The 1,153,433-nt window shown below is 39.1% G+C and overlaps 5 protein-coding genes, 1 long non-coding RNA gene, 1 other non-coding gene and 6 pseudogenes across 18 annotated transcripts; 7 read left to right on the top strand and 6 right to left on the bottom strand.

The window, feature by feature from the left end:
* Window positions 1-101,099: 101,099 nt before the first annotated feature.
* Window positions 101,100-112,261, bottom strand: LOC131494567 (2-iminobutanoate/2-iminopropanoate deaminase-like; annotated as a pseudogene).
* A 15,789-nt stretch (window positions 112,262-128,050) lies between these two features.
* Window positions 128,051-191,178, bottom strand: UBE2V2 (ubiquitin conjugating enzyme E2 V2). Of its 2 annotated transcripts, none has more exons than XM_058698630.1 (4): window positions 162,142-162,184; window positions 154,126-154,274; window positions 149,448-149,573; window positions 128,051-132,822 (listed from the first exon to the last, which is right to left on the bottom strand). In XM_058698630.1, exons 1-4 carry the CDS (start codon window positions 162,167-162,169, stop codon window positions 132,676-132,678), a joined length of 450 nt encoding a protein of 149 aa, XP_058554613.1. In that variant the 5' UTR covers window positions 162,170-162,184; the 3' UTR covers window positions 128,051-132,675. The 2 variants fall into 2 exon arrangements, 1 of the variants encoding a protein (XP_058554613.1); XR_009253325.1 differs by lacking the exons at window positions 128,051-132,822; window positions 162,142-162,184 and adding exons at window positions 153,672-153,799; window positions 191,068-191,178 and having other exon boundaries at window positions 149,468-149,573.
* A 37,380-nt stretch (window positions 191,179-228,558) lies between these two features.
* MCM4 (minichromosome maintenance complex component 4) lies at window positions 228,559-246,127 on the bottom strand. 3 transcript variants are annotated; one of them, XM_058698864.1, is made up of 17 exons: window positions 246,103-246,127; window positions 245,258-245,341; window positions 244,705-244,869; window positions 244,211-244,374; window positions 244,015-244,116; window positions 243,726-243,821; window positions 243,554-243,649; window positions 242,431-242,569; window positions 239,960-240,180; window positions 237,982-238,102; window positions 235,487-235,746; window positions 234,678-235,043; window positions 234,101-234,228; window positions 232,671-232,878; window positions 231,422-231,650; window positions 230,787-230,920; window positions 228,559-229,238 (listed from the first exon to the last, which is right to left on the bottom strand). In XM_058698864.1, exons 2-17 carry the CDS (start codon window positions 245,325-245,327, stop codon window positions 229,146-229,148), a joined length of 2,592 nt encoding a protein of 863 aa, XP_058554847.1. In that variant the 5' UTR covers window positions 245,328-245,341; window positions 246,103-246,127; the 3' UTR covers window positions 228,559-229,145. The 3 variants fall into 3 exon arrangements, with proteins under 3 accessions (XP_058554847.1, XP_058554848.1, XP_058554849.1); XM_058698865.1 differs by lacking the exon at window positions 246,103-246,127 and adding an exon at window positions 245,504-245,569; XM_058698866.1 differs by lacking the exon at window positions 246,103-246,127 and adding an exon at window positions 245,474-245,544.
* A 132-nt stretch (window positions 246,128-246,259) lies between these two features.
* Window positions 246,260-465,692, top strand: PRKDC (protein kinase, DNA-activated, catalytic subunit). Of its 2 annotated transcripts, XM_058698565.1 has the most exons (86): window positions 246,260-246,439; window positions 247,896-247,972; window positions 248,065-248,157; window positions 250,281-250,355; window positions 251,327-251,435; window positions 251,995-252,107; window positions 252,197-252,296; window positions 258,508-258,563; window positions 258,644-258,674; window positions 259,172-259,329; window positions 263,886-264,032; window positions 265,828-265,992; window positions 266,437-266,605; window positions 273,297-273,346; window positions 273,987-274,112; window positions 275,647-275,799; window positions 277,529-277,644; window positions 278,218-278,377; window positions 279,351-279,437; window positions 279,889-280,008; window positions 280,445-280,604; window positions 294,078-294,181; window positions 296,736-296,826; window positions 297,874-298,037; window positions 298,746-298,898; window positions 303,870-303,977; window positions 306,508-306,734; window positions 314,923-315,017; window positions 316,720-316,819; window positions 317,927-318,060; window positions 321,790-322,044; window positions 326,000-326,223; window positions 326,937-327,148; window positions 327,573-327,705; window positions 328,143-328,298; window positions 329,143-329,346; window positions 336,815-337,000; window positions 337,376-337,474; window positions 338,553-338,720; window positions 341,802-341,929; window positions 347,685-347,892; window positions 350,661-350,839; window positions 352,460-352,628; window positions 352,877-352,942; window positions 354,274-354,346; window positions 355,441-355,589; window positions 358,311-358,448; window positions 358,881-359,000; window positions 371,368-371,511; window positions 373,027-373,178; window positions 373,742-373,873; window positions 375,318-375,429; window positions 378,096-378,220; window positions 378,305-378,454; window positions 379,891-380,064; window positions 380,733-380,831; window positions 381,843-382,050; window positions 384,047-384,236; window positions 385,841-386,053; window positions 391,158-391,270; window positions 393,481-393,612; window positions 396,527-396,706; window positions 401,296-401,501; window positions 403,636-403,774; window positions 404,648-404,836; window positions 405,537-405,761; window positions 406,992-407,100; window positions 408,292-408,403; window positions 423,663-423,852; window positions 428,940-429,114; window positions 430,514-430,704; window positions 431,488-431,668; window positions 432,469-432,629; window positions 439,861-440,072; window positions 443,838-443,925; window positions 444,030-444,173; window positions 448,719-448,923; window positions 449,333-449,400; window positions 455,428-455,648; window positions 455,954-456,046; window positions 459,355-459,444; window positions 459,655-459,726; window positions 459,802-460,003; window positions 460,856-461,044; window positions 461,606-461,745; window positions 463,645-465,692. In XM_058698565.1, exons 1-86 carry the CDS (start codon window positions 246,286-246,288, stop codon window positions 463,847-463,849), a joined length of 12,393 nt encoding a protein of 4,130 aa, XP_058554548.1. In that variant the 5' UTR covers window positions 246,260-246,285; the 3' UTR covers window positions 463,850-465,692. The 2 variants fall into 2 exon arrangements, with proteins under 2 accessions (XP_058554548.1, XP_058554549.1); XM_058698566.1 differs by lacking the exons at window positions 246,260-246,439; window positions 247,896-247,972; window positions 251,995-252,107 and having other exon boundaries at window positions 248,116-248,157.
* Window positions 435,144-436,482, bottom strand: LOC131495033 (alcohol dehydrogenase class-3-like; annotated as a pseudogene).
* A 56,195-nt stretch (window positions 465,693-521,887) lies between the features above and the next one.
* On the top strand, window positions 521,888-522,977 carry CEBPD (CCAAT enhancer binding protein delta). The gene has a single exon (XM_058698535.1). It carries the CDS (start codon window positions 522,019-522,021, stop codon window positions 522,838-522,840), a length of 822 nt encoding a protein of 273 aa, XP_058554518.1. The 5' UTR covers window positions 521,888-522,018; the 3' UTR covers window positions 522,841-522,977.
* A 1,068-nt stretch (window positions 522,978-524,045) lies between these two features.
* Window positions 524,046-1,028,732, bottom strand: SPIDR (scaffold protein involved in DNA repair). Of its 6 annotated transcripts, none has more exons than XM_058698529.1 (22): window positions 1,028,590-1,028,732; window positions 993,208-993,363; window positions 992,413-992,479; window positions 988,108-988,293; window positions 980,727-980,890; window positions 847,900-848,144; window positions 831,465-831,565; window positions 791,652-791,865; window positions 789,673-789,736; window positions 788,646-788,764; window positions 663,820-664,015; window positions 662,134-662,381; window positions 592,207-592,347; window positions 557,641-557,728; window positions 556,098-556,241; window positions 555,948-556,007; window positions 547,961-548,147; window positions 547,104-547,256; window positions 531,428-531,521; window positions 530,249-530,363; window positions 529,905-529,958; window positions 524,046-524,715 (listed from the first exon to the last, which is right to left on the bottom strand). In XM_058698529.1, exons 1-22 carry the CDS (start codon window positions 1,028,620-1,028,622, stop codon window positions 524,551-524,553), a joined length of 2,994 nt encoding a protein of 997 aa, XP_058554512.1. In that variant the 5' UTR covers window positions 1,028,623-1,028,732; the 3' UTR covers window positions 524,046-524,550. The 6 variants fall into 6 exon arrangements, with proteins under 6 accessions (XP_058554512.1, XP_058554513.1, XP_058554514.1 ...); XM_058698530.1 differs by lacking the exon at window positions 1,028,590-1,028,732 and adding an exon at window positions 1,000,154-1,000,355; XM_058698531.1 differs by lacking the exons at window positions 788,646-788,764; window positions 789,673-789,736.
* LOC131495213 (U6 spliceosomal RNA) lies at window positions 604,722-604,825 on the bottom strand. Its single transcript, XR_009253839.1, has one exon. It is a non-coding gene; the product is annotated as a U6 spliceosomal RNA (small nuclear RNA).
* On the top strand, window positions 830,179-887,521 carry LOC131494292 (uncharacterized). 3 transcript variants are annotated; one of them, XR_009253294.1, is made up of 4 exons: window positions 830,179-830,765; window positions 867,312-867,464; window positions 876,528-876,611; window positions 886,745-887,521. It is a non-coding gene; the product is annotated as an uncharacterized LOC131494292 (long non-coding RNA). The 3 variants fall into 3 exon arrangements; XR_009253295.1 differs by having other exon boundaries at window positions 867,304-867,464; XR_009253296.1 differs by lacking the exon at window positions 886,745-887,521 and adding an exon at window positions 883,640-883,774.
* LOC131495032 (E3 ubiquitin ligase RNF121-like) lies at window positions 940,981-941,766 on the top strand (annotated as a pseudogene).
* Window positions 942,350-943,204, top strand: LOC131495031 (small ribosomal subunit protein uS5-like; annotated as a pseudogene).
* Window positions 1,003,418-1,006,770, top strand: LOC131494843 (heterogeneous nuclear ribonucleoprotein A1-like; annotated as a pseudogene).
* Window positions 1,016,338-1,017,431, top strand: LOC131494291 (deoxycytidine kinase-like; annotated as a pseudogene).
* Window positions 1,028,733-1,153,433: the final 124,701 nt, after the last annotated feature.

Here is a 1,153,433-nt window from a genome sequence, read left to right as displayed (position 1 = left end):
AGGGTATCAGAATGGATAAAAAAGACAAGACTCATCTATTTGCTGTCTACAAGACACTCATTTTAGACCTGAGGACATCTTCAGATTGAAAGTGAGGGTATGGGGAACTATTTATCATGCTACTGGAAGTCAAAAGAAAGGTGGAGTGGCCAAACTTCTATCAGACAAACTAGACTTTAAATTAAAAGCTGTAACAAGAGATGAAGAAGGGCATTATATAATAATTACAGGGTCTATCCAACAGGAAGAGCTAAAAATTATAAATGTCTATGTGCTGAATACAGGAGCCCCCAAATATATAAAACAATTAATCACAAACATAAGCAACCTTATTGATAAGAATGTGGTAATTGCAGGGGACTTTAATACTCCACTTACAACAATGGATAGATCATCTAGACAAACGGTCAATAAAGAAACAAGGGCCCTGAATGATACATTGGATCAGATGGACTTGACAGATATATTTAAAATTCTGCATCCCAAAGCAATAGAATATACTTTCTTTTCTAGTGCACATGGAACATTCTCCAATCACATATTGGGTCACAAAACATCCCTTCATAAGTATAAAAGAATTGAGATAATACCATGCATACTTTCAGACCACAATGCTATGAAGCTTGAAATCAACCACAGGAAGAAAGTTTGGAAAACCTCCAAAAGCATGGAGGTTAAAGAACACCCTACTAAAGAATGAATGCATCAACCAGGCAATTAGAGTAGAAATTTAAAAATACATGGAAACAAATGAAAATGAAAATGAAAATGAAAATACAACAATCCAAATGCTTTGGGATGCAGCGAAGGCAGTCCTGAGAGGAAACTACATTGCAATCCAGGACTATCTCAAGAAACAAGAAAAATACAAATACAAAATCTAACAGCACACCTAAAGGAAATAGAAGCAGAACAGCAAAGACACCCCAAACCCAGCAGAAGAAGAGAAATAATAAAGATCAGAGCAGAAATAAACAATTATAGAATCTAAAAAACTGTAGAGCAGATCAATGAAACCAAGAGTTGGTTTTTTGAAAAAATAGACAAAATTGATAAACCTCTAGCCAGGCTTCTCAAAAAGAAAAGGGAGATGACCCAAATAGATAAAATCATGAATGAAAATGGAATTATTACAACCAATCCCTCAGAGATACAAGCAATTATCAGGGAATACTATGAAAAATTATATGCCAACAAACTGGACAACCTGGAAGAAATGGACAAATTCCTAAGCACCCACACACTTCCAAAAATCAAACAGGAAGAAATAGAAAAATTGAATAGACCCATAACCAGCGAAGAAATTGAATCAGTTATCAAAAATCTTCCAACAAATCAGTCCAGGACCAGATGGCTTCCCAGGGGGATTCTACCAGACATTTAAAGCAGAGATAATACCTATCCTTTTCAAGATATTCCAAAAAATAGAAAGGGAAGGAATACTTCCAGACTCATTCTATGAAGCCAGAATTACTTTGATTCCTAAACCAGACAGAGACCCAGTAAAAAAAGAGAACTACAGGCCAATATCCCTGATGAATATGGATGCAAAACTTCTCAACAAGATACTAGCAAATCGAATTCAACAGCATATAAAAATAATTATTCACCATGATCAAGTGGGATTCATTTTTGGGCTGCAGGGCTGGTTCAACATTTGCAAATCAATCAATGTGATACATCACATTAATAAAAGAAAAGATAAGAACCATATGATCCTGTCAATCAATGCAGAAAAAGCATTTGACAAAATTCAGCATCCTTTCTTAATAAAAACCCTCAAGAAAGTCGGGATAGAAGGAACATACTTAAACATCATAAAAGCCATTTATGAAAAGCCCACAGCTAGTATCATCCTCAATGGAGAAAAACTGAGAGTTTTCCCCCTGAGATCAGGAACACGACAGGGATGTCCACTCTCACCGTTGTTGCTTAACATAGTGTTGGAAGTGCTAGCATCAGCAATCGGGCATCAAAAGGAAATCAAAGGCATCAAAATTGGCAAAGATGAAGTCAAGCTTTCACTTTTGGCAGATGACAGGATATTACACATGGAAAATCCAATAGACTCCACCAAAAGTCTGCTAGAACTGACACATGAATTCAGCAAAGTTGCAGGATACAAAATCAATGTACAGAAATCAGTTGCATTCTTATACACTAATAATGAAGCAACAGAAAGACAAATAAAGAAACTGATCCCACTCACAATTGCATTGTACCAAGAAGCATAAAATACCTAGGAATAAACCTAACCAAAGATGTAAAAGATCTGTATGCTGAAAACTATAGAAAGCTTATGAAGGAAATTGAAGAAGATACAAAGAAATGGAAAAGCATTCCATGCTCATGGATTGGAAGAATAAATATAGTTAAAATGTCAATACTACCCAAAGCTATCTACACATTCAATGCATTCCAATCAAAATTGCACCAGCATTCTTCTCAAAGCTAGAACAAGCAATCCTAAAATTTGTATGGAACCACAAAAGACCCCGAATAGCCAAAGTAAATTTGAAGAAGAAGACCAAAGCAGGAGGTATCACAATCCCAGACTTTAGCCTCTATTACAAAGCTGTCATCATCAAGACAGCATGGTATTGGCACAAAAACAGACACAGACACCAATGGAATAGAATAGAAACCCCAGAACTAGACCCACAAACGTATGGCCAACTAATCTTTGACAAAGCAGGAAAGAACATCCAATGGAAAAAAGACAGTCTCTTTAACAAATGGTGCTGGGAGAACTGGACAGCAACATGCAGAAGGATGAAACTAGACCACTTTCTTACACCATTCACAAAAATAAACTCAAAATGGATAAAGGACCTGAATGTGAGACAGGAAACCATCAAAACCCTAGAAGAGAAAGCAGGAAAAAACCTCCCTGACCTCAGCCGCAACAATGTCTTACTTGACACATCCCCAAAGGCAAGGGAATTAAAAGCAGAAACGAACTATTGGGACCTCATGAAAATAAAAAGCTTCTGCACAGCAAAGGAAACAATCAACAAAACTAAAAGGCAACCGATGGAATGGGAAAAGATATTTGCAAATGACATATCAAAGGGCTAGTATCCAAAATCTGTAAAGAATTCATCAAACTCCACACCCAAAAAACAAATAATCCAGTGAAGAAATGGGCAGAAAACATGAATAGACACTTCTCTAAAGAAGACATCCGGATGGCCAACAGGCACATGAAAAGAGGCTCAACGTCGCTCCTCATCAGGGAAATACAAATCAAAACCACACTCAGATACCACCTCACGCCAGTCAGAGTGGCTAAAATGAACAAATCAGGAGACTCTAGATGTTGGCGAGGATGTGGAGAAACGGGAACCCTCTTGCACTGTTGGTGGGAATGCAAACTGGTACAGCCACTCTGGAAAACAGTGTGGAGGTGCCTCAAAAAATTAAAAATAGATCTATCCTATGAGCCAGCAATAGCACTGCTAGGAATTTACCTAAGGGATACAGGAGTCCTGATGCATAGGGGCACTTGTACCCCAATGTTTAGAGCAGCACTTTCAACCATAGCCAAATTATGGAAACAGCCTAAATGTCCATCAAGTGATGAATGGATAAAGAAATTGTGGTTTATATACACAATGGAATACTACATGGCAATGAGAAAGAATGAAATCGGGCCTTTCGTAGCAACGAGGATGGAACTGGAGAGTGTTATGCTAAGTGAAATAAGTCATACAGAGAAAGACAGATACCATATGTTTTCACTCTTATGTGGATCCTGAGAAACTTAACAGAAGTCCATGGGGGAAGGGAAGGTAAAAAAAAGAGAGAGGGAGGGAGCCAAACCATAAGAGACTCTTAAAAACTGAGAACAAACTGAGGGTTGATGGGGGTTGGGAGGAAGGGGAGGGTGGGTGATGGGTATTGAGGAGGGCACCTGTTGGGATGAGCACTGGGTGTTGTATGGAAACCAATTTGACAATAAATTTCATATTTAAAAAATAAATTAAATAAATAAATAAATAAAACTCCTAAAAGAAAACATAGTGGGTAAGCTCCATGACATCAGTATTGGTAATGATTTATTGGATTTGACACCAAAAACAAAGGCAACAAAAGCAAAAATAAATGAGTAGGACTACATCAAAGTAAAAAGCATCCACATAAAAAAAAGTTTTAAATAAAAATAATAAAAAGCATCTGCATAGCAAAAGAAATCATCAACAAAATAGAAAGACAACACATGGAGTAGTAACACAAAGTATGTGCAAACCACATATTTTATAAGGACTAATACTCAAAATATATAAGGAATGCGTACCACTCAATAGCAAAAAACAACCTGATTACAAATGCACAAAGGCCTTGAATAGACATTTTTCCAAAGAAGACATACAAATGGCCAACAGGCATATGAAAAAGTGCTCAAACATCACCAATAATCAGGGAAATGCAAATGAAAATAAAAATGAGACACCACCTGTTAGAATGTCTATTATCAAAAAGATTCAAAATAACAAATGCAAATGTGGATATAAAGAAAAGGGAATCTGTACATTGTTAATGAAAATGTAAATTTGTACAGTCACTATGGAAAACAGTGTGGATTTTCCTCAAGAAATTAAACATAGAATTACCATATGATTCAGCTGTACTACTTCTAGGTATATATCCAAAGGAAATGAAACCATCATATTGTTCCAATGTTCACTGCAACATTATTCACAATACCCAAGGTATGGAAACACCCTAAATGTCCATCAGTGGATGAAGGAATAAAGAAAACGTGGTATGTATGTGTATATATACATACATTATTTACATATAAAATTTATTTATGAGAAATAAATCCTGAACAACAAGGAGGGCATTATAGTAAGTGATATATGCCAGACAGAGAAAGACAAATACAAAATACAGCATGGCACAACTTACATGTGGAAGCTAAAAATTGATGATAATAATAATAATAACTAATATTTTTTTGAAAAGTTAAATTCATAGAAACAGAGTAGATTAGTGATTGCCAGGGAAGGAGGAAAGGATAGGTTGGCAAAAGGTACAAACTCTCAGTAATATGATAAGGTTCTGAAGATCTAATGTATAACATGACTAGGGTGGGTAATACTGTATTGTGTAACTGAAATTTGCTAAGAAATTAGAACTTACATGTTCTCACACAAGAAAATTAAATATGTGAATATTTAAGGTGACAGATGTGTTAACTTGATGGAGGGGAATCCTTTCACAAAGTATATGTATATATATCATCATGTTGTACACTTTAAATACCTTACAGTTTGTCAATTATACCTCAATAAAGATGAGGGAGGAAAAAAGAATGTCAGGTAAAGGAGTTTGGATATTTTGTTTTTAGGTACAGGAAGGCATGGAACCATTTTCAGCAACATGGAAACCCAAGACAGATAAAAGGAGACAGGAAAGTAAGTCAGAATAATTTTAGTAAAAAAATTTTGGTAACCGAAGGATTTTAATTCACTCTGTGCAAAGACTCCCTCCTTATTCAAGCTTTAGTCAGATTCCTCTGGGCTCATTTCTCAATGAGGCCTCAACTTTTTCCTGCTGAGCACATTATTAGGAAAGAATCCAGCTAAGCCAGTTTATTAAGAAACTACACACACCCTTGACACCTGATCACATTTTCCTACCTTTAGCAAGGATACAACTTAGCAAGAATCTATCTAATCTTGATATCTAATCAAGTTCCTCTTAGTAATTTTCCATCCACTGACCCCCTCACTCTGCTTCCTGGCTATAATTCTCCCAGCTGTCTTTGCTCTGTTTAGAGTTGAATTCAGTCTCTCTCCCACATTGCAGTAGTTTTAAATAAAACTACTTCTTTTAAAATGGTAAGTCTTCCTTACCATTTTAACAAGTGTCAAAATATTTTTTTCTTTTACAGTGTAAACCACTCATTACAACTCCAGTAACCCTAATTACCATGTTTGCTTCATGTGAGAAACCAGTTTGTTCAATATTTCTAGAAAATCCTTGATTATGTAAATCAACCATGTTTGACAACATATAAAAAGTGATTTGAGAGATTCAGGGGGAGAAAATTAATCTTACCAACTTTCTTCTTTCCAGTAATGTTATTTACCTGTTTTAGGACATTGGAAGGTACCCAGCCAGTCCCTGAAAATTAATGAGATATTACATCATTCATTTTTTACATTGCTGTCATAAGTAAAATTAGTTTCACTATCATAACTATTATTTAAACTGCAATTAAAAGAACTTTGGAGCTCATGCATATAAATTCAATCTTGAATTATAAATACTTGAAATGACAAAACACCCAGTTAGATTTATGACCACTCTGTCTAAAAATATTTTCTATTCAACAAATTCATGTATCTGAAAAACATTAAGTGTTATCATATGTTTTAAGCAATAAAGAAGATGGGGGGGGGGGAGAAATGCTTGTTTTCATAGGTTCAACATGATAGACTGATACATAATAGAGAAAAACAGAGATAAATATCAGATAATGGTAAATACTGTGTGAAGCATCAAAGTCAGGTGTTGAGATAGCAAGTGGATACATGGTCAGGGAAGCCTCTCCATCTAGGTTGCATTCAAGCTGCCCTGTGAGTCACAAGGAGTTTTCCAGGTGAGGATGAAGGGAGACAACTATTCTCAGTGGAAAGAAAAACTAGCACAAAGCCTCCAGAACTGGAACCAGCCTGACAAGTTCAGGGACAGGAAAGTAATAATAGTAAAAAATAAGATCAAACAAGTAGACAATCATCGACCACAAAGAGCTTATCATTCACAAATCCTGACCATGATGGAAAACCAAAAAAGAGTTTCACACCCTGGAGTGACATGACCTGATCTCCATCTAAGGTCTCTCCAGGTTCTGTGTGAAAACTGGATGAAGGTAGAGCAAAAGGGAAGCTGGAAGACAAGCTGAGACGTGAAAGAATAAAAGTGGGCTGGCCTGTGTGATTGTCCACAGACAAAAGTGGACAGATCAAAGATATATTTTGAAGGAAAGGTCAGCAAGCTTTACCATTGGTTTTGGTGATGGGGAGGGGTAAGGAAAGGGATATAAAATAAAGATATGTTTGGATGAATGGTGGTACCATTTATTGATATGAGTGATACTAGAATACACCCAGGTGTGGGTGCACAAATCAAGAGTTCTGTTTTAGCCAAGCTGAATTTGAGATGGTTACTGGACCTGCAATAAGAAAGGTGAGTAAGGAGGTTGGCCTATGTATGGAGCTTTGAAGAGATCAGGGCTGAAGGCAGAAGGTTGGACAGTTAACATTAGTGATGCTGATGATTACTTGGTATCTTTCCTCTGAAGAGTTCACAGCCCCTCTATCTGCTATTCATTTTCACCTTCAAATATCTCTGAGAAGTAGGTAATCCTCACCCCTCAATTTAATGATTCAATGAGTAATTTCTGGTCCTGATTTGGCCACTCTTCCTCTTTGAAGTATCTCCTATCTTAAGGGACATTCTAAACATTTCAAGAAAAACTTTTGAGTAAAATTATTTGTTAGTTACTTGTTGATTCTCTTTTCTAAATTTTTTTAAAGATTCATTTTTTTCTAATAAGTGTGCATAGTCAGAATGCCATCCCATGCTTTCGATAGATTTGAAAAATAAACCTGTACAAAAGGAATTCAAGAGCTTTATGAGAACAGATCCTAGTGGCATGGTAAAATGCAGCTAGAGAACACTCACTAAGACTCACAGTCTTAGAGAAGAGTTGTTTCACCTAAAGCATGAACTATTTTATAAGTGCTCATACTTCTAAATGGATGTCCTACACTAGCTCCCTTCATCACCCACCACTCTGATTTTTTCAGGAACGATTTGTCACACCAAGACTTGAGAGGCCTGCAAAGTCCAGGACATGAAAGACTGGCCGTGCTGTCATGTACAAAAGACAAAAGACCATAAAATACACACCTCCATGTAAAAATAGTGAAAATGCATCACAACATGGGCTTAAACATGGGCCTCACTAGAGTGAGGCAGTGGGTCTCAGGGCCCACTCTGGGTACAATCCTTGCAGTCACTAATGCTCACAAGCCACACCCATTCTCAAAAAGAGAGCAGCAGACCTGTGACTTCTTTATTTTATGAAGAGTATTCAAAAAGTTAGGCCTCTGCATATAACTTCCTAGCACCTTCAGGGATTCGTGGGAGAGTTGGCCAGTTAACAGGCATTCATTTAAAAGGCATAGTCTCGGGGCGCCTGGGTGGCTCAGTGGGTGGAGCGACCGACTTCGTCTCAGGTCATGATCTCCCGCTCTGTGAGTTTGAGCCCCGCGTGGGGCTCTGTGCTGACAGCTCAGAGCCTGGATCCCGTTTCAGATTCTGTGTCTCCCCCTCTCATGCCCCTCCCCCACTCATGCTCTGTCTCAGAAATAAAAACATAAAAAATTTAAAAAATAAATAAAATAAAATAAAAGGCACAGTCTCTTCTGAAATGTAACACAAGAAAAATAATTTTTTAATCCACTTTAGATCCATATTGCCTATTGTAGCCAACAGACATATATTAATTAAAATGGTATTGAGTGTAATGTGAGTCCAATTTTTCTCCAACACAAGCTTCACAAGACATTCAAACAAGTAAGAGTCTGCTCTTCCACCAGCAAGGTAATTAACGAATTTCATCAACAATAAAAAAAAATGTTTTTTAAACAAGAACTTCATCATTATTGCATGGCCTTTTTGTAGGGCTACCTCTAAAGCTGAAAAACAAACACACGCTTACACACATGCCCATAGAACGATCCCTCTGTACACTCTAGCCAAAATTCTTGGCCCCCTAAAAGAGCTTTATGTGGTATGTAATCAGAAATATCCAGGAGACTTTTTAAGACCTTTGACAAGGCTAATAAGGATTGGGAACAAAACAAGACTGCTGGCACCATCTCCCAGTTCTTAAGTAAATGCGTCCCATTTATTTCAAAAAAGGCTTTGAAAGACTTATTTCTGCAACGCGCAAAGTAGCTTCTAAGCAGCAGACAGGCTGCCAAGGTGTAGATGTGTTCAAGTACACTTTACCCTCATTAAAAGCACTCCCTAGCAACTGAAGACTTTAACTGACTTCACATGGGAGGTGGATGTTTATAGTGGGGTGAAGTAGAGTTTGGAACCACATGGTACCACAGCACCCAGCACTATAGTCCACTGTGTGTTGACAGCCATCTCAGGCAAGACAGTAACTGAAAAAGCAACACTGAGCTGCTCCACGAACCCACCATTAAATCAAGAATAGCTCATACCTTGGGAAAGAGTTGAGCTACACTTTACCACAGGAACAGATATGAAGCTTTGTGGTTTAAGAGGAAATGGAGGGGGAGATGGAGGGCACAGTGATGCATAGCCAGGAGGTGGATGAGTGGTCCTGGTGTTTTCTGGACCAAGAAGTGATGCTGGGACTCCAAAAGGTAGAAAAAGGAATAATCCCCCGGGACATCCCTCCTTGAGTTGCAGTTGAAAGGATGTCACCATATCTTAGACCTGAACAGACCTAGTCATGAGAGACTGAGACTGGAAATATATTTTCAAGTCATACATGACAGGAGACATCCAGTAAAGCACTTTTAGTTGTAAGCAAAACCATCATTCTTCCAAGCCAGCAATTCCAAGCCAATCAATCTTCGCATCTGATTCGTAAATCCACTTGAGTTTCAGTTAAAAGAACGCTCCCTCAGGGCACCTGGGTGGCTCAGTAGGTTAAGCATCCAACTTCAGCTCAGGTTATGATCTCATGGTTCCTGGGTTAAAGCCCTGCATTGGGCTCTGTGCTGATTACTCAAAACCTGGAACCTGCTTCAGATTTTGTGTCTCCCTCTCTCTCTGCTCCTCCCCTGCTCACACTCTGTCTCTCTCTCTCTCTCTCTCTCTCTTTCAAAAATCAATAAATATTAAATATATATTATATATATAATTACACATATATTTATATTTCTATATAAAAGAATGCTCAGAAATTAACTACATGCTTACCTTACTTTTTTTCCCTTTGCAAACAACTCAACTATGTAACTTTTTGGTTATTTTTAAGAGTAAATATATCATTCATTCCTGCATTATTAACCTAATCTTCTGTCTTGTTTAGAAGAATACTGCTATGCAGTCTGAGGCATTTTTCTCCCAGAAAGACAAGGAAAAGAATGAGAGTAAAATAACTGAAATCACACATTTCCTGTTCCTATTCAAAATATGTGGGTAGTTCATTTGAACTGATAAATTTATGAAAATCTGCTCATATCAAAAAAAATGGACTGTAAATTTAATTCTAGACCCTAACCCCTTTCTACAAATAAGTAGTAGATTATATTACTTCAGCCTATAATCAGTCTGATATCCACAAGTTGTCCTGCTTCCCTCTCCATAGATCCTGCCCATCTTTCTTATGCCACCAGAGCACTGGCATGACCAATTTCTAACCCCAGACCTGTTGGCAGAAAAAACATGACAGTGATCATGAGCAAGGAAAGAAAACCTATAAGAGCAAGGTCCAAGTTTCTGGGGGGTAGAATCCAATAATGGCAAGACCTCCTGCTTAAGTGAGCTGCTCTTGAGGTATGTTTCACTTAACACACCCAATGTCCAAAAAACATGGCACACAGCTTTAAAAACTTAACAATAACATAAAACTCTGCATGTTTTGTGAGGAGTAGAAAGAGAAACTTGGAGACAGTGAGACCAACAATAAGATGTTTATAGAAATCTAGGTACAAGCTGATGATGTCCTGGACTACAGAGATGCAAAGAGCTAGAAGACGAAAGGGAAGTTGACATTTACTTAAAAGACTGATGTATCTATAGGAAGATGAAAGACTGAAATGAATAAGGCAATTTCCAGGTTTTCACCAGAGATTCCTGGGTAATCAACAGTATCATTGACAAAAATAGGGAAACAGGAAAGAGAGATTTTATGTGGTGTGTATAGTATAGCAGAACATGCACAGGACAAGGGGCTTAAAAATCCCCATCTTAGCTTAGTGGCCATTATTTCACTGTATAGCTTGGGGCAAGTCAATTAATTAAACTGGATTTCATTGCTCTCGCTTGTGAAAGACGTAGTTCAGACTAAATGATATTCAAAGATGAAGCTCATGTGCCACCATTCCACTGTTCTATATCTTTAGAGGACATTGCTAATCAATCCTAGTTTCCACTATGCCTGGACATGGCCTTAGAATTTTTCTCAACTAGCATTACATGGGGCCAAGACCAATCTACTGAAGTGTCCATAAAAGATGAAATCTATGTTCCATAATGGATCACTAAGTTCCTTCCTTTTTATTTTGGAAAAAACAAATGTTTAACTATGTAGCTTTGAAATTTATTGGTAAGTGGAAATTCTTGTTCAGAAAAACAGAAACCTAACAATAAAAATAGGCTTGCATTTCTGGTTTCATGAGTTAGCTAGGAACACTGAGAAAACTCCCTGTCCACAACTGGCTCACAGAGACAAATATGACACACTCTTTGAGAGTTTTTGGCCTCACAACAGGTAGGAGAGGTCCCCAGGGACAACCCCAAACAAAAAAGCAACCAATGAGAAAAAGGCCAGATCTTGTTGTGGGGGGGAGCAGAGAGGATAGGATTAGAGAGAGCAAGAGTAAAGGATTTGGTAGTTGAGCAATGTCAAGGCAAGAATACCAGGGACCATTAGGAGTGCCACAGAAACTAAGAGGTGGCAATAAATTGTCCAAACTAAGCAGTGTGGACCAACAGAAGGGACAGGCTTTCTGAGTTCTGCGTCACATTGCCAAATGGTTACAGGAATTGACCAATAGGACAGCCATTGAGAGGGAAGCTGAGTTTGAGATACCCACACTAAGACAAAACCTTCAGGAAGGGCTGAGTAAACTTTGAGTGGAGGTGCCTTCACTCTATTGATAAAAGTAGAAAGCTTCTATTTACCCTCTTTAGAACACTTCCCCAGTTTGGAACTGCATGTGTCTCATAGACTCAATTCAAGCATGGCCTCACAAAGATTACCACACACACCAGAAGTTTAACCACCCGGTGAGAGATACAGCATATTAAAGGAACTTATATGAATGTTCAAATGAATAAAAGGATGAAATTACAAAGATGAGTATACAAAAAAATATTAATAACAAAAATATAATTTTAACACATTAACTTCAGGAATAAAATGTATAATGGTTGGATTGAAATCTCAAATGTTTGCATTAAACATTAGAGAAATTAGACACAGTTGAAAAACAGTTACTGAACTGAAAGATATTCAAATAATTTAGAATGTATACAGAAAGAGACAAGGAGATGAAAAGCATGAAATAGAGTTGAAGAAATATGGAAGGTGTAATGAGAGGATATCCACCTAAATGGAGTCCCAGAAAGAGATTTTGATGGAATGTTAAAGAGGCAAAAGGTAAAGAGAGAATAGCTGCAAATTTTCCAGAAATTATGTCAATCATGAATCTGTAGACCCAGGAACCACTATATATCTTAAGAAATATTAATAAAAAGAGATCATACATAGTCAAACTAGAGAACACCAAATCAAAGAGAACACCAAAGAGAACATAATGAATGTATAGAGAGGGAATATATCACTTAAAAGGAATAGCTAAATAAAGGCAGACTTTTCAACAATAATGGAGACCAGATAAGTGGAATGATAACTATAAAGTGTTAGGATGAAGAATTAGTCAACCCAGAATTAAATACATCGAAAAAAAAAAAAAGGGAAAAACATAATGAAGCGAAAATGAACCCAAAGGAATTAAAAGAAAGGATGGGGGGGGGGGGGTGCGCCTGGGTGGCTTAGTCGGTTGGGCCTCGACTTCGGCTCAGGTCATGATCTCGCAGTCCGTGGGTTTGAGCCCTGCATCAGGCTCTGTGCTGACGGCTCGGAGTCCGGAGCCTGCTTCGGGTCTGTGTCTCCCTCTCTCTCTCTGCTCCTCTCCTGTCTCTCTCTGTCTCAAAAATAAACATTTAAAAAAAAAAAAAAGAAAGGATCAGAAAGCAACAAAATAGAAACAAAGTTACAATGGATAATATCAACAAATCTACAAGACAGTTCTTTTTAAAAAAAAATCTATGTAGTACAAAAATCCTTGACTTTAAGAAAAAAGAGAAAGGCACAAATATGCAATATTACAAATGCACACAAATTGCATATAGTTTGAGCAAAGCTTTAAAGGGTAATAAAGATAATTCTATCAACAGCTTTATGGAATGAAAGTGTAGATAAGGGGCGCCTGGGTGGCTCAGTCGGTTGGGCGTCTGACTTCGGCTCAGGTCATGATCTCGCAGTCCATGAGTTCGAGCCCCGCGTCAGGCTTTGTGCTGACAGCTCAGAGCCTGGAGCCTGTTTAGGATTCTGTGTCTCCCTCTCTCTCTGACCTTCCCCCATTCATGCTCTGTCCCTCTCTGTCTCAAAAATGAATAAACGTTAAAAAAGAAAAAAGAAAAAAAAAGAAAGTGTAGATAAAATGGACAAATGTGTGGAAAAATATAAGCAGCTATGGCAGTTTTAAAACATGTCCACAAGTCCTTTAAACCTCTTCCCATTCGGAGTTAAGGATCATAACCCCTCCCCCTGAATCTCAGCTGATTTTAATGATGTATGTAATTATATAATTCATGAGAATTGATATTGTGCAACTTCCAAAGCTATGTCATAAAAGATAGCGAAGCTTTCATTTTTGTTCACTGGGACCCTTGTTTCTGGAGCCCTGAGTTACCTTTTAAAACGTCTGCCCACCCTGTGGTCAGTACACCATATGGAAGTCCAGGCTGGAAATCTCAGCTGACAGCCAGCATCAATCACCAGATAAGTGAGTAACGATACCTCTAGATGACTTCAGTCTCTGGCCATGAGTCTGAATCTGCCCAGATACAGCCCCATACATCAGGAAACAGAGATGAGCCATTCTCACTGTGACTTGCCAGAAGTCTAATCTGCCAGAATCAATAAATTTGATTAAAATGACTATTGTTAAAAGGGAGAGGGGGCACCTGGGTGGCTCAGTCGGTTAAGAAACCAACTTGATATCAGCTCTGGTCTTGATCTCATGGTTCATGAGTTCAAGTCCCACACTAGGAGTGCAGAGCTGGTTGGGATTCTCTCTCTCTCCAACTCTCTCTCTTCCCCTCCCCAATTTGTGCTCTCTCTCTCTCTCTCTCAAAATAAATAAATAAACTTTTTAAAAAAATGACTATTGTCATTTTGCGGGGGGTAATTTGTTAGGCAGGAACTAGAACAGATACTAAAACTTACTTGAGAAGAAATAATAATTCTGAATAGTCATAACTATCAATGAAATTCAGAGATTGTACTTTTGGTGTTGAATCTGAAAGATCATTGCCAAACACAAGGTCACCTAAATTTTCTCCTATGCTTTCTACTATAAGTTTTAGGTTTTGTATCTTAGATTGAAGACTATGATTATTTTTAGTTAATTTTTATGAAAGGTATAAGCTATGTAGAGGTGTAAGGTGAATGGTAAAAGGTGCCTAGATTAATTTTATTGCATACTGATGTACAGTTATTCCAGCACCACTTGTCAAAAAGACTATCCTTTCTCCAACGAATTGCCTTTGTTCCTTTGTCAAAGATCAGTTCATTAAATTTGTGTGAGTCTACTATGGGGCTTTCTATCCTATTCCATTTATCTATTTACTTATTCTTTTGCCATACCACACAGATTTGATTTCTGTATCTTTATATTACATCCCGACATTGTGAAGTGTCAGTCCTCCAGTTCTGTTCTTTTTCTTCAATATTTTCAATCTTTTCCTTTTTTTCAGTATTGTATTGACTATTCTAGATCTTTTACCCTTCCCTACAGACTCGAAAGAGTTTCTCAATATGCACAAAATAACTTTTTGAGATTTTATTTAGGATTGTGTTGAATCTACAGATCAGTTGAGAAGAACTCGCATCCTGACAATAATGTCTCCCTGTCCATGAACATGCAATATTTCTCTGTTTATTTGGATCTTTTATTTCTTTCATCAAAGTTTTATAGTTTCCCTCACATAGACTTTGTACATATTTTGTTAGATTTACTTTTTTTCTTGGTACTAATGTAAATCAAATTGCATTTTCAATTTCAAATTTTAATTATTCACTGCTGGCGAATTTTCCTGTAGAAAAGCAATTGACTTTTTTTTTTTAATATTTTTTCTTGTAACCTTACTTCCAGGAATTCTTTGGTCAACTAATAAGTGTAATCACTTATTAATTCCAGGAATTCTTTGGTCAATTCTTTGGAATTTTCTACAAAGATAATCACGTTACCTGAAAGCAAAGACAATTTATTTCTTCTTTTTCAATCCATATTCCTTTTATTTCCTTTTCTTCTCTCATTGCATTATCTAGGACTTCTAATACTGTGTGAATAGGAATGTGCCAAAATACACCTTTGCCTTGCTCCGATCTTAGAAGGAAAGCTTCTAGTTTCCCACCTTTAAGCAAGATGTTACCTGAAGGATTTTTATAGGTTGGTTTTTTTTTTTATCAAGTTGAGGAAGTTCATCTCTATTCATAGTTTCATCATGAATGGGTATTGGATTTTGTCAAATGCTTTCTCTACATCTATGAATACAATAATATGATTTTTCTTCTTTAGTCTATTGAAGTTATGGATTGCATCAGTTGATTTTTTTAATGTTGAACCATCTTTGCATACCTGGAATAAATCCCATGTGGTCATGCTGTATAATTCTTTTTAATACATTACTTGTTTCACAGACTCTTAACTAAGCCATTGGGTGGGGAGTGGGTTAAATGGGAAATGAGGATTAAGGAGTGCACTTGTGATGAACACCAGGTGTTGTATGAAGTGTTGAATCATTGTATTGTACACCTAAAACTAATATTACACTGTATGTTAAACTAACTGGAATTTAAATAAAAACTTTTTAAAAAATACATTATTTGTTTCAATTTGCCAATATTTTGTTGAGAAATGTTGTATCTATGTTCATGAGAGATATTGGTCTGTAGTTTTTCTTTCTTGTAATATCTTCATCTGGTTTTAATTGGGGTAATTTTGGCCTAACAGAATGAGTTAGGAAGTATTCCCTCTGTTTCTGTTTTCTGGAAGACAGTGCAGATAATTTATCTAATTTCTTTCTTACATGTTCGGTAGAAATCACTAGTGAAACCATGTAGGCCTACTGCTTTCTATATAGATGATTATGGTAAGTGTTCCTTGTGAACTTGGAAAGAATGTGTATCCTGCTGTCAGGTGAAGTATACTCTAAATGCCAAACAGATTCAGTTGATTGATAGTTCAGTTCAGTTTAATTATGCACTTACTGGTTTTCTGCCTGTGGATCTGTCCATTTTTCAGAGAGAAAGTTTGCATTTTCATCAATTTCTGCCTCATTTATTTTGATGTGTTGTTGTTAAATGCATATATACATTAGGGATTATTGTGAATTTTTGGAGGGTTGAACCTTTTATCATTATGTAGTGCCCTCTTTACCGTTATTTTTCCTTGCTCTGAAAACTGCTTTCTCTGAAATTAATATAATGCCGCAGCTTTCTTTTGATTAGTATTAGTATGTCTTTCTTCATCCTTTTACTTTTTATCTACTAGTGTCATTATATTCAAAGAGGGCTTCTTGTAGACGACACATACTTGGGTCTTAGTTTTATCCACTCTGATGGTTTTTATTTTTTAATTGGTGTATTTAGACCATTCGCATTTAAAATGATTATTGATATATTTGGTTTAACAGCTACCATATTTTACTATTTTCTACTTGTCCTTGTTGGATCTTTGCCTTTCACTCAATTTTCTGCCTCTCAAGTTTTAATTCAGTATTTTATATGATTCTATCTTCTCTACGCTCTTAGTATATCAAGTACACTTTTTTAAAAATTAGCATTGGTGCACCTGGGTGGTTCAGTCAACTGAGCATCCAGATTTGGCTCAGGTCATGATCTCACAGTTTCTGGGTTTAAGCCTTGCATTGATTGGGCTTGCTGCTGTAAGCCCACAGTCTGCTTCTGATCCTCTATCCTCCCCTCCCTACCCTCCCCGCTCTGGCGCTTTCTCTCAAAAATAAATATATTTTTTAAAAAATAGCGGTTGCTTAGAATTTACAATAGACATTTACAATTAAACTAGGTTCACTATCAAATAACACTACAACACTTCATGGGTTAATTCAGGTACCTTATAACAAGTATTCCAATTCCTCCCTCCAATTACATATTACATTGCTGTCACTCATTTCACTTACTCATAATATATAATCACCCAATACATTCTTACTATTATTTTATACAAACTGTTATCTATTAAGTCAACTAAGAATAAGGTAAATAAAAGACTTATTTACTTTCACTTATTCCTTATCTAATACTTCCACTCAAAGTTTGGTTGGAACTGTGTGACCAGTTCTGGTCAAACTACTGGGACTAGAAGTGACATGTGTCAACTCCAAGCCAAGGCAGTGAAGACCCAGCATGCTTCTTTCACCTCTCTTTTCCCCAACCATGGCAACCTTTCAGGCCACCAGAGCCAGATGGAAGAATGTTGCCTGACCTGTATCAGGCTCATTTGAACAAATGAGGAAAGAATAAAGACTAGAATACCCCTATGGTATTGGATTGGAGTTAGAAGTATCAAAATAAGTGTGTATTTTTAATATATAAAAATAGAGGAAATATTAATATATGTATGCATAAGTATATATTTATAGCTCTGTTATTGAGAAGGCTTAGAAAAATAACACCTTAGTAGCAATGAGCACATCTAGCACCCATATCTTGGTTTCTAAATACTTTCTCCAATAAAGAAATCAGATAAAACTGGTCAATTCTAGGGCTGGGACAGGAAAAATAAAAGATGAGCGAGTCTCTGCCATCTTATGATGAGAGCAAGTAAAGATGTGCAAAAACAAAGATATGATGAATAAGAAAAGAACAAGAATGAAGAATGAACAGGGGAAAAAAGAAAGTCAGAGAGTCACAGGAGTTGGGTGCCTGGATGACTCATTCATTAAGCATCTGACTTAGCTCAGGTCATGATCTCACAGTTCATGAGTTTGAGTCCCACAACAGGTGAGCACTAGCCACTCTTTGGGTGAGCTCAAGCCCTGCTTGACGTGAGCCCCGCTTCTCTCTCTCTCTCTCTCTCTCTCTCTCTCTCTCCCTCCTCCCACCTCTCTCTGTCCCTCATGGAATTCTTTCTCTCTCTCTCTCTCTTTCTCTGTCTCTGCCCCTCACTCACTTGCACCTTGTTTCTCAAAGAAACAACAAAAACAAAAACAAAAAAGAAACAAACAAACAAAAAAACACCTCACAGGAGTCAACCTGAAAGGGATCCCAAAGACAAAAGTCAACTTGAACAACAAAGTAAACAATACTATTGGATTATAATCCAAAGAATTAAATAAGTATCCATAAGTTAACACATATATAAACAAATAACTAAATAAACAAATAGAGGGAAAGGGAAAACTCTTCTTTACAAAAATAACTTCAGTGAATGAACACAGAAGTGAAAAAAATAAAAGATCACGGGAACATCACAATAATGATTACACAGGCAAGATACACCTATGAATGCTAAATTTATAAGAAATGGATATTTGTATACTCTCTAACTATTTATACCAAAATATTTGTAGTTAAAAGTGGGATATAGTAACTGTACAATGGAGATTTCCAGTAGATACTTCTTTAGCATTATCATTAGTACAAATCAACATCATGTTCCCCAATATGATGCACTGGAAAGGTCGCATCACCTCTGTTGTAGGCTTTTCAATAATGCATAACTTTAAACTATTCCAAAAAAAAACCAAGATTTAGAAATATTCCTCAAAATAACTAACCAGGCTTCCTCAAGATCATGAAAACCAAGGAAAGACTAAGAAACTATGATAGAAAGGAAGAAAAAAGTGAGACGTGAAGGTTAATACAATGTGGGATTTTGGACTGAATTCTGAGGAAGAAAAGGTCATCAGTAGAAAAATTTGTGAAGTCAAATATGTAAGGCATATGAGAGGGACATTGGCTCAGGTCATGATCTCATGGTTCGTGAGTTTGAACCCCACATCTGGCTCTCTGCTCTCAGCACAGAGCATGCTTCAGATTCTCTCTCTCTCTCTCTCTCTCTCTCTCAAAAATAAATAAACCAAGAAAATTTTAAGACATATGAGAGGTTTGTGGAGGGCATATGAGACTTTTTTATTCTTTTTCTCAACTCTTATGCAAATCTAAAACTATCTCAAATTTCTTTAGAGTACAAGAATGAGGAAGCATTTTACTGATAAGTAACCATTTCTAAAATATATTCTTTTTTCTCTCTCCATATATACAGATATATTTTTATTTCATTTTTTATTTTATTTCTTTATTTTTTAATATGAACTTTATTGTCAAATTGGTTTCCATACAACACCCAGTGCTCATCCCAACAGGTGCCCTCCTCAATGTTCATCACCCACTCTCCCCTCCCTCCTACCCCCCATCAACCCTCAGTTTATTCTCAGTTTCTCTCACTCCCTAACTTTTTTTTCCTTCCCCTCCCCCATGGTCTTCTGTTAAGTTTCTCAGGATACACATAAGAGTGAAAACAGATGATATCTGTCTTTCTCTGTATGACTTATTTCACTTAGCATAACACTCTCCAGTTCCATCCACATTGCTACAAAAGGCCCGATTTCATTCTTTCTCATTGCCATGTAGTATTCCATTATGTATATAAACCACAATTTCTTTATCCATTCATCACTTGATGGACATTTAGGCTGTTTCCATAATTTGGCTATGGTTGAAAGTGCTGCTATAAACGTTGGGGTACAAGTGCCCCTATGCATCAGCACTCTTGTATCCCTTGGGTAAATTCCTAGCAGTGCTATTGCTGGGTTATAGGGTAGTTCTATTTTTAATTTTTTGAGGCACCTCCACACTGTTTTCCAGAGTGGCTGCACCAGTTTGCATTCCCACCAACAGTGCAAGAGGGTTCCCGTTTCTCCACATCTTCTCCAGCATCTACAGTATCCTGATTTGTTCATTTTAGCCACTCTGACCAGCATGAGGTGGTATCTCAGTGTGGTTTTGATTTGTATTTCCCTGATGAGGAGTAACGTTGAGCATCTTTCCTGATTAATATGGTGCAAAAATTCTCAATAAGATACTAGCAAATCGAATTCAACAGCATATAAAAAGAATTATTCACCATGATCAAGTGGGATTCATTCCTTGACTGCAGGGCTGGTTCAACATTCACAAATCAATGTGATACATCACATTAATAAAAGAAAAGAAAAGAATCATGATCCTATCAATTGATGCAGAAAAAGCATTTGACAAAATTCAGCATTCTTTCTTAATAAAAACCCTCGAGAAAGTAGGGATAGAAGGAACATACTTAAACATCATAAAAGTCATTTATGAAAACCCACAGCTAATATCATCCTCAATGAGGAAAAACTGAGAGCTTTCCGCCTAAGATCAGGAACATGACAGGGATGTCCACTCTCACTGCTGTTGTTTAACATAGTGTTGGAAGTGCTAGAATCAGCAATCAGACAACAAAAGGAAATCAAAGGCATCAAAATTGGCAAAGATGAAGTCAAGCTTTCACTTTTGGCAGATGACAGGATATTATACATGGAAAACCCGATAGACTCCACCAAAAGTCTGCTAGAACTGACACATGAATTCAGCAAAGTCACAGATTACAAAATTAATGTACAGAAATCAGTTGCATTCTTATACACTAATAATGAAGCAACAGAATGACAAATAAAGAAACTGATCCCGTTCACAATTGCACCAAGAAGCATAAAATACCTAGGAATAAACCTAACCAAAGATGTAAAAGATCTGTATGCTGAAAACTATAGAAAGCTTATGAAGGAAATTGAAGAAGATACAAAGAAATGGAAAAGCATTCCGTGCTCATGGATTGGAAGAATAAATATAGTTAAAATGTCAATACTACCCAAAGCTATCTACACATCCAATGCAATCCCAATCAAAATTGCACCAGCATTCTTCCTGAAACTAGAACAAGCAATCCTAAAATTCATATGGAACCACAAAAGGCCCTGAATAGCCAAAGTAATTTTGAAGAAGAAGACCAAAGCAGGAGGCATCACAATCCCAGACTTTAGCCTCTATTACAAAGCTGTCATCATCAAGACAGCATGGTATTGGCACAAAAACAGACACAGACACCAATGGAATAGAATAGAGACTCCAGAATTGGACCCACAAACGTATGGCCAACTAATCTTTGACAAAGCAGGAAAGAACATCCAATGGAAAAAAGTCTCTTTAACAAATGGTGCTGGGAGAACTGGACAGCAACATGAAGAAGGATGAAACTAGACCACTTTCTTACACCATTCACAAAAATAAACTCAAAATGGATAAAGGACCTGAATGTGAGACAGGAAATCATCAAAACCCCAGAGGAGAAAGCAGGAAAAGACCTCTCTGACCTCAGCCGCAACAATGTCTTTCTTGACACATCTCTGCCTTGACACATAAAGGCAAGGGAATTAAAAGCAAAAATGAACTACTGGGACCTCATGAAAATAAAAAGCTTCTGCACAGCAAAGGAAACAATCAACAAAACTAAAAGGCAACCGACGGAATGGGAAAAGATATTTGCAAACGACATATCAGACAAAGGGCTAGTATCCAAAATCTCACCAAACTCACCAAACTCACCAAACTCACCAAACTCCACACCTGAAAAACAAATAATCCAGTGAAGAAATGGGCAGAAAACACGAATAGACACTTCTCTAAAGAAGACATTCAGATGGCCAACAGGCACATCAAAAATATATTCTTAAGTGACAGGAGAAAGATGCAGAAGAGTATATAAAATATGCTACCATGTAAAAATAAAGTGGTAGGTGTTGGAATTATTTATACATACGTGCATGTAAATGCATAAAATACTTCTAGAAAGTTATACAAGAAACAGACCACATGTAGGAAGGGAAACTAGGTGTTTGATAGAGACAGAAAGGCGTATTTTCAGTCTATGCCTTTTGTAACTTCTACATCCTGGACTATGTTCTAAAAAAAGTAAAATTTGAATTTTAAAAATAAACAAAACTTAAATGATGGCAGGGTAAAAATGAATCACTATTCCCATCTTAGCTCAAATAGATTTCATAGCAGAACTCAGACTTTTTTATGGGAACTTAATTGTCTTACTGATGAATGGAGGTTACTCAGGTAGAATTAGGATATGAAATTCTCTTTTCTTCAACAGATACAAATATCTTCCCATGATTTTAATATAATGACATTTCTCTAATAGTTTTACTATTAGATAGTTAATCCATGATGAATTCAGGAGAGAAAGAAAATAAGTCTAATGCAGCATTGCACATTCTGCTAGCTTCTTCCAGAGTCCCAGGTATATATTTTTCAGTGATTCTCTAAGTTGGGGGGGGGGGGGAATCTCCTAATCTTGGACTACAACTCTTTTCTGCTTTATCTCCCTAGATAGGAGTCCTCAATGCATCTTTTTATTGGATGAGTTTCTCCAGAACCTAATAATGTCTGTTTTTCTAATCACCCCAATCAAATAAAAAAAGTGTTCATTTAATTCTGAAACTTCTTAAAAATAAATATTTTCTTTCTTTCTACCAAAACATCATAAACACATATGGCATCTAGCATCTTGAAAAAAGAAAAATACTTAAGTTTTTAGAAACACATTTTTTACCCTTTGTAGTTCTAGTCTTAATTACAGATCACATTGAGAGCCTGAACAATAGCTCCCAAAGATGTCCACATGCTATGTTATGTGGCAATGGGGAATTGAGGTAACAGATGGAATTAAGGTTGCTGGTCAGCTGACTGTAAAGTAGGGAGATTATCCTGGATTATCTGAGTGGTCCCAACACAATCACAAAGGTCTTTGAATATGAAAGATGGAAGCAAGAGTGCCAATGCAAGAGCGAGGCAGCATGAGGAAGACTTGTCCTGCCACCGGCTTAGAAGATAGAGGACGAGGTCCATGAGCCAAGGAGTACAGGCAGCCTTTCAGGGCTGGAGAAGACAAGGCTCTTCAGAAAGGAGTACAATGCTGCTGACACTTTGTTTTTAGCCTAGTAAGACCATCATTAGACTTCTGACATATGGAAATGCAACATAAATTTGTGTTGTTTTAGACCACTAAGTTTGTGACAATTTGTCACAGCAGCAACAGGAAACTTATATACCATGGTAATTAAATCTATAAGGTGAAACTTATTTTCAGAAATAGTAAAAAATAATATTTTTTCAAATTTTCTCTTGGTTTTCCAAATCATTAATGAAACCACTTTCGGTGATATGAATGTAAGAATATAGTTGTTGGGTTTTTTTTCTTTATTTCCCCATACCCTTCTCCTAGCCCTCTCCTGCTTTAGTTTCCATGCTATTGTGAGTTGTAATTTAAGGTTAAGTTGAAAGACCACAAAATGGAAAGCTGTTATAAGCGGTTCTCTCAAATTTCCTGGACCTTGGGAAGCAGAACCATGTGACCGCTTTTTTGGTTTGACCTAGTTAATTCTCTATTCATTGGTAGCCTCTGAATTCTATATTGTGAACATACAATGTAATAACCACTTTCTTTTTTTTTTAATTGTTAATAGATTTTGGATCAAAGCAAAACACAAATTCTTATGCATTAAAATTTCTCTAAATGAAAAAAATTTTTCAAGCCCATTTTTTAAAAAATGATTTTCTTGGGGCGCCTGGGTGGCGCAGTCGGTTAGGCGACCGACTTCAGCCAGGTCACGATCTCGCGGTCCGTGAGTTCGAGCCCCGCGTCAGGCTCTAGGCTGATGGCTCGGAGCCTGGAGCCTGTTTCCGATTCTGTGTCTCCCTCTCTCTGCCGCTCCCCCGTTCATGCTCTGTCTCTCTCTGTCCCAAAAATAAAAAATAAAAAACGTTGAAAAAAAAAAAAAAATTAAAAAATGATTTTCTTTATCCTGCGCTTTGCAGTGAGACCTTTGAGGTTTTTATATTGTCTTTGTTTTTTAGTTTTGGTTAGGCTAAGAACTCAACCTTAAGCAAGTCAAATGTAATAAAATAAGTCAAGGCTAAAAAAAAAAGCTCATTAGACACATGTCACCAAAACAACTAGCAAATATATAAAATGTTTTTGTCTCCATTTTTTTTTCTTCCCAGAATTAATTGTGCATTTAGCTAAAGTCTTCTAATCCTGGTTATGTCCTTGAAAAATGTGCATATACTTCTCAAGTCTCAAATGTCAGAGCAAAAATCCAAACTATCATCTCTGGTTCAAGCCTTTACTTAAAACAAAAATATAGTCTTGGGCATAAAAAATAAAAATTAACTTGCTCATCCAGCCAAAAAAAAAAAATGTCAAGGCCTTCCTGAAAAAAAACATAATCATTTTTCCATGACCAAGAAAAAAAACAATGGATACATTGTCATTTCACACACTGCAGGGTTCGACCAGTGTGTGGGATGTGTCACCTTGGTTGGCACAGCATTGTCACTGGGGAAGGTCAGTCTGAGAGGAGACTACAGGGGAATGGTCCTACAGGAGCAAGTTCTATGACTGGGCAGGAACAACCCACTGCTGTAGCCCTGGCTCCCTTAGGGTTGGTGCACAGGTGAATGGGAGCACTTACTGGGGGAGGAGCAAGTGATCAGCAGGCCTGAGCAAGTGAAAGCAGGCAGGGAGGGCAGGAGACAGCCCAGGGGATGGAAAAGCAGGGTGGACATGGTTGAGGAACAAGGAGTGTTTGAAACATCCGGACAAATCCTCAAGTCTAAAACACTTGGCAGGAACAATGATGTTAGAATTTAAAGGTGTTCAATTTGAAGCCCAGAAAAGAATTGGAACAGAAATGTTCGATCGGCATTTGTGAATGAAGACAAGAGGTTCCAACTCTATGTGATATCAATATGGAAATCTTGTAAGCGAGAATTAAAGCCATAGTAAGACAATCCTTCAGAGAAGGAACATGGGGTAGGCAGGAGGAGACAAAGCTCCCTGGCTAGCAATGCAAACCAACCCTACAATAAAGCAGTAAGAGGAGTGAAAGCAGGAAGAAGTCCAGAGAGGGAAAAGCAAGATGCAGGCCAAGGGAGGGGCACATTTCTGAGAGAACAGCACATTTTTCTGTAGTGTTCTCAGGGACTTGTCTTGGTTTTCAGGCTTTGGAGGGTCCTAACCAGAAGTTGAAACCTAATTACATTCCCTCCCTTGAGGTTTCTGAGACAACACAAGTTTTGCATTTGCAAAATAAGACCGCAGATGTCGTAAAACATGAATGGTAAGGTGGAAATGGCCCCCACCTCACCTTTTATCCAAATCTGTCTTCTTCAGATGAATTTTTTGCTTTCATATGTGAGATCCTAACAGATTCACAGCCTCATCAAAGATGTCCTTGAACATACACAATAAGTTTTCAAGAATTTTAAGAGAAAGATGTAAGTATGCCTGTGAAAGATCTAGAATATGATGAGATTTACTACAATTTATGACAAAAAGTGTTGGAGAACATTATGCATATATACTTTTTTGCACACAGATGTACATGTGCTGAATAGAGATTATTCAAGGAGACAAAGTTTTGGGATGTGATCCAAGAGTACCACAATGTTTTTCAAAATGGCTTCTCCCACACTGCTTCAAAAGTTATTCTTCTATTGTGTATTTGTTTATAACATTGAACTATAGTTATTTTCTTTCTTATTGACTATTTTTCTATCCCAGACTTCACTATATCACAACACTTTTGTTTCATGCATTTGAGTTCAACTTCATTACATGACAAATATTTACACATTTCTTAACAACCTCAGTAAACGTGACTCATTAAAGGAACAAGGCAACAATTCAAATATTACATTACACACACACACACACCACATCTCTGTTGACTTTGAAAACTAGCTTCAATTCCTCACCTATAATACAGATCTCAAGTAATCTTAGTGGACCCTGCCAGCATGAAATCCTTCTCTTCAGACATTTTTTACCCTTATTTTCAAAAGTGGAAAAAGAAAACAAGGAAGGAAAGCCAGAGTTTTGTAAGTAATAAATGTACAGCAAGGCTAATCTATACAATTGAAATATGAAGGAAATCCTCTTGACAGACACCCTCTTAGAACACCAAGGTTGGAAAGCTCTAAAACCAAGAACACAAATAACAAGAGACAATGCTTCCTGCCAGGCAGATTGTTCTGATCTCTGTCTCTAATCCCTTTGCTAGAAGATCTGGACAATCTGGCACCACATTGCGAGCTCAAGCTTTGGGTAAGGCACACCTGGAGGTATGGCTTCATCAACCATTGACTGTGCAACTTGGTTTGGCCACACCACGGCTGTCTATGTGCATGTAAGGCAGTTAACACACTGAGCATTGTCAGTGCTTAAAGAAGGTTAGCCAGCCATAGCAACACAGTAGTGATAGCCCCCCAAAGCATTCTGCTCTGCATGTGAGGAAGAGGTAGATGTCCTTCAGTAACTGCCTCTGCCCTTCCTCCAAGTTTCTGCCACTCTAGGGAGCCCAACTTCAGCAGCATCAAGGACCACAAGCGTTCATACCCCTAGAACTGTGGGCCAGGTACACATACTGAGTCCTCAGCTATCAAGCCACATGGGCAGAGCCCTCCGTAGTCACACGAGCCCCAGGAGAACAGTGAACTTGGGTCCTGGTCTTGCCCTCCCATACTGCTCAGCCCTTGCATTTCCTGCAGGACACGCGAGTACTCTGACACTCTCAGTGAGCACTGCTGGGTTTCCGAGGTCCCTTGTCACAGCAGGAAGTGACCACAAATATCCTCATAGCTCTGCAGAGTCCCGGCTCTTCTGCATTTGATGAGAACCTCTCAGCTACTTCTCCTTCTGGTGTCTCTGAGGACATGCCACATGCTTGGCACCAAAACCCTAGTGCTAGATTTAAGAAAAGATGAAGCATCCCTGCAAGGCAGCTCTCAGGATACTGACTCACTCTCACAGATCCAGATTCCAAACAAGATGAATGTGGCAAGTGCTACAGCTAAACCAGGGGTATTGAAAAAGAGATCTTTTAAGTCATGGAAGAAGCCAGCAGTCACATTAAAACTCAAAAGAATGACATTCCTTGCCATCTGTATGTGACGGCTTCAAGAAATAAACATACTAGCCTGACCTAAAGGATATAAAATATAACAAAAATAAAAATAGCAAATACTTTATAATTGCATATAATTATATGTGCTGGATGTTATCCTGAGAGACTTACACACATTTTATTTCACACAGTGACATTATGAGGCAGGTATTATTATTACTTTTACAGTTGAGGAAGCCAAGGCTAAGAGAATGGGGTAACTTGCCCAAGATCATACAGCAGGAAGCCACACAGAGTTAAAGCTCAGATCCAGGAGTAGGGAATAGCTGAGCCCATGGCTTTACTCTGCCAGAATGTAGGATGATGGCCTCTTCCCTGGAATTTCCACGTAGGTGAATAAGACTAAACACTTTACTAATGAAAAATTACGCCAAGAAGCACGAGGAAGGAAAGATATCGAGGCTGTCTGCTCAAACCCACCCCTGATTCTCATAGCCCATTCATGAATGCAGACTCATCCACCACCCAACTCAACCCAAATATGGCTATTTACTCTTTGGTGCTGACCACAGTTGTGCACTGGAGATTTCCTGGTACAGATTGAAAGAAATGCCGCCCCAGAACAAGAAGGGAGAGGAGCCTGTCCCTGTGATCTGCCTGAGCATCAGAGGGCCAAGTTCTGAGTCCCAGAAGCAAAATGCAGCCTTGAGGGCAATAAAAGCCTATGCTGGATGGAACCAGGGAGATGTGGCCCATGACCTAATGTGATGTGAATGTGAAATTAGAGCAGGGCACTCTGACCCACAGCGCAAAGGTCAATGTCAGTTTTCACTCAGCTGTACAAAGCTAAGTTTTGCATTTCTTAAAAGTACATACTTAGTTTGCTAATGCTTTAGTCCACCGGTATCAAATCCAAATACATTCAAAACATGATAAAACTTGTGAAGCTATCTTTTCACGTAGACAGCGAGAAGCAGCGAGCGAGCCTGAGCTTTGCTGTCGGTCAGGTCTGCTTTGAGTCCCAGGGCTGCTGCCCACCCATCCTGTGACGCTCAGGGTACTTGCCTCGCCCAGCCTGCCAGTCCCCCCTGTTCCAACAAGAAAATGGACAACACCTGCCAGTGAAAGCGAGACTGAAGGAGATGATACAGATGGGTGTGTCTAGCCCACAGTGCTCGGGACATATGTGCTCCTTTGCTTCTGCTCACCCAACCTGAAATTGGACAGACCGTGCATCTGGCTCAAGTCCACTCACCTAACATCAACATAAAAGCAGCCTGCCTGCGTGGAACCCTGAGACTGCTCTAACCTGGGGCCGCTGAATCCTGCCCCTCCATACTCACATATGGCAAGTTCTTGTGGCTCCACGTGCTTGACTAAACCTACCTCAGTCTATAACTACCTCCTCCGTTATAATTTAAGAAACTGGTATTTAATAAGCACCAACACTAGCCAAACTGTTATTAAGACTGAATCACTAGAAACCTTTGTTTTCCACAATTTGGAGTTTGGATGGGAATAGTCAAGCATAAAGATACTCAGTATACAAGGCTTTAGCCCAGAGGGATTTTTTTTTTTCCTCTGAAAATTGAGGGCAAACTATTTGGCTGTTTTAAAAGCTAAAAATAAATACAGCTTACTGGTTCCAAACACTGTTTGTGGTAGTACAACTCCAAGACCATTTCAGTTTGGGAACAAGTTACATTTGGCAAGCAATTAGGCCACAAAAGGCTCCAATTGCTTTTTCAATTTTAAATAACAAAATAAAAAACAGACAAAGTATTTTGATTAATAAATTAACAGCTGTACAGTAAATTCTCATGCGTTTTCATAAGGAAATTAGTAACCTGGATGGAGCCTAAAGAGGTGATCTTTTCAGCTACAGAAAATCACCCAACCAACCACAGTGTTTTACCAAACATTTCAGAAATCGACATGTGGCATTTACTCAAATGAGTGTTCAAGTCAGAAGAAAATTTAGGTTGAGATCTGACACAGGGCTGTCTATTCAGTGCTAAACAAAATGAATTGAACAAATGGTTTCTGTCTGCTAGAAGCTTACCAATGAAGAAGAGAGAGATTTAGAACATGGATTAACAAATATAAATTAAATAGGCAACGTAAGCGTGTTTTGATAATGCGCCATCTAAGCTAGTATATAACCTTGGCTTAACCTTGAAATCACAGAACCAGCCTTCACTGGCCTCCATTGTCCCAAGTGCACTAAACAACCCAGTGGGCTGGCAGCTCCCACCACCGCTCCACTCTCCCCTCCTTCCCTCCCTCCACAGAACACAGAGCCACCAGGGCGGTGACTCCTCACTATAGCCGCCCTCTCCCCCTTCAGACCTGGCCTCAGGTCCCCAGGAGCACCTCAGCAGCATTGCACAGCCTAGGCCTAGCGCAAGGCCCACCACCAGGTGCACCGCGTGCTCCCCGCCATCACCTGACCAGCCTTGAATGTTCTGCACTCCCTCGTGCCCCTCACATGCCACAGCTGTCTGGTCACCCGCCCCACCCCCAGGGGGCCAGCTCCCACACCAGGGGCAGAGAGGGTGCCGCTTGGAGCAGCCTTCCTGATTCCCCCAGAGACCTGGCATTTTCCTGGCCACCTGGTTCTTGTAAGGCACCTGACACTCTACTGTAGTTAGCGATAGAACAAAGTTTGCCACAGCCTTGTGCTACAGGTGGCAGAGGCTTGGGGCTCCATGGAAACTCTTCTAGTCATGAATCCAGGTGCCTAGTGCTCAGCATCAATGCTCAGTAAACTTGTAAGATCGTTTCTGCCAGTAACACCCTCCACACGTAGATACTCATATATGCACACACGCACCATTCATGCACACTCGCATATGTACATACATAATACATACACCCTCAAAAAACTCACCTTGCCTCCTCCCTTATTCCAAGTAACCCAACACACTTCTGCACTAAATTCCCAAACAGCCTTCAAAGTCCTTGAGGGCTGGGTCTATGCCCATCACTCCTCAGCTGCTGCTACATGCTGGTTATTCATTGCACAACTCATTGAAGTTGCTTCCTAGTTTTGAGGAGGAAACAACCACAAAATGAGCAGCATCTTTTTAGTGATATCTCAGTAAAAGTGAAGAATCAAAGTCAATTTGTCTCACTGATGAAGAAATAAATGCATCAGGGCTTTCAGAAACCACTCACATTCTTTCACAGATACATTTCCTGACACATTCTTTGAAAATAAGTAACACAAAAGAAAACTTATAATGTAAATTGGTGTTGGGGCGCCTGGGTGGCTCAGTTGGTTAAGCGTCCGACTTCGGTTCAGGTCATGATCTCACGGTTCATGGGTTCGTGCCCCATGTCGGGCTCTGTGCTGAAAGCTCGGAGCCTGGAGCCTGGAGCCTGCTTCGGATCCAGTGGTTCCCTCTCTCTCTGCCCCTCCCTGGCTCGCACTCTGTCTCTCTCTCTCAAAAATGAATAAACATAAAGAAATCTATAATGTAAATTTGTATATGATTTTGCCAAATTGGCTGTTTGGGGTATGATATTGCCAAAGACTATTCAGATGACTTTTATAGCTTATATGCAGTTTATAAAACACTTCATCTCATTTGACCTTCACAACAGTTCTGTACTCTACATAGAATAATTATTATAATTTCCATTTTTCAGATTCATAAGCAGAAGCTCAGAGTGGAGTTGAGGTAGGAATCGAGCCATAGCCAACTTAGATCAAGGCTATTTCCTGTATATATCCATAAATCTTTCCTTTTGTACCTTAAAACAAAAATGTAATTCATGTGAACGTTGCCGTTAAAAAAAAAAAAATCCAAAATAATTCCAGAAGTTGACATCCATATTTATCCACTTCATGGTAAAAATAAATTTCTCCCATTTCCAAAAGTGATTCTTTGAATGAGAATCTACATAATTAATTAAGTTAATAATCTTATTCATTAAACTAAGCAAAATCTTGCTATTAAAAACTGTCAGGATGAGTAAAGACAAGTTAACTGATCCATTTACCATAAATACTTTGACTACATACTCATTTTCCATCAGCTACTCAAAATCACTTTTAAAACTTGGCAGGGATTGGGGACGAGACACCGTAGGATTGCTTTATGGAAATAAATTCTGGCTATGGTTATGTTATGGACTGCATGTTTGTGTCTCCCAAAATTCGTATGTTGAAATCCAAGTTCATAATTCAATATTAGGAGGTGGGGACTTTGGGAGGTAATTAGGTCATGAGGTTGGACACTTCATGAATGGGATTATTGCCCTTACAGGAAAAGACACAAGATGATATCTCATCGTGGTTTTGATTTGCATTTCCCTAATGATTCGTGGTGAGAATGTGAACTGGTATGGTCACTATGGAAAACAGTATGGAAGTTCCTCAAAAAATTAAAAATAGAAATACCAGGGGCGCCGGGGGGGCTCAGTCGGTTAAGCGCCCGGCTTCGGCTCAGGTCACGATCTCGCGGTTCATGGGTTCGAGCCCCACATCCGGCTCTGTGCTGACAGCTCAGAGCCTGGAGCCTGCTTCAGAGTCTGTGTCTCCCCGTCTCTCCCCCACACCCCTGCTTGTGCTCTGTTTCTATCTCTCAAGAATAAATAAACTTAAAAAACATTTTTTAAATAAAATTTTAAAAATGAAAATCGATCTACCATATGATCCGATAAGTCCACTACTTGTACTTACCGAAGGAAAACAAAAACACTAATTCAAAAAGATACATGCATCCCCGTGTTTATTGCAGCCTTATGTACCTAGCCAACATATGGAGACAACCTAAGTGTCCGTTAATAAATGAATGGTTAAAGAAGATATGACACACACACACACACACACACACACACACACACACACACAATGTAATATTACCCAGCCATAAAAAAGGATGAGATCATGCCATTTGTGACAACATGGATAGACCTTGAGGGTATTATGCTAAATGAAATAAATCAGTCAGAGAAGTGGAATGAATAAGCCATGGGGATTAAAGGTACACCATAAGGAATATAATCAGTGGTATTGTAATACCACTCACCCTCTGGTGACAGAGGGTAGCTGCATGTGTAAACCTACAAAACATATAGACATATTGAATCACTATGCTGAACACCTGAAACTAACGTAACATTGTGTCAACTATACTCAAATTTAAAAATCTTTTTATAAAGAGACACAAGAGAGTCCACTTCCTCTGTACCCCCCCCATCTCTTCCTTCCTCCCTCTCTCCCTACGCCCCTCTGCTCTCTGCCATGTGAGGACGCAGCACGAAGGTGGCCATCCGCAAACCAGAAAGAGGGCTCTCATGGGAACCCTACAGTGTTGGCACCTTCTTGATCTGGGACTTCCCAGCCTCCAGATCTGTGAGAAATACATTTCTGTTGTTAAGCCACCAGTCTACAATATTCTAATAGCCTGAAGGAAGACAGGCTATGTCACCCCTGGATATCCCTGGATTAATTTCACACACACACACACACACACACACCTGCTCCTACGATTCCGATCCTTCCACCAGCTTTTCTGTAAAGCTAGATGTGTTGTTGGTGAGCTTCTGTAAAGCTAGAAAGGTTCCTCATGCCCCAGAGCTATTTAGCAGGCCCAGACTTCCCTGACAAAGACAAGGAAAGAAAAGCGGTGAGCCCAGCCCCACAGATCTTATGTGCAGGTCCTTCACTCAACAAGCATCAACAAGCATCTCCCAGAGGGAGACGTCAAAATGCTTCAAGGGGTGGAGAAGCAGCAGAGACTGGAAGATGAGAGCCAGACAATAGGGGACCATCCCAGAGATCCCTTTGCAGAGGGAGCTCCAGGAGCAATCAGCTAGCTGCTAGTTGAGGCCAGAGCCTCAAACAATTGTTCTAACTTAAATAAACTCCAATGAGGCATTTAATGAGTGAGTTTGGACCAGCATAGAATGCCAGGAACAGGACCCCTCCCCAAAGCTTGGCCAGCATCTAAGACAAAAGACCTATTAGGCCAGCTGCTTCTACTATGTGAGGTGGACAGAGCAGAGAGAAGAGTGGGAAGGACAACCTAAGGCAAAGAGACAGGCAGACACCCCAGTGGTTGGCCACAAAAAGAAAAAAGCGTTTTACCAACCTGTTCACATTCATAAGTGTTTCCAAATGGAAGGTGCTATGAAATGCCAAGACAAACATTTTGAATTCTTTCTGAACCTATCAAACAATATAGGAAACGTCTCTGCAGTTTATAAGCCAGGGACCAAACTTTTAACTGTGTTTTTATGTTATCATATCCAAGACATTTTTTTCTTCTTAAAAATTAATATTTCCTTAAGCAATGTAGCTTTTTACTTTGGATGGGTGGAAATTGAAACCTGTCTCCCATGTGAAAGCAAATATATCGTGACATCTAGGGGAACCGGGGGCTTACTGCAGCCCCAGCTTGGGCATTTCTCCGATGCTTTCTCATTTCCTTTTTTGAATTTTGTTTTCAGTCTCAGCTGCTCAGGGCTAATTTGCTTTGCCCTAGAGATGGTACTTGGAAACTCTGGCATCTTTGGAATGAATGCAATAAACAGTATGTACAACTTTTCTGTGCAGGAGTATGTTGTCCCCTACTGCCATTTTGCAGACCCTTCCTTCATTCCTTTTTTGAATAGCAACCATGTAAGAACCCAAGAGTGGAAGACCTATGCCCCCTAGGAGCCGGGATAATGACGAAGGTAAAATGCACTAGATAATGATGAAGGTAAAATGCGTTAGATTAAAGAGAACTGAAGCAGCCCTGTGTTTGACGCGATGGGTAAGAAAGGACAGAAATACACATCAACTAGAATACAGAGACAAGAGCATTCAAAATGAAAAAAGAAACCCTAAACGTATAGGCTAAGAGCCTTCACATATAAAGCCTCACGTAAATTGATCAGAAAAGCCCTTGGGAACTCAATTTTTTTTTAAGTGGGCAAAGGACAGCAGCAGACAATTCACGAAAGGTCAAACACAAATAATTAATAATGCTTAGGAAATGTTCAACGTCCCTAATTAATGAGGAAAGTATATTTGACAGATCAAACTTGCAAAAAGTATTATGAGCCCCAGACCCAATGCTAATGCTGTCCAAGGAGCAAGAAACGAAAGCGAACACGATTCACTAAGAGGTTGCCAGGGGGAGGGGGCATGAGGACAAACTTCAGAGAAAGCAACCGGCCCAGATGGACCTTTAAAACATTTACAGCCCTTGCCGTAGGAATTCCACTTCCAGGAATCCAATCTAAAGAACTAATCTAAATTGTAGAAGAGATTATTGGATTTTTTTAATTTAATAAACACATATAGTTCTCATTATGTGTCAGGCTCTAAAATATTAACCCATCACATTCATTTCACCATTGGAACATAACTATTATTACCCCCATTTCCAGGGGGGGGGGTTGTTTGTTTGCTTTTTAAATTTTTTTAATGTGTATTTATTCTTGGGGGGGGGGGGGAGGGGCAGAGAGACAGAGAGACACAGAATCTGAAGGAGACTCCAGGCTCTGAGCTGTCAGCACAGAGCCCAACACAGGGCTTAAACTCATGAACCGTGAGATCATGACCTGAGCCAAAGTCAGATGCTCAACCGACTGAGCCACTGAGCTGCCCCTACCCCCATTTTGTAAATGAGGAATCTCAGGCACAAGGGAGTTAGTTAATTTGCCCAAGGACCTATAGACGAGAACAAGATGTGAACCCAGGCCCCCTGGGTCTAGAGTATGTTCTCCTAGGAACTAAGCCTCTCGCCATCTGTGCTCTGTCCTAGTGCAATTATAATAGTGAAGAATCCAAGAGAACTGAACCATTGGAAACTGGTAACATAAGTACAGAATCTTCACAGACTATTAATGCATTGTTAAAATAATTGTCCACATACACTTTTAAGACCCTGAGAGATTTTCAATAAGATTAGTAAAAATGTAAGGTACAAAAGCCATTTGTAAATATCATCTTCATTTTGTTACATGCATCCAGAAAAGAGAACCAAAGATAGGATGCCAACAAAGAAACTTTTTGAGGTGATGGATATGTTCATTACCTTAATTGTGGTCAAGCTCTTACGGTGGATGCATATGTCCAAACTCATCAAATTGTATACATTAAATATGTGCAGGGTTTTTGTCTATCAATTATACCTCAATAAAGCTGTTTTTTTTTTTTTTAAAGAAACTATGTGGAGATGTCCATCCTGGCTGTTTTGTGGGAATGGGATAATGGGTTTATTTCCTGCAACTTTTTCCTTTTCTGTTTTTCCTTTCACTGTGTATTTTTTGTTTTTGAAATCAGAAATAAATGACCTCTTGCTGTGTGCGCAGGTGGGATATATAACTGTGGAACAGGCATGTTCCTTGACCCACTGGGGCCATTTCTACATTCAGGGAGGTTGTTTTAACTGGATTACCATATATTTCTCCACACGTGTTTTAACAGTTATCTTCACCAAAGGGCTGCTCTTGCAGCCCTCCTGAGGAACCCATGATCCTGCCTGCTGGGGCAAGGGAAAGCCAGGGCCATGGCGATGAGAATGTATGCACACCCACCTTCGCCCCCATACACACACATGTGCGGGCGTGAACAGTGGCGCCGACCGAGACGCAAGCACGGAGTGACTGCAATCTCCTGGTGCCCTTGGAAAACTGGGTCAGCCTGGCTCACTGGCTACTTGTCTGGGACCATGGAGCTCCCAGTCCTGTCCCTGGAGGCCTGCAGCCCATTCACCCCATTCAGTTGGTCCCGGGCCGTGCCCTACCCCCATTCCCACACAGCCTCCATGTGCCCCTGGGCTGCTTCCCTGAAGCCAGCGTCGCACCCCTGGATGTCCGTCCAGGAGCAACAGACAAGTTGCCTGGGTCTCCAGGCTGGCTTGCTCAGCTCTTCTCCCTGCATCCTCAGGAACCTCAAGGCCAGGATATGCCTCCCCAACCTCCTTGCCCGACATTTCCTTCAGAAAGACCCTTGTAGTGCATATATTGATCTGCTCTCAGTGACCTCTTAAACTTTATGCACTCTTTTTCACTCTTCTTTTCTTTTTGTTTCTCTGACTGGAAAATGTCCTGTGGTCTTGTTTCCAGTTTGCTGATCCTTTCTTCTGCTTGATCTAGTCTATTACTGAACGCTTCTAGTGAATTATTCAGTTCAGTTATGTGTTCTTCCAGTCCAAGATTTCTATTCAGTACATTTTTTATATTTCTTTGTTGAAATCCTCATTTCGTTCACATAGTGTTCTCCTGCCCTCATTATCTTTATGGTGGCTATTTAGAATAATTTGCCAGAAAAATTATACATCTCCATTTCATTAGGGTCCGTTTCTAAAGATTTATTTTGTTCCTTTGTCTGGGACACATTTCTGTGTCTCTTCATTTTCCTTGACCCTTTTTACTGGTATCTGCACATTAGAAAAAACAGCTACTTCTCCTGATCTTCCCAGCAACCCCCTATACAGGGGAATTGGAGAGGGGCTTTGGCAACTGTTTTTGTGCTAGTTCAGACTGCTGTCTTTGTTCTCGTGGGTCCTGGGCATCTAGAGCATGCCTGCCGATCAGCACTCCAAGATGGGTAAGACAGAAACCAGTCCCTCAGGCATCCCTGGAAAAGTTGGAACACTGAATGTGTCATCCAACTCTTTGCCCCTGAAGGAAGAAGCAGAACTGAAGAGTTCCTTCCTATCCATGGCTCTGTGACAGGGGTAGGGAGTATGGCAAGAGGATGTCTCAAATATTCTTACCAGCTTTGATTTCATACTTGCCCAGAGTGCACAAGCTATTCAACTAGTTTCTGGATTTGTCACAGAAGTAATTTCTCCATGGACTGTTGTTGAACTAGTGAGTTGAGGGGTGAGGCGGGGAAGGGCCCAGGGATCCTTATTTCACCATCTTGATGACATCAGCCCTTTTTTAGATAATTCCAACATCTTTATCATCTTGGTTTTGCCATATATTGATTGTCTTTTTTCATCCAATTTGAGATCACGCCCCTGATAAATGATTTTTTAATTGAACACCAGGCCACTTTTATATCAGTAGTAGTAGTTAGAACTACTGAAGTTCTATTTTAGCTGGTGTCTCTGACACCAATCCGGCAAAGGAAAGTAGAGATGGTACTGTGTCATTACTAGAAGATAGAGTTAGAAGTCCAGGTCCCAGGGCACCTGGGCGGCTCAGTCGGTTAGTCATTGACTTCGGCTGAGGTTATGATCTCATGGTTTGTGCATTCAAGGCCCACGATGGGCTCTGTGCTGAGCTCAGAGCCTGGAGCCTGCTTCGGATTCTGTGTCTCCCTCTCTCTCTTTCTTCCCCTCCCCCACTCACACTCTGTCTCTGTCTCTCAAAAATAACAAACATTAAAAAATTTTAATAAAAAATGTTTTAAAAGGAAGTCCAGGGTCCCCACTTGGTCACCATTGACACCCACGGTGAGGAGGGGTGGTTCCCTATTACTGCTGGGTGGAGGCTCCAGATCACCAACTCCACTTACATTACTGGAGAGTGGCCTCATTATCAGTGGGCGATGGGTAAAGTCCCGACTCTTTACTAGGGCTCCTTTGACAATGCCGGTCAGGAAGAAGAAGGGACACTAGTTACCGCCAAGCAGAGGTGGAACTCAGTTTCTCCACCTGGCCTCCACTGACAGTGCAGGGCTAGAAGAGCTCCCTAACAGCCGGAGTGATAGGATGTCTCACCAGAGTTCATGAAGGTGGATGTCTTGGCTCCCCACTCAGCCTCTTCTGGCATGGGTGTGCATGGAGCCACAATTTTTTCTGTCCTGTTTGGCCATAGTAGAGTGAATGTTTCCTAAGAGTGATTTTGTCTTGCTAAGGTCCCCCTTTGGCTAGAGATGGTAGGGTTTCATTGGGGCTTTTAGTTTGTCTCCACCCATTGCTATTTCCAGGTTGCTGTCCTCTTCAACTCCAAGTCTGGGACAAGGGCGGCAGAAAGAAAATCCAAGGAACTCACTATCATGCTGTTCCTTGGCTTTTGAGGCCTCTATCCAGGCAGTCTTCGCTCTACCTTTCAGAGTCTTCTTATGTTTGTTTTACATATAATACTCAAGACTTTTAGTTGCAGCTAGCAGCAAGAATAGGAGAAAGTACATCTTCTCCATTTCTCTGGAAGCAGAAATTCCTGGGAGGCTTTTCAAAACTAATCATGGGCACTCGCTGGGATGAGCACTGGATGTATGTAAGCAAGGAATCAGGAGAATCTACCCCCAAAACCAAGAGCACACTGTACACACTGTATGTGAGCCAATTTGACAATAAATTATGTTAAAAATAATAATAATAATGGGAATCTACTCCTGAAACCAAGAGCACATGTGTACACTTTATGTTGGCTACCTTGACAATAAATTACATTTAAATAAATAAATAAACAACAGCAAAAAAAAGAAAAAATACCTATGCCCAAACCCCTCTCTGAAGACTGATTTAATTAGTCTGGAATGGTGCCTGCACATTAAGAACTTTAAAAGCCTTCCAGATAACTCCAATGTGCACCGGCAGCCAAGACTCACCATAGATGGATGGCTTCACCTCTCACAATTGTCATCTACAGGCCAGTGTTTAACTCCCAAGTTAAACCTCTTACCCACGCTTTTCCTCTGAGCTATATACCTATACGTCCAGCTGCCTACTTGACAAGTCTTCCCTGAGAAATTTAGAATACCAGACAGTTGAGGCTCGAAGGTACCTCAGAACTCAATACACTAAAGAACAAAATAACTATCTGCACCCCCAACCCCAAAACATCCACTCCTCCACCAGCCTTCCTCCCCACCTCAGACAGCGCTGTCCATCTAGTTATGCCTTTTCCTTATGGCGCAATAAGAGAACCTCTAATCAGATCCATCAGGCCCCTATTCAGTGATGTACCAAGCAACGCTGGAGTGTGGTGCAAAAGGAAAAATGTGTGTTTCAATATATATGATTTTTGTATTTTTTCACGGTTAACTTTATCCCAGAACATTAAAGTAGTGAAAAAATATTGAAAACTTAAAAGGCAAGTTATTAAGGGATGCGTGAGTGGCTCTGTCAGTTAAGCATCCAACTCTTGACCTTGGTTCAGGTCATGATCTCATGGTTCATGAGAGCAAGTCCCACATCGGGCTCTGTGCTGACAGTGTGGAGCCTTCTTGGGATTCTCTCTCTCCCCCACCCCCTCTCTGCCCCTCCCCCACTCGTGCACACGTGTGCTCTCTCTCTCTCAAAATAAATAAACTTTAAAAAATAAAATTTAAAAAGGCCGGTTATTAAAACTCATAACAGTATTTTAAGTTCAATTTTTTTTATTTATACCACAACAGAATTGAATATAGTTTTACTTTCCTAACTTTAATGAAAGCTAACCCATCATCATTCATCATCAGGGAAATACAAATCAAAACTGCAATGAGGTATCACCTCACACGTGTCAGAATGGCTAAAATCAACAACACAAGAAACAACAAGTGTTGGTGGGGATGAGGGGAAAAAGGAACCCTTATGCACTGTTGGTAGGAATGCAAACTGGTGCAGTCACTGTGGAAAACAGTACGGATATTCCGCAAAAAATTAAAAATAGAACTACCCTATGATCCAGTAATCACACTACTAGTATTTACCCAAAAAGTACAAAAGCACTAATTCAAAAGGACACATGCACCCCAATGTCTATAGCAGCATTATTTACAATAGCCCAACTCTGGAAGCAACTCAAGTGTCTATTGATAGATGAATGGATATAAAGAAGTGGTATATATATATATATATATATATATATATAATGGAATATATATATATACATATAATGGAATATATATATATAATGGAATATAATGGTATATATATAATATATATATATATAATGGAATATTATTCAGCCATAAAAAGAATGAAATCTTGCCATTTGCAGCAACATGGACAGAGCTAGAGAGTATAATGCTAAGTGAAATAAGTCAGTCAGAGAAAGGCAAATACCATATGATCTCACTTGTATGTGGAATTTAAGAAACAAAACCAACAAGCAAAGGGAAAAGAAAGAGAGAGATACAAGCCAAGAAACAGACTCTCAACTGTAGAGAACAATATGATGGTTGCCAGAGGGGAAGGGGGTGGGGGTATGCATTAAATAGGTGATGGGAATTAAGGAGTATACTTCTCATAGTTTTAAAAAATTGAATTAAAAATTTTTTTAAAATAAAGTTAACTTGCCAATAATGGTTCCAAAATCTACTTCTACTTTAATGTTCTAGATGAAACTATTTAAAATACATACAAACATGTACATAAGGGTACACATCTTTCTCTTTGCCATAGGCTCCAATATGGCAGCTTAGCATGGCACTGTGAGATCCTGTCTTTATTTAGACTTTTCATAGTTTGTTCATCCAGGAATTCTTGTTGCATCAATATTGATTTTATTAAATATTGCATTATTGATATTGATTACTTACTTTGATACCCTTTTAATTTTGTGTCGAAGCAAGTGCCTCACTCACTTCCCCATGATGCCAGCCCTGACCAGTTCACTAGCTTCCCATGATTCTTAGAGGGCAAAATTTCTAACAGGCATATAAGGATCCATGGGCCTGGTCCCCTGTCTGCCCTTCCACCCACATCCCAGGTGCCACTGCCCTTGTCCTCTCTCCTCCTGTCACACTGGCCTGCACTGGGCTCCCTCCCATCCACAGCCTCTGCACACATTCTTCTCTTGCCCCAGGAGGCTCTCTCTCCCTGCAACACCTCCTCCTCGCTCTTCCATACACATTGATTTCCTTTGTTGAACATTACTATAGAACAGTTTTCTTCATAGTTATCTAAGTTTTTTATTGTACATTTACTTTGTTTGATTATTTATTAACGCCTAGAGAGCCCACTAGGCTGTAAGTGTCATACCAGCAGAATATGCCTGCATCACTGACTGTAGCATTCCCAGTGCCAAGTACAGGGCCTGACACAGGGTAGATATTCCATTACTACTCATTGAATGAATGAATGAATGAATGGGTTAACATGAACAGCCGGGCTCCAGCACGTGAGGTAAATCAGGCTTACAGTTTGTCCCAAGGTGCACTCCACTCAGCACTAGTTTAGCAGGATAACACAAATGTAAAGTGAAATAGAGTCCTATGGACAAATAACTCAGAGAAATCCCAGGTTTAGTGAAATTCTGCCTGACTTTCAACCTAGGGTATCCTAATATGCATTGATAGAATTTCCAAACAGAATCTTCCAGCTCTATTTCCCAAATATTTGGCCATACCAATTTTTCATGGAATAACTCACAGCACTAGTTTCACAACTGAATCTTTCAGGAACAGACAAATTGATGACGGGGCTCAAACTCCTCATCAATCAAGGGAAGGGGAAGGAAGTTTCTGTCAAATATACTATTCGTTCTTTATAGTAATATTTTTCAGAAGCATAACATCACTTTTTAATTGTGCTATAGTATGACATGAGTGTAGATTTATAAAATTTTGTGGCTGTATTATTACACCTCAAAATTATTGAGGTGTAACCGACAAACAGAATTGTATATATTTAAGGTGTTCGTGTGGTGACTTGATATACATCTGTATTGTGAAATGATTACCATAGTCAAGCTAATGAACACATCTGACACCTCACAATTATCTTTTTTGTGTGTAGTGAGAACACTTAAGATCAACTCTTAGCAAATTTCAAGGATACAACAGTATTATTCAGTATAGTCACCATGCTGTACATTAGATTCTCAAAACTTATTTATCTTATAACTGAAAGTTGGCACAAATTTCTCTCATCTCCCAGCCCTGGAAACCAGCATTCTACTCTCTGCTTGTATGAGCTAGAACTTATTCTACATATAAGTGAAATTAAATAGTATTTGTCTTTCTGTGTCTGGCCTATATCATAGGGGAAAATAAATATCCATGTCAAATGAAAAAGAATGAAAAAAATAACTCAAAATGGGTTAAAGACTTAAATATAAGACCTGATACGATAAAACTCTTAGAAGAAAACATAGGTAAAAATCTTGACACTGGTTTTGATAATGATTTTTTTGGATATCACACCAAAGCACAACAACAAAAGCAAAAATAAACAAGTTGGGACTACATCAAACTAAAAAGTTTTGAAGGAAATCTACAAAATGAAAAGACAACCTACAGAATGGTAGAAAATATTAGCAAACCAAATTTCTGATAACGACTTAATACCCCAAATGAGTTTTATTCATACAACTCAACTGCCAAAAAAATAAATACATAAAAGTTTAAATAACCTAATTTTAAAATGGGCAAAGGTCTGAACAGACATTTTTCCAAAGAAGACATACTGATAGCCAATATGTACATGAAAAGGTGCTCAGCATCATTAATCATCAGGGAAATGGCTATCATCAAAAAGACAAGATATAAGTAGTAGCAAAGATGTGGGAAGAAAGACTCCGTTGGGCCCTGTTGGTGGAAGTGCACGCTGGTGCAGCCACTATGGGAAACAATAAGAAGGTTTCTCAAAAAATCAAAAATAAAACTATGATCCAACCATCACACTTCTGGGCATCTGTATCTCAAAGAGACATCTGCACACCCCTGTTCACTGCAGCATTATTCATAATAGCCAAGATATGAAGACAGCCTAAGTGTCCAGTAACGTGTGAACAACTGATTACGTTTTACTCTCTGGTCACTTCCAAGTGACTGAAGGAAATTTCGTCCTCACCTGGAGTACGCAGGGCAATCTTTTCTCAGGACATGGAAACTTGGGACTCCTTACCCTTCTGAAATTCAGAAAAGAAAAGAAAGGAACTCCAAGCTTGGACCTTCAGTAGATGGCATGTTGATTACCGAGAACCAAGCTAGCTCCCCGTAGGTTCCGTGGGCTTACTCTCCAGTTCCTCTGCTGTCTGTTCAGTCAGCAAACACACCCATTGCAGTGCTTTCCCCCCACCCTCAGCACCAATGTCTCTGGGATCCTGGCTTGGGCTTCACACCCTATACATTGTGTCTGGAGAATTCCAGCCCATGATCCCAACTGCCAACTACATTGCAGCTGGCCCCCAAATCTAAACCATTTCAATTCAAAATCCACATGTCCACAAACAAAATATAAATGCCTCATCCTTTCTTCCCCAAACCTGTTTACTTCAAGCCAGTTTACATAATCTGCAGCACCCAGCAAAAGATGAAAGTGTAGAGGGAAGTGCCATTAAAGGAAAGAAAATACACAGTTGTTTTCTTTTCTCCAGTTTCTCTCTCAACTTGTCGTGGTGTTCATTATTTCCTATGTAAAGTTGTTCTGGGTTAACAAAAATCACAATTTTTAATTATTAGAATGAATTTTACCCATCATCTTTATGTTATGGAATGCCAGTTTTAAATGCAAATACAGGAGCATTTAACTCGTGTGGAATCACAGAAAATACACAATTTTCATTGTGTAACTTGTACATACACATTTTATTCTTGCCAAAACTGTGGCAACACTACACAAAACAAACTGAACTGTTTTCAATTGTGCTCCTTGATATGTGCATATTCTATCAACCCTCTGCCTTCTGTTTAGCCATGAGTAAGGAAGGGCTTTCCCTTTCCTTTGATGTCCTCATTTTCAGCAAATACAGGAAAGAGCACAGCAAGGGTAGGATAGAGTTTCTTGGTCATTTGTGTTTCCTGGCATGTCATTGCCTTCTTCCTGCATTGTCAGCAAGTTCTGATTTGATCGGCAAGTATGGCTTCTGGGGCCATTGGCCATAGACATAATGTGCTTATCATGTCCTCACATTAGGTGGGCCCACTGAGATTCTGTACTCATGGGGCATCTCAAACACTGTATGCCAATGGGGCAGCAAGGAACAACCCGAGACTCCTTTGCTCACAAGCACACGCCATCATCCCATCGATGGAAAGTTATGAATTTCAGGACAGTGGTAGCTTGGAGCCTGAGCTCCTTCTGAAAGACGGGCCATGTAGCTACCCTGACTTCTATGTTTCGGTGAGGGGCAGCACCGACCCCAGGAGCCACCAACCTGAGGGTCACCTGACCCCTCCTCTGTCTGACTTCTCACCACACAGGAACCCAAGCAAAGCTTGCCAGAAGTGACGCCTCTCTTCTTCCCTCCTTTATTGCCTCTAGTTTTTTGGAGGCCCTATGACTTTCAGGGCCTCAAGTTCCACTCCTGCTGTCTGCCCAGCCAGCGATCTTCCTAAAATGGAAATTGTTGTCACAAACACATACACACCCATGGAAATCCACCGTCTCCTCTAGGGTTCAATCCATATTCCTCAGCACACTTCACTCCCTCCTGGTCTCTAGCCCTTCCTGGCACATCCTTTGGTCTTTCCCCTCTGCCTCCTCCTCCCTCCCTCTCCTCTGCCCAGAGTCACCCCCTGGCCCCTACCCCTTCTTTACCTGCCTAACTTTTCCCCAGCCTTCCAGGCTCAGTGCAGGGCTCATGGCTCCTCACCTTGACCAAATGGCCCTCCTCTGTGCTAACATCAATCACAGCATTCACTAAGCTGTATATCAATGATCTACTTCCTGGTCTGCCTTCCCCAGGAAGCAACGAACAACCTGGGGACAAGGATGGTGATTTTTCAGGCTTGGTTCCCAGCACCAAGCTTGCACAGAGCAAGGCTCATAAATGGTTTCACAGGGACAGTGGCCAGATGAGGCGGGAGCCCAGGCAGGCGGGAAGGGCCCTCCCTCTGCCTCCAGCCTAGAGAAAGCTCACCCGTGAAGTCTTTCCTTTTCACATTAAAATTATTTTGGTGTCAAAAGACAATCATGAAACACTTTTAATCAAAACATTTCATTTCACTTTTTCGTGAGGACTTACCTAACAGACTTAGACTGAAGAGCAGTGAAATGGGGAAAAAGTACCCCTCTGAAGGGCAGGAGAAATGGGTCTGTTCTTGAGTTCTGCCATTAAATGCTGAGTGTCGTTGGGCAAACCACCTCACTGATTTGGGTGTCGGTGCATTTGTGTTTCCAACAGAAGGACGGCATCAGCTGGTGGTAGTGATGCTTGTGCTCACTATGGCCACCTGTCACATCTTAGGCTTTGTTCAACACCCGACCTCTGACCCACACACAACCCCGTTTTTCAAACAACTGAAGCGAGACCTGGAGGCTACGCATTCGTGCCATGTGGTGCTGGTAAAGCCCGTGGTGCCCCGCCTCAGGCCTCCTCTCCGAACATCAACAAAGTTCCACTTCAGAATTGCTGCTTTACCCATCTCCTCCCTCAAAGCCCCCCACGGCCCCCCACGTCAGTCCGATTCAGTTACTTCTGCCCTTCCTCTCTGCAACTCTGTCAGAAAGGGCCTTGCAGCTCTGAAATTCTACGGCTCTTATACAAGCCCTGAATCGTTCTGATTCTGCCCTTTGCCCCCCTTCCCCTTCTGCCTCGAACCCCGGGATGCAGAGACCCGGCGGTATGGGATGGTAATCCCCATTTTTCTGGAAACCGCACACCTCAGAGACAGTCTGAGCCAAGCGTGCGTCCCAGTTTTCTCAGGTGCCAGCCAGCCAAGAGCAACGGCCAGGCCTGGGAAAGAGAATGCAGCCTCGCGGCGAACTCTCAAGTCTGGGATTAAAGCCACCGTGCTGAGGAAGACAGGAGGCTTTCAGGTGGGCAAGGACAAGTGTTCGGACAAGCCTCTCCAGCCCTTGAAGACCGTGGTTTTGTTCTCACGCTGACCTCCGCGCAAGGAAGCAGAAGCCGCAGCCAGGGAAGCGTAGCGTCTTGGCAGGCCCCACCGCTGGTTTCTCAGAATTGCCGTGTCTTCTTCCAAACGAACCTCAGGAGAACCACAATTTTAAAACTTACTTCATCCGGGAGAGTCAGAATTATTTTGGCAGTTCTCTGGAAGGGGAAAAAAAGACAACTAATCCCTTCCCTACTCCCTCCCCATGACAAAAAGAAAAGTTACAACATAAGGCATATTGGAGCCAGTTACAGAAATACATTTGAAGATCTGCAGTGTTGCACAATGTGCAAATTTGGAGAAGTAATTTTGAGGCTAAGTAAATGTCTGGAGATTTTATTTAAAATGTCCCTTTGTCTTTGCCCAGCCAAACTGGCACCTCGGGATCACAGAGGAGGCCTTTGTTTCCTCCATGGCATCAGGACGCTCTGGGTGCAAAGAGCAACCGCCAGGGAATCTGAGACGAGCAGAGAGGCTATTCCTATTTTAGGGGGCTGAGGATGCCCCTCTGCTCTCTGTGGGGTGACAGGGGCATGAGGCAGGCTGCCCCAACCAATAAGGTTGCCTTATTTAAGTATATACGTGCACGTGATTAATATACAAGTTACTTCCTTGACAAGTCTCTCCATAGTTTATCCAAAGCAAAACCTCAAGCTTGCATGATATTATCATACATTTGCATCTCTAATACCATGTCATTTCTTATTACTACACATTAAGCAAGGCATATCAAAACTTGAAATATCCCAAGGAGGTCAATTAAAGTGTCAGGAGGGACTTTCATATGCGAATAATTTGGGAAAATGATGACAGAGCACAATTAAAGTTTGTAATATCACAAAGGGTAATAGGAGCCAAATGCGAACATGTTCACCAAGTTCCAGAATGCCCAGGCTGAGACACACACTGTGCACACCAAGGGGGTCATTTAACATAAGTAAAAGGAGTGGATAGCAAACACAGGACACACGGAGTTCCAAGCCCTCGGGCCGTGTTCAGACTGCTGGTCCTGCCAGTCCTCCCATTCATCTGTCCCTCCTTCTGTTGAGTCAGCGAATACTTATGGAGGGAGCACAGTCCCTCCCCTCAGGGAGTCAGGATCTCAGGAGAAACAGGGCTCCAGTCAGTTGTACACACACTTTGGGGCACCTAGTGACTTCCAGGAGCTGTACCAGGGAATGCCCACAGAAGAGGTGCTGTGACAGAGGTTAGCGCTGGGACGATGAAAACACATAGAAACAGTCAACAGAACCAGACAAGGTGCACTGGGAGGGTCCAGAAGGGCTTCTGGGGGGAGGCCCTGTCTGAGTGGAATTTCCAAGGATGATTAAAAAACAGTCCAGTGAGGGGAAAAGGAGGTGGAAACTTCAGTGGATGGAGCACTTCTGCCGACTGCTGGCCCACCACTAGACCCAGAGACGACCACTCGGACCTCTCAGCTACTTCCAGCAGCAACCCCTGGGTACTGACTTTTCTCCCATCTTCCAAGACCCGCTGGGCCTTTGCCTCCAGCTTCTTCCCCAGTTGCACAAGGCACTCCTTACAATGAATCTTTTATTCCACATCATACTTAGTGAGGTTGCTTCTTTGATCAAGCTCTGACTGATAGCAATTGTATATACTCTCTCACCTCCCACTTCCTACCCAACGCACCCCAGTAAGAATTTTGTCTCCATATCTGCCTGGAAAAGCTTTTGAAGGTCACCTGCAGCCTCAAATTCCCAACCCTGTGGCCTATTGTTTGTTTGCATAGAACTTGCTGTCCCAGTAGCATCGGAAACCACCGATGACTGCCCCCCTTTGTGAAAGGTGGTTTTTCTCTCTTTCTCTCCTGGCTTCTTCCCTCGTATATGATTTTCGGTCCCATCTCCCTCTTCCTAACCTCTAATTTTTTGAGTGCCCTAGGACTTAGATACTGGTTCTGATCCTTTCCCTGTATAAATGTCATGGCTTCCAGGGCCAGCCAACATCTCCCATCCCCATCCTTCACCTGATCTCCTACTAATATCTAGGGCTCTCTTCACATCCAGTGTGATGTCTAATAGGGATTAAACCAACGAGCTAAAACCGAAACTAGACCTCTGCTCCCCAAAACGCATGGCTCTGCAGGTCCTCCATATCTCAGTGAACACCATCACCCAGTTGCTCAGGCCACAACTCTGGGAGTTTTTCTTGGTTCTTCCTTTTCCCCACCTCACTATTCCTACATCAGCAAGTCCTGTATACTCCACCCAAAAAGTATCTTAGGTAGAACTCCTCCTCACATCTATTGCATCATCCTCTTAACACCTAACCTAAGAGGTCATCAAGGCCAGTCTCACCTCTATCTATCTTTCGTCTGTTCAAAACTACAAATGCTTGCATTGCAGTCACTAAAAATGTTTACATGCCCATGCAAGCCACACCTTGTCCACCACTCATTTCCTACCGTAAGCATGGGTTGCCAACAGAACGTTTAGCCCACACAAGTACTGGTTGGTGCCAATTCCCTTCCCGCCAGCTCAGGAAGGAGCACACAACCTGGTACAGTGCCTTAGTCTGTTGAGGCTGCTATAACAAAATACCGCAGACTAGGTGCCTTATAAGCATCAGAAATTTATTTCTCACAGTTCTGGAGGCTGGAAGTCCAAGATCTAGATGCCTTTTCCCAGGTCACAGATTTCTTGTTGTATGCTCACATGGTACACGGAGTGAGGGAATTCTCTGGGGTCTTCCATAGGGGCACTAATCACATTCATGAAGGCTTCACCCTCATGACCTAATCACCTGTCAAAGGCCCCGCCTTCTAAAACCATCACCTTGGACATTAGCATTTCAATATACACATGTGCTGAAATACAAACACATTAAGACCAAGACATACAGCAAATGAGATTTGTGAGAAAGTCTGCTGGGGCTTTGAGGAATGTTTTCCTCAGGAGAGGTGTCCCAAGAAGATAAGTCCTCTCTTTTACTCTGCATATTGTCATGCCTGGATTTGACTCAGGGTTCCTGGGACACTCATCTTGCTTCTTGTCATGGAATGAAGCAATCACCAAGGACAGAAGCAAATTGCAGAAAGATGGAAAGGTTCTGGATCCTTGTTGATGTTGTTGAGTCTCAGTCACATGGTTTCAGAGCCCCCCTATTTCTAGATTTCCTAAAATAGTAAATCATAAATTTCCTTATGGTTTAAGTCCATCTGAGTTGGAGTTTCTTTTACAAGCACTTAAGGGCAACATGAAGTTACCCCTTCCTTCATCACACTCAGAACCACTGGCCTTCTTTCCATCTCTAGAACATAGCAAACTTATTCCCACCACTGGACTTCTGTGCTGCTTGTTTCTGCTTGGAGTGCTCTGTCCCAGAATATTCACTACACTAGTCTTAGCTCAAGTACCACCTAGTCAATGGGACCTCCCTGACCCCCTTGTTGAAGTAGCACCCTCCTTCTTACCCCAGACTTTTTCTGTTTTATTTCCCTCTTTTCTTTCTCCATGGCATTTCCCATTAAATTATATTATATATTTGTCTACATGTTAATTTTCTGCTCCTCTGCCAGAATGTAAGCTCCATGAGGATAGGAATATGGACTCGTGCATTAGACAGCATGCATATTAGAGCCTGGTGTCATAATTATTCAATAAATATCTTTGGAATGAATAAAATGTGGCATCAGAACATGGCAGATTAAAGAACCACATGTAGGGGTGCCTGGGTGGCGCAGTCGGTTAAGCGTCCGACTTCAGCCAGGTCACGATCTCGCGGTCTGTGAGTTCGAGTCCCGCGTCAGGCTCTGGGCTGATGGCTCGGAGCCTGGAGCCTGTTTCCGATTCTGTGTCTCCCTCTCTCTCTGCCCCTCCCCCGTTCATGCTCTGTCTCTCTCTGTCCCAAAAATAAATAAAAAATGTTGAAAAAAAAAAATTAAAAAAAAAAAAAAAAAAAGAACCACATGTATTGCTGTGTGCAATGGTGACGGGGTAACAAGGGTATAACAGAGAGAACAGGATGGAATTAATGATAAATGCTAGGTGGTTAAGAGACTTGTGTTTTATCTTAAAAGTAATGAAAAGCTACTTATTTTAATAAGAAGCATAATACACCACCATATAATGTATTCAAGAGAAACAAGACTGGAGGCAGAGAGATTGTGTAGAAAACTATTTCACCAGCCAAGCCCAAGAAATGTGGCCCAAATCAAGGCAGTGACTTTTCAATTAGACAACACAGAATAGACTGGGTTCATAAGACATTAGTAACAAAGAATTTTCAGGGCTTCATCTCCCACTGGGTGTGAAATACAAATTGAGGACAACTCCCTGTTTTCTGAATGGATAGAGGATGTTGCCAATCATGAAGACAGGGAGGACTGATCCGCATTTGGGGAAGAGGAGTCTGATTCTGAACATGCTGAATTTTAGATACTTATGACACCATATGATGATGGCCAGTTACAGCTGGAGGTATTAGTTTGGAGCTCTTTAAAAGCACAGTTTAGGCTGGAGGGCATATAGATTGGATTCAAACCACAAGAGTGGACGGGGTCATGCAAGAAGACTGAACATGGAAAGCAGGAAAAGAAGTCTGAAGACAAAGCCTAAAGAAAACTAACATCTGAGGGACAGGGAGAGCAACAGCAAAGAGACAAAGGTAGCAGAGATGTAGTTTCATGGAAGTTTAGAGAATGTTTCAAAAAGGAGAGAATGGCAGACAATGATACTGCTTTAGAGTCAAGTGACATGAGAACTAACAAGTGCCCGTTTGATTTGGTAGCCAAGCTGTCGGTGATCTTAGCAAAACAGTTTCAGGAGATGGTGAGAGCAAAACTCAGATTGCAGGGGTTTGAGGAGATGTGGACGTAGAGACAGCCCCCTTTCCGAAATTCAATACGAATCAGCATTCTTAACCCCAGTCCTTACATCTTTGAGGCCCGCTTCCCACCAATTGTATGGGGAATATGTTTGCTCAGAAATCATCACATTAAGAAGCCATCAAAAAGACAATTTAATATTACCACATCTGAGCAATCATTTTCACTATATAGATGTCAGTGGGATCAGTTCCTTTTGAGAGGGCATAACTTCTTTAAAGTTATCACAAAATAAACACGCAAACAACGGAAAGATGTACGCAGTATAATGTGTAAGTGCCCCTTTGCTTCAGTCCCAAATCCCAGATCCCTCTGCTTTCCCTACGGGTGACTGCTTTGCACTTTGCCACAGTGTCCTTCCAGAACTTTTCCTATACGTTTACATATGTTTCATTAAGCAAATAGTTATTTAGTGCCTCCTATCTGCCGGATCCTTTCTGTTTACAGAGTTTTTGGTACTGTCTCACTGAATATATATTAGAGAATTTTCTACATCTGTATCTATATACCTAACTTATGTCTTGCAATGCAGGGTGTATTTAATGTTTATTTATCTTGTGTCCATACACAAGTATTTATGTAAGCTGTATTCCAAAATTCGAATTGGTGGGTCAAAATGTGCATTTTCAATTTTTCTACATCTTGCCAGCTTTTGAGAGCTATTTCAAAAACACCATCAAAATGGCTCCAATAATATGCACCACAGGATATAAATGCATGTTTCCCTGTGTCCCCACCAACCTCAGATATGATCTCTGTCTTCTTAACTGTTGCCAATCTAACCAGTGAAATATGGCATCTTGCTGATGTTTTCGTTTATGTTCTCCTCATTATTAGGGATGTTGAGTATCTTTTTAGTACTTATGGATCATTGTTGTTGCTGTTTTTCTGTGACCTTTGCCCCTACTTCTGTTATTTGCCTTTTTCTTATTGATTTGTGTGAACACTTTACTTATTATGACTATAACTGTTATTATGTTCTAGGTGCAGCAAATATTTTCTTCTGATCTTTGGCTTGCATTTTAACCTTGTTTATGGTGTCTTTAACTAATCAGAAGTGGTTTGAGTTTCTTCTTTTGTTTTTGTTTTTGTCGGTCAAATCTGTCAGTCACTTCTTTGATGGTGTTCAGAAGTTGTGTCTTGCTTAGTAAACTTTTCACGATCCCCAGGTTATGACAAGATCCCTTGTAGGTTTTCTTTTAGCACCTTTTAAAGTTTTAGGGTTTCCATTTTAGAAATGTATTTTACCTAGAATTTACTTTTGTGTTTGGTGAAAGGCAGGACTCTAATCTTTTCCCCATCGGATAGGCAATTGTCCCAAGGCCTTTATCGGATGGTCTATCTTACCTGTATTACTCATTGCATACCCTCCTCCCCTATCCCATATATTCCCAGGAACCGATTTCCCTATGTCCAATTACAGGTGCATAGCCACACCATTTTGAAAAAAAATTTGGTAAATACAAACTTTTTCAAGATACAAATACATCTAAGTCTTCCTAGAAATTCACCAACGGTTTCCAGTCTCTATCAACTTCCATGAAGTCTCAAACCTCCTTCTCCTCCACTAGAAAAGCCCAGCCGGGGGAAGATGGGTTAATTGCCACATTAACCAGACCTGGCTGCCTTAGAAGCTGCTGCCTTCCACAGTGGAGGGGCTCAGGGACCTCTGGCATGGTGACAGCCCCAAGGAAAGGCCCCGTGAAAGTACCACATCCCCACCAATTCTTCTCTGAAGCAGCTTCTCTGTAAAGTCCTTTTGTTCTTTCACTGATGTTTGCAAGTTATTGGGGCTTAATGTAAGAAGAAGAGTGTTTCAAGACAAAAAGCCTTTCTTCTCAATAATAGTCAAGAGAGTTGGGAGAGATTAGCCAAATCATAGTATTCTAGAGGTGACATGGCTTTCATCATTATTTCAAAAGTAAAGAAAATGTTTTATTACCGTGAACTGATTTGGGTAGATCAAACCAAAGTGCTGTGGTTCATTTCTGTTTTGTAATTGTCCTTAATGCATGACTGCCACCTGGCCAAGTTTCCTTCTCACAGGAACAGATCAAATGTTCGTTCACTGAGTATGCAAATAACTTTGTTTCAAATCTCATTGATATAGTTGATATGGATATACTTCTGTTTATTTTTATTGTAAATTTTTTAATTCCTCAAAGCCATGATCCATGCTATCTAAGATCTCCTCGTATGTATGAGCAGTTTTTTAGTTATACCATCTTTAGGAGACCTGCCATCAACCAGATAACACACAAGAATTCGAATAAGTGATTCAAAAGGAGCAGTTGCATTTCAGACCTTGGAGATAGCACAAATTGCCAAAGTAGGCCACATGCATAAACGGTTTAAATTTCTATTAAGCCAAATGGTTACAAACGTTAAGTTCCAGATTCTAACCTACCAACCCACCATGTGTAGAATACACACTTCTGGATGATTTTTCTAGTATCAATGGTGATCCCTTTATCTCTGTTGCGGTTGAAATAAGGAGTTAGGCTCTTCCCATGTGGAGCAGAGTTTGTCTCTATGCCAAGGTGGCTTGTGCATCTTTTCGTTAACACAGGAACTTTCTCTAACCAGCTGAATAAAGTAGCTCAGAGTTCAGTTGACATCAGAGCCCAGGGGGAGACGAGTCCCTGTTCAACTCAAAGATTTGGGATAAGCTACAATCTCTAAGAATATGATTCACTCAATTCTACTTTTTAACAAAAGTAGGGTGCGATAGACTGTAGTGACATATATGTGTCCTTAAGAATATTTTTTCAAGATCCTCTTTCTAGGCCAGTTGTTTTCAAAATTCACAGCACAAGGCCTCACTGGGGTAGCTTGTGAAAATGCCAATCCAGACTTGTCCCAGGTCTGCTAACTCATGAGCTCAGAGCAGGCTGCAGAGTCTAGGCCAGAACCCTGAAGTCAGTGATCTGTGGGCTGGGCTCAGACACAGATTAGTGCCGTTGTGTGAGGTGAAAAGTACAAGTCCTGAGAGAAAGACAGACTGGACAAAGGGTGACAGCACAGCATTGCTGCCACACAATGTGGCACACCAGCACATCTCCAAGCCGGAGTCTAAGAGCCACGAGCAGTACAAGTACCTTCCAGGAACATGTTCCATGGTAGAGATTCCATAGTCCAAAAGGACAGCAGCTGTCATTTCCTTCAGGCTGTTTTGAGCCAAAAGGATAGCCTCCAACTTCCTGCATCTGCCCTAAATTTGTTTGTGTAGATTTCCTAGTCACCAGGCCAGTTTACTGTACAGGATGAGGTGACGAACTTTCTCTAGGCAGTGACAGCAAGAGCTCATCAAATCTCCCTTATGCTTCAAGTCTCTGACTTCTGCCACCAGCCAAAGCAAGCTCTCTGCTTTTAAAGTCTACTGCAAGTACACTGGACCCACCCAGACAATCCAGTTAATCTCCTTAAGCTCAACTGTGCCATTTAACATAAGACAATCAAGGGAGTGGTATCTCATCACATTCACAAGTTCTGGGGAGCAGTCTAGGACAGCTTGTGGGGGGGGGGTGGCACTTCAGAAATTCTGCCTACCACAGCTATAAACACTGCTTGCTTGCTGGTATTCTAGGTGGCCTCGTTGTGTATCATTAAGTTCCCAAATTGGTAGTTTCCTTTCCTGAGAATTTGGGATAATGACCATTTTTCAGGACTCAGTACACCATGAGAATGATTATAAATTCAGGCCAAACATTTGTTTGCAAATATTTCACTGCTGTAGCAAATATCATCAGCAGGTATAATATACTGTGCGTCCATAATACACAAAGACAATGCTATTGATCCCCCTGCCCTTCCCAATGAAAGGAGCTATGTTCTGAATGTCCTTCCTAGGAGGACATTTGCTCTTTCTCACTTACTTCCTCCACCCTGCAACAATGCCCATTATAGCAGTCAAGGTTTGGGGATTACTAAGAAGAGCTTAAAGGGAAATGATAAGACTTGAGCAGACACTTAACCTCAGAAGGCCATTACCTCTGGGTCTGAAGGGCAAGAGGAAGGAGTGGTTAACAGATCACTGAGTTCTTAGGTAGAGGAACACAGACATCTCCAACCTACAGCCTAGAAAGGAAGAAACCAGGGGGTAAATACTCTGAGCTTTCTCTCCTCCCCTCTCCAATATCCTACTGGTGCCTCTGTCAGTTGAACCCAACCAGAGCCAGAATAAAAGGAAGCCTAGAGGATACAGTCAACAGAGATCAGCTTCCCAGAGTACAGAGCATGGTGACAAAGTTGGAAATATGGTGCCTTTGATACCAAGGAAGAAGGATGTATTATTAGTCATAACAAACTAAGTTTTGCTACAGCAACAAATGACCACAAATCCCCATGTCTTTCAATAATGGTCACATGTTCATCCAGGACCAGCTGCTACTCTGCTCCGTGTCATCTTCCCTCCAGAACTGAGGCCAATAGAACCATCTGATGTGTGTCCAATCTTGTAGAAAGAATAAAGGAAGTAATCTAGTGCCAGCGGCAGAAGAATCTGTCTAGAAATGGCACAAATTAACTCTCTACATTTCAATGGCTAAAGCACACCCAATGGCCAGTCTTGGCTTATTAAATATGTGGTGATGTAAAATTACCCACTGTGAAAGGCATCATAAGGAGGGAAACTGGACTATCTAACAGACAGGAATACAATGTGACATAAAAGGGATCAGTGGATATGGATAAGCAAACAGCAGTCTACCATCGTCTACCTTTGGCTATCCAGTATCCACACCTACCCTACAGTTCCAATACAGAGACTACCTCAGCCTTTCCCCATAGGAGATCAACCCTGAGGACTCACCCTATTACTTCATCCAGCTTGAAGTCTAGGACCTCTGGGTGACATCCTCATCATCATGTCTGGATGTGACTTCTCAAGACCCCATGAGCTATGAATGTATGACCTAAAAAACTATATTCCCCATTAACACATCTAATGGGCATAACTATAATAAAAGCTCACTCCCATTGGGAAAGGAGGAAAATAGGAATTGCACAGCAACCGACAGCCATGAATCTCTAGCAATTATCAAACCCTATTAGGCAAAATGTTTTATATATGTGTGCATTTTTCTAAGGAAGCAATGATAACTGATAAAAATCTCAAAAAAAATTCTGTATTTGAAAAAAGTTAGGAACCACTGAAATAAAAAGGAAATTATATTATTGAGAATTAAAACTTTTCTGCTGTAGTAGAATTATCTTAGAACAAAAGCACAGTTAGAACTCATTTATAGATTATAGAAGTTGAATGTCAAAAGGAGATAACCCCTAACTTCTCTGAAGGTGGAAACCATTCTACACTCAGTAGGGAAGAGTTTTCATGCAGGAGTAACTCCTTAATTTCTCAACACTTGGATTATTTTGCATGTATAATTTTATGTTTTTGTAAGTGGTTCAGGAGTATAGGTAGATTTTCTCTCAGGAGTTGGACATTTGAAGTGAAGTGGGATAGATAAGCAGAACATAATCACTTCATCTCAACTTAGATTTATCACAGTTAACCTGTAGAGCAAAGTGCTCCCAATCAATTACTTCCAATAAGAAAGTAATTATTTCACAGAACCAAAAAATAATTCATTATGATAAATTCATTTTCATAAGGTTCCTGAAACCAGCTCTCATCTTACATGAATCTCAGTGGATGCTGATGTCAGAGAATACTTATCAAGTAAGTTTCTGTTGGAACTCTTTTCACTTTATCTTTTTCCCTTGGATTCCTTCTTCCAGTGGAATTGGCAAGGAAAACTGACAGGATCTTCTATTTTTCTCAAAGAGTAAGTCCCCAGATTCTGTAAAAAAAAAAAAAAAAAAAAAAAAAAAAAAAAAAAAAAAAAAAGACAAAGATGCCATTAGGGAAAGTGGCAGGAAGAGCTGTCACTGAAAAACTACAGTGAGAATTATAGAGAGATCTTCTAAATCCCCACCTAAAATAAACTATATTTTGGTTTCTGGAAAAATTGTGACAAAACTATCTTTTAAAGACACCAATAATTATATGTGACTGAATTCTAAACTCTGGAGCAGAGATGAAAAATAAAATACATATGCCACCAATACAATGACTACCAATCAGGTACACTTAAAATCATTGGATATCTCTTCCCAAGAAAATTCAAAACTTTGTTATTTTCTTTTAAAAATAGTAGTAATAATAATGATAATGATGATGATAAAAAAAATCCCAGAGGTTCAAAGTTCTATTTTACCAAAATACAGTGGGCCACTTTATGGAATTATAATGAAAAGTTCTTCTGGTAAAAATGTCAATCAACATATTTACACAAGTTGGACATACGGAGTCTGCAGGTGAGATGATGAAATGACAATTATCATACACCAGAAAATTCATAGCAGAAACAAGAAAAAAGTGAGTTACTTGGCTGGTTGGTTGCTTGGTTTCTTCCTATAAGCAAGGTCTTAAGCAAAGATGAAGCCTCCATATTAGAAACTACTTGCCTTGGAGAAATCTTGTAAATGTTATAAAAATTAATAAGTAAATCTTCAAATTTCTATAGCCACTTTAGAATCCAAGGAAGATGCCCTATCTATTTAATTCTATGATAGATTTCAACCGAAAAATCAACAGTGTTATTTTTCTTACTTCACTAAAAAATAAAAATAATTCTGAGCAAAATATTCAGGTCTTTATTCTCAGAATAATAGCCACATGAGCAAATATTTAGTGATTTTCTGAGGTAATTCAGGTATGGCCATAGTGGTTACAACATACATGACCACCTTTATAAAAGAAGTATATAATATAACATAATATATAATTAATATAATATATTATATTAATATATTATTATTATGAATTTTTTTTGAGATTTTTATCAGTTATCATTGCTTCCTTAGAAAAATGCACACATATATTAATTATATAATATTTATATATTAATTAAATATATAATATAATATATATTATATTAATATAATATAATATAATATATTAATATAATATAACAGATAATATAAACATCTGGCATCTAAGCTAAGTGTCCATTTGTCTCTGAGCACAAGTTAAAATGATATAAACATTTGCAATTTTGATTTTTTATGGGATTTGTATAGTGAAATCTTAGAAATTCTTACCATCAAAATTGATTCAACAGAAAATTAAAACCTGATAGTCCTGTTAGCATTAAATAAATTGAAATGGTAGTTTACAATCTTCTTGTAATAAAAACACCAGACCTACAAGATTTTACCAGCAAGCTCTAGCACATATTGAAGGAATAAATAATTCAAATGTTACACAAACTATTTTAGATAAAAGATGCTATTGGTTTATAACTATTACATAGGGTTGATATATTATTAGAAAGTCAGTTGATGTAATTTGCCACATTGACCAATAAAAACAAATAACATATGGTCATCTGCATAAATGTAGCGAAAATTTTTTATGAAACTATATCCATTCGTGGTTTTAAAACAAAATAAAAATTTTGACATGCTGGAAACTTCCTTAATCCAAAAAACAGTCTCTTCAAAAAATGTATAGCATATAAGATATTTAATTGATGCTTAATTGAAAATCAGAAATAAGATCCACCTAATTTCTGCCATACTATACTAGAGCTCTTAGAAACTACAGCAAAGCTAGAAAAAGAAAAAGGTAAAAGAAGTAGAAAAGATCAAACAATTATTTTCTACATGTTCAAATGAAACTGTATACATAAAAAAAATCTACAAATAAATAAACATAATTAATGGTAGAAATCAGTAAGACTTTTGGGTACAAATTCAATTTTTAAAAAATCTATTCTGAAGACTTTCTCTTTCAGAAAGATAGAGTAGACATACTTATTCCTCTCATTAGTGCAGCTAAAAATCCTGTATGTTATATATAAATCAAGCAAAATAAGACTCTGCAAAGTGTAAAGACCAATGCAAACCAAGTAAGAAAGCCTGGATCCAATAAACAATGTGATACTGAGCTCCTTGGGTTTTCTTTTTGCCTCATATATCACAGACTGGATATATGCTGGAGAAGCTAGCAACCTGGAAATGCCAATGGGCACAGACACACAAAGAGCACCAAGAAAATCCTGCTGTCTATAGTCAAAGAACCAGGAATGAGGCAGCCTAACAAGACAAAAACTTTTAGATTATAACCACTCCATTCAAGCCCCCATCTCTACCTCTGGCAGCAAAGGCTGAGGCTGAACCCTCACTATAGCAGTGATGAGGCATCCCAACCCCTTTGATGGGGTGCAGTCAGAGAGACCAAGAGGGGGTGAAAAACAAATGAAAACATAGTAAGTCTCAGCAAATAAGGAGAAGATATAAAGAAGAACCAAATGGAGATTTTCGAGCTAGCAATTACAATAAACAAAATTTTTAAACCCAATGAATGTGCACCAATTACTGGTGAGAATGTAGAGCGACAGGAACTATCAGTCACTGCTGGAGGGAATGCAAATTTTGGAAGAAATTTGGGCAACTTCTTATAAAGCTAGACATAGTCTTACCATATAAATCAACATGACCCTTCTAGGGGTTTATCCAGTAGATTTTAAAACATGTCCATATAAAATCCTTCATGTAAATATTTCTAGCACAATTTATTCACAAAACTGTGGAAGCAACCAAGATGTCCTCCAATAGGTAAATGAAAAACAAACTGAGATACACTCATACAATAAAATACTATTATCTTCTATAAAAAGGAATGAATTATAAAGCCATGCAAAGATATGAATGAATCTTAAATGCATATTGCCACATGAAAAAAAAAAAACCCAGTCTAAAAAGACCACATGCTTTATGACTCCACTTATATAATATTCTGGAAAAGACAAAACTATACAGATGTTATAGACATTACCATTGCCCAGGATTCAGGGGGATGGGAACTGGATAAGTGAAGTGTAGGTGATTTTTCGAGGCAATGAAACTATTCTGTATGATACTGTAGTATTTAATCCATACAACTTCACAACACAAAGAATAAATCTTAATGTATATAAATTTCTAAAAAATCATTTAGCATATTGAGAGGAATCTCAAGATGGAAAGCAAACTATGACAAAAGAATTCAACTGTATTATCAATATATGAAATAACCTTAGTGAGTAGGGGTAGGAGTGGGTAAAATGATGACCTAGCTTATTTTTGCAGATCAGCACAGTCTGTAAAGCTAAAAATAAAAGGAACTGAACATAAGCACCACACTCTAGTTGATAAAGTTGTTTCCCATTAGGGATATGGATTACAAATTTTGAAGTCACAATAAATGTATACAATAATTGAACAATTATGTAAGTCTATGGCATATGAAGAGAGGTGGGTTTTGCATCACTGACTTAGGAGATTACAGAGAAGTAATGGGAAGAGACTAGAATAGTCATGTGGTAATGGATTAGAATTTGAGGCATCAGTATGAACCCATCTTAGTTTAATATAGGCACATATGATTATATGGAGAAAAGATGATAGATTTGCATATATACACAGGTTAATATACACACTTGTATTTCCTTGCTCTGTCAGTTTAGAGGGACAGAAGCAATAAATCCCTAGTAGCATCAAGCATAGCTAGCACTCAGATATGCCTAATACCCTTCTCTGATGAAAGAAATCAGGACTCCACAGTAACATGGCTGGTTCTAGGACTGAGATAGGATATATACAGGATAAGCCAAAATCATGTAGTGCCAGAAAGTAAAGAAGTGCTAAATAATAAGAATAATAATATACACACACTGATGGGGGTTTGTCAAAGGGACATGGAACCACTTGAAAGGACTCCCAATGGCCAAAGCTGGAACAATTTGAGCAACAAAATAGGTAACATAGTATTGGATTAGAATACAATGTACAAAATAAACCTTAATGATACATACTAATATAGGTAAATGAATAGATTATTGCTAGATAGATTGATGACAGATAATAAAAGAGAGAAGAAAGAAAGAAAGAAAGAAAGAAAGAAAGAAAGAAAGAAAGAAAGGAGGGAGGGAGAGAGGGAGGGAGGGAGGGAGGGAGGGAGGGAGGGAGGGACAACTCTTGTGGAGAAGCATTTCTGATGATTTATGTAAACACTCTGTGTTCAAGGGGATATACCATAACTCCCATCTTCTCACTTCCTTAAGAACTGGCTGCACATAGTAACTTTATTCCAAAGGGTACAGGATGAACTAGAGGGGACAGAGGAACTTTACAGTAGAGATAGGTGACAAACACCACCTCAGCCAGGTAATCAAGACTAACATCAGCACTCACGTTGATAGCGTATTGATAGTATGTACTTTAATAAGATGCGATGGAAATGGCATTTTACGTCTGTGATCTTCCTCCCCAAAACTTGCAATCCCAGTCTACTCATAAGAAAAACACCAGACAAGTCTCAACTAAGGAACAATATACAAAACATCTGACAAGTACTCCTCAAAACTGTCAAGGTCATCAAAAATGAGGGAAGTCCAAGAAAATGTCACAAAGGAGCTTGAGGAGACATGGTGACTAAAGATAGTGTGGTATCATGGAATGGGGTTCAGGAACATAAAACGAACATTTAGGTTAAAACTAAGAAAGTATATAAAGTATGGACTTCAGTTAGTGTATCAATATTGGCTCATTCATGGCAACAAACAGACCATATTGATGTAAAATATTAATACTAGGGATACATGGGAACCTTCTACACTATCGTCATGACTTTTCTTAAGTCTAGATATATTCTAAAATAGTCTATTTAAAAAGTAAGTTTAGATATTTTGAGAAGGGGCCAAGATGGAGGAGAAGCATGGATGTTCTCTGCTTCTCTCATCCCTGAAATGCAGCTAGGTCATCATCAAAACATTTCACACACCTAGAAAATTGATCTGAGGATTAACACAACAATATACATAACTTGAGCCACAGAACTCGTCAGGTACACAGCACGGAGAGGTGAACTGGGGAAGAGAGAAGCCATGGAGGGTAAAGAGTGGTATTTGCAGAGAAAGGACAGAGAAAGAGGGGAGAGTACAGGAAAAGCACTTCCCATGCAGGTAGCTGGAAAGAAAAAGGGTGGAGGCACATACAATCGCCTGAACAAGAAAGGGAAAAGGAGAAAGGAGAGGGTTGCAATATCATTAGGACTCTATAAATAGGGCAGAGAAGCATTGGAAATTCCACAGCCCAATACCTGGAGGAACTCTGGTGGAAAGGGTGAATACCTAGGAGCTGGAAGTGAGGCCTGAGGGGTCTGTGGGCCACATGGCAAGAAGCGGTTCCCTTGCTACCCTGTTAGGAGGGCATTTGGTAGAGGTTGCATAGCCTCCCCACAGCCAAAGATCCCAGCAGACCCGGGAAAACACAATTGCTGGTACTGGAACAAAACACCAGGGTGCAGTGAAACCTGATGCAGGTTGTGTTGTGATTTACCATAATCCCTGAAATGTTACCGCTATCAGATCACACGAACTTATTCTGGGGCAAGCCGGCATCCAGTCACAACTTCTGAGCCTCTACAGCAGCATGATTGCAGGAATGTTCCCAGGGGCAAGCTGGCATCTGGCCATTACTCAGCAAGATGCTTCCCCAGAGGGTCAGAGTGGGTCCAAGCCACAGAGCCCTCAGAAGTGAGGGGTTTGGAAACAGCCCCATCTGAAATAAAATTCAGGAGGGAAGTGCCACCTAGCACTTTATATACTGACACTTCCCATGTCAGCTTAGACACGGACAATGTAGATGCAGGGAATGGAAGGAAGCTGGAGACAAAGGAGGGGTGCTTGATTGCTGGTGGGGTAGAGCACAGAGTTCTGATGCCAGAGACTGGGAAACTGGGTGATGCCATTTTTACCACTCTCACACATGCATGCACACACGCACACGTGCACCACACTGATCCACTCCACTAAGCTGAGCAGCGCCACCTAGTGGAGAACAGAGCCACTACACCAAGCCCTGTCCAACCACACCAACCAAGGCCCAGAGGACTACAAGTCTCTCCACCTGCTTAGTGTATGGACTATAAAGTGTTTCATAGTTTGACTTCTAGGGGAAACTGGATGTGATTTCATTCGGATTTCATTCTGCTTATTGGTCCATCTATTCAGGGTTTGTTTTTTGTGTGTTTTCTATTTTTAAATTTTATTTTCTTATTCTTGTATACAGGAAGAGAAAAAATTATGTTTATTTTCCATTTTTACAGAAAATTTTCTCTAATCTTTTTTCTATATTTTTTTGGAAATTTATATTTTTCAATCTATTTTACCTTCTCCAATTCATTTTATTCTACTTTATTGTATACATTTGCTTAATTTAAAAATGTCTTCTTACTTTTTTCTTTTTTTCTTTTCTTTCCCTTTTTTCTCTATTCAATCAAGTTTCTTTCAACAACCAGATCAAAACATACTATGATCTAGCTTCCTTTATTTGATTTTGTTGTATTGTTTTTTAATCTTTTTACTTTTCATTTTCTATTTTATTAATTCTGTTTCTTCCTCCAAAATGACAAAACAAAGGAATTCACCCCAAAAGAAATAACAGGAAGAAATGACAGTCAGGGACTTAAGATGCCTGAGCTAGAATTTAGAATCATGATAATAAGAATACTAGCTGTGTTTGAAAAAAGCATAGAATCCCTTTCTTCAGAAATAAAATAAGTAAAATATAGTCAGGACACAATTAAAAATGCTATAACTGAGATGTAATCTAAAATCAAAGCCACAGCAGCAAGAATGGATGAAACAGAACAGCAAATCAGCAAAGTTATAGAGAATAATGAAGCAGAAAAAAAGAGGGAAACTAAGCCAAAAGATCACAATATAAGAATTAGAGAACTCAGTGACTCACTAAAAAGGGATCATAGGAGTCCCAGGAGATGGAGAGAGAAAAGGTGTAGAAGGTTATGTGAGCACATCATAGCAGAAACCTTTCCTAATCTGGAGAAGGACATAGACATCAAAATTCAAGAAGCACATAGAACTACCATTAGATTCAACAAAAACTGGCTATCTACAAGACATATAATAGTCAAATTCACAAAATACACACATGGAAAGAATTATGAAAGCAGAAAGGGTTGGGGGGGGGGGAAGTCCTTAACCTATAAGGGAAGACAGATCAGGTTTGCAGCAGACCTATCCACAGACACTTGGCAGGCCAGAAAGGAGTGGCAGGATATATTCAATGTGCTGAATCAGAAAAATATGCAGCCAAGAATTTTTTATCCAGCAAAGCTATCATTCAAAATAGAAGGAGAAAAAGTTTCCCAAACAAAAACTAAGAGTTCATGACCACTAAACCAGCCCTGCAAGAAATTCTAAGGGGGACTCTCTGAGAGGATAAAAGACAAAAGAAAACAAAAAAGACTGAAAACAACATAGAAAGGACCAGAGAAAATCACCAGAAACTCCAACTCTACAAGCACACAATGGCAATAAATTCATATCTTTCAGTACTCACTCTAAATGTCAATGGACTAAACACTCCAATCAAAAGACACAGGGTAACAGAATAGATAAGAAAACAAGATCCATCTATATGCTGCTTAAAAAAGACCCATTTTAGACATGAAGACACCTTCAGATTGAAAGTAAGGGGAGTGAGAACTATCTAACTATCTATCATGCTAATGGTCACCAAGACTAAGCTGGAGTAGCCATATTTATATCAGACAATCTAGATTTTAAAATAAAGACTGTAACAAGAGATGAAGAAGAACATTATATCATAATTATGGGGTTTATCCACAAAGATCTAACAATTGTAAACATTTATGCCCCCAACATGGAACCCCCAAATATATAAGTCAATTAATAATAATAGAATGAAACTGATTGATAATAATACCATAAAAGTAGGGGACTTCAACACCCCATTTACAACAATGGACAGATCATCTATACAGAAAATCAACAAGGATATAAGGATACAATGGCTTTGAATAACACACTGGACTTGATGGACTTAACAGATATATTCAGAACATTTCATCCTAAAGCAGCAGAATACACATTCTTCTTGAGTGCACATGAAACATTCTCCAGAATAGATCACATACAAGTACAAAATGATTGAGATCATACCATGCATATTTTCAGACCACAACGCTGTGAACCTTGAAATCACATGAAAAAATTTGGACAATGAATACTTGGAGATTAGATTTTTCCCTTTCAGTACTCTAAAAATATCATGCCACTCCCTCCTGGCCTGCAAGTTTCTGCTGAAAAATCTGCTGATAGTCTTAGGGGGTTTCCCCTTGTATGTAACTGTTTTCTTCTCTCTTGCTGCTTAAAACTTTTTTTCTTTATTGCTACTTTTTGCCACTTTAATAACTATATATCTTGGTGTGTACCTTCTTGGGTTGAATTTTTAGGGGGATCTCTGTGCTTTCTGGACCTGGATTTTTCTTTTCTTCACCAGATTAGGGAAGTTTTCAGCTATTATTTTCTTAAAATAAATTTTCTTCCCCCTTTTCTCTTTCTTCTCCTTCTGGGATCTTTATAATGTAAATGTTATTACGATGGAGTCACTGAGTTCCCTAAAAGTATTCTCACTTAGCATAATTTTCTTTTCATTCCTTTGCTCAGCCTTGTTACTTTCCATTACTCTGTCTTCTGGGTTGTTAATTCATTTCTCTGCTTCATCTAGCCTGCTATTTATTCCATGAAATGTATTTTTAATTTTATTTATTGTGTTCTTGATATCTTATTGTTTTTTTTTGTATGTCTTTGTTAAGTGTCTAAGTGATGTCCTCCACTCTTTTCTGAAATTCAGTGAGTATCTTTATGATCATTACTTTAAATTCTCTATCAGGCATATAACTTATGTCTGTTTTGCTTAGGTCTCTTGATGTGATTTGGTCCTGTTCTTTCATTTGGGAGATATTTCTCTGTATCCTCATTTTGCCTCACTTTCTGTGTCTGTTTCTTTATGTTAGGAAAGTCAGCTACTTCTCTTGCTCTTACTGATAATACCTTTATGAAGATGTCCTGTAGTGCCTTGAAGTGCAGTGTTCCCTGTTCCCCAAGGCCTGGCGCTTCATGAACTATCTCCTATGCTTGTTATGTGTGCTGTCCTCTTGAGCTTGGCCTCTTTTTCCTTCAGTCCAGTTGTCTGCAGGGTCTCTCTCTGCCTGTCATGAGCAGTGTTTGGTCCCCAGCAGGGTAGAGGCATGTTTTAACAGGGTGTGGAGTGATTTGTTTGAAAAATAACATCTTCCTCTGCTTCCACCAGAACTGAGATCCAGCAAAATGTGTCAGGAGATACAGTGCTGGCAAGGTATACACTGGTCTTCTGTGGTAGGGAGTCTGTAGTATTGGGACTAAGGTGAGCATGACTGGGAAGAACCACTCTGCCAAAGTACAATAGGGGGCAGGGCTTGGTGTAAGCAAGTTAAGTAAGAAGAGTCAGCACTGGACTGTTTCCCACAGGTGGCCATATTTTATGCTAGTGGACCAGGAGGGGAAGTGATACCTACCAACATCTTTGTTCCTGGAGGGATCTTCCTGCAACCACTGTCTCTCCAGTCCATGCTCCATGATGAGCACACTGTCTCTTGTCTGCCCCTGGCATTTTTCAAACTGCTGGTTCTACAGTGTATCTGCATCAGCTATTTATTATTCTATCTCTTTAAAGACAGGGACTTCACTTCCGAATGCCGTCAAGGCTTTCCCAAAGCTAAGCCTGCTGGTTTTTAAAATTCTCACTGGTCTAAGAACTCATGAAATTTGGCCCCTCTCACTTTCAAAGGCAAATGTTATGGGGATGCATCCTCCCGATTTGTAGGCTCCCTGCTGTGAAAATCTGTTTTTCACCCTTCTCTGCACCACCAGCTCCCTCCCCACCATGGATAGCCGCCATCCATTTCACTCCAAGACTGTATCTTCATCCCTCCTACCTTCTGGGGTGTGGAGTTTGTTCTGCCAGTCTTTGGATCTTTTTCTGAGTTATTTACATTAATGTGAGTGTTATCTTTTTTATCTCTAGGACAAGGCAAGCTAGGGCTCTCCTACTCCACCATCTTCCCAGCCAAACTAAAATGAGAATTTCAGGGGCTCCTGGGTGGCTCGGTCAGTTAAGTGTCTGACTTCGGCTCAGGTCATGATCTCACAGTTCATGGGTTCAAGCCCCCCCCCATCGGGCTCTGTGCTGACAGCTCAGAGCCTGGAGCCTGCTTCAGATTCTGTCTCCATCTCTCTCTGCCCTTCCTGCACTCACTCTCTGTCTCTCTCTCTCTCTCAAAAATAAATAAACATTTAAAAATAATAATAAAATGAGAATTTCAACAAACAGAAATCCTAGAGTTGAAGAATTACACTGAATGTACAAAAAAATTCAATAGAGAGTTTCAGCAGCAGAAGAAAGAATTGGTGGGCTCAAAGACAGGACATTTGAAATTATCCAGCCAAAAGAGGAAAAAGAATGAAGAAAACAAGCATGAATTATTAAAGAACATTGAGAAGCAATTTACAAATTATTGGAGTTTCAGAAGAAGACGGGGAGATAGGGGCAGACAGCTTACTTAAAGAATTAATGGCTGGGAACTTCCCAATCATAGGAAAGATTTAGACATCCAAGTATATGAAGCTCATATGTCACCAAAAATTTCAATCCAAAAAGATCTTCTCCAAGATACATTACAATAAAACTGTACAAAATCAAAGACAAAGTGGGAATTTTAAAAGCAGCAAAAGAAGAGTGCCTGGGTGGCTCAGTCAATTAAGTGTCTGACTCGATTTTGGCTCAGGTCATGATCCCAGGGTGGTGGGATTGAGCCCCACACGCAGTTTGGAGCCTGCTTAAGATTCTGTCTCTCCCTCTGCCCCTCCGCATCCCCTGTCATGCATGCTTGCTCTCTCTCTCTCTCTCTCTAAAAATAAATGTAAATAATAAAAGCAGCAAGAGAAAAAAAAATTTCATATACAAGGGAACCCCATAAGGCTATCAATAGATTTCTCAGCTGAAGTCCTTGCATGTCAGGAGATAGTGAGATGATGAGATATAGTCAAAGTGCTGGGGGGGAAAAAACTACCACCCAAATATACTTTATCAGGCAAAGGTGTACTTCAAAAATGAAGGAAAGATAAACACTTTCCCAGAAAATCAAAAGCTGTAGGAGTTTATCACCACTAGACCTGCCTTGCAAGCAATGCTAAATAGAGTTGTTCAAGTTGAAACAAAAGTAGGCTAACAACATAAAAACATATCAAAGTATAAAACTCACTGTGAAGGTAAGAATATGGTCAAATTCAGAATACTATAAAATTCCACTGCTGGTATATAAATCACTTTTAACTATGATATAAAAGTTAAAAGACAGGGGCGCCTGGGTGGCTCAGCCGGTTAAGCGGCCGACTTCGGCTCAGGTCATGATCTCGCGGTCTGTGAGTTCAAGCCCCGCGTAGGGCTCTGTGCTGACGGTCAGAGCCTGGAGCCTGTTTCAGATTCTGTGTCTCCCTCTCTCTGACCCTCCCCCGTTCATGCTCTGTCTCTCTCTGTCTCACAAATAAATAAACGTTAAAAAAAAAAATTTTAAGTTAAAAGACAAAAGTATTAAAAATAATACAAAAAAGACAAAAGTATTAAAAATAGTTAAAAGTTATTAAAATAGTTATTATATGTATCTATTAATACATAATAGACAAAAGTATTAAAAATAGTTACAATAATGTGTTCATGGATATTCCATATACAAAAGATGTAAATTGTGACACCAATAACATATAATGTGAGCATAGAGAAGTTGAAGTATAGTTTTTGTATGTGGTCGAAGTTAAGTTATTATGAATTTAAAATAGACTATTATATTTACAATATGTTTTATGTAAACTTCATGATAACAAGTAGAAAAACTGGTAGATACAAAAAAATTAAAATAATCAAAGCATACTATTTAAAAAAATATCAAATCACAAAATGGCAGGGAGAAAAGAAATACCAAAAAATCATACAACAATTAACAAAATAGCAATAGTAAATCCTTACCTACCAATAATTACCTTAAATATGAATGGATTAAGTTCTCCAAAACCAAAGACTGGCTGAATGGATTTAAAAAAAAAAAAAGAGCCAACTATATGTTGCCCAGAAGAGAATCACTTTAACTGTAAGGGCACACACAATCTAAAAAGGAATGGATGCAAAAAGATGATCCATGTGAATGTTAACCAAAAGAGAGCAGGTGTCTATACTTATACCAGACAAAAGAGACTTGAGGTCAAAGAATGCCAAGAGACAAGGCCACTATATAAATGATAAAGGGGTCAATTCATCAAGAGAATATAAGAGTTGTAAATATATATGCAACCAACATTACAGGCATCTAAATAAGTAAATATTAACAAAACTGAATAGAGAAATAGCAATTCAATACCCCATTTTCAACAATGGATAGATTATCCTGACAGAAAGTCAGTAATGTAACAGTGGACTTGAACAACACTGTAGACCAAATAGACCTAACAGGTATATACGGATCATTCCATCCAACATTAACAGAGCACATATTCTTTTCAGTTGCACTTGGAACATTTTGCAGGATAGGTATGTTAGGCCACAAAATAAGTCTTAAACTTAAAAAGACTAAAAACATATCAAGTATATTTCCTAAATACAATGGCATAAAATGATATCAATAAAAAGAGGGAAACTGGAAAATTCATAAACATGTGGACATTAAACAACACAGTTCTGAACAATCAATGAGTCAAAGAAGAAATCAAAAGTGAAATCAAACATATCTTAAGACAAATGAAGATGGAAATACAATATACCAAAACTTATGGGAGGCAGTTAAAGCACTTCAAAGAGGGAAGCTTATAGACATAAATATAACAAATTAAGAAAATTAAGGAGCACCTGGGGGGCTCAGTCAGTTAAGCATCTGACTTCGGTTCAGGTCACGATCTCCCGAGTTTGTGAGTTCGAGCCCTGCATCAGGCTCTGTGCTGACAGCTCGGAGCCTCAAACCTGCTTCAGATTCTGTGTCTCCCTCTCTCTTTGCCCCTACCCCACTCACAGTCTGTCTCTCTCAAAAATAAATAAACATTAAAAAAAATATTAAAAAAAAGAAAATTAAGAAAAAAGAAAGATGAAACAACCTGATTTTACACTTCAAGGAACTAGAAGAAGAATAAACTAAGCTGAACGAAACAACAAAGTAAACAGGATACAAAATTAACATGCAAAAATCAGCTGCATTTCTGTACACTAATAGTGAACTATCTGAAAAAGACATAAGGAAAACAATTCTATTTATAATAACATCAAAAGAAATAAAATACTCAGAAATAAATGTAGCCAAAGAGGTGAAAGATCTATATGCTGAAAATTATAAGACATTGATGAAAGAAGTTGAAGAAGCCACAAATAGATAGATATCCCATGTTCATGGGTCAGAAGTGTCAATATTGTTTTAATCTCCATATTGCCCAAAGCAATCTACAGATTCCATGCAATCTCTATCAAAATTTCTGAAATAAGGGGTGCTTGGGTGGCTGTCAATTGAGTATCTGACTTTGGCTTAGGTCATGATCTCACAATTTGTGAGATTCAAAATATATAAGGAACTCATATACAACTAGCAGAATAACAATAGCAGAAAAACTAATAATCCAGTTAAAAAGGCACAAAGGATTTGAATAGAAATTTTTCCAAAGAAGACATAGAAATGGCCAACAAGTTCATGCAATGTGCTCAATATCACTCATCATCAGGAAAATACAAATCAAAACCACAATGAGTTATCATCTCACACTGTTAGAATGGCCAATACCAAAAAGACAAAAGATAACAAGTGTTGGAGAAGAGGTGGAAAAAAGGAAACACTCGTGCACTGTTGGTGGGAATGTAAATTCATAAGTCATTATGGAAAAGCCCTAAGTGTCAATCAACAGATGACAGATAAAGGAAATGTGATATATACAAATGTTCATATATATATCATCCTTTATCCATTATACACACACAGACACACACACAGACACACACATGCACGCACGCACACACATACACAGCATATTGTTCAGTCATAAAATAGAAGGAAATCCTGCTATTTGCAATAACATGGATGCACTCTGAGGGCATTAGGGGAAATAAATAAGTCAAATAGAGAAAGTTACATATTGTATGATCTCACTTATATGTGAGGTCTAAAATAGCCAAATTCATAGAAACAGAGAGCAGATTGGTGGATTCCAGGGGTTGAGGTGTGGGTAAAATGAGGAGATGTTTGTCAAAGGTTACAAATTTCCAGTTACAAGATGAACAAGTCCTGGGGAATCTAATGTAGAGTATGGTGACCATAGTTAACAATATCATAATGTATGCTTGAAAGTTGCTAAGAGAGAAGATGTTCAATGTTAAATGTTTGCCCCACAACAACAATGAAATGGTAATTATGTGAGGTGGTGGGGGGTGTTAACCTTATTACACTTCATTTCACAACATATATGTGTTTCGAATCCTCACATTGCACACCTTAAACAATGTTATATTCCATTATATTTCCATAAAGCTCAATAAAAATAATATCAACAGTAAAAAGTCAAACAATTCAATTAGAAAATGGGCAAAAGATATAAAGAGACATTTCATCATAAGGATATTTCACCAGTAAGGACATATGGGTGGCAAATAAGCACATGAAATATTTTCCACATCACTAGCCATTAGAGAAATGAAAAATGGTAAAGCCGCCCTGGTGAATAGTTGGCATTCATTAAACAATGAAAGATACTCTTGCCATACTACTCAGCAATTGTGCACTTGGGCATTTATCCCAGAGAAATGAAAACTTGTATCGGTTGTTCATAACAACCTTACTTGTAATAGCCAATAGCTGTAAACAACCAAATGTCCTGCAATAGGTAAAGGTTTAAACAAACGTGGTACTTTTGTATCCTGGAACACTACTCAGCAATAAAAAGAATGAACTATTGATACATGTCAAAACTTGGATGAATATTAGGGTCATTATTCTAAGTGAAAAGATCTCGTATCAAAAAATTGCATGCTGTATGGTTCCTGTATATAAAGTCCTTGCAATGACAGAAGTATAGAAATGGGGAGCAGATCAGTGGCCAAGAATGAGTACTGATGGGGTTGGAGGAGGCTGGTGGAGAGCCATTAAGAGGTAGCACCAGGGAGAGCTTCTTGGGATGGAATAGCTCTGTATCTTGTTTGCAGTGTAGTTTATCCAAATCAACCCCTGTGATAAAATAACAGAATTATACACACATATTGTACCAGTGTCAATTTCCTAGTTTTGATAGCGTGTTCTATTTACCTAAGATGTACGATATGGAACCTGTCTGTACTATCTTCATAACTTCCGCGGATCTGTAACTGTTTCAAAATAAAGTTTTTTAAAAATCAATTGCATTTTTATTTACCTGCATCAAATTGTTTGAAAATGTGTTCTTTAAAAGAAACACAGAAAAAAATATTTTTAAAAAATCCTGGCATTAAATCTGACAAAAGATAAACAAGATTCTTATGAGAAAAAATATAAAATTTCATTATAAGACTTTTAAAAGAATATAAGTAAATGGAGAAATAGGCCACCATTTTGTGAATTAAAAAAATGGATGTAACAAAGATATTAGTTCCCCCTTCACGGATCTATAGATTCAACACAATTTCATTTGCATCCCAAGACGTTCTTTTTTCTTAAAACTGGAGAAGCTGACTATAAATTTTATATGAAAAGCAAAAGACAAAGAACAGCCAAGATACTTCTAAGGTAGCAGCAATTGACTCATGGGTACCAAGAATTATTGTAACACTACAGCAATTAGAACAAGGTATTGCTGTAAAGATAAACAAATTGATTATTAGAACAGAATAGAGGCGGGGCGCCTGGGTGGCTCAGTCGGTTAAACATCCGACTTCGGCTCAGGTCATGATCTCACGGTTTGTGAGTTCAAGCCCCACGTTGAGATCTGTGTTGGCAGCTCAGAGGCTAGCCTGGAGCCTGCTTGGGATTCTGTCTCCCTCTCTCTCTGCCCCTCCCCTACTTGTACTCTGTCTCTCTAAGATGAATAAATGTTAGAAGAAAAAAAAAGAACAGAATAGAGGCTAGACCTGGACCAGCACATGAACAGAAACTTTCTGGCATTGCAGACAAATGGAAGAAGATGGGTTATTCAATGAATGATGCTGGGACATTGATTATGAAAACAGAAAAAAAATGAAACTGGACCTTTAGCACACATATTACACAATAATCAATCCTAGAGTATCAAAGACAAACAAGAAATAAAAAAACTATAAAATTTTAGAAAACAAAATCTGAGCGTGTCGAGCCAGTAAAGGATTTCTTAAAACACAAAAGGATAAAGGAAAATATGGATTTTTGACTAAATTTTAGAAATTTATTACTCTGTTCTATACAAAAACCTTATAAAGGGAATGGAAAACAAAGCAAATCTCTGGGAGACAATATCTGTTCGACTTGTGAATGACAATGGAATAATGCCTGGAACGTATGTATAAAGAACTGTATAAGTAAGTAAGAGACAAACAATTCCGACATGAAAATGGACAAAAAGCTTGAACAATGCTCCACACAGAAAAATACAATATAGCTCATAAACATAATAAAACATACTCAACCTCATTAGCAACCCCAATGAGAAACCATTTCATACTTACTAGATCAGCGAAGATTATCAAGTATGATATTAACTCTTGGGAAGGATGTAAAACATCTGTGTAGTTGTGTGTTCCTTGGTGGAGTGTTAATTGCCACAACCAATTTGGAAACCCACTTAGCAGAATCTAGAAAGTGTGAAGAATGCATATACTCCATGACTCCACAGCTCAGCTCCTAGGTAAATAAGCACCTTGAAGAGCTGTTGCATTTGTGCACAAGGAGATATAAGAGAATGCTTACAGTAGGTTTTTTTGTAATAGCAGAAAACTAGATACGAATCACATGTCCATCGACAGAAAATGGTATATTCCTTCAACTGACATGTATATGGCAGTGAAAATCAATGATTTACAATTAAACAAAACAATATGGATAAACTTAGGGGCACACAAAAATCAATAAAAATGGAAAATCACAGAAGAACATATAAAGCAGGATTTCATTTATTTCAAGTTTGTAAATAAGAAAAAAAAAATACTGCTTAGGACAACCAACATGTGGTAAAACTATAACGAGTACCAACGGGGGATAAACACAAATTTTAAATATTAGCACTTGGAAGGGACAGAAGAGGAGATGACTCAGGAGGGGACACGGATATCAAAGGTGGTCCAAGTTTGCTCAGTTGTGTATAATTACACATGTTTTCAAGATTACAAAAATAAAGAAAAGAGAAACTGAAAGCCTCTAGGAAGGCTCCTTAGAGTTGACGAAGGGAGAAGGAAGCAGAGAGCTTGCACCATGTGCCACAACTGACACCATCTACTCAGGTAGCTTCTGTTTTCCCCAGTGAGCCACCCTATTACCTCAACTTGGAAAGAGCTGGATTAAGGAGCATGGCTTTCCATCACGAGGAGAGGCGCTGGGAAGGAGTGGTGGGAGGAGAGGAGAATGAGCCTCACCTTTGTCTGCAGCCGCAGGACTTCCTCACTTTCCCCTGGTGTGTGCTGCTTAGAAGACCGGGCCCGGGACCAGAGCACATCTGTCTGCTAGACATCTACTTCCTACTCGAGTCTGCATTACGGGGAGGGGGAAAAAGGGAGGGGAGGGAGGCTGTCCTGAATTCAAGCTCCAGCTCCCAACCTCTTCAACCCCATGCCTCTCTCCTTCTCCTTTCACATTGTTCTCTCTTTCGTGCTATATCCTGATGCAAAAACTGACCCCCCTGTATTCACCATTCCACTGTAATTCCTTTTCATGTGGTCCAGGTGAAAATGTTCAGGAACGTGAGTAAGGAGGGAGAAGGGCACGGTATAGGGACGAGTCTGGAACGACAAGGTTCGGTGGCAGTGAAGAGACTCTGAAATTAGTTTACGGCCACCAACTACACCTTGGGCCCAGGCGATGTGTCTCTGGGTTCCTCCCAGTATCTCGTCTTCAAATGTTCGCAATGAACGCTTCGTCTTGGGTATCCTGTCCATCACCCCTCCCACACTAAGATCATTAGGAGCTAAGGTCAGTTAGAATCACTTGTGTCTTTGGGTCCTAAACTCCTCTCACTTATTATTGTCCCTGGTGCCAGGAATCTCTAGCAGGAAAATTCCTCTCCCATCTTAGGGGATCCCAGCTGAAGAGGCAGGCCTCTCCAGACCTCTCTTTATCTCTTCTGTGTAGGCACAAGAATGACGTGTCTTCTCAGGCAACACTTCCTGGCCGAATGAAGGGAAACTGTCCATTTGCCCTCTGACCTTTGGGAAAGTAACTGCTGGGCTCCTTTCTTGTCTGATGGAAAATTACAGAATTACAGCATAGCACTTTTAACAGACAGACTGTAAAATACTCTTTATGTCTTGTTCAAATCTTCAAAGCTCTCCAGTTGAAGCTCTGGGCTTGATAAAGTCCAGCTAACTCTGCCAATGAGTGCTCTGTGCCTTTGGGGCCTGGGGAACATTCTGCTGATGTGCAAATCTGAGCTAGAATTTCAAGGAAGGACAGTTCTTAGGAGGACAGCATTCAGCTCCAGATGCCCACACGGTCTTTCTCTCTTTTATCCTGCCTCTCCCTTAAGAGGAAAAAAAAGGGGGGTGGGGGTGGGACACAGTAAATCCAGTTTACATGAGCGCATCCAAGAGGTTTAGTGTTTTTCTAAGAAAAATTTTCCATAAATATGTAAAAAGAGAGTTTGTAACAATCACTTCTATTCTCCCCAAGTGGCTTCAAAGTTGACCAAATAGGAAACCAAGGAAGCTGCTGAATCCTTGAAATTCAGTGTCCAAATATTCACCAAATGTGTTGAGGCACTTTTTTTCCCCATTATTTTAGAAGACCAGTGAAGTCAAGCAATCAGAAGAAAGCAGGACAGAGGTGTGAAAAGCCAGAATGGAATTGTGTTCTGTGTGTATTTATAACACTCTGGTCAGAGCAGGGCCAACCAACTATACTCCAATGACACCCTTGTGATAAAATGGCCCCAAATGAGATTAGGAATGTATGGCACTTGGGGAAAATATATGAATAACTGTGTCACTTCTACAAGACAGCAAATTTTGTCAACCTCAAATAAAAAAGAACCCTTTCAGGAAGGAGCTATAAAGTAAGGAAGCTGAAGCAGATGTGGATAAAAGGGCAAGAAAAAAGTATGCACCGACTAAGTGATTAAAAGCTTATACCACACCGTGGAGTTTAATTCCACGGGTAACCCAATGGGCACAATTCACTATCCCCTTATTTAAGGAACTTATGTTAAAATTACAATTCTGATATCCAAAAGAATTGAAAACAGGCGCTCAGAGAAATATTTGTACACACACGCTCAGAGCAGCATTAATTGCAATAACCAAAAGGGGGAAGCAAGCCAAATAAATGTTCGTCGGCAGACAAATGGATAGCAAAATGTGGTTTATCCACACAGTGGAATATTGCTTGGCCATAAAAAGGAATGAGGCACTGATACATATTATACCATGGATGAACCCCGAAAACATTATGCTAAGTGAAACATCAGACACCAAAGGCCTCATATTGCATGATTCCATCTCTATAAAATATCCAGAATAGGTAAATTCATTGAGGCAGAAAGTAGACTGGTGGTTGCCAGGGGCAGGAGAAAAAGGAGAATACAGAGTGACCGCTGGTGGCTGCAGAGTTTTCTTTCGGGGTGATAGACAGGTGATACACGTATTTTAGGACTAGATAGAGGTGCCCAGCAGAATGTGCTAAATGCCACTGAATCGTACACTTTGGAATGGCTAAGTTTATGTTATATAATTTCACCTCCATTGTAAAAAAGTGTTTCTAACTGCATTTTGATGGAGTGTCGGAAATTGTCTAGCAATTTTTTTTTTTAGCCATAGAATCTTTTCTTCAAATGAAACATACTGGCATGCTAAAGTGTAAAGAGACAAACATGGAACTTCTCGGGCTGCAACAGAGGTAGGTGAGGCTCTGGGCCCTCAACGCCCACCTCTGTGCCCCAGCAGCCCTGAAAGGGAAGCCAATGAATCCTTAAGGGTCCGAGGAGGACATGAAGCCCATGTTCTTATTTTACACATAAAAACTCTGAGGCCGAAAGGAGGTGTCAATCGCCAAGAAACTTGTGCATTTTTGATTGATTGAAGACAAAGATTGAAGACAGATTCATTATTTTTTCCATGTGAAAAGAATAAAAGCTAAGTGCTAAGGAAATAGTGTGGATACCATGCAGACGCATGAGGAGAAAAGGGGGAGGGAGGGCCGCGGACCCAAGAGACCAAGTCACCTGGGCCAGCAGAGCCGTGCGGGCACTCTGGGAGAAATGCCAACACCCAAAATCCTCAACACAAATTACTATTATGTCTGTGTACGATAAAGAGCTTGACCAGGTGGAGATTAAATTAACACAAGATGGAGCTGAAAAGGCATTTGCAGGAGACAGTGGGAAACAGTCAAGTTCATGATATGGTAATGAAAGGCTTTAGCCTATCTGAGCTTCAGATAAGACATAAACGTATTGCCAAGAAAAAAATGTGTCAATAATTACATCGATAATGTATTTAAATTATGTATTTATTATTATATAATATATAAGATTATATGATGACATAATAATATAAGTAAGTTCTTTCTCATTTATACCTATGTTAATATCTTAGAACATTCTCACCTCTAATTCTCTCCCTTCATAGCTCATCACACGGAAAAGTCCAGCCCCCTCCTCTCCCAGTTCATAGGAAAGAACCACAGAGTGGTGAACATCCTCCCAGCATCCTCCCACTCTCAGCCCTGGAGCCGCAGGGGCTGGCACCCTGAGCCAGGACGGGCGGGCGCCGCCACCCTCTGGGGCGACTTCTGGTTGGGCATTGGGCGCAGCGAGGATGGCATCTGTCCTGTCCCGGGGGTAGCCTCTCCTTCAGCGGCTTCTCCAGCAGCCCGCCTCCCCGACCTTACCTGGCTCAAAGCCCCGCAAGGTGCAGAACCGCGTGCTCTTGACCCCCGTGTCAGATGCTACGGAGACTGACTGCAGGGACAGGAGGAGCGGCAGTTTCTGCTGTTTCCTGTAACAGTTAAGGGGGCAAAAAGGAAACGTTCCCGACTGCCACCCTGTTGAAGCTACTGGACGGTGCAAGTAAAGGTTCTGGACGTATCAGAAACGTTTCCTCTTTTTCGCGTTTTGTGCCTCTTTCAAACGTGAAGAAGTGAGAAACCAGGTGAAGAATGTTAAGAACAGAAGTGAGCCTTACGGCCCACCGGAAGTGAGAGCTGTCATCGGGCAGTTGTGAGGAAGGTGGGGACACACGGAGCCACCCTCTGCCTCTCTCCCAGTGGATGTTGCCTCTCACCCCAGGACACCATGAGGAAAGGAGGGTGTGAACTGGACCTAAACCGTGCAAGAAGGCAAAATACAAGTACGTACAGAACAGGCTGAAGTCTGCGGTGGTCCCTTGTGTCATGAGCTGCCCCCTCCCCCCCTTGCCCATGTTGATTTAGACCCCTGACATCAGCAGGCCTGTGCAGGAGGCAGTCGGTCGCCAGCCCAGGTCTTTGCACGTCTGAGTCTCCCGCGTTGATTACGAGCTGTTCCCAAACCAAGAAAATAAGACTCTTCACTTATCGGAAGCATACAACTTCCCAGATCTTGCCTATTTTTCTTGAAGACTGTCTTCAGAAATACATTCATATGATCCCTCTGTACTTTATCCATGTTTATACTTACAGAAACAGCGTCTTGCCAGAGATTTCAAGTGGGTTTAGAGAGGAAAAGTCCATACTACATCGGTATAGGCAGGCATACGTAAATTTAACTGCAGATTCTTTTTCTGAGAAGGCAGGAAGAGCCACGCCACCAGCTCTATCTAGATACATCTGTGGCCACATGGGATGGGCATCTTTTCTCAGAGAAGAGGTTCCTTCATTCTTTTACAAGGGTGGGTACTGCCCTCTGCTGATTACTCAAAAATGGGGGAGAAAGATACTTGTTTTTGTGAGAGCAAGAGTCTCTCTCCCTCCCAGGTACCAGGGCCACTGGCCGTGAGTAACACCCCAGCCCTCGGGCCAACATGGCTGTGTAGTGTGAGGGACACCCCAGCTAAAAGCTGCAAGGAACGTGGACGGAGTTTAAACCGAGCAGCTCTTCTTGAGTAAAAACGGTATAATAAACAGTGTAGATTGACTTCTGCAAAAGGAAGACGAAGCAGAGAAAGGGTCCTTGATTTCCTTATAGTCACACCATTTGCTGAAATCTCCTTTAGTAACCACCTGGAAGCAATCTAAAACCAGAATCAAAAGTGACTGAATCTGGATGCTAAAATTAGCCAGTTGCATAAACAAACAAAAAACTCAACCCACCTTTAAATGCCTCGTTCTCTTTCAACCAGCTCCTTAGAACTAACTGCACCCAGGGACAGCGTCAAATCCTCCCAAACATTAGACTCAATAGAGCAAAACTAAAAGAAAACATGTATATTTTTCTTAAGAAACACCACCCACGAGGGGCACCTGGGTGGCTCAGTGGGTTAAGAGCCCAACTTCGGCTCAGGTCATGATCTCTCGGTCCCTGAGTTTGAGCCCCGCATCAGGCTCTGTGCTGACAGCTCAGCGCCTGGATCCTGCTTCGGATTCTGTGTCTCCCTCTCTCTCTGCCCCTCCCCCACTCATGTCCCATCTCTCTGTCTCTCTCTCTCTCTCTGTCAAAAATAAATAAACATAAAAAAAAAAAGAAACACCACCCACGAGCTTTCCATATGCATTTATTTAATGTAAACTCACTAGGTGAATTCACAAAACATGAAAGGCGTGCTGCTCCCTGGAGTCAGATCAGCACTGCAGGGAAGACATCTCTGGTTCCCGGAACAGCTGGATGGTCGAACTCTGAGGATCTCAGGGCAAAAGCTTGTTCATAGTAACTCTACCTGCTGTTGTCTCTGGAGGCATTAAACAATAATTCAAACACTTTGTACTTATACAGTATCTTTCACCTGGGAATGTCAGAACACTTTGCAAACATTAACTTGTTCATCCTCCCTGTGCTGTGTAGTCAGCTGAAGGAGGGCACTCGTCAAACTTGTTTAAAAAGGCAGGTCTGACATCCAGATGGCCAACAGACACATGAAAAGATGTTCAACGTCACTCATCATCAGGGAAATACGAATCAAAACTACAATGAGATATCACCTCACACTGGTCAGAGGGGCCAAAATGAACAAATCAGGAGACTGTAGATGCTGGCGAGGATGTGGAGAAACGGGAACCCTCTTGCACTGTTGGTGGCAATGCAAACTGGTGCAGCTTCTCTGGGAAACAGTGTGGAGCTTCCTCAAAAAATTAAAACTAGATCTACCCTATGACCCAGTAATAGCACTGCTAGGTATTTACCCGAGGGATACAGGAGTGCTGATGCATAGGGGCACTTGTACCCCAATGCTTATAGCAGCACTTTCAACAATAGCCAACTTACAGAAAAAGCCTAAATGTCCATCAACTGAGGAATGGATAAAGAAGATGTGGTCTGTATATACAATGGAATACTACTTGGCAATGAGAAAGAATGAAATCATGTCATTTGCAGCAACATGGATAGAACTGGAGGGTATTATGCTAAGTGAAATAAGTCAGGCAGAGAAAGACGATACCATGTTTTCACTCATATGTGGATCTTGAGAAACGTAACAGAAGACCATGTGGGAGGGGAAGGGGGAAAAAAGTTACAGAGAGGGAGGGAGGCAAACCATAAGAGACTTGTAAGGACTGAGAACAAACTAAGGGTATATGGGGCGTGGGGGAGAGGGGAAAGTGGGTGATGGGCAGGGAGGAGGGCACTTGTTGGGGTGAGCACTGGGTGTTGTATGGAAACCAATTTGACAGTAAATTATATTTAAAAATAAATATCAATTAACTAATTAATTAATTTTAAAAGGCAGGTCTGAGTGTACCTCCTGGAGTCACCAACAAAGCTAAAGTAAATCATCCAAGCAATTCAGCCAAAAGCGCTTCTGGGGCTTTGGGGTTCACTCAGGCATCCAAATAATGGTCTAAAGCTCCCACTCTCCCTGGCCTGGAGATCACGGTTCATAAGTCAGAGAGGCATTGAGAAGGGGCTTCAGCCTTCCACAATCCCATTCCAGCAAAAGTGGCGCTTAAGTCTCACAGTTTAACAACCAAGTCTCCCTGAGCTACCACGGTAGTCAGCAGAAGCCCTCACCCATGCCACCAGTACGCCATGGAGTAATGGGCCCAAGGTGTGGGTTTGCCTGCTGTAGTAAATATTTCAGAGGAATAGTCACTTGAACAAAAAAACAAATACCTCCAGATGTAAGTAAACACCCAAGGCATCTTCCAAAAGCCTCTGGTTGGGATTTGACTTGATCTAGAATGAACCCAGGTCATAAGAACCTGTTTCCTGGGATCTGAAATTTGGGATTTATAGAAGAATCTGAAATCTGGGATTTAGAGAAGATTACTGGTTGTTTCATGGTCTAAATCTAGGCCAGACCATGGGGCGCCTGGGTGGCGCAGTCGGTTAAGCGTCCGACTTCAGCCAGGTCACGATCTCGCGGTCCGTGAGTTCGAGCCCCGCGTCAGGCTCTGGGCTGATGGCTCGGAGCCTGGAGCCTGTTTCCGATTCTGTGTCTCCCTCTCTCTCTGCCCCTCCCCCGTTCATGCTCTGTCTCTCTCTGTCCCAAAAATAAATAAAAACCGTTGAAAAAAAAAAAAAAAAAATCTAGGCCAGACCATTTGGGCTGAAGTGGGATCTCCAGGAGTCTATAAGCACTTACCACAGTGCCTACAGCCTTGGGTTCCAAACCCACAGACCAGAAACTCTCACAGGATACTTAGTGTCTAGAAATGCTTGATCTTTGAGGATTCAATTTTTTAACACCCTACTGTTCAAAAAAAAGCTATCTTTCTTCTAGACTCCTGGGGTTCCTAATGACTTGTCAGTGTGATCATAATGTATTAGTGGATGAAAAATCGGAATATAGAATGCAAGGTCTTAGAAATGAGAACAGAAGGAAGAAATACTTCTGAGAACAAAGACTCTGCTAAGGAGAGGGTAGCAGAGGAAAGGGCAGAAAGCAGAAAGGTCGGGACAGGAACACACATAGATTCATGTGAGGGCAAAAGAGACCGCCTTAAGAAAAACATAAACTCTGTATCCCACATGACATTTCACTAAAAGGGAATCATTAACTTAAAACATTTTATCTGCAATCACAGAACTGTCTTATCGTCGTCTGAAAAATGTGAGTGTTGGGGTGCCTGGGTGGCTCAGTCAGTTGAGCATCTGACATCACCCCAGGTCACGATCTGGAAGTTCGTGAGATCATGAATTCGAGCCCCACATGGGTCCCACTGCTGTTAAAACAGAGCCCACTTCCCAGCCTCTCTCCCCCTCTCTCGGCCCCTTTTCCCTTTCCCTGCCCCCTTCCCCGCTCGTGCTCTCGCTCAAAAATAAACATTTTCTTAAACATGTGAGTGTTGTTTATGGTCCAAAGTGATCAAGTCAAATGCCCCAGAGGTGAATCAACAGGATACAGACTCACGACTCTGTCACTGCTGCCTGCCTGTGGTGTATAAACGGATTTTCATGTTGGAAAGTCGCAATCATTTTCACCTAAGAACTTAACGCTCAGTTTCAGAAGCTTCAAACAGATTAAGGTTAGTTTGGGTTTTTTTTTTTAAATATAATTTAGTGTCCAATTGGCTAACATACAGTGTGTAAAGTGTGCTCTTGGCTTTTGGGGGTAGATTCCCGTGGTTCATCGCTTCGATACAACACCCAGGGCTCACCCCAACAAGTGCCCTCCTCAATGCCCATCACCCATTTGCCCCTCTCCCTCCATCCCCCCATCCACCCTGTTTGTTCTCTGATTCCATTCCAGTTATGTGGAAGCCAGGGGGGACTCCTGGCCAAGGGCACTGGTAGGAAGAAGAGACTCCGAGGGGCTCCTTGCCAAGCTGCCAGGTCCTGAGGAAATGGCCACGTCACAGTCCCGACTCACTGTGCAAATGACTAAGTCACCTTCTCCTCTACACCCAGGTTAGCAGGGTAGCTGTTCTACAGAGAGTCTGCAAGGCCCTACAATTCCTTCCCAGTTGTAAAGTCTCCCACTTCAGTTTGCTGCAAAATGACAGTCTGTATATTCCATTTTCTTTTCTAGTCCAGGGAAGGCAAACCAGCAAACAGAGCTGGACGCGTGTCCCATTCGCCAGGGTTCTATCCTGCCCTGTGGCATCAAAGCAGCAAACTGTGGTGTGGGGGACTCGTTGTCACAGAGGAGAGCTGTGACTTTCCGAAGTCAAACATTTTAAAACACCTCTGGTATAAGACTCTCTCTGCTCTTCTCCTTTCCACACACCAGCACGTTAAGAATGGAGACATCTTAGTAAAAGTCTTGGGGGAAATTTTGATATTTGTAGATAGATACCTTTCAAATGTAAGAGCTTGTCAGATACTGTAAAATATTTCAGAAGAATGTCAAGTGCAACAGAACACAAATACCTCTAATCCAACTCATAAAAGAAGTCCCTGAACACAGAAAGTCCTATGTATTGAATCCTATGAAATCAGCATTATTTTTTAGGGTAATTTCGAAAATAGTAAGTTTATTTGTTAATGTTTATTTATTTTGAAAGAGAGAGAGAGAGAGAGAGCGCGCACATGCAAGCAGGGGAGGGGCAGAGAGAGAGGGAGAGAGAGAATCCCAAGCAGGCTCCAGCACTGTCAGCACAGAGCCCGATGCAGGGCTCGAACCCACGAACCACGAGATCATGACCTGAGCTGAAATCAAGAGTCAGACGTTTCACCAACTGAGCCACCCAGGCGCCCCCAACAACTTTTATCTTTTAATCACACATAAAATACTTTAAATGTATAAGAATATTGTCACTTTTCTAATACAAAAATGCATCTGTGAGTGAATGCAATATCATATAAGACTTGAAAAAATGAGGGGCGCCTGGGTGGCTCAGTTGGTTAAGCGCCCAACTATTGGTTTCGGTTCAGGTCGTGATCTCCCGGTTTGTGCGTGTGAGTCCGGCATCGGGCTCTATGCTGACAGTGCAGAGCCTGCTTGGGATTCTTTCTCCCTCTCTCCCTGCCCCTCCCCTGTTCACACCTCTCTCTCTCTCTCTCTCTCTCTCTCTCTCAAAATAAATAAATAAAAACTTCTAAGAAAAGAAAAAATGATTAAATTTATTGTTCAAAATTATATCTCCTCTCTCTATCAAACATAACTGCAATACAACAGAACTTCATATTAAGGACAAACAGAACTTAATATTCATTAATACCAAATGTAGCTTAATAGAAAAAAATCTCACGTTACTTTGTTATGTAATGAAAGTAACATTTTTCTATTTAGATATTTTTGGCTAAGATATAAAAAATGTTACAGATGCTGTGGAGAATGAGAGTTAGGGAGAATATGGAGAAATGATTTGCATTCTTACCTGATAGAGCCATGAAAAAGCACTTGATTTTAAAATTGAAAAACCAGGGGCGCCTGGGTGGCGCAGTCGGTTAAGCGTCCGACTTCAGCCAGGTCACGATCTCGCGGTCCGTGAGTTCGAGCCCCGCGTCAGGCTCTGGGCTGATGGCTCGGAGCCTGGAGCCTGTTTCCGATTCTGTGTCTCCCTCTCTCTCTGCCCCTCCCCCGTTCATGCTCTGTCTCTCTCTGTCCCAAAAATAAATAAAAAATGTTGACCAAAAAAAAAAAAATTGAAAAACCAAATTTCTCAAGCCATTGGTATTATTAATATTGCCCTATTAAAACCATACCAACATTAATGACAGTAAGTTTTTATTCACTTAACCATTCCACCACCCTAACAAGCCACTTTTATTCTCCACATTCTCCAAAATAGTTCCATGCTAAAAACCCCCACAAGCTGATGACAAGCACATGGGAAAAATGCACTTCCAGATTTGATAAAACTCAGTTTAAAAAATCGTACCCTGAAATATTTACAGTTACAAGAATGAAGAAAGCTATTAATCAGAACAAGGCATGTTCCATTCACGTATGTTGAAACCTGTTCCGGAGACTTGTGTGTTTCCTAACACGCTCAAGGAAAACTGCAGAAATATTCCGGATGTGGGAGACAGGTGCCCTGAAGGCATCTGAAACGGATCCAAATTTTAAAAGATTACTAGTGTCCTCACTGCCCACGGGAGCAGAAAGCAAAATCAATAAAACTGTCCTCTATGATTTCAACACACTCTTCATTCTAGCCTCGGTAAGTGCTCAAAGCAAATGAAACGGTCACCCAAGGATGGGGGGGAAAACTGGAGCGGAGAATTTACTCGACTTAAAACTTACAAGTATAATTCCTGAAATTGATGAGGGTTTCAGAAAACATGGATTTGCTATGTTCATGCTCCTCCTAGTGACTAAACTGGGGGAAATAACAAATGAGGTTTTCCGAGGTCACGCTCATTGAACGTTTAAGTGTCCGCAGAGTGAAGGATGGGACCCCACCGGCCTTCAAATAAATGTGGCAAAGACTCTCCTCTCCTCCACGGAGACCACGCACCACTTCGCATCCCGCCTGTAAATTCTCTGCGTTAAGTGGTACACGCCGTCCTGGCTTGGGCCTTCCGCTTATAAAGACACTTCTGAGCGAGAGTTCATTTGGCAGATGGCATTTCAGGTTTGTGCACATGCTCGACACTGTAAATAACAGCTCCGGCAGCCCTCGGCCCGCTCCCGCCTTCGGCGTCACTTCTCACAGGAGGTCTTAGCTTCCAGGGGCCAGTGCTGTTTCCTTGTCACAGTTAACCTTGTGTCCTGACATTTTGAGGCCACAGATGTCTTGTGACGCCCATGAAGAAGCAAAAAGACAACACGGTATTTATGAATTCTAAAAAAACTACCACCCTGTGTATAAAATATACAGCACCTGGGGGCGCAGGGCTCCACAAAGCGACATCAGCGCATCAGCGATGCACAGGAGGCACGTGCCGCTGGCAGGGCCGTGGGAAAGGTGTCGGTGCGGGTGCCGGAAGCTTAGGCCTCCGCGGGAATTGCTCGGGCAGGGAGCCGCCCTACAGCTCGACGACATTAGCAAGGAAAAGCCAGCTGCTGTTCAAACTAATCTTCAGCCCCAAATCCAGAATGGAATCATTTTTCCACGGTCGAGAGGGAAAGCCACTTGTGAGTTTCCAGAACTGTCTGCGGCCTTCCAGCGTTCTGTTTATAGCACCCTAGAACCCTAATCTTCAAGGAAATGAAATGCTGAACTAGACAGAAAATTACACAGCCCGAGTCCTGCACGATTTGGAATTTAGGAAGAGGCACCCATCCTCACACGTGTGAGCACAAGGTCGACTCCCTGCACGGAGAACCTCAGTCCTCACCCTTCAGCGCTGTCTTTTCTCCACACTGCAGCCAGAGAGATCACATTCAAATTTGATTAAAATATGCACGTCCTCTTCAGCTCAGCACCCTGTCATGGCTGCCCGCGTCACTCACACAAAAAGAACAATGTCCTCCACACATATGCATGAAGATATATGTCCAAATGCATTCTTTGCAGCCTTGTGAGCAATTGTGCACACAAAAAATTGGCTTAAAGGTGAATCAATACCTTGAGGGCTCAAAGCAATTACAATGCAGCCACCTATAGATGGGGTGCGCCTATATGTACTGACAATGGAAAGGTCAATAACACGCTTTATTAGGTTAAAGAAAAAACAGGACAGAAATTACATTTAGAATAAATCCATTTATGTTGTTTTAAAAGCGTATAAACACGTCCCCAAGTCCCTAAGGAGCCCATGTTTGAGTTTTGGTTTTTTAAGTATAGAATGGTGTTTAGAAACCATTTGCTAATATTTAAGAAATGGATTTGTTAAAATGAGTCTGAGGTCTGATTGGGTTAAAATTGAGATTTCAGAACATGATTAAATTACTACCAGTTCTTTCCTTGGAAAAATAGTACTGAAAAAAAAAAAAACCTTTTATTTTTTGAAATCCCTTTAAGCCATAGAATTTAATAGATGTAGCAATCCTTGTTCTGCATTTAATTATCTGTATCCTCCTTACTCCCACATCCAGAATTATTTATTCCACTTGGTGTTTGTCCCTATTTAAAAGAAATAAAACTTCTCAGCAGGCAGCCAAAAAACAAAAGCCTTTGGGGAAGCAATTCAACTCCTTCAGGTCTCATGAGTATTGAAACAACACCCAGGGCCCCACTGGCACCTTGTGAACCAGCTTTATGTCCACTGCTGTCACCAACCTGAGTTGGTCACAAAGAGGCTTCTCTTGGCTATTGGTCTAAATCATGCAGATTCACCTTGATCAGCTTCACGTTGGTTAAACTTCAGGTCACGGGTGATGTGGCATAATGTTGGGATTTGGAAGCAAACTGTCAAGAAAGAATCTTGAGACGTCTTCAGTGCAAAAAGGTGGTTTATTAAAGCACGGGGATAGGACAGAAAGAGCTGCACTGGGATTATGAGGAGTGATTGATTATATGCTTTTAAATTGGGAGGGAGTTAGGGATAACCTAAGTCTCTAAGGAATTTGGAAACAAGGTTTCCAGGACCTTGAGGGGTCATTTACTACTGTCTAGTAAAACCTTAGTCGTGAGACCCTTCAGATGTATACCAGTAGCCCATATGCTTGGATGATGATTGCTAGCTAACATGTACCTTGGTGGGTGGGGGGGAGGGGGGGAGAAGGGGATAGAGATAAAGGAAGTTTCCAAAGGATTTTTATATGTTAAAGAAGACTTATAGGATCCAGGAGGCCAGGCTAATGTCAGGTTAAGGTTGCCTTTTGACCCTAGCAAAGTATTAACGTCAAGGCAGTTGAGTTCCTGGAGGAAGGTCACTCAGCCTGCCTGTCTCAAGTACTTGTCAATGGGCTGTAAGTTGTAAGGAAGTCTATTTTTGTTTTCTACATTTCTTTTGCCTTTGTTCTCCACATCAACGGGCATCCAGGCAGCTGACCTTCCATCATCTGATAGGTCTTCCTAGAACAACAGCTTTAGCATAGCCCTGACTTGTGCCTATATCTTCTTGCTTGTGCTTGCCTTGGTTGTACAATAAATTTGCCAAAAGAATCTGTGACCACAAATGCCCAAGACCTTACAAGGATCAGATTTTCTTTCTTACCTTCAACTCTCTCTCCCCTCACTCAGGACTTACAGTATTGCTTTGTATTTAGTAACCACTTAATAAATATTTGTTGAATAAATAAATGAGACAATGAATGGACACATTTCTATCTTGGCCCTGCAATTCCCACCGCCCCCCCCATTGCCATCCTCATCACCACATGTCCCTCCAAGTTCCCCACCTGCTAATCTTCCTCTCCACACTCAAACTCCGTTCACCTCACATCCTCCAAAAAGTCTTTCAGTAACCTATGTATTATCATTCACCCACCAAAAAATGCATACTTACCGTTATGTGTACAATGTTTAAGGGTAGTGATGTGTAGGCATGTGTGCACTGAATGGCATAAAAACTTATGTTTTCATTGGTCAAATCAATGATCCTCTACCAAATACTTGAGCCTTCAAATAGAAGAATGTGCTAACTCTAGCAAACTACAATGTAAAGCAGTCTACTTTGAAATCAGATGTCATGAAGTGCGAATCGTAACAACAATCTTTGGCACCAGAATTTTTCTTGGAATTCTGTTCTGTTATAAGCCCTTTGGAGACAAAGATGAGAGCTTTAAGCTGGTGTATCATCAGTAGCTCGATCAATCACCAAAGGTGGTTAAGTTTCTTTAACCTTTTTTTTTTTTTTTGGATTCTTGGTTTGGATTTTTGGATTTTTTGGATTCTTGGTTTTGTTTCTGTTTTCCCCTGGGAGAGGGCGGGGAGAGGAGGAAGCTGAGGAGAATATAGGGATAAGTGAGCAGCCTGATAAAGAGCACCCAAGAGACATTTTTAGAAAGAGCACATCTAACATTCAGTTCGTTTGCATTGCTGCACCATAGGTTCTTTTATTAACCCCTTCAAATTTCCTCCCCCTCCAAAAACAAAAACCTACTTGCTTAAGGATGTCTTTGTGTAAGTGACATGTAGAATAAACACTGATCAAGAGAGTTATTAGTGAAGTATCTAGCTCAGTGGTATTTGGAACAGAGACAGCTCTTCTGAAAGCAGGTCCCAGAGCAGAAGTGACCATAAATACATAAGGACCTGGGAATTTTCACAAGTTTGTGTTCCAGGGAGAACATGGGGGAACATAAGTCAATTAGTTATGCATAATTAACTTTTGCTGAACTCATTTAATAGCTCTAATAGTTTTGAGTATCGTGGATTGTTTACTTTTTTTTTTTTTTTTTAGAGAAAGAGAGAGAGAGAGAGAGTGCAAGCAGGGGAGAGGGGTAGAGGGAAGAGAGAGAATCTTAAGCACTTTCCACACTCAGCTCTGAGCTAAAGATTCTTCATCCATATTCATAAGAGATATCACTCTGTAGCTTTCTTTTCTTATGTTTTTGTTTGGTTTTGGTATCAGGGTAATAACGGCTTCATAAAATGAGTGAGAAGTGTTCTCTTTTATTTTTTGGAAGACTTTGTGAAGAACTGGTATGAACCTTTCTGAAATGTTTGGTAGAATTCATTAGTGAAGCCACCTGGGCCTAGGTTTTTCTTTGTAGGAAGTTTTTTGTTTTTGTTTTACTAATTTGATCTCTTTATTTGTTTATGAGCCTATTTAGATATTCCATTTCTTCTTGAGTCAGTTTTGGTAGTTCAAGTCTCTCTAGGAATTTCTCTAGGTTATCTAACATGTTGGCATAGGAGTCAAGTATAATCCCTTATATTTCTCTAAGGTAAGTAATAATGTCCCTGACTTCATTCCTGATTTTATCAATTTGAGTATTCATTCCATTTTTCTTTGTCAGTCTGGTTTTTCAATTTTGTTCATGTGCAGACTTAATTTTATACAGAACACAGGATGTCAGGAGCTCCCAGGTAACATTTGGGTTCTGCTGTGCATGTATAATGGAAGCTCACCCTGAACACCCTGCTTACCCTGAACACTCTCCAGAGCTACACTCTATCCCCCTTCCCCTCAGTGGCATTCAGCAGTAAAACTGACCCTATAGGACTGTTCTGCATAACTTCATTTCTACAAGTTTACATAAACTTGGCAAGTGTTGAAGATAAATAATTGTCATTTGACCCCTTTTAGAAACATTAAAACAGACAGAACAATGAGAGAAGATACATAGTATCATTAGTAAATGTAAGTCAGCAACCCAGATCAGCTTACTTTGAAGTCATTTTCCCTCAGTTAACTAACATTATTTATCCAGTCTGCAAATCAAGTGACCCAAGTATGAAACTTTTAGAACCTGAAACCTGAATGGTCCCATAATTTCTAGTAGGAAGAGAGGGTCATCCACTGAAGGCCTTATGTATCTGCCTCACCACTGTGGCCTCCTGAAGTTGCACCTGTGCGGAGAAGGGGCAGCCCACACTTGCAGGGTGTAATAAACATGTGACAAGAGTTGGACATAAGTCCTACCATCCATGGCAACTCAGACAAGAAGTAAATAATGATGCCAGTGGAGTTGTTTTCACAACTACTGTCCTTAAAATTCACATTCGTGCTCATGCACACGTATACACACTCACACACATATACACATCCCATCGAAACAATCCCAAAATAAAGAGAAAGTGAAAGAAGAGATGTGAGAATTCAAAGTTTAATGTGGAGCTCTAGATGAGGTTAGCCGGAAATGAGGCTCATCCAGTAACACCAGTTTGGTCCAGAAAAGAATGAGGTTCTACTCCAGCCACTCACATCCTCAGATCCCAAAGCTAATCTCATCCATCAACATTGACAACAAGAAAGCAGAAAAGCAGGAAAGCACTATGCACCTACACTTAAGCTAGCCATGATCCTATAATGAAAGAAAGACAGATATAGAAAAGCAATGAACATTCTGTAGGCCAATGGAGGATTGAAAGTTTTTCAATTAATTGTAGTTGAAGAATCTATCAAATTGACTGTCAAATTTAAACAGTAACAAAATAAGCAAGAAACTAAAAGAAAAGAGTAGTTGTAGCTGGATCAGGGAAACACGACCTTGCTAGATGTTACCACCAGGATAGTAGAGAGCTCCCCCTGACCTAGCAGAAATAAATGAGTGGGCAAAGGACAATCAATTGAAAAGATGGGTCTTGACAGAGCCCCATATGCCTGAGTTTCTACAGATTTGTGGAACAATAAGTCAGAGTATTATCAGCTTCACAGGAATACACACCATGTGTGGTGTGGTGTGTGTGTGTGTGTGTGTGTGTGTGTGTGTGTGTGTGTGGTGTGTGGTGGCTCTGATATTAAAAAGGTCAGGACATAGCAAAGAAGGATGAGAATATAAACTGAGGCTATTGTCCTATATTCCACTTTTTCTCATTCTAAATGCTGATGGACACCCACAATAATTACATAATCTAGCAGGAAATACTTACAGAGTTAAAATTATGTCTCCCAGTTATGAGACATACTAACATGACAAAAATTGCCCAGATGCATTTTTCATAGCACGTATATTTTTATAGCACAATTTTCCAATGGCTACCATCTGTAGGATCACTTTTATTGATCTTTTTAATTTTCTTTTTTAAAGCCATTTTTAAAGTTTTTATTTAGTTTGAAAGAGAGAGAAAGAGAGCACAAACTGTGGAGGGGCAGGGAGACAGGGAGAGAGAAAATCTCAAGCGGGTTCTGTGCTGCCAGCACAGAGCCCGACTCAGGGCTTGAACTCATAATCATGACCTAAGCTGAAATAAAGAGTCAGATGCTTCATCTACTACTGACCCACCCAGGCACCCCACTGATCTTTATTAGGAGAGACAAGTAAAATTTACCATGGAAGCCTATAAATGGCTTCTTATTAGAAGAATATTCAACATATTGAAAAAAAATAACAAATGTCTGATTTCAAGAGTCTTAGAACAGTAGTTTTCAAATCAACTGATCCCAATTCCTCACTGCTTCAGGAAAATGAAGCATTCAGAAGGAGTCAGGGAAGGACTCCAAGGGAAGGACTCCTTTCCCCAACTGCAGTGGGATCCAAGCCACGTTTGTCTTGTTTTTACACTGGGTTCCTCAGCTAACAGTATATTCAAAAACCATTGGCTAGATCGTGGTTTATCATTACTCTGAAATAACAAAATAACAAAATGTGTAAGTTGTATTATTTCACTGATGGCTCTCTACATGGTATTTTAGTTCATGTATGGTACCACAAAATCACCAGTAGATCCTTAGTGACTGTGCTCGGTGTTCTCCAACTGTACCTCCAGATTCACCCTCAATGTCTCCATCTTGCTTCCCACCCTGGGAGGCTGAATGCCTGGACCATATGGGCATGGACCGTTTCAGCAAGGGGTATGGCATCATGCGCTTCATCAGCAGCCTCCCCCTAGCCATCCCGTGAGTTCAGCCAGGAGGTAGCCCGGGGTGCTGAAGGTGCCAGGGAGCTGAGGGTGCTGAGTGTGGCCCCACCTTGAGATCTTGGGTCCTGAGAGCAGGGCAGTCCCCTCGAGGCCTCTCTGCCCTCTTCTGGCTGACAGCCATTTCTTCTTGCATGCCCCAGCCCTATCTTCACCTGCCCGGGCTACTGCACCAGTGCTGAGGGTTCCTAGCCTCGGTAATCAGGACCAGCATTCAACTCTCTTTGAACTATCCTCATCCAAGTGTGCCTTGGAATCTGACTGATGCAGCAACTTTGATTATCCGTTTCAAATTTGACAGTCTATCATTTTTGTACACATGTGATCTAACTTAATCCTCCTAAGAACCTATGAGGTTACTCTTGGCTTAAACACACAAGTATTAGCCCAACAGACTCTACAGCATAGGATAGCTGAGCAAGGAGAGGCACAGGTAGCAAACTGAGCAAAGCCAGATCAAAGGCTTAACTCAAGTGTGCCTGCCTAAGCCTCTAGGACCTCAGGCCAACCTGACCCATGGTCAGAAACTTAGAAACAGTATCTGAGACCCTGAATCAACGGTTCCTCTACCTTCCTCAATCTCCATCTTTGCAGTGGAGTCTACACCTGAAGTGTTTGCCATTCTAGAGAATCAAATGGTAGCTTCAGATCAATCGTAGAAGCTTTGAAAAATTTCTTGAATCAGTTTATTTCTGCTCTGTTTTTCTCTCTTAATGATGTTCATATTCCCACAGGAGTTTGTCCCCATTGTTTATGTCCCTTAACATAGCAGTACTTCCAAATTTTTCCTTTTAAGTTAGTTGACATTTCTTCTCCAAATTACATTAAAAATAGGTTCATCTCGTAACATTATTGGTAAGATATCTGCAATCACTCTTCCTCAGTTTGCCCTAACATTTAAGATGCAGCACCAAGAGCTCTGCTGTTTCCAGGGCCTCAGAGACTGGGGGTGCCCAAGCTGGGGGGGGGGTAAGTGAACAATGAGAAAAATCTGTTAACAATTCCTAAACCTGCAACTCCAGGTAAACACTTGCTTTTTTTAATCAGGGATTTTACGTTGACAAATAATAACAGCAAGCAAAAGAAAGAAGTGACTTCTCCCTGTCTGTGTTGGCCCTTAAGTGGAATCACTACAGTATTTTCTTCTTCCACCTAATTTTGCCTTGTGATAAAATCAGGCATACTAAATATCAAAGTTGAAACTGCCTTCTTTTTTAAATAAATGGTATACAAGCATTGTTTCATTCTGATACATAAAAATTAAGCTCCCAGATCTCTTCCCAAGCTCTTGTTAAAGTTTCATGACTGTCCTATGAGATTCCACAGAAGCCTAGGACACTTAGAGGAGGGGATTAAAACAATAATTAGAAGCATATGTGTTTACTTAACCCACCTAATGAGAGACTAAATGTACTTTCTGCCTTACTTTCTGGTTGAGGACAAACTTAAAAACACTAAATATAAGACAAAGACTAATAACAGAAGAACAATATGAACATAAAGAAATCAGAAGAAAAAAATAGTAAAAATTCGAGCAGCTATCAATGAAATTGAAAACAGGAAATTAACAGAAACTATCAATAAAACCCAAAACTGTCTCTTTCAAAAGATCAATAAGATTGATAAGCCACAAGCCAGGCTAACCAAGGGAAGAGAGAGAGAAGACACAAATTACAAGTATCAGAAATTAAGGAAGGGTCATCACTAATGATCCCATGTACATTAAAAGGTTAATACACTAATACTGTAAACAACTCTGTTTGATAACTTAGATGAAATTAACCCAATTCCTTGAAAGACACAACTGATCAAAACTCACACAAGGAGAAATATGTTATCTAATTAGGCCTATATTTATTAAAGAAATTGAATCAATACTTAATGACCTTCCAAAAAACAAAACACTAGATCTACCCAGAGAGTTTTACTGGTAAATTCTATCAGATATTTAAGGGAAAATTATGCCAGTTCTCTATAATCTTTTCAGAAAATGGAAGCAGAGGGAACACTTAACTCGTTCTATAATGGTAAGGCCAACATCACCCTAATACCAACACCAGATAGAGACCTCTTATAAAGAGGGCACCTGAGTGGCACAGTCAGTCAAGTGTATGACTCTTGATTTGGGCTCAGGTCATAATCTCATGGTCATGAGATGGAGCCCTACATCAGGCTCCATGCTGGGCATGGAGCCTGATTAAGATTCTCTCTCCCTTTCCCTCCACCCCTCCCCCCACAAACTCTAAATAAATAAATACATCTTATAAGAAAAGAAAACTACAGACCAATAACTGTCATGAACATAGAAGCAAAAATCTTTAACAAAATATTAGCGAATTTAATCCAACAATTATAAAAGAATTATATACTGCAACCAAGTGGGATTTATCCCAAGTATACAAGGTCAGTTAAACATTCAAAAATCAACTAATATAATCATCATGCAAACAGGCTAATGAAGAAAAGTCACTTAACTATATCAGTAGATGCAGAAAGAGTCATTGAAAAAGTCCAGTGTCCATTTATGATAAAAACTTTCAGCAAGCTAGGAATTACAGGGAACTTTCTCAACCTGATAAAGAGCATTTACAAAAATCCTACAGCTAACATTATACTTAAATGATGAGAAACTAGAGGCTTTCCCTGTAACACCAAGAACAAGGCAAGAATTCTCCTTCTCACCAGGCCTATCCAACATTGTACTGAAAGTCTTAGCTAATGCAATATGACAAGAAAAGGAAGTGAAAGGTATATAGCTTGAGACAGAAGAAATAAAACTGTCTGTTTACCAGTGACATATTTGTCTCTGCAGAAAATACCAAAGAGTTCAGAAGAAAAAATTCCTGGAACTAATAAGCAATTATAGTAAGGTTGCAGGATCCAAGGTTAATATACAAAAGTCACTTGTTTTCCTATGTATCAACAACGAACAAGTGGAATTTAAAACTTAAAACACTATATCATTTACAATCAATGCTCCAAAAATGAAACACTTCTGTATAAATCTAACAAAATATAGGCAAATCTATATAAAGAAACTTATAAAACCCATGTTCATGGGTAGGAAGACTCAAATATTTTCAAAATGTTCAGTTCTTCCCAACTTGATCTATAGATTCAATGCAACCCTAATCAAAACTCCAGCAATATCCAAAGAAGTGACCTTTTTTTAAATATAAATTTTACTTGGTTAGCATATAGTGTAATATGTTTCATAATTAGATTCAGTGATTCATCACTTACATACAATACTTACACAGTGCTTATCACAAGTGTCCTCCTTAGTACCATCACCCATCTAGCCCATCCCCCACCCACCTCCTTCTATCAACTGTTTGTTTTCTATCATTAGAGTCTCTTGTGGTTTGTTTCCCTCTTTTCTTTTTCCCTTTCCCATATGTTCATCTGTTTTGTTTCTTAAATTCCACACAAGAGTGAAATCATATGGTATTTGTCTTTCTCTAATTAATTTCTTTTGCTTAGCATAGTACATTCTAGCTCTATCAATGTCATTGCAAATGGCAAGATTTTATTTTTTTTATGTTTCTTTATTTCTGAGACAGAGAGAGACAGAGCGTGAGCAGGGGAGGGGCTGAGAGAGAGGGAGACACAGAATCTGAAGCAGGCGCCAAACTCTGAACTGTCAGCACAGAGCCCGACGTGGGGCTCAAACTCAAGGACCATGAGATCATGACCTGAACCAAAGTCAGATGCTTAACTGACTGAACCACACAGGTGCCCCAAGATTTCATTCTTTTTGATGGTTGAGTAATATTCCATCATATACATATAAACCACCTCTTCTGTATCCATTCATCAGTTGATGGACACTTGGGCTCTCTCCATAGTTTGGCCATTGTGGATAATTGCTGCTATAAACATTGGGGTGTATTTACCCCTTTGAGTCTACATTTTTGTATCCTTTGGGTAAATACCTAATAGTGCGATTGCTGGATCATATGATAATTCTATTTTTGACCTTTTGAGGAACCTCCATACTGTTCTTGGGTGGCTACACCAGTTTGCATTCTGACCAAGAGCACAAAAGTGTTCCTCTTTCTCCACATCCTCGCCAACACTTGTTGTTTCCTGTGTTTGTTAAATTTAGTCATGCTGACAGGGGTGAGGTGGAATCTCATCACGAATTTTTTCTGTATTTCCCTGATGATGAGTGATGTTGAACATTTTTCATGTGTCTGTTAGCCATCTGGATGTCTCAAAGAAGTGGCTTTTAATCCAGGAAACGTGAATGTTAGATAGGAGGCAGGCAAGAGAGGGAGAGAGAATTTCATTCTCCAAGTAGAGGATGTATGACACCCCTGCAGCAGGAAGAAACATGATATGTTAATAAACTAAAAGAAGAAAGCAAATTGGAAAGTGGCAGAGAGTGAGGCTACAGAAGAAAGTAGGGAGAAATCATGCAGAGCTTTTAGACCAGCTGGGAGTTGGCACTAAAGGAAGTGGGAAAACACTGTAGAGTGCTAAGCATGGATGGGACATCATCAGATTTACATTTTATTACTTCCAAAAGACGTCTAATTTCCCTTATGATATCTTTTTTTGACCCATGGGTTATTTAGAAGTGTAGTATTCAGTTTCAATATATTTTAGGTAATTCCAGATATCCTTGTGTTGACTCCTACTTTAATACAATTGTCATTATAAATCACAGCTTGATAGGATTTGAATCTCAACATCATCCTCAATATAATCCTCAATGTGGAAAAACTGAGAGCCTGGGGGTGCCTGGGTGGCTCAGTCAGTTAAGCCTCCGACTTCCACTCAGGTCATGATCCCATGGCTTGGGAGTTTGATCTCCACGTTGGGCTCTGTGCTGACAGCTCAGAGACAGGAGCCTGCTTCAGATTCTGTCTCCCTCTCTCTCTGCCTCTCCCCTACTCGTGTCCTGTCTCTCTCCTTCAAAAATAAACATTAAATTTTTTTAAATTCTAGTTAATATACAGTGTAATATTGGTTTCAGGAGTAGAATTTAGTGACTCACCACTTACATACAACACTCAGTGCCCATCACAAGTGCCCTCCTTAATGCCCATCACTCATCTAGACCATCCCCTACGCACCTCCTTCCATCAACCCTCAGTTTGTTCTCTATCATTAAGAGTGTCTAATGGTTTGCCTCCCTCTTCTTCTTTCTCTATGTTCAACTGTTTTATTTCTTAAATTCCACATATGAGTGAAATCGTATGGTATTTGTCTTTCTCTGACTTATTTTGCTTAACATAATACACTCTAACTCCATTCACATCACTGCAAATTGCAAGATTTCATTCTTTTTGATGGCTGAGTAGCATTCCATATATATATATATATTCTTTATTCATTCATCAGTTGATGGATATTTAGGCTCTTTCGATAATTTGCATATTGTTGATAATACTGTTATACACATTGAGGTGCATGTGCCCCTTCAAATCAGTATTTTTGTATCTTTGAGTTAAATACCTTGTAGGGCAATTGCTGAGTCATAGTGTAGTTCCATTTTTAACTTTTTGAGGAACCTCCATACTGTTTTCCAGAGTGGCTGGACCAGTTTGCATTCCCACCAACAGTGTAAGAGGGTTCCCCTTTCTCATCCTCACCAACATCTGTTGTTTCCTGTGTTGTTAACCTTAGCCATTCTGACAGGTGTGAAGTGGTATCTCATTGTAGTTTTGATTTGTATTTCCCTGATGATGAGTGATGTTGTGCATAGTTTCACATGTCTGTTGGCCATCTTTATGTCTTCATTGTAAAAATGTCTATTCATGTCTTCTGCCCATTTCTTAACTGGACTGCTTGTTTTTTGAATGTTGAGTTTGATAAGTTCTTTATAGGTTTTGGATACTAACCCTTTATCAGATATGCATTGCCAAATATCTTCTCCCACTCAATAGGTTGCCTTTTAGTTTTATGATTGTTTCCTTCACTACGCAGAAGCTTTTTGTCTTGAGGAAGTCCCAATATTTCATGTTTGCTTGTTTCCCTTGCCTCAGGAGATGTGTCTAGTAAGAAGTTGCTCCAGCTGAAATCAGAAAGGTTTCTATCTGTGTTCTATTATTTTGATGGTGACAGGTCTCATATTTAGGTCCTTCATCCATTTTGAACTTATTTTTGTGTCTAGCATAAGAAAGTGGTCCAGTTTTGTTCTGCAGGTTGTTGTTCAGTTTTCCCAACACCATTTGTTGAAGAGACAGCCTTTTTTCCATTGGATATTCTTTCCTGCTTTGTGGAAGATGAGTCAACCATATAGTTGTGGGTTCATTTCTGGATTTTCTATTCTGTCCATTGATTTCTGTGTCTGTTTTTGTGCCAGTACCATACTACTGTGATGACTACAGCTTTGTAATAAAGTTTGAAATCCAGAATTGTGATGCCTCCAGCATTGCTTTTCTTTTTCAGGATTCCTTTGGCTATTCAGGGTCTTTTGTGGTTCCACAGATATTTTAGGATTATTTGTTCTAGCTCTGTGAAAAATGCTGATGTTATTTTGATAGGGATTGCATTAAATGTGTAGATTGCTTTGGTTAAGTATAGACATTTTAACAATATTTGTTCTTGCAATCCATGAGCATGGGATGCTTTTGCACTTCTTTGTGTCCTCTTCAATTTCTTTCATAAGTGTTCTATAGTTTCTAGAGTACAGATCTTTTACTTCTTTTGTTATCTTTATTCCCACGTATCATTGTTTTCTTGGTGCAATTACAAATGGGATCAATTCCTTGATTTCTTTTTCTACTGCTTTGTTTTTGGTGTATACAAATGCAACAGATTTCTGCATGTTGATTTTATATCCTGTGACTTTGCTGAATTCATGTATTAATTCTAGCAAATTTTTTGGTGGAATTTTTCAGGGTTTCTACATAGAGTATCATGTTGTCTGCAAATAATAAAAGTTTGACTTTTATTGTTGATTTGGATGCCTTTTATTTCTTTTTATTGTCTGATTTCTAAGGTTAGAACTTAAAGTACTATGTTAAATAACAATGGTGAGAGTGGACATCCCTGTCTGGTTTATAATCTTAAAAGCTCTCAGTTTTTCCACATTGAGGATTATATTGAGGATGATGTTGAGCCATACTCTAGCCATACTTTGTTGAGGTTTGTATCAAGAATGGATGCATGATTTGAACCATTTTATTGTTTTGTGACTTAAAATATAGTTTGATAAGTATTCCATGTGAAAACGTATATTCTGTGTTAAGTATTCTATAAATGTCAATTAGGTCAAGTTGTTTGATAGTGTTTGAGACTTCTATGTTCTTATTTTCTGTCTTCTTATCCTATCCAATTGTTGAAATTGCTGACTATATTTGTGATTTGTCTAATTCTCCTTGAAGTTCTATCAGTTTTTCCTTCATTTTTGAAGCTGTATTATTTGGTAAAGAAATGTATAAGATCATTATGTCTCTATGAGAAATTGTTAATTTTATAATTATTAAATGACCTTCTTTATCCTTCATAATATTCTTCCCTGTGAAATCAATTTTGCCTGACAATATAGCTACTCCAGATTTCTTTTCATTAGAGTTTTCATGGTATATTTTTTTCCTTTCTTTTACTTTTAACCTATTTGAGTCTCTTTTTTTAAGTTTATTTATTTATTTTTGAGAGAAAGAGAGAGTGCAAGAGGTCGGGTGGGGGGGGGGGTGGTGGGTACAGAGGGAGAGAGAGAATCCCAAGCAGCCTCCACGCTGTTAGTACAGAGCCCAAAGCAGGGCTCAGTCTCACGATCCTAAAGATCATGACCTGAGCCAAAATAAAGAGCCAGAGGCTTAACCAACCAAGCCACCCAGGTTCCCCAGGTCTTTTTATTAAAATTAGAATTCTTGGGGCACAAGAACTGGTTGGGTGGCTTGGTTGGTTAAACATCCGACTATAGTTCAGGTCATGATCTTGTGGTTCATGAGTTCGACCCCCGCATCGGGCTGTCTGCCGTAAACACAGAGCCCACTTCACATCCTATGTCCCCCTCTCTTTTATTTTTTTTTTATTTTTTTTTATGTTTCTTTTAAGAGAGAGAGAGCACAAGCAGGGAAGGGGCAGAGAGAAAGGAATACACAGAATCCAAAGCAGGCCCCAGGCTCTTAGTTATCAGCACAGAGCCAGACATAGGGCTCAAACTCATGAATGGTGAGATCATGACCTGAGCGAAGTCAGACACTCAACTAACTGAGCCACCCAGGTGCCCCATGTCTCCCTCTCTTTCTGCTCCTCCCCTGCTCGTGTGCTCTCTCTGTCTCTCTCTCAAAAATAAATAAACATGTAAAAATAAAATAAAATTCAAATTCCTGTACACAACATATTTTTGGGTCTAGTTTTTTTAATCCAATCTGATAATCTCTGCCTTTTAATTGAGGTATGTATAGCATTTACATTTAACTGATATGATTTATATAATTAATATCATTGAGTATAAATCTAAGATCTTACTATTTGCTTTCTATTTATCTAATATTTTCTCTTTTCCCCTTCTCCTCTTTCCTGCCATTTTTTGGATTTGGTGATTTTTTTATTATTCCATTTTATACATTTTATTGGCTTATTAGCTGTAACTCTGTCATGTTATTTTAGTAGTTGCATTAAGATACACAGTATACATATTTAACTTATCACAACCTACCTTCAAATGATATCAACATTATAACAGTGTAATACTATTTCTCTCCTCCAAGACTTTGTGCTATTACCATACATTTTACTTCTACATATACTATAAACCCTACAATATATCAATATTGTTATTGATTTATATAGTATATCTTTTTAAGATTTAATTAAGAAAAATTGTGTATTTGTATCTATATATATAATTTTTTAGTGTTCTTCATTCCTTTTACAGATCCATATTTCTTCTGGTATTACTTTTCCTCTGCTTTAAAGATTTCCTTTGATATTTCTTATAGTGCATGTCTTCTGGTGACTAATTCTTTTAAATTCAATATACTTAAAATTGTTCTTATATCACCTTTGTTTTCCAAAGATATTTTCAATGGGCAAAGAATTTTAGGTTTATTTCCCCTTGCCAGTACTTCAAAGCTGTTGCTCCACTGCATTGTAGCTTAGAGTATAACTAAGAGTATAACTAGAGTATAAGAACTGTAAGAAACACACTGTCATCCATATTATTGTTTCTCTGCACATGATGAACCTTTTTTCTGCTGCTCTTAAGGTACCTATGTCACTGGTTTTAAGCAAATGATTAGACTTAATGTAGTTTCTTCATGTTTCTTATGCTTGGAGTTTATTGATATTTTTGAATGTGTGGGTTTATAGTTGTCATCACACCAAATATTGGAAGATATTCAGTCATTATTTCTTCCCACACCCTGGCTCCTCAGAGTCCCCTTCCCCATCCCCCACCCCTCACCCCCACGGTCTTTTCCTCCCTGTGTTTCTTTTTGAACACTTTCTATTGCTAGGTCTCTAAATTCACTTCTCTCTTATTCTGCAATGTAATCTGTTATTAATCCTACTTGATTAGGATTGATTCCTATTTTTTTTTTTTCTGTTTATTTTTGAGAGAGACAAAGAGAATGTGAGCAGGGGAGGGGCAGAGAGAGGACCATACAGAAGATCCAAAGCAGGCTCTGGCTGACAACAGAGAGCCGGATGTGGTGCTTGAACTCACAAACCATGTGATCATGACCTTGGCTTAAGACAGGCACTTAACTGACTGAGCCACCCAGTCACCCCGGATTGATTCCTATTAATTACTAATCCTGTCAATCTTATTTTTCATCTCAGACATTATGGTTTTTATTTCTAAAAGTTCAGTTTGAGTCTTTTATATCTTTCATGTCTCTACTTAACATGTTCAGTCTTTCCTCTAGATTCTTAAAAATACCAAATACAGTTATAATAACTATTTTAATGTTCTTTGCTCATTCTATCATCTATACTATTTCTGGATCAGTTTTAACTGAATGATTGATTGGATTGACTTTTTTCTTTTTTCCTAATTATGGATTCTGTTCTTCTTCTTTGAATGCTGGACAATTTTTGACCAGATGCCAGACAGTGTGATTGTTGAGTGCTAGGCATTTTTGTATTCCTATAAACATTTTGTGCTTTGTTATAAGACAAAGTTTAATTTCTTAGAAACAATTTGATCCCTTTAGGTCTTGCTTGAGTTAGGACCATAACAGCATGTAGGTCTAGGGTTAAGTTAGCCTCATTACTGAGACAAGGCCATTCTGAGTATCTGCTACTTTGTGAAGTGTGAGGTATTCCACTTTGCTTATGAGGCACTGTTACAAGTCCTATGATTGTTCCCTCTAATCCTTTTCAGGTAGTTCTCTTTCCTCAGCCTCAGGTGCTTTTCTCTTACACACAGGCTGATCAGTACTGAGCTAAATACTAAAAGGAGAGGCTCTGTAAATGTAGTCTCTTTCTGTGTGGCTCCCTCTTTCCCAGTACTCTGCCCTGCAAAATATAGCCAACTCGGCTTCCTCAGGTTCCTAGCTCATATCAGGGAGACTGCTGGGCTCTTCCTGGCTTCCCCCAATCCCTGTATCTTAGGAAACTTTCTCCAGGCAATAAACTGGGGTAATCAGAGAGTTTCATTCATTTGTTTCCTGTCTCCATTGGCTGATGTTAAATGCTGCAGGACCATGACTTCATATATTTTGACTGAATTTTCAGTTGTTTCAGGAGGGAGGGTAAATATGGTCTCTGTTTTTCCATCTTTTTATAAACAGAAATTTGTATCTCTACGTTTTAGCTGTACATCATGTTAGATGTCGTATAATTAGGTATTTTGTTTCCACTCTGACAATATTTGTCTTTTATTAAAACATCTTGCCATTTACATTTACCATAATTACTGATATATTTAAGTTCAGATCAACCATCTTAACAAGTTACTATGTTACCTCTTCTATATTCCTTTTCCCTTACTTCTTGCCTTCTTTGGGATTTTTTATTATTCCATTTCTCCCCCATTAGATAAGAAATCATATGCTCTTTTAAGTTTACTTTTTTTAGTTATCTCTACACTCAATGTGGGGTTCAAACCCACAACTCCACGATCAAGTCGCACACTCCTCTGACTGTGCCAGCGAGGTGCCCCCCAAAATTATATGCCTTTTTACCATTCTTTTAATGTTTATGCTCACTTATAGTGTGCATCCTTTTTCATAACAAATGAAAATTTTGAACAAGTATTTCATCATGAACTTTGTCATCTTTTTAAAGCAATTGTCAATACGATTCAGGAGATTCAAGCCACTAAAGAGCAGAAATACAAGTGCACGGGAAATATTTGACAAGAAAAGACGTTTTTCTGTTTTTTAAATAGGCTGGCAGATCTCAGAAAATTAAAAGAAAAAAATCATAAAAGAAAAAGGCAAAATTGGAAGCAACACAAGGATATTGTCAAAAAAACAGTAAGAGACATAGAAGGAAAGAATTAGAAAAGCAGGGAAATGGAAATAGAAATAAAGAATGTTAAGAGGATCAGAGAGAAAGTAACTGCTGTGGAAGGATGGCAAGGGAGGCCCAATTTATGCAAATGAAAACAAAAACAATAGGACAGACTAAATATTTAAAGATATAATTCAAGAAAGTTTTACAGAAATAAAAGATATGAATCTACAGGTTGAAAAGGATCCATCTGTCCCAGGAAAAATTCACACAAAACATTTAACACCAAGGCATATTCCAAAAAATATTTGTACATCCAGATAAAAAGTTTGTCACTTATGGGTACCTGGGTGGCTAAGTTGGTTAAGCATCTAACTTCAGCTCAGGTCATGATCTCATGGTTCGTGAGTTCAAGTCCCACATCGGATGAGCTTGTGCCCCACTTCGGTTGAGCCCCTCTTCTTTCTCTCTCTCAGTCTCTCTCACTCTCTCCTTCTCACTCTCTTTCTCTCTGCCCCTCACTCATTTGTGCCCTCTCTCAAAAAAAAAAAAAATGTCACTTATAAGTGGAGGCATCAGTGGGCAGATTAGGCTGACTCTAAGTTTCTCCACAGCCTGGGTCAATGCTAGAGGACAGTAATGTCTAAATTGGCTCAAAGAAAGAACAACTCAAGAACCTTAAATACAACCAAACTGTCTTTCAAGGAGTAAGGCAAAAGATTGAAAAGCCTCAGCCTCCTACCTCCCATAAGTTTATCTTTAAAAATTACCAAAGGATAAATGTCAGCCAATCAAACATAAGAGCATAAATTATTATACATAAAAAAAAAAAGAGTGGCATGTATAGGACAAAGATTGAAACAATCATGGCAACTGTGATTAAAGAATAATATAAATGTTATAAATAATGGCAATGAAGAAATAATAATAATAAATGGAGAGGGGAAAGGAGAGTACAAGAGGCAGCTGACGACTTTCAGAAGAGACTCACTCTGGGGATTAGCCACAGCTAATGTGAATCACCTTACCTGATATTATGCCCCCTTTCTGAAGGCAGCCCACATGCAATGGCTGGTCAGTGCAGAAATCTAAGTACCTAGTCCCCTTGACTTGATTTGTAACAACTCTGAGGAGCCTCCCCACTCCAGAGCTCCCATGGGATTGGCTGGGGCCTTTGCTGTGACTGCCTCTCAGCTCAATATTGTGGTGCAGTGGCCCTGCCAGGCATGCCATACAACTCAAGAAACTCTATGCTATTGGAGGTATTTGTGGTATTAAAAAAAAAAAGACACCTGTGGTATTTGTGGCAAAACCATACAAGAGATTATACTGCTAAGGTTCTAAAGCAAAGCCTTCCCTTTTATGGCAGACAGTTATGTCTTTTGAAAGACAGCTCTTGGCATACTACTGGCCCTGTCAGAGATGGAGTGTCTGATCATAGCCAATCAGCTGACCAGACAGCCAAAAGTGCCTATGATGAGCTGGCTTTGTCAGACCAACCAAGTCATGAGGCCAAGTGGAGCCATCAGCAATCCACTATAAAAGGAAATGAAACTAAGGGATCAGGCATGAGCAGGACTAGAGAGAATATGTGAACTTCACAAGCGAGTGACCTGAACATCATGTCATCCCCATTGTGGCATCAATGCCTCTTCTTCAGCTCACACCTGTAGCCACATTGGGGCCAAGGGGTATTTGAGACCATCTTACTAAGGAGAAACAAAGCCTCGTTTTCATGTTGATCAGTTTAGTATATCAATACAAAGCCCAGAAGAGACTGCTGCCACATCACAGCCCTATGTGCAGCAGCCCTGAGAGGCAGCAGGGAATGACATCCTTCTCATGGATACAGCCTTGGGCACCACCCCTCACCACCCACTTTGTGAGGAAGGAGGAAGCCTAAAGTCAGAATACACATGGACTCATGGTAGGTGACAAAACCTTCAGCTGGTTGAGGAAGAGCCTGGCAGGAAAACAATTGGGAGGTCAGAGGAAGAGACATGTGGATGCACTTATGGAATGAGTACAAAGTGTGTGAAGATCACTGAATCAGAGGTTGATGCCCACCAGAGAACATCCACCACAACAGAGCAAACACAAAGTAGACAGAATGACTCCACCAGCTGGCATCAGCTAGTCTCTCATTGCCACCTCAGGGCTGGCACAATAGGTACATGAAGAGAATCAGTGGTGGTAAGGAGTGGAGGTCACCAAGACCAGTCTGTCAACTGCTGCTTCTGAGTGAGTGCCCAACCTGCCAGTGACAGCAACCCACACTGAGCCCGATACAACACCATCCCTGAGACAATCAACCAGACACATTAGGGCAAGTTGAGTCTATTGGACCCTCTCCATCCTGGAGAAGGGTGGTTTAACCTTGTCTGTAATAGACGTATTCTGTCGATGGGTTTGCCTTTCCTACCCACAGAGCCTCATGCTCTGTTCCTGGGGTAGCCTGGACCATGACTATCAGCACAAGGATGGAAGGCCCACTCCTCTTGCCCCAAATTAGGACAACTCTGAATGGTCACCCCAGCCCCAGAGCACCCCCTCAAGGAGCAGAAGAGGCCTTTGTTGTAACTGTAGCACAACTCAGGTCATTCCTCTGCCAAGACCACTCTACTCCCACAGGTATTGATTCTAAAAACACTTCTCAATAAACCTAATGCACAAAAGGCTCCATCTCAGAGTGTACATCGTGGGGAACCTGCTTACAGTAGAGGACAAGGCTAGAGACAAAAATACCAGCCTAGGCCAAAGTGTATAAAGGGCCCTCTCCTATATACTATCCATTGCTGATCCAATCTAGGACTAATAGGCACATTCTAACAGGAGGTTCTCAGTGATAAAACTGCTAATTCTGATTTCCAAAAAGGGATCCAGTGTTGATAGCCTTGAAGGTGCACCCAGGGTCTGGGCTTCTGAGTTATGAAATTGGGATTTCAAAAGAGAACAAGCAGAGTATTGTTAAACTGACAAATACACTAAAAATAAAAAGGGTCATGTTTGCAGTCACAGGTACAACAATATAACTTGTGTTAAATAATATCATACGAAAAAATATGCCCTGTGTGAAATTTCTAAACAAACAGAACAGCTTCAACATAATAGCAAATATGAGAATACTGGTCTTCTGATTAAGAAAAATGGATTGTCTAGAGAGAAGCTTAATAAACCAGATTAAAGCTATAATATATCTGCAGTAGTTGTTTGTTGTCTAGCAATGCCTTCAGTGAATCCTGAGAAACTTAAATATTGTTCTATAATAGAAAATTGCCAACTCTGGCCAAAGAGAGATCGAAATTTAGCTCCTACACCCTCTTTTTTCTCCCTTCTCTTTCTGTTTCTTCTCTCAGAGGTATTTTTCCCTGCCACAAAAGCCAGAAATTACCAAAACTAAAAACAAGCCTTGAAGTCATATAAGGCTATTTAAAGCACCTGAAACAAGAGAGTGACTCTAACATGTCTTCCTTGATTTTGAATTTTTACAGATGCCATATGTAAAACTTCATATTAATCTATATCTCTATTCAGCTTACCAAATTGACGTATCCAGCAATTAAATTTACTGTAATTATTATTTTATCACACTTGATTAAATGATTTTTATATATTTAAAAAAACAGCCTGTACATATAAAGACCATGGACAAGTCCATATTGAAACATAACAAAATAATGTGCCAAAAGTGATAAAATAATAACTTGGGGCCCTAGAGAAAATAGTTGTTCAAATTCAATACTAGAAATACTAGAAATTCAATCAGAGAGTAGATAAGAGCCCTAGTGGCATTTAGTTTTCTCAATCAATATCCTAACGGTAAACAACTTTTATTTCCCTCCAGAATTCTTTACATTCTTGTTTGCTCATCAAAAGATCAGTGTCTGTTTATACTGGGTCTTATTTTTAAAACTGCCAGGATCAACTGAGAAAACACCATCTATAGTTTCTTTGGAACATGGGTGCCACATGCATTAGTAGTATTTCAGTAAAAGGAGTAGACAAGGCTCCCTTCTCGATTTCTGAGCATCCCTTTCCCAACACACATAGCCAGACTGGCTCTATCACCACAGATCTTCTGCCTGCAAACTCAGAAGGAGACAGGAAGTGAGTCAAGTAACCTACATTGTTAAGAGCCAGGGAGGAAAAGAAAGAGCTTCAGAAGTATCTAGGTTTCACTTATGTCTTTCCAACATGATATAAAAAGTAAATCCTTCAGAAGAGGCAAAAAGGAAAAACACCTGGATGATCTGAGAACATGCATTTGGCTCCTAATTAGTCTCTTTGCAGGACATTTTGTTTTCTTTTCCACACATTCACTTCACCCAATCCAGATTCCCTTCCCTTGAGTGCTGGATGCAGCACTCAACCCTGTGGGCTGCCCTCATTTCTATTATCGTGTTACATAATGACAGACAATTGCATCAAGACACTCCACACATTTTGACATCTACAAATTGCCTGATACTAAACAACTCTGATCTGCTTTTGCAAAATTTCAGCTTTTATGTAGCTAAGCCAAAAGTAAAACAAATAAACAAATGTCCTATTTCTCTTAGGAAACTGCCTACTAGCAAAACTCTTCTGGTCAAATATACAAATTTTTGCTCCCAGAGGGCCAAGATAACACATGTGCCTATAAATAGCAGAGAAAGCTTTTCTGGAAAGTAATACATGAAAATGGGTTATGTCAAGATCCTTTCTTTCTGAGCCTTGCGTCAGCCCTGATGCATTTCCCCAAATGGCTGTGCTGCTGAGCCTGCTTATTTTCAAGTCAGTCTGGTCATTTTCAGCCATTACTCTTGCCAACAGAACAGAAGAAACAGAGAGGACTTTTGTAAGTAATCTTTTATCCTGAGCACTGCCAAGTCATTCTTTACTCAGGATAATAATGTTTTCTCATAATTGCCCAGCCTGTTACAATAACAGAATATTATAAAACACTACCTTATTCATATTTTATTTAGCTGAAATTTTAGCTTGCCATTTCCCAATTCCAGAATCCAGTTTTAGCAGTAACCTCATCCTCTTCCTTTGCATCCTGCCAACAAAGGCCAGTTCTTACTTGGGCTTCTGACTTGGACCAGTTGGTGACACGAACTTGGGAAGTGGGAAGCAGACCTCTCATCCCTGTTGCCTCAGATTACGCCAACTTGACTGGCTCTCTGCCTAGGAGTCGCCAGGATGGCCAAAATGCAGATATGCTCCACTCTGTGACTCAGAAAATTCACTCCATTCATATAAAAATTAAAATACACAGAAAAAAAGATCACATCTCTATCACTGTTTAATTTACCTGCAAAGTTCCAGCCATACCAGTCTTCAAACTATGTTATGCACATTCAGCAAAAACCCCAAAAGACGCTTTCTTAAAATTACTGCTTTTCATGTTTCTATCTAATAAGCATTTTTTTCTCCAATCTTTTTTAACAATAAAAATAAATTTAAAAATAAATTTAGAGAATTTTTTTTATGTATAGAGAATACCCATATGTTCCCTCTGCCCTGTGGTATACTTTCCCTAATTAGCACCTTGCACTAGTGTGGTACACCTGACGAACCAATATCATTAACTAGAGTCTTTAGTTTACGTTAGGGTTCACTGTGTGTGAACATTCCATGGGTTATGACAAATGCATAACGCATGTATCCAGCATTACTGTAGCGTGCTGCCCTAACAATGTCCTGTGCTTCACCTATTCATCCTTCCCCTACCTCCCCACCACTCCCCAGGCTCCTGGCAACCACTAATCTTTTTACTCTTTGCCTCGTCCAGATATCGTATAGTTGCAATCATACAGTATGTAGTCTTTTCAAACTGACTTCTTTGACTTAACAACACATATTTAAGGTTCCTCCATGTCTTTTTATGGCTTGATAGCTCATTTCTTTTTATTGAGGAATAATGTTCCATTCCTGAGAAGGCATCTATTTCTTCTCCCTCCTCCTCCTTCTTCATCATCATTGCTATATGCCAGGCATTATTCTAAGTGCTTTATACACGTGAATCCTTTCAACAACTTTATAAGATAGGTACTAGAAATATCCCCATTTTACAGATAAAACAGAGGAAATATTTCACAGAGGAAACAGGGCAGATAGCTTAAGTAATTTGCCCGAGGCTACAATAGGATTTAAGTTCAGGTAGTCTGGCTCTAGGGTCCCTGCCCTTAACCACTGTAATATACTGCTTCATGTAAAAGTGTCTACTATATTTTTTTCAGAGATGAATCTTGTTTTATTAATTCACAGAGCTATACTGAATATACAATTATATATAATCGAATTAGGTGTGCTCTTTATTATTTCTCAGGAAGAGTAGCTCCTCTTTCCTACATGTTAAACCCTCTTACTTTTATTTACTTGAGTAACTATGTAATGAGTATCTTCTTACCTACATTCAGCAATATCAATGTGTAAAATTGGTGATAGTAACTAGGTTCATCATCTAATCTTCAATTCACATTCAACTGCCCTATTATATAGTATTTCCATAAAAATTTCAGATATCTTAACCAAAACAATACTTTCCAACATCAATTATAAAAAGTAAATTATTAATTTTACAAGCTTATAAAACTTCCAGACTGACTAACACTGGGCCTACTTATAGTCATGCTGTTGTGAGAAGTCCTTGGAGAGCTACTACATCAATCTCAACACCACCTCCTTTGGGCAACGCAACAACCTGGTAGGCAAACCTAGCAGGAAACCTACTCCTGAAATAATGATATCGAAGTCATTTATCAGCCAGCAAAACAGTTGATTTTTAACTCATTAGTAGAGTTACAGCCTGAAAATTTCAGAATTTCACCCGTGTTTGCAAGAACTTGTTTAGCTTCTTCTACCACCCCTCCTGGAAAGCTCCAATTGAAGGTCCCATGCCTAGCTGTCCTAAATATAAATGGTCCTGTAGACTAAAAGAGCTTCACTGTAGGGACCAATGGCGCTGGGACTTTTGCTGCACTGATCATCCTTCTGATCAACGATGACATGGCTAATACTTTTCTTCTGCGGGCACCTCTGGGAGAAGAATCTGATACACCTCAACCTTCTCACCCTCTTAGCCAGTGGCAGGTATCCTGTGCCTAAGGCATCATTCTCCAATCTAAATATGTACATTTAGGGTACCTGGCTCAGTCTGAAAAGCATGCAACTCTTGATCTTGGAGGCATGACTTTAAGCCCACATTGGGTGTAGAGATTACTTAAATATGGAAATTTATCCTGGGGTTGCAATAACTACTTAGATAATGGAAAATAAGACTAGTCCAGATCATTTACAGCTTAATGTTTAACTTCCATATTATGAAATCAATGTATACTTAATAGGGACCAGAGTAAAAGCAGGGGAAAATTCTGTCCAGGAATGACTACTTCTTCACTCCATCACCCCAGAGAAGTATAAGTTCATTTCTCAGCAACTTGATTTCTCACTGGATTAAGGATCCTGAGGAGTGAGACCTAAGAAAAGAGTTAAGAATTTGTGAGAACTGAGGGAGGGAGTTAAGATGGCAGAGCAGCAGGAGACCCCGAGTCTGTCACATTCCTGAAACACAGCTGAATCAACACCAAACCATTTTGAACACCTAGGAAATTGATCTGAGGATTAACACAACAAACTGCAAAACTTGAGCCACAGAACTTGGCAGGTACATGGTGTGGAGAGGTGAACTGAGGGAGAGAAAAGTTGTGGAGGGTAGGGAACTGTTAGTGCAGAGAGAGAACAGAGAAAGAGGGAGAGTGTGGTGCATCGGGATCATGCAAGAAAAGCACTCCCCCAAAAAGTAGAGAGAGAGAGGAAGAGTGAAAACATTCACAGGGGACTGAACAAGAATTCTGTTCCCCAAAACCATTGGCAGGAAGACAGCTTGGATACAGACAAAGTAGAGGCAGGAGTAGAGGGAGGCCTGAGACAAAGGAGAGGTGCTTGATCACAGGTCAGTGAGAGCGCAAATTTCCTGCTCCCTAGAGCTGGATGAAGCCATTTCCACCTCTCCCGCGCATGTGCACCACACTGATCCACCCCAGTAAGCTAAGCAGCGCCACCTAGTGGAGAATGGAGCCCTTACACCAAGCTCCACCCAACTGCACCCTCCAACCATATCCCCTAAGAAGACGACCAAAGTCACTCCACCTCCTTAGTGTACAGACTATAGAAGGCTTCATAGTTTCAGGTCGAGGGGAAACTGGATGTAACTTCATTCGGGTTTAATTCTGTTTGCTGGTACATTTATTTACTCATTTTCTTTGCTTCTGTTTTTGCTTGTTGTTTTTTTTTTTTTTTCTTTCTTTCTTTCCTTTCTTCCTCATTCTTGGATACAGAAAGAGAAAATTTGTTTTTATTTTTATTTTTTTACTCTATTTTTTAAATTATTCTATTTCATTTTCTTTTATTTATTTTATTATATAAGTTTAAAAAATTTTTAAGTGTTTCCTTATCTTTTTTTTCTTTCTCTCCCCTTTTTCCTCTGTTCTTTCAAGCTTCCTTCAAAAACCAAAGCACATCTAGGATCTACCTTCCTTTATTTGACTTTTTGTTTTGTTTTTAATTTTTAATTTTCATCTTTTACTTTATTAATTTTCTTCTTCCTCCAAAATGATAAAACAAAGGAATTTGTCCCAAAAGAAAGAACAGGAACAAATGACAGCCAAGGGCTTAATCAACACGGATATAAGCAAGCTGTCTGAACTAGAATTTAGAACCACAAAAATAGAAATACTAGCTAGGGTTGAAAACAGCACAGAATTCCTTTCTGTGCAGATAAAAGAAATAAAATCTAGTCAGGACAAAATTAAAAATGCTATAACCAAGATGCAATCACAAATGGATGCCACGACAGCAAGGATGGATGAAGCAGAGCAACAAATCAGCGATATACAAGATAAAATTATGGAGAATAGGGGCGCCTGGGTGGCTCAGTCGGTTGAGCGTCCGACTTCGGCTCAGGTCACGATCTCGCGGTTCGTGAGTTCGAGCCCCGCGTCAGGCTCTGGACTGATGGCTCAGGGCCTGGAGCCTGCTTCCGATTCTGTGTCTCCCTCTCTCTCTGCCCCTCCCCCGTTCATGCTCTGTCTCTCTCTGTCCCAAAAATAAACATTAAAAAAAAAAAAAAAAATTAAAAAAAAAAAAAATTATGGAGAATAATGAAACATAAAAATAAAGAGGTAAACAAAGGCAAAAGATCACAATACAAGACTCAGAAAACTCAGTGACTTATTAAAAAGGAATAACATCCAAATCATAGGAGTCCCAGAAGACGAAGAGAGAGAAAAAGGGGCAGAAGGTTTATGTGAGCAAATTATAGCAGAACACTTTCCTAATCTGGGGAAGGACCCAGACATCAAAATTCAAGAGGCACAGAAGACTCCATTAGATTTAAAAAAAAAACAAAAACAAAAAAACCACCACCATGGCATAGCATAGTCAATTCACAAAATACACAGACAAGGAAAGGTTATGAAAACAGCAAAGGAAAAAAAAGGCCTTAACCTGTAAGGGAAGACAGACCACATTCACAGCAGACCTATTCACAGAAACTTGGCAGGCCAGAAAGGAGTAGCAGGATATATTCAACGTGCTGATTTGGAAAAATATGCATCCAAGAATTCTTTATCCAGCAAGGCTGTCATTCAAAATAGGAGAGATAAAGAGTTTCCCAAACAAAAACTAAAGGAGTTTGTGACCACTAAACCAGCCCTGCAAGAAATTTTGAGTGGAGAAAAGCCAAAAAAAAAAAAAAAAAAAAAGACCAAAAGCAACAAAGACTAGAAAGGACCAGAGAACATCACCAGAAACAATTCAACAGGCAATACAATGGCAATAAATTCATCAATTTCAGTACTCACTCGAAATGTGAATGGACAAAACACTCCAATCAAAAGACACAGGGTACCAGAATGGATAAGAAAACAAGACCCATCTATATGCCATTTGTAAGAGTCTCATTTTGACCTAAAGACACAGACAAATAGAAAGTAAGGGGACAGAAAATCATCTGTCATGCTAACAGTCATCAGAAGAAAGCTGGAGTAGCCACACTTACAAGAGACAAAATAGATTTTAAAATTAAAACTGTGACAAGAAATGAAGAAGGGCATTATATTACAATTAAGGGGTCTATCCACCAAGATCTAACAATTGTAAACCTTTATGCCCCCAACGTGGAACACCCAAATGTATAAGTCAATTAATAACAACAGAAAGAAACTCATTGATATTAATACCATAATAGTGGGGGACTTCAACACCCCACTTACAACAATGGACAGATCATCTAAACAGAAAATCAACAAGGAAACAATGACTTTGAGTGATACACTGGACCAGATGTACTTAGCAGACATATTCAGAACATGTCATCCTAAAGCAGCAGAATACACATTCTTTTCAACCGCACATGGAACATTCTCCAGAACAGATCACATAGTAGGTCACAAATCAGTACTCAACAAGCACAAAAAGATCAAGAGCATACCTTGCATATATTCAGATCACAATGCTATGAAACTTGAAATCAACCACAAGAAAACATTTGGAAAGACCATGAATGCTTGGAGATTAAAGAACATTCTACTAAAGAAAAAATGGGTTAACCAAGAAAGTAAAAAGAAAATTAAAAAGTACACGGAAGCCAATGAAAATGAAAACACAACAGCCCCAAACCTCTGGGATGCAACAAAGGCAGTCATAAGAGGGAAGCATATAGCAATCCAGGCCATCCTAAAGAAGGAAGAAAGGTCCCAGACACACAACCTAACCTTACGCCTAAAAGAAATGGAAAAAGAACAGCAAATAAAACCCAAAACCAGCAGAAGATGGGAAAACAATAAAGATTAGAGCAGAAATCAATGATATTGAAATTAAAAAAAAAAAAAAAAAAAAAAAAACAGGAGTAGACCAAAACAATGAAACCAGGAGCTGGTTCTTTGAAAGAATTAACAAAACAGATAAACCTCTAAACAGACTGATCAAAAAGAAAAAGGAAAGGACCAAATAAATAAAATCATAAATGAAGGAGGAGAGATCACAACCAAAACCCCAGAAACACAAACAATAAGAGAATATTATGAGCAAGTATACAACAAATTGGGCAATCTGGAAGAAATTGACAAATTCCTAGAAACATATAAACTACCAAAACTGAAACAGGAAGAAATAGAAAATTTGAACACCCCTTAACCAGTAAAGTTGAATCAGTAATCAAAAATCTCTCAACAACCAAGAGTCCAGGGCTTTCCAGAGGAATTCTACCCAACATATAAAAAAGAATTAACACCTATTCTTTTCAAACTGTTCCAAAAAAATGAAAATGGAAGGAAAACTTCCAAACTCATTCTACAAGGCATTACCTTGATTCCAAAAACAAACACCCCACTAAAAAGGAGAAGTACAGACCAATTTCCCTGATGAACATGGATGTAAAAATCCTCAACAAGATACTCACCAACCAAATCCAACAATACATTAAAAGAATTATTCACCACAACCAAGTGTGATTTATACCTGGGATGCAGGGCTGGCTCAGTCTCTGCAAATTAATCAATGTGATACATCGTATTAATAAAAGAAAGGGTAAGAACCACATAAACCTCTTAATAAATGTAGACAAAGCATTTGACAAAATACAGCATCTTTTCTTGATAAAAACCCTCAAGAAAGTAGGGATGAAGGATCATACCTCAAGATCTTAGAAGCCATATATGAAAGACCCACCGCTAATGTCATCCTCAATAGGGAAAAACTGAGAGCTTTCCCCATGAGGTCGGAACACAACAAGGATATCCACTTTCACCACTGTTATTCAACATTGTATTGGAAGTCCCAGCCTCAGCAATCAGACAACACAAAAAAATAGAAGGCATCCACATCCACAAGGAGGAAATCAAACTTTCACTCTTCACAGACATGATACTGTATGTGGAGAACCCAAAAGATTCCACCCAAAAACTGCTAGAACTGATCCATGAATTCAGCAGTCATGGGATATAAAATCAATGTACAGAAATTGGTTGCATTTTATACACCAATAATGAAGCAACAGAAAGAGAAATCAAGGAATGGATCCCATTTACAATTGCACCAAAAACCATAAAATACCTAGGAATAAATCTAACCTAAGAGGTAAAAAATCTATACACTGAAAACTATAGAGAGTTTATGAAAGAAATTGAAGAAGACACAAAAAAATGGAAACACACTCCATGCTCCTGGATAGGAAGAAAAAATATTGTTAAAATGGCGAAACTACCCAAAGCAATCTACATATTCAATGCAATCCCTATCAAATAACACCAGCATTCTTCACAGAGCTAGAGCAAACAATCCTAAAACTTGTATGGAATCAGAAAAGACCCCGAATAGCCAAAGCAATCTTGAAAAATAAAACCAACGCTGGAGGCATCACAATTCTAGACTCCAAGCTGTTATTACAAAGCTATAATCATCAAGACAGTATGGTACTGGCATAAAAAACAGACGCTCAGGGGCGCCTGGGTGGCTCAGTTGGTTAAGTGGCCGACTTCGGCTCAGGTCACGATCTCGCGGTCTGTGAGTTCAAGCCCCGCGTCGGGCTCTGTGCTGACAGCTCAGAGCCTGGAGCCTGTTTCAGATTCTGTGTCTCCCTCTCTCTGACCCTCCCCCGTTCATGCTCTGTCTCTCTCTGTCTCAAAAATAAATAAACGTTAAAAAAAAAAAAAAAAAAAAAAAACAGACGCTCAGATCAATGGAACGGAACAGAGAACCTAGAAATACACCCACAAATGTATGGCCAACTAATCTTTGATGAAGCAGGAAAGAATATCCAATGGAATAAAGACAGTCTCTGCAGCACATGGTGCTGGGAAAACGGGACAACCACATGGCGAAGAATTTACTTGGACGATTTTCTTACACCATATACAAAAAAATAAACTCAAAATGGATGAAACACCTAACCGTAAGACAGGAATCCATCCAAATCCCAGAGAAAACAGGCAACAACCTCTTTGAGCCTCAGCCGCAGCAACTTCTTACTTGCCATGTTTCCAGAGGCAAGGGAAACAAGAGCAAAAATGAACTACTGGGACCCCATCAACATAAAAAGGTTCTGCAGAGCAAAGGAAACAATCAGCAAAACTAAAAGGCAACTGATGGAATGGGAGAAAATATTTGCAAACGGCATATCAGATAAAGGGTTGGTATCCAAAATCTATAAAGAATTTATCAAACTCAACACCCAAAAAAACAAATAATCCAGTGAAGAAGTGGCAAAAGACATGAACAGACAATTTCCCAAAGACATCCAATGGCTAACAGACACATGAAAAATACTCAGCATCACTCATCATCAGGGAAATGCAAATCAAAACCACAATGAGATGCCACTTCACACCTGTCAGAATGGCTAAAATTAACTCAGGCAACAATAGATGTTGGTGAGGATGTGGAGAAAGAGGATCTCTTTTGCATTGTTGGTGGGAATGTAAACTGGTGCAACCACTCTGGAAAACAGTATGTAAGTTCCCCCAAAATTAAAAATAGAACTACCCTACAACCCAGCAATTACACTACTACATCTTTATCCAAAGGATACAGGAGTGCTGTTTCAAAGGGGCACATGCACCCCAATTATAGCAGCACTATTGACATTAGCCAAAGTATGGAGAGTCCAAATGTCCATCAACTGATGAATGGATAAAAATGTGATATATATATATATATATATATATATGCACAATGGAATATTACTCACTGATCAAAAAGAATGAAATCTTGCCACTTGCAACAACATGGATGTAACTAGAGTGTATTATCCTAAGCAAAATAGAGAAAGACAAATAATATTAGATGAACATAAGGGAAGGGAAGCAAAAGTAATATAAAACAGAGGGAGGAAAAAACTATAAGAGACTCTTAAATACAGAGAACAAATTGAGGGTAGTTGGCAGGGTGTTGGATCAGGGGAAGGGCCAAATGGGTGAGGGACATTAAGAAAGAAACTTGTTGGAATGAGCCCTGGCTGTGATATGTAAGTGATGAATCACTAAATTCTATTCCTGAAATTATTATTACACAGTATGTTAACTAACTTAAATTTAAAAAGTAAAAATAGTAGAATTTGCAAGAATTGACAGAAACACAATGACGAAATGCAGTCTGGTTCCTCAGACAAATTACTACTAATGAAGAGTTGGCTGATCTCACTGTTTGGGCTCTCTAGAACAATTTGATCTCCACAGTTCGTTTGCTCTACCAAGTACATGGCTGGTTAACACACACTGCTCATTAGAATGATGAGGAACTAAAGGAACAAAATCACAGAGACCAATTCCAGATGATAAAGTAATCCAAGAATACACCCCACTTGGATTAGTTAAGATATAAATACAACTATCACTCTTTTACCCAATACACAATGAATGTTATTTCTAGAAATAACTGATACAAAACCTGACCATGACTATAAACTGTAAACTTCTCATGAGGGAATTTAGATCTGCAAAATAAAATTTTATTAAAAAAAAAGAAAAAAGGATTTAGGAAGTTGGACTTGACAGAAATTATGACTGCAAAAGATAATGATAGAGCAATTAGGCAAGAAAAAGAAAGGGAACATCCAGGTTGGAAAAGAGTATAACTATTTCTATTTGCAGATGGCATGATTTTATGTATAGAAAACCCTAAATAATTTACACCTAAAACCTAATAGAGCTAATAAAGAAGTTCAAAATTGAAGACACAAGATTCTCAACAAAGCGGTTACAAGGAAATATACCTCAACACAATAAAAGTCATATGCGATAAACCCACAGCTAACAAGATATTAAGTGGTGAAAAGCTGAAAGCTTTTCCTCTAAGATCAGGAACAAGACAAAGATGTCCACTCTCACCAGTTTTATCCAACATATTACTGGAAGTCCCAGCCAGAACAATCAGACAACAAAAAGAAATAAAATGTATTCAAATTGGTAAGGAAGAAACAAAACTGTCACTACTTGCAGATGACATGATAGTATGTACAGAAAACTCTAAAAACTCCACCAAAATGCTATTAGAACTAATCAATGACTTAGTAAAGTTGTAGGAAACAAAATTAATATACAGAAATCTGTTGCATTTCTATATACTAATAACAAACTAGCAGCAGCAAGGGAAATTAAGTAACAATCCCATTTACAATTGCATAAAAAAAACCAAAAACTAGGAATTAACTTAGCCAAGGATGTGAAAGACCTGTACACTGAAAACTATAAGACATTCATGAAAGAAACTGAAAACAACATAAATCAATGGAAAGCTATACCATGCTCATGGATTGGAAGAATTATTATTGCTAAGATGTCCATATTGGCCAAAGCAATCTAGAGCTTGAATACGATCCCTATCAAAACACCTAAGGTATTTTTCACAGAATTGGAACAAATAATCCTAAAATTTGTATGGAACCATCTACCCACCCACCCCCACCCCCACCCCCCCACACACACCCCACACAAAACAAAAACCAAAGCAAACTTTAGAAAAAAGAACAAAGCTAGAGGTATCATATCATAGTCCCAAATTTCAAACTATACTACAAAACTATAGTAATCAAATCATTATGGTACTGGCACAGAAACAGATGCAGAGAGCAATGAAACAGAACAGAGGGCCCAGAAATAAACTCATGCTTATGTGGTCAATTAATCTATGACAAAGGAGGCATGAATATACAGTAGGGAAAGGGCAATCTCTTCAATAAATGGTGCTGGGAAAACTGGACAGCTACATGCAAAAGAATGAAACTGAAATGCTCTCTTACACTGTACACAAAAATAAATAAAAAATGGATTAAAGACCCTAAATGTAACACCTGAAATCATAAAACTCCTAAAAGAAAATACAGGCAGTAAACTCTTAGACATTTGTCTTAGCAATATTTTTTGGATCATTTCAGACAAGGGCAACCAAAGAAAAATAAACAATTGGAACTACAAAAAGTTTTCCCAGAGCACAGGAACCCATCATCAAAATGAAAAGGCAACCCATGGAATGAGAGAAAATACTTGCAAATCCCATATCTGGTAAGGGTTAATATCCTAAAAACATAAACTCATATAACTCAACAGAGGGGCAGAGGATCTGAATAGAAATTTTTCCAAAGAAGACATCCAGATGACCAACAGAATGAACATGAAAAGATGTTCAACATTACTGATCATGAGGGAAATGCAAATCAAAACCACAATGAGATACCACCTCCCACCTGTTAAAATGGCTATAATTAAGAAGACAAGAGATAACAAGTGTTGGAAGAATGCGGACAAAAAGGAACCCTCATGCATTGTTGGTGGAAATGCAAACTGTTGCAGCCAGTCTGGAAAACAGAATGGAGGCACCACAAAAAATTAAAAATAGAACTACCATATGATCCAGCAATTCCACTTCTGGGTATGCATCCAAAGGAAACAAAAACAGTAACTCGAAGAGATATATTCACCCCCACGCTCAGCATTATTTATAATAACTAAGACACAGAAAGAACCTAAGTGCTATCAATAAATGAACTGCTAAAGAAAGTGTGGAAAATATATTTACATACAAACATTGGAATATTATTCAGCTATAAAAAAAGGAAATCCTGCCATTTCTAACAAAATGGATGGACCTAAAAGGTATTATGCTAAGTGAAACAAGCCAGAGAAAGATAGATACCCTATGATCTCACTTATATGTGGCATCAAAAAAAACAACAAACTTTATATAGAGAACAGATTGATGGTTTGCAGAAGAAGGGTGAAGATAAAAAGGTACAATCTTCCAGTTACAAAATAAATAAATCCTGGGATGTAATAATCAGTGGTGACTACAGTTAATAACACTGCATTGTATATTTGAATGCTGCTGAAAGAGCACATCTTACAAGTTCTCACCACAAGAAATAAATGTTTTGTAATTATGTGTGGTGACAGATATTAACTAGACTTACTGTGGTGATCATTTCACAATATACACATATATTGAATCATTATGTCGTACACCTGAAATTAATGTTACATGTCAATTATATCTCATTATAAAAAGTTATTCTGTTAGTTTTGATAATACTTTGGCTATGCAGGACCCATGTTATTTTTAAGAAGTATTTAGAGGTAAATGTTAAAATGTCTACATCTTGCTTTAAAATACTTCAATATAAACATAGAGTTTTGAAAAACAGGAAGATCAGTTACAAAATAGTTGTAAAAATGTGAGTTTAATAAATGGTTCAATTTTCAAAAATCACGCTTTAATGTCAAGAATTATGTTTAACTGGACAAAAAGTTGCATGGATGAGAAGCTTTAATCTCAAGAGGCCTCCCTTTCACTGCCCCACTCCCACACACACAAAATGCTAAATAAAAATTTCTCTAAAGTGTCAACTTTAAATGACCCCCTCATATAATTTTAGAGGCACTTTTAGGTTTGTTATACCAATGTTCAGAATCACTAGAGACAGGGATTCGAAGATCTGAAATTGTAACAAACTATTCCAGAATAATCACAACTCAGACAACATGGGATGTTGGTTTTCATACTGTTGTCTTTATTGCATGTGCTTCATTTTCATACCCTCCATGGAAATTATGCCCTTTTACAGTAATAAACATCCTTCATTCTAAGCACATACCTAACAAATAAGGAAGCAAAGATCAATGTTTGGGAGAGAGGAATTAAACTTCAGTTAATGCCTAACAACTAGTCTCATCATATGATTTTATACATTGCTGTGGCTGACAGTGCTGGTCACTGGGAATAATGTAAAGGCTACTAATGAAAAGCAGTAAAGGCTTAGATTCTCGGGGATATAAAATCAACCTCATTAAGACACAAATACATTAGACCTACAGAGTACACATTTGTTCTCTTCAGGAAGCTTACAGCAAAGAAAAAAAATATTACGGACGTATGATCAATACACAAAAATCAGTTGTGGCAATGAATCATCTATGAAATTAAGAGACCAATTCCTGGGGCACCTGGTGGCTCAGTCGGTTGAGCATCCGACTTCCAGTCAGCTCATGAGCTCACGATTCATGGGTTTGAGCCCCACACAGGGCTCTCTGCGGTCAGCCCAAGGCCCACTTCAGATCCTCTGTCTTCCTCTCTGTCTGCCCTTCCCCTGCTCTCTCTCGAAAATAAATAAACAGTAATTTTTTTTTTTAAGAGAGAACAATTCCGTTTACAATAGCCTCAAAAACAGTAACGTACCTAGGTAATAAAGTTAAAGAGAAGTGCAAGACTTGTACACTACAAAGAAAAGAAAAACTATGACACATTGTTGAAAGAAATTAAAGAAGATGAAGATAAATAAAGTCATCCCATGTTCATGGGTTGGAAGATTTAATATTATTAAAATGGGGATACTTCCCAAAGCAATCCACAAATTCCATGCAATCTCTATCACGGTTTCAACTTTCTTTTTGTTCGTCAGAACAAGTTGATGTTAAAAATCATATGGAAATGCAAAGGACCCAGAATAGCCCAATCTAAAAAAACAAGAACATTGGAGGATTCATACTTCTTGATTTCAATATTTACTGCAACGTTACAGCAATCAAGACAGTGAAGTGTTGGCATTAAGGCTAGACTTACAGATCAATGCAATAGAATTGCAAGTCTGCATATATATATATATATATATATATATATATATATATATATATATATATATATAATATACATGACAAATTGATTTTTGACAAGGGTGCCAAGACCAGTCAACAAATGGTGCCAAGATAACTGGATATCACCATGCAAAATAATAAAGTTGGACCCCTTCCTCACACTATATATAAAAATTAATTCAAATGAATCAAAGACCTAAATGTGAAAGCTAAAAGTATAAAATTTGGAGAAGAAAACATAGATGTAAATCTTTGTTAATCAGTCAGGACCAATAGGAGATGACAGATAAACAACCAGATAGACTAACAGACCGATCAATCAATAGAGATAGATAAACAGATGATGTATGGATACATACATACATACATACACACATACATAGACAGACACAGCATAGAGACTGACTTATTTTAAGAAACTTGCTCAACTGACTGTGGGGATCTGGAAAGTCTGAAATGTGTAGGACAGACTGGCAGGCTGGAAATTGAGGCAGGACTTGATGCAGAATTTATTCTCCACCAGGAAACCTCAGGTGTTTCTCTTAAGGCCTTCAACTGATTGGAGGAGCCTACTCGCATTATTGAGAGCAGTCTCCTTTACTTAAAGCCAGCTGATTGTAGACATTGTCTGTATCTGCGTCTACATCTATAAAGTATTTTAACAGGTATCCTAGATTAATGTCTGATTAAATAACTGGTTACTATAGCCTAGCCAAGTTGACAACATAAAACTAGCCATCATAATGACTTTGGACTAAGCAATGATTATTTACATGCACCAAAGTACAAGCAACCAAAGAAAAAAATAGAAAAATTGGACTGCATAAAAATTAAAAACTTTTGTGCATCAAAGAATACCGTCAAGAGAGTAAAAAGACAACACAAAGAATGGGTTGCAAACCAGGTATCTGATAAGGCTCTACTACCCAGAATATATAACATTTCTTACATCTCAACAATAAAACAACAAAGGACACAATTTTAACAAGAGGCAAAGGACCTGAATAGACATTTCTCTAAAGAAAATAAACAAATAGCCAACAATCTTGTAAAAAGAGGCTTAGCATCATTAGTGATTAGTAAAAACCACAATGAAATACCACTTCATACCCATTAGCATTGCTAGAATCAAAAACAGTAAGTGTTGACAAGGACGTGGAGAAATCTGAACCCTCACACTCTGCTGGTAGAGATGTAAAACGACACCACTTCAGAAAACACCCAGGCAGTTCTTCAAATGATTAAACGCGGCTACCATATGACTCAGCAATTCTACTCCTAGGTGTCAACCCAAGAGAAATGAAAACATATGTCCATGCAAAAGCTTATACACAAAAAATTAATTTAAAAACAAAATAAAACAAAATCTTCAATCCAGGCTAGAACACAATTATTTAGAAAGTGAGCTGATAGCAAAGTTCTGGAAGTCACTGTGGGGTTTTTATTTGCCTTTTTTTACTCTTTGTTCAGAGACAATTCAGAAAACTAGTATATTTGGGAACAACAGGTAATTTTCAGTGACTAAAATATTTTCTGACATGAAGGTGACTCATGATATCACTACTCCCCATCTGTGATTCTAGCAAGATACACCTTCAACATAGCTGACTCTTGACAAGTACCTGAGTTCTTCCTTGCCCAGGGAACACATCTAAACGCATTGGTAATCGAATACTAAGAACTAAGAACCATCATTATTACATGAGAAATGATTCTCAAAAGAAATGGTCTCAAAATTAGAGAACAGTCATATTCATCCGTGAGTGTGGACAGGAAGACCACAAATAAAATAACAATACAACCTCAGAAAGAGAAATGTCTGTAGTGCTTGGAATGTTTTAAGAGGCATTCCACCTAACCCCACATTATGTGTTGAAGTTCAGAACTAGAGAGAAAGAAATTAAAATAAAGATCATCCAAGGGGTGTTTGAATGGCTCAGTCAGTTGAGCATCTGACTTCAGCTCAGCTCCTGATCTCAAGGAGGCTCATGAGTTCAAGCCTTGTGTAGGGCTCTGCACTGGATAGCTCAGAGCCTGGAGCCTGCTTCAGATTCTGTCTCCCTCTTTCTCTGCCCCTCCCCAGCTCATGCTCTGTCTCTCTGTCCTTCTCAAAGATAAACATTAAAAAATAATAATAGTAACTTAAAGTTCTTAAACCTACTAGAAAGAAATCTCCTTTGTTTTGCAAAAACAAAAATCTGGGGTGGAATCACCCCTACACCACCCCCAAACACATACAAACACATATGCTTTGACAGTCTGCAGAGCTCAAGTATGGGGCTGGAGAAGAACACCAGAGGAACTAACAGCAGAGGGCCAGAAAAGTAAGCAAGAAGGGAGAATTCAGAAAGAGAATCAGCACACTCTGTAGTGTGCTCCTCTGTAGAGAGCAAGAGAATGAGCTTAAGCACCCAAACATAGTTTACATTTCCTATTCAATAGTGTCTGCTATATGCTAAAGACACTTCCGTTACTTTTCCCCAATATACTGTATATTAGACCCTTTGGTACTGAAAGTTTGGTCCACCAATGAAAGAACATGAGTGGGAGTTAAGAAATACTGAACCTTAGGCCCTATCTCAAAGGTACTGAATTAAACTCTGTATTTTGTTAACAACCCCCCCTCAAAAATGCCATTAAAATCTGAGTTTTGGTCTAACACTACTAAATTAAATCCTTTCCAGACTGCACACTATATGCAAATAAAACTATTATTCTGCGTGCCCCCACAGGACCAGCAAGACTTAACACATTGTAAAGCATTCTATGATACTCAGAGCACACACTGTAAATGACTGAAAAATCAATGAACTTGGCTCTGAAAACATCTCAGAACTTCCCTACTCCAACTTCCTTTTCATGGGTGAGGAAACTACTCCAGAACATGTAGGCTGTCTAAAGGCTATGTTATTTTTAAATGATAATACAACCCTTTAACAATTCACAGGTTGTCAAACACCAGGATGAGCAAACCAGTATTTAGGTATGGTTTCTATTCTCTTTAAAGGATATGCTATCAATGATAATATACATAGGTGTTCAAGAACCTTAGGAGTCCCAAGGATAGGTGCTTTCTATGAACGTCTCCCAAATGACAACACTTCACCACTTCTCTTGGTATTTGCCACTAGACAAGTTGCCTATTTGCCAATCGCTAAGCCCTAGTAGATTGTAACCATAAGACACTGTGTGACACTCACCACTGTATACATGCCGGGTGGACTGTAGGAACCTAATACACTTCTGTTGAATTAATGAATATAACTAACCAAATAAAATCAACTGATCAAAATCAGACAACTGTTACTGGTAAAGCCAGTATTAAAAGCCAGTCTTTTAACACCTAGCAGGGGAATTAGGAGCAAATATTAACCCACATTTTAACTTTGCTTGATAAAAACCAATTGAATAATCATTTACTAAGGTTCTAACCTTTCCAGGATTACATTATATACAACTGCAGAAGGCAAGGTTTAGTAAGAGGAAAGCCCTACTCTTGAGATTTGCTTCAACACACCACATAATGACATTTACTACAAGTAGACTTTTCTGCAGGGCGTAGGTGGAGTCCACAACTCAAGGGACTTCACTGTGATTATATTCACAAGTGAAGATGATTAGTAGAAGAGGTAAATTCGAAATATAGTTTCCTTTTCCTTTAATCCCATTCCTTAGCACATACATAGGTTTTATGGTAGGTTGCATATATGACATTTTCTACTGGAATGCAGTCGAAATAGTGGGGCTTTCAGCCCAAGTTATGCAAGCTTTCTTTTGAGCTACAGGTAAGTTTACCTCTTTCCAATGGATGTCATCATGGAGACCTGTTGCTGGGGCCGAAGCAACTGTGCCCGTCCAGAGGTGGATCCACCAGGCCTACTACACCCAAATGCAGAAGAGGGAAGTGTTAGGGGTGCCAGGCATGCCTGACTCTTGGTTTCAGCTGAGGTTATGATCTAGCAGTTTCATGCGTTCAAGCCCCGAGTCGGTCTCTGCACTGGCAGCATGGAGCCTGCTTGGCATTCTCTCTCTCTCCCTCTCTCTCTGCCCCTTCCCCCACTCGCCCTGTCTCTGTCTCTCTCAAAATAACTAAACTAAAATAAAATTAAAAATAAACTCGTCCAGAATGCACAAGCAGGTTAAGTGAAGTCTACATAACCTCATATAACATCTTGAAAAATCAGCCCACACTCTACATAGTAGAGACTTGATGCAAATGCATATTTTAACATCATTTAAGATTTAATGCTCTTAGATTAATGACATTATTAAATTCTAGCTAGCATTTATTGATCACTCTATATCAGACTGTAATTAAAACATTCATATTATTTCATGAAACCACAACTCTGGGTAAACATGGACTTTACAGAAGAAACTGAAGGCGGTTAAAGAGGCCGACTGGCCCAAAGTCATAGGGCATATGGCAAAATGGTATTTGCCCCAGGACTTGTACTAGCTTCCTCTCTACTGTTCTTTGTTATCAATATTACTATTCTGTTCCCCTTAGAACCTTATTGCTAATGGGCACTTAGGCTCTCTCCATGCAGATGTGATCATTCACTCAAAAACCAACAGTTGACCATAATTTAAATGTATGTATCACCTCAATATTATCATCTGTATCCATGTACTTAGTAAGTAGCATTTCACAAGGACTTAACACAGGGAAGTCTTGAAAGTAACTTCCCTAATGTGTTTGGTAAACAGAACTCAATATTAAGTTTTCATCATATAAAAAGTTACCTCATTTCTGGCAGTCATGATTCCAACAATTTGTAATCCAAATAAATAATTCTAACATTTCTTTGCAGCCCAATTCATTTGTTTTCAAAAGGTGGTATTTTTAATGATCTTAACTATCTCAAATAAGAAAACATCCAATTCTTTATTTTTAGTTTCAAAAAATATACTTTGGAGGTATGTCATTTAAAACTCAAATAATTTAATTATTAGAATAGATTTATAAATAACTTTACACATTTATTATTGTGATGATCATGACCACCATATTTGGATGCTTGGACATCAAGCCTCAGAAGTAAAGCCAAAAACCTCAACACATGAGGACAAAGGAGGACAACAGTGATAGGTTGAGAAAAAGACCTACAAATCAGAGTGGTAAAGAAGTCAGGAGAGGATTCAGGTGAAGGAAACAGGATTACAAACATTAACAGAGGTGATAAACAAAGGGCACGTGGTAGGAAGGAGGCCATAACAAGTGGTTCAAGCTGGTGAAGCAATCTCCCAAGAGTATTCTTCAAATTCATGGTTAGTTTTGACGTCAAAGGAAGAAGATGGAAGGGATCACAACCAAGATGATGGGGAAAACTGAAAGTGCCTAAAGGAGCTGAAAGGAAACACCCAGTCAACAAGACAGAACAAAATTGGTCACAAGAAGAACAAACGTGACCATAGACTGTGAAAAGGAAGATTCCCCAGAGAATGATGGTAGAGTAGTCAAAACAGAAAGGGAGGGGCCTCTTTTAACTGCAGTCTATATTCTAAACCAATAAACACATTCAGCACCCCTTACAACTGAGCTTGGGGATCGCACCATTTAGCCTGAAGACACCTTGATTAAAATGTGTTACCCTAAATTAAAACGTTATCAGTATATCAAGTTATCTATCATCACCGATCATAAATAATTTTCCTTCCTATGCAGGACCACACTGACAGCAAAGTGAATATCACTCTAATACTTCATAATCAAAGGTTTAAGACAACTGTGGGTCTCAAAGTACACTCAGGAGTTTTAGTTCTTTTCAAACTGTCTGGCTAATAGAAAAGAATAGACTTAATACAGAACTGTATTTACATCAAATGAAGGTCAGATCACATAGCAAGGATGTTTCTGTGGCAATCTGGCAAGAGAAAAAAAGGCAAGAAAATTTGAGGTCGAGCAGCACACCACAGTATAGACATGGAAGAAAGAAGAAAACAGAAAAGAAAAAAGGACAGAAAAAGGCAAGAGATAACACCAATATATACATTTCAAGCAGATTAAATAAAACATCCTCAATTCTAAATTATTTTACATTTTAATTACTCTGTAGTTGTATGCAATTTACTTTATAATTTTATAAAGGCCCAAGAGCATATACAACATTTGCATTAGTACAGTTTTATGCATTAAACAATGTTTTAACAAAAATAATTCAAAACAATGCTGAGTCCACAAGTATTATTTTTCTCCTTAAAGAAGTCCATACATTACTAAAGACTAAGAAACCCAGGAAACTAAGTATTTTACTTTTCTTGTGTACTCAATTATTTTCACTTGAGTATTGCAATTATTGAAGAAGTCTATTGCCCACTTTATCTAGATTTTTTAAATTATAGCAATAGAAAGATAATTTATGATAACAGATATAATCTGGACATCTGACAATCATTATTACTTACTTGGCTTGAAAAGGAGTAAAACGATACATTTGTCTTTGTCAGTTATCAACTGTGAAGAAAATCTACTTTCGTTCCTCTATTAAAGTAAAGGCTGCTAAACCACAAAGGCTGCAAAATACCACCCTGTAATAAAGCATTTATAATTACCATACTTGTTGATTGTAACTAATTTTACTACAATATGAGGATATCCTGTTAAAACCTCACTTCACATTACATTGCAAATTTTCCAGATTACCTTGTTATCTAATGTTTTAAAACAAGGCAATTAGTTATATGGCATGAAAAATATACACTCAAGTGTTAATAGTGATTCCTTATAATTTTTGAAAAAAATATTTTTAAAAATTACTCAACTACTGCACTGAACAACTAAAAGCGTTTACTCTCAACTCAATAATTTGCCTCTTTACTGACCACAGGTTTCTCATTACTATTGGGATTCTTAGTGTCGACTGTTAGCCTTCCTTTGGGGGCAGAATATTAACTTCACTTTTGCAGAATTTCTTGGCTGCCAAAACTTCTAGATACACTTACGTAGCTAATTATCGAACAAGGACAAGACAAAGTAATTCACAGAAGTCTACTTTTGGCAGATGGATCGCTGCACAAACCTTACATGGTATTTGGTCAGTTACTCACTTCACAGAAAAATGATTACTGAAATCTAAGTTAAGAAAGTGAGATCCATCTGGCTTTCATCATTGATTTCCTAAATGAACTGGCCAAAAAAACTTGTGGGTTGTTCTTACAGACTACATGTAAAATGAGATGAAACAGACCCTTAGGAATTTTTTTTTTTTTTTTTTTTTTTTTTGGTGAGAATATCCTACTAAGGATGTAAACACCATGGCAACCTCTTCCTATCCAATTATTATTTTTTAATCATGTACTCACCCCAGGAGTTTCCAAAACTCCCTTATTTCACAAAACGATGGTTCTGACGTCACTTTCTGTATCATCAAATACCTTCAAAATTTTCTCTTCAGAAAATGCTCATGGTGTATCTTTTATTTTCAATGCTCCACTATAATTTTAAAATAACATTTTCAGTGTGAACTATGGTAAGATTTCCATCCACTCTTTGTAACTTCTATAAGACATACTATAACTTTAGCATAAAAGATACTTTATTTCCATACATTTCCTGCTTTTTAGTAAACAAGGTACTGGGTGGGAATTAACAGCTAATGCTCTTACCAATTCTGTAATACACTGCATCCATTCCTTTTTATGTTTCTATTTTATATTCAAAATACATATACTGTCCAGAATTGTGAAAATTGGAAACTTTTTGTGAAAATAACCAAAAATCAATCAAGTTGGTACTGGAAAATTATATTGATAGTTATCAGAAAAGTAAAATCAGTGCCTTTCAGATCCTCCCCAGCAATAATATGATACTATGATTCTACACGTCTAAAAAATATACTTCTAAAAAGAAATCAGGGGAAAAATAACCTTAAATACCTCCCAAATCCCATTATTCATGACTTTATCATTAGTACCTATAGTCTTTAAAATGCACGTAAGAACATAGTCATGTGCTCACTAAAAACGTTAACATTGTTCTGACCAAAGTAATTCCATGATGCACCTACCAGAACCACCCAAAGCCATACACACCAAATCTATTAAGGATAATGTGCTAATAGTTTCCATCTGCCTCCTCGAAATTCAATACAATATTAATTTTACATATATTTATCAATAATATTTTTCAGTGGGAAATATTTAAATCAATGAATTGGCATTAAGTTACCAGACTAATTAACCATATGTAGTGAAACTAATATACTCTCCAAGCACTCAAACTGAAGTGATAAATTCTTTTAAAAGGATAATCTGAAATTATAAATTTCTTATGTATTACACCCAGAAGACTCAAATACTACTGACTATCCTTACAAATGTTTGTGTGAAAATTCTGAAAACCCCTAATAAATGCCATTACTTTGAAATATTAGTAAAATGTTACAATCAGCAATTCTGAAAACTAGTAATTAAAACCATTAAAGCATAACACTGACCTAACAGGACAAGAATTTTATTTTTGTAATCTTTATTAATATATGATCATCCCCCTAGGGTCACAACTGCTAGCCTTTTAAACAAGTTTCAAAGGCAATTTTACAGTTCATTTAATACCATACATTCCTACAACCTTAGCCACTTTAGAAAACAAAGGAAAAATTGCTTCAAAAATGCAGCCTTAGAAATGTTACTGTAATTAAGAGCAGCTCTACATTAGCTCCTTCCATAATCAACCAGTGTGTCTTAGATTGCCATGTATATCTTGATTGTGACATGCAAAATGGGTTCTGCTTTGGGAACTGGCTAATTGGCATGCAGATTTCTGCAGAGATCCACAGTCCCAAAGACAAAACAGAGGAAATAAACATTCTAGGGCTGACTCACACAACATATACTTGAGAGAAGAAACCCTTCACAATAGTGGATATGGGAAAAGGGAAAAGGACAAGTGACCAAGTACTCAGACTCTCAGCCCACCACTATATAAATTATTTAACAGCATTCAAATGATTATTAGCCCCCATGTGTGACAAGACACATTCTCAAAGTGGAAAAGGAGTTAAACTGATTCAGACCATTGCCAATGGTCTTGCACATGATGCCACTGTAATTCAAGTTCATCTTCAACCATTTAAAATTTTTAAGAATGTATTCCAAGGTAAGAATTCATTTCAAAGCTACTTTAATAAATTAGACATGCACTAATTTGTGTGTATATATTTTCTATCTGTCATTTGAAAGCATTTTAAACCTCTTTTGATAATGAAAAAGAATAGCCATGTTGAAATTAGTAACTTTAGACAAACTGTCACTGACTTTTATGTATTATTGATCAAGAAAAAGTAGCCCAGATCTTTAACTTTGAATGAACTGATAAAAACATGTCAGGACACCTTTGAGAAATTCGTCCTTGCTACCTGACCACCTTTCTATTTTCTGCAGTGAATTCATAAGAAGGGAGTATTTTTAACAAAGTAGTATACCCAGTGCTTTGAAATGAAAAAGTGACCTAAAGCCTATTTCGGTAAAGGCCGAACACAAATGAACTTTCAGGTCAAAATTAGCGTCTGCCAAAGTGGAGATTAAGTGAAACTGGATACAATTAATCCCAATTAGTAAGTATTAAAAGCACTAGGGGAAGACATGTCACAGAAAACTAAAGAATTAAAAATGGAATGTGTACTTGGATCATCTGTAGTCTATAATTCTATAAGAATTGCTAGAATTCAAACATTTTTAAATAATATTTCTGGTAAACTCAAATTCAAAATATAATTAATACCCAGGATTCCTCCTTCTCCAAAGAAGAAATTAAACTAATTCGGTAATTTGTTCTCTGAGATACTCTGCAAATTCCAATTCACAAGAAGTATACAAAATAGAGTAATAATAAAAGGTGTTTATAGATGAATAGCTACAATAATTCCAATTTTTGCTACCTCAGCAAGGTACTGTACATATACCACATCAATATAATAGAAATGGCACGGTTTCTGAGGACACGTTCCACATTTTATTTACATTTTAAGACTAACTTTAATCTCAAAATCACATATCCATACACCTATTTCCTTTTTTTGTTGATTTCACTTAAATGCATGGTTTGTCAAACAAAGACTGTAAACAAATATTTACCATGTCTGTTACATGTAACACACAGGAACGGCTTTTAACAGATACTCATCGGCCTCCCCCACGACATTTTTTTATCATAAATACAGGTATCAAAACAATCCTGAACATATTTTTGATACTACTAGTAGTCAGCACCCACACCGCTTCAAAAATTAACACAATCTGTGACAAGATTCATTGTACCTGCTACTTTAGACAATTTCAACTTGAAGCTCTTTCGCTAAGCAAGATGGATAAAGCATGCCATTTCTGTTTTTCCTTCTTGAGATTTTTTTACTTTTCAGAAACACACATGCTTCCACAGCATCTGACTCTTCTCTCCATGCTTTCATCTTGTAAACCTGAATTCTATTTTGAGTACTCCAGGTTTATGCTTAAATGACAGTGCCTTAACAAGAGAAAAAAAATGGTGCTGCATTTTTCCTCCTGTAAGCTGAAAACATAATGGTGTACATATATTAAATATATTCTTACAAATGTCCAGGTCATGTTTACCAGCTGGAATTCTTTTACTTAATGTGTGGGTATTTTGCATTGTGATATTTAATCAAGACATTAACATGAGTAGAAGGCTGTTGATTTAAGACAAGTTTGAGATCCACTAAAATTAATTGTTGTATGTTTGTCCTTCTGGTGGCTGTGGAAGCTTCATATTTTCTTTGGACATCATTAGACGTCTTAGCTCTTGAAGTACAACTTTAATGCTATATGAGTTTTGCCATTTTGCTAACACTGGTATGCTCCGTGCATCCACCTGAAATGGGGGGAAAAGAGCAAAATTAACTACAAAATTTAAAGTACTCTGGCACCGACTTACTGTACATACTTCAATAAGAAGTGCTGTTAAAATTCATAGCCTGGCTCTACTTTCACAAAAGAAACACTATGACACTACAAGTTCATAACACAGGAAAAATAATCCTTTTGTAACAGGTATTTCCTAAAAATTTGTCTTTTTTGTGTGTATGCTTTTTTATATCTTACACTAAACATGTAGTGAACTTTGGACAACAGACATAAACAAATGTTACATTAAATAACTACACCGTAAACACAGTTGCCAAATCCTTCTTAATGAGACAACGTCTGAAGGTTCCTCTCCATTTCCAATGCCACTACCCAGAATCTGGGTAATTATCTCCACTGGAATTTAGAAAAGAGCTGTTAAACTGATCTCTGCTTTTGGATTTTTCTTATCAATGTCTTCTCTGTACTATACTAAATTAGCCTTCCACTGTAGAAGCCTGACAGAATGGGGCTGGAGCAACTTCAAAGCCTAATTCCCAGGTAACTGACATCACATGACCTGGCTGGCCATTCCCCGGAAAACCCCACTCACAGGCATGTTTGTTTTTGTTTTTGTCTTTTTTTTTAAGTTTATTTATTTATTTTGAGAGAAACAGAGACAGCATGAGTGGGAGAGGGGCAGAGAGACAGGGGATATGAATCCCAAATGGGCTCCATGCTGTCAGCAGAGAGCCTGACATGGGGCTTGAACTCAGGAGACCATGAGATCACGACCTGAGCCGAAACCAAGAGTCGGATGCTTAACTGACTGAGCCGCCCAGGGGCCCCTCAGGGTTTTTTCTTTATCTGACCTCAAAAGTCACCCACTGAGTACTGCATATTCCTCCTCCCACCCACATCCACACCTACCCCAGGCATTTTTCAAAAATAATCAGTGTCAATTGTTTTGGTTTTTTTTTTGTTTTTTTGTTTTTTTGTTTTTTTTTTTATTTATTTTTGGGACAGAGAGAGACAGAGCATGAACGGGGGAGGGGCAGAGAGAGAGGGAGACACAGAATCGGAAACAGGCTCCAGGCTGCGAGCCATCAGCCCAGAGCCTGACGCGGGGCTCGAACTCACGGACCGCGAGATCGTGACCTGGCTGAAGTCGGACGCTTAACCGACTGCGCCACCCAGGCGCCCCCAGTGTCAATTGTTTTAACATCTCTGCTGCCTGGGGAGACAATAACAGGTCAAACAGGAAGGTGTTCAAAATATTTCAGAGGAATAATTGGGAAATGAGATGTCCACAGGGGCTTTGAAAAGTTCCAACATATGCCTGTGAATCTAGAAGACCACACATGTACAGAATTGTACAAAGGCTCAACAGAAGAATTGATATGCTCTCACCTGTGGCTGACCTTGAGCAACACATAATAAAGATTACAAAGTAGGATTTATCCCAGAACTGTAAGTTGGCTCAGGATTTTAAAAAGCCAGTCAACATAATATACGATATTAACAGAATAGAGAACAAAAATCATAATTATTTCAATAAGCATAAGAAAGCATCTGATAAAAATCCAACAACTTTTCTGATAAAAAACACTCAACAAACCAGGAACAGAAGGGAACTTCCTCAACTTCATAAAGGGCATCTCTAAAAACCTCTAGTTAACATATTTAATCATCACTGCTACTCAACATTGTACTGGAGGTTTCAGCCAGGCAATCAAGCAAGAAAATGAAATGAGACATCAGATTGAAAAGAATGACTAATCTTGTCATGATGACATGATGTCATGTCATACAAGATGATATGATCTTGTATACAGAAAATCCTAAGGTATCCATTAAAGAAACTAGTAGAGCTAATAAACAAATACAGCAAAGCTACAGGATACATGATCAATTTATAAAACCATGTTTGTAGGGGCACCTGGGTGACTCAATCGGTTGAGTGTCCAACTCCTGATTTAGGCTCAGATCATGATCTCAGGGTCAAGGGATCAAGCCCACACCAGCTCCATGCTGAGTCTGGAACCTGCTTGAGATTCTCCCTCAGCCCCTCTCCCCCAGTCTCTCTCTTCTTAAAATAAAAAATAAATCAATTAATTTTAAAAAAACCCATGTATGTATACTTGCAATAAACAATCTGGAAATAAAACTAAGACAACGATGCCATTTATAATTGGGTAAGAATAAAATACATAGGTATAAATTTAACAAAAGAAGCATAAGACTCATATAACGAAAACTATAATTTACTGTTAAAAAAAATCAAAGACCTAAATAAATGGAAAGACATCCCCCATACATGGATCAGAAGACCTAATATTGTTAAGATGACAATACTCTTTAATGTAGTCTACAGATTTAATAAAGGCCCTATCAAAATTTCAACTACATGAGTTTTTTTTGTTTGTTTGTTTTGTGTTTTTGTAGAAATGAACAAGATTATTCTAAAATTCATGTGGAAATGTAAGGAACCCAGAATAGCTAAAACAAAAAAAATAACAAAGTTTTTCCAATGTTAAAACTTACTACCAAGGCAGTTATCAAAAAGGGTGGTGCTTACTTACATAAGGATGAACATCACATCAATGGAATACAATGGAGAGCAGAAAAGTCAAGTAATCTTTTGACAAGAGTGCCAGGAATACATATACAATGGGAAAAGGACAGCCTCCTCAATAAATGGTGTTGGGACAAATAGATATCGACAAGCAAATGAATGAAGTTGAGCCCTTAACTCACATCACACACAAAAATGAACTCATACACATAAATTAAGAGCTAAACCTATTTAAAAAAAAAAAAAAAAAAAAACCTCTTAGAAGAAAACAGGAGTAAATCTTCATTACATTGGATTTGGTAATGGTTTCTTTAATATCTACTGCCATAAACACATTCAACAAAAAGATAAATTGGCTACATCAAAACTTAAAATTCTGAATTGCAAAACATAACCATCAAGGAAGCATAGACAATCCACAGAATGAGAGAAAATACTTACAAATCATATATTTCATAAGGGGCTCTCATTCTGTATATAAAGAACTCATACAACTCAGTAATAAAAGGCCAAATATCTCTCAATTAAAATGTGAACAAAAGCATATTTGTGGCAGACAGCTGTTACAAACTGTGTTCTCCCCAAATTCATACGTTGAAACTCTAAGACCATAGGGATGATATTAGAAGCTGAGATCTTTGGGAAGTAATTAGGTTTAGATGACATCATAAGGGTAGAGCTCCATGATGGGATTAGTGTCCTTTTTAAGAAGAGAAAAACTAGAGCTTGCTCTCTCCTTCAAGAAAGGGACAGTAAGATGTTAGTCATCTACAATTCAGCATGAAGGTCCTCACCTTCATGAACCCAACCTTGCTGACATACTGATCTCAGGTTTCTCGGCCTCCAGAACTGTGAGAAATAAATTTGTTATTGAAACCACCCAGTCTATGGTATTTTTGTTATGTCAACCCAAACTGCCAAAAATCTTCCAATTCCCAATATTCATGTCCTATATAATCCTTTCCTTTGAGTATGGTGGACCAGACTTTATGACTTGTTTCATGAAGAGAATGTTGGGATGTTTATTTCCGATATTAAGTTACAAAAATACAGTGATTTCACCTTGCTCTTTCTTGCTTTCACTCACTTGCTTCACAGACAGAAGTCAGCTGCCATGTTCCAAACTGCTCTGTTCCACCCTGGCAAGGAACTGAGGGTGGTGTCTGGGAAACAGTATGCAAGAAACTGAGGCCCTCAGTACAAAAACCCAAAAAGAAATGAATCCTGCCAACAACCACATAAGTGAGGTTAAACTGGATGCTTCCTTAGTTGATCTTCACATGAGACCATGGCACAGGCTGACATCTTGATTGCAACCCTGGGAGAGTCCCTGAGCCATAGGACACAGCAAAGCTGTACCTACATTCTTAGCCCACAGAAACTATGAGATAATTAATCTTTGTTGTTTTAAACCACTTTAATTAAAAAGGAAAAAAAAAAAAGGCCCTGAATAGACATTTCTCCAAAGAAGATACGCAAATTACCAATAAATATGTGAAAAGATGCTCAACATCATTAGCTTAATCCAGGAATTGCAAATCAAAACCACAATGAAATACCACTCCATGCCCACTTTGGATGGCTATAATCAAAAAGACACAGTAACAGGTGTTGACAAGGATGTGGAAAAGTTGAAACCCACACACACTGTTGGAAAGAATGCAAAATGTTATGTCCATTTTGAAAACCAGTCTGGGAGAAGGGCCAACATGGCGGAACAGGAACAGCATGGAAGGTTTTTTTAAATCTCTCGTCCCTGAAATGCAGGCAGATCAACACTAAACACCTAGAAAACTGATTTGAGGATTAACACAACAATCTGCACAACCTGAACGACAGAACTCGGCAGGAACATGGCACAGAGAGGTGAACTGGGAGAGAGACAAGCCGTGGAGGGCAGAGAGCTGTTTTTGCTTGCAAAGAGAGGAAGGAGACAGGGGAGAGAGTACAGGAAAAGCACTCCTCCCCCAGCAAAGCAGCTGGGGAGAAAAAGGAAGAATGGAAACAGCCACAGGGACTGAACAAAAAAGGAAGAAAGGAGAAAGAAGAGAGTTTAAATTCCATTAAGACACTATAAACAGGGGGGGTGGTGTAGAGTCTGAAATTCCACAGATTGATACCTGGCAGTGCTCTGGTGGGAAAGGCAAATCCCTGGGAACAGAAAGCAAGGTCCTCGGGGTCCTCGGGGTCCTCGGGCCACATGGAGGGAGACATTTCCCCTGCTGGGAGGGCATTTGGTGGAGGCAGTGTGCCCCCCACCTCCAACCCGCCACAGGCAAAGGTCCCAGCAGACCCTGAAGAACAGCCACATTCACTGGTGTTGGAGCGACGATGTTAAGGGTGAAGCCTGGCACCAGATGTGTGTTGTGATTTGCCATAATCCCTGAAACGCTGCTGCTACACAATCATACTACTTCTGGGGTGGACTGGCGCGCCGCCACAGTCTCTGGGCATCGGCAGCAACACAGTCTTGCGAACATTCCTGGGGGCGGGCTGGCACCCAGCCACATCTCCATGAGACCCTCCCCTAGAGAGTCAGAACAGGTAAAAGCTACAGTCTCTCAGAAGTGAAGGGTTGGGAAACACAGACGCACCTGAGATACAACTCAGGAGGAAGGTGCCACCTGGCAGCCTGAAAGCTTTGTCACAGACAGTGTAAAAGCAAAGAGTGGATGGAAGCAAGAAACAAAGGAGGGGTGCTTGATTGCCAGTCGGGGAGACCACAGAGCTCTGATACTAGAGCATGGGTAGCTAGGTGACACCATTTTTGTCCGTCCCATGCAGGCACATACATGCCTATACACGCCACAAAAATCAATGCAGTGAGCTAAGCAGTGCCACCTAGTGGAAAATGGAGCTGTTACACTAAGCCCCACCCAACTGGGACAACCTCGCTCTTGAGGACCACAAGTCCCTCCATCTGCTTGGCTTACACACTATAAAGTGCTTCACAGTTTAACTTTTGGGGAAACTAGATGTAATTTCAATCATATTTGATTCTGTTCACTGGGTCATCATTCAATTTTTTTTTTCCTTTTCTTATTCTTGGGCATAGAGAGAGAAAAAATTTACTTGTATTTTCCATTTTTATTAAAATATTTTTCTTTAATTTCTATCCACTGTATTTTTTACTGTTCTGTAAAATCTTTACAATCTATTTACTTCCATCATTTCATTTTATTCTATTTTATTGTATTCATTTTTTCAAATTTTCAAACGTTTTCCTTTTTTCTTTTCCCTTTTCTTATCTTTCCCTTTTTCCTCTAATCTATCAAATTTCTTTCAACAACCAGAACAAAACACGTCTAGGATCTAGCATCATTTATTTGATTTTTTTGTGTTGTTTTAATTTTTTTTTTTACTTTATTAATTCCTTTTCTTTCTTCAAAAGGACAAAATGAAGGAATTCACCCCAAAAGAAAGAACAGGAAAATGATCGCCAGGGATGTAATCAACACAGATACAAGCAAGACGTCTGACTCAGAATTTAGAATCATGATAATAAGAATACTACCTGGGGTTGAAAACAGATTAGAATCCGTTTCTGTGGAGATAAAAGAAATAAAACCTAGTCAGGATGAAATTAAAATGTTGCAACTGAGCTGCAATCTTGAATGGATACCACGGCAGCAAGGATGGATGAGGCAGAGCAGTGAATAAGCGATAAAGGACAAACTTACAGAGCATAGTGAAGCAGAAAAAAAGAGGGAGACTAAGGCAAAAGAGCATGATATAAGAATTAAGAGAACTCACTCATTACAAAGGACTAACATCAGAATCATAGGGACCCCAGAAGATGAAGACAGAGAGAAAAGGGTAGATGGGTTTTGTAACCAAATCATAGCAGAAAACTTTCCTAACCCAGGGAAAGATACAGACATGAAAATCCAGGAAGCACAGAGAACTCCCATTAGATCCAATAAAAACGGACCATCAACAATCATAGTCAAATTCACAAAATAGGCAAGGAAAAAATCATGAAAACAGCAAGGGAAAAAGAGTTCATAACCTACAAGGCAAGACAGATCAGGCTTGCAGCAGACCTATCCACAGAAACATGGCAGGGCAGAAAGGAGTGACAGGATATATTCAATGTGCTGAATCGGAAAAAAATGCAGCCAAGAATTCTTTATACAGCAAGACTGTCATTCAAAATAGAAGTAGAGATTAAAAGTTTCCCAAACAAAAATTAAAGGAGCTCATGACAACTAAACCAGCCCTGCGAAAATTTTAAGGAGGACTCTCTGAGGGGTGAAAAGATGAAAAAGAGAAAAAGAAAAAGAAAAAAACCCAAAAGACCAAAAGCAACAAAGACTAGAAAGGACCAGAACACACCACCAGAAATTCCAATTCTACAGGCAACATAATGGCAATAAATTCGTATCTTTCAGTACTCACTCTAAACACCAATTGACTAAACACTCCAATCAAAACACATAGGGTAACAGAATGGATAAAAAAATAAGATCCATCTATATGTGGTTTACAAGAGACCCATTTTATTTTATTTTTTTAATTTATTATTTATTATTTATTTATTATTGAGAGAGAGAGAGAGACAAGCGACGCATTTTAGACCTATGACACCTTTAGACTGAAAACAAGGGGATGGAGAAGCATCTATCATGCTAATGGTCGCCAGAAGAAAATCAGAGTCTCTATACTTATTTCAGACAATCTAGATTTTAAAATAAAGACTATAACAAGGGATGAAGAGCATTATATGATAATTAAGGCATCTATCCACCAAGAAGATCTAACAATTATAAACATTTATGCTCCAAACATGGAGGCACTCAAATATATAAATTAATTAGTCACAAACACAAACTCATTGATAATAATACCATAATAGTAGGAGACATCAACACCCCACATACAGCAATGGGCAGATCATCTAAACAGAAAATGAACATTGAAACAATGGCTTTAAATGACACACTGGACCAGATGGACTTAACAGATTTATACAGAACATTTCATCCTAAAGCAGCAGAAAATACATTCTTCTCCATTGCACATGGAACATTCTACAAAATAGATCATACTGGGACATAAATCGGCCTTCAACAATTACAAAAAGATCAAGATCATACTGTGCGTATTTTCAGACCACAACACTATGAAACTTGGTATCAACCACAAAAAAAATTTGGAAAGATAACAAATACTTGAAGACTAAAGACCATCCTACTAAAGAATGAAGTTAACCAAAAAGTTAAAGAGGAAATTAAAAAGCACATGGAAGCCAACGAAAATGATAACAACACAGCCCAAAACCTCTGGGACACAGCAAAGGCGGTCATAAGAGATAAGTATATAGCAATCCAGGCTTTCCTAAAGAAGGAACAAAGGTCTCAGATATACAACCTAACCCTATACCGTAAAGAGCTGGAAAAAGAACAGCAAATAAAACCCAAAACCAGCAGAAGACAGGAAATAATAAAGATTAGAGAAGAAAGCAATGCTATTGACACAAAAAAACAGTATAACAGATCAGTGAAACCAGAAGCTGGTTCTTTGAAAGAATTAACAAAATTGATAAACCCTGGGTGAGTCTGATCAAAAAGAAAAAGGAAAGGACCCAAATAAATAAAAACAAGATTGAAAGAGGAGAGATCACAACGAACATGGCAGAAACATAAACAGTAAGAGATTATGAGCAATTATATGCAAATAAATAGGCAATCAGGAAGAAATAGACAAATTCATAAAAACATATAAACTACCAAAACTAAAACAGGAAGAAATAGAAAATCTGAACAGACCCATAACCAGTAAAGAAATTGAATTAGTAATCAATCTCCCCAAAAAGCAAGATTCAGGGGCGACTGGCTACCAGGGGAATTCTACCAAACATTTAAAGAAGAGTAAACACCTATTCATTTAAAGCTGTTTCAGAAAAAAAAAAAAAAGGAAAACTTCCAAACTCATTCTATGAAGCCAGCAGTACCTTGATTCCAAAACCGAAGACCTCAACAAGATACTAGCCAACGGTATCCACCAATACATTAAAAAAAATTATTCACCTCGACCAAGTGGGATTTATAGCTGGGATTCAGAGCTGGCTCAGTATCTGCAAATCAATCAATGTGATACATCATATTAATAAAAGAAAGGATAAGAACACATAAACCTCTCAATAAACGCAGAGAAAGCATTTAACAAAATACAGCATCCTTTCTTGATAAAAACCCTTAAGGAAGTACGGAGAGAAGGATCATTCCTCGAGATCATAAAAGCCATATATGAAAGACCCAGTGCTAATGTCATCCTCAATGGGGAAAAACTGAGAGCTTTCCCCCTAAGGTCAGGAACAAGACGGGGATGTCCACTCTCACCAATGTTATTCAACATAGTATCCAAAGTCTTAGCCTCAGCAATCAGACAACACAAAGGAATAAAAGACATCCAAATCAGCCAGGAGGAGGTCAAACTTTCACTCTTCACAGATGACATGATACTCTATATGGAAAACCCAAAAGATTCCACCAAAAAACTGCTACAACTGATCCATGAATTCAGCAACATCACAGGATATAAAATCAATGCACAGAAATCGATGGCATTCCTATACATCAAAAATGAAGCAACGGAAAGGGAAATCATGGATTCGATCCCATTTACAATTGCACCAAAACCATAAAATACATAGGAATAAATCTAACCAAAGAGGTGAAAACTCTATACACTGAAAATTATAGAAAGCTTATGAAACAAACTGAAGAAGACACGAAAAAAGGAAAAATATTCCACGCTCCTGGATTGGAAGAACAAATATATGTAAAATGTTAATACTACCCAAAGCAATCTACATATTCAATTCAATCCCTATCAAATAATACCAGCATTCTTCACAGAGCTAGAACAAACAATCCTAAAACTTGTATGGAACCAGAAAAAAAACCCAAATAGCCAAAGCAATCTTGAAAAAGAAAACCGAAGCTGGAGGCATCACAATCCTGGGCTTCACAATGTATTACAAAGCTGTAATCATCAAGACAGTATGGTTCTGGCACAAAAACAGATACTCAGATCAATGGAACATAAGAGAAAACTCAGAAATGGGCCAACAAACGTATGGCCAACTAATCTCTGACAAAGCAGGAACAAATATCCAATGGAATAAAGTCTCTTCAGCAAATGGTGCTTAGCAAACTGGCCAGCAACATGAAGAAAAATGAACCTGGACCACTTTCTTATACCATACACAAAAAGTCAAAATGGATGAAGGACCTAAACATAAGACAGGAAGCCATCAAAATCCTCAAGGAGAAAGCAGGCAAAAACCTCTCTGACCTTGGCCGCAGCAACTTCTTACTCAACATAGTTCCAGAGGCAACACGTCTAAAAGGCATCCAATGGAATGGGAGAAGATATTTGCAAATGACATATCAGATAAAAGGTTAGTATCCAAAATCTGTAAAGAACTTTATCAAACTCAATACCCAGAAAACAACCCAGTGAAGAAATGGGCAAAAGACACGAATAGGCATTCTCCAAAGATATCCAGATGGCCAACCAACACATGAAAAAATGTTCAACATCACTCATCATCAGGGAAATACAAATCAAAACCATAATGAGATATCACCTCACACCAATCAGAATGGCTAACATTAACAACTCAGGCAACAACAGATGCTGGCGAGGATGGAGAAAGAGGATGTCTTTTGCACTGCTGGTAGCAACGCAAACTGGTGCAGCCACTCTGGAAAACAGTATGGAGGTTCTTCCAAAAATTAAAAATAGAACTACCCTGGGGCGCCTGGGTGGCTCGGTCGGTTGAGCGTCCGACTTCGGCTCGGGTCATGATCTCACGGTTCGTGAGTTCGAGCCCCGCGTCAGGCTCTGTGCTGACGGCTTGGAGCCTGGAGCCTGCTTCGGATTCGGTGTCTCCCTATCTCTTCCCCGCGCATGCTCTGTCTCTCAAAAATAAATAAACGTTAAAAAAAAAAATTTAAAAAAAAAAAGAACTACCCTACAACCCAGCAATTGCAGTACTAGTTATTTATCCAAGGGATACAGGTATACTGTTTCGAAGGGGCACATGCACCCAAATGTATACATAGCAGCACTATCAACAATACCCAAAGTATGGAAAGAGCCCAAATGTCCATTAACAGATGAATGGATAAAGAAGATGTGGGGTGTGTGTGGGGGGGGGGGGGTGTACGTGTGTGTGTGTGTGTGTGTGTGTGTATATATGTATGTATGTATGTATGTATATATACACACATACATACAATGGAGTATTATTCAGCAATCAAAAAGAATGAAATCTTGCTATCTGCAACTACATGGATGGAACTAGAGGGTATTATGCTAAGCGCAATTAGTCAGAGAAAGACAAGTATCATATGACTTCACTCATATGAAGAAATTTAAGATAGAAAACAGATGAACATAAGGGAAGGGAAGCAAAAATATAAGAATAGGGAGGGGGATAAAACATAGGAGACTCTTAAATATAGAGAACAAACACAGGGTGGCTGGAGGGGTTGTGGGAAGGGGATGGGCTAAATGCATAAGGGGCATTAAGGAATCTGCTCCTTGAAATCATTGTTGCACTATATGCTAATTTGGATGTAAATTTAAAAATTAATTAATTAACTTTTTAAAAAAGAAAGAAACACAGTCTGGCCATACCTCAAAAAGTTAAACACAGAGCCACCATATGACCCAGCAATTACAATCCTAGGTATACATCCAATAGAAATGAAAGTTTTAACCATACAACCTTGTACACAAATTTTTGCTGCAGCATTATTCATGACAGCCAAAAGTAGAAAAACCCAAATGTCTATCAGGTGATGAATGGATTAACAAAATGTATAGACAGATTTATATAATGGAATTATTATTCAGCAATAAAATGTTATAAAAGTTATAAAAAGTTATAAAGTACTGATACATGCTATAATATGGATGAACCTTGAAAACATGTTAAGTGAAAGAAGCTAGTTGCCAAAAAACACATATTATGATTTCATTTATATGAAAAGTCCAGAATAGGCAAATCTATAAAGACAGGAAGATTAATGGTTGTTTAGGGTATGGGACGGTGGAATAGGAAGTGACAACCAATGGGTAGGGGGTTTCCTTTGAGAGGGACAAAAATATTCTAAAACTCGACTGTGGTAATGGGTCCACAACCCAATGAAAACTAAAACACCACTTAATTATATACACTTTGAATGAACTGTATGGTATGCAAATTATATCACAATAAACTGCTTAAAATAGAAGACAAAAATAATTTTTAAATAATTCTCTTACAAGTAACTGAAGCAATAAGAAGAATGTTATAACATTAAGATGTACTTAAAGGGCTTCCTCTAATGATTTAACTTCAGCAGTAGCAAGCCCCTTAGCCTGTTTTAAATAGACTCCACTAGCAAATAAGAGTTTTCAAGTGGAGAGAATACCAAGCTTTTTCCAAAGCAGAAACAAACACTTCTAGCTGTAAAGTTACATGATAGTTAAATAAGCATAAGCGATTGCAACTCCTGTGAAATACCAACAGGGTACGTACACACACACACACACACACACACACACACACACACAATGGGGAAAAGAAGATGAAGAAGAGAGAGGAGGAAGAAAAGAACATGGGAAAATATCATGTCAGAACAAATCTGCATCTTATCATTCTATAATATACAATAACTTCCAAAACTTGAGACTTCACAGCATAAAGCACTACAATTTGTGCTTTCCTGTGCTAACCACCCGTAAGGAATAATTTTACCTTGTTGTATTACATAAATATAAACCAAAATTACTAAAGCAACACTCAAAATTCATCAGGTACTTAACCTCAAAATGATATAAAATTATTCTGGCACATGACCAATGGTCAGTGTGAGGTTCTGGGCATCTATTTACTAGTTATGAAAGTAGTATTTTAAATTCTTAAATATCCATCAAGAGAAAAACTGATGTCCAGTGTAGTCACCCTATTTCTAACCTTCTATACACAACCTATGCTCTAATAATTAAAATCATTATTTCTTTTTCTTTTCAAATCCCCATCCCAGGTTGGCCATATGAAGCATTGGTGAGAATGTACGATCACAGGATACTGTTACACACAGCTAGCAGGACAGATGCAGATAAAATTCTGTGAAGAGTAGCTGGCAATTTTCAATCAAGTTGAAGGCAAGCCCTACACTTCAGCACACATTCCACTTCTAGGTGGATGTCCTGGAGCAGTGCTATGTTCCATGGAACAGAGTACATTCCATGGAATGACGCCATGCCTTGAGCTAATTTTTTACTGGTCCACCACAAGACAGACATAGAAATGTGTTTCAAGATTTCTATGGTAAGCTGACAGAGAAATTCTTGTTTAAAAAACCTGAGCTTATACAGTAAAACCTTGGCTTTTGAGCCTAAATCGTTCCAGAAACATGCTTGTAATCCAAAGCAATTGTATATCAAAGCAAAGTTCCCATAAGAAATAATGGAAACTCAGATGATTCATTCCACAATCTAAAAATATTCACATAAAAATGATTACACCAATATAATATGAAATAATAAAGAAAATACAAAATATAAATGAAAATAAATTAACCTGCACTTACCTTTGAAAACCTTCATGGCTGATGTGAGGGAGACAAGAGAGGAGGGTTACTGTGTAGGACAACTTTCACTATCACTAACTGATGTTGACTATAGTACAGTATTAATAAACTCTTATCATTTACTGTATTTAATGTAACTGGCAAAAAGGCAGCAGAGGAAAGGGTCTGTATCTGCAGGCAGCCTGACCTAGAATGAAGCAACGCATTCCTAAGCTTACTCTTGTCTGGAAAAGCAAAGGACTGTCCACAGGTGCTAAAGTGACAAAAAGACACTAGTGCCAATTGTGGGCACCTTCCAACATTCTGAAAAATCACTGATTTCTGCCAAACACCGCGGCCTGAGACCAAGCATCTGAGCATGGGAGATGATCACCCACAATCCCGCAGAGAGAGAGAGTGAGAGTGAGTGAGTGAGAGAGAGAGAGAGAGAGAGAGAGAGAAGAGAAAGAGAGAAAAGAACCATGGCTCAGTGGTGATCATATGATGTTCAATGTCACATAATACTCGTATTGCAAGACATCAATCATTTATCAGGTTATGATTTATTAGAAACATTTGTTCGTCTTGCAGAACACTTGCAGAACAAGTTACTCACAATCCAAGGTTTTACTGTATTTTCTTTTTTATTTCATTTTCTTAGTAATTTTTATTGTATTTTACACAAGTACTGATCTACAACATATTGGATACCAACAAACCAACCATTAAACACCCAAGTCTTAAGAAACACTGCCCTAGGGTAGAAGAATACTTATATAAGAATGTCCATCGTAGCAATCTTTTCAGTGAAAACTGAAAATGGCGTAAATGCCCAGCAAGTGAAAAACAGAGTATTAAAAGGAACAATCTAATTTAAATGACTCAACACGGATGAAACTCAAAAATCACTGACGTGATTCCACACAAAAGTAATACAATATAGAGGTATACACACACGTGCATAGTTAAAGCATAACAATCATGCATGGAAATGATAAACATCAAATTCAAGATGAGATTACTTCGGAGGAAAGTAGAAGGGGAAACTGGGGAAAGGTACACAGAGTTAACTACTTATAATGTAGTCTTTCTTCTAAAAAAGGCTATTACAAACAAGACCAAAATGCTAAGATGTGACAAGGGAAAATGGACGATGTTGGTTATATCACTTTTCTAAAATTTGTCTACGTATCAAAAATACTTCTTTTAAAAACACCAAAAATGAAAACAAAGAGAAAAGTAGTAATAAATTTATAGAAACTGCTACAAAGGAAAAGATTATCAGAGTAAAAAAAGGGACAGAATTCAAGAAAAGACTTTTCGAAGAAAGTGACTTTTACACAGAAAAGGGAAGGATCTGTAAGGATTAGCCAGAGTGGGGGAGATGTCCAGACAGGAAGAACAGTGCACTGATCCTGAGGCAAAATGAAAGGCATGCAGGGCAGTGTGGACCCTGTGAGTCCCAATGAACCATGGCAAAAAGCATGCACATTGTGGTTGAAGTTGTTAAAGGATCTTAAAGCACAGAAGTGACATAACACAATTTGTATTTTAGAAAGATCCTTCTGGGATACATGCACCCCAATGTTTATAGCAGCACTATCAACAATACCCAAAGTATGGAAAGAGCCCAAATGTCCCTCGATGGATGAATGGATAAAGAAGATGTGGTCTATATATACAATGGAGTATTACTCAGCAATCAAAAAGAAGGAAATCTTGCCATTTGCAACTATGTGGATGGAACTGGAGGGTATTATGCTAAGTGAAATTAGTCAGAGAAAGACAAAAATCATATGACTTCACTCAGATGAGGACTTTAAGAGACAAAACAGATGAACATAAGGGAAGGGAAACAAAAATAATATAAAAACAGGGAGGGGGACAAAACAGATGAGATTCATAAATATGGAAACAAATTGAGGATTACTGGAGGGGTTGTGGGAGGGGGGATGGGCTAAATGGGTAAGGGGCATTAAGGAATCATTGTTGCACTATATGCTAACTAATTTGGATGTAAATTTTTAAAAATAAAAAAGAAATTTAAAAAAAAGAAATTCCCTAAACAATATCCTTCTGTATGTTCAAAATGTTTTATAATCCTGCTTCTATCACATCTCTTAATATTTACCATAGAAATACTTAAGTATACACACTATAATTTCTAGAATAACCACTGAAAAAACAAAAATAGAATGAAAAATTTTGAGAACCGTTTCAAAAGCAGAAAAGAAACAAAAACCACATGGAAAATGAGAAACCATAAAATAAAATGATTTATTAAACCTAAACATATCAGCATTATATTAAATGTAAAGGGACTAAATAGTCCCAATAAATTACAAAGACTGACAGACTGACAGGAAGGACTCTCAGAACCCAGCTTTTAGGTGGCATGCATCAGGTAGGGAGATTTGTAAGTGACCAGCAGATTCAGAGCTGAGACTTCCAATGACCTGTCCACCTTCTTCCTGTCAGGGTCATGCTTTCTTCTAGCACATCCAGCAGGGAAGGACTTGCTGTTGTGGGGCCTAGCTGTGGGTCTGCATACTAGACTGAGTTGGGGGCTAGAGGGCTAGTTCTGTGTGTCCAGGGTTCAATTTGTTACCAGAGGGAATTACAAATGTGAAACAGATGAAATATGGAATAAATCCTACTGTGATGGAATACTGTGTTGGTATAAACTCATAGTTTTTAATAGATGATAGGTAAGGCAGGTATATAAATAGGTAAATAGGAAGGAAAGAGGGAGGGAGGCTAGGTATACACACATGATACATTGGGTAAAATTTAAAAAAAAAAAGTACATAAAAGAATATTTTTAAGACGTTAATAACTACTAGCGAGGAAAAGGAATACAGGAATAGGATGAGAAGGAGCACACAAGAAGTTAAGGATATTGATAACATTCTATTTCCTAAGATGGATGATGTTCATTTTATTATTATTGTGTTATTACACTTCCTAACATGTATTTTGCATGTGAGTGTACTCTCAACATGGCATATCAATAGTCTAGATTTAGAAGTCTTAACATGAGCCCTAACAACCTAATCATAATGGAAATTCAGCCTTCTAACTTCCAAGTAGAGCATGTCATTTTGGTTTATTTGCTTTAAACACACAACAATGCTCAACCATGACTATTTGTTCTAATACAGACACACTTGTTCCTCAAAGCCTCCCCTTCATGAATATTCATTTTTTTAATCTCACCAAATGTACCTTAACCTTAAAGAAAAATAACAAAGAGAATGTTATCTTTTTACCAAATAAGGATTCAACTTAAATATGACTACTGAAGCAATTAATAAACCCTGAGAGAACTGTTGTCATCACATCTATCTAGGCTGGTACATAAAGGTTTTTTAAGGACAGATTGATTTATAAGAGAAAAACAAGATATATTTCTTTTAGACTTCCAACTAAACAAAGGTCTGTTTTATATTTTAACTTTCTTCTGACTATATATTATTTTATAAAAATAAAATGACTATTTTAACTTACCATTCCACTGGAATTATTAATTCCATTCATATTAATTTTGGTTACAAATCTAACTGATGGAGGAGCTTCTGGGTATTTAGGTCCACATTCTACTTTCAGGCTATATATTCTGTTTTCATAATTTGTCTGGAAGGCAAAAATAATAATATTCAACTGCTAATAAAGAGGAAAAGTACAATATTAATGTATTTGATATTACTTTATGATCAATAATTTATATTTCTGTACATTCACATTTATGTGATAAGCTAACCAGCTATAGATTTCACTTACCCAAACCGATCCACAACTTCCTTTCCCTTAAGTAAGAGCTATTCCCAAGTGGAGGTCAGACCTGGGATATTAAACTACTGTAATTTAAAATGTATGCAACAATCTTGTATATATATTACTAATTATTTCAACACTTTGAAAAGAAACACCTGTATAAAAGTCAACCAAGGTTAACCACACACATCCATTAACACGCTCAGCAGTTTGGATGTGTACAGTAAGGACTAACATCATGGAGATCGCAAGGAAATCATCCAGTCTGTGGTACTCAATCTGGATGAACATTAACCTATCTACAAGACTTACATTAACAAGTAAGAATAATAGGGCCGCCTGGGTGGCTCAGTTGCTTAAGCGTCTAACTCTGGTTTCGGCTCAGGTCATGATCTCACAGTTTGTGGGTCTGAGGCCCACGTCAGGCCCCATGCTGCCAGAGCAGAACCTGCTTGGAATTCTCTCTCTCTCTCCTTCTCTCTCTGCCCCTCCCTGCTCACTCTGTCTCTCTCAAAATAAAAAAAATAAACACTAATAAATAAATAACAAAAATAAGAGTAACAGCCCCCAACAAACTCTATAATGTTAAATATACTCGACGTATATGGGAACAACCAGAACTCTCACACTTTACTGGGAGTAGAGGATGGTATAACCATTTAGGAAACAAACTGGCATTTTCTTATAAAGATAAATAAGTGTGTACCTACCTACCCTATGATGTAACAATTCCATTCCTACACATTTTATCCAAAAAAAATGGAAACAAGCATGTTCACAAAAGACTTTTAAAAGACTGTTCATAGCAGTTTTATTTCAAATAGCCACAAAGTAGATAAAATCCAAATACCATGAACACAGTGATAAATACATTATGGTACAAATCCATACAGTAAAATACTACTCAGTAACATAAATATTAAGAACCATAAATAAAAAGAACCACTACCACTACTGTGTGGAACAACACAACTATATCTCTGAGACATCGTGCTGAGTCGAAATAAGCAGACCAGTAAATACACACACCGCATGATTCCACTTACACGAAATTCTACCACATGCAAAACTGCTCCAGGCTGGGTGGGGGTGAGAAAGGGCACACATGACTGAACTGTTCTATATCTAGACAGAAGCATAGGCAACAAGGTGTATTTGTGGAAACTCGTGATGAGATTTGTGCATTTCATTATATGTAAATTATACCCAACTTTTTAAAATTAAATTTAAAAACTCCAAACCAGCCTTTTAGAGTAAATATCATCTTAACTTTGGACCAAGGTCTAATTTATCACTCCAATTAAAAAAAACAAAAACAAAAAAAAACAGCCACATCTTTCTGTCATCCAATCAATTGCAAAATACAAAAAGGGGGGAAAAAGGAATATTTACAAAATATGTACTATAGTCAAGTACCTTCCTATTGTCTAATTATTAAGTCATTTAATTCTCCAAACTAAATGGGCAAAGCAGATCCATTTACATATAAGGAAAACTTGGAAAAGTTACTAAATCTCTAATGCTAAAAAAGTATTGCTTCAGAAAATTTAAAACACAAACATATATGGAAAAACAAAATTGCTGATTATATAAATCCAAACAAAGTACTAGAATAACATTTAAAAAATCAGGGATGTTAATAATGCATTAAAAAAATTAAAAACCCCTAACCAAGTAACAGTATGGTAAGGCAAAATTTTCCCATTATGCTGGTTAGATGTGGATACCTGAAGCTGGGGACAAACTGCTCTAAATATGGCACCTCCTAAAGAGAAAACAACTAAGGGGAGACAGTAACTCCTGCAGGTTTTATTACAAGGCAACTGAATGAGTGCACAAGTTCTCACCCTCACTGGGTCTCAGTGAAGGAGGAAGTCGGGAGATGGTGACAGAAGGCAGAAAAATCATTGGCTGGCCGGAAAGATGCTGTGCCTTTGTAAGATGCTCCCCTCTTGCCCCTTCCTGGCTTCCAAAGGAAGTAAGAAGAGGCTCCAACACCACTACCCTGAGAAAGGGGAAGGCCCAGGGTGCCTGGGTGGCTCAGTTGGTTAAGTGCCTGACTTCAGCTCAGGTCATGATCTTGAGGTTTGTAAGTCTGAGCCTTGCATGGGGCTCTGTGCTGAGAGCCCAGAGCAGGGAGCGTGCTTCGGATTCTGTGTTTCCCTCTCTCTCTGTACCTCCCCTGCTTAGAGTGTGTGTCTCTCTCTCTCTCTCTCTCTCTCAAAAACAAAGAAAAGTCCAAAAAATTTAAAAAAAAAAAAAAAAAAAAGAAAGAAAAGAAAAGAAAAGAAAGGAAGGAAGGAAGGAAGGAAGGAAGGAAGGAAGGAAGGAAGGAAGAGAGGGAAGGCAGGAGGGAGGGAGGGAGGGGAAGGCCCAATGACCAGCCGTCCAGCATGTCCAGTGGCCCAATGGCAGCATTGTGTCTACACAGCTCTTTTGAGCAAACCAAACCCACCCCCGCAAGCTAGAGCAGGCTTCACTATGCACTGGACACAGCCTGGACACAGAGGGGCTTCCTGCAATTCGGTGACACCAGGAAAGGCAGCTAGTCTGCATGTGAGATCAACTGGGAGCTGCTCTTCCATATTCGGGAACTATGCTCCAGGCCGGTCCACAAAATCAGAGGAACTCACACACAAGCTCTAAAACATTCCTAAAGTTTAAAGTCCATTGGAGGTAGTGGCTGGAGAAAAACTAAATCTAAATAATTTCAAACTTATACTCTAGTATAAATAAATATACTAGGTATCTAGTAAATAAATATACTAAATACAGTAAATATCTAGTATATGTAAATATAAATTTATACTCTAGTATACTCAAGTTCAGACTGTCAAATCTTCAAACTATTCATTAAGAGTGTTGTTCATAAATTAGGGGGCGCCTGGGTGGCTCAGTTGGTTAAGCATCTGACTCTTGGTTTTGTCTCAGGTCATGATCTCACAGTTTCAAGCCCAATGTCGGGCTCCATGCTGGCAGCACAGAGCCTGCTTAGGATTCTCTCTCTCCCTCCTCCCTCACTCCCTCCCCCACTCACACTCTCTGTCTTTCCCAAAGTAAATACATAAAAACTTAATTTAAAAAAAAAAAAGCTCATAAACTAAAGTCCTTTCTTTTTTAACCAAACAGACCATGTTAATAATGTTCACAAGCAGTGAAAATCAAGGTTTTCATTATAAATACCAAGTTACAAAAAAAACACATCAAGAATCTTAACCATCAAGTTACATTTCCTTCCTCAAATATCTTACAGGAAAACCAAAGCAGAAGAAGGAAATAGGAGTTTGTCAGGCTAGTAGTGTGCTCAAATTCTGCAAAGAAATACCAGAAAATATAAAACATATGGTGATTCACTCTCTAAAGTTAACACTGCTGATTATTTGATCCATTTTTCTTTTGTAAAAATCAAGAGGCAATCTAAACTCCACCCAAAAGCAAAACAATTGAAATGCTCTCATCAGGTAGCCAATAGTATATAAAACCAAAGACTAAAAAAGAAAACCTTCAAACTGGTGCTCTTTGCAGAAGTCAAAAACATTATGGAATACATATTTCAAAGACTCACTGCCAGGAGTGCAGTAAATGGGATCTTTGAGTAAGGAATGCAACGTGGAAAAATATCTCCCAGTCTGGAAAAGATTTTGAGTAAAAATAAAACTTCTTAAGCTTGAGAAAGACCTAAATAAAATGAAACACAATGGGTCTGTTGCCAACAATGCTAGAAAATATACAAAAATCATAGACTTTTCTCTGTATTTTATAAATGAAAAAATTGAGGCCTATAGTATATACAAGACAAGTCACATGTCAAGAGGGCAAACAGCAGTGTGCACTCAATACGAACCAATTTAGAAACCCTTGGTTACACCTTGGTTACACACATAGCGAGCGGGTTAGTAACATGTTATGTCAAAATATACTGTTTGCTCTTCCCAAGTAACCCCTCCATTTCCTCACCTTTTCTCCTCTCTATCTGGAATGTTCTCCATCCCCATCACCACCTTCTGAAATCCTACCAGTCAGTCCTTTAAGGCTCATTCCAAAGGCAACTTCCTCCACTGTTCAGCCTTCCTCAATTATTCCAGCTAGAAGAAACATATTCTAAAGTCCCGTAGTGAACTTTCTCTGCCATATTTAGAATCTGTCATTTGTAATTATTTTTTCTTCTCTACTCAACTGCAAACACCTTGACGGCAATGACTGTATCAATATTTTCCCCCCAGTCCTCCACAAAATCAAGCATTATACCCTACACGCAGGAAGCATCTCGATAAATGTATACAAAATGAATTAAAAGGGAGGAATTGTTTCAGTTAAAAGTGATAATTACTTTAATATCAATATTAAATAAAATGCTTACTCTAAAATGACAATAATAGTAATAGAAAAAAATATAATTTATAGCACTGACCCTTGGTGGCCCAATAATCATGCCTGTCCACCTTGTAAGTGTCATATCTTCATCATCTTCAAGGCCCCAGCTAACCGTACCATCGCCTACTCCTTTTTGTCCTTCTTCAAGTTCTTCCAACAAGCGAAAATTACGAGGAACTTTAACTCCTATACAAAAGAATGTAAATGTAAAAAGCCCATAATTACAAGAGTTGCATATATTCAAATTGAGCTTTTTCCAGTTTAAACTTTACAAATTATTTCCCAAAATGTCAAATTCCCTTTAAGCATTCTCCCCCAGAAAACGCTCAATCTAAAACCACCCAAAATGAAAACCCTAAAGAAAACACCGTAACAAATATTAGCTGCAGCATAGAACATGTACATAAATTCCTAACAAATCAATGTTATCCTGGCATAAATCAGTCATAAGGAAATCATTATAAAATGAATATTTTCCATAACTGAGATTTCTGTTCCAAGCCTAGAACACTTCATCAAGTAAACAGGCAGGACCAGAAAGTTCAAATTCATTAACATGTCCTCTCTAATGCTTTTTAAAGAACAGAATTATGTTCCATCTTTAAAAAAGCACTAGAGGGCACAATTTTTTTCAACAATGCTGAAGCAGCCCCATCCATGGCCCCCAGTCAGTCTCCCTTCTTGTCCTCATCCCTAACTAGAGGGTCTTACCTCTCCCCATGTCAGCATGGGGCGTCATCATCCCTTGGGGAGCTCCTTGATTTGAGAATAACTCTCCTTATGGATATAGCAGTTTCCTAGGACCCGCCCTTCACCTCTGGGCCCAACCCAGCAAATTTTGCACGATCCACTAGCCCTTCTCATACCTCCCCCTCTTGAGACTTCATCACCCCTACTTTATTTCTAAAATCTTAACACAGAAGTTTGCCTCTCTGCCCAGAACGTAGCATTTCACAGTTCTCACTCCTTTGTCCTCAACAGACCTGGTCTTTACCACCATTGTGACTTCCAACCCCTGGAATCCAACCATGATTCTTCCAACTGACCACAACCTTTCTTACAATTACTGGTCTCACGTCTCCAAAGAACGGACCTTGTGGTCTTTGTCTTTCATGTTCTCAAAAGCATCTAGATTGAAACATCCCCCAGCCCCACCACACAAGTCTTGAAAAAATTAGGTAAATGCCCTCAGAAGCCTCTCTTTGGCTCTAGAGCTTGTGCACATGTGGCCGTGCACTCTCTCTCTCATGCATGCACACACACGATTATGATTTTTTTTGGGGGGGGGGGGGGATGACATCTCTTCTAAAGTGGCCATCATTTTGTATAACTTCTCTCTTGGTGAAACCAAAACATCTTTCACTTATTAATTGACAGTAACCCTTCTGGACATGTAACGAAAAAGCAATAAAAATACTGTAAATTAAAAGAACACTAGCCATTTTGTGCTTCATGAAAAAATGCTTGAAAATCTTGGGCCACAGTATTACAGAGCTTTTACAAATCACAAAAAAAAACACAAAAATAGCCATTATTACAACTACTATGATTATTAAAACCATTTGTTGAGCATATATTGTGATCTATTTTGAATAAATCATCCCCTTTAATCCTAAAAGCACCCATTTTACAGTTGTGGAAACTGGGCGATGAAGAAATTATGTCACACAGCTGTAAGAGGCAGATCCAGTACTGAAGTCCAGTTTTCTAGACCAAAGTCATTTTTTTTTTTTTGAATTAGAAGGCTTTTATTGAAATGGTTTATATAAATAAAATCTTTGGGCTCTAATTTTAGTTTAAAATATCCCTATTAGAAAGAACTTTAATTTTATTTTATTTTATTTTTTTTTTTTTTTTTTTCAACGTTTTTTATTTATTTTTGGGACAGAGAGAGACAGAGCATGAACGGGGAAGGGGCAGAGAGAGAGGGAGACACACAGAATTGGAAACAGGCTCCAGGCTCCGAGCCATCAGCCCAGAGCCTGACGCGGGGCTCGAACTCACGGACCGCGAGATCGTGACCTGGCTTAAGTCGGACGCTTAACCGACTGCGCCACCCAGGCGCCCCTATTTTTTATTTTTTAATATATGAAATTTACTGTCAAATTGGTTTCCATACAACATCCAGTGCTCATCCCAAAAGGTGCCCTCCTCAATACCCATCACCCACCCTCCCCTCCCTCCCACCCCCCATCAACCCTCAGTTTGTTCTCAGTTTTTAACAGTCTCTTATGCTTTGGCTCTCTCCCACTCTAACCTCTTTGTTGTTTTTTTTTTTCTTCCCCTCCCCCATGGGTTTCTGTTACGTTTCTCAGGATCCACATAAGAGTGAAACCATATGGTATCTGTCTTTCTCTGTATGGCTTATTTCACTTAGCATCACACTCTCCAGTTCCATCCACGTTGCTACAAAAGGCCATATTTCATTTTTTCTCATTGCCACGTAGTATTCCATTGTGTATACAAACCACAATTTCTTTATCCATTCATCAGTTGATGGACATTTAGGCTCTTTCCATAATTTGGCTATTGTTGAGAGTGCTGCTATAAACATTGGGGTACAAGTGCCCCTATGCATCAGTACTCCTGTATCCCTTGGGTAAATTCCTAGCAGTGCTATTGCTGGGTCATAGGGTAGGTCTATTTTTAATTTTCTGAGGAACCTCCACACTGCTTTCCAGGCACATGAAAAGATGCTCAACGTCGCTCCTTATCAGGGAAATACAAATCAAAACCACACTCAGATATCACCTCACGCCAGTCAGAGTGGCCAAAATGAAGAAATCAGGAGACTATAGATGCTGGAGAGGATGTGGAGAAACGGGAACCCTCTTGCACTGTTGGTGGGAATGCAAATTGGTGTAGACCAAAGTCACTTTTACATCAAGTCACACAGCAGTACAAACTACACAAGTGGCATATCCTGTCACAGATCTAGAAATCAGACTGCCCAGGTCCAGATCTGCTAACCACTTAACATGTGACTCCCAGTCCTACTTTCTCACCTGTAAAACTGAGGTAACAATAGTTCCTATCTCACAGAATCACTGTGAAAATTAAACAAGGTAATCCACCTTAAACACAATAAATGTTGACTATGATGACCATTTTAGTGTTTGTATTAGATGGAATTACATAAAACTTCCATTAGCCTCCATCTATGCTATGTGAGAATAAAAGCTCTTTATTCTTTAAAAGAATAATATTCTATATATGAGAATATATTCTATGCATTAGAATATACTTTATGAAATGATATATATACTCTATAAAAGCTCTAAAAACCGTAGGGTGGCCCCTAGAAATTTTACCCTAAGCTGTTAGTTTCTATTCACCTAACATTGGGACAGCTGCTATTTTCCTGTAGCTTATACAGTCATGACCTCCACAATGCATTGCTACTGAATTCCTTTTTAAAATAACCTCAAATCAGCTTGATTATCCTTACCATTTAAAGCCATTCCCCAAGGGGCGCCTGGGTGGCGCAGTCGGTTAAGCGTCCGACTTCAGCCAGGTCACGATCTCGCGGTCCGTGAGTTCGAGCCCCGCGTCAGGCTCTGGGCTGATGGCTCGGAGCCTGGAGCCTGTTTCCAATTCTGTGTCTCCCTCTCTCTCTGCCCCTCCCCCGTTCATGCTCTGTCTCTCTCTGTCCCAAAAATAAATAAAAAATGTTGAAAAAAAAAAAATTTTTAAAGCCATTCCCCAAGAATTATTCTAAAAAAAATTTTTTTTGATGTTTTTATTCATTTTTGACACAGAGAGAAACAGAGCATGAGCAGGGGAGGGGCAGAGAGAGAGGGAGACACAGAATCTGAAGCAGGCTCCAGGCTCCTAGCTGTCAGCACAGAGCCCGACGCAGTGCTTGAACTCAGGAACTGCAAGATCATGACCTGAGCTGAAGTCGGACATTTAACCGAACTGAGCCACCCACACGCCCCTCCCCAAGAATTATTCTAAATTTGCATTGAATTCTGTTGCTGATTTACAAACAATTCAATCAAGTGACCTTTATGAGCATCCAAAACTACAAAGGGAACTAGAAAAATTAAGGTTTCTTCTTATATAAGTGCCGTAAAAGTGATAAAGATAGTTACTACTAAACTTTTCACCATTTCTTTATATTGCATTTTGGGAAAATAATTGTAAGATTAATAGATAATTACTGATAGTACTAACATTTAAAAAATTATAGCAGCTAAGACGATTTTGCTTTTAAAGTATAAGACAAAAAAATACAAGATTAACACTGAGTCATATTTTCAAATTCAGGGTTAGAGTACTCTGGTTTTATTTCACCCAACCGCTAATGTCTGTGAGGAATTAAAAGCCACAAGGCGGGGATGTGACTCCATGAAAATTGAAGTATGTACGTAGACTGCCCTCTGGATCTCTTGCCATATATGAGCGTTTTTCTATAGTTCTACTTGTCTTTTTCCTGTATGTCTGTGTGTGTTTAGTTTAAACTATTTTGTTCTGTTAGTCTTGGATCTTCATTAAAAGAAAAAAAAAAAGTCACCCATAAATCCACCCTTCCTAGCTGAAACTTGTAAAATGATGTTAATTTTTGGTCCAGAAGAATACCAAAGATCATCCAGTCCAAAACCTAATACTTTAGAGGAAATAAAATTATCACCAGTAAAAGTGGAGTGATAATCCTAAAGTCACTTAACTATTAATTGACAAACCAAGTCAAAAACCTCTAGGCTTCTCCACTAATCTAGTTTCTTCTTTAGTACATTTCAATGAACCTATACTCCTGGGAAATAAGACCAAAAATAATGACATTCATAACCAAAACTCTGAATGTAAACAAATGCATTCTAGAAAAATGCTTCCAGTTTTAAATGTGAAAGATATCAAATTGCACATCACTTGCCTTTAATTCCCATGATACCAAAAATAAAGGCATAAAGACTGCCAAATAAAGCCCAAAATGAATCTTGTCATGCAATGTTTATTAAGAAAAAAGATTTCCCAACTTTAACTCATACATTTTGACCTTTTTCAAGTTACAAGGAAAAAAAGGCTAAGAACTTGAATAGTAATAAATCTATCCAACCAGCCATACAAACATGAGAAACAACAGCAAAGCAAATTTACTATCAGTTTGCAATTAATCATCTAAATTAAGTAAGTTCTACCACAAAAAAAAAGACAAGAGGTGGTATCGTTTTAGAGAGGGCAGTATAAATTCCAGTTCTACCTGATGGTGAACATTCTAAGATGTACAAAAGCCCCTAAAATTCAAAAAATAATTATTGTTACCATTTTAGTGTATTTCTCTTCAGATTATTTTCCATACAAAATATATGGCTTCCATGCTTTTTTCCCCAAAATGAGCTCATGCCTCAAAGTTTTGTAACTTCCTTTTCCCCCTATCTACGAACTTATTTCTGTGGCAAACATAATCAGGTGCCATCTTAAAATGCCCCAATGAATAATATTAGTCTTGCTTGGGGGGGCAGGAATAGGAAGACTTGACTAGAGGAATCATCACCTACTCAAAACTTAAAGGAGGGGTGCCTGGGTGGCTCGGTGGGTTGGGCGTCCGACTTCGACTCAGGTCATGATCTCACCGTCCATGGGTTCAAGCCCTACATCGGGCTCTGTGCTGAAAGCTCGGAGCCCGTTGCATGCTTCAGATTCTGTCTCCCTCTCTCTCTGCCCCTCCCCCACTCAAGCTCTGTCTCTGTCTCTCTCAAAAATAAACATTACAAAAAAAATTTTTTTAATTAAAGGAAAATATCTGTAGAAATGGAATAAACGTTTTCTGTTTTATGTGCTTTTCAACCCTCCTCTAGCTGATCCTCACAAACACCCAGGTCCCAGGTTGGCTATGGGTCCCTTCCCCTCACCCCACTACCCAGAGGGTCTACAAGGTTAAGGAAGAGAGTGTATGGGGCGTGTGTGCTACGGGATGTGGCCAAGGCTGCTTACGTGTCCCCTGCAGAGTCCTTGGGCATGGATTTCAACAAACATGAGTGGATACACTGTTAAGATGGAACTCATGAAAAGTCCCACCTTTGATTTTAGTTCTCTGATTCTGCCCCACCCTGGGAGTTCTGAGTTCTCAACACCCAACAAGCTGACTTGATTAAAAATAACATATTTACTGAGCACCTCCCATGAGACAAACATTTGCTAAAAGCTTTACAGGCAGAAGTCCTTCATTAAATCACCTCGTAAGCTGATAGAACATCACCATTTCACTAGATAAGAAAATTAAGGCTTAAATTATTAGGTTGAACCTTATAAAATCAAAGTGCAGTTATTCAGGCATCTTTTTAACCAAAAGAAAGAGAAATCTCATAAAATTCAATCTAATTACATGGCAAGTAAGTCAGGGTTGAAGCTCTTAGCCAGTATTCTCCACTGCCTACTCATGGAACCTACTAGTCCCGAATGGAGCTCCTTTCCCTACCTCCTGCTAATTTGTCCCCAATCCATGCAAATCTAATAGGGATGAGGGACACATCTTGACCAAGTGTGTAAACAACTCTGATCAAATACATACTGTTCTGAACTCCATTAAAAGGACTCTTCCCAGGGGTGCCGGGTATCTCAACCGGGTAAGCATCCGACTCGATTTGGGCTCAGGTATTGATCTCATGGTTTGTGACATTGAGCCCCACTTCCAGTTCTGCGCTGACAGCATGGAGCCTGCCTAGGATTGTCTCCCTCTCTCTCTGCCCCTCCTCCGCTCATGCAGGGCTGGGGCTCCTGCTCGCTCCTTCTCTCTCTCTCTCAAAATAAATACACATTACAGAAAAAAAAAATCTCTCTGTATGTCACATACTAGGCATGCTCAAAGCAAAATACTCCTATCCAGGGTATTTCCCTGGAAATATATATATATTTATATATATATATAAATATAAAGCACTTTATATTTTTCAAATTACTTTCTCATACTGCCACCTATCTGAACATAAAAAAAGTCTTTTTGAGGTACAATGGGCAGCTATACCTACATTTTACAAAGACCAAAAACATAAAGTAACTTATTCAAGACCACTGCAAGCTAGCAGCTTACTCAAAACTAAAATTCAGCTTTCCCAACACAGGTACAAATTGTCACCGTACACTGCATCTCAAAAGCCATAAAACTTTCTTTATTTTTATTCTTTTAAAGTGAGCCCAATGTGGGGCTTGAACTCACGACCCCGAGATCAAGAGTCACATGCTCCACCAACTGAGCCACCAGGCACCCCAGAATCCAGAAAACAAAAAACAAAGCAAGGGGTGCCTGGGTTGAGGGCATCAGTCAGTTGAATGTCTGACTCTTGGTTTTGGCTCGGATCATGATCCCAGGGGGTCGTGGGATCAAGCCCTGCATCCAGCTCAGCACTGAGTGTGGAGATATCCTCTCTCCTTCTTCCCCTCTCCCTACTTGTGCTCTCTCTCCCTTTCTAAAATTAAAAAAAAAAAAAAAAATTAAAGCCCCATGGATTAAAAAAAAATGTAGGGAGATTACAGAATATGTACAACTTAAAATAAAATACATATTTTCCAAACACGACTCGTTGTTGAAATTTGCCATAAGCAAAAATATTGTAAAGGAAGTGTTAAAATTTAAGTCCAAGAAATTTATGGTTTTGCAGTGCTTAAAATCATATATTAATAAAAACATTTATAAAAGCTCTCTGAATAATACTTCACAATTTTCCAGAAATTTAAGAGTCAGATATTTGTTGAGTTTTAACATTATTATCTATCTTAATGGGGCAAAAAATTATGAAAACACCATGTAGAGAAACACACATAAAACAGCAAAGTATCAGGAAACCTATATTCTGTCATCCATTCACTATTGTATTAATTCATGCCTTCACTCAATAATCATCTGACTGCTACCAGATGCAGTTACTATAATAGACGCTTGAAACCAGGAGACTAAAAGCTTCGTTTGCTCTCAAGAAGTTTACGAACTAGGACAGGAAGATGATTAAAGAGACAGCACAATACAATGTGAAAAATCCTCTGGAAGCATCTAGAAAGGACAACTTACCCCAAAAGAAGGGACAAGGAAAGTCTCCTAGAAGAAGAAACTCACCAGATGCACCATAAAGAACAGAAACCATCCAGGCTGAAGAATGGGTGAAAAATATGTAAGACGTCAGTGGAGAAAAATTACAAAATATAAGTAAAGAACATCAAAAACCTGAATAAATAAAGCAATCAGCCTACATGACAAACTTATTGCAAAGGTTAAGTACTCAAATTAATCTAGAGATTCTTTCTATGTAAACTGAAATTCAAATAGCATTGCTCCTGGAACTTGACAAACAGTCCTAATATTCTTCTGGCAAGAGTTTGGAGAAAATTTTTAAAGAAAAAGAAAACAGAAGCAATAATTCCCCTAGATATTAAGATTTTCTCATCAGCCAAAAAAACTAACATAATGTGAAATCAGACTAACAGACTAATGGGGAGGAGCCCCAAAACAGATACATGCACGTATGAACAGGATACATATACTCTGAAAACTACATAAGACTTATGAGAGAAACTGAAGAGGGCACAAAACAGTGGAAAAGCATTCCAGGCTCATGGGCTGAAAAAATGAACACTGTTAAAATGCCTATACTACCCAAAGCAATCTACACATTTAATGCAATCTCTATCAAAATAACACCAGCATTTTTCACAGAACTAGAACGATCCTAAAATTTGTATGAAACCACAAAAGACCCCAAATAGCCAAAGCAATCCTGAAAAAGCAAAACAAAGCTGGAAGCATCACAATTCCAAATTCCAAGCTGTATTACAAAGCTGTAGTCATCAAGATAGTATGGTACTGTCAAAAAAACAGACACATAGATCAATGGAACAGAATAGAAAACCCAGAAATGGACCCACAACTATATGGTCGACTCATCTTTGACAAAGCAGGAAAGGACATCCAATGGAAAAAAGACCATCTCTTCAACAAATGGTGTTGGGAAAACTGTACAGCAACATGCAGAAAAATGAACCTGGACCACTTTCTTACACCATACACAAAAATAAATTCAAAATGGATGAAGGAACTAAACGTGAAACAGGAAACCATCAAAATTCTACAGAAGAACACAGGCGGCAACCTCTTTGACCTCGGTTGCAGCAACTTCTTACTAGAAACATCATCAAAGGCAAGGGAAACAAAAGCAAAACTGAACTATTGGGACTTCAGGATAAAAAGCTTCTGCACAGCAAAGGTAACAATCAACAAAACTAAAAGGCAGCCTATGGAATGGGAGATACTTGCGAATGGCATATCTCATAAAGGGTTAGTATCCAAAATCTATAAAAAAAACTTAGGAAACTCAACACCCAAAAAACCCAGTTAAGAAATGGGCAGAAGAGATGAATAGACATTTTTCCAAAGAAGACAACCAAATGGCTAACAGACACATGAAAACATGCTCAACATCATTCATCATCAGGGAAATATAAATCAATACCAAGATGAGATACCACCCCCTGCCTGTCAGAATGGCTAAAATCAACAACAAAGGAAACAACAGATGTTAGTGAGGATGCGGAGAAAGGGGAACCTTCTTCCACTGTTGGTGGGAATGCAAAGTGGTGCAGCCACTCTGGAAAACAGTATGGATGTTCCTCAAAAAGTCAAAAACAGAACTACCCTACAATCCAGCAATGGCACTACTAGGTATTTACCCAAAAGATACAAAAATACAGATTCAGAGAGGTACTGCACCCCTGTGTTTATAGCAGCACTATTGACAATAGCCAAACTATGGAAAGAGCCCAAAACTCCAACGACTGACGAATGGATAAAGAAAATGTGGTATAAATATATACAAGGGAATATTACTCTGCTATCAAAAAAAGTGAAATCTTGCCACTTGCAATGATGTGGATGGAGCTAGAATGTATCATGCTAAGGGAAATAAGTCAGTCAGAGAAAGGGAAATATATGATTTCACTCATGTGGAATTTAAGAAACAAAACAGATGAACAGAAAGGTTAGAAGGAAAGAGGGGGCAGGAAACAAGGGTGGTGGCGGGGGGTGGGCAGGAAACAAGGCTCTGAGCTGTCAGCAGAGCCCGATGCCCACAGTTTGTTCTCTATCATTAAGAATCTCTTAGTGACTCAGTCAGTTAAGAATCCAACTTTGGCTCAGGTCATAAAAGATTCTTAATGATAGAGAACAAATTGTGGGTGATGGGTGTTAAGGAGGGTACTTGTGATGAGCACGGGGTGTTGTATGTAGTGATGAATCACTGAATTCTATTCCTGAAACCAATATACTGCACTGTATATTAACTAAATAAGAATTTAAATAAAAATTTGAAAAAATAAAAAAACAAAATTATTATTAAACCTGCTAATATCAATAACCAGTTCCTTGAACAAGCAGTAAATGGCCACACACATATTTATGACAATAAATGAATTATACATATCTAGACAAGAAATACAAATGATAAAACAAGCAAAAAAACTAATAAGAAAATTTGTAAAAAAAAAAAAATGCACACTGAAAAATGATGAAATTATACACTCCTCAAAATTTAACTTAAAACATGCTAAACACAATGCTGGTAGAATTATGGGAAATTTTCATTTATACATAATTATACATTCCTGGAAATCAATTCCATATTGCTCAAGAGGTAATCTGACAAAATATAACAAGAATTTTTTATTCACATGTTCTGACTTCAAATTCCACTTTGTGAAATTCACCCTCAAGGAGTGTGGACTGCCTCTAAACAGCTATGAACAATTTTTCTCCCTCCAGGCACAGCCCCCTACCCCATTAAGAGAGAGAGACTATCTCCCATCCCCTTGAATCTGGTATGGCCTTGCCACTTATTTTGACAGAATATGGTAGAAGCGATGCTGGTGCAGTTGTGGGAGGCCTGGTAGCTTCTGTTTAGCTCTCTTGGGAGCCAACCACCAATTACGACACTACTAGGATATGAAGAAGTCAACCAGGCCAGAGAATGGCCATTCCTAATTGAATCAAGGCACCTGGGCAACAGGCCCAGCCCATCATCATGTGAGACCAGCAGAACCACCTCGTCGATGAGAAACCATGAGAAAGAACGAATCACTGTTTGAAGCCACTAAGTTTTGAAGTGATTTGCTGTTTAAGGACAAAGATGAGAAGGGCAGGTGGAAAAGTAGTTTAGAAGTGCAAAAACTCAAATTGGCATACATTCAGGTAACTACATCATATATTTAAAATATTACATAAAATCATTTTCAAATTCATGAATTATATCCCACAGCAAACATCATCTTTAATGGGGAAAAACTGAGAGCTTTCCCCCTGAGGTCAGGAACAAGACAAGGATGCCCACTCTCACCACTGTTATTTAACATAGTACTGGAAGTCCTAACCACAGCATTCAGACAACAAAAAGAAATGAAAGGCAACCAAATTGGAAAGGAAGAAATAAAACTTTCATTATTTGCAGATGACATGATACTCTATAAAGACAACCCGAAAGACTCCACCACAAAACTGCTAGAACCAATACATGAATTTAGTAATGTCACAAGAAACAAAATCAATGTACAGAAATCTGTTGCATTTCTATACACCAATAATGAAGCGGCAGAAACAGAAGTTAAGAAAACAATCCCATTTACAACTACACCAAAAATAATAAGATACCTAAGAATAAACCTAACCACAGAGGTGAAAGACCCGTACCCTGAAAACTATAAAACACTGATGAAAGAAACTGAAGATGGCACAAAGAAACAGAAAGACATCCCATGCTCGTGAATTGGAAGAACACTGTTAAAATGTCCATACTACCCAAAGCAGTGTATGTGCAATCGCTATCAAAATACCAACAGCATTTTTCATGAAATTAGAACAAACAATTCTGAAATGTGTATGGAACCACAAAAGACCCTGAACAGCCAAAGCAATCTTGAAAAAGAGAAACAAAACTGGAGGAATCACAATTTCAGTTTTCAAGTTATATTACAAAACTATAGTAATCAAAAACAGTATGGTACTGGCACAAAAATAGACATAGATTAATCCAACAAAATTAGAAAAACAGAATAAACCCACAACTATATGGTCATTTCATCTTTGACAAAGCAGGAAAGAACATCCAATGAAAAAAAGTCCCTTCCAGAAATGGTGCTGGGAAAACTAGACAGCAACATGCATAAGAAAGAAATTAGACCACTTTCTTACACCATACACAAAAATAATTTCAAAATAGATTCAAGACCTAAATGTGAGACCCGAACCCATAAAAATCCTAAAAGAGAACACAGGTAGTAACTTCTTTGACATCGGCTGTAGCAACTTTTTTCTAGATATGTCTCCTCAGGCAAGGGAAATAAAAGCAAAAACTATTGGGACAACATCAAAATAAAAACCTTCTATGCACAAAGGAAACAATCAACAAAATTAAAGGCAACCTATGGAATGGGAGAAAATATGTGCAAATGGCGTAACCAATGTTAGGACCCAAAATATACAAAATAACTTACAAAACTCAACACCCAAAAAACAAATACAGTAAAACCTTGGAATGCGAGTAACTTGTTCGGCAAAGTGTTTCGCAAGACAAGAAAACATTTCTAATAAATTTTAATTTGATAAATGAGCAATGTCTTGCAATACAAGTAGTACATGACACTGAACGTCACATAATCAATCACAATTGAGCCAATGGTTCTTGAAATTTGCTTTGATATATGAGGACTTTGGATTACAAGCATCTTTCCAGAAGGAATTATGCTTGTAAACCAAGACTTTTCTGTAATCCAATTTAAAAATGGACAGAAGAGGGTGCCTGAATGGCTCAGTCAGTTAAGCTTACGACTCTTGATTCCGGCTCAGATCGTGATCCTGCGGTTGGTGGGACGGAGCCCAAGTCGGGCTCCGCACTGACAGTGCAGAGCCTGCTTGAGATTCTCTCTCTGCCCTTCCCCCACACTCTCTCTCTCAAAATAAATAAACTTAGACAAAAATGGCTAGAAGACATGAAGAGATATTTCTCCAAAGAAAACATACAGATGGGCAACAGATACATGAAAAGCTGCTCAAAAATCACTTACCATCAGGAAAATACAAATCAGAAGTACAATTAGATATCACCTCACACCTGTCAGAATGGCCAAAACTGGCAACAAAAGAAACAGGTGTTGATAAGGATATGGTGAAAAACTCTCTTGCACTGTTGGTGGGAATACAGACTGCTGCAGCCACTCTGGAAAACAGTACAGATGTTCCTCTAAAAGTTAAAAATAGAACTACGCTATGATCAGCAATTGCACTACTGGGTATTTACCCAAAGAATACAAAAACACTAATTCAAAGGGATACACGCACCCCTATGTTTATGGCATCATTATTTACAACAGCTGCGATACGGAAGTAGCCCAAGTATCCATCGATTGATAAATGGATAAAGAAAATGTAAAAGAGAGACAGAGAGAGGTAATGTGATATTATCCAGCCATAAAAAAGAAGTCTTGCCATTTGCAAAAACGTGGAGCCAGAGAGTATTATGCTAAGCAAAACAAGTCAAAGAAAGACAAATAACATATGATTTCACTTATTATGTGGAATTAAGAGGCAAACAAGCAGGGGAGCCTGGGTAGCTCAGTCGGTTAAGCCTCCGGCTTTGGCTCAGGTCATGATCTCCTGGTTCGTGGGTCTGAGCCCCGAGTCGGGCTCTGTGCTGGCAGCTCAGAGTCTAGAGCCTGCTTCAGAGTCTGTGTCTCCTCTCTCTCTCTGCCCCTCCCCCCTTTCTCTCTCTCTCTCTCTCTCTCTCTCTCTCTCTCTCTCTCAAAAATAAATATTTTTTTTAAAAACAAGGAACAAACAAGCAAATGGGAAGTAAAAAGGAGAGAGAAATCAAGAAACAAGAGAATCAAGTTCTCTTAACTATAGAGAACAAACTGATGGTTACCAGATGGGAGGTGGGTGTGGGATGGTGAAAGAAGTGATGGGGATTAAGGAGTGCACTTGTCGTGATGAGCACCAAGTGACATTTGGAATTGTTGAATCACTACATTGTACACCTGAAGCTAATACAACACCGTATGTTTACTAACTGGAATTAAAACAAAAACTTAAAAAAAATAAAGTACATGAATTATATTAACTGTATAAACGAAAAGACAAATCTAGTAACACATACACATTGCTAATATTTAACAGAAACTTTCATATGTTCATCAATATGGACCCAAAGATAGGCTACAACTGGGGCTTTAAATTCACTAGGCCTTTTTACCTTACAATGTTATTAACAGGAGAATACTTTAGAAAAGTAAATGAAATCATCCAGTGTGATCACTTTACTAACCTGTATTTTGTACGAGGTATACTTACTGTCTCTTCCAGGCAACCATCAGTGGAATTCCTAGCTGCGCAGGCCTCACCATTCATTAGCTCTGACCATCCATTCAGTAAAGGAACAAATCTGACTGAATCATTAATCCTTATTCACAGTTCTTCACTCAAGAAAACCCATCCCACAATTATAAATGGGCCTATAAACCCCACTAGCTTTTCAAAACCAACAATTACAACCCACTATAAATACTATCAACAAGAATGATGTCAAAAAGATCAAGAATACAGAATTACTGACATCAAGGCATATAAATTGCATTTAGAACACTTCAGAAGTGAATATTCATCAGACAGTATGAGCTGACACAAATACTGATTTAATATTAGAAATATTTACAGATAAGTCTCAGGAATAATCAAAATATTCTGTTTAGTTTTTGAGAGAGAGAGAGGGAGGGAGAGAAATTATCCCAAGCAGTCTCCACACTGCCAGCACAGAGTCCGAGCAGGGCTAGAACTCACGAACCATGAGATCATGACCTGAGCCGAAATCAAAAGTTAGATGCTTAACCTACTGAGCCACCCAGGCGACCCAAAAATAAGAATATTCTTTTGTTGAAATAAAGACTTATCATGTACAGTAATTTTAACTTTTGTCTCTATTTCAAGAAACTGCAGGAGATTAAAAATGATTTCACTAAAGGAGAGGAACCAAGATGGCGGAGCACCATGGAAGTTTTTTTTGCATCTGGCATCCATGAAATACAGCCAGATAAACATGAAACCATCCTGTATACTTAGAAAACTGATTTCAGGATAAACACAACAATCTGCACAACCTGAACCACAGAACTCAGCAAGTATGCGGTGCAAAAGTGAACTGGGGGAGAGAGAAGCCACGGAGGGCAGGGAGCTGTTTTTGCTTGTGGAGAAAGGACAGAGACAGGCAGAGAGTACGGGAAAAGCACCCCTCCCCCCAAAAGCAGCTGGAGAGAAAGTGGAAAATTGGAAAAACAGCCACAGGGAATGAACTAAAATGGGAGAACAGAGAAAGGAGAGGGTTTAAATTCCACTAAGACTATATAAACAGAGAGACCGCAGAGTCTGAAACTCTGCAGCTCCATACGTGCCAATGCTCTAGTGGGAAGGGGAAATCCCCAGAAGCAAAGTGAGGTCCAAGAGTCTTCGGGCCACACAGGGAGAGGCAGTTCCCCTGCTGGGAAGACATTTGGTAGAGGCTTTACAACCCCTGAACAGGCAAAGGTGCCAGCAGACCCCGGAGAACAACCACATTCGCTGGTGCTGAAACAAGGTCAGTAAGAGTGAAGCCAGGTGCCAGATGTGTGTTGAGATTTGTCACAATCCCTGAAACGCTACCACTACACGATCGCGTGAACATTTCCTGGGGCAGGCAGGCACCCAGCCACAGTCTCTGGGCATCAGCAGCAGCACGGTCCCGAGAACGTTCCTGGGTGTGGCCAGCACCCGGCCATTGCTCAGTGAGACCCTCCCCCAGAAAGTTTGAGCAGGACAAAGCCACAGTCCCTCAGAAGTGAGGGGTCGGGAAACACAGCCTACTCAGACGTAAAATTCAGGAGGGAGGTGCCACCTAGCAACCTGAGAGCTTGGTCACGGACAATTTAAAAGCAGGGAGTAGACAAACGCTGGAAACAAAGGACGCGTGCCTGATTGCTGATCACGGAGAACAGCATTCAGATACTAGAGACTAGGTAGCTGGGTGACGCCATTTTCACCCCTCCCGCGCATGCACAAAAACACCTACAAGCGGCACGATACACCTCAGTAAGCTAAGCAGCGCCATCTAGTGGAGAACAGAGCCGTTTCACTAATCTGTGCCCAACTAGACCAACGTCACTCTTCAGGAACAACAGAAGCCTCTCTGCCTGCTTAGTTTACAGACTATAAATTGCTTCATGGTTTGACTTCTAGGGGAAAATGGTGTAATTTCAATCTTATTTCATTTGTCCATCTATTAAATTTTCTTTTTTTCTCTCTTTTTCATTTCTTCTTTTTCTTAAATATAGAAAGAGACAAAATTTATTTTTATTTTCAATTTTTATTAAAAGTATTTTTTTTCTACTATACCGTTTACTTTTTGGCAATTTTCCCAAATCCTATTTTGCTTCCATCATTTCATTTTATTCTATTTCATTGTATTCATTTTTCAAATTTTCAACGTTTTCCTTTTTTTCCCTTTTTTTCTCTAATCTATCAAGCTCCTTTCAACCACCAGACCAAAACACACCTAGGATCTAGCATAATTACTTGATTTTTGTGTGTATGCATGTTGTTTTTAATTTTTTAATTTTAATATTTTTGTCATTACTTCCTTTTCTTCCTTCAAAATGACAAAATGAAGGAATTCACCCCAAAAGAAAGAGCAGGAAGAAACAACCAGGGACTTAACCAACACAGCTACAAGCAAGATATCTGAACCAGAATTTAGAATCACAATAATAAGAATACTAGGGGGGGTTGAAAATAGATTAGAATCCCTCTCTGCGGAGATAAAAGAAATAAAAGCTAGTCGAGATGAAATAAAAACTGATATAACTTAGCTGCAATCTCAAATGGATGCCACGGCAGCAAGGATGGATGAGGCAGAGCACTGAATCAGCGATATAGAGGACAAACTTGAGAATACTGAAGCAGAAAAAAAAGAGGGAGACTAAGGCAAAAGAGCATAATTTAAGAATTAGAGAAATCAGGGGTGCCAGGGTGGCTCAGTCGGTTGGGTGCCCGACTTTGGCTCAGGTCATGATCTCATGGTTCGTAAGTTTGAGCCCCGTGTCGGGCTCTGTGCTGATGGCTAGGAGCCTGGAGCCTGCTTCGGATTCTGTGTGCTCCTCTCTCTCTGTTCCCCTCCCACTCGCACTCTGTCTCCCTCTCTCTCTCTCTCTCTCTCAAAAATAAAGATTAAAAAAATTTTTTAAAGAAAAAAAGAATTAGAGAAATCAGTGACTCATTAAAAAGGAACATCAGAATCATAGGGGTCCCAGAAGATGAAGAGAGAGAAAAAGGGGTAGAAGGGCTATGTGAGCAAATCATAGCGGAAAACTTTCCTAACCCAGGGAAAGACACAGACATGAAAATCCAGGAAGCACAGAGGACTCCCATTAGATTCAACAAAAACCAACCATCAGCAAGGCACATCACAGTCAAATTCACAAAATACTCAGGTAAGGAAAGAATCATGAAAGCAACAAGGGAAAAACAGTCCTTAACCTACAAGGGAAGACAGATCAGGTTTGCAGCAGATCTATCCAAAGAAAGTTGGCAGGCCAGAAAGGAGTAGCAGGATATATTAAATGTGCTGAATCGGAAAAATATGCAGCCAAGAATTTTTTATCTAGCAAGGCTGTCATTCAAAATAGAAGGAGAAATTAAAAGTCTCCCAGACAAACAAAAGTTAAAGCAATTGGTGACCACTAAACCAGCCCTGCAAGAAATTTTAAAGGAGATTCTCTGAGGGGAGAAAAGATGGGGAAAAAAAGAGAGAGACAGAAAGAGACCAAAAGAAACAAAGACCAGAAAGGAACAGAACACCACCAAAAACTCCAACTCTACAAGAAACATAATGGCAATAAACTCGTATCTTTAGGTACTCACTCTAAATGTCAATGGACAAAATGCTCCAATCAAAACAATGGATAATAACACAATGGATAATAAAATAAGATCCATCTATATGCTGCTTACGAGAGACCCATTTTAGACCAAAAGACACCTTCAGATTGAAAGTAAGGGGATCGAGAACCATCTACCATGCTAATGGTCGACAAAAGAAAGCTAGAGTAGCCGTACTTCTATCACTCTTAAAAATAAAGAGATGAAGAAGGGCATTACATCATAATTAAGAGGTCTATCCACCAAGAAGACCTAACATTTGTAAACATTTATGCTCCAAATGTGAAAGCACACAAATACATAAATCAATTAATCACAAACACAAAGAAACCCATTGGTAATAATACAATAATAGTAGGGGACCTCAATACCCCATTTACAACAATGGACAGATCATCTGAACAGAAAATCAACAAGGAAACAATGGCTTTGAATGACACACGGACCAGATGGACTTAACAGATATATACAGAACATTTCACTTTAAAGCAATGGAATACACATTCTTCTCAAGTGCACATGGAACATTCTCCAGAAAAGATCATATACTGGTACACAAATCAGCCCTCAACAAGTACAAAAGATCAAGATCACACCATGCATATTTTCAGACCACAACACTAAGAAACTCAAAATCAACTACAAGAAAAAATTTGGAATGATAACTAATATTTGGAGACTAAAGACCATCTTACTAAAGAATGATTGGGCTAACCAAGAAGTTAAAGAGGAAATTAAAAAGCACATGAGGGTCGCCTGGGTGGCTCAGTCTGTTGATCTTCTGACTTCAGCTCAGGTCATGATCTCGCAGTCTGTGAGTTCAAGCCCCGTGTCGGGCTCTGTGTTGGGACAGCTCAGGGCGTGGAGCCTGCATCGGATTCTGTGTCTCCCTCTCTGTTTGCCCCTCCCCCACTCATGCTCTGCCTCTGTCAAAAATAAACAAACATTAAAAAAAAAAAAAAAAAAGCACATGGAAGCCAATGAAAATAATAACACCACAGCCCAAAACCTCTGAGACACAGCAAAGGCGGTCATAAGAGATAAGTATATAGCAATCCAGGCCTTCCTAAAGAAGGAACAAAAGTCTCAGATACACAACCTAACCTTACACCTTAAAGAGCTGGAAGAACAGCAAATGAAACCCAAAACCAGAAGACAGGAAATAATAAAGATTAGAGCAGAAAGCAATGCTATTGAAACCAAAAAAACTGTAGAATAGATCAATGAAACCAGAAGCTGGTTCTTTCAAGAATTAACAAAACTGATAAACTCCAAGTGACTCTGATCAAAAAGAAAAAGGAAAGGACCCAAATAAATAAAATCAAGAATGAAAAAGGAGAGATCACAACCAACAGAGCAGAAATAAAATCAGTAAGAGAATACTGTGAGCAACTATACGCCAATAAAATGGGCAGTCTGGAAGATACGGACAAATTCCTAGAAACATATAAACTACCAAAACTACGAAAGAAATAGAAAATTTGAAGAGACCCACAACCAGTAAAAAAATCAAATCAGTAATCAAAAATGACCCAAAAAACAAGAGTCAAAGCCAGATGGTGTTCCAGGTGAATTCTACCAAACATTTAAGGAAGAGTTAACACCTATTCACTTGAAGCTGTTCCAAAAAATAGAAATGGAAAGAAAACTTCCAAATTCTTTCTATGAAGGCAGCATGAGCTTGATTCCAAAACCAGACAAAGACCCCACTAAAAAGGAGAACTACAGAGCAACTTCCCTGATGAACATGGACATAAAAATCCTCAACAAGATATCAGCCAATGGTATCCACCAATACATTAAAAAAAATTATTCACCACAACCAACTGGGATTTATACCTGATATCCAGGGCTGGTTCAATATCCGCAAAACAATCAATGTGATACATCATATCAATAAAAGAAAGGACAAGAACCACAAGATCCTCTCAATAGATGCAGAGAAAGCATTTGACAAAATACAGCATCCTTTCTTGAAAAAAAAAAAAAAAAAAAAACCCTTAAGAAAGTATGGAGAGAAGGATCATACTTCGAGATCATAAAAGCCATACGAAGGACCCAGTGCTAATATCATCCTCAATGGGGAAAAACTGAGAGCTTTCCCCCTAAGGTCAGGAACAAGACGGGGATGTCCACTCTCACCACTGTTATTCAACATAGTATCCAAAGTATTAGCCTCAGCAATCAAACAACACAAAGGAATAAAAGACATCCAAATCAGCCAGGAAGAGGTCAAACTTTCACTCTTCACAGATGACATGATACTCTATATGGAAAACCCAAAAGATTCCACCAAAAAAACTACTAGAACCAATTCATGAATTCAGCAATGTCACAGGATATAAAATCGATGCACAAAAATCGATGGCATTCCTATACATCAAAAATGCAGCAACAGAGGGGCACCTGGGTGGCTCAGTCGGTTAAGCATCCGACTTTGGCTCAGGTCATGATCTCACAGTTTGTGAGTTCAAGCCCTGCATTGGGCTCTGTGCTGACAGCTCAGAGCCTGGAGCCTGCTTTGTGGATTCTGTCTCCTGCTCTCTCTGCCTCTCCCCCGTTCGTACTCTGTCTCTCTCTCAAAAATAAATAAAACATTAAAAAAATTTTTTTAATTTAAAAAAAAAAAAAAGCAACAGAAAGGGAAATCAAGGATTCGATCCCATTTACAATTGTACCAAAACCATAAAATACGTAGGAATAAATCTAACCAAAGAGGTGAAAAATCTATACACTGAAAACTATAGAAAGCTTATGAAAGAAATTGAAGACACAAAAAAAGGAAAAATATTCCATGCTCCTGGATAGGAAGAACAAATATTAAAATGTCAATACTACCCAAAACAATCTACATATTCAATGCAATATCTATCAAAATAACACCAGCATTCTTCACAGAGCTAGAACAAACAATCCTAAAATTTGTATGGAACCAGAAAAGACCCTGAATAGCCAAAGCAATCTTGAAAAAGAAAACCAAAGCAGGAGGCATCAAAATTCTGGACTTCAAGCTGTATTACAAAGCTGTAATTATCAAGACAGTATGGTACTGGCACAAGAACAGATCAATGGAAAAGAATACAGAACCCAGAAATGGACCCACAAATATATGGCCAACTAATCTTTGACAAAGCAGGAAAGAATATCCAGTGGAATAAAGACAGTGTCTTCAGCAAGTGGTGCTGGGAAAACTGGTCAGTGACATGCAGAAAAATGAATCTGGACCACTTTCTTACACCATACACAAAAATAAACTCAAAATGGATGAAAGACCTAAACGTAAGATAAGACAGGAAGCCATCAAAATCCTCGAGGAGAAAGCAGGCAAAAACCTCTCTGACCTTGGCTGCAGCAACTTCTTCCTCAACACATCTCCGGAGGCAAGGGAAACAAAAGTAAAAATGAACTATGAGGACCTCATCAAAATAAAAACTTCTTCTGCACAAAGAAAACAATCAGCAAAACTAAAAGGCAACCAATGGAATAGGAGAAGATATTTGCAAATGACATATTAGATAAAGAGTAACTTTCCAAAATCTATAAAAAACTTATCAAACTCAACACCCAAAAAACAAATAATCCAGTGAAGAAATGGGTGAAAGACGTGAAGAGACACTTCTCCAAAGAAGACATCCAGATGCCAACCGACACATGAAAAAATGCTCCACATCATTCATCATCAGAGAAATACAAATCAAAACCACACTGAGATACCACCTCACACCTGTCAGAATGGCTAACATTAACAAGTCAGGCAACAGATGTTAGCGAGGAGGATGTGGAGAAAGAGGATCTCTTGCACTCCTGGTGGGAAATGCAAACTGGTGCGGCCACTCTGGAAAACAGTACGGAGGTTCCTCAAAAAATTAAAAATAGAACTACCTACCCTACGACACAGCAATTGCATTATTAGGTATTTATCCAAGGGATACAGGTATGCTGTTTCAAAGGAACACACGCATCCCAATGTTTACTGTAGCACTATCAACAATAGCCCACGTATGGAAAGAGCCCAAATTCCCATCAATGGATAAATGGCTAAAGAAGAAGTGGTATATATATACAATGGAGTATTACTCAGCAGTCAAAAAGAATGAAATCTTGCCATTTGCAACTACCTGGACGGAGGGTATTATGCTAAGCGAAATTTGTCAGTCAGAGAAAGACAAATATATGACTTCACTCATATGAGGACTTTAAGATACAAAACAGATGAACATAAGGGAAGGGAAACAAAAATATTATAAAAACAGGGAGGGGGACAAAACATAAGAGACTCTTAAATATGGAGAACAAACAGAGGGTTACTGGAGGGACTGTGGGAAGCGAGATGGGCTAAATGGGTAAGGGGCATTAAGGAATCTACTCGTGAAATCATTGTTGCACTATATGCTAATATGGATATAAATTTAAAAAAATAATAAATTTAATTTTAAAAAATTACTTCACTAGAATATACTTAAGTTTAAATTATTTATAACAATTTCTCAATATTCAATTAAGAAATGAGAACATATTGGGGCACTTCGATGGCTCAGTTGATTCAGTGTCTGACTTCGGCTCAGGTCATGATCTTGCAGTCCATGAGTTCGAGCTCTTGCGTCAGGCTCTATGTTGACAGTTCAGAGACTAGAGCCTGCTTCAGATTCTGTGTCTCCCTCTCTCTCTGCCCCCTCCCCTTCTCATGCTCTGTGTCTCTGTCTCAAAAAGAAAATAAACATTTAAAAAAAACTTTAATAAATAAACATTTAAAAAAATTCCTTTCAGGGCGCCTTGGTGGCTCAGTTGGTAAACATCAGACTTCAGCTCAGGTCATGATCTCACGGTTTGTGAGTTGGAGGCCCGCATCAGCCTGTGTGCTGAGAGCTCAGAGCCTGGATTGAGCTTCAGATTCTGTATCTTCCTCTCTGCTCTTCCCCTGCTCATGTGCTCTTGCTCTCTCTCTCTCTCTCTAATATAAATACACATTTAAAAAAATTTTTTTTAATTCTTTTTTAAAGAAATGAGAACACATGTTAACATATTTGTAGAACCTTGTACTTTAAAATCTGGTATATATTCACCTCACTAAATGTTTTGTAATAGACTTTAAATATTTTCTTTCATCAAATCTAAGATAGCATAAACTATATGATGAACCATTATTAAGAAACTAAAGGTGAGACTGGATGGCTCAGGTGGTTAAATGTGTGACTCTTGATTTCACAATCGTGATTTCACAGTTGTGAGATCAAGCCTCTCTCTGTCAAAACAAATAAATAAAACTTAAGAAAAAAAAAACCTCTCTCCCTTTCCCTCTGCTCCTCTCCCACTTGTACTCACCCTCTCTCTCAAAAAATAAATTTTTCTTAAAAGTTTATTTCTTCACTTCAGAGAAAGGGGGCACGCAAACAGGGAAGGGACAGAGAGAGAGGGAGAGGAAGATTCCCAAGTAGGCTCCATGCTGTCAGCGCAGAGCCCGACAAGGAGTGTGATCTCACAAACCGTGAGATCGTGACCTGAGCCAAACCAAGAGTCTGACGCTTCACACTGACTGAACTACCCAGGTGTCCTGATAAATTTTTCTTTAATTAAAAAATACTACCATTAAACTATATGACATATATTTATTTCGGACACTAAAATGTGTCTTGGAAGTGATGAAACATGGAAATAAAAACATCTGAAAAAATTTCAAATCAAATATTATACATCTGAAGCATCTCTACTATACCTTCGAATACAAAAAACTTCTGGAATACAGACTCTGTCAGTGAAGACAACCATGAAAGCAGATACATTCAAGATTCAAATACAATGCAATAAGTTATTAGAGAAGTCTTTGCTCAGATACACCATAGATAGCTCAGTAAGATAAGTAAACCAAGGGAGAATATATTAGTTACTTAATATTCTCCAGGAAAGCAGCTAACAATGTTTATTCCAGAAGTAGGAAAGGACATTTTCTTTAGAATAAACTAAGAAGTGGAGATCCAACAAGGCAGAGCAGCAGGGGGACCCGAAGCGCCCTCGTCCCTCAAACACAGCAGTGTAGAGGCCTAAGGACTTTGAATTCCAAGAGTCCGGGCTCCAGAGTGACAAAGACGTCTCTGGGGGCCCACGGGGACAGACTGGCAGGCCATACATAGGTAGGCGAGTGCGAACCGCAAGATTAACCAAATCGCACAGGCACAGAGGGGAGGGATCCCCTTCTGCAGAGAGACAAAGGGAAGAGGAACGGAGGCTGGGGAAGCACAGGACTGTATCTGGGGGAGAGAAAAACCACCGACCCGGCGACAAAGACCCAACCCCTGACTGCGGGGCCTCCTCCGGACTGGGGCCGGGCGCCCTGCCCTGTTCGTGCACCTGGGGAGAAGGGGGGCCAGCCCGGGGCTCGGAGGCCCAGCCCGCGGTGGGAGAGAGCGGTCCCCTGCCCTGGAGTGGCGTGGGAAGAAGGGGCTTAGCCGTTCAAAGGCAAGCAGCCCTGCCTGCGACCGCCAACCAGAGGCCATGTATCAGGGCCGCGGGGCAGCACTTGCCAGAAGCCGGGCGCAGGGAGCGGGCTCCTTGAAGACATCAGGGTGTGAATCCCAGCCGAGCACCAGGGAGGCATGGGAGTCGTCCAAGCGGGATAAACCTCCTGGACGGTGCCTGCAGCACTGCGACGATGGCCTGAACAGAGTGGTGTGGGACACCCAGTCCGTGGAGGAGAGACTGAGGACTGGGGCGGGGGGGGGGGGGGGGGGGGGGGGAGTCGCCATTTTTTTCCCCCCATCACCAAGCTGGGGCCTCAGGGAAGGGACAGCGGGACCCGCCACACCAAACCACGCCCCTCCGCGTGTGCTAACTGTGGTTCTCCTGGAGCTATATTGATGCTGATGAACCAGACAGCCCCTCCTCCAAACCAGAACTGCCACCACTTCCAATTGGTGGTGGCAATTAATATTATATATATATTGGACAATTAATATTATATATATATATTAATTGTCCAAATACATATATAACATTAATTGTCCAATATATATATAATGTCCATAATATATATATATATTTCCTTCCTTTTCTCCTTCTTATTTCTTCCCTTCTCTGGTCTGGTTATTCTGGTTGTTGGTTTGTTTGAGCGGACACCTTCAATCTATCGCTTTACGCCTGTTCTACACCTCCTTCTTTATTTCCCCTCTCCCTCCCCCCCTTTCTCTCTCTCCGCATTACACCGTTTAGTTTCTCTGCCTGGTCAATTTTGTTTTCCTTTCTTTTTCCCTGCCCCTGTCACGTCTCTCTTTGTAAGGGATAAGTCCTCTTCTATCAAGAACAGCCTCACCCTGTTGTTCTGCTATCGCTGGTGTTTTGGGTTTTTTTCTGTTTTGTTTGTTTGTTTTCTTTTCCAGGACTACTTCCACGAACAACTCAAAGCACACCTGGTGGAGGGTCCAAACCATCACTACGAGCAGGGAGATAAAGCAGCCAGAGTCAAAACAACAGAGAGCAAGTAACACACTCTAAAAAACAGCTCCTGAAGGGCCAGGCCCTGGACAGTGTTACGACCCCTCTTTAATATAGTAGTGTTTGCAGGAGCAGGACATGTAACAAGCTTTTAAAACACATAAGGGACAGAAAACTAGCCAAAATGACAAAACGGAAGAATTCTCCTCAAAAGAAATTCCAGGAAGAAATGACAGCTAAAGAATTGACCAAAACAGATATAAACAATATAACTGAACAAGAATTTAGAATACTAGTCATAAGATTAATCACTGGGCTTGAAAAAAGCATACAAGACAGCAGAGAATCCACTGCTGCAGAGATCAAGGAACTAAAAAATAGTCATGATGAATTAAAAAATGCTGTAAATGAGGTGCAAAGTGAACTAGAGGCAGTGACAGCAAGGACTGAAAAGGCAGAGGAGAAAATAAGTGATATGGAAGATAAAATTATGGAAAAATATGAAGCTGAGAAAAAGAGATAAAAAACTTCTGGACCACGAAGGGAGAATTAAGAGAACTAAGGGATTCAATGAAACGTAATAATGTCTGTATCATAGGAGTTCCAGAAGACGAGAGAGAAAAAGGGGCAAAAGGTGTACTTAAAGAAATGACAGCTGAGAACTTCCCCAGTCTAGAGAAGGAAACAGACATTGAAATCCAGGAGGCACAGAGAACTCCCTTCAGACATAACAGGAATTGATCTTCTGCATGACACATCACAGTGAAACTGGCAAAACACAAACAGAATTCTGAAAGCAGCTCGGGACAAATGGGCCTTAACCTACAAGGATGACACATAAAGGTAGTAGCAGACCTATCTACTGAAACTTGGCAGGCCAGAAAGGAGTGGCAGGAAATTTTCAATGTACTAAGTAGGAAAAATATGCAGCCAAGAATCCTTTATCCAGCAAGCCTGTCATTCAGAATAGACAGAGAGATAAAGGTTTTCCCAAACAAAACTGAAGGAGTTCATCACCATTAAACCAGCCCTACAAGAGATCCTAAGGGGGACTCTGTGAGTGGAATGTTGCAAAGACCACAAAGGACCAGGGACCTCACTACAGGGATGAAAGCCACAGATAACGCAACGACTCCAAATCCCTATCTTTCAATAATAACACTGAATGTAAATGGACTAAATGCTCCAATCAAAAGACATAGGGTATCAAAATGGATAAAAAAACAAGACCCATCTATTTGCTGTCTACAAGAGACCCATTTTAGACCTGAAGACACCTTCAGATTGCAAGTGAGGGGATGGAGATCTATCATGCTACTGGAAGTCAAAAGAAAACTGGAGTAGCCATACTTATATCAGACAAACTAGATTTTAAACTAAATGCCATAACAAGAGATGAAGAAGGGCATTAGATAATAATTATGGGGTCTATCTATCAAGAAGAGCTAACAATTTTAAATGTCTATACAATGAATTCGGAAGCACCCAAATATATAAAACAACTACTCACAAACATAAGCAATCTTATTGGTAAGAATGTGGTAATTGCAGGGGACTTTAATACTCCACTTACAACAACAGACAGACCATCTAGACAGAAAATTCAAAAAAGAAACAATGGCCCTGAAGGATACACTGGACCAAATAGACTTGACAGATATATTCAGAACTTTTCATCCTAAAGCAGAGTACACATTCTTCTCGAGTGCATGTGGACCATTCTCCAAGATAGATCACATACTGGGTCACAAACAGCCCTCAATAAATATAAAAGAATTGAGATCATACCATGCACACTCTCAGATCACAATGCTATGAAACTTGAAATCAACCACAGGAAAAAGTTAAAATCTCCAAATGCATGGAGGTTAAAGAACATCCTACTAAAGAATGAATGGGTCAACCAGGCAATTGAAAAAATTAAAAAATATATGGAAACAAATGAATATGAAAACATGACAGTCCAAACCCTTTGGGATGCAGCAAAGGCAGTCCTAAGGGGAAAATACATTGCAATCCAGGCCTATCTTAAGAAACAAGAAATATCCCAAATACAAAATCTAACAGTAAACCTAACAAGAAGTAGAACAACAAAGGAACCCCAAGACCGGAGGAAGACGAGAAATATTAAAGATCAGAGCAGAAATAAACAATATAGAATCCAAAAAAAAAACAGAACAGATCGATGAAACTTAGAGCTGATTTTTTGGAAAAAAAAAAAAAAAATGATAAGCCCCTAGCCAGACTTCTCAAAAAGAAAAGACAGAGGACCAGGGTACCTGGGTGGTTCAGTCGGTTAAGCCTCTGAGCCATGACTCTGGCTCAGATCATGATCTTGCGGTTCATGGGTTTAAGCCCCACATTGAGCTCTGTGCTGACAGCTCGGAGTCTGGAGCCTGTTTCGCATTCTGTGCCTCCTTCTCTCCCTGCCCCTCCCCTGCCTGCACTCCATCTCTCTCTCAAAAATAAACATTAAAAAAGAGAGAGAGGACCCAAATAGATAAAATCACAAATGAAAATGGACTTATTACAACCAATCCCTCAGAGATACAAACAATTATCAGAGACTACTATGAAAAATTGCATGCCAAACAGGGCAACTTGGAAGAAATGGACAAATTCTTAAGACACCCACACACTACCAAAACTCAAACGGGAAGAAATAGAAAATTTGAACAGACCCATAAGTAGTAAAGAAATTTAATCAGTAATCAAAAATCTCCCAACAAATAAGACTCCTGGGCCAGATGGCTTTCCAGAGGAATTCTACCAGATGTTTAAAGCAGAATTAATACCTATCCTTCTCAAGCCATTCCAAAAAACAGAAACAGAAGGAAAACTTCCAGAATCATTCTATGAAGCCAGCATTACCTTGATTCCCAAACCAGACAGAGACCCCACAAAAAAGGGGAATTACAGGCCAACATCCCAATATATATAATTCAACAGCATATAAAATGAATTATTCACCATGATCAAGTGGGATTCATTCCTGGGCTGCAAGGCTGGTTCAATATTCGCAAATCAATCAATGTGATACATCACATTAATAAAAGAAAGGATAAGAACCACATGACCCTGTCAATAGATGCACAAAAACCATTTGAAAAATACAGCATCCTTTCTTAATAAAAACCCTCAAGAAAGCTGGAATAGAAGGAACACACCTAATAATCATAAAAGCCATATACAGAAAGCCCAGAGCTAACGTCATCTTCAATGGGAAAAAACTGAGAGCTTTCCCCCTGAGATCAGGAACACAACAGGGATGTCCACTCTCACCGCTATTGTTTAACATAGTGTCGGAAGTCCTAGCATCAGCAATCAGACAACAAAAGGAAATCAAAGGCATCAAAATTGGCAAAGATGAAGTCAAGCTTTCATTTTTCACAGAAGACATGATACTCTACGTGGAAAACCCAAACAACTCCATCAGAAGGCTGCTAAAACTGATACATGAATTCAGCAAAGTTGCAGCATACAAAGTCAATGTACAGAAATCAGTTGCATTCTTATACCCTAATAATGAAGCAACAGAAAGAAAAATCAAGAAAGTGATCCCATTTACAATTGCACCAAGAACCATAAAATACCAAGGAATAAACCTAACCAAAGATGTAAAAGATCTATATGCTGAAAACTACAGAAAATGTATGAAGGAAATTGAAGAAGACACAAAGAAATGGAAAAACATTTTATATTCGTGGATTGGAAGAATAAATATCATTAAAATGTCAATTCTACCCAAAGCAATCTACACATTCAATGCAATCCCAATCAAAATTGCACCAGCATTCTACTCAGAGCTAGAAAAAACAATCCTAAAATTTGCATGGAACCACAAAAGACCCCAAATTAATTATTGGGGTACTACTGAAAAAGAAAAAGTACTGTTGGAAAAGAAAACCAAAGCGGGAGGCATCACAATCCCAGAGTTTAGCCTCTACTGCGAAGCTACAATCATCAAGACAGTATGGTACTGCCACAAAAACAGACACATAGGCCAATGGAATAGAATAGAGAACCCAGAATTGGATACACAAATGTATGGCCAACTAATCTTTGACAAAGCAGGAAAGGGTAGCCAATGGAAAAAAGACAGTCTCTTTAACAAATGGTACTGGGAGAACTGGCCATCAACCTGCAGAAGAATGAATTTAGACCACTTTCTTACACCATTCACAAAAATAAACTCAAAATGGATGAAAGACCTAAATGTGAGACAGGAAACCATCAAAACCCTAGAGGAGAAAACAGGCAACAACCTCTTTGACCTCAGTTGCAGCAATTTCTTACTCAACACATCTCCAAAGGTAAGGGAATTAAAAGCAAAAATTAACTATTGGGACCTCATCAAGATAAAAAGCTTCTACACTGCAAAGGAAACAATCACCGAAACTAAAAGGCAACCAATGGAATGGGAGAAGATATTTGCAAATGACATATCAGATAAAGGGTTAGTATACAAAATCTATAAAGAACTTATCAAACTCAACACCCAAAAAACAAATAATCCAGTGAAAAAATGGGCAGAAGACATGAATAGACACTTTTCTAAAGAAGACATGCAGACGGCCAACAGACACATGAAAAGATGCTCAATGTCACTCATCATGAGGGAAATACAAATCAAAACCACACTGAGATACAACCTCACACCAGTCAGGCTGGCTAAAATGAACTAATCAGGAAACAACAGATGCTGGCAAGGATGTGGAGAAACAGGAACCCTCTTGCACTGTTGGTGGGAATGCAAACTGGTGCGGCCACTCTGGAAAACAAGTGTGGTGGTTCCTCAAAAAATTAAAACTAGATCTATCCTATGACCCAGCAATAGCACTGCTAGGAATTTACCCAAAAGATACAGGAGTGCTGATGCATAGGGGCACTTGTACCCCAATGTTTATAGCAGCACTTTCAACAATAGCCAAATTAGGAAGGAGCCTTAAAACTCATCAACTGAAGAACAGATAAAGAAGACATGGTTTATATATACAATTGAATACTACTTGGCAACGAGAAAAATGAAATCATGCCATTTGCAGCAACGTGGATGGAACTAGAAGGTATTATCCTAACTGAAATAAGTCCAGTCAGAGAAAGACAGAGACCATGTTTTCACTCCTATGTGGATCTTGAGAAACTTAAGAGAAGACCATGGGAGAAGGGGGGGAAAAATAAAAGAAGCATAAGGGAATCATTAATCAATAAAAGAATCATTAAGAATCATTTGCCTGCAACACCAAATTTGTGCTTACAAAAAAATCTGTGTAAACATATAATGAGATTTAGCTATTAATATCAATTTTCTTGAGGCGCCTTGGTGGCTCAGTTGGTTAAGCATATGACTTTGGCCCAGGTCATGATCTTAAAGGTTCAAGAGTTGAAGCCCTGCATTGCCTCTCTGCTGTCAGCACACAGTCTACTTCAGAATCTGTCCTCTCTCTGTCCCTCCCCCACTCCTCTCATGCTCACACTCTCTCAAAAATAAACATTTAAGAAACACACATATCAACGTTCTTAAATTTTTTGTTATTCTTTCAACACAATCATTTACATCTTAAAACATGTAGTGTTAAATACAATGTCATTAGACCCTATCAACTGTCTTCTCTTCATCCTAATGGTATTTATTTATGAAATCACATTGTTAGGTTCCCACAAAATGAAAACAAACAAAGTTTATACAGTGTAATACAGAACCAGTTATCAAAGAACCTGAAATCAAGAAACTACCTCTGGACTCAACATCTAGCTAAGTAATCTTGAGTAAGTCATTTCCTATCTAAATTTCCATAGCTCATCTATAAAGTGAAGCCTAGATGATCCATAATGTGCTTTCCATTACAATTATTATTTCAACATATGTAAAGACCTACACAGGCTGTCTCTCCTGTGATCCGAAAATTTGCGGAGTTCTAACTTAAACTGAATATAACATTTGCTTTTATACAAATCAGCTACGACTTTGTAAAGAAGAATAAATCACTCCCAAACCCAGTCCTACAACTGTAGGACCGTCTTACCATATTATCTCAAAGATTTATTTATAAAAACATCTTGGGGCGCCTGGGTGGCTCAGTCGGTTAAACGTCCGACTTTGGCTCAGGTTATGATCTCGCTGTTCATGAGTTAGAGCCCCGCAATGGGCTCTGTGCTGACAGCTTGGACCCTGGAGCCTGCTTCGGATTCTGCCTCTCTCTCTGTCCCTCCCCCACTCATGCTCGCTCGCTCTCTCTCTCTCTCTCTCTCTCTCTCTCTAATATAAAACATAGAAAAAATTTATTTATATAAAACATTCATTCCTTTTAAAAAAGTCAAATACACTTGAAACAAACTTTTGAACACTGAACTTTATTCCATTTATTCTAGTCTACAAGCCTCACATATCCACTTTGAAATTTTGTGTCAAACAGCTCCCCAAGTAATCGGTCAAGTGGATGTTTCCACTAAGGATAATCTTTCCTTTTCATAGTTTCCATTTGTATGGCTTTCAGTCAGCATGGTTTAAATACTACCAGTCCCCCAACATCACGGATGAAGCTTCAGTTAGCACAGTCCCCTAACCATGAGTAATCACATTAAGTACAAATTTTGTTGCAAGCTCCCCAGTCCACAAATCACTATGTAAATAATAGGTGAGCATCCTAACCAGTGGCCAGTCGCTTCACATCTTTCAAAGTCAGTTGGTGATGGGTCACTGCACATTTGTGACTCACATACAGACAGCAAAGCTCATAGTAGTGTGCCAGTAGTAAACCCATGTGACATTCTATAAAAATAGCCAGAAAAAGAAATTAGCCAACAAAGATCAAAGTGCAGCAAAGAAAAAACTGGTAACACTGACGTGAAATGTGAATCAAATGTAAATGCAGTTATAGAAAAAAACACGCAACTGGAAGTGTTGGGAAGACTCTAGATGAGCAAACACCCAAACTGTGTGAATGGGGGCTTATGGATGCAAATGAGGAAGGCAGTTACAAGAAAAGGATGGCAATGTTCCACAGGAAGTGAAAAACTTCACAATAAAGGAAATCTGAGATTATTTCCAACATCGAAAGCACAAAGGATAAAATACTGGAAGTGATTCAAACTGAGGAGTATGACAATTATCAAAGCACAGAAAAGATGCTTGCTCCACATCGTAAGTGTATGATGAGAAGAAAAAGTCAAGCATTGTTCAAACTACTCTTGACAAATTTTTTACAAATAAAACATTTCAATTCTTAACGTCTCGTTTTTAAATTACAGTACTGAACAAATATTAGTTTTACTATTTTTTTTCATTTTCCTAAATACTTATAACCACAAAGAGTTTTTAATATCTAAGCAAACATTTTCAAAGGTCACGGACTAACAGTTTTTCTTAGTAAGATTGCTTTGAACAGTCTCAGTCTGCATGGTCATTTTTACCATCCTGCAGTATTGTGCAAAGGGATGAATGCATGTACAGCAAAGGCTGTACGATTTAATCATATTGTCAAAAGCAAACATGTATCAAGAGGATCCAGGTTGCTAACAGACACAGAAAAATCTATCAAGCCAGTTATTAAAGTCTCAAGAGGGAAATGTACTAGACTACTACAATTTGGCTCTTATATTGTCCAGTTCCCAGGTTCTATGTTATGATTTACACACCATGCACACCTCTTCTGTTCCTACTCCCAAGGTCTGCCTGCATATCATCATCCTGAAGATAGGGAAAACAAAATCATGTGGCCCAACCTTTCACGGAAGGGATGGGCAAAGCAAGGTTTAAGAGATTCAGTGGCATGCCTAGCATGCCACACTAATCTGTCAGAGGCAGCAGTGGAATTAAAGCACTGCTAATCCAGTTCTTGTTCCAGTATACACAATGCTGCCCACTTCTGAAGAAGGTAGTAAGTTTTACTTACCGTTTCGTTTTTCAACCTTATGGCTTACACAGACCTACTATCAAAGACAAAAATATTCCGTTCTTTTCTGAGTCTCTCGTTATTTAAAGATATTTTACAATCATCTGCATTCAGAGATTAGAACCCCACTAGTGTAACTCAAGTGATGAAAAATTTTATTTTTTTCCTTTTTTTTTTTTTTTTGTTTTAACATTTATTTATTTTTGACAGACAAAGACAGAGCATGAACGGGGGAGGGGCAGAGAGACAGGGAGACACAGAATCGGAAGCAGGCTCCAGGCTCTGAGCCATCAGCCCAGAGCCCGACGCGGGGCTCGAACTCACGGACCGCGAGATCGTGACCTGAGCTGAAGTCGGACGCTTAACCGACCGAGCCACCTAGGCACCCCCTATTTTTTTCCTTTTTTAATTTATTTTTTATTTATCTTTTTAACATAATTTATTGTCAAGTTAGCTAACATACAGTGTGCTCTTGGTTTCGGGGACAGATTCCCATGATTCATCACTTACACAACACCCAGTGCTCATCCCAACAAGTACCCTCCTCAATGCCCATCACCCATTTCCCCCTCTCCCACGCCCCCATCAACCCTCAGTTTGTTCTCTGTATTTAAGAGTCTCTTATGGGTTTGTCTCCCTCTCTGTTTGAAACTATTTTTCCCCTTCCCTTCTCCCATTGGTCTTAAGTTTCTCAAGTTCCACATATGAGTGAAAACATATAATATCTTTCTGTGACTTATTTCACTTAACATAATACCCTCCAGTTCCATCCACGTTGTTGCAAATGGCAGGATTTCATTCTTTCTCATTACCAAGTGGTATTCCATTGTATATATAAACCACAACTTCTTTAAGTGATAAGAAATTTTAAATTTTCATTTAACAATGTATCCTGGATGGGATCCTGAGACAGAAAATGAACATCAGGTACTCCCGTGTACAATCTTCTCTGTACTATCTTTACAACTTTACTGCAAAATTAAAATTATCCTAAAATTTTAAATTTATTTTTTAAGAAAGTGTGGCACGCGCTTTTTCATCTAACTAACTCTTTTATTAGTAGTGGGATCTAATTAAATTTTTGAATCAAAGGTACTAAATGTACTAATAAATTTCTATTCCTTAAAGTAGTGGTTCTTAAGTGAAATCCTCTTGACCTCCAAAGGTGACTCTGCCTCTTGGAAACGGGGGAGCTAGCCAGTGGGTCTCCACCACAGCCCAACTTCCATCCACAAGAAACATCTAAGTCTGAAACAAAGATTCTGCTAGAAAGAGAAGTGTGAAAGCCACTCTCAAGCCTAAAAGGGAGTAAGATTCATGATTGAGGAATATTTCAAACCGCACAGTTCCTCATAACAGAAAGAACACAAGACTGAGAACAAAATAAAAACAAAAACGCAAATTTTAACCTTGAATCCATCACTAACCAACTGTGTAAAATCTTGTAATATTTTAGCCTTCATTTTTCTCGTCTGCAAAATAAGAAGACCAAGGGCACCTGGGTGGATCAGTCAGTTGAGCGTCCAACTCCTGATTTTGGCTCAGGTTATGATCCCAGGGTCCCAGGATTGAGCCCCTATCAGGCTCTGCACAGAGCATGGAGCCTGCTTAAGACTCTCTCTCTCTTCCAGGGCACCTGGGTGGTTCAGTCGGTTAAGCGTCCAACTTCAGCTCAGGCCATGATCTCATGTCAGCTGTGCTGACAGCTCAGAGCCTGGAGCCCCCTTAGGATTCTGTATCTCCCTCTCTCTCTGTCCCTCCCCCACTCATGCTGTCTCTATCGCTCATAAATAAATAAACTTTTAAAAAAATATTTTTTAATAAAACTTAGAAAGAATCTCTCTCTTCCCCTCTGCGCCCTCCCCTCTTAAATAAAAGAGGATCAAATGGTATGGCAAAGTATGTTTCAGCTTAAAAATCTCAGGCTAGCTGGAATTTTTTTCCCCAATTTTTCTTCTAGTAAGAGGAAGGATAAAAGTATATGACTTAGATAATGTACATTAAAATATAATGCCTTAGTAAGGATCAAAAATATTTGTCAGGTATCTATTCTTTTTAGCCCAGCAAATAACTATTTTTATCAAGATTATTTTGTCTTAAATAAAAAACATGTATATTATTGTTTAATGATTTTTTTTCAAAGTTTATTTTTTTTCTTATAATCTCTATGCCCAAAATTGGGCTCGAACCCACAACCCCTAGATCAAGAATCCCATGCTCCTCAGAATGAGCCAGCCAAGCACCCCAAAACATGTACATTATTACATGACCTACCTCATCTCGTTTTAAATTTTAAGCTATATTATATTTATTTCACAAATATACAGGTACTATTTCCCCACAAAGAATACAAAAGTATAGCTAACAGAAAGTATAATTTTAAAAGTCCAAAGCTGCTTCTGCACTCGTCTTCCTCTCAGTTCCACAATACTGTGAATTATGTAAGGCATACAAAATGAATAAACAGAATACTGAAATTGACCAAGACAAGTTTTTAGCAATAGTTTCAAAATAAATTTCATTGAAAAAACCTCAAATGCCTAAAATACATCCTTATTAGTTATGCTAAGGTATCATATTTCATAAATCTGAAAACAGGATGAAAATATAACAATTGTGATGATGAAATATAAACTAGAAAATACAGGCTTCCAATGTATAAGGAAATGTGCCAACAATCAGCAACATCTTTATAACTTATATTCGACTTCTTTAAAAGATAACTGAAAGTGGATAACGAAAAGTATCCGCCACTACTAACAACTAATATTTGTTCTTTTCAAAATATTTCCACACTCTCATATGTATAATGTTAGGGGGGGGAAACATGTTTAAATAAACAATGCAATCCACAAAATGAAAACTATCAAATTAAAATGTACCATTTTATTACTGAATTTTCAAGAACCCATAGTACCAAGCACAATAAGAGGGATATGGCCCCATTCGCAAGCACGCTGGATTTCCGACAGGAAGTACAATAAAGTTGTAACACTAAAATCTCATTTTTAAAATAATCCTTGTTTTTACTAGTTCGCTAACACCTCAAGTATGCCGAAATACTCCCCAACGCTAAAACTGGTAAAGATCCTATCACCTATGACACCTGTACACATTAAAGATTAGACTTAAAAGACATAACTTTCCATTAAAATGTATATTGAATGTATCCCAAGGTATGACCTTACAAATTGCAATAACATATACTGCAACCTTCCACTTTTTAGCACATATACATTTAAAATTTTGTTTTATTATGCAATGATGGCATGAAATATTAAATCACACTGTTCTATAGCCTGGTTTCAATTATAATTAGGAGAAATGAAAGATCAGACGTTAAGTAGTAAAACTTAACATTTTCATTTTAACATATTGTAAAATGGTCAAGTTTCGAAAATCTCAGTATTAATATTTAACTTCAAAGTCTCTGCTCGTTGGAAACCAAACACTGTACTCAGTACAAGAGAGGAGTTGAACAGTCTAAGAAACAGACCACTTCTTAAATTGGCGTTTTCTTGCTCTATGGTTTTATTTTTCTTGCACTACACTTTTGCCCTTAAATGAATAAAAATAACAACACGTATTCAGCCAGGTAAGAATGATCATCATTTCTCCCTTATTACAAACAGCAACAGTCCTCTTCTTAGTCCTCTCCTCCTCCACCCATATAAAGGCAAGTCCAACAGAACGGGACCCCCCCTCGATCCAGGACGCCCCTTACCCGAAACCCTTCCGTGCCCGAGGTTGACACTGCCCACCTTGGGCCTCCTCTCCTCCCTCCCACACTGCCCTCCGCTCAGCGATCTGACCCGCACCCGCTAGCCCCTGCGTGTGCGCCCGCGCCGGAGCCACCCCGCCCCCAGCTCGCGGGCGCGCGGCCGACGCGCAAGCACGACCCGCCACCCCCGACGGCCGCCCCGGGCCCTCGGCGCCGGCGCCCGACCCGCCCGGACCCTCCCAGCTCCCGGGCTTCGCTCCACGGGTAGCACGGTGTCCGAGAAGGCGCACTCTGGATTCTCCCACACGATCAGTGCCCGGCCGCCAGCAGCAGGCGGAGGGGCAGAGCCGGGTTGGAGTGGGAAAGTAGGCAGCCCAGCCCGGGAACCGACCTGTGGAGACCGCCATCTTCTCCTGCAGCCCGACGCAGCCGCCTGCACGCACAGCGACGTAACGCGCCACTTCCGGGAGCGCGCAGCCCCGCCCCCCGCCCCGCGGCTTCCCGGCCTACGTCACCATAGGCTCCGCCCCCGTCGGCTAACGCTCTAGCCACCTAGCCCAAGGGCGTACAGCGCCTTGCTGTGGTCTGGATGTCTTCCTAAGGTTATACGTGGTTTCAAAGCAAAACTTAAAGTTCATTAGGAGACCGAGTTGTGGCGGTCACCATAATGTAGAGCAAAAAGACAACGGGAAATATTTTTTTTTAAGGCATGTTCTGTGAAGGGAGGGGGAAAAAAAATTTTTTTTTAATAATTTATTAAAAGACATGTGCAGCGAGGCTTCAGTCCCAAATACGGCAGGCATGTGTCCTAATAGTTCGTAGGTGATGTGCTGTAAGGAAGACCACGCAGGTTTGCAAAACCTTAATATGTTAGCCAATATATATATATAGAGAGAGAGAGAACATAAACAATGTTTTATATTGACTAAATATTGAAACTATTTATTTTGATATTGAATTAAGTGAAGTATACTATTAAAAGTCATAACGGGGCGCCTGGGTGGCTCAGTTGGTTAAGCCTCCAACTTCGGCCCAGGACATGGCCTCACGTTTTGTGAGTTCAAGCCCCACTCTCCCTACCCCTGTCTCTCAAAAATAAGTGTAAAAAAAAAAAAAATTAAGTCGTAACTAAATAGGGCATTGGCAATTCTGTGTTTAAAAATGATTCAGAGGGGTTGGACAAAAAAATCGAAAGAACCCCTTGGAATTAAATGAATTTATATCATTCATACTTTTGAGATAATGCATGGTAGTGAAACATTAAAATATTTGTCTAAGTCTGAAAAGTGATTTCAAAAGCGTATAAAATAAAATTTGTAAGTAGTTAGAAAGCACCATGTGTTTCAAAAAACAAAGATTTTGCATCCTTAGTTTTCAGTATAGCGGCACAGTAGAACTATGTTGCCATCTAGTACTGTGTAACTATCATGGCTCTAAATACCTGCCTCACAAATATAGGTAGTAATATTTCATACTATCATCCCCATTTTATAGGAAATGAAAATAAACCCCAAAGAACTTAAATGACTTTCCTAAGAATGTGAATCTACCAGTAGTTACAAGAAAGCTGGAATTCTGATGAAGTCTGATTCCCAAGTCAATGTTCTTTTCATTCCTGGTTGCCCTTAAAATGCTGGGCCTAAGAGTAAATGCTGATTCTGCTATAGTAGTGGGTGTCTGAAGTTTTTACTTTTAGTGGTCCTTAGTTCTTTCCATCCTACATACTTGTTTACCCCATCTAGTACATGTTCTGAAACTTTGGGAAGAGAAAGACCCTATTCTTAGTTTTTGAACTTGGAGTGCCAGCTGCTTTTTCTTCCTCGTTAGTCCCAGTTCTGTCCTCTAATATGAAGTGATGCTAGGCAGCATTAAGTTAGTGTTAGTTTCACTCTCTGTGGTAGGCAAACCTCCAGGATGGCTCCCAATGATCCCCTCCTGGTATTCATGCCCTTGTTTTTTATAATCCCCTTGCCTTTTGTGGGTTTACTAACTGGCTTTCAAAGAACAAAATAAGACAGAAGTGCTGGGATATCACTTTGGAGATTATGTTTTAGAAAGACTAGATTCCAACTGCAGCACTCATTCTTGCTTCCCCCAAAGGTAGCCAGCTCCCACACAGAGGACCACCCTACAGAGAAGCCCAGGTAGCAAGGAACTGATATCAGCTTCTGACAAACAGCCTTGGAGGAAGTAAGGCCCACAGTTCAACAGCCGTGAAGAACTGAATTCTGTTGACAAACATGGGGGTGAACTTGAAAGCAGACTTTGCCCTGGTCAAGTCTTTAGATGATACGGTAGTTCTGGCCAACACCTTCATTGCCTCTCTGCTAAGGCATGCCCAGATTCCTGACCCACAGAAATAAGATAACAAATGTTTGCTGTTTTAGGCCACTAAGTTTTGGGACAATTTGTTGTGCGGCAATAGGAAACTAATAACATTCACCCTGCTTATTCTGTTAACTATTCTTACAAACATTGTTTGCATAACCGTTACCATACATTTTTCACAAATGTCCACTTACATTTGGATGTTGATGAACTTCTGCTGACATATATTTACCATCTTATTAGGCCAGAGAGATGGATAATGGCAAGATTAAATAGTCCTCCTCACAACAGAATCAAATTTAACAACTAGCAAAACAATAACCAAATTCAATTCTACTTGACCAATTATAAATATTTACTCAGGAAATGTTTAACTCTTAAAATATGTAAATATTGCTTCACATTTTGTAAACAGGACTTGCAAAGCCAATAGCAGTCCTACCATCTCTATTGTTAATTGAAGAATAAATTACAATACATGGGAGGAAGTCAGATATTGTGTAACTTGAAAACAAAAATGCTCAATTTTTGCCTATTTGCTATAGTGTATAAAGCAACAAGCCTCAATGACAACCAGGAAAAAGAAGGGGAAAAAATTACCTCAAATTTCTTAGGAACCAAAATGGAAGAAAATAGAAAAGAAAAATAAATGAAAGAAGAATAAAATCAAATTTTTAAAAATGGACTCATCGAATAGAACATTGATCAATATGGAAATGAAATTGAAGGAAGAAGCAAATCAAAAGGTAGTCTGGAGTGTTAGAAACAGTCAAAGAACAGCTGTGCAAGCAAAGTCTGGCATTTGTGGGGTACCAGCATGAGGCAGGAAGCAGCATGAAGGGCTCAAGGACAGAGGAGAGGCAGGAAAGGCCAAGGAAAGCAACGGGTGCAGTTTTCCCCATCACCTACCCACCACAGCTCACTCAGCCCCACAGTGTGCAATGGAGAAATGATGGATTTGGAACCAGAGAGATCTCAGTCCAACCTCTTGTTCACCTTGTGACCTTAGAAGATACATTTAATCTTGTAATCTCCAATTTCCCACCAGTGAAATGGAGGTAATGTTAGAATTTATACTTAACATATTAAACATAGTGTCTGGCCCCATTAAATGTGCACAACAAATGGTTGCCATTATTATGATGATGACACCATCAGAGAAAATTATTCTTTTTAGTAATAGGCAAATCATTTTTTTGAAAAAAAATTTTTAATGTTTATTAAAAACATCTTATTATAGAAAGAGACAGAGCATGAGTAGGGGAGGGGCAGAGAGAAGGAGACACAGAATCCGAAGCAGGCTCCAGGCTCTGAGCTGTCAGCACAGAGCCCGACGTGGGGCTCAAACCCATGAACCGTGAGATCATGACCTGAGCCGAAGTCAAATGCTTAACCGACTGAGCCACCCAGGCACCCCATGCGAATCATTTTTATAGGCATTTTGTGTTTTCCTCTGGCTCTGGCTGTGAAGAAACTCAAAACCAAATCTGTAGCACATATTTAATAAATGTTTATGGTATATAATGTATGCACTGACCTCACCAATCAATTCACTTTGCGTTCTTATTTCTCCCTTATCATACTTCACACTTATTTGATTCCTTATCGTGGTATTTAATATATCTCTGTAAGCTACCACAAATTCTCATTCTTTAGAAAGAAGGACAGTATTAATAAATGATAAGTTAGCTATTTATAGGCTTTTGATTTCTATATAACCACTGGATAACTGGTATGTGTCGTTTCCTAATCCCTCCTTAAAATGCCCAATCATGTGCTCTAGTGAAAGACACCCTAAACTGTTCCTTGAACAAAAGTGGTTCAGCTACAACAGTTAAACCACCTCCTTCCAGCTAGGGGTAATATATGAATCAAGGGTGTCCATTCTGTAGACTGGCCTATGTGATGATCTGTCACAACAAACATCTTTGTCAAACATGAACATCTCTCTCTGTCTCTATTTTTTTTAAGTTTATGTATTTATTTTAAGAGAGAGAGTGCATGCACATGAGTGCACCCACACATGAGCAGGGGAGGAGCAGAGAGAGGGAGAGACAGAATCCCAAGCAGGTTCTGCACAGTTAGTTCAGATCCCAATGCAGGGCTCAACCTCATGAACCACAAGATCACAACCTGAGCTGAAATCAAGAGTCAAACTCTGAACCAACTGAGCCACCCAGGCACCTCCCCTCTCTCTCTTCCTATGGCTATCTCTCTCCCCATCTGTCCAAGAACATGCAGAAAACACAGCCATGGGTGGAAGCAGAAAGAAACGAATGACATACGAGAAGACACATAGGGGCGCCTGGGTGGCGCAGTCGGTTAAGCGTCCGACTTCAGCCAGGTCACAATCTCGCGGCCCGTGAGTTCGAGCCCCGCGTCAGGCTCTGGGCTGATGGCTCGGAGCCTGGAGCCTGTTTCCGATTCTGTGTCTCCCTCTCTCTCTGCCCCTCCCCCGTTCATGCTCTGTCTCTCTCTGTCCCAAAAATAAATAAAAAAAAAAAAAAAAAAAAAAAAAAAAAAGACACATAGACACAAAGTCACAGAATCCCTTTAATGGCAATTTGAAAGCATTAAGGTGACAGGTCCTTAGACCATGCTGGGTCCCTCTAGTTGCCAAAATAACTGTTCCTCTTCTTCCAACAGTAGAAGTACAACTCCAATGAGGTTTCTGCCTCCCTTAGTGTCTGTGGTGGGTAGTCTGAGACAACCCATGATCCCACCTTCTGGTGTTCATTCCTTAGTGTTATCCCATCCCCTTGAGCTTAAACAGGACCTATGGCTTTTTTCAAGCTTTACTGAGGTGTTATTGATCAATTAAAAATTTGTACATTTAGGGGCGCCTGGGTGGCGCAGTCGGTTAAGCGTCCGACTTCAGCCAGGTCACGATCTCGCGGTCCGTGAGTTCGAGCCCCACGTCAGGCTCTGGGCTGATGGCTAGGAGCCTGGAGCCTGTTTCCGATTCTGTGTCTCCCTCTCTCTCTGCCCCTCCCCCGTTCATGCTCTGTCTCTCTCTGTCCCAAAAAAAAAAAAAAAAAAAAAAAAAAAAAAAATTTGTACATTTAAAGTGTACACGATGTTTTGATATATTTATGTATGTGAAATGATTGCCACAATCCATCACCCACATAGTTCCCCTTTGTGTGTGTGTGTGTGTGTGTGTGTGTGTGGTGAGAACACTTAAGATGAACTCTTTTTAGCAAATTTCAGGTGTATGATACATTACTATTAACTATAGTCATCGTGCTGCACACCGGGTCTACAGAACTTAGTCATCCTATTACTGAAAGTCTGTAACCTTTGATGAGCATTTCCCCACTACCCCTCCATCCCAGCCCCTGCCAATCACCATTTACTCTCTGTTACTATGATTTTTGTCAATACTCCACACAGAATTGAGATCATACAAAATGTTTTTTCTGTGTCTGGTTTATTCCATTTAGCGTAGCGTCCCTTAGGTTCATCAGTGCTATCAGAAAAAGCAGGATTTTCCTCTGTTTTTTTTGTGAAGAGGAAAAGTATTCCACTGTAGGTATACGCACCGCATTTTCTTTGTTTGTTAATGAACGCTTAGATTGTTTACATGTACTGGCTACCGGTAATAATGCTGCAGCGAACATGGAAGTGCAGATATTATTTAAGACGGTCATTTTATTTCCTTTGGGTATGTACCCAGAAGTGGGACTGCTGAATCATATGGTAGTTCTATTTTTAATTTTTTGAACAACCTGTATATTGTTTTCTATAGTGGCTGCACTGGAACTTGTCTTTAACCATTAGAGAATATGGTGAAACGATGGATGTTACCTATGCAATTATGATACCTACAATTGTGATGATCATCTTACAGGGAAGCTTTTTCCTTTGCTAGATTCGAAAAAGCAAGCTTCACTTTTGAGAGGGCCATGTGTCAAGAAACTGAGGGCCACCTCTGGCTTATAGCCACCAATAGACTGAGGCCCTCAGTCTGATGGCGTGCAAGAAACTGAATGCTGCTAACAACCACATACACCTGGAGGCAGCTCCCTCCCTAGTCAAGCCATGAAATGAGACCGCAGACCCCGAACTGACACATAGATTGAAGCTATGCAGAGCACCCAGTTGGGCCATGCCCCAGATGTGAAAAAACAAATATGTGTGTTTAAGCCCCCAAATTTGTGATAATTAGTTATACAGCAATAACAACTAATACCATATCTTTCTATAAAGTCCCCATGATTTGACAAAGCCTGAGGGAGTCTTTTTTTTTTTTTTTTTGAAAGGAGCCTGACATAATAACCCAACTGGAATTTCTTACCACTGTGGAGGGGGAAAAAAAAAAAAAAACCTAATAGCATCAAATCATTAAATACACTTTCCCCAAGCTTGTTTTCTTAATTTCTACCAACCTTAGCATTATATTACATACCTAGATTGCAACAGCCTCTCAGCTGAACTATCCTAAATGTCAATATTTCTCAAGCATTGCTTTTATTCTATCCTTTCTAGTGGAGAAAATCTACATTTGCCCCCTTTTGCTTCCCACTGGTCTGGCAATGAGTTTCATATTTATTGTCAATTCTAATAAATTCATAATGGCTACCTGAAGAGCTATTTGGAGAATTCTAAGCCTAGCAGAAAAAGAAGTGCTGTCATCAAAACTGGAAGTCTGCCTTAGGAAGTCACAGCAAACAACTGTCCTCTTAACAACGAGGCCAAGGACATCAAGCCCAAATACCATTGCCTGGCCTTCACAGACTTCCAAAATCCAGCCTCCACTGACGTCTCCTAAATTATTTCTCATCGCTCTCCAATGGACACCTTGCACTTTAATCAAACCATCTCCCAGGTATGCTACTGCTATGTGCTAATGGCCACTTTCATGGTTGTATCTCTACCTTAGGTTTCCCCTCTCTCCTCTACCTTTCACTTTCTTGTCCTTCCTTAGGCCAAATTCAAATTCTACTTTCCTGAATCCTTTCCTGATTAATTTTTCTTGTCCCTTCATTAAACTGCTCTGCCTCTTTTCGTCTGTACTAGGGAAGCAGTAAAGGAAAATGCAGACATGTTCTGTCTGCAACATAAAAGATCCAATTGAAGCCAACTAACTTGTTGATTCAGGAAGTTGTGAGGCCTCAAAAACCAATACATTCATAGACTTTATCACAAGTAGGAAGCTCAGTACCTGACTGAAACACACTTATGCACATATATACATGTAAAACCTCATTATTCATTCTGGGAGTATTTCTTTCTTCTCAACATTATAATGCTATCTCATCTGTGTTGCCCTTTTATAGCTGGGCTTTTTTCCCCCCTTGTTTGGGACAAATTTCAACCATTTATTTAAAAAAATCTTTTTTGATGTTTATGTTTGAGAGAGAGAAACAGCATGAATGGGGGGAGGGAAGGACAGGGACAGACAGAGACACAGAATCAGAAACAGGCTCCAGGCTCTGAGCTGTCAGCACAGAGCCCGACGTGGCTCTCAAACCCACGGACTATGAGATCATGACCTGAGCTGAAGTCAGACACTGAACTGACTGAGCCACCCAGGCGCCCCACAAATTTCAACCACTTAAAGTCTTTGCTCCAAAGTTTACCTTTCTCCACTGTTGTTATCTTTTCCCTTAAAGGCCTTCCAATATTGAAATGCTGTCCAATTATGGAATTTGATGTCAATTCCCAGCACTCATCCTACTTGACCTGTATGTAGATGATAGCATAATTGACTATTATGTTATCTGGGGATTAATTTTTTCATTTGGCTGCAAACTCACCACACTTTCCTGGTATTTTAAGGGTAACTGTGATTCGTTTTAATCAGATATGGTAAGACACATAGATACAGAAATGACTCTCATGAAGGATGAAATCTGTTATACTCAAAGTTCCCTAGGAAAAGTAGGCATGGTATACCATTTTGGGCCACATGGGGAAGCACCAGGGTCAGTTAGGAGGCAGAGTAGCTGAGGGGGAAGTGTAGGAAAGAATCTTTACTGTGGATTCCACAAGAAAGAATGGAAAAGGCAGGATAAGCAGGCTGAGGATTGGCTAATCTAAATAACAGTGGGTTCCAGGACATTAATCCCTCGCTCGGGAGTGATTAAGGCAAGGAATAGTGATCCAGAGTGTGAGAGCATGATAAAGGAGGTGATGGAGGTGTAAACTCTGGATGGCTTGGTTTGCTTTTGAAAGGCACAATCTCCAGAGAGGCATTTACCATTTTTAGGAATTGGCTAACCCTGTAGGAGCTATACCTCAAGTCCTAGCAAAGACAAAGGATATCAAAGCATCAAAATACAGAAAATAGGAGCACCTGGGTGGCTCAGTTGGTTAAGCATCCAACTTCGGCTCAGGTCATGATATCATGGTTCGTGAGTTCAAGCCCCGCATCGGGCTCTGTGCTGACAGCTCAGAGCCTGGAGCCTGCTTTGGATTCTGGGTCTCCCTGTCTCTCTGCCCCTTCCCATTCATGCTCTGTCTCTGTCTCTCTCTGTCTCTTTGTCTCTCTCAAAAATGAATAAACATTACGGGGTGCCTGGGTGGCTCTGTCGGTTAAGCATCTGACTTCAGCTCAGGTCATGATCTCACAGTCCGTGAGTTTGAGCCCCGCATTGAGCTCTGTGCTGACAGCTCAGAGCCTAGAGCCTGCTTTAGATTCTGTGTCTCCCTCTCTCTCTGCCCATCCCCTGTTCATACTGTGTCTTTCTCTGTCTCAAAAATAAATAAAAACATTTTTAAAAATTTTAATAAAAAAACGAGTAAACATTTAAAAAAACATTAAAAATACAGAAAATAAGACATGGTTAATACTCCTCATCTTCCTCCTTTATCACTGGCCATTCCTTCTGAGTCTCCTTTTCTGATTTTTCCTTTTCTGTATGAATCAGACCATTGAGGGCTAGTTCTCAGTCCTTGGAAGTTTTTTTCTCTCCACATTTACTTAGTGATCACATCTAAGCTCATGATTTTAAGTGGTGTCTATATGCTTTGACTCCAAAAAGTCTTTCATTTCTCCTTCTCTTACATCATGTATTCAGTCCATCTGGAAGGTCTGCTGGCCTTACCTTCCAAATATATCTGAAATGCTACACTCTTAATGGTGTCCGCTTTTCCTGCCCTGCTATAAGCCTACATTGTCTCTCACCCGGTTTATTCCAAGAACCTCTGTGCTGCTACCTACCCTTACTCCAAATAGCTCATTCTTACCATAGTAGCTAGTTATCATTTTAAAGTATAAATCAGGGGCGCCTGGGTGGCTCAGTCGGTTAAGCGGCCGACTTCGGCTCGGGTCATGATCTCATGGTCCGTGAGTTCGAGCCCCGTGTCGGGCTTTGTGCTGACAGCTCAGAGCCTGGAGCCTGTTTCGGATTCTGTGTCTCCCTCTCTCTCTCTGACCCTCCCCCGTTCATGCTCTGTCTCTCTCTGTCTCAAAAATAAATAAATGTTTTAAAAAAAAATAAAATAAAGTATAAATCAGATTAAATTATTCCTCTGCTCAAAAGTGTCCACTGATTCCCAAAATCTGTGGAGACTGAACAACATACTTCTAAATAACACAAGTCAAAGAAGTGATCTCAACATAAATCTATAAATAATTTGAAATAAATGAAAACACAACTTATTAAAATTTGTGGGATACAGTAAAAGCAGTGCTTGGAGGTAAATTTATAGCATTGAAAAATGTATTAGAGAAGAAGAGACCTAAACTCAGTAACCTAAGCTCCCATCTTATGAAACCAGAAAAAGAAGAGCAAATTAAATTCAAAGTAAGCAGAAGAAATAAATAATAAAAATTAGAGCATAAACCAATGAAATTGAAAATAAGAAATCAATAGACAAAATCAACAAACCCAAAAGCTGGTTCTTTGAAAAGATCAATAAAATCAATAAGCCTCTAGCCAGACTAGCTAATACAAAATGAGAAAGAGAACACAAATCACTATTATCAGAAATGGACATTAAAAGTATAATAAAAAAAAAATACTAAGATTAACTTTATGCCCCAAATTCAACAACTAATTCCCTGAAAGACACAGTCTGCCAAACTCACAGAAGAAGAAATAGACAATATAAAGAGGTCTAGATCTATCTTCCAAAACAGAAAGCACCAAGTCCAGATGGGTTCAATGGTAAATTCTATCAAACAGTTAAGAAACAGGGGGTACCTGGGTGGCTCAGTCAGTTAAGCATCCAACTTCGGCTCAGGTTGTGATCTCATGGTTTGTGGGTTCGAGTCCCACATCAGGCCCTGTGCTGACAGCTTGAAGCCTGGAGCCTGCTTCGGATTCTGTGTCTCCCTCTCTCTCTGCCCCTGCCCTCCTCATGCTCTGTCTCTCTCTGTCTCAAAAATAAATAAACATTAAAAAATTAAAAAAAAACATTTAAGAAACAATTTATACCAATTCTCTACAATCTCTTTCAGAAGATAGAATGGAGGGAATACTTCTTATTTCATTCTATGAGGCCAGCATTATCCTAACACCAAAACCAGATAAAGACATTACAAGAGAAGAAAACTACAAACCAATATGTCTCTTTAACATAAATGCAAAATTTTAGCAAAGAATCCAACCATGTATAAAAAGAATTACACAATAACTAAGTGGGATTTATCCCAGGAATGCAAAGCTATTTCAATATTCAAAATTCAATGAAAGTAATCAATCACATGAACAGGCTAAAAGGAAAAGCATATGATCATATCAATAGATGCAGAAAAGCATTTGATAAAATTCAACAATCATTCATGATAAAAACTCTAAGTAAAATAGGAATAGAGGGGAACTTCCTTGACTTGATAAAGAATATCTACAAAAAACCAACAGCTGACCTGATACTTAATGGTGACCAGCTGTAAGATTTTCTATTAAGATGAAGAATAAGACAAGGATCCCTTCCTCACCACTCCTCCTCAACATTGTATTGGAGAAGAAAGAAACAAACTGTTTGCCAAAGATATAATTGTTTATGTAGAAAATCTGAAAAAAACAAAAAAAAAATATGAAGCTAACAAGGTTGCAGGATAAAAGGTTAATGTACAGAGGTCAATCATTTTCCTAAATATCAGCAATGACCAAGTGGAACTTGAAATTAAAAACACAATACCATTTACATAAGCACCCTAAAAATTAAATCAAGTATAAATCTAACAAACTGTGTATAAGATCTATATGAGTAAATTTAAAAAACTCTGATGAACAAAATCAAAGAAGAACTGAATAAATGGAGAGATATTCCATGTTCAAGGGTAGGAAAACTCAATATTGTGAAGATGTCAGTTCTTCCCAACTTCATGTATAGATTCAATGCAATCCCAGTCAAAATCCCAGTAAGTTACTTTATGGATATGGATAAACTGATTCTAAAGTTTATGTGGAAAGGGGCACCTGGGTCACTCAGTTGGTTGAGCATTCAACTCTTGGTTTTGGCTCAGGTCATGATCTCATGGTTTGTGAGATCCAGCCCCATGTCAGACTCTGCACTGACAGCACAGAGCCTGCTTGGGATTCTCTCTCCCCCTCTCTCTTTGCCTCTCTCTCTCTGAAAATAAATAAATAAACATTTTTTAAAAATAAAGTTTATGTGGAAAGACAAAAAAAAAAAATACAGAATAGCCAACACAATATTAAAGGGGAAAAACAGGGCACCTGGGTGGCTGTCAGTTAAGTGTTCAGCTCTTGATTTTGACTCAGGTCATGATCTCACAATTCATGGAATAGAGCCCCACATCAGGCTCTGTGCTGATGGTGTGGAACCTGCGTGGGATTCTCCCTCTCCCTTTCTATCTGCCCCTCCCTGCTCTCTCTCTCTCTCTCTCTCTCTCTCTCTCTCTTCCACTCTCTTTCTCTCAAAATAAATACACTTTAAGAAAAAATAAAAGCAGGGGCGTCTGTGTGGCTCAGTCAGTTAAGCATCCAACTCTTGATCTTGGCTCAGGTAATAATCTCGTAGTTTGTGAGTTCAAGCCCCATGTCAGGCTCCACTCTGACAGAGTAGAGCCTGCTTGGAATTCTGTGTCTCCTCTCTCTCTCTCTCTCTCTCTCTCTCTCTCTTTCTCTCTCTCTGCTCCTCCCCTACTCTTATGCTCTTCCTCAAAATAAATACTTAAAAAAATAAATTAATTAAAAATTTAATTATTTAAAAGCAAAAAATTAAAGGAGAAAAACAGTTGGAAAACTGACACTACTCAACTTCAAGACTTACTACTAAGCTACAGTAATCAGGATAGTGTTGTATTGGTGAAAGAATAAATAAATACATCAATAGAACATACTAAAGAACCCAGAAATAGATCTATATAAATATAGGCAACTGTCTTTGATAAATAGCAGAGGCAATACACTGGAACAAAGATAGTTTTTTCAACAAACGATACTTGAATAACTCATATCCACATGCAAAAAAAAAGAAAAAAAAGAATCTAGACACATATGTACATCCTTCACGGAAATTAACTCAGTATGGATCATAGACTAAAATATAAAATGCAACACTATAAAACTCCTAGAAGATAACAGGAGAAAATTTAGATGACCTTGGGTTTGGCAATGACTTTTTAGATATGATACAGAAGGAATGATCCATTAAAGAAACAAATAACAAGCTGGAGTTCATTAACATTAAAATTTTCTGCTGTTTGAAAGACACCATCAAGAGAATGAAAAGACAAGCCACCTACTGTGAGATACACTTGCAAAAGACACATCTGTTCAGGACTGTTATTCAAAACATAAAAAGAACTTCTAGAGCTCTACAAAAAGAAAACAACCGACCCAATTTAAAAATGGGTGAAAGACCTTAACAGATATCTTACCATAAAAGATATACAGATAGCAAATAAGCATATGAAAAGATACTCCACATCACATGCCCTCAGGGAAATGCAAATTAAAACAATGATAAGATATCACTATATACCTATTAGAGTGGTAAAAAAAATCTGGAACACTGACAATACCAAATACTGATGAGGATGTAGAACAACATGGGTCTCATTCATGGCTGGTGGGAATGCCAAACAGCAAGACCCCTTTGGAAGTCAGTTTGGTGGTTTCTTACAAAACTAAGCATATTCTTACCATATAATAGGCAGCTGTGCTTCTTGCTACTTACCCAAAGGAGTTGAAAACTTACATCCACACAAAGACCTGCATGTGAATATTTACAGCAATTTTGTTCATAGTTGCCAAAACTTGGATGCAACCAAGAAGTGCTTTAGTAGGGAATTGGATAAACTATGATACATCCAGACAATGGAATATTGTCCAGCACTAAAAAAGAAATGAGCTATCAAATCATGAAAAGACATGGAGAAAATTTAAATACTAAATAAAAGAAACCAACCTGAAGAGGCTACATGTTGTATGACATTCTGGAAAAGTCAAAATCATGGAGACAGTAAAAAGATCAGTGGTTGCCAGAGATTACGGAAGAGGAGGGATGAATAGACAGAGTACAGAGGATTTTTAAGACAGTGAAAATACTTTGTATGATACTATAATGGTGGATACATGTCATTTACATATTTGTCCAAATCTATAGAATGTACACCAATAGTAAACCCTAATGTAAACTATGGACTTTGGGTGATTATGATGTAACAATGTGGGTTTATCAATTGTAAAAAAATGTACCAGTCTGGTGGGGGATGTTGATAATGGGAGAGGCTAGGTGTGTTTAGGGGCAGGGAACTATATGGGAAACTCAATTTTGCTGTGAACCTATGCTGGGGGAAAAAAAAAAGGTCTATTTTTTAAAAAGTCCTCTGGTGGCTTCTATTTTACTCATCTTATGTTCTTGCACTGCCAGCATTCTTGAAATGGGCCTAGAAAGCTCTATATGGTCTGTTCCCATGCCTAACCCATTATATCCCACCCTCATCTACTCCTCTCCTGTTTGCTCTTTTATATCCAACCCATGGGCTTCCTCACTGTCCCTAAAGCAACGTAGATTCTAGGGTCTTTTCACTGGCCATTGAGTCCACTTGGACCTCTTTTCTCCCTGTCCTTATCAGCTGGGTATCAGCCCTGCCCATTGTCTCTTGGCAGTACCTCTGGCCAAAGTCCATAAACGTTCACCCATTATCAGTCACGATGATCAGATCCATCACCTGGGATCTGGACAGGGATTATTGCTGACTATGTTCCATTAAGGGAAACTCCCACAGGAAGGTCTATGCATTTTTGCTGCTCATTCTAAACAGCCTTGGATGTTGAGGTTTTTTTCTGAAGAGTCCACACATGACAAAGCTGTTAGGAGAAAGTACTGAGAGGTGATTATTCAAACCCAGAACCCTGAAAATAAGCATTTTCACCACAATGCCAAGGTTAAACTGCATAGCACTCTCAATTCTCCTTCTCTCATCTGATAGAATACTGATTGATCGTCACAGTGTTAAGTCCAAATTCAGTGGTCCATTCTTCTTCCTCCTCATATTCAGCATCTGAAGCATTCTTAAACCTAAATAAACAAGAGATGATGAAACCCAAGATAATACAGATTTTGTTGTTACTCTCTTGTTGTTTTTGTTGTTGTTGTTTTCTCACTATGTAAGGGAATTCTTAGGAATAGAGGTAATTTTTGAAGTTTTCAGTTCCTTAGCTGGGAAGAATGGATAGCTACTGAAATAACATGAACTCTGTATGCTAAAAGTAGGGGGCTGGCTCAGTTAAGGCTACACAGAATTCATTGAGAGGGAGGGTCTGACAAAAAAACCATTTCCTAGATATCCAAATTCCATTTTTTTTAAGAAAAGAGACAACGACATTAAATATTTCTTAATAATTTTAGTGTAATAACTTATTTATAACTTTATCACTTTAACACATACACTTTTGGTTCTTGTATGTCTTTCACATAAACATGTTTTCTTATTGCCATAGATTATTTGCTACTTCCAGTAAAAATATTTTTCCATTCAGTCTTCATAGATACAAGTCTAAAAGCTTTAAAATACATATCACATTATCAAGCCATTCTCTTAATGTTTCAGATTTGTCAGCTGCTTCCAATATTCACTATTGTTGACAAGTCTTTTTAGTCAGCACATTTTGAACCATTACAAAAGGATACATTTTTAGGAATGTAATAGTTGGATCAGATAATACAACCTACATAGCTCTGCCTATATAATTGACATTAGATATTAAAATTTTAACTGTATGTTGCTACAAAGAGCTGCGGTATGGCAGTCGGTGCCAATATAGAGTCATCATAAAATAATTCAGTGAGCTTAACAACACATAGTACATTCTAAGATTTATATTCTCCACAAATTCTCAAATTTCTGAGTATGTTATAAAGAAAAAATACTTTAAATTATTAAATTGATTATAAGTCAAATTTTAAGTGACTAGTATGCCTCAATATTTTCAATAAACAAGGCTTCTATGCTCCTCTCATTTAAATTTGGCTGATAAAATCTATAGTTGGAGATCTTGGTTTGGAAAGTAACCTGACTGATTGAAGATGACTCAGTCATTCCTATCAAGTTTTCCATCTCTCTGCATTATGTTAGGTTTTTATTTCCTCCTTTAAAATTATTTATTTTTAACCAGCAGAACATACTTGAAATCCAGACCTGACAACAAGATTTTACATATAGGACCCTTTTCAGAAAAGTCTTATCACCACAATGCATCCTGAGGACCCAGTACATTTATTAACTTCTAATTACCACAAACATGGGCACTCCTTCCACTTCTACCTGGTTGAGCAAATCAAAGGATTGTGTACTAGGTCATGAGCAGGGAAATCAGAGGACTGGTTGGCTGTGTTTCACAAGGGCAAACCTCCCTAGAATTTTAGTAGAAAACAAAGTGTGCTACATAGCGGATGATTATAGTGACACTTCTCATACAGTATCTAAGTGGTATCATTTCAGGTGCACTGTGAACACTCAGAGAATGCTTAGCAGTGTGTCCAGAAACATAAATAAGTCTACTATTTGTAAATGATTTTCCAATAACATGATTTTTTAAATGGACCTTTGGTGACTTCTGGCCATAAGATTATCTTGTCTTTAATTAAACAATTGTTGGTTGGGGCACCCAGCTGGTTCAGTCAGTAGAGCATTCAACTCTTGATCTCAGGGTCGTGAGTTTGAGCTCCATGTTGGGCATAAAAAATTAAAGGGACGCCTGGGTGGTTCAGTTGGTTGAGTGTCTGACTCCTGATTTCAGCTCAGATCATGATCCCAGGATTGTGAGATCGAGCCCTGTGTTGGCCTCTGCACTGAGCATGGAGCCTCCTTATGATTCTGTCCCTCTCTCTCTGCCCCTCTCCCTTGCTCAAAATCGTGCCCTATCTCTAAAACAAAGTTTTTAAAAATTTTAGAAAAATAATTATACAAGTGTTAATCCAAGCCACTTATGAGTAAATTAGTCTAGGTCTATGTGAGAAATAAGCCCACTGACCCAATGAAATAAGGCATGTGGAGACTAAGGAACACAATGAAGTGAGGCTTTAATCAACATTCTTGTGAGAGCATGTGATGGACAGGCACACTGGGGACAGTTATAGCAGGCAATTTATCTCTTAGAATGCAAGTCCCTCCCCTGGTTCCTCATTGGCTGAGCACTACAGAGGTTACAGCCTTACCCAGAAGTCCCCTAAGCCCATGTAAGGTAAAAAGTAATCTGATTGGAACAAATATACATTCCTTGAGGTGACACAGGGACTTCAGCTCTTTGGTGCATGCTCATTTCAAAGCCCACAAAAATAAGCCCACAAAATGGAGAGGGGAAGAAGAACCAGCAAGTGAACTAAGGGTTTGGGACACTTCATTCTCCATTGTTGGGGTGGGGGTGGGGTGTTACACACATTTCCAATAGGTTGTAAACCTATTGTTAACTAGACCACACAGCTTTTGTTTGGTATTTCTGAAAATGAATCATCTCACTTCTCACAGTCTATACTAGAAAGACTATTGTACTATTAATAAAATGTGAAGATAACTAATTTAATATTTTCTCTACAAGTATTTATTGAGTTCTTACTATTTTTATTAATAAATAATATTGTAGGGAAGAAAATTAAAGAATAAGAAAATTAAAAAATTTTTTTGCCTGAGGAGTTCCCAGCTCTGAGATAAGAACAGACGACATGTGAAAATAAAGATATTAGAAAACAATTTTCACATACTAATAATACCATTCAAAAATATTAGCACTCAAACCTAAGGTACATAATTTTAGGTGCATAGACCTGAAGTATATAATGATACTTTCCGCCTTCCTGGCAAATTCCTTCAGAATGTACTATTATATAACATCATCAAAAGCTCTCAGCATGGTAGGGCTCCTCAGTGGAAACAGTGAGCCTGTTAATGTGATAGAATAAAGGCTACATCTGGTCTTTGTTTCCAGTTCTTGGCCCAGAGCTTCAAACATTCTTGGAATTTCCAGCACGTTAGGAGTGCCTTTGCTATGTTAATGAGGTTACTCATTAAGATACCTTAGGGATGGGGAAGAGTCGACAGAAAGACCAACTACATGACTCAAAGACTGGAACTCTGGGACAGTCCAACCTCTGGGGAGGGAAGGGAGGCTGGAGACTGAGTTCAATCTTATGTCCAATTGCTTAGTCAATTATGCCAATATAATGGAACCTTGATAAAAATCTCTGGACATGAGACTCCATGGAGACTCCTAGTTGGTGAACACCTTGGTGTAATGGAGGATACGATGCCTAGACTCCATGAGGGGAGGACATGGAAGCTCTGCTCTGCCACCTCCCCAGACCTTGCCGTATGTGTCTCTTCATTCGACTGTTACTATCTGTATCATTTGCCAGAGTTCTCCAGGGAAACAGAACCAATAGGATGTATATACAGGGAGAAAGATATTCGTTATAAAGAATCAGCTTACACGGTTATGGAGGCTAAGAAGTCCCAAGGTCTGAGTCAGCAAGCTGGAGGCACAGGAGAGCCAATGATGTAAGTTCCAGAGCGAAGGCTAGCAGACCCAAAAAGAACTGATGTTTCAGTTCAAGTCTGCAGGCAGGAAAAGACCGATGTCCCGGTTCAAAGCAATCTGGAAGAAGGAGCTCCCTCTTACTCATGGGAGGTCCACCCGTGAGTTCTGTTCAGGCTTTCAACTGATTGGATGTGGCTGAGGGAGAACAGAAGACATGACCCCAAAATATGCCAATTTGGCATGTGAATAATTTTGAGCTGAAGGCAATGAGGACCCAGTTGACTCAAGAAACACATTTACATCTCTATTAACTACCTAAAAGATTTCAGATAGGGGGGCTGGCTCAGGAAGAGAGCTATTATCAGATAACTTTAATCTGAAGGACTTGTGCATATGGCAAATCAAGGATGTAATTATTATACACCTGTTCTTCTTATCAGCCTGTGAATCACCTCCTCTTCTTTGAAGCTCCAGGCCCCTATCTCATCCCTTCGCTCAGGATGGTATAGAAGCCTCAACTCCTCAACCTGCCCTTGAGTTTCATATTACTATGGGTTTCCCAAATGTATAAAATTAAATCTGGTTTTCTCCTGTTAAACTGTCCTATGTCAATTCAATTATTAGAGCAGCCAAAGAACATAGAAGGGTAGAAGGAGGGGTGCCTGGGTGGCTCAGTCGGTTAAGCATCTGACCTCTCAGCTCAGGTCACGATCTCACAGTTTGTGGGTTCAAGTCGCATGTCAGGCTCTGTGCTGACAGCTCAGAGCCTGAAGCCTGCTTCAGAGTCCATGTCTCCCTTTCTCTCTCTGCTGCTCCCCCAGTGTCTCTCCCTCTCTTTCTCTCTCTCAAAAAAACACATTAAAAAAATTAATAAGAAGGATAGGAGGAAAAATATTCCTTCCCTACAGAGCCTACTCACAGTAGGGAGAGCAATCTGCTTTACTCAGTCTAACAATGAATACATCAATCATTAATCTTATCCAGAAACACCCTCACAGACACATCCTCAATAACGTGTAACTAAATATTCAAGTTGATAACATAATATTAACTCTCACGGTATTCTTTGTAATAAAACTGCAATCATAAGAATAGCACTTTTCATGAGTTCTGTGAGCAGCTCTGGTGAATCATAAAGCCTGAAAGGATTGAAGGAAAACCCACATTTATAACTGCTTGTAGGAAGTGCAGGTGGCCTCCAAGACTCGAAGGTGGCGTCTCAAGTGGAGACAGTCTTGTCACAGGCTTTGTCTTTCACCTGTGGGATCTGTGCTAAGTCTGGTAGTTAGTACCAGAACTAAACTGCAGTCCCCCCAGATGGAGTGGGAACATAGCATTTCGGAATTTGTAGCAAGGTGGGCAGAAGTGCGGGAGGCTTGGGGACACCCACAGGCTGCAAACGACGTCTGAAATGGAAACGGTCTTGTTGTGAGGTCTGTGTTAACTCTGGGTAGTTAGTGTCAGAGTTGAATTGAATTGTGGGACACCCAGTTGGTGTCAGAGGTGGTGTTTGGACACTGGTAGTCTGCAACAACACTGTTTGTATAGTCCTAGTCACTCGTCAAAAGACAAGGCATGCTTAGTGCTGATCACACCTTGGTGTTTTCAGCTTTATGGTAGATCGTTAAGTCATCTTCCATGGAGTCACCTCCAGCAGCAATAATGACCATACACTAAGAACACTGCAACATGACATCACCCTGAAATATGGTATTGCAAGGGTAGTATTGTAAAAAAGATCTTTTGGTGTGCCGGAAGTACAAGAAATGATATTCCAAAATCTCACATAGGCATTTGTCACTGTCAATATATCTAGACCCTTGCATCCTCTTTGTAAGTTTGGTTGCATTTATAAGTAAATTTAAGTATTCAAGTGACTCTACAATGGCAAGAATAGCTACATCACCAACGAAAATCATAGTGTATGTCCAGTTAACTTATCTCTTTTATTTTTGAATGGCTAATACTTTCCCACTGTTCATAATTGAACTATAAGAAACGATAGCAGAAAGTCTTACTTCCATCTGTGTACCATCTGCCCCATCAACTCTCCGAGTAACCACTTTTATTAGGTTTTTATATATCCTTCCAGAGATTTCTTATGCATTCTAGCAAATTAGAATGTAGATTCTTACTCCTCCCCAGCATTTTTTATACACAGGAAGGATAATTAAATACATTATATTAGGGGCGCCTGGGTGGCGCAGTCGGTTAAGCGTCCGACTTCAGCCAGGTCACGATCTCGCGGTCCGTGAGTTCGAGCCCCGCGTCAGGCTCTGGGCTGATGGCTCAGAGCCTGGAGCCTGTTTCCGATTCTGTGTCTCCCTCTCTCTCTGCCCCTCCCCCGTTCATGCTATGTCTCTCTCTGTTCCAAAAATAAATAAAAAACGTTGAAAAAAAAATTAAAAAAAAAATAAATAAATACATTATATTAGACCTTGCTTTTTCTTCTTAGCAATATTTCCTAGAGGTCTTTCCATGTAAGTACATTGAGAGCTGTCTCATTCTTTTTTATAGTATTATTTACATAATGTTCCATTGTATGGATATATATAATTTATTTAATCAGTTTCTACTAATGTGTATTTGGGTTGTTTTTAATTTTTTGCAGTTGTAAGCAACATACAATAATCTTGTATATAAGTCCTTTCTTATGTCTGCAAGTATTTAGACAAAATAGTTTTGTGCAAACAGTCACAGTGATACATTATGGCAAGTTACACCGAAACAATTATTGACCACTAATAGTTGCTTCAGGTCTCAGGACAAGCAGTTAGTAAAATATTTTAAGAAGGAAGAAAATAAGATTCTGAGAAGTCAAGGTGTCTCCCTAGGATGCTGAGCAGTTCTACAGCCCAGTCACCACCTCCTGATTCCAATGTCTGAATTCCTTGTTATGGAAGGCAATTTCCGTTTGTGTCACATCACTCAGAAATCCTTTCCAGTTAAGCCTGGAAGCCTCATCAAGTCTAGTGATGGAAGGATTATGTTTTCAGAATCTAAACAGACAAGAAATCTTGGCAATATCTTCATGTTTCAAATTTTGCACATTCTATGCTTTTCAAATGCTCTCTTACGCAAAATTTTAATTCCTCTTTATTTTCAAACCTTCTGTTAAACTGGTTACCCTGTAGGAAGAACACTCTGGGGAGGAGTGTGGGGGAAAAAAACCCAAAACATGTTTTTGCAATATATCCTTTGGTAATGTTTGAAATTTTAAACCAGATATTACCTTGTTCTGTTCTCTTTTCTTTTCTTTTCTTTTCTTTTCAAATGCTGTCAATTTTACTTATTTTTGAAAGAGAAAGAGACAGAGCAGGAGTGAGGAAGGGGCAGAGAGAGAGGGAGACACAGAATCCGAAGCAGGCTCCAGGCTCTGAGCCGTCAGCACAGAGCCCGATGTGGGGTTCGAACCCATGAACTGTGAGATCATGACCCGAGCCAAAGTCGGACACTTAACCAACTGAGTCCCCAGGTGCCTCTATCTTGTACTTACAAAAAATAATTTTAATAGGCAAATAAAATTGCTCCCAAAATCTTTTCTTTAAACTACAGCTATCCCAGGAAGTATTTCCAACTAATCACACATGGCCACTTTCAAACTCCTCCCCCACTACTTACCATCTGTATACATGATGTTTGTTATTCAGCAGGATACGGAAAATCCTTTTTGAATCTTCCTGTTTAATCCCCAAAGTCTTTTGCTTTCCTTTCCAAAAAAAATCTATTCTAAATAAGGTCACGTGCACCAATACTGGGAGTTAGAATTTGGACACAAACCAACCCACAATGGCATGTATTCATTATTTTATAATCTTTTTCTTTCTTTTTTTAAATTTTCTTTTTTTTTTTTAAGTTTTATCTATTTATTTAGAGAGAGAGAGAGTGCAAGCAAGCGGAGGAGTGGCAGAGAAACAGAGGGAGAGAGAATCCCAAGCAGGCTCCACACTGTCAGTTCAGAGCCCAATGCAGGGCTCAAACCCACAAACCATGAGATCATGGCCTAAGCTGAAATCAAGAGTCAGACGCTCAACTGACTGAGCCACCCAGACGCCCCTATGACTTTTTCTTACTAGAAAAGTAAAAAGTTAATTGTAGAAAGGTTAAAAATAAGTAAAATTGTATAAAATATGTCTGGAAGAATACATAAAAATATGGCAACATTGCTCAGCTCCTAGGAAGGGAGTTGGAGGGACAAGAATAAGAGAAAGACTTTTTACTGTGTGTCATTTTATATCCTTAGTGTGTTTCACTGTGTGCATGCATTCCCTAATCAAAAATATAGTTTAAGTATCTTTAAAAGGTAATGCGAATAAAGAGGAAAAGTAAAATTACCTATAATTCCAGAGACCACCCTGTATCATTTTCAGATGCATCCTTTTAGTATTTTTCTCTGTGTGTATGTGCACGTGCAGCACAGAGCCCAGTGTGGGGCCTGAACTCATGACCCTGAGATCAAGACCAGAACTGAGATCAAGAGTTGGGCGCTTGGGGTACCTGGGTGGCTCAGTTGGTTAAGCATCAGACTCTTGATTTCAGCTCAGGTCATGATCTCACGGTTGTGAGCCCCATATTGGAACCTGCTTGGGATTCTCCACACTGCCATCTCTCCCTGAGCCCCTCCCTGCTGCCTTCAAAAAGAAAAAAGAGTTAGACTCTTAACCAAATGATCTACCCACGTGCCCCTAAGATGCATAAGTTTCATTACATGCAAATAAGTGCCCTGGGAGATCGCCTTCCTGACGTGATGGTGAAGAGCAATCACTTATCAAACTCTTACTCGGTACCAATCAGTACTTTATATACATCATCATTTCTACCTGTGCAGGTAAATTTTCCGATCTGCTGGTGGGCTAGGTGGGTACTGGCAGTGGATACCTCTTGTTTTCCTTCAAGCATCCATCTCCGTTCCGGTCACAGCACCCTGCTTTTCCTCTGGAGAAAGACCTGTGCCCCGCTGTCAGTCTGATTTGCAGGCAAGGCTGTGCCTACTCCACCAAGACTTAGGTAGACAAGGGACTGAAGCTGGGGCACCCGCATATTCCAGCCACCTACTGTGAATGGGTACAGAAAGTTCTAACTGTGAAAGGAAGTCTGTCTTTGGGGTTGGTGACTTCTGTGGTAGCCACCTAGCCTCCACCCCCAGAGAACCTGCCTGAACAGAGGAGACCACAGAAAGCAAAGCTGTGCAGTAGAGACAGAAGCCAACCACATCAGTAGGCCTCTACACCTGGTCAAGACTGAAACCCATATGCCCATAAACATTCTAGTTATGCAAGCCATATATTTCCTTTTTTTAAGCCAATTTATGCCAGGTTTTTTCCTTTGCCAACTAATTTGGTAGCATTACCTCTATTCTTTTTTTTCTTTTCAACGTTTTTTATTTATTTTTGGGACAGAGAGAGACAGAGCATGAACGGGGGAGGGGCAGAGAGAGAGGGAGACACAGAATCGGAAACAGGCTCCAGGCTGCGAGCCATCAGCCCAGAGCCCGACGCGGGGCTCGAACTCACAGACCGCGAGATCGTGACCTGGCTGAAGTCGGACGCTTAATCGACTGCGCCACCCAGGCGCCCCGAATTACCTCTATTCTACATATGAGAAAACTGGGGCATGGAGGGATCAAGTAATTTGCTCAAGACCATACAGCTTTCAGGTAATAAAGCCAGAGTTAAACCTGGGCCTGACTACCTGAATGTTTAAAGCAATATACTATATCATGAACAAGTGTACCTACCAGTGCCTCCGTTCATAAGATACAAACAGGTTTCATTGCTTTGTGGAAAGGCAATTTAAGTGGCTCTGTATAAATGAGCAGATTTTCTCACCTGTTCTGTGCAGGTGACCTCATTTAGACACATTTTCCCAGAGCAAATCAATCAATAAGACTACTTCTTCCACAAAATAATGCAGTAATACAAGAACACTTTCTAAATAAATAATCACAGCTAGAACACCACATTCTTTATAAAACCAAACGCAAGTTTTAAGATATAGAGTGTGTTTTCTAGGTTTTACCAGCACCAAAGGAGAGAAGACTGGAACTCTCTTAATAATGAAATTGAAGTGGGGGTGCCTGGGTGGCTCAGTCAGTTAAGCGGCCGACTTCGGCTCAGGGCATGATCTCACTGTTCGTGAGTTCAAGCCCCGCATCGGGCTCTGTGCCGACAGCTCAGAGCCTGGAGCCTGCTTCAGATTCTGCGTCTCCCTCTCTCTCTGCCCCCTCCCGCTCATACCCTGTGTCTCTCTATCTCTCAAAAATAAATAAACATTAAAAAAAAAGAGAATGTCTAGTAAAAGTGACTTCATAGGCAAATATAAAAGCCAGTAATATTGAAACTTTAGTTTGTAACTTCACTTTTTATTTTCTACAGGATTTTAAAGAGAAACGCTTACAAACTACATATCTACGTCATTGGGCACGCAGTGTATGAAAATAGAATTTGTGACATCAATAACATAGAGGAGGGAATGGAGACATGTAGAGTTTCCATATGTGAACAAAGTTGGAATTGATTTAAAGTAGACTGTTACAACTTTAGGATGATATATGTAAGCCCATTATAACCCAAACAAAATATATCTATATAATATACACAAAAGAAAATGAGAACAACAACAAAAAAATCAACTAAACTCAAAAGAAGGAAGTAATAGAGGAAATGAGAGGCAAAAGCTGTAAGACATAAAAAAACAAATAGCAAATGGCAGAAGTAAGTTCTTCCTCATCACAAATTACTTTAGGGGCGCCTGGCTGGCTCAGCCAGTGGAATGTGCAACTCTTCACCTCAGGGTCATGAGTTTGAGTGCCACTTTGGGTGTAGAGATTATTTAAAAAATAAAATCTTGGCGCCTGGGTGGCGCAGTCGGTTAAGCGTCCGACTTCAGCCAGGTCACGATCTCGCGGTCCGTGAGTTCGAGCCCCGCGTCAGGCTCTGGGCTGATGGCTCAGAGCCTGGAGCCTGTTTCCGATTCTGTGTCTCCCTCTCTCTCTGCCCCTCCCCCGTTCATGCTATGTCTCTCTCTGTCCCAAAAATAAATAAAAAACGTTGAAAAAAAATTTAAAATAAATAAATAAATAAATAAATAAAATCTTTTCTAAAAATAAATTTAAAAAAGGAATTACTTTAAATTTAGATTAAACTCTCCAATCAAAAGGCAGAGATCAGAAGAATGGATTTTTAAAAACACAACAGCCTCATTTGAGATCTAAAGATACAAATAAGGGGCACTTGTCTGGCTCAGTCAGTAGTGCGTGTGCCTCTTGATCTCAGGATTTTAAGTTTGAGCTCCATGTGAGCTGTAGAGATTACTTAAAAAGAAATCTTTAAAATACATGCATACATACATGTATACGTACATACAGAATACATTAATAAATTGGAAGCAGAAGGATGGAAAAAGATATTCCATGCAAATAGTAACCAAAAGAACTGGGATAGCTATAGTAATATCAGACAAAATTGATTACAATTTTTAAAAATATTTATTTATTTTTGAAAGAGAGAAAGAGAGAGAGAGTGCAAGCAGGGGAGGGGCAGAGAGAGACACACACACAGAATCCAAAGCAGACTCCAGGCTGTCAGCACAGAGTCTGATGTGGAGCTCCAACTCACAGGCAGTGAGATCATGACCTGAGCCAAAGTTAGACGCTTTGACCAAATGAGCCACCCAGGCGCCCCAGACAAAATTGATTTTAAGTCAAAAGCTGTTACAAGAGACAATGGATATAATATATTGATAAAAAGATAAATTCACCAAAAGATATAACAATTACAGACATACATGCACTGTCTTAGTTTCTTCAGGTTACCATAACAGTATATCACAGAATGGATGGCTGATATACAACAGAAATTTATTTCTCAAAGTTCTGGAGGCTGGAGAGTCCAAGATCAAGATGTTGGCAAATTTGATGCATAGCAAAGGCTTGCTTCCTGGTTCATATATGACCATCTTGTTCCTGTGTCTTCATGTGACGGAAAGGTCAAGGGAACTCTCCGGGTCATTTTTCATAAGGGCACTAACCACATTGCCCCGTCTCCTTCTACCATCACATTGGGGGTTAGGTTTCAACATGCAGATTTGGGAGGAACACAAACATTCAGTGTATAGCATTCACCAAACACTAAAGTTCACAAATACATGAACCAAATACTGACAGAACTGAAGGGAGAAAAAGACTGTCAAAAGACATAGACAAAGACAAGAGAGAATCTTGAAAGCAGAAATACGAGCATACCTCGGAGACATTGCAGGTTTGATTCCAGATCACCACAATAAAGCAAGTCAAATAGTTTTTTCTGTTTGTTTCTTGGTGCATGTAAAAGTTACGTTTACACTATACTATAGTCTATTAAGTGTACAACAGCATTATGTCTAAGAAAAATTTCTCTGTAGCATGTGATGCTATTTGATAGCATTTACCCACAGTAGAACTCCTTTCAAAATTGGAGTGAATCCTCTCAAACCCTACTGCTTCTTTATCAAGTAAGTTTATGTAATATTCTAAAACATTTCTTGTTGTTTCAGCAATCTTAACAGCAAACAGCATCTTCACCAGGAGTAGTTTCCACTGCAAGAAACCAGTTGCTTTGCTCATCCCTAAGAAGCAACCCCTCATCCGTAAAAGTTTTGTCAGGAGATTGCAGCCATTCAGTCACATCTTCAGGCTCCACTTCCAATTCTAGTCCTCTCGCTGTTTATACCTCACCTGCAATTTCTTCCTCCACTTGAACCCCTCAAAGTCATCCATGAGGGTTGGAATCAACTTCTTCCAAAATCCTGCTCATGTTGATATTTTGGACTCTTCCGTGAATCCTGAATGTTCTTAGTGGCATCTAGAATGGTGAATTTTTTCCGGGTTTTCAGTTTACTTTGCCCAGATTCATCAGAGGAGTCATTCTCTGTGGCATCTATAGCTTTATGAAATGTATTTCTTAAATAAAAAGACTTGAAAGTCAAGGCACCCGGCTGGTTCCATGGAGCATGTGACTCTTGATCTCGAGGTCGTGAGTTCAAGCCCCACATTGGGAATAAAGCTTATTTTTTTTTTAAAAAGACTTGAAAGTCAAATTTACTCTTTGATCCATTAACTGCAGAATGGATATTGCATTAACAGGCATGAAAACACACAATGTCATGGTACCTCTCCATCAGAGCTCTTGGGGGACCAGGTGCATTGTCACTGAGCCATCATATTTTGAAAGGAATCTTAGTTTCTGAGCAGTAGGTCTCAACAAATGCCACAAGCACTAGAATCATCACTTTGGGCATTACATTTTCAACATAGGAATTTGAGGAGGAAATAAATATTCTAAACACAGCCGTTGAAGAGTTGGATGAGGACCTCAGCCATCCCAGGGATTTCGGATTTTATTAACAAAGTTGTGAGAATTGTTGAAGGACTGTAAGTGAGCTAGTCACATACACAAAAAGATGTTTCTGCAGGCCAGGGATGACGCCTTTTCCTCAGAGGTAGGAGAAGGAGTGTGCAGCTGACCAGGAAGCCCTGTACGTCTGCCTAGATGCTTCACCTCTCTCAGACTGCTCAAGCTGCGATTTCTGCCTTCCAGAGTAGTCCGACAATTCAGAGGCACAGGGCACTGCTTCAAAGTGGCGTTAGAGCTGGACAGAGTGGGGGGAAAAATTCTGTTTTGCTGTTTCTTGACATACGTTTCATTTTAAGTTTATCTGAGAACTTTCATGTCTTCGTATGCAGGAGACACAAGATGTAAAAATGAAATATTATTTTAATCAAACATGCTTATCAACACCACGAATTAGTCTTTTCCTGGTGGATAAAGTTCTATTGTTTTTTTTTCATAACAGCTACTAATTAAGCAATAGAATAATTTAACATGACAGTAAATTTTTCATCCTAAGAGAATCATTAATATGTAAAATCAGTTTGAAAAGTACCTGGAACTCCACGTTCATAGCCTATTTCATTAAACTGTCTGTTCTTTGTCCATAAGAACTAGAGTTTGTATATGATTATCTACAATCTGGAAATCAGATATTGAGAATTAGTAAGCAAGTTGTTTAACATACTTGAAAATTGGCTCACCCGGCATTTTTTCTTCTGAAGCCTTACTAACTTATAAACTCATACAAAGTAAAATTTCACATTTGATAGTGGTTTGATGTATAACCCTTTAGAAATATTTTGCATTTTGACAGCAAACTTCAATGTTAAACTCTAGGCATGAATGATTTCATAATGTTAGGATCTGTGACAAAGCCACAGAGAGAATTATTTGGGTCATAAGGCAAAATTGTTATAAATGTTTGTAGATGTTTATTGAATAAGCAAACAAGTATATACTACATCTGGTTCTAAAGCTTTTTTTTTCTATGTTTGTCCATAATTTTTATTTCTTTACCTACCTTTATTTTATCCTTTTTTTTTAATTTCCAAGAGTCTCATGAGAAACAGACATTAAATTTTAATCTTCAGTCAAATATTGCTTTGCTGTAATAGTACCAAAAGTTGTGAGAAGGAGTGTTTGCTAATTAGTTATTTAATTCTCTAGAGCTTTCAGCCCTTTCCAAAGTTCTATGATTCAGCGGGGAAGAGACTTTAAAATACAGCTTTGCTGAGCTTAAGTTGACCATGTGGTCTCTCAAATGTTCGGAATGTCTCTGATAACAAAGAAGTAAACTAACTATAATGTTCAGGAAATCTTTTGCTGTAACCCTGTTTTTAATAATCACATCAGATAGCTTATAGACATTGTCATGACAGATGCTATATGCAATTTTCAAACTGATTTAAAAATTTTTAATTAACTATGATATTACAGTATACTCTTCCAACTAAGGACTGTTTTCATTTTTTAAGATGGTGCATTCAAGTTTCTTAGTGCTGAAAGACATCAGAAGGCACACTTTCCTTTTGAAATCCCATTAAAAGAGCAGGGAGTCCGTGCTAGGAGAAGTAACAGGGCATCTGAGGGCATCTGAGACCTGAATTTTATCAGCAGCAAATGTCTTCTAATTAGAAATTTCAATCTAAAGGCTGATGCTATTTTATTGAGGCAAAGGAGGGGGGCCCATCTAGTCTAATTGCTCTCAGGTGGTAACACAGCAAACGCTACTGAAGTCTGGGGCCTTCCCTATAAACGACTTCTTACCCTTTTTAGAAAATAGTCCGCTATTGTAAAGTTAATGTAAGGAGACTACAAAGAAGAAAAGGTGGGGGGCAACCAGCCATGCACTGCTGTGAAAGGGGGGATAGCACTTGAGGCTTGTAGAGACAGGAGGAAAAGCAAAGGGGGGTAAAAGGCAGCGAGGAAGGGGCAGAAAGGGCGCTGAGGAGCCAAAAGAGCACCCCCGGGGGGGCAGCACTGAGCCTGCACCCAGGGGCTTGCCAAGAATAACCTGCCACTGTGTGCAAGCTCACACTTCAAGGTCACGCACAGAAAATGGCCAGGAGGGAACAGCCTGACCCTTTGAAGAGTCTGGGTTCGCTACAAATAGCCCTGTTTTATGAAATATATTTGAATTGCACATTATTACTACATAAAATAATTGCATCAATGTATATGAACATGTATACTGGTTAAATATATGTACAGGTGAGTGCAAATATATGTATATTTGTTTTTAAATTATAATCCAAAAACACAATATTTTCATGTAACTCTCAACCCCCAGAATACACATACCACTCTCTTTTGCCTTTGTGGTGTTGTAATAAAAAAATAAAAATGAACCCATTAAATTATACGGGTAGTAGGAGACGAATAGCATAGTTTAACTTCTTTTTTTTTTTCAAGTTTATTCATTTGGAGAGAGAGACAGAGCACACTAGCAGGGGAGGGGCAGAGAGAGGAGAGAGAGAGAGAGAGAATCCCAAGTGATGAGAGAACGTGGGGAGGGCACAGTGCAGGCTAACAGCCCCCACCCCCCACCCCAGGTGGGATCCGTGTGATATTCCCTAGCCACTCCTAGCTGCCCAAGCGCAAAGGAAAGCGGTTCAAGTGCTTGCCATAGTGATGTGGGAAACAAAGGCAAATGAAAAATTAAATTCCCTTACTGCCTAACAACCCATTGACAAGTCCTTGAAACCCAGCAGAGTAACCTCCTAGGAGCTCACCTGCCTCAACGATGACACTTCGCTGGGGGCAAAAGGGAATCTTGGCTTAACATTATCCTGACCCTTCCCCCACCCAGGATCCTGTAAGTCTACTTTAACATATAAAAATTCCTTTGGAAACTTCCTTTATCTCAACTCCCCCAAGATATACGCAGGCAATCATACCCCAAGCTTATGGTTCCCTGATAGACATCTAAAGGGTCTCATGACTGAGGTTTTACTAAACAATAATAAATGGCATGTTTCTAACAGCACCTAACCTCTCAAGGTCCTGGAAACCTTGCTTCCAAAATTCCTTAGAGACCTATTCTATCCCTAATCTTCTCTAAACCTGAGTATATATAATCAGTTACGCATCACAAGCCCAGTGCAGCTCTTTTCGCCCACAGGTCTTGTCCCTGTACTTTAATAAAATTACCTTTTTGCACCAAAGATGTTTTCAAGAATTGTTTCTTGTCCATCGGCTCCAGACCACCCCACCATCACCCCAAACGCCCATCACTCTGCACTGTCAGCGCAGAGACTGATGTGCGGCTAGAACTCACAAACCTCGAGATCGTGACCTGAGCCAAAACCAACAGTCGGATGCTCGACTGACTGAGCCACCCAGGTGCCCCTTAACTTTTTTTCAAAGAGCAAATTATGTGAGCCTTTAATTAATATGTGGAAATAAGTGAAGGCCACCCAAATGAGAAAAGCTAGGGCTATTTATTCATAGCTTGGTATGTTGCAAGGGAGTCAGCTGCTGTCACTTTCAATACTTTCTTTTGTCAGAGACTCAAAGCCAGGTAAAGGAGTGGGCAAGTTTTATAGTGGAAAAAAGTGAAGGTTCCTATGCCCTGATTATTGGTGATAAGACACTGTAACAGGGCTGTGATGGGTTAAAGGAATGTATTTGACTTTGTCCTGTAGATCCTCTGTAGGGACAGATACTAGGGAAGCTGGCCATTTTGGACTGTTAGGGAAGCTTAGCCACCTAGATTGTCACTAGAGATAGAAATCTGACATTCTGCAGGTCTTACAGCACTCGGGCTTCCTGGGCTGTTTATTATAGATGAAGGACTGGTTTCCCGCACAGGTTCTTGCAGGTTATGGGTCAAAGTTGTACTTTTATATATAGTCTAGCTGTTGTCCCTCTGTATATTCAGTCTCTCAAATAATGTTAAAATAAAGGTATATTCTGTTGCACAGAAGTACATGTTTAAAACATTTTGTTCTGAAAATGCAGGCATCACTATCCGAAGAATTAGGTCAACATACAGAGTTCAAAGGATAAACACCCATGATTTTTCTTTTCTTTCCTTTTTAATTTTTTTTTAAAAAGTTTGTTTATTTTGAGAAAGGGAGAGAGAGAGAGTGTGAGCAGGGGAGGGGCAGAGAGAGGGAGAGAGAATCCTAAGCAGGTGCTGCACGGTAAGTGCAGAGGGTGGTCGAACTCCAGAGCCGTGAGATCAGGACCTGAGCCGAAACCAAGAGTGAGATGCCCAACCAACTGAGCCACCCAGGCGCCCCCCTTTCCTTTTTAAAAATTCCGCACGTAAGTGAGATCATACAATATTTGTCTTTCTCTCCTTCACTTCACTTTATGCCCTCAAGTCCATCCATGTGGCTGCAAATGGCAGAATTTCCTTATTTTTACAGCTGAGTAACATTCCATTGTATGCGTACCAGACATCTTTATCCATGCACATGTCGATAGATGCTAGGTTGTTTTGATGTCTTGGCTATTGTAGGTAAAGCTATGAGCAGGGGACCCAGGAGACTTCATAAATCGCTGAATGAGCCATAGGCTCCCAGAAGCAGAGAGGGGTCAGATCCAGTAGTGTATTAATTATGAATGATTAGGAGTTTCTGTTTTAATTAGAATCAGAAACCTTTGAAAGGTTTTAAGAAATGAGACGCCCATTTGTGTTTTTTTAATTTTTTTTTTTAACATTTATTTATTTTTGAGACAGAGACAGAGCATGAACGGGGGAGGGTCACAGAGAGAAGGAGACACAGAATCCGAAACAGGCTCCAGGCTCCGAGCTGTCAGCACAGAGCCCGACGCGGGGCTCGAACCCACGGACCGTGAGATCATGACCTGAGCCGAAGTCGGACGCTCAACCGACTGAGCCACCCAGGCGCCCCGAGATGCCAATTTGTATGGCACAGTAATGTGATTTGTTTTAAAAAGATCAATTCCAGTATTAAAGGGTAAATGGGGTCATGTGTGCACCTTACTCACAACATTTGATAGGAAACAACACTTAGATACCCCAGATTATCTCCCCACAGGATACTTAGAATTACTAGGGGGAAAAAAAATAGTAATTTACAATGAAGAAACCTGGTGGACACCACTTTATTCAAGTGATCAAGGCTAACCATCAGTAAAGGATCAGGCTTACCGACCCTCCTGATATGATGCACTGAGGTCACAACATCCCTTCGGTGGTTCCTGCCAGAAATGGATACCCAGAATCTAATCACAAAGACGTCAGACAAACACAAATTGAGGGGCATTTTAAAAAGAACGGGTTTGTACTCTTTAAAAATGTCAAGGTTTTGAAAAGAGAAATAACCGAGGAATACTCCAGACTGAAGGAGATGAGACATTAAAAGGAAATACAACTTATGAACCTGTAACAGAAATAGGTATTTTTTACTTTTACTCCGAAAAACATGATTGTGACAACTGACGAAATTTAAACATTTGTAGATTAGGTAATAGTGTTCATGTTTATTATTTATTTATTTTTAAAGTTTATTTACTTTGAGAGACAGAAAGCGAGCAAGCAGGAGAGACAGAGAGAGAGAGAGAGAGAGAGAGAGAGAGAAAATCCCAAGCAGGCTCCGTGCTGCCAGCACAGAGCCTAATGCAGGGTTCGAACTCCTGGAGGTCAGGACCTGAGCCGAGATGGAGAGTCAGACGCTTAACTGACTGAGCCACCCAGGTGCCCCTACAGTATTCATTTTAAAAATTATGTTATGAAATTGTTCTGAGATTACATGAGGCAATGTCATTGTTTTTAGGATATATGTGGTTTTTAGGAGGTTTTTAGAGGTAAAGAGGCATCCTCTCTGTAACTTACTCTCAAATGATTAAAAAAACATTTATAGAGAATGATAAAAGCAGACTTTAGAATATGTTAACATTAAAGGAATTTGAGTGAAGAATATATAGGAATTATTTTTACTATTCTTACAACTTTTGTGTAAATCTGAAATTTATTTCAAGAAGTTTTAAAAATTGGATTGCAGAGGCATTTTAAGAAATTATCTTAGATTTAGTAAGTAACAGCACTCTCTTAAAGGAAATATGTCCTGACCTGTGTGCTAAGAGTCATTAAGTTCTGATTTCTTCATTCTTATTAAATTTTGACTCCTTTGGATGGAATTGGTTATATTTATGATGTATAATGGAAGGAGAATGGCATGTGTATATTTGCATAAATCAAATAAAGCCACTCTAACCAGCAAGTTTGGATATCTTCCAGGGTCAAAATCAGAGAGAATTCAAGTGGAATATATTGTACTGTCATGTTAAAACACACACACACACACACACACACACACACACACACACACTCATAGGAATTAAGCTGAAACTGTATTGTTCTAGTTAGAAAAACCCACATTGTCCTTATTTTGTTCACAGTAACAGTACTGAGCATTTACGGCGCTAGTGTCCTATGCACCGCACGTTGGCAGTTAGCCGTAGGCCAGGATTTGAGCCTGGCAGCCTGTGCTCTCTTAAACCATCTGATATAAAAAGAAGACGCTCTTCAGTCCAAGGCAGCGTTTCTCGACCTTTCCTTCCCCATACTCCTGAGGGGTATGATGTGCTGCAGCTGAGTCATGAGGCACACCTCCCAGGAGCACCTGTCAGAATTCAGGGGGGCAGAGCTCTAATTTAGCACATCCTCTTATTCTTCCACTCTACATCCTAAGAGTTCACGGATTTCGAGAATGTCCTCCGGTAAGCATTGCACAGAGGTTGTCGCCATTCCTGCTTTCAGAGACCTACAGACCATTGGAAAGTCATAGATGTGAACAAGAAATTCACTGAAATAAACTTAAATTAACTATGATGGAACCAGCCAGCAACAGGATATCCACATTTTCGTTCAACTAAAATTCCCTTAAAATCAAACTATGTATATATTTCATTTACATTGCATATAATTTCCATCTTGGTATTGAATGACAAGGTTTAGAAAAAAAATCACTAATGTATAAACTCCAGGGAGAAAAACGTTAAGTCAACAACTATTTGAGTATACATTATTTCCCAAGCAATTTCAGGTACACACATTATTCAGTACACATTAACTCATCAATTGAATACACATTATTCAATTTCAAATATGGCTTCCAGTATTCTAGTCATTGCTGTAGGCTAAGAATTTGGAGAAAGAACCTGCCTTCATTTCCTATACCAATTCTAACTCTACAGAAATGAATAAAGGAATCAGCTCTGGAACTTGATGAACCTTGATTTCTAGCTACGTAGTGGCAGCAATGTAATGTTTTTAATTAGTTTATATTCGTGCAAGGGACTCATTTCTTTGTGACTTTATTCTGTATGCAATTTAGGGAAAAAGTTAAGAGCTCTTTCTCAGTGGCCATAGGACAGTTTGCTACTGCTTTCAGGTAACTGCCTCACAAAACTCTACATAATGTAGTTTCCATAATGATGATGTATGCTATTTACAGCATGTCAGTGGCGAGCTCAAATACAGCCTAAGAACCAGTTATCTCTGAGTAACTCAAGGGACGTGAATAAAACACTTCTAGTCTGAATAACACGTGGTTACAAGAACACAGTTTAACAGATTCAAGCTTCTCAGTAAAACATTTAAGACGTAGGTATCACATGCCGGGCACGGGGGAAACTTCTCCGCCTGGTTTGAGAAGTGTAAGCCGCATGTCCAAAAGCCCTGCACGGTTCCAAACCTGAGTAATAATAGCCAGAGTGTGGCATAGTTACATAAAGCAAAATTTGGAAAGTCTGAAGCCTTGACTGTAATTCCAGCTTCATCTCTTGCTTTGTGTCTTCAGGCAAGAGATAAGGCTTCTTGCTTCCTTCATCTCTAAAAGATTGAGCCTACGAAGTGGATGAGGATTCCATACAAAAGGGTGTCCTACACAGGTGGATTCCTTGAGGAAACCTCACTAGTAAAGTCACTTGGCGGGCGGTCGACCTGGATCCTGTGGTGACGCCCCAGCCTAACCACTGCCTCCTTCAACATATGAGGTGTTTTGCAAACCTGGCAAGAACAGCACAAATAAGATGGCTGCCTCACAAAAAAAAGTTTGAGGGAAATGGCCTGCAGGCGGAAGGCGGCGCGGCGCGAAAGCACCCGGAGCCGAGGCCGCGGCCGAGGCCGAGGCCGGCCGTGGGAGGGAAGCGGCGGCGGGGTAGGCCGCGGCCATGGGAGGGAAGCGGCCGCGGGGTTCGCCATGCGACGGCCCTGACCCGAGGCCCTTGGCCTCGGCTGCGGGGGGTGGAGGCGGAGGCCCGGGGTCGGCAGTCGCTGAGCAAGGTTTGGTGCGGCCGCGAGGCCGCGTCCGGTCCCCTTTCGCATTTAGGCGCCACGGCTCCAAGTTCTGTGATGAGGAAGGGGAACGGCTCACCGGGAGACAGTCGTCACCAGGAACGGGCAGAAGCGGGCCAAGCCGAGGCGGGTACATAAGAACCTGCTTCCTCAGGGCCTCGTGAAGCTGGATCCTCCCCGCGTCCACGTGGATTTTCCTGGGATCCTCTATGAGGCGTGAGCCTGGGGAGTGGCAGGGGTAAGCACTCCCTACCCCAGGAAGAAACCCCCAGGCTCGAGGAGTGGCTTCCATTAAGGAACGTAAGCTGGGGCCACGACCCTGAATAAACCAACCGCATTGGCCGGGAACCTTCAGTTGCGAGCCGGGCGGTCCTGCAATGTTGGTTGGGTGTTGGTTTGTAAGTGGACAAGAGGTGGCTGGTGTCTGGCGAGGGCTAATGGCGGAGTTACCAGCCCACCTTCCCCAGCAATCCCTACAAGGAGCACGGCAGGGCATATGCCGGTCAGTGACGCCTCATTCCTGCACCCTTGCCTGGTCTGCTTTCTTCCAGGCTGGCCCAGGGCCCAGCCCTGCTAGGGGCTACTGCACTTTACAAGCAAGATCTGCCTTCCTCCAGCCCCTGGGCTGTGGGAATTGTATTCAAGTGGGAACTTCTTGCCCTCATTTCCCTTACCGCTGTGTTTGCTACCTTGACGACTCCTGTGTTGGACAGAGGTTGGGGGGCAGGGCAAGCCTGATTCTTCCTGCCTACCTGCTCATGTTCCCACTCCCAGATGGATGGGCAGTTGGCCAGCTGTTTGCAGAAGATGGGACTGGTGTAGAATTCTCCCTCCACCCAGGGTTGGGCTGATTCCTCCCCACTGCAACGAAGTCTTTCCACCAGATCCCCGTCCCCCCTCCCCCCAAGGGCTGGTGCCAATAGCTGTAAGGAGCCCACCACCCCTTTCCCTAAGTATACCCATCCCTTCAAGATCGGTCAAGGGAAGGTACTGGAGCCCCTGGGTAGGGACAGAAGGGAGAGATCAACCATAAAAGAATACTTAAGAGGTGAAAGTTTGTAAATAGTCTAGTCCATGATGTTGGGGCAGAGTCTGTTTCTACTTCTAAATGATTTTTTTAAATCCCTAACTGTGCAAGCTCTGTGCTTTTAAGAGTGTGGGAAATGGCTTGAGAAGGGTGGCCCCCACTCTAAGAAGCCTGTTGTGTTGTTTAGTTTCAATAAGATTATTTGTAGACCCTGCAAAAAAAAAAAAAAAAAAAAAAAAGGCCTCTAAATATCATTCCAAGGTTAACATTTTAATGCTATTTAACCATTCATTTGGACCTATCATTTTCTTTGCATTCTGTATTAGTGAATGTTGATCCTACATTATAAAAAGAAGGCCTACTCATACAACAATTTAGGTTTTTCATGGATTATTTATTATAATCCTATTTCCATATAAGACTTCAGCTTATGGTGGTTTTGTAAGAATGCCTGTGAGGATTGAAATCAACTTTAAATACAACAGAACTTATATCATAGGGATTTCTTTTATGACTTCTAAAGCACTATCATGAATTTCCATGAATAGAGTGTTTATTAAAGCTTTTTTTCTTGATGAAAAATTATACCAGGTAACCCAGTATTACTTAATCATTTATTTAGGAAAAAGTTTACAGATTAGGATAAAGTAGAAATTAACCTAGAACCTAACCATTTCCAACCATCTTATTTTTTTTTGTCTTATGGGAGCCATGAGAACAAGCCTCTGGAAGGAATGACACTTGAGAGTTTTAACAGGGAGAAAGGCTCTGGTCCTTCATTACCTTACACTGAATGATATGCCCTGGCTAAGTTTTATCTCATATTGCAAAAACCTCAAGCATATTCCCTGATTCCCTTAGGAAATCCAGCACTGACATCCTGTGATATACATAAATACAGATTAAAAATCCTGGTGCTATAATAATGGCACTTACAATAACTTTTACTGTACGTTTGTCAATTGGCACAGAAATTTTACTTATAATGTTAAGCGAAAACACACACTTCACTATGAAAACTGAATCCAGGTTAGAAAATTTTTATGGAGCCAAAAAGATGACTTTAAGGAATCTATTTCCACTGACGGCAGCAGTGGCAGCTGACTGGCCCCTATGCTGTACACATATGCAAGCAAGTGCAACGACCAAGTGCAGACAAGCCACAAACAGCGCTGTCCCGGAGAGCTTCAGAGCAAGCGGACGGTTTTGCCAGTTACTGTCAAGAAGTCGTCATCAGCCAAGGCACGCAGGGCTTCTTCAAACATATCTTTGGTAATCGCCTTTGGGGAAGAGATGAAAACAATTATTTTACATGTCAAGTACTCCTTACCTGTAGAGATACAATGATTTCAATTTTTTTTAATGTCTTTTATTCATTCATTCATTTATTTATTTATTTATTTATTTATTTATTTTTAATGTTTATTTTTGAGGGAGACAAAGACAGAATGCGAGTGGGTTAGGAGCAGAGAGAGAGGGGGGGCGCCTGGGTGGCTCAGTCGGTTAAGTGTCCGACTTCAGCTCAGGTCATGATCTTGCGGTCCGTGAGTTCGAGCCCCGCGTCGGGCTCTGGGCTGATGGCTCAGAGCCTGGAGCCTTCTTCCGATTCTGTGCCTCCCTCTCTCTCTGCCCCTCCCCCGTTCATGCTCTGTCTCTGTCTCAAAAATAAATAAACGTTAAAAAAAAAAATTTAATAAAAAAAACAAAAAGAAAAAAAAAAACAAAAAGAAAAAGGAGCAGAGAGAGAGGGAGACACAGAATCCGAAGCAGGCTCCAGGCTCTGAGCTGTCAGCACAGAGCCCGATGTGGTGCTCGAACTCACAAGCCATGAGATCATGACCTGAGCCGAAGTCGGACGCTCAACCGACTGAGCCACCCAGGTGCCCCTTAAATGTTTATTTTTGAGAGAGAGGGAGAGATTGAGTGGGGGAGGGGCAGAGAGGGAGACACAGAATCCAAAGCAGGCTCCAGGCTCTAAACTGTCAGCATAAAGCTTGACGCGGGGCTTGAACTCTTGAGCCCTGAGATCATGACCTGAATCAAAGTCGGACGCTTATCTGATTGAGCCACCAGGAACCCCTACAATGATTTCAATGTTGAAGAATTACTAGTCTCTTTCCTTTCTGATGGCTGTATACATTCCTTAGGTTCTTTTTTCTTTTTTTTAAATTTTTAAAAAAATTTTACTTTTTGAGAGACAGAGCGAGCAGGGAAGGGGCAGAGAGAGAGGGAGAGAATCCCAAGCAGGCTCCACGAACCATGAGATCATGACCTGAGCCAAAACCAAGAGTCCGATGCTTAACCAACTGAGCCACCCAGGTGCCCCTACATTCCTTAGGTTCTAACTCAGGATGGGCAACTATTTCCCGTAGAGGGCCAGATGGCAATACACAGGCTTGACATCTGCCCATATAATGTAGAAATTACTCAACTCTGCCCCTGTGGTGCCAATGTAGCCGAAGATACACAAGTGAAGAAGCATGATGAAAGCAGGCAAAGGGCTGGACTTGGACCCTGGAGTTCTTTTCACTGGACAACTCAACTTTACTTACATCAGGGAACCTGAGCATTTCATCATTAAATTAAGATGCAAGGCTGTTAACACTATGTACAATAGCAAAACACTGCAAACATCCTAAATGTCCGACAACTGGTTAAGTAAACGATGGAATAGGCATAAATTTTATGATTATTTCTTGATGGGTTTATGGATGATTTTACTTTTTAAAATATCATATCTACATTTAAGAAAAAAAGTTAAAAAAAACCCTAAAAGCAGTATTAAAGAAAAAAAAAAAAACTCTATAAGCAAAAAATTAAACACTTACTATGTCAGATTGTCCACGGATATCTTCAAAAAGTTGCTGATATTTTAGAGCTGGTGTTTTGCCCTTAGACAAAATAAGTCTTTTCAATGCTTCAGCTAATTCTTCTTTCCGTTTACGAGAGGTGGCACTCATTCCTGATTTAAAAGAAATTAATGAAAATATTTCTGCTACAGGGAAGTGAAATATTTCAAATTTCCATAAGTATTTTAGTAGTATTGCCACAAAAAGGTTAGGGGACAGCTGGGTGAATGCCAAAATATATTCAACATTGTGAGTTCTGAATTCTCTGTTGTTTCCAATTTTCTATAAGTGAGTAGCCGCTAGTTTCCACTAAAACACAGTCCATATAATCTGAAAGGCAAGCAGTGCTCATTAAGAAACGAATTACTTCTTTAAAACGGGCTAACACAGGTGCCTACAGAACAGAATCCCTGTGAAATTAGATACAACACTGTGTGCATGCACATGTGCTAGTGCATTTTTTTCTCAGGAGTTAGCGTATATTTTTCTCACAATTTCTAATACATTCTCAAAGAGGCCCTGATCTGAAAAAGGTTAAGAACCCCTGCTGCTTCGAGCAATTTGTTAGCTCAAATGTGAAATACTAATTACGTGTATGCTCAGTGCACACAGACCTGTAGTTAGAATGGAGATGTCCACAATGCCCGTCCGGGGGTCGGTGGCAGACTGCTTTAGAGCTTCCCGATGGAGGCGCTTTGCTTCTTCAACATCAATTGCTTCAACTTTGTTTGAAAATCGTACTTTAGCATGGGCTTCTGCTAACCGAATTAATGATTCCAGCTGTCGAGGGTATGCGGAAACCATTCCTCGGCTGCTGCCAATCTTTCTCATGTCTACATAAGCCTAGTGTAGACAGGAAAAAAAACCCCAAAACTCCTTTTAACAATAAAATTACTTTCGTGGTTGAACTTTGAACAGTTAATATTCTGTTAAATAAACTACCAGCTGCCAGGTGCAGCACCGAGGGGAATTAAAGTCAGATCTAGCCATGGCCCTTGAAGCTAGCTCAGCAAAAAGGTGGTATCTGATGTAGCTGTGAAGAGTGAAGAATGGGAGCGGGCAGTGGGGTGCCTAAGGGTTGGCACTCAGGGGACACAGTGTACTGGGGGTAAAGCGCAGGCCACAATTACAGCAGAGGACTAATCAGGGTGCCTGTCTGAAAAAGATGCTCAAGGCACCTTGTCTGATTTACACCCCTGCTGAGGGTTCGTTTGATGAGCAAGGCGGGCAGACTACTGGGATAATGTTACAAAGGTGAGTTGTATTAAACTCACATTTTTATGACATAATTTTATTTCTTTTTGAGCAACCCTCAAGTATATGATACAAATGGAAAATTATGCATCGCTTATAACTTTCATTGAAGCATTTTTCGGGGGTTCAGGATATACAGCCCATCAAAGCACGAGGAACCTTCCTAATATCATAAATAACTTATCTATCATTATGCATTGTATACATGTGAAAGGACACCGAAAAGTGAACATCAGATACTTGCAATTCATTTTATGTTTTAGAAACAAGCAAATGGAAGCTCAGAGAAATTAGATGACTTCTCCAGAGTTACAAAGTTAGTAAGCAGCATCTCTTGTACTTCAAATCAGGTATTCTGGTCTTAAATTCAATGTGCTCACAAATATTTAATTACAGAAAGGTTTTACAACATATACAAATGAATCCTTTCCCCCCTTTTACCTTTAGAAAAGTTAATTTTGCAACACAGGAGAAAAAATGAGTTATAGAAAATAGTATGTCATTAGCTAAATTACTGTTTTAAAGGGGATGACCAGCCAATTCCATTGATGCAACCGGCTACCAGCTCAACAGACACATTTTCAGGGTTTTAACAGGGACCTGCGTTACCTCGATGAGAGCCTGGCTGGCTTCCTGGCTCAGCCGAGGCACGACCGCGCCGTGGGCGTAAGCGATGTAGTCCTTCAGCACTGCCATGTCCATGAACTCCTCTTCCACTTGTTCCTCACTCTGGTAGTACAGAGACACAAGATGGTGAGCCAGACGCCTGTCGTATGCTTCGTCCTGAGGGTCCAGCATGAGGAAGATCAAATCAAACCTGAGAAAATATTGTGAAAAAAACCTGTTTTCCTGCTCGGGACACCAACGTACCCACAAATTTAAATTTGCTCCTGAGCCACGTAGACACGCAGAGCGTGTGCGCATGTAGTCAGGGTTGCCAAGGGACAATTAAGGGTCTGCTGTCCCGTGGTCCGGTGAGCCTTCAGTTCAACCCCTTCTCCCTGTTCTGGCCCCAGCAGGTGCCTGTTCTTCTGGCCCTTAGCTCTGCCCAGGAAAAGGCTTGTCACCAAATAGCCGAGTCAAAGAAGTACGATTCCTCCAAGGGAAATGTTATGGTAATTTGGAAGACTGGAAGATTAAAAGGAAAATGCAAAACAAACAGAACAAAACAACTTTGGTTAGAAAAAAAAGTCTAGGGGCACCTGGGTGGCTCAGTTGGTTAAAGGTCCGACTCCTGATTTTGGCTGAGGTCATAATCTCACAATTTGTGGGTTCAAGCCCCACATCGGGCTCTGCACTGACAGTACAGGGCTTGCTTGGGATTTTCTCTCCTCTTGTACCCTTCCCCCAAATAAATAAACAAACTTAAAAAAAAAAAAAATTGAGTAATTAAAATCTCAAAATCCATTTATGAAATACATCAATACTTGTAGTAATGGGGTTGAGAAAAAGCATGGACCACAGAACTCCACTTTCACAAATTTAATTTTTCAGAACCTTATCTGTCATGTGAAGCACCATTCCCTGTACTTAATATTCTATAGTGGCTTCAAGACTGAGATGAGCAGTGACTGATGGACAGGTATCTTGAGTGACGTCAAGGTGAAATGTCCCAACAGTTTCAATGTTAAGATGCCACTCACAGCTGAGTAGAGAAGCACAGTCCTTGCCACGAAAACCCTGACCAACCATATTAGAAAACTTTGCATTAGAATGAAGAATTTGATACTAGTAGCTGCTGAATGCTATTATTATTATTATTACTATTACTATTATTACTGTTATTTATTTAGAGAGAGAGTATACACAAAGGTGGGGAGAGGGGCAGAGGGACAGGAAAGAGAATCCTAAGCAGGCTCCATGCTCAGTGCAGAGCCCAATGCGGGGCTCAATCCCATGACCCTGGGATCATGACCTGAACTGAAATCAAGAGTTGGACGCTTCACCGAGTGAGCCACCCAGGCGCCTCTATTATTTTATCTCACCCTGAAAATTCTACAAATGAGGAAAGTAAGGACATCTCTTTTATGTTCTCATACCTTGATAATAATGTGTGAGGCAGCTGGATATTTTCAATGGTAGTTTTTTTAGGATTCCATTGAGACTCAATAGGATTTGCTGCTGCCAGGATAGACGTGCGTGCATTGAGCTGGCAAATAATCCCAGCCTGTCAGAGAAAACAGTGCAGTTAGAAGCTTCACCCTAACGCTGGCAGGATCGCTGTGAGCGATCTTCCGCTGGCACGCCCTCTGCCATGTATCCACTGTCACCAACAGCCATGCAATAGCACCTTGTAAGGGTGACGTCAGCAGATCCACCTGGGACAATCCCATCCTCAGACTCACACCAAGAACAGAGTTTTAGATAAATGCAAGCCGTAACTGCATTTTTGTCACAAACTAAACCCCTTGCAGGACATTTTGGACAAACTCAAGTTCTACGAATTCCACACATTAGTGAGCCAGTACAGCAAACAAAAGATGATCTTGCGGAAAGTACTTTTTCAAAAGCATTTAGCTGACACCTAGCAGGAAAAGTACTGGAAAGTATTCACGAGTTTCCCAAAGTTCTAGATTTCTAAGTGTACCCACATTAAGCATGCAGAACGGGCCTCACCTTTGCAATGGAAAGAGTCTGCTGTTCCATGACTTCGTGTAGTACTGATCTCGTACTTTCGTTCATCTTGTCAAACTCATCAATACAGCAGATACCATTGTCACTCAGGACAAGGGCACCAGTCTGCAAGACAAGCTGCCTTGTCTCAGGGTCTTTCATCACGTATGCGGTGAGGCCAACTGCACTGGAGCCTTTCCCAGACGTGTACTGGCCCCTGGGGACCAGATTGTACACATACTGCAGCAGCTGAGACTTGCTGGTACCAGGGTCACCACACAGCAGGATGTTGATCTCAGCACGAAATTTGCCTCTGCCTGTGTGACTAAAATCCTTTCTTGTTCCACCAAAGAGCTGAAGCAAGATTCCCTAAACAAACATGTTAAACATTCACTTACTACATAGTAACTGAGATCCAGTATAAGCGTTAGTGGGATTTTCTTACTCTGTGAATACAAAAATTACAATTAAGAAATTAAAGGAAGGTGGAAACGACACAACGGTGCTTTAAATGATCACTAACCAATTCGTATAGAAGCACACACCACTGTGCCAGAATAGTGGCCATGCAAATCCCTATTCTGACCCCATCTGGTTATGTTGAGAAACATCCAAGTTCAACATAGATATGAGGAAATGGACAATGATGCTGTGATTCTTGTCGACCAATAACTAAATCAGACTGCGAGCACCTGCTCTGTGGAACAGGCAACAACTCTTATCCTTTATGGGCTGGGGGGCAGGGGGGATGTTTATACCTTTTGATCTCAAAGAACTACAAATCCTGATCAAAGTTAAAAATCCATTGTTACCTTCTTTATATCTTCGTGTTCATAAATGCTTGGAGCCAAGGCTGAAGCAAGTCTCTCATAAATGTCTGGTTTTCTGGAAAGTTCCTTAAGCAACTCCACACGCTTCTCTGAAAACAGTTTCTGCTCTGCTTCTTCATCAAGGCCATGTAGACGTTTTGCATCAGTTTTCCGATAGTGAATGACATCAATGTGGGTTTTGTAGACAGACTTCACATTACTCACACGTGAGTTGACTCGAATAGGAACAGCTCGATAGATGCCTGAGGACACAACCAAGACACCTGCTTTTATCTTCTCCTCAATGGCTCATAAACCAGCGTGGACAACAGGGAGCACTGCAGAGATCTGACGGCTGGCAGGGGAAGTGAGCCTCCACGCACACTGCCTTCGCGGCCCTCCTAGAATCAAGGGCTCAGGCCTTTGCTACAAAGCTCCCCACTGAAGGGGGCAAGGCAAGTTGGGAAGAACACAGGTTTTTGAAAAAAGCAGACCCAAAAATGTGTTCATCTGTGACTGTTAGCTCTATGACCTTGAGCACCTATCTGAGTATAACCACTGCATACAATCATCCTGAGATTAAATGAAATTATTTTGCTTTTAACACAATGCTGGCTGATGGCTGTGTTCTGTAAATAGTATTCTGAAATAGTTATTTTCATTTCTCTTAAGCTTAGTGTACTGAATCTGCTTAATAATTATTTGACAAAGTACTATTATTTAGAACAAAGTCCTAAAATCCTGTACCAAAAATTTGGAAAGAAAGGAAATCCTAAAAGCTCTTTTACAAATTCCTCAAAAATTACTTAGACATGACAGCCTACGGAGTCAAAGGTGAAGATATGATAAAGGAAAAATAAGTGTTTCTAGGTGAATGGCCATGCCCCAGTGTGCTTCTTAAATATAATTTAAGAACATGAGAGGTAAATGAACAATCAGCGCTTCAAACATACCAACTCATTTGCTCTTTAAGAAGTGTTTCCCAGGGTGCCTGGGTGGCTCAGTTGGTTAAGGATCCAACTACAGCTCAGGTCATGATCTCATGGTTTGTGAGTTTGAGCCCCGTGTCAGGCTCTGTGCTGACAGCTCAGAGCCTGGAGCCTGCTTCGGATTCTGGGACTCCCTCTCTCTGCCCCTCCCTCACTTGTGCTCTGTCTCTATCAAAAATAAATAAACGTATAAAAAAAAAAAAAAAGAAGTGTTTCCCAACCTGATAGGTCTGTTTATGTTTCTTGACTTTCAAGCTAGAAGGCTTGGACTCCGGGACAATCCACTTTCCTGCTGCTTGAGGAGCAAGCATCTGTGCCCTCTACTAACAGCCTTCACGACAAGCCTCCATAGATTGCTGGTCCTTCTGTTTATTAGCAGGTCACATGATTCGTTTTCAAGACGTAAAAACCAATTTAAATGCAGTATTCTGAGACTACACACCCTTCTTCAGGCAAGCCGGATTAGGGATGGATGATGATTTAAAGTGGTCTAGTTATCTCTACTGGTGCTTGCAGGGATTGACTGCCTTAGAACAGCACAAACAATACTTACTTTACATTCATATGGTGCTTTCCACAGAACCCCCCCCCCCCCCCCAATACGTTCACCTGTATCATCACATTAATTCCACTTGGCGGTTGAGGAAATTAAAATAGCAGACTAAATACTTTACCAAAGATTTCAAAGCAGTAGGGGCAGAACTAGTCGTCCACATTGTTAACAGGTTGCCAGGGACAATGCTGGGCTTCATACCGGGAGACACGGGATGAGAAGTCCTAACTCACTGAACACAACCAAGAGGCTGCCCTGGGAGCCACGGCCACTCCCTGGACTTAGTCCCCTCACTGCCCTCAATGAAGAACTGTGCTTGCTGTCCAAACACACCCCCTTTGAGAAACCAGGCGCTCATGCTGCTCGGAAGCAGAGAAAAACTGGCATGTGTGCGTGGCGCAGTGACACAGCACTCTCGTGGCCAGAAGAGGGGAGGAGCCCTGTGCCACAAATTAGAACCTCAGCTACAGTGATCTGCAAGTCTCAGAGTCCACTCCCTCCAAAAATACCACGTGACTTGTGCGTGGAAGCAAAGTACTCTGACCCATTCTTCTCTATGACAGGTGAGTGTTAACCCTTGGCTGTGCATTTGGGAAATAAGTAGCAAATTACTTAAAATTCCAGAGTTGGTGAGTGCCGCTTCCTGGAGCTGCTCGTATGATTTCAATCTTAGCAACACCAGCCTTGTCTGAGCCATTTTCTCAAGACACCAACACCATCAAGTCAAAATACACTCACAGCTCTGGAACACAGAGACGTCAAAAGCAAGCAACTGCAAGGACAATGACTGGAAAGGTTCTATCCTGCTAGGTAGAAAGGTGATTAAAGCATGACTCATTTCCTCAAGACTCGAATGACTCCTGCAGGCAGGACCAAGCCAGAGGACTAAAAAGTGTCAAAAAAACAAAAACAAAAAAAAACAAGACTTCTCTCATTAATACAATTTACGTTCTTACCTGTAACGTTCACTCTGTCTCCAGGCTGAACCTTGTCAACAAGATCATTGTGAGCAAAAAGGATGACAGTGTGAGGCGTCTGCCCTGCAGGCATATCTTCAGGAGACTCTTGAAGTTTGATCTGAAAGAGCAGTGGAAACCGAAATCTCAACAAATGACAAGCACAATTTGCACAAAACTGCCAGTCTTACTCAGAGATAACTACTTTTGATGTTTACCGTGTTTGTTTTTAAAACACCATTCTTTGCTTTTATCTCCAGATAGCTAACATTTTCTTAAAAGCTTTTCATGTGACACGATCACATTTTTGGAAGGATATTGTTTATTTACACATTACCCTAATTGGGGGAAGTGTCTGGTGACTTGTCACCATTTTTTTTTTTTTTTTTGGCCATTTCAAGGTTGTAGTCGATATTTCTTGGTTTAAATGTCTGCCTATATTTCTAGTTATGTTTTGAGAAATTACTTCTAATAGATTTCCTAGGTGGAGAAGTACATTTTCAGATTCATGGTTAAGCACTTCTGTGCATCTCTCCTAGTCACAAATACTTGCCTAGTTACTCATCTAAGAGGTATTGGCTGAGTACCTGCCATGTGCTGGACCCTGGTTCAAGGTACTGGAGACTGCAGTGAGTGAAGTTCCCTCCCTCAGAGTGGAGGACAGACAATACACAAACACACGAGTACGTAACATCTGACAGTGACAAATCCAACAGACAGAAGAAAATACAGAGTAAGGAGCACAGGTGGTGGGGGTGAAGAGATGCTTTTTGTAAAGCAAGGCTAGGGAAGGCCTTTCTCAGATCAAGCAACCTCTAGGCAGAGGTGTAAGGATGTTAGAGGGGAAGCCACATGTTCTGAATGGTAAGAACATTCACTGCAAAGATCCTGAGGCAAACTTATGCTTGGCTGAGGAAGGAAATGGTTGTATAAGGAAATGGTTGAGACGCTGTCATTGAGGTCTGTGGGTACAAAAAGTGTGTTGTGGTGATGTGGGGCCACATAGTTTAGAGGCTACTCTAAGACATTAAAGGTTTTATTTCAAGTCAGTTTGGGAATCTTTAAAGCATTCTAACAATACTACTCTAAAGCACCTAGGGAGCAGTGTTGCCAAATTTTTATCTCCAACTCAGCACCACGCTGGCATTGAGTTGAGGTATATTTGCTTATATTAGATAAAGATTTACCAATATTCACCAACATTAAACATTTCTATCTTAACTTTCAATTCTTTGGTTATTAAAAAGTTGAACACTTTTTCACATTTGCTAATATTTTTCTCACTGACTCCCCATACAGGAAATTACCTTTTGTAGTATTTTGAACACATTCTCTACTTAAATTTTTAAAAGTTGTCTAAATAGTGTAACAACAACAAAAAAAAAACAGTCCTTGACCCTGTGTGTGCCTTTACACAATCATAATGGTAGCAAATAAATTATTTTGCCTTTTCCTACTTATTTCTAAGTCATCTTAATAACTTCACCTTAAAATGTCTAGGATTAAAGAGGCAAAAGGCCAAACTTCCTTTATAATAAAATCTGTGAGAAAAACTTTAGAAAACCTGTCAATTCATTCTGTACCACTGGCACAGCCGAAAAATGACAAAATCAAACCAAATAATGTTTACCAATCTTTTAAGAAAGATTTTTTAAGTAACCTGTACACCCAACGTGGGGCTCAAACTTACAACACTGAGATCAAGAGTCACATGCTCTACTGACCGAGCCAGCCACGAGCCCGGTTTTTACTGATCTTGGAACACTGCCATCCCAAAGCTGAAGGCTTAAGTTTCAAGTACCCAGCCCAAAACCCTGTAACAAAATCTAGTGTCAAAGAAGGAATGAAATAGCTGGATTCCATTTAGGAAGCCAGGTTTTAGAGCCTTACTAACGGACGTGTTAAATTTGGCTTTTTGAGGATCCAGAGATGTAGAACAAACATGCCAAAGGGGCCTCCCAGGGCCCCAAGCACACACCATCTGCTTGTCGGAGAACACAGAGCGATTATGGATCAGTGCCATGCTGTGGGTGGTGTGGCAACGCTCACAGACGGAGGGCTCAGCGATGCGACCACGGTCAATCTCCACCCGGGTTGTGTGGGCGCACACTTGGCACTGGAAGAAAGCTTCTTGCATCTCTGGAATCAGCTGGGATGTCCTGATTACCATGCCACTGATGGCGATGAGCTGGTCGATGTCTGCAAGGGGTTGGGGAGAGAGATCAGCTTGTCCATCAGCCACTGTCCACAGCCCAGCCAGACGTGGTCTTCCCTGAGCTATACGCCTGCCAGGGCAGGTGTGGGCATGCTGTGAAGCCCAGGAGAATGCTACTGGGAGATGCAGAGGTAGCTGGGGATGGCTGGGGTCACAGACAGGTGCTGTGGCCAGGGCACAAATGTTTCACTGGGTACCCTCAGGTCTGGCTTGGGATGCCCTTCCTATGTTGTCTTCCTTCTTCTCTACTCTGATGGACCTCTGGCCCTATGTCCCAGGGCCCCGTCTCCAACAGGCCTCTACCACGTCCCTGCTCGTCTGCCTCTTGTTCTGCTCCACCTCCCGGTTTTGGATTAGAAGGTTTACACTTTTGCCTTCTTTGTGCCACGGCCCCCCACCTCACTCACTGTATCTGTAGAAGTCCTGCTGTGTCATTTTATGTGAAAAGCATGGGCCCTGGAGCCAGATGATCAGGACTGAGAACCTGTGTGACCTTGAGGATATCCTTAGCCACTCTGTGCCTATCTACAGATGGCAGTGAGGATGGCACCTACCTTATGAAGTTGTCGAAGATTAACAGCCTGCATACATCAAGCTTAATAAGAACCGTACGTTGCAGTAATAAGCACTATAAAACCCAGGCAATCTTTACTGCCGTTTATACAAGAAAGCTTTTATACAGAATATTTTTCACTCTTGTTCCTGGTTCCTCTACAATTTGGGCCTTCCCTGGCAAAACTTTTACCCAACTAATTCCCACTGGTGGTTCCAAATGAGTTACACTGTTATCTGTAGTCAACAGAACTCAGCCTATAGTCAGCCACTGCTGGCCGTGTAGATTGTTTTAGCCTTCCAGTACTTACTGATGATTCATGAGGTCTTTCGCACTTGGCCCAGTCCTCCCTTCCACCTACTTACAAATCTTCCTTTCTTGTCTCCCCACCAATCCCTTTACCTTAACAAGTAACCTCTGTAACTAGTTACACAAATAAACGTAGAAGTTAGAACACTTTTGAAATTAGTTGAGTATCTGGCAGTTCCTCTTCCTCCAAAACTGTGATAATCTTCTATCTTACCCCGAATTCTTCATGTACCAGCGCTCTGCCTCTGGAAACGTAACTGTAGCACTCTTAAACAGTCTCCTACTTCCTTCTGCGTCTCCACTGAATGGCCGATCATAGCAGTGAGGTCAGGAACCAATTTCATGATACACACATATATGTATGTATATTCCTTTAATCAATAGTGAATTCCAACACTTGCTTGCTTATTGGCCGTTGTATTTTCTTTTACCGATATTTGTGTCTTTTGCACGTTCACCTACAGGGGTATTTACTCATTCTCCATACTTTATACACCTCAACTTTCACACATGGCAAACACTGTATTTGTCCTGTATTTTCACTCCTATGGCCACTGTCCAGCTTAGGACCCTGCTGTTCCACACTGGAGCTACTGTTAACATCTCCTAACTGAATTTCAACATAGCTTGCACACCAGACCGACCCACCATAAACTTCTCAAGAGTGCAAAAGCCTTCTTGCTTTCTCCTGAAAAAGTATCAATGGCTCCCTATTGACTTTGGAGTAAAAATCTGTATTAAATTGGAATTCCAAGTTCTTCAGGACCCAGGCTTTCCAGCCCTCACACAAACATTAACTCCCTGCTTCAGCCAGCATTTGCTATTCATGCTCAGCTCTGGTTCACTTCTGCCTACATCCCCCTTTGTGCTGTATCGTGAATTCCTTCATGCTTGCTTTCCAAATCCTTACTGTAACCCAAATTTCTCTCTCAACATGAACTCTTTCCACCTGGGCCTAGAACTCCTGCCCTCCCTCAGCTGAGACATCTCCTGCACTGATCTCCTGTTCTACATTTTTCTTTTATTACTTTCCAAACTAGATTTCTTTCTTAAGTTCCAAGGCAGGGATCATATTTTGCATTTGTTTTCTACAGTGATTTTGAAAAAAGTGCTTACTTAGTAACTGTGAAATTATTATATTTGGGCAAGTTCTTCTTAAGACAGACAGTTGTCAAGAGTTATAACATTTTTTATGTAATTTCAGTTAAGTTAAAAAAAGGTACAGTGGGTTCAAAGGTGTATAAGGTAAATGAATTTGCCATATAGTCAATTTATAATCCATTATCATCACTATCACATACACCAACTCTTTTAAAGTTCCTTGATAGTGAAATAAGATTTTGTTTATGTGTTTTCTTATTAAAAACGTTACCTTCTGGATTCAGGTTTCTCATATTTTTTGTCTTCAGTGCGTTGAATGGTCTTACTTGAATCTGATGTTCTAAGATTGAGTCAGGGTAACGGTCAAAGAAGATCTCATTGACAGCCATGTCAAAGGTTGGGATAACTTCCTATAATACATAGAAAAAAATACATAGAAACAAAGGTATGTTTATATTTCCATCTTAAAATTAAATACAAAAAATAGACCATTTCGTATTGGCAATATAAAAACAAACACATGGCATAATCCAAAAATATCACCTGTATATAATCACAACATGCATTTTACAAAACCTTGGGTACATTGAGACTGAGCTATCTCACCTTTGCATATTCTCATTTGGGTTAAGTGTGACCACGCATATGAAATCTTCACAATGTACTGCCACGTCTTAGGCTTTTAATTAGTAACAAAAGGATTTTAAACTTTTGTGTCTTATTTTTTTCCCCATAACGATACCAGAATAAATTAATCGTAATTACCGCATTCAAATTTGTTAACATTTGTTTTCCATTTTACAGGTGAAAAATCAGCCTCTGAGAGGCTAGAGAACTTGACCAAAGTCACACAGCTATTATGTAGCAAGATCAAGATATAAAACCAAGTCAGCTTGCCCCAAACCTACAATCATAATCAATATAGCTCAGGGGCGCCTGGGCAGCTCAGCTGGTTAAGCGTTCAACTTTGGCTCAGGTCATGATCTTGCGGTTTATGAGTTGAGCCCTGCATCAGGCTCTGCGCTGATGGCTCGGAGCCTGCTTTGGATTCTGTGTCTCCCCCACTTTCTGCCCCTCTCATGCTCGTGCTCTCTCAATAATAAATAAACGTTAAAAAGAAAAAATCAACATAGCTGATACTTCAAGAAAATCTGACCTAAAGCTTATATTGCCAATTAAACTATGACATGCCACTAACAATAATACATATCCCTATTTTGGAAATGTAAAAGTATGAGAAAAATATTCATCTTAAAGGAGAAGAAACATGATTTTCTTAAGTTTTTGTGCTCTGGAAGCTCATTTTGGAGACCCATGAAATTCAGCTATTAAAACATCCTCTAGATATTCTGGATGTTTACTGTAGTTCATCAAGGTCAAAATCAAATTCTTACCTGTGGGTAGCAGATGAGCTGTCTGTATAGATTTTTGTCAAATGATTTTATGTGTTCACAGTTTACATTTAAAAATGGCTCCCCAATGACATTAATCTAGAAAAGAAGACAAGTTATGCTCTGCTAACTGTTTTAAAATACATAATTTGAATTTATAAGACTATTTGATTACCTCCCCAAGTCGCTGCATGTACAGAGGTTCCGTAATATCTATGCCAATATTTTCTTCTTCTTTAGCCAGAGGGTCAATAAAACGCTGAAGGAACCTCTTGATGTAGAGAGAAAAACATGAAATCTGATGCATTTAGGAATAAGCAACTACTCAAAATGCAAAAAATTATGAGCCCATCACTATTTTGGGGCATATGTATTCTTATACAGCCAAATGTTATGGCTACTTAGATATAGTTCATAAACTCTTTCTCCCAGCACTTTCAAAGCCATATTAAAGTACAGCTTACCTGAAAATTTTCTTTGCATGTTGCTACATTTACATCTGTTCCCCAAATCACAAGCTTTTGGCCTAGAGACTGCTCACTCGCCACTATATCTTCTGTTGCTGGCTATACACAAAAACACGATAGAACAATGTTAATGGGGAATTACCCATCCCATGTCCCCCAAAACCTCTATCGGAAAACCGTACTGTGTACTCACCACATCGGACTGCAAATCCACCTGCAGGCCTTTCCGAGCACTCCCCAGGTCAGGCCTCTGCCTCACAGGCGTGCCTCTAATAGCACTCCTTGGGGTTCCCTCTACCCGAGAGCTGGGAGTGCCATATGTCAGTGGTGAACTAACGTCAAAGTCAAGGGGGATTGCTACAAAAACAAAGTTTGACAATCTACAATAAAATTCTGGTAGCCTATCAAATCAAAAACTAGAGCATGTTATTGGTTGATCTAAGTCATCTAAACACAATAGCAAATAACGTTCCTTGCAACCTGAAGTGATGAAGATCCCAGGACTATTAAACCTTCTAGTAAAAAAGCACCAAAACTTTCTTTCTCTGCTCACGAAACCCTAACACCTACTATCTCTGTACTCTTGCTGAACATACATTAACCACCCGTTAACAAACCAGCACATCTGACCAGCAGAAGCATCATCATATATTAACCACAGTATAGCTTAGAACGCCAGAAACACACTTGAAGAATGTATCTGAGCGGGGCTGGAAAATAACGTGTCCTGAGCGGCAGGGCTCTGCAGGTCAGCTCCAGGCGAGGTCGGCATAGGCTGCAGCTCTCCTGTAGAGGTAGAATCTTCGCCTCTACGTCTCTGATACGGTGATGACCTGGCATCCTCACTTCGAGCTTGTGACATACAAAACAGAAAAGATGGCCATTAATTCTCACGTTTGGTCTTCCTCGAGTTCCATCAAATCTTTTGGGAACAAGCAACAAACCAAACAAAAAGGAGACAAATGGGCATGGACATATTTACAAATAAAAAACAGCTTGGCAAGGGTGGAAATGAAGGCCCAGCGCTGCCTGCCTCACAAACAAAGTGCCTGCGCACTAGAACTGGCAGAACACCGGGCAAAGGGCTCGCAGTCCGCACATCTTACTCCATGCCAAGACTTAAAGACACGGCTCCGAAACTGAAACCCGCGGGGCCCTGCGCACAGACCAGGGTGGCGGGAAAAGGCCAGAAGAGAAGCCAGGGTAATGCGGCGAGCCCGACCCACGGGAAGGGACTTACGCGTCTGCGCGGGAGTGATTCGCCCGCGCCGGCTGCCGCGGCGGCTCGGGGTGGACGCCGGAGACGACATGGTGCTCGGGGTACCTGCGCAACGAAAAGGAAGGCTCACGCCGCGTCCGCCTCCGGCCTTCCCCTTCCCCACAGTACAGACACCCGCGCTGGACACCTCGCCGCACCGCCCCCGCCCTCTAGCTGCTTCTGGGGAAGTGCGGCCACCTTCGAGGCGCGCAGGGGTCCCAGACGCACCCGGAGGCTAGTGTCCCGAAACCGCGGGGGCTGGGCCTAGATTTCGCGCCAGCGGCACTGTAGTCCACGCCCTCGGCGGTGCGCCACCAATCACAGAGGCGCTCATGTATGGCCCCGCCTCCGGGAGACGCCACTGCGCACCTACAGGGGAGATTGAGCAGCCTCCCTCGGCGCCTCACGGCAACAGACTCAAGCCTCGCTCGGTGCCGCCCCCTCCGTTTAGGTGGTCTGACCCCCTACGAGAAGGCGTTTTCGCGGGAAAACTGAGGTGTCCGGCCAGACCAGGTTTACGGAGGGGTTTTTCTACACTGTAATGTTGGCTAAGAATGTTTTTCTGTATCCGTTAGGCACTTAATTTTTAAAGACATTACACATGCATTTTTCACTCTTTATCAAGGGACAACTTTGTCGATCTTGACCCAAGCCTCTAGCTTGTTTTTTCTTTTTCCTGCCTTTGATTGACCCCAAGTGACCAACATTCCGCCCCATTTATTTCGAGGCCAAATTGTTGAATTCCTGTTTCTCCCTAGGCTTCGATGTAAGTGTCCTAAGTGTATTGTGTGTAACACATTCGTTGGCCTTCTAATATCTTAATTCACATCTAAGCGGCTCTTCTTCCAGAGAAGTCTCCATCCAAGGTCTCCCGCAAGAGCCCAGTCACCGCGAGCCCCGCCCCTGCCCCGGAAACCCCAGCCCCGAACCCGTGAGCCCCGCCTCCGAGCCCCGTGGCATCTCGGGATCCCGGCCGAGGTTGCGCACGCGCAGTGCCGGGTTTGGGCATCATGGCTGACTCCGGGTTAGGTGTGCGGAGCTCCCTACTGCAGCTGCAGAAGTCCTTGTCTGCCGGGGACCGCTGCAGCGCCGCGATGGCCAGTTACCAGCTGATCCGGGGCCTGGGGCAGGAGTGCGTGCTGAGCTCCGGGCCCTCAGTGCTGGGTGGGTACTGTCCCGGCCGAGCCGAGGGGGGCGCAGACGCGCGTGCGCGTTTGGGGTTGCTGGAGCCCGACAGCTTAGCGTTTCTCCCGCCGTGGGTGCATCTAGCGGTATTTTGAAGTCCAGCCTTTTGATTCTGGATTGTCGGAATTTCTGTGGAAATTTTTGTGGAAAAAAAGTGACTTGTCATGCGGCTTTTTTGTTGTTGTTAGGAAATATGTTTTAAAAGTAAAGTTGGTGAAAATGCCTTAAGTTTAGCAATCCTTACTATGCAAAGTGGGCAGAGAGAACCAAAGGAAAGTGTTTTCCTTCACCTTAAACGCGCCTAAACCCTCCAGTACCTTTCTCATACCCTCAGGTTTGAAACCTCAGAAGGAAGGTTCCTACTTTTGAGAAGCACTGCAGAAATGTAACCGAAAAGTCACATCTTTGTGAGCAATCTCAGAGAACTTTTTGTTCCTTTGTAGTAAGTGCTTCTTTTCAGCACTTTAAAAATATATCATTGCTTGAAAACTTGCGATGCTATCTAATACCTATCTATTGCCAAGGGTGTATTATCAGCGGGAAAGTAAATTTTAAAAACTAACCTGTAAATGTTTTCTAGTCTCAGCTTTTCTAAGTTAGAATTCCTTTTTCCTTCCTTTAGTTAACTTGTTGATAAAGCCGTTCCAAGTTTATTCTGAATATTTAGTATGTGTTCTTTCACGTGAGACTATAGGGGAGTGTATTAGTTTTCTCTTGTTGCGGTAACAGATACTACAAGCTTAGTGGTTTAGGTTTGTTAATCTTACAATTCTGTAGTTGGAAGCCTAACATGGGTTCACCAAATTAAAACCCAGGCATCAGGCAGGGTCATGTGGATTTCATTTCCTTTTTCATTCAGGTTGGCACAATTCTGTTCTTGCAATTGCAGGGCTAAGGTCCCTTTTTCCTTCCTGATGTTCCCTGCTTGTAGAAACCACCCACATTTCTTGGATCATGGCTTCCATCTTCAAAGCCAGCAACCATGGGTCCAGGAACCCCTGTGCTTGAAATCTCTCTTCTCTCCTGCCCCCCTCTTTCCAACACTCTTCTTTCTCTCTCCTCCACTGTTAAGAGCCCATGTGATAATATTGGGCCCACGGATAATCCAGGATAATTTCCCCTCTTTAAAGTCAGCGATGAGCAACTTTAATTCCATTTGCAACCTTAATTTCCTTTGGCCATGTAAAGTTAGCATATTCACAGGTGTGACATTGGGATTAGGGCTCAAGTATCTTTGGAGCCATTATTCTGCCTGCGTCATCTCAATGGAATATCATCTAGAATTTCCTGTTTTCTTTGTTTAAATACAGCATCCTTAAGTTAGTGTTTAATTGTTTATAAGGCTGAATTGAGAAATATGCACCCCATTTAGGGTGGGTTTATGGAGTGCTTTTTGGCAACTCTCTTACCTTACTTGTTTTTTTTTTTTGTCCAGCATTACAGACTTCCTTAGTTTTTTCCAAAGATTTCGGTTTGCTTGTATTTGTTCGGAAATCACTTAGCATTGATGAAGTAAGTTGAAGATTTTTATTTTCCTTTTCGTGTGTATTCCTAAATGTTGAAGTGACTCTTCTTCTTACCCATATTTACTATATTTTTTACAGTTTCGTGATTGTAGAGAAGAAGTCCTAAAATTTTTATGTGTTTTCTTAGAAAAAATTGGCCAGAAGATCACACCTTATTCTCTTGATATTAAGGTAAGGAGAAAAAGCATGTCAATATTGATTGTAATTTATGGTGTAAGTTAAACTTGCATTTGTATTTTATTCTTGCCTTTCTCATCGAGGAGTTTACTTAGTGTGCATGATTGTGTTAGAAATGAAGCGGGTTATTCTTTTTAGATTTAATAAGCTAAGACCCTAATCAAAAACAACTTTGATTTGTGGCATATAAGGTAAATAATGTCTTTTATAAAAAGTCATACATAATAAATTTGGTTTTTTGAATTGTGGGTAGATTTCAAAACACTTTAAAAAACAATTTTAAAGAATTTTCCCTCTGGGTAAGATTCATATTTCATGTAGTTTGTGTGTTCCCTTTGGCCATAGTCTGAAAAGTTTGCCTTTTGCCTCCAATTTTCTTCCAACCTGCCTTCTTCAGGTTTCCTAGTGATTTACTATGGAGCTAGTAATCATAAATTAAGTTGTTAATTTTCTTTCTCAGAATTGTTTGCACTTTCAACAAGTGCCAAGGTAAGTTGTTTTTAGTTGGTCCTGAATTGCCTTTAGTTCTTGGATATTCTAAGATTTGAAGTATTCAATCTGGGGGTAATGTATAAGAAGTTATTTTATTAATTATAGTTGAGTCTAATATATAAAGTAATAATCATCAGTCTTTTTTTTTTTTTAATAGGTTTTAATTTTATTCTCTTTTGATTTCTAGTCTTGCTGGTTTAGAATCCTAACACAGTTGACCCATGAACCTGGGGGCTTCCGGGCATTGACCCCTCCCCCATCCTCCTGCATGCAGTTGAAAATCCATGTGTTTGACTTTTGACTCCCCCAAAACTTAACTACTGCTAGCTAACGTACTGTTGACTGGAAGCTTTACTGATAAACATAAATAGTTGATTAACACAGATTTTGTATGTTATATTCTTATAATTGAGTAATAAAGAGAAAAAAATATTACTGAAAAAATTATAAGAGAAAATACATTTACAGTACTATATCAAAGAAAATCTGGGTATAAATGGACCTACACACTACACAGTTCAAGCCTGTGTTGTTTATTTTTTTTTTTAATTTTTTTTTTTTTTTTACGTTTATTTATTTTTGACACAGAGAGAGACAGAGCATGAATGGGGGAGGGTCAGAGAGAGAGGGAGACACAGAATCTGAAACAGGCTGCAGGCTCTGAGCACAGAGCCCGATGTGGGGCTCGAACTCACGGACTGCGAGATCATGACCTGAGCTGAAGTCGGATGCCCAACCAACTGAGGTGCCCCAAGCCTGTGTTGTTTAAGAGTTACTGTGTTTTAAAAAAATTACCTCAGTATAGGAATAACCAACATTTGTAGTGTGCTTCATAGTTTACAAAGTTCTTTAATGTACAGTTTGTCTTACTTAATTTGGCCAAAACTCTATGAGGTAGGTATTTTTAATCACTCTAGCTTACAAATGAGACTTAGAAGTTGAGAAACTCACCCAAAACTTGGAGCCAGGTGGCCTCTGTCCAGAGTGCCTGCTGGTTTTGTGAGACTGAGCGGTCATCCTATGGAGTCCCAACCATTCTTCTCTGGATTGCTTTAGTTACCTTTTTAAATTTTTCATGCTTGCTTGCTTGACATACAAGTACAATGGGAGGTGTGCAAGAAAGTGTAACTTTTTTTTTGTTTTTGATCTTGCTGAGGTGTTCATTTACTTTGTGTTTTTGTGATTGTTGACATCATTACGATTACATACTGCATAAATACCTTCAGTAGTTAAAAAAAGTTTTTTTTAATGTTCTATTTATTTTTGAGACAGAGAGAGACAGAGCATGAGCAGGGGAGGGGCAGAGAGAGAGGGAGACACAGAATCTGAAGCAGGCTCCAGGCTCTGAGCCATCAGCCCAGAACCCGACACGGGGCTCGAACTCACAGACTGTGAGATCATGACCTGAGCTGAAGTTGGACGCTTAACCGACTGAGCCACCCAGGCGCCCTCTTCAGTAATTTTTAGTCTATATGTTTATATACTCTAATATATTTTAAATAATTGCTAAATTATAGTATGTCATGTTGGTATTGCTCCTCTCAGAAGTGTAGTTTTAGCTCTTGTGAGGTTTTCTAAGAAATAGAATCTTATTGATGACTTTGGTATGTCTCTTTAAAACCTAGAATACTTGTACCAGTGTTTACACAAAAGATAAAGCTGCTAAATGTAGAATCCCAGCCCTGGATCTTCTCATTAAGGTAATTTTATTATTTCTAGGTATGTGTGTTTTGTATTATACATATAACTTAAAAAGCAGAAAATTGGAGTTTTAAATTGTGTTTGGGTGAGAGATGTTGGAGGCTAGGCTTTGGTCACATTGATGTATGGACAAGATTTTCCAACTATCACCTGGTAATTCCTTGGCCTTTTGCTCTCAGACTCTTCTGGAAAGTAGAGGAAGGACTGGGTTGTGAGGGGAATTAAGAGGACAAGTAAGCAAGGAATTTATTGCTCCTCTGTTAACTCTCATCACCCTGCCTCTTAAAACTTAATGTTACAAAAGTTGCTGGAATTTGCATCATTTGTCGTTCTGAATTCTTTCCTAAACCTTATCTTGAAAATGGGTTCATACGTTGTATTTAAGTGCTTCTTGGGGCTTACTCTCACCTGTTTCTCTCTCAGATGCATCTCTTGTTTTGCATCTCTGTTTTCGAATTTGGGTCTTATTAGTCCTTCCCTTAAGTGCCTCAGAGAGAATGGTTCTAACCATAGTATTGGTTTCTCGGGAAGGTAAAATAAAGTCTACACCCTCTTCCCCTTTGTAATCCTTGTGTTCTACCACCCACCTCTTCTTTTTTTTTTAAAGTTTTCTTTATTTTTGAGACAGAGAGAGACAGAGCATGAACGGGGGAGGGGCAGAGAGAGAGGGAGACACAGAATCTGAAGCAGGCTCCAGGCTCTGAGCCATCAGCCCAGAGCCTGACGCGGGCTCGAACTCACGGACCGCGAGATCGTGACCTGAGCTGAAGTCGGACGCTTAACCGACTGAGCCACCCAGGCACCCCCACCCACCTCTTCTTAAATAATCAGGCTACATAGGTGTCCTGAGAGGCCAAGGAAGTCCCCTAGAGGCGCGTGACTTTGGAGCTTTGTTGTGTAGAAACAGTGCAGTACAGGAAGCTTTGTCATTATTTTCCTGTTTAGACAATGCTGGTTTGTATCATTTTAGTTACTTCGGACTTTAAGAAGTTCGAGACTCATGGATGAATTTGGAATTGGAGAGTTATTTAGCAAATTCTATGGAGAACTTGCATCGAAAACAAAAATACAGGATACAGGTGAGGTGCATTTAAATGTTATTTTTAAGTATTTTGACAAATTGATGTTAAAAAAATCAATGTAAAAACTAGGATTTCTCAACAAAAGCACTTATATATTTCACAGGTGAATCCTTTTTGTTGAAAACAAACCCAAATGAAAGCAAACAGAAACATGTGAAGACTTCTGCCTATAAAAAAGTTTAATCTTTACAAAATGATTTCTTCTTTAAGTAGATTCCACACCCGATATGGGGCTTCAACTCATGACCCTGAGGTTAAGAGTCACACCTCAGTCAGACCCTGAGGTTAAGAGTCATGTATTGACTGAGCCAGCTAGGCACTCCATGAAATAATTTCTTTAAAATAGAAAACTCACAACACGTGTCAAATGTGACTTATAATAGTAGCTTGGCATAAAATTTATCAGGGAAGGTTCTAGTACATAAAACTTTTTTTTATGTCTTATTATAAAATTACTTTTGAACTAAACGTCTTCTCCTTTTGTTATTCATACATTTTTGTTTAATTTATGTAAATGTAATTTTAAGTCTTCATTTATCTAAAATTTATTTTTTAGTTTTAGAAAAAGTATATGAGCTCCTAGGAGTATTAGGGGAAGTTCATCCTAGTGAGATGATAAATAATTCGGAAAACCTGTTCCGGGCTTTTCTGGGTGAACTTAAGACCCAGGTATGACAAACTTTATGCTATTCTGATTCCATAGATTTGATTGTGTTTTTCTCTTTTAATGGTATCTTTTTTTAAAACTCTGCTTCTAGATGACATCAGCACTAAGAGAGCCCAAACTGCCTGTTCTGGCAGGGTGTCTGAAGGGATTGTCTTCACTCATGTGTAACTTTACCAAATCCATGGAGGAAGGTATTGATTGACTTCACTTGATTTTCTTCCTTAGTTCAAAAACTATAATTCTAAAATGGATTGCGTGTTTCGTTTTTGGAACCTTTAAACCAACTGTGGATTCACATGCAGTTTGGAGAAATAATACAGAGAAGTTCCATTTGTTCCTTACCCACTTTCTACTTTTATAACTAGTGATGACCTCTTTTATAACTAGTACAAATAAACACAACCAGGATATTGACATTGATAAATCTCCCAACCTTATTCACATTTCACTAGTTTTAGGTGCACACCTTTGCATGTGTGTATTTCATTCTAGGCAGTTTTATCATGTATACATTTGTGTATGCACCACCACAGGCAAGGTACTGAACAGGCTCACCATAAGGAGCCTTTCTGCTACCTTTTCATAGCCATAGCTACCTCTCTTCCCCACCTCCACCGCAAAACCACTACTTTTTGACTATTGTGATTAATGCTGCCGGAAAATGGGTATGTCAGTATCTGTTGGAGTCCCTGCTTTCATTTTTTTTGGAATTTCTGGATCATATTGTAATTCTATGTTTAATTTTTTTGTCATACGATTTTCCACAGCAGCTGCAACTGCTTTGTATTCCCACCAGCAATGCATAAGGGTTCCAGTTACTCCTTATCTTTGCCAGTACTTGATATTTTCTGTTTTTGATAATAGCCTTCAAAATGTGAAGCGGTAGCATTGTGGTTTTCATTTGCATTTCCCTTATGACTGGTAATGTTGAATGGCTTTTCATGTGCTTCTTGGCTATTTATATATTTTCTTTGAAGAGATGTGCGTTTAAGTTTTCTGCCCGTTTTTTAGTTGGGTCATTTGACTTTTTGTTGTTGAATTGTTGAAGTTCTTTATGTATATGTATCAATTCCTTACCAAATACATGATTTGCAAGTATTTTCTCCCATTTTATGGGTTGCCCTGTGTCCTTTGATGTGTAAAAGTTTTTTATTTTGATGAAGTCCAGTTTATCTGTTTTTAATTTTCTTGCTTTTGCTTTTATCATGTCCATGAAATTGCCATATTCACTGTTGAATTGTTTTTGTGCCTTCATAAAAAGTCCTTGGGCACATATGTGGAGTCTGTTCCATTGGTCTATGTATGTATCCTTCTGCCAAAACCACGCTGTCGTTCATTCATTCATTCATTCAGAGCCTGGCATAGGGGTGAGGGGCAGCAAGACAGGAGAGAGAGAAAATCCCAAGCAGGCTCTGTGCTGTCAGTGCAGAGCTTGACGTGGGGCTGCATCTCACAAACCATAAGATCAAGACCTGGGCCGAAAATTTGGACTCTCACCCAACTGAGCCACCGAGGTGCCCCCACGCTGTCTTTTTGACTGTAACTCTATAGTAAGCCTTAATGTAAAGTCTTTCCGTTTTAGTCTTCTTTTTCAAAATCATTTTAGTATTTTAAGTGCTGTGCTTTTCCATGTAAATTCTGGAATAAGTGTGTGGATTGGATTTGCTTGGATTTTGATGGTCATTACATTCAATCTGTATATTAATCTGGAGAGAATTGACATCTTTGCTATGTTGAATTTTCCAATCCATGAACATAATTTCTCTCTCCATTTATTTAGGTCTTTGATTTCTTCCATCAGCATTTTGTAATTCTTGGGATGCAGATACTTCCTTATCAATTTTAAAGTCTGTTTAATATATTTTTCTTTATAGCTATCGATAATGTTTCCTTGTAGTATCAACATGAAAGGTTTGGAGGGTAATCTATCTTGGATAGCATTATATGCACTACGAAATTCATTTCTTTTTAAAAAGCAAATGAAACTTTTAACGCTAAGAACAATTACCAAATTCTTCTATCTCCTGTGAGTTGCTTTTATTAGGTTGGAACATGAAATTCTGGTTGTCTCCAATATTTTTATATTTCAGTATCTAATGAGTTTTGATCTACAAAAACAGCAATTTCATGTTTTAATGTAATATTTTTACTCACTCCTTTCTTGCTTCTTACCAGGGATGTTGTAGTAGCTCTATGATATTTCTCTTCCTTTATTTTCTCGCTTTTCTGTCCCATATTCTGTTGCCAGCTTCCCATTCATCAGGTTCTTGCTCACAAGTCACCCATTTGAAGCCCTTATGATGCCCCTGAGATGAGTCACTTCCTCTGGCTTCTATATTCTCTATAGAATATTCCTCTATGTTTTTCTATATTCTCCTATTATAGCACTTCCTGTGAGGTATTTTTTAATTTTTTTTTAACGTTTATTCATCTTTGAGAGATGGAGAGAGACAGGCATGAGTGGGGCCGGGGAAGAGAGAGAGGGGGACACAGAATCTGAAGCAGGTGCTAGGCTCTGAGCTGTCAGCACAGAGCCTGATGCGGGGCTCGAACCCACGGACTGCAAGATCATGCCCTAAGCCACCCAGGTGCCCCTTATGAGGTATTTTCAACTTATCAGGTTATATGTTTGTTTTTGCCACTTGATACTGGCAGGTAATGTTGCTGAATTGTCTTTGTACTTGATTGGTATATTGACTGATATTCAGTGAACACATGCAGGTTAAGAAAAATAACAGTGCTTATTGCTCATTTACCACATGCTAGAATAGTTGCAAGGAAAATTCCGGTAATAAGTCTCTAAGATAGACAGTCATATTCTGTTTTCTAAATTAGGAAGCTAGAACTAAGACAGGTTACTCGCCCAGAGTAACACAACTGATGCAATAACAGAGTAATGGCTCCCAAAGATGTCCTCATTCTGAACCCCTGAAGCCTCTAGAAAGGAGGCTGACACCCTGATTTTACCTCAGTGAGACCCGTTTCAGATTTCTCATCTACAGAACTGTACAGTAACCAATTTGTATTTTTAAAGCCACTCTGTGATAGTTTGTTGCAGCAGCAATAGAGTATATAACCAATAAGTGGCAACACTGTGATTTAAGCCTTGGTCTGAGGCTGTAATTTATAGTTTTTCTGTCATGCCATGATCATGTGACTTCAGGCACTAAATGCTAATACTAATGTTTTCATTCATACAGTATGTGTTTCCTGGGTGCCTTCTATCTAAAGAGTAATGAATTAGATGTGTTGGATGTAGTGATCAGAATTACCAGGTTCCTTCCATCATTAGCTCAGTCAAGTAGAGGAAACAGACCTTAAACAGCTGAAAAGCTATTACAGATTTCAGGGTTTAATCATGCAAACAGGTTGGGTACAATGAATAGGAATATCAGAGTGTGGAAAGGGTGAAAGATGTACCCAGCTTGCTGGTTCTTTCTGAGGAGACAACCAGAAGCTAAGGTCTAAGGCCAAGCTAAACTGTGGCAAGCAGCCAGCTGGGAAAGAGCTCGAAAGAGCATTCCAGGCAGAGGGACCAGCAGGTAACCAGGCCTCCAGTCTGGCCAGCGCACAGTGGTCAGAGGGGTTCAAGAGAGTTGGCGTGTCTGTAGCTCAGTGGCACACAAAGAGTGCCTGGGGGAAAGATGGCACAGGACGTAAGGTCAGTGGATGAGGCCTCCTGAGCTGGAATTTCATTCCAGATGGAATGGGAAGCCATGTTTTCTCTCTAGTGAATAGGTATGAGCTAGTTGGTGTTTTAGAAAGGTCTACTTGACTGCTGCCATTGTATGTGAGATTTGTTTTAGTGTAGGATTAACAGACTTTGCTCTTGAGTGTAGCTGTGAGCAACTGAAGTCGCTGCAGTGGTGACTAAACTGGGCGGGATGGGAGAGGATGGGTTTCAGGCAAAAATCTGGCTTGTTTGGGACATGTGTGACATGTTATGGCACATCTCAGATGTTAAGTGTGCAGTTGTAAATGTAAGACTGAATCTTGTAGGAGAAATTAGACACCGATATATAAATTTGGAAGTCTTCAGCTTAGAGGTAATATGTGAGGCTGTGAGTGTGGGCCAGATCACCTAGGGAGTGGGTGCAGGTCACAGATGTAAGGTGCCTTGCCCTGGGAGGAGTCTGAATGCTAAGAGCTGCAGAATGGACCCAGCTCAACAAGGGCAGCTTCAGTTGAGTGTCAGGACAGGCCAGACAGAGCAGTGTGAGGGTTAATAGGGTAAAGACAAGGTTGGAATGGAAGGGAGGAAGTGGAGGCTATCTGCAGAAAACCCTTTAGTGAAATCTTAACAGAGACCAAAGAAATGTGGTACAGCTGATGGGAGACATGGTGGTAAGAGAGGGTTTTTAGAAATAGATGCCAGAGTTTAGACACTTCCATTCTAGCAGAAAAGGGAGAAACAACACGTGTTCATCAGCACATGAATGGATAAACAAATGTGGCATATGCACACAACAGAATATCAGTCAGCCTTTAAAAAAAGGAAATTGGGGCTCCTGGGTGGCTCAGTTGGCTGAGTGTCCGACTTTGGCTCAGGTCATGATCTCACGGTTTGTGGGTTTGAGCCCCGCGTCGGGCTCTGTGCTGACAGCTCAGAGCCTGGAGCCTGCTTCGGATTCTGTGTCTCCCTCTCTTTCTGCCCCTCCCCCACTCGCACTCTGTCTTTCAAAAATAATTAAATGTATAAAAAAATTAAAAAAAAAAAAGGAAATACTATCCCATACTACAGCATGTGAACTTGACATTACATTAGGTGAGGTAAGCCAGTCACAAAGGTATAAATACCGTATGAGGTAGCAGGGACAGGGACGTTCATAAAGTAGAATTGAGGTTACCAGGGGCTGGGGGGCAGGGGAGTCAGCCTCTAACAGGTACATCCTTTCTGTAGGGGATGATGAAAACATTTTGGGTGTAGATAATGGTGGTGAGTACACAACAATGTGAATGTATTTAATGCCCCTGAATGGTACACTTACACATAGTTAACATGGTAAGTACTGTTACATATATTTGACTACAACAAAAACATAAATGCAAGAGCATGCTTGTAGAGGGAGTGGTCTGCTAGAAAGCAGAGATGGAGGGGCACTTGCGTGGCTCAGTCAGTTGAGTGTCCGACTCTTGATACCTGCTCAGGTCATATCTCAACGGTTTGTGAGTTCAAGCCCCGAGTCGGAAACTGCGCTAACGGCGTGGAGCTTGCTTGGGATTCTGTGTCTCCCTCTCTCTCTGCCCTTCTTCTGTACTCGGTTGCTCCTTCTCAAAATAAATAAATAAACTTAAAAAAAAAAAAAGCAGAGGTGGACACAGGAGAGTGGACTGTGGGAGGCAGAGCCTGGAGGTGGTGTCCATTCCCACTCCTTAGAGCTTAGGCCCTTCCATCCCTGGGCCTCACTGTGTTCACCTGAGTCTATGCATTCTACACCAACTGTGCGCTGACAAGTGCCTGGGATCTTGAATCTGCACACCTCTGTTTACACGGTTACTTTCTATTAGAATGACCTTTTTTCCCATGAGTTTCCATTCTTTTAGGCCCAGCTCAAGTGCTGCCTTGTCTGTAAACCCTGTCTTGAATCCTCACACCCAGAAGAAATCTCTCCATGTACTGAATTCCAAAGGAACTTTTTAAATATCACTTTTCTGGCATTATCCTACAGATATAATGTTTCTGTCCTCTTAAACCCTCTCTGACCCCTTCTCCGTCTATTTTCTGTCACAGTTGGGCTCTGTTTTCAAATGTATCAGTCCTGTCCATCAAAGCAAACACTTTTTGAGCGTCTCTGGTTTGCAAGTCACTGTTACAAAGGCAGAGAACTTAGTGATGAGAAAAGCATGGTATCTGGACAGCTGCGGTGAATACTGGTGGGAGACAGTTAAATAATTGTGACGTCCATCAGGTCAGGATAAGAGCTTTGGGTTATACTTGGGCACCTGTTTTGTTGTCTCTTTTAGGTGATAAGTTTGCTAAGGTCAAAGATCATATTTATTCATATTTGTAATGTATACAACGTGCTGAATGAATGCCTGGGAGTACTGGGACGATGATCATGTGTGTGGCCTTATGTAATCCTCCATACAACTCTCAGAGAAGCTATACAGTGTCCCTTTTTATAGATAAGAAAACTGAGGCTCTGAGAGATTACCTAACAGAGCTTGTAAGTGATGAGTTGGAATTGAAACCCGTGTCGTGAGTCCACATTTTCTTCATACTTCACTGCAGTAATAACTGTTGCAGCCGTAGCTTACAGCTCACCAGCTGCAATGAATGATAGCAGACACGATTCCTTAATTCAGGCTGTCTGAAACAAAACTGTTGGTTGTAAAGTGTTTGCAGGTTTGTCAGATGATGCTGTTGGGATTTGTAACAGGCTTCTTTCTGTTTTTACCCAGATCCCCAGACTTCAAGGGAGATTTTTGATTTTACATTAAAGGCAATCCGTCCTCAGGTAGGATTAATATTACTCCAATTCTTCCATAACTGAGACTTGTGATTGTTAAACATTGATGGTAATTTTTTTTTTAATAGATTGATCTGAAGAGATATGCTGTACCGTTAGGTAAGATTGTGTAATTAATAACGTGGAATATTAGAGATTATTAAGTTAACGTCTTGAGTAAACTTTTGCTTAAACTGTGCGTGAAAGTAAGTATGTGATGTTTCACATGCAGTTACTTACAGGGAGGCTTTTGGTGCTTTGTTTTTAGCACACAAACTCCAGTTAGATGGTCACACTTAGATTACATGATTAAAAAAAAATTGCTTTAGAACACCTTTCAGAGGATCCAGATTGTTTGGTTCTGACTTTATCTAAATAAACCCTGATCCTACTTCTGAACTTTATTTGGGGGCGGGCGGGGGGGGGGGGGGTCATTGGCCTGTTGATTCAAATGGACGTTGGCAGCATTAGAACTCTGATTAGGATCTGTAGGTTATTATAAAGATAGTGGATCTTCATGAACAGTTTTAGTTTTGACATATACCTGAAGCTTTCTTAGTTTTTTTGTTCTGCCTTTGTTGTTCTTTTTTTAAATATAATGGTTTTTGCAATTGCAGCTGGCTTATGCTTGTTTACCCTGCATGCATCTCAGTTTAGCACCTGTCTCCTGGACAACTACATTTCTGTATTTGAAGTATTGTCAAAATGGTGTAGCCATACGAATGGTGAAATAAAAAAAGCTGCACATTCAGCTCTGGAATCTTTTCTGAAACAGGTATTAATTCAACTTTTGTTTAAAAATATTTTCTTCCATGCAAAAAATTAAATTCCAATCTTGTGCATGCACATTTGAAAAATGAATACAGGTTATTTTTTAGCTCCTGTAGTATTTAAATAAAAAAGCCTGGTTATTAATCAGCTGCATGGGTGGCAGCAGGACTGAGAGATAGGAAGATACCAGATCTGATCACAGCCTCAGAGCGAAGACTGGGAGGTCTAATGGACATAAAAGTGGCAAAGAGGAGGTAGAAGGAAGAAGGACTGGAAGGTCACGGATCCTCTGAGTCAGGTTGGGGTGAGAAAACATATTTCCTTAGAGGTGAGGGCCAGCTGTCAACGTTAAGATGTTTGTGTTTGTTTCACATTACTTCCAGAACAAGGAGAGTCCATTTGCCCTTATGTATTTTCTGTCTAGATAGGATGTGATTGTAGAATTGAGCCTGCAAATTTGGAAACATGTTGGCTAGGGAGAATGTGCTATGGCTCTCAGCATCCAGAGGTGTCTAGAAATACCTGCTCTTCAGGCCAGGTGTTACAGATTTAGACTGCTTGGGTGGGTTGTGATGGAAAACTCTGAAGATTCACCAAAAGTTTTGTTTGGAGCAATGTTGTAAATGGTAGTTAAATTTGCAAGCTAGTCCATGAAGACCTACCTGAAATGTGGCACAGACAGTATCCTGTTGTAGGGATATAACAGTCTGTTTACAGACACTCTGGTTGTTTCCATTTTGGGGTCCTTTTAAATAAAACAGTTAAGAACATTTGTGACCAAGTGTTTTTGTGGACATACGCTTTCACTTCTCTTGAGTGAAAACCTAGAAGCAAGATTGCTGGGTCTTGTGGGAGGTATATATGAAACAGTAAGAAACTGCTAAACTCTTTTCAAACTGGTTGCGCCATTTTATATTCCCAGCAGCAATGCGTGGGAGTTCCTGTCAGCCCATATCCTAATCAACACAGGGTTTTGGTGGTCTTTTCAATTTTAGCACTTCTCATGGGTGTATGATATTGCCTTACTGTGGTTACAAATTTGAGTTTCTATGGTGACTGTTGATAATGATCTTTTTTTTCCTGTAGTTACTAGCCATTCTTTTTTTTTTAATTTTTAAATTTTTTTAATACACATCCAAGTTAGTTAGCATATAGTGCAACAATGATTTCAGGAGTAGATTCCTTAAGCCCCTTACCCATTTAGCCCATCTCCCCTCCTACAACCCCTCCAGCTACCCTCTGTTTGTTCTCTATATTTAAGGGTCTTTTATGTTTTGTCCCCCTCCCTGTTTTTATATTATTTTTGCTTCCTTTCTCTTCTGTTTGTCTGTTTTGTATCTTAAATTCCTCATATGAGTGAAGTCATTATGATATTTATCTTTCACTAATTTCACTTAGCATAATACCCTCTAGTTCCATCCACGTAGTTGCAAATGGCAAGATTTCATTCTTTTTGATTGCCGGAAGAATGCTGGTGTTATTTTGATAGGGATTGCAGCCATTCATATCTTATGAGATACTCAGATTATTTCGCTCATTTTAAAATTAGATTGTATGTCTTTTTATAAATGAGTTGTAAGAGTTCTCTACATCATTTGGTACAAGTCCTTTTCTAAAAGTATTGCAAATAATTTCTGTGGCTTGGCTTTTCATTTTCTTAGCATCTTTGAAAGAGCAAATGTTTTAAAGTTTACATCCAGTTTACCAGTTTTCCATTTTTTTTATTAAAAAAATTATTTTTAATGTTTATTCAATTTTTTTTTTAGGGGGAGAGAGAGAGAGGCAGAGAGACAGAGATAGAGTGTGAGCAGGGGAGGGGTAGAGAGAGAAGGAGAAGTTGTTGAAGCAGGCTCCAGGCTCTGAGCTGTCAACACAGAGCCTGATGCGGGGTTTGAACTCATGAACTGTTAGATCATGACCTGAGCCAAAGTTGGGTGCTTGACCAACTGAGCCACCCAGGTGCCCCTACATTTTTTAATTTAAACATTACTTCTGAGGGAAAGAAATTTTTCAATAGCTTTATGTAAATTTTTTATGAAAAACATTATAAGATAGTAGCATATAAGTATAAAAAAATGTAGAAGAGTACAAACAACATTTAAAATATCCTGAAATCCTACCGTTAAGAAAAAAATCACGATTTCAGTGGCACTGCTTCTAAACCTTCCCCTCCCTTTCTCTGTCCCTCACTGTCTCCTTCTCTTTCTTCTCCCTTAACCTCCTTTCATTCCCCTTCTTCCCAGGGAGAAGGTATGGGGATAAAAGAAGAGAGATATCTTGACCAAAAGGAATATTCATAATTTCTGTGACCTTAAGGTTTTCTGCTATGTTGTGTGTGTTTCCCTGATAGCACACTGAAATCTACATGATTAACTTATAATGGCAACATAGTTGATATATATAATTGTATTTAAGTTAGAGTTCCGTTTATCCTCTACTGTTGGATAATTATTTGCAACTTTTTGCTACTGTATCAGAAAATAATTGGATAATAATGTATAAAAAGGATGTTTGCTGAAAGCATAATAATAAATTAGAAAGTTTAAAAAAATTTTTTATTTAAATTCTAATTAGTTAATATATGGTGTAATGATGGTTTCAGGAGTAGAGTTCAGTGATGCATCACTTATGTGTAACACCCAGTACTCATCACAAGTGACCTCCTTAGCCCCTCCCCCATCCACCTCCCTCCATCAACCCTCAGTTTGTTCTTTATGGTTGAGTCTCTTATGGTTTGCTTCCCTATTTTTTTTAATCTTTTTTTTTTTCCTTTCCCATATGTTCATAGGTTTTGTTTCTCAAATTGTCCACATGAGTGAAATCATATGCTATTTGTTTTTCTCACTTATTTTGCGTAGCATAAGATACTCTAACTTCATCCATGGTGTTGCAAATGGCAAGATTTCATTCTTTTTGATGACTGAGTAATATTCCACAGTATATATACACCACATCTTCTTTATTCGTCAGTTGGTGGACATTTGGACTTTTTCCGTAGTTCGGCTATTGTTGATAGTGCTGCTGTAACCGTCGGGGTGCATGTACCCCTCTGAATCTGTATTTTTGTAACTTTTGGCCAATACCTGGTAGTGCAATTGCTGGATTGTAAGGTTCTATTTTTAACTTTTTGAAGAGCCTCCATACTGTTTTCCAGAATGGCTGTACCAGTTTTCATTCCCATCCATGGTGTAAGAGGTTTCCCCTTTCTCAACATCCTTTCTAACATCTGTTGTTTCCTGTGTTGTTAATATTAGCCATTCTGACAGGTGTGAGGTGGTATCTCATTGTGGTTTTGATTTGTATTTCCCTGATGATGAGTGATGTGGAGCATCTTTTCATGTATCTGTTAGCCATCTAGATGTCATTGGAAAAAAGTCTATGTCTTCTACCCATTTTTTACTGGATTGTGTTTTGGATGTTGAATTTGATAAGTTCTTCATAGATTTTGGATACTCGGCCTGTATCAGATATGCCAGTGGTAAATATCTTCTCCCATTCCATCGGCTGCCTTTTAGTTTTGTTGATTCTTTACGGTGCAGAAGCTTTTTATCTTGATGAAGTCTCAATAGTTCATTTTTGCTTTTGTAGAAATAGTGTATAAATGTGAAAACATTAAAATATATTCATAAAGTGAAAAAGTATTTGTTTACTTCTTGAAGGAACATGTTCTTTAAAAAAAAATTTTTTTTTAATGTTTATTTTTGATAGAACGTGAGTGGGGGGATGGGGCAGAGAGAAAGGGAGACACAGAATCGGAAGTAGGCTCCAGGCTCTGAGCTGTCCACATAGAGCCTGATCCAGGGCTTGAACTCCCACACCATGAGATCAGAGGAACATGTTCTTGATGTGCGTGAAGAAGGAAATTCTGAGGCAGTATATGTGATATCCCATTCTTCTAAAATAAATGGTTTTGTGTGGGATTGGGGTGTGTGTTGGTAGTTTGGCAATGGAAGTGTGGATACCTGTTTTCTGCTTCTGATAATTATCTAGATTCTCTCTGTTCTTGGACAGTCTTTGTGTTGAAATTAGGAATGCTTTCTTGAATACCTGTGTTCTTGCATTTAGGTTACTGTCCCTTGGTAGATAGAGATCTACTTGCTTCTCAGAGTACTTTTTCCCCTTGCCTCACCCAATTCAAGCTTCAGTGTATAGCTTATTTTTTTTGAAAGGTGAGTTACACATGTGTAACACAGTGTAACACACTGTGAGTTACACATGAGGTCTAACTAGGCCTCCTGCTACATTGGGAGACCTAAATGCAAAACCTTGTTTTTGTGCATATGGCTTTCTACATTTGCCTGATCATCTTCAGTCCCTTTCTGTAGGAAAAATGTATCCTGTATAATAAAGCCTTGTTTAAGAGAGTGTCTTTTCTGAACTTGATGCAGACTAAGCAGATTAGAGCAGTAGTTCTTTGTCAGTAAAAGCAATTGTGTAGAATTACAACAACATATTGATAATATCTAGTTCAACAATCTACCCTTTTTACGTTTGTATAGATTCTTATTCTTTTGTTTTGCTGTTAAATATTCCTAAAAAGTAAATATTATGCCGTTGCAGATTTCTTTTATGGTGGCAAAAGATGCAGAAATGCATAAGAATAAACTGCAGTACTTTATGGAGCAATTCTATGGAATCATCAGGAACACGGATTCAAACAGCAAGGATTTATCCATTGCAATTCGTGGATATGGACTTTTTGCAGGAGTATGGCCCATTAATTTACTCTGATCTTTTTATTTTCATTTGAGTGTTTAAAGGAATAGAATTTATTGTGTTTTTGAACAGCATCTCACACTTGTGACAGTATTGTTACTTGCTTTGTTGTTAACTTGATTTTTCAGTGCCAACTATGTACTAGGATTTTGTGCACATATTACCTCAAATTCTCATAACTCTCCTATAAGCTTTTAGGAGTATCATTCCACTTTACAGATGAGGAAACAGACCCACAGGAATTAGGTAACTTGTCAAAGGACATAGTAATTGACAGAGCTATGATATAAATTGAAGTCATTTTTTCAGTTACGCTATGCTGCCTGTTATTTATGAAGTAAAATTTTAATTGCTGTTACACAGTGTTTTAGAAAGGTTCTTATGACAGGAGTGTATATAAGAATATTGATGGTAACTATAGTTATTTCCCTCTTAGTGGATCTCTATGACTTCTACTTTATAGAGAAAATGGCTTGCTACTTCTCTTTCTACAGATCTGCCCAATCAGTGTCTACTCTCTTTTTCAGGGAAGGAGAGTCCCTCTTCCCAGCTTTCTACTCTTACTCTTCATTCCATTTCTGATAATTTCCTCACTTGCTTCCAAATCATCTTTCCTCCTCTTGCTTTGTTTAAATCTTCATTTCCATTTGTCTCTGTTGGGCCCTTTAAATATATTTAGGGCAGAAGAACCTGTATGTGAAGAGGCTCAGATGTAAATGAAAACAAGGAATTTTTTTTTTTTTTTTTTTTTTTTTGAGAGAGTTTTGCATGCATGCACATGCGTGAGCAGGGCAGGGGAAGAGGGAGAAAGAGAGAGAATGTTAAGCAGGCTCTATGCCCAGTGCAGAGCCTGACTCAGGGCTCGATCCCACCACTGTGGGATCATGACCTGAGCCGAAATCGAGAGTTAGGTGCTCAATCCCGACTGAGCCACCCAGGTACGCCAAGAACATGGAATTTTCAACTTTATACACTGTGGTCTGACCAACTTCAACTTGTTCACTGTGGTTAGATATGTTCACAGTGTAGCTGGAGCGTGATAGTCAAGAATGAAGGGAGAGGGAGTCTACAAAGATGAACTAGTCAGATCCTCAGGGAAGCTAGATTAGATCTGAAGTCCAAAGAAGCCTTTGAAAAATCTGAAGCTCGATAGTAGCATTATCAGATGTGTGAGTGACACAGGTGGCTCCGGATGTAGTGTGCAGCACGGTGTAGTAGTGAATTCCAGCTTTGTGTTTACTTCTCAGTCTCCCCTTCTAGGTGACCAGCCTCACGGTGCAGAGACCACATCTTACTGGTCTTTGGTAGCTGCCATCTAAGCAATATCTAGGATAGTCGACAATCAATAGATGTTTTGTGTATAAATAAATATTTAGAGTAACAGATTATTTTTTTTTTAATTTTTTTTTTTTTCAACGTTTATTTATTTTTGGGACAGAGAGACAGAGCATGAACGGGGGAGGGACAGAGAGAGAGGGAGACACAGAATCGGAAACAGGCTCCAGGCTCTGAGCCATCAGCCCAAAGCCTGACGCGGGGCTCGAACTCACGGACCGTGAGATCGTGACCTGGCTGAAGTCGGACGCTTAACCGACTGCGCCACCCAGGCGCCCCAACAGATTATTTTTAAAAGCATCTTTATGAGATATATTTTATAACTGTGTTTCATCTCCATTAAAAAGTTTGTTGATATTCAGTTTATAATCACATGGCTTAACATGATACTTTAAATCTTATTATTTTGACATTGACGAGATTGATAGACATTTGTTTACCTTTCTGAAAGCCTTGCAAGGTTATAAATGCAAAAGATGTTGACTTCATGTATGTAGAGCTCATTCAGCGGTGCAAACAGCTGTTCCTCACCCAGACAGACACTGTTGATGACCACATTTACCACATGCCAAGTTTCCTCCAGTCTGTTGGAAGTGTTTTGCTTTACCTTGATACAGTAAGTGAAATTAATTAAACTGAGCACTATTTTAATTAATCTCAGTTCTTCAGATAATTCGACGGTGTCATAGGAATTGTATGCATTCAGTATAGGCACTGTTGTGATCAAGACATTTTTAATTAGTATTTTGTGTTAATTATTGTCATGAAGCTTGACTTTTTGTTATCCAAAGCAGGAAAACTTATTTGTTATTTGTTCCATTTTTATAAAAAGATTAAGATTGCTGCTTGGGGTAGTTTGCACCGTAAGTATCAGACAGTTTTACTCTTGATTTTTTTAGGCAGTCACAGTGTTAAGCTTATTAGTAGATTAGGTATAAGCCAGGTTTTTCATTTATCTAATATGTGTCTACTTGAGTTGTAATTATTTTAGATATTTATATCATTCCTATATTTATTTATTTCCTTCTCTAACTTTTAGTTTGCTCTCCATTTCTGCTAGGTTCCTGAGGTGTATACTCCAGTTCTGGAACATCTCATTGTGGCACAGATAGACAGTTTCCCACAATATAGTCCGAAAATGCAGTCAGTGTGTTGTAAAGCCATAGTAAAAGTTTTCCTAGCCTTGGTGGGGAAAGGACCAGTTCTCTGGAATTGCATCAGTACTGTGGGTGAGTTTGGAACTCACCCTTGTTTTTATGATGATGAATGATGAATACCTAGCATGTTGTTTGATGTAGATATCTTTTGTATCTTTTTATTTTTCAATATATGAAATTTATTGTCATATTGGTTTCCATACAACACCCAGTGCTCATCCCAAAAGGTGCCCTCCTCAATACCCATCACCCACCCTCCCGTCCCTCCCATCCCCCATCAACCCTCAGTTTGTTCTCAGTTTTTAACAGTCTCTTATGCTTTGGCTCTCTCCCACTCTAACCTCTTTTTTTCTTTCCTTCCCCTCCTCCATGGGTTTCAGTTAAGTTTCTCAGGATCCACATAAGAGTGAAAACATATGGTATCTGTCTTTCTCTGTATGGCTTATTTCACTTAGCATCACACACTCCAGTTCCATCCACGTTGCTACAAAGGGCCATATTTCGTTCTTTCTCATTGCCATGTAGTACTCCATTGTGTATGTAAACCACAATTTCTTTATCCATTCATCCGTTGATGGACATTTAGGCTCTTTCCATAATTTGGCTATTGTTGAGAGTGCTGCTATAAACATTGGGGTACAAGTGCCCCTATGCCTCAGTACTCCTGTATCCCTTGGGTAAATTCCTAGCAGTGCTATTGCTGGGTCATAGGGTAGGTCTATTTTTAATTTTCTGAGGAACCTCCACACTGCTTTCCAGAGTGGCTGCACCAATTTGCATTCCCACCAACAGTGCAAGAGGGTTCCCGTTTTTCCACATCCTCGCCAGCATCTATAGTCTCCTGATTTGTTCATTTTGGCCACTCTGGCGTGAGGTGATATCTGAGTGTGGTTTTGATTTGTATTTCCCTGATGAGGAGCGACGTGAGCATCTGTTCATGGGCCTGTTGGCCATCCGGATGTCTTCTTTAGAGAAGTGTCTATTCATGTTTTCTGCCCATTTCTTCACTGGGTTATTTGTTTTTCGGGTGTGGAGTTGGGTGAGCTCTTTATAGATTTTGGATACTAGCCCTTTGTCCGATATGTCATTTGCAAATATCTTTTCCCATTCCGTTGGTTGCCTTTTAGTTTTGTTGGTTGTTTCCTTTGCTGTGCAGAAGCTTTTTATCTTCATAAGGTCCCAGTAATTCATTTTTGCTTTTAATTCCCTTGCCTTTGGGGATGTGTCGAGTAAGAGATTGCTACGGCTGAGGTCAGAGAGGTCTTTTCCTGCTTTCTCCTCTAGGGTTTTGATGGTTTCCTGTCTCACATTCAGGTCCTTTATCCATTTTGAGTTTATTTTTGTGAATGGTGTGAGAAAGTGGTCTAGTTTCAACCTTCTGCATGTTGCTGTCCAGTTCTCCCAGCACCATTTGTTAAGAGACTGTCTTTTTTCCATTGGATGTTCTTTCCTGCTTTGTCAAAGATGAGTTGGCCATACGTTTGTGGGTCTAGTTCTGGGGTATCTATTCTATTCCATTGGTCTATGTGTCTGTTTTTGTGCCAATATCATGCTGTCTTGATGATTACAGCTTTGTAGTAGAGGCTAAAGTCTGGGATTGTGATGCCTCCTGCTTTGGTCTTCTTCTTCAAAATTACTTTGGCTATTCGGGGCCTTTTGTGGTTCCATATGAATTTTAGGATTGCTTGTTCTAGTTTCGAGAAGAATGCTGGTGCAATTTTGATTGGGATTGCATTGAATATGTAGATAGCTTTGGGTAGTATTGACATTTTGGCAATATTTATTCTTCCAATCTATGAGCAGGGAATGTCTTTGCATTTCTTTATATCTTCTTCAATTATCTTCATAAGCTTTCTATAGTTTTCAGCATACAGATCTTTTACATATTGGTTAGATTTATTCCTAGGTATTTATGCTTCTTGGTGCCATTGTGAATGGGATCAGTTTCTTTGTCTTTCTGTTGCTTCATTGTTAGTGTACAAGAATGCAACTGATTTCTGTACATTGATTTTGTATCCTGCAACTTTGCTGAATTCATGTATCAGTTCTAGCAGACTTTTGGTGGAGTCTGTCGGATTTTCCATGTAGAATATCATGTCATCTGCAAAAAGCGAAAGCTTGATTTCATCTTTGCCAATTTTGATGCCTTTGATTTCCTTTTGTTGTCTGATTGCTGATGCTAGAACTTCCAACACTATGTTAAACAACAGAGGTGAGAGTGGGCATCCGTGTCATGTTCCTGATCTCAGGGAAAAAGCTCTCAGTTTTTCCCCATTGAGGATGATGTTAGCTGTGGGCTTTTCGTAAATGGCTTTGATGATGTTTAAGTATGTTCCTTCTATCCCGACTTCCTCAAGGGTTTTTATTAAGAAAGGTGCTGGATTTTGTTAAAGGCTTTTTCTGCATCGATTGACAGGATCATATGGTTCTTATCTTTTCTTTTATTGATGTGATGTATCACGTTGATTGATTTGCGAATGTTGAACCAGCCCTGCAGCCCAGGAATGAATCCCACTTGATCATGGTGAAGAATTCTTTTTATATGCTGTTGCATTCGATTTGCTAGTATCTTATTGAGAATTTCTGCATCCATATTCATCGGGGATATTGGCCTGTAGTTCTCTTTTTTTACTGGGTCTCTGTCTGGTTTGGGAATCAAAGTAATACTGGCTTCATAGAATGAGTCTGGAAGTTTTCCTTCCCTTTCTATTTCTTGGAATAGCTTGAGAAGGATAGGTATTATCTCTCCTTTAAACATCTGGTAGAACTCCCCTGGGAAGCCATCTGGTCCTGGGCTCTTATTTGTTGGGAGATTTTTGATAACTGATTCAATTTCTTCGCTGGTTATGGGTCTGTTCAAGCTTTCTATTTCCTCCTGATTGAGTTTTGGAAGACTGTGGGTGTTTAGGAATTTGTCCATTTCTTCCAGGTTGTCCAGTTTGTTGGCATATAATTTTTCATAGTATTCCCTGATAATTGTTTGTATCTCTGAGGGATTGGTTGAAATAATTCCATTTTCATTCATGATTTTATCTATTTGGGTCATCTCCCTTTTCTTTTTGAGAACCCTGGCTAGAGGTTTGTCAATTTTGTTAATTTTTTCAAAAAACCAACTCTTGGTTTCGTTGATCTGCTCTACAGTTTTTATAGATTCTATATTGTTTATTTCTGCTCTGATCTTTATTATTTCTCTTCTTCTGCTGGGTTTAGGCTGCCTTTGCTGTTCTGTTTCTCTTTCTTTTAGGTGTGCTGTTAGATTTTGTATTTGGGATTTTTCTTGTTTCTTGAGATAGGCCTGGATTGCGATGTATTTTCCTCTCAGGACTGCCTTCGCTGCATCCCAAAGCGTTTGGATTGTTGTATTTTCATTTTTGTTTGTTTCCATGTATTTTTTAATTTCTTCTCTAATTGCCTGGTTGACCCACTCATTCTTTAGTAGGGTGTTCTTTAACCTCCATGCTTTTGGAGGTTTTCCAGACTTTTTCCTGTGGTTGATTTCAAGCTTCATAGCATTGTGGTCTGAAAGTATGCATGGTATAATTTCAATTCTTGTATACTTATGAAGGGCTGTTTTGTGACCCAGTATATGATCTATCTTGGAGAATGTTCCATGTGCACTCGAGAAGAAAGTATATTCTGTTGCTTTGGGATGCAGAGTTCTAAATATATCTGTCAAGTCCGTCTGATCCAATGTATCATTCAGGGCCCTTGTTTCTTTATTGACCATGTGTCTAGATGATCTATCCATTTCTGTAAGTGGAGTGTTAAAGTCCCCTGCAATTACCACATTCTTATCAATAAGGTTGCTTATGTTTATGAGTAATTGTTTTATATATTTGGGGGCTCCGGTATTCGGCGCATAGACATTTATAATTGTTAGCTCTTCCTGGTGGATAGACCCTGTAATTATTATATAATGCCCTTCTTCATCTCTTGTTACAGCCTTTAATTTAAAGTCTAGTTTGGGGGCGCCTGGGTGGCTCAGTCGGTTAAGCATCTGACTTCGGCTCAGGTCATGATCTCGCGGTCTGTGAGTTCAAGCCCCGCATCAGGCTCTGTGCTGACTGCTCAGAGCCTGGAGCCTGTTTCAAATTCTGTGTCTCCCTCTCTCTCTCACCCTCCCCCATTCATGCTGTCTCTCCCTGTCTCAAAAATAAATAAATGTTCAAAAAAAAAAAAAAAAGTCTAGTTTGTCTGATATGAGTATGGCTACTCCAGCTTTCTTTTGGCTTCCAGTAGCATGATAAATAGTTCTCCATCCCCTCACTCTCAATCTAAACGTGTCCTCAGATCTAAAATGAGTCTCTTGTAGACAGCAAATAGATGGGTCTTGTTTTTGTATCCATTCTGATACCCTATGTCTTTTGGTTCGTGCATTTAATCCATTTACATTCAGTGTTATTATACGGATTTAGAGTCATTGTGATATCTGTATGATTTATGCTTGTAGTGATGTCTCTGGTACTTTGTCTCACAGGATCCCCCTTAGGATCTCTTGTAGGGCTGGTTTAGTGGTGACAGATGCCTTCAGTTTATGTTTGTTTGGGGAGACCTTTATCTCTCCTTCTATTCTGAATGACAGACTTGCTGGATAAAGGCTTCTCAGCTGCATATTTTTCCTGTTCAGCACATTAAAGATCTCGTGCCAGTCCTTTCTGGCCTGCCAAGTTTCAAAAGAGAGATCAGTCACGAGTCTTACAGGTCTCCCTTTATATGTTAGAGCACGTTTTCCCCTTGCTGCTTTCAGAATTTTCTCTTTATCCTTGTATGTTGCCAGTTTCACTATGATATGTCGTGCAGAAGATCGATTCAAGTTACGTCTGAAGGGAGTTCTCTGTGCCTCTTGGATTTCAATGCCTTTTCCTTCCCCAGTCAGGGAAGTTCTCAGCTATTATTTCTTCAAGTACACCTTCAGCACCTTTCCCTCTCTCTTCCTCCTCTGGGATACCAATTATGCGTATATTATTTCTTTTTAGTGTATCAGTTAGTTCTCTAATTTTCCCCTCATACTCCTGGATTTTTTTATCTCTCTTTTTCTCAGCTTTCTCTTTTTCCATAACTTTATCTTCTAGTTCACCTATTCTCTCCTCTGCCTCTTCAATCCGAGCCGTCGTCGTTTCCATTTTGTTTTGCATTTCGTTCAAAGCGTTTTTCAGCTCTTCCTGACTGCTCCTTAGTCCCTTGATCTCTGTAGCAAGAGATTCTCTGCTGTCCTCCGTACTGTTTTCAAGCCCAGCGATTAATTTTATGACTATTATTCTAAATTCACTTTCTGTTATATTATTTAAATCCTCTTTGATCAGTTCATTAGCTGTTGTTATTTCCTGGAGATTCTTCTGAGGGGAATTCTTCCGTTTGGTCATTTTGGATAGTCCCTGGAGTGGTGAGGACCTGCGGGGCACTTCCCCCGTGCTGTGGTGTATAACTGGAGTTGGTGGGCGGGGCCAAAGTCAGACCTGATGTCTGCCCCCAGCCCGCCGCTGGGGCCACAGTCAGACTGGTGTGTGCCTTCTCTTCCCCTCTCCTAGGGGCGGGATTCACTGTGGGGTGGCGTGGCCCGTCCGGGCTACTTGCACACTGCCAGGCTTGTGGTGCTGGGGATCTGTCGTATTAGCTGGGGTGGGTAGGCAAGGTGCACGGGGGCAGGAGGGGCAGGCTTAGCTCGCTTCTCCTTAGGTGATCCACTTCAGGAGGGGCCCTGTGGCAGCCGGAGGGAGTCAGACCCGCTGCCGGAGGGGTGGCTCCGCAGAAGGACAGAGTTGGGTGTTTGCGCGGAGCGAGCAAGTTCCCTGGCAGGAACTGGTTCCCTTTGGGATTTTGGCTGGGGGATGGGCGAGGGAGATGGCGCTGGCGAGCGCCTTTTTCCCCGCCAAACTGAGCTCTGTCGTCCCGGGGCTCAACAACTCTCCCTCCCTTTGTCCTCCAGCCTTCCCGCTTTCCGAGCAGAGCTGTTAACTTACGACCTCCCAGATGTTAAGTCCTGCTTGCTGTGGGAACACACTCTGTCCGGCCCCTCCGCTTTTGCAAGCCAGACTCAGCTCTGTTTGGCCGGCGGGCCGCCCCTCCGCCAGGCTCCCTCCCACCAGTCCGTGCAGCACGCACCGCCTCTCCTCCCTTCCTCCCCTCTTCCGTGGGCCTCTCTTCTGTGCTTGGCTCCGGATACTCCATTCTGCTAGTCTTCTGGTCGTTTTCTGGGTTAGTTAGGCAGGTGTAGGTGAAATCTAAGTGATCGGCAGGACGCGCGGTGAGCCCAGCGTCCTCCTACGCCTCCATCTTCCCCCTAAATCTATCAACCAACCCCTAATCTTAACGGTGACACAGCATATACACGTGAATGTAAACCTCACCTCATCTTTAACACTCACCCTACACCTGACTCGCACCATGCATGTGCACTCACATCATTGATACAGGGAGATCACAGGACTGGTGTGACTTCAGCACTGGAGATTTCCCTGGCCAAAACCTTAACTGTAGCTAAGGCTTTCTCCCTCTTTTGTATCTTTTGATGCCTGTTGGGGAACTAATGTTTTGGTGGATCAAAATCTCCTTTTTCATCCTTTTTTTTTTGAATCTTTTTTTTCTCCCTTTTGCTCCTGAATCTTAATGGTCTAAAATTTTACTCTGCGGATATTAACAGACTTGAGAGGGAAAATTGAGAGGTGTGGTTATGTTTAGTAAAATAGTGGCTGTCATTTTCACTGAGTGTTTGGGTGTACTTGTTGATGTTTCCTTCATTTTTGTTTTCATTTTGTTTTTTCAGTGCATCAGGGTTTAATCAGAATATGTTCTAAGCCTGTGATCCTTCAAAAGGTAAAGTCTGAATCTAATGTGTTGAGAATTAGTCTTTTGTCACTGAAAGTTAGAAGTGATGCTGGGATTTTTAGTCTGTAAATATACAAAAATGGCCTTTTTAGTTATAAGCCATGCCTTGCATTGTGAAAAGTGTAGGACATAATGCCTCTATAGTTTTTCAGGTGAATAAATTCCTACGTTATGGGACATCCTTAAATGTAACTTTACTGTTATATACACATTTTTACAAGAAGGGGGTGGCTTCTCTTGAAACTCTGAGACAGAATGCTTAGGCGTATCATGGGAGACATATCTTAGTTGCTTGAAGTTGTAGGATATAGGAGGAGGTGGGAGATGGACCTGAGTAGGAAAATGAGACAAATGACCCCTAGCAGATTCCTTGGGCATTGTTTTGAGATATTTTTTAATTCATCGCTATTTTAGTCCCAGTTAGAAAAATCATGATTTTTTTTTTTTTTTTTTTTTTTTTAGCTTGCTTTCTTATTATGCTTTCATGCTATACTATCTTCCTCAATCAAATTAGTATCTGACTAGTGAATGTTTTAGCTTAGGCAGTTCTGAAAATCAGAACATTCTGGCAGCCATGCTTATTTTGTGAATCCACCAGTAAATATTGGTTTGTTGTCTTCCTGCCCAGGGTGCTGAGTCTGAATCTGAAGACTATCGTGCATCAGGGGAAGTTAGAACTGGCAAATGGAAAGTGCCCACATATAAAGATTATTTGGATCTTTTTAGAAGTCTCCTGAGTTGTGACCAGATGATGGTAAAAATGACTCGTTTAAAGCCATGAAAGTACTCTAATTCCTCTTTATTAGTCTCCATACTTTTACCCTTAGGACTTGCTAATTTCAGAATTATATTTTATTAACTATTCAGTTGTTTTATTGCTAAAGTACTTCATGTAATAAAAAATTAAAGTGGTATCAGGAACAAAATCATAGAACTCATGTAAACTTAATAATTGCCATAGCTGAGTCCTTATTTCATCTGTGAGTAGCCAGTGTAGTATGTTTGATGCTAAATTATTTTTCCTGACAGATCAGCCTTGTAGGTAGCAAAAGTATAACAGTATTATCACCATGGAAGAGCTATTCTCTTTTTATTTGTTAAAGATGAAGATTAAAAAAAAAGATGAAGAGAAATGTCACTGACTCAGTAGTGTGAAGGCGAATGGTATATGGTTTTTTATGTCATTTATGATTAGAATAATGCCTCCTGCTTAATGTTTCTGATAGATGTTTCTCTAATGTCTCCTTTAAGCCAGGTTCTGGCCACCATTTCAGCATAGACTTTGACAAAGCATTATACCCTAGGAAAAACAATTTGTGTCCATAGATAATTTCTCTTCTCCTATCTTAGGAGTGTTTAGTTGTTTTCTTACTGAAGTAAAATAGTATAGCAGTGTTAGTACTTTTACCTACAATATTTTTCTTTTTTATATATGATGTTAGGTGTTCCTATGTTTTGTGGTTAAGTTCCATAGAATATTTGCCTGAGTAAAGGCAGAGTCATTGGCCTGTTTTTTGGAATAGTAGAATAGTTTCACTTAAAAAAAAGTTTACTTACTTATTTTGAGAGAGAGAGAGAGAGAGAGAGAGAGAAAGCAGGGAAGAGGCAAAGAGATGGAGAGAGAGAGAATTCCCAAGCAGCCTTTGTCTGTCAGTGCAGAGCTGACATGGGGCTTGAACCAATGAATTGTGAGATCGTGACCTGAGCCGAGACCAAGAGTCGGATGCTCAACCGAGCCAGCCACCCAGGTGCACCAGAATAGTTTCACTTTTAAAGAAATGATAAATTATATTTTTAAGTCCATTCTGAGGATAGGTGTGCATTTATCCATGTGTATGTATGCTTGTATGTGTGTATATACAGATATGTGTGTAAGCATGCTTATTTACACACACATATATATAAATGTACATGCATGTGTATTTGTACAAACGTGTATGTAACATACGTGTGTGTGTATATATACCTAAGTGTTTTTACACACACGCTTTAGGTGGGATGAATGCTTTGATGAGGATTGGCCTAAATCTTCTCATTTGCCACTTTGTACTTAGTAAGTATCTGTTACATGTATGGGTTAAGTCCTATCTGACTGAAATGATACTGTCCTAATAATTTAGGAAAGTGTCTACATTTTGCACCTGAAAACTTCCAGGTAAATCTCCTCCAGTTTACACAGAAGTTGCTATAATATCTGAATATGCAAGTACACATGTGCATTATAATTTAATATGGATACTGCTACCTTTTTGCATAAAATTTTGAAGCTTATTTTCTTTATTTTAAAGGATTTTCTTTTAGCAGATGAAGTATTTCTCTTTGTGAATTCCTCCCTTCAAAGTCTGAATCGTTTGCTATATGATGAATTTGTCAAATCAGTTTTGAAGATTATTGAGAAACTGGATCTTACACTAGAAAAACGGAATGTTGGGGGATATGAGGTTAGAAGTTTTTGTCAGTAATAATTTTGCATCATTTTTATAGCAGCTCTTTGTATGTAAACATCCAGGGGAAAATAGCACATTTGTAGAATATTGTAGGAAATTGATTTCTGCAGCATTCATGTGTGTCATTGATACTTTGCTAACTGAATAGCTCAGTGTGTAGAAAATGTTATCTCTATATTGTTCAAAAAGTAATTTATATGTTTAATATTTCAAAACCATTTATTTTAAAAAATTTGTTTCCTAGGCTTGTTACTCATTTCTTAGCAATAGTAAAGAGTCAGATCTTACTTTGTGTAGGGGTGACTTACTATAGTGGGATAGGGAAACCTGGGATTCCTCTTGTTTATAGCTAAGGAAACGCTGAACTCTGGGTTCAAGGTTAAATGTGTTCTTGAGATAGTAGAATATAGGCAATAGGGAGAAAAGGAAAATACACCCTCCCTTTTTCCTGTACTCAGATTCCCTGGCCTGTGTGACAAATAAGACATGGTTTAAGGCTGCCAGCTAGAAGCCACTGTGCTCTTATCTGAGGGTGTGTTTTAGGAAAGCACGATGGGAATGACGCTAGTGTCAAAGGACTTGAGTTCCAGTGGAAAATACTAATTTGCTTTTCAGCCCAGGGATTTTTTCTGAGACTAGATTCTGCTCGTTAGTGCATACGTACTTGCACTGTAATACCATGAAGTTAGACAAAAGATAGTGGAGGATAGATAAAGGAAGCAGTAACTGTATTGCATTTGCATTGTTCTGTTTTTTATGCTGGTTGATGGGAACAGCAGTATTTTTCATGCTTTGCGCGTGTCTAAAATAATTTCATTGAAAAACTTGCCAACAGGGACTTCTAGAACTATGTCCTCCCAACAAACCTGCTTTTTAGGACTTGCATCTTTGTCACTTTTGTTGTCTTCAGTGGCTTCCCTTGTACTTCCTTTCTCTTCTTGTTTTCTCTCTTCTGTTTCCTGCCCTTTATTTTTTTATTTTTTTTTATTTTTTTATTTTTTTTAAAACGTTTTTTATTTTTATTTTTTTGGGACAGAGAGAGACAGAGCATGAACGGGGGAGGGGCAGAGAGAGAGGGAGACACAGAATCGGAAACAGGCTCCAGGCTCCAAGCCATCAGCCCAGAGCCCGACGCGGGGCTCGAACTCACTGACCGCGAGATCGTGACCTGGCTGAAGTCGGACGCTTAACCGACTGCGCCACCCAGGCGCCCCATGTTTCCTGCCCTTTAAACTTCACCTCCAGCAGGGCAGTGGTCACCTCTGCGACCATTTCCCATGTAAACCTAGAATCCACCCTAATCCTCCTTTATAGCTTCCAGTGTGTATTTCTAACTGCTTGTTTTACATTTCCACCTGAGTTTGATGACACATAGTCTGTTCATAGTGAGTTACTGTTACTTAATACTATTAATGATTCCTGTTTCTCAGTTTGAAACCTCAAAGTCCTTATGGACACGTTCTAATGTTCTGAACTTGTACCTCTGTCAAGGCATCATTGCTAGTTCCTTCAAGAAGGTATAGCCCTCCCTCTTCATATTTTTGTATTTGTACTATTCTTTTATCACTTCACTTTGGCACTTCCTTTGTCTTTTTCTTTAATGTTTTTGAGCTTTGTCATCTTTATTAAATTATAAACTTTATTAAATTGTATTACTTGTAATTGAAGACCCATATATGCCTTTCTCACTTTGATAAAGTCTTTGGATACATCTACTTTCAAGGATGAAAACGAAGCTACTGGTGTTTGGGTGATCCCGACCTCTGATCCAGCTGCTAACTTGCATCCTGCTAAACCCAAAGATTTTTCAGCTTTCATTAACCTGGTGGAAATTTGCAGGTATTTAAAAAAATTCTAATTATTTAACGGTGGAAATCACCAGCTATTGGCTATAATATAGGAAAAACACTTCTATGGATGTATGAGATGAAAAAGTAAAAGACTTAAAATCTAAAATTGCTTATATGAATCTTTATATCTAAATGTACCAGCTTAGAATTATCGTCGTTTTCTGTTTAAAAGATCCTCAGGTAGGGAGGGGTGTCTGGGTGGCTCAGTCAGTTAAGCATCTGACATTTGATTTCGGCTCGGGTCATGATCTCATGGTTCCTGGGATCAAGCCCCATGCTGGGCTGTGCACTAAAAGCGTGGAGCCTGCTTGGGATTCTCTCTCCCTCTCTTGCTGCCCCTACTCTGTGCTTGCTTGTGCACATGCTCTCTCTCTGTCTCTCTCTCTCAAAATAAATAAATAAACTTAAAAAAAAAAAGATATCCTTGGGAAAAGAGGAACATGAAAATATTTACATAATGGAATCATATACCTTTTTGATTATATCCCTTATAATTTTGAAGCAGAATAAAAATATTATATGATAAAAACTTCTACATTAAGCTTTTAATTTGTTTTTACAGAGAGATTCTTCCTGAGAAACATGTAGAATTTTTTGAGCCATGGGTATATTCATTTGCATATGAATTAATTTTGCAGTCTACACGGTTGCCTCTCATCAGTGGTTTTTACAAATTGCTTTCTGTTGCTGTGAGAAATGCCAAGAAAATAAAATATTTTAAGGTGAGTGTTTTTTTGTGCGGACATTGAATATTCCTGTGTTTTTTAGGTTGCACGAGTGTGTATAAGTGCATTATAAAATAGTATAGTATATTGCAGTTTTAAAGTCTCATTTTCTGTGCTTTTAAAAATAGTGTGAGTGGCAATTGGATGACACTGTAAAAAAAGTTAATGGTATTTTCTGCTCTGCTTTACAAGCATCTGGCTGGTAAGGTTAGATTACCAGAGGTTCTCAAAGTGTGGTCCTAGGACCAGCAGCATCAGCATTACCTGAGAAATCTGTGCCCTCTCCAGACTTAGCTAATCAGAAACTCTGGGGGCAAGGCCGCACAGTCTGTGCTAGTAGACCACCCAGGTGATCTGGTGGCTAGTGACATTGGAGAATAACTAGGTTAGTGCACCTAATGCTCCAGTTTATCCCAAGCAGTCCAGTCGGTTGATCACAGGGTGGGCAGGGTCTCTCGGTTCGTAGGTGTGTGTACTGGAAGACAGGAAAGGGAAAGGGGAAGTGGACTTACCCAGGCCTCTGGCTTTTGACTAGTCATTCACCTATTACCTTAACGTTTTGTTTCTCTCTGGCCTCTGCCTAAAGTGTTATCAGAGCTGGGTTTTTTTCCCCCTCCGCGCAAGACGTTGGCAAAGTGAAAATGGATTCACTCCTTAGAAGTAAGACTGAGGGGCCCCTGGGTGGCTCAGTCGGCTGAGTGTTCCACTTGGGCTCAGGTCATGATCTCACGGTTGATGAGTTCGAGCCCTGCGTCGAGCCATGTGCTGACAGCTCAGAGCCTGGAGCCTGGTTCTGATTCTGTGTCTCCCTCTCTGGCCCTCCCTGGCTTGTGCTCTCTCTCTTTCTCCCTCTCTCTCAAAAATAAACAAACATTAAAAAAAAAAAAGAAGTAAGACTTGGAACTGCTACATTAGGACACAGAATTACATGATGTTGTTCACTTTACTAATTTACTGCTTTGTTCAACAGGGAGTTGGGCTAAAGAGTCAGACACAGTCTCCTGAGGACCCAGAAAAGTATTCTTGCTTTGCTTTGTTTGCAAAATTTGGTAAAGAGGTAATTTTTAAATGATTTATCCAATGTTTTCATGGGCTATTTAAAAATTAAAGTATGTTGATAAAAAAAGTCTTAGTGATCATAAATTATCTAATGACTTAAAAATTGGTTTGCTTAATCCAGATTGGGGTTAAGGGATTAGGAAGCACTAACAGAGGAAATCGTTGTATTTCAAAAGTCCCTTGAGTTTTCATTAAATAGTTTGTATGATGTCAACTCAAAACTAATGGATTCTTTAGCTCTCCATATAATGAGAATTAAGTACTTCAACAGATTAATTTTTCCTGGAGATCAGTGCTTACTTTGTAAATGACAGTAGCCATGTCATATAAAAGCTGCGTGATCAATTTTTGTGTTTGAGAATAAGGGTAAATATTTTTTAGCTGATTCTCAGATTATAGGCTCTATTCAGGTACACAGCTCCGTCTTTTTCTTTTTCTTTTTTGTTAAGGTTTCAGTTAAAATGAAGCAATACAAAGATGAACTTTTGGCCTCCTGTTTGACCTTTATTCTGTCCCTGCCACATGACATCATTGAACTTGATATTAGAGCCTATGTTCCTGCATTGCAGGTAAATACATTGTCTTAAGCAAATCCATTTTTTTCCCACATAATGTTATGTTTTCTAGAAAACATGGAACTGTCAAGGTCTGGCCACTATAGTTACAGCAGGTGCTTACCCATCAGACACCCCTGGTTCAAGTTCTCCTTCTGCCACTTAGTAGCCTTGGGACCTGGGACACTTGGCTTGGCCTCTCAGAACTTCCCTGACAGGTGGATGTGAAGATTAAACTTTCCTTGTGTTGAAAGTTTGCAGTAGAACACCAGCTACATAGACTGGTGGTGCTCCTTTTCCCAGGAATGGCCTTGGATGCCCCTCCTTACCTCCAGCAGTATCTGTCAGTAGAAAGGCTTATTCACCAGAAACCACAACTAATTGGTGTTTTTTTCTCTTTAAATGTTAAATTCCCTGTATTTCAGTCTACCTTGTTTGTATTGATATGTAGATGGCTTTTAAACTGGGCCTGAGCTATCCCCCACTGGCAGAAGTAGGCCTGAATGCCCTAGAAGAATGGTCCGTTTACATCTGCAAACATGTAATTCAGCCCTATTATAAAGACATTTTACCCAGCCTTGATGGATATCTGAAAATTTCAGCCTTATCAGGTAAGGTTTGGAAGAATTGTGATGTGTATCTTAAATAAAATGGCAATGTAATAACTTTAGTAGGACTATTTGTATTTCTGCAACTTCTGTAATTTGAGCCTAACGTATTCAAAATATGTTTGATTGAGATTTTTGTAATATTCCCAATTTAGTCAATATAATTGGGACATAAGAAAATACTTGTTGAGATATTAAACCTTGTTTTCATTTTATTCACTTATATCCTACCAAGATTTATAGAATCTTCAAGGGCAAAACTCTATCTTTAATATATTGAACTCCTTATAAATCCGAATACACTGCCTTGCAAATAAATAAATAGTTAAATAAGTAGGGATTAAAACTATGAAAATTTAACAGTAATTTTATATTTTGTTAATTTTTATTGGTTTTCCAAATATAATTGATGAAACACTAATGTTAGCCAGTTGAGAAGAATTGCTATAGTCGGTTTGGGAAAAGATTCAAAGGAAAAAATGATTGGGCCGGGCAAAAGTGCGACCAGTCAAGAAAAGCAGTAATTAGAGTTCAGGGGGACAGATTTACTTGAACCAGAATGAACATGGACACTGTTCTTAGATGGAGCAAAAAGAAAGATTCAGACTGGAGAAAGTGAAACATTGCTAAGACTTTACAAGTTAGTGTCATGAAAAATTAAGTGAATTAAGTATTAAATTTGTAAAATTTTATCTACATGAGCTGTTTTATTATTCAACTTAAGTATTGTTGATTTGGAAATAGTAAGTGAAAGTTGTGTGACACATTTTGTTCACTGAGTCGGTTTTTCTGACACCCTTGATGTATATTCAGAGTTCAAGAAGAGTCACAATTTTGGGAGATTTTTCTGTAAATGTTAGCAATAACAAGCTTATTTTAGAGACAAAAAAAAATAAGTTAATGTTTATAGGTTACTTAGGCTTTTAAAATTCACGTCATATAAGGATTGCTGTATTTGAGTAGATCACTAAAAAACATGGACTTAGTTAAAAAAAAATGAAGATATCTAATAGCAAATACTTTGTTGGTACTTTTTGTTTTCTAGAATTTAGTTCTGTCAATTAGCTCATTGAAAAGATTTATGTCGGGGCTCCTGGGTGGCTCAGTTGGTTAAGCATCCAGCTTAAGCTCAGGTCATGATCTTGTGGTCTGTGAGTTCGAGCCCTGCGTCGAGCTCTGTGCTGACAGCTCAGAGCCTGGAGCCTGCTTTGGATTGTGTGTCTCCCTCTCTCTCTCTGCCCCTCTTCCGCTCATGCCTCTGTGTGTGTCTCTCTCTCAAAAGTAAATAAAATTTTTTTAAAGAATAAAAAAAGAAAAGATTTATGTTTTTTAAAAAATTATAAGGGAAAATACTGTGATTATTTTTTTAAATTGTTTTGAGAGAGAGCATGTGTGCACACAGGCATGCAAGCAGGGGAGGGGGGGAGAGAGAGAATATTAAACAGGTTCCACGCCTACCACGGAGCCCGAAGCTCACAACCATGAGATCATGACCTGAGCTGAAATCAGGAGTTGGACACTTAACTGAGCCACCAATGCACCTTGATACTGTGATTCTTTTAAGCAAAAGGATATTGCTATTCATAAATATGTGTACTTTAGACAATTAGAAGATAGGGAAAAACAGAGAGTAGGTAAAGTAAATAATAAAAGAAAATCCATAAACTTAAAGACAACTCCTATTTTTAGTAATGTTTTATTTGAAATTATATCAGACTTTCAGGACAGTTGCACTAATAGTGAAAGGAACTCCTGTATACTCTACACAGATTCCACAAGTAAGGTTTTGTTCCCTGTTTTATTGTTGCATGTATTCTCCTTATATTAGGTGATAATATGTGTGTGTATTTATACATGACATTTTTTTCTGAACCCTTTATAAGTTGCAGACATCATGGATGTTTATGCCTAAATGTTGCAATGTGTATTTCTTTTTTTTTTTTTTTTAATTTTTTTTTAACGTTTATTTATTTTTGAGACAGAGAGAGACAGAGCATGAACAGGGGAGGGGCAGAGAGAGAGGGAGACACAGAATCTGAAACAGGCCCCAGTCTCTGAGCTGTCAGCACAGAGCACGATGCGGGGCTCGAACTCACGGACCGTGAGATCGTGACCTGAGCCGAAGTCGGACGCTTAACCGACCGAGCCACCCAGGTGCCCCAACAATGTGTATTTCTTAAGAGTGAGGACATTATTTCATACAACCATGGTATCATTATCAAAATCAGGAAGAATAACACAGATACAGTATTTTTTTCTAATCTATAATCCATATGTAGATTTCTCAGTTGTCCCATTAATTTCTTTTATAGCTATACTTTTCCTGATACAGCATTCAATCTAGGACTATGTGTTGGATTTAATTATCATAATGCCTTAGCTTTCTTTAATGTGGGTAGCTCTTTAGCCTGTCTTAGTTCTCATGTGTGGGCTTGTCTGTTTTCTCGTGATGAGGTTCAGGGATGCTATTTTGGCAGAAACACCCAGAACTGATGCCATGGCCTCCTCATAGCATCATGATAGTAATTGGTGCCATTACCAGTTATGTTCATTTTGACAGTTTGGTTAGTGAGTTTCTGCTCCACCTTTATGTAACCCTAAAGTTATAGTTTTACCTTTGTGGGAATTAGTCATTTGAAATCCTCTTCCTTTCTTCTCCTAAAGTATTCAGTCCTAAGGCCTTTAGGCAGCACAGAGCAAGTCAGGTGTTAGGGTAGCAGTGGTTGTCCCTAGGAACATAAGGGGGGCAACTTGGAGGGGCAGCCTGGCATGGAGCTGGAGCAGGGTGGGGGGTTCCCGTATGTTGGGCTTCATAAGGTGTGGAGGTCAAGGCGGGATGGGGAAGGTGACATATGGGTGATTGATCAAATAAATAAATAAAGGTTAACAGAAGCTAGATTTCTCTTTGTTAGAGAAGGGAGTTACAAATAGAGAAAGAGAAACTAAAGTGAACCCTATGGTATTGGATAGCAAATGGATGTATTGGTGTGAGATCATGGTACTTCCTCTTTCCCTCTCCCCGTCTTTTTCTCTGCCTTTCTTCCTCTCTGTCTCTCTTGCTCACACACACAGACACTTATATACATACACACATATGGGTAAATTAAGGTAAAAATAGAGACGACAGAGTGAGTCAAGAGTTGGTAAAAATAGAGATGACAGAGTGTGTGTGTGTGTGTGTGTGTGTGTGTGTGTGTGCGTGCACACGCACGCATGTATTCCAAATCAGTCCATTGAAAGGGCCTGCTTTGGAATAGTGATACGTTAATAGTAATGAACAAACCTAGTGCCCAGATCATGGTTTCTAAATGTCATTTTACATTGAAAGGAACCAGAACTCCTTGGAGAGATGACTGGCTCCAGCCTGGGACAGGGGAAGTACAAGATGAACCTAGAATGTTATATTTTCTGAGACATCAGGAAATTAAGAAGGTGTTCAAAGAATGATGGAGAAATGTTACAGGCAAAATTGGGGATAATTTGGATCAGCAAAAAAAGATAATCATAGGAGGATCAAGACAGTAGAGTAGGAGAATCCTGAGCACACCTCCTTCTGTGAACACATGAAGGCTACAACTACATATAGAGCAACTCTCGCTCAGAATGACCTGAGACTAACCAAAGAGCTCTTTTATGGCTAAAGATCAAGAAAAAGCCACATTGAGACACATAGAAAGGGCAGAGATGCAGCCTGTTGAGACCCTTACCCCTAGTGCAGTGACCCACAGCAGGAGGGTTATCACAGGCATGGAGGAGTGAAGGATTCAGGCCACACTGGGGACCTGTATCAGGAAGATGAGCCCCATAACATATGGCTTTGAAAACCAGTGAGACTTAATTCTGGAAGAGCTGGAGGGCTATGGGAAACCAAGACTGCATTCTTTTTTTTTTTTGATTTAACTTTATTTTTTATTTTTTTAAATTTACATCCAGATTATTTAGTATATAGTGAAGCAATGATTTCAGTAGATTCCTTAATGCCCCTTACCCATTTAGCCCATCCCACAACCCCTCCAGCAATCCTTAGTTTGTTCTCCATATTTATGAGTCTCTTGTTCTGTCCCCCTCCCTGTTTTTATATTATTTTTGTTTCCCTTCCCTTATGTTCATCTGTTTTGTATCTTAAAGTCCTCATATGAGTGAAGTCATATGATTATGTTTTTCTCTGACTAATTTCATTTAGCATAATACCCTCCAGTTCCATCCACGTAGTTGCAAGTGGCAAGATTTCATTCTTTTTGATTGCTGAGTAATACTCCATTGTATATATAGACCACAACTTCTTTATCCATTCATCCCTCGATGGACATTTGGGCTCTTTCCATACTTTGGCTATTGTCGATAGTGCTGCTATAAACTTGGGGGTGCATGTGTCCCTTCGAAACAGCACACCTGTATCCCTTAGATAAATGCCTAGTAGTGCAATTGCTGGGTTGTAGGGTAGTTCTATTTTTAGTTTTTTTGAAGGCCCTCCATACTGTTTTCCAGAGTGGCTGCACCAGCTTGCATCCCACCAACAATGCAAAAGAGATCCTCTTTCTCCGCATCCTCGCCAACCTCTGTTGTTCCCTGAGTTAAAGTTAGCCATTCTGACAGGTGTAAGGTGGTATCTCATTGTGGTTTTGATTTGTATTTCCCTGATGATGAGTGATGTGGAGCCTTTTTTCATGTGTCGGTTGGCCATCTGGATGTCTTCTTTGGAGAAGTGTCTATTTATGTCTTTTGCCCATTTCTTCACTGGATTACTTGTTTTTTGGGTGTTGAGTTTGATAAGTTCTTTGTAGATTTTGGATACTAACCCTTTATCTGATATGTCATTTGCAGTTATCTTCTCCCATTCTGTCAGTTGCCTTTTAGTTTTGCTGATTGTTTCCTTTGCTGTGCAGAAGCTTTTTATTTTGATGAGGTCCCAGTAGTTCATTTTTGCTTTTGTTTCCCTTGCCTCCAGAGACATGTTGAGTAAGAAATTGCTGCGGGCAAGATCAAAGAGGTTTTTGCCTGCTTTCTCCTTTTTTTTTTTTTTTTTTCTTAATGTTTATTTTTATTTTTGAGAGGGAGAGAAAGTGCGTGAACAGGGGCGGGGCAGAGAGAGAGGGAGACACAGAATCTGAAGCAGGCTCCAGGCCCTGAGCTGTCAGCAGAGTCCAACGTGGATGTCCAACCACAAACCATAAGATCATGACCTGAGCCAAAGTTGGGTGCTTAACTGACTGAGCCACCCAGGTACCCCAAGACTGTACTCTTAAAGGGCCTATGCAGAAACTTACTCACTCTGAGACTAAACAAGGAGGCAACAGTTTGAAAAGCACCTGGTCCACATATGAGGGAGATTTATTGACTGATTTTAGAGTGTGCCAGAGGGGCAGGGCTGTTAGTAACTTTCTCTGGGAATAGAAGTGTTGATGGATGCCGGGTCTGACACCTTGTCTGTCTTGCAACACTCATGCCACCCCGGTGTTCCCTGCAAACCACCTTTGTGCGACCTACCCACCTCAGCAGGCACCATTCCAAAATGGCTCCCACCCTGCTGTACTGGCTGGTGGCCTTGATCCCACCCTAAGCAGATGCAACTCCACCACATCCTGTGGGCAGCCTCAGCCAGGACTGCCCCCCACCCATCAGCTTCTGCCTTGTGGGGGCAGCCCCACCACCAGTGTACCTAGAACAATCACAGCTGGGCTTCAGAGCCAGCAGATTAGATGATACAGAAGAATGGATCAGTGACTGGAAGACAGAGTGGTGGAAGTTACCCAAATGAAACAGGAAAAAGAAAAATGAATTTTTACAATTAGAATAGATTAAGGGCCCTTTGGGACAACATCATGCATACTATCATTGGCATTATGGGAGTCCAGAAGAAGTAGACAAAAGGGCAGAAATTTTACTTGAATAAATAATGGCTGAGAACTCTCCTAACCGGGGGAAGGAAACGGATATCCAGGTACAGGAAGCACAGAGAGTTCCAAACAACATGAACCCAAAGAGGTCCATATCAAGCCACATAATTAGAATGGCAAAAAATAAAGATAAAATCTAAAAGCAGCAAAAGAAAAGCAACTAATTATATACAAGGAAAGCCCCATAAGGCTCTGAGCTGATTTTTCAGCAGAAACTTTGCAGGCCAGAAGAGTGGCATGATATAGTCACAGTGATGAAAGGGGGAAAAAAACCTAAAATCAAGAGCACTCTTCCCAGCAAAGTTATCATTCAGAATTAAAGGAGAGAGAGTGTCCCAAACTAAAGGAGTTCATCACCATTAAACAGGCCTTATAAAAGAGACTTAAGCTGAAAAGAAAGGGTATTAATTAGTAGCAAAAAAATATAAAAAGTATAAATCTTCCTGATCAAGGTAAATACATAGTGAAGATAGTGGATTAATTGCTTTTAAAGTTTATACTTAGGTTAAAAAACAAAAGTAAAATCAGTGATATCTACAATAATTAGTTAAGGGGTACGCAAAAGAAAGATAAAACATGTCGGGGGAGTAAAAATATGGCACTTTTAGAATGTGTTCAGATTTCAGTAATGATTAACTTAAAATAGAATGCTGTATATGTAGGGTATTATATATGAAACTCATGGTAACCAGAATTCAAAACCCTGTAATAGATCTGTAAAAAATAAAGAGGAAAGAATCCAAATATAACACTAAAGAAAGTCATCAAATCACAAGGGAGGAGAACAAGAGAAGAGGAATGGAACAAGAAGAACTAAAACACAACTAGAAGACAATGAACAAAATGGCAATAAGTGCATACCTATCAATAATTAAATGTAAATGGACTAAATGCTCCAATCAAAAGACAAAGGATGAATGGATTAAAAAACTAAATTAAGACCCATTAATATGCTGCCGGTAATGACTCATGTCAGACCAGAAGACAAAAAGACACATACAGACTGAAAGTGAAGGAATGGAAGATATTCTATGCAAATGGAAATGAAGAAGAAAAAAAGCCGGGGTAGCAGTACTTATTTCAGACAAAATAAACTTTGTTTTAATTATATTTTTAAAAATTTTTACTTTTTGTCTCTTTCATGTAAGGTACAATAGTCTTAAAGACTATAACAAGAGACAGGCTAACTCGATAGTGATAAAGGGATCAATTCAATAAGGTCACATAATAGTTGAAAGTATCTGTGCACTCAGTATATGAGCACCTAAATATGTAAAGCATATTATAGACAAAAGGAGAAATAATAATACTAGGGGATTTACTTTAACACCCTACTTACATCAATGGATAAATCGTTTAGATAGAAAATCAGAAAGGAAACAGTGGCCTTCAGTGACACACTGGGCCAGATGGACTTAACAGATAGGTACAGAACATTCCGTCCAAAACCAGCAGAATATGTGTTCTTTTCAAGTGCATGTGGAGTATTCTCTAAGACATTCTTTAGGACAGATCATGTGTTAGGCCACAAAACAAATCTCAGTAAAGGTAAGAAGACAAGTTGTATCAAGCATCTTTTCTTACCACAATAGTACAAAACTAGAACTCAATTGCAAGGAAAAAGAATTGGAATAGACAAACACGTGGAGGCTAAACAACATGCTCCTAAACAACTAATGAGTCCATAAAGAAAGCAAAAAGAAAATTAAAAAATATACTTTGAGACAAATGAAAATGGAAATACAACATTCCAAAGTCTATGGGACACAATAAAAACAGTTCTAAGAGGGAAATTTATAGCAACATAGGCCAGCCTCAGAATACAAGGATAATCTCAAACAATCTAACCTACACCTAAAGGAACTAGAAAGAGAAAAGCAAAGCACAAAGTTAGTGAAAGGGATGAGGATCAGACCAGAAATAATTGAAACAGACCAAAAAAAAAAAAAAAAAAAAAATCAATGAAACAGAGCTGGTTCTTTGGACACTTTAAAAAAATAGAAAAAAGATAAATCTTTAGCTAGACTCATTAAGAGCCCAAATCAAATCCGTAATAAAAGAGAAGCTATAACTAATACCACAAAAATTTTACAAGGGATTATGAGAGACTACTACAAATAATTATATGCCAATAACTGGACAACCTAGTAGAAATAGATAAATTCTAGAAACATGTTGAGGTGCCTGGGTGGCTCAGTCGGTTGAGTATCCGACTTCAGCTCAGGCCATGATGTCACGGTCTGTGGGTTCGAGCCCTGCATCGGGCTCTGTGCTCACAGCTCGGAGCCTGGAGCCTGCTTCGGATTCTGCGTCCTCTCTCTGCCCCTCCCCTGCTTGCATTCTGTCTTTGTGTCTCTCTCTCTCCAAAATAAATAAACATTAAAAAAATTTTTTTAAAAAATTCTAGAAACCTGCAATCATCCAAGACTGAATTAGGAAAAACTAGAAAACCTGAACAGACCTATTACTAGCAATGAAATTGAATCGGTAATCAAAAACCCCCCTCACAAACAAATGTCTGGGACCAGATGGCTTCACAGGTGAATTCTACCTCACTTTTAAAGAAAAGTTAGGGGCGCCTGGGTGGCGCAGTCGGTTAAGCGTCCGACTTCAGCCAGGTCACGATCTCGCGGTCCGTGAGTTCGAGCCCCGCGTCAGGCTCTGGGCCGATGGCTCGGAGCCTGGAGCCTGTTTCCGATTCTGTGTTTCCCTCTCTCTCTGCCCCTCCCCCGTTCATGCTCTGTCTCTCTCTGTCCCAAAAATAAATTAAAAACGTTGAAAAAAAAAAATTAAAAAAAAAAAAAGAAAAGTTAATACCTATCCTCAAACTGTTTCAAAAATTGAAGAAGAAGGAATACTTTGAGATTAATTCTGTAAGGCCAGCATTGCTCTGATACCACAACCAAAGACACTACAAAAGAAGGAAATTACAGGTCAGTGTCCGTGATGAACATAGACACCAAAACCCTCATCAGAATATTAACAAACTGAATTCAAAATACATTAAAAGGATCATACACAGGGATCAAATGGGATTTATTCCAGGGATGCAAGGATGGTTCACCATCCACAGATCAATCAATGTGATACACTCCATTAACCAAACGAAGGATAAAAATCATGAGATCATCTTAATAGATAATAGAAAAAACATTGGACACAATTCATCTGTTTTTGATAAAAAATCTCAAGAAAGTGGGTATAGAGACATATCAACATAATAAAGTCTATGTATGACAAAGTCACAGCTAATATACTCAATGGTGAAAAGCTGAAAGCTTTTCCTCTGAGATCAGCAACAAGACAAGGAGGATGTCAACTCTTACCACTTTTATTCAACATAGTACTGAAGTCCTAGCCAGAACAATTAGATCTAAAAATAAAAGGCATCCAAATTGGTAAGAAGTAAAACAAAACTGTCACTATTTGTAGATGATGTGATAGAAAATCCTAAAGATGCCACTAGAAACAAAAATAAATTCTGGGGCCCCGGTGGCTCAGTCAGTTGAGCATCCGACTTTGGCTCAGGTCATGATGTCACAGTTCGTGAGTTCAAGCACCACATCGGGCTCTGTGCTGACAGCTCAGAGCCTGAAGCCTGCTTCGGATTCTGTGTCTCCCTCTCTCTCTGCCCCTAACCCATTCACATTCTGTCTCTGTCTCTCTCAAAAATAAATAAACATTAAAAAAATTTTTTTAAAAATCAATAAATTCATTAAAGTTGCAGGATTAAAACTAATATGTGGAAATCTGTTGCAGTTCTGTACACTAATAATGAACTGTCAGAGGAATTAAGAAAATTCCATTTACAATTGAATCAAAAAGAATAAAATATCTTGGAGTAAACCTAACCACAGAGGTGAAAGACCTGTACTCTGAAAACTGTATGACGTTGATGAAAGAAATTAAAGATGACACAAGCAAATGGAAAGATGTACCCTGCTTATGGTTTGGAAAAATTAGTATTGTTAAAATGTCCATACTATTAAAAGCAATCTATAGATTCAGTGCAATCCCTATCGAAATACCAATGGCACTTTCACAGAGCTAGAACAAATAATCCTAAAATTTGTATGAACCACAAAAGACCACAAATGGCTAAAGCCATCTTGAGAAAGAAGGACAAAGCTCGAGGTAGAATATATAATGGGGAAAGGACAGTGTGTTTGATAAATGTTGTTGGGAAAATTGGAGAACTGCATGTAAAAGAATGAAACTGGATCATTTTCTTATACCATACACAAAAATAAAATCGATTAAAGACCTAAATGTAGACCTGAATTCATAAAATGCCTAAGAAGTAAACATATGTAGTAAATTCTTGGACATTAAACACTTTTTTTCTGTGCCCTCAGGCAAGGACAACAAAAAAATAAGCACAACCTTGAAGCAGTTCTGACTCAGGGAGTTCATATAATCACTTTTCAAAGTAACACTAACATCTTAGGTGGTATGCATGTTAACATGATCTTCAATTCAGTAAGTCTTAAAAAAATAATATTTGCTTTTACTATGGTAACTATTACTAGTTCAAACCCACATAAGCAAAGATATGTGGGGTCTTACTAAGACCCAGTTGTGAAAAGTGTTCTAGACACCAAAAAGCCCAAGACTGTGCTTTATGAGAAAACTGTCCTTAAGAGAGAAGCATACCCCAAATTGTATTTCTGCAGTATTGCTTCTACAGTAGCTTCAACAGCTTATCGAATATAACTTACTACCAAACAAATTTCTTTTTTACCAAGAAAACTCAGAGTGGATAATTGAGAATTGTCTTCCATACTCACGGACTTCTCAAATTCAGTTTGTGAGCACACATGACACCATTGTCTTCAGCCATGTCCATCCCTATACAACTCCAATTGGCAGCATATACACATTAACATGACCCCAAGGTCCTTTCTTGTTATATCCTATAAAAACAAACAAAAGCACACAAACTTAAAAGTGATGCTGACTGATCATCGTTTCAGATTTTATTTTACTGAGTAATTATCTGCATGTGTAGTGATTTTCTATTAATTCACTCAGTCCAAGGTTTCAAGTTGCCTAAAGATCTTAGAAGTTATCTTCCAGTTGCTGTCATGCTACAAAACATAAGTATTGGGGAAATAAAAAGTTTGTCCAAATCATGGTTCAGGTTTAGTTGTACATAAATTTATAATGTTTTTCATAACTTAAAATTTACATGGGACTGTTTGTGATAATGAGAAAGTTCTGGAGGTAGATGGTGGTGATGATTAGGCAACATTGTGAATGTAGTTAGTGCCACTTAAATGTACACATAAAAATGGTTGAAAGAATACATTTTATGTTATGTGTCTTATATGGCAATAAAAAATGTTATGAGAAGTATGTTAGCACATTGGCTTAGTAAGCCTCAATAAGTATAGGGAAAAACAAGCCCAAGTACAATAATGTACACTTGTATTATAATTAACACTAATAGATAAAAAGACATATTTAAAATTTAAACCAAGCATCCAAGTCTTGATTTTGGCTCACGCCATAATCCTAGGATTGTGGGATTGAGCCCCGCATGGATCCTGCTTGAGATTCTCCCTCTGCCCCTTCCCCACTCTCGCATGTGCTCTCTCTCAAATAAAAAAAAAAGTTAAAAATAAAATTAAACTTAAAATTATTAAACTTGTTTCATTTAACAAAGATATGCCTTAGTCATGTAATATGGATTCCTGAAATGTTTCTGTGTTAGTTTCTCTAAGATTTTTTATTTTAGTATGGTGCATCTAAAGCATTATAGTAAACGTTGAAAGCATTTTCAGAGAATTATAGGAACATTCATTTTATATTTTGCATGTACGAGGCCCAACAGAGCTCCTTGAAGATACTTTATAATCTAATCTATTAATACCTTTCAGATACAGGAGAATATTATGCACTTCAGGAGAAGTAAAGGCCTTTGTCAGTTCAGGCACATCGCTACAACAACAGATGGAGAGCATAGTGCTTTAGATCTGCAATTTGAGTCCTAGCTCCAGAGACACAATAGTAAGGTAAAACATTGACCAATTCAGATATCAAAGAGCTCTTGTTCCCATTGTACAAAATTCTGAATTAGTCTGAGCTCAAAAAACAAACAAATCCTCTTTTTATCTCTGGCCCATCAGAGAGTAGATCTCTAACATCTGAACACAAAAGGTCACCAAATGGTCAGCAAACAAATTCTTAGTTATTGCTCCCAACCATGGAGACTTGCTTCTTGGGCATAAGCAAACCAAAAGCACAAAATTATAGAGAAGGAAACTAGACAAAGCAGAGGTAAGGTTCTGTTGTCATTTAGGTTTCATTTCTGGAGCCAAGAAAAGACGTGCTGGGATTAAATCACCTGTGAGGTGTCTTCCAACGAACATAGCTTACGTGGCTCTGTCAGGCAATCTACTGGGCATCTGCAGAACTCATGAAAAATAACTTCATAGCTTTACAGTTAGGGCTCTACACTGGTAATAAAGTGTACATGTGTCAAAGAATTTATTTAACTCAGTAGTTAGTAAAGGCATTAGTAAAATGTTATAACTGGCTTCTATACCCTGAATCGAATCACGAGAAAACATTAGACAAATCCAGATAAAGGAACAGTATACAAAATTCCTGGCATATAATTTTTTGAGTGTTCATTAAATTCAAAGGAAGACTAAATTGTTTCAGTTTAAAGGTTACTAAAAAGACAGGACAGCTAAATATGACATGTGGTTTTGAATAAAGACATTATTAAGCTCAATGCTAGAACCTGAGTGGGGCTGAAGGTTAATTGTGGGTCATATCTCAAGATGAATGTCCTAATTGGATAGTTGCAGTGACTGTCATGTAGGAGAATGTCCTTGTAGCAAACATACCTAAAGTATTGAGGAGTGGTGGGGCATCAGGCTGGTAACTTACTCTTAAATGGTTCAGGAAAGAAAAGTATGTTTTTGCCATACTTTAAAATTTTCTCTAAGTTTGTAATCATTTAAAAAAAATGTTATGGAGAGATACTTCACAACTGTAAATATTCTTGCTCCTCACGAGTACCCCTTGATTATTCTTCCTGAATCTCTTACTACTGCGATGGTTGTAAAATAGTGATTTTCTGACTCCATCATTCCATCATACTAGTTGGCATTCTATTGTAAGAAATTACTTCATTTTCTCACTTCTTTATATTAGTAGGAACTTGTGGATTCTTATTTTTCCAGTGGCTCTAGTCTTTTATCTTTGTTATTCATTTTTATGCTCAGATTGTTCCAGATTTGGCTTCCATATAAGGAGTGGGAATTGGCTGCTTCAAGCAGCTCCTTCCTAGAACCAAAAAGGTGATTCAGGCTCCTCTTATAAATATAGGTCTACCCAATGTCTGGAGTTAGCCACTTCTTCAAGGAACCATGTTTCTTTTAGTAGACAATGATATTTAAAACCAGGACAACCATTATTAATTATTTTTGTTGTGGAAACTTAATATTTTAATCATAATTAAAATTAGGATTTTAATGTCTCTATTTGGCAGTATTCTGTGTACTCCCTAGTGTGCATCAAATAAATGAGTGGATGCTATTTGAAATTTATTTTTGTTTACTGTTGATAGATGAGACCAAGAACTGGGAAGTGTCAGCACTTTCTCGGGCTGCCCAGAAAGGATTTAATAAAGTTGTGTTAAAGCATCTGAAAAAGACAAAGAACATTTCATCGGTAAGAAATCCTTTGTATATTCTTTACCTTAAACAATGGAGAGATCAGATTCTAAACTTATGAAGAGTAAAAATCTTTGTTTAAAATGTTAGTTATTCTTATCTATAAAGTAGAGAACAGTATAGAAATAGTTTCAGTGTATTTTGAGCCATAAAAATGTAAGAAATATTAACTATCTGGTTTATTGTCTTGATCATGTTTTCTTGTTTTCTTTACCTTCAAATATATTTAGTGGCTGAAAGAAAGTAATATGGATCATCCTCAGTAAGCAATCAGAATATTGATATTATGGATATGTAAGATTGATTCATTTAGGCCTTAAATATATTATTTTGTCAAGTTTAATTGATGCCAGGGTTTATGTTTTTTTGGTGATGATTTCTTGAGATTAGGTTTTTGAGATGTGGCTTATAATGTAATAGGAAACAAAGAATAAAGAGAGAAAAGGGACTATAGAGAAAATACCTATTTTAGGTATGGAGTGAAAATTAAAATTTGAAAAACTTTTAATGTCTAGAACTGGTAATGTAAGCTCTAGGGTAAATTCCTCCACCTCGTTATTTTTGACAGCTTTTGATTGAGACACTGCGTAGAACTGGAGATGGCTGTCTAAAATATTTAAATTCTTTTATCACATATAAATGAAACAAAATTAAATTACTTGAGCATATTTCTGGTTTTACAAATAAAACTTCTTTACAGATATACAATTTCTCATTAGGAGAGTGGTTCTTGATGTGAGGACTCTGTGGGTTCCAGGGTGCAAGGCCAAAGCTATTTTTACTCATTGACATTTGCACTATGGTGTAATGACGGGTAACACTGTTCATTCCTAAGCACTTTATTAAATCTTGACCCTTGAACACATGTCTTCTTAATGTTCTGTGTGATGAAACAGGAAGTGTGCATAAAGCAGTCTGTTGCATAGTGCAGTGTGGCAATTGTCTTTAGGAAAAGCACTTTGTGATGTTTTGAGCTGTGAGCTAAAGTAGGCACTTTTTCAGGAACACCGTTTTTACTTGAAAGAACAACTGACAAACTGTGGCTGTTCGGTATTTGGCAGAGATTTTATCTAAAATAGAGTGAGACTGTCACTTCAAAGAAAACATCTGAGAGTATTTGTTGCCAATGATAAAATTGCAAGGTTTTAAACAAAAATTAAATTTTGGAAAACTTGAAACCGTTACTGTGAACTTGACAGCTTTTTAACTTAAAGAGTTTTCTGATAATATTGTTGATATTTACCAATGTGACTTTTTTGCATATATAATGAAATGTGTCAACATTTGTAAGATCTGCATAACCCAGTAAACCAGTATTTTCACATCACCAGTACATTATGTTACCAAGTCATGCATAGGTAAAAAAATCCACTTGAAGTGCAGGATAGACCAGTGGATTTTAATATAACAGACTACATCAAATTCATTGGTAAGGTTTCAGATTCCACATTGTACCTAAGAAATAACCGGGGGGGGGGGGGGCGTCTGGGTGGCTCAGTCGATGGAGCGTCTGACTCTTGGTTTCAGCCTAGGTCATGATCTCATGGTTCATGACTTCCAGCCCCGCATCAGGCTCTGTGCTGACCATGCAGAGACTGCTTGGGATTCTCTCTCTCTCTCTCTCTCTCTCTCCCTCTCTCTCTGCCCCTCCTCTGCTCATTCTCTCCCTCTTTCAAAGTAAATAAGCTTAAAAAAATTTAAAAAAGAGAAATTTTGACTTGTTCAATTTGTATCAAGCTGTTATCTAAAAAGACTATTAAAACACTCCTCCATCTTCCAAATGTGGCCTAACAACATATCACTATAGTTGTTTCCTAGTGAGACACACAGTGAAGAGATTTGCACAAGTGTGAAACAGTGTCACCTTCCTGAGGTTTTTTGTTTTATTTGGAAAATGTAATTACTTTTCCTAAAAATATGTCATTTGTTAACATGTAATGGGTTTCAGTGGGGTTTTTTTTGTTTGTTTGTTTATTGGTTTTGTTTATTTACTTTGAGACAGAGAGAGAGGATGCAAGCAGGGGAGGGGCACAGAGAGGGAGAGAGAGCATCACCAGCAGGCTCCATGCTGTCAGCACAGAGCCCAACGTGGGGCTGGATCTCACGAACTGAGATCATGACCTGAGGCGAAATCAGGAGTCAGACTTTCAACCAGCTGAGCCACCCAGGCACCCCTGGGTTTCGTATTTTTAAATAAAACAATAAATAATTTCAAGGTTTTAACTTCTAGTAGGAGAAATTATCAATAAACGTGACCCACTTAAACAAAAGTTCTTTGGGGATCCTTAGTATTTTTTAAGGGTGTAAAGGATCCTGCCAAAACTTTGTGACCACTGGCCTTGGAAATGGACATCTGACTGCAAAACTGGAAAAGATATGACTTCTTTCCATGAATTTGCAGTAATATTTACAGCAGTACTGTATAGGATATAATGAACCATTGAAAGAAATTAATAACAGAGAGGGTCATAAAATCGTTTTTTTTCTTCTCATAATTCTCTTAATCTTTAATTCCGTTATCATCACATGTGTATTATTGTTCAAATTTGCAGAATGAAGTACTGTCCTTAGAAGAAATAAGGATTAGAGTAGTACAAATGCTTGGCTTTCTGGGAGGACAAATAAACAAAAATCTCCTAACAGGTAAACTTTCCTTTAAAATAAATTTATCTCTGTAGATGTATTTGTACTTTGAGTATATACAGATCATGGTATATTGTAGTATTTGCTCCTATATGTGATTTATATATTTTCAAGTGAGATTACAAAGAATAATATTTTGCCAAATGAAATGTTTTGACAATACCCATGCAATCTGGATAACTCAATACTTGTTGACAAGATGTTCTAGTCTGGTTTGTTAAACACATTTTCCATTTCGAAACAGAATCTAATTTGACACTTTTAATATTATACATTGTGTCAGGAATTCAAAGTTAATCTTTGAAAATTCTGATGTTCTTAATATTTGGATATTTATTTAGAGTGTTTTTTTTTCTATTTTTTTTTTTTTTTTAATTTTTTTTTTTAACGTTTTATTTATTTTTGAGACAGAGAGAGACAGAGCATGAACGGGGGAGGGGCAGAGAGAGAGGGAGACACAGAATCGGAAGCAGGCTCCAGGCTCTGAGCCACCAGCCCAGAGCCCGACGCGGGGCTCGAACTCACGGACCGCGAGATCGTGACCTGGCTGAAGTCGGACGCTTAACCGACTGCGCCACCCAGGCGCCCCTAGAGTGTTTTTTTTTCTATCAGAATCAGCATTTTAGATTACTAAAAATTCATCTGTATTTTTAGTTTTGATCTTTCATATTAAGTATACTAATGACTTTTGGTTATTTAGGAAGTTAGAACCTACATTGGGAAAATAAATGTTTACAAAGGGGAGATTTTTATTGTTCATTTACCATTTTTCCACATAACACCTAAAATAATTCTTACTGAAAATGGAAACTAAACATTCCGGACTATTAAACTTGCTTAAACATAATTTTACTTTAAATCAAAGTTAAAAATAGTAGGTCAGTGATAATGTAATGGCACGTACATGTCTGAAGTAAAAACAAAAAAGGAAAGATGAATGATGTGTTAAAAGTATAAAAGCATTCTACTTTCACTAATGAATTGTAGAGCAATTGATATTAGAAAGATTTTGAATGAAAACATGCTCTTCCTGATTTTTTTTAACAGCCACATCCTCTGATGAAATGATGAAGAAATATGTGGCATGGGACAGAGAAAAAAGACTCAGTTTTGCAGTACCATTTATAGAAATGAAGCCTGTCATTTATCTGGATGTGTTCTTGCCTCGGGTCACAGAGTTAGCTCTTTCAGCTAGTGACAGACAAACTAAAGTACTTTCATTTTTTATTATTTTATTTATAATCTATGCTTTTTAAGACCTGTATTTGTTTGGAAATAGATAATATATTTCAGACATTCCAATATTATTAATTCTGTATATTCTGTAATATAGCAATTAGTGACTTAATTATCAGAAGTAGATGTTACTAGTAAAAAGTAAACGTAAATCTTAGTAGATAATAACGTGGTAAAACACTAATATACCAAAAAACTGTCCAGAATAGAAAATGCAGTACAAAGTGTACTTAAAACTTATTTCCAATTTGTGCACCATTATTATCACCTTAACTTGGGAGGTTAGAAACAGACAATCTCAAGTTTTTATGAAATTCATTTGTAAATTTCCAAAAAATGTTTTAAAAATACATTTACTGAAAGTGAAGGTTAAAAATGTGCTGACAAATGAAGTAAAGTTCTGTGATAATGGTAGCAATGAAACATATTTCTTTGAAGGTACCATTCCCAGTTTGTCTAAGTCGTTTTAAGTTTTCATTCTTACCTCTTGGATGCAGATCAAAGTGCACAGAAGCATTAGTTTTATGCAAGAAGTGCTGCTTCCAGTTAATTTATATTTGGGAATGATAGTTACCTGCTACAGAAGTTTTTCTTTTTAAAGGGCTAAGTTGAGTAACATTTCAAAATATTCTTCTCTTGTAAACCTGGAAACTTAAACTTGTTGAACTGCTGGCTTGTTTTAGGTTGCAGCTTGTGAACTTTTACACAGCATAGTTATGTTTATGTTGGGAAAAGCCACTCAGATGCCTGAAAGTGGTCAGGGTTTCCCACCCATGTACCAGCTCTACAAGCGAACTTTCCCCGTGCTACTTCAACTTGCATGTGATGTAGATCAGGTAAGTGAGTGACATTGAATCTGGCACAGTTGCAAAGCTTAAAAAAGTTGGATCTTGTTCAGTGATCATCAAAGCTTGCTGCGGGTTGGAATACCCTGGGGATCTTAACATAAATGCTGCTGCCTGGCTGCTGCCCCTTGTAACTGTGATTTCATTCTTCAGGGGTATGACCTGGGGATCAGGACTTTTAAAAGCTCTCCTGGTGATTTTTTTTTTTTAATTTTTTTTTTCATCATTTTTTTATTTATTTATTTTTGGGACAGAGAGAGACAGAGCATGAACAGGGGAGGGGCAGAGAGAGAGGGAGACACGGAATCGGAAACAGGCTCCAGGCTCCGAGCCATCAGCCCAGAGCCTGACGCGGGGCTCGAACTCACGGACCGCGAGATCGTGACCTGGCTGAAGTCGGACGCTTAACCGACTGCGCCACCCAGGCGCCCCTCTCCTGGTGATTTTTAATGTGCCACAGTTTGGGAATGAATCACTGATCTAGCTAATAGTTGCTGATAGTATAGGCATCTAAAGCTGAATTTGCAGTCTGCCCTCATGTAGGGACTTAACAGTCTCTAGGAATGAAGAAGAGACAAGTAACCATGTACAAGAGTGGAAATAATGACAAGTGGCCTCTTTCTGATGACTTTGTGGCAAATTCTCCATTGCTGCATGAAGCAGGAAAAAGTAGAATTCTCAGTTCATTTCATGAAGCTATGATATCTTCGGTACCAGGACGCACACACAAAAGAGGAAGCTAAATGAAAGATCACTTATTAAAAACAAGAAAACTCATTTCTAAATATAATGGAAAATTCTTCAACATATATGAATGACTACAATCCAGCAATGTATTCAAATGTGCTGTGATTAAATAGGATGTTTGGTTAAAATTGGAAATTTACCGTAGAAACGGATTTCAGAAGCAGTAATTCCCTCCAAAGAACCCTCAAAGGTGTTTGTCCTGCTGAAACTATTAGTAGTTTAGTGTTCTCTTTAATATGAAAAGAATGTCTCCCTGAATTCTAGAGTTGAATCATCCCCAGGCATGAAGCGCTAATGCCGCCTTGTGCCCGGGCCAGGATAGAAGCCCAAGGTGAGAAGTGAGTTGGCCTGTTGAGGGGCAGTGCCTGCAGTGTGGAGTGGTTGCTCAGTATTGCTTCATGTGCATTCAGTTAGTTATTTGCAGTGGTTAGTATTTGGGCCTCTCACCAGGCCATGAGTTCCCTGAGGGCAAGGGCATTAGAAAGGAAGACGAGATTATTATTTTGAATGTAATTTTTTTTAAACCTGGAAAGCCCAAGAGTGTCAACCGATAAACTGTAGGAATTAACAAAGGAAGAAACTGACGAATTACAAAACAAAATTCTCATATATCAGTGTTCTCATTTATCTTAAATATTAGGATTGATCACTTTGAAAATAGGTCTACAGTATCTTATAGCAGCATCAAAAATATATATAAAATGTCTATAAATGAACTTTAATATGTCAGGTAAATATATGTTTTATGAATACAAAATGAGCATGCTCTGTATCTGAGATAGAAGAATCAATACTGAAAAAACACCAGCTGTTCACTGATCAGTAAGTTTGGTACCATTCCAGCAGAAAGATCATAATTAATTTCATTTTGAACCTAAAAAGTAATCTGAAAGAATAATTGCTTGAGCCTCACCAAGAACAATTTTGAAAGGGTAGAGTAGTGAAGGAAGTCTTGCTTTAGCAGATGCTAAAGCCATGTTATTTATAATAGGGTTGAGCTAGGCAGAGATAGACCAGTGGGAGGGTCTTGTGGCTGCCAAGTGGGTTCATGTGTGTACATCAAAATTGTATATATGGTAGAAGAGGCTTTTAAGTTAGAAGTGGATCATTTAATAAATAATCTTAGGCCAGTCAACTAACCTGAAAAATTAATTCAAATTAAGAGAAGGATAAACAAACTGTGAATATATTACAGAAAAATGTAATTGTTACATACAGCATGCTGTCTGTCCGTGTGTATCTTTGGATTGGAATGGTCTTTTTCATGATAAAATATGTTTTTTAATATAGAAACACATGAAACTAAAAGTGAACCTCCATCTCATCACCCCTTTCCCAGTCTTATTTCCCTGGAAAATCTACTTTATCCTCTATTGAAAATGTCATGAATGTATGCCCAGATCTTTGTGAAAATACGTTTTCACAAATGTGCATATATGCTTTACTTATAAAAAGGATCATAGCATTCAGAAACTCTTTATGTACAGGATGTGATTTCTGCTACTCAGATGGATTTTATTATCGTTACAGTGTAGACAGCCTTCCATGTCTTTCCCTAAAGTTTTGCGTAGAAGTGGAGATTTTCCGACAAAATACAGAAAGCAGATGTATAGAAAAAAATGTTAATGTCTTGATAGTTTTGACTTTATAAATGTTTAAAAATAATGGGGCGCCTGGGTGGCGCAGTCGGTTAAGCGTCCGACTTCAGCCAGGTCACGATCTCACGGTCCGTGAGTTCGAGCCCCGCGTCGGGCTCTGGGCTGATGGCTCAGAGCCTGGAGCCTGTTTCCGATTCTGTGTCTCCCTCTCTCTCTGTCCCTCCCCCGTTCATGCTCTGTCTCTCTCTGTCCCAAATAATAAAATAAACGTTGAAAACCTTTAAAAAAAAAAAAAAATACTGAATGGCACAAAACTCACAATTTTAATGTATACATAATGTGGGGAATTTTTTTGTACCATTCTACTGAAGATAGAAAAGATTTAAAAATGAGCAAATAAAGAACAAAAATAGGCAGCTTATAAATGAAGAGATACATATGGCCAATGAAATATATTTTAAAATATTCAATCTTTTTAGTAAATAAGGAAATTAAAATTAAAATGCTATTATTTTCAGCTGTTGTAAAATATTTTAAAAATTGACAATGGTAAGTGTTGCCAAGCATGATGAAAAGGACCTTGGGAGTTGTGGCTGGAGAGAATGTGGGTGGGCACAGGCTCTCTGTGAGCAGAACAAAACGCTGGGTGACCTGCAGCCCTGGTCCAGCACTTTCCTGACTAGAGATGTGCTCAGACCAGTGTATATTGGACTTCGCCATGATTTCTTTAGAACAGTCACAAATTAGAAATGCCTGCATCTCTAGGGGCACCTTGATGGCTCAGTCAGTTGCACGTCCGACTTTGGCTCAGGTCATGGTCTTGTGGTTTGAGTTCGAGCCCTGTGTCGGGCTCTGTGCTGACAGCTCAGAGCCTGAATCTGCTCTGGATTCTGTGTCTCCCTCTCTTTCTGCCCCTTCCTTGCTTGCACTTTCTCTCTCTCTCAAAATAAATAAACGTTAAAAAAAAAAAAAGAAAAAGAAAAATACCTGCATTTCTAATAATAGGATTTGGGCAACTGGTCATGGTATGTCTGTATATAGGATACCAGATAGCTAATAAAAATGCTGTTATAGCTTATATATTTATACAAAAATATTCAACATTAAGAGGAAAAGTGGTTATAAAAATGTGTATTATTTTTAAGTGTGCATATACATATATTTAAATGTGTTTAAAAAATTATTTTGAAAGTTAACAGTGATACTTAATGTTCACAGTGGTTACCTTTGGGATATAGGGTTGCAGATGGATAGTTTTCTACATTTTCTATAATTTGTGTAAGGTGTGTGTATATATGTGTTGTATGCATGTGTCTACGCATATATATGTACACACAGACATATATATATGATTTTGTGAATAATTGTATGAATTCATATGTAGTATGAATAAGAGTGTATAATTCTTTTGGGGAAAAAAATAATGCTTTAAGACCAGTTAAACTTTCAAACTGAAAGAAAGGTAAGAGCTTTTACTTTGCTTAATCCTTAAAATGGCTTTAAAGGTTAGAAAGCTATTCTTTTGGGGAAAAGTATCCAAGTGCAAGAGGACTCTGTGTTTAGTCTGAATCCCAAGACATTTCAGCTGATTTTTGGCCTGGTATACACACCAGTGTGCTTCATTCTTGAGCTCAGTGTCAGTGGGGGAGATAAAACTCCCCTAGATTTCTTGGTATTCTGTAGGAGCCTTAGTATTTTGAGACACAGAAATATATAGGATATATATTTAGGATATAAAGATAGGGAATGTTTGCCTTCACTTCTGCTATAAACTTTTTACTTTTCATGTATAATGAGGATCTGATGTGTAACCGTTTGTCTAGGTAATTGGTGTGTTCCAAAAAGATAAGAAGACTTCTTTTATCTCCCCAAGATGTTCACATGATCACACCAGATGAGGCCACTGGGTTAAGTTCCCAAGGTTCCAGGAAGATAAGTACTGTCTCCCTGGTTATTTCCTTTCAGAAGGAAGGAGTCCAGGCCTGGCAGACTCCTTGGATTGTAAAAGCCAGGGACCCACAAGACTCTCTGCCCCTGGAGAAACTCTGTTTATATTCTAGAACGTTGGAGTAAGAACCCAGGATCCTTTCCATCCCAGCTCCAAGTAGTAAAGATTTTACTCCTTCTTTTTTGGCAGGATGGGAGAGGTGCTTTTTTCTCCCGTATCTCTTCTGTGAAATAGGTTTTGAAGTTTGTATGTGTAGGGCATTGATCTGATTTCCTTTTGTCACCACAAGGGTGTGAATCAGGATGTAGGGAATAACATGATCACTATTTGCTTTGTAGTTGAATAATGATAATGTCTCTGATCCAGAATACCTTGTATGCATGTTTAGGATCAAATAAATAAAGGTAAATATTAAAAAAACAACAATATCTGCCTCCATATTAGAAGAACAGTAAGTTTTAATATGCATATTTTTCTCTGCTGGATTCTAGGAAAAAGAGAAAAAGGAGCTAGAAAGAGCATGTTCCTCATTGAATTTTAACAAGAAAACTAATAAAAAACCATAGGAGTATTATCACTTAATTTTTCCTGTCATTTAAACAGAACTCTATCCAATGTAAAATTACTTTAACATGAAGAAAGTAAACTCTAATGGTATTGTTTCTTTAGGTGACGAGGCAACTATATGAGCCACTAGTTATGCAACTGATTCACTGGTTCACTAACAATAAGAAATTTGAAAGTCAGGATACTGTCGCCTTATTAGAAACAATATTGGTGAGTAATGGTTGATTCTTTTCCTGATGTTTGCATTGTCTAGTTATATGTGATCTATGTTTATAGTTTTATTTATTTATTTATTTTGAGAGAGAGATAGAGAATGAATGAGAGTAGCGGGGAGGGGAGAGAGAATCCCAAGCAGGCTCTGCACTATCAGTGTGGAGCCTGACATGGGACTTGATCTCATGAACTGTTGAGATCATGACCTGAGCTGAAGTTGGGCGCTTAACCAACTGAGCTACCCAGGCACCCTTACTTGATCTATATTTAGAACTTTAAGAAAAGTTACCTGTCCAAATATCAAAATGTAGCATCTAGTTAGGTCATATTGTCTTTTTTCTTTTGTTTTAGTGAATAGGTGAAATGACATTTTAACAGACAGGATGCTGTAATTATTTACTGAAGTGTTACTTTTATTTTTTTTTAAGTTTTTTTTAATGTTTATTTATTTTTGAGAGAGAGTGAGTAGAGGAGGAGGGGCAGAGAGAGAGGGAAACACAGAATCCAAAGTGGGATCCAGGCTCGGAGCTGTCAGCATATAACCCCACGTGGGGCTCAAACTCATGGACCATGAGATCATGACCCGAGCCAAAGTTGTACACTTAACCAACTGAACTACCCAGGCGCCCCTACTGAAGTATTACTTTTAAATATTTGCAAGCAGTGTGCACATTTTTTTGTCCTGTCCTCTTTTTTTGGAGAAGAATAGTTATAAATTGACAAACTTCATCTAGATTAAGGCTGTGTGTGTGTGTGTGTGTGTGTGTGTGTGTGTGTGTGTGTATGTGTGTGTAGAATAGGAGTGAATAAGAATGTGCTTGGACTTTTATTAGAGTTGCAGAACCCTTTTTTTAAAAAAACATCTATAGTACAATAATTAAGAGTAAAAGCAATTTGTTTGAGCTTATCTAGTTTTCTCCTGCATTCAGATTCAACAAGTGAGGAACCTTAGAAACAGTGGCCATTTCCAACAACTGTCCTGAGATTGTAGAGGTAGAATCATTAGGATTGATCACTGGTTCACGGAGGACAGAAGCAGGGAGGTCAGCTTAAAGCCTTAGTGTCATTTGACACTGATTTTATTACAGTTTTCTGAGTTTTTGCAAATAAGTTTACTTTGATTCCTTTAAATGTCATTTTACTTGATTTTTACCTGTTACTTCATCCCTGATTTGGTCTCGTTGTATACTGACTCTGGAATCAGAAGCCCCAGTTAAATGCATAGCAAGTTTGTCCAAACAGACGTTGTGTGTTCCTTGCACGGGAGCATATTGTGAGGGGGCTGGGAAGACATGCTGCGCAGAGCAGCAGAACACATGCTCCAGATCCCCCAGGACAGTCCTGATGGTACCGTCCTGATGACAGTCCTGTTGTGTGTGTAATTACAATAGGTCTCTTCCCACTCTTAGAGTTACCCTACGTGGATGCTGTGTTGTGGTAGTGGAGTTGCTGAACATTTTAAATTAGGATGGTGACCTGATGTCTGTGGTTTAATTCCCTACAGTGTCTACCAGAGAATCCTGCCTAGAATAAATACGTTTAGGTAAATTTAACTTGTGGCTTATTTGCAATTCAGATGGATTTATTCTAATGTTTCCATTCTGAAGTTTCTTTCTTAGTTGTTTCTCTTCCCCTCTTGATCATCCAAGGGGGCTTAAGTAAGGGTTTCAGAAAGAAATCAGATAAGGTCATGATAATGTAAAGTAAGATAGGTGAGAAAAGGAAAGGTAAAAGAGGAAATGTGAAGTTGGTATAGCACTCAAGTGAAAGCATGTCTATAGGTTTCCCGGTAAGAATTGCTAATTCCCTGATATCAGCACATGCATTACTCACCACTGCTCTGAGAAGCAATAAATATCACCTCTTCACATTTCCACAGTTAATTGCTTCTTGAATTCTAATAAGCACTGTAATCAGAGATTTTGCATGTAGCAAATAACTGGGGGTGTTAGGTAGAAGAACTCCCTTATTTCAGTGTTCAGTGTAGTTTTTCAAGTTAGATCTTTCCTATACATATCTAAGAGGGAATTATGTCTAGAGGGAAATAAAAATATTCAAATTTCCTTAGCTGTTTTTTTCAGGTATTTAGAGACTATGCCTTTTATGGAGACTGCTTTTACAGAAAGTTATATTTTCAGACCACATCTCCATCTGATTTTTATGTAGCATTACAGTTCCCTTGAAACCTAGAAGGAGCTTATTTTCTTTAACCTCTGTAAAGCATCACAGATACTGTTATGAGGCAAAGTCAGCAACAAAAACTCTCAGGATGTAGCCTTTGGGTTTCTTCAGGGAAAGGAGAGACTGTATTGTTGCTACATAATTAAAATATTGTTTCCTTTTTTCATGGATTTATCAGTTTGTTTAAAGGAAAGTGTTTTCATTTCGTCCAAAAGACATTGTTATTAGAGTCTAGATTCTAGACAGATTGGTTTTCTAGTGCTTATTTTTTCTCGAGTAGTGCTCTAAATGAATTTTCACCCAGAGCAGACCAGGGTGTTCAGTTGTCGTATACGTTTTGTTGTAGGATGGAATTGTAGACCCTGTTGACAGTACTTTAAGAGATTTTTGTGGCCGGTGTATTCGTGAATTCCTCAAATGGTCCATTAAGCAGACAACACCGCAGCAGCAGGAAAAAAGTCCAGTAAACACCAAGTCACTTTTCAAGCGACTGTACAGCTTTGCACTTCACCCCAATGCTTTCAAGAGGCTAGGAGCATCACTTGCCTTTAATAATATCTACAGAGAATTCAGGTAAGTAAGCCATGTGACAGGGAAGAGTATAAAAAAGTTCTTTAAATTTTTAGTAGTGATTTTGTAAAGTGACTGGTGTTTATGTATCAATGTATTCCTATATCAGACATTTAGTTAATTATGTGTCAGATGCTGTGCTGTTTTCTGGGGATTAAAAAATGAATTGAAATGCAGTTTGCATTCAGGAAACTCAGAAACTACTGAGAAATACATACAAATACATACATACAGCAATACGTACATACAGAAATACATACAAACAGCAGTCTTGCAAATGCAACAGAAGACAATCCAGAGTCTTTTGGAGCACAGAAGAGGAGTATGTAATCCAACTTGAGTAGCTTAAAGAAGTCTTCCTATAGCATTTATACTTAGATGAAACGTAAAGGATAAATGGGAATCAGCCAGAGCATTTCATATCAAAGGGATGGGGTAGAGAGAAGAAATAGGGTGGTATATAAGGAGATAAAGACATTTTATATTTCTCAACTGTGGAGTTTGAAGTTTGGAAGGGAGTATCGTGAGATTGGCCAGGAGCCTTGGTTTGTAGAGTTAAAAAACATAGGTCACTTCTAGTGGCAACAAGTCCTTGGAGCAGAGAGCTGCATGGTTAAATTTCCTTCTAAAATTCACCTGCCCATAGCTATATGGAGAGTGGATCTAAGTGACATAAAACGGGGCCAGGACACCAGAGAAGGGATGTTTCAAGAAGTCCAAGAAAAAGATCATTCATCCCTGACCTAAGGTTGTAGTAGCGTTTATTCATTCATCTATTGTTACTTACTAAGAATATTGTATGCTAGTGATGTAAAGACATAGCTAGTGATATGCTATGCTAGTGATATAAAGATATAGCCATTCATGAGGGTTGCATTTGAAAAAAGAGGTAGATAATAATTAATCACATAATTATAAACTTGTTGCTGAAGTCAGTTCTTTTAAGTAGTGGTAGGTGATTACTACATAATCTTATAATGAAGAACCTAGCTTTGTTTGGTCCAGATTGCTTCTCTCAGGAAATGGCAGTTAAGATATGAGGGAAGCAATTGTAAAAATAAGATAGATGATAGAGGTAGAGACATGATGGATATAGATGGATGAATAGGAATCTCTGTGTTTATGTGCACATGCACACTTATATGAAAATTGACTAGAGTTTGAACCCACTAGGTTATTTTTATCATTTTAAACTGTGAAGTCTATAGGTACAGAGGAGCGTTTAAAAATAAGTGTGAATCTATCACTATTTTCAGACGACATGATACTCTATATAGAAAACCCTAAAGACCACCAAAAAACTATTAGAGCTAATAAATGAATTCAGTAAAGTTGCAGGATACAAAATTGATATACAAAAATCTGTTGCATTTCTGTACTTCGGTAACCACTTACCAGGAAGTGAAATTAAGAAAACAATCCCGTTTATAATTGCATCAAAAAGAATAAAATACCTAGGTATAAATTTAACCAAGGAAATGTAAGACCACAGAAAACCATAAGACGTTGGTGACAGCAACTGAAGAACACACAAATAAACGGAAAGATATAGCATGTTCATGGATTGGAAGGATTTATATTGTTAAAATGTTCCTACTCCCCAAAGCAGTCAATATTTAGTGCGATCCCTATCAAAATTCTAATGGCATTTTTCACAGAAACCAAACAAATGATCCTAAAATTTGTGTGGAACCACAAAATACATTGAGGAGCCAAAGCACTCTTGAGAAAAAACAAAGCTGGAGGCATCATGCTGCCTGGTTTCAGACTATACTACAAAAGCTGTAGTAATCAAAGCAGTGTGGTATTGGCATAAAACAGGAAGATCAATGCAACAGAATAGAGAGCCTAGAAATAAACACAGGTAATCATGGTCAATTAATTTTGACACAGGAGCCACGAATAAACAGTGGGAAAAGGAGAGTCTCTTCAGTATATGTTGGTGTTGGGGAAACAGGACAACTGCATGCAAAAGAATGAAACTAGACTGTTATCTTACACCATACACAAAAATTAACTCAAAATGGATTAAAGACTTGAATGTAAGACCTGAAACCATAAAATTCCTGGAAGAAAGCATAGGTGGGTAAGCTGTTTGACGCCAGTTTTGGCTCTGACTTCAAAAGCAAATGCAACAAGTGCAAAAATAAACATGTGGGACTACATCAAGTAAGCTCTTGACAGGAAACCATCAATAAAATTAAAAGGCAACAAAATGTGCTCCGTATCACTAATCATCAGAGAATGCAAATTAAAACCACAATGAGATATCACTTTACACCTGTTAAAATGGCTACTATAAAAAAGACAAGTAACAAGTGTTAGCAAGGATGTAGAAAAAGGGGAACTCTTGTGCACTGCTGGTAGGAATGTAAATTAGCATAACGACTATGGAAAACAGTATGGTGGTTCCTCAATAAGAGTAGAAGTACCATCCGATCCAACAATTCCACTTTTGGGTATTTATCCAAAGGAAATGAAACACAAATTCAAAAAGATATATGCACTCCTATGATTATTGCAGCATTATTTAAATTAGCCAAGATATGAAAACCGCCTGAGTGTCCAACATGGATGAATGGATAAAGAAAATGTGGTAAATGGATATGATGGAGTATTATTCAACCATAAAGAAGAATGAATTCTTGCCATCTGCGAAAACATGGATGGACTTTGAGGGCATTATGTTAAATGAAATAAGTCAGACAGAGAAAGACAAATACCATATGATCTTACTTATTTGTAAAATCTAAAAAAAAAAAAAAAAAAAAAGGACAAGCTCATGCAGTTGGTGGTTGCACAGGCCAGGAAGAGGGGTAGGCAAAATGGATGATAGAGGTCAAAAGGTACAAACTTCAGTTATAGAGGCATACCTCATTTTATTGTGCTTTGTTTTATTGCTCTTTACAGATAGTGCATTTTTTAGAAATTGAGTTTAACTATTGGCTCTATTTTTCCAACAACATTTATTTATTTTGTGTCTCTAAGTCATGTTTTAGAAATTCTCATGTTATTCAAACTTTTTCATTTTTCCTGTATTTGGCATGGTGATCTCTGATTGATGATCTTTGATGTAACTATTGTAATTGTTTTGGGGTGGCATGAACTGCCATATAAGACAACTTAATTGATAAAGTTGTCTGTGTTCTGACAGCTTCACCAACTGGCTGTCCCCCCATTTCTCTCCCCCTCCTTGGGCCTCTGTATTCCCTGTGACACAACAATATTGAAATTAGGCCACTTAATAACTCTATAATGGCCTCTAAGTGTTCAAGTGAAAGGAAGAGTTGCATGTCCCTTGATTTAACTCAAAAGTTAGAAATCATTAAGCCTAGTGAGGAAGGCCTATCAAAAGTCAAGATAGGCTGACAGCTAGGCCTCTTACACCTGTTAGACGAGTAGTGAATGCCAAGGAAATGTTCTTGAAGGAAATTAAAGCTGCCACTTCTGTGAACACTTGGATGATAAGAAAGTGAACCTGGGTTATTGCTGATATGGAGAAGGTTTAGTGGTCTGGATAGAAGATCAAACCAGCCACAAAACTCCCTTAAGCCAAAGCCTAGTCCAGAGCAAGGCCGTGACTCTCTTCCGTTCTGTGAAGGCTAAGAGAGGTGAGGAAGCTACAGAAGAAAAGTCTGAAGCTAGCAGAGCGTTTGTGAGGTTTAAGGAAAGAAGCCATCTTCATAACATTAAAGTGCCAGATGAAGCAGCAAGTGCTGATAAGTTATCCAGAAGATCTGGCTAAGATAATGAAGATGCCCACGCTAAACAACAGATTTTCATTGAAGATGAAGCAGCCTTCTATTGGAAGAAGGTGCCATCTAGGACTTCTGTAGCTAGAGAGGAGTCGATGCCTGGCTTCAAGCAACAGGCTGACTCTCCTGTTAGGGGCTAACCTAGCTGGTGACTAAGTTAGAGCCAGTGCTGATTTACCATTCCAAAAATCATAGGGCCTTGCAGAATTAGGCTAAATCTACTCTTATCTGTGTTCTCTAAATGGAACAGCAAAACCTGGATGCCAGCACATCTGTTCACAATCTGGCTACTGAATGTTTCAAGTCCACTGTTGAGTCCTACTGCTCAGAAACAGATTCCTTTCAAAATATTACTGCTCAGTGACCATGCACCTGGTCACCCAAGAGCTCTGATGGAGAGGCACCATGAGATTATATGTTTTCATGACAGCCACACAATATCCATTCTGCAGTTCATGGATCAGAGAGTGATTTTGACTTTCAAGTCTTTTTTTTTTTTTTTTTTTTTAAATAAGCTTTATGCCCAGTGTGGGGCTTGAACTCACAACCCTGAGATCAAGAGTCACATGCTCCATTGAGCCAGCCAGGTGTCCTGACTTTTTATTTAAGAAATATATTTCATAAGGCTATAGATGCCATAGAGAGTGATTTGTCTGATGAATCTGGGCAAAGTAAATTGAAAGCCTAGAAAGAATTCACTGTATTAGTGAATTCGCATTTCTTTATTAAGAACATTCGCAATTCTTGGGAAGAGGTGAAAACATCAACACTCATAGGAGTTTGGAAGAAGTTGGTTCCAGCCCTCATGGATGAGTTTGAGGGGTTCAGGACTTCACTGGAAGAAGTAACTGGATGTGATAGGAATAGCAAGAGAACTAGAATTAGAAGTGGAGCCAGAAGATGTGACTGAATTGTTGCAATCTCATGATCAAACTTGAATGGATGAGGAGTTGCATCTTAGGGATGAGCAAAGAAAGTGGTTTCTTGAGATGGAATCTCTTCCTGGTGAAGATACTGTGAAGATTGTTGAAATGACAACAAAGGATTTAGAATACTACATACACTTAGTTGCTAAAATAACAGGCTTTGAGAGGATTGGTTCCAGTTTTGAAAGAGGTCCAACTATGGGTAAAATGCTACCAAACAGCATCACATGCTACAGAGAAATTGTGTCTGAAATGAAGAGTTAATCGATGCAGCAAACTTCATTGTTGTCTTATGTGAAGAAATTGTCATAGTCACCCAGCCATGAGCAGCCGTGACCATGACCCTGACTGTAGCAGTCAACACTGAGACAAGACCCTCTACCGGCAAAGTAATTATGACTTGCTGAAAACTCAGAAGATGGTTAGCATTTTTTAGCAATAAAGTATTTTTAATTATGTACAATTTTTTTAGACACAACACTGTTGTGCTCTTAATATATAGTACAGTATGAACATAACTTCATATGCCCTGGTGAACCAAAAAATTCACTTTACTCCCTTTATTGAGATCATTGCTTTCTTTTGGTTGCCTGGAATCAAACTCATAATACCTCTGAGGTGCCATACTGTAGAGTATGGTGACCATAGTTAATAATACTGTATTGCATATTTCAAAGTTGCTAGGAGAGTAGATTTTAAATGTGCACGTCACAAGGAAAAAGACTTTGTATGTTGATGGATGTTAACTAGACTTACTGTGGTGATCATATTGTAATATACACAAATCTGGAGTCATTATGTTGTGCTCCTAGAAGTATTATAATGTTGTATGTCAGTTATGCCTTACTTAAAAAAACTGTGTAAAGTTTGTTGAATAATAATAAAGCAAGTTCTTGTATACTCCTACCTAGGTTAAGAAATAGAGTATTTTCAGAATTTTATACCCTCCTCTGCACTGAACTAATCATTCTTCCTTTGTATTACTTATTCCCTTTTCTTTTTTGTTTCATTTTGTGTGTATGTGCCCTAAGCGATATACTCTTGCATTTTGGAAAGCTGTGAAGGTCAGTGTTTTCATTGTTAGGTGAAGTATCCTGGGATAATCCTCTCCGTGGAGACTAGTTGGCTGTATCTCCATGAGAGATTACAGGAGCCCATTCCAAGGAAACAGAGTGACAATGTTCATGTCAGTTTTAGAAAGCACAGCTCTCCAGAATGGTGTGAAGTAGACCGCTAGCTGACATCAGAGAGAAATATCGTCTGAGTGTGTGGACTGCCCTTGAATTGCAGCATCTCACTTCCCAGGAGTCCATCCCCCATATGTCAGGAGCATGTCAAAGCAAAATTCTCTTGTGGGATAAGTGAGCACTGTCAGCTGATCCAGGCTGAAACTGGACAGAAGAACTTCACCTGATCATGGCAGGCCAGGTTAAGAGTGGAATTTGGGCCATATTCCTTCCAGGTTGAAAAACCCATAGGGGCGCCTGGGTGGCTCAGTCAGTTAAGCGTCCGACTTCAGCTCAGGTCATGATCTCGCGGTTTGTGAGTTTGAGCCCCGCACCGGGCTCTGTGGTGACAGCTCAGAGCCTGGAGCCTGCTTCAGATTCTGTGTCTCCCCCTCTCTCTGCCCCTTTCCTGCTCATGCTCTGTGTCTCTCTGTCTCTCAATAATAAATAAACGTTAAAAAAAAATTAAAAAAAAAAAAAGAAAAACCCATAACAATGGTGTTTTGGTGGAGACGGCTGTTAACCAGTCTCTTTCTTGGGTCTCATGTCTGAATCAACTTGTGTCTCCTCTTGAATATCCCATTTACTTCTTTCCTGTGTTTGATCTTTTGTTTTATTTTCCTCTGTTGTCTTCTTTTTTGGATATTCTCATTTGTTGGATCACATTCCAAGAGGCTTTTTGAGAGAGGTACATGAGAGACAAATTTTTTGAGACCTTGCATGTTGAGTAATATAAAAACAAGTTTTGTCTCCTTTCTGCATGCTGGTAAACCGTTTTGCACACCTTTCTTTGGAAGCACAGTTCTGAGTTATCATTTTGTCATGCCATTTCTCTACTTACCTACTTTTACCTCGTGTTGATACCTAAGATAAAAGCTATTGAACTCAGCCCGGTCTTCCAAGACCTCCCCAACTTTTTCAGTGTCATCCGCAAACTGCTGTTCCAAATGAACCTCTTTACTTACAGTACTGCTCATTTGCTTGCTGTTTCCTGTGTTTTCCATCTTGCTTCCACGTCTTTGCCCATAGCATACATTTATTGGTACTGTCCTTTATTTTCAGTGTCAGGTCTGGGTGTGCGACACTGGGGGAGATGTGGAGCTTGTAGAGTTCTGATGGGCCCTCCCCCTCCTAGGATTCAAACTTAAGAAAGAAAGAAAGAAAGAAAGAAAGAAAGAAAGAAAGAAAGAAAGAAAGAAAGAAAGAAAGAAGGAAGGAAGGAAGGAAGGAAGGAAGGAAGGAAGGAAGGAAGGAAGGAAGGAAGGAAGGAAGGAAAGAAAGAAAGAAAGAAAGAAAGAAAGAAAGAAAGAAAGAAAGAAAGAAAGAAAGAAAGAAAGAAAGAAAGAAAGAAAGAAAGAAAGAAAGAAAAAGAAAGAAAGGAAGGAAGAAAGAACGAGGGAGGGAGGGAGGGAGGGAGGGAGGAAGAAGAAAGAAAGAAGGAAAGAAAAAGAAGGAAAGAAGGAAGGGAAGGAGGGAAGGAGTTCAGTACTCCTGCCAAACCAAACACCAGTTAGTAATTCTTACTGTAAGGGTTCCATCTTCTAGCACCTCGCTCCAGTTCGTTTGCTCCAGGAACGCACTTCTTCCCAGTGGGCGGTACAGTGACCCAGCACTTCATCACACAAGTAGAACTTGGAATTCATACTTTTCTCTGAACTCCTCTAAGATTTAGTGCCTAGCCCTGTCACTTTATACTGAATCATTTACTGTCCTGTGTTATTAAGGGACAAAATTTCCAGGGAGAGATCTGGCCTCTGCCTTTCATCCGCCCATGAGTTTACCCTTTATAAGAAGATGGTCCACAGACACTGTTGACTGAATTAATTATTTCCATTTGCCTGACGTGGTTCTAAAAGGCTTAGTGTTTACTGTTGATGTTAACTTACTTTTGGATTGTATGAGAGCTTTTGAAATTCTTTGATTTTGAAAGAATGTGGATATGGTATGAGATCTTCTTTTCTATTAATTTTGATGAGGTGTGTGGAAGTGTGGTCAGAACAGTGGTTCCAAGGTTATGTGCTCTGAGCAGTTCCACAGATGGAAGGGTACTTGTATGCAGAGAAAAAGCCAGTACCACGTCTTTTGGTTTATGTAGTTTTTGATCTGCTCTTGAGGAAGTTTTCTTCTTTGAAAAGCATTTGTTGTCACAGGTTTTAAAACATTTGAGCCATTTTTTAAAGACAAATTTAATTTGTGTATTTTTTTGATAACACTTTTTTCCTTTGTCACTTCTGCTTTATTGTTTTTCCTAGAATATTGAAGTTCACTACTCTTTATTTTACAGGGAAGAAGAATCTCTAGTAGAACAGTTTGTGTTCGAAGCATTGGTTATATATCTGGAAAGTCTGGCCTTAGCACACACAGATGAGAAATCCTTAGGTAGGTCTTACCTGAGCTTTTTGTTTGCATGCCACTTGTTAGCCTGACAAGTTTTCAAGAGCTTTTCCATTCAGGAGTTAAGCCTCAGGTAGTTCTTCATAAGATGATGCTTTTTTTTCTCCCGTCTCCTCATTTAGGATGATAAGTGTGAAGGGGGGGATATGCCCCTCCAGTACCTCTAATGCAGTTTGTGTAAGTCTTCAATGCTCACCGCCTCTAAGACCTTGTGCCCTTGGTGGCCACTGAGCTTGACCCCTGGCTGGTCAGAGATCCCACCCAGGGCAGGTGGGACAGTTTTATTGTGCAGCTCCAACGAAGCCAACCAGTTACTATGATGACACAAAATGTGAGAATATACGATTGCACCATGTAAAGAAAGCTGGTTGTAATAGCCACTGAAAAGGGCAATATAGATCTCATTACAAGAATGTGATAAAGCTATTTCTACCATAATTAAGAAATAATGTAAAATAGTCAGAAATAGACTTACTATGAGAGTAATAGATGGTCGTTTTTACAATTATATTCTGTCCTGTAGTCAGTATGAGTATTGTGGAATTTCTGGGCTGGAAGGCTTCTTAGACATCTTACCAGAGAACGTAAGTGACTGCTGTAGCTTACATAGCTGTGTGTGACAGAACTTCTCTTTGACTTACTCAGATTTTATTTTCTGTTGTTTTCTGTTTTTTTGAAAGACAGGTTGAGCTCTATTATCCTTCATGTTGATAGCCTGCTATGGGTAAAATTGCTTAAAATTTGGCCTTTGCAATCAAAGAGCTTAAAATTGCTCTGTTTATCTTGACATCTTATATAGGTGTATTTTGTCAACAAGTGAAACTTGACTCTTAAAAATCACTGCCATGTTTTCAAAGCATAGAAAGAAAACTTTTTCTTAGTAATAGAACTCAGGTTGGGTAAGGCTCCTTTCCTAAATAACCCAAGATGTTTGTGAATGGTTTTACTCATTTGCTTTGATTGTCCTTCAGCGGCTGTATTATTAAGCTCTAATACAAGTGGGTTTTTTTTTTTTTTATTTAAAAAAAAAATTTTTTTAATGTTTACTTTTGAGGGAGAGATGTGAGTGGGGGAGGGTCAGAGAGAGAGGAAGACACAGAATCCAAAGCAGTCTCCAGGCTCTGAGCTGTCAGCACAGAGCCCGACACGGGGCTCGAGCCCACGTGAGATCATGACCTGAGCCGAAGCCGGATGCCTAACCAACTGAGACACCCAGGTGCCCCTAAGCTATAATATGGTTTAACCTACATACAAAGAAGGCAAGGTCAAGGAATTTATAACCCCTAAATAATAGCCTTAAGTTGAGGTACACAGGATCTGGCCTGGCATGCGGGTTTTGTAATGCCTGTATAGTCCTCCACCTCAGATCCATTATGTGAGTCTGTGCTTTGATTGGCTGAGGGCTGCTGGAACAGTTTCTTAGTAGGTACAGTGTTGCTGTGTGTGAGTGTGTTTGTGCATGTGCACTATACTCTCCTGCAGTCTTAAATGTGGGTTTCGGTTTTGTTTTGGGACAGTGTAAATCGATTATTTAAATTTTGTTTTCTGAGGGATGAAACGATATTGGTTCTATTGTAAAATTACCTTTTTAGTTAAAAAATTAGGTCGATAAATGTATAATACCAATTTATTAACAATAACCAGCTATATAACTCCTTTGGAAATGTATTTTTATACTCGAGAACAGGTACAATTCAACAGTGTTGTGATGCCATTGATCACCTGAGGCGTATCATTGAAAAGAAGCATGTATCTTTAAACAAAGTTAAAAAAAGACGTAGGCCACGGTAGGTGATATTGCTTCCTTTTTAAATTTTTTTCCAGCATAACACTAATTCTCAGTTAATGAAAGAAAATCTGGAAGGAATGTGTGGAAGCATAGAGAATTTAACCAAGGAATGTGTGGAAATAGGCGGAGTCAATTTCTAGGACACTAAAAACTTTGTGTTTGGAAATGCTTGGTTTAAGGTATAAATTTGTAACTGAAACATTTATTTTGAGTACAGATTTGATGTGGAATTACTTGACTAGAAAATTCATGAACTATTGTAAATTTGAAGTATAAGAACTGAAATATTGAAATGGTAGCATTTTAACAGTCATGGAAATTTAGAATTATGGAATGAAGCTACCTAAAGCTAAGACTGGCTTATTAACCAGTGGTAGCCAGTCTTCTCTCTTTCCATTCTAGCAAGGTCTCCCATCAGGATGGGATGTGCCATGCATCAGCCCCTCTAGATCTGTGGATCTGTGCGGGGTGTCCGGGGTGTCCACTGGCTGCTACCACTGTGACGAAGTATTGGCACATGTAAATTGGATATTAGTATTTCCTCTGTTGTTTTAAAATTGATTCTTTCAGATCTTGTTGTTAACTTTTGACCTCTCTAGATCATTGGTTCTCAATCTGAAGCAGTGATCAGAATTACTTGAATGTTTTGTTAAAACATAAGTTGCTGGGCCCTGGCCCCAGAATCTTCCAGCAGGTCCGGAACAGGGCCAGTAATTTGCATTTCTGCCAAGTTTACAAATGATATTGATGCAGCCAGGTCAGGGGCCACAATTTGAGACGAACTACTTTAGATCTCAGATCCCCTTTTGTTTTAAGGTACATTGAAAAGGAAACATGAAAATATTGGTGCTGTTGTTTTAAGAAATGTTTTTTAAATTTTTTCCTCAAAAAAAATTGAAGGTAAGCAGCATTTAGGACCTATTTAACCTGTGCCATTTTGATTGTATGCTAATGATAATACATTAAAAATAAATTGAAAGCCTTTTGATGAGGTTTCTACATGTATTAGTATGGCAAAATTGAGTTTATGATTTCTAGATTCTTGGGTTAGCTAAATACTAAATGTTGGGGCGTGCATTAAATATAGTGTGTCATCTCCACATAGAGGATTTCCACCCGCGGCATCATTGTGTCTACTAGATGTGGTCCACTGGCTGTTAGCCCACTGTGGGAGGCCCCAAACGGAATGTCGACACAAATCCATAGAACTGTTTTATAAATTCGTTCCTTTACTGCCAGGTATTGTGATCTTTAAGTCTTATAAATTATGGGTTTTGCTTTTACCACCAGTTTAGAGATGTGTACTTATTTAAACTGTAAGCTTTCTATTATTCAGATGAATGTAACAAATGTTCCTAATAAAAAGATAAGTATGTTCAATAACTATTATGGATCGTTTGCATGGCAAAGGGTAAACTATGGGCTGTACGTTTCACAAAGATTTACAGAGAGAAAGAAAAAAATGCTAATTTGATGTCAAATGATACAAAGGAAATAAATTTAGAATATCCCAGTATCTTTTTTATTCTACTACATTTTTGCTTTTCTATCTCATTTAAAAGAAATGAAGAAGAGTTGGATAACCATTGCGGTTGTCAACATGATATTCAGTTAAGATTTAGAAATTTTATTTATAGTTAATGAAATACTGCAATGTTTTTATTTCACCATGTGATTAATAAGAAATTGTTAGACTCCTAAATTTGAATGATCTCAGATTACTGTGAGATTAAAGGAAAGCAATGAGCTTGTGCTTATTAAATAACTATTACCCTAAGTCATTGAATTGTACTTATAGTCTTGAAATAATTACTACATTTCTTAGGAATAAATGTATTGTTCTGTTTTCTCCAGTAAGTCCAAACCGAGCTTTGGGAGCATGGGTGTAGGGAGGCTGTGCCTCAGGACAGGCCCAGGCCCTGGCTTCCCCCTGTAGAGTGCACTGTGCACGAGTGCAGAACCAAGATGTGCTGTGGTGTGTGTGTCTGGATAAGGAAAGTGACAGTGCACTACAAATCATGAGAAAGAGCCGGTCTTTTTAGAAAATGGGGTAGAGTACTACTTTGGGGCTTTTTCCTCATGGAAGAAGAGGTGAAAATTACTTGGTGTAGTTCTAAAACTTAGAAGATTATACATTTTTTATACTATGGAATATATTATGTTGTTATATACTATAGATTTATATAGCATATATTGCAACTCTATTTGTACTACATATACTATTTGGTATACAAATATGTAGTATATATTTGCTTATTGCCTCTAACAAAGTTAGTTTCTTTTTTTTTTTTTTAAGTTTATTTTGAGAGAGAGAGAGCATGACTAGAGGAGGGGCAGAGAGAGAGGGAGAGAGAGAATCCCAAGCAGGCTCCATGCTATCAGTGCAGATCCTGATGTGGGGCTTGAACTCACAAACTGCAAGATCTTGACCTGAACCAAAACCAAGAGTTGGCCACCCAGGTGCCCCTGCAAAGTGAGTTTTCTTACGTTGTCATTGTCACAACAGTCTTGTAAAGTCCATGAAGATTGGACAAGGTGGAGCGGTGGGGCATGTTTTCCTTATTTTTAAAGGAAACTTCGGCCCAGATATTATGTCAGTGGAACTGGTTGGCAGACCCGTCCTCCCTCCAGGTTGGGTCTCTGGCTCTCCTGTAGCCCACACAATTTCCAGTGACATCAGCTTGACTGATCCCATACATTTCTGTTGTTCTTAACTGCCTACAATAGGGACCTCACATATTTTCAATGAAGTAAGTGGAGCTCTGCCTCTCAGAATTGTTTCTGTTACACAAAGCATGCCAAGTAGTTGGTGAACCTTGGCCTATTGCCGACATATACTTTGCATAAAAGGGATGAGCATTCCTTGGCTTATCTCCTCTGTGCCCTCCAGTTGTGCTTCCACCTCTCTCTCTGCTATATTTAACTCCTAGTGGTGTTTTGGGTTTTTGTGAAGGTTTTTTAAAATTCCAGTTAGTTAACATACAGTGTTGTATTAGTTTCAGGTGTATAATATAGGGATTCAACACTTCCATAAATTACCTGGTGCTCAGCAAGCCAAGTATACTCCTTACCCGCCACCTGTTTAAGTGATTCTCCCTCCCCACTTCTGTCTGGTAACCATCAATTTGTTCTCTGTAGTTAAGAGTCTGTTTCTTGGTTTGCTTCTCTTTTTTTCTCCCCTGTGTTTATTTGTTTTGTTTCTTACATTCGACACTTGAGGGAGATCATATGGTATTTATCTTTCGCTGACTTACTTCACTTGGCATAATAGTCTCTAGCTGCGTCCATGTCATTGTAAATGGCAAGATTTCATTCTTTTTTGTGACTGAATAATATTGATACCACATCGCTTCCTTATGCATTCATCAACCAGTGGACACTTGGGCTGCTTCCATATCTTGGCTGTTGTCAGTAAAGCCGCCTCCAGTGATTTTTAAGGGACAGTGTTAAGTGTCTCTTTATTGATTGATTGATTGGTTGGTTGGTTGGTTGATTGACTGAGAGAGCGATGCAGTGGGGGCGGAGCAGAGGGTGAGAGAGAATCTCAAGCAGGCTTCACACTCAGTGTGGAGCCTGATGCGGGGCTCAATCCCATGACCATCAGATCATGCATGATCTGAGACAAAATCAAGAGTCAGCTGAGCCACTCTTTAGTGCCCTACAGGAGTACACTGTCACTAGGTGTGCTAGGTAATGACGTGTGCAGTCGTGTCCCTATGACATGTGTCAGGGGCTTCTGACTTCTGATGTTCATGTTGGATGGAAAGCCAGGGTCACAGCAGCTATAGATTTGAGGAGGAGACTGAGGTGGCAGGGATCTGGGACAATTCCCAGCTGTTGGAATATGCTTTCCCAGGCCCATCTGTTCTCTGTGTTCCCTTGTCCTCTCCTTTCTCTATGCCTGTCTTTCTCTGTCCTTCCTGTACTTTCTCTTCTATGACTCTTAGCTAGCGTGTGAGAGAGAACTGAAATATTATTTTTACCCATTATTAGTTTTATTTTCTTTGTCAGTTTTTAGTGAAAATAATGGAAAGTTTGATGTTTCTGTCTGAAACAAACCCTGAAAACATGATATTGAATCTTTGCTTATAAAGCTAATAAGTATTTTTTTTAACACAATAGGGAAACTGTTTCTTACTACATCAGAAATACTTTATTCTTTTGCATTCTTCTTTAACTTCATTAGAGTCAGGATGATTTGACCTTTTGAGAGTCCCTGATTTCAGAGCATGCAAAATAAAATTTAATGTTTTTTCATTTTCAGTTTAGAAAATGATTGATACCTGAAAGAAAAGATGTCTTTTAAAACAAATAATTTGAGTCTTTTATTTAGCAAAAACTGCCCTTACTGTGTGATATTATAAGCACTTTTTCAAATATTAACTACTTCATTAATCTTTGAAGGAACCTCAAAGGTAAATATTGTTAAGATGAGAAAACCGAGACACAAGAGAGGCAAGGTCCACACAGCCAGGAAGTAGGATAGGAACTTGAGAGTGGCAGTGCTCTTTTTGTGTTTATTCTTTAAATTACTCCTGAGAAAAGGGACAATAGTTTTTAAGAAAAAAGGCAAGGGAAAGGATAGGACATTTATAGCTGTGCAAATGCTATCCAGCCATTTTTATAATGTTTAAAGTAACTGAAGAGAATGGCTTTGGTGGAAAGACCTTGGCAGTAATTACAGTGAACCAAGTTATGATTACTATGGTTAAAAAAAAAAGATTATCCCTTATCATTCTGAAATGTTACTGCTCTGGTAGATGCTTCATATGGGACTTTTATGGAAACTATATTTGAAATACTCTGATATTGCCAGCCTGGTTCTGCTCTGGTTCTTTTTGTTAACATATCCTACTTAATTCTAGCTTTATTATTGTTTATTATTATTATTATTATTTATTACAGTGATTAATTTTAATCATGTGAAAGTCATTTGTATGTGTGTTTTAATCTTGTTTCTTTCTTAAGGCAACAAATCACCTTCTTTGTGGCTGAAAGAGATTCTCAAGAGCAAAGATCCTTCCTTTCTCATAAACATGTTTGAGGGGGGTGGAGGAGGCTGTGGTCGGCCGTCAGGCATCCTTGCTCAGCCCACCCTCTTCCATCTGCAAGGGCCGTTCAGCCTGCGAGCTGCCCTGCAGTGGATGGACATGCTTCTGGCGGCGCTGGAGTGCTACAACACCTTCACTGAGAAGAAAACCCTCGCGGCACCCGAGGTCCTGGGTGGGTAACACCTATGCACGTTGCTGCGGTCCAGTTCTGCCTGGAGCCATTCCGGGCAAAAGTGCAGCGAGGTCTTTGACTAGACAGATGCCCCTGTCAGCATCGTAGTTAACAAGGGCGATAAGAGGAGCGTTTATTCAGTCGCTGCGTTATCCTTTAAGCTCACGTGAGGGCGAGAGTCTGGTGCACACGACTGAGGCCGTGGACACCTGTCTGGCATCTGTACTTCTTTTGTGTCCTGAACAGGTTCTTGATGGCCCTTTTACCAAGTGGCCTTTTGAGGCTGTCATTTGCTTTAGCACATTACAGGAGTTCTTCCTGGGCACCTGGCTGGCTCAGTCAACAGAGCATGTGACTCTTCGTCCCGGGGTTGTAGGTTCGAGCCCCTTTTGGGTGTAGAGATTACTTAAAAATAAAATATTTAAAAAAAAGCGTTTATCGGGGCGCCTGGGTGGTTCAGTCGGTTAAGCGTCTGACTTCAGCTCCGGTCATGATCTCACTGTCTGTGAGTTCGAGCCCCACATCAGGCTCTGTGCTGACAGCTCAGAGCCTGGAGCCTGCTTCCGATTCTGTGTCTCTCCCTCCCTCTACCCCTTCCCTGCTCATGCTCTGTCTCAGTCTGTCTCAAAAATAAATAAAAACATTAAAAAAAAAATTTAAAAAATGTTGATAAAAGAGTTCCTCCTAACATGAGGCTCTGTGATCGTATGTTTCTGAGTAGCATGTCTTCATTTTTCTTGCATTTTCCTATTCCTTAGTGTTTTTACTGTAGTATGATGATAACAGTGTTGTTTGCAAAGGATAGTATGCAGGGTGGAGTGTTTGGTGTGCTCCTTGGCCCGTGCCGGGAAGAAGGAGATGGCAGCCTCCGTCCTTTACGTGATCTAAACGGGACCTGGGAAAGCAGGGGGTGGTTCCTGGGAGGTGCATCTCTGAGAATACAGCATCTGGAGCCAACTGTAGCTGACAAGTACGCTCTAGGCTTCGAGGTTCTCTGAGCAGGCTGTTCGGGGTGTCCACCGAAATCCTCTCTCGTGGGCTAAATATCCAGCTTGCCACTCAGAACATGATATGTTATTTCAATGATTTTCAGTGTGGACAGAGCATCCATTCTGGTAGTGGTGCTGGTTGGCTAAAGGAACTACCAGTCTGTCTTTAATTCTGTCAGAGGTGAGGTGTCTTGGGGATTTGGGAAAAAGAACCAGGTTGTCTTGTTGTCTTTCTTTTAGCTTGAGAAAGTTGGAACCAAACATGGTGGGGTGTGTGTAATGTGTGTGCACGCACACACACTGGGGTTCCGGAAAACAGATTTTATACCATTTTGAGAAGATCTGACTCTAGTATGGGATTCTGCATGATTCTAGTATGGGATTCTCAGAGGGATAGGTCAGAAAAGTTCTGAAACTTTAAAAATAGCAATAGTAGCTATTCAGTTGCAAATAGTACCTTAAATTTGTTGTTGTTGTTGTTTTTTTTTTAATTTTTTTTTTTAACGTTTATTTTACTTTTGAGACAGAGACAGAGCATGAACGGGGGAGGGTCAGAGAGAGAGGGAGACACAGAATCGGAAGCAGGCTCCAGGCTCTGAGCCATCAGCCCAGAGCCCGATGCGGGGCTCGAACCCACGGACCGTGAGATCATGACCTGAGCCGAAGTCGGACGCTCAACCGACTGAGCCACCCAGGCGCCCCCTAAATTTGTTGTTTTAAGAGATCTCGTATATCATTTTGAAAATTTAAGAAAACAAAAAAAAGTATAGGAAATATGTAAAACCTAATTGCATTCCCTAGTGACAGACACTAAGACAGTTTAGTGTCTACTTTTTAAAACTTTTTCTGTGCGTATAATATATATATTTAAAAATTTTTTTATTTTTTAACATAATGGGTCATATGCATGCTTTGCTATAATTTGATTTTTAAAATGAAACTTAACTTTAAAAAAAGTTTTTTTTAATGTTTATTTATTTTTGAGAGAGACAGAGACAGAATGTGAGTGGGTTAGGGGGAGAGAGACAGGGAGACCCAGAATCTGAAGCAGGCCCCAGGTTTGAGCCTGATGCAGGGCTCGAACTCACTTGCTGTGAGATTATGACCCGAGCTGAAGTTGGACGCTCAACCGACTGAGCCACCCAGGTGCCCTGAAACTTAACTTTTAAACAGAAAGTTAACATACTGGATGTCTTTTTATGGCAGTATATATACCTTGAACTAATTTAAATGACTGTGTAATACTAAATAATGCAAATGTGTCACAATTAAGCAGTCTTCAAACTGTTTTATTTATTTACCTTGTGAGGAGTGGGAGACATTAAAAACAACACACCTTCTTTCAAACTTGACCAAAAAACATCCTCTTTGCTTTAAGTAATTGAAAAAATTAATTTCTGGTGTGTGTCGTAAATGTGGGCATTTAACATAAAATTGTTAACATTACTTTAAAAATGTATTCAGTGGAGGCTAACTACTGTAGAGATTTTTTGTTTAACATCTTTATTTTTATTTAATTGCTTTAAAATAGTTTTTTATGGCAATTTTGCAAAGCTCCTGAATTATTATTACTGTTCCATACCCTTCACATTTTTTATCCTAAGTATCATGTTATTATGCTTATGTTTTTATTTACTTATAACTCTACGTCTTTGCAACAAAACGGTCTACCTGTTACAAGTTTCTTCTGTGTTGGGTTATCGTGGCCTTTGTTATTAGGGCACATTTTGTGTATTACCACCATAACAATATAAATATAATATTTTGATAAATAATTATTATATATAAGAAGTAAAATTATATGGTTAGAATTTTGTTTTTGTTTTGTATAGGTTTTACTAAGAAAAACTTACCTAAATGAGTGCCATATTTGAATAATGCTAAAATGTTCATTTTTTTTTCACATTTAACATACCTGTTAATTAGAATGTGTCATACAGCACATTGTTCGTTGAATTTAAGGATATTTGGTGTTTGAGAATGAAATTCTTAGTATATTTTCTCTCAGTTCTTTTGAATAGATAGTGACCTATCATCAGAATTATTTTTTTTTTTTTTTTTAATTTTTTTTAACGTTTATTTTTGAGACAGAGAGAGAGCATGAACGGGGGAGGGTCAGAGGGAGGGAGACACAGAATCTGAAACAGGCTCCAGGCTCTGAGTTGTCAGCACAGAGCCCGACACGGGGCTCAAACTCACTGACCGTGAAATCATGACCTGAGCCGAAGTCGGCCGCTCAACCGACTGAGCCACCCAGGCGCCCCCAGAATTATTTTTAATGATCTGTCAAGTTGGCAATTTGATGAATTAAAATTTTATGAAAACAAACAATTGGAAACCCTTAGACTTATAAAAGGATTTCTTACTCGTCCTTGTCTTTGCTCTCTCTTTCAACATGTACACCACTTTTTAAAATTGTCCCTCTGTTTGGGAGGTTTTTACACCTGGTATAAAAACTACAGTGGGACTGAGGAGAGGAGAAGGGTGTTTTATCTTCCTTCCTGTAAGCAAGACTGGGGTGATCATGAAAGGAGTGGAGATGGGAGAGGAGAGCCAGCACCTTTGTGTTTTCAGAACAGCGACTTTTATGAAAAAGTCCATTTGGGAGTTCATGCAGTTGTTTCCATAAAAAGACCACTGCCATGATTTGTCTCTCTTGCCCCTTTGAAGGATATTTAGGTTGTTTCTGTTGTCTCATTATTAAAAGCTGCTAAAATGAAAATCCTTACAAGCACATCTTTATAATTCTGCCATTATTTCATTAGGATAAAATTTTGATGCTGGATCAAAGCATATGAGCTTTTTAAACATTTGATAGCAATTGTCATAATCTTCTAAAAGCTTTGTAAGTTTGAATTTTGACTAAATGTGTATCATGCCTATACTTAAAGAAGGAATTTTACGTTAATTTTAGTGGATTTGGAAGGAAGCATATGTTAATATTTGAGTGTAATTTTTATTTCTAGGTACTGAAACACAGTCTTCGCTTTGGAAAGCTGTGACTTTCTTTTTAGAAAGCATTGCTATGCATGATATTATGGCAGCAGAAAAGTGCTTTGGCACTGGGGCAGTAGGTCACAGACCCAGCCCCCAAGAGGGAGAAAGATACAATTACAGCAAATGCACAATTGTGGTCCGGATTATGGAATTCACCACAACACTGCTCAGCATCTCCCCAGAAGGCTGGAAGGTAGGGTCACTGGCTGCTGCTCTTTTAGTTTGAGGTCAGCACCTGGCACTGGAAGAATACTTTCCGGTACCTATTAAGAGTGGTTTTGGCTTCCTTAGAAGTTCCCATTGCTGTAGGAGTTATGTGTTCTTGAAAGTAATAAAATGCAGCGTTTTTATCTTACTGTGTGAATAAAGTACAAAATAGTTTCTCTAAATGTTCTATTGGCTATTGCATTTTATGCTATGGTCGATCAAACATTTGCCTTAGGAAATGTACATTAGCAAATATTTGTAAATGTATCTGTGAAGCTTATTATATAAACAAAGTCCAGTCAGTCCATCCAGTTAATACATACTGAGTGCCTACTGTATGCAAGGCTGTCTGCAGGTACAGCATTGCCCTAAACCAGGAGCCATAGAACTATGGTCCACAGCCCACTTCCCACTTGCTGCCTGCTTTTGTAAGGAAGGTTTTATTGGAACACATCCGAGTCCATTTGTCCATGTATTGTCCATGGCTGCTTTCATATTATAATGGCAGTTCATTAAGTAGTTGCGGTGGAGACCATTGGGTCCACAAATCCTAAAATATTTATTGTCTGACCCTTTACAGAGCAAGTTCGCCAACCCCTGCTTCAGCTAGGCAAAAATCCCCAGCTTCATGGACCTTACACTACTGAAAATCTAAATGCTGGCTCATGGATGTGTTTTTATTCAAATCATCTTTTGCAGCTCCTTGAGAAGGATTTATGTAATAACACAAACCTTATGAAACTCTTGGTGAAAACCCTATGTGAGCCCTCAAGCATAGGTTTCAATATCGGTGATGTCCTAGTTATGAATCGTCTTCCTGATGTTTGTGTGGACCTGATGAAAGCACTAAAGAAGTCCCCGTACAAAGACATCCTGGAGATGCACCTCAAGGAAGAACTAACAGCACAGAGGTGGGCATTCAGATCGTGCTTGGGATCAGTGTTGTGCACTTGAAGGTTGCAGCGTATTCTGGCAGCCACACGTGTGGCTGCTGTAGTCCCATTTCCTAAAGTAAAGGATCTCATCAGTGGGGTGTTTGACGCAGAGAATCTCATTAGTTGTTTGAAAATCATCTATTTAACAAATGCCTCCCCTGCACCTTATGGTAAGCAAGTCTCAGGTGTGGCTCAGCCCCATGTTGATTTCCATGGCTGGATTAGTGCCTGGGCCCCTTGTTCAGTGGTAACCTGTGTTTGCTTTCCCAGGTCACGTAATGAATTTGAGTGTCAGGCAGTTAACACATTTATAACAGAACACACACGGTTTTTTGGTGTATCCTGCTAATTTGGTGAGCTAGCACTCATCTAGTTTCTTTTTGTTTTTCTCACATGGCAGCATTGAGGAGCTTTGTGCCGTTGACCTATATGGCCCTGATGCTTCTGTGGATAGGGCCAAGCTGGCTTCTGTTGTGTCAGCTTGTAAACAACTTCACAGAGCTGGTTTTTTGCATGTTGTCTTACCATTTCAGGTAAACAGAACCAATGTGTTTTTACGTTTCTCTTAGTTGATTAACATAAGCAGTCCATTTCCTTGTATATATGTGTGTTTCACACATCCTGTATGCATGGGATATGCTGAAATGGGAATTACATAATGACTTGTTCCAGACGTGCTGACTTAGAGTACAGATATACAAATTTATAAGTGTAAAATGAAAATAAGGACATGTATATTTCCCACAGCCTTCTGAAGAACTTTGGAGACTGCTATTGTGCCCTGTGGCTAGGCAATATAAATGAAAAAATATAACATGCAAAGCAAAGTTGAGTGAAAATTTTCCTGACAATTAGAAGGTAGTTGTCACTGTTAATGACCATGGATATTTTTAATTAATGAAAGGTATGAAATTGTGTGTTTTTATAAAATATCTTACTGCTGGATGTTTTAGTATTGACTTTATTTTAGTCTGCAGATCAGTATTCTGTTGGCACAAAACTTCTTTCCCTGGTTTATAAAAGCATTGCACCTGGGGACGAACGACAGTGCCTTCCTTCACTAGACCCCAGTTGTAAGCGACTAGCCAGCGGACTTCTGGAGTTGGCCTTTGCTTTTGGAGTACAGGTAGGAACAGCAGCTGCATGCTGTGCTATCCTGCTGATGGAAATATATAGCTCATTCGTAACATGTTTCTAAAAACAGGAATTTAGTTGGAATTTAGTTAAGTTCTTAGCTCCATAAGTACTTTAATAGATTTACATGGTCTGACTTACTTTCTAAAAGGTTTTTTAGATAAAAGAAATAGGATAAGATTCTTCTTAAACTGGGGTTTTGTCTATCCCACTTTGTTTCCAAAAAGACTTTCGAGGGCAGAGAACATTTTGTGTCTATAAAGCTGGACTGTTAACACAGTGGCTTCCTCTTCCCCTGTCCTTAGTGATCTCAGATGGCTGATTTGGGAGCACCCCTGGAGGATAATTCCAGAGGCACCACAGAAAGATACCTTCATGGCTTTTTGAACCATATAGGGCTGGCCTTAAACAGTCTCTGCTGTAGCTGAGATCTGTTCACCAGTCCTATGTGTTCATTCCTTCCAATCTGTCCTCCCTTCTCCTGTAGCAGAAAGCTCTTCTTTGCCCCTTTGTTCACTTAATGTCAACAAGTTACGTATTTAAATCGTCTAAAAGTACTCTTACTATCCTGTCTCCTCAAAGAAACAACAAGATTCTCTGGGAATTTGGGGGAAACATGAGTCAGGGAAGATTTCTTTCCCAAAATGAAACCTAGAAAGTACAAGGTCATTGAAATGCGTATAATTCAGACTTGAACCTAGACCTTCAAATACGAGGTTCTCTTTAGACCTTACTGTGTGATTTTCCACTCTCAAAGTTAGCAGCTTCCCAGGAGTCTTTCTAAAGCAGGTAAGATACATACTCTTATCATCGTACCTTTCCTTGCTTCTTCACAGTGCGAGCACCTTGTGAATCTTCTCCTGGATACAGCAGTGTTGTCTCTGCCACCCTCAGGAGCGTCCCAGAGAAACATGGCCAGCTTCTGTCACGGAGAGTATTTTTATAGCTTGTTCTCAGAGACAGTCAACACTGAATTGTTGAAAAATCTAGATCTTGCAGTATTGGAACTCCTGAAATCGTCTGTGGATAATCCCAAAATGGTAATGAAATTTTTATTTTTTATTTTTATTACTTTTACTATTTTTTCTTGTAGCAAGAATTACCATCAAACTCCACACATTGGTCCAGAGACCCTTGTGGTGTTAGCTAAAGACATGCTCCTGTACTACACTACCTGCACTTGTGAGTTGTTTGTGGAATTTTTATTTAAATGAAATATATTTTCTTATATAATGCTTATAAAAAGATTGCCATGTTCTTGAAAAATGTCATTAGAACAAAACAGGATCTCTTCCTGGAAGGTTTAAAACTTTTGCCAGTGTTTGAAAACAAAATCAAAGGGAAGAAAACACAGCTTTTATGAACAGTTAATAATGTTAAATGGATGTGGAAATGTGGATTATTTTTTCTAATCTCTCATTCCCCCAGAATTTCTAGGCCTAATATTACAAGGCACAGCTATGTAGGATGTTGACTTTTGTGAAGAAATGGCGTTGGAGCTCCTAAGCCCGTCGTGAGGCCTGAGCCCGCCTTTGTGTTTGCACCAGCCGCCAGTTGGTCCTGTACATTGTCTCCTTTCTATAGTTATGGTCCTTTCACAGGTTGGCACAGAGAGCCATCGTTTCCTGTGAGATCCTACTGTAGTCCACTAGGCCCCCTCACATTGAACCTTGGAGCTCAGTGTTTAGTATATGTTGACTTTGGTTTGTTAAACTTGTAAAATTTTTAAATTTAACCCAGTCTGTAGACAGTCAGGAACTGGGAACTATTGGGAATGGCCATTTTAAGGGAGAGTACATAATTTCCTATTGAATTAAGCTTTTATTCCAAACAGTGTTTGTCTGTTGTAGGAGAGTACTTTGTGTCAGATTGTACTAGGTATTTATGTTTTTTAAAGTTAGAAATGAACTTTTAATAAGTAGAACATTTTGATCTCCGAAGCTATTGAGGCTTCTGGTGAAGGTGATGTATAAAAGCCATACACATTTATCTCCACTTCCTCCTCAGCTCCCTCTAAAGTGACAGAAATGGGTTTGTGGTTTTTTTTTTTTTTAAACACAGTCTTAAAAGACACAGATTAAAGGAGAAAAGAGAAGAGAGACAGCACTTTGGAAGCTATTTCTAGCAAAAGGGCAAGTCGTAACAGATTTTGGGATCTAAGAAAGCTGCAGTATGACATAGCAGTGGGGAGACAGACAGCTGATCTGTGCTGTAGAGCCTGGGCTTTCTTGGGTCTGGCAATAGAGTCCCAGGCCTCCAGAGTACCAAGAGCAGGATGTGAAGGAGAGACCAAAGAGGGGAGGACTGTGTGAAATGTAGCTGTCCCCTGCCCCCCTGCCAGGTTACCTGGCCTTGCCTTGTCCTCAGGGGATTGATCCTTCCCCACTTGAGGACACTCGGGGCAGCCAGATTTCTACAAGGGATAGGTATCTCTGTGCTGGGGCACCCTAGGCAGAGCTGAGTGGAGGATGTCTTTTTTGTTGTTTATTGGGGAAAGACCTGTAATTAAGAGTAGAGTCATGTTCTGTATATAACACCAGTATTAGAGTAATGAGGTAAAGTTTGAAATACTTGGCACCATACGAAAAACATTTTATTATTCCACAAGTGAAAACTCTGTTTTGTATTTTAATCTCTCAAGTTTAATGTCAGTTCTCGAACTCTTTTGACCTTTGTCTCCCACTAGTATTTTTTTTTTTTTTAACATTCACTTATTTTTGAAAGAGAGAGAAAGGACAAACAGGGAGGGGCAGAGGGAGAGGGAGACAGAGGATCCGAAGCAGGCTCCTTGCTGGCAGTGGAGAGCCCAATGTGGGGCTTGAACTCATGAACTGCAATATCATGACTTGAGCCAAAGTTGGACACTTAACTGACTGAGCCACCCAGGTGCCCCTCCCACTAGTATTTTTGAACAACCAAAATGTTTCTGGTGTGTGGTGATGTTTTGTATTTTGCTCATTTTTCTGTTGGGGTGAACCTTCTTACTAGTTTTTAAGGGGTTTTTGTATATTAAGGATAGTAGACCTTTTCGCAAAAGTCCTTTTTCCTACTGGCCATTAATCTTTCAATCTTACTTGGAGTGTTTGTTCTCTACAAAAGTATTTAATTTATTACAATTAAATTTATTAATCTTCTTTTCTGAAAAACACCAGTCTGTTCTGTGTATCTGTGAGTTCTATTTTGTAGATTCCACGTATAAGTGATATCTTTTTTTTTCTATCTTTTTTTTAATCTTTTTTTTTTTTTTATCTTTCTCTGTAGGACCTATTTCACTTAGCGTAATGTCATCAGGGTCCACCCCATGTTGTGACAATTGGCAGAATTTTCTTTTTTTTAGTGGCTGAATAATATTCCATTGTATATGTATATGCCACATCTTCTTTATTCATCTGTTGATGGACACTTAGATTGTGTCCATGTCTTTGGCTATTGTACATAATGCTGCACTGAACATGGGGGTGCAGATATGTTTTCTAGGTTGTGGTTTCCTTTTCTTCAGATGTATACCCAGAAGTAGAATTGCTGGATCAAATCATACTTCTATTTTTAATTTTTGGAGGGACTGTCACACTGTATTCCATAGCAGCTGCACCAGTTTGCATTCCCAACAACAGTGCACAAGAGTTTTTCTTCATATCCTCGCCAACACTTTTGTCTTTTTGATGCTAGCTGTTCTTACAGGGATGAGATGATATTTCATTTACATTTTCCTGGTGATTTTGATGCTGAGCACCTTTTCATATACCTTTTGACTATCTGTCTTCTTTGGAGAAATGTCTAATTCAGTTCCTCTGCCCATTTTTAAATCAGATTGTTTAATTTTTTGCTGTTTAGTTGTAGGAATCCTTCATGTATTTTGGATATTAACCCTTATCAGATACATGATTTACAGATATTTCCTCCCATTTTATAGCTTGCCTTTTCATTTTGTTGATGATTTCTTTTGTGTGCAGAAGCTTTATAGTTTGAATGTAGTTCCACTTGCTTATTTTTGCTATTGTTGCCTTTGCTTTTCATGTCAGATCCAAAAAAAACCATTGCCAAGACCAAAGTCAAATAGCTTATGCCCTAAATTTTCTTCCAGGAATTTTATGGCTTCATATCTTAAGTCCACGTCTTTAACACATTTTGTCTTGATTTTTATGTATGGTGTAAAATATGTGGCAAGTTTCATTCTTTTACATGTTGCTGTTTAGCTTTCCCATCACCATTTATTGAAGAGAGTATCCTTTTTCCATTGTATCTTCTTAGCTCCTTTGTCCGTCATCATCGTATGGCTCCTTGCACATGTTCGTTTCTGGCCTCTCTATTCTGTTCCATTGACCTATGTTTTTATGCCAATACTATACTGTTTTGATTACAGCATAATGCCTCCAGCATTGTTGTTTTTTCTCAAGATTGCTTTGGTTATTCAGGGTCTTTTGTGCTTCCATACAAATTTTAGGATTGTTTTATTTTTGTGAAAAATGCCATTGGAATTTTGATAGGGGTTGTATTGAGTCTGTAGATTGCTTTGAATGGCATCAACATTTTATCAATATTATTTTATTCCATGAGCATGAATATCCTTCCATTTATTTGTATCTTCAGTTTTTTTTAATCAATGTGTTCTAGTTTTCATCATATAGGTTTTCAACCTCCTTGGTTAAATTTATTCCTAGGTATTTTATTGTTTTAGTAAATGCTTATATATTCATTTTTGAGAGACAGAGCACATGTGTGCATCTGCAGGTGGGAGAGGGGAAGACAGAGAGGGGGAGAGAGAATCCCAAGCAGGCTTTGCATTGTCAGTGCAGAGCCCAACATGGGGCTCGATCTTGCAAACCATGAGATCGTGACGTGAGCTGAAATCAAGAGTCAGACTCTTAACGGACTGAGCCACCCAGGCACCCCAAGGTATTTTATTCTTTGTGATGCAATTGTAAATGGGATTGTTTTCTAAATTTCACTTTCTGATAGTTGGTTATTAGTGTATAGAAACACAGCAGATTTTTGTATATTGGTTTTGTATCCTATAACTCTACTGAATTTGTTGAGTAGTTTTAACAGGTTTGTTGGTGGAGTCTTTAGGGTTTCCTATATATAGTATCATGCCATCTGCAAATAGACATAGTATTACTACTTCCTTTCTGTTTTTGATGCCTTTTATTCCATTTTCTTGTCTGATAGCTGTGGGTAGGACTTCCAGTACTGTGGTGAATAAAAGTGAGAGTAGACATCTTTTCTTGTTCCTGATTGTAGGGAAAAAGCTCTTCAGTTTTTCACTATTGAGTATGATGTCAGCTGTACATTTGTCATATATGGTCTTTATTATGTTGAAGCATGTTCTCTCTGTACCCAATTTGTTGAGTTTTTAAAAAATTTTTTTTAGTGTTTTTATTTATTTTTGAGAGAGAGAGAGAGAGAGAGAGAGCGCACATGAGCTGGGGAGGGACAGAGAGAGGGGGAGACACAGAATCCGAAGCAGGCTCCAGGCTCTGAGCCGTCAGCATAGACCCCGACACGGGGCTTGAACTCACAAGCCATGAGATCATGACCTGAGCTGAAATCAGACCCTTAACTGACTGAGCCACCCAGGTGCCCCCAATTTGTTGAGTTTTAATCATGAGTAGTTGTTGAATTTTATCAAATGTTTTTTCTGCATCTATTAAGATGAGTATATGCTTTTCATTCTTTATTTTGTTAATGTAGCTTATCACACCAATTGATTTGTGGATGTTGAACATCCTGGCATCCCTGAAATAAACCCTGCTTGATCATGGTATATGATCCTTTTATTTTTTATTTTTTATTTTTTTTAATTTTTTTTTTCAACGTTTTTTATTTATTTTTGGGACAGAGAGAGACAGAGCATGAACGGGGGAGGGGCAGAGAGAGAGGGAGACACAGAATCGGAAACAGGCTCCAGGCTCCGAGCCATCAGCCCAGAGCCTGACGCGGGGCTCGAACTCACGGACCGCGAGATCGTGACCTGGCTGAAGTCGGACGCTTAACCGACTGCGCCACCCAGGCGCCCCTGTATATGATCCTTTTAAAGTATCGTTGAATTTGATTTGCTGATATTTTGTTAAGGAATTTTACATCTATGTTCATCAGGGATACTTTCCTGTAATTTTCTTTTCTTGTAGTTTCCTTATCTGGTTTTGGTACCAGGGTCATGCTGGCCTCAAAGAATAAGTATGGAAGTGTTGTCTTATCTTCTAGCTTTTTTAGAAGAGTTCGAGAAGGATTGGTGTTAGTTCCTCCTTAAATGTTTGGTAGAATATACCAGTAAAGCCATTCTGCTCTAGACATTTGTTTGTTGGGAGGTTTTTGATTATTAATCCTACCTCCTTACTATTAATTGGTTTGTTCAGATTATCTTCCCATGATTCAATCCTGGAAAGTTGTATGTTTCTAGGGTATCCATTTCTTCTAGGTTGTCCCATTTGTTGGTGATTGTTCATAGTGGTCTCTTATGATGCTTTGTATATCTTTGGTGTAGGAATACCTTCTTGAAACAAGGAAGTTGACTGAAAACCTCCTTGAAGTCTGAATTTTGAGGCTATTAGCTCTTTCCCCCCAGTTTGGCTCCCAGAATATGGTCAATTAGGTATATACCTTCAGGCAGGGTATCAGAATATTTTGACAAGCCTAAGAGAAAATAAAGATTAAGTATCATCATTGCCCAGCCAGATCAACCTACAGAGATCTTTACTGCCAGTGAACCCTGCCCACTGCACAGTACCTGTAGTCAGTTCCTCAATATGTGTCAACAGCCAAGGAGCACCAGCCTTTGAGGAAATGGATTTTAAAAGGGAGAGGCAACTAAAAAGCCACTTGACACAGAGACTATTCAGTGAGATAGAAATGTAAAGAGAAAAGAACCTCCGAAAGATGAAAGGAGACAGTGCATTGACAAAATAAGAATTGGTACTGAAAAGAACACCATACAAAAAAAAACTTTTGGTGGGGCGCCTGGGTGGCGCAGTCGGTTGGGCATCCGACTTCAGCCAGGTCACGATCTCGCGGTCCGTGAGTTCGAGCCCCGCTTCAGGCTCTGGGCTGATGGCTCAGAGCCTGGAGCCTGTTTCCGATTCTGTGTCTCCCTCTCTCTCTCTGCCCCTCCCCCATTCATGCTCTGTCTCTCTCTGTCCCAAAAATAAATTAAAAACATTGAAAAAAAAAATTAAAAAAAAAAAAAACTTTTGGGAATTAAGCATAGGCATCAGAAATTAAAAATGAAATGGGTTTGGAAGATAAAATTTAGGAACTCTCAGAGAGAATAAAGTAAAAAGGCAAAACAGAAAATAGTAGAGAGAATGTTGGGATCCATTGATAAGGTGTAACACCAGGACCTCCACCCCAGAGGGAAGACAGGCCCAAGGAAAGGCCTTTATGCATAACACAGCTCAGGAGAAAGTGCCCACATTGAAGGCCTTGAGTCTCCAGATGGGAAAGGGCCATTGAATATCCAACACAGCGTATGAAAGCAGCTCCACATGGAGTAAATTTCTTGAAAATTCAGAACCCAGGGGTTCACCACGAGAAAAAATTCTAAAAAGTTTCTGCAGGAGACAACCTGATTACATTTAAAGGGATCAAGAGATCAGATGCTCTTTGTCTTTCCAAATGCAAAGAGGACACTGGAAGACTGTAAGCCAAATTTCTTTCACAACTCAGCGAAGAAGATTCCAACCTGGAGTTCTGGCCTGGAATCTGGCCAAACCATCAGTCATATGTGAGAGTTGAATGCAGATGTTTCAGATGTGCCAGATCTCAAAGGAATCTTCTCTCCCCTGCACTCTCATCAGTCAGTCAAGAAAGAGGAAGATGTTGGATCTGGGAAGTTAGCTCAAACACAGAGAAGGGGACCAGTCTCCTGGAGGATGCTGAGGTGACACCCAAAGAACAGTGACCTTAGACATTCCAGAGTGGGAGCTGTGCTGCCACTGAGATGGAGCTGATAGACTTCTTGTTGTGTGTAGATGTCTTGAGGAGGTTTCATTAATTTGGGAGAATTTGATGACAAATAATGATAGGCACATTGAAAACAGGAAAGAAAGCAGGGAAATATTAACTTCAGGGAGATCAAAATGTTGTGCAAAATGTTTACATTGTCTTAATGATAAGAATATTGAATAGTAATCTAACCAAAATTAGGATGTCACTATTGGAAAGGTGGTGGGACAGGAAATGTGTGCGTGCAAGCCTGTTGTGTATGCTTCTGTGCATGTGTGTATGCAACAGAAGGGCACTAATTCTTCCTCTCATCGAGAATGCCCCCAGCTAAGAAAACAAGAGACAGGATGAGCATGATTTCATAAAGGAGACCACCTGATGCTTTTGTGGGAAAATTTACATGTTAAGTTGCTCTTCTCAAATCTGAGGAGTTGTGAAATAAACAGCTGTTATAGGAATAGTATCTTTATTTCCCAAGAATAGCTTTGAACCGAAAGTAAATTTTGTTCTATACCTGCCAGTCTTGATGTTGAGGATTTTTCTTCAAGCACCATGCGTTTGTTTCAGGTGAGCGCCATTTTGAATGGTATGTTAGATCAGAGCTTCAGGGATCGAGCCAGCCAGAGACACCAAGGACTGAAACTTGCGAGTACAATTCTGCATAACTGGAAGAAGTGGGACTCGTGGTGGGCCAAAGATTCTGCTCCTGAAAGTAAAACGGCAGTGCTGACCTTACTGGCAAAAATTTTGCAGGTATCTTGAGAAACCTATTAAAAATGCAGTTGTTTTGGAATCTCTAAGTTGTATCTTTAAAAATTTGATGGAGGTTTCTTAAGAGCTCATTGGTTTGATAAATAAAAAGTATTTTTATTGGATAGTTGCTGATTACATTTTATACTTTTTCCCTTTCTGATACTTTATCTTATACGTTATCTTTTCAGTGTTTTTGCATATGTCATCTTGCCAGATAGATTCAAAATATTTCAGGATAAGAATTGTTAAAATATTATTGAAGCCCAAGAACAAATTTATAGGTTATTTCTGAAGTTAAAAAACTTGGAAAACGTGTTAAAAGAAATTAGAGGCATAATATAGAAATGTATCATGTTTTTATTTACCCTCCTTTAGATTGATTCATCTTTTAATACAAATCACAGTGCATTCCCTGAAGTTTTTACAACATATGCTAGTCTACTTGGTGATTCAAAGTTGGGTTTACATTTAAAGGTAAGTGGTGAAAAAGATTTTTCTTTTAGATTACATTCTCCATTATTTTCCCATTTTATATTTTTGCATATCTGTGATATTTTCTGTTTTTTATTATGGCAAATTTCAAACATACTCAAAAGCAGAGAATAACCCCTACATACCGGTCATTCAGCCTCAATAGCCGTCTGTCTATAGCCATCTGTCTTCAACTATGCAGTCACTCCCATCCTTGAAGGAAACCCCTGATACCATTTTATCTGATCTGTGCATACTTTTGTATGTCTCTAAAAGATAAATATAATCACAATGAGCTTACCATACTTAGAAAAATTAACATTTATCTTTGCATATGTATGATTTAAATTGGCTTTTTTGAGAATTGCTGTATTAGCAAATGACAGAATTTAAACTATTACTCAATTATTTTTCTATTAATAAATATATCTTGGTAATTTTTAGAGTCAAAAACTTAATATTATAATTTTGAAGTCCTATAATAGATTTTATGCTCTAATAAAATGTGGCCTTAATGAAAGCCATCTTTTTACTAGGTCATGAAGATGTTTCTTTGGAATTTTCTGTTTCATGATTAATCAAATTTCTCATTTCTCAATATGAGAGTCTGAGAACTTACTTTCCACACAAGGGAGATAGAAAACAGCATCTAGTTTCTTCTAGTTTCTTTTACTTTTATTATGAAGTTCTGAATTAGTCTTGTGAAGGAATACTTATAAATTACCCCATAGGTATTCAGGATGTACTTTCCACACCAAACTTTTCCAGTTTATCTCTACTAGAGTCTATATTTGTAGAAGGAAAAATCACACACAGAGTCATATACAGTATCCTGTTTAATTACACGTTAATTAAATTAACATTGGCCTGAGTTGGCCCACTGGCCTCTAGAGTAGAAGCTGAGATACAGCATCGCCTTCAGGTTGGTCTTCAATGTAATCTAGAAGGTATTCTGGAGTCATTCATTGAATCCACACAGTGCTTTATTTGCAAAACCTTTAGAAAGCAGTAATTTTATTTATTCTGTAGGATTCGTAAGCACCAACTGGTGCAGTTTCATATGTCTGCGTTGCTCCCACAGGGTCAAGCTGTAATTCTTCTTCCATTCTTTACCAATCTTACTGGAGGCAGTCTTGAGGACCTTAAGCATGTTCTGGAAAAGCTTATTGTTTCTAATTTCCCCATGAAGTCTGAAGAATTTCCCCCGGGAACTCTGCGTTACAATAATTATGTAGATTGCATGAAAAAGGTTAGTTTTTAGTAGTACTAAGTAAAATTAAAACAATGCTTTTCTGTTACATTTCTTGATGAAAAGAAGTGAAATATTCTGAGTCAGAGAAGTATTCTAACTGTAAGAATTCAGTTCATTTTGAAAGCTGGGTAGCTGTGGAAGCAGGTGCATATCCAAATCTTTCAGAATTCACCCTCCTCCCATTTTAATTTGAAATATTTTATGCAGAAAAATATTGTGAAGTATTTTATGCATAATATATACTTTTAGAAAAATAATTCCAAAGAGCTAAGAAATGGAATATTACCAATATGGTTCAATTTCTAAAATTTAATTAAGTAGTGATTATTTGAAAATTTAATTAGTTAGTGATTATCACCTATATTATTTAATGTACAGCTGAAGGTCTCTAAAATATCAGTGGCTTAAACAAGGTGGTGGATTCTTTGTTTCTCCTGTATAGTACTAGATTGTTGTTTTTTTCGGCAACTAGATACAGGTTTCCCTTGCTATCCAAAAGTAGAGCATTTCTGTGAAACCTTTTATAAGCCTGAATGGCATAAAGCAAAGAAGCATTTGCCATTAATTTATATGGAAATTTTTTGAGCATTCCTAGACCCAAAAAATATCGTCTCTTAGGTGCTTCTCATACCAAAGGACACATCTTGCGTAGAATAAATTGAGATAAAGCACAGATGCTCACAGACACAGTTACTTCACAGCTATGGCAGTTTGATGCTGACTGAGATGCTAGCATAGTTCTTGGGGAGAGAGCTTGGTGGTGCTGCTCTCGTTACTCAGGGCATATGCTGCCTGTATAACAGCTTACTGCAAAACAAATGCAGAATGCTATTTTTGCTTTTTTTTTTTTTTTTTTCATAAAAGCAAAAATCCTCTGGATTTCTTCAGTTAGTGAGAATAGGTTCTAATATAGATCTTTCATAAGAGCAAGGTGGTATATCGCATACTTTTGAAAAGCAGATGATATGGGTACTTGACTGGAACTTGGATTCAACCCATAAAAAATTAAGAGAATGACCATTGGAGGGTGGATAGTGGTCTGCCATACTTGTGATGGATTGAGCCCTGGGCTAATGTCTGAATTCTCAAAAATGATGAAGATATTATCTTAGAGTAAAACAAGGAAGAAACTGAAAGAAACAGATGATTCAAATACACTAATGCTAAGGTAGAGATAAACGTAGGGTATAGGTGTGGCAGATTATATTTTCCAAAGATGACTGTACCAATATATTTTGTCCCACATGTTCTTTTTACGGTGTGACTCTTCCATTGAGAGACAAAGTCTAATTTTCCCACTATGAATATGGGTTGGCCTTGAAGACTCACTTAGAACAAAACAAACAAAAATGCAGTGGAAGTGATGCTATGTGACTTCCAAGGCTAGTCACAAAAGGCTTAATACTTTTCTCTTGACTCTGTCTTTCTTGGATTTCTTATCTGTGGGACCCATCACCATCTTGTAAGAAAGCAAAGTAGCTACATGGAAAGGCTATTTTACAAACACCATCCATCCACCCAGATGGGTCCGTTTTATATAATTTTCCCCAAACATACAGAAAAATGGAAAGAACAGTCAAGCATCTGTATAACCATCTTTTGTCATTTTGTCATACTTGCTTTATCTGTATATGTATGCATGTGGTATGTTAGTTACTGAAATATTTGCAGGTTAGTTTCAGATATCAAGATACTTCACCCCTAAATACCTCAGCATACATGTTCTAAGAATAATAATAATAAGCACAATAATGTTTTTATACCTAAGAACATTAGCCCTCCTCTGACACTATGTGTTATGTAGTGCGTATTCACATTTCTTTAAATGTCCTCATGTTTAGCTGTTTTTTTTTCAAACCGGTACCTAATTAATGACTGCATCAAATTGTCATGTCTCTAGTATCTTTTAATCTAGAACTAGTTCACCCCATCCCTTTTATTTTTCCATGACATTGTGTTTTTGGAGGAAACTTCCAGATCTTCTCTTGAATACTTCTCTTGGATGTTGTCCCCTGTTTGATTGTTTCCATGAGATGTTCTTTAACTTGTCCACCATCCCCTGTATTTCCTCTGAACTAGAAGTTAGGCTTAATCTGTGGTCATGAGATTCAGGCTAATCTTTTTGGCAACAGTAGCGTATCAGGAGGCAAATACTGTCGTTGTCCCACTGGTAGTGGCCTCAAATCTGGAGGCCTGGTTAAAGTGGTGACTGCCTCATCTCTCTTGAATGGTGCATTTCTGCAATTAGCAGATCATTGATGTAGTGATACCATCTAAGTATCCTGTTCCCAAGCGGTCTGTTACCTAATGATTATTGCATCCATATTACTTTCTCTTAATGTAAGTGCTCTAATATAAATATAAGTGCAGTCACTAAACATTTGAAGAAAACTTCCAGCCTAAAAAGATGTAAACCAACAGGAAGAAGGAACTCAGAGGGAACTGAATCAACAAAGGGAGATGGGAGATGAGAACATATAAAAGAAACTGTAAGAGTAACTTCAGAGAGGAGAGAAGGTATTGTGTCCATGAAGTAGAACAAGTGCTCTTGGAAATTAAATATATAAAAGCAAAATTAAAAAAAAAAAAAAACAACTTTGCAAAACAGAAGATAAAATTGAGGACATTTCCCAGAAAGTAGAACAAACGGATGTCAAGATGGAAGATGGGAGAGTAGAGATGAGAACATTGGGTGAGTAGCTAGAACAGCTGCTGTGCGATGAAGGTCATGTGGAAAAGAACCAGGTCTCCAAACTGAAAAAGCCCCAGAGTACCTGGAATGGTGAAGACAAAGTCCTCAGTGAAGGCACATCATCGTGGAGTTTCAGAATCTGGGTTCAGATCTTTAGAAGATCCTGACCGCTCTAAGAGGGAAACATATCTGCAAAACCTTAAAAGGATCAAAACTCAAATATTTAGCAAACATTTATTATGTGCCAGGTATTCGTTATAGCTGCAGAAACGGTGGAAGTATTAGCATTTGTTAATTCTCTGTGAAAGCCTGTTTTAATTTTGTTAGAACTGTTCAAAACAAAAATAAAAACCCAAGGAAATTATTATTATTGTTGTTTCTTCTAGTTCCTAGATGCATTGGAATTATCTCAAAGTCCTATATTGTTGCAGTTAATGACAGAAATTCTTTGTCGGGAACAGCAACATGTTATGGAAGAATTATTTCAATCTACTTTCAAAAAGATTGCTGGAAAGTAAGTCATAGTATTCTAGTCTGGGACCCCGGGAACCATATACATTTTATTTCTTTGGGAAATTATCTTCTCTGTTCCAAAAAAAAGGTTGAGTGGCAATTGCAGTCAACTCTTACAACTAAATTTTATTTTGTTTTTCTTGGAGGAAAAAAGAACTTATTGTGAGAATTTTAAGCACAGTCAAAGCTAAAGGGTAAGACTGTAACTGAGCATCCAAATCAAACACACTCCAGCATTTTCCGGCCTCATCACCCCTGTTTTAGCCTCTTTTCTCTTGTGCTGTAGTTATTGTAACAAAGCAGATCCCTGATGTCATTTCACCTCTAATAACTTCTGCATGTATATTTAAAATTATACTGTTATTCTTGGGTTGCTATATAGTACTGTTATCAATGGAGAAAAATTATCAGTAATTCTGTTTTCAGATTTCTCCAGTTGTCTTAACTGCTCTATACTGTTGGATTATCTTTTTACATGGCATTTCACTGTTGTATCTCAGTCTGTCTTCATCTAGAACAGTCCCCTACCCTCTTATTTTTTTGTTGTTGTTAAAGAAACTTGGACACTTGGCGTACACGGTTAGTTACATAACCTGATCGATTTACCTGATTTTTGTCTCTGTTCTTTTAACTCGTTCCTCTAACCCCGGTTTCCTGTAAGTGGAAAGTTAGGTCTAAAAGCTTAGTTAGATTCAGGTTCAAGTTTTGGCAAGATTACTTAATAGTGGATGCTCTGTATTTCGTGTTCATGGCATTTGGCACAAGGTGTGAAGTGGTCTTAATTTTAACGATGCTAAGATTAATCAGTTATGTTTGGCGTGGGCTTTTCCTGAGGTTCTAGCATCCATTTATGATCGTTGCCCCAAATCATTTATTTTACTGGGAGTTGCAAATGGTCATTTAAAAAATCCTTTTATTCCTTCTAAATTTAAGAGCTAGAATTATGTTGTAATGAACTTGCCTTTATTACTAGGACTATTTGGTTACCCAAATATAGTTTTAGTGTTGTAGAAAATCACAGTGGACAAAATGGAACAAATTTGATCATTAATTTTTTAATTATTAATTTTTAAAGTTAGGGCTTGACGCTGTGGCTACTTCTAATTGTGGCCAGTGAGTCTTTTTTAAAAAAAATTTTTTTAACGTTTGTTTGTTTATTTCTGAGAGACAGAGATAGCGTGAACAGGGGAGGGGCAGAGAGAGAGAGAGAGGGAGACACAGAATCTGAAGCAGGCTCCAGGCTCTGAGCTGTCAGCACAGAGCCCGATGCAGGGCTTGAACTCATGAACCACGAGATCATGACCTGAAATGAAGTCGGACCCTTAACTGACTGAACCACCCAGGTGCCCTGTTTTGTTTATCAACATTATTTATATTGATTTGTAAACATCCATGGTATTTTATCTTACTGAGTTGTATTTTACATATCATAAAATTCACCTATTTTAAGTTTAGAATTCAGTGATTTTTAGTAACTTTACTGAGTGGTACCGCCATCACTATAGAATAATTTCATCCTCTTGATAACATCCTATATTAACTCACATTCCCATTCCCAGCCCCAGGCAATCACTAATCTACTTTCAGTCTTTATAACTTTGCCTTTTCTGGACATTTCATATAAATAGAATCATAGAATATGTGATCTCTTATGTCTGGCTTTTTTTTTTTTCTAGCAAGTTTTTGAGGTTCATGATGTAGTGTGAATCAATAATTCATTCCTTTTTATTGACATTTTAAAAAACCATAATTAACCAACTATAGAACATTCTATACAATGGGAGAATACACATTCTTTTGAGCACATATGGAAGCCATAAAACAAGTCTTAATAAATTTAAAAGGAATTAAATCTTACAGAGTATGTTCTTCATCCATAATGAAGTTATTTATATGTTAATAATGGAAGAAAACACTTCTAAATAACCAACTAATTAATACATTTGTAAGTAGCCCTTGGGTCAGAGAAGAAATTACGAGTGAAATCAGATATTTGATCTGATATTTGATCAGATCAGATCTGATCTGATATTTGATCAAATCAGAATTTGATCTGAATGAAATACGAATAAAGCATATCCAAATGTATGAGATAGAACTAAAGCAGTGCCTAGAGAGGAATTTGTATTTTTTAATACCTGTATTAGAAAATAAGAAAAAGTTACAGAGAGGGAAGGAGGCAAACCATAAGAGACTCTTAAATACTGAGAACAAACTGAGGATTGATGGGGGGTGGGGGAGAGGAGAAAGTGGGTGATGGGTAGGGAGGAGGGCACTTGTTGGGATGAGCACTGGGTGTGTTTATTGGGAATTGGTATCCAATTGGGAAACCAATTGGATAATAAATTATATTTAATAATTAAAAAAAGAAAATAAGAAATATCCTAAATCAGTAATATAAACCTGTACCTTAAAATCAAGAAAAAGAAAACTGAAGAGAAGCAGAAGGAAGAAATAATAAAGATTAGAGTGAAAATTAATGAAATCGAAATTAGAAAAATGGTGGAGAAAAATCAGTGAAACTGAAATTTGTTCTTTGAAAAGGTAAATGAAGAACTGTTAGCTAGACAAACTAGGAGTAACAAAGAAGGTACAGTTCATGAAAATTAGGAAGGAAAGAGGGAGTGTTACCACTGATCTCTCAGAAGTTAAAAAGATTATAGGGAAATATGAATAACATTATGCTAACGAATTCAACTTAACTAAAATGGACAAATTCGTAAAAAGTCACAAAATACCAAAAGTGACTCAAGAAGAAATAGAAAATCTGAGTATAACCTTTAGTAAGTAAATAAATAGAATTAAAATCTTCTCACAAAAAGAAAAGAATAAAATCTCACAAGGGAAAGCCCAGACCCAGATAGCTTCACTGGTGAATTTTCATCAAATATTTAAAGAAAAAATACCAACACTTGATAAACTCCTCAGAAAATACAGAAGAAAGGAATCCTTCTCACCTTATCCTATGAGGCTAGTATCACACAGATAAAGCCAGAAAGAAACATTGCAAGAAACCTATAGACCAGAATCCTTTGTGAATATAGACACACAAATTTTCAAAAATGTATTAGAAAAACACATCCAGCCAAGGGAACCACCTGGGTGGCACAGTCGGTTAAGCGTCTGACTTAGGCTCAGGTCATGATCTCACTGTTTGTGAGTTCGAGCCCCATGTTGGGCTCTGTGCTGACAGCTCAGAGCCTGGAGCCTGCTTCGGATTCTGTGTCTCCCTCTCTCTCTCTACCCTGTCCCCATCAGATTCTGTCTTTCAAAAATTTAAAAAAACAAAACAAAACACATTCAACAACATATAAATGTTACACACTGTTGCTAATTGGGATTTGTCCTAGGAATGCAAAACTAATTTAACATCTGAGAATCAATGAATAGTATATAGTATATTAAAAAAAATAAAGGACAGAAATCACATTCCCATTTTAGTGGATGCAGATAAATTTGTGACAAAGCCCAACATCCATTCATGACGAAAAGGACAAAAGGTCATCTATGAAAAACCAACAGCCAACAGAATATTTAATAGTAAAAGACTGAATGCTTTCCCCCTAAGTCTGAGAACAAGGCAAGGATGTGTACTCTTTTCAGTTCAACACTGTACTGGAGGTTCTGGCCAGTGCAGTCAGGAAAGAGAAAGAAATAAAAGGCAACTAGATTGGAAAGAAAGAAGCAAAACTGTCCTTATTCACAGATGGCATGAGGGAGAGAATCCTAAGATCTACAAAAAGCTTTCAGAACTAATAAGCAATTATAGAAGTTTGTAGGATACCGGATCAATGTTCAAAAATCAACTTTTCTGTATATGAGCTGAGAACATTTCAAAACTATAACTAGGAATATAATTGTTTTCTTAATAGCATCATAAAAACAAAGTAATAAATTTAGTAATAAATTTAACAAAAGTGCAAGACCTGTGCACTAAAAATTATAGTCCACTGCTGAAGGAAATAAAAAAATAAAGATTTAAATAAATGGAGAGACATCCCATGTTCATGAATTTGAAGATTCAATATTTGTTAACATGGCAATTCTGTTAAGTTGATATATAAATTTAATGTGACCGCTGTCAAAATTCCAGCAAGACTTTTGTGTGTGTGTGTGTGCAATTTAAAATTTTCATTTTAATTATAATTTACTTAGAATATACTCTCTGTGAGTTTTGTGTTCCAAAATCACTTGGTAAAGATTTCTTCAATACGTAGCTGTTATACCAATTAGTTAGGTATGCTTATTTTAATTATCAGATTTTAGAAATGTTTATGTTTTTTTCTTTTGATTTAATTTTCTTTTTGAACATGTAAAACATTTACATGATTTGAAGGTCATATCTTTATAATGAACTATATTCAGGAGTCTTATTTCTGTCTCTGTCCCCTCTCTTATTCCTTTTCACCTCCCTTTTTTTCCATCTCATGTCTTCTACAGATCACTACATGTTGGTACCAAGAGATCTTCTTCAGTCCTTTTTTATTTAAATAACTGTATAATTATTCACTATAGCATACTATTTTGAAGCAGCCCCCTTGGGCTCAGTCTTTTGCTGTTAAAAATAATGTCACAGTGAATAGCCATGTGTGTATGTCATTTTGTATTTTGCCAGTATGTCTTTGGAGTGGATTCCTATACGTAATTCAAAAATTAAATGCATTTGTAATCTTGCTAGCTTTTACCACATCCCTTATTTTGAGGCTGTAATTATTTGCATTCCCTCGACAATGTATGAGAATGTCTGTCTCATCACAGTCTTGCCAACAGAGTATATTGTCAAACACTTGGATTTTTTTCCAATTATATAGGTGAGAGGGGATCTCTCAGTGTTGTTTTAGTTTATATTTCTCTTATTATGAGTGAAAGAGAGCATATACTCATATGTTTAGATCTCATTTGCATTTATTTTAAGTAAACTATCTGCTGGCCCATTTTTGTTCTTTTTGCTCTTTTTCCTTTTCTTTTCCTGCTCCTCTTTTTAACTTTCTGTGTAATAGTTTTAGGGCTGTGCATCTCTATTGTGCTCAGTATCAGGAAGCTCTTCAGAAGAATTTAAATCTAAGACCATGCCCAAATAAATGTTACAGAAGCCCATGTAGCATCTGTCCTGCAGCCTTACAGTTTTGTGACTGAATTACCTTCATCTAATATTTTTACTCTGGTTCCTATTTAACTTCGGAGTATCAGGATTTTAGAACCAGAAAAAGATTTTAATAATCATTTAGTCCTAACCTCACATTTTTATAGGTGAAGAAACTAACTGTATTCTTAGTTTATAGATTTATAGACAGGATCTTACAGATGATCATTCAAGTATCTTTCATTCCAGATAAGAACATAAAGGGCCAGATGAATGTATCTCTGTATAGGAAATACGAATGGCAGTTTGTTACTAGGAAGAGACTAGAATTTGTAAATTATGATCCATGAGATTCAAATTCTGGAATTGTGATCATCTTCAGGCCTGAGACTCTCCCATAGCCTCAGCTGTTTTCTAAACAACATCAGATTTGAAAGTAAATGAAAACTGTTCTTAATGCCTAAATTCGGCATGAAGATTTCTGGGGATGAGTATAATAATATGATTTATGTACAGATGTTTCTTGTTTTTCATGCATATATATATATATATAATCTTTAAAGTTATTTTTTTAATTTGTAGTCATTGGTATTTATTTTGCTTGTTTTATGTGTGGGCACTCAAAACATTTGTTCAAAGCAGGGATGTTCATATAATTTTCTTTTTTTCTTAGGAGTTCATGTGTCACACAATTAGCCCTTTTGGAAAGTGTGTACAGAATGTTCAAGAGGGATGACCTACTTTCAAATGTCACTCGCCAAGCATTTGTAGATCGCTGCCTTCTCACTCTGCTTTGGCACTGTAGCCCGAATGCCTTGATAGAATTCTTTAGCAAAATTGTGGTGGATGCCATTGATGTGTTGAAGTCTAGATTTACAAAGGTATTGTACATCTGTTGTTAAATGTACTATTAAATTTTTTTTAGTGTTTCATTTATTCTTGAGAGTAAGGCAGAGTGTGAGCAGGGGAGGGAGAGAGAAAGAGAGCGAGACACAGAATCTGAAGCAGGCTCCGTTCTCTGAGCTGTCAGTACCGAGCCTGATGTGGGGCTCAAACTTATGAACCATGAGATCGTGTCCTAAGCTGAAGTTGGACACTTAACCAACTGAGCCACCCAGGCGCCCCTTAAATTGACTCTTAATAAGAATTGATAAATCTCCTTGGCTGGTGTTCTTAAAAACTTCCATATGTTCAGTCAGAAGATCTCTGTTGCTCAAGGAGCATTACTTCAACAGTTTGGTAACAACTTGTAGTTACATGGGATCTGTGTTAGTTTCCTGCGGGTGCTATAACAAATTACCACCACCATGGTGTAGAACAACAAAAACTTATTCTCTCATAGTTCTGCAGGCCAGAAATCAATTTCCTCGGGCTGAAATCAAGGTGTTGCAAGGCTCCGGAGGCCCTAAGGGAAAATCCGTTCTTTGCCTCTTCCAGCTTCTGGCAGCTGCCAGCATTCCGTGGCTTGTGGCCACATCACTCCTCTCCCTCCTTCTGTGGTCACATTACCTCCTCCTTTTCTGTCTAATTTCTCTCTGCATGTGTTGTGTTGAGGACCCACTTGGATGATCTCCCCATATCAAGATCCTTTACTTGATTTCATCTGTATAGTCCTTTTTTGTCATATAAGGTAACATTCGTGGTTTCAGTGATTAAAATGTGGGTATTTGTATGTGGATATTATCCAGCCGAATACAGTCCACCTGCACCAAATGTTCCCTCTTGCAAAATACATTTATCCCATCCCAACATCCCCCAAAGTCTAAATGCATTATAGCATCAACTTTTAAGTCCAAGGTTGCATCTGAATATCATTAGCTCAGAGTCCTTTTTCATCATTCACATCATATGAATCAGGTATGGGTGGGATTCTGGGTATGATCCATCATGGGGCAAAATTCTTTCCATTTGTAGACCTGTGAAACTAGAAAACAAATTATTTGTTTTTCTTGCCTGTAGAATTCAGGGATTATAACAGCCTTTTTTCATTTCATTTTGTCTCTGTCCCTTTCAGTCCAAGCTGGTGGTGTTTCTTCTGGTATGACATTCTCAAAAACTCTGTAGCTCTCCTATGTATGCCTTAGAGGTTTACTAACAGGAGAGTCCTCCACAGATCTTTGCTGGATAATTCCATCTCTGTTCCTGGCTCTGATGAAATAATTAAGGGCATCCATGAGTCCCATGCTTAATTTCTTTAGCAGTAGTCCAAGATTGTCCAGCTACACCCTTGTTGTGTTTGGAGCCACTTTTTTAACAGTGAATCTCCTAATGTTACCATCTTTTACAGTCTGGATAAGCTGAGAATTTCTCAAATCAAGTTTTGGTTCTTTTTGCCCAGCAGTTCCTAACTCAATTTATCTCTTGACCCTCACATTTTATTTTAAGCAGCAAAGAAGAAAGGGGGTAGCACCTTCTAAAAATTTGCTTGGAAATTTTTAGTTAAATATTCAAGTGCATGGCTTGTAAGTTCTGCTGTGTGTGCGGCCGTAGAACACTGTTTAGCTAAGTTTTCTGCCACTGTATTACAAGGATCTCCTTTCCTTCAGTGTCAAAAATATGTTCTTTATTTCCTTCTGAGACCTCACCAGCAGCTACTTTAACATCCATATTTATGCCAAAGATGTGTTTATGATGAGTGAGATGCTCCCTAAGACAATTTGGTTTTGCTAGCATGCTTTTTCACTTCCTTCTGAGCCCTCACCAGCAATGCCTTCAGTGCTGGTATTTCTACCAGCAGTGTCTGCAGGCAGTTTAGGCTTTTTCTGGCAAATTTCTTTCAGCCTCTACCCATCATCCAATTCCAAAGTCACTTTCATATTTTTGGTATTTGTTACAGGAGATTAAACTCTTAATGCCAGAATGTGTGTTATTTCCTGAATCTTCAAGTAATAAATTACCATAAGCTTGGTGGCTTAGAACAACAGAAATTTATTCTCTCCCAGTTTTGGAGGCCAGAAGTCCAAAATTAGTTTTACTGACCTAAATTTATGCTGTTGTCATGGCCACGCTTGCCCCTGTGGCTCTGAGTGTCTACTTCCTGTCTCCTCCAGCTTCTGGTGGCTGCTGGCATGCCTTGTATGTGGCTGTGTCACTCTGACCTCTAATTCTGTCATCACATTGCCTTTTCCTTTCTGTCTCATCCCTTTATGTATCCTCTTATACAGTTACATATGATTTCATCTAGGGCCCACATGAACAATCCAAAATTGTCACCCAATCTCAAGATCCTTAACTTAATCACATTTGCAAAGTCCTTTTTTTGCCTTGTGAGAACTCATAGGTTCTGGGAGTTAGGACTTGGATACCTTTAGGAAATACCATAAATAGTTGAAAATCTTGTTTTTTAATACATTGAAGTTTCACCTGTTATCATCATGACTTTGATAAGATTTTGTGCAAAAGTCCTATATTGATGCCCTAAGTTCTCTATTTGGATATTATGTGTTATTTCCTGCCACATTCAACGTAACACATCAATATACCCATGTTTCTGACCCTTGGCAGTCTCCTATTGAAGTGATTCAACATGTTTGTTAAAATTATTTTCTATGTAAAGAGCACTGAGTATTAAATTGAACATTTGATATATTAAAAAACTATTTTTCTTGTTTGATGAGACCAAAGACAATTACTTGTTACTTTTCCTTAGCTAAATGAATCTACCTTTGATACTCAAATCACCAAGAAGATGGGCTGTTACAAGATCCTAGATGTGATGTATTCTCGTCTTCCAAAAGATGATGTTCACTCGAAGGAGTCTAAAATTAATCAGGTTTTCCATGGCTCATGTGTTACAGAAGGAAGTGAACTTACAAAGACACTTATTAAGTAAGATTTTTAGTTAATTTGGGGTTGTATTTGATTCGTTGATATTTTTGATGCATGTATTTTATTCACGTATATAATGTGAATAAATGTTTATTTAAATATGAGTTTTTATGGTTTTCTTGTTTTCTTTCTTGTGCACAAACTACTTAGGTGTACTTTAATTTAGCAGGTTATGGGTAACATGTTTTATCCTATACTCATCTTTTATAAGGAATAAAACTTCTTTTCTTTTATTGTTTTTTCCTGCCATTTTCCTCCCTTAATAGGTTGATATATTTTTAGTGGCATGATTTACAGCACGAAGGGATTTATGTATTTTATTTTTCCTGACCTCCATTTGAAATTAAAGGAATGTTGCATGTTTAAGCAGGTTTTCTGTAAAATACAGAGCAGTCCAATACATTTTCTCTCAAAGTGGCCTTCTCATGAAGTTCCCTCTTAGTTAATATTGACACAGACATTGCCAGGCCTCATTTGCCTTTCCCAAGCAAGCTGTTCCGTACTGTCCTCTTACCCTCAGCCTTCTTTTACCTCCTCGGGGAATGATGTGCCCGACATCCATTCATGTGCACTAACGAGACTTGGGCGTCCTGTTTTATTTCCCTTCATCTTCATCTCTCCGGCCTGCCGGGCGGGGGTTATCTCCTCAGCACTCCCGAGGCTGCTGCCCTTTTCTCATCCTCCTTCCTTCGCCTCGAGTTGTAGTGTCTGGTGTTCTCTGGGGAAGCACTGCAGTGTAGTCTCCTTCTCAGTTATTCACCCTGTTCCCGGGCTTGTCTCTATCAGTTCTGTCTGTGCTGCCGCTAGTCTGGTAACACCTCTGCAGTGTGAACCTGACTGTTTCATCCTGCTACCTGAAACACTTCGAAAGAACCTCATCCTCAGTAGCAGGGGCCAGCAAACTTTTCCTGTAAATGTCCCACTCGATAGTAACCATTTTCAGGTTTGCAGGCTATATGGTCTCTTGCAACTACTGCGGTGGACTGGGAAAGCCGTCATAGACAATGTGGAAACGAAGGGGCATGGCTGTGTTCTGACAACACTGTTTTCAAAAGTAGTTGGCCACATGGGCATTGTTTGGAGATCGCATTACGCAGAATTCACTCCAGGCTCCTTAGCATGGCAGGCGAGCTCTTCCGGAAACGACCGCCTCTCCACCTTCCGCTCACTGCCAGGCACTGCCAGTTCCCACCTCATCTTCTGAACACGCAGTGTGGCTTGTGCCTTGCTGGAAGTGACACTCTTCTCTCTGCTCAGAATCCTCGCATAACTTAGAAATCAAAATTCGGTTCCGATAATTTCTCTTAAAACCTTTGTTGGCTCTTTCGCCTGGGTTACCGTCCATCTTCCTTGTTTCCATGTCTTAACTTACCGTGCTTGTTGCTGTTGCTGTGCATACCACAGTGTGGTGAAATCCCTAGGCACTGTCTTCCCTCGAGGTGTGCGTGAATATAGTGACTTGCTTGACTTTTATTTTTGGTACCTGGTACTGTGCTGGGCGCAAACCTGACACTCGGAGAAGGCTAACCTGAATTGAGATCCTGTTGTTGGGCATTGTTGGGCTCTAGCAATGATTTCCCTGTTAGGTGAATTGATTTTTCACCTGGATCTACTCTGCAGATTGTGCTATGATGCATTTACAGAGAACATGGCGGGTGAGAATCAGTTGCTAGAGAGGAGAAGACTGTACCATTGTGCTGCGTACAACTGTGCCATTTCTGTTATCTGCTGTGTCTTCACCGAATTAAAATTTTACCAAGGTTTTCTGTTGAGTGAAAAACCTGAAAAGGTAGGCTTCTGAAATTTTCACTGTTGCTGCCATTGTAGGATTGCAAGTTAGATTATATGAATTAAAATTGTATCATAATTTGCACCTTCTTATAATATTAAAGGTGTAGTTCTTTGAGTTCTGTATATATGTATTTTAAAGCCAAAATGCTTCCCCATGAATTATAAGTAGCGTTAACTCTATAGTAGCATCAGCAATAACAATTTCCACTATTCAGATATTTTTATTGCGACTTTTTGGATTTACAGAACTTGCTTATTTTTGAAAATCTGATTGACCTGAAACGCTGCTACACATTTCCTGTAGAAGTTGAGGTGAGTCAAATCTTTAATGGTGTTCCTAAGTTTAAAAAATTTACCAAGAGCTTATAGAAGAAAAAGCAATATGTTATGATGAACAAAAACTCCCAGTATCAAGTCTGCTTTGAACTATAAAATCTGGTAGTTTAATGTAGTTCAGCCTCTCAGGCACCTATAAAAACATGATCATAACTCGACTTTTTGCTCTTTTAGCTAGTAAAGGATAGAAAATGGCAATAAAAGGAGCTGGGAGGACATATGCCAGCAGTGTTGTGCTGAGTTAATTTATCTGTTCGGTGAAATTGAGATCCATCCAGATACAGAATTATAACACTCTGGCCCTGCTTGGGTGATTTGGCAGGATAATGGGGGTGCTGTGAGCTGACGTCATGTGGATAAGTGGAAAACTTGCTGTGGCAAACGTGACAAACTTGATTTTAGCCAAGCTGAGTTTGACACGCCAACCTCAGCGATTGGTAGGAGATTGTCACTGCAGCTTTTCACAGCCCATTGGAAATGGGAATTGGGCGGGCAGAGTGCCAGAGCTCTGGGTTGTCTGGGTCAGGAACTGTCATTCATGTTCACCTGCCTGGCTGCTGACCTCGACCACATCTAAGTCTTTCATGAGTTCATGTAAATGGTTGCTTCCTGCCTTGTGCCCTTTTGGAACAAGACTGGGAACTTTTCTCAAGGTGTAACACTGTTCAAAGAACTAAAAATCCAAAAAATAATAGCACTAGTGTATTAAGCATTCAGACACTTGGTATATGTCACTTCTAAACTTTGCAACAGCACTGTGAGGTGCTATGACATACCATAACCATGCAGTTGAGGAAACTGAGCTCGTAAGTAAAATACAGACTGTTAGTAATTTGGGCTGCCACATCTTAGCCCACCCTGGGTCCCCAAGCAATTTGGCAAAAAAATTATTTTTGCAGGTTGTCAAAGTTTTATTTATTTTTAAATGCTTATTTATTCATTTTGAGAGAGAGAGGGAGCACGAGCAGGGGCACAGAGAGAGAGTCCCAAGTAGGCTCTGCGCTATCAGCACAGAACCCGACTCGGGGCTTGATCTCAGGAACCGCAAGATAATGACCTCAGCTAAAATCGAGTTGGATGCTTAACCAGCTGAGCACCCAGGTGCCTCAAAAAATTAATTTTTAAACAAGACTTTTATCAAATTTACTTTTTAAAAAGTATCCACAAAGAAATACAGGTGAGTGCCCTTAAGGAATGCTTTTCCCACAGATTCTAACAGAACCCCACTGAGGCAATTGCTACTAAACTAGAAAATCGTGATCAGGATTTTACAAAGTTTTAAGTGGTGTATTTGTTTTGCCTGATAGGTTCCTATGGAAAGAAGGAAAAAGTACATTGAAATTAGGAAAGAAGCCAGGGAAGCAGGAAATGGGGATTCAGGTAGGTTGTTTTTAAAAGATGAGAAAGATTCTAATAGTTGGTATTTGTTACATAAATAAAAAATATTTTAAGTACACCAAAACATTGAAATAGAGTTTGAAAAGGTTTTAAGTGGCAAGTAGAATTTTACTTTGAAAGAAATTTAATCAGCTAAACTTTTACCTATGTAGAAAGATCTCAGAATGGCCAAAGAGGGCTGAGAAATGGTATGCTTTTTCTTAAAAGTGCAAGATTGGTTGATAGTTATCTATGTTTGTATATGGACTATGTCTGTATGTTGTTTAAATACATTCAGGAATCTGTGTTAAAATACAGATCTCATCCTGCCATTCCTCTGCTCCAAACCTCTGTCAGCTCCTACTTCCCTGAAGACAGAGCTGCCTAAGACCCCTGACCCACCTGCTGCTCCCCTGCTACTCTCCTGCTCACTCTGCTCCAGTAGCACTGCCCCCCTGCCTGTACGTATAGGCACCAAGCTCCTTTTGGCCCCAGGGCATTTGCACATGATGTTTCCTCAGCCTAGAATAATCTTGGTCCAAGATATCAGCGTTTTGTTTAATGCCAGCCTTTGAAGGAAGTTGTCCTGGCTTCCTGTTATAAAATTATCTGTCTCTTGCTCCACATGCTCCCTGTTTCATTTTTTTGCTTAATTTTTCTTCATATCTTTTTTTTTTTTCCTGACTTGAGGATAAATTTTGGACCAGTTTTGTAAATTCTTTACATTTGTGAATTGGTTGTTTTTCAGTAGTATCTTTTCCCACATTTATGTTCGACTTTTTATGCAGAATGTACCCCGTCAAAATTTTAACTGCAAAGAAATTCTGTTAACATCATATTCAAAAATTGTATGTGGTTTAACTTAATTTCTTTGTCCATGACAGTACAGAATAACCGCTCACTAATGACAAAAGCAGGAGGAGGTGTCTTTTCCCCATTTCCTTTTTGCTTTGTTAATCTGGATTATCAGTGGAGAATCACAGGATTGATAAAAGCCTTAGTTAACACAGTCTTTTAATTTTATTAATATCATTTGAGCTTAGAGAAATACATTTTTTACTAATTTGAATAAATGTATTTTGTTCTTTATATCTTAGGTGGCCCTCATTATATATCTTCCTTGTCGTATTTGGCAGACAGCAGCCTGAGTGAGGAAATGAGTCAATTTGATTTCTCAACTGGAGTTCAGAGCTATTCATACGGTTCCCAAGACTCTAAATCTACCACTGGTCATTTTCGGAGACGGGTGATCACATGTCACATATTAAAAAATATTGTTGGCATTTATAAAGGAATGGGGCTTCATACTTAGGGGAAACTAGTTCTGTGTCAGTAGTCCTCAGAGAATGGCGTGCGGAGAATTTTCCAAGATCTGAGTCCCAGCTTTCCATCCTCTAGACTCAGCAATTGGATTTTGTCAGTACAGGAAAGAAAGCTGTCTGCAAGGGCTGATTCACAGTAACCAGTGTCCATGAGAATACTGTTTTAAATCAGAACTGCATTTAAGGGTTTCCAGTGAGAAGGACGACTGCCATACTCAGAAGCTGTTTGAATATTTGATGTTATCTAACTGAGATAACTGAATGCATCTGTATTCACAGATAATAGCTTGACCTCGTAAACAGACAGGAAACTTGTAGGTAGACAGACACCTGTGCACCTACACAGACACACACATGTGTCCATATGTGTAAAAGCAGGAGTTCCACAGATACATCTGATTCCTGTCCAGGGTTCATTCAAGTTTTTTCCCTTTCCAGTTTCTTTGATATGCACTAACTTCTTTCTCTCAACCCCTTTTCTTTCCTCTATACTGATGTCCTCCCGGAGTGGGTCCTGAACCACAGGCGGGCACCTCACTCTCTCCTTCTCCATCCCCAGACATTGCCAGGCAGCTCTTGTCCCCTCTGGTCTGCCCAGCGGCTTTTTGCCCGAGGAGGGTGGGAGCAGTGCAGCGTTTTTGAAGTTGAGTTTGTACCTTACGTTGCCTCTTGGGTTGGCTTCTCTCTTTTTTAATGACTGTTTCAAAGAGGAGCCATTCATTAGTTCTTTCACCTAGATTATGTCATACATCTCTGCTGGGCAATAAAAGAGTGTGACTTTGTTCTGTTATGACTACACTGGCTAGTGAGACTCCTCTTTTGTGAACAGGCCATTTACATTGAGGCATCTTGGGTTCAATCCTCGTGCCTTCAGTTTGATCGCATGACTGAGTCCTAGTTCAGATGTATCTAGTCCTTGTGAGCAGCATCTTGATATACAATAATTTTTACTGAAAAACATGTTGAGTAGATCTGAATGCAGTCAAATGTTGTAACTCCTTTGACACCTTACCAAGTATATGGAAAAAGGGACATTAAGATTATTCTAATTGATTTTTGTGGCTGATTGAATGTGGTTTTTTCTTGTCTGTTATAAACCTGATAGTGTGTAAAATTTACTGTTTCAGTACTCATTTAGCACTGTTCCTAGTAGAACATAACATCACTTCCTGTCATTTCTAAAACCCCCAGTTTATAGAAATTATCCATTGTCTTTGGGAGGAAAGAGACCATACCCACAATGGTTATAAGAAGACTCCTTTTCCAAATACTGTACATCTTTGGGAAGTGATGTTCTGAAATAGTTCCTGCTACCAGGGCAGACAGAATTACAGAATTATGTAGGGCCATTTTATTCCTCTTTCTACCCAGTTTCTGTAAGCACTTTAACTATCTAAAAATTTCTTCTTGGGATTTCTCAAATCTTTCTTTTCTGAAAATTATCTTCCTGGGAAATATCCAGATAAATTGTTCAGCTCTGTGTGTGTGTGTGTGTGTGTGTGTGTGTGTGTGTGTGTGTGTGTAAAATTTACTATGTATATAAAACCTCAATTCATTACATTTATAAAATAATTATCTCTGCTGTAATTTCTAAGAGAATTTTAGGGTCAACAATGGTTTAAAAATTTTGCTCTTTGGGGCGCCTGGGTGGCGCAGTCGGTTAAGCGTCCGACTTCAGCCAGGTCACGATCTCACGGTCCGTGAGTTCAAGCCCCGCGTCAGGCTCTGGGCTGATGGCTCGGAGCCTGGAGCCTGTTTCCGATTCTGTGTCTCCCTCTCTCTCTGCCCCTCCCCCGTTCATGCTCTGTCTCTCTCTGTCCCAAAATAAATTAAAAATGTTGAAAAAAAAAATTTTTTTTTAAAAAATAAAAAATAAAAATTTTGCTCTTTTATTAAAGTATCAAAGCAAATTAAGGACTTTATGAAGTTTTTCAGAGAAAAACTCATTTTCAGTTTACTGAGAAAAGAAATGTTGGTAAAAGTTTATCTTAAAATTATGTGTCAGTAGCTCCACATTCTCCATAACATGGCAACTAAGAATCATGGAGACTGTTGTTCTCAAGATATTGAGCATTCTTGGGCCTCCTAGACAGAAACATTTGGAAAGATCTTTGTGTTTGTACAAAGCAACACATGTCTGCATGGATGCTATAACCTGAGCATGACCCCCAAGGAGATCTCTCCCCATGAGGAGATCAGAGGAGAATTATGTATCTATAACTTAAGGAAGATATGAGGTCCTGTAATTTTTTCTCAGTTGTTTAATAAGAAAACCTAACAAGTATATTTGATATTATTACCCAAGTATCATTGTTACCTAAGTGTGTGTTTTGTGATATTGCCCCCAAAGTCAGAATATCGCATGCACTGAAATTTTATTTATTATTTTTAATTTTTTATTTATTTTAGAGAGAGAGAGAGCACAAGTGGGGGAGCGGGGCAGAGGGAGAGAGCGATAGAATCCCAAGCAGGTTCCACACTCAGTGTGGAGCCTGACAGAGGGCTTGATCCCATGACCCTGGGATCATGACCTGCACTGAAATCAAGAGTTGGATGCTCAACCGACTGGCCACCGACCCAGAGGCCCTTGTATACTAAAAATCTAACAGTGTACTCTGCATCATCAGATTCTTCCCTTTTCCTAGGATTATAAAGATCCCGTGATCCAAGATGCTGTCCTGGAGTTAGAAATGGATGAGCTTAATCAACACGAATGTATGGCAACCATGACAGCCCTGATTAAGCACATGCAAAGAAATCAGATCCTACCTAAAAGAGAAGAGGTTTGTTTCTGCTAATCTGATGGTGTCTCATGTAATACTGTTTATTGCTATCACAGTAAGAATGAACACTTAATATCAAATACCAAATTCTGTATCTAATAAACGTGATTTTTGTTGCTTGTGTCTTAAATTTTTTAAACAATTTTAATGTTTATTTATTTATTTTGAGAGAGACCAGAGGAGGGGCAGAGAGAAAGAGGGAGAGAGAGAATCCTAAGCAGGCTCCATGCTGTCAGCACAGAGCCAGACATGGGGCTTGATCTAACGAACCCTGAGATCGTGACCTGAGCTGAAGTCAAGAGTCAGATGCTTGACTGACTGAGCCGCCCAGGAGCCTCTTGTTACTCGTCTCTTATTTTGTCATCTCATGATATCAAAGTGTGAAGTTATTTTATTCCACTTTTTAAGGTAACTTTGAATGGATTATTTCAGGGTTCAGTGCCAAGCAGTCTTCCCCCTTGGATGAAATTTCTTCATGACAAACTAGGAAATCCATCAGTATCATTAAATATCCGTCTCTTCTTAGCCAAGCTTGTTATTAATACAGAAGAGGTAAGTAATTTATTATTTCTTTAAAAATTCTTTGCAGTTTTATGTATGTACTTAAAACTCCTAATAAAGAAATGATGTAAAGGAACAGAGCATGACATTTTTGCTCTCTGAACAAATTTGTTCAACATCAATCTTTTAATCATTTTTTCAACTTGAAAATTAAATTTTATTGTGTTAGAAATGATCTTTTTATAAAGCACATGTGTTGGCACTTTCTAATGGGTTCCAGCCTAATTAGTTTATAGGAGCAAAAATGGTGAAAATATTCCTATTAATGATATTTGAAAAAGACCTGACTTTTAGATAATTGCTGAATTTATCAGTTGGTTTATGTATAGCACCACATCAGGGGAGACTTCTTCCACCGGTGGCAGTTAGGGAAGAGAGCCCTTGAGTGACGTGAAAAGTGCAGTGGGAATTTATATTCTGTGTAGAAAGAACACTGTGGGCAGAGACGGCCTCTGACAGAGCCAGGGATGTCTCCATTGACAGCACAGACCATGGGCACACGGTCCAGAGAAGTGTGGCCACATGGCTTGGGCGGGTGAGCTAGGCCAGGTCATCAGGATTCATGTAGAGGGTGCAGCTCATTTGTTGAGCAATAAGGAGCCACTGATGGGTGCCAGGTGGAATGATGTGATCCACGTTGCTCCATACAAAGTCCTTTTAGGCAGCACTGCAAATTGAAGGGCTGCAGCAGGGCCCGTGTTCCCCAGGGTCACACCTGATTTCTAGCTCCCAGGGCTGCTGTAACAGTGGAACCACAGACCGGGTGGCTTAAACAACAGAAACTGATTGCCTCATGGTTCTGAAAGCCAGAAGCCTGAGATCAAGGTGTTGGTGGGGATGGTTCCTTTTGAGGGCTGGGATTGAGAATCTGTTCCAGGCCTCTCTTCCAGTTTATGGTGGCCTCAGGCATTTTTTTTTTTTTTTTCAGCACATAGATGCTGTTTTTCTTGAGTCTTCACATTGGCTTTCCTCTCTGCATCTGTCTCAGTATGTACAAATTTTCCCTTTTAATAAGGACATTGTCATTGGATTAGAGCCCATCCTAATGACCTCTCCTGACTTGATAATCTTCAGAGACCCTATTTCTAAATCAGGTCACATTTATAGATGTTGAGAATTAGTACTTCAGTATCCTTTTGGAAGACACAGAACAACCCATAACGCTTGGGGTCACACGTGATTTCTAGCTCATGTTCCTGAGTGCTGACTTGATGGCTACCAGAAAGGGAGCTGGTGTCTTTATTTCTGGGTCATTTCTTGGTAGCCTGGGAGTGGGTAAGCAGGTTGACAAGGAAGCATGCTGAACTTGTTCACACATGTGGATGTGAGTTGCCTCTGAGAAATCACTGAGAGATTTCCTGGGGTGTTGTGCGTGTCGGAGGCTCAGGAGTGACTAGGGGAAGGGTTTGCAAAAGATGTTCCAGAGGCTCCGTTGTCTTACAGAAGAAAAGATTAGAATTTGCGTTTGCATTTATTATTAAAATTTCAACATTTATGTATTTTCTTTATTGATATATTTTTAAGTTTTTATTTAGATTCCAGTTAGCATACAGTGTAATATTAGTTTCAAGTGTAGAATTTAGTGATTCAGCACTTAAATACAGCACCCAGTGCTCATCACAAGGGCCCTTCTTAATACGCTTCACCTATTTAACCCATCCTCCCCGCCCCCCCCACCTCCCCTCTGGTAACCCTCAGTTTGTTCTCTGTAGTTAAGAGTCTGTTTCTTGGTTTCTTCCCTTTTCCACCCCCCAAGTTTTGTGGGTTTTTTTCCTTAAATTCCACACATGAGTGAAATCATATGGCATATATCTTTCTCTGACTAAATTATTTCACTTAGCATATTACTCTCTAGCTCCGTCCCCATTGTTGTAAATGGCAAGATTTCATTCTCTTTTATAGGTGAGTTTTATACACACACACACACACACTCCATCTTCTTTACCCATTCATCAATTGATGGACACTTGAGCTGCATGTATTTCTTGGCTGTTGCAGATAATGCTGCTAGAAACATCAGCGTGCACGTATCCCTTTGTTTGGGTTTTTTTTGTGTGTTTGTTTGTTTTTGGTTTTGTTGTCTTAAGTAGGCTTCAAACCCAGTGTGGAGCCCAGTGCGGGGCTTGAACTCATGACCCTGAGGGTCAAGACTTGAACCAAGATCAAAAGTCAGATGCTTAACCAACTGAGCCACCCAGGAGCACCTGCATATATCCCTTTGATTTAGTGTTTTCATAGTCTTTAGTTAAATACCCAGTAGTGCAATTGCTGGATCATAGGGTAGTTAGTTCTATTTTTAATATTTTGAGGAACCTCCATACTGTTTTCCAGAGTGGCTGCACCAGTTTGCATTCCCACCAAAAGTGTAAGAGAGTTCCCCTTGCTCCCCATCCTCTCCAACATTTGTTTCCTTTTTGTTGTTTTTTAATGTTTATTTATTTATTTGAGAGAGAGAGAGAGAGAGAGAGAGCGAGCATGTGTGAGCTAGGGAGAGGGAATCCTAAGCAGGTTTTGTGCTGTCAGCTCAGAGGCAGACATGGGACTCGATCCCACGAACCGTGAGATCATGATCTGAGCTGAAACCAGGAGTCAGACTCTTAACCAACAGAGCCACCCAGGCACCCCTCTGTGTTGTTAACTTTAGCCATTATGACTGGTGTGAGGTGATATGTCATTGTAGTTTTGACTTGTACTTCCCTGATTGATGAGTGATGTTGAGCATCTTTTCATGTGTCTGCCGGTCTTCTGTAGATTTCCTTTGGAAAAAAAGCCTATCCATGTCTTCTGTCTATTTTTTAACTGGCTTATTGTTTTTTTGGGTGAATTTGAGAAGTTCTTATAGACTTTGGATTCTAGCCCTTTATCAGATAAGTCATTTGCAAACCTCCATTCTGGAGGTTGCCTTTTAGGCATAGGTTGCCTCAACAAAGCTAAAAGGCAACCTTTGGAATGGGAGATAATTGTAAATGACATAGCTGGTATCTAAAGTCTATAAAGAACTTCTCAAAAAACAACCCATTTCAGAAGTGGGCAGAAGACATGAATAGACACTTTTCCAAAGAAGACATCCAAAAGGCTTTTTAGTTCTGTCGATTGTTACCTTCACCGTGCAGCAGCTTTTTATTTCAGTGAAGTCCCTGTACATTTTTGCTTTTGTTTCCCTTGTCTCTGGAGATAATATCTAGTAAGAAGTTCCTATGGCCGATGTCAGAGGTTACTGCCTATGTTTCCAGGATTTTAATGGTTTCCTGTCTCACATTTAGGTCTTATATCCATTTTGAGTTCCATTTTTGTGTATGGTGTAAGAAAGTGGTCCAGTTTCATTCTTCTACATGTTGCTGTCCAGTTTTCCCAGCACCATTTTTTTAAGAGACAGTCTTTTTCCTATTGAATGTTCTTGCCTCCTTTGTCAAAGATTAGTTCGCCATATACTTGTGGATTCATTTCTGGGTTTTCTATTCTGTTCCATTGATCTTTGTGTCTGTTTTTGTACCAGTACCATACTGTGTTAATCACTCTTTCTTTGCAATACAACTTGAAGTCCAAAATTATGATGCCTCTAGCTTTGCTTTTCTTTTTTCCAGATTGTTTTGGCTATTCAGGGACTTTTGTAGTTCCATACAGATTTTAGGATTATTTGTTCTAGCTCTGTGAAGAACGCTGGTGTTATTTTGTTAGGGATTGCACTGAACGTATAGATCACTTTGGGTAGTAACGATATTTTAACACTATTTGTTCTTCCTATCCATGAGCATGGATGGAATGTTTTTCCATTTCTTTGTGTCTTCCTCAGTTTCTTTCATTAAGTTTTATAGTTTTCAGAGTGCAGATCTTTTCCCTCTTCGGTTAGGTTTATTCCTGGGTATCTTGTGGGTTTTGGTACAATTGTGAGTGGGGTCAATTGCTTGATTTCTCTTTCTGCAAGTTCATTATTGGTGTATAGAAATGTAACCGGTTTCTGCACATTGATTTTGTATCCTGTGACTTTACTGAATTCATTTATCAGTTCTAGCAGTTTTTTTGGTGGAGTCTCTTGTGTTTTCTATGTAGAGTATCATGTCATCTGCAAATAGTGAAAGTTTGGCTTCTTCCTTGGCTGATTTGGATGCCTTTTGTTTGTTTGTGTTGTTTGAGTGCTATGGTTAGGACATTCAGTACTATGTTAAATAACAGTGGTCAGAGTAGACATCACTATCTTTTTCCTGAACATAGAGGAAAAGCTCTCAGTTTTTACCCATTGAGGATAATATTAGCTGTGGGTTTTTCATGTATGGCCTTTATTATGTTGATGTATGTTTCCTCTAACTCTACTTTGTTGAGTTTTTGTCATGAATGGATGTTGTACTTTGTCCAGTGCTTTTCTGCATCTATTTATTCAAAGGATCATATGGTTCTTATCCTTCCCTTCATTAATGTGATGTATTACATTGATTGAGTTGTGAAAATTGAACCACCCTTGCAGCCCAGTTATAAATTTCATTTGATTGTGATGAATCACAATTTTATTGTATTGTTGAATTCAGTTTGCTGATATTTTATTGAGTATTTTTGCATCCATGTTTATCAGGGTATTGCCTTTTAGTTTTCTTTTTTAATGGAAACTTTTTCTGGTTTCAGTTAAAAATTTGAACTTTTAAACTTATTCATTTATCATACAGATCTTCCTTGACTTATGATGAAGTTATATCCCAATAAACCCAGCATAAGTTGAAGCTATCATAAGTCAAAATGCATGTAGTACACCTACCTTGCTGAATGAACATCATAGCTTAGCCTCACCTACCTTAAACATGCTCAGAGTGTTTATGTCCATCTGTAGTTGGGTAATATCATCTAACAAAAGCCCATTTTATAATGAGGTGCTGAATATCTCATGTAATTTATTCAGTGCTGTGCTGAAAGTGAAAGCCAGAGTGGATGTATGGGTACAGGATGGTTTTAAGTGTTATCAGTTGCTCACCCTCGTGATAGCATAGCTGACAGGGAGCTATGGTGCAGGTGCCGCTGCCCCTGCTCAGTGTCTTGGGGCTGTCATCCCACACACTGCTGGCCCAGAAGGTAAAAGTTCAAAGTACAGTTTCTACTGAAAGTGTGTGGCTTTCACAGCATGATTAAGTCCAAAAATCTTAAGTTGAACCATCAGAAGTCAGGTACTGTCTGTAGTTTAATAATAAAGAAGTTTGTGGAGATCGGGGGAAGATGGCGGCATAGGAGGACTCTGGGCTCACCGCATCCTGCTGATCACTTAGATTCCACCCACACTTGCCTAAATAACCCAGAAAACCGCCAGAAGACTAGCAGAACGGAGTCTCTGGAGCCAGGTGCAGACGAGAGGCCCACGGAAGAGGGTAGGAAGGGCGGCGAGGCGGTGCACGCTCCACGGACTGGCGGGAGGGAGCCGGGGCGGAGGGGCGGCTCGCCGGCCAAGCAGAGCCCCTGAGTCGGGCTGGCAAAAGCGGAGGGGCCGGACGGACTGTGTTCCGACAGCAAGCGCGACTTAGCGTCTGGGAGGTCATAAGTTAACAGCTCTGCTCAGAAAGCGGGAAGGCTGGAGGACAAAGGGAGGGAGAGTGGCTGAGCCCCGGGAGGACAGAGCTCAGTTTGGCGGGGAACAAAGGCGCTCGCCAGCGCCATCTCCCTCGCCCATCCCCCTCGCCCATCCCCCAGCCAAAATCCCAAGGGAACCGGTTCCTGCCAGGGAACTTGCTGGCACCGTGCAAACACCCAATGCTGTGCTTCTGCGGATCCATCCCTCCGGAGGGTCTGACTCCCTCCCGGTGCTGCAGGGCCCCTCCCGAAACGGATCTCCGAGGGAAAAGCGAGCTGAGCCAGCCCCTCCCGCCGCTGTGCACCTTGCCAGTCCACCCCAGCTAATACACCAGATCCCCAGCACCACAAGCCTGGCAGTGTGCAAGTAGCCCAGACGGGCCACACCACCCCACAGTGAATCCCACCCCTAGGAGAGGAGGCACACATCAGTCTGACTGTGGTCCCAGCGGTGGGCTGGGGGCAGACATCGGGTCTGACTGCGGCCCCACCCACCAACGCAAGTTATTCAAGATAGCACAGTGGAAGTGCCCTGCAGTTCTGCACCACTCCAGGGACTATCCAAAATGATGAAATGGAAGAATTCCCCTCAAAAGAATCTCCAGTAAATAACGACAGCTAACGAACTGATCAAAAATGATTTAAACAATATAACAGAAAGTGAATTTAGAATAATAGTCATAAAATTAATCGCTGGGCTTGAAAACGGTATAAAGGACAGCAGAGAATCTATTGCTACAGAGATCAAGGGACTAAGGAACAGCCAGGAGGAGCTAAAAAATGCTATAAAAGAGCTGCAAAATAAAATGGAGACCATCACGGTTCAGATTGAAGAGGCAGAGGAGAGAAGAGGGGAACTAGAAGATAAAATTATGGAAAAGAAGCTGAGAAAAAGAGAGATAAAAAAATCCAGGAGTATGAGGGGAAAATTAGAGAACTAAGTGATGCACTAAAGAGAATTTACGCATAATTGGTATTCCAGAGGAGGAAGAGAGAGGGAAAGGTGCTGAAGGTGTACTTGAAGAAATAATAGCTGAGAACTTCCCTGATCTGGGGAAGGAAAAAGGCATTGAAATCCAAGAGGCACAGAGAACTCCCTTCAGACGTCACTTGAATAGATCTTCTGCACGACATATCATGGGGAAGCTGGCAACATACAAGGATAAAGAGAAAATTCTGAAAGCAGCTAGGGATAAACGTGCTCTAACATATAAAGGGAGACCTATAAGACTCGTGACCAATCTCTCTACTGAAACTTGGCAGGCCAGAAAGGAATGGCAGGAGACCTTCAATGTGATGAACAGAAAAAATATGCAGCCGAGAATCCTCTATCCAGCAAGTCTGTCATTTAGAATAGAAGGAGAGATAAAGGTCTTCCCAAACAAACAAAAACTGAAGGAATTTGTCACCACGAAACCAGCCCTACAAGAGATCCTAAGGGGGATCCTGTGAGACAAAGTACCAGAGACATCCTACAAGCATGAAACCTACAGACATCACAATGACTCTAAACCCATATCTTTCTATAATAACACTGAATGTAAATGGACTCAATGCACCAACGAAGAGACATAGGGTATCAGAATGGATGAAAAACCAAGACCCATCTATTTGCTGTCTACAAGAGACTCATTTTAGACCTCAGGACACCTTCAGATTGAGAGTGAGGGAATGGAGAACTATTTATCGTGCCACTGGAAGTCAGAAGAAAGCTGGAGTAGCCATACTTATATCCGGCAAACTAGACTTTAAATTAAAGGCTGTAACAAGAGATGAAGAAGGGCATTATATAATAATTACAGGGTCTATCCATCAGGAAGAGCTAACAATTATAAATGTCTACGCGCCGAATACAGGAGCCCCCAAATATATAAAACAATTACTCATAAACATAAGCAATCTTATTGATAAGAATGTGGTAATTGCAGGGGACTTTAACACCCCACTTACAGAAATGGATAGATCATCTGGACACACGGTCAATAAAGAAACAAGGGCCCTGAATGATACATTGGATCAGATGGACTTGACAGATATATTTAGAACTCTGCATCCCAAAGCAACAGAATATACTTTCTTCTCGAGTGCACATGGAACATTCTCCAAGATAGATCCAATACTGGGTCACAAAACAGCCCTTCATAAGTATACAAGAATTGAAATCATATCATGCATACTTTCAGACCACAATGCTATGAAGCTTGAAATCAACCACAGGAAAAAGTCTGGAAAACCTCCAAAAGCATGGAGGTTAAAGAACACCCTACTAAAGAATGAATGGGTCCACCAGGCAATTAGAGAAGAAATTAAAAAATATATGGAAAAAAATGAAAATGAAAATACAACAATCCAAATGCTTTGGAATGCAGTGAAGGCAGTCCTGAGAGGAAAATACATCGCAATCCAGGCCTATCTCAAGAAACAAGAAAAATCCCAAATACAAAATCTAACAGCACACCTAAAGGAAACAGAAGCAGAACAGCAAAGGCAGCCTAAACCCAGCAGAAGAAGAGAAATAATAAAGATCAGAGCAGAAATAAACAATATAGAATCTAAAAAAACTGTAGAGTAGATTGACGAAACCAAGAGTTGGTTTTTTGAAAAAATAAACAAAATTGATAAACCTCTAGCCAGGCTTCTCAAAAAGAAAAGGGAGGTGACCCAAATAGATAAAATCATGAATGAAAATGGAATTATTTCAACCAATCCCTCAGACAAACAAGCAATTATCAGGGAATACTATGAAAAATTATATGCCAACAAACTGGACAACCTGGAAGAAATGGACAAATTCCTAAACACCCACATGCTTCCAAAACTCAATCAGGAGGAAATAGAAAGCTTGAACAGACCCATAACCAGCAAAGAAATTGAATCAGTCATCAAAAATCTCCCAACAAATTAAAGCAGAGATAATACCTATCCTTCTCAAGCTATTCCAAAAAATAGAAAGGGAAGGAAAACTTCCAGACTCATTCTATGAAGCCAGTATTACTTTGATTCCTAAACCAGACAGAGACCCAGTAAAAAAAGAGAACTACAGGCCAATATCCCTGATGAATATGGATGCAGAAATTCTCAATAAGAGACCGCAAATCGAATTCAACAGCATATAAAAAGAATTCTTCACCATGATCAAGTGGGATTCATTCCTGGGCTGCAGGGCTGGTTCAACATTCGCAAATCAATCAATGTGATACATCAATTAATAAAAGAAAAGAGAAGAACCATATGATCCTGTCAATTGATGCGCAAAAGGCCTTTGACAAAATCCAGCACCCTTTCTTAATAAAAACCCTCGAGAAAGTTGGGATAGAAGGAACATACTTAAAGATCATCAAAGCCATTTATGAAAAGCCCACAGCTAACATCATCCTCAATGGGGAAAAACTGAGAGCTTTTTCCCTGAGATCAGGAAGACGACAGGGATGCCCACTCTCACCGCTGTTGTTTAACATAGTGTTGCAAGTTCTAGCATCAGCAATCAGACAACAAAAGGAAATCAAAGGCATCAAAATTGGCAAAGATGAAATCAAGCTTTCACATTTTGCAGATGACATGATATTATCCATGGAAAATCTGATAGACTCCACCAAAAGTCTGCTAGAACTGATACATGAATTTAGCAAAGTTGCAGGATACAAAATCAACATACAGAAATCAGTTGCGTTCTTATACACTAATAATGAAGCAACAGAAAGACAAATAAAGAAACTGATCCCATTCACAATGGCACCAAGAAGTATAAAATACCTAGGAATATGGGGCGCCTGGGTGGCGCAGTCGGTTGGGCGTCCGACTTCAGCCAGGTCACGATCTCGCGGTCCGGTCCGTGAGTTCGAGCCCCGCGTCAGGCTCTGGGCTGATGGCTTGGAGCCTGGAGCCTGTTTCCGATTCTGTGTCTCCCTCTCTCTGCCCCTCCCCCGTTCATGCTCTCTCTGTCCCAAAAATAAAAATAAGAAACATTGAAAAAAAAATTTAAAAAAATAAAATAAAATAAAATAAAATACCTAGGAATAAATCTAACCAAAGATGTACAAGATCTATATGCTGAAAACTATAGAAAGCTTATGAAGGTAATTGAAGAAGATATAAAGAAATGGAAAAACATTCCGTGCTCATGGATTGGAAGAATAAATATTGTCAAAATGTCAATACTACCCAAAGCACTCTACACTTTCAATGCAATCCCAATCAAAACTGCACTAGCATTCTTCTCGAAACTAGAACAAGCAATCCTAAAATTCATATGGAACCAGAAAAGGCCCCGAATAGCCAAAGTAATTTTGAAGAAGAAGACCAAAGCAGGAGGCATCACAATCCCAGACTTTAGCGTCTACTACAAAGCTGTAATCATCATGGTATGGCATGGTATTGGCACAAAAACAGACACATAGACCAATGGCATAGAATAGATACCCCAGAACTAGACCCACAAACGTATGGCCAACTAATCTTTGACAAAGCAGGAAAGAACATCCAATGGAAAAAAGTCTCTTTAACAAATGGTGCTGGGAGAACTGGACAGCAACATGCAGAAGGTTGAAACTAGACCACTTTCTCACACCATTCACAAAAATAAACTCAAAATGGATAAAGGACCTGAATGTGAGACAGGAAACCATCAAAACCCTAGAGGAGAAAGCAGGAAAAGACCTCTCTGACCTCAGCCGTAGCAATTTCTTACTTGACACATCCCGAAAGGCAAGGGAATTAAAAGCAAAAATGAACTACTGGGACTTTATGAAGATAAAAAGCTTCTGCACAGCAAAGGAAACAACCAACAAAACTAAAAGGCAACCAACGGAATGGGAAAAGATATTTGCAAATGACATATCGGACAAAGGGCTAGTATCCAAAATCTATAAAGAGCTCACCCAACTCCACACCCAAAAAACAACCCAGTGAAGAAATGGGCAGAAAACGTGAATAGACACTTCTCTAAAGAAGACATCCGGATGGCCAACAGGCACATGAAAGGATGCTCAACGTCGCTCCTCATCAGGGAAATGACAAATCAAAACCACACTCAGATATCACCTCACGCCAGTCAGAGTGGCCAAAATGAACAAATCAGGAGACTCTAGATGCTGGCGAGGATGTGGAGAAACAGGAACCCTCTTGCACTGTTGGTGGGAATGCAAATTGGTGCAGCCGCTCTGGAAAGCAGTGTGGAGGTTCCTCAGAAAATTAAAAATAGACCTACCCTATGACCCAGCAATAGCACTGCTAGGAATTTACCCAAGGGATACAGGAGTACTGATGCATAGGGGCACTTGTACCCCAACGTTTATAGCAGCACTCTCAACAATAGCCAAATTATGGAAAGAGCCGAAATGTCCATCAACTGATGAATGGATAAAGAAAATGTGGTTTATATACACAATGGAGTACTACGTGGCAGTGAGAAAGAATGAAATATGGCCCTTTGTAGCAACATGGATGGGACTGGAGAGTGTTATGCTAAGTGAAATAAGCCATACAGAGAAAGACAGATTCCATATGTTTTCACTCATATGTGGATCCTGAGAAACTTAACAGAAGACCATGGGGGAGGGGAAGGAAAAAAAAAAAGAAGTTAGAGTGGGAGAGAGCCAAAGCATAAGAGACTCTTAAAAACTGAGAACAAACTGAGGGCTGATGGGGGGTTGGAGGGAGGGGAGGGTGGGTGATGGGAATTGAGGAGGGCACCTTTTGTGATGAGTTCTGGGTGTTGTATGGAAACCAATTTGACAATAAATTTCATATATTGAAAAAAAATAAAAAATTAAAAAAAGAAGAAAAAAATGAAACTATACAACAACAAAAAAAATAACGAAGTTTGTGTTTGTAATTTATAAATAAGTCAATACATACATGGAGAGTGTTCGAACTTTTTTTTACTTATGGGGTGTATAAACAAAGATTTGAGACCACACAGATTTAAGCTGTGAGAGTAGTCCCTGAGGAAACATATTTATTTTTTTAATTTTTTTTTTTTCCAACGTTTTTTATTTATTTTTGGGACAGAGAGAGACAGAGCATGAACGGGGGAGGGGCAGAGAGAGAGGGAGACACAGAATCGGAAACAGGCTCCAGGCTCCGAGCCATCGGCCCAGAGCCCGACGCGGGGCTCGAACTCACAGACCGCGAGATCGTGACCTGGCTGAAGTCGGACGCTTAACCGACTGCGCCACCCAGGCGCCCCAAGAGGAAACATATTTAATAAGAACAAAGTGGCGAAGGTTAAGAAGATAGGTAGCTTGAATTATATCTTAATCTGTTCGTTTGCATCAAAATAGCATTCTCGTGCAATTTCTAAAATAAACTGAATTTAGAATATGGGTACATTTTCTTTAGATTTCAGAGGTCTTGAGAAAATGAAGTCAATAACACAATAACTTCTATAATATAAGAAATGAAAGAACATCAGCCACATGCGTCTACCTAATTTTTATATTCTCGTTTTTCATATACTCTATGCATTTGCATAAAATAACAGTTCTCTAGAGCTGCATATTATTCAGATAGGATAAGATTGATAAAGAGTACTTTCATTTTGATTTTTAAGAGCATAGTTATATCAGGTTTTCAACAAAGAAAATATCAGAAGTCCATTTGCCTTGTATTGTGGTTTCAAGGACCCATGAGGAGAGAATTCAACAGAGAATCTGATCTGATGAAGCAGGGTAATTGTTGGAATTTACATCTGTTTTGGATTTAGGTCAAGTCATAATATTAAATTTTAGCTGATGGAGGATATGTTCCTAAATTAATAATTTGGTTATTCAAAATAATTTTTTTGCTGTTTGACTTTTAAATTCTCTTCCAGGTCTTCCGCCCTTATGCGAAGTATTGGCTCAGCCCCTTGCTGCAGCTGGTGGTTTCTGAAAACAATGGAGGAGAAGGAATTCACTACATGGTGGTTGAGATAGTGGTGACTCTTCTTTCGTGGACAGGAATAGCTACTCCTGTGGTAAGAATGGACATGTCTTTTATGGAGTGGTATGTCAGTCTCTTGCTGATATCATAAACAAATTGATGACAGATAATCCAAGCTCCTCTTAATGACTTAAGAGTCACCATTTTTAACATTAATTGTCATATTGCTGTGGTCCTGTTATACTAAATGGCTTCATACTGCTTCAGGTCTGTTTTCTTAGATTTCTGATTTCTTAGATTTCTTTCGATAATGCCTCTGACTTTGCTTTTATTTTTAAGCTATCAGGTATTTATTTTGTTTGTTGCTTTTATTTGCTAGGATCTTGGAAACTAGACTAATGATTTCTTCAAAATAAGTGTGAAATAAATGTCAGTAGACCCTGAATATTAGGTCTTGAAAACTTCTGTTGTAACTAAAGTCCGTGGATGTTTTGGCATTTGTTTTGCCAGCTTACTTATTTCCCTAGTATTGACATGGGCCCATTAATGGTTGAAATTGCCAAAAAAGTAACCACCAGGTGAATGATACTGTGTCACCCTGAGGCAGTCTTGTGGCTTCCACCAGTACAGATTTGTGTGCTCTGGAGCTTTGCCATTCACATAAAAACATTAGCACTAATAAGGTACAAGAGTTTTCATGTAGTAATATTCTGAGAACTTTCCTTACTAAACATAATATATGGACATAGAGCTTTTACATGCATTTATATCTGGATGTGCCTATCTTATTTCACAGTAAACCAAATTTAGATTTCTTAGCTTTAAGGTGATAAATGTTTTCATGTTATTAAGCAGAGTAAAATTATTTTAGTATTTAGTTTAACTTAGGAACCATTGGGAAAGATTGAGTTAAATGTCAGGTGCATGGTTGAGTTTGAGAGAGCCGAACTGCTAGGTGTCAGAATAGCTGCATAAAGCAACGAGTCAAAGTAAGAATCAAGTGAAGCCTTTTGTCACTTGCGGTAGAGGCTAAAGCCAGAGGAAGTGGACTCCCCTTGTCCATTTCCCCCATGGAACATTGCAGCTTAGTCTGGTTGAGGGTCACGTGGTTTAGCACAGATCCGAGGGTCATGTCACTGTTGAGGGACCCCTGAATTAAAGGCTCCAGCAGTTTTATGAGACCATAAAAGGAGTCATAAGAAAAGTGTTTTCACAGTTGCCCTTCCTCTTATAAGGAGCTCTCAGCAGAGACGCCTGGAGAAGATGAAGAGAAATGAAGGTGCCGGGGGTTACGAGTGCAAATATGTGACAAGCATGACCAGTCTGGGGGGTGGAGGGTAGATGGCTAAGGGTCTGACTGTATCTACCCTTGGAGACTGCAGAGCCCTGGCTCTGTTCCAGCCTGGTGCCAGAGGGTAGCTTGCCCATAAGGCCTGCCAGCAAAGCCTTTGTCATTGCCTGTGGTTGTCCTTGAAAAATCACACATAGTTTTACACCAGAAGCCTCAGTGTACTGGCAGGTTTCTTTTATAAATGGACTGTTGGATTAAAAAAATGTTTTTCCAGAGTGGAATGCTACATATTAATACAGAATTTCTATACCTTTTTAGGGGGTCCCTAAAGATGAAGTGTTAGCAAATCGATTGCTTCATTTCCTAATGAAACATGTTTTTCATCAAAAAAGAGCTGTGTTTAGACATAACCTTGAAATTATAAAAACCCTTGTTGAATGCTGGAAGGATTGTTTATCTATCCCTTACAGGTACAAATTTACTACATTTTGCAGTATTGCTTAGACATTTTTAAAATGTAGCATGTTGTAAATGGTGATTACAGTGAAGTTTAATTACTTGAAATGATAGAAGGAATATAATTTGAAATTGAATCATTTGTAAGGGTACAATATTGCTGCTAGTACAATCCTAGCCTCCAAAGTTTGACGAAGCACCTCGGTGCGGGTCATTGCCTCCAGGTGGCCTGCTCCGTCTCCCAGCTCACCTCTGGCCCAGCAGACACTGGGCATATGGGGTACACTCTGCCCTTCATCGTCCCAGCGCAGGGGTGAACTGTCGGACTGTGCAGCCTGAGGCAAGCTATAACTTTCCAAAGGTTTCAGAATCAACTAACAGAGAATTGGGGCAAATAGTTAGATCGTAAGAAATACAGACTTGCTAGAATAACTTGAATGTATACAAACAGGGTATTAGCAAGAAGGGTGTTAGTCATGGGGAAAGATAAAGTATTTCTCACCCTGCAAATTATCTTCTTACTGTGCTTATTTTATTATATGATAATCTGTACTTGTCCTTTATGCTTATGTTTCAGGTTAATATTTGAAAAGTTTTCCAGTAAAGATCCTAATTCCAAAGACAATTCAGTAGGAATTCAATTATTAGGCATTATAATGGCCAATAACTTGCCCCCCTATGACCCAAAATGTGGCATAGAGAGCATAAAGTGAGTATCAAGGGAGTTTTTGCTTTGCTTCTTTTTTAGATTAAAGTATATGTGAATTGGATTGATGGACTGGAGTATGGTCTAATTTTTTCTTAAGTTTATTCATTTTGAGAGAGTGCATGTGCGAGTATGAGAGGGGCAAAGAGATAAGGAAAGAGAGAGAGAATCCCAAACAGTCTCCAGGCTCCACACTGTCAGCGCAGAGCCTGATGTGGGACTCAAACCCACAAACCATGAGATTGTGACCTGAGCTGGACCCAAGAGTCTGACGTTTAACCAACTGAGCCACCCAGGTGCCCCTAGTTTTTATAAGTTTAAAGACCTAGACCCATGTTAAAAATATTTCTACCAGAATTTAGTAAGTTGGGCTTAGAGGTCTTTTGGGAGAAGAAATATGTTAATGGAATGAATGATGGAAGTTAAGTTTTTCAAAATTAGTATTTTTTTTTCAATTGTGTTTCACCAAATAGGTGTTAGGTATTTTCTTTCTTATTTTCTACAACTGCATTTTCAGCATTTGCCCCCAAACCAGCATGAGCTCTGTGGGACCATTCATGACAGGATCATGGATGGATGCTTGGGTCCTGGTGCTGCCCTGTCGCTGTGCTTTTTGCCTCAGCTACAGCCCCTGCTCCCTCCGTCGGGACCTTTTGTGGGTGGGGGTGAACGCAGCCCGGCGTCTGGAGGGAGGGCGCTAGTGAGCTAATCCTCTACCATCACGGACCGGTACTTCATTGTCCTACTGTGTTAGGAGTTCTGAAAAGTCAGCATTCACATTATGTGACTGTAGATTTCAGCATGTCCCTTCCGAGCTTTTCCCGTTTCTTTGGAAGTGTCTCACTCCGTCTGGTCGGTCCTCCTGTGTTAGCCTCCTGGCACCAGTTCCTCCATTTGCCTGCTATCATAGACAAACAGGTGGCTCCATGAAGAGTCCATGGGAAATAGTTTGCTTTTAGATGAGTTACTTTTTTTGAGCTTTGATTCCCCCAGTGACAAGCCTATAGAGCTTCTCTGGAACTGGAGGCTAACGTTCTGTGGCCTACAGAGCCTGGAAGCGTGGACTGGTGCTCACTCTCCTTCTCATTTATTGTCCTCCTTCTTGTCACAGGAAGTCATGAGGCTTTCAAGGGGTGTCAGTAAGTCATGATCTTGGTTAGTAGCTTTTTTTTCACTGCAGTGTTTTTTATAGTATCCAGCATCGTGTTTTGCTTTGACTACAGCAGTCCTGTGTGATTGAACTGTGGACTTTCATGTGCCTTCCTGGTCATGATGTCAGAGCCTTAAGTACATCTTGATATATGTTTTCACACAAATAATTTGGATCATGTTCTATGTTTAGTATTTTCTCAATTTATGCTCTTAATATGGCATGAGGAACAAAGTTGTTATATTTTTATGTCAACAGAATGTATTATTTGATGCATATTTTCTGTATTTGTTACAGATACTTCCAAGCTTTGGTCAGTAACATGTCTTTCGTAAAATATAAAGAGGTGTATGCAGCAGCCGCAGAAGTTCTAGGACTTATTCTTCAATATGTTACCAAGAAAGAAAATGTAAGTGTGTTATACAATTTTAAATAAATAGTGCTTTTTCAGTTTTGATTTTTTCTAACACTTGTTATTTATATCCTCTATACTGTAACAAACCAGAGTGGGCATTCTGCATTTATTAATACTTGGCTTTTTTCTAGCGTATATAGTGCTCAATTTTTTTTAAAGAGGACATGGGATTTTTAAAACACTTGGAAACTTGGTAAACATTTAAAGATGGGTAACTTACTTACATTGTGAAAGCCAGGAAAGGATTATTTAACCAGCTTTCATTCCTCTGAAAGTAGTGTCAGGGTTTCTTTTGGAGCAAATTATTTTGGTGGATACTTGCTATGGTTAGGGCTATGTTAACTAATAAAATACTCCATTTCCAATCTGGGACGTGATATAGTTATCAGACAGGACACGGCACTTGTGGGAGCCTTTCTCAGTCTTGGGAGCCCTGCCCACTTTCCAGGATTGTTAGAAGAACCCAACTGAATCTTTCAGTGCAGTGTACGTTCAGAGTACTACAGGTCTCCATAGAGTGTAATTATTACAGATGTATGTAAATTACATGTTCTAACTTACTTGAAAGTAGGGTAGTGGAGTGATGTTTCCTGCTACACTGCTGTTCTCCTGTGGTTGGTTAGTGAGGGGCTGTGTGTTTTGGAGCCTCCAAAACCGCTGTCACTCATTGTGATGAACCCTTCTTGCCAGGTCTCGTTGCAGTGACACAGTTGATCATTCCTCCTGATTCCCTTTGTCACTGCTTCTAGGACACTCTCTTGGCTCTCTTCCTATTCTCCTGGCTGTTTCCCTTCCTTAGCTTCATGTTTCCCGGCTACCTCTCCAGCTCTGATGTTGGTCCTCTTCTTCCTTGCTCCCCTGCTAACCATCTAGCCTCCTGACTTTGAAAACTGCCTATGTGTTCATGATTCCCAACTTCCTATCTCCAGTCCACATCCTCTCCTGAAAGAAAAGGTGGAGAGTGGAGAGTGGGCTACTTTCACTGTCTGAGTGGATGAGGAGTAAAGGGTTAGGGAAGTTGGGAGGTCCCGAGGGCACCCAGAGTACCCCAACACAGTGTATTGGGCCCCTGCCCATTTTGACAATTAGGTATCTATTTGGGTTTAAATTTTTTTTCTAATGCTTATTTATTTATTTTTGAGAGAGATGGAGACAGAATGTGCATGGGTTAGGGGCAGAGAGAGAGGGGGAAACAGAATCCGAAGCCCGCTCCAGGCTCCGAGCTCTCAGCACAGAGCCTGACATGTGGCTCAATCTCACGAACTGTGAGATCACCACCTGAGCTGAAGTCGGAAGCTCAACCAACTGAGCCACCGAGGCACCTCAGGTATCTATTTGGGTTTAAAAGAAAATTAAATGAAGGGAAATAGACCCACTTGGGGAGGTCAGTCTTCGCTTATAATTTATTTTAGGAATTACCAGCTATTTTTGTAAAATAATTTTTTTTTTGAGAGAGTGTGCGCAAGTGGGGAGGGGCAGAGAGAGAGAATCTTAAGCAGGCTCTACACTGTCAGTGCAGAGCCTGACATGCAGGGTTCAATCTCAGCGACCCTGAGATCACGACCTGAGCCAAAATCAAGAGTTGTACACTTAACTGACTGAGCCACCCAGGCACGCTTAAAAATTTTAAATTCCGAATTACCTTATTTTACATGATTCTCATATCCTTAGATGTTGGGTTTCAATTTACATAGTATGCTAAGTTTTCAGCACAGATGGAACAAATTACAGTAGATCCCAAGTTTAATCTCTCTTCACTTAAATTTCAAGTTAGTAGTAATGATAAACACTTTGGTTTTACATTGTTCTTTTCTGAATATAAAATGGTATTGATTTAGTGTAGAAATTAGAAGAACAGAGTAAAATATAAAGAAGTTGGTGAGAATCAGTCCTATTCCAACCACTGAATTGCTCTTGGCACCTGAGAGGTAGTCTCCAGTTGTCAGTATATATGTGCATGCGTTTGTCTTCTGTTGGTTACCTGTATTATAATGTTGGTTATGTATGTTGGTCAGTTGCATATGTTCGTTATCTTATTGGCTGGTTCTGGGCTCTGGGGGTGTAGCCAGAGCAGTCCTGGCCACCCCCACTTCTCAGGAAGCTAACATTTGATGAAGAGAAGCAGACAATACATAGACAAATCTTTCATCATTGATAGTAGTACATGATGAAGAAAAAACAGGATATAGGGAGGTAGACAATGGTGGAGGTGGCTTTTTAGATAAAGTTGCCTGAAAATTCTGGTTTGTGTGAATATTTGACCAGGTATGTGAACACTGGCATCATAAAATGTATTTACACAGCGTTTGATCACTGATTTTAGTTCAGCTTCTCAAATGACTTTTTAGCAGTATTTTGGATGTGAAAAGGAAGCACCAATCTTTATCAGCCTGCCATCTGACAAGAGCTAGACGCCACCAGTGGTGACAGCACAGAGCAGTCATGGCTGTGGCCTGGCCTGCCTGAACTCACAGCCCCAGAGCCTCTTGTGTCCAGTGGTTAATGTGCACACTCCTGGCACTGTACCTTGTGAACACCTTTACCTTGTAGGTGATAGCATTGGACATCTTCCATGGGTTCAATTAACTAAGACAAACCTGTTTTCAGTAACTAACGTAAGTTTCGCATTTGTGTATTTGAAAAGAAACTTAATTTTTCAGATACTGGAAGATTTGGTGTATGAATTGATTGTAAAACAGTTGAAGCAGCATCAAAATATGATGGAGGACAAATTTATTGTGTGCTTGAACAAAGCTGTGAAGAACTTTCCTCCTCTTGCCGATAGGTAGGATATCAGTCATGGTGGACGTCCTGTTGGGGAGAGGGTCTGCGACGGCCCTCTCCCTCATTGGCCATGTCCACTGGTTAGGTTCATGAACACTGTGTTCTTCCTGCTGCCCAAATTTCATGGGGTGATGAAGACTCTCTGTCTGGAGGTGGTGCTGTGTCGTGCAGAGGAAATAACAGATCTCTACTTACAGTTAAAGAGCAAGGATTTCATTCAAGTTATGAGATATAGGTGAGTGCAAAGCCAGCCCTGTGTTCTCAGATGCAGCTGGCACATAAAATTTTGATTTGTTCAACTGTCTCCTTCAACTCAGAACTTGTAGGTTTTCATAAAATATATATTCGTTATATACGACTATGTATATATGTACATCTCAAGGTAGATAAACTTAAAAATATGTACTTGTTAAATTTTAATCAGAATTAAAAGTGGTGGGGCCTGCCCCTCCTGTCTTCTTTAACCTGGCACCTTGGGGAAGCCACATCTCAAGTGTTACCTAAGGCTCTTCTCAGATTTAAAATGCATGATTTTGAGTTCTGTACCATTTTTTCCAGCTAGGAGGCATCCATTATTTGTTAACATTGTTCATTTATTTTCAAAATCACATTATACTAGTTTTTAATATTTTTTTAAAGCCTATTCATCTGTTTTGAGAGAGGGAGTAGGGGAGAGGCAGAGAGAGGGAGAGAGAAAATCCCAAGCAGGCTCCATACTGTCAGCACAGAGCCTGATGTGGGGCTCCATGCAGGGCTCGAACCCATGAACTGTGAGATCAGGACCTGAGCCAAAATCAAGAGTTGGACACCCAACCGACTGAGCCACCCAGGTGCCCCCCATATTATACTATTAAAATAGGTGTGAAAAGAGATGCTGTTGCTCACAATATTTTTATTTCTCTGTACTGTTTTCCGGCCTTGTCTGTGGACGTATTTTTTTACATGGGGATAAATTATTGATAAATGTAGAGTTGTGCCAGTAACAAAGAATGTATGTTATGGCGCTGTGATATCCTTCATTAGACATTTACTGAATATCAACTGCATGTGAAGCATTAAGCTGGGTGCTGTAGGAAGAAAAGATACATAAAATAAGGAAATAGACGTGCACCTTATTGGGGGCTCAGACTACCCTTGACTCGTTGTATGACCTGCCAGGTAGCCTGAATAGCACTTGAAATCATTGTTTTAAAATCATGAAATCCTTTATATTTAGTTTATGTTGTTTGACATTTCGGATTTTTAAAAAATGAACTTTTATTTTGGAATGACTTAATATTTACAGAAAAGTTGAAAGACAATACAGAAAATTCCCACATACCCTTAACCCACTTTTTCCATGTCACATAATTGTGGCATATTTGTCAAAACTAAGAAATTAACATTAGTACATTATTGATCACTAAACTAGATTTTATTTGGATTTTATCAGTTTTCCCACTAATGTCCTTTTTCTATTCTAGGATCCAATACAGGGTACCATATTGAATTAATTTGTTTATTTTTAATACTGTAGCTCATGATAATTTTTTAAGATGTAATTTTTATATTTCCATTGTAACAAATTTTGAAATACAGAACAGCACAAAGAAGAAAAAGTTACCTGTCACATCTGAAAGTATAATAAAAATTATTAAATTGGTATGTTTTTAAAACCCTCTCTTACTGTAGAGATGATGAAAGACAGAAAGTGTGTTTGGACATAATTTATAAGATGATGGCAAAATTGAAACCAGTAGAACTCCAAGAACTTCTGAATCCTGTTGTAGAATTCATTTCTCATCCTTCTCCAGTGTGTAGGGAACAAATGTATAATATTCTTATGTGGGTTCATGACAATTACCGGTAAGCTGTACATTAATTTTTATATTACTTTTTTCAAGGGAGCATTTGGGTGCCAATAGCAATCTGGAGTAGATTATAATAAATAATAAAATGTTTAAACATTTTTAAACGTAGGATTATTAATTAAAACGAGTTTATTTTAGTATATTGACATTTATCCTTATTTTAATTCATTTCATGTATTCGTGAGAAATATTCAGAATGTGCAGTTTTTGGTTGAGTTAATACTGTAATTTGTTTTTACAGTTCTCCTTTTAAGATCTGACAAAATTAAGAAAATGAACTCTGTGGGATGTCTTCATCCTATAGGACTGCCACCACAGCACTTCCCATGGGGTCTGAGTCCATCCTAGGACCTCTTAGCGTTCCCAGGGAACCCCTGCAGCCTACTCCCATTATCCCCCCTCCCCCCCCACGCTGTCCTGTGCACGTGAGCCCTGTCACACTGTAGGAAGGGTGATGACAGTCACCTGGATGGGCTTGCAGAGTCACCAAAGGAAGGTGTCAGGGTATGTCCGTATGAGGGTAGGTTCTGCTATGGTTTGGGAAGTTAAAGTTCCACGGGAAAAGCCAGATTATTTTACTTTAATCTGGTTGGTGTTATTACGGTTGAACAAAAGTGATAAGAAGACAATATTAATGTTTTGTCATTTTGTTATTTTTCTCAGAGATCCAGAAAGTCAAGCAGATGAGGACTCCAGGGAAATATTTAAGTTGGCAAAAGATGTGTTGATTCAAGGGTTGATCGATGAGAACGCTGGGCTTCAGTATGTGTTTCTCGAATAATAAGGCCAAGACAAATAAATTAGGGATGTTTCTTTCTAGACTAGCATTGAGTATTTGTCCACAGTTTTAGAATTATATTTATAGTATTACCATTTTCTCTGCTTTATGCATTCATGATGTTTAATAAAAATGTATTTTGAATCACATTAAGACTTAAAAATTCTGAGAAGTGATTTTAATAAAAAATTCTTGAAAAACTGTGGGTAAAGCTCTCTCTGCTCACACAGTGAATTAAAGTGTTTCAAAATAAAAAAATCTGTAATGCTGATTATTATGTTTCTCATTTAACTCATGGTTGAGATCACACTATACATATTAATATTGAATGAAATGTTTGAAACTTCAGAAGTAGGAGGAAACTATAATGATTATATAGGAAAATACAAATGACGATTGTTTTTCTCTAAAATATCTAAATTTTATGAGCGTTTTGTCAAGTACTAATTATAAAAGAAGGGTCATAAGCTTTTTGTATGATTCTGTATATCAATTAATTTTCCATTCTGTCACAATTTTAAACTCATTTTTGCTTTTCAAATTACATTTGGATTTCATAAGCATTCATAAATTGTAAAGCCTAACCTGGCTCTTAACTAGTTTAAGTTTTGAATATTTTATGGCACTAATTTTTGGAGTGAATTGTTTTAGCAAGCTAGTGAAGGATTTTATATAATTTCTTAAGGTGTTTTCTCAGTTTCAAAATAGCTAATATTGTATACTCATCATTGAAAACTTCCCAGATAATAGGGATAAGAATAAAATCATCTAGTTTTTCACCTCTTGTTAAATATGCTGAAGTTTGGAATATTCCCTTCCTTCAGTGCATATTGGTGTTCATAACTCATGTTACACTCTTGATACAATTTTGAATGTGGTTTTCCTCACGTTAAGGTTTATAGGGGTGAAGGACTATCTTCTCGACATGACACCATGTGTAGGGCATTCTTTCTCATTTGACAATATCTGAAAAATCTTTCCTCTCTGCTTTTCAGGTTAATTATTCGAAACTTCTGGAGCCATGAAACTAGATTACCTTCAAATACGTTGGACCGATTGTTGGCACTAAATTCCTTATATTCTCCAAAGATAGAAGTGCACTTTTTAAGTTTAGCAACAGATTTTCTGCTTGAAATGACCAGCATGAGCCCAGATTATCCAAACCCTGTGTTTGAACATCCTCTGTCAGAATGTGAATTTCAGGTGAAGTATTTGTCTCTACAGTAATAAATATTATAGGGGCGCCTGGGTGGCTTGGTCGGTTAAGCATCCAACTTTGGCTCAGGTCATGATCTCATGGTCCATGAGTTCGAGCCCCGCGTCGGGCTCTGTGCTGACAGCTCAGAGCCTGGAGCCTGTTTCAGATTCTGTGTCTCCCTCTCTCTGCCCCTCCCCTGTTCATGCTCTCTCTCTGTCTCAAAAATAAATAAACGTTAAAAAAATAATAATAATAATAATAAATATTATAAGCTTTTCCTATCTGTTAGTCAGCAAACATTTTCTAATAGAGTTAAACTGGCTGTCTTTGTTTTATTGAGATATAAGTGACATGTTAGTTTCAGGTATACAACATACTGATTTAATATTGGTATGTACTGTGATGTGATCACCACGATAAGCTTAGCTAACATCCATCACCATGGAGTTACAGACTTTCTTTCCTTGTGACCAGAACTTTTAACATCTTCTCTTTTAGTAACTTTAAAATATACAATACATTATTATTATTATTATTATTATTAATTACATTATTATAACCACACGTTATATCCCCATGACTCATTTGTTTTTTTAGCTGGGAGTGTGTACCTTTTGGTTCCCTTCACCCATGTCCCTTTCCCCCATCCTCTGCCTCTGGCAGTACCCAGTCTGTTCTCTATATGTATCAGTTCAGGCTTTTTGTTTTGTTATTGTTGTTTTTTGGATTCCACATGTAAGTGAGATTCATGTGGTATCTGTCTTGCTCTTTTTGATGTATTTTACTTTGCATAATGCCCTCAAGGTCCATCCATGTTGTCACAGATGGCAAGATTTCCTTCTTTTTTATGGCTCAATAATATTCCATTGTGTGTATGTGTGTATGTACGCATATATATATATGTATGTATATATACATATACAATATATATACAATATATATATACATACATATATATATGCATATATATACATATGTGTATATATATATATATATATATATGCGTACATACACACGCACCTATATGTATCTATGTATGTATACACACGCACATCACGTCTTTATCCATTCATCCATTGATAGACCACAAAAGTTGCTTCCATGTCTTGGTTATTACTAATAAGCTAGCATAGAGATGCATATATCTTTTCAAGTTAGTGGTTTTTTTACCCAGAAGTAGAATAGTTGGACCTTATGGTATTTCTGTTTTTAATTTTTTGAGGACTTCCATAGTGTTTTCCATAGTGGTTGCACCAATTTACAGTCCCACCAGCAGTGCATGAGGATTCCCTCTTCTCTACATCCTTGCCAACACTTGCTATCCCCTGCGTTTTTGAGCATAGCCATCCTGACAGATGTGAAGTGATGACTCATTGTGGTTTTGATTTGTGTTTCCCCGGTGATTAGTGATACTGGACTTCTTAGTTTATTTGGAATTCTCACACATCCTTTCTGAAACACTTCTATTTGCTTTAACCTCATCTGCTCACACTCTCTTCACATGCTCACACTTGTCCCCCTTTCAGCCTCCACTTGGATTTTCCTTTCTCCATAATACCATCCCCCTTCCCCATTAGCACCCCCCAATCCATTTGGTAGATGTTAAGGTTGTGCTATCTCTCGGCAGCCTTAACGGCCTGTGATGATTGAAATAATAACAGTTGTGCTCAGTTCGTCTATGCTGAGCCAGGCAGCATAGCCTGACTTCTCAGCTTGTTGCAGCTGTGGTGCCATTACTGGGTGTGGCATTAAGCCATTTAATGTAGAATGTGATGGAGGAGAAAAATGGTTTTCCTCTCCCAATACTAATTAGTATATTCTAATTGGCAAATAATTTATTTAAAATTTTTAAATTTGAAGGGGTTCTTCTTCAGCTGTTTCCCACACAGATATATGAAATTATATACCTGTCTGCTAATGGCACCATTGGATTTTAAATAAAATTATTTCAGTGTTGCTAAAGAAGGACCATGATTTCATTCGGAACTCTCTTACATGCAGGAATATACCATTGATTCTGACTGGCGTTTCCGAAGTACTGTCCTCACTCCAATGTTTATTGAGACTCAGGCCACCCAAAGTGTTCTCCAGACCCGGACCCAGGAGGGATCCCTCCCAGTTCAAGGAGCGATGGCTAAGCAGATACGGGCCACCCAACAGCAGTATGACTTCACACCTACACAAACTGCAGGTACCTGTCAGCCTGAACACGTGCCTGCTTTGCACCAGGCAGTATGATCTATGGAAGCAGCCTCCACTGCAAGAACATTGGCTGTAAGAGTAGTGAAACAGTAATAGAAAAAAGTGGTAAGAACCACAGAAAAGTCATGTCAGTCAAAGGAGAAAAGGATTAAAGTTCCTAGAGGTGTCAAATTCTTAGAGTTAGAAAGTGGAAGGGGGCCTCTAGGGGTTGGGTGAGAGGCAATAGGGAGCTAGTATTTAAAGGATATGCATTTTAGGGCATCTGGGTGGCTCAGTCAATTAAGCGTCCAACCCTTGATTTTGGCTCAGGTTCATGGTTGTGAGATCGAGCCCCCCATCGGGCTCCAGCTTAAGATTCTCTCTCCATCTGCCTCTGTATTTCCCCTGTGCAGGCTTGTGAGTGCATGCACATGCATTCTCAACCTCTCTCTCTCTCTCTCTCTCTCTCTCTCTCTCAAAAAAAAAAAAAAAAAAAGAAAGATACGGAATTTTGTTTGAGAAGGTGGAAATGCTCTGGAGCTAAATTGTGGAGATGGTTGCCCAACTGTGTGAATATACCTGATGCATAGAAATGTACACTTCAAAATGGTTAAAATAGTTAATTTGGTGTTCTCTAAATTTTACCACAATAAAAAAAGTTGAAAAGGATTATTTTTGACTGGAAACAGCAAAAGTTACAGTACATTTATGTTTTGCTTTGGTTTTGTCCAGAAAAGTCTGTTTAATGCAACAAAGTTAAAATCCTTTATCTCAAAAGCAAGTACTGAAGAGCTAAACCAAAATCATTTACTGTGTTTATAGTTATTAAATTTTTCTTTCTTAAATTGTTCACCTGTTTCCTTTGATCAGCAAAGTACAAGTTGTAGAGTAAAACACGTAAATCATTTCAATTTTTTTTTAATTTTTTTTTTTAACATTTATTTACTTTTGAGACAGAGAGAGACAGAGCATGAACAGGGGAGGGGCAGAGAGAGAGGGAGACACAGAATCTGAAACAGGCTCCAGGCTCTGAGCTGTCAGCACAGAGCCTGACATGGGGCTCGAACTCACGGACCGCGAGATCGTGACCTGGCTGAAGTCGGACGCTCAAACGACTGAGCCTCCCAGGTGCCCCGTAAATCATTTCATATAAATATTTCAAACATTTTTCCTTTATATCAATTTTTTCATGTCTGTTGGTTCTAGAAGTAGGATTGATTTGAATAACTACCATGGATATTTTATGATATTGATGTTAGAAGACATGGATCTTAGTACCTTATAACACAGAAAAGGTGTTACTGCTTGAAGGAGCAGGTGGAGTATTTTCCTGCTTCACAAATGAGGACCCTGAGGCCCAGACACCTGAGCTGCCTCGGGTCGCTCACTAGTAACTGATAGAACTTCTGCCCAGTGTCTCTACCCTGACATGGCTGTCTCCCTGGAGGAGCTGTCCCCATTCCTATGGCAGGTGAGCACACAGAGGCCCCAGGTGTCATCCCCAGGATGAGGCACACCTTGTGTCCCACAGTGTGGCTCCCAGTGTGGCAGGTGCGGTGGTGCTGTGTGGGTATGGCAGGTTGTGCAGAGCTGAGCATGCTGTGACATTTGCAGATGGCAGAAGCTCCTTTAATTGGCTGACTGGGAGCAGTATTGACCCGCTGATGGATTATACAGTCTCATCCTCGGATTCCTCATCTTCCTCCTTGCTATTTGCCCACAAGAAGAGTGAAAAGGCACAGAGATCACCCTTGAAGTTAGTGGGCCCTGATTTTGGGAAAAAAAGACTGGGACTTCCAGGGGACGAGGTGGATAACAAAGCAAAAGGTAAAGTAAGCTTGCTGAAATGTATTTAAGTTAATGCGGAGGCTTAGATAAAGTGTGTTTCTGACTGCATTCACATTTCCTTGTAACCTGTAAATAAAACCATTAAAATTTAATTCAGGGGCATCTGGCTGGGTCAGCGAGTACAGCATGTGACTCTTAATCTTGGGTGTTGTGAGTTTGAGCCCCATGTTGGGGGTAGAGTTTACTTTAAAAAAAAAGTAATAATAGTAATAGTAAAATTTAATTTAATAAATGGGCATTTGCCATGTTGAAAGCCTAATTTTAGGTGGACCAGAAAAAGCTATAGAATAAACTGGACTCAGTCCATTCATGTGGTGACTCTCTGAACATCAGGGCTTGGTAAGGCAACAGGTAGGTGATGCTGAGATGAGGCAGAATTAGCAAGTCTCAGAGAGAGAGTGAGAGAGCACCAGAAAGGACCTGAGGAAGAGGCCACCTTTGGGACTAGCCTTGTGGACTTGGGTGTGGGAAGAGGGAGGGTGAACAAGGACCAAGGCAGGAAGTATGGAGCATGTTTGGGAAGTGGAAGGGACCCAGGTCAGCTCGAGAACATGTACTGACTGGCAGGCCCTGTGGCAGTCTGACCAAAGTGGTGGTGTGGGACATGCCCACTGGGAGCATAGAGCAGACAGCTGGGGATATGGAGGCAACCACAGCTGTCTGTAGTGACCCAGACAGACAGCAGGGGTCTCTGGATGACTCCTTAAGGGGCCCGCATGGAGCAGCATGTGGGTTGCCCGAGGGAGCCTGGGAGGCTGAGGTCACAGGCAACCTCCCGAATACACCCAGGGTCCCAGTGGGGAAGATGAGGGGAGACGCGCCACGGGGGCTGCAGGGAAGTGCTGGCAGAACACGCAGACCCCATGCTGAGGGCCAGGGTTCAAGTCGGCTCTTTGGGAGAAGGGCAGCTCTGGGAGTGAGTGAAAGCCCAGAGGAAGAAGGTGGAGAGACAAAAGGTCCCAACATAGAACCTTGGGCAAATGCCAACCATATGAATTCAGGTATAAAGAAGTAAAATCAGGAGAAAGGGTAAATTCCTTTTATTTTTAAAAATGTTTTTATTAAGTTTTTGATTTTATTCCTGTGTAGTTGACATACAGTGCTGTATTAATTTCAGGTGTCCACTATAGTGATTCAGCAATTCTGTACATCATTACCCAGTGCTCGTGATGTTTTAAGTACACTTAATCCCCTTCTCCTGTTTCACCCATTCTCCCCACCTCCCCTCTGATATGCTTTCTTTTTTTTAAGATTTATTTTTAAGTAATCTCTACACCCAACTCACCCAAACTCACAACCCCAAGATTAGGAGTTGCATGCCCTAGTGACTGAGCCAGCCAAGTGCCACTGGTATGCTTTATTTTAAATAAGGGTAAATTCCTTTTAATGGAATCATAGGAACTGAACACATGCATGAAATGCTTTCCTCGCTTCCAACCACTCTGTTTCGCATTTAGTCGCAAATCTGTAGCCATACACAACTCTCTGGATTGTAGGAGAGCTAAATCCAGCCTTCTTTTGCTTAGCACTCTGGGTTTGAAGGGAGCTCATGAGCGCATTCCTGGTATGCCCTGACCCTGCTCGTCTGCCTCCCACCAGTCTTCTTTCTTTTATATCTTCTTCCTCTGCTGTTTCTTTGCCAAACTGTCTTCCACCAGAGTGCATGGCTCTCTGTCCTTCTGTAACTTTGACAATGAAAGCCCCGAAGTTAAAATGAAGTCCCGGAGTGACTGTCACCTTCCCACGGTTCATGAATTGTCTTTCACACCCTTTGTACTTGCTCACCCCAAACCCATGGCCGTGCACCTTCCCATGGGATTGTTGAAGAGGTAGGTGTGCATCTGGGGCAGCCTCCAGTCCTCCTAATGCATGGTGACTGCCTGTGGCCAACTCTGCTGAACGGGCAGGAGGCTCAGGAACAGGGAAATGCTGAGGATGTATAGTCCACAACTCAAGCTGTTGAGCAGTGTTTCCCTGTCTTCACTGACTTTGTATAGAAATTAAGGCAGTAAGAGGTGAAACCTAACTTTTAAACCATTTTCCTTAAAAGTTTTTATATGAATTTGAAAAAGCTGGAACTGAGTAGGTAAAATGAGTACTATTAGCTATCCATTTTAATTTGATTAATATATTTGAATCTCCCCTTGTACCTTTGTTGATGTAAAATATTTTGCACACTGTCTTCTTTGGGGTTTATGTATTTTCTTGCCTAGAGAGGAGTATTTGAAAATCATTAATATATGGTGGGGGCACCTGGATGGTTCAGTCGGTAAAGCACTGGACTCTTGATATTAGCTCAGGTCATGATCTCACTGTTGTGAGATCAAACCCTGCATTGGGCTTTGCACTGACAGCGAGGAGACTGCTTGGGATTCTATGTCTCCCTGTCTTTCTCTGTCCCTCCCCTGCTCACACACTCTCTCAAAATAAATAAAGAAACTTTAAAAAAAAAAATGGTAAATTAATCCTTATTGTGATACTATTTATTATCCTTAAAACTTAAAAATTTGAAATTGTAACCTAATTAAAATACCATCATTTTCAACCATTATTTTAATTCTTTATTTCAGTTTCCTTTAGTTATTTGTATTAGAGTAATACATGCATGTAGTTTAAAGAGCCAAATACTTTGCCAAAGCTTGTTAGAAGAAACAGTAACCCATTCACTCCTGAAATCATCGTTGTGCTATATGCTAACTAACTTGGATGTAAATTTAAAAATTAATTAGTTAATTAAAAAAAGGAAGAAGGAGAAGGAGAAACAGTAACCATACCCGTTTCCCCAATTCCAGACACAACCACTTACACCCTTCCATAGCTCCGGACACTATTTGTATATTACCACCCTGCCTTTTTTCTCCCGTCCGGTATGAGTCGTTCTCTTTTGGCTTTTGCACTGTGGACATCGAGGTCTTGGCTCCAGCTTGTCTGTTACCCCCGTCCACCACACACACCACAGTGAATTCGTCCTGTGCTTTCCTCCTGCGATATTATGTCTTGGTCTTGGTTTCATCATATTTTCCTCTTATTTTGGCTACATAAATATTATTTGTGTTCAAGCCGTAGTGATACTATGGTTACTTTTCTTGTACAATAATTTTTTCTGGGCATTAATAATTATTTTGGTTTAGATTCCTACATATTTATCACTTGTTTTCCTCTGAATTATCTTTTAATGTGTCCCAACGTATAAATGTTTTATCTTAAAAAAAAAAAAATCTTCCTGGAGCTTTTGGGTTGCCCTGTTCCAGGCTGCTTGCTCTCGGAGTCTGTTCAGCCATGGTCTGGACACCCTGCTCATCCTGAGGGTCTCTTCACCTCTCCTGGATCTGATTCTCCTTCCTTGGTGTGTTCCTTCTTTCTGGTGGATCACCTCCCTGAGTAGCTTCCTGAGAAAAAGGGTCAGAAACAGTAAGCTGTTGGGTTTTTTGGGTTTTTTTTTTTTAAGTTTATTTATTTATTTTGAGAGAGACAGAGTGTGAGCAGGGCAGGGGCAAGAGAGAGGGAAAAAATCTCTGTATTGTCAGTGCAGAGCCTGGGGGGCTCAAACTCACTAAACTGTGAGATCTGGCCTGAGCTGAAGTCAAGAGTGGGATGCTCAACTGATTGAGCCACCCAGGCACCGCCCCCCCCCCCCCCCCCCCCCCCGCCCCAAGCTGTTTTTGATGCCTTGATGCCTTACGTTGCTTTTGATCACACTCACCCCTGCTGGGTAATTTAGCCATAGAATTCTGAGTGTGAACATATAATCAGGGGTTCCTAGTCCCCAGGGTTGGGTAGGGAAACCTGGTGGCATTCTTTGTGTTGATCCTTTGTAAGAATTGTATCCTTTCTCTGCAGTAGATCTTAAGAGTTTTAGGAAATTTCACAAAAGTGTCCTTTGGTGCATGCAGGTCTGTTTCAGTCCAGTTTTCTGGGCACAAGGAGGGTCTTGTCACATTGCTAACTCATTTTCCAGTTTTGGAATATTTTTTCTTGGATAATTTTGTTGATGATTTCCTCATCCCAGTTTTATATTTGTAATCCTTTTGCTTGGATAGCAGACCTTCTGGATTACCTTGGTAATTTTCTCGTTTTTTTCATTTTGCTTTGTATTCTGGGAAATCACTTCAACCTTACCTTGTAATTCTTTTAAGTTATGATATCATATTTTTAGTTTCCATGAGTTTTTTTTATGTTCCCTGAATGCCCTTCCAGTCCTTGATCCACTGTTGCAATTTCTACTCTTTTTGATAAATGATAAGTTTTGGAAAAAATTTTTTTCCCAGATGGGCTGCTTTCAACGGTTGCTCTTTCCCTATTATTTAATTTCATTTCTGTCTTTCATGTTTGAAGGTTTCCTCACAATGTCTGGTGACTTGGCTTTTTGCTTATACTCCCAGAAGGGGCACTCAAAAGGCATTTGGAATAGCTGCACATTGGGCGTGTGGAGGTCAGCCTAGACCAGGACGTGGAACCCCATGATGTGTCAATACTTTGGTCTCTGCTTTTGTGCTGGTGGATTACCCAGAGGCAAAATCTCTAGTCTCTTGCCTGCAGGCTTTAGGCCAGGGTGCCAGCACCCTTGGAGGCCAAGAAGGAGGAGGCACTGCAGGTTCCGGAAGCCCTTGTGGTCGCTGGTGGAGTAGTTGCTCTGCCTGCAGCCATGCCGCCCTGTGCACCCATGGGCCCTGTGTCCTCTCCCAGGCTATCTACCTGCAGCATGGTGGGCAGGGGGTGGGGGCATTGCTTTCTAACCACACCTCCTGCTGTAGCTTCACTTTCCTCCCTTCCCCTGGAGGTGCCGGGTGCTGCCAGACCCTGAGCCTTCCAGGTCTTCTCCACTGTCATTGCTTTGTCCCTCGTTCTCTGCATGGTGGCAGTGGGTTCGGCTGCGTAGTTATAACTTTCTATTCTCTAGCTTCCAAAACTGATTAGTGGTCTCCTGTGCTGTTCTATGTCATTAAAACAAACAAAACAGAACAACTAGATGAAAGTAAAAAATGGAGATAAGCAAACAATTCCACTTTTAGAAGATTCTAGAAAGGAGGTAAAGCCAACTGCGAATTGGCCATCTGTAACAAACCTGCTTTATATTCTTCAGGTACAGACAGTCGGGCAGAAATATTAAGATTACGCAGGCGATTTATAAAGGACCAAGAAAAGCTCAGTTTGATTTATGCCAGAAAAGGTGTTGCCGAACAAAAACGAGAGAAGGTTTGTATCTGTTTTGAGAATTTGGTCAGAAATACTTATTTTATATCAAAGGATATATACTAAGGAAATAAGCTTCCCATCAGATATTTGTTCCAAAACAAAATTACAGAAGCAGCCACTATATGAATTAAAGTTCCTCTGAACCAAAGATTAGTCCTCTAACGTAGATGCAAAGGACAGTCATGACTCACTGATGAAGTCGCGGGAATCTTGGAATGGGACCCATGTGGGTAGTCCCATGAGTCTGTGTTATGGTGTGGCTCACAGGCACTGCCGGGACCTCACCTCTGCCCTTTATCTGGGACTCTCACTGCAGTCTGGCTTTGTTCTTCTCTGGGTACAGACTGGCTTTCTCCATGTGGTGGAGACGGATGCAGCCCCCACTCATTCCTGAATCATCTTACAGCTTTAGCCTCTGGGAGGGATTGGCCAGAGCCTTGACCCACCTTTGGTCTGGGGCTACTGTGGAATCAATAAGCTGTAGTGAGAGGGGTGAGGCCACATTACAACCAGCCCCTGTCATGGGGGGTGCCTGGATGAAGAGGGAACGGTGAGCCCAGAGAAAGGGGTGGGCAGGTTGGTGGATGGTTCAGGGCTATCTGCTGAAAGCAGGAACTTGAGGACCTTTTGTGGCATGAATTAAACATTTCTCAAAATGTGGAAATAATGAAAGAGGTTGTTTAGCCATAGCTTCAGTATTACTTATGAATCAGTAATTATGACAGAATTTTCGAGAAAGATGAGATTGTGAGTTAACAAAAAAAACTGGCTTTGTATTAATTCAGTTTAAATCCTCAATCCCTTAATTAACTTCCACATCTGAGTATGAAGTGGCCGAATGGTTCCACTATATTGTCTGTGGTAAGAAAATGCACTTTGCATCTTTCTCTTGTCTCTATAAGGACAGCTATTCTCTTGAAGAAGAGGGTTCAAAATTTCAGTGCCCCGGGATCCTCTTACGCTACCTGTCAGCGGCTCCTCCCCACCTGCAGGGCATTCTGCTTCGCCCACCAGAGAGGTAGCCACAGCCCCTAATTAAACCTGAAACCCAGCTGGGCTTGCCTGAAGGAAGTAAGAGGCAGACTCTGAGCAGAGGGAAGAGATAAAACCAGGATCATTGGGCAGAAATCACAGGGAGATATTTTGGTCTGACACAAAGAAAGTCCTTTTAATAATCAATAAATGTGGAACGGCCTGCTGTGTGGGGCTGTTCATGCCCTGTGAGGCACGTGTTCTCATCTGAAGGGGCTGACCTCTCAGTAAGGATGCGTGGTGGTGATCAGGCATCGGAAGGCCATGCACTTCATTTGTTGGGAGCATTGTGCTCAGTGTCCGGCACGACTCTGAATGCTAAGGGTACAGAGGTAAATATGATGTAAGCGCTCGCGGGGCTACAGCCCAGCGTGTAAAACAGAACAAGCCCAGAATGAGTTAAGATTATAACAGGTGCGGTGTTGGAAATTAACCAATGTAATGAGCACGTAGGGGAGACTATTAACAGGAAGTGGGAAAGGAAGACTCTTTGCAGATGATGTCTGCAGTGGGAACCAAGAGTGAAAAGCTGTGGAAAGACATTTTAGGCAGAGATGAGCAGGTCCCACAGCCCTGTGTGGTGGGGAGTGGGGGTGACTCAAGAGCAGGTGCAAGGTCAGCCTGGCCTGAGCAGGTGAACAGGCGTTGGAGGCTGTGGTCTCACTGGGCCTTGGAGCCCAAGAGTTTTCTAAGAATTAAAAGGAAAAACGAGCTCCTGGGTGGCTCCGTCAGTTAAGTGTCCATCTTTGGCTCAGGTCATGATCTCACCGCTCGTGAGTTTGAGCCCTACATCGGGCTCTCTGCTCTCAGCACAGGGCCTGCTTCGGACCCTCTCCCTGCCTCTCTCTCTCTGTTTCTCAGAAATAAACATTTTTTTTTAAAAAATAGGAAATACAGCCCCCTGAGATAGCTTTAAAAAGTTTTAATTCAAGTTCTCTGATTTTAGATATTCCCATTACTCTGTGATGCATATTTAATTAATTTTTTTGCTGTTCATTTACCAGTGATTTTTATTTTGGATTTATTGTCTACCATAGATTGGTAAAGCATAGTGACCAAACTGTTTTGGATAAAAATTGTCATCAAGTTCACCTTTATGTTAAGGATCATATTTCATGCACTACTGATTTTTTAAAATAAGAATTCTAATCTTCGTTTTTTGGTTCTAATGATTATAGGAGATCAAGAGTGAGTTAAAAATGAAGCACGATGCCCAAGTCATTTTGTATAGAAGTTACCGTCAAGGAGACCTTCCTGACATTCAGATTAAATACAGTAGCCTGATCACCCCCTTGCAAGCTGTGGCCCAGGTTGGTCCTTGAACGCTGCATTCTTCTTTTGACAGATAAAAACTATTTAACAGTTCCACGGATCTACTAGGTGTAAGAAAAAATGGCTGATGCTATTCTGTAACATAACTGAGGTGTTGATTTGTCTTAAACAGTGGATTTGGTTAAAAGACATTGGTCCAAGTCTTGGCTCTAAACCTTCTTCTCGCTGGTGCAACTTACTTCAACTCATCCAGAAGATAGCCCTGCACTTGGGGTCCTTGTCAAGACACTTAATGCTCTGAGCCACAGTGTCTTCATCTGTAAAACCAGGGAGCAAAATCTGTTCTTACCAATAATGTTGGTCAATGAAATAATGTATAAAAAAATTACTATAAACTTTAAAGTGCTAAACCACTTGAATCATTGCTTATACGGGATCCTTTTGGTATGGGGGGGGCGGGAATCCAGGGAGTATCAGTTTATGGGTGGGACTAGTATTCTTCCTTCTCTGTTAATTTTCTTAATAGTAGAGGATTGGAAATATTTTTCTAAGTCATTAGGGTATAAAAGTATTGAGAGTGAATGAAGTTTCTAGCTGAGTTCTCTGACAAAAACAGGTATATATTCCCCAAAAGGCCAATTAAGATTCTTTTGACTTTTATCAAAATAATTTTTAAAGTTGAAGAGTACTATAATATATATGTGGCATTATGTTAGATGCTGAAATATAATGCCATAAATTTTATTGTAATTAAATTTTCAGAACTAAGGTTGCATATAGTAGGTATGTCTGCATCGCCTTTTATTCTTTTTTAAGCTTTTTATTTAACCTAAATAATTATAGATTGACAGGAATTTGGAAAAATAGTACATATTCCCATGTACCCTTCACCCTCATGGGTGGTATCTTATATAACTGTAATACGTTATTTTGATCTAGAAATTGACGTAGGAACAAGAGTATTGACTGGACTGCATTTTTCCCTGCATTTGTGTGTGCGCGTGCGCGCGGTGTGTGTAGAGAGACAGAGAGAGTCTATGCGATTGTATTATACACGCTGATTCATATAACTACTGTCACAGAAGAAAGAACCCTTGTTTGTTACAGAGTGCTTTCGCATTTCTCTCATTAGATCCTCTCAGTAATTTTGTGACATAAAGGCAGTTGTTAGACACATTTACAGATGAAGAATTGAAGTTAGCAAAGAATGGATGTTATGATTTAAAGCAGCATGTCTTGCTGGGTGTGCAACTAAGACAAACCCCAGCCCTGTGTTCTGATTCCTGGCCCCGTGTTTTTCTCCCCCCCACCATTTCCCAGTTTTTCTCGTGCCTTGCACACATGCATTCACATCACTGCCTCAGAAGCGGTGCTGCCACCTGCTCTCCTGGGCATGGTTTGCACCTGCCCGTGTTGGAGAGGTACATGGTGTGTACGGATGGTAGCAGGTTAAAAGCCTGATGCTGCGTAGAGACCCACGTCCAAGTCAGTTCGCCTCATTCGTGCTTGGAAAAAATTAAGATGCTGAATAGTGTTTCAAAAAAAGGACTACATTTTTTCTGTTCTTTGAGGAGGAACGTGTTTCCTATATTTCTCAAATTCCAATACTTTATTTATTCAACACATGTTCTGTATGGAGCATCCTTCTGGATGCCAGGGACTCCTCTAAGCACTGAGGTGCAGCTGTGGACAAAACAGATGAGGCTTCCTCTGCTGTCCGGGGGCTCCCCTTCTTCATCATGAGCCTTGCATGTGAGAGAACTAAAGGGGAGCCTGTAAACCAGCCGGGATGGCACATGTCCAGCAGCAGCATTCTGTTCTCTGAAGATGTTATTTATTTTAATCATCACTGCATTACTGTAACAGCAGGAGCATCTGGGACTCCCTGGGAAATGAGAGAATTTGTGCATAAGACTCAAGAATTGGGGTTGTAGACCTGGGAGCCTGTCTGCCACGGGTTAGGTGAAAAAAGCAAGTTAGCGAACAGCAGATGTGTGCATGTCCATAAGAGACCAACCTGTGCAGTGGCTGTCTTCATGTAGTAGAATTATGAGTGATACTTTCTTTTTTCCTAATCTATATTTTCTGAAATTTTACATTGCAACCATACAACTTTCTGTAAGACAAATACATTACTTAAAATAAATAACAAAGAACAGATCAAATTGTACTTTTTATTCAGACAGTTTTATCAAGCAAAATAATTTTTTAAATTTTATTCATGCATTTGTGCCTTCATTTAAAAAATATAGACCCTGCACGCCAGGACTATTCTTAATACTGGTGTCATAGGCACAGATACAGGATAATGTTCCTGTGGTCATGGAGTGTGAGGGTTAATGCCAAAAAAGATGCCTTTAAAGGTAGCATGCTTTCAGAGCTGAAGCCACCAAATATGAAAAGCACAAAAATGGCTACTGATGGTTTTTAACAGTTTAAATTGTCATAATGATGGGACTTTGAAATTTTAAGTTGGCATTTTATTTAAGCTTATCGCTTAGTTCTCTTAAGCTTTGCAGTAATGCTGATGTGAGGATAGTACCTAAAAACTTCACTTAACCTCTCTGAGAGACCTTCCCAGTTACGGCACTGATCACTTCATGTGTGTCTTGGCTAATCCTCACTACAACCCTGAGATGTGTTGTGTTATGCCCACGTTAAAGATAAGGAATCCAAAGGTCCAGACCCACTCGTGAGTTAAGCTATGTCTACATATGTGATGAAGTTAGCTTACATACTTGTGGGCCCCAAATCCATGGTACCACAGATATATTTGGTTAAATTTCAAATACTCCCCACGTCAGTGCCTGATAAAACTTTCTAAACAAAACTGAGATGTAAATTAGATATGTTTTCAGGAGTTTGTATTTTCAGATAAGCTCTGATGGTAGTAGTAAATTCTATAGCATTTTTACTTCAGATCCTAATTTGTCTGTTTTGAATATTTTACAGAGAGACCCAATAATTGCAAAACAGCTCTTTGGTAGCTTGTTTTCTGGAATTATAAAAGAGATGGATAAACACAAGACCATGTCTGAGAAAAACATCATTACTCAAAAGTTGCTCCAGGACTTTAATCATTTTCTTAACACCACGTTCTCTTTCTTTCCACCTTTTGTTTCTTGTATCCAGGTGAGCATCTACACATGTGCTTCATAAACATGCATTATCTACTTTGCCATGACCTGACTGTGTCACAATAACTTCATTTGTTCCACAGGCCAAAGCACAAGGTGTTTAACAATTTAGGTGTATTCTGTATGGTTACCTCTTCCCTGATGAGGTGTAATTTATTCGTTTTTTTGTTTTTTAAACAAACTTACATGGGCACCTGGGTGGCTCAGTCGGTTAAGTGTCTGACTTCTGCTTGGGTCATGGTCTCGCAGTCTGTGGGTTCAAGCCCCGCGTCGGGCTCTGTGCTGACAGCTCAGAGCCTGGAGCCTGCTTCAGATTCTGTGTCTCCCTTTCTCTCCGCTCCTCCCCTGCTCACGCTCTGTCTCTGTCTCTCTGTCTCTCTCTTTCTCTCTCTCCCCCTCTCAAAAAAATAAACATTAAAAAAATTAAAAAAAAAACCTTATATATGGCAGGATAATTAGAAATCAGCCTTGGTGTAAAAGTGTTCTGATTTTTAATACGCCAGTCCCTTTAGTGTTTTGGTTAAACCCTGTATGTTGTTAGTAGTTTTTCCTTAGGTACTATTTCTCCAAATTATTTCCTGCCTCCTGAGTGCCTTTAAGAAATGTTGACTGAGCACATTCCTGACTTTGTTGTAAGTTGTGGGGACAGTGAGTAATGGAAGAAGCACAAATTTCTGCCCTCCTAGAATTACAGTGGGTGACAAACAATAAACAAATACAGAAGATAACATAACATAGTAGTCATCGACCTTGAGTACTACAAGAGTACTAAAGTAATGTAGGGTAGTAATGAAGCAGGGAGGGAGACAGCCTCTTGATCAGGGTGGTGGCTGTGTACTTAGACCGAGTGGTCAGAGAAGGTCATGCTAAGGTAATACAGTTTGAGCAGATATTAATAGAGGCATACTTTGAGTTACTACTTAAACATGCTTATTGGAAGGTTACTTTTTCATATAAGAAATGTTTCCTCTGCCGTTCAAAACACGATCATTACAAATTCCCTAATGGAAAGCCTTTTTTTATTTTTTATTTTTTTAAGTTTATTTATTTATTTTGAGAGAGAGAGGGAGAGAGCAGGGAGGGGCAGAGAGAGAGGGAGACAGACTCTCAAGCAGGCTCTGCACTGAGAGCACAGAGCCCAATGTGGGGCTCAGACTCATAACCCTTGAGATCATGACCTGAGCAAAATCAAGAGTTGGACGCTCAACCGACTGAGCCACGTAGGTACCCCTAATGGAAAACCTTTTCAATTCATTTTAGTATTTTTATAACTGGTAACCTCCCTGGGGTAATTTAAAATACATATATATTCTTGGGGCGCCTGGGGGGTTCAGTCGGTTAAGCATCCGACTCTTGATTTCAGCTCAGGATATAGTCTGATGGTTCATGAGATTGAGCCCTGTGTCAGGCTCTGCACTGAAGGCACGGAACCTGCTGGGGATTCTCCCTCCTTCTCTCTCTGCCCCTTCCCAGCCTGTATGCTCTCTCTCTCAAAGTAAACAAATAAACTTTAAAATAAAATAATGTTATTTAATATTATTTATCAGTAGCTTTGGTTTGCAAACTAATTGGGTAATAATTCCCTGAGATGAAACACTTGGTTTTCCTGTTTTGTTCTTTCTGATGTAGCATGAAACTATTAATATAGTTTCTTTTTATATATTAGTTCTATTTTTATTGGTTTATAATTTACAAGTAGAATTCCTTCATTATTTTCCTCCTGGCTACACTAAAGATAAGATTTGAGAAATTGCATTGAATCAGTCAGTATTTCAAAAGAAGTTTCTCTTTACACTGTATTCTGAAGTGATTTTTTAAAATCTGAATTCCTAGTTTTGTCCCTATATTTATTTTTAAAAGCTGTTTTTTTCCATTGTTTTTTAAGAGAGTCATTAACCGTCATTAAGTAAATAAATTACTTCTACTCGCTCTAGAGCTTGCAATTTGGCATTGCCTTTGGAAAAAGCAACATGAATGCAAGTTAGTGCCTGCAATTTGCAGCATTTGCTGTTACAACTTTGTGGTTCATTTCTGAAACTATGATTATTTTCCCTCTCTCCATGACGTCTTAGCACATTTGGTATGGCATTTATGTGACTTCTTGTTCTAGCAAGGGGTAGGGTCTCTTTGAGATGCCACTGCCCCACCATGACATCTCAGAATGAGTTTCTTGTCTGCTGCATATCCTGTATTTGTCAGACTATCCTGATTGTATCCCAGTCAGTGACTGGCAAACAGATGTTAATTTGGTTTAATTTAACAGATGTTAAATACATTTATGCTATTCATCGCTTGTTTGAACTTCATATAAAATTTTAACTTTCTTGGGGTGCCTCTGTGGCTCAGTTGGTTGGGCATCTAACATTGGCTCAGGTCATGATCTCCTGGTTTGTGAGTTTGAGCCCCACATTGGGCTCTGCATGGACAGTGTGGACCCTGCTTGGGATTTTCTTTCTTTCCCTTTTTCTGCCTCTCTCCTGCTTGTTTTCTCTGTCTCTCAAAACAAATAAACTTTAAAAAACTTTTTTTGGCTTTCTTAAATTTTTTTTTTAATGTTTATTTATTTTTGAAACAGAGACAGAGCATGAATGGGGGAGGGTCAGAGAGAGAGGGAGACACAGAAGCAGAAGCGGAAGCGGGCTCCAGGCTCTGAGCCGTCAGCACAGAGCCTGACACGGGGCTCGAACTCATGGAGTGTAAGATCATGACCTGAGCCAAAGTCGGAAGCTCAACCGACTGAGCCACCCAGGCGCCCCTTGGCTTTCTTTACAAAACATCTAATGAGGATATTTTATGTGTAAATCTTTATTTAACAACTATGGAATATTTGAAATGAAGAAATGGCCCTTGCCTTCACCTACTACAGTGAGATAAGAGTCCAAACAAAAAATATTGTTATTAATTCTATTAGGCAGTCATCATTTTACAAATTAGACTTCATTACTTTATTCTCTTTTGGAATTTATAAGAAGTGTAATCAGTCAGCTGAAGTTTTTTTGGCTTAGCAAATCACTCTTTATAAAGTAAAATGATACTGTCAACAAGATTATACAGAAGAGTCAGTCTTCTTGAAAATATACTTGCAGAACTCAACTTAAATTGTGAGAATGCATTTACATATAGAGGAGTAATATCCCAGTAATAGTTGTTTACTTATTTACAACTATTTCACAAAAGACTTCTATTGGCAATGGGAATAAATCTTAATGTCAGGGACAACATTGTCTACAACATTGTAGACAACTACAGTGTCTAGAATATAGAAGGCATTCAATAAATATTTATAGAATGAAATGATTCCTTGAAAATTAAAAGTATATTTATTTTAAAATAGTCTTGTGTAACTCAGGGTTTCTCTCTCTAAATTAGCAGATGTTATCTCAAAATCTGACACCTCAACTAAGACTGAGGCTTCGCTGTGTTATTAATTAATTTTATATGGATTTTTTTCCTGTACCACTAGTTCCTTCTAATAGACATTTTTGTTTGCTAGCTTACTTTGGAGAATCTGTATTCTTTCAAGACCTCTAATGTAGAATTTAAGTTGGCTTAGTTAGACTTAGTAAGTAGTCCATGCATGGCACAGCTGGGAGGAAGGTGGTGTGGATGTGGCTTAGTGGGGACTGTCTTTACTGTCTTTTCCAGATACCTGCATATATGTGCATACACAGACGTACACACCCACACAAGAACTATATGCATACATTCAGCTGTGTTTTAATGAAGATGCTGCTATACTGTTTTTTTTAATCAAATGTATTTTTTTTAAGTTTATTTAATTTTGAGAGAGTGTGTGTGCATGTGCATGTGAGTGGGGGAGGGGTAGAGAGAGAGGGAAAGAGCATCCCAAGCAGGCTCCATGGTATCAGCACAGAGTAGAATGGGAAGCTCAATCCCACGAACTGGGAGATCATGACCTGAGCTGAAATTGAAAGTTGGCTGCTCAAATGACTGAGCCACCCAGGTGACCCTGCCATACTATTTATATTGTTCTGCATATTGATTTGTAGTTTATTTTTTATTGGTGTATATAGGACTCTCAAATTGAGAGTTACAAAGTAAAGGCCAATATATAATTCCTGAAATCCTCTTATTCAATATTATTGTGAATAGGTTAGCCCCTGGGTGGAAGGAGATGGAAAAAAAGATGTTAATTAGAGTAATGGAAATAAGTACCTACTTTCTGGTGTTTGGATATGAAATCTGTGTTTCAGCTGCTTTTCTCACCCGTTCAGGCTAAATATTCCTGGAAACTGCAATTGATGCCTAGATATATAGAGCATATAATTTTTCATAATTTGCTAGTACTTTTCTTTAAAGTAATCTCTAAATTGATAGTGTAAAAATCAAAGATCATTTCCTCCTTTGAGCAAGCTGAATGTTGAGGAAATTTTGTTAATAGAATTACACAGAATTCTATTCTATTCTAAATTCTATTCTATTCAATTCTAAACAGAATTTTCTGGTTCTATCACTACTTACATCAAAATGTTCTTTCATGTTTAGTAAAATGAGTTATTCACTTGTGAAGATACGGTCAAAGTATCACAGCCTAAATAGCTGCATGTGTTTGTGGTTTCATAGGAAATCAGTTGCCAACACACAGACTTGCTGAGCCTCAACCCAGCTTCTGTCAGTGCTGGCTGCCTGGCCAGCCTGCAGCAGCCCGTGGGCATCCGCCTCCTTGAAGAGGCCCTGCTCCAGCTGCTACCACCAGAGCCACCTGCCAAGCGGTTTCAGGGGAGGACTCGCCTCTCACCTGATGTCGTCAGATGGATGGAACTTGCTAAGTAAGCTTTGTGATCCACTGTTGGGAGAACAGTGAATTTGACTAAAGTAATACACAAAAATCTTTTCATTTTGGCAGAAAATGAGCAAATAAAGTTGACCATAACACTTTTGTGAAATTTTTTGAAAAATCTCTCTGGCTAAGTACCATTCCATGAGTTAAGAATAGTTGTCACAACAAGGAATGTCTTGCTCCAGGAAAGATTAATTAATTAAACATACACAGTCCTTTTAAAAGGACTCAGGGTGTTAACTACCAAGTTTAGTTTCCTGTAAAGTGTGGCCATTACTTAGTTTTGTATGTTTTTACTGCTTTACTTAAATGGAATTGAGGATAATTTATTTTCAGCAGGACTCAAACTCTTATAGACAATTTAATCCAATTACTTTATTTAGGAAAAACAAGTTCCATTTTGTCATTCTATGCCATTTTGCATTATGTGTGTTTTTTTTCCTTACTTGTGGTTTCATTATAAAAAAGCCAGTGTCTAATTCTGAGAAGGATGTTAGATTAGGTTAAAATTAAATTTGAACTTATATTTTTTAGTGCTGATTTTTAGATCTTCAGTTTCTAGGAAAAAAGAGAATAAAAGTAAAGGTGAGGAATCCTTGTACTATTCATATCTTAACTGAGCATTATGTGTGAACAAGACATTATGTCAGGTGCTAAGAAGAATTAAACATATCTCCCAGACACAAAAGTAGCCAACCAGTAGGAAATATATGTACTTTCCTGTATAACTAACCATAACATGAAATGGGAGGTGGTGAGATCTCTGAGAGGCAAGACAGAGGGCAGTTCAGAGGGTGCGTCTTGGCTAATACTGCTTCTGTCTAAGGAGCTGTTGTTATCCTGTTGTTCCAGATGTGTAGATGAACAGTCAGTAACAGTTTGTATATTTAATATTTTCAGAGAATGAGAAACTCATGTGTATTTTCTGGGTAAATGAAGCACACAACTTTTAGAGCCTAAACTTTAAACACTGTTTTCTAACTTTATTTAATACTTCTTCATAATTTACATATAATATTTTACATTCCTTTCAAACAGAGTAGTGAGAACATAATTTTGCCTGTTGATGATTTGGGTCATCATTTTGACCATGTTATAGTGCGTATCATCCTGGGACCATGGGGCCAGTGCAAGGTGGATGTGAGACTGATCTCTTTTCCAGCTACTGAAAAATGTTTGTAATTCTCATCTCCTCTTGAGCTCTTGGACTGTGAGCTGTTGTCCTACCTCCCATCTCCCCACCTCTGCCTCTGACTTGTTACCCATAAGCCTCTATGAGCAGGGCAAAGAGAGGGCCGTGTCTACTAGATTTTTATCTAAATTTGGAATCCTTAGGCTCTGAGAGAGCCCGTGGGGCTTTTTTGATGTAATAAGTACATGAGATTTCATACCTGCGAAAGGACCCAACTGCAGGAAAGCCAAGGAGGAAGCAGTCCTCACTGGCTGGCCAGGTGACTGCAGCATCAGGAAGAGATAACATTTGTGTTGAAACTTAAAAGAGGGGGAAAAAAATTGTAGGGGAAGGGAACAAACTTATTAAAAATTTACTTGAGAATATCTTAACAGAGGAAGTTTGGTTGAAGGGATAAAGTAGATTTTTGTTAATGTGAAGAGAAGAATGGGTGCTCAAGCATATAGTAAGGCTGTAAGAAAATTACTTGTCAGTAGAATCAAGATGGCCCATAGAATGTGGATTAAAACATGGCTTTATTAGAAGCAGGATTAATTTTTACTCACTCTGGACTCTTGGCTATGTTCCAAATTTTAGGTCTAGACAGGATTTCAAATAGGTCACCCACTGGTATGTGCATTATTACTGTAATGGATTAACACAGAATGGTCTTATTTAATGACACAATTTACCCAGTGTAAACTTACAATATTTTCAGATTTCACTTTAAATGCTCTTTAGAATAATCTCTGCTTCCTGTATGACTAAAGTAGTAAAACCTAATGGTAACTTCATAGTGTGTAAGATTTTATATTTATAGAACAAAAAAAACATATATCCTTTTTGGCTAAGATAATGTGACATCTGGATTTAATATCATTTCATTAGAATAAAAACTTAAAAAATATTGATGTAGTCATTGATTTGGACTTTCTTTTTGGCTTGTTTTTAGACTGTATAGATCAATTGGAGAATATGACGTCCTCCGTGGTATTTTTAGTAGTGAGATAGGAACAAAGCAAATCACTCAGAATGCGGTATTAGCAGAGGCAAGAAGCGATTACTCTGAAGCTGCTAAACAGTATAATGAGGTAAAATTGATCACTAGCAAATATACCAGTTGCTTAAGCACTTTTGTTTTCTGATTGGAAAAACTGTTACCTTTAGAATTTAGAGTTTTGTAATGTTTCAACTTTATTCCTTGGTTTTTACACAAAAATTAGTAGCAGAGAATAGTTTCATAACAACAAAATGTGAAATAACTATTGCTTTATCTTTTACTCTTTTTAAGAAAACATCATTGAATAAAAGAGAAAGCATTTCATACCAAATGCTGTAAAACTGTTAAGATGTTATTTCAGTATCTGCTGTTATTCTATAATTTCTCTAAGGGTAGATTGTTTTCCTTCAGTAAGTAAAAACTTTATAAAGAGATAGGTAAAAATTGGTTTGGAGATGACTAAGTTCAGCTTTGTACAGTTTGTATTTTGAGTTGCCAGTGGCTATCTAGGTATAGATGTCTAGCAAGTAGTTTAAATTCAGAGTCCATGACCTATCAGATTCTTGAATGAGCAGTCCGGATTGTAAAAGTCCTTTGCAATTTTCTGTAAATGTCCTATTTTCTAATTTTCAATCTAAGAGCTCTTTAAGTAGTAAATAATCCACAGTACTGATTCAGATCAAATTTTGGGTCATTCAGAACCTTCAGTTTATTAATTGGCTTCATTGGTAAGTTTCTCAGAGAAATCGTTTCCTCTTGGTTGTTATGTTGATTTGTTCCTGTGAGATTTCTTTTGGTTTTTTTTCTTCCATTTAGTGTTACTCTGTTTTCTCTTTTCTCTCCCCTTGTCATAAATCTGAAAATTATTGTCCTTAGCATGAATAGTTTACTACCTATAATACAAATGTTTTCATTTCTATTCCTTCCAACTTTTAAAATAACTGTATGAACTTTTCTTCATGAGGCTCTCAATAAACAAGAATGGGTAGATGGTGAGCCTACTGAAGCTGAGAAGGATTTTTGGGAACTTGCATCCCTCGACTGTTACAACCAGCTTGCTGAGTGGAAATCATTGGCATACTGTTCTATAGTCAGCGTTGACAATGAAAACCCTCCAGATCTAAATAAAATGTGGAGTGAACCATTTTATCAGGTGGGTAGAATTACATTTGAAGTCACTGAGATAAATATTATAGATAGCTGTTTTCTAATTAATGAAATTGTTTAAAACTTTTCAAAAACAAGGTAGTAGTTATAAAGCATAAAACATTTGTGTAACCTGACTCCCCCCAACAACTCCATAGTATTGTTAAATCTCTGTAGCCATTTTTTAAATCTCTTTTTTAGCCACTTTTGGCCACTCCTTTCCAAGTAAATGGGATGCATTTAAAAATAAACATTAATATCCATAGTATAACTACATGGAAGAATATTTCTTGGTGTCTCTGCCCTGAGACACAGGATACACATGGGGTAGCCCTTACCCCTGGGGTGACATGGTTCCCCTCCCATGGGATCACCCCAACTCTTGGAGGGAAATGACTCACCTGGTCCCCACAATGCAACTGTCTTGGCTGTGCTTGTAGATTCCTCACTTGTGTGTAACATCCAAAGATCTTTCAGCTAAAAGTAGCTCCCATTTTCCATACAACATGTTTCTGTGTATTTTGTGGTTACAAAAATCAATAATTTTAAGTGAATGTGTCCTAAGAATTGTAGTTTTCGGTTTGAAACATCAAACATTGTCACTTTGGATCTAAATCTGGACCTACAAAATTATACCAATGGATATTGTAGTAATAAAATAACTCATATTGTTTTTCTGAAGTTACAAGTAGTCTTCTCTTCCTTAGGAGACCTATCTACCTTACATGATCCGCAGCAAGCTGAAGTTACTGCTTCAAGGGGAGGCTGACCAGTCCCTGCTGACATTTATTGATGAGGCTGTGAACAAGGAGGTTCAGAAGGCTCTTATTGAGCTGCATTATAGTCAGGAATTGAGTCTTCTTTACATCTTACAAGATGATGTTGATAGAGCCAAATATTATATTGAAAATTGCATTCAGATTTTTATGCAGGTAATACAGATACACCCATCTAAAATGTACCATTTCTGTGATACTTTTAAGTCCATAAACTCATGAACAAAAAAAATCAACACACAAAAAGTTTCTTCTAAAATCTTTTCACTTTGTCCTTTGTCTTAATGCATTTTTTTAAATTTTATTTTTTATTTTTTTAAAATTTACATCAGTTAGCATCTAGTGCAACAATGATTTCAGGAGGAGATTCCTTAAGCCCCTTCCCCATTTAGCCCATCCCCCTCCCACAACCCCTCCAGTAACCCTCAGTTTGTTCTCCATTATTTATGAGTCTCTTCTGTTTTGTCCCCCTCCCTGTTATTATATTATTTTTGTTTCCCTTCCTTTATGTGCATCTGTTTTGTCTCTTAAAGTCCTCATATGAGTGAAGTCACATGATTTTTGTCTTTCTCTGGCTAATTTCACTTAGCATAATACCCTCTAGTTCCATCCACGTAGTTGCAAATGGCTTAATGCATTTTTAGTCCCTTTTGGTTTTCTGTTTAAGAAGTTCTTTTTTTGTTTGTTTTTTTGTTTTTGGCTTTTCCTTGGGTTTTATTTTTTTCTTCCAAGATTTTGTTTAAATTCAAGTTACTTAACACATAGGGTTGTGCTGTTAAAGAACACTTGAGAGTAGACTTTTCATCTAGAGTGGCTGAATGGAAGTTTGGTTGCTTTGTGGAGGGTATGAACTAATCTTCCCTGATCATTTTCCACCATTATACCTTCTTTCCTTTTTGCTTTTATGAGAATCTTCTGATATTTGGTTTTAAAGTCAGTGTCTTCATAGAGCCTATTAATTAACATTTATCATTGGCTGATATTGATCATAGAAGCATATTCATTCAGTATCGTTATTTTAAAAAATTTTTTGAATTTGCTTAATAGAGGAAGTTTATTGGAGAAGAAGGAGTTGGCTTCTGTAGTTGGCAGTTTTACTTTATAGGATGTTGTGATTTTTAAAAACTGGTGGTCAATAGAGGCAACAGTAGCCCAGTTGTATTGATTTTATTGACTTCATTGAGCCAAAATGTGATTAAAAACCTGAATTATTTAAAAAATTTTGAACCGTTTGTTAATTGCTTCTATGAGCTAATTATTAACTATTCTGAGACACATTTTTGTAATTGATGTAAGGTAGTTGCTGTATTTCATGTTTTAGGGAACTGTATTAAAATTTAAAGTAGGAAATTGATTTAAAAACAATGTTAAATATCTTTTTTCTAGAATTACTCAAGTATTGACGTTCTCTTACACAGAAGTAGACTCACCAAAGTGCAGTCTGTACAAACTATTATAGAAATTCAGGAGTTCATCAGTTTTATAAGCAAACAAGGTAATTTTTTTAGACTACCTTTTTTTCTTTTATACTTATGGAAAGGTTTTGGTATGATTATTTTGCTTAGTGAAAGTGAAACATGTACTGAATGTGTGGGTTAGAAAATACTTTGAGTTCATGCTGCAAATACATATTTTGAGGTCATTGAAATAAATGTTTAAGATGGACAAGCACTATTCTAGGCACTGGGGATGCAAAGCCAAATAAAACATATTGCCTAGCTTGAAGAAGCTTTCAGAAGAGTGGGGTAATCCCCACACGATATTGGGGCGCCTGGGTGGCACAGTCGGTTAAGCGTCCGACTTCAGCCAGGTCACGATCTCGCGGTCCGTGAGTTCGAGCCCCGCGTCAGGCTCTGGGCTGATGGCTCGGAGCCTGGAGCCTGTTTCCGATTCTGTGTCTCCCTCTCTCTCTGCCCCTCCCCCGTTCATGCTCTGTCTCTCTCTGTCCCCAAAATAAATAAAAAACGTTGAAAAAAAAATTTTTTTAAATAAATAAATAAATAACTTACCTAAGCTAATATGTGAAAGATTCAGATTTTGAACCCAGGACTGTCTGATTTAAGCTTATGCTCTTAACCACTACTTTCCCACCAACAGAAAGAAACTAAAGCTTTAAGCATTATCAGTGTGAAATTTAAATTTCCTGAGGGTTGTCATGAATCTCTTGAGTCCCGATTGCTTTGGTTACTATTATTACCATGTAACCTTGTACAGGTACCAAGGTCGGAGGCAGTATTTCGTCATTCAACACAATGATGCGTCTCCGGCTTAAGTGATGAAAATTCACAAAAATTGCATAAACTAAGACTATAATATAAGTATCCCTATGCTGATTCAGATCAGATTTTGCCAACAAGAAAATTGGCTGCAGCCCTATGAAAGGATTTCAGGTTTCGATCCTTTATAGATTTTGGAATTGTAGATGAAAGACTGTGGATCTGTGCTAAATGTAAAAATTGTGTATGTTTATTTCCCCATTTTTACTCTGTGTCTTAAGAAATTGAGTTGTAATAACCTATATTAGGTTTACTATGGTAACTTTGTATTCCTGTTGTGAAAGACAAAACAAAAATGTTTAATTTGGTCAAGAAATTTGAATTAAGTTTTTATTTACTAATGGCAGCCCTACTTTGTAAGTTGCTCTTATCATTGAGCTGTGGATATAGCCATCTTCTAATATTTTTAGGTAATTTATCATCTCAAGCTCCCCTTAGGAGACTTCTAAAAACCTGGACAAACAGATACCCTGATGCTACAATGGATCCAATGAACATCTGGGATGACATCATCACAAATCGGTAAGATGTGATCTCTTTTTTTTTTTTAATGTTTATTTATTTTTGAGAGAGAGACAGAGTGTGAGTGGGGGAGGGCAGAGAGAAAGGGAGACAGAATGTCTGACGCAGGCTCCAGGCTCTGAGCTGTCAGCACAGAGCCTGATGCGGGGCTCGAACCCACAAACCATGAGATCATGACCTGAGCCGAAGTCGAACGCTTAACGCACTGAGCCACCCAGGCGCCCCAAGATGTGATCTTTTTGAACTGAATGTGGATTTTTACGAAATTGCCAGAATGGTTTGTCTCCAAAATGGGTGTTTAGGAAAATGTGGGGTGTGAGCCTAGTAGTGTATAGATCAGGCTCATCTTGCTGATTTCTCGTGTAAATTGTTCTCATACAGCTCTCCATGTCAGCAGTGTGTCCTTTGTCCCAGCTTATCCCCTGCCAGGGAATTGCTGCCCACTGACATTGAATTCATCGTGTGCTGGGAGGTTGATTGTGAACACACTGTTGGCAGTGAGAGAAAGCAGGGGAGCAGCGGGGGCAGTGGTCCACCTGCTTCTGTCTCAGGGCCAAATGTTAGCAACTGAAATGGCAGCAAAGAAAACACTGCTTCGTGATTTGTTACTATTCTATTATAATTTGGATTTTTGGCACTCGTGCCTTCTACCTCCTGACTCTTATTTCATAACTGTATGTATCACTTTACCAGATTTGAGATCATTTTCATACGCTCAGCTTTTCCTTGCCCTGTGGAAACCCAGGTAATCCCTGAGGCAGATACTAGCCATGTATTTCAGAGATAAGGCACCAGAATCAGAGAGGTCTTGAATTATTTTGTGCAAGTATGCACAGGAAGTGGGACTCAAGGACTGTGGCCCCGTGTGGTGTTCTTGCCATTATATCCTATTTCCTCTGCTACTACAGGTGTTTGGTTTGGTTTGGTTTGGTTTTTGCTTTTTATTTTTTGTACTTCTTTTTTTTTACTCTTTATTTTGAGGTAAGTTCTTATCTGTAGAAAAGTTGAAAGAAAAGTAGAACTCCCATGAACGGCGTACTTTTTACGCAGTCCAATGTTTTCAAACATTTTTAACATGTTGCCACATTAGCTTTTTTATTTTCTCTCCCCACACATACATAATTATGTTCTGAACCATTTGAAGTTAAGGTATACATATATGTGTCTCTTTATCAGTGTGCATTTCCTAAGAGAGTATTGTTTTATATAACACCAGTACAATAATAACTTCACTGTTTTCTTTTTTAATACAGCCCCAATTTCAGTTTTGTCAGTTGTCCCATTAGTGTCCTTTAAAGCATTTTCTCCCCTTCTAAGACGATATCCAGCCCATAATCTCATATTGCATTTAATCGATATGTCTTTCTGGCCTCTTAATCTGGAACACTTTCCTAGCCATCTTTTATGACATTGACATTTTAGAGAAATGTTCCTCAGGTTGCATTTGTATATTCTCACGGTTAGGTTCAGGTGGTACATCCATAGTTAAAATACTACTTAAGTGAAATATTTTCAGGGTATTACATCTAGAAGCAGGATGTACATGCGCTTTTTACTGGTAATAGTAATTTTGATTGCCTGGTTAAAATATTGTCTGGTCTTTCACACGAAAAGATGCTCAATGTTAGTGATCATCAGGAAAATACAAATCAAAACTAAAGTGAGATCCTACCTCACACTTGTCAGAATGCTAAAGTCAACAACGCAAGAAACAACAGGGGCTAGTGAGGATGTGGAGAAAGGGGAACTCTATTACACTGTAGGTAACACACTGCAAACTGGTGCAGCCGCTCTGGAAGGCAGTATGAAGGTTCCTAAAAAAGTTAAAAATGGGGCACCTGGGTGGCTCAGTTGGTTGAGTGTCCAACTTCGGCTCAGGTCATGATCTCATGGTTCATGGGTTCAAGTCCCCCAGCAAGCTCTGTACTGACAACTCAAGAGCCTGGAGCCTGTTTCATATTCTGTGTCTCCCTCACTCTCTGTCCCATCCCGCTCGTGCTGTGTCTCTCTGTCTCTCTCTCTCAAAAATAAAACATTAAAAAAATTATTTAATAAATTAATTAAATAATAAAAATAGAACTGTCCTACAACCCAGCAGTTGCACTACTAGTATTTACCAAAAGGATACAAAAATAGTGATTCGATGGGGCACATGCACCTCAGTGTTTATAGCAGCACTATCAATAATAGCCAAATTATGGAAACAGCTCAAGTATCCATCAACTGATGAATGGATAAAGAAGATGTGGTATATATATACACAATAGACTCAGCCATAATAAGAATGAAATTTGCAACAATATGGATGGAGCTAGAAGGTATTATTATGCTAAGCTAAAGAAGTCAGTCAGAGAAATACAAATACAAATGATTTCACTCATACATGAAATTTAAGAAACAAAACAAATGATCAAAGGGGAAAAAAAAGAGGCAAACCTCTCAAACAGACTCTTAACTATTGAGAACAAACTGAATTACCAGAGGGGGTGGTGGGGGGAGCAGGGCATGGGTGAAATAGGTGATGGGGATTGAGGAGGGCACCTGGCTTGATGAGCATGGGGTGTTGTATGGAGGTGTTGAATCACTATATTGTGCACCTGACACTAACATAACACCGTATGTTAACTAACTGGAATTAAAGTACAAACTTAAAATACATACATACGTACATACATACATAATAAAAAATGAGAACTCAGAAAAAATATTATCTGGTGTTCAGTGTATAATGCCTGTTTTTGTTTTAAGCCTGTTTTTTTTTTCTTTGCCACTAATAAAAAGGGTGGGAGAAGCTTTGAAACATGCATATATCCTGCTTCTCCTAAGACTTAGCCCTCTGTATTTTGTATCTGTGGATGACTTTTAGCCCAAACCAGTCTTAACAATGATAGTTGCAAGGTGATGATTTTCTAACTCCAGCCCTTGTTCCATATTTATCAGAATACATCTTAGTGTAAGGAAGAGCCTTCCCTTCTCCATCTATTTGTTTATTCATTTACTTGAATTTTAGTTATCAATACAGAATCATGTATTCCAGTTTTATTTAATGGAATGTAATCTGTTGCTGTTCTTACTTATCTCATGTTCAAATTGTCTCAGATTTGCCCAGCCGGAGCCCCTTCAAACTGACAGTACAGGCACATCTTGCAAAATTATTCTGCATTTTTTCTAGCAATGTTATAGTCTTAGTTCTTACATTAGGTCTATGATCTAAAGGAAGATAATATTTGTAGATGGTATGATGTGGGGGTACATATTCTGATGGCTTTTTTTGTATGGCTGTCTGGTTGTTTAGTCCCATTTGTTCAAAAGTCTTTTCATAATTGAATTGCCTTGGCACCTTTTTTGAAAATCAGTGACCATATATGTGTGGGTCTGGTTTTGAATGCTCTGTGCTATTCCTTATTTATATATACATACATTTTTTTTTCATGTATCAAACTGTCCTCATTACTGTTGCTTTAAAATAGTCTTGAATCAGATAGGATGTGTACTCCAATTTTTTCTTTATGAAAATTGCTTTGTCTATTTTAGGTTATTTGTATTTATATGTACATTTTTAGAATCTGCTTGTCAATTTTATGTATTTATTTTGAGAGAGAACAAAAGCACGCATGCACAGTAGAGGAACAGAGACGGGAGAGACAGGATCCAAAGCAAGCTCCATGCTGTCAGCGCAGAGCTCAGTGCAGGGCTCAAACTCATGAACCATGAGATCATGACCTGAGCTGAAATGAAGAGTCAGACACTTAACCTACTGAGCCACTCAGGTGCCCCTCTCCTTGTCCATTGCTGCCAAAAACAAAAACTCAGAGTCTGGGATTTTATTTTCACTATAGAGCAAGTTTGGGAGTTGCCATCTGGACAATATAGAGTTCTCTAATATGTATATAGTTCTTCCATTTATCTAGGTTTATTTATTTAGGTTTCTTTTCTTTCTCTTTTTCTTTCTTTCTTTTTTTTTTTTTCTCTGTATTTAAGAGTCTGTTTTTGGGGCGCCTGGGTGGCTCAGTCGGTTAAGCGTCCGACTTCGGCTCAGGTCATGATCTCACAGTTCGTGAGTTCAAGCCCCACGTCGGGCTCTGTGCTGACAGCTCGGAGCCTGGAGCCTGTTTCAGATTCTGTATCTCCCTTTCTCTCTGCCCCTCCCCTGCTCATGCTCTGTCTCTCTCTGTCTCAAAAATAAATAAACATTAAAAAAAAAATTAAAAAAAAAAAAAGTCTGTTTTTGGTCTGGTTTTTCCTTTGTTCATTTGTTTTGTTCTTTAAATTCCACATATGAGTAAAATCATATGGTATTTGTCTTTCTCTGTTTATTTCACTTAGCATTATACTCTCTAGGTCCATCCCTTTTGTTGCAAATGGCAAGATCTCATTCTTTTTTATGGCTGAATAATATTCATTCCATTATGTGTATATGTGTGTGCATGTGCGCACACACACGCACACACCACATCTTTATCCATTCATCTATCAGTGGACACTTGGGTTGCTTCCATAGCTTGGCTATTATAAATAATGCTACAATAAACATAGAGGTGCATATATCTTTTCAAATTAGTGTTTTCATTTTCTTCAGATAGATACCCAGTAGTGAAGTTGCTGGATCACATGGAAGCTGTATTTTTAATTTTTTGAGGAACCTCCATACTGTTTTCCACAGTGACTACACCAATTTACATTCCCACCAACAATACATGAGGGTTTCTTTTTCTCCACATTATCACCAATGCTTGTTATTTCTTGTCTTTTTTATTTTAGCCATTCTAACAGGTATAAGGTAATATCTCATTGTGTTTTTTTTTTTTAATGTTTACTTTTGAGAGAGAGAGAGAGAAAGCATGAGCAGGGGAGGCACAGAGAGAGGGAGACACGGAATCCAAAGTAGGCTCCAGGCTCCAAGCTGTCAGCCCAGAGCCTGACGCAGAGCTCAAACTCATGAGCTGTGAGATCGTGACCTGAGCCAAAGTCAGATGCTTAACTGAGTGAGCCACTCAGGTGCCCCTCTCATGGTTTTGATTTGCATTTCCCTGATGATGAGTGATGTTGAGTATCTTTTCCTATGTTGGCCATCTGTGTGTCTTCTTGGGAAAAATGTCTATTCAGGTCCTACTCCCATTTTAAAAATCAGATCATTTGCTGTTTTGGTGTTGAATTGTATAAGCTCTTATATATTTTGAGTATTAACTCCTTATTGGATATATCATTTGCAAACATATTCTCCCATTCAGTAGGTTGCCTCTTAGTTTTATTGATTGTTTCCTTTGCTGTGCGAAACCTTTTTATTTTGGTGTAGTTCCAGCAGTTTATTTTTTCTTTTGTTTCCCTTGCCAGAGGAGACATATCTAGAAAAATGTTTCTGTGGCTGTTGTAGGAGATATTACTGCCTATGTTTTCTTCTGGGAGTTTTATGGTTTCAGGTCTCACATTTAGGTCTTTAATCCATTTTGAGTTGATTTTTGTGTATGGTATTAGAAAGTGGTCCAGTTTCATTCTTTTGCATGTAGCTGACCAGTTTTCTCAGCACCATTTGTTGAAGAGACTGTCTTTAACCCATTGTATATTCTTGCCTCCTTTGTCATAGGCTAATTGACCATATGATAAGTGTGAGTTTATTTCTGGACTTACTGTTCTGTTCCATTGATCTGTGTGTCTTTTTTTGTGTCAGTATGAACTTGCTTTGATTACTACAGCTTTGTAGTATGGCTTGAAATCTGGGATTGTGATAACTCCACCTTTGTTCTTTCTCAAGGTTTTGAATATTTGGGGTCTTTTGTGGTTCTACAACACATCTTAGTGTTATTTTCCTAGTTCTGTGAAACATGTTGGTATTTAGATAGGAATTGCATTAAATCTGTAGATTGCTTTGGGTAGTATAGGGATTATAGCAATTTTGTTTCTTCTAAGCCATGAACATGGAATATCTTCCATTAGTTTGTGTCATATTCATTTTTTTTAATCAGTGTTTTATAGTTTTCCGAGTAAAGATCTTTCACTGTTTTGGTTAAGTTTATTCCTAGGCATTTTACTCCTTTTGATGCAATTGTAAACAGGATTGTTTCTGTAACTTCTCTTTCTACTACTTCATTATTAGTGTATAGAAACACAACAGGTTTCTGTATATTAATTTTGTTTCCTACAGCTTTACTGAATTTTTTTACTAAATTTTTACTAAATACTGCTGAGAGGGTTTTTTTGATGACATCTTTATGGTTTTCTATATATGTGTCATGTCTTCTGCAAATAGTGAAAGTTTTACTTCTTTAATTGCAATGACTTTTTTTTTTTATGGATGTGTTGGGTGTCTTGTTACATTCATTCCTAGGTATTTTATGTTTTTCAGTACCCTTCCAATTATTTGCTGTTCATATTTTCTGAAAGTTTTGTTTTGTTTTAGCATGCATGGGTGTTGAATTTTGTCAAATGCTTTTTCCTGCATCTGTTTGATCATGTGCCTTAGGTATGTCTACAGTTTTGTTCACATCCACTGGTTACTTATTGATTCTCTGTCTGGATGATCTGCCCATTTTTGAAAGTGAGACATTAAAGTCTCCAACTATTATTGTCTTGCTGATTTTTCCATTTAGTATTTGCTTTATATATTTAGATGCTTCAATGTTAGGTGCATAAATATTTATAATTATTACATCTTCTTATAGGATTGACCACTTTATCATTATATAATGACCTTTTTACCGTTTTTAGCTTAAGGTGTATTTTTATTATTTATTTATTTATTATTTATTTATTTATTTATTGTTTGTTTGTTTGTTTTTTTATTTATTGCTACCATTTGCTTGAAATCTTTTTCCATGCCCTCACTCTCAGTCAGTGTTGTCTTTATTTTTTTTTAATTAATTAATTAACCTTTTTTTAAACTTATATCCAAGTTAGTTACCATACAGTGGAACAATGATTTCAGGAGTAGATTCCTTAATGCCCCTTTCCCATTTAGCCCATCCCTCCCTTCCATAACCCCTCTAGTAACCCTCTGTTTGTTTTCTATATTTAAGAGTCTCTTATGTTTTGTCCCCCTCCCTGTTTTTATATTGTTTTTGCTTTCCTTCCCTTATGTTCATCTGTTTTGTATCTTAAATTCCTCATATGAGTGAAGTCATATGATATTTGTCTTTCTCTCACTGAGTAATTTCACTTAGCATAATACCCTCTAATTCCATCCACATAGTTGCATATGGCAAGATTTTATTCTTTTTGATTACCGAGTAACACTCCATTGTATATAGAGACCACATCTTCTTTATCCATTCATCTATCGATGGACATTTGGGCTCTTTCCATACTTTGGCTAATGTTGACAGAGCTGCTATAAACATTGGGGTGCATGTGCCCCTTTGAAACAGCATACCTGTATCCCTTGGATCAATACCTAGTAGTGCAATTGCTGGGTTGTAGGGTAGTTCTATTTTTAATTTTTTGAGGAATCTCCATACTGTTTTCCAGAGTGGCTGCACCAGTCTGCATTGCCACCAGCAGCACAGAAGAGATCCTTTTTCTCCACATCCTCGCCAACATCTGTTGTTCTGGAGTTGTTAATGTTAGCCGTTCTCAGTGTTGTCTTTAAAGCTAATGTAAATCTCTTAGTCACATATTGGATTTTTGTTTATTTTATCCATTCAGCTGTTCTGTCTTTTGATTGGAGAATTTTATCCATTTACATTTAAAGCAATTATTGATAGGTAAGGACTTATTTTTGCCATTTTGTTGTCTGGCAGTTTTGTAGATCTATTGTTCCTTGCTTCTTGCTGTCTTTTCTGATTTGATGACTGTTTGTACTGGTATACTTTGACTTCTTTATCATGATCTTTTATGTACTTACTAAGGCCTTTCCTTTGTGGTTACTATGAGGCTCACATAAAATAGCTTATAACACCTTAGTATAAGCTGATAACAACTTTACTGCAATAGCATTTTTAAACTTTATGTTTTTACTTCCCCATGCCCCTCACATATTAGATTGCTGATGTTACAATTTATTGTTTTTTATGTTGTGTATCTAATAGCAGATTCTTGTAGTCAAGGTTATTCTTAATACATTTGTTTTTTAACCTTTAAACTAGCATTAATAGTGAATTATGCACTGTCATTACCATATTAGAGAAACTGACTTGGGCTACATATTTACCATTAACAGTGAGCTTTGTACTAACTTCATATGTTCTCATATTAATTAGCAGTGGTTTACTGCTGCTTGAAAACTCCCTTTATCATTTCTTATAAGCAAGATCTAGTGGTGATGAACTCCCTTAACTTTTGATGGTTCAGGAAGTCTTTATTTCTGAAGGACAGTTTTGCCAGGTATAGTAATCTTTGGTGACAGTTTTTGTTTCTTTGCTTTTTAAATTTTTTAAAAATGTTTATTCATTTTTGAGAGAGAGAAAGAGAGAGACAGAGTGTGAGCAGGGAGGGGCAGAGAGAGGGGGAGACATAGAATTCGAAGCAGACTCCAGGCTCTGAGCTGACAGCACAGAGCCCAACTGGGGCTTGAGCTCATAAACCGCAAGATCATGACATGAGCCAAAGTCAGACACTTAACCAACTGAGCCACCCAGGTGCCCTGATATGCTTTTCTTTCACTATTTTGAATATATCATCTCATTCTCTTCTGGCCTGAAAAGTTTATTTTCAGAACTCCACCTCTAGTCTTATGGAGGTTACTTTGTATGTGATGTGTCACTTTTCTCTTGTTGCTTTCAAAAGTCTTTGTCTTTGACTTTTGACAATTGAATTATAATGTGTCTTGTGTGGCTTGGTTTGGATTCAACCTGTTTAGGGTTCTTTGGGCCTCATTAATCTGGAAATCCATTTCTCTGCCCAGTTTTGAGAAGTTTTCAGCCATTTTTATTTTAAATATACTTTATGTCCCTTTTCTCCTAGGATTCCCGTAGTGGGTATTATTGTTTCATTTATGTTGTCCCATAGACTCTCTTCACTCATTCTGTTTTTTATTTTATTTTATTTTATTTTATTTTATTTTATTTTATTTTTACTTATTTTTATTTATTTATTATTTATTCATTTATTTTTGGTCCTCTCACTGGATCATTTCACTGATTATTTCTTCTGCCCAGTTGAGTCTGCTTTTGAAGATTTCTATTGAATTCTTCAATTCAGTCATAGAATTCTTCAGTTCTAGGATTACTGGTTTTTTGTTTTGTTTTATGGTTTCTATTTTTTTGTCGTTGTTGAACTTCTTATTCATACATTTGTTTTCCTAATTTCGTTTAATTGTCTGTGTCTGTGTTCTTCTGGCTCACTAAATTTCTATAAAAGTATTTTGAATTCTTTTCCTGATGCTTCATAGATCTCCATATCTTTATTGTCATTCATTTAGCTTTATTATTTTCCTTTTATTGTTTTCCTCTATCTGAGGATACCTTTATTTCACTTTTTTTATTTTCTGTGGATATGAAATTCTGGGTGGATCCCTCCTTCCTCCTCAGCAGTATCATTTGGCCTTCATGTTTCTGAAAAGAAAGTCATGATTAATCAAATTGTTGTTCCCCTGTGTTTAATCTATCATACTTTTTGACTGGTTTCAAGATTTTTGTTCATTATCATTGGTAATCAACAGTTTGATTATGATATGTTTAGGTGTAGTTTCCTTTGAAGTTACCTACTTAAGGTTCACTGAGCTTCTCAAATCTACATTTTTGTCACTAAATGTGGGGCTTTTTGGTTATTGTTTCTTCAAATACTTCTGCTATAATTTTTCTGTCTTTGTAGGGTGCCCATTACACATATATTATACTTTTTGACATTGTCCCTCATGTCCCTGAAGCTCCGTTCATTTTTTTGTTCAATCTTTTTTCTCTTTATTCTTCAGATTAAATCATTTCTTTTGAACTGTTTTCAAAGTCACTGTCATTTTCCTGTATTTTCTTAATTCCTCTCTAAGTCAGTGTAGTGAATCTTTTATTAATTAGTGGATTTTGGGGTTGTAAAATTTACATTTGTCTTTTTTTCATACTTTCTACTGAGATAGCTGCCTTTTCATTATTCATGGTTTTGTTTTGCTCTCTTGGAGCATCATTAAAATAGCTGCTTGATCATTCCAGTGTATGGGTCATCTCAGAGTTGACATCTGTTGTCTGTCTTTTTCACTGACAATGGATACATTTTCCTGGTTCTTTGTATAGCAACTAATTTTGGATCTAGAAATTGTTAATATTATCTTGTGTATACTCTAATCCCTTTTATAATTCCCAGGAATAACTGCTTTAGCAAGCTATCAGTGCAGTTAGATTTGGCCAGTGGACTCTGTCTTGCCTTCTTGATTCACATCTCAGTTGAGTACTCAAGTCTTTTCTTCACTGTCTCCAGTCAGTGTTGAACATGCATACTTCAGGAGGCAGGCTGAAACTTGTATGGCTTCATATACAGAATTAGAGGATTCTCACTGCAGCCTTTGGTCTGCCTAGGCTCCCTTCTAGGTTTCTCTGGGCACAATACAGCAGGGCTCCTGTCAGAATCTTAGTCACTCAGGCTACCATAGCCCTCAGCAGCTAAGGTTATCCTCAAGGCAAAACCGGAAAAAGAAAGAGAAAACCAGAAACTCATCCAAATGGCAGCACCTTCTCCTAGCTTTGACTTCCCTGCCCACGCTGTATTTACTTTCCATGACTTCAGGTGGTTGTATTTGGTATTTTATCTAGAGCTTTAATTATCAGCAGAAAGGTGGTCTGTAAGATGTTTACATTGCCATGTAAGAGGGGGACTCTTGTTACTTGTGGAAAGATGGTTCTCTCCCTGGTTCCATCCTCCCCAGTCTGATAGAACAACATGTCATACACCACAGCATTTGTCTGCCTTTTTAAATTTGTTTCCTCTATCGGAACTTCCTTACCTCCTCTAATACCTGAAATCGAAATCGAAAAATACCTGGCTATTTTTCAAAGCCCAGGAAAAAGTCCATCTCACTTTGTGAAAACGTATCCACCTCCCCTTTTTGCCACCTCACTCCTCCATTTCTGAGAGCCCAGAGCACTTGACTCATTCTGATAGTGTAACATTCATGTTTCATTCATAAATTATTTCCTCAAATGTTTATCAACTTTTACTTACACAACTTTTGCTTGTTTATTCTTTCAACTAAAACCAGTGAAAGCTTAAAAAGCAGTAGCAACTAGGGGCGCCTGGGTGGCTCAGTCAGTTAAGCCTCCGACTCCAGCTCAGGTCATGATCTCGCAGGTCATGAGTTAGAGCCCCACATCAGGCTCTGTGCTGACAGCTCAGAGCCTGGAGCCTGCTTCAGATTCTGTGTCTCCCTCTCTCTCTCTCTGCCCCTCCCCCGCTTGCATTCTGTCTCTCAAAAATAAATTTAAAAAAATTTTTTTAATTAAAAAATTTTTTTTAAACTGTAGCAGCTCTTGGGAGGGCAGGGACCCTTATAGATTAGGTAGGGAGCCAGGAACGCAGAAGCAGATGACTAGAAAGACCTGTACCTTGGGAATAACAACAACAAAACGAAAGATGTGTGGGACATGCTAGTCTCTCTGGCAACAGTGTTTCTAAGAAAATTGAAATTAGGGGTGCCTAGGTGGCTCAGTCGTTTAGACATCCAGCTCTGGCTCAGGTCATGATCTTGCAGTTCCTAAATTCAAGCCCTGTGTCCGGCTCTGTGCTGAAAGCTCAGAGCCTGGAGCCTGCTTTAGATTATCCTGTGTCTCCCTCTCTCTCTGCCCCTCCCCCACTAGTGCTCTGTCTCTCTCCCAAAAATAAATAACCATTAAGAAAAAAAAAAGAAAATTGATATTAATTGCTAGATGAACAAAAACTTAATTGATATTGTAGCAGGATTCTCACAGAGTCGTGACACTGAGGCTTTTCTTTCCAGGAAGCAACTTTATTTCTGCCAGCACTGCTCAGTTTGGTTCCTACCCAAAGAACTAAGCCCCGAGTGCCACATAGTGTAGTTTTTTATGTATTTTCTACTTCTTTGTCTCCCGTATATGGTAACACACAAACATGCAATCTGATTAAGTGGTCTCATGTTACAAGGTCATGAGGGATGCTGTCATGCAGGCATATAACCAGGTTGCCTTGTGGTTTTTTGTTTTTATTTTTTTTTAATGTTTATTAATTTTTGAGAGAGAGAGAGAGAGAGACAGAGTGCGAGTGGGGGAGGAGCAGAGAGAATGGGAGACACAGAATCCAAAGCAGGCTCCCGGCTCTGAGCTGTCAGCAAAGAGCCCGACACGGGGCTTGGACTCATGAACCATGAGATCGTGACCTGAGCTGAAGTCGGACGCTTAACTGACTGAGCCACCCAGGCGCCCCTGATTTTTGGTTTTTTTCCCTTAGGGAGGGACCCTATCACATTCCCACCTCTGATGCTTGGACCCCTCTATTATTTTGGGTCAAAGAGTATCATCTTTGTTTAGAGGTTTATATTTTCATAACATCATTACATGAGTGGCTATCTTTTTTGTTTCAATCATGGCCTCAATGAGACTGGAGACAGACCATGTAACCAGGGGAGCTAGGCAGGGTAGGATTAAGTAACCTCCCAGAATTAGGAAGATAATTTTCATGAGAGTTTTGAATCCCCCAGAAGTTGAAAATGATCCTCCAAATAACTCCCCGGGGTTTTAACCGTTCTAGGTCTGGATGGGGACATGAGCAATCCTTTTTATTTGATTTGTGATCTTCTCTATGACTTTTTACTCATTATCTATCTGTAGGCAGTAGTTGCTCAGGTTAAACTTTCTATACTCTTTTCTCAGAAGCAAGCAGATAATCTAAAGCCAAGAGATTTTGATAGATAGCTTTGCGCATTTTGGTTTGCTGCGTGCCTAGTAAGTTAAGAGCTCTGGCAGTTTTATTGGGTATAATTTTTATAACAGTTACATTAGAATTTCTTAGATGGCAAACTTATGAATCAGTTAAGCATGAGGCATATTTTCCAAGAGATCTAAATATCCTTAGTTTCTCTGCAACAAGTCAGAACCACAAACCTACATCTGGTAATTAGTGCTTTAGTCTCTTATCTCACATGATATCCAGTGAATGTAATCCTAATTTATCATGCAAGCAAAAACTTTAACATTTTAGGTTACTAAAGACTTTGAAAGCTATCTTAACAATTACCTATGAAAACTATGAGACAGGTAAAGTTAACCATTACTTTAAGTCATTCTTTAGCTGATAAATTGGAACAGAGATAACGAGCTTATTTGACCTTCAGCAAATCTAGGTAGAAAAAAATTTTTTTTAAATTAATGTTGCTAAAATTGTCTGAAACCAATAAACTTAAATTAGCATAAACACTGAATACGTTTTACTTGGGTCCATGTAAGACAGTTTGTTCCCCATGGTTAATTTTTACCTAGAGAACTGGTGGGGAAATCTGAAATGGGTGGTCTTTGCTCCACAACTTCTATCTCTAGAGTGGGAGGAGGAGCCAATTATGTAGGCCTCACCCTAGGTGGCGCAGAAATAGGAGGGGGCGGGGGTGGGGGGGTGGTAAGGAAAGGCAGAAGAGACGAGGTGCCAGCAGAAGGAAGAGAAAGAGAATTCCCAGTTTTAAATCTTGTCAGCTCGGACAAAGGAGCAGACTCCAGGTTTCTTTTGTTCTCTTTTCCACTAGTGGAATTAGGCAGTCCATGTCAGTTTGGAGGAGACAAGGAATAAAACAAAGGGAGTTTCAGCAGCTCTTTGGGAATATTCCTTAAAGTCCCTGTTCTGAGGTAGAATAACCAGAGACCGTTGGCTCTAACTATCATAGTCATTGACCCAGGAAATGAATGAGAGACAAGTCCCCACATACAGTCACACAGCAACTCCAACCCACCACCCTACATGCAGCACCTTAGAGTTGTGGCTTTGTTCCTCATCCCTATGGAATGATTAGGGCAACTCTGGGAGGTGATCAGGCTCCCCTTCTGCCTCTCAGCGGAGGTCCGCCAGAACGAACCCAGGTTCTTACCAGTCTGATGGGCGGCACTCCCTGAGCTGGTTCTTAGGACTCACGGGTTCCGTTGGTGTACACGGCATCCTCATCCTGACGCACCAGGAGGGCTAGTCTCCTGTGGATCTAGCGGTCTGCTAGCCCCTGGTGAGGCTGCCTCCCCCGGCACTCTGAGGTTCGTATCCCCAGTGGCAAAGGAGGTGGAAACGCACCATCTCCAAATCCCGGATGAGCCTCCAAGTGACGTCACGGGATTCTCACACAGGGAGTCGTGACCCTGAGGCTTGTCTTTCCAGAAAGCAACTTTATTCGTGCTGGCACAGCTCAGTTGGGTTCCTACCCAAAGAACTGAGGCCAGAGTGCCACGTGGTGTAGTTATTGTCTCCCATATATGGTAACACAAACATGTAGTCTGATTAGATTAAGTGGTCTCATGTTACAAGGTCGTGAGGGATGTTTTCAGGTACGCATATAACCAGGTTGCCTTGTGGTTTGTTTTTTGTTTGTTTTTCCTTAGGGAGGGGACCCTACCACGATATTGATCAGGGATGGATTGTATATGTTAAGGGCCTTTGTCAGTGTTTACTAACATGAACATAATGAAAATGAAATCACTGGAACAGAGTCAGATATGTACATTACAATACAAATAAAAATAATTTTGTAGCAATATAGCATTATCTTTTCATATTCCCAGTGATTATAACCTGTTTGCTGCTTTACAATTTTCATCTTTGGGGTAGGACCTTAGATTGGAAGATATGAAAAGGGAAATGGCTTCTGAGCCAACATAGTCATGTCACCCATTCATGGAGAGAACATTGTGCGTTTAAACGCTTTATTTTGTGGAGGTATATGCAGTAAATGATATCTAGAAAAATATCTTTTAAAGAGTTGGTTAATTAAAAATAGATATTGGGGCGCCTGGGTGGCGCAGTCGGTTAAGCGTCCGACTTCAGCCAGGTCACGATCTCGCGGTCCGTGAGTTCGAGCCCCGCGTCAGGCTCTGGGCTGATGGCTCGGAGCCTGGAGCCTGTTTCCGATTCTGTGTCTCTCTCTCTCTCTGCCCCTCCCCCGTTCATGCTCTGTCTCTCTGTCCCAAAAATAAATAAATAAAAAAAAGTTGAAAAAAAAAATTTAAAAATAAATAAATAAATAAATAAAAATAGATATTAAATCTGGTGCCTAGAGTGTACATTTACAGTCTAAAAAATGAGCAAAAATTTAATAGCTGTAGAGTTTCTATCAATACCATCCAGTAGCTTACTGTATGTCCAAGATTTCTTTCATGAATCTCTGGCATTAACTCTCACTTTTCTTTGTTTTTTGTAGCTGTTTCTTTCTCAGCAAAATCGAGGAGAAACTCATTCTTCCTCCAGATGATCATAGTATGTCCATGGATGGTGATGGAGATCCCAGTGATGGGATGGAAGTCCAGGAACAGGGAGAAGAGGTCTGTTCTCTGATTAAGAACTGTATGTTTTCTATGAAAATGAAGATGGTAGAAAGTGCAAGAAAGCAGGTGAGTACTCACATTTGTAGTCCTCTGTTTCTTTAAATTAGCTGGTTTTTAAACTTTTCCCTAAAATCTGAAGCTCAAAGATAATTGAGTACTTAGTATTTTTGTTCTCTTTAAAAGAAAGTAAACTTGAAGAAACACTTAAAATTATCCAGAAAGTTCTAAAGTTTATTGCATACTTGTTAATCATTAGAAAATAATTATTTTCTGTTATTAAAAAAAGAAAATAAACCCAATATCAGATTGGATCCTGTTTAACAAAATGAATGTTTGCCAGTTAGTTACAAATTATATTTAGGTTTATTTCATGGAAATAAGATATTTATTTATTTATAAAATAAAATATAAAATATATTTAGGTTTATTTTTTGTATATAAAATATTAAATCATATTTTTCATGTACTTAAATCATATTTGAATATACTAGGGGAGCTTACTCTTTTAATGACCCTATATTGATAGATTGCTATTATAAAGCAAAGAATGTTATTCTAGTAGAAATAATTAAGATTTCTGTAAGTTTAAGTGCTAGTTTCTCGGTTTTTCTTTGAGATGGGTATTTTATCAGATAGGGATTTGTATATTTCAAATAACAGAAAACCCAACCCAGAGCAGTCTAGGTGAATAAAAGAAATCTGTTAGTTCCTATGAGTAAAGTCTAGAAGATCTGGCTTTCAGATACTCTGAAATATATTGTCAGCAAGGGCCTTCTTTCTCTCCTTCAGTTCTCTCTTCTACCATACTGATTTTGTCGTCAGATTCTTTTTTTTTTAAGTTTGTTTATTTTGAGAGAGAGAGAGGGAGGGAAGGAGGATGAGAGTGTGCATGAGTGGGGAAGGGTCAGAGAGAGAGGAGAGAGAGCTAATCCCAAGCAGGCTCCTCACTGTCAGCACAGAGTCCGATGCAGGGCTCAATCCCACAAACTGTGAGATCATGATCAGAGCTGAAATCAAGAGTTGGGTGCTTAACTGACTGAGCCACCCAGGCACCCCTGTTCTCAGATTCTTAGGTAGTAGGTCTGTCTGGCAGCCCCAGGCTTACCCTTTGTAGTTGGAAATGGCTGTGGATGTTTCATATCTTCCTTCCTCCATACTACATCTTCTTGGAATTAGAAACAGTTTCTATTCCTTGCAGAAAAAAGGAAGATTCTTTTCATTAGCTCTGCTTGCAACTGGGGCCATCTTCTAAGGCACATGGCTAAAGAGGAGTGCATGTGGCTTCTCAGCAGGAAGTTAGGGTGCTTGGGCCAGATGGAGAGACATGTGTGCTCCCTACTACTGCTCAGACTTTCCAAACTGGGAGAGGGTTCTGGTGAGAGAGGGGAAGGAAGTGAGCTGCAAGTGCATTACTTAGAAATGTGTAAGAATTACTAAGATGGCTAAAACCCTTCCATGTGGCACGCTGGCTTTTCTTAGGAAGTTGTCAACAATATGTTCCCATATAAATAAGGGCTAGAGAGAGGTAGTTCCAGCAATATTGGACATGAAGAGAGAAAAATAGTTCTAGTCTGAAGATCACATAAAACCTTCAGTGCATTTCAGTTTACCTGCCCATGCTCTTTGAAACTCTTCAAAAGTAGCAGAACTGAAATTTGAGTTTTGCCTTTTTTTTTTCATTACCAAGCACACCATTAGGTGCTGGAGATACTAAAGTGAATAAAATATAGACATACAGACGAGCAGTTATAGTACAATAATACCAAAGGACAGTCACATGGGAAGGACACCTGACCCAGCCTTACGGAAACAGAGAAAGCTTCCTGGAGTAGGAGGTCATAGCTAAGTTGGGAATTGAGAGGTGAGATGGGTGGAGGGAATAACATATAAGACCCAGAAGTGGCTCGGGGCAGTTGGTGTTTTGAGTGGAGCAACGGTTGAACTTTAGCCCCTACTTAAAGGCCGTGCTTCTTTGTGCAGGAAGCCCTGGGATCGAGGTGACCAGATATGCAGTTTTTTAGTATATGTGCTGCCGAAGCGAGCACTAGATATGCAGTTTTAAAACAGTATTCTGATTGTAGTGAGGAGAAGGACTGGAGGAAGGGCAAAGGCTTGCCCAGTATCAATCCACGTGATTGATACGGGTAGCCAGTCTAGGTTCTCCTCCAAGAAAAAGGAGGAGGCGTGGATGAGGCAGTGTGACTGGTTCTGCTTCCACCTGTGTCGTTTGGTGGATGGGGTGCAGGAGGAGGAGTGTTTTGTGTGGCCGATGGTGCATTCATTTCAAGACATCCTGAATTTGTGAGGCGTTTAAGACAAGCAGGTTGTGATTTCTGTGCGATAACTTATATGTAGGAAATCTAAAGTTCTGGAGAAAAAGAATTATGCTTGCGATAGAGGTATGATGTGTGACTGGCATGTGGACTGTCTGGAGTGGATAAGGCGACCAAGACCCGTTGCCAAAACAGACATATGGCTCTGGGAGGAGCAAAGGGAGAGGTGCCCACAAAGGAGCCGAAACCAAACGGTGACATTAGATGATGACCCCGAGGGGCTGAGCCCACAGGAAGGGGCAGAAGTCATTACCTGGGAGAGCAAAGGTGTGCAAAGACCAAAGTGCCCTTGCATTGAGGGGAGGCTTGTGCTGACTTTGGTGAGAATCATTTCACGAGAGCAGAAGTCAGATCATAATGGGTGGAAGAAGAGATGAAGGTAGAGATTCAGGGACAGTGAGCGCAGGCTGTCCCTAAGGAGGCCATGATGCAGAGGAGCCAGTGGGTTCAGGGAGGAGTTTGGTCTTTAGGGTGGAGGTGCCTGAGGGTGTTTAAAGCCTAATGCTAGAGAGAGAGAGGACGTCACTGGGGAAATCGGATTTCTTGTGGAGTTTGCGGGGACAGGATTCAGGCAAAGGTGAGTGGGAGAGCTCATCTGTTCTCTCTGAGAACTGGCAGTGAGGCCCTCTGCAGAGGTTGAGCTGAGGAGAGCTGAGGACAGTGAGAGAGTGGTGGGCTATTGTGGACTGTGGTGGAGGGCCTGGAAAGCCACGGAAGGACCGTTGGGGCACACAGAGAGCCTGGCTACTGTGTCTCTGGTGCATCTGTAAGTGTGTAGGAGCGGACGAGGCATGCCCTCGATACACCCAGAGTGTGGTTTTGCCAGGTGGGTGTAACACAGGGACAACGGCTGATGATCTTGCTAAGAAAGTGGTGGCTGGCTTAATTGCACATGGAAGGAAGTGGAAGCAGAAAGAAGGCAGGTAAAGTTACCAGAGGTCTTAAGATTATAAAGCAGACATAACAGGAGTTTGGTGAATAGACTGGGTTTGTGGTCATAATGGGGTGATTTGAGGTTAGGAATTTGGTGGGGAGGAAGTTGTGAGTAGTGATGAGTAGCACGGTGCGGCTCAGAAACTGTACCCAGCAATGTCTGGGTAAAGGCTACTGTTCCTCCTCTCCGTGATCACTGTCTGGCGAGAGAACAAGAGCTGCACTTTGACCCAACAAAAGTTCAAGGTGGGCAAAGAAAAGAGAGGTCACCATGCTAGGAGAGCCCAGGGAACAAGAGAGATTCTGCCTGGTAAGAGGGCTTCCTGGAGAAGGAGGCATTTGGGCAAGGCTTTATGGAAACAGCAGGGTTTGCACGTGAAGAAAAGAGAAAGATGTTATAGATACAAGATGAATTCAAACAAAATCATGGAGGTGAGAAACTGGGAATTGAAGTCTGCTCTGAACATGTTGACTACGTCAGAAGTTGTTTGGAAGATTGGCTGCTCAGGGAAAAGGCAGAGAGACTGTGAAGTCTCAATGTAGGGAGGTGGTGGTGGGAACGCAGACAGCGTGCGAGATGCTCTGTTAGTGATAGAAGAAGCCCAGAGACGCTGGGAATGATGGAGAAGGTGCAGCTGAGGATGCCTCGGAATTTTAGCCTTTGCAGTTGGAAGGGGGGTAATTACGAAGGCACCAGTTTGAGGAAAATGTCTTTGAACCTTGATAGGGAAGATTTAAAAGACGTCCACACAGCAACCAACATTTATACACCAAAATTTAAAAACTCCTGTGCCGTAAATAACGCACTACAAAGAGTGATGAGACAACTCCTATAATGTGAGAAAATACTGGGAAATCATATATTTGCTGTGGATCCACTATGCAGAACACCTAATGAACTCTTTATAACTGAACAACAAAAACTCAAACAACCCAACAAAAAAAAGGGCAAAGGATCTAAATCGACATTTCTCCAAAGTAGATCCACAGATGGTCAACAAGCACATGAGAAGATGTTCCACATTATTAGTTATCAGGAAAATGCAAATCAAAACCACACAAGACACCACTTCACACCCACTGTAATCAAAGAGACAGTAACAAGCGTTGGTGAAGATGTGGAGAAATTGGAACCCTCATACGCTGATGACAGCGTAAAATGGTGCGGCTGCTGTGGAGAACAGTCTGACAGTTCCTTGAAAAGTTAAACGTAGAGTTAGCATGTGACCCAGCAGTTCCACTCCCAGGAGAAAAGAGAGTGTGTGTCCACACCGAAATCTGTATGTATCTGTATTCAAGATAGCCAAAAGGTGTAAACAGCCCAAGAATCTATTGGTAGATGAATGGGTAAATAAACTGTGTTATATTCATGCAGTAGAATGTTATTCAGCCATGTGAAGGAATAGAGTACTGATGCAAACGGTAACATGGATGAACCCAGGAAATACTATGCTAAGTGAAAGGAGACAGGTAAAAATCACCACATGTTTTCTGATTTCACTGACAGGAAATGTCCAGAATAGGTAAATCCACAGAGACAGAAAGTAGATTAGTGGTTTGGCCACGGCCAGGGGGAATGGGGAGCAAATGCTCATGGACAAAGGGTTTCTTTTTGAGTTGATCAGACGTTCTGGAACTGGATAGTGGTGATGGTCGCCCAACTTTGTGAATATACTAAGAGACACAGAATTGTACACTTTAAATGTGAATCTATCCCCACGATAAATAAGAACACATCTACATAATTTAAGTGGAGGAGGGGTTCGCTGCTCTAAGGTGAGTTGTGTCATGCAAAAAGGAAAGCAGGCCAGTTAAAAACTTATGTTAAATAGTTTTATTTCTAAGTTACCGCCTGTATGTCATCGTATCTCTTTCTCTCTTCTGTAGCACAATTTCTCGCTTGCCATGAAGCTACTGAAGGAGGTGCATAGAGACTCCAAAACAAGAGATGGCTGGCAGGTGAAGTGGGTGCACAGCTACTCCCGGCTCAGCCACAGCCGGAGCCGGGCCCAGAGCTGCCCCGAGCAGGTCCTCACGGCGCTGAAAACAGTCTCCTTGCTGGGTACCAGGATGCTCTTCCTACCTAAATACGTGCAGCAGCGCTGTTTTACCTTACGTCTCTGTGTCTATGAGAACTCTTCTTTTGCTGCTTTATCTTATATTTGCGAATTAAATCTTGTGATAATTTTACTAACTCTTGGGAGCCAAGGTAGTTTTTATCTTAGTGATGCTACTGAATGTGGTATTTGGAGATTTTATTTCTTTATCGATCAAATAAAATTGAAATTAAAATTTTTTTCTTTAATACTTATGCAAATTATGAATCTAATAGCTTAATTCTTTTGAAAACCTCATTTACTTATAAGAATTGCCTTGTAAAAAGTTGAACATGAACTGCCTTTTTTTCTCTCAGCTCTTCTCTTTTTATAATAACATAGCCTTTAAGGCTGGGGGGAGAACACCTTTTTCTTTGAGAGTTTTGGATCCGCTCCACCTGCTCTGCTGCCCTGTGTCCAAGGGTGCATGGCACTGTTATTGACAGTGTTTACAATCCTATTCCCAAATCTGACTCTTCAGTAGGACAGGGTATTATATCAGATATCAGTCTCAGTCAAAATGCAAGTAGGGGAAACAGGACTTCCATTTGATCAGGGTTAGAACATCACCCTTATGATTGCTTAAGTATTTTTAGGGTTTTTTGGTGGGGGGGATAGGGGAGAGGAGGAGGAGTTTGCTGATCCTGAGAAAACATTAGTGCTCATAATAATGACCCAGTTCTAGTGTCCTAGTATGGCGGTGGTTTGTAGCAGTCTTGGCAGCTAACAGGGCCAGTCGTTTCGATTATGTATCCGAGGGAAATCTGGCAGAGAATTTTCATGGACAGGTGAACATGGCAGCGTAGTTGACGGGACTTGCTAGGTGACGGCCCTTTCCCTTTCGCTTGCGTCCCTTCTCACACCTGCGCCAGCTGCAGGCTTGACCAGGGCTAATAAGTTCCTTTCCTAGAACCACACAGTAAGACATAGAACTAGACCTTTGAATGTAGTGGCATCTGTGGTGTTATCAGCTATAGGCCACATTATCAACTTAAAAATGTCCTCTGGGCTATTAAGATGCACGCACAAATCACATTAAAAAGAGCCATTTTCTTTATAAGAGAATTTGGTGCTTTGACAAAATGCAGAGCGATGGTACTTGAATAAAAGTTTATTCAGCGTTTTAATTGCTGAGCTTCTGTAGGCGTTGATACAGCCACTGCTAACAAAGAACATTTTTCATTAATGTGAATTCAAGAAATTCCCTAACCAGTGTTTGAAGTCAGTTTCTTATCCTTTCAAGATTTATTTTACTTTTTTAATAGAAAACAACTTTTGTACGCTATGAATATCTTTTTCTTTTAATTTATGGCATTCATTTACTTCTGAGAAAATCATGTGTGTTGTATGTTTTTCATCCAACAGGTGAGAGCATATCAGGTCACTTAAGCAAAAATGTTCTGGCTTTCCATGACCAGAACATTCTCTTGGGTACAACTTACAGAATCATAGCTGATGCTCTCAGCAGGGAACCAACCTGCCTTGCTGAAATCGAGGAAAGCAAGGCTAGAAGAATCTTGGACCTTTCTGGATCCGGTTCAGAGAATACAGACAAGGTAATGAACACAGGAAGAGTGAGCTTGTCATGTTTGTGTGTTGTGTGTCTATAATGTGCAGCCTTCTGGCTACATGAAAGAAATAATGAAGAATGATGATTGCTTTGTGTTTGGAAATATATTTGACAGTTATGCACAGCCAAGTTTCTTATGTGGAAAACTGACGTACTCCATGTGTTTCCTGTTTATTTGAACAATACAGACTGTTTTAGTATTAAAAATCAGAAATTTGTGTCAGATTGATGGGAACAGTTCTTCCATGGATTTTTTTTAATGAAATTTCACCACCAGCCGCCATTCAGACATCCCACTAGCCTGTGGGGCAAACCAGGCTTTTCTGCCCTTTTTTAGGTAGTGTCTGCTTTGCTTAGCTTTTTGAAAATGAATTTTTATTTTCCATAGTTAGCAGCTTCTCATCTCACTGTGCCCACCTCACTTCAGTTGTTAGCCTTGCCTTCTTCCTCCACAGTGTTAGCAATATCTGTGCAGGGTGGCGAGGTTAAAGCACCGTCTTCTGTCTCGTCTTCGGACAGGCTATGTGACCCCCAGTGACCTTTGGTGCCATTCTGCATGATTAGTGGACCATCTGATTTTTAAAAGTACTGAGGATCGTACTGGAATCACTCACTGTTTCACAATCAGGGCAGACAAACTCCCTTTTCCATTTAACCAGCTTTCTGTGATCACAAGTAATCTTTCTGTATCATCACAAGTAGAAAGTAGGATTCTTCAAGAAAACTTCAGCCGTACTCACAGGTTTTCTGAGACCTCTGTGAATTCTAGGTGATTGCAGGTCTATACCAGAGAGCGTTCCATCACCTTTCTGAGGCCGTACGGACAGCTGAAGAGGAGGCCCAGCCTTCCATCAAGGGCCAGGGGCCTGTAGCCAGCATGACAGAGGCTTACATGACACTGGTGGAGTTCTGTGACCAGCAGCTTCGCAAGGAGGAGGAGAGTGCCTCAGGTGAATCACAGAAGGAAAAGCCATTTAGTTTGTCACACTGTGTTAACCAGTCTTAAGACTTTTGTGGATATTTTAGGTTTCCAGTTTGCTTGTTTGTTTTTAAGTGACAGTTATTCTGAGAAAAGTCTTGCCCTTTATTTCATGTTGATTTATTTTTGAGAGAGTGCGCGCGCGCACACACACACACACACACACACACACACACACACACGAGTGGGGGAGGGGCAGAGAAAGAGGGGGACAGAGGATCTGAAGTGGGTTCTGCGCTGACAGCAGAGAGCCTGACGTGGGGCTCAAACCCACAGGCCTTGAGATCATGACCTGAACCAAGGTCGAACGTTAAACTGAGCCACCCAGGTGCCCCAAGGTCTTGTCTTTTTAAGAGGCAGTGACATCTTCAGGCAACACAGAGTCCAGCTATCATTTGTCTTTCCGTTTGTTTAGTTTATACTTTCTACATTTTGCTTGTTGCTTTGGTAATATTGGCCACGTGGCCTGCCTCTTGCTCCTGAAATAAATTCAGTGACCAGAAGCTGCCCTGTTTTCCCACCCAGCCCAGGAAGCAAACTGCGCTTCATGCAGAATGCATGATCTAACAGAAGAGTCAGGTTCAAGATGGACGCTTTCACATATGGCCCGAAACTACGTCTGGTGTTGGTTGATCTAAATACGTGTGAAAAAGAGAACAATGACATAATACAAAATATGAACTAAAAAGGGAAATATAGTCATTTGTTAAATTTTACAGTTTATATAAGTGGATATATTGACCATTTTTTCTTCTCTCCTGTCCTTGGTAGTTATTGAGTCTGTAGAACTGCAGATGTATCCAGCCCTTGTGGTGGACAAAATGTTGAAAGCTTTAAAATTGCATTCCAGTGAAGCCAGGCTGAAGTTTCCCAGACTGCTGCAGATTATAGAGCTATATCCTGAGGAGACCCTGAGCCTAATGACAAAAGAGGTTAGTATTTGAATTCTGGTGAAGACATGTTTCTGTTTATATTTAAACACGTTAGTATGTGTGGTGCACAAGTTACACTTTTTCCCAACCAGATTGAATTTTACTACATTCCAAAAACATAGAACTTAAAGTTGTATACAGCTATATAAAAGAGTGTTCACATTTACCAGTTTTCCTTTGTGGGTGTTGATAAGAACACTGTGTCTGGGGGCGCCTGGGTGGCGCAGTCGGTTAAGCGTCCGACTTCAGCCAGGTCACGATCTCGCGGTCCGTGAGTTCGAGCCCCGCGTCAGGCTCTGGGCTCATGGCTCGGAGCCTGGAGCCTGTTTCCGATTCTGTGTCTCCCTCTCTCTCTGCCCCTCCCCCGTTCATGCTCTGTCTCTCTCTGTCCCAAAAATAAATAAAAAACGTTGAAAAAAAAAAAATTAAAAAAAAAAAAAAGAACACTGTGTCTGAACAAGGACCCCAGGGAGAGGAGGAGTTATGTTTGGGACAGAGGCAGGAACTTTCTGGAACACAATTTGCTGCCCATAGCGAGTAAGCTGTAGTCTGGAACATCTGTTGGTGCCTTATGCTCAGCTTATTATTTATCTCAGGGAGAGGGAGTACACTTCAGCTGGCTTCCCACCCCCGTGACCGTAGTGCCTTCTGGCAGCACCACGTTCACAGGATTCTGAGTCCTCTGAGCATGCGGCGAACAACCAGGCGCGCGGGCACTCCCCCACACAGTCTGCTCACCATTCGTGTGTCCCATGAAGGCCTCCCCCACAGGTCTGCATCAGCCTGCTGCCTTCCTGTCATAGGGGCCATCTGAAAGACTCCTCAATGACTTTTCTAGATGTTTAACTAGAAAATAGGGCCAGGCTTTGAGTTAATAATATGATAGTTTGAAAAGGGTAGCATAGTACTCTATTAGCTTTACATCGTGTATTTTTAAACAATGCTGGTATCTGAGCTGTGGAGACTCCGTGCCTCGCAGGGCTTTATACTACACCTTCTGACCCTCTTCTGGTTGTGGAAGAGTAGGGATTTTTCCAAAAGATCCTAAAAAGGAGATGAAAGTAACTTCAGAAATGTAGTGTATATATATGTGTATGTGTTTTCCTTAAAGACAAATGAAGAAATCATTAAATAAGTTATGATTTTAGTTTTTCCAAAATAATATTTTATTTACATATGATAAAAATAGCATTTCAAATTTGTGAGGAAATAAATGGAATGTTCAGTCAATGTTGTTATGGCACCAGGGATGAGGAGCTAACCGTTATTGAGCACTCCCTGTGGCTATATGGACTGATGCCTTTTATCCCCACACACTTTGCTCTTTCCTCATTTAATAGTTGAAAGGAGGAAGCTTGCCAAGTTCACTCTTACACCAACATTCCAAGTGCATCAGATTTTATCTTAAAACTAGCACAGTAAAAAGCATGGGGCGGGGGCGGGGGCGGTGGGGAACATGAGCAAATTTAAAAATGGCCTTGGAGTGAAGCTATACAAAAACCAGAAGCTATAAAGGAAAATAATCAACACTTCTATCCAGGGGAACAAACAAAAAAAGAGCTGATGTCTGCCTCTATAAAATAAATAGACAGTAGAAAATTGTCAGAGGAAACACATGTATGATTAAATATGTAAGGAAAATAAACAGACTGTGCACCCTCACTAATAATGAAATGTGAAAATTAAAATTAGGTATTTTTCACCTCTCAAATTGACAATAAATTTAAAAAACTGATTGTCTCCAGAATTGGAAAAGATTTTGGAAACTAGTCAATCTAATCCATTTTTTTTTAATTGAAGTTTAAGTTGACATAACAATGTGATATTAGTTTTAGGCATACAGTATAATGATTCAATAATTCTGTGCATTATTCAGTGCTTATCACGATAAGTGTAATTCCCGTATGTCACTATACAGTGTTATTACAGTATTATCGACTGTATTCCCTATGCTATACTTTACTAGATACCATGACATACTCATTTATTTCACATATGAAAAAATTACTTTTATTATGTTAGAATATTCCCTAATGAGCTAGCAATTATTCATGTAAAAGAGAGTTCAGAAAATAAATTCATGACTATATTAGCTTTGTCCTTGATTAGAGATTTATGAATTATATACAACATAGTGGTCCCCAGAGTAGGTTACTCTAGAAGTAGGAGTAGAGAAGGTCTAAGAGACTAAACTTGGAAGAGCTTCTTCCTGCTTGTCTTGCTGTTCCAGCTGGACCAGCAGACTTAGGTGCAAGGATGGATGTATTTTTGTCTGTTGAATTTAAAGCTTTACAACAGTTTGGGGTGCCTGGGTGGCTCAGTCAGTTAAGCATCCGACTTCGGCTCAGGTTGTGATCTCACGGTTCAAGAGTTCGAGCCCTGGGTCAGTCTCTGTGCTGACAGCTCAGAGCCTGGAGCCTGCCCCAGATTCTGTGTCTCCCTCTCTCTCTGCCCCTCCCCCGCTATGCTCTGTCTCTCTCTCTCAAAAGTAAGTAAACATTAAAAAAATAAATATTAAAGCTTTACAATAGTTTGAATGCTCTTTTCTGCATCTATCAGTTCAAAGGCTTTGTTAATTTGGTCAAACGACAAATTGTGAGTCACAAATTCATCAACTTTTACCTTTTTGGACATATATTCACACCAACTTTGGGGCACTTTCCACACCCGTCCATCTTCCAAAGGCAGTGCCTTTCCACGTGCAGCCTCTTACCAGCTGAAATGGGTGAGTGGCGATTTCTTCACCCGAAGCAGCTACTCCAACTGCTACGCCGATGCCCCAACCTGTGTGGCACGCCTCCAGTGCTGCTCTTGTGACTTCCGGGTTACCAGTACACCCGAAGGCATAGTTCACTCCTCTGCCAGTCATTTCAGTGAACACTTCTTGGATGGGTTTCCCGAAGTCCTGGGGGTCTTGACTCCTTGGCCCTTGTGAATCCCACGATAACCGCTGATCCAACTCCTCCTAGGCCAAGATGGCACTGTTCATAGCAGCACTATAACCAGTTGAAATGCCACAACTCAGAAGGCAGACGTCATCCAAAGTTGTCGAAGGGTCCATTTTAGTAACAGAGATACCAGCCACAACTGTATTTTCAGAAAACTTGCTGGTTCCCATGTAATGTAAAGTTGTCTTTCCTTTGCAAGTAAATCGGCTAGTAGCACCTGGCATTAATCCTTTTCCTTGAGTAACTCTTGTCTTCTGGCAAAGGTTTGTTTTAGGGTTTAGACAAAATTTGCATTCTCCACACTGTGCGATGTCAGTGGGATGACAGTATCATCGGCCTTCAGCTTCATCACTCCTTTGCCAACACTTTCCACGATTGCAGCATGTTCGTGTCCCAAGATCCCTGGAAAACTCCCCTAAGGATCAGCCCCACTCGTAGGCATTGGTGTGGCCAACTGCAGTGGTGATAATTTGAACTTCATGAGCCTTTGGGGGGGTGACACCTCTACGTCTGCTATAGACAGAGGCTTTTCTGCCTCCCAGGCAGCTGCAGTCTTGCACTTGATAACCTGGTTCACCACGTCCTCGGACTCGGGTCAGTGAGGGGCAGGCATCCAGAGTGGGCCGCACGGGGCTGGGGATCTCATTTTATAACTGGAAATTTGTACCTCTTAATCTCCTTCAACTGTTTTGCTCATCCTGCCACACCTCTCCCCTTTGGCAACCACTAGTTCTCTGTATTTATGAGTCTGTTTCTGTTTTTTGTTTGTTCATTTATGTTGTTTTTTAGATTCCACGTATAAGTAAAAATCATGTAAGTAAAATCTTTGTCTGGCTTACTTCACTTAGCTTTATACCCACTGGGTTCATCTTTGTTGTTGCAAATGGTGAGAATTCATTCTTCATGGCTGAGTGATAACCCATTAAATGCATATATCACATCTCCATTATCCATTCATCTATCAGGGGACACTTGGGTTGCTTCTGTATTTTAGCTATTGTAAATAATGCTGCAGTAAACATGAGGGTGCAGATATCGTTTTGAATTAGTGTTTTGTTTTCTTTGAGTTAATATCCTACAAGTAGAACTACTGGATTGTGTGGTATTTCTAATTTTAACTTTTTGAGGACCTCCCTACTGTTTTCCATAGTGGAAATTTACATTCCCACCAAATTTACATAGCGGAATTTACATTCCCACCAACATGCAGGAGGGTTCCCTTTTTTCTACATCCTCGCCAACACTTGTTTCTTGTTTTTTTGATACTAGCTATTCTGACTAGCTAGTGAGGTGAGATTTCATTGTGGTTTTGATTTCCGTTTCCCTGATGATTAGTGATGTTGAACATCTTTTCATGTCTCTGTTGATCATCTGTATGTTTTCTTTGGAAAAATATCTATTCAGCTCTCCTGCCCATTTTTAAAGATGTATTTATTTAAATTCAAGTTAGTTCACATACAGTTGTAGTGGTTTCAGGGGAATAACCCAGTGATTCATGACTTAAATATAATACCCAGTGTTCATCCCAACAAATGCCGTCCTTAATGCCCATTGCCCATTTACCCTATCCCCTCACCCACCACCCCTCCAGCAACCCTCAGTTTGTTGTCTGTATTTAGTTTCTTATGGTTTGCCTCCCACTTTGTTTTTACCTGTTTTTTACTTCCCTTCCCATATTCTCATGTTTTGTTTTTTTTTAATTCCACATGAGTGAAATCCTATGATATTTGTTTCTCCAACATATTTCGCTCAGCATAATACACTCTAGTTCCATCCACATTGTTGCAAATGGCAAGATCTCATCGCCATTTTGATCCCAAGTAATATTCCATTTTATACATATACCACATCTTTATCCATTCATCAGTCAGTGAACATTTGGGCTTTTTCCATAATTTGTCCATTGTTGATAGTGCTGCTATAAACATTGGGGTGCATGTGCCCCTTTGAATCAGCATTTTTGTATCCTTTGGAAAAATACCTAGTAGTGCAATTGCTGAGTCATAGTGTAGTTCTATTTTTAATTTTTTGAGGAATCTCGATATTGTTTTCCAGCGTGGCTGCACCAGTTTGCATTCCCACCAGTAGTGCAAAACAGTTCCCCTTTCTCTACATCCTGCCAAAATCTGTTGTTTCCTGAGTTGTTAATTTTAGCCATTCTGACAGGAGTGGGGTGGAATCTCATTGTGGTTTTGATTTGTATTTCTCTGGTGATGAGTATTGTTGAGCATCTTTTTATGTGTCTGTTAGCCATTTGGGTGTCTTCTTTGGCTAAGTGTCTATTCATGCTTTTTGCCCATTTCTGCACTGGATTGTTTTTTTTTGGGGGGGGGTTGAGTTTGATAAGTTGTTTGTAGATTTTGGGATACTAACCCCTTTATCTAATATGTCATTTGCAAATATCTTCTCCCATTTCTTGCCTTTTATTTTTGTTGATTGTTTCCTTTGTTTTGCAAAAGCTTTTTATCTTGATGAGGTCCCAAAAGTTCATTTTTGCTTTTGTTTCCCTTGCTGCTGGAGATGTGTCTAGTAAGAAGTTGCTGTAGCTGAAGTCAAAAAGGTTGCTGCCTGTGTTCTCCTCTAGGATTTTGATGGTTTCCTGTCTCACATTTAGGTCTTTCATCCATTTTGAATTTATTTTTGTGAATGGTGTAAGAAGGTGGTCCAAGTTCATTCTTCTGCATGTCACTGCCCAGTTTTCAGCACTGTTTGCTGAAGAGACTGCCTTTTTTCCATTGGAGATTCTTTCCTGCTTTGTCTAAGATTAGTTGGTCATTCGGTTGTGGGCCATTTCTGCATTCTCTGTTCTGTTCCATTGATCTATGTGTCTGTTTTTGTGCTACTACCGTATTGTCTTGATGATTAAAACTTTGCAGTACAGCTTAAAGTCTGGAATTGTAATGCCTCCCACTCTGCTTTTCTTCTTCAACATTACTTGGGCTATTAAGGGTCTTTTCTGGCTCCATACAAATTTTAGGGTTGTTTGTTCTAGCTCTGTGAAAAATGCTGGTGTTACTTTGATAGGGATTGCACTGTATATATAGATTGCTTTGGGTAGTATAGACATTTTAACAATATTTCTTCTTCCAATCTATGAGCATGGAATGCTGTTCCATTTCTTTGTGTCTTCTTCAGTTTTTTTCATAAGCTTTCTGTAGTTTTCAGCATACAGCTCTTTTACCTCTTTGGTTAGGTTTATTCCTAGGTATCTTACAGTTTTTTGGTGCAATTGTAAATGGGATCAATTCTTTCTGCTGCTTCATTATTGGTGTGTAGAAATGCAACCGATTTCTATACATTGATTTTATATCCTGTGACTTGCTGAATCATGGATGAGTTCTAGTAGTTTTTTGGTGGAGTCTTTCGGGTTTTCCACATAGAGTATCATGTCATCTGCAAAGAATGAAAGTTTGACTTCTTTGTCAAGAATGACAGTTTGTCTTTGTGTGCTTTGTCTGCTTTGTATGTCTCCTTTGTATGTCTGCTTTGTATGCTTTGTATGTCTTTGTCTTTGACATTCTTTGTCAAAGAATGAAAGTTTGCCAATTTGTATGCTTTTTTATTTCTTTTTGTTGTCCGATTGCTGAGGCTAGGACATCCAGGACTATGTTGAACAACAGTGGTGAGAGTGGACATCCCTGTCGTGTTTCTGACCTTAGGGGGAGAGTCTCGGTTTTCTGAGCTGTGCTGCCCATTTTTTAATCAGATTATTTGGGTTTTTGGTATTGAGTTATAGGAGTTTTCATTACACTTTTAAAAATGAAAATTTGAAAAATCTTTTTGGAGGGAAATCTAGCAACGTTTTTTACAATTATTAATGTTCACACAGTAGTTTTACCTGTAGGAATTTATCCAGTGGGCACACATAGCACAAGTGATAAACGTGTAGGGATTTCCATTATAGCATTATCTATAATAGAAAAACTTGGAAAATAACGTAAAAATTGATTATATAGCAGTAGTTAAGCAAAATGGAATACTATATAGCTGTTAAAAGGAATGGGGTGAATCTCTGTCAGACAGTATATGGAGTCTGATTCCATTCAAGTAAAGAAAGAATATGGGTGCACTTGCAGGCAAAACACCCTAAAGAGTGGAATGGTTGCCTCACTGGAATAAGAACTGAGAGGACTGAGGGAGAGAAGATGTTTTGTTTTAGACTTATGCCTGTTTTTATACTTCTGTATATAGATATATATTTTTTTATATGAACACATAATACTTTTATAATAAAACTGTTAAATATTTTGTTCATCATTAAATTACACTTCTCTGTGTTTTAGATGTCTTCCATTCCTTGCTGGCAGTTCATTGGCTGGATCAGCCATATGGTGGCCTTACTGGACAAAGAGGAAGCTGTTGCTGTCCAGCACACTGTGGAAGAAATTGCTGATAACTATCCACAGGCGATTATCTACCCATTTATAATAAGTAGTGAAAGCTATTCCTTCAAAGATACTTCTGCTGGTCATAAGAATAAGGAGTTTGTGGCAAGGTGGGTTGGTTAAATATGATAGGTTATTTTAAAAAGTGTATGGTAAAAGCAAACACGTGGGGGCCTCCTAGCTGTCTCAGTCAGTGGAGCATGTGACTCTTGATCTTGGGTGTACAGCTTATGTAAAAAAAAAAAAAAAAAAAAAAAAAACACATGGAAGCTTATGTTTGTCTTCAAATTAATTAGAGCCATCCTTGGAGAATAGAAAATCTTAGACATCTATTTGTTGAATGTACCTACTCCTGGTATGTTGTTACAGAATTTCTTTCCTTTTTCTGGTTTTATTAATTTTTTTTTCAATATTTATTTATTTTTGAGAGACAGAGACAGAGCATGAATGGGGAGGGGCAGAGAGAGAGGGAGACACAGAATCCGAAGCAGGCTCCAGGCTCTGAGCTGTGAACACAGAGCCCGATGAGGGGCTCGAACCCACAAACTGTGGGATCATGACCTGAGCCGAAGTCAGCCACTTAACCGACTGAGCCACCCAGGAGCCCCAAATTTTATTTATTTCTTTTGAGAGACAGCGTGCTTGAGTCAGGGGTAGAGGTGGTGGGGTGGCAGAGAGAGGGAGAGAGAGAATCTCAAGCAGGCTCCATGTTGTCAAAGTAGAACCTAGTGTGGGGTTAAACTCATGAACCCATGGGATCATGACCTGACCCAAAATCAAGAGTCAGAAGCTTAACCAACTGAGCCACTCAGATGTCCCTCTTTCCTTTTTTAATTTTTAAGTGCACTCTATGCCCAGCGTGGGGCTCAAATTTACAATGCACAGTCGTATGCTCTACTGACTGAGTCAGCCAGGTGCCCCCAAATTCCTTTCTTTTAATGTTTATTTATTTTTGAGAGAGAGGGAGAGCGTCAGTGGGGTAGGACAGAGAGAGTGGGAGACACAGAATCTGAAGCAGGCTTCAGGCTCTGAGCTGTCTGCACTGAGCCTGACACAGGGCTTGAACCCATGAACTGTGAGATCATGACCTGAGCCAAAGTCGGTCACCTGAGCCACCCAGGTGCCCCTTTCCTTTTTTAAAATAAATTTCATCTTTGGGGTACCTTAGCTGACTCAGTCAGTTAAGCATCCGACTCTTGATTTCAGCTCGGGTCTGATCTCACGTTTCATGAGTTCAAGCCCTACATTGGGCTCTGCAACAATAATTCAGAGCCTGTTTGGGACTCTGTCTCTCTCTCTCTCTACCCCTCCTGTGCATGTACATACACTGTCTCTCAAAATAAATAAACTTAAAAAAATAAAATATGCTTCATCTTAGAATTTTATTCATGAGACATTCTGTCCTTATAATAGTAATAGTTGACAGTAATTTGTTGGTTGAGACTGGATGAGATACTTTTTGAAATCAGTTACTGAAATTATTCTTTAATTCGAAGATTCAGTAGACTGCCTGAAGTGTCGTCCTTTTCATTTTTCCATTTGAGTTGTAAGTGGAGACTGTTGATATAACTAGCAATAGTGTATTACTTTTACAGGAAAACTTGGAAAAGGAATGGTGTTCTAGTTGACATTCTCTGTTACGAGCTTTTTTTTTTGTCATGACCTCATTTGTTTCATTATTTAGAGTGTTTGTTTCTGAGAAGACAAGTAAGATACAGCTTTTGTCATGATTTGTGGATGGGTTGGCTGTGCATATCCCATTTGCCACTGCTGGTGCCCTGCCTACCACCCCCCTGCCTGTCTCTCAGCACAGTCTACTGCAACATGATTCATTTTTTTTTTTGAAAGAAAGAAAGAAAAGAGAAAGGTTTGAAAGTGTGTTTTGAGAATGTGGCCTTTTCGGGGCGCCTGGGTGGCTCAGTCGGTTAAGCGGCCGACTTCAGCTCAGGTCACGATCTCGCGGTCCGTGAGTTCGAGCCCTGCATCGGGCTCTGGGCTGATGGCTCAGAGCCTGGAGCCTGCTTCCGATTCTGTGTCTCCCTTTCTCTCTGCCCCTCCCCCGTTCATGCTCTGTCTCTCCCTGTCTCAAAAATAAATAAAACGTTAAAAAAAAAATTTTTTTTTTTAAAGAATGTGGCCTTTTCTTTTATAATATAACTTCAGAAACTATATGTATCAAATTATGTGCATCAAAATGTCAGCATCATTGGCAAGGATATTTGCTTTTACCTTATCTAAGAACCTCACTTCTTGGCACAAAAACAGACACTCAGATCAATGGGACAGAATAGAGAACCCAGAAATGGACCCACAAACGTATATCCAACTAATCTTTGACAAAGCAGGAAAGAATATCCAATGGAATAAAGACAGTCTCTTCAGCAAGTGGTGCTGGGAAAACTGGACAGCGACATGCAGAAGAATGAACCTGGACCACTTTCTCACACCAGACACAAAAGTAAACTCAAAATGGATGAAACACATCAATGTAAGACAGGAAGCCATCAAAATCCTCAAGGAGAAAGCAGGCTAAAACCTCTTTGATCTTGGCCGCAGCAACATCTTACTCAACACATCTCCAGAGGCAAGGGAAACAAAAGCAAAAATGAAATACTGGGACCTCGTCAACAAAAAAAGCTTCTGCTCAGTGAAGGAAACAATCAGCAAAACTAAAAGGCAGCCGACAGAATGGGAGAAGATATTTGCGAATGACGTACCAGATAAAGGGTTAGTATCCAAAATCTATAAAGAACTTTTCAGACTCAACACTCAAAAAACAAATAATCCAGTGCAGAAATGGGCGAAAGACGTGAATAGACACTTCTCCAAAGAAAACATCCAGATGGCCAACTGACACATGAAAAAATGCTCAACATCACTCATCATCAGGGAAATACACATCAAAACCACAATGAGATACCACCTCACACCTGTCAGAATGGCTAACATGAACAACTCAGGCAACAACAGATGCTGGCAAGGAAGATGCGGAGAAAGAGGATCTCTTTTCCTTTGTTGGTGGGAATGCAAATTGGTGCAGCCAACTCTGGAAAACAGTATGTTGGTTCCTCAAAAAATTAAAAATAGAACTACCCTATGACCCAGCAATTGCACTACTATATATTTATCCAAGGGATACAGGTGTGCTGTTTCGAAGGGGCAGGTGCACCCCCATGTTTATAGAAGCTCTGTCAACAATAGCCAAAGCATGGAAAGAGCCCAGATGTCCATCGATGGATGAATGGATAAAGAAGATGTGGTGTATATATACAATGGAGTATTACTCGGCAATCAAAATGAATGAAATCTTGCCATTTGCAACTACATGGATGGAATTAGTGGGTATTATGCTAAGCGAAATTACTCAGCAAAAGACATATCACATGACTTCACTCACATGAGGACTTTAAGATGCAAAACAGATGAACATAAGGCAAGGGAAGCAAAACTAATATAAAAACAGGGAGGGGGACAAAACATAAGAGACAAATATGGAGAACAAACAGAGGGTTACTGGAGGGGTTGTGGGAGGGTAGATGGGCTAAATGGGTAAGGGGCATTAAGAAATCTACTCCTGAAATCATTGTTGGCACTATATGCTAACTAATTTGGATGTAAATTTAAAAAAAGAAAAAGAACCTCACTTCTTGGTAGAATACATACTTTGTTCTTCATCTAATATTGAACAGAATTTTAAAATTGCTCCTTCCCTAGACTATTAGTTGTGTGTGTGTGTGTGTGTGTGTGTGTGTGTGTGTGTGTGTATGTATGTGTATAGTTTTATATATAAATATAAGTAATTGTCATATACAAAAACCATAGGCTTTGATCTTTGGAAGATGTTTGATTACCTAAACTTGGTAATTGTTTTATAGGATTAAAATTAAGTTGGATCAAGGAGGAGTGATTCAAGATTTTATTAGTGCCCTAGAGCAGCTCTCTAATCCTGAAATGCTCTTTAAGGTAATGTAATAGCTTCCAGTTCATAAAACATAGAATTTGGATAAAATCTACTTGTAGTCAACTTGATTTTTCCTTTTTTTTTTTTTTTTTTTTTTTCTGCACAGGACTGGACTGATGATATCAAGGTTGAACTAGCAAAAACCCCTGTTAATAAAAAACACATTGAAAAGATGTATGAAAGAATGTATGCAGCTTTGGGAGACCCAAAGGTTCCAGGCCTTGGAGCTTTCAGAAAGAGGTTCATTCAGGTATGGGTAGTCTGCTTTTATGATAATGGAACCATTGTGAAGATTAGTTTGTACATTTGCTGGCTTGCTAATAATTCTGGTTTTAAAATGTCTGTTGAGTTTGTAACCTTTTCTTTAGATCTGATACTTTCTGTGAGATAGTGATACATGTATTTATGTCAGATGGTGGCAGGTGAGGCAATAGAAAAACCATGGAGTTTTTATTGCATTATTTTCTTCATGCTCAGATTTTTAGATTTGAAGGTTGTATGTAGTTTAGTAATTATAATTTTCATAATGATGTGTATGTTGGATCAAGAAAATATTTGCATTTTATAGTTGATAACCATTTTGAGCACTTAATATCTGTCCAAGGCATACTCCTGAGTGCTACAGGACATACAAAGAGAAGACAGACCCAGTTCCTGAATTCAAAGGGATTGGCTGACAAATACAGTATATAAAGAACTGTGGCTTGAGGACAAGTGTGGATACATGAGAGCTGTTTCTAAAGTTGCCCTTCAGTTCAGGAAAAGCTCCTGGGAGCCAGTGGAGATCAAAATGAAACTTGAAATGTCCAGATTTCATACTGCCATGCCTTGTGCTTGTTGTTCCCTCTAAGTGGGTTTACCTTCTCTCCCTTGTCCATCTGGAGAACTCACTCTTGAGACTTGACGTATGCATCATTTCTTCTGTAGAGCCTTCCCTGAACCTCCTTCCCGGACAAGAATTAGATACTCCTTCTCTGTTGTGTAACACACCTTATGTACACCTTTGTTAGCATTAATCACACTGATTTTTGTTGTAACTTTGGTCAAATTACTTTTGTTTAGTAAACTTTAAGAGCATGTGGAGAAGTCCTGGGACTCATACTGCCAGAGTTCTCAGTTTCAGTCTCTAGTGCAAAAGAGAATCTTTTTATTTTTTATTTATTTATTTATTTATTTTAAGGACATTTTTTTTAAAGTTTATTGTGAGAGGGAGAGACAGCATTAGTGGGTAAGGGACAGAGAGAGAGAGAGAGAGAGAGAGAGAATATCATAAGCAGGCTCCGCACTGTCGGCATATAGCCCAATGAGGGACTCGAACCCATGAAACTGCAAGATCACGACCTGAGCTGAAACCAAGAGCCAGATGTTTAACCAACTGAGGCACCTCTAGTGTTTTTTTAAGTAACTGCTTTATTAAGATATAATTCACACACCCTATAATCCATCTATTTAAAGTGTATAATACTGAAGGGGCGCCTGGGTGGTTCGGTCGGTTAAGCATCTGACTTCAACTCCGGTCATGATCTTATGGTTTGTGAGTTCGAGCCCCCCATCAGGCTCCACGCTGACGTTGTGGAGATTGCCTGAGATTCTCTCTTTCTCCCTCTCTCTCTCTGCCCCTCCCCAACTCTCATGCACGCTCTGTCTCTCAAAATAAATAAGCTTTAAAAAGCAAAAGGGTACAATACTGTAGTTTTGTTATACTCAGAATTGTGTAAATATCACCACATTTTTGAACATTTTCATCACCCCAAAAAGAAAGCCCATACCTGTTAGCAGGTGCTCCCAATCCCCCACCCCCACCCGCTGCTTCCACTCCCAGGCAACCACCGAAGTGCCTTCTGTTTCTGTGGATTGCCTCTTTTGGACATTTTGTATAAATGGAATCTTACAGTATGTGACTGGCTTCCTTCACTCAGCATAATGTTTTCGGAGTTCATCCGTGCTACAGCATGTGTCAGGACTTCATTCCTTTTTATTGCTGTATGCTATTGCACTGTTAGGGCCTGCCACATTTTCTGTATCCTTTTGTCAGCTGATGCACATTTGGAGTATTTCCACGTCTTAGCTGTTATAAATACTGCTGCTGTGAGTATCTGTGTATGGGTTCTTCTGGGGAGATCCTCAGGAGTGGGAAACCATATTTAATTCTTTCTTTAATTTATGCCTCCTCATTTAGACTTGGGGACAGGGATTTTTCTTTCCGCCTACTAAATACTGCCTGACATGAAACTGGCATCTTGAATTAGATGAATAATTGATATAGTTTTGGTAAGTAGAGATAGATTTTGGTGGGTACTTCCTACTTAGGGTAGTTTTAGTTAATGGTGTGAATGTGGGAACGTACAGGACTATCTGTTGCCTGAATGTGACCAGGGATGTATCCTGAAAGTGAAGGTAAAACCCTAACTTCTCGGGGCGCCTGGGTGGCGCAGTCGGTTAAGCGTCCGACTTCAGCCAGGTCACGATCTCGCGGTCCGTGAGTTCGAGCCCCGCGTCAGGCTCTGGGCTGATGGCTCGGAGCCTGGAGCCTGTTTCCGATTCTGTGTCTCCCTCTCTCTCTGCCCCTCCCCCGTTCATGCTCTGTCTCTCTCTGTCCCAAAAATAAATAAAAAACATTGAAAAAAAAAATTTTTAAAAAAAAACAAAAAAAAAAACCCTAACTTCTCTATATTCCATATTGTGACATATATTAGGCTCCACATTGTATGACGTCTGTCTCACAGTATTGAATATGCAAGGGCCTCATAACAGAAAGTATACATACTTTACTTACAATCGGTGTACTAGCATTAATGAAATTTATAGGATTGTAGAATCCTAGGTTTGGAAAAGTGTTTGTGTTGGTTTTGTCTTAAGCTGGTAGTCTGCGTGCATTTTCTGCCAAGGTCCGGATGTTGCGCTTTTGGGCCATTCCAGACTCATGTTGCAAGTACTCAAATCTGCCGTCCTAGTACAAAAGCAGCCCTGGACGGTACGTAAGTGAAAGGATATCGTTGCCAGGATTCCAGTGAAACTTTGTTTATAGAAACAGGCAGTGGGCTTTGACTTGCAGACTGTACTGCTTCATGCCTTGTTCTACACAGAGAAGCTAGATCTGAAAAACAGAGACTCGCCCAGTGTCAAATGGAGAGAATGGCAGAATGGCAACTGACACCAGGTCCCCCAGCATAGCGGAACCGATCCATCACCTGGGAGAAGACTTCGTTTCAGCAGCACCGTCCTTCTGCAGCCTTCCCCCATCTGCCCTGCTCTCAGGGTGCTGTGACCCCTGCCCTCACCCCAGTTTGCTGCCTGTCTGTCTCCTCAGTGTGAGAATGTCTGACCCTGTTTATCACCCGTGTCCCCAGTGAAGACTGTGTGTTATCCCTTGAATTCATGGCCACTTTTCCCTGTGTGCTGGGAAGGCTTTACGCTGGAAATCTGTTAGGGTGGACCACTTCTTCCCAGCTGCTGCTGAGCACAGCTTCTGCCAACTCTAACCCAGGGAGCGTATCATAGCGGCAGAAATGAACCTCGATTATTCCTACCAGGCATGATACTTGTTTTGAGGTTGATTTCTAGTACCTTGGAAAACCAATCTAGGACTTTATGCTTCATACCAAATCAGCATACGATTTGCACTAATTGATTAAAATAATGATCTGTCAAAACAGAATTTCACTTCAGAGGGCATTATGCCATTCACATATGTTGCTGGTACTGATTATATAATCTTTCCATGTATTCTAAGAATTGCAGATTGTTTCTATACTTTTAATCTATTTACAGATTAAAGAATAAGTTTGTTTTATAGATGTCAATTTTACTATAATGGATTGTCTTAAAATAGAGCAAATATTTCATTTATACCAGATTTGTGTTTTGGGGTGAGTTTGAAATTTTGTAAAAAATTTCTAATTAAAGACGAGTAGGTAAATCTTGATGACTATTATTAAGTCACTATTAATGATACTCTTGAGTTTTGTTTTTGTTTTTTTTATTTTGTATCAAAAATATAGAGACTATACAATTAGAGACTAATACAAAGAAATATTTGTTAGGTTCCAAGATAAAGGACTTACAATTATTGCTTTTAGAAATATAAATTATCTAAATGTTTGTACTGGTTTATGATCCAGAATAATGGCTTGAAAAACCCTTATTAAGGAAAGGAGTATTTTTATATTTTGTTCTTCAGCTGTGATGAAGAATCATGGGCTTTTCATTTTGATTGAATTACTCTATTTAGTACCTCATTCCTTCATTTTTAAAAATATTTATTTATTTTGAGAGAGAGAGACAGAGTGTGGGTGGGGAGGGACGGTGGGAGAGGGAGACAGAATTGGAAGCAGGCTCCAGGCTCTGAGCTGTCAGCACATAGCCTGATGCGGGGCTCAAACTCATGAGCTGTGAGATCATGATCTGAGCTGAAGTCTGGCGCTTAACCAACTGAGCCACCCAGGCGCCTCAGTACCTCATTCCTAAGTATTCTTCTTGTCATAACGATGTAGACCAGTAACTAGATAATGAACACAAAGAGGTTGAAAGGTTTTTAAGCCCTTATTAGAATTTATGATTAGAATTTATGACTGTAAGTCCCCACTGACGCCTTTCTGTCTTTTCAAAGGAACACAAAGAAACAAACAAAAGACAGGCTTCTCATGTTTAGAGTATTGAAACATTCAAGGAAAGCAAAACTATAAACCTTAAAAATAGAAAAAAGCCTAAATAATTGGATACTTGTTATAAACATAAGCCTAGAACCTTCCTCAAAGTTTAAACATTAATATTTAAGGTAAATTATTAATTTCAGGCTTTTGGAAAAGAATTTGATAAATACTTTGGAAAAGGAGGTTCTAAGCTACCTGCAATGAAACTTCGTGACTTCACCGACATTACCAACTCACTACTATCTAAAATGTGCAGAGACTCAAAGCCACCTGGGAATCTGAAAGAATGTTCACCCTGGATGAGTGATTTCAAAGTAGAATTCTTGAGAAATGAGCTGGAGATTCCTGGTGAGTTAACCCTTAGGGTGACAAAATTGGACTCTAAGGAGAATAGTAGGGTAGCAAGGACTTTTGATTTCTAAAATAGTAATATTGGGATCTTGATAGTTACCTTTTTTTTTTTTAAGAATTTAATAAACTTATTAAGAATTTAAAATTTTGCCATACTTTTTTGTCATTAGGAGAATCTATAATTACTTTGAATTAGGAGTCTACTCCATTAATTAGGAAGCTAACTTCCATTAGTCAAATCGAAAAATAATAGCATTATTTTTAAAAAGTCAGATTTTTTTAAATGACAACTTTCAGTAAAAAATTTTATTGTATAACTTTTTAAAATTAGATCAACAGGTATGTGTTAAAATACAGGGTTCTGTAACAAACTGTACCTAAAGAAAGCTTCTATGGTTTGTCTTAGGTCAGTATGATGGCAAAGGAAAGCCAGTGCCAGAATACCATGCACGAATCACCGGGTTTGATGAGCGGGTAGGTACCAGTGTGTGGATTGCAACTGTGGTATTTAGTTCTTCAGGTATGAGAATGATGTATTTGTCTTTACCAAACAAAAGACAGTTTCCCACCTTGGTTTCAAATGCAGTTTTCTGATCCTATTATTGATCCTATTATTTGCTGAATTTCTTTTTTTTTTTTTCAATATATGAAATTTATTGTCAAATTGGTTTCCATACAACACCCAGTGCTCATCCCAAAAGGTGCCCTCCTCAATACCCATCACCCACCCTCCCCTCCCTCCCACCCCCCATCAACCCTCAGTTTGTTCTGTTTTTAAGAGTCTCTTCTGCTTTGGCTCTCTCCCACTCTAACCTCTTTTTTTCTTTCCTTCCCCTCCCCCATGGGTTTCTGTTAAGTTTCTCAGGATCCACATAAGAGTGAAAACATATGGTATCTGTCTTTCTCTGTATGGCTTATTTCACTTAGCATCACACTCTCCAGTTCCATCCATGTTGCTACAAAGGGCCATATTTCATTCTTTCTTATTGCCATGTAGTACTCCATTGTGTATATAAACCACAATTTCTTTACCCATTCATCAGTTGATGGACATTTAGGCTCTTTCCACAATTTGGCTATTGTTGAGAGTGCTGCTATAAACATTGGGGTACAAGTGCCCTTATGCATCAGCACTCCTGTATCCGTTGGGTAAATTCCTAGCAGTGCTACTCCTGGGTCATAGGGTACGTCTATTTTTAATTTTTTGAGGAACCTCCACACTGTTGTCCAGAGTGGCTGCACCAATTTGCATTCCCACCAACAGTGCAAGAGGGTTCCCATTTCTCCACATCCTCTCCAGCATCTATAGTCACCTGATTTGTTCATTTTGGCCACTCTGACTGGCGCCAGCACCATTTGTTGAAGAGAATGTCTTTTTTCCATTGGATGTTCTTTCCTGCTTTGTCAAAGATTAGTTGTCCCTACGTTTGTGGGTCTAGTTCTGGGGTTTCTATTCTATTCCATTGGTCTGTGTGTCTGTTTTTGTGCCAATACCATGCTGTCTTGATGATTACAGCTTTGTAGTAGAGGCTAAAATCTGGGATTGTGATGCCTCCCGCTTTGGTCTTCTTCAAAATTACTTTGGCTATTCGGGGCCTTTTGTGGTTCCATATGAATTTTAGGATTGCTTGTTCTAGTCTCGAGAAGAATGCTGGTGCAATTTTGATTGGGATTGCATTGGATATAGCTTTGGGTAGATAGCTTTGGGTAGTATTGTAGATACTATAATGTAGATAGCTTTGGGTAGTATTGACATTTTGACAATATTCTTCCCATCCATGAGCACGGAATGTTTTCCCATTTCTTTGTATCTTCTTCAGTTTCCTTCATAAGCTTTCTATAGTTTTCAGCATACAGATCTTTTACATCTTTGGTTAGATTTATCCCTAGGTATTTTATGCTTCTTGGTGCAATGCAATTGTGAATGGGATCAGTTTCTTTATTTGTCTTTCTGTTGCTTCATTATTAGTGTATAAGAATGCAACTGATTTCTGTACATTGATTTTGTATCCTGCAACTTTGCTGAATTCATGTATCAGTTCTAGCAGACTTTTGGTGGAGTCTGTCGGACTTTCCATGTATAATATCATGTCATCTGCAAAAAGCGAAAGCTTGACTTCATCTTTGCCAATTTTGATGCCTTTGATTTCCTTTTGTTGTCTGATTGCTGATGCTAGAACTTGCAACACTATGTTAAACAACAGCGGTGAGAGTGGACATCCCTGTTGTGTTCCTGGTCTCAGGGAAAAAGCTCTCAGTTTTTCCCCGTTGAGGATGATGTTAGCTGTGGGCTTTTCATAAATGGCTTTTATGATCTTTAAGTATGTTCCTTCTATCCCGACTTTCTCGACAGTTTTTATTAAGAAAGGATGCTGAATTTTGTCAAATGCTTTTTCTGCATCAATTGACATGATCATATAGTTCTTATCTTTTCTTTTATTAATGTGATGTATCACATTGATTGATTTGCGAATGTTGAACCAGCCCTGCAGCCCAGGAATGAATCCCACTTGATCATGGTGAATAATTCTTTTTGTATGCTGTTGAATTCGATTTGCTAGTATCTTATTGACAATTTTTGCATCATATTCATCAGGGATATTGGCCTGTAGTTCTCTTTTTTTACTGGGTCTCTGGTTTAGGAATCAAAGTAATACTGGCTTCATAGAATGAGTCTGGAAGTTTTCCTTCCCTTTCTATTTTTTGGAACAGCTTGAGAAGGATAGGTATTATCTCTGCTTTAAATGTCTGGTAGAACTCCCCTGGGAAGCCATCTGGTCCTGGACTCTTATTTGTAGGGAGATTTTTGATGACTGATTCAATTTCTTCTCTGGTTATGGATCTGTTCAAGCTTTCTATTTCCTCCTGATTGAGTTTTGGAAGCGTGTGGGTGTTTAGGAATTTGTCCATTTCTTCCAGGTTGTCCAGTTTGTTGGCATATAATTTTTCATAGTATTCCCTGATAATTGCTTGTATGTCTGAGGGATTGGTTGTAATAATTCCATTTTCATTCATGATTTTATCTATTTGGGTCATCTCCCTTTTCTTTTTGAGAAGCCTGGCTAGAGGTTTATCAATTTTGTTTAATTTTTCAAAAAACCAACTCTTGGTTTCATTGATCTGCTCTACAGTTTTTTTAGATTCTATAATTGTTTATTTCTGCTTGAATCTTTATTATTTCTCTTCTGTTGGGTTTAGGCTGTTTTTGCTGTGCTGCTTCTATTTCCTTTAGGTGTGCTGTTAGATTTTGTATTTGGGATTTTTCTTGTTTCTTGAGATAGGCCTGGATTGCGATGTATTTTCCTCTCAGGACTGCCTTCGCTGCATCCCAAAGCGTTTGGATTGTTGTATTTTCATTTTCATTTGTTTCCATATATTTTTTAATTCCTTCTCTAATTGCCTGGTTGACCCACTCATTCGTTAGTAGGGTGTTCTTTAACCTCCATGCTTTTGGAGGTTTTCCAGACTTTTTCCTGTGGTTGATTTCAATCTTCATAGCATTGTGGTCAGAAAGTGTGCATGGTATTATCTCAGTTCTTGTATACTTGTGAAGGGCTGTTTTGTGACCCAGTATGTGATCTATCTTGGAGAATGTTCCATGTGCACTCGAGAAGAAAGTATATTCTGTTGCTTTGGGATGCAGAGTTCTAAATATATCTGTCAAGTCCATCTGATCCAATGTATCATTCAGGGCCCTTGTTTCTTTATTGACCGTGTGTCCAGATGATCTATCCATTTCTGTAAGTGGAGTGTTAAAGTCCCCTGCAATTACCACATTCTGATCAATAAGGTTGCTTATGTTTGTGAGTAATTGTTTTATATATTTGGGGGCTCCTGTATTCGGCGCATAGACATTTATAATTGTTAGCTCTTCCTGATGGATAGACCCTGTAATTATTATATAATGCCCTTCTTCATCTCTTGTTACAGCCTTTAATTTAAAGTCTAGTTTGTCTGATATAAGTATGGCTACTCCAGCTTTCTTTTGACTTCCAGTAGTATGATAAATAGTACTCCATCCCCTCACTCTCAATCTGAAGGTGTCCTCAGGTCTAAAATGAGTCTCTTGTAGACAGCAAATAGATGGGTCTTTTTTTTTTATCCATTCTGATACCCTGTGTCTTTTGGTTGGCGCATTTAGTCCATTGACGTTCAGTGTTATTATAGAAAGATATGGGTTTAGAGTCATTGTTATGTCTGTAGGTTTCATGCTTGTAGGATGTCTCTGGTACTTTGTCTCACAGGATCCCCCTTAGGATCTCTTGTAGGGCTGGTTTCGTGGTGACAAATTCCTTCAGTTTTTGTTTGTTTGGGAAGACCTTTATCTCTCCTTCTATTCTAAATGACAGACTTGCTGGATAGAGGATTCTCGGCTACATATTTTTTCTGTTCATCACATTGAAGATTTCCTGCCATTCCTTTCTGGCCTGCCAAGTTTCAGTAGAGAGATCCGTCATGAGTCTTATCGGTCTCCCTTTATATGTTAGAGCACGTTCATCCCTAGCTTCTTTCAGAATTTTCTCTTTATCCTTGTATTTTGCCAGTTTCACTATGATATGTCGTGCAGAAGATCGATTCAAGTGACGTCTGAAGGGAGTTCTCTGTGCCTCTTGGATTTCAGTGCCTTTTTCCTTCCCCAGATCAGGGAAGCTCTCAGCTATTATTTCTTCAAGTACACCTTCAGCACCTTTCCCTCTCTCTTCCTCCTCTGGGATACCAATTATGCGTAGATTATTTCTCTTTAGTGCATCACTTAGTTCTCTAATTTTCCCTTCATACTCCTGGATTTTTTTTATCTCTTTTTCTCAGCTTCCTCTTTTTCCATAATTTTATCTTCTAATTCACCTATTCTCTCCTCTGCCTCTTCAGTCTGAGCCGTGGTGGTCTCCATTTTATTTTGCAGCTCATTTATAGCATTTTCTAGCTCCTCCTGGCTGTTCCTTAGTCCCTTGATCTCCGTAGCAATAGATTCTCTGCTGTCCTTTATACTGTTTTCAAGCCCAGCGATTAATTTTATGACTATTATTCTAAATTCACTTTCTCTTATATTGTTTAAATCCTTTTTGATCAGCTCGTTAGCTGTCGTTATTAACTGGAGATTCTTTTGAGGGGAATTCTTCCGTTTGGTCATTTTGGATAGTCCCTGGAGTGGTGCAGGACTGCGGGGCACTTCCCCTGTGCTGTCTTGAATACCTTGTGTTGGTGGGCGGGGCCATAGTCAGACCCGATGTCTGCCCCCAGCCCACCACTGGGGCCACAGTCAGACTGGTGTGTACCTTCTCTTCCCCTCTCCTAGGGGCGGGATTCACTGTGGGGTGGCGTGGCCCGTCTGGGCTACTTGCACACTGCCAGGCTTGTGGTGCTGGGGATCTGGCGTATTAGCTGGGGTGGACTGGCAAGGTGCACAGGGGCGGGAGGGGGAGGCTCAGCTCGCTTTTCCTTCAGAGATCTGTTTCAGGAGGGGCCCTGCGGCACTGGGAGGGAGTCAGACCCTCCGGAGGGTTGACTCCGCAGAAGCACAGCGTTGGGTGTTTGCATGGTCCAAGCAAGTTCCCTGGCGGGAACTGGTTCCCTTTGGGGTTTTGGCTGGGGGATGGGCGAGGGAGATGGCGCTGGCGAGCGCCTTTGTTCCCCGCCAAGCTGAGCTCTGTCGTCCGGGGCTTATCAACTCTCCCTCCCATTGTCCTCCAGCCCTCCCGTTCTCCGAGCAGAGCTGTTAGCTTATAACCTTCCAGATGTCAAGTCCCTCTTGCTGTCGGAACACACTCCGTCCGGCCCCTCCGCTTTTGCCAGCCAGACTCGGGGCTCTGCTTGGCCGGCGGGCCGCCCCTCCGCCCCGGCTCCCTCCCGCCAGTCCGTGGAGCGCGCACCGCCTCGCCGCCCTTCCTACCCTCTTCCGTGGGCCTCTCGTCTATGCTTGGCTCCGGAGACTCCTTTCTGCTAATCCTCTGGCGGTTTTCTGGGTTATTTAGGCAGATGTGGGTGGAATCTAAGTGATCAGCAGGACGTGGTGAGCATCCTCCTATGCCGCCATATTCTCTCCTCGCCTTTCCAACAGTCTACTGAATTTCTTAATATAATGTTTTGATGTGTCAACATCTGTCATATTTAAGAATGTAACAAACTCAAAACGTAAACTGTGTGTATGCATGTGTATGTATGTATCTTCTATAAAATATATGTGGGGTTAGGTTAAGTAATTTTAGGAAGTTAACATGTGTACATGTTGCTCATTATTAAGGATATCCACATTTATAAGCAATTAAATGTAGCAAGGAATATGAAGTTTCCGGAGGCACGGCAGTAGGGCTTGAACAGGTAACACATCTTTTGCTGGTCCTAGATTCTGTTATTTTTCTGTCACTTGACTCTGTCTTCAAAGAGAGGTCTCTTTTTGAGGAATGAGTATCAACCAGCCTTACTTTTCCTCTTTTGATAATATGATCGGTTGTTTTGTCAGTTTTTTAGACTGCACCTAAAATATTTTAATAAATCTTAAAGGTAAAAGTAATGGCTTCTATCAGAAAACCGAAGCGCATCATCATCCGAGGCCATGATGAGAAAGAGTACCCCTTCCTTGTCAAGGGGGGTGAAGACCTGCGCCAGGACCAGCGGATTGAGCAGCTCTTCGAGGTCATGAATGTCCTCCTTTCTCAGGATGCCGCCTGTAGCCAAAGAAACATGCAGCTGAAGACCTACCGTGTCATACCCATGACCTCCAGGTGGGACCAATGCACATGGTCATTCTAGAACAGACTTACATGAATGGAAATTCTGGCACTCAGCCCAATCCCCATTTAAGGTTACAGAGCTGGGCTTGAAAGTCAACTGACAATTCAGTGTTTTATTTAGTGTTCACAAAGAGCTAAACAGAATAATAAGCACTTGTAAACCTCTGCTTTTCAGACTTAATGTGGAGAAGGTAAGTGAAGAACTGACGTGAAGAAATCTGTTCTGCTTTTGCTTCTGCAGGACTAGAAAGAACAGTTTGGGTTTGTGTTCATAAACTGTTCATTCTCCTTTTCAGATTAGGACTAATTGAGTGGATTGAAAATACTTTTACCTTGAAGGACCTTCTTTTGAGTCACATGTCACAAGAGGAGAAAGCAGCTTATACAAGGTGACTTAGAGCCCCAATACTCCTTCTTCAGCCCTTCCCCGGGTACTTATGTCCTGTAAGCCTGTTACTCCCCAGTCATAATACCTCGGAGTAACGTTGTTTTAGATCACGTTTCCTCTACCTCGTGTTTCCAGTGTCATTTCTGGGCCCCTTATTTATTTATTTGATTTTTTTTGTTTGTTTAATTTATTTTTTGAGAGAGAGGTAGAGTGAGAGCAGGGGAGGGGCAGAGAGAGAGAGGGAGAGAGAGAATCCCAAGCAGGCTCTGCTCTGTCAGCACAGAGCCCAGTGCGGGGCTTGAGCTCACAAACTGTGAGATCATGACCTGAACCAAAATCAAGAGTCGGACACTTAACCCACTGAGCCACCCAGGTGCCCCTGGGCACCTTTTCAACTGGGCCTCTGAGCTATACCTTGGCCAGTTGTTTACTCTGCCTCTGGCTGGGTGGATAAACTAAAGGGAGCAGAGGGTTCCAAACAGTAGTTGTGTGCGTTTTACCACAGTGAACCGAAGTATTAGCTTTGCAAACAACAACAAAAAACTCGAAGGAAATAAAGTAAATAATAAGATTAGCAGCTAACATTTAATTAAAAATTTTCTGCATTCTAGGCGGTATTCTAAGTTCTTAATGTGTATGAAGTCATTTCTTTCTTACAAAAACCTACAAGTTTTTGTTAACACCTCTGTTCAGATAAGGACGTTGAGGCCCAGAGAGGTTATGTAACTAGTCCTAGGCTGCCCAGCATGCAAGTGGGCTAGCTAGAATTATTAGTGAGTAATTCTAGGTTATGATACTGGTGCTTTTTATTTTTCTTTATCCTTTCATATTTTCCAAATTGCCTACAATGAACACATGTTTTTTAATCACAAAGGATTGGGTGTTTTTATTTCTGTGAAGAATAAAAAGGACCACATTGAAAGACATTTTGAAGGAGTTGACAAGTTTTGGTGACTAGCTGTACGATGAAGGAAGAGGAAACAGCCATAAATCTGGGCCATTTCTCTTCATTATACCCTATTCTGCCCTGAAAGTATTTACATAGGAACAATATTCTCATCAGTCAGAAATGATTTGTGTGCAATTAAGCATATTCTTATTCATACTCTTGCTGTTGTTACATAGGCTTTGTTCACGAACTTTTAATTCCAGTCATTTGAGTACTTTGCCCATAGTTGTTTCTGCCTTCCCTGGGAGACAGGGAAACTGATGGACAGTACTTTCCGGGGTCAGGCAGCCCACATCTCACTCCATTGCCAACTGACAGTGGTCCTAACACGTAGTAGGACTCTTTAAAAAGTGACTTGCCTTTCCCTTGGTCCCATGCCTCCATTTCTAAGATGGGATAGTAATGTAAAATACATAAGGTAAACATAGGTATCAATGGAGTTTAAAGTACTCTTCCTATATATATATATATATATATACATATATATATATATATATATATATTTGAAGTATATAAAGTATACTTTAGAAGTATATAAAAGTATATATATAAAGAAGTATATATAAAGAAGTATATAAAATTCCTTCCTGCTACCTTTTTAAAAAATTTTTTTGATGTTTGTTTATTTTTGAAAGAGCACAAGCAAGGGAGGAGCAGAGAGAGGGAGACACAGAGTCTGAAGCAGGCTCCAGCCTCTGAGCTGTCAGCAAGAGCCCAACACAGGGCTCAAACCCACAGACCATGAGATCATGACCTGAGCCGAAGTTGGATGCTTAACTGACTGAGCCACCCAGGCGCGCCTCCCACTGCCTTTGTAAAACAAGGTGCTTCTGCCCTCTACTAGTAAAATCGTTGCTATTTTTTTTTCTTAATTTATATATTGCCATTTCCCGGCCTAAACATCCCATTTGAAACTAGGAGAGAATTTAGATTGAAATGGAGAGCTCTGTTGTGAAATTAACTTAGTAGTAACTCAGAAAAGATTCACCTTGGGGCGCCTGGGTGGCGCAGTCGGTTAAGCGTCCGACTTCAGCCAGGTCACGATCTCGCGGTCCGTGAGTTCGAGCCCCGCGTCAGGCTCTGGGCTGATGGCTCGGAGCCTGGAGCCTGTTTCCGATTCTGTGTCTCCCTCTCTCTCTGCCCCTCCCCCGTTCATGCTCTGTCTCTCTCTGTCCCAAAAATAAATAAAAAATGTTGAAAAAAAATTTAAAAAAAAAAAAAAAAAGAAAAGATTCACCTTAAGTGATTGAACTTCTAAGTAACATATGATATAGTTCTATCTTCAGATTTCCTTTTAGGAAAACTTAAAGCTTTTGACACAACCCCAAAGTGACTGAACGTGCAAAAAACGTTTCCAACAGCCCAATACTGCGTTTTGCCTGTGAAACATTACTGAAAACAGCTTTGTAAATTCAATTCAAAACCATTGTCATTTAACAAAATACCATATTGGGGCACCTGGGTGGCTCAGTCAGTAAAGTATCCGACTTTGACTCAGGTCATGATCTCACAGTTCGTGGGTTTGAGGTCCATGTCCGGCTCTGTGCTGACAGGGCAGAGCCTGGAACCTGCTTCAAATTCTGTGTCTCTGTCTCTCTTTGCCCCTCCCCAGCTCACACTCTATCTTTCTCTCTTTCTGTCTCAAAAATAAACATTAAAAAAGAGGGGGGGCATCTGGGTGGCTCAGTCAGTTAAGCGTCCGACTTTGGCTCAGGTCATGATCTCACAGCTGGTGGGTTCGAGCCCCGCATCGGGCTCTGTGCTGACAGATCAGAGCTTGGAGCCTGCTTCAGATTCTGTATCTCCCTCTCTCTCTCTCTGCCTCTTCCCCGCTCACACTCTGTCTCTCTGTCTCTTAAAAATAAATAAACATTTTTAAAAAATAATAACAAAAAAAAGAAAATACCTTATTGTATTTAATATTGATTTTGTTTGTATCTGCATACTGGAAATGGCGACAAAAGAGTGTGGCAAGCCAAAAAGAGCCTTATTGTTAAGGCTCTCTTCCACTACCAGATTTTTAGAACTGTATGCCTGGATTATTAGCACTTACATTTAATTCATCTTGTTCCTCTCTATGTGAGGTGGGAAGTTTATTGTATCTGATCACTTTGTGCCTGAATTTTTGCATAGGAAATAGCTTTTGTCTCTTTCAGAGTAACTAAGAATAAATGATGATATATTGAGATTCTAGATCCAGAGTAACATTCGTTCAGTGTTAATATTAAATGTGATTGAAAGTCATATTTATTTCCCTGCCTTTTCACTATTTTTCAATTAATTCTTGATGATCTTTGCCTCTGAATCATTACAATGCTAAATATCTTCCTGCTGCTGGTTCCCTTTTTCCTACTTGTTAGTGATCCCAGAGCACCACCACATGAATATAGAGAATGGCTGGCAAAGATGTCTGGGAAACATGATGTGGGCGCTTACGTGTCGATGTTTAAGTAAGTTTTGTTTTGATTTTCCTTTTTAGTGACTAGTTCATTCTTCTTAAAGTTGTGTATTTACTTTTGTTTCTTAGAACGTTTTGCTTCCGAGAGATCATCAAAATCTAGCTGTTTGATATTTGAGCTTCAGTGTAAATTACTTCAAATTTTAAATTTCAAGTCATAGGAATTTGTTCTAATTAGGTATTTCCTATTATTAAATCATAGGGCAGCTAGTCGTACTGAAACAGTCACATCTTTTAGAAGAAGGGAAAGTAAAGTGCCAGCTGATCTCTTAAAGTAAGTATCCTTCTGACTTTACAAACTAGCTGGTGGTGTAGCAGAGACTACAGAGATCATGTCTCCCTCCCCCAGGCGGGCCTTTCTAAAGATGAGCACAGGCCCTGAGGCCTTCCTGGCACTCCGCTCCCACTTTGCCAGCTCTCATGCTCTTCTGTGCATTAGCCACTGGATTCTAGGCATTGGAGACAGACATCTGAACAATTTCATGGTAAGCATGGAGACAGGCAAAATGATTGGAATCGACTTTGGACATGCATTTGGATCAGCTACTCAGGTATGCTCACTTTGCTCTCATTGTTCTTGCCTGATTTAGAACCATAGTCCTAGGACCTTCTGGAAATGGATAGATTTTAAATCAATTAGATTGATTTGTCATGGTCATTAAATTTGACATTCTTGCAGAATAAAGGATAATCTCAACTTTGTTTTGGCCTTGTTCAGACAGGTTATAGAAGGTATGATGATGCTCATTTGTGGAATTTAAGAAATAAAACAGATGAACATATGTGAGGGGGAAAATAAAGAGGGAAGCAAACCATAAGAGACTCTAAAAGACAGAACAAATTGAGGGTTGATGGAAGGAGGTGGGTGGGAGATGGGCTAGATGGGAGGGCATTTGTTATGAGCACTGGGTGTTGTATATAAGTGATGAATCACTAAATTCTACTCCTGAAACCAATATTGTACTCTATATTAACCAGCTAGAATTTAAATAAAAATTTGAAAAGAAAAAAGAATATAAACAACAAAAAAAGGTGTGATGAGTTATATAACTAGAGCCAAGAATAAAATGTGTTCCTATTAAAAGGGAAGACTATAAGGTTTTATGAAGCCCCATAATCAAAATGTCTTGCACAAGATGTGATACAAATCTTTTCTCTGACATTAAACCCTGAATATTTTCAGCTGCACTTATAAATCCCTGCAGGCTGTGTGGTCCTACACACACACACAGGTTTGTGCAAAGATGATTGTGTTGGGTACTCTTGGGCGCAGTGGGTTCACATCTGTGCAGCCGATATCATTTCTCACTGTGAACAATAACTATGAGAAGATGCTCTGTGCCTTTTCCCTGAGGTTTCTAGTTCATATGTCCTCCTTCTTGTCCATGTTTTTCCCTCCTTAGTTTCTGCCTGTCCCTGAGTTGATGCCTTTTCGTCTGACTCGCCAATTTATCAATCTGATGTTACCAATGAAAGAAGCAGGTATTATGTGCAGTGTCATGGTGCATGCACTGAGAGCCTTCCGCTCACACTCAGACCTGCTTATCAACACCATGGACGTGTTTGTAAAGGAACCTTCCTTCGACTGGAAAGTAGGGTTATTTGTTCTTTTTACTTTCATTACAACATACCAGTGACTGATCTGGCATCTCCTGTCATATGTTGGAAATGTATCAAATTTTGTTTATTAAAATATTTACATTGTTTTGTGCAGTATTTCTTAAAGTTAACATTTGGGGTCAGTTGACCTGTAAACCAGATAAGAGACATAATCTTCATTTGGAGAAAACTGTTGGTTCAAATGAGTGTATTTCTAATGAGGAGTTAATGTAGACCTATTGGTGATTTAGGTCTGATTTCTGAGACAACTTTTAGCTTAAAATCTGTTTCATGTGAAGTCTTCCTTGATTATAAAGATACATGATGCTTTCATAAATAGTAAGCCCCAAAAGAATGAAGCTTAGTGATGGCCTCCTTGATAGGGATGTCGTTGTCCCTGTTATTTGTATTACTACTATTAGAATGTGTATAAAAAGTTATAAAGCTCCCCCTAGTTATAGATATTTATTTTAAAATCATTACTGGTTCAGTGTTTTAATGTGATCATATATACTGTTATAATAAGCAGAGAACATCATGTTCTTTTCCTTTAGAATTTTGAACAGAAAATGCTAAAAAAAGGAGGATCATGGATTCAAGAAGTAAACATAACTGAAAAGAATTGGTATCCCCGCCAGAAAATACATTATGCTAAGAGAAAGTTAGCAGGTGCTAATCCGGCAGTTATTACTTGGTAAGATGGTTATTTGTGAACAAAACACCGACATGCTACTATTTACTAAAGAATGACTAACATATAAAGCATGGCTTTATGAAAAAAGCATGGCTTAAGGAGGTGAACTTCTGCAAGGCCGGGCAGGGTCTGTATCTCTGAAGCCTGTGTACTTGGCCTCTGCCCTCTTGGCACAGTCTTCAGGCTTCAAGTCGGTGCCTGGAATAACCAGTACCAATGTGAAGAACAGCAGGAGCATTTTTAGGCAATTACAATAATATTAGTATGTAAGAGGAGATTTAGATTTTAAAATTGCTTTTGTCCTTTTTAGGAGAAAATATGATCTGGGTTGGCACAGCACACAGGTGTGGAGAATCCACATTGTTGGCAAGAATCCAAATTGAGTTAGCCTTTAGGTTAGCTTCAAAAATGTTCTTGTTGGGACGCCTGGGTGGCTCACTTAAGCATCCGACTCTTGATTTTGTCTCCAGTCATGATCTCATGGTTCGTGAGTGCATCAGGCTCTGCACTGACAGCTTGAAGCCTGTTTGGGATTCTCTCCTCTCTGCCCCTCCCCAGTCACACGTGCATGCGTGCTCGCCCTCTCTCTCTCTCTCTCTCTCTCTCTCTCTCTCTCTCTCTCAAATAAACGTAAAAGAAAATTTTTCTTATTGAGGTCTAAAGCAAATAGAAATTTATAGAGATGTTTCACAAGAGGGATAAAAGCTGGACTTTACAATTAAGTAATAGTAGCTGGCAATCTATGGTCAGTTGTTTTTTTGACAGGGGTACCAGTGGTCTTTCCAACAAATGGCTCTGGCAGAGGAACAAAAGTTGATTCCTATCCCACACGATACACAAAAATTAATGCAGAATAGATCAGAGACCTAAATGTAAGAGCTAAAACTATAAAAGACTCAGAAGCACAGGGGTAGATCTTCATGACCTGATTTGGCAATGACATTTGTCATTCTTAAGTATAACACCAAAAAGCACAGCAAAAAAAAGAAAAAAAAATAGGTAAATTCATATCAGAATTTAAGTTTTGTGCTTCACAGGATACCATCAAGAAAGTAAAGTAAAAAGACAACCCACAGAATGGGAGGAAGTATTTGAAAGTCACAGCTGATACAGGACTTGTATCTAGAATACATTAAAAAAAAAACTCTTACAACTCAATAAAAAGACAAACAACCCCTTTAAAAAATGACCAAAGGATTTGAGCAGGCATTTCTGTAAAGAAGGTGTACAAATGGCCAATAAGCATATGGAACGATGCCTGACATTATTATGAGGGAAATGCAGGTGAGGTACCACTTCAGACCAACTAGAATGGCTATAATAAAAAAGTGGAATATAACATGTGTTGGGAAATGTGGAGAATTTGGAGCCCTTGTATGTTGCTGATGGGAATGTTAAATGGTGCAGCTGCTATGAACAGTCTGGCATTTCCTCAGAAAGTTAAATATAGAATCACCATTTGGGCTTGTAATTTCAGTCCAGTCTTATGCACACACCAAAGAGAAATGAAAGTATACATTTACACAGAAACTTGCAGTCAAATGTTTACATATATAGATATATATTTATTTCTTTTAGGATTTTTTAGTAGATGAGCTTTATTTTTTTTTTAAATAATCTCTGTGCCCCACATGGGACTCAAAGTCATGACCCTGAGATCAAGAGTCACGTGCCCTACAAACTGAGCCAGCCAGGCACCTGTAGACAAATATTAATAGCAACATTATTTGTGTTCTGTGTTCCTACAAATCCAGTCTCTTGATTTCAAGATCATAAACCACAGAAAATGTTCTATAAGTGATGAGAGGAAACGTTTGGATAGGATAGCTAGGAATGAAGGCAACAAAGGAAAAATAATGCATGGTTCATGATTTTGAGTTTGTTTAATCTTTTTTCCAGTGATGAGCTCCTCCTGGGCCATGAGAACGTACTTGCCTTTGCAGATTATGTGGCTGTAGCACGAGGGAACAAAGATCACAACATCCGTGCCCAACAACCAGAGAGTGGACTGTCAGAAGAGGCTCAAGTGAAGTGCTTGATTGACCAAGCAACGGACCCCAATATCCTTGGCAGAACTTGGATAGGATGGGAGCCCTGGATGTGAAGACTATGGGAGTCAGTGGATAAAAAGCATGAAAAGTGTTTAAAGAATCTCAACTCTCACCTACAGCAATCAATGTGCTGATTTTCCTGATGCACTAAAGAAATCTATTTAGTGGTAAAGTCTCGTAGCAGGAGTTTAATCAAGATGATGATGAATAAGTGAATATTGGTATAAATGAATGATTAGATTATAAACAAAGACTAGAATTATAATAGAAAAATATATCTAAGCTTGTATAAGTATTAAATCAAGAATATAGCATATTACAAGTGCTATGACTTAGATAAACCAGCTATCTTAATAAATGGTTTAAGTATGAACATCCCATGCAGTGTTGTCATTAGTAATTTGGCGCATTGGAAGTAACACCCAGAAGACTTCATCACTAAGATTTTATGATACGATGTTACATTATATTAGCAATACAGGAATAATAAGGAATGATATGGCTTATAATATTTAGAAATGATTTCATTTGATATTTTACGATATTTTTCTAGTTTTTTTTCTCATTTTATTCTCTTCTAACTTAGACATTTTATGATAGAATTGTTCTCTAGAAGAGAAAGTATTTAGGAGAGAGAAAAACATTGGTCTTAGCACTCACTTTTGCTACCCTGATCCACAACAGGAAGATAGATGAATGTGCTTTGCATCCAGTAGCTTCAGAAATTGCAAGTGTGATGATGGGGTAGCACAGAGCATTTCAGTTGTAGGGGAAAAAAGAAATCCCTATTGGAAATGAATTCCTTATTTGGAGAGAAAACATGCACTTTATTTATTTTTTTAAAAATTTTTTAATGTTTATTTATTTTTGAGAGAGAGAGACAGTATGAGCAGGGGAGGGGCAGGGAGAGAGGGAGACACAGAATCCAAAGCAGCTCTAGGCTTTGAGCTGTCAGCACAGAGCCCGACTCGGGCCTTGAACTCATGGACCGTGAGATCATGACTCGAGCTGAAGTCGGACGCTCAACCGACTGAGCCACCCAGGCACCCCAGGGAACATGCATTTTAAAACAGCAAGATCAAATTATGAAACAAAAATGGCTTTCTTTCCTTCATAGAATCACTGCCCCTCCTCTAATCCGGCAAACCCCTGAACTGTTTTCAGGTTGGCTCTTAGCTTTTTGTTACTATTTCTTTAAACATTTATATTTGGAAACTCTCGTTATATAGCTATATATATAGCTCTCAGGCAGTTTCAAAAACAACATGTTCATGTATAAAATGTACTTGACAAAGTCATTCTAATAAATACAGCTTGAATGCATTACGTCATTAAAAATAAACCATTATGGGGGCACCTGGGTGGCTCAGTCAGTTAAGCGTCCAACTTCGGCTCAGGGTATGATCTCTGGTTTGTGAGTTCGAGCCCCACGTAGGGCTCTGCGCTGACAGCTCAGAGCCTGGAGCCTACTTTGGATTCTGTCTCCCTATCTCTCTTCCCCTCCCCTGCTCACGCTCTGTCTCTGCCTGTCTCAAAAATAAATAAACATTAAAAAAAATTTTTTTTTAATAAACCATTATGTTTTCAACAAATGGTGTCAGATTCAACTAAAGAAATTTCATCTCTAAAGAAAAATAAGTGATCACATGTGTGAAAAATCCAGTATACACCTGATCTAGTAAATATTTTTTGCTAAGCACAAAAACAACCAAAACAAACCTACCTTGGTGTTGAGTTGATTATAATATATTGTTTTCTGTAACAACTAATTAACCATAATATTTGCTTGAGTCCTGATGATGTGAGATATACTCATTAACTAGATTCCATGTTATGAGAAATTCTGTTTTTTAAGGACTACTTTCATATCAGTAAAAGTTCATTGTTGCAAGATGAGTCCAGTTTCATAGCTGTCTGCTTCAAATTATATCTGAACCCATGAGAATGTGGAAAAAAGTTACTGTATATAGTATTCAGAGACACTTGCACAACCACTGAGGATGGTAAAGGACCTCATTGCACACAGGAGACTACATGTCTAACCCATACCTCATCTCCAGACTTCAACCCTATGGTTTTTGCTGAATAAAGATATTTGGTTTGGAAACCAGGAAATAAAAGAAGACATCTGTCCTATTATAAGGAAATATGAATAATATCAATATGAATATTTGGGGGATTTACTCTACATAGGATCGTGTCCTCTGATAATAGATATAGTTTAACTTCTTTTGCAATTTGAGTGTTTTTATTTCTTTTTTCTTGCCTAATTACTCTGGCTAGAACATCCAGTATAATGTTGAATAATGAGCATCCTTCTCTTGTTCCTGATCTTAAGGGGAACATTTTCATCTTTCACCATTGAGTACTGTGTTATCATATTGACAAAGTTCCTTTCTGTTCTTAGTTTGCTGAGGTTTTCATCATCAAATAGTGTTGTTTTGTCAGTGTTTTTTTGTTTTTTGCATTAATGGAGTTGGACCTGTTTTTTCTTGTCTATGAATGTGTATTAGAATGATTGATATTTAGATGTTGAAACATCTCAGCATTGCTGGGATAAGTCCTTCTTGGCCATGGTGAGTAAGCCTTTTGATATGCTGTTGGGTTCTGTTCGCTGGTAATTTGTTGAGGATTTTTGCATCAGAGTTCATAAGAGATACTGGTCTCTGATGAATGAGTTAGGAAGTTTTCCCTTCTGTGATATCTCCTAGAAGAGTTTGAGCAGGGTTGGTATTAATTCTTTTGTACGTGTTTTGTAGAATTCACCAGTGAAGTCATCTAGGTGCTGGCCTTCTCTTTGTTGGGAGATTTTTTTTGTATTTATTTTTGTCTTGGTTTTCTTTCTTTTTTTTTTTTTTTAATTGAATACAATACGTTTAATTAGTTTCAGGTGTACAATTCTGTACTTTCTGAGTGCTCATTAAGATAAGTGTATTCTTGATCCCCTTTGTCTATTTTACCCTCCCCCCAATCCCATCCCCTCTGGCAACCACCAGTTCTCTGTATTTAAGAGTCTGGTTTTTTATTTGCCTTTTTTCTTTGTTTTCTTAAATTCCACATATGAGTGAAATTATATGGTATTTCTCTGACTGACTTCACTTAGCATTTTACCCTCTAGGTCCATCCATGTTGTTGCAAATGGCAAGATTTTGTTCTTTTTTTTACGACTAATATTCCATTGTATATACACCACGTCTTCTTTATCCATTCATCAATCTATGGACACTTGGGCTGCTTCCATATCTTGGCTATTGTAAGTAATGCTGCACTAAACATAGGGGTGTATATATACTTCCAAATTAATGTTTTTGTCTTCTTTAGGTACATACAAGTAGTGGAATTACAGGATCATAGGGTAGTTCTATTTTTAAATTTTTGAGGAAACTCCATACTGTTTTTCCACAGTGGCTAGACCAGTTTGCACTCCCACCAACAGTACACAAAGGATCCTTTTCCTCTATATCCTCGCCAACACTTGTTTCTTGTGTTTTTATTTTCGCTGTCCTGACAGGTGTGAGGTGATATCTCATTGTGGTTTTGATTTGCATTTCCATGATGATTAGTGATGTTGAGCATCTTTTCATGTGTCTGTTGTCCATACTTAAGTCTTTTTTGGAAAAATGTCTATTCAGGTCCTCTGCCCATTTTTTAAAAATGTTTATTATTTTGAGAAAGAGAGTATGTGTGAGTTGGGGAGGGGCAGAGAGAGAAAGAGAGAGAGAGAGAGAGAGAGAGAGAGAGGAGAAGGTGAGAATCCTAAGCAGGCTCCACAGTGTCAGCACAGAGCCCGACATTGGGCAAACTCAGGAACCGTGAGCTATGACCTGAACCGAAATCAAGAGTCATACACTTAACCAACTGAGCCACGTAGGCATCCCTGCCCATTTTTAATTGGATTACTTGGGGTTTTTTGGTGTTGAGTTGTAGGAGTTCTTTATATATTTTGGATATTAACCCCTTACTGGGTATATCATTTGCAAATATCTTCTCCCATTCAGTAGGTTGTCTTTTCCTTATGTTGATTGTTTCCTTTGCTGTGCAAAGCTTTTTATTTTGATGTTTTCCCAAGTTTATTTTTGCTTTTGTTTTCTTTGCCTCTGGAGACATTTAGAAAAATGTTTCTGTGACATGTCAAAGAGATTACTGCCTGTTTTTTTCTGGGAGTTTTATGGTTTCATGTCTCTGTTGGGAGGTTTTTTTATGCTAGTTCAATCCTGTCAGATAATAGGTCTGTTCAGATTTTCTATTTCTTCTTGAGTCAATTTTGATAATTTATATGTTTCTAGGAATTTGCCCTTTTGAATTACATTATCTGACATGTTAGTATTTTTATATTTGTAAGATTCATAGTATCCTCAACTTTCTCCATTTCTGATTTTAGTTATTTATGTATTTTTTCCCTTAGTCTAAAGGGTGTATGAATTTCTTTGACATCTTCAAAGCCCCAACTTTTGGTTTTGTTGGTTCTCTGTTATTTTTCTATACTCTATCTGTGCTTTAATCTTTATTATTTCCTTCATTTAGTAGCTTTGGGTTTTGTTTGCTTTTTTTTTTTTTTTAAGTTCCTTAAGGTGTGGACTTTGGTTATTCATTTGCAATCTTTCTTTTTTAACCTAGGTGTGAAATGTGACTATTGTGTTTTGGTGTATTGTGTTTTTGTTTTCATTTGTCTTGAGCTATTTTCTAATTTCCCTTGTGATTTCCTTTTTAACTCACTGTTTTAAGAGTGTGTTAATTTCCAAATATTCGGAATTTTCTATTCTTCCTTATTTATTGATTTCTAGCTTCATTGCATTTTTGTCAGAGAAGATACTTTGTAAGATTTCCATCTTTTTCAGTTTACTTAGATTTCTTTGGTGCCTAACATGTGGTCTGTCCTAGAGAATACTCCATGCCTGCTTAGAGGAACGTGCATTCTTCTTTTTATGGGTGGAGTGTTCTATATGTCTGTTAGGTCTGGTTGGTTTATAGTGCTGTTCAAGTCTTCAATTTCCTTATTATTCTGCCTAGATGTTCTGTCTCTCCATTGTTGAAATTGGGGTCTTGAGGTCACCAACTGTTATTGTAGGTCTGTTACTCCCTTCAATTCTGTCAGTGTTTGCTTCATATTGGGGGAGGGGGATTGCTTTTTGGTGTGTGTATCTTAATAATTTTGATGGATTGACCTTTTTACTGACATATAGTATGCTTTTTTGGGTCTCTTCTCACAGGTTTTGACTTCAAGTCTATTTTCCGATATTAGTAGCCATGTCAGCTTTCTGTTGGTTACTAGTGCCTGGAACATATTTTTCCATTCTTTCACTTTCAGTCTGTTTGTGACTGGCTCTCAAATGATTCAGTTGGATTGGGGGTTCTGGGAAGATGGCAGCGGAGGAAGACACTGGGCTCACCTCCCTGCTGATTGCTTAGATTCCACCCACATCTATCTAAATAACCCAGAAAACCGCCAGAAGACTAGCAGAACAGACTCTCCAGAGCCAAGCGTAGACAAGAGGCCCACGGAAGAGGGTAGGAAGGGCGGAGAGGCGGCGTGTGCTACTCAGACTGGCAGGAGGGAGCCGGGGTGGTGGAGGGGCAGCCCACCTGGCAAGGCAGAGCCCCCAAGTCTGACTTGCAAAGGTGGAGGGGCCAGGCTGCGTGAGTTCTGACAGCCAGTGGGACTTAACATCTGGAATGTTAGAAGTCAACAGCACTGCCCTCCGTGAGCGGGGAGGGAGAGGGGACGCCAGGAGGGAGAGTTGTTGAGCCCTGGGAGACAGAGATCAGCTTGGTGGGGGAACAAAGGCGCTGGCAAGCACAATCTCCTTCCCCCATCCCCCAGCCGAAATTCCCAAGGGAACCAGTTCCCCTCACTGAACTTGCTTGCACCGTGCAAACACCCAATGCTGTGCTTCTATGGATCCATCCCTCTGACAGGCCTGCCTCCCTCCCCATGCTGCAGGGCCCCTCCCGTAGAGGACCACCTATAGCAAAGCTAGTTAGCTCTGCCCCTCCCGCCGCAGTGCACCTTGCGGATCCACCCTGGCTAATACGCCAGATCCCACTGAAGCAGCACCTCAAGCCTGGCAGTGTGCAAATAGGCCAGACAGGGGCCACACCACTCCACAGTGAGTCCTGCCCCATGGAGAGGGGAAGGTAAGGTACACAACAGTCTGACTATAGCCCCAGCAGTGAGCTGGGGACAGACATCGGGTCTGTGGCCCCACCCACCAACACAAGTTACTCCAAACAGCACAGGGGAAGTGTGTGCAGTTTGGAGTCACCTCAGGGACTACCCAAAATGACGAAACGGAAGAATTCTCCTCAAAAGAAACTCCAGGAAGTAGCGACAGCTAACGAATTGATCAAAACCAATTTAAGCAATATAATGGAACAAGAATTTAGAATAATGGTCATAAAATTAATCACTGGGCTTGAAAAAAGTATAGAGGACAGCAGAGAATCTATTGCTACAGAGATCAAGGGACTAAGAAACAAGAGGAGCTAAAAAATGCTATAAATGAGCTGCAAAATAAAATGGAGACAACCACGGCTTGGATTGAAGAGGCAGAGGAGAGAATAGGTGAATTAGAAGATAAAATCATGGAAAAAGAGGAACCTGTGAAAAAAATAAGAAAAATCCAGGAGTATGAGGGCAGAATTAGAGAACTAAGTGATACAAACAGAACAATATCTGTATCATAGGAATTCCAGAAGAAAAAGAGAGAAAGGGGCTGAAGGTGTACTTGAACAAATCATAGCTGAGAACTAACCCTGATCTGGGGAAGGAAAAAGGCATTGAAATCCAGGAGGCAGAGATAACTCCCTTCAGACGTAACTTGAATCTATATTCTGCGTGACATATCATAGTGAAACTGGCAAAATACAAGGATAAAGAGAGAATTCTGAAAGCAGCTAGGGATAAACTAGTCTAACATATAAAGGGAGACCCATAAGACACCTATCTACTGAAACTTGGGAGGCCAGAAAGGAATGGCAGGAAATCTTCAATGTGATGAACAGAAAAAAAAAAAAATATCAGCTGAGAATCTTTTATCCAGCAAGTCTGTCATTCAGAATAGAAGGAGAGATAAAGGTCTTCCCAAAAAAACAAAAACTGAAGGAGTTCATCACCACTAAACCAGCCCTACAAGAGATCCTAACGGGGATTCTGTGAGTGAAATGTTGCAAGGACCACAAAGTACCAGAGACATCACTATAAGCATGAAACCTACAGATATCACAATGACTCTAAACCCTTATCTTTCATAATAACACTGAATGCAAATGGACTGAATGCTCCAACTAAAAGACACAGGGTATGCGAATGGATGAAAAAACAAGACCCAATTATTTGCTGTCTACAAGAGACTCATTTTAGACCCGAGGACACCTTCAGATCTGAAAGTGAGGGGATGGAGAACTATCTATCATGCTACTGGAAGTCAAAAGAAAGCCGGAGTAGCCATACTTCTACAGACAAACTAGACTTTATATTAAAGGCTATAATAAGAGATGAAAAAGGGTATTGTATAATAATTACCAGGTCTATTCATCAGGAAGAGCTAACAATTATAAATGTCTATGTGCCGAATACGGGAGCCCCCAAATATATAAAACAATCACAAACATAAGCAACCTTATTGATAAGAATGTGATAACTGCAGGGGACTTTAATACCCCACTTATAACAATGGATAGATCATCTAGACACAGAATCAATAAACAAGGGCCCTGAATGATATATTGCAACAGATGGATTTGACAGATATATTTAAAAGTCTACATCCCAAAGCAACAGAATATACTTTCTTCTTGAGTGCACATGGAACATTCTCCAAGATAGATCACATACTGGGTCACAAAGCAGCCCTTCATAAGTATAAAAGGATTGAGATCATACCATGCACACTTTCTGACCACAATGCTATGAAACTTGAAATCAACCACAGGAAAAAGTCTGGAAAACCTCCAAAAGCATGGAGGTTAAAGAACACCCTACTAAAGAATGAATGGGTCAACCAGGCAATTAGAGAAGAAACTAAAAAATGTATGGAAACAAATGAAAATGAAAATACAGCAATCCAAATGCTTTGGGATGCAGCAAAGGCAGTCCTGAGAGGAAAATACATTGCAGTCCAGGCCTATCTCAAGAAACAAGAAAAATCCCAAATACAAAATCTAACAGCACACGTAAAGGAAATAGAAGCAGCACAGCAAAGACACCCCAAACCCAGCAGAAGAAGAAAAATAATAAAGATCAGAGCAGAAATAAACAATATAGAATCTAGAAAAACCCGTAGAGCAGATCAATGAAACCAAGAGTTGGTTTTTTGAAAAAATAAACAAAATTGATAAACCTCTAGCCAGACTTCTCAAAAAGAAAAGGGAGATGACCCAAATAGATAAAATCATGAATGAAAATGGAATTGTTACAACCAATCCCTCAGACATACAAGCAATTACCAGGGAATACTATGAAAAATTATATGCCAACAAACTGGACAACCTGGAAGAAATGGACAAATTCCTAAGCACCCACACACTTCCAAAAATCAAACAGGAAGAAATAGAAAGCTTGAACAGACCCATAACCAGCAAAGAAATTGAATCAGTCATCAAAAATCTCCCAACAAATAAGAGTCCAGGACCAGATGGCTTCCCAGGGGAATTCTACCAGACATTTAGGCTGAGCTAATACCTATCCTTCTCAAGCTGTTCCAAAAAATAGAAAGGGAAGGAAAACTTCCAGATTCATTCTATGAAGCCAGCATTACTTTGATTCGTAAACCAGACAGAGACCCAGCAAAAAAAAAAAGAGAACTACAGGCCAATATCCCTGATGAATATGGATGCAAAAATTCTCAACAAGATACTAGCAAGTTGAATTCAACAGCATATAAAAAGAATTCTTCACCATGGTCAAGTGGGATTCATTCCTGGGCTGCAGGGCTGGTTCAACATTCACAAATCATTCAATGTGATACATCACATTAATAAAAAAAAAAGATAAGAAGCATATGATCCTGTCAATCGATGCAGAAAAAGCATTTGACAAAATTCAGCATCCTTTCTTAATAAAAACCCTCGAGAAAGTCTAGATAGAAGGAACATACTTAAACATCATAAAAGCCATTTATGAAAAGCCCACAGCTAATATCATCCTCAATGGGGAAAAACTGAGAGCTTTTTCCCTGAGACCAGGAACACGACAGGGATGTCCACTCTCACCACTGTTGTTTAACATAGTGTTGGAAGTTCTAGCATCAGCAATCAGACAACAAAAGGAAATCAAAGGCATCAAAATTGGCAAAGATAAAGTTAAGCTTTCACTTTTTGCAGATGATATATTATACATGGAAAATCCGATAGACTCCACCAAAATTCTGCTAGAACTGATACATGAATTCAGCAAAGTCGCAGGATACAAAATTAATGTACAGAAATCAGTTGCATTCTTATACACTAATAATGAAGCAACAGAATGACAAAGAAACTGATCCCATTCACAATTGCACCAAGAAGCATAAAATACCTAGGGATAAATCTAACCAAAGATGTAAAAGATCTGTATGCTGAAAACTATAGAAAGCTTATGAAGGAAATTGAAGAAGATACAAAGAAATGGAAAAACATTCCATGCTCATGGATGGGAAGAATAAATATTGTCAAAATGTCAATACTACCCAAAGCTATCTACACATTGAATGCATTCCAATCAAAATTGCAACAGCATTCTTCTTGAAGCTAGAACAAGCAAACCTAAAATTTGTATGGAACCACAAAAGACCCCGAATAGCCAAAGTAGTTTTGAAGAAGAAGACCAAAGCAGGAGGCATCACAATCCCAGAATTTAGCTTCTACTACAAAGCTGTAATCATCAAGACAGCATGGTATTGGCACAAAAGCAGACACATAGACCAATGGAATAGAATAGAGAGTCCAGAATTGGACTCACAAATGTATGGCCAACTAATCTTTGACAAAGCAGGAAAGAATATCCAATGGGGAAAAAACAGTCTCTTCAACAAATGGTGCTGGGAGAACTGGACAGCAACATGCAGAAGGTTGAAACTAGACCACTTTCTCACACCATTCACAAACTCAAAATGGATGAAGGTACTGAATGTGAGACAGGAAACCATCAAAACCCTAGAGGAGAAAGCAGGAAAACACTTCTCTGACCTCAGCCACAGCAGTCTTACTTGACACATCTCCAAAGGCAAGGGAATTAAGAGAAAAAGTGATTATTGGGACCTCATCAAAATAAAAAGCTTCTGTACTGCAAAGGAAACAATCAACAAAACTAAAAGGCAACCAACGGAATGGGAAAAGATAATTTGCAAATGACATATCGGACAAAGGGCTAGTATCCAAAATCTATAAAGAACTCACCAAACTCCACACCTGAAAAACGAATAATCCAGTGAGGAAATGGGCAGAAGACATGAATAGACACTTCTCTAAAGAAGATGGTCAACAGGCACATGAAAAGATGCTCAATGTCACTCCTCATCAGAGAAATACACATCAAAACCACACTGAGATATCACCTCATGCCAGTCAGAGTGGCTAAAATGAACAAATCAGGAGACTATAGATGGAGAGGATATGGAGAAACGGGAACCCTCTTGCACTGTTGGTGGGATGCAAACTGGTGTGGCCACTCCGGAAAACAGTGTGGAGGTTCCTCAAAAAAGGAAAAAATAGATGTACCCTATGACCCAGGAGTAGCACTGCTAGGAATTTACCCAAGGGATACAGGAGTATTGATTCATAGGGGCACTTGTACCCCAATGTTTATAGCAGCACTTTCAACAATAGCCAAATTATGGAAAGAGCCTGTGTCCATCAACTGATGAATGGATAAAGAACTTGTGGTTTATAAATTTTTTTAATGTTTATTTTTGAGACAGACAGAGACAGAGCATGAACAGGAGAGGGGAAGAGAGAGGGAGACACAGAACCTGAAGCAGGCTCCAGGCTCCTAGCTGTCAGCACAGAGCCTGACGCAGGGCTCAAACTCACAGGCCATGAGATCATGACCTGAACCAAAGTTGGATGCTGAACTGGCTGAGCCACCCAGGCGCCCCAAGAAGTTGTGGTTTATATATACAATGGAATACTATTTGTCAATGAGAAAGAATGAAATATGGCCTTTGGTAGCAACGTGGATGGAACTGGAGAGTGTTATGCTAAGTAAAAGAAGTCATACAGAGAAAGATAACATATGTTTTCACTCATATGTGGATCCTGAGAAACTTAAGGGGAAAAAAAATTAGAGCGGGAGGGAGACAAACCATAAGAGACTCTTAAAAACTGAGAATGAACTGAGGGTTGATTGGGGGGGTGGGAGGGAGGGGACAGTGGGTGATGGTCATTGAGGAGGGCACTGTTGGGATGAGCACTGGGTGTTGTATGGAAACAAATTTGACAATTAATTTCATATTTAAAAGATAAAAATAAAATGATTCAGTTGTATATAGTATATAATTGGATCATGTTTTTATAATCCATTGTGCCAGTTTCTTTCTTTTAATTAATGAGTGTAATTCATTCACATTTCAAGTGATTAAGAAGCACTTCTGTCGTTTATCTATTTGATTTCTACAAGTATCATCTTTTTCCCCTGAATTCTTCCAGCACTGTTTTCTTTTGTGTTTGACGAATTCTGGTAATGTACTGTCTGAATTCCCTCCTTGTTTCCTTTTCTGTATGTTTTCAAGTTTTTTCTTTGAGGTTATTCTGGTGATTATAATTAGCACCCTAATTTTATAACAACACGGTTTGACTTAATACTTAGTTTTAATAGTGTACAAAAACTTTGCTCCAGGAAATCTCCATCCTCTCTCCCACTTTGTGTTGTTGTTACAATTTACATCTTTGTATATTATATCTCCATTAATTTAGTCTTATTAGTATTATTTTAGGAATTTGTCTTTTATTTTATTTTTTTTTTCAACGTTTTTTATTTATTTTTGAGACAGAGAGAGACAGAGCATGAACGGGGGAGGGGCAGAGAGAGAGGGAGACACAGAATCGGAAACAGGCTCCAGGCTCCGAGCCATCAGCCCAGAGCCTGACGCGGGGCTCGAACTCACGGACCGCGAGATCGTGACCTGGCTGAAGTCGGACGCTTAACCGACTGCGCCACCCAGGCGCCCCAGGAATTTGTCTTTTAAATTATATAAACACAAACTGGATTTACAAACCAATATTTATGTATATAGTTATCTTTACCAGTGTTTCTTGGTAAGCTTTGTGATCTATTTTTTTTTTTTTCAAAACTGGATATTTCGAATATCATAATGCTGGAAAACTCTTTTTTCTCTCTCCCCAAGGCTTACTGTTTTTGTTTCCTGAGAGCTGAAGTTGTCTAATGTTTTTAAAATTTTATTTTTTTTGAGTGAGAGAGAAAGAGAGCATGAGTGAGGGAGGGGTAGAGAAAGGAGGGAGAGAGAATCCCAAGCAGTCTCCAGCTCCACGCTGTCAGCACAGAGCCTGATGCAGGGCTCAAATTCATGAACTGTGAAATCAAGAATTGGACGCTTAACTGACTGAGCCACCCATACACCCCTATCAGAAGTCTATTTTTAAAGTGACTTTTCCAAACACCTTTTTTTGTTGTTGTTTTGCAGAGATTATATTCCTTGTCATGTGTGATCATCAAATTGTTATACTATTTCAGCAGTGAGCCAATGACAGAGATTTCCTTAACTATCTGTCACCAAATAAATAAATAAATAAATAAATAAATAAATAAATAAAATAAAGGAAAAAACCCTCTCCCATACTTTGCAGGTTGGTTTTGACCTGAGGTACTCTTGAATGTTCAACCAGCCTACCCGCAACTCTCCCTTAGCCTTCACCTCCTGATTGTGTGGAACCCAAGGACTGGCTAGAGGTATAAGTTTTTTGGGTTTTTTTTTTTAATGTTTATGTATTTTCTTTTTTTTTTTATAAATTTTTTTTTCAACGTTTTTTATTCATTTTTGGGACAGAGAGAGAGACAGAGCATGAACGGGGGAGGGGCAGAGAGAGAGGGAGACACAGAATCGGAAACAGGCTCCAGGCTCCGAGCCATCAGCCCAGAGCCTGACGCGGGGCTCGAACTCACGGACCGTGAGATCGTGACCTGGCTGAAGTCGGACGCCTAACCGACTGCGCCACCCAGGCGCCCCAATGTTTATGTATTTTCAAGAGAGAGGCGGAGCACGAGTTGGGGAGGGGCAGAGAGAGGGAGACACAGAATCCAAAGCAGACTCCAGGCTTGAACCCATGAACCACGAGATCATGACCTGAGCAGAAGTTGGACGCTTAATTGACTGAGCCACCCAAGTGCCCAGAGAGAGAGAAGAGAGAGAATCCCAAGCAGTCTCTGAGCTGTCAGTGCAGAACCCAACATGGGGCTCAATCCTATGAATTCCGAGATCATGACCTGAGCTGAAATCACAAGTGGGACACTCAACTGAGCCACCCAGGTAACCCTCTGGCTAGAGGTATATGTCTTAGGTTCTCTCAGGTCTTTTCTGAGCATATGTCAGGGCTTGGCAAGCACAGTGCACTCAGGAGCTCTTCAAAGCCCTTATTCCTCCAAGGATGATCCTTCTCAGCCTCCTCCTATCCAGGCTGTTGTTTCTTTCTGCTAACTGCCCCATTACCCTCCCTGGCCGCAGGTACCCATGGGTAGTATGTCTTTAAATTTGTCTGACACCTCTTGCAACGCTGCTGAGGGTGCAAAACAAAGGGAAGTGTCTGTGATGGTCCCTCAGGTCATCACCAGACAGGTCAAATGCACAACTACAATTGTTTTAGAACAAGGTCCGTGTTGCCACCCCCCACCCCTGACCCCAGCACCAGCAAGCCACATCAAGAACATGGCCTCCTGTCCCTATGGTCACTGCTGAAACCTGGGAAGTGGAGGGTGGTGGGCAGGTAAACAAAGCAGTACGACACTTCCATCCAACTTTCAGTCTCTTCAATGAGTCCTACCCTGATTTCTGTAAGTACTTGATTAGAATCCAGAGTTCCAAAAACCGTTGATTCTGCCTTTTTTTTTTTTTTTTTTTCAGTTTACTGGTTGCTTCAGTGGAGGTACTGATTCTTGGAGAGTTCTTATTTATTTTCCATGTCGTAACTTGGATTATCTTTTTTTTGCTCCTGGCTATTGGGAATTTCTGCAGTTGAGTTCTTATATGCATCTGTTTTTGAAGATCACTAGGTGAGGAATGAAGATGTATTATAGGAGAGGCCAAACCACAGGTGTTCAGAACTCAGGAAATGAAGGTAATATTTGTATACAAAGATCCATAATGTACAGTGAGAAAACACTACATCAAGGGTAGTCCAGAAGTTACTGCCACTAGGAGAAGTGGCCTGTGACCAGACCTAGAGGATCAGGATTTGTTCTCTGAATACTTGCTAGCCCTCTAGTAATTCTCTAGAATAACTATAAGACAGCACTGTTCAATACTTATTTTGTGCACTGATGGAAATCTATATCTAGTATGTTAGCCACTAGCCACATGTGGCTCTTGAGCCCTTTATATGTGACTATTGTAACTAATGCCTGAATTTTAAATCATTTAATTTAAAGTATAGTCAAGTCTTGTTATTCACAGTGATTAATGTTCTCTAAAGTCACCACAAACACTGATTAGTGAATATGGAACAATTGATCCCAGGGGAAATAAATAAGATTAGGTTTCTGTAAGCCACTGGTCAGAACATTTTCATCAAATGATTAGTATACAACTTGCTTCATGTGTGTTTGTATTTAAAGCACTTTACTATTTATTCATCATCATGCTGTACATTATGTCCCCAGGACTGACTTAACTAGAAATTTGTACCTTTTGACCACCTTCATCTCTTTTGTGCACCCTTTACCCCTGCTTCTGGCTACCACCAATCTTCTGTTCTATGTATCTGTGAATTTATTTGTTTTATTTTGTTTTACTTTTTAGATTCCACATATAAGTGAGATCATAGGATATTTGTCTCTGACAGATTCCACTTAGTACAATGCCCTCAAGGTCCATCCATGTTGTTACATATGGCAAGCTTCCATTCTGTTTTATGACTGAATAATATTCCTGTGTGTGTGTGTGTGTACGTACACACCACTTTTTCTTTATCCATTTGTCCCTCAGTGGACACTTAGATTGCTTCCATGTCTTGGCCATTCTAAATAATTCTGCAGTGAACATGGGGGTGTTCATATCTTTTCAAGTTGGTGTTTTATTTCCTTTGGATAAATACCTGGAAGTGGAATTGCCAGATTATATGGCAGTTCTATTTAGTTGTTTTTCATAGTTGCTATAGCAATTTACATTCCCACCAAAAGTACACAATGGTTCTTTTTTCTTCATGTCTTCACCAACACTTGTTTTCTCCCATCTTTTTGATGCTAGCCCTTCAGAGAGGTGTGAAGTGATAACTCATTTTGGTTTTGACTTGCATTTCCCTGATGATGAATGATGTTGAGCACCTTTTTTTCATGTGTCTGTTGGCCATCTGTACCTCTTTGGAAAAATGTCTATTCAGTTCCTCTGCTCATTTATAAGTCATGTTTTCTATTTTTTTTCCTGTTCTTTATATACTAATGCCTTATTAGATATATCATTTGCAAATTTTTTCTCCTCTTCTGTGCCTTACCTTTTCATTTCCATAGTTTCATTTCATTTCATTTGCATGGTTTCCTATGCTGTGCAGAAGCTTTTTAGTTTAATGTAATCTCACTTGTTTAATTTTGTTTTTATTACCTTTGTTTCATTGTCAAATCCAAGAAATCATTGCCAAGAGTGATGGTTGATTTGTCTTCTTCGAGGAGTTTTATGGCCTTATATCTTATGTTCAAGTCTTCAATACATTTTGAGTTGGTTCTTACATATGGTGTAATGTCAGGTCTGGTTTCATTCTTTTGCATGTAGCTGTTCAGTATTCCCACTATTTATTAAAAAGACTATCCTTTCCCCACTGCATATTCTTTGTTCCTTTGTCATAAATTAATTGACCATATTTGCATGGGTTTATTTTTTGAGCTATTATTTTATTGATTTATGTATCTGTTTTTATGCCAATACCACACTTTTTTGATTACTATAGCTTTGTAATATAGTTTGAAATCAGAAAGTGTGACGCCTCCAGCTTTGTTCTTTCTTAAGATGGCTTTGGGCAATCAGGATCTTTTGTGGTTCCGTGCAGATTTGAGGATTGTTTGTTCTATTTCTGTGGAAAATAACATTAGAATTTTGGTAGGACTTACATTGAATCTGTAGATTGCCTTGGGAAGTATGGACATTTTAACAATATCAATTCTTATAATCCATGAGCACAGAATATCTTTCCATTTGGTTGTGTCTTCTTCACTATCTCTCATCAATGTTTTACAGTTGTCAGTGCACAGGTCTTTCACCTCCTTGGTTAAATTTATTCCTAGCCACTTTACCCTTTTTCATGCATTGGTTAATAGGATTATTTACTAAATTTCTCTTTTTGATATTCACTATTTGCCCATAGAAACACAACTGATTTTTGTATATTGATTTTGTATTTTGCAACTTTACTGAGCTTATTGATTAGTTCTAACAGTTTTTCCCTGGAGTCTTTTGGGTTTTCTGTGTATGATAAGGCATCTGCAAATAATACCAGTTTTACTTTTCTCTTTCTGATTTGGATGCCTTTTTTTTTTCTTGCCTATTTTCTCTGGCTAGGATTTCCAATACTATGTTGAATAAAAGTGGCAAGAGTGTGCATCATTGTTTTTTCCTGATCTTCCGGGAAAAGCTTTCAACTTTTCACCACTGAGGAGGATGGTAACTGTGGGCTTGTCGTAAATGCCTTTATTATGTTGAGATATGTTCCTTTTATAGCCAGTTTATGAGAGTGTGCTTTTTTTTTTTTTTGATAAGTGGATATTTAATTTGGTCAAATACCTTTTCTGTATTTCCTGAGATGACTGTATGACTTTTATCCCTTGTTTTGTTAAGGGGGTATATCACATTGATTGATTTGTGGATGTTGAACTATCCTTGCAACCCTGGAATATGTCCCACTTGATCATGGTATATGATCCTTTTCCTCTGTTGTTTAATTTGGTTTGCTAATATTTTGTGGATATTATGGGGTATTGGCCCGTAATTTTCTTTTCTTTTGGTGTCATTGTCTGGCTTTGGTATCAGGGTAATGCTGGTTTCATAAAATGAGTTCCCTCCTCTTCTCTATTTTTTGGAAGAATTCAAGAAGTAATGGTATTAGTTCTTTTAAAATTTTGATAGGATTCACTAGTGAAGTCATCTGGTCCTGGACTTCTATTTGTTCGGAGATTTTTGATTAGTGATTCCTTCTCCTTACTAGTAAGTGATCTGTTCAGATTTTCTGTTTTTTTATGATTCAGTTTTGGCAGGTTGCACCTTTTTAGGAATTCATTTCTTCTTGTCTAGTTTACCAGAATATAATTTTTCATAGTGGTCTCATGATCCTTTGTATTTCTGTGGTATCAATTGTAACATTTCTTCCATTTCTGAGTTTATTTGAGTTCTCTCAGGTTTTACTAGTGAATCTTGCTAATGGTTTTTCTATTTATCTTTTTAAAACTCAGTTCTCAGTTTCTTTTATCTTTTCTATTATCTTTTCAGCCTCTGTTTCATCTGTTTCAACTCTCATAAAGACACCCTGTTTAATATATATTTTTTATTCATTAACCTTGAACTCCTAGCCAACAGTACTTTCACTGTGCTTGAACAAAACTGATTTACCACACTTATTTTCTCAAAGCACATCACAGCTTTACTGCACTTCAGTACTATGCTTCCAGGTCATTTTAAACAGAAAAAGCACCAACAAAAATTCTAAAAACATCACAATAAATAGACGTCAAAAGGAACTTGTTTACAGTATGAGACAATAACAAGAGGGCAGAACTGTGCCTTACCCAACCTCCACCGGGAACATTCCATCTCACATTTTTTTGCTGCTCCATACATGTCCATGAATGACTACAAAGCATTGTGAATATCAATTTGGGGATTAAACATGAATTTTAGCGCGTAGGTGAATTTTTGCAAACACAGAACCTGCAAATAATGAGGATCAAGTATTGTTAATTTAAATAGCCGTATGTAGCTAGTGGCTACTATTCTGGCATGTTCTCTACAATATTTCCCATGACAGGTGCCTCATCTCCTTGTATTTGTATTCACTGAAGCTTAAGAACAGTTCTGGAAAAAAAATTCTGTTTGGCCACCGGTAGATGATATATGATATCGTATATCGTATATGATATATGATAGACACTCTTTATGACTGGCTGGTTCTTAAAGGTTGAAAATGAGTAGTAGGTCAATAAGGCTCTGAACTTACTGATTTTACTGAATCCAGGTATTAGTTTAACTTTGCCTTTGAGGTGTTTGTCAAGCATTTGAGAATCACGGGAAGAGGGAACATTAGGTATAAACTAGGGTGTTCTCTTGGTTTTCTTGTTTCACCCATTTAGGTTCCTTTTCTTTACCCTTTTGGGTTATTTCTTGATTAAATTTTATTTAGTTTCTTATAATGTGTGACTCTGTTAGCAAAAATAGAATTTGGTTATGATTGTTTCAATTACGATTATTAGGAATGGATGTATTTTACTTAAGAAATGAGATAGAGGGTCACCTGGGTGGCTCAGTCAGTTAAGCATCCAACTCTTGGTTTTGGTTCAGGACATGATCTCATGGTTTCAAGAGTTCGAGCCCCATGTTGGGTTCTGTGCTGACAGTCCAGAGCCTGCTTGGAATTCTGTCTTCCTCTCTGCCCCTCCCCCACTCATGCAGTCTCTGTCTCTCTCAGTATAAATAAATAAACTTCAAAAATTTTTTAAAAGATGAGATAGAATAACCCTTTGAAATTCTAACTAAGATTTATGCCAGTTTCATGACCCTTACTTCCTTATTGTGATATGATAAGCAAAAGTCACTAGGTATAAAATTAATCTCTGGCTATGACTTTGAAAGAACTCATTGGAGTTCTACTCTACACCCTCAACTTTTAGTCTGCGTTGTCACATTCCCCAGCTAGTCAGTTAAAAGAAGTGAGAGTGTCACTTCAAATGCTGCCACAGATTTTTCTTGAGTGGGCAAGAGGGCGCACAGAATACTATGGAAGCTGCTGGAGATAGGAACTTTTACAAGCACAATGCTGACACTTTGTGGAAGACATGATTTTAACTCCTCTGTATCATTCAAATAATTCCCTTTGACTTCATGACCACAGTTGTGTAAATGAATCACTTTTATGTGTGTCAAAGTTGCATTGTCAACAATCCTTACCTACCTACCATTCTCAGGCTATGATGAACCTACCATTTCTCAGGCTAAAGCCAGCTACCTCCCTATTTGCAAAATAAGAAGGAAGTCTTTCTCATTCTCTTTTTCTCTCTTTCTTTCTAGACACCAGTTATTTTTCTTAACATCAGCTGGAAAGTTTCAAGAGGCATCTTTCTTGGAAAGAGCTACTGGTGATGAGTGCAGAAAGTGGAAAGCTAGTCTCTGGGAGCTGGGAAAGAGAAGTAAGCCGCAGTTGATCCAGTGGCAGGGAAGAACAGAGGAGGATAAGCTTGGATTGTGCATTTTTAGGATAAGGCAGATGACACCCAGTCAAGCTTAAGTTACTTTTTGCTGGGATTTTTAGGCCACTTAGCCTCTATTTTGGGGCGCCTGGGTGGCGCAGTCGGTTAAGCATCCGACTTCAGTCAGGTCACGATCTCGCGGTCTGTGAGTTCGAGCCCCGCGTCAGGCTCTGGGCTGATGGCTCGGAGCCTGGAGCCTGTTTCCGATTCTGTGTCTCCCTCTCTCTCTGCCCCTCCCCCGTTCATGCTCTGTCTCTCTCTGTCCCAAAAATAAATAAAAAACGTTGAAAAAAAAATTAAAAAAAAAAAAGCCTCTATTTTGCTTTATTAAAAATTGGTGTTTGTACTTTTAAGAATCATCTTCTACGTTATTAAATTCTTGTTCTTAATTTTTCTTAAACCTCTAACATGTGATGGTATCCTTCAGTAATCAGGTGCAAAATAAATTTTTTTAAGGTAAAAAGGCAGTTTGATACTGAATCTTCCCTGAGATAACCTGGCAGTTTTCCTCTGCTCAGTTACAGCTCAGTCTCTTGTTGGAGAATTTTATTTAAAAAAAAAATTTTTTTTTTAATGTTTATTTATTTTTGAGAGAGGGAGAGACAGTGCAAGCTGGGGAGGGGCAGAGAGAGAGAGGGAGACACATCATCCGAAGCAGCTCCAGGCTCTGTCTGAGCTGTCTGCACAGAGCCATGACGCGGGGCTCGAACTCATGAACTGTGAGATCATGACCTGGGCCGAAGTCGGACACTCAACCAACTGAGCCACACAGGTACTCCTTGATGGAGAATTTTAAATGTGAATAGTCAGACCCTCAGTTCCATCCTGCACCTGCCAGGCCCTAGTCAGTCAGTTGTCCTGCACTTGCCAGGCCCTAGTCAGTCAGAGAAGCCAAGGTTTTGCCTTCAGCTGATTTTATTCCTTCATGTGGAAGATGTATTAATTGCTTATATTATGGATAAAATATTGTTTCTAATTAACTGTGGGATTAATTCATACATTAACTTCATAACAATAAACTGAATTTGCTTAAACTCTATTGACACACAAAGTAGTGAATGAAAAATATTATTGTGTTTTTTCTTCTTTAAGGTGAAGAAGAAAACAATGGGTTGAACTGATCAAAAATGAAAATCTTGTGTAGAAAGATGTTGTAGACAACAGAAAGCCAAAGGATTAAACCATTTGGGTGTTTCCTATTTCGTTATGAGGGAAATCAGATGCAATGGTGGGAAATAAAGCAACTAAAATGAAGCCTGAAGGAAATGTTATAAATTATGGCAGATTTAGTAAATTGGAAAGGTTATATAAATGAAAAGAGGGACAGAACTTGCAGCCAGCACCAACACACTTGCCTCAGAAATGCAGAACCACCCGTGGGCGTGCTGGCCCGGCCCCCTGAGAGTCAGAGTCTCTGAAGGTCCTCCCTCCACCTGAGGACAGAAATTGTTCTTGGCCCCCCTGCCTTGGCGGGGTCTTCTGGGCAAAAAGACCAGACGCATTTGGAGTAAACCGGGGCAGGACGGTCGTAGCAGTGGTAGTGGGAAGGCCCCGGGGTCGTCCCTTCTCACAGGGTGTTCTCACCGCGCTGCAGGTGCCATCACCCCGACCCCACCATAACCTCCTCCATCTCCGAGCATACCTCAGACTGCCGGAAGCTTTTGCAGAAAGGACACCACAGGGAACCAAGTTCAGAGGAAGAGGAAGGTCTGCTCCTTCCACAGTCAGCTGGCTCTCAGGAGTGTGGACCCCACCCTATCCCTGCCTCCAGTGGCTAGAGATGGCTCCGTTGTGTCTCCCTGTGGGAGGCTTACAGACGCCACAGTGCTCCTTGTGCTTGAAGACCGAGCTCCTTGCTTCACCCTGTGCCCCCAGGGCTCTACAGACTCCTGGCTATGCAGCTGGCCCTTATCTCAGGGGCAGAACCTGGTAGCTCTGGATAGACACAGTTTCAATCCTCCTAGCTTAAGAAAACACAAACTCCAATTGAAAACAAAAACAACCTAAAGACTTTATTTGGGTTTCATTTGAGAACGAAATATACATTACATATAGTTGTCATGCCTCGTCTACTCTGATCTGTGACAGTTTCTCAGACTTGTTTTCATGACCTTGACCGTTTTGACTAGTACTTGGCAGGCAGTTTTTTTAAAAGTCCTTCAATTTGTGCTGATGTTTTTCTCATAGTTGCATTGGGATATGGGTTTTGGAGAAGACAACAATGGAGGTGATGTGCCTTCTCATCCTAGTATACCAGGGCCATGTGACATCACCTGACATCACTGGTGATATTGGTCCTGATCACCTGGTAAGTGGTGCTACCAGCTTCCTCTACTATAGAGTTAATATGTTTCCCTTTCCATACTCCATTCTTTGGAAGGGAAGCATTAAGTCCAGCTCATACTCAAGGGGAAGCTCCTGGTGAGGGGACAATCTATAGATAATATTTCAAACTCTTCAGTGCATCATTCAAGGTTCAAGCCAAAAAACACAACCGGCAAGACACACATGTAGGCACACGTACACACGTACGTATACACATATATGGAGAGAGAGAGAGAGATTTACTGCAAGGAATTGCCTTATGTGATGCTGTGGTTCAGCTGGGCAAGTCTGAAATCTGTAGGGCAGCAGTCTGGAAGGACAGCTGGAACTCTCAGGCTTGCAGTGAAGCAGTCCCCATGGACAATCTCTTCTTCAGGGATACCTCTTAATCCTTTCAGCTGATTACATCAAGCCCACCCAGATTACCAAGGATACTCTCCTTTATTTAAAATCAATTGATTGTAGTGGTGCCTGGGTGGCTCAGTCGGTTAAATTGTTTGACTTCAGCTCAGGTCATGATCTCACCATTTGTGAGTTCGAGCCCTGCATCAGGCTCTGTGCTGACAACTCAGAGCCTGGAGCCTGCTTCAGATTCTGTGTCTCCCTCTCTGCCCCTCCCCCACTCGTGCTCAGCCTCTCTCTCTTCTCTCTCTCTCTCTCTCTCTCTCTCTCAAAAATAAATAAACATTAAAAAAAAATAGGGGCACCTAGGTGGCTTGGTCAGTTAAGCATCCAACTTTGGCTTAGGTCATGATCTCATAGTTTGTGGGTTCAAGCCCTGCCTGGGACTCTGTGCTGACAGCTTGGAGCCTGGACCCTGCTTTGGATGCTGTGTCTCCGTCTCTCTTGTGCTCAGTCTCCCTCTCTCTCAAAAATAAACATTTAAACAACTTTAACTTAAAACTAGTAAGTAAATTGAAGCTAATTTGGATGACTTGGAATTAAAAAAAATTGATTGTAGTTATTAATCTCATCTATAAAATACCTTCACAGCAACACCCAGATGGTGTTTGAATAATCATGAAATATAGCCTAGCCAAGTTTAAACAAAACTGACAATCACAATGAGGAAAATTTATCCCTCTTCCTTTATTTTTATATGGGATAATCTATATCGGTGTAGATTTACTGTATGTATTATATACTTTGGTGTATAATCTGATACCGTGTCATTTGGTTGTTCAAATTCACTTTCTTTCTGTCACTACAAGATGTTCCAGCCTCTTGTGTTTCCTGTTTCTCCAAGGAGCCCTAGTTTCTGTTATTAGAAACCAAGATCTGCGTTGGGGGTACGCTCATTGTTCCTATTGTTCCTAAGAAACACTGATTGGAAGCTGCACATGGAATAAAGTCTATTTCCCAGCATCATTTGCAAGTTTCAGGAAGCATGCTGGCGGGGAGAGGCTTTATCCTCGTGCCTCCTTCCTGCAGGCTGTCATACAGAGTCACAGCATGCATGCATCAGGGTGAGAGGGTGCCAAAGGTGGAAGAGAAACAACAGTGATGGCTCCCTTACCGTGTAGCACAAAACAGCCCCGAATGACCTATCTCTGGACTTACTTTACATGAGAGAGAAAAAGACATGCAGACTTAACTCAGAGGGACATGGCTCTTTGGGAGGGCAATACCTCAATACAATATAATCTCCGAGCATTCACCTAGTAAAAGCCATGTATGTCAATAAATAATAATACAAAAATATGTTCTATAATTGAGGTATCACACTTGATCTAAGATGAAGCTGATTATGAGATGCATCAAAATTTTATATTCTCTAAGAAAAAAAGGTTTCCAGTTAAACAGTAACCTGAAGCTTTCAATTTTCTTTTTAAAAAATTGATTATGTTGGGACGCTTTACTGGTTCAGTCGGTGATGGATCGTGCAACTCTTGATCTCAGAGTTGTGAACTCAAGTTCCACATTGGGTGTAGAGATTACTTAGTAATAAAATCCTAAAAAAAAAAAAAAGTTGACTATGTTTATTTCCTAAAGACTCGTGCTCTCCGTTGTTACATTAATGGCTGAATTATAAGCCTTGTGTGTACTTATGTGTATTTACATTTTTATTGAGAAAGAATCCATGTAACATTAAACTCACCGTTTTAACCATTTTAAAGTGTATCATTCAGAGGTATATAGTACATTCACAACGTTATGAAATCATTATACCTAGTTCTAAGTTCTCAACACACCAAAAGGAAACCTCTTTCCAGTAAGCAGCCACTCCCCATCTTGCCCTCCGCCAAGCCCTAACAACCACTAGTGGGCCACCTGTGACTATGGATTTGCCTCCTCTGGACATTTCAAATACACGGATCATCCCATATGTGACTTCTGGGGTCTGGCTGTTTTTCCACTGAGCATAATGTCTTCAAGGTTCATCAGTACTTTGTTCCTTTTTGCGGCTGAATAAGATCCCACTGTACTGATACATCAGATTCTGTGCATTCATCTATTGACAGCTGCTTGGGTTGTTGTCATCTTTGGGATATTGTGAATAGTGAACATTTGTGTATCAGTTTTTGTGTGAATGCCTGTTTTTAATTCCTTGGGTGTATACAACCAGTAGTGGGGTTGGTGGATCATGTTTTACTTTCTGAGGAGTTGCCAAAACTGTTCTCTGCAGTTCCTGCACTATTTTACGTTCCCACCAGCGATGTGTGATGTTCTCATTTCCCCACATCCTTATAAACACTTATTTTCCTTTTTTACTCAGTAGACATCCTGGTAGGTGTGAAATGGTATCTCATTGTGGTTTTGATTTGCATTTCACTTAATCACACTGAGGTTTTTTGTTTTGTTGGCATAAACCTGTTGGCCATTTATATTCTTCTTTGGAGAAATGTCTACTCAAATTTTTTGCCCATTTTCAAAACAAGGTTTTCAGCTGTTTTTTTGTTTTTTTGTTTTTTTTTGGGGAGAGAGAGAGCACAAGTGAGGGGCAGAGAGAAGGAGAGAGAGAATCCCACAAAGGGCAGAGAGAGAGGGAGAGAGAGAGAAGGGGGGCTCACTCAAAGTGGGGCTAGAGCTCACCCAAAGTGGGGCTCATGCTTTTATTTTATTTTATTTTATTTTATTTTATTTTATATTTGAGAGAGAGAGAGAGAGGGCACAAGTGAGCAAGGGACAGAGAGAGAGAGAGAGAGAGAGAGAGAGAGAGAGAAAGAGAGTAACAGCTCTTTGTATATTCTGGATTCTAGACCTTTATCAGTTATATGATTTACAAATGTTTTCTCCCATTTTCTGGCTTCTCTTTTCACTGTTTTTCAATGGTGTCCTTTGAAGCACAAAAGTTTTGAATTTTGAGAAAGTTCACTTTAGTTTTTGTTTTTTTATATATAGGAAAATATCTTTTTATTTTTTAAGTTTATTTTGAGAGAGAAGGCATGAGTGGGGGGAGGGGTAGAGAGAAGGAGAGACAGAACCCCAAGCAGGCTCTGCACTGTCAGCTCAGAGCCCCATGTAGGGCTTGAACTCAAAACACAAGATCATGACCTGAGCTGAGATCAAGAGTCAAGACACTTAACTGACTGTGGTACTCAGGGGCTCCAGAAAACATCTTTTTTTTTTTTTTTTTAAGTTTATCATTTATTTTGAGAGAAAGAGAGCATGCGTGGGGGAGGGGTGGAGAGAGAGGGAGAGAGAGAATCCTAAGCAGGCTCCACACTCACTGCGTAGAGCCCAACTCAGGACTTGATGCCACAAACCGTGAGATCATGACGGATGTCCAACCAACGGAGCTACCCAGGTGCCCCTATTTTTTTCTTTTATTACTTATACTTCTGATATAAAATCCATTGCCAAATCCAAGGTCATGAAGGTTTTGCCCACATATTTTCTTCTGAACTTAGTTTTGGCCTCGATATTAAGTCTTCTAATCCATGATCACAGGATCTTTCCATTTGTGTCCTCTTTAATTTCTTTTGTCAATGTGTTGTAGTTGTCAGTATATGTCTTTCATCTTCTTAGTTACATTTATGTCTGAGTATTTTTTTTTTTTTTTGGTGCTTTCATATATGGGATTGTTTTCTAATTTCCTTTTAAGAGTGTTCATTGTGAGTGTATAGACATGCAATGATTTTGTAAGATGATTTTGTATCCTGCAACTTTACTGAGTTCATTGAATCGTCCAAATAGGTTTTTTGTTGGAGTCTTTAGGATTTTCTATATATAACATCAAGTTGTCTGCAAACAGGAGCAATTCTTCCTTTACAATTTGGATACTTTTTATTTCTTTTTCTTGAATAATTTTTCAGTTGCTCTAACTAGGAATTCTACTACTATATTGAATAAAAGAGGCAGGAACGGGTCGGCATCCTTGTCTTATTCCTGATCTTACAGGAAAGGTTTACAGGATTTCACTGTTCAGTGTGATGTTAGCTGTAGGCACGTCATATATGTCTTTATTATGTTGAAGTACATTCCCTGTATACCTAGTTTGTTGAGAGTTTTTATAATGAAAAGATGTTAAATTTTGTCTTTATCTTCATCTATTGAGATGATTGTACGATTTTTATCTTTCATGTAGCATATCACATTAATTGATTTGTGGATGTTAAACCATCCTTGCATCGCTGGAATAGGTCCCACGTGGTCATGGTATACGATCCTTAAAATGTATTGTTGAATTTCGATTGCTAATATCTTGGTGAGCGTTTTGTGTCTGTGTTCATCAGGGATATTGACTTGTAATTTTCTTAAGGTGTCTTTGGTTTTCATATAGGGCAATAAACCTGGCCTTGTAAAATGTGTACAGAAGTATCTCCTCTTACATTTTTTGGAAGCTAAAGAAGGATTGGTAGTAATCCTTCTTTAGATGTTTTGGGAAAGCTCACCAGTGAAACAGTCTAGTCCTGGACTTTTGTTTGTTGGGAGGATTTTGATTAGCGATCCAATCTCCTTGCTAGTAACCTGGTCTCTTCAGATTTTCTGTTTATTGATTCAGTCTTGGTAGGTTTTACATTTCTAGGAATTAATCCATTTCTTGTAGGTTGTCCAGTTTGTTAGCATATAGTTGTTCATAGTCATAATGTCCGTTTTTTCCATTTATGGTTATTTTACCTGAGTCCTCTCTCTTTTCTTCTTGGCAATTAAGTCTAGCTAACAATATGTCTATGTCATTTGTATTTTCAAAAAACAAGCTTTAGTTTCATTGCTCTTTTCTATTGTGTTTTTAGTCTCTATTCCATTTATTTTTGCTCTGATCTTTATTTCCTTCCTTCTGCCAAATTTGGGCTCAGTTCGTTATGCTTTTTTTAGTGCTTTGAGGTGTAAAGTTAAATTGTTTGAGATGTACTATAGGCTTTTGCTTTCTGGTTACTATGAGGCTTACATAAAACATTTATAATAGTTTATTTTAAGCTGGCAATAGCTTTGAAAACACACAAAACTTCCCCACCCCCAAATTTTATGATTTGGTGTCACAATTTGCATCTTTTTACATTGTATATCCATTAAATTTATTGTATTTGCAGTTATTGTTTAATACTTTTGTCCCTTAACCTTTCTACTAGAGTCATAAACGATTTACCTATTCCTATTACATCATTAGAGTATTTTGAATTTAACTATATATTTACCTTTACAGATGAGCTTTATATGTTTTCCTGTTAATAATCTAGTGTCCTTTTGTTTCAGTCTGAAGAACTCTCTTTCACATTTCTTTTTTTTTTTTTTTTTGAGAGAGTCCTCAAGTGAGTGAGGGGGAGAGAGAGAAAGAGAGAGAGAGAGAGGGAGGGAGGGAGAGAGAGAGAGAAAGAGAGAAAAGCAGGGCACAAGCTCACTGGAAGCGGGGTTTCAGTTCACTTGATGTGGGACTCTAACGAATCATGAGATCATGACCTGAGCTAAAGTCAGATTCTTAACCAACTGAGCTGCCCAAGTGCCCTCCCTTTCACATTTCTGGTAAGGCTGGATCAGTGATGAACTCCTCAGCTTTTGTTTGGCTGAAAAACTCTTTATCTCTCCTTCAGTTCTGAAAGACAACTTTGCTGGGTTGAGTATTTTTGGTTGGCAGTCTCTTTCTTTTAGCACTTTAAATATATCATGCCTCTCCCTTCTGGCCTGCAAGGTTTATCCTGAAAAATCTGCTGATGGTCTTATAGGGGTTCCTTTGTCCTTAATTTTTGACAATTATAGTTTGGTGCAGGTTTCTTTGGATTTACCTTATTTGAAACTCTCTGAGCTTTCTGCACCTGAATGTCTGTTTCTTTCCCCAGGTTAGGGAAGTTTTCAGCCATTCTTTCTTTGAATAAGTTTTCTTCTCCTCCTCCTCCTCCTCCTTCTTCTTCTTCTTCTTCTTCTTCTTCTTCCGCTTCCTCTATCTCTATTATTCATATAGAGAATAATATGGTTTGTTTGATGGACCCTAAAGCCGTCTTTACTCTTTCATTCTTTTTTTCCTTTTACTCCTCTGGTTGGATAAATTCTACTACCCTGTCTTCAAGTTCACTGATCCTTTTGCTGCTTGATGTAGTCTTCTGTTGAACCCTTCTATTCAATTTTCAGTTCAGTTATTCTTCACCTCTGTGATTTCTGTTTGGTACTTTAAGTTTTTTTTTTCTTCTTGTTGAAATTCTCGCTTTGTTCATGTATTGATCTCCTGACCTCAGTGAGCATCTTTATGGTCATTATTTTGAATTCTCTATTAGGAAAGTCACTTATTTCCATTTAATTAAGCTACATTTCTGGATATTTATCTTGTTCTTTTGTTTGGAATATATTCCTCTGTTCCTTCATTTTCCTTGACTCTCTGTTGGTTGGTTTCTGTTCATTAGAAAAAAATGACCACTTCTCATCATCTTTTTTTTTTCTTACAGTGTTTTTTTTTAATTTTATTTTTAATTTTTAAAAATTTAAATCCAAATTAGTTACCATATAGTGAAACAGATTTCAGGAGTAGATTCCTTAATGCCCCTTACCCATTTAGCTTATCCCCCCTCCCACAACCCCTCCAGTAACCCTCAGTTTGTTTTCCATATTTATGAGTCTCTTCTCTTTTGTCCCCCTCCCTGTTTTTATATTATTTTTGTTTCCCTTCCCTTATGTTCATCTGTTTTGTCTCTTAAAGTCCTCATATGAGTGAAGTCATAGGATTTTTGTCTTTCTCTGACTAATTTCACTTAGCATAATACCCTCTAATTCCATCCACGTAGTTGCAAATGGCAAGATTTCATTCTTTTTGATTGACGTGTAATAATCCGTTGTAGATATATACCACACCTTTTTTATCCATTCATCCGTCGATGGACATTTGGGCTCCTTCCATACTTTGCTATTGTTGATAGTGCTGCTATAAACATGGGGGTGCATGTGTCCCGTTGAACCAACACACCTGTATCCCGTGGATAAAAGCCTAGTAGTGCAATTGCTGGGTCGTAGGGTAGTTCTATTTTTAGGTTTTTTTTTTTCTCAATATATGAAATTTATTGTCAAATTGGTTTCCATACAACACCCAGTGCTCATCCCAAAAGGTGCCCTCCTCAATACCCATCACCCACCCTCTCCTCCCTCCCACCCCCATCAACCCTCACTTTGTTCTCAGTTTTTTTTTAAATTTTTTTTTTCCAACGTTTTTTATTTATTTTTGGGACAGAGAGAGACAGAGCATGAACGGGGGAGGGGCAGAGAGAGAGGGAGACACAGAATCGGAAACAGGCTCCAGGCTCCGAGCCATCAGCCCAGAGCCTGACGCGGGGCTCGAACTCACGGACCACGAGATCGTGACCTGGCTGAAGTCGGACGCTTAACCGACTGCGCCACCCAGGCGCCCCTGTTCTCAGTTTTTAACAGTCTCTTATGCTTTGGCTCTCTCCCACTCTAACCTCTTTTTTTTTTTTTTCCTTCCCCTCCCCCATGGGTTTCTGTTGTTTCTCAGGATCCACATAAGAGTGAAACCATATGGTATCTGTCTTTCTCTGTATGGCTTATTTCACTTAGCATCACACTCTCCAGTTCCATCCACGTTGCTACAAAAGGCCATATTTCATTCTTTCTCATTGCCACGTAGTATTCCATTGTGTATACAAACCACAATTTCTTTATCCATTCATCAGTTGATGGACATTTAGGCTCTTTCCATAATTTGGCTATTGTTGAGAGTGCTGCTATAAACATTGGGGTACAAGTGCCCCTATGCCTCAGTACTCCTGTATCCCTTGGGTAAATTCCTAGCAGTGCTATTGCTGGGTCATAGGGTAGGTCTATTTTTAATTTTCTGAGGAACCTCCACACTGCTTTCCAGAGCGGCTGCACCAATTTGCATTCCCACCAACAGTGCAAGAGGGTTCCCGTTTCTCCACATCCTCGCCAGCATCTATAGTCTCCTGATTTGTTCATTTTGGCCACTCTGACTGGCGTGAGGTGATAGCTGAGTGTGGTTTTGATTTGTCATTTCCCTGATGAGGGGTGACGTTGAGCATCCTTTCATGTGCCTGTTGGCCATCCGGATGTCTTCTTTAGAGAAGTGTCTATTCATGTTTTCTGCCCATTTCTTCACTGGGTTATTTGTTTTTCGGGTGTGGAGTTGGGTGAGCTCTTTATAGATTTTGGATACTAGCCCTTTGTCCGATATGTCATTTGCAAATATCTTTTCCCATTCCGTTGGTTGCCTTTTAGTTTTGCTGGTTGTTTCCTTTGCTGTGCAGAAGCTTTTTATCTTCATAAGGTCCCAGTAGTTCATTTTTGCTTTTAATTCCCTTGCCTTTGGGGATGTGTCGAGTAAGAGATTGCTACAGCTGAGGTCAGAGAGGTCTTTTCCTGCTTTCTCTTCTAGGGTTTTGATGGTTTCCTGTCTCACATTCAGGTCCTTTATCCATTTTGAGTTTATTTTTGTGAATGGTGTGAGAAAGTGGTCTAGTTTCAACCTTCTGCATGTTGCTGTCCAGTTCTCCCAGCACCATTTGTTAAAGAGACTATCTTTTTTCCATTGGATGTTCTTTCCTGCTTTGTCAAAGATGAGTTGGCCATACGTTTGTGGGTCTAGTTCTGGGGTTTCTATTCTATTCCATTGGTCTATGTGTCTGTTTTTGTGCCAATACTATGCTGTCTTGATGACTACAGCTTTGTAGTAGAGGCTAAAGTCTGGGATTGTGATGCCTCCTGCTTTGGTCTTCTTCAAAATTACTTTGGCTATTCGGGGTCTTTTGTGGTTCCATACAAATTTTAGGATTGCTTGTTCTAGCTTCAAGAAGAATGCTGGTGCAATTTTGATTGGGATTGCATTGAATGTGTAGATAGCTTTGGGTAGTATTGACATTTTGACAATATTTATTCTTCCCATCCATGAGCATGGAATGTCTTTCCATTTCTTTATATCTTCTTCAATTACCTTCATAAGCTTTCTATAGTTTTCAGCATACAGATCTTTTACATCTTTGGTTAGATTTATCCCTAGGTATTTTATGCTTCTTGGTGCAATTGTGAATGGGATCAGTTTCTTTATTTGTCTTTCTGTTGCTTCGTTGTTAGTGTATAAGAATGCAACTGATTTCTGTACATTGATTTTGTATCCTGCGACTTTGCTGAATTCATGTATCAGTTCTAGCAGAATTTTGGTGGAGTCTATCAGATTTTCCATGTATAATATCATGTCATCTGCAAAAAGTGAAAGCTTGACTTCATCTTTGCCAATTTTGATGCCTTTGATTTCCTTTTGGTGTCTGCTGATGCTAGAACTTCCAACACTATGTTAAACAACAGCGGTGAGAGTGGACATCCCTGTCGTGTTCCTGATCTCAGGGAAAAAGCTCTCAGTTTTTCCCCATTGAGGATGATGTTAGCTGTGGGCTTTTCATAAATGGCTTTGATGATGTTTAAGTATGTTCCTTCTATCCCGACTTTCTCAAGGGTTTTTATTAAGAAAGGGTGCTGGATTTTGTCAAAGGCCTTTTCTGCATCGATTGACAGGATCATATGGTTCTTCTCTTTTTTTTTTGTTAATGTGATGTATCACGTTGATTGATTTGTGAATGTTGAACCAGCCCTGCATCCCAGGAATGAATCCCACTTGATCATGGTGAATAATTCTTTTTATATGCTGTTGAATTCGATTTTCTAGTATCTTATTGAGAATTTTTGCATCCATATTCATCAGGGATATTGGCCTGTAGTTCTCTTTTTTTACTGGGTCTCTGTCTGGTTTAGGAATCAAAGTAATACTGGCTTCATAGAATGAGTCTGGAAGTTTTCCTTCCCTTTCTACTTCTTGGAATAGCTTGAGAAGCATAGGTATTATCTCTGCTTTAAATGTCTGGTAGAACTCCCCTGGGAAGCCATCTGGTCCTGGACTCTTATTTGTTGGGAGATTTTTGATAACCGATTCAATTTCTTCTCTGGTTATGGGTCTGTTCAAGCTTTCTATTTCCTCCTGATTGAGTTTTGGAAGACTGTGGGTGTTTAGGAATTTGTCCATTTCTTCCAGGTTGTCCAATTTGTTGGCATATAATTTTTCATAGTATTCCTTGATAATTGTTTGTATCTCTGAGGGATTGGTTGTAATAATTCCATTTTCATTCATGATTTTATCTATTTGGGTCATCTCCCTTTTCTTTTTGAGAAGCCCTGGCTAGAGGTTTATCAATTTTGTTAATTTTTTCAAAAAACCAACTCTTGGTTTCGTAGATTTGCTCTACCGTTTTTTTAGATTCTATATTGTTTATTTCTGCTCTGATCTTTATTATTTCTCTTCTTCTGCTGGGTTTAGGGTGCCTTTGCTGTTCTGCTTCTATTTCCTTTAGGTGTGCTGTTAGGTTTTGTATTTGGGATTTTTCTTGTTTCTTGAGATAGGCCTGGATTGCGATGTATTTTCCTCTCAGGACTGCCTTCGCTGCATCCCAAAGCGTTTGGATTGTTGTATTTTCATTTTCATTTGTTTCCATATATTTTTAAACTTCTTCTCTAATTGCCTGGTTGACCCACTCATTCTTTAGTAGGGTGTTCTTTAACCTCCATGCTTTTGGAGGTTTTCCAGACTTTTTCCTGTGGTTGATTTCAAGCTTCATAGCATTGTGGTCTGAAAGTATGCACGGTATAATTTCAATTCTTGTAAACTTATGAAGGGCTGTTTTGTGACCCAGTATATGATCTATCTTGGAGAATGTTCCATGTGCACTCGAGAAGAAAGTATATTCTGTTGCTTTGGGATGCGGAGTTCTAAATATATCTGTCAAGTCCATCTGATCCAATGTATCATTCAGGGCCCTTGTTTCTTTATTGACCATTTGTCTAGATGATCTATCCATTGTTGTAAGTGGAGTGTTAAAGTCCCCTGCAATTACCACATTCTGATCAATAAGGTTGCTTATGTTTATGAGTAATTGTTTTATATATTTGGGGGCTCCTGTATTCGGCGCATAGACATTTATAATTGTTAGCTCTTCCTGATGGATAGACCCTGTAATTATTATATAATGCCCTTCTTCATCTCTTGTTACAGCCTTTAATTTAAAGTCTAGTTTGCCAGATATAAGTATGGCTACTCCAGCTTTCTTTTGGCTTCCAGTAGCATGATAAATAGTTCTCCATCCCCTCACTCTCAATCTAAAGGTGTCCTCAGATCTAAAATGAGTCTCTTGTAGACAGCAAATAGATGGGTCTTGTTTTTTTTATCCATTCTGATACCCTTTGTCTTTTGGTTGGCGCATTTAATCCATTTACATTCAGTGTTAGTATAAAAAGATACGGGTTTAGAATCATTGTGATGTCTGTATGTTTTATGCTTGTAGTGATGTCTCTGGTACTTTGTCTCACAGGATCCCCCTTAGGACCTCTTGTAGGGCTGGTTTAGTGGTGACAAATTCCTTCAGTTTTTGTTTGTTTGGGAAGACCTTTATCTCTCCTTCTATTCTAAATGACAGACTTGCTGGATAAAGGATTCTCGGCTGCATATTTTTTCTGTTTAGCACACTGAAGATCTCGTGCCAATCCTTTCTGGACTGCCAAGTTTCAAAAGAGAGATCAGTCACGAGTCTTATCGGTCTCCCTTTATATGTTAGAGCACGTTCATCCCTAGCTGCTTTCAGAATTTTCTCTTTATCCTTGTATTTTGCCAGTTTCACTATGATATGTCGTGCAGAAGATCGATTCAAGTGACATCTGAAGGGAGTTCTCTGTGCCTCTTGGATTTCAGTGCCTTTTTCCTTCTCCAGTTCAGGGAAGTTCTCAGCTATTATTTCTTCAAGTACCCCTTCAGCACCTTTCCCTCTCTCTTCCTCCTCTGGGATACCAATTATGTGTATATTATTTCTTTTTAGTGTATCACTTAGTTCTCTAATTTTCCCCTCATACTCCTGGATTTTTTTATCTCTCTTTTTCTCAGCTTCCTCTTTTTCCATAACTTTATCTTCTAGTTCACCTATTCTCTCCTCTGCCTCTTCAATCTGAGCCGTCGTCGTTTCCATTTTGTTTTGCATTTCGTTCAAAGCGTTTTTCAGCTCCTCCGACTGCTCCTTAGTCCCTTGATCTCTGTAGCAAGAGATTCTCTGCTGTCCTCTATACTGTTTTCAAGCCCAGCGATTAATTTTATGACTATTATTCTAATTCACTTTCTGTTATATTATTTAAATCCTCTTTGATCAGTTCATTAGCTGTTGTTATTTCCTGGAGATTCTTCTGAGGGGAATTCTTCCGTTTGGTCATTTTGGATAGTCCCTGGAGTGGTGCGGTGGACCTGCAGGGCACTTCCCCTGTGCTGTGGTGTATAACTGGAGTTGGTGGGCAGAGCCGCAGTCAGCCCTGACTTCTGCCCCCAGCCCACTGCTGGGGCCACAGTCAGACTGGTGTGTGCCTTTGGGATTCACTGTGGGGTGGCGTGGCCCGTCTGGGCTACTTGCACACTGCCAGGCTTGTGGTGCTGGGGATCTGGCGTATGAGCTGGGGTGGATAGGCAAGGTGCACGGGGTTGGGAGGGGCAGGTTTAGCTCCCTTCTCCTTCGGTAATCCGCTTTGCGAGGGGCCCTGTGGCAGCAGCAGGGAGTCAGATCCGCCATCGGATTGATGGATCCGCAGAAGCACAGCGTTGGGTGTTTGCACAGTGCCAGCAAGTTCCCTGGCAGGAACCGGTTCCCTTTGGGATTTTGGCTGGGGGATGGGCGGGGGAGATGGCGCTGGCGAGCGCCTTTGTTCCCCGCCAAGCTGAGCTCTGCCGTCCGGGCGCTCGGCAGCTCTCCCTCCCTTTGTCCTCCAGCCTTCCCGCTTTCTGAGCAGAGCTGTTAACTTATGACCTCCCCGGCGCTAAGTCTCGCTTGCTGTCGGAACACAGTCCATCCGGCCCCTCCGCTTTTGCCAGCCAGACTCGGGGGCTCCGCTTGGCCGGCCGGCTGCCCCTCCGCCCCGGCTCCCTCCCGCCAGTCCGTGGAGCGCGCACCGCCTCGCTGCCCTTCCTCCCCTCTTCCGTGGGCCTCTCGTCTGCGCTTGGCTCCGGAGACTCCATTCTGCTAATCCTCTGGCGGTTTTCTGGGTTCTTTAGGCAGGTGTAGGTGGAATCTAAGTGATCAGTAGGACGCGCGGTGAGCCCAGCATCCTCCTATGCCGCCATCTTCCCTCTCAACCTATTTTTATTTTTTTGAGGAACCTCCATCCTGTTTTCCAGAGTGGCTGCACCAGCTTGCATTCCCACTCATCATTTAAATAGAATGATTTCATGAAGGAGATGAACCTTAGTGGTCAGGCCAGCATGAGCTACTAATTGTCTTTCAAACTTTTGTGGTTGTCCAAGCCTCCTCCTTTTTCTTAGTGGTCCCAGTATTTGAGGATGTGCCAAGATCTGCCAGTGAGCAAATGGGGAGTATTGCAGTCAGCACCTATATTATGCAGCCTGATTAGAAGCTGAATCCTCAGGCAACAGCTAGGAAAATATGTAGTTCAGCATCTTCCAGGAAGAACTGAGAGGTGGGAAATTTGCCTGCTTTCTCTGAGGCAGCTGTATTTGTTGACTGCTCTCTCTTTGCTGAGCCAGAAGTAGGGAACTAGGGTGTTTACCAGCCCAACCTGCCATTGCCATTCTCTACTATTTGGGTAGACTGTGCCAGACCCTTCAGAACTCCAGGACTGGCGAGTAAGATGTCAGTTCTTTGGGCAGCCAAAGAAAAGTTGGGTGCCGGATTCAAGGATTTCTTTTTTTCTCTAGGAGGAAACTCAGAGCTAGGGTTTTTTTTTTTTTTTTTTTTTTTTTTTTTTTTTTTTTTTTTTTTATCTGTACACTCTGTGCTGAGCAGGGAGGAGGATCAATGGCATCTACCAGCCCACACCATCTGTTCTCAGGCTAGACTGTGCTGGACCTGTCGGAAATCCAAGATTGGCAAGACAGAAGCCAGTCGAATGGAGAGCCTATCAGTAGAGTTTGGGCACTGGATACATGAACTAACTACTCCCTTGGGTGAACCAACTCTCTGGATGAAGCTGGGAGTGCGAAGATCTCTTCTTGATTATATGGTGTGTTAGGGGCAGGATTTCCAGCAAGGTTGTTTAAAATCTCCCTACAGGCTATTGTAAGCTTGGTTTTGTGTTGTTTCACGATGCAGGAGCACCTGGAACATTATTTTCTGATTTTTCACATGAGTTTTCACATTTTCACATAATTTCTCCATGAATTGTCTATGAATTTTGCTGAATCAGTGTATTTCTGGAAGGAAGAAGGGTCCAAGGTTTCCTACTCTGCCATCTTGCTTATGTCCAAAATCCTTCACTTTCTTTCTGATTTTAGTAATTTGAGTCATATTTTTTTCTTCCTTTTCTGGTAATATTAGCTAAATGTTTATCATTTTTGGTTAATCTTTTTAAAGAACCAAGTTTTGGATTTTTTAATTTTCTCAAGTGCTTTTCTGTTCTATATTTTGTTTATATTTGGCTCTAATTTTATTATTTCCTGGCTTCTTCCAGCTTTGGGTTTAGCTTACTCTTCTTTTTTAAGTTTCCTAAGGGGTGAAGTCATTGATTTCAGATCTTTCTTCATTCATTTTTAATGTACACATTTATGGCTATAAATTTACCTCTGAACACTGCTTTCACCATATCCTGTAAGTCTGAGCATCCTGTGTTGTGTTGATTTATGTCTATTTTCCAATTGTTACTATAATTTCTTCTTTTACCCATTGATGCTTTAACAGAATGTTGTTTAATTTCCACGTATTTGTGAATATCCCAGGGTGTTGTTGTTGTTATGATTTCTAGCTTCGATTCACTATGCTCAGAGAAGACATTATTTCAGTCTTTGAAATATTGAAGTATTTTTATGACCTGACATGTTGTCTGTCCTCAAGAGTGTTTCATTAGTACTTGATAAGAATGCTGTTGTTGGGTGGAGTGTTCTGTAGATGCCCTTTAGGTCTAGTTGGTATATATGTCCCTCAAGTAACTATTTGGTTATTGATCTTCATTCGATATTTCTACTCATTATTAAAGATAAGGCATTTGGTATCCAATTATTATTGCAAAGTTGTTGATTTCTCCCTTCACTTCTGTCAATATTTGCTTGCTATATTTTGGGGCTGTATTGCTTTGTTCATGCATTTTTAAAACTGGTGTATTTTTGGGGCGCATGGGTGGCTCACTTGGTTAAGAGTCCAACTCTTGATCTTGGCTCAAGCCATGATCTCACTGTGAGTTCAAACCCTGCGTTGGGCTCTGGGCTGGCAGTGCAGAGTCTGGTTGGGATTATCTCTCTCTCCCTCTCTGTCTCTGTCCCTCCTTTGATCTCTCTCTCTTTCAAAATAAATAAATAAATAAATAAACTTAAAAAAATAAAATTGGTATTTTTTTTTCTGATGGATTGATCTTTTTAATCCACATTTAAATTTAATGTATTTCTTTGTCTCCTATAACAAGTTTGACAGTCTGTCTTGTTTGATATTAGAATAAATACCCCAGCTTTTGTTATTATTTGCATAATTATTGATTAGGAAGCATTTCTGTTATTTTGCTATTTTTTTCTATAAGTTTCATATCTTTGTTGTTACTGAATTCTTTCAACACTGCCTTCTTTTCCTCAAATGATCTTTTTCTAATGTACCATTCCCCCCACCCCATGTGTCATCTTTATTTGTTACATTAAAAAGTTAAAAGGTGGGGCGCCTGGGTGGTGCAGTCGGTTAAGCGTCCGACTTCAGCCAGGTCACGATCTCGCGGTCCGTGAGTTCGAGCCCCGCGTCAGGCTCTGGGCTGATGGCTCGGAGCCTGGAGCCTGTTTCCGATTCTGTGTCTCCCTCTCTCTCTGCCCCTCCCCCGTTCATGCTCTGTCTCTCTCTGTCCCAAAAATAAAAAAAATTAAAAAAAAAAACGTTGGAAAAAAAAAAAGTTATAAGGTACAAAAAGTGAAATGATTTGCCTAAGGTCACACAAAATTCTCTTTATTTCAGAAAATCTTATTGAGTACAAGATATGTAACCAGAAGAGTTAGAGATACTAAAGGAAAAAGTCTCATGTCCTTAACTCCTAATGTTTGCATGTATTAAAGGAGACCAAGTTTTCTTCTGTATTTAAATCTCAACGTTTACCTGCTGCCTTCCTCTTTTTATTTTATATTTTAAAATTAATACACTTCAATTTTTAATAATGGTTTTAGGTTCACAGATATAGTAAGCGGAAAATACAGAATTCTCATATATTCCCTCTCTTCTCTCCACCCCCTCACAATCTCCCCCCACTATAACCTGTACCAGTATGGTACATTTTGTACAACCTTATTTTATTTTATTTTATTTTAATTTTATTATTTTATTTTGTTTTTATGTTTATTTATTTTGAGAGAGAGAGAGAGAGTGAGCAGGGGAGGGGCAGAGAGGGAGAGAGAGAGTCCCAATCTGCTGTCAGCACAGAGCTGGATGAGTGGCTCAAACTCACACACCATGAGAACGTGGCCTGAGCCAAAACAAAGAGTCAGATGCTTAACTGACTGGGCCCTCAGCTGCCTGTTTTATTTTATTTTTTTAAGAGAGAGAAAAAGTGCATGTGAGTGTGGGAGGGGCAGAGAGAGAAAGAGAGAGAGAGAGAGAGAGAGAGAGAGAGAGAGAACCTTAAATAGGCTCCACGTGGAGCCTGATGCAGGGTTTGAGCAACGCTGGCACCTGAGCCGAAACCAAGAGTTGGGACGCTCAACCGTCTAAGCCACCCAGGTGCCCCCATTTTTTACAATCTATGGACCAACACTGACACATTATTGACCAAACGTTATGGTTTACGTTAGGGTTTGTTCTTGTGTTCTGCCTTCTCTGGGTTTAGACAAATGTATCCACCATTGCGGTATCATACAGAGTCCTATCAAATCCTCTGTGGTCTGCCTATTAATCCCTCTCTCTTTCCCACTGTTCCCTGGCAACCACTGACCTTTTTATTGTCTCCATAGTTTTGTATTTTCCAGAATGTCATATAGTTGGAATCATACAGCAAGCTGTACCCTTTTCAGATTGTCTTCTTTCGCTTAGTAATATGTGTTTAAGTTTCCTCCACATCTTTTCATGGCTTGACAGCTCATTTCTTTTTAGTGTTGAATTGTATTCCATTGCATGGGTGTACCAGTTTATTTATCTATGTAAAAAACATCTTCTAAATAGGATTTTGATTTTCTTGTTTCTATTTCCGTATATTTTTAAGGTTTTTTTCTTAGTGGTTACCCTGGGGGATTACTATTAACATTTAACTTTATAATGACCAAGTTTTAATTAATACCAATGAAGTTTCAGTAGTATATAAGAACTCTGTTACTTTAAAACTCTGTTGTCCCTCCCTTTATTTCATAATATGTCATAATATCACAAATTGCATCTTTACATAATTGGTGCCTGTTAACACAGATTTTAATTATTCTTTTACTTATTTGCAATATACAATTTTTAAAAAATTGAGATCTAACTGATCTATAACATTGTGTAGGTTTTAACACGTACCACATACCAATTTGGTTCATTCATCCTGCAACATGATTTCCATTGTAGCATTGGCTAGCACCTCTGTCAAATTACAAACTATCATTTCTTCTTATGGTAGGAAAAATTGAGATGTAGTCTCTTGCCAAGTTTAATGTTTATAATACAGTTTTGTGTGTAATTCCTGTTCTATGTATTCGATCTCCAGACTTATTTATACCCTAAAACAACATCTCTTCTATTCCCTCATCCCCTTCTCCCTGATAACCATAATTCCATTTTCTGGTGTGTGTGTGTGTGTGTGTGTTCAGTGCTTTTCAGACTGCACCTGTAGGAGATGTCATACGGTATTTGTCTTTCTGTGTCTGACTTATCTCACTTGGCATAATGTCCTTGAGGTCTATCCATGTTGTTGCGAGGGCCAGCTTTCCTTTTATCTCATGGCTGAATAGTGCTCCATTGTCTATATCAACTATGTCTTCTTCATCCACTCATCTGTTAAAGGACACTTAGGTTGTGTCCTATCTTGGCTATTGTGAATAATGCTGCAATAAACATGGTGGTGTGTATATCTCTTTGATAACCTGGTTTCATTTCCTTTGGATATATACACAGAAGTAGTACTTCTATTTGTAATTTTTCAGGAAGATACATACTGTTCTCCATGATAGCTGAGCCAGTATATGATCCCACCAACAATGCACAGTGTTCCCTTTTTTTCCCACATCCTTGCCAACATTTGTATCTCTTGTCTTCTTGATGACAGCCATTTTGACAGGTGTGAGGTGATATCTCATTTTAGTCGTGATTTACATTTATCTGATGAGTAGTGATGTTGAACACCTTTTAATATACCTGTTGACCATTTGGATGTCTTCTTTGAAAAAATTTGACTATGGTTTCTGTTCTCCGTTTTAATCAGATTTTAACATTATTAAGTTGTATGAGATCTTTTTGAATTTTGGATATTAACCCCCTTATCTGATATATGGTTTGCAAAAAAGTGTCTCCAATTCCAGAGTTGCCTTTTCATTTTGTCCACTGTTCCTTTTTCAGTATAGAAGCTTTTAAGTTTGATGTAATTCACTTATGGAAATTTTCCTTTAATTTTTGTGTGCTTTTGGTGTCATGTCCACAAAAGCATTGTCAAGACTAATGTTGAGGGGCTTCTTTATGTTTTCTTGTAGGAGTTTTATGGTTTCAGGTCTTATGTTTCAGTCTTTGATACATTTTAAGTTAATTATTATGAGTGGTGTAAGATGGGGGTCCCGTTTCTTTCTTTCTTTTTCTTTCTTTCTTTCTTTCTTTCTTTCTTCTTTCTTTCTGCATATGTTCATTCAGTTTCCCAACACTGTTTGTTGAAGAGACAATCCTTTCTCCATTGGACATTCTTGGCTTTCTTATAAATATTAGTTGGCCATTTATGCAGGGGTTTAATTCTGGGGTCTCTATCCTGTTCCATTGGTCCATGTGTCTATTTTTATTACAGTACCATACTGTTTTAATTAGTATAGCTTACTAGTATAGTTTAAATCAGGAAGTGTGATCCTTCTGGGTTTTTATTTCCCCTCATGATTGCTTTAGCTCTTTGGGGTCTTTGCCATACAGAATGCCATTGGAATTTTAATACTGATGTATGTATAAAGTTGGATATATTAACTTTATCATTGTCATTATTTTAAGATCTATCCAGAATTAAAACATTTTAAATCGTATTTTTAAATTTTTATGTATTCTGAGAGAGAGAGAAAGAGAGAGAGAGGGAGAGAAAACAATTGTGTGCACAAGCACAGTGGGAGAAAAGAGAGAGGGAGAGAATCCCAAGTGCAGAGCCTGACGGGGGCTTGAACTCATGACCATGAGATAATGGCCTAAGCTGAAATTAAGAGTCAGACACTCAACCGCCTGAGCCACCCAGGTGCCCCTACATTGTATTTTTTTAACTGAAGTATAGTTAACATACAATATTACATGAGTTTCAGGTGTATAGCATAGTGATTTAACAACTCTAAACCACAAGTGTAGCTACAATGTCATCATTAACTATATTCCCTATGCTGTGCCTTTTATCCCCATAGCTTATTCATTCCATAACTGGAAGACTGTATCACTCACTGCCCTTCACCCATTCTGCCCATCTCTCCACCCTTCCCCCCACCCCCGACAATTATTAGTTTGTTCTCTGTATGTGTCTGTTTCTGCTTTTCATTTGTTCGATTGTTTAGAATCCACATATAAGTGAAATTATATGGTATTTGTCTTTCTCAAACTTGCTTCACTAATGCGTAAATCATGTTGTTACAAGTGTGGCAACGTCTCATTTGTTTTTATCGCTAATATTGCACTGTGTGTGGTGTGTGCACACGAGCGTGTGGGTACACATCATATCTTCTTTATTCATTTATCGATCAGTGGACACTTGGATTACTTCCATATCTTGGCTACTGAAAATAATGCTGCAATAAACATAAAGATGCATATATCTTTTCAAATTAGTGTTTTTGTTTTCTTTCAGTAAATATCCAGTGGTGGAATGACTGGATCAAATGGTATCTGTATTTTTAATTTTTGAGGAACCTACATACTGTTTTACACAATAGCTACACCAATTTACATTCCCATGAACAGTGCACAGGGGTTCTTTTTTCTCCAGATCCTCACCAACACTTGTTATTTCTTGTCTTTTTGATTCTAGCCACCCTGACAGGTGTAAGGTGATATCTTATTTGCATTTCTCTGATTAGTGATGTTGAGCATCTTTTCATGTATGTGTCTGTTGACCAGCCATCCATCTTCTGTGGAAAAGTGTCTATTCACATCTTCTGCCAATTTTTAATCAGATTTTTGGGGTTTTTTTTTGGGGGGGGGGCTGTTGAGTTGTATAATTTCTTTATATATTTTGGATATTAACCCTTTATTGTATATATCATTTCTAATATATTCCATTCAGTAGGTTGACTTTTTGCTTTGTGGATTGTTTCCTTTGCTATGCAAAAGCTTTTATTTTGATGGAGTCCCAACAATTTATTTTTGCTTTTGTTTCCCTTGCCTCAGGAGACATATCTAGAAAAACTTTTCTATGGTGAATGTCAAAGAAATTACTGCCCATATTTTCTTCTAGGAGTTTTATGGCTTCAGGTCTCACGCTTAGATCTTTAATCCATTTTGGGTTTATTTTTGTGTATGGTGTGAGAAAGTGGTCCAGTTTCATTCTTTTGTATGTAGCTGTCCAGTTTTTCCAACACTATTTGTTGAAGAGATTGTCTTTTCCCCCATTGTATATTCTTGCCTCCTTTGTCATAGATTAGTTGATCATATAAGCATAGGTTTATTTCTAGGTTCTCTTTTCTGTTCCATTGATCTATGTGTCTTATTTTTGTGCCAGTACCAAAAGCTACTGGGATTTTGATAAGCTTTGCATTGATAGATTGTATAGATGGCTTTGAGCATCATGGAAATTTTAACAATATTAACTCTTCCAGTCCATGAAGTCCGTTTGTGTCTTCTTTAATTTCTTTCAGCAAATCTTATCGTTTTCATTGTATACATGTTTCACTTCCTTGGTTAAATTTATTCCTAGGCGTTTTGTTGTTTTTGATGCTATTGCAAGTGGCATAGTTTTATTTTTTATTTTTTTAGATATTTCATAGTGTATAGAAATGCAACTGATTTCTGTGTATTGATTTTATATTTTTCAACTTTATGGAATTCATGGATTATATACAACAGTTTTTAAATTGAGTCTGGGATTTTCAAGATATAAGATCATATCATCTGCAAATGGCCATTTTATTTATTCCTTTGCAATTTCGATGCCTTTTCTTTGCCTTGCTTGATTGCTCTAGCTAGGACTTCCAGTACTATGTTGAATGCATGGTGAGAGTGGATACCCTTGTCTTGTTCCCGATCTTAGAGGAAAAGCTTTACATTTTTTACCATTGGGTACAATGTTAGCTGTTGGTTTGTTGAGTCTGTTGAGTGTTTTAATTATAAAATGATGTATTTTGTCATATGCTTTACCTCCATCAATTGAGATAATAGTATGACTTTTATTGTTCATTCTATTATTGTGGTATATCACATTTATTGATTTGCATATGTTAAACCACTCCTGCATCCCAGAGGTAAATACTGCTTGGTCATGTAGTAAATCATTTTAATGAGTTCTTGAGGGTTTTTCACTTATGTTTATCAGGGATATTGGCCTGTAGTTGTCTTGTAGTGTCCTTATCTGGCTTTGGTATCAAGTTATTACTGTGGGGGCGCCTGGGTGGCTCAGTCAGTTGAGCGTCCGACTTCAGCTCAGGTCATGATCTCACAGCTCGTGGGTTCGAATCCCGGATTGGGCTCTGTGCTGACAGCTCAGGGCCTGGAGCCTGTTTCAGATTCTGTGTGTGTGTCTCTCTCTGCCCCTAACCCACTTGCATCTGTCTCTGTCTCTCTCAAAAAACAAACATTAAACAAAAGTTATTACTGTGTATTACTGTTATTACAGAACAAGTTTGGAACTATGCCCTCCTTTTCAGTTTTTTGGAAGAGTTTGAAAATGATAGGCATTGAGGAGGGCACTTGTTGGGATGAGCACTGGGTGTTGTATGTAAGTGATGAATCATGGGAATCTACCCCAAAACCAAGAGAACACTGTACACACTGTATGTTAGCTAATTTGACAACAAATTATATTAGAAAAAATAAAATGTAAAAAAAAAAAAGATTTGTGTTAATTACTTAAATGTTTGGTTGAATTCACCAGTGGAGTCATCTGGTTCTGAAGTTTCCTATGTTGGAACAATTTTTATTATTGATTCACTCTTTTTACTCATTATTGGTCTGTTCAGAATTTCTATTTTTTCCTGGTTCAGTTTGGTAGATAGTATGATTCTAGATACTTAATCCATTTCTTCTAGGCTATCAAATTTGTTGGCATATACTTGCTCATAGTGATCACCTATGATCCTATGTATTTCTGTAGTGTCTATTGGAATTCAGTGTCTATTGTAGTGTCTACTGGTTATATTTCTGATTTCATTTATTTGAGTCTTCTCTTTTTTCTTAGTTCCATTAAAGATTTGTGAATTTTGTTTATCTTTTTGAAAAACCAACTCTTATTTTTGTTGATCTTCTTCTATTTTTCTGGTTTCTATTTCACTTATTTTCATTGTGATCTTTATTATTTCCTTTCTTCTGCTAATTTTAGGCTTCATTTGTTCTTTTTCTGATCCTTTGAGGTGTAAAGTTAGAGTGTTTATTTTCAGTCTTTAAAATTTCTTAATATATACACATGTCTCTCAGAACTGCTTTTGCAGCATCTCATAAGTTATGGTTTGTTGTGTTTCCATTTTCATTTGTTTTCAGATATTCTTTGATTTGCATTTTGATTTATTCTTTGATCAATTGGTTGTTCAGGAGCATACTGTTCAGTTTTAATGTGTTTGTGGGTTTTCCAGCTTTCTTCATGTTGTTGACTTCTCATCTCATATCATTGTGGTTAGAAAAGGTACTTGGTATGATTTCAATCTTAAGTTTCCAAAGACTTGTTTTGTGTCCTATCACATGATCTATCTTCAAGAGTATTCTCTGTGTGCTTGAGAATAATATTCTGCTGTTGAATTGAATGTTCTATAGATGTCTGTTAGGTCCATTTAGTCTAAGGTTTGGTTCAAGTCCATGCTTCCTTGTCAATTTTCTTTCTGGGTGATCTATCCATTTGTTGAAAGTGTGGTGTTAAAGTCCCTTATGATTATTGTATTCTTGTCTGTTTTCCCCTTTATTTCTGTATTTGCTTAATATATTCAAGTGCTCCCATGTTGGATGCATATATATTTATGATCCCACCTTTCATAGTGTGTTACTTACTTTCATATGTTTTCATGTCACTGATTAATGTCTTTTCATTTTGGCCTGAAGAACTCCTTTCAATCTTTCTTGCAAAGAAGGTATAGTGGTGATGAACTCCCCTCAGCTTTTGTTTTTCTGGGAAAGCTGTTATTTCTCCATATTTGAATAACTTGGCAGAGAAAGCATTCTTGGCTGGCACTTTTTGTTTCTGCACTTTGCATACCTTATTTCACTCTCCCCTGGCCTGTAAGATTCTGCTGGAAGCCTACTGGAAGTTCTCTTGTAGGTTACATTCTTTTTTTTTTCTTCTAAATGTTTATTTTTGAGAGAGAGAGAGAGCATGTATCCTAGAGAGGCAGAGAGACAGAGAGGGAGAGAGAGAATCCCAAGCAGGCTCAGCACTGTCAGCAGAGTCCAACACAGGGCTCAAACCCATTAACCATGAGATAATGACCTGAGCCAAAACCAAGAGTTGACACTTAACAGACTGAGCCTCCCAGGCATCCCTGTAGGTTACATTCATTTTTTTTTCTCTCGCTGCCTTTAAGATTCTTTCTATACCATTGATTTTTGACAGTTTCTTTACAATGTATTTTGGAGAAGGTCCTTGTGCATTGAGATAACAAGATAATCTATTCACTTTGTGGAGTTGTATGTTCAATTCTACTCAGATTTTGGAAGTTCTCAGCTATTATTTCTCTAAGTAAACTCTGCCCCTTCTCCCTCACTTCTCCTTCTGGCATCCTGATTATTCTGATATTTATCTTTTTGATGGAATCCTATGGTTCATGTAGACTTTCTTCACTCCCTTAAATCTGTTCTTTCATCTCTTCTGTGTTATTTCAAAATTCCTATCATTGAAGTCACTTACTCTTTCTTCCATCTAGTCTGCTCTGCTTCAGAGGCTTTCTATTGCATTCTTCATCTCCTTCATTGAATTCTTCAGCTCCAGAATTTATGGCTGGTTCTTTTTTTATAATTTCAATCTCCTTGGAAAATAATTCATTTTGATTATATATTTCATTCCTGATTTTATTGAGTTGCTTTTCTTAATTTTGTTATAATTTGTTGAGTTTCTTTATAATCACTATTTTGAATTCTTTATACATTAGATTGCAAAATTCCATGCCTTTGAGCTTGGTTGCTAGACACCTGTTGTTTTCTTTTTTAGACGCCATATTTCTTTGATTTTTTTATATTTCTTGTGGCTATGCATTGATGCTTTCTCATTTAAAGTAGCAGACACCTCCTTAACTCTGTGGTGATTGCCTTTAGCAGATGAGGTGTTATGTTCTCTGGTATTACTGTTATCTGAGTTTTCCTCTGTGTTTGTGAAAGTAAACCTGTTCCACTCTTCTTGCTATCTTGCCAAATTTTTAAACTTTTATATCTTCTTTGGTTCTTACCAGTCACCAAGCTGGCTATTGGAAACCTCTCCTTTTTTTCTAGAAGGTGGCGCTATAGTTATAGCTCAAGTTTATAGTTTCTATCTTGCCCATTGACTGTGGCTTGCTTTCTGAGTGTGCTCCCCTGTCTACCAGAGCTTGCTCTCAAGTCATACTGTGGAGTGTGTACAAGAAACCAGCAGGAGAGTGGGGGGAGGTGTGGTGTTAGCACTTGGCATGTTGGAAGTGCCCTTGTATCCTATAGGGACATCTCCAGGGGGTGGTACTCCCAGAGGTTACTGAGTGAACTTACCTCTACGTAGAGTCCCTCTAAGGCCTTTGAAATTAATCTGCTTCTTTCCCAATATCCTCCCTCTCCCCAGTGGTAGAGCTCCCACCTTACTACTCCAGGTACTGTTGGAGACAAAAGGGTTCCTGTCTGCCTAAGGTAACGAGACATTTATTCACTACCTTCCATTTCTCCCATGGAAGAGGGTGTCTCCACCAGACAAGCCATATTCAGTGTTTCCTTAGGGGAGGTATAGTGTTGGGAAAGTTTCTCCTAGTGCTTCCACTGCAACCATATTTGTATTTTTCCCTCCAATAATGTGCTGGAGTCTCCCTTTAGGAAGGCTGGTGTTCTGCAATTTCTGTCTCATGAGTGCCTGCGTAAGTCAGCACTCACCCAATTTTTGTCTGACAGTGATGGGAAGAGTCCAGGTTGCTTTGCTTGCTTAGCTTGTTCTTCAGCCTGTTTGGAGGTTTGTCTGGTTCTAGTAAGGCTGTGATGGTGAGATGCTTCTTGGGTTCCTTGGGAGTAAGGTACTAAGTCCCAAAAGACCACCAAAGTGCTTTTTGTTTACTTGGGAATGTCTTAATTTCTCCTTCATCTGTGCTGGACATATTCTTTATTGGCATATACTTCTTCTATTATGATGCTCTGGCTTCCATGGTTGCTGAGGTGAAATTGACTATGAACGTTATTGAGAATCATTTGCTTGTGATGTCACTTTACTCTTGCTGGTTTCAAGATCCTCTTTGTGTTTGGCTTTCCACAATTTGATGACAGTCTTTCTTGATGTGGATCTCTTTGAGTTTATTCCACTTGGCATTTGTTGGGCTTGTTGTGTAGACTCAGATCTTTCACAAAATTTGGGAAATTGTTGGTCCTTGTTTCTTCAGATAATCTTTCTACCCCTGCCTCTCCCTCTTCTTATGGGACTTCCACTGTGCACCTGCTGGTGTGCTTGATGGTGTGCCAAGGCCCCTCAGGTTCTGTTCACTTCTCTTCATTCTTTTATTTTTATGATTCCCTGATCAGATAGTTTCAATTGTCCCATAATCAAATTTGCTGAGTCTTTTCTTCTGCTTGTTCAGTTCTATTGTAACCCTCTAGTAAAATTTTCAATGAATTTCAGCTTCAGGATTTAGTTCCTTTTTGATCATTTCTGAATCTCTTGATAGTCTCTATTTGGTGATACGTTATTCTCCTGGTTTACTTTAGATCTTTGTCCATGGTTTCTCTTAGCTCTTTAAACATTTTTAATACAGGTGATTTATGATTATGATTGAAGTATAGTTGATGTACAATATTATATTAGTTTCAGGGGTACAACAGTGGTTTGATATTTTTATACATTATGAAATGATCACCATTAATCTATTTAACATCTGTCACCAACAAAGTTACTACTGTATTATTGACTGTATTCCCTATGCTTTATATCCCTAGGACTTATTCATTTTATAACTGGAATTTTATACCCATTAATCCCCTTCACTTATTTCACCTATTCCCCCACATCCCCTTTTGGCAACATCAGTTTGTATTTATGACTCTGCTCCTGTGTTGTTTGTACATTTGTTTTGTTTTTAAGATTCCACATATGTGTGAAATCTTATGGTATTTATCTTTCTCTAACTTACTTCACTTAGCATAATTCTCTCAAGTTCCATCCATGTTGTCACAGATGGCAAGATGCCATTCTCCTTTATGGCTGAGTAATATTCCATTCCATGTGGAATACACACACACACACACACACACACACACACACACATACTACATTTTCTTTATCCATTCATCTGTTGATGGGCACTTAAAATTTTTTTTGTTTATTTATTTTGAGACAGAGACAGCATGAGTGGGGGAGGGGCAGAGAGAAAAGGAAAGAGAATCCCAAGCAGGCTCTGTGTTGCCAGCACAGATCCCGATGTGGGGCTTGAACTCACGAAAACATGAGATCATGACCTGAGCAGAAACCAAGAGTTGTAAGCTTAACTGACTGAGCCACCCAGGTGCCCTAGTGATGGACAATTTTAAATCACTTCCATATCTTGGCTCTGCTCACTAATGCTACAGTGAACATAGGGGTACATTAATTTTTCCAAATTAGCGTTTTTCTTTGGATAAGTACTCATAGGTGGGATTGCTGGATCATACTGCAGTTCTATTTTTAACTTTTGAACAACCTCCATACTGTTTGTACCAGTTTTACATTCCCACCATCAGTACACAAGGGTTTCCTTTCCTCCATATCCTTGCCAACCCTTTTATTTCTCATCTTTTTTGATTTTAGCCATTCTGCCAGATACGAGGTGATATCTTGTGGTTTTGATTTGCATTTCTCTGACGATGAATGATGTTGAGCATCTTTTTATGTGTATGTTGGCCATCTGTATGGGGTTTTTTTGGAAAAATGTCTGAGTCCTATGCCCATCTTTTAATCAGATTCTTTTTTTGGTGTTGATTGGTATGAGTTCTTTATATATTTTAGATATTAACCCCCTACTGGATATATTATTTGCATGCTCTCCCATTTAGTCCCTTTTAAAAAAAATTTAAGTATGGGAATGCAAGCTGGTGCAGACACCTTGGAAAAAAGTATGGAGGTTCCTCAAAAAACTAAAAATAGAACTACCCTAACCCAGCAATTGCACTACGAGGCATTTATCCACAGGATACAGGTGTGCTGTTTCAAAGGGACACATGCACCCCCATGTTTAGAGCAGCAGTATCAACAATAGCCAAAGTATGGCAAGAGCTCAAATGTCCTTCAACGGATGAATGGATAAAGATGTTGTGTATACACACACACACACACACACACACACACAATAGAGTATTACTTGGCAATCAAAAAGAATGAAATCTTGCCATTTGCAACTATGTGGATGGAACTGGAGGGTATTATGCTAAGTGAAATTAGTCAAAAGACAAAAATCATATGACTTCACTCAAATGAGGTTTTTAAGAGACAAAACAGATGAACATAAGGGAAGGGAAACAAAAATAATATAAAAACAGGGAGGGGGACAAAACAGAAGAGACTCATAAATATGGAGAACAAACTGGAGGGATTGTGGGAGGGGTGATGGGCTAAATGGGTTAGGGGCACTAAGGAATCTACTCCTGAAATCATTGTTTCACTATATGCTAACTTGGATGTAAATTTTAAAAAATAAAAAATAAAATTAAAAAAATAAAAAAATAAATACAAATAAAAAAAAATTTCAGTAGGCTCTGCACCCAGCATGGGGCATGAATTCAGGACCCCTAGATCAAGAATTGCATACTCTACCAACTGAGCCAGCTAGATGCCCCTTGGTAGGCCTTTTTTTTTTAAATTAAGTTTTTATTCTAATTCCAGTATAGTTAACATATAGTGCTTATATTAGTTTCAGGTATACAATATAGTGATTCAACACTTCCATACATCGTCCAGTGCTCATCACAGCAAGTGTCCTGAATCCCTATCACCTGTTTCACCCATCCCCTCTCCCACCTCCCCTCTGGTAGCCATCATTTTGATCTCTATAGTTAAGTGTCTGTTTCTTGGTTTGTCTCTTTCTCTTTTTCCTTTGCTTGTTTATTTTGTTTCTTAAATTCCACATGAGTGAAATTATATGGTATTTGCCTTTCTTAGTTCACTTAGCATTATACTCTCTAGCTCCATCAATGTCCTTGCAAATGGAAATATTTCATTCTTTTTTTTATGGCTGAATAATATTCCATTGTGTATATATACCACATCTTCTTTATCCATTTATCTGATGGACATGGCTACTTTCATAATTTGGCTATTGTAAATAATGCTGGTATAAACATAAGGGTGTAGGTATCTGTCTGAATTAATGTTTTTGTGTTCTTTTGGGTGGATGGCACAGTAGCACAATTGCTGGATCATAGGGTGCTTCTGGTTTCAACTTTTTGAGGAACCTCCATACTGTTTTCCAGAGTGGCTACACCTGTTTGCATTTCTACCAACAGTGTACAAGGGATCCTTTTACTCCACATATTCGCCAACACTTGTTTCTTAAGCTTTTTATTTTACCCATTCTTACAGGAGTGAGGTGATATCACATTGTAGTTTTGATTTGCATTTCCCTGATGATTTGTGATGTTGAGCATCTTTGCATGTGTCTGCTGGCCATTTGTATGTCTTCTTTGGAGAAATGTCTGTTCATGTCTTCTGCCCATTTTTTCAAATTGGGCTGTTTTATGGGTGTTGAACTGTATAAATTCTTTACATATTTTAGATACTAACCCTTTATTAGATATTTCATTTGCAAATATCTTTTCCCATTCAAGAGGTTACCTTTTTGTTATTTTCTTTATGAATTTTATTTTAAATATTTATTTTTAAGAGAGCAAGAGCAAGCAAGCATGAGTGGGGGAGGGAGGGGCCGAGAGAGAGGGAGACAGAGAGTCTGAAGCAGGTTCTGTGCTGACAGCAAAGAGCCCCAGGCGGGACTTGAACTCACCAGCTGATTACCTGAACTGAAGTCTGATGCTTTACTGACTGAGCCACCTTTTAGTTTTGTTGACTGCTTCCTTTGCTGTGCAAAAGCTTTGTATTTTGGTGTAGTTCCAATAGTTTTTGCCTTTATTTCCCTTGCCTCAGGAGACGTATCTAGAAAAATGTCGCTACAGCTGATGTCAGAGACATTATTGCTTGTGTTCTCTTCTAGATTTTTATGTTTTCAGGTCTCACATAAGGTCTTTCATCCATTGTGAATGTACTTTTGTGTATGGTATAAGAAGGTGGCCCAGTTTCGTTCTTTTGCATGTTACTGTCCGGTTTTCTCAGCACGATTTGTTGAAGAGACTTTCCCATTAGATAGTCTTTCCTTTTTGAAGATTAATTGACCATATAATTGTCGGTTTATTTCTGGGCTTACCATTTTGTTTCATTGAACTGTGTGCTGATTTTTGTGCCAGTACCATCCTATTTTGGTCACTACAGCTTTGTCATATAACTTGAAGTCTGGAATTGTGATACCTCCGGTTTTGTTTTTCTCTTTCAAGATTGCTTTGGCTATTCAGGATCTTTTGTGGTTCCATACAGATTATAGAACTGTTTGTTACAGTTCTGTGAAAAATGCTGTTGGTATTTTGATAGGGATTGCATTAAATGTGTAGATTGCTTGGGGTAGTACTGACATTTTAACTATATTTGTGTTATGCCCAGAATTCGTGATCCCCAAATACCGCCAGGGAGCCGAGTCCGATGCAAAAGCAAAAGAGCCTTTATTCCAGCTAGCTCGAGCTCAATCCCCTACCTGCACCGAGGCAGCGGTGAGATACCAGGGAGAGCCAGTCTCAAAAGCACAAAGGTTTTATAGGGGTCTAGGGGCAGTTGGTGAGGTAATGGCTGTGGCCTCAGCCGATTGGCTGGGGAAGGGTCGTGGCCTCGGCCGATTGGCTGGGGAAGGGTCGAGTCCTGTTAGGCAGGTCGCTGGGCTGTTTTGATCAGGAAGTTTGAACGGCTGAGCCGGAGGTTACTCAAGGGAAGGAGGCGCGGTCTGAGGTTTCTGCGATTTTCCCGGAAAAGGGGTCATGTCGGGGACATAGTCACTCAAGGTGGAGGACACAGAACAAGATGGAGTCCGCCGGCGTAGGCCCGCCCTTTCAATTTGTTCTTCCAATTCATGAGCATGGAATGTCTTTCCATTTCTTTGTGCCATCTTCAATTTCTTTCATCAGTGTTTTATGGTTTTTGGAGTACAAGTCTTTCACCTTTTTAGTTAGGTTTATTCCCAGGTATCTTATTCTTTTCAGTGCAATTTGTAGCTGGGATTATTTTATTAATTTCTCTTTCTTCATTATTGGAATATAGAAATGCAACAGATTTCTGTATGCTGATTTTATATCCTGTGACTTCCTGAATTCATTTGTCAATTCTAGCAATTTTGGGGGAGTCTTTCGGGTTTTTTATATATAGTATCCTGTCATCGGCAAGTAGTGAAAGTTTGACTTCTTAGTGATTCAGATGGTTTTTATTTGTTTTCATTGATTACTGTGGCTTAGGACTTCCAGCACTATGTTAAATAATGATGGTGAGAGTGGACATCCCTGTCTTATTGCTGGCCTTAGGGGAAAAACTCTCAGTTTCTCCCCACTGGATGATGTTCATTGTGGAGTTTTTCATGCAAGACATTTATTATGTTCCCCCTAAATCTACTTTGTTGAGGGTTTTTTTTTTTTAAATCATGAACGGATGTTGTACTTTGAAAATGCTTTTTTTTGGCATCTATTGACATGATCACAAGGTTTTTATCCTGTTACTAATGTATCATGTTGATTCGTGAATATAGTCTGTTTTAATGGTTACCTTAAATGCCTGAAGCCAAAAGTATCTCTGTATATGTACACACACACACACACACACACGAAAAAAATACACTTGTAGTTTTTGCAGATTGGTTTGTGTGTTGGGATACTCCTTCAATGCTTAGGCTTTTTAAAATGAATTCTGCTTCAGCTTTCACTTCCGGAATGAGTGGAGCATGAAGTTCAGCCAGAAGTGAAAGACGGGAGCATTCTTCGGTCCTGCGTATGCAGCCCGGCCGGGGCATGCCTGTGGACTTCCTGATTTCCTGGAATATGCAGGGGCTTTTAAAAGCCCTTTCCCCCCACGTATCTCCTTTCCCAAAGTCCTCTTTCCCCAGGGGTTTGGTCTCTCTTTCGCTCGTCTTAGGCTGCCACAGCCAGTAGCTTTGCTCCTACGTGCATTTGGCAAATGCCCAAAGGCCACCCCTCGCCCCAGTCCCTCAGGGGGTCACTGGACAGATGCACAGCTCGTCAGTCCACTGAGAACAGAGTCTGTATCGCTCCTCCGGCACCAGCAGCCTGCACCAGGAGCTCCCACCGCCGTCTTCACGACCGCCAGCGGTCCGGAGGGTGGGGGACAGCACGCGGGAAATGCAAAATGCCACCACGCTCGCTCAGTGGCAGCAGAGCGGCTTCTTCACTGCGCTTTCCTCCTGTACAGGTTTTGGGCCAGATTTTAGACTTCCACGCAAGTTGATTCGGACAGTGTACCAGCTGTTTTTGTGGAGGGACAGAGCCCTGGTGCTCCCTACTCCACGACTTTTAGACACTTGGCTCCTCTCCTTTTCTTGACATTACCAGGTTGTAGTCCTATGAAGAACTTAGTCTCCTACAGACACTGATTTTAACAATCTGTGGCACAAATGCATGGGTAAACAGGAACATACAAGCCGGGTACATTGCTTATGACATTTCTACGCTTCACGTTCACCGTTTTCCTCCTCTGAATCACTTTTCAATCCAGTCACTGATGCTTGGGCTTTTTACACGACACCGCTGTCCGTCCCACCGTGAGAGTTGGGACGTGGAATTCCTTGAAAGCTCCACTGTCATCCCCGGGACTTCACTCCCAGCCCGACACCCAGGTACAAGCAATGACGAACCCCCTGACTCGTTGGCCAATGCTGATTGTCACGTGAATCCCAATTTCAATTAAAAAAAAAAAATACGTCTAACAATCGGCACCATGTGGGATGTACTTTTCCGGGAAACCAGATGAGGAAATGATTAATTTGGCTAAAGTAAGTCACAGAAGGCAACAGAGAGGTGCCGTTCGGGAGGGCTAGAGAGTTGATGGAAGGACGCAGCCAGCCAAGCAGTAGAGGAAAAGCCCCGTCAGCAGAACCGTCGTCATCACCCGCAGGGGACCAGGCGGGTCTGGAGGATATTCAGAGTTGAGTCACAGGTCAGTTGCTCGCGGTAGGAAATGGATTGAAAAGAGTGGGCTGTGGAGGGTACACACTCAGAAAGTGACACACTATTGTAGCAAAGAACTTTTCAGGAGATTCTGAGGAACACAGCGATGTGATGATGTCTTCCTCTTCGAAGCCCTCTTGGACGCCATGTGCAAAACGGATTTGGGGTGGGCAAGCGCCACCAAGGGGGTGGCTGAGGAGCTGGGTCGTGGCAGGGAGGACAGACAGGTGTGGGCTGACGGCGGGATAAGGCCACAAGAAAACAGGCTGGGAAGGCAAACCGCCTCTCCTCTGTGTTTTTATTACTGGGAACGTGAGCAAATATATGGCAGGTTGGACAAATGAGCAACACAGTCTGACATAACCAAATACCTGTTTTCAGCTCTGGCTACTGTGTGATCTGAGGGCTCAGTCTCCAGAGGCTGAATGCAGAACTTTTTACCAATCGGGGTCGGTTTTTAATAAATATACAGGACTTAACAGCACCAAGGATGTGACTCCAATTCACACGGACCTTGTGTTTTCATTACTTTAACCCGTCTTGCCTTTTCAAACTAATATATATTTGAATAAGTTTTACCCAAAAAAGTCTGTATTTGTAACCTCACTGTTGACTGAGATGAAACGCATAAAAATAGACCAAGAAGTTAAAATTAGTCCTAAGGCAGGTCAACAAAATATCTAATGTGACGGTTGAGAATAATAATCTAAAGAGGGCGCTGAAGTCAACAGTCTCTCTCTCGAAACTTCATTTTTACATTTTGGATAGCACCGCTCCCAGAACATTTGCACTGTTCCAGACTTTAATTTGGAGGAGACCTGTTCTTGGCTCACATCCTGTGCCATACGAAGCACCCCAAAATGATCTTTCATCAGAACCGAGTTATGGTCACTCTGTTATGGATGCGCAGGAGGACTTTCTAATTCTGACAGTGCTCAACAATACTCGAGCATATTTTAAGCATTTTCAGCCTCCTGGCTTTTCTAAAAGGCTGATGTGTTTAGAAAGTCCACAGGGAGGGGACTTCATCAGAACGTCTCAACTATGCGCAACATAGGAGCACCTTCATAAACACGGGGAAGCCAAAGCCTCCACGTTTTGAAGGTGTGCTTTCTTGACGCCTTCATTTGGGCCCTTCTGCTCAGAATACTGAAGACTCGAGAAGGCTCAAGTAATTACTTGAAACAGATCCCTAACGACGAGAAATGAACAGATCGGTATTTATCTTGAATAAATTTATAGTAGAGCTGGGAAAGGGCAGAAAGTGGAGGCATTTAAGAAAGGACTACGAACAACTACTGTCTTTCTGACAGCCCCTCAACCTTCAACTGCTCCATTATTTTTAAAAAAGCCTTCAATTTTCCCTCAAATGTCACAAATCAATAGTTTGCTGGTCTATGATCTCTCCCCTTCTCCCTTCTTCTGGAAAAGGGAAGAAAAAAAATTTAAATCCAAAAGTTATCATTAGTGCATAATACACTCAAAAAAAATGTTGGCCTCCCATCCCTTTCAAGCTCAATCCTAATCTGATATGTGAATCGACTAATCACCTCACTGAATTATTTTCATACGAATATGGTTCCTCCATATATTCATTTTACATTCTCTGATTGGAGAGAGCTTCGATAGTGTTTCTATGGGTTCCTAGATAAGAACCGAGACACGTCTTCAGCTTTTTCTTCGGTTAGGCATGAGCCCACACTGTATGTGTCCCCGGGTTTTACCCTTCATAGTTAATTAATAGTGTAACATCATGTGCCCTCTCCAAGTAATTCTAAAGCAACATGTTTGTCCTTGTAGAAAACCTATAAAACATCCATAGTGTATCATTAGAAATTACCTCTGGAATTGCCTGCATTAACTCCGGTGCAGTTTTTGGAGCGTTAAAAGTCTGGTGAGTGAGAAGCCGAAGCCAAGCACAGATGTGAGAAAGAGGCCACGTTGGAATAAGGTCAGTGATTTAATAGGTGCACTTGCCCAAAAACGCCTGCCCCAAATTGCAGGAAACAACGAACAAAATCAGTCCATACCGTCTCTTCATGCATTTTACAGTATGAAGAGCCAGCAACGTAATACGCTGTCAGAGCTGCTCGTGTAAATCTCTTTCTCCTAAAGAGGACCCACCCGCTTTAGACTCAGAAGGACTTCTTGGAATACCGGGCACAGAGAAAAGAGCCCGGAACTAAACACAGGACTGGAGCAAGACGCCACCGCCAGATGGCACTGCTTTAGCAGGCCGAGCGTGAACGCCAGGGCGCGGGGAGCTCGCGGGGAGCGCGGGGCCGCGGGACTTTGCGGGGGTCGAGCCGGCCGTCGGGCCCGGCGGGGCCTGCGAGCGCGGCAGCCCCCGGTATTTAGCGCGGCCGGCGGCTCCAACGTGCGTCAGGACTCCTCGTCTCCCGTCTGCTGTGCCCCGCGGTCCCTGCGGCTTGAAGCTCCAGCCGCGACGCCGAGCCTCGACCCCTAGGGCCGACTGGGCCCCGGGAACCCGGGGGAGAAGGGCCAAATTGGGCCCCGGGTTTCCGGAAACGTGCGAAGCCCCCCTCCCCCACCCCCCCCCCCCCCAACTGCGCCCTCCGTGCCGCTCGTGGCGCGGACCGGGGTCCCCAGGGCCGGAGCCGTGTCTGGAGAACGCCCCCAGCACTCTGTCCTCGGTCCCGCAGTCGCCCTCCCCCAGCTTGCGCTCCCTCTGACGACGGGAACCGGCCGGGGACGCGCGCGCCGCAGCCAAGTCCTGGTTTTGATTTCACTGCCGCTCCGAAGAGCAAAGAGGCTCCAAACCCAACAAACAGGAAGGAGAGAAGGAGCCGGAGTGCGGGCAGAGGGAGGGCCATTCCCAGCAGAGGCGCTCGGGCCGGGCCGCGGACGGGGAGGAAGTGGCGCCCCTTCCCCTCCCGCGCGGGCCGGGGCGTGGGGGTGGGGGTGGGGGCAGCGAGAGGACAGCGGCCGGGGGCGGGAGGTGGGGAGGGGGGGGCTCGGGGGCGGCTCCGGGGCCGGGCGGGGTGCTCGGGGCGGGGTCTCCCTGGGCGCCGCCGCCCGCCGCCCCCCTCCCCCTCCCCTTCCCCGCGGCCCCGGGGCGCCCCCGCGGTTCTGGAGCCGGGGCGGGGCGTGCGCGTCAGCTCGAGCTAGAAAAGGCGGCGGGGCCCGGCCCAGCGAGGTGACAGCCGCGCTCGGACACGGAGGCCGGCCCGACGCCGCCATGAGCGCCGCGCTCTTCAGCCTGGACGGCCCGGCGCGCGGCGCGCCCTGGCCCGCGGAGCCCGCGCCCTTTTACGAGCCGGGCCGGGCGGGCAAGCCAGGCCGCGGGAGCGAGCCGGGGAGCCTGGCCGAGCCGGGCGCCGTAGCCCCCGCCATGTACGACGACGAGAGCGCCATCGACTTCAGCGCCTACATCGACTCCATGGCCGCCGTGCCCACCCTAGAGCTGTGCCACGACGAGCTCTTCGCCGACCTCTTCAACAGCAACCACAAGGCGGGCGCGGCGGGCGCCGCCGCGGGAGCCCTGGAGCTGCTGCCCGGCGGCCTCGCGCGCCCGCACGGCCCGGGCACCGCCGCCCCGCGTCCGCTCAAGCGCGAGCCCGACTGGGGCGACGGCGACGCGCCCGGCTCGCTGCTGCCGGCGCAGGTGGCCGCGTGCGCGCAGACGGTGGTGAGCCTGGCGGCCGCGGCGCAGCCCACGCCGCCCACGTCGCCCGAGCCGCCGCGCGGCAGCCCCGGGCCGAGCCCCGCCCCGGGCCCGGCGCGGGAGAAGAGCGCGGGCAAGAGGGGCCCGGACCGCGGCAGCCCGGAGTACCGGCAGCGGCGCGAGCGCAACAACATCGCCGTGCGCAAGAGCCGCGACAAGGCCAAGCGGCGCAACCAGGAGATGCAGCAGAAGCTGGTGGAGCTGTCGGCCGAAAACGAGAAACTGCACCAGCGCGTGGAGCAGCTCACGCGGGACCTGGCCGGCCTCCGGCAGTTCTTCAAGCAGCTGCCCAGCCCGCCCTTCCTGCCGGCCGCCGGGGCCGCCGACTGCCGGTAACGCGCGGCCCCGGGGGAGGGGGCGGGAGAGACTCACCAACGACCGATACCTCAGACCCGACGGGCCCGGGAGCGGAGCGCGCCCCGCCCGGACGCCGCGAGAGCCGCTGGGCGCCGGCCGCAGTGTCTTTGGGACGCGCCCACGGAGGAACCTACGGCCTGGACTGAACCACCACTGAACTTCGAGAGAAGCTATACGTGTTTCTTTCCCCTTAAATTATTTTTATAATGGTAGCTTTTCTACATCTTACTCCTGTCGATGCAGCTAAGGTACATTTGTAAAAAAAAAAAAAAAAAAAAAAAAAAAGGAAACAAACTTTTCAGACAAACCCTTTGTATTGTAGATAAGAGGAAAAGACTGAGCATGCTCACTTTTTTATATTAATTTTTACAGCATTTGTAAGAATAAAGAAGCATTTAAAACCACCCCCGATTCCCGTATTCACAGTGACTCCTGAATGCTGGTGGCCCCAGGACCTCGCTGGGGAAGGGCACGTTCCAGTGCCAGGCGTGCAGCAAGGCACCGGGGAGGCCGCGGGACTCAGGTGTGTGTCCCTGAGGGGGGACCTGAGCTCCCTAGAAGAGGGGATCTGCTTTGCTCTTTGAAACCTGCCAGAGTCTACCTCCAGATGTTTTGTTTGCTTAAGATCGAGGAAGCACGAATAAAGGAACTCGTGCTAGACTAGTAGCTTTCCGGTGGAAGGTGCTCCCAGAGAAGTTCCGGGACTTGGGGAGGAGGCTGGCGGGATGACCGGTCCTGCAGTTGACTTAGGGGCTCCTCTGTAGGCAAGAGCCCCCCGGGGCTAACTTCAGTTGGCTGCTGCAGGGGTGAGGGGTGAGGGGTGGGTGAGGGGAAGGATCCGGCTCTCCGCACAGCATGTCGGAGTCGTCTTTGGCTTCCATGGGACTTTGCTTTCACTTTCCTCAGTCTTAGGTACAGCTTCCAGTAGGTTTTCCGAGTGGGTGTAAACATAAGATAGTTCTGTGGTAGATGCAAAAGACGGTCAAAAAGCTCCTCAAAAGCAGCAGTCCTGCCAGTCGTTGAAATGTTTCAAAGCTTCATCAGGACAAATCAAGCCGTTCACCTTTCCCCCAATTAAAGCGGGTACTCGGCACCCTTTCTTGCTCTGGACTGCTAGGTCTATCTTTATGTAATTTAACCGTGGCCTATCATGATTGTCTTGTTATAAAGGAGGAAACAAAATCTTTATTGTCTAAAGACAATTTATTCATCATTTCGTGTTACTTTAAATCTCTGCCAACAAAGCCAACAATAACCAATCACTCCTCTTGAGTCTGTAATCTCGGCTCTCTGTGCACAGTACCCAGCATGATTAAACAGGCCTATAGGTATAGCGAGAATCACAGCAGGTAACTTATCTATACTTTAGGAGTAACAGTTTTAAACACTTAAAAATTACAAGTGAGCAGAATTTTTTTCTTGCTGTTTTAATACTGCCTAAGATGAAGTACAAAATGAAGGCCTCAAGCTTAGTTAAGTTTTAATGTAACATGTTCCTGAATTTGCAGAAAGGTCGTAAAATATAACTGTAGAAAAAAGCATTTTGAGGTATAGTTTACCAAATTATCTTGCTAACATTTGCCCTAGAAAAATCTAAGTTCCATTTCAAGATCATACAGTACACTCACTCTGCCCGTAGTTAACAAATAACTACCCCAAACCACCACCACCTCCGCTGCATCACAAAGTTCACAGCTCCTGTGGCGACGGGCAGTGTCGGGAAGAGGCTCTTCCTGCAGTCAGGAGCTCAATTTCCTCCAATCCAACGCAGCTAGCCGGGTGGGTGGTTACGGACCGGACAAAACAATTCAACAACCCCACCTCCTTTCCGAGGACACTCTTCACTTCATAACTCTGCAGTGACAGAAGGCATGCTGGTTAAAGCAAATAGAGCTAGCCCTGGACGTCCTGTTCCCAACAACACAGAACACCAAAGAGCAGAGCAGAAGGTCCTTCCCTTAGTCTGTGACCTTCCACTTTTCAAATGGTGAGAACAACAGGGTGAGGAAGAAAAAAAGTGACAGGCTAGATAAAAGCCCTGTTGATTATGGCAAATGAAGGAGCTCCTGTTTTCTGATCTTTGTTAGTGGATGCAACGACAAGGACGTCCCAGCTGGCTGTCCTTGGAGAGGAACTGGGGACTGACATACAAAGGGATGTGCCCCGGTCTCTAGTGGGAAGGCTGGGGGCAGGGCACGCATCATGCTTGCAGCTGTCTTCCACTTCCTTTGGGACACTTCCCCAATCTAGCAACACTTCTGGTCAAAGGATTGCCTGGTACTTTGCCCCAAACTTCCCTCCTTAACAGGATCCCGTTTTTTCTAGAGTAACTCTTCTCAGGCCAAACATACAGAAAGCTTTTTCTTCACACTGTTTGTTTGAGGAGTATCTTACAGGCAGGTTTCATCTCTAGATGAGAACTCAGGGCACTGGACAGCATGGGAACCAGATGACTGTGCTAGGAAGGTGTGGCAGGTTTCAAACCTCAGAACACTTTCTTCCAGGGGTTGGGGGAAGTGGGACTGAAAATAAAGAGCGGCTCAAACTCGCTGGGATGAATCCCATCTCTGGCTTCAGCAGAGACCGAAGCCCTGGAAGGTAACAGGTTCTTTCAGAGGCTCCTTTGCTGCCACTTGCAGAATGCTATCTGAGGTGCATCACCCCTCCTCTGCGCAAGACCCCTTCACACAACTCTACAGTAGCTCAGGTCTGTATGTTTTAGCTCACTCCTTCCATCGTTAATGTGTCTTCGCAAAGGAGATGGAGGCTGGAGGGCTCTGACAACGTGGCAAAAGTAGGCACGTGTCTGTGGCTCCCTGGTGCCCTCCCATCGAAGGTGGGCACCTCACTGCCCTTACCCTGGCTCCTGGGCTGGACTTAGTGACTACTTCTCACGGAAAGTATGGTGGAAAGGACACTGAGTGGCATCCCCAGCTTGGTCGGGAAGGAGCCCAGCTTCTGCCTACATCTCTTGGGATCCAGACACATATCGTGAGAGAAGCTAGACTGTGTGGCCAGAGCCCGAGAAGGTCCCAGGCAAAGGAGCACAGCAGTCAGTTGGGGACTGAAGGGCGTTTTGTGAGTCCAGCCTAGGCTTTGGGGCACCAACTGATGGCCCGCAGAGCTGTCCTGGCAGAGCCCTATCCAAACTGCAGGTCTGTATGCAGAATAAGTATGGAGGCCACCTAAGCTTTGGGGTGGTTGGTTTTGAAGCATGATGTTCAACCTGGGATCAACCTGGGATGTGAACACGGCTCTACCACCAGTCCACAAGATCGTTCTGCTTTCCCATCTTTGAAGTAAGGCATATTGCAACACACCCAGCCTATTCAATGTGATCAGTAGTTTTGGTTTCTTCAGTGCTTAATGGAGGGATGGGGGAGTAAGAGTTGCAGTCAAGACAGGTGAAGAGGGGTCAAAGGGCAGCTCAGTTAGTCAAGTGTCCAACTCTTGATTTCAGCTCAGGTTGTGGCCCCAAGGTCATGGGATTGAGCCCCGCAACAGGCTCTGTGCTGAGTGTGGAGCCTGCTTGAGATTCATTCTCTCTCTCTCTCTCTCTCTCTCTCCCTCCCTCCCTCTCCCGCTTGTGCACTCTCTCCCTCTCTAAAACACAAACACAAACAAAAAAAGACAGATGAAGAGGCGGAACTAAAGTCTCTCACTGGACAACCGTGGCTGAGGCCTTCCTCAGCCCCAGCTCATCTGTGCCATTGATGTCAGGTTCGTGGCCCACTGCCTTGATCATTCGTCAAGGACTTGCTATAAACGAAGAGGGGTCTGATCCTGGAGAGATGGCAGAGAACCAGACAGCCGCAGGACTGTGGGGTGTGGAGGGCCCCCATAGGGCCGTGCAGAGTAAGGGGTCGCCATCCCCGGCTGGGAGGACTGAGGTAGGCCGGCTGGGTACATCTTTGCTGTCTCTCACTACTTGTACATTCGTGCGTGGGGAAGTAGGAGGCCCAGGCACTCCTACACTCACTTAGGTAAAGGTGGAGAATTCTGGCTTGTAAACAAAGTCAGGAACAGATCATTCCTTCTTACCACATCAGATTTGGCAGTAATAGATTATAATAACCAAATCATAGTCAATAATAACTATATCACTGATAAGTGGAAATCAAATGATAATTATGTTTGGGGGGAATTAAGATGGAAAGGTACAGAACAGTCACACTAGCAAATGCAAGTGCACTGTTCATATGAACGGACTGAATGTACATATGTGTAAAATGTGTTTGTTTTTAAAAGGCGCACTACATTTCCCTTCAACTTTTATTTTTCTGAAAGCTAGGAAACAAACTCCAAATTTCGTATCACTATAATGTGACCTTTGACAACTAACATGTACAACAGCAGCCGCTCCATTTCTCACCTCTGTAGCTTGAACACGTCAAAGTTTCGGTATAAAACTTCACACTCCGGTGTCCTAACCAGAAACAGTACATCTGTTCCAGGGAGTGGAGCTATGGTTCTCATGGAAAGACTAATTTGATTCTTTGGATTTTGGCAAATGTGCATTCTCACCCAGAAAATGGACAGAATCCAGACTGCAAAACTCATGCTCATGTCTCCACAGAGGACCTTCTTACACCCATCTTCTATCAGCTCCTTGCAGGTCAGATGTAAAGCCCTGATTATCCACTGTGAATAAAGCTGGGGGAGGGGGAAGGAGCTGACTAAAATGTACCTCCAGGCTTGCAATTTACCCTAATTTTACTGGCGTCAGCTCGGATAACAGAGCACCCAGAAAGGTGACACCCAGGACTGTTGCCACCCTGTGCCCCTCACCCAGTGCAAATGTGCACACGTAGGCACACACAGGTGTGTACACACGCTCAAGCACACCCACAGGCAAACCCACCGGCAAACGCACCCACGCTCAGATACACACACGTTTGCACACACACCCTTGAGCTCTTTATAAGTAGGGTTTTGCCTACAGGTGCCCCGTAGTTGAGAGGTGTGATGTGTAAGAGGTACAAGTCAGCCTCACTCAGAAGGAAATCAAGTGAAGAGACAGTTCTGCCAGGGCCTCCTCCTGATCCCCAGGTCCCTACAGAGAGGTTGGGGAGTCAAGAGCAGTCCGTGGCTGGAGGCTTCCCAGAGGGAGCACCAGGCTGCTCTCTGGAGGAGCCTGTGGGGAACCGGAGGGAGAACAGGCCTGAGCCTGGTAGGGCCCAGCCAGGGCCACCTGAGGAACTGCGGGGCAGGCGCTGGGCCTCTGTGCCCATGTGGGCCTGCGGGGAGCCGTGCACCATCCCAAGTGCTGTTGGTTCTTGTTTGCTGAGGCTGTGGGTTTGGGCTCATTCGCTATGTGTTCTCCTTAAGCAGAAGTTTTCCCAACACTTCCCAACTTTTTGCCCAGATAACCTAGATCTGCCACGTTTAGCACCTGTTTAAAGCCCCCTCCAATCCCATCAGCCTTACCCAGGATCACGCCCTTGTGTCTTCCTCCTCACCCACCCCAGAGACCGAGAGATAAGGTGACGAGGAATCAGTCAGCAGGTACTGCTGTCTTGTCACCCAGAAAGTTCAGGGGGAACAGAAACATACACACAAGGATCCCTGTCACCCTCCCACACTCTGCTAGGTAGTCACTTCTGGGGATAACAATGTACCCAACGAAGACTGTGGCTGCGGGCCCTGCACTCTCGTTTCTTTAGTGGTAAAATGTGGATTCTGCACTACCGAGATGTTGGGGATGTTAAATAAGGCAAAGGTGTAAGAAAAACGTGGTGAGCACAGTTGGTGGCCCGCTGTAGTTACCGACTCACATTTTACTTGGACACAGTCAGGGAGTACTTGCTCATGAGCCCTCCCATCAGTCCCTACACGTGAAGCAGCCCTTGGGATACAGGTTTGGCGTGGGGCTGGAGGTGTCCCCATGCTGCACTAGGGAGCTATGCCCCCGCCGGTGCGCTGTATCCCAGGGAGAGAGCCAGAAACTCTTTTTAGGGCTCCACGGGCAGTTCCGCCCTGAAACCTGGTCGGACCAGTGATCCCCTAGGATCCTATTCGTGGATTTATCCATGTCCCAGTTTAGTCCAAACTTTGAGAGCCATGGTTTTGAGGGAGGAGTGTGAATGGCTGCTCCACCTCCTGTGCTGCCGGCCTCTGCGCCTCAGGAGGCGCTGGCAGCTGCCGGAGGCAGAAGCCCCTCGCACCTCCAGAGGAGCCCCGCATTCTGGCTGCAATCAGAGCTGGAATTTGGCCATGGGATCCCATCAGAAAGTTCTGCAGATGACCAGCCCGCTTTTCGCCACAATCTGCCCAGCTGGCCCAAGTCTGCTACTTGGATGTGGACCCCACCACTGGCCACAGATACCTTTTGTGACCTGGGAACTGTGCCCTGGCACCATTGCAGTGGTCAGTCCCCCGTGCTCTTCTCTGGGGTTCAGGATTCCACGGGCCACTTGTGGTGCTAGCAGATGGTTTTGACCAGACATGTCAAGGACAGACCTTTCCTGTTTATGAGGGCCAAATTTTACAAGGAAGAAACTGTCTCTAGGCCGTAAGTTATGTATGTTTAGGTGGTGGTTTTCTTGAAGGAGCACACCGCTTCACTAAGCCTCACACCACAGCAACTCTCAGGGCAGGCAAAACGGTTCTGAGAAATAACGGTAATGTTGCAGTTACTCAGACTCTGGAATACCCAGCAATTAACAAACACAAGACGTGTGCCTCAGATATTCCCGTTCTATTAACGTAAAACCATGGCAGGCCTCGAAGTGTCAACTGTCTTCCTAAAATCAAAGCCAGGGAGATAGATTCATGGATCTACTGCAAGACTGGTTAGGAAAGAGCCTCAATCCCACAAGGGAAAGGTCTCGTGAACAGACACGGCCCTTGCCAGGAAGAGACCGCGGTGTGGCGTGCCCACGTCTTGGCGTACTCCACACACCGAGGACGCGCACGATTACACTGCGGCACTCCGCTGTAACCGAGAGTGCAGGAGGCGGGGGTCTGCACCTGGGGATGATCCACTGACTCGGGCTGAAGCGCACAGGGCTGGACACCCTGGGGCTGCGTGTCCCTGGACTTACCCCATCTTCGCAGGCGGCGAACCTCAGGAGCGAAGAAATACTGGCCTGGGACAGCTGCAACGACAGCGGGGCGGGCGGGTTAAACCCCAGGGATGGGTGCCAGTGCTCAGCCCCGCGCCCGGGGTTCATGTCGAGTCTTCGTCTCCCCGGTAGCTTCCCTCTCCAAGTCTTAAGTCCAACGTGACTGTAAGTCACAGACATGGGAAGACAGTGTTCCTGAGGGGGAGCCCTTCCCTCCCCTCCCCCAGGGAAGGAAAAACAAAGGCCGCCCTCCCAGCTGGCAGTGCGGCAGAGGGGCTCTGTGACACAGAGTGGGACGCACGCGAGCACCGCCCGCCTCCTACCTTGACCCTCACTGCGCACTGGGGGCGAGAGGGGCAGTCCAGGAACACCTGCAAGTGCCTTCTGAGAAGAGGAGAGATGACCACGCGGGAGCAGTCCCCACAGGAAAAGGCGCCTCTGTTGTTTGGAAACACACAGGGAAGATAGGACTTGGAAAAAGCACAAATCAGAAGAGTCTACTGGTAGACAATTTTTTCTAAACACGAGTGTTTGCTGAGACAGAAAAGGGGATTTACCCTCCGAAACGAAATTCCTGAAATAGGCCAGAAGCAGCTCCAGGCTCAGCCTGTTCTGAGGGACCAGCGTCAGCCTCCCGCTAAGGGCTGCGTAGGTAACTGATGCCCCAAGGGACGGAAGGGACACGGGCAGGGCAGTCTCATTCGAGCTGGGAGAGGGGGGACAGCAAACATCCCACGAAGCCAAGTGGATCGGGAGGCCCTGGGCTCAGCAAGCAGAGGTCAGGGCTTCCCTTCTGCCTCAACAGGACGACCTCCTCCTTGTCACCAGTAGCTATGCTCCTTACTGCCACCAAGTAAGCCTGTGACTCAAACTCTTCTTGTCTCTTAAATATGATCCAGTAATGACTTGTTTATACCTAAGGCCACCGGCCCAGGAGGCATCAAGGAGACAGCTGTCCTTTACTTATTAAGAAGCAGACAAGTAACAATTGGGCCTCCTCCTGTCAGGTGACAAAGTCACCTTGGGAGGCTGGGGAACCGGCTCAGAGAACTACATTGATACCCAACCCCCTGGGGCCCAAGGGAGGGTATGCAGTAATGCTGGTCCAGGGAAGGAATGTCTGTTTACACAGATGTTCACTGGTCTCTGGAAAAGTCTGTACCCCCGCAGAGGACAAGCTGTAGAGTCACCAAGTTTGTCTCATTCATTCACATTGGCCCTGAGTTTTTCTTTTTACTCCTGACCGAAGATAAAGGAGCTGAGTAGAAAACCGGGCTCTTTCCTCTTTGGTGAACTGCAAGGACCAGCAACACGCCCTGCCATGAGGAAGCAAGCTCACCTTGCACCACGGCCTTCTAGCTGCAGTGCCGCTACTTGGCTTCCGGGTGGGAGTCATGCCTGGGCCCTGGCAGGGGAAGCTGGCCCGAGGCAGCGTGGCACTGGGGCCCCAGGACTGGCTGCGGCTGCCCTGGGGTCTTTCAGGACAGCTGCTGCATGCTTACCTGTCTCCTGGGCTCTGCTCCAGTCTCTCGTTGCCACACAGGTCACAGGTGGGCCATGAGAAAGCCGTGCTCTCATCCACACCAACCACAGTGCCTGGGCCCATGTGAAACAAAGATGGAGTCTCAGGGGCAGTGTCCGCCCTCCCAACTTCTCTCTGTCCCTCAGGCCCTACATGCTAGTGTGAGGTTCCTCAGGTTGTTCTCTCCCTTGTGCGTTTATACAAATGTTCCCAAGCTTTTTACAATTTCCATGTACTGCACAAACAAAACTACAACAATAAAAAGTAAGTTGTTTAAAACTTGCCCATATTACTACCTAACCAAGTATTTCCATTCTGCCTCATTGTTTTCAGTTTTTTTCCAGATGTGTACATACTGAAATCATTACAAGCAAGCTGTCGGGGCAGTGTCTCACACTACTTTGTAGGTTGCTGTAGAGCTGTTGCAAGGACTGTCTTATTTGATATTCCATTTAAGTCACGGTTACCTCCATATTGGACATACAGGTCTGAGGCAGTGGAAATCTTTCCACGTAAGGTCCTTATTGTACTGAGATCTCTTTCTCAGGCTAGATTCATGGAAGCAGAATCACTCTGTCAAGAGTATGAGTGTTGGAGATACAGAAACACCCTGTTAGAAGCTGTGTCCCACAAGGAGGTTCACAGCCATTCACACTGTCACCATCCATTCACAGAGTGTTAGCCTCACCTCAGTATTTGCTTCCTTGATAAGTATAATGGAATTCCTGATGTTCATTTCCACTTCTTTGGTAAGGAAAGAGAAGTATTCTTATTGGTTTGTTATCCTCTTATGTGATTTCTTTGGTTTCCTTATTTCTTTTGTAATCCAATATTTGTGATTTATTTATTCAACAAACAAATGTGTATACAATGCTACTTAGTGTGGGATATACATGTAGCATGAAATATATAATGACGAATACTACAATCCCCACTCTTGTGGACTCTCCAGTCTGGTTGAGAAGAGAGATGAACAAATAATGAGAAAAATATGAATATGGGAGAAAACATTCACAAAAACATATCGGATAAAGGACTGTTATCCAAAATATACAAAGAACTCTTACAACTCAACAATAACACAGACAACCCAATTAAAAAATGGGCCTAACACCTTCATAGATACCTCACCAAAGATAATATAAGATGGCAAATAAGTATATGAAAGATGTCAAACATCATATGACCAGGGAAATGCAAATTAAAACAAGGAGAACACAAACACACACACACAAAATTCCAAATAATCCATTTAAAAACGGGCTGAGGACCTGACTAGATATTTTTCCAAAGAAGACATCAAGATGGCCAACAGACACATGAAAAGATGCTCAACATCACTGATTAAAAGGGAAATACAAATCAGAACAACAAGATATCACCTCATACCTGTTGGGATCACTAAACTCCGAAAGACAAGAAATAACAAGTGCTGGCAAGCATGTGGAGAAAGGGGAGCCCTCATGTACTGTTGGTGGGGATGCCAACGGGGGCAGCCACTGTATGGAGGTGGCTCAAAAACAGTATGGAGGTTCCTCAAAAAATTGAAAATAAAAATACCATATAATCCAGTAATTCCCCTATTGGGTATTTAACCAAAGAATACAAAAACACTAATTGGAAGATATATACACTCTGATGCTTATAGCAGCATTATTTACAATAACCAATTTATGGAAGCAGTCCAAGTGTCCCTCTATGGATGAATGGATAAAAACAGATGTGATACACATACACACACACAGGGGAATATTATTCAATCATAAACAAGAATGAGATCTTGCCATGTGCAATAAAAAGGATGGACCTAGAGGGTATTATGCTAAGTGAAATAAGTCAGTCAGAGAAAGAGAAATACCATATGATTTTGCTTATATGTAGAATCTAAAAACCGAAACAACCAACCAAACAAACACAAAGTAGAAACAAACCCATAAATACAGAGAACAAAGTGGTAGTTGCCAGCGGAGAGAGGGGTGGGGGATGGGCAAAATGGGTGAAGTGTTACAGGCTTCCAGTCATGGAATAAATGTTATGAGGATACGATAATAGAGCTGTATGGTGACAGATGGTAGCTACCCTTGCAGTGAGCACAGCACAATGGATAACGTTGTCAAATCACGATGTTGTACACTTGAAACTCCTGTAACACTGTGAGTCAACTATAATAAGTAAAACAAAACAAAATACCCAACAATGAGATAATACTATGCACCTATTAGAAGGGCCAAAATCCAGAACACTGACCCCACCGTATTCTGGTAAGGATATGGAACAGTAGGAACTCGCAGTCATGGTCGGTGGGCATGCAAAATGGTACAGCTACTTCGGAACACAGTTTTGGCAATTTCTTATAAAACCAAACATAGTCTTACCATATGACCCAGCAATTGTGCTTGGTGGTATTCATCCAAAGGAGTTGGAAATTTATGTCCACACAAATACCTGTATACAGATGTTTACAGCAGCTTTCTTCTTTTTTTTTTTTTTTAAGTTTTTATTTATTTATTTTGAGAGAGAGGGAGAGAGAATCCTAAGCAGGCTCCGCAATGTCAGCACAGAGCCCTATGCGGGGCTTGAACTCACGAACCATGAGATCATGACCCGAACCGAAACCAAGAGTTGGACACTTAACCAACTGAGCCACCCAGGCGCCCCAGCAGCTTTATTCTTAATTGCCACAACTTGGAAGCAACCAAGATGTCCTTCAGCAGGTGAATGGATAAACTGTGGTACATCCAGACAATGGGATATTATTCAGCACTAAAAAGAAATGAGCTATAATACCATGAAAACATACATGGAAACTGAATTCATATTGCTTAGTGAAAGAAGCCAGTTTGAAAAAGCCATATACTGCATGATTCTAACTATACAACATTCTGGAAAAAGCAAAACTACACAGACAGTAAAAAGATCAACGGCTGCCATGTGTTAAAGGGGAGGGAGGGTGAATAGGTGGAGCAGAGGATTTTTATGTCAGTGAAACTACTCAGTCGATACTGTGATAATGGATACATGTTGTACATTTGTCTGAACCCATGGAAGTACAATACCAAGAAGGAACTCTAATGTCAACTCTGGACTTTGGGTGATTATGATGTGACAATGTAGGCTCATCAACTGCGACAAATTTATCACCCTGGTGGGGGATGTTGATAATGGGGGAGGCAGTGCATGTGCAGGGGCAGGAGGTATGGGGAATCTCTGTCACTTCTGCTCAACTGTGCTGTAAACCTAAAACTGCTCTAAAAATAGTCTATTAAGGGGGTGCCTGGCTGGCTCAGTATGACTCTTGCTCTCAGGGTGGTGAGTTCAAGCCGCACATTGGGCACAGAGCCTACTTAAAATAAATAAACAAATATATAGTACATTCATAAATAAATAAAAATAGTCTATTAAATATTATCATGAAATAAATACTAAATTGAGAAATGGAAAAGACCCTTGGAGGTAGAGAAGAGAAGCTCTCTAGCTAGCTTGAGGTCAGGGAAGGTTTCCCAAAAGAAGAGACACGAGGTGTGGTTGTAGGTGGGTGACAGGTGCTGGTGGGGCTGGAGGCCAAACAGGCATGAAGGAAAGGCAAATGATATGGCTGAGAGGTTGGGAACCCAAGTCACTCAGGGTCTTGCTAGGGATGTTAGACTTGGAAGGCATGAGAAGTCAGTGAGGAATTTTAAACAGGAGATTGAGATGCTCTAATTGTCTTGAAATGTGAAGCATTATAGATATCATCTAGATACATTAGCAAACCATAGACCATTCTTGTTGAAAAGTGGTGAGATTAGACATTTGAAAAGGTGTGACCTAAGTTTCCAGAAAAATAGAAGAATCATCCCTCCTAGTCCTGGAGCAAAGACTTTCATTCTCCACTAGAACAAGCATTAGGAGAAACGTATCTGTAGGGGATAAAACAATTGTGACAACTAAGTAGGCTTGATTTATTAAAATGCATTCATGCAAGCCTACTTGAATGACTTTTTAAAAATGAAAATAATAGATCTTGATTTTGAAAAGGCTGTCCCAGCTAATTTCATTGTCCTTGCAAATCTAATCAAGATTGAGTCAAAGGGATAAAAAGTAAAGTCAATAACGGCTTATAATACAGCCGGAAAGGAGTGTTGACCAATTCACAAGAGGCAGACGCATAAGTAGGGCCAAGCGGGATGAGGGGTTCCCATGCCACGGGTGTGTGTGCCCAGTGCCAGCTGGTTCACAGCAGTACTTGCTAAGTGTATGCTACATGAACTAATTAAAAGAAGACTGCTACCAACTAAAGTTCCTTTGTATCCTAAGATATCTTTGGGTGTTAACTGCGCTTACATTTAGATGGGATTAAGCAATTTCCTTCCAGCAGGGAACAAGACACAGTTGAAGAAATATATTTCATCTGGGGTACACACCACTGGAGATGCCTTCCAGTAACTCGAAATAAATTCCAAGGGATGGCTGGGAAGTGTACTATTAAACTGTTAGCATCTAGAACATTTGCTTAAATTAAAACAAAAGGGGGAAAAAAAACCCATTTTTGTTAGAGTTTGAGGGTTGTAACCATACTCATTGTTTGGCTGCAATGCACTATTAGAAGCTTTTACTTTTTGGGGTGCCTGGGTGGCTCAGCTAGTTAAGCATGGACTCTTGATTCCAGCTCAGGTCTTGATCTCACAGCCCTGAGTTCAAACGCTGCATTGGGCTCGACACTGGGCATGGAGTTTACTTAAAACATAAAATAAAATAAACTTTTTACTTTCCCTGTCTTATTTACAGAAATCTCTTGTAATCAGGTTTGGGAAAGGTGTATCACAGATCCATTAAAACATGTTTTCAAAAAGGTTCTTTCACAGGCTCCTTCCTGGGAAGTGCAGTGGCTCCTTTCCAGTAGGGGACAGGGCAGCTACAGGCTCCGGTATTTTCTTCAGTGACTTTCAACTCTCTGACACACCCTCCTCTCCACTCGTGTTTTCTAACGGACAGAAGCTGGGGCTCAGAAGTGAGGCCAAAGCCTGGTCTGAAGACAGGACTTGGCCACACATTTCCAGGGAGGCAGAGTACAAATTTACACTTGCTGTGTTGGTGCCCCTGGCATTGAGCGAGACCACCACCCACTAGCAAGGGGAATATAAACAAGTGGTGAGCAATGCAATGAGATAAAAATCAATGCTACAAAACTTTTTTATCCTAAAAAAAGTGAACTGGGAAGAGCCCTTGCATAGTGTGGATGCTGATGATTGGGAAATGACACCAGAAAGCCTGGCAAGCCAAGCACGTCATTGAGCACTGTCCCCCACAGGGGCTCCATTTTCCAGGAACACTTGAGCAGATGGAGCACTCCCACAGATGGAGGACTCAAGCAGATGGAGCACTCGTGCAGGTGGAGCACTCACACAGATGGAGGATTTGTGCAGATGGAGTGCTTGTGCATGTGGAGCACTCACACAGATGGAGCACTTGAGCAGATGGAGGACTCGTGCAGATGGAGCACTCGTGTAGGTGGAGCACTCATGTAGACAGATGGAGCACTTGAGCAGATGGAGCACTCGTGCAGGTGGAGGATTGAGCAGATGGAGCACTCGTGCAAATGGAGCACTCGAGCAGATGGAGGACTCAAGCAGATGGAGCACTTGTGCAGGTGGAGCACTTGTGCAGATGGAGCACTCATGCAGATAGATGCAGCACTTGTGCAGATGGAGCACTCGAGCAGATGGCGGACTCTAGCAGATAGATGGAGCACTTGAACAGATGGAGCACTCGTGCAGGTGGAACACTTGAGAAGATGGCGCACTCGAGTAGATGGAGCACTCGTGCAGGTGGAGCACTCGTGCTGGTGGAGGATTCATGCAGATAGAGCGCTCGTGCATGTGGAACACTCCTACCGTTGGAGCACTCGAGCAGATGGAGGACTCGAGCAGACAGATGGAGCACTTGTGCAGGTGGAGATGTTTGTTCTCAGTGAAGGACTAGCTCACAGGGCCATACTCTGACTTTGTTCAAGCTCTACTCGGGGAAAATGCTCAATGTTCTGCAAGGTCCACACCACTGTTGGAGACCCTGATGCCCACCTGATTTAGCTGCTGCAGAGAGCTGTCCACCTCCCAGCACTGACCTCCTGCAGATGGTGAAAGAGCCTGCTTGGAGCTCTCTTTGGACAAGCCATCACTGGACTTTCCAGGACAGGGAAGGGCAGAGTAGAGCAAGGCTGAGTTATGGAGAAAGGGGTGTCTGCTATTGTTACCTCACTGAGTAGTAAGGACTCTAGGCTTGTGTGGCTTTGATTGGAGTCAGATCTGGACAAGTCCACAGCTGGCTGGAAAGCAGGGAAGCCTCTGTGGCCCTTTGTCCATCAGTGGGATCTGTTCACTGCCCCAGCCTCTACCTTACCTGGGGTGTTCTTGCATGGGAGACTGGGCCAATCTTTGCTATTCTGCAGCTGGGGTTTTGTTTTCTCTAAATCCCTAGTTAACTGGTTCTTATCAGGGGATCTGGCAGCTCTGTGATAATAGTGTTTACATATCCACCTGACCCACCCAGAGGCCTGCAGGATACCTTCAGATAGAGATCCACAGGGAACTCTACATTAAAGTGGTGGCATGTGAAGAAAAGGATAAAAGTCAGAAACTGGATCTACATAAACTAAAGGAAGAGCATCAGAGAAGGAATAATAAAAATTAATGTAAAACATAATAGTTTGCTTAGGTCATTAATAACAACAATGTATTCAGTGATTATACCTTATGGATAAGTGAATGTCAGCAATGTTCTAAGGAATGGGAGAGAGGAATTGAGAATATCCTTACAAGATACCTGTACTACCCTTGAAGCAGGATAGTGTTATTTCAAAGTGGACTTGGTTAGTTATAAATATATATTGCAGTATCTAGGGCAACCACTAAGGAATGTTAAAAAAAAAAAAAAAAAAGCAAGCGCCTGGATGGCTCAGTCAGTTAAGCATCCAACTCTTGATTTCAGCTCAGGTCATGATCTGAGATCTGTGAGATCAACCCCTCTGCACTGTGCTGTCAGCTCAGAGCCTGCTTGGTATTCTGTCTCTCCTATCTCTCTGCCCTTCCCCCCACCACTGTCTCTGTCTCTCTCAAAATAAATAAATAAACATTAAAAAAAAAAGAATGTTAAGAAAAGTGTAATCAATATGCTGAGAAAGAGGAGAAAATGGAGTCATAAAATACTCAATTAAAATGAGAAAATGCAGGGGTGCCTGATGGCTCAGTTCATTGAGCAGCTTGATTTTGGCTCAGGTCATGATCCCAGAGTCATGGGACTGAGCCACTATGTTGAGCCCCACATCGGGCTTCCCACTGAGCATGAAGCCTGCTTAAGATCCCCTGTCACTCTCCCTCTGCCCCTCTCCCCAGCTCGCACTCTAACGTTAAAAAAATAAAAAAATAAAACAATAAAATGAGATAAAGCAGGAGGGTGGAAGACAAGTTCCCTGAATAGAAAACAATTATAAATACGATAGATATTAATCCAATTATATAAATATTCACTTCATATGTGAATGGTCTAAAAACATAAATTAAAAGAGACTGTCAGAGTGGACAAAAAAACATCAGCTAACTCTGTTGTCTACTTCAACTATAAAGACACATAGAGATTAAAGTAAAATTATAGAAGAAAGATATACCTTGCTAACACTAATAAGTTAAAATAGGTATATTAATTTTAGACAGAGCAGACTTCAGATCCAGGAAAATTATTAGAGAGAAGACAGAAAAGGCATTAAATAATGATAAAGGGGTCAATTCGCCAAGAAGACATAACAATTCTTAATGTGTATGCACCTAACAACAGACTGTGAAAATATGTGAAGTAAACTGATAAAACTTCAAGGAGAGATAAAGAAACCCACTATTATATTTTATTTATTATTCTTTGAGACTTCAATACCCTTCTATCAATGACTGAAAGGTCCAAAGGCAGACAATCATAAAGACAGCTGAACTGAACAGCATCATCAATCAATTGGATCTAATTGACATTTATAGAATACTCAATCCAATGACAGCAGAATAAACATTCTTCTCAAGCTCACATGGAATATCCATCAAGACAGACCACAAAGTGGGGCATGAAACACATTTAAAAGTATAGAAATCATATAGAAATCAGGGGGACCTGGGTGGCTCAGTCAGTTGGGTGTCTAACTATTGATTTCAGCTTGGGTCATGATCCTGGGGTCGTGGGATTGAGCCCCACATTGGGCTCTAGGCTGAGCGTGGAGCCTGCTTAGGATTCTCTCTCTATTCCTCTGTCTCCTCTCCTGCTCATGTGCTCTCTCTCTCAAAAAAGGAAAGAAATCATACTAAGTATGTTCTTAGACCACAACGGAATTAAACAGAAGTCAATAACAGAAAGATAGCTGAAAACCCCCAAATAACTGGAGATTAAACAATACACTTCTAACTAACACATGGGTCAAAGAAGAAATCTCAAGAGAGGTTTCAAAATATTTTCAACTAAATGAAAATTAAAACATATCAAAACTTGTGGGATGTAGCAAAACCAGTGCTTAGAGAGAAATTTATAGCACTCTATGCATATATAAGAAAATATCTAATATATAGCTTTCATCTTAGGAAAAATAAAAAGAGAAGCAAATTACAACCAAAGCAAAGGGAATATAAGCAATAATGAAAATTAGAAGAGAGATCAATACAATTAAAAACACAAAATCAAGAAGAGAAATTCAAGAAACCCAAATTAAAAAAAAAAAATTTTTTTTTTAACGTTTATTTATTTTTTTGAGACAGAGAGAGACAGAGCATGAACAGGGGAGGAGCAGAGAGAGAGGGAGACACAGAATCCGAAACAGGCTCCAGGCTCTGAACTGTCAGCACAGAGCCCGACGCGGGGCTTGAACTCACAGACCGTGAGATCATGACCTGAGCCGAAGTCAGACGCTTAACCGACCAAGCCACCCAGGCGCCCCAAGAAACCCAAATTTGATCCCTTGAAAAGATTAATAAAAATTATCTGATAAACTTCTAACAGTCTAATCAACAGTACCAGAGACAGAAGAAACAAATTAATTTTATCAGAAATGAAAGAGGGGCCATCATTACTGATCCCATGGACAGTAAAAGGATAATAAAATAATGTTATGAACAACTCTACCCACCCCCCAAATTTGCTAAATTACGTGAAATGGATCAATTCCTTGAAATACACAGTCTATCAAAACTCACACGAGAGGAAACAGATGATCTGAATAAGCTAATCTCTATTAAAGAAGTTGAATAAATAATTCATAATCTTCCAAAACAGAAAATACCAGGACCAGAAGGTTCACAGGCAAATTCTACCAAACTTGTAAGTAAGAAATCATACCAATCCTCTACAATCTCTTCAGAAAATAGAAGCAGAAGGAATATTTCCTAAACTCATTCTATGAAGACAGCATTACCCTAAAATAAAACCAGATAAAGACATTACATGAAAGAAAAATACAGAATAACACCTCTCATGAACATAAATGCAAAGTCCTTAACAAAATGTTAGCAAATCTAATCTATATAAAAAATATATACCATAACCAAACGTGGGATTTATTCCAGGTATACAAGGCTGGTTCAATATTTAAAAAAATCAATTAGGGGAGCCTGGGTGGCGCAGTCGGTTAAGCGTCCGACTTCAGCCAGGTCACGATCTCGCGGTCCGTGAGTTCGAGCCCCGCGTCAGGCTCTGGGCTGATGGCTCGGAGCCTGGAGCCTGTTTCCGATTCTGTGTCTCCCTCTCTCTCTGCCCCTCCCCTGTTCATGCTCTGTCTCTCTCTGTCCAAAAATAAATTAAAAAAAAAATCAATTAATGTAATCTGTCATATTAATGGACTAAAGAAGAAAAATCATATGATCATATCAAAAGATGGAGAAAAATAACTTGGCAATATCCAACACCCAGCCATGATAAAAACTCTCAGCAATCCAGGAATAGAGAAGATCTTCCTTAACTTGGTAAAGAACACCTACAAAAACCTACAGGTGGAAGAAACCAATAAAGAAGTCATATGTAGGAAACAGTGACTCAAACTTAAATGATTAATATGAGGGAGTCCTAGGACAGTAGTTAAGCAAATAGTTAAGACTGTCTTGGTGGGGGAGAAAGCTCTAGGAGGGAAATTATAAAGGAAAAGGATAACTCCAATGATTTGTCATAATTTTTGGAGATTTGAAAAAAAAAAGTGTGGTACAGGCAATACAAGGAAAATGAAAGTCAATATAAAATTCCATGAGGCAAACCCCATCAAAAAATCCCTATCAGCATTCTTCACAGAACTAGAATAAACAATCTTAAAATTTGTATGGAACCAGAAAGAAAAGAAAAGAAAAGAAAGAAAAAAACCAAAGCTGGAGGCATCACAATCCTGGACTTCAAGATGTATTACAAAGTTGTAATCATCAAGACAGTGTGGTACTGGCACAAAAACAGACACTCAGATCAATGGAACAGAATAGAGAACCCAGAAATGGATCCACAAATGTATGGCCAACTAATCTTTGACAAAGCAGGAAAGAATATCCAGTGGAATAAAGATAGTCTCTTCAGCAAATGGTGCTGGGAGAACTGGACAGTGACACGCAGAAAAATGAACCTGGACCACTTTCTTACACCACACACAAAAATAAACTCAAAATGGATGAAAGATCTAAACGTAAGACAGGAAGCCATCAAAATCCTAGAGGAGAAAGCAGGCAAAAACCTCTTTGACTTTGGCCACAGCAACTTCTTACTCAACATGTCTCCAGAGTCAAGGGAAACAAAAACAAAATTGAACTATTGGGACCTCATCAACATAAAAACTTCTGCACAGAGAAGGAAACAATCAGCAAAACTAAAAGGCAACAAATGTAATGGGAGAAGATATTGGCAAATGACATATCAGTAAGGGTTAGTACAAAATCTATAAAGAACTTTTCAAACTCAACACTCAAAAAACAAATAATCCAGTGAAGAAATGGGCAAAAGACATGAATAGACACTTCTCCAAAGAAGACATCCAGATGGCCGACACATGAAAAATCATCATTCATCATCAGAGAAATACAAATCAAAACCACAATGAGATACCACCTCACACCTGTCAGAATGGCTAACATTAACAAGTCAGGCAACAACAGATGTTGGTGAGGATGTGGAGAAAGAGGATCTCTTTTGCACTGCTGGTGGGAATGCAAACTGGTGCAGCCACTCTGGAAAAAAGGATGGAGGTTCCTCAAAAAATTAAAAATAGAACTACCCTACGACCCAGCAATCGCACTACTAGGCATTTATCCACGGGATACAGGTGTGCTGTTTTGAAGGGACTCATGCACCCCAATGTTCATAGCAGCGCCATTAACAATACCCAAAGTATGGAAAGAGACCCAATGTCCATCAACAGATGAATGGATAAAGATGTGGTATATATATATATATACACACACACACAATGGAGTATTACTCGGCAATCAAAAAGAATGAAATCTTGCCATTTGCAACTCCGTGGATGGAATTAGAGGTTATTATGCTAAGCAAAATTACTCAGTGAGAAAAAGACAAATATCATATGACTTCACTCATACGAGGACTTTAAGAGACAAAACAGATGAACATAAAGGAAGGGAAACAAAAATAATATAAAAACAGGGAGGGGGACAAAAGAGAAGAGACTCATAAATATGGAGAACAAACTGAGGGTTACTGGAGGGGTTGTGGGAGGGGGGATGGGCTAAATGGGGAAGGGGCACTAAGGAATCTACTCCTGAAATCAGTGTTGCGCTATATGCTAACTAACTTGTATGTAAATTAAACAAACAAACAAAACCCAAACAAACAAGGAAACAGAAGTACAGTATACTATTTTCCTATTCGGTGAAAAATATTTATATAATCATAACACTAAAAATACCATTTATTGATTTTCACCTTTGAAAATCTAAAAAAAAGATCAATCTGTAGACAGTGTTCAAGGCTTAATTACAGTTATAGAAGAGAATATCACCAATCTTTATACTATAAAGTACAGAAACAACTGTAGGAAGGTGGCAAGGAAGAGTGGAGTAAAAGAAGCACAAAAGAGCTAATATTTTTTCTTGCAAAGTATGGAATAAAGAGAAACTATCTTTACCAGAAAGAATGACAAATAAACAAAACCCCTACAGCTGGTTGACTAAGTAGATGCTTTCCCCTTAAGATCAGGAACAGAGCAAGGAAACCCCCTGGCCCCACGTCTGCTCACTTCTATACTGCGGTTCTAGCTGAAACGGTGCTACAGGCGGTAGCAATTCTTATGGCCTTACAATAGCAGGGTCCTGAACAGCTTAAGCAGTTTGGGTGCATGGTGGTTCCCCTCAAATGTGGGGCAGAGAACACCGCTCCCACACCCTTCTCTCTCCTCTGGGCCCCTGACCAATCCTGGGCTCTGAGAGAGGTGAGGGGTGGGAGAACAGGAGCAACCTCTGGAGAGAATGAAGGTGCAAGGGGGGCCTCTGGAGGTGGAGGAGATGTGCAAGCGGTAGCACGCTGTGGGCACAGTGACGAGGACAAATGCGCAACGCATCTATCTGCTCCGGGGCATACATCTGCAGCGTGCACGGTCCTCACAGCCTGTGTGCCCAGGGGCCCAGCGCAGCCAGCGCTCAGATGCCCCAACAGTCCAGTCAGCCTCTGCAGACTCCCAGCCCTTCCTTACCGGCATGCTTCCAAACAGCCTGCCAGCAACCAACCCTGGCTCTGTACCACAGTCTATCTACAGCGCTCACAGAATTGCTTCATTTAAGACAACTGGTCACACAGCCTCAGTGGCTGGCATGACTGGGAATAGCAGAATGAGACAGAAACAGCTCCATCCCAAGAGGTCCCTGACTCCTCCAGCACAGAAAGCTTTTACAACTGCCCTTGGCATCTCCGTGGGTTTTCTATATGGCCTTCATCTGTCTGGAAGGCCTTCCCCAACTCTGCCTGACAAATCCTGACGGTCCCAAGGCCACCCACCCACTGCCTCATGGGCTTTTGCTGTCATCCAGCCCTCCTTGTCAGGGGCAGTCATCCTTCTCCACTAGTCGGTGAGCACTCCAAGCCCCCAAAGCCTCATGTGCATTATCTCGTTTAACCCTCAACAATGCTTTAAGGTGGATTCTATTAGCCCTGTGTTAGGTGACAAAATGGAAGGGGCTGCTTTCTTCGGGACCACCAGGCTACACTGGTCTCATTTCTCACTTTGAATCATAACTTTAGTTATGTTTTGGCCTTAACACTAAAAGAAAATGCACAGAAGAGAAGATCCAAATCACCTGAACACAATGAATAAGTGCTCAACCTCACAAGCAGGCAGGAGAATGTGAATTAGAGCAACAATGGGATCAGAGATTTTGCTGTTTATAAAAATTATGAAAAGACTCGCTGGTGGGAACAGGTCCTCTTAGAAGGCCGTTTGGAAATATGAATTTCTGTATATTTTTTGGAAATTAACTTAATAGCTTTTAATACTAAAAATACACAAGCCAATTGTGTGGCCACTTTGGAAAACACTTTTGCATTTCTTCAAAAAGGCTAAGTACAGGGTTTCCCATATGACCTAGCAATTCCATTCCTAGATACATACCCAAAATTCGGAAACAGGGGTTCAAACAAAAAACTTGTCCATAAATATCCATAGCGGCACTACTTACAGTAACCAGAAAGTGGAAATGACCCAATGTCCATCAACTGATGAATGGAAAAAACAAGATGTGGTGCCTCCATACAATGAAACATTCAGTCATAAAAAGAAATAAAGCGCTGACCCCACAGTACATCATGGATAACTTTGAAAACGTTATGCCAAATGAAAGAAGCCAATCATGAAAGACCATACAACGTATGACTTTGTGTGTGTGAAATATCCAGAAAAAGCAAACCTATAAAGACGGAAAGTAGATCAGTGTTTTCCTAAGACCAGGGGAAGTGGCTGGGGTGGGAGAGAATAATGGCACTGACAATGGGCATGAGGTTTATTTTGGAATGATGACAGTGCCTTTTTTTTTTTTTTTTTTTTTTTTTTTTGAATAATCTATACACCCAACGTGGGTCTCAAACTTACAACCTGGAGATCAGGAGTTACATGCTCTACCGACTGAGCCAGCCAGGTGCCCCAACAATGTTTTAAATTAGATTGTAGTGACAGTTGCATATCTGTGAACATACTAAAACATTTTAAATGAATGAATTGTAGTGATGTAAGTTATACCTCAGTAAAGTTGTTTAAAAAATACACGAACCCTAAGACCCTGAAATCTTCCTGCAAAGAAATCAGTAGGGATTGATGTAAAGCGTGTTTATTTCAGCCTTGCTTATAATTGCAAAAACAGGGGAACATGTTTGATGTCCATCAGTGGAGAGACAGTTTATTCATAGAAGGGAATATTATGCAACAATTAATATCTTGAGTTAGATCTTTATCTACCCATCTGGATGGACATCCCTGCTAGAGTCCTAAGTGAGGAAAGCAAGCGCCAGGATAATGTGTTTTACAAAGTCGTGCAGTCGCACACACTCCCTCCGAAGGGGGCAAACGCATGTGCTCCTGTGTGTACAGAGTGCAGCATGGCAGGTGCACAGTAGGAAATAATTTCTCTTTCTCTTTATTCATCTTTCACTAGGTCCACTGGACAGGCACTACTTTTTTCACTAAAAAATTTAAAAAGTTAAAAAGGAGAATATTAATGCTATGCTGAGCCCCAGACTCACATATCCAATCAGCTACTGAAATGTCTTTTCAGATGGATCAAAACATCTAAACTCGTCAAGACATAGCTAAAATTGTGCTCTCAAAGCTGGCCTCTTCTGCCATGTCCGATTCCCTTCAACAGCTCTACTATCACCTTGCAGCCTAAACCGGGATCTCAGACGTCATCAGGTATGTTCCCAGCCTTCATCTGTGCCTTGCTTCCTCTGTACTGAATTCACTACCCAACCTGTCAGTTTCCCCCAACTAAACCCTCTTCCATGTTTACTTCACCTCTTCCCTTATCTCATGCCTTGGGACTGCTGCTTGCCCTCCCACTGGCTATTACCCAAGGCCCTGGCCCTTCCACTCTGCTCTGCAGAGACAAACACTGGATCACCCTCCTGTCAAAGACAGAGCACACTCCTGCCAGGGCCACCCACTCGGGCAGTGGTTGGCCTCTCAGCCTAGTCTCCAGTCATTCCCTCCATCCAGATGCCTTTCCAGCCCCCTTCCAAACTCTGGTGCTCCCTGACACTGCCCTGTCAGCAGCCTTTACATGTCCTGGTTTTTTCCCTTCAGACATTCTTCCTGCCTCTACTCCTTCACCTACTTAGCTACTTCCTGCTTCAGATTGCAGCACAAAGCTCCTGTCCTTGGGGCAGCTACAGTGACCTCCCTAACAACGTGAGGTCCCAGCAATCAGTACTTGGAGCACTCTGAACGCTGCAGTTCCAAGTCTGATCGTGTGCATAGCTGACTGATGTCTTTCTATATAGACTGTGAGTCAAAGAGGCAAGAACCTCTTCTGATTTTGTTCTTTATATATCCAAAGTCTGGAACATGTGAGACAACAATAAATACTTGCTTAATGAACGAGGAAACGATTATGAAGTATGATATTTAACAAAATGTAAATACCATTTCCATTTCCACCAGGATTGACTTGACTACCCACCTTGAACGCTGCAAATGGAGTTGACCTGAGTGACAGAATCCAGTTCATTGAGCTTCACAGGGCTGGTCAGTTCACAGGAGGGAGCACTGGAGGCCATACCCCAAAGGGGCTTTTGAAGCAAAAGGACACTTCGTTCAACACAAACAATCTGACCTGCCAACAGAGACACTGCGGATTATGGAAGCACTGAAGAGAAAGTGAGTTTTCCTCCCAGTGAGGACGGTGTCCTTTGCCAGCCTCCTACAGGCTGTGTGGGCAGAGGGCACAGTTTTGCGGCCCCTCCCTTGTGTCCCACGACACATGCACTGTGCAGAAAGGAAGTCCTAAAGCCACCAGTGTGCTAAGCTGGAAAAGCACACAAATACTAGATTCAAATTCAATTTGGAAAGGTGAATTTTGTGGTATGCAAATTACACCTCAATCAAATAAAAAATATGTAGTTTAGGCAGGATTCTAATTTGATTCCTGGAAAAAAAGAGCTGATTGATCTAAGCATGTATTTATAATGTTCCATGCATTTGTTTGTTTTAAAAAGTGATGTTTCAGGCAATGGCTTCAGGTGGCTTTTGCACCTGTAACGTGTGCCACCAAGAGACCATCTTTGAGTGACCAACGGCATCTTTCACAGGAGGTGTCAGCACTGCAAGTGTTCTAGTTCTGTCCAGGTGGCCATGACAGGGGTCATTTGAAGCCCCAGGCTGCTACCACGGGTCTCTTCCGCTCCACACACCACGTCCGCAGTTGGCTTCATGAAGGGACGCAGTTCCAAGTAAGTCAGAGGCGTTGACGAGCCACAATGCCATTCTGTGGCGTCTATCAGTGGCTGCTGGGTCAAAACTGGGAAGAAGAAAGCATACCCTGGGCTCGGAGAGTGTCCCTGAAGAGGAAGCTGTGAGGGGTAGCCTCGGCGAGTGCTTCCACGACTTCCTGGCTCAGCACACATGAGGGGGCCACACAGACTGGTACAGTTTTGGGGAGGCCGGAGTTATTCTCATCCTGCATCTGCAGGGTGACATCAGTCACCATCAGCCAAATCTCCCTTTGCTGCAGAAGAAGCAAATCATTTAGTTACAATTCAAAGACACAGTCAAGTCTATTAACTTTAATAGCTATTCTAACGTCCAAGACTTAAAAGAAAATTAATGTTTTTAATTTATTTTTTGAGAGAGAGAGCATAAGCAAGGGAGGGACAGAGGGAGAGGGGACAGAGGATCCCAAGTGAGCCAACAGGTTGACAGCAGTGAGTCCAATGTGGGGCTCGGACTCACGAACTGTGAGGTTATGACCTGAGCCGAATTTGAACGCTAAACCGACAGAGCCACCCAGGCGCCCCTAATATCCAAACTTTTAAAAGCAATAATGTTAGATGATTATTACAACACTATTTTAGATATCATTCCCACAAATGTTTTCAAATATGCAATAGACTCTGCGTGTCTTGGTCACTAGCAAACAATCCAACCTGATTGACACGGCTGAGCCCTGGGAACCCCAACCCTGTACTTGTTTAAAGGGCTCCTTTGCTGGGATTCAGTCTGCCCTTCCTTGGCACTAATGTATTATCCTTGACCTACTCAGGGAGATTTCACTGCTCTTTTTGTCCAGATCTCATGTTCCCATACCCAGAATGTGAATTACCACACTGTCTTATATTTAGTCCATACACATTCTTCTCTCCTGTTAGACGTAGGTTTCCTAGGGATCAGAGATTGTTATAAACTGAATGTTCACATCCACTCCCACATCCTCAATTCATAAGTTGAATTCCTGACCTCCAGTGTGATTGTAATGGTAGGTGCGGTATTCAGGAGGTAATTAGGTCATGAGGGTGTCACCTTGATGGTGGAATCAGGGTCCTTGTAACACATGAGGCAGTTTGTCTCCTCTCCTGCCTTCCACATTGCGAGGATGCAAAGACATATCCTTTTATAAATCAACAGGAGGGGCCTCACTGAACCTGACCATGTTGGCAATTTGAACTCAGACCTGTGAGAAATGAACTGCTGCTGTTTAACCCATAGCAGCCCAAACTGACTAAGACAGGAATATTTATTACTGCCCTCAGACTTTGCATAGGGCCGTGGTATAAAGCAGGTATAAAATAACTGTTGTATCTGCAACAGTTTTTCTTTTTCTTTTTTATTCTTTCAAGTATATAATAGAATCTACGTGTCTTGGTCACTAGCAAACAATTGGACCTGATAATAATTTTCTTTTTTTTAAGTTCATTTATTTTTCAGAGAGAGAGAGAGAGAGAGCCAGAGGACAGAGAGAGAAGGGGAGAGAGAGAATCCCAAGCAGGCTCTGCACTGTCAGCACAGAGCCCAATATGGGGCTCCAGCTCACCAACTGTGAGATTGTGACCTGAGCCGAAATCAAGACTCAGACGCCTGAGTCACCCAGGCACCCCTATAATTTTCTTTCACCTGCAAAAGTTGTAATGTCTTTTAAAGTTCATTATAGTGGTATTCTGCCCTTTACCCTTGGTCAGAGTTTAGGATTTAGTAGATCCAATGAGGCTAAGGATTTGCCTGGGAAGACCCTTGTAGTCAGTAGGGCTGGACCATGACAACCTGGCTGGCTTGAGGTTCAGTTGGTGTTGCTTGCGTGGATTGATGGCATGGTCAGTTTGAGGATTCCATTTGGCTGGTTGACAGGAATGGGCAGAGAAAGTGACTTGCATGGTAGGAGCTCTGGGTTTGGGTCAAGGGGGAGCTCACATGGTTGAAATGCTGATTACACATAGGAAATTAGAGTAAATTATATGGAGGAAAATGAGAGCCAGGTTTCTCACTATTGGATAAGGGAGTTATAAATATGGAAATGGGGAAAACCTAAAGTCAATTCTGTGGTAATGATCTACAGTTGGAGATATTGGTGTAAAATTAAGATTTCAGATATAGATGGAGAGATGGAAAGAAATACAGATTTATGTGTATGTGTGCATGGGTTTACACACGTAATACTTCCTTGTTCTGTTCACTGAGAGGGTCTGAAGGCAATAACATGCCAGTGGCAATGAGCCCATCTAGTTACCAGACCTTTGTTTAAATGCTGTTTTCCATTAAAATCAACCAGGGCTCCTTGAAGAGATGGCTGTTTCCAGAGCAGAGAAAGCACAACGTCTCATTGTGTCAGACAGCAAGCAAGTACTTAAAAGGATATAGGAACATGCCCAAAGGGCACATGAGCCAGCCTGAATCTGGTAAATTTGAACATCCAAATAAACAACAGTAAGATTATAACTCATTGAATAAAAACTGAATTCACTGGTCCATACTGATATAAGTAAGTGAATACATAATTAAATCAAGGAAATAAAAAGCTCCTAAGTATAGCTGAATGCAACTAATAAATATAGAAGGTAAGCTAGAGCTAGAAAACTACCATTAGGTCACTATCAGAGTAATAATTCAGGCCAAGAATCATATGGATATTAAAATGAGTGAGTAAAAGTTTGATGAAAATAGGATATTTACATAGTCTCAATGTATCTTCCTACATACAAATATCTTCCCACCCAAATATCTTCCTTTATATGGATCAGATAGTTATTAACTTTAGAGTGGAGAAAACTAGAAAACACCATATTTTTTTTTCAAAAGTTTTTCTTTAAATTCCAGTTAGTTAACATACAGTGTATGTTATTAGTTTCAGGTGTAGAATTTAGTGGTTCATCACTTCTATATAACACCCAGTGATCATCAAAGTGCCCTCCTTAACACCCATCACCCATTAAGCCCATTCCCTGTCCACCTCCCCTCTAGCAACCCTATTTGTTCTCTATAGTTAAGAGTCTGTTTTCTGGTTTGCCTCTCTCTTTTTCTCCCCCTTTGCTCATTTGTTTTGTTTCTTAAGTTTCATATATGAGTGAAATCATATGGTCTTTGTCTTTCTCTGACTTATTTCACTTAGCACAATACTCACTAGCTCCATCCATGTCATTGCAAATAGGAAGATTTCTTTTTCACAACTGAGTAATATTATATATATCAATCACCCCTTCTTTATCCATTCATTAGTCAGTGAATATTGGGCTATTTTCATAATTTGGCTATTGTTGATAATGCTGCTATAAACATCGGGGTGCATGTGCCCCTTCAAATCTGTATTTTTGTATCCTTTGGATAAATACCTAGTAGTGCAATTGCTGGATTGCAGGGTAGTTCTACTTTTAACTTTTTGAGGAGCCTCCACACTGTTCTCCAGAGTTCACCAGTTTGCACGCCCACCAACAGTGCAAAAGGGTTCCCCTTTCTCCACATCCTTGCCAACACCTGTTGTTTCCTGTGTTGTTACTCTTAGCCATTTTGATAGGTGTGAGGTGGTATCTCATTGTAATCCTCATTTGTATTTCCCTGATGGTGAGTGATTTTGAGCATCTTAGATAACACCATTGTAATCAACTGATAAAATATTACAGCACTGGGACAAATCAGCTGTGTGCTTTCTGATACGAAGACAGTATTTTTATGTGGTATTCCTGACAAAAATGCATAGCTTGAATCTAGTCATGAGCTAACATGAGGCAAATCCAAAGGGGCAGATATTCTAAGTAACTGATCTCTATTCTTCAAAAATGTTAAGGTCCTAAAAAATAAGCAAAGATGCAGAAACGTTCTATTTGAAGAGGAAAGAAACATGACAGCTAAGTGCAATGCAAGATCCTGTATTGGACCATGGAATTATAAATGATTTTAGGGGAACAACTAGCAAAATCACATTTTAAAAAATGGTAGATATCTCAGGAAGGGCAAAGATTTCTATAAGATTATCTATAGTTGGGAGTTCTTCTGACAGCATTCAAAGATTTTAGATACTCTTTGTAAATACCCTGGATTTGGCTTACTGTCTCTTTTTTAATTTCTTGATGAGCCAAAATGGTCTAACTTCCTTTGAAATTAACTATCAATTTATTGTTACCATTGGGGTTATGAATAAAATCAGTAACAAATAATATCCTCTGTAAAAAGACACAAATAACCAACTAATTGAAAGCTGTACTACCATTATTATTGCTAAAATTTTATTAAAAATGGATCTCTTCTGGGGCGCCTGGGTGGCTCAGACAGTTAAGTGTTCGACTCCTGATCTCAGTCAAGTCTTGATCTCATGGTTGTGAGTTCAAGCCCCGTGTTGGGTTCCATGCTGGGTGTGAAGCCTACTTAAGAAAAACAACAACAAAAAAAGATCTCTTCCACACAAAAATGCCCCATTAATTTCTGACAAAGTTGCAAAAGCAATTCAATGGAGGAAGGACAACCTATCAACAAATAATGCTGGAACACTGGACATCTCTAGGCAAAAAAAAAATGAACTTTGACCTAAACTACACACTTTATTAAAAAACCAACTCAAAAATGCAGCATACTCAAATGTAAAATCATAAATCTTCTGGAAAAGAACATAAAGCATAAATTTGGGGGGCACCTGGGTAGCTCAGTCAGTTGCGCATCTGACTCTTGATTTGGGCTCAGGTCATGATCTCACAGTTCGTGAGATCCAGCCCCATCCTGGGCTCTGTGCTGACAGTGAGAAGCCTGCTTGGGATTCTTTTTGTCTCTCTGCCTCTGCCCCTCCCCCATTCACGTGTGTGTGTTTGTGTGTGTGTGCGCGCGCTGAGCGCGTGCTCTCTGTCTCTTAAAAATAAGTAAACATTTAAAAAAAAAAGATAAACTTTGGGACCTAAGACTAGAAAAAAGAGACTTGACTTGTCTTAGACTTAATGACAAAGGCATGATCCATAAGAGGGAAAGTTAATACATTTGACCACATAAAACTGAAAAACTCTGCCCTGAAAACTCCTGTTGAAAGGATGAAAACACAGATTATAGACCCTGAGAAATATTGGCAAATCACATATCTGACAAAGGCTTTGTATAGAGATTATATAAAGAACTTAAAAAATTCAGCAGTTATATTCGGAATTTAAGAAACAAAACAGATGAACATATGAAAAGGAGGGACGGGAAGAGAAGAAAGGGAAACATACCACAAGAGACTCTTAACGAGAGAACAACCTGAGGATTGATGGAGGGACATGGGTGGGAGATGGGCTACTTGGATAATGGGCATTAAGGACTGCACTTATGATGAGCACTGGGTATTATATGTAAGTGATGAATCACTGAATTCTACTTCTGAAACCAATATTGCAGTGTATGTTATCTAACCAAAATATAAAAAATAAAAATATAAATATGAAAGAAAATGCCATATTGAAAAAATAAATAAAAATTCAGCAGTAAACAAATAATCCAAACAGAAAATAGGCAAAAGACATGTATAGACATTTCATCAAAGAAGTTATACAGATGGCAAAAAAACACATGAAAAGATGTTCAACATTATTAGTTCTCTGGATGCATCTCTAGAGAATTTTATTAATTGGGGGAAAAATAATCCCAACCAAATAGCTCCCAAAGGAGCTGTTACAGGTTGAATTGTGTCCCTCCAAAAAGATCGGTTGAAGTCCTAACTCTAGTATGTCAGAATGTGATCTAATTTGAAACTAAAGTCTTTATAAATGTAACCAAGTTAAGAGGAGATCATTTCAGCAGGCCCTCATCCAATATGACTGGTGTCCCTAAAAGAAAAGGAAATTTGGATTCTGATAGGCACAGAGGGAAGGCCACGTGAAGACACAGATGGCCATGTGCCTGGGGTGATGCGTGTATGCGCCAAGGATTGCCAGCAAACACCAGAAGCTGGAAGAGGCAAGGAAATTTTCCCTGAAGCCGTCACAGAGAGCATGGCCCTGCTGATACCTTCCTTGATTTCAGACTTTTGGCCTCCAGAAGTGTGAAATGATACATTTCTGTTGTTTTCAGCGATCCAGCTTTTGGTACTTTGTGCAGCTGGCCTAGGAGACATCACTGATATACATTGCGTGGTCTCATTTGTGTAACTATCATGAAATGACCTAATTATGAAGATGACACCAGATTAGTGGCTGATGTCACTTTCTTGGTTAGGGTGTTAAATGGTGGCTACTCTGGGTATGAGAAGTTAGTACAGGGCAGGCTACATGGGAGGACACTATTTCTTTGCAGCCTACATGAATCTATAATTACTATTAATCTAAAAGGTTAGAATAATTTTATTCAAAATACAAGTCAAGGGGGCACCTGGCTGGCTAAGTTGGGTAGAGCACGCAACTCTTGATCTCAGGGTTGTAAGTTTGAGCCTAAGTTAGGGGTAGAGATTACTTAAAGATAAAATCATTAAAAAAAAAAGGTAAATATCTCTTTCACCTGCATGACTTGGCCATTTGTATAATGGAGATACAATAGAATCTTCTTTAAAAACTCAGGTTCTTGCAGTGACTCCTAGTGCCCTTCTTAAAGTCAACCAGCACTGTAATGTACAGGTGACTCGCTGGACCACACTGTGGCCCCAGGACCTAGCTTATTTCAATTCCTCCCTGAGGAAGTTGGTTTCTGGTGATTCTCTGCCCCACAAAAGCAGAACACAGTAGGTACAGAGAATTATAACACATTGAGGAATCTGTTCCTTTGGGTTCCAAGCCCCTGTCACCTAAGTACTACCAATCCTTCGGTACATACTCCCACTGAAACCCACGCTTGCTGGCAGGCTGCACCTGTGCTAATGGAAGCCTATTTCTTGGCAGAAAACTCAGGACAGGAGGGTATCAGTGTTCTCAACTGGCCAGAAGGCAAGGCTCCTTCATGCAGTGAGGCAGACGACCTGTAGTTTGTCTCTCTCTCTGTCCACTGGGGCTAGCAGTGAGACTTAGCTATGGTATATCGGACACCTGCTCTTTTTACTTCCCACCTCTGCTGTCAGCTGGGGCTGTGGGCAGGTGAGCCTCTACGGGCACCAACGTGTGCTATGTTGCCCCCGAGGACAGCAGTCTATCTGCAGAGTAAATGGCAGCCGCACAGTGAACCACTGCCTATGACACAGTCATACGACCTGGAATGTGTGTTAGAATAATAGGCAATGTGCCAGGTGCCAAGCATGTCTTAACATACTAAGTGTCCTGCAGACGGTGGGTGGGGGAATTTGCAGTCAGCCTTCGGTTTGCTTCAGGGTTGGGAGGTAAGAGGCACCTCAGGTACTTGGATATCACCCTCAGTGAGGGCCTGTCGCCCTGCCTGTTGAGCCAAATACTGGGTGGCTCATAGGAAGCACTGTGAATGACTGATGTCAGTCACTCTCTTATTCCTCAGGAGGGGTATCAATTCACTGTCAAATGATTAAGAAGTGAACGGAGGAAAGGAAAACGAGGATTGAACAATGGGATGGTCTGTATTCCTCCGGTGACAGATTTGCATGGATGTTCCTCTCTGAGTTAAGGTCCAGCAGAGGTTTTTTTTTCTGGCAGAACTTACGTCAGGTGTTCTGCTTACCAAAAACATCTCTTTCCCTTTTCTGCTCCTAGCTGATTTGTTAAGTGGCAAGGCGGCAAATGAGCATCTCCCCAGGACTGCCAAAGCCTCCCAGGGGCCACAGGGCTTCCTTCACCTGTCGCTAACTCAGAGCTCTTGGACAGTTCTGGCAGGGGCCGAGCTCAGTCCTGAGAGTCCTCCTTTTACCCCCTTCCTACGACCTGCCTGTGTGCCAGAAAGGAATGCACAGTGCGGGGCTGAGAACTTCTCAGGCAGGCTATGCCTAGGCTGTTTCACACCCAGGACATACCACACTGGCTGGCAGGCTGCACCTGCACAAGAAATGGATATACTGCTGCCTAGGCTAGGAGCACGCATAACTGGATTTTAAAAACGCTCTTCCATTTTAGCACTCCATTAATTTCTATGAGAGGTTATCCTTTAGTAAACTTTTTAACACCTTATCAGAAAGAGAGAGAGAGGGATCGATTACCTGTGATCTTTGATAAATCACTCTGGCATAGAAACTGCAACGTGTACTGTGGTCATCGCTCTGGAAAGGCATTGAAAATGATTAGAACATGACACAAAACACACATACAGTAAAAGTAGTTAAAGACCCTATTAGAAACACAGACGATACCTGAAGAATTTCTCTTAAGCAGCGGGTAACTGGAGGTTGGTAAAGCTTAGAAATGCGGTCTTCTTCTATGACATCAATCTGTCCCACACTTGGATGAGCAGAGAGGATGTAACAGAAGCTAGGAGGAGGCACACGAGTTTCTACCTGTTTAAAATGAAGGCAAAGGCAAACATAAGTGTGCTGGTAAATATTCAAATACACTATTAAAATCTACTCTTTAATATATAGGTATCTATTCACAGATGCATTCTATCTCCCTGGAAGGTTATATAAGAAATTGGTATGTTGTTTATCTCTGGGAACAAACATAAGAACTTTTACACTTTTTGAATTTACTACGGATTCAAGATTTCATTAAAAACAAAAATTCTTCAGGAGTACCTGGGTGGCTCAGGTGGTTAAGTATCCAACTCTAGATTTTGGCTCAGGTCACGATCTCATGGTTTGTGAGTTCGAGCCCTGGATCAGGTTCCACGCTGGTAATGTGGAGCCTGCTTGGGATTCTCTCTCTCCCCCTCTCTGCCCCTCCCGAGCTCTCTCTCTAAGTAAATAAATAAACTTAAAAAAATTAAATAACAAAAACAAAAACAAACCATTCTTCAGAGTATATCTGAAAACACCATTTAGAAACTTCTTCCTCTTTGAGCGCCTGGGTGGCTCAGTCTGTTAAGTGTCTGACTTCAGCTCAGGTCATGATCTCGAGCCCTGCATCGGGCTCTGTACTGACAGCTCAGAGCCTGGAGCCTGCTTCACATTCTGTGTTCCCCCACCCCTCTCTGCCCCTGCCCCACTTATGCTCTCTCTCTCTCAAAAAATGAATACACATTAAAAATAAATAAAAAAATAAGTACACTTCTTCCCTTTTAAAAAAAATGGGTATTGTTGACAACTGTTTACTGGTCTAGCACAGTACAGAGTTATAGTCTTAGCAGTCTGCTAGGAACTCAGCTACCACACAAACAAGACAGCCCCCAGTTTTCAGCTTTCAGAGCTATGGCCCAAAGCAGCCGCTGGCCAGTCTGGTGGATATATTTGAGGATGGTGAAGAAGGGACACATTTTAATCAGTCAGTTTTACTACCTGTGAGCAACTACCATAAACAATTTGATGCAGTAGAAGGGAAATCCCTGGCTAACCGGGTAGTTGTACCAATACCATGGGTTTTATTTACCACATTATATGAGTTTGTGCTCTAATTGGTAACTGAATGTTGGTTCTAACAGTATCTGGGAGGCAGAGGGGAAAACACCCTGTGTCTTATTTAGTACGAGGCTAAGACCCTAATTGTTACAATGGCATGCAGTGGTTGTGGTTTTAAGACATCGTCATAAATTAACCTCAAGAAGAATGGAGTGTGGCATAGCAAAGAAAGCAGCTAGAGGCTGGACTTTAGACTGAGGTGAACTAGTCTGAATCTCTGTCCTCCTGGCTGATAGTTACTGGACCTCGGCTTCTCGGGGATGTGAACTGTGGGTGGGGCCTGACTCAGCACCTGGCATGGTGCAGGTGTCAGTCAGGGGAAGCCCCTCAGATGCTGGCTTACCTCTTCATGGGCTTGGCCACGGCCAGGTGCTTTCAGAGGCATGGCTGGAGGCCACATGGTGTCAATCAAGCTGAAAAGCCCTGCTGTCCTGGAAAAAAAAAAGATGCTGTTGATGGTATTCATCACTTCAGTGCCTGTTCATGATCTGGGCATGTGCAGTTTTGCTTAACAGGTACTATCCCTAATGCCAAGGAGACACCATTCAGGATGTGTGCTGATTCGGATGGGGAAGACACTGTCACACAAACAGGCCTTTGAAATCGCGCAAGAACAGGAAGGAGTTTGTCCATTACATTGTGATACAGCTCCCCAATCAAGTATTGTACAGCCATTGAAGTGGTTACATAGAAGTGTTTAAGAAAATGGGAAAATGTTTCTGATACCTTGCTAATGGAAAAGCAGGCAACAAACTATAATGTCTTTCTCTATGTATGTATCTATGCACATACCTACATGTAATAAGCCAAAAGAAAAGGATACTGAAAGATATACAAATGATTTTAGTGGTTATCTGAGTGCAGCTTAGAAGTAACACTTTCTTCCTTTGGCTTTTATGTGTTTCCTATCTTTTTCCAAAATAGGTATGTATTACTCATAAGAAGAAAAATTATCAATAAGCTATCTAAAGTAAAAAAGATAGCCAGACGTACAAGGACAAATATTATATGATTCCACTCATGAGGTTCCTAGAGCAATCAAACTTGTACAAACAGAAAGTGGAATGATGGTTGCTAAGGGCTGAGGGGGTGGGAAACAGGCGGTTAGTGTTGAATGGTCATGGAGTTTTAGTTTGGGAAGATGGAAACATTCTAGAGCTGGAGGGGTGTGATGGATGTTGAACAGTGTGAATGTACTCAATGACACCACTAATGGTTAAGGTGGAAAATTTATGTTATTTACATTTTATCACACTAAAAAACTCCCCCATTTTAGTTGGTATACACGCACGCGTGCACATACACACACATCTCACAAAGCCTTCTTAGATTTTGCTCTCTCAACAAGATAGAATGCATGTGTGAGTAAATATCTATATATTCTTATTTCTTTCAATGTTTAACAGCAAGTTTTAGGTGCTTAGGATCTAGCAGCTAACAAAACTGAACAACTCAGAACCTGAAGATGAGGGTCTTAGCTTGCTCTAGACAACACAAGCACCTCCCCACCCCCTTTGGGTTCCTCAAATCAATTTCAATAGAATCGTAGGGCATAGCCTGTGACAAACACCAAGCTCAATAGCATTCCTGTGAATTTTTAGGTTTTGGGTCAAAATCAAGCAAACAAATAAGCAAAATGTGGGTAACACATGGTAAAAAGGGATTGCCTAGTGAAAATTTACTCTCTCCCTCTCTTGATTAATTCTGAGAAGTACCCTGTTGCAGCTCTCTGTGTGAGTGACGGACAGGGCTGGGGGACCCAGGGCTACCTAAGGTCAGGAAAAGCTGTCAGGGAAGGTGCAGAGGTAAGCTCATTTGACCTCTCACTGCCCTTCCCCAAGACTAAGGAATGGGGTGGGCCCATGATGTCTCTCCCGGGGGTGGGTGGGGTGGCAGGAAGGATATGGGACACGGACTTGCCTCTTGCTCTCTGTCTGCCACGTGCCCAGTACTTCCTGCTCCTGGCTTGGCTCCTTTTTTTTCCTGGAGCATGCCACCTGACTCATGTTCCTCTGCCATCCTCTCACTGTTTGATGTGAGCTCCCCAGTGGGTGGGCATCAATTTGTCCTGGTTGCAGAGAAGTGCCAGCCCAGACAAAGTGGTCAAGAGACTTGGTGGATGAGGAACTGACACCCAGCTATCACAAACACCTACATACCTCACTGCAGAAATCAGACCTAACACATTTGATATGCTCATTTCCTATTTGCAGTCTGGTGAAATGCAAGGTTGGCGGGCAAACAGTAATTTTCTACACCAATAAATATGTCCATTTCCCACCTTAGACCTGCTACATTTCAAAGGCAAAGCTAAGACTTTGCTCAAGCCCCTCATTTACGACGCAGTGGGTACAGCATGGGCCTTGCAACAAGACCTGTCTCTTGTTCTAGTTCTGCATTTTATATACTGTGAAACCTTAAGAAAGTTTGCTTAATTCCTGCACCTTCCGTCTCCTCTTCTGTAAAGTTGGGAGAGATCAGTACACACCTGTTGTGTTACTGCAAGGGGTGAAAAACATACTGCGAGTACAGCATCTACTAGGGTTTCTATGCTCAGAATAAGTACTCAACATGTTGGGCATCTGATGCTCTTGTAATTATTCATATTGCTAATTGTTTAGGCTATTAGCTTCTTTTTTTTTTAAAGTTTATTTATTTATTTTTTGAGGGGGGTAGGGGCGAGAGAGAGAGAGAGAGAGAGAGAGAGAGAGAGAGAGAGAGTATTCCAATCAGGCTCCATGCTGAACCCTACGTAGGGCTGGATCTCACGACCCCAAGATCTTGAGCCGAGATCAAGAGTCAGGCACTTAACTGACTAGGCCATCCAAGCGCCCTTAGGCTATTAACTTCTATGCTGTTTTCTGTTCAAAAATTTCCCAGTTGAAGACAAGATTTTAACCCCAGAGTGATCTTCTTTGTGAAGGAACAGAGTCAAATTAAAGGTATGATGAAAAGATGATTCGTTATACAGAACAGGAAAATAACACTTTCCAGAGAGTGACCAAGTGTTTATCGATTTTCCTAAATTTTTAGAGTTTCTGTTGTGTGGAGTCCATAAACTCCAAGAAGACAGGGTTCTATGGTGGGTTAGGGTTGTCGCATGCAGCCTACCTGTGGCTTAGCCAGACACACTGGAGTGGAAGACTCTGGAAAACCTGGTGTAAAAGATACATGTAAGATCTGGACAAATGGAAGTTTCTTCAATTTATAACCATGAAGTCCTTTTTGGAAGCAGTGTTCCCTTGGAATTTTCTTTGACAAGTGCTATACTATGAATATAGCCTTAGAAAAGTTCTATTTGAATTTAATGATGCTTACTTATTTAGAGGATGCTAGTGGCTAATTTTAAAAGTTTGGACCGGTTACACATTTATACTTTAATGCATTAAATAAAAAACAGTCTTATAAAAAATCAGCTTCTCTACTGTTTTGAAAAATAGATATGATTCAGATGGCTCTGTGAACTAGAGCTTTCGTCTCAGGCAGCACGCACATCCCTCGAAATGACTCCAGCCTCTAATTGGACAGACTTTGTGCTGAAGCTAACTTTTGGCACAGTTACAGTGTATTGTTCTTCTCACTTCAGTCCTTCCCATTCATTTTTGTTTTGTTTTTTTTTTTTTCAACGTTTTTAATTTATTTTTGGGACAGAGAGAGACAGAGCATGAACGGGGGAGGGGCAGAGAGAGAGGGAGACACAGAATCGGAAACAGGCTCCAGGCTCCGAGCCATCAGCCCAGAGCCTGACGCGGGGCTCGAACTCACGGACCGTGAGATCGTGACCTGGCTGAAGTCGGACGCTTAACCGACTGCGCCACCCAGGCGCCCCCTTCCCATTCATTTTTGTATCAGGTTTCACTTTGTTGCATAGGAAACTCATTCTTTCTAAAAAGCCGCCCCTTTAAAATATGTTTAAAACAACAAACAAATTATCTGATGGGTAGATGCCACCAAAAGTTTACATTTTCATTTTTTTTAAAGTTTGTAAAATATATGTTTAATTAAAATAGAGGGGGAAAAGGACATACAGAAAAAGTCATCCAGTTTATGGTAAAAAAATATGAAAAAAAAATCTGAAAACATCATTTTGCCAGAATAAATTTCTTAGGATATATCTTAATTTATAGATTGCATAAAGTGAATCTGCAGAAAAATTTGGGTCACATCTCAGAAAACTAGAAAGCTTCCATAGCTATATTTTATTTATAGCAACAGGGTAATATTTAAATGGGAAGACATCAAGATATACGCACATATTAAAATTATATTTACCAAAATGCACACTTAAAATGGTTAAAATTGTATTTTGTTATATATATACATGCATATATATATATATATGTATGTATACTCATTTTTCATAAAAAAGTTATATTTACCATGAAAATGAGTACCCAGTATTTTGGCTGAGGATTGTTGACAGCTCATGGAAAGAGTTATACTCCCTTCTATGTGAGATGTGATATAATATGAGCATCCCAAATTCTTTACAGCAGAACACAATTTTTATTTTATTTTTCAATTTAGTTTTTAAACTGTTTGTTGGTTTGTTTATTTATTTATTTATTTATTTAGCGTGTGCACACTGCGTGCTTGTGGGTGGGAGAGGGGCAGAGAGAGAAAGAGAGAGAGAATCCCAAGCAGGCTGCATGCTGTCAGTGCAGAGCCCAACTTGGGGCTTTATCCCATGAACCTGATCATGACCTGAGCTGAAATCAAGAGTCAGACGCTTAACCAACTGAGCCTCCCGAGTGCCCTTAAATCTAATTTTTAAAATTGAGATATGTCACATACCAAAAAATTCATCCTTTTAAAGTGTACAGTGCATGGTTTTTAGTGTATTCATAGGCTTGTGGAACTTTCACCACTGTCTACTTCCAGAATGTTTCCTCATGCCAATACCATCCCAGATACACCCTGTGCTGTGCCCATCAGCAGTCACTCTTGCTACAGATCTCCTTGCTGTTTTTATGGACATTGTATATAAATGGAATAATATTAAATGTGGTCTTTTTTGTCTGGCTTCTTTTACTCAGCATCATGTTTTTAAGGTTCATCTATGTTATAGCATGTGTCAGTACTATATTCCTTTTTTGGCTGAATAATCCATGGTATGGATAAATGACATTTTATTATCCATTCATCAGTTCATGGACATTTGGGTTGTTTCCACTTCTCGGCTGTTAATGAAAACTGTTGCTATGAACACCCATATACAAGTTTCTGTGTGGACACATGTTTTCAATTCTCTTACGCAGATAACCTAGGAGTAATTTGCTGGGTCATATGGTAATTCTGTGTTTAACTTTTTGAGGAATTACCTAACTGTGGTGCATAGTGCTGGCACTGCACCATTTTACATCCCAACAATGTGTGGGGTTATAAATCCAATTTTGTTTGTAAGTTATTACACATATTTAAAAAAATTTGGAAACATGAAATTTTATATCTGGAATGATTTATAAAAGAACACTTGGTTTTTTTATTCTATATTCACTTTTATGCTTTTCGGATGCTTTGAAATTTTAACAGAACATATACAACACTTTTATAATCTATTTTGAAAACCAAAAAGCTGGGGCTCTGTTAAAACAGTGGTAACCATGGCACAAGAACAGACACTCAGATCAATGGGACAGAATAGAGAACAGAAATGGACCCACAAACGTATGGCCAACTAATCTTTGACAAAGCAGGAAAGAATATCCAATGGAATAAAGACAGTCTCTTCAGCAAGCGGTGCTGGGAAAACTGGACAGCGACATGCAGAAGAATGAACCTGGACCACTTTCTTACACCAGACACAAAAATAAACTCAAAATGGACGAAACACCTCAATGTAAGACAGGAAGCCATCAAAATCCTCAAGGACAAAGTAGGCAAAAACCTCTCTGAATTTTTTTTTTCAACATTTTTAATTTATTTTTGGGACAGAGAGAGACAGAGAATGAACGGGGGAGGGGCAGAGAGAGAGGGAGACACAGAATCGGAAACAGGCTCCAGGCTCCGAGCCATCAGCCCGGAGCCCGACGCGGGGCTCGAACTCACGGACCGCGAGATCGTGACCTGGCTGAAGTCGGACGCTTAACCGACTGCGCCACCCAGGCGCCCCGGCAAAAACCTCTTTGATCTTGCCCGCAGCAACTTCTTACTCAGCATGTCTCCGGAGGAAAGGGAAACAAAAGCAAAAATGAACTACTGAGACCTCATCAAAATAAAAAGCTTCTACACAGCAAAGGAAACAATCAGCAAAACTAAAAGGCAACTGACAGAATGGGAGAAGATATTTGCAAATGACATACCAGATAAAGGGTTAGTATCCAAAAATCTATAAAGAACTTATCAAACTCAACACCCAAAAAAACAAATAATCCAGTGAAGAAATGGGCGAAAGACATGAATAGACACTTCCCCAAGGAAGACATCCAGATGGCCAACAGACACATGAGAAAATGCTCAACATCACTCATCATCAGGGAAATACAAGTCAAAACCACAATGAGATACCACCTTACACCTGTCAGTATGGCTAACATTAACAACTCAGGCAACAACAGATGTTGGCAAGGAGGATGCGGAGAAAGAGGATCTCTTTTGCATTGTTGGTGGGAATGCAAGCTGGTGCAGTCACTCTGGAAAACCGTATGGAGGTTCCTCAAAAAACTAAAAATAGAACTACCCTATGACCCAGCAATTGCACTACTAGGCATTTATCCACGGGATACAGGTGTGCTGTTTTGAAGGGACACATGCACCCCCATGTTTAGAACAGCACTATCAACAATAGCCAAAGTATGGAAAGAGCCCAAATATCCATTGATGGATGAATGGATAAAGAAGATGTGGTACGTATGTATAATGGAATATTCCTCAGCAATCAAAGAATGAAATCTTGCCATTTGCAACTATGTTGCAATGGATGGAACTGGAGGGTATTATGCTAAGTGAAATTAGTCAGAGAAAGACAAAAATCATATGACTTCACTGATATGAGAACTTTAAGAGACAAAACAGATGAGCATAAGGGAAGAGAAACCAAAATAATATAATAACAGGGAGGGGGACAAAACATAAGAGACCCATAAATATGGAGAACAATCAGGGTTGCTGGAGGGGTTGTGGGAGGGGGGATGGGCTAAATGGGTAAGGGGCATTAAGGAATCTCCTCCTGAAATCATTGTTTCACTATATGCTAACTAATTTGAATGTAAATTTTAAAAAATAAAAAGTAAAATTAAAAAACAAAACAAAACAAAACAATAAAACAGTGGTAACCAATGGAGAGAAGTATCTTAAAGTGAAGAGCACATCGTCTTTAGTTTCACACAGGTCTGGTCTGAGCCTAGCTGTGATCCACCCAGCCACGGGACTGTGGACATGTTTCCATACATTCTGTATGGAATGTATCCTTTGTGCCTGACTGTGGCATAAATGGTAACTGCTATTGCTACTATTGGTGTTTTTAGGTACATTCAAATAAAGTCCCCCAAAAGTAATATAATTTAACTCACCATTACTTATTACTATTTTAAACTATTTAATCAGTAATTCATTTGATTTTTTAAAAAACCTTATTTTGAACTAATTATAGACTCATAGAAAGTAGCAAAGATAGTACAGAGATCCTGTGTAGGCTTCACCCACTTTCTTATAAATAGTCTAGGTGTGTTAAGTACTAGCATAGAATAAACTAATGATACAACTATTCATAACTGCAAAGTATACTCTTTTCCTTTAAAAAAATTTTTTTTTCAAGTTTTATTTTTCATATTTGTGAGAGAGACAGAGATAGAGCATGGGTGGGGGGTGGAAAGGGCAGAGAGATGGAGACAGAATCTGAAGCAGGATCCAGGCTCTGAGCTGTTAGCACAGAGCCCGACACAGGGCTCGAACTCACCAACTGTGAGATCATGACCTGAGCTGAAGTTGGACGCTTAACTGAGGCACCCAGGCGCCCCCAAGGTATATACTCTTTTCGAAGATACTTACTCCTATGACCAACAGCATAAGCAGGATGTGGGACATGAGATTTACTTTAAAATGGTTTTCAACTCTTCCACTCTCTCTAAAGCAAGCGCCACCCCTAACTGGGACTGGTTACAGTATAAAAGGTGCCTTCTTAGAGTACTTAGGAAAAAGTTCTTGGAGTGACCCCTTAGGAGAGATACAATAGAATGAAGAGTATCACACTTTTTAAATCTAATTAAGGTCCCAGAGATTGATTGGAACTTAGGATTGCAATAGAGGTGAAGGTTGTTCAGAAGGGAATACTGCCCCATCATGCCTTGGGGTACACATCTCCAACCCAACCAATGCTGCTGGAGATGGGATTTGCTTTGATGGAGTGCTGGAGGCAGAATGGGGTATAGAGAGGACACCTTTCATACATAATGTGGGCAAGTCCTGAAATCTCTCTTGGACTCACTTTCCTCCCTTCTAGGATTTGGTGGTTCTCCAATTTATAATGCTAGCATTCCTTGCTGACATGTGTCTCTGCTTGAGAAGGAAATGTGATTCCAAAATCTCCAGTGTTAGGTAAAGGTGAAGTTTGCAGTGGCTGATAGAGGAGTGGGAACAAGATATATGTCCTTTCTATGAAAGTGCCACAGTATGGAGCAGCTAGAAATAGCCGACCATCTATGCTAAATGCCTTCTGCAGAATGATCTATAAGCCTGGCTGACTGAAGACTTCTCATGCTGCAAAGGGCTTTGGGTGTTGGTTAAGAAGCAAAGTCACTTATTTCTCAGAATGAAAAAAAAATCATTTTCTTGCCTATAGTTTATTTGGGGAATATTCTAGAAACTGTTAAAATCTAAGTAGAAGTACACAAAGGAGTTTCTAGGAGGAGGGGACCAACTTGAGGGCATCTCCAGAAAAAAGTCTCATAAATTTGGCATAAGAATCTGAAATGGTGTCCACACTCGGATGTCTCTCCTGGGGTTAGTAAGAGCCAACGTACCCCATCCTTGTGCAAGAACAGTGCATGGAATTGAGTAAGCTATGCATGCTCAGAGAACACCAGTGGATACATCCACTTAGAGGACTTGTGGCTGAGAAAGGCAGCTCTCCGTGCTCTGGGTCATGTGATGCGCTAAAGAGTCCTGGGGTTAGTCCTGTAGCAGCAACAGCAGGCCCTCTGCCTGGGTCTGAAAAGGAGGCTGCGAGAGTAAGGAGGGTGGCTGGGGACGATATCAGAAAGGAATGTCAGAAACATGTACAACTGGAACTGGCGTTCCAGCCTCAATGCCATTTGAAACAATGCTAAATTTACATATTTCCACACAAATTTTATAGATGTTTTGCTGCAGCAAATGATTGACTTCCTCTGGTTTCATTATATCCAATCTTCTTTATTTTGACTAGTAGATAATTAACGCTATCTGGAAAACCAACCACTCGAAGCAAGGGAAACGAAGACGTTCATGGCCTCCAGTCCACTGGAAGAAGGCAAAGGGGGCAGGTTTCCCCCTCTGCATACCAGATTGTTAACTGATACTACCTGCCTGCTTGGCCTGTTTTCTCAGTTATTTTCCCCATCTTATATAGTCTCATCTACATACTACTCCCAAGTGTTCCCTGAGTAATCTAAGACTGCCTGAACCACTTTCTTTTGGCTGCGGATAGAGTGGAATTTGCTCCAGGAGATTTAAACTACAATGGTGATATCAACTATAATAGGAAGGCAACATGTAAGGAAGCAACCTGGTCCACTGAGTTAGTTCATACTTAGGGTTTTTTGTTTTGTTTTGTTTTTTTTAAATCAAGCATATATTTTGGGTATAAAATGTTCCTGAAATTTGCCATTGGAAATGGCAATTTCTTCCATTCCTACTATTGGTTGGTAATTTCTCCATACCTACTATTATAGTAGTACTCAAACTCTGCAACACAGATTGTCTGAAAAATGGAATACTTCAGACCCATGTTTCTCAAAGAGGGGCTTGGGGATACCCTTTCAGGTGGCCCACATGGCCAGAACTATTTTCTAAGACCTTATTTTCCTTTCTCATGTGTGCAAAATGGAGTTTTCCAGAGGCCACAGGATGCATGATGCTACAACAGTTTGAATGCAGAGCAGAAATGATATTCCATTGTTTTCCATTAGTCCAGACATTAAAGAGATCAGCAAAACATAAAACAATACTACTCTTCTCGCTAAAGTGGTTTTGTTTTAGAAAACATTTTTCATAAAAATACTATTTATGTTATTATTTAATGGGCTTATTATTGGGATTTTTAGGTGAAGTAATCAATATTTAAGTTTTCTCCATTTTAATTTCAAATACAGTAAATTTTAATCAATATAACCCACACTAAAAGAAAATCTCCTTGGGGTCTCATTAATTTTGAAGAGTATAATGGGCTCCTGAGACCAAGAAGTTGCAACTGTTCTTTAAACCTCAGTGTTGCTCAAGATTGAGTCCACTACCTTCCTGGCATGTCTTTGTCTCCCTGTGTGCTGGACGATGGCCGCCCACCATGAGAAGACACAGGCCACACATGTTCCACCTCATAGCACTGGCTCTACGTGCCTGACAATAGGCTTCAGGCATTTCTGGTCAGTTGTATGTTTACATACAATTTCAATGCAGCCTAAGATATAATTTCTTCCTTTTTCCTGAATCCTTATTAATAGTGCTCAACTTATACAGGAATATTATTTTCAGTTATAAAGATAACTTTCCACTCTTTATAAAATTAGATCAATGCATCTGGTTACTTGCAAATAATATAACAATTCTTATCACTTTATACTTTCTCGTGGCCCAACACCCAACAAGAATATAGTAGTTCTAGGGGCGCAAGGGTGGCTCATTCGGTTAAGCGTCCGACTTCAGCTCAGGTCATGATCACATTGTCTGTGAGTTTGAGTCCTGCATCAGGCTCTGTGCTGACAGCTCAGAGCCTGGAGCCTGCTTTGGATTCTGTGTCTCCCTCTCTCTCTGCCTCTTACCCACTCGTGCTTGGTCTCTCTCTCTCAAAAATAAAATAAAAAAATAAAGAATACAGGAGTTCTAGAAGCAGGCCAATTGGCAGTGTTGAGCCAGACCTATGGAGATCCTGAGGAAGATGTCTTCCTGGGGGGTGGGTGCACACCTGCTCACCCAAGGGAGGAGGCCCTGCACTCCACACCGTGAACATCTTGTCCGTGCCAAAGAGAACAGCAAAGGTGAAGCAGTCTTAACGTGACTACTCCTGCAGGGACCATTGTTAACGTCTGTGCAAGAACACAGGTATGAGAATAGGTAGGGGAATATCACTTGTAGGTGTTCAAAACCACTCTAGAAATCCTAGAAAGGCAACAAATCCTCTTTTTTAAAAAAAATTTTTTTAACAGTTATTCATTCTTCAGAGACAGAGAGACAGAGCATGAGTGGGGGAGAGGCAGAGTGAGAGAGTGAGACACAGAATTCGAACTAGGGTCCTGGATTCGAGCTGTCAGCACAGAGCCTGATGTGGAGCCCGAAACACGAACCTTGAGATCATGACCTAAGCCGAGGTTGAACGCTCCAACAACTGAGCCACCCAGGTGCCACCAAATCCTCTTTTCTTAGAAAGGTATTCCCTCTTGAAAATCCAGATATAAGCATAATAGTAACAGCTACTAATAATTACTTGGTAATTTTACTATGGGCCAAGGACTGTTTTAATATGTAAACATATTTACATATATTAAGTTTCACTTACAACCTTCTTTGTACAGATAAAAATCACAGCAAATTAGGGGCACAAATTAGGGTGACTCAGCTGGTTGAGTCTGACTCTTGGTTTCGGCTCAGGTCATGATCTCACATTAAGTGGGTTCAGGTCCCACGTCGGACTCTGTGCTGACAGTGTGAGCCTGGTTGGGATTCTCTCTCTCCCCGTCTATCTGCCCCTCCCCTGCTCATGCTCTCTCCCTCTCTCCCTCTCTCTCTCAACAGAAATAAACATGAAAAAAGAAGGCTTAAAAAATCATAGCAAATTAATTGACTTACTTAAGGTTACCCTTTCTAGTAAGATATAGCAGTTTAACTTAGATAAAAAGAAAGTATTTCTTACAGAGGTTTTATAGCCACCACGTGTCCTCCACTGCCTGCGTCCAGGTGCCTGTGGTCTGCAGGGGTGGCTCCTTTTCCTGCAGTGTTAAAACCACCTGCACAGCACCCAGGCCAAGCCCACACCAGTCCATGGGATGCCACCTCCTGCAGAGCATCCACACCACGTCCACCACACTCCAGGGGATGTCACCCCCTGCAGAGCACCCATGCCACTCCATGGGATGTCACCCCTGCAGACCACCCACGCCACACCCACCACACTCCAGGGGATGTCACCCCCTGCAGACTACCCACGCCACTCCACAGGAGGTCACCCCCTGCAGACCGCCCACGCCATGCCCACCACACTCCAGGGGATGTCACCCCCTGCAGAGCACCCACGCACCCCCACCACACTCCATGGGATGTCACCCCCTGCAGACCACCCACGCCATGGCCAAACCACTCCGTGGGGAGAGCACAGAAGTTCCAGGCACCACCACCAACAGCCTGAGGCTGAAGCCAACTCCAGATCAAACCAATCTACCAGGATCTGGTGACATTTAAAACTCTCCCATGACACGTATGATCTGGGTCAAAGTTACCTCTTGCTCCATAAACACGGGCATCACTGAACCCCAGGAGGTCCTAGAAGTGAGAATGGTAACAGGAGAGCCCTGGGAGACTTGTGCTGGACAGGCTGGGAGGAGGGGTGTGTGCGGACATGCCTGCTGCAGCAACAGAATTAGTCATGTGTCATGTTACAGGTGGTAGGGGATGGGAACAACACAGCCTCTCTCCATAAAGGCAAGTGTGTAAGTCACCTTGCACAGGCCATCTTTCTAGGCATGACTGCTTTTATTTGGTACAAGTGAAAATGCTCGAAGAGAAGAAGGAAATGTTAAACCTTCACTACGTATCTCCTACACCCAAAGTGAATACAGCATAAAAAGTGATTCGCTCCCTGTCTTTCTCAGACTGTAGAGGGATCGTCAAGTATCTTCAAGGTTCAATAAGAAGGCTCTTTAAAGATGTGCCTTCGTTGTCTAATACGCTGTTTATGCCTGAGGACAGCTTGCTGCTGGGGTGGCACTGGGGGCACTCAGAACACTGACCTGGGCAGCAGAGCGGAGCCCAGGAGCCCAGAGCACATCATCGCCACCCCACCTAAACCCCACCTCATCCTCTTTTTTCCAAGGCCTGCTGCCATCTGAAATCAGCTTGCGTATGAACAATTCTCAAATGGAAGCACTGAAGCAACTCACTGTGTGTGACAGGTGCCAGTGTGCTGTGTGCCTTCCCTATGCAGTACTGGAAAGTGACTGGGGAGGAGCTGGGTGCTCCAGTGAGCATGGGGTGGCCAGACCACATGCCTTTACACCACCATCCAGGCATTAAGTGCATCTTGGGCACATCCCCATCTGGCTGCTGAGGATTCCGCAGAGGACAGGCACATCGGGTCCACTCTCAGGAGGCTGGCTTTCTTGTCCCACAATGCTTCCATTTGAGAATTTTTCATAAGCCCTTGACTTTCCTTTTAAGAAACCTATGGTTTCTGATTTTCTTTTGCCTAATCACACCTATTCATTTAATTAATCCAGTGTCAGACTCTGTGCTAATTATAAATACAGTTTTGACCTAATTTAAGAAGAAAAAAGACTGTCTTCCAGAAGGCAGCTTATGTCCCATTATGTCCTTTTATGTCACCTTCGAAAAGTCAAAAGAGAACTTTGAATGAATTAAACAAGCATTTGTCATGACACTCAAGTGCATTTCCTTGAAAAAGGTTTGAATTAAACAAGCATTTGTCATGACACTCAAGTGCATTTCCTTGAAAAGGGTTTGATCCACTAGAGAAGACCTTATTAGATGGCTCAGGAGATCCTTAACAAATCGATAGGAGCCATGGAAACCTTGAGATCCTAACAAGATTAGGTAACCCGGTGATTTAAAATGTAATGCTGGTAAGATGGTAGCATTGGGGAAGTCACTTTGGAAAACAGTTTGGCAGTGACCCAGCAATCCTGATCCTAGGTATCTACCCGAAATAGACTGTGTCCGTGCAAAAACTGTATATGAGTGCTCACAGGGTAAGTCATTATTATTCACGATAGCTAGCAAGTGGAAACAACCCCAATGTCCATCAGTTGGTGAAAACATAAGCAAGTCCGGCGTATCTGGCAACCATGAAAGGAAAGAAGCACTGCTACCTGCCACAACGTGGATGACCCTCAAAAACATTATACTAAGTGCAAAAATCCAGGCACGAAAGGCCACAGTACACGTGGTTCCATTTGTATGAGGTGTTCAGTATATGCAAATCCATACGGACAGAAAGCAGACTGATGTTTGTCAGGGGCTGAGGGGAACAGGAAGTGACCGCTAATGGGTACGGGGTTTCTTTCTGGGGTGTAAAAATGTTCTGAAATTAGACAGTGATGATGCTCACACAGCTTTGTGAATATAAAAACCCACTGAATGGTTTACTTTTAGAAGGGTAAGTTTTATGGAGGGTAAACTGCATCTCAATAAAGTTGTTATTTGAAAAGTCTAACTACCTTGAGACAAGGATCTCTAGCAAAGAGACCTTCAACCCTGACCTGAAATGTGTCCAGTGTCACACCCCCTTCAGCTCTGCTTAATTATTTTGCTACAAATATCATCTTTCTTTCCTTTACTAGAAGCTCTCACCCAAGCTGATCCCAAAGATTCTGGAAAACAAAAGGTTGAGTACTTTTGTAATCAAAGAGTGATGCTGTCGTCTTCACTGGAAAGTTTACATGGGACCCAGTGGGCAGTATGAGAGCTGGGAGGAAAGAGGAGAGAGACTGGGGAAAGCTAGACAATCCTTCACACCCTTCCTTTACAATGTCCACTCTTCCTTTTCTAAGTCAAGACAGGCAGGACATGGGGCACTAGCTCCATGTTCCCCCACATGGGTCATGGGTGCCTCCACGTCCCAGGTGAGCCAGGCATGCTGCTGACCCACGGGAGGGAGTCCGTGGCCCTGCACAGGCCCACCCTGAACTCTGGGACAGAAGCTGTAAGTGTGCTGAGGCTAAGGAGAACATTAATATTAGGAAAAAGACATATTTTTCATCTGAGTTTACATAAACATCTGTAAAAAGACACGGATAGTTTTCAGAACAGGTTGTTGTAATTGATGGCTGAATTTCAAGAAGCAATTTCAGATTTAAACCTTCTTTGGTGACGAGAGAGATACTGAAAGTAACAATGCACACTGTATAACAGCTTTTTAGTAATGTTGCTGGGATGGTTGTATTTACTGTGGATGTACCACTGGCTGGGCCTGGACCTCAGCACCTGTACACACATACTTATGTAGCCCTCTAGCTAGTCTCCTGCAGGGACATACCTTTCCCAAGGTCAAGCAGCCAGCAAGGGCATCAAATGGGGCACTTTGACCCCAGACACATTTGTCTACTAAGAATATCCCCAAAATACCTTATAGATGTAGGGAATAACATTTTCCAAGGTTAGTCCACAGAATATCAGGAAGGTACTTTTCAAACTGTAGATTGTTGGAGAAAGTGAAAAAAGTAAATTAAATACACACCTGAAATTAAGCTTTTTGCTCTACTCCTTTCAATCACTGATTAAACTGCTATGATTATGTAAGATAAATTTATAAATATGGAATGCCTCTTAGTTTATAGGATATCTACTTTTATTAAAAAATGTCCTTCTCAATCTCTATTCTTTCTTCAAGATTTGGGCTATAAAAATATTAACTAATGCAGGGGTGCCCGGGTGGCTCAGTTTGTTAAGCATCTGACTCTTGACCTCAGTTCAGGTGTTGATCTCAGGGTTATGAGTTCAAGCCCTGTGTTGGGCTCCACACTGGGTGTGGAGCCTACTTAAAAAAAAATACACACACACACACACACACACACTAACTAGCACGGTTTTGTATAGAACAAGTTCTTGCATGTTTCTGGTCTACCTTAGCAGGAAATCATGCACACACACCATTATAAGGGAAATAAAAAATTCCTCCAACATGTTGCTGTCTAGAACTCTGCCAAGTTCTAGGTCTTTCTCATGTCCCAGGTGGTATTTCAAAAGTGTCATGTCATCTACTTATTCACCAGTGTGGAGGCAGGAACACCCACGTTTCCACACAAAATCTGTCAGCCCATATTTTTTGATAGATACACATTTTTTACCAAACATTATCACAAGTGTGCTGACACTTAAATGAAAAACTTGCTTCCTTAACAATCTATTATCATGACTTTACATATCAAGTAGTCTCTCTTCATATACTCCTTATAAGATTGAAATAATTGACAATGGCATGCCAAATAATAAAGAGGAAAACAACAAAACTTACCAAGTGAGTGGGCTCCAACCTAGTTAGTAAATCAATCTGCACTACTGCGTGCACAGTTTCAGGCAGAAAATTATGGTGCTGGAAACACAGAGGTACAGGACCTTTCCCCCACACTACTGGGGCAGGAAGCAATGTAAGCCCCCAGTTCTGAAACTGGCATTTCTGAGCATATGTCATTGGAGAGGCAGCCTGAACTGGGGAGCCCTAATGCCTTACCTCTACCCCACTGCATCCAATCACAGACAGTAACTGAGGGTAGGGACGGTGGTTTCTCTGTAATTGTGATGTGCCACACCATCCTGTACCCCTAACTGCAACTCAAGTACAATCAAGCTATGCTTCAGGATGCTGTAACAGAAGCAAAACTTGCCTTGGAGCCATTTAAAGGTGGGTTTAGGGTAAAATATTTACTCTTGATGAGCTTTAAGTTCCTCATCTGTGAAATGGATAAAATAATATTTGCTTTGAGGGGTTATTTTGAGGATTATACACACTGTGCATATCCAGCATGATATGTGACATACGATAAACGGTAACCCTTGTAATTCTAAACACACATTTGACGTCTTTACATTTCATGGTCTCCCTTGGTGCCTCGGTTAATCTCATTACCCATAAGCAGGTTTCTTGGACCTGGGGGAAGGAGACCCAGCCACCCACTATGCTAGGGGTGGTCCCAGGAGAGCTAAGGGTCATTCCAAAGTCACTTATGATGCTTCGTGTGGCCCTGCCTGTAAGGTCATGAAAACAAGTCTAGTTACGTGTTCTTGGCCTAAGCAGTTCTGCTTTGGGAAAGCTATCCCAAATTGAAGTGTCATTCATGACTTTGGGGTGTGAAAAGATTTCATAAACAAGTAAAAGAAAGCACTAACCATAAAAGAAAAGATTGAGGACTTTGATAAATTAAGTAATTCAGCTAATAAAAAAGAACAAACAGACATACCACCTATATGACACATAAGTCATATAGAACCACTGACAGACTCCTATTCAGAATATACAAAGCTCCACACTCCAAAAGGAAAACAAGCAACAGACCGGAAAAGACCAAAGAGGAAACAGAAAGGACCAGTAAACATAGCAAAAGTTTCTCAGCCTCAGCAAGTAATCAAGGAATTGCAATTTAAACCACAATCACATTCCACTACAGAGTCATCAAGCTGAAAAATAACAAAGTCTGAAAAAAATCAGGAAAAGACATCTAAAGACACCAAATGATGGAAAGAAAGTAGGGCAGCAGGAATACTTCACAATGCTAACAGGTGAGGAGACTGGAACGCAGGGTGAAGAAGCACCCTCCTCCCCTCTACCTCACCAGGATAGGCACTCACCTGTGCACGAGGGCCACATGCCACTGTCTGTAATGTCCAGAAATGCTGAGAATGATTATATGGCCAAAGAGACTGTGGTAAATGCATACGTTTAGAATGAAAATGAACAAGCCAGAGTTTCCTACAATCAATGGATGCATCTTACAAAGTTTATTGGTGTAACCAAGTATCAACACACAGGTGCTCAGTGTGAGGGACCCCACCCTGAGTCTGATGGCTGCTGCACACAGCTGTGGCCTGTGGCATCTCTTTGGTGAGTGAAAGAAGCACAACTTAAGAATATACAACTATGGTACCATTTCTATAAAGGTCAGAAATAGGCCAGGCTAACCATATTTTTAAGAATGTATTCAAAATGTCAAAACTATAAAGAAAAACAGAAGAAATCTGAAGAATGAAATGATCTCCAGTGGAGGGACAGGAGATGTCACATCCTGGGGGTGGCTTCTGGACACTGATCATGTTTTGTTCTTGAATTTGGTAGTGGCTTCATGGCTGTGCTTTTTTTTTTTTAAAGTTTTATTTATTTATTTTGAGACAGAGAGAGAGAGAGAGAGAGAGAGAGAGAGAAAGAGGCAGAGAGAGAGAGGGGGAGAGAGAGAATCCCAAGCCAAATCCATACTGTCAGCGCAGAGTGTGACCAACTTGTGAGATCATGACCTGAGCGAAAATCAAAAGTTGGAAGCTTAACCCACTGAGCTGCCCAGGTGTCTCATGGGTGTGCTTTATAATCACTCTACACTCGAGGCGCCTGGGTGGCTCAGTAGGTTGAGCGTCCGACTTCGGCTCAGGTTGTGATCTCACAGGTCACGACCTCACGGTTCCTGAGTTCGAGCCCAGCATCGGGCTCTGTGCTGACAGCTCTGAGCGTGGAGCCTGCTTCAGATTCTGCGTCTCCTTCTCTCTCTGCCCCTTCCCCGCTCACACATGTGCATGTGCTCTCTCTCTCTCTCAGAATAAATAAATAAACTTAAAAAGATCAATAAAGGAGACATGCACACATACAAGGATGTTTGTTGCAGCATAGCTTTGAAGTGGCAAAAACTGGAAACAACCTGAATGTCCACAAGGAAAGGGACATCCTCATGAGATTATTAAGTGAAAAAAGCAAGTTCTATCTCCTTATTTGAAGATGTGTTGGGGTGCCTGGGTGGCTCAGTTGGTTAAGCATCCGACTTCGGCTCAGGTCATGATCTTACAGTTGGTGGGTTTGAGGCCTGCGTTGACAGCATGGAGCCTGGAGCCTGCTTCAGATCCTCTTTCTCTCTCTCTCTCTCCCCCTCCCCTGCACTCTCTCTCTCTTTCTCAAAAATAAACATTTAAAAAAACAAAATAAAAAATAAAGATATGTGTACATTCATGAAGAAAGGTGTGGAAGATCACACTCACTGGAATGAATAACAAGAGAAAAGGGAGATTATTAATATCCTTTACCTTTTATATATTAATTATTTGAACAGCAACAGCTACCAGTGGCTAATATTATTATCTCATCTACAGATAATATTGAAAGTCCTAATGTGAGACTTTTTATAAATGTGTGGTCCAGGCTCAATGGCCTTCATGATGATCCATTCCACTGTTGGCAATTCTAGGAAAGAAGCAAATTCTCTTGCCTGTTTCTAAAATGGTAATGAAAATTACCTTTCGTAGAATTGACGTTTTCATTAATAAATATCCAAGCACCTGAAACAGAAAATCTGTAACTAAACCTGAAGCATTCAGTGTATTTACTATGGATCTGATACTATTCCTGGTTACTCAAGATAATTCTAGCATAGATAGCTTATTGCTATCATTTAGAGAAAACACTGGAAAACACCAAGAATCTAAATTAATACTAACGTCACTGACAAGAAGTAATCAGATTTCTTATTTAAGGGCCAGGGATTATAACCATACAGCAAATGGGAAATTTACAGAAATGAATTCCCCTAAAACTGGAAGCAATTAAATGTCAGCTGCAGTACCAAAAATGCAGGCTTTGGAATCTGGCGGACTGGCTTGAGGCCCAGCTCACATACTTGGAGCCAAATTATTTAATTTCAGTGAGTTTCGGGATCTTCATTGAAAACAGAATAATACCACCTAATTTGGCAGCTAGTTGGAGGGCTAAGTGAAAGAGCGACCTTAGTGACACTGAAACTTTCCTTTTCACTTCTTTGCCCCATATTAACAGACAGATATTTTCTTGGCAAATTCATAAAGATTTAAGAGTATTCTATCTAAAATTAAAACCTATAAGGGGCGCCTGGCTGGCTCCATTGGCAGAGCATGTGACTCTTGATCTTGGGGTCATGAGTGTGAGCCCCATGTTGGATGTAGAGATTACTTAAAAAAAAACTTAAAAAATTTTAAAAATAAATAAAATTAAAACCTAAAGATTTCCCAAATCTGAAAAACCAGTTAATGGCAGCATATTTAAACTAAGTATTTTTATTTCACATTTGAGATTAACATAGGAACACACTCCCACTCAGTTTCTCAAGCATACTGTTATCCATACCCTCATGATAATAACTATTATCACAAGCTATTAACCTGAGAAAGGGGGGTAAATATATATATTGATATGTAAAATGTTTATAGGAGCAAAGAATCCTTAACAATTACTTTGAAACTATGCTGCTGGAGCCCTAAGGAGATGGGTGGAGGCTTGGTGGCCTTGATCCATCCACTTCCCAGTTTTTAACAAAACAGCTCCCACACGGATTTGTTTTAACACTACTTTAGATTTCTATTTTTTTTAAAAAATTCAAAAGTTTGAAAACTACTGGCCTCCCACTATAGAGAATTATGATTTTCATGAGGAAAAGAACAGCAGGGGGAAGAAAGTGGAACTGTTGAGATTTCCAAGAGAAAGAATGAATAAACAAAACAAAACAAAACAAAACAAAACAAAACAAAACAAAACTCCTGCCCTTTACTGAATTCTAGACTTATTGTGCTGCAATGCAAATTAACTAGATAAACTGCTAAGCTGGAGGGACAGGTACAAGTTATTTTTATGTTCATGTATCAGCTGATCTTCCTTCTGGTTTCTTTGATCCTTGTTTTAACTAAATCTCTCTGTACTTTTAATTCCACTGGTTTCACTATCCATCCTTTCCCATTATGATGGGGCAACTGACAAGGCCTGGCAATTTCCAACTGGATTTCTCTTCTTTCTTAGAAAAAAGTGGACCACTTCCAACTTCTAATTATCATTCTTCTAAATTACTCTGTTGTCTTTCTCTTTCCATTGTGTTTGTAAAAACAAGACAACAAAGTCTTAGATCAATTTAGGCCAGATTTGTACTTTTCAGTTAATTAGAAAAGAAAAAATAAAGTAGGAGGAAGAAGGAAAGAACCCTGTTTATATAGTGTTTTAGAGTGTACAAAACATTTTCATGTACTTTTATGTATTATTTCATAAAGTTACCCTAACAACCTTGGGAAGTAAATGTTATTTATCCTGAGTGATAACTAAGGCTAGGATCAGTTTCAATTAATCAGCAAACCCAAGAGCTAATACACAACTCAGATATATTGATTCTGAGACCTGTGCCCTTTATTAACATGGAATCCCAATTGTCTCTACTCAGTGACCAGCAAAGCTCTTGGAATGTGGGTTTTGTTTTTAACAAACAAGTCCCCTGGCATAGGCCTGGCTGCCATTGTTAAACAATTCCAAGTTAACTTGGTTCTACTCTGTCTCTTGGTTATGAGGGAGCAGGTAGTGAAGTGAAGGAGGAAGATCAAAGACCGGTTTGAGAGTACTACTAAAATTTTTGTTTTATATGGCCAAGAAATATTTGTGAATGTCTTGGTTCTGACTTTATCATTTATTTGTCAGGTTTTTATTGAAAACTATGTTAACTGCTACTGAGGACACAAGGGAAAATAACACTTGGCTTCTGAATGGTAGTCTGCTTTTGGTCAAAAGATAATGGGAAAATAAATTTATGGCTGAGAAAATGCTCTCTTATGGGTGTTTGCCTGGAAACCTGATGAACCTACAAGTCACACCCTGAAGGCCTTCTTGTTTGAAAGCCCTCCTACTGACCCAAGCAGATGAGGGGAATATCCATCCAATCCAGCAAAAACCTTATGATACTGTTATCACTTATTTTCATTCTACCTGATAGAATATCTTTGAAGACTGGAACTAGGACACTATCCATGTATACACAATAAGCTGGTGTGTTAATGGATGGATAAGGGAAGAGAAAGCAACATGTAAAAATATATAGTCAAAACAGAATCTATATCTAATGGACAACATTGTGAATTTATGTTTATTCATAAATCATGTTATTTATGTTTATTATTTATGTTATTTAGAACAGGTTTTCTAAAGACTATTAGGGTAATAATCTTAACAATGGTTAATGCTTGGCCTGTGCAGTTCAAAGAGAATCTCTGGGCACCTGGGTGGTTCAGTTGAGTGCCCAACTCTTGATTTTGGCTCAGGTCATGATCCTAGAGTTGTGAGATCAAGCCTCCATGTAGGGCCCCTAGAGTTGTGGGATCAAGCCCCCATGTAGGGTTCCACACTGAGCATGGAGACTGCTTGAGATTCCCTCCATCTGTCCCTCTCCCCCACTCACGCTCTCTTCCTCTCTAAAAATAAAGAAATAAATAAGACGAAGAGAATCTCTTAGGTGGGTTGGGGTTGTCATCTTCCTGTGATCAACTTGCCAAGGCTCGATGCAATCTGTTGTTTTGTTCTCTTTGTATGCTTTAATCAATGTCTTGATTTTCACTATCACTGATAATAAAAACAAATTAGAGGAGATAGAAAATAGCTTTCTTACATTAAGGATCTTTCATTGAAAGAAAAGGAAATGAATGATTTAGAGGAATTTCCATTTTAATAAATCTTTGTCCTAAGTTCCCCAAAATAACAGTTAAGAAATAACTGGCATTCCTTTCTGAGCCCCTACTCCCTAGTTGTGTCTTTTTGAGATATGTGAAATTATGCCCAGAGGTTCCATTTAGAAACCTTCTTCAACTGGACTTAGGAAACATCTGTAACTTTTTTTTTCTTTTTTCTTTTAAAGTAGGCTTCTTGACCAGCATGGAGCCCAACATGGGGCTTGAACTAGTGATCAAGAGTCAGACGTTTAACTGACAGAGCCACCCAGGTGCTCCTTGTACCCATTTTCATAACGCAGTATAAGCACTTTTTAGGCAATCAGTTAATTTTTCTTTTTTCCTTTTTAAAAATTGAGGTGGGCGCCTGGGTGGTTCAGTCATTAAGCATCTGACTTCGACTCAGTTCATGATGTGGAACTCATGAGTTCAAGTACCACACTGGGTGAGCTTGAGCCTTGCATTGGATGAGCCCTGCTTCTCTCTCTCAAAAAAAAATTGAGGTAAAATTCATATAACATAAAATTAACCATTTTAAATTACACGATTCATTTACTATATTCTCAATGTGGTGCCACCATCACCTCTATCTAGTTCCAGAATATTTTCACCACCCCTAAAGCACCCCATACCCATGAACAGTCGTTCTCATTCTCTCCTCTACCCAACCTCTGGCAGTCACCAGTCTGCTTTTTGTCTTCAGGGATTTGTCTCTTCTGGGCACGTCATATAAATGGAATCATATAATATGTGTCTGGTTTTTTTTCACCTAGCACGTTTTCAAGGTTCATCCATATTGTACCGTGTGTCAACATTTCATTCTTTTTCCTCAGTTTACTTCTGACTCACTAAAAACCCTTTTTGTTTGCCACTTCATTCCTTCTTTGGAATATATGCCTTCCTTTGTTTCTAATTGTATTTCCTTTTCTTTTTTAAGGCTGGGATCATTTATTTATTTTTTAATTTTGTGTGTAGTTGACATACATTATATTAGTTTCAGGTGTACAACACAGTGATTCAATCTCTCTATATGTGATGCTCAACACAGTTGTGGCTACCTTCTGTCACCATACAACACTATTACAGTATCATTGACTACATCCCCCATGCCGTGCCTTTATTCCTGTGACTTATTCACTATATAACTAGAAGCCTGTACCTCCACTCCCCTTTACCAGTTTTACCCATCTCCCTACCCCTTTTCCCACTGGCAACTATCAGTTTGTTTTTTGTATATTATAGGGCTGATTCTGCTGTTAGTCTGTTTATTCATTTGTTTTGTTGTTTAGATTCCACATATGAGTGAAATCATATGGTATTTGTCTTTCTGTGTCCGACTTATTTCACTTAGCATAATAGGTCCATCCGTGTTGTCATGAATGAAAAAATTTCACCCTTTAAGCAATATTGAGAAAGAAGAACAAAGCTGGAAATATCAAAGTCCCAGATTTTAAGATATACTACAAAGCTAGCAGTCAAAACAGCACAGTACTAGCACAAAAACAGATACATGGATCAATGGAACAGAACAGAGAGCCTAGAAATAAACCCATGCTTATATGGTCCATTAATCTATGACAAAGGGGGCAAGACTATACAATGGGGGAAAAGATAGTCTCTTCAATAAATGGTGCTGGACAGCTACATTCAAAAGAATAAAACTGTACCACTTTCTACCATCATACACAAAAATAAACTCAAAATGGATTAAAGATCTACATGTAAGATTTGAAACTATCAAAATCCTAGATAAGAAACAGGCAGTAATTTCTCTGACACTGGCCACAGCCAACACTTTTCTAGGTATGTCTCCCGAGGCAAGGGAAACAAAAATGAAAAACCATTGGGACTATATCAAAATAGAAAGCTTCTGCATAGCAAAGGGAACTATCCACAAAACAAAAAGGCAACATACTGAATGGGAGAAGATATTTGGAAATGACATGTCCAATAAGAGGCTAAGATCCAAAAATATATAAAGAAGTTATACTACTCAACACCAAAAAAACCAAACAGTCCAATTAAAAAATGGGCAGAAGACCTGAAAAGACATTTTTTCTAAGGAAGGCATCCAGATGGCCAACGAACACATACAAAAATGCTCAACATCACAAATCATCAAAGAAATTCAAATCAAAACTACAATGGGATATCACACCTGTCAGAATGGCTAAAATAAAAAAGATAAGAAATAACATATTGGCGAGGATGTGGATAAAAAGAAATCCTTGTGCACCACCGATAGAACTATAAATGGGTGTAGTCACTGTGGAAAACAATGTGGAGATTCCTCACAAAATTAAAAATAGAAATACCATATGAATCAATAATTCCACTACTGGGGATTTACCTAAAGAAAACATAAACACTAAAAAGTATATATGTATACCTATGTCTATTGCAGCATTATTTATAATAGCCAAGATATCTAAGCAATCTAAGGGTCCATCAATAGGAGAATATATAAGGAAGACATATACACACATACATACAGTGGAATATTACACAGGCTTGCGATTCAACTTCTGTGTTTGCACAGGGGTAATGTTTTGGGGATGACACCCAGTTTGTTTCTTTCTGGTAAAGTTCTAGCCTTAGCTGGGTAATACAGGAGAGCTTTGGAGAGTGAATTATAGCTGATATCTTGTCCCAACTTGGACAGGAATTGGGCTTTCGTAAGTACTCACTCACTAAGAGTTACCTAAACTAAACTAAAGGGGACCCAAATTCTCAGATGCTCCCAGCTGTTTGCACAGGCAGGCAAAGTGGTGTCTGTGGCTGAGGGCAGTCCTTTGAAGACAGGGACAGATGTGGGCCCACAGATGCAAAAGCACAAAGAAGCTGGGGATGGGGGTGGGGTGGGTACAAAAGAAATGGCCGAAGGGCTTTAAGGGGATCTGGGTTCAATATCAACAGCTGTCTGCTACTTATTTATTAACTCTAATTAAATGATTCTCAGTCATTAAACAAATAATTCATTTAGTGATTCTGATCCATTTTTGTTTTAAAAGAACTGTCAGCAGATATACTGTTCAGATATTGTTTTAAGCCAAGGGCTGCACTACAAGACATCTTTCTCCTTACTATTTCTCAAACACACCATACACACTTCTGTCTCACAGACTTTGTACTTGTTTCTTCAGCTAGGGTCTCACCCCACAGAGTGAGAAAATTAGGACTTTGAGATAGAGAAGTTTGGCTGTTCCACCCAGACCCAGCCTTGCCATCACTGACTAGATGCTGTGTGCCTCTTAACGGGATGCAACACGAAGGACACAACATCCTCAGGGAGTATTCTTGCCCCAAACTATTTAAACAGGTTCTCATGAAACCTTTCCTAACTTCCAGTGTACAGTGCAAACATGTTTTGTACAGTCACTGTTCCTCGGGGACACTGGGTTTGCCCACATATTGACCACTTGCTTTGCTCATCCTCCCTTCTTATACCTCATGCATTCAGTTTCATTTAATTGTATACTTTGGAATTTTATTATTGGTGTTATGCCCGTATTCTCCTGGCCTGGGCCAATAAATCCCTTTCTGCCTTTATTTTTATTTTTCTTAATTAAGCCACTGCCTACTCATGATTATTTAGCTGGTGATAAAAATACACTAAGATTGGATGCATGATACTCTGATCAAGTTACCTCCCTCTTTTTTAAACTTAAAAAATCTTTTTTTAATGTATATTCATTTTTGAGAGACAGAGACAGAGTATGAGCTGGGGAGGGGCAGAGAGAGAGGGAGACACAGAATCTGAAGGAGGCTCCAGGTTGGTGGGGCTCGACAACGTGGGGCTGGAACCCATGAACCATGAGATTGTGACCTGAGCTGAAGTTGGACACCCAACTGACTGAGCCACCCAAGCATCTCTAAACTTTTTCTTTAGAGAGAGAGAGCATGTGAGCAGGGGAGAGGGGCAGAGGGTGGGAGACAGAGAGAATCTTAAGAAGGCTCCACGCTCAGCATAGAGCCTGACACAGGGCTCAATCCCATGACCCTGGGATCATGACCTGAGCCGAACGAAATCAAGAACTGGATGCTCAATCGACTGAGCCACCAAGGTGCCTTGTGGGTTACCTTTTTCTACACATTTCCTTCTTATACTAAAATGAGAAAGTAGGTCTTCATAAGTTAAAGATTAAACTTTTCAGGTTTTCCTGACTATTTTTTCTGTTATTATGCAAAATGTACTGTACCAAAACTATTTTAACAGATTAAGTTATTAAGTATATAAAGATCTCCTTGTATCAGAATTAATTAATGTGATTACAGAAAAACAACCAAATATATAAGGAAGCAATTCAACAGTGGAAGTCGGAGTCATAAATCTAATTATTTAGGTTTGTGTCATTTGGGATTATAAACTCAGACTTCAAAAAATACCTTTCCTCTAAATAAAAAGGTATGATTTCTATTAACCTTTGATTAGAATCTAATAAAAATAACTGTCACTTCACAGTAACAAAGACACTCAGAAATAAAGTGATTAAAGCAAATAATAATTAGGAAAAGAGGCTTCATCTTCCTGCAATGTTTCTACTCCAGAGAAAGGTTTTATACAGCCTGTTTTGCATTCCCAAATGCTCTACACTGAAAGTCACAATCTAGGTGATTGGAAACCTTACTTCAGTAGAAGACCTTACAAGGTTCATTATGCTTATTATGCTCAGCCAAAGATGTATGCTCCATACCTACCAAGTAGATGGCAACTTTGCAAATTAATCTGTAAGAAGATTGTTTAAACAACAGGTTCAGTATTTCCTTTAAGGAAAAGATGTTAAATAGAAAAAGTATCTTTGTGTACAAAGCTAAAAATAAAAGCCTCCCATCCTAACCCTGAAAGTGAAAGCAATCACCTCAAACTTAAAGAGGCTTGAAGGTTATTTGGTGTAGTCATTTCATTTTCAGATGCATTGGGGCCAGGGCTACTGGTATTGGTAGCATAGCCAGGAGCACAATCCAGGTGTCCTAATTTCCAGTTAAGACTCTTTCCAGTCTATGCAGAATGTCCATTTGGGTACACTCAAATTAGAGAACACCATGGGGACAAAAGAAGAGGGTGTGGGCAGCACAGATATACAAGAAATTCTTTAAGAAATAACATAAAGAAAGAAATTCATCAGAACGCAAAAACAACACATACACAATATTAACAACCAAGAAAAGTTGAAGGGGGATATAATCTTTAAAAAAAATTTTTTTTAAACATTTATTTATTTTTGAGACAGAGAGAGACAGAGCGTGAATGGGGGAGGGGCAGAGAGAGAGGGAGACACAGAATCGGAAGCAGGCTCCAGGCTCTGAGCCATCAGTCCAGAGCCCGACGCGGGGCTCGAACTCACGGACCGCGAGATTGTGACCTGAGCTGAAGTCGGACACTTAACTGACTGAGCCACCCAGGGGCCCCAAAGGGGGGATATAATCTTGAAGAGATCTGCTTACTTGAACTTCTATTTACTATTCTATTGTTGCTTATGCTTCCCTGTACCAATTGTTAAATGGAGACCAAAAATAATCCCACTTTAAAGGACAATAGAAACATTTAATTTTGAATTAAAATACTCATGTCAGGAAACACTGGTAGAGAGAAAACAATAAGGTCTATCGGGAAAACACAAAACATACCATAAACTGATTGAGGGCTTGAACTAAGCACGCTTTTCGTTTACGGGCAGCTTTCTTTTGCTTCTTTGGGCATCACTGGTTTTAAGTACATTCTCTTTCACTGACATTTTGTTCTCCTTCCAGAAACTCAAGTGACCTCCAGGAACAATTTTATTTTTCAAAATCATGGAAGAATGATTGAGAATGTCCTTTAGAGGAGGGTTTTCAACCACAGCAATTACAAAGAGATTCTGGACAAACCTCAAGGGAAGTGTGTGGCTCTTTAAAAGGGTGGCCTTTTTGAAGAGGGAAAATCAAAGGAAGGGAATTACTACTGAAATTTCTTACCCAAAGACAACTCTCACCACCACATATTTCCTGTTAAAGGAGCATCTGAAATGGTTCTTCAGTAATAACCTAACCCAACCCAGTTGACTTGCATTGAATAATCCCTAAGGATTCCCTTCTAGTGCACTTCTGTGCACTCTTGGTCACACCCAGCTGGAGGGAAGGGTCTCCACAGTAGACTGAACACCCTGGTGCCCATTGCCCAGACTCATGTCACACTGGAGCTTGACCCCTGGCCCACTGTGTAACCCTAACCAATCATCCTCACCTCTAAGACAGGAGTGAGAACAGAGCTTTTTCCCTCACTGACTCTTGTGAGGACTAGAAAGGATAGGAAAATGAAAGTTTTCCACTTTTCCAATACATGGAAAACTTTTTTCTGTGAAATATTAAGTAATGGACATTCATAGTCTCCCCATCCTTGATAAGGTATTCTCACAGCACAACCCCACGCATGTCTCCTTTGACTTTGTGAGGAGACCAGAGGTCTGTGTCCAGAGACTCACAGAGAGCATGATCCTCACCTGTACTGGATGCCAAGTCTTGGGACCAAATGGTCTGCATTTTTCCTGCTAAAATGGAGCTTCAATAATTACCATGTATTATGTGCAAAAATCCAAATCTTGTTTAGGAAAATTCTAGGAGAAACCCAAGCAAACAACTAATGTCCATTTCACAAATATTTTGAACCTACAATGTGCCTTGAAATGAGCAAGAAATAGGACCTGCCCTAATAAAGCCTAACAGTTGGCAGGCCAATCTGAAATACCGGCTACCAGGCATTTTAATCAATGTCGACTTTTACCAATGTCTATACCATGCAACGGAGTGTGACAATGACCAAGACAAGGTCTGATGTCTTGCTGTGACTCAAGCGAGGCACATAGTGCAGGCCAGCTTGGGAGAGCCATCTAAGACTCCTCATATAAATGCTGATGTTTGCATATCATTTCTTTTTTTTTTTTTTTTTTTTTTTTAAATTTTTTTTTCAACGTTTTTTATTTATTTTTGGGACAGAGAGAGACACAGCATGAACGGGGGAGGGGCAGAGAGAGAGGGAGACACAGAATCGGAAACAGGCTCCAGGCTCTGAGCCATCAGCCCAGAGCCTGACGCGGGGCTCGAACTCACGGACCGCGAGATCGTGACCTGGCTGAAGTCGGACGCTTAACCGACTGCGCCACCCAGGCGCCCCTGTTTGCATATCATTTCTAAAAAAAATGGACGCCTTCAAACTTATGCCTATGATGTCACTCTTATTTACGTTAGAGTATACGTATACTCTCTGGTGGGACACAGGTCAGCAGGAATCCCACGGTGCCCTGGGCCTGGGCACCGAAGTGAGTATCATGATGACCACTGGGTGCCTTGCTGGAGGAGGTGACCCAGCTGTAACTGCTGCAGGAGACAAAGGAGGCAGTGCTGGGTGCGGGTGACAGGAGTCTTCATGAAGGAGCACCTGAAGACTGGCCTGTGAGGGAAAGGTAGGTCTTCAATGAGGCCCAGGAGAAAAGCGAAGCGTTCTAGGTGTAGGACACGGTGCATGCATGAATGGTGGGACAAAAGGCTACACGTGTAGCTGGTTGGGGACCAGCATGGGGGCTTGTAAAAGGCGTTGGTATCCTGGCTCTGGGGTTAGTATTTGAGCATGTTGACTAGGCTTGGCTTCTGGTATAAAATTTATCAGTGATTAATCTGTTACTTTGAAAACAAAAGTTGACCTCTAAACAATAACTATGAATTGGGTCACCTGAGTGGCTCAGTCTGTTAAGCGTTGGACTCTTCATTTCAGCTTAGGTCATGATCTCATGGTTCATGGGATCAGGCCCCGCATGGGACTCTGCATGGATAGCTTGGAGCTTGGGATTCTCTCTCTCTCATTCTCTCTGTCCCCACCCCCGCCCCCCCAAGCCCAGCCCTACTCATGCTCTGCCACACGAGCATGCTCTCTCCCTCAAAAACAAAAGAAAACGAAGCAAAACAAAAAAACAAAAACTTATAAAACAATAACTATTAATTGGATCATTTTCTGAAACGCACCTGCTCACACATAGTGCCTACCTCCTTACTCTATCACAAAAGCTGACGGGACAGCCGTGCTCTCCTGATCTCCGGTCTGGCTTCCAAAGGAGGTAAATGGATATTTAGACAATGGAGCCTGTCTTCTCTCTTCCTCATTCTAGTCCTTAGCCCCGGGCCTTTCCTGTTGTGTTCAGGGTTCTGAAATCTTGACCTGCCCTCTGAGCCCCCTTCAAAGGTGGCAGCTATTAGCCCACATCTTTCTGTATCAGGCACTTGCCAATTTAGTGCCTGCTTGGGTTACCCCTGGCTCTCTTGATGGCCCATGAGCTCTTGGAGGGAATGGTCTATTTTTATACTCCTGGTAAAGATGCCTGCAGGTACCAGAAATTCAAGATTAGTTCCTAACTAGTTTTTTGTTCTCTTTCCCCTCAACTGCTCCAGACGTTTCTAAATTTGTAGCCCTGCCACAAGCTCTCCTTCTATCTTAAATCCATTGGAGGTACAATAGCAGGAGCATCTTAACTCCACTTTCATTTTTATTCCCTCTTCTCTCAAAATTTCACAGAGGCCCTAATTTTCTCTTGGATTGATGCAGAATCCCTAATAATAGAACCTAAGGCTTTATCTAGCTGACTTTATACCTTAGTATATTCTGGTTTAGGATAAATCCCAAAAATTTAACACAGAGCTCAGTGCTACAGCCACTAGCCAGGGGCATAGCACTAAGAGGCACTAAATAGTTACAGAATAAATGAGTGAATTATCTTTTCAATAAACCCTCTCATTTCCTATTTTGCAAACATCCTTCCTGATCCTATATATATAAGGCCTCACAGATAACATGTTACTAATTTGAAGACAGCTTTTTTTTTTTCCTGGCAGGTCAGAATGTTTAAAGCATTTGTTCTGACTAACTTCTTTCATGAAATCTGACATCAGCCAGTTAGGATCTAGTCACTTAAAACATTAACAGCTTCAATACTTGTGCCCGTCTAGTTTTCTGTTCAGTAGGATGCCAGTCAAGGTCAAAGATCATGCCAGCTGCTTCCTCGTCATTCTGGGCACTGAGGCAGAGTCTTCTGTAAATAGTGAGTACTAAGTGCTCTTATATAAAATTTTCTCTTAAAGGGCCAATCAACAGATCTAAATCAAATAGCACCTATAGGTTAATCATTTTAGATACAGAGAGCTTAATGGGTTTTTAACAAGTTGGGACATAAATATAGTAGGATTTTGAACTGAAAGAACTTCCCCTCCCCCACAAAAAATTTGACTAGCTATATTTTCCATACCTATAGGGTTAACATGTATTTCACGAAATTTCGTTTTCAGTATTGCTCTGTCATATAAAAATAAAAACAGATAATAATCAACAATAAAAAGATAAAGGTCATACATAGAATCATGACATCAAAGTCATGTGACTTTTCAGCTTATTTGACCTACTAAACTGCTGCACAGGCCACATGGGAAGACAAAGGTCAGGGGACATGCCTTAGGAGAAGAAAGTCACTGGAGAAAGAGCAGGAAGAACTCTGGAGGGGAAGAGAGCATAGGCAGAGCTCCACATTCTGCTCAGTGAGCATGCCTCAGCAGTGGGTTTTTTCTTTTTTTTGAAAATAATGTTTCTTTCCCTTTAAATCCAGGCTATTTTTCTGATGTCTTTTGCTTTAAGCAGTCAGTATGGGCACATGACTCCAAAAATATGTCAGGGAAGTGCAAAATATATGATTGCTCTGTTTTTGCAAGCCTTCTCAAACGAGGCAGGTGGACAGAGCAGTGTCCCCCCCACACTGGTCCAAAACACGTCTGTGTGACTGGACAGCTCTGAGGCCATCAGTCCCCTTCACAGCCTTGTAGGGGAGTAGTGATTTTCCCCCTCACTGGAAGTATGGATTAGATGAATTCTGGTAGCCAAGATCAAAAAGACTTCATGGTTTTTCCCCCCAAAAAAACTATTTTCCAACTGGCAAAAAAGTTATTTTCTGTATTAGGTACTGGAATTATATAATTACAATTAATCATTTTAGCTTCAATTTTGGGAAAAAGTACTTTGTTCAGATTTATGAGAAGTATATTTTGTTAGAGTTTACGAGAGTTGCTATGAAACACAATAATTTGGGGGAAAATAAAAGAGACAATTTGTGTTGACGGGGCCATGGATGGATGACTGACAATGGATGATATCACCAATAGGCAATTATAACATCCAGCATTCCTAAATGATCTAATAATTTGTTTTGAAGAAATATAGCTTCTAAAAGAATAAAAGACAGTCTAAACATTTATTTGGATAGCTGTGCGTCAAAATAAAATTAAATATAGAAGTAAAGGAATTAATTCCAACTTAAAAAATCAAATATTTAGCCACCAACTGAAAAATGGTATGGGTTCCAAAAGTTTGTAAATGAATTATTTGCCACACTCAGTGTATTTCCTGTGGGGGAAAAAAAACCCCAAAACATTTTCTATGGGAATGTTGTAGGTAGTAGTAAGGCTCCCAGTGTGACCCTCAAAGAAGTAGATTAAATATTAGGAACACATATGTAGAGTGTATGTCGTAAAAGAGCATGAACGTTACAGAGCCAAAGACTCCTGGATGGCAGTCCTAGCTCTGTCATTCTCCGGTAGAATGCCACGAGAAGTTGTGTGCTATGTGGTCTCTGGCAAGAAGTCAGCCTCCCAGAGCAGCCTCTGTCTGGCCCGTAGCACACAGGAAACCCGGCCCTTGAGCAAGGCTGCTGCCTCGGAGGGAGGATTTCCTGTGACGGGGACCCCGCTCGTATCCTGGTGTTCTCAGGTGGAGGTTCGTGTAGAGTTGACGTCAAGGAAGATTACCTCCCACACGGTCCTGAGAGCGTTAAGGCTGTCAGGTCCACCTGTGAAGGCAGCGATACCACTTACTGTAACTGCATAGTCTGTCAGGGGTTTGCAGTTCTCAAACGTAGGACTCAGATGAGGTTCAGCCTTAATAAAGACAAGGTTCATGTGATCCAATTAAACTTTTCACACACACAGATATGCTTTCCAAATGAGCACTGCCCCCCACCCATAAGGAAACTGCATGATAATACAGACACCCTTTCATAAATAAAAGGAAGCATTTGTTATAAGATAAATCTGCATGCTTCAATAAAATGTTCTCGTATCTATCTAACCAGGGCTTATGGGGGATCTTTCTATGAAATATGTGCCTTTTAGAAAAACAAGCTCTTGGGCAGAGCCATCTCTCACCTGCACAGTACCATATGAAAGCCAGATGGTACACAGAGTCGTGGCCAATGGGAATGCTGACTGCTACAATTTAGTTATTTTTAAAAAATGTTTATTTATTTATTTTGAGAGAGAGAGAGCACGCACGCAAATGAGTAGGGAGGGGCATAGAGAGCGACAGAGAGAATCCCAAGCAGGCTCCACACTGTCAGAGCAGAACCTGACAAGGGGCTTAATGTCACAACTGGGAGATCATGACCTGAGCTGAAATCAAGAATTGGGCACTTAACCAACTGAGCCACCCAGGTGCCCCAAATGCTCACAATTTAGAATGACTGTGACTAGAATGTTCATTATGCAAACCAGTGGAGGATGCTATCCATAACTGCTTTAAAATCAGAATATCATATACTCATAATGGTTTTTTTCTCTCTTTCCCAGATACTGGTATAAGCTCAGATGTTCCTACAATTAGACAAAAAATTAACATCAAAAGAGTTAAAATAACACACTATTCAAGGAAGGAGAGATTATAATAAAATAGAGAAAATCCCAAATTTACTGTTTATACTAATTCTCTATATGATTGAATAGTATGATTAAAAATGTTCCTTCTTTTTCCTAATTCATAGATTTCAGATGATTACTGGAGATATAATAGCCACAGTTTGGACCAGATCTATGTACCATTCTACCTTGCTTATCCAAAATCATATTTTAAGGTAAGGTACCATGAAACTTAACAGAGGACAAAATTTTCTTACTATGGAAAGCAAAAACATGTGACAACTTAAAGAGTTTTATTTAAAGCTTATAAACTGCCTGTACACTAAGTTATATTTTCGTTTATATAAACTGGCTCATGCGAAGCTGTTTTATTTCTTAATTAGTATACAGAAAATAAATTTTATGATTAAAACACATATATATAACATTTTGTATTTTCTTAATTTTTAATAAAATTAGGAGTCACTAAACCTGTATAAGTGTTTTTGTTGCTAATTATAATTTTTTCCCCTAGAAGTACTTTATGGGCTTTCTTCAACTCTGGCCTAGTTTTATAGACAAACTCTAGGATCCTGGTTTATTGTCCTTAAAACTAAGAAATAAATCACTAATTAAAGAACCAGTCATTGCAGCAATTACAGAGGGTCCTCACCTTCCTCTGGTAGCCTTCTGTAGAACCTTCATTCCCATCAGGCTGCAGGATTTCCCTTCCAACTGTTGGTCTTTCAAGATGGCGCCCTCAGAGTATACTTCACTGAACATTCCATAGGCATCTTGCACGAGAAGGCAGACTCTACAAAAGAATATTCACATTTTTTTTTTAGAAGATAGTTTTTGATTCACTACAGAGAATAGGATTACCTTCTTCTTCACTAGGAATCCATTGAAATCATCTTCCTGAATGGATAAATCAGGGTAAATGAAGTTGAATTCAAACATGCGCTTTTAGATTTGTACTTACAGGTGTTTGGATCAGTATCCACCTCATATGGAAGGAAACAGAATTCTCTTTTGGCATAAAACGAAACCCTAAGCCAAATGTGGTTTAAAAGCACACGAAGAAGATCATCCTTTCAAATAAAATATATTGCCACTGTCCCAAAAAGGGTATCCTTCTTCCCCATTTTTATCTTGCCTTTTATAACAGGAAACATTTATATTTTGCATGGATGCTCAACATTGAAAAACCTTCAGTGTTAACATTATGATGAGAACAGTAAGGGGCTTTCTCTGAGAAAGTACATATTCACAGACATGCGTATCCCAGTAGGATAAAAAACAGTATCCTTGCTGGCAGCAACAGAGACATGATGGATATCCAGTGACATGATGGGATTCCCCCCAACTTTTAAGTTCAAAGGGCAGTACTTATAAACACCTCTTTTCTTTTTTCTTAAAAAAATCTCTCTCTCTCTCTCTCTCGGGAGAGAGATGAACAAGCAGGGGACAGAGGCTGAGGGAAAGAGAGAATCTTAAGCAGGTTCCATGCCCAGCAAAGAGCCTGACCTGGAGCTCAATCCCACGACCCTGGAATCATGACCTGAGCTGAAATCAGGAGTCCGATATTCAACTGACTGAGCCACACAGGCATCCCTATAAAAACCTATTTATCACTGAATTTCCAATCCTCTCACTTCATAATTCAGGGAAATGAAGTCTTACTTATTATGATATGACACATTCTCAGAAAATATTTACTGAAGCCTGAAGAAAATTTAGGTAATAAATAACACCACCAAAGAGAGTGTGAGGAACAAAACTATTTTAAAGATGAGGGTGTACAGGAAAGTGCATGTTGGGAAAGAGAAGATGACAAATGAACAAAGGAACACTAAATCTGAAGTAGTGAACTTTAAACATGCTTAGAAACTAGGCTTCATGATTAAGTCTCCCCTCTCAGGCCCACAGGGCCCCCTTGGTTCACAAAAAAAGCAAATGGAAATCTTGTGTGAAGGAAACCACCTTTAATTTGATCATTACTTGTCATGGAGTAAAGCCAAATCAAATAAATATGCACTTGAATGAAAATCACCTCATAGGAAATAAACCACTACATGGGAAGAGTAAAAAAAAAAAATAATAATAACAATAGACCTCTTGAGAACTTGACATATTAGAATTTAAAGATATGAAGTATGGAATAACTATCTTAAAAAAAGGAAATTCATGAAGATGTAATACAAGACAAAAAGCTGTACAAAATGACTGGGCAGGTTTGAAGAATAAAATTAGAACTTTCAAAAAGGAAACACTCCACTTACTGAAAAAAAATGTTATTAAATAGGTGTAAACAAATGGTCATGTGTACCTGAAGAGTATGGATATGTGAATTGGGTTACAAATTTGAATAAATTACCTAGAATATATGTTGAGAGCTGAGATAAAAAATGTGAGAGAAAAGAGAAGTACAGAGGATAGGATGAGAAAGTCTAACATTTGTCTAACAGGAATTTCAGAAGAACAAGAGAGAGGAAGAAGAAGCAAGAGTTTGTAGATTTAGTAACTGGGAAATCTAATGTAAGAAATGAATCCAAAGATCCAGGAAGAAAAACAAATACCAAGCAGTACAACTAAAAGGAAACCCATCCTAGGACACACACTGTAATAAAACTAGAGAATATCAAACACGATGAAAAGATTCTAAAAGCAAAAAGCATGAAAAGACAGACTATCTACAAAGGAATAAAAATTTGATTTACACCAACCTCCTCAAGAGCAATGAATGAAGCCAGATAACTGTGAAACATTTTAAGAATTCTGGAAGCCATCTCAAAACTGTGTACCTGCAAAACTATCTTTCAAGAATGATGGTAAAATAAAGTCATTTTTAGATAAACACTAGCTACATTTTCCACCTACACAGCCTGAAATACTTACTAGTTACTAAGATAATTACTAAAATAATTTCTAAATTATGTAATTTAGGAAGAAGGACATTATTCTGGAAAAAAAGGTCGAAGATACAAGGACTACTGACGAACAATATAAACAAAACAAACACAGTAGAATAAAATAACACCACCATCAACAACATCAATTAATGTGGGGGAGCTGAAAAACTGGAAATGGAGAGCAAATAGGTCAAATGGGGTAATGAAGTTCAAATGTTTCCAAGTGCTCATATCACTCACAGCAGGATTAAGATATTAACTCAAGATTTCATTAAATATTTACATCTGGTAAAAATTCAAGGATAACCACCAAAAGAAAAGAAATAGGTGTATAAATTCCAAATTACTAGATGGAAAAAAATGGAATGAGAAATATAGAGCAAAAAAAACCCCAAAACAAACAAACGAGAAACAGTACAACCTCAAGAAAATGCAAAGAAAAAGCACACATAAAAAAAGGGCAGGAAAATGTAAGGTAATAAGTATAATGGTAGACATAAGTCTATGTATATTAGAAATGGAATAAAAATGATTTAAACTTGTCAATTAAAAGGCACAGTTTGTCATGGTCGGTTTGAAGGAAAAAAAATGTTAACAGGAAATCTTCTAAAACACAGAAAGGTTTAAAGGGTGAAAAAAAATGTTTCAGGTAAATATTAACCAAAAGAAAGCTGAGGAGGTAGTTCTGAGACTTAATTAAATAGATTCTAGGACAGAAAGCATTATTAGGGATAGAGAGGTCACTAATATTGATTTCAAAAAAAGCTTAATTTCCCAGGAAGGCATATAATTCTAAATCTTTATGTTCTCAGCATCAAAATATATAAAGTCACACAACTACAGAGAGAAGTGAACAAACCCAACACCATTGTGGGAGAGTTCAACATACCTCTGCCAAGTATTAAGTCGATCTGAGGAAAAAATTAGTAAAGATTTGGAAAACTTGCATATACCTAAAAAGTTTGATTTGTTGGATAGGCAATCAGAAAAACTTCCCACAATTACAGAAAATGCATTCTCAAGCACACATAGGACATTTATAAAATGTGACCAATTGGCCGAAGACAGGTCTGAATGAATTTCAAAGAGTCAGTATTGTATGGGACACATTGTCTGCCTACTATATAATTAAAAGAGAAACCAAGTGAAAATAGGTATCTTTAAAAATCTTCCATTTGGAAATTTCACAGCATCCTTTTCAACACATAGGTCAAATATGAAATCACAGTAGAAAAGAGACAGTATTTTGAACTACGGGATAAAAATACCAGACATGCCAAAACTTATGGATTATAATGATTCTTTAGGGAATTTGTAGCTTAAATATAATAAAACATGATCACGTCTCCTTTTCTATGTAGATCTTTTTTTTAATGTTTATTTATTTTGAGAGAGAGAGAAGGAAAACACACACACACACACACACACAAACACACACACACACACAGTGCAAGCAGGGGAGAGGCAGAGAGAGACGGAGACACAGAATGTGAAGCAGGTTCCAGGCTCTGAGCTGTCAGCACAGAGCCAAAAAAATCTTTTTTAATGTTTATTTATTTTTGAGAGAGAGAGAGACAGAGAGAGAGAGACAGAGACAGAGAGACAGAGCGTGAACAGGGGAGGGGAAGAGAGAGAAGGAGACACAGAATCTGAAGCAGGCTCCAAACTCTGAGCTGCCAGCACAGAGCCTGATGTGGGGCTCGAACTCACAGACCGCGAGATCATGACCTGGATCGAAGTCAGAGGTTTAACTGAATGAGCCACCCAGGTGGCTCTTTGAATTAGTTTTCTATGTACTTATCATAAGTTATATACCTCTGTCAACTACCAAAGTGTTCCTTCAGGGTGCTGAACCTTATAGGTACTCTGCCTTGAAAGGGCTCTCCTGGAGCCTCTGCTCCTGGAGCCTCTAGACTCCAGTCTAGACTGGTTAACATCCACCAGTGGCATGGTAGTTAACCTGGGATCGCTTGTCAGAAAATCTGAGGGATTTCCTTTGCTGCTCTAGCATGTTCAGTGTCCTATTTTCCATATCTCATACCTTCCTTTTTAAACTTTTTTTTAAATGTTTATTTATTTTTAAGAGAGAGAGAGACAGAGTACGAATGGAGAAGGGGCAGAGAGAGACAGAGAGAGAGAGGGATACACAAAATCTGAAGAAGGTTCTGGGCTCTGTGGCCCGAACTCACGAGCCATGAGATCATGACCTGAGCCAAAGTTGGACGCTTAACTGACTGAGCCATCCAGGCACCCCTCATATCTTCCTTTTTTAACTGACTATAAGTTAGTAGGTCACATCTTCTAACTTCCTGAAAAGGGGGGATTGGGAGCTAAAATTTTTTTTTTAATTTTTAAAAAATATTTATTTTTTTTTTGAGAGAGAGGGAGAGAGAGAGAGACAGAGAGAGACAGAGAGAGCAGGGGAGGGGCAGAGACAGAGGGAGACATAGAATCCAAAGCAGGCTCCAGGCTCTGAGCTGTCAGCACAGAGTCTGACATGGGACTTGAACACATGAACTGGGAAATCATGACCTGAGCTGAAGTCGGAGGCTAAACTGACTGAGCCACTGAGGCGCCCCAGGGAGCTAAAATTTTTTAAACGTTCATGAAATTTTTGTTAAACTATCCTCAAACTTTACGGGTAGTTTGGCTGAGTATAGATTTCTAGATTGGAAATAATTTTTCCATTCCAAATCCAATACTGTTTGTCTTCCTCCTTTCTGTAGGGGAGATGAGCTCTGTTCTAGTTCCCAGGGTGCTGACACTGAATAGTGACAATTCCTCGGTACACTGGGTGAGTGGTATCCTTACTGAGACCCTTCACAGTGGAATCACATCTACTCTGAGTCATTTCATTGATAATTCTTATTTTTTCTTTTCTCTCATTCTGGTTATTGGACATCCTGGACTAGTTCTTTAATTTTCTTAACTTTTCTCTCTTATTTTCCACTTCTTTCTGGCAGTTTCTTCAAATTTGGCTTTCAATGCTTCTAATTAGATCTTTCATAATTTCTCCTTTTCATATGTTTAACTTCTAACAGTTCTCTTTTTTTTTTTTTTTTTTTTTAAATTTTTTTTTTCAACGTTTTTTATTTATTTTTGGGACAGAGAGAGACAGAGCATGAACGGGGGAGGGGCAGAGAGAGAGGGAGACACAGAATCGGAAACAGGCTCCAGGCTCCGAGCCATCAGCCCAGAGCCATCAGCCCAGAGCCTGACGCGGGGCTCAAACTCACGGACCGCGAGATCGTGACCTGGCTGAAGTCGGACGCTTAACCGACTGCGCCACCCAGGCGCCCCTAACAGTTCTCTTTTAAGCTCTGAAAGATGTTTTCTCGCCCCTTGACAGTGTTCTTTTTTGTTTTATGGTTGCGATATCGTAACTTCATTTAAGAAGCTTTCTTCAGGCATCTGCTATCTGTTCCTATGTTAGAGAAAGCTCTAACAAGCTTCCTGGATTCTCCCAAAGGGTAGGAAGAGGAACTCATCAACCATGGGTTGAATGAGCTGGGTGATTTTATAGTTGGGGAATCTCAGATGTTAATTATCTTTATATCTCCTGTTGATGAGAAAATTCCTCAGAAAAGACTTGTGTTTAAATACCCACTATATACCAGGGTAAGGCAGGAACGACCACTCAACAGTGTAGGCTAGGGGGACAGGATATGATCGCTTCCTGGACAGACTTGCAATTGATTGTTTTTCTTATTTTAGTCCTTTTTATCTTCCACAGTGGTAGTAGGAAAATTGGATATGCAAAGAAAAATAATCCTTAACCATTATCTCACATTATACACAAAAATTGACTCAAAATGGATCATATACCCAAATATAAAATCTAGAACTTGAGAAAACACAGGAGAAAAAATTGTTGTTAACCTTGGAGTAGGTAAATACTTCTCAATTAAGACACAAAAACACACATTATAAAAGAAAAAATTATTTTGACATTGCCAAAATTAAAACTTCTGCTCTTCAAAAGACACCATTAAGAAAATGAATAGGCAAACCATAAGCGCTAAACTGACAAAGAGCTTGTGTCTAGATTCCATAAGGAACTATAGAGCTTATTATTGATATTAATAATATAATAACACTCTATATTACAAGAGTAATAAAAGAAGACAATCCAATCAAAAATGGGTTAAAGATACAAAATATCATGGGGCACCTGGGTGGCTCAGTTGGTTAAATGTGTGACTTTGGCTCAGGTCATGATCTTGCATTTGTGAGTTCGAGTACCACATCGGGCGCACAGAGTCTGCTTCAGATCTTCTGTCCCTTTCTCTGCTCCTCTGTTGCTCATGCTCTCTCTCTCTCAAATAAATAAACATTAAAAAAATACAAAATATCATGAATTCCATTTCTATGAAATATCTAGAACAGTTAAATCCATAGAGACAGAACAGAGAATGGTGGTAGCCAGGGGGTAGGAAGAGACAGAAATAGGGAGTAACTGTTTTATATGTATGGGATTTCCTTTTGGACTGATAAAAATGTTTTCGAACAGAAGGAAATGGTGACTGTATAATACTGTAAGTTTTATATCAGGTGAATCGCACTTCAGTGTAAAACAAACTGGACAAATATGTGAATAAATGCTTCATCAAAGAGTATGGCCAATAAACACATGTGGCCAATAAACACATAAAAAGATGCAGAACACCATTACTCATAAGGGAAATGCAACTTAAAACCACAATGAGATACCACTATACATATATATATATATACATATATATATGTATATACATATATGTATATATACATATATATGTGTATATATATATATATGTATATATATATGTATATACATATATGTATATACATATATGTATATATATATACTGGAAAGGGGGAAATAAAAAAAGGTTGACGGTATCATGTTTTGTTGAGGACATGGAAGAACTGAAACAATCAGATTTAGGTGGAAATATGTATGTTAAAGCCACTTTAGAAAAAACTTTGGCAGTTTCTAATAAAGTTAGACATATACTAATCACATGGCTAGTCATTCTACTCTAGGATTTTCCCAAAATAAATAAAATAATATATCTGCACAAAAAATTACAGATAGGTGTTGATGGTAGCTTCATTAAATAATAGCCCCAAAGTGGTAACAAGACAACAGTTGAATGGATAAATAAATTGTGATGTATCTTTATAATGAAATACTACTCAGTAGAGAAAAGAAACAAACACCTGACACAGGGATGAATCTTGAAAACAGTGTGCTGAGTGGAAAAAACATAAAAAACAGTTTATATCAAATTATAGAAAAGGCAAATGACTCTACAGTAACAGCAAACAGATCTGTAGTTGCCTGGAACTGGGGCCAGGCAGGACTGACAGCAGAAGGCATATGGAAACTTTTTGGGGTGACAGAAATAGTCTATGACTTCACTATGAAGTGACTCTACATGGTAAATGTATTTGTCAAAACCCGATGAACTATATACTTAAATGGGTGCACTCTATTGTATGTATGTAAACTGTATTGCATATAAATTGTACCTTCAAAAAGTTGTTTAAAGGGAAAAAAAAGGGTAGAGGAGACAACTTGAAGAAAATTCCACTGGAGAAACATAGGATAATTATGGAGAAGAGATTGGAAAACTTATTGTTACCTATGGAAGTTGCTACAGTTCTAACTCATTGTGCTAACAACAGGCAAACAATGAGAAAGAATCAAATGCTTAAAAATCCATTAGAAAAATATTATCCTTTGCAAAAAGGCATTTCCCCTTGTCATTATGAACTTTCAAAGGAAAACTGATATAACTTAAGCACATGTTTTCTTGTGCATCTTCAACAAATACTGAAAACGATCTCATACATACATACATACATACATTTATTTAAATTGACTGCTCTCTGCACTTTTTTTAAAAGTAGGCTTCATGCCCAGCATGGAGTCCAACGTGGGGCTTGAACTCACGACCCTGAGATCAAGACCTGAACTAAGATCAAGAGTTGAACACTTAACCAACTGAGCCACTCAGGCGCCCCTGAAAACCACTTGCTTTTAGAGACAACTCTCAGAGAATGAAATTATAAATACATTTGGATATTTTTAAAAAGGAAACAAATACATTATTAGTGTTTCATGAAACAAAACTTAAAATCTTACCTTTTTCATGAAATCTCCATTACAAGGAACCACAAGCAAATTAACTATTAATTCCACCCTGAAAACATTAGGGTTGAAAATGCTCCCGTGTTCTCTATCTGAGCAGGCTCTCAATAAAAACTCTTTCCATGCTTGAGAGATTGAATGAGGCTGTGTTGTGAACACACACACAGCAAACTCATATAATACTTAACGCATAAATATTCAATCACTTATTCACTCACTAGTGAGTTCATTTAAAGCTCACTGAGCTTAAACTTTGTAGGATATGTAAGGAGGGAAGGAGTCCTTACATATAGAATAGAAATAGAATAGAAATATACTTGAAAATCAAAAGATTTGAGCAACGTTAACACCTAACACTAATATAATGTATTATGGCTAATTACAGCATTGTCATAGTGCCTATTTAATCCTTCACCTGAGGAAACTAGGCATTGTTGACAGATGAGTAAAGTGAGGCTTAGAATGTTTTTAAAAAACCTAGCCAAGACCTTATGGAGATAACTGAACTAGGTCTTAAATGCAAGGCACTTGATTTGGTATTTTTGTGCCATAATATCACGTTACAGTAACAAGTTGTACGAATGTAGAAGAGTGATTAATTTTGTGGAGTGGAACAGAAGAGAACATCTGAGAGCAACTAGCATTCTAGTCTGCAAGGCAAGCACCAAGAATGCAACAAGGAATTAGCTCACGGCAAACTGCATGATGACACTCCAGAATATCTTAATCTAATCTTTATAGAGAGGCAACGATTTTTCCTACTGCTAAGTCAAACTATTTAAAATATACGTAAATCATATCTAGAAGAACTTTATCCACTCTACAACTTTCAAAAGATACTTTTAAATGTTTTGACAAGAATTGTATTAGAATATTAAGGTCAGAATGTAAGGAATTTATGCTAAATTATTTTCTAAGTCTGCTAGTGTAATAAAATGAAAAAGAAATACTCTTAAATCACTTGAAAATAATTTTATTAACTGTTTGATACTGTATGACTTTAATCCAAGACCCAAGTGGGAAAGAACACAAGATTACTCTTTCATAATATTATCCTATTTAAAACAGTATGCTATGTGAAAGCAAGGATAAAAGTATACATTTTCGTGTTGAATGTATAATGTCTTTTTTGGTCCACAGACCATTTCCTATCATAACCTTTGGGAGTAAGTGCTTTAATGTTTTGTTTTTTTTTTTCCTCAAAGGTCTATTCACCTTTAATTACCCCATCACCCAACTTGCCTCTCTGTTCCATGTCTAATTAGGGAGGCTAAGGCAGAGTCTTGGGGAATCAGGCTCCATTTCCCAAGGAGGAAGTCCTAGACTTCCTGTAAGAGTGGTCCTATACGAGTTCAGTTAATGCCTGCTTGACTATACTGATGTGTCCTGCACTGTTTTATAAGCATTATTGCTTAATAATATATGCAAAAGTCAAGATGAATATAAAAACTTCCGTGGATCTGCTTTATAAAACTAGAGAGATTTGCTTGTGTTGAGGAGAGAAGAGGAATTAGCTAATACCTTTTCCTTAAATCTGTTCTGGTATTTGCCTTTATCTCAAATAACCAAGGAATGGTGCTCTTACTCTTCTGCCCTAGAGAAGAGCTATTAATATTTCCCTTCTCCCTTTTTTCTTCATGCCTGGCCACACACGCTTTCCCGCCTTGTCCTGCTCACTCAGCTGAAGCTCAGGGCTCACCAGCTCAGGCCTGAGGTGGAGTCACTGTCCTCATTAGTTCAAATGGGTTGGAACTGTGGCATTCAACAGTCCAAACCAGAGTTAGCTTATCAGCAGCATACAAAAAATTCCACCCACTCGTTGCTGCTTCCTGCTCAGTAGATACCATCTCCTAAAATCAGTGCTAGTGTGATAGGTCTCAGCAGAGAAGGGCCCCCTGATCAACTTGTTTTTCCTGACTCACCAGAGATAGATATTCCCCATGAAGCACATCATGTGTTAAGGGAACACAAATGGCTTCCCAGGGAGGAAAGAAATACCATGTGAGTAACTCTGGGACCTTGAAAAAGTTACTTACCGCATGAACTTGAATTTACTCATCTTAACATGGGAATAAAGGATCCTAATTGAGAGGCTGTTGTGAGCATTAAACAGTAACACAGGGCTTAGCACAGTGACCAGCACAAGTAGATCAATTTTTCCTTGGCAGGGTCCTTAGGCCAATTTTATAACAAGGTTTTCCCCCATATAGTTCTTGAACATTTTTGTTAGATCTATGTCTATATCACTTGCAATTTTGTTTGCTATTTTAAATGGGTTTTTTTTTTGTTTGTTTGTTGCTATGTTGCTGGTGTAAACAAATACAGTTAGAGTCTTATACAGAAAATTTCTGTTAATCCCTCAATCTTATTAATATTATTTGCGATACTTTTTATGAAGTTTTATGTAATCATGTCCTCTGTGCATTATGACAACTTTCCTTCAGGCTTCCTAACCTTTATGGTTTTTTTCTTTTTTTAATTTATCTTTTCTGACTGCACTTTAGGACCTTCAGCACAGTGCTGAAGAGAAGCTAGTGACATTGGGCATACTTATCCTGATTTTGAATAAAATGTCTTCAGTGTTTTATAATTAAGAATGATGTTTGGCAGATATCATTCATCAGGTTAAACGTTCCTAGTTTGCTGAAAAAATTTCTAAATCACGCCTGGGTATTGGATCTTTGTATCAAATGCATTTTCCATATTAATTGGAATGACTATATGATTTTATCTCCTCTGATAATGTTGTAAATGACAATTATAGCTTTTTAAGTTAAAACAATTTTTTTTTACTCCTGAGATAAAGCCAAGATCCTATTTGCTATGTTTTGTTTGGGATTTTTCTATGTCCATGAGTGATACTGACCTTTAATTTTACTTTTCATAGTAGATTTAATTTCATTTCTGAAAGCAATTGACTATATTATTTTCATATGATAAGTTGACAGGGATTCTTTTTTTTTTCCTTGAAAAATCTGTATGAGATTTGAATGATTTATCAAAAGTTTGAAAAAATTTAGTAAATACACACACACACACACACACACCCCTCAGATCTTTATCCATTCATCTATTAATGGACATTTGAGCTGCTTCCAGATGAGTAAAGTTTACCAGTCAAATCTGAAACGTTTCAGCTACTATTTACTCAGATGGTTTTTCTGCACCCTCTTCCCAACTTTCCTGCCATTCTACCACTCCCATTACGTGTATGTCGGTGCACTTAATGGTGTCCCACGTTTCTATGAGGTTCCGTTTCATTTTCTTCATTCTTAAAAAAAAATATTTTTAAATGTTTATTTTTTGAGAGAAAGACAGAGTGCGAGTGGGTGAGGGGCAGAGAGAGAGGGAGACACAGAATGGGAAGCAGGTTCCAGGCTCTGAGCTGTCAGCACAGAGCCAGATGTGGGGCTCAAACTCATGAACTGCGAGATTATGACCTGGGCTGAAGTCGGATGCTTAACTGACTGAGCCACCCAGGCACCCCTCATTTTCTTCATTCTTTTATTTCCCCTCTAAGAATATTTGCTATTTGGGAGATTTCTATAATTGTACAGAAATGATTTATTTTGGTGTGTCCTGTTTCTTCATAAAGATTGAGTATTTATTTATTTAAAATGTATTTTGAGAAAGTGAGAGCAGAGGGGAAGAGTAGAGGGAGGGAGAGACAGAATCGAGTGGGGCTCAAACTCATGAACTGTGAGATCATGGCCTGAGCAGAGATCAAGAGCCAGACACTTAACCAACTGAGCCAAGATTGAGTTATTTAAAAGTCTTCACAAGTACTCTGAATCTCTAAAATACTCTGTATTCATAAATTTGAGATTGAGTTTTAACATCCTATTGAAATTACCATACTCTTTTTGGGAAGAATTTTAAATTTGATGAAAGTCTTAAAAATATGTAATGTTTCAGGGCGCCTGGGTGGGTCACTCGGTTGAGTGTCTGACTTCAGCTCAGGTCATGATCTCTGTGTTCCCAAGTTCGAGCCCCGTGTCGGGCTCTGTGCTGACAGCTCAAAGCCTGGAGCCTGTTTTGGATTCTGTGTCTCCCTCTCTCTGTCTCTCTCTGCCCTCCCCCTGCTCACGCTGTCTCTCTCTCTGAAAAATAAATAAACGTTAAAAAAATTTTTTTAAATAAAAAAGTATGTAATGTTTCACAAATTTGCATGTCATCTTTGTGCAGAGGCTATAGTAGTTTCTGCACCATTCCAATTTTAGTGTAAGCGCTGCCAAAGTGAGCACTCGACATTTTTTTCCCTCTCTCCTTCACATTGTGCAAGCTCAATTACTCTGGATTCATATTCACAATCTTTCTTCTGTCAGCTCAAATCTACTGCTGAGTCTATCTAGTGAAGTTTTCATTTTGGTTATTACACTTTCTAACTTTAGATTTCCCACGTGGTTCTTTTTTATAGGTTGTATCTTTTTCTTCTGTTTATTTTGAGAGAGAGAGAGCGAGAGAGAGAGAGCACGTGAGTCCAATGGTGGAGAGGCAGAGAAAATGGGGGGGTGGGGAGAGAGAGAGGATCCAAAGCAGGCTCTGCGCTGACAGGAGTGAGTCCAATGTGGGGTTCGAACTCATGAATTGCAAGATCATGACCTGAGCTGAAGTCAGACACTTAAACAACTGAGCCATCCAAGTGTTCCTAGAGTTGTATCTTTTTACTGATTTTTTCCATTTGATTAGACACCGTCAACATTCCACCCTTTAACTCCTGAGGTATGGAGCCCTGTGTCGGGCTCTGTGCTGACAGCTCAGAGCCTGGAGCCTGCTTCAGATTCTATGTCTCCCTCTACCTTCCCCTCTTCCACTTGTGCTCTCTCTCTCTCTCTCAAAAATAAATAAAGTGTAAAAAAAAAAAAAATTAAAAAAAAAAAGAAATTTTTGTCTGCTAAGTCCAACATGTGGGCCCCTTCAATTGCCTGCACTTTTTTCCTCCTGTGTCTAGGTCACACTTCCTTGTTTCTTCATAAATCTTGTAATTTTTTGTTGACAACTGAGCATTTTTGACAGTGTATTGTGGCAACTCTAGATATAGATAACTCGCCTACCTCAGGGGGTTGGTACTGTTGTTAATCAGTTATTTAGTGACTTGTCTGAACTTTTTCCTGCAGGCTGCAGTATGTGATGTTCCTGCTCCGATTTTTTTTGTTGGTTTGTTTGGTTTTAATCTTTTCACATGGTTACCTAGGGGTTGCCCATAGGTCAGCATAAGCTACTTTGAAAGGTTGTGCTTAAGCCCGCTTGGAAGTTAGATTTTTACTCTTTGCCATTGGGTGTATACACCTTGGAGGTTGCTATCATGGTTCAAGGAGGTAGGATTTTGTGCTCCTGCCTCTCCATCAGCCAGGGCTTGTATTACTCCTTCGGAGTCACTCCTGGGAGGGCATGGCCTTGGGCTGCCAAACTGCCAGGGATGCATCGCCTTTATTTTAAAGTCTAGCTTCCTAGGAGCTGCTCCTGGGTCAGAGCAGCCTACTGTTCACCTAGTATGGTTGCAGGGGTGCTGAGGCCTGCAGTGCCAGTGAGGCTCACACTCCAACTCTTCCCTGTGCGTTGCTCTCATTGCTCCTGAGTGGGGGCGGCTGAGCACACCCTTCTTGAGTCTGAAAGTTTTACTGTGATACTAGGAGGGTTCTTCTTGGCTATGTCTTTTCCCTGATGCTCTCTGTTAAAACTGCTGATTGTTTGGTCATCTCTTTATTGACACAGTATCACAGGGCTATAGGCAGTCTTGGGATTGCTCTCCACCAAGATCCCCATTACTTTCAACAGCACCCTTGAGCAGAGGATTGTACCCTGTTTCAAAACAGGTCAATTCTCTCAGGCAGTGCCATAGGGCTCTTCTTCCTTATAACCTCTTGTCCTCTGGGCAGAACCTCTGTGCCACTTCACAGACCCGGGGGTGAGAATGGAGTCCCCTTCTCCTGGAGTTACACTTCGGATCCAGAGTGTGTGTTGGGGTGGGGGTGGGGACACTGATCTGGGACTGCTTCTCTGCTCTGGTGCCTCTGTCCTATGGGTGAGCTGGGATAGGACAACTGGGCCAGTATTCTTGGCCCACCACACTTGGGGCAGAGCTGCAACGTGGGCTAGGAGATCTCCCACAGTGAAACTGTACCCTAGACTGTGGGCTGAGGGGAGCGGGGGCTTCTTCTTGACTGCAGTCCTGGAGCAGAATCCCAGAACAGTCTTCTTAAGACAACTTGGGCTGGTGGGGGCATGGATCATGGCTCAAGGGCCACGGACTCCTTATTCTTTCTGACACTTAGTAAACTTTCTTGGTTCTATTGATGGAATGTTTCTCCATTTGGTGTATGCCTTTAGGAAAACTTCCTGAGGCTTTAAATGATTTTTAAAGTTTTCTCCAGCTAAAATATTTGTTAGGGACAGAATTCACTGTGTCCTCACTCTGCTATTCCAAAGGCAGTCTTCTATTTTTTTCTTCAATTTACATCCAGGAGAAATTATGATCCCATGGATATTTTGCATGTGCTATATAGGAAAACAAAATGGCTCTTTAGCCATTATTTATAAGTTTTGAGAGTATTTGGAAACTTTCCATCCTAAATTTGTAGACTTGAGTGTGAGTTGTTCTTTCTTCTTAAAAGACATCTTGATTTGTTTGAACACAATTGCTATGTCAGACAAAAGAAATGCAGTGAGGCACAGAGGTTCACAGAGCCATGATATAAATGTCACAAGATTCTTAATAACAATGGCACTTGTGGGTTTTTCACTGTATACTACAACAGTGCTCTGGCTTTTGGGTGGCATCTAGTAAATATGATCCACTTATTTATGTGCTAAATACAGCAGGACTGCTGCTGGCTCAGGCTGCCTGCAAGGCGCTAGGAATCTGGCAATGAGCTACATAGACCCTGCCCTCTGTGCCTCCTTCGGGAAACACCTAATATGCATATAAATATACAATCACAAACTGTAGGAGTGCTAGCAAGGCAATACGCAGAGTGCCTTTAGATACAACTTGGGGTGGGATGGTCTAACCAGGGTGGTCAGGGAAGGTTTCTTAAAAGAGCTGAGTCCTGAAGAAGGATAAGCCAATCATGCAAAAGTTTGAGAGAAGAGGACTTAAAACATAGAAAACAGCATATACAAAATCCTGTAATGGGAAAGAGCTTTTCCATGACTACGAAATTGAAAGAAAGCTAGAAAACAAGAAAGAAAAAGAGAGAGAGAGGAAGAAAAAAAAAAAAAACAAAGAAAGAGAGAAGAGATTAGCAAAGTGGTAAAGGGTAAAGACTAATAATTGTGATTTCAATTTGCATTGTTCTTTTTTTTTTCCAATGCATTATTGTAAATTTAAGTTATATTTATAATCAAAGTTATATTAATAATAAAATTAAAATGTTGACAGCATTTGTAAAGAGAGGAGAAAATGGGACGGGAAGGAAAGGACCAGGTAGGGGTAGGAAAGAGAGGCATTGACCTAGTGGAGGCGTCTCGTGGTTGGACGTGGCTGGTACCGTGACGCCCAGTAGTGGCTGGAGGCAACGGCCATGTGATGATGACCTGGTGGAGGCTGACCTGAGAGGAAACCAGGGGTGACAAATGACGGGCATGTGTGCCAGGCAGCACACCTACCTCCTGCCATCAATGAGTCAACAACAGGGTGACACCGGACGAGTTCTGATAAAATCATTGTTTCAGAAACAGAAGTCTTGGCACAGGGTGGAGGATGGCTTGAACGGAGAACTTTGCAGAGGGTCTCCTTAGACCAGCATGAGGTCACTGCTCTGATCAATGGCAACTGTCTCACAGAAAATAGTGAAGCTGCAAAGTGGTGTTCACAGGCCAAGTCCAGCTGGTTGATATGTTTTCTTTGGTTTATACAGTGTTAAAACTGTATAACTTAAAACTGTATAAAACTGTCTAAATTAGTTAACAGATAACAAAAATTGGGAGATTTTATGCAAACCTCAAATTTCCTGTGGTCTTAAGAAACCTAGAGTCTGGCAACACTGAGTGAACACTCGTGGATGAGGCACCAGGTTGTGAGCTCATCCCATGGGCCCTGGCCCTCACCCTTGATCCCCAACCCTTGTACGACTGCTGTTCTCTCTTGGCCTCTGTCAGCATGTGAGAATGCATTAGAAAAGCATTTCAGGGAGGAGACAGAAGAACATGGTCACGATGATGGGTGAGGGTCAGGGAAGGGTCTACACTGGCCTACGATTTTTCTTTTTCCTTTCGGTTTTTAATTTATTGACAGAGAGAGAGTGCGCACATGTAAGCAAGAGCACACGCAAGTGGGGGGAGGGGCAGAGGGAAAGGGAGGGGGAGGGAGAGAATCTTAAGTAGGCTCCATGCTCAGCTCAGACCCTGACTGGGGGCTCACTCTCACGACTGCGAGACCATGACTGTGAGATCACGACCATGAGACTGCGACCTGAGCCGAAATCAAGATTTGGATGCTTAACTGACTGAGCTACCCAGGCACCTCTCTCTTGCTTACTCGTTGGTGGCCTTCTCAATTATTTCAGTCTAAGGTATATCAGACCAGCATCCGAAGCATCTGAGCAGACACTGTATCGGCATGTGGTCATGCTCAGAGGGAGAACCAGCTGACACTCGCACTGTCCTTAGTAACGTCTGAAATGCTGTGAGCTCAGCTGCTAGCCAAGCCCCATGGAGATTAGATCGGACGTTTTAAAGTGATGTGACGGTCAGTGTTAATAAAACTGGGCTTCCACTTTGGAAAAGCAGGTTGAGTACATCCTTTTGCTTTCCTGCCACAGAATACCCACTGGGCAAGGAAGATGTGCACGATCAGTAATCCCAAATCCGTGCAAGCTAGGGCTCAGGCCTAGGTGACTTTTCATACTCCACGTGGCACTGAGCCCTGAGCACTGCTGGTGGGTACCATACACCTAGCCTGAGGGGGGCATTGCTATTCTTAGCAGCGATAAACTTCCAACAGCAGAGAGAAAATGTGTCACAGGGAGGAAATAGGATGTTAGTGGTTTGAATAAGTGCCTCAGAACTGCATTCATTCCATGAGACAGACTTTGCCATTCAAAATTCTTGGAATAAAAGTCTGGCACGTGGATGCCACTTATTTAAAATCAATGTTCCACCCATGCCTAAAATGTAGACCCTGACCCCACATGAGATCCTTCCTCTCATTTTCATGATTGGAAGCACGTGGGGCAGGGGAACGGCAGGTCTGGAGAAGATGAGCTCTCTTTTGAGCTCTGCTGTTGCTGGATGTGGGCCCCCGGCTCCACACGGGTACAATGAAGATTAACTGAAGTCTGCTTCACACCTAGTAAATGCTTACACCTAATCTGCACTCAAAATCTTGGTGTCCTTTGCTCACCAGGCAAATTCACTACTACAAATGCACTTCATGGACAAGATTCTTTTCTCTTATCATGTGCCTGCTATCCTAAGTCTGTAGTAGGCGTGTGCACCTTGGTGAAGGGGCTTGAGGAAAGTGCACGAGAGCAGCATGGGGGTGCATTATCCCACACAGAAATGGTGTTACTACACATGAAACCAACTTGTGCCCGGCCTTGCAATGCTGCCCTGGTCATCCACGGGACAGCAAGAAACAATCGTGAAAATGCCCATGGTCTTCAGCTTGCGCCTGCCCCCCGTCAGCCACGCTCCACCCCTCCCAGCTGGGAATATAAGACAGTCAAAAAGTAGTTCAAGAATCTCCCGTTTCAGCCATCAGGAGTCATTCAGCAGGACTTTGATTCTATGCATTTCTGAGCCATGAGGGTGAGGCCAGGACCATGTTGGAAGAACTGACTAAAATCGGTGCCAAATGAAACTACATTCCACTGCGCATTCCCAGCAACATAAAATAATACAGATAAGAGGTTCACTGTTCAATCCCATCCACATCATGTTGGAAGTATAAAAGTCCATTATGGAGTTAATATTTATCTTTAAGAATTTCTTTTCCTTCTCTTACGAGCTTAATGGCACATCACACCAATTGAGGAATACTTTAAGAATTCTAAAAATTCATGTATTGTCAATCTGCAAAAGCAACAGAACAAAGCACTAGGAATAAGGAAAGCAAAACTGTTGTAGAGGGAGTTTCAGAGAGACTGTAATTTAATTATTCTTTGAAGTTTTAAATGCCCCTCCCCCACTTTGGAAAAATATTCATTTTTCCCTTTCTTTTCACTCACTGACTCAGTATCACAGAAACACAAGTGAAGAAGAGAGAGAAACAGTAGATTCATGTGTGTCTGCGCGTGCGTGCGTGCGTGTGTGTGTACGCATGGACAGTGAGAGGGGAGATTACGTGAACATGTGGGATGTTTGCCCAGGTTATGGGAGCAGTTCTTAGCAGTCCACCAAGAATTCCCGGAATCAGAGTCAGTCCAGCCGCTTTCTTCCAGGTCAGTGTCAACTTAAGCAGCCTCTAAAGATCAACAGGATCTTTCTCTCCACGTTATGATTTCTTGCTAAGCCTCTATTTTAAGGAAGAAATGGAAGAAATCGGAGGATGAAGTGAGGGGAAAAAAGCAGGAGAAAGGAAGGGGGAGAGGGAAAAGGGAAGAGAAGAGAGGAGAGAGAAGAAGTGTTCGAACGTGAACAGGGGGAGGAAAAGTCAAAGCAAGGAGGGAGGGAAGAGGAAGAAAAGGAGGAGAGAGGGACAGCAGAGGGCTGAGTGGGTGGAGGGCCTTTCCCCAGCTCCACCAACCCGCTCGACAGACGGGAAACCAGATACAGCAGGACATTGTGTTCTTCTCCTGAAAAACAACCAGACTGCGCTCCTAAAGTAAACAGTTAATCCTGTTGTTTATCTTTGTAACATGACGAGATGTTAACAGGATGATTTCTACTGCACAGAAATGTGGTTTTTATTCATTTAAAAAAAGATATTTTCTCTTTGCTAAAATACAAGTGTGACATACAAACTTTCTAATATCAATGAACGGGAAGGAATAACAATCTCTCTTTGGTAAAAGTGACTTAACTAAAGGATGCCAAAAAAGCCTGAGAAAGGCCTTTTCTTTACTTGTACATCCTATTTATTTTTGGAAAATACTGCATTACTGAAATTAACCAAGCCAAACCAAAACAAAACCTTCTGTAAGCTTGGTCCATCCCGGAGTATGATCTGGGGTACTGCTTGTGGAGATAAGACTATAACTGAGCCAAGACAAGAGTAAGAAGTAATCCCTGTTGAAATAACACCAGCATTTTTCACAGAGCTAGAACAAACAATCCCAAAATTTGTATGGAACAAGAAAAGACCTTGAATAGCCAAAGTAATGTTGAAAAAGAAAAGCAGAGCGGGAGGCCCCACAGTTCCAGACTCTAACCTGTATTGCAAATTTCTAACAAGGTAACCATGGATTCACATGCAACTATAAGGTATGCTATCGAGTTCGGATGTACACTTTGCCCAGTCTCCCCCACTAGTGTAGTACTATACTAGCAAATAATAGTACAACATCACAGCTAGGACACTGACATTGATACAATCCACCAGTCTTATTCAGATTTCAGAAAAACACATTTCACTTGTGCTCGTGTGCACGTGTTCATGTGTGTGTTCAGTGCTCTACAGTTTTACTACATGTGTAGGGTCCTATATCCAGTACCAGTCAAGACACTGAAGAGTTCCAGGGCACCTGGCTAGTTCAATCAGAAGAGCATGAGACTCTTGATCTTGGGGTTGTGAGTTTGAATCCCATGTTGGGTGTAGAGATTGCTTAAATAAATTTAAAAAAACACTAAAAAAAAAAAGACACTGACCAATTCTATCACTACAAGAATTCTTTATGCTGCCTTTTTAACCCACTTCCCACTATCTCCCCACCCCCATCCCAACATCTAGACGCTATTAATCTGTCTTCCATTTCTAAAATTCTGCCACTTCAAAAAGTTATAAAAACAGAATTGTCCAGTACATAGTCATTGGGATTGGATTTTTTTTCCCTCAGCACAGTTTCCTGGTGATTAATCCAAGCTATTATGCCTTTCATTTCTATAGCAGTTTTGAGACATAATTCACATATCACAAAATTCACCCTGTTTTTATTAACAGGGCAGAATACATATAGCATAAAATTTACCATTTTAACCATTTTAAGGTGTGCGATTCAGTGGCATTAGGTATATTCACAATGTTCTGCAACCATCAACACTACCTTATTCCAGAACATTTTCATCACCCCAAAAGGAAATTTCAGTCTACTAAGCAGCCTCCTCATCCTCCCCTCCCCCAAGTACCCAGAGACACGTAATCTCCTTTCTATCTCTATAGATTTGCCTATTTTGGATACTTCACATGAATGGAATCACACAATATGTGTCCTTTTGTGACTGGCTTCTTTCACCTAGCATAATGTTTTCGAGGATAATCCACATGGTAGCATGTGTCAGTACATCATTCATTTTTGTTGTGGAATAATATTCCACCATATGGATATACCACATTTTTGGGTTGTCTCTATTTTTTTTTTACATTACTGAAATAATGGTGCTATGAACATCTGTGTAGAAGTTACATGGATAGGGATGCCTGGTGGCTTAGTAGGTTGAGCGTCCAACTGCTGATTTGACACAGGTCATGATCTCATGGTTCATGGAATTGAGCCCTACGCTGGGCTCTGTGCTGGCAGCGAGAGGCCTACTTGGGATTCTCTTTCTCAACTATTTTTAACTTTTTACGTTCTATTTTCAACTTTCCTATAGGGGCTACTCCAGTTTGCAATCCCAACAGTACATAAGGTTTCCTTTTCCTCTATACCCTCGCCAATACTTGTTGTTTCTTGGGTTTTTGATTTTAGCCATTCTAACAGGTGTGAGGTGATAGCTCACTGTAGTTTTGATGTGCATTTCCCTGGTTATACAGAAATAAACCCACAACTATATGGTCAATTAATCTTTGAGAAAGGAGGAAAGAATATACAATGGGAAAGAGAGAGTCTCTTTAACAAATGGTATTGGGAAAATTGGACAGCTACCTGCAAAAGAATGAAACTGGCCCACTTTCTTATGCCATACACAAAAATAAACTCCAGATGGTTAAAGACCTAAATGTGAGATCTGAAACCATAAAAATCCCAGAAGAGAGCACAGGCAGTAATTTCTCTGACATGAACAGTAGCAACATTTTTCTAGGTATGTCTCCTGAGGCAAGGGAAACAAAAGCAAAAACAAACTATGCAGACTACATCACAATATAAAGCTTCTGCACAACAAAAGAAGTAATCAACAAAACAACAAGGCAACCTACTGAATGGGAGAAGATATTTGCAAATGACATATCTGATAAAGGGTTAGTACCCAAATATATAAAGAATCGATACAACTTAACACCCAAAAAACAAATAATCCAATTTAAAAATGGGCAGAATACAGGCACAGACATTTCTCCAAAGAAGACAAACAGATGGCCAACAGACATCCATGCCTGGAAGTTTCTTGAGGGCAGGGATCATATTTCTCATCCCCTATGTGCCTAAAACAACTCTTATCCCAGAGCTTTATACTTTATAGGTGATCAACATATGCTTGGTACACCAAGTTGAATTAATTGATTAGTATTTATTCAGGCTTTTGGGGATACAAGGTATAAGACTTAGTTCCTACCCTCAGGAACAATAACAGGTATTTAAAATGCTTTATACAGGTAATTCACAAGGTGAGACTTCTACATTGTTCTAACGTACAGGTGTGGGAAGGGAAGTATTAGCATCCTAGTGAAATACTGAATTAGAACACGATAAATGAAGGAAAGGAGAGAGGGAGGAAGGGAAGGAGGGATCTTAGCTAAGAAAGTTTATTACTCAAAACGTACCGAATTAACCCAGGAGCCCTGGGAAGACTGTGGTTTTGTTTTCTCTCATTAATTCCCCAATTCATTCTCGAATGAGGGGTCATTTGGTATTCCCACTTTTCATGTCTACTCAGCACTGAAACCTAAAGAGACAAGGGTCTGTAACTGAATATAGAGTAAGGAAAAAAACACCAAGCAAAGGGCATAGTTTTGGTGGTGCCATAGATAAGTTATAGCATCCCATTGCTTCTTCCAGATCACCAAATAATATTCTCAACCAGGGTTCTGAATGGGGATTAAACCCTAAAACTCTATGGCTGCACTGCAAGTAATAGATAAGGACCCTTCATTGCATCTACAATGGCACTGGTTATGTGCAGTCTTAGGCGAAATGAGAAGACAGTCATTTGAATAAGCTTCAGGGTTCTGTACTCCCAATGAGGGAGCCAGTCTAGAGTAAATGGACCTGGTAGTAAACAGCACTACTGTATAGGGCCTGTTGAAACAATGGGGAACAGAGTTTAATCATCATTCTTAGATGACCTGCTTCTGAGTCAGGGTTTCACATTCTAGGTTGCTAATTGGCCTACAAACCAGTCTTGTCCCATGCAATGGCTTATAAATCATCTGTGTTTATGAAGTACATGGACATATTTTACCTGCTCTGACCCTACCAAATAAAACACAAATTACCTAGGCAAAGGCATACATATAAAGCTTGTTTATTATTTTTTTTAAATATCAAAGGAAACTTTCTAATTTTTTCTGCAGTCTTAAGAATACCTGTTCTAGGAACAATATCACTGAGAAAAATATTAAGTTGTTTTAAGATATTTTATAATAAGGTAATTTCAGTTTCAAAGACCAAACCATATTTAGTTTACCATTTTGAGAACAGACAAGGGGTCGTTTTTAGAAGACAACTCTATTACTCAGAGAGAAGGAAGGTTCTCACGCATGAATTTGTTCCATTTCCAGCCCGCCTACCTCAGTCCACAGGACTGCAAGCCACATCAGCTGACATTCCTCCCAGCTTATAAACCAGCTTCAACTTCTCACCTACCCTGGACACCCAGGACACCCACCACCTACAGGTAGGTGTTCGTTTTGCAATGACTACCATCTATCCTACATCTGTTTGCTCTCCAAACACTAGCTTTTGCATGTAGACCAGCAGACTAGCACACTTTGAAAACTTGGAGCAGTCTCCTCTCATCTGGTAGCCTGCACTGCCCTCTTTCCTGTCAACCTTCTAGAAAGTATGGATGTGCCTCACTTACTCCCATTTACTCACTTCTAATTCACTTTTGTGATAATTTAGAGGTTTTTTGAAACAATCCCAAATTTACTAAAAGTTTTAAATACAGTACAAAGCATGTTTTTTCCCCAAATCATTTGGGAGTAAGTTTGTACAAAAAAGGACTATATCTTACATAACTGTTATACAACCATCAAGGGGAGGAAATGAATATTTACATGTCCCTACACCTAATTCTCAAATCCCACTCATGATTCACCCATTGTTCCAATCATATTCTTTGTAGCAAAAGGAGATAATTCAGAATCATGTATTGCATTCAGTTGTCACGTCTCTTTAATCCTCTGCAACCTGGGAGGGTTTCTCAGTCTTTCTTTGACTTTCATGACCTCGACATTTTTGAAGGATACAGGCCAGTAATTTTGTAGTAGAGAAGCCTTCCATTTGTGTTTGTCTGATGTTTTGTCATGAGGAGATTTAGTCTATGTATCACTGGTAAGGATAACACAAAATTGGTGTTATGTTCTTCTGAATCATTGGCACACTATTTCAATTTGTTCCAGTACTGATAATGTTCACTTACTACTTGATTAAGATGATGTCTGCCAGGCTTCTCAACTATAGGTTACTTTTCCTTCTGAAATTAAAAAATATTATGTGGGAGATACTTTCAAAATAAGCAAATATCCTATTCCTTATCAGAATTTTCACTCATTCATTTTTATATATCAGTGTGGACTCGTGGATTCGTATCCTCTGGGCTGCAATCCGTAACTATCATTTATTTTGATGTTCTAATTGTGCCAGATTTTGCTAGTGGCAGCCTCTTGTAAGCTAGCTCCTGTGTCCTTTTGCTATGTCTCCATCATTCTTTGAGAATGTTCTCACTTTCTGACCTAATGAAATGTTCAAAGCTCATCTTATATTTTCTCTCATCCAAACCTGAAATCAGTGATTTCACCAAGGAGCCCTGGTTTCTTTCAGATATTTAAAAGCTAATATCTGGGTGCTAAATGTGCTCATTGATACTGGAGTATTGCTGCCTCAGGACCTCTTAGTAGAGAGAGCTAGGGAATGTACACACACACACACTCACACTCATACACACACACACACACACACACACACACACGAGTAAAACACATTTACTTCTGTTTATTCCTCCATTCATCCATCTTGAAAACTATGAGTTTATACTACAACCAGGTTCATTTTAGTTTTCCCCTTTTCTACATTTGTAACTCAGAGGTACCTCAAATTCAGCACATCTAAAACCAAACATAACTTTTCTAGTTCTCCAAATCTGTTCACCCACCTAATTTCCCATCTCATTTAATACCATTTATCTTGATGCCCAAACCTTAGAATCTTTCTAGGTTCTTCCTTTGCCTCCACCTTCCACATCCAATCATTCACGGAGTCCTGCCTTTTCCATTTCTCGACTATCTCCAGGTGTGCACCATCTTTTTATCCACCAGCTTGTCTTAATGGATGAATTAGACTTCTCGCTTTTCACACAGGCATTTGTGGCTACTTCCACTTCCGTTCAAAAACTTCCAGGAGCTTTTGTACCACGCTCAGAAAAAATTCCAAAGGCTTTGCTATAGCTTTCCAGACCTTCTCATGACCAGAACCCCTATTCCGTCTGCCTTCATTTACAACGTATGGAAAGCCACACTGGCCTCCTTGCTGCTGTGCAAACATGCTAAGCATGCCCCTGCCTCTCAGCCTTTTGCACTCGCCCTCTCTTCCCCTGAACACCTGCATGATTTGTTCTCTCACCTCCTTTGGGATTTTTCTCAAATAGTATCCTCTCAGCAAGGCTTTCCTTGATTCTTATGTAAAGATAGTCACCCCTCGACATTCACTATCCCCTTATCCAACTTTATTTACAGTCATAACCACTACAACTTTCTTATATTGTATCTCTTTGCCTACTACCAGTCTTCCCCAAAGTAACATAAGTTCCTTTAGCACATAGATTTCATAGGTTTTCTTTTTTTTTTCTTGGTCTCATTTATCGTTGTATCCCTAACATCCAGAACAATGTGTGACACAGAGTAGGTGCACAGTAAATATTTGGCAAGTGAACATTTCCTCCTGGTCTTCTTAGTTACACTGCACGGTAGCTTACTATTCTGTCATGTAGTATGTCATAATTAAATAATTCTCCTTATAACGGATGTTTAGGCTGCTTCTTTTTGTCCCCCATTATAAGGCACTGCTATCACGAAGGACATTGTGTGTGAATTTTTTTGTTTTTCATGAATGAAATTTCTAGGAGTTTTGGGGTAAAAGAGTTTATCATTATTGTTATATGTTATGCACTGCTCTCCAAAATACTTGTAATGTTTACAAATTACAAGCGCAATAATTGTGTATAGAAAGTCCTATAGTTTTTCTAAATAATATATATAATTCAAAAGTTTAAATTATTACAGAGGCATGTGACGCAAAGTTTCCGTCCCATTCTTGTCCCCCATTCCCCTAGTCCCCCTATACCCTCACAGATACTCACTGTTGTTTGTTTTCATGTATCCTTCCCCAGTTTCTCTCTCTCCCCCTCTCCTTCCTTCCCTCTCTCTCCCTGTCTCTTTTATATGCTTCTTTTTATCTATGAACTGTGTGTTCATATCCTTTGCTCATTTTTATGTTGGGTATTGGCTTTTTCTCTATTTCTATGGGCACTCTGCATATTAGAGAAATTGGCTTTGTAATATGGATTGCAAAGATATAGTCCCAATTTGCCATACTTTTGACTTTACCATGCAAATTTAATAGAATTTATTATTATTTTCTTTTGGAGGTTTTGGATGCTAAGTCACAGTTAGAAAAACTTCCACCTCAAGATAACTCTCCTATGATTTCTTCTAGAATGTTTTAGTTTTTATCCTTAGATCTTTGATCCACTTGGAATTTACCCTGGTGTGGGATAAGGGACACAGATCCCATTTTATTTTAATTTTTCCAGATGACTCATCTATTGTCCTTACGCCACTTATTGATTAATCTTTTCCCAGTTTTCTGAAATACTTGTATTATTTACAGAATTCCTACATATATCTGGGATTTTCTTTTTCTGTTCCATTGGTTTATCTATTACATGAAGGGAGAAAAACCCTTTAATTTTAAAAAGTGGCTTTCATTAAGCAAAGGGAAAAAAAGGTAGACAAATCAAAAAACAGACTCTTAACTATAGAGAACAAACTGATGGTTAATAGAGAGGAGGTGGGGGTGGGGGAAATAGGTAAAGGGGATTAAGAATACACGTACACGTATCTTGTTGATCACTGAGTAAAATATGGGATTGTTGAATCACGATACTGTGAAATGAATGTTAACTACATTAGAATTCAAAAATTAAAAAAAAATTAAAAAAGAAGTGGCTTTCATGAGTTTCTGCTTCTAATAGCCAGATGTTACCCATCTTATGTGTTTTTGTGGAAAATAAAGGAATTAACTCCCACCTGGGAGTTATTTCCCACCTGACTCTCATGTTCTGGTCTCTCTTCCACTACAAGTTCAAAACCAATTTATTTTTTTCAGCTCAGTGTTTAATGGCACCTCTATTTCAAGAAAGCCATACTGAACTCTAGACTCCCACTGTTGAGCCTCCCAAGTGCCCACCACCTCAGTTAACTGACAACCACCAAACCAGTAACCTCACAGTCATCCTCTTTCCCTCTATCACCCCACACCCAGTCATCAGCAAATAACATGCACTCCATCTTTAAAACAGATCCCAACCTTTCAGTTGTCAACACCCCCTCACCAGCACTCTGGTCCGGCCACCAGTCCCACCTGTCTGATTTGCTGACACAGCCTCCTAACTTGTTTCCTGTTCCTACTCTTGTGCCTCAACATTCCATTTGATCTAGAGCAGCCAGAGCAATCTTTCCAAAGTACAGATCAGATCACATCAATCCAATCCCATACTTAAAACCTTAAAGTTTCCTCATCACACTTGGCATCAAGCTGCCTGCCTCCCCTCTGTACTCATCTTCTGTCATGGAGCCCGACCGTGAGATCATACATAGACCTGAACCAGAATCAAGGGTTGGGCGCTCAACCGACTAAGCCTCCCAGGTGCCCCCGGCTTGTCTCGACACATTTGTTAATATATGGAATATCTATGCACACTAAGATTTGCTTATTTCAAAAAAATTCTTAAAGTGCACCTCAACTGTGCATAACCACTTTTAGCATCTATTAATTAAATTTCCCTTTTAAATCGCAGCTCAATAGCTGTAGTCTACAGCATAAGAGTTTATAGTTTTAACACTTGTTACTAAGTAAGGTATCCAGTAATTTTGGGACTTTGAAATCTTTTAATTTTTTTTTCAACGTTTTTTATTTATTTTTGGGACAGAGAGAGACAGAGCATGAACGGGGGAGGGGCAGAGAGAGAGGGAGACACAGAATCGGAAACAGGCTCCAGGCTCCGAGCCGTCAGCCCAGAGCCCGACGCGGGGCTCGAACTCACGGACCGCGAGATCGTGACCTGGCTGAAGTCGGACGCTTAACCGACTGCGCCACCCAGGCGCCCCTGAAATCTTTTAAAAAGACAGAACACTAAGTTAAAAGATAGAAATCTAGTCTTGCATATTCTGCATTCCGTAGCTACTGGCATTCTAAAATGAAATTTTAAGACTGTGGAGATTTGCTGTTTTCCTATACTTCTTTCATGTATTTTTATTGCTCTCTTCCTAGTGAGCTCTTTCTAACTCTTTTGGTGGATACGAACGATTCCAGTTGCCTTCTACGGGCCTCCCTAAACTCCAGAGACTGGGAAGCAAACTCTTCGTGTCTGGGGTTCCCCTGTGGCTGAAGTCCCCAGTGTGACTGAGGGCCTGTCAATCAAAGTCAGAAGTGATACCAAGTCCGAGCACCCGATTCTGCCACTTGTGCCAGCAAGCCTAACAGTGACAAAGCTCTCAGGGATTGACGAATTGCTTTGGAGGGTAAAAGGCAAGAATGTGGCATCTGGCTTGCTGATTCAGCTTGTAGCTCACACAGAGTGGCTCTAGAGTGGGAAGCGGTAGTGAGAGTTTTCTGATAATACAGCCGCCTACTGTTAGCAGTGGCTCTGGAACTGGTACAGAAGCGAAGCACCAGGTACCAGGTTGTAGAAGAGACCGCAGCTCCCACGGTGGCCTGGTTCTTCAGTGTTGCTCTGACAGTATTTCTTAAAAATCCAGTATCATCTGTTTCTTTAGTTTCCCCAATGATTCTACACGGCTTCTGAATCCTTAAATAAATATCTTTCTGTTGAGTTGGATATAGTAGACTTCTTTGTCACTGAGCCTGACTGATTTTCTCTGATATGCACATTCTACTGAAAAGTGGAATTGGGGGGTGAGGGAACTCTATATTCTTCTCTGGTAAATCATCAACAACTGAAAAGGCAAGAACAAAATCAGAAACAAAATAAACTTGGTGTTCACTTTTGTAGAAATAGTGTATCTCTTTGAGAGGCAGGTGAAATCAGAAATGAACGATTTCACTTATCTAGCCGAGAAAGCAGACACCTAATTAATTTTTTGGACGTGGGCCTCTTACTATATAATTTTGATGGCTTGCAAGAAAAAATCTGCAAGAAAACATTATTTAAAATGTGTATCAAGAATTAAAGAATTTCTACATGGGAATCCATCCTGAAAAAAATGCCAAAATGAGTGACACAAAAAAGGAAGAGTACACTCAGATAATTCTATGTTTCTATTTATTGTTTAGTACAGTTTTGATTAGGCAACCACAACTAAAATGCTCCTCAGCTAAGGATCCCACATTTTCATAAAAACAATTTCTGCTGTTAAAAATGCTCTCAGTATTTGATAGCCAGTAGCTAAGAATACCTAGTTCCTACCTGACCAAACAATATTTTAAGAAGTATTTGAGAATGCACATTCTTCCAATACCACAGTCACAGATCATAGAAACTATAGCATCTAGGCACCAGAGACTCATAAACAAATGGTAAACCATTCAGGGGAGACTTCTTTCAAATAGGGACTTTTCGTGCAGATGACCTCCTGAAATGATTTAGAGCATGTGATAATGCTGGCATGTAAAGAAGACTAACAGAGATGAAGGAGAAGAGAGGCCCCCTGGGGATCAGGAATGGCACAGTCACTGAGGCTCACAGACAGAAGTTCTTATACAAGCTCCTCCCAAAATGCTTCATGATGACAGTAAATGGTAAAAGTGCCATTTATGGTTGTGGTGATACCGAAAACTATCTGAGCAACAGGAAAGAAATAATAAATGAGTACAATAATTTTCAAAAGCTCTATCTACAGAACAATTTTGAGTGAAAGATCTTTTCCTTGGGCTATAGACAATCCGTCCCAGTAGTCAGAGCTACATATCAAACGTTCCAAAACAGCATTCCTACTTCCAAAGTCTCTATCTGGCCATGATTACTGAAGCTAGTATCAATTCTATAATGCTTTAAAATGAACTTGTACTTAAGCCATTCTTCAACAAAAGGAACCTGAACTCCTTGGAGAAATGGTTGATTCTTGGACTGAGACAGGAAATGTACAAGATGAGCCTGAGTATCCTGTGGTGCCAGGAAGTAAGAAAGTACTCATAACAAAGCTGAGAACTCACAAGGACAGGGCTAAGGCAAAGAGACAAGGGAGTAGACCGAAAGAGGTTCAGTGGCAAAAGATGGAAGTTTGAGCAACAAAATAAATCAAATAGTATTGAAACATCACCCAAAGTACAAAATAAATATCACAAGTCCATACTGATAAAAGTAGTTAAAAAAGTGGGGGAGAAGAATTCCAAACAATCATTCTACTACATGGAGGGGGATCAGAAACCTTCCCTTCTTAGGTGTGGGCTACACATAGTGACTTCCTTCCAAAGACTTCATGATGGAAAGGGCACAAAAGTGTAACTTTACAGTGGAGAAACCTCACAAGAATACCTCAGCTAAGTGATCAAGGCCAATATCAACAATTATTAATGTTGACAGTATATGCCATTGACATGGTGTGATAAAAAGGTCACTTTACCTCTGTGATCTTCCTCCAAGAACCCCAGTGTAATCATGAGTAATAAACCAGATAAATATCAATCAAGGGGATTCTAGAGAATACTTGACCAGTGCTCCTCACAACTATCAAGGTCATCAAACAACAAGAGAAGTCTAAGAAACTGTCACAGCCAAGAGGAGCCTCAGGAGACTGATGACTGATGACTACATGTAATGTACTATTCTGGGCAGGACCCTGGGACAATGAATAATAAATAAAACAATAGGTAAAAACCTAAAAAATGTGAAAAAAGCAAGGATTTCAGATGATTAAAAAAAGCACATTGACATATGTTCAAAAACTAGTTCAGGTCTGTGTCAGACATTAGCCCTAAAGCTGAGGCTTCTGGTAGACATTTGGTGATCAGTACACTGGGAAGGGATAATTCTATCATATTCCAGTTTTATTGAGATATAATTGATATTCAACACTGTATTAGTTAAAAGTGTACAGCATAATGGGATAATATTTTTCTTGACTGGCATGACTATTTTACTATTTTGTCACTAATATGTTTCCAAACTGCTACAATTTCAGATTCAATCTTATTTCTTTATTTTACTTTATTTTTATTTTATTTTTTATTTTTTTTAATCTTTATATGTTTTTGAGAGAGAGAAAGACAGGGCGTGAGCGGGGGAGGGGCAGAGAGAGAGAGAGAGGGAGAGACAGAATCTGAAGCAGGCTCCAGGCTCTGAGCTGTCAGCACAGAGCCTGACACGGAGCTCGAACTCACGGACTGCAAGATCGTGACCTGGGCCGAAGTTGGATGCTCAACTGACTGAGCCACCCAGGCGCCCCTTATTTCTTTTTTAAAAATGTTTATTTATTTATTTTGTGAGAGAGACAGAGAAAGAGAATTCCCAAGCAAGCTTTGCGCTGACTGCATGGAGGCTTCTTGTGATCCTCTCTCTCCCTCTCTCTCTGCCCCTCCCCTGCTTGTGCTCTCTCTCAAAATAAAAAATTAATTAAAAAAAAAAAAAGAGTTGGATGCTTAATCGACTGAGCCACCCCAATCTTATTTCTTAGTACAGCATTCATCAATTCCTTAGAAAGCATTTCTGGCTAAATTTCTCTACACAGAGGGAAATCATTCCCTTTGTGGGTGGGTTTTCTTGCCCAAGGCAGCACAGACCGCCACCAACTATGCCTGATTTTTACCCACTGGGAAGTAGGTGAGCATGTTAGCTTCCTATTCCCTCCCAGAGGTCAAGGCAGCTTGGCCCAAACAATTTCTTCTTAAAGGTAATCTGTTTTTTTATTTGATGCTTGCTTATAGTTCTTCCACAGTTCTTTTACCTGGGAATAGAGCAAACCTCAGGGTCCTACTCTCAGCTAACATGTTACCTGATGATATACTGTATATGCTTTCTGGGTCAAGGTGTTCAAACTTTTATAGCCAGAAATATAAGACATTCACAGGAAACTTTAGTTATCCTCGTGGATGATAAAACTTTTCCTCTAGCTGTTTGCTACTTCGTTATTCTATTTCTGTGGGACTGACGAACTACAGCAGAAATCAGAAGCAGTGATCTAGTTGACAAATGTTTTGTGAACGTAAGTCAGTGAATGTTGCATAGACTAGGTGGTACCCGCACAGGTCCTGGGCCAGGTGAGCACAGTTCCTTTGGGCTGGTCAAGCCCGGGCCCAGCAGTCAGGCTATCCTCTGGCTCAGGCTAGGGAATGATGCTCAAGGAGAAATAGTGTCTTTAATGAATATTTTTGCTGATTTCAGGGTATATAAAGAGTGCAGGTTTTCCCCTTAGGGACACAGTGAGTCAGAATATGAAGTCTTCTGTCTCACTTTTCTATTTGAAAAATAAATTCTTTTCTCTTTGCTTTTAAGAGCTGCATCTGGGATCTAGATGAGAATCTAGACTAGACTTGAGATTATTTTTAACTTAAGTTCACTATGCTTTTTTCAAATCATACTATTGTGCCATGTACCCTGAATATGTCTCATACATATTAAGTGATAGTAATGATGGATGCAGTTAGTCAAAAGCACACTCTCTGTCTCCTTCCCCTCTCTTTTCAACCACATTTAGTGAGTGTCTGCCATGCACCAGGCCATGCTTCCCAGGCTAGGGATGCAAACCTCAATGAGACAAATTTCTTATACTGATGAAGTTTGTAGTCTTGGGAGATCTACAGAAAGATAAACTCAGATTTTATTCTAAAGTAGCTCATATGATATGCCCCAAGTGGGGAAAAGTAAAAAAATACCAAAAATTCCAAAACTTTTAGTTTAAAATTTAACACACAGACATGAATCAGAATGGTTAAATGAAAAAATACTGAAAAAAAACAAAAAAACAAAAAAACCCCACCAAAACACAAAATATTGTTCAGGATGCAGAGCAACTGGGTCACTCATACTTTGCTGCTGGGAATGTAAACTGGTCCTCCCACTCTGGAAACATTTTGGCAGTTTCTTACTAAACTAAACGTGTAACTACCCCATGAGTCAGCAACTGCACTTTTGGGCCTTTATCCCAGAGAAACGAAAACTCAGGTTCACACAGAAACCTGTACAGGAATGTTCATAGTCACTTTAATCAGTCCAGCTGTCTTCCAACAGTGGAATGTTAAATCAGACTGTAGTAGGTCTATACCATGGAGCACTACTCAGCAAAAGACAAAAACAAAACCAAATCATTGATACTTGCAGCAACTTGGATGAATCTCTAGGGAATTATGCTGGGTGAAAAAAAGCCAATACCAAAAGGTTATGTACTGTATATTTATATAGCACTTATACAATATTCTTGAAAGGAGAAAATTAGAGAAATGGAGAACAAGCTTAGTGGTGGCCAGAAGGGTAGGGTATGAGGAAGCACACTGGGAGGAAGGTGGGACAAGAGGGAAGTGGATGTGGTTATAAAGAGGCAACAGGAGAGAGCATTGTAGTATTGAAGACGTTTAGTGTCTCAATTGTGGTGGCCCATACATGCACTTATACATGTAATAAAACTGCATAAAACTAAACATACAAGCACACATACAAGACAAGTACATTATATCAATGTAATATACTGGTTGTGACATCGTACTATAGTTTCACAAAATGTTAACTACAGGGGAAACCAGGTAAAGGAAGCATGGGGTCTCTCTGTATTATTTCTTACAACTATATGTGACTCTACAACTATCTCAATAAAAATTCTAATTTAAAAAAGACAAAAATGGACTTCAAGTTGTATTACAAAGCTGTAATCATCAAGACAGTATGGTACTGGCACAAAAAAAGACACTGAGATCAATGGAACAGAATAGAGGACCCAGAAATGGACTCACAAACCTATGGCCAACTAATCTTTGACAAAGCAGGAAAGAATATCCAATGGAATAAAGACAGTCTCTTCAGCATGTGGTGCTGGGAAAACTGGACAGCGACCTGCAGAAAAATGAACCTGGACCACTTTCTTACACCATACACAAAAATAAACTCAAAACGGATGAAAGACATAAATGTAACACAGGAAGCCATCAAGATCCCCGAGGAGAAAGTAGGCAAACACCTCTTTGACCTTGGCCGCAGCAACTTTTTACTCAACACGTCTCTGGAAGCAAGGGAAACAAAAGCAAAAATGAACTACTGGGACCTCATCAAAATAAAAAGCTTCTGCACAGTGAAGGAAACAATCAGCAAAACTAAAAGGTAACCAACGGAATGGGAGAAGATATTTGCAAATGACATATCAGATAAAGGGTTAGTATGCAAAATCTATAAAGAACTTATCAAACTCAACACCCAAAAAACAATCCAGTGAAGAAATGGGCAAAAGACATGAATAGACACTTCTCCAAAGAAGACATCCAGATGGTCAATCGACACATGAAAAAATGCTCAACATCACTCATCATCAGGGAAATACAAATCAAAACCACACTGAGATACCACCTCACACCCGTCAGAATAGCTAACATTAATAACTCAGGCAACAACAGATGTTGGTGAGGAACATGTTGAGAAAGAGGATCTCTTTTGCACTCCTGGTGGGAAATGCAAACTGGTGCAGCCACTCTGGAAAACAGTATGGAGGTTCCTCAAAAAATTAAAAATAGAACTACCCTATGACCCAGCATTTGCTGGTCAATCCCTTGGTATTGATCCAAGGGATACAGGTATGGTGTTTCGAAGGGGCACATGCACCCCAATGTTTATAGCAGCATTATGAACAATAGCCAAAGTATGGAAAGAGCCCAAATGTCCATTAATGGATGAATGGATAAAGAAGATGTGGTCTATATGTACAATGGAGCATTACTCGGCAATCAAAAAGAATGAAATCTTGCCATCTGCAACTATGTGGATGGAACTAGAGGATATTATGCTAAGTGAAATCAGTCAGAGAAAGACAAAAATCATATGACTTCACTCATATGAGGGCTTTAAGAGACAAAACAGATGAACATAAGGGAAGGGAAGCAAAAATAATATAAAAACAGGGACGGGGACAAAACATAAGAGAGTCTTAAATATGGAGAATAAACAGAGGGTTACTGGAGGGGTTCTGGGAGGCAGGGAATGGGCTCAATGGGTAGGGGCATTAAGAAATATACTCCTGAAATCACTGTTGCACTACATGCTAACTAACTTGGATGTAAATTAAAAAAATAAATAAAACGGTAAAAAAAATAAAAAATAAAATAAATATTTAATATGTTAGTGACAGTTTTCAAATTTATTGATTTAAGTCTCTCAACAATAAAATTGATCACATTCTTTCAAAAAATAAAAATAAAAATAATAAAAAAGACAAAAACACCAAAAATAACACAGCATTAAACTTTACTGAACACCTCTATAGCTTTCACTACCAAAACATGCCTGTGGGCTCTGCGTCAGGCAATAATTAAAATTACTATTGTTTCCATCATACACACATCTACCAACAAGACACAAGAAATAGTGAGATTCAAAGTGAGCATCTGTCCAAGTAGTATCTTTCTATCACAACTTTGATTTGGTAATAAAGCAGGTTTAAGCATCTATAATATTTATAGAGACTTAGAACCCAAGATGCTTATTCACAAAGGACATGATGGAACCTTTCCAGTCATGTCCCTCCGTGGTATTATGTGAGCTGCTTTCATTTACGGCTCAGGAAGGTCTAGGCAATGTGTCCACGTGTCTGAGGTAGAATGTGGACATGTGGACTCATCTCTTCCAGTTTTGACCCAAGTGGTAACACTTTACTCTTAAAATATATGAGTAATAGTGTCATGCAGTGATATCTGACAAGAAGGGATTTCCTTCCATCTTTTTCCTTTACTTTTCCTCTTTACTTCACATTTGAAATCTACTTTTCCACATCTTTATACCTGTTTTGTTTTTTAAATTATCACTTCCATGTCTAACCTTACAAAGAAAAAAAACCAAACTTTCTACATCATCTCATGCACAATAGGTAGCACGGCATGAAGGCTTAACAACAGCAAGTAGTAACACTTGGCCCTATTGGTTCTGTTATCATTCCTCTCCCAACGAAAAACCATCTGAGTCCTTTAACTGCTACTCACACAGCTACGAAAAGCAAGAGGTGTGACAATGAAATGTTCAGTAACGTTTACTTTTTTTCTTCATCAAGCGGTCTGAGCAACATTCTGATTGAAAAGATGACTTTGGTTCAAAAATATGTTTTGGGGGAGGGGCACCTGGGTGGGTCAGTTGGTTAAGCGTCTGACTCTTGATTTCAACTCGGGTCATGATCTCATGGTTTGTGGTTAGAGCCCTGTGTTGGGCTCTGTGCTGGCAGTGCAGAGCTTGCCTCGGATTCTCTCCCTCTTTCTCTCTCTGCCCCTCCCCCACTCTCTCTCTCTCAAAAAAAAAAATGTTTTAGGGGAGCAAGGCTGACTCAGTAGAGCATTTGACTCTTGATCTCAGAGTCATGAGTTCAAGTCCTGTGTTGGGCATGGAGCTTAAAAAAATAAAAATAAATAAAAATGTTTTAGACATCATAAGACAGTGTTATTCATATTTATTTTTCCAAACACAGACTGACTGACTGTTTCAGACACCTGTTTCAACATCCGGGTTCTTTACAAGTGGAGCTGACAGTAAATTACTTGTATTTCAAATAAAAAGTCATAACTTTTGTTTTTTCTATTACCTGTACCAGTGCAGGTTTCCATTCTAGTGAAAAAGAATAACCATTCTTATGCTCTAGCCAGTGGTTCTATATGATCACTGTTCTAGTGAGCTACAGAATGTGAAACAACTTAGCTGCTATATTTATAAAATCAAATTACTCTATGCCCTTATTTGCTTTAAAGGCTCAAAGTTGGGGCGCCTGGGTGTCTCAGTCAGTTGGGTGTCCAACTTCAGCTCAAGTCACGATCTCGCGGTCCGTGAGTTGGAGCCCCGTGTCGGGCTCTGTGCTGACAGCTCGGAGCCTGAAGCCTGCTTCAGATTCTGTGTCTCCCTCTCTCTGACCCTCCCCCGTTCATGCTCTGTCTCGAAAATAAACATTAAAAAAAAAAAATTAAACAAAAAGGCTCAAAGTCAAATGGACCTGGTTTTGAGTCCTACCTTAGCCTGAGACGAGACTTCAGCCTCTTGCCCTTTTAGCAGACTGAGCAAGGGGTACACTCACACGCACGTCTCCAACTTGCGAGCCTTTTCCATTAGTGCAGAGTGCTACCAGCAGGTACTACATGGATAGCTTATGTGCTTTCTTTCATTAGTTCTCAACAAACAAAGAAAACCACAAGTACTTGGCATATCGTAAATTTCCAACCAAATTATCTTCTCCCCACCCAGTACATAGTCAAATTGAAACGTTGCATAGAATGAATGAAGGCAATTATAGTTTGCTGACATTGTTTGGGCTAGGAACAAAATGTTTCATGACCTGAACTTAAAAGAAGTAGTATAAAAAAGCCTAGAAGAGGGGTGGCTGGTTGGCTCAGCTTGCTCATGAATTTGAGCCCCACACTGGGTACAGAGATTACTTAAATAAATAAATAATTTTCAAAAGAGACTAAAAGAAGGGTGCCTGGGTGACTCAGCTGGTTAAGTATCGGACTCTTGGTTTTGGCTCAGGTTATGATCTTGCAGTTTCGTGAGTTGGAGCCCCACACTGGGCGTTGAGCTGACAGTGCAGAGCCTGCTTGGGATTCACAGTCTCCCTCTCTCTCTGCCCGTCTCCCACTCATGCTGTCTTTGTCTCTCTCAAAATAAGTAAATAAATTAAAATAAATAAACAGAAGATAACATACAAAATGATTATACATATGGTGGAATTAGAACAATTTTTCTATTTGTGCAAAATTTGAAACTTTCTATAGTGTCACTATATTGCTTTTATCATTTAAGGTTACACTAAAAATATTAATGGACCAGGCTGTCACTTGCATGGTCTTATTACTTCATGCACAAACAGTGAAAGAGTGCAGTGTTGAGCAATGCCGTTTGTATTTTGAGTGTTGCCAAGCCTAGTGTATGCTTGGGTACCATGTGTTAACTCAAATTTCAGAGCAGGCAAAACTTTGTCGTTTGTTTGAAAAAGATGGTATGGTAGTTCGACTGGGTATTTCACTATCAGTAGAGTCAATCACATTACAGAACATGTCAAAATGGAATTAAAATGTAAATAGCTGTTATGGTATGTAATGAAAAAAGTTGTGAAAAAACATTTCCTAACCCCCTGCCATTTTTCTAAAAATAGTCCATTCCAAAGGGTTTAACTCAAAATATGTTCCATTTGGGTGTTGGGGAGGGGGATGTGTGTGCAGAATTCCCTTTTACATCTGTGACTCCTGCAAAAATATCTGGCAGTACATTCAGTTCTGTGTCTTAAAACCTCACAGGGCCAATTTAAAAATAATATTATAAATGCTCATGGTTATCATCACTTAACTAATCTAAAGCAATAAAACTGTTGGCCCTTTAGTCTTCTCATATCATCCCAAGGTAACGGCTGAATGGTGGCCTCTGGTCTCATTATTAAGACTTAGTTTGTCACAGAGTAAATTTCATATAAACCAAGGAGCTGTATTTCACTGGCTTTCCAGAAAATAAGCTACAAGTATCAATGAAAACTGCGTTTTGATTCTCTGAATTTTTGATGAATTGTGAACTCTGAAAAATCAAACAAAAATTATTCGTCAATTCTTCATTCCTTTTTTTTATTAAAAAAATTTTTTTTACATTTATTTATTTTTGAGAGATAGACAGAGTGTGAACAGGAGAGGGGGAGAGAGAGAGGGAGACACAGAATCTGAAGCAGGCTCCAGGCTCTGAGCTGTCAGCACAGAGCCCATATGGGGCTCGAACCCACGAACCGTGATATCATGACCTGAGCCGAAGTCGGAGGCTTAACCGACTGAGCCACCCAGACGCCCCTATTCTTCATTCCTTTTATGTATTCTAAGCAAATAAAATCTAAGTCTATTTTCGAGACACAAATTTCCTTTTTCACCATTTGCCTGATATATTTATTGTGATGATTTGTGAATCCAGTATTCTTCTGTGCTACTTTTTACTCTAAATTCATGAAGTATGCAATATTAGGAGGTAAGACCTAAGTGATTATAAACAAACGCCTACATTTTGATTTTAAGAGCTGCTTGTAAATTAATCCTAATACAGGTTTTCCTTAAAATCTGTTGTTATAACTAAGTTCAAAGCCTTAAATCAAAGACTGTGTCCTTCATTCTCCCAGTATTACCAGGCCCTGGGGCAGTCGCGGTTCTGGTCTGGAGTCTGCCCCAGGGAGGAGCAGAGACTTGGGCTCATACTTACCCTCTACCACCCAGGACCTACATGAGCTTCAGCAGTTTGAGTGCTGGGAAATTTTGGCACTCTCACTGGGGTGCGCCTTGGTCTCTTTATGGCTCCCTCCCTTCCTATGGAGCCCCTCATTCCTCCTGCCTCCCCCTTCCCTGAGGATGCCTGGGGTTGGTCACATTTTCGCTCTTACTAGTCTGTAGGTCTCCCTTTAAGGTCTCATTTCAGACTATGGCACTGTGTCTTCCTCCCACTGGTTACAGTTTTCTGTTTTTTCACTCCAAAGTGCTGATAAATGGACTTGATCTATACTCCACAGGAATAAGAACCACATAGGCCACACAGGTTCACCCAAGTGCAGGGGGTTACAGGTCAAGTGACATTTGCTGAATAAGAAATTAGTCATCTTTTCTGTAGAACACTTAGCCCATACGTACCTCTCAAGGTTGGATATGTGAGCCATGATGACACGTGTAGGTAACTAAGAGAAGCTACATTTCCTCTCAAGTTCTACCCCTCTGGAAAGATCAGGTCTACACTCATCAGAAGGCAGCTCCAAATTGCCCTTAGTAAGTACACTGTTACATGTACAATCAATAATGATATTCCACAGCAATCTAAAGCCCACAAAGCACTTTACACATCTCTTCAACACTATAAAACAATGTGTAAATGTGTAATAAAAATATTGTTCTCTCTGCTTAATAGTGAGAAAACTAAAGCTCAGAAGCAGTAATTAAGCTGCCCCGTGTCATAAGTCCATGTGGAGTACCAGATAGGGACTTTAAATACAAATGCTATTCTTTCCCACCCATCTCTATTGCTTTTCTCAGGATGTACATTAAAATGCTTTCATCCATATTTTTATACTATTTACACTTTTTCATCATGTGCTTTCCATTTGCCCTGGTGTGTTTGTTCTCTCACTTGCAAACCAGAAGTCCCAGCATAACAGTTGTGATTTTTACCTTACTTTGGTTCACAAATTTGGTATACCCTCTGTATCATTTTGTAGTTCAACATATTTGAGAGACAAAGTATGCAGAGAAATCCCAATGTTTCTAAATGTCACATAATTTTACCACATGGGACAGTAGCTATTTTATCTGAAAATTAATACATTAAGTCCTGTAATTTTACACATTCTTTTCTGTATGTAGTTCAAAAACACACAAGCATATACTTGTACCTTCAAGTATTATTTTGATGTGTAGGGTGGGAAGTTGAAACTGTAGTAAACAATGGCTGAAAATTCTCTTACCCTTCAAAGGAAATACAAGACATAAAAAAATTATCTATTTGTATAGGTCATGGGTTGGCAAACTATGACCTATGGGACAAATACTGCCTGTCACCTATCTCTGTAGATAAAATTTTATTGGAACACTGCAATGTTCATCTGTTTACATATTGTGTGTCTATGGCTGCTTTCACACTACAATAGCTGAGTTGAGTAACAGAAACTGTGGTATGGCCTACCAAGCCTAAAATACTGTGTTTGCCAACTCTCGGTCTACATAAATGAAAAAAAAAAATTAAGACCTACTGTGTGGCAGGCATCTCATCTTTGTTATCTCATTTAATTTCCTAAACAATCCTGTGAGTTAGGTGATAGCTGAGTACCTATTATCAGAATAACACATGTAATTACTAAATCTCTAATACGGTCATACTCTCTTCTGGGGAAAAAGAAAGTGGGAGGAGAGGGGAAGAATCAAGGACAACTTCTTCTTAGGAGACCTATTCAGGCTGGGATCCTATGAGAGGTGGCTGTATCTCTTCAAACAGCTGCTCGCTTAAAGAATCTTAGCCCTCAGGGCGCCTGGGTGGCTCAGTCAGTTGAGTGGCTGAGTTGAGGTCATTATCTCATGGTTCATGGGTTCAAGCCCCATGTTGGGCTCTGTGCTGACAGCTTGGAGCCTGGAGCCTGCTTCAGATTCTGTACCTCCCTCTATCTCTGCCCCTCCCCAGCTTGCGCTGTCTCTCTCTCTCTCTCTCAAAAATAAACGTTAAAAAAAAAAAAAAATCTTAGCCTTCATATTTTCATGACTTAATCATTCAGTGCTTTTCAAAGGCCTAAGCTCATTTTTGCATATAAATTAAGTTTAAAAGGAGGATATATTTTCTACTTTCTAATGAGACTGATCTAGGAAGTAGCTGAGCTCCACAGATTCTTGGCCAGTATTAGAATACTGGCTAAATTGGTTTTTACTTTAATCCCCAAACAAGGTACACATGAATTCAAATAAACACTGTCCATTCAAATGTTTTCCATTTCCCATTTCCATATCTCTAGATAGAAATGAATACATAATTAATAAATATAATGTAAATAATATATATTCATTTCTATTTTATTTCTACATTTCTATATTTAACTTTTTAGAAATCATTTAAATAGAAATATGTATAGATAGACATATATATTTTTTCACTTCTATCTAGCTATTAATGATTCCTAAAAAGTTAAATTTTGCCTTTAGTCAAAGTTCAACTTGTGAAAAGCTAAAGCAATATGAACAGTTCTATTTAACTTATTCAGAAATGGTTGGGTAAATTATTTTCCACCCCCTATAGGATGATGATTCCTTGCTGTGACTAGAGGAAAAACAACTTCTCCACCCAATTTTTAAGATGCTGATGGGAAAACATTCTAGCTCTCTTCAAAAGTGTCATCCAAGGAAGCAAAATCTGTGAGAGATGGCTCGTTTAATAGGGAAAGCTGTCTATATTTTTGAGTTCCTTGTTTGTTTTCAAGGATGGACCTTAGGGAGTTCCTGTATTTTAACAGAGCCATTCTAAATCACATCCCATGACAGACTGAGTGAGTTCATGTAAACACAGTCAGTGGTATCATGAGTAACAAAATCTGTTTCCATCAGAAGCCCTTATCCTGCGTAAGAGACCTGTACACTAATAGGCGGCCCAGGCTAACATTAACCAGCTACAGCTGGTTCAATGCTATAAAAAGAACTAATGAAAACACAAACACTAAATCTCTACTCCACTTCAGCCAGGACGTCAAGCCTGCACAAAGACAACCCTTTCCAAATATTCTCTGTGAATGAACTGGCTGGGCCTGGTTTTCTGAAGTTGTTTACTGAACAGTGTGTGCAAGGACTCACTGAGCACTGAGGTGGGGGAGGGCAGGAATCCCATGATCTGTTAGTGCAAAAAGCCAACTTTCCAGATGATCTTGGATTTAGTTCTATAATAAACAGGGGGCAGAGAAAATTTTCAACAGCAGGGCTAAAGTACTTTGAGCAATTTCTTAAACACACACACACACACACACACAAATACACACTTTGAATACTTAGATTTTTGTTATGAAAATGTATCATTAAAGCTGAGATAAACTGATGCCTTATCAGATATTCTAAATTCTTAAGTAAATGTAAATAATTTCTTATTAAGTAAGTTACTTTCCAAGAGGAAGCAATCTTTTGATGAAGAAATTATCACTATTTTAATTCTTTATACAAGCTAAAAGGTCCAGACTTTTAGTGCAAGAAGGGATCATGGTGATTTTCTCCCATCTTGTCATCTCACAAAGGGATCATCTGGGGCTCCGAGGATCCTTAGCCCGCCTGCCTTAGACCACACTGCTTGGTGGCATAAAAAACCTGGATATCCTGGCACCCCAAACTGTTTCTCTATTCCATCTTGTGCTAGATGTGGCTAAATGAACATAGCCAAGAATAAAATGAACAGAGAGCCTGGCTTACTTCATAAAATCATGGGTTTTGACCTGAGTCTTTTAATGTATGAGGTTATTTGCAACGTCAACTGAAAATTTAGGGAGTTTCCTTGGCACTTCTTCACGGTCTTGAATAGGCTGAAAGTGTTATTCAATAAACTATTCTGCTGGATAAAAGAGTTTTCGCCTTGGATGTGCAGGGCTGATGCGTGTGCCAGAGGCATTAATCTGCAGTGAGGATGCTAATTCATATGTCATCACCATCCCTCCCCAGAACTCCAGTCCTGTACTTCCATCTGCCTGTGTGACATCCCACTAGGGTGTCCTGTCATCACCTCCATTTGTACATTCTGCTGAGGCACTCACATGCAGATTAATGTCAGACACCAAACCACAGATCCAGGGAGCTCAGAGAACACCAAGCAGGATAAATGCCAAAAAGCCCACCAAAACCCAAAAAACAAAACCCTAAAACCCTGCACCTCTCCATATTATTTCCAAATCACAGCAAATGAAGATAAAGAAAAAATCCTTAAAAGAGCCAGAGGGGGTAAAAAAAAAATAAATAAAAAATAAAGATTAAAAAAAACTTTACTTATCGATGAACACAGCTAAGAATTATACCTAATGTCTACCTGAGAAACTGCTCAAGCAAGAAGAGAGTTAAATGAAATATTTACAGTGTTGAGAGGAAAAAACCCACCATCCTAGAATTCTGTACTCCGTAAAATTATCCTTCACGAGTGAAGGAGAAATAAGACTTTCTCAAACAAAGAAAAACTGGAGTAATTTGTAGCCAGTAGACCCACCCTGTAAGAAATGGTAAAACAGGTTCTTCAGAAAGAAGGAATATAGGGGCGCCTGGGTGGCGCAGTCGGTTAAGCGTCCGACTTCAGCCAGGTCACGATCTCGCGGTCCGTGAGTTCGAGCCCCGCGTCGAGCTCTGGGCTGATGGCTCAGAGCCTGGAGCCTGCTTCCGATTCTGTGTCTCCCTCTCTCTCTGCCCCTCCCCCGTTCATGCTGTGTCTCTCTCTGTCCCAAAAATAAATAAAAAACGTTGAAAAAAAAAAAAAAGAAAGAAGGAATATAGGTGGGAAACTTGGATCCTTTCTTCCTTTTTTTTTTTTTTAATTTTTTTTTAACGTTTATTTATTTTTGAGACAGAGAGAGACACAGCATGAACGGGGGAGGGGCAGAGAGAGAGGGAGACACAGAATCGGAAGCAAGGTCCAGGCTCTGAGCCATCAGCCCAGAGCTCGACGCGGGGCTCGAACTTGCGGACCGCAAGAAAGTGACCTGAGCTGAAGTCGGACGCTTAACCGACTGAGCCACCCAGGCGCCCCAAAACTTGGATCCTTAAGGAAACGAAGGAACACCAAGAAAGAAATAAGTTAAAAAAATTATGTTAATTCTTAATTAATCTAACAGATAACAGTGTATTCAAAATAATTACAGCAACAATGTATTCAATTATATATGTTTATATATATATATATCACATGTATATGTATATATATGCTCATGTATGCTTATAGATAAGTGAAGTGAATGACAGCAAAGAAGGAATTAGGATTATTTTCTTATGAGGTACTCACACTATCTGTGAAGTGCTCAGAGTTATTTGATAGTAGACTTGTATTTGTTGTAAATGTATACTGCAAATTCTTGGGCTATCACTAAAAATTTTTTTTCAATTAAAAAAAAAGAAGTATAACTGGCATGCTAAGAGAAAAAAAGGGAATCATATAAAATGCTCAAATAAAACTACAAAACAGAAAAAAAACAATGGATATACTAGATATTAATCCAACTATCACTAATCACTCTGAATGTCAATGGTCTAAGTGCACTAATTAAAAGACAGATTATGAGAGTAGATCAAAAGATATGACCCGACTATAAAAAGAACCCACTTTAGGGGCACCTGGATGGCTCGGTGGGTTAAGCGTCTGATACTTGGTTTTGGCTCAGGTCATGATCTCACGGTTTCTTGGGTTCAAGCCCCACATCAGGCTCCTGCTGGAGGCGTGAAGCCTGCTTGGAATTCTCTGTCTCCCTCTTTCTCTGCCCTTCCCCCACTCATGCTGTCTCTGTCTCTCAAAATAAATAAATAAGTAAATAAACAAACAAACAAATAAATAAACAAATACTTAAAAAAAAAAGAAACGTACCCACTCAAAAAAAATTTTTTTTTGGGGCGCCTGGGTGGCACAGTCGGTTAAGCGTCCGACTTCAGCCAGGTCACGATCTCGCGGTCCGTGAGTTCGAGCCCCGCGTCAGGCTCTGGGCTGATGGCTCGGAGCCTGGAGCCTGTTTCCGATTCTGTGTCTCCCTCTCTCTCTGCCCCTCCCCCGTTCATGCTCTGTCTCTCTCTGTCCCAAAAATAAATAAAAAACGTTGAAAAAAAAAATTTTTTTTTAACGTTTATTCTTTTTTGAGAGACAGAGACAGAGCACGAGTAGGGGAGGGGCAGAGAGAGAGGGAGACACAGAATCCGATGCAGGCTCCAGGCTGAGCTGTCAGCAGAGCCTGACGCCGGGCTCGAACTCACAAACCGCAAGATCATGACCTGATCCAAAGTCGGACACTTAACTGACTGAGCCACCCAGGCGCCCCAAGAACCCACTTTAAATATAAAGACACGTATATAAGACAAGACAGACCACAGACCGGGCTATAAAACACATTGTAACAAATTTAAAAGAATAGAAACTATGCAGTGTTTGCTCTCAGTGGAATTAAACTACAATTTGGTAACAGATAACTTGAAAATCCAAAAATACACGGAGCTTAAAGAACAAACTTCTTTAAAAAAAAATTTTTTTTTAAAATGTGTATTTATTTTTGAGAGAGACAGAGTGCGAGCAGGGGAGGGGCAGAGACAGGGGAAGACACAGAATCCGAAGCAGGCTCCAGGCTCTGAGCTGTCAGCACAGAGCCCCACGTGGGACTCCCGAACCATGAGATCATGACCTGAGCCGAAATCAGATGCTTAACTGACTGAGCCGCCCAGGCACCTCAAGAACAAACTTCTAAATAACACATGGGTCATAGAAGAAATCCCAAGAGAAATTAAAAAATATTTTTAAATAAATGAAAATGGAAACACAACTTACCAAAATATGTGGGACGCTGCCAAAACAGTACCTAGAGGAAATTTATGCCATTGAATGCATTCGTTAGAAAAAAAGAATAATATAAAATCTAAGTTTCTACCTCAACAAATTAGAAAAAGAGCACACTAAATACAAAGTAAGCAGAAGAAAGAAAATAATGCAGATGGGAGCAGAAATCAGTGAAATAAAAACAATCAATAGAGCAAAATCAATGAAAACAAAAACTGATCCTTTGAAAAGATCAATAAAGTTGATAAGCCTCTAGCCAGGTTAACTAAGGAAAAAAAGAGAGGACACAAATTACTAGTATCAGAAATGAGAGAGGGGATATCATTACAGATCCCAAGGAAATTAAAAGGGTACTAAAGGAATACTGTGAACAACTCTATGCCACAAATTTAATAACCTAGATAAAAAAGACCGATTTCTTGAAACATAAAATCTGCCAAAACTCATACAAGGAGAAACAGATAATCTGAATGGGCCTGTATGTATAAAAGAAACTGAATAAATAATTCATAATCTTTCAAAACAGAAAGCATTCAGGCTCAGCTGGGTTCACTGGTGAATCTGATCAAACATTTAAGGCAGATATTATACCAATTCTCTATAATCTCTTTCAGAGGACAGAAGCGTGGAGAACACTTCCTATCTCATTCTGTGAGGTCAGCATTACCCTAATACCAAAACTGGACAAAGATATTACAAGAAAGAAAAACTACCAACCAATATATTTCTCTAAGATAGATGCAAAAACCCCCATCAAAATATTAGCAAATCATATCCAACAATGTAGAGCAGGAGTTAAATACCATGATCCCACCAAGTGGGATTTTACCCCAGTTATGCAAGACTAGTTCAACATTTGAAAATCAATTAACGCAATCCATTACATCAAGGGACCAAAAAAAGAAAAATGTGATCATATCAATAGATGCAGAATTAGCATTTGACAAAATCTAGCACCCATTCATGATAAAAATTCTCCATAAAGTAGGAAGAGTTGAGTTTTCTCAGCTTGATAAAAGGGTATCTACAAAAAACCTATAGCTAACATCATACTCAATGGTGAGAAACTAGAAGCTTTCCCACTAAGATCAAGTACAAGGCAAGGACTCCCCCTGTCACCACTCCTTTTTAACATTTTACTGGAAGCTCTTGCTAATGAAATAATGAAAAAAAAAAAAAAAGAAAAAGAAAAGAAAGGAAGGAAGGAAGAAAGAAAGAAAAAAAAGAAAAGTAAATAAAACTGCCTTTGTTTATAGATGATGTGATCATCTATGTAGAAAATCTGAATCAACAAAAAGACACCTGGAATTAAGAAGTCATTATAGCAAGCTTGCAGGATGGATACAAGGTTAATATACAAACATTAATTGCCTTCCTATACACCTACAGCAAACAAGTGTAATTTAAAATTAAAAACATTATACCATTTACATTAGCACCCCCTCAAATGAAAATACCTAGCTGTAATTGTAACTAATTATGCACAAATATACATGAGAAAAACTACAAATCTGTGATGAATGAAATCAAAGAACAATAAATGGAAATTTATTCTACATTCATGGGTAGGGAAATTCAATATTGTCAAGATATCATTTCTTCACAACCTGATCTATAGATTCAAAGCAATCCCAATAAAAGCCCAACAAGTTATTTTATGGATACTGACAACATGATTCTAAACTTTGTATATAAAGGCAAAAGACTTAGAACAGCCAACACAATATTGAAGAACAACAAAGTTGGAGGACTGACAGTAGCCAACTTCAAGACTTTATAATATAAAGATACAGTAATCAACACAGTGTGGAACTGGTGAAAGAACAAATAGATAAATAGAACAGAATGGACAGCTGAGAAACAGACCCCCTATAAACATAGTTAACTTCTCTTTCACAAAGGAACAAAGGCAATACAATGGAGCAGACAGTCTTTACAACAAATGATGCTTGAACAACTGAACATCTACATGCAAAAGCAGAATCTAAAAACAGACCTTAAATCCTTCACAAAAATTAACTTAAAATGGATCCGGATCTAAATGCAAAATGCAAAACTATAAAACTCTTAGAAGATAACATAGAAGAAAACCTAGATGATCTTGGGTTCAGTGATGTCTTTTTAGATACAACACCAAATAAATGATCCATGAAAGATATAATTTATAAGCTGGACTTAATTAAAATAAAAAACTTCTGACCTGTGAAAAACAATTTATGAAGAAAATGTGAAGACAAGCCACAGACTATAAGAAAATATGTGTAAAAGATACATCTGACAAAGTAGTCATATACAAAATTTACAAAGAACTCTTACGAACTCAACAATAAGAACAAAAACAACCTGATTAAAATATGGGCCAAAGACCTTAACAGACACCTCACAGGATAAACACACACACACACAGATGGCAAATAAGCGTATGAAAAGATGCTTCACATCATATGTCATGAAGAAAATACAAATTATAACAGAGATAAGAGGAACCACAAAAGACCCTGAATACCCAAAGCAATCCCAAAAAAGAAAAACAAAACTGGAGGTATCATGATTGTGAATTTCAAGCTATATTACAAAGCTGTAGTCATCAAGACAGTATGGTACTGGCACAAACACAGACACATAGATCAATGGAACAGAATAGAAAACCCAGAAATGGACCCACAACTATATGGTTAACTCATTTTCAACAAAGCAGGAAAGAATATCCAATGGAAAAAAAGACCATCTCTTCAACAAATGGTGTTGGGAAAACTGGATGGTGATATGTGGAAGAATGAAGCTGGATCAGTTTCTTATACCATACAGAAAAATAAATTCAAAATGGATGAAAGACCTAGATGTGAGGCAGAAAACCATTAAAAGCCTAGAGGAGAACACAGGCAGCAACCTCTTTGACCTCAGCAGGAGCAAGTTCTTACGTCGCCAAAGGCAAGGGAAATACAAGCAAACATGAACTACTGGGACTTCATTTAGATAAAAAGCTTCTGTACAGTGAAGGAAACAATCAACAAAACTAAAAGGTAGCCTATGGAATGGGAGAAGATATTTGCAAATGGCATACCTAGGAAAGGGTTAGTATCCAAAATCTATAAAGAACTTCCAAACTCAACATCCAAAAAACAAACAATTCAGTTAAGAAATGGGCTGAAGACATGGGTAGACACTTTTCCAAAGAAGACATCCAGACGCCTAACAAACACATGAAATGATGCTCTACATCACCCATTATCAAGGAAATACAAATCAAAACCATGATGAGATACCACCTCACACCTGTAAGAATGGCTAAACTTAACGCAAGAAACAGGTGTTGTGAGGATGCAGAGAAAGGGGAACCTCTTGCACTGTGGGTGGGAATGCAAACTGGTGCAGTCACTTTGGGGAACAGTATGGAGGTTCCTCAAAAAACTAAAAATAGAACTACCCTATGACCCAGCAATTGCACTATTAGATACTTAACCAAAGGATACAAAAATACAGACTCGAAGGGGTATATACCTCTCCAGAGTTTAGAGAAGAATTATCAACAACAGCCAAACTATAGAGATAGCCCAAATGTCCATCGACTGATGAATGGATAAAGAAGATGTGGTGTGTACGCACACACACAGACACACACACACACACACACATTTATTTATTATGGAATATTTCACTCAGCCATCAAAAAGACTGAAATCTTGTCATTTGCAATGATGTGGATGGAGCTAGAATGTATTATGCTAAGCGAGTAAGTCAATCAGAGAAAGACAAATACCATATGATTTCATGCGTATGTAGAATTTAAGAAACAAAACACGAGGGGTGCCTGGGTGGCTCAGTCAGTTAGTTAAGTGTCTTGACTTCAGCTCAGGTCATTATCTTGTGGCTCTGTGGGATCAAGCCACATGTGGGACTCTGTGCTGACAGCTCAGAGCCTAGAGCTTGCTTTGGATTCTGTGTCTTCCTCTCTTCTCTGTCCCTCCCTCGCTCTCTCTCTCTCTCTCTCTCAAAAATAAACATGAAACAAAATAAAAAAAAAAAAGAAAACATGAACATATGGGAAGGGGGGAGAAGAGGAGAGAGGGAAACAAACCACAAAAGACTCTTTTAAGGATTGAGAACAAACTGAGGGGTGATGGAGGGACATGGGAGGAAGACGGGCTGGATGGGTGATGAAGATTAAGGAGGGCACTTGTGATGAGCACTGAGTGTTGAATGTCAGCGATGAATCACTGAATTCTATTCCTGAAACAATAATGCACTGTATGTTAAATAACTAAAATTTAGATAAAACCCCCAAACAAAAATAAAATAAAATAAAATATAAAATAAAATAAAATAAAATAAAATAAAATAAAATGAAATCAGACACCACTATACACTATTAGAATGGCTAAAATCAGGAACACTGACAAACCTAACGCTAGTGAGGGTGTGCAGCAACAGGAGGTCTCATTCATCGCTGGTGGGAATGTAAAATAGTACGGTTACTTTTCAAAAAATATTTTTCTATTAAACATAACATTGCTGTTACAGTAGGACGTTTTACTCCATTGTGTAAGAACTTACTGTAGTCTATGCACACATATTTCACCCGTCTAGGTGGTGTCAGGTGATTGATTCAGTTTGGATGATGTTTTTCTTTGTATGTGGTATAATGTATGTTTATTTGAATATTATTATTATTATTTTATTTTAGAGAGAGGGAGAGTACAAGTGGGGGAGAGGGGCAGGGAGAGAGAGTGAATCTTAAGCAGACACCATGCTCAACGCAGAGCCTGATGCAGAGCTTGATCCCACAACCCTGGGATCCCCCAGTACAGCTACTTTGGAAAACAGTTTGGCAGTTTCTTAAAAACAATTTTTTTTAATGTTTATTTATTTTTGAGAGACAGAGAGAGACAGAGCATGAATAGGGGAGGGGTAGAGAGAGAGAGGAAAACACAGACTCCAAAGCAGGCTCCAGGCTCTGAGCCATCTGCACAGAGCCCAACACGGGGCTCACACCCATGAGCTGTGAGATCATGACCTGAGCCGAAGTTGGATGTTTAACCGACTGAGCCACCCAGGCGCTCCCAGTTTGGCAGTTTCTTGTAAACCTACCCTGACCATAAGATCTGGCAGTCACACTGCTTGATATTTATCTAAATGAGGTAAAAATTTGTGTCTACACTAAAACCTACAAATATTTATAGCAGTTTTATTCATAATTACTGAGACTTGGAAGCAATCATGATATCCTTCAGTAGGTAAATGAGTAAAGTAAACAAACTGTAGTATATCCAGACAATGGAATATAATGAAGCACTAAAAAGAAATGAGCTATCAAGCTATGAAAAGTCACGGAAGAAACTTAAATGCCTGTGACTAAGTGACAGAAGCCAATCTGAAAAGGCCACACCATGGAGATGGTTAAAAGACTGGTGGGTAGGGCAGGGGACACGAACAGGCAGAGTATAGAGGACTCTCAGCAGTGATAATACTCTGCATAATATTATAATGATGCATATTGGTCATTATATGTCCCTCTAATCTCATAGAATATAAAATACCAGTGGCGAACCCTAATGTAAGGTATGAACTCTGAGTGATTATGATGCATCAGTGAGAGTTAATCCTTGGTTAAAAAAAAAAAAAAAGTACCATTCTGGCAAGTAATGTTAGTAAGAAGGTATATGAGATACCTCTGTACTTTCCCCTCAATTTTGCTGTAAACCTAAAGCTGCTCTAAAACAATAATTCTTAAAAAAGAAAGTGGGGAGGAATAACGTAATTGTCAGATGTTAGAATCAGGATGAAAACATGAACTGATTCATGGGCGGAATCTCCAAAAACAAAATTTAACAGAGATAAGGTGCTCCAACAGTAACTCCAAAGGCAAGTATAGAGACATCAGCAACTTCAGAGGCTTTAATACAGGGGAAGAAGTAGGATTATAATGAGAACCATGTATCATGTGTGTAATATGCAGCATAGTTAGGGCCATGCTTTTCATTGGTTTTATGCATGAAAAGCAAACAGATTCTACATGACCCAAAGAAGAAGTGTCGGTTTCGAGGGTCAGAAGAGCCAGGAAAAGAGATGTAGCCTCAAGACAGGAGAGAAATTTCTCGGAGTGAGAACTGTGCATGCGATGAGTGGACTGTGTCAGAGTCTGGTGTCTGGCACCCGACGAGTTCAATCCTCTGCTGCAGCCGAGACTCAACTATCAAACCAGTAACTTGCAACCGGTATCTCAGGGCCAATCTAACTCCAAGATTCCATGATTCTGTAACATTTTTATTAAAAGACATTTAAACCCAGAACACCACATTAAACCAAACCAAGGCTGAAAAATCCTACCACCTGGAAACAAATATTCAGAGGTTCATTGTGTTGAGCTGTACCTTACAGCACATAAAGTTGACTCCAGGACTAAGAATAATTGAAAGTGAGGTTCCGCTATCAACAAAACTTAAAGCTGGCAATCGACTTCTGTTTTAGATCATTTATTATGAGAGTTTTTTTTTTTAAAAAATAGGTAATACGTTCTTATTCTCCCTCTTCTCAACCACCTGGTTCTCCTCCCATGGGACAACTAAAGTTTCTAGCTTCTTGTGTATACTTCCAGAGATATTTTATGCATCTAAAGCATTTAAATCCATTTTGTGCCCAACCGCTGTTTTAACTAAATGGTAGTATATTTTCTACATTGTTTTGGACTTTGTTCACTTGTTTTAATAGTACATCCTTGAAAATCATTTCATATTAATACATAAAGAGCTTTCACATTCCTTATTTCTAAGTGACAGTATAATATTTCATTTTTGACATGGATACGGTTCCTAAAATAGACTATAATTCCTCATGAATAAAGCTCAAGACCAGTGGAATTAAATAATAACCATTACTTTTACTTTTTAAAATTTGTTTTGTGATGTTAGGTTATTTATTTTGTGCATCTGTGGCAATTACTAAGATCTCAGTGGTGGTATGGATCTGACTCAGCTCTGCAACTGAGCATGGCATGAGGCCTAGAAAATGATATCAAGATCCCAGTAAGGAGTGGGGAGAGCTGAGAGCTGGACATCTGGGCTAGCAGAAACATCAAAGCCTAGGAAGGAAGGAATAAGAGTGTAGGGTAGGGGATGCACCCCTGTCTCTTTGCTTCCTCCTTTTTCCTTTCTCTCCCACGGACCCAGGCCCCTGGGATTATGTTAGATCTGTCTCTGAAGCCAAAAGATGGAGGAGAGAGTTGGCTCTAAGGAGCCAGTGTCTAAGCCAGCTTTGTTGGAGATCCTGTATCATATGAGAAGGGTGAGGAGAGGCCATGACTATTTCCTTTTCCATTTTCTATGAAAGGTGAGAAAACAAAGACCTCTCTCTCTCCCAACTCCTCTGGAGGGCATGAGAGCAGAGGGCAGGAGAGGAGAAGGGCTGGAAGCCCTGAGGTCTCCCATGAGGCTGCACATCCCACAGCAAGGACTAAGAGTTTGGATTATATAAACACATTACTGGAAGAGCTCTAAGCCAGGATTAACAAGCATAGCTGGGGCAAGATTGCCCAGAATCTGACTGGGACCCTGGCAGTGAAAGCTGGGACTGCTGAAAACCCAACTTAAGCGTCTGGACTCAAACAGAGAATGCAAGGGGCCAAGATAACTGGATACCAGGACAGGCAGTTTGGCAGTGAGAATGAGGGGAAGAGACTCAAGATGCCTGGATCCCTGGAGAGAAGAGGATGAGAAGGAGAAACGAGGGCTGGGAGAACCCAGGAGCCTGGGTTCCGGCATAGGAGCAAGTCAGAATTCCAGGATCTCTGTGTACCCTCTCCTTTTCCCTCCATCAGGCAGAAGAGAGGGCAGGAGGGGGCTGGAGAAGGGGTCAAACCATGGGTTTAGTCCCCAAGTAGCCACATGAATACATTCAGGGCCAGACAGACACAGGAATGGTGGGGGAGAGAGGAATTTTGTGCTGCATTGACCCTGGAGGAGGCTGGGAGGGGTCAGGAGGCAGGGGAGGGTGCTGGGACCTGGTCCTGGGGTTCTACGACACTGTCCTTTGTTGTGGTCTTGCACACAGCAAGACCACAGCCCTTCTCTTCCTCATCACTCTCCATGGAGCTCACACCAAATGCCCGAGGTTTCTCATGAATAACAGCAGCCTTTGATGGGTGGCGCCCCATGTGCTTGTTGTCCACAGTGTCACTTGTCCATCCTACCGTCTTCTCTGGCTTCTGTTTCTGAAGTTTGATGGTTAGGCTCCTGTCCTCTCTCTGTCTCTCTGGCTCAGTTCTCTCAGTGAAGGTCTCACTCAGCCGGGCCCCATGGCTAAGACTGAGGAGAGGGCAGAGGGGAAGAAGGGGGTGAGACACCCTTCCCTTTCTCTGTGTCTCTGGGTTTAAGACAGTCGGTAGCGATTCAGAGCAGCAGCCAGGATCCTCCACCTTCTTTCCCCTCACCCTGGGCCTCCGCTTCCCCACCCCCGGGGCTAATCTGTCCAACCTCACTTCCAGCTCCAATAACTATTACCTTCAAAGTCAGTTATTTTGTTCTTACCTCAAAGCATACAGCTATCTTTAAAAAAAAAAATTATAATTATACAAAATAATATCTACAGCCATTTAAAAAATAAGGCCTTGTATAGAGTAATAAATTGCTTCCCAATTCATTATGGGAAAATAACACATTTGTTTATCTTGTTTTTGTAAAACATGTTTTTGAAAGTTTAGTCACAAAATTAAATCATGAAAAAATATAGCTCTATGAAGAAAAATTAACTCCTGTTAAAAAAAAATTAACTCCTGTTCAGTGTGCAGCCTATCATCCTTGGAAACATTGTATTTTATTCATTTTGAGTTAATGCATGCACCTAAAAAGGAACAACACACTTATAACTCAAATGATTCTAATTTGGAATAAATTCAGTTTGGTTTTCTTTCAAGACTGAATAAAAGCCGCTAAAATGTTTTGAATAGGATGAAGGAAAAGTCTTACAGTGATAGATACAGCTTCTTACAAAAGATGAAGAAATGGAAGCTAGTTCATTAATTAAAGAAAAGAAAAAAACAGGGATGCCTGGATGGTTCAGTCGGTTGGGCGTGTGACTTCAGCTCAGGTCATGATCTCGTGGTCCATGAGTTGGAGCTCCGCGTCGGGCTCTGTGCTGACAGCTCAGAGCCTGGAGCCTGCTTCGGATTTTGTGTCTCCCTCTCTGTCTGCTCCCCCTGCCCCCACTCATGCTCTGTCTCTCTGTCAAAAATAAATAAACATTAAAAAAAGAGCTGGACAAATAAACTAGAAATGACACAGGGGAGGGATTCTGATTGAAACACAAACCACAAATATAAAAGCCTGTTAACTCTGCAGTGATCTCTTGACTTTGGAGATTTTCATCCAACACTAAATTTTTACTGCTACTTGGTGACTAAAAATACACCAGGGGGCCTAAAGGTAATTTTTCAGGGCAGCTGCCCTGCAGACTCAGGTGCATCTCTGGCGTGCAGGCCTACAAAGCAGCAACGTAGCTCCAGGAGTGTGCGCACAGCTGCTCAAACAGAGACATGACATTCATTCCAACGTAGTATTTCCTATCTCTCAAATGGCATTAAGTAATCTAAGGTTAGTGTGTCATCCAGGGCACGTCTTGATATGGAGGTGACTTCTGCTCATATGTCCTAAAACAACTATATTAGGACAGGAGTTCCAGTTTCCATATTCTCTTTCTTGTAAATGCCATTTTTTTTTTTTAATTTTTGCACTGCAGTGTGATTTGCTACAATAGGAACTAGATAAAGGTCTGCTAATTGAACAATACCTCTTATCTATTATGCTATTTAACCCATGCAAAAATAGGCCTTATTATTCCCATTTGACATTACCAAAGGGTGATGTTGGGTATTCTGATGTCCAAAATAACGTTCTTCTCACTATACACTTATGTTTAAGGAAGAAATCCCAACCTTATACTTTCAATACAGAAATGAACATGAATAAGAAATGACCTTCAAAGACTTCTCAGAAATTTGGCTTGTATGTTACTTCTCTGATCCTGTAAAAATCACAGACGCTCTTGCTTCAGACTCCCTTAGGTACCAACGAAGGCAGCCGTGTATGCTCCAGCTTTGCTCCCAGGACTTTGTGAAATGGGTGTTAAAACATACATTAATTTTTTAAAAAATAACTTCACAGTGTAGAAACCTAACAAACAATAACTCGTTAACAATCAAAGTCAACAACAACAGAGATATGCTGTTGATATCATGTTGTATGTACTCTTCATATGATCCAACGAAAATGGCACTTTACCTCCATGATCTTCCACCCCCAAACCTATACTGGTGTAAATATCAAAGACACACAAATTAAGGGATATTCTACAAAATACCTGGGCAGAAATCCTCAAAGCTGTCTAGGTCATCAAAAACAAAGACTATCTATAAACTTGACAGTCTAAAGTAGTCTAAGAAGAGATGACAATAACATGTAATGTGGTGTCCTGAATGGGATCCTGGAACGTTAAAACAACAGTGGAGAAAACCTAAAGAAATCGGAATATAGTATGGATTTTAGCTGATATGGTATCAATATAGTATAGTAATATTATAGCATATAGTATAGCATAATAAAGTACTTTAATATAGTATGGTAATAATATAATATCAATATTGGTTAATAAGCGTAAGACTTATTAGTCTCACACACTAATGTAAGATGTTAACAATAGGGAAACTGGGTGTGGGGTATGTGAGAACTCTCTATTACTTTTGTGAATCTAAAACCACTCTAAAATAAAAAGTTTATCAAATCTAATTAAATACAAAAGCAAAGATACATTTATAAACTCCTATTACAGAAAATACTATTGCAAAGAAGGATCAAGCAGAATGGAACGAGTTCCATAAACTGATGACTCAAAACAGTTATTTTTAATAATTTGGTTATAACACACTCTCTACTAAGAATCATCATATGTAACTAACTTCTCTGATTCTTAACCATATAATGCATAATACAAAAAATGTGTTTTAGGCTATGCAGAAGAATTTGACAAAATCTAATGTGCTTTCATGATAAAAACACACAACAAAGTAGGACAGGGAATGTCCTCAACCTGACACAGGGCATTTATAAAAAATAAAAAACACATTTACACAATGGTGAAAGACTGAAAGTTTTTCACCCTTAAGGTTGGGAATAAAAAAAGGTGCAGTGTTTACTACTACCATTCAGTGTTATACTAGAAATTCCACTCGGAGCAATTAGTTAAGAAAAAGAAATAAATGGCAAATAATTTGGAAAGGAATAAGTAAAAATATCTCTTCATAGCCATCAGGACAGTTGTTATTTAAAAAAAAGAAAGAAAGAAAATAATAAGTGTTCGCAAGGATGTAGAGAAACGGGAACCCTCGGATATAACAGTGGGAACATGGTGTTGGTTCTTCAAAAAGTTAACACAGGATTACCATATGACCCAGCAATTCTACTTTTAGGGATATACCCAAGAGAAGTGAAAAACTTCAAGACCAATGTTCATAGCAGCATCATTCATAATAGCCAAAAAGTAGAAACAACTCAAATATCCACCAGCTGATAAATGGGCAAACAAAATTTGATGTATCTGTATGATGAAATATTATTCAGCCATAAAAAGACATGAAGTACTCATACATGCTACCACATGAATGAACTTTGAAATCACTATGCTAATTGAAAGACACCAGACACAAAAAGACCACATATTGTAAGATTCCATTTAAATGAAATATCCAGAAAGGTAAATACATAGACACAGAAAGCAGATTAGTGGTTGTCAGGGGCTGGGAGAGGGGTTTATAGGGAGGGACTGCTTAATGGGTACAGGCTTTTCTTTAGCATGATAAAAATGTGTTGGAACTATACAGAAATGGAAGTTGCACAGCACTGTGAAAGTACTAAATACCACTCAAATGTATACTTAAATTTTTTTTTTTTAATTTTTAATTGGGGGGGGGGCAGGGAGAGGAGTAGAGGAAGGGAGGGAGAGAATCTTAAGCAAGTTCCATACTCAGTGTGGAGCCTGATGAGGGGCTTGGTCCCATGACCCTGGGATCATGACCTGAGCCAAAATCAAGGGAGATGCTCAACTGACTGAGCCACCCAGGCACTTTATTCAACCGTATACTCTAAAGGTTAATTTTATGTTATGTGAATTTCATCTCAATTAAAAAAATTTAAAGAAAAGACAATGTGTGCATACACACAAAATTCATATGTTCTAAACAGGTATTTAGGGAGCCTGTCCCACAGCATCCAGTTTCTCCTCAAGAGGCAGGGACTAGAAATAGTCTCTTCTTTTTCATTTTATTTTTTATTTTATTTTATTTTTATTTTTTAAGTAGGCCCCATGCCCAGCATGGGGCTTGAACTCATGACCCCAAGATCAAGAGTCACATGTTCTATTGACTAAGCCAGCCAGGCTCCCCAAACAGTCTCTTCTTATGTAAACTTCTAAGCATTCATAAGGGGGCATATATGAACATATATATGAAAATGAGCATAGTTGGTGTTTTTACTAAACGTTAACTGAGCAGGCTCTCCCCAAACAGAGGAGATGGTGGAGTCACACTACCCCAGGGTCAGAAAGCCCTCGCAGATGGGATTTCATTGCTCCACCCTGACTCCTCAGGCTGTACTCTCCCCCACTTTCCACCCACCCAAAAGACAGACACCAGATACTCTTCTTTAAGAAGCACCTGGAAGAGGGGCGCCTGAGTGGCTCAGTTGGTTAAGCGTCCAACTTCAGCTCAGGTCATGATCTCCTGGTTCGTGAGTTCAAGCCCCATGAAGCCTGCTTCAGATTCTGTCTCCCTCTCTCTCGGGCCCTCCCCTGCTCATGCTCTGTCTCTCCCTCTCTCTCAAAAATAAATAAACATTAAAAAAAATTAACAACAACAACAAAAAGAACCACCTGGAAGAAACTGCCAGAGAGCCTAGTGTGAGGAATGACACTTGCTACTAAACACAGGTTTCCTCTGCTATCTGGAAGTAGAATGTTCCTATGAAAACCTTCATCAAGTGAAGAAGCAATCACCACTAATTTACATGAAAAATTTCTGAGTGTTCTCAGACGCCCAAAATAACCTCTATTAGGTTTTTCTGATACTTTGGACACCTTGCTAAGGGATGCACAAAATACATCAAGACAAAGCACAGATGCTCACAGACCCAGTTGGAGGCTATGGTGGCTTGATGTTGAGATGCTGGGTGTAGTTCCGAGGAAGGCGCTGTGCAGTGCCCCTCTTGGGGGGCATGTACTACGTCTAGAAGAGCTAGCTGTAGTACAAACGCTGAAGCCTATTTTTGCTTTTCATTTTCACTTTTTTCCGTAAAAGCGAAATTCCGCTTTTGGATTTCTTTTGGTTAGTAAAAACAGGCACTAAAGTAGGTCTTTTGTAAAAGCAAAGAAAAGCGAGGAATACCTGTATATAGTAACCTTTGTGCAAAGTATATCATTTCAGGGTATGTCATTCTAATCTTTTCTGAAGAAGATTCCTTAATGAGCAGAATAAAAACTGGATTACTTACATCCAAAAGTTGTAGAGATAAGACTTACTAGTGTCCTTGCTGTCACTGCAGTTTTCCACTATTTTTTTTTTTGTTTCAAGTTTTTATTTAAATTCTGGTTAGTTAACATAATTTTCCACTTATCTATAGCTCACATAAAGACAGGCCCACAAGACCTTTGGATTTTCCCCATTCAATGTCTGTGGTTTTCTTGGATAGCCAGTGTTCTTACATTATAAGTCATCTGGGTGCAAAGACTTGAGGTACAGAGTTGAATAAAATAACTTTTCACTTTTCCAAAAGTGTGTTTAAATGGTAGAACATCCAGGAGATTAAGACATCCATTCCATTCTTCTTCCCACTCCCAAACATACAAGTAAAGTCTGGTCTTTTTTTTTTGCCTCCCTGCCCCCGCTTCCCTCCCTCACCCCCTCACCCCCCACCCCCCAGAGCTTGGTACATCTGCATCAGATTCCATACCAGGATAGTCATGCACTTAAAGGAAACAAAATGGCAGCCCAGGACACAGCTCACACGGCAGCTGTGAGATCTAAGGCTACTGAAGACCTGTACTAAAAACCTATCCCTGCTGTTTTCCGCTGGATGATTCAGTCTTCTTTTTCGTTTAATTCAAATCATCACTTCCTTCCTTTTCCGGTAATTCAGTTTTGTTTAATGTCAAAAGGTATGTTTTCATCCTTTCATCTTTTACCCATGGCTGCTTAATTTTTTCTTGACCTCTCTTAGTTCTGCATTAATTGTAACATGCTTTAAACTCTTAAATCACTGTCAACTGGATTCTTCTCCTTTCTTTGTAAACATTCTCAGTTAAGAGCTGCTAATAGTCCTCCTTTGCCATCTCCTCTTTTCTCCTCCACTTCCCTCCTTCTTTTACACTGACTTAACACTGTACAGGGGCCTCTGGTCCAAGTGTCTCATCTTCTTCTTCTTCTTCTTTTTTTTTTTCTATATTATTCAATTATTTTTTTATCTTTTTATTTTTTTTATTTTTTAATATATGAAATTTACTGTCAAATTGGTTTCCAAGTGTCTCATCTTCTATAAGACTGGTGCAGACCAGACTTCACCTTTTTCCTAAAGCAGAGGATTTGTGGCAATTCTTACTGCACTAGCCTCTTTGTCAGTGTCCTTAGAGAAAGGACAGCATTGTAGTACATCTCCCTGGACCAGCACATCCCAAGGAAAGGGGGAGAACACACAACTTCGCATCGCCCCCTCAGCTGCTCACTCAGCTACTACTTGGTGCCATCTGCATGCACTTGTTAAGTCTCCACTACATTCATGGTCTGGTACCAAAAGATGATGAGTCACAGTGGTTGACCCCAAAGGGTTAAACAGGAAAAGCAAAATTTAAGGAAATATGTACGAGCTTATTCTGAAGGCACTGACAAGTACCCATGGAGTGTGCAATACCTGACCATTACGGTCACTATGTAATCAAGCACCTGTCTAGATATCTTTATCTGTCGCTCTCTTTTTGTACCTATGCGAATAAATGTGAAGGTTCAGAACATTTATGATATCACTGCCAGGCAAAAAGGTCCAGAAAACAAAACAAAACAAAACAAAACAAAACAAAACAAAACAAAACAAGGGCACCTGCTCCTATATCACAATGTCTTGCTTGTAAAGCAGGACACTCTTGCCAAGAACTGCTGTGGAGGTTCTGTCTGCTTAGTCTTCTATGGAGCATGGGGTTGATTTGGCGCTAGCTAATTAGAACTGTAGAGCCAGGAAACGAGCACAAGGATGAGCTTGCCAAGACGGCCAGCTGGCTGCCCCAAGGGCCCTGGGCCTGGCAGCAGCTGGAAGACAAGGCAGGAACCGGTCACTCGACAGAGCCAGACAGGGCGGAAAGGGGACAGCGAAGTGCAGCAGCCTAGCGAGAGCCACAGCCAACTTGGATACTGCATCCGATCTCACCTTGTCTGGCTTTGGGCTACAGAGCCACGTGCCGCTGTGTGCTTGCACGTGGCTGCCCCTACAGACTCTGCCAGTCTGTGTTCCGTCTCGCATAGTTTTTTATGCTGTCACCTCAGAAAAGTACATTCCAGAACTGCAATCTAGCTCATAGGAAAGTTCTAGTGCGGCCACAGTACTGCTCCAGATTGCAGCTGCAGGCACGGAAGGGCAGGGGTGCAGACCATTAGAGGTCTCCAGCCTCTTTCAGCAACAAAAGTTTCCAGGGAAAGGAGGTCAAGAACAGGCAGAAAATTCCATGCCTTCTGTATAGGCTCACTTTGAAATCATTCTCCATCTTGATGAATAACAGGCACTGGAAAATCACTAAGGCCAGGTTGGGATGCAAACTTAGAACTATGGTTGCACATACCATGTCTGGCTATGAATCTGGAAAATTACTTTAGCTATCTTCATCCTGTATGAAAATTTTATTTTCATGAGTGTCTGTACTCACATCACTAGGCTGTTGTCATTTCTTTTGATCTTTTTCTTCAAGTCTACCAATGATTTAATGTATAAGAAAAGAACATGGAAACTTTCATTTCAATTTCACATTATCAATAAACTCATTAAGGATACATATTCAAGCTATGCCCATTATAAAGATGAATCAAATGACATGGGTTGGTATTAGAAAATAGTTAAGAACTTAAACATGCTGTTTTCAAATTATCTACAATTCTAATTCTACTCGGAAGCATTTAAAATTTCAGTCAGCTAACAAACCTGACACTCCATCAATAAAATATAAAAGTTTAAAGATGAGATAAAGGATAGAAAAATGGGTCCATTTCTGCCATCTAGAATGCGAGAAGTGACACTCACACAGACATAATATGGTGCCAAAAAGAGAGACGGGTATAACAGAAATATACTTAGGAACATATAGAGCAGGAACAGCATATGCAGAAAATGCACTGACGAATATTAACACTACTACACATAATCCTTACCAGCAAGGAATTTACAACCTTATAGTAAAGAATGACACATCTGTAACTAACTACAATACAAAAAAAAAAAAAAAATCATCTCATCCACTATCTATTAGTTCGTGTCCCTCACACTGCTCTAATACTGGATCATTTTCACCATCAGGAATCTGGGATGTTTTTATTTTTTACTTCTTTTTAATGTTTATTTATTTATTTTTGAGAGAGAGACAGAGAGACAGAGAGACAGAGAGAGAGGCAGAGAGAGAGGGAGCAGGGCTTGAACTCAGGAAGCATGAGATCACCTGAGCCAAGATTAAGAGTCGGATGCTTAATTGACTGAGCTACCCAGGTGCTCCAGGAGTATGGGATATTTTTAAATGCTCTAGACAAAGACAAAAATATACCAACCATAATTATCAGCACTATCCAGTACTGGACCCAGCATTACAGCAGTTTTTTTGCAAGGTGTTTATTACAGAGGAACTTTTATTCCTCCATCATTTAGAAGGCTGTAGTCACATGTCATATGTATGAATTTACATAAATGTTTTCTCAAGTAAACGGGCAGCAGCTCCTTGTTGATGAGGGGTTGAGGCAAGGTGGGGTGCAAAAGGTTAGAAGTAAAAACCACCTTCAATCAAGCTTCCCCTATAGCCAAGGCAACAGACTCACTGCTAACAAGAATGCTGATTTGTAATAGGGTCTTCTTCGCTTATTTTACGTTTCTATAATTATAACAACGTTATTTGTCAGTATTTTACAATCTTTAAGTATTTGCACCTGTTTTTTAAAATTTTTTTACTAAAACTTTTTTTTAAGTTTATTTATTTTGAGAGATAGAGAGCATGCACACATGCGAGCAGGGGAGGGGCAGAGAGAGAGAGAGAGAGAGAGAGAGAGAGAGAGAGAATGAATCCCAAGGAGGATCCACACCCAGTGTAGAGCCCGATACAGGGCTTGATCCCACGAACCTTGAGATTATGACCCTAGCTGAACTCAAGAGCTGGATGTTCAACTGACTGAGCCACCCAAGCGCCCCCGCACTTGCTTTTAAAGAGCTAGCAAGCCACTTTCCATTGAGTGCTTATTATATTGGAAGCATCAGATTACAATGTAATGCTAAACACATTACATACATGACCTCAGTTAATCTTCATCATGAACCTGAACTGTGGAAAGTATTATAATTCAAATTTCACAAATAAGGAAACAGAATTTGCCCCAAGTCTCCCTACTTAGTGGCAGAATCAGCATTTGAACCCAGCACCAGTCTGATTCCAGACTGTCTTCTGCTCTTCCCATTAATGGCCTGCCTCTACCTCAATGCAGTTTTAAAAATCTTAATTCCAATATATTTAATGTACAGTGTTATATTAGTTACAGGTGAAGAATGTAGCAATTTAACAATTCTATATATTACTCAGTGCTTACCACAATAAGTGGACCTCAATGCATTTTCAAAAGAAAAATGGTACCTGTGTCGAAAGTGATAGCCAGAATGCCCTCCCCGGTTTTGTTATTCTGCTGAATGTTTGACTTTCTCATTCCCTTATGCATCAGAAAGCACTTGCTATCAAAATCTGTCCCTCCTCCCCACACCCCATTCACTCTTCATCTCCCCCCAGCTAGCTTCTAGCCTCACCTCTCCCCTGCATCTCCTGTTCATAAAGTTACATAGGAGCCTCTCAGCAATGCACTACATGTTTTCACTCCTTATTTTAATTGGCTTCTCTGCACCACCACTCTTGGCTGTCCACTTGCACATACGGGAAATCCTATATTCTAAGTGCCTGTCACAGTACACTGGGTTTCACTCTTCTATCATTAGCTCTTCCTCTTTAGTCTCCCTTGGCTGGCCCCCTCTTTTACCAGTCCTCCAATGCTATAGGACATGTAAGTCCATGCTATCACTTCTTCTTTTCTTTGTGTCTACCTTTTCCCTAATGCGATCTTATCCACTGCTCTGGCTTTAGAGACTTACTAGCTGTGACACAACATACCTAGAAGAGGTGTGGGGAGGAAGAGCAGGGGGCACCACCTGGGATAAGGGCTGGGGGGATGTGCCTTTCACTGTATGCCGTCTAGTGCCTTTAGCGCAGCACCATGGACAAATATAACCTATTCAAGTTAGCAAATAAAATAAGCATACACACAAAACATACATACTGGCCAGCTGTAGGCTGACATGTTTATCTCCAACCTAAAATTCTTCTCTGAATGTGAGATCTTTATATCCAATTTTCTCATCTGACACCTCTCCTTAGATGTCTCAGGAATCTCCAACTAAACAGGCCCTGAACTGAATTCTCAAGCTTCCCTCCAAACCTCTTCTCATCCCAGTTTTTCTCACCTCAGTAAATAGCTCATCATTCCATCAAGCAATCAAATTGGGGATCATTCTTAATATTGCCTTCTACTTCACTCGCCCCACACCCAAGCCACCCCTAAGTCATCACATGCCTCCAGAAGGTGACCCTTGTCTCCATTTCTCAGTGTGCCATGTGGGAGTCTGAGACTCTGGAACCTAGGCTCACTTGTACTCCTGCAGTGCGCCTCCTCCTGGTCTCTCAGCTTCCACTGGGGCGTGTTCCATGTGCCTCCCCTGCCCTGACCATTTTCCACCTGGCAGCTAAAGTCGTCTTCAAACCCTGTGAACTGTATTTGGGGTCAGTGGGCAGCCACGGCAACACCCCTGCGGACTGTGAGTGCAGCCTACAGCTGGCTTGCCTCTCTGGCTCCCCCACTGGCCCACACACCTTGGCCACATCCGCTTCCTTCTTCTGCCTAGGAGATTCCAAAGGTATTCTCTCTTCCACTGTAATTCTCTTTCATCTGGTTTTTATCTGACATCCACTTACCTTTCAGGTGCCACCTGAAATAGTACTGCCTTACAATACCCATCCTTGAATCCTCCCCTGGCCTCCCTCATGGCGTCCTACTTTTCTCACCAGAGCACTTATCACAACTTATAATCATGAATGTATTTGTTTTTAATTGTTCTGTGCAGGACTTCCCGACGGCAATATGCTCCATGAGCATAAGGACAATGTTTGATTTTGTTAATCACTGCAGACTTAGAACCCGTCCTAGGACAATGGTGGATTTTTTCGCCCTTAGTGAAAAGGAGGAAGAAACGCAGGACAAGAGACGAAAGGAAAGGTCAAAGATGAAAAGAGAAAATAAAATATCAAGATACAGAGAAAGAAAAATGTGCTCTTTCCCTGACTTCAGCTCAATGAATTTCCATACAACTATAATGCACAATAGCTATTAAAACTATAAATGGGAGAGGCGCCTGGGTGGCTCAGTTGTTTAAGCGCCTGACTTTGGCTCAGGTCGTGAGCTGACAGGTCTGTGCTGACAGCTCAGAGCCTGAAGCCTCTTCGGATTCAGTGGCTCCCTCTCTCTCTGCCTCTTCCTCCCTTGCACTCTGTCTCTGTCTCTCTCTCAAAATAACTAACTAACTAAATAAATAAATAACATTAAAAAAAAAAAAGATGTTAAAAAACTGTAAATGGGAGGTTCTGTCCTTCCAGCTTTTTGTCCAAACACAAGACCATTGAGCAAGTTGTTTGAATTAAATACCCTCACAAAAAACTCTCCCATTATCAATATTTCTGTAATGACAGGCAAGAAAAAATGTGCATCTTTAAAGGATAAAATTAAATTACTTGTCCCTAAGTTAAATATCTGAAGGAGAAAGGAAGCCAATGTTTCCGAAAGGGAGAAAGAAAGGCAATGTTTAATGGCAGCCAACATGGACTGGGAGTGAGGTAACATGGTCCAGATTCTGTTCTGCCATGAGGTAGGCAGTTACTAGGGAATTCACTTACTTTTTCTTTTCCTCAGTTTCCTCCACTATAAGTTATCTGCAAGACCAGTGCTCCCATTCCACTAAAAAAAAAAGCCTGTTACTTTATTAGTCATGCATTTATTTAACATTCATTCAATATACAGTGGATCTAGATAAAGGTGGATCTGGGCTCTGAACAGTCTGCCTAGATTATTGGTTAGGGAGTGCCTTTGAAGTTGGGTTTTCGTTACTATTGATTTTAGTGATTTATAAAACTTAAGTTTGTATTGGTTATTCTGACCTGTAACACTTTGAGAAATCTTATGGAAGTGTTTTCTTTACTAGCCTGAGTTAAAGGAAGTCATCCAGAGGAACAAGGGACAGGAGGCTCTTAGATGTTATATTTCTGAAATCTAAAGTATATATTTGATAACGTTTCACAGCTCAGAGGAAATGAGCCTCTTGACTGAATCTATGTGACTCTGTTCAGGACTGATTACCTTCAAATAAATTTCCTTTAATTTCAAAGTTGGCAACAATCTGGGGGTCTGCCATCAGAAGATAAGTTGTTACTGATCTTAGAAAAGTGATACTGCTAAAGTATAGGGAATAGACTGAGACTGACATCTATGATTGAGGTGCTAAGTAAAGTTAGATATAAGACTCATTACAGTGCTCCATGAAGAGTCATCTGACCTCATTTGGGCAGAAAAGGGAAACTTGTTGTGGCAAAATATCTACTATACGTCAGTCATTTCTTTTTCTGCAGGCCTTAATTTCTGGCACTTTACAGAAAACACATAGTGACCAAGATTGTCTTTCAGTTCACTGATAGAAAGATCTTTGGATCTTTGGAGTATAGCAGGTTATGACGAGAGAGCAGACCGGGGGCTGCCTTCAGTGTAAGGTGTCACTGTGCAATTTCCTGTCTGCTGCAGTCATGCCTCTGGACAAACTGACTCCGTGGATTGCACAGGAGTCCACCCAAAGTTACAGGCAGAAGCTGCAAGTAGAAAAGATAGGAATCTTCCAAGCTATAAACCTAAGTCTTTAAAAAAAATTTTTTTTTTAATGTTTATTTATTTTTGCAGAGAGAGAGAGACAGAGCTTGAGCGGGGCAGGGGCAGAGAGAGAGGGAGACCCAGAATCCAAAGCAGGCGTCGCCAGCTCCAGGCTCCGAGCCGTCAGCACAGAGCCCAACACGGGGCTAAAACCCAGAGACCGCGAGATCATGACCTGAGCCGAAGTCAGACGCTCAACCGACTGAGCCTCCCAGGCGCCCCTAAACCTAAGTTTTTTAAATAATGTTTTCTCTTATATACATGTTACATGTGTATAAATTAAAAATTCTACATTATAAAACATATTGCTAACTGATTCTCCAAAGCAGATATTTTGATGTGCTTTTTAAGTAGATACATTAGCAAAGAATTAGTACAATGTTAAGTATAATTTTACTTCTACATTAATTTTGTGTGTAAACTGGAGCTTGATCATTGTTAGAGCTTTATGAATCTATAAAATATTAATAATCATTATACAATAATACCGTTTTGTACCCCAAAGACATCTCAGAAGTCTTGTCCTCAAACCCAAGCTCAGATGCCATGATTTTCTGTCCAAAGGTTCACTTACCTACACAGTCCAGACAATTCTCCTCAGGGCTGGGCACTTTTACCACTCCTGCTGCCCAGGGTGATCTGACCGCCCCCCCCCCCCCTCAACCCCCCCCCCCACCCGGCAGCTTTAAACTAAGCAGAGCTTGGTCTAACTCAATTTTACCCTCTTTCTTTCAGCTCCATACTCTCTGCAACCCTGGCATTTTAGGATTCTGGATCTCATGATGCTATTATTTTTGTCCACCTGTATAACTGTCAGCAAGTAAGAACCTTTCTGAAGCTCAGTTTCCTCATTTGTGATACGACTAATACCCTGTGCCCTTGGCACTGTACGGTCTCAAGTGTGCTGCAGGAAACACAGCGCATACGATGCACATTAATGACATCTGAATAACTGAAGGCTATTTTCTTGTTTTTGAGGTTTATGCCTCGCCTTTTTTCAATCCACAACTGAGCCCAGTCTCATGTGACATGTCCCAGTGTATGTTCTCAGGCACAACCCACAGCATTCGTAATGCCAACCACCAGCAGCAATTCACCAGACTTTGGTCTCCAATCCTTCTCTGATATTCATGCTCAGCAAGTAAAACAAGTACCACCAAAGGAGCTGGAGGGACAGACTTCAAAACTAAGCAAAGCAAACTCACTGTCACTTTCACCTTGCCTTCTCATCATTGTGACTCAGTCTCAACTGTCCCCGGTCTCCTCTGACGGTGGTCTGTGTGCTGGGCTGGAGGAGCTTTACCGAGATCATCACTGCCCAGCTTACTCAGTAGTTCCTTCTCCAAAGCCTAATGCTGGATACATTCCATGAAAAAAGCAAAACAAAACAAAACCTATGGCTGATCTATAACTGGCTCAGATAAAGAGTATAAGACTGGTCTATAGCTATAAGTCATGATAAAAACCTTGAAAATGATAAAATCATTTCACACGCACATATTGCAAACAAAATAAATCTTTTCCTATAAATCCAAAAGAAATGTTCTCTAACTACATCTGAAGGAGACTTTGAAATCCGTAGGACTTTCAAATAAAGTGCTCGTCCACCTGAGGAGGATTCATAATTAACAAAGAACTGTTTCCTGTTACTCTGTCCGAATGGCATCAGAAGGCATTATAAAAATAGGATATTGTTGTAGTTACTATTTCTTCAATATGTGTTTTCTTTTAAAATTAGACAGAAAAGAATGATTGATAAATTGATATCCATTCTTTTAATTTCTATTATGTTGTAAATCCACCTCACTGCTTTGAGGGCAATGTCACATAGAAAGAAATATAATCTCAAAAGGTTACGCCAAGGCTCTGACATAAACTCTTCAGTCAATGACATGACTACAGCTATTTGAAAAAACACAGGAAGGACCTAAAAACGAGTAGAAAGATGTCATTCCCATAGTTGGTATAAACAAAGTACTTTGAATTATAGGTTTGGCTCATGTAGCTAGCTAGCTACACTATATACGAAGTAGCCACTTGACACATAGGGCTATTAAAGTTAATTAAAATTAAATAAAACTTAAAATTTAGTTCCTCAGTTCCACTAGCCATATTTCAAATACTCAGTAACCATATGTGGTCAGTGGCTACCTCACTGAATAGTACAGATATACAACATCTACATCACTGTAGAAAGTCCTATTAGGTAGTGCTGATATAGGCTAGAATAGCACTCTCTGAAAGCCACGGATTTACTAAATGCCATTTATTAGGTTTTTAAGATATATAAAACTTGATAGACATTGCAGTGGTCTTTTTAAGTATCATGATCACATATCTTGGCTTTTCTAGAACAATACCAGTATTTCTTGTTTGTATCACTGTCAGTAATATGAACCATTAAAGGTAAAAGTAAATGCAACAAATTAAATTTTTAGTAGGACTTTTTATATTAAGTAAACAGGGGGATTCCTTTGTTACACCACATGTCCCAAATTTTGATGCAAGAAAAAACCCAAAAAACCCAAAACTCATGTATATGGTAAATGTAGCCAAGAATTTCTGCTTTCTCTAGGAAGGGTCTCTACTTTCTCTAAGTGACTCTAGCACACATGCCTGTGTCTTGTCACTCACCGAGCTCTGGATGGGTCTGGGCCTGGTGGAACAGCTGAGCCACCTCCCTGATGATACCTGCAGGGAAGAGAGTAAACTCTTTGTACCACCACTCGGACCTTGACTCCTGACCCTGGGGCAGCTCCCTGGCTTTCCACTGCATCCAGAAGAGAGTCCCTCAGGGGAGCTTGAGCCGGGAAGCATTGCTTGGTTTCCTCATGTCCACGGGTGCATTCTGTCCTCATGGTAGTGAGATCACTACACATAACCTGGCCAAGACATGCAAAGGAACAATCTCAGTTTAATAGCAGCATGGCACACACCAAGTAATGATATTCTCAGGCAATTCTGTGATGTAACTGTACAACACCGAAGGAATGATGAAGACAAAAGACATGGTGTGGGTCTCTGTGTCTGCCCCATAACTAATGCTGCTGAGGCGGGCAATGTGAGAAATCACATGGAAACAGCAAAAAGTGTTTCCAGTCAGTGGAAGCACACGTTGTCCTGAGTCTTTGAAAACATGCAGAAAGTCCTGCTATTACAGTACTTCATGGTAATCTAGAAAATTCTTGTATGAGGTAGCAATCGCAGCAGGACAAAGTGAAAAACAAAAAATGACTAGGGTTTAAAAAATAAATCATATTATTAAGTGCTTTTTATATGCAGTGTACTATGCTGGGTACTTTATAGGCTCATGTAGCCTCCCAACAACGCTTTACAATAATATTAAATATTGTAATAAGATAACACTTCTAGGACACATCCCAGGCACTCTTCTTTATGTACTGTGCTTACTTATATAACAAACATATTTAACCTCATAGCCACCCAAGCAAGTAGATTATCATTATTACCATTTTAAAGATAAAAATATTGAGACACAGAAAAATTAAGTTATTTCATGAATTTAATATCCTGTAGCTGTTTACAACTATATGTTAAAGCAGTAATGCACTTTGAGCCATAAATTAAATTGATTAGAGAGCCCTCCTTTTCCCATAATCCCCTTCATACACTTCTTTTGGTTATCAAAGGGGGAGGATGCTTGACGACATTTACAAGCAACATGAAAGTCTGTGTACGTTTCTCTTTCTTATGTCCCCTCACACTACCTGTCAGTCTCAGCCTTCTGTTCGGTGCTAACTCAGCTAACTAGGCGAACCTGAGATGGTACACCTGGAGTCACAGACACTTAGAGCCTGGAATGGTCCCCAGAGTGCCCTTCATGCCTGCTGTAAGGGAAATTTAGGGGCTCCCTAAATTCATCTTGATAAATGATCATGATGGAAAGCCAATAAAATTCCAAAAAGCAATGTATAATCTCGGTGTATAATCTCAAGTTTATGCGGTTCTTTTTGTCCCAGGGGATATAGATACTTAGAAAAAGAAAAACATGTGACTTTTTTCGTATTTAAGAACTTAAAAGCTTAAACAAAATTCTTAGACAATTACAAAATGAGAATTAAAAAAATGAAAACTCATTTATTTTGACAGATTAGGAGAAAGATTAAAAATGAACAATTAGATGAAATACTGTGAAAGCTCACAGCTAAACACTGAACTACAGCAGGCATAACAATAATAACAAGTTGTTTGGGCATATATATTTGCTGAATATTTGAAGGGAAACCAAAGGTAAACATCTTCACTTTCAATCCCAATATTATTACAAAGCATAAAACCTCTAAACCAATGAAAGTTTACCTGGCCTTCAGGAGATTTAATTGTTAGATTCTTAAATATAAACATCTGGGCCAAAGTGATACTTCTTCTTGGAAGGGGTGTGTCCCAACAGTGCACTTCATGTATTATTTTTGAATCTTCTTTGGTGACAATTTTCTGACAAAAATAAGTATTCAGAATAACAGGGCAACTTCCATTTGGGATAACAAGCTTTTGCCTGGAAAAGAGAAAGAAATATAACAGTTTATTTACCGTGTTGGATTCCCCTCATGTTCTTGCTAAATCAGGAATACAAAGGGCAATGACTCGCCTGCTAAGGAAAGACAAAACTAAGCCAGCCCATTAAGCGACAGCAACAGATGAATGGATAAAGAAGATGTGGTTCACATATACAATGGAATACTACTTAGCCATAAAAAGAATGAGATCTTGCCATTTGTGACATAGACTTAAAGGGTTAAGTGAAATAAGTCAGACAAAGATAGGCAAATACCATATGATCTCACTTATATATGGAATCTAAAAGCAAAAACAAACAAACAAAAACAGAAACAGTCTCATAAATAAAGAGAGCAAACTAGTGGTCATCTGAGGGGATAGGCTTGCAGGGATGGGCAAAATGGGTGAAGGGCATTCAGAGGTACAAACCTGCAGTTATAAAATGAATAAGCCATGGGGATAAGAAGTACAGCATGGGGAACATAGTCAATAACACTGTAAAACTTTGTATGATGGCAGATGGTATCCTATCATGGTAAGCACTGTATAATGTACAGAACTGTCAAATCACAATGTTGCATGCCTGAAACTAATAGGATATTGCATGTTGACTATACTTCAATAAAACAAACAAACAAACAAACAAAAGTGAAACCCACCCTCACACACTGAAGAGTGAATGTCAGTGGAATGAATTCTACTTTTCCAGTGTAAGTCCTGTGTTGGGATAAGGGGAATGGAAGAAGACCATGTCAGTACCTGGGTTAAAGTTTCCTCAGATCTCCTAGTCTAGTAGGTGATGGCCTTAGGATGCTTCATGAAGAAATTAAGGGAGTAAGCAAAGACTATCAACAGGCTCAAAGAATTGCCCAGACATTAAAAGAAACGTTATTTATAAATAAAACCTTTAGACATTTTGGTGGCTCTAATCTTTCAAAGAACATGGCATCAAGTCCCAAAGAAGCTTCCACCTTCACTATCAAATGGAGCACAGTCACAGAAATGCCTCATGTTTAAGTAGAAAAGGAGTCTGGGAACATAAAAGACAAAATTTTCCTGGTTCCATTCAAATACCAGATTTGAGAAGACTCTTCAACACTCATTCCTCAAAAGAGGTAATGCTGCTACACATCAAGGAAAATTTAGGACTTCCACTTCCACTCCATTTAGGAGCAGACATCTTTTAGTCTAATTTATCCCATTAAGCACAACTAAAATGACTGACATTAGATATCAACTAAACATAAGAAGATACTGAGAGGTGGGAAGAAGGCAGGCCAGCTAGGCCCTAGAGACCTTGGGACCTAAGGAACAACATACTGGTGAGCTTCTGGGTTTTCTGTTTGTCTCTTATATCCCAGACTTCAAACTAAAGAAGGTGGCAACCTAATACAATGATGCGTACAGATAAAAAAGCCCCTACAAAAGCTTACTCTCTCCAACCAAAGGTCAGGGAAGGGGCAGCCTGGTGAGACACAAAACTTTTAGAAAATGACTGTTCTATTCTAGGCAAACATCACAGAAGACCTGTGACTCACTACCACACACATGAGAAAAGGATGAGCGGGGAGCCCTGACTTGCACCCTCATCAGGCTGTAATAAAAAGTCTTTAAAGCCCAGTTGGGGTAGTGTGAGAGAAGGCAGGATAGAGTGTTGGGACTTCCATCCCTGCAGGCTTATAATAGCCTTCCCTGATCAATCCCCGCCCCTGCAACACACACACACACACACACACACACACACACACACACTCACACACACAATGACAGTGGAGACCACCTGGGGGTCTGGACTTCCACTCCCACCTGACATCAGTAACAAGTACCCTTCCCTGCCCCTCTGGTGTACAGTCAGAGTAGGCCCAGCAGTGTCAGGACTTTCAACTCCACCCAGTGGTACTGTAGCTACCCTCTATCCTCACACTTTCTTCCAGTGTTATCAGTGGAAACCATGTGGGAAGCAGCACCCCTGGCCCTACCAGCAAGGGTTATGTCAGCTGAGGTCTAGCAGGAAGCCGGAACTCACATCTGCTCAGCAGTAACAATGAGTTCTTCACCCTTCAAGTATCAATGGGGATCAAGAAGAGAATTTAGACTTTTACCTCCACTTGGCAGTAATAAGCCCCCCACCTCCAGCTCCCTCCACTTTTCTTCTCAGAGCAGTGTCAGACAAATTCCCCTAAAACAGGTTTAAATAAGATCCAGATTCTCATATCATAATACCTGGATGTACAGGTTACCAACTTTAGATGGTTTAGATGGTTTCTTATACTAAAAACAAGGAAAAAAATCTCAAAAGAAAAAAACATAATACATGGCAATGCTGAAATGACACCGAAACAGTTTTAGAATTATCTGACAAAGATTCTAAAGCAGCCATTATAAACACGCTTCAGTAAGCAATTATGAACACACATGAGACAAATGAAAAGATAGAAAGTCTCAGCAAAAAATAGGTATTTTTAGAATGGAAATTTTAGAACCAATTAATAAAATAGTGAATATAAAAACTCAATGGGTTCAATGGCAGAATGGAGGAAACAAAGAAATCAGTGAACTTGAAGATAAAAATAGAAGTTAAACAATGTGGACAACAACAACAACAATAACAATAACAAAACCAGACTTAAAAAACAATGAACAGAACCTCAAGATCTGTGGGAAGGAAGAAATAAAAATGGAAAGATACAGGTAAGTACAATAGGCTTTCCTACTCCTGCAGGGTTTTCAAAATTGTATTTATAGTTGAAGCAAAAATTATAACAATGTCTGATATAGTTCCAAACGCATGCAAAACCAATATTTTTTAAAAAATTATATTCTAATTAAGAAGAGTTAAAAGGATATAAGAGATAAGGTTTATTATATACTTCATAAAAACTGGCAAAATGTTGACCCAGTAGACTGTGGTAAGTTATATGTGTAAAATATAATGCCTAGTGCAATCAATAAAATAGCTGTAAGAAAGATACATACAAAAAAATTATATATAGATCAAAAGAAAATTCTAAAAATTGTTTAGATAACCCCTATGAAGCCAGAAAAAAAAACAGAAATGAAAATAAAGAGAACAACATGAAGAATACAAAAAGTAAAAAGGTAGACCTATGTCTTAACATATCAATATTTACACTAAATATAAATGATCTAAATAAACTAGGTAAAAGACAAGGATTAGCAAACTGGATTAAAAATTATGATCCATCTATATGCTGTCTACAAAAAATTCACTTCAAATATAAAGATACAGGTTAAAGGATGGGGAAAATACATCACATAAACATTAAGAAAAATATGAAAATATAGCAGGGTATCAGATGAAGTCAGTTTTAGAGCAAAGAAAATTATGAGACCAGAAGAACATTACATAATAATAAAAAGGTAAGTCTGCCAAGAAGACACAGCCATCTTAATATGCACCAAACAATGTAGATTCAAAATACATAAAGTAAAAACTGATAAAACTGAAAGGAAAAATGACAAATCCACAATTAGAAATACAGACCACACAGCTCTCTCTCAACATCTGATAAAACAACTGGACAGAATGTCTGTAAAGATACCAAAGAGTAAAAAATACCATCAATCAACAGGATCTGATAGACATTTATAGAGCATTCCACCCAACAACAGAGAAAATACACATTCTTTTACTGAGCCCATAAAACATATTCCAAGAAAAACCATATTATAGGCCATAAGACAAAACTGAATGAATTTAAAAGAACTGAAACACAGTAAACTAAAAATCAACAGAAAGAAAAGAGAACTAAGAAATAAAGAAATAAAATAACAAACAGTAATAAAAACAACACACTTCTAAGTCATCCATGGGTCAAAGAGGAAGTGCCAAGGAAAATTTTAAAAAATAATAAAATAAAACATTTAACTGAGTGAAAATGTAACTTTAATATACCAAATTTTGTATGAAACAACTAAAGCAATACTGAGAGGAAATTTTTATAGCACTTAAAGCTTACATTAGAGAAGAGGAAAAATCTCAAATCAGTAAGCTAAGCTCTGACTTCAAAAACCTATATGAAAAAAAAAAAAAGACAAAATAAACCCAGAGTGGATAGAAGGAAATAAATAATAAAGAACAGAAATAGATGAAATTAAGAATAATAGAAAAAAATGCAATGAAGAGTTGACTTTTTGATATGATTAATAAAATTAACGGACAAAGGAAAGAACAGAGAAGATATAATCACCAAAATCAAGAATGAAACAGAGGATATCACTACAGACTATGAAGACATCACAAAGCTAGTATGAGATTACTATTAACTGCTATATATATGAAATTATCAATAACTTAAATGAAATGGACCAATTCCTCGAAAGCACAAACTACCATAACTCAACCAAAATGAAACAGATGATTTGAACAGACCTATAAATAATAAAGATATGTATATATCTTTTATTACATATATAAATATGTAAATTAAAAAGTCCCAGAAAGATAACTCCAGGTCCAGACAGTTCCACTGGAGAATTTTACCAAATGTACAAAGAAGAATTAACACCAATTTTATACTATCTTTTCAAAAGGAAAGAACAGAGAAGATACAATCACCAAAATCAAGAATGAAACAGAGGATATCACTACAGACTATGAAGATACCACAGAAGAGGAGGAAACATTGCTCAATTCACCTTATAAAAATAGTACTACTCTAATAAGAAAACCAGAAAAAGTACAGAAGGAGAAGGATGAGGAAGAGGAGGAGGGAGAGGAAAAGGAGGAAAAGGAAAAAGAAAAACCACAGACCAACATACCTCAGGAATACAGATGAAAAATCCTTAATGAAATACTAGTAAATAGAATTCAGAAGTAAATGTAAGGATCATACAACATGACAAAGGGGTTAACTCCAGGGATTCAAGTCTCATTTGATATTTGTATATGTGCTGCCGAAGCGAGCACAGGTCTCATTTGATATTTGAAAATCACCTCGACCACATTAAAAATGAAAAAAAGTCTTATATTTCTTCAGTAGAAGCAGAAAAACTATTTTACAACATTGAACACTGATTTATAACCAAAAAGTCAGAAAACTAGAAACAGAGTACTCCCTCAGCTAGCATTATAATTAATAGTGATGGAGTGAATGCTTTCCATCTAAGAAGGGAAACAAGGCAAGAATATTCATTCTATTTTTTCTTTTCTTTTTTTTGTTGTTAAAAAGGGGCCTATGGGGGCGCCTGGGTGGCGCAGTCGGTTAAGCGTCCGACTTCAACCAGGTCACGATCTCGCGGTCCGTGAGTTCGAGCCCCGCGTCAGGCTCTGGGTTGATGGCTCGGAGCCTGGAGCTTGTTTCCGATTCTGTGTCTCCCTCTCTCTCTGCCCCTTCCCCGTTCATGCTCTGTCTCTCTCTGTCCCAAAAATAAATAAAAAACGTTGAAAAAAAAAAATTAAAAAAAAAAAAAAGGGGCCTATGTTCTTTCTTCACACATAGGCCATTGAATACTTTTCACAGCATTTTCCACAAAGAATAAGGGAAATGGAAAAAAAAGAGGTCATGACAATTATTTACATTTTATAAATTGAGGGAAGGAGACTCCCAAGGGCATATGAGGTCACCTTTACCAAAGGTAAAGAAGGAGCAAAATTTATACTCCACTGACTTCTGCTGTGCTGGGTTAATGTTGCAGATCCTCTTACGCCCATAGAATTCAAGTGCCCCCAGGCCCCCAGATGGCCAAGGCCTGGGGACTCCAGGACCCACTTGACACTTGTCCCCTTGCTGCTCACTGAGCCCATCATCTACCTCCACCTCCCTACCTATGCCTTGGGACACTGGAAGGGCCCAGAAGAGAAGATGGCATGGCAGGTGATAATGGATGCAGTTTGGCTACATGGCTATGACTACTACCACAACCTGGCAACTCTCACCCTAGCGTATGAATTCTGAGCCAACCTGCAGACTGCCGCTCCTGCAGAGTAGTAGAGTGTGTTGGAGAAGGGGGCCATGTGAGGGAACCTGCGTGTCCAGGCAGTTCTGGAGGGCAGGCTTGCATGCAGCCCACGCCAGTGGGGTCCTCACCCTTCCATGGCACTCCACTGTGTGCCTACCATGCAGGGTACCTGGAACACAGTTTCCAGAGGGACCAGCTGACTTTCCTGTGCAGCAGTGGGCCACTGGCTCGCCTGCTCTCACCACTTTTATTCAGAGAGCTGGAAGTTCTTGTCAGTGCAATGAGGCAAGACAGGGGTAGGGGAATGACATACAGAACAAAAAGGAAGAAATAAATCATTCCCTATTTGCAAATGACATGATTGCTTGTGTAGAAAATTACAAGAGAGCAATCGACAGAAAAACTCTGGAATAAGTGTGTTCAGCAAGATTACAGCATATAAAAAATGTATTTCTATATACTATCAATGAGCACGTGGACACCAAAATTGAAAATATAATTCATTTAAAAATGCAAATAATGACAAAAAACATTTCATGTAAATCTAATAAACATATATATTACTTGTGTGAAGCTATAAAACACTGCTAAAATAAATCAAGGATCTTATAGAGACATACCATATTTAGTGGCTTGAAAGACTATCATAAAGATGCCAATTCTCTCCAAAAGGATACATAGGTTTAAAACAATTCCCATTGAAACTCCAGCAAGATTTTTTGCAGATGTACATTAGCTTACTCTCAAATTTATATAGGACATTAGCAAGGTGGCAGAATAGAAGATCACTACTCATATTTCCCCTTAAGAGCAATAATTTGGTAGCCATCCGAGTGTGATAAAAGATATATCATTAGTTTGATTGTGGTAGTTATTTAACAATGTATATCAAATCACCATGTATACACCTTAAATATATACAATTTTTATTACCCATACACCTTAACAAAGTTGGAAAAAAATTTATATGGAAAGGCAAAGGATCTAGGACATCTAAAACAATTTTGAAAAAGAATAGAGTGGGAGGAATTACTCTCTTTACTTTCAAGACTTACTATATAGTTACAATAATCACTACTCTATGATATTGTTGGAGGAATAGACATAGATCAAGAAAACATTATAGAGAACCTATTAAGTATACTCCACGCTATACTATATGTAAGTATACAGATACATATACAGATCTGCCCAACTGATTTTTCACAAAAGTGCCAAAGCAATACAATAAAAGAAGTAGACTCTGGATATTCATAGTCAAAAAAAGTATGAGCTTCAAACTAAGTCTCAAACTTTATATAAAATTTAACTCAAAATGGATCATGAACATAAATGTAAACAATAAAGCCATAACACTTTTAGAAAAACATAGGAGAAAATCTTCAGTACCCAGGCTAGGCAAAGTGTACTTAGACTTGAGATAAAAAAAAAATTTTACCCATAAAAAGAAAAAAAAATTACAAAACTGAACTTCATCAAAGCTAAAATCTTTTGCTTTGAGCAAGACCTTTTTAAGAGGACAAAGAGAGAACCTACAGAGGTAAAATATTTGCAAATCACATATCCAAAGAAGGACTATGACCTAGAATATATAAAGAAATCTGAAAACTCCACAGTGAAAAAATGAACAATCAAATAAAACACGGACAGCTGTCACTAACAGACAATTCACCGAAGATATAAGAATGGCAAATTAGCACATCAAAAGATGTTAAATGTCATTAGCTATTAAGAAAACACACATTAAAACCAGGCTTATATAGTACCTCTATACTATCAAAATGGTTAAGACAAAACATAGTGACACCATTGAAAGCAGATGAGAATATAGAGAAACTGAATTGCTCAAACATTGCTGCTGGGAATGTAAAGCTGTATTATGTAGCCAATCAGAGAAAGGTTGGCAATTTTTAAAAACGCTAAACTTGCAATTACCATACAACCCAGTGCACTCTTGGGCATTTATTGCAGAGAGATGCAAACTTATGTTTATATAAAAACCTATGTAGGCATGTCTGTAGCAGCTGTATTCATAATAGCCCCGACTGGAAACCTAAATATCATCAATGGGTATGAATGGTTAAGCAAACTGTTAAATCCATCCATACCACAGTACTATTCAGCAATAAAAAGGAAGGAACCACTGATACACATGACAACATGGATAAATCTCCAAGGAATTCTGCTGAGTGAAAAACAATCCCTAAAGCAATACAGAAGACACTGGTGCTTGCTAAGGTTTAGGGGTCTAGTATATTCCCACAAACTCTATCCAAAAATAAATTTGTAATAGTGAGGTTTTAAGCCTATAGGCTATAGGTATGGTAACTCAGAAGTTAAGAAATTGTGAGAGATGGAGAGACAGAGACAGAGCTAGACACATACATGCAAAAAGAGACAGGAGGAAGGGAGGAACAGAGACAGAGACAGTAAGAAGAGGCTGTAAGAAAATCAGAGGGTGGGGGTGGGGTACAGTGTCTTGCACTGTCTGGGTACAAATGCAAATATGCTTCACACACCCAGATGGATGAAAGATGTCACAAACTTCCAGCTTTTGCTTTCAAGTTAATTTAAAAAATTATGATAAAGTAATATCATTTTAATAACTAAGTTAAGAAGAAGAACGTGCTAGATAAAGTTTTTCTATTTAGAACCTTTCAGTTTACAGGTAAACATTACCAATATTAGGGGCGCCTGAGTAGTTCAGTTGGTTCAGTGTTCAATTCTCGATTTCGGTTCAGGTCATGATCCCAGGGCCATGGGATCAAGCCCTGCGTAGGGCTCTGTGCTGAGTGTGAAGCCTGCTTAAGATTCTCTCTTTCTCCTTCTGTCCCTCTCCCCAGCTCATGTGCACTCTCTCTCTAAAAAACAAAACATTACCTGGGGCACCTGGGTGGCTCAGTTGGTTAAGCGTCCGACTTCAGCTCAGGTCATGATCTCGCGGTTCGCGAGTTCGAGCCCCGCGTCGGGCTCTGGGCTGATGGCTCAGAGCCTGGAGCCTCCTTCCGATTCTGTGTCTCCCTCTCTCTCTGCCCCTCCCCCGTTCATGCTCTGTCTCTCTCTGTCTCAAAAATAAATAAACGTTAAAAAAATTAAAAAAATATATAAAAAATAAAAAACAAAACATTACCAATATTAGAACTATGTTCTGCTCAATTCAGTCTTCTTTAAGGCCGTTAAGGTTAAACTGAATTAAAAACAGCAAACCACTCCAACTAAGTGAAAGCTTACTTTAGCCTTTCTTCTCTGGTACCAATAATCACTACAATTTTCAAAGCTATTTTAATGAGTTCAACGTTCTATTTTTTCTATGTAGCTCAAATCCAAAAAAGGATATCTTCCTTACTTAATATAAGCACTATTTCAAAAGAAGGTTAATTCACTGATTTCTATAGCATTAGATATTCCTTGTCTCCTGGGTAGGACCACATGGTTAATTATGAGTAATTTATCTACAAGGTGGCATAATTCACACACACAATGCAAACCCTAAAAGGACCCATTTTTCTGATCTCTTGTTGACAAAGTGAATAAACTCATGCAAGATGCAGGATTATTACATCAAAATGAATAAAAACAATTAATGTATTTGGCTTGCGCTCAATACAACTACATTAGATAACTGTACAAATATACCCATGATCTCAAGCATTACATTCTTGGTGTTTTTGCTTACTTTACTCCATTTCCTTCTTATTTATGGGCACATAAATAGTAGAGGCCCTTATTTAAGGGCCTCTTAAAGGTTTCAAATTCCTTGCTAATCACTATTATAAAGCTAGTATTTTTATTAGCTATTAGTTTAACACTCCATATTTTAATATTTACCTAATAGGAACATAGGCCTCTTTAATGCTAATAGTTCCCTTATCCTAATTTTAATATTTAACATTCAGTTCTACATAAAAATATTCAAAACATATTCTTTTTTTAAAAGTTTATTCTGAGAGAGAGAGTGCGCATGTATGTGCAAGTGCATGGGGGAAGGAACAGAGAGAGAAAGGCAGAGAGACAGACACAGAGAGAGAGAGAATCCCAAGCAGACTCCATGCTGTCAGCACAGAATCTGCCACGGAGCTTGATCCCATGAACCGTGAGATCATGACCTGAGCCAAAATCAAGAGTTGGATACTTTACTGACTAAAGCCCCTCAAAACATATTCTTGATAAAAAAATTAACTTTGAAATTTTGTGATTCGTAGTAGGGTTGACTTGATAGGAATCCTTTTTAGCAATAAAAAATAGAACTCTTTTAGTTTCAAATGGAGTTTGCTGATATGCAATTAACAAAAATAAACATTAAAGTGATGCAGTTGGAAAAAGTGGTATTGTTCTTAATTGTGTATCATTTTGCAATATCACAGCATTTCTGCTTACTCACTCAGCCCTCTACCTTGGAGGTTGACCCAAAGTCAGATCTTCAAGATTCCCAGGGATGGAGATGATAATATGCAGTGTCCTACTAAACAGGCAGATTTTTAAAAGTTTCAAGAACTTTTTAAAATCATTAAAAAAGATTTACCTGGTAACTATAAATCTGGACTTCTTTTATAATTAAACGAATCACTAAAGATTTAGCAAAAAAAAAAAAAAAAAAAACAACAACAACTCTATTTTGAAATGTGGCTGAGTAATTTTATATTTTCAAAAAGCACTTACATATGTATTTCAAACATTGTTAGCTTTGCTTAAAAGAAGGAAAACCCAAGGCAGAAATAAAGGTTCTTTGGCCCAGCTGCGGGGCTCTGAGAGAGACAAGAACTCAGGCCATGCTATTACAGCACGTGGCCAGCTCATCCAGTCCTGTATCTTCTGCAAGAAAATAGGGGGAGCATTTACACTAATGATGACACAAATGTTTATTTAATAATACATAAAACAAAAATGTTGACTGTACACATTTAGTAAAATTCTTCTTGATTCAAGTTAGTCAAACTGAATTAAGTCTAGGAGAGAAAGGATTTGTAAGGAAATTTAGTTCATTACTTCAAATTACAAATTAAAACCATAGTCCTTAGAAAAGAGAAAGTTTTGGAAAGTCTTCTGAAATAGATACAACTATTTTTCATTATTGGGGTATAATTGATATATCGTGTTATATTGTTTTAGGTGTACAAAATGAGTCAGGATTTGTATATACTGTGAAATGATCATCACAGTAAGTCTAGTTAACATCCCTCACCATATATAGTTACAAAATTGTTTTTCTTGTGATGAGAACTTTTAAAGTCAACTCTCTTAGCAACGTTCAAAGGTACAATATTATTAACTATAGTCACCATGATGTACATTACATCTCCAAGACTTGTTTTATAACTGGAAATTTGTGCCTTTTGACCCCCTTCATTCATCTTTCCTGCCCCTACCACCCTGCCTCCGGAAACCACCAATCTGTTTTCTGCATCTATGAGCAGACATGACTAATTTTTTACTAGCATATCACTTGCTTCTTTACAAATAGTACTAAGATTTGAAAATAATTGATTCTCTAAGGTAAACATACTTGAAATCTTGTTCAAATTTCTCATATACTCACAAGTACCCTTTACCTTGCAAAAATAACTATACAGGTAAGCATAATCTAACTAGATCCATAGGATGATAATTTCTGAATTAGGGAATCTGAATAAGGTTTAAAATGATTTACCATAAAATGGGAGGTCTGAAATTTTAGTTACAGATGTTACTCTGAGGGTCTGGGAAATTAATTCAAATAATAACATACCTTGTAAAATATATTTGGAAGGCTAGTTGATATAGGAAAGACCTTAAAACTCTTATCTAAGTCCATTTGGTTCATTTCACTCTTTTTACTGAATACATTTCATGTGCCAGGTAGTAGGCTAGGGAGCTAGGAATCCAGTCAGAGATAAGAAAGAAGGCTGAGTGGATGGTTTTACTGCAAAGGAAAAGGGTGTTCCTGAGTTAAGACATGCCAACTCAGACAGGATACTAAGTAAGCCCACTGGGGTTAGGGAAGGCTTCCCAGGAGAGGGAGCCAGGTAAGGGCCGTCGTGGGTCAATGAGGGCAAAAGTGCAAAGAGAGGCACAGAGGCTCCCAGAGGCTGCCCAGTGGCAATGACCACAATTTAATTTCAATGTGGTGAGCAAATATGTCTCATTGCCACATCACTGAGTCTCTGCAAAAAAAATTTACACGTTCAATTTCCTTTACTAGTAGGAAGAAGTTAGAACTTTTCAGTATCTATATCTATGATTCCATCATTATTTCTCTAGGTAGTATAACCTCTTGACTTGTTTTTTAATTTTTTTTTTAAATTTGAGAGAGAGAGACAGAGAGAGAGAGAGAGAGAGAGAGAGAGAGAGAGAGAGAGAGAAAGGGAGAGACAGCACGTGAGCAAGTGGGGGAGAGGAGCAGAGGGAGAGAGAGAATCCTAAGCAGGATCTACGCTTAGCATGAAGCCCGACTTGGGGCTTGATTCCATGACCCTGGGATCATGACCTGAGCCAAAATAGAGTCCTGCACTGAATCGACTGAGCCACCAGTTGCCCCCAATTTTGTTTTATACTGCAATCCAATATTAGCTGCTGTAGACCTTACAATCACCTCTTGATGTGTCTGCCACAAATGTTATGTGACAACTAAAAAAGGTTTACAGAGTATGTATGTATTGAGATTAATATTGTACTATATTTAACTAGTATTTCTAAATATCAAACTGAAAATAAAAACAAACCTAAGTGTTAAACCTCACTTGATAAATCACATATACAATGAACGACACCAGTGAACATTATCATGACACTGGGCTCCTACTGATTTTTCTGTTTAAGGAATTCGAAGAATATGCATATACTTTCCAATAAACTCTCAGAGCATCCCTGAAATAGTGGCAGAATAGGCTAAAATATGGGAGAGTTACACACACAAATGAAATACACAAAAACTAGAAAGTAACAGTCTTCAGTGGAGTCCAAGTACTAAGGTTTCTGGTGTAAATGTTTTTTTCTTTTTAATAGAGAATACTGTTATGTATAATAAAAATGACAATTTGTCAAAATGTTTTCTGAAAATAGAAATGGCTGCTCAAACACATATGTTTTACGTTAAGAACCATTTCCACTTCTCCTCACCTGAGATTGTTCTATATAGAACTCAAGTAAACAGGAAACAATACTTTTGTTTTTAAATGTCATTGGGACCAGAGAAGGAAAATAAAATGAAAAATCTTTTCATTTTCTATAATTTCAAAGGTTCACAGTTCTATCAATATCAACACTGACAAAGTGTGAAATACCCTGTAAACAACTTTTCAGGAAGTCTGAGGTTTGTGAGCAATGTTTCTTTTTATTTTCCCACTAGTTATGTGTTCTCAGATTTTTTGCCTCTAGCACCCGATTACATAAAAACTGTGCTTTGCACTGAACATGCTGATAAGGATGACTGTGATTGACACACGATTCCCTTAAAAAGCAAACTCTCTATTCCAAACCATAAAATAATATCAATTTGCTTGTTTACCATGTAGGAAGAATTCATGCAAATCTGTGGTGGGAGCAAAGTGGATTAATGGGATTAATACAGTGACCCAAAGAAAACAAAGACAAACAGAATTTCCTCTTCTTTCCTTCCTTATTTTAATGGCTAGCTAGCGAACAAGGTTGGACTAGGAACTATAGTTGCCAGAAAAACATAATGTAGGTTTAATTTTTCTTTTCACTGAAGACATGCTTGGGATAAACCAATCAATTTTGTTTACAGTTTAGTCTCAACTGTAAGCCTCACCCACCCCAGGCCCAAACCTGGCCAGTGTACAGTCTTTCTTCCACCACCTGGAGGAGAGGCCGGGTCATAACATGAGGAGTTAAGAGGGCTTAAGGGTGTAGGTAGGGCCATACACCAGGAAACGGTAAGTGCAGTAAAACACTCTTCGTGCTACAATAGAAGGAACACTGGCTTCTGCACGGAGGCAGAGGACAGACTTCTCCATATTAATTAAGACCCTTCTAAAATGCTGTCTCTGTGAGAAGTCTTGATGGGCTGGTTCAACAATAACAAAAACAAAACAATGTTTTTTGAATGAATGTCAATCCTTCTCACAGGAGAAGCTGTTCTTTTCTCTGTGCTCTGAGAGTGCTTTTCACACTGGTTTGCTTGTGTCTGTCTCTACAATGAAACCCTCAACTACTAGAATATCTCAGCTGTTTCATTTTTATCTTTGTTTTTTAGTGCCAAACAGTACCTAACATCTGCATGGAACCCAACAGATGTTTTCTAAACTAATGGAAAAATATTTTTTATTCCTATTTATCAGATGTATATATAAAGAAGTGAATGTGCCTTTTACATAGATAATCAGACCTAATATAACTGAGTTCCATGAGCTTTAAAGTGGGATTCTGGGAACTGTACAAATTTAAAATAAGGGCTTGGAAAAATGAAAGCTCTAAGGGGAAGGATCCAGGCCCATGCAAGTCCACTGCATGGCACAGAGTGATTTGAAAGGAAGATACAGGTTTTGGATCTAAGACATCTTAGATTTAAATCCTGGCTTTGCCACTTACTAGCTGTGTGACTGTGGACAAATTCAATCTGTGACTCCGCTTCTATGAAATGAGAGTATTAACAGGAGCTAAAGGTACTCCACAGATTTCTTGTGAGAATGAAATGAATGAACTTCACACCCATAAGGGCTCAGTGGGTGAGGCTGTCAGTGCTGCTGCTGCTTCTGTGGCTCTGAGTCTCATCTTCAGTCACTTCACATTAGTCACTGTCTACTGTGCAGCCAAGACTAGGGTTATTTAGTGTCATTTCCAAGGCCTGTTTTCTTTCTCTTCCTAAAGATTAATGAGAATTACAGGCCACTAGCAGCAAATATTACTTTTCCGTTACCTGCTCACATGTTTATTTGCATAATGCCTTATTTGCTACCGATACTCGCTGCTTAGATTCTGCTGGGTCTTATAACGCTAGCCTAAATTCTTACTTAGTCCTCAGGTCTCTCAGTCTTCACTGTACAGGGTAAATACGACTACCCCAATCTTCAGAGGAGGCTAAGTAACAATCATTTCTATACCACTGGTCCATTCCAGAGCTGAAATACAAACAAACTGGCTTTAAAGCTAGTCTATTGTTTTTCCAAGATACGAAGCTACCTCTCTGGAAGAAGAGTGGGACTCACCACTTTGACAATGGCAAGAAAGGTGTTGCCATTATTCCTGGAGGAATCAAAGCATGAGAAAGGGATGTGACCCGTATCGACAGGAGCTGGTTAGCCTAGCCCACAGGATTAGATCAGGCTGACAAGAAAGCATGAAATGGGGCCCCAGGGTGCCTCAGCCAGTTGAGGTTCCGATATTGGTTTCACCTCAGGTCATGATCTCCCAGTTCATGAGTTCAAGCCCTGCTTCTGGCTGGCTCGGTGCTGACAACAAGGAGCCTGTCTGGGATTCTGTCTCCCTCTCTCTCTGCCCTTCCCCAGCTCATGCTCTCTCTCTCAAAAATAAATAGATAAACTTAAAAAAAAAAAGCATGAAATTTAGGTGGGACTGTAGGAGATTATACTTCCTGTTCACAGCTATCAAGTGTTGGGCAGTGTGACAAGCTGCAATGGAAGGACTTTAACTGCACAAAGGTCTGGTGATAACAGAACATTTAGACCCACTTTCTACACCTGTGCCTATAAAGCCACTGACCCTTGTAGCTAATCAAATTTAAATAAAATAAAATAAATTTTAAAATGCAATTCCTAAATTGTCTGAGCCACATTTCTAGTATTTTCAGTGTGGCAAGTGACTACCATACTGGACAGCATCATAAAGAACACTTTTGTTACTGCAGAAAGTTCCACGAAGCTATGTGAGAATTCTCATTTTCAGGATAAACAATAAACCACATCCTGTCATTAGTAAATGCTTTTTGATCAATTGATTGATTAATTGGATTTGAAAGGGGCTACTATGCCCCAGTGACTTCTAGGGCTAACTTCACAAGCTTAAGCACCACCCATGCTCCCTGCTGTAGACACCTACACCAGCACATGGGCACTAAATCCAAGTTAGTGACAAGACAATGTTAATTATCTTTATTATGAATTTTTAAAAATAACAAAATATCCTGCCTACCTTCTTACTCATTTAAAGAGTGAATGGGCACTCTTTCTCTCCACCAAAATCAGATTTACTTTAAGAGAAATTTAAAAACACAAGTCCCAAGAAATTTCTCTAAGCTGAAGAATTAAGCCAAGTTTAGGAATAAGAAATTTCAGGCTTACACTTTATTTTCCAGTTTTTTATTTGACAAGATTTATCTCCTGTGTTCAAATCCCTTTCTTCTAGCTTCCTACCCAAATCAGACCAAGAAACTGATAAAAAAACTGCTGAAGTGGAACACTGATATTTATAATTGTGTGTGCTGTTTTTAAATTCCCAGAATACAGTTTGTCTAATTCTTTTATCCCAATATACACAACATTGAGGAGCAATTTATTTGTTTGAAAGTGAATAGTATAGTAAATAACATTAAAGATGAATTCATACAAGGGTGCTATGAAATATGAGAATAAACTTCCTTTGTAAACCAGAAGTCTAATTCTCTTGGCAAACCCATAAATCTTGTATCATTTCCTTTTTTGAGGCACAGGGTCACTGGGAATGGCAACTTAAAGAAAGAACCACCATGTTTCTAGCAGTGGTTATAAATTTTATGTTCAAGGCACAGATCCCACACTTTTATTGGTAATGAAAATCCTGCCAGAACTTGACAGAAAATACAAAGAACAAAGCAGGGGGAAAAGCCTGGTTTGAAGTCACACTGGCTTGGTTTTAATTCTAGCTCTGTGACTTATTTCCTATTTTGTCTTAATCAAATTACTCCAATGTCTTGAACTTTAACTTTTTCATATCTAAAATGGGGATCATACATACCCAATGGTGTTACTGTGAGATGAGGTACATATATTCATATATACAAGGCACACATGCAGATACTTACATACAGTGTTTGGCACACACACACTAGCTATTCTTTAAAACAATTAGCTAGTATATTACTAGAAACTGACTATTTTCTAGAGGCTCTAGAAGCTAATCTAATTTTTCCAATACAAGACAGGATATCTTAGAAAAATTAAGTTTTCTCTGAGTTATTGTAACATATCCATTTCTATACACAACTGGGTAATTAAAGGTCTTAGAAATGTTCACACAGTTTTACTCAACAAAGTCACTATAAAGAATTTACACTAAAACATTTATGTATAAAATATTAATTATACTCATTTACAATAGGAGAGACATAACAAAAAAATCTAAATTTCTAATAAAAAGTAGAAAAATCATGAAAACAGTGATACAAATGATAACATTAAAATTCCTAATTCAAAGGGGTGTCTTTGGGTGGCTCATTCGGTTAAGCGTCTGACTCTTCACTGCAGCTCAGGTCATGATTTACCTCATAGTTCACGGGTTTGAGCCCCACGCTGGGCTCCACACTGACAGCAAGGAGCCTACTTGGGATCCTCTCTCTCTGCCCCTCCCCTGCTCGTGCTCTTTCTTTCTCTATGTCAAAATAAATAAATAAACTTAAAAATCTAATTCAAAAAATACCCTTAATGAAATTGTGGGTAAAGCTCTTGTTATACATTTGAATTAGGGAAACAGACTGAAGGGGCGCCTGGGTGGCTCAGTCGGTTAAGCATCCGACTTCGGCTCAGGTCACGATCTCGCGGTCTGTGAGTTCGAGCCCCGTATCGGGCTCTGTGCTGACAGCTCAGAGCCTGGAGCCTGCTTCAGATTCTGTGTCTCCCTCTCTCTCTGCCCCTCCTCCATTCATGCTCTGTCTCTCTCTGTCTCAAAAATAAATAAACGTTAAAAAAAAATTAAAAAAAAAAAGAATTGAGTGCATAGCACAGTCTGGAAAGAAAACTGGATACCTTAGTCTCAGTTATGACTGGTCTCTATCTTTAAGGATCATTCTGACACTGGCTGTAAGTCATCTTCTGAATACAAACCTGAATGTATTTGCATGCTTGTCAGCACTACTCCTCCCAGGCCAATCTTAAATCTTTATCTTTTGGTCTTTATCTCTCAGTGTGACTCTAGCACAGAAATTTTCAAACCTTAACATGAATCAGAACCATAAGCTTGTTAAAACACAAATTGTTAACCACACCTCCAAAGTTTCTGATTCAATAGGTCTAGGGTGGGTCCTCTTAGCTGGCATTTTTGACAAGTTCCAAAGTAGTGCTGATGCGGTTGGTCCCACAACCACACGGTGAGGATTACTACTGTAGAAAAACACACTCGACCATTTACACAAGTATCTATGATACACCTCAAGCTTACCCTGACAAAACACCTGCTCAGCTATTAGGACTTGGCATGAGTGACAGGAAGCACTTCTAAGCACTCCTTCTAAGGAGGCTTTCTGGTTTGGCCCGTATTGTAGGAAAGTAGCACTTCCTCCTTTGAGTTCCATCACAGCTGGTGGAGCTTTGCAATCATTACAGCTATAGTGTTTTACTGCTTTAACTTGTTGACATGAACAGCTTGGCTTTCTCATCCCCCACTTAACAATAAAGATCTTACTCTATGCCACAGAATAAAGAGATAAAAATTACACGGTAAGTTCTGGGCCTGCAGCTCAATTACTGCAGAAAAAAACTGCAATCTGATAAACACTTTTCTTCACTTGATTAACGAAGCCTCCTATGCGTCTCATCTGCAGTATACAAGTCAACAATATACATATTTTTAGAAACATCTAATACACCATTTCACATTTTTTTTTCTAGGTATAAACTGTCTATTCAGAGTAGCAGGGTGGGATAGCAGAGAGAACAAAGAATATGAGTCTAGAGATTTGGGTTCAAGTCTCAGTTTTGTCCCGTACAAGACTAATAATCTTGATTATATCACCTAAAATAATAGAATCCATTTTGTCTTGTATACGAGTATAGCAACATTTATGTTAGAGCATAAGGGATACGAAAGTATTTGATATACTAAAATGCTTTATATAAAATGATATTTATTATTCTTCAAAGACCCTGGATTTATAAAAAAGTTATTCTAGAAAATTTTCAAAATAGCATCTTCTCCATAACAAACCATTTACAACTATCATTTCAATACAATTTAATGTCATTTAAACAAAACGATGATCCCTTTTTTTTTAACTGAAATTGAGAAGTCTTTGGTGTAACATTTTTAATCAGAAATATGTACATTTCTAAACACACAGGTACATCAACTCTAGGATGTCAATAACCACAAACCTCAACTGTGGGAACCATTTTCAAGGAACACGGAAACTTAGAAACAAAAAGAAGTGCCAATATCCAAGATAAGCAAGGGGTCAGAGTTGGCGACTGAGTTTTCACTTACACTAATTTTTAGAAGAGCTCTGGGAGGAAGAACATGGCTCAGGGTAGGCTGAGCATTTATTGATTTCATATCAGTAAAAACAGCTAGGCAGTTGTCTAGTTCTCTAGTTTTTAAACTCAAATTGAGATGAAAAGTTGATTAAAAAAACACTTTATCAGGGCACCTGGGTGGCTCAGCGGTTAAGCGTCCAACTTTGGCTCAGGTCATGATCTCATGGTTTGTGGGTTCAAGCCCCAAGTCGGGCTCTGTGCTGACAGCTCAGAGCCTGGAGCCCGCTTTGGATTCTGTTTCTCCCTCTCTCTCTGCCCCTCCCCCGCTTGTGTTCTCTCTCTCTCTCTCTCTCTCTCTCTCTCTCTCAAAAATTAACATTTAAAAAATTAAAAAAAACCCACTTTATCAATAAACATCATAGTAACTATTCACATGAATAATTTAATCTGCAAACAGAGTCAGATCACTAAAAATCAACAAAGGCAACAAGGTAACAACATACTTTAAAAGGTGTTAAAAAGGAATTCTAGTAATGGTCACCATATATAATGTAGATCAGCTCAACAGAAGAGACAATGTTCATAGGTAAACAAGGTTTTAATGGTTCAATCTTTGATTTCACAAGGAGAAATACTACACGATTTGAATAGTGTACTGAGAATAGAAAGGGATAAAAGTAAATGAAATGGATGGAAAATTGTTTTCCTAAGATCCACAAAATGTCCCAAATTGAAATTCCAGTTGAAAACGTGTGAAATTCAGACAAAAGGATTCACAGTAAATGGCAATTAAAAGGAATCTGGGAAGACAGTGATCACAAGAGCGGAGGTTGACACTGCTAAAATAAAAGAATCAGTAAAATAAGACCAAGAAATATTGTCCTCAAAAATCATGAAGCCTAGGTTTAATTATTACCACAAACAGGCAAATACTAAGCTTAGTCTAGCTTCAAACAAAACAGACCTCACTTAAACTAGATAAATGTGCAACTCAGGTTAAAGGACACTGCTTTAAATTATACAAGGAATAAGAATTCCAAGATCAAAACTGTGTATTACAGAGGAAGCATAAGTTCTCTTGAATGGCACAGCTCGCTTACACAAACAAAGAAATTAGGGCAAATAAGGACAGCAGACACCTCACCATGACACATAGCAAGCAGAGCAAAACCATAGCAAGGTGTGTCATACGCTAAAAGCAAAATAATACCCCAAGGTGAGCTTCAACCACCTGTAAGAGAGACACTACCCTGACCAGAGTCAGAAAAACAATTTTTGACCCTGAGAAAGTGAGACTGTGTCCCTGAAAAGGAAAACTTTCTCTGAGACTCTGCAACTATTCCAAGTCCTGGTAAGGACTGACTGGGGGAAGGGAGAAACCTCCCAAGTTTAGTTTCTCCTGACTTGCTTCTAGCAGAGTTGGCCCCTCTGACATGTCCTTCCGAGAGCGGCCTGGCTCTGGCCTCAGATGTCATGTGGTCCCCACAGATGTGGGTGTAGAACACGGGCTTGTTTGGGCAGACACCACCCTCATGACAGACTCAACACACTGTGACACTCCCAGGTTACCCTGGAGGATTCCTAACCATGACATATCTGAAGGAGATTTCTCTGTGACTACACAGAGAAATCGGCACACCATTACACTGTCAACTCTCCAACCTTGAAGGCTAGTCACGTCAGCTTACAACACAGACTTTTAGTTACCATCACCCGCCTCTGCATCCACCCACACTTCCATGTCTCCCCAGGTGTGAGACTGTTCAGAACTGTGCTGAGCCCTCTAGGGGACAATCAGGACAAGGAGAAACTGGACGGACTGCTCTCAAAAGCTCATCATGTAGAAGCAGCCTCACTTCATAATTTAGGTATCTTATTTTAAATAGAACTTCAGGGACATCTGGGAGGCTCAGTTAAGTGTCTGATTTCAGCTCAGGTCACGATCTTATGGTTTGTGAGTTCGGGATCAGTGTTGGGCTCTGTGCTGGCGGCTCAGAGCCTGGAGCCTGCTTCGGACTCTGTGTCTCCCTCTCTCTCTGCTCCTCCCCTGCTTGCACTCTCTCTCTGTCTCTCAACAATAAATAAAAATGTCAAAAAATAAAAATAAAAAATAAAAAAGAACTTCAAGTCATTTTATACTATAGGCTTATCTGTGCTAAACTTATCTAAATAATTACTGTGAATGGCTTTCTGCTTAGCAAATACAAAATGTTGTTTGTTAATACAAAGACAAAGCCCATAAAAATTCGTTTTCATCAATGATAGAGTCATTTTCTTCTATTCATAGGGTATCAATCATTTAATGCTTTTCTCTTTATGGATGCTATTTAGTGGGCTTCCTTCAGGGCAGGTAATGGCAAAGCTCTAGCTCCATCAGAGACAGTGAGTCAATGTGTGTTGAGAATATGAGAGAGAAACAGACCCAGCTGAATGGAAGCCTTTTTCATATTCAATTTTTGTCTTTAAAATAGTTCTCATTTGTAAAGCAGATCTCCAAAGAAAAACAATATAGGAATCAATTGTACAAGTGTTTATACCTTCTTTTACAAGTTTATTACTGATAATATCTACTGACTGAATTCTTGGCCTTATAAAACTTATATACACATAAAGATAAATGTATGTTAAGGTTGTAAACTATCACTATAGTGATATGATGTATATGTCTATACACTATATAGCTATAGTACTTACAGTTTGGTGAAATTTTTAACAGTAAAGATTATCTAGGTTACCTTTGTCAAAATAAATAAAATAGGTTATTGATACTATATTCTAAATAGTCTGTAGCATTTCTCATGAAAACCAAGTAATATCCAAGTACTTTATATTATTTCAAAGTTTAGACTATTGCAATTACATTCTTCGCAAGGACATTTATTGAGCACATATTATATACAAGAAATTACTTAGTATACCAACAGTTATAAATAATAGGATTAGCTTGATAAAAAATTTAGTCTGTTAGGAGGGGGAAAGCATAATAATGTAGATTGTTATTATGTTTATCATAATCCTGTTTAATAATTATGTTTATTATTACACTTTAGATTTTATACATTAATTTAAATGAACACTTTATAAATTACTTTTCCTTAAATGACCTGATATGATTCTTATAACTACCCTGGGAGAAAGCTGACTATACAGAATTATCTTCATTTTAGAAGTGAAGACGGCATGATTTGCATAGCAGATCAGTGTAAAGGCCCAGGACTGACACTAAGGTCTCAGACTCCTAAACTGGTAGTGATGATACTATGATATGACAGAGCTTATGATGGCAACTAAAGGGAGCTAACCACAGCTAACAATCTATGCTTCCTATGTCCCTGATACCTTCCAACTCATTAACTCCTGTACGCCTCATAGAAGATCCTCTGAAGCAAAGACAAGTAAAGTTAATTGCCTAAAAGTACACAGCTAATAAGCAGTGGACCAAGATTTGAATAGAGGCAGGTAAGGGGCACTAAGGAATCTACTCCTGAAATCACTGTTGCACTATATGCTAATCTGTATGTAAATTTAAAAAAAAATTGATTGATTACTGTCATCCTCACTATAAAGATAAGGGGATGGTCATCCAGAGCTATGCAGTATTTTCTGCAGGTCACACAGCTAAAAAAGGGCTGATCAGGGACCAAAAATGAAAATATTCATGAGGCAAACCATAAGAGACTCTTAAATACAGACAACAAACTGAGGGCTGCTGAAGAAGGGAGTGGGTGGCGGGTGGGGAAAATGGGTGATGGGCATTAAGGAGGGCACCTTTTGGGATGAGCACTGGGTGTCATATATAAGAGATGAATGACAGGGTTTTACTCCTGAAGCCAAGACTACACTGTATGTTAACTAACTTAAATATAAGTAAAATAAATAAATAAATATAGATAGATTTGCTTTTTAATTTATAATTTTATTATTTATTTATTTAAATATGAAATTTATTGTCAAATTGGTTTCCATACAACACCCAGTGCTCATCCCAACAGGTGCCCTCCTCAATTCCCATCACCCACATTCCCCTCCCTCCCTCCCACCATCAACTGTCAGTTTGTTCTTGGTTTTTAAGAGTCTCTTATGGTTTAGCTCCCTCCCTCTCTAACCTTTTTTTTTCCCCTTCCCCTCCCCCATGGTCTTCTGTTAAGTTTCTCAGGATCCACATAAGAATGAAAACATGGTATCTGTCTTTCTCTGTATGATTTATTTCACTTAGCATAACACTCTCCAGTTCCATCCACGTTGCTACAAAGGGCCATATTTCATTCTTTCTCATTGCCACGTAGTACTCCATTGTGTATATAAACCACAATTTCTTTATCCATTCATCAGCTGATGGACATTTCGGCTCTTTCCATAATTTGGCTATTGTTGAGAGTGCTGCTATAAACGTTGGGGTACAAGTGCCCCTATGCATCAGTACTCCTGTATCCCTTGGGTAAATTCCTAGCAGTGCTATTTCTGGGTCATAGGGTAGATCTATTTTTAATTTTTTGAGGAACCTCCACACTGTTTTCCAGAGTGGCTGCACCAGTTTGCATTCCCACCAACAGTGGAAGAGGGTTCCTGTTTCTCCACGTCTTCGCCAGTATCTATAGTCTCCTGATTTGTTCATTTTAGCCACTCTGACTGGCATGAGGTGGTATCTGAGTGTGGTTTTGATTTGTATTTCCCTGATGAGGAGCGATGTTGAACATCTTTTCAGGTGTCTGTTGGCCATCTGGATGTCTTCTTTAGAGAAGTGTCTATTTATGTCTTCTGCCCATTTCTTCACTGGATTATTTGTTTTTCAGGGGTGGAGTTTGGTGAGTTCTTTACAGATTTTGGATATTAGCCCTTTGTCTGATATGTCATTAGCAAATATCTTTTCCCATTCCGTTGGTTGCTTTTTAGTTTTGTTGATTGTTTCCTTTGCAGTGCAGAAGCTTTTTACCTTCATGAGGTCCCAATAGTTCACTTTTGCTTTTAATTCCCTTGCCTTTGGGGATGTGTCAAGTAAGAGATTGTTGCGGCTGAGGTCAGAGAGGTGTTTTACTGCTTTCTCCTCTAGGGTTTTGATGGTTTCCTGTCTCACATTCAGGTCCTTCATCCATTTTGAATTTATTTTTATGAATGGTGTAAGAAAGTGGTCTAGTTTAATTCTTCTGCCTGTTGCTGTCCAGTTCTCCCAGCACCATTTGTTGAAGAGACTTTTTTCCATTGGATACTTTCCTGCTTTGTCAAAGATTAGTTGGTCATACTTTTGTGGATCTAATTCTGGGGTTTCTATTCTATTCCATTGGTCTATGTGTCTGTTTTTGGGCCAATACCATGCTGTCTTGATGATTACAACTTTGTAGTAGAGACTAAAGTCTGGGATTGTGATGCCTCCTGCTTTGGTCTTCTTCAAAATTATTTTGGCTATTCGGGGTCTTTTGTGGTTCCATGCAAATTTTAGGATTGCTTGTTCTAGCTTCGAGAAGAATGCTGGTGCAGTGTTGATTGGGATTGCATTGAATGTGTAGATAGCTTTGGGTAGTATTGACATTTTAACAATATTTATTCTTCCAACCCATGAGCATGGAATGTTTTTCCATTTCTTTATATCTTCCTCAATTTCCTTCATCAGCTTTCTATAGTTTTCAGCATACAGATCTTTTACATCTTTGGTTAGGTTTATTCCTAGGTATTTTATGCTTCTTGATGCAATTGTGAATGGGATCAGTTTCTTTATTTGTCTTTCTGTTGCTTTATTATTAGTGTATAAGAATGCAACTGATTTCTGTACATTGATTTTGTATCCTGCGACTTTGCTGAATTCATGTATCAGTTCTAGCAGACTTTTGGTGGAGTCTGTTGGGTTTTCCATGTATAATATCATGTCATCTGCAAAAAGTGAAAGCTTGACTTCATCTATGCCAATTTTGATGCCTTTGATTTCCTTTTGTTGTCTGATTGCTGATGCTAGCACTTCCAACACTATGTTAAACAACAGCGGTGAGAGTGGACATCCCTGTCGTGTTCCTGATCTCAGGGAAAAAGCTCTCAGTTTTTCCCCATTGAGGATGATATTAGCTGTGGGCTTTTCATAAATGGCTTTTATGATGTTTAAGTATGTTCCTTCTATCTAGACTTTCTCAAGGGTTTCTATTAAGAAAGGATGCTGAATTTTCTCAAATGCTTTTTCTGCATCGATTGACAGGATCATATGGTTCTTATCTTTTCTTTTATTAATGTGATGTATCACATTGATTGATTTGTGAATGTTGAACCAGCCCTGCAGCCCAGGAATGAATCCCACTTGATCATGGTGAAGAATTCTTTTTATATGCTGTTGAATTCGATTTGCTAGTATCTTATTGAGAATTTTTGCATCTATATTCATAAGGGATATTGGCCTGATGATATAGTTCTAAAAAGAGATATAGTTCTCTTTTCTTACTGGGTCTCTGTCTGGTTTAGGAATCAAAGTAATATTGGCTTCATAGAATGAGTCTGGAAGTTTTCCTTCCCTTTCTATTTTCTGGAATAGCTTGAGAAGGCTAGGTATTATCTCTGCTTTAAATGTCTGGTAGAATTCCCCAGGGAAGCCAACTGGTCCTGGACTCTTATTTGTTAATGAATAAATATTTGCTAATAAATAAATAAATAAATAAATAAATAAATAAATAAATTTGAATAGAGGCAGTGTGACTTGACAACCCATGACCTTAATCATCAGGCTTATTGGCACTTGCATATCTTTTTTATAGAAATGTCTAATTTATGGTCTTTGCATTAAAAAATGGATTGTCTTTTTCATTATTGAATTGTAAGAGCTCTTTGTATACTCTACCTACAAGTCACTGATCAGATATGAGTTGCAAATATTACCTCCCATCTGTGAGTTCACCTTCTTTGCTCCCCCAGCTTTACTGATGTATAAATGACAAAAACTGCATATATTTAAGGTGTACAACCTGATGTTCTGATATTCATACACATTGTGAAATGATTATCACGGTCAAGCTAATTAGCGTATCTATCACCTCACATAATTACCATTTTGTTTTCTTTTTGGTGGTAAGAACACTTAAGATATACTCTCTTAGCAAATTTCTAGTATATGATATACTATTAACTGTAGTCACCATGCTGTACCTAACGTCTCCAGAATTTATTTATCTTACAATGGAAGTTTGAATCCTTTGACCAATATCTCCCCATTTCCCCCACCCCCACCTCCTGGTATCCACTCCTCTACTCTGTTTTTTATGAGTTTGACATTTTTAGATTCCACATATGAGATCAGATAGCATTTGTCTTTGTGTGTCTGCCTTATGTCACTTAACATAATGTAATTTTCACTTTACTGATAGTGTCTTTTGAAGTACCAAATTTCTTAATTTAGATGATGTGCAAGTTATCTTTTTTCTCCTTTTGTTGCTTATGCTTTCAGTGACATATCTAAGACTCCATTATGAAATCCAAACTTATGAGGATATAGTCCTATCTTTTCTCCAAAGAGTTCTGTACTTTGGCTCTTACACATTTAGGTCTTTGATTCATTTGGAGTTTAAACTTGTAACAACCTAGTTGAACTAATACCAACTTAGTTTCAATATTATACAAACACTCTGTTCCTATACATCTCCGTCTTTTCCCCTTTATATGGCTATTGTCAAAGATCACATCTTCATACATTATATGCCAACTTAACAAAGATTTATAGTTATTGGTATATGCATTTGCTTCTAATATAGGAAAAAAAGAGAAATTACAAACAATACCAAAAGTACAGTAACACTGGCTTTTATATTTACCTATGTAGTTAGCTTTATCAGTGTTCTTCATTTTCTCTTATGGTTTTTCAAGTTGCTGTGTAATATCCTTTATTTCAGGCTGAAGGAGTACCTTTGGTATTTCTTATAGGGCAAGTCAACTGGTAATGAACTCCCTTACCTTTTGTTTATCTGAAAATGTCTTAATTTGTTCATTCTTAAGGTATAATTTGGCTGGGTATACATTATTCAACATTTTTTTTCTTTCAGTACTTAAAATATGTTATCCCACTGCTTTCTGGCCAAATGATTTCTGATACGAAATCAGCTCTCAGTCTTACTGAGGATCCCCTACATGATAAGCAACTTCTCTCTTGCTGTTTTAAGAATCCTCTCTTTGCCACTGGGTTTTTGACAATTTGACTATCATGTGTCCCAGTGTGGATATCTGAGTTTATCCTGCTTGGAGTTCATTGAGCTCTTTAATATGTGTTCGTGTTCCTCAGACTTGAGAAGCTTGGTGATGATTTCTTCAAATATATATATTTTTTGTCCCTTTCATTCTTTTTAACATACATACATACATACATACATACATTTATTTATTTATGAGAGAGAGAGAGAGAGAGAGACAGAGAGAGAGAGAGAGAGACAGAGAGAGCACAAGTAGGGGAGGGGCAGAGAGAGAAGAAGAGAGAGATCCCAAGCAGGCTCTGAGCTTTCAGTGCAGGGTCAAATGTGGGGCTTGAACTAACCAACTGTGAGATCGTGACCTGAGCCGAAACCAAGAGTCAGATGCTTAACTGACTGAGCCACCCAGGTGCCCCTCCCCTTTCATTCTTTTCCATAGATCTATAATTCATTTTCCTTTGTTCTTTTTTCTTTCTGTTCTTCAAGACTGGATAAATTCACTTGCCTTATCTTCAAGTTTGCTGATCTGTTGTCCTATAAGCTCTAATCTGCTATTTAATTTCTCTAGTGAGTTTTTCAGTTCAGTTTTGTACTTTTCTGCTCTAGAATTTCTGCTTGGTTCCTTTTTATAATTTCTATTTATTGACATTCTCATTTTATTCAGACATTGTTTTCCTAAATCCCTTTCTTTGTTCATGGTCTTCTTTAGCTCATTGAACATATTTAAGACATTTAACAATTTTCACTAATTCCAATCTGTGCAGTTCATCAGGAATAGTTTCTTTAAAATTCTTATTTCCTTTGAATAGGCCATACTTTCCTATTTCTTTGTACGTTTTTTAGCTTTTTATTGAGAGCTGGATATTTTGAGTATTATGCTGTAGTAACTGTATACTGTACTGCTGTCTGTGCTCTAAACACTTTTCGTCCTCATTTCAGCGTATTGTTAGCATTTCTATCTTACAGATGAGGAAACCAGGCCAAATAAAGAGCCCAGAGAGGTGGGAAATGGTTGATCCAGTACACAAGGCAATTTATCATCAGATTCATGCTTTTAACTGCTATACTTTTCATCTAGAACTTCAACAGAGCCTTAAAAATCATAAGTCTGAGTTACTCATTTTGTAAATAAGAAAAGTTCAAGGAAGTTAGTGAACTATCCAAAGGTCAAACAGAGTCTATTAATGGTAATGCATGATTACAACTTGGCTTACTAATTTCCAGCCTTTTTCTAGTATACATCCTTATTTCTCTGAACACCTGGGCATTTGGAGTGTGAATGAAAATGTTTTTCTAGGTAGAAGGATCTTCATAAGCAATGGTAGAGTCCAGAATTAATTGTCTTTAGAAATGTTGCCTATCCAACCAATGGAATGGGAAAAGATATTTGCAAATGACATATCGGACAAAGGGCTAGTATCCAAAATCTATAAAGAGCTCATCAAACTCCACACCCGAAAAACAAATAACCCAGTGAAGAAATGGGCAGAAAACATGAATAGACACTTCTCTAAAGAAGACATCCGGATGGCCAACAGGCACATGAAAAGATGTTCAACGTCGCTCCTTATCAGGGAAATACAAATCAAAACCACACTCGGATATCACCTCACGCCAGTCAGAGTGGCCAAAATGAACAAATCAGGAGACTATAGATGCTGGAGAGGATGTGGAGAAACAGGAACCCTCTTGCACTGTTGGTGGGAATGCAAATTGGTGCAGCCGCTCTGGAAAGCAGTGTGGAGGTTCCTCAGAAAAATAAAAATAGACCGACCCTATGACCCAGCAATAGCACTGCTAGGAATTTATCCAAGGGATACAGGAGTACTGATGCATAGGGGCACTTGTACCCCAATGTTTATAGCAGCACTCTCAACAATAGCCAGATTATGGAAAGAGCCTAAATGTCCATCAACTGATGAATGGATAAAGAAATTGTGGTTTATATACACAATGGAATACTACGTGGCAATGAGAAAAAATGAAATATGGCCTTTTGTAGCAATGTGGATGGAACTGGAGAGTGTGATGCTAAGTGAAATAAGCCATACAGAGAAAGACAGATACCATATGGTTTCACTCTTATGTGGATCCTGAGAAACGTAACAGAAACCCATGGGGGAGGGGAAGGGAAAAAAAAAAAAAGAAAAGAGGTTAGAGTGGGAGAGAGCCAAAGCATAAGAGACTGTTAAAAACTGAGAACAAACTGAGGGTTGATGGGGGGTGGGAGGGAGGGCAGGGTGAGTGATGGGTATTGAGGAGGGCACCTTTTGGGATGAGCACTGGGTGTTGTATGGAAACCAATTTGACAGTAAATTTCATATATTAAAAAAAAAAAAAAAAAAAAAAAAAAAAAGAAATGTTGCCTATCTTCCAAAACCAGCTTGATCCTTACTTGCTCCAGGAAACCTGCTCTCATGAGTTAAGTGCAACCAGAAAAAGGCAGTCCCTACTTTGTCTATATTACCTGCATGGAAATCACTGCTTTATACTCAATTATTTATGTACTTATGTGTTTAAAACCTTTTAAAGAAAAAAGAAATTGTGTTTTCTATTTATCTGTTCCACATCTTTACAAATAAAATAGAACAAATATTTGCTGAATAAGCAACAATTAAAACATTGTATCTAAGACCACAGATTAAATCTACCTAAAATACCACTTCTGTTATGTCACATCTACACTAAGATATCCTTGAAGGCTCCAATACACAGAATAAAAGTCCACAGTCCTTAATGTGGTATTTGAGCCCATTCAGTCTCCAATAGTAGCTTCCATGGTATTCACGGCTGAAACTTTTAAGTCATACATTTCTCAGTACCTAATGTGCCTTGCAACGTAGCAGGTACCTGATGACTAGTTATGAAGTGACAGAGGCTTAAACTATAGTAAATGTGATTTAAAATATATCTAAACAGCAAAAGAATGATTTAATATATGTAACTGTTTTCAGAGACATTTGAAATCTCTTTCCCAGGACATCTTCAAAGATAAAAAAGACATATATGTGCCTCAGGTGACTGTCACCCCTGTCTGGAGACAAGAAGCTGGACTCTACAAGTCCTGTCTACTCTTACAATTCTAGGACTATACACTTAAAATTGCATATTAGCCACTCATTTCCCATATGAAATTTTATGATGTTTTAAACTTTTATACCAATATCTTGTTAACAAAATAAATATTAAACAATAATTAAGCAATGTGAAAGAATATTATACAAGTATTAAAGCTTTATATAAAGATTAGAATCACACATAAAACATTTAACAAAATATTACATGAAAAAATAATGTTTCATGGCATGGTTAATTGCAATAGTAAAAAATACAAACTAGTAAAGATTAGATGAAAACATGACAAAATCTAAATAGTTTTATTATAATAGTGGGATAATTAGGTATCTTTTTCAATTTTAAGTACAAAATCATTTTTTCTACGTTATATCTATAGCATCAAAAATTCAACAGAGTGGAGGATTAATCATATATAAAGCTAGTATGAAAGTTAAAAGATAAAAGTAGTAAGGGACACCCGGGTGGCTCAGTGGGTTAAGTGTCTGACTCCTGATTTCAGCTCAGGTCATGAACTCAATGGTTTGTAGAGATCAAGCCCCACACTGGGCTCTGCTCTGACAGCACAGAGCCTACCTGGGAGTCACTCTCCTCTCTTTCTGCCCCTCCCCTGCTCATGTGTGCATGCTCTCGTTCTCAAAATAAGTAAATAAATATTTTAAAAAGACAAAAGTAGTAAAAATAAAATAAAATAATTTATTAAGGGATACACAAGATAAAAGATGTAAATTGTGATATCAAAAACATAAAACAGGGGTAAGGAGAGTAAAAGTGTGGACCCTTAGAATGTCTTCAAAGTCTTTTTTTTTTTTTAAGTTTATTTGAGACAGAGAGAGAGCCTGAGTAGGGGAGGGGCAGAGAGAGAGAGAGAGAGAGAAAGTCTCAAGCAGCCTCTGCACTGTGACTGCAGAGGCTGATGTGGGCTTGAACTCATGAACTATGAGATCATGACCTGAGCTGAAGTCCAACACTTAACTAACTGAGCACACAGGCGCCCCATCTTCAAAATTTTTATCAACTTAAAACACTCTATTACAAAAATGTAAGTTATTATATATACAAAAATACAAAAAATAAAGAGAAATAAATCTAAGCATACCATTACATAAAATCATCAAATCACAATGAGAGCAAGAGAAGAAAAAAGGAACAAATGAAGTATGAAATAACCAAAACAATTAACAAAATTGCAATAAGTACATACCTATTATTAATTAATTAAAATGTAAATGAATGAAATTTTCCAATCAAAAGACATACAGTAGCCTAATGGATTAAAAAAAGAAAAGTCCAATTTATATGCTGCCTACAAGAAACTCTTTTCAGATGTAAGGAAACATACAGACTGAAAGTGAAGGAATAGAGAAAAGATACTAATGCAGATAGAAACTAAAAGAAAGCTAGAGTAACTATACTTCTAGCAGACAAAAGGGACTCAAAAAAAGAAAAGACTGTAATAAGAGAGATTGAAGGACATCCATAATAATAAATGGGTCAGTCCAACAAGATGATACAACATTTGTAAATATTTATGCACCCAACATAGCAGCACCTAAATATATAAAGCACATATAAACAGACCCAAAGGGAGAAACAGAAACATACATTAATAATAAGGGACTTTAGCACCTCAGCTTCATCAATGGATAGATAGATCATGAAGAGAGAAAATCAATAAGGCAGTATTGGCTTTAAACAACACTTAGACCAAATGGACTTAACAGATATATATACAGAATATTCCATCCAAGGCAAGAGAATACACATTGTTCTTTAGCATACATGGAAAATTCATCATAACAGATCATATATTAGGTGACAAACAAGTCTTAATAAATTTATGAAGACTGAAATCATACCAAGCATCTTTTCTGAGCACAATGATATGAAACTAGAAATCAATTACAAGAGAACTGGAAAAAATCAAACATGTGGAGATTAGACAACATGCTACCACAGAAATACAAATGGTCTTAAGAATCTATTAAAAATACCAGTCAACAAATTGGACAACCTATAAGAAATTGATCAATTCATAGACATATACAACCTACCAAGACTGAACCATGATGAAATAAGGTAATCTGAATGAACCAATTACTAGTACTCAGATTGAATCAGTAACCAAAACCCTACAAACAAAAGTCCAGGACCAGACAGCTTTACTGGTGAATTCTACCAAACATTCAAAGAATTCATATCAGTTGTTCTTAAACTCTTCCAAAAATTAGAAGAGGAGGAGACACTTCCATATTTCTTTATGAGGCCAACATTATCTTGATCCCCAAACCAGACAAAGATGGCCACAAGAAAAGAAAATCACAGGCCAATATCCCTAATGAACATATTTACAAAAATCCTCAACAAAATACTAGCAAACTGTATGCAACAATACATTAAAAGGATCATGTACCATGATCAAGTGGGATTTATTCTAGGGATGCAAGTATGGTTCAACATCTACAAATCAATTAATGTGACTGAGCCACCCAGGCAGCCCGATGTTTCTTTTTACTGCCCAACGTATGCAAATCACCCAAAGAGCAAATTAGCCTTGGTCATTCGATTTCTTTTACACAAAGGTAATAAACCTAAAATAAAAGAAATTTGTACCCCATTTTACTTAATATTCTGACTATTAAGGACTGCTAAACAAACAAATAAATAGCTTAGGTTGAGCAAGGAAATACTTTTAGTAAATTTATCTGAGAAACGATGAAATAATATATTCATTATATGTGTGCAAAACTATTTGATTTTAAATCCTTGTATTTAAGAAAAGCACATGGGCGCAATGAATTATGAAAATATACTTAACTACCAAATTTGTAGCAAGTAAATATTTGAATGTGATTTCCTAAAAGGATTAAGTCTTAGACCGCATTAAATAGGTATTCCTCCCTCTTATTTCCAACAAGAGCAACAAAAAAAATTTTCAAATAGTAACCACCCCGAAATGTCCCTATTGAAATACCTGACTTGACTTTTGGAAACTTGATCAGTCTCTCACAGAATGAGAAAAAAGTTAGATCAACTTAGAGACAGTGAGCTTCCCAGCTTGAGGAGTGTTATGATAAGACAGATAAGTTTTCAGATAAAGATTTGGGTCCTTCCAGATCCCAAACCTTATTTTTTTGTACCATTACCCCCAGCATGTAACTGTCCTGATTTACTGTGGACAGGAGCCCAAAGGTCACATGGAACCCGAAGGCAGAATAACAAGTGCTGTGTTTTAGTAGAGAGAATATGGGTGTTGGAATAAGAAAGACTTGAGCTTCAAGAAGGCCTGTGTGACCCTGACCCATTTTTCCCTGGACTTTTGTGAGAATTTAATGTAATAACATGTTTAAAAGAACAAAAGATGTAATAGTCTTTGATGAGGACGACTTATTTTTTTCCTTCGCTGATGAAGGCGGCATACCAGTACTGTTTCTAATTAGCTCAATGATTCTAAATACCAGGAAGCATATTTGCTAAAAACAAAACAAAAAAAAGTCATAATTCCAAAGAGAGTTGAGAAATTCTCTCTCAACTGCAGTCAGAAACTTTCCTGATAAAATGGACAGAGACTCGATGTGAAGTGCATTCAGACTGGATGGTCAGAGCACAGCTGGAGGGATGGTTTATAAGCAGCAGACAATGGATGGGACTGTGACAAAAGAGTGCAAATGTTTCCTGCAGCTCGATCCTAAAAACAGGAATACCCTGTAACAAACATAAACACTAAAACAACAACAACGTCAACTTGTCTTAAAACGTTTTTTCCCCTTTAAACAAATCTCTATACATACATGTATGGGGAAAAATAGAAAAATGGGTTCTTTCCCCTTTGAGATTAGAAAGTGGCAAATACAACATCAAGTCAATTCTGCACTGCATGTTGTCTGCAGCCTTCTGACACCAGCAGTCACCTGAGATGACAATGGCACAGGTTAGCTTTCTCTTTGCCGACCCCAGGGCCTTCTACTGATGTGGAGGGTCCTCTATATTTGGTCCCAACTAGCTGTCTCAAGGTGGAGAGTGGAGAGAAGGTGAAGGTGGAGAGTGGAGAGAAAACTGTGTCAGTTCTCTAGGCATGGCTACATTTCCAGATCATGTCAACTGTTCTCATTTTACACCTTAAGAAAATTAAGTGTGAAATTGGCCTCTGCTGAAATGGAGAATTCATAGCCTCGCCCATCATCTGTTACATAGGTAGGATCAATATAAACAAAAGTTATTTAAATTGACTATCCTTTTAAATGTTTATTTATTTTGAGAGAGAGATAGAGAGAGAAAGCAGGAGAGGGGCAGAAAGAGAGAATTCCAATCAAGCACCACGCTGCCAGCTCAGAGCCCGATGCAGGCTTGATCTAGTGACCGTCAGATCAGGACCTGAGCCAAATTCAAGTTGGATGCTTACCTGACTGATCTACCCAGGTGCCCTGAATATCTTTTTTTTTTTTTCAAATTTTTTTTTAACGTTTATTTATTTTTGAGAGACAGAGAGAGAGAGACAGAGCATGAGCAGGGAGGGGGCAGGGCGAAAGGGAGACACAGAATAGCAGGCTCCAGGCTCTGAGCTGTCAGCACAGAGCCTGACACGGGGCTAGAACTCATGGACCACGAGATCATGACCTGAGCTGAAGTCAGATGCTTAACCGACTGAGCCACCCAGGCGCCCCTGAGTATCTTTTTAAATCAATGGAATATTATGGCATCAATAAGAATGGTCACAAATACAACTCAGAAGAATGGAGAAATGTATTTTATATAATGCCAGAAAGAAAGAGAAGAAAGTTATGTCTAAGGCTGCAGTTAAAAATCTAGGTAAATAGTGCTTTCATGGATGTGAGTATTCTAAGATATATATAAAAAAGAATAGAAGAGAGGAAATAAATATCTTTTTCTTGTTATAAAAGTAATAAATGACCATTAAATGAAGGTTGGAAAAATTAGAAAGGAGAAAAAAAATCATTAGGCAGACAGCAATGAACACCATAGTATAATTGGTTCTCCTCTTTCTTTGAATTTGTTTCAGTTTTCATCATGCTTCACAAAGAAAAATCAGTATTCTACCTCTTGATGTTATTACACAAATATTTATTTATAAGTCTGACCTACAGGATCCCTTCCACATGGCATGAGCAGGAGGTGAACAGATTTCAGAAGAGATGAGTTGAGGGGCCTGCCAGACAGACAGACAGGGTAAGGAACTCACAAAGAGAGATAGGGTGTGGGGCCTACAGGAAAGGCAGGGATGAAGCAGGGGAGAGGCAAAGTTGATCACTGCAACTAGAAAGCAATCCGGAAAAAGCCAATGAATCTAAAAATTAGTTGGTCAGGAATTTACTATGGAGGAATCGATCTCAGAAGATAAGTGCAACTGAAGATCAGTTGCAATGGGCTGAGAACAGAATGTAATTCTGTACATGGTAAGAGAGGCTGCTGCCTGATTTTTCAAGTTGCAAAGGGAAGGGGAGGTAAGAGACACAGCTTGAGGGAATATGGCTCATCAGGAGATGGAGAGAGGGAAGGACCCCAGGTAAGTGATGGAGCAGGCACTGAGAAGGTCTGGGGATTAAATGTCAGGATGTTTCAGTAATTCTGCCTGGATGCATGTGGAAACTCCAAAATAAATGCAATACTTCAATTGAGAAACATTGATATGCTGCCATGCAGATATGTTCAACACTTCATAGATCTTGGTAGTGTAACCAGGGTGCATGTCAGGAGCTTGGTATGAATTTTTGTGCTTTTCAAGTCATTATTAAATTCATAGCAAAGATCTTATGAAGCACTTGTTCCATGCCAGGCATTCTGCATGCTTTACCTCAATGAACCATTACACCCATCCTACAAAGTGGCTGTTGTTAGTATTACAAGTTTAAAGTTGAGGAAACCAAGGTGGAGACAGATTAATTTCCCAAGACTGCAAAAACAGGAACAGAGAAGCTGGGTTTGAATTAACTCTGCTTTAAGCAATTGAACACTATACCTAGAAGGGACACGTTCCAGGCACAAAAGAATTGACTCCATTTTATTTTACAGCCAAGTCCAAACAGACTGTTTAACGTGAAACGCTCATTTCTTTGGAGAAAAACAAACACAGGTACTAGCTTTTAAAGTGGTAAAATATGAGAATCACTGTGGACTTAAGAGTGGACAGATCACCCCAAGATAAATATAAAGGGAGAACAGGAAAGCAGTAAGAAAAAAATAAGTGTTTTTTCTGATTATAAAAGTCATATGGTAGGGGGCCTCTGGGTGGCTCAGTCAGTTAAGCCTCTGACTCTTGGTTTGGCTCAGGTCATGATCTCATGTTTCATAAGTTCGAGTCCCATGTCAGGCTCCGGGCTGACAGTGTGGAGCCTGCTTGGGATTCTCCCTCCTTTCTGTGCCCCTCCCCCACTCATGCTCACACATCCTCTATCTCTCTTTCGCAAAACAAAATAAACTCACACACACACAAAAGTCACACAACAGCCATTATAAATAACTTGGGAAAATCGGAAAAGTAGAAAGAAGAAAAAAAAATCAGGAGGCAGCCAACCACAATGAACATGTTGGTGCAATGCTGTAATTCTGGTGTAATATGCAGAAGTAATTACATTGGACTTCTTGGACTTTTGTCCCTAAGTAAACCCAAGAGATTTTTGGCAAACTGCCCCCATAGTCTGAACTTCTGGAAGGCTTTTCAGGGAACTGAGAATCCCGAAGGGACTGCCAGACGCAAGAGGACAGCTGCAAGTTGGACGAGAGAGGAAGGACATGCTGAGTTGTCTGGCACCTAAAGACCCAAGAATAGAACTTAAGTGGCTAACTTGAGGACCTCTAGAAAAGATGCTGCACCCTAAGAATCTGTACAACCTGTGGGGAGAAGCCTTCCCCTTGACACATCTGTACCATGTGTGAAAAGATATATTTGGAAAGAACAGTCAAGACCATAAAAATGTCTCACAAGGTAAAAGGATAGCAATTCCCATCAGGAGAGTTGGGTAAATGTCAAGTTTCACATTGACATTTGCATTTTATAGTTTAAGAAAGAGTTAATACCAGGGAAAATTACAAAATTTCTTTAGTTCAGTCAACAAAAATGACCACTTCTGATAAGATCATCTGAAATTTTACTCAGGTATGGCCTATCAATATAACATAAGCAAGGAAACTTTACCCCTTTAAGAGTTAGTATTTGTGTCTATTTTCCCCAAAGGCAATAAGCATTTCACTCTAAATAGATAGCATTGCATTAAATGTTATTCTTATCAGAAGGTGGTCGGGTAGATTACATAAAAGTAAAATCAACAACCAAAGTTTCTGTTTGTATTTGGGAAAGTCAACCTGACTGAAAAGAGAAAACCTGAATTTGGGTCATAGAAGATACAAGATGCTTCCATACCGAGTCTTTCCCACTAAGACATCCTTCATGATTTATTTCATTTCATTTCTTCACAAGGAGAGCAAGATCCTGTGAACATGGCAACATGTGCTGCTGCCCCGAGTCCCCATCTTTACAGCGCTCCAGACACACACAGAGGATGCTGGCGTGTCAGCCTGTACTGTGTCCCCTGTCTGCTCGAATACCAACCACTGTGTAAAAGCTGGAAGACCTCACCAACTGGCAGTACCAGCCCTCCTTAGGAGAACGTGCAATTGTTTCCCTACCTTGTCATGGACGTTTTACAGGCGGGAAAGCAGAGGCACAGAATGATCAGGTGACTGGCCCACAAGGAGTCCAGGAGCTGTGGAAGGGGACGGGCTCAGGTCGGCAGGGCTGTGCAAAGCATCTGTTTCCAGTGGAATGTATGTGTGAAGTTAAGTGAGACAACCACATGTAGGCAGGGTGCAATTACTTTTTACTTATTTATTTGTTTTTGGTGCTCCACACTCTGTTTATTTTTTTTATATTAAATATAATTTATTGTCAAATTGGTTTCCATACAACACCCGGTGCTTGTTCCAACAAGTGCCCTCCTCAATGCCCATCACCCATTTCCCCCTCTCCCACCCCCCATCAACCCTCATTTTGTTTGCAGTATTTAAGAGTCTCTTATGGTTTGCCTCCCCAATTACTTTTTAAAAATACATGTAGTTTTAGTTAGCACACTAGAATATAGGTAGAGATAATTAAAAGAAACAAATTTGCTCTGTACTGAATTGTTATTGTTCCAAAAACTATGTAATGTAAAAATGTCCACTATTTATGTGACTTTTTCAACTCTTTACACCAAACTTTATTTTCCTTTTGTGTTACACAGCAAATTGTTTAAAGGAACACTCCACGATAAAGTAGTGACAAACCAGAAAAATGAGTAAGAGCAAACATTCTTCAAAGACTAAAACAAACCACGTCACCAGCAACCACAAAGGATATTAAAGTCTACGATAAGGGTCTATGATAAGGGTCAGATACTGCCCAAGATATACCAGTGCATATTCACTGGATTGTTACAAGGTTAATGGGGAATTCAAACTTTTCCTCGTGTTTTAAAAACATCAAAGTTTGTTAATTATCTAGAACTGAGTTTGTAATGACAATAATCATCCGTAAGTTCTGAGTGTAACCTTAACTTGCCCATTACCTACTGGTATCTTACTGGAATTAAGACATTGCATGGGACTTTTCCTCTTTGGGGGGAAAATAATTTGTGTTCAGTTGGAGCTAGGTAAAAGCAGCACTTTTCTGCAATAGAAGCATCAATGTATAAAACTGGTTCCTTCAATCAATTACAGAACTTAGAAGTTTGGTACATATATAAAAAGATGATAGGTGTCTTTAGTAATACATCAAAGATTCATCAACTTCAAACTGAGATGAACCTATGCACAATGTTGGCCAACAACAGCAATTAAGAATTTAAATGGTATCCGTGTAGTGGAGCATTCAGTTTATCTAGGAAGAGCTAAGCCAATACTGGTTTCTGCTCTCCTGGTTATTTGCAATTTAATATAGTAGTGCTAATGCAGCTTAAGATATTTAACCAATGAGAAATACATACATTGAAGACTGTATAACCAGTTTCTGACTTGCCTCCAGTTTAGGAAATAACCAAACACAGTGGACGATCAGCAAAAAAGACATTATCCTTCACTCTCTACCATTCATAATTTCTCTGCGACTGCCCTTTTTATTACGAGTTCATAACAGAGGATCAGTGGCTGGCCTGCTCTAAGAAGGCATAAAGGCTTAGTTTCTGGTGTTCAGGGATATTTTTCCAATTTATTAAGATGTTCCTCCCCCAAATACCCAGAGTTCTCTTCTCTTCCCTGTCTCTCTCATTCTTCCCATTCTATGGGGGGACATAGGCCCACAGTATCTGAACTTGGGATTCAAAATTCTTGTTCTCACAGAAATAATGTTATAATGTGGTTAAGAAGAGAAGAAGTTTTGTTATCAGTAAAATGTTACAATACATTAGTGTGAAACAGACTTTTGGGAACTGGCCTGGGAATGAAGCCATGATTTCTATTACTGTTCTTTGGGCAGATGCAGTCTAAGTTCCAAAAAAAGAAGTTTTGGGAAGCAACTCATTCATACTTTATGGCTATATACTTTGGGATCAGGAAGTAAAAAGTAGAAAGGTCAGGGACATGAGGACACTCTAAACTTAACTAATCTTGGGGCACCTAGGTGGCTCCATCGGTTAAGCGTCTGACTTCGGCTCAGGTCATGGTCTTGCAGTTTGTGAGTTTGAGCCCCACATCAGGCTCTGTGCTGACAGCTCAGAGTCTGGAGCCTGCTTTGGTTTCTGTGTCTCCCTCTCTCTCTGCCCCTCCCCCACTTGTGCTCAGTCTCTCTCTCTCTCTCTCAAAAATAAACATTAAAAAAATTAAAAAACAAACTCACTAATCTTCTTTCCTATCACTATAATTACCTGTGAGAACTTTTAGTCCTAAACATTCACCTACAGGCTTATTTTTATTTTTTTAATGTTTATTTATTTTTGAGAGATAGAGATAGACAGAGCATGGGGGGGGGGGGGGTGGGCAGCAGAGTGAGAGGGAGACAGAACCTGAAGCAGGCTCCAGGCTCCTAGCTGTCAGCACAGAGCCCAACACGGGACTCAAACCCGTGAGATCCTGACCTGAGCTGAAGTCGGATGCTCAACTGACTGAGCCACCCAGGCACCCGAACCCCACCCCCCAACCTAGAGGCTTAAATTACAACATGTAGTTTGGGCATTATTTGTATATTTGTATGCAGAGGATCTCATTCTTTGAGTAATGTGAAGGGCAGATATGTTCCTATAATATACATGTGTTCTAGAAAACAAAAAGCAGGAATTTTTTCAGCCTAAATATCTAGGCCCCAGATGACAGTTCTAGCTGGTGGGGGGAGGGAGGGCTCACCCTGCAGTTGGAGCAGGAGATCATACCCAGCATCTCCCTTGGAGAACGAGGCCAGTGAGTGGGCGGAGTGGGTGGAGGCAAGCTGGGAATCAGTGCAGGACAATCATAAGGGCGAGTTAAACCAGTGACTCAGAGAAATAGCCCCCCTCCCTGGCCCCCAGGAGCCCATCTGAGGTCAGCGTGCCTTCAGATCACAGTTGTGGCTCTACACTTGAGGTCACTAGGCCTATGGGTTAGTTTTCATTAGCTGTCTCTTTTTTGGCCCAGCAGATATGGAAAGTTATCCCTGACTGACAAAAGATAATGTAACAGAAGTGGGTGTGGCCTTCAAGGAGCTTTAGGCTTCAAGGAGCTTCAAAGACCTTATGTGACCTATATAAGGTCACGTAAAAACTCGTTAACATGCCTGAGCCATGTCTACTTGTCTAAGAATTTTGCTTCTACTATTTTATTCAGTTTTGATAACAGTCTTGTCAGGTAGATAAGATACTGTTAACATTCTTACTTGATAGATGAGAACTGTCTACAACAGTTTTGCTGTCAGTGACAGTGTGATGTGCTTTCCATGCTACAGTGATTTTTAGCAAATGTAGTAAAAGCTCACATACACTGAGTGCCTTGAATACCCAATCCCACAGGAGAGGAGACAGACTATCTATAGCAAAGCACAGATTTCCCTTCATGAGGGAAACCATACCATATAGTCCAAAGAATAAATGTGCCGACTCCCATTCCCAACCATTGTCACCTCCATTAAAATGCAGTGTACACAGAAAGGAATCTGACTCTATTCTATTCCAACTGTCAGAGAATTATCGCTGGTGGACAAAATGAAAGGTGAACACACCACATCATTATACGGAGGTGTTGATCTCCCCAGGTCCCGCTGTGCAGTGTGCCTATTTCCCCAAGGAGATTTTAGTGATGTGAGAGACTGGAATCACATCTCCTATGTTTTTTTCACATCTTAGGTATGTAGTAAGTGCTTGGAGTCCTAGTTGGCGCCCACAGATGCACGTCGGAATAATTTTTTCTCAGTTCCTTCAAAAAGTCATTATCCTGGAATTGTGGTTTTACATAATGGAGTGCTATGGCTGAATTCATTTCTAATGTGTTTTCTGATTGCTTTTTCCTAAGAGTATATATACAACCTCTTCTGAAATCTGTGCTTTTAGGGCACTGAAATAATGATCCTGAGTGGAGACTGGGAGAAAACAACAGCAAAGAGTAGATAAAAGATACAATAAAAGGGAACTGATTATACCACTTGTTATTTATAAGTATTATAGATTTAGGAAAAATCTGACTCAAAGAGGAAGTCTCAAAGGAAATTGAAAAATATGCTCTGCTAAAGGAAAATGAAAATAACTCTACATCAAAATTGGTGGGATGCAGCTAATGCAGTGCTGAGAAGAAATCTTATAGCATTAAATGCATATTTGAGGGAAGTCTCAAATCAATAACCTAAGCTCTCTCATCAATGACCCCATAAAAATAAGAGCAAACTAAACCCAAGCAAGCAGAAAGAAGGAAATAATCTAGATAAGAACAGAAATCAATACAGTTAAAAATAAAAAAAAAAAATGGAGAAAATCAATGAAATAAAGAACGGGTTCATGGGAAGATCAATAAGATTGACAAACCTCTGGCAAGACCAAGAAACAGAACACACAAATTACCAATTATCAGAAATAAAACAGGGCATATAACTACAGACTCTATAGACATCAAAAGAGTAATAAGGGTAACACATAACTCTACACACATAAATATGACACATGAGATGAAATGAACCAATTCCTTGAAAAAAGACAAAAGACCACAACTCATACATTTTGAAATAACAACTATCATTCACATGATACCTGATGTTTTTCAGATTTATCTCCTTGTTTGCATTCATTAGCACTCTTAATCCAGGTATCCAAAAGGTCACAAATGGTTGAGCACTCATCTACTCACCCCCATATTTCCTCTTTAACAGTCTTGATCATTTAAAAACAGCAGGTAAGGGGACACCTGGGTGGCTCAGTCGGTTAAGCAACCAATTTCGGCTCAGGTCATGATCTCGCAGTCTGTGGGTTCAAGCCCAGTGGGTTTGAGCCCCATGTCAGGCTCTCTACTGACAGCTCAGACCCTAGAGCCTGCTTTGGATTCTGTGTCTTCCTCTCTCTCTGCTCCTTCCTGGCTAATGCTCTGTTTCTCTCTCTCTCTCAAAAATAAATAAACATTGAAAACAGAAACAACAAAAAAAAAGGTAAGACAGTAATGTTTATAAAAGTTTTCTTTCTTAAGAAATTAAGAAAACTTGCTTCAATTTCCTGTTAAGATTTTCTAGACCTTCATTTGATAAAGTTCCCCAGAATTGGGTGCTTGGTTTCTTTCAGTAAAGATCAGATGTAGGTATGTGATATATGTGCATGTTTTCTAATAATTTTAATTACTGTGAAAATTAGATAAAACTGCTGTTCCAGAATCTTTATTTGAATGTGCAATACTGCTGTATACCTAATTCTGAATGTTGCTAATATTAATATAAAGAAAAATGATTAAGTACAGTATTTTAAAAAATTCTACTCACTACTACATTTTAGATTGTTTCAAAAACATTTCCCTTCACCATCAGAAGATACGTACAGTCCCGTGGTGATGAGCAGAAGCATCTGAATGAGCTGAAGCCAACTGGGCCACTTACCAGCAGTGTCCATTTGAGCAAGTTTCCCAACCTATGGAATAGGGGTGGCCACAGTTTCTAACATGTAGGATTATTGGGAAGATTAAATGAGATCATTCATGCAAAGAATTCAGTACAAAGACATAATTATGGTATGTTCTTTTAAGTGTTAATTTAGGGGCACCTGGGTGGCTCAGCGCATTGGGTGCCCGACTTTGGCTCAGGTGATGATCTCGTGGTTCATGAGTTTGAGCCCTGCATGGGGCTCTCTGCTCTTAGTGCAGAGCCCACTTTAGATCCTGGGCCACCCTCTCTTTCTGCCCCTCTCCTGCTCACAGGCACTCTCATTCTGTCTCTCAGAAATAAATAAAAACATCTAAATAAAAATAATTAAAACAAAAAAAGTAAAAGTGTTAATTTAGGGGCGCTTGGGTGGCTCACTTGGTTAAGCGTCAGATTCTTGATATCGGCTCAGGTCGTGATCTCATGGTTGTGAGATCAAGCCCGTGTCCAGCTCTATGCTGAGTGTGGAGCCTACTTGGGATTCTCTCTCTCTCTCTCTCTCTCTCTCTCTCTCTCTGTTCTGCCCCTGCTCAGGCTGGTGTGAGCTCTCTCTCTCTCTCAGAAAAAAAAAAAAAAAATCTTAATTTTGACTCGTTTTTCACTGTTAACTAAAATCCGAAAAATTTCCATTATTCATTAATTCACTTCGTAACGATTTCATGAGTACCTACTATTTCCCAGACACAAAGTTTCATAAGGCAATCCCTGACTTGAAGTTGCCTACTCTCCAGGGACAGTAAAGGAGGTGGGGGCGGGGGAAGGCGGGGGAAGGCAGGGGGAGGAGAAAATTTCCATAGAGTATGGCCAATGGTATAGGGTAATATTTGTAAATCATGCAGGTAAGAGGTATGTCTTAGAAGTTCTACGAACTGTTGGTCTTAATGCAGAGTGGAGTTAGAGAAAGTTACCAAAAGGAGTGAAGCCAGACCTCAGACTTGAAATAAAAAGTAGAATGGTAGGCTGGCTACTGGAGCAGAAGAGTGCTGAGGACTGTTGAAAAGAAGTCAAAATACTTTAGTATATTTTTACAACTATAGTTCTTAAGTACATTTCCTCATAATATGAGCTTTCAAAAAAGTCATCCTATAGTTACAGAAATACTAATTAGGGATACTTTTAAAAAATAAGATTACAAAGGGGGTACTTGGCTGGCTCAGTTGGTGGAGCATGTGACTCCTGATCTTGGAGTTGTGAGTTCAAGATCCACATTGGGTGCAGAGTTTACTTAAAAATAAAAATCTTATAAATAACAAATAAATTTAAATAACTCTTCTGTTTTCTTTGACTTTTCCACTTATTTGACTATAAAAAGCATATTATGTTTTGGATAATGTCAACACTTTCCTCTGTGCTGTAGGCCAGCTTACCCATTCCCAACCAAATGAAAAATCTAGAGAACAGTTTTATTGACTGTTCCATCAGAAAGTTATGGTCATTGGGGCACCTGGGTGGCTCAGTTGGTTAAGCATCTGACTTCAGCTCAGCTCATGATCTTGCAGTTTTGTGGGTTTGAGCCCTGCATTGGGCTCTGTGCTGAGAGCTCAGAGCCTGGAACCTGCTTTGGATTCGGTGTCTTCCTCTCTCTCTGCCCCTCTCCCGCTCACATTCTGTCTCTCTCTCTCTCTCAAAAATAAACATTAAAATTTTTTTTTAAAAAGAAAATTATGGTCATGAATGAGTCTTATGACTTTTTCATGATATTCTTCATAGAGTGTTTAAAACTCAAACACTATCTCAGTACAGTCCCTCATTCAGTCAAACAGGTTCCAAAGGTATTTTTGGTTTTTGGTTTTGTTATGACCTCCTATCAAACATTAACTTGGGGGGGAAATAAAACAGTCAATTTACAGTGATACATTCAGCAAAATTCTTCTTACCCGATTCTTTATTCCATAAAGAATTCTCCCTTTTTTTTTAAAAAAAAAAAACTTACTCTTTTTCATTTTATATTTTAAATAATTTTTTTAATTGAAATATAACCTACACTGTTATGTGAGTTTCAGGTGTATAATGTAATGACTCAGCAATTCTATACATCATTCCTCAGTGTTCATCATGATAAGTGTACTTTAATACCCCCTCTAGCTACCAATTGTTTGTTCTCTGCATTTCAGAGTCTGGTTTTTGTTTGTATCTTTTTTGTTTCTTTGTTTCATTTCTTAAGTTCTACATATAAGTGAAATTTCTCTGACTTATTTTGCTTAGTATTATACTCTCAGGTCCATCCATGTTGGTATAAATGGCAAGATTTCATGTTTTTATGCTGAGTAATATTTTATCATACACACACACGGACGCGCACACACGCACACACATCTTCTTTATCCATTCATCAGTTGTTGGACACTCTCCTTCTTAATTCTCGCTTTCTTGTCTATAGAATTTTTTACTTCTTCCTTTAAAACCTGGATTAGGATATGGAGAAAGTTGGTCCAGTGCATAGTTAGGCACAGGCAGGGTCCCCACCCTGGAAAGAGAATGCAGCTGCTAATAGGCAGTCCTAACTGGGCTTCAGGTCTGAGCCACTAAAAGACAGCTTCCCTTAGGAAAAAGGGATTCTTAAAGTTATTTATTTTTGAGAGAGAGACAGAGTCCAAGGAGGGGAGAGGCAGAGAGAGAGGGAGACATAAAATCTGAGGCAAGCTCTAGGCTCCGAGCTGCCAGCACAGAGTCCAACGCAGGGCCTGAACTCACGAACCGTGAGATCATGACCTGAGCTGAAGCCGGACACTTAACTGACTGAGCCAACCAGGTGCCTCAGGAAAAGCGATTCTTAAGTAGACTGTCTGTTAAGTACCAAACTCCACTTCTCAGGACTGCTGGATAGGAATCTCCAAGGAGGTTCCATGTACCCGTCATTGCACCTGACTCTTCAGACTTCCAGGAATCAGTTTTTTAAAAAGCAGGGAATTCAGCTTAGAACATGGCTCTTGCATTTCATGATTAGTTTCTTATTTCATAATTACTAGACTATACAGCTGAGGTAATGCTTTAGTATACATAAGTTTCTTCAGTTGATTCACAAGTTTAATAGTCTAATGATCACACCTTTCCTCCTGGGGAGGGGGAGAAGAGATGAAGTGTGTGGTATGAAGGGGCGAGATCACACAGAGTCTGGGAAGGGAGTAAAGAAAGAGAGGGCTGAGGTTAAAGACAGGACTTCACGATCTTTCTTCCCAGCTTCATGATCACCCTTATTATCTTCTGGTCATTGTCCTGAGCCCTTGGTCCTTCCCACAAAGGCCCACAGCCCCCAAGCTTGTTATTGTTTTTGCCCAGATATAATCTGGGTCCAGCTAGGAAAAAAGTCACATGATGGACAAGGCTGGTAATGTAGTAAAATTACCATCTCTAATCTTAATTGTTTCTTTCATCTCCAGTTAGTCCTCTCTGCAAATCCCACAGGTGGGTTCTATCAGGCTTTGCCATTTCCCTTAAGCTTCTTACCCCATACCTCTAACCCTTTCTTTCTCTCAGCAAGAGCATTGTGCACAATTTTGTAGAGGAAAAAGTGAGGCTTAATTTCCATACTCTAGCACCTGTAAGCTTACCTGGACCTAACCAATCTGCCCATTCACTGAAAAAATATCACTTACAGCAATCATGTTCTAGGCTCTATAACAGCTGCCAGAGATATAAAGATGAATAAAATACAGTATGTGTTCTCAAAAAGTCCAGCCCTCCCGTCCTCCCTCCTCCTGACTTGGAAAAGAGATGGTGTTCTTACCCAAGATGAAATTCCTCAGTGTACCTCTGTCTCTGACCTTCTCTTGTAACTCTGCCTCTTCTCCATGTTCAATCTATTCTTATGCAAAAATTTCTTGCTTTCAGGGAGAAATAAATGTCCATGGTTCTCCAGGTTGAAGAAAAGAAAAAGGTCTTCTTTACTGTGATTTCCACTAGTCATCATCCCATTTGTTAGGTTTCTTCTTAGTCAAGCTTCTTGAAAGAGTAATTGTTTGCTTCAACCTTCAGTAGTATAGCTTCCCCCAAGCCAGTCCATTAAGACACCTCGCAGTCCAGTCTCTGATGACTCCATGGTGGCTACCTAAAAGGGGCACCGTCTTTTCTTGCTTTGTCTTTCTGTCGACCACCTTCTTTTCCTGAGACATTGGATGACTGTCATCCCCTCTGGTTCCTGCTGCCCCCTAACAGTGGCTCATGTTGAGGGTCTTTCCTTCCTCTTCCCCTTCTGCACGATTCTCTTGCTTGCGCCCTGCAAGCCTCACTCCACACGATGGTCAACCCCATTTGCTTCTCGGCTCCATCCCTACCTGCTGATCTGCAACTTGGGCCTGGACATCGGGCCTCTACTCTGTCCAAAAATTGGTTGTATCATACAAATTACAAGTGAACCTGTCAAAATGGAACTAGACGTTTTCACTGTCTTCAGTATTACCTGTCTTGGTTAACACCCCCCCATCAACTTGCAACTGTCTCAGTCAGAATCTGGAAATTGTTTTAGACTCTTTCCTCTTCCCCAACCAAACAATCCTAAGGGAGGACTGTCAACTTTAATCACCTTCCTAAGGCTTCTCTCACAACAGCCTTCTCAGTGGCCACTCTGCCTACCTCTCACTCCCTCTTGCTGTTGCCAGATGTCTATTGTACTTACAAACCTGTGCTCCTCTTACTCCATCGCTGTTCCAAGCTCCCTCCATCAAAGGGTCAGAGAGCCTGCTGTTGAAATATCACTCAGGTATTTAAGCTGCAACAATGGATTCACCTACTTCTTGAAATTCTATCAGTTTTTGCCTCACATGTTTCAAAGGTCTGTCGATCTTTTCTTGGAGAAGTGGCCCATTGATCATTACAAAATGTTCCTCTTTATCCCTGATAATTTTCCTTGCTGTGAAGTCTGCTTTGTCTGAAATTAAAACAGCTACTCCAGCTTTCTTTTGATCACTATTAGCATGGTATAGCTTTTTGGATCTCTTTACTTTTTTAAAATTAAGGTGTAATTGACATATAACATTGTATTAGTTTCAAGTATATAACATAATGATTCGATATTTGCATGCATTGCAAAATGATCACCACAGTGACTCTAGTTAACATCTGTCATCATATATAGTTGCAAAAAAATTTTTTTTTCTTGTGATGAGGACTTTTAAGATCTACTCTCTTAGGAACTTACAAATATGCAATATAATATTAAAACTATATTCATCATGCTACACATTATATACTCCTGACTTACTTATATACAAAGTTTGTACCTTTGGACCCCTGGTCACCCATTTTACTCAACCCTTCTAACTGCCAACCCCCCTCCCCCAGCAACCACTAATCTGTTCTCTGTATCTATGAGCTTAGCTTTTTTTTTTTTTAATATTCCACATTTAAATGAAATCATATGGCATTTGTCTTTTTCTGTCTAATTTCACTTAGCATAATGCCTTCCATGGATAACAAGTCTCATGCATGTTACAAATGGCAGGATTTCATTTTTTGTGGCCGAATAATATTCCATCATATACTTTTTTGTATCCATCCATCCATCCATTGATGGACACTTAGGTTGTTTCTGTATCTTGGCTATCGTAAATAATGTTGCAATGAACATAGGGGTGCATACATCTTTTTGAATTAGTGTTTTTGCTTCCTTCAGATAAATACTCAGAAGTGGAATTTCTGGGTCATATGGTATTCCCATTATTTTTAGTGTTTATTTATTTTGAGAGAGAGAGTTAGTGTATGAGCATGAGCAGGGGAGGGGCAGAGAGAGAGAGAATCCCAAGCAGGCTCCATGCTGTCAGTGCAAAGCCCCCCTTGGGGTTTGATCTCATGAAACTTGAGATCATCACCTGAGCTAAAATCATGAGTCGGTTGCTCAACCAACTGAGCCACCCAGGTGCCCCATGGAACTCCTATTTATAATTTTTTGAGGACCCTCCATACTGTTTTCCACAGCAGCTACAACAATTTACACTCCCACCAATAGTGCCATCCTGTTACTTTAATGTGTTTTTATGTTTAAAGTGAGTTTCTAACAGGTAACGTGGTTGCTTTTTCCACTGTCAGTCACTGCCTTGTAATTGGTGAATTTAAACCACCAATGTTTAAAGTGAATACTGATACAATAGGATTAATGTCTGCTGTATTTGTTACTGTAATCTATTTATTGCTCTTGTTCTTTGTTCCTATTATTGTCTTACCTACTACTTTCTGTGGTTTTAAATGAGTGTTTTTCTTTTCTCTTCTGTTAATATATCAATTATACTTCCTTCTAAAACCTTTTCAGTGGTTGCCCTTGAGCTTGCAATATATATTCCCAACTAATTCAATTCACTTTCAAAAAACACTATATCACTTTATGGGTAGTGCATGCACTTTATATCAAAGTATTCCCAATTCCTCCCTCCCATCCCTTATAATATCGCCGTCATTCATTTTTACATATGCATATATATATATATATACATAAGCTCAAATCACTGGATACATTGTTGCTATTGTTTTGAACAAATGGTTATTTAGATCATTTAAGAATAAGAAATGTATTTAATTTTACCTTTATTTATTCCTTTTCTAATGCTCTTCCTTTCTTTATATAGATCTTCATTTCTGACCTTTCCTTATTTCTAAAGAATTTCTTTTAATATTTCTTAGAAGGCAGTCTATGTTGACAAATTCCTTATTATTTTGTTTGTCTGAGCTATTGTTTCTCTTTTACTTTTTTAATTAAAACATTTTTAAAAAAATATTTATTGATTTTTGAGAGAGAGAGAGAGAGAGCACAAGCAGGGGAGAAAAGAGAGGGGGAGACACAGAATCTGAAGCAGGCTCCAGGCTCTGAACTGTCACAGCAGAGCCTGATGTGGGACTCAAACCTACAAACCACGAGACCATGACCTGAGCCAAAGTCGGACATTCAACCAACTGAGCCACCCAGACGCCCCTATTTCTCGTTTACTTCTAAAGAATATTTTAGCTGTATTAAGATCCTACACTGATGTCTTTCTTCCTGTCAATACTTTAGATGTTTCATTACACCCTCTTTTTGCTTGCATCATTTCTTAATAGAGTCTGATGAAATTCTTACCCTTGCTTCTCTGTAGGTAAAATGTTTTTCCCCACCCCTCTGGCTTGTTTCAAGGTATTTTTTTTTTCTTTGATTTGATTTTCTGCATTTGAATAGGATATGCCTAGGAACAGATTTTATTTATCCTGCTTGATGTTCTCTGAACTCCCTGAATCTGTAGTCTGTTGGCTATCATTAATTTTGGAAAATTCTCAGTCATCACACATAGTCCTTCAAATATTTCTTTCAATCCTTTCTGTCTTTGTTCTCTGGTATTCCCATTATGTGTGTGTCATACCTCTGTGGACCATAACTGGTCCACAGTTCTTAGATATTAAGTTCCCTTCATTCTTTTTTGATTTTTGCATTTCATTTTTAGAAGTTTCTACTGACATTTATTCAGGCTCACTGATTCTTTCCTTGTCCATGTCCGGTGTATTGATGAGCCCATCAAAGGCATTCCTCATTTCCGTTATGTTGTTTTGCACTTCTGGCATTTTCTTTTCATTTGCTTTTGGTTCCTCTGAACAACAGGCAGCTGAATGTACCACTTCCATAAAACATCCAGGCAGGAACCTGTTTTTTTTCTTTTTGTTCATATTCTGCTGCTATATGACAGTTGGCTGGCTTTTATTCAAAAGAAGACAGAAGGATCCCTGTGACCAAAATCTGTGCCTTAAATGTTCTGATTCTTTCCTTAGTACCTAGCAAAGCAGTAGCAAGGCAGCAGGATTGTTGGTTCTGTTAGTAAACTCAAAATGTATTGGTATTTATTCAATTAAACATTCAAATTTCTTCCAGTTATATAAAACTAAGTCTAAAGAAAAGGTAATCCAGCTCTAGTTCACTGGGCCAGACCAGAATTGAATAATAGAATCAGGGCAAGAAGAAACAGATATACTGAAATGTCACCAGGGCAGGACTGTGCCACTGACCCTCAGGCATCATTTCCACACTCGTTATTTCAGTGCCATGTGGCACTACCTCAGTGGGAGGAAGCAGACCTTGGGAGCAACTACCAGACAGGCCAGCCTTCCTTTGTGCTCATTCTCCAAATTAGGAGGCTCTAAGTGTAACTCAGGAGAATAACTCCAAATATAGGATTCCTAGGGGCACCCAGGCTGGTGCCCTTGTATCCTTCTGGAAATCTATCCTTACGTTCAGTGAAGAAATTATCCTTTCTAATACACATTCTGCCAAGTTTCGTCAGGTGTCATCATGGAGGTACCTGAAGTGACAGTGAGTGCACTGAGTCATATTCTTTATTACTCCAGGGATGATTAGCCCCACAGATCCTACCCACCAATCCAGAGGGGAGCCTGCATGAACTGGGGTTCCCTCTAGCACCACTCAGTGGGCACACTCGGGGTGGACGAGCCAGCAGTGCCACAGCCCTGCCTTGTGACCTCTCCTTACACAAGTTCTTTCTTTATACACAAAACTTTGAAGAGAGGGAAAACATAAAATCTCCTTCCTACTTTTTCACTGCATTTGTTAGCAAAGCAGAGGTAAGTGGGTGATTCAGCTAATGCGAAAACTACAATGATAAGGAAAAAGACCAGCTTTTGTGTTGTTTGGTTTTGGTTTAGGCTCTCTCCTATTCTGGTAAATGGAATATCAGGATTCTCCACAGAATCATGTGACACAAGGCAGCAAACAGCTGCCCTCTGGCACAGTATGTAAATGAACTCAGTCACCCTCTGGGTTTTCCCCTCTTCTTTCCCTGCTCTTTATGGAGGACACAGAATCATAGGGAGGAACTAGATGAAGTTTGCTCTGTACTTTAAGAGCAGGCAGGAAGCCAAGCTGCAAATACAATGACTGGATTCAGTTTTACAAGCAAACACTGGAACTGAATTCACCCTAGTCCGGGAAGAATGCCTCGGATCAGAACTAGCAGGAAATCCAATTCAAAATAGGGTGTGTCATTTTTAATTCACAGTATGGCCTTTACACCTTTAATGAAGTCCTTTGGAAATAAATGCTTCCTTCTGTGAAAGGTCCACACAAAAGCCTAAATTTCACTCAATGTTATCAGAAATGTTGTGCAGGAATGTCTGCATTCCCACAACTCGCAACTCCCACAACTCCCACAACTCTACCCTTGGCAGAGACGTTAGCTGTGCTCTCTCTCCTTTGGATACTGATTGTTAGTCTTAGAAGACATTAATGATTACTTAACTATCCCAACTCCCTTCCGACCTCTGACCCCTCTCTTACATCATGTAACTATCAACTCCACTCTTGTTCTCTGGGTCACTTGAATACCTGAATATGAGAACTCTTTGAGATCCTGAGAGAATGAGGACAGTCACATACTTTGGCCCAAATACCTCCTTAAATGTGCCAGGAGGTTTAGAAGCCTGTCTCTTATGCCTCTAGCTGGAGGGGACGGCACTCTGATGAGGGAGGGACAGGAGGGACAAACGCAAATGCCAAGAGCCTGCAGTTCCTGCGGGGGAGCATCAGGAGAGGTCAGAACTTCACACCCAGTTATCCATGGTGGGGCCTTACCAACACTGTGGTTATAGGAGCCCACAGGGATTGCTGTCAGGCATGTGAAACAGTGAGCTAAATTCCAGTTACAAACATTTTCATTTGGATGTATAGGAGGAGAGAACAGAAGAAATTAAGAATGAAATAAAAGCTTCGCAAACTTAAAGGTTTTAGTGAGGAATAAGAAGCAAGAAGCTGTGGGGGGGGGGGTGGTGGTGGCGGATATTTCTCATCCCCACAACGGCATTATTTTATGTGAACTCTTAAACATTTTATGTGATTTAGCCTTAGATGTAGAGTTGCCGGATTTACCAAATAAAATATAGGATGGCCACTTAAATGTGAATTCTAGATAAATGATGAGTAACTTTTTAGTGTAAGTATGTCCCCTATCTTAACTGAAATTCACATTTCCCTGGGTACCCTCTATTTTATTTGGCAATCCTACTCAGGTGTCAATTCTACTGAACTGATCCCTAAAATAACTTGTGTCTCTAAACACAAATAAAAAAATGAGTGCTGGGATTCTAGACCCATTGGTTTGTGAATCAAACCAATGCCGGCAAGTTGTACCTGAGCCTTCATGGCATTCAGTCCAGCTGTAATGATTTTCTCCCGGGGATGTGGACAAAGATGGCATGTCTTCACCCAAAGACAGGAAAACAGAGGGGCCCACAGTTCTGTAAAAAGACTTTGCAACAGCTCCTGAATACTAAAATTTTAACACCAGAGAAACTAGGTTATGTAATGGCGTGTACCACACTTCTGTTTTCTTGAGGAAGTTAGCACTTCTTATTGAGAAGGCTGTGGCTTCGTTGTGCTGTTATTACTATTAAAAGAAAACACGTTCTTTTGCATTCTCAGACTACAGAGCAGTATGTAATAAAGAGAAAAGAGTGGCAAACCCGGACACAACGTGTTTTCAATCAGGGATCAAACGCCATCTGTGTTACCAACCAACATGAACACAGATATGCACTGAAGTCAAGAGGGCAGCAGCCCCCTGGAACTGCAGCCTGTACTGCTCTGGACTCCACATAATTTATTGAAGTTGGTGGCTGTATGAAGGAATTTCTAGACAGCTCAAGTGTTAAAGTTACACCTTTTAAACCTCTGTATTCAGTTGGTTTTTTCTCCCAAAGCACACACAGTTTTCAAACCTCCATGAACAGCGGGAATGTGACTTGCTCTGTTGTATCAGTTCTCAGTCTACACTGGTTCTGTGTTTGGCCACAGAACTGACATTCCAGGCTACAGTCCTATTAAAGACCACCTCTGTGTGATGCCTCAATCTTACTGAGTTGGTTAGGGTCAAACAGAACAAAATAAGTTTTCAGTAAAATGCCAAGAAACTTCACAAAAAAGAAATTAGGTGAACATACACCAAAGTAGTACTAAGTTCAAATTCTAAAACTTTTTTTTTTTTAATGTTTATTTATTTTTAAGAGAGCACAAGCAGGGGAGAGGCAGAGAGATGGACACAAAGGAGCTGAAACAGGCTTTGCGCTGACAGCCGCGAGCCTGATGTGGGATTCGAACTCACAACCGCGAGATCATGACCTGAGCTCAAGTTCGATGCTCAACTGACTGAGCCACCCAGGTGCCCCAGGTTCAAACTCTAAAACAAAAATCTCGAGGCACCTGGGTGGCTCAGTCAGTAAGTGTCCAACTTCAGCTCGGGTCATGATCTCACAGCTTGTGACTTTGAGCCCTGCATCCAGCTCTGTGCTGACAGCACAGATCCTGCCTCCCTCTCTCTCTGCCCCTCCCCCGCTCTCTCTTTCTCTCAAAAATAAACACACACAAAAAAAAGAATTAAAAAAAAAAGAAAATCCTAAAAAACCCCCTAATTCTTAATGTTAAATGTTGCTTTCAAAACAATTGGCAAAAACATCATTACGTTATTATAGATTTCACACAAAATACACATTAAAGAGTTTTGTTAGAAATAGTAATATGGGGAGCCTGGGTGGCTGAGTTGCTTAAACATCCGACTTCTGCTCAGGTCATGATCTCCTGGTTTGTGAGTTCGAGCCCGGAGTTGGGCTCTGTGCTGACAGCTCAGAGCATGGAGCCTGCTTAAGATTCTGTCTCCCTCTGTATCTGCCCCTCCCCCGCTCACACTCTGTCTCTCTCAAAAATAACATAAACATTAAAAAAAAAAAAAAGAAAAAAAAAGAAAGAAATAGTAATACTAGGGGCACCTGCCTGGCTCAGTTGGTAGAGCATATGACTCTCGATACTGGGGTCATGAGTTAAAGCCCCATGTTGGGAGCAGAGCTTACTTAAAAAAAGAAAAAAATAGTAAGGAAGAAAAGAAGTAGTTTTAGTGCCGGAAAAAAAAAAAAAAATCCATCCCAAAACAAGGATATCCATTAAATAAAACACTTCTTAGAATTAAAAAATAAAGACAAATCATGTTTTAAAAATTTAATACTCTCCACTTTTAACTGTCTTTTTGAAAAGAGCAAAGCAATAGAATATGCACAGACAACACAATGATATTTTGTGATTTCTAATATGGACACATTTGTACCCTACCTAACCTCTGCAAATGGGGACAGGGAGAAGTGGGGTGGGGAAAGGGGCACTGTTCAGCCTAAGGTCACTCTAGCAGCCAAGAACAGCAGAACTTCCTCTTTGCCTTTGAGCTCACAGGCCCTTGCATTTCCAAGTTGGCTCTGACCAAACCTTTAGTAGCTTTTCCTGCTGCTGACAACCAAATGGGGAAAATAAATGAATTTTAAAATGATTATTGTCTTCACAAATTTGGGGAAAGAAACCATGTAAGGAGAAACACATGTGGGTAAATACAGTCACGTATTATTACGGATGCTGCCGGAACCAGAGAGCCAAAGCACACACTGAATCTAAAACAACGAAGCAGGCGGGAACAGGATGATCCTTTTAGTACTAAAATTCTTTTTCTCCTGCTCATACATTTCTAAGAACTAGGAACATCCTTCATTAACACAAAATACTGCCCTATCTTGCTGATTAGATTAGATTTCCATCTACGAAACCTAACGAGAATGCTTCCAAATAGGAAATGCATCTCTCCTTTATTAGAAAAACGAAAAACATCTGAGCATTTTTTCTAGTATCCTCCTCACAGGTTCTGTCTGTATCTTCTTTATCTACAGCCACCACATTCCATAATACCCAAGAAAGAAATTTCTGGTTTTGATTATTTGTTCTTAAGAAGTAAGTAGTAAGGAAAGGAAGATATGTATAACACAGTTGTCACTAGTTTATTAGTCAAAGCAACTTCAATCAAATTTCTACAGTAAAACTGAATGAGGTTATTTTCAACTTTTACTTTGGAACCATCCCGCTAGAAACAAGTCAGGTTTTGATGCCTAAGTGGATTCTATGTGATTTGCCTCTGATTTGACACCCCACTCAGGAGCCTCTCTGGTGGCAGATGACTTGGTTCCAACACTCACTCTTGAAATGCTACACACATGCATTGTCCTCTGACGAAGCGAAGCCTTTTTACTCTTCTTCAGAGCAAGGCCATATCCACATTTATATGGAAGCTGCATTGCACTGCAAGACAAGGTAATGCTGTCCTTTCAAAAGGAAAGTTCTGTAGGCATGACCCTGGAAAATTTTTGAGCCTCATCCAGTTTGTTTACATTTTCTCAGGGTCATTGATACTCTCTCCTGTCATTAACAGACTACAGGAGACTCAAGAAAACTTGAGCAGGTTACCTGTGTGCTAAGCACTAATGCAAGTCTGAGATAAAAGTGGGGTTTTCATCCGAAGCCAGTTAACCAGAATACCATTCTGATGTCTGATATGCCAGTGCCACACAGCTTTGTTACCTCTACTAGTAGTGGGACATTTAGCAAATTATTTAATATGACTTCAGCTTCCTCATCTGCAGGTTTAAGATAATAATGCCTCCCTTACACTGTATTAGGGATTAAAAGACCGAATAACCTATACAAAGTATTAAATATGACTAGCATATTTTTTAAGGAACACATTAAGAATTTTCATGCCATCTGTAGCACACTGTTGGGCTGCCAAAGATTAGATGGAGAGAGACGGGAATCTGCTCAGACCAAGAAGGAAAAAGTCAGAGTGCAAAGATTCTTAAGGTTAAAATTTTAAATGAACAAACAAAACAATCTTGAGCCACACTTCTTGAAACTTGCCTGATACAAGCATAAAATTAAACAATTCAAGTTTTGTTCAGTTTATATCAAATACTCAAAATGTGTAGCAGTTTCAATAGAAGTAAAAGATCAACCAAACAGGTCCCTGCTGCCCCTGGGGCTCACTCACACAGGTTAAACTAACCACTAGCAAACTAGGGACTCATCATTGAGGTAGGTGATCACTAGAATGTTTATAAAACATTTGTCTCCCCATGATAGTGAGGCATATCACTTTAAAATTCCTTTTCAGAATATTTCAGGAAAACTGAGAAAGAAAACAAACTAAAAATCAAGTAACAGGATACTCCATATTCATAATCCATGCAATAAGTCTGTGTTATCTGCAGTAAAGGTTATACTTTGGTAGCTAACTCTCCTCCTTCCACCAGAATTCAAAATGAATTTGTGCTATACTGAGGGTGCAAGGGTTTAATACAATGGCAAAGGGCAAAGTTAAAAAATCTGTCAGACTGTGTGCTTATTGACTAGGTTAGTTGTCTTTGTCTTTGAAACTGATCATATACTTTGGGTTTAATTTTTTAAGATCATGTCCCACAATCAAGCATTTACTTTTAAATTATTCATATACACAAGAAACAAGGCACTAATTTAGGGCAAGGTTTACAGACTACCAACACAATGAAACAAAGCAAATAAATAAATCTTACAATGTATAGGAATACAGTATGTGGTAAGAGGACATTTAAAATGGGGAGGGATTATTCAGAAAGTGATGCTGATAAAACAATCTGGAAATAAATATGAAAATTGATCCCTACCTCATTTTATACATCAATATACAATGTAGATATATTAGAGTTACCTACAAATAATGAGACCATAAAATTACTAGTAGAGAAATGAGCATTTTGTTGATTTCACTATATCAAGATATCCTCAATTTTCTTTTCTAGTTATTTAATGTCTACACATTATAGCTTTAGATTAAAAGCTTGGTTTATCCAAGAAAACTAAAATCAGTGAAAGTAAACATAATCATTTTAGATACTTACGAATTTGACATAAATATAGCAAAAGACTATGCTGTAGCAAGATTAGCTAATTAGAGGAGAACTCACTCTCTCTCTCTGAACCCTTACAGAACAGTGGCCATCGAGGGTGACCTGTGGTCACAGATGTGCACATCACATCAAGTAACTGGTGTTTGTGGTCAAAGGGAGGCCTAGAATTGGAGGAAAGAAGGCTTGATGAGGAACTTCTTGTATGTTTGTCCACACTTTTATTTTGCAGGTAACAGTAACTGTTTACCAGGGATATTTCAGAATTTAAAAGTATATTATGTGTTCAACATCATTAGTCATTAGGGAAATGCAAATCAAAGCCCTGATGGGGGCACCTGGCTGGCTTGGTCAGTTAAGCACTGACTTTGGCTCAGGTCATGATCTCAAAGTTCGTGAGTTCAAGCCTGCGTCAGGCTCTGTGCTGACAACTCAGAGCCTGGAGCCTGCTTCAGATTCTGGGTCTCCCTCTCTCTTGCCTCTCCCCTGCTCACACTTTGTCTCTGTGTCTCAAAAATAAACATTAAAAAATAAAAAATAAACTTTAAATAAACAAACAAAGAAACAAACGAACCATGATGAAATATTGCTTCACACCCATTAGGATGGCTATTAAAAATAAATAACAATAACAAGTGTTGGTGAGGAAATTGAGAAATTGGGACCCTTGTGCATTGCCAATGGGAATATAAAATGATACAGCTGCTATGGAAAAACAGTATGGTGGCTTCTCAAAAAGTTAAACATAGAATTACCATATGATCTAGAATTTTCACTCTGAGATATAGATTCAAAAGGATTGAAAGCAGGGATTCAAACAGATACCTGTACACAAATGTTCATAGCAGCATTATTCACAATTGTCAGATGGTGGAAACGACCCAAATATCCATGAGCAAATGAATGGATAAACAAAAGGTGGTAGTATATACATACAATGACATATTAGTTAGCCTTAAAAAGGAATGAAATTTTGATACATGCTATAACATGGATGAACCTTGAGGAGATTAAGCTAAGTGAAACAAGCCAGACACAAAAGGACAAATACTGTATGATTCTACTTATTGGAGTTACTCAGAAGAGGCAAATTTACAGAGATAGAAGGTATAACAGTGATTATCAGGAGCTGGGGTTGCAGGAGATGTGGGAGAACGGGGGGTTATTGTTTAATGGGGGCAGAGTGAGTGTCTGCTTGGGATGATGTAAAAGTTCTGAACATGAACAGTGGTAACGGTTGCATCATGTTATTAATGTACTTAATGACACTGAATTTACCTAAAAAATTAAAATGGTAAATTTTATGTTATGGACATTTTACCACAATTTTAAAAAGCATATCATGGACTAAGTGTGTACATACGTGAGAGTTTACAGAGTAAAGGATGTATTTCTGCCTCAAAGTAGAGCAACTTCAGGTAAACCAGTCAACAAACATATTAAATATCTACATTTATGAGATATACATTGAAAAATAGTTTAGGTAACTTAGTACCTAGAATAGAATCAAGTAATCGGGAACAAAAGACAAAAACACACTAGAATGACAGACACCACAAAGGTGGTGGCTTTGCGTCACTCCTCGCTGCACAGCGATCAGTTCAAAAGGAGGACATGTGTTCTTCCTTTGGTCAACCTTCTAAAGCAAACATACAGGAAAACGGTGTTGGAAAATAGTGTTCTCTGATTCTCGTACTGCTTGCAGGCAGAGCCATTTAAATTCTTCAGAAGTATAAGAGAAAGGTAGACTTCAGAAATGAAGGGCATCATGGCTTCTTTGAACAGCAGTCGTAAATGTCAGAAACTTGGCATGCTGTTTTGTAAGCTGTATGCATGCACAAAAGGATATGGTTTACAATATATATTTGTATTTACTAAGTCTTCCTTTAAAGCAGTCTGAATATCCCTGTCATACACATATTTATATTTCCCTCATCTCCCTCATTAGATTGTTTTCTTAGCGTTGCCTACTCAAGTTACTTTCAATCATCAACTCTGACAGCTTTGGAATCATATCAAAAGAAACTGATCCCACAGAATTTAGCATAGATTTGAATGCCTTTCTCCTGTATGCCTCATTGTACTCTTAGATTTCTACTGCAGCAACTGTAAAGAAATACTATACATATTTATGGACACATATTCCCTCTAATAGAGTAAAAGGAAATCATCTTTACATCCTCAGCACCCACCCTGGCCTGACACGGAGCAAGTTACTCAGTAAGCATTTATAGAATTTATGGGTGAACACATCTGGGATATATTAATAACTCTATGAGACCAGAGATCACTATAGAAGGTGAATTTTTGTTACAGAAAGCCCCTCTGCCCCAAATCTAGCAGTCGTTTCCATACCAAATGAATGAAATAGAAATTTTAATCAGCAATTTTAGATTTAGGGAATTTAACAAATGTAAAATATCCAGGACAGAGCCAGGCACATTAAAGGCAAGAAATCCTAGTTTTTCTCTTAAATCTTGCCAAATGATATTTTTAGTTTTTGGTAAATTTTTACTATTAGATTTAGGGTTTTCTAACCAAAGACTTTTATAAAAGTATATGGCATATGCAAAGTATGTGCATACTATGGGCCTTTATCTGGACCAATCCACTAGCTGCAAGCACCACTGTGACTTACATATTATAGACCCTCAGTTAGTCACCACCCCAGACTGTGGTGCCACAGGGTTCACCCATGGGGCATGAGGCAGAAGAGAACAACAGTAGGTGACTATAGCAAAAAACAACGTGTTTTCCAAATTCTAATAACAGACTGTAGAAACACAGATTTAGACACACACCTGACCCTAGAACTTGTAGTCATTTTAAAGCTATTAGTGAGGATCTTATCCCAAGCAACAGTCTCTCCTCCATCCCCACTCCTACGTCTAAAAATAAAATAGTACATAACAGCGGCATAGTTTGCTTGCTTCAGCCAAGAGCTCAGAAAACCCCCTCAAGCCCTACTGTAGCTGGATCAGTCCATTGTATACTATGAGTCAGCACTTCTCCACATTTCTGGAAATTCCTCACCAGCAACAGGAACCCACAACAGGAAGCCAACTTTCCATTTCAATGTATAACAGGAAGTATTCAAACACATTTCACCTAAACTGGAGAGATGTTGTTAATATAACTGCTGTTACGTCAAAATAATTAAAAATCTACAAAAAGTCATCCGTTTAAAAAATAGTTTTTGTAAATCTGGAAATACAAAGGCACAAATTTTGATTTGCTAAACCAGAAAAATGAATTTGAACAAAGGTACTTAAGTGGATAGAAGACAGGAAAATACAAATTAAGTTTAAAATTTAACTCAATTACTGCCCAATTTTCTGTTGCACGACTCTGGCAAAACCTATGTTTATTATATTAAGAGTCTGCTAAATTTTGTTTTGAAAATCTGGCTTGGCCCGTAATGTGATATACAGAAATAACAATAGAAATGTAAATTCTTTTGAGAAAAAAACCCTCTGCAGCAAATACTTTAACAGATACACCTCTCCCCTCAAATAATGGCTTGAAGTTATTCAATTAGCACAAAATACATTAGCAGATTCCAGAGATTTTATGTCTCAGAAGCGACTTTTTAGAAGATTGACAGACTCTAAGATAGCCTGTACATGAAGCTCATGCACCAGGGTGTCTTTTCCTCACTTTGCACTCAGAAAGCTGCTTTCGTAGTTAAAATGTCAGCTACAAGAAGTTGTTTTCAAAATGTAAGTTCAGTAAAAAGCCAAATAGCTCAGCTATTACAGTCATTAATAAATGTATTTAACATTCGTGCAGCATCAGAATGCAAGACATCTGGTTCTAATTTCAATTTTGGCTCAGAATAAAAGCGCCTCCCCCACAATAGTTTGATTATAAACTGTTCTTTTCCTCCTCTCTTTTTTTCCTCTTTGGAAGCTGTTGTCCTTCATTCTTGCTGGAAGCCACCTGACCACTGCCAGGAAGAGGAATGCAAAACATTCCCAGGAGCGGCTGTGACGTCAGCACCACATTCCACCTCTCCGCGGTTAGGGCTGTCGGGAAACTCCAGCCTCTAGCAAAATCCCTCAAATGAGATAACAGCTGAGGCCTGCACTAAATCATACTAAAAACTCCTTAATGTTCTGCTTTAAAGATAGACAGTTAAAGAGAGAATGAGAGAGAGACACACACAGAAGTAGGAAGGGAGGGAGAGAGAACAGAGCTGGCTTTATAAGGCACGTTTACTGTTAATCTTCAAAACTGTTTATTTGTTCCTTGGGGGAGAAAACAAGGAAAAAATGATTTCACATCAATGTCAGCAGACGGATCACATTAGGCATTAGTGTGTAGACAGGGCAAGATGAACAATAGAATAGTCTGGGCTTCAACTGGTAGACATTTCTCAGTTAACCCCCAAACTGGTTTCCAAAGCCCCTTACAGAACAAAGTCCTGTTGAAAGATGCTTTAGACATATTAAGAAAGTAGTAGATGCATTTTCTTTAAAGATAAATAAGATACAAACTGAAAGATTTAAATAGTCTAAAGAAAATACAAATATAATCCTCTTACATACAATTTTCACTTGTAATTTCCTAAATTCTGTCAACAAGTGTATTTTAACATACTTACAAATATATTACACACGATGTTTTGTACTCTGCTTTTTGCATATACTGTATCATACATTTTCCCCTGGAATATTATGATCTTCTATACTTTATGAAACTCTAAAACTACAAAGTGCTTCTTGGGGAGGTGAGAGGGCATCTATTACAAAAAAAATTGCACATAACTTTTGTAGTTGTTGCTAAATGATATCCTTAGAATAAATTTGCAGGTATAGATAACTAAATTATGAAATTTCCAATGGCATTAGCTACATGCTGCCACATTAATTTCCAAAAGAACAATACTCAATTATAAGACAATTGTAAGCTTCCTGTATCCATTGTACTTGTAACTTTGTCAGCATTCATATGTATATGCACAAATAGTTGCAGATATACTTGGCACATAATAATTTGTCAAAGATACTTTATACTTTTCTGATTAATAATGAGACTGAAGAGTCCTCCATGAGCTGAATTTTGGGTAATTTTTATGATTTGAATTTTTAGAAAAAAATGTCACAATTGAAGGTATTATCAAAAAACAAATATTAAATTCATCTAATCCATCGAAATGCTAAATAAAGATACACTGAATTTGGGATCTGAATGACCCATTTATGTAAAGGCACAATAATTATTCAAGTACAGTTATAAAAGATATTCTTATTATGTCTTTTATGGAAAAGATAATGAAGCAGAGTCACATGCTATGGGTTGGTTGAAAATAAATGCTACCAGTTAGGTTTAAGTTGGTGTGGCAAACATATGAGTCTTGACCTGGTAGATACAATACTCTCTCCCTTAGACAGCAAAGGAAAAGTCCAGAAAACAGCAAAGAATTTCTAGGACAGGCCTAGAATGCCTGTCCAAATGAAGACTGATACTCAAAGAATTTGGTATTATTTTTATGAACAGAAAATAGGAAATCTTTCTAGAGACTGCATGGAAAGATTTATAAACACTGAAGGTATTTACTGCAACCCAGAACTTTATTGGTGATGCTGAGAATGACAGAAGCCATATATGTGTGAGAGTAGAGGATATATAGGAAATCTCTGTATCTTCAGATCAATTTTCTGTGCAACCTAAACTGCTCTAAAAAACGGAGTCTATTTTTAAAAAATGGAGTTCTCACTAAAATGGCAGAATTTAAAATCTTTAAAAAGTAAATTTAAATTATTTTTAATGTTTATTTGTTTATTTTGAGAGAGAGAGAGAGAGAGAGAGAGAGAGAGAGAGAGAGAGAGAGCACATGCATGAACATGCAAAGTGGGGGAGGGGGAGAGAGAGAATCCCAAGCAGGCTCTGCGCTGTCAGTATAGAGCCTGATGTGGGGCTTGAACCCATGAACTGTGAGATCATGACCTGAGCTGAAATCAAGAGTTGGATGCTTAACTAACTGGGCTACCCAGGAGGTCCAAATTTAAGTTCTTCATAAAAAAATCTTAGGGGCGCCTGGGTGGCTCAGTTGGTTAAGCAAATGACCCTTGATCTCAGCTCAGGTCATGATCTTGGCTCAAGTCATGATCTCAAGGCTCGTTGAGTTCGAGCTGGCTATGGGCTCTGCTGGTGGCTCAGAGCCTGCTTGGGATTCTGTCTCTCCCTTTCTCTGCCCATCCCCTGCTCCTGCATGCATGCTCTCTCTCAAAATAGATACGTGAACTTAAAAAGGAAAACAGAAAGAAGTATTTAATGATTTATCATTCCTTTCTTTTTCTCATAAGAGCCCTTTGGAGAGTTTTTCACCAAAAAACAGAACTGTGGAGGTGTAGCAAAAATGTTATATCCAAAGTCAGAGTCATTTGAGTTCATTAAAAAAAAAAAAAAATCATTAAAAAATACATACATATATAAATGATGAAAACAGCAAATACTATCTAAAAATGAACCACAACACCCAAGCAGTTGGTACAAGAGACAGCCCTAACATATGTGTCCAGAATCCCATTCTCCTGATTCACCTGGTGTTACAGAGCCCAACCACTGAGGTATTCATGGAGGGCCTTATGAGGACCATGTTTCCAGTGCAAGGAAACAGCCGGGAGTGAGAGAAAGCTACAGCTGGCCTAAGAGAATTTGGAAAAAAGTCTTCTCAGAGTTGAAGATGCTGATATGTATGAGTTACCTAAGAGCTAACTGCAAGACATGTATGCATTTCACACTCATGAAACTTTTTCTTTTTTTCTTTTTGGCTCCCAAATGAAGTTTTTTTTTTTTTTAAAGCCCCCCCCCCAGAGAGAACCAGTGGGGGAGGGACAGAGAGAGAGTGGGGACAGAGGCTCTGTGCTGACAGCAGTGAGCCTGATGCGGGGCTCGAACTCACAAACCACAAGATCATGACCTGAGCCAAAGTCGGACACTTAACCAACTGAGCCATCCAGGTGCCCCCTCAAAATAAAATTTTAAAGAATAGTTCTGTTATTTACTCCTCCCTCTCTGCTTTTTGAAGGGAATATTACATTCTTTTAAAGGGATGGTCTATTTAATAACAAATGAAGCTTTATGTTAACTTAAAAACAACCCAGACTTTGTTTTTAATTCCAGATAATAAATATCTAGCTACTAAAGGACCAAAATCTTACAATAAAGACCAGAATCTTAAAACTACCAATTCCTAGATGAAAAGTGTTTTTAAGTAGTTGTCAGTAGATGGGCCATTTTAAATCCAATGATACAATGGGAAAAAATACAATTTCCTCACCATCTGAGCACAGTGAGTGGGTCCCCTGCATGCTTACGACTGGGCAGGCTGCTGGCCTCTATCAGGCCCCAGGTCTGTCCTCAGGACTAGTATGAGTTTTCAGATTTTGTAGTACTGCTGAAAAATAAATAGGCCTGAGAAATGTTGGGAAGAGAAAGAAAGGCAAGTCTCAAAATTAACACTTAACATGTCCCTATTTGATTCTGAAGCGTTAAAAATAAAGTATAATACTTTAAGAACAATCTATTTTTGGAGTCTCATAGCATTACTTTTCTGTCTTCAATGTTTTCCAGGAAATACAATTTTAAAACCTATTTAAATTATATCTCAAAATAGCTAATTGTGGCATTTGTGCATTAACTCTGTTTTTGTTGTTGTTGTTGCTGTTGTTTTTTGGTTATAGGTTTAAAGGTAACAAACACCTTTCAACCTACATGGAATAAGTGAGTCTTTCTACAATATCATTCCAAATTATAGCAACTTCTATAATTGAATACTTGTTCTGTATATGGCAATATGCTATATCCATAGTTCCTGCTCTTAAGGAGTTAGCAATCTACAAAATAGGAAGATAGGAGAAACCTATGTAACAGCTCTTACATTAGGAGAATATGGCAGATGCTAAATGAGAGACACTAATTTAAAAAAAACAAGCAAACAAATAAAAAAACCCCACAAAACTATAAGGGTTCAAACACTGGGGAGAGCTCATCCAGCTGGAAAGAATCACATGAGGAAGTAGAATTTGAGATGTCTTAAATGAAGAGTTAAGACATTCCAGGAAGAGTGAGGGTTGAAATGCCAGGAATATTGAGTTGGTTCATTAACTGGGCCACAGAATAAGTAACAGAGCAACAGAAATACACTTTGGAAAAGTTCTATGAGGGAATCATAACTTGTGCACTGAGAAGCATAGTCTATTGTACACTACAACGAACTACCTAAGGATTGTGAATATGGGCAGCATGGCCAAAGCTATGTTTCCAAAATTTATATCAGGACTATGGCAATGTCACTGGTAGGATACAAAATGGTTTGAAGAAAACAGGAGTAAAAAGGTAGCAGTAAAAATGAAATAGAAAGAGAACTACAAAGTCATTCTGGAAGGACAGTCTATGAAAGCTTAGGCACTTATTTGTCCCTTATAATTTGGTATGCCATGTTAACCAGATTCTCCTAATCACCAGGAACAAGGAGTAAATTCATTGGGGCTAAAATGCACCATGGCTGACCTATTTCTCAGAGATGAGAGAGCAGACAGATTTTTAAAACTAGCCCCTATGTAAAGGTTTTCCTTGGTTTGTTTATTTTGCAAGATACTTGTTTTTATAATTTGGGAAGAATAAAATTAGGTGTGTGGGCAGCATGGGCCACTCTTACCACACCGTGTCCTGTTTCTTTAGTTATCCAGGTTTAGTTACCCAGACTTCATGTATCAAGTTAGGAAGCAAGGACTCCTGGAGATCTATCCTTGGAACTATCCAGGGAAGGAGTCATACTGGTTAAAGGTGGAGACCTTGCTACCTCCTAAACTTCCTGGCCTTCTGTGGTCTGGTTTCTTTCAATCATTTTGGAGGTGGTTGTGTGCTAAGAGACCTTGATATGGAATTACTTTAAAAAACAAAAGGCTCAATAATAGGCTACCTGAAATCTCAGCATGCCCACATCTCATACCCTTCTGGGAACACTAATATAAACAGCAAAGAACAGCCACTCTGAATAGTTGCCCCAGGACCTCCATGTTTATATTTAAGTCTCATTCTTTGCTCTCTGAAACTAGGTTCTGTGACTTCCCAAGATAGCCACTCTGCTTCAAAGTTTTATTTGGAAATATTCTCAGACTTTCAGAAAATATGCAAGAACACTCTTGTACTATTGATTATATTTGTGAACGGTGAACCTTTCATCACATTTGCTTTGTCACCTTTTCCAAACACATATGCACCTATATATTACCACTGTGGTTGTTAGTTACCATCATCATTTTGCTGAATGACAGAGAGTAAACTACAGACATCATGGTCATTTAATTAAAAAAAAATGTTTTTAAAGTGTTAGGTCATAGCAAAGTTGAGGGAAAAGTACAGAGATTTTCCATATATGCCCTGCCTCCACACATGCATAGCTTCCCCTGTTATCATCATTCCCCCAACAGGTACATTTATTACAATTGATGAACCCACAATGACACATCATAATTGCCAGAGTCCATAGCTTATAATATGGTTCACTCCTGCTGTTGTATATTCTCTGAGTTTAGACAAACATACAATGAGTGATACATACCCCATCATTACAGTATTATTATACAGAGTATCTTCACTGCCTACAAATTATCTGTGCTTTTCCTCCCTTTTATAACCCTTGGCAACCATTGATCTTTTTACTATGTCCCTAGTTTTGTCTTCTCAAGAATGCCATACAGCTAAAATCATACAATGTGTGGCTTTGTCAGATTGATTTCTTTTACTTAGTCATATGCATTTAAGGTTCCTCCATATCTTTTTATGGCCTGAAAACTCATTTTCTTTTAGTGTTGAATAATATTCCATTTTTTAGATGCACTATAGTTTATCTGTTCACTTACTGAAGGACATCTTGGCTGTTTCCAAGTTTTGGCAATTATGAATAAAGCTGATATAAACATCCATGAGCAGGTGTTTATGTGGACATACGTTTTCATTTTTTAATATTTATTTATGTTTATTTATTTTTGAAGGAGAGAGAGACAGAGTGTGAGTGGGGAAAGGGCAGAGAGAGAAGGAGACACAGAATCTGAAGCAGGCTCCAGTCTTTGAGCACAGAGCCTGAGGTTGGGCTCAAACTTATGAGGTGTGAGATCATGACCTGAAGTCGGACACCCAACTGACCGAGCCACCCAGGTGCCCCTTAAATTTTTTTTTAATGTTTATTAATTCTTAAGGGAGAGAGAGAGAGAGAGAGAGAGAGAGAGAAAGGGAACATGAGTGGGGGAGGGGCAGAGAGAAAGGGAAACAGAATCTGAAGCAGGTTCCAGGCTCTGAGCTGTCAGCATAAAGCCAGATGTGGGGCTGGAACCCACGAACTGTGAGATCATGACTTGAGCCAAAGTCAGACGCTTAACCGACTGAGCCACCCAGGTGCCCCTCTTTTTTTTTTTTTTTTTTTTTAGTTTATTTTTATTCTGAGAGACAGACAGCAAGTGGGGGAGGGGCAGAGAGGAGGAGACAGAATCCCAAGCATGCTCTGCCCTGTCAGCCCAGAGCCCAAGGCGGGGCTTGAACTCACAAACAGTGAGATCATGACCTGAGCCAAAGTCAAGAGTCAGACACTTATCTGTCTGAGCCACCCAGGACCTCATATGTGGATGTATGTTTTCAATTACTTTGGGTAAATACTAAGGAGCACAACTGCTGGACTGCATGGTAAGAGTATTTTAATTTTTATAAGAAATTATTAAAGTGTTCACAGCGGCTGTACCATTCTGCATTTCCACCAGCAACAAATGAGAGTTGCTCCACAGCCTTTCATGTTATCAGTGTTCTAGATTTTGGCCATTCTAATAGGTGTGCAGTGATGTCCCACTGTGATTTTAATTTACATTTTCCTGATGACATATGTATGACGTGGACTGCCATCTGTATATCTTTTCTTTTTTTTTTTAATTTTTTTTTTAACGTTTATTTATTTTTGAGACAGAGAGAGACAGAGCATGAACAGGTGAGGAGCAGAGAGAGAGGGAGACACAGAATCTGAAACAGGCTCCAGGCTCTGAGCTGTCAGCACAGAGCCCGACGCGGGGCTCGAACTCACGGACCGTGAGATCATGACCTGAGCCGAAGTCGGACGCTTAACCTACCAAGCCACCCAGGCGCCCCTGTATATCTTTTCTGATGAGGTGTCTGTTAAAGTCTTTTGCCCATCTTTTAATTGGGTTTTCTTGTTGAGTTTTAAGAGTTTGTTGTATATTTTAGATAACAGTCCTTTATCAGATGTGTCTTTTATTTTTTTTAACTTACATATTTAGAGAGACAGAGAGAGATGGAGAGAGAGAGTCCCAAACAGCAAGCAGTCTCTGCACTCCAGCATGGAGCCCGACATGGGGCTCAAACTCACAAACCGTGAGATCATGACCTCAGCGGAAATCAAAAGTCAGAGACTTAATCGACTGAGCCACCCAGGTGCCCCAGATGTATCTTTTGTAAATATTTTCTTCCAATCTGTGGCTTGTCTTCTCCTTCTCTTGATATAGTCTTAGGCAGAACAGAAGTTTTTATTTTTAATGAAGTCCAGTTTATTAATTGTTTCTTTCACGGATCATGCCTTTGATGTTTTATCTAAAAAGTCACTGCCACACTCAAGGCCATTTAGGGTTTCCCCTATATTATCTTCTTGGACTTTTGTAATTTTACATTGAACATTAAGTCTCTGACCATTAAGTTAATTTTGTGAAAAGTATACGGCATATGTCTAAATATATTTATTTACCTACTTTGCTTGTGAATGTCTGGTTGTTGAAGAGTTTATCTTTGGTGCATCATATTGCCTTTGCTCCTCTGACAAAGATCAGTTGATTTTACTTATGTGTGTCTATTTCTGGGCTCTCTATTCCATTCCATTGGATCTATTTTTCTGTTAATTCACTATTACCATATTGGCTTGATTACTATAGTTTTACAGTAAGTCTTCAAGTTGGATAGCATTAGTCCTCCAATTTTGTTCTCCTTCAATATTGTGTTTGGTATTTTGGGTCTTTTGTCTCTCCATATAAACATTAGAATCAGTTTGTTGAATGATCATTTTATTTTAAATACTTCTGAATGTATTCCCTAAGAACAAGGTCATTCCTTAGAAAACGATGGTACAATGAACACATTCATGACATGTGACATTGTTATTATAATCTAATATGCAGTCCATATTCAAATTTCACCAAGTATCCCAATAATGTCCTTTAGAGCAATTCTTTTCTAATCTACAATCACAACTGTGGCTAGTAGCAGTATTTTGATACTGAGTGTCGACTCTTTATCTTTTATACATTCAAAACTGTAAGGCTTTTTCTCCCAGCGCACATCTGTCTGGGACGATTGAGCCTTAGGTGACTGGACATCAAGAGGCACTGCATAAGGAGAACAAAGAGCCAATGTCATTGGTCTTCTTCCACCATGTTCTGCCCTGGGGAAAGGGCAGTGCTGGTGCTGGATTTGCCTTGATGGGAGCACTGCACACAGGATTATGAGGTTCATCCTCCACAGCCAGGAGCAGCTAAGCCCATCCTAGGTAAGCAGGACCACCTCACTTAGTCTTACTAACAAATTCACAGCAGTTTCAAAGAGCAATAAAAGCAAAAGACCTCCCCATATTGAGTGCTGTTGAGGGACTGCTTCATTTGTCCTCAAAGTTACTACAGTAGGTCCCCCTTATCCACGGGGTATATCTTCCAAGACCCTAAAGGACACCTGAAACCATGGATAGTACCAAACTCTATATATGCTGTTTTCCCCCATACATATGTATCTATCATAAAATTTAATTTATAAATTAGGCATAGTAAGAGATTAACAATAATAACTAATAATAAAACAGAATAATTACAACAATATACTGTAATAAAAGTTATATCAATGTGGTCTCTTTCCCTTAAAATATCCTATGCTGTATTCATCCTTTTGCTCATGATGATGAGAGATGATAAAATGCCTCTGTGATGAGCTAAAGTGAGGTGACGAGGAGTGCTTTGTGAAGTAGTGTTAGGCTACTATTCCCTTCTGACAGTAAGTCAGAAAGTGGATCGTCTACTTTTGGATGGGGGTGGACTGTGAATAACTGAAACCACAGAAAGTAAAACAACTAGGGTAGAGCCAGACTACTGTTATTATCGTTGCTACTTTTGTAATTCTATTCGGTTCCTGACTTCGGTGAAGAGAATAGCAGATTCCCCAAGGCAATCCCCAGCTATAGAAATTCATTCTTGAAAACCAGTTGAATCAAATTATTCTACACATGACAATCACAGAAATAGTTTGCTAATTTCACAAAGAAGTACCAGTATTTTTAGTGGGAGGCTCTACATGGTGATTTACCAGATTCAAATTTGGTTATCAAAATACCCAAGATAAAACTCCAACTCTATCCTATCTCCATCCCAACACTCTCCTAACCATACTTCTAAGAATGCAAATGAGCCACTTGATTGATCAGAGACAAATAGTTTTAGATCATAACTCTATAATTATAATATGCCTTGGCCTTACAGCAGCAGTTATTGATTTAATTTTGGATCACAGACCATTGTGAAAATTGGATAAAGGGACCCTCTCCCTAGAAAAAGTAACATACACATGAATTTCACAAATTGTTTTAGAGACAAAAGAGCGGTACTGTTCATCAATTTACTTGTCTTGTCTTTGGAGTTCAGCTTCTCACTCATGTCCTTTGGGCATCATCTATGTGACCACCTATCCTAACTGGTCTATTCATTCCTCAAGGCTGACTGCTTTTGGGACGGCAGTTACTCCCAAGGATCAGCACTTGGTACCACACAGAATATTATTCAGGACTTACTAGTGTCAAGAAAAGCAATTAGCCTGCCTGTTTGGGGTATGGACTGGCTTCATAGCTTATCTGTTATGCTGACATTTCCTATGAACTCTGTTGAATGGCAGGAAGTAAAAAGGATAAAGTTAATATAAGCTAGATGATATAAACTATAAGGACTTTTTAAAAAAGATTTTATTTTTAAGTAATCTCTCCACCCAACTTGAGGATCAAAGTTACAACCCCAAGATCAAGAGTTGCACGCTCTACTGACTGAGCCAGCCAGGTGCCCCAAACTGTGAGGACTTTTAATAGATTTAAGAAAAAAAAAAAAAAAAAAAGGAGCTAACATTAAAAGAAATAACTGAACAAAGATCTAAAGATATAATACAATCTGTTCAAAAATAAGACAAGCCTGGGGTGCCAGGGTGGCTCAGTCAGTTGAGCGTCTTATTCTTGATTTCAGCTCTGGTCATGATCCCAGAGAAAGATTCTCTTTATCTCTCCCTCTGCCCCCTCTCCTTGACTCACCCACTCTCTTTCTAAAAAAAACAAAACAAAAAACAGACAAACCCAAGAATATAATAAAAAGCACACACAAATGCAACAGTGATTTAAAAAAAAATCAAGTAGTATGGCCTCTTAAACAGGTAAGATCTTTAAGGCTGAGGCAGCCAAAGAACAGCAAAGCTGGACTTGCTACCCTGACCCTGGACAATGTCCCACTGCAAAGGGGCCCTGAGGTCTGTATCCTTGGCAAAATAGCTCTAGAAGAAGCAGCTTTCACATTCACACATACGTTACCATAAGCCACATATGACATTTGTTTTTAAATACATTTAATTGTCTTCTCTTTTTATGTTTTCAACATTCATCCCAATCTACAACCTGCTTTCTAAAAAAAAGGAATTATTTATTATCCAATAAACCATCAACCAAATGGAAGTTTTATAGGGTTAGAGATGACATGCTAAGATTTACAGGACTAAGGAAGAAAAGGTGCAAAAAAACTTCCTAAAAAATGGCTTCCTATAAGACTCAGCTGATCAAAGAGGCAAACAAATCCAGAATAGGAAGTTCAGAGGAATCAAGGGGCTGAGACTTTCTTGATTATTAATCTCTTCATTGTTAGGAAGCATCTTTAAAGTCTATATCTGGGATCAGTGCTCCAGTAGAGCCCAACATAAAACACTCTTAACAACATCTTTCACTTGTAATTGCCTATTCCATTATTCTTTCCCTCACTAGTCAATAAGGTGCACACCCATGTACCCTATACAGAACAGTTACCCATGAATGTTTGCCGGTCTTGTACACGAATGAAAAGCAAAGGCACTAGCAGGAGATGAGAAGTAATGAGAAATTTAAGGACTTACAGGAGCTTGAAGAGAATAAGACTGCCACAGGGTAAAATGAGAAAGGTCAGCAGAATCAATTAAAGGGTATCTGGGTCTTAGAAACAAATAAATGTCTAAAATAAAATTTCAAAGGGTAAAGGTAAACATGGGATGGAGCTGCAAATTTCAGGTGCCACAGTAATCTGGACGGGCATGAGCAACAGAAGAAAAATGCATACTTTAGATTCAAATATCTGTGTGCCACATTCACCTTGTACATTACATAAACTATAAACTGAGTACTCATATTAAAGGTGACAGACATTGGACATAAAGAATCACCCCAAAATATTTATCTACTCTGAGGAGAGTAATATGATCATTGTTGGTTTCGCTTACATTAAAAGTGACATTGTCATCCATTTGCAATTACTGTTCAAAGGAAGGAAGATCACTGCCATACCTAAAATGTACTTGATATATTAAGAATGAAGAGTAATTTGATATAGTCCCACTTGTTGATTTTTGCTTTTGCTGTTTGTGCTTCTGGTGTTACATAAAAAAAATCATTGCTGGGGCGCCTGGGTGGCTCAATTGGTTAAGCGTCCAACTTCGGCTCAGGTCATGGTCTCACGGTTCGTGAGTTTGAGCCCTGCATTGGGCTCCGTGCTGACAGCTCAGAGCCTGGAGTCTGCTTCAGATTCTGTCTCCTCTCTCTGCCCCTCCCATGCTCCTGCTCTGTCTCTCTCTGTCTCTCAATAATAAATAAACGTTTAAAAAAAATTTTTTTTAAATAATAAAAAAATCATTGGTAAAACCAATGTTGAGATGCTTTTTCCCTATGTTTTCTTCTAGGAGTTTCAGGATACCAGGTCTTTGATACATTTTGAGTCAATTTTTGTGAGTAGCATATGACAGTGGTCCAATTTCACTTTTCTGCATGTGTTATTAACACATTAGCAGTCTTCCTAAAATATTTGTTGAAGAGATTATCCAAACTTAAAGTTTCTGCACACCAACAAAATAAAAGACAACACCTTGTCTGGGAGAAAATTTTAGCAAACCATATACTGAATAAGAAGTTAATATTCAAAATACATAAAGAACTCATACAACTCAACAACAAGAAACACCTGATTAAAAATGGACAAAGGAGAGGGGCGCCTGGGTGGCTTAGTTGGTTAAGCATACAACTCTCAATTTTGGCTCAGGTTATGATACAGTTGTGAGATAAAGTCCTGCGTTGGGCTCTGTGCTGGGGTGTGGAGCCTGCTTAAGATTCTCTCTCACTCCCTCTCCCTCTGCCCCTCCCCTGCATGCACATACTCTCTCCAGCTCTCTCTCTCTCAAAAATAAATGGATAAGTAAATAAATAAACAAATACATAAAATAAAATAAAATGACAGAGGAACTAAACAGAAATTTACATAAAAAGATGCTCAACATCACTAATCATCAGGGAAATGCAACTAAAATACTAAAATGAAATATCACCTCATACCTGTTAGAATGACTATCATTAAGACAAAAGATAACAAGTAATGGATTTAGAGAAAAGGGAACCCTTGTACACTGCTGGTGAAAATGTAAATTGGCTCAGTCACTATGGAATACAATGTGCAGGTCCCTCAAAAATTAAAAATACTTCCACTTTGTGAGCCAGCAATTCTACTTCTAGGTATATACTCAAATGGAATAAAAACAGCATACTGAAGAAATACATGCACACCCATGTTTATTACAACATTCACAAAAGCCAATGTATGAAAATAATACATATGCATCTAGATATGTCTATATATATCTACCTCTCCCCCACAAATCTCTCCCTCTCTCTCTTTCTGTAGGTATGTGTATATATATGTACATACCCTCTCTCTCTAAATCACACAGAGGACTATTATTCAGTCATGAGAAAGGAACTCCTGCCATTTGTGACAACCATGGATGGACATTGAGGACACTATGCTAAAAGAGATAAGTCAGAGAAAGACAAATACTGTATGATAATACGTGGAATCTAAAAAAACCCAAACTCTGTAAAAGCAGAGAGTAAAATAGTGGTTACCAGGGGCTTGAGGGTAGAGGGATAGGAGAGATAGTGTTTAAGGGTACAAACTTGCAATGAGTAGTAAATAAGTCCTAGAGATCTACTGAAGAGTAAAGTGAATATAGACAACAATACTGTATTATGATCATCAAATTTCCTAAGAGACTAATCTTAATTATTGCAACCACGAAAAAGAAAGAATAATTATGTCAGGTGATGTAGGTGCTAACTATTCCAACAATAATCATAATACAAATATATAAATGTATCAACTCAACATGCTGTACATCTTAAATTTATAAATATATTTCAATAAAAAAAGAATGAAAAACAGGGACTCAGAACTCTATTTCCAGGGACTTCCTCTTAACCAACTTCAAATGGTCCTTTTATACATTTTTTAAAAACTCAATTATGTATAGTTAGCCTTGTGGATCATATATTCAGCCCAGTTATTCACATATGCTCGTCTCCCCAAACTGCTTTCTTGCCTCTAACAGTTCCTTTTCACCTTAGGTGAAATATAGGTAGGGCACAAACTATAAAACAGGAAATATGCTAAAGGTCAGAAATTCAGTGGTAAACAAAATTATGCCACTGACAGAACAAACTGCACAACTAGAGGGAGAGAAGAGGCCACATCGTGGAAGTCAGGACTTGCGGATATGTGATTTCGGGGAGAAAAGAATCACGGGTGCTGCAGAAGGAAGGGAGCCCTCTCAGAGAGAGGCAAGACAGAGAGAGGCACACACAGCAGATCACACAAGAAAAACACTTCCCCAAAGCCAGTGAGTGGGAAAATGAGAGGGACTGACTGTCGTGAATTTTTACAATGAGCAGGGCTTAAAGACTAGAGTTTTTAGGTCCATGCTGTGGCCAGTGTGGAGCCTGCCTGTGCTGCAGTGCTCCTGTGAAGGAGTCACTGGGAGAGATGATTCTCCCTTTATGGAGCTCAACTGGCAGAGGGGGCACTGCCTTTCAAGGGGCAAAAGAGTGGGCGGGTGTCATTATTCCTCCCCCCCCCCCCCCCCCCTTAGCATGGGCGCAGAGACACCTGCTGAAGGTGGCTAACCTGGTAACCGGCGTTTTGCTGTGCTTTACTCCAAACTGCAAGCTCCTGTGCATGGTGCAACTGCACTTCTGGGAAAACCCTGCATGCACCCCAGCACAATGAGACCCTCCTCCAGAAGGCCAGTGTGGGTCCATGCCAGGCCAGCTCCCTAAAGTTTGGAGTTTTAAAACTAAGTCGGTCTGCCTGGGATAAAACACAGGTTGCACTGTGTGACTAGGCAGGCAGGCAGGCAGGCAGGCAGGCAGACAGCCTGGACACAGACAAGGTGAAGACAGGGATCTGAGGGGCACCTGGAACACATGAGCAGAGATTGTTTGCTCTTCTGTTAGAGACTCCCCAACAGCGGCAGGCACAAATTCTCCTTTCTGGGGATGAGGGAGGGCCATTTCCCTTCCCCATCACCCAGCATAAACAGCACAGTGCCCATAGTGGTGGTCTAAACCACTTATACCAAGCCTCACCTCCTTGTGCTCTGCAGGTGCTGCTTTCCTAGAGCTAGTGTGCATGAGAACAAGAGTAGTGGGCCTCTCCCCCAGAAGACCAGCACAAATTCCCCACACACTACAACTACTGACCATAGAGATTACCGCAAAGCTTCAGCACCAGTAGAAATAGCATCAGGTCTCTTTTAACATGCAGACTAGAGCACACCTAGTTAAAACTTGCCACACTCTGACCAAGGTCAAACATTCCCCACTACAGGCAAGGAGAAACTCTGAGAGGACTGAGGGAAAGAGGAGTCAAAACCAACAGTAGCAGACTGCACACAGCATACGCCAGAAACACTTCCTGAAGCCGCAGGCCTGGACAGTATATGACCTTTTTTTCAAAAAGCCATTACTCTCAGGAGCAGGAAACATAATAGGCTTTCCTACACAAAGAAGACAGAGACCTACACAAAATGCCAAGATGGAGGGATTCATCACAAAATAAAGAGGTCATGGCCAGTGATCTAATCGAAACAGATATAAGTAATATGCCTGATACAGAATTTAAAGTAACAATCATAAGAATACTAGCTATCCTTGAGAAAAACATACAAGACACCAGGGAGTCTCTTACCACAGAGATAAAAGACCTAAAAACTTGTCAGACTGAAAAAAAATGCTATAATCAAGATGTGAAAATGACTGGTATAATGACCACAAGGATGGAAGAAGCAGAAGAATGAATCACTGATATAGAAAATAAAATTATAGAAAATAATTAAGTTGAAAAGAAGAGGAGAAGAAAAATACTGGATCACAAATATAGACTCAGGGAACTCGGGGACTCCATAAAGCATAGTAACATTTATATCATAGGAGTTCCAGAAGAAGAGATGGGGGAAAAGCGCAGAAGGTTTACTTGAGGAAATTATAGCTAAAAACTTCCCTAATCTTAGGAAGGAAACACATAATCCAAATTTAGGAGGCACAGAGAACTCCCACCAAAATTAACAAAAGCAGGTCAACACCAAGATATACCATAGTTAAATTTACAACATATAGAAATAAGGAAAATAATCCTAAAAGCAACAAGAGAAAAGAAGTCCTTAACTTACAAGGGAAGACAAATAAGGTTAGAAGCAATCTTCTCCACAGAAACTTGGCAGACTAGAAGGGAGTGGCATATAGTCAATGTGCTGAATGGGAAAAATATGCAACCAAGAATACTCTCCAGCATGGTTGTTATTCAAAATAGAAGGAGAGATAAAGAGTTTCCCAGACAAACAAAAACTAAAAGATTCCATGACCTAACTAAACCAGCCCTACAAGAAATATTAAGGGGACTCTTTGAGTGGAAAGAAAGGATAAAAGAGGCAAAGACTAGAAAGGAACAGAGAAAATCTGCAGAAATGACTTAACAAGTAATATAATGGCACTGAATTCATATATATCAATAATCTCCCTGAATGTAAATGGAATAAATGCTTCAATCAAAAGACATAGGGTATCAGAATAGATAAAACAAACAAACAAAAAACTAAAAACTAAAAACAAGACCCATCTATCTGTTGCCTACAAGAGACTTATTTTGGACCTAAAGACACCTGCAGATTGAAAGTGAGGGGATGGAGAACGATTTATCATACTAATGGACATCAAAAGTAACTGGGAGTAGCCAGATTTATATCAGACAAACAAGATTTTTATTACAGTCTTTATTTTAAAATCTACTATGGCTACTCCAGCTTTCTTTTGGTGACCACTGGCATGATAGATGGCTCTCCACCTCCTTACTTTCAAACTGACGATGTCTTTAGGTCTAAAATGGGTCTCTTGCAACCACATATAGATAGATCTTATTTTCTTATCAATTCTGATAGCTTGTGTCTTTTGATTGGAGCATTTAGTCCATTGACATTTTAGAGTGAGTACTGAAAAATATGAATTTATTGCCATTATGTTGTCTGTAGAGTTGGAGTTTCTGGTGGTGTTCTCTGGCCCTTTCTAGTCTTTGTTGCTTTTAGTCTTTTTTGTTTTGTTTTGTCTTTTTTCTCCTCAGAGAGTCCCCCTTAAAATTTCTTGCAAGGCTGGTTTAGTGGTCACAAATCCTTTAGTTTTTGTTTGGGAAACTCTTTATCTTTCCTTCTATTTTAAATAATAGCCTTGCTGGATAAAGAATTTTTGGCTGCATATTTTTCCAATTCAGCATGTTGAATATATCCTGCCACTCCTTTCTGGCCTGGCCAATTTCTGTGGATAGGTCTGCCACAAACCTGATCTGTCTTCCCTTATAGATTAAGGACTTTTTTCCCTTGCTGCTTTCATAATTCTTTCCTTCTCTGTGTATTTTGTGAATTTGACTATGATATGCCTTGTTGATGGTTGGTTTTGTTGAATCTAATGGGAGTTCTCTGTGCATCCTGGTTTTGATTCTGTATCTTTCCCTAGGTTAGGAAAGTTTTCTGCTATGATTTGCTCATATAAACTTTCTTCCCTTTTTTTCTCTCTCTTCATCTTCTGGGACTCCTATGATTTGGATGTTACTCCTTTTTAATGAGTCACTGAGTTCTCTAATTCTTGTATAGTGTTCTTTTTCCTTAGATTCCCTCTTTTTCTCTGCTTCATTAGTCTCCATAATTTTGTCTTCTATATCACTAATTCGCTGCTCTACTTCATCCAGCCTTGCTGCTGTGGCATCCATTCAAGATTGCATCTTAGTTATAGCATTTTTAATTTTGTCCTGACTGGATTTTACTTCTTTTATCTCCGCAGAAAGGGATTCTATGCTTTTTTTCAACCCCAGCTAGTATTATTATCATTATTCTAAATTCTAGTTCAAACATATTGCTTATATCTGTGTTTATTAAGTGTCTGGCTATTATTTGCTCCTGTTCTTTCTTTTTGGGTGAATTCTTTCATTTTGTCATTTTGGAGAAAGAAAAAATTAATAAAGTAAAAAAAATTAAAAACAACAAAAAATCAAATAAAGGGAGCTAGATCTAAGTGTGTTTGGACTGGTTGTTGAAAGAAGTTTGATAGAATAGAGAAAAAAAAAGGAAATAAAAAAAATGTTTAACATTAAAAAAAGTATACAATAAAATAGAATAAAATGAAATGAGAAAAGGAAAATAGAATAAAACAACTTACAAAACATATAGTAAAATGTTTTAAAAACTTAAAAAAATGGAAAATAAAAATAAATTTTTCTCTTTCTTTATGGAAGAATAAAAGAAAAACAAAAAACAAAAAACAAAAAAAATGAATAGATGGATCAGCGAACAGAATGAAATCTGAACGAAATTACATCCAGTTTCCCTAGAAGTCTAACTATGAGACACTGTATAATCTGTACACTAAATAGGCAGAGAGACTTTTGCTGGTCCTCTAGGGCCTGAGCTTGGTTGGCGCAGTTGGACCGGGCTTGGTGTAACAGATCCATTCTCTGCTAGGTGGTGTTACTTAGCTTACTGTGGTGGACCAGTGTTCACGTGTGCATGAATGCACATGAACGGGAGAGATGAAAATAGCATCACCCAGCTTTCCAGTCTCTGGCAATGGAACTCTGTGCTCTCACCAATCAACAATTAAGCATCCCTCTTTTGTCTCTGGCTTCCGTCCACTCCCTGCTTCTAGATTGTCCACATCCAAGCTGTCAGCGTGTCAGGCGGCACCTCTCTCCTTATGTTATATCTCATATGGGGCTGTGTTTCCAAACCCCCCACTCTGAGAGCCCTGTGGCTTGGACCCACTCTGACTTGCTGAGGGAGTGTCATCCCGGGCAATGGCTGGGTGCCAGCTTGCCCCCAGGAACATTTGAGTGGCCACGCTGTTGCAGAGGTTCAGAGATTGTGGCCAGGTGCTTGCCTGCCCCAGGAAAAGTTCATGCGATCATGCAGCAGCAGGGGTTCAGAGATTATGGCAAAACACAACACAGAGGCAGCGACAGGTTTCACTGCACTGTGGCATCTTTGTTCTAATGCCAGCAAATGTGCTGTTCTCTGGGGTCCCCTGGGACCTTTGCCTGTGGGGAGGCCGCACAGTCTCTACCAAATGCCCTCTTATCAGGGGAACCACTTCTCCCCGTGTGGCCTTTGGACCCCTCAGACCTCGTTGTCTGCTCCTGGGGATTTTCCCTTCCCACCAGAGCACTACCAGGTATTGAGCTGCAGAATTTCTGACTCTGCTCTCCCCTGTTTACAGACTATTAATGATATTGAAACCCTCTCCTTTCTCCATTCTTTTTCAGTTCCTTGTGGGTGTTTACACTCTTTCTCTTTCTCTCCAGCTACTTTTGGGGAGGAGTGCTTTTCCTCTACTCTCCCCCCTTTCTCTGTCCTCTCTCTGAAAACTCAGCTCCCTATCCTCTGTGGCTTCTCTCTCCCCCAGTTCATTTCTCTGTGCCATGTACCTGCTGAGTTCTGTGGCTCAAGTTACAGAGATTGTTGTGTTAATCCTCAGATCAATTTTCTAGGTGTACAAAATGGTTTAGTGCCGATCTAGCTGCATTTCAGAGACAAGAGAAGCCAAGAACTTCCATGCTGCTCTGCCGTTTTGGTCCCTCCCTTCCAGACAAACAATATTTTAAACCAAAGATTGTAACAACAGATGAAGAACACTAAGGATCTGTCCAACAAGATTTAATGATTGTAAATATTTATCTCCAACCTGAAAGCACAGATGTGTTTAAAACAATTAATAACAATCATAAAGGAACTCATTGGTGGGGCACCTGGGTGGCTCAGTTGGTTAAGAATCCAACTCTTGATTTTGACTCAGGTCATGATCTCACATTTCATGAGATCAAGTCGCAGGTGGGTCTCCACACTGAGCGTGGAGCCTACTTGGGATTCTCTCTCCCCCTCTCTCTCTCTGCCTCCCCACCCCCACTCCAATCTCTCTCAAAAATAAATAAATTGATTAAAAAAACCTCATTGGTAGTAACTGGTAATAATATAGCTGGTAATAATTGGTATTAATTAGTAATAATGCATTAAAAGTAGGGGGCTTTAACAGCCCACTTATAGTAATGGACAGATAATCTAAAGCAGAAAAATCAATAAGGAAACAATGGGTTGAATGATATCTGGACCAGATGGACTTAACAGATATATTCAAAACATTTCATACTAACGCAGCAGAATACACATTCTATTCAAGTGCATATGAGACATTCTCCAGAACAGATCACATACTGGGTCACAAATCAGGGCTCAACCTTTACAAAAAGACTGAGATCATAGCGTGCGTATTTTCAAACCACATGACTATGAAACTTGAAGTCAACTGCAAGACAAAATTTGGGACGGACAAAAATACATGAAGGTTAAAGAACACCCTACTACACACTGAATGGGTCAACCAGGAAATCAAAAAAGAAACAAAAAAAATACATGGAAAGAAATGAAAATGAACACACGACAATCCAAAACCTTTGGGAGGCAGCAAAAGCAGTTATAAGAGGGAAATATATAGCAATACAGGTCTACCTCAAGAAGCAAGGAAAGTCTCGAATATGCAATCTAACCTTACACCTAAAGGAGCTAGAAAAAGAACAATAAATGAAGCCTAAAACCAGAAGGAGTGAAATAATAAAGATTAAAGCAGAAATAAATTAATATAGGGAAAAAAACCAAACACATCAGTGAAACCAGAAGTTGGTTCTTTTAGAGAATTAATGAAATTGATAAACTCTAGCAATACTTACCAAAAAGAAAACAGAAAGAACCTAAACAAAATCACAAATGAGTGAGGAGACCACAACCAACACCACAGAATTACAAACTATTATAAGAGAATATTATGAAAAATTATATGCTAACAAATTGAGCAATCTGGAAGAAATGGATAAATTCCTAGAAACATATAAACTACCAAAACTTAAACAGGAAGAAATAAAAAACTTGAATAGACTGATAACAGCAAAGCAATTGAATCTGTAATAATCTCCCATCAAACAAAAGTCCAAGGCCAGTTGGATTCCCAGGGAGATTTTACTAAACATTTTAAGATGTATTAATACGTATTCTTTTCAAACTGTTCCGAAAAATAGAAATGGAAGGAAAACTTCCAAACTCATTCTATGAGGTCAGAATTACCTTGATTCCAAAACCAAACAAAGACTTCACTAAAAAAAAAAGAATTACAGGTCAATATCCCTGATGAAAATGAAGCAAATATTCTCAATAAGATATTAGCAAATAGAATCCAACAGTACATTAAAGAATCATTCATCACAATCAAGTGGGACTTATTCCTGGGCTGCAAGGGTGGTTCAATATTTGCAAATCAATCAATGTGATATACCACATTAATAAATGAAAGGGTAAGAACCACATAATGCTCTCAATAAATGCAGAAAAAGTATCTGACAAAGTACAGCCCATTTCATTCTCGATGAAAACCCTGAACAAATTAGGGATAGAGGGAACACACCTCAACATCATAAAGGCCATATATGAAAGTTCCACAGGTAGTATCATCCCCAATTAAGAAAAATGAGCTTTTCCTCTGCAGTGAGGAACAAGATAAAAATGTCCACTCTCACCATTGTTACTCAACATAGTACTGGAAGTCCTAACCTCAGTAATCATACAAGAAAAAGAGAAAAAAAAAAAAGGTGTTCAACTGACAAAGAAGAAGTCACACTTTCAGTATTTGCAGATGACATCATACTCTATATAGAAAACTTGAAAGGCTACACCAAAAAATTGCTAGAACATGGATTCAGCAAAGTCGTAGGATAAAATATCAATGTATAGAAATCTGTCGCATTTCTTTAAAAAAATTTTTTTTAGTATTTATTATTTTTGAGAGAGAGAGAGGGAGAGAGAGGGAGAGACAGAGGCAGGGAGACAGAGGTTCTGATGTTGATACTATCTGCTGATAGCAAAGAGCCCGATGCAGGGCTTGAACCCACAAACCATGAGATCATGACCTGAGCTGAAGTCAGACACTCAACCACTGAGCCACCCAGGCACCCCAGAAATCTGTTGCATTTCTAGACACTAGTAATGAAGCAGCAGAAAGAGAAATTGAAAATATCAATCCCATTTATAAATGCACCAAAACCCATAAGATACCTAGGAGTAAACCTAAACAAAGAGGTAAAAGATTTTTACTCTGAAAACCATAGAACACTGATGAAAGAAACTCAAGATGACATAAAGAAATGGAAAAACATTCTATGCTCATGGATTAGAAGAGCAAATGCTGTTAAAATGTCTATACTACCCAAAGCAATCTACACTTTTAATGCAATCCTTATTAAAATATCACCAGCATTTTTCACAGAGCTAGAACAAACAATCCTAAAATTTGTATGGAACCAGAAAAGACCTCGAATAGCCAAAGTAATGTTGAAAAACAAAAGCAACGCGGGAGGCCTCACAATTCCAGACTTCAAGCTGTATTACAAAGCTGTAGTCACCAAGACGGTATGGTACTGGCACAAAAACACACTCAGATCAATGGAACAGAATAGACAGCCCAGAAATGGACCCACAAACCTATGGCCAACGAATCTTTGACAAAGCAGGAAAGAATATCCAATGGAATAAAGACAGTCTCTTCAGCAAATGGTGCTGGGAAAACTGGACAGGGACAGGCAGAAGAATGAACCTGGACCACTTTCTTACACCATACACAAAATCAACTCAAAATGAATGAAAGACCTAAATGTAAGATAGGAAACAATCAGAATCCTAGAAGAAAAAACAGCAACAACCTCTTTGACCTCAGCCACAGCAACTTCTTACTAGATATTTCTCCGGACGCAAGGGAAACACAATAAAAAATGAACCTACTGGGACTTCATCAAGATAAAAAGCTTCTTCACAGTGAAGGAAACCATCAACAAATCTAAAAGGCAGCCTATGGAATGGGAGAAGATATTTGCAAATGACATATGATAAAGAGCTAATATCTAAAATGTATAAAGAACTTATCAACTCAATACCCTGAAGCCAAATAACCAAGTTAAGAAATGGGCATAGGACAAGAATAGACACTTCCAAAAAAGACATCCAGATAGCTAACAGACACATGAAAAGATGCTCAACATCACTCATCATCACAGAAATACAAATCAAGATGACAATGAGATATCACTTCATATCTGTCAGAATGGCTAATATTAACAACACTGGAAACAACAGATGTTGGCGAGGATGTGGAGAAAGGGAAACCTTCTTCCACTGTTGGTGGGAATGCAAACTGGTGCAGCCACTTTGGAAAACAGTATGGAGCATCTTCAAAAAGTTAAAAATAGAACTATCCTACAATCCAGCATCTGTACTACTAGGTACTTAATCAAAGATACAAAAATGTTGATTCGAATGAACACATGCATCCCAATGTTTATAGCAGCAGATCAACAATAGCCAAATTATGGAAAGAATCCAAATATCCATCCATGGATGAGTGGATAAAAATAAGAGGTTGTGTGTGTGTGTGTGTGTGTGTGTGTATACACACACACAATGGAATATAATATATAATGTATGTGTATATATACATATACATACAATGGAATATTACTCAGCCATCAAAACAAAAGAAATCTTGCCATTTGCAGCAATGTGGATGGAACTAGAGTGTATTATGCCAAGCAAAATAAGTCAGTCAGAGATAGAAAAATACCATATGATTTCATTCACATGTGGAATTAAAAAAACAAAACAGATGAATCTAGGGGGGGACAAAGAAAAAGCAGGTAAACCATAAAATAGAAAACTACAGAGAACATAAACCATAAAAATATAGACAACAACAGGGTTGCTGGAAGGAAGGTGGGGGGGGAGTGGGCTGAATGGATGATGGATATTAAAGAGGGCACTTGTTGTGATGAGCACTGGGTGTTATATGTAAGTGATGAATTTCTAAATTCTACTCCTGAAACTAATATTACACTACATGTTGAGGCATCTGGGTGGCTTAGTTGATTATGTGTCCAACTCTTGATTTTGGGTCATCATGATCTCAAGGTTGTGAGATCAAGACCCATGTCTGCACTGAGTGTGGAGCCTGCTTAAGATTCTGTCTCCCTCCCTCCCATTGCCTCTCCCCTCCACTCAACGTGCTCTTTCTCTCTTCAAAAAAAAAAAAGAAAAGAAAAAAATACACTGCCTGTTAACTAACAAGAATTTAAATAAAAACTTGAAATAAAAAGCAAACAAAAACAATATAATGCCCTAAAGGAGCTTACTGTCTTGAGCACCAGCTTTTGGTGTTCCTTGGGGCCCTGTCCTTAGCCACATGGATGACCTCCACTACCTCCCAGGGATTTATGGCTTCAAATTTCATTTGTAGATAAAACCATCTCCCAGCATTACTTCCTAGCTAAAACCCTGACCATAAAACATCTCTACTTTTCCTGTTTTCTGGACATCCTCAGTTAAAAAATAATCACTTCTATTGCTTTTATTAGGAAAATTTCAAATATGCAGCAAAGTTGAAATAATCTTACAGGCAATATCTATGTACCCACTGCTTAGACTCCACCATTAACATTTTACCATATTTAACACATCATCAGTTAACTTACCTCTGACGCATTTCAAAATAAATTACAGATATCAGTAAATATCTGTTTCAAATACTTTAGCTTGCATATGACATTCAATAGTTTAAAGTTTCTTTAAAGGTAAAATTTATTACAATGCAATGCATAAATTTTAAATGAAACTTCACTGAGTTTTAACACATGGACATGCTTGCATTCTTCAAGCACCTATCAAGGTACAGAACATTTCCACCATCCCCAGAAAAGCCCATCAGGCTCTAAGTCCTCCTTTTCACCAGTAATCTTGGAATCTAAGAGCTGTATTACAATTCTCTATTTTTCACTTGGCATATGAAACAAATATCAAATTTGGTTTCCTCAGATTCCTCAATTTCCTCAGATCTCTCTCATAACTAAAACTCCAAATGAAATGTAATGATCAAAAATAGCACTACATCTTACATTAGTCGTAATATCGTGATGTTGTTAAAAGGAAGTAAGTGATAGGCACCTGGGTGGCTCAGTCGGACTCCTGATTTTGGCTCATGTCATGAATTTACAGTTCATGAGTTCAAGCCCCATGTCCCCATTTCGGGTTCTGCACTCACAGCATGAAGCCTGCATGGGATTCTCTCTCTCTCCTTCTCTCTTCCTCTCAAGATAAACATATCCTTTTCTTTTAAAAAAGGGAAGTCAGAAGATAACAGCACCCAGCACACATTACAGAGCAATGTTCCAAGATAGCTCCAGTGCAGATGATTCTTGTGGTAAAGTCTTTTCTGCAATTACCATGCATCCTGTTCAATAATCCCATGAATGCAGGTGGCTGCAGATCCATCATTGCCAGTCATATTGAATTAACTTTTGCTTTTAATTTTTTTTAATGTTTATTTATTTTTGAGAGACAGACAGAGCATGAACGGGGGAGGGGCAGAGAGAGGGAGGGGGAGTCACAGAATCTGAAGCAGGCTCCAGGCTCCCAGCTGTCAGCACGGAGCCGGAGGCGGAGCTCGAACTCACAAGCTGTGAGATCATGACGTGAGCTGAAGTCAGACGCTTAACCAACTGAGCCACCCATGCGCCCCAACTTTTGCTGTTATAACAAAGATAGGTTGTATTTATCAGCATTCCATTAGAAAGGTACTGACAAGTTTAATAAAATTAGTATTAAAGCCTCTAAAGTTCGGACATCAAATGATCTGGTGAACACTTGAGTAGTTTTCTTCTGACAAACCTGCACCATTCCCAACAAAAGGATTAATCACTGTGAAGAAATGAAGAGGACTCAGGTATTTGGACCTTTCCTGCTCATTCGGCAAGCATCAGTAACAAGAGACTGAAATCCAAGCTAGACCACATGGGGAAGCACACACAGGCTTCCTGCAGATCAGTGGAAACAGCTAGGACATTGATGCAAGATTGTACGTTTTCAGTTTATGCGAATGAAGCTGTTCACCATTTCAACATTTGATGTCATCCACCAGCTAGACATTCACTGTCTGTCATGCAGAATGCTGGAATTTCTTCCTTTTAAGAGCCACAGAATTCATGGACAAACCATTCACTTTAATAAAATGATGCGTAGGGGCGCCTGGGTGGCTCAGTCGGTTAAGCGTCCGACTTTGGCTCAGGTCATGATCTCACAGTACATGAGTTCAAGCCCCGCGTCGGGCTCTGTGCTGACAGCTCAGAGCCTGGAGCCTGTTTCAGATTCTGTGTCTCCCTCTCTCTCTGCCCCTCCCCTGCTCATGCTCTGTCTCTCTCTGTCTCAAAAATAAATAAACATTAAAAAAAATTTAAAAAAAGTAATAAAAAAAAAATAAAATGATGCGTGCTGTTACATACAACATTTCCTACCTTAGGTAATTAAATGAGGACATACTTATTTCATCAAATACTTAACCCACACAGAAAGAGATACATGTTTGTGTGTAAGATACAACATTTAAGCAACTCTATAAACACTGCTTGATAACACAAATAAAATAACCACTTAAATCACCTTCTTCCTCATTCTCTACGTTGGATATTAAAATCATCTTGTCTTTTCTTTATATTCACCTCTGTGCCTAGCACAGTGTCTAATACCAAGCAGCTCTCATTAATAGTGAATGGATGTATTTTGATTCCTTAGATAGATGCAAAACAGGCAACTAATGGTAAAACAAAGGGATACATTCTTCAAGATATTTTTTCTTCTGCCCTTTGGCTCAAATGAAAGGAATTCACCCTTTTAAGCTGGTGGTCAAATTCATTTTTTACTGTGTTTTACTTTACAGTTCAAAGCATAGTGAGACACAATGGTCTGGAATTTGAAATGCCTTTACACCAGGTAATCAAAACATGCATCATTTTAAAAACACAGAATAGTAAACAATAAAGAAACTATCACAGTCCTCATAGCACTATGGACTTAAACTGTTTTATTAAATGCTGTTCAAGTCTTGAACACAAGCTATTGTTTTTTCTTCTAAGATTTTATTTAAATTCAAGTGAATTAAAATATAATGTAGTATTAATTTCAAGACTAAAATTTAGTGATTCATCGCTTACATATAATACCCAGTGCATATCACAAGTACCCTCTCCTTCCCCCCAACTCAGCAACCCACAGTTTGTTCTCTGGTTAAGTCTCTTATGGTTTCCTTCCCTCTCTGTTTTTACCTTATTTTATTTTTCCTTCCCTTCCCATATGTTCATCTCTTTTGTTTCTTAAATTCCACAGATGACTGAAATCTTATGGTATTTTTTTTATACCTGACTGACTTATTTCGCTCAGCATAATACACTCTAGTTCCATTCACATTATTGCAAGTGGCAAGATTTCATTCTTTTTCATTGCTGAGTAATATTCCATTTCTCCCTATACCACATCTTCTTTATCCATTCATCAATCAATGCACATTTGGGCTCTTTCCAAGATTTAGCTATTGTTGATAGTGCTGCAATAAACACTGGGGTTCATATGCCTCTTCAAATCAGTATTTTTGTATCCTTTGGATAAATACCTAGAAGTGCAATTGCTGGGTCATAGGGTACGTCTATCTTTAACTTTCAAAGGAACCTCCACAGTTTTCCAGAGTGGCATTTCCACCAACAATGTAAGAGGGGTCCCCTTTCTCCGCATCCTCACCCACATCTGTTGTTTCCTGAGTTAATTTTAGCTATTATGACATATGTGAGGTGGTATCTCATTTTGCTTGATTTGTATTTCCCTGATGATGAGTGATGGTGAGCATTTTTTCATGTGTGTTAGCTATTAAGAGTATAGATCTTTTTACCTCTTTAGTTAGGCTTATTCCTAGGTATCTTATGGTTTTTGGTGCAATTATACAGGGGAATGATTACTTGATTTCACTTTCTGCTGCTTCATTATTGGTTTATAGAAATGCAATAGATTTTTGTATGTTGATTTCTTTTTATCCTACAACTTTGCTGAATTCACGTATTGGTTCTAGCAATTTTTTTTGGAGTCTTTTGAGTTTTCCATGTAGAGTACCATGTTGTCTCTAAAGAGTGAAAGTTTAATTTCTTCCTTGCCAAATTCATATGCTTTTTACTTCTTTTTGTTGTCTGATTGATGAGACTAGGACTTCTATCTAGTACTATGTTGAACAACAGTAGTGAGAGTGGACATTCCTGTCGTATTCCTGACCTTAGGGGGCAAGTTCTCTTTTTCCTCACTGTGGATGATATTAGCTCTGGGCCTTTCGTATATGGCTTTTATGATATTAAGATATGTTCCCTCTATCCCTATTTTCTTGAGTTTTCTTTTTTCAAGAAATGATGCTATACTTTGACAAATGCTTTTTCTGCATCTATTGAGAGAATTATATGGTTCTTACCCTGTCTTTTATTAATGTGGTATATCAGGTTGATTAATTTTCAGATATTGAACCAGTCCTGAGCCCAAGAATAAATCCCATTTGATTGTGGTGAATAATTCTTTTAATGCACTGTTGGATTCTATTTGCTAGTATCTTATTGAGAATTTTTGCTCAATGCTCATCAGGGATATTGGTCTGTAACTCTCCTTTTCAGTGGAGTCTGTCTGGTTTTGGTAATGCTGACTTCACAGAATGAGTTTGGAATTTTTCATTCCAATTCCTTCTGTTTCTGTTTTTTTTTTGGAACAGTTTCAAAAGAATAGGTATTAATTCTTCTTAAATGTCTGGTAGAATTCCCCTGGGAAGCCATCTAGCCCTGTACTCATTTGTTAGGAGATTTTTTATCACCATTCAATTTCTTTACTGGTTTTGGGTCTGTTCAAATTTTCTACTTCTTCCTGTTTCAATTTTGGTAGTTTATATGTTTTTAGGAATTTACACATTTCTTCCAGATTATCCATTTTGTTGGCATATAATTGCTCATAATATTCTCTTATAATTGATTTCTGCAGTGTTGGTTGCAGTCTCACCTCCTTCATTTGTGATTTTACATATTTGCGTCCTTTCTCTTTTCTTTTTGTTAAGTCTGGCTAGGGCTTTATCAATTTTAATTCTTTCAAGGAACGAGCTCCTAGTTTCACTGATTTGTCCTACTGTTTTTGTTTTTAATCTCTATATTATTTATTTCTATCATTTTGATATCCCTCTCCTTTGGTCTTAGACTTTATGTGCTATTCTTTTTCCAGATCCTTTAGGTGTAAGGTTAGGCTGTACATTTGAGACTTTTCTTCCTTCGTGAGATAGGCCTGACTTGCTGTATACTTCCCCGTTACGACTGCTTTTGCTGGATCCTAAAGGTTTTGGACTGTAATGTTTTCATTTTCATTGGCGGTGGCTGCTGCTGCTGCTGCTTTCTCCTCCTCTTCCCCTTCTTCTCTTCCTTCTCCTCCCCGTCCCCCTCCTCCTCCTTCTTCTTCTTCTCCTCCTTAGTACTTCTTTAATTTCCCGCTTAATCCATTCATTCTTTAGCAGGATGTTCTTTAACCTCTGTGTATTGCTAGTCTTTCCAAAATTTTTCTTGTGGGTGACTTCAAGTTTCATAGTGTTGTAGTCTGCAAATATGCATGGTATCATCTCAATCTTTTTGAACTGGTTGAGGCCTGATTTGTGGCCCAGAATGTGATCTATTCTAGAGAATGTTGCATGTGCACTCAAAAAGAATGTGTATTCTGCTGCTTTAGGGTGAAATGCTCTGAATATATCTGTTTAGTACATCTGGTCCAGTGTGTCATTCAAAGTCATTGTTTCCTTGTTGATCTTTGGCTTAGAAGATCTATCCATTGCTGTAAGTGGGATGTTAAAGTCACTTACTATTATTATATTATTATCAATGAGTTTTTTTAAGTTTGTTATTTCAAAATAATTTTTTAATATGTATTTATTTTTGAGAGAGAGAGAGAGAGAGAGACAGAGAGAGAATGAGAGAGAGCAAAAGCGGGGGAGGGAAGACAGTGAGAGAAACACAGAATCTGAAGCAGGCTCCAGGCTCTCAGCCATCAGCACAAAGCCCAATGCAGGGCTCGAACTCATGAACTATGAGATCATGACCTGAGCTGAATATGGACACTGAACTGACTGAGCCACCCAGGCACCCCTCTTTGTTATTAATTGACTTCTATATTTGGCTTTCCCAAGTTGGGGGCATAAATATTTATAATTATTAGATCTTCTTGTTGGATAGCCCTTTGATTATGAAATAGTGCCCTTCTTCATCTCTTATTACAGCCTCATGGGATAGAACTTTAAGGACTTCACTCACAGTGCCCATGTGTTCAGGGTAAACCCAAAATATCTCTTTGAGGACAACTGTGGTTCTGCTGCAGGTATGACCCTATGCCTGCTACAGACTGAATGTCTGTGTCCCCCTCAAATTCACATTTCACATCCGAACGCCCAATGTCATGGTATTTGGAGGTCAGATCTTTGGGGGTCATTATGTCACAGTGGTGGACCCCTCATAAGTGGGATTAGTGGTCTTATATAAAGGACCCCAAAGGACTCCCTCTCCCCTTTGCCATATGAGGACACTGAAAAGGCACTGTCTGTGAACTAGGAAGCAGGCTCCCATCAGATGCCAGGCCTTGATCCTGGCCTTCCCAAGCTCCAGAAATCTGAGACATAAATTTCTGTTCTTTATAAACCACCCAGATTATGGTAACTTATTATAGAAGCCTGGATGGACTAAGAAAGCACTCTTCTGTACAGAGCCGACTGGGCACTCCATTTAGACACATATCACTTTTAGACTCCTCACTTTCACCAGTCTCAGTTCAGTTGGCTTTTAAAGTATAGATGGCCAATTTCTGCCTAACCAAGAAACAAACAATATCTTGAACCTGTTCCTCATGTCTTCTCTATCTTTGTGAAGGTGCAACCAACTATGCAATTATAAAAACCCCAAACTTCCAAGCTAAAAAAATTCAATCTCCCTTCTAATTCTTCATCTTCCTGGATGCTCTCAGGACCCAGCTGCTTCTGCCACTACTATTGTCTCAACTAGCTGGCATGTTCACTGCCCTTGACCTGGTCACTGTAAGAGCCTCTTCACTGCTATGCTTGTTTCTAGCCTTGATGCCCTATCCTGCTCCCAACCCATTCTTCACATTTTGAGTGAATTTTCAAAACCACAGACGTAATAATGTAATCTGTGTCCCCTCCTCTGCCCCCCGGACTGAGTCTTGACTTAGCACACAGCACAGACCCCTCAGACTCTGGGTGTTGACAGTTCTAGCTTCACCCATGGCCACACCCTCTCTTCTCTGTACTGAGCCTCTTTCACTTTCCTCAAATGAGTTATCTTGCTACAAATAGTTTCACTTGCTGTCCCCAATCCTGGCTGGATCCTTCAACTCATTCTTTGCATATTAGCACAGCTCCACCCTCCTGAGGCTGCTTGTGTCAGGGGCTCTCTCTGCCTTCCCAGGTTCCCTGTGTGGTTCTTGGTACTCTCTCCACCCATCCTGCTTTAGCTGGCTGCTTACGGGACTGTCAGCTCCATTAAGGTACTGACATGAGAGTATCGCCTGTACTTGGCACTCTAAAAAACATCTGTTGAATGAAACAAAAGAAAGCAGAACAACTTTATTTTTTTTTTTTTTAAATTTTTTTTTCAACGTTTTTTATTTATTTTTGGGACAGAGAGAGACAGAGCATGAACGGGGGAGGGGCAGAGAGAGAGGGAGACACAGAATCAGAAACAGGCTCCAGGCTCCGAGCCATCAGCCCAGAGCCCGACGCGGGGCTCGAACTCACGGACCGCGAGATCGTGACCTGGCTGAAGTCGGACGCTTAACCGACTGCGCCACCCAGGCGCCCCGAAAGCAGAACAACTTTAAACTCACTGCCACCTAACACTTACCAAGAGATAGGCTAAAAGAAATATCTGTTGAGAATTAGCTTTAAGATTTTATTCTTTTATACTTTCCTCTAGATATCCTAAAGAGTACTCCTGGATTAAGTATATGAAGACCACGGGCTTTTTTTTTTTTTTTTTTTTAATCTGTATGTAAAAAGAATCAGGTTAATGTGAATTAGTTTAATGTGAAATAAGTTAATGTGAATAATTAAATAGTTAAAATTCATTAAACATCTATTATACAGACACTGACTCATTAAATTTAACATACTTGAAATATTTTTATCTTCATTTCACTCAGGAATTATGCTCAGAGATGCTCAAAACATTCCCATGCTAAAACAGCCAATGGACAGTATAAAATCCACAATCTCTCGGAGTAACCTCAAGCCCTTATGCCGGCAGCTTGCACCAACAGATATTAAGAGGAATAATTCCTACTAACCCAGTTGTTATATTTGTTATACTACATTATTTTATTTCTGTATTACAGCTTTGTCCTTATAAGGAAAATGTCCTAAGGTATCACTAGCAGATAATCGTAGTGCTTTTCAAGTGTGCTGGATCCGTTTGCATATACAGCCTTGAGTCTTAACACTGTTTCCTCCTTTACCACTGTTTGCTTGCTTCTCTTCCATGTAGATTTCCATACTTGAAACTTTATATTTTTTAAGCCATCTAAAATCCATTTTGGAATAAGATAGGATATATAAACAAACAAATAAATGTGATTTGCTCACTTACGTCCATGAAGAATGAGAAGTACTGGGCAGAGGTGGTGGTCTAGGGGTAACAAGTCCCTAGGCAGGCAAGTTAAGTGAGGTGCAAAGTGCCTGACAGGCAGAAGAAACAGAAGGCAGTAAGTGGGAAACTTAATAACTCAGAATGTCACTGAATGGAGCTTCCAACTTAACAACTGTAGTTCAACTTCAGTTACTATTTGCTGAGCTTCTGCTACTCACCGGCATCCTTCTGGGTGCCATTTTCATAAACTCCTTGAACAAGCTAGTGACATAGCTATTAATGCTCTGTGTTACAGCTATGCAAAAGAAAAATCATGGCAATCAAAGAGCCTGTCCATGCACATGAAATGTCCTGACTTTTCCAGCTGCTGCCTGAAATTTAGGCTTTCAATTAGCCTGCATTAGGGAGCTGATGGGGCAGGCAATTCATAGTCTTCTGAGTCTGAAAGGCATATGGTCATTTCTCACACTTTTGGGACACTAATGGGTTTTGGCACACCCTCAAATACTGAAAGCCAACAATGGTGGCTTAGAAATCACAAAAATTTGAGAGATGACTTGGAGCTCAGGCCAGGCTGACTGGCAAAGTACATTTCCATGAGGCCAATTTGTTAAGATTGGGAGGGGTGGCTATTTTATCTACTGCATAGAACCCAACACAGAGAGTCAAGAAAAATGAAGAAATGAAGGATACATCCTAAAACAAAAGAACAAGATAACGCTCCAGAAACTAACCTTAATGAAATTGATACGAGTGACTTATTGACGAGAGTTCAACACAATGGGTATATAGATACTAACTGAGAACAACGCACGAACTGAGTGAGAATTTCAACAAGAGGTAGAATATATCTTAAAAGTACCAAACAGACAACAAAAAGCTGAAGGATATAATCACTAAACTGAAAAAATTCACTAAAGGGGTTCAAAGAGTCTAGTTAAAGTGGCAAAAAGGATCAGTGAATTAAAAAACAGCAGTGGGGGGTACCTGGGTGGCTTAGTTGGTTGAGCAACCAATAGCTGATTTCAGCTCATGTCATGATCTCACGGTTCATGGGTTCAAGCTTTGCATCAGGCTCTGTGCTGGCAGTGCAGAGCCTGCTTGGGATTCTCTCTCTCTCTCAAGATAAATAAACTTAAAAAACAAACAAACAGGGGGCGCCTGGGTGGCGCAGTCGGTTAAGCGTCCGACTTCAGCCAGGTCACGATCTCGCGGTCCGCGAGTTCGAGCCCCGCGTCAGGCTCTGGGCTGATGGCTCGGAGCCTGGAGCCTGTTTCCGATTCTGTGTCTGCCTCTCTCTCTGCCCCTCCCCCGTTCATGCTCTGTCTCTCTCTGTCCCAAAAATAAAAATAAAAAACAAAAACAAAAACAAAAACAAACAAACAGGGCACTTGGGGTGGGAGTGAGGGGAAAACCAGAATAGTGGAATTTATCCAAATAAAATAACATTGGTCCAAATAAAGGAACAGGGGCAGCTGGGTGGCTCAGTCGGTTGAGCAACTGACTTCAGCTCAGGTCATGTGAGTTGAAGCCCTGCGTCAGGCTCTGTGGTGACAGCTCAGAGCCTGGAGCCTACTTTGGATTCTGTCTTCCATTCTCTCTGCCCCTTCTCCGCTCATGCTATGTCATGTCTTTCTCTCTCTCAAAAATAAATAAACATTAAAACAAACAGAGAAACAAAAAGGAAAAAAGAATGAAAAAGAGTAAAGATAGTTTAAGAAACTTCTAGGATACCATCAAGTGGGTAACATATGCATAAGAGTAGTCCCAGAGGGAGAAAAGAAAGAAAGAACAGAAAGTATATTCACAGAAATAATGGCTGACAACTCATCTAACCTAGGGAAAGGAACAAATACCCAGATAAACAAAGCCCAAAAAAATTAAAACAGGATGATCAAAAGAGACACACAATGAGGCACATTATAGTTAAACTGTCAAATGTTAAGGACAAAGAGAATCTTAAGAACAGCCAGAGTAGCATAGTATAGCAAGGAAATCACCCATAAATGGAGTTTTCAACAGAAACCTAGTATGTCAAAAGGGAGTGAATGATATATTCAAAGTGTTGAAATAAAGCAATTGCCAACCAATAATATTCTACTTGTCAAAGTTCTCCTTCAGAACTGAAGGATATTTAGAATTTCCCAGACAAACAAAAGCTGAAGCAGTTCATCACCACTAGACTGGCCTTGTAAGACATAATAAAAGGAATTCTTTAAACTGAAATGAAAGCACTCTAGTTAGTAACATGAAACCATATGAAAGTATAGAATTCAGAGGTAAAAGTCAATATATAGTTAGTTCAAAATAATCTAAAACTAATTATTGTAGATAAATTAGAATTCTAGTACAAAAATTAAAAAAAGGTATTAAAAATACCTACAACTACAGTAATTTGTTAATGGATACACAATATAAGAAGATGCAAACTGTGACATTAAAAGCAAAACTGGAGTGTAAACATTTTGTTTTTCTATATGTTCAAGCTAAGCAGTTATCAACTTAAAATGGACTGTTGTAACCATGACATGTTTATGTAAGCTTCATGGTAACTACAAAACAAAAACCTATAGTTGTTAAACCAAAGGTAAACAGAAAGGGATCAGGACACAATACTGCAGAAAATTATCAAATCACACAGCAGGAGCAAAAGAGGTAGAAAAGAAAAAAGCAGCCTGAAAACAGTGAACCAAAAAGGCAATAGTAACCAATCAAAAATAACTTTGAATGTAAGTGGACTAAATTCTCCAATCCAAAGACCTAGAGTAGCTGATAAAATAAAGAAAAACAAACATCATGTTGTATACAAGAGACCCACTTCAGCTGTAGGAAACAGACTAATGAAGTGATATAAGATGATACTCCATAAAAAACGGAAAGCAAAAGAAACAGAGCTAGCTACACTTACATCAGACAAAAAAGACCTTAAAACCAGAAACTGCAACAAAAGACAAAGAAGGTCATTATATAAGGATAAAGAGGACAATCCAAAAAGAGGATAAAATAATTGTTAATATTTATGCACTTTTATGAGCACCTAAAAATACAATGTAAACGTACATTAAACATTAACAGATTGGGGCGCCTGGGTGGCTCAGTTGGTTAAGCATCCGACTTCGGCTCAGGTCATGATCTCGCAGTCTGTGAGTTCGAGCCCCGCGTCGGGCTCTGTGCTGACAGCTCCAAGCCTGGAGCCTGTTTCAGATTCTGTGTCTCCCTCTCTCTGACCCTCCCCCATTCATGCTCTGTCTCTCTCTGTCTCAAAAATAAATAAACGTTAAAAAAATATATATTAAAAAAAATAAACATTAACAGATTATCCAGACAGAAAATCAGTAAGGAAACTTTGCACTTAAATGAAGTGTTAGACTAGATGGACCTCAGTATATATAGGATATTCCGTCCAACAGCAGCAGAACACATATTCTTCTCAGGTACATGTGAAGCATTCACCAGGACAGATCATATGTTCGGCCACTAAGTATGAAATGATATATAGCATCTTATGATCCTAGAAATCAATTAGAGGAAGAAAGCTGGAAAAATTCACAAAAGTGGAAATTATGGACAACATGCTACTGAATAACCAATGGGTCAAAAAAGATACCAAAAGAGAAATTTGAAAAATACCTTGAGACAAATGAAAATACAAAACACCAGAATTTAAGAATGCAGCAAAAAAGCACTTCTAAGAGGGAAGTTCAGAGTGTAAATGCCTACATGAGAAAAAAAAAATCAAATAAACAACCAAACTTTATAACTCAAGGAATTAGGAAAAGAACAAATTAAGCCCAAAATTAGTAGGAGGAAGGAAACAACAGAGATTACAGCAAAAATAAATGAAATAGAGACTGAAAAGACAATGGAAAAAAAATCAATGAAACTAAGAGCTGTTTTGTTGAAAAGATTTACCTAGATTTATCAAAAGAAACAAAGAGAAAGGAATTAAATAAATAAAATCAAAATAATAAAGTCAGAGATGCTATACAACTGATCCCATGCAAATACAAAGAATCATAAGAGACTACTGTGAACAATTTTATGTCAATGAATAGAACAACATAAAAGAAATGGATACACTTTAGAAATGTGTAACCTACCAAGACTGAATCATAAAGAAACAGAAAATCTGAATAGGCCAATTACTAGTAAGGAGACTGAATCAGTAATTAAAAACATCTAAAACAAAAGTCCAGGACCAGATGGCTTCATGGGTGAATGCTACCAAATATTTAAAGAATCAATACTAATCCTTTTCAAACTCTTCCAAAATATATAAGTGGAGGGAACACCTCCAAATTCAGTATATGTAGCCAGCATTATCCTGATACCAAAATGAGACAAGGACACTACAAGAAAAGAGAATCATAGGATAATATTACTGACGATCATAGATGCCAAAATCCTCAATAAATATTGGCAAACCCAGTTCAATAATTCATTAAAAGGATCATATGTCATGATCAAGTGGGACTGATTTCAGGAACGCAAGGATGGCTGAACACCCACAAATCAATCAACATGATGCACCACATTTACAAAGGAAGGTGAAAAAATCTTACGATCATCTTAGTAGATGCAGAAAATGAATTTGACAAAATTCCTAATCTATTCATGACAAAAACTCTCAACAGACTGGATATAGAGGGAATGTACCTCAACAAAATAAAGGCCATATATAATAAATAAGCCCATAGCTAACAACATACTTAACAGAGAAAAGCTACAAACTTTCCCCCTAAGATCAGAAACTACTCTCACTAATTTTATTCAACATGTACTAGAATTCCTAATCAGAGCAATTAGGGAAGAAAAAGAAATAAAAGATATCCAAATCAGAAAGGAAAAAGTAAAACTGTCTCTATCTGCAGATGACATGATTTCATATATAGAAAACAGAAAAGATTCCACCAAAAAGACTGTTAGAACTAACAAACAAATGCAGTAAAGTGGCAGTATACAAATCATTATACAAAAATCAGTTAAGTGTTTTACATTAACAACAGTCATTCCAAAAGAGAAATTAAGAAAACAATCCCATTTATAATTGTATCAAAAAGAATAAAATACCTAGGAAGAAATTTAATGAAAGAGGTGAAAACTCTCTAAACTGAAAACTGTGAGACATCAAAAGAAATTGAGGAATATACAAATAAATACAAAGAATTCCATGCTCATGGACTGGAATAATTAATATTTTTAAAATGTCCATACTAGCCAAAGCAGTCTATAGATTCAATACAATCCATGTCAAAATTCCAATGACATTTTTCACAGAAATAGAAAAAAAAATCCTAAAATTTTTATGAAACCATGAAAGACTCCAAACAGCCAAAGAAAACTGGAGAAAGAACAAAGCTGGAGGCATCACACTCTCTGATTTCAAACTAAATTAAAGCAACAGTGGAAACAGTATGGTATTGGCATAAAAACAGACAAGTAGATCAATGGAACAGAATAGAAAGGCCAGAAATGAACCAAAATTGGACCCCTATCTTACACCATATTCAAAAATCAACTGAAAATGACTTAAAATTTGAATGTAAGATCTAATACCATAAAACCCTTGGAAGAATAAGATTTGAATATAAGATCTGATACCGTAAAACTACCACAAAAATGAGTTAAGTGGGACCACACCAAACCAAAAAGCTCCTGCACAGCAATGGAAACCACTAACAAAATGAAAAGGGAGGCTACAGAATGGAAGAAAATATTAGCAAATCCCACATCTGATAAGGTGTTAATATGCAAAATATATCACAAACTCCTATAACTCAATAACAACAACAAAAAAGCAATTAAAAAATGGGCAGAGGAAATAAAGAAACATTTTTCCAATGAAGGCATCCAAATGGCCAAGAGGTATAAAAAGGTGCTGAGCATCACTATTCAAGGGTCCCCTTTCTTCACATCCACACCAGCATTTGTTATCTCTTGTCTTTTTCATGATAACCATTCTAACAGATGGGCGGTGATAGCTCACTGTGGTTTTGATTTCACTTCCAGAACATAAAGTCGCTTCCTCAAAGATCTAAAGTAACTTAGCAAATATTAAAGACTTCTTTTCTATAAAAGTGTCTGTGACAGGGGCAGCTGGGTGGCTCAGTTGGTCAAGCTTCCATTCTTAATCTCACCTCAGGTCACGATCTCATGGTTCATGGGTTTGAGCCCATATCAGGCTCTGTGCTGACGGTGCAAAGCCTGCTTGGGATTCTCTCTCTCTGCCCCTCTCCCATTTGCACACATGTTCTCACTCTGTCTCTCTAAAAATAAATAAATAAACTTTTAAAAAAAGTGTCTATGACACTACTGTAAAAACAATACTAGATACAACTCAAGCGGATCTGAAAGCCAGGAATTTTGAATTTTAATTATAAGCCAGCCACAGATGACTCAGTTGGTTTCATCAAACTATACTTAAATTGTTTAAACTCTGCATTCTCATCTGTAAAGTGAAAGTGAAAATTCTACCCGCATCGCATAAAAGAGAGCAAGTAACAAACTAATTCTGTTGGACCGGATTCTCATTTCTTAAATTAAAACAATTATTTCTAAGATCCGTAGGATTCTAGATGCCAGAACAAAATCAAATAGGCATTTATATTTTTTGTTGCCAGGGGACTAAGGTAAACTTTGTAAAGGGAATATAGATTTAGAACTCTGTTTTTACAATTATTGACTTGTCTGAAAGAGAAAATATGCAAAATGGCAACCTGACCTATTCACAGATCTCTCAAAGGCAAAGAGCTGACCTTCAGTTCCATCGGAAAGAGGCTCAATGCTGAGAATCAGCACTGGCAATGTGATAAAGTGACTGGGGTCGGCATAATCTTTTAGGCATTGACACTCCCACTGTTTCACTCTTCGGATTATTCTTGTAAGATTGTATCCCTAAGGATGGTAGCTTCTGTGCCTGGACGCTGCTCTCCAGAGGTGAGTTCAGAGGAGGGGAATGACCTGCCCCTGCTATGTAGGAGTGGGCATCTTTGCAAATGTGCATGAGTCACTTTTGCAAGTTGCAAGCACTGTACTAAAGAGAAGGGTCCTGTGCTGCTGAATCCAGCCCTTGTCACAGGCACCTGGAGGGTGGAGTGGGTGCAACCTGGCACAAATCCTGGCTCTTCTCCCAGAACCACAACCTGGGACCACAGGCAGGACACAGCCTCAGCTTCCTCCCCTGCAAATGAGGTCGTCTTGCCTCACACAAGGTTAGTGGGCACTAAATGGACTTGTGGGATTGAAGCACCAGCACAGAACCTCGTCTGCACAGGTGCTTAATAAATAAGAGCTACTGCTCTGCACAGGCAGAGACTTTATAGTAGCCACATATGAAACAAGGTCAAGTGGCCAGTTTGTGGGGGTCTCCGGGAACCTGCTCAGGTAATGAAGCCTGTATTGGGCTAAACACACAATTGTTTCTTGGACAAGTGAGTGGAAGGTAAACCTCTTTTACTGAGTGCTAAGGGCCAGCTGTGGCACCAGTTCATATAAATTCCACATAAGTCATCTCCATTAATTCTGTCCACAAACTTGTGGGTCTTCCGATCAATTTTCTTCACTCAATAAGGAATGCTGATGCTGAAGGGACTTTTCACAGTGTCACCATCTAAGGCTGTGCAAGAGAATGTCTCCTGTAAAATCAACTGGAAGCCCGGTGATCATGCCTGCTTGTACTTACTTTCCTTGTCTGTTTGGCAATAATTTAGCAGGAGAGCTCTATTTTTAAGTGACAACTACCTGTCTCTGCCACTATTCTATACACCATACTACATACTACTGCTGTATACTATGTAATCCCTCTGTCCTATAAGGCTGTGGACAGAGGATGAAAACTTCCCGAGAATTTTTATCTTAGCTGAGGATGAAGATCTACTATGAAAGCACTATGTGCTTTCATAGCTGCAAATACTAGTGTACATATCCCCACCCCCACTTCTGCTTCCTCAAAAAATGAGTTGGTTTTCCAATTTCACGGGGATCATGTATGGTCATACAGGTCTTGTAAAGCCAATTTCCACTTAGGCTATAAACACCAGCCTTGCACTCAAGATGCTCACAGTGAAGAAGGAAAGACAGGTGTACATTGTAGGTGGTTTTTCTATTGAATGTGCTATAATGGAGGCATATGGAAGGAACCATGATGGCACACAAGAGAGAGCAACCAAGTTTGCCTTGAGTTGGGAAAAAGATGGCAAGGAAGGTGCAAAGAAAAAGAGCAGAAGTATGTTTTGACGTGTACCAGGGGAGTGTGAAAAAACACTCCAGGCAGAAAGGACAGTGCTCACAAAGAGTAGGAAACAGTGTAGATGCTGAGTGACCACAATAAGTCATTATCATTTAGACAGTAAGACCAAAAGCCACCTCTATTCCAACCTTTGTGTTATCTTCTAGGTTACTATGTTGAAAATAATAAAAAAGAAAAATTAAGAAAAAGTTCTTTATTCTAGCTGAGGCCTGTATGGGTATAGCATGTTATACTTCTATAATGTGAATACCCAGAAGGTGAAGAACATGAGTGTATCCAAGATGTTTTAAGCAAGAAGAAATCTGTAAACTGTGAAATACATTTTTGTTCGTATATATTATTTAACCTGATGGTTGCCAATGTGTGATTCTGAAAGAATTACTGTGCTCAGTGGAGTGTTCTTAAAGAGGGACACACACTAGGAGAGCAATGCAGTGACATCTATCACCCCTTCTCTGCACAGGAGCTCGCAGGTGAGTGTACCTTGGTGGCAGGGAACTCAGGGGCCATGCTCACTAACCCTCCACCTTTGAAAGACCATGGCCAGAGAGCAGAAATTCTTTAAACAGTGAAACTTTTTGTTTGCTCTTCCAGTCTTTACTTTTGCGATAAAAAGTACTCATGGGCCAATTGGGAGACTGCATTAGATATGAAACATTCCATTCATTCAATAATGTTTAATATTTAACCACAAGTTGATTGCTTTAACTGTAATGTTTTTAACAGGGCTTCAAAGCTAGATCAAATTTGGCTTGTGTCTCGGGCAAGTAGCCACTCAGGTTGCATCAAAGTTACTTATGTTAAGATCAGTGATGTCAAGCCTCTCTAAAGTAAATAAACCTTGCTCTACATAGAAAAAAAAGTACAGAATCCTCTGACTTTAATGCATCACACATTTTCAGAAACAAGTCAATAGTATATCTCATCTCTAGGACTTCATGTAGTTTGCCCCACATGTATATTCTCAGTAGCAGTGCCGTAGTTGATCCTTTGATACTTATATAATATTCTGCAAAATAATTTCACACATGATTTTCATATTCAATCACCACATGAAAGTTGAAGCCTCCAAATCATACAGTTAAACAGCTGACCCCTGAACAACACAGGTTTGAACTGCAATGGTCCACTTATCCATGGGCTCTTTTCAATAAATATGTTGAAATTTTTTTGGAGATTTGTGACAATTTGAAACAACTTCCAGACAAACCATCTAGCCTGGAAACATCTAAAAACTTAAAAAGTTAGGTATGTCATGAATGCATAAAATATATGTAAATATTAGCCTATTTTATCATTTGCTACTGTAAAACATATACAAATCTATCACAAAAAGTTAAAACTTATCAAAACACACACACTTTTACAGATTGTACATGGTACCATTCGTAGTTGAAAGAAATGTAAACAGACATAAAGGTGTAGTATTAAGTCATAACTGCGTAAAGTTAACACTAATACATGCTGTTCTACTGTAATAATTTCCCAGCCACCTCCTGTTGCTGTCGTGGTGAGCTCAAGAGTGTCCACTTAAAAGGCTGTGTGATGCTAATTACCTGCACATGAGCAGCTGGTATCTCCAGTAAATTGCCGATGGCAGTAAAAAGTGAGCTCTCACAGTTCTCGTGTATTTTTCTTCATGGTTAGGGCAATATTGTAAACCTTAGATAACACTAAGAGACCCATAGGAAGTGCTACTAGTGATGTTGGAAGTCCTCCCAAAAAGTAGAGAAAAGTTATGACATTATAAGAAGAAGCTGAATTGCTTGATATGTACTCCAGACTGAGGTCTACAGCTGAGGTTACTCACTATTTTAAGAACTATCGTAAAAAAAAAAAAAAGAAATTCATGAAGCTGTCACTGCAGCCATGCCAGTAGGCATGAAAATCTTGTACTTTTTGCAAGATACCTTTCTACCTTATATTGAAAATGCAGTTTTTATGTGGGTGCAGGATTGCTTCAAGACAGGCATGCCTATAAATTTAATATGACTTGAGAAAAAGTCATTATATGACAACTTAAAGCAAAAGGAAGGTGTACGACCTAAAGCTGGACAATTTAATGCCAGGAAAGAATGGTTTGATAATTTTAGAAAGAGGTTTGGCTTAAAAAAAATGTCAAGATCACAAAAGAAGCAGCTTTTGCTGACTAAAAGACAGCAGATGAGTTCTCAGATACCACTAAGAAAATTATCAAGGAGAAAGGATATCTGCCTGAACAGGTTTTTAACACAAAAGTGCCCTATCCTTGGTGGGGGGTGGGGGTGGGGGGCAGCCACCAGGACATTTATTAGTAAGGAAGAGAAGTGAAAACCAGGATTTAAGACAGGAAGGGGCAGGCTAATTCTACTGTTCTGTGCAAATGCTGTCAGGTTTATAATCAGGACTACCCTTATGTATATAACCCCTGATCTTTGAAGGGAAAAGATAAACACCAGCTGCCAGTCTTTTGGTTGTCCAAGAAGGCCTGGACAATGAACTCGTTTCCTGGATTGGTTCCATTGATGCTGATGTCAGGAAGTACCTTGCCAATAAGGGACTGCCTTTTACAGTTCTTTTCATATTGGAAAATGGCTCTGGCCACCTAGAACCTCATGAGTTCAACAATGAAGGTCTGAAGTAGTCTACTTATCCACGTATAACATCTCTAATTCAGCCTCTAGACCATGAAGTCCTCATGTCCATTAAGTCTCATTACACAGGGTACTCTATGGAAAGGACTGTCAACACAGTGGAAGAGAACCCCAAAAGAGAGAACATCACGAAAGCCTGGAAGGATGACACCATTGAAGATGCCATCAATGTTAGAGAAAAAGCTATGAAAGCCATCAAGCTGAAACAATTAATTCTTGCTGGAGAAAACTGTATTCAGATGTGGTGTATGACTTTACAGGATTTATGACAGAGCCAATCAAGGAGATCATAAAAAAAGATTGTGAATATAGCAAAAAAGGTGAGCAGTGTTAAGGGTTTCAAACTATGGATCTTGGAGAAATTAAAGAGCTAACAGACATGACACCAGAGGAATTAACCGAAGACCTGATGGAAATGAATGATTCCTAATCAGCATCAGATGATAAGGAAGAAGACATAGAAGCAGCAGTGCCTAAAAACAAATTGACATCAGGCAATCTGGCAGAGAATTCTGATTACTCAAGACTACTTTTACAACATGGACCCTTCTATGATACAGGCACTGAAACTAAAGCAAATGGCGGAAGAAGGACTGGTACCATAGAAAACATTTTTAGAGAAGGAAAAGGCAAAAATGCCACACGGATAGTATATTTATTTCCACAAAGTTACACTAAGCATGCCTGCCTCTCCCTCTTTCCTTTCCACCTCCTCCACTTCCTTTGCCTCTGCAACATCTGAGACAGTAAGACCAAACCCTCTTCTTCCTCCTTGGCCTACTCAATGTGAAGAGAATGACAATGAAGACTTTATGATGATCCAGTTCTACTTACCGAATAACAAATATTCATCATGTTGTATGGTTAATAACCTTAGCTGGTGTGTATGTGTGTATCTTTGTATGAAAATCTATTAAGCATACAAGACATTTTTGGGTCATCATCATCACTACTGCCTAAATACACATTGTGTAGAACATCAACCTGCAAGACTCATATGGAAGAGGAAAGCCTATTCTTACATAGGCATAAAGTGAATGATATTTAATATAAAATTAATAATGTGCTAGTTTTCATACTGCTTTATAACTTTTCTTTCAAAGAATTCTATTACTGTACAGTATGCCTCTTTCTCTAATAATTGGAGATTGCATTTTAGCCTATCATCAGAGGTGAGTTTTTTTTTTATAAATGATCAATGTCTCTAATACTGCATTATAAATATGACTATAATATGGTACACCATCAAGATTTTATAAGGATTCACTCATTAGTGTATATAGGCTAGCCTACATGAAGCAATCCTACCCATTATAGTAGGTCACCAAACTGCAATTGTATTGTGGCTTGTTATCAATATGTGAATTGTTAAAACCATAATAAATGTGAATTTTTTCCATATTGTCTTTTCATTTTTGATGTTTAGTGTTAGTAAAATGTATAAATAACATCTACAATGTTTTATATCATATAAGACAATATTGATGTAGGTTCTGACAGATGACCCATTTGTAAAAAGATGACTTAAATTTATGGTATTGATAAGTACAATACTATGAATTTATTTTTCTTCTTTATCATTTTTTAATAATATATTCTTTTCTCAGGGTGCCTGGGTGGCTCAGTCGGTTAAGTGTCCAACTTTGGCTTAGGTTATGATCTCACGGTCTGTGGGTTCAAGCCCTGCATTGGGCTCTGTGCTGACAGTTCCGAGCCTGGAGCCTGCTTCAGATTCTGTGTCTCCCTCTCTCTCTACCCCTCCCCCTCTCACACTCTGTCTCTGTCTCTGTCTCTCAAAAATAAATAAACATTAAGAAAATAAAAAATAATATTTTCTTTTCTCTAGCTTACTTTATTATAAAAATATACAGTAAATAATACAACAAACAAAATATTTTAGTTGTTTAAGTTATTGGTAAGGCTTTTGATTAACAGTAGGATATTACTACGTAAGTTCTCAGGGAGTCAAGCATGCAGATTTTTGACTGTGTGGGGAGTCGCCCCTAACCCCTTCATTGTTCAAGGGCCAACTCTAATTCAAGAGTCAACATTGTTCAAGGTTTCTGTAGTGTCACAAAGAAACCTAAGTGGAAACAGTGGGATTCATAATGGGCTATTTATCATTTACCCTCAGTCATCTTGTGAAAAGGCACAGATGATATCATCTGTCTCATGTTACAAACAAACGTGATGACATCTCAAAGATATGACCAGAAATGTAGTGTTGGGCTTTAAACTCTGGCAAGTGCAAGCTCAGTACTCTTGCCACCAGCACTCCTTGAATCTAAGGAACTGACATATCTCTTTGTTCCCACAGGCCACTCAACTCAGCAACATTCTCTTGGATCCTGGTCACCACTCCTCTCTCTGCTGCCACCTCATCAATAACACAGTCTATTGTCAGGTCATATCAATTACAAACTCTTCATTAAAGCTTCTTGAGCCTCATGATGGGACTCTGCAGGGTGACAATCCATTATTCCAGTCTCTTCTCAGAGAGGGATAGTGGGGTGGGAGGGGTAAGCCCTGTTCAATACTTGTACCTAAAACAGTACTTGTACAAGCAGTTTTGCAGAGTTCTGCTTTGTGAGACAGAAAAAGGTCTTACCATGGGCTTTTCTCATTGAGTCTTTATGCTTAGGTTTTTTGGGATAGAAAATGGGGGAAGAAAAGAGCAACAATCCTGAAGGGCTACTGTGAAATTACATAAGATTCAGGAACTGAGCACTGTACCTGGTATATAATGACCACTTACATAAGTGTTAGCAATGATCATGTTTGTACTATTTATAAGTTAATGATGAATTTGTTGGGACATCACTGGAAATTTGGAATCCTATGAACTTATATATTTAGACTTTACAATGAAGGGATTAATTGACCTTAACTCAATGTACACATTCTTAATATTAACATCAAATTAAGTTTTACTAACTATTCTACTTAAGTTGTGTGTGTGTGTGTGTGTGTGTATAAATTTTGTAAATGTTTATTTGTTTTTGAGAGAGGGTGAGAGAGAGAGACAGAGTATGAGCGGTGGAGGGGCAGAGAGAGAGGAAGATACAGAATCTGAAGCAGGCTCCAGGCTCTGAGCTGTCAGCACAGAGCCAAATGTGGGGTACAAACTCACAGACCACGAGATCATGACCTGAGCCAAAATCAGATGCCTAACCAACTGAGCCACCGACACACCTGGATTTATGTATTTTTAGATACAATGTGCCTCCACATCCACACGTAAAATAATTAATTTATGAACTAAAACAAACACTAGAGAGTAAGTTAACTCATTTAGCAGTTCTTTTTAAGTTTATTTTTATTGTGGTACAACACGCATGAATGTTACCATCTTAACCATTTTTAGGTGGACAATTCAGTGGCACTAAATATGTGCATAATATATACCATCACAACTATCTACTTCAAGAACTTTATCAAGATCCCGGGGCACCTGGGTGGCTCAGTCGGTTAAGTGTCCAACTTTCAGCTCAGGTCACGATCTCGCGGTGTGTGAGTTCGAGCCTCGCGTGGGGCTCTGGGCTGATGGCTCAGAGCCTGGAGCCTGCTTCCGATTCTGTGTCTCCCTCTCTCTCTGCCCCTCCCTCGTTCATGCTCTGTCTCTCTGTCTCAAAAATAAACGTTAAAAAAAAAATTAAAAAAAAAAAAAAGAACTTTATAAAGATCCCAAACATAAACTCTGTACCTATTAAACAGTAACTCTCCATTCCTCTTACTTCTTGGTAATCCCTATTCTACTTATAGATACTAATCCCTTAGCAAATCTTTTCTCACATTTTGTCAGTTGTCTTTTCACTTTCTTGATACTGTCCTTTGATGCACAATGTTTTTAGCTTTCGATGAAGTTCAATTGATGTATTTTTAAAAAAATTTCCTGTGCTTTTGGTGTCATATCTATGGAATCACTGCCAAATCCAATGTTATGAAGATTTTCCCCTGTATAGTTTTAGCTCTTAAGTTTAGGTCTTTGATTAATTGTTAGTCAATTTTTGTGTACAGCCCAACTTCCTTCTTTTGCATATGGCTATTCAGTTTCCCATCACCATTTGTTGAAAGGATTTAGTGCCCTTGTTAGAAATAATTTCACCATATATATAAGGGTTTATTTTGGGTGTCTGTATTCTATTCCACTGTTCTATATCTCTGTCTTAATGCAATACCATACAGTTTTAGTTACCGTAGCTTTGTATTGTTTTCAAACGAGGAAGTGTGAGTTCTTCAATTTTGTTTTCCTTTTTCAAGATTGTTTTGGCTGTTTTGGATTCTTTGATATTCCATATGAATTTTAGGATGGGTTTTCTCCTCCCAGAAAAAAACTGCTTCTGGAATTTTGATAGAAATTATACTAAATCTGTAGATTTCTTTGGGGAGTATTGTCAATTTAATGATATTAAGGCTTCCAACTCATGAACATGAGATGTTTTCCATTTATTTACGTCTTTCTTAATTTCTTTCAGCAAAGTGAACTGATGTGGGGCTCCAATTCAGGAACCATGAGATCATGACCTGAGCCGAAGTTGGATGCTTAACTGACTGAGCCACCCAGGCACCCCTAAATTTCTTTTTTAAATGTGTATGTTTACACTTATGAATTTCTTTAAAAATTTTTTTTTCAACGTTTTTTATTTATTTTTGGGACAGAGAGAGACAGAGCATGAACGGGGGAGGGGCAGAGAGAGAGGGAGACGCAGAATCGGAAACAGGCTCCAGGCTCCGAGCCATCGGCCCAGAGCCTGACGCGGGGCTTGAACTCACGGACCGCGAGATCGTGACCTGGCTGAAGTCGGACGCTTAACCGACTGCGCCACCCAGGCGCCCCTACACTTATGAATTTCTAATGCAGTGTTTTCACATTGTAAGTTTAGGCATGTTTTGTTTTTATTTTCATTTGTCTCAAGGTATCTTCTAATTTCTCCATTTGTAATTCCTAGCTTTATTCCATTGTGAACATAAAAGACACTTTGTAACTTGAATCTCCTTAAATTTGGATTTGTGTATTAGTTTCCTAGGGCTACCATAACAAAATATCATAGACTGGGTGGCTTAAAAAATAGAAATTTATTTTCTAATAGTTCTGGATGCTGTAAGTCCAAGATCAAAGTACCAGTAAGTCTGGTTTCTCCGAAGGCCTCTCTCTTTGGGTTTGCAGATGGTCACCTTTTCACTGCATCTTCATAACACTTTCTCTGTGTACGTCCATCACTCCTGGCTGTCTTAATACACCATACCTATCACATTGATCTGGGCTCCACCACATGACTTAATTTAACCTTATTATTATTAGCTCTTAAAGGCCCTATCTCTACTGTCAAATTTTAAGTTGCCCAGGAGTGGTTATGAATTTTGGAGGAACACAATTCAGTCCATAACAACTTGCTTTGTGGCCTAACAATATTGTCTAGGTTGAAGAATGTTCTATGTGCACTTAAGAAGAATGTGTGCACTCTGCAGTTTGGGTGTGGTATTCTATATATTAGGTCTAATTGGTTTATTGTGTTGTTCCAGTCCTCTTGTGTCTTATTGATCTTCTGTTCTGTCCATGATTGGAAGTGGGATACTGAAGTATTTTAGGCCTTTTTCTCCCTTCAAAAATTTTCAATTTTGCTTCATATATTTTTGGGGCTACTTTATTAGGTATGTATATGTTTAGAATTGTTACATCTTATTGTATTGAACCTTTTATCAATATATAATATCTGTCTTTGTCTCAGCTTTTTTAAATTTAAAGTCCATTTTGTCTGACAATAATATATCCACTCTTGTTCTCTTTAGTTACAATCTGTATGGAATTTTATATACTTTTTATCCTTTTACTTTCAACCACTTTGTGACCTTATATTTAAATTGAGTCTCTTGTAGACAACATATAGATGGATCCTGTTATTTTTTTTTGAAATCCAAAAAGTTTTTTTAATAGTTTTTTCCATCCATTTACATTTAATGTGATTATTGATAAAGAAGGATTTATTTTTGCCATCTATGGATTGTTTTTGTATACCTTATTGTTTTTTATTTTTCAGTTCCTTCAACATTTTTTGTATCAAAATATCAATAATTAAATATTAATGTCAATAATATGTATATAATATTTAGTTGATTTTTTTGTAGCGTAACATTTTAATTCCTTTCTTCTTTTCCTTTGTCTCTATTTTTTTATTTTCTTAATGTTTACTTTGCAAATTACAGTTAAAATCTTAAACTTATAACAACCTATTTTGGAAAAGACCAATTAAGTTTCAATAGTATACAAATACTTTGTACCTGTAGTACATCTCCTTCCCTCCCTCTTTACATTGTATTGTCACAGATTACATTTTTATACACTGTATTCCCATTAACATAAATTTTAAATTCTTGGTGCATGCATTTTCCTATTAAATCATAGAGAACATTACAAACAATACCAAAAGTACGCTTTTATATTTCCTTCTGTAGTTACCATCACCAGCGTTCACATTTTTCTTAGGTTCAAGTTGCTAAACATTTCAACATGGAGGACTGCCTTTACTATTTCTTATAGGACAGGTCTATTGGTAATCAACACCCTTGGCTTCTGTTTATCTATAAATGTCTTAATATATCTTTCATTCTTGAAAGATACTTTTGCAAGACATATAATTCTTGGTTGACAATTTTGTTTTGTTTTTTTCCTTTCGGGATTTTAAATATGTCATCCAACTCCTTTCTGATACCAATTTTTTTTTTTTAATGAGAAATTATCTCCTAATATTTTTGAGGATCCCTGGTACCTGACAAGTATTTTCTCTCTTGTTTCTCTTTGTCTTTGGATTTTAACAATTTTACTAGAATATGGTTTGGTATGGATCTCTTTCAGTTTATCTATCTTGGGAGACTGTTTAGTTTCTTAGATATGTATATTTATGTTTTTCCTCATATTTGGAACATTATTGGCCATCATTTCTTCAGATAGTTTTTTTTTTTTTTTCATGTTTTCTCTTTCTGTTTTCCTTCTGGTACTCCTATAATACATATGTTCTACATTTGATGGTGTCCTTCAGGTGCCTCAAGCTCTGTTCATTTTTCTGCATTCTTTTTTCTTTCTGTTCCTTGGACTATATAAGTTCAACAGTCTTAACTGCAAGTTCATTGATCTAAACTGTCACCTGTTTAAATATGCTATGGAGGTTCTCTAGTGAGTTTGAAAATTTAAGTTATTGTACTTTTGGTTCCAGAATTTTTTTTGAAAAAAAATTTTCTATATGTTCACTGAAATTTTCATTTTTGTTCATATATTTTCCTTATTTCCTTTAGTTTTCTATCAATGGTTTCCTTTAATTCATTGTACACATTTAAGACAGTTGACTTCACATCTTTGACTAATAATTCCAATGAGTGGGTTTCCTCATTGATGGTTTCTGCCAAATTATTATTTTTTTTCCGTTAACAGGCCACTGTTTCCTGTTTCTTTGTGCGTTTTGTAATTTTTGTTGAGAAGTGGACATTTGAGTATTATTTTGTGGTAAATGTGGAAATTTAATTGTCCTATTCTTCAGGGATTGTTGAACCTTATTTGTCGAGGGCTGGATTAATCTGTTTTGACTTTTCAATATTATTTTTTCAAGATGTGTGTTCTTTGTCATTTGTTGTGTCTGTTATTTCTGTTCCATTATCTCTGTGGTCAGCTAGTGAACTGATAACGATTTCTTAAATGTTTGGCTCCCAAAAGGGGGAAAGTAGACAAATACTGTCTCCTTAAGTGTCTTGGAAACCACGTCAGCCTATGGAGGTTAAAAAAAACATCTACTAACCTCTTTGCCAGTTCCTCAGCAATCAAAAGCAGTTCTCAGCAATCAATACACAGCCCTGATATATTGCCCACCCTGGCTCCAGCATTCTGCACCAGGCTTGTAAAGCTGAGAATGTGGAATGGTAGTGCTACTACTTGAAAGGCTGAAATTCCCCCCAATTTACTGTTTATAAAAGTCTTCCCTGGAGCTACAAGCGTTCAACTAGAATCAGTTCTTACCAGTACACTAGTTGTTTAGGTAGAAGTGTGCTTCCTACTCTACCATTTTTTGAGACATCACTCCCCTTACTTGTTCTCCTGACCCACCTGCTTAGATTAGGAAGAATGTGGTCATTTGTTGCTTACATGATCCCCTCTGTTTTGCTTTCCTCTATTGTAAAACATAATGCGCATTTGCTCATTGCACATTAGTCTCTGAGGAGCCCAACAGTATAGTAACCAGGCCACATTTAAGTAGCCTCTCCCAAAGTTATTTGAATGAAAACCTTTTGGTTATATTCCTACAAAGTGGAATATAATGGAATATAATGGAATCCCATGGAAAAGTGTTCTGTGGTGCACTGCTGATATCTGCTTTACTTCTTTCCTCATATAAGCATAAATGATTGATTTCCTTCTCCTGTTTTAGATTTTCTAGATTACCATCATGGTGTTCATTTTTTTCCCTTTTATCACTGCATTAGTTTTCTATTTATTTCTTTTCAGGACATCCTGTACTTGTGTTGGGAAAAAATTGGCTTTCTGGCTGTCACAACTGAAAGACAGTACCACTCAGTAAACAAACCTTTCATCTTTGGCCTTGCTTTACTCCTAGCAATAAGAGTAAGCCATATCTTCATCTCAAAGAATCCCAGGTAGCAAATATAAAAGAGGAAAAAAGCAGCCATGAACAAGCCTATGGGCTCTACCTTGGCCCTCTGGCACTTACCAAACATAGGTTACACTGAAAACCCAGACCAGCTGACAAGAGTTTCTCTTTTGGCATCATAATCTCTCAGGGCTCTAGCTATTGCTGGTGTCAAGAAGGTACTATGGACTGTGCCCCCCAAATCAACCCTGTCTCCCCATTTTACTACATGGTGCCATAACTCACCTCCTCCTCAAACCAAAAACTTAGGAGTCTCCCTTCTTTCTTGACTTTCATATAGCACATCAAACCCAACCGGAAATCCTGTTGCCTCTGACTGCAAAACAGATCCCACATCTGCTGTTTACCATCCCAGTCCAAGTCATCGTCTTTCTCACACTTTAGCTACTTCCAAAGCCTCCAAGATGCCTTTATTCCAGCCTTCTACAGTTAGTCTCCACCAACTTCGAAGTGTGAACCAGATCACATTGCTCCTTTCCGGGACGAAGGAAGGATTCAGTATCACCTCTTTAACACTGTATCCAGGTTCTCCAGCCTCACCTGCTGCTACCTCTGCCTGAGAATTTCCTGAGGCATATATTCCCGCACACACCCTACACCACCATACCATTCTGGCCTCTTGGACTTTGCTCACTCAGTCATTTGCTACTTCAAATGCCCTCACAGTCTTTTCCTTTATTCTTTCCAACTTAGCCTCCATAGCTTGGATAGGGGATCACCAACTCCAGGAAGCTACCCTTGACACTCTCAATCTATATTCTCCCCAGCATGTGGTGTACACACACGCGCACACACACACACACACACACACACACACCCCTCTACTGATCTATCAGTTGTATTGCCTTCCTCACTGTCCTCACATCCCTTGTACAGAGACCTATTGGTATACTTTCTACGTCCTTTATAACTTGTTTATATTACCTTTCTCTTCCACCACTGAGTTCCTCAAGGGCAGAGATGATTTGTCATTTTGTATACTGTAACCCCGTCATCCAGCACAAGGCTTATTATAGCATCTGTAAACATTCAATAAATGCTTCCTAATGAATGTACAAATCAGCAAAATATACTGATACATCCTGTCATCCAAATAGGGAGTGGGGCATCTAAGTGGCTCAGTCGGTTAAGCCTCAGACTCCTGATTTCAACTCAGGTCATGATCTCAGTTTGTGAGATCAAGCCCTGTGTCAGCCTCTGCACTGACAGCATGAAGCCTACTTGGGATTCTCTCTCTCCCTCTCTGCTCCTCCCTTGTGCTCTTCCTCTCTCTCAAAAAAAATAGACAAATAGGGAGCATAACAAAACTGACAACGTCTTGATGATTATTTAATACTCAACACTAATCAAATATTGAATGTCCTAGCATTCTAGCATAAAACTATGCTAGCATAACAAACCTAGCATAAAACTATGTGCCTAGCATTATTCTAGTCATTGGAAATACTGTAGGAAAAAAGACTGATTTAAAAGTTTTAGCTAATGTAATAAGACAGAAACAAGAGATATAACTATTAGGAAGGAAACAACAAAAGTATTATCATAAATGATATAACTATAAACAGAAACATTTTATTATACAAAACAGGCATCAAATTGATAAGAAAGTCTGCAGAACCCCAACAAATGTGAGTAAAAGTTAAGAAAACCAACTCTCAAAAGATAACCTGTCATAATATATATAAGAAAATATAAGATTATATTTTCTTATATATAAGAAAATATAAGAAAAAGTATTCAATGACCAGATGCAGATACTCTATGAAGTTTATAAGTAACTGTATCAAGAAATTATAGCAGTGACAGCAACAATGCATACCTTTAACCCACTAAAACAGTTCCTAAAATCCACTCTGAAAAGAAATCTAAAATATATACTAAATTATATATATATGTGTGTGTGTGTGTGTATGTCTATTAAAAATTAATTTGTGTTAGAAAAAAAGTGAATATACACTATATGTTGAGAATATGGAAAAGAATAAAGAAATTATATAACCTGTAGTCATTAAAAATGTTGAGTGTGTATTGACGTGACTGCTGAGAAACTGACAGCATTGGGAACATTTATAACCTTCATAGGTTACTATGGTGACAATATATTGAAGAGCTCAAAACCCACCCATATTCTCTAAACAAGAATTTCCACTTTTAGAAATACTCTAAGAATATAATGAGAATGGAGTATAAGCACTTTCATTCAGGTACGGTTTCAAGCTGGGAAACAACTTCCCAAAATAGGAAGCAACCTTAAAATCTCAATAGAAGAGACTATTTAAATTATGACATATACATATAGCAAAGTACAAAGTAGTCATTAAAAATGATGATGTGAGGGGCACCTGGGTGGCTCAGTCGGTTGAGCCTCTGACTCTTGGTTTTGGCTCAGGTCATGATCTTACAGTTCATGAGATGTAGCCCTGCGTCAGGCTCAGCGCTGACAGCATGGACTCTGCTTGGGACTCTCTCTCCCTCTCTCTCTGTCTCTCCGCCACTCGCATGCACACACACTCTCTCTCAAAATAAATAAAAAACATTAAAAAATTAAAAAGAAAGAGACAATGATGTGAATTTACTGATACAGAGAGGTATTCATTATAATGCAGAAAGTAGGATTTCACTCCTTCCCCAGATTATGATGCATATCGTAAGGAAGGACAAAATTATCTGCCACACAGTGCGTTAACAGATATTTTGAATGAGTGAGTGGGTGTCCCAGGAGGTGTCCTGGTTGTCCCTTGATACACTATCACATATTCAACTTTTTCTGGTGCTCATCCTGGCTTTAGATTTGGTAGTGGGTCATACTCTATCAGCCAGATGAGTTCTACCTCCCTCTTTCTATAACTAGTATCACAGAAAACTCCTTTCTTCACATAAAAAAAAAAAATTCTGTTCATTTTGCTAAAATGTTTCTCTGGAATCATATTGAAACCTTTCAGTTTCCTTTAGCAATACATTCTGTTTGTTCATTAGTTGATAAACTTTAAAACTGTGGTGGGGGCATGAGATTCATTAGACTGCTATATTTTTATATGTTTGAGATTTTATACATTCATGACCTTTTTTTTAGAGGTTGCTTCTGGTAATACAATTCTATCACTGTATCATAATACAATTAATCCTAGGCAAGGCATTTTAGTTCTACCTTCATTCTGAGATTTGCTGAGGTAAGATAACAATGACATCTTATAGGAATTCAATACATAGAGAGGGCTCTAATCTCCTTTGGATAAGTAACCATTATTCAACTAAACTCCATTTATTGCTAAAGGACAAATGGAAGTGTCAGAAGTCTACTGATTCTGCTTTTTATAAATTCTTTTTTAAAAATTCTATGCTTTTATTTTTCTTTTTAAGTTTATTTATTTATTTTGAAATAGAGAGCGAATGAGCATGCATGCCTGAGAGCAAGGGGAGGGGCAAAGAGAGAGGGAGGGAGAGAATCCTAAGCAGGCTCCACACTGTCAGAGCAGAGCCCAATGTGAGGCTTAAGCCCATGAACCATGAGATCATGACCTGAGCTGAAATCAAGAGTCAGACACCTAACCAACTGAGCCACCCAGGCTCCCCTCTACTGATTCTTTTAAAAACTGTTTCCATGTTGAAAACAAGTTTGAATGAACACAAAATACTTTTAGTGGAAAAAGAGCAAACAGGCTACAAGGACAAAATATTAATTAATTAATTAATTAATTTTTAATTAAAAAAAATTTAACGTTTATTCATTTTTTGAGACACAGATGGAGTGTGAGTGGGGAAGGGGCGGAGAGAGAAGGAGACAAAGAATCCGAAGCAGGCAGCAGGCTCTGAACCAACAGCAAGAGCCCGATGCGGGACTCGAAATCACAAACTGTGAGTTCGTGGCCTGTGCCGAAGGCAGACATTTAACCGACTGAGCCACCCAGGCGCCCCCAAGGACAAAATATTTATAATGCTAAGTTTCCACTAAAAGAAAAAGACTAGGGGCAGTGGCTTAGTCAGTGACTTAGTCAGTTGAGCATTTGACTTCAGCTCAGGTCATTATCTCGTGGTTTGTGAGTTCAAGCTTCACACTGGGCTCGCTGTTGTCAGCCTGTCAGCGTAGAGCCCACTTTAGGTCCTCCGTCCCTCACGCTCTCTGCCCCTCTCCCACTAATGCGTTCTTTCGTTCTCTATCTCAAAAAAATTATATTAAAAAAAGACTAGTCATTTTTGTTATTTTGGCTTTTTTTTCTTTAACTATGAGCTATTTTTAAGTGACATCTAGACTAACTTCAGTTAACATTTGGATAAAAGAAATAAATTCTTAATTAAAATGCAGAAACTTCCAAACTATTAAGATAGATGGCCTAAATCACCTATACATGCATATCAATAAACTCATCTTTCAAAACACTTCCCATTCATCTCTCCTCCTAAAGTACCTAAAAAATACTATTACATTTTCTTTAAATTAAAAAAGTATCTTTTTTTTTTTTTTGAGAAAAATCTCTATATATAACAAGACATAATACAATTCAGGAAGCTATTTGGAAGGTTGTCAAGTCCTCTTGGAGACATGGAAACAGAGAAATCAGGCGGTTGATCAAATTCACAAAATTAAAATATCCAGCAGAAAAGTGTTAATATTTATGATAGTGTTATGGACTGAACTGTGTCCCTTCCAAATTCATATGTTGAAGTCCTAATCTCTAGTAGCTTAGAATGTGACTACTTGGAGATAGGGACTTTAAAAAGGTAATTAAGTTAAAATGAGACCATTAGGAAGGACCCTAAGCTAACTAATATCCTTATAATGAGAGGAGATTTGGGTACACAAAGAAACATCAGGGGCATGTGCCCACACAAAGAAAAAACCACTTGAGGACAGAGCAAGAGTGTAGCCATCTACAAGCTAGCGAGAGAGGCCTCAGTGGAAACCAACCATTGGTACCTTGATATCAAATTTCCAGACTCCAAAACCATGAGAAAATAAGCTTCTGTTGTTTAAGCCACCCAATCTGTGGTATTTGCTTTTAGGAGAGCCCTAGAAGCTAATAACAATAGTGTATCAGTTTGTCTGCTGGGTAATGAGGTGGCCAAGGAAGGAGAAGTGGTAATAGTCCTCCTACCCAAGTGACACAGACTGCTCCTCCTGTCTCAGTGACCCTAACTGCTGTCTTGTGACCTGCTCTCTGCAAAATAACACTGTGATATAGATATTTTTCTATGAGAGGAAATAAAAATCTCTATCACTATGTTAAATTACCATCCATAGCAGAGATGTGCAGAACCTTATTTAATCCACCTCAACTTAATAGCTATTTAGGCTGGATTTAGATTTTAAGGTTTTAAGCAAAACATTTATGACTATATTTTCTGTACATATTTGAGTATTTTTATAGGATAAAGTACCAGTGGCAAAAGTTCTGTATCAAAGTGTATTCACATTAACGTTTGTGACATATTGCCGAAGAAGGTACCAAATTACAGTCCCACCAACATTTGGGAATTATCAGTGTTTTATAATTTTCATCAAGGTATCTTACTTTATATATATATATATATATATATCCTTCTTTTGAAATGGTCATTTTGAGAAAGGTCACAATGACTCCAGAGAAATATATCAAATTATATCTATTTCAGATATTTTCACTTTTATAGAGGTAATAAAATTCTTACATAGCATATCTGGTACCATTTGGCTTGGATAACAACACAAGCATTCTAAGTTGTCTTCCTAGAGATCAAAATTCATTTTCCATTGGATGGCATAACATATAAAAACAGTTAGGCCTCATATATTAAAATGGGCAAATGCAGGATTTCATTTCACTCTTATTCTATAATCTACATTCCATTCACAGAGCAAAACTCCTCAAAGAATGAAAACCAAAAACATAACAGAGAAAAAGAAAATATCCAAATCAAGGTTAGAATTAATAATCTCTGCATATAGTACCACACAGGAAATTCCATACAATTTCACACAGAAAATTTCCCCTGAAAGAATGAAAGAAGCAACCACCAAGGCAGCTTCCTCAATACAACCCAAAACTAAAAACATCCCAAAGTCAAATGATAATAACTCATCCACTTATGAGGTCTAAGGAGCCAGTGGGATTTGAAAATTTTTTTTATTATTTTTTTTTATTTTTTTTTATTTTTAATGTTTTTTTTATTTATTTTTGGGACAGAGAGAGACAGAGCATGAACGGGGGAGGGGCAGAGAGAGAGGGAGACACAGAATCGGAAACAGGCTCCAGGCTCCGAGCCATCAGCCCAGAGCCTGACGCGGGGCTCGAACTCACGGACCGCGAGATCGTGACCTGGCTGAAGTCGGACGCTTAACCGACTGCGCCACCCAGGCGCCCCTGATTTGAAAATTTTTTGTAAATATATTATCTGCAGATAATCTTGATTTAATTTTACTTCTCATGAGCCCAAGAAAGTGTCCCAACTTCAATACCTCTAAAACATCTTTCCTAAAGAACATTCACACTTAGACACTAATTTTTTTTATTAAAAAAGTATCATTTAATAAATATGTTTTGAAATACATAGAGGTGCACAAAAATATTAGAAGTTGAGGAGGGAGGAGATTAAAAACAAAGAATACCAACTTGCCTTTCCTATCAGCAATGAACTTAGACTTTATTGAAAGCAAAACCTAAATTATACAACGAAGCAAAAACTAGAGTGAGAAAGGAGAAGATGCTGAATGAGAACAGATTTCTGAGGGAAGACAGATTTAAGGTAACCAATTAGCACCCTGGTGCTCTGATACATGCTGCCATTAATTGCATCAGCATGGGGAAGGGAGGAGTATCCTAGCAGAGCCTTACCCAGAGACTGCTTTTAAGTCCTATTCCAGAAATTCATAAATTTAACATGATGTCAATAAATGCTGACAGGACTCCTGAGCGGTCATTTGAAAAAAATTCATTTCCTACTTAACCTACTACATAAATATAAATTTCAGGAGTCAAAGATTTAAATATAAAAAATTTGAAAGCAATTAATCCATAAAGTATTAGAATAAACACAGAAAAAATTTTAATCTCACAGCAAGAAAGTTTTGACTTCTTTACTATCTATGATATAAAATGCAGAAACTACAAAAGATGGATAAATTCAGCCATGGAAAAGCACACTACCCTGCTTTTCAAAAACAAACAAAAAGGGACACCTCCTGCCTAAAAAAGCTGAAAGACTAATGACAAATGGGGAGAAAACTCATTGTAATGTATACGATTGACAAAGAGCTATTTTTAGCATTTCTGAAGAGTTGATACAAATCGATAAGATGAAGACCAACAATCCAAGAGAAGAAAGGTCTAAAGTCATCAACAAGCATTTCATAGAAAATAATACATAAATGGTTCTTAAGCACAGGGAATGAAGCCCAAGCTTATATTACAGTAAAAGAAAAAAAGAAATGTAAAAAAAATTAAAATGATAAATTCCATTTTCTAGTTTTTAAATTGGCGAAGATCAATACAGTAGATTAATAAAAGGGAAATAGGCACTTTATGCACTGCTAGTGGAAATGTAAAATGGTGCCATCTGACAATGTTTCCTAAAGTTAAAGAGGTATATAACCTCTGATCCAGCAATAATACTTACAGAAATACATCTTATAGCTCTCTCTCACACATGTTGGTAATGATGCAGTACTGTTTGCAGTAACCAAATAGGAGGAGCAACAAATATGTCCATCCAAAGGGGCTGATTGAATAATAATGGTATCTTTAATTCAGAAGTCCATGCAAAACGAATGTAACAATTATTTCTATACTAGCATATTGTTACTGAATACTCTCCAACATGCATTTTTAAAATAGAAAAGCATGGTACAAGGGTATTACGGTTGGATACCATTTTTGAAAAAAAAAAAAAAAGAATAGTGGCAGGAAATACATAAATGAGTTTATATTATATATGCATATGCACACACATACACAAACACCATCTCTGGATGGTGTGTAAGAACTGGTATCAGTGGTTCCTTTGGGTGATGAGAACTGAATGGCTGGGAAACAAATATGGGAAGGACTCACTGTTCACTGCGTATCTTTCAATATCTTTTGAAATCTGTATCATATGTATAAATACCTACTAGAAAAACCAATTAAATGCTTTTTAAATGAAATGAGAGGGGAAAAATCCATACTAAAGACAGAGATTTGGAGGCACGATGATGCTTTATGGACCTATATAATGATTCTAAGAGTTTATCTGCTTATTTAAGGAAAAGATAAATCAACGTGATGCATCACATCAGCAAGAGAAAGGATAAAAACCATATGTTCATTTCAATACATGCAGAAAAAGCATTTGAAAAAGTACAACATCCAGGGCACCTGGGTGGCTCACTCAGTTAAATGTCCGACTTTGACTCAGGTCATGATTTCATGGTTCGTGAGTTCAAGCCCCCCATCAGGCTCTGTGCTGACAGCTCAGAGCCTGGAGCCTGCTTCAGATTTTCTGTCTCCCTCTCTCTCTTCTCCTCTCCCACTTCTGCTCTCTCTCTCTCAAAAATAAAAAAAATTTTAAAAAAATTAAAAAGGAAAAAAAAGAAAAAGTACAACATCCATTCATGATAAAAATCCTCAACAAAGTAGGGTTAGAGGGAATATATTTCAACATAATAAAGGTCATCTGAAAACACAGAGCTAACATCCTACTCAATGGTGAAAAACTGAAAGCGTTTCCCTTAAGATCAGGATCAAGAAAAAGATGTCCTCATACCACTTTTATTCAACATAGTATTGGAAGTCCTAGCCACAGTAATCAGACAATAAAAAGAAGTAAAGGTCATCCAAATCGGTAAGGAAGAACTAAAACATTCATTATTTGCAGATGGCATGATTCTATGTTTGGAAAACCTTAAAGACTCCATCAAAAAACTAGCAGAATTGATAAGTAAATTCAGTAAGCTTGCAGGATACAAAATCAAGATACAGAAATCTATCTTATTTCTATGCATTAATAATAAAGTAGCAGAAAGAGAAATTAAGAAAACAATCCCATTTACAATTGCACCCAGAAGAATAAAATACCTGGGAATAAACTTTAACCCAAGAGGTGAATGACCTATACTCTGAAAACTGATGAAAGAAACTGAAATGACACAAGGAAGTGGAAAATATTCTGTGCTCATGGATTGGAAGAACAAATATTGTTAAACTGTCGATACTACCCACAGCAATCTACAGATTTAAGGCAATCCCTATCAAATTATCAACAGCATTTTTCACAGCACTAGAACAAATAATCCTAAAATGTATACGGAACCACAAAAGACCTTGAATAACCAAAGCAATCTTGAAAAACAAAAAAAAAAAAACAAAAGACAACCTGGAGGTATCACTATCCCAGATTTCAAGATATACTATAAAACTATAGTAAATCAAAACAGTATGGCACTGGCACAAACACAGACACATAAATGAATAAAACAGAATAGAGAGACCAAAAATAAACCCACGATTATGTGGTCAATTAGTCTACAAAAAAAAGGAGGCAAGAATATGCGATGGGAAAAAGAGAGTTTTTTCCTGATATGGTGTTGGGAAAACTGGACAGCAACATGCAGAAGAATGAAACTAGACCACTTTCTTACAACATACACAAAAATAAACTCCAAATGGATTAATGAACTAAATGTGAGACTAGAACTCACAAAAACCCTAGAAAAGAGCACAGGGAATAATTTCTTTGACATCAGCTATAGCAACATTTTCCAAGATATGTCTCCCAAAGCAAGGGAAACAAAAGCAAAAATAAAACTATTAGGAGTGTATCAAAATAAAAATCCTCTGCACAGCAAAGTAACCAGTCAAAAAACTAAAAGGCAATCTACTGAATGGGAGAAGATATTTGCAAATGACATACTGGATAAAGGGTTAGTATCCAAAATATATAAAGAGCTTATTCAACTCAACACCATAAACAAATAATCCAATTAAAAACCAGGCAGAGGACATGAACAGACATTTCTCCAAAGAAGACACACAGATGGCTTACAGACACTTGAACAGATTGCTCATGTAACCATCAGAGAAATGCAAATTGTCTCACCTGTCAGAATGGCTAACATCAACAACACAAGAAACAGATGTCGGTGAGGATGTGGAGAAAAAGCAACCCTCTTTGACTGATGGTGGGAATGCAAACTAGTGCAGCCACAGTGGAAAACAATATGGAGATTCCTCAAAAAATTAAAACAGAATTACCATGGGATCAGGTAATTCCACTACTGGGCATTTACCCAAAGAATATGAGAACACTAATTCAAAAAGATACATGCCACCCCCATGTTTACTGCAGCAGTATTTACAATAGCCAAATTATGGAAGCAGGCTGAGTATCCACTGATAGATGAATGGATAAAGAAGATGTGGTGTATATCTATAATGGAGTATCATTCAGCCATACAAACGATAAAATCTTGCCATGTGCAACAACATGGATGGATCTAGAGGGTATAATGTTAAGCCAAATAAGTCAGCTGGAGAAAGACAAATACCATAGGATTTCTCTCATATGTCGAATTTAAGAAATGAAACAAATGAACAAAGAAAAAAAGAAGACAAACAAAAACAGACGCTTAAATATAGAGAACTGGTGGTTACCTGAGGGGAGGTTGGTGTGGTGATGGGTGAAATAGATGAAGAGGTTTGAGAGTACTCTTATTGTGATGAGCACTGAGTAATGTACAGAATTGTTGACTCACAATATTGCACACCTGAAACTAATATAACATGGTGTGTTAATTATACTGGAATTAAAAAAAACAAAATTAAATTTAAAAATAATAATAGATATATAAATAAAATAAAGAAAAGCTATAAGGGCAAAAGCTAGGATCCAGAGTCTACTAATGTTTCTAAATTTAGTTCCAAACATAACTATGTTGGAATCTTCTGTGTCTCACTGTAATAAACTCAGCATAGTTGCAATATACATATTTTTGTTGAAATACAATAAATAAAAACAAAAACTGGTGTATATTGATAAAGAAGATAAAACTAGAATTCACCGTAAAAATCAAATACTCTCAATATCACTAAGTTTTACTATAAGCTTCCAAAAAGAACTTCCAATAAAACAGTCAAAAGAACACAAGAAATTACAGGAACAAGGCCCTAGACAGGAGGAGCACTGTCTAGGACAGTAAAGGACAAATAAAGTAGGAAAAGGACAATAAAGGGCCTGGAAGGGGATACTTTCCAATTGCAGATATGGAACCCAGGGAAAGACTCTTGAGAAGGTGACAGCTGACTAAATGCCCAGAGAAGATAAACTTCAGACCATGCAGACACAGGGAGGGGTGGGACAGAGCACCCCAGCACAGGCAGTGGCAAGAATCCAGGCCCCAGGGGGAGAGTTGCATGGTATCTGAGGACCAGGGTGGAGTGTAGGGTGGCTAGGATGGAATTGCGGAAGGAGACAGAGATGGGAGATGCCGACTCAAAGCTCGGGATGGGTTTGTGCATGAGATGAGCAGACACTGGGGCATGGAGCGCCAAAAAGCGGTATGACAACTTGCATATTCATAGCTTTGCTCCTTCAATCATCTTGAAAGAGACAGAAGGAGGGCAAAGAAGGAAGCAGGGAGATGACTTAAGACACTGCAACAACCCAGAGGAGAATGAGTACCTGGAAACGTCCTGACAGTAGAGGTGGCAAGAAGTCCTGGACCCGTGTGCATTTGGAAGTGGAGCTGCAGAAGGGAGGTTACGAGAAAAAGAAGAGTTGAGGACACGTGCATGTACTCAAGAAGGTGGTTTCCATGTCCTGAGATGGGGAAGGGTGAGGAAGAAGAGGGAGGGTTAGGAGCTTGATTCTGCCACGCCATCAGTACTCAAGTAGAGCCATGGCTGTGGCAGTAAGGGGCTGTGGGATACTGCTGTGATGAGGGGGTGGAGAGTGGGCTGCAGACAGTTTTAAGAGGCGTCAGTGATCGGCAAGTATTTACAGCAAAAGATGAAATGGAAGGACCAAAGGGATGAGTGAGGTAGACAGGGTAGAGAAGAGGTCCAGGACGAGCCTGGTAGCACTTTAGTATTGAGAAGCCAGAGGAAGGCACGAGGAGGAGCAAGAGTGAGCACTGTACGACAGGGAGACATGATGGCCACACAAGTAACCACGAGAGGAGCAGCGCGGAGGTGGCTGCAGATGCCGGAGGTGTGGTGTGGGGAGTGCTGGGTGGAGAATGGGGGGCAATTTGGCCACAGTGGGAAGAGGAAGTACCGTCAAGATCAATTAAAATTTTTTTTAACATGGTAGAAAAATAATGGCATGGTTTTAGGATGATGAGAAATTTCAGAAAGAAGAGAATTAAGGGTATTATATTCTTGAGGAAGCCGCAGAGAATGACAGTTGGCCATTACGTTATGCACAATATCCTCAAACTGAAGGCACCTAACTATCTGTCAATAGAAGAATAGATGGATTTAATTGCATAAATTAATACAATGGAATACTGTCTAGCAATAAAAATGGACAAACCGTTAAATGCCAAGGAAACTGATGAATCTCACAAGCATAATATTAAGTGAAAGTAGTCAGGCAAAAGAGAATGCATATTTTGTGATTACTGTATGGTTCTATTTATATGAAGTTCTCAAACATCTAAAGGCGTCTACTGCATCATAAATCAGGATGATAGTCAACTGGTGTAGGAGGAAAAGGGGGGAAATGAGAGGGGATTGGGGTGGTCCCAGGTGTGCACTGTATTCTATTTCTTGGACTGGACAGCAATTACATAGTCACTTTGTGATTATTTGAAGAAATGTATACTTATAATGTGTATATGACACTGTAGGTGTCTTATACTGTTCAATAAAAGATACATTAAAAAAACACAACAAAGCAAAATGAAATAAAATAAAATGTAGGTTACCCTATGATATCCACAGACTGTGGAAGAATTTGAGTAAACACTGAGAACTCACTATGGACACAGTGAAAATAGATCCCTCCTCTGGGAAGGAAGTTTAAAGACCTGTAAGTCAACTTCAAAGCTAAGAATTTGACAGATGAATGAAACTCTTAAAAATGTGCCAACAAAATTAATAGTTCTTAAAACAAGGCTGCTCAAACATTCTCTCAAAAATAATATGATTTTCTTTTTCTTGTAGTAAAAAATAACACCCTATGGAAAAGAAAGCAAACATGTATCCTTAAAAATATTTCTGACCTATTAATGACCATTTATGCTCCTAAAGATTCAAACCCTATTATGTCTTAATTTATGCTTTTTATCCCTTTCAAAGTGATTAGCAAAGAAATATTAAATTAATGTGTATTATCATACGGTCACATTAATGACTCTTACTAAAATTGAATTTCTAAGAAAAAAAAGCCATATTTCTTAATATACCACTTAGAGAGGAATATTGATATGATTGTTTCTCCCTTGCCTCTCTGCCCTTAAATTATAAAAAATTTCCTGACAAAAGTACAAACAAGCATTCAAAGACAGTTCAGTGCTTCTGTTACATAAAATTGATGTCAAATCCTGGCTTCTTTCTCCTGGCATTTCTCCATAATAAGGTGACAAAAATGTTCATGATAAAAATACATTTTGAGACAAACTCAGTTAGTGACTGCTACAATCAGTTCTTTCTACTCACCAGGGAGGGTAAATATGGATGATGTCTTGGGGATGTCCCCTGAGATGGCAAGCAGTCTCCTTGGTGAACAGCACCTTCAGTCCAGTGCTGGGGGCCTGACCTAGAGAAGAGCTGTCGGCTTGCATCCCTGCTAACTGCTCACACATAGCAACTTGGATGGTGCATTCCTCATGCAGCTCTAGAATTTTCACAACTAATATGCCAGATTTTCTACCTAGAAGGTGAAGAAGAAAAAAACAAGCAAAATGAAGTCTAATAAACATAAGGTCCAACTGTGAATAAAATGTCATGAAAAAAAAGAATCACATTAAGATAGCTTTAGGGGCACCCGGGTGGCTCAGTCAGTGAAGCGTCCGGCTTTGGCTCAGGTCATGATCTCACAGTTCGTGAGTTTGAGCCCTGCGTCGGGTTCTGTACTGACAGAGTTTGTCAGGTTCTGTGCTGACAAGTTGGAGCCTGAGGCCTGTTTCAGATTTTTGTGTCTCTGTCTCCCTCTGCCCTTCCCCCACTCTCTCTCTCTCTAAAATAAATAAACTTTAAAAAATTAAAAAAAAAGTAAGATAGCTTTCTCCACCTATAGAAAATGGTGTGTATACTTTGCAAAATAGAGAACAGATAGTAACCTACTCACTGTAACATCTTTTAATTAAAATTTTATTTTAAGCAACATAAAAGATAGTCTTCCATCATAAAGAAACATTTTTGTACACACAGAAAACTTAGAGCCATCATTTCACACAGCATGGTTTTACGCCAAATCTTGAGACAACAAGGGAAGTATGGCACTTATTGATTCTTCTTTCTTATATGCTCCCTCCACCTCATTACCTGCTTTGTGACTCTACAGGAGACGGGCTGGTTGCAACTGTTCTAATGATCATAAAGGTTAAAGGGGAGGATTTCTGAGGAATGTTGAACGCTAGAGCTTGAGATTTAAATGGGTGGAGGGGCGCCTGGGTGGCTCAGTCCATTAAGTGTCTGACTTCTGCTCAGGTCATGATCCGTGGTTTGTGGGTTCGTGTCCCGCATCCGGTTCTGTGCTGACAGCTCAGAGCCTGGAGCCTGCTTTGGCTTCTGTGTCTCCCTCTCTAGGTATACCTCCCCCACTCATGCTCTCTCTCTCTTTCTCTCTCTCAAAAATAAATAAACATTAAAAAAAATTTTAATGGGTAGAATTTGATCTGAATTTAACTACTGATTAATTAAGGTGGCCAAGGGGCGCCTGGGTGGCTCAGTCGGTTAGGCAGCCGACTTCAGCTCAGGTCATGATCTCGCAGTCTGTGAGTTCGAGCCCCGTGTTGGGCTCTGTGCTGACAGCTCAGAGCCTGGAGGCTGCTTCAGATTCTGTGTCTCCCTCTCTCTGACCCTCCCCTGTTCATGCTCTGTCTCTCCCTGTCTCAAAAATAAATAAAACATTAAAAAAAATTTTTTTTAATTAAGTTGGCCAAGTTAGATAACATTTCAACCCCTCTGTTTTCCCACGTGTACCTCAAAGACCATTTTTAAGAATTCAGCAAGAGAACTGAGGTTGACAGTGTATGTAACCTAAAACCCAGATGTGTCCCAGAAACTGCCACAAGCACCAGGAGACCTAAACAAGGATGCATACCTCAGGACTATTTATAAGAGCAGAAAAGTATACCGAACACAAATCAACAGGAGGAAGGGTAAACCATGTTGTGTTCATACAACAGAACACCATACAGAACTTAACACTAGTGGGCCAGATGTCTATGTATCAGCATGTAGAGATCTCATAAACGAGAGGGGATAAACAAGATATTCAGAGCATGATACGCATAATGTTATTATTTTTTGAAACATAGAAAACAATAAACTATTGTTGTAGATATATATGTAATATGAGTATATAAATATGGCCAGCAGGATACATAGAAACACATACCTAAGGAGAAAGAAGAACATTTCACACTTCATATCGTTTCTATTATTAAAAAATATGGGGGCGCCTGGGTGGCTCAGTTGGTTAAACGTCCGACTTTGGCTCAGGTAATGATCTCACAGTCCGTGAGTTCCAGCCCCGCATTAGGGTCTGTGCCGACAGCTCAGAGCCCGGAGCCGGCTTCGGATTCTGTGTCTCCCTCTCTCTCTGCCTCTGCCCCACTTGCACTTTGCCTCTCTCTCTCAAAAATGAAATAAAAACATAAAAAAAATTTTTTTTAATGTGAATCAAAAAAAGACCAAAGATTAAAACACGTTATTAATTCTAGGTGGCAAGTACACTTATGTTTTTCTATTTTCTGTTTTTTAATTAAAAAAAATTAAATGAAATAACAAAAGCTAAGTATCTAACATAGTACCCTGCTACTTATATAATAGATACTGATATTAGTTTCTTTACCACTTTAGCCAACTGGTTAACAGTGAATAATGAAAATTAATATTTAAATAACATCAAAGTTTTAGTTATATAATTTCATTTCATTTCCATTTCTTTTTCCTCTTCATTTTTCTTCATTTTCCACTCATCCCTAATTTTCCATTCCTTCCTTTCTCTAAGTGTCAATAACATGTGTTCGCATATTAAGCAAGGCCACATCACTGCTCCAGAGCACTGCCTTCGACTACTGTTTCCTCAGGTATGTACCTATCTTGCTACTATTTCTTAAGGTAAGGAAGGAAACAGAATGGGGGAAGGATGTGAACAAGCACAATGTCAGGCTGGTACTAGTCACTATGGGGGAGGGAAGTGGAGTAATGAAAACAAGTATTACAGAAAGGCACTAAGTAGGAAGTAATAAGCATTGCGCCTCCTCTACCATGATAGTTGTTTCTTTAGTAAAACGTAGCTCATCCTCAGTTGGTGAGCAGGAAAACAATTCAGGACAACGTAAGACATCGCTCTGGTGCACACACCATCTTTCCCATGCAGGGCAGCCAGATCAGTGGTTGGAGAATTAGGGTCTTCAGCAGCAAAGGGAAATGCCCTAAGTTTAGGGGCTGCATTAACCACAGGAGCATTTGTGGATATATTTTAAGAATTTTTAAAACTCGGACCTGTGCTCAGAGCTCATCCCCCAAAACTGTGCAGCACGCGTGGCACCTACCCCATCAACCACTGACAACAGTTGCTGTTTGGAGCTCCAGGGCCCATGAGATCAGGTGGCCTGGCTCTGTGTGGCTGAGTGTCTGCCATAGCACCCTCCAGCCACGCTCAGTGGCTCGCCTGAGCAACCTGAGTTTTCTCCTCAGGCACTAATTATTGTCTTGTGTGGCTCTAAAAGTGAGATAGGTTTTCAGTAGTCTGCCAAACTCTATAGTCCCTATAAACCTCCAACAGATTTTATAAAGGCAAGACATTACAGAAACACACAGTTATTACCCCAGGGATACTTACATATCTGAGATGAATCATATTGCTACTAACCACACTCTCTTTGAAGATTTTTATGATAAATCCTGTCAATATTCCTAAAACTATGATTTCTGCTGAAGATTTGGAGCACTAAATGACTTGTAAAATAAACATGTTTCACGGTATTGGCTATCAACACAGCCCGTGCGCTGCAGCAGAGAATAAACATATATATATATATATATATATATATATATATATATATATATATACACACACACACACTTTTATTTTAGAGAGAGAAAGAGTGCATGAGTGGAGGAGAGGGGCAGAGGGAGAGAGAGAATTAAGCAGCTTCCATGCTCAGTGTGGAGCCTGATGCAAGGTTCAATCCTACAACCCTGGTATCATGACCTGAGCCACAATCAAGAGTAGGATGCTCAACCAACTGAGCCACCCCAAGAATAAACACACTCAATGGTACTACCACCACAGCCCTGGTGTACTGTGGATGGAATAAAAACGTGTTGCACGGTATCACTATTACCACAGCCACGGTACGCTGCAGTATAGACAAAATAGAAAAAACATGCCTTATGGGACCACGAACAGAACCCTGGTGCACTGCAATGTAGAACAAACATGCCAGATGCTATTGATGATCACTCTTGTGCACTGCAGCATAACAGCACTGACTGTCACCCAAATCCTGGTGCACTCCAACAGGCTTGGTGACTTACATACAGGCTTGGAGAAGATGGTGATCAGTGCCATCCTGGATGTACTACGGGGCTCCAATGTTCTCCAAGAAGCACTCTCAAGTCTCTCATACAGAACACTGTCCAATACAGTTTTAGGGACACACCAGCAGCCTACCATCCCTCAAGAAAATAAGGCAGTGTAATTTCCTCTTTGTGTGAGAGATAAAAAAGCAAAAAGCAACCTAGGACAAATGGTGAATTTGAAACAAGCTTTAAATCTGGGCATAAGAGATACTGGTTTTACAAACAAAGATTATTTTATAATTAAATGGATGATACATAAAAGGCATTTCTGTGCTGGCAAAGCAAAATTTTCCAAAAATTTGTGAGTCTCGGCCAAAATATAACCTTGTCCAGGAAGGGTTTACTGAATCCCAGCCAGAAGCAACTACTCCTTCCCTTTTGAAATCCTCAAATACCTTATTTATACCTACCTTATTTTCAACAGTGTCCTCATTTTTTTTCATGTTTATTTATTTTTAAGAGAAAGAGAGAGAGAGAGAGAGCGCACAGTGGAGGAGGGGCAGAGAAAGGGAGGCAGAGAATCCTAAGCAGGCTCTGCGCTGCCAGCACAGAGCCCAATGCAGGGCTTGAACCCATGAACCAAGAGATCACAACCTGAGCCGAAGACAGACACCCAACACTATCTTTATTTTTAAATAGAGACAGTATTATCCATCCTCAAGAACACTGCAAATATTGAGAGAGGGAACACAGAAAGACCACAGTGCAGGGCCTAGTCCATCACACATGAAACAACAGCAGCCACTGTCACCATGGTCACTGTCATTGTTACTAACTTTTTCCAAGGCATTTTCAAATCTATTATCATACTTGACCTACAACAACCCTATGAAATAGGTAAGGAAGATATTAATCTCCATTTTTGGCAGATAAGAAAACTGAAAAAGTTACTTGCTCACATGACTTTCTTAAGGTCAGAGAGAATTACTGGTAGGTCGAATCCTAGAAATCGAGTGTTATCGCAAGACATGGACCAAAATTTCTCTCAGGTAAATGCTGGTTAAAGATAGGAAATTGTGAGTGATGCTTTTTTTCCTAATTTATTATGTTAAAACATGAGACTTATTTAAAATATAAAGAAAGCATAACCAGCTGAGAAATGGTTGCTCTTGCTTTGGCAGGACATGGTCAGAGTGTCAATACTGATTGCTGCACTGTAACTTGTCATAGTTCTAAATACTGAAGAGTACCACAGAGGTCAACTGGAGAGCACAAATATTAACATAAAACAAAAAAGACTAAATGATTAGGAAACGGGAATAGCAGGTTCATACGGAAGGTATACTACAGGGTCTTGTAAGTTCTATCTGTGTAGGAACAACAGATAAAACAGTTCTTAGTTAAAAATGGAAAATATTTAAGGCTAACATTTGCCAAATGAATATGCGAAAGAATGAGTTATTTTATCAGCTAACTGCTCTTAAAAGTATTTGGTTTTAAATGACCAAGAGGCCACAAAAGAATCAAGTAAATGATATAAGAACAAAATGTATCTGAGACTACTGGACTTACTTGAAATGTACAGGTTGCCAGGGTCCATTTATATACAAGTCAACTCAAATCCTCTTAAGTAGGTTATGTTGATAAGTTAATAAATACTATGATAACTTTCACAAACATTTACACAAGAAATACTATATAAGAAATTAATGAACACTATATAAGTAAGTACCAGGTGAAACAAATTAGTATGTGGGGAGATACTGAAATGATCCTCCTATAGAAGACAGAAGCATCTGTAAGTTTTTCTAAGAGAAATACTTTACATAATATAATGTTGCACTAACTTTAAGTTACTCCATTTAATTATCCAAACATTGGCTACACAGTAATTTGGAATTTCCCCCTGTATTATTACCCTGTCTCTCTTTATCTTCATAGATATCCCAATCTATACAGCATCCTGTCCTCACCCATCATGTACATGCACACACAGACACATACAGACACACACACACACACACACACACACACACACACACACACACACAGAGGTTGGGGGAATAGCACAGCAAGGCTCAGGAATGGACATCAGGAGATTTTAATGTCCACCTGCTTCCAATACAGGTAGGACCTCTGTCCTGAACAGATACTCTGATACAGTTACCACTGGCTATGATTATTACAATTCTCCTTGTTACTCACTCTGGATTACCATGGTATAATCAGTTTACATTTTACTCTTATTAAAGGTATTTTATAGCTTTTCCCCCCCACCCCCCAAAATGATACATACCTCCAGTACCAAAATGGTCTTATGTGGGTGCGTCTGTTAGTTACCTGTGAAATTTTAAATAATACCTTTAACTAATTCTATGTTCTATTCTATCAACTTCTGATATTTATCCAGGAAATCCCAGCCTTATAAAATGAAGGGCTAGAGTCCTAGGAATACATTTGAATGAGAATATCCCTAGCCTCAAGTTCAAATGATCGTCTATAGTACTTCTTATGCTCAGGCCCTCCAAATGCCAAAAGAAACAGGATGGTTTTCTGGTGGCTTTAATATCCTCATTAGAAGTCTCAGCTTTCCCCAAAGGTTCATTCCACCATTTCAGAGAAGAGTCCACTCCTATTTTGGCTAGGACTAAAAGTAGTCTGCTTGACCCTGAATGGCAGCAGATAGGAGATTAAAGAACAATGGTCAGAAAGAAGACAGGTCAAGGCCACTGTGTGAACTTGGCGTATTTCCGGTGAGTGTGATCAGAAGAACCCAATGAGGAAGGCACATAATTTGCTTTGCTGAGAACAGACTGAGGGCAGAAGGGAAGAAGTAGGGAAACCAGTTAGAAGGCTACTGTGGCAGGGTGCCTGGGTGGCTCAGTCGGTTAAGCATCCAACTTCGGCTCAGGTCATGATCTCACAGTTTGTGAGTTCGAACTCCGTGTCAGGCTGTGTGCTGACAGCTCAGAGCCTGGAGCCTGCTTTGGATTCTGTGTCTCCCTCTCTCTCTGCCCCTCCCCCACTCTCACTTTGTCTCACTCTGTCTCTCAAAAATAAATACACGTAAAAAAAAAATAATAAAAAAAATAAAAAAAAGAAGGCTGCTGTGGCAATCCAGGAGAGGTAATAGTAGCTTGTACCTGGCAAGTGGGGACAGAGGTGATAAGAAATGGTTGAAAACTAGACATATTTTGAAGGTAGAGCCACCAAATTTTATTGATGAACTGCAAGTGGGAAATGAGAGAAAGCAGTCAAGAAGGACTCCATTGTTTTGGCTTAAGAAAGGGTACGAAGTACACAGTTAATGTCTACTGAGACAGGCAAGGTTTCTAGATGACCAGGTATCTTTCTGTGTGTGTGTGTGTGTGTGTGTGTGTGTGTGTAGGGGGGTGGCCTTAACAGGGGGATACTACTGGTAATGAAGATACCAGTTTTGGATATATTGAGATGCCTCTTAGCTAATACAATAGCCTGACCTTAACTGACCTCTCCAGTCCAGTACCTGGCCATTCTAACTATTGTACATAAGGCCCACTAGGGTGCTCTTTTTAAGTGTAAATTTATCAATTGCCACCATGCTTGAAGCTTTCAATGGCTATCCACTAGAAAAAATCCAAACTACTTTCCATTACATAGAAACACCTTTGTTACCCGTTATTTCTTACTGCTCTAGCCTCAAATTCTCCAGCTTTACTCTAATATCTTTAAATTATTTCTATAATAAGGTAAAAACTAGACCATACTTTTAAGAAAGAGTTGAACTTTCTGAACACAGTTTTCTTTTTCTATCCAGCTGAGTTTATTACTCTCCTTTATGCCATTCTGCTCCTCTTACCAACACTTTCACACATAAAATGGATACTTTTGTCCATTAAACCATAAACTCAGTGCTGTATCAGGATCAGTACCAACAGATATATATGAGCTAAGTGAACCTTAATTCAAACTGATGTCAAGAACTCTGGGGACTGTTTCACTAGCCTTAATTTCACTGCTGACCAAGATGATTTTAACTAATCCACCTTACCTCAATTGGATATGATCTGCACCTAGAGAATGCAAATTAACTGTGATTCAAGTAATGCTCTAAGAAGAAAAATAAACAAACGATACATTCCAAAATCAAATCCAAATGATCTACTTTATCTATTCACTGTATTTTACAAATGCTTTTTTTATGCACTGAAATATGAATTGTATTTGTTTGTATATAATCACACTATCTTTTCTTTTGAGAGATTATAACTATGCCTAATTTTATCAAGGATTCCCAAACACCTAGCAATATTATGCTCCTGTGAGTATTCAATGAGTGAGACTCTTATTAATTGCAATATTGCATCATTATTAATGTTTGTTAAGTCAAAACTTTAGTTTCTGAGTAAATATTTTGATAAGCTGCCATCAGATTCATTTCATATATAATTTCACAATAAAATTCAGAAAGCCCCAAGCAGGAAGTCTAGGTTACAATACCTAAAAACTAAATTCTGAAGAAATTCACATTCTGTAAACAGTACAATTACTTTTTGTTTAAAATTTATGTTCTCCCATAAAATTTTAAGTCATCTGGCAATGATGAACAGACACATTTCTTAACCACAAGTGCTTACTGAACCATAAACAATTGTGCTTTCACTTCTTGATTCTACATTTTTTTTTGCCTTTTCACCCAGTTGAAAATATTCTTTGCCAAAAACCACAATAATCCTAAGCATGAAACAGAAATCTGAAACCCAACTCTAAAAAAAAAAAAAAAAAATACAAAAAAAAGACTAGACAATACTGACCGGGCGATTGGAATATTCACCACAGTCTATAGCAATGAGAACAATCAGAATTTAGCAGGGCACACCGGCCACCTGGGATCACAGTGTCACAGTGCTACCACCAGGAATGTCACTGTGACTTGTTCTGCAGAGGTAGTCTGAACTGTTTAGGAGAGGGTGAAGAGCCAATAGAAGGTCCAGTTTTTAAAGAATCTAAGTAAGAAAAAAGTATACAAAGGTTCCAGGAAGACAAGAGATTCCTAAGCAAAGTTTATACAAAACTGGACAAGAGGGGGTACTCCGAACTGAATGTGTGTCCCCTACAAATTCATATGTTGAAGTCCTAACTCTCAGTTTTGCTGTATTTAGAGATAGGACCTCCAAGAAAGTAATTAAGTTTGAAGGAGTCCACAGGGTGGGGCTCAGATCTGATAGGATTAGTGTCCCTGTAAGAAGAGACACTAGAGGGGCGCCTGGGTGGCGCAGTCGGTTAGGCGTCCGACTTCGGCCAGGTCACGATCTCGCGGTCCGTGAGTTCGAGCCCCGCGTCGGGCTCTGGGCTGACGGCTCGGAGCCTGGAGCCTGTTTCCGATTCTGTGTCTCCCTCTCTCTGCCCCTCCCCCGTTCATGCTCTGTCTCTCTCTGTCCCAAAAATAAATAAAAAACGTTGAAAAAAAAATTTAAAAAAAAGAAGAGACACTAGAAATCCCCATCTCACTGGGAGCAGAGAGAAAAGGCCACAACAGCACACAGCCAGATAGCTGCTGCTTAAAAACAAGGAAAAGCAGAGCTGTCACAAGAAACGGACTATGGCGGTATCCTGATCTTGGACTTCCAGCTTCTGTTGTTGTTTAAACCAGACAGTTTATGGTATTTTGTTATGACAGTTCAAGCTGGGTACTGCTCTAACAAATATCTAAAAATGTGGAAGTAGCTTTAGAGCTGGGTAATGGGTAGAGGTTGGAGTTCTGAGGTACATGCTAGAAATATGGATGTTAAGGGTAATTCTAGTGAGGTGTCAAACAGAAATGAAGAGATGACTGGAAACTGGAGGAAAGGTAATTGCTATGAACTGAATGTTTGTATCCCATCAAAATTCATATATTCAGGTCCTAATCCCTAATGGGATGGCATTTGAAGGTGGGGCTTTTGGAAATAATTAACTCATGAGGATGGAGTTTTTATGAATGGGATTAGTCCCTTACAAAGAGAGACACAAGAGAGATGATCTCTCTCTCTCTTCGCCATGTGAGGATACATCAAGAAGGTGGCCATCTACAAACCAAGAAGTTGGTTTTCACCAGGAACCAAATCAACTGGCACCTTGAACTTGGACTTCCCAGCCTCTAGAACTATGAGACTGAAATACCTGTTGTTTAAGCCACCCAGTATATTTTTGTTATAATAATCCAAACTGACTAAGACAGCAATTTTTGTTATTAAGTGGCAAACAACTTGGCTCAATTGTGTTCTAGGTGTTTTGTAGAAGATGGAACTTATGAACAACAAGATTATGGATATTCAGCAGAAATTTGTAACCAAAATGTAAAAAGCAGAGCCTGGGTTCTCTGGACTTCTTAAGAGTAAAATATGGGAGAGAGATGAATTGAAGAAGGCATTGTTAAGCAAAAAGGAAGCAGAACTTCAATACTTAGAAAATTCTCAGCTTGCCCACACTGCAAAATATGAGGAAGCATGTTCGAAGAGAACACCAAGGGTGTGGCTAGACTACCACTTGATAAAGAGATTGTGGGATGGACCAGCAAACACAATACCAGTTTGAAGTAAAGGAGAAAGATACCAGAGAGAATGAAGGAAGGCTGCTGGACTTCTTTCATTCTGCAGGACATGACAACAAAGCTATTCTTTTTCTTTTAGTGTTTATTTATTTTTGAGAGAGAGAGAGACAGAGAGACAGAGAGAGAGACAGAGAGAGACAGGGCACAGAGGATCTGAAGCAGGCTCTCTGGCTCCGTGCTGACAGCAGGGAACCTGAGGCAGGGCCCTGACCCACGAACTGCTAGACCATGAATGGAGCTCAAGTCCCCAAGTGGGAAGCTTAATGGACTGCAGCACACAGGCGCCCCTAGAGGTATTCTTTTGCGACTGTGCATCATCCATCGAAAAAACGGTAGGACTCCAAAGGCAATTAGGGGACCATCAGGGCTGCCACTCACCACAGGCCCTGGGGGGCAGGGTTGATTATTTCTCCTGGGTTTCAAAGGATGGGTCTACCTTTTTGGTTTAGGTGGGCTAAAATGCCCCCTCCTTCCCTCAGTGGTGGAGGTCTCTGCAGAAAGCCATAAGGGTGAAAGGCCCCACAGAGCCATGAGGGTGACACTGACATCTCAGCAGACCTGGAAGACAGATCACTGAACCAAAGGGAATTTTCCTTGAGCCTTATAATCTAATGGAATTTTCCTTGGTTGTTTTTGGACTTATTTGAGACTTATTACCCCTTTCGTCCTTCCTATTTCTTCCTTTTGGAATGGGAATGTCTATCCTATACCTGTCCCAGCATTGTATTTGGAAACACATTGACTTGTCTGGTTTCACAGGCTCATAGCTGTTGAGGAATTATGCCACAAGGCGAATGGTACCTAGTCTCCCACCCACCTCTGATTTAGATGATATATAGATGAGATTTTGGACACTAGACTTTAGAATTGATGCAGGAATGAGTTAAGACTTTCAGGGCTGTTGGGATGAAATGAATTCATTTGCATGTGAGAAGGGCATGAATTTTAGGAGGCTTGGGGCAGAATGCTTTGGACTGAATGTCCCCCCAAATTCATATGTGAAGCCCTAACCTTAATCTCCAGTGTAGCTATAATAAGAGATGGTGCTTCTAAGGAAGGAACTAAGGTTAATTGAGGTCATAAAGATAGGCGGGGGCTGATTCATTAGGATTAGTATCCTTATAAGAGACACCAGCAATCTCTTTCTTCTTGTGCACAAAGAGGTCATGTGAGCATACAGCTAGATGCAGCTGCCTTCAAGCCAGGAAGAGAGCTTTCACTGGAACTGGATCATGTTGGTTGACAACCTAATCTCAGAATTCCAGCTCGAAAACTGTGAAAAGTCAATGTCCGTCGTTTAAGCCGCCCGGTCTGTGGCACTTTGTTATGGCAACCTGAGATGACTGAGACAGGGGCTATTATAGGTTAGCCTTTCCAAGGTGTGAAGTGTATAGGACCACTGAGTGTACATAACTGCTTCCTTCCACTCTGAGTACTCACAAAGCAAGGTGTTCCTTATTAAAAAAAACTTCCTCATTTAAACCACCTTATTTTGTAGCACTGTAGGTAGTATTTTTAGCTTGGAAAATAGGTTTAAACTGGTGTCCAAAAATCACACTGAAAACAACTTTTAAAAGATCATAAGGCTAAAGAGAAAGTACAGAAATATTTAAATATCTCTTTTATAAATGAAACATCAACTGAAAAATAAGTGTGATGAGAAAAATTTTAAAAATTATAAAATAGTAAATTACTAATTGTGGACGATTAGAAAAGTGCTCCAGAGATTCAGGGGTTCATACCCACCCTCCTCTAAACAGTCCTGAAGAAGGCCCGAAGTGCACGTGCATCTGCACAGAACAGCACACCCTCTGCATGTGGAAATACTATAAATCTGTGTGGCACAAAGAGCTGAAAATACAATCAAGGGTGCCTCTGCTGCCACGTTATTTTTGATATTTATTCCAATATCAACCTTCAACCCTCGCCCCTTCTGTTGTTACAACTCTTCATAAAAGATATTCTAATGAACAACTTCTAATTCATTAGTCAAGTCACTTTAAGTTACAGCAAAATGGGCAAAATCTATAATTAGCCAGAGCTGTGCATGTCCCAATAGGAGTACAGCAAATTCACAACTACTAAACAAAAGTAGGTATTTTAGTCATGCGTGCTATCTCTTTTCAACAACATTGTAACAAACACTAACAGGGAAGGGGGAAGGAAAGGAGAAGGGAAATCAGCTTAAGGAATAAAATGAGATGATGTCAGGAAAGTGCCTCTCTTGAAAGGCAGGCAGTAAGAGACCAGGGAATTCTAATCACAGAAAAAGTGCGAGGGAAGTAAAACACTTAAAGGGACTACTTAGCGAAAAACGCCTGGAGTGCCTGTACATGGGAACACCACACAAGACAAGGTAAAAGAGCAAAACAGAGTTTTAAAAGTAGAAAGAATGTAAGGTCTAGCAAAGTCCACTCTTATCAGTAAAGAAAGTGAGGCACAGATCACATGACTCACGTATGCTTTTGGCTCTGGCAGAGCTGGGACCAAAACCAACATCTCCCGACTAGGACCATGTTTGCACTCAGATGTCATGTGATGTGTTTAAATTCACCACTGACATCTACAACACTTCCTGAGATAGCAGGCACTCCTCAGAGTTGGTAGGTAAGGCCTGTACATCTTTGCAGCACTTTGCTCAGCTACTATTTACTTATACTTTGTGTAATTACAGTATAACAGGATACTGGAGGTAAAATTACACCCAAAGACAGAAAAGTATATTAGGCCCAGTTACCAAACATTTCATGAAGGATATAACTGACCTTTGAAGGAGGGACTCAGTGTTGTGCACATGCGTGGGGTAGCACATAAACAGAACAGTGGGAAATGAGTCTACCATTGGGTAGGCTGGGCACATGACCAAGAATACCACACAAGACAGCTTAAAGGTGGTGAACATTTATTCCAAGGAAAAGTGGCAGTGAAAAGAAACCTTTTATTATTTATTTATTTATTTATTTATTTTTTCAATATATGAAGTTTATTGTCAAATTGGTTTCCATACAACACCCAGTGCTCATCCCAAAAGGTGCCCTCCAAAAGAAACCTTTTAAAGCAGAAGAGTGAAATTATCAGATTTGCCTCTTTAGGATGATGACCCTGATAGACTGAAAATGAGGAAAGGTCAGTGGCAGGGAGACCAGAAGGAGACTGACACAATCATCCAGGCACAAGGGAATTTGAGCCTGAATAGTAGCAGATGGGATAAATGAAGAGATGTGACTTGAGAGATAGTTCTGAGGCAGAATCACCAGAATCTAGGGTTGAGATGGACTGAAAACATGCATAAGAAAGTCCAAGTGAAGACTGCTCAATTAATGGACCAGGAATGCAAGTGCTAGGGCATGCTGGGTCTATGGGACCTGCAGGATTCCTAGGTGCCGGCAGGGCCAGGGCTGGGCCAAGAAAGGCAGCAGGACACAGAGTTACCAAACCTCCAGGCAGTCCTGGGGGAGACAGCATGAAGAACTTTGATTGCCCACAAAAGGCACATAGGACAGGAAGAGGGCCAGGACAGAAGCCTAAGGAGGCTGAAGTTGCACACAAAAAAAGGGTTCAGCAAAGAACCAAGAAGGCACATGAACACGGGAAGGGGCAATCCATGAGGGAGCACTGTTCTTCTTAAGGGAAGGGTGACCAGCTGTGTGAGCACTGCAGGAAGACAGCAACTAATGGAAATGAAGCATCACTGGGATGAAAAGTGATGTGAAAGTAGGCCTCCTGACTACTCTTTTTTTTCCTTTTAATGTTTATTTATTTATTTAGAGAGAGAGAGAGAGAGAGAGAGAGAGAGAGCGCGCGCGCACAAGCAGGGGAGGGGCACAGAGAGGGAGAGAGGATCCCAAGCAGGCTCCATGCTGAGCACAGCCTGGCACAGGGCCCAATCCCAGGAACTGTGAGATCATGAGCTACAATTGAGAGTCGGACACTTAACCTACTGAGCCACCCAGGTGCCCCTGCTGGTTACTCTTTTAAATCACTATCAAAGTACAAAAGCACAACTTCCAATTTTTACAACTTTACAAGGCATTTTACTAATCCAAAAACTTGTTTATTCAGTTTGCAGGCTGAAAAGGTTCTTATTTGGTCACAGAAAAATTTACAACTGCATCTGTTCAGAAAGATACATAGGACTGTGTGATAAGCCCATTGTTAGAGCACCTTCTTTAAGTAAGATTCACACCACATGGGCTGCCAAGAGCAGTGCCACCGTCCTGCCAACTTATTCCTCCTTGGCAATCTCTACTGAAAGATGAGGAAAAGTCAAGTTTGGGCTTGTACTTTGAAACAGGCTTCTCCAGGCAATAGGATCCTAAGTGAAAAACCTATAATCCCTTTGAAAATAAAAATGAGCTGAAGAAATTTGGAAAACTAGATTGGTAGAAAGGTTAAGATGACATAAACAAGATTTCACAGCATGGATAAATGCCAGTGGGATACTGAACTAGGATACAGGGTAAAAATGACAATTGGTTCGAACAAGCCAATGAAAATGTTGCCTTGCCAATGACAATACTTTCCTAATGGTTGAAATCAGGGTTTTTAAGATGTACATAATGTTCTTCATTGACAAGGTCCCAATTTAACACTATGAATTAATTTTTATTTAATTGAACCACATATGGAATTCAACAGGAAAGATGTTTTACACTATATAATTCATTTAGAATGGGCTAACTGTGCAGTCTTATTTTTGGATAACTTACAACAGAAAACAGAAATAAAGATTCTTTTAAACCTCAGGCCAATGAGTAAACAATCTTAAAACGGTAAACTACTGTTTTTCTTTTCATATAAAAAGAAGTGGAGATTAAGTAAATCTACAGGGAACCCAAAAGCATCACTGAATTCTGCTGTGTCACCAAACCACATTTTATAGATTTTTTATGTATAAAAAGTCACAAAAATTATTTACTTCTATTAAATATGGTAAAAATGGATGTGGCACAAGCAGCCAAGGTGTGACAGATACATTAGCCAGAAATCTGAATTTGGTATTAAGCATTCCTTCCTCTATTTCTCAGATACCATCATTTATTTTTAATAAAGTTATGAAATAACTTGACAACATGAAAGTTAAATATGAACTCTTTACTTCTCTGGTAACTTACACTTAAAATGATTATTGGAAATTATAGTTACTTAGGACATGAAATCACAGCTTTAACAGTGGAGAAACTAACATCATAGTTTGTTTCCTAACCTAACTCAGCAAAGAGTATTCCTGTGAATTCTTCTTGCACATCATGGCAAAGAACCATATTAAATGTGGGTAGGGATTGAAAAGAGAAGAAAAAAATAAAGCTTAAACATGTAATTGGCCTTCTGGTTTTATTGGCTAGAGGGAAGCTGGAGATAATCCAGAGACAGCTCCCTTGACCCCAAAGGAAAGGGGAAGTTAAGAAATGGAACTGCAGCAAACCCTCTCCAGCCAAACTGGACTTGACCCATACTGAGTAGGTCATAGTAGAGTTCCTTCAATTGAAACTAGGGTGGTAAATAAGGTAGATCGGAAGTTTAAGAAAAAAACTCAAAGGACTTTTTAAAGACTCTGAACTATAAAACTAACAACTCTTCAATCCATGTCGTTCTCATCTTGTAAATTTTTTTTTAATGTTTACTTTTGAGAGAGAGAGAGAAACAGAGTTCGAGTGGGGAGGGGCAGAGAGAGAGGGAGACAGAATCCCAAGCAGGCTCCAGGCTCTGAGTTGTCAGCAAGTCGGATGCTCAACCAACTGAGCCACCCAGGCACCCTTCATCTTGTAAATCTAAATAAACATACATTGTTTTATAAACCTGTCCTATTATACCAAAAATCTCTTATGTCCCCACAGAAACAAAACATTTAAAAGGTATAAAATACTGCTCCAAATCGGACAAATTAAAGTAACAGCTCACCATAGCTCTCTTTCCTAACTTTAAAAACACAACTCTAAGACACTTAGATTAAACCACATGTATTTCCAACAATTATTTTTCATCTAAATAGAGGTCTCTTAGTTTACCAATCAATTTACTATACTAGAAATAATCAGCCTAACATTTTCTACCGCAAGTTTCTTTAATTGTGAGAAAATATTGTATCAAAGCAATTAGATAAGACTTTTGGACACACATATCAACAAAGGAACCTTGGCTCTTCTTCCTGCTCACACCACTATTTCCAAATAGAAGATATTGGCCCTGACATTCCTTCTTCCTCTCTTGACCACTCAAGGGTGAGTCTGAAAAATGACCTCATTTTCAGGGGTTCCCTAGCCTCAGAAGGGTCCCTTGAAAGCAATGAGAAAGAGGCAGGGGCCAGATTTCTGGCTGCCTGTTCCCAACAAGGCCAATGGGACCCCACTTCTCAAGTCATGCAGCCACCACTCCTGGGATTGGCTATAGGGACCCTGGGGGCAGTGGGTGGCCTCAGGGTCAGTGTTCTCCCAGTCTCAGCCATCCTTTGCATCAGGAGCACAGAAATGCCTATGTGAGGTTTGTGCAAGTAACAAGGAGAGCTCCAGGGGGAGTGCCTAATGGGAACTTGTGGTGGCATCAGAGATTACAAAACCAACCTTTGAGAATGTTCACTGCTGATCATGCTCAAGGACAAAGAACAGCTTGTACTCTGCATTTTGAAAAACTGTCTCACTGGAAAAACCAGTCTCAATAAATTATTGAATTGTTCACCTCCTGACACAATGATACACATTTTAGGAGTTCATAAGTAAAATCTAAGGTGCTATTTGCTACTTCACATTTTTCTCCCTTCTTCTTTAAAAAAATTTTTTTGTTGTTTATTTTTGAGAGAGAGAGAGAGAGAGAGAGAGAGACAGAGAGAGCGCGCACACACACACGCACCAGCCGGGAAGGGGCAGAGAGAGAGGACACAGAACCCAAACAGGCTCCAGGCTCTGAGCCATCGGCACAGAGCCCAATGTGGGGCTTGAACCCACAAACTGCAAGATCATGACCTGAGCTGGAGTCGGACACCTCGATTGAGCCACCCAGGTGTCCCCTTCCTTCTTTAATTATAAAAACAATGTATGTGATTTTGACAATTTTTTTCTTCTATAAAAGAAATATTTAAAAAGAAACCTTGTCCTGGGATGCCTGAGTGGCTCAGTCAGTTAAGTGGGAGACTCCTGATTTCTGCTCAGGTCATAATCTCACCGTTCATGAGAGGGAGACCCCTGTTGGACTTCATGCTGACAGTGCACGGAGCCTGCTTCTGATTCTCTAACTCTCTCTCTTTCCCTCCCCCACTCATGCTTGCTCTCTCTCAAAATAAATAAACATAAAAATTTTTCTTTTTTTTTTCAATATATGAAATTTATTGTCAAATTGGTTTCCATACAACACCCAGTGCTCATCCCAAAAGGTGCCCTCCTCAATACCCATCACCCACCCTCCCCTCCCTCCCACCCCCCATCAACCCTCAGTTTGTTCTCAGCTTTTAAGAGTCTCTTATGCTTTGGCTCTCTCCCACTCTAACCTCTTTTTTTTTTTTTTTTCCTTCCCCTCCTCCATGGGTTTCTGTTAAGTTTCTCAGGATCCACATAAGAGTGAAACCATATGGTATCTGTCTTTCTCTGTATGCCTTATTTCACTTAGCATCACACTCTCTAGTTCCATCCACGTTGCTACAAAGGGCCATATTTCGTTCTTTCTCATTGCCATGTAGTACTCCATTATGTATATAAACCACAATTTCTTTATCCATTCATCAGTTGATGGACATTTAGGCTCTTTCCATAATTTGGCTATTGTTGAGAGTGCTGCTGTAAACATTGGGGTACAAGTGCCCCTATGCCTCAGTACTCCTGTATCCCTTGGGTAAATTCCTAGCAGTGCTATTGCTGGGTCATAGGGTAGGTCTATTTTTAACTTTCTGAGGAACCTCCACACTGCTTTCCAGAGCGGCTGCACCAATTTGCATTCCCACCAACAGTGCAAGAGGGTTCCCGTTTCTCCACATCCTCGCCAGCATCTATAGTCTCCTGATTTGTTCATTTTGGCCACTCTGACTGGCGTGAGGTGATATCTGAGTGTGGTTTTGATTTGTATTTACCTGATGAGGAGCGACGTTGAGCATCTTTTCATGTGCCTGTTGGCCATCCAGATGTCTTCTTTAGAGAAGTGTCTGTTGATGTTTTCTGCCCATTTCTTCACTGGGTGATTTGTTTTTCGGGTGTGGAGTTTGGTGAGCTCTTTATAGATTTTGGATACTCGCCCTTTGTCCGATATGTCATTTGCAAATATCTTTTCCCATTCCGTTGGTTGCCTTTTAGTTTTGCTGGTTGTTTCCTTTGCTGTGCAGAAGCTTTTTATCTTCATAAGGTCCCAGTAGTTCATTTTTGCTTTTAATTCCCTTGCCTTTGGGGATGGGTCGAGTAAGAGATTGCTACGGCTGAGGTCAGAGAGGTCGTTTCCTGCTTTCTCCTCTAGGGTTTTGATGGTTTCCTGTCTCACATTCAGGTCCTTTATCCATTTTGAGTTTATTTTGTGAATGGAGTGAGAGAGTGGTCTAGTTTCAACCTTCTGCATGTTGCTGTCCAGTTCTCCCAGCACCATTTGTTAAAGAGACTGTCTTTTTTCCATTGGATGTTCTTTCCTGCTTTGTCAAGGATTAGCTGGCCATACGTTTGTGGGTCTAGTTCTGGGGTTTCTATTCTATTCCATTGGTCTATGTGTCTGTTTTTGTGCCAATACCATGCTGCCTTGATGTTGACAGCTTTGTAGTAGAGGCTAAAGTCTGGGATTGTGATGCCTCCTGCTTTGGTCTTCTTACTCAAAATTACTTTGCCTATTCGGGGCCTTGTGTGGTTCCATATGAATTTTAGAATTGCTTGTTCTAGTTTCGAGAAGAATGCTGGTGCAATTTTGATTGGGATTGCATTGGATGTGTAGATAGCTTTGGGTAGTATTGACATTTTGACAATATTTATTCTTCCAATCCATCAGCAGGGAATGTCTTTGCATTTCTTTATATCTTCTTCAATTACCTTCATAAGCTTTCTATAGTTTTCAGCATACAGATCTTTTACATCTTTGGTTAGATTTATCCCTAGGTATTTTATGCTTCTTGGTGCAATTGTGAATGGGATCACTTTCTTTATTTGTCTTTCTGTTGCTTCATTGTTAGTGTATAAGAATGCAACTGATTTCTGTACATTGATTTTGTATCCTGCAACTTTGCTGAATTCATGTATCAGTTCTAGCAGACTTTTGGTGGAGTCTATCGGATTTTCCATGTATAATATCATGTCATCTGCAAAAAGCGAAAGCTTGACTTCATCTTTGCCAATTTGGATGCCTTTGATTTCCTTTTGTTGTCTGATTGCTGATGCTAGAACTTCCAACACTATGTTAAACAACAGCGGTGAGAGTGGGCATCCCTGTCGTGTTCCTGATCTCAGGGAAAAAGCTCTCAGTTTTTCCCCATTGAGGATGATGTTAGCTGTGGGCTTTTCATATATGGCTTTTATGATCTTTAAGTATGTTCCTTCTATCCCGACTTTCTCGAGGTTTTTTATTAAGAAAGGGTGCTGGATTTTGTCAAAGGCCTTTTCTGCATCGATTGACAGGATCATATGGTTCTTCTCTTTTTTTTTAATTAATGTGATGCATCACGGTGATTGATTTGCGAACGTTGAACCAGCCCTGCATCCCAGGAATGAATCCCACTTGATCATGGTGAAGAATTCTTTTTATATGCTGCTGCATTCGATTTGCTAGTATCTTATTGAGAATTTTTGCATCCATATTCATCAGGGATATTGGCCTGTAGTTCTCTTTTTTTACTGGGTCTCTGTCTGGTTTAGGAATCAAAGTAATACTGGCTTCATAGAATGAGTCTGGAAGTCACATAGACCAATGGTATAGAATAGAAACCCCAGAACTAGACCCACAAACGTATGGCCAGCTAATCCTTGACAAAGCAGGAAAGAACATCCAATGGAAAAAAGACAGTCTCTTTAACAAATGGTGCTGGGAGAACTGGACAGCAACATGCAGAAGGTTGAAACTAGACCACTTTCTCACACCATTCACAAAAATAAACTCAAAATGGATAAAGGACCTGAATGTGAGACAGGAAACTATCAAAACCCTAGAGGAGAAAGCAGGAGAGACCTCTCTGACCTCAGCCGTAACAATCTCTTACTCGACCCATCCCCAAAGGCAAGGGAATTAAAAGCAAAAGTGAATTACTGGGACCTTATGAAGATAAAAAGCTTCTGCACAGCAAAGGAAACAACCAACAAAACTAAAAGGCAACCAATGGAATGGGAAAAGATATTTGCAAATGACATATCGGACAAAGGGCGAGTATCCAAAATCTATAAAGAGCTCACCAAACTCCACACCCGAAAAACAAATCACCCAGTGAAGAAATGGGCAGAAAACATCAACAGACACTTCTCTAAAGAAGACATCTGGATGGCCAACAGGCACATGAAAAGATGTTCAATGTCGCTCCTCATCAGGGAAATACAAATCAAAACCACACTCAGATATCACCTCACGCCAGTCAGAGTTGCCAAAATGAACAAATCAGGAGACTACAGATGCTGGCGAGGATGTGGAGAAACGGGAACCCTCTTGCACTGTTGGTGGGAATGCAAATTGGTGCAGCCGCTCTGGAAAGCAGTGTGGAGGTTCCTCAGAAAGTTAAAAATAGACCTACCCTATGACCCAGCAATAGCACTGCTAGGAATTTACCCAAGGGATACAGGAGTACTGAGGCATAGGGGCACTTGTACCCCAATGTTTACAGCAGCACTCTCAACAATAGCCAAATTATGGAAAGAGCCTAAATGTCCATCAACTGATGAATGGATAAAGAAATTGTGGTTTATATACACAATGGAATACTACGTGGCTATGAGAAAGAATGAAATATGGCCCTTTGTAGCAACGTGGATGGAACTGGAGAGTGTGATGCTAAGTGAAATAAGCCATACAGAGAAAGACAGATTCCACATGGTTTCACTCTTATGTGGACCCTGAGAAACTTAACAGAAACCCATGGGGGAGGGGAAGAAAAAAAAACAAACAAAGAGGTTAGAGTGGGAGAGAACCAAAGCATAAGAGACTGTTAAAAACTGAGACCAAACTGAGGGTTGATGGGGGGTGGGAAGGAGGGGAGGGTGGGTGATGGGTATTGAGGAGGGCACCTTTTGGGATGAGCACTGGGTGTTGTATGGAAACCAATTTGACAATAAATTTCATGTATTAAAAAAAAAATAATGAGTCTGGAAGTTTTCCTTCCCTTTCTATTTCTTGGAATAGCTTGAGAAGGATAGGTATTATCTCTGCTTTAAACGTCTGGTAGAACTCCCCTGGGAAGCCATCTGGTCCTGGGCTCTTATTTGTTGGGAGATTTTTGATAAACTATTCAATTTCTTCGCTGGTTATGGGTCTGTTCAAGCTTTCTACTTCCTCCTGATTGACTTTTGCCAGAGTGTGGGTGTTTAGGAATTTGTCCATTTCTTCCAGGTTGTCCAATTTGTTGGCATATAATTTTTCATAGTATTCCCTGATAATTGTTTGTATCTCTGAGGGATTGGTTGTAATAATTCCATTTTCATTCATGATTTTATCTATTTGGGTCATCTCCCTTTTCTTTTTGAGAAGCCTGGCTAGAGGTTTATCAATTTTGTTTATTTTTTCAAAAAACCAACTCTTGGTTTCGTTGATCTGCTCTACCTTTTTTTAGATTCTATATTGTTTATTTCTGCTCTGATCTTTATTATTTCTCTTCTTCTGCTGGGTTTAGGGTGCCTTTGCTGTTCTGCTTCTATTTCCTTTAGGTGTGCTGTTAGATTTTGTATTTGGGATTTTTCTTGTTTCTTGAGATAGGCCTGGATTGCGATGTATTTTCCTCTCAGGACTGCCTTCGCTGCATCCCAAAGCGTTTGGATTGCTGTATTTTCATTTTCGTTTGTTTCCATATATTTTTAAATTTCTTCTCTAATTGCCTGGTTGACCCACTCATTCTTTAGTAGGGTGTTCTTTAACCTCCATGCTTTTGGAGGTTTTCCAGAGTTTTTCCTGTGGTTAATTTCAAGCTTCATAGCATTGTGGTCTGAAAGTATGCATGGTATAATTTCAATTCTTGTACACTTATGAAGGGCTGTTTTGTGACCCAGTATGTGATCTGTCTTGGAGAATGTTCCATGTGTACTCAAGAAGAAAGTATATTCTGTTGCTTTGGGATGCAGAGTTCTAAATATATCTGTCAAGTCAATCTGATCCAATGTGTCATTCAGGGCCCTTGTTTCTTTATTGACCGTGTGTCTAGATGATCTATCCATTGCTGTGAGTGGGGTGTTAAAGTCCCCTGCAATTACCACATTCTTATCAATAAGGTTGCTTATGTTTATGAGTAATTATTTTATATATTTAGGGGCTCCGGTATTCGGCGCATAGACACTTATAATTGTTAGCTCTTCCTGATGGATAGACCCTGTAATTATTATATAATGCCCTTCTTCATCTCTTGTTACAGCCTTTAATTTAAAGTCTAGTTTGTTTGATATAAGTATGGCTACTCCAGCTTTCTTTTGACTTCCAGTAGCATGATAAATAGTTCTCCATCCCCTCACTCTCAATCTAAAGGTGTCCTCAGATCTAAAATGAGTCTCTTGTAGACAGCAAATAGATGGGTCTTGTTTTTTTAACCATTCTGATACCCTATGTCTTTTGGTTGGCGCATTTAATCCATTTACATTCAGTGTTATTATAGAAAGATACAAGTTTAGAGTCATTGTGATGTCTCTACGATTTATGCTTGTAGTGATGCCTCTGGTACTTTGTCTCACAGGATCCCCCTTAGGATCTCTTGTAGGGCTGGTTTAGTGGTGACGAATTCGTTCAGTTTTTGTTTGTTTGGGAAGACCTTTATCTCTCCTTCTATTCTAAATGACAGACTTGCTGGATAAAGGATTCTCGGCTGCATATTTTTCCTGTTCAGCACATTAAAGATCTCGTGCCAATCCTTTCTGGCCTGCCAAGTTTCAAAAGAGAGATCAGTCACGAGTCTTATAGGTCTCCTAGTATAAGTTAGGGCACGTTTACCCCTTGCTGCTTTCAGAATTTTCTCTTTATCCTTGTATTTTGCCAGTTTCACTATGATATGTCGTGCAGAAGATCGATTCAAGTGACGTCTGAAGGGAGTTTTCTGTGCCTCTTGGATTTCAATGCCTTTTTCCTTCTCCAGTTGAGGGAAGTTCTCAGCTATTATTTCTTCAAGTACCCCTTCAGCACCTTTCCCTCTCTCTTCCTCCTCTCGGATACCAATTATGCGTATAGTATTTCTTTTTAATGTATCACTTAGTTCTCTAATTTTCCCCTCATACTCCTGGATTTTTTTAATCTTTTTCTCAGCTTCCTCTTTTTACATAAGTTTATCTTCTAGTTCACCTATTCTCTCCTCTGCCTCTTCAATCCGAGCCGTCGTCATTTCCATTTTGTTTTGCATTTCGTTTAAAGCGTTTTTCAGCTCCTCCTGATTGTTCCTTAGTCCCTTGATCTCTGTAGCAAGAGATTCTCTGCTGTCCTCTATACTGTTTTCAAGCCCAGCGATTAATTTTATGACTATTATTCTAAATTCACTTTCTGTTACATTATTTAAATCCTTTTGATCAGTTCATTAGCTGTTGTTATTTCCTGGAGATTCTTCTGAGGGGAATTCTTCCATTTGGTCATTTTGGATAGTCCCTGGAGTGGTGCGGTGGACCTGCAGGGCACTTCCCCTGTGCTGTGGTGTATAACTGGAGTTGGTGGGCCGAGCCGCAGTCAGCCCTGACTTCTGCCCCCAGCCCACTGCAGGGGCCACAGTCAGACTGGTGTGTGCCTTCGGGATTCACTGTGGGGTGGCGTGGCCCGTCTGGGCTACTTGCACACTGCCAGGCTTGTGGTGCTGGGGATCTGGCATATTAGCTGGGGTGGGTAGGCAAGGTGCACGGGGGCAGGAGGGGCAGGCTTAGCTCACTTCTCCTTAGGTGATCCACTTCAGGAGGGGCCCTGTGGCAGCGGGAGGGAGTCAGACCCACTACCGGAGGGTTGGCTCCGCAGAAGCACAGCGTTGGGTGTTTGCGGGGAGCGAGCAAGTTCCCTGGCAGGAACTGGTTCCCTTTGGGATTTTGGCTGGGGGATGGGCGAGGGAGATGGCGCTGGCGAGTGCCTTTGTTCCTCGCCAAACAGAGCTCTGTCGTCTGGAGGCTCAGCAACTTTCCCTCCCTTTGTCCTCCAACCTTCCCGCTTTCTGAGCAGAGCTGTGAACTTATGACCTCCCAGATGCTAAGTGGCACTTGCTGTCCGAACACACTCCGTCAGCCCCTCCGCTTTTGCCAGCCAGACTCAGGGCTCTGCTTGGCCGGCTGGCCACCCCTCCGCCCCGGCTCCCTCACGCCAGTCCGTGGAGCGCACACCGCCTCGTCACCCTTCCTACCCTCTTCCGTGGGCCTTTCGTCTGCGCTTGGCTCCAGAGACTCCTTTCTGCTAATCCTCTGGAGGTTTTCTGGGTTATTTAGGCAGGTGTAGGTGGAATCTTAAGTGATCAGCAGGATGCGCGGTGAGCCCAGCGTCCTCCTACACCGCCATCTTCCCTATTCTCCCATAAAGATTTTTCAAGAAAAACAAAAGAAAGAAACCCTGCCCAATATCTTTTCCAATGTTGTCAACCTTTGTTAATGGTTTTCTACAATTTATTTAATAATATTGACTAATACTTCCAAACTGTTATACAATGTGAAGAAAGCCTAAAAGCATTAGTTACAATTGCTTCAGAGCACTATCTGTAGTTCTTTATTATAGTTAAAATCAGTATAAGGAATAATATATGGTTTCTTTCAATTTCTCTTGAAATTGTATACATAAATATTCTTCAAGGAGTAATTCATTGTAATCATTCTCCACTACAATTCCTAAGGAGTAACACACGATTCCCTTTGGTTTTGTTTCTTTTGTCTGACTTTCCAAAAAGCACTTCAATAAGTAAAATTTTACAGACATTATTAACACATCTTCAAATGCAAAATTAGTTTTTCTTCCTTCTAAAGAATAAAGCTTTACTATGTTAAGTAAGGAAACAAGAAAAAATTAATTACAATGCTATGACAGGGTCACATAGGTGTGTCAGTGACAGAAGCATATTTGTTGCTTAAAAAGTCTGAATGAATGAATCAAAGAAAAAAGAGACAAAGTAAAACAAAACATCCAATATTATGACTACCTGCCATAAAAAAATGAAAAGATATAAGGCACCAATTTATACTGTATTTCTCTAGTGAGTAAAAAAAAAAAAAACTTTTGAATTAATAGAAAACCATCAATTTCCATTCTCTGAGTAATGGTAGTTATAGTGGTACTTGCATTTTTAGAAAATTTTTTTAATGTTTATTCATTTGTGTCTGAGAGAGATACAGTGTGAGTGGGAGAGGGGCAGAGAGAGGAGACACAGAATCGGAAGCACGGTCCAGGCTCTGAGCTGTCATCACAGAGCTCAGTGAGGGGCTCAAACCCATGAACTGTGAGATCATGACCTGAGCTGATGTCTGACGCTTAACCGACTGAGACACCTAGGTAACCCAGTGGTACTTGCTTTATATGTACATGTTAAGCTACATATCTACATTTTCTTTTCTTTTTTCTTTGTGTTATATTTCAACACAAAATATAATTTCAGAAAAGCAAATATTCGCATAGTAAAGGCATTTAAATAAAAATTCTGTTGCATCCTGGATTTTCCAAAGGTTTAAATTGTACTTTTATATTTCATTGCCTGAATATAATATATGGCAAATAAATTGCCTTTTATTGGACTTCAGTAATAATCAAAAAAATTTTTTCAATTATAATGATTTTGCACAAAAGGAAAAACACTTAAAATACGGGCCATTCAGGCCAACAGGTACATGAAAACATGCACAACATCACTAATCACTTGGGAAATAAAAATCAAAACCACAGTGACAGATCACTTTACACCTTTTTGAATGGCTAGCATCAAAAAGAATAACAACCAACAAACGCTGGCAAGGATGTGGAGAAAAGGAAAACTTTGTATACTGTTGGTGGGAATGGAAATTGGTATAACTACTGTGGAAAACAGTATGGAGGTTCCTCAAAAAATTAAAAACAGAACTACCATACCACCCAGCAATTCCACTTCTGGGAATTTATTCAAGAAAGTGAAAAAATAATTTCAAAGGTATCTCCACCCCCATGTTCACAGCAGCATTATTTACAATAGCCAAGATATGGAAACTACCAAAGGGTCCATCGACAGATGAATGAAGAAAATATGGTATACATATACAAATATATATTATTGATATTATATCATATCATATCATATAAATTATATGTATTTATATATAATATATATTTATAGTAACTATATATTTTTACATATGGTATATATACCATTTAATATATGTCATATATATGCATTTATATATAGTATACATATAGTATTTAATATGTATATTTATGCATTACATACATATATATGTATATAAATGCAATGGAATACTATCCAGCTATAATAAGGAAATATCTTGTCATTTGTGACAACATGGATGGACCTTGAGGGTATTATGCTAAGTGAAATAAGTGAAAGAAAGAAAAAATACTGTATGATCTCATTAACACGTAGAATTAAACAACAAAACAAAACAACCACCCCCGCAAAATTTATAGAAAAGGAGATCAGATGTGATTCCCAGAGGTGGAGGGAAGCCAAGTGTGGGGGGATGAGGGGAGAGAATTGGACGAAGATTATCAAAAGGCGTAAACTTTCAGTTATAAGATAAATTAGTAGTAGGGATGTAACCTACAACATGGTGACTATAGCTAATGCTGGAGTCCTAAGAGTTCTCATCACAAGAAGAAAATAGTTTTTCTTTTTCTTTTATATCTATACGAGATGATGGATGTTAACTACACTTATCTTGGAATCACTTTATATTTGCATGTCAAATATTTATGCAGTATACCTTAAACTTATACAGTGCTTTTCTCAAAACTGGGGAAAAATAGAAACAGGAAAAAAAAATGGGCTGAGAAAAAAATCTCAGTTAAATAAAATATAATTTTTCTGGAAAACATTAATGAAAAAAAAAACCTCCAATGTTTCATAACTCATTAGCTATCTTCCTTTGATATTCTGTCCTAGAACCTAGACAGAGGCTATAGGTACCCCCTGTAAATCTGAAGCTATCTTCCATGGCCTGTCCAGTGTGGTGCCCACCCTAAACCCTCCACGAGTCCTTCAGTATGCCAACCTGCACCTATATTCTTTCTTTGCATATCTATCTAGTTAGTAAAATAAAAGTTCCATAATTGCAGTGGCCAGATTTTGCTTATTCATGGTGCACAGTGTGTGGTGCACAGCAGGTCCTTAATAAGCAGGTATTGAATTACTAAACAGTTACGTGTGTAGCTCCTCATCCGTGACCTCTCTTGCCACCATCCTGTTTCCACCACCAGATTCTAAACACCAGTAAAGCAGCAGTTTGGGAAAAGGACATATATTTCATATAACTAAAATCAACACAGAAATATAGACACACAAAAAATTTTCCTCCGCATAAACGATGTACATGACAATTTTATAGAAGAAGACACTAAATAGGGACACCTGGGTGGCTTAGTCGGTTCAGTGCCTGACTCTTAATCTCAGCTCTGGTCATGATCTCATCAGGTCATGATCTCATGGTTTGTGGGATTAAGCCCCGAGTTGGGCTAGTGCTGCCAGCATCAAGACTGCTTGGGATTCTCTCTCTTCCTCTCTCTCTGCCCCTCCTCCACTTGCTGTCTCTCAAAGTAAATAAATAAATTTTAAATAAAAGAAAAAGAGGGGTGCCTGGGTGGTTTCAGTAGGTTAAATGTCTGACTTCAGGTCAGGTCATGATCTCGCAATCTGTGAGTTCAAGCCCCACATCGGGCTCTGGGCTGACAGCTCAGAGCCTGGAGCCTGCTTTGGATTCTGTGTCTCCCTCTCCCTCTCTACCCCTCCCCACTCCCACTCTGTCTCTCTCTCTCTTAAACATAAATAAATATTTTAAAAAATGTTTTTTAAAAAGAAAAAAAGAAAAAGACACTAAATATTACTTGGTTGTTTACTTTCTATAATACAACTTAAAGGAGAATCAATGTTTTTTAATTAGGTAACTGAAGTGACCTCAAACATCTAAAAACAAAAACAAAAACAAAAACAAAACAGAAGGCCTTTTGTTTAACAATAGGCAGTGATGGGGCGCCTGGGTGGCGCAGTCGGTTAAGCGTCCGACTTCAGCCAGGTCACGATCTCGCGGTCCGCGAGTTCGAGCCCCGCGTCAGGCTCTGGGCTGACGGCTCGGAGCCTGGAGCCTGTTTCCGATTCTGTGTCTCCCTCTCTCTCTGCCCCTCCCCCGTTCATGCTCTGTCTCTCTCTGTCCCAAAAATAAATTAAAAACGTTGGAAAAAAAAAAATTAACAATAGGCAGTGAAAAACAGAATTTAGAAGAGTAGCAGCCCTGTCTCCCACCCCCAAATCAGCTTCTTCATTTAACAAACAATTTCTAATTCTATGGACTAACAGCAGAACATTCTGGTTCCTTTTGTGGTCTAGGAGGCACAGTGCGGCTCTGGTGGAATGAAGTGTGTGTGTACTGCCTCACTCAATGTCTGGAAGGGAGGAGCATTCAGCAGGAGCCATCATCTGTATTATCTGCATCAGTCTGAACTGTCTTACTTATTTGCATCATCTCTGAAAAATTTCCAAGTCTAACATTCAGAAATCCAAGAAGAAATAATAAATGGCAGATTTCCCCCCCTAAATACAGAGACTATTTTTTGGAGGAGAAAGGAAAAAACCCATAAAAAATAACAGAACTGGGGTGCGCCTGGGTGGCTCAGTCTGTTAAGCATCTGACTTTGGCTCTGATTGTGATCTTGTGGTTCATGAGTTCGAGCCCTGAATCAGGCTGGGCTCTCTTCTGTCAACTCAGAGTCCACTTCACATCCTCTGTACCCCCCTCTCTCTGTCACTCTCCCACTTGTGTGTTCTCTCTCAAAAATAAATAAACATTAAAAACAACAACAACAAAACCTTTGATGGGGACATGTATCATAAAATGTGGCACTGGAGGGACGCCTGGGCGGCTCAGTCGCTTGAGCGTCCAACTTCAGCTCAGGTCATGATCTCACAGTTCATGAGTTCAAGCCCCCACGTTGGGCTCTGTGTTGACAGCTCAGAGACTGGAGCCTGCTTCGGATTCTGTGTCTCCCTTTCTCTCTGTCCCTCTTCCCCTCATGCTCTGTCTCCTTCTCTCAAAAATAAATAAACATTTAAAAAAAATTTTTTTAATAAAAATAAAAATAAAATGTGGCACTGGAAAAATAATAAGGTAGTGAATGTAATTTTGCAAAAATCATGGTGGGAAAATGAAGAAATAATTATTCTCAATGCGAAGATATTAGGAAATTAAAATAATATGACAGAAAGAAGAAAAAATGAGAACTCCTGAAATCTGAACATATTTACTCTAAGCAGGTACGCTAACAGTGTATGGTGAGGTTATCTAATAGAGTCTGGCAGTTGAGTAACTGTGGGAATTTGTTTTAAGGAGACTCAGTACCCCTTCTAGGTGAGCCAGCCTGGGTATTCTGTCAACTACTTGGGGAGAGGCTGGCTAGTGGTTTAAGTGGAAAACAAGGTTTCCCAGGCAGCAGATCAGGATGCTATCGAAGCAGTGTTGGAGAAAGGCATCGACAGATGTTATAGTTTTTTGTGGCCTACACGTCACAAAGTTTCAGCTGTTCATGACCCACTGGTAAAAAGTAAAAAAATAAAAAAATTCTAGTAAAAAGCTATTAAATATTAATACCAATATGAATAACTAAGTTCATTCTTTGCTCTCATAATATTATTCTAAGTTCAAGACAACATATTTATTACTTTTGAAACACATACATGTGTACAGAAAACTTACAGCATTTTTACCTTTACAGGCATATCAAAGGGTGTTCTAAAATGAGAACTCACATACATATGCTTAGTGACAACTCTCAACATATAGTAGCAAGTTGAGGAAAAAGAAAATTGACAGAGAATCCTGCTTTGGATGCCAGTAAATGCTACTGTACTTCATTAATTTTACTTGTTTCTCTGCCCCTCCCCCATCTTCTTCTTTCTCAAGTCTAGAGTGAATTTTTTAGAACAAAAATCTCAGTGAAAAATTACTTATCTGAAGATAAGTAATTGGTTTCACTTATCTTTTTTTTCTCCTACTCTGTATTCTTTTTATTTTATTTTAATTTTATTTTTTTAAATATATGAAATTTATTGTCAAATTGGTTTCCATACAACACCCAGTGCTCATCCCAACAGGTGCCCTCCTCAATACCCATCACCCACCCTCCCCTCCCTCCCACCCCCCCATCAACCCTCAGTTTGTTCTCAGTTTTTAAGAGTCACGGGGCGCCTGGGTGGCTCAGTCGGTTAAGCGGCCGACTTCGGCTCAGGTCATGATCTTGCGGTCCGTGAGTTCGAGCCCCACGTCGGGCTCTGTGCTGACAGCTCAGAGCCTGGAGCCTGTTTCAGATTCTGTGTCTCCCTCTCTCTGACCCTCCCCCATTCACGCTCTGTCTCTGTCTCAAAAATAAATAAACATTAAAAAAAAAAATTAAAAAAAAAAAAAAAAGAGTCTCTTATGCTTTGGCTCTCTCCCACTCTAACCTCTTTTTTTTTTTTCCCTTCCCCTCCCCCATGGGTTCCTGTTAAGTTTCTCAGGATCCACATAAGAGTAAAACCATATGGTATCTGTCTTTCTCTGTATGGCTTATTTCACTTAGCATCACACTCTCCAGTTCCATCCACGTTGCTACAAAGGGCCATATTTCATTCTTTCTCACTGCCACATAGTACTCCATTGTGTATATAAACCACGATTTCTTTATCCATTCATCAGTTGATGGACATTTAGGCTCTTTCCATAATTTGGCTATTGTTGAGAGTGCTGCTATAAACACTGGGGTACAAGTGCTCCTATGCATCAGTACTCCTACTCTGTATTCTTAAACATTACAAGGAGCTCACTGGTTTTGTCCATCTAAGAATAGCCTTAACAATTTTTAGTTTAAGAATTTAGATACCACATTGAGAAACTTCTTGTCATGCCCTTACTGAACAGAGGATGAACAGGAGAACTGGGAGACAGACTTTGCTACGCTCATGTCTCCAGAACTCAGTCATGCCATGAGCATACGCTCTCAGTGCCTGCCTGGATCTGCCTCCCAACAAACTACCTAGAACAAGATGGGCCATTATCACAGGCCACTGAGGCAGACTGACACGAACACACAGGGCTGTGCCTGTCTCTAAATAGAAGATCCAACTGGAAGGGTTATTGTGAGGATTTAATGGGTCAATAAACACACGAAATGCTTTGGATATCACGTAATAAAAACTGGCCATGGCAAAGCAGTGTTGGAAAACTGTTTCCCTTCAAAAAGAAGAAAAATAGAATGGTTCCTGAAAAGAAATCTAGGAAATATGTTTCTTCTGACTCTGTGATCTTCCATTCCCTCTTCCACAGACACCTTTTAAAATACATATTTTGAAGGCATCACACTGGAAGGTGAGATGGGGGGTGGTGGTGATGGGCAAAGTAGAGGAGATTAAGGAGTACAAACTTCCAGTTATAACGTAAATAATTCATGGAAATAAAAAGTACAGCATAGGGAATACAGTTAGTACAGTCAACAATAAATATGAGGTAATAACGTTGTATGGTGACTACACTTATGGTGAGCACTGAGTAATGTACAGAATTGCTGAATCAGTATGTTGTACACCTGAAACTAATACAACATATGTTAATTACACTTCAATAAATTTTAAGAAAATCCAATCACAGACTCCAGGAGCTGAGTGATCAGGCCCCTGCACTGCCTCTTCTCTGCCTGTCATCTCACGTGCCCATCTGCACTAGCCTTCGTGTGCAGCACACATGTTTCTCTCTGTTCTCTAAGCAGCTAGGTCAACCCGGCCTTAGTGATCACAAAAAAACAGCCAAGGAAATAGACACACATTTAAAATTTATTCAAGTTTGAAGAATCTTGAACTATGTCTTTTATACTGAAATGTACTTGGAGGAACAAACAGGGAAAACAAAACTGATTATTAAATGGTATAAGTGGTTGTTATAAAATAGCCCAGAAAAGTAAGCTATACAAGAGGGAAGAAAAGAAAAAATTAAAATCCACAAAGCAAAGGTGTTAAATTTTTTTTTATTATTTTAGAAATATTCACTGGAATATTTGAAATATGCACTGTCTTATAAAACTAGACATGCCCTTACTATAACACCTGGCAATTGCTCCCTTGATCATTTGTAGCAGAAAAATAAAGGCCTATGTTCACTCAAAAACTTGTACACTGACATTCATAGCACCTTTATTTGTAATAGCCCAAATTTGGAAATGATCAAAATGTCCCTTAGTAGGTGCACAGTTAAACAACTGGTATATCCACATCATAGAAAATTACTCACTAATAAAAGGAAGTTAACTATTGATATATACACAATCAAATCTTGAGGGAATTATGCTGAGTGAAAACAGCCAATCCTGAAAGGTTACACACCATATTATTCCATTTAAAAAAATTTTTTTAATGTTTATTTTTGAGAGAGAGAGAGAGAGAGAAAACACACCAGAGCGTGATCAGGGGAGGGGCAGAGAGAGAGGGAGACACAGAATCTGAAGCAGGCTCCAGGCTCTGAGCTGTCAGCACAGAGCCCGACATGGGGCTCGAACCCATAAACTGTGAGATCATGACCTGAAGTCAGATGTTTAACCAACTGAGGCCCCCAGGCGCCCCCCCCCCATATTATTCCATTTATATAACAGTTTTGAAATGACAAAACTATGGAAATGGTAAGATTCATGGTTTTAAGGTATTAGAGAGAAGGGTGGGAAAGAGATGGCTGTGGGTAGCATGAAGGGATTCTTGTGGTGATGGATGCTTCTGTATACTGACTATAGTGGTGGGCATGTGAATCTATACATGATAAAATTACATAAACAAAATATATACACAAACTGACAAGTACATGTAAAACTGGTAAAATTTGAATAAGGTCAGTGAATTGTATCCTGGAACAATATTTGGGTTGTGCTGTCATAGTACAGTTAGGAAAGATGTCATCATTGGGGGAAAGCAGGCAAAGGACACAGAGAATCATTCTGTATTATTTCTTTGAAATGTATGAGTTACATGTCAATCTACAACTATCTCCTAATAAAATGTTTTGCTTTTTTTTTTTAAAGGCAGACAGATACGTTGGAGACATTCACTCAAACATTTCAAATCAATAAGCAAGTTCACACCCCTCCTTGTTATGGATTAATTGGATGATACTCCTCAAATGGAAGAAATGTAAGAAGGCCACAAGCTAAATAATTACAAACTACATATTAATTTCATAAACCATTATTTCTCATATCTGAAGGAAATAAAGACTAAGAGAGATGCTACACTTAATTTCTAAACCAAAAATTAAGACCTGATTCATAAAATTCCTAGGTTTCTCAGTAAACCCATCAGAAGAAGGGAAAGCCACGCCCAATGTATTCAGTCAAAATTAACCTAAGATGAACAAGCCACTTCTGTGTGTAAGAAATAAAATGGAACTGTGACTTCAGTACCTTGTTAACCCAAAGGTACATGTAAACCCCAAGGAAGAGAAGGAGAAGCTGATTTTGGGTGCTTCTGAACTACCAGTCTGGTATGAAAATGACCTCAGAATAATTCAGTGTCTGTTTATTTTCACCACCTATTGAGTGCTGACTCTGTCTCACAGCTGTTTGTGCTTACATGCAGAATCAGATTTATTGTCGGCACAAGCTCATTAGGTGACGTACTATTACATTCACTTATGATCGGGAAATTAAAAGGCTCAGAGAGTTTAATAATATAGATATTTTAATAAATCCATCACTGAATCTCAGCTGTTTACTAAATTTTTTTTTCTTGGGATTTGGGGGCAGTGGGAGCTATTTCTATTTAATATTTTTAAGTTTTTCTTTTACTTACCCAGTTACTACAAATATATAGAAATAAGAAAATATAATTTTGTATACTGAAAGAAAAAATTTCTTCCGCCAGGCCACAAAGCAAACAGTGAAATATTCTTCCTAATACAATAGAAGTTATATCAAAAAGAATGAAAAAAATAGTACAATGTATTACAAGACACCAAGCAGAGGATCTAAGAGATCTCAAAAGTAAGAAATTCATCTAAGAGAAAGAAACAAAAAATAAAATCTAAATCTAAAGATGTTCAGACTTTAAGACAAAAATCTATTGGAGATGGGCCATTCATATATGAAATTAATGGATTAGTTTTTAGCTCTTTGTTTTTGTTTTCTTTTGCTTTTGTCTTTTATTTGTGGTATAATTTATATAACCTCTATCCCCAAATTCAAAAAGGAAATTATGGAGCACCTGGGTGGCTCAGTCGGTTAAACCTTTGACTCCTGATTTCGGCTCAGGTCATGATCTCATGGTTTGTGAGATAGAGACCTGCTTTGGGCTCTGTGCTGATAGCATAGGGCCTGCTTTGGATTCTCTCTTCCCCTCCCCCACTACCTCTCTCTCAAAATAAATAAACAGTAAAAAAAATAAAAATAAAAAAAATAAAAGAAGGCAAATCGTAAGGAACATTCCAAATAAGGAATGAACCAAATAAAAGGTCATATTTATTTATGAACCAAATAAAAGGTCATATTCCCTCTCTTCATTCCAGGCACCCAGTCACACTTATTTGACCTGGTATTTTTCTATTTCAACCTCTAGAAGATACTTTCTATTCTGTGCTTAACAATTTGTGGTCAATTCACTATGAGAAGGTAGGACAACAATGTAGAGTGATTTCTATTATATGTTAACATGAATAATTAAGAAGACAATCTGCCATCTCCCTATCAAAATAATAAGATTTGAGGGCATCCTACAAAAGATTCATTATTTAGATAACCTTCAAACTTACGTCCTATGCTTAGTGTCGTCTCAAGAATGCAACACGGAACTAACTACATGTTGAAAGACTACCTTTTCCCAAACAAAAATGACATTTGTATGAATATTTCTAATTTTGCTGGTTCCTTAATCACTTGCCTTCTTAATCCTAACTTTCTCCAGCCCAAGCACATAATCTAATGAAGGCCCACATGGATTAGTGATTAAGAACATGGACAACAGAGATAACATCAAACCTGGGCTTCCGCATCTATACCATATATTCAATCTACAAATTTTTCATCTAGAAAATAAGAAAAGCAAACTGAATCTTAGAGCATTATTTTGCATACTAAATGGTTTAATATGTAGTAAGCCTCAGCATTGTACCTGCCATACAGTAAACCTCCAAATGTGATACAACAGTGATAAGGACAAAGTCAAAGGAGAAAAAAAGACAGAAGCTATTTTCCCCCAATAGTTTCTTAGGAATTTATGGTTCAAATTAAAGTTTGTCCAAGTCTTCCTCTCACCTTGAGCATATTTACAATATTTCAAGACTATAAAGTCAACAAAAATTCAAAATACCTTATTTGACACATAAAATTCAACCTGGGGTGTTTGTTTATTCCTCAATTGTAATATCAAGAGCAAATTGGTAGAGGGTCTCCTGGGTGGATCAGTCAGTTAAGCATCTGACTTCAGCTCAGGTCATGATCTCATGGTTCCTGAATTCAAGCCTTGCGTCAGGCTCTGTGCTGACAGCTCAGAGCCTGGAGCCTGCTTCAGATTCTGTGACTCCCTCTCTCTCTGCCCCTACCCTGCTTGCACTCAGTCTCTTTCCCTCTCTCTTTCTCTCTCTCTCTCTCAAAATAAATAAACATTAAAAAAAGAGAGCAAATTGGTAGAGAAGTGAAAAAAATTATTTTCATGAGGCAGGATGTGGTACCATGGAAAGAGCATGACTCTGGCAGGCAGGTGGCTATGGTTTTAGCCCTGTTTCTTCCTTTAATTGAATAATCAGAGCAAGTCACTTCCCTCTTCTAGGCAACATACTGTCTCCATCCCCCAAAGAGGAGCTGAGACTGGAAGATCTCTAAGAACCCTCAAGAATTACCATTCTACCTTTTCATGAGGAAAAAGAAAATAGGATGTGGCATGAACACTAACGTAGCATATAGGTGGTACTTTCAATGTTTTGTTTTCTTAAAAGATTATTTTTTAATGTTTATTTATTCTTGAAAGAGAGAAAGTGTGAGCGGGAGAGAGGCAGAGAGACACAGAATCCGAAGCAGGCTCCAGGCTCCAAGCTGTCAGCACAGAGCCTGAAGTGGGGCTCAAACTCACGAAGCATGGGATCATGACCTGGCCCGAAGTCAGACGCTCAACCGACTGAGCCACCCAGGGGCCCCACAGTGTTCTGGCTTTTTAAGTGTGCAGTGGCCAGACTCCAAGGAAAAGCTAGGTATTCCAGTCACTCTGTTTGCTATCCTCCTGTCCTCCATTCTTCCTGTCCTGTCTTTTCCATCCTGTGGCTCATGACCTCATCCCAACCTCTCAATACAAAGTTGGCCTATATCACTAAAATAAAAGTTGCTTCATTGAAATTGACCAAGTCAAATATTTTTTTTTTAATTTTTTTTTTAACGTTTATTCATTTTTGAGAGACAGAGAGACAGAGTATGAGCAGGGAAGGGGCAGAGAGAGAGGGAGACACAGAATCTGAAGCAGGCTCCAGGCTCTGAGCTGTCAGCACAGAGCCCAATGCGGGGCTCGAGCTCACAAACTGTGAGATCATGGCCTGAGCCAAAGTCGGACGCTCAACCGACTGAGCCACCCAGGTGCCCCGACCAAGTCAAATATTTATATCAAGTCAGAAAGAAATCCAAGCTTACCATTCTCTTATATAATTACTTCAAAAGAATGGAGGCAAAAGCAGAATAGGAAAGAAGGGTAAGTTTGAGAATTTAGGTGGCATGGCCATATTTTTCTGGTTGAAGCAGAACAAAAGAAATTTATAATGCATAAAACCCCAAATTAAATTCAAAATGATGGGGGCGCCTGGGTGGCGCAGTCGGTTAAGCGTCCGACTTCAGCCAGGTCACGATCTCGCGGTCCGTGAGTTCGAGCCCCGCGTCAGGCTCTGGGCTGATGGCTCGGAGCCTGGAGCCTGTTTCCGATTCTGTGTCTCCCTCTCTCTCTCTGCCCCTCCCCTGTTCATGCTCTGTCTCTCTCTGTCCCAAAAATAAATAAAAAACGTTGAAAAAAAAAAAAAAAATTTAAATTCAAAATGATGAGTGACACAAAGTTAAACAGAAACTAGTTAGAGGTGGAAGTGGATAGATTATAGGAGAAAATGATCACTCCAAATCAAGGACATTCACATTTGAGAGGTTACGTACGTACAGGTAAATATTTATAAATAGAATATGAAAGATTACTGAAAGGTTAAAATGAAAAAATATATTCTAAAATCACAAAGCATTCTTATTTTTATTAAATAAGTCTTGAAAAAGATCACAAGTTAATTACAGGGCTATTTATTATACTCCACCTCAATAGTGATTAGTTCAAGGAGGGGTACATGTCTCTGCAGATCAATGAAAATCATTGGTAAAATATTAGAAAAGAAAGCATTCTTTTTATCAGACATGAAGCTGTGAATTACCATGTGGAAAAGACCTACCAATCTTTTCAAACCAATATGCCTGAAGTGAAATTTTCTCCCTGTGGCTTTCAGGTATAAGTACTATTAAATTCTTTTTGTGCTTATGCCAGAGTATTTATTACTGACTTCCCTGAGTAATAAAACTCATTGTCGATCTTTATGTATACCTGGTTTTCTGACTAATCAAATGAGTAGTGAAGATGATTATTTAATATAATCTTTTATATATAAAAAAGATAAGATACAAAGTAATAAATGTAACAATGGGCTGATTCATAGCATCCTGTAATAAAAAAAAGTATTCTTGGGTCATATGTATCAGGTCATCCTGATAACATATGTCATATTATAATACTCTCTAATACAAGAATGTGAGAGAAGGCAGTTGCTAGAAGATAGCTGGGAAGAATTTTACTTCATTTTATTTTTTAAGATTTTTAAATTTTAAGTAATCTCTATACCCAACACAGTGCTCGAACTCACGTGTCCGAGATCAAGAGTCAAATGCTCCACTGACTGAGCTAGCCAGGTGCCAGCTGGGAGGGATTTTAAAGATAATGAATGAGATCAAAATTAAAAAGTCTTCCAGAGAAAAGTGCAACAGTTGACAACATACTGGTTGAGTATTTTATCTAACACTGCTGTTCTATTTTGCATGCTAACATGTGCCAAAATAAACTGTGAGCCTATTGAGATGCATATTCCAAGGAACCCCCTGGAGAGAAAACTAATAGATGACCATTCCCACCTACCTCTTCCCCCACTCCTAATGGAAAGACCACTCAAGAAGAAACCATGAAAAAAAACACAGTCTCACAGAAGAGGGAGCTTTTCCAGGTATATGAAATATTCTTAACATCAAACAATTTGTTAAAAAACAAGTTTTCAGTCACTTGCTTGTAGTAGCAACTTTCAAACTACATCTTGCAATTTATTAGAAGGGACCTATATCAATTTAGTGAGATTAGGATTATGGGAAAAATAAAAGACAATGCAGAGTATATCACACATATTAAGGTTAGTGTTGTTTAAAAAACGTTTCAGGGGTATGTGCATGCATGTAAATCATATGTGCACTGGGAGATTATATAAGGTGTATTTCTTTTTTTTTTATTTATTTTTTATTTTTCAATATATGAAGTTTATTGTCAAATTGGTTTCCATACAACACCCAGTGCTCATCCCAAAAGGTGCCCTCCTCAATGCATAAGGTGTATTTTTTACTAGGGATCACAGTCACAGAAGTCTGAAAGCTATGAGCAAAAAGCTAAGAGCAAAAGAAAAGCCTAACACAGAGCTCTCCAAATCAGATCAAGAGTATGTCTTCTATTGAACTGTGAGAAGCTCTATAGGGAGGGATAAGTAGACCTTGTAAGAATGGACTCATCTTTCAGAACAATTTTTGAGACCCATAGGACACCTGGAGAAAGAGAAAATGTCATGAAAACAGTAATGATTAAATTAATATATCTTAACAAAAAATAATTTTGACTAGCATCTTCTTTATCCAGTCTCAGATGTCAGTGCAGACCTTACCTGAAAGTGTCTTTTGGTAAGAAACACATTGATGTCTCCATAAAGAAATGGCAGATCTCTCTCGATTTTGCAGTCCATTTAGTCTTTCTGCTAGCCCGCCTCTGTTTAATGAATTACAATGTATTAAGTTAGTTAAAAGAAAAGCTTCAGAATAGTTGGAACTCTCTATTTTATACCCTCCAGCCAGAAACAAATAGAACATGCGAATTCTAACTTATTTGGCATCATGTTATCTTCCTAGAGGCCGAATCCTCCTAGATCAATATTCTTTAAGATTTCTTGAAGCTCAGTTTCCTGATTCTTAGAAATACAGGTTACTCTCATGTCAATTTGACTTTCTTCCTATTCTTTCCTAATTTACGTATTCCATGAATATATACTGATCACTTGTTTCCTGCTCTACCTAGCAAAGTGCTAGATGCCAGGAATCAAAAGAAGGCAATGAACCATGCCACAGGGGAGCCTCGCAATCTACTCAGCAGACAGGGACAAAACATATAAATTAAAGCATGATCAGAATTGTAGTCAAGAATAAAACCTGCAAACTGTTGATAGGCAGAACACTCAAATAAGAGAATTTAGGTATGGGATCATTATTGAGACCACAGAGACAACTGACTATTAACCACAAGCACACCACAAAGGTACCAAACATTATAAAAAAATTTTTAAAAAACCCAAAACCTTCCATGTATGGCAGGAAGATGATTAAAATGGACATACTTCACAAAAACCTTTACCTATCAATGAATAATATATACAACAGTATTATTACATATTATTACACTAATACATTAATTATATTATTACACTAATATTCATGTATTATATATAACATACATTATACATGTTACAATTATACATTATTATATAATTACATTGTTATATATCCTCATATAATAAACATAATGTAAGTATGTTGCATATTAACATAATATAATGCTTATATTATGCTAATATATTATTAAATCGTATATAATATGTATATTCATTGATATGTATATTATAAACATATATATTATATATATTTTTTTGATTCAGTAAACTACCTAGGGTCAGAGAAGTCAGCAGCTCCTAAAACATCTGTGCTGTCAAGAAAAATCAGGATCAGCTGTTAATCACCATTATGATTATATTATACATAATTTATCAATATGTTATTTCATATAATTACGTACCAGCTCACTGATCATTTCATTCCATTATCTCATTTTATTCTAATAATATACCTTTATTAAGAACAGATATCAATAACTACCTCACAGATGATAAAATCAGAGCTTAGAAAGAGGAAATTCTCCAATATTATGTAACTAGCCAGATGAGGATATAGTTGTTGAAACCAGAAAACTTAGCATAGGGCCTGGCATTTAAACCTTCAAGAAACACAAGTCATTGGTATTATGATTTTGTCATGATTTTTACTTGTACCCTACAAGCTCTTTCTACTGAGATGACTGAAATATCTCATTTTCATACATATTATGTACATTATCATTGTTTTTGTATAGACACTTGTTTTCCTATAGGCACTATTGGTTCTGAATGTGTGGGACATATAACAATTTTTTAAAATTCTCATAATCACAAATATGCCAAAGAACCTCAACTTTACATACATGTCTACCTCTGCTTAATATATGTGTAAGCTCTTCTTCACATCATTCTCTTTACAGAAAGTAGCTCATTACACTCCTTCTCTGAACACTATAAAAGTAGGCACTATTGTCATCCTCATCTTTACACATGATAAAGTGAGGGAGGCAGTGAGAAATCAAACACCTGTGAAAGGTGACACATGTGATAAGTGGCATACCTGGAGGCATACCTCAGCAGTCTGTCTCCGGAGTTCCTAAACTCAGCGTCAATGATATACTTACTGCCTCTTAAAAACAAACTCCTAATAAACACAAGAAAAAAAGCAAAACACTATTCTTTGTACAATGATCTAGACAGTTACTTGTCAAATGTTGGTTTTCAATCCTAGGACTATCAAAAAAAGAAAAAAAAGACAAAATGCAATCTGAAAGCAGTATACGGTTAAGGCCACATCCCCAAGTAAACTGTAGGAATTATAAGATGAAAAGGAAGAGTAAAAATAAATGTGGAACAGTTCTCTGCATGTAGAAGTATCTGGAGCCATAAGATAGAATCAGCATTTGAGCTTGTTTTAGTCATTCGGAGATGTAGTAGTGCTTCACAGAGCATCTCTGCTCCATCTGCCTAGAGAAATTATCATCAGATGGACCAAAGCCTAGAAATGGAAGCACCATGACCTCTGACCAACAATCATAATTCAGTGAAAACCTATCTCACATTATTTAAAAAAAAAAAAAAAAGTCATGCAGGAGGTTCAAGAAGGCCCTGCTTGTGTACAAACATGTTCTGTTTTCTGTGTTTACTTTTTCTTTTTTTGTTGTTAACAGTCTCATTGAAGTCTAATTGACAAATAAAACAAATATTTAAAGTGCACATTGTGGTGATTTGATATATGTATACATTGTGAAAGGATTCCTCCCATCTGGTTAATTGACAAATCCATTGCCATATATATTTAACTTTTGTGTGTATGAGAACATTGAAGCTCCAGCCTCTTAGCAAATTTTAACTACAAAATACAATGTTATCAACAGTCATCATTGTGTTTTCCTTTATTTTCTTTTTACACTAATACCAGATTTTTATTGTTCTTCAAACAATCTGAAAACTACTACAGCTTATCAAAGTTCAAAGGTAGTAGCTATTACTGTATTTTACTTTAAATCTTCAGAACTTATTCATCTTATACCTGGTACCATTTTACCAAATTCTCCACAACTGACACTGGCAACCACTTTAATCACCCTCTGTTTCTATGAGTTTGACTTCTTTTTTTGTTTTTAGATTCCACTTATAAGTGATACCATGCCGTACTTGTCTTTCTCTGTCTGGCTTATCTAACTTAGCACACTGCCTTCGAGGCCCATCTATGTTGTCACAAATGGCAGGACTTCCAGCTTTCTAATGGCTGTGTAATACTCCATTGTGTGTGTGTGTGTGTGTGTTTGTGTGTGTGTGTGTGTGTGTGTGTGTGTGTGTGTGTGCATGCACCACATCTTATCAGTTTATCCACTGGCTGACTTTAGGTTGTTTCCACATATTAACTACTTTGACTAATCCTATGATAAACATAGGAGTGCAAATAACTCTTTGGTATCCTGTTTTCATTTCCTATGGATTACTGAAAGTAGAATTGGTGGATCATACGTTAGTTCTGTTTTCTGTTTTGTTTTGTTTTTTGGAGACCTCCATACTGCTTTCCATAGTGGTTGTGCCAATTTACATTTCCACTAACAGTGCACATGGTTTTTATTTTCTCCATATCCCCACCAGCACTTGGTATCTCTGGTTTTTTTGAGGATAACCATTCTAACAAGTGTGAGTGATATCTCACTGAGTTTTGACTTACATTACCCTGATGATCAGTGATGTTGAGCACCTTTTCATGTACCTGTTGGCCATTTGTATGTCTTCTTTGGATAAGTATCCATTCAGTTCCTCTGCTCATTTTTAGTTGGATTGTTTTTGGTTTGGTTTTTGAGTTGTAGGTGTTCATTATGTATTTTGGATATCAATCTTTTAATAGATACATGACTTACAAATATTTTCTCCTTGTAAGGCAGACATTCTGTAAGAATGTCTTTATCATTGTGTTAATGGTTTTCTTTTGTGGTTTTGAAGCTTTTCAATTTGGTGCAGTTCCACTTGTTTAATTTTGCTTTGGTTGCCTTTGCTTTTGGCATCAAATAAAAAAAAAAAAATCATTGCCAAGACCTATGTCATGGAACTTACCCCATGTCCTCATCTAAGGGCTTTATGGTTTTTGGTCTCACATTCAAATCTTTAACACATTTTGAGTTGGTTTTTGTGTATGGCATAAGATTGTAGTCTAGTTTCATTCTTTTGTATGTGGCTGTCCAGTTTTCCCAAAACCATTTATTGAAGAGATTGTCCTTTCTCCATTGTATGTTCTTGGCTCCTTTGTCACAAAAAAAAAATTGACCATATATACAAAAGGACTATTATGATCATTGAAATATGTGTCTGTTTTTATACCAATACCATGCTGTTTTGATTGCTACTCCCTTGTAATATAGTTTGAAATAAGGAAGTGTGATGCCTCCAGCTTTGTTCTTTCTCCAGATTGTTTTGGCTGTTTCAAGCCTTTTGTGGTTTCATGAAAACTTTAGGATTGTTTATTCTATTTCTGGGGAAAAAGCCATTGGAATTTCAAAAGGGGTTGCGTTGAATCTGTAGATTGCTTTGGGCAGTATTAACATCGGAATAATATTAATTCTTCCAACCAACGAACACATTTATTTTTGTCTTCCTCTATTTCTTTCATCAGTGTCTTATACTTTTCAGTGTACAGTACTTTTATTTCCTTGGTGCAGTTTCTACCTAGGTATTTTAATCTTTTGATACAACTATAATTGGGATTATTTTCTTCATTTATCTTTTGGATAGTATATAGAAATACAACCGATTTTTGTATATGGATTTTGTATCATGCAACTTCACTCAATCCATTTACTAATTCTAACAGTTTATTGGTGGTCTTTAGGGTTTTCTACATATAATATGCCATCTGTAAATAGAGACTGTTTTACTTTTTCCTCTACAATTTGAATGCCTTTTATTTCTTTTTCTTGCCAAATTGCTGTGGCTAGGACTTCTAGTTATCTGTTGAATAAAAGTGACAAAAGTTGGCATCCTTGTCTTTTCCCTTATTTTAGAAGTATCACGTCAGCTGTAGGCTTACTATATGTGGCTTTTTTATGTTGAGGTACATTCTCTCTGTACTCAAATTATTGGCACTGTTTCTCATGAATTGATGTTGATATTTGTCAAAAGCACTTTATGCATCTATTGAGATAACCTATGATTTTTCTCCTTCATTTTGTTAATGTGGTATGCATATCATGTTGATTGATTTGTGTATGTTGAACCATTCTTACATCCTTGGAATCAATCCCAGTTGACCATGGTGTATGAAACTTTTTTTAATTTGGTTTGCTAAAACTTTATTGGGGATGTTTATGTCTATGTTGATCAGAGATATTAGTCTGTAATTTTCTTGTGGTGTCTTTGATGTTAGTATCAGAGTAATCCTGGCCTTGTAAAATGAGTTTGGAAAAGTTCCTTCCTATTTTATTTTTTGAAAGATTTTGAGAAGGATTGGTATTAGTTCTTCTTTAATTGTTAGGTAGAATTCACCAGTGAAGGTACCTGTTTCTGGACTTTTCTGTGTTGAGAGGTTTTTGATTACTGATTCAATTTCCTTACAAGTAATTGATCTGTTTAGATTTTCATTTTCTTCCTGCTTCAGTCTTAACAGATTGTATATTTCTAGAAATTCTCTATTTCTCTTAGGCTGTCCAATTTGTCAGTGTATAATTGTTCACAGTAGTCTCTCATGACCCTTTGAATTTCTGTGGTATAGTTGTAATGCTTCCTCTTGCATATCTAATTTTATTTATTTGTATTTTTTTTCATTTCTTGGTATGTCTTGATAAGGTTTTGTCTTTTTTTATCTTTTCCCTAAATCATATGATTTTAATCTTCATAAGTAGTTAAGACTTGCTTTGTGGCCTAACATATGATCTATCCTGAAAAATGTTCCATGTGCTCTTGAGAAGAATGTGTACTTTGCTGTTTTTAGATGTAATGTCCTATAAATGTCTGTTAAGTCCATCTGATATAATGTCTCTAAGTCCAATATTTCCTTCATGATTTTGTCTGGATGATCTAGCTATTGTTGAAAGTGCAGTGCTGTAGTCCCCTAATATTGTATTTCTGCCTTCTTTCATATCTGGTAAATTTGCTTCATATACTTAGGTGCTCCTATGTTGGGTACGTAAGTATTTATAATTGTTATATCTTCTTGATTAATTGATACCTTTGTGACTACAAAATGATCATGTTTTCGTTATAGTTTGTGTCTCAAAGTCTGTTTTGTCTGATATAAATATAGCAAGCCCTGCCTTCTTTGGATTTCCATTTTCATTGAATGTGGTTTTATATTTTTTTACTTTCAGTCTATATGATCCTGTAAGGAGTGAATTTCTTACAGGTAGCATATAATTGGGTCTTGTTCTTTTATCTCTTCAGCCACTCTACGTCTTTTGATTGGAGAATTTAATCTATTTACATTTAAAGTAATTATTGATAGGTATGGAGTTACTGTTGCCATTTTATTAATTGTTTTCTGGCTTTTTGTAATACGTTTGTTCCTTTCTTCTTCTGTCTCTTCCATTTTAATTTGATGATTTTCTACAGTTGTTTGTATTGATTCCCTTTATCTTTTTTTATATATCTATTACAGGTTTTTACTTTGTGGTTACCATGAGGCTTATAAGACATCTTATATTTAAGCTGTAACAACTTAAGTTCCAACGCATACTAGAGCTCTATATATCTATTTCCTCTTGTTATGATGTTTTATGTTTTTGATGTCACAAATTACAACTTTTTACCTTGTTTAGCCATTAACACATTTGTGTAGTTACAGATTTTTTAATACTTTTGTCTTTTAATCTTCATACTATAAGTGATTTACCCACCAGCATTACACATCATTAGAGTATTCTGAAATTAACTACATGTTTATATTTACCAGTGAGATTTATACTTTCATGCTTTCCTGTTATTTTTGTCCTTTTGTTTCAGCATGAACAAGCCCCTTTAACATTTCTTCTAAGGCTAGGCTAAGGTTGATGAACTCCGTTAGCTTTTGCAAGTATGTAAAACTCTTAATTTCTCTTTCAGTTGAGAAAGACAACTTTGCTGGGTAGGATATTTTTGGTTGGCAGATTTTTTACTTTTAGAACACTGATATATCATTCCACTTCCTTCTTGCTGCCAAGTTTCTGCTAAAAATCCACTGCCAGTCTCATGGAGGTTACCTTGCACATATCAAGTTGGTTTTCTCTTGCTGCTTTTAAAATTCTCTTCCTGGGACGCCTGGGTGGCTCGGTCGGTTAGGCGTCCGACTTCGGCTCAGGTCACGATCTCACGATCCGTGGGTTCTAGACCCGCGTCGGGCTCTGTGCTGACAGCTCAGAGCCTGGAGCCTGTTTCAGATTCTGTGTCTCCCTCTCTCTGTGACCCTCCCCCGTTCATGCTCTGTCTCTCTCTGTCTCAAAAATAAATAAACGTTAAAAAAAATTTTTTTTTTTAAATAAAATTCTCTTCTTTAGCTTTTGATAATTACATTTCTTGATGTGGGTTTCTTGGATTCATTTATCTAGAACTCTACAAAATTCTTGGATCTAGAGGCCTGTTTCTTTCCCCAGATTATGGAAGTTTTCAGCCGTTATTTCTTTGTTTTTTTTTTGGTTTTTTTTTTAACGTTTATTTTATTTTTGAGACAGGGAGAGACAGCATGAATGGGGAAGGGTCAGAGAGAGAGGGAGACACAGAATCTGAAACAGGCTCCAGGCTCTGAGCTGTCAGCACAGAGCCTGACACAGGGCTCAAACTCACGGACCGCGAGATCATGACCTGAGCCGAAGTCGGATGCTTAACCGACTGAGCCACCCAGGCGCCCCAGCCATTATTTCTTTGAACAAGATTTCTGTTCCTTTCTCTCTCTCTCTTCTCTTTCTGGGACAACTATAACACAAATATTCATCCACTTCATGGTATCCTTTAAGTTCCTTAAACTATCTCCATGCTTTTTCATTCTTTTCTCTCTTTGTTTCTATGTTTAGATGAATTCCATTGCCTGTCTCTGAATTCACTGATCTTTTCTTCCAGCTGATCTAGGCTTTTGAAATTTCTACAGTCACTATATTGTTTTCAGGTCTGTTGTTTCTGTTTGGTGCATGCTTATATTTTCTATCTCCTAAAATTCTCACTTTGGTAATGCATTATTCTCCTGACCTTGGTGAACATCTTTATGACTATTATTTTGAATGCTTTGTCAGACAAATCACTTCTCTCCATTCCACTAAGGTCTGTTTCTGGAGTTTTTCTTGTTCTTTTTGGAGAACATATTCCTGTTTCTTCATTATCTTGGAGTCTCTGTGTTGATTTCTGTGCATTAGGTAAAATAGCCACCTCTCCGAGTCTTTATAGAGTGGTCTTGTGTAGGTGATGAACCTTATTGTTCAGACTGCCCTGAGCTCTTAGTTGTCTCCCAAACCTTGTGGAAGGCAAAGCTGCATTCTTTGTTCTTAGTAGCTCCCAGTAGTTGTGGGTGCCAATACCTGTCAGTGTGCCAAAGAGTAGGATCTCAGTCAGCACCTAGATATAGGCTGTTTAAAAGCTGCTTTTAAAGTCAGCAACTTTTAAAGTATCCAAGCAGACAGACCTCTTTCATGGAAAGACTGGAAGCTGGGCATTTTTCTCTGCTCCCTCTGCTCTGAGTCCTCAAGGGACCATCAGGTAAGAATTGCTTCCTTGTTTGCCACCGTCCTGTGGGACCCACAAATCACAAGTCCCCCTGGCCATCAGGGCCAGGAGATCAAGAGATGTGCCCTCTGGGAGACACTGGAGATCTAGAGTGTACAGGGAGATGTCATCTGCTGACCTTCCTGATCTCTGGGGAGGATGGCAGTCAGCACCTAGGTATGTCTTTTAAATTAGAAGCCTGACCCTCAGTCAGCAGCAGCAGCTTTTAAAGTATACAAATAGGCAGCTTTTAAGAAAAGACTGGAAGATGAGTGTTATCTACTCCCTCTGTGCTGAACCCTGGAGGGAAAACTACAGCAAGTCCAAGCCAGGTTGACAACTATTTCTTTGTTTGCTATAGTCTTGCGGGTCTTATGGACACAAGCCCTGTTAGCTTTCAGAGCTAGGTGTTTTTTGGAGGCTCATCTAAAGATGGGCAAAAGTCTTAAAAACTGGGGTATTTGGGGCGCCTGGGTGGCGCAGTCGGTTGAGTGTCCGACTTCAGCCAGGTCACGATCTCGCGGTCCGTGAGTTCGAGCCCCGCATCAGGCTCTGGGCTGATGGCTCGGAGCCTGGAGCCTGTTTCCGATTCTGTGTCTCCCTCTCTCTCTGCCCCTCCCCCGTTCATGCTCTGTCTCTCTCTGTCCCAAAAAAAATAAATAAAAAATACGTTGAAAAAAAAAATTAAAACAAACAAACAAACAAACAAACAAAAAACTGGGGTATTAGATGTTGGGTTCAAACTCTTTGCTTATGGAAAACCTGGGAGTTATGAATCCCTACCTATTGTATCACTATGCCTGGGGTGAAATTTATGGCTAGACTGTGTCTTACCCTCTCCTACCTGTTTCACTGTGGCTATTTTCTAATTCATCCAGTGCATAGGAGTCACTCAGTTTCTGGATTTCTTTCATGGGTAATTGTTTCATGTGTAGCTACAGATTTGGCATGTCCAAGGGAAAAGTGAGTCTAAGAGGTTCTCATATTGCCATCTTGGATGAGAGCCTCCAAATGACTCTTGTCAATATAGTCAGCAAAGTTATTCACAGATAAAATCCAAAACACCAATGCAGAATAAAAAATTCACTAAGAAAGTTAAGATATTTTAATTATCTTTTACACAAAAAAATTGACGGGTAACCTATCTGAAAAGATTCCTGGCATTAGTTCAACAGGGCTAAACATTGCTACAAAAACCATATGAAGGGAAAAAGAATAACAATTGAAAAATATTCCAACATTTCCCAAAAAAGCTCATTAAAGTATTTTTTTCAGTTTATTTATTTTTGAGAGAGAAACAGAGAGAGTGAGTGGGGAAGGGCTGGGAGAGAGGGAGAGAGAGAATGTCAAGCAGGCTCTGCACTGTCAGCATGGAGCCTCATGTGGGAATCGAACTCGCAAACCATGAGATCATGACCCAAGCCAAAACCAAGAGTCGGATGCTTAACTGACTGAGCCACCCAGGTGCCCTTCATTGAAATATTTTTAATAAACTATATAAAGTGAGGAAAAATAATTTAAATAAATGTAGTATAATGTATTTAAGTTTTGTTTTCTGTTAGATATAATAGGCATTGTGAAAAATAACTTTATCATAAGAATAGGGAGATATGGCTTTATTATTGACAACATACTTAAATATAAAAACAATTTTGCATTGACTTTCATTAGTTATGACTTAAACAGAATAAAGTCATGAATCAAAAAGATAAAATTTTTTTTAAAAGGGAAGGGGCGCCTTGGTGGCTCACTCCATTTAGCATCTGACTCTTTGATTTTGGATCAGGTCATGATCTCATGGTTTGTGGGATTGAGCCCCGTGCTGGGCTCTGCTGACAATGCAGAGCTTGCTTGGGATCTCTCTCTCCCTCTCTCTTTGACCCTCCCCTCCTCACAAGTGTGCATGTGCACACACCCTCTTTCTTTCTCTCTCTCAAAATAAATACATAAACTTAAAACAAAAAAACAGGTAGCCCAAAGAGTAACATTTCTCTATGGGGCAAACACAAGGGAAAAGTTCAATGTTCTCCAAACTTGAACTGCCAACAACTACTTAACTTGATCCTTGCTAATGAGCCACAATCTGGTTAAAAACAAACAAAAAAGCAACAATTCTTTTAATCACAGCTATGGTCATTCTAGATAAGGAAAATCTATTATTTACACGTGTATTTTTCTTTTTTTTATGTTTATTTATATTTGAGAGAGACAGTGCATGTGGGGGAGGGGCAAAGAGCAAGGGGGACACAGCATCTGAAGCAGGCTCTGCACTTAAAGCAGTGAGCAGCCTGATGCAGGCCTTGAAGATCATGAAGAACCATAAGTTCATGACCTGAGCCAAAGTCGGACGCTCAACCAGCTGAGCCACCCAGATGCCCAGACCTGTATTTTTCTGTACTCTGTCTGACAAAAGTCAGTAACTGGGTTTTGTTTTGTTTCATTTTGTTTTGTTTGGTGATCTTTGTGAGGATTATCAGGACATCAGTATTCTCAGCATTTTCATAGGAGTTCACTTCAACAAACCAAATTTCTTAATGCAAAACTGTTTCTTTGATCCTTATGAGATAACTAGCTAAGAGATTTTTCTAAGCATGATGCTCTAGTGCTTTCATTACAAAACAGCATATGAATCAAAATATATTACCTTTTCTCCTCCTTCAGAAGGAAGTCAACAAACTGTCATCATGGGCAATCATAAGCTATCCTAGTCAGTTTAGAAAGCTGGCTCCTATTGTCAATAGTCTTCCAGTTTGAATGCCTGAGACTGACAACCCTAATCACATCAAACTCATTTTTAACATTCAAACACATTATCAACTTGGAAGGAATGGCCACAAAACAGACATCCCTCACTTAATGTTTATTTATTTATTCTTGAGAGAAAGAAAACATGCGCACATGCCCCCAGAGCGAGGGAGGGGCAGAGAGAGAGGGAGAGAGAATCTCAAGCAGGCTCTGCACTGAATAGTGGGAGCCTGACGTGGGGCTCAATCATACAAACATGAGATCATGACATAAGCTGAAATCAAGAGTCAGACACTTAACTGACTGAGCCACTCAGGTGCCCCTGTATATCCCTTATTTAGTTATCACTTAGAAATCACAAGAAGAAAACAATCGTCTGCATATTTGTGGAGTTGCTTCAGTCATTAGCAAAAACTCTGTGTCCTCAACTCCAAATGCTCCTTTCATCTTCTTACTCTTCCCCTGAGGGCTCCCTGGCTGTGATCTTGAATGCAACTGCTATCTCTCCTCTCCTTTCCACACAACAGACATGGAGGGCATCCTGCCCTCCTGTGTCTCCTGGGATGTCCAAACAACAGACATCCCAGGAAGGGATGGTCTTGCTCTTTACAGAGGCTTCCAATTTTACACCTTCCCTTCTACTACAGCTGTGATGCATAGAGGGAGAGGAACAGCCCATCCCTAATTGTTTTGATGCTATTGTAAATGAGATCATCTTTTTAATTTATTTTTCTGCTAATTAGTTGCTACTGTACATAGAGATCTGCTATTGATTTCTGTATGTTAATTTCATATCCTGCTATTTACTGAATTCGTTGATTAGATATAAGAGTTTTTCGATGGGAGTCTTTCGAGTTTTCTATATATAGAATTATGATGAAAAAAACTGCAGACAACACAAATATATGAAAAGATATCCCATGTTCATGGATTGGAAGAATTAATATTGTTAAATGTCCACAACTACCTACAGCCATCTATAGATTCAATGCAATCCCTATCAGGATTCCAATGGCATTTTCACAGAAATAGAAAGAGCAATCCTATAATTTGTATGGAACCACAAAAATCCCAAATACCCAAAGCAATCCTGAGAAAGAACAACAAAGTGGGAGACATCACACATGCTGATTTCAAGCTATACAATAAAGCTATACCAATCAAATGAAAACAAACATATAGACCAATGGAACAGAATACAAAGCCTAAACATAAACCCATGTATACACAGTCAACTAAAATTTGATAAGGGAACAAGGATACCCAAAGAAGAAAAGACAGTATCTTCAATAAATGGTGCTGGGAAAATTGGATATTTACATGTAAAACAATGAAACTAGACCTCTATTCTTACAATACTCACAAAAATTAACTCAAAGTGGATTAAAAACTTAACCCATAAAACCACAAAACTTAAGAAGAAAACAGAGGAAAAAAGTGGCTTGACATGGGTGTTGGCAATAATTTTTTTTGGATATGACACTTAACCCACAAGGAATAAAAAAACAAGTGGGACTACAAAAAACTAAAAGCTTCTGCACAGCAAAAGAAATAATCAAAATAAAAAGGCAGCCTACAGAATAAGAGAAAATGTTTGCAAATCACATACCTGATAAGCAGTTAATATATAAAATATTCAAAGGAATTTGTACAACTCAATAACAAAACACACGCACAAATAATCCAATTTTTAAAATGGGCAAAGAACCTGAATAGACATTTTTTTAAGGAAGATATTTAAATGATCAACAGGTATAAGAAAAAGTGTTCAACATCACTAATCTTTATGAAAATGCAAATCAAACCACAATGAGGTATCACCTCACACTTGTTAGAGTGACTATTATCACAAAGCCAAGAGATAACAAATTCTTGTTAAGATATGGAGAAAAAGAAACTCTTGTGCACTGCTGGTGGGAATGTGAGTCAGTTCAGTCACTACAGAAAACAGTACAGCGGTTCCTCAAAAAATTAAAAATGGAACTACTGTATGATCCAGCAATTCCACTGCTGAATATATATCTGAAGGAAATGAAATCACTATGTTGAAGAGGTCTGCACCCCCATGTTCACTGCATCATTATTTACAATAGGCAAAACATGAAAATAACCTGAGTCCACTGACAGATGAGTAAAGAAAATGTGGTGTGTGTATATGTGTGTATGTGTGTGTGTTGTATACATACACACATACACACATACACACATACACACACATACACACACAGGAATATTATTCAGCCACTGTAAAGAAGGGACTCCTGTCATTTGTGACAACATAGGTGGACCTTGAGGGAATTATGTTAAGTTAAATAAGTCAGACAGTGAAAGACACTGTATGATCTCACTTATATGTGGAATTCTGAAAAACAACAACAACAACAAAAACAACACAAGCTCACAGAGAAAAAGATCAGAATTGTGGTAACCAGAGGTGGCAATGGGGGGTGGAACTGGAGGAAAGTGGTCAAAGAGCACAAATTTCAGTTATAAGTTAAGTAAGTAATGGACATGTAATGTACAACATAAGGAGGATGATGGTTAATTAACACTGCTGTATGGTATTATCTGAAAACTGGTAAGAGAGTAGATCCTAAAAGATCTTATCACAAGGAAAAAACCTTTTTTTTTTTTCTTTTTTTCTTGGTATCTGCATGAGGTGATGATGTTCATTTCACAATATATGTAAGTCAAGACATTATGCTATACACTTTAAACAGTGCTTTATATCATTTATATTTTCATAAAACTAAAAGAAAATAACACAATAAATGTAAAAGGAAAAAAAATATTACTACTAAAATGCAGACCAACATTCTACTTTTAAAAAGTAATGGGGGGGGGGGGTGCCTGGGTGGCTCAGTCGGTTAAGCGTCCGACTTCAGCTCAGGTCATGATCTCGTGGTTTGTGAGCACAAGCCCTGCGTCGGGCTCTGTGCTGACAGCTCGGAGCCCGGAGCCTGCTTCAGATTCTGTGTCTCTGTCTCTCTCTGCCCCTCCCCCACTTGTGCTCTGTCTCTCTCTATCAAAAATAAATAAAATGTAAAAAAAATTTTTTTAATTGTTTAAAAAAAAAGTAATGGGGGATGGGTGACACAACATGAACAAGTGATAGAACTAACCACACAAAATAGACACCTTCATGCATTCTTGCCAAATACATCTACACACATATAAAAGAATTCAATGCCAAACAGAAAGTGGAAAAAACAACTTCAAGTTTTGTTTGAAAGTATAGAAGCAAAACAATAATAAAAACTCAGACCCCAGTATATCAACTGTACAAAAAATGTGTATGGTCAATTTACAACAGAGAAAGTAAGAGGCTAACAATTCCCTCCCACAGGGATGGGAAGGGGGGGAGCCTCATGATTTTCTCATCAAGAAAACAAAACAAAACAAAACCATCTGATCCCCTGTATCACCCTCCTGCCTCATCCCAGGCAATGTCAGCTCCACAAAATGTCCTTCCCCACACCTCATGACCAGTCTTGATCCTTTTCTGTTTTCTTTTCTGCTTTTCTTTGACATAAAATTTGTCTCCTTTTGACATTATTTCCACTTTACTTCTTGGGCCCTCATCATACATCCTCCTAACACAGGACACACAACAGTGCTCAGCACATAGTAGGCCCTCAGTAGGGTTGGGGACATGGCTTTCTGTAATTATATGGCATTAACTTCAAAAACAAGGACATTCAAATCCCTCCAACTGTCTTCCTTTCCTGTTCTTTCCAGAGACTATTAAACCACCATCATTTTCTTTTGAGGCTTTAACACATCCACTCTGGGCATAAGACCTTCTGAGTTATTTTGTGTTATAAACATAACATAATATATATGGTGAATAAGCATCAATAAACTCACCATGTTACATCCATCCCAGTAGACTCTGTCACATCCTTATGCTCCTCCCTCTACTCCTATGCTTAAGACAGGACTCTCCTCCTCAGCCTTCCCTCCCCTACTTCCTTTTCCTAGACACTGACACAGCAATTATTTCCAACCACTCTGTCTCTACTGGGTCCTCCCCATTATTTTCTAAATAGGCCTCACCTTTCATCTGATGTCTCTTTGGACCCAAGATCCCTTTCAAGCCACTAGCAGCTAATCTCCACATTTGACCTCTCACCTCAAGTCCCCATCCTAGAAGTCACAGCACTGTCCCCACTCCTATGCCATTGGGTTCTCAATATGCATCACATCCTCTGCCTCATTATTTAAACATTTCCTAAACATATCCAAAACCTGTGCTTTTCATTGCCACGTTTGCTCTTTCTACCGAAACTCCTTTTTCCTTGAATCTCTCTACTAAGTTTACTTTTGTGGCACTGCTTCCCACAAGTTCTCACTTTCATTGAAATTTTACTTTCATTGTTTTGTTCTAATTTAAAACACAAAGAGACCATGTATTACACACGGTTGGTACATGGCTCTCATAAGGCACATCCTGAGCCCCTTTCCATGCCCTGCTCCACCCACTATGGCCTGGCCTTTGTGGTTCTCCATACACATACCAGCTGGTTTCTTATCTGCATCTTTGCTCTCTTGTACATCTTTGCATTTGCAAGTGTTCCTTTGGATAATCTCTGTCACTGTACTTGTAAAAGTAATTTGAATATATTTATTTCTGTTTTCCTCTTTATAACTTTTTCAAAAACAGAAATAGTCATTTACTTGTCTTAATTGTCTAAGTATCTGGAACACTGATGCTCAATAAAATTTGATAAACTCTAACAACCCACCCCACTAAGGAAAGCAGTCATGTAAGCTGTTATGACTGAAACAGTAAATGCTTGACTTAGATAAACAGTTCCCTAACTCATCTCCAGAAATTAGAACTTCTATAATTGCTTATTGAACTTAGAGTTCTATTCTGCCAATTTTCCTCTCCAAGTAAACAAGTTAAGTATTTTTAAGTTAGCCTTTTAGGTATTTGGATTTTTAAAAATTTTATTTATTTATTTTGAGAGAAAGAGAGAGCGAGACAGCAAGAGAGCAAGAGAGAGAGAGAGAGAGAGAGAGAGAGAGAGAGCAGGGGAGGGGCAGAGAGAGAAGGGAAGAGAGAGAGAATCCCAAGCAGGCTCTGCACTACCAGCACGGAGCCCGATGCAGGGATCAAGCCCATGAACCAAGACCTCAGCTGAAACCAAGAGCTGGACCTTAACCAACCAAGCTACCCAAGTGCCCCAGGGATTAGATTTTTAAAGAAAGATAACAACTTTCTAAACAAGTATTTAAAGAGATGTAATTTAACCTTAGAAGCTTCATCTTTGCTGATGGTCCTGGAGTCCTGGGAAACGTCTGCTTCTGGGGCGTGTACAAAATGGTCTCTGCAGATTTCACCTTCCGCCTTATTGGTCTCTCCATCACCTCTCTAACATCAGTTCCAAAATCCATGTGGTTTTTGGGAGAGGATTCTGAATCAATGAACAAGACATTTTCTGAGTCATCTTCCTTTTCACTATCTGATGAATATTCCAAAATTTCTGTAGAACTTCTCTGAAAAAAAATTAAGAGAAATGCAATTACATTTGGAGAAGTCTTTATTCAAGTACATATTTACATACACCTGTTATTCCATTCTCTTCTGTTTATATTCATTGATATAACTTTGTAAATACAGTTATTTGTAGGTTAAACTTTTATTTTGACATGAGTTCCAAAGTAAAAAAAGCCATATACACAAAGACAAGAGAGTGTTAAGCCAGTTGTAAGCCAGATATTATCTCATAAAATCCACCAAATTCAGTGCAAGTATTTCAATCTTCCTTTGGTAAAGTAAAAGAAATGTGCCCCATATACAGTCAGTCTCAAAAACTGAACTAGTAAATGGCTGATGATAGTCACTGTAATCTAACATCTACTGGAAAAAAGTATTTTTTGGATTTTGAAATTTAATGTGAGATAAATAATGCTATTTGTAACAAACCAAATACAAAGAAAATTGCCTCTTCAGGTGTAAGCTTACCAAAGGATTCTCCAAGGATAAAGACAAAAACTTGACTTTTCCAGCACAATTCCATTATAATATTTTCAAGAGACGAGTTTGAAATGGCTAATAACAACTGTACTTTTTAAGAATATGAGTTATTGCCACTTTTTCCTACCATTTCCTAAAACGTTTTTTATTTTCTCCTACTCAGAATTCTAATTACAATTTTTTTTGAAAACTGGATTATAAAAAAAAAATAAAATGCTTTTGCAGTGTCTCCCCACCCCTCCCCACCCCCCACCAAAAGAAAAGAAAACTGGATTAAAAAACAGTAGATCGGATCACATAGCCCATCCTGGAGAGAATCAAAACTTTTTCTATGATGACTTCTGTCTTTGCCTAGACACACACTAAAATATTTAAGTGTGGTATGTATTTTATTTTCCCAGTACTTGGTTGTACAGGTCAGTCCTGTTTTGTTCTAATGATAGCAATAACTTATCCTTTGACATTCTAATTTTCCAGTGTATTAGTAACATTTTCTAATGGAATACTCATACAAAATTTTAAATTTCTTAAATGTAAACAGTACATTCAGTTGAAATGGATCTTCTGTACCTGGTCAGTTTGTAGTGTAGGCATAGGATCCCTCATGAGGAGCCCTATTTTGACAGATCAACAAGGACTGTGTCCCTAGCACTATAGGAGACACTTGGCTAAAGAGAGTGAAGAGAATACAAGTACATGAGGGTTACTATCGATGGTTACAAGTGCATGCATGTGTGAGTGTGCAGGGTACCACTAGAATGTTCATCATTTGCTAATCTATGTAAAACAAAAAGTTTATTACATTTGGCCTTTTATGAAGATTTTATACCTAAATCCTTATTTAACAGCTTAAAAAGGATATCATTCATCCATACACCTCCAAAAACCTGCCTGGGTAGTCACCTGTTCCTAGATACATTTAAAATAAGACAAGTAAATGAAAAAAACTTCTCAAACATAGAGCTTAGTTCCACTATCCTTTTCACAATCTCAGTTGCATGCTTAAATTACTGCAGGTAGCTGATAACCCATTAATAAGCACTAAAGTCACATGTTTCCCAACAACACAAATTCTGAATATATATTAACAGTAGGCTACAAAAAAGAACCAAAGCAGTTTAGACTGAAAATTAAGTTGTTTTACACTAAAACTTTGCATACATTACTTGAGAACTCCAAACTCAATTCATCTTTTTGCTATGAAAAGTCTTTTAGTACCCTCAAGTTTTACACTTCATCCTAGAGCAGGGTTTCTCAACCTCAGCACTACTGCCATTTTGGGCTGGATAATGTGTGGGGGCTCTTTTGTCCCCTGTAGAGCTGGTTAGCAGCATCCCTAGCCTCTACCCACTAGATGAGAGCAGCACGGTCCCACCAGTCATAACTATCAAAAATGTCTCGATCATCACCAATGTCCCCTGGGAGACAAAATCACCCCCAATTATGAACCACTATCCTAGAAAAATGTCAGCAAATAACCAACCACATTTGGTCTGTGCTGGAGACTCACATGCAGAAGTGAAGGCAACACGGCGATTCACGGGGAGGGAGGGTCAAAATGAAATGAAACAGTACCCCCTTCTCTGTGGGGAAACATTCCAAGACCCTCAGTGGATGCCTGAAACCATGGATAGTACCGAATCGTACACAGACTATACTTTTTCACATACACGCATACCAGTAATAAAGCTTAATTTATAAATTAGGCACAGTAAGAGATCAATAACAGTAACCAGTAATAAAATAGAATTATAATATATTATAATAAGATTTATGTGAATGTGGTCTTTCTCTCAAACTCTTATTGTACTGTACTCACCTTTCTTCTTATGATGATGTGAGATGATACAATGACTACTTAACGAGGTGAAGTGAGGTAAATGATGTTGGCCTGTGAATGTAGCATTAGGCTACTAATGACCTTCTGATGATAAGGCAGAAAGAGTATCATCTGCTTTCAGACTGTGGTTGACCATGGGTAATCAACCACGGAAAACAAAACCACAGACAAGAGGGACTACTATAGGTATAAAACAACGTGCTAGAAGTATTGCAACCAAAGTACTGCTCAGGCTCCATGGGGAACATGTAAGAGTAACAAAAAATCCAGGGAGGGCACAGGGAGAAGGGAAGAAGAGCCACCACCTAAAGCTGAATGCTAAGTGTAAGTTAATCAGGCAGAGAGAAGAGCAAGCATGTTCCAGGGAAAAGGAACAAGAGGAGCACTAATAGGAGGCCAGAGAGAACACAGCACATGCAGGAAAACCTACAAGCAGCAGTAAGAGAAAAGGTTGCACGAGAACCGTGCAAACCATAGCAGGGCATCTGGCTTTAATCTGAGGTCGTGAGGGAACCACTGGCAGTTTCCACAAGGACTAACAAAATCAGATGTTAATATGGAATGATTATCCAAACCACATTCTGAATAACAGACTCTAATATGGGAGAGGGAAGGTACTAAAGCCTGCCAGTGGGAAAGCAGTTAGCTAGAGGGTCTTCATAATCAAAGCAGAAAACAGAGGATGTGAGTGGGAGTAAGAACAGGAGAGGTGCACTTGAAAGAAAATGAGGGCAGAGATGTAACTATACTAGAGGATTCTCACACGTGAAAAATCAAAGTGAAGGCAGACTCAAAGAAGACCCCAAGCATGTGTTTGGGCAACAAAAAAAATGTGCTCACCCAGAAAGGGATTTGAGGAAATAATCTGGAGAGGGGTAGCTGCTAATATAATTTGGGTTTGATATGTTAAGGTTGTGATGTCTATGGAATAGCTGAGGTAAAATTGACCAATAGGCAGGTGTCTTTATGGGTCTGGAGTTTTAATAAAGTCATGTGGGATTCAAGAATCATCAAAATAGAAACTGCATGAAAGTATGTGAGTTGGAAAAGACTGTCGCTGGAAATTCTGTAAAAGTGAGAAGAGAAGGTCCAGGCTGGAACTGTGGGAATATTATCAACATTTAAGCTGAATTCAGATGAAAAGAGACAGAAAAGGGTTTGGGATTTGAGAAAAAAGTGATTGCACAGATATAAGAAACCTATGGGACCTTGGAAATTGTGTGCTATGAAGAATAAATGGGGAAAAATGGTCCAGTAACTTTGGAAGACCATTGGAGATTTCTTACTAAATATATTCTTACCATACAACCCACAATCACACTCCTTGGTATTTATCCACAGGAGCTGTAAACTTATGTCCATGTAAACACCTGAACACAGATATTTAGAGCAATTAATTACTCATAACTGCCAAAATATGGAAGCAACTAAGATGTACTTCAGTAAGTGAATGAATAAACTGTGGTACATTCACATAATGAAATATTAGTCAGCACTGTAGGTAAGTAAGCTATCAACCCATGAAAAAACACAGAAGAACATTAAATGCATATGACTAAGTAAAAGAAGCCAACCAAAAAATGTTATATAGTGTATGATTCCAACTATATTACATTCTGGAAAAAACAAAACTATGGAGACTACAAAAAGATCATTGGTTGCCAGTGGTTATGGGCAGGGGCAGATGAATAGGCAGAGCAAAGAGTAATCTTAGACAATGAAAATACTCTGTATGATATAATGATGGATATATGTCATTATGCATTTGTCCAAACCCACAGAATGGACAACACCAAGAGTAAACTTTAACATAAACTATGGACTTTAAGTGATTATGATGCATCAATGCAGGTTCAACAATTGTAACAAATGTACCATTCCAGTAAGCAATGTTGATAATGGGGGAGGCTATACACGTGTCAGGGCAAGAGGTATATGGCAAATCTCTAAACCTTCCTCTCAATTTTAATGTAAACCTAAAACTGCTCTAAAAATGTAAGTCAAAAAACCAACAAAAAAAGGAATAAATGGAAGGTGAGGTGAAAATAGGAGACCTGAAAATTCTTCCAGGAAGCTTGGAAATGCATATTTTAATTGCTTTCAAAGATAGAAAGGACAGCATAAAAAGACACATTTGCTCAAGTATGCACAACTTGTATGACAAAATTGAAGTTAAATAATTAAAATAAAAATGTACTCCAGACTCTAGTCTATCCTCGAACCACAGCCACAAAATTTAAATGAATTTCCTCAAGGAAGAATTTAATAGCAGTAAGATTGGTAAGATTTAGTAGAAGTTTAGGCAGTACTTTAGAATTTCTTGGCATCAATCCATGACAATCAATTTTAAGTAGTTTTGATTTAGGCAGTCACAAATTTAATGAGAACTAGCGAATATGTAAGAATACATTGAAAGCCTACTACCCACATGCTCCCTAAGCTGCTAAAGCTAATTCAAGGAAATTTTCAAGTCTGTCCTTGCTTTTGCATAATTGCAAATCAATTTCAAAACAGAAATAAGTAAAAGCCAAACTAAAAATTATAAAGCAATATATGGATAATTCCAGACTCATTGGGCATATAGCAGATATATGAGTGGAAAAGAATGATCACTTGGGGTAGCACAGCTTAGAAAATCTTTAACCAATAAAAGCAGGATTTGACCCCAACACTGTCTCTGCCGCAGCCCTGTCCCTCACTAGCTGATTACCCTAGGCAAGGTACTTAATCCATAAGTTGGAGATATAATAATGCCTAACACATTAAGCATTTAGTTAATGTTAGCTATTATTTTTAGCCCTTCCAGTAATTAATTCAAGAATTTGTTTTAAATTTTATGTTTTTAAGCTTGCATTTATTTTCACATAAAGTTTTTTTCCTTGATTTGTAAGAGGATCTGTATATAAAGGACAATGAGGAACACAACAAATGTCTTTAGCAGCCAATCAAACACACAAGCAATGCCTTAACCAGCAGAACAATTCATATATTCTTCATGTAGGCATTTCTGAGAGAAAACAAAAAAGGAATACCACCTTTAGGAAAAGATAAATAGAAACTATCACTTTAGCATATCATATTTTGAGCTCTCTTGAGCTGATAATCCCTGAAGAATGTGTACAAAGTCTCTTCACAAGGACACAGAGAGGAAATACAGCGCCCCAGACACCACCTGTTTTGGCCCAAGCCTATCAGTAAGGAACACATATTCTTTCAGAAAGGATGGTGTGTGCATATACACACATGTGCATGTGGGTGTGTGCATGCACATGTGTGCAGAGGTGTATGTGTGCATGCACTGGGAGAAGGGGAAAAGACAAAGTTAGGTCGGAAGAGCCTGCAGTTCATAAGCTTGTTTACATTTCATCTTTATATTACAGAATTGGATTAATGGGAAGGAAGAGCTATGAGTTTAGAACAAGAAAGATGATTATGAATTGCACCTCAGCTATTTGTTTTGTGACTTTGGATAAGTATCTTCATAGACTCTCCCATTTCTCAGTTTAAGCTTCCAAAAATGAAAAATTCTTTTAGAAATATTAAAAGAATTAATGATAATGGCTATTTATGGGGTACCTGGGTGGCTCAGTAGGTTGAGTGTCCGACTTCGGCCCAGGTCATGATCTCACAGTTCGTGAGTTCAAGCCCCACGTCAGGCTCTGTGCTGACAGCTCGCAGCCTGGAGCTTGCTTGCATTCTGTGTCTCCCTGTCTCTCTGGCCCTCCCCAGCTCACAGTCACACTCTATCTCTGTCAAAAATAAATAAACTTTAAAAAAAAAAAAAAAGACACTGGCAAATCTCTAAATGTACAAAAGTATTAAAAAGATATAAAAATACATACACTAATCACCCTATCACCCTATGTCAATATTAAAAGGATACAAATTTACCTTCACAGTTTCTTTTAAATGATGCAACTGAAATTTTATGTATCTCTTTCTGCTCCTCTTTTCTTCCTTCCTATAGATATCTCTCTCCTGCACTTGGTATTTCATTAGCATTCTACTTTCTCTCTCTCTCTCTCTCTCTCTCTCACACACACCCTGATTAGTATTCTTTTTCAAGTTTTTAAAATGTATATAAAATGGTGTCTTCTTTTTTTTATTTTTTTATTTATTTATTTTTTTTTAATTTTTTTTTTCAACGTTTATTTATTTTTGGGACAGAGAGAGACAGAGCATGAACGGGGGAAGGGGCAGAGAGAGAGGGAGACACAGAATCGGAAACAGGCTCCAGGCTCTGAGCCATCAGCCCAGAGCCTGACGCGGGGCTCGATCTCACGGACCGTGAGATCGTGACCTGGCTGAAGTCGGACGCTTAACCGACTGCGCCACCCAGGCGCCCCAAAATGGTGTCTTCTGAACACAGCTCTGAATAACCTATATTTTTTTGAATCAATATTCTGTTTTTTTATATTTATCCACGTTTACACATGTAGTTCTATTTCAGTGCTACCCAATTAAAGAAGCATAAGTAATTTTAAGTTTTCTAGTAGCAACATTAAGAAAATACAAAGAAACAGGTGAAGTTAATTGTGATAATACTTTTTACTTAACCAAATATATCAAAAGATTATTGTTTCTTGTCAGGGCTCTCACCAGAATCACTTTTAGAAGCTCCCTCACTGTACCTCAAAACTCTTCCAGTCTCTATTCATTACACAGTTTGAAAGCCACTGACACATTCCAAGCTATTTGTTATGGCAGAATCCCCCCTCTTGGTACCAATTTCTGTCTTAGCTCAGGCTGCCATAACAAAACACCATAGAGTAGGTAGCTTAAAAAAAACAAACAAACAAAAAAAATTGATATCTGTGAGGCTGGAGAATCTAAGATCAAGGTGACAGTCAATTTGGTTGCTGATGAGGGAGCTCTTCCTAGCTTGCAGATGGCCACTTTCTGGCAGTGTCCTCAAGGAGCAGAGAGAGAGAGAGAGAGAGAGAGAGAGAGAAAGAGACATCTCCCTCCTGTCTCACGAGGACCCCATCACCAAATATTATCCCACTGAGAGAGCTTCAACATATGAATTTTGGGGAGGGGAACAAAATTCAGGACATAGCAATCTTCTTCCACATTTTTTAAGGTTTTTATTTTAATTCCAAATAGTTAACAAACAGTGCTATATTATTTTCAGGTATACAATATAGTAATTCAACAATTCCCTATATTACCTAGTGCTTATCACGACAACTGCCATCCACATCACCTATTTAACCCATCTCTCCACCACCCTTTCCTCTGTTAACTGCCAGTTTCTCCTCTAATGAAGAGTCTGCTTCTTGGTTTGTTTTTTTTTTTTTTCTCTCTATTTTCCCTTTGTTATGTTTCTTGAATTCCATATATGAGTGACATCATATAGTATTTCTCTTCCTCTCACTGACTTTTTTCACTTAGCATTACACTATGTAGCTCCACTAGTGGCACTGCAAATGGCAAGACTTCATTATTTTTTATAGCTGAATTAACATTCCATTGTATATACACACCACATCTTTTTTTATCCATTCATCAATCAGTGGACACTTGCACTGCTTCCATGTCTTGGCTATTGTAGATAATGCTTCTATAAACACAGGGGTGCATGTATCCCTTTGAATTAATGCCTTTATATTCTTTGTGTAAAAATCCAGTAGTGAGATTGTTGAATCATAGGGTAGAGCTATTCTTAACTTTTTGAGGAATGTCCATACTGTTTTCTACAGTGGCTGCACCAGTTTCCACTCCCCCCAATAGTGCAAGACGATTCCTTTTGCTCCACATCCCCACAATCATTGTTTCTTGTGTTGTTGATTTCAGCCATTCTAATGGGTGTGAAGTGTTATCTCATTGTAGTTTTGCTTGTATTTCCCTGATGATAAGTGATGCTGAGCATCTTTTCATGCATCTGTTGGCCATCTTGATGTCTGCTTTGGAGAAATGTCTTTTCATGTCTTCTGCCTATTTTATAAGTGAACTATTTGTTTTGGGGAGTTGAGTTCTTTATATATTTTGGGTACTAACCCTTTACCAGATATGTCATTTGCAAATATCTTCTCCCGTTCTGTAGACTGTGTTTTAGTCTTGTGATTGGCTTCCTTTGCTGTGCAAAAGTTTTTTAATTTGATAAAGTCCCAATAATTTTTCCTTTGCTTCCCTGGCCTCAGGAGACATATCTAGAAAAAGTTGCTACAGCCAATGTCAAAGAGGTTACTGCCTGTGTTCTCTTCTAGGATTTTTATGGTTTCAGGTCTCATATTAAGGCCTCCAATCTATTGTGAATTTATTTTTGTGTATAGACTAAGGAAGTGGTTTAGTTTCATTCTTTTGCATGTAGCTGTCCAGTGCTCCCAACACCATTTGTTGAAGAGACTTTTTCTCAGTAGATATTCTTTCCTGCTTTGTCAATTGGCCACTGATTAATTGACCATACAGTTGAGGGTTCACTTCTGGGTTCTTTATTCTGTTACATTGATCTATATGTCTATTTTTGTGCCAGGACCATGCTATCTTCGTAGTGTAACTGGAAGTCCGAAATTGTGATGGCTCCAAGTTTGCTTTTCTTTTTCAAGATTTCTTTGGCTATTTGGGGTCTTTTGTGCTTCCATAAAACTTTTAGAATTATTTGTAGTAGTTCTATGAAAAATTCTGTTGGCATTTTGATAGAGATTGCATTACATGTGTAGATTGCTTTGGGTAGTATAGACATTTTGACAATATTTGATCTTCCAATCCATGAGCATGGAACGTGTCCACATTTCTTTGTGTCATCTTCCATTTCTTTCATCAGTGTTTTACAGTTTTCAGAGTACAGGTCTTTCATCTCTTTAGTTAGGTTTATCCTTGGTATCTTAGTATTTTGGGTGCAATTGTAAATGGGAAAGTTTTCTTAATTTCTCTTTCTCTTTGGAAAGTATAGAAATGCAACAGGTGTCTGTACACTGATTTTGTATCCTGTGACTTTATTGAATTCATTTATCAGTTCTAGCAGTTTTTTGGTGGAGTCTTTTCTACATAGAGTACCATATAATCTGCAAATGGTGAAAGTTGGACTTCTTCCTTGCCAATTTGGATCCCCTTTATTTCTTTTTGTTGTCTGATTACTGTGGCTAGGACTTCCAGTACTATGTGGAGTAAGGGTGGAGAGAGTGGACATCTTTGTCTTGTTCCTGACCTGAGGGAAAAAGCTCTCAGTTTTTCCCCATTAAGAATGATGTTAGCTCTGGGTTTTTCACATATAGTCATTATGTTGAAATATGTTCCCTCTAACCCTACTACTTGAGGGTTTTTATCATGAATGGATGTTATACTTTTTCAAATGCTTTTTCTGCAGCTATTGAAATGATCATATGGTTCCTATCCTTTCTATTATTGATGTGATGTATCACAGTGATTCATTTGCAAATACTGAATAAACAGCACATGATAGTGGTGAATGACTGTTTTAATGTATTGTTGAATTCTGTTTTCTTGTATTTTGTGGAGAATTTTTGCATCTGTGTTCATCAAAGACACTGGCCTATAGTTCTCTTTTTTAATGGTATCTCTATCTGGTTTTGGTATGAGGGTAACTCTAGTCTCAGAATGAATTAGGAAATTTTCCTTCCATTTCTGTTTTTTGGAATAGTTTGAGAAGAAGAGTTCTTTAAATGTTTGGTAGAATGTGCCTGTGAAGCTTACTGGAACTGGACCTTTATATGTTAAGAGTTTTTTAAATTACTGATTCAATTTCTTTGCTAGGTCTCAGTCTGTTCAAGTTTTCTATTTCTTCCTGATTAAGTTTTCAGAATTTACATGTTTCTAGGAATTTATCCATTTCTTTAAGCTTGTTTAATAGGCATATAATTTTTCATAATGTTCAAATTATTTGTATTTTTGTGGCATTGGTTGTTATTTCTCCTCATTTGTAATTTTATTTATTTGGTTCCTTTCTCTTTTCTTTTTGATAAGTCTGGCTAGAGGTTTATCAAATTTACTGATTTTTTTTTTCAAAGAATAAGTTCCTGGTTTCATTGGTCTATCTTTTTTTAAATTTTCTATAGCATTTATATCTGCTCCAATCTTTAATAATATTTTCTTCTTTCCACTGGTTTCAAGTTTTGTTTGTTGTTCTTTTTCTAGCTCCTTTAGGTGTAAGGTTAGGTTGTTTATTTGAGATCTGTTTTGCTTCGTGAATTAAGCCTGGGTTCCTATAAACTTGCCTCTGAGTACCATTTTTACTACAGCCCAAAGGTTTTGGACTGTTGTGTTTTCATTTGCATTTGTTTCCCATGTACTTTTTTACTTCTTTGATTTCTCGGTTGACCCATTCATGGTCTTTATTGGAGTTTCTCTTGTGTTTGATTTCCAGTTTCATAGCATTGTGGTCTTTTAGAAAAGATGCATGGTTGACCTCGATCTTTTTGACATTGTTAAGGCTTGTTTTGTGGCCTAGTATGTTACCTATGCTGGAGACTGTTCTATATGCACTTGAAAAGGATGTATATTCTGCTGTTTTAGGATGGAATGTTCTGAATATATCTGTTTAATTCATCTGGCCCAGTGTGTCATTTAAAGCCATTGTTTTCTTGTTGATTTTCTGTTTAGATGATCTGCCTGTTGATGTGAGTGGGCTGTTAAAGCCTCCTCTATTATTCTATTATTTTCAATTAATTCTTTTGTTATTAACTGTTCCATGTATTTGGGTGCTATGTTGGGGTGCATATATACAATTGTTAGATATTCTTGTTGGATTGTTCCCTTTATTACTATATAAAATCCTTGTCTCTTGTTATAGACTTTGTTTTAAATTCTATTTTGTTCAATATAAGTATTTCTACTCCTGCTTTCTTTTGACATCCATTTGCATGATAAATATTTGTCCCCTCACTTTCAATCTGCAGGTGTCTTTAGGTCTAAAATGAGTTTTCTGTAGGCAGCATACAGATGGGTCTTGTTTTTTTTTATCTATTCTGTCACCCTATGAGTCTTCTGATTGGGAGTTTAGTACATCAACATTCAAAGTAATTATTGATAATATGTATTCATTGTGATTTTGTTTTGTGGTTGTTTCTGAAGATTTTCTCTGATCCTTTTTTGTCTTTCATAGTTTGCTGATTTTGTTTAGTGATATATTTGGATTCCTTTCCCCTTATTCTTTGGATATTTATTAGTGGCTTTTGGTATTTGATTATGATTAGGTTTGCATGTAACTTTTTCTGCATATAGCACTCTGCATTAAGTTGATGGTCGTTTAATTTTGAACTAATTATTTCTCTCTCTCTCTCATACGTTTTTGGTATATGTTGTCATATTTTACAACCTCTTATTTTGTGAGCTCCTTGACTTATTTTTTTACAGACATATTTTTATGCTTTTGTGTTTCCTACCTTCATACTGTCACTTCTGATCTCTCCTGTCCACTCAAAGAGTCTCCATTAATATTTTTGCAGGATTAGTTTAGTAGTCATGAACTCCTTTAGTTTTTGTACATAGGCTGTCTTTCTCTGACTGACTTATTTCACTTAGCATAATACCCTCCAGTTCCATCCACATTGTTGCAAATGGCAAGATTTCATTCTTTCTCATTGCCAATTAGTATTCTACTGTACATATAAACCACATCTTCTTTATCCATTCATCAGTTGATGGACATTTGGGCTCTTTCCATAATTTGGCTATTGTTGATAGTGCTGCTATACATAATTATATAATTTGAAACAGTTTCTTAAAGAGCTTGAAATCAAATAAATGAGATATTATAAGCATGGCTCACATTAAATGTTCCAAATGGGTGAAGAACTATTTCTGTCCGATCTGAAACCAGCATAGATACTGAAAGAGATAAAACCTATACCAGGTCTCAAAGCATTGGAAAATTCTTAAATGATGAAGATGAGAAGAGAGAAGGAAGAAAGAAGAAAGCACATAAGGCAGTAAACTACAATGGATATTCAAGATATATAAAAACAAGTCTAGAGAAACGAAAGTTTACAGTTCACACTGGGAAGCAAAAGATAATAAGAACAATATAATCCTACAGATTGTGTGTGTGTGTGTGTGTGTGTGTGTGTGTGTGTAGAGAGAGACAGCACACATGTTCCCTTACATAAAGACAAACCAACAGATCCATCATCCATGGGAACACGCTCTAAATTCATCATTATGATGATGAATTTGGGCAAATTCATTCACATCCTTTGAATGTGGCTTCTTGGTACCAGTAACTGATCTGAGTGAGTGGTAAAGTCCATGCATTCAGACTTGTTTCTATTCCCAACCCCACTAATGAAATGCTCTAACAAATTAAGTTTTGACAACATCTTCATGTACTGAAAGTAATTCAATACACTAAGTGTTAATTCTTTTTTGGCCTACTACTTTAATAATCACTATTCTAAAATTGTTTGGTAACCAAACAGTGCTAGTTAAATACGACAGAGGAAGAGTCAGTTGGTTCAACTGAACCAAGAGGCCAAATTTCTTGCCACTAAGGATAGTGGTGCTACTAACTGAAATAGAGAACACATTCAGGAACAAAGAAAGGGAAAAGAAAATATTATTTCCAAGACAGGGAGTTTTAAATGATCACAGAACTAGCACAGAGAGAGCCATCTGGCAGGAGGCTGAAATGCAGCTGCTTAGCAAAAAAGTCACTGGAGAAGAAATGATCCAAGACTCCGATCTTTAAAATACCTGTGTTGTGGACATGGGTGAGAACAAACCAGCCACAGCATTCATCCTCCTGAGCTCCTTGAACATGAAGGTATATTTATGTGACTGTAGCCTCATCATAGAGGCAACCTCCCTCAGGTTGCATGATAGGGACCACAATGACTCCATGACTTCCATTACTTTCAGGGATTCTTTATTTTGATACTCTTTAATACTGTACAGCAAAATGAAGAGAAAAAAGACCCCATTGTTTCTCTCCTTTAAAATCTGCCAGTTATTTGGTTATGCAAGCAACATTTGGGCAACAGGAAGAGTTGGGATAAAATAAGAAGCATGTACACATACTTAGGTAAACTGATTTAAAGAATAGTAATAAAAAAAATCCTACAATTTTCTAAATAGGTGGATATTCCACAATCACTGTCTTTTTCCTTTAAAAATATAAATTTTAAGTAACTATAATAAATTTTAAACAATGCTCTCTGCAATTCATCTGATAACCTTGAAGCCAACTTAATCCTATCTACAAATTTCTTCATGGAATGCTCAGGAAAGATTCTTGTTAGTGATATCCCTGAATAATTAAAGAACTACCCCTGAACTGAAGTGTCCCAATTTCTTGATTTGATGTAAATCAAATCTAAATCTAAATGCATGTCTACATGAGTAGGGTCCTCTTAGATAAAAATTGTGTCTACTAACAAAATCAAAAAGCAGAAGATAAGCAGATTAAGTAGTGCCTCCGTGGTAAATTTACAATGACAAATGAAACAAATCGGCCAGGTAAAAAAAACACTGCTCTCTAAAATTTAAAAATTAAAGCTTTTACTTCTGAACTCACCAAAAGCAACAGCACAATACTGGTAATAAATAACTACTTCTTTATTTTTAAATGACACCTTTATAGCTACTTACTCAGCTGGTAAAACAAAGAAAAGGAAATAGGAACTAAACTAAAATCACTCTTTCAGATAACCAACTATAAGTCTAAACGGCTCACCTGACTCATATTTCATGCAAAACAAAAGTCCCAAGCCCTTGTTTTCACAGCCCAGATGAGAAGGTGTCCATGAGAGGAAGAGAGGCAGGCTGGGAGTGGGGGTCATGGAAGACCCCTCGTATACCTGCAGGTGAGGGGGCAGGTGCTGGCTGCACCCTGACTCGCAGGGCCAGGCGTGTTCCCCATGCCACATCCTGTAGTCATGGTTTCTGCTGAGGACTCTCACTCAATTACTGACCAGGTCCAGGCCTGCCCTTGTAAGATCTCATGAGATCACCAAGAGCCGGGCTATACTAAAGTCACCATGTTTAGCCTGGGTTCAGACTCCCTTTCTTAAAGCCCACTACAAATGAGAACAGTCAATGGCATTTTAAAGAAAGAACAAAAGAATTCTAAGACCCTGACTGCCTAGAAGCTTTTACATCTAATAATAACCGTGAAATGTTTTTTTAAAATGTTTATTTATTTATTTTTGAGAAATAGATAGAGGGAGAGCACAAGCAGGGGAGGGGCAGAGAGAGAGGGAGAGAGAGAATCCCAAGCAGGATCTGCACTTGCAGCAGAAAGCGAGATGCAGGGCTCAATCCCACAAACTGGATGATGATCTGAGGTGAAATCAAGAGTCGGACACTTAACTCACTGAGCCACCTAGGTGCCCCTAACCACTAAATGTTGTTATGAGAGGTGGACAGTGAGGGCAACAGCAAAAACGCCACAGAAAATAAGCCACGGCAGCTGTGGCAAATAAAATCACAAAAACTAAGACAGCTCTTAAAAATTAAGGGGAATGAAAGACGACTGGTGGCTAATAAACCAACAAAATTAGTTAGCAAATGCTTTCATTTCCACTCCCAAGACTAAAATGGGATTCATTCATTTAACAAATTAATTGAGTGCCTCCTGTGTATCATTCTGGGTACAATGGATATAATGGGGGGGGGGCACCAAAATTTGTATCCAAGTGGTCTTTAAATTTCAATGCAATCACACACACACACACACCTGAATTGGGCTCTTCTCTGGCTATTAATCAAGAACTGCTCAGCTGTGTGGAAAAGGATAGCAAAACCACCAAAAATGGATTGATTATATATATATCAGACTCCCAGCTAATAGAATTTAATTTTCTATTGGGATTAAAAATCAATGAACACAGCACAATTCTAGACAAGAAGGTCATAAACTACTGATAGGAGACATACTTTCGCCATTTGCTTGATATATTTGTGATTGAAACTTTATCCATGAAAACTGGAGCCAGCTAGTGAGGAAAAACAAGACCTATAGGTTTTCTCACACACTGAAGAAAAAAACCAAATCTTTTCTGAGGTAAACAGGTTTAACAAGCTACACCCATGGTCACGCCTCTGTAAACCACTTGGCTTGCCTTCCTCAAATATGTTTCCAACCTCAAATTCCAGCCCGATGAGAACAACAGAACTCAAGTCCTATCACCTTGGTTCACAAAAGCACCATTCCACCTCATCTTAAGGTCCAAAGAGAAATAGAAACAGCAGGGCAAAGGTGCACTTTAAGAGAAAGGGAGACAGAGAGAAATTACAATGCTCTAGAAGGAACCTGCTGGGTCAGTCACAGTTCACCAAGCAGCAGCTCTGAGCATAGGCCAAAGGGCAGAAATCCGCAGACAAGTGGAGACCTGCTCAGAACAAGGCCTCTGTAACCCGGCTACTGTGATTACAGAGGACAAGAGAAGTACCTCCTTCTCCAAGGAAGACAGCGTATAACTGTGGAAAATGGAAATGGTCTGTGACACAACCTATTCGGCCGTTCTCTGTTTTAAAATATGTTCAGAGACAGACACAGCGTGAGTCTTTCTGCAACACTGCCGTCCAGCACACCCGGGCAGTGGCAGCATACCTTGTTTCTGGTCTGCTGGAGGCTGAAGGGTCCTCAAAACTGATCCTCAAAACCGGGGCCTCAAAATTAAGAGAAACCCAAATCACAGCACGTTCTAAAAAGTAATCTGTTCATTTATGCGAATGGAACCAGAGGCAGGACACACGGGTTCTTTCTGGTTAGAAGTGAGGCTCTGTTTTTATTCAAGATAAAGAATTGAAATCTTAGACAATGGTGGACTGGGGAGGGAAAAAAAGGGAAGAGATTCAGAGGGGCCTAGAGAAGGCAGAAAGCTTTAACAGAAACAAGCCAGGCAAGTGTCCTGAGAGAACAAAGGCCATAAACAAAAGCAAAAACAGTACAATTGCAAGGACACAGCCCTATACAGTGGACCGGGATGTGCACCTCCAAACACAAGTTCCATGAGATGTTAATAGGTATCATATCAGTTTGAATAAACTAGGCTGGATAAAATTGAATTGCTGTAAGATTTCTCAAGAGCTTTTAAGCATTGTGAACTCTAAGAGGGGGCTGTAATATGCAGTGTTTCCTAAACATATCTGACTACGGTTTGCCCAGTTTTTCACCGAGCATTTTGTGAAACGGAAAATTTTAAACACTTTATACTTTAATCATTTTAATGGAAATACCTCAGAAATGAGTTTTCCATAACTTACTCTACTTCTATCAATACAGTTTAATATTTTCTCGACAACTTACAATTATTCTTGTGGATAACCATTATTTTAGACTGTGAAGTAATGTGCTTCTGCATATGCCAGATGGGTTTCCTTCCCTCTGTCTACAGGCTTTTGGCTGGCCTCAACCTTACCTGGCCCAAGTCTGCTCCTAGCAGCCTTTCTGATGGACTATCAAACTCATGGAACTCTTGCTTGCCTGGGGTTTAGAAACCAGGAAACAGCAAGGCTCAGTGTTGGACATCAGAAGACTACTGTAATTAGTAAGATACGGATTTTGCCATTTAGAGATTTATATCTGGCTACTTTTTCACAACTGAGTTGAGCCACTAATAGCCCAAAATACTAACTGCAAAGCAAATCAACTATCAGTTATTTCAGAGGCCCAGGGCCTCCTTCTAGTCCAAGGTTACATGAAAAGGCCCTCATCAGATTTCAGTCAGATGACTCTAACCATAACATATACCTACATGAAGACGCTTCCTTAAAATAATCAAATCTGATCAAATAATCCTCACAAGACTTCTTGTGAGGCAAGGCAAAATAGGTACTCTGAAACAGAGGAAGATTAAATGATTTATTTGTTAATGCCCAGAGCTATACAAGTTAAGGGGATAATCTCAGGAATCCCCACTATCTACACAGTATCCTACACAAATAATACCAGGCTCTGTCTAGAAAATGCCAGCCAAAAGAATAGGGGAAAAATGCTATACTCATACACACACACACACACATACTCATATATACATATGCATGTATATACATTTAACTTCAACAAAAAAGGCAAAATCAATGATCTCTAAAGAAGGAATCTGTCTTGTGTACTTTCCCATAACTATGAGGTTCAACAAAGGTGATACATCAAGGACTTTAATAAAGGAATTTAAAAGGTATAATGTTTCATAATGCTTATTTCATCATTATTTCAAAAACTAAGAGATAATATTTAATATAGTGTTGGGAATTTTATTGGCCACGATGAGCTAAAACAATATTATGGAGATAAGTCATCTCTGAAAACGATTAATCTTTGACATTCATGCAAGAACATGAACTGTGAAAAAGAGTGCCAGATTGTTTCAGTCTCTGTAAAAATGAGGAAGAGCAAAAGTAGTCCTGGACACCTCACTCTTGAGAACATATTTGGTTTAAACTGTAAATTCATACAAAACAATGTTTATTTTGGTGAAACTTTAAAGACCCATGATGTTATAAAGTTATCCTGGGGTTTTTATGAAGTCATGTAGGTAATTTCTTACTTGAAAATAAAAGATAATGCTGACTAAAATAATCAAATCACTAAAAGAATATATTTGAAATATAATTATAACTAGCAGAAAATTTACAACTAGCAACCATTTTGTGTTTGCTTCTGAACACAAATTTTGTGTTTTTGAACACTTATTATGGGGTGTTCATGAAGTGTTAACTCAGGTTAACAACCATGAGCATTTTCAGAAGGGCCTATTTTCCTGCCTGGCCCTTGACTGGCACATGTGAATTGATCTGTTGGGAGTATTCTGACAGAAATGTTTTGCACACTCAGTGCCTTGGCCACATTGTACAATTTTGTCTAGACAGTCTGTGCGAACAATGTAATTTATGGTGAACATCTGCTTTCCTTCTGAGGGACTAGAGTTTCAGTCATTGCAGTCAGTCACACAAGCACAGGTACCTACATGATGGAACCCCAACAGAAACCAAGTGAGCTTCCCTGGTAGACAACACTTTGCACATGTTGCTGCAAAATTCATTGCTAGAGGAATCAAGTGTGTACTCTGCAATTCCCCTAGGAGAGGACTCTTGAACACTTGAGGCTGCTTTCCATTTGTGTTGTTTCTGATGTACCTTATCCTTTTGCTAACTTCTTTGTGTCCTTTGCTATAATAAACCACAGCCTTAAGAATAATGACTTCCAAGTCCTATGATTCCTTCCAGCAAACCCCTAGGCCTGAGGATGGTCTTAGGGATCCCAGACACATAGTTTATAGGATTTTATTAATTTTAACACATTTCCATCACTTCAGTAGAGTCAGGGGTACCAACTAATCTAATCCAGGTAATCAGGGATAGCTGGATACATTTCTTTTAATAAAGTGTATTCAAGACCTAGAAAGGTATCAGTCCCCATCCATGGAAGCCATCTAAGTTTAAATGAATATGGTTTTAAAGCAAATCGCCATCTACAAATTTTCTATAAAGGACCATACAGTGGCTATTTTAGACTTTTGGGCCATACAATGTCTTTTATAAATACTGAACTCTGACATTGTAGCATGAGAGCAACCACAGACAACACCTACACTAGTGAGGGTGGCTGAGTTCCAATAAAAATTTGCAAAGACAGGCACGGGGCTTGATTTGGCATGCAAGCTATAGTTTGCCAACCCCATTGCAGAATGATTGTGTTTCAAGAAAAATGACTTTTCTCAATTTCTATTCTAGGTAAGGGAAACCACAGATAAAAAAAAAATAATAATAAAATGACGACAACAACAACAAGAGAAATGAAACTAAGGAAAATACCAAGATTTCTTTTCTCATCATTCAGTGCACCTTTAATATACTGCAATAAACTAAATTGCCTAAATTAGAAGTCTAAAGAAATTTTATTTTATTATTATTTTTTTTAATGTTTATTTATTTTTGAGAGAGACAGAGCATGACAGGAGGAGCAGGAGAAAGAGGAAGACACAGAATCTGAAGCAGGCTCCAAGCTGTCAGCACAGAGCCCAGCAATGGGCTCGAACTCACAAACAACAAGATCATGACCCGAGCTGAAGTCAGAGGCTTAACCGACGGATCCACCCAGGTACCCCAGAAGTCTAAATAAATTTTAAAGTTCAACTTAGTATTTACTTGTACCCACTGTGGCCTCAGCACAACAGAAGTCATGAAGGGAAAACCCAAATATAAGACTGGTCACTGGCACTGGGATATCCCTAGACTGATTGACATTCTCCTATATTGGTTTTCTATTACTTTATTAACAAATTACCAAAGCACTGAACTCAGTCACTTAAAACAACACCCATTTATTAGCTTTGTTCTATTATTCAACCTTTATCTGGACAAACAGGAGTTCAGGCATGGCATGGTAAGTACTCTACTCAGTCTCCCAAGGCTAAAAACAAGGTGCTGGCTGGCTGCTTTCTCATCTGGAGCTCAGGATCCTCTTCCAAGCTCATGTAGTTGTGGCAGGCAGGACTCAGTTCCTTGCATTCCTAGTAGTTGTCTGACTGAGGTCCCTGCTTTCTTAATGGCAGTCATCTGCGGGCAGCTCTCAGCTCATATTACTTTCCACAAGAGATAATCTTTTTCCTCTGGCATCCTCATATAGCTTCCTATAACTGGTTCTTATAATCAAAATTTAAAACATTTAATCTGTCCAATAACTGGATTATTACTCAATGAATATCTCAAAGTATGCCTAATAAAATTAAAGCCCCTAAAAATTAGTGAGAGATTTTTGAAATGAGCTTTTTCTTAGAAAGGATCCTATCTTGGGGCGCCTGGGTGGCGCAGTCGGTTAAGCGTCCGACTTCAGCCAGGTCACGATCTCGCGGTCCGTGAGTTCGAGCCCCGCGTCAGGCTCTGGGCTGATGGCTCGGAGCCTGGAGCCTGTTTCCGATTCTGTGTCTCCCTCTCTCTCTGCCCCTCCCCCGTTCATGCTCTGTCTCTCTCTGTCCCAAAAATAAATAAAAAACGTTGAAAAAAAAAATTAAAAAAAAAAAAAAAAAAAAAAGAAAGGATCCTATCTTAAGAACAGTTAAGATGATAGATTTCCTGTGATTGAAACAGACTTTCTGGAACACTGGACCAACATTAATATGAATCTAAGCATGCAGGCAATATGTAACTTTGAATAAAGTCAAACTGAAAAAGCCTTTTTATTATGGTAGGCTCTTAATACAACTTGTAACAATCCAAAATTTATACAATCCCTTCCTTCATCATCCACATCTTACTGATTTAATGACAACCGTCATAAAAGAAATGGAACAAAATAAGAAATTTTTAATAGCTTGAGAATGTAAAACTGTTAGAGATATTTCCTTAGAGGCCCTGCTTAAAATTTTTTTTTTTGTTTTCTTAATGGCTATTAATAAATAATGGAATAAGACCATCCACATTAGACAAAGAGAATCACATGCCTAGAGAACTGCCTACCAGTTTTGGCTACAAATCCACCTGGCCTCATCTATTAAAAATTAAACATTGTCTATTTTTTTGTTTATTTATTATTTTGAGAGAGAGACAGACAGAGTGTGAGTAGGGGAGGAGCAGAGAGAGAGGGAGACACAGAATTCGAAGCAGGCTCCAGGCTGAGCGTTAGTTAGCACAGAGCCTGACTCGGGGCTCAAACCCCATGAACTGTGAGATCGTGACCTGAGCCGAAGTCAGATGCCCAACTGACTGAGCCAACCAGGTGCCCCAACATTGTCTATTTTTAAAATGGCTTTCTTGAAATGGATGGCTTTGCCTCCTTGATTAAAATAGGTATAATTGAAAGCATACTTGTCCAGAACAAATCAGAAGATGAAAATTCAGCTCTTTAGGAAAGCATCTAAAAGTAAACTGTCACAACAAGGACCAGGGTAGAGAAAAATAGGAAGATACTCTTTCTGCTAGACACATATTAAAAAAAAAAAAAAAAAAGAGAGAGAGAACAAAAGTCAACCTAGATAGATATTTAGACTTCAAACTGAAATAAATAAGACTTGTAAAATAATTAAACCCAAACAATTTGGAAATATAACCCAAATGGGGAAATTTATATTTTTATTGTTTTCTAGGTAATAAAGTTTAATTGCTTTTGAGTAAATACAGTTTACTTCAGAAGTTTATATAGACAACAAAGGATATACACACACACAAAAAATGAGGTGGCTGTTTATAATAGAAGTGGTTTCTATTATGCCATTTTTAACTTCTAGAGAAATATTTATCTATTTTATTTTCTTCTTCGGAAATCCTCTTTGACTGACTCTCCTTAATACTATTTTTAAAAAAAGAAAAAGATGGCTCAGTTGAAGGTACCAACACACCTAAAATGAGTCAAACAAATTAACCTACAAGAGCACATGGCAACAAGAACAGGTCAACTTTTATTAAAGAAAAAAAAACAATATCAAAAACAATAACGTGATTAACAATAGCACTTCAAAAGTAAGCCTCAGGGTTAAGCACTTTCCACAATTTATTTCTCCTAGGCCTATGCCCCTGAACATCTATTGTTATCAGAATGTCATTATCTTTCACAATTTCTCTTAATTTGGAATTTCAAGAAATGGAACTTATGCCAGAAAATGTTTCAACACAATCAAATATTAACATGAGTTCAGTAGAAATTTTAAACAATGGTAACTTGGGCCTACCATTAAAATCCTCCTTAATTTGTAAATTCAATACAATGACTGACTTATTTTGAATCTATTGAAAATCACTGAATTGATCTGGTTTGGAGCAAATACTTGGAAAGCCTACATAATGAAAAGCACTGACTTTTTTCTAAAAATAAACAAACAATTACTTTCAACTAGACTACTGTCAAACTTTACACCTGGAAATCTCAAATGCTTTGAATGCTTTTCCCCTACAAACAACCAAAATCAGGCTAATTACTAAAGTATACCAACTCATATATTCACTTTTCTCCACACTTATAGGGTAAAACTTATATTTGATTAGATATGTTTATTTATTTTTTCTCATTCTTTTTTTTACATTTTTACTTAATTTTATATATATATATAATTTTATAAAATTTATTGTCAAACTGGTTTCCATACAACACCCAGGGCTCATCCTAACAGGTGCCCTCCTCAATGCCCATCACCCACTTTCCCCTCTCCCCCACCCCCCATCAACCCTCAGTTTGTTCTCAGTATTTAAAACTCTCTTATGGTTTACGTCCTTCCCTCTCTGTAACTTTTTTTTTTTACCCTCTTCCCCTCCCCCCTGGTCTTCTGTTAAGTTTCTCATGATCCACATATGAGTGAAAACATATGTATCTGTCTTTCTCTGCCTGACTTATTTCACTTAGCACAACACTCTCCAGTTCCATCCACGTTGCTACAAATGGCCAGATTTCATTCTTTCTCATTGCCCAGTAACATTCCATTGTATATATAAACCACATCTTCTTTATCCATTCGTCAGTTGATGGACATTTAGGCTCTTTTCATAATTTGGCTACGGTTGAAAGTGCCGCTATAAACATTGGGGTACAAGTGCCCCTATGCATCAGCACTCCTGTGTCCCTTGGGTAAATTCCTAGCAGTGCTATTGCTGGGTCATAGGGTAGATCTATTTTTAATTTTTTGAGGAACCTCCACACTGTTTTCCAGAGCGGCTGCACCAGTTTGTATTCCCAACAGTGCAAGAGGGTTCCTGTTTCTCCACATCCTCTCCAGCATCTATAGTCTCCTGATTTGTTCATTTTAGCCATTCTGACTGGCATGAGGTGGTATCTAAGTGTGGTTTTGATTTGTATTTCCCTGATGAGGAGCGACGTTGAGCATCTTTTCATGTGCCTATTGGCCATCTGGATGTCTTCTTTAGAAAAGTGTCTATTCATGTCTTCTGCCCATTTCTTCACTGGATTTTTTTTTTTTTCCAGGGGTGGAGTTTGGTGAGTTCTTTATAGATTTTGGATACTAGCCCTTTGACTGATATGTCATTTGCAAATATCTTTTCCCATTCCATCGGTTGCCTTCTAGTTTTGTTGATTGTTTCCTTTGCAGTGCAGAAGCTTTTTAGCTTGATGAGGTCCCAATAGTTCATTTTGCTTTCAATTCCCTTGCCTTTGGAGATGTGTCAAGTAAGAAATTGCTGTGGCTGAGGCCAGAAAGGTTTTTTTCCTGCTTTCTCCTCTAGGGTTTTGATGGTTTCCTGTCTCCCATTCAGGTCCTTTATCCATTTTGAATTTATTTTTGTGAATGGTGTAAGAAAGTGGTCTAGTTTCATTCTTCTGCATGTTGCTGTCCAGTTCTCCCAGCACTATTTGTTAAAGAGACTGTCTTTTTTCCATTGGATAGTCTTTCCTGCTTTGTCAAAGATTAGTTGGCCATACTTTTGTGGTCTAATTCTGGGGTTTCTATTCTATTCCATTGGTCTATGTGTCTGTTTTTGTGCCAATACCATGCTGTCTTGATGATGACAGCTTTGTAGTAGAGGCTAAAGTCTGGGATTGTGATGCCTCCTGCTTTGGTTTTCTTTGTCAATATTACTTTGGCTATTTGGGGTCCTCTGTGGTTCCATACAAATTTTAGGATTGCTTCTTCTAGCTTCAAGAAGAATGCTGGTGCAATTTTGATTGTAATTGCATTGAATGTGTAGATAGCTTTGGGTAGTATTGACATTTTAACAATATTTATTCTTCCAATCCATGAGCATGGAATGTTTTTTCATTTCTTTGTATCTTCTTCAATTTCCTTCATAAGCTTTCTATAGTTTTCAGCATACGGAACTTTTACATCTTTGGTTAGGTTTATTCCTAGGTATTTTATGGTCCTTGGTGCAGTTGTAAATGAGACCAGTTTCTTTATTTGTCTTTCTGTTGCTTCATTATTAGTGTATAAGAATGCAACTGATTTCTGTACATTGATTTTGTATCCTGCGACTTTGCTGAATTCATGGATCAGTTCTAGCAGACTTTTGGTGGAGTGCTCTAAATAAGTGTTACACATGATAGTCTCTATAACTTTTGAAATAAAAACTGTTAATTTAGGGGATTAGCCCATGGAATTTTTTAAAAACATGTTTGTTTTTTTTTAATTAGGACTTTCAATTAAGAGAAAGTTGTAATCTTCATGATTTATCTTTAATTAAAACTAGCAGCACTATTTGAAATACTACTTCTCTGATGACTACAGATTTTCAATCAAGTTTTATAATTCCATTTCAGGAATATGTTCCATAGGAGTGATCTGAATATTTTACTGTTTACCCCCATTTCCCACAATTACATCACTAGCTTGATAATTAAGGAATGCATTCCTGAAGAACCTTATTCTAATTCTAATACCTCTTCCTTTTCATTTTCTTTACACCTACCACAGTACTTAACTCCAGCTAAGAATTTTGGACATTGTGTTAGTTCTTTCAGATTACATATCATTTGGAAAAGTATTATTCCTGGCAGAAAATGACCGACTTTTGACACTGATTCACTTAAAAGAAATTTTAATTCATTGTCATGTACATAAAAAGAAATGCTCTAGTCAATATGGGAAATATACGAGTGAACAAGACATCTTCATATTGATGCAGAGGAAAATGAACTGCCACTTGAGTCAGAGACCTGTAAATTCTGACTTAATTTGTAGTAAATTCTAGCTTCAGTATCTACTAGTGGTATAACCTGGATAAAATTTTTAACCATTCTGAGCCTCAATGTCTCAAATTAGAGAAGAAGAACAATAATATCTACTTCACAAAGTCATCATGAGGATTAAAAGAGCATAAAAAGCACTGTAGGGTATTTAAGAACAGGGACAGTATCCCTGATGCCGAGCACTGGTTATGCAAATTACAAGACTTTCTATCCTTATCTGCCAAGCAAACTTTAATTACATGTATACTATATACCAGGCATTGTTCTAGCTGGGGACAAAAAATAAATGAGACAGTTAAGCTTGACCTCAAGAAACTTACAATGTTGAGGAAGGAAAGGAAAAGCAAACATATCAGTGGCATAAAGAGTAACAGGTGTTACAGAAGACATGGGGCAGGGGAGGATACACAGGGAGCAAGAGATCAAGTTTATGGGCAAGGAAGTTTGATGGGAAAGTCTTCCCAGAAGAAGTGACTTAAAAATGCATCCATCTTTCACAGGTGAGGCAGAGGTTGGCAGGAAGAGAGCACTCTAAGCAAAGACAACAGCAAGAGCAGAAATATGGAGGAATAAGGAGGCTATCAGGTTTGGGAAGCTGTGATGTTATCAGTATGGCAGAGCCAGAGGGCAAATGATATATGGAATTAGGATAAAAGGTGATTACCATAACCCAGAAAGTTCCAGGCAGAGATTTCTAACCACCTGGTAGAATTTAGCCATTTATGAGTGATGCCTACTCCCACCCCCCTTTGGAAGCAACCTACTATATGCCAGAGGCTTTATTTTCATGATCTCTTTTGATCATTACTATAGTCCCATAAGATAGATTTTTTTTTTTTTTTTTTTTTTTTTTAATACACACTTTACAGAGAAGGCCCAAAAAGGTTAAGTTATTTGCTTCCAGGTACAGAGTAACAACAACTGGGACTCTAACCTGGCTCACGTGAAACCATGTCATCCATGCTCTTAACTCTTATGTTCTGTTAGAGTTTTAAAATGTCTTCAGGGCACCTGGGTGGCTCAGTCAGTTAAGCATCTGACTTCAGCTCAGGTCACGATCTCACAGTTCATGGGTTCGAGCCCTGCATCGGGTTCGAGCCCTGCTGACAGCTCAGCCTGGAGCCTGCTTCGGATTCTGTGTCTCCCTCTCTCTCTGCCCCTCCCCTGCTCTCTCTCTCTCTCTAAAAAATAAACACTAAAAAAAAATTTTTTTTAATGTTTTCAAACTGCTTTTGACCACAGTATACATTTCAGCTGGCAAGACATACATCTACAATTGAAACAACAGTTTCATGAAGCAACAATTATACTTTGATGGTTTTCATCGTCATCCCTTAAAAAAAAATCTCTAATTGTACTTTTTAAGGAAGAACAAATGATCAGTAGTGTCAATGCTGCTGATAAGCCACGTAGGATGATGATAGACAGTTTGCCTTTGGATTGAACCCTGTGTAGGTCCTTGGTGGCCTTGGGGAATAGCACCATTGGGGAAGAAATAAAGCTACACAGGAGACGGAGGAGAGACATTAGAGAGACATTAGAGACAGCAAACTTAGAGACATGTCTCAAGAAATTTTATGTTACATGGGGTCTGGGAATGAAGCAGAACCTGCAGGAAAAGCATAGTCAAGAAAGGTGTGAGTTTTGTTTTGTTAAATATGGAGAAAGAACTCTGTCTTTTGCAGGCATAAATAAAAAGCAAACAGTTTGACATTCAAGGCCCTCATGATATTAATTCTCTAATCTCATTTCGTACTGCTCTTCCATAAAAAAACCTAACTCAGTTGCACCAAAATACTGAATTTCCCCAGAATGCTCTTCCTTTCCTTCCCCTTCTCTTTCCCTTTCCCCTCCGCTCCCTTCCTCTCCCTTCTCTTTTCTTCATACTATTTCTTTTATCTGGAATGTACTTCCTCCTTCTTGCCTACTTGGCCACTTCTACTCAATGTTGAAGATTTTGTTCAAGTATCCTTCATCAAAGCCTTTCTCTCCAATCCCAACATTCTATGAGTAAATTTTATAGCAAGCACCCACCTATCTATCATCTAGATTCTACCACTGATATTTTCCTATACTTCTTTTAGCATGTAACTACCATGGAGTTTTTTCCTAACCCACAGAGAGCCTTTTTTTTTTTTTTTTAAATCACCATACATTGCACCCTTTTCTATGTACTAAAAGTATCTGTATACATGTCTGTCCTTTCTTTGAGACTTTTAGCTTCATGAAACCCCAACTTGGTTTGCATGGCTCTAAGAATATAGATTAACTTAGAGGAATTTACTATAGGATAGAATGTGAAATAAATTAACTTTGGCCATATTACTTACTGAAAACTTCTCTCTATCTGATCTCTGAATAACAACAGCAGAAAAATATGTTTTTTTCACAAATACCTTTCCCTAATGTGTTGGGAGCCCTAGGGACAACTGTTCCATCTGAATATCAACAAAGGGGAAATAAACTTTACACCACTTCTGCAGTTGATAGAGAAGGAAACTAAAGAGGTTCCTTCTGCTTTGGAGGGTGAGGAGACATTTCTTTTTACATTAGATGTCATACACACAAAAGGAGGCCCCAGGAGACCACAACAAAAATTTTAAGAGACTATTCATTTGAAAGGTTGACCACTTCTGTTCTGATCCATTGTTATATCTAGGAAACTACCTTTTCAAAAGATAATAATGAAATCAGCTCCTGCACAGAAAAGATTAACAGTACACAACAGAGTGTGCAGAACACAAGAAAGGATGAAATATAAAATTAATGGAGATCTCTTTCCACTCTGCTAAAGAAAAAGACTTAAAATCGGGAGGGTGAGGAAACACACAAAACATCTGTAAAAATAAAAACAAATAGACAAATCAAAAGTCACTGTTGTAAATTAAGGAATTTAATATGTCCATAAGGGAAAACAGCACTGGAAATAGGATCTTTTTTAGACACTGGTGAAAATATTTTCTTTCCACATGTACTCTGTTTCCAAGATGATTAGCCTCTTAAATATATCCTTAGAAAATAAGTTTTTTTCTACAAAGTGTCCTCTTAATAACTGCCATTCAGAATACCAACTGCCTACCATGACACAGCAACCAAGAAACATGAGGCTTTTGTTGGAGACAGTCAACTTGTGATTTCCTGCTAGACTTTCTCAATTCATAGGATGATGAAATGGAATAGTGTTGCAATACATTTATGGGTTTAGGTAAAAACACAGGGCATCCAAGACAGAAGTGGCCAAAGAGAACAGCACCCAGCAGGAAGCTGTTCCTACAAAGGAAATTGCAGTTTCTAAGATGAAGAGGAAGTCAAGAGGGAAAATTAAGTGTCTCAAGAACTTGAGAAAATCTGAAAAAACTACTTATGATCTCAAACATATGATCTCAAAACATTAAGTAGTATATTCAGGTTATCATTAATTATAAATATGAAGCTTTCCCAATGCAGTCTCGGGCAAAGTTCGCCCACAAAAGCCAAATCATGTCTACATTAACTGTCTTTCTGTTAGGATCCGTCAGTATCTTCTGTTCCTTACAGAAAGATCTTCTGGAAAGATGTCTGATGATGATACCGACTGAAAGGAACAGAGGAAGAACACACATTCATCTGCTCCTACACACTGTAAGAATCTTAGTCATATTTCTCTTTGTTTTATGATGTCCTGCAATGTCCTCTTCATGTACAAGCCCATCCCATAATAAGCTTCTCGTCTCTGTATACCAAATGGCTAACTTCTCCTAAAGTTTATTTCCACTTGCCCACAAAATGTACCCTATCACAGAGGACACGTTACCAGTCAGTTGTCTGGTGTTATATGAAATAGCCCAAGCTATCGTTTTTACTGTAATACAACTTTCACATAATAAGGCTTAAGGAAACTTTAGTGAGAGTTGTTTCTATCCCTATAATTGGTACATATTAGGAACTCAATAGGGACTTCATATCCTGGCTGCTTATCTCTCTTTTAATTTTTTTTATCATGCCCAGAATTCTTTTTCTGATGCTTGTAAATTATGCATAGAGCAGATCTTTTCTACCATTAAGCAGAAACAGTATTACAGGCATGTTTGCTTTTAGTCAATAGTAGCCTCCATATATTAAAAAGAAAGAAACTGCTAACAATTTTTCATAAAAGACCATGTGACTTTCTTTCCTGTGTAAGGAAAGTGAGTGTGAAGTGTATCCAGCATGCCACCTTCTCTCTTTACATCAAGACCACACCACAATCACCTCTGCAAGACACTGTGAGGCACTGAGGGTCTGTGGTTAATTATCACTCAAATCTTGTTTTAGCATTCACTATTCTACTATGAACAATCTGCATTCAGGACTGGGAATCTCCCTAGCAAAATCATCTTTTTGACTTCTCAATTCCTTCTGACTAATAACCACTGATGTCCATCATCCTACAGTTTCTACTTTGGCTTTTGGATCACTGTGTTCTTATGATCTCTATCTTCCTTTCTTCCCATTTTTCTTCAGCTGCCCTTTTATCTCCAACTAGTATTTCCTTCCTTACCTTCATTCATTTAATAAATGCTTCCTGAACACCAAGTACTCTGCTAGATGATCCTACTACAATACTGAGTGAAACTCATGCTGGTTATGGACAAGGAATAATCTGTTACAACATAGTATATTAAGTGCTATTCAAGGAAGGAGCACTAAGTGCCATAAGGCACAAAGCCAGATCCAGGGGGCTCAAATAAGTGCTATATCAGCACTTATCAGCCAGGGGGGTCAAATAAGAGGTTTGGGTGGTAGAGATGAACCTGTGAATATGCTAGGACACACCAGGGTGGTAGAATTTTTTTGTCAGCTATTTAACTTCCTTTTATTGACATACTCCCCCTATCTTAAATAGGTAGGTTTTTAAATAAATGTTTGTTTATTTTTGACAGAGAGTGCACACACGTGCACACATGTGAGCAGGGGAGGGGCAGAGAGAGAAGGAGACAGAGGATCTGAAGCAAGCTCTGCTCTCGGAGCAGAGAGCCCGATGCAAGGCTTAAATTCACAAACTGTGAAATCATGACCTGAACTGAAGTCAGACGCTTAACCGACTGAGCCACCCAGGTGCCCCTTAAATATGTGGGTTTATACAATGATGTATACCTGTTGTCTCCATCAACTGCTGTTCACAAACACTGTATTAGTTTTCTACTACTGTGCAGACAAGTTACCACAAACTCAGTGGCTTATAGCCACACTCATTTATGAGCTCATCATTCTATAGGCCAGAAGTCTTGCATGTTCTAACTGAATCCTCTGCTCAGGGTATCACCAAGTTGAAAATAAGGTGTTGGGTGGGATTAGGTCTCCTTTGGAGGGTCTGGAGAAAAATCCAATTCCAAGATCACTCTTCTGTTGGCACAGTTCAGCTCCTTGAGGTTTTATGATTATTTCTGTGCTGGCTGTCAGCCAGGGTACACACTGAGCTCCCACATGCTGCCACATTCTTTGACTTGTGGCCCCTTCCAACTTTAAACCAACAGTAGTACATAAATCCCTCTCCTGCTCTGATTTTCTGTCTCTGACCTCTAGACCCAGATTTAAATGGCTCATAGGATCAGGTCAGACCCACTGAGGATTCTCTTCTTAATGTCTACTGTGCCACACAACAAAATCTAATCGTGAGAGTAAACTCCATCCTACACAGTCTCAGGGATTATGCAGGGCACAACAGGGAGTGGGGATGTTGGAAATCATTTTAGAATTCCACGTACTGCAGTTTATAAAGAAAACACAAGGGGCCCCTGGGTGGCTCAGTCGGTTGAGTGTCCAACTCCTGACTTGGGCTCAGGCCATGGTTCCAGGGTTGTGGGATCGAGCCCTACATCAGGCTCTATACTGGGCATGGAGCCTGCTTGGGATATTCTCTCTCTCTCTCTGTGTCTCTCTGTCTCTGTCTCTCTGTCTCTCTCTGTCTCTCTCTCTTTCTGCCAACCCTCTCCCCCCTTCTGCCCCTCTCTCCCACTCGTACTCTTGGAATGAAGCAAGAATTTTATAGCACTGATTGGAAATAGGGTATGTGAGTTCTCTTTATATAAGGATTTTATTTTTCAGTCCTTATAGTGCAAAATCCAAAAATTACAGACAACTTTCAAAGTTTCTACCTCTAGCCCTTTTACACTTAATCCACTCATCTTTGCAAATGCCAAAGAGACATTTATGCTTGAGTATCTTAGTCAATGTCACATGATAAAACTGAACTGATAAATCCCTTCAGAGTTACCCCTTTCTCAGATTTCCATTACCAAGTAACCAGTGCTCCAGGATCTCAGCTTTAGTGTGATTATTCTTTTACTCTATAATCTCTTTGACATCAAACTGAACTGAAACTAATTCATCAATAAACTTAACAATTCACTCCTCCCTCCATTCTCAAGTATACTGTGTCTAGAACAAGTTCATTAAAAACTCTGGTCTCCTAACCTGACCTCCCTGACACTTTCTATTCTTTCTGTCCATGTGCACACACGCCCCATCTTAACAGGCCTACCAGTAAAGTCCCCCCCCCCCCCCTACATTCAGTGTTATCCACTCCAGAACCACAGTGGCCCCTCATTCCAACACCCAGCCATTCCTTGGGCCCCATACTCACTTGGAACCCAATCATCCTACTACACAGCACACAGCCACCTCTTGGCCACCTCCCTTTCTCATCCCAGCCACAGGCCTCTGCTCAGGGCTCTCGCAGCAAGACACATCTCAGCCTTGGGGGGTTAGCTCCACAAAGGCTTTTCTTACTCTCACCCACAGTCGCCTTAAGCCCTCCACACCTGTTGCCATCTGGTGTTCTCTTTGTCTCACTCCACTCCTACCACTGTTAAGTAGGGCCATTTACCTTCCCTGCTATTATCAAGACCTGTGTGTGTGTAAAGTACACATACATATATAGCCAACTCATGTCTGAACTGTGCAAGTCCACATGTATTTTATTAATATGGTACAGTACATTTTCTTTTTCCCATGATTTTAATATATTTTCCTCTAGCTCAATTTGTAATGATACAATATATAATAGATATAACATGCAAAATATGTATTAACTGACTGCTTATGTTATGAGTGGGGTTTCTAGTCAACAGCAGGTTATTAATAGTTAAGTTCTAGCAAGTCAAAAGTTATATTCAGATTTTCAGCTGAGCAGGAGGAGGGGGGGTGCTCAGTGCCCCTAACCCCTGTGTTCTTCAAGGGATAACTGTATATTCTTTTTCATATCCCTCAGTTTCTTATGCAGCACACATAAGAAGTTAAGCAAACAGTGGTTTTCTCCCACAATCCAATCTATATCTCCATTCTTAATTTCATCTCTTTTTATAATCTCTCTCCCCTTGCCTAGAAGAGCAGTCTTTAAAATAGAGATTAATAAAGTAGGCCATCCACTCTGGTCTCTACAGGAATGAGTCAGTAGTACACATAACAGTCCAGAGTTGCATACAAGTCAATTTATCTAATGTTTAAATGGAGGTAATGGGAGTATATGGAAAACAGACTAGGAAAATAAACCACTTCTTCTAGACATTAAGGGCACAGGGTAAAGGAAATTTCAAAGTAGGAAGAGGAACGGTACTTGGAAAAACACTTCACATGCAGAATGGCATGTGCATAAGAGTAAATAACTCAGCTTCATTAAGAAAAGATGGGAAATGATCTGAAAGTCCACCCACAGAAGAATGGCTAAATAGATGAGGGTATCACCACATGCTAGAATGCTGCCCCAGGGTGATAAAAGGGAGACTTCCCGTGTCACCATGAAAAGATTTGGGCACACTACACGTGTACTTCAAGTGACAAGCATGCTGCCATTTGTTTAAAAGGGCTGGAGAATAAATCTTCACATGCATCTACTTAAATTTCTGGAAGAATTTAATAATACTGTTTGCCTATGGGGGAAGGAAACTGGGTAAATGGTACAGGAGTGAGGAGTGCCATCTGTCCCTATGGCATGCAGACCTTATGAACCTGATACCTAAGGAGGCTGGGGCAAACCTACCTCTGCAAAGTGGGAATGGGGCAAATTTGTCCATAAAGCAATGGCCCAGAAGAAGCTTGATACATCCAGAAATATGCATATATGTCTTTTCCTGATACAGGTCTTCTGGCAGAAGAAAGCAAGCTATACAAATAATACGCCCCAAACATTTGTGGACTCCTTCTTTAGTTACAAGTGCTGTGCTGTATGTACACAGCACAGACACAAGCTGAGAGAACAAGCCACAGGTGCATGAGGGCAGAGGAGGAAGCTTGCAGGGGGCTCTGCCTAGGTGGCACCCACACACAAAGGGCACCCACCTCATTGTAAAGACTGTCCAATCCTGCCATTTGCAACCACATGGACAGATCTAAAGCACATTATGCTAAGTGAAATAAGTCAGGCAAAGAAAAACAAATACTTAATGATGTCACTTATATGTGTAATCTAAAAATGTTAAACTCATAAAAATGGAGAACTAAATGGTGGTTCCCAGGGAATGAGGGGGGGACAAGGCAGATATTGTCTAAGGGTACAAACTTACAACAAGTAGCAAATAAGTCCTAGAGACTGAAATGTACAGTAGAGTGAAAATAGACAACAACATTGTATTATAATCACCAAACTTGCTAAAAAACTAGAAGCTATCCTAACCTCTAAGAAGAAATGAGAATTATATAAGGTTATAGAGATGCTAACTATCGCTACAATGGCAATCATATTACATATGTAATATATCAAAGTACCACGTACACCTTAAATTTACACACTGCTGTATGTTGAATGTATTTCAATTTTTTGGTTGAAATTGATTTTAATTTTTTTTCAATTTTGCTTTCTGTACACATTTATATGACATTTTATCTTCTATTTTTTTAATTTACTTATTTAAATTCAAATTAGTTAACATACAACATAGTATTGGTTTCAGGAGTAGAACCCAGTGATTCAGCACTTACATACAACACCCAATGCTCATCTCAACAAGTGCCCTCAATACCCATCACCCATTTAGCCCATCTTCCCACCCACCTCCCCTCCAACAGCTCTCAGAATATATTTCAATTAAAAAAATTAAAAACAAGGGGCACCTAGGTGGCTCAGTCAGTCAAGTGTCTGACTTCAGCTCAGGGCATGATCTCACAGTTTGTGGGTTCGAGCCCCACATCAGGTTCTGTGCTGACAGCTCAGGGCCTGGGGCCTGCTTTGGATTCTGTGTCTCCCTCTCTCTCTGCCCCTTCCCCGCTCACACTCTCTCTCTCTCAAAAATAAACATTAAATATTTTTTTAATTAAAAACAAATTAATAAGAGTATCCATTTGCTACCTGCCTATGTGCATGCAGGGAAAGCTTGGAAACTCACTTGAGGCTCTGAAGTATTTATGGATCTAAGACAAGCTCTGACCATAAAATAAACTCACTTCCTTATTAAAGATGAAGATGCACTTTAATAAACATTCTTGGATAATAAGGTTTGCTTTACCGGAAATGCCACCAAAAAGACTTGCAGAAAAACATACAGAATTTTGGAAATTCAAATCATAGAGTGTAAGATTTGTCAGAACTGAAAGAAATCAAAGGAAGACTGGCTATTTTCCAAATGAGAATTCTATCCGTGAACTGAAGAGAAAGTGGCACCTGCCAATTGGTAATTAAACAACTGAGTGGACCTAGCCAACCAGTGGATTAGTCCCTCATCCAGGAGTAGGTTCTATACCTTAAGTGTAAGAAAAACAAAAGTGGCTTTGAAGCTGTAAGATCAAACACACTGCCTGGCAGATATTAACTGGACTTATTGTGGTGATCATTTTGCAATATATACAAATATGAAATCACTACATTATGTATCTGAAAGTGATATAGTATTATATGCCAATTATACATCAATTAAAAAAAAGAAAAACAAGGAGTAAAACCAGAACACTGCTTGGAACAATAGCTAGGGTTGTTCTGATAACCTTCAGCCCAGATTAGTCCAATTATGGCAATGGCTCTTCAAGTGAATTTCAACTGAGAGCCGCCAGGAGGCTCAAGCTCCTGAGTCTGGATCAAGGAAGCAAGAGGCACCTACAAGAACACTCAGCTCACAGGACCCTTGGTTTGATGGCCAAAAAAGCAGAAGCCATGCAATAGTTTGGGAGGAGCTAGGGTCAGCTGTAGTCTACAAGGGTTAAGGTGATCACTTACTGTTCTAGGAAAAATATGTAATATACTCTTATCATAAACCAAATGTTTTATTTCATAATTAACCGAAGAACAATTCTTTCATAGGAGCAGTAACAGACACTGAGAGCTTATTCCCCCTTTCCCCCTTCTCCACAAAATAGTAATCCAAGTATACTTGGAACACAAATTCCTACCTTTCAATGAATGTTGTAGACTCTACGACACATCAGCCACCTTTCTTTATGTCCCCTGAATAGCTTGCAGAACTTTGCTGGAAGAGAGTGATTTTCCTTTAACCCAATGAGAGAGAGAGGGAGAGAGAAAGGGAGGTGGGGAGGACTGAGAGAGACAGTACAGTAAATCACCCAGATTCTGGTAGCTTGTCACCACATTCTCATCACTAAATGTGAGCTCTGCAGCCCCCACATGGAATTGCTGCACAGAGCATGTTTCTGCTCTTCTGAATAACAAAATCAGAAAGTGAGTATCTTTTTAAATATTACAGGATAACGTGAATACCTATTATGCTTCCAAACATGCACATGGAACGTAGCCATCCAACAAGTGTTCTTCTTGAGACACTGCCAGAGGCTACGGCAGGGGACAAGGAAAAAAGAGAAATCAAGAAGTGAAGAGTCCGAAATATTTTTCTACCTAAATAAACAAAAAAATCCTACCTGAAGCTTCTATGTCTTGTAATTCCTTTACAGTTACTTTTTTGCCACATGAATTAGCCTATAGGATTCCCCTAGGGCTTACTGTGACATGACCCCCAATAAACTCACTGCTTTGTCATCTCATTGGGTAGAGAAGAAGACATGTGAGCCGACCACCTGAAGGTGGGACAGGATTTGGTCTATAATGGCGATCCCCGCCAGTAAAAAAGAACATGGGTAAAGATGGGTGGAAAGAGCCTGAATTTCCCTCAATTGTTTTATTTCTCAGGCTGAGTAGATTTGTGGGTGTTTTTCTTTTTACATTTTTTGTGTACCTACTTCATTTCTTAAAAAAAAAAAAAAAAAAGGAAAACCCAATGTATATTCTACAAATAGAATAAACCTGACATGGGGGCACCTTGGTAGCTCAGTCGGTTAAGTGTCCAACTCTCGATTTCAGCTCAGATCATGATCCAACAGTTCATGAAACTGAGCTCCAGTCGGGCTCCACACTGACAGCATGGAGACTGCTTGGGATTCTCTCCCCCTCTCTCTCCTCCTCCCCAACTTGTGTGTGCATGCCTGCCCTCTCTTTCCCAAAATAAATAAAATAAAGCTTAAAAAAAGAATCTAATATGGCTAACATGTAACTACAGAGCACAGAGGAAGACCTACTGGTCCGACTCCCACTAACGCTGTAATAGCATTTGAAATGGGAGCTTTGGATCCTGCTGCACATCACAATCACTGCTGGTCTTTAAAAACGCTGCAAGCAGTTCTGTCAGTACCATGCAAAAGAGGGAGGCCAACTCACTTCACAGCCTCTCAGGCACAACATCACAAGCTGTTTTCTGAGCCAGCAAGGCAGGCCTCTACTATGCCAACATCAGAGGAGTGTGCACGTACATGCACACTCATCCAGGCATGTATGCACACATACACTCCACACTGCACCCCCAGCACTCCACTTCCACATCTGTCAGGCTACAGGCTACAGAACTTCCATTACTGTTTTCTATAGTGGCTACACCACAAAAACTGAATTATTAATAAAATGACTTACTGCTATGACAAACTCCTGTAATACTTTATCATTCACAAGCACTTTCATCCTTATGTTGCCCCACCTGAACTTGACAAGGAGCTCTGATAGCAGACATTACTAGCCCCTTTTAGGGATGATAAAACTGAAGTCAGAGAGGTTATGAAACTGTGTAAGGTCACAGCACTAGTACTTTAGATACCTCCTTTTATGTAACTGTGGTCATTTCATTCATTTATCAGTTGTATTTTTTTAGTGTCATCAGTATCACTCATCACCTTTTTTTTGTTGTTCTTAAACGTTTTTATTTATTTTTTTGAGAGAGAAAGAGAGAGCAGGGGAGGGGCAGAGATAGAGGGAGGCAGAGGATCCAAAGCAGGCTCTGTGCTGACAACAGAGAGCCCAATGTGGGGCTTGAACTCACAAACCATGAGATCGTGCGAGCTGTAGTTGGAAGCTTAGCCAACTGAATCACCCAGGCACTCCATTCATCACTTATTTTCAACATTAAAAAGCACGAGGGCATTGTGAAAAAAATATATGTCTCCTCACCATAAACAATAAATGCTGGCTAATCAGCCTTATCCTACCATGAACGCAAACAACACCAAAGCCATGTTTATGATCTGACAGTACCAAGAACAAGGCTGATGGGCACCACAAGATATTTTAAAGCACAAGACAGGGCACCTTGGTGGCTCAGTTGGTTGGGCATCTGGCTCTTGACTTCGGCTCAGGTTATGATCTCACAATGGTGGGTTCAAGCTCTGTGTCAGACCACGCTGAGCACAGAGGCCACTTGGGATCCTCTCTCTCCCTCTCTCTCTCTGTCCTTCCCCCATTTGTGCTTGTGCACGCTCTCTCTCTCTCTCTCTCTCAAAAAATAAAAAAATAAATAAATTTTTAAAAAGCACAAGATGCAAACCAGCAACCGGTGGATAAAGCTTTGTTTTTAGTTTTTTCCCTAAAGAGTGTTTCACATGTGGTTTCTATTTTTCATTTGAACTAGTTACATGTAGAAATTGGGAGATTTCACATGCAGATCTGGATTGACAGCTTCTCTTGAAATTGAGAGGATGTGGCAAAGCTGGAATCACATTCTTACAAAGCAACAGCTGACTGCAGCTTGTTCATGGTCCTTGTGCTCAGCCAGGGAGGCCCTCTGGACCCTCCTGGCTTGTACCAGCCACCTGGGTCCACAGGCATTCACAGGCTTCCTACCCTGGAACTTGTTCTTAAATAGTTAAAATGAATCAATAACAAACAAGGTCAGCAGAATAAACTTCTCCAGGCTTACAGAATTACAGTTTGAGGGTGATATCTGGCTTGGCTGCCTATGGACTACTGAGAAATAACTAGCCACAGAGCAATGAAATGGAGCACCAGATTCCTACTGCCTGTCTTCTGGGAGAGCCAGTCTCTCCATTCCTGTAAAACAGAGTAATGAACCACTCCACCCTCTTTCAAACAGTTTTACATATATGCATACGTATATACATACAATATGGTATGAAAGTCAATCCTGATCACACTGTTATGGCTTGTTACTGAGGATCCATTTTTTTGGAGCAGGAAGGGTCCCTGGGAGGATAAGGCTAGTGGTATATTCCAGAATGAGAACCACCATTCATGACATATTTTTGAGGCACAAAAGATATACGCAAAACACAATGACTGTATTTTCTTCAGAGAAGGGATGATCTCCACCCTAAATTACAGAACATTTATAAACTCTATAGGGCATAATGTTACGTGATCAAAATCTCAAGTTTACCTACAGTGGTTACGGTCTAGGAAAATAGGAAAAATAATTAAAACAAATGCATACCCCACCCTCATCACTACAGAAAATATGAGACATAAAATCACTATCCTGTATTTATCACCTCTCTTTTCATTTTTGCCCCTGTAGGTGTACCCAAAAAGAAAGGCTCTCTCAGGCTCCGTTACAAAGTACTCTGGTACACAAAACTAGGACTTGGGACTCCTAAACAGCCTTGACCTGTGGTGCTTTTCAAAGAAGAGAAGTTGTTGAGGTTTGGAACTAATAGAATGTCCCAACAGAGTGGGACAGAAGTGATAGTGCTATGGTTAATAATATAAAATAGAACCACACTAAAATTTATAGAAGGTCTGAAACCTCTGTGGCTAATTCTCATCACCAGATATCTATGAAATCCCAGTCATACTAGACTTAGTATCTTAAAATGAAAATAAATTACACAAACATGTTACCGCTAATTATCTCCAGCTATACACTATAGTAAGCTTATTATGATTATGAATTAACAATACAGAAAAAATTCAATAAGATAGGTGTGTGCATCCTACATTGTAACTTCTAAATGTAAACATCTATGGGCAGGACAAAAACCCACAAAAAAGAAAGGAACACAAAATCTTTAAAATTTTCCCACTGATCCATCAACTGATGAATGGATAAAGAAATTGTGGTTTATATACACAATGGAATACTATGTGGCAATGAGAAAGAATGAAATATGGCCTTTTGTAGCAACGTGGATGGAACTGGAGAGTGTGATGCTAAGTGAAATAAGCCATACAGAGAAAGACAGATACCATATGGTTTCACTCTTATGTGGATCCTGAGAAACTTAACAGAAACCCATGGGGGAGGGGAAGAAAAAAAAAAAAAAAAGAGGTTAGAGTGGGAGAGAGCCAAAGCATAAGAGACTGTCAGAAACTGAGAACAAACTGAGGGTTGATGGGGGGTGGGAGGGAGGGGAGGGTGGGTGATGGGTATTGAGGAGGGCACCTTTTGGGATGAGCACTGGGTGTTGTATGGAAACCAATTTGACAATAAACTTCATATATTGAAAAAAAATTTTTTTCCCACTGAATATAAGGATCAAAATGTGAGTGCTCTTGACCTGAGAAATTGTTATCAGACAGTCTAAACCAATGCCACTCCATGTTTAGAGACAACTACAGACAGGGGGAAAAAAGTGATTTTATTTAATCATTTTCATTTCATAAGACTGTTGGGGCTGGGGGTGGGTATAGGGAGTTCTAAGCCTCAAATCTTAATGTTGATTGATTAAATTAAGAACATTTGTGTTAGGTCCTGTCTCCTGCCACCACAGGAAAATGGGCCAAACTCAGGAGTAATTGCACACTGTAAAGCTATCATTTTATTTGTTTCATTTTTTAATATTTATTGTGCACTCACTGTAGGCAACTTGCCAAGTCCTCAAAAATACAAAGCTTTACAACACACAACTTCACCATCAAGGACTATAGAGATGTATTAACTATAAAAACAATTCTGTGGAAACAAGTGGGAGAGAACAGTAATTTGGGTGAGAAAAAGATTACACTGGAGGGTTTGGGATGGATATTTCAGCATAAGCAAAGATTCAAAGATGTCAATATATGATCCTCAAAAGAATCCCCTATCCCTTAGCCCCCATGCCTGGAGCTATCTTTTACCTCTGTCTCTTCTATTTCTATTTTTGCCACTTCATACTTTGAGCTTATTCAACTCCTTCACCTCTAGTTCACCCACCTTTCTACCCGCTACAACTTTTCTGGGGAGCATTTTAGGAAAGCTACTTTGTATTTTAATGCTTTCAATTTAAAGCTATCACTTTTGATATACAATTATTTTGGGGAAACGTAAGATATTCTCTCAATATTTATGTCTTTAAAATTAAAAACATAAAAAAGGTCTGGCAAAAGCCCAATTTACTTGTCAACAGATTTGTTAAGTAAGGGTGGCAACTCGTCACTTCTTTTGGAGAACAAAGATTATCAGAATAAAACACATGTAAGTCACATGTATTTTAGTGACTAAATACACACAAATCTGCTTAAACCACAGATAAATATATTTATATTGAATGTTCTGTAATGTCATTTACTCACTTTCATGCACCTTTAAAACTCTGTATCAACACATAAGAGATCTTTCTTTTCTTTCTCTTTACTTCCTCCTCATTTCCTTCCCCATTTTTTTCAGAATTCCAAATTCCAGACTGCAAATTTCCTTCTTATAAGTGAAAAACAAAATAAAAGCACATATATATGGAAATGTGTTTGAGGCTCAATTTGCATTCCTTCTTAGACGTTCAGCTCAATAAAATAAAAGAACCAGAAATTGTATGGTAAGAAAGAAATGCTATCTTGATACTACAGAAAGAATGTAATCCATAACCACCGTGAAATGATGAAGAAAAAATAAAAGAAATTTGACTTAAGCAAATTTCCTCCTTCTCTTGACCTTCCTAAACCCCTCAACTTCGGTCATTCTTTCAGGTAGATACCCTAGAACCAAGTGGGATGTCTTGAAAAACTACCAGATATACACTGAGCAGAACACAGCACTGTCTCCCACACAGGCAAGATAAGCACAGCCAGTTTTGACACATAGCGAGGGAATGGGTGTTAGGACATGGAACCATGGTGGATGATTTTCCCTCCCTTAGATCCAAATAGCAAAATGTGCCAAGGGCCAGAAATTTGGATGGAAGAGTCTAAGTAAAAGATGAAGATAGAAAATTTAATGTGTCTCTTAGAAGCTTGGTTGATAAATTCATACTTTCCCCCCTATTCCTTAATTTCCTATTTATTTAAGAATTCAAAACCTTTTACATGAGCACTCAACTTAAACTGACTAGTAGAACACAGGAGATGCTTCTTCTTTTATGATCTAATTCAAAGATTCCATCCGTTGTTCTCATCTGCCCCTTACCAGCAGAGTAATATGCCAGGCAAGTTTTTAACTTGGGATATAGCCATGTTATCCAAGAGGCAAAATGAAGACAGTAATACTCATCTCAACAGGGTCACTGTGAAAACTGAATGACAAAATAGACGTAAAATAGATTCTGCAGCACGCTTACACAAAATATAAGTTTTTAAAACTGAAGTTTAGCATCCAAAATTTTCTAGGGCTTTATGCTGCTGCCCACGACAAATGTGTTGTTTGTTCAGTAATGTTTTTCATCAAAAAATTTTTTTCTGGAAATATAAGTTATACAGATCATAATCACACATTCAACCCACGGGATACGTTAGCTTTGTTAATGAGCAGTCTACTTAAAATTTAATTATTACATAAAACCCTGTAATAGGTTTTCAAATCACTGAGCCATGTGATCATGCATGCTTATTACACACTCATTTCTTTAACTATTTTTCCTAATTGGGTACAGAATCTTTTTCCAGTTAATTTTTCTCATGGTTGAAAATTCTTATTATATCAGGATGCATATTTTAAGTATTCTCAATTGTGTATTGATGGACACTCAGAAGAAGCTGTCACTAAATGACAAATTATGTGCCCATGATAGCAACTTCAATCCCTTTACTTTGTAAAGTAAGGGATCATCCTCATTACAGGCATAAAATTATGATAAAAGTAGAGAAATTTAAAGGAATATAGAATAAAAAATATAATATCACCAATTCTATTTCCATAAGACTTGAATATTTAGGTACATTTAGTTATGTATGCTTTCACCATGTATGTAGGTATTTAACTCATGAGTATATAAGTCTTAAAAAAATCACTGCCACTATCGATCTGCAAGCCTTGCCTCTACCTCACTTATTTATTCACTTATCCATGACGATGCTAGGCCATAAGAAACCTGCAGCCTAGCTGGGAAGAAAGGCAGGTAGAGCAATGATCACTGGAAGCTATGACAAAGTGCACTGTGGAAGCAGGAAGAGTACTAGGGTGATGAAATACCCAAATCCTAACTCTCAACTAACAACTACACTGTGTCTCATAAGGAAGGAGAGGAAGGCAGTAATATACTCTTTCCAATATTTACCACTCTAAGATTTTCTGAGAAATTCGCGCATATTCAATCTACATAAAAAATATTTAATGTTGTTCGGAGGTACTTAAAAGTACAATAAATGACTATTTTTGCCAAAGGAAGACTTAACGGGCAAAAAAATTTCTTCTATTCAAGCTTCACTGGAAGCCCAGCCAACATAACCCATTGCAAAACAATGCCCCAAAGAAATGTTCATTTTATAGCTTTTTGATAACATGTTTGGTTTTAAATACTTAATATGTGTCTGTAAAAGTATATGTTTATGATTTATTTGCTTTATGTATTTTTTATACTATAGAATAGGTTCCCAGACCTAACTGTTCCATCATTACAACTCTGACCTATGACCATTACCCACTGACTAGCCAGGTTATGATGAGTACACAGTGAGCAGCTGAGGACAGGCATCCTGCCAGATTTTAGAAAAGCATTAATGAATAAGAAAGACAGTGATTAATCACAAAAAAAGAAACATTATCAGACATTAGCGAAGAAATCACATATTCCAACAGACACTAAGGCCTTCTTTAAAACCTTCATCAGTATCCACACAAACTAATCACCTTGGTTACATGTTGCAATGAATAGGAAAAAAGTTATCTTCTGATGATCTAATGAGCTAGTTATACGGCAAGATATGTTTGTTCACTCATTTACACATATGCAAATTAAATATTTGGGGAAAAAATTAGATTAAATATGTATAATTTTCGTGCAAAACTGTTCTAATCTTTAGCTTCCTATATACTTACTGCATACTGAACACAACAGAGTGAATGCATTTCTGTGATTGGAAAACAGATAGTAAATGAGAAAAATAATGAGAAAGAACCATTCCTTCCAATAAATGAAGAAATGAATAAAATACTTTTAATATATCTTGATGATATACATCTGTTATCAGGCACTGCATTTTTCCTGCTTCTTAATCCACCTTTCCTAATTTTTAATTCATATATGTGACTGAGAAAAGCACTTTCTGAATATATGTTTTCTTCGGTGGTAAAACCGAATACCTTAAATGACACAGCAGAGTCCATATAGTGTGTAGTATATACTTGTCTGGTATGGTTAGGTGAGTCGTGGTATTTCAGTGCTATCAGTATCAAGCACTGTTTGCAATCTGAAGTCTTAAAACAAAAAAACCATATCCCTGAAAAATAAAACAATTCTCCAGATTCACCTAACATGCAAAGACAAGAGGAGCATTCCTCACTCTGTTCAGAACCTACATTGAAACTTATCTGAATGAACTTGGCCCTGGCTGGCAGCAAGACAGCAATTTTCATCACTGAATGACTTAACAGAACACTGTGTTCCTGACACAGGCACACACAAAAAAAAGGTGCTGAGATCCATGCATGCTAAAAAGAACCTCAGCTTACATTTTAAATATAATTTTTTAAATATAATTTAACTTTTAAATATAATCATAAAATTATGATTTTTAAATTCATAAATTTTTAAATATAATCATAAAAGATACTTAAATATGATTAGCAATTTTCAGTGTTTGGTACGTATTTATTTCAGGTAACTGTTTTATCCTTACTCCATTTGGGTCACTTTCAGTGTTTCCCTGGACAATCACTGGAACCCTCCCCCAACCACAACGAACCCATGCTCTGGCCTTCCTCCTGCACTTCATCCTCTAATAACGTACCTGGAAAATTCCAAAGCACACTGAGCTGGCATATTAGGGAGGGACAGCAAGTAAATCCAGAAACAATGTATTGAGTCACTTCCGCAAAAAGCCCTGCAGAAAGATGTGGGCCACAGTTCTTTCTCTCACGCGATGTAGTCAAAACAGGTAAGAGTAGTAAAGTTACGTCATTCCCAAACAGGTTATGTTAAATCACCTGCAAAGGCAAGATGCAACTGAAACACAATTTGGCAGGGAGTCTATACACTTTCTCTGTGAAAAAAAAAATTAGTCTTTTTCTTTAATTTTTGCCATCCTCCTTTTCTCCTGCTCCAAAATCCAGCTCTCCAAAAATGCCATCCAGTATACCACTAGGATAGCTGACTCTCATCCTTGGCTAAAAGCAGTCCACACTCACCTCATACTTTGGGGGAAAGCTACCCATGTCCTAGTGTGTTCAGAGTGAACAAGACTGAAACCACAAAACTGTCAGCAGTCTACACGAAGTAACTAACAAAATGACAAACGTTTGGTTTTTTTCACCCTTAAACAACTTAGTTTTCAGTCTTACTTCTTTACTACTTCTACAGGCCTCAGACCTGTGTAATTAACACATATTTGGAGGGAAAATATTTCAAAGTCATACAAATATATCCTGTTTCTCATTAATTTTAACACTCATTGATGGATCTTGCCTTCAGCAATTATTACTGTCATAAACTAAAGGATGATTTTCTATTTCCTTCATTCCTTCTACATTTGTTGGAATTCTTCTCTAAGGAAAAGCTGGGTTTTTTTACTGTTAATTTATCCAATCATGTACCTGTATCAATATGTATTCATGGATATTTATTTTATTTTGTGGGTTATAATCCAATATTATCATTCTTTATTTCATTGCTCCAATCATTCCAGCTTTGGCCCCACAAAACACTTTCAGATTAAATGGCTCCTTTGGATCTTCCCCTCCCAACGTTTTCTGAACACTTCCTTATTTCCTGATAATACAAGATGTGTCAGGCATTTTTTATATTTTCTCTGCCATGGTCACAGCTCCATTTTACCAAGGAGCCCTCGTTTGATTCACTGGAGTATGCTTTTGGAATCCAAGAGCTAGGCACTAAGTGTGCTTGTTGCTCACTGCTTCTACGCCCCCTCAGTGGACAGACATAGGAAAGTAAGCATACATTTATTTGTACATTGCTTGCTTAAATATGTCTACCTGTACGTATATAGGTATATGTGTGTGTATATAAAGCACATAAGTTCACACTGATAGACTGAACTCCAATACAGCACCACAGAATTCATTTTAGTATTTCCCATTGCTTATCTGTAACTTCATTCTTCCCTGGCTCTCAATTTCTACATTGTGATATATATTTACTTATTTGTTCAAACAACAGTACATATGCAACGTGCTTTCAAAACTGCTAAGCCATGAAGCTATGAGAAACAAATTTACCAACTAGAATAACATGCTTGTATATAGTTTTTTGTCTTTAGCCTTATAGAATTTCACCCAAGACTGCTTTACAAAGTTACTTAGGTAAGCTTCCTTTTCCTCAAACCCTTCAGTGAAGTTATATCATCTACTACAGTCCATATCTGTCTTGAGTTCCCCCTGACATACCCCTTATTTCATTGATTTATTTAAATGTGCATAGAGTAAAATTCACTCTTTGGGGTGCATAGTTCTGTAGGTTTTAACAAAAGTATGTGTCCACTGTTACAGCACATAAAGGACAGTTCCCTAAAAGCTCATGTTGCCCCTTTGCCATCAATCCCTTAGTCTAACCTTTGTCAAACACTGATCTGTTTTCTATCATGACAAAATTATAATATACTTGGTTCTGACTTCTTTCACTTAGCAAAATACATTTAAGATTCATCCACATTGTTGCATGGATCAATAGGTTTTGTTTTTTTGTTTTTGTTTTTGTTTTTTTTGGTTTTGTTTTCTTTTAACTGAGAATATTCCATTGGCTGAAGGACTTCTGGGCTAATTCCAGTTTGGGGAAGCTATGAGCAAAATTGCTCTGAACTTCCATGTTCAAGATTTTGTGAGAACCTAAGTTTTCAGTTCATCCGGGTAAATGCTTAGAATAAAGACTGCTGGGTCATATGGTGAGTATGTCCTTAACATGTATGTGTGTATGTGTTTATTTATTTGAAATGTTTGACATATAACATCATTAAATTTAAGATATACATGTTAATTTGATACATTTATGTACTGTAATGTAACTGTCATTGTAGCAATAGTTAGTACCTCTACTAAATCCCACACTTATAATTTCTTCTTTTTGTCATAGGAATAATCAAGATGTTAGTCACTTAGTAAGTTGATGATTATAATACAATATGGTTGTCTATTCACTAAACTGTGCATTAGATCTCCAGGCCTTATTTTTGATCTAGTTACAAGTCTGTACCTTTACACATGTCTCCTATTCCTCCATACTCCAGCTCCTGGTAACTACCATTTCACTCTGTTTTTATGAGTTTAGTTTTTTTAGATTCCACATATAGGTACTATCACGCAGTATTTGTATTTTTCTATCTGACTCATCTCACAGGCACAACGTCCTCAAGATCAATCCATGTTTTGACAAATGGCAACATGTCCTTATTTCTTGTGGTTGAATAATATTCCATTGCATATATGATACCACATCCTCTTTATCCATTAAACTGTTTCATGGGTTAAGTTGTTTTCCATCTTGGCTACTGTGAATGCTTGAAGTAAACACTGGAGTGCAAATCTCTCTGATATTCTGTTTTCATGTCCTCTGGGTGTATACCTAGAAGTGGAATTATTGGCGCATATAGATTAATTTTAACTCTTTGAGGAATCTCCACATTGCTTTCCACAGTGGATGAAATAATTTACATTCCCATCAACAGTGTACAATGGCTCCCTTTTCTACACATCCTCACCAACACTTGTTATCTCTCATCTTTTTGATGACACCTATTCTAACAGGTGTGAGGCAATAGCTCATTGCGCTATTTGATTTGCATTTTCCTGATGATTAGTATTCTTGGGCATCTTTTCATTACTTGTTAGCCATTTGAATGTCTTCTTTACTTGGAAAAATGTCTCTTTACTTCCTCTGCCCATCTTTTAAATCTAATTGGTTTCTGTTGTTGTTATTCTTGAGCTGTAGGAGTTATTTTTATATTTTGGATATTGGCCCTTATCTGATGTGATTTGCAAATATTTTCTCCCATTCTGTAGGTAGCCTTTTCATTATGTTTAGTATTTCTTTTGCTGTGCTAAAACTTTTAAGTTTGAAGTAGTTCCAATTATTGATTTTTGCCCTCGTTATTTGTGCTTTTGGTGATATAGCCAAAAAATTGTTGCCAACCAATGCTTCTTCCCTGTATTTTCTTCAAAAAGTTTTATGGTATCAGGTCTTTTTTTTTTTTTTTAATATTTATTCATTTTTGAGAGACAGAGACTGAGTGGGGTTAGAGAGAGGGAGACACAGAATCATAAGCAGGCTCCAGGCTCCAAGCTGTCAGCACAGAGCCCGATGCAGGGCTCAAACTCACGGAGATCATGACCTGCGCCAAAGCCCAACGCTCAACCAACTGAGCCACCCAGGTGCCCCTGGTATCAGGTCTTATATGTAAGTCTTTGATCTATTTCAAGTTAATTTTTGTGAGAAGACAGGGATTCAATTTCATTTTTCAGCATGTGGCTATCCAGTTTTCCCAAATCTGTAAAAGAAACTATCCTTTCACCATTAGGTATTCTTGGCTCCCTTATGGAATATTAGTTGACTTATCTAATTATGGCCTCTCCATTCTGTTCCATTGGTATGTACCTATATTTATGCTAATACCATAGTGTTTTAATTACTAAATGTTTCTAGTATAGTTTGAGATCAGGAAGTGTTTTGTTCCAACAGTTTTTTGGTTGTGTCTTTGGGATTTTCTACACATAAAAATAATGTCATCTGCAAATAATGACAAATTTACCTCCTCCTTTTCAATTTGGATGCTGTTTATTTCTTTGTGTTGCCTAACTGCTCTAGCTAGGGCTTCCAGTACTATACTGAATAACAGTGGTAAAAACTGTCTTCATCCTAACATTGGAGCTTTTCACCACTCAGTATGATGTTAGTTGTGGGCTTGCTGGCCTTTATTATACTGAGGTATGTTCCCTTTATACATACTTTGTTGGGAGTTTTTATCATAAATGATGTTGTATTTTGTGAAATGCTTTTTCTGCATCTACTGAGATGATTGTCTGATTTTTGTCTTTCATTTCATTATTGATTTACTAATTTGCATATGTTGAACTATCCTTCCATCCTAGGGATAAATCCCACTTCGTCAAGATGTACAATCTTTTTAATGTGTTTCTGAATTTAGTTTGCTGTATTTTGTTGAGAATTTTTACATCTACACTTATCAGGGATATTGGTTCATAACTTTTTTATATTGTCCATATCTGGCTTAGTGTTAGGGTAATGCTTGTCCTCACAGAATAACGTTGGAAGCATCCTTTCCTCTTCAATTTTTTGGAAGAGTTTTAGTAGGTTTGGCATTAATTCTTTTAAATGTTTGGTAGAATTTGCCAGTGAAGCTATCTGGCCCTAAGGTTTTCTGTGTTGTGAAATTTTTGATTATGGCTGTAATCTCTTTATTTGTTATTGGTCTGTTCAGATTTTCCATTTCTTCCTGATTCAGTCTTGGTAGGTTTGCTGAGACATATCAGTTTCTTCTAGGCTATCTGATTTCTGTCATATAATCATTCATAGTAGTCTCTTAAGACCTTAGTTATTTCCTTTTTTATTTAAAAACATTTTTTTACTGTTTGTTTATTTTTGAGAGAGGGAGAGACAGAGCACAAGTGGGGGAGGGGCAGAGAGAGAGGGAGATACAGAATCTAAAGCAGGCTCCAGGTTCTGAGCTGTCAGCACAGAGCCTGACGTGGGGCTTGAACCATGATCTGAGCTGAAGTCAACTGCTCAACTGACTGAGCCACCCAGGTGCCCCAGGACCTTAGTATTTCCGTAGTATCAGTTATGTAATGCTCCCAATTTCACTTCTAATTTTATTTACATGCATACCTCATTATATTGCACTGCATTTTATTGCACTTCACAGATACTGCATTTTTTAAAGATTGAAGGTCTGTGGCAATCCTCTGTCAAGCATCTATTGGCACCATTTTTCCAAAAGCATTTGCTCACTTCATATCTTTGTGTCACATTTTAGTAATTCTCACAAATTCAACCTTTCTCATTAGTTATAGTTTTTACAGTGATCTATAATACTGATTATGACTCACTGAAAGCTCACATAATGATTAGCAACTTTTAGCAATAAAGCATTTTTAAATTAAGGTATGTACAGTTATTTTAGACATAATGCTATTTATTGCACATTACACTGCCAGTATACTGCAAACATAACGTTTACATAAATGTCTTGAGAAATCAGAAAACTCATTTGACTCACTTAATGGCAATATTGGTTTTATTGCGGTGGTCTAGAACCAACGTTGCAATACCTCTGAGGTATATCTTTATTTCAGTCTTCTCCTTTTCTTACTCTAGCTTAAGTTTTGTCAATTTTATCTTTTCACAGAACCAGCTCCTTAGTTTCACTGGTCCTTTCAATTATTTTTCTGACCTTTATCTCATTTATTTCTGCCATGCTATTTATTTTTCCTTCCTTCTGCTAACTTTGGCTTAATTTGTTTTTATCTAGTTCTTTGAGGTACAAAATTAGGTTGTTTATTTGAGATCCTTCTAATATTTAACATATGCACGTTGCCATAAACTTTTATTTCAGAACTGCTTTTGTAGCATCCTACAGGTATTGGTGGTTGTGTTTCTATTTTCATTTATTTTGAGATAATTTTTTTGGTTTCTTCTTTCACTCACTGGTTGTTCAAAAGTGTGTTTAGTTTCAACATATTTGTAGACTTTCAAACTTTTCTCTTGTCAATTTCTAGTTTCTTTCCAATGTTGTCTGAAAAAATAATTTGTATGATTTCGGTCTTCTTAAATTTGCTAAGACTTGTTTTGTGTCCTGTCATTATGATCTTAAAGAATGTTATGTGCACTTGTGGGGACTGTGCATTCTGTTGCTGTTGGGTGAAATGTTCTTTACATGCCTGTTAAGTCCATTTGGTCTAAAGTATGTTTCAATTCCAATGTTTTCTTGTTGATTTTCTGTCTGGATGATGTATTCATTGTTAAAAGTTAGTGAAGCCCCGACTATTATTGTATTGTTGTTTATTTCTCCCCTCCAATCCGTTAGTATTTGCTTAATATATTTAGGTGCTTTGAGGCTGGGAGGATATAAAATTATACCTTATATAACGAAACTTTCATTGTGATAAAATGTCCTTTGTCTCATTATCATTTTTGGCTTTAAATATATTTTGTCTGAGAGAAGTTTGGCTACTCCACTTTCTTTGATTTCCACTTGCATGGAATATCTTCTTGCATTCCTTCACTTTGAGCTTATGCGTGTCTTCAGAGCTGAAAAGAGTCTCTTATAGGCAGCAAATGGTTGGGTCTTGTTTTTTGTTTTGTTTTGTTTTTTACTCTTCCAGCCACTCTGTTCCATTTGATTGGTGAATTCAATCCATTTACATGTAGAATGATTACTGATACATCAAGAATTACTACTACCATCTAATTGTTTCCTTTCTGGTTGCCTTATAGCTCCATTTGTTCTTTCTCCCTCTGTAACTTTGTAAATTGGTGGCATGCTCTGTCCCCCACCTCTGGTGGGTTTTGTTTGTTTGTTTGTTTTTTGGTTTATGTTTTGTGAATCCACTCTTAGATTGTTGCTTTGTGGTTACCATGAGGTTTACATAGAACCTCTCAAAATAAAACAGTCCAGTTTATGCTGAAAGCAACATATCTTCACTTGCTCATAAAATCTTCACCCTTTTATTCCTCCCCTTTCATATTTTTGATGTCACAATTTACCTCTTTTTATACTGTGCATTTGTTAACAAATTATAGTTAACTGTAGTTATTTTTAAGACTCTTTGCCTTTAATTTTATACTATAGTTAAGTTGTTAATACATTAACCTATTACAGTATTGGAATTTTCTAATCTGACTATATTTTCATCTTTACTAGTATGTTGTATACTTTCATATATTTTCTTGTTGAGTATCTTTTTTATTCCATTGGAAGAGCTCCTTTCAGCTTTTAAGGCAGTTCTAGTGGTGATGAACTCCCTCAGCTTTTGTTTCTCTGAGAAAGTCTTTATCTTTCATATCTGAAGGATAACTTTACTAGATAGAGTACTGGTGGCTGTGAATTTTTGTCTTTCATCACTTCGAATATGTCAGTCCTCTCTCTTGGCCTTCATGGTTTCTGCTGACATATCTACTGATAACCTAACAGGGATTCCTTTGTAGATTATACTCTTTCCCCCTACTTCTCCCCAGCTGGCTTTAGTAGGCTTTATCTTTGATTTTTAGTAGTTTCATTACGATATGTCTTGGAGAAGGTCTTTTGGCATTAATAATCTATTAGCTTCTTGAACTTAGATGTTCAAGTCTTCCCCCAAGCTTGCGAAGTTCTCAGCTATTATTTCCTTAATTAAATGTCTACCCCCTTCTTCTCATCTCCTTCTGGAATCCTAATTATTTTGATGTTTGCCTTTTGATTGAGTCCCATAAAATCACACAGGCTTTCTTCATTCATTTTCATTCTTTTCTCTTTGTTCTCTTCTAACTAGTTCTTACTAAATTCCTACCCTATAATTCCTTTATTCAATTTTCCATTTGCTCTACTTTATTACAGACACTAGTTATTGTATTGTCCACCTCATTCACAGAGTTCTTCAGCTCCAGAATTGGCTATTGGTTCTTCTTTATGGTTTCTACCTCTTTTGTAATGAGTTCATTTCTTCTTCCTAATGTCATTGAATGGTCTTTCTGAGTTTTCTTGTACCTTGCTGAATTTCTTCAATACAATTATTTTTAATTCTTTATAAACTAGGTTATAGTATTTTGTATGTTTGGGTTCAGTTAGAAAATTATTGATATCTGGCACAAAAAACAGACACTCAGATCAATGGAAGAGAATACAGAACCCATAAATGGACCCACAAACGTATGGCCAACTAATCTTTGACAAAGCAGGAAAGAATATCCAATGGAATAAAGACAGTCTCTTCAGCAAGTAGTGCTGGGAAAACTGGACAGCAACATGCAGAAAAATGAACCTGGACCATTTTCTTACACCATACACAAAAATAAACTCAAAATGGATGAAAGACCTCAATGTAAGACAAAAGCCATCAAAATCCTTGAGGAGAAAGCAGGCAAAAACCTCTTTGATCTTGGCCACAGCAACTTCTTATTCAACACATCTCCAGAAGTAAGGGAAACAAAAGCAAAAATGAACTATTGGGACCTCATCAAAATAAAAGGCTTCTGCACAGCAAAGGAAACAATCAGCAAAACTAAAAGGCAACTGATGGAATGGGAGAAGATATTTGCAAACAACCTATCAGATAAAGGGTTACTATCTAAAATCTATGAAGAACTTATCAAACTGAACACCCAAAAACCAAATAATCCAGTGAAGAAATGGACAAAAGACATGAATAGACACTTCTCCAAAGAAGACATCCAGATGGCCAACCGACACATAAAAGAAAAAAATGCTCAACCTCAGTCATTATCAGGGAAAAACAAATCAAAACCACAATGAGATACCACCTCACACCTGTCAGAATGACTAACATTAACAACTCAGGCAACAACAGAAGTTGGCGAGGATGTGGAGAAAGAGGATCTCTTCTGCACTGCTGGTGGCAATGCAAATTGGTGCAGCCACTCTGGAAAACAGTATGGAGGTCCCTCAAAAAATTAAAAATAGAACTACCTTACGACACAGCAACTGCACTACCAGGTATTTATCCAAGGGATACAGGTGTGCTGTTTCAAAGGGGCACATGCACCCCAATGTTTATAGCAGCACTACAACAATAGCCAATATATGGAAAGAGCTCAAATGTCTATTGATGGATGAATGGATAAAGAAAATATGATATATATATATATATATATATATATATATATATATATACATACATATATATTTACATATATATACACACACACATACACACACACACACACACACATACAAACAATGGAGTATTATCTGGCAATCAAAAAGAATGAAATCTTGCCATTTGCAACTACATGGATAGAACTAGAGGGTATTATGCTGAGTGAAATTAGTCAGAGAAAGACAAATTTATGACTTCACTCAAAGAGGACTTTAAGACACAGAACAGATGAACACAAGGGAACAGAGGCAAAAATAATATAAAAACAGGGAGGGGACAAAACATAAGAGACTCTTAAATATGGAGAACAAACAGAGGGTTACTGGAGAGGTTGTGGGAGGGGGGATGAGCTAAATGGGTAAGGGGCATTAAGGAATCTACCCCTGAAATCATTGTGGCACTATATGCTAACTAACTTGGATGTAAATTAAAAAAATAAAATTTTTAAAAATTAAAAATTTAAAAATTTAAAAATATAAAAATAAATAAAATACATTGGAAAAAAGAAAATTAATGACATCTGGTGATTACATATATCCCCCCCTTTTTTTTCAGTACCTTATATTTTTGTGTTGCTGTTTTCACACTCTAAGTATCTTTATTGGGGGAGGTAACTGGCTGGCTCAGTCTTGACCTTGGGGATGATAGTTTGAGCCTCATGTTGGGTGTAGAGACTACTAAAAAATAAAATCTGAAAAAAAAAATTTCAATAAATAAATAAAATAAAGTGTCTTTGTTGGTTATCTTTAGATTAGGTTTCTGTTTCTTGGTGTTGCTTCACTGGGGTTTCCTGGATTTATCATGGATAGATCTACTCCACTCTTCTTGCTCCCTCTTGTGGCCGAATTTCTAACTTTTGTGTTTCCTCCAGTTCTTATAACTCAGCAGCCTGGCTGCAAGAAATCTCTTTATTTTTCAGAAGGCAGTGCTATAGCCCAAATTTGCGGTTTCCCCCCCTGCCCACTAACCCTGGTTGATTTTTCTGATACCTGCTCTCTTTTTTTTAATGTTTATTTATTTTTGAGACAGAAACAGAGAGACAGAGCATGAGTGGGGGAGGGGCAGAGAGAAAGGGAGACACAGAATCTGCAGCAGGCTCTAGGCTCTGAGCTGTCAGCACAGAGCCCAATGTGGGGCTTGAACCCGCGAACCGTGAGATCATGACCTGAGCCGAAGTCGGACGCTCAACCGACTGAGCCCCCCAGGCACCCCTGATACCTGCTGTTATTGCCACACTTACAAGTACATTTTAAAGAGTTGGCTGCATAGTTGGGGAAGGTGTGGGTTTAGCACTCAGGGCACTGGGGGTGACTGTGTGCCTGGTGGGGAGACCCTCAAGTGGAATACTTCATAAAAGCTGGTGGGGAATTCCCACTGAAGTACTGAAGCAAATAACAAGAACTACGTTCATTGAATACTCTGTGATATTCTTACCTGCTTCCTTCTCTTTCTCCTCCCTCCCCCCTCACCATGGAGGTCCTGCCTCAAAGTAAGGGTGCCTGTATAGAGAAATGGGTTTAACTGGCTGCAACACACACAACTGGGATAGCTGTGTATTCACTCACCATTTCACACCACCTCTACATAAGTCTCCACTTCCAGACAGCTTACCAGTGTCACCTTGAGGAGAGAGGAGGCTCTGGCAGAGTACCTGTCCTTTGCATGCAAACTTGTCTCTATACAGCTCTGACACTGTGCTGGAATGTCCTCTCAAGCAGACAAAATTTCTACAAATGTTTTTTTGCTCATGGGTATCTGCCTAGGTAAGCAGTCTCCAGATTTTTTCCCTGGCCAGGCAAGTCAGAATGGGGCACATGCACTGACTATCTTAGATCCATAGTCCTTATGGAGGTCTTGTTTATTTTCAGATGCACAGGTGGGCTAGAAATCTCCCAGGGCCCTGGGCATGGGTGCTGGAGGCACTTGTGCTTGTGAATGGATGTCTAGTTACCTGTTAAAATAATTTGTTAAAATTATTTTGTTAAAAGTAAGGAAGAATGACCCATACGCCCATGGTGCTGACATTACTCATTAATATATCCTTAACTTTGTAAGAAACTGCCATAGTGTTTTCCAATATAGCTGTATGACTTTGTATTCCCAAAAGCAATGTATGAGCACTCCAGTAACTCCTCAGTCTCATCAGCATTATGTGTTGTCAGTTTTTCTGGTTTTTATTGGTTTTTCAGCCATTCTAACACATGTGTTGTAGCAAGTGTATTTTACATATATGAATCTTATATCTCATATATGAATCACATATATGAATCTTATATCTTGTTTTCTCCTAGAGAATCAGAAGTTCAGATAACACTGTATCAGCATTCCTATGAGGCAACAACCAGTTAGAACTACTGCTACCTTTATATAAACATATTCTTTCCATTATATCACAACCCTACCACTCCCAATTGTCTATGTCAGTCTGCTTCACATATTCAAGTTATCTGTCTGATCTGCATAGCCACCTGAGTTTGAGACCCACATACAAGTATTGGTGGAAGTCTAGTGTGCCACACCCAGCCAAACCCCCAAAACTTAAATCCACATACTCAGGTCCCTTCACAATCTTGTCCCAAACCACTTTTATAATTTCATCTTGTAAGATCTCCATCCTAGAATCTTATACTCTAGCTTGCAATGATACTTAAATATACTTCTCAATCCCTAACTCTTATGCCTCTGAATCCCATATTTCCTACTTTATGAAATCTTGCTCAGTCTTCAAATCTAACTCTGTTTCCTCTCTGAATTCACCTAGTTTCTTAACATTTCTTTTGATGGCTGGGACCTTAATAAGAATCAATTTATTAAAAGAGTTATTTCTCAAATGCTATACAATTGCTTTCAAATTTAAACTTTCACTTAAACCAGTAATCCTCAACCATAATATGATGTAGGATGTGGTCAACAGCAGTGAAGTAATGTAAGATACAGCCATTATTAATATAGTTCAAAGGTTTATTTAAGAAATTAGAATAGAATCACATCACATATTCTCCCTTACATTCCAACAGGCTTTCTTGAGTAACAAAGTCAGGCATGAATTATTAGCTAGTACCAGGAACGCACATAACTTTGAAAGTATGGTACATAAATTATATTAAGTGTTATCCTTCATATGTATCAAATTTAAAAAGTAGTTTAGAACCACCACTCTTAGCCATTATACTATAAACATTTCCACAAGTAATCCATTTCCATTCAGAGTTTCTTCTTGGGAATATGTAAATTCTCTTTGTTATAATTTACTTAATCTCTCTTCATTCAAATTTCATTCTTTAAGATGGGGATGATAATAATAGCAAAGTTCCTGGATTATTATTAAAAATAATAATAATAATAATAATAATAATAATAATATACATGAAATGACCTAGCAGAGTGTTTGCTACAGACAGATTAAATATGTAATAAATGTACTAGGAGCATTTTATTTTCCCTCCACTTCATCAATTCATTGATTCAGTCAACATTTGCTGAGTGTCTACCACATGTCAATCTCTGTGCTGGTTTCAAGAATGACAAATAAAACAAGGGTCAGACTAATGAAGGGATTTAATCTCTTCCTGAATACAAAAAAATCTAACTCTCAAATACCTGGAAGCCAAAAATAGTGGAGATAATAAGACCACTTTTATTTTCCTCTTTATTTCTTAGTTTTAATACCATCATCAAATTTTTATATTGGAAATAATTTATTTAGGGAAACCTGTACAGTGAAGATACTATATCCACAAATACTATAAAGCAGTTTTAAAAAGTGAAGAAAACAAAGATCTAACCTAACAAAAAACAAATCAAGGCTACAATCTTTAAAACATTTCCTAATTGAGGAATTAACAATAGATAGCATAGCATCCACTTAATTAGACATAATATCAAATTACTAGCATAACAAAGTTAGGATAGCTAGATAATGATCCTGGAGTGCATATGCCTTAACAATTTCCAATCAATGGAACCCTAGATGAAACCAATAAATGTATTCTTTACAACTTACCTATACATTCTGAAATGTCTGTTCATAAGTATGACCAGTCTGGTTTTATGAACATGAAAGGATTAGGCCCACAATATTATGTTAATACACTATTGCCTAATGGTAGAAAGGAAAGGTAGGCAAGAGAGACATCTGCACTAAAGATAAGTAAATATTGCAAAGCCAGGAGGCATAAGAAAGGCTGTTATTGCCCCAGGGGCACCTGGGAGGCTCAGTCGGTTAAGCATCCAACGACTCTTGATTTCCGCTCAGGTCATGAACTCGTGGTTTATGAGACCAAGCCCCACATCAGGCTCCATGCTATCAGTATGGGATTCTCGCTTGGGATTCTTGCTCTCCTTCTCTGCCCCTCCTCCACTTATGCTCTCTCCCTTCTTCTCTCTCTCTCTCAAAATAATTAAATAAACGTTAAAAAGGCAATAACAAGAAAGGGAATTTACAATGTATTCCCAAAAATATGTTTAAAAAATACAAAATCAAGGGGCGCCTGGGTGGCTCAGCCAGTTAAGTGTTGAACTTCAGCTCTGGTCATGATCTTGCACTTCATGAGTTCAAGCCCTGCTGTGCTGACAGCTCAAGCCTGGAGCCTATTTTGGATTCCATGTCTCCCCCTCTCTGTGCTCCTCCCCTGTTTGTATGCTCTCGCTCTCTCTCAAAAATAAATATTAAAAAAAAATTTTTTTAATATAAAATCAAGACTTATTTCAAAGAGAATAGAGGATAAATTAGGAACATGAGAAAGAAATTCTAATTTATGCTTGCATTATGACTAGATAACATATAGAAGAAACTCTAGAAAGGAAAGCAGTGAGGACAAAGAAAAATCCATGAGGTAGCCAATCCACTTCTAATGCTGGACTTCCTCTTTGTCCAGATAACTCCTGGGTCTTTTAGAGTTTACTTTCCTAATATTCAGATGATTCTAAATGAAACTAAGCATATAGAGAAGTTCAGGTAAGATGGCAAAGTATGAGGAGGCTGAGCTTACCCCATCCCAAGAATACACAAGATAATAGCTACATATATGCAACTAACTCTGAAAACAACCTAAAGACTAGCAGAACAGACCTTACACAGTTGATCACACAGAAGAGGCCACAACGAAAAGGGTAGTAGGGGCAGAGACAATGTTGGGAACCAAACCTTCTGCTGAGACTAACCAAAAGTGAGAGAGCCACAACAAGCACAGAGAATCAAAATGATTAGGCCCCACACCAGGGACCCCAGGCACTGGGGACTGGCACTGGAAAGACAAGTCCTCATAATATCTGGCTTTGAAAAACAATGGGAGCTTATAAAATCTGCAGGGCTTAACTCCAAGTACTTTAAAATCATAGAGCTTAACTATGGAAGAACCAGAAGTTGATAGGAAACTGAGTACCCAATCTTAATCAGCTATCATAATAAATAACTTGGCCCAAGACACAGCACAGAAGCAACAGTTTGGAAAGGACCTGGGGTATATACGAAGGAGACCTGTTTATGAAATCTCAGAACATGAGCTGGAGAGGCAGGGATCTTCAGATCTCCCCAGGAACAAAAGGGCTGGCAGGTGCCCTTTCTCTTCCCCTCCCCCAGCCTATATAGCTAAACACTTGCAGGGGCCAAAGTGAACACTCTCCATTTACCTTGCAGATCCACTGCATCCAACATGATGAATTCTCTAGGCTTCCTCCAAAGTGGCTTCTACCCACCATACCTTGTAAGCAGTTATGGCAGAGACCAGTGTAACTCCAAAGTGACTCTTGCCCTGGGAAGAAGGGAAGATAATTCCACATACCAACATACCTGTGGTTCCATCAGCCAAGCCTCTTAGCTGGGTGCACAGGGATTATGCCCTGCTATTTGGTGAGCCCAAAACTGTGGCAGAGAGGCTGCATACAGACACCTAATCTGACTGCTGGCCCTCCACACATCAAGGCGGTGGTAGCTTTAGACAGGCTTCCCAACAGCACAGTGACCAAACCCTACCCAGTACACCCAAAGCAGGCAAAGTGGATCACTGCAGCTGCCTGGGCTGAAGGCAAATGCAACTTAGCCACAACAGTAGGGCACAAGCAGCCAACACAGGAAACACCCCTAAAGCACCAGGTTCTAGTGACCAGAGGGGATTGCACTACAGAGCACAATTGGACTTCTACACAAAGGCACTACTACATCACTACAAACATGAAACTTACAAACATCACAATGACTCTAAACCCATATCTTTCTATAATAACACTGAATGTAAATGGACTAAATTTTCCAACCAAAAGACATAGGATATCAGAATGGATAAAAAAACAAGACCCATCTATTTGCTGTCTACATGAGACTCATTTTACACAAAGGCACTACTTTCCAGACCAGGATATGTAGCTGACCTCACTAATACATTGAAACTGACAGAGAGTTAGACAAAATGAGGACACAGAGGACTATATCCCAAGTGAAAGAATAAGACAAAATCACAACAAAAGAGCTAAATGAAATGGAAATAAACAACATGCCTGATAAAGAATTTAACATAATGTTCATAAAGATGCTCACTGGAATTGACAAAAGAGTGGATGAACTCAGTGAGAACTTCAACAAAGAGTTCAAAAATATAAAAAAGAACCAGTCAGAGATAAAGAATTTAAAAACTAAAAGAAAAAGTACCCTAGAGGGAATCAGTAGCACATTAGAAGAGGTAGGAGTCCAAAACAGCAATCTGGAAAACAGGATAGTGAAAAGCAACCAAGCTTAAGAATGCAAAAGATAAAAAATAATAACAGAAACAAGAAAAGGCTAAAGAAACTCAGAGACATCATCAAACAACATTTGCACTATAGGGGTCCAAGAAGAAGAGACGAAAGGAGGCAGAACACTTCTTTGAAGAAATAATAGCTGAAAATTACCCTAATCTGGTTGGGGGGGGGGGGGGGACGGGTTGGGGAGGAGGGGACAGATACCCAGGGCCAGGAAGCACAGAAAGCCACTAACAAGATTAACCCAAGGAGGTCTACACCAAGACACATAATAATTAAAATGTCAAAAAATAATGATAAATAAGAGAATTTCAAAAGCAGCTAGAAAATGAAAACAATTACATACGAGGGAAACCACATAAGGCTATACACTGATTTTTCAGCAGAAACTTTACAAGCTGGAAAGGAGTGGCATGATATATTCAGAGGGCTGAAAAGAAAAACCCAGCATCTAAGAATACTCTTACTACCAAATTTATCATTTAGAATAGGAGAGAAAGAGTCTCCTAAACAAACACAGGTTATAAAAGTGCATCACAACTAAACCAGCCTTACAAGAAATGTTAAAGGAAGGGCACCCGGGTGGCTCAGTCAGTTAAGCATCGACTCTTGGTTTCAGCTCAGGTCATGATCTCACGGTTCATGGGTTCAAGCCCTGCATGGGGCTCCATGCTGACAGTGGGGCCTGCTTGGGATTCTCTCTCTCTCTCCCTCTCTCTCTCTCTCTCTCTCTCTCTCTCTCCCTCCCTCCCTCTCAGTCCCTCCTGGCTCATGCACTCTGTCTCTTTCTCAAAATAAATAAATAAACTTAAAAAAAAAAAAATAAGTGTTAAAGGAAATTCTGAGTGTAAAGAAAAGGCCCTAAGTATAAGAAAATTATAGAAGACAGAAATTTCACATGTAAAAGCAAACATATAGTAAAGGTAGTAAATTAGTCACTTATAAAACCAGGATGCAGGGGCGCCTGGGTGGCTCAGTCAGTTGAGCGACCGACTTCAGCTCAGGTCATGATTTCAGGGTTTGTGAGCTCAAGCTCCGCATCAGGCTCTGTGCTGATAGCAGACAGCCTGGAACCTGCTTCGGATTCTGTGTCTCCCTCTCTCTCTGCCCCTCCCCAACTCATGCCCTGTCTCTGTCTCAGAAATAAACATCAAAAAAAATTTAAAAAAATAAATAAATAAAGCCAGGATGCAGCAGAAAACAGAAAAATAGTCAATCATATCTACAAAAATTAGATACACAAAAAGATTTAAAATATTAAGGGGAAAGTAAATTTCCCCAGATTTTAGAATGTGTTCAATCTTAAGCAACCATTAACCTAATATACATGTTGTATAGGAACACAATGGTAACCATAAATAAAAAATAAAACAAATAAAAACCTTTAGTAGATAAGCAAAAGAGAAAGGAAGCTAAGCATAACACTAAAAAAAGAAGCCATCAAACCACAAAAAAAGAAAGCAAAAGAAGGAACAAAGAAATACAAAAATAACCCAAAAACAGATAACAAAATATGGCAATAAGTGCATACCTATCAATAATTACTCTGAATGTAAATGGACTAGATGCTCCAATCAAAAGACACAGGGCAACTGAATACATAAAAAAACAAGATCCATCTACATACTGACTACAAGAGACTCACTTCAGACCTAAAGACACATACGACTAAAAGTGAAGGGATGGAAAAACATATACCAGGCAAATGGAGACAGGAAAAAAAAAAAAAAAAGCTGAGTTGCAATACTTGTATCAGACAAAACAGACTTGAAAACAAAGTCCAGGGGTGCCTGGGTGGCTGAGTTGGTTAAGTGAGCAACTTTGGCTCGAGTCATGATCTCACGGTTTGTGAGTATGAGCCCTGCATCAGGCTCTCTGCTGTCAGTCAGCACAGAGCCTGCTTTGGATCCTCTGTCTCCCTTTCTCTCTGCCCCACCCTGTTCGTATTCACTCTCTCAAAAATAAGTAAACATTAAAAAAAAAAAAAAAAAAAGGTCTTCATAGGAAGAGCCATATAAGGACACTACATAATGACATAGGGATCAATCTAACAAGAGGATATAACAATTATAAATATCTATGCACCCAACATAGAAACACCTAAATATGTAAAGCAAATATTAACAAAGGGAGAAAATTACAGTAATACAATAATAGTAGGGGATTTTAACATGCTACTTACATCAATAAATAGATCATCCAGACAGAAAATCAATAAGGAAACAATGGCTTTGAACAACACATTAGACCAGATGAACCTAAAAGATATATATAGAACATTCCATCCAAACAGTAGAATACACGTTGTTTTCAAGTGTACAAAGAACACTCATTCTCCAGAATAGATCACATTACTCCACAAAACAGGTCAAAATATTCAAGAAGACTGAAATTATAACAAGTATCTTTTCTGACCGCAATGGTATAAAACTAGAAATAAATCACAAGAAAAATTTGGAAACAACACAATATAGAGAGGCAAAACAACATGCAACTTAACAACTAACAGGTCAGCCAAGAAATAATTAGAAATTTTTTAAAAAGTACATGGAGACAAACGAAAATGAAAATGCAATGGACCAAATCTTTGGAACACAAAAGCAGTTCTAAGAGGGAAGTTTATAGTGATAGTGGCCTACCTCAAGAAAAAAGAAAAATCACAATAGACTAGCCCTCCACCTAAAGGAGCCAGAAGAACAAACAAGGCCCAAAGCTAGTAGAAGGAAGGAAATAATTAAGATTAGAACAGAAATAAATAAACACTAAAATACCCAATAATAGAAAATATCAATAAAATCAAGGGCTACTTCTATGCAAAGATAAACAAAATTAATAAACCTTTAGTCAGATTCATCAAGAAAAGAATGAGACAAGACTCAAATAAATAAAATCAGAAATCAAGTAGGAGAAATAACAACCAACACCACAGAGATACAAAGGATTATAAGAGAATATTATGAAAATTTATATACCAAAAAAGTGGACAAACTGGAAAAAAATGGATAAATTCATAAAAACATAACAATCCTCAAAAACTGAATCAGGAAGGGGCACCTGGGTGGCTCAGTTGGTTAAGTGTCTAACTTCGGCTCAGGTCATGTTTTATCTCATGGATCGTGGGTTCAAGCCCCATGTTGGGCTTTGTGCTGACAGCTCATAGCCTGGACCCTGTTTTGGATTCCGTGTGTGTGTGTGTGTGTGTGTGTGTGTGTGTGTGTGTCTCTCTCTGTTTCTCCCTTACTTGTGCCCTCTCTTTCTCTCAAATAAATAAACTTAAAAAAAAAAAAAAACTGAATTGGGAAGAAATAGAAAATTTAAACAGACTAATTATTAGTAATAAAATTGAATTAGTAATAATTAAAAAAAAAATTGTCAACAAAGTCCAGGACCAGGTGGTTTCACAGGTGAATTCTACCAAACAAAAAGAGGAGAAAAAACTTGTCAGATTCATTCCAAAAGGCCAGCATTACCCTGATGCCAAATTAAACAAACACACTATGAAACAAGAAAACTACAGGTTGTTACCTCTGATAATCATAAATACGAAAATCCTCAACAACATATTAGCAAACCAAATTCAACAATACATTAAAAAAATCATTCACTATGATCAAATGAGATTTATCCAGGGATGTAAGGAGGGGTTCAATATTTGCAATTCAATCAATGTCACATTAATGAGAAAGGGTTAAAAACATAAGGTCATCGACATAGATGCAGAAAAAGCATTTGACAAAATATAATGCCCATTCATGATAAAAACTCTCAAAAAAGTAGGTAAAGAAGGAACATACCACAACACAATAAAGGCCATATACAATAATGGCTAACATCATACTCAATGGTAAAAATTTAAAGCTTTTCCCCTAAGTCAGGAACAAGACAAGGATGTTAACTCTTATCACTTTTATTCAACATAGTACCGTAAGTAGTTGCAACAATCAGAAGAAAAAAATAAAATAAAATGCATGCAAATTGATAAGAAAGAAGTAAAACTGCCAATATTTGCAAAAAACATGATACTACATACAAGAAAATACTAGACTGTACAAAAAAACTGTGAGAACTGATAAATGAATTTAATAATGTTGTAGAATACAAAATTAATACACATGAATCTGATGTATTTCTATATGCTAGTAACAAAGTAGCAAAAAGAGACATTAAGAAAACAATCCCATTTACGATTGCACCAAAAGAATAAAATGCACAGGAACAAATTTGACCAAGGAGGTGGAACACCTATCCTTTTAAAACTATGTAACACTGATGAAAGGAATTGAAGACAACACAAACAAATGGAAAGGTGTACCACATTCAAAGACTGGAAGAAATATTGTTAAAATGTCCATACTATGCAAAGCAACAACAGATTCAATGCAATCACTATCAAATTAGTAATAGTTTTTTTTTTTTCACAAACTACAACAATCCTAAAATTTGTATGGAAACACAAAAGACCCCTAATAGCCAAAGCAATCTTAAAAAAAAGAACCAGGCTGGAGAAGAAGGCTTGTGTTAGATTCCAAGATACACTACAAAGATGCAGTAATCCAGTGTGGGACTAGTACAAAAACAGACATATAAGTCAATGGAACAGAATAGATAGCCCAGAGATAAACCCAAACCTACAAGTACAATCAATCTATGACAAAGGAGGCAAGAATATATAAAATGGGGAAAAGACAAGCTCTTGAACAAATGGTGCTGGAAAAACTGGCCAGCTACAGGTAAATCAATTAAACTGGACCACTTTCTTATACCATACAGAAAAAATAAACTCAAAATATACTAAAGACCTAAATGTGAGACATGAAAACATAAAAATCCTAGAAGAAAAAGTAGACAGTAGCTTTTCTGACATTGACCTTAGCAACATTTTTCTAGATAAGTCTCTTGAGGCCAGGAAATAAAAGCAGAAATAAACTATTGAGACTACACCAAAATAAAAAGCTTTTGCACAGTAAAGGCAACCATCAACAAAGCCAAAAGGCACCCCAGGAAATGGGAGAAAATATGTGCAAATGATATATTCACTAAAGAGTTAATATTCAAAATATATAAAGAACTTACACAACTCAATACCAAATAAAACAAACAATCCACTTAAAAAAATGGTCAGAAGACTTTAATAGACACATTTCCAAAGAAGACATACAGATGGCCAACAGGCACATAAAAGGATACAAAAATGCTGATTCAAAGGGGCACATGCTCCTGAACCCAAGTATATCAAAGAGTTTTAAATGTTTTCAAATCCAAGTATTCTAAAAAAGATTAACAAAATAGAATATTTATCTCAGCAATTACCTTAACTATGAAAAAAATTATGAAAGAAACTTCCATAGTAATATTACAACTTTTTGTGCCACTGTGCATACTTTTATAAGATATTTATATTTTAAAGTATTTATCTAAATGTGTCATAATTCTCCATATATATCTCCAAATGAGTATATAAAACAAAATGAGAAATCAAAAAGCAAACAAAAATTTCAAGTTCACTAAACTTTTAAAAATACTTATCAAAACAACTATTGCTACATTCTATGTCTGTTAAATGAAAAAAAGAAAGAAAATTATTTTCACTGCCACTTCCAACCTAGAAGAATAGGGCTGATCTATGGTGCTTTCTGGTCTTACCCACATACTTTCGGGGATTTCCTTTGTTGAGGGCACTGAATGGGTTAAGATTTAATGAAATTTGGAGTTGCATACATTAGTGGATATACTTTATTTTAAAAATCATAATATTCTATATAAAAATAAGTATACAGAAATCACTCCCTAACTATATAAAATCCTCCTCCTCATGCAAAATTTTGGTATGAATAATAGACTTCTCTAATATCCAGTTGATCAAAGTAGCCCAAAATGAAAGGACCACTGCCTTTGGGCAAACATACAGAACATTCTTTCCCCCAAATGTTCAATCGGTTAGTACCTATTTACCTTTCACTTGGATCCAAAGCCTCATTCTCTGGAATGCCTTTCTAGTCACTCTCAATCTATTGAAATGCTTTCTTTGCTCAACTTTTCTACATCTCTCCTTTGACTATAAATCCCCTAACAATCATCTGTGTATTATTCATTTCTAAATAATACTTATTGGTATAATAAAAATGCCAAATAAGATATGTAACAGACATAGATGGATAACAGGATAAAAAAAATACACAAACAAGGAGAGGTTACAGAAAAATACTTATGATGTGTCTGATACCCTAAGGCATAAGTTCATTCACAGTCCTGTCTCTATTCTCACTGGTTCTACTCTAAGGAAATAATTAACAAGAAAACAGATAAACACACATATATATATACACATACACACGTGCGCACACACACACACACACACACACACGTGTATGCAGACATATTTAATAACAGTGAAAAATGGAAAATTCAGTCCAATAAATACTAATTTAACAATTATTTATTAAGTACCTTGGGCTGGGAATAAAGTACTGAATAAAAATGAACAAATTCCCCACTCTTATGAAATTGATGCTCTAGGGGAAAATATATTATACAAATAATTTCTTAATTATAGGGAGAGAATAATGGTTAAGTTAAAAATGGCTTATTAATGTACAACAAGTATTTAGAAGAAGCCAAAAACTGAACTTGAGACACTTGGTCATATCATCCCTCCAGAACTTCCAGCCATGTAAGACAATGCCCCAAATATATGCATTCACTAGTCAAGCCCCATGTCCCCTTTTGTGATACAAACTGTTCATCCAGTTGGAAAGTAAAGAATGAAGGCATAACAAAATTTTAACCATCACTAAAAATGACACACATGAAAATGGGAAAAAACCCACAAAATTATACCACAACTAGATTATAATTATGCAAAGACTATATTTATTCATGGATAAAAATTAAAACAACAGAAAAAGAATATAAATACTTATGTTACACTCAAGAGCTGTTGAAATTAAACTTTTTTTGTTTTGTTTTAAATAAAAACAGTGGGTTGCTTGTATCACCCCTTTAAATAAATCCTAAAAATGGTAAAGAATACCTATTTTGTGGTTGTTTAAATAAATATCCATTTTCATAGGCCTCGGTATTAGATCTAATGATCTTCAGATGAGTGAGAAAAATGTGGAAATCATTAAGAAAAATAAAAGCTAACTTCATAAAAAGTATTATGGATAATTGTCACCTTCAAATATTGGTTTTTCTCTGGTTAAAATCACAGAAACATCATGGGTAAATTAATTATCAACAGACATGGTTTATCAGTTCCCAATAAGACCATGACCAGTTAGTTCTTGACGGAAAAAAAATGATAAGTTAATGCTAAATAGGATCATGGTAAATAAGCTCTTGATAGGAATATGGTAAATTAGACACAAGAAGTAATCTTATCAAAGCACAATCTGAAATATTTTTGGTTTCTTTTTTATTTTATTTAAAAAAAATTTTTTTAATGTTTTTATTTATTTTTGAGACAGAGAGAAACAGAGCATGAGCAGGGGAGGGGCAGAGAGAGAGGGAGACACAGAATCTGAAGCGGGCTCCAGGCTCTGAGCTGTCAGCACAGAGCCCGATGTGGAGCTCAAACTCACAGAGTGTCAGATCCTGACCTGAGCTGAAGTCGGACGCTCAACAGACTGAGCCACCCAGGCACCCCTTTTTTTTATTTAAAAACAAAGCGGGGGTGGGAACCTGGGTGGCTCTGTTGGTTAAGCGTCCGACTTCAGCTCAGGTCATGACCTCATAGTTCGTGGGTTCAAGCCCCTCTGTGCTGACAGCTCAGAGTCTGGAGCCTGATTTGGATTCTGTCTCCCTCTATCTCTGCCCCTCCCCCACTCACGCTCTGTCTCTCTCTAGCTCTCTCTCAAAACTAAATAAGCATAAAAAAAATTTTTTTTAAAAAGGGGGTAGTAATGGGGCGCTTGGGTGGCCAGTCATTTGAACGTCAGACTTCGGCTCAGGTCATGATCTCGCAGTTCCTTAGTTTGAGCCCCGCATGGGGCTCTGTGCTGACAGCTCAGAGCCTGAAGCGTGCTTCGTATTCTGTGTCCCCCTCTCTCTCCGCCCCACCCCTGCTTGTGCTCTGTCTCTCTCAGTCTTTCAAACATGAATAAACATAAAAAAAAAAAATTTTAAAAAGGGGGGTAGTAGTAACAAAATTTCTAAAGTTCTAAAATATAATCCCATGATATTATGTCAAATATTAATTACGAGTGGTAAATCTCCTACAAAATGTTTAAAATAGAAATAAGCAAAATACTACATTTGAAATTATTTTAGCATTTGTGTTAAATCTGTAAGTCTATTGAAGGTTGTAATTATTAATATCCTATAATAGTTCCTTTTCTCCATAGTCCAGGACCCCTCACTGAGATAAGGTTCACAGATCTAGTTAAGAAAATTTTTACTTCTGAGGGGCTCCTGGGTGGCTCAGTGGGTTAAGTGTCTGACTTTTTAGGTCATGATCTCACGGCTTGAGGATTCGAGTGTCGCATCCGGCTCTGTGCTGACAGTAAGGCGCCTGGAGTCTGGAGCCTGTTTCAGATTCTGTGTCTCCCTCTCTCTCTGCCCCTCCCCCTCTTACGCTCTGTCTCTCTCTGTCTCTCAAAAATAAACAAACATTTAAGAAAATTTTTACTTCCTCACAGTGAACAAATCACCCACGAAGGTTCACTCTTCATTCAAAGTAAGTAATACTTTTATGTAAAGTAGAACAATTCAAGCTCAATTGATTTTATTAGTTCTGTCCTTTACAAACATTCCCTATTCTCAGTTGGCTACAATTTAGGTTAAAAGCATGCCAATGCTGATATCCCACCAACAACTTGGATCATATCTATTAAATGTACCCTTAAGCAGTGTTACCCTTAGGATACGGGGAGGCCATGGGAAAATAATTTTTATCTGTCTGAATAAATAATCTGATTTTTAAAAATCCATGGGCTCATGGGAGCTATAGTGATTCATCAATGAAGTTTTAAAACACTGGGTGGAAATACTTATTGCTTATTTATTGTCTAATCATATCCATGAATATTCTTTATTCATCTAAACACCATCTCTGTGTTCTTCATTATCATGTTCCTTCATTATTATATGCTATTCCTGATTAATTTTGTAACACCCACACAAGAAAAAGGTAACAATACTGTTGTTACTCAGGATGCCATAACTCTTAGGACATGTTAGCATTAAAACAACATACATCTGTTGAGTTCCTTAATACCATTTATTTAATGTTGGTTACATCATTACTAAGGACACTGTTATCTTTCATTATAATGTCTATGAACACTAATTTCCATTGTCTCTGTCAAAGTTTGTGAGATTTTTGTTTATTTGAAAATCTCAAGTCTTAACTAAATATACAAGAATGTATGAATGAGAACTTGCTTTCTGGTCATGTTAAATTTACTAACAGTAAACAGGATTTCAAAGCACAAAAGTAGAACACATCTTCTAACCACGTCTACTCTTAAACTCTTCACACCATTACTAGAATGTGACCTCTTTCAATGTGGAAAGCAAGTCTGCCTCTCACACATCACCACCAGGAGGAGGACATGGGTCTACTCACCCACAGGAGGGGTATGGGACAAGAGGACAGAAATTGAAAGGCTAATTCTAAAATACTTACAGAAATGCAAGAAACCTACGATAGCCAAAACAATCTTAAAAAAACCAACCAAACAAACAAACAAAAACACAGACTGAAGAGCTCTTAACTTCCCAATTTCAAAACCTACCACAAACTATGGAATGAGCATAAAGATGCACATACATATGCACATACAGAATGGAATACAGAACCTAGAAATAAACCTCAAAATAAGGCTATACATCTATGGTAACCTGATTTCTAACAAGTGTGCTATAATATTTAAATGGGTAAAGAATAGTCTTTTAAGCACACGATGCTGGGGCAACTGTATATCCACATGCAAAAGAATAAATTTGGACCTACCTAACACCACCTGAAAAATCAACTCAAAATGGACCACACATCTACATTTAAGAGCTAACCCAGGGGTACCTGGGTGGCTCAGTCAGTTGAGCATCCAACTCTTGATTTTGGCTCAGGTCGTGATCTCACGGTTGTTGGATCGAGCCCCGCAATGCTGAGTGAGCATGGAGTCTGCTTGGGATTCTCCCCCTCTCCTCTCTTTGCCCTCCCTCCCAAATAAGTGAACTTCAAAAAAAAGAGCTAAACTCCAAAACCCTTAGAAGAAAATATAGATTAAATATTCATGACCATATATTACACAACGGTTTCTTACATATAACACAAAAAACACAAACACCAAAGAAAAATAGATAAAATAAACTGTTTAAAATAAAAACATCTGTGCAACAAAATACAGTACCAAAAAGTAAAAAGACAACTCTAGCATATGGGAGAAAATATTTCCAATCACATATCTGGTAAAGCTTATTTATATACACAATATATTCAGAACTCATACTAAAACCACAAATAAGCCAAGTGAAAAGTGAGTGAAAGATGTGAATAGACATATCTCCAAAACAGACATACAAGTAGTCAAAAAGTATATGTAAAACAATAAGCTAAACATCATTAGCCATTAGAGAAGTATAAATCAAAACCAAAATGAGATAACACTTCACACCCACCAGGAGCGCTGTTTACAAAAACAAACAAACAAACAAACAAACAACTTGGAAAGTGGGGAATAGCTGCTTTGTCAAGGATGTGGAGAAACCAGAACATTCATAAATTGCTACTGAGAAGGGAACATGGTGCAGCCACTCGAGAAAGCAATCTGATGGCTCTAAAAAAGGTTAAACATAGAGCAACCACATGAATCAGCAATTCCACTTCTACAGAACATAAAACAGATGGTCATAGAAAAACTGGTACCTGAATTACAGAGAAGCAGTATTCCTAACAACCAAAAAAGTAGAAAAAATCCACATGTAGATCAACTGAAAAATAGAATTTTTTTTTGAAAAAAGTGGTACATCTATACAATGGAGTATTCTTCAGCCACAAAAAGAATGAAGTACTAATACCTGCTACAACATAGATGAACCTTGAAAGTATGCTTAATGAAAGACCACATACTTTATAATTCCATTTACATGAAAATTTTAGAATAGACAAATCCATGGAGACTGAGTGTAGATTAGAGTTCTGCAAATAAAGAAAGGGAAGAATGGGGATTGACTACGAATGAGTATAGGGTTTATTTCTCAGCTGACAAAAATGTTCTAGAATTAGAAAGTAGTGATAGTTCCACAACCTTACCTGATAAATATAACTAAACACTTCTGAATTGTACATCTCAAAAAGGAAATTTTTTTGTTGTTTGAATTACATTTCAATATTTTAAATGTAAAGGTAGGTATGATGAAAATGTCTCATCAAATGAAAACTATCACTAAAGATAAACTATAAAGTACAACCAAATAGATATCCTATAGCTGAAGGGCACCTGGGTGGCTCAGTTGGTTAAGCATCTGATTCTTGATTTTGGCTCAGGTCATGATCTCACAGTTGTGAGATTGAGCCCCACAAGTGTGGAAACCACTCTGGATTTTCTCTTTTTCTGCCCCTCCCCTGCTCATGCATGCTCTCTCTCTCAAAATAATAAATAAACACACAGAAAAAGAAAGAAAGAAAGAAAGAAAGAAAGAAAGAAAGAAAGAAAGAAAGAAAGAAAGAAATACTATAGCTGAAAAACACAATAACTAAAATGAAAAATTCACCAGAAGGGCTTAACAGTAGAAATACTCTGGAAAAAGAATTGATGAACTTGAATAATATAGATTATGCAATATAAAGAACAGATTTAAAAAATGAAAATAAACAGTCTGAAAACTATGGACTCTTTTAAATGCATCAGCATATCTGTAATGGGAGTACAAAGAGAGAAAAGAGATGAAGGAATAGGAAATATTTAATAATATTTAATACAAAATATACACCTAGGAAGCTCTAGAAATCCCAACAGGATAAATACAAAGACATACACATCCAGATGCATCATACTAAAAATGGTGAAAGAGAAAGAAAAAAATCCTAAAAACAATAAAAGAATCACTATCATATCAAGTGAACCCTCATATGATTAATAGCTGACTTTTCATCAGAAACAAAAAAGACCAGAAGGAAGAGTGATGACACACTAAAAGTGCTAAATTAAAAACAAAAACAAAAACAAAAAACTATCAACCAAAATTTTCATATACAGTGTAGCTATCAAATAAAGGGAAAATAAAATATTCTCAGATAAAAAGAAACTGATCAATGGTAGCAGACTCACATTACAAAGTATGTTAATAGAAGATATTTAGGCTGAAAGCAAGCGACCTCAGAACACACACAAACCCACATGAAAAAATACTGTCAATGAAAGTAATTTTTAAAAAATATAATGTTTATTCTTTCTTTTAACTGATTTGAAAGCCAAATGCAGAGTCTGTATATAATTGTACTGCTGCACCTGTAACATATAGAAATGTAACAGATGTTTCAATAATAAGAAGATGGTAGATACAAACAAGCTGCAAGGAAATGTTCACCACATGATAAGGTGATTCCATGGAAACAAATGAAGAGAACAATAAATGATAAGAGAGATCATATTACACTCTATAAATATATTCTTGCTCTCCTCTCCACTTCTATAAAATACATAAAACTACATTAATTCATAATTGGAAAAAGGTATTAATGGATTTGCAACATAGACAAATATATGTAACAATAACAGCACAATAAAGGGTGACAGGAAATAGAGCTATATGTATTTCTGTCTCACTGGAATAAAATTATTATATATCTGAAGGACATTCAGCTAAACTAATATATATATGGTAAACATTAGAGCAATCTCTGAGAATGTAAGAACACTTAGAGAAAAAAATCATTAAAGGAATTATGTTACAATAGAAAACATCACTTTCATGCAAAAAAAGAAATCAAGAAAAAAACAGAGAAAGAATTAAAAAAAAAAAAACCCTAGAACATAAAAAAAACAAAAAGTAAAAGAGTATAGGGGCTTCCAGGGAAGATGGTGGAGTAGGCTCACCTTGGCCCACAGATACAACTAGGGACTACTCACACGACTTTATATAACCCAGAAAACAACCCAAAGACTGGCAGAATAAACTCCACAACTAGATGTAGAGAAGAGGCCACATCAAAGAAGGTAAGAAGGGCAGAGACAAAGTGGGAAGCTAAATGAGCAGTCAGGACTGGAGCTGGGGGAACACCTGGGGCATGGAAAGAGAAAAGAAACAGACTCTCATATTGGGGTGCCCACAGGGGAAGACAAAACCCCATACCATTTGGATTTGAAGACCAGAGACATCGAATTTCATGAGTTCTTACCACCAGCGGGACTTAAAACCTAGTCTTTAAAAATCAGCCAGCTTGGCTCCGGGAGAACTAGGAGGACAAGAAGAAACTGGGTCCCTGCCCTTAAATAGCATAACAAACAGTCCCCTGGAGATGCAGCCTAGAAGCAGCAGTTGGAAATGTGCCTGGGGCAAATGGAAGTGAGAGTTATTTACTAATCTCAGAGCCTGACCTGGAGGGGACAAAAATTGCTGGGAAATTCCTCCAGGAACAAAGGAACAGGTAGGTGCCACTTCTCTCCCCTACCCTCCAGTAGGCTTAAACATATGGTCACCTAAGGGACTTGCTACATAACTTGTCAGCACTACCACCCCACTCCCCCTTTTCCCCCCTACCAGAGCCCCTACTGTGCTTACATCAATTTACCCCTCTGGACAGCTTCATTCTGGGCATGGCAGGCCCCCTCTTGCAAAGGAACAACAACATACAAAGTTTCCTAGCACTGCCAGCCAACCCAATGCCAACTGCCTCCACCTCACCCCCCACCCTCCCACTCTCAAGGTCTGTGCTTCCTGGGATCGACCCTCTCCAATATGCATTTGGTGAGAGCCTGTAGAGTGGTGCCACAGGCCTGGCAGTGTGCAAACAGCCCCTGCAGTGGCCAAGACAACTCTAAAGTGACTCCTGCCCTGGAGAGAAGGAAAGATAACCACACACCAGTCAGAAAAAGGCTCCAGCAGTGGGCTGGAGGCATACAAGTGGTCTGACTACAGGTCCCGCACACCAATCAATCAATCACAAGAAAAAAAATCTGGAAAGACCACAAATACGTGGAGGTCAAATAACATGCTACAAAATAATGAATGGGTCAACCAAGAAATCAAGAGGAAATAAAAAAATACATGGAGACAAAATGAAAACACAATGGACGAAAATCTTTGGGATGCAGAGAAGCTATTCTGAGAGGGAAGTTCATAGCAATGTAGGCCTACCTCAAGTAGCAAAAAAAAGCTTGAGTAAACAAACCAACCTTACACATAAAGGAGCTACACAGAGAACAAACAAAACTCAAAACCAATAAAAGGAAGGAAATAATAAAGATTAAAATTGACATGAACAAAATAAAAACTAAAAAAAGAATAGAACAAATCAATGAAACCAGGAGCTGGTTCTTTGAAAAAATCAACAAAATTGATAAAACTGTAGCCAGACTCACAAAAAAAAATAAAGAAAGAAAGAAAAGAAAAGAGAAAGAAAGAAAGAATAGAGGACTCAAATAAAAATCAAAAAGGAAACCGAGAAATAATTGGCACCACAATACAAAGGATTATAAGACACTACAATGCAAAGTATGCACCAAGAAATTGTACAATATGAATGAAATGGAAAAATTCCTAGAAACACATTACCTCCCAAAACTGAATCAGGAAGAAATAGGAAATTTGAACAGACCAATTACCAGCAATAAAACTGAAGAGTAATCAAAAACATCCAACAAACAAAAGTCCAGGAAAAGACGGTTTCACAGGTGAATTCTACCAAACATTTAAAGAAGAGTTTATACATATACTTCTCAAGCTATTCCAAAATACAGAAGGGGGAGGAAAACTTCCAAATGCATTATGAGGTGGCTGCATTACCCTGATATCAAAACCAGGTTAAGACACTATTAAAAAAGAAAACCACAGGCCATTATCTTTGATGAACATAGATGCAAAAATCCTCAACAAAATATTAGCAAACCAAATCCAACAATACTTTACAAAAAATCAGTCACTACGATCAAGTGGGATTTATTTACAGGAAACAAAGGCGATTCAATACTTGCAAATAAATCACTGTGATACATCACATCAAAAAGAGAAAGAGTAAGAACCAAATGATCATTCCAAGAGATGCAGAAAAAGTATTTGAAAAAATACAACATCCATTCATGACAAATACCCTCAAAGAAGTAGTGTTAGAGGGAACATACCTCAACATAATAAAGGCCTTACATGAAAAACCCACAGCAAACATCATACTCAGGGAAAAACTAAGAGCTTTGCCCCTAAGATCAGGAACAAGACAAGGATGTCTCCTCTCACCACTGTTATTTTTACCATACTACTGAAGTCCTAGCCACAGCAATCAGACAAGAAGAAATAAAAGGCATCCAAATTGGTAGGAAGAAGTAAAACTTTCACTATTTGCAGATGACATGATGCTCGATCTAGAAAACTTGAACAACTCCACCAAAAAAACTGCTACATTGATAAATGAATTTAGTAAAGTTGTAGGATACAAAATCAATGTACAAAAATCTGAAGCAATTGTATACACCAGTAAGGAAGCAGCAGAAAGAGAAATTAAGAAAACAATCCCAATTATAATGCACCAAAAATAGTAATATACATAGGAATAAACCCAACTAAATGGAAATAAACTAATAAGGTAATAAGGAGAGGATGTAGCATGCAAACATAAACCAGAAGAAGGCTGTAGTGGTTGTAATAATATCAAACAAGAATAACTTTTAAAAAATATTACTAGAGGGGCACCTTGGCGCTCAGTTGGGGTAGGCATCTGACTTTGGCTCAGGTAATGATCTTGCATCGGGTTCAGCTGGGAGCCTGAAGCCTGCTTCATTCAGATTCTGTGTCTCCCTCTCTTTATGCCCTTCCCCATTCATGCTCTCTCTCTCAAAAATAAGACATTAAAAAATAAATGAATATTACTAGAAACAGAGGTACATTTTAAAATGATACAAAGTAGTTCATCAAGAAGATATAAAAATTATAAACATTTTTGTACCAAACAACAAGGATCAAAATATATGAAGCAAAAACTGACAACTGAAAAGGGAAAATAGTACAATAATTGTTGGAGACTTAACTACTCTACTTTGAGTAATGGATTAGAAAACTTGGCACAAGATCAACAAGAAAACAGAAGAATTTAACAGCATTATAATATCTATACATCTATAGAACTCTTTACACAAAAGCATCAGTATACACATTCTTTTCTTTTGCACAAAGAACATTCTCTAGGACAGACTATATATTAAGCACAAAACAAGGCTTGATAAAGGTAAAAGGACTGAAATCTATGTATGCTATTCAAACAAGAATGGAATAAAGTTAAAATACAATAACCACTAGAAATCTGGAAAAATTGCCAGTATAGAAAAAATAAACAACACAGTACTAAATAACAAATGGGTCAAAGAAAAGATGACAAGAGAAGGTAGAAAATCATTAGAAAGTAATCAAAATGAAGACACAACATACCAAAACTTATAGGAATATAGCTAAAACAAGCCTTATCAGAATTAACCTAACCCAATAAACCAACAGAAATTATAGTTTCTAGCTAGAAATGTATATATTAAGAAAAAGAAGAAAATTAGAAGGAAGGAAGGAAGGAAAGAAAGAAGGAAGAAAGAAGAAAGTTCTCAAATCCATAACCTAACCTTTGACTTTAAGAGCATATGAAACCTAAACTAAGTAGAGAAAAAAACAGAGAAGATTAATACAAAAATTAATCAAATAGTGAAGACAAGAATACTACATGTCAGCAAAAATAAAAGTTGATTCTTGGGAAAGATGAATACAATTGACAAACATTTAGCTAGACAGATGAAGAAAAAAAGAGAAAAAGGTCAAATTGCAAAAATAAGGAATGAAAGCTGAGATATCAATGCTGACCTTACAGAAATAAAGAGTTAAAAAGATATAGCATAAAGACATGAATGCAAACAAATTAGATAACTTTGAAAAAGACAAATTCCTAGGAAAACATGAACAACCAAAACTGAATCAAATGGAAATAAAAAAATTGGGATAGAACTATAAGAAGTAAATAGATTGAATAAATAATTTTAAAACTTCCTAAAAAGAAAACCCTAGTATATCCCATCTTCCCGGGTAAATTCTACCATTTACAGAAAATGCCAATTCGTTACAAAGTCTTACAAAATTTCAAGAGAAACACTTCCAGTTGTGGGTTGGATTTTGTCTTGCAAAAATACATATACTGAAATCCCAACTCCCAGTACATCAAAATGTGACCTTAATTGGAAACAGAGCCATTGCAGATGCAATTAATCAAGTTAATATGAAGTTATTCTGGAATAAGGTAAGCTCATAACCCAATATGACTCATGTCATTATAAAACAAGGAAATTTGGACATACACCCACTGAGAGAAGGTCATATGAAGACTGGAATTTTCTGCCACAAGCCAATGAACTACCAGAAGCTTGGAGAGAGGATGGAAACAAATCTTCCACAGTACCTTCAAAGGGCTCTGCTGACACCTTGATCTTGGACTAACATCATATTTTGGATTACAAAACAAATCTATACTTTTAAAAAAGACTGAAATTATACCAAGCATTTTCTCAAACCACAACAGAATTACTAGAAATCTGTAACAGAAGAAAAAATAGAAAATTCATATATGTAGAAATTACATTTTTTAAAAATGTTTTATTTATTTTTGAGAGAGAGAGAGCACAAGCGGGGCAGGGGCAGAGAGAGAGACGGGGATAGAAGATCCAAAGTAGGCTTTGCACTGATAGCAGCAAGCCCAATGCAGGGCTCGAACTCACGAACCATGAGAACATGACCTGAGCTGAAGTCAGACGCTCAACCAACTGAGCCACCTAGCCACCCCCGAAATTATACACTTTTAACCAACTTACATGTCAAAGAAGAAATCACAAGAAAATTAGAACACACATCAAGAAAAATGAAAATAATAACACAATATACTGAAACTTGTAAGATTCGGTGAAAGATGTTTTCATGGGAGATTTAGCACTGCAATGTCTGCATTTAAGAAAAAGAAGAATAAAGATGTGAAATAAATAATCTAACTTTGTATCTTAAGGAACTAGAAACAGAAGAGCACACTAAACCCAAGGTTAGCAGAAGGAAAAATAATAAAGATTGTATTAGAGGAAATTAAAATAGAAAAAAAAATAGAATTAATGACACCAAAAGTTGATTCTTTAGAAGATCATTAAAAATGACAAAATTCAGCTAGATCACCCTAAATAAATCAAATAAAGACAAAAAAGCAAATAAATCAGAAATGAAAATGGGAGAAGTACTACCAATCTCAAAGAAATAAAATGAATTATAAGAGAATACCATGAATCAGGACACCTGGTTAGCTCAGTCAGTAGAGCATCTGACTCTTGATTTCGCTTCAGGTCATGATCCCAGGGCCATGGGATAGAGCCCTGCATCAGGCTCTGTGCTGAGCATGAAACCTGCTTGGGATTCTATCTCTCCCTCTGCCCTTCCTTCTCCCCTACTTGCACTGTCTCTCCAAAACAAACAAACAAACAAACAAACAAACAAACAAAAAAAAAAAAAAAAACTTAAAAAAAAAAATAAGAATACCACGAACAAGCTGTATACCAAGTTAGATAATCTATAAGAGATGGACAAATTCCTAGAAACATACACACCACCAAATGAAAACTAACTCAACAGAAAAATCTAAGCAGAATTATAACAAGTAGAAGTTAAATCAATAATCAAAAAGTGCTCCTGTTAAGAAATGCAAGGCCTAGATGGCTTCACTGGTTATTATTTCTACCAAACACTTAAAGAAGAATTAACAACACCAATCCTTCTAAACCCCTTCAAAAAACAGAAAAGGAAGGAAAACTTCCTAACTTACTCTATAAGACCAGAATTACCCTGATACAAAGGCCATACAGAGACCCTATCACAGAAAAAGAAAACTACAGATTAATATCCCTTAAAAATAAATCCAGCACCATACTGAAAGAATATGCACCATGATCATGCGAGATCCACCCCAGCAATCAAAGAGGGGTATATATATGAAAAACAATTAATGTAATACACTACATCAATGGAATGAAGGGGGTAAAGTAACATGATCATTTCAATTAATGTAGAAAAAGCACTTTACAAAATCCAACACCCTTTCATGATTAAAAAGAATCTAGGAATACAAAGGAACTTCCTCAGGGTAACTGGGTGGCTCAGTTGGTTGAGCATCCGACTTCGGCTCAGGTCATGATCTCACAGTTCTTGAGTTTGAGCCCCACGTTGGGCTCTGTGCTGAAAGCTCAGAGCCTGGAGCATGCTTTGGGTCTGTGTCTCCCTCTCCCTTGGCCCCTCCCCTGCTCATACTCGGTCTCTCTCTATCTCTCAAAAAATGAATAAATGTTAAAAAAAAAAAAAAAAGAAAGAAACTTCCTCATCCAGATATAGAATATTTATAAAAAACTCAAAAGCAATATCATATCCAATAGAGAAAAACTGAAAGCTTTCCCCTTGGGTGAGGAATGAGGTAAAAATGACCATTTTGCTACTTCTATTCAATGTTGTACTGGATATTCTAACCAAAGCAAACATGAAAAAAGAAATAAATGGCAAACAGAACAGAACTCTCTTATTTGCTGGTGGCATAATCTTGTATACAGAAAATCCTAAAAATCCATAAAAAAGGGTATCAGAAAGAATACATGAGAAATAAATTTAAACAACGAGGTAAAAGGCCTATATATACATTTGAAAATTAAAAAAAATATTGCTGGAGGGGTGCCTGAGTGACTCAGTTGGTTAAGCATTCGACTTTGGCTCAGGTCATGATCTTACAGTTGGTGTGCTGACAGCTCAGAGTCTACAGCCTGCGTTGGATTCTGTGTCTCCCTCTCTCTCCGCCCCTCCCCAGCTTGTGCGCACGGGCGCATGCGCTCTCTCTCAAAAATAAATAAACATTAAAAAAAAATTTAAAAAAACATTGCTGGAAAAAAATCAAGGAGATCTAAATAAATGTTAAGACACTCCATGTTCACGGATTGGATAATTTAATACTGTTAAAATGGCACTATTACCCAAAATGATATATACATTAAATGCAATCCCTAAAACTTCCAATAGCCTTTTTCACCTAAATGGGAAAGCTGGTTCTCAAATTCATATGGAATTGCTAGAGGCCCTGAATAACCAAAATAATATTGAAAAGAAGAACAAACTTAGAGGACTCATACTTCTCAATTTCAAAACTTACTATACAGGTACAAGTAATCAAAACATTCTGGTTCTGGCATAAGGATATACAGACTGTTTTATTGTTTTATTAAACAGAACTGAGAGTCCAAAAACAAACCAATACATCTATGCCAAATGATTTTATCAACAAGGGGTTCATGACTTTTCAGTGCAAGAAAAGTCTTTTCAACAATGAAAAGAATAGTCTTTTCAACAAATGGTGCTTGGACAGTAGGATTTTCACAGGGAAGAATGAAGGTGGATCCCTGCCTCACACAACACACAAAAATTAACTCAAAATGGACCAATTACCTAACTATATGAGAAAAAACTATAAAACTCTTAGGGAAAAAACACAGCTGTAAATCTTCAAGACTGTGAATTTGGCAACAAATTCTTAGATATGACACCAAAAGCGTGAGCAACAGGAGAAAAAATAGATAAAAACTGGGCTTAAAATATTTTTTTTTTTTTTTTGCTTCTAAGAACGTTATCAAGAAAATAAAAAGGTTCTGAGTAACATCAGCATCATCGTGCCATGAGTCTTTCCCTTTGTCTCCCTCCTTCAATATACAACCAGTGGTATCTCCATAGACCAACAAAGGATCCTTGGCACAGCATGCCAGAATTGAGAGATCTATACACATGTACATCTGAATATGGGTGGATTGGACCTGTGGAGGCAGCAGAACTTGGAGAAGAGCAGAAGCAGCACCTGGTGACCCCAGTGATTCCAGGAATGGCAGTGCCCATGACCCCAGTGCCTTTGACCCTGGTATCCCTAGCAGTGGTAGCTGGCCAGTGACTCCCTTATCCCCATGCCCATGACCCCAGCAACCCTGGAATTGGGACTGGGCCTGCAGCCTTGAGACCCTAGCAGCACAAGAAATGAGAAGGGTGCTAGTGACCTTATGGCAGAGGGGATAGGGGTGGAAAACATGCTCCCAAATATAGCCAGAAGGCACACCAGGTAAGAGAAACAAAAACTTGTGCTATAGTGCCACCTGACTGCAGAAAAGCTTCTGACTGCCAACCTGTTAAATTGTTAAAAATTAAAGCAAAAACAAAACTTTACCTGTATAAGAAAGGTGTTCACTACTTTTAGAGTGCCTGGATGGCTCAGTTGGTTAAGCATCCAACTCTTGGTTTCAGCTCAGGTCATGATCTCAGGGTTTGGAGGTTCAAGCCCTGCATCTGGCTCTGCACGAACAGCATGGAGCCTGCTTGGGATTCTCTCTCCCTCTCTCTGCATCTCCCCTGCTCACTTGCTCTCTCCCTCTCAAAATAAATAAATATTTTTTTAAAAGGTGTTCATTACTTCAAATGCACTGGGAGAGGCACATTTTATGAAACATAATGAAAAATCACAGCAATATGGTATCACAAACATAAAACACCAATTCCACAACAACCAAACACAAAGTCATGTAAGAATGGGATCTAATAGAAATTTCAGAATAGCTATAATGAAGAAATCAATAAACTACAAGAAAAGTCAGAAAGGCAATAACGGAACTCAGATGTCAATAAAATTAATAAACAGAAGTACTTTACCAAAGAGATTAAAATCCTATAGGGGCGCCTGGATGGCGCAGTCGGTTAAGCGTCCGACTTCAGCCAGGTCACGATCTCGCGGTCCGTGAGTTCGAGCCCCGCGTCAGGCTCTGGGCTGATGGCTCGGAGCCTGGAGCCTGTTTCCGATTCTGTGTCTCCCTCTCTCTCTGCCCCTCCCCCGTTCATGCTCTGTCTCTCTCTGTCCCAAAAATAAATAAAAAACGTTGAAAAAAAAAAAATTTAAAATCCTATAAAAGAACCAAGAGAAATTCTTAAGATGAAGAACTCAATCAATGAGAAGAATGCATTAGAAAGCATTGGTAATAGAGCAGATGAGATGGAAGAGAGACTAAGCTCTCTGGAAGACAGGAATCTAGAAATGATTCAGGTAGAAGAAAGAGAACTAAAATTTTTTTTTAATGAGGAAATCCTAGAAGAACTATCAGAATCCATTAGGAGAGCTAACATTCGAATAAAATGGGGGTGCCTAGGTGGCTCAGTTGGTTGAGCATCCAACTCTTGATTTTGGCTCAGGTCATGATCCCACAGTCATGGCACCGATCCCTGTGTCAAGCTCTATGCTGAGCACATAGCCTGCTTAAGATCTCTCTTTCCCTCTTGCCCTCTCCACCGTTTGTGCTCTCTCTCTCTAAAATTAAAAACAGAATAAAATGTATACTAGAAGGAGGAAGAGGGTCTATTTAAAAGAAAAAAAAAATTTAGTGTTCATTTTCAAGATAGAGAGAGAAAGAGAGAGAGAGCACTAGTGGGGGAGAGACAGACAGAGAGAAACAGAATTTGAAGCGGACTCCAGGCTCTGAGCTGTCAGCACAGAGCCCGACACGGGGTTTGAACCCATGAACTGCAAGATCATGACCTGAGCTAAAGTCGATCGCCTAACCAACTGAGATACCCAGGCTCCCCAGAGAGGTTATTTTTAAAACAGTTGAAAATTTACTAAACCTGAGAAAATACAAGTAGAAATAAACAGTCCACAAAGCTAAAAGATCATCTTACTATCTCAATATAAGAGACCTTCTCCAAGACACATTATTATGAAACTGTAAAAAGTTAGTAATAAACAAAGAATCTTAAAGGCAGCCAGGGGGAAAAAAATTTAACCTACAAACGAACCCCCACTAACTATGAGATTTCTCATCAGAAACTCTACAGGTCACGGGGTGCCTGGGTGGCTCCGCTGGTTGAGCGTCCAACTTCGGCTTAGGTCATGATCTTATGGTTTTTGAGTTCGAGCTCCATGTCAGGCTCTGTGCTGACAGCTCAGAGCCTGAAGCCTGCTTCGGATTCTGTGTCTCCCTCTCTCTCTGTCCGTCCCTGCTCACACTCTGTCTCTCAAAAATAAACATTAAATAATAATAGTAATAAAAATTAAAAAAGAAAAAAGAAAAAAAGAAACCCTACAGGCCAGGAGAAAGTAGAGTGACATATTCCAAAGTATTGAAAAATAAAAACTGCCAGGCAAAAATACTCTATCTAGCAAAGTTATGCTTCAGATATGAAGGAGAAATGTAGGACTTCCCAGACAAAAACTGTAGAAGTTCACCACAATTAAATTTGCCTTACAAGAAATGTTGAAAGGAGCTTTTCCACCTGAAATAAAAGACAAAGGATCCCCAAATTTGAGAAAGGTGATAAACAGACAGAACCAGAACATTTTAACTCTGTTTTAGAATAGGGCATTAAACAACTACAGCATACATGTTGAAGGGAAAACATTATTAACAATAATTATAGCTACTACATTTAGTAACAAATTCAAAAGAATAAAAAGGGATAATTTGTAGCAACAAAATTAAAAGAGGAGAAGAAAAGTGATGTAATTTGTATAGAAAAATGAAGAGGGGTGTCTGGGTGGCTCAGTCAGTTAAGAAGCCGACTCTTAATTTCCGCTTAGGTCATGATCTCACAGTTCACTGGATCAAACCCTGCATCAGGCGCTGCACTGATAGCACAGAGTCTGCTTGGGATTCTTTCTCCTCTTCCCACCGCATGCCACCCCGCCCCTTCCCTGCTCATATGCACACTCGCTTGCTCCCTCTCACTCTCTCTCAAAAATAAACATTAAAAAAAAAAATAAAAAGACAGATAAATTGTCATCATCAGAAAAAGGATTATTTTACCTATGAGATATTTTATACAAACCTCATGGTAACCACAAAACAAATATCTAGAGCAAAGACACAAAATGTAAAAAAGGGGGATACTCTGAGAAATCATCTTAGAAAACCACCAACTTAAAAGTAAACAGAAACACAAAGAAAAAGAAAGAATGAATATATGAAACAACCAAACACAAAACATAAAATGACAGCGTAAGTCCTCATACATCAATAATTACCATAAGTGTAAATGGATTAAAGTCACCAATCAAAAGGCACTGAATAGTAGGATGGATTTAAAAAAGAAAAAAAAAAAAAAAAACAGCCCAAATATATGATGCCTTCAGGAGACTCATTTGAGTTGAAAAGACAAACACTCAAAGTGAAGAGCTGAAAAATGGTACTCCAAGCAAATGATAACCAAAACAAAGTGGGTGTAGCCATATTTGTAACCATATTTATATCACATAAAATAGACTTCAAGCCAAAACGGTAACAAGAGACAAAGAATGACAGTATATAATAAATGGATCAATACATCAAGAAGATGTAACAACCATTAATATATATGTTCCCAATGTGTAAGCACAAAAAATACTTAAGCAAATACTAACAGGATCTTAAGAGAGAAATAGACAATACAATAATAGTAGGGGACTTCAAGACCCCACTATTGACAATTATCATCCAGAAAGAAAATCAAGGAAACACTGGAATTGAACCATATTTTAGAATAAATAGACTTAACAGACTCATGTAGAACATTCCACTCAACAGAGCAGAATACATATTCTTCTCAACTGAACATGGAACATTCTCCAGGATACATCAAATAATAAGCCACAAAACTAATCTTAGCAAATTTAAGAACACTGAAATCATACCAACTATCAGAGAAGATAGTTGTGGTCTTCTCTGACCACAAGGTATAAAATTAGAAATCAACCAGAAGAAAGTGAGTAGATCTTCAAATATGTGGAAACTAAACAGCACATTTCTAAACAACCAATGAGTCAAAGAAGAAAGCAAAAAGGAAACAAAAAGTTATCTCAAAACAAATGAAAATTAAAATACAATGTATCAAATTTTGTGGGATCAGCAAAAGCAGTTCTGAGAGGAAATTTTATAGCAATAAACTCATATATTAAAAAATCAGATCTCAAATAAACAATCTAACTTTAAACATTAGGGAATTAAATAAAGAGCAACAAATTAAGCCCAACGTTGGGAGAAGGAAATCATAAAAAAATCAGAGCAGAAATAAATAAGACAGGGACCAGAAAAACAACAGAAAGGATCAATAAAATTAAAAGCTGATTTGCTTAAAATATAAATAACTGGCAAACCTTTAACTAGACTCAAATAAATAAAATTAGAAATGAAAGAGGAGACATTACAGTTGATATTACAAAATAAGAAAAAAGAAATGGATAAAGTCTTACACTATTGTTCTTAACTGAAAGGCTACTGATGGCCAGTGACCTGCACCATCTCCTTGGTGAGATAAGCAACTTTAATAATTAAAGTATTATTTTAATATGTGTTTGTTATATATTTATCATTTTGATATTAAACAACTAACATACTTTTACTTGAGACAAAAAATATAATCATCTCATTGACCCCAGTATATTATTTATTTTTTAAAGAAAGTCAGGAGCAACTGGAGTGCTAACAACTAAAACTGATGATTACAAAATAATGTTTTTCACCATTTATATAGATTAAGTACTAACCTTTAGAAATAAACCAATTGCCTTGTATCACTAAATGACCTGACATCAGAGGACTTTCTGAATGAAGGGGTATACATAGGATTTCATAAAAAGAACTTCAAAAAGTAGAATAATAATTTCAAATTCAGAAGGTGGCACTAGTGTTAATGAGTCTCCCATATATCACTAGTAATTGCCTCCACTCGTTCTACCCTAACTTCTTTGACACTTATTGTCAGCTCCAGCTTACTCTGCTCAGTGATTAGTTTCTCCAGCTGTCTGCTGAAGGGCTAGTTTTAAATTGTAGTCATAGCAGCAGAGCCCTGCAATCTCCTCTTTTAAACCATAACAGGCAGCCCTTTCCAGCCCTATCAGAAGGCAATACCTGAAAAACCCAGAATGTTTAGGAAAATAAAATCCATAGTGTGATTGTTCTAAGGATAAACAGTCAGCTAAGTTAGTCTTTAATTTGGTGAACCTGGGACCAGTTCTTAAATTTATATTTAAATGCTGTACTACTGGAAAAGGGTTCATTCAGACGGAAAGCAAACACTTGCACTTTATTGTATAAAAGAAAGTGAGTGGATGTAGCTTAATTCTTTTGTGCAAAGATACAGAAATGGTCAAAAGAAGTAAAGTCATTTGACCATCATCTTATTATCAACTTTAGTTCTACAAGAAGCTGCCTTTCTTCTCCTTGGATAACCTCTGAAATAGAGCTGAGAGCCATGGAAAGTTCAACAACCTAGAGGTCTCAGAGGCGTTTAAGGAAAAACAGAAAAAGACAGTGCTCCTACATCAGCACATCAGGGGAACAAAGACTGGCAGAGTCTTCCAGTCTTATGGAAAGAGCACAAATCCCAGATGCCTCAGTCATAGCTGTCGTAACTAGAGCAGCAAGGGAAAAAGGGAGGGGTGGGATTTTTCTGGAGCACCACAGAAGATGTCTTTTTGGCTTTGGTACCTCAAAAAGTTTGTTTAATCAGAAGTAGGTAAATCCTTCCCAAAACATTTATAATCTGAAAAACATTTTCATTATAATTAATGTTTTAAAAATTGCTGGCATTTGAAAAAGGAAAAATAAACTGTGAAAAAACTACTGAAATAAATCCATGAATAACAAATCTTATTATTCTAATTTCTCTTGTGGGCTCAATTCTTCATACATTCTAAGAATTTTTACATTATTTATGCTATTTTTTCCTCTTGCTCCCAAAAATATAGATTCAGACTGAAGAGAAAAAGAAATTTCCTTATGTTCTTTATTCTTTAAGTTTATTTATTTTGAGAGAGACAGAGCACACTAGTGGGGGAGGGGCAGAGAGAGAGGGAAAGAGAATCCCAAGCAGGCTTTGTGCTATCAGCAGGGACCCCAACGTGGGGGGTCAAACCCACAAACCATGAGATCATGACCTCAGCCGAAGTCAAGAGCCCCACACTTAATGGACTGAGACACCCAGGTGTCCCCCGTTATGTTCTTTTCATTTTAATATAGTACCTCTAAGCAACTGCTCTCCAAATCAGCATCCAATGCTGTGTTCTTTCCCAAACACTCCAAGCGACATCAACAACCCACTGTACATTTTTTAATGTTGGGTTTTTTTTTTTATGTTTAGAGAGAACAGGGTATGAGTGGGGGAGGGGCAGAGAGAGAGAATCCCAAAAGCAGGCTGTCAGCACAGAGCCCGAAGTGGGGTTTTATCTCACAAACTGTGAGATCATGACCTGAGCTGAAATCAAGAGTTGGATGCTAACTGACTGAGCCACCCAGGCATCCTTCCACTGCACATTCCCAACCCAACACTCTAACTGAAAACTCATATACTTAAGAATAACCAGTTCTCTGTTTATCAAAACTACAATGAGATATCACCTCACACCTATCAGAAGGGCTAAAATCAACAACACAAGTAACAACAGGTTTTGGCAAGGATGTGAAGTACATTCCTGCACTGTTGGTGGGAATGCAAATTGGTGCACCACTCTAGAAAACAGTATGGAGGTTTCTCAAAAAGTTAAAAGTAGAACTACCCTATGATCCAGCAATTGCACTACTAGCATTTACCCAAAGAATAGAAAAAACACTAATTCAAAGGGATACATGCACCCCAATGTTTACAGCAACATTATCTATATTAGCCAAATCATAGAAACAGCCCAAGTGTCCATCGACTGGTGAATGGGTAAAGAAGATGCAGTATGTATGCGTACACACACACACATAAAAACACACACACACACGGATTATTCAACCTTAAAAAAAATGAAATCTTGCCATTTGCAACTACATGGATGGAACTAGAGAGTATTATGCTAAGCAAAATAAGTCAGTCAAAGAAACACAAATACCATATGATTTCACTCAAATGTGGAATTTAAGAAACAAAAAATATGAGCAAAAGGAAAAAAAAAAGAGAGAGAAAATCCAAGAAACAGACTCTTAACTATAGAGAACAAACTGGTGATTACCTGAGGGCAGGTGGGCAGGGGCATGGGTATTAAGGAGTGTACTTGTGATGAGTACCGGGTACTGTATGTAAGTGTTGAGTCACTACACTGGACACCTAAAACTAATATTACACTGTATATTAACAACTAGAATTTAAATACAAACTTAAAAAATAATATTATTTTTTTATTTCTCTTTATAAAACTGCTATGGGCTGAAATGTGTCCCCCCAAAATTCATATGTTGAAGTCCATTATACTCACTGACTATGCACATAGCATCATTTACGAAGCATCTGTTGTAATATTTCTCCAGTGGATTAAGTAGTCCTTTTATTGTTGTAGGGGTTCTCTGTACAGTCTGGATACAAGTACTTTACAGATAAATGTTTATTATTTTCTCTATCTGTTAATGGTGCTAAAATTTTTTTTTGTTGTGATGGATTTTATTTTTTTTTTATTTTTTTTTATTTTTTTTATTTTTTAAATTTTTTTTTTTTCAACGTTTTTTTTTTATTTATTTTTGGGACAGAGAGAGACAGAGCATGAGCGGGGGAGGGGCAGAGAGAGAGGGAGACACAGAATCGGAAACAGGCTCCAGGCTCCGGGCCATCAGGCCAGAGCCTGACGCGGGGCTCGAACTCACGGACCGCGAGATCGTGACCTGGCTGAAGTCGGACGCTTAACCGACTGCGCCACCCAGGCGCCCCTGTTGTGATGGATTTTAATTTACAGTGCTTTTTTTAAAAAAAATACTTGTGCTTTTTGTAGCCTACCAAAGAAAGCTTTGCTATTCTCTACTTTTTCTCCTAGAAGTTTAATGGCTGAACTTTTACATTTTGATCTATGATCCATCTTAACTTTTATGTATGTGAGATAGGGAGTCAAGGTGACTTTATTTATATGAATATTCAATTGCTCTGGCATTATTTATTTAAAAGCCTTTGTTTTACCCCATTGGATTGCTTTCTTCATCAAAAATAATTTTCAGCTCTCTATTCTGTTCCACTGAGCTATCTGTATATCTTTAGCCACTATCTGTATATCATTTATACTATCGCTATCTGGATTACTTCAGGTAGTATAAGCCATCCACTTTGTAATTCTTCAACACTGCTCTACAAGTTTCATAATCAACTTGTCAATTTCCCCCTGAAGGGAAAAGGCCTGCTAAAATAATGACGTTGCCACACTAAGTGGGTGGGAGAGGCAGTGATGCAGTCTTGCCGTAAACCCGACCCCAGTGCAGCAAACCATAATTGGGAGGGAACTAAGAAACCCAAAGCTTCTCCCTGAGGAGCCAGTGGTTCATATCCCACATCAGGTACCCCAACTCTTCAGACTTGCATCTGAGAGATGATAAAACGTGGCTTTGACAAACAACTGGACTTGGATCCACAAGACCGACAGAGCTGTACCAAACTGAGAAACATCTCCTAAAGTGCTCATGCTCAGACTCACTCACCCCACCACCCAGCCCAGACACAGCTGTTTAAAAAGCACCCAGACCCGATGTCAAAGAAATACATTTGCTAATCTTTGAGTGTCATCCGAGGGGCTGGGGCCTACTGGGATACTCTCAAAATAGGGAAGTGCTGCTGCTGGGTGCCATTTTTAAGTACTCCCTCAACCCTGCTATAAAGCAAAGTTCCTTTCTTATTTTTTTAACACTAGAATTTTTTTGTTCATGGTGAGTGCCATGTTAATCCTCCAACAAGTAGTTGTTGCTCTACTTGTGCTCTCTCTACTTGTTGCTCATCTGTGTGCTCTCCCTCCGCCTTGCTAAAGCCATTAGGAGCCATTTTTCTTTTTCCTTAGAGGGTACCATCTTAGCACACTCACTCTTCCACTCTCTGCAGCACTACTATCTCCTGAAGGGGAGTTTTTACACACACATCTGGTGCCTCAGTTTTTGTAGTTGCACCCCAGGGGTGCTCCTTGATAGCCTGGCTCTTATGGTCAAGGAGGTTTGTGTTCCTAGATCCCAAGGCACTCTACAATTGGAGGCAGTTCTTGGCAGAATACTACCCTGAGGGCTCTGCACACATAGCAGAGTAAAACACACACTAGTGTTTCTGAGAAAGTGGTCTATTTGCTTGTCCAGGAGCTTTGGCTTGAGGGACAGGTTTCTGGTCTAATATACATGTAGGTCCCTATAGACATGCTTTCAGGAAACAAAAGCCATTGGGTACAATCTTTGTATCCTCCCTCTGCCTTGCTCTAGCTTACTGGTATCTCTCAGATACCAGCTTCTCAGACAGAAGCTTATATTCTTGTCTGGCACCTTTACAGCTGCTGCCTGGGAATATGTCTACATCACCTGCTTCAAGTGGCCAATGGGGCTTATGTTCATAGGTTTCATAAGACTATAACCAATGGTGAAAGAGTTCTTAAACAGCTCAGGGCACAGCAAGAGGCAACAGACCCAGGAGCTAAGTCCATCTATGAAAGAGGCCTATAAGCATATCATCAGAGCTGCAGCCTGAGAGACAGGCTGCTAATTAAACACACATCTAAGGGCTGACTGCAAACCTTACCAGATATCTCAGAAGGCAGGTGCTATGTTCATGCTCGCCTTCTGTTGCAATCCAGAGCAACAGTCTCTTAGAAGGGAGCTCTTACATGTGTTTGTGTCCCACTTCTTGTATCTGGTGTCCCGGTGTTTATGGCTGCCACACAGGGCAGGGCCCTTGAATGCTTGGCTCTGGTCAGGCTCTGACTCTGGCCGGGGGGCCCTTTATTCCTGAGTCTCATGGGACTTTTAACAATTTGAGGGGCAGTTCTTGGCAGGGTGCCAACCCACAGGGCACTGTATAAACAATAGAATAAAACCCCCAGTCTGTTAAAAGAGACCTATTTGCTTGTCCTGGTGCTTTAGACTGATGAACAAATTCAAGGTTGGCATACATCTAGAGGATACGGGTACTCAAACAGAACATAAGTAGGTGGACACCATCATTCGGCCCTCCCTCTCCCTCACTACAGCTTGCCAGTATCTCCCCAAAGGAAGCTTATACACTAGCCTGGAGTATTGAGTTTTACAACTGCTATCTAGAGGACTACTATAGATCTCCTGCTCTGGTGGCCAGGAAGGCTTACACTTGTGGTCCCTCAGAACTGTCTATATTTGCATACTTGAAAAGCTCCTGCCTAAAGATCTGGCTTCCAATCAGCCTGGATTTTGTGCTAGCTGAGATATTCCCCTATGGGAACTGACCAGTCTTGGCACATCCTGAGTAACTTATTAAAAATAAGTTAGGCTGGGGGCACCTGGTTGGCTCAGGCAGTTGAGCATCTGACTCTTGAGCATCTCAGCTCTGGTCTTGATTTCAGCATCATGAGTTCAAGCTTAGTGTTGGATTCTGTGCTGGGCATGAAGCGTACTTACAAAATAAATAAAATTAAAAATTAAAAAATAAATAAAATAAATTAGGCTGTTTGGACAATCATAAAAAAATCAAGAGACAACAAAGGACTAGGATAAGGTTGAATGTCAAAGTTCATTTCCTACAAGAGACCATTCCTTCAAGACTGGGAGAGGTGACTGTTTCAGCTAATACACAGCAAAATGAAGAAACAGGAATGTGTTGTAAGTGAAAAATTAAGATAATGCCTCAGAAAAGAATCCTTATGAAACAGAGGTAGGTAACTTACCCGATAAAGAATTCAAAGTAATAATCATAAAGATACTTACTGAACTTGGGAGAAGAATAAACACTTTTTTGAAGTCAGAATGTCAAAAAAAGCGTTAGAAAATAGAAGAAAGAACCAAACGAAAGTCATAGAACTGAAGAATGCAATAACTCAACCAAAAAAAATGCACCAGAGGGGTTCAGCAGCAGACTGAATAAAGCAGAGGAATCAATTGAACTCAAGACAGGGCACTGGAGATCACCCAATCAGAGCAGCAAAAAGAGAATGAAAAAAAGTGAAGACAGCCTCAGGAAGTAATTGGAAAACAGACTAACATTCACATTATATCTGTTGCAGAAGGAGATGACAGAGAAAAGGGTAGAAAACTTATTTGAAGAAATAATGGCTGAAAATTTCCCTAGCCCAGAGAAGGAAAGAGACATCTTGGTCCAGAAAGCCCAGAAAGTTCCAAATAAGATGAACCCAAAGAGATCCACACCAAGACACTTTATAATTAAAATGTCAAAAGTTAAAGACAGGGAGAGAGATAATCTTAAAAGCAGCAAGAGAAAACTATAAGTACAAAAAAACTAAAACAAAAACAAAACACAACCCAGACTATAAGCAGATTTTTCAGCAGAAACTATTCAAGCCAGATATATTCAAAGTGCTGAAAGGAAATAAACTTCCAAGCAAAACACTCTACCAGCAAAATCATCATTCAGAATTGAAGGAGAGATAAAGAGTTTCCCAGACAAAGAAAACCTAAAAGACTTAATCTAAACCAGCATTACAATAAATGTTAACAGGACTTCTTTACGCTGAAAATAAAAAGTGCAAATTCAAAACAAGAAAATATATGAAATCAACCCTGGGGTTGTCTGTACCAGCAGTTCTCAGGTGGCTTGGAAGGTGACAAAAGCTGTGACAGCAGAGAACAAGATCCATATCATTAGGAACCTCCACCTATGCAGCTTCACTGTGAAATAGAAGGGGAACAATCCACATCTGAAAAAGGGTCACCATTTAGTAGGAGCAAAAGTGTTTCTGTTTCCACTGCACCAGGAGCAGCTGGGCCACCACCAAAGTAGCCATGAGGATGAGGATCATTTCAGTGTGCATGGCTTCATGGCCACAGTACTCGGTATACACACATGTGTGCTCAATCCTCCACTGCTCCTCTGGGGAGAGGTCTGACATATCAACCTCTTCCAGCTCCCGTTCCCCGGCAACACTCCTCCAACCTCAACCTCCAACACTGCCACCATCTTCATTGCTAGTACAGACAACTCCAAGGTTAGTTTATAAGCGGTTCCTGTTAATCTATAAAAGCAGCTATACCGCCATCATTGTTGGCTATGTGGCTTCATGTTTACCCTCTTTGATCTCAACTTATTATTCAAAATCAAATCAGAAGATGCCATGGACTTTGGCATTTCTCTCCTTTTCAGTGGCCACTACTATGGGGTACTTGAAGAAGACTCTGCAGAAACATGTTCAGATTACATGGCATCTACCGTAGGGTTCTACAGTGAGTTGGGCATGCCTATTAAACACCTCTCTGACAGTGTATGTGCCATGTGTGGGCAGCAGATCTTTGTGGATGTCAGTGAAGAATGTGTCATCAAGAACATATATAAGCTGTCTTGCAATCACGTATTCCAGGAGTTCTGCATCCTTGGCTGGTGCATTATGGGAAATAAGCAGACATGTCCCACTGCAAAGAGAAGGTGAACCTCAAAAGGATGTTCAGCACCCACTGGGAGAGGCCTCACATCATGTATGGGCAACTGCTGGATTGGCTTCAATACTTGGTAGCCTGGTAGCCTGTCATCATTGGCCTGGTGTAGCCATCAACTACATCCTGGGCATGGAATAGTCATGAAGACAAGCATCCATCCACTATGGACCTCAGGGCACTCTCCTTCCTGCCCTCCAAGATGTCCTGGGTAGGAAAGATGCAAAGGCACTTGGGCCGCTCAGGACCCCTCCAGCTATGTCCAGGCTGGGGAGGGAGATGATGGAGAGCCAGCCAGTGGGGCTGTCAGCAGTGGGAGCTTTTTAAAAGAAAACTATTTTGATAAATTAAAAAAAAAGAAAGAAAGAAAAGATATGAAAGTATAACTCTCATTAGTAAAGGTAAACATATGGTAAAAATGGTGGATTTATCACTCATAAAGCTAACATAAAGGTTAAAAGGCAAAGTAGTAAAAATAACTATAATGATTAGTTAAGGAATACACAAGATAAAAGTATGTAAAATGTGACATCAAAACCATAAAACATGGGGTAGAGGAAGTAAAAATGAGGAGTTTTCGAATGCATTTAAACTTAAGTTATCAACTTAAAATACAGTTACAAATGGAGGTTAATATACTAAGCCTCATGGGAACCACCAAACAAAAATCTATAGTTGATGTCCAAAAAACTGTGAGAAAGGAGATTCTTCTCCAAGCAAACAAATGGCAGATGATGTCAGTGCTCTAAAAGGGGCTAGGGGCCCTGGAATGGGAGGTCGCAGTGGCTTCCATGGAAGTTTCAGCTGCAGCAACTGGACCAGGGACGAGGCCATGGAACTCACAGAGGATGAGGAGTGGTTGCTCATCACCAACCTGGGCCACCTGGTCACAAACATGAAGACTGAGTCCCTGGAGGAGATCTATCTCTTCTCCCTGCCCATCAAGGAATCTGAGATCATTATCTTCCTGGGGACATCCCTTAAGGTTGAATTTTGAAGATTCTGCCCATGCAAAAGCAGACTCCTGCCAGTAAGCAGACTAGGTTCTAGGCATTTGCTGCCATCAGAGATTATAATGGACACATTGAGCTGGATGTTAAGTGCTCTAAGGAGGTAGCTACTGCCATCTGTATGGCCATCATCCCGGTCAAGTGATCCAACATCCTCATGCAGCAAGGCTACTGGGGGAACAAGACCCGCAATCCCACACTATCCCATGCAAGGTGACTGGCCGCTGTGGCTTTGTGCTGGTGCACCTCAGCCCTGACCCCAGAGGCACTGGTATTGTCTCAGCCCATGCCCAAGAAGCTACTGATGATGGCTGGTATTGACAACTGCTACATCCTGGCCAGAGGCTACACTGCCACTCTGGGCAACTTCACCAAGGCCACTTTTGATGCCATTTCCAAGACCTACTGCTAGCTCACTCCTGACCTCTGGAAAGAGGCTGTGTTCACCAAGTCTCCCTATCAATAAGGAATTCACTGACCAGCTTGTAAAGACCCATACTAGAGTCTCCATGCAGAGGACCCAGGCTCCAGCTGTGGCAACCAAACAGTTTTGTGAGAAAAGAATCTAAGCATACCACTAACAAAATTACAAACCACAAAGGAAAAAACCAAGAGAAGAAAGGAACAGAAAAAGAGAAACTACAAAACAGCTAGAAAACAATGAACAAAATGGCAATAAGCACATACCCATCATAATTACTTTAAATACAAATGGGCTAAATTCTACAATCAAAAGACAAGAGTGGCTAAATGGGTTAAAAGCGGGGAGGGGGGCACCTCTATATACTGCCTACAAGAGACTCATTTCAGATAAGGACATACACAGACTGAAAGTAAAGGGATTAAAAAGATATTCCATGTAAATGGAAACAAAATGAAAGCTGGAGTAACTATCCTTAGATAAAATAGACTTTAAAGCAAAGATTATAATAAAAAAATAAACAAAAAGGCATTAGATAATGGGAGAGGGATCTATCCATAAAAAAGATGTCACGTTTGTAAATATTTGTGCACCCAAACTAGAAGCATCTAAATATATAAAGCAAGTATTAATAGACCTAAAGGGAGAAACAGACAGCAATTCATTAATAGTATGGAACTTTCATACCTGATTTTTATAACAGATCATCCAGACAGATCAATAAGGAAACACTGGACTTACACAACACATTTACCAGATTAATTGAACAGATATATACAGAATATTCTATCCAGGGCAGCAGAATACACATTCTTCTCAAGTGGATTTGGAACAACCTCCAGAATAGATCATATTTTAGGCCACAAAACAAGTTCTACTAAATTTAAGAAGATTAAAATTATATCAATCATTTTTTTCCAATCACAATAGTATGAAACTAAAAATCAATTACAAAAAGAAAACTGGAAAATTGACAAATATGTGGATATTACAACATTCTACTGAACAATGAATGGGTCAATGAAGAAATTAAAGGAGAAATAATAAGATACCTCGAGACAACTGAAAATGGAAATACAACGTACCAAAACTTATGGGATACAGCAAAAGTAGTTCAAAGAAAGTTCACAGAGATAAATACTAATCTCAAGAAAGATGAAAAATCTAAAATAAACAACCTAACATTACACTTTATGGAACCAGAAAAATAAGAACAAGTTAGGTGCAAAGTTAGTAGAAGAAAGGAAACAACAGAGTGGATAGAAGTTAAATAGATATCAATGAAACTAAGAGCTGGTTCTGTGAAAAGATAAATAAAATTGGCAAACCTTTAGCAAAACTCAGCAACAAAAAAAAAAAAAAAAAAAAAAAAAAAAAGGACTCAAACTCAGAAGTTACAACTAAATACAAACAAGCACAAACTACTACAAGGAACAATTATATGCCAACAAATTTTACAACCTAGAAGAAATGGATAAATTCCTAGAAAAACATTCAACCATCCAAGACTGAATCATGAAGAAATAAAAAATTTTAACAGACTGATTACTAGTAAAGAGATTGAATCAGTAATCAAAAATCTCCCAACAAGCAAAAGTCCAAGACCAGATGCCTTCACTGGTAAATTCTACCAAATATTTCTCAAACTCTTTCAAAAAAATAGAAGTGATAGGCATACTTTCAAACTCATTTTACACAGTCAGTATTACCCTGATATAAACACTACACAAGAATACCACAAGACAGTTATAGGACAACATCCCTAATGAATGTAGATGCAAAAATTCTCAGTAAAATATTAGCAAACCAAATTCAACAATACATTAAAGTTCTCATTCACCACAATCAAGTGGGTATTGTTTCAGGGATGCAAGGTGGTTCAACATCTACTAATTAATCAACATGATATACCATATAAACAAAAGAAAACAAAAATCCTATGATCATCTCAAAAGATGTAGAAATAACATTGACAGAATTCAACATCCATTTATGATAAAAATAATAAAGTGGGTATATGTTATGTACCTGAACATAATGAAGGCTGTATGACAAGCCCTACTAACATCATACTCAATAGTGAAAAGCTGAGGGGCGCCTGGGTGGCTCAGTTGGTTAAGCGGCTGACTTCGGGTCAGGCCATGATCTCGCGGTCCATGAGTTCGAGCCCCGCGTTGGGCTCAGAGCCTGGAGCCTGTTTCAGATTCTGTATCTCCCTCTCTCTGACCCTCCCCTGTTCATGCTCTGTCTCTCCCTGTCTCAAAAATAAATAAACGTTAAAAAAAAATTTTTTTTAAATAGTCATAAAATTAATTGCTGGGCTTGAAAAAATCATAGAAGACAGCAGAGAATCTATTGCTACAGAGATCAAGGGACTAAAAAATAGTGATGAAGAATTAAAAAATGCTATAAATGAGATGCAAAATAAAATGGAGGCTGCCATAGCATGGATTGAAGAGGGAGAGGAGAGAATAGGTGAATTAGAAGATAAAATCATGGAAAAAGAGGAAGCTGAGAAAAAGAGAGATAAAAAAATCCAGGAGTATGAAGGGAGAATTAGAGAACTAAGTGATGCAATCAAACGGAACAATATCTGTATCATAGGAATTCTAGAAGAAGAGAGACCAGGGGCTGAAGGTATAATCAAAACAGTATAGTGCTGACTTAAAAACAGACACATGGATGAAGAGACCACATCAGAGAGAGCCCAGAATTAGACCCAGGTATATGTGGTCAACTAATCAATTAACTTATAACAAAAATGTCAAGAATATAGAACAGGGAAAGGATAGACATTCCCTTCAATAAATGATTGTGGGGAAATGACCACCACATGCAAAAGAATGAAATTAGACCTACAATCTTACATCATACACAAAAATCAACTCAAAATGGATTAAAAACTTGAATGTGAGACCTGAAACTGTAAGACTCCTAGAAGAAAACAAACATGGTACACTATTCGATACTGGTCTTGGCCTTTGAGTTTTTGGATCTGACTGTAAGAGTAAAGGCAACAAAAGCAAAAATGAACAGGTACAACTGTATCATGCTAAAAATCATCTGCACAGCAAAGGAAACCATCCATAAAATGAAAAGGCAATACACTAAGTGGTAAATCCCGTATTTCATAAAGGTTAATATCCAAACATATAAAGAATTCATACAACTCAATAGTAGAAAAACAACCTGACTAAAAACTGAGCATTTTTCCAAAGAACATACTGATGGCCAAGAGACACATGAAAAGATGCTCATCATCACTCATTATCAGGGAAATACACATCAAAACCACAATGAGGTATCACCTCATACCTGTTAGAATGGCTATAATCAATACAAACAATAAGAAGTACAGTAAAATCTTGGTTTGCAAGCATACTTTGTTCCAGAAACATGCCTGTAATAAAGCACTTATATATCAAAGCAATTTCCCCATAAGAACTCAGATGATTCAATCTACAGCCCAAAAATATTCATATAAAAATGATTACAATACTGTAATACAAAATAAAAAACAAAATACAAAATATAAAGGAAAATAAACAAATTAGCCTGCACTTACCTTTAAAAACTTTCGTGGGTGGTGTGAGGGAGACAAAAGAGGTGGATTATTGTGTAGGACAACTTTCACTAACAGAATCACTGCTATCTATTGGCTTGATGGAAACTTTTTCTTTTCATGTAACTTTAACAAGGAACCTATTCAATGATACTTCCTTTTGCCTCCTTTTGAAGATTTCGTGTAAATGTAACATAGCATTGTCATTAAACAGATTCATCATTCACACTTCTACGGCCTTATTTGGGTGGTGCTTTTCTACAAAATTTTGCACTGTTTCCCACATTTTATACATCTCCCTAATCTCATTTGAAGTGAGGGATTCGTCTGCCTTCTTCTCTTCCTCTTCTGTAGACTAGATGCAGACGTAGACTTCTTATAAAATCTTATAATTTTGGCTGCTCACATACATCATTTGTATTTCTCAATGATTTCCTTATTAACTTCCACCATAATCATCTCCTTCTTCCGCCTTTCTTTTCAACCTTTTTCTGCATGGGGGCCATTGTATATGCTCACACGCATGTTGACTACAATGCAGTATTAATAAACTCTTGTCATATACTGTACTTAATGTAACTGGCAATAAGGCAGCAGAGGAAAGGGTCTACATCTGCAGGCAGCCTGACCTAGAATGAAGCAGAACATTCCTAAGCTTACTCTTGTACACAAAAGTAAGGGACTACCCATAAGTGCTTTGAAGTGACAAAAAACACACTAGTACCAGTTGTGGGTACCTTCCAACGTTCTGAAAAACCACTGATTTCTGCCAAACACTGCAGCCTGAGACTGAGCATCCAAGCATGGGAGACGATCACCCACAATCCCTCAGTGAGAAAGAGAGAAGAACCACTGGCTCAGTTGTGATCATGTAAAATTCGGTGTCATCTACTACTCATGTTTCAAGACTTGCTTGTTTATCAAGTTAAAATTTATTAGAAATGTTTGATCATCTTGCAAAACACTCGCAGGACAAGTTACTTGCAACCCAAGGTTTTACAGTATTGTCAAGAACGTGTAAAAAAAGGAAAGAAACCCTTGTGCACTGTTGGCGAGAATCCAAATTGGTACAGGCACTATGGAAAACAGTATGGAAGTTCCTCAAAAAATTAAAAACAGATCACCATATGGTCCAGAAATTCCACTCTTGGGTATTTATGTGAAGAAAACAAAAACCACTAATTGGAAAAAATATATGCCACCCCAACTTTCACTGCATCGTTATTTTCAGTAGACAAAATATGGATGCAATCTATCCATCAACAGATGAATGGATAAAGATGTGGTATGTATATACAATGGAATAGTGTTCACAAAAAAAGGAAATCCTGTTATTTGTGACAACATGGATGGACTGTGAGGCCATTATGTTAAGTGAAACAAAGAGAGAAAGACAAATACTAAGTCTTCTATGTGGAATTTTAAAAAACAAAAAACATCATCAAGCTCACAGATACAAAGAATAGGCTGGTGGTTGCCACAGGCAGCACTTTGGGTGGGAAAAAGCAGTAAAGGTTTAAGTTTTCAGGTATAAAATAATGAATTATGGGGACGTAATGTATAATGTGTTGACTACAGTTAGTAATGTTGTACTGTATATTTGAAAGTTGCTAAAAGTAAATCTTCAAAGTCCTTATCACAAGAAAAAAAGGTTTTTTTCTACATACATGGTGACAGATGTTAACTAGACATTGTTGTGATCACTTCACAATATACACAAATTTAGAATCATTATGTTGCACACCTAAAAGTTATATAATAGAATATGTCAATTATAACTTAATAAAAATTTAGACATAAGCAGGGGCCAACATGGCAGACAAGTAGGGGGATCCATTCTTCCCACATCTCTCAAACAAAGAAGTGTAGAAGCCAAAGGACTTTGAACACCAGAGCCTGGTGGAAAAGAGGAAAAGAGACTGAATCTACTAGGAAGAAAACGGGAAAGCTAAAAAAAGATAGGTGGGTGATTGCGAACTGGGGGATATAAAAAAAAGGCCGCATGGGCATAGAGGGGAGGGACCCCCTTCTGCAGAGAGACACAGGGAAGAGAAAGAGTGGCGAGGGAAGTGCAGGACCTTATCTAGACAGGAGAAAGACTGGGACTGAGACTGAGAGGGATCCGATCTCTAACTGCGGGGCTTTCTTCGGACTGGGGCCGGCTCCCTATTCCTGCACCTGGGGAGGAGGGGAGCCAGGGGCCTGGGTGTGGTGGTACGTCAGGGGCTCAGTCTGCAGTTGGGAAAAGTGGTTCCCTCCCTGGAGGGCTGCATAATAGTACAGAACCCGCCTGCGTCTGCCACCCGGGGTGCAGTGGCTGGGCCAAGGGTGCAGTCTTCAAGAGGAAAAGGCTGCCGTCTCCCTGAAGTGCTGTGGGAAAAGACAAAGCCTGCCTGCCTCCGCCACTCCAGGGGCTTGCGGCGGCAAGGGCAGTGGCTCTCAGTCTGCAGTAGGAGAAGGCGGTCCTCCCTGAAGTGCCTCAGCACAGACAAAGCCAGCCGGGGGGACCACATATGGCAGTACTGAGAGGTGCTTCCCCAGTGTCTGAGCGCACGGAGCGGGACTTTGAATCCTAGCCAAGCACAGGGTCAGGGAGTTGGTGGAGAGAGAAGGACCACCCTGTCTGCACCCCCGGCACAGTGAGGACGACTCACCGGGTCTGGCTCCAATGAGAAGAGACTGGGGAATCACCATTCTCCACCCCCCAACCCACCACCACCACTACCACCACCACCACCACCACCACCAAGGATGGGACTCAGGGATCACTCCCGGGACCATAGTGGAGGTGGGTCCAGATTACGCCAAACCACGCCCCTTCGCACTGGGTAACTGCATATCCACCTGAGCAGCACAGACCCTGCAGACAGCTACTCCCGACAAACTCTGCAGCATGGCCTGGATTGACTCTAGATCAATTCTTGATATGTAGATATATTCTCCCCCCCCCCCCCCCATTCTCCTCCTTATCTCTTCCCTCCCCTAGGCTGGTTACTCTGGTTACTGTCTGTCTAAACAGACATATTTAATCCACTGTCTTACACATGTTCTACACCTCCTTCTTTACACTCCTTTCTCTCTCTCTGGAATAATCAAGCCATATGGTTTCTCTGTCTGGGTAGCTTTCTCTTCGTTTTGTTTTCCCCGCCTCCTTCCTTATTTTCCTTTCTCTCTCCCTGGATTAAGCATTTTAGTCTCTCTGCCTAATCAATGTTTATCCTCCCGCCCAGCTCCTGTCATTTCTCTCTTTATATGTGCTCTTCCATCAGCACCGCCTCCACCCTCTTCTCTACTTGCAGTCAGTGGTTTTGGGTTTTTGTTTTTAATCTTTAGTTTTTTGTTTTTGTTTATTTGTGTGTTTGTGTGTTTTGGTCTCGTGTTTGTCTATCTGTTTTCCTTTACAGGACTACTCCAAGGAACAAATCAAAGCACACCTGGTGTAGGGTCCAAAATATCACTATGTAGGGCAATAAAATAACCAAAGTGACAACAACAGAGAGCAAGTAACAATCTCCGAAAAAACACCTCCTGAGGGGCCAGGCCCTGGACAGCGCATGACCCTCCTTTAATATAGCAGTGCTCACAGGTGCAGAGCACACAACAAGCTTTTAAAACACATAAGGGACAGAAAACTACCCAAAATGATGAAACGGAAGAATTCTTCTCAAAAGAAATTCCAGGAAGTAGTGACAGCTAATGAATTGATCAAAACCGATTCAAGAAATATAACTAAACAAGAATTTAGAATAATAGTCATAAAATTAATCGCTGGGCTTGAAAAAAGCATAGAGGAAAGCACAGAATCTACTGCTACAGAGATCAAGGGACTAACAAATAGTCATGATGAATTGAAAAAGGCTATAAATGTGCAAAACAAAAGGTGGCTACAGCACGGATTGAAGAGGCAGAGGGGAGAACAGGTGAATTAGAAGATAAAATCATGGAAAAAGAGGAAGCTGAGAAAAAGAGAGATAAAAAAAAACCCAGGAGTACGAGGGGAGAAAATTAGAGAATTAAGTGATGCAATCAAACGGAACAGTATCCGTATCATAGGAATTCCAGAAGAGAAAGGGGCTGAAGGTGTACTTGAACAAATCATAGCTGAGAACTTCCCTGATCTGGGGAAGGAAACAGGCATTGAAATCCAAGAGGCACAGATAACTCCCTTCAGACATAACTTGAATCAATCTTCTGCATGGCATATCATAGTGAAACTGGCAAAATACAAGGATAAAGAGAGAATTCTGAAAGCAGCTAGGGATAAACGGGCCCTAACATACAAAGGTAGACATGTAAGGGTAGTAGCAGACCTATCTACTGAAACTTGGCAGGCCAGAAAGGAATGGCAGGAAATTTTCAATGTGATGAACAGAAAAAAATATGCAGCCAAGAATCCTTTACCCATCAAGTCTGTCATTCAGAATAGAAGGAGAGATAAAGGTTTTTCCAAACAAACAAAAACTGAAGGAATTCATCACCACAAAACCAGTCCTGCAAGAGATCCTAAGGGGGACTCTGTGAGTGAAATGTTGCAAGGACCACAAAGTACCAGAGACATCACTACAAGCATGAAACCTATAGATATCACAGTGACTCTAAATCCATATCTTTCAGTAATAACACTGAATGTAAATGGACTAAATGCTCCAACCAAAAGACGCAGGGTATCAGAATGGATAAAAAAACAAGACCCATCTATTTGCTGTCTACAAGAGACTCATTTTAGACCTGAGGACACCTTCAGATTGAAAGTGAGGGGATGGAGAACTATCTATCAAGCTACTGGATGTCAAAAGAAAGCTGGAGTAGCCATACTTCTATCAGACAAACTAGACTTTAAATTAAAGGCTGTAACAAGAGATGAAGAAGGGCATTATATAATAATTACAGGGTCTATCCATCAGGAAGAGCTAACAATTATAAATGTCTATGCGCCGAATACCGGAGCCCCCAAATATATAAACCAATTACTCACAAACATAAGCAACCTTATTGATAAGAATGTGGTAATTGCAGGGGACTTTAACACTCCACTTACAGAAATGGATAGATCATCTGGACACACGGTCAATAAAGAAACAAGGGCCCTGAATGATACATTGGATCAGATGGACTTGACAGATATATTTAAAACTCTGCAAACCAAAGTAACAGAATATACTTTTTTCTCGAGTGCACATGGAACACTCTCCAAGACAGATCACATACTGGGTCACAAAACAGCCCTTCATAAGTATACAAGAATTGAAATCATACCATGCATACTTTCAGACCACAATGCTATGAAGCTTGAAATCGACCACAGAAAAAAGTCTGGAAAACCTCCAAAAGCATGGAGGTTAAAGAACACCCTACTAAAGAATGAGTGGGTCAACCAGGCAATTAGAGAAGAAATTTAAAAATGTAAGGAAACAAGTGAAAATGAAAATACAACAATCCAAATGCTTTGGGATGCAGCAAAGGCAGTCCTGAGAGGAAAATACACTGCAATCCAGGCCTATCTCAAGAAACAAGAAAAATCCCAAATACAAAATCTAACAGCACACCTAAAGGAACTACAAGCAGAACAGCAAAGACACCCCAAAGCCAGCAGAAGAGAAATAATAAAGATCAGAGAAAAATAAACAATGTAGAATCTAAAAAAACAGTAGAGCAGATCAATGAAACCAAGACTTGTTTTTTTGAAAAAATAAACAAAATTGATAAGCCTCTAGCCAGGCTTCTCAAAAAGAAAAGGGAGATGACCCAAATAGATAAAATCATGAATGAAAATGGAATTATTACAACCAATCCCTCATAAACACAAACAATTATCAGGGAATACTATGAAAAATTATATGCCAACAAAGTGGACAGCCTGGAAGAAATGGACAAATTCCTAAGCACCCACACACTTCAAAAACTCAAACAGGAAGAAATAGAAAACTTGAACAGACCCAGAACCAGTGAAGGAACTGAATCAGTCATCAAAAATCTCCCGACAAATAAGAGTCCAGGACCAGATGGCTTCCCTGGGGAATTCTGCCAGACATTAAAGCAGAGATAATACCTATCCTTCTCAAGCTGTTCCAAAAAATAGAAAGGGAAGGAAAACTCCCAGACTCATTCTATGAAGCCAGCATTACTTTGATTCCCAAACCAGACAGAGACCCAGCAAAAAAAGAGAACTACAGGCCAATATCCCTGATGAATATGGATGCAAAAATTCTCAACAAGATACTAGCAAATTGAATTCAACAGCGTATAAAAAGAATTATTCACCATGATCAAGTGGGATTCATTCCTGGGCTGCAGGGCTGGTTCAACATTAGCAAATCAATCAACGTGATACGTCACATTAATTAAAGAAAAGCACCCTATGATCTTGTCAATCAATGCAGAAAAAGCATTTGACAAAATTCAGCACCCTTTCTTAATAAAAACTCTCGAGAAAGTCTGGATAGAAGGAACATACTTAAACATCATAAAAGCCATTTATGAAAAGCCTACAGCTAATATCATCCTCAATGGGGAAAAACTGAGAGCTTTCCCCCTGCATTCAGGAACACGACAGGGATGTCCACTCTCACCGCTGTTGTTTAACACAGTGTTGGAAAGTTCTAGCATTAGCAATCAGACAACAAAAGGAAATCAAAGGGATCAAAATTGGCAAAGATGAAGTCAAGCTTTTACTTTTTGCAGATGACATGATATTATACACGGAAAACCCAACAGACTCCACCAAAAGTCTGCTAGAACTGATATGTGAATTCAGCAAAGTCGCAGGATACAAAATCAATGTACAGAAATCAGTTGCATTCTTATACACTAACAATGAAGCAACAGAAGACAAATTAAGAAATTGATCCCATTCACAACTGCACCAAGAATCATAAAATACCTAGGAATAAACCTAACCAAAGATGTAAAAGATCTGTATGCTGAAAACTATAGAAAGCTTATGAAGGAAATTGAGGAAGATACAACGAAACGGAAAAACATACCGTGCTCATGGATTGGAAGAATATAGTTAAAATGTCAATACTACCCAAAGCAATCTACACATTCAATGCAATCCCAATCAAAATTGCACCAGCATTCTGCTCAATGTCACTCCTCATCAGGGAAATACAAATCAAACCACACTGAGATATCACCTCACGCCAGTGAGAATGGCTAAAATGAACAAATCAGGCGACTATAGATGCTGGCGAGGATGTGGAGAAATGGGAACCCTCTTGCACTGTTGGTGGGAATGCAAACTGGTACAGCCACTCTGGAAAACAATGTGGAGGGTCCTCAAAAAATTAAAAATAGATCTACCCTATGACCCAGCAGTAGCACTGCTAGGAATTTACCCAAGGGATACAGGAGTGCTGATGCATGGGGGCACTTGTACCCCAATGTTTATAGCGGCACTTTCAACCATAGTCAAATTATGGAAAGAGCCTAAGTGTCCATCAACCGACGAATGGATAAAGAAGATGTGGCTTATATATACAATGGAATGCTACTTGGCAATGAGAAAGAATGAAATCTGGCCATTTGTAGCAATGTGGATGGAACTGGAGAGTGTTACGCTAAGTGAAGTAAGTCAGGCAGAGAAAGACAGATACCATATGTTTTCACTCATATAAAAAAAAAAAGTTACAGAGAGGGAAGGAGGCAAACCATAAGAGAGTCTTAAATATGGAGAACAAACTGAGGGTTGATGGGGGGTGGAAGAGAGGGGAGAGTGAATGGTGGGCATTGAGCAGGGCAGCTGTTGGGATGAGCACTAGGTGTTGTATGGAAACCAATTTGACAATAAATTATATTTTAAAAAGTTACATAAGCATATACAACTATGGTATAAAAGATAAAAAATAAAAAATAAATAAAAATTTAAAGCTATATCAAGTGGTGTTCCTAGAACCTGAAATAAGAGAAAAATCATTATTACAAACATGGACCTGATCTTTTACAATTAATGTAAGCTTAGAGTGCCTTAAAGTAATATAATGAAGAGAGTCACACACACTTTTAAAAATGCTCTAGGGAAAAAAATGATTTTGATTGCATTAAATCTGTAGATTAACTAGGGAAAATTATATTGTTTTAATTCCAAATATCTGGATTTTCCATGCATATCATATTGTTAATGATTTCTATTTTAAATTTTATCAGGGTTAGAAATTACATTCTCTAGAACTTCAATCTTTTGAAATTTATTGAAAAGATTTATAGATCTTGATTTATAGATAGATAATAGATTTATCTATTTTTATATAGATTTATGATTTATCTTGGTATGCATATCATGTGCACTTGAATGGAATGTGCAATCTGTTGTATTCCAGTTACATGTGATGTTCTGAAAATGTCATTAGGTCAAAGTGGTTGATACTATTTTTTAGATCTTCTATGTTCAAAGTGATAGCTTTTTTCTACGTTTTCTATAATTTATAGGCAGCATGGTGTTAAAATTTCTGCTTATGATTACAGATCTTAAGCACTTACAAATCTGTAGCTGATGTCTTCCTGGTAAGTGTTATCATTATGAAATGCCCTTCTTTATCTCCATTAATACTGGTTGAAATCGACTTCATCTAATATTAACATAACCACTCTAGCATTCTCATAATTACTATTTGCATGCTACATCTTATTTCATACATTTATTTTATTTTTTTGAAATGCGTTTTGTAAATTCAAGTTAGCTAACACACAGTGTAATATTGGTTCAGGAGTAGAAACCAGTGACTCATCACTTACATTCAACATCCAGTGCTAATCCCAAGTGCCCATCCCTTAATGCCCATCACCCACTTAGCCCATTCCCCCGCCCACCAATATTTCAACTTTGATTTTATTTCCCTTCCCTCCAGAGACAGATCTAGTAAGAAGTTGCTGCAACCGAGGTAAAAGAGGTTGCTGCCTGTTTTCTCCTTTAGGATTCTGATGACTTCCTGTCTCACAGTTAGGTCTTTCATTCATTTTGAATTTATTTTTGTGTATTGTATAAGAAAATGGTCCAGTTTCATTCTTTGGCATATCACTATCCAGATTTCATAGCACCATTTGCTAAAGAAACTATCTTTTTTCCAATGGATACTCTTTCCTGCTTTGTCAAAGATTAGTTGGCCATACATTTGTGGATCCATTTCTGGGTTCTCTATTCTGTTTCAATGATCTATGTGTCTTGTTTTTGTTCCAGTATCACACTGTCTTCATGATTACAGCTTTGTAATACAGCCTGAAGTCCGGAATTGTGATGCCTTGAGCTTTGCTTTTCTTTTTCAACATAACCTTGGCTATTCGGGGCCACTGCTAGTTCCATACAAATTTTAGGATTGTTTATTCTAGCTCTGTGAAGAATGCTAGTGTTATTTTGATAGGGAATGCACTGAATGTGTAGATTGCTTTGGGTACTATCAACACTTCAACAATATTTGTTCTTCTAATCCATGAGCACGGAATATTTTTACACTTGTGTCTTCAATTTCGTTCATAAGCTTTCTATGCTTTACAGCATACAGATATTTTACCTCTTTGGTTAGGTTTATTATTAGATATCTTATGATTTTTGGTGTAATTGTAAATGGGATCAATTCCTTGATTTTTTTTTCTGCTACTTAATTATTGGTATATAAAAATGCAACCAATTTCTATACATTGACTTTGTATCCTGCAACTTTGCTGAATTCAGATATCAGTTCTAGAAGTTTTTTGGCCGAATCTTTGGGATTTCCATGTAGAGTGTCATGTCATCTGCGAAGAGTGAAAGTTTTATTTCTTTCTGTTGTCTGAATGCTGAAGCTAGGACTTCCAAAACTATGTTGAACAACACTGGTGACAGCGGGCATCCCTGTCATATTCCTGACCTTAAGGGGAAAGTTCTCAGTTTTTCCCCCTTGATGATATTAGTTGTGAGCCTTTTACATATGGCCTTTATGATGCTGAGGTATGTTCCTTCTATACCTACATTCTTGAGGGTTATCAAGAAAGGATGTTGTATTTTGTCAAATGCTTTGTCTGCAATTATTGGAAGGATCATATGGTTCTTATCCTTTCTATATTAACGTGATGTATCATATTGATTGACTTGCAAATACTGAACCAGCCCTGAAGCCCAGGAATAAATCCCACTTGATCATGGTGAATAACTCTTTTAATGTACTGTTGAATTCAATTTGCTAGTATCTTGTTGAGAATTTTTGCACCTGGGTCCATCAAGGATATTGCCTGTAATTCTCCTTTTGAGTGGGGTCTTTGTCTGGGTTTGGAATAAAGGTAATGCTGGCTTCATAGAATGGGTCTGGAAGTTTTCCTTCCAGTTCTATTTTTTGAACAGCTTGAGAATAGGTATTAATTCTTCTTTAAATGTCAGAATTCACCCCGGAAGCCATCTAACCCAGGACTCTTGTTTTTTGTGAGAATTTTGATAAGGGAGTCTATGTCTTTGCTGATATGCATCTGTTCATATTTTCCATTTCTTCCTGTTTCAGTTTTGGCAGCATGCAAATTTCTAGGAACTTGTCCATTTCTTCCCAATTGCCCAGTTTGTTGGCATATGATTTTTCATAGTATTCTCTTAGAATTGTTTGTATTTCTGTGGCATTGGTTGTGACCTCTCCTCTTTCATTTGTGATTTTTATATATTTGGGTCCTCTCTTCTTTTTGATAAGTCTGCCTAGAGGCTTATCAATTTTGATTATTCTTTCAAAGAACCAACTCTTAGTTTCATTGATCTGTTCTACTGTTTTTTGGGTTTTGTTTTTTTTTTTTTTTTGTATCTGTATAGTTTATTTCTGCTCTAACCCTTATTTTTTCCTTTCTTCAGCTACCTTTGGGCTTTTTATGCTGCTCCTTTTCTATGTCTGATAGGAGTAAGGTTAGGTTGTGTATTTGGGACTGTTCTTGCTTCTTGAGTTAGGCCTGAATTACAATGTACTTTCCTCTTAGGACTGCCTTTGCTGCATTCCAAAGGTTTTGGACTGTCGTGTTTTCATTTTCATTGGATTTCATGTATTTTTTTTTTTTATTTCCTAATTTCTTGGATGAAAGGATTTCATTCTAGTAGGATTTAGTAGGATTGCAAAGTAGGGCTTTGCAATTTTTTCCCTCTGGTTGACTTCAAGTTTCATAGCATTGTGATCTGAAAACAGGCATGGGATCATCTCAAAGTTTTTGTACCTATTGAGGACTGATTTGTAACCCAATATGTGATCTATTCCGGATAATGTTCCATGTGCACCTGAGGAGAATGTGTCTTCTGCTGCTTTAGGATGAAATGTTCTGAATGTATCTGTTAAGTCCATCTGGTCCAGTGTGTCATTCAAAGCCATTGTTTCCTTGATTTTCTGCTCAGATGATTTTATCAATGAGTTTATGTTTGTTATTAATTAGTTTACATATGGGTGCTTCAAGTTGGGGGCATAAATATTTACAATTGTTTAATCATCTGGATGGGTAGACCCCTTAATTATGATACAATGTCCTTCTGAATCTCTTGTTACAGTCTTTGTTTTAAAATCTAGTTTGTCTGATATAAGCATGACTATTTAGCTTTCTTTTGACTTCTATTAGCATGATAGATGGTTCTCCATCCCCTCACTTTCAATCTGCCTGTGTCCTCAGATCTAAAACCAGTCTTACAGACAACATATAGATGGATATTGTTTTTTTTATCCATTCTGATACCGCATGTCTTTTGATTGGAGCATTTATCCCATTTACATTCAAAGTGATTACTGAAAGATATAAATTTAATGCCATTGTGTTTCCTGCAGAGTTGGTATTTCCGTGATGTCCTGTGGTTCTTTGTAGTCTTTGTTGCTTTGGTCTTTTTATCTCTACTTAAAAAATCCCCCTTTAAAATTTCTTGCAGGGCTTGTTTGTTGGTCATGAACCTCTTTAATTTCTGTCTGGGAAACTCTTTTATCTCTCCTTCTATTCTGAATGCCAGACTTGCTGGATAAAGGAATCTTGGCTGCATACTTTTCCCCATTCAGCATACTGAATATATCCTGCCACTCCCTTGTACCCTGCCAAGCTTCAGTGGACAAATCTGCTGCTAACCTCATGTGTCTGCCCCTATAGATTAAGGACCTTTTGTCCCTAGCTGCTGTCAGAATTCTCTCCTTATCTTTGCATTTGCAGGTTTCACTATGATGTGTCATGATTCTGACCTGTTTTTGTTGATTTTGAGTGGAGTTCTGAGTGTCTAGGACTTGAATGCCTGTTTCTTTCCCCATATTAGGTAAGTTCTCAGGTATAATTTGTTCAAACAAACCTTCTGCTCCTTTTACCCACTCTTTTTCTTCTGGGACTCCTATGATATGGATATTGTTTTGTTTCACGGAATCACTTAAGCTAAGTCTCCCCTCGTGACCTAATAATTTCCTTTCCCTCTTCTTTTTTCATATCCATTATTTCCATAATTTAATCTTCTATTTCACCTATTCTCTCCTCTGCCTATTCAGTCATCATTGTCTATCCAGTTTGTTTTCCATCTCAGTTATAGCACTTTTTATTTTATCCTGACTAGTTCTTAGGTCTTTGATCTCAGCAGCAAGGGTTTACTCTGGTGTCTTCCATGCTTTTTTTAAAGCCCAGCTAGTAGTCTTATGACTGTTGCTATAAATTCTTCTTCAGATATATTGTTTAGATCTGTTTTGAGCAAGTCCCTGGCTATGATTTCTTCTTGACCTTTCTTTTGGGGAGAATTCCTCTGTCTTGTCATTTTTGTTAAGTTTCTGTCCTTTTTTTTTTTTTTAAGCCTGATATGTGTCCTTACCTGAGAGTACTGCTATATTAAAAAGGGGTCATACACTGTCCAGGGCCTGGCACTTCAGGATGTGTTTCTGGTATATGCTGTCTGTATTGTGCAGTTATATTTTGGCTACTCTTTCCCACTTGTCAGTCCTCTGCAGTGTTCATCCTTGCTTGCAGTGGTGGAGTGTTTGGACTGTTAACTAGGTGTGCTTTGATTTGTTTCTCGAAGTAACCCTGGAAAACAGGGGAGGGGAGGAAGCCTGATCCCCAAAAAGAGAAAAGGAAAGGGAACAACAACAACAACAAAAACAGAATTTAGGGCTGATTCTAAAGAAAGGGAGTGGGGGAGGAGAACAAAAGGAAGAAAAGAATGAAAAAGCCTGATCCAAAAAAAGAGAAAAGGAAATCAAAAGAACAGACACTGTGAGCCTGATTCCAGAAGAAAAAAGGAAGAAAGAAAGAAAAGAAAAGAGACCTGATGGTGTTGTTTTGAGGCGCTCAATTTTCAGTGCACTTGGTGCAAGGGAAGTGCTGGCTATGCTGGTCTGGAGGAGAGGCCTGCTGTGTTGGCTCAGACTCAGTCTCACCTCAGTAAATAAGCAGTTGCCAGGCACGGGGGGCAGAGCTTGGTTTAAGAGCTTGGTGTAAGTTCTCCACTGGGAACTGCTGTGCTGCTCTCTGAAGTCCTATCATGTTGGTGTTGGAGAGGAAATAGCGCCACCCCAATGTCTTGTCCCCAGACAGGGGATCTCACACCTACAGTGTTCAGGCAGCCCTCACAGAATAGCAAGGGAAGTCAGCCTGTCTTGCACCAAATCTGTCTTGTGTTTTTTCTTTGGTGCATGGCTGGGATTCAAAATGCAAAGTCTTAAAGGCCCTGGCATGGCGTGGATCTGCTCCCCTTCTCTGGAGTAGACCCTCTCCACCCTCCATCCATAGCACATGCAGGACTTTTTTTTGTCCTTGGGGAGGGAATAAACTGTCTTCAAAAGTACTCCAGGAAGGGGAATGTTCTCTCCCAGTGTGCCCTGGAGCTCTCTACACCATCCTATGCACTCTGGGGCCAGCTCCTTCCTCCCCAGGAGTGCATACCATGGCTCTACTGCGGAGAAAGTCACATACTTCCAAAACCTCAGAGTTGGAGCTCCAAATGCTATTTGAAAAAAAACAAACAAACAAAAAAATAAAAAACAAAAAAGAAACAAAACCAAACAAACAAACTGGGACACTCAGTACTTTTTGCTCCCCAGTCCATGGTCCAGAGACGTTTTCCTCTTGTGTGAACTCAATGCCACATTTTTCAACCCCTCTCTTTCTCTCCCTTGGTCTCTCCACAGAAAGGGTTCCCTCCTCTCCAGGGCACTGCTGTTTTTCTCTCTCCCACTTCACTTCCACATACCTCACACCTGCCAAGTTGTCTCCCTCTAGCTGTGGAAATCCTTCTGGCACTCTGCAGATTAATTTCCTGGGTCTCCCAAGTGACTGGACTTCATTACAGCCATGTTAGAGAAATGAGAAAAGCCCAGGACCCCCCTACTTCTCTGCCATTTTAACTCCACCTCCTCATGCATTTACTTTTGATCTATCTATGTCATTACATTTAAAATGAATTTCTGGTAGACAGCATATGTGAAGGTCTTGCATTTTACCAATGTGTCAATCTCTAACTTTTCAATAAAATACTTTATCTGTTTTCATTTAATATAATTCTTGAGAGGGTTAATCTAGGTCTATAATTTTGCTATTTGTTTTCTTTTCATCTCATCTGTTTATATTAATCTGTTACTACCTTTACATCTCCTTTCATATTCTCTGGATACACTTTTAATTCTATTTTGATTTTGATTACTCTGTTGTTTTCAAGCTGTATTTCTTTGTATACAATTTATTTTGGGGGGGGTGGTTAGCTGTAGGAATCATAACATGCACCTTTAACATTTCACAGTGAACTTAGAGGCTACTATTCTACCACTTCACGTAAAATAAGAAACCAATACGGCACATAATGCCACCTACCTGGCTCAATCCCTTATTCTACAGTTGTAATATTACATTAACGTATGCCATAAATGCCATATCATAAAGTAACTTTTGCTTTAAATTGACAGGGTTTTTTTAATTGGTACGGAGGAGACTTTTTATTTATCCACATATTTACCAATTGCAGTATCCTCTACTGCATCCTGAAGATCTGAATTTTCATCTGGTATTACTTCCCTTCAGCCTAAAGAACTTCCTTTATCATTCGTGTAGTGCATACCTGCTGCAATGAAATCTTTTAATTTTTATTTCTCTGAAAAGGTTTTTGTTTTGTCTTCATTTTTAAATGATATTTTCACTGATAATAGAATTCTGGGTTGACTTGTTTTTCCAGCAATATAAAGGTGTTCCTTGCCTGGTGACCAGCACAGTTTCTGTTAAGTATTCAGCTATCATTTGTTATTACTGTATCAGTTCTCAGGGTACTTTCAAGATTCTTTCTTCATCTGACGTTTCAACTGCTTAACTATGATGTATGTGATTTTCTTGAACTTAGCTTGTTTGGAGTTCACTGAGCTTCTTGAACACGTCAATTTATGCCTTTCACCAATTTGGGGTTAATTTTTGACCATTATTTCTCCAAAAATTTTTGCTCCAATTTCTCCTTTCTTATACTTGTAGGACTCCCATTGAATATGTGCTGTTGGATCTTTTGATACTATCCTACCAGTCACTAAGACTAATTTCTTTTTCTAAAATCTTCTTTTTCACTTTTTAGATTAAATAATTTCTATTCATATATCAAGTTCATTGACTTCTTTCTCAATCTTCTTTGATCCTATATAATGATTTTTTTTTAATTCAGGCATTGTACGTTTAAATATAAAATTTCATTTGGCTCCTTTCTTGTAGTTTCTGTTTTTCTGTTAATGCTGTTGTGTTTGCATTCGTTATATGCCCATTTTCCTTTATGTCCCCAAACAGTTACAACAGATGCTAATGCACATATGAGTCATATCAGGGCCCATCTCAATTAATCGCTTTTTCATTTAAGTCATACTTCTCTGGATGTGTGTGTGTATGTATGTCTAATAAATGTGGATTGTATCCTGGACCCTACAAATGATACATCTTTAGACTCTGGATTCTATTACGCTCTTCTGAAGAGTATTTACACTCTCCAAACTCTCCCCTGTGGTAGATAGCAACTGAAACCTGTTTAATTCTCTTAGCCTGTATGATTTATATGCAGAATTTGGGGGCACGTTCCTCTGGTACTACTTTATATTAACTTTCCAGCTCCTAAAGCCACTTCAAACTTTGTGCTGATTTCTATACAACTTTTAGTCACCTTGTACAACATTGATGGAGGCCTACCCTCAGGCAAAAAGCTGTGAAAAATGAAAAGCTCAACCTTGTGAAATGTTCCAAATGTCAACAACCTCCAGTTTCTGCCTATGTCCTTTCACTGCACCTCCAAATAGTTTTCTTTTTTTTTATTTTTTTTAATATATGAAATTTATTGTCAAATTGGTTTCCATGCAACACCCAGTGCTCATCCCAAAAGGTGCCCTCCTCAATACCCATCACCTACCCTCCCCTCCCTCCCACCCCCCATCAACCCTCAGTTTGTTCTCAGTTTTTAAGGGTCTCTTATGCTTTGGCTCTCTCCCACTCTAACCTCTTTTTTTTCCAAATAGTTTTATATCCTTTCTATATTTCTGTATATACTTATAAAATATAATTTATATATTTTATATTTGCATTTTTACTTTTTTTTACTTTTTTTTTTTAAACATTTATTTATTTTTGAGACAGAGAGAGACAGAGCATGAACCAGGGAAGGGCAGAGAGAGAGGGAGACACAGAATCGGAAGCAGGCTCCAGGCTCTGAGCCATCAGCCCAGAGCCCAACGTGGGGCTCGAACTCACGGACCGCGAGATCGTGACCTGAGCTGAAGTCGGCCGCCCAACCGACTGAGCCACCCAGGTGCCCCGCATTTTTACTTTTTAATTGTGTCCCAAATTTGTCATTGTTATTTGTGAGAAACGTAGTCTGACACATGCTACTCTGGGATTAATGAAAGCTGAACTCCTAAAGATTGTTTCTAATATTAGAAAACTAGAGGACTCTAAAAGTCATGCTTGTAATGACATATCATTACTTTTTTAAAGTTTATTTATTTGTTTTGAGAGAGAGTGCACACATGAGCATGAATGGGGGCAGGGCAGAGAGAGAGGGAGAGAGAATGAATCTCAGGCAAGCTCTACACTGTCAGTGCAGATACCAAAGTGGGGCTTGAATTCACAAACCTTGAGATCATGATCTGAGCCAAAGTCGGAGCCCTAACTAACTGAGCCACCTAGCCACCACTATATCATTACTTTTTAATATTACATAGTGGTGATAATATTTCGTAGAGATTCCTTTTTCTATTCCACTCCTTGTATCAGAAAATATAAGTTACTGACAAACAAAAGGAAGGAGAAGAAAGAGGAGAGGAATTGGGATAATAGGGTGACAGTGAAAGAGGAAAAACATTTATACTAAGAGAAATTGATAGTTACTTTCCTGGCATCTCATTAGGTAAAGTTTAGACAAGAAGAGAGATTTTGGAAAAACAAGGATGAAATTCTGAAACAGATGCTACAAATGATATCAGCACATACTCACTTTCATAAAAAGAAACAACACCAAAATATACTTTGTCATGAGATCAGGAATAGACACCAGATATCTATCATAGATATAGAGGTAGATATAGATCACATATACATGCATTACCTCATTTATTGCAGTTCACCTTACTGAGCTTCACAGATATTATACTTTTTTTGCTAACTGAAGGTCTGTGACAAGCCTGCATCAAGCAAGTCTATCAGTACCATTTTTCCAATAGTATGTGCTCACTTTGTGTCTCTGGGTCACATTTTGGTAATTTTTCAAAATTCACAATATTTCAAACTTTTTCATTATTATTGTATTTGTGATGGCGATCTGTGATCAGTAATTATAAGTTGTGAAAGCTCATATGATGATTAGCACTTTTCAGAAATAAAGTATTTTTTAACTCAGGTAGTAGATTGTTTTGTTAGACATAATGCTATTGCACACTTAATAGACTACAGTATAGTGTAAATACAACTTCTACATGGCTTGGGAAACCAAAATATCCATTTGACTCACTTTCTTACAATACATGCTTTACTGTGGTGATCTATAATAGAACCTGAAATAACTCCAAGGTTTGTCTTGTATACACACAAATTATAATATAAAATAAACAAACAAAAAACCCCACACTCTTCAATACAAGCTCTAACATCCCTCCTTTTTTTACTGAGAACACACTAGAATATGGACTTCTTCTGAAGTGCAATGTTTCTATAGTGAAATCTTTAAAATATAATCAAAGAAAATGCATGAGTAAAAAACTCCAGGCTTTCCTTTATAAACATTCAATTTTGTCAGTTTTTATATATACGTTATTATATTTGAGAGCTGGTTTCCAAAATGTGTGTTTTTGATCATCATAATAAATTATTTCAAGTCCATATGCAATGTATGCAATGGACAGTTCTCACACATTAACAATTAGGACATATTTAGTCATACCATTTCATTCCAATTCACCATTAAAACTGATTGAAAGTAAAATAAGATGTATCATTTTCAAATTTCTATATAAATATAAGTGAATGAAACAAAACAAACATGATCATTAAATTTAGAAACATTTTCAAAGTTTGACAGATCACCCTATGTAGGGATACAAAATTTTGTTTATCCTTACTTTGTTGAAATTTTTCCGTATTTCATCTTCTATGAGATATTGAATCATTTGTTCTACCAATACTGTTAAGTATACAAAGAAAACATGTTTCATAACAATGACTTCACATTTCAAATTTGAAAAACACATTTGCTTTCTCTTTAAAAACTTCATGAACTACTTTGAGATCTTTCTTTTGTGCCAGCCAGCTTCTGTTACAGAGCTTCAACAAAAGCCTGAATCTTAATTAGGTCAACTGATATTTACTACGCCTATTAACCTGTACCTGCATAGGAGTCACTACAGAAAATACATGAGAATTAACAAAGGTCACCTAAATCCAACTTCTTTCATACTTCCTGAAAAATGTAGGTTATGAGGAGACATCACTGCTGTGTCTCTGTTGCCCTCTACATAAAGGGTTCTTGGAAGACACTGATAAATTGTGAAAACCCAGACAGCAATATTAAATAGTACGGACAGTCACATCAATAATCAACTACATTTGTTAAATATACTAAAAGACGACATTACAAAGAGAAGTTATTGCTATTTATTGTCTTTGATTTCCATCATGCTTTTCCTCCAATTGGTTGAACATGTAGTCATGTTATACTCCAAGGAATACAAGAGAAGCAATTAAGATAATTTGGAATCAGACTATATGAGATAAAATCTTATTCTGCCATTTATTAGCTATATTTCCATTCTCTCATCTGTAAAATGGGGTTAATAATAACATCTACCTCACATAATCAGCACTTAGCAAACTGCCTGACATACAGTAAGAACACAGGGTTATCATGTTGTCGTTAATGTTATTGTTGCTATTACTATTATTGATAGTAACAAAATGGCCAAGACCACAGCTCAGAAGCCAGAGTGCCTGAGTTAAAATCCCAACTGAGTCACATACTACTTTATGACCATATAAAAATTCCTTAATCTCTCTGTGCCTCAAAATCCTCTGAAAATTAGGGATATAGAACTCCCACCTCACAAAATTATTTTGAGATTTAAATAAGCTAATGTACATAGCACAGCACTCAGAAGAATACACCACAAGGAAGAACTCATAATGTTAGCTGCTACTATCATGATGAGTTCAGTTGCCATTATATAAGCACTAGAAGAACTCTGCTCTAGAGAACTGGCAGAATTATGCTCACAAGCAAGACTATTTCCTAAATCAACAGCATCCCTCATGCCATTCTGGGCAAGGGATTCAAGAAAGACCTGAATTATAATCAATGCTTCCCACTGAATAGAAGTATGGTATTCCCATAGAGTAAGTATCCACACACCATATATCTTCTATTTCTACAAATGTGAATGAGAGACAAATGGCCTCTCATTCATAAAATAATAATTACTCAATAGTGGGAGTATAAGGGAGAATTTGCTTCTGGAGAGCTAAGTAATAGTTAGGAAATTACTAATTATAGTATAAATCTTCCTCTCTTCCATTTTATTCAATGTACATGGCTCATTTAAACATTATAGCAGAAGACAGTGAAGGAGTAAGAGGATGCTACCCTTGTCTCCTCCCTTGAACACAGCTAGTTATCAAATTATTCTGAACACCCAAGAAATCAATCAGAGGTCTGAGAGAACAAAAACTGCAAGTCTTCCAGCAGAAAAGTGACCACCTTTGGGAAGGTAGGAGCTGCAGAAAGTTTCCTTTGGTAAGATGAAGCTATGGCTACCGCGGTGGGAGGATGCATGCTTACAGAGGATACCACAAAGTAGTATAAGCAGTGGAGTGCAAAATCTGAATTTTATGTCTGCTACCCTAGCGGGCATGCCTGGCTTACAGGTGCTCAGGTGGTGAAGCAGGGCTGAATCCTACGAGTGAAAGTATGGTCTGAAGATCCCCTGGATGGCAAGAAAAATGGGTGGCACCAACGTGCTGCGCTGTTACCAAGCATAGGTGCAGGGAAGCTGACTGAGAGAAGCTCAGTGCTGGCTTTCTGCTCTGTTTTATCATAAACTGTGAAATGCTGTGCACTCGCGCAATGGTTCTCCTGCGACCAGCCAGCAAAGGGGGACTCTACCCCTCGCGCCCCCCAGGGGAAAAATGCAGGTCCACTCCTTGAGAGTCTCTAAAAATTGGAGTTTTGAAACTCAGTCGCACACCTGAGATAAAAAACCTCAGACACGGGCAGGATGAACACAGCGTTCAGATGGGAACCAGGGACACAAAAAGGGAGACGGATGATTCTTCTGTGAGGGCTCAATGAAGAGTGGGGGGAGAGAGGAAGACGCGCAAACTTTCACCTCGCCTAGAGAGAGTCCAAGGCCATATTCATGGCGTCCATCAGCACTGAAGGCAGCAAAACAGCGCCACCCAGTGGAAGCTGGAGCTGATTACATAAAGCTCTCCCGACCCAACACCCGCGCCCTAGAGGTGCATTTCCACTGAAACCAGTCAGCCCAGCAGGAGCTCTCCCAGAGAACCAGCACAAACACCTTGCTGGCCAAGTCTATTGCTCAAAGAGTGCTGCAAAGTTTCAGCTCTGAATAAAGAGGGACTAGCTCCGTTTTTGCTTTTATTCTTTACTTTATTATTTTTTTTCATTTATTTTTTCAATTCCCTTTTTAAAATTTTTATTAATTTTGTAGTAATTACATATATATATATATATATATATACTTTATATATTTCTATTCCTTTATTTTCACTTTATTTAAGGGAATGCAGTGACTCACTGAAACATAATAACATTCGTATCATAGAAGTACCAGAAGATGAAGAGAGAGAAAAAGAGGCAGAAGGTTTATTCAAACAAATTATTGTTGAAAAGTTCCCTAATCAGGGGAAGGGCACAGACATCAAAATCCAAAAAGCACGACAACTCCCATTAAATTCAACAAAAGTCAACCACTGCAAAGGCATGTCACAAATTCACACACACACACACACATACACACACACACACACACACACACACACACACACAACAGAAGAGGAAAGAATCCTGAAAGTAGCAAGGGAAAAAAAGTCCTTAATCTACAAGGGAAGACAAATCAGGTTTGCAGCAGATCTGTCCACAGAAACTTGGCAGGCCATAAAGGACTGGCGGGAATATTCAACATGCTGCATGGGAAAAACAGCCAGTGAAGAATTCCTTAACCTGTCATTCATTCAGAAAAGAGATAAAGAGTTTTCCAGACAGACAAAAACTAAAGAGGTTCATACCCACTAAACCAGTCCTGCAAGAAATTTTTTTACTTATATCAAGACAAACTAGATTTTAAAACAAAGAATGCAACAAGAGCTGAAGAAGGGCATTATATCATAATTAAGGGTCTATCCATCAAGAAGATTAAACAATTATAAATACTTATGCCCTCAACTTGAAAGCACCCAAATATATAAATCATTATATAATAAACACAAAGACTCTCATTCATAATATCTTAATGGTAGGAGACATTAATACGCCACTTACAGATATGGACAGATCATCTAAGCAGAAAATCAACAAGGAAACAATGGCTTTGAATGACACACTGGACAGATGGACTTAACAGATATATTCGGAAGATTTCATCCTAAAGCACATTCTTTTCAAGTGCACATGGAACATTCTCCAGAATAGATCACATATTGGGTCACAAATGAGGCCTCAACCTGTACAAAAAGATCAACATCATACCATGCCTATTTTCAGACCACAACTCTATGAATAAACTTGATGTCAACCACAAGAAAAAATCTGGAAAGCCCTCAAATATATGGAGGTTAAAGAACACCCTGCTAAGAAATTAATGGGCTAACCGAGAAATGAAAGAAATTAAAAAATACATGGAAGCCAATGAAACTGAAAAAAGGATTATCCAAAATCTTTGTCATGCATCAAAGGCAGTACTAACAGGGAAGTATACTGCAATACAGGCCTATCTTAAGGTCTCAAATATACAACCTAACCTTACACCTGAAGGAGCTAGAAAAGTAACAGCAAAAAAGCCAAGTCTGCAGAAGAAGGGAAATAATAATGATCAGAGCAAACATAAATTATATAGAAATAAAAAAAACAGTTGAATAGATCAACGAAACTAGGAGCTGGTTCTTTGAAAGGATTAACAAAATTAATAAACCCACAGCCAGATTAATCATAAAGAAAAGAGAAAGGACCCAAATAGATAAAATCACAAATGAACAAGGAGAGATTACAACCACCACTGAAGAAATACAAACAATTGTAAGAGAATATTATGAAAAATTATGTGCCAACAAATTGGGCAATCTAGAAGAAATGGACAAATTCCTAGAAACCTACAAACTACCAAAACAGAAACAGGAAGACATAGAAAATTTGAATAGACCCATAACCCAGCAAAGAAATTCAATCAGTAAAGTCTCTTTAACAAACAGAAGCCCTGGGTCAGATGGCTTCCTGGGGGAATTTTACCAGACATTTAAAGAAGAGTTGATATCTATTCTTCTCAAAATGTTCTAAAAGAGAGAAATGGAAGGAAAACTTCCAAACACATTCTATGATACAGCATTATCTTGATTCCAAAACCAGACAAAGACCCCACTAAAAAAGGAGAATTACAGGGCAATATCCCCGAATAACACTGATGCAGAAATTCTCAGTAAAATACTAGCAAATTGAATTCAATGCTACATTAAATGAATTATTTAACATGATCAAGTGGGATTTATTCCTGAGCTGCAGGGCTGGTTCAATACTCTCAAATGGATCAATGTGATACACCAGATTAATAAAAGAAAGGGTAAGAATAAGAACCATATGATCCTCTCCATAGATGCAGAGAAAACACTGGACAAAATACAGCATCCATTCTTGATACAAACCTTCAAGAAAGTAGGGATAGATGGAACATACCTCAACATCATAAAGGCCATATATGAAAGACCCACAAGTTATATCATCCTTAATGAGGAAAACCTAAGAGCTTTCCCCTACTGCCAGGAACAAGACAAGGAGGTCGACTCTCACCATTACTATTTAACATAGTACCGGAAGTCTTAGCCTCAGCAATCAGACAACAAAAAGAAAAAAAAGGCATATAATTTGGTTGAGGAAGAAGTCAAACTTTCATTATATGTAGATTACACAATACTCTATGTAGAAAATCCGAAAGACTCCACCAAAAAAACTGCTAAAATTAATACATGAATTCAGCAAAGTTGCAGGATATAAAATCAATGTGTGGGAAATCTGTGACATTTCCATACACCAATGATGAAGCTGCAGAAAAATCAAGAAATTGATCTCATTTGCAATTGCACCAAAAACAATACGATACCTAGGAATAAACCTAACTAAAGAGATAAAAGATCTGCATGCTAAAAACTACAGAACACTTGTGAAAGAAATTGAAGAGGACACAAAGAAATGAAAAAGCAGGGGCGCCTGGGTGGTTCAGTCGGCTGAGCGTCCGACTTCAGCTCAGGTCATGATCTCACAGTTCGTGAGTTCGAGCCCTGCATCAGGCTCTGTGCTGACAGCTCAGAGCCTAGAACATGCTACGGATTCTGTGTCTCCCTCTCTCTCTGCCTCTCCCCCACTTGTGCTCTGTCTCTCTGTCTCTCAAAAATGAATAAATGTTAAAAAAAAAAAAATTAAAAAAAAAAAGAAATGGAAAAGCATTCCATGCTCATGGATTGGAAGAACAAACTTTGTTAAAATGCCTGTATTACCCAAAGCAATCTATACTTCTAATATAATCCCTATCAAAATACCACCAGCATTTTACACAACGCTAGAACAAACAATCCTAAAATTTGTATAGGACCCTGAATAGCCAAAACAATTCTGAAAAAGAAAAACAAAACTAGAGGCATCACAATTCCAGACTTTAATTTAAACTACAAAGCTGTAGTCATCAAGACAGTATGGTATTGGCACAAAAACAGACACACAGATCAATGGAATGGAATAGAAAACCGAGAAATGGACCCACCACTACACAGTAGGAATCTTTGACAAAGCAGGAAAGAATAGCCAATGGGAAAAAAGAGTCTCTTCCACAAATGGTTTTGGGAAAACTGGACAGCCACAAACAGAAGAATGAAACTGGACCGTTTTCTTACACCATATACAAAAATAAATTCAAAATGGATGAAAGACCTAAATATGAGATAGGAAACCATCAAAATCCTGGAGAAGAACACAGGTAGAAACCTCATTGACCTCACCCGGAGCAAATTCTTCTTAGACGTGTCTCTGGAGGCAAGGCAAGCAAACATGAACTACTGGGACCTCATTAAGATAAAAATTCTCTGCATGGCAAAGGAAACAATCAACAAAATAAAAAGGCAGTTATGGAATGGGAGAAGATATTTGCAAACGACATACCTGACAAAGGGTTAGTATCCAAAAATCTGTAAAGAACTTATCAAACTCAACACCCAAAATACAAATAATCCAGGAAAAAAATGGGCAAAAGAAAGAAGACATTGAGATGGCTAACAGACCCATGAAAAGATGTTCGATATCACTCATAATCAGGAAAATACAAATCAAAACCCCAATGAGATACCTCACACATCTCAGAATGGCTAAGATTAACAACACAAGAGACAACAGGTGTTGGCCAGGATGCAGAGAAAGGGGAACCCTCTTGCACTGTGGGTGGGAATGCAAACCTATACAGTCACTCTGGAGAACAGTATGGAGGTTCCTCAAAGAGTTAAAAATAGAACTATCCTCTATTCAGCAACTGCCCTATTAGGTATTTACCCAAAGGATACAAAAATACAGATGTGAAAAGGTACATGCACCACGATGTTTATAGCAACATTATCAACAACAACCAAACTATTGAGAGAGCCCAAATGTTCACCGACTGGTGACTAGATAAAGATATATGGTATATTACTCAGCCATCAAAAAGAAAATGAAATATTGCCATGTGCAAGACGGGTATGGAGCTAGAGTGTATTATGCTAAGTGAAATAAGTCAGCCAGAGAAAGACAAATACCATATGATCTCACCACATGTGGAATTTAAGAAAGAAAACAGAACATATGAACATATGGGTAGGGGGTCAAAGAAAATAAGAACAGTGGAAACAAGCCATAAGAGACTCTTAACAATAGAGAATAAACTGAGGGTTGGTGGAGGGAGGTGAGGGGGATAGGCTAGATAGGGGTACTAAAAGAGGGCACTTGTGATGAGCAGTGAGTGTTATATGTAAGTGATGAATCACCAAATTCTACTCCAGAAACCAATATTGCACTATATGTTAACTAAAATTTAAAAACATAAAAAGTTAATATATGCTAAAAAATAAATTTAAAAAATTAAAAAATAATAATAAAATTAACAGTATAGCAGATGCTGCTGACACCCTACTCATATCTTCTGCCCTATCTTCAGTGTTGCTGGCCCCATTTCCAATTTGCAGTGCTTCCATTTCTTTGCTTTAGGGATTTCTCTGGTGCTGGAAGCCATTTTTTCCACTTGTGCGGTGGCCTGCAAGAACTAGGAAATACTCCATTCCCCAACTCCAAGGACTAGCCTACAACCAACGAATGAAGGGATCTACATATAAATAATCCAGCTTCCTTGCCCCTTCCTCATCCCTCTGATGAGATAATTCACAGTCTCCCAGTGTTTTCCAGCAGTGCTAAACTCCAGGTGCCCATGATGGTTAATTGCTAGTGAATGATTCCTTAATCAGCTGCTATCCCTTCCCAGGTTCACTCACTCACCTCTAGGTGAGCAGGTGTTCTGAGGACATGCTTCTATGCAAATTCAAAGACAAACAATAAACTGTGAGAGAGGCAAGTCCACAAAAACCACACATCACATATTTTACTCTTTTCAACCTATCTGAAATGTTGAATAAACAGAAGAGAAAGGCTTAGGTATTAGTTTAAGTATTAGGAAGGAAGTGCTAGTGTGACTGCAAGATGCTGGGCAGAGTGTACAGTATGAGTTAGTCTCCTGAGAGGCAGATGCCAAGACAACATCAGCTATAGAAGAGACTTACTGAAGGAAACACCTGCAAAGGATAAAGGGGTCAAGGAGAGCTTGCAGTGCAGGTCTGAAAACTATGAAAGGAGGACAAGAAGGAAAGATAGGGTAGGAAGAGTTTCAGACTACAGAGTAGCCCATTAGTGGTATGGTCCCGATATAAAAAAATGATGGATCCTGAAGGATGGTAGGTGGGGCTTTCAATCAACTGTGTTCCTTGCAACTGAAGATATAAGTGCACATTTCCACAGATGCACTGCAGGGAATGATGACGTAAAGTGACATTATCTCAGCAACTTGAAAAATGTGTCTAGAGAAAAACTTCCTCTCCTCCAAGACTGTTCGTTACCAATACATACTATGGTTTTGCATGTTTATACACTTCTTATAATGTATCAAACTGTACATATCCTTTGGCAAACTGGCTTACTTCTTCATTATCATATACACAACAATTTTCATATGTTCATATAAAATTAGGTTACATCCCAAAGACTTTTCTCTTATAAACAATGCTACCAATGAATATTCATGTACATATATTCTTCTAAGTCTCATTCATTTGAGGGACCTGAGGCCAAACTGTGAATGTTAAGTTATATGGACCTTGATTTTCAAGCAATAAGGAACCATCAAAAGTGTTTCAGTAAGTGGGTGATAAGGTCATAATTTTTATTAAGATATATCTAATAAAAAGACATACGCTAAGAAATCAATTATGAAGCAATTGAAACAATACAGAGAATTAGTGAAAGGGCCCAACTTAGGGCTGAAATTGTAGGGATGTTATAGTTTAGAGGCCAAATCTCCATGACATGGTAATGGCATAGATTCAGGCAATGAAAAAGGAAAGTTATTAACTACGACCAAAACACACAAAGAAGATGAGCTTAGGTTAAAAAGAAAAGAAAGATATGGTTTGGGACCCTTTTGATTTACAGTAACTTTAGGACATTCATGCAAAGATGTCAGTAGGCAGCAGGAAATCCACATGGAGTTCAGGATAGTAACCAGTTTATAGGAAGATTTAACAGTTATCAGCATTTGGAAGAGAATGATGCTTGAGAAGAAAATAAAATTGAATCCCATGTGAGAAAAAGAATGGAAGAAAAGGAGACAGGGGGGCATGTGGGTGGCTCAGTTGGCTGAACGTCTGGAGCTTGATTTTGGTTCAGGTCATGATCCCAGGGTGTGGGATCAAGCCCCACGTTGGGCTCCATGCTGTGTGGAGCCTGCTTAAGATTCTCTCTCTCTCCCTCTGCCCTCTCCTCCACTTGCTTACTCTTTCTATCATAAATAAGTACATAAATAAATAAATAAACAAACAAATAAGAAAAGGAACAGGAATTAAGGTCATAGAGAATACCACTGTATTTAGACCACAAATCCAGAAGGATTTTTGTTATACTGTAGGAATGCTTCTCAATATCTACTTGGAGAAATCCATTTTTGAGTCAATGGATTCAATTCACTCCTTTCCAATGACAATGCAGTATGTTATGCTTTAATGTACAAGTTTATTAAGAAAAACAGCATACTTCATGATGACTTACATGGAAGAAGTCTTGAATTTTTTACATACAAAGCAAGCCAAAGTCTTCCCTTTTCTATGACCATATCTTTCAAAGTTCTGACCATTTGCATGCTTCTTCCGATATAAGAAAGCAATCAATGTAGATTTGGAGGCATTCAACCAACACCTGAATACTTCTATGGCAAGCTTTCAATCACAGCTGCCTTACTACATGAGTAACTTGTTCGTAGTTACATTATCTTTTCTAACAATTTCCTTGTCTGAAAATTGGGCATAGCCACATCTACTTCACAAGTGTTTTAAGGCTCAAATAGAAAATGCACTGCTATAAACTGAATATTGAAACCTAATCATATATTGAAACCTAATACCTAATGTAATGGTATTTGGTGCCTTTGGATCGGCCCTCATGAATGGGCCTTTAAAAAGGCCCCAGAGAGTATTTCTCTCTCTCACCATGTGAGAAGTCAGCCTTCAACAAACTAGGAAGTGGGCCCTCAACAGACATCCTATCTGCCAGCACCTAAATCATGGAACTTTCCAGCCTCCAAAACTGGGAGAAATAAATTTCTGTTGATTCAGCCACCCAGCCTATGGTATTTTTGTTACAGCAGCTCAAACAGGCTGATACATGTACATAAAGAAACTAGTAAAATATAAGGTTCAGTGTATGTTCAATATATGTGATCTGTTCCTCTCTGTTCTGTCTTTGAGGAAGAAACTACTGACTGCCATTTTGCTTGTTTTATATTTTAATTCTGAAATAAATAAATCCAACAAAGAAGAAAATAAATTTCTCCAATAATTCTACTACCCAGAGATATGCTGTTTACCTTTTGAAGAACTATTGGATGCTTAACATTTACTTCTTATAACTACATATTTTATTATTCCAGAGCTTCCCTGAAAAACCTGTGTCATACTGTAATTTGTAATTTTAACAAGGTATGAAATGAACTGCAAGCACTACAAAACCTGAGCGCAAGAGTTTCTCAGGTAGTGAACACAACCAATCACCCAGCATCTCGATCAATGCGACAGTAGTCTTTCTAAAAGTCGTGGTTATTTACAGCAGCTTTCAAAGGATAAACATATCCTCAGTTCACAGAATATTTCTCCAAAAAAAAGCCAACAAAAAATTTAAAAATACTAATAAACTGTTATTTCCTAATAAAAAAAATTAAAGTTTCTGATAAGAGTAAAATACCAGATTTTTATTTTGGTGATGGCAATAATCTATATTAAGATTTATGAATCCATCATATTAAATGCTTTATTATCCTATCAATACAGAACCTGCTCATCAAATATCAGATAAAACTCTAAAATTATAAAAACAGGTAGCCTATGATATGAAGCTATGAACAAAAATCCCATCTTTATGAACAGAAATGAGGTGCTTTAAAAAGCCAGGCACGGGGCGCCTGGGTGGCGCAGTCGGTTAAGCGTCCGACTTCAGCCAGGTCACGATCTCGCGGTCCGTGAGTTCGAGCCCCGCGTCAGGCTCTGGGCTGATGGCTCAGAGCCTGGAGCCTGTTTCCGATTCTGTGTCTCCCTCTCTCTCTGCCCCTCCCCCGTTCATGCTCTGTCTCTCTCTGTCCAAAAATAAATAAAAAACGTTGAAAAAAAATTAAAAAAAAAATTAAAAAAAAAAAATAAAAAGCCAGGCACATGAGGTAACAGATATTTCAGTGACTGAAACCACTACCACAATAAGTAAATATTAGGAAAAAACTTTAAGGAGTATGTTTTTAGTATAATGTGACATAAGATCATGCTATCACAGAAGGCCTTCTTTCACACTGTAGAAGTTAATAGAAGTAAAGGGTTACTAGTCCGGTCTGTAAACTGAAAGGTTAACAAAAAATTTTAGGTCATGGCACAACACTTCCTGGTCTGGTTAGATATGATTTATCCCAAGGGGAGTTTGGTGGCAGTCTCGGGACTCTCAATGATCCTTTGTGATCCTTTAGTTAAGATTTTACTGTATATACAGGTTGGTATTTTGCTTTATCATTTAGCATTTTCTCCACAAACATTTTTACCACACCAACAATAAAATGTTCTAAAAAACAAAAATTTTAATAGTAGAGAAATATTTTAAAGTAAAGATATGTTACAGTTTTTTTTTTAATTTTTTTTTATTGTGGTGAAATGTACACAGCAAAAAATTTACCATATTAACCATTTTTAGATGTACACTTTGGTGGCATTAAATGCATTCATGATGTTTATAAATGCACCACTAACCATCTAGAACCTTTCATCATCATCCCAATCAGAAACTATTCACATTTAAACAATAACTCCCCTTACTCCTCAGCCCCTGGTAACCTCTATTCTACTTTCTGTTTCTATGAATTTGCTTATTCAAGGTACTGCCTATGTGTTGAATTACACAGCACTTGTCCTTTTGTGTCTGGCTTATTTTATCTACAATAATGTTTTCAAAGTTCATCCATACTGTACTTGTATCAGACTTTCATTCCAGGGTGTCTGGGTGGGCTCAGTAGGTTAAGCATCTGACTCTTGATTTTGGCTCAGGTCATTATCTCACAGTTCATGAGATCAAGCCCCAAGCTGGGTTCTGCACTGACAATGGGAAGCCTGCTTAGGATTCTCTCTCCCTCTTTCTCTGCCCCTCCCCCGCTCTCATGGCCTCTCTCTCTCTCAAAATAAATAAATAAACATTTAAAATTTTAGAAAAAGGAATGAAATTCTTTTTTATATTTTAGAGAGAGAGTGCACAAGCAAGGGAGAGGGGCAGAGGGAGAGAGAAAAGAATCTTAAGCAGGCTCCACACTCAGCATGGAACCTGACAGGGGACTTGATCCCACAACCCTAGGATCATGATATGAGTTCAAATCAAAGAGTCAGACACTTAACCAACTGAGCCACCCAGGCACCCCAGAATTTCATTCTTTTTTAAGGCTGAATAATCCACTGTACATATATACAACATTTTGCTTATCCATTCTTGTTGATGGACATTTGGATTGTTTCCACCATCCAACCATTGTGAATAATGATACTATGAACATTGATGTACAAATATATTTGAGTCTCCACTTTTAGTTCTTCTGTGTATATATATTCAGAAGCAGCATTGCTGGATTATGTGGTAATTTCATGTTTAACTTTTTGAGAAACCATCAAACTCTTCCACAGTGGCTGTACCATTTTACATTCCCACCAGCAATGTATAAGGGTTCCAATATCTCAATGCTGTTGTTTTTTTTCCCATTTATGGATAACAGCCATCCTAATAGGTATAAACTGGTATCTCATCATGGTTTGGATTTGCAACTCCTTAGTGACTAATGATGATGAGCATCTTATCATGTACTGGACTGCATAAAAGATCAGAAAGGTGGCCAAGATGGAATAATAGCAAACGGATTTATCCTCCCACCTAAAACACCAAAAACAGTAACAACAAAATGAAAAAAACAAACAAAAAACAAGAGAGAGAGAGAGAGAGAGAGAGAGAGAGAGAGAGGGAAAGGAAGGCAGGTAGGAAGAAAGGAAATAATCCTGACAAAATATATGAAACAATGGTTTTCAAGCACTGAACATCAGACAAAAACACTAATGCCTGAAAGTCAGGAAATAAAAAATTGAGCTCTACAATTGCCCTAGCTTACTTTCTTGAGAGAATTTCCAAACCACACAACAGAAAAGAGGAACTGAGGTTGAGTCCAGTGGGTTCCCTGAGTTGAAGAGACAGAGCTGAGTGTCCAGGCAGACAAATGTAGCTAGAGTTCGTAGGACAGAGTAACAGAAAAACCAGAGCTACACAAAAAACTCCAGCAATCCACCTCAAGTATTCAGCTGAGTACTGATCAGAATGTGCATAAAAATAAAACTACTCTAGACCAGGGAAAGAACCATCTAGAGAACAGTTCCCAATGCCACACCAGTGTCAGGCCACGGCAGCTACTCCTGCCAGCCAGACCAGAAAAACCCATAATTAGGAGTATTACATAGAATGCTCAGGAGGGTAGTGACATAACACTCCCCAGACCCACCTAATAAATCATAAAGCAACACCCAAAAGGATGAAACTGTTTCCAAATAACGGCACCTGAGAACAAAGTTACAAAATATTTAAAGAAATTTTTTTAAAATCCAGCAACGAACAACATAAAGTTCACAATATTTGGTATCCACTGAAAAATGTCTAGGCATGCAAAGAAGGAGAAAAATACAATCTACAATAAAGACAAATATTAATCAATAGAAATAGACACAAAAATAACACAAATGATAGAGTTATAGAAAAAGTCACTAAAACAACTATTATAAATACACTCTATATTTTCAAAACATAGAAAAGATATGATGAGGTTAAGACAAGACAATACAAAAAGATTCATATCAAACTTTAAGAGATGACAAATACACTGGATAGTATTAACAGACAATTAGACACAGAGAGCAAAAAGATATTAAACTTTGAAGATATAGCAATAAAAGCCAGCATAAATTAAAAAGAGAGGGGGGAAAATGAATATAGCATCAATGATCCCATGATATAACATGGAGCAGCCTCATTAATATACATATAATTGTAGTCCAAAAGGAAAGGAAAAGGGAAGTCAGAAAAAAAATTAAGGCAAAAAAACTTTCTAAATGTGATGAAAACTTTAAATCCATACGAAGAAGAAAGTTAACATAGCTGACCTGAGGGTATACTCAGAAAGGCCTGCTTGCAATGTTGGTCCTTGTCTACCTCTGCTTATTTAGACACCAAGAGAGTTCCCAACCTCCCCTAAATGGTGAAAGTGTCTCCCTCTGCCTAAACCATGCTAACAATATGGCTTAGTTTGAATACCTGTTTTCCTTCTTGAAATCTAAAATTTTGGTACATGCTTTCGGTACTAAAATTTTGGTACCAGCCCCCCAATAAAAACTCTGGGCACTGAGTCGCTAATGAGCTCCCCTGGCGGGCAATGCTTTACAGATGTTGTCAAAACTCATTGTTGAAGCAATTAAGCGTATCCTATGTGACTCCACTAGACTGGGATTCTTGAAAAATTGCAGATTTTGCTTTGTATCATTTCACTGTAATACATCATAGTCATGAGTATGACCATATACTCAGTTCTGAGTGTCCTCCTAGTGAATTACCAAACCTAGGGGTGGGCTTGGGGACCTCTGATTCCCCACATACCCAAAAAGCTTGATAAACTCCAAGCAGAAAACCACACATAGGCATATCACAATCATGCTGCTAAAAGAAGTGACAAAGAGAAAATCCTTAAAAATCAAGAATGAGAATAGCTTCACACTTCTTGACAGCAAATCTGGAACTAGAAGACAATGAAGCAATGTCTTCAAAATACTGAAGAAAAATGATTTCCAAACTACAATTCTACATAAATGGTTAGCCACTTATCAAAGTATGATAAATACATCTCTGGCATGCCATTTATCTTCCATAAATCCTTTCCTAGAAGATGTGCTTAATCAAACTGAGAATAAAAACCAAGAAAGAGGAAGACATGGAATCCAGGATAAAGTTGCTCTGCACAGAAGAGAAGTAAAGGGAATTACTGGAAAATGGTGAGGAGTGACCAAAGGGTGGCTACATCCACAAAGCAGTGGAACAAATTAGAGCAGCTAGGAGGCCGTGAGAGTGAGTTCTCCAAGAAAACAAAACTGACAGAATGTCTGCTATGCCTAAAAACCTTAACAGGAGAGCCAAATGAGGACAAAAAGTTAGAGTTTTAATATCAATAAATAAAGCTAGGCAAACAAAAACCCAAAGTAATTAACTCCAAGGAAAATGAAAAGTTTTGAAGGAAAAATAATCATAATTAATATTTGCCATGGCTATGAATATTACGTAATGCTGAATACTAATCTAAGCAAACCATGGCACATGTGTCCTGGGAGAATGGAGGAATGGGAAAAGTGCAAAAGTGCAGGTGGAGGAGTGGGTGAGGAGAGTTACTGTGTTTATAAGTACATTACAAGCATGTTATTTAGAGACAAGGAAGTAAAGAATAAAAGAATCCCTAAGAATCAAAAGTGTCCTGGAAAAAAGAGTTAAAAGTCAAACACTAAACGGCTCTGACTGACAAATGTGACAAACAGAATGAAAAATTTTGAGACAACTGGTTCTTACCTTCAAGAGCTCAGAGAACCCCTCTTCACTAGTCGAAGAATGATTGCTTGAACAAGAAGCACAGTCTGATATTTCCACAACACTCTCACAGTCTTCAAATTCATTATACTCACTAGTATCTTCCCTGTCACTGTCAATCTCCCAGTCAATAAACTGTAGTTTATCTAAAAAATACAATTTTAAACAATTTAAAATCCTTAATATTTATTAATCCATTTTTTTAATTCTCAGTAGTTAAAAACATCCATATTGCTGAGTCATTTTTTAAAAATATATTAAAAGACTGTGAAAACTATATTCCTACTCTTATCTCTAGCCATCCTGTTTCTCCTACTGCCCCTACTCCAATTCTCAGGTAACTACTTTCATTAGTTGTTTTTGTATCTTTCTAGAGTTTCTCTAGCATATCCAAGCAAATAAAATATATTATTATTTTTTCCTCTTTTCTGATACACTTTGATTTCTTTTTACTTAACAGAGGTTTTCCCACATCAATTAACAGGCAACATCCTCATTCTTTTTTTTTTTTTTTTTTTTTCAACGTTTTTTATTTATTTTTGGGACAGAGAGAGACAGAGCATGAACGGGGGAGGGGCAGAGAGAGAGAGGGAGACACAGAATCGGAAACAGGCTCCAGGCTCCGAGCCATCAGCCCAGAGCCTGACACGGGGCTCGAACTCACGGACCGCGAGATCGTGACCTGGCTGAAGTCGGACGCTTAACCGACTGCGCCACCCAGGCGCCCCCCTCATTCTTTTTAATAACATAGTATTCTATTACACAGTTAACCTACAGTTTATTTAATCAGTCTTCTACTAATAGACTTATTCAAGGATTTTCACCTAAAACTTTTTCTATATATTTCTCATCAATGAAGAAACAAGTAAATTTACTGTTTGGTTTACTTTATAAGCATTTTTATCTAGGTAGTACTTCTGCAAAATTTAATTTGGAAGTTAAATTATTTTCATATATTAAATAACCAAATTTAATCTGTATTTAAAGAAATAAAATTAGTTATTAAGGATAAATTAATCTCTGAGGTATCTCTGAGGAATATAACATAAACCTTCCCTACAGTACAAAACGCAAGTATTCCCCCTTACAGCTACTTCAGCAACTCAGAAGACGAGTAAGATATCTCAGCCCTATTTCAGAGGTTTGACAGCAACAATCTTATTTCCACATAGAAGTCATATTAAAATAAAATAACTTACTAGCTTTAATTGAAGAAAATTCAAAATAAAAACAACAACAAGAACAACAAAGAAAAATTTCAGCTGAAGTTAAAAATATGGAATAAAGTAAACAAAAATGGAAGTCTTCTTTTATCTAACACTGTTGTTCCAGAAAACAGAAGTCCACTAGAGTAATTATAAAAGACTAGAGGTCAGACCAGTCTAAGAGAAGCAGGTGCATAATGGCAATTATTTCCCACATGTAACAACACATTTACTATGGAAGCCAGGCACTGGAATGCATAAGAAATTCTCCAGGTTGCTGAAGCATCACAGCAGAAAGCCACAGAAAGGCAGAGGAGGAACACAAGTGCCCTCAAAGCTACTGTACTTTTGTAGCATTTGTTCAATCATTCTTCATTTATTCAGTAGAATCAGTGCCTACTGAGGGGCTACTGTACCATTCTAGACACTCACAATACCAAAACAAGCAAACAAATAAATATAGGAGATAATACAGAACACTGTTCCTACCCTGAAAATGACAGACCACAACCAAAACTAATAAGACTTCATTGTTCACAATGTTTTTATGAAGCAGTCAAGACAATTAATGTTAGACTAAAATTTGCATTTTATAGATGAAGAAACTGAGTCTTCAAAAAGTTAAGAAGTTTTCTCCAAGTTATATAAAATATGGAGGGGGAAAGATTTTTTAAAGACGAAAATATTTTGACAATTTTAACTCAGAGCTCTTCCCTCTCAATCCCAATTCTGGCCTTAAGGCCCAGACAGTCTAATCCAATACAGCTGGAAGGAGGTCTGAATATATTGTTTTTAATTAATTAACTTATTCATTCATTCATTCATTCATTCATTTATTTAGAGAGAGGCAGAGGGAGAAGGAGAGAAAGAATCCCAGACAGGATCCACGCTCAGCATGGCTCAATCTCACGACCATGAGATCGCTGAGCTGACACTTAACTGAGCCACCCAGATGCCCTAGGTATACTGTTTTTAAAGTTCACTTGGAAATTATGATAAGAAGCCAGGTTTGGTAAGCACCAGAACAGTGCTGAAGCATACAGCATTGAAGTTACACATCCCAACCAATAATATCAATTGGCATACTTGTTAAATATGTGACTCTGGGCAAGCAATTTGACTTCTCTGAGTCCCAATTTTCTTCTATAAAATAAGGGTACTCAGCTTATAGGATGTAGTTGATATAAAAGGAAATAATATACATATGCCCCACGTGTCTGGGGTAAAATAAGAAACTGATAAATGGTAATTAAAGGTAAAATGAGGGAGGGAGGAGGAGAAGGAAAAGGAAGAGAAAGATAAGCCAGCATTTACACACATGATAAGATACACTCCAAGGGATCACTTATTTTTTACCCAACAGTCAACTTGCTTAACAGAAGTCAACAACTTGTGAACTTATTTAAAAAAATTTTTTCTAATGTATATTTTTTTTGAAAGAGAGAGAAAGAGAGAGCAAGAGACAGAGCATGAACAGGGGAGGGGCAGAGAGAGACGAAGACACAGAAACTGAAGCAGGCTTCAGGCTCTGATCTGTCAGCACCGAGCCAGACTCGGGGCTCAAACCCTCCCACTGCAAGATTATTACCTAAGCCAAAGTCGGATGCTTAACAGACTGAGCCACCCAGACACCCCATGTGAACTCATTTTAAAGTAGTTAACTCAAGGAGGAAGAGTTAAGATGGTGGAGGAGTAGTGGGACCCTATGCTTGTCTCCTCCCTTGAATAGAGATAAATATCAAATCATTCCGAACACCCAAAAAATTGATCTGAGAACTAAGAGAACAAACTATACGTCTAGCGGTGGAAAAATGGCCACATCATGGAAGGTAGGAGCTACAGCGAGTTGATTTGGAGGAGGAAAGAACTGCAGAGGCCATGAAAGGGAGGGAGCCATGATAATGGAGAAAGGAGCAAAAGAAAAAAGAAAGAGAGAGAAAGCAGCACCCAGGGGACTGCACAAGAAAAACTCTTCCCCAAAATCACTAACTGGGAAAAGGAGAGGGGCTGAATTCTGCAGAAGTTTTAGAAAGCCCCACCATCCCCTCCCCCGTTCATGCTCTGTCTCTCTCTGTCCCAAAAATAAATAAAAAACGTTGAAAAAAAAAATTAAAAAAAAAAAAAAACAAAGCCCCACCATTGCAGGGGTCATGTCTGGTAGGACTAGCAGTGCTTCTGTGGGGAAGGACGCAGAGGCTGGAGAGCAGGAAGTGTGGTCTGAGGATTCCTTGGGTCACAAGGGGAGAAACAGTTCCCTTTCTTGGGGTGCAGTTGGAAAGGTGGCACAGCTTCTCAAGGGATAAGAGAGCTAACAAGAGCCAACATGCCGCCCTGTACACCAGCATAGAACAGAGACATCTATTGAGGGCAGCAGACCTTGGTTGCCAGCTTCTTTGTTGTGCTTTACCATAAACTCCAAACCACTGTGTGGTTGTGCGACTGCTTTCCTGGGACAAACCTGCACCAGCCACAGCGTGCTAAGACCCTCCCCCAGAGGATCAGTGCAGGTCCATGCCACGTAGATCGGTAAAATCTGGAGATTTAAAAGCCAGCTGCATGCCTGAGATAAAACACAGGAGGTACTGGCAGGCACAGACAGATGCTTGGACACAGACAGGGTGAAGACAGACACTGGGGACATAAGAGAAGTGAGAACTTCCTGAAGAGTAGTATGCACGAACTCTCTGCTCTAGGGATAAGAAGGTGGGGTGACATCATTTCCTCTGCCCATCAGCACTGACCAACTTCAGTGAGCAAAACAGTGCCACTAAGTGGTGGCCAGAGCCACTTACACCAAGCCCCGCCCCCTGTGCCCTGCAGGGGCATCTCCACTAAGCAAATCTGCCTGAGAATCAGCCCAGCAGGCTGCTCCCCCCGGAAGACCAGCACAAACCCCTTGCACACACCTAGTCTACTGATCATAGAGGTTGCAAAGCTTCAGCTCTAAGGGAGATAGGCTCTAGTTTCATTTAACAAGCAGACCAAAATACAGCTAGTTAAAACTTGCCATACAGTGGACAAGGTCCAAAAACCCCGCACTGCAGGCAAGGAGAAACTATGCAGGAGACTGACCTCACGGAAGGTGCAGCCAAAATATATAAATATATAACAGCAAAGTGCACACGCAAACACTTCCTGTAGCACCAGGCCCAAGATAATATAGGACCTCTTCTTAATATAGCCATTACTCTCAGGAGCAGGAATAGAACAGGCTTTCCTAACAGTCATACAAAAAAAAAATTAACCTAGACAAAATGACAAGATGGAGGAATTCACCCCAAAGGAAAGAACAGGAAGAAGTACTGGCAAGGGATTTAATCAAGATTGATATAAGTAAGATGCCTGAATTAGAATTTAAAACAACAATCATAAGGATACTAGCTGGGCTTGAAGATACTAGATAATCCCTTGCTACAGAGATAAAAGAACTAAAAACTAGTCAGGATGAAATAAAAAATGCTAGGGGCACCTATGTGATTCCTTTGGTTAAGCACCCGATTCTTGACTTCAGCTCAACTGAGTCATGATCTCAAGGTTGGTGGGTTCAAGCCCCATGCTGGGTTCTGCATTGACAGTGTGAAGCCTGCTTGAGATTCTCTCTCTCTTCCTCTTTCTCTGCCCCCCTCCTCTCACTCTCTCTAAATAAATAAATAAACTTCAGAAAAAATTTATTGAAAGAAAATGCTAGAACTGAGACACAAAACCGACTGGAAGCAATGACAATGAGGATGGGTGAAGCAGAAAAATGAATCAGTAATATACAAGATAAAATCATGGAAAATAATAAAGCTGAAAAGAAGAGGGAAAGTATTGGATCATGAATGTACTCAGGGAAATCAATGGCTCCATAAAGAGTGATAACATTTGTATCACAGGAATTCCAGAAGAAGAAGAGAGAGAAAAAGAGGCAGAGGGTTTATCTGAGCAAATTACAGCTAAAAAGTTCCTTAATCTGAGGAAGAACACAGACATCCAAATCTAAGAGGCACAGAGAATTCCCACTAAATTCAACAAAAGCCAGCCCACAACAAGACATATCATAGTCAAGTTCACAAAATACATAGACAAGGAAAGAATCCTGAAGGCAGCAAGGGAAAATAAGTCCTTAAACTACAAGGGAAGACAAATCAGGTTCACAGCAGATCAAAGTACATCATGTATGGGAAAAATATACAGCCAAGAATTCTTCATCAAGCAAGGCTGTCATTCAGAATAGGAGAAGAGACAGAAAATTTCTCAAACAAAAACTAAAAGAGTTCATGATTACTAAACCAGCCCTGCAAGAAATTTTAAGGGGGACTTTATGAGTAAGAAAGACAGACCAAAACCAACAAACACTGGAAAGGACCAGAGAATATCACCAGAAACACCAATTTTATGGGTAACACAATGGCACTAAATTCATATCTATCAATAATCACTCTGTATGTAAACGGACTAAATGCTCCAATCAAAAAACATAGGTATCAGAATGGATAAAAAAATTAAAAAATTAAAAAAAGACCCATCTATATGCTGCCTACAAGAGACTCATTTTAGACCTAAAGACACCTGCAGATTGAAAGTGAGGGGATGGAGAAGCATCTACTATGCTAATGGACGTCAAAAGACAGCTGGAGTAGCCATACCTATATTAGACAAACTACATTTTAAAACAAAGACTGTAACAAGAGATGGACACTATATCATATTAAGAGGTCTATCCTCCAAGATCAAGCAATTGTAAATATTTATGCCCCCAACTGGATAGCACCCAAATATATAAATTAACTAATGACAAATATAATCAGCTCAAAATACCTTTCTAGTCTTAAATAGTTTTGAAAACTACTATCTCTTTTAATAAAGGACATAAACAGTTTTTATTTCTTTTAATAGCAGCTTTAATGAGATATAATTCACATACCATACTATCCACCCATAAAAAGCATAGTTTTTAATAATGAAATTATGTTCTGAGATGTGTAAAGACAAACCAAGAGTTACATAACAATGAATATCATTTAATATGATTGAATTAACAATATAAGACCTGCCAGCTTATGTATAACCTTAAAATACCACTTCACCTGTTTATTACTAGAATGTCAATTGGTAGTTACCAAGATGACATACAAAGTGGTCAAAGGAATAAAATGACCTTCCACAGAGTTTGTCTGCATAAATTTAACCTTGACCAAGTACCTAACTCATATGAACTTCAAAGAGTTAAAAGTCAAAGTTTATTTTGAAAGCATTAAGACTTTTAAATACTCTAGATAAGCTATATTTTAAAAATTGTAAAAGGACTGATTTTCCTAATTCTAAAAGTCTGTGTTCTCAACTGGGGATGTCCTTCTGGGGATATCTTACAACATCTGGAGACATTCACAGCTGTCACAAATGGGACTGGGGGAACTACTGTCATCTAGCAAAAAAAAAGGCTAGAGATGCTATTAAACACCCTACACTACACAGGAAAGTCCCTCTCCCCCCAACAAAGAAGTTTTTGGCCTCAAATGGCATTAGTGCCAAGGTTGAGAAACTCTCCTTCAAATTGTCAAAAACATAATAATACAATATGGGGCACCCTGAATGGCTCAGTTGGTTGAACATCTGACTCTTAATTTTGGATCAGGTCACGATCCCAGGGTTGTGGGATCGGGCCCGTGTCCATGCTCAGCATGGAGCCTGCTTAAGATTCTCTCCCTCCTTCTGCCTCTCTCCCCCATTCACACTCTCTCTCTCAAATAAATAAAAAAAAATTTTTTAAACCCACAATATAAAATGCCATCAGAACAGAAATTTGTATTATACTTCTACCACACATTGGCTATCACGTATTTACCCAAATCAGGTCAGCAAGGAGGCAATATAGGAGCAGCACTGTGCAGTAGTTGAAAGACCTGGCTTTGCTGTCAGAGACCCTAAGTGGAATCCCAATCAACTCTACATGTTCAAGCTTAAGTTGTTAGCTGTAAAAATAATACTTGTAATACTTATCTCTTAGAGTTGTTGTGAGAAATATTAAATGAGAAAATGTTTCTAAAGGGCTGAGCATAGAGGCCAAGACTCAGTATAGTCATCACTAATACTAAATGTTATAAAAGGATTGATGTTTTTTCCAATACTGAACCCAATATATAACAGAAAGAGGTAAGAAACAAATTTCAATTTACCTTCACTGGCCCCATCTTCTGTACATAAAATATTCTTGTTCCTATTAGAAAATCTGTCTATCCTAGAACTATGTCCATTATCGCTTTGTGATTTAAAAAGCGTTTTATCCTCATCTGACACATCACTTCCACTGGAACTCCATGTTATATCTGTAAGTCCACTGGTACTCTTAGATGCAGCAGTTTCTGTTAAAGAAAAAAGAAAATACATAAACACAATTAACTGATAGTTCTTTATCAGAATAAGATTTTATGCATGTTACTTTGCTGAAATCACAAATAATAAAATTCTAATGATAATGAATGCAATGTCTTATGCCAAATCTTCCTGCCTGAAGTTCTATGTGCAGCACAAGATTCTTTGAATTAAAACCAAATTACAAGAAGAAAAAGAAGAACAAATTGAGATAAATTATAAAAGACAAGGAAATTGGGGCACAAAGAGAAACTCAAAAAATTAACCGTGAAATAATTACAGAAGTATAACTTCCTAGAGTATTTTATGAACCAAAAGAAAAACACAAAACAAACCATAAATCCAATACTTCTGTACAACAGAAATGCTTCTATGTGCCTCCTTTGCCATACTGGGAGCCCTGGTAGCAGTATTGTGCTTAAAAACACTTAACAGCAAACTTTTATTTAACTAAATTTGTTATTTTGAGGTAATAATAGATTCACCTATAGGCATAAGAAGCGATAAAGAGAGCCCTTGCATGCTTTACCCAGTTCCTCCAATGGTAACATTTTGCAAAACATAACATCACAACCAGAATGTTGATTCTGATACACTCAAGACATAGAACAATCCCATCACCATGAGGACATCTTGTGTTACCTTTTCATTTTATTTATCTATTATTATTTTTTCAAATAGGCTTCATGCCCAGTGCAAAGCCCAATGTGGGTTTGAACTCATGACCCGGAGATCAAGACCTGAGCTGAGATCAAGAGTCAGACACTTAAGCAACTGAGTTTCACAGGTGCCCCTTGTATTACCTTTTTTAAAGCCACATCATAGCTACCCTCCTTTCCCCAATTCTGAACCTCTGCAAATGAATCAGTTTTTACACTTTTGTAATTTTGTCATTTCAAGAATGATATACAAATGGAATCATACTATGTGACCCTTCAGGATTGGCTTTTATGTGGCATAATTCCCTGCACATTCATCCAAGTTGTTCTATGTAGCAACCCTTTCTTTCCATTACTAAGTAGTATTCCATGATTTGGATGCACCAGAGCTTGCTTATCCATTCAATAACTAAAGGGCATCTGTGTTGTTTCTAACTTGGGGTTATTATGAATAAAACTGCTATAAATATTGCACATGGAGTTTTATGTGAATGCAATTTTCATTCTCTAGGATAAATGTCAAAAGGCAATTGCTGGGGGCGCCTGGGTGGCTCGGTCGGTTAAGTGTCCGACTTCAGCTCAGGTCATGATCTCGCGGTCCGTGAGTTCGAGCCCCGCGTTGGGCTCTGTGCTGACAGCTCAGAGCCTGGAGCCTGTTTCAGATTCTGTGTCTCCCTCTCTCTGTGACCCTCCCCCATTCATGCTCTGTCTCTCTCTGTCTCAAAAATAAATAAACGTTAAAAAAAAAAAAAAAATTAAAAAAAAAAAAAAGGCAATTGCTGGATTGTACAGTAATTGCATGTTTAGTCTTCTAAGAAACTGCCAAACTATTTTCCAGAGTGGCTGTACCATTTTACAGTTCCATCAGCAATGTATCAGTTTCTCCATATCACTTACAATATTTGATGTTGTCACCACTTTTTATTTTAGCCATTCTGATAGATGGAAAACCTAGAAGGAATGGGGCTACTCCATCTTGGTGTAATAGGAAGTTCACAGAAAATTTTTCTGATAATGATCAGAAAAGGAATATATACTTCATAAAAATCAATTTTTCTACTTATATTTATCTAATTGAGTTATAATGCTAAAACTTAAAAAAAGTACCTTAGACACATTACAATGAGATTAAGAGATTAGATATTATAATTCAAGTTTTACAGAAGAGGAAACAGGCTCAGAAATTAAATGACTTCGGGCGCCTGGGTGGCTCAGTCAGTTGAGCCTCTGACTTAGGCTCAGGTCTCACATGATCTCATGAGATCTCATGATCTCACAGCTTGTGGGTTCGAGTCCCGTGTTGGGCTCTGCGCTGACAGCTCAGAGCCTGGAGCCTGCTTCGGATTCTGTGTCTCCCTCTCTCTCTATCCTTTCTCTGCTCATGCTCTGTCTCTCTCTGTCTCAAAAATAAATAAACATTAAAAAAAAGAAGTTAAATGGCTTCATTTAATACATATTTACATAACAACTCTGATATAGTAAACCTTGAGGAAACAGAAAAATAAGAAAACTCCTCCCTCAAGTAATGCATGGTCTGAAAGGTATGAAAAAATGCAACTGCTCCACTTTGTGTTGATCAGGAAAGGAGATTCGCTGACAAGATGATGTCTGAAAATACAGTACTTACAAAGGCACAAAACCAGAAAATAATTATATACATTTATTGACACTTACTTTGTGCCATGAACACCCAGAATTACTAAAGTTGTCTACCTTCAAAATACAAAATTAAAAATAAACTAAACTTCATCCATATAGATTTAAATAGCTAATAAAAACTAAACTGTGTATATATTGCAAAAGACATTATCAAACCCTTATATTATTATGCATCAGGAAGAGCAAACTGAAAAGGAAGGAGTGGAATGCTATAGACTGAATGCTTATATCTCTTAAAATTTACCCTGTTGAAACTTAATCCCCAATGTGTGAGATTAAGAGGTGGGGATTTGGGGGTGATTAGGTCATGAGGGTGAAGCCCTCATGAATGGCATTAGTAGTCTACAAAAGAAGCCCCCAGAGAGATTGCTGACCCCTTCTTCCATGTGAGTCCACAGCAAGATGATACTGTCATGAACCTGAAGTGAGTCTTCACCAGACACTGAATATACTGGACCTCTAACCTCCAGAACTGTGTAAAATAAATTTCTGGTGTTTATAAGCCACCTAGTCTGTAGTATTATTGTTATAGCAGCTTGAACAGACTGAGACAGGAAGTAGAGCTACTGCTATTTTCAGGTTCTATAATGAATTTATGGAATTCATAAACCCATGAATTATAGGTACTTTATATAATTTATATAGATAAAATCACTACAGATAAAATGACTTCTAGGAGGAACATCAGCTAGACTGAGAATAGTCACAACACGTAAGCATTTTGGGTAACCATTGCATGCAGGCATTGTGCTAGCACGTGGTGTTATGGACTGAACTGTGTTGCCCCAAAGGTCATTCATATGTTTAAGTTCCAACATCCCAGCATCCCAGAATGTGATTATTTGAAGACAGGGTCTTTACAGAGGTGTCAAATTATTCTAATATGACAAGTGCCCTCACAGGATACAGTCAGGACACCAAGGGGCCAAAGGAGATCCCTGAGGTCCCAAGCCCTGACTCTCCCTGCCCACCCACAGGGTAACTGAGTACGGCAGCAGTCAGCAGCCTCCCTGATATCCATCCCCTTTTTTCCTTACTAACAAAACCCCAATTTTATTTGAGAAGCAACATACATATTTAAAAATCTTTAATTTCACTGAAGTCCCTTTAGTAGAAGTGACCCTATGTAACAAGTTCTGGCCAAAGGTTGAGGTCCTGGGGAGGGGATTCCTTTCCAGAAGAAAAGTATACCTGGAGAGAATCCGCAAAGCCCACACTCCTCCTAAGAATTGGGCCCGGAGAATTCAGCTTCCACCTCATGACGGCAAGAACAAACTCCACACTAAGGCTGCCGGACTCAGAACAAGTCTGACTCCCTGAACCTCTTGTTGCAGGAGATAAATTCAACTCCATTTCTTCACACACTCTAACAGTTTCTATGTATTGTAACTGAAAGCTTTCCCTAACTAATTCACCAAGTTAAGAATTTCACTGCCTGAAATAGTACAGTCCTTATATAATAGGTCATAACTTTATTTCCCAAATCAGAAATTTTAAATTCTAGGGCTGTGAGCCTAAGCTAAACTACCGGGCTCTGCTCATTAAGAGTAAATCCAGGAAGGACACATGAAAAATTTTAATAATTACTTATAGGAAGAAAGAAAAAATGTGACAGAGGGTGACAAAGATTAGAGAGAGATTTCTCAAAAATATGTTTTTTACATTTTGGAAAACACAAATATACAGTCTACCCAAACTATGTTAAATAACTTTTTAAAAGAAAGTAAATAAATCAAAGAAGGATATATTAGTCTTATACCTTTTCTGTCAATAAATCAACAAAAATATTACCTTCCTTGGGTCTCAGGGATAATTCAAGGTGCTTCTCTGTAACAATCTTCTTTTCAGCCGTTAACAACTGCAGGAAGAAGAAGAAGAAGAAGAAGAAGAAGAAGAAGAAGAAGAAGAAGAAGAAGAAGAAAGAAGAAAGAAGGAAGAAGAAAGAAGAAAGAAGAAAGAAGAAAGAAGAAAGAAGAAAGAAGAAAGAAGAAGAAGAAGAAATTTATAACAAGGGCTAAAACCAAAACTATTTTGTAATACTCAAAACCTTAAACTATACCCTCCTTAAAATATCCCTGTTTTATTTATATGTACCAGTAAGTATTCCCAAAGCACATACTCCTCATATATACATAAATGTATTTTTATATTTTTCCAGAATCTAAACAGAGAACCATTAAAAGTTTATAATAGTATTTCATTTTGTACATATTTATATTATCAGTATCTCAAAATCCGCACATATACAAAAATTAACTAGAATATCTTGTTGCCAAAAGATTCTAAGGATATAAAAGCATTTCATAAATATATTTCTTGTGAAGAGCAGGATGCTCAAAGATTTTATCTTCTGAGAAACTTCTCAGTATGTAACCTTCATTTACAAAAAAGTACAAAGGTTGTGCCTAGCATAAAGAAGTGACAAAAATGAATTCAAGGTTGAGAAAAGAAGAATGTAGTAATTACTGTATCCTGAAATAAGGAAAGGAATTCCAAAGAAATATAAATACAGTGGCCTGAACACTCAGGAATCTAAGATTTATCTCAAATTTGGCACTCAAGGAAACAATTTTACAACTACTTTACCAGGGTCCCAGGAGTGTCCTGAAATCCTTCTCCACACCTGAGCCATGCTTCAGAGAGAGAGGCAGTTGCCCCCACTGTCCTGAGACCTGCTCTTCTGAACTTCAGTGGACTCCCTCCTGGTAAGGATGGGTATTCTATATCCCAATTTCTTTTTCTCTGTGGAGATTGTTTTTAAAGAAAAACAAAAAAAACAAAAATGAAATCACCTTCATAAATATATATTAACTTGACAATTAACAATGTGGAAACATAGGAATGGCAATGGTGAAGGCATAGTTTTTAAAGGTCTCTGAATCCCCATGTAAAAAAGAGTAACAAGAAAGCAAAACAAAAAGCACAGAAACATGTACAACTAGAGAATAAATTCCAAAATAAAAATGGGTAAGGACAAACATTCAACCCTGCAAAGTCCTGCATATGCTCCTATCTGAGAGCAAAGCTGTGAGAAGTGAAGGAGCAAAGGAGAATTTGATCAGAGAGACATGTGGTGTTCACTAGGAAGTGGGGCAGGCGATCTAAGAATGAAATGGTACCTAAAACAGGGTGAGGGCAAGAGTTCCACTCAAGAAGATCCAAAGGAGTGGGGGCAGTCTAGGATACTCAGTACTTGTCAGCCAGGACTACGTTCTTGGACAGGACCCCATACTGTGGAGAAACTGCTAGCAGTGGAATCTGCTAGCAGCACAGGGATGGTACAGACAAAAAAGAAAAGGTCCAAGTGGAGTTGAGGAAGAGAAATGAGCCAGGAAATATCTAAATAACAAATTAACAAGTGGCCATAACTTGCAAACTACAAGAAAACAACAGAAATTAGAAAAGTTATTTTGAATCCTGCCTTCTTCTAAAAATTCACAAAAACTGTAACATAAAAATAAGCAATAGAAAGAGATCAAGTTCAAATCCCATACAAAATTATTATTACAAAAAACAGAAAGGAGTAGAATAACATCCCAACACACAAAGCACAACAAAGACATATTCATAAAACAGAAAAAGTGTAACCTACTATTTGAAAATAAGACATTCAGATTATAAAAACTCAGAAATGAAGTAACAAAACCTAAGAGGTAGAATAAAGTTTAAAAATCAGCTCAGGGAAAGAGCCCAAATGTCCACTGACTGATAAATGGATAAAGAAGACGTTGTATATACACACAATGGACTATTATTCAGCCATAAAAAAAGAATGAAATCTTGCCATTTGCAACAACATGGATGGAACTACAGTGTATTATGCTAAGTGAAATAAGTCATTCAGAGAAAGACAAATACCATATGATTTCACTCATATGTAGAATTTAAGAAACAAAACAGATGAATATGGCAGAGAGAGGGGAGAGAGAGAAACACAAACCATTAAGCAGACTTTTTTTTTTTTTAATGTTTATTTTTGAGAGAGAGAGCACATACATGAGCGAGTCGGGGAGGGGCAGAGAGAAAGGGAGACATAGAATCCAAAGCAGGCTCCAGAGCCCAATGCAGGGCTCAAAACCACAAATTACAAGATCATGACCCGAGCTGAAGTCAGACACTTAACTGACTGAGCCATGCAGGGACACCAAACAGACTCTTAAATATAGAGAACAAGTTGAGGGTTGGTAGGGAGGAGATGGGCGGGGGATGGGTTAAATGATGGGGATTAAGGAGGGCACTTGTAATGAGCACTGGGTGTTATATGTAAGTGATGACTCACTAAATTCTACTCCTGAAATTAATATTACACTATACATTAACTAAAAAATTTAACTAAAAGCTTAAAACAAAAAATAAAGTGACATATTCTCTTAACATGGAAAAAAAATCCGCTCAAGAAAAAAAAAGACTAAACTGGAAGGAATCCAAGAACAAGTAGCTATCACAGATAATATCTTAAGAGATATAGAAAGTAATAAGGTAGAAATTTTAAATTTCACCCGCCTCCAATGAAGAAAATAAAAGGATTCAAGAGAAAGAGTGATTAAATCTCTCAGGATCCAACATACAGATAAGAACAATCCTTGAAGAAGAAAACCAAGATAATGGGATAGAACAAATTTTTTTAAAGACTTAATACCTATTTTCTCAAACTGTTCCAAAAAATAGAAATGGAAGGAAAGCATCCAAACTCATTCTATGAAGCCAGCATTACCCTGATTCCAAAACCAGACAAAGACCCCACTAAGAAGAATTATAGGCCTATATCCTTCATGAACCTGGATGCAGAAATCCTCAACAAGATATTAGCAAATCGAATTCAACAGTACATTAAAAGAATTATTCACCATGATCAAGTGGGATTTATTCCTGGGCTTCAGAGCTGCTTCAATATTCACAAATCACTCAAGGTGATACTCCACAAAGAAAGGATAAGAACCATATGATCCTCTCAGATACAACATTTGACAAAACACAGCATGCTTTCTTGATAAAAACCCTCAAGAAAGTAGGGATAGAAGAAACATATCTCAACATCATAAAAGCCATAAATGAAAGGCCCACAACTAATATCATCATCAATGGGGAAAAACAGAGCTTTCCCCTAAGGTCAGGAACACGACAAGCATGTCCACTATCACCACTGTTGTTCAACATAGTATTGGAAGTCTTAGCCTCAGCAATCAGACAACAAAAAGAAATAAGAGGCATACAAATTGGCAAAGAAGAAGTCAAACTTTCACTCTTTATACATGACATGATACTCTATATGGAAAACCTGAAAGATTCCACCAAAAAACTACTAGAGCTGATACAGGAATTCAGCAAAGTCACAGGATACAATATCAAAGTACAGAAACTGGTTGCATTTCTATACACCAATAATGAAGCAGCTGAAAGAGAAATCAAGGAATCAATCCCATTTATAATTACACCAAAAATCAGAAGATAGCTAGGAATAAACTTAACCAAAGAGGTAAAAGATCTGTATGCTGAAAACTATAGAAAGCTTATCAAAGAAATTGAGTAATACACAAAGAAATGGAAAAAGATTCCAAGCTCACAGATTGGGAGAACAAATATTGTTAAAATGTCTATACTACCCAAAGAGAACAAACTAAGGGTTGGGGGCGGGGGCAGAAGAGAGGAAAAAGAGGTGATGGGCATTGAGGAGGGCATTTGTTGGGATGAACACTGGGTGTTGTATGTAAGTGATGAATCATGGGAATCTACTCCCTAAATCAAGAGCACACTGTATACACTGTATGTTAGCTAACTTGACAATAAAATATATTTTTTTAAAAATGTCTATACTACTCAAAGCAATCTACACATTCAACACAATCCCTATCAAACTAAAACCAGAATTCTTCACAAAGCTAGAACAAACAATCCTAAAATGTGTATGGAACATGAAAAGGCCCCGAATAGTCAAAGTAATATTGAAAAAGAAAATCAAAGCTGGATGCATCACAATTCCAGACTTCAAGCTGTTTTACAAAGCTGTAATTATCAAGACAGTATGGCACTGGCACAAAAACAGACACGTAGATCATTGGAACAGAATAGAAACAGAATAAAGAACCCAGAAATGGACCCACAAATGTATGGCCAACTAATCTTCAACTAAGCAGGAAAGACTATCCATTGGAAAAAATAGTCTCTTCAGCAAATGGTGCTGGGAAAACGGGCCAGTGACATGCAGAAGAATGAACCTGGACCCCTTCCTTACACCATACACAAAAATAAATTCAAAACAGATGAAACACCTAAATGTGAGACAGGAAACCATCAAAATCCTACAGGAGAAAACCAGCAGCAACCTTTTTTTTTTTTTACCTTGGCTGTAGCAACTTCTTATTTGACAAGTCTCTGGAGGCAAGGGAAAGAAAAGCAAAACTTAACGATTGGGACCTCATTAAGATAAAAAGCTTCTGCAGGGACCCCTGGGTGGCTCAGTCAGTTAAGCATCCGACTTCGGCTCAGGTCATGATATCGCAGTTCACTGGTTCAAGCCCTGCGTTCAGCTCTGTGCTCAGAGCCTGGAGCCTGCTTCGGATTCTGTGTCTCCCTCTCTCTCGCAAAAATAAAAATAAACATTAAAAAAAAAAAAAAAAAAAAAGATTCTGCATAGTGAGGAAACAATCAACAAAACTAAAAGACAATTGATGGAATGGGAGAAGATACGTGCAAATGACATATTGGATAAAGAGTTAGTATCTAAAATGTATAAAGAACTTATCAAACTCAACACTCAAAAAACAAATAATCCAGTGAAGAAATCAGCAGAAGACAACAGACACTTTTCCAGAGAAGACATCCAGATGTCTAACACACATGAAAAGATGCTCAGTATCACTTATCATCAGGGAAATACAAATCAAAACCACAATGAGATACTACCTCACACCTGTCAGAATGGCTAAAATTAACAAGTTAGGAAACAACAGATGTTCGCAAGGATGTGACCTTTTGCACTGTTGGCGGGAACGCAAACTAGTGTAGCCACTCTGGAAAACAGTGTGGAGGTCCCTCAAAAAATTAAAAGTAGAACTACCTTATAACCCAACAATTGCACTACTAGGAATTTATCCAAAGGATACAAAAATGCTGATTCGGAGGGGCACATGCACTCCCAATGTTTACAGCAGCTCTATCAAAAACAGCCAAAGTATGGAAAGAGCCCAAATATCTATCGACAAATGGATAAAGATGTAGTGTGTGTGTGTGTGTGTGTGTGTGTGTGTGTGTGTATCTACATATACATACATATACACATATGCATATACATACATATACGCACATGTATATACATATGCATATACGTATGTATGTATATAATGGAACACTACTCAGTGATCCAAAAAAATGAAATCTTGCCATGTGCTACAACATGGATAAAACTAGAGTGTATTATGCTACGCAAAATATGTCAGAGAGAGACAAATATAATTTCACTTATATGTAAAATTTAAGAAAGACAACAGATGAAAATAGGGGAAGGGAAGGAAAAATAAGAAAACAGAGAGGGAAGCAAACCATAAGAGACTCTTAAATATAGAGAACAAAATGAGGGTTGCTGGAGTGGAGGTCAGTGGGGGGATGGACTAAATGGGTAATAGGCATTAAAGAGGGCACTTACTGGGATGAACACTGGGTGTTATATGTAATAGATAAATCCCTGGGCTCTACTCATGAAACCAAGATGACACTATGTTTACTAACTTGTATTTAAATATAAAAAAAAAGATGTGAGGGGTGTGTGTACATATATATATATATATATATATGTACACATATATGTACATATATATATACATGTACATATATATATGTACATATATATATACATGTACATATATATATATGTACATATATATGTACACACATCCCATATATGTGATGGGTAATGTGGACTATTACCCATCAAAAAGAATGAAATCTTGCCATTTGCAGCAACATGGATGGACCTAAAGGACATAATGCTAAGCGAAATAAGTCAGAGAAAGACAAATACCATATGATTTCACTCATGTGGAATTAAAGAGACTAATGAACAAAGGGAAAAAAAGAGAGACAAAACAAGAACCAGACTCTTAACTATAAGAGAACAAACTGATGGGTACCAGAGGGAAGGTGAATTGGGGAATGGGGGAAATTGTGGATAGGACTTAAATAGTACATTTACTATGATGAGCAATGAGTAATATATAGAATTGTTGAATCATAATATTATACACCTGAAACCAACACACACTGTATGTTAACTGTAGCTGGAATTAAAAAAAAAAACAACCTACCTTAACAAAAAATAAAGTGAGAAGTGTTACTCTACCCAATGCTAAGGACTATCTTATGGCTACAATAATCAAAACAGTGATTTTGACAAAGAAACTGAAGCACAGATGAGTGGAACACTTCAAAAACCAGAAACAGACACTGACAGAAGTATTCAATTGTTTTTTGACAAAAAAACAAAACTTTATGTGTGTGTGTGTGTGTGTGTGTATACATACAGTACTACACAACTGAATATCCATAAGCAAAAAAATAACAACAATGAGAAGGATTTCAACCTAATGTCTTATACAAAAATTAACTCAAAATATGGAACAAATTTGAATGGTACTAAGATTCATCTCCTAAACCAGGACGCTCTATCAATAATGGTAGCAGTAGCTTTTTGCCTATCACATAAACACAAAAACAGAGTCAAGAAAAATGAGGAATCAGAGGAATATATACCAAATGAAAGAAGATAAAACTTTAGGAAAAACTTAATGAAACAGGAAAAAGTAATTCACCTGATAAAGTATTCTAAGTAATGGTCATAAAGAAGCTCATTGATCTGGGAAGAAAAATGGACTAAGCAGAGTAAGAACTTCAAAAAAGAGCTTAAACAAGGGTAAGAAAAGTACCAAATTGAAGTCTCAGAGCTGAAGAAATAACTGAACTGAAAAATACACTAAGGGCTCGACAGACTAGATGAAGCAGAAAGATTAGTGAATTGGAAAACAGAGCAAATGAACTCACCTAATCACAGCAGGAAAAAAAAAATGAATGAAAAAATGAAGATAGCTTACCTATAAGACAACATCAAGTGGTATAACATTTGCACCATAAGGGTCTCAGAAGGGGAAGAGAGTGAAAGAGATAAAAAAAAAAAAAAAAGAAAAAAACTGAATAAATAATGGCTGAATATATCACTAGTTTGGGTAAAGAAAGACATCCAGATCCAGGAAACCCAGAGAATTAAAAAAAAAGAAAAAAAAAGATGAGCCAAAAGAGCCACACCAATACACATTAAAAACAAAATGTCAAAAGCTAAAGACAACGACTCTCAAAAGCAGCAAGTAAAAAACAACTTGTTATGTACAAGGAAACCGCCATGGGAAATCAGCAGATTTTTCAGCCAGGAGAAGGGAATGATATGATATATTAAAAGATACTATACTATACTGTAATATATATAATAAATGATAAAAGAGACAATATATTAAAAGAACTGGGGGGGGGGGGGGGAAGCACTTACAACCAAAAATACTCTAGCCAGCAAGGTTATCATTCAGGATTGTAGGGGAGATAAGGAGTTCCCAGACAAAAAAATTAAAGGAGTCCATCGCCATGCAACCAGTAATAGAAGTAATATTAAGAGACTTCTCCAAGCTGAAAAGAAAAGGCATAATTAGTAACAAGAAAACATAAAAGTAAAATCCTACTAGGAAAGGTATATATGTAATAACAACAGTGGATTGATCACTTATAAAGCTAGTGTGAACATTAAAAAAAAAAAGTAATAACAAGATCACTAAAACAGGTAAGGCAAACACAAAAATATGTAAAATATGACATCAAAAAAAAAAAAAAAAAAAAGCCAGGGTGGGGGAGTGTGTGTGGAATAAAAAGGTAGATTGATTTGTTTGTTTTTTAAGTAGTCTTCACACCCAGTGGGGATCCCAATGCGGGGCCTGAACTCACAACCATGAAATCAAGACCTGAGCCAAGATCAAGAGTTGGACATTCAACCAACTGAGCCATGCAGGCATCCAAAAATGTAGTTTTAAAATGCATTCAAACTGAAGCTGCTATCAACTTTAAATAGACTGCTATATGCACAGGCTAATATATAAATATATATATATATATATATATATATATATATATATATATATATAGGACACACACACATATATATATATTATATATATGCACAGATATATATATATATATATATATATATATATATATATAACCACAAAGCAAAAACCTATAGTATATACACAAAAGATAATGAGAAAGGAACTTAACATAATGCTAAATAAAATCATCAAACCATAGGGAAGAAAGTAAGACAAGAAAAAGGGAACAGAGAGGAACTACAAAACAGCCAGAAAACAAGTAACAAAAGAGCAGTAAATACATAACTATCGATGATTATTTCAAAGGCAAGTGGACTAAATTCTATCATAAGACACAGAATGGCTGAATTGATTTAAAAAAAAAAAATCTGTACTACCTACAAAAACTCACCTTAAGTGTGAAGAGACATAAAGACTGAAATTGAATGGATAGAAAAAGATGTTCCATGCACTGGAAACCAAAAGAAAGCTGGGGCGACTAGTTATACCAAACAAAATAGACTCTAAAAGAGTGTAACAAAAGACAAAAAAAAAAAAAGGATATTACATAATGATGAAAGTGTCTAATCCAACAAGAAGATATAACATTTGTAAATACTTATGCACCCAACAAAGAAGCACCTAAATATAAATGAATCTAAAGAGAAAAATTGCCAGCAATACAATAATAGTAAGGAACTTTCATAGTCCTCTTAAATCAATGGATAGATCGTCCAGACAGAAAATCAATAGGAAACATCAGCCCTAAAAAAGACATTAGACCAGAAAGACCTAATGGATAAATACAGAACATTCCAGCCAAAAGCAAAAGAATACACATTCTTCTCCAGTGTACCTCGAACATTCTCCAGTATAAATCATATGTCAGAACGCAAACAAGTTTCAATAAATTTAGAAATATTAAAATCACATCAAGCATCTTTTTCAACCAAAATGGTATGAGCTCTTTCACACAAAATAGGTATCAATTACAAGAAGAAAACTGGTAAACTCACAAATATGTAGAGCTTAAACATGCCACTGAACAACTGATGGGTAAATGAAGAAATCAAATGTGAAATCAGAAATAACTTGAGACAAATGAAAATGGAAATACTACATACCAAAGACAGGATGCAGTAAAAGCAGCTCTAAAAGGAAAGTTGACAGTGATACATGCCCTACTTGAAGAAACATGGAGAAAGGATAAATATCATGTACACCATATACATCTCACACACACACAACATGGAATACTAGTCTGCCATAAAAAAGATAAAAATCTCACCATCTGTGATAACATGAATGGACTTTATGCTAATATTATATAATATGCTATATAATATGCTAATATGCTAAATGAGATAAGTCAGACAAAGACAAAAACAAATACTGTATGATTTCACTTATATGTAGAATCTTTCAAAAAAATTAACAAAACAAAACTTGTACATATGGAGACTAAAACGGTGGTTACCAGAGGGGACAGGGGTTGAGGGTAGGTAAAATTGGTGAAGGGGGTCAAAAGCTATAAACTTCCAATTATAAAGTAAATAAGTCATGGAAGTGTAATGTACAGCATGGTGACCATAGTCAATAATGTATTACACATTGGAAAGTTGCCAAGAGAATAAATCTTAATCACAAGAAAAAAAGTTTTTGTAATTTTGTATCGGGATGAATGGTAACTAGATTTATTGCAGTGATCATTCTGCAGTATATGCAAATATCAAGCCATTATGCTATATACCCGAAACCTATATATTGTTAATTATACATCAATTTAAAAAAATAAGTAAAAGACATGAATGGATATTTCACCAAAAAGGATAGATTTGGCAAGTAAACACATAAAACAGATTCAATATCCTTAGCCATTATGGAAATATAAATTAAAATAATAATTAGTTAATAACACACACCTATCAGAGTGACTAAAATAAAAAATGTGATGGTCAAACTTGCAGAATAATCTCTTATTAGAGGTAAGGACCTCTAATAACCCACTCCTTCATAAAAGGAATAAGAAGAGTAGCAAAAATAGTCCATCTAATTTTTCACAACTATAGGCTTGCAACAATCTGAATAGAATTTACCCAAGAAAACAACTGAATCTCAACATAAACAATAAACTTCATGTGTTTTAACTTGCCCTAGTTTCATACCCCCCTCTCTAGTTTCATGGCAGCTTTGAAAAGCAGTAGCCTCATAACCAGAGTAGCTGTGTAAACCAGCAGCCTAGCAGTCACAGGAGAGAGGAAATTGCATTTAGAGCTCCTCAAAAGGCCCTATCCCCAGAGTACTATCATAATCTGACCTGCCTGGCAGCTTTTAGGAAAAAACTTATAAACAGAATTTATAATTTGATTCAGCAGCTCATTCAATGGGAAAAGTCCTATCCCCAGGGCATGTCTCTAAAAGAGTCAGCAGCAATTAATTATTAATTAATTATTGCTAAACAAATTATTATTGCAGATGTGTGAAGCAGCAATAGTGGTTTAAGGAACCAAGACTGGCCAAATATACCTAAAAGGAAGATCTGGAGAATGCTGTCCATAGGCAGCTTGAAAAGAGCTGACATATTCCTGGGGATCTAGAATGCTATTTGCATGTACAAAACTGTATCCATGCTGAGGAAAAAAACTAAGAAAGCCCAAATCTCTCAACTCTGGATAACCATGAAGCCCTCCCTGCACAAGGAGAAAGTAATAGTTGATTATATACTGCCAGAGTATAGAATGCATGCCTCAAAAACACAGAATCCCTTGGTAAAGAATGAAAGACTTATTGGCTCTAGGTACTTAAAGAAATTGCTGTGCAATAATTCACAGGCAAGTAAACTAACCATGTAGTGTCTTTAGTAACTACACACAACAGGATATACGAACTTTACAAAATTAGCCTAGAAAGGTCATTAAACAAACAAAACAAATTGCAACAACAACAAAAACACCACTCTGAGGAGGAAGTGGGGGAACTTAATGTCCACATTATATTATTTAAAATCTTTACTTTTCAACAAAAAAATTGAAAGACAAATGAATAAATAGGAAAAGTATGACAAGGAAAAAGCAAGCAAGAGAAAATGTACTTGAGGGAGCCCAGAAGTTTGAATCCGTACACAAAGCTTTAAGTCAACTATTACAAATAAGCTCAAAATTAAAAATATGGAAGTTATGTCTAAAATACTTTAATTATAGGGGCGCCTGGGTGGCGCAGTCGGTTAAGCGTCCGACTTCAGCCAGGTCACGATCTCGCGGTCCGTGAGTTCGAGCCCCGCGTCAGGCTCTGGGCTGATGGCTCGGAGCCTGGAGCCTGTTTCCGATTCTGTGTCTCCCTCTCTCTCTGCCCCTCCCCCGTTCATGCTCTGTCTCTCTCTGTCCCAAAAATAAAATAAAAAACGTTGAAAAAAAAAAAATTAAAAAAAAAAAATAAAATACTTTAATTATAAAAATGCCTCACCAAATAGAAAATATAAATACGTAGCAATTATTTAACAACAACAACAACAACAAAAACCCACAAATATTACAATCAAATAGAAGTTTAGGAGTTGACTAATACAAAAACTAAAATGAAGTCACTAGATAGGCTCAACAGATTTGAACTGGCAGAAAAATCAGCAAACTTTAGACAGGACAAAACAGATTATCTGAACTGAAGAACAGAAAGAAAAAAGGCTGAAGACAAATGAACACAACCTCTGAGACCTGTGGTACACTATCAGGTATACAAATATATGCAAATTAAGAATTTCAGAAGAAAAGGAGAGAAATAAGCAACAGAAATTTTACTTGAATAGAGCCCTAAAACCTCAAATTTCATGAAATATCATACATCCAAAAAGCTCAAAGAACTTCAACTAAGATAAACTCAAAGAGACTCACCACAGACACATCATGCCAACTGGTGAAAAACAAAGAGAAATCACAAAAGCAGAAAAACATAAATGAATTATCATGTAAAACGAGCCTCAATAAAATTAACAGCTGACTTCCCATGAGAAATCATGAAGATGCCCTCAAACAACATAATACACATTCTTCCCACATAAACATGAAATATTCTTTTGGACAGATCATATTTTAGGCCATAAAACAAACCTCAATAAACTTAAAAAGAGTAAGATTAATAACATTCTTGAACAAGAACACAATGAAATTAAAAACTAAAAAGAAATAAAACTGAAAAATCACAATGTAGAGATTAAACAACACATTCCTAAATAATAACAGATAAAAGAAAAAAAAAATCACAAGAAAAATTAGAAGATGCTTTGGGAAGAACAAAAATATACCAAAACTTTTTTTGAAAAAGGTCTATCAAAAATATTTATTTGCTTTAAAATGCATTCATTTCCAGAAGGATTGTTAATAAAACATTACAATTTCTCATCCTCTGTAATAGAGTATTGAAAATGAGTTGTGGTATGGTAGCAAACACTGCAGGTATTAAGTGCAATGAGCCTGTGATGCCTTTATAAATCTGAAACCCATGTAGGACAATAAATTAACAATGAAAAAGACAAGAGCATCTAACTGCTGTCTGGTTATCTCCTTGCAATGCTTCAGCTTATAAGTTGTGCTCATTCAACATAAAATTAGGTCTTTCAAATTGTAAGGCGGATTTTTGCTGATATATTCCTAGTGCGAAAAAAATAGTACCTTACCACAAAAATATTTTTATGGCACAAAATTTAAGTTGTTCCATAGTGGTTCACATAGGTGTAATAACAAATAGGCATAGGGCGCATGGGTGGCTCTGTCAGTGGAGCGTCAGACCTTGATTTCGGCTCAAGTCTTGATCCCAGGGTCATGGGATCCAGCCCCGTGTCAGGAGCTGCCCCTCTCCCCTGCTCGCATACACTCGCTCTCTAAAATAAGAAATAAAAAATAATAAATAGGCACAAGAAAATAAAATAAAATTCCTGTAAACTATAAAGAAGTAAATTTCACCTTTTTCTGCCTGTAGACAACGCCAAGTAAGCATCGGTAAAGTCTCCCCACCCACTGCTGTCATATCTAAGTCAGAATCTCCCAAAGAGCCTGAACAGCTGCGGAAGCTTTTCATAGGAGGTTTGAGCTTTCAAACAACCGATGAGAGTCTGAGAGTCCGATGAGAGTCCCCATTTTGAGCAATGGGGAACACTCATGGGCTGTGTGGTAATGACAGATACAAATACCAAGCGCTCCAGAGGCTTTGGGTCTGTCACGTTTGCCACTGTGGAAAAGGTGGATGCAGCAATGAATGCAAGGCCACACAAAATGGATGGAAGAGTTGTAGAACCAAAGAGGGCTGTCTCAAGAGAAGATTCTCAAGACCTGGTGCCCACTTAACAGTGAAAAAGACTTTTGTCAGTGGCATTAGACACTAAAAAACATCATCTAAGAGATTATTTCGAACAGTATGGGAAAACTGAAGTGATTAAAATCATGACTGATCAAGGCAGTGACAAAAAGAGAGCCTTTGCTTTTGTAACGTTTGATGATCATGACTCTGTAGACAAGACTGTCATTCAGAAATACCATACTGTGAATGGCCACAACTGTGAAGTAGGGAGAGCTTATTTAAGCAAGAGATGGCTAGTGCTTCATCCAACCAAGGAGGTCAAAGTGGTTCTGAAAACTTTGGTGGTGGTCATGGAGGTGGTTCTGGTGGGAATGACAACTTTGGTTGTGGAGGAAACTTCAGAGGGTGAGGTGGCTTTGGTGGCAGTCAACAGGGTGGTGGATATGGGGATGGCTATAATGGATTTGGTAATGATGGAAGCAACTATGGAGATGGTGGAAGCTATAATGATTTTGGAAATTACAACAATCAATCTTCAAATTCTGGACCCATGAAAGGAGGAAATTTTGGAGACAGAAGCTCTGGCCCCTGTGGTGGTGGAGGCCAATACTTTGCCAAACCACAAAATCAAGGTGACCATGGTGGTTCCAGCAGCAGCAGTAGCTATGGCAGTGGCAGAAGGTTTTACTATGTTTACTGCCAGGAAACAAGGCTCAGCAGGAGAGGAGAGCCAGAGAAGTGACAGGGAAGCTACAGGTTACAACAGATTTGTGAACTCAGCCAAGCACAGTGATGGCAGGGTCTAGCTGCTACAAAGAAGACATGTTTTAGACAATGTACATTGACAAAAAATCTGAGGACTGTATTTGTGATTAATTGTATAACAGGTTATTTTAGTTTCTGTTCTCTGGAAAGTTTAAAGCATTCCAAAAAAGGGTTTTAATGTAGATTTTTTTTTTTTGCACCCATGCTGTTGATTGTTAAATATTAATCATAGTCTGATCATGACGCTGAATAAATGTGTCTTAAAAAAAAAAAAGTAAATTCTTTCTCTGCATCTATTGAGAGGATCATATGGTTCTTATCCTTCCTTTTATTGATGTGATGAATCACGTTGTTTTGTGGATATTGAACCAGCCCTGCATCCCAGGTATAAATCCCACTTGGTCGTGGTGAATAATTGTTTTAATATATTGTTGGAGCTGGTTGGCTAATATCTTGTTGAGTATTTTTGCATACTTGTTAATCAGAGAAATTGGTCTATAGTCCTTTTTACTGGGGTCTCTGGTTTTGGAATCAAGGTAATGCTGGCTTCATAGAAAGAGTTTGGAAGTTTTCCTTCCATATCTATTTTTTGGAACAGCTTCAAGAGAATAGGTGTTAACTCTTCCTTAAATGTTTGGTAGAATTCCCCTGGAAAGCCATCTGGCCCTGGACTCTTGCTTTTTGGCAGATTTTTGATTACTAATTCCATTTCCTTACTGGTTATGGGTCTGTTCAAATTTTCTATTTCTTCCTGTTTCAGTTTTGGTAGTGTATATGTTTCTAGGAATTTGTCCATTTCTTCCAGATTGCCCATTTTATTGGCATACAATTGCTCATAATATTCTCTTATTATTGTTTTTATTTCTGCTGTGTTGGTTGTGATCTCTCCTCTTTCATTCTTGGTTTTATTTATTTGGGTCCTTTCTTTTTTCTTTTTAATCAAACTGGCTAGTGATTTATCAATTTTGTTAATTCTTTCCAAGAACCAGCTTCTGGTTTCATTGATCTGTTCTGGGTTTTTTTTGGTTTCGATAGCATTAATTTCTGCTCTAATCTTTATTATTTCCTGTGCTGATTTGGGGTTGCCGTTCTTTTTCCAGCTCCTTAAGGCGTAAGGTTAGGTTGTGTATCTGAGATCTTTCTTCCTTCTTTAAAAAGGTCTGGATTGCTATACACTTTCCTCTTATGACCTAACAACTCAGGCAACAACAGATGTTGGTGAGGATGAGGAGAAAGAGGATCTCTTTTGCATTGCTGGTGGGAATGCAAGCTGGTGCAGCCACTCTGGAAAACAGTATGGAGGTTGCTCAAAAAACTGAAAATAGAACTACCCTACGACCCAGCAATTGCACTATTAGGCATTTATCCACGGGATACAGGTGTGCTGTTTCGAAGGAACACATGCACCCCATGTTTAGAGCAGCACTATCAACAATAGCCAAAGTATGGAAAGAGCCCAAATGTCCATTGATGGATGAATGGATAAAGAAGATGTGATATATATATATATATATATATATATATATATATATATGTGATATATATATATATATCTTACCACTTATATATATACACACACACATACACACAATGGAGTATTACTTGGCAATCAAAAAGAATGAAATCTTGCCATTTGCAACTATGTAGATGGAACTGGAGGGTATTATGCTAAGTGAAATTAGTCAGAGAAAGACAAAAATCATATGACTTCATTCATATGAGGACTTTAAGAGACAAAACAGATGAACATAAGGGAAGGGAAACAAAAATATTATAAAAACAGGGAGGGGGACAAAACAGAAGAGACTCATAAATATGGAGAACAAACTGAGGGTTACTGGAGGGGCTATGGGAGGGGGGATGGGCTAAATGGGTAAGAGGCATTAAGGAATCTACTCCTGAAATCATTGTTGCACTATATGCTTACCAACTTGGATGTAAATTTTTAAAAATTAAAAATAAAATTTAAAAAAAAAGTAAATTTCAAATCACAAATTACAGAACCTAGTTATTAATAGGCAATGTATTAAAATACACAACATGTAATGGGAACATGTTTAGAACACATAAGTAAATTCAACAAGTTACTTTAAAAAACTCATGGAGGGGCACCTGGGTGGCTCAGTCAGTTAAATGACTGACTCTTGATTTTGGCTCAGGTCATCAACTAGTGGTTCGTGAGTTCGAGCCTGCATCAGGCTCTGCGCTGACAGTGTGGGGCCTGCTTGGGATTCTCTGTCTCCTGTCTCCCTTTCTCTCTGCCCCTGCCCTGCTCGCTCACTCTCTCTCAAAAATAAACAAAAAAAAAAACAAAAAAAACTCATGGCAAAGAAAGCTGTAGTTACATACAGGGAAATCTATAGTTGTAAATGCCTATTTTTTTTAAAAGAAAGATCTCAATTTAATAAATCTTTCATCTTGGAAAATTTGAAAAGAGCAAGCTAAATCCAAAGCAAGCAGAAGGAAGGAAATGAGAACAATTATGCAGAAATAGGTAAAACAGAATTAAAACAAAATAAACAAAATCCAGAGTTGGTTCCTTGAAAAGATCAACAACATTGACAAATCTTTAGGTAGACTAACCAAGAAAAAAAAGAGAAAAAATTCTAATTGCAAAAATCAAGAACAAAAAATAGAGAGGAGTCCTATCAAAGTTACAGAAAGGATTACAAGGGACAATATAAGAACAACTGCATGCCAACAAACTAGATAACTGAAATAAAATGAACGACACAAACTAGCAAAAGAGACTCAAGTAGAAATAAAAATACTCATGTATGAATAAGTATAATAGCTTGAATTCATAATTTAAAAATTTACCACAATGAAAATCCAAGGCTCCCATGGCTACACTGGTTATTTATACCAAACATTTTAAAAAGCATTAATACCGATCTTTCACAAATCCTTCCAAAAAATAGAAGAGGGAATATCTAATTCATAGTATGAAATCAAATGCCCTCATAACAAAATCAAAGACATCACAAGAAAACTATAGACCAGTACCTCTTACAAATACAGTTTAAAAAAAATCCTCAACAAAATACTAGCAAAATGAATCTAGCAACATAAACTACGGGTTATACACCATAATCATTAGGGTTTTTCCCCTAGGAATGCAAGATTTATGTAACATCCAAAAGTCAATGTAATAAACTATATTAAGGGGAAAATAGGATTATCTAATTAAATTGTAAAAAAAAACTAACAAAAGTCAACAACCTTCCATGATAATAATTCTCAACATACTAGCAACAGAATACTTCTTCAATCTGATAAAGAATATCTGCAAAAAACTCACCTAACATCATACATAATGGTGAAACACTGAAAGTTTTCTTCCTAAGGATCAAGAAAAGTATGTCAGCTCTTACCACTTATATTTAATATTGTACTAAAGGTTCTAGTCCGGAAGATGGCGGCGTAGGAGGACGCTGGGCTCACCGCGCGTCCTGCTGATCACTTAGATTCCACCTATACCTGCCTAAATAACCCAGAAAACCGCCAGAGGATTAGCAGAACGGAGTCTCCGGAGCCAAGCGCAGACGAGAGGCCCACGGAAGAGGGTAGGAAGGGCGGCGAGGCGGTGCGCGCTCCACGGACTGGCGGGAGGGAGCCGGGGCGGAGGGGCGGCTCGCCGGCCAAGCAGAGCCCCCGAGTCGGGCTGGCAAAAGCGGAGGGGCCGGACGGACTGTGTTCCGACAGCAAGCGCGACTTAGCGTCTGGGAGGTCATAAGTTAACAGCTCTGCTCAGAAAGCGGGAAGGCTGGAGGACAAAGGGAGGGAGAGCTGCTGAGCCCCCGGACGGCAGAGCTCAGCTTGGCGGGGAACAAAGGCGCTCGCCAGCACCATCTCCCCCGCCCATCCCCCAGCCAAAATCCCAAAGAGAACCAGTTCCTGCCAGGGAACTTGCTCGCTCCGCGCAAACACCCAACTCTGTGCTTCTGCGGAGCCAAACCTCCGGCAGTGGATCTGACTCCCTCCCGCTGCCACAGGGCGCCTCCTGAAGTGGATCACCTAAGGAGAAGCGAGCTAAGCCTGCCCCTCCCGCCCCCGTGCACCTTGCCTAACCACCCCAGCTAATACGCCAGCTCCCCAGCACCACAAGCCTGGCAGTGTGCAAGTAGACCAGACGGGCCACACCACCCCACAGTGAATCCCGCCCCTAGGAGAGGGGAAGAGAAGGCACACACCAGTCTGACTGTGGCCCCAGCGGTGGGCTGGGGGCAGATATCAGGTCGGACTGCGGCCCCGCCCACCAACTCCAGTTATACACCACAGCACGGGGGAAGTGCCCTGCAGGTCCTCACCACTCCAGGGACTATCCAAAATGACCAAACGGAAGAATTCCCCTCAGAAGAATCTCCAGGAAATAACAACAGCTAATGAACTGATCAAAAAGGATTTAAATAATATAACAGAAAGTGAATTTAGAATAATAGTCATAAAATTAATCGCTGGGCTTGAAAACAGTATACAGGACAGCAGAGAATCTCTTGCTACAGAGATCAAGGGACTAAGGCACAGTCACGAGGAGCTGAAAAACGCTTTAAACGAAATGCAAAACAAAATGGAAACCACGACGGCTCGGATTGAAGAGGCAGAGGAGAGAATAGGTGAACTAGAAGATAAAGTTATGGAGAAAGAGGAAGCTGAAAGAAAGAGAGATAAAAAAATCCAGGAGTATGAGGGGAAAATTAGAGAACTAAGTGATACACTAAAAAGAAATAATATACGCATAATTGGTATCCCAGAGGAGGAAGAGAGAGGGAAAGGTGCTGAAGGGGTACTTGAAGAAATTATAGCTGAGAACTTCCCTGAACTGGGGAAGGAAAAAGGCATTGAAATCCAAGAGGCACAGAGAACTCCCTTCAGACGTAACTTGAATCGATCTTCTGCACGACATATCATAGTGAAACTGGCAAAATACAAGGATAAAGAGAAAATTCTGAAAGCAGCAAGGGATAAACGTGCCCTCACATATAAAGGGAGACCTATAAGACTCGTGACTGATCTCTCCTTTGAAACTTGGCAGGCCAGAAAGGCTTGGCACGATATCTTCAGTGTGCTAAACAGAAAAAATATGCAGCCGAGAATCCTTTATCCAGCAAGTCTGTCATTTAGAATAGAAGGAGAGATAAAGGTCTTCCCAAACAAACAAAAACTGAAGGAATTTGTCACCACGAAACCAGCCCTACAAGAGATCCTAAGGGGGATCCTGTGAGACAAAGTACCAGAGACATCACTACAAGCATAAAACATACAGACATCACAATGACTCTAAACCCGTATCTTTCTATAATAACACTGAATGTAAATGGATTAAATGCACCAACCAAAAGACATAGGGTATCAGAATGGATAAAAAAACAAGACCCATCTATTTGCTGTCTACAAGAGACTCATTTGAGATCTGAGGACACCTTTAGATTGAGAGTGAGGGGATGGAGAACTATTTATCATGCTACTGGAAGCCAAAAGAAAGCTGGAGTAGCCATACTTATATCAGACAAACTAGACTTTAAATTAAAGGCTGTAACAAGAGATGAAGAAGGGCATTATATAATAATTACAGGGTCTATCCATCAGGAAGAGCTAACAATTATAAATGTCTATGCGCCAAATACCGGAGCCCCCAGATATATAAAACAGTTACTCATAAACATAAGCAACCTTATTGATAAGAATGTGGTCATGGCAGGGGACTTTAACACCCCACTTACAGAAATGGATAGATCATCTAGACACACAGTCAATAAAGAAACAAGGGCCCTGAATGATACATTGGATCAGATGGACTTGACAGATATATTTAGAACTCTGCATCCCAAAGCAACAGAATATACTTTCTTCTCGAGTGCACATGGAACATTCTCCAAGATAGATCATATACTGGGTCACAAAACAGCCCTTCATAAGTTTACAAGAATTGAAATTATACCATGCATACTTTCAGACCACAATGCTATGAAGCTTGAAATCAACCACAGGAAAAAGTCTGGAAAACCTCCAAAAGCATGGAGGTTAAAGAACACCCTACTAACGAATGAGTGGGTCAACCAGGCAATTAGAGAAGAAATTAAAAAATATATGGAAACAAACGAAAATGAAAATACAACAATCCAAACGCTTTGGGATGCAGCGAAGGCAGTCCTGAGAGGAAAATACATTGCAATCCAGGCCTATCTCAAGAAACAAGAAAAATCCCAAATACAAAATCTAACAGCACACCTAAAGGAAATAGAAGCAGAACAGCAAAGGCAGCCTAAACCCAGCAGAAGAAGAGAAATCATAAAGATCAGAGCAGAAATAAATAATATAGAATCTAAAAAAACTGTAGAGCAGATCAACGAAACCAAGAGTTGGTTTTTTGAAAAAATAAACAAAATTGACAAACCTCTAGCCAGGCTTCTCAAAAAGAAAAGGGAGATGACCCAAATAGATAAAATCATGAATGAAAATGGAAATATTACAACCAATCCCTCAGAGATACAAACAATTATCAGGGAATACTATGAAAAATTATATGCCAACAAATTGGACAACCTTGAAGAAATGGACAAATTCCTAAACACCCACACTCTTCCAAAACTCAATCAGGAGGAAATAGAAAGCTTGAACAGACCCATAACCAGCGAAGAAATTGAATCGGTTATCAAAAATCTCCCAACAAATAAGAGTCCAGGACCAGATGGCTTCCCAGGGGAGTTCTACCAGACATTTAAAGCAGAGATAATACCTATCCTTCTCAAGCTATTCCAAGAAATAGAAAGGGAAGGAAAACTTCCAGACTCATTCTATGAAGCCAGTATTACTTTGATTCCTAAACCAGACAGAGACCCAGTAAAAAAAGAGAACTACAGGCCAATATCCCTGATGAATATGGATGCAAAAATTCTCAATAAGATACTAGCAAATCGAATTCAACAGCATATAAAAAGGATTATTCACCATGATCAAGTGGGATTCATTCCTGGGATGCAGGGCTGGTTCAACATTCGCAAATCGATCAACGTGATACATCACATTAACAAAAAAAAAGAGAAGAACCATATGATCCTGTCAATCGATGCAGAAAAGGCCTTTGACAAAATCCAGCACCCTTTCTTAATAAAAACCCTTGAGAAAGTCGGGATAGAAGGAACATACTTAAAGATCATAAAAGCCATTTATGAAAAGCCCACAGCTAACATCATCCTCAATGGGGAAAAACTGAGAGCTTTTTCCCTGAGATCAGGAACACGACAGGGATGCCCACTCTCACCGCTGTTGTTTAATATAGTGCTGGAAGTTCTAGCATCAGCAATCAGACAACAAAAAGAAATCAAAGGCATCCAAATTGGCAAAGATGAAGTCAAGCTTTCGCTTTTTGCAGATGACATGATATTATACATGGAAAATCCGATAGACTCCACCAAAAGTCTGCTAGAACTGATACATGAATTCAGCAAAGTTGCAGGATACAAAATCAATGTACAGAAATCAGTTGCATTCTTATACACTAACAATGAAGCCACAGAAAGACAAATAAAGAAACTAATCCCATTCACAATTGCACCAAGAAGCATAAAATACCTAGGAATAAATCTAACCAAAGATGTAAAAGATCTGTATGCTGAAAACTATAGAAAGCTTATGCAGGTAATTGAAGAAGATATAAAGAAATGGAAAGACATTCCCTGCTCATGGATTGGAAGAATAAATATTGTCAAAATGTCAATACTACCCAAAGCTATCTACACATTCAATGCAATCCCAATCAAAATTGCACCAGCATTCTTCTTGAAACTAGAACAAGCCATCCTAAAATTCATATGGAACCACAAAAGGCCCCGAATAGCCAAAGTAATTTTGAAGAAGAAGACCAAAGCAGGAGGCATCACAATCCCAGACTTTAGCCTCTACTACAAAGCTGTCATCATCAAGACAGCATGGTATTGGCATAAAAACAGACACATAGACCAATGGAATCGAATAGAAACCCCAGAACTAGACCCACAAACGTATGGCCAACTCATTTTTGACAAAGCAGGAAAGAACATCCAATGGAAAAAAGACAGTCTCTTTAACAAATGGTGCTGGGAGAACTGGACAGCAACATGCAGAAGGTTGAAACTAGACCACTTTCTCACACCATTCACAAAAATAAACTCAAAATGGATAAAGGACCTGAATGTGAGACAGGAAACCATCAAAACCTTAGAGGAGAAAGCAGGAAAAGACCTCTCTGACCTCAGCCGTAGCAATCTCTTACTCGGCACATCCCCAAAGGCAAGGGAATTAAAAGCAAAAGTGAATTACTGGGACCTTATGAAGATAAAAAGCTTCTGCACAGCAAAGGAAACAACCAACAAAACTAAAAGGCAACCAACGGAATGGGAAAAGATATTTGCAAATGACACATCGGACAAAGGGCTAGTATCCAAAATCTATAAAGAGCTCATCAAACTCCACACCCGAAAAACAAATAACCCAGTGAAGAAATGGGCAGAAAACATGAATAGACACTTCTCTAAAGAAGACATCCGGATGGCCAACAGGCACATGAAAAGATGTTCAACGTCGCTCCTCATCAGGGAAATACAAATCAAAACCACACTCAGATACCACCTCACGCCAGTCAGAGTGGCCAAAATGAACAAATCAGGAGACTATAGATGCTGGAGAGGATGTGGAGAAATGGGAACCCTCTTGCACTGTTGGTGGGAATGCAAATTGGTGCAGCCGCTCTGGAAAGCAGTGTGGAGGTTCCTCAGAAAATTAAAAATAGACCTACCCTATGACCCAGCAATAGCACTGCTAGGAATTTATCCAAGGGATACAGGAGTACTGATGCATAGGGGCACTTGTACCCCAATGTTTATAGCAGCACTCTCAACAATAGCCAAATTATGGAAAGAGCCTAAATGTCCATCAACTGATGAATGGATAAAGAAATTGTGGTTTATATACACAATGGAATATTACGTGGCAATGAGAAAAAATGAAATATGGCCTTTTGTAGCAACATGGATGGAACTGGAGAGTGTGATGCTAAGTGAAATAAGCCATACAGAGAAAGACAGATACCATATGGTTTCACTCTTATGTGGATCCTGAGAAACGTAACAGAAACCCATGGGGGAGGGGAAGGGAAAAAAAAAAAAAAAAGAGGTTAGAGTGGGAGAGAGCCAAAGCATAAGAGACTGTTAAAAACTGAGAACAAACTGAGGGTTGATGGGGGGTGGGAGGGAGGGCAGGGTGGGTGATGGGTATTGAGGAGGGCACCTTTTGGGATGAGCACTGGGTGTTGTATGGAAACCAATTTGACAGTAAATTTCATATATTAAAAAAAAAATAAATTAATTAAAAAAAAAAAAAAAAAAAAAAAAAAAAAGGTTCTAGCCAATGAAATTAGGCAAGAAAAAATAAAAGACATGCAGATTGGAAAGGAAAATGTAAAATTATCTCTATTCAGAGATGATATGATCTTATATGTAGAAAATTCTAAGGAATACACACACACAACTATTAAAATAAATGAGTTCAGCTGCTGCAGGCGGGAGCTCAGCCTGCATGTCAAATCATGTTCTTTGGTGGCGTGAGCCCCAGTACATACATCTATGGCCACTTCCCACCCCTCCCTGCCCAATGTGCTCAGGCTACCACAAGACCAGAATGGCCACCCCATCCAAGACGAGACGCCTATCTCCCATGACCAGCTCTGAGGGGACCTGCACGAAGAAAACTGTCATCGAAAGGAACATTGCTTCAGGGAAGACATTTGAGAATATTCTTAAACAGGTCTGCAAAGATTGGGAAGTGGTTCCTGAACCTGCTGCCAGATGGTGCAATGCTCAAAGTACTCAAGACGACTTTGAGGAACTAACATTTTAAAAAAGTGGTGGGAATGTTCTTCAGATGATATATGAGAAACCTGAATGACAGTCTTTTACCTTCCAATCATATGCCTGCCTCAGTCGAATATGAGCCTAGCTTGCTTGTCTGAATAGCAAGCTCAAAGATGCAGAAAAGCCTGTATCAATTTTTGAACAACCTCTATATAGGTATAGGCATAGTTTTGCATCTAGTTTGTATCAGTATGACTACATGAATGAAACAGAGTAGGCAATTTATCAAGACTGGTATGAGTGGATGAATCTAAAGTTTGGCCAAAGCTCTGAACTGGATGGAATCAGTTATCTTTGAGCCACTGCAGAGAAATGCTTGAATAGAATATGGGAAAGAAATGAAGACCAAGGCATTCTTGAATATATACAGAAGCTTCACCATAAGCATGAAAGCTGAGTCCTGCATAGAACACTGAAAATCAACTTTGATTTTCTACAAGAAATCCCTATCTTAACACTGGATATTAACGAAGACTTTCAAGGCAAATATGGTTGAAAAGGCCAAAGAATCTTTGAGTACTTTGTGATCTTGCTGAAGACTACAGGCAACCAAATGATTCCAGGTACTTCAACTTTGTGTACCCTTCATAGCTTCATATTCATGCAAGTCTCTAGAAAACCCAGGATTTCTACCATTTTTGTTCCAAGAAAAAAAAAATTTTTTTGATGAATTCTACATAAGAGTTTATGAGCAGTTTCTTTTTTGCTTAAAAAAAATAAAGACATTTAATTATCTTTCACAACAGAGAGTCTGGAGGAAGATGGTTCCAAGTAAGTACAGGCTAAATTCTGTCATAAAGGACCCAGTCTCCTCCTGTCTCTCCCCTCCATTATTCTCAACAGGCTGGCCTTTATTTATTTGTTTATTTGTTTTTTTCCTGGTGCTTCTTATTGCACTAGTGACTAGTTTCTTCACTGGGAACTTTAATGTTACATAGTAAATGGTAATGTGTCCTGTGTAAATTAGCACACTTATTAAAAGTTGAAAAGTGGAATTTAAGGAATCCCTACAAAAGAGTTATAAAGTTTTATTTTAAGTATTTTTCATTAAGTGCTTCCCCTTCCATCTTAAGTTATATGGAAGATAAGACCAGTTTAGTATTTAATCACTTCATTGATATTTACTAATGTGTAAGTAAAGGAGCAGGTCAGACTTTGTTCCCATTTTGTAATGGCATAACCTAGCTTATGAGTCATTTAATCTTTTTCTGCTTTTGTTTCTACATCTGTGGCATGGGTGTGACTAGATTCATCTTCTTTTGCATTGGATTTTAGAGGATTAAAGAGGAAATGATAACTTAAAATGTTTTTGTCCTTAAAAGACAAATGAGTATAAAGATTCAATGCACATGGAGCTTACTATAGCTACCTACTTTCTCCCTTCTCAGACAATTCTTTTAGAATAGAATATTACTGCTATAGTTAAAGGATTGGCTTAAAATTTAATTGTCTTTAATTCACTTCAGGTGAAAGTATAGATTTCCTTAAATTGCTTCCCATTTTTATAGGTAAAACATTAGTGGAACATAGCAAAAGATAAGTTTTTCCATTTTATTTTTTATTGACCCTGTACTAGGAATGAGTAGTTTTTCTTTATCTTTGTACTCGGTGAGAAGTCAAAAGAGATACTAAAGACAAAGAAGATTATTTTCTTAGCAGTTTAGTCTCTTTTGTCCCAGATCTTACTTCCTGTCCCATCCTGCTTTCCCTAGGGTCTAGATTAATTAGGTGGCCTATTTTTTTTTTTTTAAGTTTTAATTTTTTTTTTTTTTTTAGTAATCTCTACACCCAATGTGGGGTTTGAACTCATGACCTTGAGATGCAGAGTCACATGCTCTTCCAACTGAGCAGGTCAGGCAGCCCAGCAGCCTGCCATTTTAAAGTTTAAATAAAAGTCACACATTTCTACTTTGAGACCATCATGGTCACTCTTTGCTTCAGAGCTTGCTTTGCGTCTCTATAGAGTTATACTTTAGGGGTTTTTCTCCTTTAATTTACTGATAAAAATGATCTTGTTTTACATATTCTGTATCTTGAAAGCATTATCATTTTTGTTGAATATATATTAGGAAATATATAAAATAATAAAGACAAGGTAGAATAAGTTTTTAAAATCTGCATGGATTCATTTTAGGTCTATAGGTAAAGATTTTCTCCACGTTTGTTCAGTTAGGGTATGCAATATTTAACTTTTCTACTTGACATTTTTGAAAAAAAATCTATGCTTTTGAAACTATTATTTTCCTTTCTTTTTAAAATGTCATTTTTTGTTTAGTTTTGTTTTGATAATCAAGGATTATAATTTTGTAGGCTAACCAATCTAGATGCACTGATCTTTGAAAAGGAAACTTTATTTCAAATGCTATATTTCCCATGTATATTAAAACTGTCTCATGTTATTGTATGGGTTTTTTTTGTTTGTGTTTGATACAAATGAATTTGCTTACTAAATATTAGCTTAATGAATAAGTATAAATCTCAAAAATAAAATAAAATAATTGAGTTCAGCAAAGCTGCAAAATGTAATCTCAATATAAAAAATCCATTGTATTTATATATACTAACAATGAACAATACAAAAATGAATTTTTTAAAAAACTGCATTAACAGTATGAAAAAGAATAAAATACTTAAGGAATAAACGTAACTAAAGAAGTACAAGATTTTCACGGTGAAAACTATAAAATACAGTTGAAAGAAATTAAAGATCTAAATAAAATGGAAGGACATCCCACATTCATTAATTGGAAAACTTAATATTAAGATGGCAATACTCTACAATTTATTTACAGACTTAATCCAATAAATATCCCAGGTGGCTGGTTATAGAATCTGACAAGCTGATGCTATTATTTACATGGAAATTCAAGGAACCCAGAACAATTTAAACAATCTTGAAATAAAAAAAAAAAAAAGAGACTTCACAAGCTACCATAATTAGGAAACTATGGTAATGGCAAAAGGATAACACATAGATTAATGGAAGAGAATTTATAGTTAAGAAGTAAACTCTTAGGGGTGCCTGGGTGGCTCAGTCAGTTAAGTGTCCGACTTCAGTTCAGGTCATGATCTCATGGTTCATGAGTTCGAGCCCTGCATTGGGCTCTGTGCTGATAGCTCGAAGCCTGAAGCCTGCTTCGGATTGTGTCTCCCTCTCTCTGCCCCTCCTCTGCTCACGCTCTGTCTCTCTCTCAAAAATAAATAAACACTAAATTTTTTTTTTTAAAAAGAAAGAAAGAAACTCTTACATTTATGGTCAATTGAATTTCAAAAAAACAAACAAACAAACCAATACAATTTAGTGGGGAAAGAATAATCTTTTCAACAAATGGTGCTGGGACAACTGGATATCCACATGCAAAAGAATGAAGCTAGACACCTTACACCACACACAAAAATTAACTCAAAATGAACCACAGGTTTAAATGTAAAAGCTAAATAATAAAACTCTTAGAAAAAAACTCTCTGAAATAAATCTTCACGATCTTGGGTTAGGTAATGATTTCCTAGATATGACACCAAAAGCATAAGCAACAAAAGTAAAGATAGATTGTGGACTTCAAAATTTTTAAACACTTGTGCTTCAAATGATACCATCAAGAAAACAGAAAGTGCACAGAATGGGAGAAAATATTTGCAAATCATATATCTCATATAGGAGTGGTATAAGAACTTATAAAGAACACTAACAACAGTAAAAAGATAAATAATACAACTAAAACATGGGCAAATAGCTTGAATAGATATTTCTTCAAAGAAGACATAAAAATGGCCAAGAAGCACTTGAAAAGACATTCAAAATCATTAGTCATTATGGAAATGTAAACCAAAACCAAAACAATTTTACCCATTAAGATGGCTAAAATCAAGAGATAGGCAATGACAAGTGTTAACAAGGATATGGAGAAATTATTTTTAAATTTTTTTTTTTTCAACTTTTTTTTTTTTTTTTTTTTTTTTAATTTATTTTTGGGACAGAGAGAGACAGAGCATGAACGGGGTAGGGGCAGAGAGAGAGGGAGACACAGAATCGGAAACAGGCTCCAGGCTCCGAGCCATCAGCCCAGAGCCCGACGCGGGGCTCGAACTCACGGACCGCGAGATCGTGACCTGGCTGAAGTCGGACGCTTAACCGACTGCGCCACCCAGGCGCCCCAGAGGATATGGAGAAATTAGAATGTTCACTCCTTGCTGGTGAGACTATAAAATGATGCAACCTCTTTGCAACAAAGCTTAGCAGTTCCCTAAAATTTAATCATAGACTTACCATATGATCCAGCAATTATAATAGTAGGTTTATATCTAAGAGAAATGAAAACTTATGTCTATCCAAAAATTGGTACGCAAAGGATCATAGTAGTATTCTTAATAGCCAAACAGTGGAAATAACCCAAATTTCCATCTACTAATGGATTTTTTAAGGTGATATATCCATACAATAGAAAATTATTTTACCTTCAAAGAAAAATAAAGTATTGATACATGCAATAACAATGGGTGAACCTTGAAAACGTTACGCTAAGTGAAAGAAGCCAGTCATAAAGACCACATGTTATTCCATTCATATGAAATATATACAGTAGGCAAATCCATGAAGACAGAAAATAGCTTTTGGTTGCCATGGGGTTTCTTTTCAGGGTGATGAAAATGTTCTATAGTTAGAAATATGTGCCCAACTCTGTGAATACACTAAAAATCAGTGAACCTTATACTTTAAAAGGATAAATTCATTATCTATGAAACTGAATCATTCATACATTGCCAGTGTGACTGTAATACTGTACAGTCACTATGAGAAACAGTTAGTTTACTATAAAACTAAACATCCAGGGGAGCCTGGCTGGCTCAGTTGACAGGGCATGTGACTCTTGATCTCTGGGTTGCAAGTTTGGGCCCCACGTTGGGTGTGGAGATTACTTAAGAATAAAATCTTAACAAAAGAAAAAAAGAAAACTAAACATCCAATTACCATATGACCCAGCAGTTACATTCTTAGGTATTTATCTTAGAAAAAGAAAAGCTATGTTCAAACAAAAATCTGCACATAAGTGTGCACAGCAGCTTTATTCATAATAACCAAAACTGGAAATAGCCCAGATGTCCTTCAACAAGTAAAATGTTGAGCCAAACTGTAGTATGTGCACTCCATGGAATACTACTCAGCAATAAAAATGAACACTACTAATACACAAAACAACTAGTATTAATCTCCAGAGTATTATGCTGAGTAAAAAGACAAAAAAGAAAAAGAAAATGATCCCAAAATATTATAAACTGCATGGTTTCATCTCTGTAACACTTTTGAAATGATGCAATGTTTAAAATGGTGAACAGATTAACAACTGCCAGGGGTTAGCAGTGGGAAGCGAGAAGGTATGATGGATTATCAAAGGGATCCTTGAGCTAACAGAACGTTCAGTATCTCTAGTGGTGGTGGCACATAAATCTACACATGTGTAAAAATGTACCAACGTAAATACACATACCTCCAGGGAAATCTGAATAAGATAATTAGATTGTATTAATGTCAAAATATTGGTGGGATATTGTACTACAGTTTTGCAAAATGTTACTACTGGAGCAAACTGGGTAAAGGATACATAATATCTCTATTATTCCTTAGAACTTAATATAAATCTACAGTTATCTCAATTTAAAAAAAAAATGCCTCTCAGGCACAGAATTAAGTACAGGAAAGAACAGGGCAGTGATTGCTGGTTTTCATGAGAAACTATTTTGTACTATTTTATCTTATTTGTAAGCATATATTATTGATTAAAAAGAAAGAATATCTTCTCCCTTAAATAAGGTATATGTGTGACGTACCTGAGATATAGAACATCTTTGATAATGTTAGCTCTCTTTCCCTTCCATTTGAAGAACAAGACAATGTAGACAAAGATGTCAATACTAAGTAGCCTGATTCTGAGTAGAGCCACCAGTAAGCCATCTGATGAGATTATCAAGGGCTAAAATTGGAACCGTAAGGTATTCCTACCAAGATAACTATGAGAGAATCTCTCACCATGACTGAACGACTTTAAAACAAAGCCCTCTTTCCAGTCCTTCTTCAGCAAGCTAAAAGTAATTACAGGGAAATCTAGAGGCAAAGTAGTAGAGCACATACAATAGATTTGCCGTCATATAAAAATCCTTTCATGATCACGGTTTTATTATTAACTGCTTTCATCACCACTAACATTGAGTGCTTTTATGTTCAGTACATCATTTCATGCATTCTCATCATTTAGTCTCCATGCTAATGCTGCAAGATATAGGTATTATCCCCATTTTATAGACAAACTACAACTTAGAAATGTTAGGTATATTGACCTAGTCAGAGAGATAGTCAAGGGCACCATTTCAAGATTTTCCTCATGTATTTCCTCATGCTAGGAAATATATTCTAGCCACTAACTCTGCATGGTCTTATTTTAACAAAAGTGCCTGACAATAACTATCATGTGCACCTTCCACACAAAGAAGGTACCCTGGCCTTGTTTCTGACTGAGTATCTGTGAATCTGGGAATACTCTGAATATCTGGGAATTCACTGAGACTTTAAGTCTCAAGTCCATTCATTTTATCATAATGTCTGCACTCTATGCCCAACGATTCCAATGTTGCCTTTCAAGCATTAAAATTCCTTTCCTTCCACCAACTCACTTTACCAATCACCAATCCACAGGGCTATCGTAAAAAGACCCACAAATGAGAACTTCCTATTTTCTTATTACATGTCCTTGGTCATTGCTGGTAAATACTCTTAGTCATTCCCTAGTCCTCTGCTCACACGCATTCTTCTGTACACACATACACACAATCACATACATTCATGAATTCCATACTCACTCTTCCCTTTACCTCTCCATGTCACTGTCATAGCTCAAGCCATCACATCTTCCCCAAGGTTAAAGTCTGCCATTGTAAAAATCAGCCAACCTCCCATCTATTGACCTCTCCTTCCCTATGGTCTCAGAGGAAACATGTTCCTGTTCTCCATACTAACCTTCTGTGACAGAATCCAATCTCTGTAGTAAAGGGTCCTTACTTTCTCCACGGGCTCCATCCCTCTGGCTTCAAAGAAGCAAATATCTCCCTTTCTTGAGAAACACTTTCACCTAAAATGGAGCCTTGTGTACTCTTCAGTTCAAACTGACATATACATTATATTTAGTTAATATCTATCATCATGCCCACGTCATTATGCAAGAAACACCAGAAATTAAGTTTTTGTGATGATAACGCAAAGGATTAGGGAAGGAAGGTGCCATCAGGAATATGTAATTTTCCTTTTCTCTTTTTTAGGATGTTGCCGACATGGTTTTTCCTTCAGTGGGAAAAGAGCTCTACGATTCAGGGAGGAGAGCTATAATTTAGTCTGGGGAGGCAAAAGGAGTGAGAGGGTGTATCGGGAAATCTCAAAAGGTAAGCAACTAGGAAAGGGGAGTATTAGCCAGTCATTCGTGGCTATTTAGCAAGGAAAGGAAACAAAGGATAAAAGAAAAAAGAACTTGAAGTGAGGGGCCTAAGGCAAGAGGAAGAAAAGAACTAAAATAGTGCCAGTCTTTGAAGCAACTGCCTGCTCTCCAACAGCCCAATCTCTCCCTTGGGCTGAATTTTCACCTATCTGTATATCCTAACATCAGGTAAGAAGCAACTAATTCCCCTCAACTTTTCCGTTTTTCAGAAGTTCAATTTCTGAGTCACCACTGATTCTCCTCTTTTCATCTTTCAATGTCAGGTGCATAAATCTCATCTTCTTTTTATAATTAATCAACTCAGTCCTCTCCTAATACCATTCCCAACTCTACCACTTTAGTCCATGACCATATCAGCTTTCATCTTAAGAGTCCAGAAAGATCTATATAGCTTGCCCAAAATTACAAAATTACTCAGTTGCAGAGCTGAGGCTAGTACTCATGTCTTCTGAATAAGGTATTTCCTTATGTTTCTTCAGATCTAGAATACTTGCAAATCTTTTAAACTAGTACCATTTTCATTCCTTCATCAGATACTTAATAGGTACCTAATATGTACAAGGTATTATGGCAGGTGCTCTGGGGCACATGGGGTGAACATAATCTTAAAATGTCTACATCATAAGGATAAGTACAAGTAAACCTAATAATATAAGACATGAAGCTATTAAGAATAATACAAAGTTCCACAGGAATACAAAATAAAGTTCATTTACAACTGGGATGATTAGAGATAATAGATGATTATAGATAGATGATTTGAGGTGGTACTTGACAGATAATTAAGATTCCAGTAAGCAAAAATGGAAGAAATGGCATTACTCCAAACTAAGAACATGAACAAATACCAAGAGGCAAATGAAAACAGCCATTTACTTACCTAAAGGATAAATAATGAACAAAGTTATAAAGTTAAGGAATAAGGTACGGCCACATTATGGAAGCTGTGAATAAAAGGCTATAAGAGCCTAAACAAAAAAAGCAAGGTCTGGAAGTGACTACATGAGTGCAAATCCTGGTTTCTTCACTTAACTGCTGTGTGACTTTGGAAAAATTAGTTAACCTCTCTACTGTGCCTCAATTTTCTTGTCCATAAAATGAGACTAATAATAGTACCTAATAGGATTGTTGAATTAAATGAGTTAAAAAAAAAAAAAAAAAAAAGAGCCATCTGTAGGGGCACCTGGATGGCTTAGTTGGTTGAGTGTCTGACTCTTGATCTCAGTTCAGGTCTTGATCTCAGAATCATGAGTTCAAGCTCTGTGCTGGGTGTGGAGCCTACTTAAAAAAAAGAGAGAGAGAATCATCTATAAATGAATTAATACATCTATAAGGCTTTTAGCACAAGTTAGGTCCAAAATAATTGATTATGTAGACAATAAGAAGTGAAATGCTTAAGCAGAGGAACAACAATATTAATTAAAGTGGTGTCTAAGGGAAAGTCATCTCTGAAGATGGAACAGAAGCAAGCTACATGGCTGGTACCACAAAAAAACTCCAAACACAAATTACTTTGGGCCCGACCTAGGGTGACAGAAAAGAAAAGGAAAAAGGAAAAAACTATTGGGGGAGCTAGCCTCCAGGATCACTTCCTATCATTCCTACCTCTTGGCATTCACATCCTCTGTAGCCCCTCTCACACTGTACATGGTTGATCTATGTGACAAAAAGAATAGGACAGAAGAGATGGGATGTCACTTTTGAGACTGTTATAAAAGACACCAGGGCTTAGCCCCTCCCTGTCTCTTTCTCTTCGGAAAGCCAGTCGCCATGTTGTGAGAACTGCCCTACGAAAGTGGCAAGGAACTGACACTCGCTAACAAACACACGGGTGAGTCTGGAAGTGGATCCCCAGGCTCTGTGACCCTTTATTTGACTGTACCTTGTAGAAGACACTAAGCTGGACCCAGCCAGTTGAGCCATTCCCAGATTTCTGACCTTCAGAAACTATATGAAAAAACAAGCACTTATTTTAAGCTGCTTCAGTTTTGAGACAATCTGTTAAACAGCAATAGATCACTAATATAATTATTGACAAGAAAAACTGGTAAGTTCTTGAAAACTAATAGAATCAGAGGGCAGAACTGAGTCTCAAGTCAAACACTAGGATTTCTAAGGATGTACTGTGAATGCCTGACATTAACTTTTGGTTGCCAAGGCATCCATTTCAGAAGACATCCATCTTGAACAAACATAGCACCAGTTATATGACACAAACCAACAAGATCAGGAATTAAGCTGCCCCTACCCATGAAGGTCCCTCTTTCAGAAAACCCTCGGTAACCTACATAACTGACTATCTGAGTGACTTCACTTCTCCCTTCTGGTGCTCTAATTCCCACCCTTAGGCTTTAAATTAGCCAATAAAGAATGAACCTCCAAAACCCTAGACACCCCACCCTCAGACCTCAGGTTTTCTTGCTCTCCTCTTCCCCCAGCCCCCCTCCACCTCACTGGGTAGCACGTGGGTGTGCAATGTACCCTCCAGGACCTGGGAGTTGTAAATCTTGCTCCTCAAACGTCCCTGATGTTTGTTGCTGAAGTGCATCCTGCAATCATAACAATAACCACAAGGTCTGGTCCAGCCACAACACTGGCCCTGGTCAGGGAAAACGGCTCAGTACAAGTAATCCAGGGGCCCAGGCAAGTGCCTCGGGCATTCCTAGTCAAGCATCACTGTCAATAGACTGAGACCAACAACTTGCAGGAGAAACTGTCAGGGCTTAGTGGATTAAGGGTAAGAAATTGATAATTTCATGATACACTGAGTTTAAACGGAGCTCAAGGAAAAAGGTCAAATACACATCTGAAAGCTATATAGCTGTGACAGCTAACTCAAAGTATGAGGTTGCCAAGAATAAATGTGTAAAGTAAGAAAAAGCACAAGGTCAAAACTTAGAACATGGCAGGAACAGAGTAAAGAGAAGTAAACAAGCAGATGCCAGACAGGGAGGGAATCAGGATAAGCAACAGACAGGGATGCTCCTCCCTCCCGCCCCCCCAAAAAATCAATAAAAGCACGTGATAAATGTGTCAAATGCTACAGTGACCATGATTTAACAAATTCATATATTTCCTTGATTTTTTTTTTTTTACATTTGACTATATCTGGAATCAGGATGTCTCATAATCAATAGGTATGTTTGACATAGGTTTCTTTTACTCCACACAGTTACAAAATTGAGACTGACAATCTTTCTCTGCTTTCCAGAAGCAAAGAAACATAACAATGATAAGGAAGCTGAACCAGTATATGTGGACTCTTTTTTGCCAAGAAGTTTTTGGTAAAAGGAAAAAGTCAAAAAAGGAGGCCCTGTGTTTGCTTTTTTAAATTTTAGTATGATGAGACAAGCATGTTTGTAAGCAAGGAACTTAGAAACAGCTTTTTCAAAAAATGTTTTTAATATTTCAGTTTATTTTTGAGACAGAAAGAGACAGAACACAAGTGGGGGAGGTGCAGAGAGGGAGACGCAGAATGTGAAGCAGGATCCAGGCTCCCAGCTGTGGGCACAGAGCCCGATGCGGGGCTCGAACCCACGAACCGTGAGATCATGACCTGAGGCAAAGTCGGATGATTAACGGACTGAGTCCCCGAGGCGCCCCAGAAACAGCTTTAAAAAGGCCATGGCAAACACAATTTTCGGAAGGAAAAGATGTACTCACAAATGCAAGTACAATCATTTACATATCATTAATGTAATATTCCTACACACGCACTCCGTGCCCAGATACTGTGGTATAATTTGGTATACACAGTTTGGCAGCGGTTGGCTTCGGACTCCTCTCCCACCGACGCAGGAATAGAAAGATTCAGAAACAGTTTGGGATAGAAAGGAAAAGTGTGGCAACACAGATAACGGGGGGGGGGGGGGGGGGGGGGTGGCGGATGGCACATCCATTCCAACATCCACCGCTGTCTTCATGTGTTCTACGACAGTCAAGAAGACAATGCCAAACGCTAGCGAGGGTAAATACAGCTCACATGCTAGTTCCAGATTCAACTCCTGTCGCTCACTTCCGTCACCTCGCCAGCTGCGACCTCTCCGCTCCGCACCTCCAGCGGTTCCCCCTGCCCTCCGCATCTCACCGGGAAGGCGAGACGCCAGACGGCCGGCGGAGGGCTGCTTCCGCACACCTTGGGCGAGAGACCGACCTCAGGAGAGGCACACTGCGAGGCAGGCTCCATCCACGCTCACCGACAGAACCAGCCGCAGCCTCGCCAGAGATCACGAGCCAGCACAGCGCCTGCCTCTCACCCCTCACAGCCTCTGGCCAGCCCAAGCGCTCCCTGCGCCCCGCCGGCCTGGCCGATGGGGAACTGGAGGGGGTAGGACACACTGGCGCTGGAGGGCTACCGGGAGACCGCTGAAGATAAAACAGAGAGAACAGGCCTGGCGTGGCACTGGTTCCCAGTCTACAACTTACCTTCCGGGTACACGAGGTACCGCCGCCAGGCATCTCTGGACGCTCAGCCACCTCCCGCGCGGAGCCTTCGCAAAGGCTCGCTGTCTCCTCAAGGTGCCGGAAAGCAGCGCGCCACCGAACTCGCTCCGCGCGCCGCACTGTGCGCTACAATTGGCGGGTGCTCGGGCGAGGGGCGGGGCTTTTCCGGACACAAGGCCCTCCCCGCGCTGCGCGCCACGCGCGCGTTGGGATTGGAGCGCTGTCGGCGGTGGGGCGGGGCTTCTCCGCCACTCCTTGCTTTCTGGGCACAAATGGGTTTAATAAAGCTGGGCTGTGAACGTGGGTAGTCGGTTACTCACCAGCTCTGAACGGGAAGGGGTTAGTGCCGTTTATCGCACTTTGCTTGTTGGGGTAGAGGTTGTGCAGAGCGAACTCTGGACAGGCTACAGTGCTGTCCTTGAGTTCCTGGTTGGGAGCTGCTACGCGGGTGCCTCTCGCGGGGTCAGCCGCCAAGTGTTTTTTCAAAAGAAGCTCATATGTGGTCTGTTTTGTCAAGCAACAACTGACCTTACATGAAAACTCGCAGTACGCTACAAATTCAATAATCAATACTTAAGGAATGGTTCTAGCTGCCTAACTCCCAAGAAAGGAGTGTTCTTTCCCTATGTATTGGGGCGGGGCCGGGGATAGGTTAGGTATCCTGAGCAGAAATTCTCAAATATAGGAGACATTAAAATCGCCAAGATTTATTGTAACGAGGCATGACTGGATTTCAGATTCTGTAGGTCTAGGGTGGTGCCAGAGAACGTGTGTTTCTGACAAGTTCCCAGATGATATTTGATGTGGAGAACGAAGGTAAAAGAAATATAGGGGGAAAAAATTCCTTAAATTTACAGCCCATTGACAAATACTTGAGACAAGCAGAGTGACCTTCCTCAAGGAGCTTGGCTGCCTCTATGTCAATTCTTTGTTAGAGGCAAAAGGCAACCTTAGCTTGTCATTAGCCAGACCTCCAGGATCTTGTAAGTTTTGGTTAACATATGAAACTCCCTTTGGAAACTTCCTTTTTTCTATCTCCCCAAGACGCATGCTAGCAATCATCCTCCAAGCATATGGCCCACTGATGCGTATCTGAAGGGTCTCATGACTAAGGTTTTATTAGATAGTAAGTGATCTTTTCCTAACAACAGCTAGCCCCTTAAGGTCCTGGAAACCTTGTTTCCAAGTTCTTTAGAGACTTAAACTATCCCTAGCCCCCTGCTAACTTGAAATTATATAATCAGCCACTCCTCCTCACAACCCCAGTGCAGCTCTTTCTACTCACTGGTTCTGTCCCCGTGCTTTAATAAAACCACCTTTTTGCATGGAAGACATCAATATTGTTGGTGTTGGTCCTATAATTCACTTTGAGAGCGACAGGCAACCGCCATTTCTTAGATCCCACAAGTGAGTATACTTAAGTGTCTCATCACTTTGAGAAGTAAATTTAAAACGGAATACAATGGGAAGGGGAGCCAGGACTGAGTAGAAACCCAATTAGATCACAAAGTCTAACCAGGTAGGAATGTTCCAAAATAAAAGCGTCTGTTGTAGAAAAAACTAAAACAATGATTTCAGTAAGTTGACAAAGTATCAGCTAGGGAAAGAGAAAAGGATTCTTCATTGTACCCTTATAAGTATAGTGGAAGCGGAGTTTGGTCTTCTGCTTCAAAGAAGCACTTTTTTTTTTTTTTTTTTTTTGCCTTTGTAAGAATACATTGCTTTGCAATTTATCCATTTTCCCTATTCATTTGCCATTATTGCCTCAATTAGGCCTTCTGACACAGTTTGACCATTTATCGTGTCTATCCTTTGGATCTTTATTATATATCTCCACCAGACTTCTCTATGCCATTCAGCTATAGCCTCATTATACTACCTGTCTGTAATCGCCACTTGAATGTCTGAGAAACTCTTCAACCTAAATTTTTCTCCTCCCCAAATAAGATAATTCTCCATCTCAGTAGTGGCACTAACATCCACCCAATAGCTCATGCTGAAACCTGGGATTTTCATGAACACTTTTGTGTCCCTTATCCCAGTCCTGCCTGTCCCACTTTCCATTTGTAAATTTCTCATCTAACCACTCATTCTCGGCTGCCACTGCCATAGTCCAGGTCATAATTTCTTTTGCCCAAACTACCCAGTAGCTTCTAATCAGTACTTCCTCACCTACTCTTGCCCTCATCTACCACATACATAGAATCCATTCTCCATGTAAACATTCTAATGATGTCTATGCTGTCCATATTAGTCTTCCTTTCAGTTGCCAAATGTACTCTGAGGCCTCAGGGTATATGGATTTGCTACTCCATTTGCCTGAAAGGCTTTGGCCTCCTTCTGCCATGTCACTTCATACACAGCTATTAAAAATTGTTCATGCTTTGGGGCGCCTGGGTGGCGCAGTCGGTTAAGCGTCCGACTTCAGCCAGGTCACGATCTCGCGGTCCGTGAGTTCGAGCCCCGCGTCAGGCTCTGGGCTGATGGCTCAGAGCCTGGAGCCTGTTTCCGATTCTGTGTCTCCCTCTCTCTCTGCCCCTCCCCCGTTCATGCTCTGTCTCTCTCTGTCCCAAAAATAAATTAAAAAAAAAAAAAAAATTGTTCATGCTGACAGATGGATACAAGGAGGTTTGTAATATTATTCCTTACTATTCATATGTTTAAAAATAAATTTTTTTTTAAATTTTTTTTTTAATGTTTTTTATTTATTTTTGGGACAGAGAGAGACAGAGCATGAACGGGGGAGGGGCAGAGAGAGAGGGAGACACAGAATCGGAAACAGGCTCCAGGCTCCGAGCCATCAGCCCAGAGCCTGACGCGGGGCTCGAACTCACGGACCGCGAGATCGTGACCTGGCTGAAGTCGGACGCTTAACCGACTGCGCCACCCAGGCGCCCCTAAAAATAAATTTTTTTTAACGTTTATTTATTTTTGAGACAGAGACAGAGCATGAACGGGGGAGGGGCAGAGAGAGAGGGAGACACAGAATCTGAAACAGGCTCCAGGCTCTGAGCATTCAGCACAGAGCCCGTCGCGGGCTCCAACTCACAGACCGCGAGATCATGACCTGAGCCGAAGTCGGACGCTCAACCGACTGAGCCACCCAGGCGCCCCAAAAATAAAATTTTAAGTTGAGATTTTTAAAAACCAAAAACCAAAAAAAAAGAAACAAACAAAAAACCCTGAATCTGATCTTAGTTTCTTTGAACTCCCAAAGCTAAAACCCCTTGTTCATTTTTACATATCCTATGATACTTTGAAGATGTTCTAATAAACATAATTTAAACAATTATTATAATTATCATCTGGCTCCACCTCTGAACCGTAAAGTAGTAACATTTCTTTCTTCTTCACATTCATATCCCCAGCACTTAGCACAATGTCTTCCATGTACAAAGCACTCAAATAAATATTTGCTGTAATGAACTAATAATTATGAAATAATTATTTCTAATAATTTGTCTGAGGTCTCACAGCTACAAAGTGTTTAGGATTAGAACTGTTGTGAGGTTCATGTTTTCTCCACTATATCATTCATAACATAGTATAATTATGAGGAATTTTCAGTTGAACAGAGACTCAGCAAAAGTGAATTACCCATAAGAAAGATAAGCCTGTGCTAGAATGGATTTTTGATTCCTACCCAGTCCTATCTTATCAACAAATATTCAATGCCAAAACATAAAAACAAGTGGGAAAATTTTTCTATTAACTCTTCTCATCAAAATTTTTGCCCTAGTTCTTGTTTTCCAGATATCTGTGGTTTTCACTCTGCTTACAAGGATCCTAAGGATTCCATGAAAGGAACATGGAGTCTGTTGAGGGTAAGAGTCACAACAGGATCTCTCCTATATCACCAGGGGAGGTCTTCTTTCCTCTGTTTTAAAAATAGGGTGAGATTTCACTTAAAAAAATAATAAATTTGGGGAAAGAATGTTTGAAATCCATTAGTCTAGTCTATATCTTTTTCTAGCCTAGTAGTTAAGAGTGCAGTGGGCTGCAAGTGAAGACAATATTTGAATGTGAAAAAATGAAACTGTAAATGTATTAGAATAAACCTGATCAAAATTCATTTATAATTTTTTTGGGGAGGGGTTCTAACTATGACTCAAAATTCACTACTCATTATAGAAAATATTGATAAATTCAACTGCATAAAAGCCTTAACTTATGCATGGCAAAAACTACAAGCTAGTAAAAGACAAATGACACAATAGGAAGACTATTTGGTACTCCTCTCATATAAAAAGATTACTCCCCTAAAGTATAAATCGCGCTTGAAGTCAGGAAAAAATTACCAACAACCCAATAGAACATGGGCAAAAGACTTAAAGTGTTCACTGAAAAAGGGACACAAATGACCTTTGTACCTATGAAAAATGTGGCACCTCAGTAGTGAGAAATGCAAATTAAAACTGCACACCTAAAATATTGGCTGAAATCTAAATACTTGACAAAACACATTAGGGTAAAGGCATTCTCATAAATTGCTAGTGGAAGTACAAAATCATGGCATCCCTGTCAAAGGGAATTTGGTAATATTTTTTCAAAATTACAAGTGCATTTATCCTTTAAGCTAGTAATCTCACTGCTGGGAATTATTTCTACAGATATACCTGCACCTACATGAACTGATAAGTATAGAAGGATATCTACTGCAGTATTATTTGCAATAGCAAAAGACTAGAAATAACTGACATACTCATTTACATAAAGTAGACTGTAAACCATGGTATACCTTCACAATGATCTCTAGGATATATTCAATGAAAAAAAGCAATGGACAGACTAGGAATCATAGTGAGTTGCCTTTTTAGTGTATGAAAGCAGAGAAAGACATATATTTGTGTTGCTTGTGTCTGCATGAAGAAATACTAGAAATACAGAAGAAAAAAATGAACTTGATATGGAGTTTTATTCTGTAGAGAGGAGAGGAACCAGGTAATTGGCATGAAAGGAATAAGACTTATGCATTTTGATTTTTTTAGATTTATTTATTTTTGAGAGAGAGAGCACAAGCAGGGAAGGGGTGGGGGGTGGGGGGTGGGGCGCCAGAAGATCTGAAGTGGGCCCTGCACTGACAGTAGTGAGCCCGATGCAGAGCTCAAACCCATGAACCATGAGATCATGACCTGAGCTGAAAGTTGGACGCTCAACCGACTGAGCCATCCAGGTGCCCCTATATTATTTTGATTTTTGAGCTGAACATATACTCATTCAAAAAATATAGATTGAAAATTTAAGAAAAATGTGCACTATGTTCTGGAGTGATGATGGTTGCACAACTGTAAATATAGTGAAAACCACAGAATAGTACACTTTAAAGGGTGAATTTTAGGCTGTTTGTATTATATCTCAATAAAACAGTTATTTTTTAAAATGTGGTCAGGGACTGGCAGCATCAGCATCATCTGGGGAATTGTTAGAAATGAAAATTTGGGGGCCCTCTCCTAGACCTAGACTGACTAAATGAGAAATTTTATGGGTGGAGCCTGGCAATCTATTCTGACATGCTGTCCAAGTGATTCTGAAGCATGCTCAATTTTGAGACCTCTTGACTAGATGGAAGTTGGTAGAGGTAACAAGTTCTTGCACAATAGTAATCTGAAAGCATCTTACTACTACATCCATGCACTCAGGATAGGAAGAGAAGTCCTTCTCAAACTTCTTAAAATCATGAACAACAATAATGTCAATAATCATAATAATATCTAACATATATGTGCAGGCACTGTATTATTAATCTCTTTACGCGAAATGAAAATAAGTGTGTAACCTCCTACATTAGGACATAACCAGATAAGTGCTCAAAAGCTGTTAGCTATTTGTTTACCTAAGATTTATTATTATTATTTGATAATTTATTATTCGCCTTAGATCTTTTTTAGCATCTCTTTTTCCAGTTTTATTAAGATATAATTGACATGTAGAACTGTATAAGGTTAAGGTGTATATCATACTAATTTGACTTACATATATTCTAAAATGGTTACCATAATAAATTTAGTTAATATCAATCATCTCATATAGATATAAAAGAAAAAAGAAAGAGAAAAAATTGTTTTTTTTCTTTATGGTGAGAACTCTTAGGGTCTACATTCTTGAAAACTTTCAGAATGCATCTCCAGTATTTATTTGTCTTATAACTGAAAATTTGTATCTTTTGACCACCTTCATCCAATTCTCTCTCTTCCCACCCCCTACCTCTGTAACCACAAATCTGATCTATATTTCTATGAGTTTGGGGTTCCTTTTTTTAAGATTACATGTAAAAGTGAGATCATACAGTATGGTCGTTCTCTTCTGACTTATTCCACTTAGCATAATTCCCTCAAGATCCAACCATGTTGTTGCAAATGGCAAGATTTTCTCCTTTTATGTGACTGAATATTATTTCATATATACACACATACACACATGTAATATACAGTATATATTCCATATATATTCCAATAGTCTATATATACACCATATATGTGTGTCTGTGTGTGTGTGTATACCATATCCACCATAGCTTTTTTATCCATTCACCTGTCATTGTACACTGCCCTGAGGTTGCTTCCACTTTTGGCTATTGTAAATAACACTGCAATGAACATGGAAGTGCAAATATCTCTTTGACATAATGATTTCATTTTCTATATGCCCAGTAGTAAAATTGCTGGATCATGTGGTATTTCCATTTTCCATCTTTTGAGGCACTTCCATACTATTTTCCACAGTGGCTGTACCAAATTACACTCTCACAATAGTGCACAAGGGTTCTTTTTTCTTCACATCTTTGCCAGCACTTGTTATCTCTTGACTTTTTGGTGATAGCCATTCTAACAGGCATGAGATAATATCTCATTGTGGTTTTAGTTTCACTTCCCTGGTGATTAGTGATGCTGAGTAACATTTCATGTATTTGCTGGCCATTCACATATTTTCTTTGGAAAAATGTCTGTTTGTGTCCTTTGCCTATTTTAAATTGGATTGTTTGTGTTATTTTGCTGTTGAATTGAATGAGTTCTCCATATATTTTGGATATCGGATATCCCTTATCAGATATATGATCTGAACATATTTTCTCCTATTCTGTAGGTTGCCTTTTAATTTTGTTGACTTTTTTCTCTTGCTCTGAAGAAGCTTTTTAGTTTGATGTAGTCCCACTTGTTTACTTTTCAGTTTGTTGCTTGTGCTTTAGATGTCAGATACAAAAAAATCACTGTCAAGACCCATGTCAAAGAGTTTTTTCTTCTAGAAGTTTAATGGTTTACAGTCTTGCATCTAAATTGTTCATTTATTCTGAGTTATTTTTGTAAGTATTGTACAATAGGGATCTAGTTCATTCTTTTATGTGCATGGATTCTTATAATCCATGAACAGGGGATACCTTTCCATTTATTTGTGTCTTCTTCAAAGTGTCTTTCATTGATATCTTGTATTCCTTAGTGTCGTGTATTCTCTCACATCCTTAAATTCATTCCTAGGTATTTTGTTGTTTCTGTATTATAAATAGGATTATTCTTACTATTATAATTGAGATAATTTTTATCTATTTCTTTTTCATATAATTTGTTGTTAGTGTATGGATATGCTACTGATTTTTGTATGCTATATTTTGTATCCTGTGACTTTACCGAATATATTGATTAGATATGACAGTTTTTTGGTAGCATCTTTAGGATTTTCTACATATAAAATCATGTCATCTGCAAATAGAGGCAATTTTATTTCTTCCTTTCCAATTTTGATGCCTTTTATTTATTTTTCTTGCCTGATTGCTCTGGCTAGTACATCCAGTAGTATGTTGAATAAGGAAAAGCTTTTAGCCTTTCACCATTGAGTATGATGTTAGCTGTGGGTTTGTTGTATTATAGCCTCGGTATGTTGAGGTCCATTCCTTTTATAACTAATTTGTGAAAAGTTTTGTTTTTTTTTTTTTTTTTATCATGAAAGGAGTTGGGTGTTTTTTGTTTTTTAGTAGGGTTAATGCCCAGCACAGGGCTTGAACTCATGACCCTGAGTACAAGACCTGAGCTCAGATCAAGAATTGGATGCTTGGGGTGCCTGGGTGGTTCAGTTGGTTGGGTGTCCAACTTCAGCTCAGGTCATGATCTCATGGTTCATGAGTTCGAGTCCCACGTCAGGCTCTGTGCTGACAGCTTGGAGCCTGGAGCCTGCTTTGGATTCCATGTCTCCCTCTCTCTCTATTCCTCCCCAACTCACTCTCTGTCTCTCTCAAAAATAAATATACATTAAAAAAAAATTAGATGCTTAACCAACAAAATCATCCAGGTGCCCTTATCATGAATGGATGTTGAATTTTATCAAATACTTTTCTTACATCTATTAAAGTGATTATATGATTTTTTTCTTTCATTCTATTAATGTGATATATCATATTTATTAATTTGCATATGTTGGGTCATTCTTGCATCCCAGAGATAAATCCCACTTGATGAAAGTGATAATCCATTTAAAGTGCTGCTGAATTCAGATTGCTAGTATTTTACTGAGAAATTTTGCATGTATATTTATCAGAGATATTTTCTGATAGTTTTCTTAGAGTGTTTTTTTCTGGCTTTGGTATGAGGGTAATGCTGACCTCATTAAATGAGTTTGGGAGCGTTCCCTCCTCTTCTAGTTTTTGGAAGAATTTGAGAATGATTGCTGCTAATTCTTTAAATGTTTGGTAAAATTCACCAGTGAAGCCATGCTTTTCTTCATTGAGAGATTTTTAATTGCTGATTCAATCTCCTTACTAGTAATTGGTCTGTTTCAATTTTCTATTTCTTGGTAGGTTTTACCAAAGTTGGTAATCTTGCAGGTTGTATGTTCTAAGAATTTTTCTCTTTCTTCTAGGCTGTACAGTTCATTGGCACATAATGGTTCAGAGTAGCATTTTATGATCCTTACATTTTGGTATGATCTGTTGTAATATCTCTTCTTTCATTATAATTTTGTTGATTTGGTTCCTCTCTCTTTTGTCAATTTTAGCTAAAGTTTTGTGAATTCTACATATCTTTTCAAAGGATCAACTCTTGGTTTTGTTTATCTTTTCTGTTTATATGTGTGTTTGTACATATCTATGTGTTCTTTATTTCCTTTATTTCCATTTTAGCCTTTATTATTTCTTTCTACTAACTTAGTGCTCAGTTTTTTTCTTTTTCTACTTCCTTGGGTCACAGAATTAGGTTATTTATTTGAGGTTTTCTCATTTTTAAAGGCTTTATTTTTTTAAGTTTTGTTTAAGTAATCTCTACACCCCATGTGGTGCTTGAATTCACAACCCCAAGATCAAGAGTCACATGCTCTTCTGACTGAGCCAGCCAGGCATTTCTTAATGTAGGCAATTTCTCTCATTTCTTAATGTAGGCATTTATTGTTGTGAAATTGCCTCCTAGAACTGTTTTTGCTGTGCTATAAAAGTTTAATGTTCTATTTCCATTTTGATTTGTGTAAAGATACTTTTAATCTCCTCTTTTTTGTTGATTCAATGGTTGTCATAATAGTGGGGGTGTGTTGTTTTTTATCAGTGTATTTGTGAGTATTCCAGTTTTCCCCCTGTTACTGATTTCTACTTCATATCATTGTGGTCAGGGAAAATATTCTTAAATTTGCTAGGATGTTTTTGTGAGATAACCTGTGATCTATCCTAGAAAATGCTCCATGTGCACTTGATAGAATATATGCATATGTCTGTTAGGTCCATTGATCTATGTTGTTCAAATTCACTGTTCCTTTGTTGATTCTCTGTCTGGATGCTCTATCCCTTGTTGACAGTGGGATATTAAGTTGCCAACTCTTATTGTATTGCTATTTATTTCTCCTTTTGCTTTATTAGTTTTTACCTTATATATCTGGGTGCTTCAATATTGGGTGCATAAATATTTACAATTGTTATATCTTCTTGATAGATTGACCCTCTTTTTCATTATATAATGATCTTCTTTTTCTCTTTATAATTTTCAGTTTAAAGTCTATTTTGTCTGATATAAGTGTAGCAACCTCTGCTTTTTTTTCTTCTGCTGCCATTTGCCTAAAATATATTTTTCCATCATTTCATTCTCAGCCTATCACTGTTTAAGGCTAAAGTAGTAAGCAATGTATCATTGGATCTTTTTTTTTTTTAATTCACTCAGTTGTTCTGTATGTCTTGATTGGAGAATTTAATCCATTTATCTTTAAAACAATTATTCATAATTAGGACTTCATACGGCAATTTTGCTAATTTTACTTCCCATATGTTCATCTGCTTTGTTTCTTAAAGTCTATATATGAGTGAAATCATATGGTATTTGTCTTTCTCTGACTGACTTATTTCACTTAGCATAATACCTTCCAGTTCCATCCACATTGCTGCAAATGGCATGATTTCATTCTTTCTCACTGCTAAGTAGTATTCCATTGTATTTATAAACCACATCTTCTTTATCCATTCATCAGTGGATGGACATTTAGGCTCTTTCCATAATTTGGCTATTCTTAACACTCATCCTAATCATTACTCAACTCTCAAGTAAACCTACCCTCATCCTGACACTGATTTATACCTGAGCTTGACTCATCTACTGAACTCTGACCCTGAAACTGACCCTGATCCTAATCTTTAGCTTTATTTTATTTTTTAATATGAAATTTATTGTCAAATTGGTTTCCATACAACACCCAGTGCTCATCCCAACAGATGCCCTCCTCAATGCCCATCACCCACTTTCCCCTCCCTCCCACCCCCCATCAACCCTCAGTTTATTCTCAGTTTCTAAGAGTCTCTTATGGTTTGCCTCCCTCCCTCTCTAACTTTTTTTTTCCCTTCCCCTCCCCCATGGTCTTCTGTTAAGTTTCTCAGGATCCACATAGGAGTGAAAACATATGGTATCTGTCTTTCTCTGCCTGACTTATTTCACTTAACATAACACTCTCCAGTTCCAACCATGATGCTACAAAAGGCCATGTTTCATTCTTTCTCATTGCCAAGTAGCATTTCATTGTGTATGTAAACCACAATTTCTTTACCCATTCATCAGTTGATGGACATTTAGGCTCTCTCCATAATTTGGCTATGGTTGAAAGTGCTGCTATAAACACTGGGGTACAAGTGCCCCCATGCATCAGCTATCCTGTATACTTTGGGTAAATTCCTAGCAGTGCTACTGCTGGGTCATAGGGTAAATCTATTTTTAATTTTTCGAGGACCCTCCACATTGTTTTCCAGAGCGGCTGCACCAATTTGCATTCCCACCAACAGTGCAAGAGGGTTCCCGTTTCTCAACATCCTCGCCAGCATCTATGGTCTCCTGATTGGTTCATTTTAGCCATTCTGACTGGCGTGAGGTGATATCTCAGTGTAGTTTTGATTTGTATTTCCCTGATGAGGAGTGACGTTGAGCATCTTTTCATGTGCCTGTTGGCCATCTGGATGTCTTCTTTAGAGAAGTGTCTAGTCATGTCTTCTGCCCGTTTCCTCACTGGATTATTTGTTTTTCAGGTATGGAGTTTGGTGAGTTCTTTACAGATTCTGGATACTAGCCCTTTGTCTGATATGTCATTTGCTAATATCTTTTCCCATTCCGTTGGTTGCCTTTTGGTTTTGTTGATAGTTTCCTTTGCAGTGCAGAAGCTTTTTATCTTGATGAGGTCCCAATGGTTCACTTTTGCTTTTAATTCCCTTGCCTTTGGAGATGTGTCAAATAATAAATTGCTACAGCTGAGGTCAAAGAAGTTTTTTTCTGGCTTTCTCCTCTAGCGTTTTGATGGTTTCCTGTCTCACATTCAGGTCCTTCATCCATTTTGAGTTTATTTTTGTGAATGGTGTAAGAAAGTGGTCTAGTTTCATTCTTCTGCATGTTGCTGTCCAGTTCTAGCACCATTTGTTAAAGAGACTGTTTTTTTTCCATTGGATATTCTTTCCTGCTTTGTCAAAGATTAGTTGGCCATACGTTTGTGGGTCCAATTCTAGAGTCTCTATTCTATTCCATTGGTCTATGTGTCTGTTTTTGTGCCAATACCATGCTGTCTTGATGATTACAGCTTTGTAGTAGAGGATAAATTCTGGGATTGTGATGCCTCCCGCTTTGGTCTTCTTCTTCAATATTACTTGGGCTCTTCAGGGTCTTTTGTGATTCCATAAAAATTTTAGGATTTCTTGTTCTAGCTTTGAGAAGAATGCTGGTGCAATTTTGATTGGGATTGCTTTGGGTAGCATTGACATTTTAACTATATTTATTCTTCCAATTCATGAGCACGGTATGTTTTTCCATTTTGTTGTATCTTCCTCAATTTCCTTCATAAGCTTTCTATAGTTTTCAGCATACAGATCTTTTACATATTTGGTTAGGCTTATTCCTAGGTATTTTATGATTCTTGGTGCAGTTGTGAATGGGATCAGTTTCTTTATTTGTCATTCTGTTGCTTCATTATTAGTGTATAAGAATGCAACTGATTTCTGTACATTGATTTTGTATCCTGCGACTTTGCTGAATTCATGTATCAGTAGTAGCAGACTTTTGGTGGAGTCTATTGGGTTTCCCATGTAGAGTATCCTGTCTTCTGTGAAAAGTGAAAGCTTGACTTCATCATTGCTAATTTTGATGCATTTTATTTCCTTTTGTTGTCTGATTGCTGATGCTAGAACTTCCAACACTATGTTAAACAACAGTGGTGAAAGTGGACATCCCTGTCGTGTTCCTGAATGCAGGGGGAAAGCTCTCAGTTTTTCCCCATTGAGGATGATATTAGCTGTAGGCTTCTCATAAATGGCTTTTATGATGTTTAAGTATGTTCCTTCTATTCAGACTTTCTCGAGGGTTTTTATTAAGAAAGGGTGCTGAATTTTGTCAAATGCTTTTTCTGCATTGATTGACAGGATCATAGGGTTCTTATCTTTTCTTTTATTAATGTGATGTATCACATTGATTGATTTGCAAATATTGAACCAGCCCTGAAGCCCAGGAATGAATCCCACTTGATCATGGTGAAGAATTCTTTTTATATGCTGTTGAATTCGATTTGCTAGTATCTTATTGACAATTTTTGCATCCATATTCATCAGGGTATTGGCCTATAGTTCTCTTTTTTTACTGGGTCTCTGTCTGGGTTAGGAATCAAAGTAATGCTGGCTTCGTAGAATGAGTCTGGAAGTTTTCCTTCCCTTTCTATTTTTTGGAATAGCTTGAGTAGGATAGGTATTATTTCTGCTTTAAATGTCTGGTAGAATTCCACTGGGAAGCCATCTGGTCCTGGACTCTTATTTGTTGGGAGACTTTTGATAGCTGATTCAATTCCTTCACTGGTTATGGGTCTGTTCAAGCTTTCTATTTCTTCCTGTTTGAGTTTTGGGAGTGTATGGGTGTTTAGGAATTTGTCCATTTCTTCCAGGTTGTCCAGTTTGTTGGCATATAATTTTTCATACTATTTCCTGATAATTGTTTGTATTTCTGAGGGATTGGTTGTAATAATTCCATTTTCATTCATGATTTTATCTATTTGGGTCATGTCCCTTTTCTTTTTGAGAAGTTTGGCTAGAAGTTTATCAATTCTGTTTATTTTCTCAAAAAACCAACTCTTGGTTTCATTGATCTGCTCTACAGTTTTGTTTTGTTTTTGTTTTTGTTTTTTTAGATTCTATATTGTGTATTTCTGCTCTGATCTTTATTATTTCTCTTCTTCTCCTGGGTTTGGGGTGTCTTTGCTGTTCTGCTTCTAGTTCCTTTAGGTATGCTGTTAGATTTTGTATTTGGGATTTTTCTTGTTTCTGGAGTTAGGCCTGGACTGCAATGTATTTTCCTCTCAGGACTGCCTTCACTGCATCCCAAAGTGTTTGGATTGTTGTATTTTCATGTTCATTTGTTCCCATATATTTCTTAATTTCTTCTCTAATTGCCTGGTTGACCCACTCATTCTTTAGTAGGGTGTTCTTTAACCTCCACGCTTTTGGAGGTTTTCCAGACTTTTTCCTGTGTTTGATTTCAAGCTTCATAACACTCTGGTCTGAAATTATGCATGGCATCATCTCAATTCTTGTATACTTATGAAGGGCTATTTTGTGACCCAGTATGTGATCTATCTTGGAGAATGTTCCATGTGCACTTGAGAAGAAAGTATATTCTGTTTGTTTGGGAAGCAGATTTCTAAACATATCTGTCAAGTCCGTCTGTTCTGATGTATCATTCAGGGCCCTTGTTTCTTTATTGATCCTGTGTCTAGATGATCTATCCATTGTTGTGAGGTATTAAAGTCCCCTGCAATTACCACATTCTTATCAATAAAGTTGCTTATGTTTGTGATTGATTGTTTTATCTATTTGGGGGCTCCCATATTTGGCGCATAGACATTTATAATTGTTAGCTCTTCCCAATGGATAGACCCTGTAATTATTATATAATGCCCTTCTTCATCTCTTGTTACAGCCTTTAATTTAAAGTCTAGTTTGTCTGATAGAAGTATGGCTACTCCAGCTTTCTTTTGACATCCAGTAGCATGATAGATAGTTCTCCATCCCCTTACTTTCAATCGGAAGGTGTCCTCAGGTCTAAAATGAGTCTCTTGTAGACAGCAAATGTATGGGTCTTGGTTTTTTAAACATTCTGATACCCTATGTCTTTTGGTTGGAGCATTTAGTCCACTTACATTCAGTGTTATTATAGAAAAATATGGGTTTAGAGTCATTGTGATGTCTGTAGGTTTCATGCTTGTAGTGATGTCTCTGGTACCTTGGCTCACAGGATCCCCCTTTAGAATCTCTTGTAGGGCTGGTTTAGTGGTGACGAATCCCTTCAGTTTTTGTTTGTTTGGGAAGACCTTTATCACTCCTCCTATTCTGAATGACAGACTTGCTGGGTAAAGGATTCTCAGCTGCATATTTTTCCGTTCATCACATTGAAGATTTCCTGCCATTCCTTTCTGGCCTGCCAAGTTTCAGTAGAGAGATCCGTCATGAGTCTTATCGGTCTCCCTTTATATGTTAGAGCACGTTTATCCCTAGCTGCTTTCAGAATTTTCTCTTTATCCTTGTATTTTGCCAGTTTCACTATGATATGTCGTGCAGAAGATTTATTCAAGTTATGTCTGAAAGGAGTTATCTGTGCCTCTTGGATTTCAATGCCTTTTCCTTCCCCAGATCAGGGAAGTTCTCAGCTATGATTTCTTCAAGTACACTTTCAGCACCTTTCCCTCTCTCTTCCACTTCTGGGATCCCAATTATGCCTGTGTTATTACCTTTAATTGTGTCACTTCTCTAATTCTCGCCCTCATACTCCTGGAATTTTTATCTCTCTTTTTCTCAGCTTCCTCTTTTTCCCTAATTTTATCTTCTAATTCACCTATTCTCTCCTGTGCCTCTTCAATCCGAGCTGTACTCGCCTCTATTTTATTTTGCAGCTCATTTATAGCTTTTTTTGCTCTTCCTGACTGTTTCTTGGTCCCTTGATCTCTGTAACAATAGATTGTCTGCTGTTCTCTATACTTTTTTCAAGCCCAGCGATTGATTTTATGACTATTATTTTAAATTCATTTTCTGTTACATTGCTTAAATCATTGTTGACAGGTTTGTTAGCTGTTACTACTTCCTGGAGTTTCTTTTGAGAAGAATTCTTCCATTTCATCATTTTGGATAGTCCCTGGAGTGGCACAGAACTGCAGGGCTCTTCCTCTGTGTTGTCTGGAGTAACTTGCGTTGGTGGACGGGGCTGCAGTCAGACCTGATGTCTACCCCCAGCCCACCGCTGGGGCCACATTCAGACTGGTGTGTACCTTATCTTCCCCTCTCCCAGGGGCAGGACTCACTGTGGAGTGGTGTGGCCCCTGTCTGGGCTTCTTTCACACTGCCAGGCTTGTGGTGCTGCTTCGATAGGATCTGATTTATTAGGCAGGGTGGATCCGCAAGGTGCACAGGGGCGGGAGGAGCAGACTCAGCTAGCTTTGCCTTCAGTGGTCTGCCTCAGGAGGGGCCCTGAGGCACCGGGAGGGAGGCAGACCCATCGGAGGCATGGATCCACAGTAGCACAGTGTTGGGTGTTTGCAAGGTGCAAGCAGGCTCCATGCCAGGACTGGTTCCCTTTGTGATTTTGGCTGGGGGAAGGGTGAGGGTGATGGCTCTGGTGAGTCTCTTTGTTCCCTGCCAAGCTGAGCTCTGTCCTCCGGGGCTCAACAACTCTCCCTCCTATTGTCCTCTAGCCCTCCCACTCTCAGAGCAGAGACATTGACTTGTGACATTCCAGATGTTAAGTCCCACTGGTTGTCAGAACACGCTGCTTCTGGCCCCTCCACTTTTGCTAGCCAGACTTGGGGGCTCTGCCTTGCCATCGGGCTGCTCCTCTACCACCCCTGCCAACTCCCGCCAGTCCGTGTGGCGCGCACCGCCTCTCCACCCTTCCTACCCTCTTCCATGGGCCTCTCGTCTATACTTGGCTCTGGAGAGTCCACTCTGCTAGTCTTCTGGTGGTTTTCTGCACTATTTAGGCAGGTGTAGGTGGAATCTAAGTGGTCAGCAGGATGCCGTGAGCCCAGCATCCTCCTACGCCACAATCTTCTGAAATCTGTTTCAACCACAACTCCTTTGTAATGGTTCAGTGTCCTCTTCAAATTTCAAACTGATTGTCCTCTATGTCAACGTGATTTTGAGTTATTGCAAAGGGATCTTCTGTTCTCCTCTAGGCGTTTTTCCTCTACATCTGTGGCCTTGGATGAGCACATATTTGTGTGGCTGCATTTGTGTGTCTAACTGTAATGGAAGAGGATTATCTTCAGATCCCTAAACGTCCTTATTCTCATACTTATCTTTTCCTTCTTTGTAAAGTAGGACCTGAATTTTAATAGAAAACACAAAGGGGCCTTTGTTGTATCTTGTGAAACAGGAATTGCCAATCTCTCAGCCTCAGGCATTATACCCTTAGTTTCATGAAATTGAATGAACATGTGTTGATGATCTGTGTGGATACATTCATTTCCACACTGAGAAGGGTGAGTGCCCACTCATCCCATATATTTTACAAATTACTTGTGTGCTTAACCACCTCTTCATCTCACTGACCTCAGAGATCAACATTATCCCTGCTTCTCAGATCACAAAGCTGATGCTCTGAGTTGAGGCTCTCCCCACTGAGAGTTGGCATTAGGCCTGAGACAACAGGAACACACACAAAGCCTCAGAAAATTGTGAGGAAAGTTTCAAAGATGCAAACCTTCAGGCAGGGTGGTGAAAGCAGGTTCAGGGTTGCAGTGACAGGAGTCCAGCAGGGGCGTTTCCTGGTCAACCCTGAATTCCCTAAGAGTCTGACTCAGGCTGAAGGCCAAGGAAGCCACACAGCTGATCTACACCTTTCATCACATTTGGTCTCACAGACATACACAAACTTAGGCCGACAAGCCTCCCATAAGAACCAAGTTAAACTACAATTCTCCAGGCCATTCTTTCACACAGATCCAAAACCTTCAGAAAACCAAGGGAAACAACAGTCTTTATTTAGATAATGAAATAGGTACACTTTGGCCACAATGACATTTCAGAGTTGATACCTGTATGAACTGTCCTTGAACCCACACAGCAGCTCTGTGTGGACCTCACGTTGCACTCACTCTCCCTGCCTAGGTTGTGGGCCCTACCAGGAGTGGCCTCTAACTCCCTCTCGCTGAGTCCAACACACTTCCCTCTGCACCATCTCAGCTCTTCCTCCAATTCATTCCCATGAGATTCCTGTCTCCGTTTCTTGTACTTGAGGACCCATTACTGGAGCTTCCACCATTGTAGATCAGAAGCTCCATGTCATTTAATGTGTGTAACTCTCTCCGCGTTAGGACAATTGAAACCCCTGAGGGGGGTGGCCTCATCTCTCACAGAGCCTGCTTTTCTGTAAAAAGACTCTTTCCTTCTCCACAAGAGACACCTGCAGCCCAGCTCAGTAAGGGAAAATGACACAGCCCAACCTATGTATGCTCTGAGAAACTTGAGGAATCTTTAAAATTTTTTTAACGTTTATTTATTTTTGAGACAGAGAGAGACAGAGCATGAATGGGGGAGGGTCAGAGAGAGGGAGACAAAGAATCCGAAACAGGCTCCAGGCTCTGAGCTGTCAGCACAGAGCCCAATGCGGGGCTTGAACTCACGATCCGAACCACAAGATCATGACCAGAGCCGAAGTCGGCCACTTAACCGACTGAGCCACCCAGGCGCCCCAGAAACTTGAGGAATCTTAACAGTGTCCTCAGCCAGCAGCACCCTTGCATTGTAAAGCCTGTAAGGCCATCTCTACATCTTCTCAAAGACTCAACAAGACAGAAGATGAACATGCTGAACATGTCAACTCATACTGTTCAGATCATCTTACAAATAGTCGAGGTGGAGGTCACTGTGGACACCAAGGAGCTGGTGGTGGCTTCTAGAGTCCATGAACAGTGATAAAGGGGATCTCTTTAGAAGGGCCTACAGGGTGGACCTGGTAAAAGAGGAGGTCCTCTTGCATCCATAGGGACCTACAGAACAGGGGTGACAGGTATGTTGGTATGATAGAAGCAGAACGCCCACAAGAGCTGAAACACAATGGTGTCGGCACCTGGCCCCTTAATCATTCACGGGTTCTAGTAGAACACAGCCTCAGTGCCAGAAAACTCTACCCTCCTAAGAGGTCCCACCTACAGCCTGAAGGTACCAGATATCACAAGGAGAAACTACTGTCTCCACACATCACTGCCCATGTTTACAAATGAAGAAAGCCAAGGAATCCTATTCTAGAAGATTGATGGCAGTAATGCCAGTCTAATAAGGAGCATATTCCAGAGAAGCAGGCATCTGTGTCCACGACCCCTCTGGTGTCCTCTTCCACCAGATCTGCAGACTTTTTATTTGCACATTGAGAAAAGACAGAACATGAAGGAATGAAAGAAAAGCCAATCACCACACAGAGATTCAGGGCCACCCCAGTGCCATAGCTCAACCTGCCATCCCATGCCTGTCCTAACTCTGCTTCCCTCCCTGACAGAGACATCTTCTGCACAAGGCCACAGAGACCTCTGAGGAGATGGAGACTCCTGAAGTCCTGCAGGAGGGCTGGAAATGTGTTTTCTGAGAGAAACACATTACCTGTGCACATTCACTGGTCTCAGGTGTGTTTATCTTAATTCACAGGTAATGCAGTTTTTAAATACAATATGAGTTGCAGAGCTAGTTTGTCCTATTGTAAAAGGTAAATAGAAATTCTACCCAAAAGAATGAACAGAAACATCTCTTAATTTCAGGTGTAAAACTCCCATAAGGCATCACTGCATAGACTTGTGGAAGAAAAACAAACCATCCACATGTTTCATTATATTCAACTCTTTCATACTCTCACATCCTGTACCAGAGGCAGAGGGTTTTTCAGGTGCCTCAGATGACCCTTGAGGACAAGAGGGAGATCTGATCCTGTCCTTTGACGAATGTCTACATGGCTCTGGTTCAGGTGTTTTTATAACTAATCAAGCAGCTGTGAGCAGTTCAGGTCTCAACTTGCTAGAAATAAGGTCAGGGGTGTGTCTCATCCCTCAGAGAGCCCAGCACATGGTCTCTGTACAAGCTACATCCTAGGGAGTGCTATGTCTGTCAGCATGTATAAGGCCTTTTTCCTTCTCTATCAGACACACGTGTTGACCAGCTCACTATGTGGAAATGACTGCCCATTTCATGCATGTCCTGAGAAACTTGAAGTACATTACAACATCCTCACTCAGGCTGACCTGAAAGCCCTGTGGTGCCATCACTGCATCTTCTCCAAACACATAACAAGTAAAAGACAAAACGTGTTTTAAAAGTCAACTCATACTGGTTATATCATCTTCTACATGGTGGGGGAGGAAGGTAAGGTTCCAGAGGACCCCAGAATGGAGAAGGTGGAGGTGGCCCTAAGCCCATGGATAGTGATAAAGGGCAGCCCATGGGGTATGACATGGAGGGCACTTCTGGGAAAGGAGGAAATATCCTGGAAACCACATTGACCTGCAGGACAGAAATTAAACTTTTGAGATGTGTTAGGGTAAAAGGTGAAAAATCCAACACCAACACTAACATACCTGAACCCCAATGAAGCCAGAATGGTACCTGTCTCCTTCCCCTCCACCTGGTTTCAACAGGGCAGCATCAGTGCCACAAAACTCCACCCTTCCCACTGGGTCCCACCTAGAGCTTCTAGGAGTTGGAGGAGACAAAGCAGTTCATTGCTGGCAGCAAGCATGGTACTAGCTGTGCCTGAAAATGTAGGGAAGGAAGTGGCTAGTCTTAAAGGATCAGAGGGATAATTCCAGACAACTAAAGAAAGTCTGTTTCACACACACAAGCTTCTATTTCCAGGTCTTCTCTCCATCCGGGCCTTCACCACCTCAACAGCTTCATCTTGGCATAATAAGAGCTGAAATGATGAGGAAGAATTTTCTTTTTGTATCATTCATTTACATCTTTAATCCATTTCAAGTTAATTCTTGGAGTGGTGTAACATAAGGTGCTAAGCTTTAATCTTATACATGTGAATATCCATTTTTCCCAGCACCAGTTATTCAAAAGACTACCCTTCTCCACTGTGTATTCTTGACTCCCTTGTCAAATACTAGTTGACTGTGCATGCATGGGTTTAGTTTGGGCTCTCAATTTCCGTTCCATTGTCTTGTGTGTATACTTATCCCAGTGACATAACTGATTTCTTTGTGTTAGAATGCAGCTTGAAGTCAAGAAGTGTGATGCCTCCTGTTTTGTTCTTTCTTGCTTTGGCTACTTGGGGTATTTTTTGCTTCCAAATGCATTTTAGGATATGTGTTTCTAATTGCATAAAAAATTACATTGGAGTCTTGATAGAGATTGCACTGAATCTCTAGAGGGCTTTGGGTACTATGGGCATTGTATCTATATTGACTACTCTGAAAGATGGACATGGGATGGCTTTTCAGTGACTTGTGTGTTCTCTTGTTTCTTTCACCCACATTGAATTTCTTCCATTTCTGCACACAGGTTTCATAGTTTTCTGTAGAGAGATCTTTCACTTCCTTGGCTAAATTTATTCTAAGTTTATTGTTTTTGATGCTATTGGAACTGGGATTTTTTTTCTTCTTAGATAATTTGGTTAGTGTATAGGAATGCCACAGAATTTGATATGGTGACTTTATATTGGAAATTTACTGCAATTCTTGATTAGGTTTTAACAGGTTCTTTTACATTAAACTTTTTATTTCATTCCTTTACCTTATTTAAAAAATCATGTTATTTGGAATAGCTGACACAGTATTTTACATTAGTTTCAGATGAACAACATAGTTTTTGGACAATTGTATACATTCTGCTACACTAACACCGGTGTAGCTATCATCTGTCACCATGCATCACTACGCCAGTACCATTCTCTATTTTCCCTATGCTATATCTTTTACATATGATTTATTCATTCAATAACCAGAAGCCTGTATCAACCAATCCCTTTCAAATATCTAGGGCATCCTTGTCTTGTGCCTGATCTTAGAGGGAACTCTTTCACAATTTCACTATTGAGTATATTAGCTGGGGGCTTCACCTACATGGCCTTTCTTATGTTGAGCTATGTTCTTTTACACTGAATTTTAAAGAGTTTTTTTTTTTAGCACAAATGGGTACCAAATTTTCTCAGAACTTTTTTTCTGTGTCTATTGACATCATTACATGAGTTTTCTTTTTAAATTTTAAAATGTATTTATTTTTTTAGCTTAAACTTACTTATGTATTTCTTTAGCATTTATTTTTGCAAAGTTTTATCTAAATTCCAGTTGGTTAACATACAGTGTAACATTAGTTGCAGGTATAGAATGTAGTCATCCATCACTTACAACACCCAGTGATCCTCGCTACTAGCGCCCTCCTTAGCGCATCACCAATTTAACCCATCCCCCTGCCCAACTCCCTTCTAGTAACCCTCCATTTGCTATTTATACTTAAAAGTCTGGTTTCTGGTTGTTTTTTCTTTCCTTCAATTATGTGAGGGGTCACATTTATTGATTTGCATTTCTGAAACATCCTTCCGTCACAGGGAAAAAACACTTCATTACAGTCAATGATCCTTGTAAGGTGATGCTGAATTTAGTTTGCCTGTATATTATTGGGAACTATTCATCTATATTCATCACAGGAATACTGGCCTATAGTTTTTTGTTCAGGTAGTATCCTTTCTGGCTTCTTACTAGGGTAATTCCAGTCTCATGAAATTAGTTTGGAGGTGTTTATTCCTTTTTAATCAGTGAGAGGACTGCTGTTATTTTCTTCTACAACGTCAGGTCAAATTCACCAGTGAATCCACCTGGTCCTGGGCATTTCTTCCCTGAGAGAATTTCGATTACTGATTCAATTTACTTGCATTGGTTATCTTCTCGTTTTCATACAGTCTTCCTTTAATGGGTCTGTGCAAACCTTCTCTTTCTTCCTGATAGAGTCGTGGTAGGTCGTGTGTTTCTAAGAACCTATCCATTTCTTCTAGGTAGGTAGTTTGCTGGCATCTAATTTGGCCATAGTTTCCTCTTTGTCTCCTTTATGTGTCTTTAGTATCAGGTGTAATGTCTTCTCTTTTATTTATAGTTCTTTTGAGTTGGGTCCTCTCTCTGTCTTAGCATAGTTTATGTATAATCTTGACAAGTTTGTTTCACTCTTCAGAAAACCCACTTTAGGACTTCTTCATATTTTCTATTGATTTCATGGTCTCAGTTTCATTGGTTTCCACTCTCATATGTATTACTTTCTCCTTCTTGAGAACATTGGACACAGATTGTTGTTTTTTTCTAGTTCTTTAAAGTTAAAGGTAGGTTGTTCATTTGAGTCCCAAATGTATCCTCCATGCATGTAAATCCAGTGACTCATCAGAGAACCTTCAATAGGTCTTTCCTGTCCTATTTCTCATTCTCAGATTTCTGAGAAATAGAACCAAAAAATTTATTTGAAGACACAATAGATAAAAACTTCCCTAATGCAGGGAAGGAAACAGATCCAGAAGCAGGAGGAACAAAGAACCCCCAATATGTTCAACAGAAGCAGATCCACAAGTCGTATAGTAATTAAAACGCAAATGTGATAAAGAAAAATTTTAACAGCAAGAAAAAAAAGATGACAGTTACCTACAAAAGAAACCCCATAAGGTTATCACTGGATGCTTTTCAGAAGAAACTTTGAAACCGTAAGTGAGCAGCATGGTATGGTAAAGTTGCTGAATGGAAAACATCTGCAGCCTAAGAGAGTCTATCCACATTATCATTCAGATGGAAGGAGAGATCAAGAGATTCCCAAATATATACTAAGCAAGTTCACAACCAACAAACCACACCTGCAAGAAATGTTAAAGGGGACTCTTTAAGTGGAAAAGAAACACCTAAAGTCACATTATTAAAGTGTGAAACCCAAAAGCAATAAAAATGAGTATATGTGTACATCATCCAAGGTATTCACGATATGAAAGGTTTTGAAATAGGAACATACATAGCTACAACACGGGAAGGAGAGGATTAAAGAACCGGTTCAAACTTAAACAACTATCAACTTAATATAGACTTCTGTATGCACAAGTGGTTAGTTACAAATCTAATAGTAACCACATATCAAACACCACTAATACATATGCAGAACATAAAGACAAGCAATTTCAACTGTGCTACTAAAGAAACCCAGCAAACCATAAAAAAGAGAAAGAGAAGAAAGGATCAGAAAGATCAGAAACAACCAACATCAAGTAATAAAAGGACAAGTACATGTCTATCAATTACTTTGAATGGAAACAGAATAAATGTTCAAATCAAAGGCACTGGGTGACAGATAGGGGCACCTGGATGGCTCAATTGCTTGAGATTTTAACTCTTGATTTTGGCTCAGGCTATGATCCCAGGATCCTGGGATTGAGCCCCAACTGGGCTCTGCACTGAGCTTGGAATTTGCTTAAGATACATTCTCACTCTCATTCTCTCTCTCTCTCCTTCTATCTTCCCCCATTCCCCCACCCCGCCATCCCATGCCTGTACTCTCTCTCTTCATAATAAAAGGCACTGGATGATAGAATGAATAAAATATAGGACCCATCTAACTTCTACCTACAAGAGACTAATTATAGAACTAAAGTATCAAAAGAAAACTGCAGTAGCCATACCTATATCAGAAAAAATAGATTTAAAATGAAACTGTAACAAGAGACAATGAAGGACACTATAATAATAAAAGGTACACTCCAAAAAAAAGAACAATTGTAAACATATATGCGCTCAACCTGAGAGCATCCAAATACACAAAACAGTCAAAACCTAAAGTCAATAATTGATAGTCATACAATCATTGTAGGGCACTTTAACACCCCAATGACATCAATAGAGAGATCATTCCATCAGAAAATCAACAAGGAAGTAGTGACTTTGAATGATAGAGTACACCAGATGGACTTAACGTATATTTAGGACATTCCATCCTAAAACAGCACAATACACCTTCTTTTCACATGCACATGGAACATTCCCCACTCTCGATAAAATATTAGGTCATATAACAAGTCAAAACAAAATCAAACCGATCACATTATACCATGTGTCTTTTCAGACCACAATGCTATCAAATAGAAATCTACAACAACAAAAAATCTGGAAAAGGCACAAAAACATGGAAGTTTAATAACATGCTCCTAGACAATTAATGGGTCAACCAAGAAATCAAAGAAAAAATCCAAAATGACATGGAAACAAATGAAAATGAAAACACAACAATCCAAACTTCTGTAAAGCAAGAAAACTGGTTCTAACAGGGAAGTTTATAGCAATACAGGTCTGCCTCAGGAAAAAAAGAAAAAAAGAAACTGAAGTAAACTCCATAACCTTATAACTGTAAAAGCCAGACAAAGGACAACAAAACCCCCAAACAGCAGAATGAAGAAAATAATTAAAAGCAGAGGAGAAATAAATGATATAGAAATTAAAACTACAGTGAAACAAGGTAAATGAAATTAGGAGCTGCTTCCATGAAAAGAACAATAAAATTGATAAGCCGTAGCCAGACTAATCAGAAAACAGAAATGATGCATATAAATAACAATGACAGAGAAGAACAACCAACACCACAGAAATACAAACAATTGTAAGAGAATATTATGAGAAACTATATGCCAACAAGCTGGACAAACTGGATTATATGGATCAATTCCTAGAAACATGGAACCTACCAAAACTGAAGCAGAATGAAATAAAAAATTTGAACAGATGGTTTACTAGCAAGGAGACAGACTCAGTAATCACAAATTACCTAACAGACCAGGACCGGACAACTTCACAAGCACATTCTATCAAACATCTGAAGAAAAGTTGATGCCTATACTTGTCAAACTATTCCAGAAAATAGAACAGGAAGGAAAATATCCAAATTAATTCAGCAGTACCCTGATAACAAAATCAGATAAAGACACCACGAAAAAACAAAACTAGGGGTCCATATCGTTCAATCATACAAATGCAAATGTCCTCAACCAAGATTTGGCAAACAGAGTCTAACAAAGTATTAAAAAAATAGTCCACCAGCATAAAGTGGGTGGTGAATGTAAAACTGAGGCAAGTCTACGAATCTCTTGAAGAGAAAATGGGCAAAAAAAGAAACATAAAAAAAAGTGGAAATGTATCAGACAGGGGATCTAAGCATCCATTTTCATAAAGACAAACTATCTTTGGGCTTTTTCTTGTAAAATTGATTCACAATGCTTGCTAAGTATAATCTTGCTCACACTGAGAAGTGGTCTTTGTAAGTTCTTGGACCAGCAGCAGTCTCAGAGGGATGCCGTGAATCAGCTTTTAGTAAAATCTGCAATTTAAAAGTATTCAGTTTTTCACAAGTTCATGAGAAATTAGAAAACATGCCAAATCTCAACTGAAAAAGAGATAAGGTAACTAGTATGTTCTTAAGATATTATTGATGAGATTCCTTCCAATGAAGACAAGAAAAGATAACTGTAACAAATTCTGTCGCAGGAATAATACTGAACAAATAACGGGAGGTACCTGACACAAGGTACCTGTCAGATTTTCAGTTGTTTTCAGCGACTACAACATTGTTGGTGGAAAAATACCCACTGAAAATTAATAAAAGCATGTATGATGTGGAGGGCACCTTGTGTTTTTACCTCTGGTTCTGGTTCCAGCAGGACTCGGAGAGTGGGTCCCAACTGATTCTTCTAGAAGGTCCCGAGAGTCAACATTTGGTGTCTTTACTTCCAAACTGAATGCGACTCCTGTTCCTCTGAATTTGTGACAGGATTTCTCCCCCCAAACAAACCTGAATCTGGAACAAAAAAACCCCAGCCTCTGTGACGTAGCATCGTGGGACCCTCTGAATCCACAGATCCTTGACTGAAATACATCTTGTTCACATACTGGCAGGGGAAATGAGGAAAAAACCACGGAACAGCCCTGAGAATGCAAGGGACTGTGCTGCTCACTGACCATCCAGCCCTTCCTGGAAGCTGCCCAGCTCCCCTCCCTGGTACTCAGCCCCACCACTGAGGAGACACCAAGTGGCTGGGAAGCCTCCAGAGTCTCCCCCCCAGGCTCAGGGGCGGAGCCTGCTGGTAACCCAGCTCTGGGTCTTTGCCCACACTCAGAAGCACTGGGTCCTCAGTATCAAGGAAGCCTTTCCAGCTCTGAGGCACCCTGGATCAGAAAAGCTTAATGGACGCCTTGTCTGGCCATCGCTGAGCCTGCAGAGGACCGGCCCCTCCATGGGCGTGCTGTGTGCGCTCCCTCTGCTGGTCGCCCTGGGAATTCCTGCATTGTTCAAAGCCATGGCCGCTCAGCTGGAGGTACTGAGGGTGTAGCTGGTCCAGTTAAGTCTGTCCTCCAGATTGGGAAGGGTCTTAGTGACAGGGCCTGGGACACAAGGAAATCTTTTCCTTCTCCTTTTTACTGAATGAGGAATGAAACCGAATTTATTGATATAATGATGTAATTTGTAATGCTTTAAGCAGCATTCCCAGAAATAGAGACTGCAAATTGACACATGCTGAATGAACCACAAGCAGTGGTGTTTACCATGAAAATACTTGGGTTGAATAAAAAATTGACACCCTTGAGAAAGAGATACAGGTTTCCAGCTATAGAATGACTATGTCATTGGGATACAATGTACAGATTATGGAATATAGTCAATCCTGTAAGAAAGTGTTGCATGCTTTCTCATGATAACCACGCTTGTCTAGGTATATAGAGAGCATAATGTATACACACGGAATCACTGTTATTCACCTGAAACTAATACAATATGGTGTGTCTACTATATGTCAATAAAATTTGACAATACTTTAACTTTCTCCTCCACCATTAAAATTTATTTCTTATTGAGAACACATGAAATTCCTTTGACACCATATTCTCTAATGTTACCATCTTGATGTTGAGAGCTTATTTTTCACGTTGTCAATATGTTTGATGACACAAATGTGACAAGGTCAGAATGCATACCTAGAGGGAGCTACACATCTGTTATGAATTTCCTGCCTCTATATGGGTAATATTTTCTTTTTTTTTTTTAATTTTTTTTTCAACGTTTTTTCTTTATTTTTGGGACAGAGAGAGACAGAGCATGAACGGGGGAGGGGCAGAGAGAGAGGGAGACACAGAATCAGAAACAGGCTCCAGGCTCCGAGCCATCAGCCCAGAGCCTGATGCAAGGCTCGAACTCACGGACCGCGAGATCGTGACCTGGCTGAAGTCGGACGCTTAACCGACTGCGCCACCCAGGCGCCTATGGGTAATATTTTCTATGAAAAGTGCTTTAGGGATGAAGATGGATGAAATAATTTCCATCAGACTCATAGGTAGATAATTGTGCCTTCAAATAATAATTGCCATGTCTTCACAATCAGAGGAAGGCTGGGTGAAGACATAGGTTTCTCTTTTCATGTAAGAGAAGGCGGTGGTGTTTTAAACTGCTCACTTACAATCCAGAATCCAGAGATCAGCAGTACATGTAAGAATAGCAACACACTATCATGCTGCACATAACTAGTTCTGTTGGAGAAGTGGAGAAAGGACACTAAAGATGGCTGATTGGACTAAAACAAACTCTAGTCTCTAGCTTAGAGACCCCCTCCTCTGGGTTCTTCTTCCTTTGCTGCACATTTGAAAACCGCCCCTCCACACACACAAATATGGAGGCTGATAACTATAAATTACCCTTCCTGCTTGCATTCGGGGCTCAGATCTTTGGAGAAATACGGTCTCCTCTGAGCCTGCTGGTGTTAAATAAATCTCCAATACCTCAAGGTCTCTGAGTGCCACTTGGTTTTACCGCCAGTGTTCCAGCCTGGTCCCGTAACAAATTTGGTTCCCTGCTCACCAGGGAAACCCAACCACGCTGGCTCATTGTTACCACGGGTTTGGGAGAACAGTGAGGCAGTGACGGAATGAGGGATCACAAGGTAGAGTGAGCAACCTGCCTGAATGTCAGCAGTCTCCTTCTCTGTCCCATTCAGGCCAGCACCTCTCCACTGTTCCCACCGGACTCGAGGACACTTGGCAGGTGAGGTACTGGACCCGAAGGTCGGAACCGGTAAGGCTGGGACCCAATCTAGTCAGGGCCACTCACAAGAGTGGAAGAGTGACCTAATCACTCCCCAAGACTTCAGAAGTCTCATAGGTAGTGATTCTATGGTAGGGAATATAATAACCTCTGGTATGTATGTGAATGTGAATGTGTGATTCGGTCTAGCTTGCCTGCTAAGATTCTGTGGCTCCAAAGACAGGTAACCTTGGAGTCCCCAGGGGCCCATGGAGACTGAGTGGGCCTGTCTGGGATTCCATAATGAATGGCCCTTGGTCTGTGGTGGTATCAGAATGGTTTCTGATCATGTGTCACAAGGCTGGGACCTGTGGAGCTGTCACCTTGGTTCCTTCAGGACATGGTCAGGCAGGCATCTGGCTGGTCTCCTCTTGGAGGGGGTGCCCCTGTGCCTCTTTGTGACTCCACCTCACAGGAGAATTGTGGAGTTGGGATGGAGCAAGGAGAACCAGGCAAAGGTTTTAGCCACAGAGACTCACCCAGGGAGCCAAGGAAGCGACAGACTGCTCCCCTAATGTTCCCCTCTTCATGACACTTTAGGCTCCCCCCCTCCCCGGAGCTTGAAATTCCTCCCCCGGCAGGCTGGCTGCTGCCACTACTGCAGCCTCCCCAGCCAGGGTGCTGCCTCTGCAGCCGCCTAGTTTTTCCGCTTCCATGCCAGACAACACACCCCCACAATGCCCTGTGGCCAGATTGTGCCCCCGCCTGACGCAGGTGCTCTCCAGATGCAGGTCCTCATCTGATATCAAGAGGGTCTCAGGGAGATCAATACAAGGGGCTTATAAGGCCATAATTATGCCCAGCAGCAAAGGGGAAGGCCGAGAACCTCCTTAGCAAGGGGTCAATGATCCTACTGCAAGGGGAAAGGACATTAGAATAAGTGTCCCAACCAGGGAAAGTCCTAAAAACACAGCAGATATCAGGAGGAACCTCCAGAAAGGCCCTGATTGGTCTAGCCGAGATAGAAGCCGACTAAAAGTGGACACTGCCTCTCCCTGTTCCTCTGCTTAATAGATGTGAGGGATTCTCCCTCATTTCCCAGGTTAACAGCTACAATTGGAGTGTGCCATGGGGCATACTCTGGACGTTATCTGCTAACGAGCTGTGCACTCTGCCTCAAGCCATTTCTCTCCAAGTCTGATACTGAAACTGGGCCCTGAAAAAGCAGACCTAGGGCTGCTGACTCCATCTTGTTCTATAAAGAAGTTCCCGCTCAAACCTCAGACCACGCCTCCTCCCCTTGAGTAACTTCTTGCTCACCTGTTCAAACTTCCGGATCAAACCATGCCTGGCAACCTGCGTGACGGGACTCTGATCCTTCCCCAGCCAATTGGCTGGGGCCACGACTCTCCCCCAGCCAATCGGCTGAGGCCATGATCCCTATAAAACCTTTGTGCTCTTGAAACCCGCTCTCCCTCCCCAGAATCTTACCACTGCATCAGCGCAGGTAGGGGATTGAGCTCTAGCTAGCTCGAATAAAGGCTCTTTGCTTTTGCATTGGACTCGGCTCCCTGGTGGTCTTTGGCGATCATGAATTCTGGGGATAGCATTTGGGGGCTCATCTGGGATCCCCAAGACCCCTGAGGGACCCCCGACCTGGAGAGGCTGATTGGCCAAGGTTAGTGTCTGTTCGTTCCCTATCTCTTCTGTGTGAGCTCATTTCTGAAATTCTGGTGGTGCCTGGCGTGGTCTAAGTGGATGCACTGGAGGACTACGGGCTGGGAGTTTTGGAAGACGTTCCGATCCTCCCTTCTGGAGGGACGTGGAATCCCCTCAAAGGTCTGAGACGAGGTGGGTCGCTCCCGCCGGTCGGCGTGAGCCATCGTCTACCTTTTGGTTTTGCTTCCACGGAGTAGGAAGACTGTTTCTAAGGGCCCTCTGTTTGTCTGTTTCTCTGTTTCTCTGTTTTGTTCTGTGGACTTACTGGACGGACGTTATGGCACAGACTCAGACTACTCCTCTAACCATTATGAATGATCACTTTAAGGATGTCAGCTAAAGAGCTAACAATCTCAGTGTGGAAGTCCAAAAGGGTCGGTGACAGGTTTTTTGTTTTAGCAAGTGGCCAGCTTTCAATGTCAGATGGTCACCAGAGGGAAACTTCGACCTCCCTACAATCCACCAAGGCAGGGGTATCATCTCTCGGCCAAAGACGGGCCATCCTGATCAGCTCCCTTAGATTATCACTTGGCAGGACTTTGTAGAAGACCCATCCTCTTGGCTTAAACCTTTTCTAGCCCCATGCCCTCCGGAGCCAAAACCCATTCTTGCTTTGCAGGGGACAGAGAAGAAGGAGAACAAGAAAAGTCTTACCCAGCCTTCAGCACCCCTCTACCCTGTCCTACAAGGGGGACTGAAGAAGAATTAATTTTTCCTCCCCCATATAATCCCCTAGGATGCCGGAAGAACACCATCCTCCCCCTCCAGGGGAGGCAGACACTGTTCCAAGAGCGCGAGGTGGTAACACTCCGGTGGGAAGCCCGCCCTTTACCAGACAAAGGGCTCAGAGGCAGCAATCTGCCTCTGCCACAGACTCCACTATTCTGCCCCTGCGAGCCACTAGACCCCCAGATGCAGAGGGGAATCAGCCCCATCACTATTGACCTTTCGCCACTAGTGACCTCTACAATTGGAAAGCTCAGAATCCTAAGTTTTCCGAGAAACCGGCAGGGATTATTGAGTTATTAGACTCTGTTCTTTTCACCCATCAGCACGTGGGACGATTGCCAGCAGCTTTTGCAGGTCCTGTTCACGACTGAGCAAAGAGAAAGAATCCTCAATGAGGCCCGAAAACTAGTTCCAGGTGCAGACGGGAATCCCACCACCAACAAGGCTCAGATAGATGCCTCCTTCCCCTTTACTTGGCCCCAGTGGTATTTTGACACGGCAGAAGGTAAGGAGGGGCTCTGGGTCTACCGCCAGACTCTCATGGGGAGTCTCCAAAAGTCTGCTAGAAAGCCAACCAATTTGGCCAAGGTAGGAAATGTACAACAAGGAAAAGATGAATCTCTGGCTGCCTTTTTAGAACGGATCATGGAGGCATTCTGTACCTATACCTCCCATGGATCCAGAGGCTCTGGAAAGCAAAGCAGCTGTTATCATGGCCTTTGTAAACCAATCGGCCGTAAACATTAGGAAAAAATTACAGAAAATAGATAGGCTAGGAGAAAAAAGTCTGCAGGACTTACTAGTGGTAGCCGAAAAGGTATATAACCAGGAGCCTCCTGAGGATAAGCAGGCTCGCGCCATGGCGGCTGCCAGCAGGAAGCAGACTCGAGACCTGGCCAGAATACTACTAGCTACCACCACTGACTCCCCCAAGGAATGAGTCTGCCGTCTCCAGCAGCTGGCAGGTGACTCAAGAGGAAGTAAAGGAACCACCAAGGGAGGGGGGGGGAAGCGGAGGCTGCAGAAAGATCAGTGCACATACTGCAAGGAGATAGGGCAATGGGCCCGAGAGTGTCTGAAAAACGCCGGCGGGAAGGGAAGCAAGACTGATTGAGTAAAAGTCTTAGAGCTAGATGAGCTGAGTGATTAGGGGAATCAGGGTTCCGGACCCTCTCCCTGAGCCCAGGGTAACTCTTAAAGTGGAGGGGACGCTTGTTGACTTCCTTGTCAACACTGGAGCGCAACATTCGGTCCTCTGCACCCAAGGAAAGCTAGCCAGCAAGAAGTCCTGGGTACAAGGGGCAACTGGTATGAGCCAGTTTTCATGGACTACCCGAAGAATGGTAGATTTGGGGACGGGATGGTATCCCACTCCTTTATGGTAATACCTGAATGCCCCTACCAACTGTTAGGATGGGACTTACTGACCAAGACTGGAGCTCAGATAACTTTCAGACAAGGGAGGCCTCAGGTCACTGATGGCAAGGGCCACCCCATCCAGGTCCTGACCATGAAACTAGAGGATGAATACTGCCTCCACCAGGAAGCGCTCCCGAGAGAGGATAATATAAACAGATGGCTACAAGAATTCCCCTTGGTTTGGGCAGAAACGGTGTGGGGGCAAATAGGACTAGCCACTCATAGGACCCCGGTCCTGGTAGAGCTCAAGCCAAGAGAAGGTCCAGTAAGGATCAAACAATACCCCATGTCTCAGGAGGCCTGGAAGGGGATCCAGCCACACATCCGGAGACTATGAAGCCTAGGGGTACTAGTTCCTTGACAGTCTTCCTGGAACACCCCCCTACTGCCAGTCAAAAAGCCTCACACAAATGACTATCGACTGGTACAAGACCTCCCGGAAGTAAATAAGACGGTTACGGACATACACCCAACTGTTCCCAACCCATATACTCTCTTGAGCTCCTTGGCGCCCTCCAGGGTCTGGTATACTGTACTAAATTTAAAGGACACCTTCTTCAGTCTGCTGCTGGCACCCCAAAGCCAACACTTGTTTGCCTTTGAGTGGCATGATCCAGAGGAGGGCTACATCAGACAACTCACCTGGACACGGCTGCCTCAGGGGTTCAAAAATTCACCCACCATCTTCGAAAAGGCACTACACGAGGACCTCGGTGAGTACAGAAAGGAGCACCCTGGCCTCACCCTTCTACAGTATGTAGATGACCTCCTGGTTGCTGCTGACACGGCCAAGGGCTGAGAGTGAGGGACCCAGGACCTGCTGGCTACCCTGGGGGCCTTGGGGTACCGGGCATCCGTGAAGAAGGCTCAGATATGCAGGGAGAGGGTAAGTTACCTGGGATACATCCTGGAGGGCAGACAGCGGCAGTTATCAGATGCCAGAAAAGAAACTGTCCTAAAGATCCCTACTCCCACCACCTGAAGGGAAGTAAGGGAATTCTTAGGATTGGCTGGCTACTGCCGCCTCTGGGTTCTGGGTTTTGCTGAGAATGCCAGGCTCCTATATGAAACTACCAAAGAAAGGAAAACATTTAAATGGACTGAAAAAGAAGGAACTGCCTTTAATCAGTTAAAAAAGGCCCTCCTAAGTGCCCCAGCCCTGGGTCTACCAGACATTACGAGGCCCTTCCACCTCTTTGTAGACGAACACAAGGGAATAGAAAAAGGGGTTCTAACTCAAGCCTTAGGCCCCTGGAACTGCCCGGTGGCTTACCTGTCCAAGAAGCTAGACCCAGTAGCTGCCGGCTGGCCACCATGCCTAAGAATTATTGCGGCGACAGCACTCCTAGTCAAGGACGCAAACTGACCCTAGGACAGATCTGGATCACGACCCCAAACGCCACTGAAGGGGTCCTGAAACAGATGGATGAGCAACACACATATGACTCATTACCAGAGCCTCCTACTCAACCCTCCACGGGTGCGGTTCCACCCCAGTGCGGCCTTCAATCCTGCAACCCTGCTGCCCGACCCTGAACTAGATGCTCCACTACATGACTGTGCTGAGATCTTGGAGCAAGTACATGGATTCCAGATGGATCTGATCGACCGGCCCCTCCCTGATGCCGAGGCTACTTGGCTCGCTGATGGCAGAGCTTTGTGCGGGACAGACACAGGTGTGTGGGTGCAGCGGTGGTCACTGAAACGGACACTGTATGGGCGGAGGCACTACCCTCCAGAACATCAGCCCAGTGAGCAGAGCTCATCGCCCTTACCAAGGCGATAACGCTGGGAGCTGGAAAACAGCTTAACATCTACACAGCCATTATGTGTTTGCCACAGCTCATATTCATGGGGCAATTTATCAGGAGAGGGGGTTACTGATGGTAGAAGGATGGACTATAAAACATGGCTTTTGGCTTCCTGCCAAGCTGGCCATTATCCACTGCCAAGGGCACCAGAAAACTGATAACCTGGTAGCTAGAGGCAATCGAAAGGCTGAGCAGGCAGCCAAGGCAGTAGCCCTTACTTCAGTCCCCACCATGACAATACAACTACCAGACCCAGGAGACCCAGATTTACCAGACCAGCCCAAATACTCCCAGGAGGAGTTACAGAGGATCAAGAAACTCCCCATGGTCCAGGAGATAAAGGGATGGTGGTATACACCTAACAAGGAGCTCGTGCTGCCAGACCGGCTTGGAGTCTCAGTATTAGAGCACATGCATCGGTCTACTCACATGGGGGCACAAAAATTAAGACTTAATCCGACATGCTGGAATCAAGGTTCACCAACAGAACACCAAAATAGAGCAAGTTTTTATCTGCCTGTGAGACCCACCAACTCACCAATGCTAGAGCCACATCAAAAAAGGAACCAGGCTCGGAGGCACCAGACCGGGAACCCAATGGGAGGTCGACTTCACTGAAAAACCAGGAAAGTATGGTTATAAATATCTTTTAATATTTACAGACACCTACTCTGGCTGGGTGGAGGCATACCCAACCAAGCATGAAACGGCCCAGATGGTGGCTAAGAAGCTACTAGAAGACATCTTACCCAGGTATGGTTTTCCTGCCATGGTAGGATCAGACAATGGACCAGCTTTTATCTCGCAGGTAATGCAGGCAATAGCCAAGGCTATGGGGGCAAACCAGAAATTACATTGTACTTATAGGCCCCAGAGCTCAGGACAGGTAGAATGAATAGAACCGTAAAAAAGACCCTTACCAAATTAACCGTGGAAACTGGCGGGGACTGGGTGACTCTCCTACCGTACACCCTTTACCAGGTTAGAAACACTCCTTACACTCTGGGTTTTACTCCCTACGAGATCATGTTTGGCAGGCCACCCCCTATTATTCCCAAACTTCGAGCTGAACTTCTTGCTGAGTTTAAAGATCAAGAACTTTTTCTTTCCTTGAGAGGGCTCCAGAGGGCACACGAGGACATTTGGCCGCGCCTCCATGCCATCTACAAGGCTGGCCCAACTCCAACACCTCATCAGTACAGGCCGGGAGACTGGGTCTACATAAAGAGGCACCATCGAGAGACCCTCGAGCCACTCTGGAAGGGACCCTACTTCATGGTGCTGATAACCCCCACCGCTCTCAAAGTAGACGGCATCGCGACCTGTGTCCATCACACCCACGTTCAGCCAGTGGACCCGTCCTCAATCCAGAAGGACTTCGTCACACAATGGGCCATCAATTGGGACCAACACAACCCGCTCAAGGTCAAGTTACAGCACATTCGACCCACCTGATATTGGTAACTCTGTTAACTCTGCTTGTCATTGTTCATGCTGCCGGGAGTCCCCACACCCCCCAAAACATTACCTGGCAGATCATAGACACCAGCTCAGGGACCGCATGAGGGCCATCCCACTATTGGTCCTCTGTGCTCAGTACAAGCCCCTAATAACAGAGGACAAAATAGAAATGCAGCCAGTCCCATGATTGGGTTCGCAAGCTACATGACAAGGGGGGAATGAAAGAGCAGACCTAGGCCGGCTGACTCCATCTTGTTCTGTAAAGAAATTCCTGCTCAAACCTCAGACCATGCCTCCTCCCCCTGAGTACTTCCCACTCACCTGTTTAAACTTCCTGATCAAACCACACCCGGCAACCTGTGTGAAGGCACTCTGATCCTTCTCCAGCCAATTGGCTAAGGCCACGATCCCTATAAAACCTTTGTGCTCTTGAAACCTGCTCTCTCTCCCCGGTATCTCACCGCTGCATCGGTGCAGGTAGGGGATTGAGCTCTAGCTAGCTTGAATAAAGGCTCTTTGCTTTTGCATCGGACTCGGCTCCCTGGTGGTCTTTGGGGATCATGAATTCTGGGCAGAACAGGCCCCAACATGCCAGGCAAAATGTGGGGCACGCATCTTCCCAAAGGCAATGGCCTGTACAGAGGTTGCCCCAGTGAGGTTGGAGCCTTGCACTCAGGGAATTGTCATACCCAAGGTTTCTACACTTTCTGTCTCCAAAACTAAGAGCATCATCACAGAGCCCCTCCTGCATGGCCCATCTCCCCCTCCACACACTGTGACCAGCTCCATCCTTTCCTCCTTGCTTCCTCTTTGTCTCTGCTTCTCTCTACTTCCGTCTCCCCCTGTTTCTTCCTCTCACTCCTTCAGACATGCCCAATTCCCCCACCACTGACTCAGTGTCTCTCTCCCTGTCTCTTTCTCTGCTCCTCCTAGACCTTCATCCTTCTGTTCTATGCAGCCTTGTCCATGAAGCATGGCACCACATAACCTGTGTCCTCCTCTCACCTGTCATGTTTAGCCCAGGCACTCATCACAGTGTATGTGAATCCTGTTACTGAAGCTGCTCATGCTGACCTGTACTGCAGCATTGTTGTTCCAAGCCACTCCTGGGAAGCATCTGGACAGCCAGACCTTGACCCCTTGGTGGCCCAGCCATGACGCCAAAGTTGCTGGAGGGCTGGTTGCCTCCACAACCTGGGAGGAAGGAGGGCCCTGCAGGCATCAGGGGCTCAAAAGCAGAATGCATGGGCTTTGAAGACCTGGAAAGAACCTGATGCTTACAAAAAACCCTGCCTTGGTGATGAGGGAAGAAAGGGTATCATGTCTTCGACCTCTGCCCTGCCCAGCTGTCACTAAGAAAACAGTTGGGGGGGGGGCACCTGGGTAGCTCAGTCGGGTAAGTGTCTGACTTCGGCTCAGGTTGTGATCTCATGGGTTATGAGCTTGAGCCTCTCATCAGGTTCTGGGCTGACAGATCAGAGCCTGGAGACTGCTTTGGATTCTGTGTCTCCCTCTCTCTCTCTGCCCCTCTCTCACTTGTGTTCTGTCTCTCTCTCCTGCTCAATAAATGAACAACCATTGCAAAGAAAATAAAAAATAAACACTGGGAGGAATATGAGACACCATAAGTCTCACCCCAAAAACTACTACCATAAGTCTACCTCAGCTCCCACCTGGATTGGTGCTACTGCGAGGTAGCTGGTGGTTGGGAAAAGTCCACAACATCTGGATTAATGCAGGGTTTACTCACTGCAAACATTGCAGTATTCTGCAAATATGTCTTCCCTGAGAATTCATAATATTTTTACTACATGAACAGCTGCAGTGACTCTGCAAAAGCACATTTCCCAGAGAAGGGAAAAATGATGAATTATGAAAATTGGAAAAAAAATAACCTTTGACTAAGAGCATTCAAAATTGCTAAGCCCATCTCAGAAAGTAGGACTTTTCATGTTTTTCAGTTAGGATCACAACCAATGTTCTAACCAGGTTAATGACTGTACAGAAAAGGAGTAAAATAACAATTAAACTCTTTCAGTTTTCAGGAATATTCCCATGAAAGGAGGTCTGGAAGAAGCGAGTCAGGCCAGGAGACGTAAATTTGGAGTGAGATGTCATCCTCCTCATGTTATTTCCACAAACGCACAGTGACTGCCCTGTGGTCCTCAGCCTCTAAACACTTATGGCTTCTGGAGGCACCACCAAAGATGAAAATCTAAAAACAGAAAGGTCTGTAGGCTCTTGGGAAAGAGTTTTATTCTTGGTAAAGTAAATAACACCATCGAGTAAATACACCAAGTAAATACTTTACCAAGTTATTTACTTGGTAAAGTAAATAACACAACCTAGAGACAACACCAGGAGAGCGTGCTGTATAAAGAGACAAAAGATTCCAGAGAGAGAGTTACAACTGAAAATTGTCACATCATTTCCCTTGACCTTCTCTGTGCCCATAATAGGGACTGAATTCTTGTTACAGAATCTGCACGAGGTTCTGCATTTGATAGAGGCTAAAGAAGGGATGGAGGTTTATTCCAGTTTGCATAGACTGCATGAAAAAACAAACAGAAGAAACTTTTTGCCTTCCTCCACCATCTTGCACTGCTTCCTACAATCAGGTCCCTTACCAGAAACAGAGGGTTTCTGTTAAGAGGGTTTCTGAGTCTCCTTGGGACTCAGGGGAGCCTTGAGGAAGGCACCAGAAGGCTTTGTTTGGATATTTTTAAATCAGCCAACTGCGAACAGGTCAGGGCTCAATTCATTGGAAATCAACACTAAAAGAAGGGTTTCCTTTTTTTTTAAATTTTAAAAAATGTTTATTGAGAGAGAGTGAGACACGGAGCATGAGCAGGGGAGGGCCAGAGAGAGAGAGGCACAGAATCCGATGCAGGCTCCAGGCTCTGAGCTGTCAGCACAGAGCCTGACACGGGGCTCGAACTCACAAACTGCGAGATCATGACCTGAGCTGAAGTCGGACGCTCAGCTGACTGAGCCACCCAAGTGTCCCAAAAGAAGGGTTTCCTAATACACATCATAGGAAACGTCAATTTGTCAGATTAAACATTAAAATATGAATGGCTTAGGATAATGTCTGCAAATGTCACCGTGAACAACACACTGCCCTTTTCTGCGAGGCATGGGTGGGATTTTTCAAGTGGTGTAATGTATATATCATCTGCCTTATGTATCTGACAAGGGATTATGTAAGTATTCATGAAAAATGACCTTAAAGAGACTAATACTGTAGTAATAAGGAAGGGAAAGGTTAATGCTATGTGGAATGAGCGGCAAAGTTTCAGAGTTACACTAATAAAATAACATTACAGGAGAGAAATTTCACAAGACTTTTCTTTACTAATGGAGTACTATTCACAATACAAAAAATAATTAAAGAATAAAGGGACCTCTAAACAGAGGAAGAAATGTCTGCTTTCTTTATACAAAGCATATTTTCTATGGGACTTTTATCCAAAAGCCAATTCAAGAAAGCTCATCAGGACATACAGCTTCCAATTCATGTTGTTCACCTTATTCATGAGAAAAAAAATAAACAGCCTTCAACATTTTCTCAAGGTGGAAGGGGCGCTAACCCACGATCGTTCTAGCACCCTTGCTCCAGTTAAGTGTAATTGGGAGGTGGCAGGGGGACCCACAGTCAGTGGAGGGGTGTGAGCTTCACCACACAAAAGAGACAGACCCAAAGAGCTCTGCTGGCTGGTGCGTCTGAGGGAATTAGTGTCATGTCACCACTGTGAGATAACCTGTGCCATCTATAAGCACCTGGGACTCTTTGCATGAGACGAATGACACCCACTCGAAAAAGAAGCTGATTGTGCGGGTGTTGCTGCAGAAGTTAAGCTACTGCATTTCACAATGTGCTCTGTACCTCTCCATGGAGGGATCTCCTTGTCAGGTCCTCGTGTCATTGGTTTGTGCCTCCCGAATTCCTCTGGAAACCTCTGTCTTTGGATGACTTCCAATCTTGAAGATCAAGATGAATCAGTTTCACTGAGTTACCACAACCAGGCCTCTATTGGACACCAGTTTAGCCTTTTTAAAAAACATCACAGCGCCCTTAAAAGTAATATGTCAAAATCCTGTACCTGCATTTCAAGTAGGCGACCTCCCTGCTCTGCTCTGCCACTGCCCTCTCCAGATCATGAGCCCTGAGCTCGAGAGAGAAACACATCCACGTTTAGCTGTGGCAGGGTGTGCACAAGAGGAGGAGAGAAAGTATTCTTACCTGTTGTCCTGAAATGCCTTCTCACAAAGAGCAATGTGAAACCGTCAGCACATCAATAAAACCCATGTGAAGAGATTCAGTGTCCTGTTCTGATCATCTGCGTTAGATCTTCTGCTGAAGCACTCAGGAACTATTAGGCAGAGTGCAGGCTACCTGGTATCCGAAGGTGAGCTCTGACTGCTGCAGCTGTTCTTGTGGTTCTACTCTTCTGGGCGTGCAATGGCTTTCATCAGACGAAGCACCATGTTGAGGGTGTTTTTTGGCCCAGGTTCCCATTATAAGAACTGAATTCTCATACACATGACCCAATCATAGAAGATACATTTCACATGAAGAGGAGAGTACAGAAAGCTCAAAGCCATCGCCCCATCACCTTGGATTTATTATTTAATGCCTGTGGGGCTCCATGTTGACATGGTCTCAACTGTGGTGACAGCTAATTCTGCAGTGAGGATCTCTCGTTGTAAAGTTCAAATCTTCTTTACCTTGTATCCTTATCATATTTCTTATGGTTACAAGTTGGTCTCTCAAATGGGATCTTCATACTTGTCGCTGTGATTTGTCCTTGACCAAACTGCTTCCTGAGGTTTGTAATCATTTCCAGCACCTCCAGAAACATGTTCAGGAACCATTTCCACATAGTCTGGCCAGGATGGAGGATCAGGAAATCTTTAGCTAATTAACTTGTTTAGATTAATAGTTTCAACTTAACATCTGGAAAATGTCACATCTCTCTTGAAGTCTCTATAGAAATGAATGTCTCCTGGATGTTTGTGTACATGGCTCGGGCCATGACATTGCCATAGAGACATCTTTCCAGGACATGGTGACATTGACAGTGTACAATGACCTCCTGGATATTTCTACAGTTCACGAGGGAACTGCTGCCTCCTGCCTCAAATACACCAGTTGAGAAGAATGTAAAATACACTGATGAAAAGAAAATGATGTGAATTGCACACCTTCATAATATTGTCTGCTGGAAAAGGAATGTGGGGAAGGGAAGGGAAAGAGGGAAAGGAAGGAAAACTGAGTTCACAGGTTTCAGTAATGCTGGCACTCCTGATCTCCTACCAGACATAACTCCCATATCATCTGCAGCAAGATACCATCACAGTACACCTGAATTTTTCTCCCAATATTTCCTACCTAATGTCTAGAGTTTAAACAAAAAAATTTATACATATGTCAGTCATGTCGCTACGATGGGGCTGAAATGTAAAAGACAATAAAAATCAACCCTGAGGTTTCCACCAAGTGGAAGGTGCAGGTGCAGATCACAGAAATCAAGGCAGAAGGGAGAAACATAATTCTTTACTTATTACTACAGTAAAAGTTTGGTTGGTGTTAAATGTGCTCAACGAAAGAAAATTATCCCCACTGTCTGACACATTCGTTCTTACAACAGTGTTTGTGACAATTAACTCCTGAAAATCTTACTTTTCTGAGAGCCTCTGTCTTTGTCCACACATTCCATCACGAGCGTCTATATTCCTCTTCAGCGTGTCCCATTTGGTGTCCTTTGCCCCTTTCACACACCTAAGTGCATCACAGTTGTCCCCCAGTTGCCTTTTGCTGACTGTCAAGCACAAATCAGTTTACTTGAGTGTGCACACCTGTTTCCACGAGTGTGGCCATGAAGGGGGTGAGGAGAAAGGACAAGATTCCCAAAACAGGAAGCCACTTTTTACCTTCCCAGAGCAAATTCATTCTACCAAGTGCGGTTTTCTCCTCCCCAAAGCAACACCTATTTCAGGTTACATTATGAGGCGTCAAGACTCCCTGCATCAAATCCTAGATGCATGCAGTAGTGTCTTCTGACTTTAAGACATATTTGAGAAAGGTGGAATGACTATAGAAGAACGTACAGTATAACGAATGTACTTACCAATACTAAAATGTGCACTTAAATGTTTATGATAGGAATCTTCCTAATGCATGTATTTTACCATAAAGAAGAGAAGCTTAAGAAAGTAATGATATTCATTTCTTTGATTTCTATAACATTTGATAGTAAATTACGTTACCTGATTCCTTTGGATCTTAAACTGACCACTTTCTTTCTGCAGAGGCTGTTTTCAGGTTTCGATTTCACTTCGCTGGTATCAACTTCATTAAAGGAGAGGTGAACCTGAACAAAATATTCTCTCTAGTGACTTCTTCCCAAGATCACTCAGTAGATCACATATAAATCGCATATTCTAAGACATGAAGATTTGTTTTTCTTCAAAGCTAAAGTGTACAATGGAAATTCTTCAGGAAATAGAGGGAATTTACTTCTGAAACTTCTGAAGTATTTACTAAATTAGCACCTTTCAAGTTCTTTGTAGATTTTTCCTTTCCCTGATTTGCAAGTAAGATAGAAACAAAACGTGTACTAGGCTTTCCAAAAATACACTGGACAATGTGTCACCAGGAAGCATTGTCAATAGAACATGCCCCACCGTCAGTCTCTGTATCATTAAAAACAGTCGATCCAGTTTGGGACAAAGGGAAAAGCCAGACACATAAATAAATGAAGAACGAGGAGAATGGTGGAAGGTGTAAATGTTTCAGAGCAACAGTCGTGATTTTGAGACAATGGAACTGTGACTGGATGACAATGAAAAAGCGAAGAAAGTGTAAAATCTTTCAAGCCAAACAACTCCAATGAATGACTTTCTTTACAGAAGAGAAATTTTGTCACCAGATTCACTTTCAAAATTCTCGGAATTAAGAGGAACACAACTGTTCAACATGGCGAGAAACCTCTAGTGCTCTCTCCTGGAAGAAATGAATGATATAAAACTTAAGCCAGGGTTATGAAAACAAATTCTGCCTCACTCATACCTAAAAGAGGTACTGTAGTGTTACTGCTTGAAACAGCAGTGAACAGCATGGAAGGTTTAGGGGCTCAATTCACCCAATGACCAAAAAGCCTGAAACATCAAATTATGGTAGGTCAGGAAGCCCTTATTCTTGACATTCTGATTTCTCTCAGACTGCAACAAAGCGTGCACACTTGGAACGATGTCCTAAAAAATTCATTAGTGCGCTCTAGTGTCTCACGGTTATTCTTCAACAAAACATATAGTCACCAGGAATACTTATTACTTTTACTTCCATTTTTGAAGGACAAAAAAAGGGATTTTTATACATTTTTAAATTTATTTTTTGAGAGAGAGAGTGAGCAAGCAGGGGAAGGGCAGACAGAGACAGAGGGAGAGAATCCCAAGAAGGATCCCCACCATCAGCATGGAGCCTGATGCAGGGCTCAAACTCATGAACCATGAGATTATGACCAGAGCTGAAACCAAGAGTTGGATGTTTAACCAACTGAGCCACCCAGGCGCCCCAGGACAAAGAAGGGATTTTTATATCTACGTGATTCATAAGAGGGAAGATTATTTTTCCATAAGGTTTCTTGAGCACATTTCTTTGTTCCATTGATCTACACAAATATGTAATAAAGGATTCAGAATTCAAAAAACATTAATTATGCTGACATAAAAACCTATCTCTTGTGGGTAAGTCATTACAGAAATAAAGGATGTGGTATTTTACATAGGTGATGATTGCTTTGAATTTAGCCTGGTAGAGAATGGGTTGAAATGGGACATAAGGATAAAAGAGGAGATGGCAAAATCAGTGAACCATAAGTGAAAGCACTTCTAGATGAAATCATGAAAATGAAAAAACGGGGGGGGGGATGGTTATACATGCGGTCCACAAATGGATATTTTTTTTCTGAACATTTTGCATTTTCCTTCATGTAGTACTTAATGTTCTCAGAAATTTGACCAAAATTAACCAAAAAGATTAATAAAGCAATTTCTTAAGATTATTACAAAACCAGTAAAATCAAATTACCCATTGTGTCAACAGAAAGGCACATGATCCGGCACTTTGGTCACATATAACATTTTGGCATTTCTGTGGTCCCTGAAGAAAGCAAGTTTTAGTGGCATTTTATTTTTCTTAATCTCTTTCTCTCCTTTCTCTCCTCTCTCTGTCTCTGTCTCTCTCCTCTTTCTTTTTCTTTCAGAGAGAGAGAGAGAACACATGAGTGGGTGAAGGGTAGGGAGAGAGACAAAATATTAAGCATATTCCAGACTCAGCGGGAGTCCAAGTCAGGGCTCTATCCTATGATCCTGGGATCATTTCCTGAGCCAAAATCGAAAGTCAGATACACAACGGGCTGAGCCACACAGGTGTCCCCTAATATGCTATTATTAAGCAAGATTATTCTTAGAATATATTGAACACTTCAAATATCCCTGATTTCACTGGAGGAGAAATGGAGAAAATAAAGTATCCTACATACTTATATTCTGTATTTCATGATCAAATAAACAAATCAGTGCAATTACTTTAAAAACAAAAGTCAAACAGAAAAAATAATCTACGTAATTTCATCCAGGCTTTCCCCCACTCACTCACACTTTAAAAATAAAGAGACTCCTGGGTGGCTCAGTCAATTGAGATCCAACTTCAGTACAGGTCATCTTCTTACCACTCACCAGTTTCAGCCCATATCAGGCCCCCTGCTGTCAACACATAGTTTACTTCATATCTTCTGTCCCCTCCTCACTTGCACCCTCACTCTCATAAATAAATCTTTTAAATAAACGGATACATAAATAACTATAACTATAACTATAACTATAACAACTGTAACTATAACTATAAAAACAACAAGAGAGTCAGGCTTCTGGGTGCATGATCAGTTGATTTTGGCTCAGGTCATGATCTCACTGTCAGTGAGATTGAGCCCCATGTGAGGCTCTATACTGAAAACATGGAGGCTGCTTGTGATTCTCTATCTCTCCTTCTCTCTCTGCTCCTCCACCACTCGTGTACACACTCTCTTTTTCAAAATAAGTAAATAAACATTTAAACAAATACTGAGAGAGAAATTATTCTAAATGTCACTTTTTTGGCACTAGAGGCCTCCAGTGTTTTTCTGCTGTTCCACAGAGTCCTGTCCATGGGACCCAGGGTGGGATGCTCAGGTGTATATGGCCTTGGAATCAAACACACTTGGGTAAAAATCTCAGCTTGACTGCTTAGTAGCTAGAACCATGGATAACTCCTCATGTCCCCAAATCACAAGATGATGAAAGCCCAAGATGCAAACCTTACCATCTGCGTTATTGGTAAACAGCATGCCTGCAGGAAAAACTCACCTTACACGTGGATAGCATATGGAAAGCACCTAGAACAGGGCCCAGTACTCCAGAATCTTCTGACAGCCATTGAATTCTACTGTTTGATCCTAAGTTGCAAGCTTACCTTCTATTTGTACAATGTGAGAGCTCTGCTGCCCTGAGGTCACCCTTGTCTATACCAGCAGTGCTGTATTCTCCATAGCAACACCAGCAGTTGAGGACCCAGTATATGCCGGGTCACTAAATCAACACAGTCCATGAAGCCCATACACAATCCATTAGCCCCATTTTGCATCTTGTTCACTTCCACTCACTTTCCACTGGCATTAAAGGCTCTCTCCACCTAGCACTCATAACACATGTTTACACCTCGCTAGTGACACACGTGGCCTGGCAATATCTGACCTCTTCTCTAAGCCTTGAGCCTCTTGACAGGCTCAGATAGTACCTTAATCTGTATATTTCCCCCAGTAGGCAGGTCATGTCAAAATACTCCTGCCACTGGATTCTTAAACATTTCTGACCAGAGTTAAATTCACCCACTTCTTTTTGTCTGATTTTTTTCCTCTACTTTGTCACCTGTCTCAGTTGCTGGCAAGTCAATCTGTGTTATCACATAGGATGCAAACAAGGAAAAGTCACTGTAAAGTTAAGGGACTAACTAGACCTGATAAGTCAATGTCTTTACTTCTAGCTGAATTAGAAACCACGGTGAACAGCTGTGTTAAAAAAAAAGTGTAAGGGGCACCTGGGTGGCTCAGTCTGTTGAGCATCGAACTCTGTGGCTCAGGTCATGATCTCATGGGTTGTGAGATCGAGCCCCGCGTCAGGCTTTTGAATCTTTTAAAAAGAAATTTAAAAACAACAGATTACAAGGAAAATAGAAGCCTGAAATCTTACCTTCATATACTCGATTCTACCTAGAAGAGAGATAAAGAAAATTAAATTTGATGTAGAAACAATATTTTTTATAAAAGTATAACTCATGACAACAGTGTCAAAATCATAATCAAATGTGCATTAAAATAAAGGGCGACTCAGCAAAATAATTTTTGTAACTGTTGCAAATGGTATAGTTAACATACAGTGTTATATTTGATTGGGTGCACATATCAGGATTCAACAATGCTGTACCTTACTCAGGGTTCATCCTGGTAAGTGTACTCTTTAATTCCCATCACCTTTTTCTCCCATCCCCCCACCCCCATCCGCTTTGGTAACCATCACTTTGTTCTCTAAAGTTAGGAATCTGTTTCTTGGTTCGTCTCTCTCTCTTTTTCCCCCTTCGCTCATTTGCTCTGTTTCTTAGATTCCACATATGAGTGAAATCATATGGTATTTATCTTTCCTGAACATTATATCCTATCAATCTGTGTTGTTGCACATGGCAAGATATCATTCCCTTTTTTGCTGAGTAATATTCTGTGTGTGTGTGTGTGTGTGTGTTAATGTATATATCACCTCTCCTTCATCCACTTATCTATGGATGGACACTTGGGCTGCTTCCACAATTTTGCTATTGTAAATAACCATGCAGTAAACATAGGGGTATGTCATAGACTCTAAGTCTATACTTCTCTTTTGGCCAGCAAAAGAGCAGATGCAGGATTCAAACTAGAGATGGCTAATGTCCAGGAAAAGGACAAGAGCCCCGAATAAGGGTGCTTGCCCCACATTTATTCAGATCAGAAGGATTGCAAACGTGATGGGTGTGTACAAAGAGACAAAGAAACTGAGAACATTAACTGGTGGATGTGAGGGGGAAAAGGGGATTTTGAGGATATATAGTGTTTGGGGTTTGGTTCGACATAAAACAAAATCCAGGCACTGGGCAGATGGATAGATGGTTGTTAACAGCAGACAGGAGGTGCTGTGCCTGTTTATCTTTGCCAGGCTAAGGGATGAGACAGGGAGAATAACCTCAGAGTTAATAAGCTGCCTCTTTTTTTGTTAACCATTTCCACTCCGGGCTGCTTTGCCTGTATCGCAGTGGTCCAAAGTCCAATTCACCAATATACCTATCCTGGCCCTATTCTGCTAGGAAAGCAGCTTTCTGCTATAGTAATAAATTTGGGGTGCTTCACCCGGAATATCTAATATTGTTATTTCTGTGTATTGGCAATCTTTGAGCCCTTTCTGTTTCAGTCCTCTGCCTCTATATATTTTGGGGGCTCATCACCCCCTCCCTATTTTGGGATACTTTTGCACCTTCATATTACCGGCACCTTTGTTCCTCTCTATTCTCAGGGTGTCTTTGCACCGCCCCCCCATTCTTGGAGTGCCAATCTGGTTTACCCAAACTCAGTTGTATTATATTGATTGTATTTCTTTGTGCCTTGTTAACCCATTGGCGTAAGCCCAGGGCATTCCTAAGCTTTTCCCATACAGGGTACTTATATCCTGTAGAAATAGTTTTTTTTTCTTCTTTTGTATTCTTTGGGTAAATACCCAGTAGTGTAATTACTGCCTCACAGATTAGTTCTATTAATTATCAGAGGAAACTCCATACTGTTTCAAAATGGCAACAGCAATTTGCATTCCCAGCAGAAGTGCATGAGTGTTCCTTTTTCTCCACTTCCTCGCCAATGCTAGTTTTTTTCTTGTCTTATTGATTTTAGCCGTTCTGACAGGTGTAAGGTGATATCACGTGGTGGTTTTGACTTGCATTTCCCTGACCACGAATGATGTTGAGCATCTTTTCATGTGATTGTTGGCCTTCTGAATGTCTTCCTCGTGGAAATATCTAGACTTTAGTCCATTTGTAGATTGTATTGTTTTCTGGCTGAGTTGTATAATTTACTCGTATATTTTGGGTACTAGCCCCTTATCACCTATGTCATTTGCAAATCTCATCTCCCATTTAGTGGGTTGTCTTTCAGATTTATGATTGTTTCCATCGCTGAGCAGGAGTGATTTATTTTCATGTAGCCCCAATAGTTTAATTTTGTTTTTATTTCCTCTGCCTCAGGAAACACTCTAGAAAAGTGTACCCATGACTTAGCATACTAAAACATTAGGTGTAGAATAACCTACAGAAATAATTTCCTTTCTACTTGCTGATATTTCCACAACCATTTCTATGGAAGAGAAGGTAGATATCTTATTTTTGACCAAAAGCTCTGTTTCCATTCTATGAAACAGATACAAAACTACTAATCTTCAATAATGGAAATCGCAGACTTATTTTAATAACCAATGCAACATTTACTTCCAATTCTTTTTTGTCAAGTCCAGTAGCCGTAATAAAAACAAGAACCACAAATATCTCAGAGATTCAGACAAAACAAAAGTAAAGGTAAAATGGACTAAGAGATGCCTCTGACTCACCAGAAACACTGGAGAAATGTCTGCTGCAGTTGGCTATTTTCTGAATTGACAAGCAATTCTGTCAAATCAGGTCCTATGATTTTCCCACATCACAAACAACAAGGTTTTCAAATCAGAAAGGAAGTAGGAGATGGCTAGAGAAAACACACAAGCAACAACAGAAATAAAAATAAACGTTTCCAGAAAGTGCAAAAGGTGCTTCCTTGATTTGAGTCATTCCCTGAAGACATTATAAAATTAAACAGGTACTTGAGACAATATCGAGAGATCTGAACAAAGTAAACAGAATCATAGGAAATATGTTCTTAGACCACAAATCACTCAAGTTAGACATAAAAAACAAAAAGTTCTTAGTTGCACAATGACAAAAAAAAAATGAGATTAAACCACCTTCTTAAAAAGACGTGGATTCTAGGGGAGTTGGGTGGGGGATGGCAGAAATAGGTGAAGTAGATCAAGAATACACTTGTGAAGAGCACGAGAACTGCAGGAAATCACTGAATCATATGGAACACCTGAAACTAATATTGCACTGTATGTTATAGTTAATTTTTTTTAAAGTCCATATATTTCAAAGAAGACATTTCTTCAGAAATTTTAGCATATTTAGTCTAAAAAATAATGAAAATTGAACTTATTAGAGGGAAATTTGTAATACTGAGTGAATATAAAAGGTCCAGCTAGTATAGAATTTTGTGCTTACTTATGATTACAGGTCTATCTGTAAGGCACTTTGGTATACACACAGCAAAACCAGTTCACCAGAGGTAAATTAGACAAGCATTAGTTCCCATGGAGGAAGGAATAATGCTATGTTTCCAGTGAATTTCAAACACATCACAGCCAAGAGGAAAATGGTCAGGCAAAATATGGACAGGCTGAAATAATATTGGAGATGATGAGGAATCTTAAAGGTGTTTGCAACATATCTCTCATAAATAATCATCCTTATAAACCATCTACCAGCTTCCAGGAGGTTAATAAACACACCTCTTAAATGTCTCCTTGGGGCGCCTGGGTGGCGCAGTCGGTTAAGCGTCTGACTTCAGCCAGGTCACGATCTCGCGGTCCGTGAGTTCGAGCCCCGCATCGGGCTCTGGGCTGATGGCTGAGAGCCTGGAGCCTGTTTCCGATTCTGTATCTCCCTCTCTCTCTGCCCCTCCCCCGTTCATGCTCTGTCTCTCTCTTTCCCAAAAAAATAAATAAAAAACGTTGGAAAAAAAAATTTAAATGTCTCCTCATGGAAGAGCCAGAAGACAGATGGCTTACAAAGGAACAGGAACAAACTTATGGGGGTGACGACTGCGTTTGCTATCTTACTGTGGTCATGGTTTCATTACTGCTTACCATTTGTCAAATATCAATGAATTGTATTCTTTAAAAAAGTATTGTTTTTCTATACAAAGTATACGACACTGAAGCTGTAAGAAAGATATAATTGGCAACACTGAAACCTTTTATTTTGCTGACAAACATATTGGAACTGTGTTTTAATAGTAAGAATTTGTAACCCAATGTAAAGTAGAATAATTAAGAAAATGCAAATTTATAGTAGATAAGAAGTCAATGACTTCTATTGTACATTCACGAAATACTTGGATAAAATCCTTTGGAATATCTCCAAACTATGCCCCAAATTCATGGATTAATGGAAGAAAGTAAAAACAAAAAATGTACTAGTGAGGCAAATGAGATTGTTCTAGAGAAAGATGTTTACAGATACGGATATATCTGAGAGAGATGGGGAACTCTTATTATACTAATATATTATTTTTCCAAGAAGAAGAATTACACATTATGGTTCACTTTTTGATGTTTTCTTTCAATGTTCGCTTTGATTCTGAATCACAGCTGAAAAAGTCAGATTTCCGAGATAAAAAAAAGATTTGCCTAATCAGGTTGTATATTTTGATGATATATGTGGGAATTTAAGTATACTGAACACACATCTCCAGATAGCCAGTGAAAGGAATTCATGTTTCTATTTCATGGTATTGTGCTAAAATCAATCAATAGCAACTCTGAAAATTGATTTCTAAAAGAACATAGGGGTGCCTGGGTGGCTCAGTTGGTTCAGCAACTGACTTTGGCTCAGGTCATGATCTCACAGTCCGTGAGTTCGAGCCCCACATCAGGCATTGTTTTGACAGCTCAGAGCCTGGAGCCTGCTTCACATTCTGTGTTTCCTTCTCTCTCTGCCCCTCCCCTGCTCACACTCTGTCTCTTCCTCTCAAAAATAAGCATTAAAAAATTTTTTTTAATAAAGTATACAAAATTCCAGGATATGGTCACCAAAACAACAGAACACTATCATTCTACAAAAACTGGACTTAGAAGAACTTTAGGAGCAAAACACTCACAATGCAATTCACACTAATTCTCAAACCAAGTTAATTTTGTTCAAATGAACCCGTCTAGAAAGAAGCCTCTGAAACCTGTAACATTTTCATCTTCAGCTGTCAGAGGTGAGGTCACAAAAATGTGTAATGGTGGGAAATATACACAGTCTTTGTCTAACCAGTGCCTGAAAGAAAGAAGTAGCTGTCAGCACAATGGTTGGTCATGGGGCTCAAATGCACCAAAGACACAGGCCATCTTGTCACGAAGGTAAATCAACTTCAGCTGTGAGCACTCTTGGCGCATCTGGCCACTGTCTACCTACTGATATCGGTAGTTGACAGTGAACTAGATTAGATCCATTGGAGCCAATAACACTAGGTTCTCATAGTCAACGGCCATGAGTAGTTGGAGGTGGGAAATGCAAGAAAGCTGGTGGAATAGTTCAGAGATGAGGTAAGGAAAGAGAGTTGAACCTATCTGTGAGAGGCAGGTACAGGGGGGAAATTCTAATAAAGACGATCAAGAATTTTACTGCTTCGCAGTCTCAAAAGAAAGAGAATTGATTCCATTTAGATTGGAGGCATTCATGTGGAATGATTCTGTCTCAGTGCTAGGGTTATTCCTGACTACTGGGACTTTTCAGATCTCTCTCTACGGATCTAGTACATGCAAATTTAAGGAAACCTACTTATCTCTATGGTGTTCCCTGTCTGCCTCTCTCACTCTCTTAGGGGTACGAGTTTTGATTAGTCACACTGAGTACCAGGTATTTCATTTTATTTGGACTATCCCAAGGACATTCAAAATCCTTCTTGTTTCGAGTAAATCAACAATCTGCCCATACTTAGCTAAAGAAAGGACAATTTTTTCACTTCCTGATCATGTTGCTCCTAGCGATTTTCCTACTGCAAATGTCCAAGCAAGATGCAGTCACTTAATTTCTGCTGGGCTTATAAGGCTCCCAACACATTTGGACACAGTCCCTGGGGGAAGCTTCTAAGACCAGAGGCAAAGGGATGACTCAGAAGTTGCTAAAAGTCAACACACCGGGACTTACAGAGCCCAAAGTCATTACACTTTTAACACTCTAGTACTAACACCAATCCAATGATCATTGTTCCCAAGCCTACCAAACATCACAAATATGAACAATGTTTTGAAAGGAAAATGAACTACATATAAGATGGACCCTAAGCTTACAAAGCTTGAAGCAGGATCTTAACAGGGTTTTCAGGAGACAGTCCCACACCCTTAGTTCATATTAAAGAAGAATTTTGATATTTTTAAAAACAACTTTAATTAAGTAATTCACATCATAAAAACACCTATTTCAGTGAATCAACTCAATAGCTTTTAGTATCTTCACAAATCCTTCTTTTTTGACACTATAAAGCTACTATGTTCGGGTTTACATCCTGTCCACACTACTCTTTTTGGACCAAAGAGCACAGACAGGACCCAGAATTTGATGTGGACAGCTTTGGCCACAACCACTTCAGGCTGGTGGAGAAACCTGCCCTGTGGTCCTCAGTCTTCAAGAAGAAATGAAGTTCTTCTGAAGTTCCCATCAAAAGCCCCATAAAAAAGCTGTTGTTTAACCAGGGTGAAAGAACCCAATAGGAAGGAAGAATCCAACGATGTCCCATGTTTACTCACATTTGTGTCTGGGGAACCTGGACACCCAAACACAAGGAACTAGAAACACAGCCTCTACACCTTCTTGTCCTTGTCCTTGTCCTTTAAGGGGACTCTAGGGTTCCATGCAGGAGGTGGACATGGGGGATGGGGTGTCTGTGGGAAAGAGAGGAGTGGGGAACGGTGGGAAACAAGGGAGGGTGGTATTTGGGGATGTGGGAGGAGTGTAAAAACAGGGTGGGGTTAGGGAAGGGGAGTGTCAGGAGAAGAAGGGGGTCAGAGACAGTACCAGGATCAGATCAAGTACAAGAGGGGAGGGAGGAAGGTTCAGACAGGTTAGTAGGTTAGCAAGTCAATAAATCACTAGGTGAGCAGGACACATACAGCAGGTTAAGTGGACTCTCAAAATCAGGTAGGGCAGAGGAAGATCCTTGTTTTTCCAAGCTCTGAGCTTTCTGGGTGTTGCCTTAGCAACTCAGAACCTTTATACTCTCTGTACCAACCCGGTAGAGCAATAAAGACACCCCATGTGACCTCATTTTTAAAAAGCGACTTCCCACCTGGTGCATCACCACGTGCCATCCCAACGACAGTTCCTCTCTGGAAACATGGCTGACTTTCTGCTTACCGGTCCCTCCTAACCCAGTTCCCTCTCACCTCTTCTGAGTGCTCTCTCGGTCCTTTCTGAACTCCCATCTCCCATGGGCAATAGCTGAACCACCGAGGAAGCAAAGGAGGACAGAACTGCGAGAACAATCAAATACGCAGACAGGAAGGTTTAACCCTCTCTCAGTAAGTCAAAGCAGATAGAAAATCCATAAGACAGAGATCTTGATAGCAAAACATCTGAATCCCATAGCTATATCCATATATGTGTACACATGGACATAACACTGCAGAGGGCACATTCACTTTAGGCACAGAGCATGCAGTTACATTCACCCTATTTATTATGGCCATAAGGGAAATTTCAAAGGAATATAATGATTTGAGAGGAAGGAAATCACACAAAGCATGGTTTGGTATTAGAATGTGCCAGAAATCACTAATAGAGAGGTAACTAGAAATCCCCATATGCTTAAAAATTGAAAAAATTCCTCTAGAAGTAGAATGAGTCAAGAAATCCCAAAGAAACAGAGCTCTATTTGACCTGAATGATAGAAGCATGAAAAAATTGTAATCCAAAATGTCTCCTGGCCTGCAATATTCTGGAATATTGGTGGGAGAAGATTGTCTCATCCCCAAATCATCTCTGACCTAGACATTTTAACACCACAAACAGTGGTAGATTTGTCACTTATCTGTGTGACCCTCCTACTTATTGGCATTGGCTGTAAATTATGAACTTTACGGGGTGGAGGGGTCGTCAGAAGGGGTTGTCAACTGACTCACAAGGGATCTCCTGCGATCTCCAGGAATGACAGCATTTTAAGAGAAACAGTTCATCTGCTTCTCTCTTGGGGGACCCACAACAAACAACACCCAGAATGTTGGCAGCACCAGGTGTGATGAGCAGGAAGGGCCAAGCAGCTGGGCAGGGACCAGGGACCCAGATGGTTAGACAAACCTACTTTGGTCATCTCTCCTGGGCTCTGTCTTGAACTCAGCTTCCTAGTTTCTCTACATGATTGACTCAATGATTACCCATCTGAAAATCAGATGAGTGTGTGTGTGTAATCTGCATTATGCACCTGTGAGTCTGAGTTCTGTGTGGGTATATTGACTGTGGACATGAATTTCCTGTTATCTGGTTGTTTCCATGTTTTCTGATGAGGTTTTGGATGACAATGGGGTTCGTAGTGTCTGGAGCTGACGGCCAAGAAAGAATTCTTGGTCCTCTTTGTTGCAAAAAGTTGATTTCATTAAACCTCTGGGACAGGACTCTTGGCCAAAGGGATGGCCAGACACCATGAGGAAAAACTAGTAAAACATGGATCTGGAGGGAAGTCAGGTCCAGGGAAGTTTCCAATGAGACTTTCATATGCTAAAGGAGACTCCCAGGATACTTGAAGCCTATCTATTGTCAAACTAAGGTTGTTTGCCCTCTAACAAAACATTAGCATCAAGACAAAGGGAGATCCTAGAGAAATATTTTAGTCTGTAGGCCTCAAGTATCTGTCAATTGGCTGCAGGGTATAAGGAAATTTCATTCTCTCTGCCATTTCCTTTTGCCTTTGTTTCCTACATCACTATGGAGGGATGATGTTGGGGTTCTAGGAAACCATGTCCATAGATTTCTGGAGATTAGTCTATTAAGATTGTGTTTTTCTCATGATTTAAGTTATTTGTAAATAGATGGAGAAAGGCTCTGCACGACTATGATCTCTATCAGTTAACAATTTGTTTTTTCCTTTTCCTTTGTTCACGGGCAGCCAGCAGTGCCCAGGGGATATCACACATATGCCACCTGGGGGTGGGAGCTGTGGTTTGAGGCCCTGCAGCTTGCCTCATGCTCCCTCATAATTTTTATGTTGTTTGTACGCCTGTGTATCTGTGCCTGTGTCCCTGAATGAGCATATATCCACGATGCAAATCTCTGTATCTGTGACAGTACAGTCTCTTTTGGGTACATGTATCCCTGCGGGAGTATCTTTGTGTATCTGTGTTACGTGTCTCTGTGTGTATGGGTTGCGTGTGCGAATTTGCTCTCACTTTGCGTGTTTCTGATCAAAAACCTTGTGTGTGTGTGTTTTCTGTGTGTCCAGTATGTGTAGGGTGTGTTTCATGGGAGAGTTGCCCATGTCCTTGAATGTGTGTATCTGTGTGTGTGTGTGTGTGTGTGTGTGTGAGAGAGAGAGAGAGAGAGAGAGAGATCCTCTCAGGGTGTCTATGTCTGCAGTGGGGGTCTGTGTGTGAGCCTGTCCACGAGCCCCATACCTGAGTCCTCAGAGAAGGCTTTGCGTGGTTCCATGGCTGTGTGACTCTGTGCTTGTGGTGTCTGTTTCTTTCTCTGTGCATGTGTACTTTTGTGCACATCAAAAATGAGCAGCTGCTGGCTCGGAGCCTGGAGCCTGTTTCCGATTCTGTGTCTCCCTCTCTCTCTGCCCCTCCCCCGTTCATGCTCTGTCTCTCTCTGCCCCAAAAAAAAAAAAAAAAAAAAGTTGAGAAAAAAAAAAAAAGGGCGCCTGGATGGCGCAGTCGGTTAAGCGTCCGACTTCAGCCAGGTCACGATCTCGCGGTCTGTGAGTTCGAGCCCCGCGTCGGGCTATGGGCTGATGGCTCGGAGCCTGGAGCCTGTTTCCGATTCTGTGTCTCCCTCTCTCTCTCTGCCCCTCCCCCGTTCAAGCTCTGTCTCTCTCTGCCCCCCCCCCCCAAAAAAAAAAGTTGAAAAAAAAAAGTGAGCAGCTGCATAGGGGACACCTCAAGAGTGACTCCTGGGGTGGGTGAGCAAGAGACAATATGTTGCTCAGGCTCAGCTCCCTCTACCCATTTTTTTCTCATCCTCCCATAATCTCAGTCTTCAAGGATAGACGGAGTGAAGGGTCAGCTCAGGATCACAGGCCAGCAGCTGGGAGAGCTGCAGATGGCAGGAGGAGGTTGTAACGTGTGTGTGTGTGAGAGAGAGAGAGAGAGAGAGAGAGAAAGTGTATGTGTGTGTGGTTATTCCCCCTTCCCCATCCACCCCAATAGCTCTGGCCCTGGCTTTACCCTCTGTTACTGTCAAGCGTTGTGCGGGGTGAAGATAGGAGTTGGAGTACAAAAGAATTTTTGCAGTTTAAGGCTTTATTGGGAACTAAGGTTCCGGGCGAGGTTCCGTAACTCAAGGAGGGAGTCAGGGAAGTAGCGCCTGGGTATTTAGGGGTAGGGTTTTTAAGCTGTAACAGTTCCGGGTTTAGGCTCAGGTGGGTCTTTCGTGCCACGTGCTGTTGCTCGGTAATTGGTTGACCTTCAGTTAGTTCTTGAGAGACGCCCTCGGGGCTTTCCGTTGGATTGTGCTGGTGCTCGGTGATTGGTTGACCTTCAGTTTGTTCCAGCGCGCTGTTCAGGGATCTCCGTTGGGTTGTGCTGGCGCTTGGTGATTGGTAGCCCTTCAGTTTCTTGCGGCGCGCTGGTGAGAGGGTCTTCCCCTTCCAGGGACATCCTAACACCCTCCATCAGGGCATGGGAAAGCCAGGCAGAGCCGAACACAGGAGTGTACTCCCTGACCTCTTTGTCCTAGTTTTTGTACAGGCATAAGGAGTCAGCCAGGGACCTTGGAACCAGGAGGGAGATTCTGGCCCCAGAGTCTTCTCCAATGGTGTTAGGAAGAATTGAGGGACAGCATTTAGTGCCAGTTCATTCACAGAATCAAAACACAAGGTCACCTTGGCTGCTGATGTCAGTGTTTTCTTGCCCAGGCCACATTTGACCACTTACCCAGGGACTTGGAAGACTTAGATGAAAAAGAACTTAAAATTCGAAATTCTCAATAAATTTGATATAAAATTTATTTCAACATAATAAAGGATATTTATGACAAGCCCCCAGCAAGTGTCACTTTCAGTAGTGAAAGCTGTAAGCTTTTGCTATAAGATCAGGAGCAAGACAAGGGTGTCCGCTCTCACCACTTCTACTCAAGGTAGTATTGGATGTCCTACCACAACAATCAGGCAAGAAAAATAAAATCTTCCAAATCAGGAAGGAAGAAGTAAAATCACCCATTTGCAAATAATGTGATCTTATTTTATAGAGAAATCACAAAGGCTCCAACAGAAAAGAAAGACAGAAAGAAAGAAACATAGTACATGCTGTTCATACATTTACCAAGTCACTGTATTTTAAGGGCAAATCCTGGCAATATGCCATTCCATCCATTCCAAGGCTCTACAGTAGTTTCACTTAATCTGCTGTATGTACTGCAGAGTAGTTGCTAGGGCTTATACCCAGGCTAGGGATCAGCCTCCTGATTGCCAGGGGGTGTCAGTGCGTTATGGCCTTGAAGGAGAGGGACACCAGCAGCTTTAGGAACTTAACCAGGTTTTGCATTCCATAAATGTCGGCAGAAGGAAGCAGCACTGTTAGGCATGAGAGTATAGACTGGGGCAGAATATGCCAGACGAGGACCCCCATTTGCTCCCCTCTTTCAATGTGTTATGCTCCATTACAGGTATAGTGAATTTCCATAGGTCTGCCTTTCACAGAACAGGATCCCATTAGAGATTGAGTAGATTCCCCTCACTCAGGGATACAAAGCAACTCACCTATTATATGGGACATCCCATGGCAATTTCCAGTAGAAAACACATTTTGGTGTTCTCAGCAGCATAGCATATTAATCCACAGTGTGAGTGGAGGCCATAACTATCTCCCTAGACCTCTATACCTTTAAAATATTGGGTGCCTCAGCAGGGGTTCCTAGTCTGGCATATGGGGGGCACGGACCTTACTGTTTGATCAATCAAATGCATTAAAGTCTATGACAGAACATTAGTACACTGGGCCAACGTCGTTTTACCAATTAATAATTTAATCTTCTCCTTTAATATTCTGTTTTTCCTTTCTACCAACCAGGGTTTTATGAGCCAGGTCTTGGAAAACAGTGAGGATCATGTCAAGCTCTTGCAGGTGAGCCCAAATGTCCTGATACCATATCCTGATACCACTGGGCTTAGTTAGAACCGAGTGTTCTAGATGTTTAGAACATCTACCTATCAGTGTAAAGGGTTAATTACTATAGCTCATGAGTGATCACCAGTGAAACCCCTCTGAGTTCAGCCCAGTGACTGCTTAGCTTGTTCCTGTTTCCATCTAAATGCTGTCAGTATTGGCTTGAATAACAACTTGAGTTCCTCTGTGTAGGTTTCCCCAGCTATACCTGTCTGTATATTAGGCATCAGAGGAAATTTCCCCCATTTCTTCTTTGGCCACAGGGGCCACTACATGAATGAGTGGGACATTTGAAGGATCTACATATTCTATAGGACCCAGTAGCACCCACATTTCTGGAGACAGTGGGCTATTCACAGAAACTTATAAAACTTTGATGACAAATTATTGAAGACAGAAACAAATGAAAAGATCTCATGTTCATGGATCAGAAGAATTAATACTATTGAAATGTCCATAGTACCTAAGCCATCTTTAGGTCAATGCAATCTCTATCAAGGTTCCAAAGGCCTTTTCACATAAGTAGAAAAAAAAACTTATAAAATTTGTTTTGTTGCACAAGTGAATAAAGTATGCCAAAGAAAGATAATGGGGCTAAAATGGACTCTGTCTGGTCACTGGCTTGGACACCTTTCCTCTGTGTTCTTCTTCCTTTGCTCCTCACGGGAAAGCTCCCACAGATGTGGAAGGTGAGGAATATAAATTATTCTCCCCACTTGCATTTGGTGCTCAGATTTTTGGAGAAAATCTCCTCTGAGCCCGCCCGTTTAAATAAATCTCCGATCCACCAAGATCTCCAAGTGTTGCTTGGTTTTTCCTTCAGCGTTCCAGCCTGGTTCTTTGAGTATGGAACCACAAAATGTTCCAAAGGGCCAAATCAATTTGAGGAAGTATATAAAGCTAGAGGCATCATGCTTCCTTATTGAAATTGTATCGCAAAGTTACAGCATCAAAACATTATGGTACTGGCATAAAAAAAGACACATAGACCGACAGAATAAAGAGCCCCAAAATAAACCCATGTATATGTGGTAAATTAACTTATAAGAAAGAAGGAAAGAATATACATTGGGTAAAGGAAAGCCTCTCCCATAAATGGAGCTGGAAAAACTAGCTACACGCAGAAGGATGAAATTGAACTCATATTTTATACTAGTCACAAAAATTAATTCAAAGTACTTAAATTTTGTACATGAAACTGTAAAACTCCTAGAATAAAACCAACAGGAAAAGGCCCTTAATAATGGTCTTAACAACATTTTTTGGATGTAACACCAAAAGCACAAGCAATAAAAATTAAGTGGAACTACATGAAACTAAGATGCATCTCACAGCAAAGGAAACTCAATAAAATCAAATGTAAACATACAGAATGAGAGAAAACATTTACAAATCATATGTCCATTTAGGGGTTACTATCCAAAATATATAAAGAACCGCTTTCACTCAATAGCAGAACCCACAAATAATCCAATTTAAAAAAGGGCAACGAACTTTAATAGACATTTTCCCAAAGATATTTCCACAGATACACAATTGTACATGAAAAGTGCTCAACATCATGAACATCAAGAAAGTGCAAATCAAAACATAATGAAATATTGTCTCACACCTGTTAGGATTCTTATTACAAAAAAAGACAAGCAATAACAAGTGATGAGAATGTACAGAAAAGGGAACCATTGTGCACTGCTGTTAAGAATATAAATAAGTATGTCCACTATGGCAAACAGTATGGAGGATCCTCCAAATATTAAAAATAGAACTACCAGGGCACTTAGCTTAGTCATTGGAGCATCCAACTCTTGATCTCAGGGTCATGAGTTTGAGTCCCATGCTGGATGTAGAGATGGCATAAAAAAACAAAACAAAACAAAACAAAAAAACAAACGAAAAAAATTAAAACAAATAGAACTACAACATGATCCAGCAAACCCAGTCTGGATGTACAACTAAATCTGTTTATTTTCTTAGGAAACAAAATCATTACTTCAAAGAGCTATCCACCCTTATATGTTCATTGCAGTATTACTCAAAATAGCCAAGACATGAATGGATAAAGATGTGATGTGTGTATATGTATGTATGTTTATATGTACAAATGTATATGTACACGTATATATGTGTGTGTTTAAATATATGTGTGTGTATGTGTGATTTATATATATGCATACATATTATATGCATACATATTAATATATGTCATATTATATATATGATATATATTATATATATGATATATCATATGGATATATGATATGTAATATGAGTATCATATATAAAATGAAATATTCTTCAGCCATAACAATGGAAATCCTCCCATGTGACAACATGGATGGACCTTGAGAACATTATGCTGAGTGAAAAGTCAGAAAGACAAGTCTTGTATAATACCACTTATGATTCTCAAAAAGTCATATTCACTCATAGAAAACGAGAGAAACCTGGTGATTGCTAAGGGCTAGGGTTGGAAAGATGTTGGTCAAAGTGCACAAACCTTTATAAGATTTGTAAGTTCTGGGGATTGTCCCTCATGGAGACAACGGTTAACAATATTGTACTGTGTACATGAGAGTTGCTAATAAAGTATTTTTACCACCCCCCATACACAAACAGGTAATGATGTGAGGTGTTGGATGTGTTGACCAACCTTACTATGGTGATATATGTTTCACAATATATATTTGTACCAAATCACATTGTACATCTTGAACCTACCTGTTATTTGTCAATTTTATCTCAATAAAGCAAGAAAAAAATCAGGTCAATCATCTAAGGTCAAAGACTAGCAAGGATGGGGGCAGATACTATAAGATCTCATAGGCCACAGGGTAATGACTTTGGGTTTTACTCTGAGAGAGCTGGAAGACAAAGCAGAATTATGAGTGGAAGAGTCACATAGTCATACTTCAGTTTTTAAAGGACCATTTTGGCTTCTGGGTTAAAATTATGATCAAATTATGAGTCAAAAAGGATTAAGCAGGATCACAGTGAGAAACAGCTACAGTGCTCTAGATGAAGAATCTAGCTTGGACCAGGGTGGTCATTTCAGAGAGGATGAAAAGAAGTCTGATTTAGATATATTTTAAAGGTATGGCAAACAGTACCTGCTGACAGACTGGATATGAGTGTAGGGTATAAAACAAAGTGGGGAGTCAAAAAAACTACAAGATATTAAAACCTACACATGGAAAAATAGAATTTATATATTTTAAAATTTTTGTAATGCTTCTTTATTTTTGAGAAGGAGAATGACAGAGTGCAAGTGGGGGAGATGCAGAAAGATGGAGACACAGACTCCAAAGCTGATTCCAGGCTCTGAGTTCTCAGCACAGAGCCCAACATGGGGCTTGAACTCACGACCAAGAGATCATGACCTGAGCTGAAGTCGGATGCCTAACTGAGTGAGCCACCCAGCTATCCCAGAATTTATATTTACTATGGGAAAAGGAATTTGGAACGAGAAGGTTGTAGGATGATCACGATTTTGGTTTTGAATATAATGTGTTTGAGAGGTTTGTTAGTCATACAAGCAAGGGCATCAAGTGGAGAAATAGGAGATGGCAGTTTACGTGGAGGTCTGGGCTGGTGATTTAAATTTGAGGATCATCAGGGGAAAAAGTATTTAAGAGAGTGATAACAGTGAAAAGAAGAGCTGTAAGGTTTGAGATGGGGTTCTTCCAATATTTAAGGTTTAGGGAGACAACAGGAACCAGTAAACCCTGAGGTAGAAGGGACTTGATCGATGTGGTATATTGCAAGCTAAGTGATGAAGCTGATTCAAGGAGAGTGTCTTAGTCAGTTCTGATTAATATAACAGAATACCACACATGAGTGGCTTATAAACAATAAAAAACTTATTTCTCAAAGTTCTTGATTCTAGAGGACCAAGATCAAGGAGCATGGTGGTCAGGTTCTGGTGAGAGCTCTCTTCTAGGGTACATATTTCTCTTTGTATCCTCATGTGGCAGAAGCAGAGGAAGGAGGCAGGCTCTCTTATGACTCATTACAAGGGCACTAATCCCATCCCTAAAGACATCATCCTAAGGACTGCATTTAATCCTAATTACTTCCTAAACGTCCCATCTCCTAATACCATCTTATTGGAGGGTAGAGTTTTAACATATAAATTCAGGGTAGGACATAAATATTCAGTCCCTAACAGTGAACATTTGCATTGATCTAAATATTGATAGGTCAAGTAAGATGAAGACTGGGAATAAAGAAGTCTAGTATTGCCCAAGGGACTTGGCAATATGGAGGTCTTTGGTGACGTTGAAAAAAAGAAGCCTAATTTACTAGATTCTAGAGGTCACGGATGAGAGAAACTGGAAAAAATGAATGTATCTCTGGTTTTGGGCAGAGAAAGGGGAATAGAAACATGGAATGGGATCTAAGAATGACCAATGGGATCAGGAGAGGAATATTTTTCTTAGGGGAAAAACAATAACATGTTTATATGTTTGGGGGATGATGCAGTCAAGAGGGGAAAATTGACCATGCCAAGGAGGTGAGAGTTGCCAACATCCTAAGGAAAGGGGAAGGAATTGAAGGTCTTGAATCTAATGGGATCTAATGTAAGGCTGGAGGAGCTGGCATCGGGCAGGAGCATGGACAATTCCTCTCTAGGAGCAGCTAGATATACATACTAATTAATCGTTTGACTTCTAAGGGAAAACAATGTAATATCAATTGTATTTCAGTCTATTCGCTGGTCCATCTATACAGTTTTCTCTTTTTTAGAATCTTTTTTTTCTTCATACAGAAAGGGAAAAAATTATATTTGTTGTCATTTTTATTAAAAATAATTTTCGCTAATTTTCTGCTATATTTTTTAATTTTTGCAACTTTTTTCAAATTCTATTTTACATCCCTCATTTCATTTTATTTCAATATATTCATTTTCTCAAATTTTCCAAAGATTTCCTTTTTCCCCTCATGTTTAATCTAATCTATCATGTTCAATAGCCAGAAAAAAACACACCTAGGATGTAGCATTTTTTTGATTTGTGTGTGTAGTTTTTAATTTTTTAATTTTAATTTTTTACCTTATTAATTCCTTTTCTTCCTTCATAACAACAAAACGGGAATTCACCCCAAAAGAAACAGCAGAAACAAAAGACAGCCGTGGACGAAATCAACACAGGAACAAGCAAGATGTTTGACCCAGAATTCAGCATCACGATAATAAGAATACCAGTTGAGGCCGAAAATAGGTTATAATCCCTCTCTGTGGAGACAAAAGAAGTAAAACTAGTCAGGATGAAATAAAAAAATGCTTTAACTGAGGTGCAATCTCCAATGGATGCCACGGCGGCAAGGATGGATAAGGCAGAACAGGAAATCAGCGATAGGACAAACTTATGGAGAATCCTGAAACAGAATAAAAAAGGGACAATAAGGCAAAAAAACATTACCAATTAGAGAAATCAGTGACTCATTAAAAAGAAACAACATCAGAATCATAGGAGTCCCAGAAGATGAAAGGAGAGAAAAAGTGGTAGAAGGGTTATGTCAGCAAATCATAGTGGATAACTTTCCTTACCTGTGGAAAGGCACAGACATCAAAACACAGGAAGAACAGAGGACTCCCATAAGATTCAACAAAAACCAACCATCAAAAGGCAGGAAACTACAAGGAAAGACAGACCAGGTTTGCAGCAGTCCTATCCACAGAAAATTGGCAGGCCAGAAAGGAGGGGCAAGAAATATTCAATGTGCTGAATCAGAAAAATATGCAGACAAAATTCCTAATCCAGCAAGGCTGTCTTTCAAAATAAAAGATTAAAATTTTCCCAGACAAAAAAAATTTAAAGGAGTTCGAGACCACTTAAGCCCTCAATAAATTTCAGGGGGACTCTCTGGGGGGTGAAAAAATGAAAAAAGAAAAAAAATGACCAAGAACACCAAAGACCAGAAAGCACAAGAAAACACCACCACAAACTCCAAGTTTACAAGAAACATAATGGCAATAAGCTCATATCTTTGAGTACTCACTCTAAAAGTCAATGGGCTAAATATTCCAATAAAAATACACAAGTAACAGAGTGGGGGGGGGGGAAACAAGATCCATCTATATGCTGTTTACAAGAGACTCACACTAAACCTATAGACACCTTCAGATTGAAAAAAAGGGGATGGAGAACCATCTTTCATGCTAATGGTCACCAAAGAAAGCCAGAGTAACCTTATTCATATTAGACAATCTAGACTTTAAAATAAAGACTGTAACAAGAGATGAAGAAAGATGTTGTATCATACTTAAGGGTGATTGTCCACCAAGAAGACTTAAAATCTGTAAACATTTATGCTCCAAATGTGAAAGCACCCAAATATATAAAAGAACTAATCGCAAATATAAAGAAGCTAAAGAATAATACCATAATACTATGGGACTGCAATACCCCACTTATAGCAATGGAAAGATCATCTAAACAGAAATTCAACAAACGAACAATGGCTTTGAGTGAGACACTGGACCAGATGGACTTAACAGATATATTCAGAACATTTCCTCCTAAAGCAGCAGAATATATATTCTTCTCCAGGATACATGGAACATTCTGCAGAATAGATCACATACTGGGACATGGATCAGCCTTCTCCAAGTCCAAAAGGTAACGATCATACCGTGCATATTTTCAGACCACAAGGCTATGAACCTTGAAATCAACCACAAGAAAATATTTGGATAGAGAAATACTTGGAGACTGAAGAACATCCTACTAAAGAATGAGTGGTTGAAAGCAAGCTGATGCAGCCACTCTGGAAAACAATGTGGAGGTTCCTCAAAAACTACAAAGAGAACTACACTATGACCCAGCAATTGCACTGCTAAGCATTTATCCAGGGATACTGGTGAGCTGCTTCAAAGGGACACAAGCACCACCATGTTTATAGCAGCACTATCAACAATAGCCAAAGGATGGAAAGGACCCAAACGTCCATCGATGGATGAATGGATAAAGAAGATAGGATTATATGTATATAATCTTCTTTTTATATCTATATCTATATCTATATCTATATCTATATCTAATCTATATGAGAGAGAGATAATTACTCGGCAAACAAAAAGAATGAAATCTTGCATTTTGCAAGTACATGGATAGACCTGGATGGTATTATGCTAGGTGAAATTAGTCAGTCAGTGCAAGACAAAAATCTTGCAGACGAGCTAAGCCTGCCCTTCCGCCCTGTGCACCTTGCGGATCTGCTTCGGCAAATATGCCAGATCCTGCAGTAGCATCACCACAAACCTAGCAGTGTGCAATTAGCACAGACTGAGGCCACACCACTCCACAGTGAGTCCTGCCCCTGGTAGAGGGAAAGATAAGGTACACACCAGTCTGACTGTGGCCCCAGCGGTGGGCTGGGGGCAGATATCAGGTCTGACTGTGGCTCCGCCCACCAACACAAGTTACTCCAGACAGCACAGGGGAAGTGCCCTGCAGTTCTGCGCCACTCCAGAGACTATCCAAAATTATGAAACGGAAGAATCCTCCTCAAAAGAAACTCCAGGAAGTAGTGACAGCTAACGAATTGATCAAAAACGATTTAAGCAATAAAACAAAACATGAATTTAAAATAATAGTCATAAAATTAATCGCTGGGCTTAAAAAAGCATAAAGGACAGCAGAGAAACTATTGTTACAGAGATCAAGGGACTAAGAAACAGGAGGAGCCAAAAATTGCTATAAATGAGGTGCAAAATAAAATGGATGTGACAACAGCCCAGATTGAAAAGACATAGGAGAGAATAGGTGAATCAGAAGATAAAATTATGAAAAAAGGAAGCTTAGAAAAAAAGAGATAAAAATCCAGGAGTATGAGAGGAGAATTAGCGAACTAAGGGACACAATTAAATGTAATAGCATATACATAATTGGGATTCCAGAGGTGGAATAGAGAAGGAAAGGTGCTGAAGGTATACTTGAAGAAACCATAGCTGAGAACTTCCCTGATCTGGGGAAGGAAAAAGGCATTGAAATCCAAGAGGCACAGAAAACTCCAGATGTAACTTGAATCGATCTGCATCACATATAGTCAAACTGGCAAAATACAAGGATAAAGAGAAAATTCTGAAAGCAGCTAGGGATAAACATGCTCTAATATATGAAGGGATACCTATAAGACTAGTGACAGATTTATCTACTGAAACTTGGCAGGCCAGAAAGGAATGGCAGGATATCTTCAATGTGATGAAGAGAAAAACTATGCAGCCGAGAATTTTAATCCAGCAAGTGTCATTTAGAATAGAATGAGAGATAAATGTATTCCACCCCCCCAAAAAAAAACCAAAAAAAGAAGGAATTCATCACAACTAAACCAGCCCTACAAGTGATCCTAAGGGGTATTCTGGAGTGAAATGTTACAAGGGCCACAAAGTACTAGAGACATGAATACAAGCATGAAACCTACAGAGATCATGACTCTAAACCCATATCTTTCAATAACACTGAATGTAAATAGACAATGCTCCAACCAAAAGACATAGGGTATCAGAATGGATAAAAAAACAAGACCCATCTATTTTCTGTCTACAAGAGACTCATTTTAGACCTGAGGACACCTTCAAATTGAAAGAGAAGGGAAGGAAAACTATCATGCTACTGGAACTCAAAAGAAAACTGGAGTATCCATACTGATATCAGGCAAACTAGACTATAAATTTAAAGGCTGAAAATTAATTTAATAAATTTAATTTAAGTTAAGTTAATAAATTAAAGACTATTAATTTAATAAATTAATAAATTAAAGACTATATCTTAAAGGATGAAGAATGGCATTATATAATAATTACAGGATCTATCGATCAGGAAAGCTAACAATTAAAAATGTCTATGCACCAAATACGGGAGCCCCCCAAAAGATAAAACAATTCATCACAATCATAAGCAACCTTCTTGATAAGAATGTGTTAATTTCAGGGGACTTTAATACCCCAGTGACAACAATGGATAGATCATCTAGACAAAGGATCAATAAAGAAACAAGGGCACTGAATGATACATCAGAACAGATGGACTTGACAGATATATTTAGAACTCTGCAAACCAAAGCAACAGAATATAGTTTTTTCTCGAATGCACATGGAACATTCTCCAAGATAGATCACATACTGGACACAAAACAGCCCTTTATAACTATACAAGAATTGAGATCATACCATGCATAATTTCAGACCACAATGCTATGAAGCTTGAAATCAACCACAGGACGAAGTCTAGAAAACCTCCAAAAGCATGGAGGTTAAAGAACACCCTATTAAAGAATGAATGAGTCAACCAGCCAGTTAGAGAGGAAATTAAGAAATATATAGAAAATATACATTTATATATATATATATAAATTTTACCTCAGTTCTTAGCACACATAATTATGACTTACTTATTATGTATTAGTTAACTCAGAATTTCACCGAATTAAAAGCAACAATTATATAAGATATATGAAACCCAAAATGAAACAGATAATATAAATAACCTTCCACAAGGAAGTCTCTGTAGTCACATGACGTCCATGGGTTTAAGATAGGAATCACTAAGTTTCCTCTTGGAATAAGGTTTCCACTGAGCACTAAATTATTTTCAAAATGTCCATAATAAGGTGGTTCCAGGCCTGGACTCATAATGAGTCCTGAGTAAAGTTCGGTGCTGCTGTGTCTCCACAAGAAGTTTTGTATTGCTTTCTGACAGTCACTTATTAGTCTGAAGATTAAAAAACCAAATACATTTTCTTTTTCCAAAAATCTTTCCTAAATTCCTTATATTTTTAAAGTTTCGGTAATAGTAAATAGCATTTGCCATTGAACAGTGTTTTAACACTTAACATGTGACAGCACACCTACTATCTAAAATTATACTTTGAAAATTGTTCTAAAGAAATAAGGTTTCCAGGGGGATTCCTAACTAACAATTCAAATCAGGGAAGGGAGAGAAGTGGCTATCAGTGATGTTCATGGCTTAACAAATACTTGCTGTCTTCTGGAATGGCTGTACTGACAGGATCCTTCAGGATGCCATTATATATACATATATTTATAAACCTGTTTACTGATGTAAAACTAAACCATCCTTCAAAGACATTTTCAAGCGTTTGCTTTCACCACTCTTGTAAGTTTCACTTATTATCTCAAAGAAACTGAGATTTTGACACTGAGGAATCACTGAGACCAACAATCTCTAAGGGAGATAGTAGATGGCAGAGGTGTGATCAGAAAGAACTAAAACAGCCACAGAGGCAATTAGCTTATAACAGTTACCGAGGCACTGGAGGCAGAATCTGCCCTTTCTGTCTTCAGTCTTCCAAATACCTCCCTCCCACCATGGTGCTCTTTTTAGCCACTATGGGAATTATACTACCCCCAGCCCTGAGTGAGTCTTTCTGTATTTCACCTGTATGCCTTTATGTAAAGTAGAAAAAGCATAAAGCATAGTTTGTCTCAATCCCACTCTAGTAATCATACCAAAGATCACAATCAAGAGAATAAATGTACCAAGCTGCCAGGATGAGTAGTAGTACTTGACATTTTAGGTTAAAGATGTAATCTTCCAAAAAGAAACTCATCGACATTTCTATTTAGGGTAATTCTGACAAGAAATTTTATAATATGCTTCTAAATGAGATAGCTTCAAACAATGCATTTAAAGACTAGCAGATCCAATCAATGGAAAATATACAGGGTGGGGGGTGCGGGGTGGGGGTGGGGGAAGAGTCCCTGTAAAACCGAAAAAAAGAGGAGGGAGGCAAACTGTCCTGGACTAACATTTCAAAGGTGAGTTCACTTAGAAACATCATTTTCCAAAATGACACGATCTAGTTGGCTTTCACTTCCAACTCATCTCATGATCTTGGCTACACAGAAATTATGCTTTAGAGGCAAAATAATAAGTTAATTTCTTTTCTATGATTCTGTTTTGACTTACGTGTTCAGGTTATTTCTCAAGGACTTTCTAACTTTTAATTCTTCTAGGTAGAGTTGCCTGTAGGTTTCCAACTCTGTTTTAGTAGAATCTTCTTGAGTTGTCTTCATTGTAGAGATCTGAGATTTCGGATCTTTAATTCTAAGTTCCATTTGACTTCTCGTTGAGCATGAGCAATTTCCCTTAACTTGTCCAAGTTTTCTTGAGCTGCTGATTGTGCCTAAAGCAAATTAACAGGATAGTTTTAAAATAGCTATAATCTGAAAAATTAATTATACATGTTTCTTTTAGTTCTGAGTCAATGATTCAGAGAGTAATTTTAAATGAAAAAAAGCTCAGGTATAAAATATTTATCATCAATGTCAACTGAATTAAACATGATTTATAAAATTAAAGTTCAATCATTCTTGTATTAGTATTCATGCAATCTCATAATTCAAATAATAGAATCAATGACAAAATTTTAAAAGTCAACAATAAACTTAAGAATAATCCAAGTACAGTGCAAATTTTAAATCACAATTTTTCTTTTCATCTTAATAGTGAGACTGTTTAAATCATCAATTTTTCTTATCCTCTCGATTTAGTAGGAATAAAGATGAAAACAAATCTTTAAAGGCAGGAAAAAATGCCTCCAGAAATCTACAAATTACCATAAAGCAAGTAGAGGAAACACATACAATACATATATCCAAAATGTAATTTTCAGTGAAATGAATTAAAGCACATTACAGATCAATAAATTAACCTGTAAAAACATGTTGACTTAGTGTAATTTTTCTATGTAATTTTTCTGGACTATGTCCAGTCGTGCTCTTTCTTCAATATCCCATTTATACTGTTCCACTTGACTGCGTTCTACCATATTCATTTCCATAAAGTTTCCATTTGACTACTTCTTGCTGTAACTTCTTGTTATTGCTCACTTCTTGTTATTGCTCTCTAGTTTTTCACGTTCTTCGAAAGATTTCATTGGTAATAACTCTTGTTGAAGAACTTGATATTTTGCATTGAGGTGCCAAACTCATTTTTATGATGTAGTTTCCAGTTCTGTTGTAAAGACATCAGCCTGCATGAATAAAACACTATAGTTTGGAATTGGAGTGAAAACAGTCTCTAACTCAAAACAACTATCAAAATTTTGTTCCAGATTTTAAGTAATCTCTAAGCCCACTGTGAGGCATGAACTCACAATCTCAAGATCAAGAGTAACTGAGCCAGCCAGGGACTCAAAATTTAAATAAACTCATTTGCAACAAAATTTTACCTGTTTTAGAATGTGGAACCTTAAACAACTCAGAAAATCAAGAGACACGTTAAAGCTATCAGGTGTTACTGAAATAGATCTTTGCTATCATTGCCTTTACTACACAATATTTGCACTTAATTCTATACTTTTATTTTTCTATGATTTTTTTCATATCTTTCTTTCATAAAATAAGTCCCCTTTTAGGAGAAAATCTCTTAGCCCTTCCCCCATCTTAACACTCCATAATTTTTTTTTTTAATTTTTTTTTTTCAACGCTTTTTATTTATTTTTGGGACAGAGAGAGACAGAGCATGAACGGGGGAGGGACAGAGAGAGAGGGAGACACAGAATCGGAAACAGGCTCCAGGCTCCGAGCCATCAGCCCAGAGCTTGACGCGGGGCTCGAACTCACGCACCGCGAAATCGAACACTCCATAATTTTTTAAGAAGTTTTAGCAATATCATATTGACTTATGTATGCCCAAGTCAAAAAATACGTCCCAAGACAAGACTCTGGAAATGACTAATTCATGAATCTATAAGTAATGATTCTAATGCCACGACGTGTTTCTGAACTGCAAATGTTTATGCTAATTTGAACTGCATTCCCAGGAGAAATGATTCTCCAGGATGTGTTAAGAAATCACATCTCCCAGTATAAAACTTTAATTGGATGATCCACATATGTTTTTGAGGCAAAAAAAATTTTTATTTCAATACTGTTATCTTGTAATCCTTTACTTTCTAGAAAATAAGAGATCATACTAAACAAAAACAACAACAAAACTGGCTAGAGTTTCAGTGATGCTGAGTTGGGAAGGACTTCCATCCATTCTATATGATTGGTAAGACAAGGTGAGTGGATGTGGTCATTTTATAAGTTTGTTGATACCTCTGTGAAAATCCCTCCCCTTAAATATATGCTGGCTTCAGTAACTCGTTTCTAGTGAACAGATCATGCAGAACTGCTGTGATTTTTTAGGCCAGCTGAGAAAATGTGATACAGCTTCCATCTGACTTTCTTTCTCTAGGGAACCTCACACTTAGAACGCAGCCACCACGTTGTGAGGAATCCCAGGCTACCTAGTGAGTCTTCATGTAGATACTCCAGCTGAGACTAGCCAACGTCCTAGCCAAAGGCCAGCCTCAGCCAAACACGTGCGTGAACAAGCCTTTAGATGATTCTAGTCTCCAGCTTCCAGTTATGCCAGCTGATGCCAAATGAAGAAGAAATGAGTTGCCCTACTCTGTCTAAAGATTGGTGAACAAGATAAATGCTGTTTTGAACTAGTAGGTTTAGAGGTGGCTTATTATGCAGCAGTAAATTGCTACCACAGATACTGATACTAAAAATGGTGTGCTGCTATTCAAAAAAACCTAAAACTAAACTTCCTTTGAACCAGGAGGTAGGTGAACCTGTAAAGATGTAGAAAAGCGTAAGAATGAGACCCAAAAAGGGCCTCCACAAGACTCTTAGTGGAAACCTGATGGCCTGTGAAGAGGCTGACAGCAAGGGTTTCTAAGCAAGTGAAGAAAATGACACTGGAGGAAAGGGAAGTCATGCTACAAAATACGTGAAAGTAAAACGGATAGGAAAGAGAAACTAAAGAAAGACTATGCAACTGAAAGGAACCAGGACTTACTGGGTTCAAGTATCTGTTTCTCATTTACAGCCTCTCTACATGTTGAACTGTCAAATATTGCTAAAATAAAGAAATGGCTTTTGGGTTAAGAGAAAATCCAGGGTGCTACCAGGAAAACAGAAAGATTTAAGGTATGCCTCCAATTTCTTTAAGGATCTTAAGAGTATAAGATTTTTTTTTTTAAGTGGGTTCCACACCCGACATGGGGCTTAAACTCAGCACCCAGAGATCAAGTGTCACATGCTCTACCAACTGGGCCAGCCAGGAGCCCCAAGAGTAGACGAATTTTAAAGGCATTGTCCTATAAGAGCTTCACAGGAAACCTGAAGCGAAAAGCTTATCTCAAAAGGACTTGGGAGGGTCGCTTTGCTAAAACACGGCATGAAATCCAGTAATATTTACAGGAAACTAAAAAAAAAGGTAAGAGATTTATAGAAGCAAACATACTATTTGCCACCTTGGACTAAAAGAGACCAACTAGTGCAAAATGAAAAGAGGCCTTTGGGTCTTAGAAGTCCCACAGGGAGGAAGCAGGATGAAAAAAACAGCTGCATATACAGGTAATTCCTTATGAAAAGAAAGGAACCAAGAGCTTAAAGAGTAAAGAAAGGGAAGAGACATGGAGAAAGTATTCCCGTGGTTAGGACTACGTCCCAACTTAAGAATTGACAGCATGCATCAGACTATATTTCAAAACTCTTATGGACTAGGGTGCTTCCCATCTTCTTTTTCTGAATGGGAGAGTCTTCAGCAGTTGACTATAATGTTGCATTTGTGAGTGGTAAATAACTGTCTCTTTCTTTCTTAAGTCCTCATATTGAGAACCCTTTCACTCAAGGAGCTATACTTTAGATACCATAACCCAGGCAGCTTATCCCCACTGCACCTGATTAAGATGGTGAGATCTTGGACTCAAGCCCTGAACCTGATGCCATGATAACTGAGACTTGCAGGAGGTATTAGAGGGGGAGGGGAGTGAATGTATTTTTCAGGTCGGAGGAATACAAACATTTGTGGCCAGTGGGTAAATTATACTGCTTTTTAAAGGTGTCCATTGGTTTTAAATATTAATTCCATTTAAAAAAAAGGCCATGGAACAACCTTAGTGACTTGCTCCTAATGAACAGAATGTGTGACTATGATCTTGTGTGTATTCCAAGCCTAGGTGACAAAAGGCGATACAGCTTCTGCCTTGCTCTGTATCTCAGGCTGCTTACTTGGAATCTAGCTCCCCATCTAGTGAGGAAGTCTAGGCCACAAAGAGGGTCTAGGTGTGTCAGTTTAAGTGTTTCTGCTGCCTCCTGAACTGAAGTCCCAGGCAACAGCCAGCATCAACCACCAGACGTTAGTGAACAAATCTTAAAATGGATCCAGCCCCAAACCTTTCAGTTGCCCCACCTGAAGCTAAGCAGGGCAGAGACTAGGTGTCCTGGCCACACTTTTCCTAACAGATTTGTGAACAAAGGAAATCTAACCTTTGGGGATTTTGTTAAGAAAAAAACAAAAATGATAAATCGAAAAGTGGATAAAAAAAGAGAGAAGACACATAATCCTGTATAGGAGAAATTGGTCTCTATTAAAGTAGGATGTAATGAATGTTAAGATTAATTTATTAACAACCAATGGTGCTAATTAGAAGAAGCAGATAACTAGAAGCAAGATTTAAGAAGTTTTTCTCTCAGTTTTTCCCCAGTTAGGATCATATTAGCTGCTCATTTTCCATATATGGCCTTTATTATGTTGACGTAGTATTCTGTTTTAGGATGAAGTGTTCTGAAAAAAATCTCTTAAGTCCAATCTTGTCCTCTCTGTCATTCAAGCCATATTGTATCTTTTCTTTTTTTTTAAAATATATGAAATTTATTGTCACATTGGTTTCCATACAACACCCAATTCTCATCCCAACAGGTGCCCTCCTAACTACCCATCAACCACCCTCCAATCCCTCCCACCCCCCATCAGCCCTCAGTTTGTTCTCAGTTTTTAAGATTATCTTATGCTTTGGCTCTCTCCCACTCTAACCTCTTTTTTTTCCTTCCCCTCCTCCAGAGGTTCCTGTTAAGTTTCTCAGGATTCACATAAGAGTGAACACATATGATATCTGTCTTTCTCTGTATGGCTCAAAGCCACAGTGTGCTCTTGGTTTTGGGGGTAGATTCCCGTGGTTCATCACTTATAGACAACACCCAGGGCTCATCCCAACAAGTGCGCTTCTCAATGCCCACCACCCACTTTCCCTTCTTAGCCACCGCCCCCCATCAACCCTCTATTTGTTCTCTGCATTTGAGAGTCTCCTATTTTGCCCATCTCCTTCTCTGTTTGTAACTATTTTTCCCCTTCCCTTCCCCCACGGTCTTCTGTTACGTTTCTCAAGTTCCACATAGGAGCAAAAACATATGATATCTGTCTTTCTGTGACTTATTTCACGTAGCATAAAACCTTCTAGTTCCATCCACATTGCAAGAGATAGCACGATTTCACTCTTTCTCCTTGCCAGGTAGTATTTCAGTGTATATATAAACCACATCTCTGTATCCATTCATCAGTTGATGGGCATTTAGGCTCTTTGCACGATTTGGCTATTGTTGAAAGCACTGCTTTCATTTTTTTTTAATAGAATTTATTGTCAACTTGGCTAACATACACTGTGTATAGTGTGCTCTTGGTTTTGCGAGTAGATTCCCGTGGTTCATCACTTATAGACAACACCCAGCTGCTTTGTTCCTACAGACAGGTCTCTCTGAACTTTGTCTCTGAGGGACGTGCTCTGAGAAGAGCACTAATCTCCTCACTGTGTGCCCCAGGCACTCTTCAGGCCACTGTATCCATGCTGTATGCTCCCACATTGTTTGCCTGCCCTCTGTCGAAGAACAGTGCAGTACCTCTGGGCTCTAAGCCATCTAAACCGGATGCGCTTTTAAACTCCAGACTTGAAGCACCACTGGTTGCAAGAACTCACGAAATGCATCCCTTCTTGTTTTCCAAGCCAGTGGGTAAGGGGATATGTTCTCTTTGTGCATTCCCCTGTGCATTCCTCTCTCTCATCCTTACCCACAACCTCGACTCCCGTCTGCAGCAGCCAGGGTCTGTTTCTCTTCTAGGCGACATTTCTGCATCAAGAACCTTCTTTGATGTGGCCTCTTTTCTCCCTTTTGTTGTGGAGTTTGTTCTGTCAGTCTTCAGGTCGATTTCTGGAGTATTTAGGGTGAGCTGACTGTTACCTAGTTGTATTCGTGGGATGTGGCAAGCCTAGAGTCCTCCTACTCCTCTGCCATCTTCCTGTCTCTAAGATCTTTTGCTAAGACTCCCTTCAATTCCAACAATTCTTACAGGTAGGCAGAAATACCTCTTTAGAATTTCCCAAGGTAGAAGCACAGAGACATACGATTTGAAGCACAAGAGTTGAAAAACTAGAAAGAGTCAATTGGATAACCAAAATTGGGCCTTTGATCTGATTTCAATTAAAGGAAATAGGCAGCTTTGAGTATTTTTTAATACATTGAATACTCATTCTTCATTCTCCTTTCCTCAGTGAGGAAATAAAGAGAATGTTATGGAATCTTTTTTCATCTTTTCAGTAGCAAAACAAATGTACTGTCCTTTAGTACTACTTAAATTAACTGCACATTCTCTTTTACCTTATTCCAACCTTGTTTTTGTGGGGAAGTAAGACCATTTCCTCTTTGTCTTGTCCCACAATGCTTCTCCATGTCATACAAGTTGGCTTCTAAATTTTGTTGTCATTCAAATTACCAATTTACTGTCTCTGATAAATCAACTTAATACTAACACACTTTGTACAGCTGTATTATTTGAATGATGTAATGATTATTCCATTAATTTTATGCTGAGCTATAACGTATAGCTATGCATATCTTTCTATTTAAGTGAAAGAAGGGGATAAAGACTACTGTGTTTTCCAAGAATGTAGGATCTGTGCCAAGAACAAGATTAACACCAGTGTTACACACAAGAACCAGGTCAGAAGAGGATCTCATTGTGAAATGCAAGATGATGGATTAGCAAGATTGCTTAACAGGAAAGAGGAATAGCTCAGAGTTAATTTTTCCTTCCTAGATGGTGAAAACTATGGACGAGTCTATGCATTATAATGAGATAATAAAACATAATGAAGTAAATGGTAGACTGATTCAAGAGATCCTATGGCCAAGATTTGATGGAAATGAAACTGGGCAGCACTGACTGAGACACTAAAAATTTGCACAGGCGGGGAACCTGGGTGGCTCAGTTGAGCCTCAACCTCTCAGGTCATGATCCCAAGGTCATGGGACCAAGACGACTGTCAGCCTCCACACTAAGTGTGAAGTCTGCTAAAAATTCTCTCTCTTCTCTCTCTCCCCACACACCCCCTCGTCCTGCTTGTGCATGTTCTAAAAATACATATAAATATAAATAAATAAATAAAAGTCTGAACACACTAAAGAAAGAGCATTTTATCTTTTTGCACCACATTGAGTCATGGGGTCAGCAATGGTTGGCGTAGCCAGCATAGGCTGGCGAAAGGGTCCTTCGAGAAGCAAAAATCTCTGTAGGAGCAAAGTTAAGTTCTACTACATTGACTTTTTATTATTACACAAGTGACTGGTAATTTGCAAGATAACTAGGAAAACGTTTTCATAAAATTTGATATGGTACTGGCATAAGGACAGACATATAGATCAATGTATTAACATTGAGAATCTAAACATAAACTCTCACATTATAGTGAACTGATTTTCCACAAGGTTGCCAATTAAATAGAATAAGAATAGTCTTTGTAACAAACGGTACTGGGACAAATAGATATCCACATGCAAAGTAATAAAATCAGACCTCTACCCCATAGCATATATAAAAAATTAAAATCTAAGAGCTAAAATGATAACACTCTTAGAAAAAATGTTACATGTATATGTTTGTGACTGGATTTGGCAATGATTTGTTAGACATGACACCAAAAGACAAAAGCAGATTGAGTTTACTTCATCAAAATTAAAGAATACTATGCTTCAAGTATCACCATCAAGAAAGTGAAAAGGCAAGTGACTAAATAGGAGAAAATACCTGAAAATCCCATATCTGTTAAGGGATTTGTATGCAGGATATTTAAAACTCTTCCAATAACGAAAAGACAATCCAATAGAAAAACGGGCAAAAGAATGGATTAGTTCTTAAAGACGATACAGAAATGGATAATAACGTTCAAAGGGAGATGTTCGGGGTGACTGGGTGGCTCAGTTAAGCTTCTGACTTGGGCTCAGGTCACAATCTCACGGTTCTTGGGTTCGAGCCCCGCATCAGGCTCTGTGCTGACAGCTGGGAGCCTGGACCCTGTTTCAGATTCTGTGTCTCCTTCTCTCTCTGCCTCTCCCCTGCTCACACTGTCTTTCTCAAAAATAAAGGAGACATGTTCAACATCATTAGTTATAAGAAAATGCAAACCAAAAACCACAAGAAGCCTTTTCATACCCACTAGAATTGCTATCATAAAAGTAACAGATAATGACAAATATTGGCAAGAATCAGGAAAATGGGTACTCTCAAAAACTGCTGATGAAAATGTAATGTTGCTGCCACTTTGGAAACAGTCTGGCAGTTCCTCAAAAGGTTAAACTAGAAAAACAATTGTTCTAAACTTATTTGAGAGACAGTGCACAAGTGGGGTAGAGGAACAGAGGAGAGGGAGGGAGAGAATCCCAAGCAAGCTCCATGCTCAGAGCAGAGCCCAATGTAGGGCTTGATTCCACAACCCTGAGATCATGACCTGAGCTGAAATCAAGAGCTGAGCCACCCAGGTGCCTGCCCCTTCTCAAAAGGTTGAAAAAACAAAACAAAAACAAACAGAAAAGTTTATTTAACAGAGTTACCATGTGAACCAGCATCTGTATTTATAGGTATATACACAAGAGAAATCAAAACATGTTCACATAAAAGTTGTTCATTACACAAAAAATAACCTTAAAATGGATGAAAAACCTCAATGGAAGGCAGGAAGCTATCAAAATCCTTGAGGAGAAAGCAGGCAAGACCCTCTTTGATCTTGCCTGCAGCTTCTTATTCAAAACCTCTCCAGAGGCAAGGGAAACAAAGGAAAAAATGTACTAGGGGGACCTCATTAAAATAAAAAGCTTGTGCACAGCGAAGGAAACAATCAAAACTAAAAGAAACCTACAGAATGGGAGAAGGTATTTGAAAATAACATATCAGATAAAGGGTTAGTATCCAAAATCTACAAAGAACTTCTCAAACTCAACACCCAGAACACAAGTCATCCAGTGAAGTAATGGGCAAAAGACATGAATAGACACTGCTCCAAAGACATCCAGATGGCCATACAAATCAAAACCACACTGAGATACCACCTTGTGCCTGTCAGAATGGTTCACATTAACAACTCAGGCAACAACAGATGTTGGCAAGGATGCAGAGAAGAGGATCTCTTTTCCATTGCTGGTGGCAATGCAAGTTGGTGCAGCCTTTCTGGAAAACATTATGGAGTTTCCTAAAAAAACTAAAAATAAACCTACCCTACGACCCAGCAATTGCACTACTAGTCATTTATGCAAGGGATACAGGTGTGCTGTTTCGAAGGGACACATGCACCGCCAGGTTTATAGCAGCACTCTCAGCAATAGCCACAGTATGCAAAGAGCCCAACTGTTCTTCCAACTAAAATAAAGAAAAAATTACTTTACTGAAAATCTAGTAGAACACCATCACTTGTTTCTGTAAATAAATGTTTTTTTTGACTTGAGAGAGAGAGCATGCAGAAGTGGGGAAGAGAGATAGCGGGAGAGACAGAGAAAATGGTAAGCAGCCTGCAACCTCAGGGTGAAGCCTGATGTGGGCTCGGTCTCGTGACCGGTCTCATGTTGTGGGGTTTGGGATCATGACCTGAGTGGAAATTAAGTCAGGACGCTCAACAAACTAAGCCGCCCAAGCGCCCCTGTAAGTAAAATCTTTTTGGAGCCAGCCACACTCTCCTCTACATGCTGATTGATAGCTACTTTGAGGTAATAAAAGAGTTCAGCTTCTACAACAGAGACTAGGCCTATAACGACAAAATATTTCAATACTCTTACAGAGTAGTGTACCAACCGTATTCTCCTACAAAAGCATAACACTCAATGTTTTTAAATTATATATGATCAGATAAATGTAAAAATGTATCTATAGGTGAAATGGAGGAAATATAGGAACTTACCTTATGGTAAACATTTCTATGTTCATATTCCAACTAAGATTTTACATATTCACATAGGTGAATGACGTTGCTATTCTCACGATTAGAAAACTGAACATGCTGTTTTCAGTGACAAGATATTTCATGGAAGAATTTGAGAAGCAATATCCTAGTAAGCGCCAGAATGCCTGGTTCTGAATTCCCAGTTCTGCTCTTTATGAGCTGTATGACCTTGAGCAAACTAAAACTTCCATGTCTCAATCTCTGCATCTGTAAACTGAAGGTAATAATAGCACCTACTGGGGCAACTGAGTGGCTCAGTGGGTTCATTGTCTGGCTTTTGATTTCAGCTCAGAACATGATCTCAGGGTCATGTACTTGAGCCCCACATCGAGCGCTCCATTGACAGCGAGTAGCCTGCTTGGGATTCTCTCTTCTCTCTCTCTCTCTCTCTCCCTTTTTCTCTCTCTCCCTACATGCTCTTCCCCACAATCTCTCTCTCTCTCTCAAAACAAAGGAGCTTAAAACAGTGATCTCAAAATAAATACTAGTATTTATCCCACTGGGATGTTGGGAAGATTAGGAAATAACAGATGAACAACTTAAAAGGGTAGGTGGCACATTGTCAGCTCTAATTGTCTGCAAGTAGCATGATTACTCTTGCTGTAGTTTGTGTTCCAATACAATTTGATAGTTTAGGCAGGTGTCCTGCCAATACAAGTTTTCCCCTGTACAAATTTTACTGAAGTTATTCTTCATTCCACCGCAAGTGGCAGTAAATGGGGAGCATGAGGCCCAGAATCTCTCCTTAGTAGTTCAAACAACTTTGCCAGTGCCACTAGCCAACATTATTTTTTCCACTTATAATCCTTTTAACTTCCTCTCTATACCACTCAGTGGACAATGCTCACAGACTACCATACAAATAGCACCCCCTTGACTGTAGATCCTTTACATGACCATCAGAGATAAGGGAAAGCCACTGACATGGAAATAATCAAGTCTTGCTAAATTTCCTCAATCATTTCATGTCCATACTGTTTATGTTAGGCTGCTTTAGCATGTAATCTGATGAAGAGATTAAGGCTTTGTGGTACAGCATATCAGGAAAGCTGTCCCCAGATATTTGCAGTTGGTAAAGTGCTATAAATCTGTAAATCCCTTTCCTGGCTGTGTATGGAAGAAAGAAAATTTAGTTTGCTTTATCATAGTGAGAGGGAAACAATAACTAAACATTTGATTGAACATTTCTCTATTTATTAAAGTACTTTCATTAATAGTTTTACTTATATAAGTTTTTTGTGTTTATAGAGATATACCCACATTTTTTTAACCTTTATTTTTTGATACAGAGTATGAGTCTGAGTGGAGCAGAACGTGAGGGACACAACGGACCCAACGCAGGTTCTGCTGACAGCAGAAAGCCCACTGCAGGGTTCCATCTCAAGAACGTGGAGATCATGACCTGAGCCAAAGGCAGACTCTGATTCGACTGGAGCCCGTCACCCCTCAATTTAGTATTTCATTTCTTAACATATATTTAGAAAAAAATCTTTGTTATACCAAAGTTTCCAAGAAGAATTTATTGATACAGTATAAAGCACTTAATTTTATCAGAAAAACTGTTAAGTTAAAATATTTTCAATTTATGCAAGGATAAGTACCACACGTATCAATTATTATTATCCCTTAAATTTATACTTAGGAAGACGAAATTACCTGTCACGAAAAAAATAAAAACAATGTCAAATAAAGGACTGAATTGTTCTTCACAGGTTAGATGACAAGTGTCAAGAGAGTTAAAGCTAATGGGAGTTAGAAGAGTCAGAGAAAGTTCATTGGAAAGGAGACTGTGAGCCAAGTCCGAATAACATAGGTTTACTCAAGAGGAACAGAAACTAAAAAGACAGTAAGGACAGCATGAGTAACGGCTGAGAGATGGTGAAATCAACACAATTAACTCAGAGGATAAATCTGACGGCAGAGACATTGAAAACGGTTGTCCACAAAAGAACTACGTGAATGTTCATAAGGAGCAGTATTAATAGGCAAGAAGTGGACACAACCCAAAGGTCCATCAACTGATGAATGAACAAGGGCCTTAGCCCACAATGGAGTACTGTTTGACAATAAAAAGAAATGAAGCACTGATATAAGCTGTAAACAACACAGATGAATCCAGAAAACATTAAGTGAAGCTAGCTACTCCCAAGGGACCACACGTTGTGTGACTCCATTTATATGAAATATTCACAAGAGGCAACTCCACTGAGAGGCCAAGTAGTAGACTGGTGGTTGCCTGAGGCCTGGGGCAAAGGGGAAGGGTTTCCTTTCAGGGCGAAGAAAATATTCTACTTGATGGCAGTGATGGTTGCACGAGTGTACACAGAGACAGTGAACTGTGCGTGGCAAATGGGGGATTTTTATGGTATGTGTATTTTATTTCAAAAGTGCTTTAAAAAACCCAATGGCAGGACACAGTGTTCTTAATTCTCGCTTTTGGTCCTCCATACTATACATGATCTGAATATTTCCGTGCTTTGACAATATGTCTAAAAGAAAATGAAGAAAATGCCTAAGTTCAAGTGGTTTGTTAAGTGATCTTTCTGTACAAGTCATACTGAAATCAATACATATTCTTCCCAAAAGTGAAGATGAGAACTAAGACAGTTATCTGAAACATTCCATTAAACATTATCTTCTGATTTGATCTAGCTCGCCTCATCATGGTAATAGAGATATCGTTAAAAAACATTGTTTAGTAGAGGACAAAAGTCTCTTGGGGCACCTTGGCCGCTACGTGAGTTAAGCATCCAATTGTTCTTTCAGCTCAGGTCATGATCTCATGGTTCATGAGAATGAGCCTCACATTGGCTCTACACTGACAGCATGGAGCCTGCTTGGCAACCTCTCCCTCTCCTCTCTCTGCCCCTCCCCTGTTAACATGCTCGCACACACTCTCTCTCTCAAAATAAATTAAAAAACTGAAAAAAATTTAAATTAAAGAAAGAAAGAAGTCTCAATTTCTGTGAGGAAGGATAAAAAAGCCTCAACTTTCTTAAGAGTATAAGAAAAAAATATATAACACAAATAGTAGAAGGGAAGGCAGAGTTTACAAAATAAATGCATTGTAAAGATACTAAAATCATTATAAATTAATTATAATGAAAATACCAAAGAAAGCGGTCCATGGACATTATTATCCTAAAACACTTTATATTATTTAACCACCTATAAGTTAGCTGTTTGCAGGTTACATTTATTACATACCTGATTTCTGATTTGACCGAATTTATTCTTGAGATCCCGTGTTTCATCTTCCAGAAGAAGATGTGACATAACCTCTGGGGAAGCCGCCGACATATACTGTTTTTTCAGAGTATCAGCCAGTTCTTATTGAAGTTGTCTCACAACTACCTAATAAGACATTTCTTTACTGATTTTCTAAATCCTCTTATTAATTTATGTTAATAATAGACAACTCTCACATACATACATTGAGAAATATCAACACATACATCATTTCACCGTCTTTTTGTAAAACACATATTCCTGTTCACTGAATTCAGAAAAAGACACAAAAGGTGTTATCTGATTCTGATAACACTTTTATCTGATTTTTATGGTGTCTGTCTCCAGTCTTAACATGACAATTTCATCCTGCAACATGTGGTTTTTATGCAACCGATCTTGTGTTTTCTCATGATTATCAGAATGCTAAGTAAAACAAAGCACATTTTCAGATAGCACTCAAAATGGCATTATCATGATTTTCTTTGAAATTAAGGTATAATCTATGTTTAAACAATGAAAAGTTTGCCAGGCGTGCCAGGGTGTTTCAGTTGGTTGTGACTGACTCTTGATTTTGGCTCAGGGAATGATCTCACATTCTGTGGGTTCAAGCCCCGCATCAGGCTCTGTGCTGACAGTCAGGAGCCTGCTCAGAATTCTCGCTCTCTCTCTCCCTGCCCCTCCCCTGCTTGTATTCTCTGTCTCTCTCTAATGAATAAAGAAACATAAAAAGAAAGGAAGGAAGGAAGGAAGGAAGGAAGATTACAGTAAGTGAATATCCAAGTGGAAAAAAATAACGTTGGCTCCAAATCCCAAATTTTATACAAGCATAAGTTCCCAAAAGTTCAGAACTTTAACTGAAGATAATGAAGGCATGAAAGTAAAAAAGAATTTGTGAGAAAAGTTTTCAGAATCTCAGAATTGGAAAAGCCTTTCTCTGATTTACAACAAACCAGAAGGCCTAAAATAAAAGATTAATACATCTGAATACACTTAAATATTGAGTTTATGGTAGATATCGAACACAGGTACCCCACAGTAAAATCCTTAGCTCTGTATATACTCAGACAGATTAAATTTCCTAAAATTCTTCTTTCCTGAGAATATTCCAGAGATATCTACTTTGCTACCATTTCTATAGTCAGTTATAAGAATTATATCTATTGATAACTGAAAAATCTAGGCACTGTAGTATAATACAAACACTTCTACATACATCAATGAACTCATTTGGTTATCACAATTCTAGAATGGAGAGATTAAAACGGTGAGCTGCAGGACTCTCCCCAGGTCTTCTCACTCCACTAGTGCTCTTGCACCAACCACTGCCACTTCTCTAGTGTACACAAGTACGAAAGAAGTCTTGTATTTCAAACTACTCATAGGAAATAAGGTGAAATTTATACATCTCTTAGAAAATCACGAGAGGATTTACTGCTGCAGTAACTTGTATTTCCTCTTCATGTTGAAAACAGTAATAAATATAAAAGTGGGGAAACACACTCAACCATTTTATTAGGAATAAAATACTTATCAATATATTATCATTAAGTATATGCCACAGCATGCCATTGTTATCAAAAGTTCCTTGTAATGAAATAGGATGCTGTTTGAAGCAAAACTGTTAAATTTCTCAAAAGTTGGAGACTTTATGCCGAAAATATGACCAGTAAACTGGCTACACTCGTCCTCCTGTCCATTGGCGGAAGTGCTCAACTAACCTAGTAATATATCAAGGCAGTGAAGTAACTGTTCAAAATCAAAACACATATTGCCAGTAGAAATAGTTTTGAGATTAGGGAAAGCTCATCAATGCCTAAAGAAAGTAATAAAAGCCTTTCCTTTGGATGAGGACATTATGAATGTCACTAGCTGTTGCACACAAATGCATTTAATCAAGAATATTATTTTATCCAGTGAAGCAAAAATGCCACCATCCCCCATGCCCCTCTGCAAAATATATGTGATTTAAAATCCTCTAAACTTTCCATGATGAACAGAGTTCAGTTTCATATATACATATATATATTTATACACTCACACGGAGAAAAAAGTAATAGTAACTAAAAAATAGAATGTATACAAATACATATATACATGTACTTCAAAATAACTAAAGATGATACCTTAGAATCAGTTTTCTTATGAGCCATTTCTAGCTCCTTTTGCTTGTAAAGGTACTTGTTTAGACTTCCATCTGGTAAGACTCTGGCCTTCTGAACTGGAGAAAGTTGTCACTGAGTGTCACTGCGCTCTTCTACAACCTGGAGACACATTTCATTATGATTCTGGTCTCATACCGTTAAAAAAAAGGTCAAAATTGAAGAGGAGAACTTTAAAAAAATGCTCAAAAGAACATGATCCCGTGTTTTAATTTATTTTAAACCTAAATAATATATATTGAGTCAAAGGGATAATATAAAATATATATGTATTGCACTATGTAATATTGATGGAAATACAGTTTTTATCAAAAACTGATTTACCTGATTTTTTGTGGCCTTCAATTCCATGTTTAGTGTTCTAAGAGCGAGTTCAACTTGTTTTGTTTCAACTTCTTATATTCGTCTTCGTTTCTTAACTTTTCCCTAATATTTTCATATAACATATCAGCGTTTCTTTTTTCTTCTTCTTTACAATCTGCATCTGCAATTACTTGTGCTTCTTTTATTTTTTTTAATTCATTTTTTAACATTTATTTATTTTTGATACAGAGAGAGAGAGAGAGAGAAAGCATGAACGGGGGAGGCACAGAGTGAGAGGGAGACACAGAATCAGAAGCAAGCTCCAGGCTCTGAGCCATCCGCCCAGAGCCCGACGTGGGACTCGAACTCACGGACCCCGAGATCGTGACCTGAGCTGAAGTCGGACGCTCGACCTACTGAGCCACCCAGGCGCCCCTACATGTGCTTCTTTTAAAATTTGTTTTGTTAGACATAAAAAGTTCATTTTATGATCTGGTTCCACATAAGTTGGCTTATTATCCAAATGAAAAATTTCTATGTTCTCCAATTGTTTTCCTTGTAGGGCTCATGTTTTTAATTTGTCACTTCAATCTCTTCCAAACCATATATACAGTTGAAAAAAAGCCAGGAGAAAGCATTATGCAACTTAGTTTTAGTCAGTAATAACTCTGGTAGATGTTGTAGTAGAGGAAGTTTGAAATTATTCAGGAAAGATAGAGTTGAAAATTACCCCCTTTCCCACAGGTATAATTATTCCTCCATAAGACAGATAATTCAGTTTCTCATTAAAGAGAGAATTTGCTGTCTATAAGCAAGTTTATCAATTCACTGGAAATAAAATTTCCACTTGACGAAACCTTTTAAAGGTACCTCCAAAAATGATGTGCAGTGTAAGAGAGCATCTGTGGATGTGGTTTACACAACATACACATGCAGATTACTGTCATCCAAGACTACGCTGACGAGTTTAATATCTGTTGCCTATAATTTTTGTTTCTTCTTCCACAACACTTGCAACTTACCTTGTTGAGGGTGATTACCTACTTTACGAATCACTTAAACATCTCTTTTAGAACAAAACAGGATACGTTTTAATTAAGTAAACAATAAAGAGTAATATGACCTTTCAACATACACTTTTGAATTAATTTTATCTACCTATGACAGAGATGTTGAAAAAAACATCAGTAATCACTTTCCGTATTACTTTTTTTTAATGTTTATTCATTTTTGAGAGAGAAAAGGAGAGTTCATGCAAACAAAGGAGGGGCAGAGAGTGAGAGGGAAGCAGAAAATCCGAAGTGGGCTCTGCACTGACAACACACAGCTCGATGTGGGGCTCGAACTCACGCACCCTGAGATCATGACCTGAGACAAAGTCGGACGCTTGACTGACTGAGCCACCCAGGCGCCCCCATTTTACTTTGTTTAAATTTTTTTAGAGAGAGATGGCGCAAGTGAGCGAGGTCAGAGAGAAAGAGAGACAGAATCCCACGACGCGCAGAGAGGGAGAGACAGAGGAGCTCACCCGATGCGGGGCTCGTCCTCACCCAAAGCAGGGCTCAAACTCACGAGATCATCACCTGAGCCGAAGCCAGATGCTTAACCAACTGAGCCACCCAGGCAGCCCCATTTTACCTTTTAACCCCTGCGTGTTAAGAAGCAAACGGAATAAATTGGGGGAATTTTACTGTCTTGAAAAAAATGACCATTTTATAATCTGTTGGTAGATACACAAAGTAATATAAACTTTCCTGAGAACAATTTAAAAAATATGGATCACTGACTTTTTAAAAAATTTTTATACTTGGGGCGCCTGGGTGGCGCAGTCGGTTAAGCGTCCGACTTCAGCCAGGTCACGATCTCACGGTCTGTGAGTTCGAGCCCCGCGTCAGGCTCTGGGCTGATGGCTCAGAGCCTGGAGCCTGTTTCCGATTCTGTGTCTCCCTCTCTCTCTGTCCCTCCCCCGTTCATGTTCTGTCTCTGTCCCAAAAAATAAAATAAACGTTGAAAAAAAAAATTTTTTATACTTTAACCAGATTATATTATATTGAAGAATTGATTCCAAGTAACCAGACATGTAGAAACAGATTTATATAAAAGACATTCCTGCCAGCATTAATTAAATACTGAAAGATGAAAAACAAGCAGAATTCAATCTCTTAATGTTTCTTGGACTATGGTGGACTTTTATATGGCCATTAAAATTGTGATTTGGAATACACATTAAATTATAAGTATTCACTGTTAAGAACTTGCTGTGTTATTTCCAAGATCGCACACCTCACAACACTAAACAAGAATTCTTTCCAGGAAAATCCCATAAGGTAAGTCAGCAATGACAAAACTGCCCCTACACATCTGTAGTATAAAAGGAAACAGTTGAAACATTTCCTTAAAGCCAAGATGCTATACCTCAAACTGCAGAATTCACGTTCCCATTCCACTTTTTGATGCTCTAACCGTGATATCATGTCTTTGGCTTCTCGTAGCTCATTTTGTGGTGCACTAACCATTTTGTCCATTTTTGTCATTTTTCCCATAAGAAGTTTACAGTGATTTTTGTTAAGTTTCCTTAATTTCTCATAGGAAACACGAATATCTTGGATTTTCAAGAAGCCAGCATAATCTGCATCAGAGAAGAAACAGAAATAAAATACATGAGTACTTTTTGCATATACAGGCCTGTGCATCTTCATTTCACTCATTCACACATTCAATATATACCTTCAATGGAAGATGTTATACTCAGCTCTACAGATACAATAGAGAAGACCCCTGGCTCTCAATTAGCTTAAAGTCTAGTGAAGGAGAAAGACAACTCAAATGGTAATTCTAAATTCAGATAGTCCTATTAGAAGACAGAGTTCTGTGATCATAACTTGATCTAGATTGGGCCCAAGGAAGATAGATATCCCTGAGGAAAATATAACTACACCGAGGAATGAAGGATGAGCAGGAGGCAATTAAGCAAAGGAGGAAGACAAGCACTCTTGACAGTCTAGAGCATGTGTCAAAGTTCCACTGTAATCTGCTTCTGGACAAGATGGGGTAACACGTACCGATTGATCTTCCTACCTGAAACAAGCAAAAACAGAACAGAAAAAATACAATTTTAACATGATTTTCAAGACGCAGAACTTCAGGCAATGAAAGACAATGATCCCTGAAAACAAAACACGTTAGCCTAACACTTATGCCCAAACTCACTCCCTTGAGAGAGTTTTCAGGCTACGACACAGGAGACATAAATTATTTAAGTAGATTTCACCATACTCCTTGTGTTGCGGTGGCAAAACTGAGAGTGTGGTGAAGTCAAGACAGAGACGACAGGTCAGCATCCAGGAGAGGAGAAAGCAGGACACAGAAAGAACCCTGGGCATCTGCACAGGGTCCCCTTTGGCTATTCAGCAGAGTAACAACCAGGGCATACATGGAAGGAAGTCATCAAGGGAAAAAAAATCTGAAAAGAGTAGAGGAAACACTGCCTGGTGCTCCCACAGCACGAGGGACAGTATTCACATTAGCTAAGATAGAAAAACTCAATATTTGCCTTAGGCTTATCACGACTCTGGATTCATCCAATAATTCATAAGAGCAAGACTAAAGGATCCAACTGTTTGTAAGTAACTTTTCTCCAAACAAAGCATGAAAAGATAACTAGAGGCATAGAAGCTATTGTTTTAAAAACCAAATAACACTTACAGAGATGTAAATTATGTTAGCCATGAACAATACGATGGGTAGGAATAAACACATATTAGACATCAAAAAACAAAAGTTTAACAAAACTGAAGTTTAACATTGGAAACATGGGAGAAAACTTCAACTGGGAAATATACAATTGCCCAAAGAGGTAGGGGAAAGGGACAGGAAAAAAAAATGGCCCAAATCTTCCTAAACTTCATGAAAACTATATTCCCACTGACCCAGGAAGGATATGTCTAGGAAAGAAGAAATGGAAGTCAACTCTTGTAATTTGCCTAAACTATATACGATGTGGTATATCATTACTGGAAGGGAGACTGTGATTCTGAAGCCATAGACTACAAACCCTAAACCAACCACTAAAGCAGCAAAACTGAAAAGTTCTAGCTAGGAAGCCTAAATAAATAAGTGAATAAATGAATACATGAATAAATGAATACATGAGTAAATAAATACATGGATAAAACTGAATCATAAAAATTACTCGATTAAAAGAAAGCAGAAAAAAAGAGAACGGGAACAAGGAGCAGATAGGGCAAATGCAAATCAAACAGCATGATGACAGATTAAAATCAACGATCTCAAAAATCACAGTAAATGAATACGGTCTAAAAGCCTCAACTAAAATGCAGACTGTCAGAATGGATAAAAAAGTAAGACTCAACTATATGCCACCTATACAAAATGCACTTTAAATGTCAAGACAGAAATTTGTTCAAAAGACAGAAATATGATATACCACACTAACAATTGACCAAAGAAGGCTGAGCTAGAGTGTCTATATGAATACCAGACAAAACAGTTTCAAGCAAAAAATTATTACCAGCAATAAACAACAGGTCATTGTATAATCATAAAAGGGTCATTTAAGAGCAATCTTAAACGTTCATGTATCTGTTAATAGCTTCAGAGTAAACGAACCAAAAATTGACAAAACTGAAAAGAGAAATAGCAAATTCACAATTATAGTCTGATATTTCGACGCTCAACACCAAGGGCATTGTAGAATTGGCTGCCACTATTCTCAAGGATCTGTGGAACACTTACCAAAAAAGAGTATGTCTTGGGTCAAAAATAAATCTTAATAAAAGGAAGAAGTCAAGAGGCCTGAAGTCATAATAGTGTGTTCCCTGACAACAAAGCAATCAAATCAGAAATCAAGTACAAAATTATCTCTGGAAAATACTCTATTTGTGAACTACAGAACACATCGGAATATCCCCTAGGTCAAAGAAGTAATAAAAAAAAATTAGAAAGGATTCTGAACAGAATGAAAATGAAAACATAGTAGAATTTGTAGAGTCCTGCTTTAGTAGCACTCACATGAAGACTGATAGCACTGAATGTATACATTAAAAAAGAAGAGGGAAGTGCTGTGATTCTTGCTGCCTTTGTTTCTCCTCCCCCAGCTTCTCGAGCGCCCCGCCATGCCCCGACCAACCCTGGCAGTGACTGGAGAGCAGGTTCTTTGTTCACAGCGCACAGCAGGCACTTGGACGGGTGGGGGCGTGGTCTGCCCCCTGCCGGGAATTGTAGGTGGGGGAGTAGCTGTAGATAGCTGTAGGAGGCCTAGACTGAAGTGGGCCTGGGCTGGGCCCCGGGCTCTGCTGGAGCCGGAGGCGGCGGCGGTGACAGAGTCATGGGCCCTTCTGGAAGGGAGAGCCCAATGCCTGTGCACCTGTCTCCCCTCCCTTCCTCTCCTCCCCTGCCAAGAGTTGTGTGTTCTAGCTCCCCATCTTTTTCTCACTACCTACATCATCACCCTTCTTCCCACTTCGCTTCCCAGCTTCTTGCGACCGTTTCTCTCACTTAAGCCTCAGTTACTCAGGCTCTTTTCACCCTAGTCCTGCCGGAGACTTCATATACCAGCAGTCTCTTTCATGGGATGTCCCCATCCTTCCCCTCTCCCCTCATCCTATTCTGGGCTGATGGCAGCCAGAAATCCTTCCTATTGTGTTTACCGGCAGTTTCCACCTGGCCCTGAAGCTTGGCGCAGATCAAGTCCACCACACCCACGCTGAGAAGGACTCCTAGGAGAACCACTTGTCCCATGGTGGTATTGGACAGTATGTTCTCGATTTTCCTCTGGTTGTTTATTTTAGTCTGAATATTTGTTACTCTCCACCACTATAATTTACAAAGGTATGTTTTGGTTGCATGACAAGGAGTTAGAAATGAGCCAGAGGCCATTCACAGGTAAGGAGAAGATTTAGACATTTAGTATTAAAGGAAGAAAGGAGAAACAGAATGTTAAGAAGGTTAGATTCTTCAAAGTATTTTGATATCTTTTGTGATCTGAGGAAGTGGAGATTACTGAATCTACACAGATTGACATTTTGGGAGAAAATTTCATGAAGCTTAATTCCGCTCTTGGAGTAACGTGAACACAAGTTCTCAAACCTGCATAATCTCTCAGTTGGAACCAGCTGTATACCTGAATGTTCACTTCCATCAGAATTTGTATAAGAGAAAGGACGGGAGTCTGTTTCAACAAAAATGACTACGTCCGGGACCTGAAAAGGGCAATTCTGTTTCCTAATAGTGTATATGGTCGTTTTAGTGGGCACAGATCAGAATTTTTACAGTTTACTTGGAGTATCCAGCACTGCAAGCAGTAGAGAACTTCATATGCTCTATTTTCTGTGGGAAAATATGACAATTACGGAACAAAGGGACTTGCAGATGATCCAGAAGGTGGCCCGTATGAAACCTGGGATTATGAATAACCCGGGGCGCCTGGTTGGCTCAGATCAAGTCCACCACACCCACGCTGAGAAGGACTCCTAGGAGAACCACTTACTTGTCCCATGGTGGTATTGGACAGTATGTTCTCGATTTTCAGTTGGACGCTCAGTCAGTTGAGCGTCCAACTTCTGCTCGCTTGGGTCATGATCTCACAGGTTATGGGTTGGAGCCCGGCGTCGGGCTCTGTGCTGATGGCTTGGAGCCAGGGGGTTGTTTTGGATTCTGTGTCTCCCTCTCTCTCTGCCTCTAACCCACTTGCCTTCCGTCTCTTTCTCTCTCAATAGTAAATAAACACTAAGTAAGTAAATAAATAAATAACCAACCAACCTACCAACCAAAGGAGAGTCCTAAGGTACAGAGTGATTTTCAGAAATAGAGCATATGAAGTACTGAATGCCTCAGTCAGTTAGCATCTGACTCTTGATTTTCGGTCGGGTCATGATCGTTCATGGGTTCAAGCCCCCCTTCTCGTTCTGCAAAGTGCAGGGTCTGTTTGGGATTTTCTCTCTCACTCTTTGTCTCTCTGCCCCTCCCCACGTGTGCTTTCTCTGTCTCTCTCTCCAATTAATAAATGAATAAAATTTGAAAAAAAGTCAGAAAATTCAGATCAATACAGTTCAAGTATGAAAAGCCCATTGTAACACTCTATGAAACATATTAAACTGATAATAATGCAAACCTACACAGAACTGTGAAACTTTGAAAAGGAAAGTAAAAGGAGGTGGGAAGAGAAAAGATGGCAGTGGAGCAGGATCAGAATTTCCCTTGTCCCTCAAACACAGCAGTACTGAGGTCACATTTGGAATACCAGAAATACAGGCCGCAGAGGGACAGAAATATCTTCACAGGTGCAAAGAGACAGCTTGGCGGGACGGAAGGGTGTGTATGCGAATTGGGAGAAATAAAATGGTCTGCACATAGAGTAGGGGAAGCATTTTGGTGGAGAAATGAAAGAGAGAGACAGGCTGTGGGAAGCTTATTTGGATAAGAGAAAACCTGTCCGGACCAAAGACCAAAGAGAGGTCCAGAGAGCCAGTTTTTACTTTGCAAAACAGCCTTGGAAGCTAAAAAACAGAATTTTCAAGGTTGCCAGACTTTCTCTAGAACACACAAACACATAAACACACAGACGCAGACACACGCACACACACAATGGAATATTACGCAGCTATAAACCAGAATGAGATCTTGCCATCTGGAAACATGATGGATACACCAAGATGGTATGAAGCTAAGTGAAATGAGTCAGACAAAGACAAATCCTATATGATTTCACTTCTGTGTAGAATCTAAAAAGGGGAATAAATGAACAAACAGAGAAAAAGCAGAAACAGACCAATAAATGCAGAGAATTGACTCTTGCCAGAAGGGAGGGCAGGTGGGGGGGATGGACAAAATGGGTGAAAGGGAGAGGGAAGTTCAGGGTTCCAGTTATAGAATGAATAAATCACAAGGCTCAAAGGTACAGCATAGGGAATCTAGTCAGTGGTATCGTGATAGCATCATACATTAACAGATGGGAGCTATGCTTCTGGCGAGGATGGTGGACCATCCAGAGTTGTTGCATCACATATTACATTGTATGTCAGGTAGACCTCAGTTTAAGTAAATATATCAAAATTTAGGTCTCTATGTTAAGAGTGGAAGTGCTAACTAGAGATTAAAAGATGAAAAGTTCCAAAGGCCAACTTTGTTCCTACACTGGCCTTGCCTTATTTAGGTCCATAATAACTAGCAAGACCTTCAAAACTTTCAGGGATTTTCAACTACCCAAGGATCAAAAATGGTCCTGGTAGTTGTGCCTCTATTTCTTTATACACTGCCTGAATAATTTCTTCCCTATGAACTCCCACACTTACATCACTCTTCTGCAAGGTTCTGTGGCATTCCCCAACCTTTCAGTCTTTAGCCTATGAAGGCACAGACTCCTACAAGGATGGGCTCAAATGACCGAGGGTAGAAGCCATGTCTTGCTCCTGGAGAACAAGCTAATTTGGAGTCTCAGTCGTCCACACAGTCACCTCAACATAAGCATGTTATCACCTATCCAGATGAAGCTCCCTTACTGATTTGACAAGTCAGTACTACCACTGCCGAGCCCTACAAGTACATGGGAAGGGCATCACAGATTTAGGAAAAGTGGTGGAGTGAGGAGACAGCTTGCCTTGGGCCATACATCTATGCTGTTTAGAATCTCCACCCCCCAACCCCAATTCCTTCAGAGGATCTAAGCCATCCTCCCTCAGTTGGGGTGGAAGTAGATGATATATTTCTAGTTGCTGTAAACAGACTCTTCACAGCAGTTCAAATGATTTTTAATCTCTCTCATCAGAAAATCTGAAGTATGCTCTCACCTTCAATGAAACCAACACACACAAAAGCAGAAACCTGGTCAGGACCCTCTTGAACTCTCTATTTGAATATGCTTTTCTAAACAACTCCCCTAATCCTGGGTCCTTCATTGTTGTCCTTCACATTTACCTCACTTGGCATAAACCCCCATAGTCTGACATCTTTGCTAAAACCCTTATACTTATCCAACTCATTGTTGTTCTTGAACCCTGGTCTCTTCTGCTAATTCGATTCTTACCCTCCTTCATTGTATTCATTAGACCCATTCTCCAGCTTTCAATTATTTAAACAGTTGCCTGCAAGATGAAGACAAAAAACAAGGAAGAAAAGAAAGAAAGAAAGCCATAATTTTGATCTCATTTCTGTCACTTATATCCAAATAGATCACTTCAATCTCTTTTGAGTTTCAAATTCTCCATGGAAAAAGCCATTGGGCAAGGAGGTTAAACATAGGTTGACCTACCACAGGGTATTTTGAGGAAATAATCTGTGAGGTTACCTAAATCTTGAGACTCTAAGTTCTTTTGATTGGGCCTCTGGAAAAACGTAGAGTCCTTAGCTGGCAGAAGTGGGAAAATTATTGGAAAAAAAAAGAAAAACCAAGAAAACCAGAAAAGAAAGCAAAAAGGCAAAAATAGTACAAAAAATTCATGGGAAAAAAATCTCCAAAAAAAAGGAAAAGCTTCCTAGAACTAGACAAGTGTACTAGCCCAAAGGGAAACCAGACTGGGAACTTAAGCAACAGAGAATCATATAGCAATATCCTCAAAATAGAGGCAGAATTTAATGTAACAGAGTCTACAACTAGATAACCTTCCCTTACAGAAAACTCATCTGTCTCAAGAGGGGATATCCCTACATCTAAGGAGCTGCCTGAGGAGATCTTGCTTATGTAAAAGCCGTGACACCATGGCCATAGCTGACATCCACCCCAAAATCTCTGATGGTAAAAACAAGGGACTAGTTACCACTGCACTAATTACTTTTGTTAGCACTAGTGGTCAAATATATAAGGGCAAATGCTTGGACTAACCTGGGTTCTTAAGAAAACCCTAGAGTTCCGACATCATTCCTTTGACACTCTGAGTTGATCTGCCCTAGGATTTGTATCTTCATCTCAGTGCTGAGGAACCAGAGAATGGATGTGGAAGCTTCACAGGCTGACGGGCAAAGCCCCTCAGCTACCCATTAACTATGGAATCATGGGTCAAGTAATCAACCTCCCTGAACCACAGTTGCCAAACTAATAAAAAGTAGGCTAACATAACACAGCTACCTTTGCAAAGCTATGCAATGACTATATAACTGAACAGATGTTACGCATATGATATTGTGTCTAATCCAGGGTAGAACACTCAAAAACTGCTTTTGTTCTCTGGCTTCCCTTAGAAAGACACATAATTTTCAGTTCATTCATTTTCTTTCTTTTCCTTTGATTTTCCATTTCATTTCATTTCATTCCTTTATGCTTTGAGTGTGAGTGCACACCGAAAGAGGGAAAGATATCCCAAGGATGCTGTCAGCGCAATACCCGTCATGGGGCTTGAAGTCACAAAACTGAGTTGAAATCAAGAGTCACATCGTTAACCGACTGAGCCACTCAGGTGCCCCAGTAATGTCATTTTTACAAATCCATAAAAATTCTACCTGGTTGTAGAGTCTTCCTAAGCATTCTTATCTGCTCCTAAAGAAAAAAGCAAAATACTTGTTTAATCAACAATCGAAAATACAGGAAATTACAAGTGTACGGCTTATGATTTGTTAAAAAGTATTGCTTTGGAACCACACCTGGAAACCTTCACTACACTATATGGTAATTATACCATTGATAGGCTTAAAGCACTAAGAATTCTTTCTCTTCTACATTGACCAAAAGCAAGAATGGGTTTTATCGGAATTTGACACTTACAGGTGAAAAGATGTTTACAATAACCATCACTGACTGACTCTATGACACTGGAGGAAAATTTTATCATTAGGAGAATGATTATCACAAACTGACAATGTCAAACTGAAACTAGCATGATTTTTCGGGACCTCCACTCCTAGAGAAGTTAAAAGAGAGTTTGTTTATTTTGCTGTTACACGGCAGAACTTCCCCAGTCCTTTAGTAGAGTATATTCAGTTTTAGGATGTAAAAAACCCTCACAAATATGCTCTATATAGCTATGGTACTTTGCAGCATGGCCAAACCATAGCAAACAGACGCTCTCTGGCCTTATTTCCAAAGGCAAGGTAAGTAGAAAGGATTTGGCGTTCCAATTGATAAAGTTCTAAATTCTATTGCTAGAGAGTCTATCTAGACCCACTGAACATCACAGAGGAGGATTATCCCAATTTGAGTGCTATGTAGTGGTTCATGATGTCATTTTTCTCAACCCTCCCCATTAGGTGACACACAGCTAGAGAAAATCATGCTTTATTTCATGGAAGACAGAGATCATCAGATCCTCTACTGATGAGCAACAAAACAAATCAAAGGGCAAAAAAAATCTTGAATGCCTACATTCAATTACAGGGGAATTTTAATTTTCTAAACATTCAACGATATCCACTGTATAACTCTTACTATATGACACTCTGGAAAGAGCAAGACTATGGAGGTAAGTTGGTGAATGTAGGGGAAAAGTGGCACAGCACAGAGGACTTTAAAAAAAATTTTTTAACCTTTATTTATTTGAGACACAGAGCATGAATAGGGGGAGTGTCAGAGAGAGGGAGACACATAATCGGAAGCAGGCTTCAGGCTCTGATCTTTCACACATAGCCCGACACGGGTCTCGAACTTTTGAACCATGGATCATGACCTGAGCCGACGTCGGACACTTAATTGACTGAGCCACCCAGGCGCCCAAACACAGAGGAGTTTTAAGGCAGTGAAACCCTTTCACACGATACCACAAAGGTGGATTCACATCATAACACATTTGTTAAAACTCAGAACGTATAACACCAAGGCTTAACACTAATGCAAATTAGAGACTTTGCCTGAAATTGATGAGTTAGTGTCCATATAAAATGCACCACTCTTGTCAGGGAGCCTGGGTGGCTCAATTGGTTCAGCCTCCATGTCTGGATCTGAGATCAGGTCGTGATCTCAGTTCAGGGGATAAAGTCTTGCATCAGGCTCTGTGCTGACAGAGCAGGATTTTTTCTCCCTTCTCCCTCTGCCCCTTGGCTGCTCACACACATACACGCTCTCTCACTCAAAACTAAACAAAGAAACTGAAAAAAATACTATGAAAAATGGACCACTGTCGTGCAAGATGTTGAAAACAGGGAATGCTAGACATGTACGGGAGCCTGGTATGGTATATGGAGAATCTCTGTATTTTCTATTATATTTTGCTGTGAACTTAAAACTGCTGAAATATAAGGCTCATTAAATGTAAAAAACAAAGTACAAAACCAAACACGGTATCCACTGAAGCTACTCTTACCACATATTAACGCTTGAAACAGTCAACTTGAACATTAAGATAGAGATCAAAGTAAAACAATAGGGTTCTCTCCCATAAGGAAGTATATGAAAACACATAAAGCATAATACAAAAATCCAGAAGTTACATATATACTTAGGCAAGAATCAATTGATGAATATGATCCAATATCTTATAACTATAAACACGGATTCAGCTCTATATGAATCAAACCTGGGTTTTCCATATAATTAGGAGATTTGATTCTAATTTTAAATCAAAAATCATTATCATTGTATCTAAGAATCATAATGAAAGCTTAATCACATAAAAAAAAGATAATAATAATTAAAAATTCCCCATTTCTTCCTTAATCTGATATAGTGCATTTCAAAGCCATCTAGAGCTCAAGTAAGTATAAAAACTATCTGCAGACTTAAAACGATAATATTTAATGCGAATGCTAACAAAATAGGCATAATTATAGTTAACGATGCTGATAAGCATACGGTAGGCACTAAATTAAATGCTATGTATATAAAATATTTACGCACAACCACCTCTGAAGGATAGAATATTATCCTCCTTTTCATATCAGGAAACATATTTAGTGATGATACGTAACACTCCCAAGGTCACAACACCTAGCCAGTAGGAAAGCTATGAATGAACCTAGTCTTGTGTGAATCTAAAGCACATCTCTTCCTTCTTTATCACCCACCTATAACATCCTCATTAAAAGAAAAGTCTATAGAGTTAAAGTTATCTTTCATATTTCTACTCCTACCAATTGAAAATAAAATCAAAAATACATATACTGGACATGAAAAGGATAAAACCTGATGAGACTTGGTAATAGTAATTAATCATCACTTAGAGATCACCTAACGACATCATTATTACTCAAAAAAGAAAAAAAAAGCAAAAAAAATTCATCCAAAAGGCAAACTCCTATTTATGTTTAATATGCATCTTTTTTTTTAACATTTATTTTCTTTTGAGAGACAGAGCTCAAGCAAGGGAGAGGGAGAGAGGTATACACAGAATCCAAAGCAGCTCCAGGCTCCGAGCTGTCAGCACAGAGCCTGGCGTGGGGCTCGCGCCAATGAACCATGACATCATGACCATGGCCAAAGTCATAGAATTAACCGAGACACCCAGGCACCCCAGTATACATCTTTGAAGGAAAAATGTATATGAAGTAGAGGTTTTTTTTTTTTTTAATTAATGATTTATTTTGAGAAAGAGAGAGAGTGCACGCAAGAGTGTGGGCAAGGGGCAGAGACAGAGAGAGAGACAGAGAGAGAGAGAGATTGAGAATCTGAAGCAGGCTCTGCACTGTCAGCACAGAGCCTGATGTGGGGTTCAACCCACGAACCATGAGATGATCACCTGAGCCAAAGTTGGATGCTTAACCAACTGAGCCACCCAGGTGCTTCTATGAAGTAAAAGTTTAAAAAATACCATAAAAGGTTTAATAAGGCCAATATTTTGCCCTTAAGTAAATTAAGAGCTGAGAGTCCACGCTTTATAAAACTAAAATGAAATCCCTTTAGTTAACACAAAATCATGTGGCAGAAAACAAATACAAAACAAAAACAAAAAAACCATTGCAGGAGCAACAGGGTGACTCAGTTGGTTAAGCATCAGACTCGACCTCAGCTCGAGTCTTGATCTCAGAGTCATGAGTTCAGGCCCAGCGTTGGACTCCATGACAAACATGCAACCTACTTAAAAATAAAATCTGCAAATGACATGAGTCAACATCATCAAGGAATATGAATTCTGCTATACCCTGTTCTTCAAGTTGCCCAGTCAGAATAACTGCTTTCTGCCTAACTGGTGATGTGTTGACATTTTTCACTATATAATTATAAATTAATCTTCTAAAGTTAATCTTCCTGAATTGAATATTTATTACCACTCTAGAACCATACTAAAGATTAAAAGAAAACTACTGCACCTTTTTAATTTATCCTCTGCATTGTATATTTGCTGCCTTTTCTACTAAAACTTCCACTATTTGCTGTTTTTTTCATTTACAGCAACTAGAAGTAGTGTGATGTTTTCCTGTAAAAGAGCAAAAACAATTAAGAATATACAAAATGACACATTTCCATACGGAATTTTAAAACATACAAAAATCCTCTAAACTTAAACATATAATACAAAAAGTAAATAAAAAATGGCCTCTTCCCTCCCACCACTGTGCTTCACTTGCTGCTGCTTCTCTTTAAAATATCCCTCCTCCACTGGGGCACCTGGGTGGCTCGGTTAAGGGACCAACTGCAGCTCAGGTCATGAGCTCAGGGTTTGTGAGTTCGGTCCCTGCATTGTGCTCTATGCTGGCAGGGCACAGCCTGGAGCCTGTTCCAGATTCTGTCTCTCTCTCTGTCTCTCTGCCCTCTCTCTCAAAAAGAAATACACATTAAAAATTGTTTTTAATAAAATAGCCCTTCTCCACCTTCTTCAACAGATTATATGAAGTCATTCTCCCAAACTCACTTCAAACAGTACTGGTTCCAAGATCGTTGCTTCTATCACAGCACTTATGGTATACTGTATAGCTCCCTATCTAAACCAAGAGATTTTTGAGAGAAGGGACTATTTTTTATCTGTATATCTCCAAACTCCAAAACACAGCAGTAAATGTTTTAAGTACTTTTACTAAATTAATAACCTAAATCATGATCTCTGGAGTAGTGTTTCTTAAATTATCTTCCAAAGATTACCTACTTTCCCAGAAGGTAAGTACTATGTCCCAATGGAAAGATTTCATGATCATCTATGAGATGTATTATAAAACTGCATTATATGTCTGGCATTACAGAAGTACATTTAAATCTGCTCAGCCCCCATTTGACAATCCTTTTTGTGGCAAATATTCACAATTGAGGAATCAGAGTTTCAGGGATATAGTTTGGAGAGCTGTCCAAAAAGGTGAAACTTTTCCCCAAGTAATAAAACTTGCTTGTCTTCTGTCAGTGGTATCAGGATCCACTGACATTCGAGATGTCAACATAAGGCATCGCTGCTCCAAATGGGTCACTAAGGAGATGGGCTCAGAACTCCAAGAGATAATCTTCAAATGAACTTTGATTACTTAATATTAAATAGCCCATGGGCTTTCTCCTATTATAAAATGCTAAATTTTTATCTTATCTGTTCGGAAGCTCCATATGAAATTTTACTGTCAATTATAATAATCCTGGGACCCTAATACGTATCTACTTCTAAAAAAATCTGTTTGTATTCTAGTTGTATTCCAGTTTCCACTGGAATAGCTACTTTATATTTTAGGGAAAATATAAATCGGAAATAAAAATATAATGGCTTATCAATAAAAATTCAAACACCGATTTATACAGATCATTTTTAGCATAATGAAAGTGACTACATTATTTGCATTTTTAGGGAACAATGCTGAGTAGAAAGAGACTATTGCCTGCAATAGGCATAACCTATTCAACTGTAACCATGATTAATCTAATACGGTTTGCAAATATTCCAAAAGGAATAAGATTATTCAAATTTTGTTTCTTTTCATGTTTATTTTTGACAGAGAGAGACAGAGCATGAGCGGGCTAAGGGTAGAGAGAGAGGGAGACAGAGAATCCGAAGCAGGCTACAGTCTCTGAGCTGTCAGCACAGAGCCCCACACGGGGCTCAAACTCACAGCAAGATCATGACCTGAGCCGAAGTCAGACGCTCAACCGACTGAGGTGTACACAGAAGGAAAAGGTGTCTTGTTTTCAAACTAACTTATGGGGCACCTGGGTGGCTCAGTCAGTTAAAAGGCTGACTTCCGTTCAGGTCATGATGTCATGGTTTGTGAGTTCAAGCCCTACATTGGGCTCTATGCTGACAGCTCAGCCTGGAGCCTGTTTGGGATTCTGTGTCTCCCTTTCTCTCTGCCCCTCCCCCACTCATGCACGTGCTCTCTCTCCTTAAAAAATCAATAAACATTAAAAAAAGTAAATACAATGCAAAAACAACTTAGAAAGTCTAACTTGGAAAATTCAATCTTATTCCGAAGATATTAACATAAAATACAAAATATATATTATGAATCAATATGGACTGCCTTGAAAACCTTGAAATCTTTATCAAAATAGACCATAAAAGAGAGGCTCCTGGGTTGCTCAGTCAGTTAAGCATCTGACTCTTGATTTTGGCTCAAGTAGGGTCTCATGATTCATGAGTTCAAACCCAGTGCCTCCTAGGGATTCTCTCTCTCTCTTTCTCAAAATTAACTTTAAAAAAAATTACCAAAGTTTCTTGGTGTCCAAAAGAGATCTGATTAGCAGAGTCTAAAAAATATATATATGTATATATGTATGTGTATAAATATATGTGTGTGTGTTTGTGTGTGTGTATATATATATCATAAAACTGTAATTGTAAACGTAATGCTTATGGAGGCAAATTAGGTGACTCGAGTAAGTGAAGAACATAAGTGGGGACAATAGCAAACTGGAGACACACATACCTCATATAAAAAGGGCAGCCATGGGGCGCCTGGGTGGCTCATTTGGTTAAGTGTCCGACTTCAACTCAGGTCACGATTTCGCGGTCGTGATTTCGAGCCCCGCGTCGGGCTCTGGGCTGATGGCTCATAGCCTGGAGCCTGCTTCCGATTCTGTGTCTCCCTATCTCTCTGCCCCTCCCCCTTTCATGCTGTGTCTCTCTCTTTCTCAAAAATAAACGTTAAAAAAAAAAAGGGCAGCCACGGGAATTCATACCAAACAGTGATATGGACTCAAAGTACAAGGTATGATTGTATAAGAAAAGTCTGAAATCCAGATTTCTGCATGAGTGTCATAATTTTAATTTTTTTTTTCAACGTTTATTTTATTTTTTGGGACAGAGAGAGACAGAGCATGAACGGGGGAGGGACAGAGAGAGAGGGAGACACAGAATCGGAAACAGGCTCCAGGCTCTGAGCCATCAGCCCAGAGCCTGACGCGGGGCTCGAACTCACAGACCGTGAGATCGTGACCTGGCTGAAGTCGGACGCTTAACCGACTGCGCCACCCAGGCGCCCCAATGAGTGTCATAATTTTAAATATTGACTCAATTTATGGAGGAAACGAAACACATCCAGTGGCCAAATTTAGTCAGGCCAAGGGTAATTTGGTTGTGTATAAAGCAAATTATGTATGTAAATCTTTCCTGAAGTATCAGTATCACCTTTACCAAAATCTTAAGCCCCAACATGTAACAAAAATTGCTATTAAGACTCATAAGAGGGGAGCCTGGGTGGATTAGTCAGTTGAGCATCTGACGCTTGACTTCAGCTCAGGTCATGATCCCAGAGTTGTGGGACTGAGAGTCCTGCATCAAGCTTGGCACTGAGCTTGTAGCCTGCTTGATGTTCTCCCTCTCTCCCTCTGCCCTTCCCCACTCACACTCTCTCTGTCTAAAAGAATCACAACAAAAAAACTCATAACACCTACTTTAAGAATTTTTCCAAAGCTTATTAAAACTGCAATATATCTGTGTTTAATTCTTCCAGTTACTCAAATAGACAAATTAGTTCACTATTATGCTGAAACTAAATTATTAAAAGAATTCTCAACTGTATTGTCACTAACTACATTTCCAAGTTTAAAACTACCATTTGGATTATGCCAGGCCTATATGATTTTAACAGACCTCAAAAGACAGTCGTTCACATAGCTCCAACAAATAAAGAAGAATCAAGATTTTCTCCTATTGCAATCAGGAAAACATTGCTTGTAATAACCAAATGGCTATGAATATGAGAGAGAGGCAGAGAGAGAGCAAGCGTGAACGAGTGGGGGAGGGGCAGGGAGAGAGACTATCATGTGTGTCTGCACCATCAGTGCAGAGCCACGTGTGAGACTCGAACTCACAAACCAGGAGATCACAACCTGAGTGGAAGTCGGACGCTTAATCAACTGAACAACCTGGGTACCTCTCCATTCAGTAGTTAGCTTTTTCTTTTTTTTTTTTTAAATGTCCACTTTTTGTGGAAGAGAGAGAAAGAGCACGAGCAGGAGAGGGGAAAAAGAGGAGAATACAGAATATGAAGCAAGCTCCAGGCTCTGTCTAAGCTGTCAGCACAGAGCCCAACACAGGGCTAGAACTTGTGAACTGTGAGATGATGACCTGAGCCTGAAGTCAGACACTTAACCGACTGAACCACACACACACCCCAGTAGTTCTTACCCGAGTTGTAGCTCAGTCTCAAAAAAAATTATTTTTAAATATCCATGTCTATGTATACATGTTACTAGATTTACTCAAACTCTTCAGGGGAGAGTTTAGGCTTGTTAAAAAAAATTGTAACTTCCCCAGGGCACGGGGATTCACCACCAAAATTCTAGCTGAGAGCTGGTGCAGCAATCACAGTCTCATCTATGTGGCCAACACCATCATTTGAAGATTTAGCCAAAAGAGTGACTTATCAAAACTGCATTTAATTTCCCTGAGCAGAGGTAGAACAGGGACTAAATGTAAAGTCAAAATGAAACTTGATTTCATTACTTTTAAACTTCTTCCCATCAAGATATTCTAGATTTCAGAGCAGAGTTTAGACTCTTAAGTGGCTGTTTCTGCCAAAATAGGATTATATGACAGTTAATTATTTGTTCTTTCTTCTCCTTGCCCACTAAATCAACCACCTGTTCACTGCCAATCTGATTTCCTCTGAGTCCTCCTACACTTGGTCTCTAGGCAGGTTTACAACTCACTCTTTCCCTAAGTAACAATTTTTCCCCTCAAAAATTGAAGACTCCTTGACTAAACATATAAACTGAAGGGGAAAAAAAAACCAATAGAACCAACAACTTCTTCTTGTTATTTTTTCTCACTTGTCAAATTTCCAAATTGGCCTACTTAGTTCTGACTGCTCCCTCCTTTCCCCTTTTTTCTCTTAAGCCTTGGCCAATAAAAAAAAATCCCATTCTTTAAAGTCACTTTTTTATCAGATAGGAACTTGTCAACAGCAGCAATATTTTTTATTGTAAAATACATTTGTTTTCTTGGAGTTTTAAGACAAAGCTTAGGGCAAATTTTGCTTTCCTGTGTTGTTTTTCACTAATAAAAAAATTGGATGGGAAAATTGTTTGAAAACGGAATGTTTTACCTTTAACAAATATATTGTTCTCATAATTATTCGCCATAAACAGAAAACAAAGAAGTATTCTCTAATGTTTCTTTAGAAGTATCTTTATTTAAAATGAAATCTTAGGGGTAACTAGTTGGCTCAGTTGGTAGAGCATCCAACTTTGGCTCAGGTCTTAATCTCATGGCTCATGAGTTCATGCCCTGCATTGGGTTCTGCGCTGACAGCTGGGAGCCTGGAGTCTGCTTCAGATTCTGTGTCTCCATCTCTCTCTCTGCCCCTCTCCCCGTCTTGTTCTGTCTCTGTCTCTCTCAAAAATAAATAAAAAATAATAAGAAGGAAGAAAGAAAGAAAGAAATCTTAGATAAATAAGTTATTGCCAAATAATTTCATTCAGGGAATACTTGAACTTCCAAATACATAAAATTGACCCTACCCTTGTCAACCAAAGGTTTTCCTCTAGGGGCTTCAGCAGTGAGAGGTAATGCATGTCAAAGAAAAGGCTGGTGGGCCAACAAGTGTGGCCATCATCTACTCCCCATGTACAGTTACAACCCTGCTGAGGAGCTACACAAAGTTGGGCAGGAGCTACTCTCTGAAGTGGGACACCCAACATGGTACATGGCTGGACGAGTGGCTACTAACACAAGTAGATGCCTTTGCTGGATGTCAAGACATGACCTGACCCCAATGCCCTCATCTTCAGAGCACCGGGGCCTGCAGTGCCCAGCTCTTACAAACTGCTGCTTTCTCCTCCCGCTTGCATACATCCAAGCTCTCCCTGCTGGGTCTGGGTCTCTATTCCTCCTCCCCCCTATCCCCAGCAGCATCCCTTTCCTAAGCCCCTGCATAGCACCCAGCCTCCATCATCACCTCACTCCCCTCTAGACCTTTTAGCCCTTTATGGGCCCTGAATCTACCATCCACTTGTAGGCACTAATGGAAACATTTTCTTTCTGAAGTGGAAGGGTGGCTGGGAAATAAAACTTTGCCCTTTCTGTAGGCACTACCTTTTCCTAGCCCTCCCTGACTTGGCATTGGAGTTATTTCCATGATGACAGGGCCTGATGTATAGAATTCAGTGAGTGAGTGTACGTGTGTGTGTGCGTGTGAAATAAAATATTTTGAGTCTAAAATATTCATATATATATAAAATTTCAAATACTGTATAAATTAGTTCTTTACCTTATTTCTTGCTTCAGTATTCGCATTGTACAGCAGCAGCTTCCCTGTTATGGATATATTATCACCAAAGGCTGCATAGTGGAGAGCAGTGTTGCCACTCATATCCCTAATATTTGGATTGGCACCATTTTCCAATAGTATGTTTACACATTTCTCTTCCTGGCACTGTCAGTGATATGCCAAGAAACAGAGTGTAAATTCTGAGAATTTAAAGTAAGCTTGCCACAGTTCTCACCAATTCGTTTTGTTTCAAGGCAATAACTTCATTTTCATTCTAAGTAAGGACATCAAATCTATCTCAGGCAGACATAGCTGCTACTACATACATTCATGAGAGCTGTTCTGTTCTCATGATCACAGAAGTTAAGATGACATTTCCTCTCTACTAGGAGGGTCACCACTTCTGGATGGCCATTGGCACAGGCCAAATGGAGAGAAGTCCTAAAAAAGTGAGAGGACTTTTTAGGAAATGATAGTGCACTCTCTCAAAACTTGCAGATAATTCAGGAAATTGTAAGCATTAAGTAGCATGTTATTCCTATGCCTGCAAAACAAAGATTCAGTTTTCCTCTGTAGAAAATACAATATTTAGTAGTGATTACTCATCACACTAATAAAAGAACTGCCTGTTTGAAGAGACGAACATGACTTCGGGATTCACCTCCGCTTGGGTTTGAATCCTAGTTTTAACTCTGTCACTCAGTAGTTATTGCTTAGACTTATCCTCAATGTCCTCAACAAAAGGGGATAAAAATAGTAGTTGTCTCGGGTCACCTGGCTAGCTCAGTCCGAAGAGCATGTAACTCTTGATCTCAGGGTCATGAGTTTGAAGCCCCACAGTAGGTGTAGAGATTAGTAAAAAAAAATAATAATAATAAAATGAAATGAAATGAAATAAAATAAAATACAGAGTAGTTATCTCACAAGACCTTGTTGTGATGCTTAAATGAGGATATATGCAAGTAATTAGAACAATTCCTAGCACAAATAACATTTCAATAGTTGTTGGATAAAATAATTTTACCATTACTACTGCTGTACATAGACAACACTTCAATTAGATAGCTTGATAAAATTTCACCTACTTTGTAGACATGTTTTAAGGATTAGCAAGAATACTGCGTTTCAGTGATTCTAAGATGCACATTTTGTCACATTTTAATATCTCTGACATTGTAATGCAATTTATAACTCAAAATGTCTTACAAGTGTAAATGGCCGGTCTTTAAAAAAATTATTGGTATATAAAATAGTGGGACACCATAGAATCTTGGTGCCTTCCATTATGTGAAATGATGGTATATACAATAGGTCTATTGCAGTTCTAGTCATATGATTGGCACTTAAATAAATTTTAGTTCTGAAAAGCATTATAGCAAAATAGGACTAAATTAACAAAAGAAAAAAATTTTAAGGATTTCTTACATTGCCTCTCAAGAAAGTTTAAGACAAAGGAAACTCAGGATTCCAGTGACTAAGAACAGTTCATTTTATTAAATATTGAGGTCTACAGATTGTACGAAAATCATTTCCAGTGATCAATATTAGTACTAACTACTCTCATAAATTTCAGAAGGGCAGGTAAAGGTTATCTTTTACAATTTCCTATCTTCAGAAACTTTGCAAGGAAGGAGGAAAACTCCAATTGAGATTAAGTCTTAATACTTCAATGTAAAATTTCTCATCTTAGGGGTGCCTTGCCTGCTCAGTCCGTAGAGCATAGGACTTTGATCTCAGGGTTGTAAATTTGAGCCCTACGATGAGAATAGAGATTACTTAAAAATGAAATCTGGTGCAGAGCCTGCTTTAGATGCTCTGTCCTTCCTCTCCCTTTCCCCCTCCCCTGCTCATGCTTTCACCCTCAAAAATAAATAACACTTAAAACATAAAGTACACAAAAGCTGGGGCACCTGGGTGGCTCAGTCCGTTAAGCGTGCAGCTCTTGATTCTGGCTCAAGTCATGATCTCATGTTCACTGGCTCAAGCCCTGTGTTGGGACTTTTTGAAAAGTGTATTGGAAAAGTTCTTGCTTTCAGCATGGGGCCTGCTTGGGATTCTCTCTCTGTCCCTCTATTCCCCCCACCCCCACCCCACCCCATCCCTCTCAAAACATAAACTTAAAAAAATAAAATCTTTAGAAAATAAAAAACAAAATATCTCATCTTGCTCATACTGTGCAAAATGAAGTTTTTGAGAAAAGGAACTTGGGTAGACTATGTCCGCTATATAATATATGTGCAGGTTCTAGTTGATAAATAAAGGGATGGAAAGAGTGGATAAATACAGTAGAAGACTTCAAAAATTTTAAAGAAAATGTATATAAAGGAAAGCATACTTCTGAAACAGTAAATAATCACTTATATTTGCTAGGACTTATTTTTTTCATAAGCACACAACTAATATATTTTATTTTCATGATTAATATAAATCATTTACCTATTACATGTAATAAAGCTACCTAAAACAGAAAACATATGTATCTTCTTAATATATGCATAATAAAATCTACAAGTGCAAATAAAAATACTCACTTTACTTCTGAAGAGGCAAAAAGTTGTCCAAATATGCCAATCTTCAAAATACATTTTAATTAACTCACTTGGCTTATATTAAATCCAACAATATTTTTTAAATCAAAATGAGAAATTATTCTTATGTTTATAAGATTTATATTCTTGCTCTTTTCCAGGGTTACTTCAACGATAATAAATCTTTTCTGTTGATAATAAACTTTTAATAAGATTTTTTTTTTTTTCAACGTTTTTTTAAATTTATTTTTGGGACAGAGAGAGACAGAGCATGAACGGGGGAGGGGCAGAGAGAGAGGGAGACACAGAATCGGAAACAGGCTCCAGGCTCCGAGCCATCAGCCCAGAGCCTGACGCGGGGCTCGAACTCACGGACCGCGAGATCGTGACCTGGCTGAAGTCGGACGCTTAACCGACTGCGCCACCCAGGCGCCCCTTAATAAGACCTTTATACACCTTTTTCTGTAGAAAGCACAGAGTTTCTTTGAAGACAGAGAAAAATGCATGTAAATACAATGGCTCAGATATAACAAGTGTCATCACATTTTGTGCATTTTTGGGCTGTGTACCTACGATCACACTGATTTTTTTCTCACTTGAAAAACTAAGGCACAGCTTTGCATCTCTGTGTATATTTATTATCTATGCCATTTTCAATGATCACATATCCATCTTATGGATGTAATGACATTTACTTATAAAAGCCATAGTACGAGTGTTTCTTAAAACATTGCTATTTTAGGGGCGCCTGGGTGGCGCAGTCGGTTAAGCGTCCGACTTCAGCCAGGTCACGATCTCGTGGTCCGTGGGTTCGAGCCCCGCGTCAGGCTCTGGGCCGATGGCTCGGAGCCTGGAACCTGTTTCCGATTCTGTGTCTCCCTCTCTCTCTGCCCCTCCCCCGTTCATGCTCTGTCTCTCTCTGTCCCAAAAAAATAAATAAAAAACGTTGAAAAAAAAAAATTAAAAAAAAAAAACAAAAAACATTGCTATTTTAAATAGTGCTGAGAAAAGCAAAATATATGTCATTTATCCCTAGTGATTTCCTAAAGATATTTTAGTAGAACTAAAATTGATGGGTAAAAGGAATACATATTTTTAAATGGGGTACTTACACCAAATTGTCTATTGGGAAGTTGAAAACAACCTAAACTTTAAGCGGCAGTATAAGCAACATCACTGTTTCACAAAGGTTGTATATGAAAAACTATTTCAGTCCCTTTTTCACTTAGATTTCTTTTTCCCAGGGACACTGTATTTCCCTATGTCCACTGGCCCCTTGTAGATATGCAAAGAAATACTTTGCACGATTTGAAATTACAGATTTTTGTACGTTTTGTTTTCAAAGACTTCCCTGTAAAATGAAGATAAATTTTGTTGCCAGATACAAATATGTTGTAAATATTTGCAAGTGCCTTGTCTTTTGTTTTAATATTATTTTTTGATAGAGGCTTTTAGTTTTTTATGTTGCTAAATAATTCTCCAGAATTCTTGATTTAAAAAAATATTTTTTAATATTTATTTATTTTTGGGAGAAAGAGACACAGCGTGCAAGCAAGGGAGGGGCAGAGAGAGAGGGAGACACAGAATCTGAGCTGTCAGCACAGAGCCTGAAGCGGGGCTCGAACCCACAAAGCACGGGATTATGACTCCCAAAGTCAGACTGCTTAACCAACTGAGCCACCCAGGGGCCCAAATTTTTTTTTTTTTTGAGAGAGAGAGAAAAATAGAGAGACAGAGGCAACACAGAATCCCAAGCATGCTCCACATTGACAGCAGGGAGCCCGTCGAAAGGATTGAACCCACGAACACCTGAGTTTAAGACCTGAGCCGAAATCAAGAGTCAGAGGCTTAACTGACTGAGCCACCCAGGCACCCCCCAAAAGTCTTGCTTTTCAAGTCATTCTTAGGATGGGTAAATAGGTATTTGTGGGATTTTTTTCTGTTACTTTTCTTATTTTGCATATTACAATTTTTAAACTTATAGCCCATCTGGAACTTATTTTAGGGAGATAAAATTCTAACAAGTTTTCTCCAAATCGGCTGTTTCTCCACTACTTACGAATAGTTCACCTTTTCCTACTAATCCGTAATGTCACCAGTATGAAATTCTAAAGTCTTATGTATATTTGAGCGTTGGTCATATTCTACTCTGCACCCCTCCTTTGTCTTTTCAGCTGTTTGTAAATGAATAATTTGTGGAAATTTCAGGTACATATTGATATCTGGAAGGGCAAATCTACCTCCTATATAAAAACATAAGTTCTTAGGTTAATTTCAGTTAGTTAACATACAGTGTTCTATCAGTTTCAGATGTACAAGATAGTGAGTCCAAAAATTTCCTTAATGACATCACAAGAACAGCATGTGTAGCTCAAAATTCTTAAAACCAGGATGCTTTCATTTGCTTTACCTAAAACTGACAAATACAGGAAGGGTACACATTTTGAGAAAAAGTAGTCCTATTCAGAGCCAACTTCCACTTCAAATATCCTTCCAAGATCCCTCAGGAAATAGGACACATACCTAAGTGTCCCCAGAGATAAACTGGATACTGGATTTTCTCCCAAGAATTTCTAACCCAGAAGTTGATTACAGGAATTATATCTCCCATTATGCACTTTTCTATGACGTTATGGTATGAAAATGAGTCCATTAAAAACAACATGTCGACACTTCATTTCGTGTGTATTACTATTGAAATTTGGGTAAATCACGTCAAACTTGAGATTCAGGAATTAACGGGTACGTGCCAGGGCAGCTGAAGACTTTGTATTTGCCGCTCACGCTGTCGGCCTGGTGCTAGACCACGTAGGGTTCCCACGACCGAGGGGCAGCGGGACCTCAGGAGGGAAGAGAACCCAGCTCCCCGAGGGAGGGCTCGGATGCACAGGTAGAGCTAGGCCTGGTGTGCTCTTCTCCACGTCCATCCCGCCTCCTCCCTGCCAGCCTCCAAGCCCCTAATACCTGTTCATCTTGTCTCTATCATCCACGCCATTTCCCTGAAGAACAGAATCTGTTGCCCTTGCGCTGCGTTGCCCATGCAAGCAGCCTTGTGGATCTTTCTGAGATCTGTTTCTTGGACATGGTAACCCAGAAGCAAGTTGTCAATTCTATTGTTCTGCCCAACGCCCCTGCCCTGCGCCTGCAAGCCAGAAGTGGAGCCCAAGGGCGACACTCCCCTCTCCCTCCCGAACCCCCAAATCCTCTTCATTGCGAACCCTGCGGGCTCCACAGAGACTTCACCCCACCCTCCCTTTCCACTACCTGCTGAGCCCAACACTAGCGCGGAGATAGGCCAAACCCGCCTGGTCACAACACCCTAGCAGTGAGGATCCGAGTAGCTGCCACTTCTTAGTAACTGAAGCAATAAGGCTAAAAAAAGCCGGCTTGCACACTTCAGAAGACAAAATTGTAAGAGCTATCATCTTAATCCTTCCTATCAACCAGGGAAGTTTAATTCTAGAAAATAAATTTAGATTTTAACAGGAATGTCCTAACTAACCTGTTTTGAAGTCAATCAAGATTTAAAGTCAAATACTGAAAATTAGTAAAGTTATTCTTTTTTTAAAGTTTATTTTGAGAGAGAGGAGAGACCCCCAGGTATATGAGAGCAAGGGAAGGGCAGAAAGGGAGACAGAGAATTCCAAGCAGGCTCCATGCTCTCAGGGCAGATCCCCACTGGGGGCTTGATTTCACGAACACTGAGATCCTGACCTGAGCTGAAATCAAGACATAGATGCCTAACCGACTGAGCCACCCAGGCGCCCCAGTTAAATTACTCTTTTATCAGCAATGTCAGATAAGAGTAAACACATGACACCCCTGACCCCCGACAGTATAATCATACAAACTATATTTGTTCCGTAAGAGGCCCAATTGTATGGCTATATCTGAGCATATATTTATCTTCTTGCTCCTTTACCTTTCTTTTTTACAACATTTTTCTCAAAAAGAATTTATTCTCTAACATAATGAAGAGTGTAAGACAGGGGAAACAAAGAGAGAACCTACCCATTAGAATTTTGTCTTTGGAAAACTCTAGCTCCTTCATGGTAACCATTTCTTTTCCATCAACATCCGCCTTTAATGCAGCCTGGTTCACAAGATTCTCCAACTCTGTTCCAGAGAAGCCAACAATACCTCAAGCTATGATTTCTGGGTCAACAGCTATGAAAATAGAAGACACCATTAAAATTCCAAAAGAGCTCTTCACAGACAACTGACATTCCAAAAGAAAACGCTATCCTCAACTAGCACTTAAAATATTTATCTCACTGCAACTACAAAATAAGTTCCCTTTATTAAAATCTAGAGGCAAAAAGCCAAAACTGCCATTAAATATACTATTAATATTGCCAACGGGACAAATCACAAAAGTTCTTAAATTTAAATAACTTTGTGAAAAACAAAAAAATGTACAGTTGCCAGACATGATTTATAAACCTTCAGATTATGACGAAAATTGTTCCTAGCCTAACCACAAGCTGATAAAGTATACTCACAGACAATATTTTTTTATTTTCTGAATTTCATCTTAAAATTCTGTATACATACAGAATTTTATGTACATTAATAAAACTGTCATTATAAGAAACATATTTGGTTTAACAAATTAATTCACCTATCTTTGAAAATAGTACAGCTTGATATCTGTGTTTATTGAGTCCGTAACCTTTTCATGTGTTTTGTTTTCCAGCTTGCCTCTTTTAGCCCCAAAGTGATTATCTATGCTTTCTAGTATTTCATATTTTACATTCATCCTAAAAGCACTTATACATTTATCTTCAGGTATTACTTATCTGAAAATTGCAGCAAATCTTCCTTTAGAATCAGGATTCTAATGATAAAGTCTCTTGCATATACAGTAATTAATAAATCAACTTTAAAATGGACATAAAAATGGAGAAAAAGAAAGGACATGTAAATCTGACTGGTCTCTTGAGATATCGATCAAGTAAGGACCACAAACAGGGTGGAATGAAATATTACCATTGTTTATAGAGATAATAATAGAGCTTGTGTTAATGGAATTAGACTTACACTGATCAAAATTTATTTTACTGACCAACCAAATGTAATGCACGAACCCTTGACTTGATGATATTTCATAAAAAAACATACCTAAGAAATTCTAGGGACATTTGAGGAAAATTAAAAAAAAAAAAAAACTTGGAGTACCAGATATTAAGGAAATAGTATTTAGTTTTCTTTGGTAGGATAAATTACTCTCTTTATTTAGGGCAAATGTGCTTTGTCTTAGGTAATCCATACCAAAGGCTTTCGATGTAAAGGAGTTCATGTCTACAGCTTTGAAACTTTTTCATGTGTTTGAAAATTTTCATAACCGCTGTCAGTTCTTCCAATTGAAATAACAGAATTCTTTGGTTTCCACAACTTTGAACTTTTCAGACTATATTTAAAAAGGCAAAATCTATATTCATGCCATGTTTTAACATAAAACACTCTTTTTAAAAGAAAGCGGAAAAATACCTTTCAGACTGTCCCCTTTTGTTTCCCATGTTATTCCTAGCTGGTTTAACTCCTCACCGTATCAATTTCTTATAGAATATATTTTGGTAGCTGAGAATTTTCCCACAATTTTATACAATACCCCTTGTGACTGGAAAGAAAAGTGTAACTACTTTATGGTTTTAAACATGCTCTTTATGATGTTATAATCTTGACTTAAATGAACCCTAAATTAGCAGACTCATGGAAGTAGTTCTAGGAACTTCTGAACATTCTCAGTAGAGACAATGCGTAGCACAAAACCAAATGTAAATAAGAATGTCCCCTTTAACTCACCAATTCCATTTCTAGAATTGGAATCTAGGTAAATGAATAAAAAAAACATGAGTAAATTTCCAGTGTATTCTAAGGATTTATTTAAGAATGTGGGCAAAGCCTTGAGACCTTAGGATGATCACCACATCACTGATTTTATTATCGTAATTAAACATTTTTATGTGAGTAGAGCTGACACACAGTTACATTAGTTTCAGGTATACAACATAGTTATTTGACAAGTTTACACATTATGCTATGCTCACCACACATGTAGTTACCTTCTGTCACTATGTGACACTACATTACAGTATCACTGTACTTATACTTCTTATGCTGGGCTTTTTATTCCTCTGACTTATTCATTCTACAACTGGAAGCTTGTCTCTCCCTTCCCCTTTGCCCACTTTGCCCAGCCCCCAATGTGCTCATTTTAACAGCAAAACATTGAAACCATTTAAAAGTTCAACCTAAATGATTAAAGTATAGTACAATTGTAGAGTACAAGGACACCATGAAGTCATTACGATTTTGTTCCCTCACACGTGTTGCAGGGAGCATGGCTGGAGTCGCAAAAGATGAGTCTACAAAGTTCAGTTAAGTGAAGTTCCTCATACTCAAGTCGGAACGAGGCCCCGACTCCAGAACGAAGCTTCTTTTTACTAGGACAATTGCTAAAGACTATGTGCATCAGGTCAGCTAAGCAAGTGTGTTAATCAGTCTAATGGTTTAGCTTTTCAAGGTTGAATTTCGAGTTAACTTGTTTCTCTATCACTAGGAAGGGTCAGGTGTGAAGATCAGATGTGTCCCACCTTGGGCAATGTTAAAGGCTCTAGGCATTCCTTAGAAACCGCAGTGTTCAGCTAGGGAAACATGTCCTAAGGCCTTGCACCTTCTCCAGCCCTTCCCTTTTGAAGTCTTTTCTTTGGATGCTTTTCTCCTGCACCTCCCACCTCTCCCCCTTTGGAAAAGCTGGAGAGCAAAGACAGAGGCTCCTGAGGCAGTCTCAGCTTTGTTGCTGTCCTCTTCTCCAGACTAGGTACATGTAAAGTAATAAGACAACGATTAATATAAAAATACCAATGGCAGAAAAGCTTAAGGGCTTTATATAATTCATTGGTTTTAATTCCAAGATTCGATTAATTATCTCAGATAGAGAAGGGGCACCAGAAATCATCTCAAGTTTATTTTTGAACATTTCATAAATATCCTTTTGCAATTGAGCTATATCAGCAGAGGTGTTACCTTGAATAAGAAGGTGTCGACGCACCAGGTCCCATGATATCTTAGATTTATTACATACACGGGGCGGGGGAAGGGGGGTGACACAAAAGGTTTTATGTTCCAATCACACTGAAGTTTTCTCTGTTGTTGTAAACTAATCAATTGATCTGCTAGAAAAAGAACAGCTTGTTACAAGTCAGATAATTGGCTCTCTGTTCGGCTATCAATCAGCCTTTGGCTGTTCCACAGCCTTTCTGAATCTTGACCCCAATTTTGTACAAAGTGGGTGGTTTGTACAGTCTGACGCAGCGCAAAAGCGGCTGTTGCTGCTGTAGCTGTAATAGCTATAATTCCAAGTACAGAAGTTACCAGTAAAGCTAGAAACCTTCGGGTGTGGTGGAAGACAGGTTTCAATATTTCATCTATGAGATACATTCAGGGGAGTGTTGTCAAGACCGATCCATGAATACGGGCATCCAAACCCCATTACGTGCCTTAAGGATATATAAGCTTTACTTTTCCTGGTTAAAAGAAATAATAGAATTAAGACAAGTATCAAAAGAACAATTATGGCAAGTAAGATGATTGTTATCAGGGTCCCAATGAGGCATGCCTAACAAACAGAAAAGGAAGTCTGACACATGCTTGAATTTTATGAGTCTCATTTAATCTAAAAGAGATGGAGAATTTATTTGAAATATTCAAGTGGCCTTTCCAAGTGGCCATGCCTAATAATCTAGTACCAATTTTCCAAAGTTCTGCATGAACTGGCCCATCAAGTAAACGTGGGCAGGGGGGAGCCCTCCCTCCTTCATGCCATACAGTGGGTTCAGATGTTACATCTGAAATGATGTCGTCTTGATATCGACGCCATGAGAGCTCTCTTTTGGAGCATCTGGTCCAAGCAGAGCCCACAGAGTCCCGATTAAAGACGCTTCCTTTAGAACTATTGAGAAGAACTCTACCAACCTCTCCTCGACAGAGCTCCCAATTAACCCACTCCTCAGGATTTATCATCTTTCTTAATTGACATCGAGGCAATTAAGGAGGGTGCTCATATATAATTCTTTGACTTATGGAGACTCCCTTTAGTAAGTACAATGTAGAGACCGTCCCATTGCATATTTTTGCTATCCATGCCTGTGAATGAAATGTAACACAGTGTTGCCTGTTCCAATCATATAGGTGGCCAATTTACACCTACAGAATATTCAGGGATTACTTTTCCTTCTTCTTCTGGTTTAAATGGACCTCTATTATAAGGTCCAAGGAACTAAGCTGAATTATTTTCATAAACTGGGAAAGAGAGATCATCCCATGGAATTTACAGGTACTGATTGTACAGTACTTGTACTGATTGTACAACTCGAGCATGATAAAGGAGGTGGTTTTGATAAATTCAGTTAATTTGGATTTAGGTTAATGGTTGTCTCTCTGAGGACATATATAATCCGCAACTCCAAATTGTCATGAAATGCATTGCCAATATGCCATGGATATTTGTGCTTGAGACAGAGGTACTATGTCTCAGGCTCTTGGGTTTTTATTTCCTTGTCTCTCCCCACCCTGAAAAATTAACTTTCCTATTTTGTCTAAATATGTAGATAATTTTTTAAAGGCTTTGTTGGAAAGAAATATCGATTCTATGATTCCATTAGCCTGCCAAAGTACTCCTGTAAGAGAAGGAGGTGATGGTAAAATGAACAAGGAAACATGTAGCGAGGAGTCAATTCGAAGAAGCTGACTGGAAGCAATCTTTTGTTCAATCAATTGTAATTCTTTGGATGCTTCCGGAGTTAATTTTCTAGGGCTATTTAAATAGGAATCCCCCTTAAGTACATCAAAAAGAGGAGTCAGTCGATAAGCAGGTATACCTAGAGTAGGACCTAACCAGTTAATGTCTCCTAATAACTTCTTGAAATCATTCAAAGTATGCAAAGGATCTCTACGAGTTTGAACATTTTGAAGCATTATTGAATTTTGTACTAATTTTTGACCTAAATAGAACAAGGGATTTTCAAATTGAATTTTGTCTTCTGCAATAATGAGGCCATATTTTGAGAGGGTTGCCTGAGCTGCTAAAAAGAGTGCATGTAAATCATGTCGTTTGGGTAAAGCTAGTAGGATGTCATCAATGTAATGGATAATCTTAGCATGAGGAAACTGAGATCATAAACATCGGAGAGGTTCTGCATCAAAAAGCTGACAAAGAGTAAGACTATCTAATTTTCCTTGAGGTGAAACTTTCCATTGAAATCTGCTTATGGGCTCCTCATGATTAATTACAGGAACGGAGAATGCAAATCTCTACAAATCTTTAGGGTTTAAGGAAATGGAGAAAAAACAATCCTTAAAATCAATAATTATAAGTTTCCAATCTCCAGGGATAGCAGCAGGTGTCAGAAGGCCAGGCTTAGGAAGGCCAACCCCATAGGTTGTATGATTTTACTTATGGCTCGGAGATCAGTCAGCATTCTCCCAAATATATATTGCATTAATAACAGATATTCAACACCTTAAAAAGAGGAAATTGTAGGAAATTTATCTGGAGATGTTCAAGGGACCTTTTAGACATGGTACTAGTCCATGACTCACAATTCTCTGCTTTTCCATAATTGTATTGGTTTACAGGTGTGACATGAGTGGTCCATATCCTCTGTCCTCCTTAAAAATTGTCCCCATAAGGGGCTCCTTGATGGCTCAGTTAGTTGTGTTCGACTTTGGCTCAGGTTTTGATCTGATGGTTCATGGGTTTGAGCACTGCATCAGGCTTTGTGCTGACAGCTCAGAGCCTGGAGCCTGTGTCAGATTCTGTGCCTCCCTGTCTCTCTCTGCCCCTCCCCCCTCTCTCTCAAAAATAAACGTTAAAAAAAGTGTCCCTATCAATGTTTATTTTGTATCACAGCCAATTTGTCCCTACCATGATGGGTTATCTCATGGAAACTCTTAACAAGTAGCCATTTACATTTATCTGGTACTACCTTATGGCCAACCTGGCTTTGCCAAAATCTATAACCATGCATATTATAATCTAATTATTCTCAGTATGACTGTCCAGAATTGCAGGCCACTTTTTGTGTGTTTCTGATGGAATCCTTGAAGATCTTCATGGATTTTTCTTTCTGTTCTTATGAAATCCTTGCATGCAGACGTTTATCAGGGCAGCCTATTTAGCATGATGGCTAAGATTTAGAATGTGGATCTGGGCATGATTGTTACCATTATGCAGTGATTGCTGTATACTGCAGACTGGCATTGGTCACTTAGGAAGACAGCATCTAGACGTAAGGAAGGACAGTGAGTGTTTCTTTGAAGAAAAACTCTAGAGTTTCTCTAAAGGTGACCGAAAAATAAGTGCTTGGTAGCATTCTACCTTTTGCCATAGAAGAGTGCCCCACCTCCAACATATTTCCCTAGCAGCCAAGGTCAGCACATCAGCTAGTACTGACCTTGGCTATGGGGACATAACAGCAAGCATGGAGAGACACCTGCATTTGGTAATATCTGGGTGAGAATTTTCCAAGCTATTATAAAGTATGATGTACATGGTACATTTCTAACGGGAAAATTTTTGCTGTGAAAACACACGAGGTCAGGAATTAAGACCTTTGATGACGCCACAACAGGAAAAGAGGTGGCAATATGATCACCAGTCTTCAGTTCTCTAACATCCTTGCTTATGGCTGTAACAGTACCACTGAAGTTCAGCACCAGTAATTTGTGTTTCTCTATTGTGTCATCAGCCCCATATAAAGCATTGCTGAAATGTTAGCTGGAGGTGCTGACAGGAAAATAATCTGAGTGGACACATATTTTATCAGTCTCAGCTTCCACAACGGATCATTGAGCAATGTGCTTGTGTCTTTCTGTCTCAGCAGTCACCTCCCCTACACTGTAGGGATCCAAGTTGTAGTGAGTAGACATCTGAGTTCTGTTTGCCTTTGTGAGGTTTACTATCATAAGCCTTTCCAAGGAGAGTACACCTGGTTTCAGGAGTAAATAATCTACTCTGATCAATAGAGTTCTGGATAATCCTTCCCCTTACATTTAATAACAGCTTCTGCTATACTTGCCATGTCTTATGGGCTTGTATCCTTAATATGTATCATCTGAAATGTGATTGTTAGCACTTCAATCAAAGAGACACTTGTCAGGCTACAGAGAACAAATCCTGGAATAATGTGACCCAAATTTCTCATTGCTTTATAAGAATAGATTACTATCACAAAATAATCAGCACTTTGGTCTTCTGTGGCCAAAATAAGTTGATGAAATTCCTCACAGCACGTTGGTGGGTACTGAAGACATATACTGGGGATTTCTTCACTTAGCTGTTTAATTCCACACATGAATAAAAGATGACAGAGTCTTTTATTTCGGTCTTTATCTTATCACCTACTATCATCTCAGAATCTTGGCTTGCTTCTCGTTCCTGAAACCTAACATACTCAGAATCATAAGGCAAATATTTTGTAAACTCTTGAGCTATTGCAAATACGTCAGCTAGAATTAGTAATAGAAGCACTTCACCAGCCCCGTGCATCTCAGTGTGCGATACGTGTTTCCAATGGTTTCTAGAAGAAAAGTATCATTAGATTGTGTTTTGTTTACTATACATGAATCTTATCTCTTCTAGGTTTGCTAAAATGTAACCATATTTGTCCATAAAGAACCCACACCCTTCCAAATAGTTTTCTTTACATTCGACGACCTTTATATATTCATTTCCCCTTCCAGATTTTTGAAAACTGTCAATTTGTCTTTGATGAAACACCAGTTTTCCTCCAATTTTTCTCTCTTGTGACCATGACAACTGTCATTTCTAAGAAATAGTCTAACATTGTAGTCTAAAGTATATGAAATTCATACGTTTCTCTTTATAGACCTTTATTAACTTTGATGGTTGTTATGGCTTCCATTAGCTCATCAGAAAATAAAATGGAAGGCTGCTAACCCAGAGAAGAAGGTAGAGAGTTAGCCAAAATGCCGAGCCAGAAGAATTTATCCCAAATGAAAGAAAAAGATAAAGGCCATGGACAGAGATCTAAGCAAAACATATAACTAACATGTTTATTGGAGAATGTAAAGCAACAAACATAAGATACTCACTGAACCTAAGAAAAGAATGGAAGACATCAGTGAGACGCTAACAACAGAGATCAAAGAGTTAAAAAAAATCAATCAGATTGGGGTTCCTGGTTGGTTCAGTCAGTTAAGCGTCCAACTTTTCGTTTTAGCTCAGGTCGTGATCTCACAGTTCCATGAGTTCGAGCCCTATCTGTGCTGATGGCATGGATCATGCTTAGGATTCTCTGTCTCCCTCTCTCTCTACCCCTCCTCAACTTACGCTGTCTCAATCTCTCTCCAAATAAATAAATAACTTTTATATAAAAAAAGAATCCATCAGAGATGAAGAATGCAATAAATGAGACTGGCAACAGGCTTGATGCAATGAGCAGCAGACTGGAAAAAGAAGAATGAATTAGTGGCCGAGAAGATAAAATAATGGGCAAAAATTAAGCTGAACAAAAGAAAGAAAGATGAATATTCAGAACAATAGACAGGAAATTCAGTGGCTCCATCAAAAGTCATAACATTCATATTATAGGAATCCCATCAGAAGAGAGGGAAAAGGAGGCAGAAAATTCATTTCAAGAAATAATAGCAGTAAACTTCCCTAATCTGGGGAAGGAAACAGACATCCAGATCCTCCAGGATTTATCAACACCTATCAAAATCAACAAAAGCAGGCTCACACCAAGGCATATTCTAATTAAATTTATAAAGCATAGTGATAAAAGAAACATCTTAAAAGCAGCAAGACAAGTCCTTCACTTACAGGAGAAAAACCCATAAGGCTAGCTGGAGATTTCTCAACAGAAACTTGGCAAGCCAAGAAGGAAGTGGCATGATATATTCAAAGTGCTGAATGGGAAAAATCTGCAGCCAATACTCATCCCACAAAGCTATCATTCAGAATAGAATGAGAGATAAAGAGTTTCCCAGAGAAACCAAAACTAAAGGAGTTCATGATAACTACACCAGCCTTACAAGATAGACTGAAGGGGACTCTGAGGGCAAAGCAGAGGCCAAAAGTGTCAAAGACAAGAAAGGATCAGAAAATCTCCAGAACAATGAGAAAACATGCAATAAAATGGCAATAAATACCTATCTATCAATAAGTACCTTGAAAGTAAATGGAACAAATAAATACTCCAATCAAAAGACATAGGGTGCCAGATGGATAAAAAACAAAAACAAAAACAAGACCCATCTATATGTGGCCTGCAAGACTCTGCAGATCTAAAGACACTTCCAGATTGAATGTGAGGGGTTGGAGAAAACATTTATCATGCAAATGGATGTCAAAAGAAAGCCCAAGGGTTAATACTTATATTGGACAAACTAGACTTTTTGTTCTTGTCGTTTTTATCCTGCTTTGCTATCAGTGTAGAACTGGCCTCGTGGAATGATTTTGAATGTGTCCCCTCTATTCCATTATTTGTAAGATTTTGATTAAGGTTGTCATCCATTATTTCTTTTTTTTTCAAAAAAATTTTTAGTGTTTATTTTAGAGACAGAGACAGAGCATGAATGGGGGAGGGTCAGAGAGAGAGGGAGACACAGAACCGGAAGCAGGCTCCAGGCTCCGAGATGTCAGCACAGAACCCGACGCGGGGCTCGAACTCGTGAACCACGAGATCATGACCTGAGCCGAAGTTGGACACTTAACTGACTGAGCCACCCAGGTTCCCCCATTATTTCTTTTTAATGTTTGGTAGAATTCACCAGTGAAGCCAGATGGTCTTGGGACTTTCTGTGCTGGGAGATTTTTGATTCCTAATTCAACTTTCATTCTTGTCATGGGTCTAAGAAAATTTCTTACTTCTTGGATTCAAGATTCATGATTTTATCTTGGTAATTTGCACATTTTAAAGAATTATCTTATTTCCAAAATATTTGATTTGTTACTATATAACTGCTTATAGTAATCTGTAATCACACTATACTTCTGTGGTTATCTGTTCTATTGTTTTTCCCTCCATTTCTCATTTTCATTTTTGAGTCTTCTCTCTCTCTTTTTCTTTTCTTTTTTTTTCTTTTTTTTCTTTTTTTTTTTGCTTAGTGTAGTTAAAACATTGCCAAAATTTGGGTTTGTTTGTTTGTTTTTGGAAAAAATGGTCATTACTTTAAATATTATGTTATTGTTTATTCTAGTTTCTATTTTATTTCTGATTTTTCTTTGTTATTCCTTCTTCTATTAAATTTCAGCCAAACTCCTTCTTTTTATAGTTCCTTATAGTGTAATGGTACAATGCTTATTTGAACTCTTTTTTTTTTTTTTTTTATTTATTTTTGGGACAGAGAGAGACAGAGCATGAACGGGGAAGGGGCAGAGAGAGAGGGAGACACACATAATTGGAAACAGGCTCCAGGCTCCGAGCCATCAGCCCAGAGCCTGACGCGGGGCTCGAACTCACAGACCGCGAGATCGTGACCTGGCTGAAGTCGGACGCTTAACCGACTGCCCCACCCAGGCGCCCCTTATTTGAACTCTTTTAAAGTTTGGGGTTTTTTTTTTATTATTTATTTATTTTAAGAGAGAGAAAGCGTGAGTGGGAGAGGGTCAAAGAGAGAGAATCCCAAGCAGACTCCACACTGCCAGCACAGAGCCCCATGTGGGGCTCGAACTCACAAACTATGAGATCATGACTTGAGCTGAAGTTGGACACTTACCCAACTGAGACATCCAGGTGCCCCTGAACGTTTTTTCTTAATACAAGCATTTATGGTATCCATTACACTCTATCATCTCTTTCTGGTGCATCCCATAGGTTTTGGAATATTGTGTTTTCTTTTTGGTTTTAAGACATACTTTGACTTGCTGTTCGATTTCTTATTTGGCCCATTGCTTGTGCAGTAGTGTGTTGTTTAATATTTTTATATTAAATATTTATTATTTATTACAAAAAGAGAAGGAAAAGAAAATGATATTGAACTATTTGAAAATGGTACCATATTGAAAACCAACATAGAAGAGTATTTCATAAACTTTATCACCAAAATCAACAAACACAGTTGCAAGATGCTCCCAAGGGAAATATGCTTTTTTTCACTCTAAGTTTTAACTTCCTCCTTTGCATAAACTGATGTTGCTGAAGAGATCATGTCAAATTTTGTTTCTGTTTCTCCTGATTCCAACTGCATCTTTATATTTAAGAAGTTTTGGCTCACCACACAGAGAACTAAGAAATCCACGCTTATCTGATATGTACTCAGAGGTTCATGGAAGTACCTGTCCATCCCATAGGCCAAACCAGGTTCCACAAACCAGGAATGAGGAACCAAAGGAGTCTCATTGTTTTTGTGCTCAAAGACATAGGGTGTTCTGCACCAGAAATTCCAGCTCTACAGGCAACATAATGACAATCAATTCATACCTTTCAGTTCTCACTCTAAACGTTAATGGACTAAGTGCTCCAATTAAAAGACATAGGGTAATAGAATAGATAAGAAAACACTATATAACTCTATGCTGTTTACAAGAGACACGTTTTAGACCTAAAGACACCTTCAGGTTGAAAGTAAGGGGATGGAGAACCATCTATCATGCTAATAGTCGCCAAAGAAAGCCAGAATAATAATACTTACAGCAGACAATCTAGATATTAAAATAAAGACCACAAGAGATGAATTATAACTTAATTAAGAGGTCTATCCACCACGAAGATCTAACAATTGTAAACATTTATGCTCCAAATGTAATAGCACCCAAACATAGAAATCAATGAATCACAAACGGAAAGAAACTCATTGACACTAACACCAGGATAGTAGAGGACTTCAACATCCCATTTATGACAATGGACAGATCATCTAATCAAAAAACCAACAAGGAAACAATGGCTTTGTGAATGACACATGGGATGGGATGGACTTAACAAATATATTCAGAACTTCTCATCCTAAATCAGCAGAATACGCATTCTTCTCAAGTGCACATGGAACATTCTCAGAAGAGATCACATACTGGGACGCAAACCAGCCTTCAACAAGTACAAAATGATCTAGAACATACAGTGCATATTTTTAGATCACAATGCTATGAAACCCAAAATCAACCACAAGAAAAAAACTGGGAAAGATGACCAATACTTGGAGAATAAAGAACATCCTACTAAAGAGTGAAGGGGCTAACCAAGAGGTTAAAGAGGAAATTAAAAAGTACATGGAAGCCAATGAAAATGATAACACCACAGCCCAAAACCTCTGGGACACAGCAAAGGCGGTCATAAGAGGGAAGTATATAGCAATCCAGGCCTTCCTAAAGAAGGAAGAAAGGTCTCAGGTGTAATCTTACACCTTAAAAAGCTAGAAAAAGAACAGCAAATAAAACCCCAAGCCAGCAGAAGACAGGAAATCATCAAGATTAGAGGAAAAAATTCAATGCTATCAGAGCCAAAAAACCCAGAAGAGATCAAAGAAACCAGGAGATGGTTCTTGAAAGAATGAACAAAATTGATAAAACCTTAGTCAGTTTGATAAAAAAAAAGGGAAAGGACCCCAATAAATAAAATCAAGAAGAAAAGAGATCACAACCAACACTGCAGCAATACAAAAAAATAAGAGACTATTATGAGCAGTTATATGCTAAAAAAATGAGAAGTCTGGAAAAAATGAACAAATTCCTAGAAACCTATAAACTACCAAAACTGAAACAGGAAGAAATAGAAATTTTGAACTGGGCAGCTGGGTGGCTGAATAGGTTAGGCGTTTGACTTTGGCTCAGGAAATTATCTCACAGTTAATGGGTTCAAACTCCCGGTCGAGCTCTATGCTGACAGCTCAGAGCCTGTCGCCTGCTTCGGATTCTGTGTCTCCTTCTCAGACCCACCCCTGCTCATGCTCACTCTCTCTCTCTCCCCTCTCCGTCTCTGTCTCTCAAAAATAATTAAGCATTACAGTTTTTAGTTAAAAAAATAAATAAAAAGAAAATTTGAACAGACCCATAACCAGTAAAGAAATCAAATTAGTAATCAAAAATCTCTCAAAAATTAAGAGTTTGGGGCCAGGTGGCTTTCCAGTAAAGAAGACTTAACACCTATTCTTTTGAAGCTGTTCCAAAAATAGAAATGGAAGGAAAACTTCC

The sequence above is a fragment of the Neofelis nebulosa genome, chromosome 14 (assembly GCF_028018385.1).
Source record: "Neofelis nebulosa isolate mNeoNeb1 chromosome 14, mNeoNeb1.pri, whole genome shotgun sequence".
In the NCBI taxonomy this organism is placed as follows: domain Eukaryota; kingdom Metazoa; phylum Chordata; class Mammalia; order Carnivora; family Felidae; genus Neofelis; species Neofelis nebulosa.
Note: the sequence above shows the minus strand (reverse complement) of the source record. Positions and strands in the feature narration are given on the sequence as shown.

Bases quoted from the DNA above. Each gene is read 5' to 3' on its own strand.
- UBE2V2 (XM_058698630.1), bottom strand. From the start codon at position 162,169: ATGGTTTCTGTTCTTTATGGTGCATCTG. The intron at 154,275-162,141 runs GTGAGTTTCTTC...TCTTTTGTATAG, and splicing joins TGTTCTTTATGGTGCATCTG to GAGTTAAAGTTCCTCGTAAT. The intron at 149,574-154,125 runs GTCAGTGCTATA...TTTGCCTTCCAG, and splicing joins TGATTATTGGGCCACCAAGG to ACAAATTATGAAAACAGAAT.
- MCM4 (XM_058698864.1), bottom strand. From the start codon at position 245,327: ATGTCGTCTCCGGCGTCCACCCCGAGCCGCCGCGGCAGCCGGCGCGGG. The intron at 232,879-234,100 runs GTATGAGAACAT...ATATTTTCTCAG, and splicing joins CCTCACACATTATTATCAAG to GTTTGATTTGATCTTCCTCA. The intron at 230,921-231,421 runs GTCTGTGTGCAC...CTTTTAAATCAG, and splicing joins CATCTCCATTCTAACTACAG to GAATGAGTGCCACCTCTCGT.
- PRKDC (XM_058698565.1), top strand. From the start codon at position 246,286: ATGGCTGACTCCGGGTTAGGTGTGCGGAGCTCCCTACTGCAGCTGCAG. The intron at 259,330-263,885 runs GTATTAATTCAA...ATGCCGTTGCAG, and splicing joins TGGAATCTTTTCTGAAACAG to ATTTCTTTTATGGTGGCAAA. The intron at 350,840-352,459 runs GTAAGATTTTTA...TCTACTCTGCAG, and splicing joins CTTACAAAGACACTTATTAA to ATTGTGCTATGATGCATTTA.
- CEBPD (XM_058698535.1), top strand. From the start codon at position 522,019: ATGAGCGCCGCGCTCTTCAGCCTGGACGGCCCGGCGCGCGGCGCGCCC.
- SPIDR (XM_058698529.1), bottom strand. From the start codon at position 1,028,622: ATGCCTGGCGGCGGTACCTCGTGTACCCGGAAG. The intron at 664,016-788,645 runs GTAACCACCAGT...TCTCTTTTCCAG, and splicing joins CCACACCAACCTCCCCTCAG to GCAAAAGCTTGTTATCCCAA. The intron at 556,242-557,640 runs GTAAGCCAGCAT...CATTTTAAACAG, and splicing joins GTGGCCAAGCCCATGAAGAG to GTAGAAACTCGTGTGCCTCC.